Genomic DNA, 1,063,362 nt, shown 5'->3' on the forward strand with positions numbered 1-1,063,362 from the left:
CAACGCAATTTTTCTGAAAACCTTTCCATCGTACAAAATCTGTCAGATATTTTTAATTATCCACGCAATGGCTCATTGGAGTGCTGAAAATGCCATCGGCAATAACAACTTACCATCAGTCTTGCGGTTGATTGGTAGCCTGGTGTTCGTTCCGATCGTAATTGATTGCAATAACAACAAGATCAAGTACTTGGTCAGAGATCGTGCCATGCGGTCTTGTGCCACATTTTCAGTCTCTTCTTATTTCATCCCTGACTTTTCCTTGGTTTTTGTCCATGACCACCGTAAAAAGTGTACAAGATGTTGCAGTTTTCCTTCCGGAAGACCGTTACCGATTATCATTACCACAAGAGATGTTTCGCATTTCTTTGCGTCCTTGCTTTTAATCAAGTGTGTATGATCAGCATGTGCACTTAATTTAACGGTGGGCTGCAGTTTGGGAATGCTACATACTGTGCTGAAATAAACTCGCAGTGGGGAGTGTTGGGCATTTAGACTGAGGATCTCTAATTTGCCCCAAAATATCTTTGAATGGAACTTTGGCCGGAAATATGTATCTTCAAAATGATAGCTAATAGTAATGGGGACAACTTGATAGATTTGAGGATGGGGTCAGAAAAGTGGGAGACATCCCAATTGTGGAGTCTCCTTCATGACTCAAACGAGAAAACTCCACTGTTAACTCTCCCCATCTACACCCTGTACCAGCTTGACCAATGCCTCGTGGTGCAAGTGTGCAATTGCAAATCGATCGATTATCGAACGATAATGATCGAAAATGGCATGATATCGGCCGCTTCGAATGAGATTACTTAATATAATGTGATGAATTCTGGACGAGTGCCAAGTCATTGGGGGTTTTTCTCTCCGCGGCCGAATGAAATGCGAATTCATGGCATGTGCCGTGCGTCGCTTCATCTTTTTTTTTCCATTCAGCATTTTCAATTAAAAAGGAGTCGGCGCAATGCTGCTCTTGTTTTCAATTGCACCTGAATTGAAAGGTGCGTAGTGAAATTATTCTGCAGATTGACACGACGAATTAGTCCTTGAGTATGAATTGCTATCACCTTTTTGCGTGGATGTCGCTTATTATTACGCGACATTTTAATTACGCGCAGACTTTTTTCAACGGTGAGTTGTAAATAAGAGTTGGAAGACAGGACCTGGTATTGTGGAACTATGATGGGGATACGCTTTTGTGCGGAAAGTGGAAATAGTAATAACATTAAGAGGTCAGGTGCTTTTTCACATTAACTGCATTTGTTATGCCCTAGGAATGCCGGATGCGCGCAGTTTTACAAGGGTTGTTTATTGAATTGGCTACGATGAGATAAGCCTTGTTATATCCTTAATCCAAAAGGTGCCCTTCCTAAAATGCAACTTTTCAAAAAAGGATTCTGATGTTGCTCGTGTAGTAAATTTGCATAATCTCCAAGTTAAGAAAGCCTCAGGGGTCGTTAGCGATTTTTAAACGGGTCGCTTACGATACGGGGTGTGACGTCCTCGAGGTGCCCGAGTAAGTAGTTCTGCCCCCTAGCTGGCAGCATACCTGTGTCCTAGGTAGTAGCCTCGAAAAAGCTTCTCGGTGAAGAGCGAACCGCGAATGACCGGTACACGTCGGGACACACTGGGAGTCTCCGGAGCCGTCGACAACTCTCTGTCGGCGTCGACGGGATGATGTGAGCGTAGCTCTGCCAAGGTGGTAGTTACGACGTGTACCAGGAGCCAGCCCCTTCGGGACCCTGGTCGGGAAGTGTGCATTGAACCGGTGTTAGTAGACCGCGTTGCCCCGAGCGAGCGCTGATCCATCCGTGAATTCCGGGATCAGCTAAGCGTAGGTCAGGCCTCAGGGAACTGGGGTAGGGGCTGTGTCCCCGAGGGTATACCCGTTCTTGACTATTGCGGCCCGCTCCCTTGCACACAATGCGCTGGTACCTTTTTCATGGAGAATATTCTGAAAATTATAAAAAAAAAACGACGAAACAACAGACAAGGAGGAAGAGCTGGGTGCGTTTGGGCGGAGCACAAAAATGCGTCGTTCACCGCAGCGATCAGTGAAAGAGGTAACGAGGGCTGATATACCCGATGAGACACCGGGGCGCCCAAATAAAGAGGAAGCCTCATCAAGTGGCGCGACTGACCGTGCGGAGATGGCAACTCCATTACCTTGTAGTGCCCCTGTTTTGGAAGTAAGCTCAGTGAGAAACGCTAGTCCTGAGCAGATGGATTTGGACACAAATCGAGTGGAAGTGCATTCGACCGTCCTCGCTAGAGCCGAAGAGGAAAGGCTCATCAGAAAGTGCACAGCAGTGGTGAAACATATGCGGTCGGCAACGTTCCTTCAGAGAAACGTCAGCAAAGGCGTCAAAAACGGGCTAATGGAACTGGAGGAACTACTGGACCGCATTTCCTTTTATAGACGCACGTGGAGAGCAGCGGAAGACGATTGTAGAGCAGAAACAGTCGCACTCTCCGTTGAGAATGCTGCTTGCGTCAAACGGACCGCAGATAGCCCTCTGCAAAGTGAACAGGGGAAAAAGCGGAAAGAGGACGACGTGCCTGAAGGAGACTTTATCGAAGTAGTCTCCAAGGCCCAAAAAAGAAGGCGAAAAATGATAAAAAGAAAAAACTAGACCGTCGGCTCTGCTCATTAAGCCGACGGAAGGCAAGACATTTGCGGAAGTCCTTAGTGAAATCCGCTACAGGATGAAACCCGAGGAGAACGGAGCAGAGGTGTCTTCGATACGGAAAACGAGGAGTGGTGGAGTTCTCGTCGAACTGGGCCCAAAGACGACCAGCAAGAGCACGTTCTGCGAAGCGGTCAAGGGGTTATTGGGGGAGAAGGCTCTTGTTTCCAGCCTAGAACCCATGTGCTCTCTAGAAATACGGGATCTTGACTGCCTCACAGAAAAGGTCGAAGTAGAGGAGGCGCTAAAGCGTGAATGTCCAGAGGTAACCAATGCCCGGGTAAGTATTACCTCTGTAAATGCTCGAGGTCAAAAACTTGCCGTGGTGGATGTCCCCGAGCAATATGCGAGGAAACAGCGGGAGAATCAAAATCGGATGGGTAGTATGCAGGGTACAAATGCGGATAGTCCCCACCAAGTGCTACAGGTGTCTGGACTATGGACACACGTCAGCAGTTGGCAAGGGTCCGGACAGGAGGACAGCATGCCGGAGATGCGACCAAGCGGGTCATCAAGCGAAGACTTGCAAGGAAAGCGAGAGTTGTGTTCTCTGCAGGGATCGTGGCGCGTCTGGCGAAAGCGTCGCACACATTGCGGGCTCGGGACGGTGTCCGATCTTCAGGGCGGAATTGGAGAGGGCTAGGGTGCGAACGCCATGATCCGCATTTTGCAAATTAACATGCACCGGAGTGCAACCGCTCACCAGTTGCTAGCACAGTTCGCTGCGGAAGTAAATGCTGATCTAGTGCTGATTAGCGAGCAATACCGAAACAAGGACCCGTCCTCATGGTATCTCGACTTATCGGGCACCGCTGCCATCTGGGTTCGGAACGATGTTCGACTTCGTGTTCTTGCCAAAGGCCGGGGGGACGGATTTGTCTGGATTCGGTGTTTAGGGATAACGTTTTTTAGCGTTTACCTGACGCCGAATGAGGCGATTCCGGACTTTCAGCGGCGGCTTGATGCTCTGGAGGACGCCGTTTCAAGCACGGAGGGACGAATCCTGGTTGGCGGTGATTTTAATGCCAGGGCTCTTGAATGGGGCATGCCTCAATCAGACTCCAGAGGGAAACGGATTCTGGAAATGGCGGCGAGAACCGGGCTCGTAATTTTAAACATCGGATCCACGCCAACGTTTCGGCGCCCAGGTTGTGAAGGAAGCATTCCCGACATCACTTTTGCGTTGGAATCTCTGGCATCATCGGTGGACGGGTGGCGAGTCCTAGAAGACTTCTCGGCAAGTGATCATCAGTACATAGCGTTCGAAGTGTTTGACGCTACTTGCCGGCGAGCACCAACACGACGTTCCCCCTGCGTGTGGAAGGTCGCGAAGGTGAACATCGGAAGCTTCGTCGAAGCTCTTGGAACAGGTAGGGCCGCGCTGGGGGGCACTCCGGGGGGTGGTGGTGTCGCAGCTGACACCGTCGTAAATTCAATGATGAATTTGATAACGACGGCGTGTGAGGCTTCCATGCCCCGGAGAGGCCCTAGGCGCGACAAGCCTTCTATGTACTGGTGGACGGCAGAAATTGCCGACCTACGGAAGCAGTGTCATAAGCTCCGCCGTTTGGCACAACGTTTGTACGCCAACGAGGAGGCATGTGCCATAAAGGCACAATATAGATCAGCAAAAAGGAGACTCCGCAGCGCTATAAATAAAAGCAAAGCTCGCGGCTGGCAAAATCTTGTTAATGAGGTGAATGATGACCCGTGGGGACTTGGCTATAAGCTTGTCACTCGGAAGATCGGGGCTCTGCGGAAGCCCTGCATATTGAGCACCGACCAGATGGACCGCATTGTGCGGGCATTGTTCCCCAGACACCCTGTACGGGTTGATGTAAACAGCGCGGAAAGCGTCGTGGATTGCCCCCTTTTCACAATGGGAGAACTCGAAGAAGCGGTTCTCACTATGAAAAACAGGAAGGCGTCAGGTCTTGATGGCATCCCGGCGGAAGTTTACAAACTGGTGTTCCGCCAACGGCCAGAATTGCTGCTCGAAGCGTTCAACGCGTGCTTGAAGGAGGGCATTTTTCCTTGTCGCTGGAAAGTGGCCAGACTTGCGTTGATCAGTAAGGGTAAAGGAGACCCGGAGCTCCCGTCTGCATACCGACCGCTGTGTATGCTTGACAAGGCCGGAAAAGTGCTCGAGAAGCTCATCAGGGGTAGACTCGCTGAAACGATCCGTGCTGCCGGGGACTTATCCGCAAGGCAGTTCGGGTTTAGAACAGGGAAATCTACAGTGGATGCTGTTATGGAGGTCGTAGATGCGTTTAATTGAGCCGGGACACACAGCCGCCGATCTCGACGGATAGTGCTCCTCATAACGTTTGATGTCAGAAATGCCCTCAATTCCGTAAGATGGACAGATATGCTAGGCACACTAGAGAACTCCTTTCACGTGCCAAGCTATCTCTTGCGGATATTGAGGGATTATCTGAAAGACCGCTCCCTGTTCTATGAGACGCTAGAGGGCCAGAGGAGGATGGAAATCACGTCGGGAGTAGCGCAGGGATCCATCCTAGGGCCGGACCTCTGGAACGCTTCCTACGATAGTCTGCTGAGACTCGATATGCCTGAAGAGTCGCGCCTGGTCGGTTATGCAGACGACGTTGCGGCACTTGTTGCCGGACGCACTGTTGAACAGGCGCAAAGCAGACTTGGCATATTGATGCGACGGGTAAGCGAATGGATGACTGCTCACGGTTTCAACCTTGCGCTGGAAAAAAACGAAGTAGTCATCTGACCAGAAGGAGAATCCCGACCTTGCGTCCCATATCGATCGGCGATTTGACTATAGAGTCAAAACCAGCGATTAAATACCTTGGTTTAATGCTCGACTCGAAGATGAACTTCTTCGAGCAAATCAAAGCAGCCGCGGACAGGGCTGCAGCAGGAGTCGCGGCCTTGAGTCGGCTAATGGCGAATGTCGGGGGCCCTATATCAACTAGGAGACGTCTCCTCATGGGAGCAACGCAGTCCGTCCTTCTCTATGGTGCGGAGGTATGGGCTGATGCCCTCGAGAAGGAGGTGCATCGTAAACGCCTCGCTCAAGTGCAGAGGCGGGGAGCTTTGCGAGTGGCGTCTGCTTATCGCACCGCCTCCGAACCGGCTGTGATGGTGATTGCGGGATTGATCCCCGTTGCCCTCCTTGCCAAGGAGCGCAAAGCTATCTATCGCCGTAAGGGCGAAAACTTAAGAGAAGTGGTTGCCCGTGAAGAACGTCAACGCACCCTTAGCGAGTGGCAACTTTCTTGGCAAAATGAGCCAAGGGGGAAGTGGACTGCGCGGCTCATCGACAAATTAGACCCGTGGTTGAACAGAAAGCACGGTGAGATTGATTACTTCCTTACCCAACTTCTAAGTGGGCATGGAGGTTTTCAGTCTTACCTGCACAGGGTTGGGAAGGCGCGATCTCCTGATTGTGTGTTCTGCAATAGAGTGGCGGATGGCGCTGAACACACCTTTTTCTCTTGCGAGAGGTGGGACGGCCTCCGCCAGCAGCTTTATGCAGACACAGGGGAGCTCTCTCCAGACAACATTGTCAGAGAGATGCTGAAGAACGCTGGCAGCTGGAATCGTATTGCGCATTATGTTCGGGCTCTTCTTACTACGAAGAAGATTGAACTCGACCGGCAGAGGCATCGGACGGTAAGGGGTTCCCTGAACTAACAACTCCCTTCCTCCCCTCCCCTCCTGTTGGTGAAAGGAATTCCCTGACTTGAAGGCTCCCAAAGCCGGGAGACCGGGAGGGCTAGCCCGAAGTAATGTGTCAAACGGTTCCAGGCTAGTTCTCTGATGACAGGGAGGTGTTTAGTTGGTAGTCCGCCAGCGTGCTGTTGCGGGTGTCCAACACTCTGTGCGTAAACGCATTCACCTACCCTACTCCCAAAAAAAAAAAAAAGTTAAGAGTGCCTAACTGAGAACTAACCAGCTAGCAACCCTAAACTAATATGGGAATGGAAAGGTCACGATATTCTATGTTCTAGGCGACATTGGGTTACAAAGCAATGAGGCAGCGACCGACCAGGTCAACAAGGGGCCGAAACATCGATCTACACCAGAACTCTTCTGTAGAATCAGGAAGGAGTTTATGGCTATGACACTCACAAGACATAGGAACACTTGAGAAAACTATACTAGATAAACCAACCAGGTATGAACAGTCCAGGATCAATTAATGACATACAGGAATTGGCGATGATTTAAAAACCATTCTGGTTAACCGGACTGGATCTTGAGGCGAGAGCTACCCCAATTAACTTAAAAGTTACCAAAATGGCGAGAGATCGTCCCGCAAATATTGAAGTTCCACTGAAGTGTCTCATTTTCACGCGCTTGTAGCCCCCAATACTAGTGAAGCCCGGAAATGTAGGACATTCTTTTGAATATATATTATATTATACAAAAACTTCACTTGCCCCTTCACCGATAAGTGGGACCGCACCGGAACCTGAAACACTCAACAAGGATTGAAATATCACATGAACCTCGCGGAAGAGAACACACGAGCTAAAACTGGAGGATAAAAAAATAACGGCTCGATCGCGCGTATGGAACTCCAGATCCGAGTGCCGCAATCGAGAGAGATAACATTTTCAATTGATGCTTCTCCTGGCTCAGATGTTCAGAAAGCATGTTCATTTTGGTTCTCACCCTGACTGAGCATCCTCAGGTCTTAAAAATGGAACATGTTCCTTTATCTTAATATGAGTTCTAAGGACCAAATTGAAAGACATTACGCAAATGCCGCGAAGCCGCTGATACTACAGCGCTTATACGAGCAACCCTTGTTACTATAATAGTATCATAGCTTCAGGTTAAGGTTCGGGTTTCTCTTTTTTTTACTTTCTTCGCAGGCATTCTAGTCGAGCTGTATGCCTGCTTCACATTCAACGGCCAGCAAGTGTCCCTACTATTATGGGACACTCTCTCTTAGTTAGCCAATCCTAACAGCCTGCCAAACCATTCTTCTCAGGTACCTATAGTACGGTCAATATGAGCAATCTCTTTTCGCTATTCCATTTAATTCCATTGGAATTTACAAGGATTATATTCTCCTCACTCAATTTCAGAGTTTAAGGAGGTGGTAGACAGGCCGTCCGCCAAAGTTTCGCATTAACAAGGTCAAAAGGGCAAAGAATTTTACGAAATCTGGATTCGCATCAGAAATGCAAAAGTTAAGCTCTTTTGTGCATCGAAACTGGACAACAATATAAAACTTGATGCTTCAGTTGATTTCCTCCACTACGAAGGCAGAAAATGTGGATTTTGAACTAATGCAAGAGCCCTGGATTGGGGGTTGACTATAAAAAAACTCCAAGAGAAACAGACCAATTTCCAAAATATGTAAATTTGGAGAGGTTCAAAAACCAGTGAACATGCTTGTCTGTACCTTGAGTCACGATTCAGCTTTAGTTTCACCATAGTCAAACTGAAATTGGTGAGTACCGAGGGCTCATATCTAGCTCGGTTTGCACGAATTACAAAAAATTGTAACCATCATCATCAACAGCGCAACAACACATATCCGGTCTAGACCTGCCTTAGTAAGGAACTCCAGACATCCCGCTTGCATAGTCAAGTCAAAAAACTACTTCATAAGAGTGCTGACGTGCGTTCTTAGAAATATGAATTCACTATATAGCGCAAGGACTTAGAGGAGACTACTACTAAGGAAGAAATCTGCACTACTTTAGCAGAGCAATTCAAGCTGGAAGACTTACTGGAGCTAGCCATTTCAAGCCTGAGAAAGTTGTATGGATGTACATAAATGTCATAAAGTCATCGGTCTCGACGTGGAGATCATCGGACTAGTTTCTGACGTATTGGAGGACTGCTCCTACGTCCGTCTAAAGGAGCAGCTGATAAGATGACTTTCAGTAAGTGAAGAGGCGAAGCTTAGTCACTTGCTGAATGAGCTGACGCTAAGCAACCGTACCACCAGCCAGGTCCTTCAAAAATTGAGGCAACTGGGTGGGGATAAGGCCAGCTCTGAGTTACTGAAGTCCCTCTGGCTGCAAGGGCTGCCGAACAGCACCCGCCTCATCTTGACCTGCGCGGACTCGGAGTCGCTGAAGGCGGATTCCGTCACGGATGACAAAGTACACGAAGGTACCACGTGTTCGTGGAGGTTTCCCGAGACTTGGGAGGCCGACGAGCTCAAAATAATGGTGGCGACACTTCCGGATACAATGCCAAGCTCATAGCGACGGTAGGTGCTTTGCGTTCGGGAGGTAGATCTCGATCGCAATCACGGTCAAGTTCTACTTCCCCAAATGGGCGTTCGGGTAGTCGCACACCGGGACCCTCATTGGCCTCGACGATTTGCTGGTACCACCGTAAATTCGGAGCTCAAGTGATTAAATGTACCACCGAATGCATGTTTAACGCAACAAAAAACTAGGCTCGCTTGGTGTCTCGGCGACGATTACTCGAAGCGCAGTACCACGTCGCTTTACAATCTTTGGTCCGCTGAGCACGCGTCTGGTTTATTTCCTGAGTTTTTGCAGTTTCCACTTTCACCAAAGAACCGCTTTGGCCTCGCGAAATAGGGCAAACCTCTTCATAGCACTCTAAAAGTGTGCAGTTCAGAGTTTCTAATCTATCTTCAAGCGCCAAAGGAGTCCTTTGTCACGTAGGGAGCTGTACTTAATTGCCAAGAAGTCCATTGAACTTTGTCCAATCCGTTTTCCAAGGATTCCGTCTTTATATTGGAGACTGTTCGTCCGCAATAGTCAGATTGAATTCTAGGTATCGGTGATCTGACAGTGAGACCTCGTTTAACACTCGCCAGTGTGTAATCAACTCTAACACTTTTATAATAATAATCGTTGGCACAACAATCCATATTGGATCAGGGCCTTGAAGTGTGTTAGAGCACTTCATTCAAGACCGTAACACTTTTGAAGTACAAATTGTTAGGTTAATTACTTCACTTCTCCTCGGTCCCATGAATATAGGGACCAGCTGAAGTGCTGAAATCAAATAACTTCTCTCCTCTTGGATTGCATTTGCTACTGCCCGAACAAATATGCTGAGCATTTGCATTGCAACCTATTAAGAGTTCGAGACCAATTGATTCTGCATACGCTACCAGATCCCTTAGTTCTTGCGTCAGTGGACGATACAAAGAATCAGAGGGTAAATAAGCGGAGGCAATTATGATGTTTTTCCTCTCGTCATTAATCTGATATTGTGCGATGACGTAACTAAGTCCTGGGAACAGAACTGTCTCAGCATGGTTGCCTCTAATCGTCTCGATATCAGGACACAAACTCCCGGTCTTATGGATCTTTCATCATAGAAGATCCTAGCCCCTTTTTTTGATCCAATACCACAGATTCTATTAAATGGAACCCATGGCTCTTGCACCAGAAAAATGTAGGTGCAGTCATACAGTTTTGTCATGTCCTCATTCCCAAGGTGCCTCGCTGCCAGCAGATAGCAGGAGGCTTTGGCATGCTGCAGATTAATTTTATTAATTTTTATGCTTTTCGAAATAAACTTAGTCTAATATGTAATGCAAAACTCTAAGAACCGTATGCCGCGGTCCGTACACCGTACCGCAAGAGACTCGATCCCTTCGTGTTTGATTTGATTTCTCATGTCCTGATTAATGAAAGGTCTCATCTCTTCACACAGAGCATACGTCTGTTTTCCGCTTGACCATACCACGTTTGGTTTGCGGTGTCTGATTTACATAGATTCGATCATTCGAACTGTCATCAAGTCTGTTCACGTTTCTGGCTTCCCTTTCTTCCGCCTGTTCCATAAAAGGTGCAGGAGAAGTTACTAGCAGGTAGGATTCACTCTGTAGTCCCTTCACCAGTACGAACCCTCATACGGGGGTACGCACTTTCCTCCGCGACCAGTTCCATTGTGGGAAAGCGCTCTAGAAAAAAGTGGAGTACCATATGGTGACCTCCCCTGAGACATTCAAACTCTTTTGGTGCAGTTCGAATACCAAGCTGAAAACCTCCACATTTGTAGAGTGGTCCTTATTCTCAAGGTGTTTCATCTTCCTTCGAAGTGCCTTCTTCTGTCGTCGGCTTCGGCCTTTCCAGGTTCACCGTGTCCGGGGCGCTTGGGTCCGTTTTTTCATATTGACGTTAAACCAGTAGCATCCACGTCACCAGCTGCCCTAGAGTTTGGATCCTTTGACTCTGTCTCTTCCTAAGTTTTAAGCGTAAGTTACGCCACTTACTTACTCCTTCCTATGAGGAGAGTATGTCACTAGAACTTTACTTTTCTGTATTATCATTAAATTAAATAAATAAGAACATATTGACAACTTGATCGACAAAGAGCAGACTGGTTTTCGGCTTGGATCCTGCTGTATTGACCACGTCAACACCCCGTGGATCATGTTGGTACAGTGCGTGGTGTGGAGAGGGAATGCATGCATCCCAGGAAGTCCTGGCGGGGAGCAGAAGGACATTTCCAGTAACCGCGAAAGAAATCGCGTAGGTTTAGTTAACTATGCCCTTAAGGTGTCAATGGGAATCATGTATACATATTGGAAATGTTGAACCGTGATACTGGGGTAAATGCGAGAGGCACCATCCTCTTCCAATCCTCCTGACTGCTGGCCTATGCTGACGATATTGATGTAATGGAAAGCAACCCGAGATGCACAAACTGCCTTCATTCAGTTCGTTCGAGAGATGAATCCTCCGATGGACTTTCAGCCCCTTACAAGAAGATGAGCGATTTCGTAGTCTGTATAACGCCGAAGTAATCGATATTACGACCGCCTAGTTGTGGATAAAGACCGGCTCTATAGCGTACGATGGGCGGATCACTTAATCGATACGGTTGAGGATGGTTAAGTCCAGAAAGTCTACAAAGGCGGTATCCATGGCAGAAAGAGAAGACGTTCCAGACGCCACCTAGGATTGGGAGATGACATGGTCAAGACACCCGCAGGCTTTTAGGGATGTCAATTTGCTGGACCTAGGAGCAAAGCCGGAGAGCTCCTTGCAATGGCAGGCTTAGACCGATTAGCGGTTTTTGTGCTCTTGATGATGATGGTAAACCACTATTTTTAGTCCTTGAATCAAACTAGATGTTTCAGTTAAAACGAAATTTCCTTTATTAGAAATTATTCTCAGCTCATCGTTTGATGGTCGTCGATGTCTCGAAACTGCTGATCCTAATTATTTCTATTTTCGGACACATATTCCTCTCTCTGCATCAAAGCAATAGTTGTCTCCGGGACACACATGCATTATCCATCCGTAACGAGTACACTCCCACCAATACCGTCGGATAGAACGATTGGGAAGTATATCCTTTAAATTGGCAGCTCCACAATCCACCTGCAATGAAAAGGATGAAAATTAGAAGGAAGCAGAAAGATTTGTGTATCTCTCGACTTTTAGGCTTTTAGTAAATAACGAGCAAACAATCAGTTAAAGGACGAAGTCGATCTCTCCAAGTGTACCGCATCTGCTTCTAATAATTTCCGATTCAATGGATCTTTCTTAGTCTGAGTGCTCTGGAACCCAACCCTCTGGCTCAGCGGGTTCTGCAAACACGTCATTAAAGAAGGAAGAACACTATCTGGTTGGCAAGAAATCACAACCATTCCAATGCCCCAGTACCAGACGAACCTGTTCGCTTCTGAATCGTGGCCGACTATCAAAGACAATGAACGCCGACCCGCAGAAATAGAGGCGAAAATGTTGTATTTAACACTGGGATAACACGCGATCAAATCTAAAATGAAGATGACCGATGTTAGGGTGTACGGGTCGTGGAAAAAATGCACGCGGTATAGTACAGTATCACATGCTGACAAGAAATGCCAGAAAGCCGACCGAATCAACGACGGACAGGGATGGTAGGGAAAGAAGAACAGCTGGTCGCGTTTGGATGCAGTACGGAAATGCGTCATTCACAAAAGTGTGAAGGAGGCAGTAAGGGCTGAAACATCCAACGAGACAGCAGAACGCATACACCTAAATATAGAGGATGTCTTGCAAAAAGATTTGTCGAAGCGGGGACAGCAACTTCGGCAGTGCTCTTATTCTAGAAAGAAGCTCAGTGAAAATAGGTAAAGCGGGGCGGGTAGAGTTGGATATAAGCTCAGTCGAATGTCATTGTTAAAACCAAAGGAAAAAGCGAGGAAGAAAAGCATGAAGATTGGACCGCCACCTCTGCTCATTAAACCGGCAGAAAGAAAGACCTTAACGGAAGTTGTCAGCGAGATCCGCTATAAAATCAAGCCCGAAGACGATCGAGCAGAAAATAAACTATGGCGGAGTCCATTTTGAATTAGACCCGAAAATACCAAATAAAAGTACGTTCTTCGAGTCGGTCAAGGGGCTGCTGACAGCTTTGAAATTGAAGAGGTCATTGAGCGTGAATGTCCAGAAGTAACCAGTGTGCGGATGCGGTATCACTATTGCGAATTCTCGGGGCCAAAAACTCGCTATATGTTTGAAAATTGCCGGATGATATGTAGGAAAATTTCTCAACAGTTGGTAGTATGTACAGCACTAATTCGGGTAGCCCCCACCAAGTATTACAGGAATTTAGACTATAGGCATACGCTGACAATTTGCTGGAAATCCCACAGGATGGGCACATGTCGTAGGTCGCAGGGGAAGATTTCCAATGAAAGGATGAATAGTGCTTTCTGCAGAGACCTTGGGCGTCTGGTGAAAGCGGAGCACTCGTGACGGATATCGGATACCGAACAAAGGCTAAAAAAGTAAAAGGAGAATACTTTCCAGAGCAGTCTAAATAAAAAGCTATCCGTCGACTTAATCGCAAACCCTAAACCATCTGGCTCATTAAAACTCCTCTTTAGTGGCCTAAATTCCTTTCTACTGAACCTTCCTCTTTGCTGGTAGATTTGGGCTGTAGTACCACGGACGGGCTGGTCATAGTCGCATTTTCAGTTTCTCTCAAGTTCAGAGTTTCCGTACTTTCCTTTCTGGCCGTAGGCACTAAATGCAAACTTTCCACTGAGTCGGAAAGCATGCCTTCTACAGATTTATCTAGAGGGGGGTATGAATGTCTTGAGGCTTCCAAAATCCGCGCCTTGGTCGCGGCATGATTGCTTATGGTAGCGGGTGGATTCGAAGTTTGTGACTTATTACCACAGAAGTTATCAGAAACTCGGTCATATTTCTCTTCAAATAATATTTATTAACAAAATTCGTTATTATACTCATACGCAATACATTAAATTACACATAACTATTTTAAATGGTACAAAAACTCCTTTCAAATGCTTTCTATTCATTTGATGCTTTGTTCATAATTTTTATGACACATTGAAATGATTTTCTGCACAGATACAAAACCAATTTAAATATTTTTACTTAAAAAAAAAATCACCTTATTATAGGCATTGACTACTAAATTTATATTTAATATTTTTCATACAATTCCAAGTATAATTTACAGATTCACTTCATATTTTGGTAAAAAAATCTTTTTTTTATCTTTGGTATCTTTAGCTGTTTCACTTTAGTTTTAAACAATTCAATTTGAATTTAGCTTAGTGAGATACTTTGTCAATATATTCGTTATATACAAAGAGGGCAAGTAGAAGTACAACTGAAAAACGGGGACGTAAATCCTAAGGTAATGCCTGAACGCATCTTTAAAACCAACATCTATTTTTAAAAATTAACCGCTAATACTTTACAAAATGAGACTAGACACTCAAAATACATTTTGATGATATTCAAAACTCGACGGGTGCGTGACCATACTTAATTTTGCTTAGACGCTAGTTTAGGGAATAATTTAGACTAAACTTATTTGTACATTTCAAGGTTTCCTAGTTCAAACGGAACTTATGGTATCTTTGAGAGCTGTTTCCAGATTGTTAAAAGATCGTAAGCACAAGAGATTTACTTCATAAGCAAGTTCATAGCCGGACTGTGGTAATGAGGCTAATCGAATCTATCCAAATTGTAAACAATCTGAACAGTTGCTATTCATATATTAGATATAAGATACTTTGGTTTGCATACAGACTAACACTCTTCTGGATAATCCACTCATTTTCACAAAAGATTCAACACTTTAACACTAAAACAACTGCGACGAATACGCTTGAGAATCTCCGGGTCGTTGTTCGAATTTCAAATTATGACTAATTTTCCGAGCGTCCATAAATTACTGCTAACAACTGCTCGTCACCTCAATTTTAACGCCATTTAAATTTTCATCGTTGTGACGACTTTCACGATGGCGACGAAGGTCGACTTTTCGCTGGAACGATTGATCACATAGTCCGCATGCAAATGGCTTGTAGCCCGTATGCTTTCGCATATGCGTTATGAGATTTGAACTCTGACTAAAGGCTTTCAGGCAAACAGTGCATTTGTGAGGCTTTTCACCTGGAACGAAAAAGAAAATTCATGGATTAGATGATTATGTAGTTTTGGCTTGGGGGATGGGGGCAGTTCTTTATCCTCTAACAATGGAGAATCTACAATAACATAGATGTTTCTAACCACTACTGACTGGCAGGTCATCATGATCAACGGCGCAACAACCGGTATCCGGTCAAGGCCTGCCTTAATAATGAACTCCAGACATCCCGGTTTTGCGCCGAGGTCCGCTAATTCGATATCCCTAAAAGTTGTCTGGCGTCCTGACCTACGCCATCGCTCCATCTTAGGCAGGGTCTGCCTGGGGATACGCTTTGGGGTAGCTCCGAAATCAACGAAAGAGGTGAGTCATTCTTTGATTTTATTATTACTTCAAATCTATCGGTTCCCCTGCTCGGAGAACTGTGACGGTTGGGAGGAGGTCCTTGATATCACCCTAATAACCGACAACGGTATTCTCAGAGTGGAGGACTGGAGAGTATCTGACCAGATATCCTTCTCTGACCACAGCTGGATACTCTTCAGTCTAGATCTCGCCGCAGAGGTCTCAAATCCCTTTAGAGACCCCAGGAGGATCGACTGGAGAAAGTTTGGTCAGGTAATTAAGAAAAAACTTTCCGGTGCGCAAATTGGTAGGATTGACACGACAGACAAACTGGAGTCAAAGGTCGGGGCTCTGGAGAAGGCATTTGATAGCGCCTTTAAAGTCTCGTGCCCTACTAAGTACAGCAAAAAGATCCTGCCACCGTGGTGGAACGAAGATCTCTCTAGTCTCAGGAAGCTAACCAGAGAAATCTTTAACACCTGCTACAGGCAAAAATACTGGCAACCATACAAGGGCTGCCTGAAGAAGTACAAGTCGGCCATCAGGACCGCCAAGAGGTGGTCTTGGCTAGACTATTGTCAGAACATTGAAAGCACTAGTGAATCCGCGAGGCTCAATAAGATTCTGTCCAAGGAACATAAGAGTCCATCCTTCCTTAAAAATTCGGAAGGCTCCTGGACGGAATCTTCTAGCGAAACCTTGGAGCTGCTGGTTCAAACGCACTTTCCCTCCAGCGAGGAGGACTGTGAGTCAGAACCTTGCTTGGAGGGGGTTTGCGGCAACCCCAGCTGTGTGAGACTATCAAATCGGTAATTACCGAGGATAGGATCGGCTGGGCTATAAACAGCTTCTCCGCATACAAATCTCCAGGCCCAGATGGCATAATGCCAGTCATGCTACAGAAGCAGCAGGAAAGGGTTGTGCCGTGGCTTGTCGAGATTTGAGCTGCATCACTTTAGGATACGTACCGCAGTCCTGGAGGCGCGTACGAGTGGTTTTCCTACCGAAAGGGGGCAGGCGCGGCCATGAGTCCGCAAAGGACTTTCGACCAATCAGCCTGACCTCTTTCGTACTGAAGACCCTAGAATTCACTTAAGGACGATTATGGAGAGAACGCCTTTCTCTAAGTCTCAGCATGCCTACCTCAAAGGAAAATCCACAGAAACCGCCCTCCACGAGGTAATTGGCACGATTGAGCGGGAGTACAAGCAGTATACCCTTGCTGCCTTCTTGGATATAGAGGGAGCTTTCAACAACGTCAGTACCAACGCCATCAAGGAAGCCTTGACCGGTACTGGATTGGAGGGGTATCTCACGCATTGGATTATATCCATGCTGAGTACCAGGATAATCCAGTCGGATCTGGGAGGCAACGAATTGACCAGAGCTGTGAACAGAGGCACGCCCGAGGGTGACGCCATCTCATCAGTGCTCTGGTTAATAGTAATGGACAAAATTTTACGTACATTGGACAGCAACGGTGTGTGAAGGTGGTGGCGTATGCCGACGACTTGGTGATATTAGTATCAGGGCTGTTTCTGTCCATTATGAGCGACATCATGGAAGGAGCGTTGCGAAGGGTATGCCTGTGGGCCGCAAGATGCGGACTCAGCATAAACCCAACCAAAACGCAACTGATGCTATTCACCACCAAGACAAGGATACCAGAATTCCATCTACCACGACTGAGTGAACAAAGATTGGTTATTTCCTCTAATGTAAAATATCTGGGTGTAATCCTGGATCCAAAGCTAAATTGGAGATTGAACATAGAACTGAGGATTAAGAAGGCATGTATAGCCTTCTATGTCTGCCAGAGAACCTTTGCAAAGAAATGGGGTCTCCGGCAGTTCTCTGGATGTACAGTGCGTCCAATCCTAACATAGAGCTCTATTATATGGTGGCAGACTTTAAGAAAAAAATACAATAGGATGAAGTTTAATAGGATTCAAAGAACCGCGCTACTGGAGTTCTGCAGTCCTGCCCGGCAGATGCTCTCAATGTACTCCTGCATCTCCTCCCCCTAGACCCCCCCTCCACATCAAATATGTTGCAGCGTGCAATGCCGTCAGACTACGTGAGTCCGGATGGTGGACAGCGAAGTCCTACGGCCACAGCAACAACTTAGATGAAATACCTCGAGAAATCTGGGCATCCCCCACGGACTATGTCACACGCAAGCTGAACTTCACGAGAAACTTTGCTGTGGACCTTCCAACCAGGGCAAAGTGGAAGACCGGCGGCGTGTTGCAAGACTATGACACGGTATTCTTTATCGACGGATCAAAGATGGCCTATGGTGTCGGCGCGGGGATTTTCTCGAACACACACGGTGTATCCGAGTCGTATGGTCTCCCAGGTCTCGCCAGTGTATTCCAGGCAGAAGTACTGGCGATATTGGAAGACTGTCGATGGTTGGAGCGTGATTCGAGCCGCAAGAGTAACATAGCCATTCTGACCGACAGCCAAGCGGCCATCAAGGACTCTGCTTCCCTGCTCGCATAACAACAGTCACGGTCTTAGGAGTTTGTGGCATCAAAACGGCGCACCAAAGCGCTAATTGGGCTCCTCGGAGCGGTCACTGATGCCTACCCCTACCATAGCCTTTATAGACTTTCCGGGCTGGATCATCCTCATCCATACGGATTAAGTGACCCGCCCACCGTAACCTATTGAACCGGTCATGGTAAAGCTCATAGATTTCGTCGTTATGTAGGCTACGGAATCATCCATCCTCATGTTGGGGGTCAAAAATTCTTCGAAGGACTTTCCTCTCGAACGCGCCCAAGAGTTCACAATTCTTCTTGCTAAGAACACCAGTCTCCGAGGAATACATGAGTACTGGCAAGATCATTGTCTTGTACAGTAAGAGCTTTGACCCTATGGTGAGACGTTTCGAACGGAACAGTTTTTGTAAGCTGAAATAGGCTCTGTTGGCTGACAACAACCGTGCGCGGATTTCATCATTGCAGCTGTTATCGGTTGTGATTTTCCACCCTAGATAGGAGAAATTATCAACGGTCTCAAAGTTGTATTATCCTATCTTTATTCTTCCCGCTTGACTAATGCGGTTACTCAACCCATCGCTCCAATATGCCCATTCTGTCGAAAATCAGATTTTCCTCTTTGTCCCGGCAGGAAGAGCATCAAGGTGTGTAAGGCTTCATCCTGCTGACTTGTTGGTAAAACTTGCGCCCCTGGTGCGGTTGCTCCCTGTATTTTCGAGTTCAGAGACTTGTTGGTTTTTCCAGGCTTCCTTTTCAAGGCTGAGAGGTGGCGTTCGATCAACACGTGATCAATTTGGTTGAAAGTGGTCCCATCTGGAGAGGCCCACGTATGTTTGTGGACCGCTTTCCACGCAAACCAGGTACTTCCAACAACAATTTCGTGCAATAATACTAACTGAATAATCCACAGTCCGTTATCGTTGGTATCTCTATGTAAGCTATGGGAGCCAAAGTATCGCCTGAATACGGGCTCCTTCCCTACTTGGCTATTGAGATCTCCAAGTATGATTTTGATATCATACTTGGGACAGGTTTCGAGAGTCCGCTCAACTGCCTCGTAGAAGGTATCCTTCTCCGACTCTGCAGTCTCCTCTGTAGGGGTTTATGAGGCTTATATTTCTAAATTTGCCTCGCAAACGCAAAGTGCATAGCCTTTCGCTTATATTTTCAAAGCCGATAACAGCAGGTTTCATGTTGTGGCTGACTAGGAAGCCTACTCCGAGCACATGGTTTAGTGTAGCGGCTCTTCTGCAGGAAACCGGTCCCCGTTCATTGCATCTCTTGCAACGCTGTTACATCAGCCCTATATTGGGACAGGGTATCGGCTAACTGCTCAGCAGCATTCGGTCTGTACAGGGAGCGCACGTTCCATGAGAAAATGCGCAAATCGTTAATCCGTTGTCGTTGCCGGGTTCGTCGTTGTAAAATCCATCCTGACCGAGGCTTCTTCCGTGGCTTCGTAACATCGATTTTCCGTCTAGGGTTGTCAGCCCAACTTAACCCCCAACCTGGAAGACCAGTTGATACAATTTGTCCCGTTTTTAGGCGCGGGAGACTCGCCTTCATTCTTCTCCGTCTGCAGTTTTTCACAAAGAAAGAACTCCCAGCGATCACCACATGGAGATGGAGATAGGGTTTGGTAGTAGAACTGTGGGTGTTGGTTCAGCAGACGTTTCCCAGGTTTTGTGCTCCATCGTGGGTACCAATCCACGTTTCGCCCTGGGACCTATACTACCCTTTGAATGGCAGATAGGCAGCTCAAAAAACTTCAGATTGCTGTTAGGAATTTAAAAACAAATCAAATTCCTAGAGAGCCTAGTCTTAACTCCATAATTCTACCACCTTTAATCGAATTACTAAAATTACACCAAATCACACAAAATTGACCCTTCCAAACATTCGAATAACCGTCACTTAGCTAAATTAAACCGCAAATAGATAACTTCTAATTGACTGCCGCCCACATGAAAACGAAAACCCACAAGAGAAACCTCGAATCCTCCCAGGAAGTAACATTCAGGACAATTGCATAGCGATTCCATGAGCGTCGGCACTCGGTAAATATTCAGTTTTTCCGGCACCTCTGATGGCAGGAACAGTGATAAGGCAATATCCCTTGTATTGCATTCTTGTCAAATGGCAGAAATGCAATCAAATAGCAATCAGTGCCTCTCGTTGCACATGCATAAGTAAATGCAATCATGCCCACAATGAATGCACTTAATCTGATTTAATTTCGTTGATGGCTTCATGGTGAATACTATATTAATGCCCAGAGGGTTGGGGGGCGGGGTGAAGGACGGTGCATATCTAAATGATAATTGCAAGTGTGCTGGATAGTAGCCGTTATTACTACTAAGTAATTGGACATGAGTGATAAATATTGACTGCAATGGACTTGTAAAAAGAGCATGATATCTCTATTAAAGAGGCAAAGATGTGATTTGGAAACAGGTCCTTATCAGGATTTCATTGAAACTGCAAGTTTAACGCTTCAAAAGCGAAAGGTCTACCACTTTTTATGTGAGAAACACCTGAACGTAAAAAAAGGACGACTGAGAGTTTCATTCAGGGCAGAGGCACTCATCAGATGCTGCCTCACCTCTGCTCTAGGAGCAGCTTTACCGAAAGAAGCTATATGTATGCTCAAGCTTAGATTAGGCCGATATGCACTTTTTTGTTTGAAAATTGAGGCGACCCTGATTCAATTTAATGACAGACTGGACTAGACTATAATTCGCACTCATGTCGTGTTTGCGATTACATATAAATGGAGTGAGTACCACCTGTAGCCACTTTCCATCACGCGAGAGGTGCGGCAGCGTCGATGTCCTTTTTAAAAAAACCTTTGGCCCAAAAAGATGGGTCGGTGGACCACAAAACTGGAAGAAAGCTTCTCCCTAAAAGGTGCGGTCTGTTATCAAACGAGCACGGACCCAGGGCTCTCTCCATTCTCAAACTTTTACGTAACTGAACATTATTTTTCAAAACTGACCTATAAATGAGTCCTATTAGTAGTTGGGTGGGGACAAAGTCCTAGTTGAGCTTCTGTAGTGTGTGGTTGCAGCGACTTCCGCAGAGCACCCAAGCCATCTTTCCTGGGAGGACTCCGGATCTTTGGAAGTGTTAGCGAACACCACTTAGTTGTTTATTCCTCTGAGTCCGAGCATTTGGAACATTTCCAATGCATTTTTCAACGTCCCTTGAGACCGGTCTTGTACTTAATGTTGAAAAATGCAAATTCCTTCAACAGCAAGTAAAATTTTTAGGCCACACGATTTCCCTTGAGAAAATCCACCCGGATCCAGAAAAGATTCAGGCCATGACAGACTTCCCGCAACCAAAAACAGTTAAAGATCTGCGAAGGTTTTTGGGGATGTTAAACTTCTACCGTCATTTCTAGCCCAAAGCCGCATAACATCAAGCGATCCTCAAAGCCTACTTGTCTCGGCTCAAAACCAAAGACTCTCGCGTCTGTAGAGGCCGCCCAGGCATTTGAACTTGTCAAACCACAGTTGGCGGTGCTACACTCCTGGAATTTCTTCACCCCTAGTAAGTAAGTAGCCCTTAAGCTTCTTTTCCAAGCAATTGAATACAGCTCAACAGAACTACAGCATCGAAGAATGTTAGCCATCAACCGCGTACAAAGCAATCAATACTTTCTATATTCTCCAGAAGGCGGGCTGTTCCTTTTATCTTCGCTTTGAAGGATAAGTCCGACAAAGAATCCTGTCGCCAACTTCGGCACCTGAACTTCATAAGCCAATTTACTTCGGATATTCAGCACGTGTCTGGCAAGGATAATGTAGCTGCAGACGCTTTGTCACGCATTTTAGAGGTCAAAATCCCTGCTACGGTCGATTTTTCGCTGAGGCATAGAATGATGGCGCAGTGCTTCAGAGCCTCAGGGACATCCTTAAATACAAATTTCAGCAGTTTATCCTTTTCCATTCAACCTCCGAAATATTCTGCAAGACCTGTGAAAAGGAACTTAGGCCATATATTCCGGCCACTTTTCACAAGGAAGTATTCCATTGAGTACATGAACTTGCGCACCCAGGGATTCGAACTAGGATACGGCTGGTCATTAACAAATATTTCTGGCCCTGAATGAATAAGAATGTTAACTATTGGGCCAGACAGTGCATCGCGTGCCAGAAGTGTAAAGTCACCAAGCACGTACAAAAAGAAGTAGGTTCGTTCTCTCTATCTACCAAACGTTTTCACATGATCGACAACATTGGCCCTTGCAAGATTCGCATGGCTTCAAATATTGCCTCACAATCATCGATAGGTTCATGCGCTGCCTTGAGGCAATACCTCTGGTCGACATTCACATTCACCCTTGGGAGTTCCACCTGAAGTCATTACTGGCTACTGAATGCAGTTCGAATCTACCCTATTCTCGGAATTAAGCAGACTCCTAGGCTTCAAACGCCATCGGTCGACTGCGTACCACCCGCAATCCAATGGGATGCTGTAACGCTGGCATAGAACGCTGAAAGCCGCTATAGTGGTACACGATGACTCTTCGTGGACGCAAGTCATACCTGTCGCTCTACTTGGCCTACGTACAACCCATCGTGAAAAGTTTGCCGCCAGCTTCTCCGAACTGGTATACGGGAGAACTTGAAACTCCCTAGCGACCCTGTGCTCAATACTAGGTCAGCCTTTTCCACCACTGGAGTTTTGCGCTTGCTGTGTGCACGCTTCCCGGATGCCCCTACAACCACCATATGAGGACTCATATGAAGTATTAAATAGAGGGAAGCACTTCCTTGTGATTGACGTGGATGACAGGTTTAAGCCTTTTGTCCCCGGGGCTCAGGTCTCGGGGAAGAGAGGTTTACGGCGTGTGAGATTTGATCCTTAAGTCTGATGGGCCAGGAGTTGGGTTTCGTCTGTGAAACCCAATATCAGCTGGGGGTAGGGTAGTGTAGAGGCGCACAATGTGAGTGCAAGTAATTGATATTTTCGATTTGCCTAAAACCTCCGATAAAAAAAATGCGTAGTCCGCGATGAAGGAAACGACTCAGCAAATCCCTTTAATATACCTTCCTTATTTTTGAAGGTAACTTTGGTACAGCTTCCGGAGAAAACAAGTAAGTGCGTTTTATAATTCTCTCAGAAAAGAGTAATGTAATGATTCATTAGAACGGAGCACCTGAACAAATTGGAGATTGAAAACGTGATAGATAAGATTTGGTAATATTTATTTAAACCACAATAGCAATTCAGCAATAAACACAAAAATTTAATTTTATCTTTAAAAAACTTTTTCAATAAGATTTCTGAATTTGTATTCCAAATTGGATCTTTGCACCGATGTGATGTTTACGCCGCGGCGGTTGGAAACAGAAGAGACCGGCTTATTTCCATGCGGTCTTTACTGTCTCAACCAACGGCATTTTTCCACCGCTAATTCTCCACTCCCTTGGTGCGTTCCGAAAATGAGTGAGTGGAGAGTTCCGCGCCATCTACCCGTCCGCATCCGCAACATGCGAAATAAATTTCGAATGCTGCAGATCCTGTCACGCCACACAACCATGGGGCACTGGAACCATCCATAACTTGAGGAAAGAAAACCAAAGAGGTTGGCCTAACTCTTTTCCCTAGAACCCCAAAGACACAAAAGCAGTACCCAAAACCGTTGAGAGCCGCGCAATAACACCAGAGTGGCTCTTCGGCCGTGGACGCCCCGTATGGTTTGGACAAGTTAATTGAAAGGAGTTGTTTTCCATGCCTGCTACCGTGTCACAAACTTAGAGCGAAATCTCATAGGATACAGATTAATTTCTATTAAGGAACAGACTTCTAGAGAAGAAAGCCGCTGGAATGCAGACGCGGTGTGACAGAGCCACACAATTTACGCTAAACGAGCGAGGGACAAATGATCCTCTAGGCATATTCCTAACCAAGGTTGAGCAGTTAAGCTTCCTAGCTTGAAGCTTTTATTCCGTCTGATAATTGCTATACTCCTGGATCGAAAGTAGCTCATACATTGCGCGGAAATATAAAATAAAACAAGTGGCTTTTACAAACACTGAACCAAGAGGTTCTTTTGAAGGAAAATGATAACCAGAGAACTAACAGGCCGAAAAAAAATTTACTACGGTTCTAACTCCGCTTGTATCTTTGCAGCATGAAGAAGACCGGGTGCTTGGTCCCCAAAGGGGCGTCAAAGTCCTTCACCCAGAGAAGGCAATAATCTGGTCCCAGTGAGAGAGGCTCGTATACTGAAAGAAGGTTGAGAAGGACAAGACCGCAGATAAGGGTTTATCCGTAGCTCCAATTCACCATGTGAATAAGACGTCTCAACTGACACGAGAACTTACCAATTTTTCCAAGGACCCATCCGGCAATTTTTGACAAAATGGCAGCAATATTTTTTAAAAAAGTAAAAGCCGGTCATAAGAAATGATAGGGCATTTATTACTGGGTAATTTTTAGATGACTTAATGGTTAGAAAACTGAGTTGTTACAACGGAAGGTCATGGTTTAAATCTAACTGACAGCAGAGAGGTTTGCATCGGGACTAAATGTTGGGCACGGGTCGATTCAGTTGTAAATGAGTACATACGACAAATAAAGACAATAATCGGCGGCTTTGGAAAGTAGCAGAGATCCTTCTCGATAATTCGACAAGTCTAAGACTTGTTAGCATTGATGAAGGGAACAAATGGTTCCCGAAATATCGGTATTTGCAAGACCAATAAATAACACTAGCGCATAGAGAGAAGCAAATTCAATTCTTTAATTCTAATCCTAATCCTGCCCGCTCAAGGTAACCGTCGGCTAATGCATAATAACCAACAGAAAAAGGTAAACGTTAAACCGATGCAAACAGCAAACCAGGACCAAAATTTGCTACTACCCCGGACCCTACTAAACAAGAACCGATACAGAATCTTACAAACTGACGATTACTCCTTGTGAGTTTAACATGTAAGCAGTGGTATGAACAGGTCGAAAAATAATCGGAGCAGAGAGGGATTCTGCTCAAGGCGGTTTCCTATCTGAATGTTGAAGAAGTAAAAGTAGATTCCACTCTTGAAAAAATTATCTGCAGGCTCGGAGATGAGGCTAATATTCAAGAAATAAACAGCGCCTTTTCGAGTATAAAAAAAGGTTGCAATGCATCATTGAAGAAAGCAAACATGACCGCGTCAGGCGCTCCAAAAAGGAGCACATTCCAACCGAAGATGAAGGAAAAGGGGAAAACTTTCAACTGTTCACAACTTGTCTAGGAGAAGAGTTCATCCCTACATAGTGCAACTTACAAAGGCGGGTCCTAATCTCCACACCGTGTAAGCCATTTGGTGGATAGTCACCAATATGCCTCTTAAATAAAAATAGTCAACAGACAACAAACAGACAATACCTTCAACGTGCCGAACTATCTCTTACAGATTTTGAGGGACTATCTGAGGAACCGCTCCCTGCTCTATGAAACACTAGAGGGTCAAAGGTGGATGGAGGTCACGTCGAGGGTTGCACAGGGATCCATCCTAGGGCCGGATCTCTGGAACGCTACCTATGACAGTCTACTTAAACTCGACATGCCAGAAGAGTCGCGCCTGGTCGGCTATGCAGATGATGTCGCAGCGCTTGTTGCTGGACGCACTGTCGAACAGGCGCAAAGCAGACTCGGCATATTGATGCGACGGGTAAGCGGATGGATGACTACTCATGGTTTCAACCTTGCACTAGAAAAACCCGAAGTAGTCATCCTGACTAAGAAGAGAATTCCGACCCTGCGTCCCATATCGTTCGGCGAGTCGATAATCGAGTCAAAATCAACGGTAAAGTACCTCGAGTTGACTCTTGACTCAAAGATGAGCTTTTCTGAGCAAATCCAAGCAGTAGCAATTAAGGCTGCGGCTGGAGTTTCGGCGTTAAGTAGGCTTATGGGAAACATTGGGGGTCCTACGTCTAGTAGGCGACGTCTCCTGATGAGCTCAACGCAGTCTGCCCTGCTCTACGGTGCAGAGGTATGGGCTGGCGCTCTTAACAAGGAGGTATATCGTAGACGCCTCGCGCAAGTACAGAGACGGGGAGCTTTACGGGTGGCGTCTGCGTACCGCACAGCCTCTGAATCGGCCGTGATGGTGATCGCGGGAGTTATCCCCGTTGCCCCTCTTGCTAGGGAGCGTAAGGCCATATACAAGCGCAAGGTAGATGAGCCAAGGGAGGTGGTTGCTCGCGAAGAACGGCAACACGCTCTAGACCAGTGGCAGCTCTCTTGGCAAAATGAAACTTGAGGCAGATGGACTGCGCGGCTCATCGGCAACTTAGGTGCGTGGCTGAATCGGAAGCATGGTGAGACTGACTATTTCCTTACCCAATTTTTAAGTGGTCATAGAAATTTTCAGTCTTACCTGCACAAGATTGGAAAGGCGCGTTCTCCGCATTGTGTGTTGTGCAATGGAGTTGTGGACGATGCCCACCACACTTTTTTTTCCTGTGGAAGGTGGGATGGGGTTCGTCAGCAGCTCTATTTAAACACAGGGGATCTCTCTCCAGACAACATTGTGGAAGAGATGCTGAGGACTGCTGACAGCTGGAACCGTGTTGCCCATTACGTTCGGGCCCTTCTTGTTGCTAAGAAGATAGAACTCGACCGGTGGAGAAGTCGGATGGCAGGGGGTTCCTTGAACTGACAGTTCCTTTCCTCCTCTCCCCTCCCGTTGGTGAAAGGAATTCCCTGATTTGAAGGCTCCGCAAGGCGGGAGAGTTCGGAGGCTGGCCCGAAGTAATGTGACAAACGGTTCCAGGCTAGCTCTCTGACGATGGGGAGGTGTTTAGTTGGTAGTCCGACGACGTACCGAATTGGGAGTCCAACACTGTGTGCGTAAATGCATTCACCTACCCTACCCCAAAAAAAAAATAGTCAAGTTTTTCAAGAGCCGTTATCTATCAGACCGATACGCTGTCTTCCGAGAGACTTGACTGGCTATATTATAAGCATAGTAGCCAAAAAAACCATTTCATTTTTCATGAAGATTTCGCTAAGTAGTGATGAAATGGGGCTACCCATTGCAACTCCTGGGGTTGTCTTGTAGAATCTTTCTCTGAAGATGAAAGAGGTCTCCCTATACATAAGGAGGCCATTTTATTTATTGGCAAACCTTCTTCCTCGACTCAGGCGAATCTTCCCTCTTCAGAAGGTCTCCTTCTAGGTAGCAGACCGCCTCCTTTACAGGAATGCTAGGGAACAGAGCTTTCACATCGAAAAGAACAAGCATTCCTTCGTTTACTATATCCTTCAGGTTTTCTCGGATTCATTAGATGAGCCCTTCCATGTCTTTCACCACGTATTTGCTTTTGGGCTTCAAACTGCTTAGTCTCGAAACCAGTCGTTTCGTCTGTTTATGAGTTGGTGAGTTCGTTGCGCTGACTATCTCCCTCGTTTCATTTCCAGGTTTGAGGGTTTCAGGTAGGTATCTGATCCTTGGAGGAGTTGAGTTGGACACATGTACCGTTGATAGGTTTCCAATGACACCTTGGCTTCCTAAATGGTTTTTGTCAACCCGATTCTGGTAGAAAATGTTTCCTTAGTTCACGAAAGATACGAAAGATACCATCATTCAACTTTTTTGTGACTGCTTTATCGTACTCCTCCTTGGGCATGATTACAATCGCCGATTGGCTATATTATAACCATAGTAGCCAAAAAAGCCTTTGATGAACGGAAATTCTATCATGTGATAGCTCTTGACATTCCAAATACCCCTAACTCTCAAGGATCCGGTTGTTCGCTTCATCACCACCATTCCGAAGATAACAACTGGTTCATTGAATAAGAAGACGATCCACACTGGTGAAAGAAACAACGGGTTGTCCAGCCCCTATGCCAGCTATAATATTTCATAAATTTTCAGTTTCATGAACGTTTCAAATTTGACCCCTTTATAATATCTGCAGTCCCTTACGCTTATTCATTTCTTAGATAACTCCTGCCTGAACTCTCCTCACCCCAACCACTGCATAGTCAGTAAAAAATCATTACTCTGAGAAAAAATACACTATCATTGACTAAAGGAACATAACTGGCTGCCCATCAAACATTAAAAATAGAACAACTATCGTCCCCATTATACTTATATCACTATCTTCAATTTCAAATCCTTACAAAGCCTTTTTTTTCAACTCACAAACAAATTAATGGCTTGAATAAATACTAAGCACAACACAGAAATACACTTGACGAGCGATTGTAAATTACATATCATCAATGGAGCATATAATTTACATGTCTTCACTAGGACATTTCATCCCTTAACCAAGAAAGCATGCTATGCATACTCGCATTCATTGTGCAATTAGATTTGATTCTTTCTACAATTTTTTTTATTTTAAATATTGAAAAAAGATTTGTACAGGTGAAAGGGTTAATTTTGTAGTGGGGTTCCCCTGATTAATAATTGAAACTCCTCAATTATCGTCTTGAAAACATACAGAATGCTGGTAACGATTATATAATTTTTATGGGAGCTCAGCTTACCTGTATGGATGTATGTGTGCTTTTTCATATCCGATTTTTGATGGAAACGTTTCCCGCAGTATTGACAAGGATATGGCCGAGTATCGCTGTGAATGAGGAGGTGAGTTGATAGCGTGCTTGAACGTTTGAAAGTCTTTCCACATTGTTTGCACTGAAATTTTAAAAGATGGAAGTAAATATTATTGCGAATATTTAGATGTGCACAACATTCAAAAAAATTACAACTATAGGTGCAATAAACGGTCTTTAAGGGGGTCATCCCGTATGAAGGCCGTTTTTTGGCTGTTTTTAGAATTTTTTTCAGAAGAACTGGATAAAGATATAAATAAGAACTTTTCACCATAGATTTACTCATATCTTGAGCGTGCATAGTAATTTTTTCACCCCAATTGCATAGTTGGTTATTGAAATACAGGGCAATTTATACACCCACCTCCAAAAAAAAGGTGTTTTTCTGCTGCCACGCTAGAGGGCGCTGTGATCATCTTAAAGAAAAAAGTAAACGGCATTCTAACGTACAGACTTAACTACAGTCCGCAAACTAAGATTATTAAAAAATATTAAAAGATAAATTTTTGATTACGTTCGTTTTGAGAATGATGGGCTCCTAAGTCCGCATCAACTTAATGCTGGACTGGACCAAATTGGGAGCAACTTACTCCCTCTTTCCTGGTCCACGGACCCCTCGCGTAGGGCTTGCACCCAAACTTTTCAAAAAAGCAAGCGATGACGGCTGTACGGTTTCTTACCAGGGCAGAGGCAAATCGTCAGACGCTGCCTCACCTCTGCCCTGGGAGCAGTGTGACCGTAGCGGCTCGCAGATGTTGAGTGCTCCTTTATATAATTCGTAGAACACGACACACGGGATGTCTCCCTTAAACTAGATTGTGAGAAGAGCAGGGCCACTGTTACATTTCAGAGAGTAGATGAGATTACAAGAGCTTCAAGACCTTACAAGGTACTCATTGAGAAGCTATTAAATCACTTGGCATTTAAGTATAAAATTTCAGATTTGAAAAGGGTAGAGCAGAGCCACTGCCCTGATACGTAAGCTGTCTTATTGCCTTTTTTAATTTTTTAAACTTTGGGTGGTAAGCCCAAAAAAAGGAGCCCGTGGACCCAAAAAGAGTGGGAATAAGTTGTTCTTCATTTGGTTCGCTCCGTCATAAAGTGGATGTGAACTTCTCAACCCCTAAACAAAAAAAGTTCTCGTTTATTTTGAGGTTATTGTGACTTTGCAATTCATCATGAATGAATGACTCACGCCGGATCAGCGTCTGCAATTGGTCAAATTTATTTTGAAAAGCCTGGATCAGACGTACTGCTCACTTCGGGGTTTTATGGTGCTCATCATCGTCTATTAGAGTAACTAATTTGATAAACTATGGATCGATTTTGTAACACGTTAATTTTAAATGATAATACGCAGGAAGACGTCGTACTATGCACACAAAACTATGCATGATGATGATGGTCCACATATGTCAATTCGCCTTGACATGTGGTTTCAGCAGGAAAGCAACGCAGGAAGGTAGGTAGGAATCAGTGGCCGCTCCAAGGAGCCCAATTAGCGCTTTGGTGCGCCGTTTTGATGCCACAAACTCCTAAGACCGTGACTGTTGTTATGGGAACAGGGAAGCAGAGTCCAGCTGGCTCGGATCTTCAGAGCCAGCCCGTAGCATTCACGAAGGAAAGCAGCTCGCCGACCCTGCAGCTAGAAATCTCACTGAGGTCCCCAAAGAATGGTTTACCCAGTGTCCGCAGCCTGACTCGAGCCAGAGCTGGGCAATCGCAGAGAAAGTGCATGAGGGTTTCCCTTCCTTCTCCGCAGCTTCGGCAATGCGAGTTGTAGGGTAAGCCGAGCCTAGCGGCATGGTCCCCTATTGGCCAGTGCCAACGCAAGAAAGGAGCATTAATTTTACGACATGCACATGTTAAGGGTCACCTCCTTCTTGTAATTTGACTCGTTAAGTTTATTTTCTCTAGGGATATGAAAGTCCCATACCTGCGCCGGTAAACTAGAAACAATTGAGTACTTGAAAGTCAACATTCAACGCATTAGTGCAATATAAGCCATGTACGCGCTAGTTGCGGCGAATGAACTGGCATCGATGGGGTAATACGTGTGATGACAGTTTGTTGACACACTTTTTTCAGAATTAGGAATCATGTGGAAAATCCAGCGAAAAGTCAGGACCCCATTAGAAATGAAAATGAATACCATCAAAAGCATCTGAGGCAGTAGCTCAAGAGAAAATTAAGAAGGGAAGTCTTAGAAAAGTAGCAAACCATGCCCTTAGTGCGCTCTTCTGAGGATAGTATCAAATAAAAATTCATTGCCATAGAAGGTGCATATACCAAAGGCAATCTGCTTTTGTTTAGTACCAAGCCTCCTTTCATGGTTACTGAATGACTTTCACTGATATATGTAGATGTTGTATTTGAAATATTGCTATTAACGAATGCGAAGAAAAATTGCAGTTCATCCAAAAGCTCATGCGAATCCATTCGTATTTCAAATGCCTCTTCAGAAGTTTGCAATGAATTGGAAGAAAAGTTTGCCTTGTAGCATCGGAGATACAGACAAAGATTGACATTGCCATATACAGTGATGGAAATTGACATAAACTCACACACTTTTCAAATTTCGAAATTAATTTATTGCACCCCTGCCGAATCACACAAACTCGTCAACAGATGTGCAACGAACTTCACATCACAACTCGAGCATTTTTTCTTCGCGTTTCATCAGTTGTCCCGGGCGGACGCCCCGTTTACATTCTTGTAGCCCGAGCTGGGCAATGTCCAAAAATCACACAAACAGATATTTGTAATAAATTGTACTTTCTAGAAAACGTTTGCTCTTTCTTCTGCTCTAGCGGGCACGCTCACAAGGCTCACGGGAACCCTAGGGGTAGTAAAACTTCATTCGCACATGTTAAAGGACATTTCTACAAATTTACACTAATCGGGCATTTTTCAGCCTAAGGCCGGGCGAAAAGCATTCCTCAAAAAAGTTTCGTGCACACATCGATAATGGCTTCACTACGAGGAAAATTGAAGAAAAAAACCATAGGTCTTAAACATTGTTTTGTAACCTTCTGAAATTATGCGATTCACCTGCAAAAATTGTTCCTTTTAATTGCAATAAAAAACTGACCCTAGTAGCACCTAACCAGGTACATACTGAACCATCCAAAAAAATTGTTTTTTGCTAATCAAATTACGTCAAATCTTTCTACAAAAATGAGAATCTGATTTTAAAGAAAACAGCGAAAAAGCCAAATCTTAATCTCACAAAGGCAAAAAAAAGAATTTCGCTAGAAAGTGCCAAATATGGAATGAAGAATCTTGTAAAGCACTTTTCTATGATAAAAAGATTTTATTTGAATGTACAGAAAACGTTCAGTTCTACCGACATGACAAACGTCTTCGAGATGAAGTAAGAAACTTCTTGAGTCCTTAATGATTGAAAGTGCAAAAGAATTATGCGACGACGAATTTATTTTTCAGCGAAGCAACGCCGCAATCGATATTTCGAGGAAAGTAAAAGAGTCCTTTGAGGAAAAAAGATAAAAATTCTTGACTGACCGGCAGACAACTCAGATCTCAACCCTGCAGATTATTGAGCGGGATCCTTGGACGTCCTGTTTATGCATATGGAAGGCAATATATGATAACAATATTCGAGTCATGGGGTCTCATATCGCAAAGTGAACACAAATCCTGGGGAAAACTTTCAATCTTCAACTTAACGTCACACTGTTTTCAAACAACCCCGCAATTTTCTCGGTTGCAGACACAATCAGAAGTCTGATGGCTTAAATAGTCCTAAATTGGACAGAAATGCATAAAATTGAAAATGGCAGATGGTAAAATAGCCCCAATTTCTTAAGCAGGCCATTGCTAAGGCAAATGGTATATTAAGTCTGCCCTGGTCCTTACTGCCTAAGACAATAAGAATCTTCCTCCCGATAAAGCTTACCTTGTATAAAACCGTTATCAGCCCTTTTATATGCCATGGTGCACTCATCTGGACCATTTGCGCCACAGATCTCCTGGCGAAAATGAAAAGTTTAAGCGTCGAATTCTGCGCAATTGCACAGGACGAAAAAGAGCCACTGAAACTCAACAGTTAGAGAGCATGTCCTCAAAGTAGTCTAACGATACTGCGCTAGGATAAAGAATCATCTGAACATCCGAAGCATATTCGAGGCTGTTATAATTTTTTAAGCCAGGAAAAGAAAACCTAAGGAGCTTCTTGACACAGTAAGGTATGGTGGTATCTATTTTATAGTACATCCCTTTACTGATTGTTACAGTGGACAATTCGTATTTAATATTTTGACCCAATTTCCTAATATTTCCAGAGAAAATTCATTGTTTCTCAAAGCAAAGTGATAATCACCTTGATAGTTTCCCCTTCACGAGAAAAAACCCCAAAAATCTTATTGAATCACATACAACACTCATCTTTGATCAAATAATATGAAAACAAACACTTGCTTCCATATATCTCCAACAATGCACACAATCTCTATACAAATTTCGAATGAAACTTCCGATTTCCTGTCCATTGTCCTTTAATTAGTTATGCTTGTCGTGAGAGGTTGTTGGCAAACACTTCATTTTGTTGGTAAGTGAACTGAATGGAAAATGAAGATTCATGAGTCTGGACTCGGTTTTTCCCTTGTCAATCATCAAGAGTATCTTGAAAGTTGTCGGCAAAGCAGTAAAGATACGTAGTTATCATGCGATTTATTGTCAGCGCAGATAAAAAGATCAAAGTAATTTGTATGCCGACAGTGTTGTAGGCCGGGATTGTATTTCAGATACACTAGATTGGATACAGTTAGAATTCATAAAATAGGAAAATGTAACAAAATTTATTCCGGTAAAATCTATATTTATGGAATAAGATTGTTCACTCAATTTTGCTAAAGTGAACTTATGAAAATTGAATAAACGAGTTCCTTCGATTAAAAGCAAACCGTGCAAAGCTACGTGCCCCATGTTGCGGGGAGTTCTCGACGGATTCTCCCATTGATCTACCACCGGCTACTACCACCAGCGCCCCTTTAGTTTTTAAGCAAGTAGGATCGTCCGAGCCTAAATGCTTGGCACTTAGTGCTAGTATTAGGTAAAATCCGGCATCTGCCAAGAAAATAATAAAAAACGTGGAAACATTGAATTCCTGCGAAATTTAGATTAAAAGAATTGCAATAAAAATGTTAGAGGGTCAAGATATCCGAAAAAAATACTCACCAAAGAGCCTTAGGGAAAAATCAAACCCTTCCTGCCAAGGGAACACTTTAAGGGGATTTACCTATGTAACGTTTGATATTTCAACCTTTTTTAAGGTTTTTTGTAATACACAACCTTATTAATCGATTCACTGGCTGTCTGTTTCTCTGTCTGTATATCACAGGCTTTTACTCCAAAATGGCTAAACCGATTCGAACGAAACTTTGTGGACAAATGAAAACTATGAAATCCCACGTATACAGTGAGTACTACCAATGTAGTCCTGTGGGGTATCAAATGAAAGGTCTCGATTATTGCTTTCTGAAACTGATATTAGATTTAACATAGATTTCAAAATGCGCGAGTAAAGAGGCAAAATGTGCACACTTAAATTGAGTCAGGACTCAGTTTCGGAAACTACTCAACCTAAAAATTTGAAAAAATCAGGGTGGTGCACTTATATGAAATCTAGGCCTCAAAATATGTCCATTTCGATATCTGCTCAAATAAACGTACTAATAGTATAATACCAGCTCTTTGAAGTTACCTGGAAAACCCCTTATAAGTTCAACGCAAAAGTACCATTTTGCACCAGCATAGAGGATCAGGCATAATTCTGCCAAGTTTCATGGAAATTCGGTTATTACTATCAAAGTTATAGCAATTCAAATTTATCAATTTCACACAAATTTACTGCAGCTTACGCCATGCAAATAAGATGCTGACGTCACAATTAGCAAAAATAATTGACATTCACGTGAAATATTGAAGTCTCCAGCCCTCTTTGGTTTCTAAGGTTTTGAGTAAACACTTATACGAAATCTAGGCGCGCAAAATATATCTGACTACGATATCTGCTCAAACAGACTTACTAATAGTATATTACCAACTTTTAGAAATTGACTGAAAATCCCCCTTAATTTCATCCTAGGAGTACTACATTGTACTGGCATAGAGCGCAGTGTCGCACATACGCATGCCAAGCTTCATGGAAATCCGGCTGTTAGTGTCAAAATTATAACAGTACACACTTATCAATTTTGTGTGTATTCACTGCAACCTATGCAACGCAAATAAGATGCTGACGTCACAATTACCGAGGACAGTCGAGTGAAATATTAAAATTCCATTCTGAAAAATCTACTTCTCCCCAGCGTTTTTTAAGCTTTTGTGTAAAACAAAACTTATTAGAATCAATTCGATGTCGGTCTGTCCGTCTGTCTGTCTGTTTGTCAAACCTAATTTTGTTGAAAATGGTTAAACCAATTGTCCCAAGAGGGTGTGCTCTATGAATCCTTTTACATATAGCAAGTGGCGCCATTTTGTGTTGAGTTTGAATTTTTTTTGGCAATGAAAATAAATGTTATATTTTCGATCTTTTTATATGTTATTATTGGGGTTTTGAATTATGGTATAAAATTTTCAATTAACGAATTTGATAATCATTTGTACTTGCTTTCTACTGTCAAATTGGGCTCTCCTAAAAAAGGTGGGTTGTTGATGAAAACAAATCTCCATTTGTAGTAATCGTTTAACCAAAAATTGAAACGTTTTCTTATTCCGTATACTTGTCACTATCGTTCGAACCACGATCATAATTTTATCTTGCTAAATCTTAAATCTTTTTCAAAATCACCTCAATTTTTATTGAAAATTTAGAATAAAAATAAGAAAGAAGAATAATTTTAGCTTTCTTCCCACCAATTAGAAAAAAATGTGGTTTCCCGAAAAACGCATTTAAAATTTTCGTTTTTTTATGTACGTCGGCCTTTTATTTGCTGTATTTTCTAAATATTTTGAATTTCGGTCTGAAATTTCTGCAGTATCTTCCCAGCATATATTGTTTTCAAAATATATCTAAACATGGGAAAATCCCCTCAAACAACGTCGTTTCATTATTATCATACTTAATATCGTGCAAGCAGCGGAGCAATACAAAAATGAACGGAAACATCCATAATTAAGTGGAATTATAAATCACAATGACAAAATTGAGAGGCCAATGCTACCAAAAATGGGAACAGGATATATAGCTTAATATTGAGAAGTTTAAGGAGAATCATATCCCTATTAACAAAGCTATAGTAATTAAAACTTTTCAATTTCGTGTGAATTTACTGTACTGTAAGTCAGTCTATAATGCTAGAATAATATTAAAGTGACATTTCAAATTTATATACAGGCGAAGAGAGAGAGACTTCCTTCATGATCGTATTATCAGAAAATCTGGATGAAGAGAGGATGAGTCGAAAATTTATAGATATAAAATGTGAAATTCAAATAGGTGGGAAAAGTCATGAGTCTTCTTTTTCTTCAGCCTTTGTCCCGTTCACAAGCGGGGTCGGCTCGTCGTGATCGGCTTCGCCATGTGGTTCTATCGAATGCCTGATCTGGGTGCAATCTCGAGGCTTTCAAATCCCCATCCAGCGTATCAAGCCACCGTTGCTTAGGTCTGCCTTTTGGTCGTTTACCATCGACTTCGATGTTCAGACCAATCTTTGCAAGTGAATTCTCGTTTGCACGAATTGCGTGACCATACCATCGAAGACGCCTCTCTCGCAACTTTTCCACGATCGGTGCAACCCCATAACGATCGCGGATATCCTCATTTCGGATGTGATCTAAACGTGTGACGCCACTAGTCCAACGTAACATCTTCGTCTCCATTACAGCGAGACGCCGTTCATTGTCTTTTATGGTCGGCCAACACTCAGAACCATAGAGAGCGACTGGACGGACGACATTGCGGTAAATTTTAGATTTCAGACGTTCGGTGATACGTCGATCACAATGGACACCAGTTGTGGAACGCCACTTCATCCAGGTTGCGTTAATGCGTGAAGCAATTTCATAACGCAGCTCTCCATTGGCTGATAGCGTTGACCCGAGGTATTTAAATCGCTCAGATCTGGGCAGATCACTGCCGCTGACAGTGAGTGTGCCTGTGACCGTGTTGCATGGGCGATCATTCCATTTTTGAACAAGTTGCTCGAGATCATTTTTGCTATCAGATGCTAGGAAAACATCATCTGCATAAAGCAGTGTGTAGGGCGCTGGACGTTGGATATCCCGTGTGACGGTGTCCATAACAAGGACAAAGAGGAGTGGTGAGAGGGCACTTCCTTGATGAACTCCAACAGAGACACGAAGCGGTTTTGATACACCCGCCATACTTCGAACTCAACTTTTCGGATCGTGGTAGAGCAATTGAACCCAGCGCACGAGTTCTTCTGGCACGAAGTGTTGTCGTAAAGCATACCAGATGAGTTCGTGTGGTACACGGTCAAACGCTTTCTCTAGATCCAGAAAGGCAATGTAAAGAGGGCGATGCTTCTCACGGTGTTTCTCCATGAGTAACCACGCAGTGTGTATTGCGTCAGTAGTTCCGCAGTTCTTGACAAATCCGGCTTGATTCACGGTTATTTCAACGATTTCGCGAATACGGTTGTCAAGAATGCGTTCAAAAATCTTCATGGTATGGGAAAGTAACCGGATCGGACGGTAATTTGAACATTCTGCTGGGCTACCTTTCTTTTTCCATATTGGAACAGTGGTACTTTCTTGCCAGTCAGATGGTGTTTTTCCTTCCTGAATAACCCGGTTAAAGAATTCACTGAGCCACAGTGTTGGGTCCCAGCTCTTCGCTTTCCAGAGCTCAGATGCGATGTCGTCAGGTCCTGTTGCTTTCCCCGATTTCATTTGTTTTATTGCCTCCTCGACTTCAGTTGCGCTGACTAGTGGAACTGGTCCAAATGTCGGCCATGATTGTGGAAGTGGAGGATGAGCAAATTCTTCACTTGAAATCTGCTCAAAGTATTCTCGCCATCTATCCGTTGCGGCTCGACGGTTGTTAAGCAAAGTACCGTTCTTGTCATTAACACAACAGAAGTGTTCGATATCCTGTGTGCGTTCAGCACGGCTTTTAGCAAGTCGATACAGATCTCTCTCGCCATCCCGAGTGTCCAGTTTATCGTAAAGATTTTTGAAATGGGAAAAGTCATGAGTAATCCTTTATATCCATTTCAACACGCTTACCTGGCAGGACGGTCAAATTATTATGGGATACCATAGAAACTAAAGAAATATCATTGTGTGCATTTGTGGACATCAAAGAAGCGTTCGAAAATACACCACACAGTGATACGATATACCCTGATCCGCAAGGGGGTGGATGATAAATAGAAATGCCGACAAGAACAACCTTATTTATCTCAAAAACTAATCAAAGTGGTCCACAGGATCCTGTCACCTTGAATGTGGAAAATTTTAGTTAACGAACTCCTAGGAAAGCTAATAAACACCAGAATTCAGGTCCAAGGTTACGTGTATGACATTATTTTAATCTACACGGGCAAAACTTCTCCATGCGGCAGAATCCAAACTGGACTACGGATCACTACACGGTCTGAGTATTAATTCAGCTAAGGGCAATGTAGTACCATTCGCTAGGAGGGGCAAGCTTCATCATCTAAAAGCCATTAGATTACGTGGCATGGAGATGAAACTAGCAACAGAAGTAAAATATTTAGGAGTCACACTGCAACATGCTTTTTAGAAACAGACGTCGGAAAACTACAAGGGCTTTGATGATGTGCAAGTTCGTGGCAGAGAAAAATTGGAAATGAGGCAATAATCTAGTCATCATCATCATCATTAATGGCGCAACAACCGGTATCCGGTCTAGGCCTGCCTTAATAAGGAACTCCAGACATCCCGGTTTTGTGCCGAGGTCCACCAATTCGATATCCCTAAAAGCTGTCTGGCGTCCTGGCCTACGCCATCGCTCCATCTTAGGCAGGGTCTGCCTCGGCTTGTTTTTCTACCATAGATATTGCCCTTACAGGCTTTCCGGGTGGGATCATCCTCATCCATACGGATTAAGCGACCCGCCCACCGTAACCTATTGAGCCGGATTTTATCCACAACCGGACGGTTACGGTATCGCTCATAGATTTCGTCATTGTGTAGACTACGGAATCGTCCAACCTCATGTAGGGGGCCAAAAATTCTTCGGAGGATTCTTCTCTCGAACGCGGCCAAGAGTTCGCAATTTTTCTTGTTAAGAACCCAAGTTTCCGAGGAATAAATGAGGACTGGCACGATCATAGTCTTGTACAGTAAGAGCTTTGACCCTATGGTGAGACGTTTCGAGCGGAACAGTCTTTGTAAGCTGAAATACGCTCTGTTGGCTGACAACAACCGTGCGCGGATTTCATCATCGTAGCTGTTATCAATTGTGATTTTCGACCCTAGATAGGAGTCAGACAGAACTAAATTCATTACAACAGTCAGGGAGTGACACAAACTTCAAAGACTGACCTGCATTTGTATCAATGGGCCAATGAGTCTGAAAGTCCTTTTGGTCCGCTCTATCTGCACATACTGATGCTGGCAAAGAAGGCGATCTTCAGAATGTCCGGGAGTATTAGCGAGAAGAAGAGCAGTCTGAATCGAAAGAAACTTGATATTTATTCTTGGCGGTATCACAAATGGACAGCATGACAAGGAGGCGTCATTTCAGAAATTCGAAACACGTTAGAGCATCAGGGTGAACTGAGAGAATGTTCCAGTGAGCTTTGTGATGACTTACGGATCACTCAGAGTAGAGGGGACAGTCGGCGGGGTCATTGGTCCCAGGAAAACGTACTTTGAACCAATAAGTAAGTCCAATAACATATTCTAGACAGAAATATACGCCACAGATAGCTGTACTTCCTTAAACCTTGAAAGGAACTATAGGTGGCAGAACATTGCTATTCTAACCGCTAGTCAAGCGACTACTAAGTAACTTCAGTTAAACCAAGTGAATTGTAAACAGTCATGGAAATGCCTTGGCAGAATGAACATGCTTGTCTTGCTCAATAAAGTTTGGATACTCTGGGTTCTATGCCATATTGAATTAAGAGGCAATAGCGCGGAGGACGAACTGACCGGAAAAGGACCAGGGCCCCCGCTACATAAATCAGAGCCCTTCTGTAGGATCAGAAATCGGTTCATGGCCACGACGCTGAAAATGGAGAAGGAATGTTTGAGGGAAATGTACTAGGCGAACCTATCAGGAATGGATCAGTCCAGGGTGCTCATGAAGGGATATGAACCCAAGTGCTCGAAAGTATGGCCTCCGCAGAGTCCGGCACTTGTACAAAGTACGTTAAGGCACCTGGAAGTATACTTAAGACCAGATGCCAGGTTGAAAGACTTGAAAGTAAAAAACACAATTAAGTTCATGTTGGTTATAGGCTTGGAGGACGTACTATAGTTAATAGGTATACCACAATTAGGAAAGTGGCGCAATAGTCCCTTTAGGATGCAACGCGATTTCCCTTAACAAATATTATAATCACTCGTCCTTCTATGATATTAATGGCAACCCTCATCCGTACACAAAGTCATATGAATATTTGTAAATGCATCTGAATATCTCGTGCTACCGTTTAACGTCTGTAACATAAATGACCGCTTTTGTCTTCTATTGACTCAAAGACGAATGTAACACTTCATCTTTTATAAAAAAATCACAAGTGAACCAAACCTCCTATCTTACTCGAAACTGCTTGTTATATTTGGATTGAGTGTATGTGCATCTTGTTGATGAAAGTCCATAACAATCTATTTTGTCCTGAAAACAATGCAGGCGGCAATAAATATTTAAGAACATATTGAAAGCGGTTTACACGCAACACGTTACCGATGACTGTTTACACGGACGTGACACAGTTGAATCAACACCGAGCACAGATCGTACCTGAGTACAAAACTCGGACACAACACTATACAATGTATCTACCAATGTAACAATAGATCAGATACCTCAGATACTCTTTCATCGGTTTATACTTATATCAATTAATTTTTGTCTTTCCAGATGATGCCGGGCCTACATTAGAGCATCTTGTAATAGCTGGGATGCCATGCATCATATTGTTGACTGTGGCATGTGGGCATTCATCTAGATCGACCTACGCAGTGCATGCTAGTATCCATTCTACCCTTGTGACTAAATATCTGCTTCCTTCATTCAGTGCCAGCACAATGGATTGAATCCGTTCTGCCAAACACGGGAACAATGCAGGAGATGAAAAATTAAAACAGATCTCAATAAACGAGCACTGCTGACTGATTGTTGCCGTATCCTTGTTGATATTTTCCTCAGTTTTCCACTGAAACCAGTTGTCCACACAGTTATATAAAAGAAAAATCATTTTGTTGATCAATATTTATCTGTTAGATAGAAGCAGATAAAAGTTTGTCTGTCTAGATCGGGGGAACTGGCTGACATGCTGGCATGATACTGAGCAAACCCCAGCTTTGTTTTTCACAAAATTCTCTTGGGCATTCCTAATATTTTCGTATTAAAACGAAATAGAGCAATTCAATCACGAGGACAACATCATGAGGAACAGAAAAATTAAGAAAAAACTGGAACAGTGGCGGGTGTGGATAAAACAAATGGAAAGTGACTTTAGCAACAAAATACAAAAACGTCTGATGAATAATATGAAAATTAGGCGAGCGGAACGTGTGCTGTTGACGCAGATCTAGATTTTTTCCCCGAAAAAAGTATAATGGAAACTTGATTAAATACGAGCCGCAAGTGTTTTCCGCTTGAATTTTGTGTATTTTTGGATAAGACCATGTTTACTTTCTTCCTAATTAGAGGCATCGACATTTTTTCCTTGCGATCACTTCACTTCACTTCACCCCAAGGTGACAATAACAGACATTTTCCAAGAAAATCTCTAAAGAATTTTGCGTAAAACTTTTGATAAATATTTTTCTTGTTTGAAACAAAAACTTTAAATAATTGATTTTAACAGTTGGGGTTTTGTTTTGTATTTGTTTTGGTCTTGATCAATATAATTTCTATATTCTGGCGTTGATGAATATAATTTAAAACAATTAATTCTGCGAATTGCGAACTTTCTGCAGAATTGCAATTATTTGCTGTTTCTGTGTTTTGTGTCATTGAGGGAAATCATTGTAGGTTGTCAAGCCTACATCGTGGCACTGATGAGATAATCAGTTGATTTAATTGAAAGGTGTTTTACCTGTTCAGACTGTTAGCAAAAATGTAAATCTTGATGGAGTGATGTGCGACTCTGCTTGTATATATGAAAACAGTATGGGGAATGTATATGAATCAGGGGAAAAAGTATGTTTGGAGCTGGTATCCTTATTGGGGTATCCGGTTGAGAATTCAATCAATACAAATTCTGTTTACAAAATTATCAAATCAAAGCGTATTCGACGAAACAAACATTGTGCCGACTTTCGAAGAATTTACTACGATTCTCTGCGAGATCGAAGCATGCCTAAACTCTAGGGCACTCGTTCCGCTCTCTAGCAATCCAGATGATGTTGAGGCTTTGACTCCTGAGCACTTTTTTAGTTTAACGACCAATTAATGCACCCCCGGAGGCCGATCGCACTCAACGGAGCCTTTATGAATGCTGGCAGCAGCTTCAGGCCATCCACCAAACCTTTTGGAGAAGATCTAAGGAGTACAGGTTCACTTACAGGTTCGGACGAAATAGGACAAAGCGAACCCAAGTGTGAGGCATGGTCAGTTGGTACTGATTCGAGAAAGGGAGACACCTCCTATAAAGTGGCCATTGGCGCGTATCTATGTAATCCATCCAGGAGACGATGGATTAGTCCGAGCGGTTAGGGTTCAGTATCTCGGCTCTTCAAGGAAACAAGTTGGTACAGTGAACTGGTGTCTCCTACCGGTACCAAACGGCCAGGAGGTGATATTCTTCCGAAACAAGTCCTGTTAAACGGAAGCGGCCAGCTTTATGGCCCGGCCCGAACCCCGCCAATTGAGAATCACACAGCAATCTAGCGGTAGTGGATCCTAAGCTTCCTCCTCGGGGGAACGTAGCGATATCCAATCCGAGTAATGGAGCGGCGAAATGCCCAATGGGACCAAGGATAGCTCTATGTTCATGGGCACAAATACTGCTTAGTCTGATCATGATAATGCTATCTTTTGGAATAATGTTTGTGAAAAACATAACGACGAACAACTACAAGTTATACCAACGCAGGTTGGATTCTATGTGGAGGAACTAGGGGAATCAAGATTGGTTCGTGGATACCTAAGGGTTAAGATGGACTTTCTGATACATACGATCATCATGGATCGCCAAAACATGACAGAGGTGCTAGAGCAAACTAGAAAGATGTACCGTGAAACCTCAAAAATTATATCGAACACAGATTGCGACGCCCTGTTAAGACATCTTCAATTCAAATATGAAGACATCGTCCGAAAGATCGAGGAGGTACTCAACGTCCCGAAAGCGAGGAGAAAAAAAAGCGGGTTACTAGGCAAACTACTAACCGCCCTTTTTGGTATAAACGACGAAGTATACAGAGATATCGATGAAATCCGGCACGACCAGCTTGTGGGACTGCAGGCTTCGACCCGACAAAATGTTCTCTTGAACACTCGGTTTGAGACGTATCATTCAGTGGTCTCTGATCGATTGGAAAAGTTTGGCAAGAAAATGAACTCTGTCATGAGAGCAGTCAATGAAATGAGTAGCTAGTTTAGGCGAGTCGATTGAGCGAGTCCAAGTGTTCAGGTACTGTCCGTATACTTAACGGCTGTGGATTATTACGATTCCAGATTTCTATTCACGGTCTATGGCCGTGGCGATCTTCTTGGTCTCATGCCGTTCGGCGAGTCGATAATCGAGTCTAAACCAACGGTAGAGTACCTACAAATAACCCTTGACTAAAAGATGAGCTTTTTTTGAGTAAATCAAAGGAGCAGCACACAAAACTACAGCTGAAGTTTCGGCGTTATGTAGGTTAATGGCAGATATAGGGAGTCCTACGTCTAGCAGGCGACATCTCCTGATGAATTCAACGCAGTCTGTCCTACTGTACGGCTGTAATACTCATTCCGAAAGTAGGTAAACCATTGGATGACCCCTCCTCATATAGACCGATATGTCTGGTCAATGCCATTGGCAAACTATTTGAGTGAGTAATATACAACAGACTGTTCGCTGTTGCGGAAAAGGAAAGAGGCCTTTCCGACAAACATGGATGTCGTAAAGCGAAAGCAACTGTCGACGCAATCAACATGGTGACTGGCTTGGCTCCGGCTGCAATACAAGAAGGCAAAACTGCGCAGTAATAACCCTCGATGTAAAAAATGCGTTCAATACTGCAAATATTAGGAGTCCTACGTATTAAAAGCATTTTTTACGTCGAGGATATTTACTGCCCAGTTTTGCCTTCTTGTATTGCAACCATGTTGATTGCGTCGACAGTTGCTTTCGCTTTACGACATCCATGTTTGTCGGAAAGGCCTCCTTCCTTTTCCGCAACAGCGAGCATTCTGTTGTATATTACTCACTCAAATAGTTTGCCAATGGCATTGACCAGACATATTGGTCTATATGAGGAGGGGTCATCCAATGGTTTACCTACTTTCGGAATGAGTATGAGCTTTGGTAGCTTCGATTTCTCGGAGAATTCTCCTTCCCTGGGGCAAACATACCTGGCGCTGTCCTGGCGGCTACATTCAGGGCAATATTAGGGATTCCATCTACACCTCAGTGAATCTTTTCACTCCGTGTAGAACCACCTCATTTATCACTACCGGAACTTCGTCGGGATTCACATGTACTGCAAGAAGACTAGAACAGTTCTCATCTGCTGGGAACAGAGTGTTGCCTTTTGGTGATGATATCACCGACCTGCATACGCTACCCCATAGGTCAGAGTCAGCTTCAGTACACATCCGCTTGTTTAATGCAATTTTTTCCTGGCATTTTTGTATTGCATATGTAGTTGCTCGAACTCAGGTCGGTTTCTTCTGCGCCGGGAGCGTCTTCACTTTTTCTGGCATTCCTCAATTTTGTCTTCGGAAAGCGATATGTTGAGACGTAGAGGCATCGCATGCCCGCATAAATTTTACCAAAACCTGTGAAACTGTTTCTTATGCGCTTCCCGATAGCAATGTATCTTCCAGAATTACCTCCTTGAACATTTCTGGGTCGAGTTCCTTGGTTACCCAGCTCATCATTATTCTTTTTGATGGCTTCATAATATTCCTTTGCGAGGTTTGGAAGATGATAGTTTGATGTGTGTGTACTCCTCGCTGACACGCGACTGCAAGTCTCAGATTAGACTATCACTGACGAAGGTGAGGTCTACCACCGATTGAAATTCCGCCCTTCGAAATGTGTTGACTTCCCCAGAGTTGGCAAATACCACAATCAAGCGCGAGAATGTCTCCAGCAATATTCGTCTTCTTGCGTTGGTTTTTCCGCTTTCCCATTCTTCTGCCCATGCGTTGAAGTCGCCGGCTATTACTTTGGGATTGTAGCGACTTGCATTGAGGGATAGTTTCTCCAGCAATGACGTGAATTCCTCTAATGTGAGCCTCAAGGCTGCGTAACACCTATAGATCCCGTCCTCCGGATGTTTTTCACATTTTCTATAGCTTGACTTCCGCAACTCCATATCTGCTATCCATACTCCACTACTCCACAGATTCTCGTATTGTTTGGATGCAATGGCAACGTCGACGTTGTTTTCGAATGCGCTTTGAGAAAGTAAGTCTTGGGCCGCTCGTCAGTGAATCAAATTGAGTTGCATTTTCATTTGACCTTCTTTATGAACGCCTTTCTGAACACTTGACATTTACTGCTTCCTGCAATGTGGGCGTTGTCGTTATTTTTTGTGTCCTCGCAGAATACGTAGTTGGGCATTCTATTGCAGTTCTTTGAAAAAGGGTCCTGTTCTCGACATTTGCGGCACAACTTTGATCTCTCTTGCGAGCTAGTGCAAGCTAGCAAGAAAAACGGCTGAGGGAACTATATTGGGCGGGCCTACCAGGGATGGAGCAGTCCAGGGTGCTTATTGGGGGATACGAACCCATGCGCACAAAGGATTGCTTAAACCTCACCAAAAAGAACCTCCGAATCATAGTGGGAATTCTCACTGGTCATTGTCGGCTGAACTACCACCTAGGGAAGCTAGGGATATCTACGGACACTGCCTGCAGGTTCTGTGAGGAGGAGGACGAAACCTCTATGCACGTCCTGGGACAGTGTCCAGCACTTGTGCAAAGTAGGTCGATACATCTGGGAGAACACTTAATACCAGATGCAAAGCTGAAACTTCTGGAAGTGGGGAACATACTAAAGTTCCTAACGGTTACTGGCCTGCTTGAGATACTATGATCAACGGGTACACTATAACCAGTAAAAGGGGCACAATAGTTCTTCAAGGACGCGGTGCGACTTTCCCTTAACAAATAATAATAATAGTGCAAGCTTTCGCTATGTGATCAAACTGTCAGCACTAATAGTGACTGTGCCCCCGTATCCAACAGACCACCCAATCAATACGTATTTTGCCCATTGCAATCGCCTTTTCGGTGTTTCGATAGAAAGGCTTGTCGATGTTATCTGCATGTCACCGTATGCCTTCCTAAGTAGTAACTCATTAGACTCACTCACCGATTGTAATCCTAATTGGGCCTGCAAGGCTTCGCAGATCTCAGATTTTACGGTGACTTCATCCAAGTCTTTACACTTGATCACCATCGAATCCTTACCCATTTTGACCGGCACAGCTTCACCTAGTAACAATTTTCTTCCGCAGGTCTTCACCTCCATCGGCACCAGCAAGGGGGGGGGGGTTTGCCCGCAGGCGCATTCCCGAAGGCGATTGGAACTCCGGGTCAAGAGCGCTGACGGGTCCCAATAGGGTTGGTTCGCGCTTGAATAAAAGAAAAATCTAAGTCTAGACTCAGGTCCTCCATCGAAGAGGATGGATGGTTGCTCCTTCGTTTCGGTTTGGATCGTCATGATCGAAGTGCTGTTGTTTTCTCTTGCATTTCAGGTTTTTAATTTCTTTGTAGTTGGTTGTCATGGCCTGTATTTTACCGAGGAAAATATGTCGAGCTCAGCAGAGGCCTTTTTGTTGTAGTTCACCGTTCACGGCTACATGTCAACCCGTATGACCATTCAGCCCTCGGCACAGTAGTGACACCTTGGCTTGGGGTTTTGATTACCGCTTAGCTTCAGGTGCCTCCTTTGTTTCTCGGCAAGGAGATATATCGTAAGTGTTTCGCGCAAGCACAGAGACCGGGGGCTTTGCGGGTGCCGTCTGCGTACTGCACTGTCTCTGAACCGACCCTTCTTGCTAAGGAGCGAATAGCCATACATAAGCGCAAGGGAGAAGAACCAAGGAAGGTGGTTGTTCGTGAAGAACGGTAACGCACCCTAGATGAGTGCCAATTCTTTTAGCGAAATGAAACTAGAGGCAAATGGGCTGCACGGCTTATTGGCAACTTAGGTGCGTGGCTGACTCAGAAGCATAGTGAGACCGACTATTTCCTTACACAGTTCTTAAGTGGGCATGGAGGTTTTTCACTGTTACCCGCACAAGATTGCGAAGGCACGATCTCCGGATTATATGTTTTCCAATGAAGTTATGGACGGCGCCCATCACACTTTTTTTCTGTTGAAGGTGGAATGGGATTTGTCAGCAGCTCTATTTAAACACAGGGGATCAACATTGTCCAGGAGATGCTGAGGAGCGCTGACAGGTGGAGCCGTGTTGTCCATTACGTTCGGGCCCTTCTCATGTTGGGAGCTAGCTGAGCAGCGAAAAGAACGAGCCGTAGGCAGAAAATCCGGCCCTCCTCCATTATCCTTTTAATTTCAGGTATTCAGCCCTTCTCGAGCCTATACAACATAAAAGTGTACCACATACATTTTCGGTTGACATCATCCTCACCTGGGATATGCTGTCATTGAATGTTTTATACAGATTGTATTGTAGAAGTCATGTGAGTACAGCCCAACATCCCTTTGGGGTGGGGCAAAGGCTGTGAAGACCACCTAAGGTAATCTGCCTGCGCCTCTGAGAGAGATTATTGCCACCCCGTTTCTTCATCAAACCAGCAGAAGACAAACGGTGATCCAGTCCAACGATTGCGTAATACCTTCAGTAACCGAGTAGGAGCTGCGGGAAATATGAGGGAGGATCGGCGACAACAAAGCCCCAAATCTGAATGCCGCCACTAACAGAGCTTTGAAACTAGCAGTGAAGACTAGGCCCTAACTTTTCACTGACACTGTCGAGGCATGTAATATTCCATGCTTAACGGAAAAGGTAAAAGTTGGTGTTGCCTCCTAAACCCAATAAGCCACCATCATCATATCGCTCAGTCTACCTGTTTTATACAAAGTGGAAGATGATGGAGAAAGTCATCTTCAACAGACTGTTACCCATCGTCGAAAGCAGTAATGACTTATCTAAGCGCCAGTATGAGTTCCGGCGAACTACCATACACTGGATGGGGTAAGCACGGAAGTGAATCTAGCTAGAGACGCAGGTATTGGATGTCAAAAATGCATTCAATGCTACCAATTGGAACCGAATCAAAGGGGCATTGACTGGCCTAGATGGCCCCGGCTATTTAACGAGACTGGCCGAAATTCACCTCTCGGGGTGGGTGCTCTCACGGAACCGATGAGGGGCCCAAGGAGGAGGGGATACCACAGGGATCGGTACTGGGTCCCCTGCGAATGTCTTGACGGTTTTTGCTATAGCAAAGCACCCAGATGATGTGTAAGTTTATGCAACAGAGACAGTGAGAGTGGCTAGAAAGAGCCGGGCTGGCCTTGGCGGATGATAAAAAGGACGCAGTCTTAATAAATAACCGTGGAAAGAAGGACACTGTAAAAGTGGAAGTCCAGTCATCCCGGTCCGGTCGTCCAGTAATATCCGGTCGTTTCAAAGTCGACTATCAAATGCCTGGGGGTGATGATATATGCCAAACTGAACTTTTAATGACACTTAGAGGCAACTAACGACACCGCGGCCCTTACAAAAATGTTGTCGAATATTGACCGACCGAAACGCTGTGGTTACTTCTAGCCGGAGTTCTCAGGGGCGGAAGCAGGTTAATTAGGTTTATTGGCGGATAGCTGTGAGCATTTGCTGCGGGTAGTATTTTGCATATTTTTTGGTAGCTATGGTTAGTATCGCAAGTGCCGTGAGAAGGCTTTGAGTTTGGCGTGGCTACTTGACTTCAGAAGTGTCTTTTGTTATCTATTCAATCCTTGTCTAATACACAATTCGACCTTTCACCTTTATCCCTCAAAAACAAAAGCGCTATCGATTCAGTAAGTAAACTCAAATATCAAAACCTCTTCAGCTTTAATTGTTCCACATCGTCCTTTTCCATTGTCTACAATGGACACTGTGCCTTGCTCCTTTCATAACTAACACCTCAAGCGCCTTTTCATATTTCATTGTCATAAAGAAAAACCTAAACCCAAACAACAAACAATGATTGTATGTCTGTCCGAGGACACCCAAGCGTTTCCGACGATTTTCGTATATTTGATCAGAATATTATTCTGATAAAGTGAATTACAACTTGTGTCACAATCAAAAACGTTTTTGTCTAATTAATTCGTACAAATCGTTTATATCACGATAAGTAAACGGAAATAAAATGGAAAGAGGTTTGCCCTATTTACTATTACAAGGACGTCTTCCTTCTGAAGGGTTACACTGGGGACGAGTTTGATTATGATTGACAAAAAAGTGTCCGGACCTTATGGGCCTTATGGAATATAATTTGAACATGGAAATGTTATGTCCTTTCGGTGATATTATGTTTTTAATTATTGCCGTTGTAATCTGATAGTAGTTGGCAATCGATAGTTGTAGTGATACCTTAAGGGCTCTTTCTTCGTGCTTTTTATTCGTTATATCAGGACAATGGTTATGCCTTAATAATAACCTTTTTGCGTTATGTGTCGTAGGAGGTGGGCAGAGATAGTCGAAATTGAAGGATTTGGAGATGGCGTGATATCCGGAGAAGTCGAAATATGGCGCATTTTCTTCGTAAAGGAGTTCAGATGGATGTCCTGATAACATGTCAAACTAATCTTTATCGACAAAGATTGAAGAGCAATTAATGAATTGAATTTTATTGTGAGTAGGTCCTTTGTCATCAGTTAATGCAATTCTAATGATTAACTTGCATGAGGTCATAGCTAACATAAGGTGCGGGGTGATATTTGGTGATATTTGGTATCACAAGATTGAATAAAAATTTACCTTTTTAAGGTTTTGTTTGTAAAACAAAAAATTAAAATCGTTACAATGTCTGTCTGTCTTTTTTTTTCCTGAAGAGGTGCATCCCAGTCTTCCTGACATGTTAGCATTCTTCACACCAGATTCTCTGGCACAAGCACCTCTCCTAGAGTCTTCTCTAGGCTCTTCCTTTCCTCCACAAACCTTGAACAGTGGAAGAATACATGCTCTGTGTCCTCTGGGACTCCATCGTAGTTTGGACAGTCGGGTGAGGTATCCAGTTTAAATCTGAACAGGTACTGGCGATATCCTCCATGCCCCGTGAGAAACTGAGTAAGATTATAATTAATCTCACCGTGCCGTCTCTACAACCACTCCTTGATGGCAGGGATGAGCCTGTGTGTCCACCGACCCTTTCCCGAGCATTCCCAATGCTCTTGCCATCTATTTAAAGATCTCTCCCTTTCGGTGTTCTTCGTCTGCGATAAAGGAGAGATAGACTTCGCATTATATATATTCGTCATCTCATCTGCCAAGATGTCAATGGGCATCATTCCACAAATGACGAATGCTGCATCATCTAAGACAGTCCTCAATGCCGAGCACACCCTTAGGGCTGTTCTTCTGTAGACTGAACTCTGAAGTTTGTTAGCATTAAATGTAACCTGCAATGCCTTTCCCCAAACTGGAGCTGCATAGAGCAGGATCGAACTCACTACCCTAACTATAAGCAACCTGGAAGCATGCCGTGGCCCTCTCACGTTCGGCATCATTCTTGCCAAGACCACACTCGCAGTGGATGCTTTGTCATTGACATACTGTACGTGTTGCTTATAGCTGAGCTTCCTGTCTATCACCACCCCCAAATATTTGATCGCAGGCTTAGAAGTGATGATATGATTCCCAATTTGAATACGGGCAAAATTTCTTTTACGGCACTTGGTGATGAGGACCGCTATTGTATCGCTATTTGTATCCCTTTTTTCCTCTTAGGCGCCTGCTGACTTCTTAGAGGATCCACATCTCCTTCCCGCACTCTCTTATTTGGTGGCAAGCCGATTGCAACACGATTAGATGTCAGTTGGGTCGCTTGTGACACCGTTGGAGCAACAGATTTCGACTTGCCCTTGGAATTTTGTTCCTCCTGCTGCGATTTGTTGTAGAGCAATCTAATTGCTCTCACCATATTTTTTATGGCTTGGTGGACGTTTTGCTTGTTCTTGATGAACTCAGACAGCTTCACTATTTTTGAACCAAGCTGTGTGAAGGGTAATTCCTCTGCTTCAGGGCTCTGCTCTCCATAATTCCTAACCAGATTACTACTTTTAAATAGTCCTTCACATTTGGCATTCATTGACCTTCCCTCCGTTTTATCTTTTCTTGATGTTTGGCATTGGCGGAGATCTCAAAGTTGACGAACTTCTTTTGAATGGGTCCTTTTCCTGGTCCTGGAGTACCTCCTGTTGCTGCTCCTCTTGAATATGTGCGGTCGATGTTGTTGCTGTTTTTGTTGTCCAACGATCTGCTTTCAATTCATCCTTCTTCGGTTTTGTTACTGGTGTCCTTGGTAGAGTGGTACTTCGCTTGAACACCTCCTTTTCCAAATCTATCTCCAACACTTGTAGCATTAGATGCCACGGTGGCCAAGTTGTCCACCACCGAGGCACTGCGGTCGAAGGATATCACCGACCGGGAGCCCGCTTGCTCATTCCCAAAAGCCGCCGGTACTGGGGCTCCGAGCCCCTGCATCGTAAGTTTTCTCCTTCTCACGTCTTCCATAGTGGTTTTATGTTCTGGGTGTACTTCCCATAGCCATTTTGGTCGACGCACTAGAGATGAGCAAACACCAGCGCATGCACAGTCAGAAAAGAAAAGTGCATGAACACATATTTACACATCAATAGGTATGCCCCAATCTGCCAGCTGGGGTCGCACCTGATGGGAGATCTGGCCACTCCTCACAGGAGTATCTGTCTGTCTGTCTGTCTGTCTGTCACAGGCACTTTTCTCAGAAACGGCAATACACATTGACACGAAATTTGGTGAGAAGATGGGATCTGTGGACCCCCAGACATGCAGTGAGTGATATCCTCCTACGTTGAGATTTAGGGGGGAGGATCCCCATACATGTAAAAGGGGGGTGTAAAAAATGTTATCACCGAATATAGTCATGTGGGGTATCAAATGAAAGGTCTCGATTAGTACTTTTCGAAGCCCGGTCTTAGTTTTGAGATTTTTTAAAAAGGCGGGGAGTGGGAGGGGTGCAAAATGATGATTTCTTTAACGGACCCATTCTCAGAACCTACCTTAGGACCCCTCAATTCCTAAACAAAAAAAAAGGAATATCTTTCATTTCGCAGATATCCTAGAGAGCTAAATATTACTTTTCAGGCAGAACGAAACTTTTTCTAATTAGTATAGCATTCCAGGAGCTGCACAATATTCACACAACTGCAGCTTATCCTCAGCTATATCTGAAAATGAGTTCAACTCTCAATAGCCGCGTTAACCATTTTTCTGTAACATGCAAAAAACTAAACTCCATTGTTCCTGGAAGGATAATTTTCTCTTCATTTCTAACAACAAACATTGAATGATTACGGCAACTTTTTAACTTAACTCGTTTCCGATATATCCAGGAACCTTCTGTTCCCACTTTAACTATTTTTTTCTGATTCTACCAACACATGCAATAAAAATCGCATCGCCTTTAAGTGATATAATGATAATAATCAAGAAATCGAGGGTAAAAAACGTAATAAATTTTGCACACGCAACAATTTAATTTTCATGATTGCCACGAGCCACAATGTTGGTTATTTTTTTTTGTCTTTGAACTATAGATGGATATACTGAGGGTGACATGAACGAATAATGGGAGTGACCTAGATATAAGGGAAAGAAAGAGGTTTTTACTTTATCAGGGTTCCAAAATCAAAATGAATAGTTTTTGTAAAGGAAGTAAAGGATAATTTGCAAAAACTCATATTAGATGGTTCTGCGCGGCTTCTTATCTAGGACTCAAGGGATCAACGAGGAAACATCACTCAAACTCCGCAGAAACCCGTCCCAAACTATGGTTGAGAAAGGAGAAGGCGGAGATAGATGTAGCCTCAATAGCTGAGTTATACCTAAGCGTCTCAAGTGAGTAGCTTGTCGCGAATTAGACCTGCAACATAGTTGTCTCCTGCGAACCCCCAAGGCCACCCGCGGATAGAGTTTTGTGATGGGCCAACATCCCTTCCATGTAAAAACCACTCCATGTCAAGAAGCCTGGAATATTTGCCTCGGATTGGACGAATAAATGATGACGACCAAGTAAAAGTCTAACGGACTATCCTTTCGGATCCTGGAATGCACTTCCCCAAGCAAACCAGGGGCCGTCAAGGCCCTACGCAACAAATCAAGATTTACAAATTGAGCATGATTGTAGTTCAAGAAACAAATTGGATTTGTAACGAAATAATTGATATAAATTCGCACACATCAGGTCACAAGAAGCTGCATTTATAGTGAGCAAGCAGCTCAAGTCGCATGCCACCAAGTTCAAACCTATCAACAAAAGGTTATGTGCAATTCGCATCAGGACTCGTTTTTTTTCAACCTCTGACTCATCAACGTGCACGCCCCGGCTGAAGGAGGGAATACAGTGTAGAGGGTCAAAAAAATCAATTGTTTAATTTTGTGGTCTTACAAAAAAATCTTCATTTTTTCCCGAACAAAACGCGGGCACTCCGAACGCTGAATTCAAAAAATTCCCGCCGCTCCAGTCGTTTGTTTACAAGCGCGCGACGTCTGCTTTGATCTTTCTGCTTATCAGCTGGTCCACTGCAGATTGGCTGGCGTGCAATCGCTTCCCTTGAGTAGGAGAGGCAAGGATGGGAACTTTATTGCATGATGCGGGTTCTACGCTTTTTATAAAGCAAAACTAACCGAACTAGGTGTTCGTGCTATTTATTAAAAGGCTGCTGTAATTGTTTATTGACAACTGCTTGGTTAGGTTGTTTCCATTTGTAAAGTGCCTTCGTTTTGGCAAATTTGTATTGTTCCGTGAGTGTTCGAAGTTCGTTCGGACGATCGGAAAGAAACTTAAAGAAGCAACCAACACCCTAGACGCTCCAAAAAAGGAAAATTCCACGGTAATCAATATTCCAAGGACAACGAGGAGGAAACTAACGAAGATTAAATTTCAACGATGATACGAGAAGCTTCTAGTGTAGTTGCAGATTATTGTATGAAGAAAGCTACTACACAGGAAAAGGAGAAAACTGTAATCAGGCCAGGTTTTAAGCTAGAAGACAATGCAATTTCAGTTGATGGATCCTGGATGCAGAGAGGATTTTCTTCTTTATTTGATGTTGTAACTGCTATAGAAGTACTGACAAGACTGCAAAAGTGATAGACATTTCAGTGAGTAGCATGTTTTGCTCTATGTCTAGATTCAATACGGTGGAACTACTCTGGGTACCTGGTCACTGTGGCATAGAAGGAAATGAAATCTCGGACGCTTTAGCGAAAGAGGGGTCAATCTCCCCTATGCCGGGACCGGAGCCAGCAATTGGGGTATCAGTAGCATTGGCTAAATCTGTTTTCAAAAACTGGGAACAGGTTTCCCATAATGACAGGTGGCAGAGCCTTAATGCTGCTCGACACACCAAACTTTTCCTGCCAGAACCCAACATACGTACCGCAAAGTTTATCCTGTCGAAAAGCAGGAGGACTTGCAGGTGTATTGTGGGCATTCTGACAGGCCATAATTCACTAGCTGGGCATATGTTCAGAATAGGAATTGCCGAAGATGATACGTGTCCCTCCTGTAATGAGGAAGCGGAATCCACGGAGCATTTCCTATGTGAATGCCCTGCCTATGGACGTATCAGGCATCAAATCTTTGGTGCCGATGTTCTCCAATTACGACGGGTAGCATCACATCCACTAACGGAAATCCTACGATACGTTAACGAATCCGGAATATTCCGTTAGACGGGGGAGGCGAGTACAATGGGCCAACACGGCCTGAGTGCTCAGAAGCTGTAGCTTCTCCCCACCACACACACACACAGCATGTTTTGCAAAGCATGTAAAACTTGGAAAAAGAAATTTTGCACTGAAGAATATAAGGACTTTATCGAAACCCATTGGCCTGAGTGCAATACTAACTATGAAGGGAGCAGCTGAGGAATGGAAGTCAAAGGTATTCTTGAAATTTTGAAAAGGTCGGTGGACTTGAGAGGTGTTCGCTATCTGGACTACACAGCTGATGGTGACAAAAAAAATCATAAAGCAATCTCTGAGGTTAAACTATATGAAAAAGAGCATCCTGTTAAAAAAAAAGGATGTGTTAATCATGGTAGCAAAAGAATAGGCTCGAGACTTTGGACCTTAATAAAACGTCACCCTTCTTTGAAAGAGAAAGGCAAATTGACTGGAGCGCAGATAGACAAGTTGTCCAAATATTATGGAAATGCAATTAGAAGCAACCCTTTTGAGGTAGAAGAAATGAGGAAGGCCATAATGGCCACCTATTACCACCGTGCAACAAATGACAATGACCCTTAGCACTTTTCCTGCCAGCAAGGTGAAACTTCATGGTGTGGCTGGCAGCGGGCTATGACAATAATAATATAATATTTTTGTCATGGACGTGAAGGAAGAGCAACGTGTTTGTGTGAAATTGGGCAAATCATGCAGCAAGCCTTTGTTGATGAAATGATGAGTCGTTCAACTTATCACGGTTCAAGGGAGGCAGAACAACAACGGAAGGTGACCCTCGTTTAGGAAGGCCTTCAACTTCAGCTGACGACTTTCATGTGGCCGAAATGAATGCCCTTGTGCGTTCCAATCGGCGTTTGACGATTCGAGAGATGACAAGGAAGTGCGATATTTCATTTGGGTCATGTCACCAGATTTTGACCTAAAAAAGTTCATTCTACGACTGATGACCGAGGATCAAAAAGCGCATAGCCTGGAGGTTTGTCAGAACTTCTTGGAAATGGCTAATCCTAATGGAAACTTCTTTATGTCTACGACGTGGAAACCAACGTGCAATCGTCTCAGTCAAAGTCCAAAAATTCACCAAGCCTAAAAAAAGTAACCAGGTGAGATCAACCGCTAAAGTGATTCTCACTGCTTTCTTCGATTCGAAGGTTGTCATCCATCATGAATTCCTCCCACAAGGTGAGACCCTGAGATGTTAACGCCAAAAGATTCATCGGAAGAGATTGAGGGCAACAGACCAGGGGTTTTTCCACCACCGGAGGGGGTCACACCACGCTCCTCGTTCGCGAGTTTTTTTGCTAAAAACTCAATGACAGTCCTTCCCCATCCCCCTATTCTCGTGATTTGGTTCCGTGTGGCAAGTGGCTGTTCCCAAAACTCAAGTACTCAATGAAAGAACAACGATTTCAGGCGATAGAGGAGATCAATGAAAAAATGCTGAAACAGTTGAACAGCATCTAGGAAACAGAGTTTTCCAGATGCAGGGAACATTGGAAACACCGGTGTGGGAAGTTTGTTCGCTCTCAAGGCGAACGTTTAGGTTAGGGTAGGCCGACGCAGGGCCACCATGTCCATCTGGTCCCCCATGAAGAGGAAAGGAAGATGTGACCACTCGTCCCGTAGACTCAAGGCTAGTCCTTCCCCATCTATTTCGCGCGCGTTAGTTTTCTTTGTGATTTTGTCCTTTATTAAGCCGTTTGGCAGTTTAGCTCCTTTGAGATTGAAATTTTCGGTGGTATCAATCAGCCGTGAGGCTTCACGTCTTTATTAGAGTAGTTTCCCTGGGTCGGTTTAGTTTTTTTTACTATTGAGTCAAGGTACGTGTCCTGGCAGGGAAATCATATTTGAGAACCAAGGACCTAGGCCCACATCTCGCTGAACGGGTAACATTTAGGTTAGCTCCAGCACGTGCGTCCTTTTTCACATATTATCTCGCGCAGTCGGTTTTTACGACTGGCAAATCTGTTAGGGGAGTTTGGTTGCTTGACAGGCTTGGTGGTCCTCTAGGTGCCAAGGTGATGCAACGACATACTCCCATCATAACAGAGTTGGCGCCCAACGTGGGGCCACAACTGTTGCGTACGTAACATACTTGTCAAGGTTTTTTTAACAAATTTTAAGTATACTCATAGAGCTCATACCTTATGGAGTACTGTGGCGGGACAAACTGTCCTTCATGCAAGAATTGTCAATAGATAACTTAAACCAACACATAAGACCCAATTTACAGTCTCACTTTTTACTTCTAAAAAAAAATAGATTCTTCCATTCATTTCATCCTTAATAAATAATGAAAATAATCAAATAAATTCAAATCAATTACTCACCTGAAAACTTCGCTCCCTTCTCTTCTCCTCTGAATCACAACCCCTTATCGTTGTCACCATATCACCGCCATGCACCAACATAGCGGTCGAATCAGGTCTTGCGCTTTCCGTTTCACTTTTTACACTACACCCACTACTGTTCCTACTACTATTGTTACTGTTATTATTACTGAATTTATTGCTATTATTATTGTTACTAATTGCATTGTAAAAGTCACCAATATTAGCACTACCACCGCCACTCTCCGTTGCCGCTTTCGTTTGAGGCGTGCTAACCGAGGACGTTGAAAAAAAATCAAATTCTCGACTTGTCCGATGTTGCAGATGTTGCGCGGAATGTTGCTGATGAAATCGTGAATAAATCTGTCCCACATCTGGCGCTCCGGATGGTATCCTGGTCAGGACAGGGGAGGGTGGTGTTTGCGACGTGCTATGACCGCTAATGATGCTTAAGCGCCGTTCGTGTTCCAACAGCTCCTGATGGTGATGATGTTGCGCTCGATGGAAACTTGATCTTCGCTCGTATTTGAACTTCTTCACAATAGGATCATCGCGTGTGATGCCAATATGTGATCCACCGGCTCGTTCGTCTCCCGAAATGGATCCCTTTCCTTCCTTCTCGCACATACTTGCCGGTGACCAGATTATCGTTGAATTGGGATGATGATGTGTTTGGGGATGACCCAGAAGTGCAGACGATGTGTAGCCAGGAGGCGATGATGGAGGAGGCGTCGAACGAAGGTGATCCTCGTGTAGACTACTGCTGCTACTACTCGTGTTCCGATCGATATTTGATCCTGATAAAGGCTTTGTGGATAGGTTAAGCGGCATGTCAGGCTCATCGATAGGTTCTTCCTTTTCCGGTGTCAGAGTGTAATCTCGATGACTCGAATAACCTGGGGACCGTGGCGTAGCTGGTGTTGAGGGGGTTGAAATTCCGGAAGTTGATGGGAAGAAAAACTGAGGCCATAATAGAGCGCTTGAGTAAAGAAGTGGATTGTAAAGAAGGGGAAAATCTGAAATTTGAAAGAATATTTTCCTTTAAAAATGTTTTAAGCACTAAGTGGAAGTTGGTTCACCTCTCCCGTTGAATTTTTGGCTGGCCGACGCTAAGACAGTATTGAATGCAGAAGCTCTTTGTATAAGGTATTTCGGCGAAGACGCCATGTCGAGAGGGTTGAATGGGTTCAAGGCTGGATACTTCTGTTGCTGATGAGCTGACTGCGGTGATGGAGGCGGAGATAAGTGCTCCATAGCGGCTGTAAATAAAAAATTTAATGGAATCTTGTTATATTTTGATCTAAACAGAGACAGTGGAGCTTCTACTCAGTCGTAAAAACCGTTTATAATCCAACAATGCATCAAGATAGTTCTTGCCTTAAAGAGAAAATCTGGGCCCAAGACGAAAATTATATGGACCCCTCCATTGTCCCTTAAACTTCGGCTATATCGTTGTGTGCCTATTCTGGGTGACTAAAAAAATCCGGTCCGTAGAACAACAAAGTCTGAGCCACCTAGAAGTACATTACGTACCTACTGTTTTTGGCGACCAACTTAAAGTGGACCACGTGATTCCCGATTATTATGAGTTTGAACTTTTATTTTCAGTTTCGCCACCTTGTCTTCATATGAGTCCACGTTGGATTGGACTTAAGGTGTTTTGTAACTACAACCAATGCTATCTTTGGCTTTGGTTGATTGAAAGCTGGGAATACCTTTGCATGGATATGATATTCCGTAATAATGGAAGTGGCGCAGAGTCCAGTGGAATATCTGCGAAAACAATATACTTGTTGAGCCTACCATTAGCGTTATACCAGAAGCATCTACCCTCTTGGTAGCAGTCGACAAATGCAAGAAGATACCTGAGAATATCAATCATGGCTGGCTTCCGAAGCATGTTCTCGTTCTCTGTTAAAATAAGGCACAGCAGGGCATACAACGCAGTTTACCACAGGTTTGGTTTGACCGCGGGACGCTGATGTTGGTGGTCCATTCAATATCTTGCTTGACTTTCCAGGCCAATATCAAATCCATATCTTTAACTCTCTGGTCTTCAAGCGTGTCAAAAAAGAAGTTAGGCCGCCCTTGGGGTGAGAATCATCCGGCTTCCCTCCAGTCTGTCGCTGAGCTCTCCACACCTCATCCAGCTAAGCAACCCTTGGTACGCCAGATCACTTCCTTTGATTATTGTACATCTGCTTCGAAAGGTCTGAATGAACGGCTTCTCGCTTGTAGACTTGAGGTTGGTTTTTACGACGCTTTGAGTTGGGGTAACGCTACGACATAATGTCTCTAGGGGGCTATGGGCTGCATTATTCAATAACTCCTTTTTGTCGAAGTCTACCTGGAAGATACCATTATCACATCAAAGGATCATGAAAAACATCTTCAACATATTCGTGGGCTTTTTGAGGCCCATCGCTGCGCAAAGTTTCGAATTACAGCCGATATTTTGCCTACGCTGGCACTTAAAAGCCTCCACCATACAAACTCAAGGCCACGATGATATATGTATCCTTGTCTGAAAGCTCCTACCGAGCTTCAGCGCTGCATGAGGCAGTTGAATAACTACCGGCGATAAATTGGCTCAGCATAATGTTCGAAATGCTTGGACTGGTATCTCGCAGCAGACATTGCCTCTCTCTGCAGCAAAGTTACTATCTGTGAGGCACTCAGCAGTATTCTTCTTGACGATATCGTTAGCCATGGCAAAGGCAGAGCCTAAAATGTCGGTGCACAGAGCCAGGCCTGAAGCCGATCATACATCGTAGATGTTAAGGCTACCATACTGCCGTCTCAATAGATGCTCTAAAGCTGACATATGATACCTTACAACTGAAGGCGCCCGTCTTTTGACATGTCGGTACTCCTGGCATATTTAATACTTGAACGACCTCCGCCAACATAGCATCAATCCGAGGACTCAGTAACAACCCCCCTCCCCCCCCCCCCCACTCTGAAATCTACGACCCTTTCATCAATCAATCAGTTCCTAACTCCTCCTTTTGTGGCTGACAACCTATATAGCCTTTTTTGGTGCCTGGATGGTGCCAGAAAAAATATGGTGAATTCACCATTGCAATAGCAATTGGGGGGATGGATGGGTAAGTTTTCGTTATTGTTGGATCGGGCCATCACAACCAATTTCTCTAGGTTCTCAGGTATATCTAGACTCGTCGATTCGTTCCTGTTGTTGTTCGTTTTGTTGAGTATACACTTTACCTTCATTGGTCAATATAGTCCCAATGCAATGTACCCTGTTGCTTTCATCATCAACGGCGCAACAACCGGTATCCGGTCTAGGCCTGCCTTAATAGGGAACTCTAGATATCCCAGTTTTGCGCCAAGGTCCACCAATTCGATATCCCTAAAAGCTCTCTCCTGACCTATGCCATCGCTCCATCTTAGGCAGGGTCTGCCTCGTCTTCTTTTTCTACCATAGATATTGCCCTTATAGACTTTCCAGGTGGGATCATCCTGATCCATACGGATTAAGTGACTCGCCCACCGTAACCTATTGAGCCGGATTTTACCCACAACCAGACGGTCATGGTATCCTCATGTAGGGGGCCAAAAATTCTTCGGAGGATTCTTCTCTCGAACGCGGCCAAGAGTTCGCAATTTTTCTTGCTAAGAACTCAAGTCTCAGAGGAATACATGAGGACTGGCAAGATCATTGTCTTGTACAGTAAGAGCTTTGACCCTATGGTGAGACGTTTCGAGCGAAACAGTTTTTGTAAGCTGAAATAGACCCTGTTGCTTTGCTGCTAGAAAAATCCATTCTACATTTTACACTAGTAATCCATTTAACGTTCTGTCCCCTGCGTCAAAAACGAAGCTGATCATTTTGGTGCTGAATTCCCTGATCTGGTGGTTGGCAGAGGGTAGCAGCTGGTTTGGGATTGCACTTTATTTTCTTATCTGCAGGGCTTTATCAGTTCTGCTCCAATCTGTAACCCATAAAGTTTTGGACCACTCCTTCAAGGCTCTTCTTCCTGGAAGTAACTATTGACTGTCATAACGGCTCTTATTAAATATTGCTAATGTATATCATGTTTGCCCTTAATCAAGTCGGGCAGTTAAACTGTTTCTACTCCAGATAAAGCAAGGGATGATTTCTCTGGTTCAAAACTTTATTTTTCAGATGTTATTTAAACCAGAGCGGCTTTATTTGCTTCTTGACCCGTTTAGAGAGCCCCAATGATGTCTTCTCTACTCATCTCATGGAGGCAGATCCTGAATGGTCCTGATGTGTCTCTCGAGGCTCCCATCTTGCGGCTAGTGTTGTATAAACGTATTTCGACTTTCTCTAACCTCGACTTTTTTTGAGCTCTGTTGAGTCAAATGCGTGTTGTCACTGTTAATTACGTTATGCACTTTGAAACGAAAGCTGGCTCATTTCATGCGGGTATACGGTTGGGCTGCAAGAAATGCTTGTTAGATATTTTCCGCTTGCTTTGTGATGTCATATCCTTCTGTACGTCTCCATGTACTTGAGCAGAGCGGTGACACTCAAATCTGACACCCAACTACTTCCAACACTCCAAAGTCCTACATTTTGGTAGATATCATTATTTCTTGCGCCGAGCCAATATTTTCTGTAGAGCCTTTTTGGATCTGGATCAGTTTGGGTCCTTTCTAATGTGTCCATTTATTGCAGAGCTGATAACCAGTTCAGAATGCAGTTGCCATCAGTCTAATCCATGATTCATAAATCAATTTATAGATTTCAGTATTGAGTCGGAACGGCTGGTTTGACGATGAATGCAAGCTAGAAACGGAACGGAAGAATGCCACATACCGAGTAATGTTGCATTCTCAAAGAACGCGGGCACGCGCAGAGACTTATCACGAACTCCGTCGAGTGGAGAAGCGACTTCACAGACGGAAAAAGGAAGCCTGGGAGAACCACCAAGTCTATGAACTAGAAAAGTACAGGGAGCAACCGCACCAGGCGCGCAAGTTTTACCAACAAGTCAGCAGGATGAAGCCTTATACACCTCGATGCTCATCCTGCCGAGACAAAGAGGGAAATTTGATTTCCGACAGAATGGGCATATTGGAGCGATGGGTTGACTACTTTGATGAGCTACTGAACAACCAGAACATCGGCGAGTTGGAGGTCCCGCCAACTGAAGACGACGGACAAATACTGCCACCACCAAGTTTAGGAGAAACAGTCCGTGCAATTCATCGGCTAAAAAATCATAAGTCGTCAGGAGCCGATGGAATTACAGCCGAATTGGTTAAATATGGAGGCGACAGTTACACCAAGTGGTTCATCAATTTGTGCTCAAGGTATGCGACAGCGAATCAATGCCTGACGATTGGCAACGAGGCATTATCTGTCTCATACATAAAAGGGGAGATATCACACAGTGCAGCAATTATAGAGGTATCACGTTGCTGAGTACCATCTGTCAGATATTCTCCACTATCTTGCTAGGCCGGATAGCCCCATACGCCCAGAACATCATTGGCCCATACCAAAGAGGCTTCACTCCAGGCAAATCAGCAACAGATCAAATTTTCTCTCTGCGGCAAGTGATGGAAAAACTGTTGGAATATGGACAACAGTTGCACCATCTATTCATCGACTTTAAAGCCGCCTGTGATAGCATAGCCAGGGTAAAACTGTACACGGCTATGAGAGAATTCGGTATCCCGGCGAAATTAATAAGACTGACTAGGCTGACCCTGACCAATGTGTGAGGCCAGATACAAGCAGCAGGATCACTCTCAAGACCATTCGACATCAAAAACGGTCTACGACAAGGGGATGCCCTATCATGCGCCCTCTTTGACCTGGCCCTCGAGAAAGTGATCCGTGATGCTGATGTAAATGCAAGAGGTGCGATCCTATTTAAGTCCACACAACTACTGGCGTATGCTGACGATATCGACATCATGGGAAGAACCACCCGAGACATACAAACTGCCTTCATCCAGATCGAGCAGGCGATTATTGGCGCGAGATCTTGGGCTGCACATCAATGAGGAGAATACAACTTTGAGACCGTTGTCAATTTCTCCTACCTAGGGTCGAAAATCACAACCGATAACAGCTACGATGATGAAATCCGCGCAAGGTTGTTGTCAGCCAACAGAGCCTATTTCAGCTTACAAACACTGTTCCGCTCGAAACGTCTCACCATAGGGTCAAAGCTCTTAGTGTACAAGACTATGATCTTGCCAGTCGTCATTTATTCCTCGGAAACTTGGGTTCTTAGCAAGAAAAATTGCGAACTCTTGGCCGCGTTCGAGAGAAGAATCCTCCGAAGAATTTTTGGCCCCCTACATGAGGACGGACGATTCCGTAGCCTACACAATGACGAAATCTATGAGCGATACCATGACCGTCCGATTGTGGATAAAATCCGGCTCGATAGGTTACGGTGGGCGGGTCACTTAATCCATATGGATGAGGACGATCCCACTCGGAAAATCTATAAGGACAATATCTATGGTAGAAAAAGAAAAAGAAGACGAGGCAGACCCTGCCTAAGATGGAGCGATGGCGTAGGCCAGGACGCCAGGCAGCTTTTAGGGATATCGAATTGGCGGACCTCGGCGCAAAACCGGGATTTCTGGAGTTCCTTATTAAGACAGACCTAGACCGGATACCGGTTGTTGCGCCGTTAATGATGATGATATATCTTAAACGCATTTCTAGAACTCATCCTTAGAACTCAATCCAAACTCTTTTGTGAAGTTCTAGACGTAAATTCAGTTTCTGGAAGTTAGTCTGCGAAAACTTTCCAAAAAGCGTGATATATCTATGCCATCTGATTTGCTCTAAATACCAGGAGATAGAGCCACATCACATCAACCCCAGTAAGTCGAATCATAATAATTAAATAAGCCACAAATCTAATTGCTATACGCCAGACCTAAGCCCCATTAATAGAAAAATTTCACACATCAAAATACTCCAAATTTTATTACCTCAAAAAAAAAAAGATTGACAAAACTCCAAAAGCAAATAACGAGAAAGCTTATGTCCTTATCTTATCCTGATCGCTATTTCACTAATTGTCACATATCGATTTAATGTTCTTGGCATTAAAAGATTGGAGTGACATTGTGTCATAAGGCACAATTACGTGTAGGTGATAGTCAAACAAGTGCTCAGTCCTCTAATGAAAACAACCCTCATCAGGCCCCCCACATAGTCAAGTCCTCCCTGTCTCCTTATTAGATAATATACATAATACGATATTTCGACGTGGGAACATTTAACATTTTCTTTTCGTTTCTTTTTTGCCACCAGCAAAGGAGGAAGGAAGTGTGTAAACAATTGAATAGAGGGTGAAGGTGGAAACCTTGTGGAAGCTTCAGAGCGGACGTCCGTTCTACTATTTGAATGCAATTTACGTTTTCGTGTAGTTAATTGAAATATTACAACAAATTAGGAGTGTGGAGTTGATAAAATCATGTCCTTGTGGTACACTTGTGAAAATGAATTCGTAAACTTAAGAGCTATTAAGGAAATTGGTTGGAGTTTTGTCAAAGAGACGAGCATTGAATGGATTAAAACAAAACGCGAATCGTAACGACTTGATTGTACGTGGTATGGTTTGGGTTAGGGCCCTTAAAAAAGGTTGGCAGCATTGCCACTTCTCCTTCCCGAAAGTAACTCTGACCGTTTGATATTATTGCAGTCTTATATACAACGACCTTAGATCCAAAAGCGTCGCTCTTCTTGATGTAATAAGTGGGGGTGTTGAATTAAATGGTTTCCCAATGTCAGGATATTGATGAGACGACGTATCAACGAACGTCTCAAATCAAAAATTTACCGCAATGTCGTCCGTCCAGTCGCTCTCTATGGTTCTGAGTGTTGGCCGACCATAAAAGACAATGAACGGCGTCTTGCGGTAATGGAGACGAAGATGCTACGTTGGACACTAGTCACACGTTTAGATCACATCCGAAATGAGGATATCCGCGATCGTTATGGGGTTGCACCGATCGTGGAAAAGTTGCGAGAGAAGCGTCTTCGATGGTATGGTCACGCAATTCGTGCAAACGAGAATTCACTTGCCAAGATTGGTCTGAACATCGAAATCGATGGTAAACGACCAAAAGGCGGACCTAAGCAACGGTGGCTTGATACGATGGATGGGGATTTGAAAGCCTCGAGATTGCAAACAGATCAGGCATTCGATAGAACCAAATGGCGAAGCCGATCACGACGAGCCGACCCCGCTTGTGAACGGGACAAAGGCTGAAGAAAAAAAAGAAGAGGATATTGATGAGATTCTGGGAAGGAAGGTTATGGGTGAGATGCGGTTTTCACTTGTCGTGTTACAACCATTGCGTTTCTGAAAAAAGCAAAATCCTTTTTTCCTAATTCTTTTAGCATGAAAATAGGGTCTTAATAAAATTCGGCATACTCTATCCAAAAAATAGAAGGCGCTGCCCTACCTCGCCACAATTCTAGGAGCCACGGTTATTAATGGCTTCAATATTGCCTATCGGTTTCAAATCTATTGAAAATCCCTTAAGTGAAGAGTTCAGCTCCTCCAGACTACGTCGTAGAGTTCTAGAACAAGAAGTCCGAAAGGGGTTTTTCACCGTTGCTTGAGCCATCTTATTTGATGAATACTCATCGCGGCGAAGTGGAAAATAGTTCGTTGGTTAGCAGAAAGTAGACTTTACCACAATATTTCCATAAGGAGGGCTTTCTAGTCGTGCTTCTACTTTCTCAACAGAGCCCCTTGAAATCCTCTAAAGAAGTCTATATTTTCCGCTGAATTAGAACCTACCACACTGAATTCCAGCGTGCATGATCGGTGAATTTAAGACCACCTCAGCGTATATATTTACATACTAACACGATAATTTGAAATTGTCATTTAATGTTGTAAAACGTAAGGGTCTCTACTTAGAATTCGAACCACTTCACTGGTACAAACTACGCTAGTCCTTACCCGGTCCCCAGATAGGTGGTCTGAAGTCGAGCTGATAGTTCGGGTTTATACGTCGGTTAAGCTGGTGATGTATAATATATAATCTGTCTCCGCATCTTTGTGACTGGAGACTTTGAAACTGGAGAAGCTAAGCCTCGCTAACTCCTCCTGCAGCAAGTGGAGAGGAGTAGTGAACTGGTGGAATAATGGTAGGGAGGTGTCAAGGTTCCACCCAAGGCAAATACTTTGTTTTTCTTGAAAAGTTAGGCATTGGATTTTTAAGTTTAGCATCTCGCGTAATATCTGGATTAACACATTCCTCCGGTGACGTTATCCTAAAAGCCCTCGAAGGTGCAAGGAGTTCTTTAAGCCGAGCAAATTTAATTTTGACCATATGCTCACACAAGACATACATATATGTATGTTTATGGGGTTGGGTTTGCAGTCACTCGAAAGAACTAGTTCTGCTAAATAAAATTGTGGTTTTTATTCGTTTTTTTTTTTTGTTTTGAGTAAGGACTTTTTCATTATTTGATAGAACAAGAAACATAGTATTTAGCGGCAAGAAATTATGATTTCCGACCTCTAACGAGGTCAAAAATCTGCTGTCGCACCTCAGGAATTTTTTGTGACGTTTACGGAGATGACATCATAGGCGAGTCAGCGGAGCGGGAATGGCTCACAAAATTCAAAAATGTGGCTTTCACCTAAGCAGCAAGTTCCGTGCCGGACAACCTTGAGTATTCGAGGAAAATCGTCTGAGAACACGTTTGTAGGAGATCAGCCGAAAAAATACGCTAACATGTAAAACTGCCCAACCACCCTTTACTCCCTTTACTTGCCGAAAAATTAGAAAAATGGGTGCCTTATAAAGTCTACGAAAAGAGCAAAGAAAGGCGCCTTCACATTGGCTCTCAATATCTTGGCACCTTCAGGACCCAAGCAACGGTTCTTGTATCGAATCGTGATGGAACTTAAAGGAATCAGGAATAACACCAAAGCCAAGAGTCAGGCAGGAGCTTCATCCAAAAAAGACTATGATTTGCATTTGGTGCGACTGCCAGGTATAGTACATTGGGAGGTGATTGATAGAAATATTACGGCCTCAAAAACTAGCTCAACAGCCTCTCCGACACCAGGCTGGACAATTTTTAATGGAATCATCATCATCAACGGTGCAGCAACCGGTATCCGGTCTAGGCCTTAGCAAGGAACTCCAGACATCCAACTCGTCCGGAGGGAACTGGAAAAATGGCGTGTCACCGAACTAAGCATCATATAATCACAACGCCAGGATCACCTGCTGCTTTCAAACTCAGAGGATTAGCTTGGGAGAAACTGAATATCGCGAAAAAGGAATTCGATACCATGGTCCAACTAGAATTGGTGCATACATCAAATAGTCCGTAGGCTGCACCCTTGCATATGGTGCCTAAAAAGAATAACTAGTGGAGACCGTGCGGAGATTATCGCGCATTCAACGCGCTGACAAGTACCCAGTTCGACATATCCACGATTTCACCCAAACGCTCAGTGGTAAAACTGCCTTTTCAACAATAAGCCTGGTAAAAGCATTTAACCAGATCCAGGTAGCTGAAGAAGACATACCAAAGGCTGCCATCACAACACCGTTCAACCTTTACGAGTTTCCGTTGATGACATTTGGCCTACGGAATGGAGCGCAAACGTTCCAACGAATCATCGACGAGGCTTTGAGAGGTTTGGATTTTTGTAATACCTACATCAATGACATATTATTTGCTTCATCTTCACGTGAAAAGCACGGCAGCCACTTAAGAACTCTGTTCCAAAGGTTGAAACAATATGGACTAGACGTCAATTCAAGCAAATACGTTTTTGGTCTGCACGATGTCAATTTCTTGGGATACCTTGTCTCAAAGGAGATGACTGAATCGAAGTCAAAGCGATCCAATCATACCCGCAACCGACCAACATGAAGCAGTTTGGAGCATCCTAGAATATGTTAAATTTTTACAGAAGGTTCATACCTAGAGCAGCAACAGTACAGGCACCGCTCAACGAGATTCTTTGCGGTAAAATTAAAGGAAATTCACCAATGAACTGCACCAGCGATTCTACCCACAGCCTTTGAATCTTCCAAAACTGCACTGGAACGGACAACGCTGCTTGCACATCCAAAATCTGACGCACCTTTAGCCATTTTCTGCGATGCATCTCACTTTGAGATTGGATTAGTCCTCCAACAGCGGATTAGCTATTGCTGGCCTTTGGCTTTCTTTTCTAGAAAACTCAGTCTAGTGAAAAATAAATGCTGAGCCTACGACCGGACTCCTGGCTATGTACCTAACGATAAAACAGTTTCATCATATGGGTGAGGCAAAGGAGTTACGGATCGTAAGCCGCTAACCTTCACCTTCCACAAAAAGAACGAGTGATCGTCACGTCAATTTTGCCATTTAGATTAAATTGGGCATTTAGATTACCATCGATGACCAGGACGTATCCGATTGTGATAACTTTGTCTCTGACCCAATATCGCGCATCGAGAAGTTGCTATCAATTATCAATTATGCAAAGCTTGCAGCTCCTCAGTCCGCGGACGAAGAGGTCGAAATTCTACAACAAAGAAACACAGAGCTTCGACTAAAGCAATTTCAGGTTTCGGGGATCAGTTGCAAGCTATGGTTTTATGTGTCTACCGGTATCATCCGACCTTACATCACTCACCCATTCCGAAAAACTGTTTTCAACAACTTACACTACTTATCTCACTCAGCAACAAACGCCACCGTTAAACTGGTAACACAAAGGTATATTTGGCCATCTATCAAAACTGATTGCAGAAATTGGCCGCGTGATTGCAATAATTGTTAGCGATCAAAAGTGGGTCGTCATGTGACCAATTGGACCTTTGCGCCACCATCATCTAGATTCGAGCACGCTCATCTGGATCTAATCGTTATACCTTATTGTGAGAGGCAACGCCACTGCCTGACCATGGTAGACCGTTTCTCACGTTGGCCGGAAGTAGCCCTAATCCTCGATCAAGAAGCCATCACAATCGCCAGAGTTTTCCTTGACACATGGATCTCCAGGTTCGGCATACTACTTCGGATCACGGATCAAGGAAGACAGTTTGTTTAGAGGTTGTTTGAAGAACTCAGCAACCTAACTGGTGCAATCCGCATCAGGACTACAGCATACTACTCGGCGGTTAATGTCATGTTTGAGCGTTTTCACCGTCAACTCGAAGCGGGAATACGATGTTACTGTAGCCGCTGGAGGGAAGCATTACCTGTCGTACTACTAGGCATTCGCACAGCTTGGAAGGAAGACCTCGGTGTAACTACAGCAGAAATGGTGTAGGGTCGGCGATTAGGCCTCCCAGGCGAATTTTTTTACTGACAGTCTAACAACGAACAGGTATACAAGTCTAATTTTGCCAACGAGCTGAGACAGCATTTCCAAATGTCACGTGCAGTCAATATAACAGCAAAAGAATCTTCATATTCAAAGACCTAGCGATAGCAAATCACGTCTTCATCCGTAACGATGGTCCAAAAAAAATACTCTAACATCCGGGCCAGGGCCCATATCGGGTAATTAGTAGAACGGATAAGTTTTTTTAAGGTGGAAGTTGCCTGACGTATCATTACAATATGCATCGATGGGTTCAAACCTGCTTACGTGATGACCGACGACATCGAAGAGAACCCGATCTCGGACCAATAACAGGAAGCCTCCGTGGCAATGTCCACTCCCGAGAGAGACATCCAGGTGGTCAAAGGGTGCATAGGTTCCAGGGCGAAACGTGAATTGGTAACCACAATGGAGCATTAAACCTTAGAAACGCCTGCTAAACCAACAGCTCTACTGCCAAACCTATCTCCACCTCCACGTGGTAAAAACTGGGAGTTTTAATGAAAAACTGCAGACGGAGACAGATAAAGGCGAGTCTCCCGAGCCTAAAAACGGGAAAAATTGTACCAACTGGTCTTCCAGTTTGGATAGGGCTGATTACCCTACACGGAAAAGCGACGTTACGAAGCCACGAAAGGAGCCTGGGATAGGATGGATTTTACAACAATGAACCCGGCAACCAAAACGGAGTAACGATTTGCGCATTTTCTAATGGAGCGCGCTCCCCGTACAGACCGAATGCTGCTCAACAGCTAGCCGAAACCCTGGTTTCGCTCGGAATGTCTGACCATAGGGTCAAAGCTCTTACTGTACAAGACAACGACCTTGGCAGTCCTTATATATTCTTCAGAGACCTGGTTTCTTTCTGATTTCAGAAAATCTATAGGGACAATATCTATGGTAGAAAAAGAAGCCGAAGTAGACCCGGTCTGAGATGGAGCGATGGCGTAGGTGAGACAGCTTTTAGGGATATCGAATTGGTAGACCGCGGCGCAAAACTGGGGTGTCAGGAGTACCTTACTAAGGCAAACCTAGACCGGGTACCAGTTGTTGCGCCATTGATAATGAAAGTAGCCACTCGAGGACATTTTCCATGGCGATCTCCAGGCATCCACATATGAACAAAACGACAGGTTACGTTTCAATAATTCCTGGAGCTTCCGCTGCATAATGGACAGTTTTTTTATATATAGGATCACTCGATTGAACGCGCCATTAAACATTCACTTTTCAATAGACAAAAAGTCAGATGATAAACAAGAACGACAAAAACTTGACAACATGATAATTATTTTTTAACTAGGATAGACAATTTATTATTTCAACAAGACCCGAGGTTTTGAAAAACTTCATAGTGACTTCGGAAAGAGTGCACATCAGACCTCTGGAGTGATCTAATGAGCCAGTTAGAATTGGTAACTTCTGCTGTAGGGGTCTATAGCATTAAATGAAATGGCAAGGAAACTGAAGCACTGCCTCATTAAAAGTCGGACAAGACAAACAATTCCATTAAAAAATGAAAACTGGATGTCCTTTGCTCCACCAAAGAGTCCAGAGGAGCTAATATGAATGCCATTTACATTACCAAATGACAATGATATATATATATACCTCGCATACCAGGTTTATCCTCACCTGAGTTGCAAACGCAGAGCTGCATGCGACCAGGCGCGTGTCATGGGTTGCGGATAATGACATGACCCACCGGGTCAGCTACGAATATCGCAAGTTAACCTTGTAAATAAGTAGCCGCCGACAAGCAGAACGTCTCCTTTTGTGTTCGTCCTCCCTTACCGATTCTTACCTTTCAAGGGGAGTAAACCTCCTTAACAAATCCGTAATCCGGGGTGAAGGGATCGACGCGGACTATCGAATGAATTGCAGTGACGTTACACTGTATTTCAGCGGCTCCCCTCCAAATACCTTCCCTGCCTTTGGAGGTAACCATGGGACACTGCAACATTGGGGCAATTCTGATTGCCTCCCCAACACTCGTGGGAACAAAATTGGGGATAATTTTTCAAATTGTTTTGATGGGACCCCAGGGACACGAAGACAGTACCCAACATGGTTAAGGGTCGTTCAACAACACCAGAGCGGCTCTTCGCCCTTGGAAGTTGTGGCGGTTATGCCGTCAACCACCAGGGACGGGAGACCTAGGCATCGTATGGTTTGGACGAACCAACTTAACGAATTTATCGTCCGCGCCTATTACCGTGTCACGGATTTGGAACGGAATCCATCAGGGTACAGACACCGACTCCATGACGTGTTCATAACCCGCTTCCCGGAACTAAGTCATGTTCCGGAGCAGAACGTTGTCAATCAATACCGGGTGATAGTGAAAAATAATCGAGTTGCCCTACCAACTAGGCAACAAATATTCCAAGAGGTTTCACTTGAGCTCGGTCTGGAGTCACCAACTTACTGGACTGAACAAAGGAGCAATACGAATACTCCACTTATAAGGCACTCCATGAACCCTGTAATCAGGAGAAGCTTAGTGACTGAAGATGTCGACCCAATTTATAATGAGGCTTTGACCGCATTCCAGGTTGCATTCACAGAGTATGCTGAGATTCTCCCAGACGCTAGGCCAAAGATCCCAAAACTGAAGTTTACTTCGGCAACTACTAACATCATTACTGCCGTTGACAGAATTTTGGCTGATCGTTTGGCTAGCGAGATTACTGCTACAGAGGTTCAAAGCCTGATCTACGTTGCAGCTGCCACGGTCATTCGTCTCCATAATCAACATCTTAGAGCGAATAACAGAGGTATGCGCAGAAGGACTTTACCGTTCTGGGTATTTCGACTCAACAAAAGAGTCGAAAAGTTGAGAAAGGAGATTGGTCGTGTCACGTAAGCACTCCTTGGAAATCCATCTTCAAGAGTGCACAGATACGTTGCGAACATCATTGGAAACTACCATCTGTCCAATGATATCCCAATCAAAGAAATCCTCGAGGTGCTGAAGCAGAAACTTGCGGTATGCTCCAATCGCATCCGTAGGTATCAAAAAAGCTTTCAGCGAAGGACAGACAACACCTTGTTCTTCCAGAACCAACGGGGATTCTACAAAAATCTTACCAACTCAGGTAGGGAAAGTAACCTCGATCTGGATCAGACAGAAAACTTCTGGAGAAATATTTGGAGCGAATTCAGCCGTTGCAATTTAGAAGCAGCGTGGCTCCCACACCTTATGCATTCATGCAAGGCCCTCCTCGAAATGACCATGCCTGACGTAACTGAAGTTGACATAGAAGCAGCCCTTGACAAGGCAGGTAACTGGAAGGCACCAGGAGTTGACAAGATTCAGAACTTCTGGCTGAAGCGGTTCAAGAGCACTCACAGGATATTGGTAAATCAATTTAATCAGATGATTGCCGATCCTGATTTCGTTCCACCATTTTCCACCAATGTATCGTGATTTGACGTCGGATACCAGTCGACTCAGCTGTGAATGAGTACCTGAGTCAAATCAGAGTAATAATCTCGGTCGAGCGCAATGCTGACCACATTGCCTCCTACAGTATACTGTTGTGTACCGTTTCGGTCTTGAATGAAGTGCTCTAACACACTTCAAGGCCCTGATCCAATATGGATGTTGCGCCAACGATTATTATTATTATTTTTCACCAAGGGGATAACTTTCCTCATCCCCAAGGAACAGGGTGCCTCTTGCCCTTCAAAATGTTGACCAATTACTTGTCTTCCTACCATCTACAAGGTCTTCACTTCAGTTCTGTGCGCGAACATCTCAAAACATCTTGATGTTCATTAATTGATAGCTAAGGAGCAAAAAGGATACGCAAAAGGCTCCCGAGGCTGCAAAGAACAGCTTATAATCGATACGGTCGCTGTAAATCAGAAACGAAATATCTCGACAGCCTACATCGATTATAAATCAGTCTTTGACTCCATATCACATTCGGGGTTACTACAAGTGTTGTCCTTAAAACTGAGCTGTACGGGAAAAATAAAATCATGGCAATCAAGACCTTCGCCATTCCCGCCATCAGTTGTAGGTTATGCAACTGTGAAGAGGAGACTATCCAGCACATAAGATCTGCGTGCAGAATGTTGAGCAGTACCGAGTACACCAATCGTCATATCTCCGTCTGCAAGATTCTCCATCAAAACCTTGCGTTGAAGTATAACTTAGTGGCAACCTACCATCCTTACTATAAGTATATTCTGCAGAGGATCTTGGAAAATGAACCGAGTCAAACTACTGTGGGATCACACTACTGCCACCGACCACAGTGATAACCATAACAGACCCGATCTAGTTCTTCTTCTGAAGGAAGAACGAGCGTGCTTCATAATCGATGTAGTCGTATCGTTGGACCGGAACACTGTTGAAAAACAGCACGAAAAAATCCGGAACTACGGCCCCTTGGCAGACGATATGAAGCAGACTTGGAGACAACAAAAGATGGAAGTAGTCCCAGTGGTAATTTCAGCGACGGGATTAGTCCCGGAGAACTTACTTAAAGCGCTGAAAATGCCCGCTCTTAGGGCTGGACTCTACATGGAGATCCTTGCAACCTGTGCTAGAGTCTGAAGAGTCCTGTCCGGTAACAATCTGACCTAATGGGTTTCAGTCTTGATCCGCACTGTCTTCGATTCAAGATCCATGTCTCTGCAGTGTAGGACCACCGCGTCATTGGCTGAAGTGTTTGCGACAATCGGAATGTAGCAATGCAGCGTTAAAACGGATCATCGCTGTGATACGAGCCTTTGGATGTTGCCTTCAGCCCATCCTTAGGTTGGTCGCCCCTCGGTCCGGTTGGGCGGGAAGAGGGTCCATGGTTTTTTAACTATATATACATATACACCCCGAATTAAGTAACATAATTCAATTCTCATCTCAGAATTATGAGTCCAAAATGGAACAAAGTAACTCTCATGCTTAAGAGAGGAAACTGTCGTCTAATAGTACCAGCTCACTGCACGATAATAGTAATACTGAAGATCAATCGCAAAAGATGGCAAAAGGAACACATGGCACGAGGACAGTATTCAACAATTAGAAAGCCAAATATAAGAGTTAAGATGATCGGAGGAGGACCTTACTAGAGATCGATCTTCGATGCTTGGTATTATATCCTTGATAATGATAAAGAGGATAGCCAAAAATGGAATGATCGCCTCATGCAACACGGTCTCAGATTGAATCTTAACACAACTGAATTTTTGAAGACCGATCCCCATGAAATAGGCACAATCACTGTCAGCGGCAGTGATCTGTCCAGAACTGAGCAATTTAAATACCTCGGGTCAACGCTATCAGCCAATGGAGAACTGCGTTATGAAATTACTTCACGCATTAAAGCAACCTGGATGAAGTGGCGTTCCGCAACTGGTATTCTTTGTGTTCGACGTATCAACGAATGTCTCAAATCTAAAATTTACCGCAATGTCCTGTCGCTCTCTATGGTTCTGAGTGTTGACCAACTATAAAAGACAATGAACGGCGTCTTGCCGTAATGGAGACGAAGATGTTAAGTTGGACTAGTGGCGTGACACATTTTGATCACATCCGAAATGAGGATAACTGCGATCGTTATGGGGTTGCACCGATCGTGGAAAAGTTGCGAGAGAGGCGTCTTCGATGGTATGGTCACGCAATTCGTGCTAATAAGAATTCACTTGCCAAGATTGGTCTGAAAATCGAAGTCGATGGTAAACGACCAATCGGCAGGCCGAAACAACGGCGGCTTGATACGCTGGATGGGGATTTAAAAGCCTCGAGATTGCACCCAGATCAGCCAAATATAAGAGTTAAGATGATCGGAGGAGGACCTTACTAGAGATCGATCTTCGATGCTTGGTATTATATCCTTGATAATGATAAAGAGGATAGCCAAAAATGGAATGATCGCCTCATGCAACACGGTCTCAGATTGAATCTTAACACAACTGAATTTTTGAAGACCGATCCCCATGAAATAGGCACAATCACTGTCAGCGGCAGTGATCTGTCCAGAACTGAGCAATTTAAATACCTCGGGTCAACGCTATCAGCCAATGGAGAACTGCGTTATGAAATTAATTCACGCATTAAAGCAACCTGGATGAAGTGGCGTTCCGCAACTGGTATTCTTTGTGTTCGACGTATCAACGAATGTCTCAAATCTAAAATTTACCGCAATGTCCTGTCGCTCTCTATGGTTCTGAGTGTTGACCAACTATAAAAGACAATGAACGGCGTCTTGCCGTAATGGAGACGAAGATGTTAAGTTGGACTAGTGGCGTGACACATTTTGATCACATCCGAAATGAGGATAACTGCGATCGTTATGGGGTTGCACCGATCGTGGAAAAGTTGCGAGAGAGCCGTCTTCGATGGTATGGTCACGCAATTCGTGCTAATAAGAATTCACTTGCCAAGATTGGTCTGAAAATCGAAGTCGATGGTAAACGACCAATCGGCAGGCCGAAACAACGGCGGCTTGATACGCTGGATGGGGATTTAAAAGCCTCGAGATTGCACCCAGATCAGGCATTCGATAGAGCCAAATGGCGAAACCGATCACGACGAGCCGACCCCGCTTGTGAATGGGACAAAGGCTGAAGAAAAAGAAGAAGAAAAGAGGATAGAGATTTGGACTGGGTAAGGCTAGTATAACTGTATACAATGAAGAGTATGAAAGTGCGTGCTACATTACAATAATTCAGCCCCAAATATCTCTGATAATTTTCGTAGTTCATCCAAAACTGAAGTAGAGCTCAATAGTGGGGCGGGGACACTGGAACACTATTGTTTTGAGGCAAAAAGTTTAAAACTATGGAACTGACACTTTTCGATTTTGTACTCTCGTTAAACTATGACACAAAAAATAATAATAGCGAAAGTCATAACCACATTATACTCAACTTACCAGCCATAATCCTCAAAAGGAATCAAAAAAGAGAACTCCACCAGATGAATAGTCCGATTAGTAGTTTTCGACCCGGAAATTCACGCTGCAGAACGTCCCTCAATCACTTTCACTTATTAATTCTCCGATTTGTCCTCACATAGCAAAATGGAAAGTCCGGTTCATTGTGCTTGTAAATTTCACCTAATCCAATCCTTGCTGATTTTCTAAATCAGATTAATTGAGTGTCAGATTTCACATAAAATCACTGAACTCTCCCAACGCTTCCACTAAAATCTTAAAATCTTTTCTATGAAAAAATCTCGAAATTCTTTTTCAAAAAATTTAAAAATCCAAAACATTGACTGAGAACGCGTTTAATAAAATCGATGACCGTATGATTCGGTGCTTAGCACCTGACTGACTTAATCTACTCTTGGAAAGAAGATAGGAAGGTGCCCAAAAGACCACGAAGTCAATTCGATCCCATTCGATGCGGGCTTGAGCTCGAAACTCCTAACCAGCGCGGCGTACTCCCAATCCAATCTTACCTGAAAACAAAACAGTTTGATTACCCACCTGAGGAGATCTTAGGCGCGCAACTCTATCTTCGACCATGTGCCGTGCGGGGCACCCATATAAAGTTCAACCCCCGTGAGTGAGAAAGACAAAAGGTGGTAGGTAAGTACTGGCTCCTATGTATGAATAAAATTATCCCACCTTCTGGAAAAACGTTGGCTTCTCCAACACATGCATGAGCTTTTATTTACACAGTGCTTGGATAGGTGTTATAAATTTACCTGAGTGCTGGAAACGAAGAGAGATTGGTAGAAGGTGGGCTTTGAAACAGATTTGGTTCGGAATCGAGGGACACGCGACAGACGGTGTCAGACGGCAAATATACAAAAATTGTGTTGTTGGGTTCACCGGCTGACGATTGGGATAGTTCTTGTCTCATCCACGGAAAAGAAAGGTGAGCAGAAGAGCAATTTTGTTTCTGTCCGCGACATTCTCATGCATGGCTGGAGATTTTGTTAAATAGAAGGAATTGTAAACGTAAATCTATAGATAGACGTGCAACCTTCACGAAAGGTTATTAATATATTGCAAAAATCTAAAGAAAAAGATTGATTTGACTAATTAGGCTACTTGTCCAATTACTAATTAGGAAGTGTGGGCACAAAAGATGAATTGAATTGGAGGTCTGTCTTTAGGCGATAATTCTGATGAACCTTGATGGGCAGTATCTTTCGTCAGTGTTAAGTAGCTTTTCCGGGTCGCTCCTTATTATTTCTAGGCTCTCCCATGCGTCTAATGTATGAGCCTTATTTACATGTCGCACTAATTCCAGGCTGTTTGCTGTTACTGAATATCCTTTGATCCCTTGATAATAAGCATACCCACTGCTGATACCGTGTTGGCTCCTCGTCTTTCGCCCTCTCCCACTTCCTTGACGTGTCCTTGAAATCTCATCGTGATGAGCCTTTCATCTGTCCTATGTAGACCTTTTCTATTCTATTCTACCTTTGCGAAACAAAACCTTCTTAGAATCGAGTTGATATCTGCCTGTTCGTCTGTCTGTCTTTTTTTGACATTGAAAGGTGGAAAGGTTCAAAACCTTGTGCTGGATCCTACCATACTGTCATGTGAGACTTATACTCACTATTAATAAAAATAATTTAAAATTGAAATTAAATTAACTTTTATCAAGAATATAAAAAGATATTTATATTACTTAATTAATAATACATAATTAAAACTTAATCGAAACTAATTTACTTTTGAGTTATTATCTAAGTTACTTTTCCTTAAAAAGTTTTGAGAAAACATTCGTTTTTTTTGGCTTGGCGGGAATGAGCGGTGAGCCGCCGGCGGGTGGCGGACCAGACCGGCCCCCCACCATAAGGTCTAGGGGCACTCGGATCGGTCGTGGAGTCCGCAACGAGGAGGATCCAGACTTGAAAATAGCCAAAGTGAGGATAGCCAATCTTGAAAGGAGAAATGGCGAGCTGGCGAAGACGCTCGAAGATTTCAAAAAGCAAATGACAACATTGATAAAAAAAAATGAAAAGCTGACAGAGCAGCTAATGGCTGGGGAGGCGGGCCCGCCGTCTCCAAAGGTAGCCAGAAAAAAGGTTAAGCTATCTTCGACTACTTTTGCAATCATGGAAGAACCGGGCTGCCTTGAGGGCGAACAAGTTCTCGACGGCGAATCTGTCCGTATGGAGGACATAGAAAGCAGCAAAGCAGACGATACGAGAGTCGGCGACAACGGTGGCGAGGGAAATGTCCCAGAAGAGGATACTAACCAGGCAAGTTGCAATAGTGAAGATGGAAAATTGGGTGAGTTTTTGGTCTATGTTTCCAAAAAATTAAAGAAAAAAAACAAAACTCAAGAAAAAATGTTAAATAATGTTAAAAATAATGCAAGTACCAGTGAAAATTTAAAAAATAATGCAAGTACGAGTGAAAATTTAAAAAATGGTCCGACTGGGGATACAATTAGCACCCGAAATAAAGAAAAGGGGGAAAGGGTGCCCCCCATTAATGTTTATAAATTAGGTGGTAGAGATTTAGCCACTCTACTTAATAGGAGCGCGGGGCTCTCAAATTTTGTTATTAAAAAGACGGGGGCCGAGAGAGCCCAAGTCAAATGCAATAAAATTGCAGATTATAAAAAAGCACGGGAGGTCCTCGAGCGAGTGAAGGCTCCTCACTTCACCTACACTCCAAAGGAAGAGAAGGTGCAAACCTTCCTTCTGAAAGGCTTGGATGCGGAGGAAGAGCCCGACGAGGTGCTCAAAATGCTCCGGGAGACGGGAACTGAGGTTAAGTTCCTCTCAGTGTCACGGTTTAGTACGAGGAGGTCCGTTTTGGAAAAACAAATCCTGCCGCACTTCCTCGTGCAGATAAGCCCGGAAAGCCGGGGAAGCGATCTGATCGGCATCAGGTCGCTTAATTACCAGGCCATTCGTTTTGAGCGCCTGCTAAGGGGCGAAATAGTCCAGTGTCGAAGATGCCAGCGCTATGGTCACTCGGCAGTGAACTGTCAAATGACCTTACGATGTGTAAAGTGCGGGAAAGACCATACCGCAGCTGAATGTTCGCTGACTGAAGCAGATGGCAAGGAAAAAACTTTCTGTGTTAACTGCGGAAGCGGAGGGCATCCGGCTTCGTACCGTGGATGTCCTGTATACCGCAATGTTAAGGTCACAAGGCAGCAAGCACCGAGATCGGCCCAAAAAACGAAGGTGTCAGCGGCGTTGGATGGTACCGTCCCTTCGGCACCAATCGTCTCGGGGATCCCATTTGCAGAAGTAGTTCGACAAGGGGGAGCTAAGAAGCCCCAACAAGATGCAAGTGGCGGGATGAACACTATCCTCAATAAAATACTAACCATGTGTGAAAACATGCAGCATACGCTACACGTACACAATACAAAAATAAATAGCATAACAGAATATTTACACAAACAGCATGCCCGCTGCTAGGTCTGCAGTCACAGCGGTACCACTGGATGGTCTCCGGATCATCGCGATTAATGTGAATTCCATCGTAGGAATCCATCGAAGAGCGGAGCTCCTTGATTTCGCTGCCAGACAACAGCCTGACATAGTCTTGATTTCAGAAACCCACCTCAATCCGAGGCATTCGATAACATTCAAGGATTTTGAATTCGTGAGGAACGATAGACGAAATTGTGATGGGGGAGGTGGTACCGGAATACTTGTGGGTCGCCATTATCGTTTCAGGCATATTAATAGGCCTGAATTTGAAACCTTTGAGTGTATCGAAGTCTCATGTATTCTTTTTTCACTGCCTAGAGGAGGGAATTTATACATTCTGTCAGTCTATGCAGTGGGAAACAACCGAGCCAAGTTCAGGGAGGAATTCCATTCTCTGTTTACGATACTCGAACTGAATAGGCTGCATAATTACTATATTATAGCTGGCGACTTGAATGCTAAGCATACCTCGTGGCTAAACGCCACAAACAATCCCAGAGGGGTATTCCTCAAATCTTGGATAGAGCAATACCAGATAGAGTATAAATGCGAATTATATGGGTCAGAGAGTCCAACCTGGCCCAGGGCAAATTCCTATCTGGATTTGTGCATTGCTGACGCGCGCTTGAACTTTAATTTTAGGAATCCTCAACGGAAACTACAGACTCTTCCTTACGATAGCGATCATAACGCTATTCTTATTGAAGTTCTGTTTGATGAACGAAGAGTTCGCCTTCTGCCGATGGACAGTGGTGTCCACAGGCTGAACTTTAAACAAACAAATTGGAAGAAATTCCAAGAGAGGTTTATTCGGGGATATCGAGAGGAATGCCCACCTCTTGATGGGGAAAACGATAGTACAATTGCACCAGGTGACAGGAACTTGAGCAACGAGGAAATACTTCAGTATCTTCTCAAGCTGGAGAACTTGACGCTGGAAACAATTGAACAAGTCGTCCCTAAAATTAAACCTCGCAATAATATGGAAGGATATGAAACTGCAGCCATAAAACGGTTGAAAAAAGTGAAAAGCCTTCTGCTCACTTGCGTCAACAAAATCTATCGGAGATATGGGGACTATCATCATCCCATATTGGTTGAGTTCAAATCACTTCTAAAGATCGCGCGGGATCTTATCCGTCAACATTACGTAAATGAAGTGAACTCCCAGTGGCGGGAGAAGTTAAAGGGTATTTCACCAAGCGATCCAGATTCCATGTTTACTAAGATAAATACGTTATTCCGGAAGAAGTCACGAATAACTGTGCCGAGAATTAAAGTCGGTGGCAGCGACGGCAGGACGGAAATCTCACTACTAACAGAGAATTTCATGTTCTAAATGGATTACAGCAAGGGACAGTGACTGCGCCTACACTTTTTGCGGTATTTGCCGGCGAATTGCTCAATTCTTTCGATTTTAATAAATCTCCTAAAAGGTCGTTGGTTGCCTTTGCTGACGATCTGATAGCCTACACGGCGCACAAGAAGGTAACTGAGGTGCAAGTTGAACTTCAGAAGATGTTCAATGATATTAAGTTCTTCACGAACAGTTGGTGGATGAAAATCAATGCGCAAAAGTGTGAAACGATTCTGTTTCGAAATTCCTTGGCGTATGCCAGTAGGAACTTGAAAAGGAATTGGAGAGATTTCCACATTGTCGCGAACGAGGATAGTTCTGAGCGCATTCCTCATACCTGGGTGTGCGTCTTGACGAGCGTCTCCAATTTAATGAGCACGTTAAAGTCGCGCTAGAGAACGCTCGCAAGGCATTCATGTCTCTTTGAAGACTCTTTTATGCTCCACATCTTAGCCGGAAGGTTAAGATTATTTGCTATCTTACTTTGGTTAGACCGGTGCTCACCTACGGGTGTGCTATCTGGTTTAATTTGAGTGCTAGCCAAATGGAGAAAATAAGGATCTTTGAACGGAAATGTCTGCGTGCTTGCACGGGGCTTAATAGGACTGCTTCGTCAAACTATGAGCACTATGTAACTAATGAAGTGATGTATGCAGCTGCTGCTGTGCCAAGAATCGATACAGTTATCGTCAGATTGATTCGGAATCACATAGTGCGATCTGCTTCGCATGGTGAAAACCCTTGGGTTTCGCAGCCGTTCTACCCAAATGATGGGTATTTCGAGAAAACTCTCACGACAGGCTTCATTCCTCCCGAAGCGTTCGTGTATTTTGACAGGAATGGTCTAATTCTTGATTCTGCCGGTGATCCGGTTATGTATCATATACATAGGCGGGCCACGGACAAAAGGATAGAATACTCACCGAATTTGACAGTGGGGGCTCCGGGATTCGACTGGAGATACTCCAGAGCGAGAGCAATTGACATTAAGCGGGATGAAAAAGAGAAATCTTGGTACTGGTGGCTGCGGGATGCCGGTTAGCGGTGGCCGTGCTCAGTCCTGCCATTTGTTTCTTGGTGGGGCTTTGTAAATATGTATACATTGAACGGGTGCTGATTTTGTCTCCAGTTGTAACTTATAAATACATACGTTATTATTCTTTGTTTGTTTTTTTTTTTGTATGGATGTTATTTTAAAAAAAAAGAAAAAATATGTAATATAAAATCTATAATTATGATAGTTTTAAGAACAATAATTTAAGTTAAAAGTGTCTTTTGAAGCGATCAAATATTTATTATTACTTTTTATATTTCTTTATTTGCCACTAAGGCCAAGTGAATTCTGTCGGGTTTTTGACCATTTCCCGACAACTTATTGTAAAATTAGATTTTCATTTCTTACTGTTTCTCTTCTCTGTCTGTAAATCGTTATTCAAAAATTTTGAGAGCCCACAGTGGCCATTAGATTTAAGTTATTTTTGTTATTTTAAAAGATTGTTTTTTATTGTTCATTTTTCCAATCCATATACTATTGTTACCTATTTCTTAAAAATAAAAATGATTTTAAAAACAAAAACAAAAACAAAACTTATACTCACTAGAACCACCGCCTTCCCCTTCGCTTACCCCACGGGACTGCCATTTCGGTATTATGTTCTGATGATCATGAGTTATGAACAGCGGCTCGTGTCGTTATTTGCTACTTTCCTCCGAAGCTATTCCTTCCTCAACAGATAGTGGATCGCCGATATGACTTTCCACCGCTCTCCAGGTTTTTTCAGGGGCTAACATTTCATCCACGATATTCTCGGGTGACAACAGCGCTCCGGCTTTAATTTCCGTCTTCGCTTTGTGTGCGACGAACGTCGGACAGTTAAAAACAACATGCGCCGCATCCTCCGGAATCATCTCGCACATCGGGCAATATGGGGAGTCGTCACTCTCGAAGCAATAAAGGTATACAAGGTACCCTCGGCTAAATGCCGACGATAGGTGAAGGATTCGCCGATTGCATATAATGGGTCATAGAGGCGTCGACCCTCGTTCGATGGAGACCATGCCTGCTATCACACATGCTGCTTCGTCTGATGTTGTACGGTAAGCGCATGACGTTCGCAATCGATATTGGGATGTATTTTCCTTTCATTTGCTTCTAGCTTTAGTGACGATGCCCAGACTAAAGCTGCATAAGGCAAGATTGAGCTAACAACCCTTGGGATAAGGATTCGAGGGCTTTGCCTAAAACCGCCTACATTTGATAATATTCTAGCCAACAATGTAGTAACTCCGGAAGCCTTTGTTGCGAAAATTCTCAAGATGGAGCTTGAATTTCAGCCTTTGATCAACCATGACTTCTAGATATTTGAGCGTTGGTTGGGAATGTCTTATGTGTTCGCCAATTCTGATCGTTATCGACGTTCGCTTCCTTCGCTTAGTGATCAAAACTACTTCGGTTTTATGCTCTGCGATCATCAGATCAGCGTCTTCTAGCCAAGATCTTACTTCAAAAATTGCCTCTTTTGTGTGGGGACCTCAATCTCTTCAATATTTTGTGCCACGATAGTCACTCCGATATCGTCTGCAAAGCCAATGATTGTCACTCTTTTGGCCAGTGATCCTTGTGGAACCCCGCGTTTTAGATCATCGCCTCTCCCAGAGGAATTCTATGATTATGGGATTGGGAGCGCCCAATTTGGCTAAACCCGCAGTTATTTTGCTCCATTTTGCAGTATTGAAGGCATTCTTCACATCGAGAGTAACTATAGTGCAAGATTTATTAACCTCTACTGCTTTCTCGAAATTTTCTTCACCGTACTGATCGCATTGACAGTAGATCTTGTCTTTCGGAATCCGAACAGCATATCTAATAGGCCAGCCTCCTTTTCTGCGAACGATACATGCATATTGTAGATGACTGAGGGTTAGTGATGGGTGGCAAGCATTCACTCTTGATTGTTACAATGACTGCCTTGCATAACCTCTTGAAGTGTTCAGTTTTACTTCTAGAGATGGCTGCTTGCAACTCTTTCCTCGCGTTCTTATATCAGTTATGCAACTCTTCAGACTCAGGCCAGTTTCTGCTACATTGTCTGTGACTCCTGGCTTTAAGGCAAACTTCACCAAATTATTCGATTTCGGCACTCCTCAGAAATTGGACAGTCATTGCTTGAGTATGGTGCGGTGGGGCATGGAAGCATCACATGCTTTTTGTATCCTTTCAAGAACCTGTGTCACCTTTTCTTCTGCGTTTCCCATCGCCATTGCTTCCTGCAGAAGTATTTCATCGAACATTTCCTTGTCAAATTTCTTGGATGTCCAACCCGCTACTGCAGTTTTCTTGATACGTTTTTCACCGAGCCTACGCTCCAACTGGTAGATAGCCTGATGGTCGCTGTGTGTATATTCCTCGCTGACCTGCCGTTGGAGATCCTTAGATAATGTGTCGCTAGCAAACGTAAAGTCTATCATCGATCCCATACCCCGTCTGCGAGAAGTATTAATGCTTCTGTCGTATTGAAAACACCACTGTGGAGATCTTTGTAGCATTTACATATGATGCAACGTCAATTTTATTCTCAAGCACGCTTTGGGACACCAGGTCATCGGCTGCCTGACATTGGTTTAAATTCCGCTGTAGGAATTTCATTTACGAAAAGTTGGAATCGCCTTCTTGAACGCCGGACATTCGTAACTGCCTGTCATATGGTGGATGTTACTCTCCTCTGTTTCTCTGGATAGCAGGCATTTAGGAATTCACATTACACTTTTTGGCAATATACCCTTCCTGCCCGCATGTTTGGCACAACTTAGACCTATCGTACCTGCTTGTACAACTTCTTGATGTGGCCAAATTCCACGCATTTGAAACACCTCTTTAGCGATATCTGCTTTCGCAGTCGATAGCTGGCCCAGTCAGCGCGAATTTTGCCAACCGAATGGCAAGGCTCTTGTGGCTGTCTGAGTACCACCTTATGCATTGCATAGCCTGATCACATTGGACTCAAGGATCGAATCTAGCTCAAGCTGAGTCTTCAAGGAAGATTTGCAAATCACCGCTGTTGTGGTGAACTCATTCAGGTCCTTGCACTCAATTAGCATTCAGTCCTGGATCAACTTTACTTCCGCTGTTTGGCCCAATGATGATCCGATTTTCTTGTAAGACTTATACTTTCTAGATCTAAGCTCAAGGAGTAACCGCGATCTCTTTTGCAGTCTTCCTTTTTTCTCTACTTTAATCCAAGTAGACTCATTGATACATTTCTCCAGATAGTTCAGTAAACTTTCACTAGGTGGGACTGTTGATTGCGCCGGTTGTGTTTTCCCCTTGTTTCGTCTTTCTATCTTTCTATCTGTCTGTCTGTCACATTCAATTTACTCCGAAACGGCTGCACCGATTTTCACAAAAATTGCTGAAAACTTTTTGTCTGTGGATCCCGTTACATACAACAAGTGAGGCCATTTTGTGTTAAGTTTACTGCCCTACATGCTAAAAGAGAGTGCACATCTTTTTTTCACAGAATGTGACCATGTGGAATATCAAATGAAATGAATCAATTAGTACTCTTTTAAGCTAGTCCCATATTTGATCTTGGGTGAAACCTAGGGGGGTGAGGGGGGGTCTTTAAATTAAAAAAGTTCGTAAGAGGTGGACATGTTGAATCTATGTGGGTCAAAAATATACCCCGAAAACACTACGGAGTAAAATGCAAAGAAAGAGTCCTGGAAAAAGCATCGACACGACTCCGTCGTTACTGACAATAAAATTATGTCTAGCTGCACCAACTGGAGAATATGACTGAACAATTGAGCTAAACTGAAGAGGGGGTTGGTGAAGGCGAAGATTAGATTCACGGTTGCATTATTGAATCCATTTCGAAGTTGATATTGTTGCCTACAAAGATATTTACAGATAAAGATGAAGGCGAAAACTGAACCCCAACTATTGTGATCTTATTTTCTCAGCACAATTCAGGCAAAGTTATCATTATTAATTCAATAAAAGTTGTTTGGCTGCTTAGATTTTTTATCAAAAGAATCCCGGCTCCATCCTTACCCAGTGATAAAAGATTGATATTTCAATATGAAATTTGGGAATAAATTTGATTTTGAAATGCAAAATTTAGAAATTGGTTTTGAAAAGTTTGGCAAAATTCTGAATTTGACTTACAAGCAAAACCTATGCGTCGGCTATTCCTGTTAATTATGGCAGCAACATCACATTTCTATGCATTAAATTCGTGCGAGATTGATAACTTAAACTGGCTATAACTTTATTAATAATGATAGGATTTGTACGAAACTTTCCAGTATTATGCACCATGTTATTTTTTTTGCTACTTAAAGGAGGTTTCCGGCCAGCGTCAAACGTTTTTTGAAATACTATTACATATTAAGTTTTTTTGATTCGTTATCTGAATAGAATATACGGCATTTTGAGGTGTGGATTCCATACAGAAGCATCACCGCTTTCTGGGCTTGAGGGTTTCCGAAATTGAGTGCTACCTTAACTTTGCATTTTTGCCTCTTATTTCCCCTTTTTGCAACCGATATGGAAACTAAAATCTGTTCGTGAAAGTACTAATTAAGTCCTTCTATTTGATACGTCACACAATTTACACCCTTTTTTTTGGGTAAACTTCACTCAGATTAGTGCATTCTACTGAATGCGTAGGGTTTCATAGTTTCCATGTGTCCACAAACTTTCGTTTGAATTGTTGTAGGAGAAGTTAATGGTGATGTGATTATACTTAAATGGAGCGATACTTTCGGTCACGCTGCTCCCAGAGCAGAGGTGAGGCAGCTTCTGATGAGTTGCCTCTGCCCTGGATGAAACTGTCAGTTAACTTTTTCGTTCTTTTTGGAAAACTTGGGTGCTTAACCCAAAAAAAGAGGAGTCCGTGGACTACAAAAGAGGAAGTAAGTTGCTTCCCAAGTGGTCTGGTCCGTCACCAAGTGGGTGCGGACTCAGGACTCCCACCATTCTGAACTAATAATGATGGTTTTAAAGAAATTCTTTAAATAACAGAAAAAATGGCATAAATAATGTAAGGTATAAGGATTCCGGTAGCAGTGGGGTAAAGAACTAACAGATAAGATAAGCATATACGGAGGAGATCTTTCGAAAGAAAATGGCTTGATCCCGAAGCGGAAAAATGAGGCCTGGGGGTGAAAATTATGCGAGCCCCTCTATGGTCGTTTTTTCTCATTGAAATTTCTATTTCGCGCCTCCTAGGAAACTCCAGGGAACCCCCCCCCCCCCCCCTCCTTAAAACCCCTCTCTCATCAGGCCTAAAGAGATTTCAACTGAAAAATGAGCCCTTTAACTAATATTTAAAATGGAACCACCCTTTCGGTAGATTCCAGCCATTATAAGCAATTTGCATTATAACTTTTTTAAAACTAAGTCTGTATTTCGACCCAAAGGATTTTCTTTCCATAATTTGTCTAGATTACAGCATCAGTAAAACGTGACTCCTTGAATCCTTTTAACGAGTCACTAGAACTTTATTTTACAATTAAAAAAGCTGCAAAATCTTTGAAAATTTGACAGCAATAGACAACAAATTGTTCAATTGCAAACGGGGATTCCCCGTAAAAAATTAACGTAACGCAAATACGAAATACCAGAATGCAATGGCAGCGGGTCTTTGCGATATTTGTTTCCTATTCCATTCAAATCAGCACATGCTCTAATAACAAATGTATCAAACAATTTTGAATGGCAAAAAGGATTCGCGTTCCGATTCGTTACACCCAGACTCAGACCCTTGACAATTTGAAGTTTAACGGATTCTCCATATGTCGCCATCCTTTGTCCATTCCAAGCCCCTAGATTCAACCGATCTGAGTCGAAGCCAATTTATTCTCAAAAATCCCCAGATAAGAACAATAACAATCCCAAAACCCCGCCCCGAATGCAAACCAAATCGAATAAAACCACCATCGCGCCGGCACATATCTATCGCTCGAACACTGACTGGTCGCGCTCGACGGTGTGTGAACTGTGAAGCGATTCCAGGTGAGTGGTTTCCTACCTGTGCCCGGCACGCACACAGCTCACGAGTCACCTCGAAGGTGGAAAGCGCGCACAATCAAAGCGGGCGGAGCCGCGCAGCTGGCCAGGGTGCAACCGAGTGTGGCGGAGATTGTTGTTTTGGTGTGGGTTCGAGGAATGGGAGTCGAATCAGTGGAAAAGTTGATTGCTCCGCGACTTTGTGCTCGGCACGTTGATAAATTCCGCTCAACTTTAGATAAACCCACGTGGATACCGATTTGGTTAAGTGACCGTGACGTCGTAGTGCGACGTATGTAAAAAAGTAACGAACTTTTTTGTGGGGAAGTAGAGTAACGTCGGCACGTGAGCGAAGCGCGCCAAACGAATGGAAGTCGCGCGTAGTAACATGTATCGCTGCAACATGTTGCTGGATACATATATGGTTAGTCACTCTGTGGAACAGGAGTTGGGGGGTTCTTTCCTTTTTTTGCAGTGGGAAATTCACTTTTTTTAATTAAGCACAAAATATCAAATCGAAAATAAATATAAATAGTAAAGACGGCTCATATTCAGGTGTCGTCAGATGAAGGATTCTCTGGGTAATCTCTGGTTAGGTGGGAGATCACGAGGATGAATTATGTTTTAAGTAGGGTCAATCTGATGGTGATCATGTATAGGTGCGATCCGTTAATTAGTACATAGATACTAGTATAATTGCTTCAACTTGAGGACTCTAAGCAAAATCCTCCATTTATTTCTGGGAAGCATAAACATATGGTCAAAGGGTAGTATAGGTACCAGAGCGAAACGTGGATTGGTACCCACGATGGAGCATAAAACCTGGGAAATGCCTGCTGAACCAACACCAACAGCTCTACTACCAAACCCTATCTCCACCTCCACGTGGTGACCGCTGGGAGCTCTTTTTTAACGAAAAGCTGCAGACGAAGAAGGATGAAGGCGAGTCTCCCGCCTAAAAACGGGACAAATTGTACCAACTGGTCCTCCAGGTTGGGGGTTGGGTAGGACTAACAACCCTGCATGGAAAACAACTTGCTATGAAGCCACAACAGGAGCCTCGGACAGGATGGACTTTAAAACGACGGACCCGGCAACGACAACGGATCAACGATTTGCGCATTTTCTCATGGAACGTGCGCTCCTTGTACAGAGATGAAGCTGATGAGCAGCTAGTCGATACCCTGTCCCAATATAGGGCTGATATAACAGCGTTACAAGAGATGCGATGGACAGGGACCGGTTGCCTGGAGAAGAGCCACTACACCATATATTATAGCGGTCATCCAGTAAACCATGTGCTCGGAGTAGGTTTCTTAGTCAGCCAAAAAATGAAAACTGCTGTTATCGGCTTTGAAAACATAAGCGAACGGCTATGCACTCTGCGCTTGCGAGGCAAGTTTAGAAATATAAGCCTCATAAACGTTCACGCCCCTACAGAGGAGACTGCAGAGTCGGAGAAGGATACCTTCTACGAGGCAGTAGAACGAACCCTTGAAGCCTGTCCCAGATATGATATCAAAATCATACTTGGGATTTTAACAGCCAAGTAGGGAAGGAGCCCGTATTCAGGCGATACGTTGGCTCCCATAGCTTACACGAACAAACAAATGATAACGGACTGCGGATTATTCAATTAGCAGGGTCACACGAAATGGTTGTTGGAAGTACCTGGTTTGCGCGGAAAGCGGTCTACAAACATACATGGGCCTCTCCAGACGGGACCACTTTCAACCAAATTGACCACGTGTTGATCGAACGCCGTCACCTCTTAGCCTTGATGAATGTCAGAACATATAGGGGGGGCAATACTCGGATCACTATCTCGTTGTCATGGTGCTCCGAGCTCGAATAACAATACCACCTAGAATCCCCTCTGACAATCAGGTGAGAGTAAACACTGAAGCCATCCACAACACAACCCTCCGCGACACCTATAAGAGGGAAATGGATGCCGTAATAACCGCAGTCAACAGAGGACCTGGAGATGAAGCATCAACAAATGATCTTCACAATCACCTGAAGAACGTTATCATGGATACGGCCACAAGCATACTTGGCCCCAGCCGCAAAAGGAGTCGGAACGGCTGGTTTGACGATGAATGTAAGCTAGCAACGGAACGGAAGAATGCTGCATACCGCGTAATGTTGCATTTTGAAAGAACGCGGGCACGCGCAGAGACTTATCACGAACTCCGTCGAGCGGAGAAGCGACTTCACAGACGGAGAAAGAAAGCCTGGGAGAACCAACAAGTCTGTAAACTAGAAAAGTACAGGGAGCAATCGCACCAGGCGCGCAAGTTTTACCAACAAGTCAGCAGGATGAACCCTTATACACCTCGATGCTCATCCTGCCGAGACAAAGAGGGAAATCTGATTTCCGACAGAATGGGCATATTAGAGCGATGGGTTGAATACTTTGATGAGCTACTGAACAACCAGAACATCGGCGAGTTGGAGGTCCCGCCAACTGAAGACGACGGACAAATACTGCCACCACCAAGTTTAGGAGAAACAGTCCGTGCAATTCATCGGCTAAAAAATCATAAGTCGCCAGGAGCCGATGGAATTACAGCCGAATTGGTTAAATATGGAGGCGACCAGTGACACCAAGTGATTCATCAATTTGTGCTCAAGGTATGGGACAGCGAATCAATGCCTGACGATTGGCAACGAGGCATAATCTGTCTCATACATAAAAAGGGAGATATCACACAGTGCAGCAATTATAGAGGTATCACGTTGCTGAGTACCATCTATAACATATTCTCCACTATCTTGCTAGGCCGGATAGCCCCATACGCCCAGAACATCATTGGCCCATACCAAAGAGGCTTCACTCCAGGCAAATCAGCAACAGATCAGATTTTCTCTCTGCGGTAAGCGATGGAAAAACTGTTGGAATATGGACAACAGTTGCACCATCTGTTCACCGACTTTAAAGCCGCCTATGATAGCATAGCCAGGGTAAAACTGTACACGGCCATGAGAGAATTTGGTATCCTGACGAAACTAATAAGGCTGACTAGGTTGACCCTGACCAATGTGTGAGGCCAGATTAAAGCAGCAGGATCCCTCTCAAGACCATTCGACATCAACAACGGTCTACGACAAGGGGATGCCTTATCATGCATCCTCTTTAACCTGGTCCTCAAGAAAGTGATCCGTGATGCTGAGGTAAATGCAAGAGGTACGATCCTCTTCAAATTCACACAACTACTGGCCTATGCTGACGATATCGGCATAATGGGAAGAACCACCCGAGACGTACAAACTGCCTTCATCCAGATCGAGCAGGCGGCAATCGGGGCGAGATCTGCACATCAATGAAGGCAAGACAAAATATATGGTGGGAGCGTCAGCACCGAAAACCAACCAACCAACAACATCAAACCGCATTGGTCAAACACGAAGAAGAATAAGGATAGGAGAAGACAACTTTGAGACCGTTGACAATTTCTCCTATCTAGGGTCGAAAGTCACAACCGATAACAGCTACGATGAAGAAATCTGCGCACGGTTGATGTCAGCCAACAGAGCCTATTTCAGCTTACAAAGACTGTTCCGCTCGAAACGTCTCACCATAGGGTCAAAGCTCTTACTGAACAAGACTATGATCTTGTCAGTCCTCATGTATTCCTCGGAAACTTGGGTTCTCAGCAAGAAAAATTGCGAACTCTTGCCCGCGTTCGAGAGAAGAATCCTCCGAAGAATTTTTGGCCCCCTACATGAGGATGGACGATTCCGTAGCCTACACAGTGACGAAATCTATGAGCGATACAATGACCGTCCGGTTGTGGATAAAATCCGGCTCAATAGGTTACGGTGGGTGGATCACTTAATCCGTATGGATGAGGATGATCCCACCCGGAAAGTCTATAAGGGCAATATCTATGGTAGAAAAAGAAGACGAGGCAGACCCTGCCTAAGATGGAGCGATGGCGTAGGTCAGGAAGCTGTCTAGCTTTTAGGGATATCGAATTGGTGGACCTCGGCGCAAAACCGGGATGTCTGGAGTTCCTTATTAAGGCAGGCCTAGACCGGACACCGGTTGTTGCGCCGTTGATGATGATGATAAATATATGGAATAGTTTTCTACGAAATCAGCTCGTGTTCCAAAGAATAAAGAAATTTACCTAAAGATTGAGTTATCGAAATTGAAATGATTGAGAAGTGAAATGAAGTAGACAATGATCAACTTCAAATTAAACTCTAAAACTTCTCCTATTATTTAACCTTTCGTAAACTGTTTCGTTCCAACTGGGATCTGGAATTACTTTCATATTTCCTCCAGTCGGTTTTTTCCATCAATTCACTTTGTATCTTTTAAATTGATGGGGCTAGCTAATAGTGGGTGTTCCATTGTTTAATTTCACCTCCGTACACGTAACAGTTTATACAAATTTGAATTTAAATGAGCAATCAACAAGCAAGCTGTACCCTAAGATATTTGCAGTTCGCCCCTTTCAAGGCCCCGGAAAATCCTCATCATTTCATCGAATGTACATCTCCTTCTTACAGCAGCTATTTCTAATTCTGATCACTTTAAATGCCTATTCCTCAATTCCTCATCTGAATCCACAGTTTCCCCGTTCACTACTTCCCGAAAACCTGTTAACACTCACCGTCCCATAATTATTATTATATTTTTTTTATTTCCTTACTTTTGTTGTTATTGCTTGCATTCTAGTCAACTGGATAGACATTTGGGAGATTGAGTAGGCGAAACATGATTATGATCCGGAATAATCGGCTGATTCTCGATATAAGCTCATGGAAGGGCACCTTACTGTGGAGGACATGGAGGCAAACTATTTATTTATGTAAATGTGGTGTTAAGAAAAGAGAAATTTCTTCGGATAGAGAACAAGATTGATACAGATTCAACAAAGAATGGGAAATCGACCAAAGAAAATTCTCTTTTCAGTTTTGAAAAATCGTTAATCGAATCTGTATTGGCTGACGCAGAGTAAATGAGTTTCCAAACGGCTAATCAGAGAAACTAAATCGCGCCACTATATAGATCCACAAACATCACATGAATGTGAATCATATGAAGACAAAAAATGTTTATTTTAGAGTCACAATAACATCTAGGAAACACTTTGGGTCACGCTGCTCCCAGGGCAGAGATGACGTAGCGCGTGATGAGTTACCTCTGTCCTGGATGAAACCACAAGTCGTCTGTTTTTCAAAAATTGGTTGCCTAGCTTTAAAAAGGTAACCGTGCACGAAAAAAAGTGCGAGAAATTACTCTCCAATTGGTGTGGTTTGCTATCAAATTAACGGTGGACGAATCGGTTTACCAAGAACTGTTAGACGAATTCCCTGAAATTACCCACACTGACGACCGCGTTTCAGTAGTCAAGTATACCACACATTCCATCACACCGGTTGCGAGCAAGCCTCGACGTTTTGAACCCGATCATAAGCTCTCTATTGCAAGGAGATTTTCTACAAAATTAACTCGGTGCGAGCGTTCAGCCAAAAACATGTGGCAAAGGAGGAATTGGCCGTCACTCACCATTGGGCTTTTTCTAGTCACCGTACATGACATTGGGATTGCACAAAGCGGCGCAGATATGCCAACGCCTGGTCGAAGATGTTACCTGGAAAATCGATTTTTGTCATCCGCTATTCTCGTCTCATCCTGGACCTGGACACCTGGAAATTTTGTCAATACTGTCTAAGCGCTTCGACGACTACGAGATCGCATCAAAATGGTAAAATATATTTTTGACGTACTCTTTATTTTTCATCTGTTCAACGCTGACGTCAGTTGACAAGGCCAAAGTCCTTCGCAACTATCTTAAGCCAATCAAAGTCACGGTTTACGTCAGCCTTCTCGTCGGCGAACATTAAAGGAAGAGGCCGAACTTTTGCTGGACTCCTAAAGCTGAAGCTGCTTTTTAGAAGGTAAAAAACGACCTTGTGCAAGCCATCTCGCTCGTCTATCCTCAGGCTAGAACACCACCTGCGGTGTTCACGGATGTCTCTGACTTTTGCAATGGGGCTGCCCTTCAGCAGCGAATTAACAGAGTATGGAAGTCGCTAACTTTCTTTTTAAAGAAGTTTAACCCTGCACACACTAACTAGAGCGCCTTCGATCGAGAGCCTTCGTCTGTCAAACATTTTCAACACATGCTCGAGGAAAACGACTTTATGGTTTTCACATATCACAAGCCGCTTACTTTAGCCTTCCATCAGAAGTTGGACAAAGCATCCAACATATCACTAGGAATGACAGCATCGTGCCTTTCCTCCCATCGAAGAAGTATCAGCACACTCAACTATGCAGCGACTGCATAAGTACAACAAGATTGCGAGGAGTTAGAGCCACTACTCACTCCCCCATCTAAAGGAACTAGGCATTCCTGCCAAATATACTGCAACATATCCACACAAGCTGCTCGACTTCCTACTCTGTTCATCGCCTGTCTCATCCAGGTTGCTAGCATTTCGCCATCCATTTTCCGACGCATATGGGCATAAGTGTGTATCCACTGCCATGCCATGCTCAGAGAGCAAAAGATACTGTCTAATGTGCGCTGACGCAAAGCATTCCCGATGGTATACCAAGAAGAAGTTCAAATCGTAGCTATTTAAATCTTTTAAGCATTTGACAGGTACCACTCATCCCTGTACAATGTCATACCACGCCTAGGGAAAAGGACCTGTGGAACGTTTATTTCGAAAGCTTATAGCTCCTACCCGATGCCACGAGAATGCGCAATATACGTACGTACTACCAACGATCCTTCTAGGCATTTGTACAGATTGGTGCAAAGGTTTGGAAGTCACTGCCATTAACCTTGTCTGCGGCCAATCTTGACGTCTTAATAGCGAAGTTCTATCACCATCAAATACCAACCATGAGGATCGGACTTTCTTCATCACTGCGCTGCCTCAACATTTTTAGCAACTTAGGATGATTGAGCGGCGATATGGTGAACACAAAATGTGCATCTTCTAGGATCTGATGATCATCAGTCACTTTGAGAAAACTTTCCTCGTCAACCTTCATGGCAGGCAGACTGTTTGTCTCCATTGACTGTTTCAAACTTGTCTACATGCTTGAAGAGAAGCCGATTCAACCTATGACACATAACATTGGCAACATTAAGTATACCAACCACGTCGGTCAGAACGACAAGTTTGATGCACCAATCGTTACTAGGCAGGATTCCACCGATAATTACATCATTCTGGCTTTGACTTAGTGAATTCTGCACTGGTAGGGTATCCACTTTTCTTACTACCGAATTCCTCGCAACAGTTCGTCGTTTTCTAAACCCTCCTCCTTCAGCGGTCCTGTCATCAGGCAACCCTTGACACATCCTTCGCCCATATTTCTCTCTTCTACATCCACCCTTGGTAGGTGTAAAGGTTTAGGTTTAGGTAGTTGTTCCTATTTGCATCACTAAAATTGTCCTGAGTAAAAATGGTGAATCGTGAAAAGAGTTACTAAAGGTCCTCAGGAAACTTAGGCGAACCCTTCATTGTTCAGAATTAGGTATCGCTATCGTGAATGAAGTCAAAAGCTAGGTCTACAAATGGAAAAGCGGTCTGTAAGGACCAGCGGTCTGTAAGGACCAGTAAATGTTGCGGATGCGGACGGGTAGATGGCGCGGAACTCTCCACTCGCTCATTTTCGGAACGCACCAGGGGTGTGGAGAATTAGCGGTGGAAAAATGCCGTTGATTGGGACAGTAAGGACCGCATGGAAATAAACCGGTCTCTTCTGTTTCCAACCGCAGTGGCGTACACCCCCTCAAACTGGCGGCAGCAAATTCCTCCCGCATCAATACATACGGGTACAGGCAAGTGGACGTGAGTCTTGGCTTGCGTAGGACGTTTTCGTGGCGTTTCATCCTGGCGGATGTCAGCTTCCCCATATTAGGCGCAGACTTCTTGTGTCACTATGGGTTGCTGGTGGACTTGCAAAATAAGTCCCTTATTGACCCCACAACTAACCTTAATTCGTCGGGCCAAATGGTATCTCACGCTGACAATAACCTTTCCGTTCTTTTGGAAGACATCACCGACTCTCGTGTTCGGACACTCCTCCAAAAGTTCAGCCAGATTACTACCGAGTGTAGTCTCTCGAAACCAGTGAAGCACAATGTGCAGCACCACATAAATACTACTGGTTCCCCGATTTTCTCGAAGGTGCGTCCTCTACCACCCCAGAAACTGGCTATTGCGCGGAAAGAATTTGAACAACTTGTTCAACAGGGTATCTGCAGGCCCTCAAACAGCTGTTGGTCTGCCCCTTTACATATGGTCCCTAAGCCAAATGGCGAATGGCGTCCCTGTGGGGATTACAGAAGGCTAAACGCACAGACTGTTCCTGACCGATATCCGATTCCACTCATCCAAAACTTTGCGCATCACCTCGCGAATTGCTGTATATTTTCGACCTTGGACTTAACCAAGGCTTATCACCAAATCCCAGTAGCTCCTGAAGACATTCCAAAGACGGCATTATGCGCACCCTTTGGACTCTTCGAGTTGACCCGGATGACTTTCGGATTGTGCAATGCGGCGCAAACCTTTTAAAGGTTCATTCACTCAGTCCTGCGAAACCTCGATTTCTGTTTCGTATATTTGGATGATGTTTTGGTCGCTTCTTCCTCAAAGTCTAAGCACTTAGCCCATCTCGAGTGCATTTTTCAACGTCTCCTTGAGGCCGGGTTAGTCCTAAACGTTAAGAAATGCAAATTTCTTCAAAAACAGGTGAGATTCCTCGGCCATTTCATTTCCTCTGAAGGAATACAGCCCGACCCAGACAAGGTACAAACGATAACAAGCTTCCCGCGTCCAAAAACAGTGAGGGAGTTGAGGAGGTTCTTGGGCATGCTAAACTTCTACCGTCGTTTCCTGCCCAAGGCCGCCCATCACCAGTCCGTTTTGAACGCGTACTTGTCTGGCCCCAAAACAAAAGACACACGAGAGATTGTGTGGTTTGAAGAGGCTGTCCGCGCGTTCAATAAATCCCGACAGCAACTGGCCGATGCTACACTTTTGGCATTTCCTCAGCAAGATGCACCCCTAGCCGTTTTTGTTGATGCCTCTGACATCGCAGTAGGTGCTGCCCTTCACCAAAAGGTGGATCAAGTTTGGCAGCCGTTGAGCTTCTTCTCGAAACAGTTGAATCCCGCTCAACGGAACTACAGTGCCTACGATCGCGAACTGCTCGCCGCGTACTTGTCCATCAAATACTTCCGTTTCTCCCTAGAAGGCAGGCCGTTCACAGTGCTCACGGACCATAAGCCTCTCACGTATGCTTTGAAACAAAAGCCCGACAAAGCGTCCCCTCGTCAGCTTCGACACCTGAGCTTCATAAGCCAGTTTACGTCAGACATCCAGCACGTGTCCGGCAAGGACAACATAGTTGCTGACGCTTTGTCTCGTATCTCCGAGGTTAACATCCCCGCCTCACTCGATTTCTCGGCTATTGCCAAGGTGCAGGAGGATGACGCAGCACTTCAGAGCCTCAAGTCCAACCCCAAATACAAATTTCGGGAGTTGCCCATCTTCGGCTCAAACCTCTCGCTCTGCTGCGAAGACTCGGAAAAGGGCCAGAAGTGTAAAGTCTCCAGACATGTAAGGAAAGAAGTGGACTCATTCCCCCGCACTACCAAGCGTTTCCACACGATACACCTCGACATAATAGGGCCTTTGCGAGACTCGCACGGTTACAAGTATTGCCTCACAATCATCGACAGGTTCACGCGGTGGCCTGAGGCAATACCTCTGAAAGACATTACGGCGCAATCTTGTGCCGAAGCCCTCTGCCGAGAGTGGATACCTCGCTTTGGCGTCCCTGCAGTGGTCATCACTGACCAGGGAATGCAATTTGAATTCACCCTTTTCTCGGAGTTAGGCAAACTCCTGGGTTTTAAACGCCAGCGGACTACGGCATACCACCCGCAATCCAATGGGATGCTGGAACGTTGGCACCGGACGCTGAAAGCCGCCATTATGGCACGCGACGATCCGTCCTGGACTCAAGTCTCGCTTCTCGTCCTACTCGGCCTTCGTACAACCCGCCGAGAGGAATTTGCTGCCAGCCCCGCGAAGCTGGTATACGGGGAGAACCCAAGACTCCCAAGCGATCCGGTCTTCGACAAGAGATCGGGTCTCACGGAGTCGGGGTTGGTGTGTCTGCTGAGGGACAATCTCTGACGCATCAAAGCGCCACCACCCACTCGACACTCGTCCATACCTGCTTGTTCGTCCAAGGAACTGGACACATGCACGCACGTGCTGATCAGGACGGATTCCGTCCGGAAGCCGCTGCAGCCTCCCTATGAGGGCCCGTACCGCGTTCTCGAGAGGAGAGAACATTTCTTCCAGTTCGGGATCGGTGGTCACAAAAAGGCGGTCTCTTTGTCCAGGCTTAAACCCGTGTGCGCCCCGAAGCAGCGTCGTGTCCGCTTTGTGGATTAACGGCAGGATCTGCAGCATTCGAAATTTATTTCGAATGTTGCGGATGCGGACGGGTAGATGGCGCGGAACTCTCCACTCGCTCATTTTCGGAACGCACCAGGGGAGTGGAGAATTAGCGGTGGAAAAATGCCGTTGGCTGGGACAGTAAGGACCGCATGGAAATAAGCCGGTCTCTTCTGTTTCCAACCGCGGCGGCGTACACACGAATTTCAATAAGTGAGCAAGTACTGTACGCGCATCTTGTGATAAAGTTAAATAAAGTAAATTTGTTGTGTTTCAAATATACGAATTTCAATTTATTGCTAAATTGGTTTAAAATATTACCAAAAGGCCAAGAAAGCCGCTTCGGCTTTTTTTCTTTTCGCGTCAAGCGTTTTTCTGTTCAACTTCTTGTTTTGGCTAATTTTCCACGGGCTATGTATATTAGATTTTCGATATTTTTGTGACGTTAGATTGGTTCTCATATCCCTAACTAGTGTTGACAATTTCGGCCATTTTGAATGTTCAGTTAATTTTTGACAGCTATTTCGCTTGGACGTGTTTTGGGTTGTCTTCGATTTTTGTCTATGTGTGAAAGACAATTTCGAATTGCTTGGAAACATTCTGAATGTTGACTGTGGCATGTGGTGAAGCTACCTTGGACCAAAGCAACATGTGAACGAAGAACAGCGTGCCAGACGCCTGAGCACGTCAACAATAGACGAAAACATCGATAAAGTGGAGGAAACAGTATTGGTCAATTGTCGAGTCACCGTTAAGGAAGTTGTTGAGGACCTAAACTTATCGATTGAATCATGCCACTCGTTTTTTACCAAAGATTTGGGCTTAAGACGGGTCGGTAGGGTTCTATCTGTGATGACTAAATTTGCTTCAGAGGGTCATAACTGGTAACGAATCATGGATTTATGGTTATGACGTGGAAACTAAAGCTCAATCATCCAAATGTAAGCCGCCCTAAGAAGGCCGAAAAAAACGCGCCAAATTAGGTCGAATGTGAAAGTTTTGCTTACAGTTTTCTTCGATTGCAGGGACGTGGTTCATCATGAGCTCTTGCATAGGGTAGAACGCCTAAAGAATATTACCTACAAGTAACGCGCAATTTTGCAAAACAATCCGTCAGAAACCCCCGGATTTGTGGGGAATAAAAGATGACTTTTGCACCGTGATAACGCTTCAGATCACACATCATCGCTTGCACGCAAATTTTTGGCCGAAAACAACACATTGACGATACTGCAACCACAATATTCTCCCTACTTGACGACCCCCCCCCCCCCACCGGCTCCTTCCTCTGTGACTTTTTATTGTTCCCGAAATCCCCCGAAAGGACGTTGCTACGCCACAATTGAGAAGATAAAGAAATCAACCTCTTCAAGTACATATGAAATGTAAAAGGGACTCCCTGGGCAATACCTAATACCGGCGGGTAAGAAGTGTCGCTTTAAGGTGCCTCTATTTTCTAAGGCAACAGGCGATATCAGTCGTCCTGTTCCAAATCTAAATGTAAAAGTTCATTTCAAAGTTGTTTTAAAAATCGGGTTACTGTCTTAAATCTTTCGTTTTGGCGAATTTCAAACGCTTATTTCTAATGCCGTTTTGGGTAGACTTTCGACTTAAAATACCAATAAATTATATTTTTTTATTAAGTAAAGATACAATGGACATTTTTCAAATCAAATCGTTTCTCCGTTCAGAGTATGTAACACACTAGAGGCAAAATTGTTGATAAGGTATAAACTTGCGCTATAGACGAACTAAGCTATTTACGTTATGTCATAAACCTACATCATCATTTTGAAAACAACACCCTCAATAAAATCCATCAATTGTCTGGGCAAACTATAACTTTTTTTTGTTCAACCTCTGATTTATCAATATCATCAATCTCTCGCTCCCCTCGAAATCATCATCATCAACGCACATCTGCCTCGTCTAATTGATAAAGTGAAACAAATTCAAAAGTCTTGCAATTAAGATAACGGACCTCGCGTATCAGTCAATGCTCTCCTTTCATAAATTTTCCATTCTCATCAGTGAAAGGCGGCAAGTCATCCACAGTGATCCTGTCTTGGACGAGAGGACTTTCGATTGCATATGGATGGCCTAGTTCAAGCCGGAGATTATAAGTTAAAATTAAAAATCAACAAACATGCGAGAGAATTCAGTGGTTCGATAGGTAGGGGAGAAGCGCCTGAGCGTTTTGAATTTTAGAGTTTTTGTATTTTATTAGAGGAGAAGGTCTAAATTTGGCCCCTGCTGGTATTTTGGCCCCCTACGATTCTACGCGACACAAAACAGCCACAGATAAAAACGCCACTGTGCAACAACCACAATCTTAACAGCTGTTTTTTCATGTATCCATATGTCATTTAAATGACAAATGGTAGAGACAAATTCTAGTTTCTGTTCTTTGTGTTCTTCTAACTTTCTTCCAAGAAGATATTTGTTGTCGGTATTCCTGTAAATGTGGCATGTTTAAATGGTGTTTTGTGCTAAAAAGTTTTTACAGGTTCAGCAGTATTACATATCAAGGTAATGCTGAAGCACGGCTTACTTTTCGTTTTATTTTTTGCTTTTTTTTCTGTGATTGCATAAGTCTAATATGGCCCCCCGTTCGGTTTCGATTATGGCCTCCGGGGGCCATAATCGATGTTTGAAACACAAAAGTATTAAAGATTGCTGCATTGTTTCCTATAGATGCCCCGGAACAGCATTATGTTAACCGTAGCCAAAAAGAGGAAAACATGGGACCCGGAACAAATGAAAAAAGCTATAGATGCAGTCAAGAGTAAGACGATGGGTTACAAAAAAGCCGTAAAAATGTTTGGCGTACCGAGGACTACATTAAGAAGGTTGGTGCACGATCTAGGAGAGTCTGAAAAAATTGTTGAAAAACCGCTAGGCAGGAAAACTGTACTTCCACCTAATATAGAAAAGAAACTCGTGGAGTATATTCTTCTAATGGAAGCGAAATACTATGGTCTAACACGAATAGATGTTCGGCGAATGGCCTATCAGTTAGCTTTGAAAAATAACATACCCAACAATTTTACAAAGGAAATAGCAGGGCGTTCGTGGTTAGACCTTTTTCTACGAAGACACAAACACGAACTTTCTTTAAGGAAACCATTAGGAACATCTTTTGCCCGTGTTCAAGGCTTTAACCGTGAGGCAGTAAAGGAATTTTTTGAGATTTTGAAGGTGGAAATGGAAAAAATTCGATACCCTCTTGATCGCATTTTCAACGTTGACGAGACCGGGCTGACAATCGTTCAATCTAAAGTTCCTCAAATAATTGGGAAGAAAGGCAAAAAACAAATAGGTGCTTTAACTGCTGCGGAACGAGGATCATTCATGACCGTGGTTTGCTGTATGAATGTTTCCGGGTTTTTTATACCACCCATGATGATTTTCCCCAGAAAAAATTATTCCGATATACCTATGAAAGGAGCTCCGCATGGTGCTATCGGCAAAGTCCACCCATCCGGCTGGATTCAAACGAATTTATTCACCGATTGGTTTCGTAATTTTCTTTCTAAAACAAATCCAACTAAGGAGTCGCCTGTACTGTTAATACTCGATGGGCATTACAGCCACACTCGTAACATTGAACTTCTGGAGTTAGCTCATGAGAACTATGTAACAATAGTTACTCTTCCACCTCACACCACGCATAAATTGCAGCCCCTGGATAAAACCTTTATGGGGGCACTAAAAACCTATTATAGTGAAGAAATCCGAAATTTCTTGTTGCATTCCGATCGGTTGCTTAAACCCTACGATATCGCCGAATTGTTTGGTCGAGCCTATCTACGAAGCTCAACAGGAGAAATCGCTGCAAATGGATTTCGCGTCACCGGAATCTACCCCTTTAATCCGCAGATTTTTTCTGACGCAGATTTTTTAGCAGAAGCTCAAGTTTATAACGATGAAAACACTTCCGAAAACCGCCCAGGGAGCAACACACAGGAAAATTTGACTGCATCGCAAAGAGATGAGTTGTTGCATCATCAGTTAAATATCATAGTTTCACCAGAAATTATTCAACCAATACCAAAACCTAAAAATAAAACTTCGAATCGAGGGCGAAAACGTACCACACCAAAAGTACTCACTTCTTCTGCATATAGAACACACCTGGCAGGTACATCAGCCTTAGCTGAGCTTAGATGCAGAATGCTTATTTTGTGATGCAAGGTATTCAAATGACCAACAAGGGGAGGAGTGGATTCAATGCCAGGGATGCAATTTATGGGCTCATTGCGTTTGTGCGGGAAACGAAGGAGATTATTATATTTGCGATTTTTGCCGATAACTTTATTTTATATGTATTTTATCTTGATTTCGTTTTTATTATGTTCATTATTATTTTTTTATTAATGGATTTACTTAATTTTAAGAAAAGAAGGTAATTTATTGTTTATTTTTTACTTAATTGTTAAGTTTTGGAGAATATTTTTTAAAGAATTTTTCATACTTCCAATATGGCCCCCTGGGTGCCATATTACCCACACTTTACATCAAAACCAAAATTTTGGATACGTCGAAATATACGATTTTGTTAAAAATATATGGAATTTTATCATGTTTTTTCCTTACGAATCAATGACCAGGAGAATATTGAAATGCATAGCACATGAAACTTGACATGCCGATATTCATTTTTCTTTTCATGCTCGAAAAACAAAAGGGGGGGCCACATTTAGACCTCCTCTATACTTTTATCAGAGTTTTGTCTGATATCCAAGATAAAAATTCGGTGGCGGTTGAGAAATGATCCCTTATGGACGATTTTATTTTTAGGAAATCAGGAGGCTTTCACCTACTCAAAAACTGCATCCTATCTCTTCCCTTCAGGACAAAGTCTACATCCCATTCTCGACTGCAGTCCCTACAAACTCATCAGACTCCAGTAATGAAAATCGAAAAACTTCATCATCAAACTGAATGGACATCAAACACATGTTCTTGCACTTTTTCATCCCTGATCGAGAAAAGGAACCGCCACACGATCATTTCTCGATCACTGCCATCATGCACGAGACAATGGAGACGCAAGGATTCAAATGGATGGGAGTCAGCCAATTTCAAACTAAAGATAAAATGAAGAGAAAGTAACTTTTATTATAATGTTATGTCCTTAAAATGAGGACAGTTGTTGGTTTTTCATGCCAGCCGGACGATTCGAATGAGAGTTGATTAAATATACACGTTCAACGATTCCATGAACATTCAAAATGTACCATAATATTAGCTTCTTTAAGAAACTCGGTAGATTCATCTGAAGATGCCATGTGGATTGAATGGGTTCTAGCAAAAGGATCAGTTTCGATAAACTGGACTTTCCAAAGTATGTTTGACGGTATGAAAGCTTTGTCTCCCGTGGTTTTCCATAGTTTCCGAATAACCATTATTATAATAACCAACAAACTATTAACATAGTATGCTGGTCCCAAGCCCAGGTAACGGAGGAGGGTTTGAGGCAACGTACTGTGTACTATCCTCAGTAAAACAAAGACAAAATGCTGAGATCAGGAAAAGAGATAAATAAAGTATAGTTGGAGTTATTCTACTATGCTAAATCCTACCTGATCTCTCTTGGTGACAGGCCCCGCGACAGGTCGACCAAGAAAATGCATACAATGTCGTTACAAACATGATGATCGAATTGAGTCACAAGTCTCGGAGAAATGCTAGGGCGTCCACCTCAGTCGACGCGGCAGGACGGGCCCCGGTCCTGTCGAGAAATGGGCAAGGGTTCTTGACGCATGGACGGCGTCAGGACGTAAGCAAGTTTGTCCGAACACAACGAACAAAACAAATACGTGTCTGCACGCTAAATGTTGGTACCCTAACTGGAAAGATGAAGGAACTCGCAAGAGCCCTTCGGAAAAGGTGCATTGATATTTGCGCTCTGCAAGAAACCCGATGGTCTGGTGCCAAAAGCTGCCACATTGAACGCGAACGCGGTAAAAGTGGTTATAAACTTCTCTATTTTGGTAACCCACACACTCAATATGGTGTTGGCATTGCCATCGCAGAGGGTTTCCGTGATGTCATTAAAGAAGTCGAACGATTTGATGATCGGCTGATGAAGCTCATCATTATATCAGCTGATCGCACTATTGACTTCTTCACCGCGTACGCACCACAGACAGGTCAACCTGATGCCGAGAAAGATGCCTTCTGGCAACTTCTCGATGAAAAGACTTGTTACGTGCCTGCTGACGACTATATAATCATTGCCGGCGACCTTAACGACGGTAACAGGTGCCATGGGAGAAAGGGGTTCGGAGGGCGCAATGAGGGTGGCGAGCGTATAATCGATTTTGCGGACACCCATGACCTTTTCCTTATACATGGTTCATCAAACGATTGTGGGAACAGTAAAACGCAAATCGACTAAATTCTCATAAGACGCCAATATTTTACCACTGTCACTGTCACTGTCGCACCTCAACATCGGCCGTTGATTGCCGTCCTGCGAATTAAGCCACCGATAAAACAGCGTGAGGAACGCACTGGCCCGCGACGCATTAAATGGTGGCGATTTGGTGAGAAGAAAGAAGAAACGATCTCACTCATACGATTGCCGACCATTACGAATGTGGAAGAATCATGGAACCAAATGAAAGACACAATCCACAAAGCGGCCTCTGCAACCCTCGGGGTCACCAAGCCGAGTAAGCGGTATATCAACCGAGATACTTGGCTTTGGAATGATGATGTTGAAATGAAACACTATGGGCTTCACTGTCAGCGCTCATCTGGTGCTCAGAGGTGGCGGTGAGGAAGACGGGGCGGCAACCCTGTCGGCCAAACCAAAACCAAGTGGCCGAAGAGAACCTTCACGTGGTGGCACCGGGAACCTCTGTATCGCATTGGCTTGCCAGCCGTGATGCAGTAAGCGAATGCTCCAAGGCTTAACTAGGGCGATGAGACCCGAGTCTGCACGGGGACTCATCTGAAGTGGCTTCGGCCACGAAACCTTACCAAGGGTATACTGGTACCATGGGAACCGGAGGAGCCCCTGGACTCATGTACTTCGGGAGAATTCCTGTCGTATATGAGTATAGCTCGGTTGTTTGCGGTTGGCCCCCTAGTGGGAGTTTCATGGGAGCTGTTGGTGATGCTCAAGCGAAAAGAGACCTTCGGGCCTCGGCGTGGTATTGCGTTTCAACACGGGCGTCGTACTCCTTAATTCGGTAGAGATTTAGATAATTCTTGCATCCACCAGTATGAGTGCTAAGCCATGTACTTGGTATCGACTGGTACCGTTGTTGCTTGTCACAGCGGGGCTCTGATTGTGGTCACAAAATCAATCCGTGTCTTAAGAAGACCGTAGGATTAAGTCTCCACGATAGGTACCTACGTTAAAACCCCAAGGGCTTAACTGTCAGCGCAACTGAAATCGAGGAGGCAATAGCACAAATGAAGTCGGGGAAAGCAACAGGACCTCACGACATCGCATCTGAGCTCTGGAAAGCGAAGAGCTGGGACCCAACACTGTGGCTCAGTGAATTATTTAACCGTGTTATTCAGGAAGGAAGAACACCATCTGACTGGCAAGAAAGTACCACTGTTCCAATATGGAAAAAGAAAGGTAGTCTAGCAAAATGTTCAAATTACCGTCCGATCCGGTTACTTTCCCATACCATGAAGATTTTTGAACGCATTCTGGACAACCGTATTCGCGAAATCGTTGAAATAACCGTAAATTAAGCCGGATTTGTCAAGAACTGCGGAACTACTGACGCAATACACGCTACGCGGTTACTCATGGAGAAACACCGTGAGAAGCATCGCCCTCTTTACATTGCCTTTCTGGATCTAGAGAAAGCGTTTGACCGTGTACCACACGAACTCATCTGGTATGCTTTACGACAACACTTCGTGCCAGAAGAACTCGTGCGCTGGGTTCAATTGCTCTACCACGATCCGAAAAGTAAAGTTCGAAGTATGGCGGGTGTATCGGGTGCTGGTGTTCAAGGAAACGCCCTCTCACCACTCCTCTTTGTTCTTGTTATGGACACCGTCACACGGGATATCCAACGTCCAGCGCCCTACACACTGCTTTATGCAGATGATGTTTTCCTAGCATCTGATAGCAAAAATGATCCCGAGCAACTTGTTCAAAAATGGAATGATCGTCACATGCAACACGGTCTCAGATTGAATTTAAACAAAACTGAATTTTTGACGACCGATCCCATGAAACAGGCACAATCACTGCCAGCAGCAGTGATCTGCCCAGAACTGAACGATTTAAATACCTCGGATCAACGCTATCAGCCAATGGAGAACTGCGTTATGAAATTGCTTCACGCATTAACGCAACTTGGATGAAGTGGCGTTCCACAGCTGGTGTTCTTTGTGATCGATGTATCAACGAACGTCTCAAATTTAAAATTTACCGCAATGTCGTTCGTCCAGTCGCTCTCTACGGTTCTGAGCGTTGGCCGACTATAAAAGACAATGAACGGTGTCTTGCGATAATGAAGACGAAGATGCTACGTTGCGAGAGAGGCGTCTTCGATGGTATGGTCACGCAATTCGTGCCAACGAGAATTCACTTGCCAAGATTGTTCTGAACATCGAAGTCGATGGTAAACGACCAAAAGGCAGACCTAAACAACGGTGGCTTGATACGCTAGATGGGGATTTGAAAGCCTTGAGATTGCACCCAAAGCAGGCATTCGATAGAGCCAAATGGCGAAACCGATCACAACGAGCCGACCCCGCTTGTGAACGGGACAAAGGCTGAAGAAAAAGAAAGATAATAGCCAACAAATATTTGTTTGTCCATTTCAGTAAACGAAGTAACCTACCCTTATAATATATTAAACAGCGCATAATCCCTGAACTCCAATTGTGATTCCGCTGAGCAATCCAGCAAGATCTCATCCTTCCTACCGATCTTCAGTTCCTGGTCCTCTCCTAATACTAATTTTTGATCCTTTTATTTCCCAAAATGCTAAACGACAGCCGGCACGTGCTTCTTCACTCTCAACAACGGGGTCCCCACATGTTATTGCTCGATCCAAGCAAAACGCAAGAACTGAAAAGAGGAAGACTTACATTTTTCCATAGGGAATAAAAACCTGACGAGAAAAAAAAAACCTGGACAACAGACGGGCTCCTAACAAAGGGAGAGATACATTGAGGAGGGTGAAAAGTCGAGAGGATCAGTGACGCGACATGTATACATACAAAACTAGTAGAAGTGCAGCGACCCCTTACCTTTCCAGGGTTTCCCAGTCACGATCGCACACTTACATATATGACCTTATCTCCTGATGGGAACAAAAAATGGCCAAGTGATCGCACCTTAAACGTGTGCCGTTTGCATAATGCGGGTATTAAGGTGATTGAGCGCAACAGTGCATTGCACCCCCAATCTCGCGGGAAAATGAATCCGTCGTTAGGCTTATTACCACTTTGACTTGGACTTCCCTGAAAGGGATAATGTGCTCATTGCTCGTTGGGATTCCGTTCACATATTAACAGTACATACGTGGACGCATTTGCGTACATGGTCTGATACGTGGAAGCTCTGGAAAATTATACGGTTCAATTATTTTCATGTCACAGGGAACAGTAGATATGCAACGTAAGATTATAATTTAAAGTGGTTTCAGGTTAAGGCATATTTAGGGAATTATTTGCACGTGGCAGTCGTTACAGAAGGGTGGTTCTTGCATATGCATACATATATACATCTGTTTTCACAAAATGTTCTTTGTTTTCTGTGTCGGAATTATGAGTGTAAATAATGAACTTTCAGGTTTCATGTAAGTTGAAAAGAAACTGGGTTAATGATTCTTGCAAATTCTACGTCGTTATAATATCCAGGTTTGTTTACATTAAATGAAATGAAGCAGAGGAAATCTAACTATTCCGAGTGGTAAGTCAGCATGTCCTTCAGGGGCCGAATTTCCGTCGAAGATGCATCAGCCTTTGGACTAAAGCAGAAAGGCTAATTTTTTTCTTTTTCTAGGCGGCACGGAATTCTACCGCACGAGATAGCTAACTAGCATGTGTGCTGATGGTTTTCTTGTTTATGTTTTCCTATCCCATGCATTACATACACTACACTAACAGCATCAAGGAGATGCACAGACTTTTTGCAAGTAATTGAAAAATGTCGGATATGCGCAATGTTTTTAATTCATCATATAAATTCAAGCAATCCGCCGGGAAACGAATTTCCTGTATGCAGCCTGTGTGTGTGTGCGGTCGGTTAGGGAGAAGATTTAGCTTCTGAGCACTCAGGCCGTGGTCGCCCATTGTACTTGTACATTGTACATTGTACATTGACTGCTGCATCTAATGGAATATCGCGGATTCGTTAACGTATCACAGGATTTCTGTTAGTGGACGTGATGGTACCGGGCCCAACTGGAGAACATCGGCACCGATGATCTGATGAATGATGCGTCCATAGGCGGGACATTCACATAGGAAATGTGCATGTTCGGTTCGGACAGGAAAAGTTTGGTGTGTCTCGCAACATTTAGGCTCTGCCACCTGACATTGTGGGAAGCCTGTTCCCAGTTTTCCAATTGCTGGTTCCGGTCAAAGCATGCGGGAGATTGAACCTTCTTTTGTTAAGCCATCCGAGATTTTATTTCCCTCTACGCCACAGTGAACAGGTACTCAAAGTAGTTCCACCGTACTGAATCTAGTATCTCTAGAGTCTCTAGAGTTCAAGCGATTTCTGCATTCCTGAACGATTTTTGAGGTGATCAACAATCTCAACGCTCTCAATACAGCCTGGCTATCAATGCAGATTGCGATGCGCCTGCCCTTCAACCGCTCGTCAATCACCCAGTTTGCCGCCCTTAGGACCATATATACTTCGGCTTGAAAAGCCGTTGCATATTATCCCGAAGGAGGAGCCCACTAGACTCTGGCTCCAGAACCCTGTTCTGTTTTTGAGCCATCGCGTGTAAAAGACTTCCGTATATCCCGCCACGCATCCCCCAGGGACTTCCCAGTTCTCTCTACGTTTTTGGATAACTTCATATTTTCTACCAAATAGATGTATGGGGATCCAAGAATCGGAAGTCATTGTAAGAACTGAATTCAGTATTTCGGATAGTTGAAGGGTTGTACCCTTCATCTCTGGGAGGCAAAGTACATACAGTTTTCTCCTTTTTGTGAAAAATACCATTGTGATTTTGCTTGGATTGACTGAAAGACTATGCCTGAGGCACCAACTGTCTATCAGATCAACGGAACGTTGTATATTTCTACAGACCATTCCAGGATCCCGATCAACAACAAGCACAGCCACATCTTCAGCATAAGCTTGAGCATGTATTGGCAAATTTGGAGTTCATGAGTCGATCAGCATACTCCACGGAAGTGGCGATAGCACACCTCATTGGAGACAGTCTTTCGTTGCCTCTGCTGTTAGGTTGCGATCAACACCCACTTCAGCATACAGCAATCTCTGCGTTAGCATAGCACAGATCCACTTAATTAAAGCATCATCAATACTATGCGCTCTGGCGGCATCATAAAGTTTTTGAAAAAGGCGCACAGTCAAATGCCCCGTCAATGTCCACCCCCATCGCATACTTACCTTCAGTGTTGCATCCTGTATCTTTGAAACCAAAGAAAGAAGAGCAGACTCATAGGACTACCCACGCTGGTAAGCATGTTGGCTTTGATTAAGTGGGTGCAACCTAAGTGCCTACCCACGAATATGACGTTCAATCAGTCTTAGTCCCTCCAAACCTTTCAGCAAGAATTAAGTCAAGCTGATCTGTGTGGAGTTCTTCGGATTAGAATAGTCACCTTTCCCAGGCTTCGGTATAAAATTTACCTTAAACTTCTGCCAAGAGGTAGGTACACAACCCAAATGAAGATTTGCTGGAAAAATATTTCTTAGCAATCGCTCTAAGTGCTTTATAGCCTCCTTTAGCATTGCTTGAAGGGATGGCAAGAACCGCCAACTCTCCCCCTACCATTTCTCTCACCGGTTCTCCCGGGTTGTGTTCTTCCAGAAGGGTCTGTACTGATTCCAGCCTGAAGCTCAACCGGTGTCAGGTTTTCATAGATTCGACCATTCGAACTGGCATCAAGTCAGTTCCGTTCAGGTCTCTGGCTTCCCTTTCTTTCACCTGTACCGTAAAATGTGTAGGAGAAGTTACTAGCAGTTAGGATTCACTCTGCAGTCCCTTCACCATACGGGGTTCCGCCACTGTATGTACTATCCTCTGCACGCAGCTCCATTGTGAGAGAGTGTACCAAAGATGTTGCAATTTGCACTATATTGTGTGAGTCGAAAACTATTATTGTTCTTCGCTCTCAAAATGGAGATGATGCTAGGTAGTTGTTTAGGATATGCGGGATCCTAAGTCCACATCCACTTGATGGTGGACCGGACTAAATGAGGAGCAACTTACTCCCACGTTTTCTAGTCCATGAACCCCTAGTTTGGAGCATAGCACCCCAAGCATTAAAAATTAAAAAAACTAAAAAATGACTGACGGTTTCGTCCAGGGCAGAGGCAATTCATCAGACGCTACCTCACCTCTGCCCTGGGAGCAGCGTGACCGAAAGTGCCAACAGGTGGAAAAACGCTCCCTTTTATCATCGCAAAAACCCAACAAGGTTGCGAATTATATTGGACTAAAACGCCAGTTGTTTTAGTCTAAGCTAGACTAAAGCTGGGTAGTTGTGTGTCCTAAACAACTCACCAGACGCTGCCTCACCTCTGCCCTGGGCGAAAACGTCAGTCATTTTTTTGGTTTTTTTAATTGTTTTTTGAGATTTCTTTGCTTTTCGGGAGACTCTGCTTCTCATGTTTCCCAAATCAGGGGTCAAATCTTTCTGAAGACTCATCAACTTTTGGGTTAGAGCATAGAGGCTCACTTTTTTCTCTCGTAAGTTTAAAATGTTGGGAAATATTAAACACTACACTTACAACATCAAAAAGATAGGTAGAATTTTTCACGGGCTAGTAATTGGAGAACGTCGAAGATGCGCAATGTTCCACCATACAAATTCAAGCAATGTGCCGGGAAATGAATTTCCTGTATGCAACCTACTTGCTCCAAAGTCTGGTGTCACAGAACAATAGAGGAGGAGTGTAGGCTCCTCGAGGAATCCTAGAAGAAGTAGGAAACCCTTAAGTAGAAGAAGTACTTTGACTCAAGCTAACCTAAAAGAGTTAACTTAGGGGGTAACCAGTGACCGCACTATATAGTAGAAAAGAATTCGGGAAAGTAATTCCTCGAGATTAGTCACTAGAAACAATCATTAGAAAAAGGACCAAGTAATAATCGTACCAAGGGAAATTGCACTGCATCTCAAAAACTGGGTACAATTCCCTAAGGATTAAGTAGGTAGAAGTTAAAATGGAAATAGATGCTTAACGTTCTGCCTAATAAGCAGGGCTGTGGAATGAAAATCCAGGGTCGAAGTGAAAATTATACGGGTCTCGAGGAGAAGTTATCCGGGCCTTCCTGTCATCCCTTTTTCATTGAAATTTCTATAACGGACCCCCGAGAAAACTCCGGGCCCCGGGAAATTCCTCCCTTTCCACACCTTCACGCTAATATGCTGATAACAAAGTGCTTATTACGGCGAATAGGCCAAATCATCTTGAGCCAAATCAATGCCTTCCATCCTACATTGACTGCAATGAGCGCCAGGATTTTAACTATAAGAACTGCTTCGAAAATTACCATAGAAATCATCTCCCTCGGGGACGCACTTAACTCTGTTTTCATTATATACCAAAATAGGAGAGATTTCAGCATTGAGCTTCCGGACTTGCAAGTATTTATTTTCCATGTCGTGTCCGGCTTCTCTAGGGGAAGAATTGTTTAATACACTATCTGATGTTCTCTCGGCGAAAATTCCGGGCTAGTTTTCATTTCTCTGTGATGACTTCATCCCCTTCCTTTATTGAATGGCCGACCTCTCTCGGTCTACCCGTCTTTCCTAAACATACCACTTCCACGTGTCTAGCTCTCACTGCGTTCATATGCTCTTGCTCCACTTTATAATTTAACGCCCACCACAATCATAATAACTACCTCCTCCTCAAGAAACTGAATTTATCTAAAATTCGACGCTTATCATCCCCTTCTTGAAGCTAACTTTCATATTAATCGACAACGAAGCATGAGATTTCGAAACTCAACTTCAACAAAGCTACTCCTTTTTTGTTTTGTGCCCACTTCCTGTCCTAAACTGCGTGGATACTCGGTTTGATTTACAGTGGAAATTCCAGACGCCTCTGTAATTATTATGCATATACTTTTAATTAACATTGCAAACACAATAATTTATATTTTAATTTTAATCCATAAATTCAATCAACGGGGCTCTGCAGCCCTACTCGGCAGATGCTCTCAATGTACTCCTGCATCTCCTCCCCCTAGACCTCCACATTAAATATGTTGCAGCGTGCAGTGCCGTCAGACTTCGTGAGTCCGGATGCTGGGCAGTGAAGTCCTACGGCCACAGCAATATCCTTGATGAAGTACCCCGGGAAAGCTGTGCATCCCCCACGGACTATGTCACACGCAAGCTGAACTTCACGAGAAACTTTGCTGTGGATCTTCCAACCAGGGCAAAGTGGAAGACCGGCGGCGTGTTGCGAAACTATGACACAGTATTATTTACGGACGGATCAAAGGTGGCCTATGGGGTTGGCGCGGGGGTTTTCTCGAATACACACAGTGTATCCAAGTCGTATGGTCTCCCAGTGTATTCCAGGCGGAAGTACTGGCGATATTGGAAGTCTGCCGATGACTGGAGCGTGATTCGAGCCCCAAGCGTAACATAGCCATTCTGACCGACAGCCAAGCGGCCATCAAGGCCTTGTACACAACGACGACATTTTCCCGTCTGGTGGGGCAGTGCAGAGACGCGCTTAACCGTCTGGGCGGCATAGGAACATAGAGGGGAATGAGTGGGCTGACGGATTGGCCAGGCAAGGCTCTGCTCTTGGCAGTCCCTCGGCGAATACAGTCGGTGTTCCGCTGGCGGCTGTCGGGGGCCAAGTCTACTCGCACTACCTAGCAGCCGCGGGCGTGAAATGGCGAAGGCTTACAAGCTGTGCCAAGTCAAGGAGAATTTGGCCCGATTATAACATAACCCGATCAAGATTACGGCGGTCTGCTCGGGGCACTTGCCCATAGGGGACCATGCTGCCAGTCTCGGCATTACCCACAACTCGCATTGCCGAAGCTGCGGAGAAGGAAGGGAAACCCTCATGCGCTTTACTTCTCTGCGATTGCCCAGTTCTGACTAGACTCAGGCTGCGGACACTGGGTAAACCATTCTTTGGGGACCTCAGAGAGATTTCTAGCTGCAGGGTTGGAGAGCTGCTTTCCTGCTCTGAAGATCCGAGCCGGCTGGACTCTGCCTCCCTGCCCCCATAACAACAGTCACGGTGTTAGAAGTTTGTGGCATCAAAACGGCGCACCAAAGTGCTAATTGGGCAGAGTGGCCACTGATACCTACCTACCTTCCTACAATCAGTTCAACTACAATAAGGTTAACTAATTTATAATTACAGTAAATTAAGGTCCAAATTCGGTGATGATCAACAAATGAATAAATTTCTGTGTTGTTAACGTCTGTGCTATTAACAGTCCTCGGGGTGCGTTCTTTGAGATCAGTGCGCTCCTTGCGCAAATTGCATTCGCTCCGTTACAAAACTCCCCCCCCCCCCAGCTAAAACCAACGGAGTTTCAATGAGGAAACAGACACAAGACCCTCCTAGCTCGGCTGGCCAGGCTACCTCCAAAGTCAAGGCTTAGATGGTGGAGGCTTCGTTTGAGGATCTCGTATAAGCATTCGTAAGGTGCGTGCTGGAGAGGAGATCCTCGGGTTGGCGGGTAACCGCAGCTTTATCTTCCTCATTGCGTCCTTGAGCAGATGCAACGGGGTGCTCAGGCTCAACCTAATGTCGAATACAGGGTAGCTGGAAAGTCTCAGGTTCTCCCTGTATACCAGCTGCGAGAGACTTGCAGCAATTTCCTTGCAATTGGCTGTTCGAAGGCTAAGTAGTAGTAGAAGGGTCACCTTGGGACATTATAGTGACCTTCAGCGCCCAGTGCCAACTCTCAAACATCCCATTGGGCTACGGGGCCTAATTCGAGTAAAGTAAAGACATGCACACCAGGCAATTTGGGTCTGCTCTTGCAGCAATGCTTCCTGATGTGGCCCTACGCTCCGCATGACCGGCATAGCTTCGACCTGTCATCGGCACAGGAACATGCCTGGACGATATGACCGAAGCCAAGGCATCTAAAGCACCACTTCAGCGATACCTGCTCTCTGGACACATAATCCAGCCCATTTTTACTCTCCCTGCTGCCAACAGTTCCACTGATGAACTGATGATGGCGGTTTGTGTCCCACCGCAGGCGTCATTCGTAGCGTTTTTACCGCTGACTCTTGAAATCCAATAAGGTCGAACTCTTTTTCCAAAGCTTCGCGAACCTCCTCCCTCGTGGTAACCCCATCTATATCCTTGTAGACTATAGAGATCTCCGGTCTGCTAGTCCTGATTTCGACTTCTGGTCCCAAAGACTTTTCAATTTGACTCGAGAATTTACCCGCCTTTATATCCTTAGATTTTTTGAGCTCCAGCATAAGACCTTCGAGACTTGCAGTACGTCAACCGGAGGCTTCGATTGATGGACCCTACATTTTGATGGATATTCCGGGGTTCCGTGATGAATTCGTAAAGCTCTAAGATTTTACTATCTAGTGCGATGAAGGCAGCTCCCGATTTATCACTGCACCTTATGTCGCTCCGGTAGTTATCCAGCATTGTTTCTTCCTTCCGGTATCCCGCTACATTCTCTCCCTTGTCGATGTCGCTGATGGTTGCTACTGCTTTCATTGGCACTACGGGTGACAGCGGTTGCCGCAAATACAAAGTACACGAAGATAGAAAACACAAGAAAAAGTCCAATGATCGGTGAAACTAAGCAGGACGAGCGCAATCGAAAAAGAAATCCTAATTTTTGCCTTGAGAGCGTCAAATTTATGGTTGATGCTCGTGGACTTCCGAAATTCGTTTTTATTTGGCGTCACCAATTGCATTTTTAACATCATTAAAGTCATTAATCGACTGACTTTTTCCGGAGCCTTCAAAAGTGAGTGGGCTCGTAACACAAATTGCCTCCCCCTCGGACACCACCTTGTCGTGGTGGGGGAGCCTGTAGTAGTTTACTACTACACTAAGGGTGTCCAAAAATATGAATATGGAAACGATGGATTTAAACTCTCCAAGTGGTAGGAAGTCACAGACTTCGAATCCACCCGCGACCATGAGCAATCATGTCGCGGCCGAGGCGCGGATTTTGGAGGCCTCACCACGTTCATATTTGCCTATAAAGCAATCTGTAGAAGGCATGCTTTCCGACTCAGTGGAAAGTTTGCATTTAGTGCCTACGGCGAAGTTAGCCAGAAAGGAAAGTACGGAAACTCTCAAATTGGGAGAAACTGGAAATCCGACTACGGCCGGCCCGTCCGCGGTACTACAGCCCAAATCTACCCGCAAGCGGAAGAGAAAGGCCCGGCAGAAGGGAACTTCGGCCACTAAGGAGGGGGGACAACAGGCTGAATCCTGCCTGTCAGAACCTTCTCCGCCATCCTTACTGGGAAGAGCGGAAGAACGGGAAGCTGGTGACGTGGACGCTACTGGTTCAACGCCAGTATGTGGAAATGGATCCAAGCGATCCGAACACCGTGAACCTGGAAAGGCCCTAAGCCGACGGCAGAAGAGAGCACTGCGAAGGAAGATGAAGCACCTTGGGAATGAGGACATGGACGTGGCTGTACCACTAGGCGCGGTAACACCCAGAGAAATCGGACGCAAGGTAGCGGAATCTCCGGCGGAAGGTGGGGATAAACTGGAAACCCCGGTAAGATCCACACTGGACGCCCCAGACTCTTCAGTCAGCGGTAATGCGCGCAAGAAGCGTAAGACCAACACATCTGCTGTGGCCGACGCTTTATTGTGCTCCGCACCAGGGCTTACATACACGCGTCTCGCGGGGATTAGGACCGGTGTGCCGGGAGGTGATCAAATCAGCGAGAGAGATCTCAATGAAGCTGGTTCCTCCCACAGGAATACGAACACGAAGGCGGGAAGGAAGAGGACGTATGCGCAAGCTGCGGCCTCTGTTCTGACTGCTGCCGTGGGAGTTTCCTCCAAGGATGGCAAAATGTCAGAGGGACAATTTACCATCCTCCAGGAATGCCTGTGGAAGAAAATGATGGAGCCTGGAACGAAGCCACGATTTAACGATCAAGGTTTTTGTGATGGGCTTCTACATTTGGAGTGCGCTGACGAGGCTGCCTTAAAGTGGCTCCAGCAGGTAATCCCAACTTTGAGTTCCGGCGGTCGGCCCAAGTTCACTATTGTGAACACTGAGCTACGCAGGATAGAACATGTCGGATGTTGGCTACCGGGCCCTCGAAAGAAGGCAGAGGACATCATCCGCTTGCTGGGTGAACAGAATCCGGGCATGGACTTTGGGCACTGGAGAGTAAAGTTCATAAATGCCAGGAAGGACCAATCTACAAACGTGGAGGGCTTCAACTTGGTATTCGAACTGGACCAACAGAGTCTGAATCTGCTCAGGGGAAGTCACCATATGGTGCTCCACTTTTTCCTATATAGACTGAAATTCAGTCATATCAGGAGACTGTAGGGTATCATCTCCATTTTGAGAGCGAAGAACAATGATGGTCTTCGACTTACACAACATAGAGCAAATTGCAGCATTTTCGGTGCGCTCTCCCACAATGGAGACGTGCGCGGAGGATAGTGCATACAGGGGCGGAACCCCCGTATGGGGGCTCGCACTGGGGAAGGGACTACAGAGTGAATCCTAACTGCTAGTAACTTCTCCTACACCTTCCAAGGAACAGGCGGTAGGAAGCGAAGCCAGAGACGTGAACGAAACTGGCTTGATGCCAGTTCGAGTGATCGAATCTATGCAACCCGGACACCGCAAACCAAGTAAGGTGCTAAGTAGAAAACAGACGAATGCTCTGCGGGATGAGGTGAGATCTTTCGTGGATGAGAACATGGGAATTGTGGTACTCCCAAGTACGGCTTTTCTCAGAGAAATCAATCACGAGGGGATCAAGTCTCTGGCGGTACGGTGTGGGGGAAACCCCGTCATACGCGGACTGCCGCATACGCTTCTAACTGTTTTCCATAAGACAATAGACTAAGTTTATGTCGAAAAACATAAAGATTGGTCAAATCAACCTGCAGCATGCCAAAGCTCCCTCCTACCTATTGGCAGCGAGAACGACAAAGCTACAGGATTTCCCCTATATCTTTCTGGTGCAAGAACCGTGGGTTCGATTTAACAGAATCTGTGGCATTGGATCAGTAAAGGGGGCTAGGATCTTCTACGACGAAAGATCCATAAGACCGAGAGCTTGCGTCCTGATGTCAAGACGGTTAGAGGCAACTATGCTGAGACAATATTGTTCCCAGGACTTAGCTACGGTCATCATACAATACCAGATAAATGGCGAGAGGAAAAACATCATAGTTGCCTCCGCTTATTTACCCTATGATTCTTTGTATCCTCCACCGACGCAAGAACTTAGGGATCTGGTGGCGTATGCAGAATCAAGTAGTCTCGAACTCTTAATAGGTTGCGATGCGAATGCTCAACATATTTGTTGGGGCAGTAGCAAATGCAATCCAAGAGGAGAAAAGCTATTTGATTTCATCACTTCAGCTGGTGTTATGACTGCAAACCTAGAGTGCGCCCCTACGTTCGTGGGACCGAGAAGAAGCGAAGTAATTGACCTAACAATCTGTATCCCAAAATTGTTAGAGTTGATTACACACTGGCGAGTGCTAGACGAGGTCTCACTGTCAGATGACCGATATCTAGAATTCAATCTGACTATTGCCGGCGAACAGTCTGCAGTACAAAGACGGAACCCTAGGAAAACGGATTGGGCAAAGTTCAATGAAGTTCTTGGCAATAAAGTACAGTTCCCTAGGCGACTAAGGACTCCTTTGGTGCTGGAAGATGAATTGAAAACTCTGAACTACACACTTTTAGAGTGTTATGAAGAGGCTTGTCCTATTTCCCGAGGCCAAAGCGGTAAAATGGTTCCTTGGTGGAACCGAGAACTGCAAAAACTCAGGAAATCAACCAGGCGACTTCTAAATCGCGCTTGCAAAAGTAACAAGAACGAAGACTGGCTAAATTTCAGGAACTCACAACGTGAATATAAGAGGCTCGTGAGGTGCTCGAAACGAGACTCCTTTAGAGCGTACTGTGAGGAACTGGAGGGCGAAAGGGAGACTTCAAGGCTGTGCAGAGTCCTCAAAAGGGATGAGTCGGCCAAGTTGGATTCTCTTAGAAAATCCGACGGTACTTTCACGAACTCCAGACTGGACTCAGTACAGACCCTCCTGGAAGTACACCACCCGGGGGAACGGGTGAGAGAAGTGGTAGGGGGAGAGTTGACGGTTCTAGCAACCCCTTCAACACGCAAGTGTTGCAAGAGGAACTGGAGCACTGCGAAAGCGGTTGTTACCCTTGAAAAGGTGAGAGCTGCGATACTGTCCTTTGAACATTTCAAAGCACCTGGCATGGATGGCATCTATCCGGCAATGCTAAAGGAGGGTATGGAGCATTTAGAGCGACCTCTAAGAAATATTTTTCGAGGATGTCTTGCTCTGGACTACGTGCCTTCTTCTTGGCAACAGGTTAAAGTAGTTTTCATACCGAAACCTGGGAGAGATGACTATTCTAATCCAAAGAACTTCAGACAGATCAGCTTGACTTCATTCTTGCTGAAAGGTTTGGAGAGACTGGTGGAGCGTCACATTCGTGGAAAGGCACTTAGGTCACACCCACTTAGTGAAAACCAACATGCTTACCAACGTGGAAAGTCCTGTGAGTCTGCTCTTCATTCTTTTGTCGCAAAGATAGAGGATGCAACTTTGAATGGTGAGTACGCGATGGGGGTGTTCGTGGACATTGAAGGGGCTTTTGACTGTGCGCCTTTTCAAAAACTTTGTGATGCCGCCAGAGCGCATGGTGTTAATGATGCTTTAATTAAGTGGATCCATGCTATGCTAACGCAAAGATTGTTGTGCGCTGAGGTAGGGGTCGATCACTACCTGACTACGGAGGCAACGAAGGGCTGCCCCCAAGGAGGTGTGCTTTCGCCGCTTCTGTGGAGTATGCTGATCGACTCACTGCTATGCGAACTGCAAAATTTGCCAATACACGCTCAAGCTTATGCTGATGACGTGGCTGTACTTGCTGTTGATCGGGATCTTGGAACGGTGTGTAGGAATATACAGCGTGCCGTTGATTTGATAGACAGCTGGTGCCTTAGACATGGTTTGTCAGTTAATCCAAATAAAACCACAATGGTTTTATTCACAAAAAGGAGAAAACTGGATGGACTTTGCCTCCCTGAGATGAGGGGTACTACCCTTCAACTCTCCGAAGAAGTGAAATACCTGGGGGTTACTCTAGATAAAAAACTTCTTTGGAACAAACATGTAGAGGTAAAGATGAAACGAGGTCTGACAGCTTATGGGCTGTGCAGGCGGACCTTTGCCTCGACATGGGGACTCAGGCCTCATGTGGTAATGTGGATATACGTTGCCATCATTAGGCCGATGTTCGTATATGCATCCGTAGTGTGGTAGGTTAAGGTGAGACAAGAAGGTTTTCACCGTAAACTAGCCGCATTGCAAAGAACTGTTTGTCTGGGTATCACTGGTGCCATGAGCACGACATCCGGCGTAGGTCTGAATGCGCTACGCAATTTGCAGCCCCTGGATATATTTATTCAAACCACTGCAATGAGAGCAGCTCATGGACTAATACGATTAGATCTATGGAAAACAACGGATGAGGGGGGGGGCCAGAGCATTGGAAGAGTTACTGGGAGGACTGGATCCAGTTCTTACAATGCCTTCCGATTCTCGTGTCCTCATACATCTGTTTGGTAGAAGATATGTAGTTACCCTGAAGCGTAGAGAGGACTGGGAAGACCCAGAGGAATGCGTGAAGGGATATACGGAAGTCTTCTACACCGATGGCTCAAAAACAGAAGAGGGTTCTGGAGCCGGAGTCTACCTTTCGAATAAAAACGAGAAGTGGGCTTTTCCTTTGGGACAATATGCAACGGTTTTTCAAGCCGAAGTTTATGCGATCCTAAGGGTGGCAAACTGGGTGATTGACGAGCGGTTGAAGGACAGGCGCATCGCAATCTGCAGTGACAGTCAAGCTGCACTGAGGGCATTGAGCAGTCCTTTGATCACCTCGAAAATCGTTCAGGAATGCAGAAACCGTTTGAACTCTATGTCTAGATTGAATACGGTGGAACTACTCTGGGTACCTGGTCACTGTGGCATAGAGGGAAATGAAATCTCGGACGCTTTAGCGAAAGAGGGTTCAATCTCCCATATGCCGGGACCGGAGTAGGGAGATTGGAGTATCAGTAGCATTGGCGAAATCTGTTTTCAAAAACTGGGAACAAGTTTCCCATAACGACAGGTGGCAGAGCTTAAATGCTGCTCGACACACCAAACTTTTCCTGCCAGAACCCAACATACGTACCGCAAAGTTTATCCTGTCGAAAAGCAGGAGGACATGCAGGTGTATTGTGGGCATTCTGACAGGCCATAATTCACTAGCTGGGCATATGTTCAGAATAGGAATTACCGAAAATGATACGTGTCCCTTCTGTAATGAGGAAGCGGAATCCACGGAGCATTTCCTATGTGAATGCCCTGCCTATGGACGCATCAGGCATCAAATCTTTGGTGCCGATGTTCTCCAATTACGACGGGTAGCATCACATCCACTAACGGAAATCCTACGATACGTTAACGAATCCGGAATATTCCGTTAGGCGGGGGTGGCGAGTACAATGGGCCAACACGGCCTGAGTGCTCAGAAGCTGTAGCTTCTCCCCACCACCACACACACACACACACACACACAACACAAATTGCTCACTCCGCCATGGAACACAAAGGCATCCACGACGAATTGGGATTCGAACCCGGGGTAACGAGGATGAGAGGGTGACGGGCAACCAACTTGACAATCGCATTGTCAATAACGTATTCGAATGCTAGCTTTAATACAAAAATCGAAATAAACGAATGCATTTTAACAGATTTATTCTTCCATCATAAAACAAAATAGAATTTTACATTCGGAACAAAAATTATGACGTGGTTCATATCTTCTTTGTTCTACTCATTGCATCGGAGTTTGGTTGTGGCACACTCTCCTGGTGGTACCGCAACAAAATCTGAAAATTATTCGACTCATTAAATTGTTTATTCTGAAGCTAGGAATTTCTCCCATACTTTCTTCATTCTCGCAATTATAAAGATCCATAAAGCACGGGGAACCAAACTTCCTGTAGCAGGAACCATTGAAACCACAAGTAGGATTCAACTCCCTGGTGCATGGGATTGGGCATTTGTGAGCCACAGCACCTAAAACAAGGGCTGAAAACGATATTTTTATAAAGGACGATGTCTCATATGTTCATCACAATTTCGATTAAAGCTTACCTAACGCCAAAATTGTTAAAGCTGTGAAAAATTTCATTCTGGTTGAATGCACTTCACTTGAATAATGCAATCAAAAAGCGTCGCCCGGTTTTATACCTGCATTTTTTGAGGAATAAGGTATGCATAATTTGCGTTATCAAACTCAGTAGACAGGAAAATTGCAGCATTCTGAATTGTTATTGATAGAAAATACTGGAGAATGGGAGTCGAGTGTATAATATTTAATGTAATTTAAATAATTAATTGCTATTCTTGCTGGAAGAGTTGCACAATTGAGGCTAACAGACCATCCAAAGTTAGCTTTCTGAAACTTGTTTTTAGGGTTTTTTGTCTTTACTATCCCTTTGATTTCCACCAAATATTCTTCAATCTAACTTCACTCTCATCAAAACCTATAAGGATGTGCTCAAAAGTGGTCGTTTTAGACATATCAATCGTTATGGTCTCTGGAAATACATAATATGGTTGGTAGGCCTAAGTGCTAAGCTCAACTACTTCCTTAGAATGTGAAGAAAATCCTGTTTCCTCATCACAGAAAAACAGAAAGATAAACGCTGGTCCAATTCAACGAGTACACAATACCTTCAGCTACCAAAGAGGAACTTCGTGCGGAAAATCTATGAGAGGATCCGCGATGGTAAGGTCCCAGATTTGGACGGCATTCCCAACAAAGCTTAGAAGCCGACGGACAGGTGTGCCTAAAAGAAGGATTATTTCCTCTCCAGTGTAAAAAAAAGTTTGGTGTTGCCTCTCAGAACCCACGAAACTACCCGGAAGCCCAGCGTCTTTTCGTCCGATCTGCCTGTTGGATACAGTGGGGAAGATGATGGAGGGAGTCATCTACAGCAACCTTGTACTCATGTCGACAATGGCATGGGAAGGGGAGGGGCATGGAAATAAACTTCTCGGTAGATCTGACGAAATGCATGTGAATTTTTATGGGAGCTGCGCCCTGTCAAAACCGTATTCAATTCCACTGACTTCTTCTTTTTCTTCAGCCTTTGTCCCGTTCACAAGCGGGGTCGGCTCGTCGTGATCGGCTTCGCCATTTGGCTCTATCGAATGCCTGATCTGGGTGCAATCTCGAGGCTTTCAAATCCCCATCTAGCGTATCAAGCCACCGTTGCTTAGGTCTGCCTTTTGGTCGTTTACCATCGACTTCGATGTTCAGACCAATCTTTGCAAGTGAATTCTCATTTGTACGAATTGCGTGACCATACCATCGAAGACGCTTCTCTCGTAACTTTTCCACGATCGGTACAACCCCATAACGACCGCGGATATCCTCATTTCGAATGTGATCTAATCGTGTGGCGCCACTAGTCCAACGTAGCATCTTCGTCTCCATTACCGCAAGACGCCGTTCATTGTCTTTTATGGTCGGCCAAAACTCAGAACCATAGAGAGCGACTGAACGGACGACACTGCGGTAAATTTTAGATTTGAGACGTTCGTTGATACGTCGATCACAAAGGACACCAGTTGTGGAACGCCACTTCATCCAGGTTGCGTTAATGCGTGAAGCAATTTCATAACGCAGCTCTCCATTGGCTGATAGCGTTGACCCGAGGTATTTAAATCGCTCAGTTCTGGGCAGATCACTGCCGCTGACAGTGATTGTGCCTGTTTCATGGGGATCGGTCGTCAAAAATTCAGTTTTTTAAGGTTTTGTGTAAACACAAAACCTTATTAAAATCGGTTTACTGTCTGTCTGTCTGTCTGTTCGTCTGTCTGCCTGTTTTTTTTTTCTTTTTTTTTTTTTTTTGTTGAGGAGGTGGAAATCTGCGTGTGGGATTTTTACCCACTAAAACCACCCCCGACTCCCTCCCTGCCCCGCGGAACCACCATAAGGTATTACATTACGGGGCGGAGTCAGCTCACTCTAGCTTAATCCCATTTCTTCTATACGCGGCGCACGTGACCACATTTTTCTCCTTTCCTCTGCCTTTCGCAATTTATCTTGAATTGATGCGATCATGGAGTTGACCGCATCCCAATTCTCTTGATGTGCTAGCATTTTCGGCACCAGATTTTCTGGTACCAGCACCTCTCCTAGAGTCTCCTCTAGATTCCTCCTTTCTTCCACAAATCTCGGACAGTGGAAGAATACATGCTCTGGGTCCTCTGGGACTCCATCGCAATTTGGACAGTCGGGTGAGGTCTCCAATTTAAACCTGTGAAGGTATTGAAGATATCCTCCATGTCCCGTGAGAAACTGGGTGAGATTATAATTAACCTCACCGTGTCGTCTCTCCAACCACTCCTTGATGGCAGGAATGAGCCTGTGAGTCCACCGACCCTTTCCCGAGCGTTCCCAACGCTCTTGCCATCTATTTATGGATCTCTCCCTCTCAGCCTTCTTCGTCTGTAATAAGGGATAGATTGGCTTCGCATGGTATATATTCGCCATCTCATCTGCCAAGATGTCAATGGGCATCATTCCAGAGATGACGAATGCTGCATCATCTGAGACAGTCCTGAAGGCAGCGCATACCCTCAGAGCTGTCCTCCTGTAGACTGCATTCAGTTTGCTAGTGTTAACTGACATCCGCAACGCTTCGCTCCAAACTGGGGTCGCATAGAGCATGATTGAGGTCACCACCCTGGCTATAAGCAACCTAGAGGTATGCCGTGGCCCTCCCATGTTCGGCATCATCCTTGCCAGGGCCATACTTGCAGCGGATGATTTGTCGCAAACATGCCGCACATGTTGCTTATAGCTAAGCTTCCTGTCTATCACCACTCCCAAGTATTTGATGGTCGGCTTGGAAGTGATGATATGATTCCCGATTCTAACGCAGGCGTAATTTCTCTTCCGGCGCTTCGTGATGAGGACCGCTTCCGTTTTTTCCTCCGCAAGCGTCAGACCTGAGCTCTCCAACCAGCATTTTACAGCACCGATTGCCTCGCTTGAGTATAACTCAGCATCTTCGAGATGCTTTGCGACAACAACCAGTGCAATGTCGTCAGCGTAACCCACCACTGTGGCTTCCTCCGGAAGGGGAAGATTAAGAACATCGTTGTACATGATGTTCCACAGTAGTGGGCCCAATACGGAGCCCTGCGGGACACCCGCGAAAACGACGTACTCCTGCGGTCCGTCATCAGTGTCGTACCAGAGCCTCCTTTCAGTTAAATAACTATCGACAATTGCGGCGAGGTAGGCGGGAATACCAATCTTCGCTAGGGATTTCCGGATTAGATTCCAATTGGCCGAATTGAATGCATTTTTCACGTCCAGGGTTACTACCACGCAATATTTGCTGGTACTACCCTTTCCGTGGATTGCATCTTCGGCCAAGCCAGTAACCAATTTGATGGCATCAATGGTTGATCTGGCTTTTCGGAACCCATACTGCCGACCTGAAAGGCCGCCTTCGCTCCCAACAACCGGGAGTAATCTATTATAGATTACTCGCTCTAACATTTTCCCCCACCGTGTCCAAAAGACATATGGGTCGGTATGACGATGGCTCACCTGGAGGTTTACCAGGCTTAGGCAGAAGTACCAACTTCTGTCGCTTCCAGGCCGCTGGAAATATTCCTTCGGACATGCACGCTTCGAACAACTCAGCAAACATGTGCGGCCTGGATTTCACGGCAAGCTTAAGGGCCTTATTCGTTACTCCGTCCAGACTCGGTGCTTTATTGTCTCCTAATCTGCCGCAGATCTCCAGGAGCTCGTCTCTGGTGACTGGCGGGATTGCCGTCACATTCAGAGGTGGTTGGAATGTGTCGGTGTTCTCCTCTTGCTGGGGGAATAACCCCTGGATGATTTTCAACAAGAGGGCGGGGCACGTGATCTGCGGAGACGAACGGCCTCTAAATCGTCCCATCACGATTCCATAAGCTCTCCCCCACGGATTTACGTCCGCTTCTGAGCAGAGCTCCCTAAAGCATTTCCTCTTGCTTCGCTGGATGGCCAGCTTGAGGGTTTTGCGGGCTGCCTTGTAGGCGCACTCTTTCTGCCCTTGATCGACTCTACCTACCGCCCTCTGAGCCGCTCTTCTCGCTCGGTGGCAGGTTGATCGAAGGCCGGTCAGTTCATCATTCCACCAGTAGTTTGGTCTTCTACGGGGGAATGCGCACCTCCTAGGCATGGACGCGTCACATGCTTTGGCGATGCATTGAGCCAGATGGACAGCTCTTTCCGTAGAGGCGCCTGCTATATCAGGTTGATCCAACCACACCTCTAAGAAGCTCTGCTCATCCAAAGATTTTGCAGACCAGCCTGAAATCTTTTTCGGTTTCGGGCATGATAGCTCTTTGCCCTGAGTTTCGACACATGTTTCAAAGAAAACTGCCTGGTGATCGCTGTGGGTGCAGCGTTCGCTGACGCACCAGGACATACCACGCGCCAACGAAGGGCTGACAAAGGTCAGGTCTACAACCGAGCCTGATCCCCCTTTCTGGAAGGTGTTTACAGCACCTTCGTTAGCCAAAACTATGTCCATCAGCGCAAAAGCTTCTAATAAACTGCGCCCCCTAGTATTTGATTCCCTACTACCCCACTCTAGGGCCCAAGCATTGAAAGCATTTACCACTCCCGGCAATATGACGGTTATCCTGTCCCTCTTTTACTTCGCACAATAGGCACTTGGGGTCCCTATTGCACTCTCTGGCAATATGGCCTGTCTCCCCACACCTTCTGCATCGATCGGATCGATCAATGCTGCTGGTGCATGTCTTCGCGAAGTGTCCAAACATGAGGCATTTAAAGCACCTCTTCAGTGAAATTTGTTCCCTTAAACGGCAGACAACCCATCCAATCCGAACCCTTCCGGCAGCCAATAGCATCTGTGCTTCCTCTGCTGGTACTCGTATTGTGGCTGTTTGAGTACCACCATAGGCTTTTCGTAAGCCCACAATAGACTCCTCGGTGAGTTCTTTCAACTTGAATTGCTCCTTCAGAGCAATACAAATTTCTTCTTTCGATGTTACTTCATCGAGATCCTTACATTGAAGGTAGATCTCATGTTTTTGGGCACGCACTGCGGCATTCTCCCCAAGTGAGTTTTTCACTTGAGTGCGAAAGTCATCAGTTTTGCCCACGCTGGATCTTTTCAGCTCAAACATGAGATCCCCTTTCTGGGTTCTTCGGATTCGGTTTACATTTCCGCTCAGATCTTTTAGGTCGGGATCCGCTTTGACCTTTTTGAGTATCTCCGCGTAGGACAGATTGCCCTTACTGGAGATAACAATTACATCTGGACGAGTTCGCACTTTTGCCTTTCGTTCCGCTTTTTTCTTTAGTCCATCCATCGTTTTCGCTGGTCTTGGGCTTCGCAACGCTGGTCGAGTTTCCTAGATTCGCTGTACGGTTTCCTCCTTCTGACTTGTTGGGGTTGGTTTTCCGGATGTCCTGTCCGCCTTTTTTTCTCTTAGGCGCCTGCTGATTACTTAAAGGATCCCCCTCTTTTTCACGTACTCGCTTATTTCGCTGGGATTCGATGGTAGTACGGTTAGGCATCACTTGGGTCGCTTGTGATACTGTTGGCACAGCGGGGTTCGGCGTGTTCTTATTATTCTTTTCCTCCATCTGTGATCTATTATAGAGAACTCTAATAGCCCTCACCATATTCTTTATGGCTTGGTGCACGTTGTGCTTGTCCTTGATAAACTCGGACAGCTCAACTATTTTTGCCCCAAGTTGGGTGAAGGGTAATTCCTCCGGATCGGGACTCTGCTCCCTATAAGTCCCGGCAGGGTTACTCCTTTTACATGGTCCTTCACTTTTGGCCTGTACTTTCTCCTTCATCGTCTTTGGCATTGGTGGAGATCTCAAAGTTGATGAGCTTCTTTTGAATGGATCTCTTCCTTGTTCCTGGAGCACCTCCTGCTGTCGAGCATCTTGAACATGTGCGGTGGGTGTTGTCACGGTTTTTGTCGTCCAAAAAGCTGCTTTTAGTTCATCTTTGTTTGGTCTTGTTATTGGTGTTCTCGGTAAAGTCGTACTTCGCTTGAATACTTCCTTCACCAGATCCAAATCACTTGTAGCATTATATGCCAAGGTGGCCAAGTTGTCCACCACCGAGGCACTGCGGTCGAGGGATATCGACGACCGGGAGCCCGCTTGCTCACTCCCAAAAGCCGCCGGTACTGGGGTTCCGAGCCCCTGCACCGTAAGTTTCCTCCTTCTCTCGTCTTCCATGGTGGTTTTATGTTCTGGGTATCCTTCCCATAGCCATTTTGGTCCGCGCACCAGAGATGAGCAAACACTAGCCCATGCACAATCAAAAAAGAAAAGTGCATGAACACATATTTACACATCAGTAGGTATGCCCCTATCCGCCAGCTGGGGTCGCGCCTGATGGGAGATCTGGCCACTCCTCACAGGTCTGTCTGTCTGTCTGTCTGTCGGTCTGTCCGTCACACGCATTTTTCTCGGAGACTGTTATAGCGATTGACACCAAATTTGGGAACTGTGAACGCTCACGCATACAGTGAATTACATCCTTTTACGTCGAATTTAAGGAGGGGTCCCCATACATGCAAAAGGGGGGTGTAAAATTTTTTTTCATCAAATATAGTCATGTGGGGTATCAAATTAAAGGTCTCGATTAGTAATTTTAAAAGCCGATCTTGGTTTTGACATTCGTTGGAAGGGTGGGGAGCGCGGGGGGTTGAAAGTGATCACTTCTTTAAGGGGGCCATTCTCAGAAACTACCAAACCGAAAAATCTGAAAAAAATCAGGGGGCTGCCACGATATGGTGCCTGGGCTCCGAAATACCTTCCATGCCGATATCTATTTAAATAAAGTTAATAATAGTATATTACTACATTTTTTTGTAATTGGTTAGAAACCCCCCTTAAGTTCATCCTAGAACAATGAAATTTTGCAGTGATATAGGCTGTAATATAGAGCATGATCTTACCAAGTTTGGTGGAAATCGCACTATTACTAACAAAGTTATAATACCTCAAATTTGGTGCTTCTTTGAAAATTGAAGACTGTGAATGTTAATATCACCCGAAAGTGGATACTCTCACATAATATATGAAGAAATACACAAAACCTTTCGTACCTGAAGCGTCCAGCTTCCGGTTTCCCGACTTGTTTTAAATTCAATCTGAGACCGTGTTGCATGAGGCGATCATTCCATTTTTGAACAAATTGCTCGAGATCATTTTTGCTATCAGATGCTAGGAAAACATCATTTGCATAAAGCAGTGTGTAGGGCGCTGGACGTTGGATATCCCGTGTGACGGTGTCCATAACACGGACAAAGAGGAGTGGTGAGAGGGCACTTCCTTGATGAACTCCACTGACTGGAGCCGAATTAAAGGGAAATTGGTTATAATAGATGTTCTTTGATTGCTGGTGAGTTTGACAAGGAACCCAGATTATGAGGAGGTCTACGGGACGAAAACAATACGAGTGGTGAAATCCTGGTTGGAAAGGGCAGTGATGCCGCTGGCTGATGAGAAAACGGAAACGGCTTTGATCTTGATCCGTTGGAAAAAATCGCTGTCCAAAAGTTAGCCAAAGTGGCCGTCTCCAAACAGCAAGCCGAGGTGATTATTCATCCAAAGCTGAGCTTTAGGAGGTACCTAGGTATACAACGAAAAGATTCATTCTTCTGTATACGACGCCGCCAACAAAAGCAGGCGAAGTTAGTGTCCCATCTCCTAAAGTCTACTGATCTCCCAGAATCGTATCAGAGAAGGCTAATGATGATGGCATTTGCAGAACGTAAGAATGTGGCAAGGTGGAAATCCCATAATCGCTAGCAAAATAGATAAGATGAATCCACGAAAAGTCAGCGGACGCATAAGTTCATTTCTAACGTTGAGAGAAAGCTTGAGCGGGTTCGCGGGCAAACCAACTACCATATTTTCCAGTTTTCCAGTGTCCACAGGACCCTGTCGTTGGTGCTCAGAGGTGGCCATGAGGAAGGCGAGGCGGCAACCCTGTCGGCCGAACCAAAACCAACTGGCCGAGGAGAAACCCCTTACCAGGGGTATACTGACACCAGAGGAACCGCGATAGTCCCTGAATTCACATATTTCAGGAGGATTCCAGTTGTAAGTGCTTTCAGCTCGGTTTTTGCGGTTAGCCCCCTGATGGGAGCTTCATGTGGGTTGTGGTTAGGTTCAATCAAACAGAGACCTTCGAACCTCGACGTAGTCTTGCCTTCCAACACGGGTCCTTAGTTCGGTAGAGATTTAGGTAGATCTTGCATCCACCAGTATGAATGCTGAGCCCTGCACTCAGCATTGACTGGTACCGTTGTAGTTTGTCACAGCGGGGCTCTGATTGTGGTCACAAAATCAATGCACGTCTTAAGAAGACCGTGAGATTAAGTCACCGAGACAAGTACCCACGTAAAATCATAGAGATGAGGACACTCTGTTTGGAATTGGATGATTCCTCGAATTGACTTGGATGCAGTAGCACACCAAGGAATCGATAGGATGATGTTTAATTCTCACAAATATGAGGAAGGAATATAATTGACGAGATACTCATGTCGAAAGAGTACGGAGTTGCAGTAGGGATTCAGAACGAGCTACTAAATGAGGTAAGGAGGAAAAAGTTGAGAGAGCGTTGGAGCCACTTCGAAGCTTTTACATGCCCTGATATCAGTCACGTGCATAAACGAGTTTGTTTTTTGTATATGGCGTTATTCCATCTGGACACGGAGATTTATATTCGGAGAAACGGTTTATAGCCCAGCCGATCTTATCCTTGGTAATTACCGATTTGATAGTCTCGCACAGTTGGTTGCAAACCCTCAAAACAACCCTCCAACTAACAATCCTTCTCGCTGGCGGGAAAGTGTGTCTGAACCAACAGTTCCAAGTTTTCACAAGAAGATTCCTTCAAAAACCTTCCGACTTTTTAAGAAAGGATAGGCTGCTATGCTCCTTGGACAAAATGGACACTAGTTAATCAACCTTTTAGGGTCCTCAAGGAAATTTATATTTGCAGGGTGCGGAAGCTGCTATCCTTCGTAAACGTTTCAGTTTGGCTCCGAAGATTTAAGCCGGGTGAATTTTCCTTCCCTTGCCCGCCCGCAGCAGTCATGGTCTTAGGAGTTTGTAGCATTAAAACGGCGCGTCATAGGGTCCAGGTTCCTTTCAGCGGCTTCTGATATCTACTGCGCTTCCAGCTCTTTCCCGGTAAAAGCAATGCGGATTTGCTGGTCCTTTCGATGTTCTGACAATAGTCCAACCAAAACCGCCTCTTCACAGTCCCTGGTCAACTACCTGAGGCTTCCCTGGTCAACTTCCTTTGGCCGAAGAGATCTTCATTACACCACGGTGGCGGTGTCTTCTTGTTGCATTTAGCAGAGCACGAGATTTTAAAAACGGCATCGAATGCCTTTTTCAGAGCTGGCGTGGCAATCTTGCCAACTTGCGCAACGGAGAGTTTGTTCTTGATAACTTGACCAAACTTCCACCAGTCGATCCTTCTAGAGTCTCTGAAGGGTTTGGAGACCTCTGCGACGCTATCTAGCCTGAAAAGTATCCAATAATAATAATAATCGTTGGCACAATAATCCATATTGGATCAGGGCCTTGAAGTGTGTTAGAGCACTTCATTCAAGACCGAAACGGTACACTACAGTACACTGTGGGAGGCAATGTGGTCAGCATTGCGCTCGCCCGAGATTATTACCCTGATTTGACTCAGGTACTCATTCACAGCTGAGTCGACTGGTATCCGACGTCAAATCACGATAGAAATCTCACTGCCACTAGTGTGATTTGAACTACGACCTTCCGCACGATAGCCTTGTGCTCTAACCACTCAGCTATCCGGACACGTATCCAAGTATCAAACTTTAATCTTAAACGGATCTCTGGTCAGACAATCTGCAGTTCTCTTCCATAAGAATCCCATTGTCGGTTAGTAGGGTGTTATAAAGGACCTGCTCCCAACCGTTACAGTTCTTCGAGCTGAGGAAATGGAAGGTTGGTGTACTGCCCCTGTAACATATCGATAGATTTGTATTAATAATGAAATCAAAGGATGATTAACCTCTCTCTCTCTCTCTCTGAACGACCCCAAAGCATATACCTTGCATTGGCGTTACCTTCTTTGTTGCTACGATGGTGGCCAAATGTTGTAGTTCTTCTGGCAGAGCTGAGCGGTTGTAGGACATTTAAGTCGAGGGACTATACACGTTCTCTGCCCCCGCTTGCTATAGTTTGACCATGACTAGGTCGCTGGAACTCAGGTCCGGATACAAAAAACCATGCAGGGTCTTCCTTGCGAGGATATATGCTTTATGTCTGTCCTGATCAACGTCTCCTGTACAGTGGAATAAATTATAATATCTGCTTTGGAGCCATTTGATAGTTCGAGCGCCTCCGAACCAAGGTTCCTGCACTAATGGGATGTCGATGTGTTTCTCTAGGAGAAAGACAAGCAGATTAACCACGTTGAAAATATCTGCGTTACGTGTGTTATACGACGCAGGGCGACAGGTGATGTCATTAGCGGCGAAGGAGTCCATCACCCTCGAGGAAAGTTTAAAAATGTACGTAAATCCAGATAGGATCTACGCTGTTGTAGGAAGGGAAGGCTCAGAAAGCCAGGGCGAGGGGCGGGGTAGTCCACACGAGGGAAGTTTTTCTTAAAGAAGAGGAAGCGGGTGAATTTACGTTGCACATTTTCAAGGGCAAGACAATCACAGTTACGGGAAGGTGATCATATTACGGAACAGTACTCAAAGGTATTCCTCACGAGGGAATTGAAGAAAGCTAAGGAGGGTTGGCTGGAGTCAAAATCAGAGGAGGAGTGAGGTGTAAAACCTGACAATTTTGCTACTCGATTGGTGACTTCGAGGCAATGGGTGTCAAAGCGGAGCCTATTGTTGAAAGTGACTCCGAGGTCTTTGGAATTTAAGTATAATAAGCAATGCCTGTTAAGAGGGTAAGAGAAAGAAGTGGGTGAGGATTTAAGGAAGTAGCACATAGAATGACACTTTTTGACATTTAGCGCTAAACCATTAGTCGAGCACCAACGAACCAGAGTGTCTAGGTTAGGTCGAAGGGAAACAGTCCATAGGCGACAAGTGGTATGGAAACGCTTAGAGACGATTGTTTGGATAGAAATATCTTGTGAAACCAGATTTGATAGTCTCGCATTGCTGGGGTAGCTGAAAACCCTCAAAGCAAGATTCCGACTCACAGTCCTCCTCGCTAACGGGAAAGTGCGTCTGAACCAGCAATGCTAGGTCTGTCCTGATCAGCGTCTTTTGTGTTGTGGAATAAATTATAATATTTGCTTTAGAGCTCCTTGATAGTTCCAGCGCTTCCGAACCAAGGTTCCTGTACTAGTGCGATGTCGATGTAATCCTCTAGGAGGAAGATAAGCAGCTTAACTAAGGCGCACTTCGAGTGCTGTATATTAATCTTCGTTACCCTCAGCTTGATCTGGTTGCGTTGGGAGTTCACAAATTCCCGTCGGACCGTCGATTTTCATCTTCTCCAATAGCTCGTTGGCAAGTCGATTGGATCCAGGTCGTTGTCCGGTTTTGCACACTTTCACCTTTGCGTTCCTGACTCTGAACCACACTTTATAGTCTACTGTTTGTCTGGTATTCCAACTCCTTGATAACTACCCAGTCGCCCAAGAGATTCCTCGGGTTTTGAAGTCATAGGGATTGGACGAGCTTGGGGAATCTCGTCGTAGAGAATGACTTTGAACTTTACGCCCTCCCAGGCATCACTGATCTGAAGGACGTACGAGCCGAGAAAGTCTCTGGGTAATTGGTCGCAAGCTGTAACTTAGAAACCACGGACCACCTGAGAGGAATCAAAGCTTAGGATAGATCCCGTGTGTTCGCCTTTGACGTCCAGAAAATGCTCAATGACCATCTCCGACAGACGGCAGTGGCTGCTGGTCATGCCGCTGAAGGGTTTCGCAGCTAGTGGCTCGTCGGCTAGCTGCTGCTGCTTACTTTCCTCCAGAGGTTGCATAGCGTCTTCGCTCTTCCCCATTCTGCTCCACTTGTCTTTGGGTTCCACCTCTCTGTCTTGAGATCGATTGCGTTTGCTGTTATCTTCCTCAAAAATCGCCTGGTATTTAGCGAGATGCTTTTCATCCAGTACAGGAGGTCGCTGCGGTTAGTTTCAGCAAAGCGATCCTACAACTGACACCGATTGTGCCATTCTCGACGATTACTGTCTCCTGGCTGGATGCCAGCGGCTCGTTCTCCGATGATGCGCCTCTTCTTGTCTCGTCGGTTTACTTTGTTTTTTTTTTTGCTAATTGAGTCCATATCACGAGTAGTCCGGGAAGAATGGCTAGCCCAGCCATCAGAATAAGGGTCTTATTTGAAACTGAAAGTTCCTAAGATATTCAGAGTTCACATACTAAAGATCAAGCTTCTCATTCGCCACGCAGTCCTTGGCGTATGCTGTTGCACCTTGGGTTGGAGTCCTATAATCGCCTTCTACAGTGCAGAAAGGACGATCCCCGGGCTGCTGCTTCGGCTTATCCCCCCGCCAGATCCACTTGCCCTTTACACATGACCAGCAGGCAAGCAGATCCTCGTTAATTGGATGAACCTACTTCCAGCCCGGCCGTACAAACTCTTGGCCGATCCGAAAATAGTTACCAGCGCCCACCGCGAGAAGGTCGTGTGAGGAATTGCCCAATTATGCAACTTTAAGCTGAAGCATAATCAGACTAGACCACCAAAAAATACCCATAATAACTCAAGATGTATCCATCTCGTTTCATATACATCAAACAAACCTCCACACTCCACTTCAGGTCCATCGCGGCACGTGGTTCAACACGCGTTTTAAGTCCCTAAAAGTAAGACAAATGTGTCTCGATTTCGTTTCCTCTTCCAGTCACATATCAAACCCTCATATATAGGAAGGAACTGTTTAAGGGCCACATATAGCTGCAGCCATACCCACCTTCAAAACCGTACAAGGAACACGACACCAAAAATCAACTCAAGTAAAAAATCATTCTCCAGTTGTTGTTGCTCAGTTGTTGTTATTAATATTACATATCCTCGTATGGTTTTCCCTTTTGATACTTTCTTAACTGCTCAGTGTCCACTTTTTTTTCCATGCTCGTCTCCAATGTGTTTTTTATAATCACCTCAAGTCCGATTACATATGCGCGTTCCTTTTTATTGTTCGCATGTCGTTAAGACAGGTGTATTCTTACCTGTTCGGAAATTTAGCTTCACTTCTCTCGATTAAGGTATTCAGGTCTTCGAAAATGTACAGATGCACCGCACTGTGTGTACGTGTGTATATTCTAAGGTGCTGAGGGGTATAGTATTTTTAAATAGTTTTAAAGAAAAAAGACAACTTAGGGAAATTGAAGAAGTGAAACCCAACTGACTCCCGTTTGGCTCGGTTATGGGCTCATAAGATTCAATGAAATTTTCCAACTGCTGAACCAGGTGGGATGATTTCTAGCAACAAAAAGTTGGTAGTCTCATTACGTAAATGATTTCTCATTCACCTTAGAGTGTTTCCCCTTAGTCAAATATCAGTTGAGCTGTTACTCTCCTTTTTCTTCAGCCTTTGGCCCGTTCACAAGCGGGGTCGGCTCCTCGTGATCGGCTTCACCATTTGGCTCTATCGAATGCCTGATCTCGGTGGAATCTCGAGGCTTTCAAATCCCCATCTAGCGTATCTAGCCACCGTTGTTTAGGTCTGCCTTTTGGTCATTTACCATCGACTTCGATGTTCAGACCAATCTTAGCAAGTGAATTCTCGTTGGCACGAATTGCGTCACCATACCATCGAAGACGCTTCTCTCGCAACTTTTCCACGATCGGTGCAACCCCATAACGATCGCGGATATCCTCATTTCGGATGTGATCTAAACGTGTCACACCACTAGTCCAACGTAGCATCTTCGTCTCCATTACCGCGAGACGCCGTTCATTGTCTTTTATAGTCGGCCAACACTCAGAACCATAGAGAGCGACTGGACGAACGACATTGCGGTAAATTTTAGATTTGAGACGTTCTTTGATACGTCGATCACAAAAAACACCAGTTGTGGAACGCCACTTCATCTAGGTTGCGTTAATGCGTGGAGCGATCTCATAACGCAGTGCTCCATTGGCTGATAGCATTGACCCGAGGTATTTAAATCGCTCAGTTCGGTGGCAGTGATTGTGCCTGTTTCATGGGGATCGGTAGTCAAAAATTCAGTTTTGTTTTTTTTTTTTGTTTAAATTCAATCTGAGACCGTGTTGCATGAGGCGATCATTCCATTTTTGAACAAGTTGCTCGAGATCATTTTTGCTATCCGATGCTAGGAAAACATCATCTGCATAAAGCAGTGAATAGGGCGCTGGACGTTGGATATCCCGTGTGACGGTGTCCATAACAAGGACAAAGAGGAGTGGTGAGAGGGCACTTCCTTGATGAACACCAGCAGAGACACGAAGTGGTTTTGATACACCCGCCATACTTCGAACTTTACTTTTCGGATCATAGTAGAGCAATTGAACCCAGCGCACGAGTTCTTCTCGCACGAAGTGTTGTTGTAAAGCATACCAGATGAGTTCGTGTGGTACACGGTCAAACGCTTTCTCTAGATCCAGAAAGGCAATGTAAAGAGGGCGATGCTTCTCACGGTGTTTCTCCATGAGTAACCGCGCAGCGTGTATTGCGTCAGTAGTTCCGCAGTTCTTGACAAATATGTCTTGATTCACGGTTATTTCAACGATTTCGCGAATACGGTTGTCAAGAATGCGTTCAAAAATCTTCATGGTATGGGAAAGTAACCGGATCAGACGGTAATTTGAACATTCTGCTGGACTACCTTTCTTTTTCCATATTGGAACAGTGGTACTTTCTTGCCAGTCAAATGGTGTTCTTTCTTCCTGAATAACCCTGTTAAAGAATTCACTGAGCCTCAGTGTTGGGTCCCAGCTCTTCGCTTTCCAGAGCTCAGATGCGATGTCGTCAGGTCCTGTGGCTTTTCCCGATTTCATTCGCTTTATTGCCTCCTCGACTTCAGTTGCGCTGACATGAAAGTCCTGGAGGGGTTTAACGTGACTACCTGCCATGAAGGCATAATCCTAACGTCCTCTTCGGACACGGATTGATTTTGGGACCACAATCAGAACCCCGCCATGTAAGCACAGCGGTCCTGGTTTATACTGAGTGCAGGCTCAGCATTCATACCAGTGGATGCGAGGCCTGTCTAATACCTCTGCCGCAACTAAGGAGTACGGCACCCGAGTTGTACAGCGCAACTCCACGCTCAAGCTCCGAGGAGCTCTGCCCGCGATGTAGGCATAACCACAACCACCATGAAACTCCCACTAGGGGCCAATCGCAAATAACCGGGCCGAGAACACATACTCCAGGAATTCTCCTGGAGCATATGCTCTCAGAGGGCCATCCCGGTTCCCATGGTACCAGATAACCTCCGGTGAGGCTTCGTGACCGAAGTCACTTCAGATGAGTCCCTTGCAGACTCGGGTCTGATCGCCCTCCTCGAGTACGTGGGGACGGCAGTTCCGCTGACAGTTAAGTCCTTGGATTTTAACGTAGGTACCTGCCGTGGAGACTTAATCCTACGGTCTTCTTAAGACACGGATTGATTTTAGGACCACAATCAGAGCCCCGCTGTGACAAGCAAGTACATGGCTTAACATTCATACTGGTGGATGCAAGAATTACCTAAATCTCTATCGAGCTAAGGAGTACGGCACCCGTATTGAAACGCAACACCACGCCGAGACCCAAAAGTCTCTACTCGCTTGAGCATAATCACAACCCCCATGAAACTCCTACTAGGGGGCCTACCGCAAATAACCGAGCTGTCCGCACATACAACGGGAGTTCACCCGAAGTATGAGAGTCCAGGGGCTTTCCCGGTTCCCATGGTACCAGTGTACCCCTGGTTTCGTGACCAATTTGCCACTTCAGATGAGTCCCCGTGCAGACTCGGGTCTGATCGCCCTGATTAGGTCTTGCGCTGACAAATGTGGGCAATGATTGTGGAAGTGGAGGATGAACAAATTCTTTAGTTGAAATCTCCTCTCAGTATTCTCGCCGTCTATCCGTTATGGCTCGACGGTTAGTAAGCAAAGTATCTTGTCATTAACGCAACAGAAGGGTTCGATATCCTGTGTGCGTTCATTACGGCTTTTAGCAAGTCGATACAGATCTCTCTCGCCATCCCGTGTATAAAGTTTATCGTAAAGATTTTTAAAATGGTTCGGTCGGGTGACAGCGACCGCTTTCTTTGCTTCCCAATTGGCATTCTTATAAATTTGCCAATTAGCAAGCGTTTTATCGTCGAGAAATTTGTGTTAGAGACGTTTCTTTTCAGGGACCTTCATTTCAACATCATCATTCCAAAGCCAAGTATCTCGGTTGATATACCACTTACCCGGCCTGGTGACGCCGAGGGTTGCAGAGGCCGCTTTGTGAATTGTGTTTTTCATTTGATTCCATGACATTCTGACATTCGTAATGGTCGGCAATCGTATGAGTGAGATCGTTTCTTCTTTCTTCTCACCAAATCGCCACCATTTAATGCGTCGTGGGCTAATGCGTTCCTTACGCTATTTTATCGGTGGTTTAATTCGCAGGATGGCAATCAACGGCCGATGTTGAGGTGCGATGGTCTCATAGGGAACAACTTTACAATCAGTGACAGTGGTAAAATGTTGGCGTCTTATGAGAATATAGTCGATTTGGGTTTTACTGTTCCCACTTTAAAATGTTTCCTACATAACTATTTTTATGAGACAATCGTTTGATGAACCATGTATTCATAAGTACAAGGTCATGGGTGTCCGCAAAATCGATTATACGCTCACCACCCTCATTGCGCGTTCCGAACCCCTTTCCCCCACGGCACCTGTTACGGTCTGCCTTTTCACCCACATGACCATTAAGGCCGCCGGCAATGATTATATAGTCGGCAGCAGGCACGTGACAAGTCTTTTCATCGAGAAGTTACCAGAAGGCATCTTTCTCGGTATCAGGTCGACCTTTCTGTGGGACGTATGCGGTGAAGAAGTGAATAGTGCGATCAGCTGATATAATGACGAGCCTCATCAGCCGATCATCAAATCGTTCGACTTCTTTAATAGCATCACGGAAACCCTCTGAGATGGCAATTCCAACACCATATTGAGTGTGTGGGTTACCAAAATAGAGAAGTTTGTAACCATTTTTACCGCGTTCGCGTTCAATGTCGCAGCTTTTGGCACCAGACCATCGGGTTTCTTGCAGAGCGCAGATATCAATGCGCCTTTTCCGAAGGGCTCTTGCGAGTTCCTCGGTCTTTCCAGTTAGGGTACCAACATGTAGCGTGCAAACACGTATTACGCTTACGTCCTGACGCCGTCCATGCGTCAAGAACCCTTGCCCATTTCTCGACAGGACCGGGGCCCGTCCTGCCGCGTCGACTGAGGTGGACGCCCTAGCATTTCTCCGAGGCTTGTGACTCAATCCGATCATCATGTTTGTAACGACATTGTATGCATTTTCTTGGTCAGCCTGTCACGGGACCTGTCACCAAGAGAGATCAGGTAGGATTTAGCATAGTAGAACAACTCCAGCTATACTCTATGGCATCCCCCACGGACTATGACACACGCAAGCTGAACTTCACGAGAAATTTTGTTGTGGACCTTCCAACCAGGGCAAAGTGGAAGACCGGCGGCGTGTTGCAAGACTATGACACGGTATTCTTTACGGACGGATCAAAGATGGCCTATGGAGTCGGCGCGGGGGTTTTCTCGAATACACACGGTATATCCAAGTCGTGATTCTAGCCCCAAGCGTAACATAGCCATCCTGACCAAGAGCTAAGCGGCCATCAAGGCGTCGTACTCAACGACGACATCTTCCCGGCTGGTGGGGCAGTGCAAAGACGCGCTCAACCATCTGGTCGGCACGCTCACGGTCACTCTCCTCTGGGTTCCCGGACATAGGAACATAGAGGGGAATGAGCGGACTGACGGATTGGCCAGGCTCCGCTCCGCTCTTGGTAGTCCCTCGGCGAATACAGTCGGTGTTCCGCTGGCGGCTGTCGAGGGCGGAGTCTACTCGCACTACCTAGCAACCGCGGGCCTGAAATGGCGAAGGCTTACAAGCTGTGCCAAGTCAAGGAGAATTTGGCCCGATTATAACATAGCCCGATCACGAGAGCTCCTGTGCCAGACGCGTGCAAATGCATTCAAGATTACGGCGGTCTGCACGGGGCACTGGCCTATAGGGGACCATGCCGCTAGGCTCGGCATACCCTACAATTCGCATTGCCGAAGCTGCGGAGAAGGAAGGGAAACCCTCATATACTTTCTCTGCGACTACCCAGCTCTGGCTAGAGTCAGGCCGCGGACTCTGGTTAAATCATTCTTTAAGGACCTCAGAGAGATTTCTAGCTGCAGGGTCGGAGAGCTGCTTTTCTTCGTGAATGTTACGGGCTGGCTCTGAAGATCCGAGCCGGCTCGACTCGGCCTCCCTGCTCCCATAACAACAGGCACGGTCTTAGGAGTTTGTGGCATCAAAACGGCGCACCAAAGCGCTAACTGAGCTCCTCGGAGCGGCCACTGATACCTAGTTACCTACCATACTCTATTTATCTCTTTCCCTGATCTCAGCATTTTATTTTTGTTTTACTGAGGATAGAACAGAGTACGTTGCCTCAAACCCTCCTCCTTTCCCTGGGCTTGGGACCAGCATACTATGTTAATAGCATGGCGGAGTTATCGGTGCAGCTGTTGGTGAAGACCTTAAACTTTCACTACTCCAAAGACTATATGCCACCTCTGCTTGGCTCAGCTGATTAGCCGGAGACAATCTTTGGCCTGTATTCATGTAAACTTTTTACAAAATAAATCAGATCGCCCTTGAAATCGGTGAATCCACATATCAAGCCGACGTTACACCTACAAACTGATCAACAGAAATTGAGATAACACTCTGTTGCCAACCGTTTCTCAGCAACAAGGTTTCCAAATTTTCATCTCCGCTGTTGCTAACCGCGAAGATCATTTCGCGTGCTTTATATGCAATGTCCTTAGTGCATATCAACATATCTCCCGGTCAAATTCGAAAAGAAATCATTTTCTAAAAACAACAAAAAAAAACTGGATCTCGAGAAACGAGTTAGGCGCAAACGTTGAAAATGACCTAGACCATGAACGGGTGACGACCCCTGCGAATTTTCATTCCTCGGCCTTCGAGAAAATTCAACAAAATACGCCAAAAGATTTTTGCGAGTTTTTCGTAAATCTGGATTCTGTGAACGTGACTCTAATCACCGCATGACATAAATCTCAACCTTAGAGCGACTTTTTTGCGGAAAAAAGATCGAAACAACACCTCTGCCTGCGCGGTGGCTACGAATATCTTAAAAAATTAATCAGATCCATTGACGACAATTTTCTGCACAAAATACTAAATACTGAAAACACCGATAGCGGCCGGGAACTGCTGAATAAATATACATTCATGCATAAATTCGTATCTAAAATTTGCACTAAAGTAAGCGATTAACATTTCCTGCAAATTGTTTTCGAATCGAGTCTAGCAGTTTTGCAAGACTTGGCCCATCAAATGGAAATTTATTCATAATCGTAAACAAGTTTGATATCAGCACAACACAAAATGTGGATTTTGTTTATCGTTTCGTGTGAATTTATATTCCGAGCGGTATAAAAGCGAAGGGGCTTGAATTCAGGGTGCATTATTTGTTTGCAAACAGCTCAAGAAATTACTGTTAATCCAGAAGAGTCGTCGAAATGAAATCCATTTACGCAGTCACCGTCCTCCTTTTCGGTGAGTGATTCATTCATTATCCAAGTATAATTTTCGCCGGGGGGCGATCCCAGCTCAGTATCCAACTGACTTCCTTCCGTCTTCCCCATAGCTCTCATCCTATCGGCCGCCGCTGCCCCAAGATGCCCGATACCTTGCAGTCGTGAGGCAAATCCCACGTGTGGCTTCGACGGAACCTGCTACAGAATGTTTGGCTCCCCTTGCTTCATGGAGAACTACAACTGCGGAGCCGGCAGCAGTAAGTATCTTTTTTTTGAAAAAACCATCCGAAGTTTGAATTCACCAACATCTCTCCATCTCTTCATAGGATTCCAAATAGCTCCAGAGGAAAAGTGCAACATCCCCGAACTTAGATGCGCTTAAAGACCCACAGGTGAACATTCGCTGCACAATGGACTGACCTATACCAAAGAGTATTATGTTGAAAAAAGATAAGATAAAAAGTTTACTAAATAAATATTAATGAATTTATTGCGAATTTTTTTATTCAAAAAACTTGACTAGTCTGCACTTTAGCAGATACCCATGTGACCGATGACGCATTCAATCTAGTGTTGTGAAACGTCGTCATGGTTTGTGATTGATTTCTTGAAAACATTTTAATATCACGGCCTTAGACCTTCTGCTTAAGATGAAACAGCAAAGGTCGGTGTCACAGTGAAACCCTGAAGGTCTATTAGGTAGTCGTATCTGACAGACGATTCAATAAGGTGCAAAGTATATGGCCACGTGGTGGTCACTTTTAACTGTTCGGTATTAGTGAACAGGGAGTCAAGCAGTGCACTGCAGGATAGACTGATGCGGAACATAGCTCCCTGAGGCCAACCTATCTCTCTCTAAGGATGAGTTGTCTCTCCTCTGGGACGGTGTGTGCCTTTTCAGGGGCCAAGCCTCTCGTCTACCAAGACCGTTAGTGAGTGGTGATAACCACACCCTGTACGAGGTGACCCTACTATTAACAAAACGCTACGGATCTAGACTGGGGAGTCGAAAAACACCTCCCCCAATCCAGGGTGTCATGCGAACCGTGCCCATTGAATAGTTTGCAGTCGGGGGTAACTGACTATATTCGAGCGGAGCCTCACTTCTGAGTCACCATCGGAGTCAACAACGATAAACATATATATCAAATATACGGTCATTGCACGTCTCAATGTCATTTAGTTCACGCTTGCGTTGAAATTACTGTCAATCAAGCGTGTTTCATCAAGAACTGTGGCACTACCCAACGGCACACCGGAGGAGGGTTGCACCAGAATTATAGAGTACAAATCAGCTAAAAGGAGACTATTTAGCGCAAGAAATAAAACCAAAGCTCGCTGCTGGCAGGAGCTAGTCGCCGAGGGGGGATGGGGATTCATAAGGACTCGATTATAAACTGGTCGCTCGAAAAATCGGTGTTTCGCCCAAACCCTATTCACTTAATACCGGACAGATGGACCGCATTATTCAGACATTGTTCCGTTTGCATCTAGTTCGTGCCCCTCACCCTCTCCCTAGTGGGGGAGCTTATGATAGTTTACTACTACACTAAGAGTGTCCAAAAATACATGAAGATGGAAACAAAGGATTGTAACTCTCCAAGTGGTAAGAAGCCACAGACTTCGAATCCACCCGCGACTTTGAGAAATCAGAACTTGGGCGAGGCACGGATTTTGGAGGTCTCACCAAATTCATGTTCCCCCACGGAGAAATCCGCAGAAGACAGACTGTCCACTTCAGTGGAAAATCTACACCCGGTGTCTACGGTACGGGCAGCCAGAAAGGATAATAGTACAACAACTCCCTTAATGAGAGGAACTAGAAACCTGAATACGGAGAGCCTACTGGTAACACTGTTTAATTCTTCTACAATACAGGAGAGGAAGACTCGGCAAAGGGAAACTTCCGGAAACAGATCCATGCAGCCCGGACACCGTGAACCTTGGAGGGCTGCTAGCCGATGACCACAGAAGGCACTGCCAAAGAAGGAAAATTTTCTTGGGAATGAGAACATGAACGTTGTTACACCATCAAGTGTGGTGATATCCAGAGGAATCGGACGCAGGAAAGCGAAACTTTCGGTGGAAGGTGAGGACAAGCTAGTAACCTTGGTAAGATCCGCACTGAACACAGCGGACTTTTCATTTAGCGGAGGATTTCATATTAGACACTTATGCTTACAAATATAAGAGTTAGTCAAATTAATCTGCAGCATGCCAAAGCTCCTGCCTATCTACTGGCAGCAAGTCTACAAAGCTGCAGGACTGTCCTTATATACAATATTTCTGGTTCAAGAGCCATGGGTCCGTTTTAACAGAATCTGTGGTATTAGATCAGTTAAGGGGACTAGGATCTTCTTCAATGAAAGATCCTCGAGACCGAGGGCCTGCGTTCTGATGTCAAAATTGTTAGAGGCAACCATGCTGAGACAATTTTGTCCCCAGGACCTTGTTGAGGTCAACTTACAATACCAGGTTAGAGGTAAAACGTCATAGTTTGCTTACTTACTTACTAGGAGGGTCCTTCACCGGCGCAAAAACTGGCCTTGAACTTTTAATAGGTTGCAATGCGAACACACAGCGTATGTGTTGGGGCAGTAGTAAATACAAGAAGCTGTTTGATTTTATCACTTCAGCTGGTCTGATGACCGTGAACGCAGGGTGCGCTCTATGTTCGTGGGGCCAAAAAGAAGTAAAGTAATTGACTTAACAATCTGCACCTCAAAGTTGTTAGAGTTAATTAGAAACTGGCGACTGCTAGATGAAGTCTCACTGTCAAATCACCGTTACTTATAATTTAGTCTGACTTGCAGGGGAACAGCCTGTAACTAGGAAAACGGATTGGACAAAGTTCAATGAACTTCTTGGCGACAAAGTTGAACTCCCTGGGCGACTAAGCACTCCTTTGGCGATAGACGACCAATTGGAAACTCTGAATCGCTCACTTTTAGAGTGCTTTGAAGAGGCTTGTCATATTCCCCAAGGCTAACGTAGTAAAACGGTTTTATGGTAGAACCGAGAACTGCAAAGACTCAGGAAATCAACACAGCTACTTCTAAATCGTCCTTGCAAAAGCAAGAAAGATGAAGACTGACTAAACTTCCGGAACTCACAGTGTGAATATAAGAGGCTCGTAAAACGTACGAAACGAGACTCTTTTAGAGCATACTATGAGGGACTGGAAGGTAAAAGGGAAACTTCTAGGCTGCGCAGAGTCCTTAATAAGGATGAGTCGGCCAGGTTGGACTCTCTTAGAAAACCGAATGATACTTTCACGAACTTCAGAGTTGAGGCAATACTCTCTTGGGAGAACACAACCCGGGAGAACACTCATCACAGAAGTGGGAATAAGAAAATTAGCGCTTTCTGCAAACCCTTCAATACGAAGGTGTTGCAATGCGAGTTAGAACACTACAAGGGCGGATGTTATCAATGAAAAGCCGAGAGCTGCTATACTATCATTTGGATACTTCAAAGCACCTGGCATGGATGACATCTACCCAGCAATGCTAAAGGAGGGTATAAAATGCTTGAGGTAACTTCTGAGAAATATTTCTCCTGGATGTCTTGCTCTGGGCTACGTGCTTTCCTCTTGGCAGAAGGTGAAGGTAGTCTTCATACCAAAGCCTGGAAAAGATGACTTTTCAAACCCAAAGAACTTCAGGCAAATCTATTTAACATCATTTTCGCTGACACTTCTAGAGAAACTGGTTTTCGTGAAAGGCGCTAAAGCCACACCCACTAAATAAAAACCAACATTTTTTTCTTTTTAGGGATTGAGGAGTCCTAAGTCCGCATCTATTTAATGCCGGACCGGACCAAATGGAGAGCAACTTGCTCCCACTCTTTATGGTCCACGGACTCCTCTTTTTGGGTTAACACCCAAAGTTCAAAAATGAAAAGAGGGACGAAGACGGCTACGGTTTCGTACCAGGGCAGAGGCAACTCATCAGACGCTGCCCACCTTTGGTCCGAACTATTGGCGAATGAACGCTGAATATAATAACAACAAATAAAGACAAAACTCGCTGCTGGCAGAAGCTAGTCGACGAAAGGGAAGGGGATCCATAAGGAATCGATTATAAACTGGTTGCTCAAAAAATCGGGGCTCCGTCCAAACCCTCTTCGCTTAATACCGGACAGATAGATCGCATTGTTTGAAAAATGTTCGGTGCGAATCCCGTTCGTGTTGATGTCAAGAGCGCAGGGGGTACCAAGCATTGGTCGTTTTTACCAGAAAACAGCTGGAATCGCAATCAGTATCAATAGCTGCTAAGAGGAACCCAGGCAATGTTGAGAAGCGCAATTTGGAAGCCACAGACTCCTATGACCATGACTGCTGCAGGAAGGCAAAGGAATGAGAATTCACTCGGCCCAGATCTTCAGAGCCAAACCAGCACCCTGCAACTAGAGATCTCTTTCAGGTCCCCAAGGAACTGATTACCTAATATCCGCAATCTCAAAGGTAGTGACTGGCGGTTCCTTTCACTTAACCGCAACTTCGACAATGTGAATTATAGGGTATACCAAGCCTAGTGGCATGGTATCATACAAGCCAGTGCCCCGAGCAAACGCTATAATCTTGGACACATTTACGTGTATTTGGTCCAAAAGTTTTTGTGCCTGTATTTTGCTTTAAGAAGGCTAGATTTCCTTGACTTGACTTGTCACATATAGGAGCTTTCGCCATTTAAAGTCAGCGAATATAAAGTAGTGTGAGAAAAATCCACCCTTCACAGAAACCAGTGGGGACTGTCAAGAACGGAATCCCGACTGGCCAGTCTTACGGCCCGCTCATTTCTCTCTATATTCCTACGACCTAGACATCAATATAGGGTGACTTTCAACGCGAGGCCCAGTCTGCTCAGCACTTCCCGGCACTGTCCCACTAGCCTCGAGAATGTTGCCACTTAGTATAAAACTCTAATGGCCGCTCTCTACGATACGCTTGGGGCTTGGATCCCAGCCATCGACAAGTTTCCGATAACGCCAACAACTCTGCCGGGAATATACTGGCAAATTTCGAAAGATCATACAACTTGATGACACTGTGTATATCGGGGAATACCTCCGCACCAACTCCGCAGATCGCTTTTGATTGAGGCAGACCCCCTTTCTGAAAGGTGTTTACATAACCTTCGTTGGCCAGAATTATATCCAAGTGTACAAAAGCGTCTAAAAGATTGCGACATTTCTGCATTTCTCTCTCTGCTACACCACTCGGGGCTCCAAGCATTGGAGTCATCGGCAATCACCTTTGGACTAGGAACCCTTACTTCGAACACAAGCCTGTGAAGCATTTCTTCGAATTCGGACAGTGTCAAACTTGTTGGGGCGTAGCAGCTGTACAGATATACCCCGTTTATTTTCGCCCACACAAAGCCACTGGCTGTCTGAGTCGACGCCTATAGGGTTCGCCAATGATGGCAATTTTCACCTCGGATTCGTAGGTAGTTTGCTCAGGTAAATCCTGAGCGACTCTGCAACGATTGAGGTTTATTTGAATAAACCTTCACCTCTCCACATGCAAAAGGGGGGTGCAATTTTTTTTCACCAAATATAGTCATTTGGGGTATCAAATGAAAGGTCTCGATTAGTACTTTCCGAAGCCGGTCTTAGTTTTGATATTTGTTTGAGAGTTGTCTGGGTGGGTGGGTTCGAAATTAATTATTTCTTTCACGGACCCATTCTCAAAAACTACCCAACCAACCTTCACCGGCAAACATCGCATCTTTACAATATGCACAACTATTCTTTGTTTGTGCCGAAAAGTTCTTTTCATTAACGAATTTCCGCATAATTATGCGGACCTCCATTGGAGCCCACTGGTAAGCTGAGTATCCCAGGTTTCTCTAGCCAGCTAGACAGTTCTATATTGTGGTATTCAACAAACAGCAAACAGGCTTGTAGTCTGGTTTTTTTTATGTCAAGAATCGAGATCGATGCATTCGAATATCAGGGGGCGGATTCGTAGTTACTACTGAACACAGGTGTGATACGACTCCCTTCGTTTTCTTTTGCAGATTTGCGCCTAACCCTTCGGTATTCTTAAGACACGGATTGATTTTGTGATCACAAGGAAAACCCCGCTGAGTACAGGTTCAGCATTCATACTAGTGGGTCCAACACCTGCCTAAAGTCTTTACTGAACTAAGAAGTACAGGACCCGAGTTATAAGCGCTTGAATTTCGAAGGACGTATTCATGAAATTCCCATAAGGGGGTCATCCGCAAATAATCGGGCTGAACACACATTCCCTGAGATTCTGCTGAGATATATAAACTCAAAGGTCATCCTACAAATCAATATACACCGGAGTGCAAACGCTCACGAGTTGCTAGCGCAATTCGCTGAGGAGACCAAAGCTGATTTAGTACTCATCAATGAGCGGCACCAAAACAAGGGCCCAGTTTCATGGCACCCTGACATATACCGCTGCCATCTGGGTTCGGGACGGCACCCTCCTTAAGGTTCTTACCCAAGGCCGAGGGGACGGCTTTGTCTGGATTCGGTGTTCAAGGATAACGTTTTTTAGTGTCTATCTTTAGCCGAATGAGACGATGCCGAACTTTCGTCGGAGGCTTGATGCTTTGGAGGACGCTATCTTAGGCACGGATGGGCGGATCCTGTTCGGGGGTGACTTCAATGCTAGGGCACTTGAATGGGGCATGCCTCACACTGATTCCAGAGGGAAACGAATTCTGGAAATGGCGGCGAGAACAGGACTGGTAGTTCTAAACACCGGATCCACCCCAACGTTCCGGCGCCCGGGCTGCGAAGGAAGCATTCCAGATGTAACCTTCGCGTCGGAATCACTGGTGTCGCTGGTGGACGGGTGGCGAGTTCTGGAAGATTTCTCAGCAAGTGACCACCAATAGGTTACTGTCGGAGTGGTGGACATAAACTCTCGGTGTGCGCCACCCCGGCGATCTTTCTGTCCATGGAACCTCGCGAAAGTGAACACCGAGAAGTTTGTCGAAACTCTGGGAACAGGTGGGATCACGCTGGAGGGTACTCCTGGGGGCGATGGCGCTGCAGCTAACACTGTCGTAAATTCAGTTATGAACCTAATAACGACGGTCTGCGGAGCCTCCATGCCCAGGAAGACATCGAGGCGCGGCAAACCTTCCATGTATTGGTGGACAGTGGAAATCGCAGAGCTCCGGAAGGAGTGTCACAGGCTCCGCCGCTTAACACAACGTCTAGGCGACCGGAAGGAGGCATGTACTATAATGATGGAGTACAAATCAGCAAAAAGGAGACTCCAAAGCGCAATAAACAAGAGCAAAGCTCGCTGCTGGCTGGATCTGGTCGACGAGGTGAATGGCGATCCGTGGGGACTCGGTTACAAACTGGTAAGGGCACTCTTCCCTGCGCACCCCGTATGGGATGATGACGTCGGCGCGGAGAGCGCAGAGGACTGTCCACTTTTCTCTATAAAAGAGCTGGAACAGGCAGTCCTCTCTATGAAAAACAAGAAGGCGCCAGGACCCGATGTTATCCAAGCAGAGGTATACAAACTGGTATTCCAACACCGGCCAGACCTACTGCTCGGCGCATACAACGCTTGCCTGACAGAGGGCATTTCCCTGCTCATTGGAAGGTTGCGAGGCTTGCGCTGATCCATAAAGGGAAAGGCGACCCCTAATTGCCGTCTTCATACCGCCCACTATGTATGCTTGACACTGCTGGGAAAGTGCTCGAAAAGCTCATCAAAAGCAGACTCACTGAAGCAATACGCGGTGCCGAAGATTTATCTCCTCGGCAGTTTGGTTTTAGAGCAGGGAGATCGACAATTGATGCTGTCATGCAAGTCGTGGAATCGTTCGACGAGCAGAGGTACATAACCGCCGAGCTCGACGTGTGGTGCTTCTCGTAACACGTCAGAAACGCCTTTAATTCCATAAGATGGAAAGACATTCTAGGCACACTAGACAATACTTTCAACGTGCCGAACTATCTCTTACGGATATTGAGGGAATATCTGAGGAACCGCTCCCTGTTCATCCTGACTAAAAGGAGAATTCCGACCCTGCGTTCCATATCGTTCGGCGAGTCGACAATCGACTCCAAATCAGCGGTAAAGTACCTCGGGTTGACTCTTGACTCCAAGATGAGCTTTTCTGAGCAAATCAAAGCAGCAACGAACAAGGCTGCAGCTGGAGTAATGGCAAACATTGGGAGTTCTACGTCTAGCAGGTGACATCTCCTGACGAGTTCAACGCAGTCTGTCCTGCTCTACGGCGCAGAGGTATGGGCTGGCGTTCTTAAAAAGGAGGTATATCGTAAACGCCTCGCGCAAGTACAGAGACGGGGAGCTTTACGGGTGGCGTCTGCGTACCGCACTGTTTCTGGAGTGATCCCCGTTGCCCTTCTTGCTAAGGAGCGTCAGGCCATATACAAGCGCAAGGGAGATGAGCCAAAGGAGGTGGTTGCTTGCGAAGAACGGCAACGCCCTCTAGACAAGTGGCAGCTCTCGTAGCAAAATGAAACTAGAGGCAGATGGACTGCGCGGCTCATCGGCAACTTAGGTGCGTGGCTGAACCGAAAGCATGGTGAGACTGACTATTTCCTTACCCAATTTTTAAGTGGGCATGGAGGTTTTCAGTCTTACCTGCACAAGATTGGAAATGCGCGTTCTCCGGATTGTGTGTTTTGCAATGGAGTTGTGGACGACGCCCATCACACTTTTTTTTTTGTGGAAGATGGGATGGGGTTCGTCAGCAGCTCTATTTAAATACAGGGGATCTCTCTCCAGACGACATTGCCGAAGAGATGCTGAGGACTGCTGACAGGTAGAACCGTGTTGCCCATTACGTTCGGGCCCTTCTTGTTGCTAAGAAGATAGAACTTGACCGGTGGAGGAGCCGGATGACAGGGGGTTCCTTGAACTGACAGTTCCCTTCCTCCTCTCCCCTCCCATTGGTGAAAGGAATTCCCTGATTTGAAGGCTCCGCAAAGCGGGATAGTTCGGGGACTAGCCCGAAGTAATGTGACAAACGGTTCCAGGCTAGGTCTCTGACGATGGGGAGGTGTTTAGTTGGTAGTCCGACGACGTACCGAATCGGAAGTCCAACACTGTGTGGGTAAATGCATTCACCTACCGTACCCCAAAAAAAAACAAAAAAAAGGTCTACCTCGGTCCTCATGGTACCAGATAACCTCTGGCAAGGCTTCGTGGCTGAAGTCACCTTAGATGAGTCCCCGTGCAGACTTGGGCTTGATTACCTAAGGCCTTGGGGCGACCAGCAAATAAATGCGAATTCAGCGTTTCCCGGTGCCAACCGAAGATTCTGTTTGACCACTTGGTTTTGATGCAAAAGTGAAGGTAATGAAAAGTCGAAAACTAGAATCAGGTCGATATCTTGAAATTGTGCTATGAAAAAAGTCAGATCCAGGAATACAATCACAGGGTCCATTAAATTACAACAAATGTTTCGAGCAAACCGAAATCGCTTTCAAAAAAACAAAAGACTTTGATGCGCCGACTAGGCGACAAACCCGAAAATTCAGCAAGTATCTTCTCATACCCCAGCACCTGAAAAAGATTTTCAATTTCAATATGAAAATTAGTAAAACTGTTTGCACCTTACGTATGCCCCAAAAATGTGGCTCGTGTCTTTTATGTTTCATCCAATTTGGAGCAGATCATTCGGCGACAGGTTACATGAATTTACGACGGTTCACAAAAACTGAATCTTTTCATTCTCTCCATTTCCTTTTCGCTGTTCCTCACCATACCAAACACATAAAGGCAAGTCAATCCTGAACTCCTTAGATTTGGGATGCAGTTAGTTTGAGTGTCGCCCGCCTGTTGTTGATCCTTGGCCGCGTGCTATTGCTCATTCCTTCCTTCCTCCTCGGTCATTGCGACTGGTACCAAAATGCTTCTTCGAATAATCAAGACAAGAAGGCAGACACAGAAACGAAAAGATATCTTTTTCGGGCTGAATAATCTGAATGTTACATGGATCCGCGTGCATATGTCTGAGGATATCGCCGAAGAAGCGCGCAGATCAGATACACCTGTCGCGCAAAGCTGCGCGCTTGAACTTTATAATGAAAACAGAGTTTGGACGAGTGCGTGGTGTAGGTTGTGAAGAACACCTTTATCTCGGGAATCTGTTGGTATCTTTTGGAACTGAGCCGTGTGGCCTTACGTTCTCTAAATTGTGCTGTTAAGGTCGGCGTTTTGAGTGTGTCGTAGTTGTCGTTGTGATCGTCGTTGATCGGTCGATGATTGCGGTACCTTCACCCTTATGTTGTGAGTTTTTTTTCATAGCGACAACGAAAATACACCCGGAAACCTGATTTTTTTAAAAAAACTGCGCCACTCAGGAATTTCTTATTAGCGGTTCGATTGATGATGAGATCTGTGATCCCAGCGGTTGTGCATCTTTCGGAGATTTTCCTATATCTGAGTACGAAGTATATTTTACCTAAAGCTGGTCGAGTTATGCCTGACTTTGATGTATAAAAGAAATCAAATCTTTCACGCAAGAAAAGCCATCGATAGTAGGATGGGTCATAACTTACTGGAAGACATTTCCCTATTCCTATCCCCTATCCCTTTCCATATCCCTATCTTTTCTAGATTTTATTCTTTTATAAAAGATACTTCGAGCTCCTGGAATTCATGTTGAAAGTACCTGCCCTGCTACGATCACGATGTATGTAGGACAACAACTGCATGGAAAATAACTAAAAAACATGAAGGTGGGTATGTTGCATGTGCAGGACAAGGGAACGTGGTTTTCTCATTAAAGTATTTGATTGAATAATCGATGGAAAGGTGCATCGGAGAGTTGACTCGTGCCTCTTTCCCGAATTTATATGCAGTCATATGTTGTTGCTGATGTTAGACTTAATGTTTTCGGTTACTTTTGAATAATCTGACATTGATTTTTCGCTCGGTATTGTCCGTCGGAGTTCCTGATTTGAATTTAGAGGTGATGCCTGCAGACAGGGTTTTTGTTGCACTTTTCGATTAGGAGTTGAATGCTTTAAGATACGATTTGGGAAAAGGGTGAGTAATCTCTGAACTCATCCGTGGTGTTGGAACAATGAAATTAGCGAAATAGTATTCCTCTACAGGAAACTATCTCACTATGAATACTCTTCCCTAAATTTCTATCAAAGCAAGGATAGATAGGTGGGTATCAGTGGCGGCTCCGAGGAGCCCAATCAACGCCGTTTTGTTGCCACAAACTCCTAAGACCTTGACTGATGTTATGCGAGCAGGGAGGCAGAGTCTAGCCGGCTCTGATCTTTGGAGCCAGCCCTTAACATTCACGAAGGAAAGTAGCTCTCCCACCCTGCAGCTAGAAATCTCTCTGAGGTCCCCAAAGAATGGTTTACCAAGTATCCGTAGCCTGATTCTAGCTATCGCAGAGAAAGTACATGAGGGTTTCCCCTCTTTCTCCGCAGCTTCGGCAATGTGAATTGTAAGTGTACCGAGCCAGGCGGCATGGTCCCCTATGGGCCAGTTCCCCGTGTAGACCGCCATAATCCTGAATGCATTTCCATACGTCTGGCATAGGAGCTCTCGTGATCGGGCTATGTTATAAGCGGACCAAATTCTCCAGCTTGTAAGCCTTCGCCATCTTAGGCCGCGGCTGCTAAGTAGTGCGAGTAGACTTGGCCCCCGACAGCCGCCAGCGAAACACCAACTGTATTCACCGAACGGCTGCCAAGAGCAGAGCCTCGCCTAGCCAATCCGTCAGCCCGCTCATTCCCCTCCCCTCTGCCCAGGAAAGCAGAGGAGGTTGACCTTGAACGTGCCGCCCAGATGGTTTTAGCGCGTCTCTGCACTGTCCCACCAGCCTGGAAGATGTCGTCACTGAGTACAAGGCCTTGATGGCTGCTTGACTGTCGGTCAGAATGGCTATGCTACGCTGGGGGTTCAAATCTCGCTCCACCCATCGACAGACTTCCAATATCCGCCTGGAATACACTGTCGAAACCTTTTTTCTTCAAAAGACTCTGGCCTGGGCACGCAGGGTGTGGGATTTTTACCCACTGAAACCACCCCCGACTGCCCCCCTACCCCGTGGGACCACCTTTAGGTATTACATCACGGGGCGGAGTTAGCTTACTTTAGCTAGGTTTCCTTTCGTCTACCCACGGGGTTCGTAACCGCGTTTTCCTCACTTCTTCTGATTTTCGCAGTTTATCTTGGATTACAGCGATCATGGAATTGATCGCATCCTAGTCTTCCTGACAGGCTACCATTCTCCGGACAAAATTTTCCGGTGATAGTACTTCAGCTTTAGTTTCCTCTAGGTTCCTCCTTTCTGCCACGAACCTAGGACACTGGACGTGCGCTGGGTCCTCTAGGACCCCGCAGTTTGGACAATTAGGCGAGGTGTCCAATTTAAATCTGTACAGGTATTGACGGTATCCTCCATGGCCGGTGAGAAACTGGGTGAGATTATAATTGATCTCCCCATGCTCTCTCTCCAGCCACTCCCCGATGGAAGGGATCAACCTGTAAGTCCTACGACCCTTTTCTGACTGATCCCATCGCTGTTGCCACCTGCTTATGGATCTCTCCCTTTGAGCTTTTTTCACCTGAGATAAGGAAGAGAAGGACCTGGTCTTATAAATGTTCATCATTTCGGTTGCCAGTATGTCAATCGGCATCATACCCGAGATGACGAACGCTACATCGTCTGAGACGGTCCTAAAGGCAGAACACACCCTTAGAGATTTTCTTCTGTAAACCGTACTCAGTTTATGTGTATTGCCTAAAACCTGCAGTGCTTTTCCCCAAACTGGGACTGCATACAGCATGATAGAGCTCACCACCCTGGCTATGAGCAGCCTACAAGTATGCCGCGGGCCTCCTACGTTCGGCATCATCCTTGCCAGAGCAATACTCGTGATGGATGCTCTTTTACAAGTATGCTCTATGTGCTGCTTAAAATTAAGTCCTCCGTCTATCATCACCCCCAAGTATTTGATGGCCGGCTTGGAAGTGATGATACGATTCCCGATTCTAATGCAGGCGTAATTTGCTTTTGCGGCGCTTACTGATGAGGACCGTTTCCGTCTTTTCCTCCGGGAATGCCAGTCCAGCACTCCCTAACTAAGCCTTAACAACATTCATTGCTTCGCTTGAGTACAACTCAGCATCCTCGAGATGTTTTGCGACCACAACCAGTGCTATATCATCGGCGTAACCCACCACCGTGGCCTACTCCAGAACCGGCAGGTTGAGTACGTCATTATACATGATGTTCCACAGTAGTGAGCCCAGTACAGAGCCCTGTGGGACACCCGCGAAGACAACATACTCTTTGGGTCCATCATCGGTATCATACCAGAGTGTCCGCTCTTTCAAGTACCTATCGATAATAGCGGCGAGGTAGGTGGGAACACTAATCGTCGTCAGAGATTTTCGAATAAGGTTAAGGTTGGCCGAGTTAAATGCATTCCTCACATCCAGAGTCACCACCACACAATATTTGCTGGTACAACCCCTTCCGTGAATTGCATTTTCGGCCAAGCCAGCAACCATTTTGATGGCAGCAATGGTTGATCTGGCTTTACGGAACCCATACTGCCTATCTAAGAGGTCCGCTTGGCTCTCGACGACCCGCTCCAACATTTTACCCATAGTGTCTAGAAGACATATGGGTCTATAGAAGGACGGTTCCCATGGAGGTTTGCCAGCCTTAGGCAACAGCACCAGTTTCTGCCACTTCCATGGTGCAGCAAAGATACCCTCCGACATGCACGTTTCGAACAACAAGCTTGAGGGCCTTATTGGGTCAAGACCCGGGACTTTACTGTCGCCTATTCCACTGCAGATCTCCATCAGCTCGTCCCTGGTGACTGGTGGAATCGGCGTCACACTCAGGGGGCACTGGAAGGTATCAGTACCCCCCCCCCCCCTTGCTGAGGAAACAACCCCTGAATACTTCCGCCTGGAATACACTGTGTGTATTCGAGAAAACCCCCGCGCCGACTCCACAGGACATCTTTGATCCGTCGGTAAAGAATACTGAGTCATAACCTTGCAACACGCCACCGGTCCTCCACTTTGCCCTGGTTGGAAAGTCAACAGCAAAGTTTCTCGTGAAGTTTCGGTTGCGTGTGGCATAGTTCGTGGGGATTCCCAGATTTCCTGAGTTACTTCGTTTAGGATGTTGCTGTGACCGTAGGACTTCGCTGTCTAGCATCCGGACTCACGTAGCCTGACGGCACTGCCCGCTGCAACCCATTTAATGTCGAGGTCTAGAGGGAGGAGATGCAGGAGTACATTGAGAGCATCTGCCGGGCAGGACTGCAAATCCCCAGTAACACCTGCACACGCGGTTCTTTGAATTCTATTAAGCTTCATTCTATTGTATTTTTTTCTCAAAGCCTGCCACCATACAATAGAGCCGTACGTTAGGATTGGACGCACTACATCGGTGTACATCCAGAGAACCATCCTCGGCCGGAGACCCCATTTCTTTGCAAAGGTTCTCTTACAGACATAGAAGGCTATACAGACCTTCTTCACCCTCAGTTCTATGTTCAATCTCCAATTTGACTTTGGATCCAAGATTTCACCCACATACTTTACGTTAGAGGAGAGAACCAATCTTTGTACATTCAGTCGTGGTAGATAAAATTCAGGTATCCTTGACTTGGTGGTGAATAGCATCAGTTGCGTTTTGGTTGGGTTTATGCTGAGTCCGCATCTTGCGGCTCACAGGCACACCTTTTGCGACGCTCCTTCCATGATGTCGCTCATAATGGATAGAAACATCCCTGATACTAATATCACCAAGTCGTCGGCATACACCACCACCTTCAACCCCGCTGCTGTCCAATGTACGTAAAATTGCGTCCATTACTATTAACCAGAGCACCGGTGAGATGACGCCACCCTGAGGCGTGCTTCTGTTCACAGCTCTGGTCAAGTGGTTGCCTCCCAGATCCGACTGGATTATCGTGGTACTAAGCATGGATATAATCCAATGCGTGAGATACCCTTTCAATCCAATACCGGTCAAAGCTTCCTTGATGGCGTTGGTACTAACGTTGTTAAAAGCTCCCTCTATGTCCAAGAAGGCAGTTAGGGTAGGGCTGATCGTAGCGACGCACGAACCAAGAGAACCGACGCAAGCTATAACGTAGAACCCACGGACCACCTGAGAGGAATTAGAGCAGGGGATGAGTCCCGCGTGTTTGCCTTCGGTGTCCAGGAGATGCTCAAAGACCATCCCTGACAGCCTCAACACTGGTCCACACCTCCGGCACTAGTTTGACGCTAGCATAATTACCATCCGCCGCACCACTCGTAAGTGGTTCCTGGCCACGTCGCTGAAGGGTTTCGCAGTTCGTGGCCCGTCGGCTGACTGTTGCTGCGCAATTTTCTTCGGATGTTGCTTAGCATCTGAGCTCTTGCCCACTTTGCTGCGCTTCTTATATTGCTCGACCTCGTCTTGAGATCGATTACGTTTCAGGGCGGTGGATTTCGCCTTCTGCTCGTCTGCCAGGCGTTTGCTGTTGAATTCCTCAACAATCGCTTGGTATTTAGAGAGGTCTTTTTCATCCCGCTCGTCAACAGTACAGGCCTCCTTATTCTTAGTAATCTTGCTGAGAATATGCATGGCCTTCTACTACTGGATCTTGAGCAGGACACTAGTGAACCTTCGCTTCTTAGCCGGTTTCCGGCGATCGACGTTCTTGTCGGTTTTCACTTTTGAGGGATCCTCCGAGGGTTTCGGGTTAGGAGTACTATGTCTGGTACTCGCTACACCCAGTTTGACGGCAGTGGATTCCAGGCTGGAAGCCACTAGTCCGTCTGCCGCCTCGCTCCGGGAGGTCCCTGCAGTTGGTTTCAGCACAGCGGTGCTACGGCTGGCACCGAGTGTAGTGCTCCCGACAGCTACTGTCTCCTGGCTGGCTGGCGATGATGTGTCTGGCATCACCCCCTCTACTTCTATCGTCGTTTTGGTTTTCTAAAAATTGGGTCCATGTTTTGGTCCCACGAGTAGTCCGGGAAGAATGTCAACTCTGGCTGGTCACTAGGGTAACTGAAGATACCCAAGGTATTCAGGGTTCGCATACTAAAGACCAAGCTCCCCATTGGCCACGCAGCCCTCAGCGTATGCTGTTGCACCTTGGCTTGGGGTCCTATTAGCACCTTCCCCGGTGCAGGGAGGACGATCCCCGGGCTATTCCTTCGGTCCATCCCCCCACTTTGCCCCTAACACATGACCAGCAGACAAGCAGATCCTTGTCAGTTGGATGAACCTACTCCCAACCCAGCTCTACACACTCTTGGTCCGTCCGAAGACGGTTTCCAGCGACCACCACGAAGGGGTCGTGTGAGGACTTGACTAACCTGAAGCATAATCAGACCGGGCCGCCTACCAAAGCAAAGTCTTCTAAGAAATTCAGTTCGCCTAAAGAAGAATTACCTTCAATAGTAAACTAAAATGAAAAGACAACTTTATTACGAAAACTAACTATCGAAACCATTTATAGGAAGCGGACTACACTTAAAACATACGCAACAAAAACGAAACCCATATTCTAACTCCTTCTTTTGGCTAATCCAACAAGCAAAACAAAATCTGAATTGAAGCCTCACACATTCTCGGTAATCCATTTTCCCTGATTAGTAAAATCCAAGTGAACGAAATCCCCTCTGGTTTCAACGTAACTCAGCGTAAATAAATTTAAACGATTGGACGTATTTATGTGTCTCCATGTCTACTTCAACCCTTTATCGAATGGTGGTAGGACTGAACACCATTCAAACTTTTTTTTTGTTCACTCGTTCTTGTATGACCCAAGCCAATGCTAATGACATCTGAAAAAAATCGAAATGGAAGAGAATAGTAATTAAAGCTTTGCAAGCAAAGCGGATTAACCTATTCCAGCTGTCTTGTTTGCTTATATACGTACAGGGGTAAGTTCCATCATGGCCTGCAGCGTTAGACACTATTCAAACTATTGTGATGGCTTTTGTCATCGTTCTCGACGACTATGTGGGGCTTCATTGCAAACAAGATATTACCTCACGATTTTTTATGCAATGGTTCCATTATACTATGTAAATTTTAAATTTGAGTCTGTGTGGATGTTGGCTTCGTGCCATCAATCATGGTGAACCCCTTAAGTAGCAGATTGAACTTTGTGATATTGAGAGATGAGTAGACGACCATCCTAATTGGCTATTGCTAACCACGAGCGCGAGTTCGGGAGGGCCTAAAAGTGAAGTCTATATCTGCGCTTGTGATTTCCAATAGTCAATTCGGACTGTCGTTTAATTATCCCCCACATTAGAGGCATAGTCGAGGAGATAACTTCGTTTCGGCCTTTGTAATGTAGTCCTTAGTGTGTGCAGTGAAACAATGAACAATACTGGGAGGCAGCCACTGACCACTAGTACATTTCCTTCGAAGTGATCCCAATGTCCTGACATTCAGCAAATACTAACCATTTGTTCCTCCAGGAAAATTGGCAAAAGTGCCTGAGCTCTCTCAAGAAAAGTAAACGAGTCACAAGACCCGGACGAGGATAGAAGAACTGCGATTGAATCGTTAGTGAACCCAACAATCGCAACTCGTGATACATCGGCGCCTTAGAGGAGACTCCGTCACGTGATCACACCTGTGCACTGGTGGCTGGCTGAAATTGCCTAACTTTGGCAGAATACACAGCGCGTAAGCGGCCAGATGCGATACAAGAGGGTGCGCCAGGTGGTTTTTGGGGCTTCGGTAGCAGAACCAATCTCTGTCTTTTCCACTGGGCGAGAAAAACTCCTTCGACCATGCACGATTCAAATGTACTCATGAACCATGCCGGTCTGGTTTTAGGAGCCACCTTCAGAGCTTTATTCGGAATCCCGTCCAAATCCCAGAGCCTTATTGTCCCCAATTCGTCCACAGATCTCCCGCAATTCCTCCCCCGGAAGGAAGGCTCCTCCCCCTCTTGGTTGCACCAGAAGTTTGGTTTCCTTCTGTGGTGAAACTTCCGTGGCGGCCTTGTAGAGCATGCTTCAGTTATACGTTGACAGAACTGGCTCACTTTTTCCAGCGCCGGTCCCTTCGGGTGGTAACCTCCTTCTAAAGCCGCCAGGAATGTCTTTTCCTCAAAAGCTCCAATGAACCATCCAGCTATTCTGGTTTTTCCACTTCTGTTGCTCACTCGACTGTCGGCCTCCGTCCCTTCCTAATGTCGAAAAAGATGGTCCGATGGTCACTGTGAGTGTAGTTTTCACTCACCCGTCAGACCATCCCTCTCGCCAAGGTACTAAGGTAAGTCTAGTCAAGGTTTCAAGCAGGATTTTGCCTGTACAAAGCCAGCTCTCCGGAATGCCATTGTTTCTTGAATGGCTTGCCGTTCACATGCCCATATCGTCACGCTTCCCGATGAGTTTTTCACCCACGTAGTACTAACGTAATTTCGGTAAGGTTCACATATTACAGCCACGTCCACATTCGACTCTCGAATGGTTTGCGAGAGCTAGACTTGAGCTGCCTCACAATAATTAAGGTTGATTTGTATCAATCTCGACCTATCGTGCTCACTAGTACACGCTGTTGCAAAGTGACCGAAATCGAGTTACTCCTACCTCATGTTGAGGAGGCGTCACCTGCATCTCCCGCGTAACATTGCTACATGACAGTTAGGCGTCTTTCTCCTCCACGGCCCTAATATAGGATAACTTAATGCCATGTGTCAAACCCTTGCTATTTTGGTGGTTATTCCATCTCTCCTTGGCGAACTCACAGAATTCATTTATGCGTTCCCTTCGAGAAGCAAAAGCTTTTGCAATTTGCTGCGTTTCACGCTCGTATTTTACAGCATCGGTAATTATCTCAATCCAGGGACTATCCAAGTTCCTTTCCGAGTCACGCGACGAATCTTGACTGCCTAGGGAGAATGATACCTCCCAAGTTTTCAGCTTTTGGGAAAATGATCCGGTGTAAATTTCATTTCTACTCCACTAAGATCTCTTGTAGCATTAGATGCCAAAGTAGCCAAGCTTTCTAATACTGAGGCACTGCGGTCGCTGGATATCGACGGCTGAGAGCCAGCTTGCCCACTCCCAAAAACCGCAGGAACTGGGTTTCCAAAGCCCTGCACCGCAGCTACATTTCTCATCCTCAATATTTGGTTCGATTTCTGGGTGTCCTTCCCATAGCCAATTTTTATTCACGGGTGGACGTTTGCTTCCCATCTACCCGGCCTACGCATAAGCATGCCCATGCATGCACATCTCCTGATACGTACATATGCATGCCCACAGCGCATTCACTAAGCGTTCCCTTATTCGCACGAAGAGACGTGCCCGATGGGAGATTTGACAACTCCACACAGGATGCTGTGCCTGTCGATATAAATAGGAAGAGTGTGACGACCCATCAGACTGAAAACCTTGGTTTTGTTCGTGTTTATCTTCAATCCAACGCTATCCTTCACAGGACCATCGAAAGATTTCTGACCACAGACAAGCTTTTCCGTGATGCGCTATCGTTACGTCCTGCAACATATCTGCTTTCCTGACCAGCACATTAGCAAATTCACTCTTGTTACCGCGTATATTACGCTTAATTTCTCGGGATTTCGCTCAGTATCGGAGGTCGAGCGCGTAACGCCCACCATCACTCACAGCGGTCAATAGAGCCTTCAACTCCTTCCGTTCATCGATACACTTCCACGATTCCGCAGTCACTCTGATCATATGACGTGGCCGACTTTCTGCGTAGCACGCGAGAATTGAGCATTTTTGATGACAGCCCAATGCTCGCCGATATTTTCAGTCGGGTTACTCAGTGTATCTGCCATTCGATCAACAAGATAGCTCTCCCATTGTCGAGCGACGTCTGAATCACACAAGTGGACGATATCGAACTTGGGGGTCACAAATCCCCAGCACCTCTCTTGTTACATAAATCCAGCAGATAACTCCAAAATCTACAGGGTGCGGCAGCATAACTTCCTTTTTTAAAATGCGCGCCACTCAGTTAGTTGATGTCATAGCGGAGCGCTAGTGGTCTCGTTCAAGAGGGGATACTGTAAAGTTTTGTCGCGACACGGTTCAGTCGCCATCATGCGTTGGAATTGTGAGGAGCGTGCCTTTGCCGTTGAGGTTTACTTGTCAAGCGGATGTTCGGTTATTGCAACACAGCGTGCATTTCGGAATCGCTTTAATTTAGCCCCGTTGGCTCCCGTCCCAGACTGCAAATCAATTGTTACATGGGTCCCTACATTCAGACAAACTGCAAGTGCGACAAAAGAAAGAACTGGAGTCCTTCGGCCCGTTAGATCACCTGAAAACGTTGAAGCAGTGAGAGCGCCAATGTTGCGATCGCCACGGCGTTCTGCGCGCAAACACGCATCTGCCCTTGGACTATCCGATCGTTCTGTGAGAAGAATTCTTCGTGATGATCTTCATTTTCATCCCTATAAGATGGCGATAGTGCAGGAACTTTCAAAACGTGACTTCAATTCTCGGATGAACGCGTGTGAGCTTCTTCTTGATGTCGTTCCCGAGGATGCTATTGTTTTTTTTAGCGATGAAGCCCATTTTCATTTGTGTGGGTCGGTTAACAAACAAAACATGCGCTACTGGGCTGACACCAACCCTCGAGAATTGCATCAAAAGCCTTTGCATCCAGCCAAAGTCACAGTGTGGTGTGCAATTTCCTCAGCTGGAATTATTGGTCCCTGGTTTTTTGAGGAAAATGAGGTTACAGTGACAGTGAATTCGGACCGGTATGTAAACATGCTACAGAATTTTTTTTTCCCACGGCTAGAAAATTTGGGTTTGGGGGACATTTGGTTCCAACAAGACGGTGCAACAGCACACACTTCAAGAGCATCGATGGCTGTTTTGAGGGAACACTTTCCAGAGCGCCTTATCTCAATTAGAGGCGATTTGGAATGGCCGGCACGCTCTCCCGATCTGTCCCCTTGTGATTTTTTTCTATGGAGTTTTTTGAAATCCCGTGTTTATGTGAACCGTCCAAGAACCCTACAAGATTTGAAGACCAACATCCAAGAAGAAATTGCCAACATAACACCTGCTATGCTAACAAGAGTCATGACAAACGCCAGAAATCAGTTTACGCAATGTATGGAGAATGAGGGACGTCACCTAACAGATTTGATCTTCAAAACAATGTAAATAAAAACTTTAGACATGTACCTACATTATAAAAAATAAATAAATATTTTCCGATGCATACAATAGTTTTTATTCAGTTTTGAAAAAAGGAAGTTATGCTGCCGCACCCTGTACAAGGCCCATCCATCGGCTTCGATAGCTTTGGATGCAAACGAAGGCTTGGACACTGCTGGCCGAGCCTTGTTTACAGCCATTTGAGCCGAAGAGTTGGGATCATCAGAAAACCGCTGCCGCTTTGGTTTGCCCTTAGTCGCAGATGCCACAGATGATCCTTTCCCTTCAATATTGGCACAAACCGGGGGTTGTGTTTTCCCGGAAGCGGTTTGCCCGAAGGTGGTTTACTCGGAGGCATTTTACTTGGAGACAGTTTGCCCGGAGGCATTGTTTTGTCCTAAAGCTGTTTGTCTGCCGAAGACAAATGCTTACCCTTAGGTAAGACTTTGGCCTCAGCAGATGGCGCCGATTGGGGCCCGAGGTCAGGAGTGCTGACAGAAGGGAACTGCTTCGACTCATCCATTAAGGATTGGTTCCCAATCGAGATGGTTCCCCTTGCGTGGAGAAGTGGAGAATCTGAGTCTAGACTAAGGTTCTCCATCGAAAAGCTCATTTCCGTTTTTAATTTCTTAATAGTTGGCTGCTATAGCCATGGTTTTACCGGGGAAAATAAGTCGATCTCGGCAGAGCCCCTTTTTGCCGGAAAACGGCTAGTTGAAACTGGAGGTCGCCTAGTACCCAGAGGTCTCCGTTCACGGTCACAGCTTGACCCCTTTCACCATGCAGCCTTCACCATGATAGTCACACCTTGGCTTGGGGTTTTGATTACCACTTAGCTCCAGGTGCCACCTCTGGTTTCCCGGAGGATCCTCCTTACTGAGCTCCCGCACCACGACAAGGTAGTTAATCTTCGAGGGAGCTTAGTCTTTCAAAGTACAAAAGCACGTTACTATTAGTGTGGCAACAGGAAGAGGGTTACTTTCCAGAGTCCCACCATCTTACTTCACTTAGGCCCACAAATCTCTATCCCTTTTAGTCATTTTTACGACAAGCAGGGAAGACTTTGAGTGTATTTTTAGGCCCCAACACATGGTTAGCACATGGTCCTATATTCACTTATCCTATTCTATTCGATTCCCTGGAAACAACATCATATCATTATCCATTTGCTTCTGTCTCTATCTCAATTAAATTCTAATCCAAATTTGTTAAAACCAGAACTTACACAGGAATAAACATAATCTCGTAACTGAGCTCTCCTCATGGTGCGGACCAAACCATCCACTTCGATTTGAAAATCTCTCAATAGAGACAATTGCCTATTATGCAATCAACCCCATATCTAATTCGCGATATCCAAATTAGAAAAATTGAAGATATTATGTTGTATATTATCCTTGCAATGACAATCTAAACCATAAAACAATCGCAAAGTTAAATCTTCTATTCTTCCACGGCTGCTGAGCTACGTGGACGGCGGTTGTGCGTTTCTTTGCATTAGTCACCTGCTCACCAGAATCACGAGATCATCTATTTGAGGTCCATTTCGAGGCAGAGCCAAGTTGAGGCATCCGGCCCGGTATGCCCTCATGTTGCTCAGAACAAATTATGACTTTGACATTTATTAATTGCCCTTAGAAAATGGCCCGATGACGACGGCAACGATTGCACTAGGCACTGGGCACTGGGTCCTGGGCCTCATTCTTTATGTAAAAGTGAATTGAATAAGCACAACTGAAAGTTTGCTACCTTTTGCCGTGTTCCTTTTGTTACCTGTATCTGACTGCGTTCCAGATGATGATTTTTAAGTGGTGTCTACAGAATGCAGGCATGGGAGAATTCAGACCTCCGCTAACTCTGTGAATACTGAAGAAACTCTTTCGAAGTGAGGGTGGATGTAGAGGATGCGATAATGATATAAACCCCATAAGGATTTGAAACTAGGGCTCTAAATGGAGATATCCTTTAAAATCAGTGAAGCAGATACATTGCAATGAACACTATGGAATTTACCCGCTTCTATCTCTCTGCGTCTGGTTTTCAACAACCAACTCCCGCCGCGGAATTCGTGTGCACTCACCATTAGCCACCCTACAATTAGCGACATGTAGGAATAACAACAAACATACTGAAGAGAGCTGCACTGTTTCGGGAAGGACTACATGAATGCAAATGTTGAGTGGATGTGAAATTGAATGGAAGCCTAAATTATTCAACAATGAAAAAGTCGTCGTTTTGTGCTCCGTGCGAGAAACGCTTCCTTCGGTTTTGCCATCCTACTATCATTTATGGTCAAATGCCGTTAATTTTCTCCAGCATAATCATATCTTTAGGTTTTGTATGTTCAATCTTTGGGTAGACCCTAGATGACTGTCGAGTAAATCCACGATTCAGCATCCAAACTGAATTGTTCCTGGGCATATGCGTGTGATTGCACGGTAGTCAAAACGAAGGGAGAGGTCTTTCGAAATTGTCGCCCAATGTCTTATTTTTTCCTCCATGAGGAATTTTCTTATTGTTGAGTAGTCACTTGGGTGTTTCACGCTTCCTGTTCAGGTATAGTGTTGTCGCTATATGGAATTCAGATGGGCTCCACATTAGATGTTGTGCAGTTGCAGAAATTCGAATTAAAAGAGGCAATAATACGTTGGTCCGGCTGAGCTGGTCTACATGGGGACGCCAGGCCGAAAGAAGTGGTCTTCTTCAAAATCACTGAGAAAATAAGTCGTACTATGGCTCTATCCTTACAACAGTTTGCCGACGCACTATAGTCCCCAACAATCATGGACCCAACGACATGTTAATGGTAACCCATGGGCTATGCATCTTTTGGTCGCTATGCGAAACTACAAGACAGTGGTAGTCACGAGTGTACTCTGATTGTTAGTACAACTTGGTGGCGCTCTGTATTTGGTACCGCCAACAGTATCCATTCGTAACTTCGGAAAGAGCAAATCCACATACCCGCAGTTCCGTGGACTTCTTGATCTTGTCAGCACTAGTGGGGGTCCTGGCAATCTTTTCCTTCTATTACACCCTATCGCACATATTTCTTCGGTTGTCTATTGGTCTGTCGGGGCAAGTAGCGCTTTCAGGAAAGATACTTTGCCATTTACATCATTTGCTAAGTGGCTGCTAACTAGAAGGGCAATGGGACTGAACCCGCCAACTATGACTATTAGTTTAATTGTTACAACAACTTTAGACGAGATTAACTCAGCAGGGGATTATCTTGTTTCAGTTTGAAATAATTAGATGTGACGAAATCGATGTTTCAGTGAATTTATCTCAGAAATTATGTCAGATACATGTTGCTGAAAATTTAAATAATTTCCATTGTCAATTACGTTGGATAAATCACGTTACCTTTTATTGGAAATTAATGGTTGAAGGCAGTCGAGGGAGAGTGGAAGGCGTTGGAGAGGTAAAAAACGTGGTATTTGCCATATGTCCTACAGTCAATTAGTCAAATTTTAGAGAGCTATTATTAATAGAAAAAAAGGATTAATTTGGACGGCTTTCATTAAATATAAATTTTAGGTTAAAAATAAGGAGAACTGCGCTCTAAGCGATCAAATCTTCCGTTCCTCGAGCCTTGCTAACTCGCGTTGCCCTGCCAATATCCACCTGAAGCTGGATGACATGACCCGAGTTCTCCGGTTTATCCCTACATTCCGGACAAAAGAGAGAATCACCTCACTTGGATCGTCAAGCAGTGCACTACAGGATGTACTGATGCTGAATATAGCTCCCTGGGACCAACCAATCTCACTCTGCAAGTAAGCTGTCTCTCTTCTAGGGTGAGGTGTGCCTTACAAGGGGCCAAGCCTGTCATCTACTAAGACGGTTAGTGAGTGGTGATAGCCCGAAGTGACCCTACTATTAGCAAAACGATACGGATCTAGACTGGGGAGTCGAAAAACACCCCCTAGGTTGCCATGCGAATCGTTCCCATTTGAAAATTTTCAGTCGGGGGTAACTGGCTGTATTCAAAAGAAGCTTCATTGATACCTGGTCGTCTCAGTAAGTAAGGTTGACCTTGCTGTGATACGGCGAGCTATGGCACGGCGGACCTCCCAACCCCCATACTCGTGGGAATCAAATGAGTAAAATTATAAAAGTAAATAAAACTATAACAAAACAAGCGGGACTCCGTACCGTACACAAATTGGTCCACCAGGCGGAGGCACATTTCCCAAAATACTAAGAGCCAGGTGATTACACCCAAAAAGAGAGAAATGGGGACGTCAATCAACAGATCCAAGGTTAATATTGGTATACTGTGAGGGCAACGACCAACAAATATCACTGCTCAAAAAGCAGGGATAAGCAGAAGCATGCCTGAGGTCATCATATTAGGCGTCAGGAAGGACGAAAATGCTAAATGGTGCCTGCATTATCTTAAAGAAGGCCTGGAACCAGAAAAGACCCTGAAGAAGGCTTAAGACAGACCTAATCCATCTTTACAGGAGCCAAGAAAGCGACGAGCAGCAGGGATTAGACCGCATGAGGGAAATGCTCCCAAAAAACCCAAACCTGAACTAAAGAGTGGAGATAACCTGAGTAGGTCAGGGATGAAGGCTAGAATCAGGAAGCCCGCCATTAGCTGTGTTGATGCAGTTAGTGGCATTGCACTTGCCATACTGCCAAAAATGATTGGAAGTACGAGGAGCAGGAAACAATCGAAGACCTTCCTTTGAACCTTCGAAGACTGCGAAACTTGTGTTCACCGGGATACACTTTCGACGGAAGACACTGCAGAGTGGCTTAGGACCATAGCTCCCAAATTGCCAGGCTGGGAAGGAGCAGAACTGTCAACATGTGCTGGGGATGATATACCAGGAGCACACATGGTGACAGTGTTCCGAAAGCAGCAACAATAGAGACGGAAGATCTCATGGGCCTGTTAATCGCACGGAATGAGGATCTCGGGATAATGGAGAGTCTTCGAAGCAAGGTGATGGGCAAGGGTAGACTCTTCACGGTTGGGGTGGATAACCGATCCCTGGAGGCAAATAATCGTCGGAGTTGCTATATCAACTATCGATTTGGCAACATACCTGCCCCCGTGCACAGGGAAAGCCGAGGAAATACACCTCGAAGAAGACATCGGGTGGAAAACTTACTGAGGTCCCCGAAGGAACCTCGATGGCCGTAAAGACGGAAAGGGCTGGATCAGCCAGAGAAGTAGACCTGCTGCCCAGTGAAGAGTGAAAGCTAGAAATCCTAGACCTAAATCTTCTAGGACTTAGGGTGTACAGCGACGTACAGGAAATCGCCATGTCGGAGGAGGAGGGTGATATTTCAGCAGTGGAGAAGAGCTCCAAACAATAACAGAGTTAATGGCCAGCACTAAGATAGCCCGGATAAAACTCCACCATTCGAAAGCTGCATCTGTGATAATTACAAGGACAAGTTACAAAGAGAACATTAATATACTACTGGCTCCGGAGCAATGGGTGCACCGGTGGCAGATTCGCGGCCTGCAAGGAGGAAGCATACAGGTAATTTGGGACACTTCTTGTTAAAAATGAAGAGCTTGCGTAATTCGTAACGTAATTTAAAATATGTATGTCTTTCAGAGTTCCTCATCAAGCACCTTGCGGCTATCCAAGTCTCACTGGAAGTTGAGGAGAACATTCGAGAGGCAGTCGTGGCATCAGGCTACTTCCCAGAAGACGACATCCGAGTACAAGCGGAGCTAGTCGCTAAACTGGTGAAGTAGTGTGAGAGAAGGGCGTTATCACTTCTCCGATGCCAACGTCCATCGCGAAGTCTGGGGAAGCAGTGGCACCAATCGGAGAGATGAGTACCTTCTTGAATTTATTCTTAGCAATAAGTTAGAAGTATATAACATAAGGAGCACTCCAACATTTGTGACCAGCACTAGACAAAGTACTAGGCATAACTCCAGGAAATACTCTGATGAACGGGCTGGTCAGGAATTGTAGGGTGTGGAATGAGCCCGCTTAGTCTGATCACAGAATAATCAGATGCGTCATAGAGGGCAACTCCAAAATAAAAACAATAATAAAGATTCACAGGAGAACGGATTGGGATTCCTATGCAACGCACCTTAGCAACAACCCGGCTTACCTTCAAGTGGGTGGTGACATCAAGGGTAAACTGGAACAAGAAACAAAGGTGGAAAACCTCAATAAAGTCATCATTGACGCATATAAGGTCAATTGTTTGACTAAGCCAGTTAAATCATCCAGGGATATACCCTGGTGGAATAGGAACCTAGCCAGAATAAGAGCAGAAGTTCGAAAACTCTTCAACCGCGTATAGCAACACGATCAGGGAAGCAAAACAGAACAGCTTCAGGGAATTCTGTGAAAGGATCGAAAAACTACAGAAGCAACGAAGGACAAGGCTTTAGCCAAAGACGTGGCAGATTGGACATTTACCAAGAATGAGGAGGACAGAACTCATTTCCCAGGGTCCTACCCCACGGCGTCAGGCGACAACATTCTGCCTAACACCCCAACAACGAATAAAAGGGGAAGAAAGGAGAACTGGAAACTAACAAAAGAGGGTAAGATGGGCAGTGGGAACCTTTAAACCACTGAAATCCCCCGGAGTAAATGGTATCTTCCCAGCACTTATCCAGAGAGAACTAGAAATCATCCTAGAGTCTCTTCTAAGGGTGATAAGAGCCAGCATGGAGACGGACAAAAGTGGTATTTTTTCCAAAACGGGTAAAAGGATTCTTTTCACCCTAAATATTTCAGACCAATTTGCCTAACATCGTTCCTACTCAAAACGGTGGAGAAGGTCATAGGCTATATTAGAACTAACGATCTAAAGCGTATTCTGCAAAATAATAAATAAATAAATAAATAATAAATAAAATATACATAAATTCAGCTAACCACTGAGAAAAAAGCCAGATGGTTTCGTCAAACAACAAAAGAAATTTATTCGAACTCAAGTAATAACAAGTTATTTTTGTTGAGGTTTCTACAAAAATTTACAAAAAGAAAACACAGTTTATTTACACAAACATTTCCATTAGAATATTAAAAATGTTCAAGGATTAATATGCCCCTCAAATGTCCTCATATGATCAATTTTGAGCCATCTTCAGGAATGCATCATGAAGCATCTGATTGCAGAGTGCAGCATACGGATTAATTTCGATTAGCTGAAATTATAACAAATATAAAAAATGCATTAATTTATAGAAAATAGCTCAATCTGTGATAAGATTTTGACTCCGTACACGAGATTCCCACCACCATCAATCGCCGAGGCGCAGAAGGTCGGCACAGTTTTTCACAGCTTGAGGACCAACTCTAAATATCAAAATATCCTATCTTCGGCTCAACAGGGACCAATGCCATATATTCCGAAAGTATTTCACGCCGTTCACGATCTGGCGCACCCAGGCATTCGGACAACGGACCGATCAGTCACCACGAAGTATTTCTGGCCGTCCATGAACAAGGACAATTATTCTTAGGCCAGACGGTACATCGCATGTCAGAAATGCAAAACTACAAAGCATATGAGGAAAGAGGTAGGAGTGTTCTCTCGATCCACCAAGCGCTTCCACACGTCCACCACAACATAATTGGCGCTTTGTGAGACTCGCACGGTATTAGGTATTCCCTCACAATCATCGATAGGTTCTCGCGGTGACCTAAGACAATTACTCTGAAAGATATTTCTACACAATCTTGTGCAGAGGTCCAGATTCCATGCTTTGGTGTGCCGGCATTTATAATTACCGACCATGGAATGCAGTTTGAATCTCCCCTTTTCTCAGAGTTGGACGAAGTCCTTGGCTTTAAACGCTCGCAGTCCAATGAGATACTCGAAAAGTAGCACAGCACGCTTAAAGCCGCTATAATGGCCCAGGACGATCCTTCTTGATTGCATGTCCTGCCACTCGTATTCTTGGCCTCCGAACAGTCAATCGCAAAGACCGCGAAGACCCAGGACGTCAGGTTGGAACTCAACATTACCGGTCTGTTGCGTTTGCTCAAGGACGCCAAAGCTGAAACCGCTACCGCCCCCTAACCATGAGAGAACCGTGGTTAACGTAGCCAGGGACCTCGAATCCTGTATGCATATCCTAATTAGGACAGACGCTCCTCGGAAGCCATTGCAGTCACCTTACGAGGGCCCTTCGAAATCTTCGAGCGAGGCCGACATCATTATAGACTCAGCATCGCGAGCACGGTCAAACGGGTCTCTTTAGCTCGATTGAAGCCCTTCGTCCAGCAAGAAAGTGCGACCAGAGCGAGAGGTGCACGACGTGTCTGTTTTGACTTGCGGCAGCCAAGTTGAGGGAGTCGGGCGTCTGGTTCCCCGCTGAACGTTCCGCCCCTTTGGTTTAAGCTAGGGGTGGAGCATTGTGGCAGAACGAGCAATCTGCGTGGCGGCCATGACATCGAAATACAATTTTTGACAACGAGTTGGAGTTCGCGACAAAACAAGCCGGTGGAGAGAGGTGACTCCTCTCTATTTAATTTATATTGCGTAATTAAAATTAAATAAAAAAATAAAAATAATTATTATAATATTATAAATAATGAAATTTATTAATATTTAAAAGTGGTAAAATCTATTTATCCCATACAGTCATCAAAAGGTGTCCTTGAAATCCGGGCGGACTGTCTAGGATGCATATGCGGTAAAAAAATGGATCGTATAGTCAATTGAAACAATTTTGGCCTTCAGCAGCTGCTTATCAACTTCTTCTTTTATCACTTTACTGGTAAATGTATGTTATATTTTTTTAATCCAATCATATTTTACCACAGATAATAACAATATGATTATTATCTCGTCAATAAAATGATTTAAGTAAAATCTAGTCAGGTGTATTTCGGGCGTAAAGAGTACCCTTGATAAACAATCCGATTTTGGACCAGTTGCATGCAGAACATTAGTCAAAAAGTGGCGAAAAACAATGGTGAGAAAACTATAAAAAAAATAACTACATATGTGCGTATCATCATCATCAACGGCGCGACAACGGGTATCCGGTCTAGGCCTGCCTTAATAAGGAACTCCAGACATCCCGGTTTTGCCCCGAGGTCCACCAATTTGATATCCCTAAAAGCTGTCTGGCGTCCTGGCCCACGCCATCGCTCCATCTTAACCAGGGTCTGCCTCGTCTTCTTTTTCTACCATAGATATTGCCCTTGTAGACTTTCCGGGCTGGATCATCCTCATCCATACGGATTAAGTAACCCGCCCACCGTAACCTATTGAGCCGGATTTTATCCACAACCAGACGGTCATGGTATCGCTCATAGATTTCGTCATTATGTAGGCTACGGAATCGTCCATCCTCATGTAGGGGGCCGAAAATTCCTTGGAGGATTCTTCTCTCGAACGCGGCCAAGAGTTCGCAATTCTTCTTGCTAAGAACCCAAGTTTCCGAGAAATGCATGAGGGCTGGCAAGATCTTGTACAGTAAGAGCTTTGACCCTATGGTGAGACGTTTCGAGCGGAACAGTCTTTGTAAGCTGAAATAGGCTCTGTTGGCTGACAACAACGGTGCGCAGATTTCATCATCGTAGCTGTTATCGGTTGTAATTTTCGACCCTAGATAGGAGAAATTGTCAACAGTCTCAAAGTTGTATTCTCCTATCCTTATTCGTCTTCGTGTTTGACCAGTGCGGTTTGATGTTGTTGGTTGATTCGTCTTCGGTGCTGACGTTGCCACCACTGCCTAAAAGGTAAGTTAAATGGTTTCCCATAATACAACAAAATGAGTCCATTTTGCAGACAAAAAAAACTATTCGAACTCAAGGAATAAAAGGGTACTTTTATTGAAATTTCTACAACGATCTATAAAAGAAAACGATTTATTTACACAAATATATCCATTAGAAAATAAAAAATGTTGAAGGATTAACATGCATCTCAAATGTCCTGATATGATCAATTTTGGGCCATCTTCAGGAATGCATCATGAAGCATCTGATTGCAGAGTGCAGCATACGGATTAATTTCGATTAGCTGAAATTATAATAAATACAAAAAAAAATCATTAAGGGCAAAAAAAATCTTAAGGATTAAAATGAAAGGACAGTAAATGAAATAATATAAAGAAATATGTACATTTCTTATTGTCCGCGAGAAATGGAAGTTCTAGTTCTACATCGAATCCAAGGCCCTTAAAATATTTTGAAAAATATTTTTAGTATCTGGTAACTACTCGAAAAAACTACACTCTATCATTCACCTTTCTTCTTCTTTAGCTTTCCATTCAGAACAACGTGCTCCTCGACAGGACGTAGGACTTTTTATTTACTTTGCTTGGTTAATTTTGTATTAATAACTTTCGAGGGATTATTTGGCATTATTTTATTTTTTTTATTAAAAATCGTGTCGAAACAGTTAATAAAAATAATCCATATAAGATCAGGGCCTTGAAGCATTGAGAAACATCACTGGGCAATTTTTTATAGATAGGAACCAAGAAAACTACATACAGGAGATTCGTCTTCCAGCACAATGCTTGAATTTATATAGTGGAAAAAAAGCATTACCCATATTCAGCGTCCTTCAATCACTGGCGCGTGAAAAAAAATTCGCGTTTTTGCTTTAGTGTTAATGTCGTATATATTATTGAATGCACTCCCTTGTCAGATTGACCTTGGGAAAGGCGAATGAAATACCGCCCATGTCGCAAAACCGCGGACACTACAGGGGTGTATATGATGGATACTACTCTAAAAATCGTTCACATGCATGTAGAATAGTGGTGAAAAAGTGGCATAAAAGAATAATGAGAAAATTATTTAAAAAAACTACAAATGTGCATATATACAGAATATTTTTCAAATAAGGGATACAAGGTTAAAATCAGTGACTAAAATAAGGTAACCATTTGGCAAGACAATTAAATTCAGTTCAGTCAAGTCAACTGCAAAGATTAGTAGTATTTGACAAAATTCCTTCTTTTTGAGGTCAATTAGAGTAAACCTAGTCTCGATATATCACCGTATTTAATTCAACATCTTAGGTGGAACAATAAGGGAAGACTAAGATCATGTGATAGAATAAATTGGAAGGATTAGAACGGAGATAATCGAAAAGATCACTAACTGCCTCAAAATACTCATCTCTCTCTTTGATTTTGATAATTTGGAATCCCTTTCAAAACATTGGAAAGGTACCCTACGTACCCATATGAAATGCACAACATTCGGCATGGATCAATCGTTGGTTACATATCTAAAATGAACAATGAAATGGACAATGGAAATGATTATGAATGCCATTAGCGAATTGATGGGTATAATTTTCAGCCACTTACTTGATCACGAGCAAATTTACTTCCCAACTTAGCTGCTGCTTCGAAATCATGACGGGCAGCGTCCAGATCCTCTAGTTTTCTATGAAGAACTCCACGCTGACAAAGAGCTTGGCATCCAGTTCGTCCTATTCCTCCAGATAGTTGGAGTGCTTTTTCAAGATCTTCAAGGGCAGCTGAAATTCGGAAGAAGATAGATTGTATTTTTATGTCAAAGTCAAACAAAAACACCTCATCGCTGGTTTGATACGGACTAAGTTTCGTTTATACAGCTCGTTGACTACGTTAATTGCATAGTCTTTTTGCTTAAGGATTGGAGGGTCCTACGCCCACCTGATGTCGAACCGAACCAAATGAAGAACAACTTACTTCCTCTTTTTTTTGTACACGGATTCCTCTTTTTTGGGGTTAGCAACCAAGTTATCAAAAATTAGATGCTCTTTTATATAATTCTCAAAACACAATGTCAGTCGTAAGCCGTTTTCACCTGTTAATTTTTATGACTTGGGAGCTAACCCCGAAAATACTACCCTTCGGTCAGGCTGCTCCCAGGGCAGAGGTGAGGCAGCGACTGATGAGTGGCCTCTGCCCTGCACGAAACCGCAAGTCATTTACTTTTTGCAACTTGAGAGCTTGCCCAAGAATGAGGGTTTCGTGGACCGCAACCATGGAAGTATGTTGCTTTCCAACTAGTATGGTCTGCCATCAAGGAGATGGCGGACTCATCCCCCCGGAATCCCTCGATTCTCAAACAAAATTCTAGAAGCTGTAGGTCTGGCTTAGCTTTGGTTTGAAATATGGCCGGATTCATAATCAATAAAATTCGCAACCACATTGTATTCTGCGGAGCGTTTAATATCTGCGAATTGCTTTGGTCAATTTGCTCCCAGGGTAGAGGTCAGGAAGCGTCTGATGAGCTGTCTCTGCCTTGGCGCCAAACTGTAAAGCCGTCTTCCCCTCTTAATTTTTCAGCTTCTTACAAATTCAAACTTCATTCCAGGACTAGGCCGTGCTAGAATTCAATCTCACTACAATAAGTTGGCCTTGAAAGTGGGAGAATCTATCATCAACCAAAGGTCCTCCTTGCTGTTCTTCGCTTTCATCACGATTCGTTTCGAAATTGAGTCCTGAGGTAACGGATTTAAACCCCCAGGTTGGACTGAATACTGCCTTAGTGTTGCTTAGACTTCTGAGTAGGCTCTGTGAAAATCTTCTATAATGGCTTTAATGGCGCTATAGTGATGAGTGTTATTCCATAAAGTAGACTTCATCCTCTGATGCTCGTTCGTATTTATATTTTTAGTTAATATTTCTGGTAGACATCGCTACTCGGTTTCTCCATGTTGCCCGATGTCGCATTTTTTGTTCAACTGGAATTTGTAAATTTTGTAGAAGCTTAATTCGTTCAACCGTTCGTCTCGTCAAGTTCCCTTGCTACAAATCAGCATAATCATACATAGTTTGATGAAGAAGGGACTTTTCTTTACGTCGACATTTAAGAATTTTCTAGCTCTTCTGAGTTTGAGTATGATCTTTTCTAGAACGACGAATTGTAAATGAAGAAGCTTTACTGTCATGCTCAGAGGTGCATTATCGACGCAAATTTTGAGAGATTATTTCGCTTTTCCTTGTAATAAATTGCTTACACATTGTTATGTACTCAATAACTGTGACCCCACGTTGGGCGCCAACTCTGTTAAGATGGGAGTTCAGCGTTGCACCACCTAGGCACCAACAAAGTCACCAAATCTGTTAATCAAACAAACTCCCCTAACAGGTTTGCCAGTCGTGAACACCACTGCGCGGGATAATATGAGGGACCGGACAGCACGGACTGGAGCAAACCCCAATGCTAGCAGTTCGACGAGTTCTAGGCCGAGGTTTGTGGTTCTCAAATATTATCTCCCTGTTAGGCCACTGAGACTCAATAGTCAACAAAACTAAACCCACCCTGGGTAAACTGCTCTAATAGAGGCGTGAAGTCTCGAGGCGGATTTATACCACCGAAGATTTCAATCCTAAATCACAAAAACTTAACGCACGAGGGATGGGCGGGGAAGGATCAGCTCTGAGCGGGTTCTAACGTCTTCCCTCTTCATGAGGGCCAGATGATATAGTGACCTGGCAGCGGCCCAACCCAAACTAAACGTTCGCCCCCTGCCGCTTCCAATACAAAGAGGGAATGGGGTTTCTTGATTTGATCCTTGAAACATTTTCATTCTTCTTTGCATCTATTTTCAAGGTGGTTATCGTCGACTTCCTTAGGTAAGAAGAACCATTTGAGGTTCATTGCATAGGTTAGATATAAAAAAAATCAAAATTCTGTTCAAAAATTATATGGACACAAAAATAATGGTACTTCTTCATAGGAAGGACATAGTATATTGTTGCTACTGGGCAGAATACTGCAATATTTGAATTTAGTTTGGCTCGTGCTCAAATTCAGTGGCTTAATGCAAGGAGTGTCGTGGGACCTCAATCGCGGCCTAATTGGCTTCCTTCGTCACGATTGATTAGAGTGGATCCAGCCGAACTTCTTGCTCCCCTTAGAAGTATATATCCTTTGCACGAAATCAACATTTTTCGGGCACTTGGGACGCCTCTCGAGTCCTTAGTGTGGATTCGAGGCGCGAAAAGGCATCTTAGCGGGCAAGAAAAGTGTCACCGAACGCTGATTTGTCAAGGAAGAAGGGTTCCCACGTAGGCCACCTCCCACCCCAAGAAAAAAAATCATTTCCAACCGGCACAAGTTTGCCTACTTCTGCGTGAGTTAACACAGCCTTTGAAAAACTGTCTTGGCTGAATCGTTTCTGACATGCAAATCCAAAGTAATGATCCTTATCAATTCTCTGGAATGATTCCATTCGATGTTAATAAATGCTCATCATTGCGTCCTTTTTTTTCCGTGTCCAAGCGCTCAATTTTCAAAAAAAAAAAACGAAAGAAAAACTCAAACCTAAACCGGAAAAATAACGAAAGGTAATCCTCCAGCGAAAATTATTACACCTTGGAAAAAAACAGAAGATTAGGCCAACTTTTTAGGTTATCTTTGCCCAAATATCCGCAACGGCGAATAGAAGCGGAGGAAATTCAATACTTGACCACTTTGAATATTGCACAACTTTATACTTTATGAAATGTTCCCCGATCTCTTCAAAAGATTCACGTCTACGCCAATTATGAAACCAAAAGGACACTCCGGGGTCACACACCATTCAAGTCAACACCCGTTTTCTTTTTCTTTTCCTTTCCTTTCCTCTCTTCATCTTCTTCCAAGAAAGGCTGAAAAGGAAGTTTATCTGTGAAGAAAATTGGGACGCACCGTGCTGGTTAAGGCACAGCAGCCACACCGAAGTCCGCCTCTATGTTCCCTACTCCTGGCATACAACCATACTCTCAACTGCAGAAATTTGGCATACAAAATTTGCTTGGGCTATTTTCATACAGGTATCCATCGCCTACTTAATGAGCAAAGCATGCTTTCTCAAAGGGTAAAGGTCCTCCCTGCTCTATGAGACGCTAGAGGGCCAGAGGAGGATGAAATCATGTCGGGAGTAGCACAGGGATCCATCCTAGGGCCGGACCTCTGCAACGCTTCCTACGATAGTCTGCTGAGACTCGATATGCCCGAAGAGTCGCGCCTGGTCGGTTATGCAGACGACGTTGCGGCACTTGTTGCCGGACGCACTGTTGAACAGGCGCAAAGCAGACTTGGCATATTGATGCGACGGGTAAGCAGATGGATGACTGCTCACGGTTTTAACCTTGCGCTGGAAAAAACCGAAGTAGTCATTCTGACCAGAAGGAGAATCTCGACCTTGCGTCCCATATCGATTGGCGAGTTGACTATAGAGCCAAAACCAGCGACCTTGGTTTAATGCTCGACTCGAAGATGAGCTTCTTCGAGCAAATCAAAGCAGCAGCGGACAGGGCTGCAACTAGAGTTTCGCTGTTAAGTAGGCTAATGGCAAACATTGGGGGTCCTACGTCTAGTAGGCGGCCCTATATCAACTAGGAGACGTCTCTTCATGGGAACAACGCAGTCCGTTCTTCTCTATGGTGCAGAGGTATGGGCTGATGCCCTTGACAAGGAGGTGCATCGTAAACGCCTCGCTCAAGTGCAGAGGCGGGGAGCTTTGCGAGTGGCGTCTGCTTATCGCACCGTCTCCGAACCGGCTGTGATGGTGATTGCGGGAGTGATCCCCGTTGCCCTCCTTGCCAAGGAGCGCAAAGCTATCTATCGCCGTAAGGGCGAAAACTTAAGAGAAGTGGTTGCCCGTGAAGAACGTCAACGCACCCTTAGCGAGTGGCAACTTTCTTGGCAAAATGAGCCAAGGGGCAAGTGGACTGCACGGCTCATCGATAAATTAGACCCGTGGTAGAACAGAACGCACGGTGAGATTGATTACTTCTTTACCCAACTTCTAAGTGGGCATGGAGGTTTTCAGTCTTACCTGCATGGGATTGGGAAGGCGCGATCTCCTGATTGTGTGTTCTGCAATGGAGTGGCGGATGACGCTGAACACGCCTTTTTCTCTTGCGAGAGGTGAGACGGCCTCCGCCAGCAGCTTTATGCAGACACAGGGGAGCTCTCTCCAGACAACATTGTGCGAGAGATGCTGAAGAGCGCTGGCAGCTAGAATCGTATTGCGCATTATGTTCGGGCTCTTCTTATTACGAAGAAGATTGAACTCGACCGGCGGAGGGATCGGATGGTAAGGGGTTCCCTGAACTAACAACAACTCCCTTCCTCCCCTCCCCTCCCCTCCCGTTGGTGAAAGGAATTCCCTGACTTGAAGGCTCCCAAAGCCGGGAGAGCGGGAGGGCTAGCCCGAAGTAATGTAGTATCGCTTTTTGCTTTGGAGTCCCTGTAAATCTGTCCCTATCTTCTGTTATTGGGAATGTCTGTAGATTTTCAATATGTTGCCGTTTTTCTCTTCAGTTGGAATCTCTTCAGATATAATCTCATTCACCAACTTCTTCTTACTTTCCCTTCTCTAGTATACACACGATTTTCAGTTGGTTACATCCTCTGAATCCTACAGTAAGGTTCTTCAATACACAAAAAAAGTTACTCAGATCTTTTCTCAAACAAAATTTATATAGCATCAAAATATAGCCTAAACATCGTAAGGGATACTTTAAAACAAGCCCATTCCTAACATCAAAAATCTCATCACTAAGTTCACAGACAAAAAAAAAGCAGGAAGAAGCAACACTAGAGAAAAAGCCATATTAGCCAACTCGGCTCAGTTCAACCAGAGTATCAATCTATTAGCCGGTGAGCTTTTCATGGTTTCCACATAAAATATCTAAAAAAGTTCCCCCCAAGCCGGGTTTGAATCTCAAGCAACAATTCTTCACGCTTGACCAACTCTTCATGCAACTCACCATGGTCATTGCCCATGAGGCGGTAGGTCTGGGCGCGATTATTATATAGTGTTGCCCTTCGGGGGCACACATCGATTGCCTGCTGGAACAATCTCAATGCATTCTCGGTATCACCCTTTTCCGCCAGCTCCACCGCTTCCAATTCCAGCCTTGCCGACTCCTTCACTTCTTCAGTTTGCTCCTCCGGAGGGTCCACTAACTCCTCACTCTTAATATCATACACTTCGTGCGCATTGCCCCCAATTTGCAAAGGGTTGAAAATTGAATCGAGCACTTTTTGATCCTTTTCACTTAATTGGTCCCGAGAAAGTCTTTGTGGCATCTTTACTTGATATGGAATTTGTATCTTTTTTGGAAGATCGACCGCGTTTTAGTTGCAAACACACGAAAGTTTCACTCTTAACTGAAACTGGTTTAGATACTTTTATATTAAATTGATTGGCGGATGAGTGTGTGGCTGGTCCCCGTGGTTGGCACAAAACTTGCGATTCATTGAATGTTGTTTATCTGGATATGATAATTTATGAATTGATTTTCATTATCAATTAAGCGGAAAGAAATTCTGAGAGAGTGAAGATGTGGAACTCTCTTAAAAGGTTTTGGAATGCATATACATATTCACATATGCATAGTACGCCTATTTCTGCAGAAAACAAGCATGCATAGAATATACATACACATTATTTACCCATCGAATATACTCCACGTCCAACAGGATGTAACACATTTTTACGATTTTATACAAAGCAAAACCTTATTAAAATCGTTTCAATGTTTTTTTGTCCGTCTAATTTGCCCATCACACACTCACTTACTCGAAAACGGCTGAACATATTGTCACAAAATCTAGTAGCAATGTATGACCTATAGATCACTTTATATGCAGTTGCATGATTTTATATGTATTAGTTTAAGGGGGCGGGCTCCTCCTACATTTAAAAAAGGGGGTAAAAGTTTTTTAACAGAATATAGCCGTGTGGGGTATCAAATAAAAGGGTTTGATTGGCAATTTTCAAAACTTTTCTAACTTTTAATATCGTCTGAAAGATAAGGGAGTTACGATCAAAAGTGCATCGACTATAAAGTATTGCAAAGTTCGTTCTCAGAACCTACCCAAACAAACATTTTTAAGAAAAAATGATGATGCACCTACATACAGCCTGGGCCTCAAAATATAAAACCACAAAGCTATCACTTAGTTTTACTTGAGCTTGGTGAGGAGACATCAACAAGCCGCGCTGACCAAACGACCAATGCGAATAAGCCACCTGTAAGGTACCCTGTGAACCCAGTTGTCATCATTAGGCTAGCAAATGACTGCAATAGAGATTCATAGCCTAATCTAGGGGGAAGCCGGGCTATAAAGGTCAAAGCTATCAAGAAGATAAGGACCGCAGCTCCTCTTCTAGGTTTTGCGAGTAGAAAAGAAAGTTTAACTTAATTTTTTGGAGGAGGAGCTGGAGCTGATTCCGTTAAAGAGATGAAGCCGAAGGCCACAGTTGGGAAGACGACTTAATGAGTGAGTTAAAGGCTTGTACTTCATCTGTGGCTTCATCTCTTAAACGGAATCAGTTCCTTATGCCAGCAATAAAGATGAAATACAAAATATGGTAAATGGAAGAAATCAACCTTTAAGCTTCAGAGCCAAATAGCAGAAAATAGACGCCAAAGTTCGCGATATTGGCTAAAAAGGTAACTGAAATGCTATTCAAGCAAAGAGCAATAAGGTCAACAGAACCAGAACCAAAATGTATCTTTCTTGAAAATTGAAGACTGTTATAGAGCTATATCTGCAAGTAAGAAGCACACAATCGCAATCAAAGTGCTGTTTATAAGAGGGTACTGAAGCCTACTGGCCAAGTGCTAACGAACGATTTGGGAACTAACTCCAGAATAGAACGCGTTTGGAAGTGACTTTTGATTTGTACGGAGGTAAGCTGCTATCTGACACCTATATAGTGGCACCTTTTCCAATGGTGGAATGGTGGAAAATGTTGGCCGGAAGGAGGCACAAAGAATAGAATAGTTAAAATGTGGGATGTGAACCCTGAATACCTGAACCAAACCACACTAACCAACCAGCAGTTTATAGGGATTAGGATATGAGACAGTAATGCAGAGGCTTCTAAGCAAATCTGTCAACGAGGTAACACCAGTGAAACCCCGTCATACACCGTTGACTTCTTGTTCCCTACTAGCTTGGAAAAGTTTCTACAGAAATCAAAAAGAGGTCAGTAGTCGAATGCCACGGGATACTGTTGCCTATGTACAACTCTTGCCTATTTTATAGATGTGGAAAAGCAGTAGTTGACCCTGCTTGGAAAAGACAAAAAGGACTGCAAACAGCCATCTGCATACAGGCCCCCATGGTAGCAGATTGCTTAAGAAAATGGTAAAATCGCGACTAACAAAAACTATTCAAATTTCCGGCGAACTCCCTGAAAAACAGCATGATATCAGGCCTCAGAAAGCGATTGAATATTTAATTTTTTATGTGGAACAAATTCAAAATATAAACCACGTCTAGAGACATGGACATCTGTACTGCATTCAGTAGCTTCACGGTGTTTCTAGTGATTAAATTATTTGAAATAATTAAGACTTGCTTCTTTCTATTCGCTAGTGATATTTATTATGGTTGCAAATATCAATATTTCAACGACTTGTTAGCACTGATGAAGGCAACAAGTGGACCGGGCTCCAACTGGAGTCTCGGCCTTGAGTCGGCTAATGACGAATATTGGGGGCCCTATATCTACTGGGAGACGTCCCTTTATGGGAGCAACGTAGTTGGTTCTGTTCTATGGCGCGGAGGTATGGACTCATCCTCTTGGCAAGGATGTACATCGTAAGCGCCTTGCTCAAGTGCAACTGCTTTGCAATTGCCGTCTGCTTATCGCACTATCCCAGAACCGGCCGTGATGGTGATCGCGGGAGTCATTCCTGTTGCCTTCCTTGTCAAATAGCGCAAAGCTATCTACCGCCGTAAGGGCGAAAAGTTAACAGAGGTGGTTGCTTGTGAAGAACGTCAACGCACCCTTATCGAATGACAACTCTCTTGGCAAGATGAGCCAGGGGGCAGATGGACTGCGCGGCTGAGATTGATTACTTTCTTACCCTACTTTTAAGTGAACATGGAGGTTTTCAATGTTACCTGCACAAGATTAGGAAAACGCAATCTCCTGATTGTATATCCTGCAATCGAGTGGTGGACGACGCTGAACACACCTTTTTTTCTTCCGAAAGGTGGGACGGCTTTCGTCAGCAGCTTTATGCGGACACAGGGGAGCTCTCTCCAGACGACATTGTCAGGGAGATACTGAAGAGCGCTGGCAGCTGGAGCGGTGTTGCACGTTATGTTCGGGCTTTTCTTATTGCGAACTCAACCAGCGGAGTAAAATAATTGCGAGTTTTGGCCTGCAATTTTGAGGGATGGCTCTTGAAACTATGTTTTATTTGCAACAAAAAAAAAATTCCGTTTATGAGAAGTTCCCTTAAGCCTTCAGCTCTTCTCTCAGTCATGAGCGTGGCCCGGTTGAATTTCAGGGGTTCTCATATCACTGTAAGTAAGTAAAGCCATCGCTTTTTCGAACGGCCTTGAGAAGGCTTGTCATAGATTTAAATTTTTTAAACTTTTGGCCTAAAGAATTTGGGCAACGTTCGCTCTCCCCACATTCGTGTTCATCTGTATCTTTGATGGCTTCAACCAATATCTCTATATTGAATTTTTTACTCGCTTGTAGATTCAGTCTAGAAAAAAAAATATTTGTGGAATTTTCTTGTTCAGGATTTTAGATGAGAGAATGTCGGAATTGCTGTGTTGCAAGGAAACCGCCCGCATTTATAAATTATAGGTGTTGCCTGAGGGAATCGGGCCCACACACTATCGCATACAGGCAGACACCATTTCGATTAGGTAAGCTATTCTCTTCCTGTCTTACTACATCCTCATTTCCGCTACAAATATTGTTCTACCAGAGTTAGACCATTTCATAGTGAGACCGTCCTATACCTAAATGTACATAATGAGCTCCTTTGGGACCTACGTAGTTAACATGAACTCACTACCATTTGTCTCCAAGTTGCTTCAAATGGTAAAAAGGTGCTTTGGCTGAGTTGTATTTTATGCTAACATCATCATCAACCGCGCAACAACCGGTATCCGGTCTAGGCCTGCCTTAATAAGGAACTCCAGACAACCCTGTTTTGCCCCGAGGTCCACCAATTCGATATCCCTAAAAGCTGTCTGGCGTCCTGGCCTACGCCATCGCTCCATCTTAGGCAGGATCTGCCTCGTCTTCTTTTTCCACCATAAATATTGCTCTTATAGACTTTCCGGGCTGAATCATCCTCATCCATACGGATTAAGTGACCCGTCCACCGTAACCTATTGAGCCGGATTTTATCCACAACCGGACGGTCATGGTATCGCTCATAGATTTCGTCGTTATGTAGGCTACGGAATCGTCCATCCTCATGTAGAGGGCCAAAAATTCTTTGGAGGATTCTTCTCTCGAATGCGGCCAAGAGTTCGCAATTTTTCTCGCTAAGGACCCAAGTTTCCGAGGAATCCATGAGGACTGGCAAGATCATAGTCTTGTACAGTAAGAGCTTTGACCCTATGGTGAGAGGTTTCGAGCGGAACAGTCTTTATAAGCTGAAATAGGCTCTGTTGGCTAACAACAATCGTGCGCGGATTTCCTCATCGTAGCTGTTACCGGTTGTGATTTTCGACCCTAGATAGGACATCATTGTCTCTCTTATGATATTCCAACCAGAGAAATTCTCAAGATATTGAAGTAGAAACTAGCTTGCAAAGGAGATTTCTGCGAGGGACGACAGACAAGACTTTGTTTTTCCGAAACAACAAAAAAAAATTTCGCCAGCTCAGGTTTGGAAAATCACTCAATCGGAATGAGACTGCAAACTTCTGGAGAAGTGTTTAGAGACAATCTAGCCGTTGCAGCTTAGAAGCACAGTAGCCCCCACACGTTACACGTTTATGTGAGGGCCTCCCCGAAATGACCACGCCTGGCATAACTGGAGCTGATATTGGAATAGCCATTAAAAATGCAGGTAGTTGAAAGACGCAGGAGTTGATAAGAGTCACAGCTGCTGGCTAAATTTATTCAAGAACACTTATAAGGTAGTGGCAAATCATTTTAATCAGGTGATTGTTGATCTGAACTTAGTTCCATCCTTTTCACAAAAAAGCAATTTATCTCATCCCCAAGGAACAGAGTGCCTGTTGCAGTTCAAAATGCTGACCATGTACTTATCTTCCCACCATTTACAAGGATTTCATTTAAGTTTTCTGCACGATCGCAAACATCCTGATGTTCAAAAATTGAAAACTGAGGAATAAAAAGAATTTGTAAAAAGTTCCGGAAGCTGTAAAGTTTATAATCGATGATAATAATAAAACTCCGCCGTAGCCGGTCCAAAATCCGGTTGTGAAAGGAGAAGGAATGGATAGCTTCAGTCTGTACGACTGTACGCCACCGTAAGTGGCGGGGGGTAAGTGAGAAAAGTGCAGGAACTTTGTAGCCTTGCAGATTAGTCACTGAGGAAGCTACCACCATACCTGGCACCCGTAATAGATAGCACGGCGTCGAAACCGTTAATCGTGGAACAGTTTGACGTCTAGGCGCCACGATAACCAAGAGCATTGCTCCGCCTGCTGTGACTGTTTCGCCACAATCTGTGACGACCACTTCAACAGGTTCGCGTAGGCAGCGGATGAAGTGGACTGAAGAAACGAATCTCCCCTTGTTGCACCAGAGATTCATCGCGCTTTCCCCACCATTCATGCACGTGAATGTACAGCGAGTCGCAGACCAGTATCACTTCATTACTCACAGCGGCACAATACCGGCCACCCCCGTGACATTAGTTGACAAGATGGATCGAAAATATATGGACAGCCTATCATCCATATCATATTCGTGGTTACTAAAAGTGCAACACGTATACAAAATCAACCCGAATATAATTCTGAAACCATTAGTGAATAATTGGAACACGAAGCTGTCAGCATCCTCCTAGACATTAGCGGAGGTACCAATCAGAAGTGGAATCTACCAACATGACTCTCTAAGCTCGCTGTAGTTTTGTTTGGTCTTGAATCCCATCTTTTGCATCAAAGGAACTACAGGTTCGAAGTCAAACATGGCATCTTGCCGAACTTCAAAAGGATGATGCTTCTTGCATTAACAACTGTATCACGAATCACTTTCTCCAGGACCAGGTCATAAACGACGCATAATATGGCATTCCCTTGGGATGACCATTAATATTCTAAAAAAAAGCACCCGTTTCGAATATGACAATTCGAAGGTAAGGAAAAAATCTTGACTGACGGTTTCATCCAGGACGTAGAAAACTCATCATAAGCTGCCTCACCTCTGCCCTGGGAGCAGCGTGACCGAAAGTGGCAGCAGGTGATAATCGCTTCATTTCTATATAATCGTAAACCTGACATGGGAGTGAATTATATTGAAGTGAAATCCGTCCTAAGTTCAAACCTAGACCAGACCGAAGTGATTTTTTTCTTTTGAGGGTGCTGGAAGTCCTGAGTCCGTATCCACTTGAAAAGCAACTTACTTCCTCTGATAAATTGTCTCAGCCCTGGAGGAAACCGTCAGTCAAGATTTTTTCTTTTCCTTTTGAACTTGGGTGTTTAACCCAAATCTAGAAGTCCGTGGACCACAAGAGAGGAAGTAAGTTGCTTCCCAAGTGGTCCGGTCCGTTATCAAGTGGATGCTGACTCAGGACTCCTAGCATCCTCAAAATAAATTCGAAGGGTGGCTTCGTGCTCCCTTCCATTGCAAAGATAATAACTAAAATAATCCTGCACGCATCGAAGAACAACTCGAAAGCTTGACCGACAAGAATCAGGCTGGTTTCTACTCTGGATTTCAACACCATATGGATCATTTTGGAACAGTGCGCAGAGCTTAGACCGTCGTTTCATGTGTTTTTCATAGAATTCGAGAAAACTTTCGATAACATGAACAGGGAATGTATCTGGAGTGCTCTACGCAGAAGTGACATTCCAGACAAACTAATAGCTGTTACCAAAGCAACATATGATGGCGCCAAATGTCATGTGTTGTACCGAGGTGAAATCTCAGAGGATTTTGAGGTCTATAGCGGAGTTCGCCAGGGTTGGATACTGTCATCGATAATATTTATTTTTTTTATCGGTGACTTTCTTAATGCTGCCTTGTCCGAAGTACATACGGGAGTTTATTGAGCTATGACATCTTTTCTCGAATGCCTCGACAACTCTGATGACATCTGTTTATTTTTCCACCGGGTCATGGACCTTGATCAAATGATTCTGAATTTGGAAAGAGAGGCAAGTAGAGTTAGACTGAAGATAAACACCAGCAAAACCAAGGTGCTCAGTCTGACGACTGTTTTCAGTATCCTCCTTATCTGCATTAAAGGGCAAAGGATCAAAAACGTCCATCAATTTGTATATCTAGGAAACTTGGTTTCTACCGACGGTTGCACCGAAGTTGATACAACGCGCCGCTTTAACAGTGTTAGATCCGCTTTCGTTGTCTTGTCTAAAATCTGGAAATGCAGTTATCTTAACACCAAGATCAAGTTGAAACTGTCTCGTATTAATGTACTTTCTGTATTACTATGTGGAAGCCCACTGTTACTCGGGAGCTCTAAGCCTTCGTGAACACGTATCTGCATCGTATGATCAAAGTACGCTGGCCTAATACTATCTCAAACAAAGAACTTGTTCGGTGCACAGGCCGGGGGCGGCAATTCCATTGCTGGCTTCGCCATGCAGGGGAATCCACTCTCCCAAGATGGAGGACACGAGGATCGTTTCAAGGGCACTTGACTCAGAACAGTAGAGATGAAGTGCAGATGCCGCGGGGGAGAAGTGAAGCACATTTCAGGTAACCGATGGCGTGTAGATATAGCTGGCGCGCTATGCTCCACAAAGGGGGAATTGACAACCATATATATGAAGATAAACTGATTCACTGCTTTGGAGCCGCCCTCAGGACCGGATAGTTCCCTTCCTTGGAACCTTTTTTTGGCATAAGCAATTAAGCTAACCAGAAACCCAGGGGACACCGCTTAAATACAACCCCGAATCGGTCCTGCCTTCAAAATAGGATTGCTTGCAGGCAGTAACTTTTAGGAAACAGCTTTTCGCTTTTCGATTATTATATTTTACAAAGAAAACAAAGGAAATTTCAGTCATGGTTTATAAAATCTATTTCCAAGTTCAACATCTCAACTTCATACAAACTCGGCTAGGTCCAGCTGATTAAAATATTTTGAAATTAAAAATATAAACAAATTCAAAGGGCTAGCATCCTCCTCCTGCTCCTTACTCAACCTATTCCTCAAAAGAACGCAACTTTTCGCAATGTCTCGTAGCATACTGAAAACAGTCGGCTCCAATGGCAGATGCAGGCACGCCAGCGTCGAATAGATCCACATCCCGAGCCACCTATCACTCTCTAGTAGGTCTAGTTTGGTTTCCTCATCACGATACTCCCGTAGCCAGTTTGACTCGAATTCCAGAAGACATTCTAGAGATCGCTGATCAATACGGAGGACCGTTCGAAGCAAGGGCTCGTTCGTTTGGCAAAAACGCTTCCACTCGTCCTCATCGTCAGTTAGGGGAGCCATATCTTCAGACGTGAATCCATTCTCAGCAAGCTTCCGGCGGAGGTTGGTGATTTTGTTTCGCAACTTGGTGAAGTCCTTCAATTGGTAGTGCTTCCACTCAGGTGTTGGGCGGAGCGCTTCTTCCGAACTGTCGACAATCTGGTCCTGCAATTCAAAGAGCATTAACCTGAAGCAAATATGTATGCGATAATAAAGGAGCGCACCGAAAGCAGTAACTGGAGGCCAGATGGAGGCGCCAAAGGCCTTTTAACTCCCGTTTTCTTAACGACTACCGCTGGGCAGTGATATCGTTCGTGGATGACTTTCTTCAGATACTCCTCGCCCGTGGTTGGCTCTATGTTTGGATCGAAATCCTCGTCTGGCATTTCAACCACTAGCGCTTGCTTTTGAAAAGATTCAACCTCCATTGTGGGAGCACAACAATATATCACATTCAATACAAAATTTTAGAAATACGTAATCAAAACAATCGCGAACAAACAACGAAACCCAACACCTGACAGATGACAACTTTTAGGTAGATGTGAAGATGAGTGATTCCAAACTGCTGATTTGAGTGACTTTCGATAGTACTAGTGAAGGCAACAACCAACCTACTAGAAATATACTCAAATAGGCACATGGGTTTAGATGTGCTATTGCTAAACGTAGAAGTTACATTTAACGGTCGAATTTATATCTCGAGTTGCTTCTTTTGCCCTTTCTTAGTCAACACGATAATATTTCGTGTAAAAGCGAGGCAAATCTGTAAAAATACAGAACTATGAAGTAAATAAATACCGGAAACTTCCAGCCCTTGCGAATTTTTCAGTTTATATATTTATTTTTTTAATTTTTTTATCGGTTTCCTGGAGAAGAGCCGCTACACCAAACAATGTGCTCGGAGTAGGTTTCCTAGTCAGCCAAAAAATGAAACCTGCTGTTATAGGCTTTGAAAATATAAGCGAAAGGCTATGCACTCTGCGCTTGCGAGGCAAGTTTAGAAATATAAGCTTCATAAACGTTCACGGAGAAGGATACCTTCTACGAGGCAGTTGAACGGACCCTCGAAGCCTGTCCCAAGTATGATATCAAAATCATACTTGGAGATTTCAACAGTCAAGTAGGGAAGGAGCTAGTATTCAGGCGATACGTTGGCTCCCATAGCTTACATAAGGATACCAATGATAACGGATTGCGTATTATCCAGTTAGCAGCATCACACGAAATGGTTGTTGGAAGTACCTGGTTTGCGCGGAAAGCGGTCCACAAACATACCTTCGCCTCTCCAGACGGAACCACTTTCAACCAAATTGACCACGTGTTGATTGAACGCCGCCACCTCTCAGCTTTGATGAATGTCAGAACATATAAGGGGGCCAATATAGACTCGGATCACTATCTCGTTGGCATGGTGCTCCGAGCTTGAATTACAACACCACCTACAATCCCCTCTAACAATCAGGTGAGAGTGAATACTGAAGCCATCCATAACACAACCCTCTGCGACACCTATAAGAGGGAAATGGATGCCGCAATAACCGCAGTCAACAGAGGTCCTGGAGATGAAGCATCAACAAATGATCTTCACAACCACCTGAAGAGCGTTATCATAAATACGGCCACAAACATACTTGGCCACAGCCGCAAAAGGAGTCGGAACGGCTGGTTTGACGATGAATGTAAGCTAGCAACGGAACGGAAGAATGCTGCATACCGAGTAATGTTGCGTTCTCAAAGCAAGCACGCGCAAAGACTTATCGCGAACTCCGTCGAGCGGAAAAGCGACTTCGCAGACGGAAAAAGGAAGCCTGGGAGAACCAACAGATCTGTGAACTCGAAAAGTACAGGGAGCAACCGCACCAGGCGCGCAAGTTTTACCAACAAGTCACCAGGATGAAGCCTTATACACCTCGATGCTCATCCTGCCGAGACAAAGAGGGAAATCTGATTTCCGACAGAATGGGCATTTTGGAGCGATGGGTTGAGTATTTTGATGAGCTACTGAACAATCAGAGGAGGTCCCGCCAACTGAAGACGACGGACAAATACTGCCACCACCAAGTATAGGAGAAACAGTCCGTGCAATTCATCGCAAATCATAAGTCGCCAGGATCCGATGGAATTACAGCCGAATTGATTAAATATGGAGGCGATCAATTACACCAAGTGGTTCATCAACTGATGCTCAAACTGTAGGACAACGAGGCAACGAGGCATTATCCGTCTCATACATAAAAAGGAGGATATCACACAGTGCAGCTATTATAGAGGGTATCCCGTTGTTGAGTACCATATATAACATATTCTCCGCTATCTTACTAGGCCGGCTCCATACGCCCAGAACATCATTGGGCCATACCAAAGAGGCTTCACTCCAGGAAAATCAGCAAGAGATCAGTTGGAATATGGTCATTAATTGCACCATCTTTTTATCAGCCGTATATTATAGCAAAGTCTGGGACTTCGAAGAATTTTTAGCTCCCTACATGAGAATGGACGATTCCGTAGCCTATATAACGATGAAATCTATGAGCGACACCACGACCGTGTGGTTGTGGATAAAAAACAAAGCCTATAAGGGCAATATCTATGGGCGAAAAAGAAAAAGAAAATTAGGCAGACCTCGCCTCAGATGGAGCGATGGCACAGATGAACATGCCAGACAGCTTTTCGCAATATCGAATTGGTGGACCTTGGCGCAAAACCGGGGTGTCTGCAGTTCCTTCTGGCAGACCTAAACCAGATACCGGTTGTTGCGCCGTTGATGATGATGATTTTTTCAACTCCTTTCGCGTTACTTGCATTCCCTGTCCATTATGCCATATATATGTATGCTTTCTGTTCACTTCTCTATGAAGTACAGGGTATACAAATAGTCTCTCTTTCATACTCTTATTTTCTTCTACATGATTTTCAAAGCTGCGGCGCTACCATCACACTTAATATTGTGCAAGGATAACACAGCCAAAGACAAACATCCATTCGATCCCGAAGAAAACGAAATCGAGAGACTGACGCTCAAGCAGCACGACCATCCCACTGTCCGTGACGCTAGTCGTTCGACAATCTTATCAATATTGATCTTGTTACGAGAGTTTAGCGTTACTTCATCTTGGAACCAAGCGTTAGCGTTACTTCATCTTGGCACCAACACGGGCACCAAGGCTCTGTAAACCAGCCAAAATCCCCTAACCGGATTGCCAGTCGTAAACACCGACTGCGCGAGATAGTATATGGAACCAGATGGCAGGTGCTGGAGCTAACCCGAATACTAGCAGTTCGGCGAAATGTGGGCCGGGATTCTTGACCTTCTATTATCTCCCTGTGAGGACACAGTCAACAAAACCAAACCGACCCGGGGTAAACTACTTTAATAGAGACGTGAAGTCTCGCGGCGGATTGATTAGGACCCTATTACTAAAAATGAAAAAACCTGAATCTATACAGGAACTGAAGTGAGTTGAAAGTGCAGAACTACAATAATCAGATACATAGGCGTCCACTTCCCATTTGAAAGGACAAACTCATTGTGCAAAACGTGCAAATCCTACCCACGATTACAGCCTGGTAAACCGGACACTGCAAGCTTCTATAGATTTTAGAAGCTTTTGCCTTGAATTTTGTTCTAAATTATCTGCTTGTCGGACAGCATGTTGGTTCGAAAAGAAGGAAGTTGTTTCTATTTTGTTCGGCGCCTCTAACCTGGCCTCTTCGTTGTCGTCATGATTGCTCAACCTGGTGCTAATGCGCCGGTTTCTGGCGGCCCTCATTCCGTGGTTGGGGCTTAATCTTTCCACTCGTGTCGGCCGTGCAGGGGCAGGTTTGTCCATGCGAATATCACTAGCTCGAGGCAAAACCCCCCGCAATTGGAGGAAACTTAAAAAATTCCAACTCTTTCCACTTTTCGCGGGCAGATAAAAAGAAGCCCGACGGATGAGATAAGTCAAACGCGAATGCCAAACTGGCAATCAAGACAAGCCAAAAACTGTTCGTCAACAATAGTTACAAACAGGAGATCTTACTTAGCCGATTGTTAACTTACGGCAGACTTTCCGTAGTGACGCGCGTCGAAAACTCCCCTCTGAGGCCTCCGGTATCGAACGATTCACCCCCTTCGGCAAGCTGACATTTTTGATTATGTTGGACCAACAATAGCCGCAGCAACAAAAAGATGCAGCCGAAGTTCGATGCTTGACCACATCACGCTAATTCTGCACAACGATTGCATATTCCCCTCGAATTGGGCCAGGAATATTATATCGCCCTAATAATCTCCTTCTAATTAGTTTATCATACCCTCCCAGTTCTGCATTTGAATCATGTGTTGCTTGCAAGTTGTTTGATGAAAAACCCCTCTGTCCTCACAACGTACGTCAATCGCACCCTCACGCCAGCGCTTTCTGTTCCTGGGATGGTCCTTCAACTCCATCCATGATTTTTCGACAGTGCGTTCAGCAACAAGCGCTGCGACATCATCTGCGTAGCCGACCAGGCGCGACTCCTCTGGCATGTCGAGTTTAAGCAGACTGTCATAGGTAGCGTTCTAGAGGTCCGGCCCTAGGATGGATCCCTGTGCTACCCCCGACGTGACCTCCATCCACCTTTGACCCTCTAGTGTTTCATAGAGCAGGGAGCGGTTCCTCAGATAGTCCCTCAAAATCCGTAAGAGATAGTTCGGCACTTTGAAGGTATTGTCTAGTGTGCCTAGAATATCTTTCCATCTTACGGAATTGAAGGCGTTTCTGACGTCAAGCGTTACGAAGAGCACCACCCGTCGAGTTCGGCGACTATGTGCCTCTGCTCGTCGAACGGCGTCCACGACTTGCATGACAGCATCAATTGTCGATCTCCCTGCTCTAAAACCAAACTGCCGGGGAGATAAATCTCCGGCAGCGCGTATCGCTTCAGCGAGTCTACTTCTGATGAGCTTTTCGAGCACTTTCCCAGCAGTGTCAAGCATACATAGTGGACGGTATGAAGACGGCAATTCGGGGTCGCCTTTCCCTTTAGGGATCAGCACAAGCCTCGCAACTTTCCAACGAGCAGGGAAAATGTCCTCCTTCAGGCAAGCGTTGAATGCACCGAGCAGTAGGTCTGGCCGGATTTGGAATACCAGTTTGTATACCTCTGCTGGAATACCATCGGGTCCTGGCGCCTTCGTGTTTTTCATAGAGAGGACTGCCTGTTCCAACTCTTTCTGGCCGGCAGGGACCGGCAGGGAAGAGTGCCCCCACAATGCGGTCCATCTGCTCGGCCTTAAGTGAACAGGGTTTCCGCAGAGCCCCGATTTTTCGGGTTACCGGTTTGTAACCGAGTCCCCACGGATCCCCATTCACCTCGTCGACCAGATCTTGCCAGCAGCGAGCTTTGCTCTTGTTTATTGCGCTGCGGAGTCAGGAGGAGAGCGGACATACTTGCTGGATGTGTAAAAGGACAACTATTGCAAGAGTTCAAAAGCTGTTGAATTTATAACATCCTCGACAAATATTTCTAAGAAATTATTCTAAGTACTCTCTACCCTCCATTAGCATCACTGGATAGATAGTATCCATATCAGGTACTTTGAAGTGTTCAAAGGACATTATAGCAGCTCTCGTGTCTTCATAAGTAACCACCTCGCACCGATATTCTTTCGCGAAGGAGTCCTCAGTCGCCTAGGGAGCTGCTCTTTGTAGCCAAGAAGTTCATTGTTCATTCGTTTTCCTACAATTCCATCTTCACATTACAGTCGTTCGCCTGCAATAGACAGACCTGGACAAAGTCACTCACCACTTTCTAATCAACTATAACATCTTTCAAATGCAGCTCAAAGCCACTTGATTGCGCGTACACTATTAGATCCCTAAGTTCTTGCGTCTGCGGCACTGTAAGGTACCCGAAACTAGGTCCTGGGAACAGAATGATCTCAACATGGATGTCTCTAATTTTGATATCAGGACATGGGATGTCAGACTTGAAAATCTTTTATCGAAGAAGATGCTATTCCCCTTTACTGATGCAATACCACAGATTTTGTTAAAAGGAACCAATGGACCATGTACCAAGAATATATAAGAATTTCGCTATCCTTGAAGCCAGTAAAAAGGTAGAGGCTATGGCATGCTGCAAGTTAATTTGACTAGCCCTCCTGTTTGAAATTATTATTATTCTGTTAAGGGAAAGTCGCACCGCGTCCTTGAAGAACTATTGTGCCCCTTTTACTGGTTATAGTGTACCTATTAATCATAGTATCTCAAGCAGGCCTGTAACCGTTAGGAACTTTAGTATGTTCCCCACTTCCAGATGTTTCAGCTTTGCATCTGGTATTAAGTGTTCTCCCAGATGTATCGACCTACTTTGCACAAGTGCCGGACACTGTCCCAGGACGTGCATAGAGGTTTCGTCCTCCTCCTCACAAAACCTGCAGGTAGTGTCCGTAGATATCCCTAGCTTCCCTAGGTGATAGTTCAGCCAACAATGGCCAGTGAGAATTCCCACTATGATTCGGAGGTTCTTTTTGGTGAGGTTTAAGCAATCCTTTGTACGCATGGGTTCGTATCCCCCAATAAGCACCTTGGACTGCTCCATCCCTGGTAGGCCCGCCCAGTATAGTTCCCTCAACCGTTTCTTAGATTCATAGCCATGAAACCGTTTCCGATTCCACAGAAGGGTTCTGGCCCGTGTAAAGGCATCCCTGCTCCCTTTTTGGCTAGTTCATCCGCTGCCTCGTTGCCTTCCAACCCAGCATGGCCTGGAACCCAAAGTATCCAGACCTTGTTGGACGAGCCGAGTGTATTCAGTCTCTCAAGGCATTCCCATACCAGTTGTGTAGCTTAACTATCGCCAGAGAATTCAATGCGCCTGCCCTTTAACCGCTCGTCAATCATCCAGGTTACTGCCCCAAGGCTCGTATACACTTCAACCTGAAAGACTGTTATAAATTGACTTGTCCATTTAGAGCTGCTTTGGATGTCGTGCTCGTGGAAAGGGTAATGCACAGACACACAGTTCTTTGCAGTGTGGCTAGTTTACAGCGAAAACTCTTTTATTTCGCTTTAATCCACAACAACATATATCCGCATTACTACCTGAGGCCTAATTCCCCATGTTGAGGCAAAGGTCCGCCTACTCAGCACATAAGCTTTGAAAACTCATTTCATATTTACCTCTACATGTTTGCTCCAAAGAAGCCTAGAATAGCTCCCAGATATTTCACTTCTTTGGAGAGTTGAAGAGTTGTGCCTTTTATCTCTGGAAGGCAAAGACCAGTTTTCTCTCAGTTTCCTCCCTTTAGTAAATAATACCATTGTGGCTTTATTTGGAGTTACGCTTTGTATATTCCCACATCTAGTACAGCCACGTCATCTGCATATACTTGCACGTGTGTTGTCAGACTTTGCAGTTTTATTCAACAGAAATGGCGATAGCACACCTCCATGGGGACAGTCTTTCGTTGCTTCTGTTGTCAGGGAGCGATCGACATCCACTTCAACACCCAGCAACCACTGGATTAGTATAGCATAGATCCATAAATCCATCCATCATTGACATCTTGCCCTTTGATGGCATCACAAAAATTTTGCAAAGGCACATAGTCAAAGACCTCTCCAGTATTCACGAATATCCACATCACATACTCACCTTTCAGAGTTTCGCCCTCAATCGTTGAAATCACAAGAATTTCCACGCTGGTAAGCATGTTGATGTTCTATCAATCTCTTCAGACATTTCAGCGAGTATGATGTTAAGCTAATCTGGTATGGCTTAGGTATAAAGATTACCTTAACCTTCTGCCAAGAGGCCAACAACGCTGAATAGGTGCCATCCGCACCAGCTGCTTTGAAATGTTCAACGGATATACCGCTATCGTAGTATTCCAATTCCCCATCCAACACTTTCGCTTTGAAAGGTTTACAGAGACTGCCAATCCCCTCCTTCCCACTTCTGTCACTTGTTCTCGTGGACTCTCCCAACAGAGGCTGTATAGATTCAACTCTCGAGTTCTTGAAAGCTGCATCCGGTTTTCTGAGAGAATCCAACCAAAGCCAAATCAAATAACTTCTATCTGCCAGGATTCCATTTGCTACTACCCAAACAAAAATATTGAGCGTTCGTATTACAACCCACTAATAGCTCAAGGCCACTTGTTTCTGCATACACTACAAGATCCTCTGCGTCAGTGGCACTGCAAGAAAACCGCAACTAGATCCTGAGAACAGAATCGTCTCAACATGCGTGCTTCCAACAGTTTTGACATCACAACACAAGATCTCGGTCTTGAAGATCTTTCATCAAGAAGATCCTATTCCTCTTTACTAAAGCAATATTACAGAGTTTGTTAAAACGAACCTATGGCTTTTGTACCGGGAAGATAGGTATAAAGACCGTCCTACAACTTCGCCTGCCTTGATGACAGTAGAGAAGAAAGGACTATGACATACTGCAGTTTAGCCCTTGAGTGTTTAACGTAGGTACCTGTCGTGGAGACTTAATCCTACGGTCTTCTTAAGACACGGATTAAGTTTGTGACCACAATCAGAGCCCCGCTGAGACAAGCAACAACGGTACCAGTCTATACCAAGTGCATGGCTTAGCATTCATACTGGTGGATGCAAGACATACCTAAATCTCTACCGAACTAAGGAGTGCAGCACCCTCGTTGAAACGCAACACCACGCCGAGGCCCGAAAGTCTCTTCTCGCTTGAACATAACCACAGGGGGCCAACCGCAAACAACCGAGCTGTACTCACATACAACGGGAGTTCACCCAAAGTATGAGAGTCCAGGAGCTATCCCGGTTCCCATGGTGTCAGTATACCCCTGGTAAGGTTTCGTGGCCAATTACCACTTCAGATGAGTCTCCGTGCAGACTAGGGTCTGATCGCCCTGATTAGGCCTTTGGAGCATTCGCCTACTGCATCACGGCCGGCAAACCAAAGTGAGTACAGCATCTCCCAGTGCCACCACTATGGAGGTTCTCCTCGGCCAATTGGTTTTGGTTTGGCGGACTGGGTTGCCGCCCCGTCTTCCTCACCGCCACCTCTGAGCACCAACACCATACTGCAAGTAAATTCGACTTTATAGACATAAGCGTTGTCTAATGTGAAAAGGCCACTAACTGAAAAGTTTTCTGCATCCAGTGTGGGTTTCGCTGGGATTACCAACTTATCGTTTTCTTCCGCCGAAAATGTTGCTTCCTTGCGTCTGATTTCTCGGGATATTACTAAGCCGGCATCGTCTGTAGGGAACCCTCCTTGGCTTACTGTATCCGGGCTGTCACCGATTGCGTCTCCGCACATCTGTATTAGACTAGTTACTTTTACATAACCAGCTTTCCTTTCTTTCGCTTTTTCTGGTAGAGGCAGAACAGAAGGCTCTGACAGGCAAAATTTAGTCTGTAGCTCCCTTTCTTTGCGACTGAAGTTCCCATCTGCCAGATTTCCACTTCCTCTCATTATAGGAGTGACTGTAGTCTAATTTCTGGTGGACCCCGCCGACACTGAATGCAGGCATTCCACCGAAATGGAGAGCATGTCTTCCCCAGATTTCTCTATGAGGAGACACGAATCTGATGAGGTTTCCAAAATTCGTGCCTCGGTAGCAACTTGATTACTTAACGTCTCGGGTAGGTTCCAAGTCTGGGAATCATTATTACTTGGAGAGTTAAAATTCGTAGCTTCCACCTTCATGGGTTTTGGACTTAGCGTAGTAGTGGACAACTGCAGGCTACTCCAGCACGAGAAGCTATTCTCTGAGGGAAGGAAGTTTCTAGGTTGATCACCTTTTACGACAATCAAGAAATACTTTGGGTGTATTCTTAAACCCCCTAAGCACTAGCTGGAATCGCTATAAAAAGGCACAGAAGGCTCTAAAGAAGAGCATAAGATCGGCCAAACGATCATCTTGGAGACGCTTTTGCGAAGAGACTAACTATCTTGAGGCAACCTCAAAGCTGAAGCGGATTCTGGTCAAAGAACGTAGCCAGTAACTGGGTTATTTACGTTTACAGAATGGGAAGTACACAGAAAGCGATGAAGAAACGGCAAATCATTTGCTTGAAGTACACTTCCCAAGCAGCATCCAAAACCTAATCTCGGGGCCAACAGATGCATACAGCCCTCAACCGAAAGACTGGAATCTGGCATGCAAAGTAGTATCACTGAAGCGAGTGAAATGGGCATTTAACTCGTTCCATAGATACAAGTCTGCAGGTCCGGATGGCATCATCCCTGCGCTAGTAATAGAAGGAATGGATGCCATGGGTCTACATATTCGGAATATATATCGCGCATGCCTAGCACACGCTTATATTCCAATTAAATGGCGTGATGTGAAGGTGTTGTTCATTCCCAAACCAGGAAAACCCACCTACTCAGACGCAAAAAGCTTTCGACCGATCAGCCTAACGTCCTTTCTGCTAAAAGAACTAGAAAGACTAGTAGATCGGTTCATAAGGGACACACACATTCCTAAGTGGCCACTTCACCATAGGCAACACGCCTACCAGAAAGGCAAATCCACGGAGACAGTACTCCATGAATTTACGGCAAAAATTGAAAAGGCGATGTCCGAAAAAGAATACGCCTTAGGCGCATTCATGGACATCGAAGGTGCCTTCAATTATGCCTCATTCGCGGCAATTTGTGATGCGGCAAGACAGCATGGAATCGAACCGCTGATAATCAGTTGGATCCTTCACATGCTAGAGTGGAGAAAAATCCACATATCGGTCGGCCAGAAGTCTATTGAAGCAGGATGTCTCAGGGGTTGCCCACAGGGAGGGGTTCTCTCTCCACTGTTATGGCTCTTGGTAATGGATACCCTGCTGTGGCTTCTGGAGGACAAAAAAGTCTTCGCGCAAGCATTTGCGGACGACCTAGCCGTAATAATTACCGGCAAGTTTGCGGACACAGTATGTGATCGCTTGAATGCAACTCTGCATGTAGTCCACAGCTGGTGCCTCCGCAATGAACGGTGAACGCTAGGAAGACTGGACTAGTTATGTTCACTAGGAACGTCAGGTGGGGCAGCTATACGCTACCCACCTTAGCAGGGGCGGAAATCCAACTGGCACAAACAGTCAAGTACTTAGGAGTACATTTCGACTCCTAGTTAACGTGGAAGCATGATGCTTCAGGATCCAGGAACAATATCAGAAATCAGAAGAAAGCGGCCAACGACGCATATAGGCTCGATACCATTGGGGCGTGGAAAGGCGGCCAATCCAACGGGCATGCGTCTATCTGGAAATTCCTTGAAAGACATCTGGTAGCCCTGATGCCGACCGATCATATGGTTTCCAGATTCGTCTTTGAAAAGACATATACTGTCGTAATCACCGAAAGAGAAGAATGGTCGACAAGTGGCCATGAGCCTTTTCAGGTTACAGACCTAATAATCTTCACCGACGGGTCAGTCATGGAGGATGGATCAGGTGCAGGGGTGTTCTCGGAGAATCCGATTATAGAACTGGCCCGACCTCTCGGAAAAATGACGACCATATTCCAGGCGGAGATATATGCCATTTCATTGGCAGCAGAAGAATGTCTGCGACAGAAATGGAGGGGTCGCACCATTCGAATCTGTTCCGACAGTCGGGCGGCATTATCAGCGCTAAATGGCAATAACATATCAAGCAAGTTGGTGTGAAGTTGTCATCAGGTGCTGCTGAAACTTGGCCGACTGAACGAAACATTCCTGATGTGGGTGCCGGGGCACTCTAACATCGCCGATAATGAGGAGGCTGATAGACTGGCTCACCGAGGGTCTGGATCCACAATGGTGGGGCCAGAATCAGCTCTTGGAATCCGACCATCTACTGTCAAGTCTACTCTGAAGAGTGAAATTGCAAGGATTCACGCAACCGAGTGGAAAAATTTGGACTCTTGCCGGCAAGCGAAAATCCTTGTGAAGGAGCCTAGAGCCACTAGAGCGGCATTTTTGTTGTCTCTTAAGAAGTCAGACATGAAAACCCTAGAAGGGCTTTTGACGGAACACTGCCCCTTAAACTACCATATGGAAAAGATTGGGGTAGTGGTTTCGGCTGTGTGCAGCCAATGTGAGGAGGAGGAGGAGACAGCCCTGCACTTTTTATGCAGCTGCCCGGCATCCTCAGATCTCAGACGAAGACACCTTGGCAAGGTTTTCTTCAATGAAGAATCTGCACACTCTCTGCCTCTGGAGAATGTTCTCAGATTCGCTAAAGCCTGCGAACACCGTAGGCGGGAAGCCATTGAATAGGCAACTTACGGGGATAGTACAATGGGCCTAATAATGGCCTGAGTGCTCGGAGCTGCGGCTCCCCCCAGTTAACTAAACTAAAACTAACGTCGCGGGTAGGTTCCAAGTCTGGGAATCCTTATCACTTGGAGAGTTAAAATTCGTAGCTTCCACCTTCATGGGTTTTGGACTTAGCGTAGTAGTGGACAACTGCAGGCTACTTCACCACGAGAAGCTAGTATCTGGGGGAAGAATCTCCAGGTTAGTCACCTTTTACGACAAGCAAGAAATACTTTGGGTGGCTTCTTCAATTCTAACTCGCTGGGCTAATTATTACAACCACTAAAAGGTGCCGCCCATCTCACTTTGAATAGAAAAATGAAAAAAAAGAAAAAAATAGGGTTGACTAAAATTGGGGCTCATTTTTAAGATTGTGTTGTGCTATAATCTACCTCCTCCTGTCTTGTTTCAAATCATTAACCTCACATAACACCCATATCGAAGTTATAAAAACAGATGACAAAATTAAATTGAAATAAAATACAAAATTTTAATTGAATCACTAAACCTATCACAGAAATCCCAGTAATCAGCACTTGCTAAAGATAGGGAAATAAGGGAGAACACTGATGCAAAATATCTTTCAATGTGTAAATTTGTTTCTTGCGCTGCTAGGCTGGCTGCATGCATACTCCCCCGACATACCCGGCGAGATGATGAAAGATGCAAAATATATTGAATTACTTTGCAATAGGCATAACGGCTACACTTGATACCGACCGAGCCATATTGAATTTCACATACGCTCGTTTGCTGCTCTTCCTGCTCTGCCCAGTAAGTAGTGCGGATTTGATGCTTTCCTCTCTCACTGCATCCAAGTAGCTCAAGTAATGCAAAAGATTATGGCAATTGGAATATACGCACAAGAATTTACAGCATTTTTTCGAAACTATGAACTCTTAAAATCAGAAAATACATTGATGTTTATTGTTTATTGGATAAGTCCCAAAAAATGGCCCCGGTTCGACCCTCAACAAAGTTTTGCCTACACAAGCAATAAGTCGTCTTTTCTTTAAATAAGCAAGCTAGGATAAGTAGCGTAAGGTACAGCGGTTCTCAAGGATATGTGCTCCGCTCATTTGTTAACATCCATCTCGAAGGACCAATAGATAGAGCCCGACAGATAATATCTACATTCTGATCAAACTGTTCTATCTAAAACCACGGTATCATCTAAATAACAACGCGTAGCCAGTTCGAAAACAAAAGGTATAAACTGAGCTTTCGATTTACGACCACACATCTAAATTAAGGACCTTCAAAATGCCAAGATGAGCGTGAGGAGGAATACAGGGATCTGCGAAGCAACCTTAGGAAGGCCATTCGGAGAAGCAAGCGGGAATGCTACCAGAAGCTCTGCATGGAGGCTAATACGAATCCGTGGGGTACAGCCTACCAAGTTGTAATGAAGAAAATCCGCGGGCGAAAATCACCTCAAGTGACATGCCCACGGCTCTTGTTGCAAATAATTACAACTCTTTTCCCCCAGCTGGAGCAGGACGAAAGAGAACCCCAACTGGCAGCTTCTCGATCCCTAATGTTACCGAAGAGGAACTTTGGGAAATCTGCAGACGTATTGGGGATAGCAAGGTTCCGGGATTGGACAGAATTCCGAACAGGGCTCTGAAGGTGGCGGTCAACGCCAGACCAAGGTGGTTCGCAAGCACATTCGAATCGTGCATGGCGGAAGGAGTGTTTCCCGCCCAATGGAAGAGGCAGAAGCTGGTGCTGCTACCGAAGCCCCGAAAACCACCCGGCGTGCCCTCTTCATATCGCCCTATTTGTCTCTTAGACACCATGGGGAAGATGTTGGAGAGGATGATATACAACAGGCTGCTCCCGTTCATCGAGCTTGCGGGTGGTCTTTCAGAGCGGCAATATGGGTTTCGGCGAGCCCGTTCTACGGTCGATGCAGTAGCAAAGGTCGTGGAATTGGCTCGAAATGCAATGGCCATGGGCAAATGTTGTGCTCTGATGACGCTGGACGTCAAAAATGCTTTTAACTCAGCCAACTGGGACTGGATTAAGGGCGCTTTGGCCAAACTGGGTGTTCCTAGCTACTTGCCTCGGCTCATCGAGAGTTACTTTTCGGACAGACTTCTCTGGTACGAGACGGACGACGGGCCGAAGGAGTACATTGTGACAGCAGGTGTGCCTCAAGGTTCTGTATTGGGACCACTGCTGTGGAACATAATGTACGACGGAGTGCTTGGCATTCGCGTGCCGGAGGAGACAACGCTGATTGGTTTTGCGGACGACCTGGCGGTAGTTGCAATTGCAAAGCATCCCGAGGACGTGGAGCTTTATGCAAATGAAGCCATTCATACCATCAAGTCATGGTTACGAATGGCCAAGCTGGACCTGGCGGACGAAAAGACGGAGGCGGTCCTCATTACCAACCGTAGGAAGAACAACACGGTTACCATCCGGGTTGGTAATCGTGAGGTCGTCTCAAAATCGGTTGTCAAATACCTGGGGGTGATGATTGATGCCAAGCTGAGTTTCAAGGGACACTTGGATTATGCGCGAGAGAAGGCAGCAAATGCCAGCTCATCCCTTGCAAGGATGATGCCTAACGTGGGAGGGCCGAAGTATAGTCGCAGGCTACTCATCGCGGAAGTGGTGAGGTCGATCCTGCTATACGCGGCCCCTGTCTGGGCGGGAGCGTTGAACCACGCCTTCAACCGGAGGAAGATAAGTTCGGCATACCGGCCAATTGCGCTAAGGGTGTGCAGCGCATTTAGGACGGCGTCGACGGAGGCAGTGTGTGTCATCGCAGGAATGATCCCTATATATCTTCTAGCGAGCGAGGCACACTGGCTCTACGAGAAACGGAAGGCAAATCCAGCCGAGATGAATGCGGATTTCCGAAAAGCCATCAGGAGAGAGTTGTGTGGCAAGTGGCAACAACGATGGGATAACTCACTCCGACAAGGGCCGGTGGACCCATACATTGATCCCGTGTATCGAGAAATGGGTCAACCGAAAGCACGGAGAATTGAATTACCACCTGCCACAGTTCCTTACGGGACACGGTGGCTATAGGAAGTACTTGCATCGCTTCAAGTTGGACGAGTCTCCCAACTGTCCTGAATGCGGTGCTACACCCGGGGACCCGGAGCACGTTATGTTCCATTATCCCAGATTTCTGCAGCAGAAAAGGAGGTTGGACAGCATCTTAGGGGCGGACATCGAGCCCTCCAACCTGGTGGAAGAGATGCTGAAGTCGGAGGAAAACTGGATGGCGGTAAATGAGGCAGTAGCCGTGGTGCAGACAAAACTCCTGGAGTTGGATCGAGCTCGGAAGGCGGCGCGACGGAGACGTGACATGGACGAGCTGGTATAGCGAACCAGAGCCTCCCCCGCGAAGTAATACTTCACGGTGGTCCCGCGGGGAGGGGCGGAAGAGTGGGGGTGGTTTTAGTGGGTGCGAATCCCACACACTGCTGCAACCTGGCGCAACAGCGTCTTTCTAAGATTTCCACCTCCATCCAAAAAAAAAAAAAATGCCAAGATGAGAACCACATGCATTCATTTGTCAATATTCATACCTTCTTTCAAAAAATCCCTTAAGATATACTATGGTGACCAGCGCAGGTTACGCTGGAAATATAACCTACTTGTCACCTCGTGGATGAGCGGTGAAAGTCGAAGAACGGTACCACAGGGTGAGAAGACCAGGTTCTGTTATCTTCAGGTATGCAGGTTTCAATTGACCAAGGGACACGACCGTCCTCCAATCGTTGATATCGATGGTGAATTTCTTCTCCCCTCTCAATAAGTAGGAGGATTTGCAAATCTCGTGAACTTATTGAGAGAACGTAAGAAGAACTTTTTAAATCTCTCTAGATCGAACAGGCATAAGGGGGAGCTATGAGGAGTTATGTGCCTGAATTCAAAAAGAATTAGAGTGGGGGACAAACAGCGTCTCCATGACCCATGGCTACATGAGAGCATCGCTTTGAAGGTGCGATGCAGTCGCGGTATCATACCAAGTACCAAAGTTGTTAACTCTGTGACCCATGGAAACCTAGGCACCTGTAGCTAGCTGCTTGACCGTTGCCTTGTTCTCGCCAAACTTTGCAGAAGTTACTCTGTTGCGGCAAGCTACGCTTGAGCGTTAGCAGGCTATGACTTGCCTAGGCAACAACTTCTTTATGTGCGCACGATTGAACCTCCATAGTGGTGGCACCGGGAGACGCTGTACTCACTTTGGTTTGCCGGCCGTGATGCAGTAGGCGAATGCTCCAAAGGCCTAATCAGGGCGATCAGACCCGAGTCTGCACGGGGACTCATCTGAAGTGGCAAATTGGTCACGAAACCTTACCAGGGGTATACTACAATGATACTGTTTGGTGTCAAGACCAGTGATTGCCTCAGATGCGGCCAGATAGGCCATAAAGCAAATACCTGCAACGAAAAAAGAATTACGTTCTATGCGGGGATCGAGGAGCGTCTGATGAGAGCGTTGTGCACACTGCGTATTCGGGGCGGTGTCCAGTCTTCAGAGCAAGACTGGAAAAAGCTAGGAGCCAGTTTACATGATCGGTATCCTACAGATCAATATGCATCGGAGAGCAAGCACATTTGGCTGCAGAGTTCAAAGTTAATCTAGTGCTCATTTGTGAACAGTATCCAAACAAGAATCCAACTTCATGGCACGCCGACATATCAGGTACCGCTGTCATCTGGATTCAAGACGGCACCCACCTGGGACCTTGGGGATAACGTTTTTCAGTGTCTATCAAACACTGAATGAGACCATACCGGACTTTCAACGCAGGCTTAATGCTCTGGGGGACGCTATCGTGGCCATAGATGGGCGCATCCTGGTCGGGCGTAACTTCAGTGCCAGGGCACTTGAATGGGGCATGCCACACCCAGACTGCACAGGGAAACGAATTCTCGAAATGGCGACGAGAACACGACTCGTAGTTTTAAACACCGCGCCCAAGCTGCGAGGGAACATTTATGGCGGAATCTTCGTATCAGAATAACCGGGGTCGCTGGTGGATGAGTGGCAAGTTCTGGAAGAATTCTCAGCAAGGGACCACCAATTCGTCGCCTTCGAATCGGTGCGCTTCCTGTGTGTGGAACATTATGAAGATGAACACCGAGATATTGGTCGAAATTCTTGGAGCAGGCGGAGCCGCGTTGGAAGACACTCCTTGGGATGGTGCCGCTGCAGCTGACAGTGCCATAAATTCAGCCATGAACCTGGTAACAACGGCCTACAGAGTTTTCATGCCTAGCAGGGCATCGAGACGTGGTTTCTATGGATTAATGGACTCCAGATATTACAGAACTTCAAAAGGAGTGTCACAATCTCCACCGCTTGACACAACGTTTTAACAACAGCGAGGAGGCATGCACCATAATGACATAGTACAGAGCAACCCAGCGCAAAAAACAGGTGCAAAGATGGTTACTGACAGGACCTCTTCGACAAGGTGACAAGGAGGCCCGTGGGGTTTCGTCTACAAACTGGTAGACTGAAAAATCGGCACTGTAGGGAAATCCTGTTCACTTCAAACTGAGTAAATGGACCGCATTGTACGGACATTATTCCCTGCGCATCCCGTACGGGGTAATGAGAGCAGCGCGGACGACGCGGGGGACTGCCCACTTTTCTCTATAAAAAAATGTTCTGTATAAAAAAACAAGAAAGCGCCAGAAGTCAATGGTATCCCGTCAGCTAGGCACATTCAACGCTCCCCTGAGAGAGAGCATTTTCCATTCCCGTTGAAAAGTGGACAATCTTGCACTGGTCAGCAAAGGGAAAGGCGACCCTGTCCTGTCGTCTTCATATTGGCCTTTATAAGCTTGCCACTACCACAAAATTGCGCGAAAAGCCTACCAGACAAAGAATCACTGAAGCGATACGTATTGCCGGAGACTAATCCGTTTTATAGCAGGGAGATCCACAGTTGATGCTGTCATGTAAGTCGTATTGGCCGTTCATTGAACGGAGGTACACAGCGGTCGAGTTCGGAAGGGGGGGGGGGGGGCTTCTCGTAACGTTGAACGTCAGGAATACATTTATTTTCGTAAAATGGAAAAACATTCTACGCACATTAGACAATACTTTCCAAGTGCTGAGCTATCTCTGACAGATATTAAGGGATTATCTGAGTAACCGATCCCTGCTCTATGAGAGGCTAGAGGGTCAGAGGACTATGGAGGTCATTTTGGGAGTAGCGCGGGGATCCATTCTGAAACACTTCCTATGATAGCCTGCTTGGATCCAACATGCCAGAAGAGTCGCGCCTGATCGTTTATGGAGATGGGGTTGTGGCGCTTATTGCTGAACTCACTGTCGAACACATGCAAAGCAGCCTTGGCATATTGATGCGATGGATAAACGGATGAATGACTGCTCACGATTTCAACCTTGCACTAGACAAAACCGAAATCGTCATCCTGGCTAAAAAGAGACTGTCGACCCTGGCTCGATCGCCGAGTCGATCATTGAATGGGATTCGTCAACAACTTTATTTGAACACAAGGGATTTCTCTTCAGACAACATTGTTGAGCAGATGCTGGGGAGCGCTGTCAGGTAGAGCAATGTTGGGCATTATGATCGGGTGCTTCTCATTGCAAAGAAGATAGACTTCGACCGATGGGGAAGGCAGATGGTGGAGGTGCCTTGAACTAGCAGTTCCCTTCCTTTTCTCCCCTCCCTTTGCTGAAAGGAATTCCCTGATTTCATGACTGCCAAAAACGGGAGAGCTCAGGGGCTAGCCCGAAGTAATGTGACAAACGGTTCCAGGCTAGCTCTCCTCCGATGGGGAGGTGTTTAGTTGGTAGTCCCACAGGGTATCGTTGCGGAAGTTCGACACTCTATGCGTAAACGCATTCACCTAAAGGCTGCTAAAAGTTTTTTATTATACTTTCTGTAGCGCTTCTGTGTGTCACTAAACTTTTAGAAAAAATCCAGTGGACGCCATGTATTGCGCAGTTGTAACTCCTCCAGGACAGCACTCCTATTGCGGCGTTCGAAGTATAGTTTCTGATCACCAACTATAAAACAGGATGGAAGAAAGTAGCTCAAGTAAGGTTGGTAATAACCTCTTTACTAAGTTAGAAAGCTTAGTTCAGCCCAGATATGTATTTCAGGTTGATTTTCTTGGGTAGGCCTTTGAATAGATCTCTTGATTGAGTTGATCTCTTGATTTTAAAATGCATTTCACCTTGAGGTACAGCTTAGCGTCTAGAAAGATGTCTAAGAGGCATAGAATGCTTAGATCAGCCCAAACAAAAATATAGCCAATATGCCCTCATCGATTGCGCAGCATTCGTTAGATCCACAGACGTAGCAACAATTTCGAAAAGCCCGAAAGGCTTTATCACTTATCTTCTTTCGACTTCTTTTTTGGCGATTGGAACCTAATAAAGGATTTAACACAAGTCAATTGTTAAGTAGATTACTTCGGCATATCCCAGCTCTCCTGCAGAAAGTCTCTAATGTGAGGAGATGGTTGCAATCTGGGATGATGCAGGCATTGAATCGGCGGTAGAATGAGTGGAAGGATGTGAAAGTCGTGAGAGCGGAAGCTTGTCCTCAGCGCAGCAAGCCAACAGAGCCTTACTTCTTCACATTGACTTCGAATCCATGTAGCCAAGTTCGAAAATTTGAGGGGAGGTCATTTTGGTACTTCTTTCCCTCGCGTATCATTTTTCAAAATTTCACGTGTCCTTCGACCTTTGCGTGGGACTGCACCGGAATCAGAAGTACAAAGTAGGTGATATCATGCGAATATATCGGAAAACACATGCGAAGCTAAACTGAATTTAAAAAAAAAGTACCGGCTCGACGGTGCGCAAAAACTTCGTCAACACTTCTCCGCGACGTGTTATCGGGGTACGCTGGATTGATATAATTTCGAACGTAGAACTTCGTTGACCTACAGGCCAGTTGCCCGTGAACGTATTGATCGGAAGGCGCAAATGGCAGTGAGTAGATCACATATTAAGACAAGGTCAACTTTATTGCTGGTTATGCCATGCAGTGGAATCCATTATTCCAAGATGGCAGACTAATGTGCCAGCCCATGAGCATATAACACAAAACAGGAGAGGAAGGTCTACACTTACGTACGATCAGTTTCATATCATAGCATACTGTTTGATATTATAGTTTAGATATGGCGATGTTTTGGGCAATGATCAGTCTGGAGCTGCCTTTACTGCCCTCGGTAAAAAGATCATGGAGCTATGTGAGTTTATAAAGGAGCGCAGGAACATTCACCAAAATATAAGGGCCATGATAAGAGGCATCCGCTTGACGTACGGCAAGGCTCAGGATGAACGAGTAGGGAAGTCGCCGATTGGAAAAGTGAATCAGGCAACTCAAGTAACGCCGGTTCAAAACACAAAAGGGGAGAAACCGGGGAAGAGGCTGCGCAAGAAGCTGAATGACTCAACAGGCCAGCAAACCCCGAAAAGAAAAAAGGACTCAACTCCCAAAAAGGCGGAGTTCATGAAAAGTACGTCTGAAGCTGCCAGTGAAAATATTGCAGTGGATACCTCGAGAAAAGGGATCGAACCTTCAAAGGCGGATGCGGAAGCTTGGAGGAAGGTAGAACCGCGGAAAAGAAATTATCGGAGGAAGATTAGACCGGAGGTGATTTTCATTTCCAAACGAGGCGAAGGGTCATACGCCGACATTCTCAGGAAAGTGAAGGCAGACCCTGAACTCACCAATTTGGGAGACAACATCAGCCGCATTAGACGATCCCAGAAGGGAGATCTTATGTTGGAGCTTAAGAAATCCAAGGATGTAACCGCGGACAAATTCTTAAGCCAAATCGGGAAGACTTTAGGGCAGGAAGCCGACATAAGAGCTAGCAGGCCGGAGATCACTATAATCTGCAAAGATATAGATGAAATCACGACGAAGGAGCAGGTCCGCGAAGCGTTGGAGAAACAGTTCGATCTTGCCGGACTACAAGAGTCAGTGGTGAAAACCCTAAGGAAAGGCTATGGGGAAACACAAACCGCCATCATCAGCCTACCAGTGGAGAACGCACTCAAACTATTAGCAGCAGGGAGAGTGAGAATAGGCTGGGTTATGTGTCGCCTTAGGGAACAGGTGGCGTTAAAACGGTGCTTTAGATGCCTTGGCTTTGGTCACATTGCGAAGGCACGCATGACAGGTCAAAGCAATGCAGGAGATGCGGAGTGGAAGGCCAATGCAGCAAGGACTGCGGAGCTGACCCAAATTGTCTACTGTGCAAAGGAAAGGAGGGTGTGGACCATCGGCACATTGCAGGCAGCAGCAGGTGCCCGGAGTACAGGAGAGCCCTTAGCACAAATCGCAGATGAGGTTGATACAAATCAACCTCAACCACTGCCAGGCGGCGCAGGATCTACTCACGCAAACCATCCGCGAGAAAAACATCGATGTGACCATACTAACTGAACCATACCGAAATCACGGTGGTAGCGTTTGGGTCAAAGACCAAACGGGCCAAGCAGCGCTGTGGACTTGTGGAGAACAAGCCTTCCAGGAAATAATGGAGCACCCGGAGAAGGGTTTCATCAGAGCGAAGGTGAAGGGCATCCACATCTACAGCTGCTATGCTCCACCCAGCGCTACACTCGTCGAATATGAGCGGATGCTTGCTGCTCTTGTTTTGGATGCAAGAGGACGTTGGCCGATCATAATAAGAGGCGATTTCAATGCGTGGGCTCTTGAATGGGGCAGCCGGATAACTAATGTCAGGGGACGTGTTCTCCTTGAAACATTCGGGGAGCTGGACGTGGTACTGGCGAATGTTGGGTCTTCGTACACTTTCCGGGGAAGAGGCCTGGGGTCTATAGTGGACCTGACATACATAAGTGCCACTTTAGCCAGTAGAATCGCTTGGCATATCAGTGAGGACTATACTCACAGCGACCACCAGGCAATCTGCATAGAGATCAAAGGCGGATCGAGCTCGAAAAAGAGTTTTCGCAGAATGCCGGTCGGTATGCTTGGCTGGACAGTGAAAGCTTTCGAGGGGACACGTTTTCCGCGGTCCTCAAATTCGACATATCCCTGAATGGTACGGCTGGAGAGAACGCCATCCAGATCACTCGATGGGTGACGGAAGCATGCGATGCTACTATGCCCAGAAGGCGATTGCTCCCCAGTGGGCAACCCAACTACTGGTGGAACAACGAAATCCCAAGTTTGCGAGCCGCATGTTTTCGGGCAAGGAGACTTTGCCAGAGGCTCAGGGGAAAACCCGGTGGCGACGGTCGAGAGGAGGCACACAAGCAATTGCGTGGCCGCCTAAAGGAAGCCATTCGGAGGAGTAAAAGGAACTGCTTCAAACAGCTGTGTGACCATGCCGACATAAACCCTTGAGGCGAGGCTTACAGAGTGGTGATGAAAAGGCTGCGAAAATTGCTCCAGGTGACCTGTCCGCGCCTCTTGAAACAGATTGTTACCACTCTGTTCCCTCACCACGAAAATAGGGAAAGGCAAATTTTTGTCCAGCTAAATGACGGCATAATACCGCCTGTAACTGTGGAGAAGCTGCGGGAAATATGTGGTAGGTTCGGTGACAACAAGGCCCCAGGTTTGGATGGCATCCCCAATCGAGCTTTGAAACTGGCAGTGAAGACTAGGCCCGATCTTTTCGCCAACACATTCGAGGCGTGCCTAAAAGAATGAATATTCCCTGCCCAGTGGAAACAGCAAAAGTTGATGTTGCTTCCGAAGCCTGGCAAGCCACCTGGAAACCCAGCGTCGTATCGTCCTATCTGCCTGTTGGATACAATGAGGAAGATGATGGAGAGAGTCATCTACAACAGACTCCTGCCCATCGTCGAAGCCAGCAATGGTTTGTCGGAACGCCAGTTTGGTGTCCGACGCGCCCACTCTACGGTGGACGCAATTGGCATGGTAGTAAACCGGGCAAAAGGTGCACTGATTTCTGGCGGCTGCTGTGCCGTGGTGGCGTTGGATGTCAAAAACGCATTCAACTCGGCCAACTGGAATAGAATTAAAGAGGCGTTGGCTGACATAGGTGTCCCGGGATACTTAGATTTGGTGGAAAACTACCTCTCAGGGAGGACTCTCTGGTGCGGGACGGATGAGGGTCCCAAAGAGTACATTGTCACGGCCGGGCCGACTATTAAATACCTGGGGGTAATAATTGACACCAAATTGAGTTTTAGGGAACACAGCACGCCAGCCAGCACGGTCTTGCAAAAATGTTTCCAAATATTGGTGGACCGAAACATTGCCGGAGGTTGGTACCAGCCGGAGTGGTGCGCTCCATCCTGCTCTACTCGTCGCCGGTATGGGCAGAGGCTCTTGCAAACTCTCAGAGACGGAACCAGGTGAATTCGGTTTACCGGCGGATGGCTTTGAGGGTTTGCAGTGCTTTTAGAACCACATCAGATGAGGCAGCATTGGTGGTGGCAGGCATGATCCCGGTTGACATTCTGGCCAAAGAAATGAGTGTCCTGTACAATACAAGACGTATGGAGGGGCATGCACAGCGTAGAAATGCGGCCAGGTCAGAGTCGCTTGATCTCTGGCAACGCAGATGGGACAAGTCTACGAAAGGTCGGTGGACGCACAGGCTTATTCCCAACATTAGGATGTGGCTTGAGCGAAAACATGGGGAGACTAACTACCACATTACCCAGTTTCTCACGGGACACGGTGGTTGCTATAGGCAGTATCTGCACCGCTTTGGGTTGGATGATTCTCCGAACTATCGCAGATACGATGGCATACCGGAGGATCCAAAGCATGTGATGTTTGACTGCCCACGATTTGCGATGGAGAGAAGGAGCTTAAACCAGGTGCTGGGCAGGAGCAGGACCCCGGAGAGCTTGGTTACTGAGATGCTGGAGTCCGAGGAGAAGTGGTTTGCGATTGGCTACGCAATCATCCAAATGCAGGAGGAGTTGCTGAAGGAACAAAGAAGGAGGAAAGCTGCAAATAGGAGAAGGATGAGTGCCTAAGAGCAAACCTACCCCGCTTAGTAATACCTTAATTGTGGTCCTGCGGGGCTGGGGCTGGAGAGACCGTGGGTGGTTTTTAGTGTGTGTGAATCCCACACGCGCCCGCTGTAGTTCCGCGGACGTGTCTTTCTAAGATTTTCCACCTCCGTGTACACACAAAGATATGGTTCTTGTTCACCCTTTCGGGGTAAAAAGACAGCCTAGATGATTCTCATGAAGAACATCCTACACGATGCTGGTTTCAACCTCCAATCGTCAACTCTGCAATGTCACCTTTATAAGACAGAATTTACGAAAACCTCCGTTATTTGTGGAATGAACGCTTGGGAGCTTGGAGTCATCTAAATGGATCAGTGCCGATCTAGTGCTCTGCAGATAGTGTAAGCTGAGAACATCCCTGAAATGAAGATGCTCCGAGTTCAATTACACCATGCACGTCAGGAGTCAGTTTCAAGATGATACTGTGATGGACAAAGATTTCCCATTTGTCATGTGATCTTGATACATTTAATCCAAAGGAAAGTGCATCATGATGGCCACTGTGCTGTCTCGGTCTATGCATCTTGAAAGATACATTAGAGAACATACCCACGTATATGACATTGGTCCGTTACAATTATCACGTCTCCAACAAAGGCTTCACTTCTGGCTGGCATCCGAAGCCACCCTTCTAATCCCTGGCGCATTACCTGGCGCACCTCTTGTCGAACATTTCTGCTCTAACGCTGGTAATTAAATATATTGCGCTTAGTATTTGAATCCATCAAGCGTCATATCATGAAAACTCAAAGAAAAGAAAATTCATGTAATAAAGATTTGTTTTCTTATATTACCTCATGCACTTAGGTTGTCCCGACGATCTTTTGTATGAGACTCCTCAGCTGTAACTCGTTTTTCTCATTTAAGCTCCAGCATCCAGTCACCATTCTGCAGTTTGTTGAGTATCATTCATTCGGTGACAGACATAGTGTCCGGAAAGGAGGAACATCGCAGAGTGGTCGTAATGAGTTCAAAGAGAGGCTTCCAAGGATTAAAGGGCTCAAAAATATTAGAGAATGTGACGGGCTGTTCGGTGGCTATAAGTGAAGTGCTTCGAGGGTATATGTTGTTCGGGACCTCAGAAAGGATTAGATGCACATCCTGTTTGATGACTGAGTGCAAAACGAGTTCCAATGTAGGAAGGGCTCGATAATGTGAAAGGATATTGCAGACACAATAGTGACCTATATTTCATGAAGAAGAACTGAAGTCGGTTGGTGGATAGATTCAGGATTTCTAGAAATTTCTAGCACCATTCGAAATCAGTGCTTTTAAATGAGACTTTCAACAGAACGTTTTAGAAAATCTGATTTATAAAATAATTTAAAACGAAAATAAAAAATTATCTTAGCTTTGTGTCTATGGTTAGCTTGTCTAATTCTGTGTTCAGATACGCTTTTTCCCCCGTGATACAGCTTCATTGTGAGCCTATCGTTCAACGTGAGATTTATTGAACGGCAGCAGATAATTACTTGCGTTAATAGCTACAGTACACAATCTAAAGGAAGTATCAGATTTCGTCCCCCAGTATCTATGCTTTTGCCACGTTTCAAACAAAACCGCAAATCCGCAGACAATTCTCTTTATTTATAACATGAATCCGGAGGTATTCAATTTCGAAATGATCTCTGTCTCCATTTCCTTTCCTAGTATGGATTCAGTTGAGTTCTCAGGAAAGAGTTAATTTCAATCAGCAATGATCAATTTATCTTAAGTATCTATCCTAGATACAGTTTACCTATCAGTATCTGAAATTTAGGAGGCATGGGAAATCTTTTGGGGTGCGACCGATTGGGTCGATTAAAGTTGGTGCGTTTGAATTTGAAATTTGAATTTTTATAACACAGAACCGTAAGTCGAAGTAGGTGACCTCACTGGGGATGCATAAACTGACACCTTTTTTGATAAAACTTTTCTGTTAAGAAAACCTGAAAAGAGCGTTTCAGTAAAACTATGATAATTGAAAGAAAAAACCGAAACCGTTTCCTTTTGCTTTACTGACTAACTTACTAACAAAGCTACGCTCCTTTTGAGCATTTCCTTTAATTTTCTGTTTGAGGATAAAGGGAGTCCCAGGTCCCCCTATTCAGTTCATGGCGGAGCGACCCAATTGGCAAAAAAATTTCGATCACTTTTGTGATCCGTGGACCCCTCTTCTTGGACGAAATACCCAAGTTTTCAAAAACGGCGACTGAAGGTTTCGTCCAAGGCAGAGGCAAAGGCAAAAGACGCTGCTTCATCTCTGCCCTACGGGTGACGTGAGTACGAATTATATCCCAGTGAAAACCGCCTTATTCAAACCCAAACAGGGCCGAAGTGAAAATTTTTATTTGAGGATAGAAGAAGTCCTCAATCCCATATTCTTCTTTTAGGCTGTTGATTCAGTTTGGTGAGCGCTTGGTTTCGAAGGGTCGTTTCCCGTTTGCTGATCAAACTGCTAATGGTCAAATCGATGAATCCGTTCAATCTGATGACATCAAAAACATGCCTAATCTCTTCCACTACTCCTTCCGAGAAGAGACCAAGCACATTTTTTATGAGGCCAGACTGGATGAGTACACCGCTATCAGGAATCTGGCCATCAAACGGAAGAGAACACTTCAACATCAAGCACAAGCAAACCTGACTCCGGATCAACAGCTGAAAAGAAATAAAGCAAGCGCTCTATTTATCATCATCATCAACGGCGCAACAACCGGTATCCGGTCTAGGCCTGCCTTAATAAGGAACTCCAGACATCCCGGTTTTGCGCCGAGGTCCACCAATTCGATATCCCTAAAAGCGTCCTGGCCTACGCCATCGCTCCATCTTAGGCCGGGTATGCCTCGTCTTATTTTTCTACCATAGATATTGCCCTTATAGACTTTCTGGGTGGGATCATCTTCATCCATACGGATTAAGTGACCCGCCCACCGTAACCTATTGAGCCGGATTTTATCCACAACCGGACGGTCATGGTATCGGTCATAGATTTCGTCATTGTGTAGGCTACGGAATCGTCCATCCTCATGTAGGGGGCCAAAAATTCTTCGGAGGATTTTTCTCTCGAACGCGGTCAAGAGTTCGCAATTCTTCTTGCTAAGAACCCAACTCTCCAAGTCTCCGAGGAATGCATGAGGACTGGCAAGATCATAGTCTTGTACAGTAAGAGCTTTGACCCTATGGTGAGACGTTTCGAGCGGAACAGTCTTTGTAAGCTGAAATAGGCTCTGTTGGCTGACAACAACCGCGCGCGGATTCCCTCATCGTAGCTGTTATCGGTTGTGATTTTCGACCCTAGATAGGAGAAATTGTCAACGGTCTCAAAGTTGTATTCTCCTATCCTTATTCTTCTTCCTATTTGACCAGTGCGGTTAGATGTTGTTGGTTGGTTCGTCTTCGGTGCTGACGTTGCCACCATATATTTTGTCTTGCCTTCATTGATGTGCAGCCCAAGATCTCGCGCCAATTTGCGCCTGCTCGATCTGGATGAAGGCAGTTTGTACGTCTCAGGTGGTTCTTCCCATGATGTCCATATCGTCAGCATAGGCCAGTAGTTGGGTGGACTTAAAGAAGATCGTACCTCCTGCATTTACATCAGCATCACAGATCACTTTCTCGAGGGCCAGGTTAAAGAGGACGCATGATAAGGCATCCCCTTGTCGTAGACCGTTGTTGATGTCAAATGGTCTTGAGAGTGATCCTGGTGCTTTTATCTGACCTCGCACATTGGTCAGGGTCAGGCTGGTCAGTCTTATTAGTTTCGTCGGGATACCGAATTCTCTCATGGCCGTGTACAGTTTTACCCTGGCTATGCTATCATAGGCGGCTTTAAAGTCGATGAATAGATGGTGCAACTATTGTCCATATTCCAACAGTTTTTCCATCGCTTGCCGCACAGAGAAAATCTGATCTGTTGCTGATTTGCCTGGAGTGAAGCCTCTCTGGTATGGGCCAATGATGTTCTGGGCGTATGGGGCTATCCGGCCTAGCAAGATAGCGGAGAATATCCTATAGACTATAGACGGAACTCAGCAACGTGATACCTCTATAATTGCTGCACTGTGTGATATCTCCCTTTTTATGTATGAGACAGATAATGCCTCGTTGCCACTCGTCAGGCATTGATTCGCTGTCCCATACCTTGAGCACAAGTTGATGAACCACTTGGTGTAACTGGTCGCCTCCATATTTAATCAACTCGGCTGTAATTCCATCGGCTCCTGGCGACTTATGATTTTTTAGCCGATGAATTGCACGGACTGTTTCTCCTAAACTTGGTGGGGGCAGTATTTGTCCGTCGTCTTTCGTTGGCGGGACCTCCAACTCGCCGATGTTCTGGTTGTTCAGTAGCTCATCAAAGTACTCAACCCATCGCTCTAATATGCCCATTCTGTCAGAAATCAGATTTCCCTCTTTGTCTCGGCAGGATGAGCATCGAGGTGTATAAGGCTTCATCCTGCTGACTTGTTGGTAAAACTTCCGCGCCTGGTACGGTTGCTCCCTGTACTTTTCTAGTTCACAGACTTGTTGGTTCTCCCAGGCTTCCTTTTCCTTTTCGTTTCTCCGTTCGACGCAGTTCGTGATAAGTCTCTTCGCGTGCCCGCGTTCTTTGAGAATGCAACATTACTCGGTATGCAGCATTCTTCCGTTCCGTTGCTAACTTACATTCATCGTCAAACCAGCCGTTCCGACTCCTTTTGCGGCTGGGGCCAAGTATGTTTGTGGCCGTATCCGTGAGTAAAGCTATGATAATATAAAATCGAAACCTCTTGCTTTACTGACTAACTTACTAACAAAGCTACTCTCCTTTTTGGGCGTTTCCTTTTTTTTGTTTAGTGATGGAGGAATTCAGTTGATGACGGAGCGAACCAATTGGCAAAAAACTTTCTTCCACTTTTGTAATCGTCAGACCCCTCTTTTTGGACAAAATATCCAAGTTTTCAAAAACGGCGAATGAAGTTTCGTCCATGGCAGAGATAGAGGCATAAGACGCTGCCTCATCTCTACCCTGAAAGCAGCGTGACCAAAATTGGCAATAGTTCATTTATATATGCATAATCGCAAACACGATGTGAATACGAATCATATCCCAGTGAAAACCGTCTTATTCAGACCGGGCCGAAGTGAAAATTTTTGTTTGAGGAAAGAAGGGCTCCTAAATCCATTATTCTCCGTTTAGGCTGTTGATCCGGAATCACCTTGGTGAGCGCTTGGCGTCGAAGAGTCCTCTCTCGTTTACTGATCAAAGTGCTTACGGCGAAATCAATGAATCCGTTCAGTCTGGTGACGTCAAAAACATGCTTAGTCTCTTCCACCACGCTTTCCGACATGAGATCAAGCACAATTTTGATATCAGTAGACAAGACGAATACACCGCTATCAAGGATCGCAAAATTGACTCCGGATCAACAGCCCAAAAAGAGAATAGCTTTATTAGTAAGTTAGTAAAGCAAGCGGTCTATTTAGGTTTTGTTAATAATCGTGGTAACCAAGCACATCAGAGCCGAATAGTGAGCTTTCATTCATCATGTACCAGTATTTCCAGGACCAGTTGTCCTCTTCCTCAGTGAGTTTTTGTCTGGACTGCTTATGGTCCAACTTATCCTTAAATACCTAAATCCAGACCTTAACTGCTAGTCAGTTGCCCAATTAACCCAAAAAGCCAACTGTTGACGTTTCCTATATCACTGTTAATTATTTTTTGTCCTTCCGTATCTTCTGGGTGATGAACCTCTCTCATGCGTCCAATTTGCGGAACTCATTAACCTTCTTAATCACCCTTAGGTTATCCTCCGTTAATGCATGTTTCTCCTCAAGGGTGTGTCTGGCTTCCAATGATTTGAGGGCACGTGTTGGTCTACTTTTTAATTTCACCAGATTTGCTTCCTTTATATGTTCGTTGAACCTCGTTGTTATTAATCTTCTAGTTTTCCCTATATATGATTTTTCACAATCGATGCAGGTTATCTGATAGATTCCGCTTTTCTTGCTGTCTTCCTTGGGGTTCTTGACGCTTCCTAATCGTGTCTTCAGTCGATGTAGTCTGCTGGTAGATATCACTTCAATGTCGCGTTTCCTTAGGATATTTTTCAACTGGTAACTAATTTGGGAATGGATAATAGAAACTCCATGTTGTTTAGATGGTCCCGCTTGTGTAAAAAATGTCAGATTATTCCTTTCCATTTTCGTCACTTTTTTACTAATTATTCCTTCTATGGTCTTCCTGCTGAACCCGTTCTTTTCCACAGTTTCAATAATGTGGCGTTTCTCATTGTTTAAACGCTCCTCTGATAAAGATGTGGTTAGCATGCAATAGAGGATTGCATTTTATGGTGCCATTTTTTGTCAGAAGGATTGTTGTGATGTTGCTGAGATTCTTTTGCGATTCTTTGCGTGGATGTTGGTTTTCGGTAAATGTCGAATTCGGTTTTTCCTCTGCTGTTGATGATGAGTAAGTCTTAGAAGGGTAGTTGGTGGTTGTATTCGACTTCCATTCAATTTGGTGAGTATGGTTTAAAGCTGGCTTCGTTTCCCAAATCGCAAAAATGTCGTTAACATATCTGGCCCAGAATCTTGGTAAAATACCAAGTTGTTCTATAAGTTCCTCTATTCGCTCCATAAAGATGTCACTGATAAATGGTGATAGCGGATTACCTCTGCAGACGTTCCCTATGGGTTAGGTTCAACTTCCGCAAAGCCAACTTTGGTACTCTCAACTCAACCGTACCGTCAATCAACTAGGATCACATATTATCTAACTTAACGTGTTATCAAGCTTTTGGCACCTTTGATAATATCCTGTCCCATCTCCTCTCCAGTCATCTCCCTTCTTCTTCTACTTTTCCTCCTTTTTACCCAACTTAGTTCACAACGGAGATCCTTACTAACTTCCACCTGAAACATGCTGGTAATTTCAAGGCTATACACTCCCCTGTAAAATCGATGATTAAAAAAGCGCACAAGCGATACTTGTTGAGGGTCGAGGCCGCCCTTGCCCACAGTAACTTGAAACCGTTTTGGTTCGCCACCCGCTACTCCCGTAACCCCACACCATCTTTCCCATTTTCTATCAATTTCGCTGACTCCACTGCCAGCTCCTCACAACAGTCCTGCGACCTTTTCTGTTCTTACTTTCCTTTCGTGTTTACTTCCTCTACGCCTCCTCTGGATGTAGACTGGTCCGAATCTCTCCCCATTCCGTTCCCCATACCTTTCTTAATTGAATTCCGCATTGGTAATCTTGACACCAATGTCGGACCTTCTTCCGGTTGACTCCCTAACCTCTCCCTTGTTAACTGTAAACAAAGTATTTTTCTGCCTCTGTGTATAGTTTTTAACAAAAATTTCGACGAATGTTACTTTGCTGCTATCCTCAAGAGGGTAGATCTTTTACTAGCTATGAACAACCGTTCCATATTTCTTGCCCCCCCCCCCCCTTAATCGTCTCTTAGCTCTCCTCCTACTTTTAATACCGTTCCTGCAAAGTTCCTTTCGATGGATAGTGGATGGATAATCATCCCTCTCTTTTTCCTCTAAGGTTCCCCAAGGCTCTCTACTTGGCCACTATAATCCCTTTTTTTATCAATGACCTCCGCTCCATCCTCACCAGCCCGTGTTTGCTTTACCCTGACGACCTTAAATTATTTGTTTTGTCTTCGCTGCATTATGCTCTTGTAATTCAACCTTGATAGTTTGATCCGTTGGTGATCGGTTAACAAACTAACACCTCCTTACTTAAAAGCTGCCCAACATCTTTTCTCTACTCTCTCCAACCCCTTCCACTACTGACATCCTTCCAAGGCCTGGGTGTAATCTTCAATGACAAACTTTCTTTCAGCTCCCACTTCATTGACATCCTTAATAGAGTTTCCAAAATGTCTAGTTTTATCCTAGGTTCCCCCTCCGACTTTACCTCAATTCAGCCCTCCTTAACCCTGTTCAACTCCCTTGTCATATATATGTTTGATAATTACTGTGTAGTCTGGTCCCCTTTTCGTAGCCGTGACTGTCGCACCCTTGAAGCTGTAAAACGTAAATTCACCTGCATCCTCTTTTTCAAAAAGAACTTTCCACGTGTGGACTATCCATTATGGTTCCGCACTCCCACTCTCCCTATCCTGCAGCAACACCGCATCTTCCTTGATACCCTTTTCAAACTCTCTGATTGCTTGATGGACTGCTCTGGTAACTCCGATATTATTCTCTGCATTACGCTCTCTTAGTAGATGGAGTGTGGACATTTTTGAAGTCAAAGGAGCACTCTCCACACACAAAGATGAGCCGGCTGTTTCTCCTGTTTGGACCTGGAACGCAAGAATTCTGCACTGCTTTTGTCGTCCATAAGAATTTCGCTCGCAAAATCACAGACTTCAAATCAATCAATGGAAAAATTGGTACTCTTCGAGAGGTTAATTAACGTATATGCTCCATCAAAAGCCAAGAACGACTTAATAAAAGTACTGTACAGAATACTGGGCCGTAAAGAATTGGCTAAGTTGCATACGTAACAGAGCTGGCGCCCAACGTAGGGCCCGAAAGGTGCCAATTCCCCTATCGTTTGGGGTTTACAGCCACCGGGCTTGTTAGGATCAGAGCTTCCCTCGCTTGCAAATACTCTCAGGCTTTGGTATATCACTGATGACGGACCCCAGGAATACGTTATCTCTGCGAGTGTCCCACAGAACTCCGTGCTGGGCCCACTGCTCATATACAACGATGTACTTAATCTTCCAAGGTGGTGGGTTACGCCGACGATATAGCCCTGGTTATAGTCGAAAAGGATTTCAAAGATGCTGAGTTATACTCATACGAAGCGATCAGTGCTATTAAGGGTTGGCTAGAGTGTCTGACCCTTGCGGAGAAAAAAACGGAAGCGGTCCTCATCACCAAGCGCCTTAAAGGAGAAGAAATTATGCCCGTATTCAAATTGGGAATCATATCATCTATGCATTGAGTGCAGTCTAAGGGTGTGCTCAGCATTCAGGAGAGTCTCAGGTGATGCAGCATTCATCATTTCGAGAATGATGTCCATTGATATCTTGGCAAATGAACAAGTTTATCTCTCCTTTATCGTAAACGAAGAACATCGAAAGGGAGAGATATCTAAATAGATGGCAAGAGTGTTGGGAACGCTTGGGAAACGGTCGATGGACACACAGGCTCATCCCTGCCATCAAGGAGGGTTGGAGAGTAGATAAGTCACACATTAAGCAAAGGCGACAGTTGCACTGCTGTTTATGCCAGGCAGGAATTCATTTTCCCAAGAGTGAGTGAGTCGTCCCAAAGACAATTGACTCAGAACAGTAGAGAAGGAGTGCAGACATCTCGAGAAATCGTAGCAGAGCAGAAGCGCATCTCAAATAACACAACAATCCATATTGGATTGGGGCCTTGAAGTGTATTAGAGCGCTTCACTCAAGGTCGGAACGGTACACTAAAGTACACTGAAGGAGGCATGTGATCTGCATTGCGCTCGCCCGAGATTATTACCCTGACTCAGGTACTGACATCCAGTCACGATAACAAATTCTATTCTAACTATTGCAGGCGAACAGCCTATAATACAAAGACGGAATACTAGGAAAACGGATTGGATGAAGTTCAATGAAGTTCTTGGCGACAAAGTTGAGCTCCCTAGGCGTCTCAGGACCCCTTTGGCGATAGAAGATCAATTGAAAACACTCAATCGCACACTTTAGAGTGGAACCGAGAACTGCAGAGACTCAGGAAGTCAACCAGACGACTTCTAAATCGTGCTTGCAAAAACAATAAAGATGAAGACTGGCTAAACTTCCAGAACTCATAGCGTGAATATAAGAGGCTGTCAAAACGTGCGAAAAGAGACTCTTTTAGAGTATACCGTGAGGAGCTGGATGGTGAAAGGGAGAGTTCCAGGTTGTGCAGGGTCCTTAATAAGAATAAGTCGGCCAAGTTGGACTCTCTTAGAAAACCGCATGGTACTTTCACGAGCTCCAGAGTTGAGTCTATACAGACTCTCTTGAAAGTACACCGCCCGGGAGAACTGGTCTCGGAAGTGGGAAGAAGGTGTTGCAAGGGGAATCGGGACACTGCGAGAGCGGTAGTTACCAATGAAAAGACGAGAGCTGCTATACTATCATTTGAGCACTTCAAAGCACCTGGCATAGATGGCATTTAGCCAGCAATGCTAAAGCAGGGTATAGAGCACTTAGAGCAACTTCTAAGATATATTTTTCGAGGATGCTTTGCTCTGGGCTGCGTCTGTGTCTTCCTCTTGGCAGAAGGTGAAGATAGCCTTCATGACTGTTCAAAATCCAAAGAACTTCAGGCAAATAACCCTAACATCATTTTCGGTAAAATGTCTGGAGATACTGGTTGACCGTCACATTCGTGAAAAGGCACTGAGGTCGCACCCCCTAAATGAGAAACAAAATGCTTACCAACGTGAAAAGTCCTGTGAGTCTGCTCTTCATTCTTTGGTTTCAAAAGTAGAGGATGCAACTCTGAAAGATGAGTATGCGATGGGGGTGTTCGTGGGCTTTCGACTGTACGCCCTTCCAAAAGCTCTTTGATGCCACCAGAGAGCATGGTGTTGACGAAACTCTAATAAAGTGGATCTACGCTACGCTAACGCAGAGATTGTTGTGTGTTGAAATGGGTGTTAATCGCTGCCCTCAAGAAGGTGTGTTGTCGCCACTTCTGTGAAGTATGCTGATCAGCTCACTACTATGCGAACTGCAAAATCTGCCAATACACGTTCAAGCTTATGCGGATAACATGGCTGTGCTGACTGTTGGTCGAGATCTTGGAATGGTTTATTTGATTGATAGTTGGTGTCTCAGGCATGGCCTTTCAGTAAATAGAAATAAAGCCACAATGGTATTATTTACAAAAAGGAGAAAACTGAATGGTCTTTGCCTTCCAGAGATGAGGGGTACAGCTCTTCAACTCTCCGAAGAAGTGAAATATCTGGGAGTCAATCTAGATAAAAAACTTCTTTGGAAAAAACATGTAGAGGTAAAGATGAAACGAGCTCTCATAGCTTCTGGGCTGTGTAGGCGGACCTTTGCCTTGACATAGGAACTTAGGCCTCAGGTAGTAATGTGGATATATGTTGCTATCATTAGGCCGATGTTCGCTTATGCATCCGTGGTATGGTGGGTTAAGGTGAAACAAAAGAGTTTTCGCTAGCCAAACTGAAAAGAACTGTGTATCGGAGTATCGCTGGTGCCATGAGCACCAAATTAGGCGCAGCTGACGTCTTCTACACCGATAGCTCAAAGACAGAAAATGGTTCAACGAATAAAAACGAGAAATGGGCTTTTCCTTTGTGACAATACACAACGGTCTTTCAGGCTGAAGTGTATGCGATCCTAAAGGCTGCAACCTGGATGATTGACGACCGGTTGAAGAGCAGGCGCATCGCAATCTGTATCGATAGTCAAGCTGCATTGAGGGCGTTGACTAGTACATTGATCATTTCCAACATCATTCAGAAATGTAGAAACCAATTGAATTCTGTTTCTAGATTCAATACGGGGGATTTACTCTGGGTACCTGGTCATTGTGGTGTAGAGGGAAATGAAATCTCGGAGGCTTCAACTTTCCTCATGCTCGCACCGGAACCAGCAATTGGGGTGTCGGTAGCATTGGCTGATGCATGATGAACATACTGCAAACTTTATCCTGTCGAAAAGCAGGAAGACTTGGAGAAGTATTGTGGGCATTCTGACTGGCCATAATTCACTAGCTGGGCATATGTTCAGAACAGGAATTATCCATGATGATACGTGTCCATCCTGTAATGAAAAGGCAGAATCCACGGAACATTTTCTATGTGAGTACCCCGCCTACGAACGCATCAGACCACTAAGGTCTGAGTGCTCAGAGGCTTTGCCTCTCCCCCACCTCAAACACACACACACACTAGAGTTTCAGGATAAATTAATTTGGATTATATACGATACATGAACTTATGGCGTTTGGTAAAGCATAAATTTGAAACGGATGTTGGTTTGTAAAATAATTAAGGTATATACATAGTATAGCCACAAGTTCTGTCAGTCGATGCGCATAGCGAGAAATGTTAGGCCACCGAAATTGGTAACACTGCGCACGGAGAGTGCCTAATCATAGTCCACTTCCGTCAGACTTCCAAGTTCCGAAGGTCAGTAGCGCGCGGATGACAACACGCTGAAATTCGGTAACTACGAAAAAAGAATTGCGATTAATGCGTTGCACCAATGTGGGATACGCCGAAAAAGATTTATAGTTTGTTACAAAAGCTGCCGGTAAATGAACGATTGGTTTTTAGGAAATTAGCTCGATACTGCAAAACAGCTGATGTGGTTGACAGGCTGCGGGAGGGGCGCCCGCGCTCTGTACGTCGCCCGAATGTCGTGCATACTGTGCGTAAGCGTGCTCGTCGCAATCCTTTCCGCAAGCAGAAACGAATGTCGGCGTTGTTGTTATGAAGCCAAAGAAAATGCTCCGCGAGTCCAGCGTCATCACCATCCGACTTCTGTCATGGTATGGTGGGGTGTCTCATATCACGAAGTAACTGATACTCATTTCTGCGAGGGCGGCGTCAAAACCAATGCGAGCGGGTACGAAAAGATGTTAGAGGATGTAGTGGAGTCATTGAGTGATTCTCTACTCGCTGGAAAGCCGTGGTGCTTCCAGCAGGACTCGGTCCCCGGTCACAAAGCCAAGATAATTCAGCAGTGGTTAGCGGCGCGTGTTTCTGACTTCATAAGCGCGGATGAATGGGCCTCAGGCAGCCCAGATTTGAATCCTCTGGAATAAGTTAGAGGAAACTGCCTGCGATCGAACTTATTCATTTGTTTATTTAGAGTCTTAGCTTCCTAGCCTTCCAGTTTTTTGGTCCATCAGCCCCGTCCTCCGCTGTCCGTGTTAACTGAGTCCTTTCACCGTATACGAGGTTGTCAATTATTCCTGTTTACTCTCTCCTATTTTTTAATATGTCCTCGTCCCTCCTCTTCTGAGTAACAAATTTAAAAACTGGAACCGTGGTCCAGCCCAATTGGCTTTGCGTCTAATTAAGGTTGCAACAGCAGGCAAGTTCACACAAGACCTCCCTATCGTGATGGGCTGCACCGAGCTGGGAGTACGTTTATTTAGTTGAGCAAACGCAACCAACGGATAGATGAACTCTTCTTCTTCTTCTTTTTCTTCAGCCTTTATCCCGTTCACAAGCGGGGTCGGCTCGTCGTGATCGGCTTCGCCATTTGGCTCTATCGAATGCCTGATCTGGGTGCAATCTCGAGGCTTTCAAATCCCCATCCAGCGTATCAAGCCACCGTTGCTTAGGTCCGCCTTTTGGTCGTTCACCATCGACTTCGATGTTCAGACCAATCTTTGCAAGTGAATTCTCGTTTGCACGAATTGCGTGACCATACCATCGAAGACGCCTCTCTCGCAACTTTTCCACGATCGGTGCAACCCCATAACGATCGCGGATATCCTCATTCCAGATGTGATCTAAACGTGTGACGCCACTAGTCCAACGTAGCATCTTCGTCTCCATTACCGCAAGACGCTGTTCATTGTCTTTTATGGTCGGCCAACACTCAGAACCATAGAGAGCGACTGGACGGACGACATTGCGGTAAATTTTAGATTTGAGACGTTCGTTGATACGTCGATCACAAAGGACACCAGTTGTGGAACGCCACTTCATCCAGGTTGCGTTAATGCGTGAAGCAATTTCATAACGCAGTTCTCCATTGGCTGATAGCGTTGACCCGAGGTATTTAAATCGCTCAGTTCTGGGCAGATCACTGCCGCTGACAGTGATTGTGCCTGTTTCATGGGGATCGGTCGTCAAAAATTCAGTTTTGTTTGAATTCAATCTGAGACCGTGTTGCATGAGGCGATCATTCCATTTTTGAACAAGTTGCTTGAGATCATTTTTGCTATCAGATGCTAGGAAAACATCATCTGCATAAAGCAGTGTGTAGGGCGCTGGACGTTGGATATCCCGTGTGACGGTGTCCATAACAAGGACAAAGAGGAGTGGTGAGAAGGCACTTCCTTGATGAACTCCAACAGAGACACGAAGCGGTTTTGATACACCCGCCATACTTCGAACTTTACTTTTCGGATCGTGGTAGAGCAATTGAACCCAGTGCACGAGTTCTTCTGGCACAAAGTGTTGTCGTAAAGCATACCAGATGAGTTCGTGTGGTACACGGTCAAACGCTTTCTCTAGATCCAGAAAGGCAATGTAAAGAGGGCGATGCTTCTCACGGTGTTTCTCCATGAGTAATCGCGTAGCGTGTATTGCGTCAGTAGTTCCGCAGTTCTTGACAAATCCGGCTTGATTCACGGTTATTTCAACGATTTCGCGAATACGGGAGTCAAGAATGCATTCAAAAATCTTCATGGTATGGGAAAGTAACCGGATCGGACGGTAATTTGAACATTCTGCTGGGCTACCTTTCTTTTTCCATATTGGAACAGTAGTACTTTCTTGCCAGTCAGATGATGTTCTTCCTTCCTGAATAACCCGGTTAAAGAATTCACTGAGCCACAGTGTTGGGTCCCAGATCTTCGCTTTCCAGAGTTCAGATGCGATGTCGTCAGGTCCTGTTGCTTTCCCCGATTTCATTTGTTTTATTGTCTCCTTGACTTCAGTTGCGCTGACTGGTGGAACTGCTCCAAATGTCGGCAATGATTGTGGAAGTGGAGGATGAGCAAATTCTTCAGTTGAAATCTGCTCGAAGTATTCTCGCCATCTATCCGTTGCGGCTCGACGGTTGGTAAGCAAAGTACCGTTCTTGTCATTAACACAACAGAAGTGTTCAATATCCTGTGTGCGTTCATCACGGCTTTTAGCAAGTCGATACAGATCTCTCTCGCCATCCCGAGTGTCCAGTTTATCGTAAAGATTTTTGAAATGGTTCGCTCGGGTGACAGCGACCGCTTTCTTTGCTTCCCGGTTGGCATTCTTATAAATTTGTCAATTAGCAGGCGTTTTATCGTCGAGAAATTTGTGGTAGAGGCGTTTCTTTTCACGGACCTTCATTTCAACATCATCATTCCAAAGCCAAGTATCTCGGTTGATGTACCGCTTACCCGGCTTGGTGACCCCGAGGGTTGCAGAGCCGCTTTGTGGATCGTGTCTTTCATTTGGTTCCATGATTCTTCCACATTCGTAATGGTCGGCAATCGTACGAGTGAGATCATTTCTTCTTTCTTCTCACCAAATCGCCACCATTTAATGCGCGGCGGGCCAGTGCGTTCCTCACGCTGTTTTATCGGTGGCTTAATTCGCAGGACGGCAATCAACGGCCGATGTTGAGGTGCGATGGTCTCATAGGGAACGACTTTGCAATCAGTGACAGTGGTAAAATGTTGGCGTCTTATGAGAATATAGTCGATTTGCGTTTTATTGTTCCCACTATAAGAATTCTCCTCCTTACACCGTAAAAAAAGGCTGAAAGTACCAACCAAGATAAAACAGCATACGCTAAGAGCTTCTCCGCAAGTGAAGAACTTAGTCTCGAGTATGCGAATTCCAAACATGCTACACACTTCCATTTTTACCTTAGTTACCGAGAAAGCCAGGATATGCTCCGGAATACTTCTGAATCCAAGAATGGGCTCCCTTTTTTTAAAAAAGGCACACGCACTCACACACAAAGATGTAAAAATGTTAGATGACGGAGAAAGACAAACTGCTTACCTTCAGTCAGAAAACAGTGGCTTTTGACCACTGCCAAAAAAACCCGGACCCGGTGTACGTAATGAGTAGTAGCCATAGGACAGCCAAACAAAAGCTGTGAAGATCAAGGACTCCCCGTAAAACTAACAAAAGGAGAGGATGTCAACTGCCTCTTAAGAGCCAATACTAGAATCTATATCTAGAGAAAGATAGATGAAGATTTCTACCTTTTTTAAAAAAAAGGCAGGCATCGACTCAATTCTAATAAGATTTTGTTTCACACACAACATTTAAAATAAAGAAAAAACTAAACAAATAAATAAGATTAACGTATTCATATATTCACCACAGGTGACAAAAAATAATCATACAAATTCCAGATAAAATTTATAATATTTATACCCTAATGTACAAATGTATGAGTTTTCTGATACTTTCGGATATCCCTTCTATCAATATTTTACATAGCGAGCAAGAAAAAATACACCTCAGACGTCTCTTTAAAACTAGAATAAAATTAGGAGGAATCAAAATAATATTAAATTTATAGGAATTCATTGATCTTAAAACGAAATAAAGAGAATTTATGAAAAATAAATGTTCAGTAGCGTCGTTTCAAGAAAATTTAACACAAATACAATAATTAAGTCATAGATCACGGTCACATTATGCCTTCTTTATTCTCTTCATATTTAGATAAATCCTTACAACTACAGATTATGTACTTAAGAACGCGATAAATCATTCAATCATTCATAAAACTTTAGACTTTCTACCAAGAATATTTCAAGCATGTCATCAATAAGATATATTAGTTAATTTTTCGGTAATCATGTTTGTTTTGTAATTCATTACATTTTATAAAAATAACAAATACAACGGCTCAACGTTGCATTTTCATTCACTTCCCGTTCAGAGCATTTACGCTAGTTGTGTAATTGTAAATGTAAATGTATCTCCTTAAAACTAGAATTTAGATTTATTCGTCATTTTTAGCTTTATCTGCTTGCAGTTTCTTCCAGGTGTCCCCTAGTGCCTTGGCAAAGTGATCGTCTACCGATGTACCGACAGATTCTCCGTTAACCGTGACTGTTGTTCGATGTTTTGGCGAATGTTGCTCCTCGGATTCTTCATCCTTTTGTTGGGGTCCAGGCGGTGCTGGTTGCGGTTCTTGGGGTGATGACGCTGACGATGTGGGCGGTGATGATTTCTTCTTGAAAAGGTTCATGTAGTCAGCGCCTAAGGACCGACGGAAATGCTCATCGATCACGGGATCACATACGGAATTCGATTCTAAAATAAGGACGAATGATGTTAGTTGATCGCAATGTGTAAGAAATAGGTAGTCTTGAAATAAGGACTTAAGGGATACTAACCTGCAGTTACACTATTGTCATTTTCACGATTCGAGATTGAATTGAAATTCTGATTATGGTTGTTGCTATCACGTTTTGGAGGAGCCTGAGTTATGACGCTAGGTCGAGCTAAGGCCGTGGCAAATGTAGATCCTGGCAATGGTTCTCTGTAGGGTGGTGGCGGGCTACGTTGCTTTACCATAGCCGATGTCACTGACATATCCAATGGTGTTTCTGTTATAGAATTCTGTGTGGTTTCACTGAGTGGTCTGACCATGTTGCCATTGGTGTTGTTCGTACTGTTTTGAGGTGAATGCGGATGATGTAAATTTTGGGGTGACAATGGTGACATTGATGATGAAGATGAATGTGAATGGTGATGATATTCGTTTGCACGTAAACGACGATCACGACGCCATTTTGTTGTTGGCAGTTCTTTGGTAGTTAGGCGAGCTTCTGCAAAGAGGAAAATGGGGTTTATTAAACCATTGAAAAGTACTTTGGTAACGAAGAAATACGTTATTTTGTTTGCTGTTTCCGGCTTCTGGCTTTAGATCAGCTCGTGTTGTCGACCTGTTGCCGACTTGTTGCCAACTTGCTGCCGAGAAACTATCGTGTGTAGAGGACTTTAAGATACAATGGAAGCAGAATTGGCCTATGGACTTGAACTACTGAAAGTAGTATTGAATAGAAAGAACCTTACGCCTCCATGGATTCACATATCACCAGTCTACACGATTGACAGAAAGGACTTACTCAAGGACTTCTAAGTGAGCAGGACTATAACAACCAAACTTCAATCACCTTCAGCTTTCAGCACTTGAACAGACATCACGATTCCAATCTAATACAATCCACACAACATAAATATGCACAAGTTCTACCGACGCTAAACCAGCTCACGACACCTTTCTGGCCCCAGTGAGGAATTCGGCTCAAATAAAAGGCACCAGTCAATATTAGCACTACCAACTCTGCTTCCCCAAAGCCCCAAAGATCATATCTTATCAAAATTTGTGTACAATTCATTTTGCATTTTCGAACAAAACCCACACACTTCATACTATTATCTTAAGCATGGCCAAAAACCAGGAATTTTTCCATGATACCAATTCGGCTTTGCACAGAAGCTTCTAATGATTAAATTCCATTCCAATAATAAACACATTGTTATACTTTTTTGCTGTACATTAGCTCCCAAGTATCTTGTGTGCTCGACGCGGCTACCGTCTTTGTTCATAGCTACTGTGCCGTGCGATAATTTCATTTCAGGTTAAATATTTATGCCGATAACTGCACTCTCGGTAATAAGCAATTTTTGTAGATTACAGGAGAATAGACAAATAGAAACGAAAATGACATACATAATTGGGAGAATGTGAAGAACAATTGAGGTCTCCAGATATTTGATCAAATCGTTCAGTAATTTTAGGTTGGATACGATAGTTTCTATGGGGGATCATAAAAATAGATTGGATGCCTGGGGTATAGTTGAAATCTTTTGTGGTCATAACGGTGAAAAAAAAAACGAGAAAAGAATTTTGTAATGATTATTGACTAATTTCTGGGTAACTCGAAAACAATTTTGGTAAATGTAGAAATGTTTGAGTTAATGATGGGCTTCAATGGAGCATTATTATCTTGGAAAAATAATCTTTCGCGGGTCAAAATTATCAATTTGAAATGTTTCCAAGTCTTGATCCCATGAAAGTTGCAGCTACACATACCGTAAGGGGAAATATCTGATAGACTAGAATTTGATGTTAGTTACCCTACAGCCACCCAAGAAACTGTAATGAGTCGGTAGCTTGGAATGACTTAATTGATTGGGGGCTGACTAAAGGGCCATCCTTGTAAGTCCGAGTCGGTCAATCCATTAAATGAATATAAATGGCGCCCAATATGGGGTATCGGCTAAAAGGACATGAGAGACTGAAGTGTCTAACAGAACTCCCAATAACGCCGCCCCAAAAAAAAGCTAGCACAGAGGCGTGTCGACCGGACATTTCAATAGGCTTCAATATTTGCGGCAACAACTTTTTAAAGGTTTTGGCTAACTCTCCGCTTTGTGGCTAAACGGGTTCGGACAGACAGGGCAAAGTTGCTGGGTGGCAACGAACCTTATTATTTCTGAACCAAGTCGACTCATATCTCCCAGATCGTAGCCTCGGATTACCACTAGTCAACCTGATGGTGAACTAACGTGAGCGGCGACAACGACGATGACGTGGCATGGCACTGACTTATGATTTGGCAAACGATTCGGAATAGGTTGCACATGAGCTAATAGCTGTGGCATTCTGTTACCTCAGTACACGAGAGTGACATCTCGTGCCTGTTGTTGTTACAGTTGTCTCTGTCCCGATAATAACCTTGGCAAGGCTGCAAAAACATTCAAAGCTATGACAGCCATTAAGTTGGAAATGCAGGCTCAGTTGAGATGGACTCCTGACTAGCGTCTGATCCCGGCCCTGAACACAAACTCCCATAAGGATTTGTGTCAACCCACGCGTGACCTTCATGCTCGCATGGAGAATCACGGTGATCATTTAAGGCGACTGCACTTTCTAACGGAGAAGCAGCTTGCAGCTGGGACACAAATTAAAATGACAACGGTAATAACCGACATTTTTTATAAGGAACAGCAATGAACCACGCTCTCCACTTCTGGCAGAAAGTGGGAGATCCCACTATAAGTATCTTTACAAGATGCACCAAGTTACGACGGTCACCCACTAAAAAGGTAGAGAGGCCCACAGTCCCAACGATGAAGGCGACTGGAAGTGAAAAGGGAGTGACACCGTAAATGCTAAGAATCCTGCTGACCAAAAATTCGAGTTCGGAAAAGAGGCCACGAAAAAAAGATGGCAAATTCCAAGCTGTGTGACACCCCTTTGCCCGGAAAAATGGGAGACGAACAATCCAATTAGGCAGGAATGCAAACATCTCAACGGAGAGAATCGACCTTATCCGAAGGCAAGAGTAGATGGAGAAAGGCTATTCAAAAAGTGCGGGGTGGTCCTACGAAAAATGAAGTTTACTACAATCGTCCAGCGAAACATTTCCATGGATACTAAAAATGGCATAATTGAGATGGAAAAACTGCTATACTTATTGCACACCAGCGAAACTCTTAGATGACAGTCGAAAAGAAGCTAAGGAAAGACCCATCGCTAGTGCAATCTCGAGTTGCGCAAAACGCAGTACTCTCAGCCCGCCAGAGGAGGAGCAAAAAATCGGCAAAAGAAGTCAAAGGAAAAACAGCGGAGATTTGCCGGCGAGGACGCAGCAGGGAGAATTCCGCGAGGTGGTAACCAAGGGGACCAAGCAGCGTCGAAAAGAGGAGAAAATTCAATAACAACAACCTAAAGTGAATAACGGCAGCAATAGCTCCAAACAAAAAGAGAAGGAGCAAATCACGATCAGAGGCCATTCTCATTAAGCCGAACGAAGGGAAATCTTTCAGGGATTTAAAAGTCCGCAATAACGCCAAACCGGAAGACGCTGGGGCAGACGTTAAATCTATCCAACGGACTCGAACTGGCGATATACTTGTAGAAGAGTACGTTCTGCGAGACAGTCCAGACAGTCTCACTAATATGGAACAGGTGAGGATTATCCAGATGTGGGTAGAGAGCAAAAATTGGCTATTGTCACTGTCCCTGAGAAGAAAGCGAGCCAACTTCTCCATTGCGAGAACATAAAGATCGGGTGGACAATTTGTAGAATTAGGCGAAGGACAGTTCCAACCCGCTGATTTAAGTGGCGAACCCGGACACAATCCTAGCAGACTTCACTTTTCACTTCCAAATCCTCTGAGATTTTACCTTTATGTAACATGTGATATTCTGTTCCTTTCCTGTGCCGAAAACTTCGAATAGACTCCCTGTTGACACGTTCAAAAATCTCCTCGAGATTGACGAAGAACTGATGAAGGGGAGATTTAAATATCGCACACTGCTTCAAAATGATTCGCAGTGTGAATAGAAGGAGCCAAGCAGAGTCCAACTGAAGATACATATAAAAAAAACCAACGGTCTGACGGGTTGTCGCACTCAGCGTCGACCAATTTCTTCAAATATCTTGATAGCGTTCTATTTGCTGATAGTGGCACCTGATTAGATGTTAATTTATATATTAACAAGGCTAAATTCGCTTTTGGTGTCCTTTCCAAAATATGGACACCTCAACACCAGCATCGAGTTAAAATCCTTCGAGGTCAGTGTTCTCTCTGTGATGTTATATGCGAGTGATACATGGAAAGTGGTCGTCAACGTTACTCAAAGGCTTCGTTAACGCTTGTCTCCGCCATGTCAACGGGATGTATGTGTGGTGGGGGTGGGGGAGAAACATAGCCCTTGAACACTCAGACCGCTGTGGCCCCTTGCACTCAATTCCCCCGTCTAACGGAATATCCCGGGATCGTTTATGTATCACAAGATATCCGTTAGTGGATGTGATGCTACCCGTTACAACTAGAGCACATTAGCACTAAAAGATGTTCCATGCATTCACAGGCGAGGAAGGACATGTATCATCTTGTACAATTCCTATTCTGAACATATGTGCAGCTAGTGAATTATGGCTTGTCAGAATGCGTACAATACTTCTACAATATTTCCTACTTTTAGACAGAATAAACATTGCGGTATGCCCATTAGGTTCTGACAGGGAAAGTTTGGTGTGTCTAGCAACATTTAGACTCTGCCATCAGTCATTATGGGAAGCTTGCCAGTTTATGAAAACAGCCTTAATCAATGTACTGATACTCCAATTGCTGGTTCCGGTCCTGGCATGGGGGAGATTGAACCCTCATTTGCTAAAGCATCCGAGATTTCATTTTCCTCCACACCACAGTGACCAAGTACTCAGAGTAATTCCACCGTATTGCATCTAGAAATGGAGTTCAAACGGTTTCTACATTCCTGGACGATTTTCGAGGTAATCAAAAGACTACTCAACACCATCACTGCCTGACTGCAGCCTGACTGTCGCTACATTTTGCGATGCAACTGCCCTTCAAGCGCGTCAACCACCCGTATAGTATCGTATATAGTTCAGCCTGAAAAACCGTTGCGTATGGTCTTAAAGGAAAATCCTAATTCTAATTCTCCCTGCCATCGGAATGCGCTAACCTGACTCAATCTCTGACGAAAAACTTCGTCGACGTCCGGACCAGGCGTCGGTAGATGTGTTCAAAAAAGGCGAAAGTAATAGTGGATAGGCCACACTTTAAGAAAGGGCGCAAACTTCATTGTTACAATAGTTATTCTATGCAATAAGATCTACTACTTCAGAATAGCCGATGGATGATTCGCTTTACAAACACGTGGTACAAAACAGTTGAGGAGGAATACAGGATTCTCGGAAAGACCTGAAGGAAACTGATGCATATAAAGAATTAGTGTATAAATTGAGCAGATCCACAATATGAAATGCAAATACAATCGATGCGAATGAGTGGCAGGGAATCTGTAGAGTTTGCGTCTGTGCGACAGGTGCAGTCCTTCCTTCGTCTTTTTTAGAGACAACCAAAAAAGGACTGCATCCGTTAATATGAAAAATTCTCCTCTTTTCTTCCAATTTTTGACACCCTTTACTTTTCGCCATATACTTCTCCCAATTTTGTCTTTCCCTTCACCGATATAAAAAAACCAATCAATCAAAATCAATCATTCCATAATTTTATTTATTAAAACCTACACCCTGTTACTTCCCCCCAAAAATTCTAAAACCTATTGTCAAATTGTCAATTTGTATATAATAACAATGCTGAATGTTGCATGACCGATCAAAAGGGAACATCGACCTTGTATTTAAACTTCAGCGGTTCATATATTTCGGAATGCAGACCTAACGATTGGTCTGGTTAGTGCGAGTGAAGATGCATTTTTGTTACAAAGACTTGCGGAACGGAGCGCCGGCTCATTGGAGGAACAGCTGATGAACTGGATCTGGTCATGATTCTATTAGTGACCTTCGCAGAGTTAGCTGGTTTCTTCAAAAAAAAAAGTGTGCGTCGTTTGAAAAATTGTCTTGAATTTGTAGACGTGGATCTTCCTTTTCGATCGTGGTACTCGGATCCAGAGTTTTACGGCTCCACGCGCGCGGTCGAACCTTTTTTTATTTTCAAGTTTAGCTCGTATATGTTTATTTCGTTAGCTGCGCGGGAATCCCCTTGTTTGTGTATTTTTCAGGATTCGATGCGGACCCATGCACTGGCAAGGATACGTGAATTTTTGTGGCACATGAAGGATCGAAGCGGGGGGGGGGGGGGGGGGGCTGGCTACCACAGTTGGCATGGAAGTATGTGTCAACGGAGCACTTTGATGGAGCTTAAAATTTACGGGCGGATTTTCACGGCCAATTTCGCCTTTTTTTTTTTTAGATTTTTGAGACATCTCTTCACTCTTGGTCGTCTCCGGCCACTCAGGATGGTCTTGTGACAATCGCAATTTCTATTTGTCATTACAAATCAGCGGGGAGAGAGGACATTATGTGGATTTAGGCTAACCCCTGACTTGGCCCTAGAATGGCTGGTAGTCTAAAAATTTTTGCCATCTTCCATTTTATTTATAAGCTACATTTCACTAGATGTTCCGACAGGTAAACTGCAACGATTTCTGGCCGACTTCAAACCCAAAATAATGACGGATTTACGCTCACTTTAATTCGTAGTCATTTCATGTTGTGCGAATTATATAAAGTGATCATTTTACATCTGCAAACCACTTTCGTCACGCTGCTCCCAAGGCAGAGGTGAGACAGCGTCTGACGAGTTGCCTCTAGTTTGATACGAAACCGTGAAGTCGTCTTCGCTTTTTATTTTTGAAGCTTGGATTGCTAAACCCGAGCGAGGGACCGTGGACCAAAAAAAGAGGGAATAAGTTGTTCCCCATTTGGGCTGGTCCGACATCAAGTAGATGGGGTCTTAGGATCCCTCAATCCTCAAAGCTAAAATAGTTTCTTTTAGCTAATCGTATAGATGTATAGATGTAACTCACTATGAAAAAAATTAACCAAAACCTATCCTACAGGGGGCAGAACATAGCTATTCTCACCGATAGCCAAGCAGAGATCAAGGGCACTTAGGTCCAACCAGGTGAACTCGAAACTGGTATGGAAATGCCTTGAGAGACTGAATACACTCGGCTCGTCCAACAAGGTCTGGATACTTTGGGTTCCAGGCCACGCTGGGTTGGAAGGCAACGAGGCAGTGGATGAACTAGCCAAAAAGGGAGCAGGGATGCCTTTACACGGGCCATAACCCTTCTGTGGAATCGGAAACGGTTTCATGGCTATGAATCTAAGAAACGAAGAGAAACGATTGAGGGAACTATATTGGGCGGGCCTACCAGGGATGGAGCAGTCCAGAGTGCTTATTGGGGGATACGAACCCATGCGTACAAAGGATTGCTTAAACCTCACCAAAAAGAACCTCCGAATCATAGTGGGAATTCTCACTGGTCATTGTCGCCTGAACTATCACCTAGGGAAGCTAGGGATATCTACGGACACTGCCTGCAGGTTTTGTGAGGAGGAGGACGAAACCTCTATGCACGTCCCGGGACAGTGTCCGGCACTTGGACAAAGTAGGTCGATACATCTGGGAGAACACTTAATACCAGATGCAAAGCTGAAACATCTGGAAGTGGGGAACGTACTTAAAGTTCCTAACGGTTACACTATAACCAGTAAAAGGGGCACAATAGTTCTTCAAGGACGCGGTGCGACTTTCCCTTAACAGAATAATAATAATCTTTCTCCAGCAAAACATCAAATGAATAGCGACAGAGCTCTGAACATTGCGGCTTGCAGCCAGATAATCATAATTGACTGCAAAAAGATTGAATAGAAGCGCAAATGGAATGTCCTCAATTGTCGGTCAACAACAATTAACCGAAACTTCAAATTCCTTCACAAGAAATTGATCAAAAGATCTTTTGTTTCATGTGCTAAATAATTGACACGTGCGTTCCTCATCATCTAACGCCGGTCGCCGCTTTTCAAAGGTTCTTGCAAGATCAATGACCAAAACCATTAATTCAGAATACATGGTCTGACCAGTCTATAACACCAAGAACACACTCAACATTAAAGTCATGATCATTAGCAACGGCCACCATCGCCACAAATATATCCGACGATAAAACGCTTAAGGAAACAATCTGATTGTAGCGGTCAGTTGTTTCACGAAATGACTGTCGAATCCGGTCTGGGACCTCCACAGGAATTCCACACAGGCAGTAGCTAATAGTTTTCTATCGGCAATAACTGCATGCAACATATCCCCCAGAAAACGTGATGACCACCGCTCATTCAGACTGACCGCGGTCTATCTGATATCTTAGAGCACTTATCTAAACTTGTGGATTTTTAATTAAAAATTTAATTTAATAGGAGAGCCTGCATTGTTCTAGGCACGGCGAAGACTCTAGAAAGGCAAGACGTCCGCCAAGAGCATCTGAAAGCAAAACAAGGCAGAAAAACGTTAAGAACTCAATACCGGAAACAAACGTCGGATTCCGATGTTAACAATTAATGCATTTTTATTAAATCCGATTGTGAGCTTATTCATTCCTCCACCAAAAATAATTTACGACTTTGTTTTCTGGTATTGGGTATTTCGCCTTTTTTCATTGTTTTCTTTCAATCAGACATGGTCGCTCGTAGGAATGCAGATAAGACTGATTTAGACGCACTTCGATCCACGTAAAAGATATTAGCATTGAATGCGTCCGATATGACTGCAGCTATGAATCGACAATCAGGTACCAAGGAAGTAGTCAATTAGGCAAGGTATCGAAGATGTTAATTGGTGAATGATTCGTAGGTGGTAGTTGACAACTATTGTAAAGGGGTTATCACGCATTTGATCAAACCATAAATTAAGGAGTGACATCTTACACAATGCCTACATTCGTGATCAAAATTCCCGATTAATTTAAACTGTGTATTAGGAAGTAACCTGCGTATGTGAACTATTTCAAAAGAATTGCAATTTTGAAAATACAACTATGATTTCCCAATAAATCCCTTCAATAAATTCACCAACTCCGTCCGCAGAGCTTTCCTACGACAGGGTCAATAAATGTTGACTAAATCAAAGCTCCATAGACACTTCATGCCGTGGGTGTGCTCCTCCAGAAGATTGTTTTCACCATTATCCTACTGTCTTCAGTATGTAGGAAGAGCGGAAGAACGGGAAGCTGGTGACGTGGACACTACTGGTTTAACGCCGGTGTGTGAAAATGGATCCAAGCGGTCCGGACACCGTGAACCGGGAAAGGCCCGAAGCCGGCGGCAGAAGAGAGCACTGCGAAGGAAGATGAAGCACCTTGGGAATGAGGACATGGACGCGGCTGTACCACTAGGCGCGGTAACGCCCAGAGAAATCGGACACAAGGAAGCGGAATCTCCGGCGGAAGGTGGGGATAAACTGGAAACCCCGGTAAGATCCACACTGGACGCACCAGACTCTTCTATAAGCGACAATAGACTAAGTTTATGTCGAAAAACATAAAGATTGGTCAAATCAACCTGCAGCATGCCAAAGCTCCCTCCTACCTGTTCGCAGTGAGAATGACAAAGCTGCAGGATTTCCCCTATATCTTTCTGGTGCAATAACCGTGGGTTCGATTTAACAGAATCTGTGGCATTGGATCAGTAAAGGGGGCTAGGATCTTCTACGACGAAAGATCCATAAGACCGAGAGCTTGCGTCCTGATGTCAAGACGGTTAGAGGCAACTATGCTGAGACAATATTGTTCCCAGGACTTAGCTACGGTCATCATACAATACCAAATAAATGGCGAGAGGAAAAACATCATAGTTGCCTCCGCTTATTTACCCTATGATTCTTTGTATCCTCCACCGACGCAAGAACTTAGGGATCTGGTGACGTATGCAGAATCAAGTAGTCTCGAACTCTTAATAGGTTGCGATGCGAATGCTCAACATATTTGTTGGGGCAGTAACAAATGCAATCCAAGAGGAGAGAAGCTATTTGATTTCATCACTTCAGATGGTCTTATGACTGCAAACGTAGGGTGCGCCCCTACGTTCGTGGGACCGAGAAGAAGCGAAGTAATTGACCTAACAATCTGTACCCCAAAATTGTTAGAGTTGATTACACACTGGCGAGTGCTAGACGAGGTCTCACTGTCAGATCACCGATATCTAAAATTCAATCTGACTATTGTGGGCAAACAGTCTGCAGTACAAAGACGGAACCCTAGGAAAACGGATTGGGCAAAGTTCAATGAACTTCTTGGCAATAAAGTACAGTTCCCTAGGCGACTAAGGATTCCTTTGGTGCTGGAAGATGAATTGAAAACTCTGAACGGCACACTTTTAGAGTGCTATGAAGAGGCTTGTCCTATTTCCCGAGGCCAAAGCGGTAAAACGGTTCCTTGGTGGAACCGAGAACTGCAAAAACTCAGGAAATCAACCAGGCGACTTCTAAATCGTGCTTGCAAAAGTAACAAGAACGAAGACTGGTTAAATTTCAGGAACTCACAACGTGAATATAAGAGGCTCGTGAGGTGCTCGAAACGAGACTCCTTTAGAGCGTACTGTGAGGAACTGGAAGACGAAAGAGAGACTTCAAGGCTGTGCAGAGTCCTCAAAAGGGATGAGTCGGCCAAGTTGAATTCTCTTAGAAAACCCGACAGTACTTTCACGAACTCCAGACTGGATTCAGTACAGACCCTCCTGGAAGTACACCACCCGGGAGAACGGGTGAGAGAAGTGGTAGGAGGAAAGGTGACGGTTCTTGCAACCCCTTCAACACGCAAGTGTTGCAAGGGAAACTGGAACACTGCGAAAGCGGTTGTTACCCATGAAAAGGTGAGAGCTGCCATACTGTCCTTTGAACATTTCAAAGCACCTGGCATGGATGGCATCTATCCGGCAATGCTAAAGGAGGGTATGGAGCATTTAGAGCGACCTCTAAGAAATATTTTTCGAGGATGTCTTGCTCTGGGCTACGTGCCTTCTGCTTGGTAACAGGTTGAGGTAGTTTTCATACCGAAATCTGGGAAAGATGACTATTCTAATCCAAAGAACTTCAGACAGATCAGCTTGACTTCATTCTTGCTGAAAGGTTTGGAGAGACTGGTGGAGCGTCACATTCGTGGAAACGCACTTAGGTCACACCAACTTAGTGAAAACCAACATGCTTACCAACGTGGAAAGTCCTGTGAGTCTGCTCTTCATTCTTTGGTCACAAAGATAGAGGATGCAACTTTGAACGGTGAGTACGCGATGGGGGTGTTCGTGGACATTGAAGGGGCGACTGTGCGCCTTTTCAAAAACTTTGTGATGCCACCAGAGCGCATGGTGTTGATGATGCTTTAATTAAGTGGATCCATGCTATGCTAACGCAAAGATTGCTGTGCGCTGAGGTAGGGGTCGATCGCTACCTGACTACGGAAGCAACGAAGGGCTGCCCCCAAGGAGGTGTGCTTTCGCCGCTTCTGTGGAGTATGCTGATCGACTCACTGCTATGCGAACTGGAAAATTTGCCAATACACGCTCAAGCCTATGCTGATGACGTGGCTGTACTTGCTGTTGATCGGGATCTTGGAACGATGTGTAGGAATATACGTGCCGTTGATTTGATAGACAGCTGGTGCCTTAGACATGGTTCGTCAGTTAATCCAAATAAAACCACAATGGTTTTATTCACAAAAAGGAGAAAACTGGATGGACTTTGTCTCCCTGAGATGAGGGGTACTACCCTTCAACTCTCCGAAGAAGTGAAATATCTGGGAGTCACTCTAGATAAAAAACTTCTTTGGAACAAACATGTAGAGGTAAAGATTAAACGAGCTCTCACAGCTTATGGGCTGTGCAGACGGACCTTTGCCTGGACATGGGGACTCAGGCCTCCGTAGTGTGGTAGGTTAAGGTGAGACAAAAAGGTTTTCACCGTAAACTAGCCGCACTGCAAAGAACTGTTTGTCTGGGTATCACTGGTGCCATGAGTACGACATCCGGCGCAGCTCTGAATGCACTACTCAATTTGCAGCCCCTGGATATATTTATTCAAAGCACTGCAATGAGAGCAGCTCATAGGCTGATTCGATTAGATCTATGGGAAAACAACGGATGTTGGGGGCACAGAGCATTGGAAGAGTTACTGGGAGGACTGAATGCCTTCCGGTTCTCGTGTCCCCATACATCTGTTTGGTAGAAGATATGAAGTTACCTTGAAGCGTAGAGAGGACTGGGAAGACCCAGAGGAATGCGTGGCGGGATATACGGAAGTCTTCTGCACCGATGGCTCAAAAACAGAAGAGGGTTCTGGAGCCGGAGTCTACTTCTCGAATAAAAACGAGAAGTGGGCTTTTCCTTTGTGACAATATGCAACGGTTTTTCAAGCCGAAGTTTATGCGATCCTAAGGGTGGCAAACTGGGTGATTGACGAGCGGTTGAAGGGCAGGCGCATCGCAATCTGCAGTGACAGTCAAGCTGCACTGAGGGCATTGAGCAGTCCTTTGATCACCTCGAAAATCGTTCAGGAATGCAGAAACCGTTTGAACTCTATGTTTAGATTCAATACGGTGGAACTACTCAGGGTACCTGGTCACTGTGGCATAGAGGGAAATGAAATCTCGGACGCTTAACGAAAGAGGGGTCAATCTCCCCTATGCCGGGACCGGAGCCAGCAATTGGGGTATCAGTAGCATTGGCTAAATCTGTTTTCAAAAACTAGGAACTAGTTTCCCATAATGACAGGTCGCAGAGCCTAAATGCTGCTCGACACACCAAACTTTTCCTGCCAGAACCCAACATACGTACCGCAAAGTTTATCCTGTCGAAAAGCAGGAGGACTTGCAGGTGTATTGTGGGCATTCTGACAGGCCATAATTCACTAGCTGGGCGTGTGTTCAGAATAGGAATTACCGAAGATGATACGTGTCCCTCCTGTAATGAGGAAGCGGAATCCACGGAGCATTTCCTATGTGAATGCCCCGCCTATGGACGCATCAGGCATCAGATCTTTGGTGCCGATGTTCTCCAATTGCGACGGGTAGCATCATATCCACTAACGTTAACGAATCCGGAATATTCCGTTAGACGGGGGAGGCGAGTACAATGGACCAACACGGCCTGAGTGCTCAGAAGCTGTAGCTTCTCCCCCACCATACACACACACACACCCAAGATATTGCACCGGTCTATCTTATAACTGGAAGACTAGAAAGGTTGGGAAAAACGCCGAAGTATATCGACGAGCAAGAGTGAAACCACTTCGAGAATATGTTCTCAATTTGATGGAAAGGTTTTTTCAAGAAAAGGGGAGACCATTCAAATCCAGCACATCCTAATTGGCCATATTTCTCAGGCCCTGCCAAATTGTGAGTAATAACCTAAAACTCTCCATCTTTTCCCTCTTTGACACTCCTGACATTTCAGGAGTACATAGAGGATAAGCACAAATTAGATAGCTAAATTCAACTTAAGCTAGAAATAAGCTACCAATGTTGAGATGTAAGTCACTTTGTTACGTTAGTAACCTACAAAACCCTTCCCTCCGAAGCACAAAGGTGTCGCTTGCCACGGAAATGCAATATAAATCTTCCCACAACATCTCAATGTTATAAGAAACTGATTCAATCACTTTGCTTTCTTTTGAAGAAATACCAAAAATAATTTGCACAAAACTCACGCTGCGAATATCTTAAAAAGAATATTCCTATGCATGCCGCCATACAAGAGAAATCCATTTCATTTCTCCGCCAGACTTCTTAACTATTCTAATTAATTCAGTCCTCACTATCAAAAGGAGTAAAAAAAAGTCAGCCGAAACCGTTTATGCTAATCAATATTATTAGAATCATCTTCCCAAGCGTATATTCCTTGAATAGATTCGGAAGAATCTTTTGTTTTCCCACCATTTGATATCAGCTTTTACGATGTCCATAATTAAAATGAAATCCATTTTTTTCATCCCATCGCAAACCTTGTTTTCCTTGGCGCATCGATTAAAGCATAATTTAATAATCCAATTTACGAGGATGAGGATTTGAATAGAAACCATAAAACGAGAAAACATGTATCTGACCGGGCTTGAAATTTTGCTGTTGTTGTGATTGCGGTGTCCGTGTTGTGACTTAGCCCTCAATGGAAACGTAAAAGATGAAGTCCAATTTGGAGGAGTGAGGAAGCCTTTTACGTTTGCCGCAAAGCGCAGCATCTATGCGGGATTCAAAAGAAAATTGATAACAACTTCTGAAACCGGTCCATGACCGGTAAGATGAGGGTTTTTTTCTGCGCAACCTGAGTAGGATAGCCACCAAACTGAAATTCATTAATAAAAATCTTTGGGGCTGCAAGCACGCTGTTTGGGTATAGGAATCGAAGGTAAGGAGGTAGGAAGAAAGCAACTATGCAATGGGAACCTTCGTCTACCTTAAGGTCTCTCTTGCATTTTTTGCAAGCACTATGTATCTGGATTGGATAGCTTAAGACCTTTATATGAACTTAGAGTAGATGCATGTCAAAAGGGTTAAAAATGCATTCTAAATACAATCTGTTACGTAAGAGCGTGGTCACTGTAGATAAAAAATCAGAGCGTCCTGTTTCTTTTTCTATGATATAGAGGGCACCTCAGTCCTTCATGCTGTAGAAACATGATAAAAATACGTTTTTAGGTTCTACCCATTTATTCAAATTCGAGAAAAACAATTAAGTTACAAACACCGAAAAGGTCGAGAGAAGGAGCGTCTAAAAAGAGTCGGATGGCGTCGAATTTATATCCTTGCCGATCCATATAGTGACGTTACTTTGTTGAGCATATCAGCTGTTGAGAGGCGTTGCCATGTTGGTGCTGTCATGTCATTACCATGTCGTTACAATGCTTTTTGTAAAAAGTCAGCTCTCTGTCAAATTTAGTCTTCAATTGAGTGGTTTTTCGAAATGAGTGCTGTTTACACCTCTCGCTTTGAAGCAATTTTTCTATGTTTGCATGAAAAAGGACCCAAATTAACGCGAACTGCTGCTGCGAAATATATGGGAAAGTCGAAGCAGTTCGTTAGCAAGTGGATAAATCGCTATAAAAAGGTCGAAAACGTTGATGATTTCCTGATCGCGGAAGTGCAAGCAAAGTCCCAAAAAAAAGACGAAAAAAAGATTCTCGCATTGTTCTCGAAAGATCCAACTTTGACTTTACGTGGAGCTGCTGTGAAATTGAAAGCAAAAGATGTTGACATATCTTACGGAACGATTCGCAGGCACTTGCTTGCCAATAAACTGAATTATCGAAGTACTTTGGAAGAACCAATGTTGAGTGCAAAACACGTTGAAAAACGAGTGGAATGGGCGAAGGAAAACTTGAACCGCGATTGGAGCAACGTAATTTTTTCTGATGAATCCTCCTTCTGGGCATTTCCGAGCATCAAACACGCCTGGACAACCTCCACCAGTAGGATGCTTCAACGGACTGTTAAACACCCCGTCAAGGTCCATGTTTGGGGGTGCTTCTCAAACAAAGGTTTCGGTACTTTGTTCTTATTTACCGAGAATTTAAATGCCGAAAAAATGAATAAAATATATCAAAAGGCTTTGTTACCATCTGCTAAGCAATGGTCTTTCTTTTTTCTTCTTTTTCTTCAGCCTTTGTCCCGTTCACAAGCGGGGTCGGCTCGTCGTGATCGGCTTCGCCACTTGGCTCTATCAAATGCCTGATCTGGGTGCAATCTCGAGGCTTTCAAATCCCCATCCAGCGTATCAAGCCACCGTTGTTTAGGTCTGCCTTTTGGTCGTTTACTATCGACTTCGATGTTCAGACCAATCTTGGCAAGTGAATTCTCATTTGCACGAATTGCGTGACCATACCATCGAAGACGCCTCTCTCGCAACTTTTCCACAATCGGTGCAACCCCATAATGATCGCGGATATCCTCATTTCGGATGTGATCTAAACGTGTGACGCCACTAGTTCAACGTAGCATCTTCGTCTCCATTACCGCAAGACGCCGTTCATTGTCTCTTATGGTCGGCCGACACTCAGAACCATAGAGAGCGACTGGACGGACGACATTGCGGTAAATTTTAGATTTGAGACGTTCGTTGATACGTCGATCACAAAGGACACCAGTTATGGAACGCCACTTCATCCAGGTTTCGTTAATGCGTGAAACAATTTCATAACGCAGTTCTCCATTGGCTGATAGCGTAGACCCGAGGTATTTAAATCGCTCAATTCTGGGCAGATCACTGCCGCTGAGAGTGATTGTGCCTGTTTCATGGGGATCGGTCATCAAAAATTCAGATGCTAGGAAAACATCATCTGCATAAAGCAGTGTGTAGGGCGCTGGACGTTGGATATCCCGTGTGACGGAGTCCATAACAAGGACAAAGAGGAGTGGTGAGAGGGCACTTCGTCGGGCTCACGTCGTCGAGAAATTTGTGGTAGAGGCGTTTCTTTTCACGGACCTTCATTTCAACATCATCATTCCAAAGCCAAGTATCTCGGTTGATGTATCGCTTACCCGGCTTAGTGACCCCGAGGGTTGCAGAGGTCGCTTTGTGGATCGTGTCTTTCATTTGGTTCCATGATTCTTCCACATTCGTAATGGTTGGCAGTCGTATGAGTGAGACCGTTTCTTCTTTCTTCTCACCAAATCGCCACCATTTAATGCGCGGCAGGCCAGTGCGTTCCTCACGCTGTTTTATCGGTGGCTTAATTCGCAGGACGGCAATCAACGGCCGATGTTGAGGTGCGATGATCTCATAGGGAACGACAATCAGTGACAGTGGTAAAATGTTGGCGTCTTACGAGAATATAGTCGATTTGCGTTTTATTGTTCCCACTATAAAATGTGGGAAGATGAGACAATCGTTTGATGAACCATGTATTCATAAGTACAAGGTCATGGGTGTCCGCAAAATCGATTATACGCTCGCCACCTTCATTGTGCGCTCCGAACCCCTTTCCCCCATGGCACCTGTTACCGTCTGCCTTTTCACCCACATGACCATTAAGGTCGCCGGCAATGATTATGTAATCGTCAGCAGGCACGTGACAAGTCTTTTCATCGAGAAGTTGCCAGAAGGCATCTTTCTCGGCATCAGGTCGACCTGTTTGTGGTGCATACGCGGTGAAGAAGTGAATATTGCGATCAGCTGATATAATGGTGAGCTTCATCAGCCGATCATCAAATCGTGCGACTTCTTTAATGGCATCACGGAAACCCTCTGAGATGGCAATGCCAACACCAAATTGAGTGTGTGGGTTACCAAAATAGAGAAGTTTGTAGCCATTTTTACCGCGTTCGCGTTCAATGTCGCAGCTTTTGGCACCAGACCATCGGGTTTCTTGCAGAGCGCAGATATCAATGCGCCTTTTCCGGAGGGCTTTTGCGAGTTCCTCGGTCTTTCCAGTTAGGGTACCAACATGTAGCGTGCAAACACGTATTACGCTTACGTCCTGACGCCGTCCATGCGTCAAGAACCCTTGCCCATTTCTCGACAGGACCGGGGCCCGTCCTGTCGCGTCGACTGAGGTGGACGCCCTAGCATTTCTCCGAGGCTTGTGACTCAATCCGATCATCATGTTTGTAACGACATTGTATGCATTTTCTTGGTCAACCTGTCGCGGGGCCTGTCATCAGGCCATAATTGACAATGCAGGAGATTGGACTTGCTACTGAGGTATTTGCATTGAGTATTGACGACCAAATTATCAATAAATTTGCGAATTTTCGAAAAATCAATTGTGGTTATTATTTAACAGTGACCACGCTCTTGTGTAACAGATAGTACGCTACCGATCCCAATAATTCTTCGGAGTCAGGTTGTGGTTATATCGATCGTGCCCATAATAATCCCAAATTCAAGAAATTATTTACCACGATTCAATGATCACCGGAAATGCGCAATCAAGAATGTGAAGTTTTATTGTTGGTTTTCTTGGTGGGTTCTTGCTGTTGGACCTGTTCTCCTTGTGGATCAACTTCATTCTTCAGCGGAGCTCGAAACGCCCCGAAATGGTCCACACGGACGATGATGATGATCATCATCAACAAGATCACAGTCCAACGATGTGGTATTCAAACCAACGATATTCAAGACACACGATCAGAATAAAACTCCGTAGTCCGCGGCCATTATTAGCAGAAGAAGAGGCTTCAATAAGTGATCATCGGTCACGGAAAAAAGTCTGAGAAAAATTCCTTTCCAGTGCATTTTTTTATGTCGTTTGCGTTTTATGTAAGGTCGCTCGACAAGGCCGGATGATCGTCGTCGTGCTGTCGCCCAGGAGGGAAGAATGTGCTCAGAACGGTCGCTCTGTCAAGCCTGTGAATGCGTTTTCGATTCATTGATCTTGCACTTGTGATCGTACTTTGTATGGCCTACTGCCTCCTACTTGAAGAAGATAAGAACGATCAGTTCGTTGTGGGAAATTCTTCATCATTTTATGTGTGATCGAGTGTATTAGGAGAAAGGAATTTCAAGAATTTCGTTTATAAGGGGATGATGTCTCTGTTTCCTTGATGTCCGGAATTTATTACCTTATTTGAGTGAATGGTGCCCATGAAGAATTTTCTTTTCTTCTGAAGTCAATCAAAAGATGGGCTAGAACCGGTGCACTATTTGTCCAATCCTCATACTCTTGAAATATTTAATACTCCAATGCGCACTCTAACCATCTTCTTCTTTGGCTTTTGTCCCGTTCCAACAAGGACCCCGTTTGATGGCACCCTGACACATCAGGCACTGCTGCCATTTGGGTTCGGGACGGCACCTTCCTTAGGGTTCTTACCCAAGGCCGGCTTTGTCTGGATTCGGTGTTCAGGGATAACTTTTTTAGCGTTTCATGCAGGCTTTAGAGGACACTATCTTAGGCACAGATCTGCGGATCCTGATCGGGGGTAACTTCAATGCTAGAACACTTGAATGGGGCATGCCTCACACAGACTGCAGAGAGAAACGAATTCGGGAAATGGCGGCGAGAACAGGACTGGTAGTTCTAAACACCGGATCCACCCCAATGTTCCGGCGCCCGGGCTGCGAGGGAAGCAACCCAGACGTAATCTTCGCGTCGGAATCACTAGTGACGCTAGTGAACGGGTGGCGAGTTCTGGAAGACTTCTCGGCAAGCGACCATCAATACATTGCCTTCGAAGTGATAGACACAAACTCTCGGTGCGCGCCACCCCGGCGCTCTTTCTACGCATGGAACTTCGCAGCGTTCCATGAACATCGAGAGGTTTGTCGAAACTCTTAAAACAGGTGGGGCTGCGCTGGAGGGTACTCCTGGGGGCAGTGGTGCTGCAGCCGACACTGTCGTAAATTCAGTTATGAATCTGGTAATCACGGCTTGCGGAGCCTCCATGCCCAGAAGGGCATCGAAACATGGCAAACCTTTTATATATTGGTGAATAGTGGAAATCGCAGAGCACAACGTCTAAGCGACCGGGAGGAATCATGCGCCATAATGATGGAGTACAAATCAGCCCAAAGAAAACACCGCAGCGCAATAAACAAGAGCAAAGCTCGCTGCTGGCAGGATCTGGTCGACGAGGTGAATGGGGACCAGTGGGGCTCGGTTACAAACTGGTAACCCGAAAAATGGGGGCTCTGTGGAAACCCTGTTCACTAAAGGCCAAGCAGATGAACCGCATTGTAACGGCACTATTCCCTGCGCACCCCGTATGGGATGATGACGTCGGTGTGGAGAGCACGGCGGACTGTCCACTTTTCTCTATAAAAGAGTTGGAAGAGGCAATCCTCTCTATGAAAAGCAAAAAGGCGCCAGGACCGCATAGAGGTATACAAACTGGTATTCCAACACCGGCCAGACGTACTGCTCGGCGGATTCAACGCTTACCTGAAAGAGGGCACTTTCCCTGTTCGTTGGAAAGTGGCGAGGCTTGCGCTGATCAACAAAGGGAAAGGCGACCCCGAGCTGCCGTCCTAATACCGCCCACTATATATGCTTGAAACTGCTCGAAAAGCTCATCAGAAGTAGACTCGCTGAAGCGATATGCGCTGCCGGAGATTTATTTCCCCGGCAGTTCGGTTTTAGAGCAGGGAAATCCACCGTTGATACTGTCATACAAGTCGTGGATGCCGTTCGACGGGCGGAGGTACATAGCCGCCGAACTCGACAGGTGATGGTCCTTGTAACGCTTGACGTCAGAAACGCCTTTAATTCCGTAAGATTGAAAGACATTCTATGCACACTAGACAATACTTTCCATGTGTCGAACTATCTCTTACGGATATTGAGGGACTATCTGAGTAACCGCTCCCTGCTCTATGAAAAGCTAGAATGTCAGAGGAAGATGGAGGTCACGTCGGGGATAGCACAGAGATCCATCCTAGGGCCGGACCTCTGGAATGCTACCTATAATAGTCTACTTAAACTCGGCATGCCAGAAGAGTTGCGCCTAGTCCGTTATGCAGATGATTTCGCAGCACTTGTCGCTGGACGCATTGTCGAACAGGCGCAAAGCAGACTCGGCATATTGATGCGACAGGTAAGCGGATGGATGACTACTCATGGTTTCAACCTTGCACTGGAAAAAACCGAAGTAGTCATCCTGACTAAAAAGAGAATTCCGACCGTGGGTCCCATATCATTTGGCGAGTCGATAATCGAGTCAAAAGCAGCAGTAAAGTGCCTCCGGTTGACTCTTGACTCATAGATGAGCTTTTTTGAGCAAATCAAAGCATCAGCGAACAAGGCTGCAGCTGGAGTTTCTTCGTTAAGTAGGCTAATGGCAAACATTGGGAGTCCTACGTCTAGCAGGCGACGTCTCCTGATGATTTCAACGCAGTCTGTTTCGCTCTATGGCGCAGAGGTATGGGCTGACGCTCTTGGCAAGGAGGTATATCGTAAAAGTCTCACGCAAGTACAGAGACGGGAGCTTTGCGGGTGACGTCCGCGTATCGCACTGTCTCTGAACCAACTGTGATGGTGATCGCGGGAGTGATCCCCGTTGGTGTTCTTGTTAAGGAGCGATACATGGCCAAAGGAGGTGGTTCCTCGTGAAGAACAGCAACGCACTCCAGACGAATGGCAGCTCTCTTGGCAAAATGAAACTAGAGGCAGATGGACTGCGCGGCTCATTGGCAACTTAGGTGTGTGGCTGAATTGGAAGCATCGTGAGACTGACTATTTCCTTGCCCAATTTTTAAGTGGGTTTTCAGTCTTACCTGCACAAGATTGGAAAGGCGCGACCTCCGGATTGTGTGTTTTGCAATGGAGTTGTGGACGACGCCCATCATAATTTTTTTCTTGTGGATGATGGGATAGGATTCGCCAGCAGCTCTATTTAAATACAGGTGATCTCTGTCCAGACAATATAGTCGAAGAGATGCTGAGGAGTACTGACGGGTGGAGCCGTGTTGTTCGGGTCCTTCTCGATACTAAGAAGATAGAGTTCGATCGATAGAGGAGCCGGATGGCAGGGGATTCCTTGAACTGACAGCTCCCTTCCTCTTCTCCCCTCCCGTTGGTGAAAGGAATTCCCTGATTTAAAGGCTCCCCAAGGCGGTAGAATTCGGGGACTATCCCGAAGTAATATGACAAACGATTCCAGGGTAGCTCTGACGATGGGAAGAAGTTTAGTTGGTAATCCGACGACATATCGAACCGGGAGTGCAACACTTTGTGCGAAAATGCATTCATCTACACTATATCTATAGTTCTGAGCGTTGGCCGACTGTAAAAGACAATGAAAGGCGTCTTGCGGTAATGGAGCCTCTTGCTTTGGATTAGTGGCGTGACACGTTGTGATCACATCCGAAATGAGGATATCCGCGATCGATATGGGGTTGCACCGATCGTGGAAAAGTTGCGAGAGAGGCGTCTTCGATGGTATGGTCACGTAATTCGCGCTAACGAGAATTCACTTGCCAAGATTGTTCTGAACATCGAAGTCGTAAGCGACCAAAAGGCCGACCGAAATAACTGTGGTTTGTTGGGCTAGATGGGGATTTAAAAGCGTCGCGATTACATCCAGATCAGGCAATAAAATGGCGAAACCGATCACGACGAACCGACCCCGCTTGTGGACGGGATAAAGGCTAAAGAAAAAGAAAAAGATGTGAGGAACGACGAGTGTATGACAGCTCCGTGGCACATAGTTAAAAATTTTATTGACCTCTACTTTTTAGAAAACGATTTAAATAAATCATTTGATGGAAAGCCTTGTATTGATGGTAGTTAACCTCATAGTAGTCTTAGGATGAATTTAAGGAGGGTTTTCAGTAAAACCGCGCCAAAAATTGGCCGGCTTGGCCGCTATCCACTCATCGAGCCATTTTTTGAGTTCGTCGTAATTGAAGAAGTGCTGGTCAGCCAGGCCATACTGCATCGACCGGAACAAGTAGGAATCAGAAGGAGCAATGTCTGGAGACCACGGCGGGTGGGGTAGGACTTCCCATTTCAACGTTTCTAGATATGTTTTAACGGGCTGTGCAACTTGTGGACGAGCATTGTCATGTTGCAAAATAACTTTTCATGCCTTTGCTGGTATTGCGGCCGTTTTTTCTTGAGTTCGCGGCTCAAACATAGTATACCACACCGAACTGGTCCCACCATATACACAGCATGATCTTCTCACCATGAATATTCGCTTTGGCCGTCGATGATGAGGCATGGCCGGGATATCCCCACGATGCCCGACGCTTGGGATTATCGTAATGGATCCACTTTTCATCGCCAGTAACTATTCGATGGAGAAAACCCTTCCTTTCTTGTCGTTGGAGCAGTTGTTCGCACGTGAAAAAACGGCGTTCGACGTCTCTTGGCTTCAGTTCATACGGAACCCAATTTCCGACCTTTCGGATCATTCCCATTGCTTTTAAACGGTGGGAAATGACTTGCTGAGTGACTCCAAGTGTTTTTCCAAGTTCTTCTTGCGTTTGCGATGGATCTTGGTCGAGCAATGCCTCTAATTCTTCATCATCAAAAATTGTTGGCCGTCCGGCGCGCTCTTCGTCTTCCAAGTCAAAATTGCCACTTTTAAAGCGTCCAAACCATCTAAACGCACTTTCCTGATTTTTTTCGGATTTTTGGGTTGGGTAGTTTCCGAAAATGAGTCCTGTCTCACTTTAGGTGCGTACATTTTGACTCCTTACTAACGCACTTTCCAATTCACGCCAAAACTAATATCAGTTTCAGAAAGTACTAATCGAGACCTTTCATTTGATGTCGTACACGACTATATCCGGTGAAACATTTTTTAAATAACCCACGTCATTGGCAGCAGAAGAATGTCTACGACAAAAATGGAGGGGTCGCACCATTCGAATCTGTTCCGACAGTCGGGCGGCATTATCAGCACTAAACAGCAATGACATATCAAGCCAGCTGGGGTGAACTTGTCATCAGGTGTTGCTCAAACTTGGCCGACTGAACGAAACATTCCTGATGTAGGTTGCCGAGGCACTCCAACATCGCTGGTAATGAGGAGGCAAACATACTGGCTCGCCGAGGGTCTGGATCTACAATGGTGGGGCCAGAACCAGCTTTTGGAATCCGGTCATCCACTGTCAAGTCTACTCTGAAGGGTCAAATTCCAAGGATTCACGCAGACGAGTGGAGAAATTTAGGCTCTTACCGGCAGGTGAAAATCCTTGTGAAAGAGCCTAGGCTCACTAGAGCGTCATTTTTGTTCTCCCTTCAGAAGTGGATGATGAAAACCCTGGTAGGGCTTTAACGGGACACTGCTCCTTAAACTACCATATGGAAAAGATTGGAGTGGTGGTGGTTTCGGCTACGTGCAGCCAACGTGAGGAGGAGGAGGAGATGGCCCTGCACTTTTTATGCAGCTGTCCGGCCTCCTCAGATCTCAGACGAAGACAGCTTGGTAAGGTTTTCTTTAATGAAGAATCTGCACACTCTCTGCCTCTGGGGAATGTTCTCAGATTCGCTAAAGCCCGCGAACGCCGTAGGCGAATACGGGGATTTACGGGGATAGTACAATGGGCCAAGATCCTTATGTGGATCTAAGTAAATTAACCCTGACCAAAGTGCGTCCTTATTATTGGAGATCAAATCTGAAATGCATTAACAATATGTCTGTACCTGTCCTTTTTGTATAATCCCTCCATGGCTGCCACAGCATCGTACTTGTTGATTTTCTTACTTCCTGCATTAGGTTCGACTTGTCGAAACTATTCAATATATACAAATATTCCATCATATGAAGCACGGTTCTATGCAAAACAGTTGCAAAACTCCAAAAAGTTCCACAAAACTTGTCAACGATCACTTCACAAACACAGAACTGATCTCAGTAATCATGGTCGAAACTGAGTTTGATATTCATTGAATTACAATACGTTTCGAAATATGACAAAAGTAACCACGAAATGGTTTCACTCGAGAATAAATTTAAATTTCAGAACAGCCACAATCGGAAGTAATCCACTTTCAAGGAAACTCAAATAAAACACCGGACTCGCGACCCCATGTAACGAGAGCTGTTTCTCATTCACTCGAGGTGGAGCATGAACTGAATTTTGATGAAAATAGATGTCTCGTTGCAATCTCCAGAACTGAATTTGATCAATTGAATAACACAATCACGGTCTTCCCAAGAAGGCGAAGAATCACAAATGCTGAGTTTGCAACTCCCAACAAACCCAAGCTTTCCTACTCAAGCACTTTTAAAAAGTGTCCCCAATCTCCCCCGAAAAGAAACCCTTCTTCTAACGAAACACTAAACGCTACTATGTTGCGGTTGAATTGATCAACTCGAAACCGAAATATCACTTAAAAGAGTTCTTGTGTCGTTTGCGATCGATTCAAGAAACTGACTCTGACTCGTTAATAGACTCCACCACGATCGAGCCTCCGCAAGACGAAGAAGACATTAGACCTCGTCTCGTGTGTGCTGTTGCCACTTGGGAGTGGATCCTCTTTCAAAAACCTTCTCCAATTCTAGCTCGTCGCAGTCCGCGACGTGATCGTGGCTAACACTCCGAAGTCTTAAGATCTTAAAATCTCAATGTTATGGTTCTTCTTTGGAGATTCAAACAGTCTGTGCTCACGGAGGCCGGTATGCATTGCGCCAACCAGACGTTCTCTTTCTCTCCTCAACGCGAGCCATCTAAATCCCAGGCAAAACAAACAACAATGACGAAAAATAAAATCATAACATCGCCCGCCCCGCCCCCCTCGTCCCAATCGGAGAGGAAAAATGGAAAAACATGGACAAACAAAATAATAAAATAATAACAGCAACAGCACATCAATTCGTACAGGTAAACGTTGAGAGATCAAGATACCGGTATACTCGTATCTAGACTCAGATACCCAAGCGGAAAAAAGATACGAGCCAAGTTGGATGACTGCAAGTTGATGATAAGTTAATATGGAGCAAGATCAGATGCGCGTTTCGGACAAAAATTGGTAGAATTCACTAAGTTATTCAAGGAACTACTGAATGGGAGAACTAAGGTGTGACAGCTGCATGAGCTTTGTTAGCATGAAAACTCACACATATCGTCTTGAAAACCCTAGCAATCCTGCGGTACTGGGCAAACCGAGAATACGAAAGGGTCTATTATTCACTTCTAGAAATAAGCTGCCCCACTGAATGGGAGAACTAAGGTGTGACAGCAGCATGAGCTATGTTAGCATGCAAACTTGCACATATCGTCTTGAAAACTCTAGCAATCCTGCGGTACTGGGCAAACCGTCAATACGAAAGGGTCTATTATTCACTTCTAGAAATGTGCCTTAAAAGAGGGCATAGTCCCTAGCAAAGTTGACAATACAAAACTGACACTTAGGCACCTCAGTCTGAGAGGCTTCTCCCCTGGAATACTTTGATTCCTCTATCATTTTCTTTAAACTTCATAAGTTTTAAACTGCTCAACTTAAAGAACCCACACCGAATTTCTAGAGCGATACGCACAAGAAGTCAAGCCACTATTATACCCCATTTCCCGCTGGTTTTACTACCTAAAAGTTAGTCGATAATGCATCTACACTCGCATGCGTACAGCGATATATCTCAGAATGAATCACGTTCTTTTGCATGTGTGTATGGCTATAACGTTCAGCGCGATCTCTTGAATGAATGAATGAATGGCAAAGTCAGAAGATACTACTATGTCGATGTTTCAAGAATTAAGTCAAAGCCTTACCACGCCGCCATCAAACCGCAGCTTAACGTAAGAAATAGACGAAAAAGACCAAATGGAAGACGAAAAAAAAAGAACTCAGAACTTGAATCATGTACACCTTCCTACTCGCTTACTTATTTGGAGGAATGATGTGGTAGCAACTTGCAGATAATTAGGATAGGACTTTGTATATGCGTCAGATAGACAAATGGCAGTTATTGATATGAAAGTAAAGTGATTGCAAAGTTACATGTTAGATTATACGATTTAGCGCTCCTTCAGCTAACTCCGATAACCGATAGTCAGTGATCAGGGAAAGTGACAAAAAAGTAAATGTGGACACCCAGCTTAGTTGGGATAACTTCGCCATACTGCATCCTGTCTAATCACATCCCTCTGTCTAGGAGGCCTAATTCAATTGACTCGGTCCTCCAGGTTAGAGATTCGGAGCGATGGGCCTACAACCCGCCATCCACAAAAAAACCAAGCATTTGTACAGAAACCGAATTGATACCACGGAATCGACCGCACAAACACATATAGGACTACGCTCTTGGATCCTGGAATGTTACATTACTAAACAAATCTGGTGCTGTCAAATACCTACTTCAACAGACCAGAAAGTGCAAGATCAGGGTTCCAACAGTCAAGGAAACGAATTGGAATGATTGCGATATAACCGACATGAGGTCTCACACACTCTTCAAAAGTGGGAATTCGTCAGAGAACCGTGAGCTTATACGCCCCAACTGAAGAAAAAGATGATGAAGTCAAAGAACAATTTTATGATAGTTGGAAACACAATGGAAGACCTATTACCTCCGAATGACATCAAGATTATGCTCGGGGTTTTCAACGTCAAGGTAGGTAACAAGGAGACACATCGAGGAACGATCGGAAGGCTTTGTCTCCATGACATATCAAGTGACAACAGCCCAGACCCCATTGACAGCAAGTAGCAGAAATTTATTTTTTGTTTGGAATAGCTTTAGCTTTAGCCTGGCTTAGGCTTAAAGTACTGCCTGGAATACCAAGCAGTTTTTACGGTAGCACGAAACTCAGCATACCATAAGATACTTAATGTGTCCCCCAACACAAAGAAGCCGTCCGTTCAAGCTAGCAGTCAATACAGAGTCGAACATCATATCGTCACCAATGGACCGCCTATTGCGGAGAGACCTCGCCGACTCAAACCCCGCCGGTTAATAAAAGTCAAAGAATTCTAGTATATGGTAAAAATGGGATACTGCCACCGATCCAACAGACCGTGTGCCAGCGTCCTACATTTAGCCCCACAAAAAAAGGCGGAACGTGGAGACGAGGATAAACGATACGACGATCCTGGACCGTTGTTGACCATAAACCCTTGGTTTCGCATTTCAACAAAGAGCGGATAAAGCCTCATCTCGCTAGGTTCCCTACCTAACCTTCATAGCAGTTTTCAGCGGGTATTATGCATGCTCCAGGAGAAAATAACGTAGTGGCTGACGCTCTGTCCGCTTTTCCGCCGATCTCCTTACGATGGCATATGTTTAATGCAGTCCACGACGCCTCAGGGCCCGCTACGGTCAACGCTATCAACCGGAGGTTTATCTGGCCAAAGATATAAGGTAGTGGACCCGTAAATGTATCAGTTACCAGCAGGCCAAGGTCGGTCGAGATACAAAAATCCCATACCAGGCGCTCGAGGTACTCGAAAAGAAATTTTAACAAGGTCATTTCGACATAGTGGGACCACTCACGTAGGCACAGATATTGACAGACTATACTGGTACCGAAACGGCAAAATTGGCACATGAAATCATCCTAAATATCAGTTTTAGCCTCGTCATACAAAAATAGGAATGCACTATGGTCTAATTTAATAGGAACAATGACTTTGACGCATTATAACTTTTAGGAATATAGTGCGATTCCCACCAAACTTAGTAATATCATGCTCCATATTATAAGCCTATATTATTGGAAAATTTGATGATTATAGGATGAACTTAAGGGAGGTTACCACTTAATTTTTTAAAAAATATAATAATAATGAATATAGTAATATACTATCATTAACTTTATTTGAGTAGATGTCATAGTGTAAGGTATCTTAAAGCCTAGCTACTATGGTCTGGATTTTTCGGTTTGGTAGTTTCGCATTCCTCCTATCAAAGTTAACTCCAAAAGCAGCTAATCGAGAGCATTCATTTGATATGACTATATCTTACCCCCCCTCCCCCTCCTTGACATGTAAACTAAAACCAGCTTTGAAAAGCACTAATCAAGACCTTCAATTTGATACCCCACATGACTATATTTGATGAAGAAAAATGTTACACCCCCCTTTTGCATGTATGGGGACCTCCCCCCCCTTAAATTTCACGTAACAGGATGTAACTAACTGTATGCTTGAGCGTTCACAGTTCCCACCTTTTTACTAAATTTGGTGTCAATCGCTATAACCATCTCCGAGAAAAATACGTGTGACGAACAGACAGACAGGTCACAGGTCGTGGAAAAATTACAGCGGACATGCTATGTCGCTATGCCTCGACGTAGCATTTTCCGAAGACGAAATCCTAATTTTTGGTTGAATTCCGAAATTGAGGAATGCCGGAAAAAGCGCCTCAAAGCTAGGAGCCGCTCCCAGCGCAGAAGAAACCGGCCTGAGTTCGAGGAGCTACACGTGCAATATAAAAATGCGAGGAAAAAATTGCAAGTAGCTATCGCAAAGAGCAAATCCGAACACTTCAAGCGGATGTGTACTGAAGCTGACTCTGACCGATGGGGTGGCGCATATAGGTCGGTGATGTCATCACTAAAAGGCGAGCGCTCCCCACCGATTACTTGCCCAGACTTGTTGCAGAATATAGTGAACACTCTATTTCCAGTGGATGTGAATGGTACAAGTCTGCCTGCAGTACATTTAAATCCCGACGAAGTTACGATAGTGGTAAATGAGGAGGTTCTAGACGCAGCAAAAAGATTGACTGAAAAAAGACTCCAGGACCGGATGGTATCCCTAACATTGCCCTGAAAGTAGCCGCCAGGACAGCGCCAGGTATGTTTGCCCAAGTTTTCACGGCATGCCTTAGGGAAGGAGAATTCCCCGAGGAATGGAAGGTACAAAAACTAATACTCATTCCGAAGGCAGGTAAACCATTGGGTGGCCCCTGCTCATATAGGCCGATATGTCTGGTCAATACCATTGACAAACTATTTGAACGAATAATATATAACAGACTGCTCGCTGTTGCGGAAAAGGAAGGAGGCCTTTCCGACAAACAATTCAGATTTCGTAAAGCAAAATCAACTGTCGACGCAATCAGCATGCTGACTGGCTTGGCTCAGGCTGCAATAGAAGAAGGAAAATGCTGTGCAGTAATAAACCTCGACGTAAACAATGCGTTCAAAAGTGCAAAATGGAAAAAAATCCTCGAGGCACTCGACAAGGTACAGGCCCCGAAGTACATTGTACGCATTGTGGTCGAGTTTCTCCTTGGGAGAAGACTTTACTGCGACTCGGACGATGGGCTAAAAATATTCCCGACAACTTGCGGAGTGCCACAGGGTTCTGTCCTGGGTCCCTTGCTGTGATTAGTTATGTACGATGGAGTGTTGACGCTACTCCTACCGGACAACGTGACAACTATTGGCTTCGCCGATGATATCGGAATAACAGTGGTTGCAAAACACCAAGACGAATGAAGCGATATGGGAGATCAATTCCTGGTTGAGAAATTCTGGCCTTTCACTTGCTGAACATAAAACAGAAGTAGTTCTCATTAGCAAGAGAAGAAAGAACACAACTGTGAAAATCAAAGTTGGCGAAAAAACAATTTACTCCCAACCATCGCTCAAATACTTGGAAGTAATTATTGACAGAAGACTCAACTTCAAAAGACACATTGAGTACGCCGCAACTAAAGCGTCTTCCATCGCTACAACGTCCTCAAGGATACTACCGAACATTGGTGGGCCAAGACAAAGTCGACGTCTTCTGCTCTCCAGGGTAGTCAGCTCCGTGCTATTCTACGCAGCTCCAGTTGGGGCAACTGCTCTGAATAACAAAGTGAACTGCCGAAAATTGGGAATGGCATATCGGCTAAGTGCACTCCGGGTATGCAGTGCATATCGGACATCAGGAGAAGCAGCATATGTACTAGCAGGGATGCTCCCCATAGACATCTTGGCGAAGGAAAGTCGGCGACTCTACGACAAAACGTATGCAGCTGGAGAGTCTAGCGCATTTCGACAGCGGCTGGCACGGTGGGACGAGTCCCAAACTGGTTGTTAGACATACCGCATCACTCCGAATATTCGGAGATGGTTTGAACGAAACCATGGGGAATTAAGCTACGAGTTAACACAATTCTTAAGTGGACATGGAGATTATCGTGCTTATTTACATCGATTTGGTCACGACGAATCACCATGTTGCCCAAGATGTGATAACATGGCTGAGAATGCGGAGCATGTCATATTTGATTGAAGCGGTCGCAGAAAGGCGTTTAACACCCGAAAACATTGTGGAGTTTATGCTGGAGTCAACGGATGCCTGGAACCAGGTTGTAAGGGAACTGCAAGCTATTCACCAACAGCTTAGGCAGGAAGAACTACGACGAAAACAAGGAAGGGAGAGAACCATAATAAGCCACAGTTAAAAGCTGATCCAGCCCCGCGACGCAATACTTGATAGGAGTTCCGTGGGTAGAGTGGAATGAGAAGGAGGTGGTTTTAGTGAGTAGAAGTCTCACATAACTGCGTGGCAGGAGCCAACAGTAGGTTTTGAACCTTTCCACCTTCCAACGCCAAAAAAAAGACAGACAGACAGAGGTGGTGGACTTACCACTTAGTGGCGCTAAGGGTGTGCAGCGCCTTCACAACAATATTAGGCGAGGCAGCGTGTGTTATTGCGGGAATGATCCCGATAGACATTCTGGCAAGTGAGACATGCTGCCTGTACGAGACAAGGAAAATGAATCCTCTTCAAAAGGATGCAGAATACCGAAAGGCGGCAAGGCGAGAATCGCTGAAAAAGTGGCAGAAACGGTGGGACGACTCGCAGAGGGGTCGCTGGACCCACACTTTGATTCCCCGTATTGAGGAATGGATCCAGCGACAACACGGCGGGATTAACTCGCAACTCCTGTCAGGACATGGCGGTTACAGGAAGCACCTGCACCAATTCAGGCTGGATGATTCTCCCTTGTGTCCTGAATGTGGTTGCACACCTGAGGACCCGGACCATGTTATGTTCCACTGTCCACGATTTCTCTCAGAAAGGAGGAGTCTGGAAGACTCCCTGAAAACCAACCTAAACCCGCAGAACATCGTCGGGGAAATGTTGAAATCAGAGGGAAACTGGTGTGCGGTGAACTCCGCAATCAAACGAATACAAGAGGAACTTGGAAGAGCGGAGCGCGCAAGGAGGACGCGAAGAACGGAAGGCGTGGTCGCTTGAAGCGCAGTCCACCCCGCGAAGTAATACTTTGCGGCGGTCCCGCGGGGAAGAAAAAAGGAGAAAGTGGGGGTGGTTTTAGTGGGTGAGAATCCCAGACGCTGCTGCAACCTGTCAGTGGCAGTGTCATTGTAAGATTTCCACCTGCATCCTTAAAAAAAAAAAAAGACAGACAGACGGTAAACCGATTTTAATAAGATTTAATAAGGTTTTGTCTTTACACAAAACCTTAAAAATTACCTAATTACGCGAAAAATTATATTTTCTCTTTGAAAGCTATTAACCCTGGCACAACCATTACGAGACCTTGGAATATCCACTGGAAAAAGTACTCTTCCATCAAACCTTCAAAATTTACTTTATAGCCCAGTCGACAGACTGTTTATTTAGTTCACATTTTAGCATAGTTTGAATACCAGAACTAATCGTCACAGGGTTCAAAAACAAACATTGAGAAAAGTAACGTCTTTATCAAGGTATTTTATCATTATTATAAATTCAATGAAAATATTTACGACAGGAACGTCTCAGAATTCTTGACACGATTTGATAAGAATGCGCTACTTTCAGTTTCAGGAGAACTTACGTGTGGAACAACATCCATCAAATGCAATTAGAAATATTATCGAAAATATTTCTACGAAGCTTATCCAATCCGAATTCCAATTTCGTATATTGACCCGGAAATATATGATTAAAAAAACAAATATTTGTCTCAATTCACAAATATCTGCAAGGCCTCAGGAAATATCTATTCAATATTATAATCTTTATTGCATTTTAATCTGATAAAGTCGTTGAATGGAAGTACGTAATACTTCCAGAGAAATTCCGCGATGTTTGTTGTTTTTGAAGTCCTTCATTGTTGAGTACGCACTTCGATCCTCGTTTTCCGTTAAAAATATTTTGGAAAAACAAATTTTAATTCAATTGAAAACGTCGGAAAAACAAAATTCCACACGATTATCAGATAAAAGATGGTATTATATCGCATTTGTGTATTAAATTCCTTTGAGATTTGAATCCGAAAAACACACTTTCTTGAGGTTCATGTTCATATCTTACATGATTGGAAATTTATGTCATTGTTGAATCGAAATGGGCTCCAACAGTTGCAATTCTTGTAATGCTAATAGTCCCCCATAGAATGAAAATATTCTGAGAACATAATGAATCTATTTATCAAAAGATGTTTGGTAAAATTAACCTAATTGCAAAATCTATGTTTCAGGCCAAAACTATAAATCATCGCATGCATTCATCCCCATTAAAACCGCCTCAGACATGACCAAAAGTGCGCTCCAGGTTGTCGAACTTTCGTCATCATCACCATATAATCCACATCATCATTCAATTAAATTAAATTTTTCGTTGTAACGAATCTGCAACATTTAGAGTTTCTATCAAATACTCTAGACGTATTTGAACATCAATCTCTCCTTCTTTTCGTCTCTTGAATGGCGGAACATAATCACATCCACGACCATCATTGACGTGTGTTATATCGAAGAACACACCTCAATTCTCTTCTGATGACTTCAGCAGCAAAAGGAGAAAAAAACTTATAATAGAGAAAAAAATCTGAATTCATTCTGAAGTAACACGTTTTAGATACGATTCACCCATTGGATTCTAGATTCTAGACGATTGCGCATTCCATACATTCACGTTTGCGAGCAAATTCGTAGTCATAAATTCTCAGTTTTCCTGTTTTCATTTCGTTCTATGCAACATCATCGGTGTTTTGCTACAGTGAAGCAACCGGAGCCATCACCATCATCATCTTTATAATAACTTCAGTCATCAATTTCAGACTAATCACGAGGGTATATGACATGAATGAACTGTAAGTCTAGAGGAGCGTTAGGTAGGCTGAGTCCATCATATCTGCTCTTGAGGTTTGATGGTCACAAGATGACTTTCTTTGCTTACAAAGTGAATAAATCTGATACCGAGTTAACACTGAACTAACTTAAAAAGATATACCAGAATCTAGCTAGTCTTAGCCTTGGAATAGGACTTAGTTGTCAATGGAAGGGCAGATACCCACCCACATCCACAACCCTCCCCTTTAGAAAGTAGTGCACACCAGACTAAATTTATTCGTACCCTACGTAACCCAATAGCAAAAATCCCAACTAGCGAAGTTCGACTGTCATAACTTAACAAACGTGTCAGGCCTTGTCTTGACAGTGCCTTCAAGCCTTATTACCTTTCTCTTTCGTATCCGAAGCCTCAATTCCCTATAACCTACTGCAATTTTGAGTAGCTCCTATCTTATTACTGTGGGTAATACTCTCATTTCCAAGTTTCTTGTCGCTGACTCCATCCCTCCTTTGCTGGGACAATAGCTCTACTGGAGAATGGGTATCATCACCACACGAAAGAATGCTGAACCATCACTTTCGTTTGGTAGTTTGGCAATCTCCCCTTTTGTGGCCTTACAGCTTTCCCACAGGCTCCTTCCATGGAATAAAATTACCTGATGGGGACTGTGGAAATAAGAGGAGAGTTCCAAGACATGTGCACCAACGCAGTGCCAACGAACGGCAGACACACAACTGATCCAGCGCCTTCTTTTCGATACGGATTGAATTTATTTTCGTTGACCAACACTATATCAAATTGCGGAAAGTAAGCTCGGAATTATGTTCCCAGGCTCTGTCAAAATAAGGCTTATAGGAGCATAACAGCTATACACAAATACGTCACTTACGACAGGTTACACAAGTTGCCTTTTGAAATCCGATCTAGTTCGACCGAGGGGCGCTCATGTTGAGGCTCCTCCTTTCTAATGCAAAGACTTCTGTATGGTTCACTACACAAAGATTAAGGTCGAAAGTTAATCCTTTCCATTCCAATTGGCGCTAGGAGCAATAGAGTCACTATGGAAGCACTTCTTTCTTTCGAACAATGGGGATGTGGTCTTTTTCACAACTTCTTCATTGAACAGACCGACTAACACCCTTTTGTATTCTTTTTCCTGCTATGTACATTACCAAAATATCCATCAACTCCGCGAGAGCGAATATCTTAAAGTATGCAACTTCATCCACTATGAATCCGTCCAGATACTTTGAAAATAAGTTTAACTCTATATCTACTTGTGTTCTGAGAAGATGCCTGGGACTGACGAGAACCATCCCCTTGCACCAGATTTTTGCTTTGGCTATGGAGCCGTCGCTCCATTTCAGAAGGACCTTCTTGGCAGCCAAGCTAAAGGAAAGGAATCCTAAAACCTATAATTTGGTGGTACAAAACCCAGATGCTGACAATGGTCTGTCCTCGATCTATAGGTCTTTTCGGAGCCTGTTTGGCACTCTAGCCCCCAATGAAGTTCCCGTGATTTCAAATAAGATTCAAATCATCTAATCTTATGATTTGGGTGGAACTTGTCGCAGAGCCAACGTGGCGGCAGTTTGTGGTAGGTTGGCCGATGGCCTTAAATCTAGATGTTTTTTTAATCCTGGTATCGGATGCTGCCTTCAGGCGCGATGATTCGGCTTGTGCAGTGGTTGGTCTGGACGGGATCCAGATCTTACGCTTTTCTTTGAATGTCAGTTCGATTTTGGCGGCTGAACTTTTTGCTGTCCTTCAGCCCATGAAGGTGGCTCTCAGGATGGGTGAGGAGAGTTTTGTAAATTACTCAATCAAACCTTGCAATTGCACTACCTAGTGGACCAAATACATGCCCTGGCTTCTGTCGCCTCTCTCAAGTCTCTGAAAATTTTCTGGTGCCTGGCTCATGCGGGGCACCCATTAAATGAACTTGCCCATGTAGAGGCCAGAAGGTCTCTGGATTCGTATCCCATGAGAACACTCATACAAGGAGTGGGAGGAGGACTTTTTGGTGACGTTGCGGGTGAAAGGACATTTTTTGGCCAACATTCATCCGGCTTTATCTATAATTAAACCGAAAAATACGTGTATACTTAAAACTCCCGAGGAAAAAGATCTGTCTTATAGACTTATAGACTTTCTGGGCTGGATCATCCTCATCTATACGGATTAATTGACCCGCCCACCGTAACCTATTGAGCCGGATTTTATCTTCTACAGTAAGAGCTTTGACCTTATGGTGAGACGTTTCGAGGGAAACAGTTTTTGTAAGCTGAAATAGGCTCTGTTGGCTGACAACAACCGTGCGGGGATTTCACCATCGTAGCTGTTAACGGTTCTCTATAATAGCAACATTAAACGGAAATGCGTAGAAAAGAAGGTGAACTATGATTCACTGGCTCGGGAGATCAAAGAAATTTAGCGTCCCGAGAAAGTGGTTGTCAGCTACAGGCATTGCACATAAACCCCTCTCGCCTTTCCTAAATCTTCTGGGTCTCTCACATAGTCTAATTCAAACCATGCAAACGAACGACATTCTACATACGTACTGGATGCTGCCAAGAGTTCTCTACTGATTCTCCAATTAACCTACCACCGGCCACCGGCCTGGTGGCGCCAAGCCGTCATCTAGGAAGGTAGAATTTTCCCTAACTAAATCCCTGGCGCTTAACGCTAGTAGTAGGTAAAATCCGGCAAATGCCGAAATTGTGACAACTCGGAATAATAAAAATCACACTGCCAACACTGAGATTTGAACCGCGATCTTCTGTACGACAGTATAGTGCCTAGTGTATCCAGGTGAGCCTAGCTATATAACTCTCCAAGTTCAATGCCGACCGCTCACCTGATAAAGCTTTACTTTCAGGAGTAAATTTTATAAGACAACCAAAGGGACAGCGATTATCCCCACGATTAAGTGAAATTTTCATGACAGGCCTGGAAAGGAAAATGGAAGAACAGATGACCAAACCTAGAATTTGGTTACTCTATGTGGATAACATTCTGGCCATTGCAAAAAACGGAAACGACGGAAGAGGAATCAAACGGTGAAATTCACCCTTCCTCGACATCAAAATACTAAAGAAGAGTAACAGCTTCGAATTTGACATATATAGGAAGCCATTGAGAACACAACGTACCATCATCAGGACATCTAACTACTCATACCAGCATAAGGTGACCGCCTGCCGATCCATGGTGTAGAGACTTTTGTCTATACCTCTTACCAAAGAAAGGTTTGAAAAAAAAGCCACACATTGAGGATACAGCCTCTAAAAATGAATTTCCGCCAACCATAATCCATAGCTTAATAAGGAAGGTGCAAGATACAAAGGAACAGGTAGGTAGGTAGGTATCAGTGGCCGCTCCGAGGAGCCCAATTGACGCTGTGGTGCGGCGTTTTGATGCCACAAACTCCTAAGACCGTGACTGTTGTTATAGGAACAGGGAAGCAGAGTCCAGCCGGCTCGGATCTTCAGAGCCATCCCGTAGCATTCACGAAGGAAAGCAGCTATCCCACCCTGCAAACTTGGCACAGCTTGTAAGCCTTCGCCATCTCAGGCCCGCCGCTGCAAGGTAGTGCGAGTAGACTCGGCCCCCGACAGCCGCCAGCGGAACACCGACTGTATTCGCCAAGGGACTACCAAGAGCAGAGCCTTGTCGCCCAATCCGTCAGCCCGCTCATTCCCCTCTATGTTCCTATGCCCGGGAACCCAGAGGAGAGTGACCTTAAGCGTGCCGCCCAGACGGTTAAGCGCTTCTCTGCACTGTCCCACCAGCCGGGAAGATGTCGTCGTTGAGTACAAGGCCTTGATGGCCGCTTGGCTGTCGGTCAGAATGGCTATGTTACGCTTGGGGCTCGAATCACGCTCCAGCCATCGACAGACTTCGAATATCGCCAGTACTTCCGCCTGGAATACACTGGTGAAACCTGGGAGACACAGGAACAGAGTCGCTTAACTTTGTTCGAACTAAAGACGATGAAGATGGACACACGAGCCGCATAATAATCTTAGCCAAAGAAGGCATCGAAGCAGTAGGACCAAAAAGGATTCACACGCTCAAAATTCGATTAATGAATAAAAAGGGCCCGAAGAAGCAAGAGGAAAAAATCGGCGTCTAAAGGATGTCTTGCGAAGCTTACCCATGTACCTATGTAGGGAGAACCAAACGGCTAGCCAGTACTCGAATCAAAGAACATTTAAAAGCAGCTGAGCTAATAAAAGAGGGCAGAAAACCACATAACAATTTGGCAGTCGCACTACATATTCTAGAACATGACCATAAAATGGAGAGGGTAACGATTCTCAACGAAGTCAACCGCAACACATTGGAGAATTTCTTCATTCGAAAAGAGCCCCAGGAGCACCGGTTGAACATATATATGGCTTACGTGCACTCATATCTGTATTCACTGGTACTATAAAAGGAATATGTCAATTAAGATACAATTAAGGCGTAGTCATTGGGGCGGTGGATGCGTCTGGCAACGCCGCAATCTGGGCGTGCGGAAGACAGGCCATTCAGGAAGTCATGGCCCCGCCGGCAGCCGGTTTTATAAGGACGAAGGTCAACGGTGTCCATATTTACAGCTGCTACGCTCCTCCTAGTGCAACCTTAGCACAATATGAGGAGATGTTAGACAGTCTGGTGTTGGACGCTAAAGACCGCAGCCCTAAAATCATTGCGGGCGATTTCGACGCGTGGGCCCTGCAGTGGGGAAGCCGATCGACGAACACCAGAGGTCAAATTCTGTTGGAGTCATTTGCGGAGCTGGACATCGTGCTGGCCAACGTTGGATGTGTGCCCACCTTTCGAGGAAGAGGGTCGGGTTCGATTGTTGACCTGACATTTATTAACACTTCACTGGTGATGGAGATGGCTTGGCAAGTGAGTGAGCACTACACCCACAGTGACCACGAGGCCATCTTCCTCCGCACTGGGAACCGGGGAAGCAGTCAACGACGCTCTGGAGGTGGAAAGGCTAAGACGGTTGGCTGGTCTATCGGAGCTTTCGACGAGGAGATATTCCTGGCCGCATTGGAGGGAGTCCATGATCCGGATGGAACAGCAGTGGAAAGGGTCACACAGCTGTCTCAGCGTGTCACCGAAGCATGCGACGCTACGATGACACGACGACGTTTACACCACGGCAAGAGGCCAAACTACTGGTGGAACACGGAGATCGCTGCCTTGAGATCTTCTTGTCTCCGAGCGAGGAGACTTTCCCACAGGACAAGGGGAAGTCCGGAGCACCAGGAGCGTGAGGAGGAATACAGGGATCTGCGAAGCAACCTTAAGAAGGCCATTCGGAGAAGCAAGCGGGAATGCTACCAGAAGCTCTGCATGGAGGCTAATACGAATCCGTGGGGTACAGCCTACCAAGTTGTAATGAAGAAGATCCGCGGGCGAAAATCACCTCAGGTGACATGCCCACGGCTCTTGTTGCAAATAATTACAACTCTTTTCCCGCAGCAGGAGCAGGACGACCCGAGAACCCCAACTGGCAGCTCAGCAGAACGTCTTCTCGATCCCTAATGTTACCGAAGAGGAACTTTGGAAAATCTGCAGACGTATTGGGGACAGCAAGGCTCCGGGATTGGACGGAATTCCGAACAGGGCTCTGAAGGTGGCGGTCAAGGCCAGACCAAGGTGGTTCGTAAGCACATTCGAATCGTACATGGCGGAAGGAGTGTTTCCCGCCCAGTGGAAGAGGCAGAAGCTGGTCTTGCTACCGAAGCCCCGAAAACCACGCGGCGTGCCCTCTTCATATCGCCCTATTTGTCTCTTAGACACCATGGGGAAGATGTTGGAGAGGGTGATATACAACAGGCTGCTCCCGTTCATCGAGCTTGCGGGTGGTCTTTCAGAGCGGCAATATGGGTTTCGGCGAGCCCGTTCTACGGTCGATGCAGTAGCAAAGGTCGTGGAATTGGCTCGATATGCAATGGCCATGGGCAAATGGTGTGCTCTGGTGACGCTGGACGTCAAAAATGCTTTTAACTCAGCCAACTGGGGCTGGATTAAGGGCGCTTTGGCCAAACTGGGTGTTCCTAGCTACTTGGCTCGGCTCATCGAGAGTTACTTTTCGGACAGACTTCTCTGGTACGAGACGGACGACGGGCCGAAGGGGTACATTGTGACAGCAGATGTGCCTCAAGGTTCTGTATTGGGACCGCTGCTGTGGAACATAATGTACGACGGAGTGCTTGGCCTTCGCGTGCCGGAGGAGACAACGCTGATTGGTTTTGTGGACGACTTGGCGATAGTTGCAATTGCAAAGCATCCCGAGGACGTGGAGCTTTATACAAATGAAGCCATTCATACCATCAAGTCATGGTTACGAATGGCCAAGTTGGACCTGGCGGACGAAAAGACATTACATTACCAACTGTAGGAAGAACAACACGGTTACCATCCAGGTTGGTAATCGTGAGGTCGTCTCAAAATCGATTGTCAAATACCTGGGGGTGATGATCGTTGCCAAGCTGAGTTTCAAGGGACACTTGGATTATGCGCGAGAGAAGGCAGCAAATGCCAGCTCATCCCTTGCAAAGATGATGCCTAACGTGGGAGGGCCGAATTATAGTCGCAGGTTACTCATCGCGGGAGTGGTGAGGTCGATCCTGCTATACGAGGCCCCTGTCTGGGCGGGAGCGTTGAACCACGCTGTCAACCGGAGGAAGATATGTTCGGCATACCGGCCAATTGCGCTAAGGGTGTGTAGCGCATTTAGGACGGCGTCGACGGAGGCAGTGTGTGTTATCGCGGGAATGATCCCTATAGATCTTCTAGCGAGCGAGGCACACTGGCTCTACGAAAAACGGAAGGCAAATCCAGCCGAGGTGAATGCGGATTTCCGAAAAGCCATCAGGAGAGAGTTGTGTGGCAAGTGGCAACAACGATGAGATAACTCCGACAAGGGCAGGTGGACCCATACATTGATCCCGTGTATCGAGAAATGGGTCAACCGAAAGCACGGAGAATTGAATTACCACCTGACACAGTTCCTTACGGGACACGGTGGCTATAGGAAGTACTTGCATCGCTTCGAGTTGGACGAGTCTCCCAACTGTCCTGAATGCGGTGCTACACTCGAGGACCCGGAGCACGTTATGTTCCATTGTCCCAGATTTCTGCAGCAGAAAAGGAGGTTGAACAGCATCTTAGGGGCGGACATCGGGCCCTCCAACCTGGTGGAAGAGATGTTGAAGTCGGAGGAAAACTGGATGGCGATAAATGAGGCAGTAGCCGTGGTGCACACAAAACTCCTGGAGTTGGATCGAGCTCGGAAGGCGACGCGACGGAGACGTGACATGGACGAGCTGGTATAGCGAACCAGAGCCTCCCCCGCGAAGTAATACTTCACGGTGGTCCCGCGGGGAGCGGCGGAAGAGTGGGGGTGGTTTTAGTGGATGTGAATCCCACACACTGCTGCAACCTGGCGCAGCAGCGTCTTTCTAAGATTTCCACCTCCATCCATAAAAAAAAGGCGTAGTCATTAAGATAATGTGATTAAAACAATATGTATTTATATTAAGGACATTTCAGGGCTTATTCCGCTGAAGAAGGCAGCAAGTGGCTGCCGAAATACGTATATGAAGAATTAAAGGAACATCATTGTGTTAAAAGGAAATTAGAATTTGATTGTTTTTTCGTACATGAATCAATCAGTCGGTATAACTGGGTTGTAACTGCTAACGTAAGAGAAGCATTTAATTTTAACACTTGACAAACGTAAATTCGACTCACTTGTTCCATATCTGATAAGTTCAAATTTAATATATTGGGACCTCTTTGCAGTCGGACCATTACTCACCTGAAAAAGAAAAATTGAATTCGATTAATTTTTAGATTTAAAAATATTTTTTTCTGCAATAAACAAATATACATATAAAACTTGAAAATTTATTTGCCAAAAAAAACCCAAAATTTCAGTAAAATTTAACTCAAATTACAAAAAAAAAATACCAAATGCATCAGATTATCTCAGCGACTGCAAATTTGGGATGTTTTATCGTATATTTTCCGCAGCTGGCCAAACTTGGCCCCAACAATTCAAATAAAACATTAGGAATTCTAATAGTCGCCAAAAGTTTATAGTGCGACTCTCTCCATTCGATCAAAAATAAATTTTCATAATCCCATAAACAAACCCTAAAACCCATTAATGAATAGTTATCTAAATGTTGATTCTCTACGGTGAAATGCAAATGCCTGGCGTCTCAATTCTTCGGTTTGGATCTTATGCGATTCGGAAAATATGCAGATAGAAAGATACTTTGCATACCGCAAGAACGCTGCTTCCATCTAAAAATATCACTTCAATCACGAGGCGCCGCTTCTTTGGAAGATTCCTTTTTGACAAAGTTGCTTGTAGTCGATATATAAATCGCTTCGAGAAGATTATCATTTAGATGTCTCCCCGAACCGTTGCAAATTTATATCTTACAATGGTGTCAACGGAAAGATGAGATTTGCCGAGAAAGTCATTTGCAATAGTTGTTGAGTTTCAGCAATAAATTAATGAGTGGATGCCTGCAAAGTTGGTATGACTCTCCTATAATGAGATGTAGGTTGGGTAGTCTGGAAGGTATCCAGTCCGAAGATTGAATTCAGTCAAGGTTTTTGGGAATATACCAGTTCAGATACTTCTAGTTTGACAAATGGATATTGTCAGATTTATTGGAATGTAAGAAAAATGAATTGCAGCAAACAAGATTTGTCCCCCAAAAAAACTTCCCTTGTAAAACTAGCTTCAGGCGATATCTCAACGAAACCGGGAACATACAGAATACATTCAGGAATTCGATATATAAAAACGACACCGAACACCGAGCGATATGAAAAATAAGTAATAAAAAGATATTATTGCAAATTGAATGCACGATCATAAATTGATCGTGTGTAGGGGACAAATCGACAGACATTTAACATGGCAGCGGCCGCCTCTCATTCAGAAAGTATCTTTGGAATTTGCAATTCGCAACTGGAGATAATTCAGTTTTTAGTATTCAACGAGAGTGCGCTTATTCATTGGCCCACTTTAGAAAGCCATGATGACGGCGAAGCAACGCGAATCGGACAATTTATATTTCAATATCTTTTTTTTTTTTTATTATTCATATGTTCAACACACACGCTTCATATATTACATACCGCATTCCATATTGGGTTGTTAAATTTGTTTTGTAATTATCTTGTGATTGTACTTTCAATATTTGTAAGTATGAATATTGAGTAGTCACAGAGGAATGCGCTCACGATAAGCCATGAGATCAAGTTTAACTTTCATGGTCCAGAAATACGATTTTAAAAATTACCCCAGCAAAATTTTAAGGGGACGTCATCTGCTCTGTCATATATGTATTACCACAGCAAGGAATATCCTTTGCAGTAACAACCCTAGCAGGGAGTTTCAGGTCCTCAGTCCCGGATATCTCCCTTACCAACTCTCAGGTGCTCTCCTGGCACTTAGATGATACCTACTCAAACAGCCATCAAAAGCCAATCCTTCCAGAAAGCAAATCATTTACAGTCCAACCAGGTTTCATCTTATTGGAGATATATGATACAACCACAGGACACCGTTGAAGGCTTCACCCATAGTAAATCAAACTTGCAACATTTAAAACACGGAGAGGCACGAAACCCAAGGCTTGGTGGGATGGGGACCTAAAACCATACCTCTCGAGGTTGAAGGACCGCGTCTTGCTCTATGAGGCCCGAGAAATGCAGTGTAGACTAAGAATAACATCGAGGAAGGCTCAGGGACCTATTTTTAGTCCAGACCTTTGCAACGCCTCATACGATAATCTCCTACGATCCCAGATGCCTCATGATTGCATCTGGTCGATAACGTGAATGATGTTGCGGCACTGGTAGCCACACGCTGAAGCTGGCAATGTAAAACCATAAGATTAGATTGGCAGTACCGCAGAGAAGGCATCAGCTAGGATATTCTCGATTTGTCGGTTGACAGCCAATGTCGCAGGTCTCTTATCCAGCAGACGTCATTTGCTGATGAGTTCGGTTGAGTGCCTCCTTCGATACGGTACCGAGATTTGGCAGGTACAAAAACGAGGAGCTTTATCAGTTGCGTCCGCCAATCGTAAGGTCTTAGAGCCAGCAGGACTGGTGATAGCAGGGGTTTTTCCAATCATTCTTTACGATGCCGAGCAGAAGTCTATATACTCCAGAAAAGGAGAGAGCGAAATAAGGCGTGGACGGGCCAAGGAATTTGTTAGCAGGGTACATACGCAGTTAGTAACCAGATGGAAGTTCACTCGCTTTCGAGGAGCATCTCCGGGGATTGGAAAACGCTCTCAGAAGAGTGCACACATCGCCCGTGGCAGAGAACAGTAATGCCCTTCCAGCCCTAGTAGAAAAACAGTCGCTGAAGGCACTTCGAAGGAGGGGACGAGAGAAGAGAAAGAGAATACCACAGGTGTTGAAAGCGAGATGTCTAAGGATAATTCGGGGGCTGGGAGCCCGAGAGAAGCTCCTTACATAAGTATGGTATCAGCTGGAGGTGATTGGGGAGCTCGCAGTCATTCGCAAGGCACGATGGACCGAGACCTTTCAATTATGGGGACTCAAGTATCCGTCAATGGAGAGTCTGGCTCCTTAGAGTCACAGTTATCGACAACAACCTAGTCCGCTGGCACCAGAAATCGCTTTGTTTCCATAAGATATCAGCCATTACAAATCCTTTAGGAATTCAGTCTACGATGGTTCCCAAATTGGCTACGCGAAGCGTTTAATTATGCTCCAAAAGTAAACTAAGGGCCGATGCAAACCGAGTAAATAGATCACCTTAGGGTCTATGGGGAAAATTATGCGCAAGTTTGGAATCCCCAGAATCGACGGTATACGGATCAGCAAGCCCCAGTAGAAAAGGAAATTCAAGCACTTATCGACTTCCCTCAGATTTTGCAAGAGGATCCAAAAATTCTTGGGATGGCACTAGACACAATGTATTCTGTGGTCCACAACCTTCACAAGGCAAAATACACTGTAATTGAAGGCATCCCATTCATCCCCTTCGTTCTGACGCGGAAGATGGATATTTGGAAACGCAGGCAGTTCGACACATCGTTGCGGAATCCCAAAATGTCCGTCACCATCGATGAGATTGACCAGTTCCTTCAAAATAGATTCGTAATAAAGTCTCCCTGTTGGGTTAGGAGGACTGATACGGAGCGAAGTGATGACTTCAGCAGCAGAAAGAAAGTACACAAAGAGGTAACTCTTCTCGCCAATTCGAGCGGGGAGAAAACGTGGTTTTTAAAATGTTCCATATGCATAGGTAGTCATTCTGCATTCGCTTGTCCCAAGTAGGCGGGGAGCAACAAAATAGAAAAATTGCTCCGGCTCCATTTCCTATGCATTTTCTGTGCACAAGTATCTTAAATGTGACATTTACAAGGAACAGCATATCACTATACTTCACCCGGTAAAAAGTGATTTGGAAAAACAAACATCTACAGGCAGTGTAACCCATCGCGCTGAGAATTCCACAGATCTGTCTTGTTCCAATACTTTCCTCCGAACGGCCGTCGTCAAGCTTGCGGTAAAAAAAGAAGGTCATGGAATCCCAGTTCGCTGTCTCATTGACCAGGGCAGTCAAAGTTAATTACTTTACCGCATATTTGGTCTAAAAACTTCGCCTGAAGAAGAGCTAATATAGAGGTTTCTGGAGTGTACGGGGTATCAGCTGAAAAGGTCTCAGCGGTAGTTTGCGTCACTCTCCAGCTGGAAGATGGGACCAAGGTAAACACCGAAGCCCTGGTATTAAAAAGGGTAACCAAGGGCTGCCTTCCACAAGTGCCACATCAAATAAAGGGTCTATTACGAAGGAAAAAACTATCTGATCCTGGAACAGATAATGCTTCTCATATCCCTGTTCTATTAGGACCGAATGTTCTGCCTCAACTGATTGTGGGCGGAGTAGAAACAGTGGAGAGTTTCGTGCTCCAAAATACAAGGCTGGGATGGATAGTTTTAAGACCGGCAGAATCTCCCGTATCACAATATACTTCTAACCATGTATCAATGAAGGAGTTAGAACAAGATCGAGATTCACGGAGTATGGCATACAGGTTACGACTGGAATGACCTCATCGCAGGTCCGTCCTGGGACCAGCTGGAAAAGATCATTTGTTCCCTGCATTGCCTGAATGAGGTGCGTATCCCCCTCCCCCTTGGGTGATGGATACGCAGAGGTCATATATAGCCGGCGAAAGACCGTCAAAGGTTTCCATATACGGTTGATTGTAGCCCGTGGCAAGACTACGCCACCGAAGACGCGAATAAGCCAGAATACTCGGGAGTGCACAATTCCGAAACTCGAGCTGGAGAGTGTAGTGCTTCTGGTAGAACTCTACCAAGATGTTCGCAGCAGTCTAGGTGAAATCCCAACAAAATTCACGGCATATGCTGATTCCGAAGTAGCGACAATAAGCGTGTAAGGGAAAAGGTACCAGATATTCTTTGTTCACTTCTTCTAATTCCAAACCAACCGAATTTTCAAGAGGTCACTGGTTGAAGCAAAATTTTATCAATTGAATACTCAAATACTTTGCGCTCCTACACGAATCCCAGAAAGCTAATAAAAAAAATCACGTGTTAGCCATCCATTCATTCAAGCCAAAAACAACCAACGCTATTACCTGAGCAATCTATGAGAAAACAGCAAGTCCTCACCTTAAAACTATGATATTTACACGAAATGTGTAAATGAAAAATTACTTCATTTTCACCTGAAAATAAAGAACCGAAAATCTCGTAGGAAGCTACCATGCCCCATCCAAGACTTCTTTAGTATGCAACGAGGAGGACGCTGATGATGATGACGGTGGAAGATATCACGTCGCACGCAACACATGAATGAATCAAGCGAGATCGATATAATACGTACAGACGGCGGGATCGTAAGAAAAAACTACAAAACAACAGACCAAATAGGAAAAAAAAGATTTAACAACCAACGTCTAAGCGCATTAGCTTCTTCATTCATGAAGCTGGGAAGAGCAACGTACTAAATTGACCATATCTAGAGAGGAAAAAAGATGCCTCTTGCTCTGCTCTTTGTTTTTCGAAAAGTTAAACCAACACGAGAAAGATTTTTGGTTCTTAATATTCCCGTCTTGTGGCAAATTCTTTGAGAATGAAAGAAGACCAGCAACTGGTCTGGTTTGGTTTGGAAATGTTAATTAAGGTTGAATGAATGGTTTGTTTTGGGTAGCATTGAATGAAAGTTTCCAGAAAATTGCCTCAGGGATTTGCAAAGAAGCATATTGTTAAATTATGGAAAGGACTTATCAGCAGGCACGATTCCTTCAACAATAGCAACAGAAAGGACCAAGCAAAATCCTACAACCCTCATGAAACTAGCCTCCTCTGAGCTAGCCGAGCGCTCAGGGTGGTCGTTTGATCATCCCAATTCTATCGTAGTCATTGCAAATGGCGCCCTCAGACCGCATCAATACGAGAGGCGGACCGGGAGTCGGGGCATTTAGTGTTAGGTTGCCAGTTGGAACGAACTCTGAAGTTTTTTGAGAGCGCGCAGCGGGGGTACTGTAGCTTCATAATGTTTGGCATTCCACAGCCAAAGCAGAACCGACGCAATTCTCCCTCCCAATCTTGTCACTGGTATCCCAGGTCACTGCAATTCCAGCTAACACGAGACTGAACCGCTTCGACCTCTGCTTCCCAAAGTTCATGGGGATCCTGTTGGAACCTTTCACTGCGTTAGTTCCGACAACTGACCTTTTGGTCCCGCCACTTTAACCATCTCACGCACAGTCAAGTAATCTTGCTGGTTCTCGAACTTTTCTACACATCCTGGTAACTCGCGAATGGTGGTTATATGGATGGGGAAAATTGGCCGCGCCTCTACCAGTTCAGCCTCCTCGGGCGGGTGTCGGAACCTCTACATCAAACGACGGATCTCTTTACAGAACTCCGTGTTGAGTCCGATCTCGGATCCGGTCTCAGAGATCAATATCTGGCAAACGATCCCGAAATTAATCCCGGAGGACGTCGAGGAGTCTCCGCCACTGAGCGTCTGTGTTGCCTTACCGATACTCCCAGTACCAGTCCGTCGCTTCTTCGGTAAATAGTACAAATGCATATTCCAATAATAAAAAAAAAGTTGCCTTGCAGAGTCGAATGGGTCAAGAATTTTGACTCTAATAAGGAACTTATCTATTGACAGCGATCCCTCGGACCCGTCATACCTTATTGTCCAAAAGTTCAAGACCTGGGGGTCGATCCATCCTCGGAGGATTTTTAAGCATGGAAGAGCGCTGTTCCTCTTCCTTGAGAAATAAACCCACCCTCGACATCAACCTGGTTTTTAGATACGACACCGATGGTAATTCCGGTATTACATCGTATGATCCTCTAATATGGGTTGTTGTGATAGAAGTTCCCGTTGGGTGTCGGCGGAGTCCTCGTGAATGGCCAAACTGCAGCGCTGTTTCGTCTGCGCCCCCTGATGATGGATCGTCGCCCAACTGACTGCGCCTCCTTGAGGACGAAACGGCACAGCATATTCGAGAGAACCTCCGTATTCCATGAAGGATTCATCTCACCCGTCACTTCATCCTTACGAAGAAGAAAGAATGTTAAGTTTTCCAAAATCTAAGGTGTATATCCAGATATTTCTGAAAGGCAATCACCTATGAGCCGTTAAGTCTCAAAGACAAACACAACAGATAACTAGCTCTTGTGGTATACTAACAAGGATAGAACGGGAAAGTTTACAAAGTGGAAATGAAAAATTGAGGCTTAACACCACTTGCTTCTGGGGGAAAATGCGTGAAAATCAAGGAACCTGAAACTTAGGCGTAAATCTAAGGAACGTTATGCCTGTTCCGGTTTGCAACTTCGTTTTGCTGTGTCCTTCCCAAAATCCCAAAAACTTCAACTTCAGAAAACTCGACACTCGGACATGAAATATTTTGTATTTTTCCTTTCTGAGAAAATCTGGATCCACAACTGCTTCATTTGTGCGTAGCTCGTAGGGTTTGAACTTGTAGTGCGTCAGACCATTCTAATAATTTTCTACTATGCAATATAATGCAAATAAAGAGGCAACTTTGACCTAGGGTAACTTTGCTAACAATACGATTTCTACCAAACTTTCCATTATCATACGCTATAAATAAAAGTATATAACTACAAATCTTTACAGCTTCAGAATGAACCTAAAACTGCTGAAATGTCCAAAATTAAGTATTATGCTAAAATATTATTCACCTAATTTAAGCAGATATCGGAATGGGGAATATTTTCGGATAGATGCGGCGAATGTTTTGCTTGGGTCCTAAGAAAAGACTTCCTTTCTTCAAATTAGCATTTTTGACCTCGAATTTCATAACTAACGCCGAAACTTGAAACTCACATTGCAAAACTCTTCCAAAAGTGAAAAAAAAGTTTGCAGCTTGTTACTATGGGGGGCCCTCCCTTAAATTTAATATAAAATGATGAACCTTCACTGTATATATGGAAGTCGCGAGGTCCAACATTCAGTAACAAAAATCGAGCTGGAAGGAATCTGCTGCAGAATTGAGGACAATTAAGCCTGAAAACCTGATCGGGATACCAAATAAGGCTCCTAAGTTCACAGTGAAATCCAGACCGGGCATGTTCCCTAAGTTGTTCAAAACATGTCGGCAAAGATGATTTCGGTATCTTAGAAACGATTAAAACTGACAATCCTCTTATGAACTGATATGCACTCTAGACACTGTAGGGAAAATCTTAAAGCGGGTAATCCTCCGATTGTTGAGGACCAACAAAGCGTCTCAGATCACCAATATGGATTACGTACAGCCAGATCAGCCACTGATGCCACCAAATTAGTTGTGATTGCAAAATATCTGATACTAAAATACTAAGTTTTACTGATGCGTTGCACTTAGTACTGTTAGAGCCTTATTAGTGATCGCTGGACTGACATTTGCAGAGAAAAAAAGGCACAATAGCGATTGTCGCGGATGGAAGACCCCAGTATCGTCGAGTACGATCTATGATACGATGCTGAGAAGAACACTAGACGCATAAAGGTAAAGCCAATGACAAAGAAGACCATACTTGCGAAACCTGAACAAAAGCCTGAATAAAGGCAAGAATAATAGAGGCCAGGGGGCAACCAAAGGAAATGAGTAGAATACTTGACAACTTTGTTAGTCCAAAGTACAATGTGCAGAGGTAAATTTAAACCATGAGTACTGGTCTTAAGGGATCCGGGCTGGAAAACTTAAATCAATCAAATTACCTACACAGGTCTCAGCAATTATCACCAGGAAGCTAGCAGAACGGACTTGCAACTGGCGAACCGCAAGCCCGGGACAGTGCATATCAGTAGGCGAAGAGAGAAGTTGGCCTTCAAAATTAAAATAGAAGATGTTTCAACTCGCGAAAACCTCTTGCCGGTGAATGAAATGTGACGCATTTTATCAAATTTTGGCGTACCAACGCAATCAACAAGACTACTGCTATCTAAAGTGGTCATCCCAATATTGTTGATACGGTCTGTTGTCTAGACGGAAAACAATAGAGAGATCGCCTTACAGAAAATTGTTGACAACTTTACAACGGAGTTCCCCACAGACAAGCATATTCTGGGGAGTCGCAAGCGCTTCCAGGATGATATCGAAAAAAGTTGTGTATGTGGTGGCCCGGTTGATACCAGCTGCCTATCTTGCGCCCGAACGGAAACAAGGGGGGCATCAACGGTATGGAACTGTCACTTCTGGTAAAGGAGATGGGAAAATTGTAGAAAGGAAGGTAAGCATACCGGCTGATCTCGAAGGTCGATTTTCAAATGTTTGCGGAACAATGATGAAATAACTTATCACTTCGTGCAGTTCACCACTGGGCAGGGCAATTTGACAAATATCTTTCTTGTAAAATGATTGCCAAGACTTACGTTCGACATTGATATTTTTTTGCTGTCTAAAGCTGCTCCTGTTCTTTACAGGCAGCGCACATTCCAAGCACCGAAAAAACTAAGCACTTTTTCTTTGCCAAATCGATACTGTTGAATCCATTCAGATCGAAATATTTCATCAAATTTCGAATCGTCTCTTTTTAATAAGAACCAGCTGTTAATACGTCGCCAAACCTGGAGGATCAGAACTACACATTTTTTTAAACTCTAAAAGACAAATTTTACAGCCGAAATACTATTTGGGAGTTTAACTTATACCACATTTCCAGCCTGCTTCCTGTTAGGGGTGGGCGTTGGAAGACATTCAGGCAAAACTGCAGTGCACGTAAGGCCTAAAAATCGAGCCAGAAAACTTAGTTCGCGTTTCCGGACGACAACGAGGAAGTTGCTTAGATTGACCACTTGAGATTATCTATTTTAAGTCCGACATTCGTATATTCAGTACTTACTTCTGACATATGAAATGAGTATAAATTATATTAAGCAGAAGCCGCTCAGGCCTTGGCTGGCCAGTGAAAAAATAATTTTCTGATTTTGATTTGTAAAAACTTGAAAATGGTCACAAGTTCACTATAATCACGAGATTCAGGCAAAAACCATCTACACGCAAGGCCCCAATCAAACTCAATCCGTTGAATGCTTTCTACAAAAAACGAGATATTTCCAAAAAAAACAATAGATCAAAAAAACGTAACATACTGCCAAACACAATACGCGGATTTTGGAGGCGTCACCACATTCATACTCGCCTACAGATCAATCTGTAGAAGGCATGCTTTCAGACTCAGTGGAAAGTTTGCACTTGGTGCCTACGGCGAAGTTAGCCAGAAAGGAAAGTACGGAAACTCTCAAATTGGGAGAAACTGGAAATCCGACTACGGCCGCTCGTCCGCGGTACTACAGCCCAAATCTACCCGCAAGCGGAAGAGGAAGGCCCGGCGGAAGGGAACTTCGGCCACTAAGGAGGGGGGACTACAGGCTGAATCCTGCCTGTCAGAACCTTCTCCTTCATCCATACCGGGAAGAGCGGAAGAACGGGAAGCTGATGAGGTGGACGCTACTAGTTTAACGCCGGTGTGTGGAAATGGATCCAAGCGGTCCGGACACCGTGAACCTGGAAAGGCCCGAAGCCGACGGCAGAAGAGAACACTGCGAAGGAAGATGAAGCACCTTGGGAATGAGGACATGGACATGGCTGTACCACTAGGCGCGGTAACGCCCAGAGAAATCGGACACAAGGAAGCGGAATCTCCGGCGGAAGGTGGGGATAAACTGGAAACCCCGGTAAGATCCACACTGGACGCACCAGACTCTTCTGTCAGCGGTGATGCGCGCAAGAAGCGTAAGACCAACACATCTGCTGTGGCCAACGCTTTATTGTGCTCCGCACCAGGGCTTATATCCACGCGTCTCGCGGGGATTAGGACCGGTGTGCCCCCCGTATGGGGGCTCGCACTGGGGAAGGGACTACAGAGTGAATCCTACCTGCTAGTAACTTCTCCTACACCTTCCAAGGAACAGACGGAAGGAAGGGAAGCCAGAGACGTGAATGGAACTGACTTGATGCCAGTTCGAGTGATCGAATCTATGCAACCCGGACACCGCAAACCAATGAAGGTGCTAAGTGGAAAACAGACGAATGCTCTGCGGGATGGGACGAGATCTTTCGTGGATGAGAACATGGGAATTGCGGTACTTCCAAGTACGGCTTTTCTCAGAGAAATCAATCACGAGGGGATCGAGTCTCTGGCGGTACGGTGTGGGGGGAACCCCGTCATACGCGGACTGCCGCATACGCTTCTAACTGTTTTCCATAAGACAATAGACTAAGTTTATATCGAAAAACATAAAGATTGGTCAAATCAACCTGCAGCATGCCAAAGCTCCCTCCTACCTGTTGGCAGCGAGAATGACAAAGCTACAGGATTTCCCCTATATCTTTCTGGTGCAAGAACCGTGGGTTCGATTTAACAGAATCTGTGGCATTGGATCAGTAAAGGGGGCTAGGAACTTCTACGACGAAAGATCCAAAAGACCGAGAGCTTGCGTCCTGATGTCAAGACGGTTAGAGGCAACTATGCTGAGACAATATTGTTCCCAGGACTTAGCTACGATCATTATACAATACCAGATAAATGGCGAGAGGAAAAACATCATAGTTGCCTCCGCTTATTTACCCTATGATTCTTTGTATCCTCCACCGACGCAAGAACTTAGGGATCTGGTGACGTATGCAGAATCAAGTGGTCTCGAACTCTTAATAGGTTGCGATGCGAATGCTCAACATATTTGTTGGGGCAGTAGCAAATGCAATCCAAGAGGAGAGAAGCTATTTGATTTCATCACTTCAGCTGGTCTTATGACTGTAAACGTAGGGTGCGCCCCTACGTTCGTGGGACCGAGAAGAAGCGAAGTAATTGACCTAACAATGTGTACCCCAAAATTGTTAGAGTTGATTACACACTGGCGAGTGCTAGACGAGGTCTCACTGTCAGATCACCGATATCTAGAATTCAATCTGACTATTGCGGGCGAACAGTCTGCAGTACAAAGACGGAACCCTAGGAAAACGGATTGGGCAAAGTTCAATGAATTTCTTGGTAATATAGTACAGTTCCCTAGGCGACTAAGGACTCCTTTGGTGCTGGAAGATGAATTGAAAAAGAAAAAGAGGCTTGTCCTATTTCCCGAGGCCAAAGCGGTAAAACGGTTCCTTGGTGGAACCGAAAACTGCAAAAACTCAGGAAATCAACCAGGAGACTTCTAAATCGTGCTTGCAAAAGTAACAAGGACGAAGACTGGTTAAATTTCAGGAACTCACAACGTGAATATAAGAGGCTCGTGAGGTGCTCGAAATGAGACTCCTTTAGAGCGTACTGTGAGGAACTGGAAGGCGAAAGGGAGACTTCAAGGTTGTGCAGAGGCCTCAAAAGGGATGAGTCGGCCAAGTTGGATTCTCTTAGAAAACCCGACGGTACTTTCACGAGCTCCAGACTGGACTCAGTACAGACCTTCCTGGAAGTACACCACCCGGGAGAACGGGTGAGAGAAGTGATAGGGGAAGAGTTGACGGTTCTTGCAACCCCTTCAACACGCAAGCGTTGCAAGGGGAACTGGAACACTGCGAAAGCGGTTGTTACCCATGAAAAGGTGAGAGCTGCCACACTGTCCTTTGAACAATTCAAAGCACCTGGCATGGATGGCATCTATCCGGCAATGCTAAAGGAGGGTATGGAGCATTTAGAGCGACCTCTAAGAAATATTTTTCGAGGATGTCTAGCTCTAGGCTACGCGCCTTCTTCTTGGCAACAGGTTAAGGTAGTTTTCATACCGAAACCTGGGAAAGATGACTATTCTAATCCAAAGAACTTCAGACAGATCAGCTTGACTTCATTCTTGCTGAAAGGTTTGGAGAGACTGGTGGAGCGTCACATTCGTGGAAACGCACTTAGGTCACACCCACTTAGTGAAAACCAACATGCTTACCAACGTGGAAAGTCCTGTGAGTCTGCTCTTCATTCTTTGGTCACAAAGATAGAGGATGCAACTTTGAATGGTGAGTACGCGATGGGGGTGTTCGTGGACATTGAAGGGGCTTTTGACTGTGCGCCTTTTCAAAAACTTTGTGATGCTGCCAGAGCGCATGGTGTTGATGATGCTTTAATTAAGTGGATCCATGCTATGCTAACGCAAAGATTGCTGTGCGCTGAGGTAGGGGTCGATCGCTACCTGACTACGGAAGCAACGAAGGGCTGCCTCCAACGAGGTGTGCTTTCGCCGCTTCTGTGGAGTATGCTGATCGACTCACTGCTATGCGAACTGCAAAATTTGCCAATACACGCTCAAGCTTATGCTGATGACGTGGCTGTACTTGCTTTTGAGCGGGATCTTGGAACGGTGTGTAGGAATATACAGCGTGCCGTTGATTTGATAGACAGCTGGTGCCTTAGACATGGTTTGTCAGTTAATCCAAATAAAACCGTAATGGTTTTATTCACAAAAAGGAGAAAACTGGATGGACTTTGTCTCCCTGAGATGAGGGGTACTACCCTTCAACTCTCCGAAGAAGTGAAATATCTGGGGGTCACTCTAGATAAAAAACTTCTTTGGAACAAACATGTAGAGGTAAAGATGAAACGAGCTCTTACAGCTTATGGGCTGTGCAGACGGACCTTTGTCTCGACATGGGGACTCAGGCCTCATGTGGTAATGTGGATATACGTTGCCATCATTAGGCCGATGTTCGTATATGCATCCGTAGTGTGGTGGTTTAAGGTGAGACAAAAAGGTTTTCACCGTAAACTAGCCGCACTGCAAAGAACTGTTTGTGAGACAAAAAGGTTTTCACCGTAAACTAGCCGCACTGCAAAGAACTGTTTGTCTGGGTATCACTGGTGCCATGAGCACGACATCCGGCGCAGCTCTGAATGCACTACTCAATTTGCAGCTCCTGGATATATTTATTCAAAGCACTGCAATGAGAGCAGCTCATAGGCTAATTCGATTAGATCTATGGGAAAACAACGGATGTGGGGGGCACAGAGCATTGGAAGAGTTACTGGGAGGACTGAATCCAGTTCTTACAATGCCTTCCGATTCTCGTGTCCCCATACATCTGTTTGATAGAAGATACGTAGTTACCCTGAAGCGTAGAGAGGATTGGGAAGACCCAGAGGAATGCGTGGCGGGATATACGGAAGTCTTCTACACCAATGGCTTAAAAACAGAAGAGGGTTCTGGAGCCGGAGTCTACCTCTCGAATAAAAACGAGAAGTGGGCTTTTCCTTTGGGACAATATGCCACGGGTTTTCAAGCCGAAGTTTATGCGATCCTAAGGGTGGCAAACTGGGTGATTGACGCACGGTTGAAGTCAAGCTGCACTGAGGGCATTGAGCAGTCCTTTGATCACCTCGAAAATCGTTCAGGAATGCAGAAACCGTTTGAACTCTATGTCTAGATTCAATACGGTGGAACTACTCTGGGTACCTGGTCACTGTGGCATAGAGGGAAATGAAATCTCGGACGCTTTAGCGAAAGAGGGGTCAATCTCCCCTATGCCCGGACCGGAGCTGCTAGAAGTACCATATTTTGACGGCGAATGCAATAATTAGATAAAATTTTCCAACGAATTTCGAGTGCTTTAACGAGTCCGGGGCAACTTTTAATAGAGTTAGGCGACCTAGAGCACCTAAATAGATTGTCATAATTCTTTCTATGCCATTTGTTTGATTAGTTCAAAGCTCTGAAACTCCCAAAAGTAGCTTTAGAGGAAGAATGAATCGTCGTTAAATTGTCACGGTTCATCCACCCTAAATGAACAGAAAACTGAGATGAATTTTAAACACTTCCATCATCTACTTCAAACGGAAACCTATTTTTTATTCTTATGGTCATAAATTCAGTCTGCTTAGCTCAGAATTCCAAGCACAATACACTAAACTCCTAATTTGCAGAATTAAATGCGTACTTCCTATAATATTTCATCGTTCTTTTCCATAAGATGTTTCCGCTCAGTTCTGGGCTACCAAAAAGTGAATGAAACAAGGAAACTACACCGTTTTTTCGCTACTCCGAAACTCTTTCCCAAGCCAAGCAAGAAGAAAAAAAAACCCAGCAATTTCGGTCTTTCGAAAGACTAAAAATTCAATGTTGGCATTCTTCTCGCGCATCAAATACCTTCCTCCGCCAAATGTCTATAAGCAATAAAACTATGCTAAGAAATATGTCTGAAGAGGTTGAAGTCACGCAAAGTCAATGTATCTTTTTTGCGGAGATCTTCCAGAGGTTGTTATCTTAAAAACTTCAGATGTGAAGACGCTGGGGCGAAGCGGAGATCAAAAAACCATGAGTGAACATATAGAGGAAATGTAGTTGTAATAAAAAGAGCACCAAACGTGAAGTGGAGAGAAAAAAAGCAAAGATACCAAAAAGCCTCAGGTAACTCGAAGATACAGGAATATTATATGGGATAAGAATGTAACCAATCCGCCCACCTTGGAAGGTATTGTTGGCTTCTGCCGCGTACAACCAGTAGCCAGTAGCCGCCGGAATCATACCTACACACAATTTCATATCTATCGTACCAATGCATTTATCTTTTTTCTGTGTCCGGTAATGGAAAGATGGATAAAAACGATTTCAATGCTTCCCGTTCATTAATCAAATATTCTAGATCTTTTTTTCCCAGATACGGTTTCGCGCTTGTATTCGTAAGCCACATGTAGGTTTCATTAGCCACCATTAATGTTGGCTTGAAGAACTTCATGAGGTCCAGTGCTCACTTTTGAATTTTGAAATTTCTCTAATTTCCTGGCGTTGTGGCCACAGGTCCATTTTATGAAATTGTTCAGAACGAATTTAAGTGAAAAATTTTTGGTAATTGTTTTTCGGAAGTTTTGTATAATATGCGGATTTATGGTTTTTAACTGGAACACTAATTGTTTCTTGCATATGTGAATGCCGGGCTCTTAGGGTGAAAACAATGCCGAGAATTATTTCTGAGGCAGAATCAAACGAAATCAATTTGAAACTTGTTGAAGAGAAATATTTATCGAAAAATCGAGTGAATAATTAGAAACCTAAAACTTCTGACAGCCAAGAACAGATAGACTAACCAATTATTTCCGAGTTATCACAATCTCGGCAGATGCCGGATTTTACCTAATACTAGCACTAAGTGCCAAGCATTTAGGCTCGGACGATCCTACCTACTTAAAAACTAAAGGGACACTGGTGGTCGTGACCGGTGGTAGGTCAGTGGGAGAATCCGTCAAGTACTCCCCGCAACATCGAGCACGTATGCAGAATGGTATACTTCTGCATGGTTTGAAGCAGACTGTGCGAAAGTCCCAGGACATCAAGGGAAGCTGTGAGGGATTTAGGTACAATACCTGTAGCTGACAATATTATCGGAACTACAACCACACGCTTCTTCTGCATGGTTTGAACCAGACTGTGTGAGAGTCCTAGGACATCAAAGGAAGCCGGTACAATACCTGTACCTGACAATATTATAGGAACTACAATCATCCGCTCGAGACGCGGGCAACCACGCCGTCCTGAATAGCACACATGAACCCCTTCTTCTCAGCAAAGAGTTTCCTAATACACAGCCATCTGTTCGACAAATGCAAATCGACAAATGGCTGCCAAAGACAATTCACGTGTTTACCGTGCATTGCCTTCGACTTCCATTCCTCGATCCGCTCCTGGTCCGACTTCACCCCACTCAGAGGATTGAAAGATCGATCCTTCAAGTTAAGTGGAGTCAGTCCACAGTCTGCCTTACAGACAGCCGCATGCAAGGGGCTCGTCTGCTCTTTACTGTAAAACTAAGCGCGCAGCAAGTCGACTTGGCGATGATGTTGTGCCGCCACGTCAACCACGCCCCTACCTCCGATGTCACGAGGCAGGTTCATCCGCTCCACGGCAGACTTTGGATGATGCATTCGGAATTTGGACATAGTTGTCCGTATCCGCCGCTGGACGTTTTCCAGGTCGGTCTTCATCCACGGCAATATTCCGAATGCATAAGCCAGTGAAGGGATAGCTAATACATTCAACGCGCTCATTTTATTCTTCCCCGGGAGATGCGATTTCAGCACCAGCTTTACACGTCGCAGGAATTCGGACAGCAGAGCTTCCTTCAGATCACCAAGTCGAACATGGGTTCCTTGCAGAATTCCTAGTAGAAGTCTGTCTCGGTCATAACTTCGATGTGGAGGTCACCAATGCTATGTCCGGCATGCGGCTCGTGATGACCTTTGCGGATGGCTTGAATTCAACATTTGTCTAATCCAAACTCCATATCACAGCTGAACATGTCTATTATTCGCAACAGACTTCTAAGATGGTTGTCAGTACCAGCATACAGCTTGATGTCATCTAGGTACATCAAGTGTGTCAGTTCGCACTTAGCACGTTGGCCATACTTTATTGCAAAACCATGCCCTCTAGCATCATTCAGTAGCCATGAAAGGGGGTTCAGTGCCATACAAAACCAAAGGGGACTCAACGAATCCCCCTGGAAAATGCCCCTCCGTATACGGATGGGCTCTGAGGTATTAGCACCCTCAGATGTACGGACTGATAAGGTGGTATGCCACCTTTCCATGACTGTCGCCAAAAACTTTATTAGTTTCGGATCAATGCGATACAGATGTAGAATATCGATTAGCCAGGTATACGGAACGCTATCAAAAGCCTTGGCATAATCGATGCAGCAACTGAAGAGGTTTCTTTGGCCTTTAGTTGCTTGTCCAAAAACTACCGAGTCGATAATGAGTTGCTCTTTGCAACCCCTTCTCCCAACTCGGCAATCCTTCTGCTCCTCGGGCAAAATGTTGTTGGTCTTGATGTGCGCATTGATCCTTCCACTAATAATGGACGTGATGAATTTGTAGAGGGTTGGTAAGCAAGTGATCGGTCTTGCGCCTGCGGAGTCCTGCACCGTATCCTTCTTAGGGATAAGGTAGATAATCCCCGCAGTGAGGCAGGGTGAAAATTCCTCCGACCGACTCATGACCTCATTTATAGTGCGTGCCAACCGACTGTGTACGCTGGTAAATTTCTTATATCAGAAATTCTGCACCCGATCTAGACCTGGGCCCCTCCAGTTCTTCGAACTGTTTATGGCTCGTCGAACTTCCCCTTCGATAACATCCGCGAAATTCATGCCAGGCGTATTGGCATGGCGAGTGCCTTCGGCGGTGATCCACTCAGCATGCTGGGCGGGTAACCCCCAAAGTCCACCCCAATACTCTGTCGCTTCCGTCACCAAGAACTGTATTGTCTGGACGCTCTTTTGGGATTCGTTGAGAGATCTGAAAAAACTCCGCTGGTTCCTCGCGTATGTTGCATTCTGGACACGTCTGGAATTACTTTCGCCATACCGTCGTAACCGACTGCATATGACAGAAAGTTTCTGTTTTAGTCTGTCCAGAATTTCAACTACGGGTGCCTCACTGGGGATGGCATAGTTCCCGTAAACCCTCTACACTTTATTTCTCATCCGTCGACTAGCATTGCCAGTGCTGATCTGAATCAGTCTAGCAATGTCCTGCCTTAGTGAGTCCCGCCGACGTTCCAGACGAATTTTCCATGGTGGATCTCTTCTGTCACTCAAACCAATAACACGAAAGCGAATCTTCTGACCGTGCAACTGCACAACAATACACAAGTGATTGTAGTTGCAGCAGCGACATATCAGCACACAGTCGAGATGCAATCTCATCATTGATTTGAGATAGAATTCCCGGAGTTGCTGGAAATGCATAGAGCCTGGGAATACCTGGTCTATGCAAAGTATCCATATCCGAGAATTCTATACACGCTCTTTAGAATTCGTCCCGAACCTCAGCGGAAACCTCAGCTGGACGGTGGAGAAGAGTGCTTCGGCGAGTACTGAACCTGTTGCCTGAAGTGCGGCGTGGTGTTGTTGATGCCGCCGCCTCTGCCCACATCGACTCTCGGTCACCAGTTTCCCCGATGACCTCAAGTCGAACACGCTCCCTGATGGTGGCCGGGTTTGTGTCGCTGCGAGTAATAAAGCGGTACTGGTCTGCGACTCGCTGCAGTCACGTGCGCGAATTGCGGGAAACGCTCGACGAATCTCTGGTGCAACAAGGGGCGGTATGATGTTGTACTCGCCCCGCCGTTATTTCGTAGTAGGAACGGATGATGAAGAGGTTCATTTCTTCAGTCCATTTCATCCGCTACCTACGCGACCTTACTGAAGTGGTCGCCACAGATTGTGGCGAAACAGCTGCAGCAGGCGGAGCTGTGCTCCTGGTCGCCGTGGCGCCTAGACGTCGAACCGCCCCACGACTAGCGGTTTCGACGCCGTGCTGTCCATTACGAGAACCCAACCCAGTCACCAAGTCAGACAATTCCCTTCGGTTATCCGTACCGGACCTCAAATTTCTTCTTCTTCTCATTTTTGGTGGTGCATTTTATCCCTAGCTGCCAGATGTTCGGATAGCTTCCTTAGTGAATAATTTGTAAGACTGCAAAATTCCTGCACTTTCCTCATCTACCCCCTGAATAATATTAATGCCAGGGTTGATTAATTTAAATCATGATTTAAGTCGATGATTTATATCAAATGATTTACAAAAATTTACAAAAATCAATATTTAAATCAAAGTTGATTTTTTTTATAAAAGTTCTTGACAATGACAATGACTCCAATGAGCTGATCATTAAATATTATAAAAGCATTCAGAAAATAGCTCAAAAAGAATCCCAACGTTTATTGCTCATTACGCAATAAAAAACTTTGACGAAAGTGACTCTGCTTTTCGGAAAAACAGGTGGTGGTTAAACCGTGAAAATCTAGTCGGAGAAATCAAAACGACAGATTTGGCGAAGCATAAGGAACAACTCCAAGCCAACTTCTTTTTCTTCAGCCTTTTTCCCGTTCACAAGCGAATTTTGGCAAAAAGGTATAGTAACAGATCGTCCTAAAACCGTTCACTATTTTGTTTACAGACAGGGATTAAGGGCCTATACTCCAAAGAAGAAGCCATTGTTTTTCCAAGAGTTTGTTAATAAGTCAGAAGGACTTTGAGAAATCGTTATTTTTTTGCCACGAGTCTAAATTCAACATTTTTGATTCCGAGGGCCTACAATTGGTGTGGAGAAGGGTGATCACTGCCTTAAAAGGGAGGTAAACACGGCGGTGTGGCAGCATCATGATCTGAGGTGCTATGGCGTCCAGGACTAAGATTGCTGCATATAATCCAAGAAAACGTCACTAAAATATACTAAGTTGACATACTATAGATACCAGCTAGGGTGGCTATATTGGGCTTGCCATCTGACATAACATTAAATCATTACAATGATGCAAAACACACAGCCAGTGTAGTTAAGGACTGGATCCCCTTTAATGTCAAAAGGACTCTTGTTCAGCCACCTCGGAGCCCGGATTTAAATCTGATAAAACTCTTACGGGCATACGTCGAAGCTACGCAAAAGAGAGGTAAAAGGCAAAAAGGACTTGAAGAATCACATAAAGGATATTTGGAAGATTATTCCTGCAGAAGTTACCGTAAAACTTATAGGATTAATGAAAAAAAGACCTCTCGCAATTTGAAAACCTAATGGTCACCACAATTATTATTTTAATTTACTCAATTGCTATCATAAATTGTATTAAATTTGAAGTATCCGCGCAGTACTCACCTTCGGGCGATGCCTCCCGAGTCACGTCTACGACCAGTGCAATGGCATCAACTGTAGAGCCCGCTCTGTGAAACCCGTATTGCCGCTTCTATAGATCATTCGCTAGCTCAACGAACGGAAACAATCTGTTGTATATCACCCTCTCCAACGTCCTCACCAGTGTCTAAAAGACAGATAGGGCGATATAAAGAGGGTACGCCAGGTAGTTTTTGGGGCTTCGATAGCAGAACCAACTTCTGCCTTTTCCACTTTCCTCGGAACACTCCTTCCACCATGCACGATTCAAATGTACTTATGAACCATGCGGGTCTAATTTTAGCTGCCAACTTCAGCGTTTTGTTCGGAATCCCAGCCAATCCAGGAGCCTTATTATCCCCTAATCTTCCACAGATCTCCCGTAGTTCCTCCTCGGTAACCCCTGGGGTTGTGAAGACGTCCTGTTGCACCGTTGGTTGAGGTCTACTTTCTCCCTGTTGTAGGAAAAGAATTGCGATTATTTTGAATCTTGTTCATTATAACCTCGTAAGCAGCGCACCACGGGTTCGTATTGGCCTCAAGGCATTACTACTTGTAGTAATTCCGCTTACTTTCTCGTATCGCCTTCTTAACGCTACTTCGCAGATCATGGTATTCCTTCTCCGACTGCCGATGTTCTGGCTTCCTTCTGGTTCCTTCGCAAAGCCTCCTCGCTCGCAGACACGATGCCCCCAACAGCGCAATTTTTTGGTTCCACCAGTAGCTTGGTTTCCTACTGTGGTGAAACTTCCGTCGCGGTATTGTAGAGTCGCGTGCCTCAGTTACCCGTTGCCATAACTGGCTCATTTTATCCAGCGCCGTTCCCTTCGGATCGTAGCCTCCTTCTTATGTCACCAGAAATGTCTCTTCTTCTAAAGCTCCAATGGACCACCCAGGTATCCTGGTTTTTCTGCTTCTGTTACTTACTCGACTGTCACCCCTCCGCTCCTGATGTCAAGAAAGATGGTCTGGTAGTCACTGTGGGTGTAATGTTCACTCACTAGCCTGACCATCCCTTTTGCCAACAAGATACTGAGGTAGGCCAGATCGACGATTGAGCCATCCCTCGGAAGGCGGGCACGCATCCAACGTTGGCTAGTACGATGTCTAGCTCCGCAAAGGTTTCCAAGAAGATTTGGGCCCTTGTGTTTCTTACTCGACTTCCCCAGTCTACGGCCCACGCGTTGAAACTGCCAGCGATGATTTTGTGGCTGTGGTCCCTAGCATCCAACACCAAGCTATCTAGCCTTTCCTCATTTTCCGCTAATATTGCACTTCGAGGAGCATAACAGCTGTAGATATGGACGCCGTTGACTTTTGCCCTCACAAAGCCGGCTCCTGGGAATGCCATTATTACTTCAATGCCTTGCCGTCCACATGCCCATATCGCGCCGTTTCCCGATGAGTCATTCACTCACGTAGCACCAACGTAGTTTCGGTAAGATTCACATATTATCACCAGATCAACATTCGAGTCTTGAATGGTTTGTGAGAGCAAGTTTTGAGCTGCCTCGCAATGGTTGAGGTTAATTTGTATCAACCTCATTTAGCCCTAAGATTCAGCTACGTCCTATATGCCGAGCATCTGCCACCACCTGCAACGTGCGGGCCGTCCACTACCTTTTTCGCTTTACACAACATGCATCGTGGACTACCTGTGCAGTCTTATATAAGGTGGCCCTCTTCTCCACACTTCCTGTACCTTCTCGACCCATCATGCTCACTAGAACATGCTGCCGCAAAGTGACCGAAATCGATACATCTGAAGCATCTCTTAAGAGATTCTTGCTTCCTAAATCGGCACACAATCCAACATATCCTTACCTTGCCTGCAGTAATCAGTTTAATTCCTGATTCTACCGGCAAGCTAATAATAGTGGTCTGTGCACCTCTATCTGCCTTCTACATCCTTTTAATGGCACTTTCTTCTTTTTCGCTAAGGATGAGTTGTTTCCTTAGTGCAGCAGAGATATCCACTCGTGATGTGACCTTACCCAGGCGCTTTGCGTTCGTTACTTTCGAGCTTTCACGTCTGCTTGCTCACCTAGCACCTTTTCCACCTAACAGCGAAAACTGTCCACTGTCTTCTCGCTAGATTTATTTAGCTTCAAAATCAGATTCCCTTTTTAAGTACGCCAGATACGACTCACGCTGCCGCCCAAATCTGTCAATTCCGGATCGGCTTTGACTTTCCGAAGGATATTGACGTAGGACATACCTCCTTTTTTGGAAATAATGATTATTTCCGGACGAATCTTCTATTTCTCCTTCTGCCGCTTTTTGCTGTCCACCTTTGTCCATTCTTCGGGTTTACAAGCTGTAGGCTCTTTCCCTTTTTGCAGAGTTGGGACCGTAATCGAAGAACTATCCGAAACTTTCTCCGGCGCAGCTTTCTTTGGTGAAGAGGCTTTTTTCTTCTTGGTCCCTTGTTGGACACCAAGGAATTCACTTATTTCATCCCTACTCTGTTTGCCCGCGTTCTCATCTACCTTATTTTGAGGAGGTGTCACCTGCGTCTCCGGCGTGACTTTGCCACACGATGCATAGGCATTTTTCTCTATATTCTTCTAATATAGGATAACTTAATGCCATCAGAGTCAGAGCCCTGATATTTTGGCCTCTCCTGATGAACTCACAGAGTTTATTTATGCGTTCCCCCAGTGAAATAAACGCTGTTGTAGTTTGCTGCTTTCCAGCATCGATAATTATGTCAGTCCAGGGATTTTCCAAATTCCGTGCCGAGTCCAGCGACGATTCTGGACTACCAACGGGTAATGTTGCCCTCAGTGGTAAGTTTTGAACTTTTGCGAAAAAGATCCGGTGTAGATCTCATTTCCACTCCACTAAGATCTCTCGTAGCATTAGATGCCAAAGTAGCCAAGTTTCCTACAACTGAGGCACTGAGGTCGATGGATATCGACGGCCGGGAGCCCGCTTGCCCACTCCCAGAAACCGCTGGTTTCCGAAGCCCTGCACCGTAAAGAAACTACCTTTCTCGTCCTCCATATTTGGTTTGATTTCTGGGTGTCCTTCCCACATCTCCTGATGCGTACATGTGCATGCCTATAACACAGCCATCGAGCGTTCCCTTATCCGGACGAAGGGACACGCCTGATAGGAGATTTGGTAACTCCGCACAGGCCGGGGATAACCAGCTAAAAAGTCAAATACAGATACATATAAGATGGGACAGGGACGATATTACATGAAATGAATTCGAAACACTTCTTTTTCTTCAACCTTTGTCCCTTTCACAAACGGGGTCAGCTAGTCGTGATCGGTTTCGCCATTTGGCCCAATCAAATGCCTGATCTAGATGTAATCCAGAGTATCAAGCCACCGTTGTTTCGGCCGGCCTTTTGGTCGTTTACCATCGACTTCGATTTTGAAACCAATCTTGACAAGTCGATTCTCGTTAGCGCGAATTACGTGACCATACCATCGAAGACGCCTCTCTCGCAGTTTTTCCGCGGTTTTTGCAGCTCCATATCGATGGACAGTATGGACGAAAGTCCTGGGGGTTTAACGTGAGTACCTGCCGTGAAGGCTTGATCCCACGGTCCTCTTCGGACACGGATTGATTTTGGGACCACAATCAGAGCCCGGCCATGCAAGCACAGCGGTCCTGGTTTATACTGAGTGCAGGCTCAGCATTCATACCAGTGGATGCGAGGCCTGTCTAACACTTCTGCCGCAACTAAGGGGTACGGCACCCGAGTTGTACAGCACAACTCCACGCTTGAACTCCGAGGAGCTCTACCCGTGATGTAGGCATAATCACAACCACCATGAAACTCCCACTAGAGGGCCAACCGCAAATAACCGGGCCGAGAGCACATCCTCCAGGATTTCTCCTGGAGCATATGCTCTCAGAGGGCCATCCCGGTTCCCATGGTACCAGATAACCTCCGGTGAGGCTTCGTGGCAGAGCCACTTCAGATGAGTTCCTTGCAGACTCGGGTCTGATCGCCCTCCTCGAGTACGTGGGGACGGAACTCTCCATCGTGTTAACTGGAAAGGACAGTATGGACAGTGAATCAAAACAATCAGAGTCCTGGAACTTAAAATAATCTGAATGAGGAAGCCTGTACGAGGCTTCTCATATCATACCAGGCCGCCAAGCATTTGCGCGCTGAAGGGATGCTAGGATTTTAGCCAAGTACTCCTAGTTGAACATCATCAGTTCATATGAGCGAATTTTTGTAGAACATACAATAACTCCACAGCCTGCAATATGAGACCATACAATCTAATTCTACACAAGTTGCATCCATCTTTCCATTCAATCATAATTTTCTCTTTAAGTGAAAATTAAAATGTGCAATTTCCTTGGAATTCCAATGAAATATGAGAACGTGATCACATCAAAGATTCTTTAGTATAGAAACAGATCTATTCGCTCATCATAGAAGCATACGTAAATCAGTTAATCTGAAAAACTTCTATCAAAGGTCAAATCTTGGGTATTGGTGGATTGCAATGTAGTGCGGAACGAGCGCTGATTTATGGGGTAATGTGAGTCCAGTCATAAAAATACTCTATACAGACCGAAACGAAAGATAAAATATATATGCAGGGCTCATTAATTTTGAAGGTTTAAGCAACAACATGCCACTCCTCCACTGAGCTCTTTACCGATTTAAATTCCAATTAAGAGGCATTAACACTGCATCAAACGCCAGTCATTCTCCCTAGCCCCTAGCCCCGAGCCAACCAAAGTACATCACTTAATCTCATCCGATTACGAAATTCCTTCGCTTTTTTTGCCATTTTTATCCTCCACTCGTGCAAAAACATACAAATCTAATTGAAATTGGCTTCTCGTTCAATTTTACACACAATTATTCGTTTAAAGCGATTAAAATCAGCGCGCATAAAATAGCTACAAGCCAACCGCACTCTACGTAACTCCAATATGCATTTGCTTGCATTCTCATTCGATGCAATTTCACTGAAAGAGCCCAAGAAGCTAGTCAACTTGTTGCATGCATGTTGCACACATTCAGTGCACAAATCACCTCCCATATGGTGTCCATCACGCAGCCACATACCTAGATTCCCGCGCTCGTATGTCACTAAAAATATGTGATGGAAAATCTGTTGAGGAATTTGAAAAATGTCGCACTTGCAAGATTATCTCTGCGAAAGAAATGCATTTCCAAGTGCATTTCTGTGGGGTTGGGCTGCGGGACGACGATGATGAGATTGAGGAGGAGAAGGTTTTGTTGATTTCATTCGCTCGAGGGGGTTTTCGCCTTGTTCTCGTTGAGCAACATTTAACGATAATGCGATAAAAAATGCAAGTGTAATGCTGGAAAAAAAGACACCGACCGACACTGGGTACGGGGAAAAATTTGAAAAATTCAAATCGCTTACTAAGCTGTTAAGGAATGTTCGAAAGGTCATTCGGAACGAGAGTGAGCTCTTGGGGTTCATTGCGGCCTGTAATGGTTGAGGAATTATGAACGTTTGATTGGCATGTTTAGGGTAAGGTGAATAATTTAAAAGGGTGTTATTAGCAGAGAAGGAAATTCAGTCTTTGGGGGGACTTCTCGTCTCCAGGGTCAATAGCAACAACAAAAAATATCCTCTTCTCGAGTCTTGAGGCACTTTTGCACGATAGGACCTTCGAATCGTGTTTTTACCAATCACTTAGTCTGTCCTACATATACAGGGTGCGGCAGCATAACTTCCTTTTTTAAAATGCGCGCCACTCAGTTAGTTGATGTCATAGCGGAGCGCTAGTGGTCTCGTTCAAGAGGGGATACTGTAAAGTTTTGTGCCGACACGGTTGAGTCGCTATCATGCGTTGGAATAGTGAGGGGCGTGTCTCTGCCGTTGAGGTTTACTTTTCAAGCGGATGTTCGCTTATTGCAACACAGCGTGCATTTCGGAATCGCTTTAATTTAGCCCCGTTGGGTCACTACATTCAGACAAACTGCAAGTGCGACAAAAGAAAGAACTGGAGTCCCTCGGCCCGTTAGATCACCTGAGAACATTGAAGCAGTGAGAGCGTCAATGTTGCGATCGCCACGGCGTTCTGCGCGCAAACACGCATCTGCCTTTGGACTATCCGATCGTTCTGTGAGAAGAATTCTTCGTGATGATCTTCATTTTCATCCCTATAAGATGGCGATAGTGCAGGAACTTTCAGAACGTGACTTCAATTCTCGGATGAACGCGTGTGAGCCTCTTCTTGATGTCGTTCCCGAGGGTGCTGTTGTTTTTTTTAGCGATGGAGCCCATTTTCATTTGTGTGGGTCGATTAACAAACAAAACATGCGCTACTGGGCTGACACCAACCCTCGAGAATTGCATCAAAAGCCTTTGCATTCACCCAAAGTCACAGTGTGGTGTGCAATTTCCTCAGCTGGAATTATTGGTCCCTGGTTTTTTGAGGAAAATGAGGTTATAGTGACAGTGAATTCGGACCGATATGTAAACATGCTACAGAATTTTTTTTTCCCACGGCTAGAAAATTTGGATTTGGGGGACACTTGGTTCCAACAAGACGGTGCAACAGCACACACTTCAAGAGCATCGATGGCTGTTTGAAGGGAACGCTTTCCAGAGCGCTTTATCTCAATTAGAGGCGATTTGGAATGACCGGCACGCTCTCCCGATCTGTCCCCTTGTGATTTTTTTCTATGGAGTTTTTTGAAATCCCGTGTTTATGTGAACCGTCCAAGAACCCTACAAGATTTGAAGACCAACACCCAAGAAGAAATTGCCAAGATAACACCTGCTATACTAACAAGAGTCATGACAAACGCCAGAAATCGGTTTACGCAATGTATGGGGAATGGGGGACGTCACCTAACAGATTTGATCTTCAAAACAATGTAAATAAAAAATTTAGACATGTACCTACATTATAAAAAATAAATAAATATTTTCCTATGCATACAATAGTTTTTATTGAGTTTTGAAAAAAGGAAGTTATCCTGCCGCACCTTGTATAACTGGTGCATTCCGGACTGACTAGGCTGACCCTGACCAATGTGCGAGGCCAGATAAAAGCAGCAGGATCACTCTCAGGACCATTCGACATCAACAACGGTCTAGAACAAGGGGATGCGCTATCATGCGTCCTCTTTAACCTGGCCCTCGAGGAAGTGATCCGTGAAGAACCACCCGAGACGTACAAACTGCCTTCATCCAGATCGAGCAGGCGGCGATTGGCGCGACATCTTGGGGTGCACATCAATGAAGGCAAGACAGTAAATGGTGGCAACGTCAGCATCGAAAGCCAACCAACCAACCAACAACATCAAACCGCACTGGTCAAACAGGAAGAATAAGGATAGGAGAATACAACTTTGAGACCGTTGACAATTTCTCTCCTATCTAGGGTCGAAAATCACAACCGATAACAGTTACGATGAGGAAATCCGCGCACGGTTGTTGTCAGCCAACAGAGCCTATTTCAGCTTACAAAAACTGTTCCGCTCGAAACGTCTTACCATAGGGTTAAAGCTCTGATTGTACAAGACAATGATCTTGTCAGTCCTCATGTATTCCTCGGAAACTTGGGTTCTTAGCAAGAAAAATTGCGAACTCTTGGCTGCGTTCGAGAGAAGAATCCTCCGAAGAATTTTTGGCCCCCTACATGAGGATGGACGATTCCGTAGCCTACACAATGACGAAATCTATGAGTGATACCATGACCGTCCGGTTGTGGATAAAATCCGGCTCAATAGGTTACGGTAGGCGGGTCACTTAATCCGTATGGATGAGGATGATCCCACCCGGAAAGTCTATAAGGGCAATATCTATGGTAGAAAAAGAAGACGAGGCAGACCCTGCCTAAGATGGAGCGATGGCGTACGCCAGGATGCCAGACAGCTTTTAGGGATATCGAATTGGTGGACCTCCGCTAGACCTAGACCGGATACCGGTTGTTGCGCGGTTGATGACGATGATGATTCCAGGCATGCAATTTTATAGATCCCCCCCCCCTTCTTCCTTCTTGGATTTCGTGTCCTTTACGCTCCTAAGTCGCGTTTTAAGTTGCGCATGTCCGCTTGTTGGGGCAGCCTCTACTTTACCAGGTGTACTCCTAATTAATTTCCGTTTTTTTTTTTTTGTGAATAAAACATATAATTCCGTAATAGTTATTTTATTCGAAATTCTTTTCATCTCTTTCTACACATTTCTCCCACCTTTCTGGTAATTTGTGAATACCACGCCAGTAGAATTGACTGTCTTTGGAGTTGAACCATTCAGTGAGCCATTTCCCAAATTTTCGGAGGAATCGAAGTGCTTCTCAGAAAGTGCGTGGCCCAATGAGGCAAAGAGGTGGTAATCCGATTGGGCCAGGTCTGGTGAGTAAGCCGCATGGTTAAGCACCTCCCACTTGAGTTTTTTCAGCATGTCGCCAACGACTTTCGACTTATGCGATGGTGCATTGTCGTGGAGCAAAATCACTTTCCTCTGTCTTTCTCGATATTCTGGTCGGTTCTCCGCAATCGCTCGGCTTAAATCTTTCATTTGTTGTTTGTAGCGAACGGTGTTCACAGTTTCACTAGGTTTCAGCAGTTCAAAGTAGATCACACCGGTCTGGTCCAACCACACACACACAGCATAACCTCCCGACCGTAACGATTTGGTCGTGCCGTCAATGTGGATGCTTCACCTGGACTCACCCACGATTTGTTGCGTTTAGGGTTCGCCAAGACAATCCACTCTTCGTCGCCCGTAACAATTCGATGGAGAAAAGACTTTCTTTTGGACCGTTGAAGCAGCATTTCATACGTCACTTTTCAATTCTCCATTTGTCTCTCGGTCAGTTTATGCGGCGCCCACTTCCCATGGCTCGCAGGCGTTTCGAAATTCCTTGCTGTTGAACTCCCAACGTATCTGCAAGCTGTTGTTGCGTTTCCGTGCTGTCTTCATCCAATAATGCTTGCAATTCGGCGTCATCAAACGATTTTCGCTTGCCGGAGCGTGCGGCGTCGTTCAGCTCGAAATCTTCAGTTTTGAATTGTCGAAACCTTGGGTTGCATTCTGAACCTAGAGGGATTAGGCCTGCATAACTCGGCTATATTCTTGACAAGGTCAACACATTCCCTTAGTGTAGAAGTTGCCGTTATTTAGTTTCTAGAATGCCAAGTCTTCGTAGGTCGTTCGGTCTAGTATTACCAATTTGTTACCTTCATCTGCTCTTAGGTAAAAAACTGGTTTCTGATTTAGTTTTTTGAAGATCCTCCCTCGATGTCTATAATCATATTTTCGACGTTCATCTTCAAGTCCGGTGTCGCGTAGTTCAATCCTTTATTCGATAAAATCAATTCGTCATCCGTAAAAACTTCCGACGATTTGTTAACGACAAAGTCTGCGGGATCTATGAAATCACATGTCCGGAATGTACCAGTATATCCTTGATGCACACTTCATGGCTATCATAAAGGAGGCCAACTTTTAAAACACATTCTACCCGTCCTTTATGTCTCTTTAATAGAAGAGCCAGTAAAATAGAGTAGTGAAATACCGTAGCTCCAAAAAACCGCTCACAAAACATCCCTATCAGAAATAAATCATCCAAAAACTAGGAGAAATGATTTTTGTCTAAAGATTAAAGGGTCCTGAGTTCGTGTACACTCTATGCAGTCCCGGACCAACTGGAAAGTAACTGCCAATTTTTTTTGGTCCATGAGCCTCTCCTTTTGGGATTAGCATAGACCTGCAGTGTTGTCCAGGACAGAAGCAATATCAGACGCTGGCTCAAATCTGCTCCCAGAGAACTGTGACCGAAATGGTTCCTGAATGTTGATTGCTCCCTCCAGCATGAGAGGGAGTTTCAACCAGAGTTATAACCAGGGCGACTTGTTCACCCCTAAATTAGGTCGAAGTAAGTTTTGTGTTTAAAAGTGAAATTAAATTGCGGTCTAATTGGTCCAGTCCGATATCAAGGTGTGCAGACTAAGGACACCTTAACCCTTAAGCAAAAAACTTGCTTGTTCTTGTACACGCTGCCCTTTTGGGTGGTTTCTTTTTTGTCCTTAACGTATTGAATCCGAATCCTCAGTAAGTCGAGTTTTCTGGTTGAGGTAACCCGGAATCCCCGTTTTTGAGAAACCGGTCTTTCATGTTATACGTTAAGTCTTGATCTATGTTTTTCTCTTGGACCTCTTGGAACCAATTGGAGAGCAAGCGATTCCCCCCTTTTTTAAAAAAAAAAACACTTGCTTGTTTTTCCCAGGGCAGAAACAGCATCAGACGGTACTAGATGAGGCAGCGTCTGATGAGTTTCATCTGTCTTTGGCACCTTTAATCTTTTTTGTCAGAAGAAATGCCTCGAATTCAACTAAATGAACGAAACAGTGGAAATATTTTATTCCTTTGCAATTTAGAACATCAGAAGGCTGAATGGAACTTCTGTAAGTCACAACGATAAAACGGTTCGCCACAGAACTCTGCAATAAAGGCCTGAATAATAGTTGACACCGGAACTGATAAACCTCGAAAAAAGCGTCAGCTGGATCAGACGTTCCAGATTTGATGCTGGAGTCGAAGAAGTCTCTAGATGAGAAGGCTGAAAATTTTCTCCAAAAAATGGAAAGTCTTTACAGGGAGAGGCGGAAGGTACGGGCTAAAAAGCAGGAAATTGTGATACAATGTAAAGACATTGATGAAGTCATTTCCAAGGAGGACATCCTTGAGGCCTAGAAAAACAGTCCGCAATCACAGGACTCAGGAAGAAGGCACATAAACGGCAAATAGAAGCTTACCGGATGAAACAGCGTTAAAACTGCTGGCAGCTGGTGTAGTGAATAATATGGGGGAGAAGGCCATATATCCCAGGAGCGCAAAGCTGACCCTGAATGTATGCTTTGCAAAGGGAAAGAGGATTTTGGTGCCACAATACTCATGAGCATATTTTCCTCCAGATCAAAAATGAGCCACGCAACGAGGTGCATCCTCACAGAGATGGAGTCAGGGCTGGTCCGTGAAAACCTTGAGAAATCATTATCCAGATGGAACGGGTTTAGAAAAGGTAGCACAGAGGATGAGGCGCGTAACGAGATGCGATGCTGCCATACCGAGGTGGTAAATCCTCATCAAAAGCGATCAAACTATCGATTGAATAAAGAAATCGCGAAATTGCTTCCGACCAAGAAGGATCTACCAACGATCTAGACGAAGACCAGGTTTCGATGAGAAACGGGAAAGATACGCAAAGAATTTTGCACGGGGGCAGACCAAAACCTATGGTGAACAGCGTACGGGGCTGCTATAAAGAAAAAAAGAGGGCAAATACCACAGCTGACCTGCCCGTGATGGTGCTCTTCCCTCCGTATTACAGGGAGGGCGAAAAATATAAACAAGTGTTATACGTCTTCACCACAACTGCAGTAACTAAGGAGGAACTTGCGGAAATTTGTGGATGGTATTCCCACAAACTCGGTGTTAAGACCGGATATTCTGTCAAGTGAGACACGCTATTTGTACGAGAAAGAAAAAATGAATATACCTGAAAAAGATACAAAATACCAAAAGGCGACAAGTTGGAAGTCGCTGCAAGAGTGTAACAACGGTGCCATGGCTCGCAGGGAGACCACTGGACCACTGGATTCCCCGTACTGAGGAGTGGACTCAGCGACGACACGGCGAGATCAACTACCATCTAACTCAATTCCTGTCAGGGCATGGTGGTTAAATGAAGTATCTGCACCGATTCAGTTTGGATAATTCACCCTCTTGTCCTGAATGTGGTTGCACATCTGAGGACCCTGAGCATATTCTATTGCCCGCAACTTTGTTCGGTGAATAGGAATCAGGAAGAAGAAAAGGCAAATTTTATTTTTTAAATGCCGAATAGTGAGTTTTTCCATTTGCCATATACCGGTATTTCGACAACCAGTTGTCCCTCTTATCCAGAGACAAAAACTCACTGAGGAAGAGGACAACTGGTCCTGGAAATACTGGTTGACGAGGAATTTGTCTGCTTTTCATTACTGCAGAATCGCTTCAAGTACCCTACGTAAATGAAAGTCATCCAGCTGAATCTAAATAACTGCCAAGCCACCCAGAAAGTGTATGAAAATGAAATCGATGTTGCTGTTGTCTCCGAACAATACAAAAACCTCCATCAAGGCGTTTGGGAAATAGACATAAGTGGAAAGGATGCGGTATTGACGAGAGACGCGAAAGATCGCAACCCCAAAATTATTGATGGCGACTTCAACTCTTGGACAATAGAGTGGGGAAGCCGGGAAACAAATGAAAGGGGAAGAATCCTACTCGAAGTGTTCTCTTGCCTAAACGTCACCCTGGCCAATATCGGAAGCGTAAACACTTTTAAGCGTGGAAAACTAGGCTCTGCCGTGGATCTTATTTTCCTAAGTAATTCGCTGACCAATATACGTATAGCGACCAATGGGCCATCACGAAAAGTAAAAATTATTGCTTGAACCGATTCTTTGATAAGACAGACTCTGATCAATGGGAAGAAGCGTATGAGTCGATTATGTCGGTAATAAAAGGCAAAAAGTGTATTCTTATTATGTGCCCTGGATTATTAGTTTATAATTATTAGTTTCGACATGTTTCCCCAACATTCGGAAAGTACCTTTCCAATGATGCCAATGAACACCGAAGATATCCTTCCAGTAACCACAGACGAAGGGGGATAGATACCGCAGCCCTCGATATTGACGGACGCTAAAACTGGCAATTAGAATGGCACCAAACATATTCGCGCAGATATTTACAGACTGCCTAAAAGAAGGAACCTTCCCCGCAGAATGGAAAATACAAAAGCTTGTATGGATCCCGAAGACAAGTAAGCAGGTAGGTGAACCAATATCCTATTTAACTATATGTCTTCTGAATACAATAGGCAAGGTCCTCGATCGGGTAACAAATCACCGGCTATATCTAATAATGGATGGTGGCGGTTATTTATCAAATAGGTGGTTTGGCTTCCAGAAGGCTCGGTCCTACGACGAAGAGAATACTGCGTACGCCTACGACGAAGAGAAATACTGCGTACTGTTGACTTTCGACATCAATACCGCGTTCAATTTTGCCAGATAGAACCCTATCATCATATTAAATATAATCTTCGACAACTTCCGACAGCGGAAGTTACTTTCTGATTCGGACGAAGGATGAAGATCTATGATATAAGGGCAGGAGTTCCGCAAGGGTCTGTTCTGGGTCCTCTGCTATGGAACCTAATATATGATGGTGTTTTACGACTCTCAGTAGCTAAGCAAGGCGTTGCCGTTGGATTCGCAGATGACGATGGAGTAGTCATAACATCCAATCACCTCAACGAAGTAGAGATCTATGCGAACGATGCTATACGAAGGATCAATACTTGCCTTAAAGACTTCAGACTGGAGCTTGCCCAAAACAAGACGGAATTGGTGCGCTTTGCAAACCGCCGCAAACAGAAAACTGTTGAAATTTGCATGTTAGCTCTCAGCCATCGATGAAATACTTAGGAATAACGTTCAACTCCAAGCGGAGCTTTAACAATAGATAGAAAATACGACACCTCTCTGCAACCCGAGAAAAAAACTCCACTAGAGACAAGGACGCTGAATGAACTAAATTCCCCGTACTACGTACTGCGATAAAATCCGACTCCAATCCATCAATTCCCCCAACTGTGCTATACTCCCACCTGATGACACAACAGCATTGAATTTTTGGAAAATAAATTTCTTCAGAATTTTCCAAACAATCTCATCCGATTCGATCTCTCTATCGCGGTCAGAGCATCTAATTGCGATCAGTCGCGGCTTTTCGTGAAACACACATGCATCATATGTAGTGCAGGAAATATTTCAAAAGAATGTCATAAATATTCGATTGGGAGGGAAGCAGGAAAATTCTTTCTTCGTGGTGATCTTAATTGTTTCAAATTGAATAATGTTTTTATTAATAGCTTCATCACTGGCATACATTGTCCAGATATCATGAGAAAGTTATGACAAAAATGTCTGGTGCTGATTATACCAGTTGAGACGGAAATGTTTGTAGCTTGAATGTTTTGTGAATTTATAATTTGCGAGGAATTATGTTAATTAAAGAGATAATAAAGTTGTTGCCAGGAAAGGGCGAGCAATCAGTCACGTTTGTTCACAATGATCGAATTAGTCAGCGATAAAAAAGGGTATCACCAGATCACCAGCCACTGGGTTAGACACTGCAAACTCAGGTAAGCCTCCCCAGCATTAACGAAATGGAAAGGATCCGTAGACAATATTGCGCACTTTCCAAACTAAACTCAAGTGATCTCTGGTAACTAGAATGCATGATGAAATTACACCACTGAAAAAAAACCAAGTTAGGTACCAATATTGTTGGAGAATAGGAGAACGCTTTGATTTGGGGAAATAATCTCCCTTTAGCCTTATTTCAGGTCTTCAAATTAGGGAATATTCCCCATTGCCTTTGAAATCAGTTTAACCATGAAATTGAAAGAATGAATAACGCTGAGAGCAGCGGGACCGAAAGTTGTTATATAATCCCAAACAGGACAAGGGTCCGAATTATATCCAACTTAAAACCGCCAGTACTTTAAGCCTGAACCAGGCAAAAGCTGGCAAAGCGGCTAGATTGCGATATTCGCATTTTGCAAGAAATCGTCTTTAGGCAATGTACGATGTACTCTGCCTTCAGGATGCAGCGTTCGTCATCTCGAGAATGACACCGATTGACACTTTGGCATCCATCTCTCCTTCATCGCAGACAAAGAACGCCGAAAGGGAGAAATCTTCATATAGATGGCAACAATGTTGGTAACGCTCGAGAAAGGGTCGATGAACGCACAGACTGACCTTTACCATTAAGGAGCTGCCATCTCTCATTAGAGGAAGCTTGTTCCCAGTTTTTGATAGCAGCATTAGCCCCAATTGCTGGTTTTGGTCCGGGAGTGGGGGAAACTGAGCGGTGATACAAACAGTTCTTTGCAGTTTACAGCGAAAACTATTTTATTTCACCTAAACCTGCGGACGAATAAACGAACATCAGCCTAATGATAGCAACATATATCCACACTACCTACCTACCTACCTCATGCCTAAATCCCCATGGCGAGGCAAAAGTCCCGCCTACACAGCCCATAAGCTGTCAGAGCTCGTTTCATTTTTACCTCTACATGTTTGTTCCAAAGAAGTTAATTGTCTAGAATGCCTCCCAGATGTTTCACTACTTCGGAGAGTTGAGGGATTGCAACTCTCATCTGTCGAATGTAAAGACCATTCAGTTTCCTTCTTTTTATAAATGATTCCATTGTGGTTTTATTTGGATTTACCGAAAGTCTATGCCTGAGGCATCAACTGTCAATCGAATCAACGGGGCGTTGTGTATTTCTATACACCGTTCCGAGATCTCGACCAACAGCTAGGACAGCTACATCATCTGCATAAGCTTGAAAACGCACGGTAGTGAGTCGATCAACATACTCCACAGAAGTGACGATAGTATTCCTCCTTGAAGGCAGCCTTCCGTCGTTTCCGTTGTTCGGTAGCGATCAACTCCCACTTTAGCACACAACAATCTCTGTGTTACCATAGCGTATATCCCCTTATTTAAAATTTCATCAACACCACACTCTCTGCCGGCATCACAGAGCTTTTGGAAGGGCACACAATCAGACGCTCCTTCAAAGTATACGAACCACCCCAATGTATACGCGTCCTCGCGGAGGACACAAAGAATCATAGTAAGGGGAAGCATCAGGCAGGTTTCCCTTCTTACCATTAACCTAGTATTGTAAGTTGACCACAACAAGGCCCTGGAAAGAGAATTTTCTCAGCATGGTCGCCTCTAAAAATGTTGACATCAGAACGCAGGCCCCCGGTTTCGAGGATCTTTTATCGAAGAAGATCCTAATCCCCTTGACTGATCAAATGCCACAGATTTTGTTAAAACGAAACCATGACCCTTGAACCAGAAATATATAGGGACAGTCTTGCAACTTTGGCAGCCTTGCCGCGACTAGATAGGAAGAGGCTTTGGCATACTGAAGGTTAACTTGAATAACTCGTATGTTTGTAGACATAAGTGTAGTCTAATATGAAAACCGCCGCTAACTGAGAAGTTTACTGCGTTGAATGGATCTCACCGGGTTTACCAGCTTGTCCTCACCTTTCGCCAAAAGTTACGCTTTCTTGTCTCCGATTTCTCTGGACATCGCCATTTTGCGCAGTGCTTTCCATTGTCGTCAGCTGGGAGCTCTCCCAGGTATATTCCCACATGTCGGAATTAGACTACCTGCGTCTACATCACCAGCTTCCCTTTCTGCCGCTTTTCCTGGTAGAGGCGAAGGAAAAGATTCTGACAGGCAAACCTATAGTCCCCCTTCTCCTTTGGGACTGAAGTTTCCTTCTGCCGAGCCTTCCTCCCTCGTTTTTTTTTTTGGAAGAGTTAGGCAACAGTGTCACCGGCAGGCCGCTCGGAGTCTAGTTCCCCTCATTAAGGGAGTGACAATACTGTTCTTTCTGGCTGACCGCGCCGTAGTAAGTTCCGAGCGTAAGTTTTCTACTGAAGTGGAACATAACCCTGGTGAGGCCTCCAAAATCTGTGCCTCGGCCACGACCTGATTTCTCAAAGTCGCGAGTGGATTCGACGTCTGTGACTTTTTACCACTTTGTTTTCATCTTCATGTATTTTTGGGCACCATTAGTGTAGTAGTAAACTACCACAGGCTCCGCCACCACGATAAGGTGGTGTCCTCACTTCCCCAGCGAACTAACATGACGCCACTTCGTCTAACTTTGCGAAGAAGGCTCCATTCCTCGTGATGGAAATGCCTATTATCCCCAATCATCAATACGTACCAATATATCGACAAAACAGTCATCTTCCTTAGAAATCCCTTCAACCACCTAAGGAACCTGCTAGCCGTGGCACTAATACTGGAACCCTGGAGACGTCTTCTCGTATGTATCTAATTAGGAAATCGGTAGTTAGTGCTCGGGAAGTGGTCCAAGCTCCCATCCTTTCGTTTGTATAGAACAGCACAGGATTTGCAGCGTTTTAGTTATAGCACTCCAACTTTAAGCACCCTTCTTCCCCTGGATACATGCATCCTTCATCTGGAAGGATGACACTCCCTTTCACTGTGTGAATCGTGCCAGTTATCAAATGACCCAAAGGGTCCAGCTGATTGCCCCTCGGACAATCACTTAGCAGTGCCGTGACCCGAGAAACAAAGGAGACTGGTACGATAAGTTACTCTGGATTGGATTCCTCATAAATACCCGTAAACCGTTGATGATGAGAACAGGACTGGTAGTTCTAAACATTGGATCCACCCCAAAGTTCCGGCGCCTGGGCTGCGAGGGAAGCATTCCAGACGTAACCTTCGCATCGGAATCACTGGTGGACAGTTGGCGAGTTCTGGAAGACTTCTCGGCAAGTGACCACCAATACATTGCTTTCGAAATGGTGGACACAAACTCTCGGGGTGGCCCCCGGCGATCTTTCTGTGCATGGAACGTCGCGAAAATGAACACCGGGAAGTTTGTCGAAACTCTGGGAACAGGTGGGGCCACGCTGGAGGGTACTCCTGGGGGCGGTGGCGCCGCAGCTGACACTGTCGTAAATTCAGTTATGAACCTGATAACGACGGCCTGCGGAGCGTCCATGCCCAGGAAGACATCGGGGCGCGCAAACCTTCCATATATTGGTGGACAGTAGAAATCGCAAAGCTCCGGAAAGAGTGTCACAGGCTCTGCCGCTTAACACAACGGCTAGGCGACCGGGAGCAGGCATGTACCATAATGATGGAATACAAATCAGCCAAAAGGAAACTCCGCAGCGCAATAAACAAGAGCAAAGGTCGCTGTTGGCTGGATCTGGTCGACGAGGTGAATGGGGATCCGTTGGGACTCGGTTACAAATTGGTAACCGGAAAAATCGGAGCTCTGCGGAAACCCTGACCACTTAAGGTCGAGCAGATGGACCGCATTGTAAGGGCACTCTTCCCTGCGCACCCCGTATGGGATGATGACGTCGGCGTGGAGAGCGCAGAGGACTGTCCACTTTTCTCTATAAAAGAGTTGGAACAGGCAGTCCTCTCTATGAAAAACAAGAAGGCGTCAGGACCCGATGGTATTCCAGCAGAGGTATACAAACTGATATTCCAACACCGACCAGACCTACTGCTTGGCGCATTCAACGCTTGCCTGAAAGAGAGCATTTTCCCTGCTCGTTGGAAGGTTGCGAGGCTTGTGCTGATTCATAAAAGGAAAAGCAACTCCGAATTGCCGTCTTCATACAGCCCACTATGTATGCTTGACACTGCTGGGAAAGTCAATCTCATCAGAAGTAGGCTCGCTGAAGCGATACGCGCTGCCGGAGATTTATTTCCCCGGCAGTTTGGTTTTAGAGCAGAGAAATCGACAATTGATGCTGTCATGCAAGTCGTGGACGCCATTCGACGAGGTGGTGCTCCTCGTAACACTTGACGTCAGAATCGCCTTTAATTCCGTAAGATGGAAAGACATTCTAGGCACACTAGACAATACTTTCAACGTGCCGAACTATCTCTTACGGATATTGAGGGACTATTTGAGGAACCGCTCCCTGATCTATGAAACACTAGAGGGTCAAAGGTGGATGGAGGTCACGTCGGGGATAGCACAGGGATTCATCCTAGGACCGGACCTCTGGAACGCTACCTATGACAGTCTACTTAAACTCGACATGCCAGAAGAGTCGCGCCTGGTCGGCTATGCAGATGATGTCGGGACGTTTGTTGCTGGACGCACTGTCGAACAGGCGCAAAGCAGACTCGGAATATTGATGCGGCCGGTAAGTGGAGACTACTCATGGTTTCAACCTTGCACTGGAAAAAACCGAAGTAGTCATCCTCACTAAAAACAGAATTCCGACCCTGCATCCTATATCGCTCAGCGAATCGATAATCGAGTCAAAATCAGCGGTAAAGTACCTCGGGTTGACCCATGACTCAAAGATGAGGTTTTCTGAGCAAATCAAAGCAGCAGCGAACAAGGCTGCAGCTGGAGTTTCGGCGTTAAGTAGGCTAATGACAAACATTGGGGGTCCTAGGTCTAGCAGGCGACGTCTCCTGATGAGTTAAACGCAGTCTGTCCTGCTCTACGGTGCAGAGGTATGGGCTGGCGCTCTTAACAAGGAGGTATATCGTAAACGCCTCACGCAATTACAGAGACGGGGAACTTTGCGGGTAGCGTCTGTGTACCCCACTGTCTCTGAACCGGCCGTCATGGTGATCGCGGGAGTGACCCCCGTTGCGCAAGGGAGATGAGCCAAGGGAGGTGGTTGCTCGCGAAGACGAGTGGCAGCTCTCGTGGCAAAATGAAACTAGAGGCAAATGGACTGCACGACTCATCAGCAAATTAGGTGCGTGGCCGAATCGGAAGCATGGTGAGACTGACTATTGCCTTACCCAATTTTTAAGTGGGCATGGAAGTTTTCAGTCTTACCTGCACAAGATTGTAAAGGCGCGTTCTCCGGATTGTGTGTTTTGCAATGGAGTTGTGGACGACATACACCACACTTTTTTTTCTTGTGGAAGGTGGGATGGGGTTCGTCAGCAGCTCTATTTAAACACAGGGGATCTCTCTCCAGACAACATTGTCAAAGAGATGCTGAGGACTGCTGACAGGTGGAACCATGTTACCCATTACGTTCGGGCCCTTCTCGTTGCTAAGAAGATAGAACTCAACCGGTGGAGGAGCCGGATGGCAGGGGGTTCCTTAAACTGACAGTTCCCTTCCTCCTCTCCCCTCCCGTTGGTGAAAGGAATTCCCTGATTTGAAGGCTACGCAAGGCGGGAAAGTTCGGGGACTAGCCCGAAGTAATGTGACAAACGGTTCCCGGCTAGCTCTCTGACGATGGGGAGGTGTTTAGTTGGTAGTCCGACGACGTACCGAATCGAGAGTCCAACACTGTGTGCGTAAATGCATTCACCTACCCTACCCCAAAAAAAAACCGTTTATGATAAGAACATGCAAAAGGGACACTTTTGATAGATAGATTTTTGCGATTGAGTATATAGTTCGAAATGTCCTTTGAAGCTAAATTTATATTTTAAAAGTTCGGAAACGTACAATAAAGGCTGATAAGTAAATCAGGGAACCTTATCTAAAACTACTCAGCCAATTCGGCCGTAACCAGATAAAAAACTAATTGAAAAATCCATCAAAACTCTCGCGAAGAAAACGAAACTTATGAGATCCAAAACATAAGATTTGTAGATCCGCATCTGTTCCAAGCCACTAAAATCTCAAACAATATTTATCTATTGCCCCAAATTCCACTAAATTCTGGCAACACGACTATTAGGCATTCCTGAACCCCCGAAAATTCTCAATTTTTGGGCCGATCGCTGGTGCTGCACGGCCACCATTTGCGGCCTCCAACAAGTTCACATGTTGGCTGTCTCTCGCTCGGCCACTAGCTCGCCGAGTGACTATCGAAAGTCGCGCAATCCGAGGAATCCACCAAACAACCACTTCAACCAAAACAACAGGCCGAGCGGAGGCACAGCCAGCGACCGAGTCGACGATAAACAACTCAACTCCACCGCGGACTGACTGAAGCGGTATGGAATGCGAATACAGGGTGCCTCGGCAGCCTGCACGGCCTCTCGCTCCAACTAGATCCGGTCGTCTTCAAGACTCGATCCGACTCACATGCCGGCAAATTAAGTATTTTACAGTTTTCAGTTACGCTTGAGTACGGTGCGCAGATGGATACGGTTCTTTGATTGCTCTTGAATCTTCCACGTCTTGCAGAGGCTTTTGGCCATAGACGGAGGCAGGCAAAGAGCACCTCAACCGTGTCGCTGAATGGAAACCCAACCAAACTGAACCAGGACCAGAGTCGGCGAGGCTGTAGCGCAGCCACCGTCTAGAATCATATGCCCAACGGAATGCACAGCGTCTTGGGCTGATCTCGGCCTCAGGTATTTCTCGACCCCAAGCCGATGCCAAATCCAATGAACAGTCCCAATCGCAAGCACACCGCAGCCCGTCCATCTGCTGCCTGTGGTTCGCTTCGAGAGAAGATGCTGCTGGTGCTGCTGCGGCCACCACTATTGGGCCAAGAGGCGACGACATGCGAAGAAAACTGACGAAATTTTCGGTGGAATGCAAGTGGAGTAAAAAGAAAACTGAAAACTTGCAGAGGAAAAAATAAGAACGGAGCAATCAGAAAGTTCGCAGCTGCTTTCTACTTTTCGTGTGTGCGGGGAATGCACCCGCCGCGGTAGAATGGAATGCAAAGAGTACTTACCGTTTGCGTTGTCCTGGACCATCGTGGCCGCCCGCGATAGCACCTCCAGTGGCGATTCCATTACAGACATTTGGGTCGTTAAACACTGAGGCTGGAAACGTCGATATCCTGGCGTGGACTTTCACTTCGCTGACGAGTGGAGCAGCCCAAACGCTCCCCGAAAAACAATCCGTTGGGGTTTCTAGATTATCCGTTTTGGATCGGCTTTTATGTAACTTGAGGCCGAGACAGGACGCGCTCCTTATGAACTCGAGCGAATGAACTCCCAACAGTCCTTGGTTGACACTTTCCGCTCTCGACTTTTCCTTTCCCTCTGCTCTGTGTTTACGTTTCAATGTCCTTTACGCGCACAAGCCGTTGGGAAGACGTGAGTACGAGGGGTACTGATGCGAGGGTTCTTAGAGGTTGGGCCGTGTGCTGGCAGGGAATGTGAAGATATCCCTCGAGGCAGGGAGAACGTGGATAGGGTGTCGAATGACGGAGCCGGAGGCGAGGGAGGCGACTGAGTGCGCGGGCTCGCAAACAAACCGGAGATAGGCACGATGACGAAAAATCAATAAAACATGAATGCGGCGACTGGGACTGGGGCGTACTCGATAGACTGCAGGCCGGCCTGGACTACCTCGAGGGCCCGGAGGAGCTGTGAATATCTGTCGACTGCGGGCTCTTCGCGATGTTTCAAGACGGCGGCGACGATGACGGCCGGTGCAGAATTGGGGCCTGCTGTTCAGCAGCAGCTGGCTCGCTCGACGGCTGAGTGGCAATGTGCGGTCCCACAGCTCAGACAATTGCCAGCCGCATTCCAAAAGAAATTTTCTCACTCGCTGTCGCGGTAAGTGCGGACGGGGGCAGGCGCGGACCGTGACTATTGTTTTGTTGCTCCCACATAGAAATCAACAAAAATGCGGGCAGTTCGGTCGGGTCGTGGAATGTCCCTTGCTCCTCAGCTAATTTTTAGGCCTCCAAAGCAGTCTCGTTATTTGTAGATAAGGCCGGAAGGCTAGCGTTCACGGGTCACAGTCGTCCTCGAGCCTGCCCAGGGTCTGATACCAGCTCAATCCGCAAAAAGCTAATCACGCGACGAATTCCACAGCAGCTCTCGAAAGAGTCACAACACTTGAACTGAACAACTCCACGGCTAATCGCACAACGCGAAATTGCTCTGGAAAAACAACAAACGCCAATCTCGACGTTGTAATCTGAAATCTCGACTCGACCGACCGTTTCACTGCGAAACTGATGCTTTTTGTCGCGCGATTTCACGCTAAACTGTTTTGCACTTTTTCACCCGCTTTTCACAGCCAGAACTCTTCGCGGCCAGTGGAATTTTTCTTCTGGGTTTTGGGGGGAAAAATTGCCGTCGCCGTGCTCGAACGCGCCTCAAAACCGATTTCCAATTGAAATTCCTTTTTGTGCGGTGCGCGCGGGGTTTTGTTTATTTGACATTTAAGTTCACACTCGCGCTCGAATCGAGCGATACACACAGCGCACATAGAAGAAACTCCACGAGCGGAATGTTTGGAATGCGATAGGAATGCGTTCGCGCAGATTTTAGATACTGAGCGGGGTGGAATGCGGCGAACCAGGCGTCCCCGCGCTACGTCCCGATGAGTCGCTTCTAAAAATCAGACGTAAATTGCTCGCGTGTGGCGACGTTTAATGCATGCGGCAACGGGAGCAACTAACTGAAAAATGCAGTTGTCAGAAGTTGGTGTGAAAGTGCAAAAAGATGGCGTTACCAGTGAATGACGTCACACGAGAAAAATTGTGAAAAGTTCAGGGAATAAGTTTCTGCTGTTTTTATTATTTACGCTAAAGAGAGAGAGAAATTTACATGGAGGGACGTAGGAACCACATCATTCTAGCATGGAATGATATTATTTTCCGAGTTATCACAATCTCGGCAGATGCCGGATTTTACCTAATACTAGCACTAAGTGCCAAGCATTTAGGCTCTGACGATCCTACCTACTCAAAAACTAAAAGGGCACTGGTGGTGGTGGCCGGTGGTAGGTCAATGGGAGAATCCGTCGAGTACTCCCCGCAACATCGAGCACGTATGCAGAATGGTGTACTTCTGCATGGTTCGAACCAGACTGTGCGAAAGTCCCAGGACATCAAGGGAAGCCGTCAGGGATTTAGGTACAATACCTGTAGCTGACAATATTATGGGAACTACAACCACCCGCTCGAGACGCCAAATTTCTTTGATTTCATGAGCCAATGGCTCATAGTTCACCTTCTTCTCCACGTATTTCCGTTCAATGTTGCTATTATGGGGGATAGCAATATCAATAAGATACGCGGAGCGACCCGTCTTGTCAACTAACAGCACGTCAGGCTTGTTGTGTGCAGTATGGCGATCAGTCAGAACTTGCCGGTCCCAATACATGCTGTAAGCAGAACTATCAAGTACTGCTTGCGGCTCATATCGGTAAACCGGACATGTTCCCGTGATCAGCCCATGCTTATATGCAAGGTTTTGATGGATAACCTTACATATAGCATTATGCCTGGTGATGTATTGCACCGGTGCCACAACAGTACAGCCAGAAATGAGATGGTCCAACGTCTCTAACGCCGAACCACAGATTCTGCACTGGTCGTTCTCCACCCGTTCTTTCATGATGAGCTTTTTATAAGCTCGGGTGGCGACCACGCCATCCTGAATGGCACACATGAACCCCTCCGTCTCAGCAAAGAGCTCCACAGCACACCGCCATCTGTTCGACAGATGCAAATCGACATTTACCATGCATTGCCTTCGACTTCCATTCCTCGATCCGCTCCTGGTCCGACTTCACCCCACTCAGAGGATTGAAAGATCGATCCTTCAAGTTAAGTGGAGTCAGTCCACAGTCTGCCTTACAGACAGCCGCTTGCAAGGGGCTCGCCTGCTCTTTACTGTAAAAATAAGCGCGCAGCGAGTCGACTTGGCGATGATGTTGTGCCGCCACGTCAACCACGCCCCTACCTCCGATGTCACGAGGCAGGTTCATCCGCTCCACGGCAGACTTTGGGTGATGCATTCGGAATTTGGACATAGTTGTCCGTATCCGCCACTGGACGTTTTCCAGATCGGTCTTCGTCCACGGCAATATTCCGAATGCATAAGCCAGTGAAGGGATGGCGAATACATTCAACGCGCTTATTTTATTCTTCCCCGAGAGATGCGATTACTTGTAGAAGTCTGTCTCGGTCATAGCTTCGATGTGGAGGTCACCAATGCTATGTCCGGCATGTGGCTCGTGATGACCTTTGCGGATGGCTTGGATTCGACACTTGTCTAACCCAAACTCCATCCGAATATCACGGCTGAACATGTCTATTATTCGCAACAGACTTCTAAGGTGGTCGTCAGTACCAGCATACAGCTTGATGTCATCTAAGTACATCAAGTGTGTCAGTTCGCACTTAGCACGTAGGCCATACTTTATTGCAAAACCATGCCCTCTAGCATCATTCAGTAGCCATGAAAGGGGGTTCAGTGCCATATAAAACCAAAGAGGACTCAATGAATCCCCTGGAAGATATCACTCCGTATACGGATGGACTCTGAGGTATTAGCACCCTCAGATGTACGGACGGATAAGGTGGTATGCCACCCTTCCATGACTGTCGCCAAAAACTTTATTAGTTTCGGATCAATGCGATACAGATGTAGGATATCGATTAGCCAGGTATGCGGAACGCTGTCGAAAGCCTTGGCATAATCGATATAGCAACTGAAGAGGTTTCTCTGGCCTCTAGTTGCTTGTCCTACAACTACCGAGTCGATAATGAGTTGCTCTTTGCAACCCCTTGACCCAACTCGGCAGCCCTTCTGCTCCTCGGACAGAATGTTGTTGGTCTCGAGGTGCGCATTGATTCTTCCACTAATAATGGACGTGATGAATTTGTAGAGGGTTGGTAAGCAAGTGATCGGTCTTGTGTCTGCAGGGTCCTGCACCGTGTCCTTCTTAGGGATCAGGTAGGTAATCCCCGCAGTGAGGAAAGGTGGAAATTCCTCCGGCCGACTCATGACCTCATTTATACTGCGTGCCAACCGACTGTGTACGCTGGTAAATTTCATATACCAGAAATTGTGCACCCGATCCAGACCTGGGCCCCTCCAGTTCTTCGAGATGTTTATGGCTCGTCGAACTTCCTCTTCGGTAACATCCGCGAAATTCATGCCAGGTGTATTGGCATGGCGGGTGCCTTCGGCGGTGATCCACTCAGCATGCTGGGCAGGTAACCCCCAAAGTCCACCCCAATACTCTTTCGCTTCCGTCGCCGAGAACTGTATTGTCTGGGCGCTCTGTTGGGATTCGTTGAGAGATCTGAAAAAGCTCCGCTGGTTCCTCGCGTAAGTTGCATTCTGGACACGTCTGGAATAACTTTCGCCATACCGTCGTAACCGACTGCATATGACAGAAAGTTTCTGTTTTAGTCTGTCCAGAATTTCAACTACGGGTGCCTCACTGGGGATGGCATAGTTCCCGTAAACCCTCTACACTTTATTTCTCATCCGTCGACTAGCATTGCCAGTGCTGATCTGAATCAGTCTAGCAATGTCCTGCCTTAGTGAGTCCCGCCGACGTTCCAGACGAATTTTCCATGGTGGATCTCTTTTGTCACCCAAACCAATAACACGAAAGCGAATCTTCTGACCGTGCAATCTGATAGCCGCAACTGCACCACAATACACAAGTGATTGTAGTTGCAGCAGCGACATATCAGCACATAGTTGAGACGCAATCTCATCATTGATTTGAGATAGAATTCCCGGAGTTGGTGGAGATGCATAGAGCCTGGGAATACCTGGTCTATGCAAAGGATCCATATCCGAGAATTCTATACACGCTCTTTGGAATTCGTCCTGAACCTCAGCGGAAACCTCAGCTGGACGGTGGAGAAGAGTGCTTCGGCGAGTACTGAACCTGTTGCCTGCAGTGCGGCGTGGTGTTGTTGATGCCGCCGCCTCTGCCCCCATCGACTCTCGGTCATCAGTTTCCCCGATGACTTCAAGTCGAACACGTTCCCTGATGGTGGCCGGGATTGTGTCACTGCGAGTGATGAAGCGGTACTGGTCTGCGACTCGCTGCACAGTCACGTGCACGAATTGCGGGAAACGCTCGACGAATCTCTGGTGCAACAAGGGGCGGTAAGATGTTGTACCCGCCCCCGCCGTTATTTCGTAGTAGGAGCGGGTGATGAAGAGGTTCATTTCTTCAGTCCATTTCATCCGCTTCCTACGCGAACCTGCTGAAGTGGTCGCCACAGATTGTGGCGAAACAGCTGCAGCAGGCGGAGTTGTGCTCCTGGTCGTCGTGACGCCTAGACGTCGAACCGCCCCACGACTAGCGGTTTCGACGCCGTGCTGTCCATTACGAGAGCCCGACCCAGTCACCAAGTTAGGCGACTCCCGCCGGTTATCCGTACCGGACCTTAAATTTTTCCTTCTTCTCATTTTTTGGTGGTGCATTTTATCCCTAGCTGCCAGGTGTGTAGATAGCTTCCTTAGTGAGTAATCTGCAAGACTGCAAAGTTCCTGCACTTTCCTCACCTACCCCCTGAGACGCTGCGGTGGCGTACAGCCATTCAGACTGAAGCTATCCATCCCTCCTCCTTTCACAACCGGGCTTGGGACCGGCTTCGGCGGTTTATTATTATTATTATTAATTATTATTATTAAGTGTTCTCCCAGATGTATCGACCTACTTTGCACAAGTGCCGGACACTGTTCCAGGACGTGTATAGAGGTTTCGCCCTCCTCCTCACAAAACCTGCAGGCAGTGTCCGTAGACATCCCTAGCTTCCCTAGGTAATAGTTCAGCCGACAATGACCAGTGAGAATTCCCACTATGATTCGGAGGTTCTTTTTTGGTGAGGTTTAAGCAATCCTTTGTATGCATGGGTTCGTATCGCCCAATAAGCACCCTGGAATGCTCAATCCCTGGTAGGTCCGCCCAGTATGGTTCCCTCAACCGTTCCTCTTCATTTCTTAAATTCATAGCCATGAAACCGTTGCCAATTCCACAGAAGGGTTCTGGCCCGTGTAACGGCATCCTTGCTCCCTTTTTGGCTAGTTCATTCGCTGCCTCATTGCCTTCCAACCCAGCATGGCCTGGAACCCAAAGTATCCAGACCTTGTTGGACGAGCCGAGTGTATTCAGTCTCTCAAGGCATTCCCATACCAGTTTATAGTTCACCTGGCTGGACCTAAGTGCCTTGATCGCTGCTTGGCTATCGGTGAGAATAGCTATGTTCTACCCCCTGTAGTTCCTTTGCAGATTAAAGGAGGCACATTTGTCTATGGCGTAAATTTCCGCCTGGAATATGCTAGTGTACCTGCCCATTGGCTCAAAGTACATTTTCCTTGAACCAATGACACCGGCACCCGCTCCCTCTGCTGTGAGGGATCCGTCAGTGTACCAAGTAATCAGTTGCTGGTTTAAGCCGTATGTCGCAGCCACGCTCTCCCAGTTTGCCTTGTTACTCCAACGTGTTTCAAGCTTCTTATCGAAGTGAAACCTCGTTGTCATGTTGTCCCTCGGTATCAGTAATTCGGGATACCGCCTAGAAAGGATATCAATCTTCCTTCGATTTAGGCAGCTCCCCGCCTCACTCATACTACCGGCCATCCTGAATATTGATCTCCTTGCCTGCATCTGTATGTGCAGATGGACAGGGGTTAATCCCAGAAGGACCTCCAGGGATGCCGCTGGGCATGTCCTTATTGCCCCACTCATACACACGCAAGCCAGCCTTTGGAGCTTATGTAATTCCCTGGCTTGTGTGCTGAGTTGGGTTCTTTCTGCCCAGATTACCGCTCCATAGGTAATCATTGGCCTTACTATTGCAGTATATATCCAAAGTAGTATCTTCGGGCTGCAACCCCATTTTTTTCCTGCTGTGGATCTGCAAGTCATCAGAGCCCTCGTGGCTTTCCGACAAGTGTTTCCGACATGTGTCTTCCAGAGTAATTTTTGGTCTAGCGTGATTCCCAAATATTTGACCTCTGTTTCTCGTTTCACCTCCATATCATGTAATGTTATGGCTTTCAGGTGATCCAGCTTAAGCCTCCTAGTGAATGGTACTATGGTGGTTTTGGTTGGGTTGATCCGCAGTCCCACCTTCCTGCACCAGGCACTAGTAACCCTTAATCCAGTTTGGATTCTATCACATAGGGTATCTTCATATTTGCCCCTACAGATTAGAACAATGTCGTCCGGGTAGCCCTGGACTTGTATTCCAGTATTAGTTAACACGTCCAGGAGTTCATCCACTACCATGCTCCACATCAGCGGCGATAGTACTCCACCTTGTGGACAGCCTTGAGAGGTGTTCATGATAATAGAATTTGTACCTGTTTGTACCTCTATTTGTCTGCTTTCTAGCATTTTGCCCATCCAGAGTGCCAGGGTGTTTCCCACTCCTTTGCGGCTCAGGGCATCCTGTATCTCTGTGTGCGATGTGTTCTATGGCGTCCCGTAGTACCTCTGTCAGCTGATACAGAGCAGTTTCAGTTGACCGTCCTGCCCGGTAAGCGTGTTGACAGTGATGTAGGGGATTACGCTTTAGAACGTTAGTTCTAATATAGTTGTCTATGATCTTCTCCACCGTTTTGAGTACGAACGATGTTAGGCAGATTGGTCTGAAAGATTTAGGGTGAAAAGGATCCTTTTTACCCGCTTTCGGAATAAAGACCACTTTTGCCCGTCTCCATGCCCTTGGTATATAACCCAGTGCTATACTCCCCTTTACCACCCTCAGAAGAAAATCTAAGATAATTCCTAGGCCTCTCTGGATTAGCGCTGGGAAAATGTCATCTACTCCGGGAGATTTCATTGGTTTAAAAGTTCCCACTGCCCATCTTAGCCTAGCTTCTGAGCATACCTCTTTTGCTAATTTCCAGCTCTCTTTCCTTCCCCTTTTATTCGTTGTTGAGGTGTCAGGCAGATTGTTGTCGCCTGCCGCTGAGGGGTAGGACCCCGGGAAATGAGTTCTGAGAAGCAGGTGTACCCTGTCGTCCTCATTCTCGATGAATGTCCCATCTTCCTTTTTCAAGCAGACAGAGGATATCCCCCCGTCTTTGGCTACAGCCTTGTACAGCCTGGTTGCTTCTGTGATCTGTTCAATCCCTTCACAGAATTCCCTAAAGCTGTTCTGTTTCGCTTCCCTGATCGCGTTGCTATACGCAGTCAGTGCATTTTTATACCTCCGCCAGTCCCCGGTTTGTTTTGCCCGGTTAAAGAGTTTTCGTACCTCCGTTCTCATTCTGGCTAAGTTCCTGTTCCACCATGGTACATCCCTTGATGACTTGACTATCTTGGCCGGACAGCTGGCCTCATATGCGTCAATGACGATTGTGTTGAGGTCTTCCACCACCGTTTCTAATTCCAATTCGCTCCTGATGTCACCTCCCCCTTGAAGGTGGGCAATGTTGTTGCTCAGGTGCGTTGTGTAGGATTCCCAATCCGTTCTCTTGGGATTCCTTATTATTCTTTTTATTTCGGAGTTACCCTCAATGTCGAATCTGATTATCCTGTGATCAGACATTGAGGGTTCATCCGACACCCTCCAATTGCTGACCATCCCGTTCATTAGGGTATTTCCTAGAGTTATATCTAGTACCTCTTGTCTGGTGCTGGTCACAAATGTTGGAGTGTTCCCTACGTTGTATATTTCTAACTTATTACTAAGAATAAATTCGAGAAGGTACTCACCTCTACGATTAGTGTCGCTGGTTCCCCACACTTCGTGGTGGGCGTTGGCATCGCAGCCGAGAAGAAGTGGTAACGCCCTCTCCTCGCAATACTCCGTCAGCTTTGCGACTTGTTCCGGTGGAGCCTGGCTCTCGTCTCCTGGGAAGTATCCCGATGCTACAACTACCTCTCGAGTGCTCCTCCCGGCTTCCAATAAGACTTGGATAGCCACAAGGTCCCCGGTTAAGAACTCTGAAAGACATATGTATTTTAAATTACGTTTGAGAATTATGCAAGCTCTTGGTTTTTCACAAGAGGAGTCCCAAATTACGTGCATGTCTCCTCCTTGCAGACCGCGAATATGCCCCCGGTACACCCAAGGCTCCTGAGCCAGCACTATTCCAATGTTCTCCTTGGAATTTGCCCTTGCAATCACTGCAGATGCAACTCTCGCATGGTGGAGGTTTATCTGGGCTATCCTAGTGCTGGCCATTGGCTCCGTTATTGTTTGGAGCTCTTCGCCGCTGTCGGAGTGTCACCCTCCTCCTCCGACATGGCGCTTTCCTGCGCGTCGCTGTCCACCCCGAGCCCTAGGAGTCCTAGGTCTAGGTCGTCCAGCTTCTGTTCTTCACTGGGCAGCAGGTCTATTTCCCTGGTTGATCCAGTTCTTTCCGCCTCTATGGCTTCCGCGACTTCTTCAGGGACCTCGGTAAGTTTTCCATCCGATGCCTCCTCCGAGGTCTCTTTCCTTGGCTTTTCCTTGTGCACATGCACGGGTATGTTGCCAAATCGGTAGTTGATATGAGAATTCCGACGTTTAATTGCCTCTAGGGATCGGTCATCTACCCCGATCGTGGGGAGTTTACCCTTTCCCTCCACCTTGCTTCTGAAGACTCTCCATAGTCGAGTATGGAGATCTTCATTCTGAGCAATTAGGAGTCTCATAAGGTCTTCTGTTTCTATTGCCGCGGCCTTTGGCAGAAAAACTGTCACCATGTGGGCTCCTGGTATATCATCTCCAGCACATGTTGACAGTTCTACCGCTTCCCAGCCTAGCAATCTTGGAATTATGGTTCTAACCCATTCTGCGGTGCCTTCCGTCGCGCAGTCCACCAGTATAAGGCCTGGTCGAAAGCGTATCCCGGTGAACACCAGTTTCGACGTCCAACCCTTGATCATCTGCTTGACGACAAGTTCCTCGATGATTTCCTGTTCCTCCCGAGTGAGTATTGGCTCGGGAAACCTTTTTGGCAGTATGGCCAGTCGAATGCCCTTGACTGCACTAGCATAGCTAATGCCGGGCCTCCTGGGTCCTGCCTTCACTCCTGACCTGCCCGGGTTTTCTCCTCCCGTGGGTTCAGGTCTGGGTTTTTTGGGAGCATTCCCTTCATGCGGGCTGATCTCTGCTGCTCCCCGCTTTCTCGGCTCCGGTAGAGATGGCTTAGGTCTGTCCTGAGCCTTCTTAAGGGCCTCTTCTGGTTTCAGGCCTTCCTTCAGATAGCGCAGGTACAATTTAACCCCGGCGCCACTGAGACCTGTCTCCTTCCTGACGTCTGTTATATTTATCTCAGACGTCCTTTTGCTGGTCCCTGCTCTTTGAGCAGTGGTGTTCGTTGGCTGTAGTCCACGCAGTATACCAATGCTCACCTTGGATCCACTGCTTGACGTCCCAACTTCTCCCTTCTTGGGTGTAGTCACCTGGCTTTCAGTAATTCGGAGACGTGCCTCCGCCTGATTAACCAGTTTTGGTGCGGTACGGGGCCCCGCTTTTTGGTTTTTGTTTTCTTTTCTAGCTTTGTACTCATTTGATTCTCACGAGTATGGGGGTTAAGAGGTCCGCCGTGCCATAGCCCCCCGTAGCACGGTAAGGTCTAACTTACTCACTGAGGCGACCAGGTATCAGTGAGGCTCCGTTCGAATACAGTCAGTTACTCCCGACTGCAAACTATCCAATGGACACGGTTCGCATGACACCCTGGATTGGGGGAGGTGTTTTTCGACTCCCCAGTCTAGATCCGTAGTGTTTTGTTAATAGTAGGGTCACCTCATACAGGGTTTGGCTATCACCACTCACTAACGGTCTTGGTAGACGAGAGGCTTGGCCCCTGAAAAGGCACACACCGTCCCAGAGAAGAGACAACTCATCCTTAGAGAGAGATAGGTTGGCCTCAGGGAGCTATGTTCCGCATCAGTCTATCCTGCAGTGCACTGCTTGACCATACGCCTTGGCTAAGTCCAATGTCGTGAAAACACGGCCGTTAGCGAGATTGTGCCTAAAGTCGTGAATGATATCCACGGGGCGTGCGTGCACCTCGTGGATTTTGTCAGCAGTGTTTGCTAACACTTCCAACGATCCGGAGTCCCCACAGGCCAAGATGACTTGAATGCTTTCCGGAAGTCACTGCAGCTACTGCTACTTAAAAAGCTCAACCCCAAGCTTATCCTCGCTAATTGATTTATCTCACATAGCAGCTTTCTGGCCATTGCTTTCCTTATGCCTTCCTTGGTTGAGTTCCTCATTGGTAATCTTGACCCCAATGTCGGACCTGATCCCAAAGGGCTTTCTAGCCTCTTTCTTCTTAACTGTAGAAAACACATTTCCCTCCTCCTGTGTATAATCTACAACAAAAGTCTAGTAGAAGGTTGCTTTCCCCATCTCTGGAAAAAGGTCCTTATCATCCCTATCCTCAAGAGCGGAGACCCTTCTCTTGCTATGAACTACCGCTCCATCTCTCTTCTTTCCTCTTGCTCCAAAATCCTCGAAAGATACGTCAACGACTGGTTGACCGCGGACTTCAGTCACCTCATTGTCAAAGAGCAGCATGGTTTCGTGAAAGATAGATCACGGCTTTAAACTTTTTGGTCTTCACCAACTTTTTTGCTAAATGCTTTAATTGACGACAGGAGGTACATGCTATTTCTACTGATTTCTCCAAAGCCTTTAATAACGCTAACCAAAATATTTTCCTCTTCAAACTCTCTCTACTCAACTTCCCTACCTCAATCATCTCCTAAGTCCTATCTCTCATATTGTTCCTGCGGACTTTCTTTTGATAGTTACTCATCTTGTTTCTTTCCTTCTTCCTTTGATGTTCACCAAGGTTTTATACCTACTCTTCCTGTGTTTTATCAATGACCTCGCCTCCACCGTCACTTGTTCGTGCTTGGTTTATGAAGGCGACCTTAAATTATTTACCTCTGTTTAGTCTCCGCTGGACTGTGCTCTCTTGTAGTCTAACCTTGATACTCTGATCCTTTGGTTGGAAGTTCTATTCGCTTAACTTCTCCCAACATCGTTTTCCTATTCTCTAAGTGGACAACTTCTTTCACTTCTGACCTCCTTTCAACAGCTGGGTATAATATGCAATGACAAACTTCGTTTCAATTCCCACTTCGTTGACATCATCAATCGAGCTTCCAAAATGTCTGGTTTTATTCTACGTTTCTCCTTCGACTTTACCTCAATTCAGCCCTCTAACACTTATTAAGTCTCTTGTCAGAAACATCCTTGAATTTTCCTGTGTAGTCTGGTCTCCCTTCCGTATCCATGACTGTGACGCTCCTGAAGTTGCACAACGTGAATTCACCCGGACCCTTTCAAAAAGAGTCTTCCAGGGGTTGACAATCCTTCGTGGTCCATACACTCAATCTGCCCTCCTTGCAGCAACGGCGTCCTTCCTTGATATGTGTACCCTTTTCAAACTTTGTAATTGCCTGATACATACATATATCTTTATAAAGAAAGCGAATTTTTAATGATTAATATTTCTTATCGAGGATATTTCTATCCGTCATGAATTGTTAATTTTTCACGACGAACCCTGGAAGCCATGGGAGTAATTGAATGCATCATTCGAATGGAATTCTTTATAAATTATTTTGTCTCTCAGGTGAAGTATAACCTGTTTCATCTAGTTTTGCCTCTCTCATGTTTTTATGCCCAAATACTATGTAAATCAATTAAAACCTGATAATTACTATTTTCCTCATCCATTCATTGATCAACAATCAAATTCAAACCTTTTTCCCGAAAAGATTCAATTCGCTTCCTTTCGCCGCACTCTCTTGGCGCGAACTTAATTTCGCTGACAACCCAATGACAGCTGTCTTTCAATGGCTTGTGATGTCGGTGGTTTGGCTTCGTCTGCTTGTAATTGATTAAGAATTTTCCTATTAAAATGTCGAAGATTAAAGTGTCCGCAGAATGGAAAAGACGCGTAAAAGCCGAATATATGAAAATCCGACAACAAAAACGCGCAAAGCGTGCGGATGAGGTGAAAATCGCATGGAATCGTAACCGGTACGTCATCAAAGACCATTTGTTTTTCTTGTGTATCGAAGCTTCATACTAAATACATAATTCTGTTTCCAGGAACAACATGCAGAAGATACTTGAGGAAGAAGAGGACTTGTGGTGTAACACAAATGCTGTCTGGAATCCACAAAACGTAGACCCTCCCCATGTGAATTGTATGAAAAAAGCCGAAGCCGTTCCTGTTGATGGGAAGTGCGCAGTAGACACGCCGGCAGGTCAGTGCATTTTTTTTCTTTATTTGTCCAAGGTTTAACCGGTTTACGATGTAAACAAAAAACTATTTCGCAGGTGAAACGCAAAAACTGCCGATTCGTGTGATACACGCAGTTACGCCGATTCCTACAATGTACACTTGGGCCCCAACGCAACAGAATTTCATGGTTGAGGACGAAACTGTTTTACACAATATTCCGTACATGGGGGATGAGGTCCTCGATCAAGATGGGACTTTCATTGAGGAACTGATTAAGAATTACGACGGAAAAGTGCATGGCGACAAGGATCCTTCGTTTATGGACGATCCTATATTTGTGGACTTGGTGCATGCGTTGATGCAATATTATGTGAAGGACAATGAGGCAACGGACCGTGAACCACGATCGAGAAGTGAAAAGGAGGAGAATAATAAACGCGATTCGAAAGGCATGAAGAGTGAATCTCCAGAAGCTGGACCTTCGAGTAGTGCTGGCGAACCCATGGTGAAGTTTATGTTTCCGCCGCCAATCATTTTTCATGCCATCAGCAGTAATTTCCCGGATAAAGGTACGCCGGATGAACTGAGGGATAAGTAAGTATAAAAAAATGTTTACTTTTAATTCAATTTGACATTCAAGTAGCTATAAATTGCTAAAGATTGGACACCTGGATGACCTGATCTGCATCACTTCCAAACCGGACACCCGCACAACTGTGTGGCCACTTAAAAAGGGTCATTCGGAGGAACTGTGAAGGAGGAATGAAGTCAGCGGACTACTGCCTGACGTTTAAACCCTAGGAGTTTGCCTAACTCCGAGAAAAGGGTGGACTCAAATTGCATTCCCTGGTCAGTGATGACCACTGCAGGGACGCCAAAGCGAGGTATCCACTCTCGACAGAGGACTTCGGCACATGATTGCGCCGTAATGTCTTTCAGAGGTATTGCCTCAGGCCAGCGCGTAAACCTATCGATGATTGTGAGACAATACCTATAACCGTGCGAGTCTCGCAAAGGCCCTACTATGTCGAGGTGTGTTGTGTGGAACCGCTTGGTAGTGCGGGGGAATGAGCCCACTTTTTTCCTTACATGCTTGGTGACTTTACACTTTTGGCATGTGTTGCACTCTCAGGCCCAGGAATTGACATCCTTGTTCATGGAGGGCCTAATCGGTGACTAACCGATTTGTTGACCTGATGTCTGGATGCGCTAAGTCGTGAACCGCGTGGAACACTTCCTTGTGAAAGGTGGCCGGAGTGTAAGGCCGAGGTCCCTTTTCCGAGTCTTCGCAGCAGAGAGAGAGATTCGAGCCGAAGATGGGCAACTCCCGAAATTTGTATTTGGGGTTGGATTTGAGGCTCTGAAGTACTGCGTCATCCTCCCGCGCCCTGGCAATAGCCGAGAAGTCGAGTGAGGCGGGGATGCTAACCTCGGAGACACGAGACAAAGCGTCAACAACTATGTTGTCCTTGCCGGACACGTGCTGGATGTCTGACGTAAACTGGCTTATAAAGCTTAGATGTCGAAGCTGACGAGGGGACGCTTTGTCGAGCTTTTGTTTCAAAGCATATGTGAGAGGCTTATGGTCCGTGAACACTGTGAACGGCCTGCCTTCAAGGGAGAAGAGGAAGTATTTGATGCTCAAGTACGCGGCGAGCAGTTCACGATCGTAGGTACTGCAGTTCCGTTGAGCGGGGTTCAACTGCCTAGAGAAGAAGCTTAACGGTTGCCAGATGTGATTCACCTTTTGGTGAAGAGCGGCATCTTGCAGAGGAAATGCCAAGAGTGTAGATTCAGTCAGTTGCTCTCGGGATTTATTGAACGCGCGGACAACCTCTTCAGACCATACGATCTCTCGTGTGTCCTTAGTTTTGGGGCCAGACAAGTACGCGTTCAAAACGGATTGGTGTTGGACGGCCTTGGCCAGGAAACGACGATAGAAGTTTAGCATGGCCAAGAACCTCCGCAAATCCTTTAGTTTTAGGACGCGGGAAGCTTGTAATCGCTTGCACCATGTCTGAGTCGGGCTGTTTTCTTCTTTTTTCTTCTTTTTCTTCAGCCTTTGTCCCGTTCACAAGCGGGGTCGGCTCGTCGTGATCGGCTTCGCCATTTGGCTCTATCGAATGCCTGATCTGGGTGCAATCTCGAGGCTTCCAAATCCCCATCCAGCGTATCAAGCCACCGTTGCTTAGGTCTGCCTTTTGGTCGTTTACCATCGACTTCGATGTTCAGACCAATCTTTGCAAGTGAATTCTCGTTTGCACGAATTGCGTGACCATACCATCGAAGACGCCTCTCTCGCAACTTTTCCACGATCGGTGCAACCCCATAACGATCGCGGATATCCTCACTTCGGATGTGATCTAAACGTGTGACGCCACTAGTCCAACGTAGCATCTTCGTCTCCATTACCGCAAGACGCCGTTCATTGTCTCTTATGGTCGGCCAACACTCAGAACCATGGAGAGCGACTGGACGGACGACATTGCGGTAAATTTTAGATTTGAGACGTTCGTTGATACGTCGATCACAAAGCACACCAGTTGTGGAACGCCACTTCATCCAGGTTGCGTTAATACGTGAAGCAATTTCATAACGCAGCTCTCCATTGGTTGATAGCGTTGACCCGAGGTATTTAAATCGCTCAGTTCTGGGCAGATCACTGCCGCTGACAGTGATTGTGCCTGTTTCAGGGGGATCGGTCGTCAAAAATTCAGTTTTGTTTAAATTCAATCTAAGACCGTGTTGCATAAGGCGATCATTCCATTTTTGAACAAGTTGCTCGAGATCATTTTTGCTATCAGATGCTAGGAAAACATCATCTGCATAAAGCAGTGTGTAGGGCGCTGGATATCCCGTGTGACGGTGTCCATAACAAGAACAAAGAGGATTGATGAGAGGGCGCTTCCTTGAAGCGATTTTGATACACCCGCCATACTTCGAACCTTACTTTTCAGATCGTGGGAGAGCAATTGAACCCAGCGCACGAGCTCTTCTGGCACTAAGTGTTGTCTTAGAGTGTACTAGATAAGTTCGTGTGGCACACGGTCAAACGCTTTCTCTAGATCCAGAAATGCAATGTAAAGAGGGCGATGCTTCTCACTGTGTTTCTCCATGAGTAACCGCGCAGCGTGTATTGCATCAGTAATTCCACAGTTTTTGCCAAATCCGGCTTCATTCACGGTTATTTCAACGATTTCGCGAATATGTTTGTCAAGAATGCGTTCAAAAATCTTCATGGTATGGGAAAGTAACCGGATCGGACGGTAATTTGAACATTCTGCTGGGCTACCTTTCTTTTTCCATATTGGAACAGTAGTACTTTCTTGCCAGTCAGATGATGTTCTTCCTTCCTGAATAACCCGGTTAAAGAATTCACTGAGCAGTGTTGGGTCCCAGCTCTTCGCTTTCCAGAGCTCAGATGCGATATCGTCAGGTTCTGTGGCTTTCCCCAATTTCATTCGTTTTATTGCCTTCTCGACTTCAGTTGCGCTGGCAGGTGGAACTGGTCCAAATATCGGCAATGATTGTAGAAGTGGACTATGAGCAAATTCTGCTCGAAGTATTCTCGCCATCTATCCGTTGCAGCTCGACGGTTGGTAAGCAAAGTACCGTTCTTGTCATTAACGCAACAGAAGTGTTCGATATCCTGTGTGCGTTCATTACGGCTTTTAGCAAGTCGATACAGATCTCTCTCGCCATCCCGAGTGTCCAGTTTATCGTAAAGATTTTTGTAATGGTCCGCTCGGGTGACAGCGATTGCTTTGTTTGCTTTCCGGTTGGGATTCTTACAAATTTGCCAATTGGGCAATATTTTATCGAGAAATTTGTGGTAGAGGCATTTTTTTCACGGACCTTAATTTCAACATCGTCATTCCAAAGCGAAGTATCTCGGTTGATGTACCGCTTACCCGGCTTGATGACCCCGAGGGTTGCAGAGGCCGCTTTTTTGGATCGTATCTTTCATTTGGTTTCACGATTCTTCCACATTTGTAATGGTCGATAATCGCGTAAGTCAGATCATTTCTTTTTTCTTCTCATGAAATCACCACGATTTGATACGCCGCGGGGCAGTGTGTTCCTCACGCTGTTTTATCGGTAGTAAAATGTCGGCGTCTTATGAGAATATAGTCGATTTGCGTTTTACTGTTCCCACTATAACACTATACAGGGTCATGAGCGCCCGCACCCTGATTGCGCGCTCCGAATCCCTTCCCCCCATGGCCTGTCGGCAATGATGACATAGTCGTCAGCAGGTACGTGACAAGTCTTTTCATCGAGAAGTTACCAGAAGGCATCTTTCTCGGCATTAGGTCGACCTGTCTGTGGTGCGTACGCAGTGAAGAAGTGAATAGTGCGATCAGCCGATATAATGGTGAGCTTCATCAGCCGATTATCAAATCGTTCGACCTCTTTAACGGCATCACGGAAACCCTCTGAGATGCGTGCCTTTTGTGGTTCTTAGTTAACAAAACCCGATTCGAGTTGATTATTTGGCCTCTTTGCAACTGAGACCAAGTTTCACCCTAGTATAGGTTCGCAGCTATTCTGTTGTTTTGTTAGATTAAGTTTAAGGATTCTGTTCGAGAAATGCTTCAGAAACAATGTTCGAAAAATGCGTTGTTTGAAAATACTGGGACCGGACTTCTTTCGACATTCAACCAAACTCGCGGTTGGGTGAGAACGAGGTGATATAAACAGAAAAATGAAAGATTAGTGTTAATTGATTTTATTATCCGCGCAAAGCACGATGATAACAAAGAAAACACGTTACTTGAGAAAAAAGTAAACAGAGCGAAGTGCGCGTCAAAATTATATGATAGACGTCAAGTGATGATGTTGATAGTGAACCGCTGTAAATTTACACACACAGTCAACGCTACCGCAGGCAGGGTACTGTCGCGATGAGGTGAGAAGCGGGAAATTTGAACAGATTCATAATCCTTTAGTTAGCCACCTAGATTGCGTGCTTTGAAAAAAAGCTGTCCTGAATTACCCCAACATTAGATAAACTAAAATGAAGAAGAAACGAATTTTTTTCCCTCCCTCAGATATATTGAGCTAACAGAACGCACCGACCCGGATCGTCCGCCCGAATGCACTCCAAACATTGACGGAGTGAAAGCTGAAAGTGTATCTCGTGAGCAGACACTCCATTCATTTCATACGCTCTTCTGTCGACGATGCTTCAAATATGATTGCTTCTTACATCGTGAGTATTACTCTTCAAATTTACCCTAAACTCTTACAGATAAGTATAAGTATTTTGCATTAAAACAAAAGTAATATTGTGTTTTTTCCTTTTTATTTTTTCCTTAAATTTATCGCTACAAACAAATTAAAATTGCAAACAAAAGGTCACCAAGTTTCCGGTGAGTCGAAATCGTTTTACATCAGAACTAAATAAATTAATTGCAAAGAGAAATTAAGGCAATCTGTCCGTATTAAAGCAACTATTAAAAAAAAAAGGATATGATAAAGTTAGACAATACTAAAATGTCTTAATGAGATTGTAGAGTCATATTTTATGCATCTACAATTGAACTTTCATTGCCGCTGATATACATTGCTGAAGGGAGTTTGGTAATCATTTCCACATGTCTCTCGTGCTAGTAGCGAATCCGAAATCGTAATCGGTTGTGTTTCAGTGTGGCGTGAACGTAATGTAGCATATTCGTTACGAGAGAGTCAGTTTATAAGATCGAATTATATTTGAAAGATGACCATTTATATGGAATAAGTCGTGCAAATTTGTGTTAAAAAAAGCATCTATTACGCGACATTTTTAAGTTCTCTAGGCTCCACAAAGCCCTGTCGTAATAATTCTTCTGATTACCAGAAAAAAATTCTCAATTTTGCATTTTTGCCCAGCAGTGTATGTTTCGGCGACTGAAAACATTTCATCCTTAATAATTATTGCACTCATCACCATCGCCATCCATTTTTATCATTTCAAATTTTCCACTAACTCTTCATATTAAGTTAGGGAAAAAGTAATGTCGTATTTGTGATCGAATTTTAACACTTTATTTAACATACTTAGAATTATCCGATTTAAGTCAAATATGCGCCGTTTTGTTCGCAAACTTGTTGCCATTCAGAAGGCGACTCCATTATCCCCCTCTTATAAACCCCCCCTCCTTATTTGCAAAAACTTTAGACAGCCAGTTTTCGCAAGCCTCTTTTGAGGCCAACTTAGTAGCATCAAGAACGTTTTGCATGGACCGGAAGAAATGGTAATCATTTGGTGCTAGGCCCGGCCTATACGCTGGGTGCGATAGGACATCCTATTCGAGCTCTCGTAGCTTCTGGCGGGTCATCGAATATGTGTGAGGCCGAGCGTTGTCCTGGTGGAACAGAACATCATTCCTATTGACCAATCCTGGCTGCTTCTGGTCAAACGGTCGAGTTGCTCACAGTAGAGGACCGAATTGAGGGTCTGGCCATAGTTGAGCAGCTCATAGTTAAGTCCTTGGGGTTTTAACGTAGGTACCTGTCGTAGAGACTTAATCCTACGGTCTTCTTAAGACACGGATTGATTTTGGGACCACAATCAGAGCCCCACTGAGACAAGCAACAACGGTACCAGTCTATACCAAGTGCATGGCTTAGCATTCATACTGGTGGATGCAAGACCTACCTAAATCTCTATCGAACTAAGGAGTACGGCACCCGTGTTGAAACGCAACACCACGCTGAGGCCCGAAGGTCTCTTCTCGCTTGAGCATCACCAACAACCCCCATGAAGCTCCCACTAGGGAGCCAACCGCAAACAACCGAGCTGTACTCATATACGACAGGAATTCTCCCGAGGTATATGAGTCCAGGGGCTACCCCGGTTCCCATGGTACCAGTATACCCCTGGTAAGGTTTCGTGACCGAAGCCACTTCAGATGAATCCCCGTGCAGACTCGGGTCTGATCGCCCTAATTAAGCCTTGGAGCATTCGCCTACTGCATCCCGGCCGGCAAGCCAATGATACACAGCGTTTCCTGGTGCCACCACGTAGAGGTTCTCCTCGGCCACTTGGTTTTGGTTTAGCCGACAGGGTTGCCGACCCGTCTTCCTCCCCGCCACCTCTGAGCACCAGCAGTTCATAGTGGATAACTCCCTTCCAATCCCACCAAACACACAGCAAAATCTTCCTGGCCATCAATCCGGGCTTGGCGATGTTTTGGGCCGGCTCATCGCGCTACGACCACGATCTTTTTCGTACGTGGTCCACCTTTCCTCACCAGTCACCATCCGCTTCAAAAATGGGTCGAATCCGTTCCGTTTCAGCAGTGCATAGTAGGCGTTGATTCGGTCCAAGAGATTTTTTTCCGTCAACTCGTGTGGCATCCAAATCCAATCTTCTGCAGAGCGTTCCAAACGGTTTTATGGTCTATGCCCAGTTCCTGGCCAATCGAGCGAATGCTCACATGCCGGTCTACTTGGATGATTTCGACGATTTTATCGGTTTGTACGACGATTGGCCTACCAGTACGGGGTGTATCTTCGACATCCACTACACCAGAACGAAATCGATCGAACCAACGCTATGCTGTGCGAATCGTTACGGTATCGGACCCATAAACTTCACCAATTTTTTTGGCCGCCTTCGTTGCATTTTTACCTCTCAGGGTAGTAAAAATGTAAAATATGACGAATATCTTGCTTGGTGGACTCCATCTTTAACGCGCTATAACTTGAGACTGAAACGTACCATCATAAAACTGTCAAAGAGACACTTGTAGCCCAGAGTGTCGTCTTCAAATCGCCGTATAGTATGACCCGATGCGATAAGTACAACACAAGATATGTTTAAGTGTCGCCATCTATTGACAAAATACGATATTACTTTTTCCCCAACCTAATATTAATCACGAATCTTACTAAAAAAAAATAATACCAAGGATAGAAGTGTGCCTTGCTCCCACGTCCATATTCATCATCACACTTCCAACTCAAGAACAAAGAGGAACATCTTCACGAGCTCTACTCCTCAATTGCAATCTTTAATTTGTTGTTTCAATTCACCCATCGTAAACTCTACACTTTCCCTCTCAAATATGATTTTTAACAGCTAAAATTCTAAATTATGTATCGCCGCCTCATTCAAAACAAATCATTGCATCGAAATTTTTCCTTTGTTTAGCAACAAAATCCGATAAATCACCACGAAATTAATTTGCATAATTCAATTGAAATTTAAAAATAAATTCAAAATTTAATTTAATATTTAAGCTTTCGATTTATTCCACTTTTAGTAAGAGAAATTTTAAAAATCTTTTTATTTCTATTTAGACACAACAAATGGAATTTGCCGAATGGGTAAATTGTTGCATAAACAAAATAGATCTAATGCGAATGTTTTTTGGCTTTTTTTTCTATACATGATAGCAATGAGCGGAGACATAAGATAATATTCTCATATTAAATAAGTGTGGAGCAAATATACATTGAAAGCATAGAAAGAATTGTTAGCAACGAAATAGATCTCTTAGTCGCGATAGTAAACTTGGAAAATGAACATTTACTGAAAGTTACCGAAGTTTGAGTTTTGTTGTGCTCATTTTCCTCGTTTTGAAGCAATTTTCAAACATTGTCTAGACTTACAATTTTATCTAATGTTGCAAAGTCAGATACGCACGTAGTTATGGTTTCGAAATCTTTTATGAAATTTCCAAACAAAGAACCCTTTCACGTTTCCTAGTTTATTATTCCTCTTTTCGTTCTTGTGGTTTCATTTGAATAGTGTCCCAATCCATTCTCCTTGAAGGCTTCAAGAATCTGAGGCTTGTTGACGTAAACTCGCGACTCCAAAAGAAAAAACCCATAACAAGAAGTCTGAAACGGTCAAATGGGGTGATCTAGTCGGTCAGTTCAAGTCACCAAAACGAGAGATTAAACGACCCGGAAATGCTTCCTTCAGAAAGTCGATTGTGGCTCGAGCAATGTGCGCCGTTGCACCGACCTGTTGAAACCACATTTTTTCCATTCCCAATTCATCCAAATGAGGAAGAAAAAAATCGGTAATCATGGCTCTGTAGCGCGGGCCGTCCACAGTCGTCGTTTGGCCCGCGGCGTTCTCAGAGAAAAATAGTTCAATAACTCTTCCAGCGCAAACAGCACATCACGCAGTAGCTTTGAGCGAGTATGATAGCTCCTTGTGGGTGATAAACGGATTTTCGGTGTCCCAGAAACGATTATTTTGTTTATTCACGTAACCTCTAAGATGGAAATGAGCCTCATTGCTCATGATAATTTTCGATGAAAATCGTCCTCCTCATCGTTGAAATGCAGGATGGCTTAAGCGTAGGTTTGACGCGTTTAGCGGTCAACAGCTAACGGCTGATGCATTGTCTTTGCCTTGTCTTGGTAAGGGAACAACTTCAAATCTTCCACCAAAATTCTGCGTAAGGAACGCCGTCTAAAGCTCAGTTGCGTGGTATGTCGTCTGGCCTCTTCGAAATTTTGGGCAACAGCAGTAACATTCTCAGCAGAATGGCTGCTCCGGGACCGACCAGCCTTGGGAATATCTCGTGTTGTTCCAGTCTCTTCAAGGTGAGTGACCAAACGCCCCAGTGTTTGTCCAGTTGGTGTCGCACGGCAAGAAAATCTGCAAAAAATAGAAACAATTATTCCGTGTCTTTTCGGATTAAACCGATCCATGGCTCGTCGATTTATATTCTGAGTTTGTCTACTTCTCAAATGTCAAAACCGAATTGACAATTGGCGCCATTTGCAAAAGTTTTCCAATAGAGTAATTTTTTTGCCCCACCGTGTAGTATTAATTATTCGCTTGCTTATTTGAAAAAGTGGCTTCGTAGGAAGAACATATTTCATGCGACATACATTCAACGATTTATAATAAACCGAATGCATGATTAAAACGTCAACTTCAGATAACATTTGCCAACGAAGTAAGCAAAGCTATACTTCAGTGTGGTGAGTGCGACTTTTCGAGAAGAAAGTGCCCTTCCGATTCTCGCTTCTTCGCCACTTTGTGCGCTAATTCGGTGAACTAGACCGGGTTTTTCGCATTTCAGTTCTTCATATGCTCAATCACAATCGAAATCATGATAAGACAATACAACCAGTTCTGATAATGAAAACAGAATTCAAAAATTAACGGCTTGGTCACGCTGATTTGACTCAGGTACTTGTTTACAGCTGAGCCGACTGGTATCCGTCATAATGTATCAAATCACGATACAAATCGCACTGCCACCAGTGAAATTTGAACTGCGACTTTCCATACGACAGCTTTGTGCTCTAACCACTCAGCTATCCAGACACTAGTGATCCCCACTGCTTTCTTCGATTCGAAGGGTGTCATCCATCATTATTTCATCCCACAAGATCGGACAATCAATCGTTATCGATACCTGCAAACTTTGAGAACTTTACGTGAAAAGATTCGTCAGAAGGGGACAGCATTGTGGGCAACAGGCGATTGGTTTTTCCACCACGAAAACGGGCCTTGTCCCACCGCGCTCCTTATTTGCGAGCTTTTGCCAAAAACTCGATGACTACCCTTTCCCCCTGACCCCTGACTTCTGGCTGTTACCAAAACTCAAGTACCCAATGAAAGGACAGGGGTTTCAGACGATAGAGAGGATCAAGGAAAAATCGCTGGAACAACATCGATGAAATAGAATTTTTTTAGATGCATGGAACAGTGGAAACACCGGTGGGAGAAGTTTATTCACTCTCAAGGGGAGTATTTTAAAGGGGGTAAATTGTAACAATTGTAAATATTTGCAATACAGAGTAATTGAGTCTAGAAATTTTGATCATATCTCTTCTTCTCCTTCGGTACAACCCCATATCGATTGCACATAGTCTAGCCATTCGTATGTATTCAAAGCGTATTACGTCACTGGCGCAACGCAACATCTTCGTTTTCATTACCTCGAGGCGCATTTCATTGTCTTTTATAAACGGCCAACATCCAGAACCATAAAGGGAGACATTCTGCGCTCAAGTGAAACGAGGTGTTCGTAATTACATCATCAGATGCCTCAGATTTGATTGATGGAATTGACGGAAAAATTATCAAAATAAAATGCAATTGATTTTTTCTTGAAACGGGGGGGGGATATATTATTTATTTGGCACTAGTTATGCCCTTGTTCAGTACCTGATCAACTAAGATATTAATTAATAGTAAAGTTTAACATTTGGATCTTATAATTGCTTGGATTGATCGTGGAGGCAGTGCCCGGTGTTACCCTTGCCATCTCTCTCAGAAGCTTCGATTGTAGGTTGTCCGTGCCGTGAGGCAATCTGTTCCCTTCTGGTTTCCTTAGGATTGCCAAACTCTCTTACGCGTCCAACTTCCTCCTGTTCCCGCATTCCTTGATGACTTCTACGTTGTCCCATGTGATGTTATGTCTCTCTTAAATCATGTGCCGTGCTATCATTGATTTCAACGTTGTGCTCTTCTTATTCTTTCTCCTGGGCGGTTTCCGCTTCTCTCTCGTGCATTCCCCAGCGTACCGAAATCAGTCTTTTAGTTTGTCCTATGTAGCATTTCTCACAATCTCAATCCCATTGGATTCATGTTTTAATTTGCGGTCCTTGGAGAATCTGAGCCTGGTTTTGAGCTGGTGAACTTTCCGAAGACACCATGTCGATGTTTAGCCCTTTCATCATTTTTATCAGGATACTAGGATACCTTCTACGAGGCAGTAGAACAAACCCTCGAAGCCTGTCCCAGATATGATATCAAAATCATACTTGGGGATTTTAACAGCCAAGTAGGGAAGGAGCCCCTATTCGGGCGATACATTGGCTCCCATAGCTTACACGAAAATACAAATGATAACGGACTGCGGATTATTCAATTAGCAGGGTCACACGAAATGGTTGTTGGAAGTACCTGGTTTGCGGGGAAAGCGGTCCACAAACATACGTGGGCCTCTCCAGACGGGACACCTTTCAACCAAATTGACCACGTGTTGATCGAACGCCGCCACCTCTCAGCTTTGATGAATGTCAGAACATATAGGGGGGGCCAATATAGACTCGGATCACTATCTCGTTGGCATGGTGCTCCGAGCTCGAATAACAATACCACCTAGAATCCCCTCTGATAATCAGGTGAGAGTTAACACAGCCCCCGCGACACCTATAAGAGGGAAATTGATGCCGCAATAACCGCAGTCAACAGAGGACCTGGAGATGAAGCATCTACAAATGATCTTCACAACCACCTGAAGAACGTTATCATGGATACGGCCACAAACATACTTGGCCCCAGCCGCAAAAGGAGTCGGAACGGCTGGTTTGACGATGAATGTAAGCTAGCAACGGAACGGAAGAATGCCGCCTACCGAATAATGTTGCATTCTCAACGACTTATCACGAACTCCGTCGAGCGGAGAAGCGACTTCACAGACGGAAGAAGGAAGCCTGGGAGAACCAACAGATCTGTGAACTCGAAAAGTAGAGGGAGCAACCGCACCAGGCGCGGAAGTTTTACTAGCAAGTCAGCAGGATGAAGCCTCATACACCTCGATGCTCATCCTGCCGAGACAAAGATGGAAATCTGATTTCTGACAGAATGGGGATATTGGAGCAATGGGTTGAGTACTTTGATGACCTACTGAACAACCAGAACATCGGCGAGTTGGAGGTCCCGCCAACTGAAGACGACGGACAAATACTGCCACGACCAAGTTTAGAAGAAACAGTCCTTGCAATTCATCGGCTAAAAAATCATAAGTCGCCTGGAGCCGATGGGATTACAGCCGAATTGGTTAAATATGGAGGCGACCAGTTACACCAAGTGGTTCATCAACTTGTGCTCAAGGTATGGGACAGCGAATCAATGCCTGACGATTGGCAACGAGACATTATCTGTCTCATACATAAAAAAGGAGATATCACACAGTGCAGCAATTGTAGAGGTATCACGTCGCTGACTACCATCTATAAGATATTCTCCGCTATCTTGCTAGGTCGGATAGCCCCATACGCCCAGAACATCATTGGCCCATACCAAAGCGGCTTCACTGCAGGCAAATCAGCAACAGATCAGATTTTCTCTCTGAGCTGCAAGCGATGGAAAAACTGTTGGAATATGGACAACAGTTCCACCATCTATTCATCGACTTTAAAGCATAGCCAGGGTAAAACTGTACACGGCCATGAGAGAATTCGGTATCCCGACGAAATTGATAAGACTGACTAGGCTGACCCTGACCAATGTGCGAGGCCAGATAAAAGCAGCAGGATCACTCTCAAGACCATCCGACATCAACAACGGTCTACGACAAGGGGATTCCCTATCATGCGTCCTCTTTAACCTGGCGCTCGAGAAAGTGATCTGTGATGCTGATGTAAATGCAAAAGGTACGATCCTCTTTAAGTCTACCCAACTACTGTCCTATGCTGACGATATCGACATCATGGGAAGAACCACCCGAGACGTACAAACTGCCTTCATCCAGATCGACCAGCGGAAATTGGCGCGAGATCTTAAGCTGCACATCAATGAAAGCAAGACAAAATATATGGTGGCAACGTTAGCACCGAAGACGAACCAACCAACAACATCAAACCGCACTGGTCAAACGGGAAGAATAAGGATAGGAGAATACAACTTTGAACCGTTGACAATTTCTCTCCTATCTAGGGTCGAAAATCACAACCAATAACAGCTACGATGATGAAATCCGCGCTATTTCAGCTTACAAAAACTGTTCCGCTCGAAACGTCTCACCATAGGGTCAAAGCTCTTACTGTACAAGACAATGATCTTACCAGTCCTCATGTATTCCTTGGAAACTTGGGTTCTTAGCAAGAAAAATTGCGAACTCTTGGCCGCGTTCGAGAGAAGAATCCTCCAAAGAATTTTTGGCCCCCTACATGAGGATGGACGATTCTGTAGCCTACACAATGACGAAATCTATGAGCGATACCATGACCGTCCGGTTGTGGATAAAATCCGCCTCAACATATGGAACATATGGATGAGGGTGATCCCACCCGGAAAGTCTATAAGGACAATATCTATGGTAGAAAAAGAAGACGAGGCAGACCCTGCCTAAGATGGAGCGATGGCGTAGGTCAGGACGCCAGACAGATTTTAAAGATATCGAATTGGTGGACCTCGGCGCAAAACCGGGATGTCTGCAGTTCCTTATTAAGGCAGGCCTAGACCGGATACCGGTTGTTGCGCCGTTGATGATGATGATGATGATCATTTTTATCAGTTTTGACCCTTCTTTTCCCTTCCAAGTTATTAAAGAGTCCTTATTTCTTGCCGTTTAGCCTTGGTTCCTTTGTAGAACTTCCCTCTCAATGTCAGGTAGCTCAACGAAGTGCATACCCCCGCAAGTTTCATAAGTTCCCTCTCCAAAGACTTAAAATTTTTAATTTGCGGGAAAAAAGCAGGTGCGAGCTCCTTGTAATTATTGCTACTCGAGATCTAGTAATTCTTCCAAAGTGTACCCTTAAGCTATTTATCTTTTGCCGCCATTTCTTTCTCGTAAAGTTTTGCTATGAAGACACAATTAAAACTTGATCCTCAACTTATTTGTTTGATTTGTCCTTCTTTGGAACTCTGTGGGAAAAGGATCTAGTGTAGACATAATTTTTTCCACTTTCTTGTCGAATAGGCTTCAATCCTCTTTACTCCTACTCAATCTCCCAAAGTTTGGAAATTTCATATAACTTTTCGTGCGGTAGTTGTCAATTTACTGATGTAATAATCGTTTTGGAACTAAAGCAAAGTTCCGGGACGATACTGGATGTGAGGAAAGTTTTGTTGGCCAGTAACTAAGTAGGAAAACTAACATAATTACGTATGTTTGTTCTTATAAGGTCTCCAAGCCTGCCATCCGGGACCAAACTTGCAGAAACGTCGCTTCCCGGAGTTGAAGCCTTTCACCGAACCGTGTGGTACCTCTTGTTATATGTTATTGGTAGGTTGGACAATCATTTTTATCTTAGAAGAATTAGATGTACAATATTACTGGATTTCCACAGGAGGGGATGAAGGAAAAGTTAGCAGCGGACAGTAAGAAGACGCCTCCAATTGACTCTGGTAACGAAGCGAGCTCCGAAGATAGCAACGATAGCAACAGCCAGTATAGTAAAGATTTCCAAGGTAATAAGGACGCCCCAGCATGTTCGGGACCTTCAGCGGAAGTTTCGTCAATAATGGGTAGGAATATCGCAAGCAATTCTGGACAAAATCAGGTAATAAATGTTCCTTTCTTAGCGGGCATGATGAACACTTCGGACACCAAATGCGATTGGACTGGTGCCGATCAGTCTCTTTTCCGCGCTCTGCATAAAGTCTTCTTGAACAATTACTGCGCCATCGCTCAGGCGATGCTAACAAAGACCTGCCAACAAGTCTATGAGTTTGGCCAAAAAGAGGCTGCCGACATTCCATTCGAAGAGATACGACAAGACTACACTCCACCTCGCAAGAAGAAGAAGAAGCATCGGCTTTGGTCAATGCATTGTCGAAAGATTCAATTGAAAAAAGACTCTGGCTCGAATCATGTGTACAATTTCACACCATGCGATCATGCCGGTCCTTGTGATCAATCTTGTTCGTGTATTCAAGCTCAGAACTTTTGCGAGAAATTCTGTAATTGCAGTGGTGATTGCCAGAATCGGTTCCCTGGATGCCGTTGCAAGGCTCAGTGTAATACGAAGCAGTGCCCGTGCTATTTGGCGGTACGTGAATGTGATCCTGATTTGTGTCAGACGTGCGGAGCGGATCAGTTCAAGCTGACAAAGATAACTTGCAAGAATGTCAGTGTGCAGAGGGGATTGCGTAAGTTCATTTTTCTTATTAGATCTGACAAAAAAAACCTTCAAGAATTAAAACAAATTAATCTAAAAATATCAATTTTCGGTCCCTTCCAGACAAACATCTTCTCATGGCTCCATCCGACGTGGCTGGCTGGGGAATTTTCCTCAAAGAATCAGCACAGAAAAATGAATTCATCTCGGAATATTGTGGCGAGATAATCTCACAAGATGAAGCGGATCGTCGTGGAAAAGTTTACGACAAGTACATGTGCAGTTTCCTATTCAACTTGAACAATGATTTCGTGGTGGATGCAACACGGAAAGGAAATAAAATTCGTTTCGCGAACCATTCAATCAATCCCAATTGCTATGCCAAAGTAATGATGGTGAATGGTGACCACAGAATTGGAATATTCGCTAAACGAGCGATACAGCCAGGCGAGGAATTGTTCTTTGATTATCGATATGGACCGACGGAGCAGCTGAAATTTGTCGGGATCGAAAGAGAAATGGAGTTTTTATAAGGCAAACTTTTATATGAGCATTTTTATTCGTAGTATTTTGTATTTTAAGCGATTGACTATGATAATATATTTTTTTGGAACAATAAATGTTGCCTAAAATTTACATTAACTAATATTGGGTTTTAATATAACATTGTTGAATACGAAGCTTATCCATGCAGGCTTTATGCAGCTTTATCCTTGCTGCAAATTTTAGTGCATTTGAAACTCCTTTCTATCTTAAAAATCCTCCCCTTCTCCTACCCTGAACTAAACATGCTTCGCAACATTCGCGATGATCGGTTTAGGTCTGGATTTAAAAATTAATTTTCGAGTCACTATCGCCCTCACTGTGTACTGTGTGCGTTGTTTTGATTTATTCTCAATGGCCACGGTTGAATCAAGAATAGTCTGATCCCCTGCTGTGCTCATTATCGTTGAATCGAGTTGTGATGTTACATCCAAATTCTCGCCTTCGTTGGTCCGAGATTTTTGAAGAACTGCGAAAGGTTTCTCCATTGGTTGTTCACGGCCCTGTAGGATGTGATGACCAATGATAAAGATCTGGAAACGAATCTGTTCTGGTAAAAGAAAAGTGAATGATATCAGCCATTTACTCACAGGTTGTCCGTATTTATTGTAGCAAAGATCTCCTACGAATTGGCCGTCCATGACTTGATCGCTTCGCACTTCTAGATCACCTTGCACTTCAACGATAGCCCACTCTGGGACGCCACTGTCTTTGGAAGGGCTGTAAGAAAATATTGGTGTATTGTTAATGATAGCACACATTTTGGGTGATGATTAGCTCCAATGCCATCCCTAGGCTATTCGTTTTGAGAATGATGGGGTCCTAAGTCCGCATCAACTTAATGCTGGACCTGGGCTGTTTTACAGCAAAAATGGCAATGGATGGAGCACATATTGAGGAAGAGCGGTGATTCAAATTCAGGCTATGGCATGTAATTGAACACACTATCCTAGGATGGCCTACGAGTGGATCGCCCCGGAGCGATACGACGCAGACCGCTACCGCACTTTTTCTATCTGCAATGTTGATGAGAACGCTAAGCTCGACGAACAAATAGCACTGAATCCGCTTTCGATATCCTTAGTTTGATTGTATTTACATTCTTCTTTCAATACTGTTAGGTTGGTATCAGTGGCCGCTCCGTGGAGCCCAATTATCGCATTGGTGCGCCGTTTTGATGCCACAAACTCCTAAGACCGTGACTGTTGTTATGGGAGCAGAGAGGCAGAGTCCAGCCAGCTCGGATCTTCAGAGCCAGCCCGTAGCATTGACGAAGGAAAGCAGCTCTCCGACGCTGCATCTAGAAATCTCTCTGAGGTCCCCAAAGAATGGTTTACTCAGTATCCGCAGCCTGACTCTACCCAGAGCTGGGCAATCGCAAAGAAAGTGCATGAGGGTTTCCCTTTCTTCTCCGCAGCTTCGGCAATGCGAGTTGTAGCGGCATGGTCCCCAATGAGCCAGTGCCCCGTGCAGACCGCCGTAATCTTGAATGCATTTGCATGCGTCTGGCACACGAGCTCTCGTGATCGAGCGGGTCAAATTCTTCTTGACTTGGCAGAGCTTGTAAGCATACGCAATCTCAGACCCGCGGCTGCTAGGTAATGAGAGTAGATTCGGCCGCCGACAGCCGCCAGCGGAACACCGACTGTATTCCCCGAGGGATTGCCAAGAACAGAGCCTTGTCGGCCAATCCATCAGCCTGCTCATTCCCCTCTATGTTCCTATGCCCGGGAACCCAGAGGAGAGTGACCTTAAGCGTGCCGCCCAGACGGTTAAGCGCGTCTCTGCACTGTCCCACCAGCCGGGAAGATGTCGTCGTTGAGTACAAGGCCTTGATGGCCGCTTGGCTGTCGGTCAGAATGGCTATGTTACGCTTGGGGCTTGAATCACCCTCCAGCCATTGGCGACACCTGGCCTCCAGTACATTGGCGAAATCTGGGAGACCATATGACTTGGATACACCATGTGTATTCGAGAAAGCCCCCGCGCCAACTACATAGGCCATCTTTGATCCATCCGTAAAGAATACTGTGTCATAGTCTTGCAACACGCCACCGGTCTTCCATTTTGCCCTGGTTGGAAGCACAGCAAAGTTTCTCGTGAAGTTCAGGTTGCGTGTGACATAGTCCGTGGGGGATGCCCAGATTTCCCGAGGTATTTCATTTAGGATGTTGCTGTGGCCGTAGGACTTCGCTGCCCAGCATCTGGAATCACGTAATTGAAGTAATAAAAACTTGTTGTTTCTTTTTCGTTGGTGTGGATATTTATTCTTGCAAATACCGATATTTCGGGAACCACTTGTTCCCTTCATAATTCATAATTTCACTCAGATGGAATCACGTAGTCTGACGGCACTGCACGCTGCAACATATTTAATGTGCAGGTCTAGGGGGAGGAGATGCAGGAGTACATTGAGAGCATTTGCCGGGCAGGACTGCAGAGCCCTAGTAGCAATACTGTTAATGATAATAATAACATCGTGGGAAACTCCTTTGTCATAAGGAACTTGCAGACTTGGTGAAATCGTTTGCGTCGCAAATTTGGTCTCTAGAGAAGATAGAATTTGATCCCGGTGAAACCTTTTTTTTGGGCAAAAAATATTTATTATTTATTTAAATGGCTACGTAAGTATACAAAATTGCGGATATTTGAGTGAATCAAACTTCCGCTACCCAGTCGCCATTACATCCAAAGAAGTAAAAAAGAAATACTTAAAGCTGTACGGTTGCTGTTAAAAGCGAGCGCTAACGAAAAATATTTTTTTTTCCCGAAATTTATGAAATCAACATTTACGAGATCATGATCCAACAAGACGACGCCACATTCCATATGGCAAACGTTACAATGAAGCGCTCCGGGATGACCAATCAGCGATGTGTCGCGCCGCTTTGATGCCACTACTCCTAAGACCGTAACTGCTTTTTATCTAGTGTCTTCAGTCTGGCAGTTGCAATGAAAGTATCCGAGAATTTCTCCACCGTAATCCTGTACGCCGTTTTAAGCGTCTGGTCCAAAAGCCCTTGCAATCGGATTTTTTTAAAAGAGGGCCAAATTCTCCTTGGTTTAGCAGAGGTGGTGAGCCTTTACCACCCGAAGTCAGCGGCCGTTAAATAGTGCGAGTAGATTCCATCCTTCACAGTCACCTGCGCCGGCTCTCCAGTTTATCGACGGGCTAATTCCTTTATATGTTCATATGACCAATAACTTAGAGGAGGATAACTTTCGACGTGTCTCCCAGACTGTTCACAGATGCTAGGGGCTCGGATCCCAGTCCAGTCATCGGAAAACGTTCAGTAACTCCAGTACCCCAGCCTGGAATAGACTGGCGAATCCTGAATGATCGCACGACTCGGCTACATTGTGTATATCCGAAAAAACCAACGTACCGACTCCACAGATCATCTTTGATCCACCAGTAAAGAATATTGTCTCGTAACCTTGCAGCACCTCGCGGGTCTTCCACTCTGCCCTCGTTGGAAACCCATATCAATTTCCTCTTAACGCTCGATTTGGTGGTCTGAGGTGGCGGGGCGGCAACCCTGCCGGCTGAACCAAAACCAAATGACCGAGGAGAACCTCCACGTGGTGGCACCGGGAAACGCTGTATCGCATTGGCTTGCCGACCGTGATGCAGTAGGCGAATGCTCCAAGGCTTAATAAGGGCGATCAGACCCGAGTCTACACGGGGACTCATCTGAAGTGGCTTCGGCCACGAAACCTTACCAGGGTTATACTGGTACCAGGGGAACCGGGGTAGCCCCTGGACTCATATACGGGGGGGACAGGAGAATTCCTGTCGTATATGAGTACAGCTCGGTTGTTTGCGATTGGCCCCCTAGTGGGAGCTTCATGGAGGCTGTTGGTGATGCTCAAGCGAGAAGAGACCTTCGGGCCTCGGCGTGGTTTTGCGTTTCAACACGGGTGCCGTACTCCTTAGTTCGATAGAGATTTAGGTAGGTCTTGCATCCACCAGTATGAATGCTAGACATGCACTTGGTATAGACTGATACCGTTGTTGCTTGTCTCAGCGGGGCTCTGATTGTGGTCCCAAAATCAATCCGTGTCTTAAGAAGACCGTAGGATTAAGCCTCCACGACAGGTACTTACGTTGAAACCCCAAGGACTTAACTGACGCTCGATTTAAATCTGGTGTAATCGGTTTAGAATGCCCAGAGCTGCCAAATACTTCGTCTAATCTGGCAACATTGCACAATGCAGCGTATTTAATGCGGAACTCCAGAGGGAGGAAGTGTCGAAGTATATTGAAGACATCTGCTTTGAATTTTATTAAGCTTGGTTTCACTGTACTTCTTGCTCAGCGCCTGCAGCCCACAATAGAATCGTATGTTAGGATACAACCAACTACGGCAATGTACATCCAGAGAACCATCCTCGGCCGAAAACGCCATTTCCTTACAAAGGTCCTCTTGTAGGCATAGGAGGGTATACAGACCTTCTTAGCCCTCAGTTCTATGCTTAGTCGCCAATTTAACTTAGGATGCAGCATCAGGAAGCCATATAGGCTAGGCTTGTTTGTAGGTAAGGTAGAGCAAGAATAGGTTGGATCGTGTTCCGACTTAGTGAGCAAGTATTTCTCTCGATTTCGGCCAATTTGCAGAAGCATATACTAGTCATATACGTGGTGACAGGTGTCCGACTGAATCGTAGGGCTAAATTGCTAACCATTGCGAGGCGGCTCAAAACTTGCTCTCGCAAACCATTCGAGACTCGAATATGGACGTGGGGATAATCTGCGAAACTTAACGAAATTACGATTGTGCCACGTTGGTGAAAGACTTATCTGGAAAATTGGTGTTATGGGCAAGCCATTCAAGAAAAGATGGCATTTCTGGGAAGCGGATTTGTAAGGAGAAAGGGCGTCCATATCTACAGCTGTTAATCTCCTCCTAGTGCAACATTAACGCAATATGAGGAAATGCTAGACGGCTTAGGGGTGGACGCTAGAGACCACAAGGGGCTTTGCCAAAGGACATAAGGGAAACCAGAACATCGGCAGTCGGAGAAATAATATCACGATTTTCGAAGTAGCCTTAAGAAGGCTATACGGGAAAATCAGCGGAATTGCTGCAAGCAGTTGTGCCTTGAGGCAAATACGAACCCGTAGGACGCTGCTTGAAAGGTTGTAATGAACAAGATTGGTAGACAAAAGCCACCCTAAATGACGCCCTCGTGCATGATGGAAGGAGTGTTCACAGAGCACGGGCGGTCTACTGCAATAGCAACGGTCGTGGACTTGGCTCGGGAGGCATCGTTCGCTGGTAAGTGCTGTGCGGTGGTGACACTGGATGTAAGTATCGCCTTTAACTTGGGCAACTGGAGTTGGACTAAAGGCACCCAGGCCAAATGGGTGTCCTTGGTTACTTAGCTCGGATAATAGAGAGTTATCTCTTGATACGAGATGAACGACGGGCCGAAGGAATATGTTGTGGCAGCAGGTGCTCGCCTTCGCGTTTCAAAGGAGGCAATATGGATTGGTTTTGCAGGTGACCTGGCGTCGGGATATGGAGAAGTAGGGGTGGTTTTAGTGAGTGAGAATCCCGCATACTGCTGCAACCTGCGTGTTTTTAATGTTTGAATTAGGAGGTGGTTATTCTTCAAGATAATAATGGTCTTCAAGATAATAAATAAATAAAAACACTTTGTAACGTTTATAGATGATCACAGTGGATGGTGTGAACTGTACTTTCTCAAGAGCAAGGAAGATGTATTTGAGATGTTTAAAACGTGCCAAAATTATGTTGAAAAAGAAACTGGAAGAAAAATTAATGTATTACAAACTGATAATGGTCGTGAATTTTGTAACAAACGAAACGAGAGGGTATCAAGATACGGCTAACAGTGCCGTTACACCACAACAAAATGGCGTCGCCGAACGCATAAACAGAACGATCGTCGATATGGCAAGATGTCTGCTAATTCGATTTACGACGAAATATTGGGGAGAAGCCATCACAACTGCAAACTACCTGAGAAACAGATGCCCCAGTAAAAGCCATGAAGGGTTAACTCCATTCGAATTATGGTTTGAAAGAAAGCCAGGCTTGAAACACTTACGAGTGTTTGGTGCGAAGGCGTTTGCCCTGGAAAAAGGACCAGGTCGTCGAAAACTGGACGAAAAATCAAAAGAAGGAAGACTTGTAGGAGACAGCAAAACAGCAAAGGCCTACAGAGTCAGATTAAACGACGCCGGGAAAATTGTCGTTTCAATAAATGAAGAGTACACCATGAAAAGTCATGGATCTACACAGCTGGATGTTGAATATAGCCACCCAGCAGAGGACGAAATGAGACAAGAAGATGTTCAAAAAGAGCGTCAAAAGGACCAACAACCAAAACAAACAAGAGAAAGGCCCCGCAAACTAAAGACTGGGAAACCCGGGACGATCAAAAACAGATACGTTAGTGCGTCGAGTATTGTTCAAGTCGCAGTATGAAGATGATCATTCAGGGCACGATGGCGAAGTCGACAATAATGTTTTTGACCAAGAAAGTGGAGAAGAAACTTCAGGAACAAAACGACCGCTCGGGACGTCGTTTGTGTCAATCATAGAAAATCGTCCAAGGGCAGATACATGCGTGAGCCAATCAGATATGTCACCTGGTAACGACCAGACAGATAAACACGACGACGAACAGATGGAAGTGAATTTCATCGAACAATTGGCTCTAATGCCGGATATTGACATCGAAGAAGCGATTTAAGGACCTGAATCGCTGCAATGACATGACTGGAAACCATTAGATTGCTGGCGGCATTGTCAATTGGAGTGAGGGTGAAACTGCACCAGATGGATGTGGAAACAGCATATCTCCATGGAGAAGTCGACGAGGAGCTTCTTCTTTTTCTTCAGCCTTTGTCCCGTTCACAAGCGGGGTCGGGTCGTCGCGATCGGTTTCGCCATTTGGCTCTATCGAATGCCTAATCTGGATGCAATCTCGAGGCTTTTAAATCCCCATCCAGCGTATCAAGCCACCGTTGTTTAGGCCTGCCTTTTGGTCGTTTACCATCGACTTCGATGTTCAGACCAATCTTGACAAGTGAATTTTCGTTAGCGAACCCACTATACATGGAAATTCCAGCGACGCTGAAAGAAGCTCTGGAGGATATAATACGTAGCGAGCAAAGAGGATCGCCGATTCTACCGAACGCAGCGAAAATGAAGAAGAGCCTTGCAGAACGAAATCAAGCGTGCAGGCGATGCAAGGCGATTTACGGATTAAAACAATCCGGGAAAAAGTGGTAGGAGCGACTAAGCGCAGTACTCAGAAAATTGGGATTAAAACCCACACCACACCACAACCCCAACGTCGACATGGACGAGGAATTTTATTGTTGGCCGTCTGCGTCGAACAACAAAGAGTTGATTGAGGATCTGAAGAAGGGATTAAAACGAGAGTTCCAGATAAAGGACTTAGGTGAGGCCAAATATTGGGATTGAAATCAAGCAAGAAAACGGACCTGTGAGCCTGAATCAAAGGAAATATGTCGAAGAACTTCTGAAAAGATTCGGCATTACCACATGCACACCGCAGAATACACCAGCAAGTCCAGCATCAAGGTTGAAAGCAGCCACAGACCCGACGAAACCGTCGAAGAATCCACACTACTCAAAGCTAGTGGGATTACTAATGTATTTAGCCGTAGCGACGAGACCGGATATCGTGCACAGTGTGAGCGTCCTGAGCCAGTTCAACGAAGATCCAAAAGAGGAACATTGGGGCGCGGCAAAGAGAGTGCCCAGATATCTGAAATGAACAAGATCTAGTACTTATTTACGAAGGACCAGTGAACAAGTTAGTCGGATAGGCCGACGCAGAGTGGGGAAATGATCCCAACGGACAAAATGTTCGCCGACATATTCACGAAGTCTCCACCCCGAGAAAGACACGTGGAACTCATGTAGGCAGTGGGTTCCTCATGGGACGATACGAACCCAAGCCCTTAAAGGACTGTCTAAACCTCATCAAGAAAAGCTTCCCGTTAAAATATTTATATTATTTATATTTATTTTTCAAAAAGAATCACAATAATATAAACGGCAATAACTTAACCCGAAGACTATGAACGGAACTTTTTAAACAGTGGATGCGCATGCGCGTTATTACTCTTCTTCTTATACTCATAATACACAGCATCATCAGCTCCGGACATCGATCCCAGACCACCTTTCTTCGAGCTTCCAGCTCGTGGTGCACCAATCTCTCCCGGCAACCGTTCGTCTTCACAATCCATATCAGTTGCAGCCAATACTTGTTGTAGCAACTGGCCCTGCTCCTCACGATTTTTGTAAAACAAGTCTGAATCCTGATCCATCCCGGCTAGGTGGGTAATTACTTTGTAACTGTAGCCTTGGTTCACCAGGAACCGTTGACGCTTTCGGGAGTAGTTCATTTCCATGGTGTCTTGAGAAACGAGAGTATAAAAGAAGGCGTTATACTCCTCGGCTATTGCCCCCTTTTTGGCTCGAAGAATACGCCCCAAACGTTGAGCTTCCTGACGACGTGAACCGCCATGAGATGAAATCTGAATCAGTACATTGGCCTCGGGTAAATCGAAACTGGTATCAGCCACCTTACTCACGAAGATCGTGTTTACTTTGGGGTTGAATTTGAAATTCTGCAGGATTTGGATACGTTCATTTTGTGAGGTCGGGCCGTAGATGAAAGGTTTGTTCATTTTGATGGCGTAGTGCTTCAAAGCGAATACGTTGTCACTGAAAACGATGGTTTTATCGCCTCGTCTCTCGTGGTATTTAATGAGATACTGGCAACTTCGGAACTTTGATGGATTCATAACGTACAGAAGCATTTTCTTGGACGTTTTGCACGTGAGATATTCTCGGTAGAATTCAGGGGACATGGGACACCAAACCTCGGCACACTGCACTCGCGCAATGAATCCTTTCTTTTGCAATTCCAACCAGTTGGCTTCATACAATTTCGGTCCAATCAAAAAATTCAAATCGGCAATTTTGTCATCCTCTCGAAGCAATGTAGCGGTCAGACCCAATTTGCAGTGACTTTGGACGATGGTCAAGACTCTTCGGAACATTTTTGCCGGAATCGTGTGTACCTCATCGAGGACCATGATGCCCCATTCTTGCTCCTGCAGCCATCGCATGGTTTGCTCTGCTTCCCACGAACGCTTTTGAGTGTGCGTTATCATGGAATAGGTGGTTACGAGGATTCCACAGCCCATTGGCTTGTCTTTTGCTTCGGAAGTGAAACGACAGATCATGCTGTCGTCGGCGGTCGACCACATTTTGAATTGTTGCTTCCACTGTTCAACGGACACGCCACTGTTGCAGAGGACGAGCGCCCGTTTTCGGACAGTACAACAGGCCGTGACGCCAACAAGGGATTTTCCTGAAAGATTGTTTGGTTAGAGGGTGTGGGCATAAGTTGTAAGGTAGTAGGGAAATCGGGAAGTTTATTAAAACATTCAACCCTACCTGCACCGCAAGGCAATACAATAACACCCGACCGGGCGCGACCGTTACCAAACATTTTTCTTAGACTTTTCTCCTGGTATGGACGCAACACGGCGGCGGGTTTCAGATCGATATTGATATCTGGATTGATTGTGTCATTACGAAAATCGTATTCCGCCAGGAGGGGATGTTCAATTTCAATGCATCGTTTTTGCAGAACTTCAATCTTCTCCTGATTCACCTCGAAGGAGACAGTTTTAAGATTGGCCTCATCCTCGTCCTCTTCGTTATCGATTTTATCGTAGAAGTTTGTAATATCATCGGGGACGGTGGTGGTGGCACCCTCAGCTGGTTTGTCTGTTGCCTCCGTTCCCGGAGCAGGTGCAGCTCCTGCAGCTTTAGCCCCAAAAGATGGAACCGCTTTCTTGTCGGTGACATTCGTTATGAAGTTGTCGCCCAAGTCGGTTTCATCCCGCTTCAGGCGACATTGTTGGATGACCGGGTCTTTGAGCAGTTTCTGGAGCACTTCAGGATGCGGACTTTCAATGAAATACCTGAAAACATTGCGTGATGAAAAGGACAACGCCTGGATCGAGGGAGGTCCGCACGTACCTGTTGTGCTTTAGAACAAGTTTCACTTTCCCGTACGATAACGTGCACAATTGTATGAACTGAACGATTCCCTCGGGAATGGAGGTCTTACTCAACCGTTTCAGGTACTCAATGATGTCGTGCGTCTGTAGCCCGACCGACACCGCAGCGTACAAACTGTACGCGGTCAGCTTGTACTCGTGGATGTGTTCCGGGCGACATACGGGCTCGGAGATTGCAATTAGGAAGTCATGGGCGTGTTTATAGACCGGAGAAAAGGATTCAAGGAAAATGTGTCCATTTGGGGCCACCCAGAGCGGCCGATTCTGATGGTCCGGCTTGAGTTGCATTTGCGATCGATAGTCCTTGGCCCCGAACTCATCGTCTTGGATCGTTTCGTCATTTTTCTCGACATTCTTCGCGGCCGCTCCAGGCACACCGTCGGCCTCATTATTGTCGTTATCATTTTCCTCGACTAGTTGGGTGTATGCCTCGTCTTCTGCACGACGTTTCTTGGCTAAATTTGAGAGAACATTTATTTCGTGAGTGTTTGAAATGAACAGCGAAAGTTGGCTTATGTGTAATCACCAACCAAATTTGTCGCTAAAGCCGCCTTTTGAGTCCCGTTTGGATTTTTTTGGAGGACCCATTGGAAGAGTAGGCGAACTGTTATTGAAATTATTTCAAATTGTGATCTAAAACCAATCGATTGACTGTGAAAACAAGAAGCAAATCTAAGCAAAAATGCCGACGAGACGGACTGAAAACTTTCACGCCGTCATCTGTCAAATTATTCATGAAAGAAGTTGTCGAGGGGAAATTATAACAAATCCTATAAAACAAAGAAGGTATGGTAACGCTCTGCATGTCATCCCGACTAGCACCATTCGAGGCTAAATTTCTTTCGCAAATTTTCGAGGAAATCAGGATAAACACTTTCCACTCCAACAAATTGGTAAGAAATATAATCTAATTACTTACATTTTGACAAGAATAGGCATTTTGAATGATTATATCCAATCGAAAATGGACAGAAAACACAACGAATAGATTTCCCGCCAAATGCACTGTCAACGAACTGTCTCTGGTTTATGGGAAGAGTATTTGTACTCGACTATTGGAAGCGTAAAAACAAATCTCTTGTGTTTATTGAGTTTATTACATTTCACAGCATTTAAGTTAATTTCTACTAAAATACTAAATATTATATTGGAATTCCGGCAATCTAAATTATAAAATGTTACTTTTATTTTTCGCTATTGTGAATATGTAGTTGGTATAAGTGGTTCCCGCCAGAAGTTCAAATCGATACCTTGACAAGCATTAACAACAAGTTGTTTATTCAACAAGATGTCCATCAACCTAGAATTAAGTCAATCCCAATTGAACGACCCGAAAACAAACGATATAAAACTCCACTACATGCCGGCTTCAATCCAAGGCGATGGAGCAGCGAACGTGGATCTCTTTTTCAATAACTACACAGCAGAGGAGAATGGAGTCATGAGGAACACCTTCCGAGGTCATTCTCTTGAAGGATGCAAATTCACCGTGCCGAATACCCATAAAGGACTGATATTCCAAGAGACTGACACGCCACTGGACGAGAATACAAATCGAGTATTCAAATTGGCTGGATCCTTCGATAGTTTCAACTATTGGAACTACGACAAGGCTCCGTCGAAGGCTGATGCTTTCAGGCAGATGTGGGATGTAGTGAGTGTGGCTGAAGCGGTAAGTGATCTGCTTCGTTTGAATGCTATTTTTTATTGAGTAATCATCCTTCTAATCTCCAGATGAGCGCTGATATATCTATGGACGATATTGAGAAAGAAATGGAAAGGAGGAAGAAGAAAACCGAAGATTCTAAGGAAAAGTCAGAACCGTGAGCTACTGCAAGTGTCCGCACCTCCTTAATTTTTTAGTTAACAACTGTTTGGTGTCTTTAAGTGTATTTTATTTATGATATGAACGCAAATGATTAAAGTAATTTGTAAGGATCCTTTCGTTTGTCGTTTAAGGAGTCATTACTATGCATCCTCGCTGGTTTCTGTAAAAACTTTTTCTTGTGATATGTTCATCGGAAAGAGATTTTGGACTTAATAAGTTTACGTCAGACATCCACCACGTGTCCGGCAAAGACAGCATAGTTGCTGACACTTTGCCTCGTGTCTCCGAGGTCAACATCCCCGCCTCACTCGATTTCTCGGCTATTGCCAAGGCGCAGGGGATGACGCAGCACTTCAGAGCCTCAAATCCAACCCCAAATACAAATTTCGGGAGTTGCCCATCTTCGGCTCAAACCTCTCTCTCTGCTGCGAAAACTCGGAAAAGGGACCTCGGCCATACATTCCGGCCACCTTTCGCAAGGAAGTGTTCCACGCAGTTCACGACTTAGCGCATCCAGGCATCAGGACAACAAATCGGCTAGTCACCGAGAAATACTTCTGGCCCTCCATGAACAAGAATGTCAATTCCTGGGCCAGAGAGTGCATCGCATGCCAGAAGTGTAAAGTCTCCAGGCATGTAAGGAAAGAAGTGGGCTCATTCCCCCGCACTACCAAGCGGTTCCACACAACACACCTCGACATTGTAGGGCCTTTGCGAGACTCGCACGGTTATAAGTATTTTCTCACAATCATCGACGATATTACGGCGCAATCTTGTACCGAAGACCTCTGTCGAGAGTGGATACCTCGCTTTGGCGTCCCTGCAGTGGTCATCACTGACCAGGGAATACAATTTGAGTCCACCTTTTTGTCGGAGTTAGGCAAACTCCTAGGTTTTAAACGCCAGCGGACTACTGCATACCACCCGCAATCCAATGGGATGCTAGAACGTTGGCACCGGACGCTGAAAGCCGCTATTATGGCACGCGACCATCCGTCCTGGATTCAAGTCTTGCCTCTTGTCCTACTCGGCCTACGTACAACCCGCCGAGAGGAATTTGCTGCCAGCCCCACGGAGCTGGTATACGGGGAGAACCCAAGACTCTCAAGTGATTTGGTCTTCGACAAGAGATCGAGTCTCACAGAGTCGGGGTTTGTTCGTCTGCTGAGGGACACCACCCACCCGACACTCGTCCGCACTTGCCTGTGCGCCCAAGGAGCTGGACAAGTGCACGCATGTCCTGATCAGGCCGGAAGCCGCTGCAGCTTCCATATGAAGGCCCGTGCCGCGTTCTCGGGCGGGGAGAACATTTCTTCCAGCTCGAGATCGGCGGATGCAGGCTGAAACTCGTGTGCGCCCCTAAGCAATGTCGCGTTTGCTGCGCGGACTGATAGAGAACGCAGTTCCGGATTCAGTCGCTGAAACCCCTACATTTCATCTGGGGGCGGAGTGATGTGGCGCAGCAGGATTCGCGGCATTCGAAATTTATTTCGAATGTTGCGAATGCGAGCAAATAGATGGCGCGCTAAACTCTCCACTATTTAGAACTCGCCACGGGTGTGGAGGACTAGCGGTGAGAAGGTGCCGTTGGTTGGGACAGGAAAAGACCGCATGGAGATGAGCCGCTCTCTCCTGTCTTGACCACCGGCAAGTGCACACAGTACGTTTTCTTTTTAAACAAAATTCATCGATTATCCAAATTGAACTAAATTCGGTGTATCGTTTTATTTAAACCAAAGAAAAACAGACGTAGAACTAAATTGAAATTGTTTAACAATTGATCCCAACTATAACTAAGCAGACAACGTGAAACTTTGTTCTGCCTAGCATCAACCGTAAAGGTTCATGAAAGATATTTTGGAAACTACGACCAAAGTAGTGAAATTACCAGCTGTGCTCGATGCGAAAGTGGAATTGTTACAGTGAGGGGACACAAAGTATCTTGGAATTTGATTTTTGTATGAGCTGCCGAACGGCCAGTGAACGAATACTAATTGGTGATATTCCTTTTGCATAATAACGCTCGAGCTGAACGAGCCTGGCCCCAAAACTAGTTGCGGAGTGAAGGAGAGTATCTAAAGTGGTGACCCCGAATTTCTAGAAAGCTGAACCCGGCTTAGAGTAACATTCTTTTATGGGTGGAGCGCGCCCAACTGACGGCAGGTAGAGCCACGTAGCAGGGACAGAAGTGGCCGCGGCAACGATCAGAAGTAGCCCGAGGATCGCAAGTTCAAGCCTCCGCCCCGGTGAATCGAATCACCCGCGACGGCCGCTCGCATTCACGCCAGCCCGAGTCGGAACTCAACCGAGCGCAACAGCAGCAACAACAAGTACAGCAGTCAAGACAACACCTGCTTAACTTATCTTTATTTGTGTGTGTGTGTAAAGAAAAATCAATTCAATAATTTGTATTAGAACGAAAACTTGAACTTGACTCTTTATCAATTCCGTTTATCAATTGTTCTAATTAGTAATTTATACATTTAACCTACCAAAGTTAAAGTTAAGTTAGAAGTTAATTTAAAAATTTGAAAGAAAAAGAACATAAATAAATATTATACCCGCTGCAGGAGACGGCGTTGAAGTGTTTATCATCATCGCGGGTTCTCCATTCTCTTGACGGGGTCCTTCTTAATTTCGGTCTGCGCTTAAAGGCGTCCGCTTCGGGGTGTTGTTGTCTTCTTTGTTCGTGCGGTCATTTGTGGATGCGGCCTGCCGTGTCGGTTGGAGCAAATTCACCGCGTCTTCATTACAAACTCGTTCTTTTCTTTTCTCAGAATGTCGATCGACAACAAAGACGCGGCAGGGCCGTCGGACCCGCAAGTGACCGCCCTCGCCGTGCGCGTTCCTCCGTTTTGGTGGCGGAACCCGGAGTTATGGCTCGTGCATTTGGAAGCACAGTTCCAGATGTCCGGAATCACAACGGACGCGACCCGCTTCAACTGCGCGGTGGTCGGCCTGGACGAGGAGTCCATTCTTTTGGTGGGCGATGTGGTGAAGTCCGCTTCGTATGCGCAGTTGAAGAGCGAATTGATTAGGCGCCTGTCGGTAAGTGAGTCGGCAAAACTAGACCACTTGCTGGCGAGTTTAACGTTGGGCCGATCTTGCTCCCACCCAATTGTCTTATTTCGCGCAGCAATTGGTTCGGAGTTCGATGTCCCAACGTTAGCTTAAGAAACATTTTGGTGGGGAGCTGATACTCGTAAATAGTGTTTAGTACAAATGTGTGTGTTGTGTTTGAGGTGGAGGAGAGGCAAAGGTTCTGAGCGCTCAGACCCTAGTGGTCCATTGTACCCGATTACCCCGTCTAACGGAATATCCAGGATTCGTTTATGTATCGCAGGATTTCCGTTAGTTGATGTGATGCTACTCGCTGCCGTTGGAGCACAGCAGCACCAAAAATCTGATGTCTGATGCGGCCATAGACGGGGCACTCACATAGAAAATGTTCCGTGGATTCCGATTCTTCATTACAGGATGGACACGTATCATCTTGGATAATGCCTATTCTGAATATATGGCCAGTCATAATGCCCACAATACTTCTGCAAGTCTTGCTTTTCGACAGAATAAACTTTGCAGTATGTTTGTTTGGTTCTAACAGGAAAAAAATGGTCTGGCCATCAGCTATTCTCTTCTAGGATTGAATTTGCTACTGCTACTGCTATTAAAAGTTCAAGACTTATTAACTCTGCACACACTGCCAGATCCCTTAGTTCTTGCGTCCGCGGAGGACCCAAAGAATCATAGGGTAAGTAGGCAGAGGACACTATTACGTATCTCCTCTTACCATTAACCTGATATTCTAAGTTGACCGCAACAAGATCCTGGGAACCGAATTGCCTCAGTATGGTTGCCTCTAACAATTTTGACATCAGAATGCAGGCCCTCGGTCTCGAGGATCTTTCATCGAAAAAGATCCTAGTCCCTTTGACTGATCCAATACTGCAGCATGCTTCAGGTTGATTTGACTAACTCTTATGTTTGTAGCCATAAGTGCAGTCTAATATGAAAACCGCCGCTAACTGAAGAGTCTACTGCGTTCTGTGTGGATCTCACCGGGGTTATCAACTTGTCCTCACTTTCTGCGGAAAGTACCGCTTTCTGGCGTCCAATTTCTCTGGATATCGCCACACTCGGTGGTGTAGCGACGTCCATGTCTTCATTTCTAAGAAACTTCGCCTTTTTTCGCAGTGTCTTCAGTTGTCGTCGGCTGCATGGATCTTTTTTCACATACCGGCGTTAGACCAGTTACGTCCACATTACCAGCTTCAATTTCTTCCGTTTTTCCGGGTACAGGCAGAGTAGAAGGTTCTGACAGGCAAGCCTGTAGTCCCTTCTCCTTTGTGGGTAAAGTTTTCTTCTGCCGAGCCTTCGTCCCCCGTCTTTTAGAAGAGTTAGGCAACAGTGTCACCAACAGGCTGGCCGTAGACAGATTTCCAGTTTCTCTCATTAAGGGAGCAGCTGTACTATGCTTTTTGGCTGACCGCGCCGTAGACACCGGGTGTAGGTTTTCCATTGAAGTGGAGAGCCTGTCTTTCGCAGATTTGTCCGTGGGGAACATGAATTAATGGTGAGGCCTTGGTATTTACACAAATGAGTACGAATACGGCTGGCTGGACTTAATCTCTAATAAGAAAATTAAAAGGCTCTGCAGGTGTAGACAAAAGGAGCGTTTCGATATCACTCTCGAGCCTCGCGATCTGCACGGATGACGAGAGCGATCAAACTCGTTCCCTTTGGCTGAAGAATTGCTTGAGAACAGAAAGCACCTATATCAGACAACAGGTTGAAAAATATCTGTGTCTGAAGCAAACAGGTTTTCAGACAATTAACTCACACAGTACGTGCATATAAATACAGCGAAAACTCTCATTTGAGGACACCAACCGTCGAGCAATTTTTGTCCGCCCAAAAGGGGTGTCTGTCCATAAGGAGGAACAATGCAATTTTTCGAAAAAATCCTGTGAAGGGAAGTTACGTTTGTAAGCAAAAGATATGACAAAATTTTCATTTCATTCTTTACCAAGCAAAGAAAAAGATTTATTCAATTTTTATTTACATTACATTTTACAAAAAACTCGGAGATTGTGGACTGATGCAACATTTTCTGCTTTTCTTCCAAGTTGACAGTCAACAGTTGATCAAAGTTGAAATTGTTTTCAAAACAGCTTCCTCAGGCAGTTCAGTGTCGGAATCCTCTTCATCTAAGCAGATTCGCTACTGGAACAGTCGATCTCAAGCTCTGGGAGTGTTAATGGCAACTTAGTGGCTAATTCTTTGTCGATTTCGAGGAATTCTCTTCTGTCGAAGTAGCCTTCTCCAAGTGTTTCTCTCAACTGAAAAATAGAAGACAATGTTGCTAAGGGCAAGTAATCGTCATCATTTTTTTCAAATCTAGCTTTCCCAAAGCAGTTTATAATTGTTACTGGCTGCACCTTAATCCAGGCTGCTTTTATGAAATGCACAGCCTCCAAAATGTTAATTGGTTTCCTTGCCGAAGAAGTGCCAACGCTTGCCAAGATTTGTTGATTTGAAAAATAATTTTTATGTGTTCTACCTTCCTGAATAACCCGATTAAAGAATTCACTGAGCCACAGTGATGGGTCCCAGCTCTTCACTTTCCAGAGCTCAGATGCAATGTCGTCAGGTCCTGTGGCTTTCCCGATTTCATTCGTTTTATTGTTCCTCGAATTCAGTTACGCTAATAGTTGGAACTGGTCCAAATGTCGGCAATGATTGTGGAATTGAAGGATGAACAAATTCTTCAGTTGAAATCTGCTCGAAGTATTCTCGCCATCTATCCGTTGCGGGTGCTCGACGGTTGGTAAGCAAAGTACCGTTTTTGTAACGCAACAGAAGTGTTCAATATCCTTTTAGTAAGTCGATACAGATCTCTCTCTCCATCCCGAGTGTCCAGTTTTTTGTCCAGATTTTTGAAATGGTTCGCTCGGGTGACAGCGACTGCTTTCTTTGCTTCCCGGTTGGCATTCTTACAAATTTGCCAATTGGGCAATATTTTATCGTCGAGAAATTTGTGGTAGAGGCGTTTCTTTTCACGGACCTTAATTTCGTCATTCCAAAGCCAAGTATCTCGGTTAATGTACCGCTTACTCGGCTTGGTGACCCCGAGGGTTGCAGAGACCGCTTTGTGGATCGTGTCTTTCATTTGTTCCCACGATTCTTTCACATTCGTAATGGCTGGTAATCGTGTAAGTGAGATCTTTTCTTCTTCTCACGAAATCGCCACCTTTTAATGTGCGACCAGCCAGTGCGTTCCTTATGTTGTTTTATCGGTGGCTTAATTCGCAGGACGGCAATCAACGGCCGATGTTGAGGTGCGATGGTCTCATGGGGAACGGCTTTGCAATTAGTGACAATGGTAAAATGCTGGCGTCTCATGAGAATATAGTCGATTTGCGTTTTACTATTAATAATCGTTGGCGCAACAATCCATATTGGATCAGGGCCTTGAAGTGTGTTAGAGCACTTCATTCAAGACCGTAGTGGTACACTACAGTATACTGTAGGAGGCAATGTAGTCAGCATTGCGCTCGCCCGAGATTATTACCCTGATTTGACTCAGGTACTCATTCACAGCTGACTGGTATCCGACGTCAAATCACGATACAAATTCCACTGCCACCAATGAGATTTGAACCATGACCTTTCCGTACGACAGCCTTGTGCTTTAACCACTCAGCTATCCATTCCCACTGGAAAATGTAGGAAGTTTGATGAACCATGTATTTATAAGTACAAGGTCGTGGGGGTCCGCAATATCCAGGGCCCGTCCTGCCGCGTCGACTAGCATTTTTCCGAGGCTTGTGACCCAAACCGATCATCTTGTTTCTAACGACATTGTATGCATTTTCTTGGTAGGCCTGTCGCAGGACCTCTCACCAAGAGAGATCAGGTAGGATTTAGCATAGTGGAATAACTCCAACCATGTTTTCATGCTTTATTTATCTCTTTCTCTTTGATTTTTATCGCATTTTATTCCGAGTTCGGATTTGATCAACTAGAGCTGATGATGTAGTGAAGCTTCGCTATATCAACTCCGTGCCCCAGGTGGAAATCGAAATCCCGGTCATGGAAGTTTGTGATCATTTCTTCATTTCCCTTGAGGTATTACAACTCAGGATGGAAGTCTGACAAAAACTTTGCCTCCTTCGAATGATAATGCGAAATTCTCCAAAAAATGACCCCATTTTGATGGCGTATCGTCTGGGGCCAAGGTTTATAGAAAGAAAAAGGATCTTCTGTTTTTATATATTTTCACGCGGGACCCATGGGTTGCAAATTTTCTTTTCACTCCTGAATGCTCTTCGGATTTTCTCTCTGATTTTACAAGATGTTGTCGCTATGAGAAACACATTGCTCAAGGGTATAAGAAAAGCATGTGTGTTGTTATGTGTATTTTCTGATCAGTAATGGATGTCGTGAGGAAATATTTTGTCCTGTTTAAGCAATTTTCCACACAAACCACACCTACCGGTTATTATCAATTCCCAATCATGCTCATATAAACCGCCCAGTCCACATTGAGTTTTTTTCATTCACGGTCACACTACTTTACCGACATTCCCCATTCGTCAACCGACAGCTGCTGTCACCGTCCATCGAGTTCGTATCTGTCCGTTGCCATCGTCGCTGTCGTTGCGTTGTGATTCGCTGTACATAGTGCGATTCGATTCTTTCAAGTTTTTTCCGTTTATTTTTCCTCTATCTCCTCTCTTATTGTTTCCATTTGTGCAAGTAGATAGCGACAATTTCCGCGTTCACGATTTAGTTAAAGTGCACGTTTCGCCGTTCTGCCAAGCTTCATTTCGGATAATTCAGGAAAAGGTGAGTGTGTGGTGTCATCGTCTTGGGGGGAAAAAGCTTCCCGAAATGCCGGTTGAGTCACTCGCGGGGCCCATATTCCACCCTGTCGTGAGTGCGAGCGGGCGCTTCTTCCAAATTGTTCGACGATTACTCGGTTGTTTTTGCGAAAAGCTGGAATTCAGTGCGGTCCGCGGAAGAGGTGTTGCATGCACAGATGCCGCGAGCGAGCAAGATTTATGACCTGAGATTCGCTAGAACGCAGTGCATGCCTTAGCCTTATTGGGCGGACGGACCTTGCGGGCTAGAGACCTGTCCGAGAAATTTCCATGCGAAAACGGGAAAGCGAGGTGGAACGAGTTTTTATCTGTTTTTCCTAAGCCAGAATTCGCGATGGAAACCCTAAAATTGCACGAGGTCGGGGGCCGGTTGGGTGCGGATTTGCTTGCTCTTAGTTGCTGCGGACCGCACCCCGTCCCGGCCGCCCATTGGTTTGGGTGGAATTTCCTCTGTAGACACGCACTCCGGACGCAAGTTTCCTCGTTTGGTTCAATTTATCGATGCCAAATGAGGAGATAATCATTTTGCATATTGCGATCAATAAATGCCATCTCTGGAGGGCGTCCGCTTGCAGGTGATTTGCGTCGATGGATGGAAATGTCGCCGGGCAATGTAAACAAATCGATTAATTAGTTGCGGCGTTTATGCAACCCATCGTGCGGGGCACTCTCTTGGCCTTTCTTGTTGTCTCATGGCCGAATTGCAGCTGCGCTGGGTTCTACAAGATTTAGTTGTTTTCAAGCGAATTCCACCCTCCACCAGGAGCACATTTTCAATAGGATTAGTTCTAAGGCCAATTTTCCCAGTGACCAAGCACAACAGGAAGTGCCAAGATTGACGGCCAACTCCGATAAGTTTATCAATGTCCGATAAGCAATTTCAGCTGGTGGAAATCGGGAAAAAAACGGCCTCACGCTGGGAGGTTTTTCTCGACATGCGTTTGACGTTGACTTTCGTTTTGTGGACCCGTGACTTCCTAAGATCGAAGTCAGAAGAGATGGCGAGAAAAGTGGGTGCATGCAAATGCGTTTGTAATTTGATTAGGGCGAATGCGGCCTGATTGACTTCAATTGGAAAATGAGCACTCCCACAGTTGTCGAGAACTTAAGCCAAGGTTGTGAGGGATATACAGAGCCAAGTGCACCATGGCAACGGATATATTAGGAAATTATAGAATTATTCGTGTTTAAACGGCGCTTGCGGTGATCTTGTACGGTTGGGAGAACGATATACCCCTTTGGATTTATTTTTGTTGAAATTGAACAGATGGGGATCTGGATTCTGGCAGGGACAAGTACAGGTTCTATGGGCCAAAACGGCCTGAGTGCTCAGAAGCTGTAGCTTCTCCCCCACCATACACAGGTTCTATGAAATTTCAACAGCAAATTAGTGAGAAATCTGTTAGTGTCGGTTAATTTGAATTGAATAAAGTTTGGTCAAGAATACCAGAAGTTTCAATCACGCTTGATTCTTGCTACCAATGGATGTTTTTACAAATGAAAAGAAGGAAGGTCTAATTTGGAGTCTACTATCGGCTTATTCCTAGGAATTTTGAACAAAGGACACGGACTAGTTAGCCGTGAACGAGTTGGTCAGAAGGCGGTAGTGACATTGGATAGGTCACACACTAGGGAGGGGCGAAAATTCCACTGCTGGCTACGCCATGCTAGGGGCAGCCCACAACGGACTCGGTGTAGAACGGTTGAGGGGGAGTTTGGGCGTCTCGGAAAGTCCTGGCGGAGTTGAAGCAGCACTTCAGGGGATCAGGTGTGATTGCGGGTTGTTGACGCCTTATACCTTACGACTTTCGACCAATCAGCCTGACCTCTTTCGTGCTGAAGACTCTAGAACGCGTCCTGGACATTCACTTAAGGACGATTATGGAGAGAACGCCTTTCTCTAAGTCCCAGCATGCCTACCTCAAAGGAAAATCCACAGAAACCGCCCTCCACGGGGTAATTGGTACGGTTGAGTGGTCGCTGCAGTGCAAGCAATATACCCTTGCTGCCTTCTTGGATATAGAGGGAGCTTTTAACAACATCAGTGCCAACGCCATCAAGGAAGCCTTGACCGGTATGCGATTGGAGGAGTATCTCACGCATTGGATTACATCCATGCTGAGTACCAGGATAATCCAGTCGGATCTGGGAGGCAACCACTTGACCAAAACTGTGAATAGAGGCACGCCCCAGGGTGGCGCCATCTCACCGGTGCTCTGGTTAATAGTAATGGACAAAATTTTACGTACATTGGACAGCAGCGGGGTGAAGGTGGTGGCATATGCCGACGACTTGGTGATATTAGTATCAGGGATGTTTCTGTCCATTTTGAGCGACATCACGGAAGGAGCGTTACGAAAGGTGTGCTTGTGGGCCGCAAGATGCGGACTCAGCATAAACCCAACCAAAACGCAACTGATGCCATTCACCACCAAGACAAGGATACCTGAATTCCATCTACCACGGTTGAATGAACAAAGATTGGTTCTTTCCTCTAATGTAAAGTATCTGGGTGTAATCCTGGATCCTAAGCTAAACTGGAGGTTGAACATATAACTGAGGGTTAAGAAGGCCTGTAGTCTTCTATGCATGTAAGAGAACCTTTGCAAAGAAATGGGGTCTCCGGCCGAGGATGGTTCTCTGGATGTACACCGCTGTAGTGCGTCCGATTCTAACGTACGGCTCTATTGTATGGTGGCAGGCTTTGAACAAAAAATACAATAAGACGAAGCTTAATAGGATTCAAAGAACCGCGTGTGCGGCTGCTACTGGGGCTCTGCAGTCCTGCCCGGCAGATGCTTTGAATGTACTCCTGCATCTCCTCCCCCTAGACCTCCACATTAAGCGGGTTGCAGCGTGCAGTGCCGTCACTGGATGCTGAACAGCGAAGTTCTATGGCCACAGCAACATCCTAGACGAAGTAACTCGGGAAATCTGGGCATTCCCCACGAACTATGCCACACGCAAGAGGAACTTTACGAGAAACTTTGCTGTTGACTTTCCAACCAGGACAAAGTGGAAGACCGGCGGCGTGTTGCAAGGCTATGCCACAGTATTCTTTACGGACGGATCAAAGATGGCCTATGGAGTCGGCGCGGGGGTTTTCTCGGATACACACGGTGTATCCAAGTCGTATGGTCTCCCAGGTTTCGCGAGTGTATTCCAGGCGGAAGTACTGGCGATATTGGAAGTCTGTCGATGGCTGGAGCGTGATTCGAGCCCCAAGCGTAACATAGCCATTGTGACCGACAGCCAAGCGGCCATCAAGGCCTTGTACTCAACGACGACATCTTCCCAGCGGGTGGGGCAGTGCAGAGACGCGCTTAACCATCTGGGCGGCACGCTCAAGATCACTCTCCTCTGGGTTCCCGGGCATAGGAACATAGAGGGGAGTGAGCGGGCTGAGGGATTGGTCAGGCAAGGCTCTGCTCTTGGCAGTCACTCGGCGAATACAGTCGGTGTTCCGCTGGCGGCTGTCGGGGGCCGAGTCTACTCGCACTACCTAGCAGCCACGGGCCTGAGATGGCGAAGGCTTACAAGCTGTGCCAAGTCAAGGAGAATTTGGCCCGCTTATAACATAGCTCGATCACGAGAGCTCCTGTGCCAGACGCGTGCATATGCATTCAAGATTACGGGGACCATGCCGCTAGGCTCGGCATACCCTATAACTCTCATTGCCGAAGCTGCGAAGGAAGGGAAACCCTCATGCACTTTCTCTGCGATTGCCCAGCTCTGGCTAGAGTCAGGCTGCGGACACTGGGTAAACCATTCTTTGGGGACCTCAGAGAGATTTCTAGCTGCAGGGTTGGAGAGCTGCTTTCCTTCGTGAATGCTACGGGCTGGCTCTGAAGATCCGAGCCAGCTGGACTCTGCCTCCCCGCTCCCATAATAACAGTCACGGTCTTAGGAGTTTGTGGCATCAAAACGGCGCACTTTGGTGCGCTAATTGGGCTCTTCGGAGCGGCCACTGATACCTACCCTACCCTACCCACACAAGCAGAGACTATTTTGCTAGACGCAAGTTCGATAAGTTTCTGTTTACTTTGGGCCAAAAATAAAGTCGGGCATGTTTTTTTCCTTTATCGACTTAAATTGTGCCATTTCTTCAAGGCAGAACTGATAAGTGAATTCAATGGTTCGATGACCTTTGATTGGAGTAAGTGAATTTCGAAACAAAGGTAAATGTCACGAAAAAATCTGGTAGTTTGGGCTTTAATTTTTTTTATCAGTGGCAAATTGAGGATAAATGTTGAACGGTCTTTCGGTAAATGTGACAAGCAGCAGCCAGGAATACTCTTTCTAGAGCTACAGCTCCTCAAGCTCAGTCAGGTAACATTTCAGAGAGTTGACATCGAAAACCTGTAAACCTGTTCCGCGACAGCGGTTTTTCTTAAAACCATCGATAATAGCCGCATCTTAATAGCTGATCAGTGGATTGGGTTTACCCTTCATTCATCATAGCTGGCTCGTGGAAGACCAAATTCGCAAGCAGGGAAAGAAGTTTATCTTGCATGTCTCCTTTTTACTCCTTTGTGCAGCTCGGATATACACATAGTTTCTTCTTATTGTCTTCTTTATGAGCCAAGTTTCAATTACATTACTATAACATTTATCGCTGCCTGATAAGCCTACAGCAGCGGTGAAAACACAAAGGCGAACGCAAACATGAGTGATCAATAGGGATTTGAACCCGAAGCGAGGAAATCGGAAGAGGGCAATGACCCGGAACATTATATTTGCCGAAAACTTCTTTGATTTCAAATGCAGCTCCAACTTTTTTCTCTCTTCATTCTCCGTTGTATTCGGACCACACAAATACTGTGAGTTATCCTAGTTCAAATCAACGGAGTATATATCTGAAAAGACCCCAAGTGGACTGATGGCTAGGACTGAGCCTGAGGGTACCCGAAATACAAAGGACTACAGCTTGTGTTAGGTAATGAATGCAGAGTGTGTTTATTGCTAGTTTGTCACGCAGGTCTGAGAAGGCTCCAAGTGCACGATAGCTTGATAAGACGACTGACGTTTGATTCGACGTTTTACACCGAATTATTTGGCCAACATGTTGGACCGTGTTGTCAACCAATCGTGTTTAAGATATGTGCGGCGTCGAGAAAAGTATATTGAGATAAAGCAGACAAATCATGTAGTTTCATTGTGGTGATGAGAAAGGCTTCAAAAGGGTGAAGCCGGAAAAATAAGTCACAGCACAAGTGTTAGACTACTAGGCTGGCTTTAGTTAGAAAATTGATAAAATCCTTGAACTTGTTGGGCACCATTTCTTAACAATATTCGAAAGAACAAAAGACCACTTCAGGCCCTTAGAATTGTCGTGCTTGCGACAACAAAAAAAAAATAGATCCGCAATTCTGCACTCCTCACAGAGATCCGACTCTATTTCCATTAGTTTTAGGAACGGTTTGCTATATGCATGGCCAGACCTAATACGGATTAGCATTTGCTCCTCTGATCCTAAGGGGGGATCAGAAAGTTCATAACTGGTACATTGGGAAATAAGGTCGCAAAGAATCTTCGAGATGGTCATCAGTGATTATGGTTAGCTTACAGACTTCTCGTTGTCAGGCTAAGATGATAGCTTGTTGGATGGCAGCTAGTTCGTCATGTCTTTGGATACTCTAGAATGAAGAGAGTGGGTGAATATGTTAAACAGGATTAGACTGATGGCACAACCTTCAGAAATGTCATTATACACTTCGGTGACTTCTTTTAAGAGGAACAGTTGTCTGCGTGACAGAAATCTGATTATCTAGACCGATAAGCCGGTGGATACTTGGATCGATTCAATATGCTTTCCAGGATAGTAAGATTTACTCTTTCATATGCGTTCTTTACGTCAGAGGAACCAGTTTGCACTTACCAAATCTTGCTTCTAGCAACGGAGACATGAGAAAGACAATCATTAACGTAGGAAGCCGTGGATAGGCCCTTCTATAAGGAGTTGTGGGGTAACATTTGTCGATCCTCAAGGAAGGTCGTCAGCCTGTCCTTGCCTTGAACTATAAAGGTATAATTACCATTGTTCAGACATCTGAAGTCTGAGTTACAGACGAGATCTAGCATGGCTCGCCTTTTGGGTGAGGTGTACGTGTCTCCATTGACCACCGCCTTAGTATTCAAGTCCCCCAGTTACGGTGGTCGAGGAGAGCTGAACGAAAGGTGGTGGCGGGATTAGGGGTCAGGTTTAGTATTTGAGCGATAATGATGTCAAAAGCGTTTGATATTTTAATTTGCGAAATTAGATATTTTTCTTGAATGCTAAGGCCACGCCCCCATGTGTTGCTCATCCTTTACAATCAGTGTGAAGCCAGATACAATTGCAGATTTGGGTTTCTGTTTTATTTAGTAGGTCGCTTGACGAGGGGAGGTTTTGTCGGGCTTCCGCTTAAAAGCGACGGTAAGAAGTTTGTGGTCCGTGAATACTGTGAACGGCATTCTAGGGAATATCAGAAGTATTTGATTGCCATGTATGTGGCTAATAGCTTACCTTCATAAGTGCTGCGATGTTTGAGGGATCGACGAAACCGACTAGGAGTACATCTGGTTGACGGAATGCCAGGAGTGTAGTGTCCGCCAGCTGTCGTTTGGCTAGCTCAAGTGCATGGATGGTCTCTGTAGACCATGCAATCACCCGTGAGTCTTTGGGCTTGGGTCCAGATAAATAGGTGTTGCGGGTCGCTTGATTTTGTGCGGCTTTGGGCAAGAAACGACGATAGAAGTCGAATATGCCTAAAAACTTTCACAGAACCTTGTTTTAGGTTGAAGGAAATCTGTGATGGCCTGAATCTTATCGATACAGGTGGCTCCCCTCAGGGGAAATCGTGTGGCCTAAACACTTCAAATTTTCATTTTTCAACGTTGCACAGACCAAAAGGCGTGTGAACTCGAAGAGTCCGAAGGTTGTGCATATTGCCGTTTTTGGAATGGCATCTGGAGTTACAGGGATTTGATGGTACGCCTTGAAAACACAGCAGTTAGGGAGATTGTACGCAAAGTCGTGGATGAGTGGTATGGGGTAGCGGTCTGGCATGGTTTGAGCATTCAGACGTCTATAATCGTCAGATGGTCTCCATTCTCCGTTGGGCCTTGGGAACATGTGAAATGGAGAAGAACAGCAGATATTTAATGGTCTGCAAAGACCCTGCTTTAAAAGTATGTCGAATTCTTTCTTAGCAACAGCGAGTTTCTGGGGTGGTAATGGACGCATTTTCGAGAAGGTATGGGAGCCAATAGTGCCGATGTGGTGCTGTACATCAGGCTTAGCTGGCTGCAAGGGACTACATTCGGTAGTTATGTTATTGTATTTTTGAAGGAACGCGTCAATGCGAGAGTCGGCTACTTCTTCAAAAATGATAGAAAGATTGACAGTAGTAAAGACCTGAGAGGTTAGGTTTGAGTTGTTGCGGAATCAGTTTGAGATTCCGCGATAGCGGAGGAACTTACACGTCTGCGTCTGGGTCGACGCTTTCTGATACTTTGAGCATATATTGTTAGGCGGCGTGAAAGAGCATAATTTGAAGGATCAATATTTATTTAAGATTAAAAGTGAAAAATTTATAGCAATACATGAATACGGGCTGGGCGGATCATGCCTTGCAACATATTTTTAAGAGCAACTAAGTCATTTTTTCGCTTTTATTGTCGTTTAGATATAAATTTTTCATTTGGGATTCCATGGAATTTCCAATAAAAAAGCATCATGGAATGCTCTCTATTCATTCCTTCGCGGGGTATAGGCCATGCTATTTTTGAGATTATGTTTCAGCTTTCTGATGTACAAGCGATAAGCCTAGAATAATGGGATGACCACGAAGCAAACGCAAACACCCACTGAGATTCGAACATTAGGCACGTCCCCACACTGAGACTACGTACTTTCATAAAGATTCCTATTTTCGGTTAGCTGGGAAATTTAATTTTTGAAATATTGTATGATTCAAGTTTTGATACTAAATATCTTTCATCGCTTGTCTATACCTACGTAAGATTGGTAGTCTGAGATTCGAATTTGTCTGGCGTCACTAATATGAAAAACGGCCCCAATTTGCACTGAGTGAATTAAAATTTCAGCAGTTCTACATGGTTGTTGGTTTACAGCTGGTGTCATCCCAAAACTGAGAGGAATACATCAGAATTCCAAATCCTCTTCATTTTGTATTTGTCAGCGCCATTCAATAAACATCATCTAAATGTCTTCCTACTTTGTAACCTGCCAGACGTAAAATAAAAACGCCATCGAGCATGAGTTTAATTAAAATCATACTTGAAAAAAATTCACGCATTTAACGCATTACTCATGTCATTATTATTCGTCTCGGGACCCTCAATTGCTAATAACAATTCTATGCCACACTTCGTTGATTTTGACGTCATTGTCACTATGCGAGGACTAATTACAATGCGAATTGCAAAGTGGATTGAAGAATTGAAGGTGATTGCATATCTTTGTCAGGTGGCTTACCTGTCTATCCATTAGCAGATTTGACCGCTGCATTCGTACGTTACTCTATTGAAATGAGATTTTGCTGTACAGTCACACTTTCTTCACACATCAGCATATCACACGATTTTTGCTTGACCACATCTGCTTCACGTTTTGTTTTATTGCAGAAATAGATTCAAAATTTCAGCTAATAAATTTCTGTAATAAATAATCTAGTTACAAGCGTATCCGATTCATTAATGTAAGATGGCTCCGTTTTACATCCCTTGTTTATATTTATTCTAAAGAGAATTATTTTTAGCCCGCCGTGTACAATATCTGTGCAATGCTTGTGGGGTCGGCCAGCATTAAATTTGGATATTTCCCTCGTGTGAATTGTGTGAAGTTGAAGATCTTTCACTTTATGGGTAAATGATAATTGGGAGAGACAAATTGCACGTCAGGACAATCTAAATTGGCTAATTGCGGCCCAGGTCTTCTAGTTGTGTACAAGAAGGCTTTTTGTTCCTGGGATTATTCTAATTATTTTCTGGCGCTTGAAAAATTCACCTGAGAAAACTATAAACGCAGTAATGGTCATAATTGCTTCCACATATTTTTTTCGATACGCTAGACTACAAGTTGTTTATTTAAAAACTTCTTAAGAATGCTTGTGTAGTCATTTCTAAAAATAAATAATTTTTCTCTCCAGAAATTGACTTGAGGTAGCGGTCTTTTGAATGCACATTGATTTTCAAAATTAGGCGAATTTTTATGTTGAAAATCCTACAATTTTCGATGCTCGCGCCTTAAAAAAATATATATCTAGAGAGGTAACTTCTGTTTATTTCCTGACAGCTTCCAATTCACGATCTGGTAATGAAATTTCCAACTCAATTCAGAATCAATGACCTTTGATTTTGTTATTCTAGATAAGTAATATCTTAATTTATGGACTTAAGTCTTGTTTTAATTCATTTTATTATTATTCCTAGTTATCCCGGTTAAAATACCTCGGGTCAACGCTATCAGCCAATGGAGAACTGCGTTATGAAATTGCTTCACGCATTAACGCAACCTGGATGAAGTGGCGTTCCACAACTGGTGTTCTTTGTGATCGACGTATCAACGAACGTCTCAAATCTAAATTTTACCACAATGTCGTCCGTCCAGTCGCTCTCTATGGTTCTGAGTGTTGGCCGATTATAAAAGACAATGAACGGCGTCTTGCGGTAATGGAGACGAAGATGCTACGTTGGACTAGTGGCGTCACACGTTTAGATCACATCCGAAATGAGGATATCTGCGATCGTTATGGGGTTGCACCGATCGTGGAAAAGTTGCGAGAGAGGCGTGCTCGATGGTATGGTCACGCAATTCTCGCGAACGAGAATTCACTTGCCAAGATTGGTGTGAACATCGAAGTCGGTGGTCTTGATACGCTCGGTGGCTTGATACGCTAGATGGGGATTTGAAGCCTCGAGATTGCACCCAGATCAGGCATTCGATAGAGCCAAATGGCGAAACCGATCACGATGAGCCGACCCCGCTTGTAAACGGGACAAAGGCTGAAAAAAAAGATCACAATCTTGGCAGATGCCGGATTTTACCTAATATTAGCACTTAGTGCCAAGCATTTAGGCTCGGACGATTCTACCTACTTAAAAACTAAAGGGGCGCTGGTGGTGGTGGCCGGTGGTAGGTCAGTGGGAGAATCCGTCGAGTACTCTCCGCACATATGCAGAACGGTGTACTTCTGCATGGCTTGAACCAGACTGTGCGAAAGTCCCAGGATATCAAGGGAAGCCGTGAGGGATTTAGGTACCATATCTGTAGCTGACAATATTATGGGAACTACAACCACCCGCTCGAGACGCCAAATTTCTTTGATTTCCCGAACCAATGGTTCATAGTTCACCTTCTCCTCCACGTATTTCCGTTCAATGTTGCTATTATGGGGGATAGCAACATCAATAATATACGCGGAGCGACCTGTCTTGTCAACTAACAGTACGTCAGACTTGTTGTGTGCAGTATGGCGATCAGTTAGAACTTGCCGGTTCCAATACATGCTGTAAGCAGAACTATCAAGTACTGCTTGCGGCTCATATCGGTAAACCGGACATGTTCCCGTGATCAGCCCATGCTTGTATGCAAGGTTTTGATGGATTACCTTACATACAGCATTATGCCTGGTGATGTATTGCACCGGTGACATAACAGTACAGCCCGAAATGAGATGGTCCAACGTCTCTAACGCCGAACCACACATTCATCACTGGTCGTTCTCCACCCGTTCTTTCATGGTGAGCTTTTTATAAGCTCGGGTGGTGACCACGCCGTCCTGAATGGCACAAATGAACCCCTCCGTCTCAGCAAAGAGCTCCCCAGCACACAGTCATCTGTTCGACAAGTGCAAATCGACAAATGGCTGCCAAAGACAATTCACGTGTTTACCGTGCATTGCCTTCGACTTCCATTCATCGATCCGCTCTTGGTCCGACTTCACCCCACTCAGAGGATTGAAAGATCGATCCTTTAAGTTAAGTGGAGTCAGCCCACAGTTTGCCTTACAGATAGCCGCATGCAAGAGACTTGCCTGCTCTTTGCTGTAAAAATAAGCGCGCAGCGAGTCGATTTGGCGATGATGTTCTGCCGCCACGTCAACCACGCCCCTACCTCCGATGTCACGAGGCAGGATCATCCGCTCCACGGTAGACTTTGGATGATGCATTCGGAATTTGGACATAGTTGTCCATATCCGCCGCTGGACGTTTTCCAGATCGGCCTTCTTCCACGGCAATATTCCGAATGCATAAGCCAGTGAAGGGATAGCGAATACATTCAACGCGCTCATTTTATTCTTCCCCGAGAGATGCACTTTCACCACCAGCTTTACACGTCGCAGGAATTCGGACAGCAGAGCATCCTTCAGATCACCAACTCGAGCATGAATTCTTTGCAGAATTCCTAGGTACTTGCAGAGGTCTGTCTCGGTCATAGCTTCGATGTGGAGGTCATCAATGTTATGTCCGGCATGCGGCTCGTGATGACCTTGGATGGCTTGGATTCGACACTTGTCTAATCCAAACTCCATCCGAATATCACGGCTGAACATGTCTATTATTCGCAACTGACTTCTAAGATGGTTGTCAGTACCAGCATATAGCTTGATGTCATCTAAGTATATCAAGTGTGTTAGTTCGCACTTAGCACGTAGGCCATACTTTATTGCAAAGCCATGCCCGCTAGCATCATTCAGTAGCCATGAAAAGGGGTTTAGTGCCATACAAAACCAAAGGGGACTCAACGAATCCCCCTGGAAGATGCCCCTCCGTATACGGATGGGCTCTGAGGTATTAGCACCCTCAGATGTACGCACCGATAAGGTGGTATGTCACCCTTCCATGACTGTCGCCAAAAACTTTATTAGTTTCGGATCAATGCGATACAGATTTAGGATATCGATTAGCCAGGTATGCGGGACGCTGTCGAAAGCCTTGGCATAATCGATATAGCAACTGAAGAGGTTTCTTTGGCCTCTAGTTGCTTGTCCTACAACTACCGAGTCGATAATGAGTTGCTCTTTGCAACCCCTTGACCCAACTCGGCAGTCCTTCTGCTCCTTGGACAGAATGTTGTTAGTCTCGAGGTTCGCATTGATCCTTCCACTAATAATGGACGTGATGAATTTGTAGAGGGTTGGTAAGCAAGTGATCGGTCTTGCTGGAGTTCCTTATTAAGGCAGGCGAGATTGCATGTTTGTGGGCGAATTGCGATTAGCCGGACAAGTTGCGACAACCGCATACACGTGCAATCTTGCGTCAAACAACAACTTGGTTGAACGTCTGTGGCTAGTGTAATGCACTTGCACACGATTATGATGTTGATATGCCAAGTCAAGGTAAATTTTTGTTAAAGGTTTGGAGTTTGCGGCAAATAGCAAACGTCTGGAGGCACTATAAGGAATCGAAGGACTCTGATTATTGAACATTCAGTGAAGGAAGCTAATATCCGAAATAAGCTGTTGTGCTGCGAATAGAATTTTTTGGTTTTTGTTTCTATGCAATATACCGTTTCACCCTACATTATTTATTCATGACTATTCCCTTGAAACTACGACGCTATCGTTTCATAGTCATCGTATTTATCTGATTTAATACTACTTCTACAAGTCAAAGGAAAAAAATAGCATGAACTACTGCAGTTATCGATGGTTTTGGGGATTTAAAATGTCGAATTAATTATTCATTTTACTCATGCACATTTTTCACAAAGGGAACGATAATCCCACTACATATTATGATGTGGAAAATTGAATAATGTATGATGTATGAATCGTTTTTCTATACAAGTTGATTCAAGTTCAATGTTTTCCATAATAGTTCTGCCGAGGATACAAATGTTTGCTCCAGGGGGAGAAGTAGACATTAAATATGCTGTTGCGCTGTCAGACTACGTGAATTCGAATATTACTATCTCTTGATCGATGGGTATTCCCAATGGATTAGGCTACATGCGAGCCGAGCTTCATCAGGAATTTTGCTGTGCACTTTCTAATCAGGACGATTATGGAGAGAACGCCTTTCTCTAAGTCCCAGCATGCCTACCTCAAAGGAAAATCCACAGAAACCGCCCTCCACGAGGTAATTGGCACGGTTGAGCGGTCACTGCAGTACAAGCAGTATACCCTTGCTGCCTTCTTAGATATAGAAGGAGCTTTCAACAACGTCAGTACCAACGCCATCAAGGAAGCCTTGACCGGTATTGGATTGGAGGGGTATCTCACGCATTGGATTATATCCATGCTGAGTACCAGGATAATACAGTCCGATTTGGGAGGCAACCACTTGACCAGAGCTGTGAACAGAGGCACGCCCCAGGGTGGTGCCATCTCACCGGTGCTCTGGTTAATAGTAATGGACAAAATTTTACGTACATTGGCCAGCAGCGGAGTGAAGGTGGTGGCGTATGCCGACGACTTGGTGATATTAGTATCAGGGATGTTTCTGTCCATTATGAGCGACATCATGGAAGGAGCGTTGCGAAAGGTGGGCCGCAAGATGCGGACTCAGCATAAACTCAACCAAAACGCAACTGATGCTATTCACCACCAAGACAAGGATACCTGAATTCCATCTACCACGGCTGAACGAACAAAGATTGGTTCTTTCCTCTAATGTAAAGTATCTGGGTGTAATCCTGGATTCTAAGCTAAATTGGAGGTTGAAGATAGAACTGAGGGTTAAGAAGGCCTGTATAGTCTTCTATGTCTGTAAGAGAACCTTTGCGAAGAAATGGGGTCTCCGGCCGACGATGGTTCTCTGGATGTACACCGCTGTAGTGCATCCGATCCTGACGTACGGATCTATTGTATGGTGGCAGGCTTTGGAAAAGAAATACAATAGAACGAAGCTTAATAGGATTCAAAGAACCGCATGTGCAGGTGCTCCGCAATCCTACCCGGCAGATGCTCTCAATGTACTCCTGCATCTCCTCCCCCTAGACCTCCACATAAAATATGTTGCAGTGTGCAGTGCCGTCAGACTACGTGAGTCCGGATGCTGGGCAGCAAAGTCCTACGGCCACAGCAACATTCTGGATGAAATACCTCGAGAAATCTGGGCATCCCTCACGGACTATGTCACACGCAAGCTGAACTTCACGAGAAACTTTGCGTGGACCTTCCAACCAGGGCAAAGTGGAAGACCGGCGGCGTGTTGCAAGACTATGACATGGTATTCTTTACGGACGGATCAAAGATGGCCTATGGAGTCGGCGCGGGGGTTTTCTTGAATACACACGGTGTATCCAAGTCATGTGGTCTCCCAGGTTTCGCCAGTGTATTCCAGGCGGAAGTACTGGCGAATTGGAGCGCGTAACATAGCCATTTTGACCGACAGCCAAGCGGCCATCAAGGCCTTGTACTCAACGACGACATCTTCCCGGCTGGTGGGACAGTGCAGAGACGCGCTTAACCGTCTGGACGGCACGCTTAAGGTCACTCTCCTCTGGGTTCCCGGGCATAGGAACATAGAGGGGAATGAGTGGACTGACGTATTGGCTGACAAGGTTCTGCTCTTGGCAGTCCCTTGGCGAATACAGTCAGTGTTCCGCTGGCGGCTGTCGGGGGCCGAGTCTACTCGCACTATCTAGCAGCCGCGGGCCTGAGATGGCGAAGGCTTACAAGCTGTGCCAAATCAAGGAGAATTTGGCCCGCTCGGAGAAGGAAGGGAAACCCTCATGCACTTTCTCTGCGATTGCCCAGCTCTGGCTCGAGTCAGGCTGCGGACACTGGGTAAACCATTCTTTGGGGACCTCAGTGAGATTTCTAGCTGCAGGGTCGGAGAGCTGCTTTCCTTCGTGAATGCTACGGGCTGGCTCTGAAGGTCCGAGCCAGCTGGACTCTGCTTCCCTGTTCCTATAACAACAGTCACGGTCTTAGGAGTTTGTGGCATCAAAACGGCGCACCAAAGCGCTAATTGGGCTCCTCGGAGCGGCCACTGATACCTACCTACCCCTTCTAATCAGGGCAAAGTGGAGTACCAGCGATGTGTTGCAAGATCACTGTACAGTATTGTTCACCGCCGAATCAAAAATGGTCTTTGGGGTCGGTGTGAAGGTTTTCTCAGATACACATATGGTATGGTTTCTCGGGACTCGCCAATGCATTCCAGTCGGAAGTACTGCCTATACTGGAGCCTGTCGGTGACTGGAACTTGATCCAAGCTCCAAGTGTAATATATTCCTTTTGAATGACATTATGGCTTTGTACTCATCGCGGATAGAGGGCGGTGCAGAGAACCGTCAGCCATGGAGGCGGTATACTCAAAGTTACTCTTCTCTGGGTTCTCGGGAATGAGTAGGGTGATGAACTGGCCAGGTTGGATCTGCTCTTGGCAGTCCTTTGCGTTCCCTGTCCCTGCGTTTCGCTGGTCACATGTCAGAAATGGAATTTACTGGCACTACTTAGCAGTCGCTGATTTCAGATGGCGAAAGCTCACTACAGGCACCAAGTTGAAGAGGATTTGGCTTACCTATAACCAAACCTATAACAAGGATCACAAGTGTGCAATTGTGTATAAGATTACGGCGGTCTGCACTCGGCACTAGCCTATAGGGGACCATGCGGCTACCCTAAAATTCATATCGCTGAAACTGCACAGAGAAGGGAGATTCTCCGACAGTTCCTTTGCGATACCCCAGTTCTAGCAGGAGCCACGCTGCAGACACTAAGTAAACCATTCTTAGAATACTTCAAAGAGATAATTGCAGCGTGGATGAGCGGATATCCTTCGTGAATGCTACGGGCTGGTTCTGAAGATCAGAGTCTTCTTGCTCTTACCACAGCAGTCATGGTCTTAGGAGCTTGTGGCATCAAAACGGTGCACTAATTGGGCTCCTCGGAACGGTCACTGATTTCTTTCTACCCACCGTTGCCAAGGCAAAGTTTGCATCATATGGGAAGTATCTAATGCCTAATTACCAAATGAGGTTACATCTGCTGTTCATCCTGTTCAATTCGGATCTAAAGATCCTTCGAAAAACCAGTGGTTTAGTATGTTAGAAGCTGGTGTTGAAGCGTTGTATTTGCTCGTTTCTTAAGCATTTCTCCGCCAGAACTCCGATTCAGATTGCATTCAATTTTCTGTGAAGAACGCATCTGCAGAAATAAAGAGAAAAGTCTTGCATTAGCAATTATCCAATTTACATTATAAATAGCAAAATAGAATGGTACCAACAGCATATGCAGTGCTCTTAACTATTCTAAACCTGGCTTTTGCTATCAATGAAATATCATTTAATGTTTCGAATGGATAAATCCATTTATTGCTTATTTATTGATAAATTACTTGGTCTATTACGTTATTTCATCCATGTCCACTGCTATCTTATCTATGATTTATTGTTCATGCCCGTTTACTACATGTCTCTTGTTGATGAGCTGGGTGGCCCCCAGTTATTATCTCTCAAGTTGGATAATTTTATTTTTACCCAGTACAGCAGGCATACATTAAATATAGCCTGGGGGATGAATTGAATTCAAATTAAATTTGGCAAGCGTGCAAACAAGAAATTTATATGTTAACTATGAAATTATAAGAGCTATTCGTTCGAATTAATCTGAGTCCATAGCGCCTCATGAGAAAAAAATCGATAGATGGATTTTTATCGAATTAGTTTTATTCAAATGCAGAGATTCTCAAATAGAGTCGGAAAAATGATGCTCGACTAGAAGTTGAACAGGAATTCCATTGGTTGTGTTTATGCGAATAATACGGCTCCTTTTTGTGTTCCTCCCATTGATGTAGATAAATCTATTCTCCAACACGTTACTCCCATCATGTATACATATTTCTCTGCCAATAACATCACATCTTTCTCTATTCATGCATGATAAACACTAAAATCGATATTTTTCCTTTTTGCCGTCCTATTTAAAATTTTCTGTTTCGCACTTTATCTATTTTTAGATCATCACAAAGTAAAATATGTCATCCGAAAAAGAAGTTGAAGTCGTCGACTCTCATGACCATGGCGATGAAGACGAACATGATTCCAACTACCAACCACCGCCACAAAAAACCATTGAAGAAATCATGGCTGCTGACCAAGAAGATGAAAGTCTTCGTCGGTATAAGGAAGCCTTGCTGGGCGATGCACAAGCAGGAGCCGTGATAGTTGGTAAGTTGTAACTTTGAACTGAACATTTTTCCAATAGAACGAAATTAAATTGACTTTGAAGATTTTCTTTTGTTTCAAAAGAATTGGGGGAAAATTATTGAAGCTTATGCTTTTTTTCCCAATCCATTTCTTAATCAGTGAGTTCGTTTCAATCGAAGGATATTGATGTAAACAATTTGCCAAAGTAGCCAGAATCTTTGCTCTTCTATATTATTTTTTATGGATCTAGAAGAATCGTATTTAAGAAAAGATACTTGGAAATGATATGGATTGAATAATATTCAATATTTTTGTGTTTTCAATGGGCTAAGTTAAATTACCCGTTGTTAATTAATGGGAAACATGGGTGGATTGAAAAGGCTAAATGGTTTGATGAAAAGTAAATAATCAATTGGTTGCAAGATTTAAGAAGGAGCCAGCATTCATGTTAAACCCAATGATATCGAATTATGCTGATAGCTTAAAATCAGCCCATAGAATACTAGATGATATTCCACAAATCTGGAGCACAGGAGAGTTTGTGGATGCGTTACCGTGAACAATGGAACAGGACGAGGCTGGTTCAATAAGTCCTTAGAATGACGAACAGATGGCGCGCGAATCGCCCTAAATCATCTGTTTTTAGTCAGCGCCACTCCCGACTAGATATGTATTTATTTATTTATTTATTTAATGAGGACAATACACAGAAAGCAAATTTCTTATTACATATTGTCCTCAGAGGGAGGAGCAAGTAAATGGCATATTTTGCGCTTAAAGCTAGAGAGGGACATAGAGTCAAATGAACCAAGCTGTAGGGCATTGTAGGACCGGCAAAACCTCGGGATCGGAGAGTGAAAGTAAATCTCGAGCTCGGCGAAGGGCAGGGTGCGGAGTCGTGACGGATAATCAACCCGTGGAAGGTTCTTTTTGTAAAAGAGGGTCCGGGTTAATTTGCGTTGTACAGCTTCAAGAGCGCGGCCGTCACGGATGCGGTAGGGGGACCAGACTACACAGCAGTATTCAAGGATGTTTTTGACAAGGGAATTGAAGAGTGTTAAGGAGGGCTGGATTGAGGTAAAGTCGGACGAGGAACGTAGGATAAAGCCAGACATATTGGAAGCTCTATTGAAGATGTCAACGAAGTGGGAATTGAAACGAAGTTTATCGTCGAATATTACACCCAGGTCTTTAAAGGAGGTCAGTAGTGAAAGGGGTTGACCACTGAGAGAATAGAAAAAGGATGATGGGGAGGGTTTCAGGGAATAGCGCATCCAGTGGCATTTGTTGACATTCAGTGTTAGCTTGTTGACCGAACACCAACGGGCTAAATTATCAAGGTTGGATTGTAAGAGAGCACAGTCCAATGGAGACGAAACAGAGGCAAACAATTTAAGGTCGTCTGCGTAAAGCAAATACGGACAGGTGAGGATGGAGGTGAGGTCATTGATAAAAAACAGGAAGAGTAGCGGGCCAAGTATAGAGCCTTGGGGAACACCAGAGGAAGGAGAGAAGGAACGAGATGAGTGACCATGAAAAGAAACTTTGCAGGAACGGTATGAGAGATAGGAGGAAAGCCAGGAGATGACTGAGGGAGGGAACTCTAGCGAAGAAAGTTTTAATCGGAGAATGTTATGGTCAACGGTGTCAAAGGCTTTGGAGAAATCAGTATAAACAGCATGTACCTCCTGTCGTGAATTCAAGCGTTTAGCAACAAAGTTGGTAAAGACCAGACGATTTGAAGCCGTTGATCTATATTTCACGAAACCATGCTGCTCTTTGACAATGAGGTGACCGAAGTGCGCGGTCAACCAGTCGTTGACGTATCTTTCTAGGATTTTGGAGCAAGAGGAGAGAAGGGAAATGGGGCGGTAGTTCACAGCAAGGGAAGGGTCTCCGCTCTAGAGGATAGGAATGATAAGGGCCTCTTTCCAGAGACGGGGGTTTAGACTTTTGTTGTAGATTATACACAGGGGGAGGGAAATGTGTTTTCTACAGTTAAGGAGGAAGAGGTTAGGAAGCCCATCGGGGCCAGGTCCGACATTGGGGTCAAGGTTACCAATGAGGAACTCAACCAAGGAAGGCGTAAGGAGAGGAATGGCTAGTGATTCGGAGGAGTCTGTGGTTATGAAAGGTGTAGAGGGTGAAGGGCTCGAGGGAGAAAACACTGAAGAGAAGTAGGTGCAGAGAAGGTCGCAGGATTGTTGTGGGGAGTTGGCAGAGTCAGCGAAGCTGATAGAAGAAGGGACAGAATGAGTTGGATTACGAGAGTTGCGAGCGTGAGACCAAAAGAGTTTTAAGTTACCGCGGGCAAGGGCGGCTTCGACGCTCAATAGGTACCTTTTACGCGCCTTTCTGACCATTGACTTCACAGTAGATCGTATAGCTTGAAAGTGAGCAAGGTCGGCGTCATTTTTAGAAGCCCGAAACTTCTTCCTCAGTGTATGTTTCAAGCGGATGTTAATATGAAGTTCCGTTGTGAACCAAGTTGGGAAAGAACGTAGGCAGGGAGGGGAAGAAGGGACATAACAGGAGAGGAGATCAGAGAGGATATTGTAGAAGGTGTTAAGGGCTTGATCACACGATGAATTACTTAATATATGAACCCAGTTGAAAGACGCTAAAGCTGAGTTCAGACCGTCAAAATTGGCTTTGCGGAAGTTGACCTTAGTGGGTTTACGCTTGGTTTTGGGTTTTGAACGAGGGAGCTCCGCTTCAAATTCAACCGCGGGATGGTGAGCGTCGGTTTTTACATACGGGGATGTGCCAGGAAATAAAGAGAAGTGGCGCTCGGGGAGGTTGGAAAGGAAGAGATCGAGAGTGCGGCCCAAGGAGTTTTTGGTGGTGTTGAAATTCAGGGCAGAGCAAGTATACATAAAGGAAGAAAGTGGGAGGGAAGAATGGGAGAGGTTGTTGGAAGGAATTGGAAGACTAGGATGATTAGGCCAGTTGAGCATGGGTAGGTTGAAATCTCCACAAAGGAAGAAAGGGAGGGAAGGGAATCTGACGGTAAGGAGTTCAGACAAACTGTCAAACAATTCTTCATACAGGTGGGAAGGGCTAGCACAGGGGACATAAACACAAGAAACAATGAACGGGAGGAAGTTGGGCGGGGAGACACGAAGAGCAACACAATCAAAAGGAAAGCCAGAGGAGGAGAAGACGAGTTCAGTGGGGAGTGAATCTTTTATAGCAATTAGGACTCCACCGCCAGTGGACTTACGAGAAGTAACCCGGTCCCTGTCACAACGGAAAGTGGAGAACCCTTCGGGGAGCTCGGAGTATAATATGGCATCGTCTAGCCAGGTTTCGGAGATACAGATGGCATGGTGTTGTTGAGCCAGCGCGGATAAATTGAAGGCCCCCAGCTTGGTTCTTAAACCCCTGACGTTCTGATAAAACATACGGACAGTGAACATGGATCCAGTTATATAGCTCGGCGAGGCAGGCGGGTTGCTCTGAAATTTACCCGCGAATTGGGGCGCTTATACGGCTTTATGAATACACCTTCAGGCCAGAAAGAAGGGTTGCAGAGGACATCAACTTCGTGTGGGTAAGTAACCTTGAAAGATGCAATGACCCGGTCGGTGTTGTCGTCTTTTGTGAGTTTAATGCAGGACAGAGGAGAAAGTAAACCAACTTTGCTCCTTATATACTCCAGAACATCGTCCGTAGACGTTGTGAACGCTAGCCTGGAGATGAAGAGCTGTTTAGGTAGGGACGCCACCTTTAACTTGGGGCCACTGGTATGGATGGTCGAAGTGCCAGGATATATGGCGGTAGCGGGAAGCGGAGCTTCGTTGGCGACTGGAACGATGTCAGAAAGTGGGGCGGCTGTGTTCCGATTCAAAACTTGCTGAGGAGGCTGCGGATATTGTCCCCTCGTAGGCGCGATGGAGCGAGACAGGATCGGAGGCTCGGTGGACCATAACTCGTCGCATGGGGGCCGCTGGATTAGGGGTGTAGAGCCAGTGGAAGCAACCCTGATGTAGGAGGGCATTGCAGGCGAATTCAATACAGAATGAGAGGCCTGGTGCATAGACTCCTGAGATGATGTTGAGGCTACATTGTTATGCACAGTAGAAAGCGCCTTTTCGGAAGCCACAGTCTCGTCTAACGGATTCCTGAGCCGTCGGGAACATGCAGATGACGACGTAGATCGCTGCATTTTTGGCACTGCACCAGTGTTGCGGTTCACGTTTTCGGCGGAATTCAGTGATTGGGCTGAATCGGGGGGCTTGGTATGGTCGTCCTTGGCAGAAGGAGATGTAGACACAGCTGGAGGTACAGTAGATACAGTAGAAGAAGCCGCCGGTAGAGGGAATCCATTTGACTTCGGTACCAAAGCGGAAGTCTCAACGGCACGCTGAATGGCGGCCAAGGTCGAGGACTGTTTATTGAGCAACTGTATTGCATCAGACAGCGTGGAGCCATGGCAAGTGTTGCAGCGATAAGATATGTTTCTAGCGAACTTTGCTCGAATCTCTAAGAATACTAGTTTAAAGTTCACATCTTCTGAGTTTACGTGTTTATATAATTAATTGAAAAAAAAATTGCTTGTTAAAAAAAAAATGGAAAGAAACGAGTTCAGAGCGGTAATAAAACATTTTTATTTAAAGGGCTTAATTCCATATGAGATAAAAAATGAATTAGACTCGGTTCATGGCACATCTGCCCCCGCGTTAGCAACGGTTTATAATTGGGTAAATGAATTTAAGCTTGGTCGTAAATCAACAAGTGACGAACCACGCAAAGACCGTAAAGTCAGCTGGTAAAGTTATGGCTACAGTTTTTTGGGATGGATGGAAAAGGGTAAAACAATTACTGGTGAGTATTATGCATCATTATTAGGGCAGCTGAAAGAAGAAATTAAAAAAAAAGACTACCACATTTGGCGAAAAAAAAAATTCTTTTTCATCACGACAACGCCCGAGTTCATATGTGTTTCGTTTCAATGGCTAAAATTGAAGAATTAAAATTTAAATTGGTCGAACATCCACCGTATTCACCAGATTTAACCCCCAGTGACTTTTTCTTATTTCCAAACTTGAAAAAATGGCTCGGTGGACAGAGATTTACGGACAACGAAGACGTCATTGCCTCTGTAAGTGCTTATTTTGAGGAACTTCCGAAAACACACTTTTCTGAAGGATTAAAAAAACTTGAAAAACGATTGACCAAGTGTATAGAGTTCCAAAGAGATTATGTTGAAAAATTAAAAAAAATTTAGTCAAAAAAATTGTTTTTACACTTTATTCTAAAGACTTATTGAACTACTCTCGTAGCTGGGGTTGGACGTGTTGAAATTATTAAAACGGTGTTCAGTTTCCGTAATTTTCTAAAATATGTGCTATTATATGTTAAAATTCTCGTGATCTAAATCCCATTATTTTTGTAAATTTTCAAACAAGGGAAAAATTGGAGCTCTTTGTTGAGGATGCTGGGAGTCCTGTCCACATCCACTTGATAACGCACTGGATAACATGGTGAGCAACTTACATCCTCTCTTGTAGTCCACGGACTCCTCTTTTCTGGGTTAAACACCCAAGTTTTCCAAAAAAAGTTGACTGACGGTAAGGCAAAGTTGGAGTTGTTATTAAAGGAAAAATCCATCCAAGCAAGCAATGGTTTCGCAACTGTTATTTGGATTCAGTTGTATCGAGACAAATGATAAAGAAATGGTTTGCTGACTTTAAACGTGCCATACGAACACCGATGATGCTCGAAATTCTTTTTGTCCAAATATAATAATTCCAATAATTCCAGTTCCAAAAATATACATAGTATAGCTGACATTTGAGCATTTTTCATGAGCTTGTGTGTCCTGATAGCTGAGTGGTTAGAGCGCAAGGCTGTCGTACGGAAGGTCGCGGTTCGGTCGGATACCAGTCGACTCGGGGTAATCGGTCAAATCGGGGTAATAATCTCGGGCGAGCACAATGCTAACCACATTGCCTCCTACAGTGTACTGTAGTGTACCGTTACGGTCTTGAATGAAGTGCTCTAACACACTTCAAGGCCCTGATCAAATATGGATTGTTGCGCTAACGATTATTATTATTATTATTTTTGTCTGTATGAAAATTGCTGCTGACTGCAGACCTAATAGGAGAGGTTCAGGGATAGAAATTTGGTTCTAATAAAGATTTGATCGGACTGAAGCGTATTTTGTCGGTCAAGGTAAATCGTTCTCCAAAAAATATATAGAAATGTTAAAAAATTTATTGTTGGCTGCTTTGGGTGAATAGTTCGCAAGCCACATTACGAGGGCCGGCTGATAAGCTCGCGGCCTAAGGTATTTAATGAAAGAAAAGGATGATGTTGTGTTCTTTATTTTCCAATGTATTTTCCCTCAAGTGAAATAGATTTTTCACATCGTGAATATAATGCCTTTATGCCACTGAAAAAATATTCCCTAGAATTCTCCGGCCTGTTCTATAGCCGCCTTCATTTCGTTTCTTTAAATTTGAAAAAAGAAAAAAGTAGCTGGGAGCCAGGTCCGGACTGTAGACTGGGTGGTCAAGTACTGCGAATTCCGTTATTTTAAGGGCAGCCTTCGCAACCTGAGCGGTTTGAACGGGCGCCTTGCCTTGCAGAAATAACACTCTCCGCACCAATTTGCCATGTCTCTTCTTTACGACTGCCCCCACGTACCAGACCCAATAAATTAGCGTAGTACTGGTCGTTCATTGTAGTCCCTTTAGGTAAGTAATCAATTAGTAAAATCTCGCTGTCCCAGAAAATGGTAGCCATAATCTTCAATGCAGACTTTTCCACTTTGGACTTCTTTGGTCGCCTTTCTCCCCTTTTATCCACTGCACCGATTCTTGTTTGGACTCCGGACCATATTGACGAATCCAATTTTCGTCAACGATCACAATACGGTTGCAAATTCCGTCTAAATTACTTTGACACAACTTCAAAAAATCTTTACAACTCTCCAATCTTCGGTGAATACAGTCGGTGTTTCGCTGGCGGCTGTTAGGGGCAGAGTCTACCTGCACTACTCAGCAGCCGCGGGCCTTAGATGGCGAAAGCTTACGAGCTGTGCTAAGTGAAGGAGAATTTGGCCCGCTTATAATATAGCCCGATCACAAGAGCTCCTGTGCCAGATGCGTGCAAATGCATTCAAGATTACGGCGGTCTGCACGGGGCACTGGCCCATAGGGGACCATGCCGCCAGGTTCGGCATACCCTACAATTCGCATTACCGAAGCTGCGGAGAAGGAAGGGAAACCCTGATGCACTTTCTCTGCGATTGTCCAGCTCTAACTAGAGTGAGGCTACGGACACTGGGTAAACCATTCTTTGGGGACTTCAGAGAGATTTCTAGCTGCGTGAATGCTACGGGCTGGCTCTGAAGATCCGAGCCGGCTGGACTCTGCCTCCCTGCTCTCATAACAACAGTCACGGTCTTAGGTGTTTTGTGGCATCAAAACAGCGCACCGCAGAGCTAATTGGGCTACTCGGAGCGATCACTGATACCTACCTAGCTACCTCCAATTGCCCTTGCTTGTCGAGCGGTGTGAGCAATTGCGGTATCCAACGTGCAATATTTTTTCTCATGTGTAAATTTTCATGCAAAAATCTCCAATTCTTTCTTTGTTAATCTGCAGTGCTTCCATTATCTGCCACAATTTAATTCATCGATCGGCCAGTACTAATTTTTCGACTTTTTTTAACATTTTATTCGCTTACTACTATCACTGGGCTCCCCATACATGTGAAAAGGGGGTATAAACATTTTTTTCATTGAATATGATGATGATGATGTTGAAAAGTAACATTCAAATCTTTACTTTTTGCGACCAAAAAACAAATTCGTATATTTACGATATTTCCAATTATCTTTTTGCGATTATACTAAATTTGATCTAATTTTTATTTCATTTTCAGAACCAAATGACCAACGTAAAGTACTTGTGAAAAAATTAGCATTATGCGTTGAAGGACGTGACGATATGGAACTTGACCTTACAAGTGATTTGTCTCAACTGAAGAAACAGGTATGTCGATATTCAATGCTATTACATTTGATTGGGGTGGTCAGTGTTGCTACCTGGTATGTGTATGTAAACTGGGAGGAGGTGATGATTGCATAGTGTTTAAACAATACAAAAAGACTGTATGGATTTGTGTCGCTAATCCAATTTCCGTGATATATGCCATGGTCACTATCATCGTTAATTAAACGAGGGGAATCGTGTTTTTTTGTTTGTTTTTATTTGAGGGTGACTAGAAAAAAGATGTAATGTTTTTTCTTCTGATACATTCCAAGCGACAAATTATTCTTGGCTTTCTACAATATAATATAATGGAATAATTCGATTTTGATACCTCGAAAGTTTTTGCTTGATATTAATGTGACATTATGTCTTTTCATTTTTCCCGAACGAATGTTGCTTGAGCATTTACGTCATCATTTGATGGCCTAGCTCTCTATTTACGGGTCCTATAGAAAACATTAGTATCACTGTTTATATTTCATAGATACCAGTCGGCCCAGCTGTGAATGGTCTCTTGAGCAAAATCAGGGTAATAACTACGGGTGAGCGAAATACATTGCAATATGCCCGCTTTGTTTCCTAGTGTACCATTACAGCCTAGATTCAATTGAATTTCGCCAATGATTATTTTATTATTATATTGTATGTGTTTTTGACAGATTGAAGTCTAAAAGCTATGAATGAATTTTGCTTCAAGGTGGGAACTATAGAAATCCTGCACCATTATTCTGCATCACATTAAAAATTCGCTCTAGCGTTGATGAAACTAAATTGCGCGCCTCTTCCGTCTCAATTTGTATTTACTTTGCGAAGATTTCCTGTTTGAGTTCGGACAGTGCGGCAAATGGTCAGTAGTTCGCATAAACTCGCCTTTTTAGTATCCCTCAGAGGTTCTCAATTGGGTTCAGGTCTGGGCTCCTTACACGCCACTCCAATAACGGCACATCCTTCGACGAAGACTATTCTTTCGACTGCTGTGAGACATGAATCGATGCATTATCCTGGTGAAAAGTCAACGTCTTTTCATCGTGTTCTTCTTTCTTCACCACTAAGGAATTTCCCTCGACTCTTCTTCAAAGGAAGCTTTTTCTTTTAAAACAATTGATTTTGAAAAAATGAAGAAAATACGCCAGTCGTACGATGAAACACAGAAAAACAATAAAATTCACTCACCACATGTGTTTACCGCAACTGCGTCTATAGGAAGTAGGCACTCAATTTACCACTTTTCTTGAACAAACCTCTCGATAAATTGATTAACCAAGGTAAATTGCGCAATCGATATGGTAAACAATGAAATACAGTGAAAGTGGCATTAACATCTGCTTCGGATTTTTGGAATTATAGCGTTTTGAAATAAAATTTTATAGTTTGTCTGTAGGAATTGCGCGCATTGTTCTTTGTCAGTTGGTATTCTTGGCACTTGCCTCCCTTATACGTATCCTTAACATATGAAATCAAATGCTTCTGTTAGCGCACAATATCAAATCGACAGCGGGCTACTAAATTACCAAAAAACAGAAGAGTTTAGGAACCGTATGCTACGAAGCAAGGTCTAGAACGTCGCGTTTGGAGGATTGTTGTACACTCATCAACCCTGATTACCTAATAAAGATCTGATAAATTTTAAATAACATTTGAAATGGATGGTTGTACAGTTCAGACAGAGCCAGAAAAAATCTAGATTCTGGGATTCGCACTCATTACCTACAATTTCTTCAGTAATTATCCATGATTGTTATGTCATACTTCATAATGTGGTCGGTACAAGGAGATCCAGTCGCTCTCTGTGTATCAGACTTTCGAACTGTTTTGTAATGTGTTTAAGGATTATTTGATCTACAAGGTGGGTCCCATAAGTTTTAAGACTACGCTTAAAAAAACGGTTCAGGGGCGTTTTTATGACGAATTTTCCCCCTCTCACATGCCAAGTTTCAGCTCAATCCGATCATTTTAGTAATAGTAAGTGCGGGTTTCCTTGGAGTAGCCGATATTTTGAAAGCCGATCGTCTATGTTCGTGTGGGTAGAGGAGAAAACGGAAAACCGTCGTTTAACGCATATTGCGTGAAGATTTGAAGAAGAGAAAACTGTGCGCCTGTTAGTGCCGCATACGTTAACTGCCGAACAAAAGGAACAACGCCTCGCTCACGCCGAAGATCTGCTCGAAATGATCGCAAATGATCCAATTTTTTTTTATTCGATAATAACGGGTGACGAGAGTTGGTGCTATGCCTATGATCGGAAAACAAAACATCAGAACGCAGAATAGTGCCGATCGAACACGCCGTCTTCAAAAAAGAATTTCGACTTCAAAAGTCGAAAATGAAAGCAATGCTCATTTTTTTCGATAGCAAAGGGATCATTCACCACGAATTTGTTCCGAAGGATCAAACTTTCAATGCCGAGTTTTACAAACAAGTTTTGGACCGTTTGTGTGAACGTATCGCAGAATTATGGAAAGACCGTCACTTTTTCCTCCTCCACAATAATGCGGCCGCGTACGACCACTATTGTTCACCAGTTTCTGGCTGAAAAAAAGTGCAACTCAGTTGAGCCATTCCGCCTATTGTCCAGATTTGAATTCCTCAGATTGCTTTGCCTTTCCAAAGTTGAAACTGAAGATGAAGGGAACCCATTATGCAATGATTGAGGGCATCCAAAAATCTGTCACGGCCAAGTTGAAAGCATTTCCAGTTTCCGAGTTTAAAAAATCGATGGATAAGCTACAAGGTCGCGCCCATGAGTGTATTCGTGTTAATGGAGATATTATTTGGAATAAAAATTACCCTCTCGATTTTTTTCCATTTTTAAAAATTGTTTTCGCAGCATAGTCTTATGGGACGCACTTTATATTATCTAACGCGTCGTTAATTGTCGCACTCAAGTCGGGTATGCATTTCGCAATATTAACGATCATCCCGTTCTTGCACTCCCTGAAAAAGATCTCAGACTTTCAAGACAATTGATGGTTTTGAGAGCCTGTCGGTTCCACTTGGATCAAATTTATAACAGAGAAAAATAGCGAATTCTATCTACACATACCGATCCCACTGTTTAGGCTTAAGAAGAAGAAAAAATGCTCGAATCCAGTAATAGGGGCACATCCTGGCATAATAATACATAACGCGTATTTGCAGTTATGTGTTAGGCAACTGTAGACTTAGTAAACTTAACATGGAAATTCGATCATTCGATCTTTTGAGCAAGGAAGAGTTCGGGTGGAAATCCACCGATGAGCAGGAGTTGAAGCGAATCCATGATAAATACATGGAATACATATAGTAGATGAGCTCTTCCAACTAAATAACCATCAAAACCTCGAACCTCTTCACGATCGTAATAAGTAAAATCCAGCAAGATTCAAGATTGTGATAGGTTAGAAAAAAACAGTCATAGTCAAGGAGCCCGGATCAAATGTTGATTTTTAAAGTGGACTGTTCATACGCTTCCTGCTTGGACGGGACATAGCTCTTCACCGTATCGTCTGCCAGTGAGTCCATGCATATACAGTCAGTCTAGCAAGTCCTATAAAAAACGATAACTAAACAAAATTGAGGCATATAACTCTCAAAGACAAGAGATAGCTGTACCCTTTTTAAGTTAGTCGGTAGGATAATTTTCTTTTTAAGGTTTGTGTAAACACAAAACTGAGGTATTAATTTCGCTCCGCCTTGAATTCAATGCAATCAGGTCTTTGCCCCATTCTACTTGCTGAGAAGAGTTAAGTTCTGCTGTGTAAACTTAACCCCATGATCTTCTTAAGGCACGGATTGATTTTGTGACAGCAATCAGAGCCCCGCTGAGACAAGCAAAACAATAGTCTATACTGAGTGCATGGCTCACCGTTTATACTGGATGCAACACCTGCTTAAGTCTCCACCAAAATACGGAGTGCGGTACTCAAGTTGAAACGCAACTCCACATTTGAGGCTCGAAGGTCTCTTGTCCGCTTGGACTTCAACCACAAACCCCATGAAACTCCCACTAGGAGGCCAACCGCTACAACTGAGCTGAAAGTAATGAACTAGGAATTCTCCTGAGATATATAAATTCAGAAGGTTATCCCGGTTCCCATGGTACCAGTATACCAACGGTAAGGTTTCATGGCCGGAGCAACTTCAGATTAGACTCTAGGTCTGATTGCCTATATATGTAAGCCTTGGAGCATTCGCCTACTGTTCAGGGTTTCATGGTGCCACCTTCTGGAGGTTCTCATCGGCCACTTGGTTTTGGCTTTGTCGAGAGGGTTGCAGCCCCGTCTTCCTCGCTGCCACCTTAGAGCGCTGCTGAGAACAGAAAAGGCATTTAATGAAAGTGCCAGACTCGCAAGCATATTTTGTAAAAAGACTGCCAAACTGAGGAATATATCTCTCAAGGACAGCCGACAGCCCTTGTTGATTCTTTCCTTTTCAAAGCTAGTTGTTAGAAGGTGTAGGAGTGAACCCATGTCTTATCACAGGTGACTGTACCGACTGAGAAAACTTCATTCATCAGCATAATAGGTCATAAGCTTTGGAAAATTCCTCAAGGGGCGTTTCCTTGATCAGGAGAAAGAAGTCGTGAAACCTATTGTGCTGAGATCTTGACGAATTCGAGCTCTTCTCTGATGATGATGTGCCGGACTTCCTCCAAAAGTTCCCTAATTGCAGGGATGTTTTCGTCTGTGATGTAAGTTCGCGAATTTTGGAAAGAGTAGGCCCCGAATTGCGGCCTTAAACGTGTTAAAATTTCTAAAGGACTCCCTTCTTGCGTCGAAGGTTTTTATATAATCCGTTGCGCAACAGAAGTAGGAACCACTTGTTCATTCATTGCTCTAAAATAGACTGAATAGGAATAATATTGTCAGTAAGTGCGAAAGTGGAGTAGGGGGACCTAGGCGAAATTTGGGGAAAAAATCAGAGCCTTCCTTCTGACTTTCCAATAACGCTTGATAACCAAGTTCCCGTTTCTTTATGACGTTAAACAATATCATTTTAAAACATTTCAACCATTTTCATTTCAGGTATTCACTATTAAAGAAGGGGTTAAGTATAAAGTTCGTATAGATTTCATTGTACAACGCGAAATTGTCCATGGATTGAAGTACATTCAGAAAACATATCGAATGGGAGTTCCAGGTATGTAACAAACATTTCCCTATTCCGTTTCTTTTGTTACCAAGTTGAATTTGTGATTTTGACCATTTTTCCTTGAATATAAAATAACGCCATCATAGGATAACATCTTTTTCCTTCTGATTAATTTAAAATTTTCTTGATTTTGTCTTTTTCCTGTTTGCTATTTTTCCATGCATCACGGAATAAAGTAGTGATGGGTAAGAGTGAGTGTGTTTTGTGAATGTTGTCTTCATTGTGTCATTCGCTATCTTATCGAATGCTGAGTAGCGTTATGTGTAGTGTACATGCTTATTTGTTGGTGTGTAACAGAATAAGATTGATAGCGACATTAGCATTGCACTTGACGGATTAGTCATTATGAATGTTTATACATATTACGAAATAAATACATTTGTTGTATTTCAAGTGAACATTTTTCTTTATCTAGACTGGTTGGCGTATTTTTGAAGTCATAGGCATGCACACATGTCACTATGCCATTCGTTTGCATGCTGGAAAGTGAATGTATTTTGAGTCAGACTTTCGGATGCGAATTGAGTACTTGACACAAATCAATATTTTTTCAGATGTGTGTAGTGTTTGCTTACGAATTATCTATATATTTTGCTGCTACCCAAACCACCTCTGTATATTACTTTTATTCTTCCGCTGATATTACGTTTTTTAAGTGCACAGAGCTGCTGTGAATGTCTGAATGAATGAACAGAAACATACATGCACTTATGAATGAAGATCCACAGTTTTGTAAGCATTGCTTGATTATCGAAGTCAATTCCAAATTAATGGTCGTTTTTGAAAACTAATTTTTCGTCGAATCATACTAAATTTATTTGACCCTTTGCAAAATGCATACTAGCAATGCTGATATATTTCAGATACGTTTTCTCAACTGTTGGTAGTTTTTGAACGCCTGAATTTAAAGTGGACTGAGTACGATTAGCTACCGCTGGCAGCCCATTTAAACCTCAAGCCTTCCTGGAAGACAAGGTCTAATTTGGCCTATCAAGCAATTAAGAGCCATCCCATGTACTCGAGAAGTACAAGTCTGCAAGGGGCTCATCTGAACTGGCTCTTGCCACAAGGCCTAAATGCATGATTATCTGGAATCATGACAATCGTAATGACCCCCGAGAACGGTTGGCTTCCTTAGTGATTATATCCTAATCGTGGGCAGATCGTCTTGCAAGCTCAATCTGTTGAGTTGCGTTAATCAGAGGTTGTATTTTTTACCTAAGGCGAAGGCGTTAGATAGGTTCGAATCCACAATACAAATCAGCGCTAGTCATGGCAGCGCTCTGGTTGATGTCCGCAAATTAATCGGTGTTCGAAAACGGCCTTGATTTATGTTTGCAGGCCAGGGACTCAGGTTCAACTCCCAGGAGTTTTATGCCGATCAGTGGAAGGAGAATTGTTAGGCTTGTTCCACCTAGAATCGAGAGGCTGGCAATCACAATTTAGTGTGTCTTGAGTGCGTGAACCAGATAGATGAAGACGTCTACACGAAATCCTGCCGGACTTTGTCTGCTCGTCTTTTCCTAGACAGGCTTACTTGTTTCCAGCTACTCATATAAACATTTAAATTTACACGATAACTGGGCGACCGGGGTTCTGGACAACGGAACCAATCTGGCGTCATTGGCGTTCGATTGGCCATGATATAACGCGATATTTCCTTGATCTCGAAGAAAATAAAATTAAGGAAGCAGAAATCCCTTTCAAACGATGATCTTCGGTTGTGTGCCGTTGCAAGTAATTGGTACATGCGCTCCATCTGCTCCTCAACACTTCCTAATTTAGACGTGACATAAATGACATATGTACATCCCATTCTCCTCCCATTCATGTCACGTCTAAATTAGGGAGTGTTGAGGAGCAGGTGGAGCGCATGTACCGATTACTTGCAACGGCAAATAACCGAAAATCATTGTTTTAAAGGGATGTCTGCTTCCTTGATTTTATTTTCTTTGGGATAAAGGAAATATCGCGTTATATGATGGCCAATCGACCAAAAGTGACGCCAGATTGGATTTATTTATCAATGAGTATCAATTAGCCCAAATCTGATTATTGAAACCTGCCATTCTTTCGGGAACCCCAGTCCCACAGCCTTTGTTTACCCTTACTATCTCCATGAAATCCGATGTTCATAGTTGCTAGATCTGAAACAGGATTTCCACCGCAGGGTGGTGGTATTCAAGCGGTTCATTGGAATTTTTGCTTCTGCGAAAATGAAGAAAAAACCCCTTCACTGCAAGAAATGTTTCAGGAAGAAGATGGAGAGAAAGTAAAGCAAATAAAAGATCGAAAAAGGCAACAAGAACAGCTTTTTCGGGAACGCCAAGTTCGGCGAAAAAAGGAGGAAATATAACGCGACGGCCTCGTGCCAAGTCGTCAGGTGTGCCGGCGGCAGTTCAGTGCGTTGGTGGAGGCGTTCTTACTGCCAACAATGCAGTTGATAGTTCTTGTTTTCGCTGTGCCGCTATATCACTCCGCCCTCAGCTAAAACCGCGCGGTTTCGTCGGAGGAACTCAGGGCGTGATCCCGTCAATTGTGTTACCGGGCGAATCTGATGCTTCGCGGACGATTTTTTGGAGCGTCCTTCGTTTGGTGAAGGCTTTCAACTTCGACAAGGACATCCATTTGGGCCCGCCCAAGACGTCGAGCTTGAAGGAGTGTTCCCGTCGCTCTAGGATTTTAAAGGAGCCCTCAAATGGTGGGTGAAGCGGTTACCAAGATGCGTCCACCCTAATAAGGACCTGTGAGCATATCCCGAGGTCTCTCGGGGTTTCGATATCTGGCGTCGTGTGTCAGGAAGATTCAGTCAGCATGCTGGAGTCGCTTAACTCTGCTCTGATATCCAGCATACAGCACAGGGTCGGCGTGAGCCGCCGATTATCCAAATACATCATCTCCGCGGGGCTAGCCATGCAGAAGTCGAGGAAGATGAAATGACTGCGACCACGACGGATAGTCGCGAGCCATTAAGGCAGACTTTAGCACTCACGCTTCTACATCACAGTACTCCAGTATTGTAAGCACCAACCAGGAACGAAAGGCGGCCCACAACGAGTTGGAGAAGACACGGGAATGACTTGTCGAAAACCTAGCGGTTCCATCAGAAAACAAGACCCCCGCGAAAATGAAGAAAAATCCAATTCACTGTAAGCAATGTTCCAGGAAAAGGATGTAGAGAAAGTAAAGCACAACAAAAGATCGAAAAAGGCAACAAGAAAAGACTTTTCGGGAGCGCCACTTTCGCACTGGTCAATGGTCGGAGGAAAGCTCGTGCCAGGCCGCCAGATCTGTCGACGGCAGTTCAGTGTGACGGGGGAGGCATTCTTACTGCCGGCAATCGAGTCGGTAGTTTTCGTCTCCGTTGTGATCCCACAATTCCAAAGCGAAGTATCCCGGTTGATGCTTTCCGGTAATCTCTGCGTAGATCGCTTCTTGGGCTGGTATTGAGTCATTTCATAATAACCAAAGATATATGCATTAATGAAACGAATGAACTGAAATTTGTAATTATCTGGAGGCTATGAAAGTATTTTAGTTGTGAAGTAGTTTGTACATTCCATTTGAGATGGGTAGTTAAAATGATATCAGATAAAGTTTTTTTAGATAACCTTGAGGTTTCTTCCCAGTTGTTTTGACTCTAGCATGTTTATCATTGTAATTCTTGTCTATTGCTTGCCATTTTAAATAACTGTTGCTTTGCATTTTAGGATGTTGGTCATACCAACATTGCTAGGTTTAAATTTAAGGCTAAGAAAGAAAAAAAGTATCAGAAAATGTGGCTAACGATATGCTGTTTCTTCACTTTTTAGTCGACAAAATGACACACATGGTCGGGTCGTATCCACCCAAAAAAGAAATCCAAAGCTACACTACACCCGTCGAGGAGGCGCCAGCAGGAATGATGGCCCGTGGTACTTATTCTGTGTCATCTTTGTTCACCGACGACGATAAACATGAACATCTGAAATGGGATTGGACATTTGAAATTAAGAAAGACTGGCAATAAACGAATGTCCTTAGTCTTATTCTTTTCATTTAACGACTTTATTTTCTTTTTTGTTTTTGTTTTTTTTTTGTTTTTTCGTTTTGTTTCCTCCGTCAAGAGGGACGTTGTATTTCACAAACACACAAGTGCTTAAGATAATGTCCTTAGAAAGTATAATTTCAAAACAGGGGGATTGGTTTCCACTAGGATTGCTAATTTGATAGTCACATCTTTAGTTCAAGTGCATCTGGCCAGTTGTTGGGTATGTTTTATGGTCAATTCTTTTCAAAATGTACGCCGCTGCAGATATGTGTTCCGATAGTTCTAAAGCTCATAGGTTGATGACTCAAATTCATTCACTAACAACCAACTCTGCCTCATTGCGAAGATTTGTATTCGAAGCAAAGAAAGGTTGTAAATTTTGTATAAAATGTAGAATTTCCTTAGCTTTCTCTTGTTTCGTTCAAGTACAGTTGAAACAATGTCATTCAATTATTGAAAAGTCCTGCAAATCCGCATTCTGGCTTAGAATAAGATGTGAAATTATAGAATTTCAAGTATAGCAACGAAAAAACATGAGGATTAAAAGCGTTCTTTAAGAAGATCAAAGAAATTTCAAGTCATTCGCAAGTAAGCAATTAAGAAAGTATTCTATTCTTTTTCGTGTATAAGACTATTTGTATCGTCGTGTTAACCATATTTACACAAATTTATTATGTCCAAAGGCATATTTTGTTTTATTTTTGATATTGTTCGTTACTTTTTGCCTTATTTCCATCACATAATCTTTCGATATGCCATCTTTCTAAGTGTGCTAAAACAAAACAAAGAGTAATCGTTCATATTCGAAATTTGGCTTTCATTCTCGTAAACGGGGACAGGTAAATAAGTACACCACACAAAACCCAGCTATAAACGCTAGAAAACGAGTCAAATATTTAAGAGACATTAATGTAAATCATTGAATACAGTTAATTTAAATTTCAAAGCATAAATACACAAATATATTTTTGAAAAGAGTAACAACCGCAGTAACAGCAACAATGAGATTCAGAAAAGTACAGTGTACACGTAAAGAAAACGGGAACGTCTAGCGATGGTTCAATATTGTAGTATTGATAATTTTAGATTAAAATTTAGTAAAAATAATAAGAATGCAAAAAATGATCTTGTCTGTATGGTCTGCCTTGTATATTTCATATACCAAAATTTATAATATGAATAATATAGATTTCATTATAATCAGCGTTTCATTTTGTTTGTGGCTACATTCACGCAAACACACGGTCATTTGAACATTTTACAATTAGCGACGTTTTTTTTTAGCTTGAAATACGTAATAGGTAAGTACGAATAAGAGAAAAACAGGGCAAGGGGTTTTCTTTGTCTAGATTCTCTCCTTCATTTCTTCAGAATGAATATTGCTGCTCATCATCAATGGAGCAGCAATTGGTATCCCATCTAGCCCCGCCTTAATAAGGAACTCAAGACATCCCGGTTTTACGCCGAAGTCCACCATTTCGATATCCCTAAAAGCTATATGGCGTCTCAACCATACGGATACCGCAACCTATTGAGCCGGATTTTATCCACAATCAGACGGTCATAGTATCGCTCATAGGTTTCGTCGTTGTGTAGAAACGGAATCGTCCATGCTCATGTAGGGTGCCAAAAATTCTTCGGTGAATTCTTCTCTTGAAAGCGACCAAGGGTTAACTCTTCTCCGGGACACAGTTCTATTACCTCACGTTCTTTGCGACTGTTTTTTTGATATTCTTCTTCTTTTTCTTCAACCTTTGTCTCGTTCACAAGCGGGGTCGGCTCATTGTGATCGGTTTCGCCATTTGGCTCTATCAAATGCATGATCTGGATCCAATCTCGAGGCTTTTAAATTCCCATCCAGCGTATCAACCCACCGTTGTTTCGGCCTGCCTTTTGGTCGTTTGTCATCGACTTGGATGTTCGGACCAATCTTGGCAAGTGAATTTTCGTTAGCGCGGATTGCGTGACTATACCATCGAAAACGCCTCTCGATCCAAAAAAAAGCGAAAACTCCATAACGTGTCACGCCACTAGTCCAATACATCAACTTCGTCTCCATTACCGCAAGACGCCGTTCATTGTCTTTTATAGTCGGCCAACACTCAGAACCATAGAGAGCGACAGGACGGATGACATTGCGGTAAATTTTAGATTTGAGACTTTCGTTGACACGTCGATCACAAAGAACACCAGTTGTGTAACGCCACTTCATCCAGGTTGCGTTAATGGGTGAAGCAATTTCATAACGCAGTTCTCCATTGGCTGATGGCGTTGACCCAAGGTATTTAAATCGCTCAGTTCTGGCCAGATCACTGCCGTTGACAGTGATTGTGCCTGTTTCATGGGAATCGGTCGTCAAAAATTCAGTTTTGTTTTGATTCAACCTGAGACCGTATTGTATGAGGCGATCATTCCATTTTTGGACAAGTTGCTCGAGACCATTTTTGTTATCAGATGCTAGGATAATATCGTATAGGGCGCTGGACGTTGGATGTCCCGTGTGACGGTGTTCATAACAAGAACAAAGGAGTGGTGAGTGGGCGCTTCCTTAATGAACACCAGTTTAGTTTGTTATTCCCGGCCGCTCCGATCCCTTCTTTCAAAAGTAGCTGTAGTAGCTCAGCAAAATTTTCAATTTTCTTCGATTTCTCAATGGATTTCCACGATATCTTGCGCTTCTGCCGGCGTAGCATCAAACATTTTGCATTTCCTGAATTGGGGGCGCCTCCCCTTTCGATCGAGGTATCCCCCAGAAGAATATGGCGATTTTCGATTTTTCATTTTCAATTTTCTTCAATTTAGCGTAATCTTGATGTTAATCAATTTTCCACGATATCTTGCGTTTCTGCCGGCGTAGCATCAAACATTTTACATTTCCTAAATCGGGGCCGCCTCCCCGTGGTGGTCAAAGGGTAGTATAAAGTCCCAGGGCGAAACGTGGATTGGTACCCACAATGGAGTACAAAAGCTGGGAAATGCCTGCTGAACCAACACCAGCAGCTCTACTGCCAAACCCTGTCTCCACCTCCACGTGGTTATCGCTGGGAGTTCTTTCTCAATGAGAAACTGCAGACGGAGAAGGATAAAGGCGAGTCTCCCGCGCCTGAAAACAGGACAAATTGTACCAACTGGTCCCCTCGGTTGGGGGTTGGGTAACCCTGATAACCATACGCGGAAAACCAATGTTACGAAGCCATAGCAGGAGCCTCGGACAGGATGGAGTTTACAATGATGAACCCGGTAACGACAAGGGAATAACGATTTGCGCATTTTCTCATGGAACGTGCGCTCCCTGTACAGAGAAGGAGCATCCAAGCAGCAACAGTAACAGTCAAGTACACCACCTACACGGCCTCGTTATCAGGTTCATCACTGAATTTACGACGGTGTCAGCTGCGACGCTCCCACCCCCCGGACCGGCTTCCAACGGGGCTCTGCTTGTTCCAAGAGCTTCGGCGGACTTCCCGATGTTCACCCTCGCGACATTCTACAGGCAGGGGGAGCGTCGCGTTTGTGGTCCCCGGCAAGTAGCGTCGACCACTTCGAACGCGATGTACTGATGATGTCAGGAATGCTTTCTTCACAGCCGAAACGTTGGCGTAGATCCCGTGTTTAAAATTGCGAGCCCGATTCTCGCCGCCATTTCCAGAATCCGTTTCGCTCTGAAGTCTGACTGAGGCATGCATTCAAGGACCTTGGCATTAAAATGGGATTCTTCCCTCCGTGCTCGAAACGGCGTCCTCCAGAGAATCAAGCCGGCGGCGTAAGTACGGCATCGTCTCGTTCGGCGTCAGGTAAACGCTAAAAAACTTTATCTCTAAACACCGGATTCAGACAAACCCGTTCCCTCGGCTTTCGGCGAGAACACGAAGGCGAACGTCGTCCCGAAACCAGGTGGCAGTGGTGCCCAATAAGTTGAGATGCCATGAGGCCGGGCCCTTGTTTCGGTATTACTCGCTAATTACTACTAGATCAGTATTTATTTCCGCAGCCATGCCATTTGCATCCTAACTCTTTCCGATTCCACCCTGAAGATTGGACACCGTCCTAAGCCCGCAGGGTGTGCGACGCTCTCATCAGACGCGCTACGATCCCTGCAGAGAACGCAACTCTCGCTTTCATTGCAGGTCCTCGCTTGATGACTTACTTGGGCAGATCTCCGGCATGCTGTCCTCCTGTCCGGTCCCTTGCAAGCTGCTGACGTGTGCCCATAGTCCAGACACCTGTAGCACTTGGTGGGGACTATCCGTATTCGTACCCTGCATACTACCCATCCAATTTTTATTCTCCCGTTGCTAAGGAGTTTCCTCGCATATTGCTCGGGGACTTTCACTACGACGAATTCTGGATATTACGCTTTATCGCCTCCTCCACTTCGACCTTTTCTGTGAGGCAGTCAAGATTCCGGATTTCTAGAGAGCACATGGGCTCTAGGCTGGAAACAAGAGCCTTCTCCCCCAATAATCCCTTGACCGCTTCGCAGAACTTACTCTTGCTATTCGTCTTCGGGACCAGTTTAACGAGGACTCTGCCACTCTTCTTTTTCTGTATGGAAGACACCTCTGCTCCGTTGTCTTCGGGTTTCATCCTGTAGCGGAATTCACTAAGGACTTCCGTCGGCTTAATGAGCCGAGTCGACGGTTTAGTCCTTCTTCGTTTCCCCGTCAATTCTGCTCCTTGGCTTTTGGTTTGCAGTCTCCTTGTCTTTAGACAGACGTGCCTCTGCCTGCGGCTGACGATACTGACATTATGGGAATTTACACCCGAGATGTACAGTTTACTTTCATCCAGATCCAGCAGGCGGCGCGAGATCTCGGGCTGCACATTAATGAAGGCAAGACGAAGTACAGACACTGCTCGAGATAGAGAGACAGATTTTAGGGGTATCGAATTGGTGGACATCGGCACAAAACCGGGGTGTCTGGAGATCATTATTAACGCAGGCCTAGACCGGATACCGGTTGTTACGCCGTTGTTGATGATGATGATGAAGTGTCAAATCAGAGCTCTCTATCCAACCCTTAACAGCACTGATCGCTTCCCATGAATATAACTCAGCATTTTCGAGGTGCTTTGTGATCACAACCAGCGCTATATCGTCGGCGCAGCTTACTACCGTGGCTTCCTCCGGAAGGGGAAGATTAAGTACATCGTTGTACATGATGTTCCACAGTAGTGGGCCCAGTATGTAGCCCTATGGGACACCCGCAGAGAAAACGTACTCTTGGGGTCCGTCATCAGTGCCATACCAAAGCCTCCATTCTTGTAAATAGCTGTTAACAGCTATTGAGCTGCAAGATAAGCGGGAATACCAATCTTCGCCAGAGATTCCCGTATTCTCGTACTACCCTTTCTCTGGATTGCATCTTCGGCCAAGACAGTAATCATTTGGCTTTACGGAACTCATACAGCCGATCTGAAAGGCCATCTTGGCTCTCAACAACCGGGAGTAATCTATTATAGAGTACCCGCAGTGTCCAAAAGACATATGGGTCTGTATGAGGATGGTTCACCTGGAAGTTTACCAGGCTTAGGCCGCTTCCGTGCCGCTCGAAATATCTCCTCGGACATGCACGCTTCGAACAACCCAGCGAACATGTTCGGTACTCCGTTCAGATCCGGCTCTTTATTGTCTCTTATTCTACTGCAGATATCCAGTAGCTCGTTTCCGGTAACTGGCGGAATTGCCGTCATATTCAGAGGTGGTTGGAATGTGTCGGTGCCCTCCTCTTGCTGAGGCAATAACCCCTGGATGATTTTCAGCAAGAGGGTAGGACACGTGATCTGCGGAGATGAACCTCCTCTGAATCGCCCCGTCACGATTCTGTAGGCACTCCCCCACGGGTTTACGTCCACTTCTGAGTAGAGCTCCTTAAAGCATTTCCTCTTGCTTCGCTGGATGGCGGGCTTGAGGGTTTTGCGGGCTGCCTTATAGGCGCGTTTTTTTGCCCCTGATGAACTCTACCTACCGCCCTCTGAGCCGCTCTCTCTTCTGGCTCGGTGGCAGGCTGATCGAAGGCCAGCCAGTTCACCATTCCACCAGTAGTTTGGTCTTCTACGGGGGAATGAGCACTCCTACGAATTGACGTGTCACATGCTTTGCTGATGCATTGGGCCACATGGACGGCTCTTTCCGTAGAGGCGCCTGCTTTATCAGGTTGATCTAACCATACCTCTATGAAGGTCTGCTCATCCAAAGTTTTTGCAGACCAGCCTGAAATCTTTCTCGATTTCGGGCATGATTGGTCTTTGCCCTGTGGCTGGACAGATGTCTCAAAGAAGATTGCCTGATGATCGCTGTGGATGTAGCGTTCGCTGACGCACCAGGACATTCCACGTGTAAGCGCAGGGGTGACAAAGATTAGGGCTACAACCAAACTTGACCCCTTTCTGAAAAGTGTTCACATCACATTCGTTAGCCAAAACTATGTCCATCTGCGCAAAAGCTTCTAATAAACTGCACCTCCTAGCGTTTGATTCTCTGCTACCCCACTTAAGGGCCCAAGCTTTGAAATCACCAGCAATCACCTTTGGAACAAGATTATCAAGCGTTTCCTCGAATTTACACTACAAATTTCTTCGTTCGATGTCACTTCATCGATATCCTTACATTGTATGTAGATTTCATGTTCTTGGGTACGTACTGCGGCATCCTCCCTAAGTGAGTTTTTAACTTGAGTGCGAAAGTCATCAGTTTTGCCTACACGCGCCATTACGGTATTAGGTCGCGGGGCAGGATCAGTTATGAACTGCGGCTCCTGTCGTTATTTGTAACTTTCCTTCGAAACTTCTCCCTCCTCAGCAGATTATGTATCACCTTCATTAATTTCAGATGTTTCAGAGGCTAGCATGTGATCCACGATATTCTCGGGTGTCAACCATGCCCCGGCGTCAATTTCCGCCTCCGCTGTGCGGCGAACCGTGAGCAGTTAAAAACAACATGCACCGCATTCTCCGGAATCATTATGCGCGACGACGAAGCGATAAAGGTATGTACGGTACAATCCTCGTCCGCTTCGGAATTGAGTTAGGTCGTAACTAACCTCACCGTGTCTTCGTTTGATTCATTTAGATAGATTCTCTTCGTGTCAATTGCCGACGATAGGTATAGGACTCGCCGATTGCATATGATAGGGTCGACCCTCGTTCGCCAAGATGTGGATGGGGATCATGCCTGCTATCACACAAGCTGCTTCGCCTGAGGTTGTACGGTAAGCGCATGACGTTCGCAATGCACTCAATCGGTATGGGGCTGCCATTTTTCTTCTATTTGCTTCCAACTTCAAAGACTGTGCCCAGACTGAAGTTGCATAAAGCAAAATGGGGCTGACAACTCTCGAAATCAAGAGCCGACGACTTTGGCTAGGACCACCTATATTTGGTAACATTCTTTCCAAAAATGTAGCCACTCCGGAAGCTTTGGTTACTAAATTTTCGAAATCCGACTTGAATTTCAGTCTTTGGTCAACCATGACTTTGTTTAAGCGTTGGCTTTCTTTATCGACGTCTGCTTCTTTCGCTTAGTAATCAAGACTACCTCGGTTTTATGCTCCGCGACTGTCAGACACGCTTCCTCTAGCCAAGACCTGATTTCAAAAATTACGATAGTCACTCCGATATCGTGTGCAAAGCCAATGATTGTCATTCCTTTTGTCCGTCACACGCATTTTTCTCGGAGACGGTTATAGCGATTGACACCACGCTCACGCATACATCCTTTTACGTCGAATTTAAAGGGGGTTCCCCATACATGCAAAAGTAGGGTGTAATTTTTTTTTCATCAAATATAGTCATGTGGGGTATCAAATGAAAGGTCTCGGTTAGTACTTTCGGAAGCCGGTCTTAGTTTTGATATTTGTTGGAAAGGTGGGCAGTTCGGGGGTTGGAAAGTGATCGTTTCTTTAACGGATCCATTTTCAACAACTTTCCCGCCTTATTTTTACATCTTTTTGCGAAGAGGGACTATAATTGTTTCATCTGGTTTTATTCAATTATGTGTTTTCCTTACACATTCAATTGCTCTTAAAATACTTCGAAATTCAATGTATTCTCTTCGCCAGTCCAGTATCTACGCATGAATCACACAAATGGGGGTCAAGTGCGTGCAATCGCTCTCCAGCGGATAATTTCAAAAATCGAATTAAACGAAAAAAAAATAGAAATTAAATGGAAATGGAATAAAAAAAATCATTTTTCTTTGATACGATTTGTGCTCATTTTATATTTTTGACCTTTCTATTTTCTTTTGTGTATAGATTGAAATTTATTACAAACAATTTACTAAATAACATTTTGATTTTTTTCCTCTTTTCCTTTTCGTAGTCAATGTACGCAAGTATCTGGTATGATAGCTTTCAGTTTTAGATTTATTTATTTTTTCTATTCTATGAATTTGACCGTTTGTTTCCTTCAATAGCGTGTGTATCAAATCTTCTGATATTTGTATAAGTTTATATAATTTACCTATTTTACAGTTTCTAAGCTCTAGAATTTTAGATAACAAATAGTATTTATATGTAAAGATACAGTTTCACTGATATAGTAATAATTTTATCTTATTTAAGTACATATTCAGGAGGTGCTTGGAAGCTTTGTCAACCGCACTCCTCCTTCTTTTGATTATTATGTTTTCCTTATCCTTTGTTTGCATTTGATTCTCTTCTTGCAATAATTTTTCATTTAGTTTTATGTTTTCTCTCCTTAATTGCTTGTCGGTTCTTTTAGAATAGCGTTAACGTCTCTTTACTATGCAAATTGTTACAGAGTTTCTTTCCTTATCTAAACGTAGTAAAATATAAATTACAGATATAATTACATTTCGAATACATTACAAAGTTCTGATATTGAACGGGGGTTGGTAGCGTGTTCTAGACAATATGTTCCTTTATTTGATTTTCCTTGTGAATGTTTGGGTTTGGCGTTCGAGGGGTCGCCCGCCTTTTAGTATCTTCAATAGTTGAATATGTTTTATGCGTACTTTATTGGATTGAGTCATTAATTTATATCATAAATAGGCGCTAGAAGTTTATTTCTTGCATGTGTTACAGTTCCTACAAATGCATGGGGTCGGAATTTTCTCTGTTAGGTGAGGACAATAAGAGATGAAAGTCGTAGATTTCTGCATTGTTTAAGTTTTACCTATCAACTCCTGACAGTACTAATCTGAGGAGTTGTACAGAACATTTTTAAGGCATTTATCATTTTCATCAACAAAATTTTCAGTTTGGCATCGCTCGACCAGAAGGAGTGCTCAAAACTTATCCGTTCTCGAGCCTGCCCCTTCTTGTCGAGGACCAAAAACTGCTACTTGATCGGTTTTATAAATAATTTTTTTTTCTTTTCCATAAATCTATAAGAATTTTGAAAAATACACAGCCGCATTTTCAATTTGTTTTACAGAAAATAAACGTGTCTAAATTACGAATACAAAATTAGAGGAATTAGAAGACGTCTTAATTCTTTTTCCACATATATTCTCGCTATTAATATAATAATACACGAAAGTAATGGAGAACACATGGATATATTCAGGATCACGAAGGCATACACGATACCTAAAGCTGATTTTATGTACGACAAATAGTTCATTCACATCTCCAAAAACTCGGGACTTTTAAAAACATTTTCGCAACAAATAGCACAAATGGAAAATTATATAAATCGTTGAAAAACAAATCAGAATAACATAAACAATAATCGAAATGGTTAACACCTACATAAGCAGACAACACTTTTTCGATCGTGTGCTATCACTAACTACATCCCCGGTTACGCCGCTGAATTTCGTCACAGTTTGGGGTGAGGACAGGCTTGATGCAGTCATCCCTGGTCCTGCTATTGAATTGGTTGCAACCGATGTAGGGACTACGGCTAGGTCGATGGCTCCTGTTACATTGCCACCCGCTAGTGATGTTCCCGTCGTTGTAGCTGTGGAATTTTTTATCGTTGCTATTGGACTAAGACTATGATGTGATGTTGTTGCAGCCGTTGTGGCTATCACAGACCCGTTCTCCGATAGTGTACTAGATCGCGATTGGGATCGTTGCTTCTTCAAATTGGCTAATGTTGCACCGGTCATAGAACTATCTAAGTTGTGAGTGTCTGAAATGAAGAAGGTTGGATAAGAGTTAGAATATTTGATGATCACAATCAACAGAAATATCAAATCAAATTTGGGTGAGGTGGTGGTATTAAGAAAATTGATTACCATAAATAATACGTGAGCCCTTTCATTAGAAGAAGGCATCCCCCTCAATTCATTGCAAATGCAGAGCTCAGGAAATAAATTCGGTGTTTGAAAAACAAGGGTTCCTACTGACTCGAGAAGGGCGATCATACTCTTGTCTGCAAGAGACTCACCTGAAGGGGCTTCTGCCAAAAAGCCTCTCTGGAGGCTATTTTTTTATACAGATGAAATTGTAAATTTAAACAAGTCGGGAAACCGGAAGCTGGGCGCACAGGTATGAAAGGTTTTGTTTGCTTTTTCTGTGAGTATATTTGAGTGTAGAACTATCCCATTTGTACGTAGCCCGTTAAGAATATGCATTTAGCATGTCAGATTTAGTACCTTGGGTTGTAAATTTACATGGTAAAGTCAACTTTGAGATCAGATCAGAGATTTTTTTGGGTACGTTCTGCGAATGGGTCCGTTAAAGAAATCATCACTATCCACCCCCCCTCCCCCCACTCCTCACCTTTCTAACAAATCTCAAAACTGGTTTCGAAAAGTACTAATCGACCTTTCATGTGATACCCCACATGACTATATTTGGTGAAAAAAAATTTGACAGCCCTTTTTTACGTGTATGGGGATCCCCATAAATCTCAACGTAGAAGGATATCACTCAGTGCATGCCTGGAGGTCCACAGGTCCCACCTTCTCACCAAATTTCGTGTCAATCGGTATAGCCGTTTCTGAGAAAAGTGCCTGTGACAGACAGACAGCCAGACAGAGAATGACGATGAGCTGGGTAACTAACAAATTCGATGAAGAAATGTTCAAGGAGGTGCTTCTAGATGTCACATTAGTATCGGGAAGCGCACAAGAAAAAGCTTTACAGGCCGCGGAAAAATTGCAGCGGGCATGCGATGCCTTTATGCCACGGCGTAGCGCTTTCCGAAGACGAAATCCCAATTTCTGGTGGAATTCAGAAATTGAGGAATGTCGGAAAAACTGCCTCAGAGCTAGGAGATGCTCCCAGCGCAGAAGAAATCAACTTGAATTCGTTAAGCTGCACATGCAATACAAGAACGCGAGGAAAAAATTGCAAGTAGCTATCACGAAGAGCAAATCCGAACATTTCAAGCGGATGTGTACCGAAGCTGATTCTGATCCATGGGGTGGCGCCTACAGATCTGTAATGTCATCACTGAAAGGCAAGCGCTCCCCACAGATTACCTGCCCAAAATTACTAGAAAACTCTGGACTTTCTGAACTGGACATTCTCTTCCCAGAGGATGTGATCTACACAAATCTGCCTAAAGTGCATGTAAGCCCCGACGAAATTCCTGAAGTGGTAGAAAAGGAAATTTTTGATGCAGCAAGGAAATTCGCTGAAAATAAGACCCCAGGGCCAGATGGAATCCCGAATATCGCCCTGAAAGTGGCAGCCAGGTCAGCACCAGGTATGTTTGCCAAAGTTTTTACGGCATGCCTTAGAGAAGGAGAATTCCCCGAGCAATGGAAGCTGCAAAAGTTGATACTTATTCCGAAGCCAGGTAAACCATTGGGAGACCCCTCCTCATATCGACCAATATGTTTAGCCAATACCATTGGTAAACTATTTGAACGAGTATTATACAACAGGCTGCTCGCTGTTGCGGAAAAGGAAGGAGGCCTATCCGACAAGCAATTCGGGTTTCGTAAGGGGAGATCAACCATCGATGCAATCAGCATGGTGACTGGCCTGGCTCGCGCTGCAATACAAGATGACAGCTACTGCGGAGTGGTGACACTCGATGTAAAAAATGCTTTCAACACTGCAAAGTGGACGAAAATCGTAGAGGCTCTAACCAAAAGGTTCCAAAGTACATTATACGCATCGTTGTTGCATTTCTTCTTGGAAGAAGATTATATTGCGACCCGGACGATGGAGAGAAATTATTCCCAATGACGTGCGGCGTACCACAGGGGTCTGTCTTAGGTCCCTTGCTGTGTTAATTATGTACAACGGAGTGCTGACGCTACGCCTTCCTAACGGCGTGACAACTATTGGCTTTGCGGACGATATCGGGGTAACAATAGTGGCAAAACGCTTAGACGAGATCGAAATCTATGCAAATGAAGCGATATGGGAGATCAGAGAGATTCCTGATTGAAAAGGTCCGGTCTATCACTTGCTGAACATAAAACGGAACTAGTGCTAATCAGCAAAAGCAGGAAAGACACGACCGTGAAAATTAAAGTTGGTGAAAAAACAATTTACTCCCAAGAGTCGCTTAAATATTTGGGAGTAATGATTGACAAAAGACTCAATTTTAAAAAACACATTGAGTGCGCTGCAACTAAAGCATCTTCCATCGCTGTAACAATCTCGAGGATACTACCAAACATTGGTTGTCTTATTTCAAGGGTAGTTAGTTCCGTGCTACTCTACGCAGCTCCAGTTTGGGCAACCGTTCTGGAAAACAAATCAAACTGCGGAAAACTAGGAATGGCTTATCGACTAAGTGCACTCCGGGTATGCAGTGCTTATCGAACGACATCAGGAGAAGCAGCATATGTACTGGCAGGGACAATCCCCATAGACATCTTGGCGGATGAAGGTCGGCGTCTCTACGACAATATGTATGCAATCGGTGAGTCTATTGTACTTCGACGGCAACTAGACACGGCGAGAATCCATCGCAAAATGGCAAAAGAGATGGAACGAGGCACAAACTGGCCGTTGGACCTACCGTATCATTCCATACATTCGAAGATGGATGGAAAGGAATCACGGGGAACTAAGCTACGAGCTAACACAATTTTTAAGTGGACATGGAGGTTATCGGGCTTATCTTTATCGATTTGGACACGACGAGTCACCATGGTGCCCAAGAGGTGGTAACGTGGCTGAGAATGCGGAGCATGTTGTGTTTGAGTGCCCAAGGTTTACAGCGCACCGAACTAGGCTGGATGCGATCGCAGACAGGCGCTTAACACCTGGAAATATAGTGCAGTTTATGTTGGAATCAACGGAGGCTTGGAATCAAGTGGTAATTGAGCTGAAAATGATTCATGAACAGCTAAGGCATGAAGAACTGCGAAGAAAGCAAGAAAGGGAGCGAACAATAATGCGCCGCAGTTAAGAACTGATCCAGCCCCATGATGCAATGCTTATAGCAGTCCCGTGGGGAGAGTGGAAGAAGAAGGAGATAGTTTTAGTGAGTAGAAGTCTCACATAACTGTTTGGCAGGAGCTAGCAGTAGGTTTTGAACCTTTCCACCTTCCAACGATGAAAAAAAAGACAGACAGACAGAGCCAAGTGGAGAAATTGCACTTCCATGAAGATCAAAGTTGGAAAGCAAACAATTCATTCCAAGCCTGCACTTAAGAACTTAGGCGTAATGATTGACCAGAGGTTTAGCCTTCAGATTGCATTTGGAGGGTACAGCAACCAAGGCATATAACATCGGAGCGCTGGTTCCGAGAATGCTAACAAATCTAAGTGGCCCAAGGCCGAGCAGTCGACTACTCATCTCGAGGGTGGTCAGTTCGATCCTACTGTATGCAGCCCCAGTATGAGCAGATGCGCTGAAAAATATAGTAAATAAGAGAAAGATTGGAGCTGCGTATCGCATAAGTGTACTCCGAACATGTTGCGCTTACAGAACCATATCTAATGAAGTAGCTTGCGTGATAGCAGGAATGGTCCCGATTGAGATTCTGGCGAAAGAAATACAACGACTTTACAACCGAACGTACCTCACCGGAGGATCTCCTGCCCGTCGGCGACAGTTCGCACGAGCTGAAACTGTCGAGGAATGGCAAAAGAAGTGGGACGAGTCAGAAAAAGGCCGTTGGACTCACAAAATCATATGGGATATCCGGAAATGGATCGAGCGACCTCACGGCGAAGTAGATTTCGACCTAACTCAATTCTTGAGCAGACACGTAGGCTATCGAGCATATCTGTATCGGTTTGGGCGTGATGCTTCGCCATATTGCTCAAAGTGTCCAAATAATTCAGAGGACGCAGAACACGTCTTTTTTCACTGCCCCAGATTCGAAGCCCAAAGGGCTGTTTTGCAAACAAAATCTTAAAAAGACCTTGCTGCCCCAGCTTGCAGCATTGTTGGGGTCCCTAAAACCACCAAAATCATTCCTATTCTCCTCTCCAAATCCCTGTGGACCCACTGTGGTCTAAAGCAATTTGTTTAGGTTACGCGTCCGGCGTCAAAGACCTTGTCGTTACAGCTTCTAGCGTTTCTTTTGAATGGTGACTATTGTGGTGTTCACTGCGAGTCAATCCGCGTCTGACCTCAGCACTTCTATAGCAAAATCATGCTCCTGCTTTCATTTGCGAATTTTGAGTGTAGTGGGGAGACTTGTCCCATCCTAAGCTATGCAAACACTTTCTATAACCACTATGTCCCTGAAAGAACCGTGTCAGGCGGTAATTGAATTGCCCACAACTTTCTCAATACACGAGGGTCTTTTCGGAAATTCGCTACCACCTTGGATGGATTTGCCCCTTTGTGATTAAGATAAGATTGTGTTCCTCGTTCACTAGAATATAGGGGAGATTGGCCTTTATGCCGAACTAACCTTTTCGTGGTTCAAAGCATTATCCAATACTCCCGTCCAGACAGGAACTACCTATAATAGGATGAATTTCATCATCTCTGAGATAAGCAGCCTGCGGCTATACCGTGATCCTTGCCAGAAATGAGCTAATTTTCCCTGCCTTCTCTCATAGATAGTCCAAGTTCCCCTTGCAATCCAGATAGGCGTAGATCATTTCGATTTTGGGATGACCTTGACCAAACCGCATATTGACAGTATTATTTTTGCTACGAGTAGTAATGAGTTCAGTTCTATAATTCGCAACCCTATATGAGGATGGACGATTCCGTAGCCTACACAACGACGAAATCTATGAGGGATACCATGACCGTCCGGTTGTGCATAAAATCCGGCTCAATAGGTTACGGTGGGCGGGTCACTTAATCCGTATTGATGAGGATGATCCCACCCGGAAAGTCTATAAGGACAATATCTATGGTAGAAAAAGAAGACGAGGCAGACCTTCCTAAGATGGAGCGATGGCGTAGATCAAGACGCCAGAGAGCTTTTAGGGATATCGAATTGGTGGACCTAGGGGCAAAACCGGGATGTCTGGAGTTCCTTATTAAGGCAGGCCTAGACCGGATACAGGTTGTTGCGCTGTTGGTGATGATGATGATGATGATTTGATGACGCTCTGGTAAGCGGACGCCAAGGACTCCATCATACATGTAATCCCACATCAGGAGAGAGATATTCTTGACATCTAGTGTTGTCTCTGCGCAGCACTTACCAATAGACGTCGTCTCTCGGGGCAGGTCCACGATCATTCCATAATCTCTCTCTCTCTCTCTCTTGTAAATTACCTTCTCCAATGTCTTTTTAACTGTGTCTAAGAGACAGATAAGGCGATATAAATTAGGCACGATAGGTGGTTTTTGGGCCTTCAGTGACAGAACCAACCTTTGCCTGTGCCACTGGCTAATAAGCACTCCTTTTTCTATACAAGATTCAAATGTTTACGAACTACGGAAGTAGCCTCAAAAGGCAGCGTCAGAACTTTATTCGGAATCTCGTCCAATCCCGGAGAATTCCTATCTGCAATGCTGGAATTCCTCTTCAGCATCATCGGGAAGTGAGAAGATGTCTTGCTAAACCGTTGGGTAAGGTCCACTCAACTATTTTTTTTGCACTCAAAATGGCTTGTAGAAATGTCGTTGTTTCTAGTATACCCCCCCCCCCCCCCCCCCCCACATGCCCATATCGCACGCCTACCAGGCGGATCCCTCAACTTTGTGTTAATTCCGTCCTAAACGGGCACCTGCCAATATGTTTATAGACTACATCCCCTTTCTGGGGTAGAGGTTTTGGCCCCGGGTTTACACGCGGTTCTGACTATTGCGGGCGGCTCTCATGCGCACTATGTGCTGATACTATTTCCATGGAGTACAAAGACTAAAATGAGGAGATGATAGGAAAGGAGGAATGTCTCTTGTCGCAGTGCCCAACGAATGAGACATCAAGAACTGAAACAATTGACGATAAATCGGGTCGCGAACGGCTAAATCCAAAAAAGTCTCGCAAAGTGATGCGTGTTGGTGACGGGACGGCAACCTCAGTACCGAGAAATGCTTCTCTCCTGGAAAAAGGCCTGAAGGCGTAGCGCGGTTGACTACCCTTGAGAAAACTGATGATAAAGCGCATATGATCAGCAACCTTCCTCCAGAATTAAAGAAAAAGCGAAAAAAGGAAGACGAATTTGAAGGAGAGTTCATCTAGTTAGTCTCCAGGGCTCGATAGAAGAAGGCGATGAAGCGCAAGAGGAAATAACATGCCGCGACATCATAGAACCGTCGAAGCGACTACGAATGATGGAACACCAAAGGAAAAGATTAGGAAACGTTGGAGAACTCAACCGCCGGCTCTGTATTGCTGAAATCCTTAATTATATTCGCGATAAGGCCAAGGCCGAAGACAGTGGTGCAGAAATCCTTTCCATAGGGAAAACAAAAGGTGGCGGAGGCTTCATTGAATTAAGTCCAAAGACAACAAACGAGAGTATACTCTGCAAAGCGGTCAAGGGGAAGAAGGCTCTGCTTTCTAGCCTAGAACCTACATGCTTTCTGGAAATCGGAGATCTTGACTGTCTTGCAGAAAAGATCAAAATCGAAGAGGCTGTCAAATGTGATGTGTGTAATGTAAGCAATGCCCGGATAGGTATCACCACATCTCGAAGCCAGAAGATCGCTGTGGTGGGAATTGCTGAGCAATACGCGAGAAACTTTCAAATAGCGGGCAAATCAGAATTGTAGTATGTAGGTTACGCCGTTTTGTGGTATGGAGGAACGGACCCTGATAAGGAGTGACTTCAATTCCAGGGCACTTGACTGGAGCATGCCCCTTCTAGACTCCATAGCGAAATGGATCTTCGGAATGGCAACGAGAAAAGGACTCGTTTTAAACACAGATTCCGGGCCTACGCTGCAGGTGGCCTAGCTGTGAGCGAAGCATCCCCGAAGAAACCTCTGCGTGGTTGGTGAAGGAATAGCGAATTCTGGAGAACTACTCGGCAAGCAACCGTCAATACATCGTGTTCGAGGTGGTTGACGCTATTCGTCCGTATGTAAAACGTTACTCCTCCGTATGTAAAAGGCCGGTGGAACGTCACGAAGGTGAACACGAGGAGATTTGTTGAAGATCTAAGAACAGATAACGCCTCCCTGGAGAGGACTTCGGGGGGGGGGGGGGGGGGATGGTACAACCGTTGGGGTTTGCATACCTAGGAGGGCACTTACCTGTGACAAACTGATGACACTGTCTCAGAGGCGACTGTGAGTGACAACTCTCTTGCCAAGACGGAGATGGATTGCGTGGCACATTAGCAACTTAGGTCCGTAGGTGAATTGAAAGTGTGGTGAGAATTATTATTCACTTTCCCGAATTTAAGCGTGCATGTCCGTTTTTAGTCTTACTTACGCAAGGTTGAGAAGGCACGATCCCTTGACTGTGTATTTTGCAATGAAGTTGTGGACTACGTCGAATACACACGTTTTTCGTGTGGATGGTGGAAACGAATTCGTCAATAACTTTATTGAAACACAGGAGAGCTTTCTCCAGGCATCATAGTTGCTGAGGAATGTTGACAGATAGATCCTGTTAGGAATCACGTTCAGGTTCTTTGTTGCGGAAAATATAGAGCTCAACCAATGGAGGGACCGACTAATAGGGGTTGCTTGCACTGATAATTCCCTTCTTCCTCGCCCCTTCCATTGGTGAAAAGAATTCCTCGATTTGAAAGCACTCTACGATTAGAGAGCGTGAGGGCTAGCCCAAAGTAATTGTGTCAAACGGCTTTAAGGTACTTCTTTGATGATGGGGAGGTATTTAGTTAGTAGTACCGAAAGCAGATTGCCGCTTTCGGTCACGCTGCTCCGGGGTAGAGGCGCTGAGGCAGCGTCTGATGAGATTGCCTCTGCCCTGCGATCGAAACCGTATAGCCAATATTTAAAATTTTTATATTGAAAGTGTTTGTAAGAAATATTTTCTCTGTTGTTTCATATTTTTAGGCAGCCTTGTGGATTACCACAGTTTGCTGGCCATATCAGTTCGATGCTTGTTGCGTCTCCTTCTTGATTTGCTGGTGTAAAAACTATTGCCACGTTGGCATTGCCTATTAGGTATTATATAGTGGTAGCACATTGTTATATATAATTATTATGGGTCTATAGTGGGCCTGACATATGTGAGTGCCACTTTAACCAGTAGAATCGCTTGGCATGTCAGTGAGGACTATACTCACAGCGACCACCAGGCAATCTGCACAGAGATCAAGGGCGGATCGAGCTCGAAAAAGAGTTTTCGCAGAATGCTGGGTGGTGTGGTTGGTTGGACAGTGAAAGCTTTCGAGGGGACACGTTTTCTGCGGTGCTCAAATCCGACATATCCCTGAATGGTACGGCTAGAGAGAAAGCCACCCAGATCACTCGATGGGTGACGGAAGCATGCGATGCTACTATGCCCAGAAGGCGATTGCTCCCCAGTAGGCAACCCAACTACTGGTAGAACAACGAAATCGCAAGTTTGCGAGCCGCAAGTTTTCGGGCAAGGAGGCTTTGCCAGAGGCTCAGGGGAAAACCCGGTGGCGACAGTCGAGAGGAGGCACACAAGCAATTGCGTGGCCGCCTAAAGGAAGCCATTAGGAGGAGCAAAAAGAACTGCTTCAAACAGCTGTGCGACCATGCCGACATAAACTCTTGGGGCGAGGCTTACAGAGTGGTGATGAAAAGGCTGCGGAAATCACCCAAGGTGACCTGTCCGCGCCTCCTGAAACAGATTGTTACCACTCTGTTCCCTCACCACGAAAATAGGGGAAGGCAAATTTTTGTCCAGCTAAATGACGGCATAATACCGCCTGTAACTGTGGAGGAGCTGCGGGAAATATGTGGTAGGTTCGGTGACAACAAGGCCCCAGGTTTGGATGGCATCCCCAACCGAGCTTTGAAACTGGCAGTGAAGACTAGGCCTGACCTTTTCGCCAACACCTTCGAGGCGTGCCTAAAAGAAGGAATATTCCCTGCCCAGTGGAAAAAGCAAAAGTTGGTGTTGCTTCCGAAGCCTGGCAAGCCACCTGGAAACCCAGCGTCGTATCGTCCTATCTGCCTGTTGGATACAATGGGGAAGATGATGGAGAGAGTCATCTACAACAGACTCCTGCTCATCGTTGAAGCCAGCAATGGTTTGTCGGAACGCCAGTTTGGTTTTCGACGCGCCCACTCTACGGTGGACACAATTGGCATGGTGGTAAACCTGGCAAAAGGTGCACTGATTTCTGGCGGCTGCTGTGCCGTGGTGGCGTTGGATGTCAAAAACGCATTCAACTCGGCCAACTGGAATAGAATTAAAGGGGCGTTGGCTGACATAGGTGTCACCGGATACTTAGCGTATTTGGTGGAAAACTACCTCTCAGAGAGGACTCTCTGGTACGGGACGAATGAGGGCCCCAAAGAGTACATTGTCATAGCCGGGGTACCACAGTGATCGGTACTTGGTCCCCTGTTGTGGAATATCATGCATAATGGGGTGCTTGCTCTTCCCGTCCCAGAGGGGACTACGATTGCCGGTTTTGCTGATGACCTAGCTGTGGTTGTTGCTGCAAAACACCCAGAAGATGTGGAGGTTTACGCAATGGAAACAGTGAGAGCGGTAAAGTCCTGGCTAGAAAAGGCCGGGCTGACCTTGGCGGACGCGAAAACGGAAGCGGTCTTAATAACGAACCGCAGAAAAAATAACACTGTGAAAGTGGAGGTCGGTGGGCATACGGTCGTATCAAAGCCGGCTATCAAATACCTGGGGGTAATACTTGACACCAAATTGAGTTTTAGGGAACACCTAGAGTATGCATGCCAAAAGGCAGCCAGTGCCGCCACGGCACTTGCAAAAATGTTACCAAATATTGGTGGACCGAAACATTGCCGGAGGTTGGTGCTAGCCGGAGTGGTGCGCTCCATCCTGCTCTACTCGTCGCCTGTGTGGGCAGAGGCGCTTGCAAACCCTCAGAGACGGAAGCAGGTGAACTCGGTTTACCGGCGGATGGCTTTGAGGGTTTGTAGTGCTTTTAGAACCACATTAGATGAGGCAGTATTGGTGGTGGCAGGCATGATCTCGGTTGACATTCTGGCAAAAGAAATGAGTGTTCTGTACAATGCAAGACGTATGGAGGGGCATGTACAGCGTAGAAACGCGGCAAGGTCAGAGTCGCTTGATCTCTGGCAACGCAGATGGGACGAGTCTACGAAAGGTCGGTGGACGCAAAGGCTCATTCCCAACATTAGGGTGTGGCTTGAGCGAAAACATGGGGAGACCAACCACCACATTACCCAGTTCCTCACGGGACACGGTGGTTGCTACAGGCAGTATCTGCACCGCTTTGGGTTGGTAATTCTCCGAACTGTCCCAGATGCGATGGCATACCGGAGGATCCAGAGCTTGTGATGTTTCACTGCCCACGATTTGTGATGGAGAAAAGGAGCTTAAACCAGGTGCTGGGCAGGAGCGGGACCCCGGAGAGCTTGGTTACTGAGATGCTGGAGTCCGAGGAGAAGTGGCTTGCGGTTGGCTCCGCAATCATCCAAATGCAGGAGGAGTTGCTGAATAGGAGAAGGATGAGTGCCTAAGAGCAAACCTACCCCGCGAAGTAATACCTCAATGGTGGTCCCGCGGGGCTGGGGCTGGAGAGACCGGGGGTGGTTTTTAGTGGGTGTGAATCCTACACGCGCCCGCTGTAGTTCCGCCGTATTTCTATGTCAAGTTGCGAAGATGAATTAACTCGAAGTCCAAAAGATACATATACAGTAGCCAAAATTCCTTGATTTATGTTTGTTGTGTGTATCTAATATCCACTGAGCCGAAAATCTCTCAAGCAGGTGCCTCATCTACTTACATCCATTCTTGTTATTCCTTACACAAATAAATTATCCTTAATTCCACCAACGCATTACTTTCTTCGTTCGCCTTCAAATTTGTTTATATCTTCTCGTTTTCCATCCTTAACATTTCATGTGGATATCTTAAATCTTTCGTTCTATAACTTTCCATTAATACGCCAGCCTTGAGTACAAATGGCTGAAAATTACTCACTTTAACGATTCAATTTACTCCAGTCTGTACCGAAACAAATGAGCAAATACGATGAGTGATATAATCTAATCTTTTAACTCCTTGAACGCTTCATTCATAAAAGTCGCCTCTCCAAGAGATTGTGCCGGAGAAGTGATTCTACTTTAGTCCTTGCTTGTCGTCCTGGCGTTTGCCTCACATGTTGATCGACAAAACATTTTTCTTTGGACTGAATTTACTTTGTAAACTTTTAAGATGTTTCAATCTGTTTTTGCACGTTTCGAAAAAGATAAGGAAAATTGGGAAGTCCTTTGAAGCGTGAAGTAGGGACCGCGGGGATGCACTAGAGATTTAATTGCGCCGCACAAAGATGTCGGAGGAGATATACGAAATTCATTTAGTAGAAATTTTAAGTACCTTCACGAAGGATAGAAACAGGAAGGAGGGCTCGATGACGATGTCGGTTGATACTTGCGTCTATGAACTCCTTTGACAAATTTTATTTTCCAAAGCGTCAGAAGTGAAGCGGAGATAAAGGCTCAGGACTCCTGGAAGTCCGAGAGACCTTGGAAAAAAATTCAACCTTGTCGGACTCCAAAAGGACACTCTACGAAAAGTCGACGGTGGCACACAAATTGCTATAATCAGCCTCAGTTGAGCCACCGCTCAAACGATTGACAGCAGGGAGAGCAAAGGGCTGGGCTATGGCCTTAGGGATCAGGTGACCCGAAATTGTACTTTAGATTCTTTGGCTTTAATCAGGCATGAGAGCCAGAGAACAATATCAGGAGGAGGGTGTTGACCATCAACACATTGCAGGCAGTAGCAGATGTCTGCAATTCAGAAGAGGTCAAAGGTCAAACGTGCCAAGCAACGCCATGGGTTTGCAACGAGCAGGCTTTCTGGGAAGTAATGGTGGAAGAATTCATCAGAGCGAAAAGGGCTACACCCAGTGCGAGAGACCCCAGATGACTGGCGCACTGTCCCATCCATAAAAAGGGAGAAAGATTCCGTTATGAAAACTACAGAGGCATTTAAGTAGTATGGTCGTCCTATAAAATACTGACGAAAATTCTGGAGAATAGAATAAGACCATACGCCGAACGACTCATTGGCGAGTATCACGGCAGTTTGAGGCCGGGTCGCTCCATAACTGACCAACTTTTTACCGTTAAACTAATTCTGCAAAAGTCCTGGGCATATAACGTTCACGCGTACCAAATCTTTGTCGACTTCAAGCAGGCCTACGACAGTATAGATCGTGGAGTACTGTAAAACATAATGCTCCAATTTGGTGTACCACAATTGTTAGCGTTCGCTGATGGCATCAACATCATGTCCCGAAAATTCACCTACGCAGAACAACTTCTGTATACTCTTGATACTGCTGCTTTTCGGAGCAGTTCGCGACAGTGATGGATGACGCATCGGATAAAACCATGAGTTGTATGAACTTGACGATGAGCTAGAAGTCTTGAAATTCATTCAACTACAACGCTTTCAGTGACCAGGGCATGTCCAATGAAGGAGCGACGATCGTATGCCTAAAAAGGTTGTGCACGGACGTCGACGAAACGAGACTACGTGGAAGACCCAGAGTACGGTGGGAGAGCACAATATATAAGCATGCCTAGCAACTACTGGGCTTCCAAGTTGCAAGATCCAACCAGATTTTAAGAAAGGGCGTTGACTCGAGTCTTGCCTATGCTTGCAGTAGAATTAACAATACTAGAGTTTCCAAAGAATCTTTTCTTTTTCTTTAACATTTGTCCCGTTTACAAGTGGGGCCTGCTCGTCGTGATTGGTTGCGCCATTTTATTTCATCAAGGGCCTGATCTGCATGTAGTCCAATACCATGCAGCGTATCAAGCCACCGCTGTTTTGGCCGGCCTTTTGGTCGCTTACCATCGTATGGTTAATACACTGGACCTTATTTGTGTTCCGTTGTGAATAAAAACCGAATCGATAAACTTCATAGGGCAGGTCGTCTAACTCATAAGGAATATGCTTCCGTTCAGGGAAAATGGGAGTAGACACCGGCACGTTGCAGGTGGTGACAGATGTCCGGCATATATGAGGGAGCTGAATCGTAAGGCCAAATGAGGTTGATAGAAATCAACATCAATCATTGCGAGGCAGCTCAAGACTTGCTCTCGCAAACCATTCGAGAGTCGAATGTGGACGTCGCGATAATATCTGAACCGTACCGAAATTACGTTAGTGCTACGTGGGTGAAAGACTCATCGGGAAACGCGGCGTTATTGGCATGTGGACGGCAAGCCATTTAAGAAACAATGGCATTGCAGGCGATTTCAACGCGTGGGCTTTAGACTGGGGAAGTCGAGTGACGAACATCAGCGGCCAAATCCTGCTTGAAACCTTCGCGGAGTTGGACATCGTACTCGTTGATCTGACCTACCTCAGCATCTCGTTGGCGAGAGGGGTAGTCTGACGGGTGAGTGTGAGTACCCACAGTGACCATCAGGCCATCCTTCTCGACATCAGGAACGGGGAAGGCGACAGTCGAGTGAGCATCAAAAGCAGGAAAACCATTACAGTTGGCTGGTCCGCTGGGGCGTTCAAGGAAGAGACATTCCTGATGGCTTTAGAAGGAGGTTACGATACGAAGGGAACGGCGCTGGAAAAAGTGAACCAGCTATGTCAACGGATAACGCTGTTGAGAGCATTGTGTCTGCGAGCGAGGAGGGTTAGCCAGAGGGAAACCAGTACGTCACCAGTCAGAAAAAAATACAGCGATCTTCGAAGTAGCCTTAAGAAAGCTATACCGGAAAGTAAGCGGAATTATTACAAGCAGTTGTGCCTTGAAGCAAATACGAACCCGTGTGACGCTGCTTACAAGGTTGTAATGAACAAGATTCATGGACAAATATCACCTCAAGTGACGTGCCCGCGACTCTTGTTCAAAATAATCGCATTCCTTTTCCCACTACAAGGAGAAAGTGGACCTCATCCAATGGTTCAACAGAACGTCTTCACAATTCCCGAGGTGACCGAAGAGGAACTACAGGAGATCTATGGACTAATTGGGGACAATAAGGCTCTGGGATTGGACGGGATTCCGAACAAAGCTCTGATGATGGCTGCTGACATCAGGACCGCATGGTTCATAAGTTCATTTGAATCATGCTTGGCCGAAGGAGTATTTTCCGCTAGGTATAAAAGGCGGGAGGGTGATATACAACAGGCTGCTTCCGTTCGTCGAGCTAGCTGGTAGTCTATCGGAGCGGCAATATGGGTATTGTAGAGTGCGGTCCACGGTTGGTCGTGGACCTGGCCCGGGAGGCATCGGCCGCTGGTAATTGTTGCACGTTGGTAACGCTGGATGTCGGGAATGCCTTTAACTCCAACTGTGGTTGGATTAAGGGCAACCTGGCTAAACTCGGCGTCCTTGGTTACTTAGCTCGGATAATCGAGAGTTACCATCTCTCGGAGAGACTTCTTTGGTACGAGACGGACCGAAGAAATATGTTGTAATAGCATGGCTCCGTACTGGGGCAAGGTTGCAAGGGAGGCAACGTTGGTTAGTTTTGCAGACGACCTGGCAGTGTCATTAGTTGCGCAACACCGTCAGGACGTGAAACTGTATGCAAGTGAAACCATTCATGCCATCAAAGCATGGCTTCAAATGGTGAAACTGGCGGAAAATACTAAAAAGGCGGTCCTTATTACCAATCGCAGGAAAAACAATACTGTCAAAATCCGGGTTGGTAATCACGAGGTCGTTTCAAAATAGATCATTAGATAGCCGGGGGGTAATGATCGATGCCCAAAGATAGCAAAAACTGGTTCACCCCCAACAAGGATGATGGCTAATATTGGAGGGCCAAAATCTAGTCGCCGGCTGCTTATCGCAGAGGTGCTAAAATCCATCCTAATATACGCGGCTCTTGTCTGGGCGTGAGTATTGGTGAATAGAGTGAACCAGAAAAGGGTAAGCTTGGCATACCGGCCAATCGCGCTGAGGGTGGGGGTTCTATAAGATTTCCTTAAGAGCTTTGATAAAAAAATTCAACCCTAACATTTTTTGGAGTTATTTTTCCGGATACAGGTAGACTTTCAGATTTGAGTAACAAAGAAAAATGTCCCTTGATGCTCTCCATATGGAGCGAGCTCAAAAACGCTCGTCCTTTTACTCTTTGTCAGTGTTAGCACGTCGCATTAAGCAAGCATGGAAGAAAGCAATTTACCACCGCCAGTTTTCGGCATGTCCTAGTTAAAGTTTTCTGTTACATCGTCCCAACTTACGCTGTACTCACATCAAAATTATGGCTTCCATAACGAACTACGACTATCGATTGGAAACTTTTTGAATGAAAATTGAGACATAGTTTTTTTAGAATATGAACTCTCAACAAAAAAGGACTGAAAAGCGGGTCGTTCGTTATTTAGATTTTTTATATAATTGAGCAGTAATAATACAGGCAGAGGATAGGATACCAAGACGGAGTCTTGTAGTGGATAGAATCTGCACGGGATGAACTTTTCTCATTAGTGATGTGCGGTAATGATTGAAGAAAGTTGGTTGTGTGGAATCGAGTATCGAAACTTCGCAGGATATGATGGTTGCACTATGTGTACTCATGAATCGCCACTGTTCATTGAACCAGGATCTAAATTGAAACTCCTGTAATGTCGCAACAGATTTACCGTAGAACTGGCGTGAAGGGATGGTACTAAAGTTAGAGGTGAAGGGATGGTAATACAACCTAAGAGAGGATATCTCGTTCATGAGTGTATAATACAAAGGTTCGATCTTAAGAAGCAGTTTATTCTTCTTCTATCATGCTACAGCCCGATGTCAGCCCTTTGGCCCCTGAATTTTCGTCTTCATTCTTCTCAATTAAGCGATCGCGTCTTCTAATTTCGAAAAGTGAGCAGTATATAGTTTGCATTCTCCACTGTCCAGGTTTTCCTGGTGGTCGTTTCCCTTCCAACTTGCCTCAGAGAAGGCGCCTAGGAATTTCTCTGTCGTCCATACGTTCTACATGGCCTGCCCACTGGAGCTTTCTTAATACGCATGGCAGCTTCTGGTTCGTTGCATAATAGGTACAATTCACTATCGCATCTAACTCGTCACCCGACTTTGTGAGAGTTGTGTATGGAGGTTTGTTTGTGATAGGTTCTTGAAATGTGGGCATAAGATCCCTCTCCTCCTCTTCTACAAGATCCCTCTCCTCCTCTCCTACACATATGTGTAGGTTGCCATTTACCTTTTAGTGGGGTATGGCGCGTCAACCTGACCTACGCGCCATCGTTTGCGGTTACCTGAAATGAATTTCAGCTCCCCACATGATTTCCTTAGACGCCTGCACTCATAGATAGAGAAACTGCGATAGCCCGTCAGACTGGGAACTTTTGATTTTTTGGAAGTTTATCTTCAGTTCAACTCCACTTGCCTCTCTTTCCAAATCCAGAGCCATTTGGCCAACGTTCATGACCCGATAAGAGAGCAAACAGGTGTCATCAACGTAGTCGGGGTGTTTGAGGGAAGATGTCATCGTCCATTGACAAGGCACAAGCAAGAAGGCCACTGATAACAAGAAAAAATAATATCGGTGACAGGATACCACACTGGCGGACTCCGCTTTAGACCTCAAAATTCTCTGAGAGGCTACCTAGGTGAAGCACGTGACATTTCGCGCTATCATTTGTCGGTCTGATAACAGCTGTCAGTTTCTTCCCTTCTGCGTAGACCATTCTAGATACACTCCCTGTTCACGTTGTCGAAAGCTTTCTCAAAATTGACGAAAAGTAGGTGCAGTGAAGATCTATTATATATTCCCCACACTGTTCCAAAATGATCCGTAAGGCGTTGATGTGGTCAAACCGACCTGTTCTCTGTCGATCAAGCTTTCGAGATATTCTTCGATGCGTCCCAGGATTATTTTAGCTATTATTTTTGTAACCGCATGGAACACGCGGATACCCACTCAAAACGTCTCCCTTTTGTGCGGTCTTAACGATCATCCCCTTCATCCACTCTCTAAGAAAGGTTTCGGATTCCCAAGATTTCCGCACCAGTAGAAGCAAAACGTCTGCAGTAACTGCAGGTCCAACGATAGATAACTCTGCGTGGAAATCGTCAAGTCGGGCGGCTTTACTCCGTTTAAATGCATTGATGGCCGAAATGATTTGTCTTCTCTTCTCATGCGTATCCGCATGTTACGGTGACTCTACAAGAGCCTCTTCTACGGATGTAACACGATTAAGGACTCTGGTGAAGTATTCGTTATCGTGGATGAGTCGATCGTTGACGTCCTTTACACGCCCGCCACATCAATACTACCTCATCTGATGTGGTTCTAAAAGGACTACAAACCCTCAAAGCTATCAGCCGGGAAACTGAGTTCACCTGCTAGCGTCTCTGCCCCACACAGGTGACGAGTACAGCAGGGTGAAATGCACCACTCCGGTTAGAAGCAACCTCCGACAGTGTTTGAGTCCACCAATATTCGGTAACATTTTTCTAAGTGCGGCGGTAGCATTGGCTGCCTTTTTGCATGTATATTCTAGGTGTTCCTTAAAGCCCAATTTGGTGTCAATTACCACCCTTAGATATTTGATAGCCCGCTTTGATACGACCGTATATCCACCGACCTCAAAATGTTCTTTTTCTTGCGGTTCGTTATTTCCGCCGCTCCTGTTTTCGTGTCCGCCAAGGTCAGGCTGGCTCTTTCTAGCCAGGACTTTACCTGTTTCACTGTTTCCGTCGCGTAGACCTCCACACCTCTTCTGGATGTTTTGCTGAACCAACCACAGCAAAGCCGACAATCGTAGTCCCCTTTTGGCCGGAAAGGGCAAGCACCCCATTATACATGATATTCCACAACAGGGGACCTAGTACCGATTCAAACACGGCAAGGGTGCGAATTATATCCAACGTAAATCCGCCCACAGTTCAGACCAAAGCTTGGCCGAAGCTAGACACTTTTTTTGGGAATTTAGGAGTCCATTCACTTAATACCGAACCGGACCAAATGGAGAGCAACTTGCTCCCACTCTTTATGGTCCACGGGCAGAGGTGAGGCAGCGTCTGATGAGTTGCCTCTGCCCTGGTACGAAACTATAGTCGTTTTCATCCCTCTTTATTAATGCCTTTATTGTTGATTACGATTCCATCAGCGCAAATAGGCATATGCTGCTGGTCAGGTGAAACTTAGCTGACCGTTTGTTGAGATCGGTACTCGAGGGGAGTGCTCTCTAGATCTACTCCTTTACCTAATCTAACCTCATACTATCTAGTTCGTACATGATATGGAGGTGAAACGAGAAACAGAGGTCAAATATTTGGGAATCACGCTAGACCAAAAATGTCGGAAACACTTGTCGAAAAGCCGCGAGGGCTCTGATGACTTGCAGATCCATAGCAGGAAAAAAATGGGATTGCAGCCCGAAGATACTACTTTGGATATATACTGCAATAGTAAGGCCAATGATTACCTATGGAGCGGTAATCTGGGCAGAAAGAACCCAATTCAGCACACAAGCCAGGGAATTACATAAGCTCCAAAGGCTGGCTTGCGTGTGTATCAGTGGGGCAATGAGGACATGCCCAACGGCATCCCTGGAGGTCCTTCTGGGATTAACCCCTCTCCATCTGCACATACAGATGCAGGCAAGGAGATCAATATTCAGGATGGCCGGTAGTATGAGTGAGGCGGGGAGCTGCCTAAATCGAAGGAAGATTGATATCCTTTCTAGGCGGTATCCCGAATTACTGATACCGAGGGACAACATGACAACGAAGTTTCACTTCGATAAGAAGTTTGAAACACGTTGGAGTAACAAGGCAAACTGGGAGAGCGTGGCTGCGACATACGGCTTAAACCAGCAACTGATTACTTGGTACACTGACGGATCCCTCACAGCAGAGGGAGCGGGTGCCGGTGTCATTGGTCCAAGGATAATGTACTTTGAGCCAATGGACAGGTACACTAGCATATTCAAGGCGGAAATTTACGCCATAGACAAATGTGCCTCCTTTAATCTGCAAAGGAACTACAGGGGGCAGAACATAGCTATTCTGACCGATAGCCAAGCAGCGATCAAGGCACTTAGGTGCAACCAGGTGAACTCTAAACTGGTATGGGAATGCCTTGAGAGACTGAATACACTCGGCTCGTCCAACAAGGTCTAGATACTTTGGATTCCAGGCCATGCTGGGTTGGAAGGCAACGAAGCAGCGGATGAACTAGCCAAGAAGGGAGCAGGGATGCCTTTACACGGGCCAGAACTCTTCTGTGGAATCGGAAACGGTTTCATGGCTATGAATCTAAGAAACGAAGAGAAACGGTTGAGGGAACTATATTGGGCGGGCCTATCAGGGATGGAGCAGTCCAGGGTGCTTATTGGGAGATACGAACCCATGCGTACAAAGGATTGTTTAAACCTCACCAACAAGAACCTCCGAATCATAGTGGGAATTCTTCTGGTCATTGTCGGCTGAACTATCACCTAGGGAAGCTAGGGATATCTACGGACACTGCCTGCAGGTTCTGTGAGGAGGAGGACGAAATCTCTATACACGTGTTGGGAGAGTGTCCGGCACTTGTGCAAAGTAGGTCGAGACATCTGGGAGAACACTTAATACCAGATGTAAAGCTGAAACATCTGGAAGTGGGAAACATAGTTCCTAACGGTTACAGGCTTGCTTGAGATTCTATGATCAATAGGTACACTATAACCAGTAAAAGGGGCACAATAGTTCTTCAAGGACGCGGAACTGACAACGGGAATGCCACTTAAGACTCTGGATTAACACCCTGATTTTTACTATCAAGGAGCTGTCAGATTAGATGCTAGGAGGATTGTTAATGCATTTTGTCAACATAGTCACCAACTGGACATACACCTGTCTAAATTATTATTTTTGACTTGTTAGGAGGATCTATGCAGTCATTTTCAAACGGACAAAGGAACAACCCCTCAAGGATGTGGTTCGCGGTTCACATTTCGAGAGAGTTCCACGAAACACACAAAACAAAACAGACAAAATCATTAACAAACATTATTCAAGAAAAACGAATAACAAAACAAGATACTCACCAACAAGGACCGTAACTTGCACATTAATCTTCCCATTTTCCTTACTGGCTGAGAATATCTCCGTCGATCTATCGTTGGAAATCTTATGCAAATTCGTCACTGAGTTGCTCCCAATTATCATTTTCTCCCGACTAATGGCAAACTCTTCGTTATCCTTACCCTCCGGCGGTCTCCGCGAGTTCAGATTCGCTTCAATATGAGAAGGATACGAATTGGAATAGCTGATGAGGGAATTCTGTCCGCTACCCCCTTTTCCGCCACCCCCACTACCGCCATTCAGCCGGGCAGCGGTATTGTTATTATTGTGGTTGGGATTGTTATTATTATTGTTGTGGTTGGTGGAAATGGAACTGTAGGATCCGTTGCTCGGGTTATTGTTAGCGTTACTGCTGGAATGCACTAAGGAATTAGGTGCCGTTGTGTTGGCGTCATTTGCAATGCCGCCACTGCCGCCATTGAGGGTTGTTGTACCACTCAATGAGGGAGTCGATGAATGGTTATTGTTAGGAACAACTGCGGAAATTGTTTGGCCATTGATTTGATTGTGTGATGCTTGCTCCGTACTATTCGAAGTTGGTGTTGTGGATGCTGTTTTGCTTTCCGTTGTACTATCGGGTGCAATGAATACCTGAAAAAAGGACGAAATTGACGTTATTATTTTCGTTTCCGGACTAATTGTTTTTGGGTGTGGAACAATGGGAGAATAAAAGTTATGGTTTTGGCAGTTGGTTTATGAACAAACCTCTTGTTCCAAAGTGACTATTGAAATTTCAATCATGATTGAAGTTGATTGGTAAAAAGTTATAATTATGGAGGGTTGGACTTGAAAGGTCCATTCAGCGACGTTGTTTTAATGTTGGGGCTCATCCATGTGCATATTTCGGGAACATAAATTCGCATCAATCAACATTATTATTGGATACGGAAATAAATGCTGAATGGTAATAGACCAGTAGAAAGGAAGTAATTTGATCCATTTAATGTGTATCCTTGAAATGTAGAGGAATATATGTAAGTTATTTAGCTCCTCCTTATGTCGGGAAATTCTGTATTAGCAAATATGAGGATACCCTGTATAATAAAATCCAAACGAGACAAAGGCACCAGTGCCTGGTGCAGGAACGCGGGGTTGCGCATCAATCTAGCCAAGCTACCATAGTATCATAGCCATAGGGAAGCGTAAGGTTGGTCACCTGAGGGCTATTGGGTTACATGACATGGAGGCGAAACGGATAACAGAGGTCAAATATTTGGAACCGAAAAACTACTCTGGGAGACGCAAGTTGAAAATATATGTTGAAAAGCAACCTGGGCTATGATGACTTGCAGGTCCCAAGCAGATAAAATGAGGATCTACCTCGAAAATGCTGCACTGAATATACACTGCAATAGTAGTTAGCCCAATGATTGCCTATGAAGCGGGTCAATCTCCGGAGAAAGAACTGAAGTCAGCACAACAGCCAGGGTGTTACACAGACTCCAAAGACTGGCATACGATTATTAATATTGAAAGCTCCAGCTCAGTAAAATTCGGTCAAGGAATCTTCTGGTGAAACCTTGGAGCTGGTGGTTCAGGTGCACTTTCCCGTTAGTAAGGAGGACCGTGAGTTAGAGCCTTTTTTGGAGGGTTTGGAGCCACCACAGCCGTGCGAGACTATCAAACCGGCAAGCAACCTCTCCGCATGTAAACCTCCGGGTCCAGATGACATAATGCTAGTCATGCTACAGGAGCAGCAAAAACGGATTGTGCCGTGGCTTGTCAAGATTTACCGGAGTTGTATCCCTTTGGGATACGTACCACAGTCTTGGAGACGCATCTGAGTGATGTTCATACCGAAAGCGGGCACGCGCGGCCATGAATCTGCGAAGGACTTTCCACCAATCAGCCTCACCTCTTTCGGGGGTTGAAGTCCCTAGGGAACATCCACTTAAGAGTGGTTATGGAGAGACAGCCTCTCTCTAAGTCCCAGCATGCTTACCTCAAAAGCAAACGTCCGGATACTAGACAGAGAAGCTCTACGGCCATAGCAACATCCTAGGTGAAGCAACTCGCGAAATCTGGGGTTTCCTCACGGACTATACCACACGCAAGCTAAACTTCACGAGAAACTTTGCCATGCCCTTTTCAATCAGGGCAGAATGGAAGACAGACGGCGTGTTTCAAGGCTTTGAGGCAGTATTGTTCACCGACGAATCAGAGATGATTTGTGAAGTCGCTGTAAGGTTTCGCGATTGTATTCCAGGCGGAAGTACTGGAGAAAGTGGAAACCTGCCGATGACTGGAGCATGATCCGAGCCCCAAGCGTAACACAGCCATTTTGATCGACAGCCAAGCGGCCATTAAAGCCTTGTACTCAGCGACGACATCATCCAGGATGGTGGGGCAGGGCAAAAACGCGTGAGTTTCGGTAAATTTGTCGGCCCCAGCGAGATCTTGAGAAATTCTGGTTATTCCAGTGCTCTAATACACTTCAAGGCCCTGATCCAACATGGATTGTTGCGCCAACGATTATTATTATTATTATATCGGGAAATTACGCCATTTATGATTTGTTAATAAATTGTTCATGGCTTCCAAAATATCGGTCTTACTTATCCTCCCAAGGGAGGAGGTGAATGTGCCAACAAGTTCACAAAGTTTGACAGGCCCCTACCAAAAAATACTGGGCTGTTATCCCCTTCAATATACCCTTAACTCTGCCCAAAGGCATCATTTCATCAAATCCCAGCATCAGCTGCGTGGACTATTCCGTGGATAGAATGCTGTTCCCTGACACCGACGTAGGCTCAATTAAAAATTAGTGTGCAGGGTGTTTTAAGGATCGGCACTGGGCCCATTACTCTGAAACGTGGACCATGTACTACTAAATAATTATGCTGACGTTAACGCAATTGTGGTAGTAGGCAAACATCTTGAGGATATATGGCGGCCCGCCATTAAGTGGATGGCGGACTTAGGAATCCCTCGATTCCTAAACAAAATTTTTTCTTGAGGATGTTGCCTGGACATATGAGACATCGGCCAAGTTGATCAAGGAATGGCGGATATCACATAGGCTACAGTCGCCAGAATACAAGACTGAGGCTGTACTTGTCAGGAGTCGTAATTTGAAAGAAGTTGTAAGGCTTCGTGCGGAACAACACACTATGAGAGTCTAAGTTGCTCGTCAAATATCTCGATATTAGGTTAGATCACCAGTTACCCGTGAAAGAACACTTGACTGACAGCCCGAGGAGGCCGTTGGTAGTCATGATCAGGGTAGGAAGATTGGGATAAGAACATGGGGCATAGCGGGTTAGGAGAGGTGATCTTAGTGGTTTTAAGTCCCACACTGTCGTTTTCGTTGCTTTCCATCTCTGTAAAAAAAACAATGACCCAATTTTAAGAATGGTTTGTTTTTAAAAAAAAAAAAATTATCAAAAGTGCGGCGAATTAGTACATAGGCAGATTCTCCTTCTTCTCCTGCGATCATAGGATTTTCTTTTCATCCTTGGTACCTGCTCAGCACCTGGATAAACGACGAAGGATGCTGTAGCATATTTAGGATTTGAGACATTTGTTTATACATTGATCGCAAACAACAGCATTTCTGAGGACTTTCTGCTTAAGTGGGTATCCACCCCGCAGTTCATTGTGTGAAAGGATATAGAGGAAAGAAGAAAAACCTCCAATAGATGCTTTAAGGCCGAATATCACAGCACTCATTTATACAAAATGCAAGTTCATACTTCAGTGTTACCGAAACGTTAACCACCTCTTGAATAGAGAAAGACTGACCTCACGGCTACGACATTTGGCTATTGAAAGCGATTTATGATTGGTTTTTGGAATGTGTGCACACACGTCGTGGGTTCGACGAAAAGCCCACAAAATGTACCCTGCGCTTTCTCTCCAAAAAAAACTAAACTTGCTGGGATGTTTGGTAACCGTTACCTGAATTGCAGTACCCTTGACTCGACGCAACTTCCTGATGCTGAAGTCTCGGTTCTTCTGGTATCCTGGAACACTGCAATCATTAAAAATCGCGCGAATCTAGGTCTTCTTCTTTACATGAGTCTAGTACATCAACATTCCCATCTTAGGCGCAGACTTCCTGTGCCACTATGGATTGCCACTGGATCTACACAATGGGTCCCCCGTTGTCCCTACAACTTCCCTTAGGTCATCAGGAACAATCTCATCCTGCACGACCAACACCATTTCTATTGTTGAAGACGTGGATGACCCGTCGCTCACTTCTTCAAAAATACCGCAAGATCACTACCGAGCCAACACTCTCTGACCCTATTAAAAATAGTGTCCAGCACCACATCAAACTGCTGGCTCCCCTATTTTTCCAAGGGTATGTCCCTTACCACCGCAAAAGCTCGCGGTAGGATATTTGCAGACCTTGGTCTTCGCCACTTTACGTGGTCCCTAGACTGGCGATTGGAGATCTTGTGATGAGTACAGACGTCTGAGCATCCAGACGATTCCAGACTGATACCTCATTCCACGACTTTCCACACTCTATCGCAAACTGCCGTATTTTCTTGATTTTGGACTTAGTCAAGGCTTATCATCAAATTACTGTAGCTCCCGAAGACATTCCGGAAAGGCAATAGGCACACCTTTCGGAATCTTCGAGTTCACTAAGGATTATTTTTGGAACTGTGCAATGCGGCGCAACCTTTTCAGAGATTCATCCACTCTTAGCTGCGGAACCTCCACTTCTATTTCGTTTATTTAGATGTTTTGGTTGCGTCTTCCTTTAAGTCCCAGCATTGGCTCGGGATTGGACGGGATTCCGAACAAAGCTCTGAATCAGACCAAGATAGTTCATAAGTACATTTGAATCTTGCATGGTCGAACGAGTTTTTCCCGCCCACTGGAAAAGACAGAGGTTGGTTCTCCTACCGAAGCCCCAAAAACTATCTAGCGCACTTTCTTCATATCTGTCTGTTAGACACTATGGGGAAAATGTTGGAGAGGGTGATGGTCTATCGGAGCGGCAGTATGGGTTCCGTAGCGGTCGACGGTTGATGTCATTGCAACGGTCGTAGACCTGGCCCGGGGGGCATCGGCCGCGTGGTGGTAACACTGGATGTCAGGAATGCCTTTAACTCAGTCAACGGGGGTTGGATTAAGGGCACCCTGGTTAAACTGGGTGTCCCTAGTTACTTAGCTCGGATAATCGAGAGTTACCTTGCGGAGAGACTTCTTTGGTACGAGACAGACGACGGGCCGAAGAAATATATTGTGACAGGTGTTGCTCAAGGCTCCGTACTAGGGCCCCTGTTGTGGAACATAATGAACAACGGTGTGCTGGGCCTTCGCGTGCCAAGGAAGGCAATATTGATTGGTTTTGGAGACGACCTGGCAGTGGTAGTAGTTGCGAAAGACCACCCAGATGTGGAACTGTATGTAAGTGAAATCATTCATGCTATCAAAGCATGGTTTCAAATGGTGAAATTGGAACTGGCGGAAGATAAGACAGAGGCGGTCCTTGTTAGAAATCGCAGGAAAAAGAACACTGTTAAATTCTGCATTGGTAATCACGAAGTTGTTTCAAAGTCGATCATTAGACAACTGGAGGTAATGATCGATGCCCAGTTGAGCTTCAAGGGGCGCCTGGACTATGCTCGCGAAAAGGAAGGAGATGGCAGCAACGGTGGAATAATTCCGAAAAGGGTTGCTGGACCCATACACTATCCCGTGTATTGAGAGGTGGGTAGCGCGCAAGCATGGAGAGTTAAATTACCATCTAACGCAGGTTCTTACCGGACACGGTGGATACAGGAAGTACTTGCATCACTTCGGATTGGATGAGTCTCCAGACTGTCCCGAATGCGCCGCTACACCCGAGAACTCGGAATATGTTATGTTCCACTGTCCGAGATTTGCGAATGAAAGAAGAAGGTTAAACGCTGCCTTCAACGCAGCTATCGGGGCCCCTTCATTTCGTGGAGGAGATGCTGAGGTCCGCAGTAAACTGGAGTGCGATAAGTGGAAGAGTAACTGCGATATAGGAGAAGCTGAAGGAACTGTAAACCAGAGCCCTCCACGCGAATAATACTTCACGATTGTCCCGGAAGGATATGGGCGGAAAAGTGTGGGTGGTTTTCGTGGGTGGAATCCCAAACACGGCTGCAAACTGGCGCAGCAGCGTCTTTTTAATATTTCCACCTCCACCTCCAAAAAAATAGCCCCTTTCTGAGCTTTGGGGGGGGGGGGAGGTTTGTCCACCAGAGCATGAGCCACATGATGCGGTGAAGACTTAGTTAAACTTAAACATATTTTCAACTGAGACACCGCAATCATGGCTATTCTGTTGTCCAGGTATTTGAGCATCAAGAGCGTGGAGGCAGCATTATCAAGTACTGGTCTCACAATGGTTCTAAACAGTTTTAGGGCTCTCTCGGATTTTAATCCCCATGAAAAACCTTTGGTAAAGTTTACTATCCTGTTTCGCTCTTATGATTGTATTATTGACGTGATCTTTCAGGGATAGGGTTTTCGTAATTGTCCTGCCCAGAAATGTCATCTCCGGTACCCGCTTTAGAGGGGACTGATGCACCAAAATTTTCCATGGTTTGCCATTATTTCTTCAAAAAACCTCTGTTCTCTGGGAGTTTCAGGGGTAGGTATTTATTCACAAAGGGCAAGGGCCTGATCATCTCCCTCATAGCAAGGATGATAAAGTCGAATGAAGCGAGGTTATGTACAGATTGAAAGGTCCCTGTATTCCAGAAAGCGCAGGGTCCAAGAGTATATGTCAGATGGCACGTTATTTTCCATCTTTAGCGTCGTTGAATTTGGAACTGAGTACTTTTGGAAACTTTCACCATACAGATAACATTAGATTCCCTGGAGAGTGACGCTGATAGAATTATTCAGTATTTTCAAAGTAATTAATTAAATTAAAAGTTCCCAAAGGATCATTACACTAATTACTCCTCAAAAAGTTTTAGTGGATGCTCACTTTCAAAACATTCCTTAAAAAGATTGTTATTGGGTTCTTAAAAGTTAATTCCTTGCATCAAACCGACTTAACCCTTGCCAATATATCTTGCTGGACAAACAGAAAATCTTCATAGTCCACCCGGCAATCTCGAAGGGAAGACAAGCTCTAGAAGATAGAATTATAACTTTGCTAAGATTTAAATCATTAAAAGAGTTAGGTTCCGTGTACGATGAATATCCTAAATATTATCTTTTGCTTATTAGTTTTGGTAGTGATCTATGATCCTTGGATACACACATATAAGATTTGTACGGAATGTAACGTGAATTTAAGGGTTCCAAGCGTCAATCAATGCGGATCGTTTTGTGACATCGTTTCAAACAAAACCAAGGATTCCATCCCCAGCAAAAGGTCTTGGAAATTGAAGCTGATATGTCGCAGTGATACATCCCTTTTCATTGGCGCGGATTTGGATCTCAAATTTGAAAACCTGGATTCTATCGTCTTCCAGATTTATGAACTTTATGCACCAGAAACAACGAGGCCCGTCTATTACCTCCAGGATAAATTGGTATCCAATATGAAGTTTGACAACCTGAGTGAAAGTACCTCATACACAGTTTCTGTGGCGGCATACAACAGGAAGGCGGAGCTGATCGGAAAGAGCAAGGAGTATTGGTTCGAAACACTATCAAGCAAATATGCTCCAGGGAAACCAAAAAACCTTAGGCTCCAGAACATAACCATTGATGAAAACAACCCGAAAGCGGTTAAGGCCCGAATTAGCTGGGAGCCCGCTGGGAACAAAAATTGTGACTTTGAAGTTGTGACAATCATGGGCGACTATATTCGCTCCAATGGCGGCACTCACGGAATATTCTACTCAGAAGTGGCAAATGTTGAAATGGGGACAACCTTTCATGTTGGAATAGAAGGCAAGCGTCCAAACGCAAGCCACTTGCAAGGAAAACCAACATGGAGAGAATTCACAGTCCCATCCTGTTTGGAGATGTACCCCGACAATTTAACAATATGCGCACCACCAGAACCTCAAGGACTCAACTTCCAACTGAGCTACTTCTACTTTGGCAGTCTTTCCATCGACATCACCTGGGACACACCAAGGCTTCTTCCTGATTATTATAAACTATCCATCTCGGTTTTGTCACCAGACATGAAGACCTCGACGATCAGATACTTCGTTTCCGGAGAGAAGAACCGATTTTTGGTAAACCATTTCAGCGGAGATGGTTTAAATGTCGAAATTCAACTGAAGGCGTATTCAAAGGGTGGTTTCTCATCGGCGATAGTTGGAGGGTCGCTGTCAGAGATAAAGGAAAATGCCTTAGATAATTATATACGATTTTTCATAATGCCGTTGGGAGTCGTTATTGTTTTTGTATTTTTGATACTTTTTGTTGCGTGTTTGATCCTCAAGATACAGAAAGAGAATTCGGAATTGAATGCTAAGATCAACATCCATAGGAAGAAGATTATGGCGAAAGCGCTACGTCGATACTTACAGGAAGTACATCGAAATGATGGTCTCGGAGAAATTCTTGTATAAAAAGTATCTTTTTTATAAATAAATGAATCAATTCGAATTTAACACAAGATTTTACTTTACAAAGTTCCAGGACATCCCTTCGTGTAGTACCACTCTGTGATGCTGCGCGTAAAACTAGGTCGATTTTAGGCCTCGACCTTTTTCTCTCTGTCATTTAAACATAACCCCAATCCGGGATGTTTCTTGGGGTTGGCCTATTTTATTTTCAGCCCTTGTCCGGGTCAGGCGCGGAGTCGGCTCAGTTGTGCCATTTTGCTCCAAGCATGTGTATCAAACCATCGTTATTTAGGTGCGCCCTTTTCTTTTAAGATCCTCTTGGATGTTCAGACCAACCTTGGCAAGTGAGAGAAGGAGGAGGGGAGAATTACATGTCCATTGGAGACACCTCTCAAAAACCGGCAGTGCCTGTCGAAGCGGAGGATGAATAAATTCTTCCCTTGAAATCCGCTCGAAGTACTCCTCGCAACAGAGTTGTTCAATAATGTCTATTTTTAAAAATACCGGCTCTGGTGTAAGCATTCGTCTACCCCAATCCACAGCCTATGCATTGAAATCAGCCACTATGAGGAGCATAGAACTGTATAGGTAGATGCCAGCTATTTTTGCCCTGACTTTTCCAGAATCCGGAAACTTCATCACTTCTAGCGTGGCTTGATTTCCACATGCCTTGCCAATTAAGCCTCTAACCCAGATCCTGATGCGATAAGGATCGCTGTTATTGTAGGTGTGTAGGGTCTATTTGTCGTTGACACTTCTGTCCTCTCCTAGAAAATAAGACTTTTTCTTTCGCATATCTATCAAAGTCGCAGGTACATATGGCCGATATGCCTAAACGTGTGTGATTGCGTCTTTCAAGGTCGCTTATACTCAGGAATTTAACGTCCTCGGCAACCCTCCTTTCTGGCCTGAATCAAGCCATACAGGCGCACGCGGTGAATTTCAGGCCAACCTTGCCGTTGTGACAAGGGCCGGGATTCTCTGCAAATCCACCGGCGGTGGGGTCTTAATTGCAATAAGAGACACATTCCTCGCCGAACTCGTCTTCTCCTCCTCTGGCTTTCCTTTTCACTGTGTTGCTCTTCGTGTCTCCCCGCCCAACACCCTTCCCTTCATTGTTTCTTGCATATACGTCCCATATATTTTGTTTGTTTGACAGTTTAACAGATTCTGTTCCCTCCCTTTCTTCCTTTACGGATATTTTGACCTCCCCATGCTCTACTGGCCTAATCATCCTAGCCTTCCAATTCCTTCCAACAACTTCTCCCATTGTTCCCTTCTACTTTCTTCCTTTATGATCCACTTGCTCTGCATTGAATTTCAACAAGATCAAAAATTTCTTGGACCGCATTTTCGATCTCTTCCTTTCCAACCTCCCCGAGCGCCACCTCTCTTTATTTCCTTGTACATCCCCGTATGTCAAAACTGACGTTCACCACCCCCACTTGAGTTTGAAGCGGAGCTCCCTCGTTCAAACTCTAAAACTGCACGTAAATCTACTAAGTTCAACTTTCGCTAAACCAACTTTGACGGACTCAGCTCAGCTTTAGCGTCTATCAACTGGGTTCACATATTAAGCAACGCGTGATCAAGCTCCTTTTACAATATCCTGTCCGAGATCCTTAATAACATTAGCCTGAAACATACACTGCAGAAGAAGTTTCGGGTTTCTAAGAATGACGCCGACCTTGCTCACTTTAAGTCTATGCGCTCCACTGTGAAGTCGATGATTAAAAAAACGCATAAAAGGTACTTGTTGAGCGCCGGTTTAAAATCCTTTTGACCCCACACTCGCTATTCTCGTAATCCAACCCAATCTCTTCCTTCTACTATCAGTTTTGTTGACACTACCGCCAACTCCTCACAACAATCCTGTGGCCTTCTCCGCACCTACTTCTCTTCGTGTTTTCTTCCTCGATGACGCCTCTTCTAACTGCAGACTGCTCCGAATCTCTGGCCATTCCTCTCTTTACGTCTTCCTTGGTTGAGTTCCTTATTGATAATCTTGACCACAAAGTCGGTTCTGGCCCCGATAACCGTAGAAAACACTTTTTCCTCCCACGGTATATAATCTACAACAAAAGTTTAGAAGAATGCTACTTTCCCCATCTCTGGGAAGAGGCCCTTATCATCCCTATCCTCAAGAGCAGAAACTGTTGACCATAACATTCTGCTCTATAAACTGTCTCTACTCAACTTCCCTCCCTCAAACATCTCTTGGCTTTCCTCCAATCTCTCACACCTCTTGTTCCTTCTCTCCGTCCTCTGGTGTTCCCCGAGGCTCTATACTTTTTCTGTTTTTTATCAATGACCTCGCCTTCATTCTCACCTGTCCGTGTTTGTTTTACGCAGGCGACCTTAAATTATTTGCCTCTGTTTTGTCTCCGCTGGATTGTGCTTTCTTACAGTCCAACCTTGAAGCTGAAACTGAACGTCAGCAAATGCCACTGGATAAGCGAATAGTTAAACCCTCCCCAACATCCTTTTCCTATTCTCTTAATGGACAACCCCTTTCACTACTGACCTCCTTCCAAGTCCTGGGTGTAATATTCAATGACAAACTTCGTTTATCGATGAAATCCGCGCATGGTTGACGGCTGCCAACAGAGCCTATTTCAGCTTACAAAAACTGTTTCGCTCGAAACGTCTCACCATAAGGGCAAAGCTCTTACCGTACAAGCCTATGATCTTGCCAGTCCCTATGTAACATATTCCTCGGAGACCTGGGTTCTTAGCAAAAAAATGCGAACCTTAGGTCGCGTTGGAGAGAAGAATCCTCCAAATAATTCTTTTGCCACCTACATAAGGATGGACGAATTCCGTAGCCTACGTAACGGCGAAATCTATGAGCGATAACATGGCCCTCTGGTTATGGATAAAATCCGGCTCAACAGGTTGTGGTAGGTGGGTCACTTAATGCGTATGGATGAGGATGATCCAGCCCGGAACGTCTGGAGTCTGGAGTTCCTTACTAAGGCAGGCCTAGACCGGATATCGGTTGTTGCGCCGTTGATGATGATGATGAAACTTCGTTTCAATTCCCACTTCGTTGACATCATCAATCGAGCTTCCAAAATGTCTGGTTTTATCCTACGTTCCTCCATTCCATTTTACCTCAATTCAGCTCTTCTTAACACTTTTCAACTCCCTTGTCAGAGGCATCCTTAAATATTACTATGTAGTCTGGCCCTCCTTGCGCATCCGTGACTGTCGCGCTTTTGAGGTTGTACAACGCAAATTCACCCTGGCCCTCTTTTACAAAAAGAACCGTCCACGGGTTGACTATCCGTCACGACTCCGTACCGTCAATCTCCTTTACCTGCAGCAACGCTGTATCTTCCTTGATATGTGTACCTTTTACCGCACCGCCTCTTATAATACACGTAGTGCGGACATTTTTTAAGTATCCTTTGCGGAGCTCGAGATTTACTTTCACTTCCCGATCTGGAGGCTATGCCGGTCCTACAACGCGCTACAGCTTGGGTCCTTTGACTCTGTCACCTTCTTTAGCTTTAAGTGTAAGGTAAGCCATTTACTTGCTCCTCCCTCTAAGGACAATATGTAACAAGGAATTTGTTTTCTGTATATTGTCTTAATTAAAGAAATAAACGAGTTTTTCTAGGGCCTCGCAGATCAATGAATCTTTTTACATTGTTTAATAAAGTCCTGCTTTTTGTCCCGTACTTAAGTCTCTTTCCCTAAAGATTTCCCCACCTTACTGAGGAAATTTTCAGCCATCTTGCTAGAAGATTTCTTTAGGGCCAGCATTCAATCTCCTCTTTAGGAACGTCTGATGGAGCTGATGCTTTTTCAAAAGTTCATCAGTTTCGGATCGGAACTGACCTTCCTGAGAATATGATGATCGGTTCGGGGCGTAATTTCCTTTTTGGGTCGCCTTTTTTTAATACCAACTTTGGTATTACCCTCTGAGTTAAGACTTAACAATACACTCAGAGCTCTCCCTGCCTGTTTTAACAGGCGACTAAAAGGATAGAAATTTGTGGGCCAGCAACCTGCGTTAAGGAGCATCACAATTGTACAATGTTATGTACCAACTGAGACTTCCGATGTGGTGGAGAAGGATCCTGTGTACGAGCAACCAAACACGGTTCAGGGGAAGCTTCCTAAAGGTGACATTGTGATAGTGATCGGTGATCTGAATGTCAAGGTGGGTTCCGACAACACCCTTGCTGGGCATTTGATGGGGAAACACGGTCTTGGTGACCGTAATGGTAATGGTGGGAAGTTCGTAGATTTCTGTAATTTCCACCAACAGTGAGAGTGCTATCTTGCTGACCGAGCCTCATATATACTGTGTAACCCGAGACCAGAGAATATTGATGAGCATTGGGCTGCCATCAAAAACACTCTTTTCTCATGTGCTGCACAGGTCGTTGGCCATAAGGGGTGGAAGGCTCTATTAACCACTGTGAGTTATGGCAGACGTGACGCGCTCGAACTGCGATCATTATCATCAACGGCGCAACAACCGGTCTAGGCCTGCCTTAATAAGGAACTCCAGACATCCTGGTTTTGCGCCGAGGTCCACCAATTCGATATCCCTAAAAGCTGTGAACTCCGATACCGAGCGAAATCTGGAGAAGTTCAGCGTATTGTACACCCTGACAGGAGAGAATTTACTATTGCGCTGGTCTGGGAAGCGGAAGATGCCGCAGATCGCAATGATTTCAGAACTGTATATCGCATCATGAAAGAGCTTTTATGTAGATACAAATCTTACAATGGTCGATGATGAAAAACTGAAGAGGTGTAAAGAACACTTCACCTCCGTTTTTAACCGTATTACATCGGGTCAGGTTCCTCCTCTTGTGGACGAAATGGCAAGTCACCATAACATGCGGATACGGACTGTTTCGTCAAGCAGATGAGAAATCATTTCGGCCATCAATGCACTCAAGAGCAGTAAAGCTGCCTTTTCCGGAGGACATGGATGGGCTCAATGGACAATGACATCTTCCCTCAAACATCTCACATTGTTTGCGTCGTGTTGTCGGAGTACACTGACCTGACACTACCTCAAACGAAGAACTCGGTCGGCGCACGGGCCCGCTACTCGTACGTACTGTGATCGGAAGACGGAAGTGGCAGTGGATAGGTCAAACTTTAAGGAGGGGCGACAATTGCATTGCGGGCTATGCCATCTTGCAACCCCTTCAATATGCAAGTGCTGCAAGGTGAACTGGAAAGCGAACGCGGGTGTTGCCTATGGAAAGGTTAGAGCTGACATACTGTCCTTTGAACAATTCAAAGCACCTGGCATGGATGGAACCTATCCAGCAATGATATAGGAAAGTACGCGTTTGGCGATGTTAAGGTAGTCTTCATACCGAAGCCTGAGAAAGGTGGCTATTCTAATTCAAAAACTTCAGGCAGATAACCTTGACTTCATTCTTGCTGAAAGGTATGGAGAGACTAAAACTGATTGAGCGTCACAGTCGTGGGAAGGCACTTTGGTCGCACCCACTTAATGATTGGTTTCAAAGGATGCAGGGTGAGTACGTGATGAGGGTCTTCGTGGACATTGAAGGGGCGTTTGACTGTGCGCCTTTTCAAAAACTTCATGATATCGCCAGAGCGCATAGTGTTGATGATACTTTAATTAAGTGGATCTGCGCTATGCTAACGCAGAGATTGCTGTGTGCTGAAGTGGGTGTTGATCGCTACCTAACAGCAGAAGCAACGAAAAGCTGCCCCCAAGGAGGTGTGCCACTTCTGTGGAGTATGTTGATCGACTCAATACTATGTGATTTGCAAAATTTGCCAATATACGCTTAAGGCTATTCTGATGACGTGGCTGTGCTGTTGATCGAGATCTTTGAACGGCGTGTAGAAATGTACAATGTGCCGTTGATCTCAAGGACATTTGGAGCCACAGGCATGGGCTTTCAGTCAATCAATGCAAACGGATCTTTGCGGACGTGGGGGACACAGAGCATTAGAAGAGTTCCTGAAATATAGACAGAACTGGGAAGTCTCAGAGGAATGCATGGCAGGATATACGGAACTGTTCTACACCGATCGCTCAAAAACAGAACAGGGTTCTGGAGCCGGAGTCTACCTCTCGAATAAAAACGAGAAGTGGGCTTTTCCTCTGGGATAATTGGCTACGATTTTTCAGGCCGAGGTATGTGCAATCCTAAGGGCGGCAAACTGGATGATTGACGAGCGGTTGAAGGGCGGGCGCATCACAATCTGCAGTGATAGCCAAGCTGCATTGAGGGCGTTGGGTAGTCCTTTGATCACCTCGAAAATCGTTCAGGAATGCAGGAACGGTTTGAACTCTATTTCTAGATTCGATACGGTGGAATTACTCTGGGTTCCTGGTCATTGTGGTGTAGAGGGAAACGAAATCTTGGATGCTTTAGCAAAAGAGGTTTCAATCTCCCCCATGTCCGGACCGGGACCAGCAATTGTAGTACCAGGCTGTCTTAAAAAACTGGGAACAAGCTTCCCATAATGACAGGTGGCTGAACTTTAATGCTGGTAAACACACCAAACTTTTTCTATCAGAACCAAACAAACAAACCGGAAAGTTTATCCTGTTTAAAAGCAGGAAGATTTGCAGAAGTACACACAATACACAACGGTCTTTCAGGCTGAAGTGTATGCGACCCTAAGGTCGGCAACCTGGATGATTGACGAGCGATTGAAGGGCAGGGGCATCGCAATCTGCAGTGATAGTCAAGTTGCACTGAGGGCGTTGTGTAGCATTTTGATCAATTCAAAAATCGTTCAGGAATGTAGAAGCTGATTGAACTCTATTTTTAGATTCAATACGGTGGAATTACTCTGGGTACCTGGAAGAGGAAATGAAATCTCGGATGTCTTAGCAAAAGAGGCTTCAACTTTCCCCATGCTCGGACTGGCTAATGCTGCTATCAAAAACTGGGAACAAGCTTCAAATAATGACAGGTCGCGAAGCCTTAATGTCGCTACACATACCAAATTTTTCCAGTCAGAACCGAATATGCGCACCGCAAAGTTTATCCTGTCGAAAAGCAGGAGCCTGAGTGCTCAGAAGCTATACCCCGTCACGCACTGGAATCCGTCCATCCATCTTAAGATGCCAACGAGCGAGTTGCCCCAAAGGGTATTTGACGCGGAACAGTAGAGAAGGAGTATGAGCGTCTCCGAAAGTCGTGGGAGAGGGGGGGAGGAAAGTGCTGAAGCACATTTGAGGTAACCGTGAGCGTTGGAGATCAGGTGTGGTTGACAATATATGATTGTGGAATACTACAAAATCACAACGGGGGAATTGTACATAAGGTGGCAGCAACGGTGAGACATGTGGTTTGTGGACCCAAGTATTAATTGATGAGATTGGGTGGTCAAAGTGTAGTATAGGTCCCAGGGCGAGACGTGGATTGGTACCCACGATGGAGCACAAAACCTGGGAAACGCGTGCTGAACCAACACGAACAGCTCTACTACCAAACCCTATCTCCACCTCCACGTGGTGACCGCTGCGAAAAAAAACTGCAGCCGGAGAAGGATGAAGGCGAGTCTCCCGCGCCTAAAAACGGAACAAAATGTACCAACTGGTCCCCTCGGTTGGAGGTTGGGTAGGGCTGACAACCCTACACGGAAAACCGTGTGTTCCTGGAGAAGAGCTGTTACACCATATATTATAGTGGCTATCCAGTAAACCATGTGCTCGGAGTAGGTTTCTTACTCAGCCAAAAATGAAATGAAATGAAAATGAAGGTTTCTTAGTTAACCAAAAAATGAAACCTGCTGTTATCGGCTTTGAAAATATGCACTCTGCGTTTGCGAGGCAAATTTAGACATATAAGCCTCATAAACGTTTCCGCCCCTACAGAGGAGACTGCAGAGTCGGAGAAGGGTACCTTCTACGAGGCAGTTGAGCCGACCCTCGAAGCCTGTTCCAAGTATGAAAGCAAAATCATACTGGGAGGTTTCACGACGACATGATTAATGACAACTGCCATAATCATCGACGATGACCAGAGCTTCCCTTCTGGAGCACCGCCCCACGCTCGGAACGGTGAAGTAAATGCCTGTGTTAGTTACATTCAAGGACTGCCAAGGACAGACAAATTCAAACTTGCCTAAGGTAAGTTTGTCTTCAAGTGAAAACAAACGGATTTGCGCATCTCGGACACCGAGGCCTCAGCAAAAAAAAAACCTTTACTTCGAAATCAGCCGACCCGGCTAACTGCCGGTTGTTAAGAATAGTAGTAGAATTCACTTCGTCCCGCCGAAATTCCTGTGCGGCTTCACTGCCAGGACACTGGACCTTCTTATCATTGATAAAACCGTTAAATCTGCTGGCCGACATGCTCAAAGTCCGCCTCAATTGTCCTAATACCCAAAGAGGCTCCTACATTTAATCAACGTTACGAAACTAGAAGGTCATGCCTTCATCCTGAAGGGGGAGAGGAAACCAACCCTCATTTTCAAAGGAATTCTTGGTTCCTCTTTACATTTTGTTCTATGACTTGATTCCGCGGATTATTTTAGTAGACCCTGTGTGCGAATCCTTTTTGGGTAGGCACTGGTTAACATAGCGAACCAGGGAAACGCGAGGGGGCATACCGTCTAACTTACCTGAGACTGTGCACTATGTTTGGGAGATCATTGGGTGAGGCAGCGATCACCATTGCGGTAATGATCTCTATATATCCTGCTAGGAATTGAGGCGAATTATCCTTGCATGATACCGCCGAGGGGACCGAAATAATAGAACGTGATATCGAAATTCTAAAGAATCTCAATGGAGGAATTGTTGATCAGATGGTACCAATGGCGAGACAGGGTTTAATGATTGATGAAGTTGGGCGAAAATACGAAAAAGTAAATTGTCACCCGCCACTTCCTTTTGAAACAAAGTGGTTAATTGATAGGAACTATTTTCATGGTCCTGATTTAAACCGAACCCTCTTTGTTAAGTAATATTTGGTGTTGCTCCCATGTAGATAGGACAGGACAATGGGGTAGTTTTCGTGAGTGTGGATCCCATGAACTATTGCAACATGGAGCTGCAGCGTTTCCTTTATCTCGGAGAGACATGCGAGTCAAGAGGGGATTGTGTTATGTAAGACGGTTTCTCTGTTATGATAGGGGTAATACGGGGCATTAGATTGTCAATGCATTGAAGGAGGGAGCATTTGACTCCTTAAACATAGGTTCATCTCAAAAATAAGAGCCTTTATTTAAAAAAAAAAACAATCTTTTATTGTAATTCCAGGGGACCATGGGTTATGCAGCAATAAGATTGTAGATCCTCCATTATTCATAAATTGAAACTTTAAAATTTTTACGTTCGAGAACGATCATCTTTGACCTTAAAGAAAATCATAGTCCTGGGGAGAGCGATCGCCTGATCCAAAACTTCACGCTAGATGTAAGGCCATATAAGGACTCCTTCTGCGATATTTGTTGCACTCAGAGTTGTCAATATATTTCGAAGTCTTCTCCAGGAAAATATTATCTTATGGCTTCCAGATAAATCCTTCCTTGTGTTTGACAGTTTTATGAGATGATGGAGAATTATCCTTTACAACATGGGACCTGGTCATGTCACAGGACAGGACTAATTACAAAGCTAATGAAGTAGAAGCAAGGTCTCATCAATAGTGAATTAGAAACGACAAATGGGAAAATCCTTGTTTTAGGAGCGAACATGTGACATTAAATATAGGCAAAGGACACTAATGACATTTGGGTACAGGTAGGCAGGTTTTTCGGTCCTAAGAAAAACACAAGTAATAATCATAAAATGGGATTAGTACGTAAGGGTCCAAGTCACTGACAACTGGTTTAGGTAGACAGATTCGTTGACGTTTAGGTCTTTTTCAGAGAATAATTAACCGAAGGAGTGTTTGAGTGAGGACCTTTCTAATGCATAGTCGGAAGGTAAAGGTCAGGTTATTAAGTGAAAACTTGAGGCTCAGAGTAAAATGAAGCCGCAGGTATGAAAAAGATTGGTATATCTGAATTTCTCTCAATATAAACGCCGGAGAAAGTGGAAAATCTTCAGTCTTCTTGTGTATTTCAACGGAAGTTTTCTATCGAGTTGAAGTTCGCTAGCCAATAGATTTGGTATCATCGCGAGTTAGATTTGTCTTACGATGAATATCCTTCAGCAAGTTATACGTTACCTACTAATTTTGACCGTGGTCAAAGGACATGGGGTGGATTCATACGAGGTCTGCACGGAATGCAATATGGATTTGATAGTGAAAGACTTGGATCAATGTGACCGATTCTGTAGCGTTAATCCTGACTCCAATCAAACTGATTTGAAGTTCTCCTTGGAGTTAGTTTGTCGGACCGAAACATTCCTTTATATTCGAGTGGATACGGATTTGAGTGCTGATGATATAGACGCAGTTATTTACAAATTTCACAAATTTGAAGCTGATGGGGTCAGTCAGCCTTTCTATTACCACGAAAACAGGATGCTGGATATAAAGTTCAGTAACCTGACTGAAGATAGCGTATACAAAATGTCTGTGATGGCCTATAACAAGGATTTGCAGTTGATTGGCAAGAGCATGGAGTATCGTTTCTTCACTTTAAGAGGGAGAGATGTTCCAGATGTGGTACGCAGGATTACACTTCAGAATATAACTTTGGATGAAACTCATCCAAATAAAGTGAAAGCCCTGGTGGCATGGGAACCTCCCGCAGACAGAAATTGCGACTATGAGATCGTCTCGATTATTGAAGGTGAGATTCCGACCAGAACTGAAAACAGTGGCCCCGATCGAGATATGTTTTACTCCGAAATAACTAACATTGAAATGGAGAAGCGTTTGGACATTGGAGTACGAGCCATTAGTGCATCCTATTTAGAGGGTGAACTGAGATGGGCAACATTTAAGATACCAACTTGTTTAAGCTTGTTCGAGGACGATTTATCAATGTGCCAACCAGAAAAACCTGAAGGTCTTCAATTCAATCTAAATTACGTCTTCATTGGATATCCTTCAATGGAGATTACCTGGGATAAGCCTAGGCTGCTCCCTGATTATTACGAGGTCCTCATTTCGGTTTTGTCTCCAAAAATCACAACTTCTACGTACAAACACGCCGTTCTCGGCACCGAGACTAGGCTAATCATCGAAAGTTTTAATGGGACCGGATTTGAAGTTGAAGTAAGCCTTGAGGCCCATTCCAAAGGTGGAGCCTCGAAAGCGGTAGTGGTCAGGTCGCTACTTCAGATGCAAGAGGAAATTGATAAACCTGATGTGATGATAATTGCTATACCATTTATGTGTATTGGAGTCTTAGTTTTTATAGTTCCTATGTTTGTTTCTATGATTGTGATGGTGAAAAGCGCGAAATCTCTCAAACGTAAAAAGGCTAATCAGGGCAAGAAACTTAAAAGAATAGTGCGAGGATATGTGGTAGCAAAAGTTTTAGATAACACTCTCAAGGAAGTGGTTGCAAAATGATAGTTCCGAAGTGGAAGCTAAGATGAATGTTTACAGAAGATAGTTGTATAAATAGGATTAAGAGAATTTTAAAAATAAATAATTAGACTAGAACAAAATAAGGCTTTCTTTTCTACTCCAGTTCTTGGAAACCATTCGTGCAAGATATCCAGGGACCTGAAAAACAAGCGCCTCCCCGAGAAGATCACGACTATCTGTGGAGAGGATCTTGGTCGATTATTTCCCTTTTTTGTAGGGTTCTCTTAGGTTCAAAATCACATAATTTCAACCCAGGTTACTGCCGTCAGTTACCACGGACTCGAATGCTGGAAGAATCAGAAGAAGGACAGGAGAATGGTATCTTAAGTATCAACAGTTTTGGATTTAGTGCTCTCCTTGGCTTGGAAGAGGATAACACCGTCCGACCTTTGTTGGAATTCAGTTGGAGTGGTCTAGGCCATGAATACTCCCTAGGGGGTAAGGGGAGTCGAGAAAAGATCCCTAAATGCTTCTGGGAGCTCAGTGGACCCGGAAAATCCTTTCGCAGGATTTCTTGTAGATGATAATTTCGGGAATGTGTGGTCTCCGGTGAGTATGGTTCCCTAATCAGATTCTAATGGCAGTGGCGCCTATTGTATATATGCTTGCCAACCCATCCAATCCAGCGAAAAGTCGGGGAAAAAATTGATAGATGAGTAAGCGGAAGTCAAACCCGGAAAGCAGGAGGTAGTAATTGGATGTTTCATCAGTGATGAGATGGCTATACGGAGTTAAACTGATTACCGGGGGCAAGGTAAGAGTAGGTTGTATCGTGTGCGGACTTAGGAAAAAGTATTCCTCAAAAATGCTTCAGGGGTCTCGATCTTGGTCATTTTGCAGCAGCATGCTGAATTGGCCCCAGCTTTGCGATTTGTGTAACATTTCATTCATGTTATTCAGCGACAATCCGACGAGAGGGTGCAGTTGCTAATATGCAGCATTTCTTCCTTTCTCCCTCGGTTTGGCACCGTTTAGCTTCTCCAATACACTCCCCACTCTGTCTAATTTTCCAATCCCCATCCCAATGTTCACTTATATTGAAAATTTAATATTCAAAATGACTAATTTTATTTAATTTACACCTTGTCCTTTTCAACAAAATTCTAAAACTCATTTTCATTCAAATATTTCAAACTTTACCATAGCAATTTTTTATTATGTATTGAAAATGACCGTTGACCTTTTGCTTGTACATAGATTTGCTTATGCTGCATATTGTTAGGTGCAATCTCAACGTTTGTTACTGGGTAAAGCCAGATCCATATACAAGTTGGAAGAAATTATTCGAGGTAGTTTTTGCTATGACCTCAGTGACATGGAGTTTGAAGTTCAAGGTCCGGGTTAACATTGACAAAATTAGCGGGGCCCCAAGCGGCCAAAAGTTAGATCGAGAGAGTCGAGTTAGAGGCTGAAAGAAATTAGGCGTGATAGCTTTCTCTAAGGAGGGGTGTCGGAATTTAAGCATCGAGGGGTCTGCGCGTAAATAAATCGATGCTAAGTTAGGTGAGAAATACGGCTTTTGTCGACTAATTTGAGTTTTTAGCTTAACATCAAATGTCTTTAGTGAGTTTTCAAAATCTCGGCCTTATTTTTTCCCGCCGTATGTGTAATGAAAATGAACGCGAAATAAGTACAGCAAATCCGGAAAAGTAAGGAGCAGCTTTTCATCGTCCATCCCTGATCATGGCCTCACCGCAGTGAAATAAATTTAAAGTGAGTGCCATCTGCAAAATCAAAAACCAGAAAGAGCAGATTTCGCCCCATTACCGCGAGTACAACCGTCTCATCGAATTACAGGGACACTACTCCTGGAAGTTCACCTGGAAAAAACTCCGGTGCGTTCGTCCTCCTGTTTCCCGCCCCCTTCGTGGATCAGCTTTGGTTCGCCGTCATTCAATTAAGTGTTCAGTTAGGGTCCTATGAAAATACGAGCGAGTCGAAACGTTGTCGAGCGAGCGCAGTAGCAGCGCAGAATTTGCAGAACAAACAACGAAACATTTTCCAAAATTTAAACAAAAAACCCGAACATAGCCGAAGTATAGCGAACAATCAAAACAATGGTAGAACGAATCCTGGAGAATAAAAGTCGGGGGAACCTCAAAGGCGGCGGTTTTTTACACGTCAGAGGTAGGAGAAGCATCGATTGAGGATGCAGTCTGTCGTGGACCTTCCCTCTCGATTGCGGCACTCAGGTCTGGAATTTATGCCACCAAGCGCACGGTTGACCCGTAATTTTTTTTATCTTCGTTTTCGGGTTTAGCACGACTGTTGATCTTTCGTTAGGTTCGCGCAAATTCCCATGTTTGTCGATTTTTCAGGTTCTGGTGTGGATGAGAGGTTTTGTTAAATGACATTGGAGGGATCGACGTTTTCAAAAAAACACCTCTGGAAAGGCAGCGATGTGATCATGTGGGAGGCAAGCCGTGCAATAAAGAATAGCATTCCCAGGAGCCATCTTTATAAGGGCAAAAGTCAACGACGTCTGTATCTACAGGTGTTATGGCCTTCCCAGGGTAGCGATACCTCATTATGAAGAGATGATAGACAGCTTGGGTTTGACCTTAGACACAGTCCTAAATTATTGTCGACAATTGTCCCGCGTGTGCCTTGGAGTGAAGAAGACAGATGCGGAACACCAGGGGCTAAAACCTACTTACAAAATTTCCGAAGCTGGATATTGTACTAGCCAACGTTGGATGGACGTGGTCACTTTCCGAGGTAGAGGGTTAGGTTCGATCGTCGACCTGACTTATCTCACTACCCCTTTGGTGGGAGGGATGGTCTGACAAGTGAGTGAACAATACACCCATGGTGACCACCAGGCCAGGCCATCCTTCTTGATATCAGAAACGGATGAGGTGACGGTCGAATATGCAAAAGAAGTGGAAGAACCAGGATAGCTTGGCTGGTCTACTGGACCTTTTGAGGGAGAGACATTCTTGGCGGCTTTAGAAAGAGGTCACAATCTGAACGGAAGGTGCTGAAAAAAGTGAGCGCGCGGTTCCACTACTGTAAGAAGCCAAACTACTGGTGGAGCTAGTAAATCTCGCTCTTGGGATCATAGTGCCTGCACCCGAGGAGACTTTGCAAAAGCTAAGAAAGAAGTGAGGACATTGAAAGGATACCGAGATCTTAAAAGCAGTCTTAAAAATGCTATACGGGAAAGTAAGCGGGGTTGCTACAAGCAACTGTGCCTTGAGGAAAATACAAACTCGTGAAGTGCGGTCTACACAGTTGTAATGAACGAGATTCTTGAGCAGAAATCGTTCTTTAACTGTCGTTCAAAAAACTTACAATTCTTTTACCGCAACACGGAAAAAGTGGAGCCCAGTAGCTTCAGAGGCACGTCTTCTCTATCCAAGGAGGAACTATTGAAATCTGTGCCCGTTGTGGGGATAATGACGCTCCGGAATTGGACGTGATTTTGAAGTGAACCTTGAAGTTGGCTGCTAAAATCGGGACCATATGGTTCAAAAGCACATTTGCATTAGGCATGGTGGAAGGAGTATTTCCCGCTTCTTGGAAAAAGCAAAGGTTGGCTCTGCTATCGAAGCCCCAAAAACTACTGGACTGCTTACCATATCGCCGCATCTGTCTTTCAGATACTACGAGAAAGTTGTTGGAGAGGGTGAAATATAACAGACTCGTTCATCGAGCTAGCGAGAGGTCTATCGGCGCGACAATATGGATTTCAGTGAGCCTTGGATGTCAGGAATGCCTTTATTTCGGCCGAATGGGTTTGGATTAAGGACGCCATAAGTAAACTGAGTGTCCCTGGTTACTTAGCTCGGATAACTGGAGGCGCCGCTTTGGTATGAGAAGGATGAACCGAAAGATTACGTTGTGGCAGCAGGTATTCCGCAAGGTTCAATATTGGGGTCCCTTTTTTGGAACATCATTTATGATGGAGTGGTTGGTTTTCGCGTGGCCGAGGAGGCAGTATTGATTAGTTTTGCAGACGACCTGCGGTGATTGCGGCTGCGGAACACCGCGAGGACAGGGAACTATAAGGACGTGAAACCATTCCTGGCGAACGAAAAGACGGAGACGGTAATTATGAGGAATTGTACCCCACCGATATCCCGGTCGATAATCATGAGGCAGTTTCGATGTCAAGTTTATCTTCAAGAGGCTGGCTGCTTATGGCAAGGTTGATGAAATCCATCCTACTGTACGCGGCTCTTTTCTGGGTGGGAATGCTGGAAAAGGAGGCGAACCGGAAAAGGCTGAATTCGGCATACAGACTAATCGTGCTAAGGGTGTGCAGTATAGTATCGGGTGAGGCAGCGTGTATCATCACGGGAAGAAATCCCTTAGAGGTTTTAAAAAAGAAGGAGATTTGGCGAGCCTCCTAGTTTAGAGATGAGTATGGACTGTAATATTGAATTAGGGGTGCCTTTGATTGTAGTTGTGTGTTTTAGGGCAAGATTATCTGGAATCAAACGACGGGATTGACAGAAGCTTTAGGTAGCTCAGGTACCCCTGAGAAAAGAAAGCCTAGTGCCAAAATCGTTAAAAAATAAGAGTGGCCGCACGATGGCCAAAGGTCCTTTTGGAATAATTATGAGCAATGGGTCAGTTAAGTTCTGATGGTTTTACATGAGTCTCCGCTCCCTCATACCGGTAGATGCGAAGTGCACCCAACACCTCTACCGTAAATAACTGGTACATGCTTGAGCTTACAGGGAGCTCCGCCTGCAACATGGTCAAAACCACAACCCCCGTGAAACTCCCATCGAGGGGGCAAACACACCCCCAAGGAATCCTCCGGAGATATATGTCCTTCTACGGCCATCTCCGTTCTCATAATGCTAGACAACTTCTTGTGAAGCTTTATTGCTGGAGTTACTTCAGATGATTCCGGTGCAGTTCCAGATCTAATCGCTTAAGGCCTCGGAGCATTCACCTACTGTATTAGGACCAGCAAGTCAATGTGAATACAACGTTTCTCGATGGTACCACTTGGACGTTTTCCTTGGTCACTCTACCTCCTCGCCATGTCTGAGCACTTCACCAATGGATCAACCAAAGAGGAGTTTGGCAATGACGACCATATTTCATGGGAAAATATACGCTATTTAACTGGCGGCAGAAGAAAGTGTGACAGAACAGTGATGAAGTCATACCGTTTCATCTGTTTCGATAGTCAATTGGCGTTATCAGCACTGAGTGTGCCATATTAAGTCAGTTGGTCAGAGTTGGCCCCAGATGTTGTTTAAATTTGGTCGTTTGCACGAAAGTATCTGATGTGGGTTGATGGTTGGTTAGACATCGTTTGTAATGAGGACCATTTCTCGAAAATTGACAGATGAAGCTTTGGGGTTCAAACTGCTCTCTATGGACGTGTGTTAGTGCAGCGCTCTAAAAAGAAGATCAAGTTAAAGCATCGGAGTATGCTGACCAGAGGATTAGCAACTTTAGAGCAGAGAATCATTAATACGCTAGCTCTTCCTGGACTTCACATGATACTAGACTTATATAGGACTAAAATCAAAAGGAGAGTGTTAAGACAAGGTGTAGTACCCCCAGAACTGACTAATGATAATGACGCCTATTTTTGGGGTATGACAGATCATACATAAGAAGGATTTTGTTATATCTAGAGACTATGATTCAGAGATATGGGGCGTTAGTTTCACGATCTCAGGTGCGAATCCTGACTATAGTTAAGGATGTTTGTGATTGTTTAAAAGGGTTAGTACAATGAGTCTACTAAAAGCCTGAGTTCAGGAACTACTGTTCCCTCGTTTATAAAAAAATGCATGCAATAATTTAGGAAGGGACGAAGGGAACCATTCGAAGCGACCGGTATAGAAAATAGGTACGTCAATTGTAAAATTGTCAGTAACAGTGTTCCAGATGTAGTTGCTACTAAGGCTGTACCTTTGGAAGCACTCTATCGCATTCCATAATTGGCAACTAACCTTTTCTAGTCTACATTTGTTAGTATCTCAGACGTAGCTAGAGGTACGGCTGGAAAGAAAGCCACCCAGATCACTCGATGGGTGACGGAAGCATGCGATGCTACTATGCCCAGAAGGCGATTGCACCCCAGTAGGCAACCCAACTACTGGTGTAGCAACGAAATCGCAAGTTTGCGAGCCGCATGTTTTCGGGCAAGGAGGCTTTGCCAGAGGCTCAGGGGAAAACCCGGTGGCGACGGTCGAGAGGAAGCACACAAGCAATTGCGTGGCCGCCTAAAGGAAGCCATTCGGAGGAGCAAAAAGAACTGCTTCAAACAGCTGTGCGACCATGCCGACATAAACCTTTGGGGCGAGGCTTACAAAGTGGTGATGAAAAGGCTACGGAAATTACCCCAGGTGACCTGTCCGCGCCTCCTGAAACAGATTGTTACCACTCTGTTCCCTCACCACGAAAATAGGGGAAGGCAAATTTTTGTTCAGCTAAATGACGGCATAATACCGCCTGTAACTGTGGAGGAGCTGCGGGAAATATGTGGTAGGTTCGGTGACAACAACGCCCCAGGTTTGGATGGCATCCCCAACCGAGCTTTGAAACTGGCAGTCAAGACTAGGCCCGACCTTTTCGCCAACACCTTCGAGGCGTGCCTAAAAGAAGGAATATTCCCTGCCCAGTGGAAAAAGCAAAAGTTGGTGTTGCTTCCGAAGCTTGGCAAGCCACCTAGAAACCCAGCGTCGTATCGTCCTATCTGCCTGTTGGATACAATGGGGAAGATGATGGAGAGAGTCATCTACAACAGACTCCTGCCCATCGTCGAAGCCAGCAATGGTTTGTTGGAACGCCAGTTTGGTTTCCGACGCGCCCACTCTACGGTGGACGCAATTGGCATGGTGGTAAACCTGGCAAAAGGTGCACTGATTTCTGGCGGCTGCTGTGCCGTGGTGGCGTTGGATGTGAAAAACGCATTCAACTCGGCCAACTGGAATAGAATTAAAGGGGCGTTGGCTGACATAGGTGTCCCCGGATACTTAGCGAATTTGGTGGAAAACTACCTCTCAGAGAGGACTCTCTGGTACGGGACGGATGAGGGCCCCAAAGAGTACATTGTCACAGCCGGGGTACCACAGGGATCGGTACTTGGTCCCCTGTTGTGGAATATCATGTATAATGGGGTACTTGCTCTTCTCTTCCCAGAGGGGACTACGATTGTCGGCTTTGCTGATGACCTAGCTGTGGTTGTTGCAGCAAAACACCCAGAAGATGTGGAGGTTTACGCAACGGAAACAGTGAGAGCGGTAAAGTCCTGGCTAGAAAAGGCCGGGCTGACCTTGGCGGACGCGAAAACGGAAGCGGTCTTAATAACGAAACGCAGGAAAAATAACACTGTAGAAGTGGAGGTCGGTGGACATACGATCGTATCAAAGCCGGCTATTAAATACCTGGGGGTAATAATTGACGCCAAATTGAATTTTAGGGAATACCTAGAGTATTATGCATGCCAAAAGGCAGCCAGTGCCACCACGGCACTTGTAAAAATGTTGCCAAATATTGGTGGACCGAAACATTGCCGGAGGTTGGTGCTAGCCGGAGTGGTGCGCTCCATCTTGCTCTACTCGTCGCATGTGTGGGCAGAGGCGCTCTGAGAGACGGAAGCAGATGAACTCGGTTTACCGGCGGATGGCTTTGAGGGTTTGCAGTGCTTTTAGAACCACATCAGATGAGGCAGTATTGGTGGTAGCAGGCATGATCCCGGTTGACATTCTGGCCAAAGAAATGAGTGTCCTGTACAATGCAAGACATATGGAGGGGCATGCACAGCGTAGAAACGCGGCAAGGTCAGAGTCGCTTGATCTCTGGCAACGCAGATGGGACGAGTCTACAAAAGTTCGGTGGACGCACAGGCTCATTCCCAACATTAGGGTGTGGCTTGAGTGAAAACATGGGGAGACCAACTACTACATTACCCAGTTCCTCACGGGACACGGTGGTTGCTACAGGCGGTATCTGCACTGCTTTGGGTTGGATGATTCTCCGAACTGTCCCAGTTGCGATGGCATACCGGAGGATCCAGAGCATGTGATGTTTCACTGCCCACAATTTCCGATGGGGAGAAGGAGCTTAAAACAAGTGCTGGGCAGGAGCGGGAACCCGGAGAGCTTGGTTACTGAGATGCTGGAGTCCGAGGAGAAGTGGCTTTCGGTTGTCTCCGCAATCATCCAAATGCAGGAGGAGTTGCTGAAGGAACAAAGAAGGAGGAAAGCTGCAAAGTTATTGATATTTTAAGCCTTAGGTTCATAATGTCCTTTGAGATACTAAAAAGATGACTACGTCAAAAGAGTAAGGCTTTTAATGAAATGAGCCCAAAAAAAGGACCTTATAAAAACTGCGATTTAGGAGAAATAAAACGAACTCTTTGATGGTCCTGTTTGTCTCCTACGGGCCATTAGGCATGACTGGATGAATAATTCATAGAATATTCCACAAGAATGCACCCCAAAATGAAGGACACTTCTACATCATCTGCTACGATTGCTGTAAATTATTGTTCGGAAAATGTAGTCCCTGTCAAATCCTAATGGAATATTCTGCTTCACTGGTTTTCTATTTGGAACCAATCCGTGCCTTATTACCAACCAAGGTTATACACTTATATCTAACATAGTTCAGTACAAACCTTTTGAGTGTACGTCAATCCTTTGATATTGTCCTCGCCATAACTTTCACACCCGCAGTCACTTAAATGAAATGCGTTTCCCATCGTGGTATTTGCTCAGGTCGAAGGGATGCAGAATACAAATGCTGAATTAGACTTGTTTGTACGCAGTTCCAAATTAAGGAAGTGGCATAACCTAGTCTGGAAACAGTTGTAGGTCCAGGACACTAACTTTGCTGAAATATCCATATGATTTCGTTGGGCCTATGTCCTTTCAAGATGATTAAGTTTTAGGGGCTTGTTAGCGGGTCTGCATTTTAATAATTTCCATGTCACAGTTTGCGTGTATCCTAAAGGGTAGGCTCAAAGGGATGTCAGGATCAAAACTTCGTGAGGAACTCCTGGGAAAGCCTGTCTGAACGTTTACTTTCTTTAAATCCTCCAAATTTATATTTCAGTTTATCGACTCTGCCCTCACTGTATATGATTTCCTACAATAACACAAGCGATTCCTTGCTCTCGTTTAGGAAGCATTATAAGAAATTTCTCGTCCTTTCGTCCTATTGCTTTAAGAAAGGTTTTATCCGTATGATGTAAAAAGGAAATTGCAAACTGCTCCCTACCGGGCCAACATACGATCGCCTTAATATGACCCCGCAGGCGGAAAGTCATTGTTGCGGAAAACGGACACTATTCAAAGGAGCTGTATCCGCAGGGACGAAGGTTATGATATTTCACGGTCCCTTCTTTACAAAGAGCCGTTGTCCGGGTACATTTCCGCGTGGTATGTTAACTTCATAAATTTTATCCGAGGATCACAAACGCATACATAAATCCAGTCGCTTTGCCATATTCCCAGATTTAACGGGCAAAATCCTTGACAGTATTCCCGATGGATTTTCCTCGAATTTTAAATGAGTTCAAGAGGCGTTGAGCGTGTCGTCATGTAGGGGATGGAAGTGGGTCCTGTTTGTTGGTTTTGGAAGTGGAATATCCAGAAAATGTTATGAGTTTCCAACTGAATTGTGAGTTGGCGAGATGAATGAATTGGAAATTGAATTAGGATGCCATCGAGCTTGTATGCAGTTCACTGAGTTTCTTTTCATTAAAGTTGGAAGGATGGTATCGGAGCAGATTTTCCGATGAATTTATTTAGCTGAAAATCCAGAATGGATTCGTTTCAGAAAGGAAGAGTCAATAGTGTGGATGAAGTGATGACCTCAAGTTGATATTACGCTTGAAGGTCTCGAAGATTTTTTTGGCTTAGGAACTTTTTAGTAAGCCATTGAGGGGTTAAATGAGCAGGAGTAAATATTTGGTGTAATTTAGTCCTTGAAAATGATCCCTGTGTACTACTCGCAATTCCTTGGAAATGACTGAAGGACGTCTCCTTATACTAGTGGAAGAGATGTAAAGTGGAATGAAGAATGAATGAAACAAGAAATCGTCAAGGGACTGTGTCCCGAATTTCCTGAGCAGGACAAAATGCATTACTTTCGGCGTATTTCCTTCTAGGATTCTTCATCGCGGTTTGTGTCAAGCGGAATTGATGCCAAAATTATCCCCCGATTAAAAAATGTTTGAGGCTGGTCGATTTCGATCGTGGAGTAGAGGCGATTTCGTCAGACACTGCCTCGCTCCACACTGGTTTATGTAAGATATTCTCGACTTAGAAGTGCTGCCACACCAAAATTAAAACCATAACCAGGACATCAAAGGGAACCGAGGTTTAAGCAGATATAGATCCTGGATTTATATGACGAACATATTAGCCTTCTCTTCATTTAATTCCTGCTCCTTTGGATTGTGGGCAGCTACATCTTGGAGGTGTACGCACTTTTCTTCCGTTTTTGCAGTCTCCCTTTAGGGCCAGAACAGGGCTTGACGCAAAAGACCATACAGAGGTTTCTTTATACCAAGCTAGTAGAGCGCGCAATATGTCCACTGCTCTCCCAGTTTTCCTCCAATCCTATGCCAGTGGTCTCGAGAAGAAGACCGACAGACAGATACAGGGGGTATTCAGGGAGAAATTTGTCTGATATAACTATTCCCTAACTAGACATCTGATCTTTAGATCCGCCGATGGCGAATGGAAGACCATCGGTATACCTGTAAAAGGGAGGTGGCTAGTGGTACTGAAAGTGATCAATTGATCAAGCATTTACTTTGGGCCAGTGCTCGCAATTTAGCGTGATATTCTCGTCAAAACTAAGTTTGGGGAAAGGACCTTTCTGAACAATCTTGCAGTTTGGACGAATTGTACCTGCACATTGCATTCGTTAAATTCGCCGGCATTAGCATGAGTCCGACAGCGTCAGAAATAAGATCTTCGATACCGAGATTAATGACTGCAACTTAGCCCGACTAATAACCGAGGAATCTCAAAGTGATGGACAGAGTCCAACGACGTCAGGGACAAGATCTTCGACATCGAGATAAATGACTACCATGAAGCCCCATTAATAATCGAGAAACGGATTTCCAAGGAATCTCAAAGTGGTGGACAGAGGAAGTGAGTGAAAGTTTTCACTTACAAGAACAGCTACAAGTGTGCCACACATTCTAACCTACTGCTCGTTGTCAAATGCCTGTCTTTTGACCATCAGGGAATTGCCAATAGAGACCCTGTGCCTCTTGTGGTGTATTGAATGCCCCAACGACTACCCATGGATCTTGGTATGAATTCTCGAAATGGTGGCGAGAACAGGATTTGTAGTTTTAAATACCGGATCCTATCCAACGTTCCGTCCGGCGTCCAGGATGCGAGGGAAGCATTCCCGACGTAACTTCAACGTTGGAGTCACTGGTGTCGCTGGTGGATGGGTGGCGACTTCTTGGCGACCTCTCGGCAAGCGACCATCAATACATTGTCTTCGAAGTGATTGACACAAATTCTCCGTGTGCCCCACACCGGCGCTCTTTCTGTGTATGAAACGTGGTGTTCAGTTCAAGTGGCCGAGGAGAACCTCCATAGTGGTGGCACCGGGAGACGCTGTAATCACTTTGGTTTGCCGGCCGTGATTCAGTAGGCGAATGCTCCAAAGGCCTAATCAGGGCGATCAGACCCGAGTCTGCACGGGGACTCAAATTGGTCACGAAACCTTACCAGGGATATACTGGTACCATGGGAACTGTGAAAGCCCCTGGACTCACATACTTCGGGTGAACTCCTGTTGCATGTGAGGACAGCTCGGTTATTTGCGGTTGGCCCCGTAGTGGGAGTTTCATGGTGGTTGTGGTTATGCTCAAGCGAGAAGAGACCTTCGGGCCTCGACGTAGTGTTGAGTATCAACACGGGTGCCGTACTCCATAGGACGGTAGAGATTTAGGTAATTCTTGCATCCACCAGTATGAATGCTAAGCCATGCACTTGGTATAGACTGGTACCGTTGTTGCTTGTCTCAGCGGGGCTCTGATTGTTGTCACAAAATCAATCCGTGTCTTAAGAGGACCGTAGGATTAAGTCTCACGACAGGGGCCTACGTAAAACACCATGGGCTTCACTGTGCATGGAACGTGGCGAAGGTGAATGGCGGGAAGTTTGTCGAAACTCTTGGGACAGGTGGTATTTCTGGGATTGGTGGTACTTCTGGGGGTGGTGGTGCTTCAGCTGACACTACCCCAAGTTCAGCTATGAACCTGATAACGATTGCCTGCGGAACTTCTATGCCCGGGAGGACATCAAGATATGGCAAACTTTTTTTTATTGGTGGGCGGCGAAAATTGCAGAGCTCAGAGAAGAGTGTCACAAACTCAAACACTTAACACAACTTGTAAGCAACAGGGAGGCGGCATGTACCACAATGAGAGAGTATAGATCAGGAGTACAGGAGCAAAGCTCGCTGCTGGCAGGATCTGGTCGACGATTTGAATGGGGATCCGTGGGGAGTCGGTTCCAAATTGGTAACCTAAAAATCGGGGCCCTACGGAAACTTTGTTCACTTAAGGTCGAGCAGATGAACTGCATTGTACGGATACTATTCCCTGCGCACCTATAGCTGGAGTTACGGGGGCCTTACGTCTAACAGGTGACATCTGCAGACGAGCTCAACGTAATCTGTCCTGTTCTACGGCGCAGAGGCATGCGCTGCCGCTCTTGACAAGGAAGTATATCGTAAGCGTCTCATACAAGTACATGAAGGTCCTGGGGGTTTAACGTGAGTACCTGCCATCTATGCATAATCCCACGGTCCTCTTTGAACACGGATTAATTTGGAAACCACAATCAGAGCCCCGCCATGATTGGCACAGCGGTACTGGTTCATACTAAGTGCAGGCTCAACATTCATACTAGTGGATGCAAGGCCTATCTAGTACCTTTGCCGCAACTAAGGGATACGGCACCCGAATTGTACTGCGCAATTCCATGCTTGAGCTCCAAGGAGCTCTGCCCACGATGTAGGCATAAACATAACCACCATGAACTTCCATAAGGGGGCCATAATAACCGGGCTGAGAGCACATCCTCCATCGTGGCAAAAGCCACTTCAGATGAGTCCCATGCAGATGACGGAACTTCCTCTGGCAGACACATTTCTGACGTACTAATACGTGACCCGACCTTTCTTACATTCGTTCCATCTAAGCTGTTACTTAGATGTTACACTCTCATCTAACACTCTTTTGACGACAGCGGTCCTAGACCCTCCACCTGATCTACACTTACTAAGTCTGTTTCATCACACGCCTCAACATGCACACCAATTTAGTCAACCGTGGCTTGAGCTCGCGTAGGTGCGAATCCAAGGACATACGCTCCGCGATCGTGACTACTTTGTGCCGGTATTTCAAGGAAATTCCATTCAATTTAACCAGGGCAGATGGTAGCATCACTGCGTCGGTTTTATCTATTGAGGCCGCGACAATGACTTTAAGAGACCATACTTTAATGATGCGCATGTACTGGATACCTTGCTGTTCGAGCTCAAGTCGACTGTTGCGCTCAACAAGAATGAGGAGATCATCCGTATAGGCAACACGGTAGAAAACTCACTCCACAGTTCCTCCATCACCAGGTTTCATATAAATGGACCTGCGATAGATCCCTGTGGGCAGCCGCGGAACACGTTCACCTTCACATGCTCGTTGACACCTTGGACGAATGCTTTCTTGCCATGGGAGTAGCTCTTCCACAGAGTTAATTCCTGCCAGTCACACTTACAAACCTTTGACAACATGGACGACCTCCTTAGGTAATCAAATGCGCTTTTGAAATCTACAGCGATTCCAAGGACGTACTTGCTATGGCAAGTAGTTGCCAAAGTTCTTCACATACATTAACGTGTTGTCGGTGGGCCTGGCAATACGGACGCTATACTGTCTGTCAGACACCAGACGAGATGTTTTCACCCCCAGTCACTGGATCATAATCCTCTCTAGGACCCTGGCAAGGGCTTTGAACATCTCGCAAATCATCCCATCCCAGACAGGTGACTTCCGAGACCTGAGCCTCTCCATGCTCACCTTGATCTCACACCTCAGGGGAAGAATTCCCTCCCCCCCCCCCTTCAGCGCAACCGTCAGGAGACACAGATCTTGTACAAGTTCAGAGACGGGGAGTCGATCGTGATGATGGTCGCGGGAGTGATCCCTGCTGCCCTTCTTGCTGGAGCGTAAAGCCATGTAAAAGCGTAAGGGAGAAAAGACAAGGGGGCATGGAGGTCTTCAGTCTTACCTGCACAAGGTTGGAAAGGAACGAGCTCCTGATTATGTATTTTAGAATGGAGTTGTGGACGACGCCTATCACCCCTTTTTTTCTTATGGAAGGTGAGTCGGCGTCTTGAATACTTTATTGTAGTTATTATCCATGGACGGAATTCTTAAGGATTAGGTTCAGGAGTTAGCGTAGGTGATTGATGAGGTTAATATGTATATTTTAGAACTAAGGAAGTCCTGAGTCTGCACACACTTGATGACGGATCAGACCAATTGGGCCGAAACTGCCTCCCACCCCCTCTGAACCACGGATTCCTCGCGTTGGACGAAGCACCGAATTTTTCGAGAATGGGTACAGACGGTTTTATAGGAAGTCAACTATGACAGAAGTGTCCTTATGATCCTTCTAGTGGTAGTAAAAGTACCGCAGCCATTCATGTTCTGAGCGAATCAAACAGTTGCCGATTTGTCAGCGCGGGTTCATTTGAAATTAAAAGGTCCATGACTTTTAACTTCCGAAGGAGACCTGGGAAGGGAAACGAAGGGTTCCCGAAACACGGTAAAAATAAAGAAAAAATCCCAAAGCAAACGAACTGGGATCTTCAAATGACAACTAACAAATGACTCCATATGGCAATTATTCTTGCTATTTTATGTTCATGTGATAGCACGTGTCCTCCGCATATCCTTTATCAATCGGAAAGCAGCTTCACAACTGAGCCTTCCAGGATATAATGCAAACCGTCACGCAATCCGGCTTAAATATTCTTTAGACAATTCTAAGGACTGCACTTACGGTACTGTCTTTCCCCAGCTTCGACTACGTGCTATTGCATAACAACATTATCCTAATCCCACATATCCGTCATCCTTTATTGCACATTGTATCTTATCTCCCTCGTTGAATGTAGAACTTAGTTATTGTTCCGTGATCGAAGCAATCCACTTGACAATCAATCGTTTATTATCCCCTTCCGTTTTATCACAACGGCGACATCCTTAATAGTTCCGCTCTTAACGTACAGTCCAAGGACACCATGACGTCCTTCCCATAGGGTGGGTTTTTTTTCTGTGTTCACTCCAGGAAGATATATTGCATAAAAGCTGGAGCACCAAGCTTTATCACACTAGCTTGGCAGCGATGGCTTACTATTTCTAAAATGGTCACGAAACCGAAGAAGTCGATATCGATGTAGTAATTCTTCTTAATCCTTTTCCTCGGTTTATCTGGTTTGCTCTCATTCGCTATCTGGTCGGAGGCCCATCATCGACTGGGGGTGAGAGTTAATTAATTACAGAATGACCTCATCACCATTTTCAATTTAGGGATGTTACGGTGATGTGACTAGAAAGTGATGGGACAGGTCGGTTGGATAGTGGAAGTTGGTTGTAAATGTGTTTCCCTACATTGGGAGATGAGAAGGATTTTATTGTACAGTGGATTCAAATGAGTAATGAAGAGTTTGGATTTGGACGAAGTCTGGTCAGGACATTCGAGCATGTTAGTTAGGGCTCTCAAACAGCGCAACCATGTGAACGTACTAAGTTCAAAACACATGCATCGTGTGTCCTATCATAAGAGTCAAAATTAATTGAAGATAGAAACTCCAGCTTGCCAAACCTTGATGGAAACAAAGTCTTGGATAAACATTTGTTCCGAAGGGAGCAACGAGCTCAGTGCACATTATCCTTGACTCTTAGAATATGTTGACTCCAAATAGAACACATTTCTAGTTCAATGCATCCTGAACTCGATTCCATCTACATCTTTGAGATAGTAGTTTGCTTTATGCTGGTTTGAATGCTGTTATCTTCCCATGTCTGAATCCCCTTATCCTTCTTCTGCTTCTCTGGCAATGCAACAATTAGCTTGAACACACTGTTCGACAACAACTTGTATTTGTTCCTTGTTCCACACCACATTATTTGGAACCATGGTATGACTTGCCGAGGGGTCAAGCAGTGCACTGCAGGATAGACTGATGCGGAACATAGCTCCCTAAGGCCAACTTATCTCTCTCTAAGACTGAGCTGTCTCTCCTCTGGGACGGTGTGTGCCTTTTCAAGGGCCAAGCCTCTCGTCTACCAAGACCGTTAGTGAGTAGTGATACACCCTGTACGAGGTGACCCTACTATTAACAAAACGCTACGGATCTAGACTGGGGACTCGAAAAACACCTCCCCCAATCCAGGGTGTCATGCGAACCGTGCCCATTGGATAGTTTGCAGTCGGAGGTAACTGACTATATTCGAACGGAGCCTCACTGATACCTGATCGCCTCAGTGAGTAAGTTAGACCTTACCGTGCTACGGGGGGCTATAGCTCGGCGGACCTCTTAATCCCCATACTCGTGGGAATCAAATGGTCAAACTGGTTAGTCAGGCGGAGGCACGTCTCCGAATTACTGAAAGCCAGGTGACTACACCCAAGAAGAGAGAAGTTGGGACGTCAAGCAGTGGATCCAAGGTGAGCATTGGTATACTGCGTGGACTACAGCCAACGAATACCACTGCTCAAAGAGCAGGGACCAGCAAAAGCACGTCTGAGATGAATATAACAGACGTCAGGAAGGAGAGAGGTCTCAGTGGCGCCGGGGTTGCGCTATCTGAAGGAAGGCCTGAAACCAGAAGAGGCCCTTAAGAAGGCTCAGGACAGACCTAAGCCATCTCTACCGGAGCCGAGAAAGCGGGGAGCAGCAGAGATCAGCCTGCATGAAGAGAATGCTCCCAAAAAATCCAGACCTGAACCCAAGGGAGGAGAAAACCCGGGCAGGTCAGGAGTGAAGGCAGGACCCAGCAAGCCCGTCATTAACTATGCCAGTGCGGTCAAGGGCATTCGACTGGCCATACTGCCAAAAAGGTTTCCCGAGCAAATACTCACTCGGGAGGAACAGGAAATCATTGAGGAACTTGTCGTCAAGCAGATGATCAAGGATTGGACGTCGAAACTGGTGTTCACCGGGATACGCTTTCGACCAGGCCTTATACTGGTGGACTGCGCGACGGAAGGCACCGCAAAATGGGTTAGAACCATAATTCCTAGATTGCCAGGCTGGGAAGGGGTGGAACTGTCAACATATGCTGGGAGATATACCAGGAGTCCACATGGTGACAGTTTTTCTGCCAAAGGCCAAAGACCTTATGAGACTCCTAATTGCTCAGAATGAAGATCTCCAGGGTCTTCAGAAGCAAGGTGGATGGCAAGGGTAAACTACTCACGATCGGGGTAGATGACCGATCCCTGGAGGCAATTAAACGTCGGAGTTGTCATATCAACTACCGATTTGGCAACATACCCATGCATGTGCACAAGGAAAAGCCAAGAAAAGAGACCTGGGAGGAGGCATCGGGTGAAAAACTTACCGAGGTCCCTGAAGAAGTCGCGGAAGCCATAGAGGCGGAAAGAACTGGATCAACCAGGGAAATAGACTTGCTGCCCAGTGAAGAGCAGAAGCTGGACGACCTAGACCTAGGACTCCTAGGGCTCGGGGTGGACAGGCGCAGGAAAGCGCATCTGCAGTGATTGCAAGGGCAAATTCCAAGGAGAACATTGGAATAGTGCTGGCTCAGGAGCCCTGGGTGTACTGGGGGTAGATTCGCGGTCTGCTAGGAGGAGACATGCAGGTAATTTGGGACTCCTCTTGTGAAAAACTAAGAGCTTGCATAATTGTCAAACGTAATTTAAAATACATATGTCTTTCAGAGTTCTTAACCGGGACCTTGTGGCTATCCAAGTCTCATTGGAAGCTGGGAGGAGCACTCGAGAGGCAGTTGTAGCATCGGGATACTACCCAGGAGACGAGAGCCGGGCTCCACCGGAACACGTCGCAAAGCTGACGGAGTATTGCGAGGAGAGGGCGTTACCACTTCTTCTCGGCTGCGATGCCAACGCCCACCACGAAGTGTGGGGAAGCAGTGACACTAATCGTAGAGGTGAGTACCTTCTCGAATTTATTCTTAGCAATAAGTTAGAAATATACAACGTAGGGAACACTCCAACATTTGTGACCAGCACCAGACAAGAGGTACTAGATATAACTCTAGGAAATACCCTAATGAACGAGATGGTCAGGAATTGGAGGGTGTCGGATGAACCCTCAATGTCTGATCACAGGATAATCAGATTCGACACCGAGGGTAACTCCGAAATAAAAAGAATAATAAGGAATCCCAAGAGAACGGATTGGGAATCCTACACAATGCACCTGAGCAACAACATTGCCCGCCTTCAAGGGAGCGGTGACATCAGGAGCGAATTAGAATTAGAAACGGTGGTGGAAGACCTCAACACAATCGTCATTGACGCATATGAGGCCAACTGTCCGGCCAAGACAGTCAAGTCATCAAGGGATGTACCATGGTGGAACAAGAACCTAGCCAGAATGAGAACAGAGGTACGAAAACTGTTTAACCGGGCAAAGCAAACCGGGGACTGGCGGAGGTATAAAAATGCACTGACTGCGTACAGCAACGTGATCATGGAAGCGAAACGGAACAGCTTTAGGGAATTCTATGAAGGGATTGAACAGATCACAGAAGCAACCAGGCTGTACAAGGTTGTAGCCAAAGACGGGGGAATATCCTCTGTCTGCTTGGAAAAGGAAGATGGAACATTCACCGAGAATGAGGAGGACAGGGTACACCTGCTTCTCAGAAGTCATTACCCGGAGTCCTACCCCCCTACCAACAACGAATAAAAGGGGAAGGAAAGAGACCTGGAAACTAGCAAAAGAGGTATGCTCAGAAGCTAGGCTAAGATGGGCAGTGGGAACTTTTAAACCACTGAAATCTCCCGGAGTATCATAGATGGCATTTTCCCAGCACTTATCCAGAGAGGTCTAGGAATTATCTTAGAGTCTCTTCTGAGGGTGATAAGGGGAGCATAGCACTGGGTTACATACCAAGGGCATGGAGACGGGCAAAAGCGGGTAAAAAGGATCCTTTTCACCCTAAATCTTTCAGATCAATCTGCCTAACATCGTTCGTACTCAAAACGGTGGAGAGGGTCATAGACAACTATATTAGAACTAACGTTCTAAAGCGTAATCTCCTACATCACTGTCAACACGCTTACCGGGCAGGACGGTCAACTGAAACTGCTCTGTATCAGCTGACATAGGTACTACGGGATGCCATAGAAACAAAAGAAATTGCACAGTGCGCGTTTTTGGATATCGAAGGAGCACTCGATAACACATTGCACACAGAGATACAGGATGCCCTGAGCCGCAAAGGAGTGGGAAACACCCTGACACTCTGGATGAGCAAAATGCTAGAAAGCAGACAAATAGAGGTACAAACAGGTACAAATTCTATTATCATGAACACCACTCAAGGCTGTCCACAGGGTGGAGTACTATCGCCGCTGATGTGGAGTATGGTAGTAGATGAACTCCTGGACGTGTTAACTAATACTGGAATACAAGTCCAGGGCTACGGGGACGACATTGTTCTAATCTGTAGGGGCAAATATGAAGATACCCTATGTGATAGAATCCAAACTGGATTAAGGGTTACTAGTGCCTGGTGCAGGGAGGGGGGACTGCGGATCAACCCAACCAAAACCACCATAGTACCATTCACTAGGAGGCGTAAGCTGGATCACCTGGAAGCCATAACATTACATGATATGGAGGTGAAACGAGAAACAGAGGTCAAATATTTGGGAATCACGCTAGACCAAAAATTACTCTGGAAGACACATGTCGGAAAGCCACGAGGGCTCTGATGACTTGCAGATCCATAGCAGGAAAAAAATGGGGTTGCAGCCCGAAGATACTACTTTGGATATATACTGCAATTGTAAGGCCAATGATTACCTATGGAGCGGTAATCTGGGCAGAAAGAACCCAACTCAGTACACAAGCCACAACTCAGCACAGAAGCTCCAAAGGCTGGCTTGCGTGTGTATCAGTGGCGTAATGAGGACATGCCCAACGGCATCCCTGGAGGTCCTTCTGAGATTAACTCCTCTCCATCTGCACATACAGATGCAGGCAAGGAGATCAATATTCAGGATGGTCGGTACTATGAGTGAGGCAGGGAGCTGCCTAAATCGAAGGAAGATTGATATCCTTTCTAGGCGGTATTCCGAATTACTGATACCGAGGGACAACATGACAACGAGGTTTCATTTCGATAAGAAGTTTGAAAACACGTTGGAGTAACAAGGCAAACTGGGAGAGCGGGGCTGCGACATACGGCTTAAACCAGCAACTGATTACTTGGTACACTGACGGATCCCTCACAGCAAAGGGAGCGGGTGCCGGTGTCATTGGTCCAAGGAAAATGTACTTTGAGCCAATGGGCAGGTACACTAGCATATTCCAGGCGGAAATTTACGCCATAGACAAATGTGCCTCCTTTAATCTGCAAAAGGAACTACACGGGGCAGAACATAGCTATTCTCACCGATAGCCAAGCAGCGATCAAGGCACTTAGGTCCAACCAGGTGAACTCTAAACTGGTATGGGAATGCCTTGAGAGACTGAATACACTCGGCTCGTCCAACAAGGTCTGGATACTTTGGGTTCCAGGCCATACTGGGTTAGAAGGCAACGAAGCAGCGGATGAACTAGCCAAGAAGGGAGCAGAGATGCCTTTACACGGGCCAGAATCCTTCTGTGGAATCGGAAACGGTTTCATGGCTATGAATCTAAGAAACAAAGAGAAACGGTTGAGCGAACTATATTGGGCGGGCCTACCAGGGATGGAGCAGTCCAGGGTGCTTATTGGGGGATACGAACCCATGCGTACAAAAGATTGCTTAAACCTCAGCAGAAAGAACCTCCGAATCATAGTGGGAATTCTCACTGGTCATTGTCGGCTGAACTATCACCTAGGGAAGCTAGGGATATCTACGGACACTGCCTGCAGGTTTTGTGAGGAGGAGGACGAAACCTCTATGCACGTCCTGGGAGAGTGTCCGGCACTTGTGCAAAGTAGGTCGATACATCTGGGAGAACACTTAATACCAGATGCAAAGCTGAAACTTCTGGAAGTGGGGAATATGGTTCCTAACGGTTACAGGCCTGCTTGAGATACTATGATCAACAGGTACACTATAACCAGTAAAAGGGGCACAACAGTTCTTCAAGGACGCGGTGCGACTTTTCCTCAACAGAATAATAATAATGGGACAGAAGCCACATTATTTGGAACCATGGTATGACTCGCCGGGATGGCTTCTTCGAATTATTAGTCCTCAATGCTGACCTTCGGTTGTTAAGGAGCACTGGGCTGTCAGCTTCAGGGGCATGTGTATCTCAAGGTTATTTTTCAAGGTCCATTAAACCGAGGATGATGGCCACGACCGACGTGCCGAACAGGCTTTCAGTTTACTTCCGACAGCTTCATAACCGACTCAACAAACAAAGCCTCCCTAAAATTTGTTTACTTTTCTCTAATTGAATACCAGCCATATTCGAGATGAGTTCTGAAAAGGACACTTTCAACATTTTAGCGATGAAATCCCAAGTCCGGAAAACAATCTTTTTACACCATTCTGAGAGCGCCGTTAACGACATGCAAAACATTTTATACTTCAAACACATATTTTAGAATTCTCGTCCTTTTTTGACTATGGCCTGGCCCTAGGGGGAGCTATCCTTCCTATGCTGGGCCATTTTCTTGGTCATTAACTTTAGAACAATTAAGGAAATGTAATTGCAAGGTTTTAATGGCCAACCAGATTATGTTTTGGGAAAATGCAAACATCAAAGTTTTCCATGGAAAAATTGAATTAGATGTTGGTGTTGGCCAATGTTGGTACCTCTTGGGTGACGTTGTAATATGATAATGAGAAGGAATTAATTTGGATGATGTTTTCATTTAAGAGTGGAGGAAAAAGGAAAACAAATGAAATTATGAGAACCATTTGGAGGAGTTTATTTTTCAGAATTGAGTTAACAATCCGTGGAGGGGAGGAATGGGGACATTATAACTGTTGGGAGACGAAAAAAGCGTTAATTTGTCACTGCAATCTGGGGGACGAAAAACAGAAAATGACGACGGAGGTGGTTTGTCTATGAATTCAGAGATATTTTAATATTATTCCAAGTTAATTACAATATAACGAAGATCAGATTCCATGGAGATTAGGTTTTCCACCTTCTCATAATCGTTAGGAAAATGAGTTTCCATAATTTGGGGTGACATTGTGTTTGACCTGGAAATATTTATATCCTTCAGAAATTGGTCAGGGTAAATATGGAATTCCCAGAAAGGTAACAACCGTACAGCATATGAAATAGTTCAAATTATTCTGAAATGCTTCCCTACAGGTAAAAAGTGAGGAAACCTAGAAGATTCAGATAGACTGCAAGTGACGTTTGGTGATACCTGGTCTCTCCAGGTATTTTCCGGGAAGGCGTACCTGTGTCATATAACTCCAAGTGAAACACTATGAACCAATGCTCAAAAAGGATAATGTATTATGAATTCTGAAGGACTTTCCAGTTCACTTTCAATATTGACAGTTGATCTATTTTGAGCTTAGTATCTGTTGCCAAATTGTTGCTTCTCACCCTTGTATATGGAGACTTTTCAATAAAAAATGAACCGTCCTTTTTAAAAAAGGAGCTGCTTCTGGGCAAGTTGGAGTCGCAAGTAATTCGATCCTGTAACGTAACGATACCTTTGCTTCAGACAATTAAAAGTCAGAAGTCCCAGTATCGAATTTTCAAAAATATATCTAAATGCTCTCGTCCAAAAGAAGAAGGGATGTTCAAAAATTGCTTTGCAAAAGAACATCGAAGGAGGAGGAGAGAGGACTTTTTGATCACCTTTGACATTCTTTTGTCGCATATAATGAAATTGTGAGAAACCCTTGCCCCTTGCTAAATTACGGATATCTTAGTATGGAAAAGGGGGGCAAGTGGCTCCAAAAATATTGGTGTGGGTAGGTAGGTAGGTATCAGTGGCCGCTCTGAGGAGCTCAATAGCGCTGCTGTGCGCCGCTTTGATGCCACAAACTCCCTAAGACTGTGACTGCTCTTATGAGAGCAGAGAGGCAGAATCTAGCCGGCTCAGATCCTTAGAAGGAAAGCAGCTCTCCCAACCTGCAGTAAAAAATTTCTGTGAGGTCCCCAAAGAATGATTTACCCAAAGTCCGTAGCTTGACTCTAGCTAGAGCTGGGCAATAGCAGGGAAAGTGCATTAGGGTTTCCCTTCTTTCTCCGCAGCTTCAACTATGCGAATTGTAGGTATGCCGAGCCTGGCGGCATGGTCCCCTATGGGCTAGTGCTCCGTGCCGAAACTAATAAAATGGTTTCGAATATAAGCTGAGTGGGAGGACCGTCGATTACTCTGGCGCAAGCTGAAGAGGAAAGACTTATTAGGAAATGCACGGCAGTTGTGAAGCACATGCGATCTTCGACGTTCCTCCAGAAAACGTCGGCAAGGGGGTGAAAAACGGGCTAATGGAACTGGAAGAGCTCCTGGACAGGATTTCATACTATAGGCCAACATGGAAAGTAAGACAAAATCCGCAGGAAGCAGAAACAACCGCGCTTCCCGAGGAGAACACCACGAGTACCAAACGGTTCGCTGACAGCCCATTGCAGAGCGAACTTGGTAAAAAACGAAAGGAGGAAGGGACATCTGAAGGAGATTTCACTCAGGTACTCTACAGGGCTGAAAAGAAGAAGGCCAAGAGGATCAAAAGACAACAACACGTCGCGCCATCAGAAAAACCTCTGCCTAAAACTAAGGCGGACACGAAGGACGGAGTACCAAAAGAAAAGGTGGGGAGACGAAGGAGGACTAGACCGCCAGCTTTCCTTATTAAGCCGACGGAAGGCAAGACTTTTGCGGAAGTCCTCAACGAAATCCGTTATAAAATCAAACCCGAAGATAACGGAGCGGAAGTGTCTTCCATACGTAAAACGAAGGGTGGTGGAGTCTTAGTCGAACTAGGCCCGAAGACTATAAATAAAGTCACGTTCTGTGAAGCAGTCAAGGGGCTTCTAGGAGAAAAAGTTTTGGTTTCTAGCCTGGAACCCACGTGTGCTTTAAAAATCCGAGACCTTGACTGTCTCACGGAAAAGAACGAGGTAGAAGAGGCCATCAAACGCGAATGCCCGGAGGTAACCAATGTCCGGATTGGTATCACCTCCGCGAACTCCCGAGGCCAAAAACTCGCTGTGGTGAAAGTTGCCGAGCAACACGCGAGGAAACTTCTAAACAGCGGGAAAATAAGAATTGGTTGGGTAGTGTGTAGGATACGAACTCGGGCCGCCCCAATCAAATGTTACAGATGTTTGGATTATGGGCACACATCTGCGAACTGTCGGGGACCTGACAGAAGGGCAACATGCCGTAAATGCGGTCAGGCAGGCCATAAAGCGAACACCTGCAATGGAAAGGAAAGCTGCGTCCTATGCAGGGACCGTGGCGCGACTGATGAGAGCATTGCGCACACTGCGGGATCGGGGCGGTGTCCAGTTTTCAGAGCAGAACTGGAAAGAGCTAGGATACGGTCAACATGATTCGCATCTTACAAATCAATATGCACCGAAGTGCTACCGCTCACGAGTTGTTAGCGCAGTTCGCTGCGAAGACCAAAGCTGATTTAGTACTCATCAGTGAGCAGTGCCGAAACAAGGGCCCAGTTTTCTGGCACCCAGACACATCAGGTACCGCTGCCATCTGTGTTCGGGACGGCACTCTCCTGGGGGTTCTTGCCCAAGGCCGAGGGGACGGCTTTGTTTGGATTCGGTGTTCAGGGATAATGTTTTTTAGTGGCTATCTGACCCCGAATGAGACGATACCGGACTTTCGTCGGAGGCTTGATACTTTGGAGGACGCTATCTTAGGCACGGAGAGGCGGATTCTCGTCGGGGGTGACTTCAATGCTAGGGCACTTGAATGGGGCATGCCTCACACAGATTCCAGAGGGAAACGAATTCTGGAAATGGCGGCAAGAACAGGACTGGTAGTTCTAAACACCGGATCCACCCCATCGTTCCGGCGCCCGGGCTGCGAAGGAAGCATTCCAGACGTAACCTTCGCGTCGGAATCACTGGTGTCGCTGGTGGACGGGTGGCGAGTTCTGGAAGACTTTTCGGCAAGTGACCACCAATACATTGCTTTCGAAGTGGTGGACACAAACTCTCGGTGTGCGCCACCCCAGCGATCTTTCTGCGTATGGAACGTCGCGAAAGTGAACACCCGGAAGTTTGTCGAAACTCTGGGAACAGGTGGGGCCACGCTGAAGGGTACTCCTGGGGGCGGTGGCGCCGCTGCTGACACTGTCGTAAATTCAGTTATGAACCTGATAACGACGGTCTGCGGAGCCTCCATGCCCAGGAAGACATCGAGGCGCGGCAAACCTTCCATGTATTGGTGAACAGTGGAAATCGCAGAGCTCCGGAAGGAGTGTCTAGGCGACCGGGGAGAGTCATGTACCATAATGATGGAGTACAAATCAGCCAAAAGGAGACTCCACACCGCAATAAACAAGAGCAAAGCTCGCTGCTGGCAAGATTTGGTCGACGAGGTGAATGGGGATCCGTGGGGACTCGGTTACAAATTGGTAACCCGAAAAATCGGGGCTCTGCGCAAACCCTGTTCACTTGAGGCCGAGCAGATGGACCGCATTGTGAGGGCACTCTTTCCTGCGCACCCCGTATGGGATGATGACGTCGGCGCGGAGAGCGCAGAGGATTGTCCACTTTTCTCCATAAAAGAGTTGGAACAGGCAGTCCTCTCTATGAAAAACAAGAAGGCGCCAGGACCCGATGGTATTCCAGCAGAGGGCCTGAAAGAGGGCATTTCCCCTGCTCGTTGGAAAGTTGCGAGGCTTGCGCTGATCCCTAAAGGGAAAGACGATCCCGAATTGCCGTCTTCATACCGCCCACTATGTATGCTTGACACTGCTGGGAAAGTGCTCGAAAAGCTCATCAGAAGTAGACTCGCTGAAGCGATACGCGCTCCCGGAGATTTATCTCCCCGGCAGTTTGGTTTTAGGGCAGGGAGATCGACAATTGATGCTGTCATGCAGGTCGTGGACGCCGTTCGACAAGCAGAGGCACATAGCCGCCGAACTCGACGGGTGGTGCTCCTCGTAACGCTTGACGTCAGAAACGCCTTCAATTCCGTAAGATGGAAAGACATTCTAGGCACACTGGACAATACCTTCAACGTGCCGAACTATCTCTTACGGATTTTGAGGGACTATCTGAGGAACCGCTCCCTGCTCTATGAAACACTAGAGGGTCAAAAGTGGATGGAGGTCACGTCGGGGGTAGCACAGGGATCTATCCTAGGGCCAGACGTCTGAAACGCTACCTATGACAGTCTGCCTAAACTCGGCATGCCAGAAGAATCGCGCCTGGTCGGCTACGCAGATGATGTCGCAGCGCTGGTCGCTGGACGCACTGTCGAACAGGCGCAAAGCAGACTCGGCATATTGATGCGACGGGTAAGCGGATGGATGACTACTCATGGTTTCAACCTTGCACTGGAAAAAACCGAAGTAGTCATCCTGACTAAAAAGGGAATTCCGACCCTGCGTCCCATATCGTTCGGCGAGTCGATCTTCGAGTCGAAATCAGCGGTAAAGTACCTCGGGTTGACTCTTGACTCAAAGATGAGCTTTTCTGAGCAAATCCAAGCAGCAGCGAATAAGGCTGCAGCTGGCGTTTCGGCGTTAAGTAGGCTAATGGCAAACATTGGGGGTCCTACGTCTAGTAGGCGACGTCTCCTGATGAGCTCAACGCAGTCTGTCCCGCTCTACGGGGCAGAGGTACGGGGGAGCTTTACGGGTGGCGCCTGCGTACCGCACTGTCTCTGAACCGGCCGTGATGGTGATCGCGGGAGTTATCCCCGTTGCCCTTCTTGCTAGGGAACGTCAGGCCATATACAAGCGCAAGGAGGAGGTGGTTGCTCGCGAAGAGACGGGAACAGCACTCTAGACGAGTGGCAGCTCTCTTGGCAAAATGAAAACTAGAGGCAGATGGCACTGCGCGGCTCATCGGCAACTTAGGTGCGTGGCTGAAATCGGAAGCATGGTGAGACTGACTATTTCCTTACCCAGTTTTTAAGTGGGCATGGAGGTTTTCAGTCTTACCTGCCACAAGATGGAAAGGCGCGTATCCGGATTGTGTGTTTTGCAATGGAGTTGTTGGCGACGCCCCTCACACTTTTTTTTCTTGTGGAAGGTGGGATGCGGTTCGTCAGCAGTACTTTAAACACAGGGGAATCTCTCTCCAGACAACATTGTCGAAGAGATGCTGAGGATTTCGTGACAGGTGGAACCGTGTTGCCCATTACGGTTTCGGGCCCTTCTCGTTGCTAAGAAGATAGAACTCGACCGGTGGAGGAGCCGGATGGCAGGGGGTTCCTTGAACTGACATTCCCTTCCTCCTCTCCCCTCCCGTGGTGAAGGAATTTCCTGATTTGAAGGCTCCGCAAGGCGGGAGAGTTTCGGGGACTAGCCCGAGTAATGTGACAAAGGGTTCCAGGCTAGCTCTCTGACGATGGGAGGTGTTTAGTGGTAGTCCGACGACGACCGAATCGGGAGTCCAACACTGTGGGCGTAAATGCATTCACCTACCTTTGATGGGAAATTTGGTAGAAACTTGGGAACTGTGAATCCCCTTGGATGCAGTGAGTAACATAATTTCACGTTGAGTTAAGGGTTTAAGGGGGTCTCCATATCAAGGGGAATGTAATATTTTTTTCACTGATATAGTCATTGAGAGTATCAAATGAAAGGTCTCGATGAGTACTTTGCAAAGCTAGTATTAATTTTGACACTAGTTATAGTAGGGGGGAGGGCCGATTCTGAAAATTGAAAATTTCTTTCACAGACCTATTCTCAGATATGTATATGGCTGAACATCGTTATTAATTTCTCAAGGACCAAACTCATCATAGAGAGACCTGTTACTATGTCTTATAGTCAAACTTGCCAAAATTCGAAGTGCTTCCTCTAGACAAATCACCGCTATTAATTCCCTGTACTTCCTAGAATACTATCGATCAGCTTAAAGCAAAGCTATAAACTATGAGCCACGTACAAAAGTGCTGAAGCAACTTTCCTCCGCAACAAGCACAAATCTAAAGATAAACGTATCTATTTCAGCCCAACCCTTGTAATGTTGCACATATAACCATAAATCTTCCTCTACTGCACTTTCCACGATGACTTTGTAGCCATTTTGATTTCTTGTTGAAAATAAAACGGCGTCGATCAGGGCTCGACTCAAGAAAGTTCTGTTACGGGGGTGGGTTGGGAGCGTGCATGTGGAGCGCACCTACTTAGATACTTTCTCCTGATTACATGCCACACTCAAGTTTCAGGAAAATCTCATGATAAAATTCAAGAAAAGGCTGGTCGTTTCCAAAGGAAGCAAAAAAAAAAAGCCACAGCCAGGAGTCTACAACAATGTTTGATTAAGGATTTGTAGTCGTGCTCGGTCGTGAGGTGAAATTTATTTCAAGCGTAAAACCTAGAGAAAAAAAAATAGGGGATGAAGGGAAAGGAACAAAACATGACTAGTCGGACTAGAAGTCGAAGAAAAACAAATGCTTCTTCTGAGGAATTTCGTAGGAAGGAGTGGCGAACTCGACATTGGGCCAAAGTGTTTCAGAGATAAATGAAAATGCTTGAAAATTGTAAGGAAAATATATTGCGTATCTGAAACAATGGAGCAATTGGTTGCCGATACGACCGTGGGATTTTGTGGTTCTCATGGATCCTTTTTTCATGTTTTATGGATTCTCAGTTGGCTTGTGCATTCTGAGATGGAATCGATGGATAAACAAAGTTGTTCCATTATTCAAGTGCTCAAATAATGCAGAAATTTATGGTGACTTCCGTGAGCATGGGATCAATTTAGGATATGTATGTACCCGAGAAACTTTGACGTGAATTTTTGTTGCTCTTCGCAAGTTTTATCATCTCCTTAATATTTGAGGTTTTAGGGATAAAAGCTGTAAATTGTTGCTATATCTTTTTATGCAGTTAAGGGTGGCGACAATAATGAAAGATAAACATTGAAGCAAGATTTGAGGGGGTGCAAATTAACCATTTCTTTCTTGTTCTCCTTTCTCATCCTCGCTCCTTTCAATGTTTATTTGAATTTCCTGAATCAATAATAGGCTTTACTTTGTACTGTCAACGGATTTTGTGGCCACTAGGAAGCCAAAAGGACAAATGCAATTAACTGGAGGCCAAAATAAGGGAGTAGAATTTCCAATTCCAACTTAAACTCAGCACTTCAATGGGAGTGCACACAAGCGTCAGCTAGCAATAACGAATGAGGGTTGAAATCCTTGCTCCTTTATTCAATGCTGAAAGGAGACATTGGTACGTTTGATGCCAGCAGTTAAAGGTAATGATGTTGACTCAATAGCAGCCAGATTCTTGCCTATGGAGATTCGGACAAGGAATACACAATATAGTTGGACCGAGAATTGAGTAACAAGTCTTTTGGTAAAAAAGGAATTATTTGATTCTCACCGCAATTAAAAGGGAGAGAAATAAGGTCATTAAGTCAGTTAAATGAACTGTGAAGCTAGCGAAAGCTTGCCCCACCTTTGAAACAGAATTCACGTAGTCATCACACTTCCAACAGCCTCGGTCCTCTAGAGGTTCGTATCGGGTAGAAGATCTTTAGAGACTGCTGCAGCAATGGTGTGAAATTCTGTCAGAGGACGTTTTCAGGTTAATGGGATAAACGATTTTGCAATATTCAGGGGTCATTCCAAAAATTCAGGGGTGCGTTACAGATTTTAACGTCTATGTCTATAAATCCAACTCAAGAAGACTAAACACAGGAGATTTATCTCCCAGCACATTGTTTGAAATTGTATGGAGGGAAAAAATCATTGCGCATGATCGACTTGCTACGGTGAGTGCGCGACAAAAATTCCACGGATTAAGTCTGATATTAGTACCGTATGTGATGCAGTTCACTGTTAATGGTTTGATAAATCGGACGAAGAACACACACAAGGAAACCATCTAGGCGCCATTGAAGCGTCGATATACCAATCCATGAACTACAAGGGCCATGGACCTCTTCCCTATTCCACGAAAACGCAATGATATTCGGTTCCCTTAGGCACTTGATCTGTTCATCCTGTATTTATTCTTCTTGACTGCTCGGTACCCGAAACAGAATTCCTGTTATTACGCTCTACAACTTTCGTAAGGATGGTCTTGTTCACCATACTTCCAACAGTTTCGGTCTGTCAAAGTTCCCAAGCTCGTATGCGATAGGACTTCTTTAGAGACTGCTGCAGTGATGGGGTCCGACATCAAGTGCATCCGGACTTAGTCCGCAATTTTTAAGAAAAAGATGGGGTAATGTCCCGCCAGATGACGTCATGAAGTTGATGGGATAGATTATCTCGAAACATTCAGGGGTCATTTCAGAATTCCCTAGTTCTAATTGTTGAAAATGGCGGACAGTTTGCGCTGTGACATGAAGCGTTTTCTTAGAAGTATGCTGCTGTAACCTATCGTGATGCTCATCAAAGAATTTAGGGTTTCATTGGGCCATTTACTGGTTCAGGTTATATGGGTCCAGGACACATAATTGTCTACGAAATTGTACCAAACCTAAGTGGCGCTAATACCATTTGGTAGCTCTTCTGGTGCGAAACGTATAAGCGTGCTAGAGAGAATCTTTGTTGAGGCGATCCAGTGGCGATAATATATCCCCCACTTCATAAGTTTGAGACTTTGAATTCTTCTACACATTTTGTGTTCAGATTATATTGCGAAGGCTTTCCAAAAGAATTCTTCAACACATTTCTAAAATGTAGGAAACACAGCATTCTCAACAAATGCCTGCAATTCGCAACATTGTAGGTACTGTCATCCTTTTTGCAAGATTTCCCAGGAACTGGAGTAGAATTCCAGATGTAGTGTTCCCTATGTATTCCATATTACGAATAGCAACTTATTGGAAGTCAGATAGCTGGATATAAACAGGGCAGTTTTTGGCTACAAATAGCCGATCCTATTCCCCCCCCCCCCCCTTTTTTTCAGGTGATAGTTCAAAATCTGATCCCCTTCTGATCACTACAGACGATGAAAGGAAGGAGAGCGATGAAGTTAGAATTTGAAGTAAGTTAACAAACTGTTCTTTGTATAGATAAGAAAGGCAGAGGTTTAGATGGAGTAGCACCAGATTCAAAACTCCCATAACAATTTGCAGGCGAACTGACCGTCCTCGAAAAAACAGTGAGTACCTTCTCGATGCTCAGAAAATAAAAAATGGGACAACGGATTAACCGGGACGGGTGGACAGAAGTGATTCAGTGTTCTCTCTGAAGAATCTGGTACGGGCGAAACACGGAAATGTATGGGGCAGTGCGCATAGCTTGGTCACCCAACAACTCCGGTAAGTGAAGGCAGGAGTTCAAGAAATCTAAGGATGTAACCGCGGAGCAGTTCGAGGCTTACCAGACTTCAAGAGTCATTGGTGAGAATGCCAAGGAAAGCTTAGGGTGGAACCCAAGCCGCCATCGTCAGGTTACCAGTGGGAGGCGGCGCTGAGGCTGTTTCCAGCAGAGAATGAGAATTAGGTGAGTTATGTGTCGGCTTAAGCAGCAGATGGCGCTGAAGCGATGCTGCCTTGGCTTCGGTCATATTGCGAATACAGCACTATTTCAAACGACGGGTCCAACACAACGAAGGAGATGTGGAGCGGAAGGCTATATTAGGAAGAAATTTGAAGCTGATTCAAATTGCTTACTGTGCAAAGGGAAGGATTTTACTCAAAGTGATCAGCAGGCAATCTGCATGCAAATCAAGGACGAATTGAGTTTGCTAAAGAGCTCTCTCAAATATCGGGTCGCTTGCCTAGCTGGACGGGAAAACTTTTAAGGAGATCGCATTCTTCGCGGCGTTCAAGCCTGACATATCCTTGGATGGTATGGCCAGAGAATCAGTCACCTAAATCACTGATACATGACAAGAGCATAGGATGCTTACTATGCCCAGAAGCGGCTGCTTCCCAGCAGGCAACCCAACTACTAGTGAACAATGAAGTAGCAACTTTGCGGACCGCATGTCTCCGGGGAAGGAGGCTTTAACAGAGGTTTAGGGGGAAGGCCGATAGCGACAATCGAGAGGAGTCATAAAGACAGCTGCGCATCGCTTAAAAGATATCATCCGGAGGAATAACAAAAACTGCTTCAAGCCATTGTGCGAATATGCCGATATAACTCTTGGATTGGGGCTTACAGGATGGTAACGAAAAATACGAAGATCACCTCAAGTGACCTGTCCGCAGCTCATGACAGAGATTGTTACACTCTGTGTCCTCCTCACCAAAAGATTGGAAGGCAAACGGTGGTCCAAGTAAAAGAGTACATAATGCCTCTCGTAACCGAGAAGATGCAGGAAATATGTGCTAGAATCAATGACAACAAGGCATAAGGTATGGATGGCATCCCTAAGAACGCATTAAAGTTGGCAGTGAAGACTAGTCCCGACTTTTCCGCTAACACCTTTGAGGTGTGTCTTAAAGACGAAATATTCCTTGCTCTGTTGAAAAAGTAAAAGTTGAAATTGCTTCTGAAATCCAATAAGGCACCTGGAGAACCAGCATCAATATGATGTGATCTGACTATTAGATATAATGGTGAAAAATGCTGGAGAGAGTCATCGACAATAGACCGTTGCCGTTGCTGAAAGCAGAAATTGCTTGATGAAGCACCAGTATGGGCTACGACGGGCCCATTCTTCGATAGGTGCAATAATAACGATGGTGGCGAATCTGGCAAAGACTCGCTGGGTTCTCTCGGCTGCTGAGACATGTTGGCATTGGATGCTAAAAATGTACCGAATATTTGGCGAATCTGGTTGAGAATTACCTATCAGGGAGGGCTTTCTGGTGCGGGACGGATACGAGCCAGAAACAAATATATCATCACCGTGGAGGGACGGGAGACCACAGGGCTCGATACTAGGCCCCTGCTGTGGAGTATCATGTATAATGCTTTTGCTCTTCCCATGCCAGAATTGTCTTTGCGGATGACCTGGCTGTGGTTGTTATAGCAAAGCACTAAAGGATGTAGAGGTCTCGCGATTGAGACAGTGAGAACGGTGAAGCCCTGGTTAGCAAGAGGAGCTTGGCGAGTGTGAAAACGGAAGCTGTAAAAATGAAACATAGAAAGAAGAACACTGTGAAAGTGGAATTCGGTAGATATAGAAGTCTACGCGACGGAGACGGTGTGAAGGGTGAAGCCCTGGCTAGAAAGGGTCGGGCCTACCTTGGCGTGTGTGAAAGTCGAAGCGAAACCATAAAAAGAAGAACACTGTGAAAATGGAATTTGGTAGACATATAGGCACTTCATCCAATACTTGGAATACCCTAAAGCTTATAGGGATCACCTAGACTATGCATAGAGTATAGCCAGCTGCGGAATATTGGCGGATCAAAACACTGTCGGAGGTTGTTTTTAGCGGAGTGGTGTGATCCATTCTGCTTTATGCGTTACTTGTGTGTCGGGGTATTTGTAGCTCTCAGAGAAGGAAGCATGTGGATTCTTCTACCAGCTGATAACTCTAAGGATTTACATCGTTTTTAGAACACATTAGAGATTGTCATCATTGGGCTGTAGAGAGAAAATCCGGAACCGGAGTGAAAATTGTGCGGAAAAGGGGCCCGGGGTGAAAATTATACGGGTCTGGCGAAAAAATTATGCGGGCCTGCCTATTTTCTGTTTTTGATTCAAAGTCCTTCTCCGGGCAAGGGGGAAATACTCTTTCCACTTCACTCTCGTCGCGCCTGGATCACAGTACTGAAGTGCGGGGATGATCCCAGTTGACATTTGGACTACAAAAATGAGTGCGCTGAATAATGCAAGACGGAGGGACGCATGATCTCTAGCAAAGCAGATGCGACGAGTCTAGGAAGGGCCGCTGGCCGCACAGGTTGATTCATACATTTGTGTGAAACATAGAGAGACTAACCATCGCATTGCCCAGTTCCTGTCCGTGGTGCAGATACTGTCTGTAAGTATCTTCATCGCCTTGGGTTGGACGATTCACCGAATTGTCCTGGATGAGATGTTATAACGGAGAATCCAGAGTATGTGATGTTTCACCGCCCAAAGTTCGCGATGGTGAGAAGGAATCTGAACTAAGCGCAGGGGAGAAGCATGAATCCGGAGAATATAGTTGCGGAGAGATGTTTAAGAAAGTAAGAAAGAGGAAAGCAGAAAAGAGCAGAAGCACAAGTGCCTAAATCAAACCCACCCCTTGGAATAATAAATGGAGATTCTGCAAGGCTGAGGCTGGAGAGGTTGGGGGTGATTTTAGTGGGTGCGAATCCCATACGCGGCTGCTCCAGTCTTGATGTTTGCGCGGCTGATTTGGAACGAATGTGCTTTTCGAAGATTTTTCAATTTCCATGACGAGGAAAAAAAGCTCTGCTATTCTCCAGACTATCGACTCCGGGCTGCAAAGAAATTGGAAGAGGCAGTCTCGTCTGTAAATGGCAAGGAAGTATCGGAACCGGATGACATTTCTAGCGAAGTAATAAGTTTGCGTCGCACTGGCTAATCTGTGAGTCTATCGCAGTGGGATGGTTTCCCTCTCAATGGAAGGAAGCGTTGTTCTTGCTGGCAAAGAAAGATAAAGGGGACGAGAGAAGCTGCTGATCAACAGGGTCCCTGACTGATGTGATGAGATCTGTGGGAGATCTGCCGTTAAAATAATACCGAGAAGTACTTCAACTGATCAGGCAAGCTGAGGCACTCAGCGGTCAATGTCGGTCAGTGGTGTTCTTCGGTGTACTGGGTGCAAATAATGTTAGATCAGGAACGATTCAGAGATTTATCTTCGGAAGAAGTAACCGTTTGTGAAGAGCAATCTTGGTAGAGCTAGTCGACGGGTGGACTATATAGCTCATCGAGGACTTTTAGCCGTAGTTCTGCTGAGGATATGGTGAGACTGAATCTTATTTAACCTGGCTACGAGTGCAAAAACCGAGAAATCACAGTCACCACACTATAATCTATCCCAGGGTGTGGTTCATAGTGCTGAGACAGTCACATCAGCAGTCACTGATACAGGTTGGATAAATATCTGGACTGAAGACTGTTATAGCCTCTGAGCAAAACAGAGTTGGTCCCAAAAGAGATTTCGATTTTGAGGTTTCGGACGAGACTCAAATGGTATTAAGAAATGCTTCCTATGCCGAGAAGAAGAATTAGGAGCAGGACGCCAAGGTGCTTTCGACGGAAAGACGCTTGTGACAATAGGTTTTGTAGTTCAGGATGGTCAAACCATAATTTTTTTGTGGATTTCGTTTGCATTTCAGGGAACGTACAGTGACTGGATAAAGGTGGTATCATTTCTATCTAGTTTGAAGGCTAGAATATCACAATATGCGGAAGTTATTCGGAAATTCCATAAATTTATCACCAACACTTTCTTCCGGGAAAATGTTGCCTTCCGCCACTGTCATTGATTGCAGAGTTCTAAACACGTGAATTGTTCAGGAAATTGGAGCACTTCAAAGTCACTTTATGTGTAATTTTCTCAAGAGTTCATTAAACTTCTCGCACTCAAATGACTCGGAAAAGTTCCAACACATTTCCATAAAATCTCGGAAAAGTCATTCAATTATTTCTATACGCGAAATTGCACGACGATAATTGTCTGTTTAATTGAAAGTACTCGCCATAACTGATTTGACAATATGGAGCAGAAAGAACACCAGCCAAGCCCCGGCCATAGCTAACCTCCATAGTCTGGAAAACACACCATCCATCCACACTTTGCCATTATTGTTTCGCGTACAATATTTCCAATTTCAATTTTGAAGCGCACTCGAGTGAAAGTGAATTTTCAGCTCCATGTTGTAATACCAGAAATAACGCAGAAAAAAACATATCAACAAAACGACTATGGGGTAGACAACTCAAACGGGGGCTTAATAATAGAAAGGAGCCAAACGAATGAGTAACAAACCCAGCCATGCAGGAGTCATTTCGGAATGGCGGAGGTGCAAAAATAGGAGATGCTTTTCGAAGTTATTCGAGCGTGACTCGATTGCAAGTGCTGGTCTGATTATAAACTTTGAATCAGACTCAATTATTGTTATGATTTCCATTTAAGTTGTTATCTGTTAGTCAAGTGGATGATGAGATAGTGGCTCGCCAAGCCGGCATGCATTGGTGATGAGAAGCAACCGGGAAACAGCTTCAAATGGGGTAGAAAAGGAATGCCTCGGTGAGTTGATTCGATGGTATTTTCATGGAATTTTCATTGTTTCATGAAATTTAATTGCAAGACTGTTTAGAGCGATATTAATTAGGAATGCTCATTATCGTTTTCCTCTTGATGTAACACGAATAGGATTCTGAAATCCGGAGAAGGGAAGAGAAAATTAAGGGATGAATTTGGTGTGGGCACTACACCTTTCACTCTGCTCTCCCTCGGGCACCACCTTGCCATAGTGGGGGAGCCTGCAGTAGTTTACTACTACACTAAGGGGGTCCAAAACACAAATACGGAAACAAAGGATTTAACCTCTCCAAGTGGTAAGAAGTCACAGACTTGGAGTCCAGCCGCGACCATGAGCAATCCTGTCGCGGCTGAGACTCGGATTTTGGAGGCCTTACCACATTCACACCCACTTATAGATAGACATGTAGAAGCCATGCTTTCCGACTCAGTGGAAAGCTAGTCAGAAAGGAAAGTACGGAAATTCTCAATTTGGAAGAAACTGGAAATCCGACTACGGTCGGCCCGTCCGCGGTGCAACAACTCAAATCTACCCGCAAACCCGAAGAAGAAAGTTCGGCAGAAGGGAACTTCAGGAGGGAGGAGGGGGGGGGGGACTACAGGCTGAATCCTGCCTGTCAGAACTTTCTCCTTCACCCTTACCAGGAGGAGGGGAAGAAAGGGAAGCTGGTAACGTGGACGCTATTTGTTTAAACGCCGGTATATGGAAATGGATCCAAGCGCCTCGGACACCGTGAACCTGGAAAGGCCCCAAGCCGGCGGCAGAAAAAGGCACTGCGAAGGAAGAAGAAGCACCTTGGGAATGAGGATATGGGCGTGGCTGCACTACTAGGTGCGGTAATGTGCAGAGAAATCGGACGCAAGGAAGCGGAATCTTCGGCAGAAAGTGGGGATAAACTGGTAACCCCGTTGAGATCCACACTGGACGTACCAGACTCTTCTGTCAGCGGTAATGCGCGCAAGAAGGGTAAAACCAACATATCTGTGGTGGTCAACGCTTTATTGTGCTCCGCACCAGGGCTTACATTTACGCGTCCCGCGGGGATTAGGACTAGTGTGCCAGGAGGTGATCAAATGAAGCTGGTCCCTCCATTAGGAATACGGACATTAAGGCGGGAATCAAGTGGACATATGGGCAAGTTGCAGCCTCAGTTCTGACTGCAGCCGTGGGAATTACCTCCAAAGATGGCAAAATGTCAGAGGTACAATTTACCATCCTCCGGGAATGCCTGTGGAAAAAAATACAGGAGCCTGAAACGAAGTCAAGATTTAACAATCAAGGTTTTCCCGATGCGCTTCTCCACTTGGAGTGAACTGATGAGGCTGCCTTAAAGTAGCTCCAGCAGGTAATTCTGAGTTAAGTTTACTATTGTGAACACTGAGCTGCGCAGGGCAGCACATGTGAGATGTTGGTTACCGGGCCCTTGGAGGAAGCCAGGGATCATCATCCGCATGTTGGCTGAACAGAATCTGGGTATGGACTTCGGACACTGGAGTATAAAGTTCATGAATGCCATGAAGGATAAACCAACAAACATGGAGGGTTTCAACTTGGTATTCGAACTGGATAAATAGTCTGAATATGCTTAGAGGAAGTCACCATACGGTGTTTGACTTTTCCTATCATATCAGGAAACTGTAGAGCATCATCTCCATTTTGAGAGCGAAGAACAATGATGGTCTTCAACTCGCACAATATAGAGCAAATTGCAGTATCTTCGGTGGGCTCTCCCACAATGGAGCTGCACGCGGAGGATAGTGCATACGGGGGCGGAATCCCCGTATGGGGATTCACACTGGTGAATCTAACCTACTAGTAACTTCGCCTACACCTTTTACGGAACAGGCAGAAGAAAAGGAAGCCAGAGACGGGAATGGAACTGACTTGATGCCAGTTCGGGTGATCGAACGTTTGCAAACTGGACACTGCAAAACCACTCAAGGTGCTAAGTGGAAAACAGACAAATCCTCTGCGGGATGAGATGAAACCTTGTAATGATAAGAGTGGAACTAGGAGATCAGGTCGATTATCCTGAGTGGCCGATAACGACCTAGAGGGCAGAGCTATCCCAAAAAGCTAAACAAATTGGCAAAATTGACCGTGAAGGTCCGCCCACAAAGATTGAAGCTCCATCAAAGCGCTCGGTCGACACGTTCTTGCACGCCTCTGTGCTAGCCAGGCTGGGGAATGTGGCGGACCTTCACGGTCAATTTAGCCAAATTGTTTAGATTTTGGGATAGCTCTGCCCTCTAGGTCGTTATCGGCCACTAAGGATGATCGACCTGATATCCTATCTCCACTCTAATCATTACAACCTTTCATGGACGAGGATATGGGAACTGCTGCACCTTCAAGTGCGGCTTTTCTCAGAGAAATCGAACACGAGGAGATTGAGACTCTGGCGGTATAGTGTGGGGGAAGCCCTGTCACACGCGGATCGCGGCATACGCTTCTAACAGTTTTGCATTAAGTATTAGACCAAGTTTATGTCGAAAAACGTAAAGATCGGTCAAATTAACCTGCAGCACGCCAAAGTCCCCTCCTGTTTTTGGCAGCGAGGCTGACAAAGCTGCAGGATGCCCCTACATTTTTCTGTAAACATAGGATGCGCCCCTTCGTTTGTGGGACCGAGAAGAAGCCAGTAATTGGCTTAACAATCTGTACTTCAAAATCGCTAGAGTTGATTACACATTGGCGGGTGCTAGATGAGGTCCCATTGTTAGATCGACGATACTTAGAATTCAATCTGACTATTGCGGCGTGAACAGTCTGAAATACAAAGACGGAATCCTAGGAAAACAGTTTGGACAAAGTTCAATGAATTTCTTGGCAATAAAGTACAGCTCCCTAGGTGACTAAGGACTCCTTTGGCGCTTGGAAACTCTGAACTGCACACTTTTAGAGTGCTTGCCCTATTTCCCGAAAAGAGGAAAAACGGTTCCTTGGTGGAACCGGGAGCTGCAAAAACTCAGGAAATCAACCAGGGGGCTTCTGAACCCTGCTTGCAAAAGCAATAAGAACAAAGAGTGGTTAAGCTTCGGGACCTCACAGTGAGAATATAAGGGGCTCGTTAGATGTTCGAAATGAGAGTCTACTGCGAGGAACTGGAAGGCGAAAAGAGACTTCAAGGCTGTGTAGAGTCTTTAAAGGGATGAGTGGTCAAGTTGGACTCTCTTAGAAAACACGATAGTACTTTCACGATCTGCAGAGTGAAATCAGTAGAGATCCTCCCTCCACACCATCTGGGAGAACGAGTGAGAGAAATGGTAGAGGGAGAGTTGATAGTTCTTGCAATCCCTTCAATACGCAAGTGCTGGAACACTGCGAAAGCGGTTTTTACCTTTGAGAAGGTGAGAGCTGTCACACTGCCCTGTGAACATTTCAAGGCACCTGGCATGGATGGCGTCTATCCAACAATGCCAAAGCAGTGTATGGAGCACTTAGAGCGATTGCTAAGAAATATTTTTCTATCAAGTCTTGCTTTGAGCTATGTGCCTACCTCTTGACAGAAGGTTAAGGTAGTTTTCATACCGAAGCCTGGCAAAGATGACTATTTTAATCCAAAGAACTTCAAACAGATCAATTTAACTTCATTTTTGCTGAAAGGTTTGCAGAGACTGCTTGAGCGTCACATTCGTGGGAAGGCACTTCGGTAGCACCCACTTAATGAAAACCAACATGCTTTACAGCGTGGGAAGTCGTGTGAGTCTGCTCTTCATTCTTTGGTTTCAAAGATAGAGGATGTAACTCTGAAGGGGGAGTACGCGATGGGGGTGTTCGTGAACACTGAAGGGGCTTTTGACTGTGCGCCTTTTCAAAAACTTTGTGATGCCGCCAGAGCGCATGGTGTTGATGATGCTTTATTTAAGTGGATTCATGCTTTGCTAACGCAGAGATTGCTAAGTGCTGAAATGGGTCTCGATCGCTACCTTACAGCAGAAGCAACGAAAGGCTGCCCCCAAGGAGGTGTGCTGTCGCCGCTTCTGCGGAGTATGCTGATGGACTCGCTACTATGCGAACTACAAAATTGCTAATACACGCTCAAGCTTGTGCTGATGACGCGGCTGTGCTTGCTGTTGATCAGGATCTTGGAACGGTGGGTAGAAATATACAACGTGCCGTTGGTCTGATAGACAGTTGGTGTCTCAGGCATAGACATTTAGTTAATCCACAACTGGATGGTCTTTGCCTCCCAGAGATGACGGGTCCAACCCTTCAACTCTCCGAAGAAGGGTAATATTTAGGAGTTATTCTAGAGAAGAAGCTTCTTTGGAACAAACATGAAGAGATAAAGACGAAACGGGCTCTAACAGCTTATGGGCTGTGCAGATGCAATTTGCTTTGACGCGATCATGGTCATCCAACTACATTTATTACTACAATGTGATAGATGACGCCTATTACACCTTTTTCCTCTGCAGAAGATGGGAGTGCCATGGCCAAGACCTTTGGATGGATGGACACCATAACTGAGCCCATGCTGTAGAGCGTGGACATGTGGAGCCGAGTGGCACGTTACACTCAAGGCATTCTTAAGGCGAAAAAGAGTAAGATGGATAGAAGAAATGCCAGGATCTCTGTCTGAGACAGGAGTTCGGCACTTTGTGCGTGAATACATTAACCTAGCAAGCCCCCCCCCCTGATATGATAAATCCTATTTGAAATCAGATTGTTATATGCATTTTAAACCAGAAAAATTATCTTGATCCTTTTTTCTAATAATTTGCATCGTAATGCTATGCAAATGCCAATGAAAACGTAGAATTAAATGCATTTTGCTTAACGAATCAGCGCAGGCAATGGACAAATTCCTTAATATAAGTTTGAAGGCTGCAAACCTGCCCGGGTATATTAATAAGCAGCAAAGACAGCCTGAAATTGTTGTCATTATGTCCTGTCAATCAGCAGTGTGCAGTATGGCGACCAGTTAAATCTAGCCGGTCCCAATGCATACATAAGCAAAACTATCGAATCCTGTCTACGATTTTTATCGGTAAATCAGACATGTTGCTGGGATCAACTAGTATGCAAGGTAAAGGAAGGATAAATCATCTTAGTTACTCGTATAGCATGTTGCCTCTTGTGGGGGGGGGGGGCATTTTAGATTATTACGGACCACAAGCCATTAAAGGGAATGTTAAAGGTTAGAGACACCACTAGCCGAATGCTTTGTCTGCTTGATTATGAATTAATCTATGGGCCTGGCCGTATGGTAGGCAATGTGGATGCCTTAAGTAGAACGATTCAGTAGCAGAAGTCAGCGGGGCCTGGCCCTAATTGTTTAGTGGTAGCGCGGTCAAAGACGCGGATGGAGGTAAATGGAAAAGAAGTGGTGGACAGTAAATTATAGGACAATGAGGAAGAGTTGACACCTTCGCAAGTAGTAGGGAAAAAAGCGTGCGGGAAATAAAGCCTCCGACTCCTTACCATGGTGGACGAATTGACGAAATTTGCGTCAGGAACTCCTTAGGAAGCTGTAGATTGCTTATAGCCATGCGAGGGAAGATTTTTTAAATGCAAAAGAAGTGTTCAAGATGGCATACCGTAAAAAGATGAATCCCATTCAGGTGCATATAGGGGATAGTATCTTGCTGACAGGCACTCGAAGGTCGAGTAACAAAAGAAAGAAGAGAGAAGATGAAGATTGCAGCAATAGGACTAACAGTCACCAGTTTTATGTCCAATTGTAATGGTGTGATCTGCAGGGGCCCTGTTTGAGGAGTTGTTGCATTTATTCGCGTCTCAGCGCACCATACTATCCAAAACCTAGCTAGCGGGTTGAATTGGGCCGCGAAGGATGGTCGCGCTTATAAGTTGTTTGAATAGCTTGAAGGAGTTGACGCAAGTTGTGGAGTTTTCGCAGGAACAATACAACGGTAGCTGGAAGAGTTGAGAAGCGTAAGGCGGCAACTTCTTCACGCGGTGGCGGAATCACTTCGACGTGGACGGCCATCTTTCCTTAATGTAATTGGCAAGTTGAGTAAAACGTTTTTAGCTACTATGGACTCCTCAGATGAGAAGTAGATTACTGGCGGGTTGGTGCTGCTTGAAAAGCAGGCAAGCGTGATCAAATCGAACTATGAACTATTTGATGAGCTTTTTTTATTGGCTCAGTTGGATATTCAGTTTGTGCTGGACTCTAAGGGGGATCAACAAGAGTTCAAAAAATAGAAGATTTCATCCTGGGCTATTTCATAATCAGGACCTCCTAGCGCATCAGGAGCAGTTTCCAAATCGGGATCCCCTGAAAGTGGAGACGTTAGGTTGGAATCAGCAGTTGTTGAACCAAGTGAATAAGGTTCGGATTGTGCAGAGCAGGGGCGATCTTCTGTTTCGACTAGATAGACCACGGCTAGAGAGGCGCATTTTCCAGCTCTTCCGAGTGAATGGTATTCCGGCCGCTCGTGATAGAGGTTTTCTCTATTACGAATTGGGAACGGATTATTTCGCGATTAGCAGTGTCTCCCAACACTTCACCATGATGGGTGAAAAAGCAATCAGGGGCTGCGTCCAAACTTTGGCGATGTCACTCGTTACGTATGCGAAAAAACAGCTCTAGCTGCTGAGAGAATGTGCGTAACCAGCATCTTTGCCATGGCTGGTAATAAGGGTGGGAAGGATGAGGTGACTCACCGGATGTGATCGGTGAGTGTGTGACTGCTATTTTGAGAGAAAGTGCCTGCATTGGAGCATTGGAAGAGTTACAGGGGGTACTGAATCCAGTTCTTACAATGCCTTTCGATTCTCGGGTCCCCATACATCTGTTTGGTAGAAGATATGAGGTTATCCTGAACTGTAGACAGAACTGGGAAGTCCCAGAGGATTGCGTGGCGGGATATACAGAAGTCTTCTACACCGGTGGCTCAAAAACAGAACAGGGTTCTGGAGCCGGAGTCTACCTCTCGAATAAAAACGAGAAGTGGGCTTTTCCTCTGGGACAATTGACAACGGTCTTTCAAGCCGATGTATGTGCAATCCTAAGGGCGGTAAACTGGATGATTGCCAAGCGGTTGAAGGGCAGACGCATCGCAATCTGCAATGATAGCCAAGCTGCATTGAGGGCATTGAGTAGTCATTTGATGACCTCGAAAATCGTTCAGGAATGCAGAAACCGGTGGAACTACTCTGGGTACCTGGTCACTGGGGCGTAGAGGGGAATGAAATCTTGGATGCTTTAGCAAAAGAGGTTTCAATCTTCCCCCATGCCGGGACTGGAACCAGCAATTGTAGTACCAGGCTGTCTTCAAAAACTGGAAACAAGCTTCCCATAATGACAGGTGGCTGAACCTTAATGCTGGTAAACACACCAAACTTTTTCTATCAGGACCAACCAAACAAACCGTAAAGTTTATCCTGGTTAAAAGCAGGAAGACTTTCAGAAGTATTCTGGACATTCTGGCTGGTCATAGTTCACAAGCTGGACATATGTTCAGAATAGGAATTCTTCAAGATTATAGGTGTCCATCCAGTGATGATGAATTTCAAATCATTTCAATTGTAGGCCCAGAATGGAATTCAGGCTTTTATTTCCCACTCCTCTCTCCTTCTTTCGTTTTTCGAGGGATGATCCACTATAAGGCTTAGCTGGCAAACTAAAAGCATACTTTCCAGTCCTGTGCCCTAAATGGACATGCATTTCTACAAGTCAAAACCACAGAGAAAGGATTTTGTAGGCAGGACATGATGCATGAGAAGTACATCGGCTTTACTGGAGGGAGAGCTTCATTCAAGCTGCCCACAATGGTCCTATCAAGTTCAGATTTAATGCCCAGGGTGTCATCTGGTGGTCCATGCTGGTTCCAGCTTCTGCTTCTAGCAAAATACCTCGGGGCCACATACTCATTTCTTAAACATGGTTTCATGCCACAAATTGAGCTCACTCAAACAAACCTGGCCACAATCTCAATACGCGTATGACCAGAAGCGTTTAACCAATTCCTCACACTTCCCCATTCATTGCATCATATGATTATTGCACCCATTTTAATTGCAGAATTAATTATCGTCGTGACTGCAAATCATTATTTTTCCATTTGTTCCCGTGAAACGATCCGTTTGGATTTCATTCAAGCCGCCATCATGCCGAGCGGATGAGGTGAAAAACTGGCCATTAAACCGCCAGCATGGCTTTCAGCAAATCACTCAAATGGAAATAGAAAAACTTAATTACAAAATTATCAAGAAATGAATGCAGGTTTTGCAACTGCAATTTGAATTTGCACGCAATCTAGAGTGCACCAGTTACTCCGTTGGAGCCATTCTTTGCTCCGTGGGTTGGCGCAGATCCAAGTGGAAAATGGAGGTGAAAACATGGTTGGAAAACTCACTTTGCCCGATACTCCGGGGATGGTTCTGCACGGTGAATTGGAAAGTTCTATTTACCTGACAAATGTTTGCTTGGATGCGGGGATGAACATTTAACTTTGCTTGAGTAAAGAAATGGGTTTCAATCGTACCCACGAGGATCTGATGTCAGGACACTTTGAAAGGGTTGTTTGGCGAAAGTCGGCATCATCTCGTCTTCTTTGATTACCAAGAGAAATTCCAGATAAATATTTTCCGATTTCCAACGTTCAACCTTTTAAACTTAGGAGCACATGTGATATCCTGAAGGACTCATCATTTAATATGCAGAGCCCGGTCTCAGTGTTATGCTTGTCTTATTTGGAAGTAATTTCCAACTTAACCATGTGCTTTCCATATGCAATATTTATTTGTGCAATATTAAAATATTCATGGGAAGATTGCTGGAGGCAATTTAATTCCTCGACCTTTCCACTGAGTTTTGCACGTACGCAGGAGGAAATATCAATATTTTTACTTGAAGTTCCCAAGGGGTTGTTTTCAAGAGTTTGCAGATGCTTGGTATGAAGTTTGTTTCTTGCTCCTTTTAAAGGGGATGGTTTTTAATTAGGATGGTCTTCGAGAAGATAAAGGTATGTAGCACCCTTGCTCGAATCATGAGAGCTGCTAACTTCAGTCAAGATTGATATACATATCCCCATGTGTCTGGAGTAATATCTTTTCATGCCATGATTCCCGACTTAAGAACGAAAGTATCTTTTCACTAACAATTAAATTATAACACCACAGAACATACGAGTATTTTATAGATAGATATTCGGTTCAGTCTAACCTCGACTTTAAATGTGTTAACTTCATGGTGCTGGACCTGCTCCTCACTGAGTGCTGAAAAACGATCGTACGTGCAAAGATAGCAGTTCAATGGCGGCGACTTGAACTTCAGCTGTGGTATACATACAAGTCGACAACAAGAGCTTGGCTTCCTGGACGATTAGACGTCTAGGCGACCGGGAGGGGGCATGTACCGGAATGATGGAGCCAAAAGGAGACTTCGCAGCGCAATAAACAAGGGCAAAGCTCGCTGCTGGCAAGATCTGGTCGACGAGGTGGATGGAGATCCGGAGGGGCTCGGTTACAAACTGGTAACCCGAAAAATCAGGGCTCTGCGGAAACCCTGTTCACTTAAGGCCGAGCAAATGGACCACATTGTAAGGGCACTCTTCCCTGCGCACCCCGTATGGGATGATGACGTCGGCGCGGAGAGCGCAGAGGACTGTTTACTTTTCTCTATAAAAGAGTTGGAACAGGCAGTCCTCTCAATGAAAAACAAGAAGGCGCCAGGACCCGATGGCATTCCAGCAAAGGTATACAAACTGGTATTCCAACACTGGCCAGACCTACTACTCGGCGCATTCAACGCTTGTCTGAAAGAGGGCATTTTCCCTGCTTGTTGGAAGGTTACGAGACTTGCGCTGATCCATAAAGGGAAAGGCGACCCCGAATTGCCGTCTTCATACCGCCCACTATGTATGCTTGACACTGCTGGGAAAGTGCTTGAAAAGCTCATCAGAAGTAGACTTGCTGAAGTGATACGCGCTGCCGGAGATTTATCTCCCTGGCAGTTTGGTTTTAGAGCAGGGAGATCCACAATTGATGCTGTCATGCAAGTCGTGGACGCCGTTCGACGAGCAGAGGCACATAGCCGCCGAACTCGACGGGTGGTGCTCCACGTAACATTTGACGACAGAAACGCCTTTAACTCCGTAAGATGGAAAGACATTCTAGGCAAACTAGACAATACTTTCAACGTGCCGAACTATCTCTAACGGATATTGAGGGACTATCTGAGGAACCGCTCCCTGCTCTATGAAACACTAGAGGGTCAAAGGTGAATGGAGGTCATGTCGGAGGTAGCACCGGGATCTATCCTAGGGCTGGACCTCTGGAACGCTACCTATGACAGTCTACTTAAACTCGACATGCCAGAAGAGTCGCGCCTGGTCGGCTATGCAGATGATGTCGTAGCGCTTGTTGCTGGACGCACTGTCGAACAGGCGCAAAGCAGACTCGGCATATTGAGGCGACGGGTAAGCGGATGGATGACTACACATGGTTTCAACCTTGCACTGGAAAAAACCAAAGTAGTCATCCTGACTAAAAAGAGAATTCCGACCCTGCGTCCCATATCGTCCGGCGAGTCGATAATCGAGTCAAAATCAGCGGTGAAGTACCTCGGGTTGACTCTTGACTCAAAGATGTGCTTTTCTGAGCAAATCAAAGCAGCAGCGAACAAGGCTGCAGCTGGAGTTTCAGCGTTTAGTGGGCTAATGGCAAACATTGGAGGTCCTACGTCTAGCAGGCGACGTCTCCTGATGAACTCAACGCAGTCTGCCCTGCTCTACGGCGCAGATGTATGGGCTGGCGCTCTTAACAAGGAGGTATATCGTAAACGCCTCGCGCAAGGACAGAGACGGGAAGTTTTGCGGGTGGCGTCTGCGTACCGCACAGTCTCTGAACCGGCCGTGATGGTGATCGCGGGAGTTATCCCCGTTGCCCTTCTTGCTAAGGAGCGTCAGGCCATATACAAGCGTAAGGGAGATGAGCCAAGGGAGGTGGTTGTTCGCGAAGAACGGCAACGCATTCTAGACGAATGGCAGCTCTCGTGGCAAAGTGAAACTGGAGGCAGATGGACTGCGCGGCTCATCGGCAACTTAGGTGCCTGGCTGAATTGGAAGCACGGTGAGACTGACTATTTCCTTACCCAATTTTTAAGTGGGCATGGAGGTTTTCAGTCTTACCTGCACAAGATTGGAAAGGCGCGTTCTCCGGATTCTGTGTTTTGCAATGGAGTTGTGGACGACGTCCACCACACTTTTTTTTCTTGTGGAAGATGGGATGGGGTTCGTCAGCAGCTCTATTTAAACGCAGGGGATGTCTCCCCAGACAACATTGTCGAAGAGATGCTGAGGACTGCTGACAGGTGGAACCGTGTTGCCCATTACGTTCGGGCCCTTCTCGTTGCTAAGAAGATAGAACTCGACCGGTGGAGGAGCCGGAAGGCAGGAGGTTCCTTGAACTAACAGTTCCCTTCCTCCTCTCCCCTCCCGTTGGTGAAAGGAATTCCCCGATTTGAAGGCTCCGGAAGGAGGGAGAGTTCAGGGACTAGCTCGAAGTAATGTGGCAAACGGTTCCAGGCTAGCTTTCTGACGATGGGGAGGTGTTTAGTTGGTAGTCCGACGACGTACCGAATCAAGAGTCCAACACTGTGTGCGTAAATGCATTCACCTACCCTACCCAAAAAACAAAACAGCTGTATCACCACGGAACATACGAGTATTTTATAGATATTCGGTCTGGTCTAAAGACGACTTTAAATGTATCAATTTCATGGTGTCGACCTGCCACCGACTGAGTGCTAAAGAACGATCGCACGTGAAGACATAGCAGCTCAATGGCGGCGACTTGAACTTCAGCTGTGGTATACATACAAGTCGACAACAAGAGTTTGGCTTCCTGGACGATTACCTAACTTGTCGTCGTAAGGGGCCCTAGTAAGGAAGATCCTTTTGGAAACAACAGGTGATACTTGAACCCAAGCGGTAATCAAAACCCCCAACCAAGGTATGACTACCATGCTCTGGGTACCAGGTGACCCGCAGTTTCCATTAGTCTTGTCTCGGCAAGAGGGGTTCCGCCGAGATCGACTTATCTTTCCTGATAAAACTGAGACCATGGCAGCCAATTATGAGAAATTAAAAAATCTTTCAAAACACCAAAATTAAATCTCAGTCGTGACGATTCAACCCCGATGAAGGGGCAACCCTAACCTCGGTCTAGACTCAGATTCTCCACTTACTCAAGTTGGAACCAATCTGATGGCAACCTACTCTCTAACGGACGAGCCGAGACAGGTTAGTTCTGTCAGCACTTCTAGCCCCAGAATTCAATCGGCGCCACCTGCTGAGGCTAAAGTCTTGCCCATAGGTAAGCATCTGTACTCGGACAGCAAACAGCCTTCGGGTACACCACCTCCGGGCAAATTACACACGAACGAGTTGCTCATGCAGTACTGTTCCTCCCTCAGCAATGTGTGGGACGGTTCAAGATTAACCCTGAAAAAGGTCTTTGAGCTGCCACCGTTCATTGAATGAGACTCGCAGCCTTTGGCATCTTCATCTGAAGCGTAGATGAGTGCTATATTTCCCAAACAAATTTCCAGCATTTAAAGGGGGTGCCCCGGATCACTAGCTGCAAGACATTTATATACTTCATACCAACCATGGGTTGCTGGTGGGGGCGTCAGGGGCCTAAACTTCCAATATGCTGACCTGTTGTATGTCAATGGATGTAATCGACCTCGCTGACCTCGCTGTTGCATGGTGGTCTCAAAAACCCTCGAGGCTAATATGTGGTGGCGATATCACAACGGTCAAACTAATGGTCCTCTGAAGCTTGATTCAGTCGCTGCCTGGAATCGGTATAAAGGGCGCAGAAAGCTCTAAAGAAGAGCATACGATTGGCTAAACAATCATCATGGAGACTCTTTTGCGAAAAGACTAACTCTTTTGAGGCAACCTCAAAGCTGAAGCGTATCCTTGTTAAAGAACGTAGCCAGAAGCTGGGTTATTTGCGCTTGGAGAGCAAAGCGATGAAGAAGCGGCAAAACATTTGCTTGAAGTGTTGCCTGAGCATCCAAAATCTCAACTCGGGGTTGACAGGTGCATAGAGCTCTCAACCTCACTAGGAGTCCATCGGCCCGCCCAATACCTTCCAGATTCCTGTGAGTAAGAACCTAAAGGAGGGTGACTTTGAGAGTGCCGCCTAAACTGTTTCGCGCGTCCCTATCCGGCTTCAAAAGTCTGGCAGATATTGCCACTGAGTACAAAGCTTTAGAGACCGTTTTGAAGTCCGTCGGAAGGGCTATGTTACGCTTGGGGCTTCCAATATTGCCAGTACCCCAGCTTTGAATACACAAGCTAATGATGGAATACCGTACACGGAAGTATACTTTGTCATAATTTTGCAACTCGTTACTGTGCCCTGGTGGGAAAGCTCGCAGGGAAGCTCGGTTGGGTGTAGCGTAATTCATTGGGAATGGCCAGAATACCCTAATTACTTCAGCTGGGTTGTTATTGTGGTCTGACAGCACTGTACGCTAATATTCTCTTGCAGAGGTTTTCTTGCAAACGTAGGGGGTCACTCCTTAAACCTCAGTAGTATGTTTAGGGTCCAGTATCACACTCAGATACTTTAAATTGGAGGAAAGTAGCAATCTTTGTCCATTTAGCCGCGGCCGTGCATCCTTGTCTTGGGGGCATATAGCATTATTGCCATTTTGGTTGGATTTATGCCGAATTCAGATCTTGCAGCCCACACGAATCTCACCAAGTCGTCCGCATACGCCATCACTTTTACCCCGATCCTGTCCAATATCCGTAGAACGTTATTTATCGCTATCAATGGGCCACACCTCCGCTTATAGCTCAGGTCAAAAAGCTGCCTCCCAGATCAAATTGGGTTATCCTGGTCCTTAGTATGACATCAATTTAATGCGTAAGACCCCCCCCCCCCAAATCCTAGTCTGGTTCAACCCCCTTTGATGGCTTTGGTGCTAATGTTGTTGAGTATTCCCTCTACATCCTGGAAAGTAGATAAGGTGTATTGCCTGTAGTGTAGAGACGGGTCAATGGTGCTAATTACCTCGTCAAAAGCGATTTCTATGAAGTTGGTGTGATCAAATTTGGAGAAAGGCGTCCTTCTCATGATCATAGTAGATGCCAGGACGCTTTCTAGGGTTTTGACATGAAAAAGATGAGGCTGATTTGTCGAAAGTCCTCCGCGACAGTCAGCTTTTGGCATTGAAATTAGGCGTGCGCTGTATGGTACGTACCCGACCGAAATACAGTTCTGGTAACTGGTTGGAAGACTTTCGACCAATAAGCCTCATCTTTTTCATGTCAAAACCCTAGAAAGCGTTCTGGCATCTCTCAACAAGCCATGGCACAACCGTTTCTGGAGTATGATTGGCACCATTCCGTTTGGGCCCGAAAATTTATATGCAGAGAAGCTATTTACATTTCAGCGCATCGTACCCTCGGTAATTATCGATGGATAATCTCCATGATTGGGGCTGCATTCCCTTCAAAGAAGGTTCTGACATACAGCCCTCATTGCTGGTGGGATCTGACCAGAATTGTCTACCGATAGATGGGTTCTTATCTTACTTGACCAAAATCTTATTGGGTCCCGCAGACTCACTGGTGCTTTCACAGTTCTTGGCAGTCTTGATGGCCGACTTGTACCTTTTTTGGTAAACCTTGCACTCCTGCAAGTATTTGTGCCAGTAGCAGATATTGACGACTTCCTTGGTTGCGAATTGAGATCTGAGGATCTGTCCACCCGATTTCAACACGGTTGCAAATGTTTTCTTGTTGCATTTTGCAGGACACGAGTTTTTAAAGGCGGTTTTGAATACCTTTTGCCAAAGCTTCGACATTTGGCTCTAGTTCATTCGTCATGCTGATGTTATCATCCCGATACCGGAGAATTTGCTCATAATAACTTGACCAAACTTCCTTCAGTCGAACTTTAGATTGGAAAGTATCTAACTGTGATCTGAGAAGGATTTCTGATCAGACACTTTCAAGTTCTCCGCCCTGAAGGTCACATTGCCTGTTAGTAGGGTGACATTAAGGAACTTCTTCCAATAGTGACAGTTCTCCCAGCTGGGGAAATAGAAGGTCGGTGTATTGGCCCTATTACAGGTTTGTGTTAATAATAGAATTAAAGAAAGACCCACATCCTTCTTTGATGACGGACGCCAAATGTTGTGGAGCTGATCGGGGAGTACAAAATTTTGGCTGTTCACCTCGGCTCAATCGTCCATGGTGATCCTGGTGTTTTGAAGATATGAAGTTTGGGTGTGAATTTGTGGCATGAATGTGAGTCACCAGTCTTCCAGGAATCAAATCGTATGGAACAATCTTGAGCTTTAAGACCACCGGGGCGATTTTAGTGATGCACGAACCGGGGGAGAATTGGTCCTAGCATGCCATGATGTGGAACCCACGGACCACCTGGGACGAATTAAGCATGCACTCCTTTCCCCTTTTTTCCAGATGCCGTTCAGGAATTGTACACCTGCGGCGCCAATTTACCGGTGGTGGAATTTCGATCCGACAGCGCGGCCCATAGGTGATCCCTGGGCACGAAGCTAAAGGATTTTGTAGTGGGTGCTTCATCGGTCGGCCATTGCTGCGAGGTGACAGACCTTAGCATCCTGCAGTACTCAAGGGAGCTTTATGTTACTTGCGACAATTCTGCAAGGGAAAGAAATCTCGAATTCGAAGATGGCTTCCCCATAGGAGTAGTCGTTTAAATGAATCAGAGATTTCTCTATATTGAACTTGATCTATTTCCGTGTTAGCTTAAAGAAGAGTTCCTACCGGGAAGAACTCTGGAGCGAAGTATTCTCATCTTAGACGAACATTTGAAATATCTATGCAAAGAATTCGATGGTGTTATGCCAATGGCCATGACATAGAACGTAAACGCCACAAAAACGACTGCCTCTCCTTTGGGAGCCCAAACACGTGGAATTATGATCCTTGAAAATTTCCGCGGCCCCATCAAGGAACTTATGTGACGCTATCGTTTAGGCTGACTGCACGATCCACCTTAACGTCTATGCGCAGCAGACATGGGAAAAATATCTTTTTTTCATCGCCAATGATAGCAAAATTGTGCTTATTCACCAAAGAGATTCTGGACAAGGAACAATATTCGTGCATTTTGAGAGGCATGCCTGTGATGGGCCGATACTCGTCCGCTTTTGTATTGTTGCCTCCACTGCCAACAGCTGCTTCAGTAGCGCTTCTTATGGGACAGTATCTTCCCATTAAGTGATCCACATTTTATGCTCATGAGGCTTAAAATATAATGGTTTTGAAGAGTCACTGTCACTACTGTCGCACTACCTAGCAGCCGCGGGCCTGAGATGGCGAAGGCTTACAAGCTGTGCCAAATCAAGGAGAATTTGGCCCGCTTATAACATAGCCCGACCACGAGAGCTCCTGTGCCAGACGCGTGCAAATGCATTCAAGATTACGGCGGTCTGCACGGGGCACTGGTCCATAGGGGACCATGCCGCTAGGCTCGGCTTACCCTACAACTCGCATTGCCGAAGCTGCGGAGAAGGAAGGGAAACCCTCATGCACTTTCTCTGCGATTGCCCGGCTCTGGCTCGAGTCAGGCTGCGGACACTGGGTAAACCATTCTTTGGGGACCTCAGTGAGATTTCTAGTTACAGGGTCGGAGAGCTGCTTTCCTTCGTGAATGCTACGGGCTGGCTCTGGAGATCCGAGCCAGCTGGACTCTGCTTCCCTGTTCCTATAACAACAGTCACGGTCTTAGGAGTTTGTGGCATCAAAACGGCGCACCAAAGCGCTAATTGGGCTCCTCGGAGCGGCCACTGATACCTACCTACCTACCCACTGTCAATTAGCAGGTTTCTTGAAAAACTGACACATTCGGCTCAGCAAGGGGGCATGCATATATGCTCTATGCCAGTGCTGTTGCTAAATGGTACTGGGAGTTCTGGGATCAACAAATTTTAAAAGAAATCGGACTACCTCTAACATTTCTTAGTCTGGCTGACGTAGAGGCGGGCAAGTATGTGTCGACGGGATACTTCAGTAGAGCTGAAGTTTCATGGTTGATGCTGGTGAACTCGAATGGATATTTGGACACTTCCCAATTCTCTCAGGTACTATAGGTATATGAACATGTCAGAAAGGGAGAGATTTTAAACACAACTGAGCTCACGTAGCTGAGGCAACTTGAAAAAGGGCAGGAGCGCATTTTTCCAACCGCGATTTCCATTTCCATTCTCACTCTCAAAAGTTAAGTTAAAAAATAAAGGATAATGGAGCACCTGACTAGTGATGCAACATCCGCTCCGTATACAGCTTGTTTCACCGCAACGGACCGAAGCGGTGGGACGCTATGGGGGTTGAGAGACATTTTTATTAAAGGTGATCTTAAGGGCAAGATACAGAAATCTCACTGAGAGTAGTCGTAATGAGTTTTGTCCGAAGTCAGTCAATATTCTTGGTCAATTTTAAGCTTGACCGACTCCACGTTATTTGAGCGAACTAGTAAACCTCTTCAATGAAACTATCTATAAGAATTATCATCCAAGCTGTTCCTGGACAGCTATTATCAACTTGTATGAGAGGTACGAGAAAACTAAGGCGTCGAAGGAGTCGCTTTCTTCTACTGAAAAACAAAGCCCTTAGTCACAGAACTCTAGGAACCTCAGCTTCTTCAGGAGTAAGGAGCTAACAACAACAGTGCAGAAATGTCAGGCGATGACGGCTTTACGGTTTCTTTCCAGGGCAGAGGTAAACCGTCAGACGCTGCCTCACCTCTGCCCTGGGAGCAGCGTGATCGAAGCGGCTCGCAGATGTTGGGTGCTCCTTTATATAATTCGCAGAACACGATATGACTGCGAATTTAAACAAAACTGAATTTTTGACGACCGATCCCCATGAAACAGGCACAATCACTGTCAGCGGCAGTGATCTGCCCAGAACTGAGCGATTTAAATACCTCGGATCAACGCTATCAGCCAATGGAGAGCTGCGTTATGAAATTGCTTCACGCATTAACGCAACCTGGATGAAGTGGCGTTCCACAACTGGTGTCCTTTGTGATCGACGTCTCAAATCTGAAATTTACCGCAATGTCGTCCGTCCAGTCGCTCTCTATGGTTCTGAGTGTTGGCCGACCATAAAAGACAATGAACGGCGTCTTGCGGTAATGGAGACGAAGATGCTACGTTGGACTAGTGGCGTGACACGTTTAGATCACATCCGAAATGAGGATATCCGCGATCGTTATGGGGTTGCACCGATCGTGGAAAAGTTGCGAGAGAGGCGTCTTCGATGGTATGGTCACGCAATTCGTGCAAACGAGCATTCACTTGCAAAGATTGGTCTGAACATCGAAGTCGATGGTAAACGACCAAAACGCAGACCTAAGCAACGGTGGCTTGATACGCTGGATGGGGATTTGAAAGTCTCGAGATTGCACCCAGATCAGGCATTCGATAGAGCCAAATGGCGAAGCCGATCACGACGAGCCGACCCCGCTTGTGAACGGGACAAAGGCTGAAGAAAAAGAAGAAGATATGACTGCGAATTATATTGAGCGCAAATCCGCCTTATTGACCAGAGCTTGGCCAGAGCTAAAAATATTTTTTTTGAGAATTGTGGGGTCCTATGTCCGCATCAACTTAATGTTGGACCGGACCTGGACCTAAACGAAGGGTACGCGGGCCAAAAAAAGAGGGAGTAAGTTGCTCCTCATTTGGTCCGGTCCAGCATTAAGTTGATGCGGACTTAGGACCCCACAAGTCTCAAAAAAAAAACAGTGCAGACTTCAAACTGGGCCGAAAAAAAATAGAGTAACCTGAAAGCTGTCATAAAATTGCTTTCTCTTTTAAATCCCTCAGTCCCTGTTCAACATCATTTAAAGACGCCAATGAATCGTATGGAGTCCTTAAAAAGCAAACGGTCCATTTGGTGAAACAACGCAATGTACCATGACGTATCATCAAGAAGCCATTTAGTCCATTCGTGCAGCCCTATATGATACAAAACGAGCCTTATTGCCCTAAGGATAGTGTACGGAAATAGAATTCTAGGGATTCAAACTGCTACGAAGTGGATCCTTTCAGATTTTCAACCCATCAATGTCTGGGAAGGATTGTCTTCTACCTAAATCCATTCAAATTAAAAAATCACCATAAAAACAGGCCCATCAACTTTCTCCAGTCGATATCCACTTAAACCTTCAACGACCTTGAATTTTTCGTCCTTATCATATCAGTTCGAATGGAAGAGTAGTTCTTCTCTTCCTCAAAAAAAGTATCGTCAACAAAGGATAATGCACACGACAGCTATTATTGATTGAGGAGCAACAACACAACACAACAACGACAAGGACGACGTAAGAGCAATTTAATCAACAATAGTAGTTGTGATTTGATGGGCGACAGAGGACAACATATACATCCAAACATATAAATAAAAATGTCCTTTTTTCCGTTCAGCACAAGATGTCTATATCTTTTGAGATGATTTCAATTTTTACGACTTGGATCCCATTGTAAGGATTTGAGCAGTGTTTATGTTGTTACTGCTTCCTCCGTTTGCTCTTCCTTTGTCAGTTACTTGAAGGTCCTTTATGGGAAAAAATACTAGTTTATCGATTTGGGTGTTACTTACCTCTTGTGCTTGTAATCGCAGTCTTGTTTCTTCCACAGCGTCTTTTTTCGTAGTTAGGGTCTTATCTCTAAGTGATGTCCTTCGTACTGATTGTGCTCTGGAAAAGGGATGAAACGTGAGGAGTTTTATTTATAGAAAAAGTTTATATTAGAAGACGGTAAAGTTTTTCGATGGGTTTAATGGTACTTTTTATGTATGCGTATAGAATTAAGGAGAATGAACCTAACTACGGGGCTAAGTGATAAACGAACATCTTCAGAGAATCTCCGGTAATAAAGATACCTCGTCCAACTAAAGACAATGCAGTGTGGGCATGGTCCGCCAAGAGATTCTCAGCAATCAGAGATTAGATGCTGGGGATCTCATTTGGATACTCTGCATAGAATGTTGGCCTTGACAAGCTTAGCTGTTAATCGAACCCCCAAACCCAGTGACTCCAGGAAACGGAAATTCCAGACCTATTTGTCGGCAGTCAATTCTGAACCCCAGAAAAATCTAACAACATTCAATTGTGGCACGATGAGCCCGTAAAATAGCGAAGGATAGCTCCATGTTCCTGGGCGTGTGTACAACTCATCCTGACGGTTCTAATGTCATCCTTCGGAACAATATTTGCACAAAATGTAACAACGGCCCATTACGAACTGTGGGTACCATAGGTCGGACTCTTTGTAGAGGAACTGGGAGAATTAAAGACTAGTGCGAACATGGCTCAGGACTATGAAGTTTCCGGAGTTCTGTCAGCTGCAGTTCTGGTAAAGGCGTTCTTCGTTGATGGAAGACCCACGATTCTAGACGCTCTAGTCGATAGTGGATCTGAAATGTTAGCATGTTGGTCCTAGAGAAAATGATGTGCTTGCTTCAATTAGCAGATTTGGTGATGTGGACGCAGCAACCATTCGGAAGGTTTTATCAGTAAGTATTTCGCCAATCTTCTAATCCAATTACAATCTAGTCGTGGATGCCTATTGAATGGAAGCCATTGCTTCCAAACGAAGGATCGATCATCCATAAGCCGAAGTGGACTTCTAACCTACAGCTGGTGGATTGTGATTTTAATATCAAATCAGGTATTGATTTGATCCTAGGAGCGGAGGACTCCGAAGAAATAATTGAACCAGGTTTGAGGAAGAGCAGGATATTTTCAACTCATGAAACGAAACTGGTCTGTCTTGGAAAGGGTCGCTTCGCAGGACGAGAATCAACACAGTTATATTCAACATCTTTACTATAGATTTCTAAAAGATAGCGTGAAGTACTTTTTCGACTCTGACGATACAATCGAGGACATGCCCTCAATAGACGAATGCATCAGTTATGCTAACGCTAACTTTGAAGGACGAGCCTGCAATCGTTCCTATGGGAAATTCCCGGAACAAGGCGTTCGCTCGCTTTAAGCAATCGGGACACCTTTCTATCTCGACCGGGATCCAAATCTCCGACGTTCTTACCACAAAGCATTGCAGGAATACAGCGATTCGCGCCATATTCGAATGGTAGTCGTGTTATCTGGGGAAGACCAAGACGCATACTACCTTCTGAACTACCCATTTGGGATGAAGATGAAGAGCTCGACCACAAAGATTCGGTCAGTATTCAACGCCTCTGCAGGAACAACGGCCAAGGTCAGTCTTAACGATAAGCTGTATAACGAACCTAAGCAACAGGATGATTTGGCGCAACTTATACTTAGTTAGGTGGAGGACCCTACCACCAAACGTTTCAACGTATGCTATACAGGCCATCAAAGGGTATGCCAGTCCAAGGGTACGTACTCACAATCGCTTAATTTGGAAAAGTTCCTGGTACATTCTTATAACTCCATCAGGTAGATTTCCGAAGATGAAGAAGAAAGATTTTCACTTGCGGTAAAGAAATTGTGGACAGACTTTTACGCCGATAATTTGCAAAGAGGCGCAAACACCAAACGAGAGACGAGCATTGTGACCAAATAGATTTGACCAAGGAGTCCAAGGAGGTGGGGTTACAACAGATCGCTTTAAGTTCGACGATCACCGCTCGTGATGTGGTGTGAAGAATGATCCACCAAGCAAGCTAACAAAAAGATGTCCTTTAGGAAACGCTGCCGGGATATTCGACCCTTTACATTGGTTTGTATCGATGACAAATAGGACAAAAATCTTGACGTAGCAAATCTGCCGATCAGACATTAGTGGGGATGAAGTCGCCTGTAAGAGGTTCAGATAGATTGGAAACGTTTCGAGGCATAATTACAGGTCTTGGAAGCGATCCGAATCCGAAGATCTGTTATGCCAAAGGGCATCACTGCGAACTAAGGGGATTCTGCTATGCCTGGCGGCGTATAAGGTAGTAGGATCATCGACTTAAGTGACAAAATAACTATATCACCACTTTGCGGGTGAAGCCATTGGAAGCCAAGATTACTTTGCTGAAGGTTGAACTAAACGCTGCTTTCCTGTTCGTTGAACTGCTGCATCTTATGAAGTCGACGCTACAACCAAACGAGGCAGCTGTGTATTGCTGGTCCGACTCAACAGCTGCTTTGATATGCATAAAAAAAAGGGTATTCACAGTTAGAAAGCTACACCACAAACCGGGCTGATAAGATACAGAAACTCAGTGAGCAATCCTAGGATTGGTGTCACCTCAAGTCAAAGGAGAATCGTGCAGATTGCGTTTCAAGAAGCCTCTTCACTACCGAGTTACTAAATAATCATTTATGGGCCTTATGAAGTCGGCTTAGAATCCTGCGGTTGCTCCAAGAGACAAAGTTTGTTAAGGAGGTCGACGACTTGAAGAAATACCGGCCGGTTACCAAGAAGCTGCAAAGCCTACACCCCTTCCTTGCTCACCAAAATTTGCTCAGGCTTGGAGGTAGTCTACGGGATGCGGATATATTTTCTTACAAAGAGCTCCCTCGACGATTACCTACCTTGACGTGGTGAGGGAGCTCAGTAAGGAAGATCCTCCAGGAAACGGGAGGTGACACCTGAAGCCAAGCGGTAATCAAAACCCCAAGCCAAGGTGTGACTACCGTGCCGAGGGCTGAATGGTCACAGGGGTTAAGATGTGGCCGTAAACGGTGAACTCTGGGTACCAGGCGACCCCCAGTTTCAACTAGCCTTGTCTCGGCAAAAAGGGGCTCTGCCGAGATCGACTTACTTTCCCCGGAAAAATTGAGGCCATGGCAGCCAACTATGAAAAAACAAAAAAACAAAAACACAAACCTACTAAGCAAACACAATTAAACTTCGATCGTGACGATCCAACCCCGAGTGAAGGGGCAACCCTGAGCTCATCGATGGAGAACCTGAGTCTAGACTCAGATTCCCCACTTATTCAAGTGGGAACCAATTCAATTGGGACCCAGGCCTGAACGGATGAGCCGAAGCAGGCCCCTTCTGTCAGTACTCCTGACCCCAGGCTCCAGTCGGCGCCACCTGCTGAGGCTAAAGTCTTGCCCATGGGTATGCACCTGTCCACGGACAGCAAACTGCCTTCGGGCAAACAGCCTCCGGGCAAACCGCCTTCGGGCGAACTGCCTCCGGGCAAACCGCCTCCGGGCAAACCGCCTTCGGGCAAACCGCCTTCGGGCAACGCACAACCAAAGAGCTGTGCCAAGGTTGAGGGGAAAGGAGCGTTCGGGGCACCTGCGGCTAAGGGGAAACCAAAGCGGCAGCGGTCCTCGGACGATCCTAACTCTTCGACACAAAAGGCGGCAAAGAGGGCTCGGCCGGCAACGGCTAGGCCTTCATTTGCAGCCAAGGCTATCGAAGCCGATGGATGGGTCCTGTATGACGACTCTAATCCATCCGGCTACGATACTGAGCAGTGCGAACAGCTTAGAAGGAAACTCCTCCTAGCTGTAAGGACTGCGTCTGCGCAAGGCATTAAGCTTTGCTTTGAGTCGGTAGGTGTATACCGTAAAATGTTACGGCTGAACTTTGCCGACGAAGACACGAACGAGTGGCTCAGGCAGTACTGCTCCTCCCTTAACGATGTGTGGGAGGGTGCGCGACTAACCTTGAAAAGGGTCTCTGAGCTGCCATCGATCAAGAAGTGCTTTCTCTGGCTTCCAGAAGAAGAGCGAAATGGTGTCGGGGTTCTGGAACAACTTGGTGTACAGAACAACCTTAACACTTCCACCTGGTTACTGCTAGGCAGCAAAACAGGAGAGAGAACCGATAGGCCGGGAACTTTTCTCACTATCGGCGTTCCCGAACCTGATGTTGAGAAAGTTCGGGAAAAATCGGGTTGCCGGCTCTACTATGGGCTGGGGACTGTCACGTTACAAGTGCCGGCTCCTAAAACCATTGAAGGGGACATGCAGCCCCCGGCATCTACATCTGAAACATAAATGAGGTGCCACATCTCCCAAGTAAATTTGCAGCATTGTAAAGCGGCGACTGCACTTATCAGTCGTCGGATCAATAGCTGCAAGACATTTATATACCTCATACAAGAACCGTGGGTTGTTGGTGGGGCAGTCAGGGGCCTAAACTTCCAACATGCTGACCTATTGTATGCCAATGGAAGCGATCGACCCCGCACCTGCATGGTAGTCTCCAAAGACTTCCAGGCTAACCTGGTTAACGATCTATGTGATGGCGACACCACATCGGCTAAGCTAACCATAAAAAGTCAACAGGGAGATAAAGAGATACTATGGTGCTCTGCATACTTCCCCTACGACGCAGAAGACGTTCCCAGTGGAACATTCATCAGAGCTATCCAATATGCCCAAAGTAGAGGCATGGGAGTAATAGCAGGATGTGATGTCAACGCACACCACATATGCTGGGGAAGTTCGAACATCAATGCAAGAGGATCGAGACTACTGGAGTATCTAGTAGGAACCGATTTGCAGATCCTAAATGTGGGTAATGAACCCACTTTCTTCAACGTGGTCAGGCGAGAGGTCATCGACATCACGGTGGCATCTCCTGACATCGCGGCTCTGATCGGAGAGTGGAGAGTATCAAACGATGTCACACTCTCGGATCACAGACGCATTGATTTCGTTATGGGCATGGATCTACCTCCACCCACTCCATTTCGGAATCCGAGGAAGACAGATTGGGTAATGTATCAAACAGAATTGAACGCCCGAGTCACGATCCCTGGGAGGCGCATCAAATCCATTGCTGGAATTGAGAAGACAACCCAGATGATCACAAATAGCATGAGAGAAGCTTTCGAAGAAAGCTGTCCACTCAAGATGCCAAAGAAGGGTAAAACACCATGGTGGAACTCGGATTTGGCAAAACAGAGGAGAACGACAAGGATGCTCCTTAATCGTGCTCTGAAGGGCGAATCAAGCACTAGCTGGAATCGCTATAAAGAGGCACAGAAGGCTCTAAAGAAGAGCATAAGATCGGCTAAACGATCATCTTGGAGACGCTTTTGCGAAGAGACTAACTCTCTTGAGGCAACGTCAAAGCTGAAGCGGATTCTGGTCAAAGAACGTAGCCAGAAACTGGGTTACTTACGTTTACAGAATGGGAAGTACACAGGAAGCGATGAAGAAACGGCAAATCATTTGCTTGAAGTACACTTCCCAGGCAGCATCCAAAATCTAATCTCGGGGCCAACAGGTGCATACAGTTCTCAACCGAGAGATTGGAATCTGGCATGCAAAGTAGTATCACTGGAGCGAGTGAAATGGGCATTTAACTCGTTCCACAGATATAAGTCTGCAGGTCCGGATGGCATCATTCCTGCGCTAGTAGTAGAAGGAATGGATGCCCTGGGTCTACACATTCGGAATATATATCGGGCATGCCTAGCACACGCTTATATTCCAGTTAAATGGCGGGATGTGAAGGTGTTGTTCATTCCCAAACCAGGAAAACCCACCTACACAGACGCAAAAAGCTTTCGACCGATCAGCCTAACGTCCTTTCTGCTAAAAGGACTAGAAAGATTAGTAGATCGGTTCATAAGGGATACACACATTCCTAAATGGCCACTTCACCATAGGCAACACGCCTACCAGAAAGGCAAATCCACGGAGACAGCACTCCATGAACTTACGGCAAAAATTGAAAAGGCGATGTCCGATAAAGAATACGCCTTAGGCGCATTCATGGACATCGAAGGTGCCTTCAATTATGCCTCATTTGCAGCAATTTGTGATGCGGCAAGACAGCATGGAATCGAACCGCTGCTAATCAGTTGGATCCTTCACATGCTAGAGTGGAGAAAAATGCACATATCGGTCGGCCAGAAGTCTATTGAAGCAGGATGTCTCAGGGGCTGCCCACAGGGAGGGATTCTCTCTCCACTGTTATGGCTCTTGGTGATGGATACCCTGCTGTGGCTCCTGGAGGACAAAAAAGTCTTCGCGCAAGCATTTGCGGACGACCTAGCCGTAATAATTACCGGCAAGTTTGCGGACACAGTATGTGACCGCTTGAATGCAACTCTGCATGTAATCCACAGCTGGTGCCTCCGCAATGGACTCACGGTGAACGCTAGAAAGACTGGACTAGTTATGTTCACTAAGAACGTCAGGTGGGGCAGCTATACACTACCCACCTTAGCAGGGGCGGAAATCCAGCTGGCACAAACAGTCAAGTACTTAGGAGTACATTTCGACTCCAAGTTAACGTGGAAGCATCATATCCAGGAACAATACCAGAAATCCTGCAGATTGCTCTGGTGCTGTAGGAATGCGATAGGTAAGACCTGGGGACTTTCACCTAAACGGATATATTGGATGTATACATCCATAATAAAACCCATTTTGATGTATGCATGCATCGTCTGGTGGCCAAGACTGAACTTTGCTAACAGCAGGAAGCTGCTAACGCAGATTCAGATACTTGGTTGCCTAAGTATTACTGGAGCAATGAGTACTACGCCGACTGCGGCACTTGAAGCCATCCTAAATTTACCCCCCATCTACTTGGAGGTGAAACGGAAAGCAGCCAACGACGCATATAGGCTCGATACCATTGGGGCGTGGAAAGGCGGCCAATCCAACGGGCATGCGTCTATATGGAAATTCCTTGAAAAACATCCGGTAGCCCTGATGCCGACCGATCATATGGTTTCCAGATTCGTCTTTGAAAAGACATACACTGTCGTAATCACCGAAAGAGAAGAATGGTCGACAAGTGGCCATGAGTCTTTTCAAATTACAGACCTAATAATCTTCACCGACGGGTCAGTCACGGAGGATGGATCGGGTGCAGGCGTGTTCTCGGAGAATCCGATTATAGAACTGGCCCGACCCCTCGGAAAAATGACGACCATATTCCAGGCGGAGATATATGCCATTTCATTGGCAGCAGAAGAATGTCTGCGACAAAAATGGAGGGGTCGCACCATTCGAATCTGTTCCGACAGTCGGGCGGCATTATCGGCACTGGAGGGCAACAACATATCAAGCCAGTTGGTGTGGAGTTGTCATCAGGTGCTGCCGGTAATGAGGGGGCTGATAGACTGGCTCGCCGAGGGTCTGGATTCACAATGGTGGGCCCAGAACCAGCTCTTGGAATCCGACCATCTACTGTCAAGTCTACTCCGAAAGGTGAAATTGCAAGGATTCACGCAACCGAGTGGAGAAATTTGGACTCTTGCCGGCAAGCGAAAATCCTTGTGAAGCAGCCTAGGGCCACTAGAGCGGCATTTTTGTTGTCCCTTAAGAAGTGGGACATGAAAACCCTAGTAGGGCTTTTGACGGGACACTGCTCCTTAAACTACCATATGGAAAAGATTGGGGTAGTGGTTTCGGCTGTGTGCAGCCAATGTGAGGAGGAGGAGGAAACTGCCCTGCACTTTTTATGCAGCTGCCCGGCATCCTCAGATCTCAGACGAAGACACCTTGGCAAGGTTTTCTTCAATGAAGAATCTGCACACTCTCTGCCTCTTGAGAATGTTCTCAGATTCGCTAAAGCCTGCGAACACCGTAGGCGGGAAGCCATTGAATAGGCAACTTACGGGGATAGTACAATGGGCCTAATAATGGCCTGAGTGCTCGGAGCTGCGGCTCCCGCCATTTAACTAAACTAAACTAAACTTCTTACAAAGAGATCATCATATGACTTTCCTGATCATTCGCTGGGCTTACTTCCTACTACGGCACTTCCACAATTTGGAACTATTTGAAAATGCGATACTGGAGCTCTACAACAAAAAGGTGAAACGTAAAGAGCTGCACAGGTGTCTTACCTGTGTGAAATATTCGGAGTCGGCAGTTTATGAGTGATTTGCCTCCCGTCCGGGTCTCGTCAATAACCCCCTGCACTGCACAGTTATTTGAAAATGGGGACTGATCCTTGGACAAGGTATTTCTTGCTGCATTTGAGCGGTTTATTACCAGAAGACGACTGTATCTTGTCAGAGCAAAAAACCAAATTGGCAACGAAATGCAGGAAGGAATATTAGCAGCATCAGAAAACATCGTAGCCACAATGGCCAAAGATGGCGTCATCTACAAATTCATACCGGTCGCAAGCAAATAAACATTCAATGAGGTAAAGATTTTCCAACTTCAACGGAATTTACTACAATACTCTGCCAGATCGAGCCATGCCTGAATTCTAGATTGCTTGTCCCGGTTTTCAGCAATCCAGATGACGCAGAAGCCCTAACTCCTGGCCGCTTCTTAGTTCAACGACCGATCAACGCTGTTTCGTCAAGGAAATTCCAGATATGAATATGAGTTCACTCATGCTGAGGATAACGCAGATAAATCTGCATCACTCGAAGTACGCTTCGGCTAATCTGCTTGTCTTCCTCCTAGAAAAAGACATCGACATCGCAATAGTACAGGAGCCCCAAGTGTAACATAGCCATTCTGGCCGACAGCTAAGAGGCCATTAAGGTCTTGCACTTAGCGACGACATCCTTCACGCTAGTGGGGCAGTGCAGAAACGCGCTGAATAGTCTGGGCGACATGCTTAAGGATACCTTCCTCTGAGTTCCCGGTCATAAAAACATGGAAGGGAATGAGCCGGCTGACGAATTGGCTAGGCGGAATCTACTCGCACTATTTAGGAGCCGCGGACCTCAGAGGGTGAGGGCTCACCACCTGTTCCGCTATCGCTTATAGTAAAACATGATCATGAGAGCTCTACCTAGAGTCAGGCTACGGTCAGATCTCTAGCTTCAAGGTGGGAGGGCTGCATTGCTTCGTGAATGCTAGGGGCTGGCTCTGAATATCTGAGCCGACTAGACTCTGCGATTTTACTCTCATAACAGCAGTCACGCTCTCATGAGTTTGTGGCATCAAAACAGCGCACCTCAGCGTTAATTGGACGCCTCGGAGCGGCCACTGATACCTACCTACCATTCTCAGTTAGGAACCCCATTGATTGACTAGTTCCCTGGTCTGCCACCACGTTCCCTATCAAAGCTATTCTAGAGCTACCAAACTAGAATGTTCAAAATATCATCGAGGGAGAGTGTTCACCCCGAAATCTTTGACATTGAACCACAATTTGACTGAAATTTCCTCTGAAATAAAACTTTGAAGTTTGACATGAGGCTTATTTCCCCCCGTCCCACATCCTTTGATTTCAAGCGACTTTTCAACATGTTGTTCATAAACAAGCAGCCCAAACTCCATTTTCTCGCCCCCACTTGAATCCTCAAATGGAAATTCCTTAAAATTCATTGTGCACCGAATATTTCACAGTCGATTCGAAACACTTCAAATGATTTATATCTTCTTTACGAGAAAATTTATTTTAAATCTATTTTCCATTTACGTGTTCCCGAGGATATTCACTCTCCATTGGAAATTCAAAAATTCCAACAATTTTATTCAAGGTTTTATCTCCATTCAGCATAATGGAGTCCATTTACTTTCACCAGTTATTCCATAAGCGAATGTGCTTTCTTCTTTCTCCGCCATGCCTTTTACTGGGCTCCTTGCCCTTATATTTCAATTTTCTACGAGTTGGCCGAGGTAAGTACCCACTCGCATCATGCTCAATATCGAATTTGATCAAATTTTATGAATATTCAGTAAATCAAATGAAGCTTCCTTGTATTGGCTGGAGGGATGTAATGGAGGTTGTAGGAGTTGAGTGATTTGGGGAGGAGAAAGCTGTCGAGGAATGCTTTCAAGTATTTCTATTTTATGCGAATTTTTTGTTGTAATTATTGATTGGAAAATGGGTTTGGAAAAGTGGTCCTTGCTGAGGTTGGTAATTTAGCTATGGTGAACAATGAGGGAATTATACACAACAATGGATTGAAAGTAAATTGGAATCCTTTGCACGATAATGGCATTAAGTGGCTCTTAACTGCAGGCAAAGGTGTCTTGGAGCGTGATAGCTGATTACCTCGTTTAGGGATCATCTCCGAAAAAGGACTCTAGATTTCTAGAGGGTAGTGGATGCAACTGAACCATTGACAAAAAATGGCGGTGCAAGTCGTATACTCACCAGTTCAGTCTGTGAGGCTTCTATGCCTGCGAGACTTCTCATTAATACCACGGTGGCATCGCCTGATAAGGCGGCTCCTTGTCGGAGAGTGATGGATATCGACCGATATCAAGGAGCTTTAGAGCAGAGCTGTCCACTCAGTATCTCAAAGAAGGGTGAAACAACATGGTGGTATTCCTCAAGCCTCAGCTGTTGATTGAAATCACTACAAGAAGGGACAGGAAGCTCTGAAAAAAAAAACAGCAGGTTGACCAAACGATCATAATGGCGACTACCTCGCTGGAGGCGACCTTAAAGCCCAAGCGAATCCTTGTCGAAGAATATAGTCAGTAGTTAATTTTGCAGAGCAGGAAGTAGACGGAAAGCAACGAGGAAATGACAAACCATCTGCTTGAAAGTACTCTCAACTATGCCTCGTTCGCAGCGATTTATGACTGCAATCATTGAGTTGTTAATCAGTTGGATCCTTCACATGCTGAAGTGGAGAAAGTCAGCACTCGGGTCAAGGAACAGTTAAAGGAAATTGAGTTAGTAAAATGGGCCAGAAAAACACGTATCAATTCTGCAGTCTCACGGCCCATTATAGAACATGACCATAAAATGGAGAGGTTAACGATGCTCAAAGAGGTCAAACCCAACAAATTGAACCTCTACAAGAATTTCTTGGGACGGTCTGATCTGATTAAGCTTCAGGTTAGAGTTGAATAATTCTTCAAGTTCTCACGGCCTCCCTGGAAACTGTGTTCGGACAGGCCAAGAATGTGTAGCGCCAGGCTGGAAGTAGGTTGATCCAACTGACGAGGATCTGTTTGCTTGCTGGTCATGTATTAGGGGCAAGTGAATCTGACAGGAGGATAAGCCGAAGTAATAGCCCGGGGATCGTCGTCCCTGCACTGACGAAGGTGCTAATAGGACCCCAAGCCAAGGTGAAACAACATACGCCGTGCCCAATGGAGAGCTTGGTCTTTAGTAACCGAAGTCTCAATACCTTCGACACTTTCAGTTTCAAATAAGACCTTTACCCTGGTGGTCGGGCTAGCCAGGGTGGATATCCTTCCCAGGATACTCGACATGGACTCAATTTATAAAAAAAAAAACAACAAAAACAAACCGACGATGGAAGAAGAGGTGGTGATAGCAGGCGCATCATCGGAGGACGAACTGTTGGCATCCAGCCAGGAGACAGTAGCCGTCGAGAGCAGCACACTTGGTGCCAGCCGTAGCGTCGCTGTACTGAAACCAGCCGCAGGAACCGGTCCAGGCTGAAAGTCACTGCCGTCGAGCTCCACGTAGCGAGTACAGGACATGGTACTTATCATATAATCCGAAAACCTCGACGTCGGCGGATCCCTCGAAAGTAAAGACCGACAAGAACGTCGATCATCGGAAACCGGCTAAGGAGCGAACATCCACGGGTGTCCTGCTCAAGCACTAGTACCAGAAGGCCGGTTCGACGAGCGGGAAGAAAAAGACTTCGATAAATACCAGGCGATTGTTGAGGAATACAACAGCCAACACCTGGCAGACGGGCAGAAACGCGCTGCTCTCAAACGCAATCGATCTCAAGACGAGGTCGAACAAGATGACAAGCGGAGTAGAGTGGGCAAGAGGCCGTATGCAGCAGCAGCCAGCCGACAAGCCACGAACTGCGAAACCTTTCAACGATGTGACCAAGAGCCACTTACGTGTGGCGCTGTCGGATGATAATTCCGCTAGTGGACCAGTGTTGAGGCCAGGCTGTCGGAGACCGTCATTGAACATCTCCTAGACGTCAAAAGGCAACCACCCGGGATCCATCATCTTCTAATTTGATTTCTCTCAGATGGTCCGTGAATTCCACTTAATAGTTTGCGAAGACCAATTCTCCACGGACTTTTTCGGTTCGTGCTAAGATCAGCGACGCCTGGGAGGGCGTAAAGTTCAAAATCATCTCCTACCATGAGATTCCCAGGAGACCGGTCGCTCGCATCTGATTGCCGAACATTCGCATGAATAAGGACAAGCTCCTCCATTCTCTGGGCCTTCAGGATTCCCATGGACGAATGAGATGTTTTGTCAAGGAGGAGGAGCCCCAGACCAACAGCTAACCTTTTCTGCTTCGTATAAATGGAGAGTGCTTGGAGGCACTGAAAAATAATAATAATCGTTGGCGCAACAATCCATATTGGATCAGGGCCTTGAAGACCGTAACGGTACACCACAGTGCACTGTGGGAAGTAATGTGGTCAGCATTGCGCTCGCCCGAGACTATTACCCTGATTTGACTCAGCTACTCATTCACAGGTGAGTCGACTGGTATCTGACATCCAGTCACGCTAACAAATTCCTCTACCCCCAGCGAGATTTCAACCGCGACCTTACGCTACGACAGCGCAGTGCTCTAACCACTTGAGCCATCCGGACACGACACTCGAAAAGGTCGAGTCGGACTCGTTTCGGAATCAGGAACGCAAAGGTAAAAGGGTTCCGCTCTGCAAAACCGGACGACGACCTGGATCCAATCGACGACGTCAATGAGTTGTTGGAGGCGATGAAGATCGACAGTCCGAGGGGGACTGACGAATCCCCCTGAGGGTAACGCAAATAAATCTGCAGCACTCGAAGTGCGCCTCGCCTAATCTGGTTGTCTTCGTCGTAGAGGAAGGCATCGACATCGCACTAATGTAGGGGAGGCGCGACCGATCCTTCAAGGGACTCCAAAGCAAATATGTTAATTTATTTCACAACGTAGGAGACGGTGATCAGGACAGAACTGAAACATGTATCGTCGTGAAGAAGAATCTGCATCTGAGTTCAAGCGACCTAGTCGTGGTCAAACTGGAAGAGGCGTGGACAGAGAACGTGTATATTTTCTCGGCTTACATGCCTCACTTCAAAAAATTACAACATTTGACCGAAGAATTACAACATTTGACGAGCACCATAGCAACAAAGAAGGCCAACCTGTTTATAGGCTACGCCACCAATGAAAGGCATACGCTTTGAGGCAGCTCGGAAATCAGTGGAAGAGTGGAGTCATTCCTTGAATTTATTATTACTACAAACCTATCGGTGGGTAACAGGCACCTCAACATCGGCCGGTGATTGCCGTCCTGCGAATCAAGCCAACGATAAAACACCGTGAGGAACGCACTGGCCTGCCGCACATTAAATGACCTTATTAGGGCGATCAGACCCGAGTCTGCACGGGGACTCATCTGAAGTGGTAATTGGTCACGAAACCTTACCAGGGGTATACTGGTACCATGGGAACCGAGATTGCCGACTATGAAAGACAATGAACGGCGCCTTGCGATAATGGAGACGAAGATGTTGCGCTGGATTAGTGGCGTGGCACATATTGATTACAGGGACTAGGATAGGTCCGAAAGTTCAAAGCCTTTTACCTGACGTTTACTTTTCGCCCACTCAAAGTGAGGACGAACAACTAATAACACCGCAAAAAACTGTCTCAATAAAATCTTATAAAAATTCAAGACAGAGATGGATTGGATTGGATTCATCCGCATCACCTTAAAAAATCCCAAATCGTTTCAACATGAAAGGAATTATACGTTTCGAGTATAAATTCAATTTCCAATAACTCGAGTCTGAACTCCCAAGATAGCACCCCTTTTTCATGGGGGTAAATGCGAAAAGGGGACTAAAGTTATGAATGTTCTCTTGACTTTTGAATCAATCAATCCCCCTTGATGTAAACTCCCATTAAGGACAATCTAGGCCAGATTTGCGTCACCTTAACGCACTCTAGATTTGATCACTTCATCACTGAATTCTTCTGATTTTTCTTTATCGTCGATTTACCTCAATCTAGAGATGATTTTTTCCTTTATTGACTTTCAGTTAATATAGCGTGAAATTGCCTATTCTCGGAAAATCTATTTTACAATATATGAAAGATTTGTGTGTGTAGATTTGTTACATTAGGGACTCACCTGGTGTTATTACTTTGCGACCTTCGTACACGCCTCCTTTGTGCTTCCGCCAATCTTTTGCTCTCTTGCTCGGTACGTAATTGTTCTATTCGTTCCCGGATTTCAGGATCTTCACAAATATCTAAATTGAAAAGGAAGTGATAAACGATTTTGTAAATTGTTTTTTGGTGCTTTTCATAATGGATAAAGTTACAGGGGAGAAACGGCGGATATGAAATACAGAAAATCAAATTCCTGGAGGAGCATTTTTAGGTGCTTTCATTTTGTCTGTGAGTTTTCCTAATTTTTTATTTCCAATGGGTTAATGCGATTTTGCTTGAAAAGAAGAATTTTCAATGATTTCCTCGTAAGGAAAAGCGAATTTCTAGGTACATACTTCGAAGAGTAGGGATTTAATTTGCCAGACGTGGAATAAATTTCGAAATGAAATAAGGACGAAGAAACTGAAAAACGCAAAAGAAAATTCCAAGAAAATCCCTCTGAATTCTCACCAAAAAGGGATGTCTAAAACAATTGGCCCAATTGTAACATGGAACATCTCCGCATTCAAGTTTATCCGACATGTCTTTATGTCGTGAATCTTTGAACACTTCACTCACCAAGGGACCAATCATTCGAAAATTGTATCAAGGATTACTCGACTCCTTGCCTAATTCAATTTCAAAAAATGTCTTTTTTTGTCCCAAGAAAACATTGACTCGTCCTTTTCTATGTCTATCTGTGTTAACTTCTAGCATTATTATCGTTTTCTGAGCTTAAAGCATGTCGAAGGACATTTTATCCTTATGTCGTTGAAGTCAATTCTTACGAGATAAAATTACAATGTTTGTAATGAACACGGGGATTGAGGGATGAACAGCTATATATATACATACACCTACCTGAGGGAGTCTCGTCATCCTTATTTTTGGCATTTAGGTCAGCTCCGTATTGTGCTAGCATTTCCAGGACTTCCATCTGAAAGAAAGGCGTTGAAATGGGAAAGAGTGTCTGGTTAGGGTTCGAAATGATTGTCGTGCGATAATTTGATGTGTAAGGACATATAGTAAAGCGGATCTTAATAGTTTCACTATAGTAATACGAAAGTCCTCTGAATCTACCTATAAGCATGATTAAGGCAAAAATCCATTAACCGGGACTATAAAGTCCTTCCGAAATTGACTTGTTGCATTCAACCAATTCCTCCCTCAAAATTGAATTTTCTTTCATAGCATCCACTTGCTTTCATCTTAAATCATTTTCGTTGAATTTCTTCCTCCCTATTCAAGGAGCGAACTCTTTCCCAGCTGTCTGTGCCTGACACGTTAAGAAACACCGAAGCAACAAAGTTACACGAAATATTATTTACAATCTTTCTACGTTATGAACCACTCAACGGTAACAAGGGTTGCGCCAACAAGTTTCCTAGATGAAAAGGTTCAATTTTTTGTGTTTCCTCAACGTCTCACTAAATGTTTTCATGCTCGCTGGTGATTCCTAGTTTACAAGGACAGTGTACATACTATATTTCCTTTGACTTCGGCAGCACATCCAAAAGGACGACCTAGGACATGGCTGAATGCAAGGGAGAAAATAAAACAATTCACAAACTTACATGACCCCAACAGGCAGCGGCGTGAACTGGTGACCATAAATCCTTATCCACGGCGTCGACGTTAACATGGTGCTCTAGAAGGAACTCCACCACTCGTGTATATCCGTTCGCCGATGCTATGTGAAGCTGAAAGACAGGACGAAATGAATAAAATGAATTTGGAAGTATGATGTTCATGTGAAATGCTTAATATTCCAGAATGAAGGGGGGGAATCTAATTAAATGGCCTTGTCAGGATCTTGCTTCATTCTCGCTGGCATTACGGGAGGGATGGTTATCGCGCTATCATAGATTAGGGTCCTTCCATTTCGCCCTCTAATTGACTATGAAAGAGTGGACACGAGCATCGTTTCAAAAAGGACATCATTTTGCTTATCTAAATTGTATATCCAGTGAAAGCATTTAGAGTGGAGTTAGGGAGCATTATTTATTTAAATTGAATTTTAGGAGCGAAGTAATCCACTTTGCTATGAACTTTTCAAGGATTATATCTTTAAATATAAGAATTTATTTTTGTTAGGCAATGGACGGTCTTGACTAATTATTAAAATGAGCCACTGACATTTGACGCGACCATTACAAATAATAATAAAAGATACAATTTGAAAGGACATTGTCCAAATAAAGTAAGTGATTTTCTGGCCCGGATGAACCCCTATTTTACAGAAAATTCAAAATCGTGGTCAAAGGATTCACCACTTTGCTTCTAACATGAGTGTCAGAACTTTTCTGAGGACCAACCGACTGAAAACTTGATATCGGCTGAACTCCTAAGAATTTTTTCACACCGCCAGGACTTAGATAGTCCACATAGAAATCAATGATTTGACTGCAATATTTGATCAATCTAGAGTTGTACCGGCAAAGAGCTATGAGGAGGCCAGGTCCTAATTGCAACAAAAGATACACTCCGCGCCCAACTCGTCTTCTCCTCTTTTGACTCTCCTTATGATTGTGTTGTCCTTCGCCAATTCCCTTCCGTTGCGTTTGCAATTCTCACCTGTATGAAGAATTGTCTGGCAGTTTGCCTGAACTCCTTATTGTCCTTTCCCTCCCTTTTTTCCTTTCCGGAGATTTCAACCTCCCCATTCTTCACTGGCCTAATCATCCCATCCTCTTCCATTCTTCTCTTCTACTTCCTTCCTTTATGAGCAATTGCTCTGTCCTGAATTTCAATGCCACCAAAAACTCCTTGGACCGCACTATCGGTATCTTCCTTTACAACCTCCCCGAGCGCCATCTCTCTTTATTTCCTTGCACATCCCTGTATGTCAAAACTAATGCTCATCACCACTCTCCTGTTCAAACTCCAAAAGCGCGCCTAAATCTATTAGGTTCAACTTCGGCAAAGCCAACTTTAACGGTTTCAACCCAACTTTAGCGTCTATCAACTGGGATCAAATAAACTCAACATGTGATCAAGCTTGAAGCACCTTTTGCAAACTCCTGTCCGATCTTCTCCCTTGTTATGTTCTTTCTTCCCCTGCTTGCCTGCGTTCGTACCCAACTTGGTTCACAACGGTCATCCTTAATAATATCTCCTTGAAACATGCATTACGGAAGAAGTTTCAGGCTTCTAATGATGCGGACCTTGCTCATCTGCTCCACTGTAAGTCCATGATTAAGAAAAGCGCATAAAAGGTACTTGCTGAGCGTCGTAGCCGCCATTTCCCCGCGGTAACTTGAAACCGTATTGGTTCCACACTCGCTATTCCCGTAATCCCACCCAATCTTTGGCTTCTTCCATCAGTTTTACTGACTCCACTGCCAACTCCCCACAAAAATCCGGCAACCGTCCCTGCTCTTACCCCCCCAGCTTCCAGCTTTTCACGACGCAACGATCCAAGAAATCACGGACAATTTTTTGAATTCTCTGGAGTCTGGTAAATATGAGTGTCCCATGGCGGAGAGTTTAAAGCGCTTGACAGACTCGGTAGACCAGCAGCTGCACAATCTTTTCAACGAGTTCGGGCTCGGAGACAACCGCCTGTGCCTGACATAGGAGCCGCATGAGAACGTTAATAGAATCCGCTGTATAAAGAAGTCACCCTAATCAGGTGGTTCGATCAGCTGCCACCAGTTATCCATTGAAATAGGTAAAATCATCTCCTCTCAATGAATTGGCTTCATTGGCTGACGAGCTCGCCCATGATTTCCTGTCCACCTCGGCAGTTAGCACACTATCAATCGCTACCACCGCCGCAGTTTAGTCCTCCACGGTTAAATTCCTGTCTCAAGATATGGTAGCCATGGGTGCCTCAATTGCCCAACTTATATCCTTCACTCGGGGGCAGGGCGCCCCACATCGAGATCTCGATACTGACTTCGGAACAGGTGGGTATTGCAAGCACAATTGTAGACTTTCCTTCCAAATGTGCTCTTCCAGAAAAACAATTAGCGCCGCTCGAGCCAAATGACGATTATCGGCGCTACTTTAGCTCCTGGTGAAAAACGCCCTCGGAGAGCTTCAACGCAGCCAAAGAGGAGTTTAAGCGACTTCTGGTCTTGGGGATTATCTGCCCCTCGTCCAGCCTGGGGTTGATCCCGATACATATAATCCCAAAATCACATGGGACTTGGAACGTCACGGGTAACTACAGGCGACTAAACGCCTGTACCACTTCGGATCGCTATCTTCATCCGATCGTCGAGGATCTACTATAGAAACTAGGCGGGTCTGTGCCGATGTCGTTCTCAGATTATCATTTCGGAGGAAGACACCCCGAAAACTGCCGTCACGACAACTTTTGGACTTTTCGAGTTTACCCGATCTTCCCTGGGACAAATTATTCTTTACGACCTACCTCTCGCAAGAGCATATCTGGCAGCTTCCACTACGCACTGATGCTTCGAATTTCGCCATTGGTTCGGCCCTCTAACAATAGGACCCCCACAGTGTATGGAGAGCGCAATTGTTCTCTAGGAAGCTCTCCGACACTGAGATGGGCTACAGCGCCTACGATCGTGAGCTTTTGGCCATCTACGATGCTGTCAAAAACTTGCAGAGGATTCTTAAGGCCAGATAATTCACGAACTACACCGATCATTGTGAGGCAGCGTTTGATGAGTTGCCGCCGCACTGGTCGAAACCGTCAGTTCTTTTTTGAATGCTTGGGTGCTATGCCGCGGGTTAAAAAACGTGGGAGTAAGTTGTTGTCCACATGTTCGGTCCAACATCATGTGCATGTAGACTTAAGACCCCCATATCCCAAACAATAACCGATCACAGTCTCCTCGTTTTCGAATCATCAGAACGTTCGGATAAAACCTCGCCCAGGCAGGTGTGCCAACTGGATTTTAATACCAAGCTCACTCTCACCTAGGTATTACTGGAGCATACTATATATTAATTTGAAGGTGAAACAGAAAGCAGTTAGCGACGCATATAGGCTCAATACCACTTACGCGTGGAAAGAGTACCAATCATGCCAGTTGGTATAGAGTTGCCACCAGTTGTTGCTGAAATTTGGCCGACTGAGTGAATAATTCCTGATGTGGTTGTCAGGACACTCGAACATAGACTGGCGCGCTAAGAATCTGGATCCACAATGGTGAGGTCAGAATCAATGTTTAGCAAACGGCCACTGCCAAGTCTGTTTTGAAGAATAAAATTGCAAAAAATGACGCAACCGAATGGAGGAATTTGAATTTTTGCCGAGAGATAAAAGTCTTTGCGAGAGAATTCGGCGCCTCCAGAGCACAATTTTTTTGGTCCTTAAGAAGGACTGCTGCTTAAACTATCACCTGGAAAGATTGAGGTATATATATCCAATGTGAGGAAGAAGAGGTGACCGGCCTGTACTTATGTGTAGCTGGCCGGTCTCCTCCGACCTCAGACAAGGCTTTATTTAAAAAATCAGTATACTCTCTGGCTTTGGAAGAAGTACTCAGATCCCCAAAATCCTACAAAGGCCACTGGAGCTGTAGTTCTCCCACATAACTAAACTAACTAACTAAAGCTTCACCAAACCTGGGCGGTGTCATCCCTTCAGAGTTATTACGGTTTCAGCCCATTCTGTTGCTTCACAATTTTGATTGGAAATCTTCAAAAATTTCGAATTACGCCATTCCAGCTCACGAATAAAGTTTTTTTCCCAGATTCCCAAATTGAGATTCACAGCTTTTCAGTAGAACGGGGCGGATACGGACTGTTCCTTCAAGCAGAAGAGAAATCATTTCGGCCATCAATGCACTCAATAGGAATAAAGCAAGTGGGTCGTTGTCGCTCGATCTGCAGTTACTGCAGATCTGCTGCTTCTACTCGTACGTGCGGCCATTTTAGGATACCGGGACCTTTTCCAGAGAGTAGAAAGGGGAAGATGGTTAAGATTTCCAAGAAGGGCAGCCGTTTTGAATGTCACAATTGAAGGAGTACGCTATCGGTGACGTTCTTCATGCTGGACGTGAAGGAATTCAATGAACTATGCCATATTTCCCCAAACACCTGACAACGCTATTTGCACTTTCCCCGGGTCATGAATCTTGGCCAAATGGTTCTGGATTTGGAAAGAAAGACAAGTAGAGTTGTACGGGTCATCGTAATCTTCCTATCTGCATTAATGGACAGATAGCCAGCGGTGGGTCGTTGGGTCGTCCAAGGGCAGTTGGCGCAAAACGGTAGAGAAAGAGTGTAAACGTCTCCGGAAATCATGGGGGAGCTGCTGGCATTTCAGATAACAGTGAACGATGGTGCATAGGTGTGGTTGATATTACACCCGATCAAAGGGTGAATGACAACCATATAAATAGTAGGCAATTGAACGCAGTGGAATGCATCGCGATTGTGCTCGTAGACAAAAATCTAGAGGAAACACTCATTTCGGTTTAATATTAGAAGTCGTCTTGAACGCTCATTACGATTTTTGTTCTAATCCCTCTCCTTTATTGAATTCAATACGTTCGTAGAAATTCCGTAGTCCTGTATCTGTAAACGTCGGTATTGAAAAAAGAATTTCATTGGGAATACAACTGAACATTTTGGCAAAGGTAAAAGGCATGGACACATCATTTGTGCTGATTTTAGTGATGCCCCTTAATCATAACAAACTCATAAGTAGGGTCTCAGGTTCGCACAGCTGTCAATAGTATTCATATTTGCTCCCGCTCTAGACCCCGCTTGTAGACTTATTTCTACACCAGCTGATTCAGCTTGAAAGACGTTCGATTAGCCTTAGGTCGATAATCGGGTCAGCAACTTAGCCTGCGAACCGAGTCAAAGGAACATACCTTTATATATGGTTTCCGCTGTAGGTTTATACTTAGAGCACCAAATCATCAATAATAAAATAGATATAATGAAAGCAGAGACTATAAGGGTACCTTATACTTCATTTGGGATCATTAAGGAACCGTGCCAGCATGGGTCAGGTGATTAGAGCGCTGGACTGTCGTAGCGGAAGGTCGCAGTCCAAATCAAAGTCGCTGTCGCTGAGGCGGCTATCATCACCTATTTCAAACGTGATGCCGCATTGATTCTACGCACCTCCTGAATCACCATCATCTCCATCTAGCTTTAGCATATTCCTAGTACATCGAGCCTGGATCCTCCACCCGCTCATAATCGACGTCAGTCAAGCAAACGGTAGCTGAGCTTTCACAGAGCTTGTGCAAGCCAGTAGGAAGTCTTTTCCCAAAGCGACGACTGAACTGAACTCTAATTAGCTAACCAATGGCTTTCGATAATTAATTGGAGCTTTCGCTTTTGCTAATTCTACTACTGTGTATGTCGCTTTGTCCGACTTGTTTTTAGTTAAAAAAAAAAAAAAAAAAAAAAATGTTTCTAGAGTGCCGAGAAACCAACTCCTTAAGTTTAATCCGCACCTGGGGCTCGCTAGCACATTCTCTTTGGTCATATTTCTTAGACCCCGTTGAATTGTGAATGATAACCTAAAACCCTTCATCCTTTCCCTCTTTGACAGTTTTAGCCTGGCGTAGGTGTTGATCAGTGTTTGACTAACCCAGCTAAGCAGGCATTTCAATTGAACGCCAGATGAACAAATGGGAATATCATTTGTGGTGAATTTTACTGATGACTCTGGATCAAAACAAAAATATAGGCAGTGCCTGACAGGTTCGCACAGTTGGCGATGACATTCACATTTACTCCTTCTTACCTTACTCAAGGTTAACTCAAAAACTTTCGTAGAGTTACTATTGTGCCAGCTGATCTAGTTCTCCTGCTGATTTTTGACAAAGTCTTAGACGAGCTTATGTATGTCAGGCGAACAATCGAATTAAAAACTTATCCTGTGGACCTGCACCTTTTGGTCATGGAAATATGCCTTTATGTATGTTTCCTGCTGGAGCTTTATCCTTGGAGGACCATACCATCAATAATAAAATAGATATAGTGCAGGCCTGTGTGGAGTTACCAAATCTCCCATCAGGCGCGTTCCTTCGTGCGGATAAGGGAATGCTCGGCGAATGTGTCATGGCCATGTACATGCACGCATCCGGAGATGTGCGTGTATGGGCATGTTTATGCGCAGGCCGGGTAGGTGGGAAGTAAACGCCCACCCGTGGATAAAAATTGGCTATGGGAAGGATACCCAGAAATAAAACCAAACATGGAGGAGCAGGAGAAGAATGAAGTTACGGTGCAGGGCTTCGGAAACCCAGTGCCGGTGGTTTTTGGGAGTGAGCAAGCGGGCTCCCGGCCGTCGATATCCAACGACCGCAGTGCCTCAGTATTGGGAACCTTGGCTACTGTGGCATCTAATGTTACAAGCGTACGGGAGGAACTTGAACTGGCTCCAGTGATGGATCCGTTCAGAAGGAGCTCGATTTTTCGCAGATCCCCTCCCACACGGGCACAAGCCCCCACGATCGCTACCCCCAGTGGGAAGCGTATAGCGAGAGTCTTCGATGAGGAAGAATCGCTGCCTTTACTGCCCTCGGTAAAAAGATCATGGAGCTGTGTGAGTTTATAAAGGAGCGCAGGAACATTCACCAAAATATAAGGGCCATGATAAGAGGCATCCGTTTGACGTACGGCAAGGCCCAGGATGAACGAGTAGGGAAGCCGCCGATTGGAAAAGTGAACCAGGCAACTCAAGTAACGCCGGTTCAAAACACAAAAAGGGGGAAACCGGGGAAGAGGCTGCGCGAGAAGCTGAATGACTCAACAGGCCAGCAAACCCCGAAAAGAAAAAAGGACTCAACTCCCAAAAAGGCGGAGTTCATGAAAAGTACGTCTGAAGCTGCCAGTGAAAATATTGCAGTGGATACCTCAAGAAAAGGGATCGAACCTTCAAAGGCGGATGCGGAAGCTTGGAGGAAGGTAGAACCGCGGAAAAGAAATTATCGGAGGAAGATTAGACCGGAGGTGATTTTCATTTCCAAACGAGGCGAAGGGTCATACGCCGACATTCTCAGGAAAGTGAAGGCAGACCCTGAACTCACCAATTTGGGAGACAACATCAGCCGCATTAGACGGTCCCAGAAGGGAGATCTTATGTTGAAGCTTAAGAAATCCAAGGATGTAACCGCGGACAAATTCTTACGCCGAATCGGGAAGACTTTAGGGCAGGAAGTCGACATAAGAGCTAGCAGGCCGGAGATCACTATAATCTGCAAAGATATAGATGAAATCACGACGAAGGAGGAGGTCCGCGAAGCGTTGGAGAAACAGTTCGATCTTGCCGGACTACAGGAGTCAGCGGTGAAAACGCTAAGGAAAGCCTATGGGGGAACACATACCGCCATCATCAGCCTACTAGTGGAGAACGCACTCAAACTGTTAGCAGCAGGGAGAGTGAGAATAGGCTGGGTTATGTGTTGCCTTAGGGAACAGGTGGCGTTAAAGCGGTGCTTTAGATGCCTTGGCTTTGGTAACATTGCGAAATCATGCACTAACCCAAATGACAGGTCAAAGTAATGCAGGAGATGCGGAGTGGAAGGCCACATCAGCAAGGACTGCGGAGCTGACCCAAATTGTCTACTGTGCAAAGGAAAGGAGGGTGTGGACCATCGGCACATTGCAGGCAGCAGCAGGTGCCCGGAATACAGGAGAGCCCTTAGCGCAAATCGCAGATGAGGTTGATACAAATCAACCTCAACCACTGCAAGAGGACGTTGGCCGATCATAATAGGAGGCGATTTTAATGCGTGGGCTCTTGAATGGGGCAGCCGGATAACTAATGTCAGGGGATGTGTTCTCCTCGAAGCATTCGGGGAGCTGGACGTGGTACTGGCGAATGTTGGGTCTTCGTACACTTTCCGGGGAAGGAGCCTGGGGTCTACAGTGGACCTGACATACGTGAGTGCCATGAATCGCTGGCATGTCAGTGAGGACTATACTCACAGCGACCACCAAGCAATCTGCATAGAGATCAAGGGCGGATCGAGCTCGAAAAAGAGTTTTCGCAGAATGCCGGGTGGTATGCTTCGCTGGACAGTGAAAGCTTTCGAGGGGGACACGTTTTCCGCGGTGCTCAAATCCGACATATCCCTGAATGGTACAGCTGGAGAGAAAGCCACCCAGATCACTCGATGGGTGACGGAAGCATGCGATGCTATTATGCCCAGAAGGCGATTACTCCCCAGTAGGCAACCCAACTACTGGTGGAACAACGAAATCGCAAGTTTGCGAGCCGCATGTTTTCGGGCAAGGAGGATTTGGCAGAGGCTCAGGGGAAAACCCGGTGGCGACGGTCGAGAGGAGGCACACAAGCAATTGCGTGGCCGCCTGAAGGAAGCCATTCGGAGGAGCAAAAAGAACTGCTTCAAACAGCTGTGCGACCATGCCGACATAAACCCTTGGGGCGAGGCTTACAGAGTGGTGATGAAAAGGCTGCGGAAATCACCCCAGGTGACCTGTCCGCGCCTCCTGAAACAGATTGTTACCACTCTGTTCCCTCACGACGAAAATAGGGGAAGGCAAATTTTTGTCCAGCTAAATGACGGCATAATACCGCCTGTAACTGTGGAGGAGCTGCGGGAAATATGTGGTAGGTTCGGTGACAACAAGGCCCCAGGTTAGGATGGCATCCCCAACCGAGCTTTGAAACTGGCAGTGAAGACTAGGCCCGACTTTTTCGCCAACACCTTCGAGGCGTGCCTAAAAGAAGGAATATTCCCTGCCCAGTGGAAAAAGCAAAAGTTGGTGTTGCTTCCGAAGCCTGGCAAGCCACCTGGAAACCCAGCGTCGTATCGTCCTATCTGCTTGTTGGATACAATGGGGAAGATGATGGAGAGAGTCATCTACAAAAGACTCCTGCCCATCGTCGAAGCCAGCAATGATTTGTCGGAACGCCAGTTTGGTTTCCGACGCGCTCACTCTACGGTGGACGCAATTGGCATGGTGGTAAACCTGGGAAAAGGTGCACCAATTGGAATAGAATTAAAGGGGCGTTGGCTGACATAGGTGTCCCTGGATATTTAGCGAATTTGGTGGAAAACTACCTCTCAGAGAGGACTCTCTGGTACGGGACGGATGAGGGCGCCAAAGAGTACATTGTCACAGCCGGGGATCGGTACTTGTTCCCCTGTTGTGGAATATCATGTATAATGGGGTGCTTGCTCTTCCCGTCCCAGAGGGGACTACGATTGTCGGCTTTGCTGATGACTTAGCTGTGGTTGTTGCAGCAAAACACCCAGAAGATGTGGAGGTTTACGCAACGGAAACAGTAAGAGCGGTAAAGTCCTGGCTAGAAAAGGCCGGGCTGACCTGGGCGGACGCGAAAACGGAAGCGGTCTTAATAACGAACCGCAGAAAAAATAACACTGTGAAACTGGAGGCCGGTGGACATACGGTCGTATCAAAGCCGGCTATCAAATACCTGGGGGTAATAATTGACACCAAATTGAGTTTTAGGGAACATCTAGAGTATGCATGCCAAAAGGCAGCCAGTGCCACCACGGCACTTGAAAAAATGTTGCCAAATATTGGTGGACCGAAACATTGCCGGAGGTTGGTGCTAGCCGGAGTGGTGCGCTCCATCTTGCTCTACTCGTCGCCTGTGTTGGCAGAGGCGCTTGCAAACTCTCAGAGACGGAAGCAGGTGAACGCGATTTACCGGCGGATGGCTTTGAGGGTTTGCAGTGCTCCTAGAGCCACATCAGATGAGGCAGTATTGGTGGTGGCAGGCATGATCCCGGTTGACATTCTGGCCAAAGAAATGAGTGTTCTGTGCAATGCAAGACGTATGGAGGGGCATGCACAGCGTAGACATGCGGCAAGGTCAGAGTCGCTTGATCTCTGGCAACGCAGATGGGACGAGTCTACGAAAGGTCGGTGGACGCACAGGCTTGAGCCAAAACATGGGGAGACCAACTACCACATTACCCAGTTCCTCACCGGACACGGTGGTTGTTACAGGCAGTATCTGCACCGCTTTGGGTTGGATGATTCTCCGAACTGTTCCAGATGCGATGGCATACCGGAGGATCCAGAGCATGTGATGTTTCACTGCCCACAATTTGCGATGGAGAGAAGGAGCTTAAACCAGGTGCTGGAAGAGCTTGGTTACTGAGATGCTGGAGTCCGAGGAGAAGTGGCTTGCGGTTGGCTCCGCAATCATCCAAATGCAGGAGGAGTTGCTGAAGGAACAAAGAAGGAGGAAAGCTGCAAATAGGAGAAGGATGAGTGCCTAAGAGCAAACCTACCCCGCGAAGTAATACCTCAATGGTGGTCCCGCGGGGCTGGGGCTGGAGAGACCGGGGGTGGTTTTTAGTGGGTGTGAATCCCACACGCGCCCGCTGTAGTTCCGCCGTTTGGGCGGATCCTCCATTGAGGATCATTAAGGAACACTTAACATGACTTCAATGTTAATAGATATACCCCAAACACTCAACTTCATTTTCCTGCTTCTAACAATGGAAGTTAGGGAACATAATGTTGGTGTTCGGCTGTCTTTATTAATTTGAAACTGTAACAATGACAGTTCTATTTTATGACAATGTAAACCTCTCCCCAGAGATTATTAGGAATAATCATGTTAGCCTCCCTAATCGTGGAGATGACGACCTAATCCTACAGCGTAGGATACCCTCCTTGTCGTCTACCATGCAAATCTATAGCTTCATTAATATTCAAAAAGGATTTGTAGTTTACGAAGCAAATGGGACTTATAAAGTTCAACTTCGCCTACTTTGCTTTCCTTTAGGGCTTTCCGTACTTATGTAAATGCTTGCATGCTTTACGTCACAAATTGAAACCTTTCAAAACTAGGATAAATGGATTTCTGGTGTCGACACATTAAGTACTTTGCCCCGTTGTATTGTGTATCAGATAATGCCCCAATAAAGCTCTCACGTTATAGCGAGCGCTACTAAAACTTTTATCTTTTCAAAGCAATCAGTGAATTAGTTACGAGATATGGACTAATCCCCTCAACTCGAAACATCCACTTTCATAGGCCACTAATTACAGAAGCTACGCGAATGGAATTTGTAATGCATTCCGAGAAGATCGTCTGGAGAATTTATTGGTTCCCAAATGAAACTGGATTAATGAGAGGAATCTGTGAACCTGGTACCCGCGACGCATAAATCAATCGGGCGGGGATCAATGGCGATAGTAGAAATTAAGGTCGATTTGGATTAACAATCGGGAATGAATGGAATTATGCCAGACTATCGTGTTTGGTAATCTTGCGGTGATTTGGCGTGTTGAGAGCTCGAGTGGTCATTGAAAGGGTCTCCGCACTCTTAGAAAAGATAAACTTGCTCAGACTGGGACTGGGACACGAGAAAGTTTTTGTTGAGGAAAGAGAAAATTCACCCGGGGGTGTCACGTTACTTCAAGGAAGCTACTCGAAGTTATATTTAGCCTGTCGGTCCCTATACTGACTTCAAGAGGAAATGTCGATAAGTGCCTCCCACTTATTCATACTCAGCATTCAGATTACCCTTAATTACCCAGAAACAATCCCATTAAATGATAATTGATAGTCGCACTTACCGGCGTCGCGCCCTGATGATCCGGCACATCCAAATCACCTCCGATACTCGCTAATTCCATTAAATCATTAAGCATTTGTTTTTCCGTCAGCGCTCTTGTGTCATCGATTAGTTCTTGGGTGACACCACGTTTCGACATTTCGGCTTCGATGTAATCTAATGTCTCCTCGTCATCACATAAATCGTATGGCATATTACCTGGAATGGATGAATGAGACAACGCCATTTGTGACTATTAGCAATGGGGCGGAAATGGATCATTGGACCTGGGGATGAGCTCCTTCTGTTTTTATTGATTTCCCAGAAGGAGCTCTCCAATTCTCCCAAAGATCTCCTAAAACGGATAATGATATCATTCCCTGCAGGTGATACATACCGTCTGTATTGACCGCTAACAAATTAGCACCGCGACTGATTAAAATTTTCACTAATTCCAAATGACCGCAGGTAGCGGCTGCATGTAAAGGGGTCCATTTGTCGCTATCCTGGGCATCCACGTTAGCACCGTAGTCCAGGAGTAGCTTTAGCATTTCAATGTTATTATCGATGCAACACTGATGCAAGGCTGTCAGACCATCCTCGTTTGAAGCATCCGGAGTCATACCTTGTTGCAGAAGGTTGGCCACCTCGTGGATATCATTGCGCCCGGCTGCTTCCAGAAGAACGACACTGTTCTCGAAAGATATGTGACGACGTAATTTTTGGGAATGTTGTGATTGTTGCTGAGATCGCTCACGACGTTGTTGCTTCTGCCATTCTTTCTCTTTTTGTCGTGCAACTTTTAATTGTTGTGCCCGTCGCCTGGAAGGAGAAAGAATAAAGGCGGAGTTAGTTTTCTATGCAGGAACTATGCGATTCTAGGATACGTGAATAGTAATAATATTGCAAGAGTCGCAAGCACACTATCTTCTAGCTACGAGGGTTATCGGTGGCCGAAGCAAGGAAGACCACTACTTGATGGATAGTTTTTTTCGCCCCGTGCAATCCTGCAAAAAACATCGATATTCGTAAAAAGGGCCATCGAACAAATTCAAAATGAGTCTTCGGATATGATAAATTTTAACCAATTCAATCAAAAATACCATTGTAATCCCAGAACGGTAGGGAATTATTCTTGAAAGTAGGATTTGAATTTACTAGGATTTCGTTAACTATAACAGGATTTCCAGAAAACTTTCCAATATTGCTAGATAAAATACCGATGAGGAGTTGAAAAGAGGAAAGAGAGAAAAAAGGATATGAAAGACAGAAGAGAGAAGCGAATTAAGAGAAAGAAAGAGAAAAGGAAGGAAAATGTAACATAGATGAGAAAATAAGGGCGGAGGAATAAGGGGCCGAGATGGCAATTTGCCAATCGTCTCGAGCATTGACTACACTGCAGATTCAGCGAGATCATGCCAGAGACCAAATTTTCCACCTAGGAAGGGGGAAGTTTTAGCGGAAAACATAAAAGGAATTTGGGATGGGGATGGGTGCGTTTTATAAAGATTATCCAAAAAATGACGGCCAGCTTTCTTAGGTTCGCAATGATTGTGATGTATTAGAATCGTAATCTACGCAAAGCTCTGTTTTATTACAGTCCGTTGAAACCTTATTTAAGGTCATGATCAAACAAACATTTAAGATGGTGTGACACCTATAGCATGTTATATTCTTTTGCCTTGATGGAATAAAAAACGCAAACGGCAGAGGTTGGTGAGCTTCTAATTCAAGTGTATGCGTGGATGATACTTTTCTAAAGTATACCGAAAGATAACCTTAGAAGTAAACTACGCGGTTATCGCCAAATGGCCCCTGGCTAGTGGTGGGCGAAGTAGCTAACTATCGGCCCCTAGATCTTGTACTTCGGGTTCGAGGTATCATTAATTAACTAATTCTAATTATTATAAAGCTGGAGTTTAATATAAACGAGGAAATAAGATAGGTTTATTCCCTAACCAAGTCGACTTACACCTTTCAATTGATGGCCTGGATATCCACTAGCCCTCGGCGGATATCAGCTCGTCGGAGAGAGAACAGGTAATAGAAAAAAAAACGGAGATACTGCAAAACAGCGTAGGTTAAACACTCCCGTAATCAACCGGCCATATTAAAGTTTAAGTCAATTGCGTTAGTAACAGCGGAACTAAAAGCACAAAAAAGTAACAAACCACAGGGTCCCGTCTCATAAAGGCAAAAGATGGGAGGTGTTTTACGGAATTCCTTGAAGGAAACCGGCGACCAAGCCAGTAGATGCTTGGTTAGCTGTTGGAACTACCTGGTGGACTGAAATTCTAAGGGCTACTAATTGTGGAACTTGGATCAATGACTGACATGAAGAAAAGTGTTCTGCAGTACCGAGATTCCTGTGGATCAAAGCAACTGTTTAGTGCCTAGCATTGACAAGGAAAAGATAAAGGAAAGGATAAAGAAAACGAACAAATGGGTAATATAACGTGAGCAATCCCCAGGTAGCAGTCATATCTATAACTCCAAAGCGCAGCTACTGGTCAGTCATCGTCCTCTAAAAAATAGATAAGCTATAACAGAAAGGTAATGAAAGGCGAACAAAAATGAAGATAAGGTCGATCTTCTGCAGGTTACGAAAAATAGTAATTTTATGTTTCAAAAACTGATCCTCCGAAAGGCAGACCAAAAATCTCCAACTCATGCGGTATGTATTTGACCGTGGGTGGGTTTCAGCTGGCCTGTAAGTTTGGACTGTTCACGCGGCCAATGATCAATTGAAAAACAATTCGGTTGTTAGGCCGGAAGAAATTACGTCAATCAAATCGGGACATGTGCACGTTACTACGTCCGGCCGGCGGTCGTCGCAAAGGTCGTTTAAGCAGCGAGCAGGAATTCCATGGGCTTTTTCATCGCTGGTAAACAATTTTCATAAAGGCTCAAACACAAAAATATTTCAAATTCGCGTCTGAACATCTTCATGGTCAGAGTTGAACTGATAGTGCCGTCCGGCTTATCGGTACATGAATGATGTTTTCAGTCTAAGAGGCGGCCGGATGGTTTGCGGATCGTCCAGGCGTAACTGGCAGGCCAAATGACAGTAATTCCAGTGCCAGCCTCTCAGTCTCAACGCAGCCAATGTTTCGCCGATTGCTGCATTTGTACCTGCGAGTTCATGATCGCAAACAACTCTCAACTCTATTGGAACAAAACATCATTCGACCATAGTCCGCTCGTTTGCAACAAATTTCAAGTCTGTTTATTAATGGATCTCCCTGACGTAGTCCAGTCACTCCAGCAGACTATGGACCACCTCCAGTGGGACCGCCCGTTCGCGCGGAGTCACTCGACCTACACGGCATGAACCATGAAGAACACCTCGGACATCTTCTTTCCACCCTGTCTCTCACAAAACTACTCATCAATCCAGACGAATGCGCTCTGGGCCGTCAGAGGGTTTCACACCCCTTCATGTTAGGTCCGAGTCACTAAGGATTTTCTGAGGTCTAAAGTAATCGTAGAACTCCATCGATTTCGAGGGATGTCAAATTTTCACCGCTGCTGCTGGCATTTTAGTTCCATTGGACGATATTTTCAAAGGACTTCCCACTGCAGATGAGAGAATGGACGTTTTAAACACCGACATTCCCACCTTCTTCAAGGAGGAATTTTCCTTTGGTACCGGACCTCTTTGGATATATCTCCGGGATTTTGTTCCACACTTCGACTAGAAATGTTAGGATGTATAAAGCAGCCGCCTTACATAGGAAAGGTTTAAACTTGCTTCACAACCTAGCAGATCCCAACGCAAGAGCTTCAGTTCAACTGCTTTCACAGAAGTCCGAGCATGCGAAAAATGTACATGGGTTCAACAATCCCAGCCGAGCTAACGCTCCAAGGTACATCTCCACAACCATGATACCTTAGCATCCTTAGGTGTGCCGGACAATCGATTCGATCATCTTCACATCAAGCTGTTGCAAGTTCAGGAAATGGGCTATTCGAATATTGCAATAATCAACGACGACCGGGCCTCTCGCCATCCGTATTCCAGACCAACGAGAACGACTGTCACCAACGCCCTTACTCACAATGGATCTTTGTCTTCGATCAGGTGTTCACGGTTACGTCGGGTCAAGGCGTGCAGTCCACATCAGCGATTTTCACCGAGCATGTCAAGGTCTTTGGCGTCAACCGGACCCAAACTACACCTTACCCCCTGCATTCGAATGGCATGATTAAGCACTTTTATCGAAGTGTATCTTTTCTGAGTAACCAAAGTGTCGTCCGTGTTGTCGCCGTCTATGGTTCTGAGTGTTCGCTTACTACAAAAGACAATGGACGGTGCCTGGCGGTAATGCATACAAAGATGTTGCGCTAGACCAGTGGCGTAACCCGCCATGAGCACATTCGAATTGAGGATATCATTGATGGATGTGGGACTGTACCGATCTCGAAAAAATTGCGAGAGAGACGTCTTCGGTGGTATGATCATCTAATTCGTGCCGACGAGAATACACTTGCCAAGACTGAGATCTGTCCTTTATTTAGGATTCAGGAGAGGAAAGACCGAGGGAGAAAACCACTGCTCGACAGCAATCAGATCAGTTTATAGCAGAAAATTTTACTTTGAAGTTATACTCAATTCTAAGAACATTTAATGAAGGAACAATGGTTCATGAAATATTTCCAATTTTTAGGAACTAACAATAACTTACATAAAATCTGCACAAAGGAGTGAATCCCAAGCCCGAATTCTCTTTTAGGAGAGAACAAATCTATCAGTTAGACGACGGCATTGAAACCGATGGTCGACCTGGGCCTGACTTTGAAGGATCTCCAAAGATCTTGTGCCGAGGTTCACGGATTTGATATCCCTAATAGCAGCACGCCGTCGTCGCCTATGTCATCCATTTTGGTTGAAATTGGACTGAGGACTGACACAAAAAAAAACATGTCCTGCGAAGCAAACTAAAATATTCTAGGTTGGAAGCAATTGCGTCTAATCTGGAACCTACGCAGATCCATGCAATTAGGGATTTGGCTAGAGGAAACCATCAAACAGGATTTACCAATATCCAAGAAATGTAGAAAAGAAAAACTAAGCAGCATGATCTACATTCAGGAGGAATTCGCGATCGTAGTATCCCGATACGCTTCTGCAATCTGGGAACGCGTGGAACGCGTGCCTATAGTCGCGGAGATAATTCGTCTGCGCTCGTTATGTGGGGCCAGCATTCTTGGGTGTTTATATCACAACTAGCAAATCAATGTCAGCATTTCGGGAAAAGTTCAGCCCCTTAGCGAATGCGACCCGAAAAAACGCGACAAAGAATACTAGTTTGAGGGGAGCGTAATGCCTAAATCTTGACATTCATTTTCCTAAATATCGGAAGCTGCAGGGTCAGATCGCGTAACCTGCTCTCTGCTTGCTTTACTAGTTTAGGCTTTAATAATAGGATGGCTTACTTCCGCATTGAGAATCACAATTGCGCGTTGCGAGGGCTTCTCGCCAGTCATATGTTCAGGTCGATGGAGTGCCTTTAGATTACTACAGTTGAACTTCGGTAGAGCAACTACCGTGATGCACAATGTCAGCCAGCACATGTGCCAGGGGGTCGTCCAAGGAAAGTGTCACTATTGAGTGGGGCGTATTTGTCTTAATCACGGGGCCTTCGGAATGGTGGTTTTGCATAAGTATGTACTCTTCACCTACGGATGATTTGGAGCTGTATATCGTGTACTTGGATGCGAATGTGGGGAATATTGGGCACGGGTGCTGGATAAATATTGCCTGAAAGGTCAAACACGATCGTTATGGGGTTGCACCGATCGTGGAAAAGTTGCGAGAGAGGCGTCTTCAATGGTATGGTCACGCAACTCGTGCAAACGAGAATTCACTTGCCAAGATTGGTCTGAACATCGAAGTCGATGGTAAACGACCAAAAGGCAGACCTAAACAACGGTGGCTTGATACGCTGGATGGGGATTTGAAAGCCTCGAGATTGCACCCAGATCAGGCATTCGATAGAGCCAAATGGCGAAGCCGATCACGACAAGCCGACCCCGCTTGTGAATGGGACAAAGGCTGAAGAAAAAGAAGAATGTTCCAGCAAATGTCTATACGTCTGAGAGATCTAAGGGAATGCTACACCAAAGGGGTTGGTCCAGTAATACAGATTGTTGGATATGTTAGTGACCACATTCCTAATAAGATCATGATTATCAATAGGAGTGTGCATGTTAGTATTGATCCTCCACTTATGCAGTAGACGGAGTGTGTTCTGAGGAAGCGATTTAGAAAGGCGCGTCGTCAAAATTTGGTTAACCTCCATGTTGCTACTGACCAATTTAGGCTCGTTTAAAGGCGAAGTGTATCGTCATGCAAAATGTTGGTGTCTAGCAAAAGAACGATAAGAAGGCTGTCATGATTGAGATTAACATCGGTATCAAGGTTATCAAGAGGTATTTCACTAAGGAAGGTGTAAGGAGAGGTGTTGCAGTAGATGCGGAGCAGGCTGCAGAAGAAGAGGAGGTCAAAAGTGTTTGAAGTCTCTAGAAGCCAATGCGGCCTCGATACTAGCCAGATGCTTCTTTCAAGATTTACATATTAGTGACTTTACTAAAGCTCACACAGTGAGGGAAATAAACATGACCTACCGAAGTTTTGTATTTTTTCTTCCAGCGAACGGAGTTCCCTAAAAATAACAGCGAAGAATCAAAAAGGGTAAGAGCATAGGAACCTGGAAGCTGATGGGGCGTTACAAGGAAACAGGTAATGGTATAAAAATAAACGAGGGCTTCTTCACAATTTAAGGAATGAGGGTGAGATCCCAATTGATGGTCGCCAAGGCTGAATTGGAACCTTCGAAATTGGGATTGACGTAAGGAGGAGCATCTGAAAATTGGAAAAAGCAACACACTGCTAAGTTGAGGGGACAAGATAAAGAGTGTGATTCAAGTGATTTTTGCTACGGCTGGACTGAAGAGCAGCACCGGTATTCATAAATGTACACAAGCGAAGAGGAAGGTGGAAGGCGTGACCTGCGCTAAGTGGCGAAATATCAGTTAGGAAAGACTGGATCTAAAGAGCAGAGAAATACTACTAGAAATACCAGGGATCTTTAGGAATCTTGTTAATGTTAGTAGAAACGACAAATTTAGACTAAAATAGGTGATACTGAATAAACTGTACCGTATGCCGAATTCGCCTTTTATTTTGACCGACAAGGTCAGGTTTTATATTGTCGATTAATTTTTTATGCAAAGCCTCTGAACTATCGCATGGCAACAGTAGAGGTTAACTTCATTATGTCCAACATGGTTCTCGTGGTTAAAATAGATCCAGTAGTGTAAACGATTATTTCCGTTGCTAGGAGCCAGGTAGAGCTGGACTAATCGTTAGTACTATAAAATAACACCAAACCTAGTTGTTGATGTCGAATGGTCTTGAGAGTGATCGGTCTACGACAAGGGGATGCGCTATCATGCGTCCTCTTTAACCTGGCCCTCGAGAAAGTGATCCATTATGCTGAGGTAAATGCAAGAGGTACGATCCTCTTCAAGTCCACCCAACTACTGGCCTACGCTGACGATATCGACATCATGGGAAGAACCACCCGAGACGTACAAACTGCCTTCATCCAGATGGAGCAGGCAGCGCGGGATCTTGGGCTGCACATCAATGCAGGCAAGACAAAATATATGGTGGCAACGTCAGCACCGAAGACGAATCAACCAACAACATCAAACCGCACTGGTCAAACACGAAGAAGAATAAGGATAGGAGAATACAACTTTGAGACCGTTGACAATTTCTCCTATCTAGGGTCGAAAATCACAACCGATAACAACTACGATGATGAAATCCGCGCACGGTTGTTGTCAGTCAACAGAGCCTATTTCAGCTTACAAAGACTGTTGCGCTCGAAATGTCTCACCATAGGGTCAAAGCTCTTACTGTACAAGACTATGATCTTGCTAGTCCTCATGTATTCCTCGGGAACTTGGGTTCTTAGCAAGAAAAATTGCGAACACTTGGCCGTGTTCGAGAGAAGAATCCTCTGAAGAATTTTTGGCCCCCTACATGAGGATGGACGATTCCGTAGCCTACACAATGACGAAATCTATGAGCGATACCATAACCGTCCGGTTGTGGATAAAATCCGGATCAATAGGTTATGGTGGGCGGGTCACTTAATCCGTATGGATGAGGATGATCCAGCGCGGAAAGTCTATAAGGGCAATATCTATGGTAGAAAGAGAAGACGAGGCAGACCCTGCCTAAGATGGAGAGATGGCGTAGGTCAGGACGGTAGACAGCTTTTAGGGATATCGAATTGGTGGACCTCGGCGCAAAACCGGGATGTCTGGAGTTCCTTATTAAGGCAGGCCTAGACCGGATACCGGTTGTTGCGCCGTTGATGATCATCATCATGTGGATTTCGTTAACTATAACAAGGTTTCCAGAAAACTTCTCAATATTGCCAAGACATATTTTGTGTTTGATACAATCATAGAATTTCATGTTCCTGGAGTTTGCGAATGGAGGTTTCCCCCGAAATTACAAAATATGGCAAAACCCTATTATAAAACTATCTTGAACTGATATTGAAATGGCTTATATGTTGACGTCTTTATTTTTCATAGGACTATGAAGCCCAAGGACAGGAGAATAGAAATGAAGTTAATTACGGAAGAATTAGAGAAAGAAAAGGAGAAAAAGGAAAAATAGAGATGAGGACCTGAAAAGAGGAAAAAGAGGAGTAAAGGATATGGAAAAAAAACGACGCGAATTAAGAGAAGGGAAGAGAAAAGAAGGAAAAATGTAGCATAGATGAGAAGAAAACGGTAGGAGAATAAGGAGTCGAAGTGACAATTTGCTAATCTTGAATGAAACCGGCGACCGTGTCAATCCAGTAGATGCTGGGTTAGCTGTTGGAACTACCCGGTGGACTGAAATTCTAAGGGCTACTAATTGTGGAATTTTAGTGAATGACTGACAAGAAAAACGTGTTCTGCAAGGCAGTCCCGAGAATCCTGTGAGTAAAACCAACTGTTCCCTGCCTAGTATCTGGGAACCTTTTAAATAAGGGAATTCAGGGGCAAAGAAAAGATAAAGGAAGCGATTAAATGGATTATCCGAACGCGAGCAATCTCCAGGTAGCAGTCATATCGATAACTCCAAAGCACAACTACTGGTCAGTCAGCGTTCTCTAGAAAATAGGTAATCTAAAATAGGAAGCAAATGGATGGCGGAAAAATGAAGATAAGGTCGATTATCTACAGGTTATGGAAAATAATAATTATGATTCTATGTTTCAGAAACTGAGCTTCCGAAAGGCCTCCGTCTCATGTGGCAAAGGCGGCGGTGCTTCTATTGCCGGAGAAAATCGCCTGCACTTATTTGACCGTTGGTTAGTTTCGCCTGTCCTATTAGTTTGAACTGTTAAGGCGGCCACTGATCAATTAAATAACGATTAGGGTTTCAGGCCGACCAAAAATTAGAACAGGCAAACTGAAATATGTCTGGCCGGCGACCGCCTGAATGCCTTTCACGATAACAGTTGAACTGATGGTACATGCCGCCGGTACATAAATGGTGTTTTTAATCTAACAGGCGGCCGGATGGATTGCGGATTGTTCAGGCGTAACTGATGTCATCAAATTCAACTCCCGTTTGCATTGTTGTCCATTCAGCCTCTTCAAGTCCGTATGTTTATAAATGGGTCTCCATAAGGCTATCCAGTCACCAGACCATATCCAGTGGGACCGTCAGTTCACGCGGAGTTACTCGACCTACACGGTATGAACCATGACCAACACCTCCGACTTTTTTTTCCACCTTGTCTCTCGCAAAACTACTCATCAATCCTCGTCTCAATCGTTCTGGGCCGTCATGAAGGTAAGTACCCCGGCTACACTGTCTCTTCAGAGGGTTTCAGACCCCATCATATAAGGTTCAAGGACAGCCGCAGAACTCCGTAAATTTCTGGGGATATTTAATTTTTACCCCCGCTGCCGGCAACTGTCGAGCACTAAGAACCGCTTCAGCTCGTACGATTGAGAGCTGCTCACGCGCATACGTTACCGTTATGCTTTGTAGGTTTAATCCAGAAATCGTAGCTGAAGTTCAGGTGAGCGACCTACCTGTCGTTACTTTCGGTCACGCTGCTCCCAGGGCAGGGGTGAGGCAGCATCTGATGAGTTGCCTCTGCCCTGGATGAAATCATCAGTCAACTTATCTGAGATCTGAAAAAGACTGGTGGTTCAGTTTGCCCTGTGATGAGATCTTCACGCCGACAAAACGCTTGTAGTATTCCGCGACGAGGGCTTCAGTTTCCTACAGCTGGCCGTCTGCACTTTTTTGCAACTGTTACAGTGCTATGGAGCAGACAGTAGTTTCTTCGATGAGGCGTCGTTTTTTCAAATCAGGGGTACTGTGAAAGAAAATCAGCACTTAGAATCGGCACTTTCACAGGACAAAAGACCATGGGAATGAATGGCGAAGACGTAGGTTCGGCTGCGCTACCTTGCGCCGGAATGTATGGATGACTAATCTGCTTGCGGCTGCAAGTTTAGGATCCGAATGGAGTTCTTTGTCGATGTGCACCTTCTGTGGTAGGATAGATACGAGGAAACCGCTGTCGGTCAGAAGATCGACTGTAGACGTGAAGTCGGTTTTCACTCCAAGGCTTGTTGATTGGTTAGTTTATATTTGGTAGTTGCTTGTTGAAATTGCACGGCAGGTTGCATCTTTTGGTCCCGGCGCCAAAGCGGTTATGATAAAAGAACACTCCTGTGTGGTCGTATCCTTGAAGACGAGCGTTCTCTTCTTGGTGGCCTATCAGGATCTGGTGACTTATTCTGTTGTTGAACTAGTTAACGCGTGTCAGGATCTCTCTCGAAACAGCAATAAGTTGAGATAACAACTATTTTATCTCCGATAACTCTGATGAGCGATTCTGTATCCCTAGAAGATTTGGGGCTGCACTCACAGCGAAAGAGCAGTTTGAAATCGGAGAGTCGGCGATGGTATCAGCTGCATCCAGATGTTCTTGCGTGCTGCCCGCTTTAAATAGTTTCAGAATATTGCGCACATTTTGCGGGAGCAGGACGAGCCATTTGACTTTGAGGAGGTCTTCTGAGGGATTCGTACCTACCAGATCTGCCATTTGTCTGTATAATTGCGAAGACTACTTATCTCCGTGCTCCAGTGGATTCAACATGGTCTCCAGCTTCTGTTCTGCTGATTCTGCAAAGCGTTTTAAGATACGTGCTTTTAGCGCTTTGCATTTCTCGGTTCCCGGGGGTGCACGCAGAATGTCGGAAATTTCGCGAAAACCAGGGCCATCTAATGCGCCTATTGTCAGATGGTACTTCAAATCGTCAGACTTAATACGATTTACCACAAACGCGGACTCAATTTGATGCAACCACAATTGCGGTTGGTCACTTCAAAATGGTGGAAGTTTGGCCGACGCCACTACTGCGACATTTCCGCCACATCATCGTTTCCTGCCATTTGTGATAAAACGTTGCCTAGCGGGCATGAGACGCGCTGAAACGGTATGATTCTCTTGCGGAGGTTACTGAACTACAGACTGCGGGATTACTTTACGTCGTGTAGCGCTGTGCCGAAGTGTAAATTACTTGTCCAAAGCATGATTGTTTTTAATTTATAGTTTATAGGCGCACTTTTGTTCATCTCATAAATAAATGCTCACGAAACAAATGATTTTAAAGTTTTCGGTCACGAATGTAGAAATGTAATTTGACATGTGCGAAATAAGTTTCACTACGCCCGAGGTCCTCCATGAACCTCGGGCGCGTGCTCGCAAAGGAAGAAGGAAAAGCAAACGTTTTCTATAAAGTATAATTTATTGTAAATATCTGTGTGTGTGATTTTTTGACATTCAACAGCTCAGACTATAAGAAAGTAGGTGGGGAGTCCGGCCAGGTCGAGTGATGAAACGAGAAGAACAAATGCTCGAACTAGAACAAGACGCGCGGCAACCACATTTGCTTGCGTGTGCGACGTGAAGTTCGCTGCACATCTGTCGACGAGTGTATGCGATTCGGCAGGGATGCCACAAATGCTGCTTTCGCTGAATTGGTAATCGGAAATGATGCTGGCCATACATATTTGTATATTTATTTATAATAGTTGTCATTACGCTTGAAATTTGTTTACACAAGCAAATTTACAAATCAACTTAAGATTCCCATCAGTCATGGTCCTCCCTTTCAAAAAAAGCTTTTCTTTTTATTATCACCATCAAATTCAAAGGAAAAAAACACCATTAACATCTCAAATCCCGGCAGCAATCACTTCCTCTTTGAAGTGGTACTACCAAAAATGTAACTCCCACTGTGTAACTACGTCGAAAGGAGCATCCATCCCTTAACTGAAATTCATTTGATTCTCGTAATTCCTCCTTTGCTGGCAAACTTACGACATTGATAATTAAATTTACACAGAGTAATTGCCATTCAGGCCATTTTTGGAAATGGCTCGTTTTTGCCCTCGGTTGACAGAAACGACCACAAAAATCTCTTTTAATTAATTTCCGGAAACATGTCGTTAATCAATTTTTTTTTCTCCCTTGTCTCTGAAGGATTTACCCTGGTGTGGTACTCGACTCTGCAGCTTTTCGGGGTGGATGGAGTTCTGAGTATGGAGAGCAGCGCAAAAAATTCAGGATTGCGGTAGAAATGGCACCTTAATATTTATAAGGAGCTTTAATGTGCCCGTGGCTATACAGTATTTGAATTTATGTAAATGTGAATGGAGTACGTCCTGAAAAGGTGGGTGAAAGTAAGTTCCTTTTTACTTAGGGATATGCTGAATATTAAATTTATTGTTAGAGTGAAATGGGAAAGTTAGAAATGTCCAATTTCATTGAAAACTTTCCAGACTTTTCATGACATCCTTTATTGTGAACTTTCCAGGTACCTTGCTCCAATGCAGAGACTGTAGTTCCTATAGAACGGTTTCGCTCCCAATAGGTACATTCTTAATCAATAAAAGTCGACAAAAAGTTATGCTTCAGAGCCTGGAAGGGAGCTGGAGTCCCATCAGTGGATATTTCCAAAGTTCCGATAAAAAGATTACGATGAAAATAAAAGTCCTTTTCGCCTACATTCGAAAGACCAGGTCCTTTTTGCATGAACACTTTCAAGGTATCTGTAAGGTCTCATTTCACTGCTTTCCGACTTTTACGCCGAACTGGCTTCATTAATCTTACTTTGAAACTACAATTCACCTTTCTTGTACATCTTCTTCCAGCAATTAGAATCTACAATGGCTAATCCCTCTCAGATTACGAATATCTAACTCAAAGCCCACGGTGTCGTAAACTTCCGTCAAAGAAGTTTTCTTTACAAAAGTGCACCGCAATGTACACGGGTACCGACTTGTTGTTAGAAGTTAATGGAACTTCTGAAGTTTACTCCCATCTTCATTCGGAACTGGATGATTCAAGCGGAAAGCGGAAAATTACATTTCTTTCTTGGCAACGGAGGAACTCAAGTGCGCATTTAAGCGCTACAATGCGACGTTGAAGAAAACAAAATGAAAAACGAATTTTCCTGTTAAACATTAATAGCGCAACATAAATAGTCCTTGTGCTGTGAAAAGCCAATTTAATTAGTTTGGAGAGGGTATCTTTTGAGGGTCACAAAGTCAGATAAACCGCCAAGAAATCAGGAAAGGAGAGGAAAACGAAGGCCTGGAGAAGTTTTTAGATGCAAGATCTTGTGCATATTTGCAGTATCTGTAATAATAATGAAATTTCCTTTGGATGCGCTTTCTTTGTGTATAATCTGGAGCTTTTCATTACTAATTCTTGGCCAACTTATAAAAAAATTACCCAAACAAGAGGAAAAGGACTTGAAGATGCGCTTTTTATTGGATACTATTGGAGTTGCAGACTTCTTTAAGATATTGTTCATCATTCAAACTTAATATATCACTTTGCGACCCTTTCCTCTCCTCTCCTCTAAAATGGTGATAACGAATTGCGTCTATTTTCCTTAATTGTCGTTCAGGAGGTAGAAGATCTCAAATCAATGGTAAAGACCCTTCCAACATGCAGTTTCCAAGCTTACCGCGATGGTCGAGTCTTTTGCGTTCGGAAGGTAGATCTAGACTGCAATCACGGTCGAGGTCTGCTTCCCGAAAAGGGCGTTCGGGTAGTCGGACCCCAGCACCCTCATCGACCCTGACAATTTGCTGGTACCACCGAAAATTCGGAGATCATGCAACTAAATGCTCCACCGGATGCAATTTCAATACAGCAAAAACTAGGCTAGCTGGGTGCCTCGGCGGCGGCTACCTGAAGCACAGTCAGTACCATGTCGCCTTACAATTTGCGACCCTCTGCACAGGCGTTGCTTTTTGGTCGACACGGCGCGGAGGTGACGGTTCTCTCCGTACCCCGTCTAGACACCTTCATCATCGTCCTCATCAACGACACAACAACCGGCATCCGGTCTAGGCCTGCCCTAAAAAGGAGCTAAAGACACCCCAGTTTTGCGCCGAGGTCCACCAATTCGATATCCCTAAAAGCCTACATCATCGTTCCATCTCAGGTAAGGTTTGCCTGGTCTTCTTTTTCTATCATAGATACTGCCCTTATAAACTTTCCGGGATGGATCATCCTTAGTCCTCAGTGACCCGTCCACCGCAGTCTGTTGAGCCGGATTTTATCCACAACCAGACGGTCGTAGTATCGCTCGTTATATAGGCTACGGACGGCTACTTGCGACTGGCTGCCGCGAACTACACTCCGATATGCACTTACGGCTACAGGCAGGTGGACGTGAGTCTCAGATTATGCCGAACGTTTTCGTGGCGACCCGTTTTAGCAGACTTTTGTGCCCCCATTTTAGGCGTAAACTTCCTGTGTCACTATGGGCTTTTAGTGGACCTGGTCATCTCCACTCTATATGGTCCCTAAACCAAACGGCGAAAGAAGGCCTTGCGGAGATTAGAGATGTCTGAATGCACAGACAATTCCCGATCAATACCTCATTCCACTCATCCATGACTGCGCATTCATTGGAAAACTGCCGTGTTTTCACGACCTTCAATCTGATCAAGGTGCATCACCAAATCCCTCTTGCACTCGAAGACATACCGAAAACGGCTATCTGTACACATTTCGGGTCTCTTCGAGTTCACCAGGATGATATTTGTCTTGTGCAACGCTGCGCACATATTTCAGAGGTTCATCCACTCAGTCCTACGAAACTTAAACTTCTCTTGGTCGCCTCTTCTTCCGAATTTGAGCATTAGCACCATTTTGAGTACATTTTCAACCTCTCTTTGAAGTCGGGCTCGTTCTAAACGTCGCAAGTTTCTATAGAAACAAGTGAGATTTGTCGACCACACCATCATACCTGACAGATTTCAGCCAGACCCAGATAAGGTTGAATCGATCAAAAACTTTCCCGTGCCAGTGAGGGATCTGCGGAAGTTCTTGGGTATGTTAAACTTTTATCGTTCTTTCTTGCCCAAGGCCGCTCATCAGTGATCCTCAACGCTTACTTGTCAGGACCCAAAACGACAGACTCCCGCGAAGTTCCAGGGTTTACAGAGGTTGCCCAGGCGTTTGAAACTGTCAAACAACAGCTTGTTGATGCTAACTACCGGCATTTCCTCGGCCAGATGCACCGCTGGCCGTGTTTGTCGATGTCTCAGGCACGGTGGCAGGCGTCACTCTTCACCAACGGGTGAACCAAACCAGGCAACCGCTGAGTTTCTTTTCGAAACAACTCAACCCAGCTCAACATTATTACTGCGATCGTGAGCTACTCGCCGCGTACCTCTCCACTAACTACCTCCGTTTCTCCCTTGAGAGTAGGCCTTTCACCGTGACCCCGGACAACAAACCCTTTGCTTGTGCGCTTAAACAAAAGCTCCACAAAGCATCTCTTTGCCAACTTCGGCAACTGAGCTCCGTTAGTCAGTTTAGTTTCGACATTCAACACATGCCTGGAAAAGACAATTTTGTTGTGAACGCTTTGTCTCGAATCTCAGAGGTCACAGTCCTCCGCTGCAGTCGATTATACGGCAATCGCCGAGGCACAAAAAGATGACGCAGAGTTTCAGAGCCTGAAGGTTTTTCCTATTTTCGGCTCAAAGTCTTATTTACTCTGCGAGACCTCAGATAAAGCCAGCAGATTGCTTTGGGGCTATGAGGATGCGACAGGCAAGACCAGGGAACTTTCACAACAACGGCTAGTTCATTCAACAATGAGCATTATTGCCGCAGCTTGTAATGCATCAGCTGTGTTCTGGGACATTACTCGTGTACTGGTGGGCGCTGAAATTGCAAGCCTACGAAGAAATTGCCTCAGACTTCGGCCTAAAGACGAGGTGGCCTTAGAACCGCAGAGTATAAGGGTGGGAAAAGGTAACTCCGCCACGAAATCAGTTAGAAGAAGGCACGATGCTGGCAGGAGTTAATCAACGACGTAAACAGAGAGTTATGGGGCCTTGAGTATAAGCTGGCTCCCAAAGAACTCGGTGCTCATTCGTCAGCCTGTTCCATGGAAGCAGCGAAGATGGAACAAACCGTGCAGGCCCTTTTTCCTGTACCCCATCGGAATCGACGCCGTGGATGAAGGAGTGAGTACTGGAGAATGCCCAATCTTCATTGCAAAGGAATTAGAGGAGGGGGTCCTGCCCATGAAGGACAAAAAACACTAGGACCGGATGGTATTCCCAGCGAAGTGTTGAAACTCGTATGTAAATACAAGCCGGACTTGCTACTCGAAGCATTCAACGAATGTTTGACAGCGGGTGTTTTCCCTCCCGCTGGCAGATTGTGAGAATTGTGTTGATAAACAAGGACAAAGGCAACCCAGAGGCACCGTCAGCATATCGCGAGGAAACTGCTTGAGAAGCACGTCAAGCCATAACTGACTGACGCAACATGTGCTGCGGGAGACTACTTACCAACGCAATATGGTGATCCACAATTGATGCCATTGAGGGAGTAGTCCAAGCGATAAAACTGGCTGAGGCACACAGTCGCCACTGGCGGCGAACAGTGTCCTTGTGACATTCGACGTAAGAAATGCCTTCAATTCTGCGAGGTAGTGCGGTACTGGTTTCAGCACGCACTGTTGAGCAAGCACAGTGCACACTGGGAATGGTGAAGCGGCGAATAGACAGATGGATGGCTGAGCTTGGATTCTCCCTAGCTCTGGAGAAAACTGAAGTCGTTGTGCTGACCAAGGAGTGAATTCCCACAGTCCTCCATATTCAGGTTAGTGAAACCATGGTTTTGTCAAAGCCGGCAGTGAAATACCTCGACATCATGATAGACACGAAGATGAGCTTCTTCGAGCAGATTAGTAACACCGCAAAGAAGGCTCCAGCTAGAATATTCGCGATTTGCCGCCTGATGTCCAACGCCCGGAGATCCCTTATCCAGCAGACGTTACTTGCTGATGAACTCGGTGCAGTTTGTGCTTCCTTACGGTTCTGAAATATAGGCTGATTCCCTCAATAAGGAAATGTGCCTAGCGCAAGTACAAAGACGAGTTGTGTCCGCCTACCGTCTTGGAGCCAGCATTAATGGTGATAGCGGGAGTTTTTCTGATTGCTCTCCATGATGCGGAGCGGAGGCTTATATACCTATAAAAAGGCGAGGGAAATAAGGAAGTTGTCGCTTGTGAAAAGAGAACCTGTACTCTCTCCACACGGTAGCAATTTTGGCAAAGAGTACCGAGAGATAAATGGACCGTGCATCTCATAGAAGACGTGCGGTCGTGGTTCAATCGAAAACACATTGACTGTTACCTAACCGAGCTACTCAAAGGACACGGGTATTTTCAATCTTACCTGCACACAATCGGGAAATCACGGTCGCCCGACAGTATTGATTGCAAGGACGTGATGGGTGATGCCTGCCACACCGTTTTCTTCTGAAGAAGGTGGGAGCGTCATTACCATCACCTTTCGATGGAAGGGTGAGGTGAGGCCATGCTGCAGAGTGAAGACCATTGGAGTCGAGTGGCACGTTATACTCAGGGATTTTTTAAGACGAAATAGAGGATACGAGAGATGCCAAGGTAACTGAGACTCCCTCAATCCATGGAGTTTTACTCCTATATTGAATAGGCTTGGTCTGAGGTAATGTGTCAAACGGTCCCGGGTCAGAGTCCTGGACACTCCAGGGAGTTTTAAGCGGCAGTCTGCCTGAGACAGGAGTCCGACACTGCGTAAATGCATTTCATCCCCTACCTAAAAAATGCATTGTTTGATGGCCGAGACTGAACTTTGCCAACAGCAAAAAGTTACTAGCACATTGGTTTACTGGATTACAAAGTGGACCGCGCAATGACACATATAGGCTGCATATCATTGGCGCGTGAGAAGGCGACCAATCATATGGTCATGCGTTCACAATTGTCTTTAAGAAGATATACTCTTCCGTAATCCCCAAGAGAGAAGAATGGTTGACAAATGGGCACAAGTCTTTTGGGATTACAGATTTAATCATTTTTTCGGAGGGGTCAACCATGGAAGTCGGGTTGGGCTCAGGATTTTTCTTGGAGAATTCGGTTATAGGACTGACCCAATCTCCGGGAAAAATGACGACCATATTCTAGGCTTAGATATTGGTATCACAAGATTGTTTGTAATAAAAATAGAGTGGTGGCATGGACGCAGCATTCGAATCTGTTCTAACAGTTGCGTAGCGTTCGCCAGCTCTAAATAGCAACCGCATATGAAGTTAGTTTGTGGGGAGTTGAGATCAGTTGTTGTTGAAACTTGGCGAACTGCACGAAATATTGCTGATGTGGGTGTCAGGGCACTCGAAGATAGGTAGTAATGAAGAGACTGACGGACCGGGTTTCCAAGGGTCTAGATCCACAATGGTTGGACCAGGGCTAGATGGTATTTGGCACTCGAATATCTAATGTTAATCTTGGTCTGGAGAGTGAAATTGCAAGATTTCTTGTAGATGAGGTGAAAAAAATTGGAGTGGCGGTGTCTCAACTATATGTAGCCAATGCGAGAAAAAGGAAAAGACGGCCCTGCATTTCATATGAAATCGTCCTGGCCTCCCTCGACCTCAAATGAAGACACTGCGATAAGGCTTCCTTCAATGAAGAATCTGGGCATTCTACTTCTGTAAGAAGTGTTCAGATCCCCAAGAGCCTGCAAACAATAGGCCTAACAAAAGGTCTGAGTGCTTGGAGCTGAGGCTCCCCAATCAAAAGTGACTAACTTCAGTTGAACACGGTCAAACCTGCTTTTAAAAATCTTCGCCCCACAGTTACTTAATAAGAAGGACCCTGATGACTCCCATTATACGATTTGATGTGGCAGCTAGTCTCGTAGCTTTTCAACACTAGTGGTTGCCAGTGAATAGCGTCAAGTGATTCTCTTTTAGGTTAACATACTTGGGTTTGTTGCTACCATATCCAAGGCTTCATTCCAGCCGATTACCTCAACAGTTCTTGACCCAACTGCTGCATAAAGGCAATCAGGTCAAAGCATATAAAAAAATTCTCCAAATTTCGAATCACAACCATGTACTCACCCAGCAACAACTCGCCTTCTCCAGCAACACGATTCTCTGCAAATACAAAACCGAATCCGCAATTTATTGGCACCAAGTCATCCAGTGGCTCACGTCTCCACTGACCATGTATGCAAATAATGCAAACATCACTGTTAACCATATTTATCACGGTTGATGCGTCGGTATCCAATATGGTGTCGTAATGGCATAAACAATTTACGATTATTCCGTAATAGGAACATAATCGATAACATAAAGTGACATAAAATGGCTCGGACGGTTTCCGGTGGATCCCGGGCTGTGGTTTCATGCTGGAAATAATGTCAGCAAGTATGGATGAAAATATTCCGAGGTCTGAGCAAATACCGATTGGAATTGATTGCTAATGGCATCGCACGAGAGCATATGCAAATTTTATCTACTCTCGTACTATCAACACGTGGCAGATGGTTCTGTGTTTACTCGGATATGAGCAGGAAGTTGGAAGTTGGGCGATATGGAAATTGAGCTTCCGAGAAATAACAATGTTCCAACATTTTCATCCGCTTGAAGGAAATAAGAACGCATCCATAATAGAGCCATGGATTTTTGAGAGAAATCTGTGGAAAATTCAGGGAAATTTCCAACCAATGTAAATCAATAGAAAAACGTGTCTTTGATATTAAAATCGCTCCATGCTCCAAGGCTCCAAGGCTATACTTGGTCTTCCAAACCTCGAACACTCTTTTGAAGGAGCTCATATGAAGGCACTTACACCTCTTTTGAATATTCATTAAATTTTCATCTGAAATTTTATCTATTTCTTGAAGTAGATACTTACATCCGCGCCAGGTGCAGACGATCCTGTGTAGGCAGATTCTCCACGGTAGGCATTTCGGCGATCAAATCAGCGTGATCCATCTTTAGGACTTTAATTTTGACTAATTTACGACGTAAGTACAAAATGAAACACGAAGTATTGACTTTCTTACTTAACTAGATACTTTTCTAATCGATACTTATTGAATCTATTGGTGATTCGCACACTTGAAGGAAATCTCGGCTTTATAAAAGCAGAGAAAGGACGATTTTCACTTCTGTAGAATTAATACACATTTTAGGCACTTTTCGATTCACACGTTCAGATGCAGGAGTTGATAAGGTGAGCTCGTCGAAGATTTATAGTGTTGAATCAATATCCAATCTCGACAAGTCAGTTAAGAGTGGTTGGTGTTCGATTTGTGGTGACTAAATCTTTATCTGAAAGGACAAAAGATAAACATTGTATTAGAGCTTATGTCGAAATTGTGTATTTTGAGAAGTTTTTTTGAGAAAAAGCAGATTTATGTGGAACAGATACAACAGGATAACAAGCAGACTAGCAAGTAAAAAACTTTGGGAACTTTTGGCCCCAAAAATCTTCGCCTATATTGTATGGCTTCACTCAATTCCTGAAAAGTTCAGGGCAGAGATACCAAATTTGTTGAGTCATGGAAATGCAGGATGTAGATGGATTTTAAAAAGTTATAGTGACGACCTCATCGTTTAGGTCAAACTGAGTTTGGAATGAGCTGTTGGATCCCTTTATGCCCTGGATAGGTCTTTATTATTGGGGTTGAACTCAGAGGCTGTTATTGTACTTAAGTCAATACTGCGGGTCTTGCGATTACTGATGAAGCCATCACCATAGTAGGGTTGACAATTACACACTTATAGGCTTTGGCTCAAGCAGAAACAACAAATGATGCTTGCCCATACATAAGTGATTTAGTCCGTCAGTTTTGAAGCTCTAGTGAATTGTTTCACGTTGACCCCCAAGGACTAAAAATATATTTTGGGTCTGTCACATCCCTCAAGATATATGCTCGTGCCAAGTGCAGGTATTCAATAGGATCTTGCTAGGAGAACTGACGTAACAGCAAGGCAACTATAGCAACCCTCTTCAGTGCGCGCATTCAAAAGTCGTTTTCTGCCCTGACCATACGCGTCTTACCTTTGTTGATAATCATATATTGATATACGCAGATCATGTTCCCAATCCATTTCATTATGTCAAATCTACTAATTTGGCACTGCAATCCACAACAATTTATGCTGATCTCTCTCCTTAGTACCAAATTTAATCTGAACTTTGATAACCCCTGGACAATGCAAAGCAGAATGCGGGAGAGGGTGGATGATGAGAATTGGTGCGCTTATAGTGGAAACTAAATTTTTCAACGTTTGACGTATAGCTCCAACGAAGCATAATGAGACTCAACTCTATAGTTGCGCTCGAAGGACGTGCAGGTAGTATTCGGTATTTTTTTTTTAAGAATTGTGGGGTCCTAAGTCCGCATCAACTTGATGCCGGCCCGGACCAAATGGGGAGGCAATTTACTCCCTCCCTCCCTTCCCCACGGAGAGCTTAGCACTCAAACTTTAAAAAATTGTCAGGCGCTGACGGATTTACGGTCAGACGCTGCCTCGAAATATATAAAGGAGCACTTAATATCTTCGAGCCGCTTCGGTCATGCTGCTCCCAGGGCAGAGGTGAGGCAGCGTCTGACGATTTGCCTCTGCCCTGGTAAGAAACTCACAATTTTTTATAGTACTCGGTGATTTCAACACAAAAGCCAGAAAACTGATCCACCATGGAACTACTGGGCACCATAGTCTCGAAAAAGAACAGTAACAAGAACCATAAGAGAACATGGGCCTCATCAAATGAGATAACCTTTGACCAATTTCCCCACGTCTTTATTGAGAAAGGAGCTGCATTCGGCATCCTTAACGTGCGTTCACACCGCAAGAGTAACTCCTGGAAGGATTCCCAGTCCTTCCCTGGTAGCCGAGAATATAGACCTTCGCGGTCAGTTCTACTTTATCACACTTATCATCCTAAATATTTGTAATTAATATTGGAAACCTGTCGTTACTTTTAATTGGACAAGGACGGAAATAATCAACGTTAGGCCAGGATGCGGCTTAATAAAAAATAGAGCGTGCAGTTACTGGCATTCGACAAAGCCCTTTTCAGCTTACAAAAACTGTTCCGCTAGAAACGTCTCACTATAATAATCATAACTCCGCCGTAGCCAGTCCCAAGCCCGGTTGTGAAAGGAGGAGGAATGGATAGCTTCAGTCTGAATGGCTGTACACCAACGCAGTGTCTCAGGGGGTAAGTGAGGAAAGTGCAGGAACTTTGCAGTCTTGCAGATCACTCACTCAGAAAGCTATCATTACACATGGCAGTTAGGGATAAAATGCACTACCAAAAATGAAGAGAAGGAGAATTTTAAGGTTCGATACGGATAACCGGTGGGAGTCGTCTAACTTGGTGACTGGGTCGGGCTTCCGTAATGGACAGCACGGCGTTGAAACCGCTAGTCGTGAGGCGGTTCGACGTTTAGGCGCTACGACGACCAGGAGCATTGCTCTGCCTGGTGCATCCTTGACATAACCTTTGCGTCGGAATCTCTGGCACCGTCCGTGGATAGGTGGCGAGTCCTAGAAGACTTCTCGATAAGTGATCACCAGTACGTCGCGTTCGAAGTGGTTGGCGCTACTTGTCAACGTGTACCAGCCCGGAGCTTCCCCCGCGTATGGAATGTCGCAAAAGTGAACATCGAGAAGTTTGTCGAAGCTCTTGAAATAGGCAGAGGCGCGCTGGAGGGCGCTTCGGGGGATGGTAGCGTTGCAGCTGACGATCTCGTAAACTCAATGATGAACCTGATAACGACAGCGTGTGAGGGTTCCGTGCCCGAAGAGGGCCTCAACCGTGAGGTCCTATGTACTAGTGGACGGCAGAAATTGCCGAACTACGGGTGTGTCATAAGCTCCGCAGTTTGACACAACGTTTACACGCCCGCGAAGAGGCATGCGCCATAAAGGCAGAGTAAAACTCAGTAAAAAGAAGACTCCGCAGTGCGATAAGTAAAATCGAAGCTTGCGGCTGGCAGAACCTGATCAACGAGGTGAATAAGGACCCATGGGAGCTTGGCTATAAACTTGTCACCCGGAAAATCGAGGCTCTGTGGAAGCCCTTCATACTAAGTACCAATCAGATGGACTGCATTTTACGGTCATTATTCCCCAGATACCCCGTACGGGTTGATGTCAATAGCGCGGAAAGCGTCGAGGATTGCCTCCTTTTCACAATAAGAGAGCTAAAAGAAGCGGTTCTCACTATGAAAACCAAGAAGACGCTAGGTCCTGATGGCATCCCGGCGAAAGTTTACAAACTGGTGTTTCACTAACTGTCAGGCTTGCTAATCAGGACGTTCAGTGCTTGCCTGAAGGAGGGCATTATTCCTTGTTGTTAGAGGATAACGAGACTCACGCTGATCAGAAAGGGAAAGGAAACCCGGAGTTACCGTCTGTATATCGACCGCTGTGTATGCTTGACACGGCCGGTAAAGTGCTCGAGAAGCTCATCGGATTCGCTGAAAGGATTCCAGCCAGCGGAAGTTTATCCTCAGGGCAATTCGGGTTCAAAACAGGGAGATCCACAGTGGATGCTGTTATGGAGGTCGTGGATGCGGTTCATCGAGCCAAGGTACACAACCGCCGATTTCGATGAATAGTGCCTAGACGTCGAACCGTCCCACGATTAGCGATGTTGGCGCCGTGCTGTCCGTTACGGGAGCCTGATACAGTCACAAAATCAGAAGGCTCCCGCTGGTTATCTGTTCCGGACCTTAAATTCCTCCCTCTCCTCATTTTTGGATTTCCATTTTATCCCTAACTGCCTGGTGTGATGATAGCTTCCTCGGTGAGAAATTTTCCTCACCTACCCCCTGACATGTTTGGGTGGCGTACAATCATTCAGGTTGAAGCGGTCTATTTCTCCTCTTTTCCTACGCGGAGCTTATTTCTTTTCATTTGTTATTTTCTTTCCTCTTGCAATTCATTTTATTATTTTTTCATGAAAGTTTAACCAATAATCAGGTTTATTTTTTTATATTTTATAGTTTTTATTAGATATAGCTATGAAGTTGAACTAATTCTTTAATTAAAGACTACCTCATCCGCTTCTTGCTCCCAACTTCCGCCGGACTCACGCAGATAAAGGGGCATTCTTAATTTTTATGGCTAGAGGATGCGGAAGAAGTTTAAGAGCTCCAAGGACAGCGGAAACATCGGGCTCAGGTTCCGAGATTTTTGGCCCCATGCGCACGGTTCAACCGGTGATCCCTTATCCGCCTCCTCATCACATTCTCCAACTTTTCAGAAAATGTAGTACATTGCCAGGATCCGGCAAGAATGGCGTGTAGATGTAGTTGGCCCACAACGTCCCATTTAAAGGTAAATGGTTTTCTATCGAGAGAGTTGTAGAGAGCTCGACTGGAGACTTCGAGGCAGTGCATATCGAAACGAAGCTTAATGTTGAAAGTGACTCTGAGGTCTTGAGTGGAGTAAGGAGTAATAGAACAAATAGGAACAGGGAAGGAGGGGGTCGTTGGTAAAGGCTGCGAGTGAGGTACTCAATCAGGAAAGAAATAAGGAGGAGGATGGTGGGAGATACGGGGCAGTCTGCATCCAGTCATTGGAGAGAAGAGGGAGGGGGAAAACATTGACTGAAAAAAAGTAATGGCAGAGTAAATCACAAAATAATTGACAGGAGTGAGCAGAGAAGCCAGTGAATTTGATGAGAAGGTTGGGCGAGATTGCAAAAGTTGCGAATGTAAGACCAGAATAGTTTGAGGTTTCCGCACTTCAGTGAAGCGAAATATTCCCTTCTGGACGCAACTATTAGAGATTTGATTGAGGAACACAGCTTTAAATAAAATAAGTCAGTATGATTTCCTGAAGACAGGAACCTTTGACAATTTTTTTGTGGACTTCAGTGGTAAAACCAGACAAGGTAAGAGCGCCGGGACGGAACAAGGACATTTGACAGAATGATGTAGAGGGAGCTTTTCGTACGCCAGTCGAGAGGAGAGAGGGACTCAGTTGATTGTCGTCAGGACTGGACTCAAACCTTCGATCTTAATTTTAAGGAAGTTAACCTTTATAGGTTGGTAGATGACAGGGAGTGGAATTGAGCGATCTGAGCATGAAACTCGAGAGCAGGCTGATGGACATCAAGAGTAACGTAAGAGGAGGACATGAGAAGATTGGCGAAAGTAACGCACAGAAAGGTTGAAGATGACAAGATGAAGAAGGCGATGATGATGATACTGGTAGAATTGGAGCGCGGCACAAATGAAAGTGGTTAAAGGAAAGGAAAGATGGGAGGATCTATTTGGAAGAGATGGAAGGTCGAGAATATTAGGCCAGTAGAGTGTCGGAGGATTAAGGCCGCCACAGAAGAAATTTTTGTACATGAAAAGGGGCTATGGCAAAGGAAATATACACAAGATATGTCAAAGGGAACGATTTGTATGGTAATAGAATAGTAGAAAAAGACGAAAAGGAAAAGATGTTCTCAGCACGAAAGAAGACTTAGCGGTTATCAGGACGCCTTTGCCGGTTGACTTGCCAAATACAAAATGTGTCTCTATTTCAACAAAACACAGAGTAACTTTCGAGTAGCTCGGAACCTAACAACCTGTCATTTAAACAGGTTTCACTAATGTAGATACGGTGATCTTGGAATGCTAAGGCAGATAAAATGAAACTCGACATCTTAGTCTATAGACCTGCAACATTTTGATAGAAAAATCTTAGGCTACAATATTTGAATAATGATTCAGTTTGGATGAGGCGAGTTTGAAATTTGTTCGAAGCTTATTCCATTGATTAGGTATGATCTTTTGGGGTCAAAAGAAAGTTTGGGCGACAACGTCGAAACTGTGGAGATCTGTCACTTTCAAAGGGGCTACCAATTGGTTGGGAAAGCCACCTTCCATCATCTTTACACATGAGGAAGGTGACAGTGTTGAATTTATCTTCCTTCTAATGTAGGCAAGAACATTCACTTAAATCGCTAATCAAAAGTATAGAGTTCTTAATCCTGTTCTGGGAGGGCAGTTTCCATATACTCTCTCAATTTTTAGAGGAAGAGCATCCTTTTTCAGAGGTGCTTCCTGATGTGCTACTAATTCCCCTGTATAAGTGCAACTGTTTCGCAAACAACTATACTACGAACTTTTGATTGCTACTCGTAGCCCAAGCAAGAAAACGTAATGTGCGACATGGACAACGATTTTAAGGACCAGTGCCATCTTTCTAGCATGTCATTCGATACTGAAAGATGGGATTTTCCTCGAGCTAACGAAATTGGTTAGTGCTTCAAAAATAAGAGCTTCAGACTGTAAGCTTTTGTTGATTAGCAGGGGCAGTTATCTGTCTATTAGCTCTTAGACATAGTTCCACCTTTTCGAGATTCCAGCAGAGCTAAATCTTTAACCATGAAAGCGAAATATCGTAAAGCCTTCAAAATTGCCAACGTTCTTGGATAAAAAATCAAACACACCCCCCAGGTATCTGCATTTCTTCATTAATACTGATGCTTGAAAGAGTGGGATCTTTATTCTTTACGCGCAATAAAGGTTTTGTCCAGAACCTTCTGAGATGTGAGATGTGTTGAGCTTGAATAAATTCTTGATGACGGCTAGGTGTTCATCGAGTTCCTCGAGAATCCATGTGATCGTCGAAATACTTGACTTTTGTTTGACCAAAGTTAGCGATATTGGTGATGAATCTAAACTTGCGAAAGGGTCTCGAAAACGTCTTCCAAGTGGTTTCCGTCTGCCTGTGATAATTTGGGAGCAAATGAGATATTATCTATAATCTAAGGCTGGTAGAATCTCTGTGGTCAACGGGTAGTATAGGTCCAAAGACGAAACGCGGATTGGTAGCTACAATGGAGCATAAAACCTGGGAAGCAGTTCTACTACCAAACCTTATCTCCATCTCCACGTGGAGACCGAGAAGGATGAAGGGGAGTCTCCCGCGCATAAAAACAGGACAAATTATACCATCTGGTCCTCCAAGTTGGGGGTTGGGTAGGGCTGGTTACGAAGTCACAACAGGACCCTCGGATTGGACTGATAATACAACGACGAACCCGGCAACGACAACGGAATTTTTTCATGAAACTTGCGCTCCCTTTACAGAGATGGAGCTGCCAAGCAGCTAGCCGATACCCTGCACAGGACACAGTTGGACAGAGACCGGTTTATTGGAGAAGAGTCACTACAACAGATATAATATTATAGTTTCACGTTCACGCCCCTACAGAAGAGACTGCAGAATTGGAGAAGAATGCCTTCTACTAGGCAATAGAACAAACCCTCGAAGCCTGTCCCAGATATGATATCAAAATCATACTTGGGGATTTTAGCGGCCAAGTAGTCTTTGCGGCAAGCGATTGGAATATCAGCTGCATCATCTTTTAATCGACTTTAAGGTCGTCTATGATAGCATAGCGAGGGTAAAACTGTACACGGCCATGAGGGAATTCGGTATCCTGACGAAATTGATAAGACTGACTAGGCTGACCGTGACCAATGTGCGAGGCCCTCTACATGAGGATGGACTATTCCGAACCTTACATAACGACGAAATCTATGAGCGATAGCATGGATTGTGGATAAAATCCGACTCAATACGTTGCTGTGGGCGGGTCATTTAATCCATAGGGATGAGGATGATCCGCCCCGAAAAGTCTATAAGGGCAATGTCTATAGTAGAAAAAGAGAACGAAGCAGACCCTGCCTGAGATGGAACGATGGCGTAGGCCAGGACGCGAAGCAGCTTTTAGGGATATCGAATTGGTGGACCTCGGCGAAAAACTGAGATGTCTGGAGTTCCTTATTAAGACAGGCTTAGATCGGATACTGGTTGTGGCGCCGTTGATGATAATGAGTGAGGTACTCATCATCAGCAAAGGAGAAAGGAGAAGGATTGCCGGAGATACGGGGCAGGCTACATCCAGTCGTTGCGGAGAAGAAAGAACATGGACTGAGGGAAAGTAACGGCAGAATAAATCACAAAACAAATTGAATAACAGTAGGAGAAAATTAGCCGGGATTGCGAGAGCTGCGAATGTGAGACCGGAATGTTTTGAAGTTTCCGCACTCCAGCGAGGCTTCAAAATTGGCTAGATATTCCTTTCTAGACGTGGCTATTGGAGATCTAGTTAGACAGTTTGGAAAAAAGAAAGCAGTATAATTTCCAGAAGAAAGGAACTTTCCTTGTGGACTTCAGTGGTGAACCAGGCTGGATAAGAGCGCAGCGACACAAGGGAGCAGGAGATGGAAGAAAAAGATCTGACAGAATGGTACAGTCGTGCTTGGTCGTAGGTTAATGTAAAGGGGTGAAGGAGTCAGTTTGTTGTCGAAATTACCCTTATTAGCCTTGCGTATGCCAGGGAATAGGAGCAGGATTATCGGCGTCAGGAGCAACGTAAGAGGGGACAGGAGAAGTTTGGAGAAGATCAAGAGTGTGATTGAAGCGTTTTCTGGAAAGATTGAATTGGAGAATGGCACAGGTGTTCATGAGAGTAGATAAAAGAATGGAAGGGTGGCAGACCTATCTGGAAGGGATGGAAAACTAGGAGTATTAGGTCAAGAGGGTGTTGGAACTTTAAAGTTGCCATAGAGAATGAAAGGAAGAGAGGATAATCTGTCCGTGAAATTTCAGGAAAGGGAGTATGAAAAATATACCCAGGATATGATAAAAGGACATACGCTTGGCGGAATAATTGAACGGCAATGGAATCTAGAGGAAGACCTAACACCTATCGCCACCGCCGGTTTACGTGCACTACTGCAGTATAGTTTCTGTCACAGCGAAAAATAGCGAAACCTTTCAAGAGCTCGGAATCTAAAATCCTGGCAACAGTTGGGTTGATCTTGCCTTTGATGTTGGCGAGGACATTGTCCGAAGGGGCGGAGTAAGCTAGCCCTGACACGAGTAGTTATTTAGGTGATGAAGTAAGGTTTAACATGGGGCCAATGGAGTGGCAGGAGCAGGGTACTACTGGATGGACAGGAGGAGGGTACTACTGGATGGACATAAGGCTGGCATCGTTGAGACACCGGTTCAGCAGGATGATCGGCCGTGCCGGCCCTTTCACTTGCGTGGAGTATTGAGCAAAGCACAGCCGATACCTTGTTTATCGGTGCTGGGAGATAGGATTTTATAATGTTCCATCTTGCGACCGAATGAATGCCTATATCTGACGGTGAGTCACAGTAAGCAGCTCTCATCTATAAGAACTGGTCCGAAAATACCCTATTTACCTAGAAACTGCTTGACTCACCGTTCACACTCTTCAAGATTGCAATCAACCTGACGTGATGACATACCTTCCGCAGAGAACAGCTGATGACAAAAGCTATTTACCTCAACTCTAATTCTCGTAGAGTCAACACTAGTAGCTAAAAATAGAAATCAGTCAGTCACACATTGTCAGTTTATGAAGAAAATAAAATTTTATGGATCATTCTTGTCGCGCCTTAACCATAATCCACTTTGTAGATTTACGTGCTAGACGTTACCAGTATGGAAATCGTAAAATTCGCACAATTTCCCGGCTTAATAGTAATGAATGATCGTAATATGGATGTGAAATTTTAATAAAACCAATTACAGCTTTTCGACCCCCAAAGGGGAATTGAGTAATTTTGGGTAGGTTCGCGTTCAAGGGGTGATTTTATGGCGTCTGATATATAAGCTAGTATCGGTTGAGTTTATGACCAAATTTGAGTTTTATTGAATGAGATTCTCATCAGTTTGACTGCAGGACTATGTCAGGGGGTGAGAGAGAGAAAATCATCCCCAAGTTGATTAATTCGTTTCCGGGTTAATTTGTATTCAATGCACTTTTCATTGTCATGGAATTAGTATCTTTACACTAACAATCTCACAAAATAAAGATTAACTTTGAGAAACTTCCTCCTCAGCCTTTGTCCCGTTCAGGAGTGGGGTCGGCCCGAAATCCGAGAAACTTCATCTACATATTTCCAACCTTGTCCTTGAACTTGATAAATTTCTTGCCTGTGTGCTTCCATTGTTTTCCATGATCTCGTTGAAGTAAAGGAAAAGTTGCAGTCATAATGCATTTTGTCTATATGCGAGTGTATAACTGGTAGACCATGAGTTGCTTGGAAGCGTACCTAATTGAGTTTTCAGATGAAAAACTTCTCACCAGGACTTTTCTGAAAGTTTCTAGGAATATTCTTCTGTAATTCGGGGTAACAAAGGTCTACTGGAAAACGTATTGTTCGAAATTTTAGGATGTAAGGAGCACTTTGCTGGGGATGAGGTATGTATGCATAGGAGATGCTGTGGAGATTAAATAGTTTCCTGAAGATTTTTGAAGTAATTTGAACTCGGTGCAGTTGGAACTATTAGAAAGGGGGGAAATCACTTCTGAATAGAATATTTTCTTCATTATTTGATTTTGTGGAATGAGGTTTCTAATCCTATTTGCTTCAAAAGGGAAGGTTCCTTGATTTTCCACTGTAGGTGAGAAGGGCGCTCTGAGGTGGCGGGGAGGAAGATAGGGCGGCAACCCTGTCGGCTGGACCAAAACCAAGTGGCCCAGGAGAACCTCCACGTGGTGGCACCGGGAAATGCTGTATCGCACTGGCTTGCCGGCCGTGATGCAGTTGGCGAATGCTCCGATGTCTAGCAAGGGCGATCAGACCCGAGTCTGCATGGGGACTCATCTGAAATGGCTTCGGCCACGAAACCTTACCAAGGGTATACTGGTACCATGGGAACCGAGGTAGCCCCTGGACTCCTATACTTCAGGAAAATTCCTGCCGTATCTGAGTACAGCTCGGTTAGTTGCGGTTGGCCCCCTAGTGGGAGTTTCATGGGGGCTATGGTGATGCTCAAACGAGAAGAGACCTTCGGGCCTCGACGTGGTGTTGCGTACCAACACCGGTACCGTACTCCATAGTTCGGTAGAGATTTAGGTGATGCTCGCATCCACCAGTATGAATGCCAAGCCATGCACTTGACATAGACTGGTACCGTTCTGCTTGTCTAACGGTGCTCTGATTGTGGTCACAAAATTAATCCGCGTCTTGAGAAGGCCGTAGGATTAATCTTACGTTAAGCCATGCTATCCCCTCAGGGGGGGAGGGTTCGGCCGCAAGGCTTAGGCACCACTAAGGCAACGTTGAGTAGAACATTAGGTCCTGTATGTGAGAAGCAATTTTCTCTTTACAAGGACTGAAAACCGTCTACTCTCATCGCCTACTACTTGCTCTTTTGCATGTAGTTCGTTTATGGTCTTAGATTTAGTTGTTCGGGATATCACTCATAGTAAGTATTAACAATGCATCAAAGGATTTTTTCTAGGAAAGTTCAGGAATGCTATTCCAAACGACTGCTTATTTCGGAGGCTTAGAGCCTAGAATAGTCTCTGTAGAACCCTTTTACAATCACGCTTAAGGTTTTATAGTTAAATTGTTTAGGCGCTCCTCCAACTTCGAAAACAGATGGAAACCGCTAGGTGCATTGTCAGGGTTATAAGGGGGATGGACAATGACTTCCAAGCCAAATCCCTCGACTAATTCCTTCGTTTGTTGCGAGACATGAGGACGAGCATTGTCGTGGTGCAGTCTTACGCCTTTGGTCAGTTCCAACCACCAGGCCGGTACTGACCGTCGTAGACAGGTGATCGGTGGTAGGGAAACCAGCAAACAAGGAGGTGTTGCCAGTTTTCGCCTAACCGCACGCGTGGCAAAGTTACAGTGTTGGGAACCATATTTTTGAAACAACCCTCGTAAGCTGGGACATCTGTTGTCCTCCAGTTTTTTCTCTGTATAATAAGGAGAGTTATTGTCACTTTCGTCCTGCCTGGAATTTTTTGGAGCTAGCTTAACAAAAATTGGACGACGTGACGTGGTACATACATATATGAAATAACTGAAGGTCTGATACCGTGGTCCTGAGCAAGCTGTCTGGATTTGGTTCTGAATGGCGGGCCTGTACTCTTAACATCATCACGGAAATTCTCCCTCAAGTGTGTTGAGCAGCTCAACCTCTGTTGCGAATAGAAGATCATAGCCACTGGTAGACATACGAAAAGAAACATATTCTGGTTGTATCGGATACTTTTACTAAACAAATATCATAGTTTTTTACTAATTGAAAAGAAAGGGCTTAACGCAACAACAAGACCTGACCAGTGTTAAGAACGCAGTCCTTGATCATCAGCTAAACTGGGCACTTAAAATGGAGCACTCACATCTTAAATTACGTTCTTCGCAAACTATGTGACCAAAAAAGATAAAGCGCTTTAGAAAGACAATCCTACGCTCCCGATTAAACCACGGTCGTGACTGTTTCCAGCCATCTTTGAGTATTCCAAAAGCTCAATGAGGTAAAAAAAGTGAAATACATTATTCACCAAAAAGTATTTCCATTAAAAAACCAATAAAAGAAGTTCAGTGCTTCAACTGTAAAGACTAGAACACATCGTCAAACTGGTCATCCTGCGAGTTATCGCGGGTGCGCAGCTTCCAAAGATATGGTAGCTAGGAGGACGGCTGTCAAATCATCATCATCAATGGCGCAACAACCGGTATCCGGTCTAGGCCTGCCCTATTAAGGAACTCCAGACATCCCGTTTTGCGTCGAGGTCCATCAATTCGATATCCCTAAAAGCTGTCTGGCGTCCTGACCTACGCCATCGCTCCATCAGGGCAGGGTCTGCCCCGTCCTCTTTTTCTACCATAGATATTGCCCTTATAGACTTTCCGGGTGGAATCATCCTCATCCATACGGATTAAGTGACCCGCCCACCGTAACCTATTGAGCCGGATTTTATCCACAACCGGACGGTCATGGCATCGCTCATAGATTTCGTCATTGTGTAGGCTACGGAATCGTCCATCCTCATGTAGGGGGCCAAAAATTCTTCGGAGGATTCTTCTCTCAAACGCGGCCAAGAGTTCGCAATTTTTCTTGCTAAGAACCCAAGCTTCCGAGGAATACATGAGGACTGGTAAGATCATAGTCTTGTACAGTAAAAGCTTTGACCCTATGGTGAGACCTTTCGAGCGGAACAGTCTTTGTAAGCTGAAATAGGCTCTGTTGGCTGACAACAACCGTGCGCGGATTTCATCATCGTAGCTGTTATCGGTTGTTATTTTCGACCCTAGATAGAGAAATGATCAACGGTCTCAAAGTTGTATTCTTCTATCCTTATGCTTCCTGTTTGACCAGTGCGGTTTGATGTTGTTGGTTTATTCATCTTCGGTGCTGACGTTGCCACCATATATTTTGTCTTGCCTTCTTGGCTCTCCCCAAATCACTAAGGAATATGCCGCGCGAGGAGAAATCTACGAAAGGCACGATACCTACCTCCTTTTTGGCGTAGTTCCGCGAGTTTGAAGTGCAATTTGGGCTGGCAGGCGCTAGCAGGTTCAACCACCGCACTCATCGGTCTCGAAGAGGAGACCACTGGACTCGTCACGGACGTACTGGAGGAGTGCTCGTACGTCCGCTTGAAGATGCAGCTGATTCGGAACCTTTCAGTGAGTGAGGAAGAAAACCTTAATCACTTCTAGGCGACCGTACCCCCCAGCTAGTTGCTACGAGAAATGAAGCTGCTGGATCGGCTCTGAGCTGCTAAAGTCTCTCTGGCTGCAACGATTCTCGGAGAGCACCCGCGCCATTTCGGCCTGCGGGGACTCCGCCACGGCCGATAAAGTACATGAGGTGTTCACGCGCCCCGTGGCCGCGGAACTTTCCCGAGACACAACTCGGGAAATCGACCAGCTTAAGTCGATGGTGACAAAATCGGCCGACGGCGTCACAGAGCTCGCAGCGACGGTTGGTACTTTTCATTCGGGAGGTAGATCTCGATCGCTGCTTTCCGAAATGCCCGTTCGGGTAGTCGTAAGCCGGGACTCTCATCGATCTCGACGGTTTTTTGGTACCCGCGGAAACATGGAGCTCAAGCGATTAAATGTACCACCGAATGCACGTTTAGCGCAACAAGAAACTAGGCTCGTTGGGTGCTTCGGCGACGGCTACCCGAAGCGCAGCACCACGTCGCCTTACAATCTTCGACCCCTAAGTAAACCTTGTTTCCTGGTCGACACGGGTGCTGTGGTGTCAGTTCTCCCTGTACCCCGTCCCAACACCCTATTGCCGGAAAATTTCCGTCTGACGGCTGCGAACTCATTTCCCATGAGCACCTATAGGCTATAGGCAGGTAGACGTGAGTCTCGGACTCCGCCGAACGTTTTCATGGCGTTTCATTTTAGCGGACATGAGCATCTCCATATTAGGCGCAGACATCCTGTATCGGTATGGGCTGCTGGTTGACTTGCAGAACACGACATTAATAGACCCCGCAACCTCGTTACAGACGTCAAGGAAGATTTCTACCTGCCGAGATACCACTTTCTCGATAATTTTCAAAGACGTTGCCGACCGTCGCATTCGGGAACTCCTTCAAAAGTTTCGCAACATCACTACGAAAGTAGTGTCCCCAAGCCAGTGAAGCACGATGTGCAGCACCACATCACTACCACCGGCTGTCCAATTTTCTCCAAATTGCGTCCCCTATCACTCCGTAAGTTTGCTGTTGCAAAGAGGGAGTTTGAAAATTTGACGAAACAGGGTATCTGCAGACCATCAAACAGTTGTTGGTCCTCTCCGCTTCATATGGTCCCTAAGACAAACGACGAATGGCGGCCATGCGGAGATTATAGACGTCTGAACGCTCACACAGTTGCAGACCGATATCCCTTACCACTCATCCATAATTTCGCGCACTCACTATCAAAATGACGTATTTTTACGACCTTGGATCCAGCCAAGGCGTACCACTAAATCCCTGTAGCTCCCGAAGACATTCCGAAAACGGCTATTTGCGCACCTTTTGGACTCTTCGAGTTCACTAGAATGATTTTCGGCTTGTGCAATGCTGCGCAACCTTTTCAGAGGTTCATCCGCTGTTTTATGAAACCTAAACTTCTGTTTTGTATATATGGATGATGTATGCATCGCTTCCGCTTACGAATCTGAACACTGAAAGCTCTCGAGTGCATTTTTCAACATCTACTTGAGGCCGGACTTGTCTTAAACGTTCAATAATGCAGATTCCAACAGAATCAGGGGAAATTTCTTGGTCACTTGGTAACCCCTGATGGTATACAACCTGACCCAGACAAAGTTGATGCGACTAGGTGCTTTCCACTACCAACCACGCTGAAGGATTTGCCAAGGTTCTTGGGCATGTTAAATTTCTACCGTCGTTTCTTGCCCAGGGCGGCTCATCGTCAAGCGGTCCTGAACGCCCACTTGTCTGGACCCAAAACTAAAGACTCCTGCGAGGTTGCGTGGTTTGGTGAGGCCGTCCATGGGTATGAGTCGAACAATAGCTTGTTGAAGCAACATTTCTGGCATTTCCTAGCTGTGTTCGTCGATGCTTCAGATACTGCGGTAGGCGCGGCTCTGCACCTACGGGTGAACCAAATCTGGCAACCGTTGAGCTTCTTTTCAAAAGAGCTCAACCTAGCTCAACGCAATTACAGCGCCTACGATCGTGAACTACTCGCCCCGTATGTCGCTATAAAGTACTCCCGTTTCTCTCTTCTGGGCAGGCCGTTCACTATGTTCACGGATGACAAGCCCCTTATTTCGCACTTAGATAAAAGCCCGACAAAGTGTCCCCTCGCCAACTTAGGCACTTGAGTTATATCAGTCAGTTTAGTTCTGACATCCAACACGTGTCTGGTAAAGACAATGTTGTTGCAGACGCTTTGTCTCGAAGGAGGTCACAGTGCCTTTGACAATTGCCGAGGCACAAAAAGACGGCGCGGGGCATCAGAGGTTGAGGGCAAATTCCAAATATAAATTCAAGAAATTCCCTATTTACGGCTTAAACTCTTACTTACTCTGCGAGACCTTAAATAAGGGACCCAGGCCATTCATTCCAGTCGGTTTCCGCAGGGAAGTATTCCACGCGAATCACGATCTTACGCACCCAGGCATCAGGACAACGAACCGGTTGGTCACTAAAAAATATTTCTGGCCGTCCATGAACAAGGACGTAAACTTTTGGGCCAATGGATGGCGTGCCAGGAATGCAAAATCAACAAGCACGTTTAAAAGGAGGTAGGTGTCTTCCCTCGGTCAACCAAGCGCTATCACAACATCCATCTCGACAACATGGGCCGCCCTTTGCGAGATTCGCACGGATTCAGGTATTGCCTCATAATCATGGACAGGTTTACGCGGTGGCTTGAGGCAATACCTCTGTCTGACATTACAGCACAATCATGCGCCAGGGCTTCTGTCGAGAGTGAATTCCGCGCTTTGGTGTTCCAGGCGTCATCATCACGAACCAGGGAATGCAATTCAAATCTACTCTTTCCGCGGAGCTAGGAAAGCTCCTTGGTTTGGTTTAGCTAAGGACTACTGCATACCATCCACAGTTCAATGGTATGTTGGAATGTTGACACCGGACGATGGAGATGGCTCTAATTGTTCGCAACGATCAGTCGCTGTCCTTGCCTTTCGTCCTTCTCGGCCTCCGTACAGCACAAAGAGAGGAGTTCGCGGTCAGCCCAGAGATGGTTTACGGGGAGAGTCTACGTCTCCCAGCCGATCCTGTTCTGGACATCAGAGGAGGGTAAATTTTTTTAATTTTTAGTCCCATGATAAGGCTTGACGAAGTCACAGGGGGACTAATGTTTGTGTTGATAATAGAAGATCCTAAGGAAACACTTTAAGTTGCTACTTCGTCACCTCGAAGCCCCTTGAAGTTCAGTTGGTATCATCGCTTTTACATACAGGGAGGACTATATACTTCTTATTCGTAAAAAGTTGCTCCTTTTTTGTTGTGTACAAATATAACGTGAGAGGAGGGGGGACCCGTGGGGACTTGGCTATAAATTTGTCACTCGGAAAATCGGGGCTCTGCGGAAACCCTGCATACTGAGCACCGACCAGATGGACCGCATTGTGCGGGCATTGTTCCCCAGACCCCCTGTACGGGTTGATGTAAATAGCGCGGAAAGCGTTGTGTACTGCCCCTTTTCACAATGAGAGAGCTCGAAGAAGCGGTTCTCACTATGAAAAACAGGAAGGCGCCAGGTCCTGATGGCATCCCGGCGGAAGTTTAAAAACTGGTGTTCCGCCAACGGCCAGAATTGCTGCTTGAAGTGTTCAACGCGTGCTTGAAGGAGGACATTTTACCTTGCCGCTGGAAAGTGCCCAGACTCGCATTGATCAGTAAGGGTAAAGGAGACCCGGAACTCCCGTCTGCATACCGACCGCTGTGTATGCTTGACACGGCCGGAAAAGTGCTCGAGAAGCTCATCAGGGGTAGACTCGCTGAAGCGATCCATGCTGCCGGGGACTTATCCGCAAGGCAGTTCGGGTTTAGAACAGGGAAATCTACAGTGGATGCTGTTATGGAGGTCGTAGATGCGTTTAATGGAGCCGGGGCACACAGCCGCCGATCTCGACGGATAGTGCTCCTCATATCGCTTGATGTTAGAAATGCCTTCAATTCCGTAAGATGGACAGATATACTAGGCACACTAGAGAACTCCTTTCACGTGCCAAGCTATCTCTTGCGGATATTGAAGGATTATCTGAAAGACCGCTCCCTGCTCTATGAGACGCTAAGGGGCAAGAGGAGGATGGAAATCACGTCGGGAGTAGCACAGGGATCCATCCTAGGACCGGACCTCTGGAACGCTTCCTACGATAGTCTGTTGAGACTCGATATGCCCGAAGAGTCGTGTCTGGTCGGTTATGCAGACGACGCTGCGGGACTTGTTGCCGGACCCATTATTGAACAGGCGCAAAGCAGACTTGGCATATTGATGCGACGGGGAAGCAGATGGATGACTGCTCACGGTTTCAACCTTGCGCTGAAAAAAACCGAAGTAGTCATCCTGACCAGAAGGAGAATCCCGACCTTGCGTCCCATATTGTCCTCCTTGCCAAGCAGCGCAAAGTTATCTATCGCCGTAAGGGCGAAAATTTAAGAGAAGTGGTTGCCCGTGAAGAACGTCAACGCACCCTTAGCGAGTGGCAACTTTCTTGGCAAGTGGACTGCGCGACTCATCGACAAATTAGACCCGTGGTTGAACAGAAAGCACGGTGAGATTGATTACTTCCTTACCCAGCTTCTAAGTGGGCATGGATGTTTTCAGTCTTACCTGCACAGGATTGGGAAGCTGCGATCTCCTGATTGTGTGTTCTGCAATGGAGTGGCGGATGACGCTGAACACACCTTTTTCTCTTGCGAGAGGTGGGACGGCTTCCGCCAGCAGCTTTATGCAGACGCGGGGAGCTCTCTCTAGACAACATTGTCAGAGAGATGCTGAAGAGCGCTGGCAGCTGGAATCGTATTGCGCATTATATTCGGGCTCTTCTTATTACGAAGAAGATTGAACTCGACCGGCAGAGGGATCGGACGGTAAGGGGTTCCCTGAACTAACAACAACTCCCTTCCTCCCCTCCCCTTCCGTTGGTGAAAGGAACTCCCTGACTTGACGGCTCCCAAAGCCAGGAGAGCGGGAGGGCTAGCCCGAAGTAATGTGTCAAACGGTTCCAGGCTAGTTCTCTGATGACAGGGAGGTGTTTAGTTGGTAGTCCGCCAGCGTGCTGTTGCGGGAGTCCAACACTCTGTGTGTAAACACTGAAACGATGAATAAATCAGGAGGCTGATTCCTCTCAATCCTACGTAACTGCTATTGCAGCATTTGATTCTATTTTCCCAGCATCTGATCTCCACATTTACTCACCAATATGACATGGACAGGCCTTGATTTCAATTGACCATCATCAATTTGCTTTGCTTCTGACAAGTGTTATCGTTTGATTTGAATGATAAACACAGGAAGTCATCACCATTCACACCTGTCCTGTCTCCATTCGGGGCCAGTACACGAATACGTTGAAGCAAATTGATAAATGGTTTTATGCGCCTGAATTATTCATAAGATGGTCCTGATTTTGTGACTTACAGTTATTGTTCCTAGATTGAGTGTGGAGGACAAATAGTGGTAAGTGATGTGGCAAATGGTTATGTGAGTTATCTTAGCTCAAGAAATGGTCCTACTTTATGGAGATGGAAAATAGTTTCCCCTCATTAGTTCTGATTAAGTGAAAGGCAAGCAAATTTGATTCAGGAGAAATGGGTTGATGATAACTACTCAGCAGGTAAAGGACCCAATTGGGCGAAATAGGGACTGACTTCCTTGAAATTTGGGGGATTGACGTGAAGTGAAGACGGGGACCAAAAGTTCCAGAGCCTCAATTTCAACCCCCGACCTTTTGTTAGTCCAAAGTCAATTTCCCTATCTGTCATGGCCCCGAATCTCAATTTCAACTTTTACTTGGCTCATTCATATTCCCAGCAGCCTGTTCTTCAGATAAACCTGTTCATCTTATTGTCACCGCCTCTGGCTAAATTACCTAAATTTCGCGCGAGAAAACATGACACATATTTTTTGCCATGATACAAACCCAACGGCCTAAAAGCACTTACTGCTGGTACTGATGGCTTCGTCTCCGGATTTTCACATTATGGCGCTATTATGGAAAACCTTCACGCTTTTCCTCTAAGCCACCACGAAATCCTTGGCTATCTTTGACTTTGGCCGGCAACCTTCACATGCACGCGTACATAGACCATGACTCCATACATCAGAAATTCACTCGAGGAAAACATAGAAGCCGCTGGAGGAGGAAGAGATTTTCAGTAAAATGCTCACGCATTAATGTGTTCGCTGCTGGCTGAACATACGTTTGGAAAATTGTGTTTGTTGTCCTGAAAACATTTTCTTTGGTGTTCACGTGTCTGGTCGGGGCTTTTGGGTAGGAAGAGAAGCGCAGGAGGAGCAGGATCGTGGCGAGCTTAGGCACGTATTTGGAATATTAGAAGGAAAATGGAGAATAGCATCAGACAATTGTATCTTTTCAGTCTCAAATTGTTTGTGAATGGCTGGCTGGATGTGAGGTACAGCCCTCAAATAGGGTTTGCCAGCACTTCGCCCGATTTCCAAACGTTTCAATTCATTCCTCATTTATATTCACGGCTGGATATTTCGGGATTTGATTCATAACTCGCAGATGACATTTTCAAGGATTGCTGTCTTGGTATTCGATCCCCAGAGGCTACGCATCTTATTTGGCTAAATGAAAGAACTTCCGCATCTTTGCCATTGAATATGTTGGGATCTAATGGACATTTTGCTCGCGTTCCACAGGGATTAAACATAATAAAGATGTCATCAAGAGTCCCGGGAAGCCAAACAAAGCACAACACAAATCAGATTCAGATATGTATGGTATGTGCCTCACGTTTTATCTGACGCCCGCGTTTTCCACCCATGTTTTCCGGTATAAATACGTACGCAATATGCCTGACAATTTCGAAAATGTTTTCCATAGGACCTTCCGCATTGTTCTGTATTTGCTGCAAGCAAGGCAGAAGGATATGCTTGAATTGTCTCCTGATAATGCTAGAGCCAAAATATACTGACTTGGCGCTTCAGGAAAGAGAATTTGGTAAGTTTTTGCTTTGATATTAATAAAAACTTGGGAAACCGGAAGGTGGACGCTTCAGGTATGAAAGGTTTTGTGTATAAAAACATTTGAATGGACACTTGTCGCATTAGTACCTAGCCCGGAATATATGTATATATTATGTGAGAATATCCACTTTCGCGTGACGCTGACATTCATGTTTTCTTCAGATTTTTCGGTTGGGTATTTTCTGAGAAAGGGTCCATTACAGAAACGGTCAATTTCCAACCCCCAAACTTCCTGCCTTTCCAACAAATGTCAAAACTAAGAAGGACATCGGAAAGTCATAATCGAGACCTTTCATTTGATACCCCACATGACTATATTCAGTCAAAAAAAAATTGATACCCCTCTCCTTAATGTATTCGGACCCCCCCCCTTAAATTCGATGTAGAATTATGTAACTCACTGTAAGCGTAAGCGTTCCCAACTCCCACCTTTCCATCAAATTTGGCGCCAACAGCTATAAACATCTCCAGGAAAAATGCATGTGACAGACAGACAGACGGGCAGAGCAGATCGATTCGATCGATGCAGAAAGTGTGGTGAGAAAGGCCATATTGCCAGGGAGTGCTATAGGGAAGTAAAAGAGAGAAAGGATAATCGGCATATTGCTGGAAGTGGTAAATGATTGTGATTTCAAGGCTTATATCCTTGAGTGGAGTAGCAGAGGATCAAATGCCCGAGGGCGTAGTTTATTAGAAGCTTTTGCGCAAATGGACCTAGTTTTAGCTAACGAAGGGCTGTAAACACTTTTCAGAAAGGGGGGTCAGGGTTGCTTGTAGACCTAACCTTTGCCACCCCTGCACTGGTGCGTGGTATGTCCTGGTGCGTCAGCAAACGCTATACTCACAGCGATCACCAGGCTATCTTCTTTGAGACATGTGTCGAGACACAGGGCAAAGACCCATCATACTCGAAACCGAGAAAGATTTCAGGCTGGTCTGCAAAAATTTTGGATGAGCAGGCCTTCATAGAGGTGTGGTTAGACCAATCTGAAAAGCAGGCGCCTCTACGGAAAAAGCCCAAATGCATCGCCAAAGCATGTGACGCGTCCATGCCTGGGAGATGCTAATTCTCCAGTAGAAGACCAAACTACTGGTGGAATGGTGAACTGGTCAGCCGTCGATCAGCCTGCCACCGAGCTAAAAAAGCGGCTCAGAGGGCAAGAGTCAATTAGGGGCAAAAAGAGTGCACCTATAAAGTAACCCACAAAACTCTTAAGCTTGCGATCTAACGGAAAGGGTAGTACCAGCAAATATTGCGTGGTAGTAACCCTGGACGTGAAAAATGCATTCAATTCAGCCAATTGGAATCTAATACGGAAATCCCTAGTGAAGGTTGGTATTCCCGCCTATCTCGCTGCTATAGTCGATAGTTACTTAACTGAAAGGAGGCTCTGGTATGACACTGATGACGGACCCCGGGAATACGTTGTTTCCGCGCGTGTCCCGCAGGGCTCCGTATTGGACCCACTGCTGTGGAACATCATATACAAAGATGTTCTTAATCTTCCCCTTCCGGAGGAAGCCACAGTGGTAGGTTACGCTGACGACATAGCGCTGGTTGTTGTCGCTAAGCATCTCGAAGATGCTGAGTTATACTCCAGCGAAGCAATCAGTGCTGTTAAAAGTTGGCTAAAGAGCTCTGGTCTGACACTTGCTGAGGAAAAAACGGAAGCGGTCCTCATCACTAAGCGCCGGAAGAGAAACTGGCCAAGCCGGCCATCAAATACTTGAGGGTGGTGATAGACAGGAAGCGCAGCTATAAGCAACACGCACAGTATGTTCGCGATAAATCATCCCCTGCTAGTATGGCCCTGACGAGGATGATCCCGAACGTGGAAGTCCACGGCATATCTCGAGGTTGCATATAGCCAGGGTGGTGACCTCAGTCTCACAGGCTCATGGAGGAGTGGTTGGAAAGACAACACGGTGAGATTAATTATAATCTCACCCAGTTTCTCACGGGGCACGGAGGATATCACCAATACCTGCACAGGTTTAAATTGGAGACCTCACCCGATTTTCCAAATTGCGATAGAGTCCCAGAGGACCCGGAGCATGTATTTTTCCACTGTCCGAGATTTGTGGAAGAAAGGAGGAATCTAGAGGAGACCTTAGGAGAGGTGCTGCTACCAGAAAGTCTGGTAGCGAAAATGGTAGCATAAGAAGAGAATTGGGATGCAGTCAACTGCATGATCGCATCTATCCAAAAGAAACTGTGAAAGGCAGAGGAGAGGAGAAAAATGCGGTCACGTACGCCGCGAATAGAAGAAAAGTGATTAAGCTAGAATGAGCTGACTCCGCCCCGTGATTTAATACCTTAGGGTGGTTCCGTGGGGCAGGAAGGGAGTCGGGGGTGGTTTTAGTGGGTAAAAATCCCGCACACTGGTGTGTCCAGACCAGTGTCTTTTAAAAATTTGCTGATACTATGATCACCAGAAGATTTAGGAGCTGTTTCCTTGATGTACGCGGAAAAAGAGGCGATGACATCGTCCTCGAGCGTGATTACCTTTTGCTTGGTTGCTCATTTTCGCTTGCACGTTTCGTTCGCATCTACTCCCGAAAATGGAGGCTCAACACGATCCACTTTCGTGATCCGGTGACAACATCTTAAACACCTTTTTGGCACAAGTCAAGTTCTTGGTCAGATCTTGAAGCAGCGCCATCAAATCTCGTTGATTCCGAAAACGTGGAAGCAGATCGACGAGTGTAACGAACTGAATACTTTTATTGCCGTTCCGAATCATAGTGAATGTGGTACGCGTTATCTCCGATATTGCGGTAAATCTCGGGAAGCGTAACATAGCTTTCACACCATATTACGAAAGGAGTTAGAGGTGGTCGCAAATCCTTCCCTGGCTCGGTAGTCTCACCGGCGATAGCAAGAAGCTTAAGAGGTGGTAGAAGCACTTCATAATAGTTCTTAACCGAATAACACCCCGAGGTGCCCAAGCAAGTATTTCTGATCCCCTAGCTGGCATAATACATGCGACCTAGGTAGTAGCCTCGAGAAAGTTTCTCGGTGAAGAACGAACTGCAAATGACCGATACACGCAGAAACACACTGGAAGTCCCTGGAGCCGATGGAGTGATGTGAACCTAGGTCTGCCAGTTGTGAATCGCATGCAGTCTGCGACATTCCTCCAGAAAAGCTGAAGGAGCTCTAAACAACCCAACCACAATCCCCGCTGAGAATCAATGTTAGAATTGGTATCACTTCTGCGAACTACCGGGGTCAAAAACTTGCTGTGATAGAAGTTGCGGAGCAATACGCGAGGAAGCTTCTTACCAGCGGGAAAATCAGAATTGGTTGGGTGATCTGTAGAATACGAATCCGGGCCGCCCAAACCAAATGTTGCAGATGTTTAGATTATGGGCACACGTCTACAACCTGCCGGGAACCGGACACAGGGGCAACGTGCCACAGATGTGGTTAGGATGACCCTAAGGCGAACATCTGCATCAAAAAGAGTTGCGTTATATGCAGGGATGGTGGTGCATCTGGGGAGAGCGTTGCGAACACTCCGGCTCGGAGCGGTGTCTAGTCTTCAGAGCAGAACTAGAAAAACTAGCATGCCATTAACATGATCCACATCCTACAGATAAATATGCACCGAAGTGCAACCGCTGACCAGTTGCTGGCACAGTTCGTTGCGGAGACCAACAGAAACCCAGCTTCATGGCACTCCGACATATAAGGTATCGCTGCCATCTGGGTTCGAGACGGCACCCACCTTAGGGTTCTTGGCCAGGGTCGGAGGGACGGTTTCGTCTGGGCTCGGTTTTTTGAGGTAACGTTATCCAATGTCGATCTAACGCCGAAAGCGATGATGCCGAACTTTCAACGCAGACTTAATGCTCTGGAGGACGCTATCTTTGGCGCAGAGGGGAGACTTTTCAGGAAGTGACCATCAATATATTGCCTTCGAAATGATTGACACAAACTCCCGGTGTGCGCCACCCCGGCGCTCTTTCTGTGCATAAAACGTCGAACGTGAACACCGGGAGTACTAATTAATGGGCAGAGATGTTCTTTTGTCATCAAAACGAGTACCGGAAAAGTGAAGTCTCCCGCAGTCTCAAAACCTAGTTCCTGAGCAGCTGGAGTCGCTTGATCCTGCTCTGATATGTAGCACAGAGTCGGCGTGGAGCCGCAGATTCTCCCCGTACACCATCTCCGCGGGGCTGGCCGTGAATTCCTCTTGGTGGTCAAAGACCGAGGAGGACGAAAGGCAAGGACTGCGATCACGACGGATCATCGCGAGCCATTAAGGTGGCTTTTAGTGTCCAGTGCCAATGTTTTAGCATCTCCTTGGACTGCAGATGGTATGCAGTGGTCCCGTGACGAAACCCAAGTATATACCTAACTCCCAAAAAAGTGGACTAAAATTGCACTCCTTGGTCTATGATGGTTACTGTTGGTACACCAAAGCACGGGATCCATTCTCGATAGAGGCCCTCGGCACATGTCAGAGGTATTGCTTCAGGCCACCGCATAAGCCTGTCGTTGACTGTGAGGTAACACTTGCATCCGTGCGAGTTTCGCATAGGGCCAATGATGCCGAGGTGGATGGGGTGGAAACGTTTGGTCGACTAAGGGAATACGTGTTGAATAGCGGAAGTAAACTGGCTGATGAAGCTCAGTCACCGAGGAGTCGCTTTGTCGGGCTTTTGTTTAAGCGCGAACGTAGGAGATTTGCCTGCACTCAAGGGAGAAACAGAAGTATTTAATAGAGAGGTAAGCGGCAAGTAGTTCACGATCATAGGCGCTGTAGTTTCGTTGAGCTGGCTTGAGTTGCTTCGAAAAGAAGCTCAACGATTGCCAAGTTTGGTTCACTTGGGGGTGAAGAACGGCAGCTACCGTTTTGTTTGAGGCAGCGACGGACACGGCTAGGGGGGCGTCTAGCCGAGGAAATGCCTGAAGTTGTTTTGGGCCCAGACAAGTAAGCGTTGCAGATCGCTTGATGATAATTGACCTTGGGCAGGAAGCGACCATGGATATTTAACATGTTCAAGAACCTTCGCTGATCCTTCATCGTTGTTGACAGGGGAAAGCTTTTGATCGCATCAAACTTGTCTGGGTCTAGTTGAATTCTGCCAGGGGTGATCACGTGGTCACGAAATTTCACCTGCTTTTGTAGGAATTTGCATTTTTCAACGTTTAGGACAAGCCCGGCCTTACCAGACGTTGAAAAATGTACTCAAGGTGGTCCAAATGCTCAGATTCGGAAGAAGAGGCGACGAAAATATCATTCATGTAGACGAAACAAAATCTCTAAAACGTCTGCGCAGTGTTGCACAAGCCAAATGTTATCCTGGTGAAGAGTCCGAAAGGTGTGAAAATAATCGTTTTCGGTATGTCTTCGGGAGCTACAGGGATTTGATGGTATGCCTTGACCAGATCCAAGGTCGTGAAAATACGGCAGTTTGTCAATGAGTGCGCGAAATCATGGTTAATGGGAATACGGTATCGGTCGGGAATTATCTGAGCAATTAGATGCCTGTAATCTCCGCAAGGCCTCCCTTCGCTGGTATGCTTGGGAACTATATGGAGTGGAGATGACCAACAGCTGTTGGAAGTTCTATACCCTGTTTTATGAGATCATTGTACTCTTTCTTAGCAACAGTGGGCTTCTGAGGTAATAGGGGACGCACCCTTGAGAAGATCCGAGAGCCGGTAGTGTTGATGTGGTGCTTAAACGACTGGGAGAAGTTACTTTCATGAATAATGTTGCGATAATTTCGGAGGAGTGCGCGAGTGCGATGGTTGGAAACGTCTTCGAAAACAGTCAAGTAAGTGTCGTTTACGCAAGGTTTTATTCTGCAGGTCCACCAACAGTCCATAGTGACATACGATGTCTGGGCCTAATGTCTACCAAAACGAATCGACACGAAAACATTCGACGCAATCCTGCCTGTAGCCGTAAGTACGAATCGGAGAGGAGTTCGCGGCAGCCAGTCGCAAGTTTTGCGGTATTAAAGTATTTGAACGGGGTGCGGGGAGAACCAACAACTCCGCGTCCCTGTTGACCAGAAAGCAACGCCTACTCAGAGAGTTGAAAATTGTAAGGCGACAAGGTGCTGCGGAGCCTAGTTTTGTATATTGAAATTGGATGGTACGTTTAGTCCCTTGAGCTATGAACTTACGGTGGTATCAGCAAATTATCGGGGCCGATGAGAGTCCCAGGGTGCGACTACCCGACAACCTATTCGGGAAGCAGGCTTGGACCGTGGCTGTGATCGAGAGCTAGCTCCCAAACGCAAAGTACTCACAGTAGCATGGCCAAAGCATGTGATGCATCAATGCCTACGAGATGCTCATTATGCATTAGGAGACCCAATTACTCGTGGAATAGTGAACTGGCCAGTCTCCGATCAACTTGCCATCCAGCCAGACACACCGCTCAGAGGACAATAGGTAGGATCGATCAGTGGCGAAGGGAGTTTGCCTATAAGGAAGATCACAAGATCCTCACACTAGCCCCCAGCGGAGTAAGAGGGAATGTCTTAAGGAGCTCTGTTCGGAGGTGGATATGAACCCGGGATGTAGCGCCTATAAAATCGTGACGGGAAAATTCAGAGGTTCACGTGCCCTATCCGCTTGTTAAAAATCATTTAGGGTTTATTCCCTCAACAAGAGGGGGACACTGATACCTTCCAGTGTCCTCTGAATGTGACGGTGATTCCGAGGGTCACGAGACACGAGCTGTTGGAGATCTGCGGTAGAATAGACAGCAGTAAAGTGCCCGGTCTGGACGATATACTGGATAAGGTTCTAAGGTTGGGCCGTGAAAGGCCGGTTGGAGATCTTCACTGAGTTATTCAACAGGTTTAATTTCGATACCTTACCTAAGTGTCCAGACTGTGATGGGGTTCCAGAGGACCCTGTGAACGTATTCTTCCAATGTCCAAAATCCGTGGAGGAAAGGAGAAACATAGAGGAAACTCTAGATGAAATGCTGACACCTGAAATTATTTTCTGGACATATTCTCCGCATGTTAGGAGGATTGGGTTGCGATCAACTCCATGATTGCAGCAATCCAGGATACTAAACTGCGAAAAGCGAAAGAAGTCAGGAAGGCTCGGTAACGAACGCCACGAATGGAAGAAAGGAGATCGAAGCTAATGGGTCAACTCTGCCCCGTGATGTAATACCTAATGGAGGTTTCCCAATGTTAACAAATCACATCAAAAATATTAACCAAATTTCACTCCTTTTCCTCTTTTTTTTGGAAAAAAAAATCGATAAGATTTGTCTGGAAATCTACCCAAGTTCCCCATTTTGTCCTTTTGGTTATGGAAATATAACCACCAATTTACAAAACGCTCAATTCCGAAAGTAACTCCTTAAGTCCTAAAAGTTTATTAATATTCAAATATTCACGAAACTCGACGTAAGATTAAGAGAATTCAGCAATGAAATCATGGAAAAGCCTCTTCCAAATGGGGACAATTGAATGAAACCCCGTAAATCTGCAAAGGATAATAAACTTTACATTATGCTAATAGTAAGCTAATGAACTACAACATCCTTCCTTATCGTGATTCATAATCTCACGTCCAGTCATTGCATAAAACATGAACCCCTTAATCATAGGTTCTGATCCTGCCAGCGACCAACTAATCTTCTGACTCCAGCAAACAAAACGCTGTCCTAAAAAAGTTGATAGTGAATTCGCTCGAGTGCAATAAATTTCTTACAAATTGCTTTCAGTCACGCTATGAACAATATTTGCCCGTTCTGGGGGCAATCCTGCAGGAGAGCATGCACAGGAGGAGGGTAGCAGTCAATAGGACTGGGGCTGAAAAACTGGGACAAAATAAAAATGGACTTATTTCGATCCCAGCGGATTTCCTTTAAACTAATCTGGTATTTATCGATACAGAGCTGCACCAAAATCGGATAGTACGCAACACTCCATTGCATTGAGTTTAAATACTCATAATTTCGCCATAAGCACGTATAACTAATGGCCACATTTACAGGGCTTCCGCACTCGCACTAGGCTTAGCATGAATCACTTGCATCCGCGTCATTTCCACCACAATACAGACATTAACGCTATCATAGCTAACTTGGAGCTGAATTTTCCTCTCATAAATCGCATTTGAAATCATCGGAAGCCATTTTAAGCCCAAGGATAAAAATAACTTCGACGCAACCCACCAACCATTGACGTGAACCCTGCACACGTCCTGCTGATCATTTGGCCAGCGGACAGCGGGACAGTGTACTCGTATCTGCTTGAAGCTTTGGATTAATTTGAGATTACACGAGCCTGTGTGATATAACAAACATGCACTTCTACTCGGACGACGGGAGCCTATTCTTGCTATAATTATTGCCTACAGCGTCGACTATCATGGAAACTTGTGAGGTTTCACTCCTGCTTTCCAGTAATTTTTCATTTTCCGCTGCTCCTTTTGGAGTATAGTTTGCGGCGGTGGGAGACATGCAAATTGTGTTCGTGGGCACTTTGTGCTGTCGTCTGATACCGAAGTTTCGCTTTTGAACTTTATCCTTGCCCCATTTGGCTTATTGGACTACATACTGCTTGGCAATTTTAAAGGTAATTTCCTGGCAGTCAACAACGAAGCATACCCTTCGTAGAACTTTGGACTATCTGGCGCTGTTAATCATCGAGGAGTGCTGCAAACTATTGCCAGTGATTGTTAGGAATTAATGGCTTTAGTTACTACCCGTAGTCGCCTTTCACTTGGGCACTTCGTTGTAATGAGGGGTCGACCAACTGGACTTACATCGTCGGTGGAGCATATGTGCTGTAGGCAGTGGTTGATTCCCTGGTTAGCGGATTTCGAATTTCTGTCCTGAAACCAAATTTTGAATCCTTTCCAAATTATCAGATACAAACAGCCCCGACTAGGACAGCTTTATTTTAAAATGTAACCATAATCACCAATGGCCCCAACAAAACCATATCCCACACATACAATTTGAAGCTGGTGCCCTACTTACATCGACTGGAAGACGATAAAAGACAGTTAGTCGGGTTTTTGAACTTTCTCCTCGTCCTTTTGTATAAAGTTTAACCGGTGCTCACGAATGGCACTACAACGGTGAGCGTAAAGTTTGTAAATTCCCAGGAAGACTACATATCGGAGTGGGTGGCAATAGTGGTTAACTGGCTATTTATTTTCCAGACCAACTTGGACCGGCACCAGTTCCTGAATGCCAACAAAAGAAAAAGTTGTCTGGCAGTTGTTAAAGTAAAATCTCAGAAGGTCCATTGGGGAAATTCAAAGGAAAGTCGAATGGGGATGTTGGTAATTGAGCACTTTGGGACTGCCTTTGAAGTCAAAATGAATGGGGACCGATTTGTTCAGACACTTGTTCTTTCAGTATTTTTTTTGTCGCTCATCTTTTCATCCAAGAAAGGATATGTATAATTTTCTCGTGGGAGAAGAAATAAGGACGAGAATTGTGACGAAAATTTGTTTGAAGGAGACGGATCAGGATAATTACTATTGTGTGATTCCCTTTTCGTTTTATGATCCCCTGGAGACAGTCGAATCTTCGTGTAGACACGTTGCGATTTATGTACCTCAGTAATGATGTTAGGATTCCTGGTTTAAACTCAATTCTCTCTTTAATGTATGCATGAGAAACAGTATAAAAAGGACACTTGTAGACTTGTACAAAACAGCAACAAGCAAACGTGAATAGGGTTTTGAAAGGATGTCAATAACCAAGCAACATTCTTAGGATTTACAAATTTACGTCATTAAATCAGAAAACGTAAAAAAAAGGACATCATTTAAAACGGTTGGTAGTACAGAAATTGATTATTCTGGGTATCACCAATCGAGAAATATGCGAAAACTGGTTCTAGCTGTCACATTGACGTCCAAAATGAATTGCAGAAAGTAAGGTCAATTCTTGGTACAAAATGACTTTTTACTTCGCCTACTATGCCTTTGTGGAGGACTTCAGTGACAGAAATCCTCTGGGGAACTGGAGGATCGTCAAATCTGAATCTGAACGGCAAACACACCTTGAGCCAAACGGTGGCCTCTCTGAAGAGGACTGAGTGATTCCTGGGTTACGAGATGGCTATCAACAGTGAACTCTGGGTTCCAAACCGGCTTTATCTGGCTTTGATTAGGCAAACAAGCACTCTGCTGAGATTGGCATACTCTCCTTGGTAAAACTAGAGTTAAACATAAATAACAGTGAAAAAAAGAAACAAGAAAGAAGACGATCCAACCCTCGAGTGGAATTGCAAATCTGAGTTCATCGATAGAGAACCTGAGTTTAAATTCAGATTCGTCACACACTCACTTAAGAAACAACCCTTTTGGGACCCACTCCCTTCAGGAGCAGCGCAAGCAGGTACCTTTTGTCAGTACACCTGACGCCAGAATTTATCAGCGGCAACTGGTGACATCTGGTTCCCTTACCCAAGGAGAACCATCTGCTGACAATAGAAAAGGACTTCAGGGCAAAATAACTCCTTGGGGCAAACCACAAATCATTGTTTCAAAACTGAGCGGAATAGATCGTCTGACGCATCTGCGACTAAGGCAAACTGGAATGGGAGCGGAAATCCGCTGGTATCAGCTGAACAATCCAAACGGCAACCAAAAAAGCTCAACCAGCAATTGTCTTCATTTGCATCCAAGGCTATCGAAGATTATGGATGGCTCTTCTGTAAAGAGGCGAACCCATCAGCTTATAATAGTCAAAAGAGTGAACAGTTTAGCAAGAAATTTCTCTCATCTGTGGCGATTGCATTACTGCAGGGCATCAAGCTTAGGTTCAAATCGGTAGGTATATACTGTAAAATGTTACAAACTAACTTTAACAACAAGAGCAAAAAGCAATTGGCCCCGGCAGCAATGTTACCCAGTGATGGTATGATACGGGGGGTCATTAACGAGTCCCTGAAGCACCGGAGTCAGGAGTCAGTAGTTGTGACATCCTAGCTGAGAGTATACATATGTTCTAGGTAGTAGCCTTGAGAAAGTTATTAGGAGAAGGAGTCCCCAAAACCGTCAACAGCTTTCAGTCGACATCGATGGGGAAAAGTGAGCCTAGCTCGGCAAAGGCAGTAGTTGTGGTATGTATCTGGAGCGGACGCATATTACCTGCTCCTGATACATGCCCATCTACCACCTTCGCAGAGCTAGGCCCATTTCACCCCATCGACTTCGACAACTGGTATAAGTAGTCACCCTGAGCGAGTGCTGATCCGTTTATAAGTTGCGGAGGACAAAAGCACAAAAATAATAAAATTGATAAACTAGTAAAGTGGGAAGAAATTTTGACACACCACAAAAATACCTTGCTCAACACAGCGCCCAAAAGTGGCCGGAAGGACTGAAACACCCGAGACTGCACTGAGATACGCACCTAATAAAGAGGAAGTCTTACAAAGTGATATGGCTGCCTGTGTAGGAACACCAGCTTCAGTACCATGTAGTGCTCCTGTTCTGGAAAAAAGAACCCAGAGAAAATCGCTAAAATCGCGGAAGAGGATCTGGACATAACCCGAGTGGAACCGCAGTCGACTCTTCTTGCTTATGGAAGAGTGCCAGAGTGCTGTCCGCCCTCTATGGTCCTGAATGACGGCCGACTATAAAAGGCAATGAACGGCATCTCGCGATAATGGAGACAAAAATGCTGCGGTGGACCACGACGCGGTACGAAAGACGCCTTGATCACATCCAAAATGAGGACATCCGCAATCGATAGAGGGTTGCACCGATCATGAAAAAAATTGAGAGCGACGTTTTCGGTGGAAAGGACATGTAATTCGCGCTGATGGGAACTCATTTGTCAAAATAGCTTGATACAAGAGATGCTGATTCGAGAACCTCGCGACTAATTGGGTGTCCTGTGATTTGGGGCTTAAGAATACACTCGAAGTCCTCCCTGCTTGTCGTAAGAGGCGACTAAAACGTATAGAAATTTGTGTGCTAGCAACCTGCACATTTTGAAATTTTATTGCTACCGAAACGTCAACAACGACTCGGATAGGGACTGACCTCACGGCAACGATCTTTGGCGATCTGAAACGGATGATTGGTTTCTGGAATGTGCGCGCGTTCCTCGACAACGGAAGCGATGTCCCCAGAATGCTCGCGCTCAAATGGCAATTCCAGCGATATAAACTGGACATTCTGGGCCTAAGCGATCTTACTTCGGTGGAACTCTGGAGAGTACTCCTCTCCATTTTGTGGTCTGTACTCTGGAAAGCTGACGGCTATCGCTCTTTTGGCCTGGGAACCGGTTTTTGACAGACTTCTAACTGCTAGATTTTGATCCAGGTTAAGGATCATCACAATGGTACAATGCTACCCACCAATGGAGGCTTTCTACAAGCAATTAAACGCGGTTCCGCGGAGGCTTCCTAAAGATGATATTGTAATCATGACGGATGATGTGAATGCCAAGGTGGGCTCTGACAACAGCTTGTTCGGACATAAGATGGGGAAGCACGATCTTGTCGACCGTAACTTGAATGGTGGGAGATTCGTGGATTTCTGCAACTTCCAACGCCTCGTCATTGGTGACACATTGTTACTTTCGAGCATTCAGATCGATCACTTCGGGATCAGCAGTAAATTTAGGGGTTGTCTTCTGGATGTGCGTAATAGGATAGGCGCCGACATCTGCCTCGAAAGGAATCATCATCTGATGGTCTCTTAAGTTCGCTTGCATGTTGTGCCCGCCTCTTCTCGTAGGTTTGGGGGGTACGACTTCCTAAGTTCGATATAGGCCGCTTGTACGACCCAGCTGCCGCTCGACAGTGGGAGAGCCATCTCGCTGATCGAGCGGCAAATCTATTGAGTAACGCGCCTGAGAATATTGATGAGCATTAGGCCACCATCAAAAATGATCTTTTCTCGGCTGCTGCACAGCTCGTCCCGAAGTGGTGTCCTAAGATCTGGCTGACTGCGGAGTTGTGAAAGCAAATCCATGAACGGAATGGGGTTGAAGGCTCTACTGATTTCTGCGAGTGATGGCGTACATGTCGCTTTCGAACTCCGATGCCGAGCGAAATCCCGAGAAGTTCAACATAGTATACGCCGTGACAAGAGAGAATTTGCTATTGCGCTGGTCAGGGAAGCGGAAGATGCTGCAGGTCGCAATGATTTCAGAACTGTATATCGGATCACGAACGAGCTTGCATATGGTCGTAAATCTTTCAATGGTCCTATGAAGGATGTCCACGATGATAAATAACTGAAGAGGTGGGGAGAACAGTACACCATGATTTTTAACCGTATTACATCTGGTGAGTTTCCCCAGATTGTCCTTTCAAGCAAAAAAGAAATCATTTCGGCCATTAATGCACGCAAACGAAGTAAAGTTACTGGGCTTGATGGTCTCCCCGCAAAGTTATCGATCGCTGCATCTGAAGTTACTGCAGATCTGCTTTTTCTCCTCGTACGGAAATCTTGGGAATCCGAGACCTTTCCCAATGCCTGGCAAAAGGGGATGATCGTTAAGATTCTAAAATAGAGCACACGTTTTGAGTGTGACAATTGGAGGGGTATCTGGGTGCTCCCTGCCATCGCAAAGATAATAGCTAAAATAATCCTCGAACGCATCAAAGAATACTTCGAAACGTTGATCGACAGAGAGCCGGCTGGTTTCCGCTCCAGTTCTTCCTACATTGACCAGATCAACACTCTACGGATCATTTTGAAATAGTGCGCGGAATCTAGATCTTCGCTTCACCTGCTCTTCATCGATTTCGAGAAAACTTTGTACAGCGTGAACAGGGTGTGTATCTGGAGTGCTTTACGTAGGAGGGGCGTTCCGGAAAAACTAACAGATATTATCAGAGCAACATACGATAGCGCGAAATGTCACGAGGATTTTAGGGTCCAAAGCGGAGTCCGAATGGGTTGCATCCAGTCACCGCTATTATCTCTTGTTGCCATCGGAGTACGGTGGCCTGACACTACTTCTAACGAACAACTTGGTAGGCGCACAGGTTTGGCACTGATATGCGATGTAATAGGAAGATCGAACTGGATAGGTCACACATTGAGAAGGGGCGAAAATTGCATTTGTGGGGTACGTCATGCAGTCGAATCCATTCTTCCAAGATGACCGACGAATGGGTTGCCCCAAGAGCACTTGGCGTAGAACAGTAGAGGACGATTGTGAGCGTCTTGGGAAGACATCTGGGAAGCTGAGGCGCATTTCACACAGCCTTGAAGAATCATTATCCGATGAGTATTTTATGCAACAAAGAAATGGTCGTATAAACGCTCAGCAATATTATTTCTAAGCCCGCTTTTATTATCATAATTGTTTTGTCCAATAATTATTTACAAAAGACTTAATTGTTTTTTTTTAAATAAATATTTCATTATATTTAAAAAAAAATAATTAAAAAAATATATTTAAAAAAATACTAAAAAATAAAAGTTTTCGTTAAAAATTATTTAAATATTGGGAATTTGGCCATAAATATCTTTTTTCGTCGTAGTGGTTTTATGGGTATCCAATTATTAGCATGAGGGTCAATGAAAACTTCAAACTGTCAAGACCCAAAAAGGCTACCCAAACAAATTAATCAAATCTTTGAAAAAATCGTCATAGTTATCTTCAGAACTCTCGCTGCTGTTCCTATCACAACTCGTCCTGTACATTTTATTCAGTTTTGCGATGTCCCTTTCACTCAGACCCTTGCGTTGTCCCAATTCGACATCAGGTTGCTTAAAAGGGATAACATGGGAGTGGTCTTGAAACTTTTCCCTCAGTATAATCAAAGCAGTGGATTCGTTCACTTACCAGAGCCTCAATTGTTGGATTGCCATTCTTGGAGAAGGCCTTTCCACTGTAGTGCATGACGCTACCGTAGTCGTATCCTATTCCGTAGCTCGTGACAATGGTTTCGTTGTACTTGTTGAAGTTATGCTCAGTCCCTGGCAAAATGTTGTCCCAATGGATCTTCACATATTCGTCTCGATTTGTTGCGCTTTGCTGGTGGAAGAAACCCAGAGCGTGAAGGAGCTCATGAACCACAACTCCATGTCGAACGCATTTGGGGGTGTGAAGATTCACCACCTTCAAGTTGCAATAAATAACTGATAACTCCCGATATCTTTCATATTTCAGAACCAATTTACTTGTCCTTCTTTGTGCATTCCAACGCTGGACCAACATCCGCTCCTATCGCCTTTTATGTGAATCCAGTTCTTATCACTTTCAGTGTACGATCGAAACTTAATGCATGTCTTCTCGTGATATTCGCCAATAGCTTTCATGATCACCCCAATTTCATCCTTACCTATAAGACATAATTCGCTGGTTCAAACCCTGTTAACATCCTAAACCCCTGTCAGCCTTACTGAAATCGTCCTCATCGATATAGAACGGCACCACGGCATCTGGCCACCGAAGGGTCTTATTCAAAATTCCATTTCTGTCCTCCCCTGCGTAGGCCATGATGTCACCCTCCAAATATCCGGTATGCTCCCACAGGTTGTCATCACTGTCGTCGGTCCACTGTTCAAAGGACTCCGGAAGGAAATGGGGAAATTTTGAGTTGCTGGCATATTTGGCAGGCGGTGGGCGGACAACTTTAACACTTGAAATCGATGCACTTTGCACTTTAGCGGAAAACTGCACGCTCATAATTAGAATTAGCACTGGAAAGACACCCATGGTTGCACGCAGACTTCACGAATTTTTGGAAGTTAGAACGTCGCGACGGCCTTTTATAGGGGCGAACTGAGAAACCTGAATGAGGTCTCCTCAAGATAACGCACCAGAGGTAGCTCGAAAGTGATATGAGACAGGCATTGTCTTGGGGAATGACTGAAGAATTTTTGCTTTCACTTCGGGTCTAATTAAAATTCATTGGGTAGAACTTTCGCATTTGGTTACTTTCAGCCGTTGCTATGTCGAATGCATTCTATTGTTGTCATGTGCCGTTATTTGAGAATATGGGATTGACAATTTCATTGCAGTCATTGAGTCTTTAATATCACACATGTCCCGCAGAAAACAATATCTTAATTCATTTTCGTCGTTTTCTGTAATTTGTGGCTCATACGCGACTGACTGCAGCTGCATTTCGTATGCACTGGTGACAGGGGCAGTTACGTTAATCGCGTGTACGCATAACGCTCGCCACTCGGTTAGTCAACATTTCCGATATGCATCCAGACTATTGACTAACTTGTGATTTGTGATGGTATTGTTAGTCGATGCAACCTTGTGAGGAAACTGGCTGAGAAGACAGTAATTTGCTTGACGAAACGTCAAAGATTCCGCGATCCTACGAGGAGATAAACTTCTTAAGACATTTATCCGCCTCTTTTTGTCTCCTTTGAAGCGAAACAAAGAACTTTCACAGTCGCGGACAACGACGGTTGCATTCGCCATCCTCGATCGCTTCACCGATTCAGTAGACCACCAGCTGCATAGCCTCCTTACAGAGTTTAAACTCGACAATAAAAAGCCTCTACAGCTCCTGTAATAGTTACAGACGTATGTCGGGAAAGGAATTACAGAAGACGCGAACACGAGCCTAATGTTTCAATACGCTTCCGCCGAGCATTAGCCGGCTCTTAAAAGTGGTAAAAGCCTCGAAACTTGATGAACAGGCCACGCTGACAGATGAGCTTATGGTAACCAATTCGTGCGTTCGCTTCGACTGTCAGGACACTTTCTCCAGCCTTAACGACAACATTTTCGGCAAGGTCCTTGGGCTCCACCGAAAAGGACCAAGTTGCCCAGGATTTGGTCGCTCTTCGTGTCAGGATGGGGACTCCCGGTTCGGTACGTCATCGGACTACCAACTAAACACCTCCCCATCGTCAGAGAGCTAGCCTGGAACCGTTTGTCACATTACTTCGAGCTAGTCCCCGAACTCTCCCGCCTTGCGGAGCCTTCAAATCAGGGAATTCCTTTCACCAACGGGAGGGGAGAGGAGGAAGGGAACTGTCAGTTCAAGTAACCCTCTGCCATCCGGCTCCTCCATCGGTCGGGTTCTATCTTCTTAGCAACGAGAAGGGCCCGAACGTAATGGGCAACACGATTCCACCAGTCAGCAATCCTCAGCATCTCTTCGACAATGTTGTCTGGAGAGCGATCCCCTGTGTTTAAATAGAGCTGCTGACGAACCCCATCCCACCTTCCACAAGAAAAAAAGTGTGGTGGGCGTCGTCCACAACTCCATTGCAAAACACGCAATCCGGAGATTGCGCCTTTCCAATCTTGTGCAGGTAAGACTGAAAACTTCCATGCCCACTTAAAAATTGGGTCAGGAAATAGTCAGTCTCACCATACTTCCGATTCAGCCACGCACCTAAGTTGCCGATGAGTCGCGCAGTCCATCTGCCTCTAGTTTCACTTTGCCATGAGAGCTACCACTCGCCTAGAGTGCGTTGCCGTTCTTCGCGAGCAACCACCTCCCTTGGCTCATCTCCCTTGCGCTTCTATATGGCTTTACGCTCCTTAGCAAGAAGGGCAACGGGGATCACTCCCGCGGTAACCATCACGGCCAGTTCAGAGACAGTGCGGTACACAGACACTACCCGCAAAGCTCCCCGTCTCTGTACTTGCGCGAGGCGTTTACGATATACCTCCTTATTAAGAGCGCCAGCCCATACCTCTGCTCCGTAGAGCAGGACAGACTGCGTTGAACACATCAGGAGATGTCGCCAGCCAGACCTAGGACCCTCAATGTTTGCCATTAACCTACTTAACGCCGAAACTCCAGCTGCAGCCTTGTTCGCTGCGGCTTTGATTTGCTCAAAAAAGCTCATCTTTGAGTCAAGAGTCAACCCGAGGTACTTTACCGCTGATTTTGACTCGATTATCGACTCGCCGAACGATATGGGACGCAGGGTCGAAATACTCTTTTTAGTCAGGATGACTACATCGGTTTTTTCCAGTGCAAGGTTGAAACCATGAGTAGTCATCCATCCGCTTACCCGTTGCATCAATATGCCGAGTCTGCTTTGCGCCTGTTCGACAGTGCGTCCAGCAACAAGCGCTGCGACATCATCTGCGTAGCCGACCAGGAGCGACTCTTCTGGCATGTCGAGTTTAAGTAGACTATCATAGGTAGCGTTCCAGAGGTCTGGCCCTAGGATGGATCCCTGTGTTACCCCCGACGTGACCTCCATCCTCCTTTGACCCTCTAGGGTTTCATAGAACAGGGAGCGGTTCCTCAAATAATCCCTCAATATCCGCAAGAGATAGCTTCAGCGAGTCTACTTCTGATGAGCACTTTCCCATCAGTGTCAAGCATACATACACCTATGCATTAAACGCCATTGATCTTACTTTTTCTATCTGGGGAAGGTAGAAGTCTTCCCCTGGTTTGAGGCCTGCTTGGTTTTGCGGTCATATCGGTAACATCCCTTTCAATTTATTATTTCAAATCCTGGCTCAAACCTAGTCGATTGTTTTTTTTTACTAAACAGGTTTCTTTTTTTTTCTTTTTTTTTGAGGATACTGGGAGTCCTGAGTCGCATCCGCTTTATGACGGACCGGACCACTTGGGAATCAACTTACTTCCTCTCTTGTGGTCCACAGACTCTTGGACTTTTTGGATTAAAAACCCAAGTTTATCAAAACTCTTGACTGACGGTTTCGTCCAGGGCAGGGGCAACGCATCAGACGCTGCCTCACCGCTGCCCTGGGAGCAGCGAGATCGGTTTGATTTGCACATCGACAATAAAAATCAACTGAGCTCGTTCCAATTCATGTCTGCTTTTTCGGAGATTTCATTGATCAGAAAATGACGATCATCGACAGTGAAGATAAAAGAAATTGTAAATGTGACTTCTACCTGCCCACCCTATCCGAACTGACATTGATAAAGAAAGCACTGAGGAATAGGCACTCTTCACTCTAAAAGAAACGAAGGAGGCGTTCTGTCTGTGAGGGACAAAGAAGTCCCGGGACCGGATGGTATTCCCAACGGAGTTCCACTTTCCGCTTGTATTCAAGTACAAGTTGGAGTTGCTACTCAACGCATGTTGGAAGCGGAAATTTTTCCCTCCGGGCTGTGAGGTTCGAGCTACATCTAAGGTGACCTTAAGGCAATGTCAGCGTACCATCCTCTCAGCATGCTGTAGCAGAGAAACGGCCTGAGAAGCTGATGAAACCAAGATTGACTAACACAATACTTGAATTCTTATCAAAACAATATGATTCTTGAAGGGGGCGGTCCGCAATTGATACGATTGAGAAAGTATTCCAAATGGTGAAACCGACTGAGGTACGCAGTCGCTATTGTCGGTGATTGGTGCTCCTTTTGATGCTAAATGTAAAAAACATCTTTAATTTTGCGAGGCAGTGTGGCACACTTAAGGTACTGGAAAATTGTCTCCATATTCCGACCTTTTGCGGATATTAAGGGACTATTTATAGGACCACGACCTGTTCTACGAGAGCCGAGAAGGACAGCATACAATGGGAATCACATCTGTGGCGGCCAAGACATCCCTCATTGGTCCAGATCTTTGAAACATCTCACGCGATAGCGAGATGATTAGTGAATCGCATCAGGTCGGATACGTTTAGCGCATACTGGGAATAGTGATTCCCGAATCAACAACTTGATGTCTGCGCATGGCTTTTCCCTAGCTCTGAAGAAAACCGAAGGGGTTACCCCGACAAAGGAGCGGCTTCCTACAGTCGTCCTTATTCCAGATGGTGAAAGCATGATATCGCGTCGAACCAGGCGGTGAAATACCTCGCCAACATGATAGACAAGTAGATGAGTTTCTTGGAGTAGTTTCTGAACACCACAGACAAAGGATCATATCGAAGGTCCTTTATTCAGTAGCCGTCGCAATTGATGTGTGGTTGGTACGCTCAATAAGGAGTTGTATCGCTATTGCCTAGCGCAAGTACAACGGTGAGCGGCTTTCCGAATTGCGTCCGTCTATCGTACCAGCTCGTGACGCCCTAGTTCAATCGAACGCACGGTAAGTCTGAATATTACCTAATCCAGCTACTTAGTGGACACGGATATTTTCAGCCGCAATCAGGAAATCACGGCTGCCCAACTGCATTTACCGGAAAGATGTAGTGAATGATGGCTGCCACACCTTTTTCCTTTGTAGAAAGTTAAGTGCTTTCACCATCGCCTGGAAGAGTACCAAATGCCTCCCGACACCATAATTAAAGTCATGCTTTCAGAGCGAGAACACGTGGAGCAAAGTGAATTCTTAAGGCGAAAAATTGAGAGATGGGTAGCAGATACGGCAGGGTAGCTGAGACCAGAGGGTATCTGCTCCTACACTAAAAACGCGTGGCCTGAGATCGCGCAGCATGGGGGTGTTTCATTGGTAATCTGTCTAAGGCAGCACTCCGGCAGTTTGTGCGTAAATGCGACCCCCCCCCCCCCCTTAAACATTATTTAAAACTTGGTTGATCGTGTTTCTAAGTTGTCCCCCTTTCTTAAAGTGTGACCTATCCACTGCCACTTTTGTCTTCCCACCAACACGTCTACCAGTTCCTGTCACAAACTCTGATGTTATCCTTCATTCAAGATGAGTGAGAGTATCCCGATGATATGGGTGAAAAAATTTTAACACTGTTTTGGACAAAAGAGTAAAGGCGAGTTCGGTGACACCATCAGCAGAAAGACTCTGTCAATATAGACGAGTTGGTCAATGCCTGTAATGTTCTGCATGTTAATCTGGATTTAAATCAAGATTTGATGATTGATGTAATTATCGGAGTCCAGCTGATCGATGTCAATCTCAATCGCTTGTTTAACGCAAATTCAATTTTCTCCTTTTCAGGTCCCCTCTTGGGGTGCACCGTAGCATGCGCCTTTTCTCTGGAAAGAATTCTAATTCACACTCTCTAAATATGATTTCTTTATTCAGTTATTCACGACGTTTCCATGAATTCTTAGTCAATGCCTCACAAGGTGAGTTCTCTCCTCCTTCATCATTTTTCTATCATTTTCAGATCGCCTAATTTCATGAGCTCGTTACTTAACTGCTTGCCTCCTCTAGGTAAATGGCCGCTTGGATTTTCAGTTCGGTTGTGTTTCTTCCAACCTGGTTGTACAGTTCTCTGAAAAATTTAAGAATCTCTAGAATGTCATCATTATCAACGGCGCAACAACCGGTAGGTCTTCCTAATAAGGAACTCCAGACATCTCGGTTTTGCGCTGAGTTTCACCAATCCGATATTCCTGAAGGCTTCCTGTCATCCTAGCTTACGCCATCGCTCCATCTTGGACAGGGTTTGTTTCGTCTTCTTTTTTACCATAGATGTTGCTCTTATAGATTTTCGGGGACTGGATCATCCTTATCCATACGGATTAAGAGACCCGTCCACTGCAACGGCGATAAACTTATGCAAACGGTGGATTACCCCCTACCTCTGATGATCAGAGGTTAAAGCATCAATCAAGTGCCAAATGAACGCGTCCGCTGTTCTAACCAGGTCTCCATTCTATCATAATCCGAAGATCACACAACTTTCCTTATTCATGACAAATACAGTCACGCGTAACATCCAATATACGGAGCCCTACAAGCTGATGTGTTCCTAAGGTTTCACAGCAAAGCTGACCTCGGGCATCCCAACAGGGTTTTATTGTTGACCATTGGAGTTAGAGAACCAACAACTTCCTGTTTTTCGCCCCAAGTATGCTTGCAATTATCTGTCGTAAGCTCTGTTCGTTGAGGTGAATCGGTAATCAATGGTCTGCCCAATAAGAAACAAGATTCTATTGGCCCGCAATCCAGGATTTTCGAACGTTTCTGGGGACGCATCTTCCGTTCCCCACGATTTTTGGTATTTTCGATTGGCATACATCATTAGCTTACCGTCACCAGGTATATTTTAACAATGGCTTCAATTCGAATGAGAGATATTATCAGTGTTTTCCACGCTTAACAAATGAGAGACCCGCAAATTAGTCCTGGTAATTTTACATGACTACCTGTCGAAAATGTATTCCCCCGGAATTCTCCTGAGAGATATGAACTCGGAGGGCTATCCCGACACCCAGTGTACCAGAAAATCTCTGGTGAGACTTTGTGACTGGAGCCACTTCAAATTAGTTCCGCACAGTCCTGGGTCTAAACGTCCTAACCAGCTCTTGGATGATTCGCCTATCGCATCACAACCAGCAAGCCAATGTAAATACAGCGTTTCCCGGTCGCACCACTTGGATGTTATCCTTGGCCGTTTGGTCTTGACTCAACTGACAGGGCCCGTTTGCCTCCTCGCCATCTGGGACCCACATATGGAGTTGCATTTTGTATTCAGCTTTGTATAAAATGCAATGGAATCCACTACCCCGGAGCGGCCCTCAAATTGGTCGCCTAAGAAACACAAAGAAGTGGAAGAAGATTGTAGGCTTCTCGGAAAGACTTGGAGAGAATTGAAGCACTTTTTTGACATCAAAATTATCTAAACGAAAGTGGTTGAACTATTTCTGTGCAGGGAGTGTTAGTGGACCTAGTATAAGGGATACTTTTTCGTAAGCCTATACAGCGTTTCCATGAATGAATATATCGCTTTTTAGAATAACATGGACCATAGAAGGGTTGACAAAAACGACAGTTCTCTGTTGTTAGCATGTTCTATGATTTTTGCAAGTATTCTCTCTGATTCAAAAGTGTCGTGTCCTAGTTTAATTGTATAACGTCACAAATAGGCTTCAGGTGAGTAGCTGAAACTTATTGTTGGAGATATTCCCTCGGATCGCATCCCTTTCATCATTGCTGAGAATCAATCAACCTTCATTTTCCAAGAGTCACATCTTGGAAATGCATATGCAATCATATTCGCTTCAATGCAAGTCAGGTGCCACTTGCAATAGCCTTGGGTCGTATGAAATGCATTTCAATGACACTTTGGAGTATGCACTCTAATTGCATTAACAGTAATAATTGGACGCAATAAAAAAAAATCCCAACAAGTATCGATTGCAATTTTCGAATGCATTTAGCAAGTGCAATTCAATTAAAAGCTTCCTTAACCCAGATCATCTGGATTTCTGTCACCCCCAATATGGGAAACTCTTCATCATACCTTCCTGGGTGGTTGTGGGGGTTGGGACTGTTTCAATAGTTACAAAGCGAGTGATAAAGTATTTTAAACATATTTCGATTATTTAACTTTAAATTGAATTTCAATCAGTTGCAATGTCAAGGGACGAGAGGACCCTGGGCACGGCTCCCGTTTCGGTGCTGGTAATCGTGCTGGAAAATGTAGCAAGTAATGCGTTTAGTGTCATGACCAGTCCCTTGCCCTTTACTCGAGAGTGCCAGGGAGACGGAGGTGAACAATGGAGTTCCTAAAGTTCGAAGTGTTATCTTAGTACTTTAACCATTATCCATTCGGACAAAATGCCAAACTATTGTTTGCCTTCCAGTTTGCAGGGATGTTGTTGGCTCTGGTTGTTTTGTTGTCCTGTTTCTTGCTTGCTGGGAATATTTGGATTCATTCGAATTTGTTGGATATGGTGGGGATAGGGGGATGGTATGCCAAATCATTGGAACTTTCGTTAGTTGAGTCGACAGATGTGGGTATATTGCATAGGGGACTAGTGAAAATAATAATTTGAACGATGTTAGTGGCAGAAAGCCGATTAGTGTGTGCAACAACTTGTTTGTCATGTCATGATCAATACAGAGCAGATTTCCCGGTGTTATCATCATTAAAAGAATTAGATTCTGCATCATCACTTAGAGAAGTAATTTGTCCGAAACTTTTACTCAATAATCAGTGAATCACATTCGTTTAGTAATTAAGAGCGGAAGAAAAAAATATTAAGGTCGAAGGCTAATGACAGCGTAGTGGTTGTGGGGTGGAACACCAGCATCTCAATTTCGTTATAATGGGTTCGAATCTCACTTAGAAACCCTCACTAAATTTCATGATCAAAAATTCATTTCCAAAAAGTACTAATTGAGCCCTTTCATTTGATACCCCACATGGCCATATTCTGTGGAAAAAAAAATTGCACTCCCTTTCGCATTGCCCCCCCTTAAATTCAACACAAAATGGCTCCACTTGTTATATGTAAAATCCACAGACCAGACCAAAAGTTCTCACCAAATTTCGTGGCAATCGGTCCAGCCGTTTCCACATAAATCGGGTATGACAGACAGACAGAGTTAGGAGTCGCCAGATCTCCCATCAGGCACGTCCCTTCGTGCGGATATATATAATATGAACTTATACGTATTCGTAGGTGTGCGTGCATAGGCATGTTTATGCGTAAATCGGGTAGGTGAGAGAAAAGCGCCTACCTTTGGATAAAAATGGCTATGGGAAGATTATCCAGAATAATAAGCTAATATGGACGAAGAGAAGGTGTTTCAACTTACGGTGTAGGGGCTCGGAACCCCAGTACCGGCGGCTTTTGGGACTGGGCAAGTAGGCTCCTGGTCGTCGATATCCCTCGATTGTAGTGTCTCGGTGGTGGAGAGCTTGACCACCGTTGCATCTAATGCTGCAAGCAGCTTAGACAAGGAGGTGTCTAAATCGAGCACAACGCTCCCTAGAACATTTACAACGAAAGCGCAGAAGGATGTGCCAAATGGAGAACGGTAGTCAACAAAAGCAGCAGTGACGTCAGTGGCATCCGAGCGTAAAGGATTAGGCAAGACTTCTCAGAATCGAAAGCTGGATCCGTTTAGAAAAAGCTCAATGATTATGAGATCTTTCCCAATATCCAAGGCGAAAAAGCACCTGGGCCAAAGGATCCCTGTTAATGCCAAAAATGTGCGGAAAGAAGAATGGAGTGAAACAGAAGTCCGATCATTTTCCTTGGAGCGAAAATTGTTGGATGGATGTATGTAGATGACACCAAACTGTATACTCGTGAATGGGCGGAGGAAACAGAGGGTTCGGCAAAATTAAGACGAACATCCAGGAAATCAGCAAGTTCCCAAAAAAAACAAAAAAGTTTTGTAGAAACCTAAAACCTCAGTAGACGGGGAAAATAGTTTTTTTTTGTTGGGGATGCTGGGGAGTCCTGAGTCCGCACCCACTTGATAGCGGACCGGACCACGTGGGATGCAACTTACTTCCTCTCTTGTAGTACACGGACTCCTCTTTTTTTGGTTAAATACCCAAGTTTTCCAAAAAAGTTAATTGGCAGTTTCGTCTAGGGCAGAGGCACCTCATCATCAAATGGATGCGGACTCAGGACTCCCAGCATCCTCAACAAAAAATTCACTTCGGCCTGATTTAGGTCTGAACCTACAACGGATTTCACTTCTTTCGGGCGGAGGTGAGACAGCGTCTGATGTGTTGCCTCTGCCCTGGACGAAATCGTCAATAAACTTTTTTGGGAAAATGGTGCCTAAAACACCAGCGCCACCAAAAGAGCCGATGTCTCCAAAGGTACACGACGGTTGTATTAAGGTTGGACCGAAAAAACCAAAAAAGAGGAAGGAGGGATCCGGAATCCATCCCGAGGCGATCATCATTTCAAGCATGGGTAGTATATCCTGTGCAGACATGCTAAGAAAAGTGAATGCTGACCCTGGTCTCAAAGACTTAGGGGTAAATGTAAGCAGGATTCGGAGGAACCAAAAAGGAGATCTCATGCTGCAGCTGAAAAGGTTCGAAGAGAGCAAAGCTCAGGGCTCCCGTAGCCATGTGAAAAATTTACTTGAAGGAAGTGCTACCGTGCGTGCTCAAAAGCATGAGATCGTTATACAGTGCAAGGACCTAGATGAGGCCGCTTTTAAGGCGGAAATCTGCACTATCTTAGCGGAGCATGAAATGCAAAACTTACAGGAGGCATCCATTGTAAACCTTAGCTAGGGGCATGGAGGTACACAGACGGCGACCATCCAGCTCCCAAAAAAAAGCAACGCGCAAACTGCTGGATGTCGGGAAGGTCCATATTGAATTGGTAGTCTGTCGCCTTAGAGACAAATCTCGTTGAAGAGATGCTTTGTACATCTCTTGCACGGACATCTGGCGACAGTATTCATAAGTGCGATTGCTCGGTCTGATCGATGCAGACGTTGTGGTGAAACAGGTAACATCGCTCGGGAATAGAAGAAGGATCCCAAATGCATGTTGTGTGATGAAAAGGAGGGCCTGGACAAGAAGGACAAAAAGGCAAAGGGAAAATTAGGTTAATCAAAATCAACCTCAATCACTGTAGGGTCGCTCATGACCTGCGCTTTCGCAAACCAGCCACGAGTCAGAGGTCCAAGTGACTACAATTAGCGAACCCTGTAGAAACCCTAACAATAAGGTGTGGGGAGCCGATTCTACAGGTGGAGCGATCTTGTGGGCATGCGGGGACCAAGCCATGCAGGAATGTATTAGGCAGTCCGCAAGTGGGTTCATATCGGCAGAAATAGACACCTACGGCAGCTATGCTCCTCGAAGCCTGACGTCGGCTGAATTCGAGAACATGTTGGACAGATTGGTCTTGAATGCAAAAGGACGGAAACCAATAGTCATCGCCAGTGAATTGAATGGATGGGCCACAGAATGGAGAAGATCACTGCGAATGCAACAGCTCGTTGTCTCTTGGAGGCTTTGGCACAGTTGGATATAATATTAACTAACAACTGTCAGATTATCAATTACGGGGAAAGTGGGGGGTCCGGTTCGGTTGTGAATGCGACTTTCGTTAGTCGTTCACTTGCTGGCGATATGTCCTGAAACGTCAGTGAACACTACACCCACAGTGATCACCAGGTGGTACCTTTGACCTGAAGAGTAAGTCAGGCGGTTGAAATTCTGCTCGTCCAAAAATGAGGAGAACATCAGGTTGGCCTGCGAAAGCAGATTTGCTGATGAGCAAACATTCATAGAATTGTGGTTGGACCAGGTACACACTCAGAAAGAGCTTTCCATATCACTCATGGAGTGTATCACGATGGTATACAAGTCATCGATGCCGAGACGTTTTACTTTCCCCAATAGAAGGTCCAACCTCTGGTGGCATAGTGAGTTGTCTGATGTTCTTTCAGTGTGTCGTCGGGCCAGACGGGTGGCCAAGAGCAGGAGGAACTGCTTCAAGCAACTCTACGTAGAGGCAGTTGTGATGGGGAGATTTAGCTTCGTAAATTACATATCCCGATCTCTGGCTGAAAATCGTTTAGGGTTTGTTTCCTCAGGAAAGCACAAGCGGTTATAGTGTACAGACATCTTTAGATGTGGCTGTAACGACAAAAGAAGTACTGGTGATTTGCGGTAGACTTGGAGACAACAAAGCGCCGGGCATCAAGGGCATACCAAACAAAGCCTTGAGGCTGGCCGTTAAGTCGAGGCCAGATATATTGGTAGAGTTGTTTGAAACTTGCTTGGCGGATAGGATCTTTCCTGAGACATGGTTGCTTAAACCTTATAAGCCTTCTGGTGTATCACTTTCTTACAGACCTATATGTCTATTGGACACTATGGGAAAAATATTCGAGCGAATAATCTACAACATATTGCTTCTGGCAGTAAAGAGTTTGGGAGGCTTATCAGACCGACAATGTGGCTTTCGTACGGCCAGATCAACGGTTGACACCATCAAACTGGTCACTGGCGAAGCGGAAAATTTGATGCACAGAAGGGATGGAACAAGTTTTGTGCTGTGATTACCCTTGACTTGCAAAATGCGTTCAATTCCGCTAATTGGAACCTTATAAGGAGATCATTTACGGCGATTGGTATACCCAGTTACTTAACTGCGCTAATCGACAGCTATTCAACAGATAGAAGGCTCTGGTGCGTTACAGACAATGGAACCAATGGATACATTGTCTCCGGGGTTGTTCCACGGGGCTCTGTTCTGGGGCCGCTATTGTGGAACATTATGTATAATGATGTCCTCAAAGTCCCTGTTGCTAGCGAGGCCTCAATAGTAGGTTACCCCGATGACATAGCATTGATTGTTGTTGCAAAATATCTGGTGGATGTGAAATTATATTCATCCGAAGCAATCACTATTCTAAACAAGTGGCTGAAAGATGCAGGTCTTGTACTGGCAGAGGATAAAGCAAAGGCGGTGCTTATCACGAAGCGGCGTAAAAAACCACTACCCGTATCAAAATAGGGAAGCATATCATCACTTCAAAACTAGCAATTAAATACCTTGGGGTGATGATAGATACGAGGTTGAATTTTAAGGAGCATTTACAACACGCTTGCACCAAGGTCTCCAATGATAGGTGATGATGGTCCTGACGAGGATGATGCTAAATGTTAAGGGTCCGCGATGCACTCGTAGATTGTTTATAACTAGAGTGGTAACCTCTGTACTGCTCTACGTAGGGCCAATTCGGTCAACTGCATTGCATACCGCATGCAATCCTCAAAAGACGAGCGCGATTTATAAAAAGACCACCTTAAGAATGTGCTGGGGTTATAGAATTATCTCAGACGAAGCGAAGGACGAAGTGGCCTATACAGTACCCGGAATGATGCCAATCGATATTTTGGCCGGCTACGCATCTATGATGGACCCGATTCTTCCTCTGACGTGAAAATTGCCGAAAGTGAGGAATCGCTAAACAGGTAACAACAACGGACGGAAAAGGAACGATGGACCCGCAGATTGATTCCCAACATCAAGATGTGGACGTAGAGGACGCATGGTGAGGTAAACTATGATCTCAGGCAGTTTTTCACGAGGCATGCTGGTTACCGTAAATATCTCTATAGGTTTAAACTAGGCAGCTCACCCAGCTGTCCTAGCTGCAACGGTATTCCGAAGGACCGGGAGAATGTTTTCTTCCATTCACAGAGGAAAGGAAGAGTCTAGAGGAGACATTGGGACGAACAGTCGCATCGGAAAATATAATTGTGAAAATGCTTGCGTACCAAAAGAATGGAATGCAGTGAACGATATGGTAAGGCGGATTCAGTGCAGGTTGAGAGAGGCAGAGGAGATGAGAAAGGCGCGGTTGCGAATGCAATCGATGAGTGAAGAGAGAGGGCATCTCCATCCCGCGATGAAATACGTTTTGTTGGTTCTGCGGGGAAAAGGACAAGAGTTAGGGGGGGGGGGGGGGGGGTGTAGTGGCTTTGTTTTTTAAAAAGAGACTATGTGGGCGTCCTATTCTTCACAAGGGGTGACCAGGAGACATCCAAGGCTCTCAAAAACGTCCTGTTCTCCTTCTGCACAGTAGTCGGTATACGTTATTTTTGTCAAATGTTAGGAGTGAGGGCAGGAGCTAAACACATTTTCCAGATGCAGATCTATACTTTTCCTTCTCAGTTTCTCCGTTTAATTCAGTGAAAATGTGCACTTCTCTTGTCACTGTCGTCCCCTGCTTGAAAGAATGATTGGTGACTAAGAGCTTTCAGCAAAAATGATCAAATTTCGGTAAAAAAATTTCATCTGCTTGATAAAAGATAAGAAAGTTTACACAATCTAAGTATTTACTAGGCATTTCCTGGCCCCTCAAAGTCTAGATATATAACTGTGACCTTCGCTTAAAAAATCACACAAAAACCCAATAAATTCTCCAATTTCTGTGACGTTTTCAAAATTCTTATCAAGTTCCACTAATCTCACCATTATTTTCTCGAGAATGCGGAAACTGAATTCCACATCAGTCAACTGATTAATCTCTCATGAAATTTCGAATTACAAATCGATTAAAAAACTTCAATTGGGACCTATCAATGCGCCGAATAATATGATAAAAATGACAATATAATCCCAACGGTCAATAAGTAAACAAATTTTTAGTTTTTATTCATTTTTTCAATACTTTTAATATCATTTAATCCCCAAAATTTTATCAGTTCAGTTTTGTACGTCATTAGGGGGGTTGGGACGAAATTCCAACTAAGAACGGAGATTTTAACTAACTTCCTGGAGACAAAACTTTGTGCAATCAACTCAGATGATGCTCTTAGTTCTATGACAACACGAAGTTTGTGCAATTATTCTAAAAGACATGAGAAAGGACATCAAGAATATTTGCAGAGTGAAAAAGGACTTATAGGGGGAGGGGGCTGATGAACAGGGCACGAATCCGGAGCTGATAACTAAGAAATGAAGTCCAGTGAGTCATGAATCGTCTTTGTTTCCGTATTCCATGGACGTAATATAAAATTGAAAATTTTCAATATTCTATGCGAATTTTAGAAATTAAGACGGTCTTCATTTCATCCTTACCTTAAAAATAAGATGCTCCGTTAAAAAGTGTTATCGTAATTCAAAAGGAGCGCAAAAGATGCTTTCACACTAGTCTAGGGCAAGGACACTAAAGTCACTATAATTTGAACTGCCAAATAATCCGACAGTCTTATCCTTTAATGCAGGATGAAGATCGAAAAAAAGTAGGGGCGGTTACAAATAGGCGCTGCCAATCTAGAGTGTCAGCTAATGAGGTCTCCCTAACTAACTGCTTGGCTCAAAATTGCTAATGAAATAACATTATCCACACTTCACAGTACAGTATGTCATGACCCGATTGGTTGATGGTTAGCTTCTCAATATTTTGTCCCAAATTCGTCATGGATATTTTTGTTTGGCTTTGTGTTTGTCCCGCTGCTGTAGGCTTATCACTTACATGCCGTCCTGAAATGTAGCACAATCTCATTTAAAAAGAAATAAGGCAGAAATAATTAAAAGTAAAAGGACTGCTCTTAGTGGTCCGTCAGGGTCTAAGCTCTTATTTAAAAATGTACCAGCATACTCTGTCTTTCATAGAAGACACAGCTCCTCCCTCGGGTTCGATTTGCAGCAGACTTCTAACAGTTAAAACTTAGCAGCACAGTCTAAGTCCTTGGACACGGAAAAGAAGGAACCTGTGACATTTTGATAGAAATAGGAGATCTGAATGCCATTAGACAGGTGAGCGATGCTCTGATCAAGCATACAACAAAAACAATTATCCGAAGATTTCTGCAGTATGATCGGTGATACCAGTTTATTCGAATGTAACAAGGACAGTTGATGGTCGACCAACCCCCAAGAATAGTGCGTTTAGGGATTATTCCTAATATTTAGCATTTGGGCCTTCAGAATATAGGAGACAATAAAATTAGCTTCAAACCTCCCAGGGATCAGACAAAAGGACAGCCTGCCTTAGATGCGGCCAAGTAGGTCGCAAAGCGAAGACTTCCAACGAAAAGGGTCAAATTGCGGCTATCACATCCCTCGAATTAACATGCACCTGCGGAGGAGTGAACAATATTCCAACAAGAACCCAGCTGTATGGTATCTCGACATATCAGGTGCCGCACCCCGGCACTCAACTTCAGGTTCTTGCTCAAGGCCGGAGGATAGCCTTGCCTGGAATTTCGGGCGTGGATAAACGCATATAACAGCACCTGTGTCTATGAGGAACCGTGTTCTCGAATTCTTGTCGAACATAAATAGGCAGCATGAAGACAATGAAATAGTGCCGTTTGCCATCTTTCCCGAAGTCCACTTGCACGGTTTCGTGGATTTGGTGGCTTCGGCATTAAATCTCCAGTCCGAACTCTGGAATAACCAGAATTTCTTAAGGTCTCGCTAGGGTCCACATATTCCCCGAAACTCGCGCGTTTCTGCAATGCCCACCAGCCTGGATGATGTCATCGCTAAGAACAAGGCCTTAATGGCCGCTTGGTTGTCGGTCAGAATGGTTGTGTTACGCTTGGGGCTCGGATCATGCCCCAGTCATCGGCAGGTTTCCCGTATCTCCAGTACTTCCGCCTGGAATACAATGGCGAAATTTTGGAGACCAGACAACTTGGATGTCGTATTCGAGGAAATTCTAATCCGTCGATGAAGAATACTATCCTCATCATAGCCTTGAAACCTCTTCCACCTGCCCTGGTTGAAAAGTCCACAGCAAAATTTCTCGTGAAGTTTAACTTGCGTGTGGCATAGTCCGCGGGGAAAGCCCACATTTCGCTTGTTACTTCGCCTAGGATGTTACTATGCTGGCTGTCCAGCACCCAGACTCACATAGCCTGATGATACTACACGTTGTAACATATAATTCAGGTATCCTTGGCTTGATCTTGAGTAGCATCAGCTTTGGTTGGTTTTATGCCGAGACCACATCATGCGGCCCACAAGTACACCTTTCCTGACGCTCTTTCCATGATGTCACTCATAATGAAGGGAACCATCCCTGATACTAATATCACCGCCTCGTCGACATACGCCACTACCGTCACCCCGCTGCTGTAAAATATTCACAAAATTTCGTCAATCACTATTAACCCGAACACCGGAGAGATAGCACCACCCTCTTCACAGCTCTGATGAAGTAATTGTCTCCCAGAGCCGACGGGATTACTCTGGTTCTTAGCATGGATATTATCCAAAGCGTAAGATACCCCTTAAATCCAATACTGTAGATTCGCCTTTGAGGTAGGCATGCTGGGACTTAGAGAAAGGCGTTCTCTCCATAATCGTCCTTAAGTAGATGTCCAGGACGCGTTCTAGGGTCTTCAGCACGAAAGAGGTCAGGCTGATTTGTCGAAAGTCCTTCACGGATTTATGGCTGGGCCTGCCCGCTTTCGATATGAAAACTGCTTGTACGCGTCTCAAGTACTGTGGTATTTATCCCAAAAAGATACAGCTCTGGTAAATCTCGACAAGCCACGACACAACCCTTTCCTGCTGCTTCTGTGACATGATCGCCGTTATGTCATCTGGAGCCCGTGGTTCATATGCCAAGAGGTTAATTGCCAGTTTGATAGCCTCACTCGGCTGGGGTGGCTTCAAGCCCTCCAAGCAAGGCTCTAACTCACGGTCCTCCTCATTGGCGGAAAAGTGCATCTGAACCACCAGCTCCAAGGTTTCACAAGAAGATTCCATCCAGGAGCTTTTCGACTTTTTAAGAAAAGAAGGGGTCCTATGTTCCTTGGATAGAATTTTACTGAGCCACGCGGATTCGCTGATGATTTCAATGTTCTGACAGGAGTCCGGCTATTAAGACCGCCTTTTGGTGGTCCAACTTCTACTTCTTCTGGCGGTCCTTATATGGCTGCCAATATTTATGCCTGCAGCAGATGTTGAAAATTTCCCTAGTCAGTTTCCTGAGGCTGGAGAGATCTTCATTCCACCACGGTGGCAGTGTCTTCTTGCTGTATTTAGCAGGTCACAAGACTTTAAAAGCGGTATCGAATACCTTTTTCAGTGGCCTCACCTTTGACTCCTGTTCGCCTGTCGTGCCAATCTTGCCAATTTGCGCATCAGAGAGTTTATTCCTGATAATTTGACCAAACTTCTTCCAATCGATCCGCTTGGGGTCTCTGAAGAGTTTGGAGACCTCTGATCTAGACTGAAAAGTATCCAACTGTGATCTGAGCAGGATTTCTGGTCAGACATTCTTCAAGAATCCCCTTGTCGATTAGTAGAGTGATATCAAGGACCTCCTGCCAACCGTCACAGTTCTGCGAGCTGGGAAAATGGAAGATTGGTGCATTGTCCTGTTACAAGCTTGGCTGTTCGCCTGGGGTTCCTCTTCCTTAAAATTTACCCAGTCGTCCATGGCTATCCTGGGGTTTTGAAGGCGCAGGGATTGAACTTATCCATGCGGGTCTTCGGCAACCAGATGCGAGCGACCGGTCTCCTGGGAATTTTGGGCTTTACGCTCTCCCAGGCGATGCTGATCTTAAAGACGCACGAACCGAGAAGGTACTTGGAGAATTGGTCCTCGCAAAATATAACGTGGAAGCCACGGGCCACCTGAGAAGAATCAAAAGAGGGAGTAGATCTCGTGTGTTCACATTTAGCATCCAGGCGATGCTCAATGACCATTTCCGACAGCCTGGCCTCAACGCTGCTCCACACCTCCGACGCTAGTTTGCCGCTAGCGAAATTGCCATGCGTCAGCGCCACATGTAAGTGGCTCCTGGCCACGTCGCTGAAGGGTTTCGCAGTTCGTGGCTCATGAGCTAGCTATTTCTGCTTGCCTTTCGCCCGAGGTTGCTTACCTTCCGAACTCTTACCAATCTGCTCCACTTATTTTGCTCGACCTCGTCTTGAGATGGATTGCATTCGAGAACGGTGCGGTTCGCCTTCTGCTCATCTGCTTGGCGTTTGCTGTCATATTCCTCAACAATCGCCTGGTATTTAATGAGGTTCTGTTCGTCTCGCTCGTCGATATTACCGGCCTCCTTATTCTCAGCAATCTTGATGATGGTATGCATGGCTTTCGGTACCGGCTCTTGAACAGGATTTCAAGGAATCTTCGCGTTAAGAGTATTATGTCTGGTACTCGCTACACCCAGCTGGCCGGTAGTGGATTCCAAGCTGGAAACCATTAGTCCATCTGTCGCTCCGGGGTCCCTGCGGTTGGTTTCAGCTGATTCGGCTGGCACCGATTGTACTGCTCTAGACGGCTATTGTCTCCTGGCTGGATGCCAGCAGCTCGTCCTCCGATAATGTGCCTGGTATCACCACCTCTTCTTTTCTCGTCGGATACATGGACTCAATTAACAGAAATAAAAATATTTCTGTCAATTGAGTCCATGTTTTGGTCCTACGGATAATCCGGAAAGAATGTCCACCGTGGCTAGCCCGGTCACCAGGGTAAGGGTTTTATTTGAAACAGAATGTGCCCAAGGTATTGAGAGTTCGTATACTAAAGACCAAGCTCCCCATTAGCCACGCAGTCCACGGCGTATACTGCGGTCATATTAACATCTTTTCCAGTGCAGGGAGGACGACCCCCGGGCTGTTACTTCGGCTCATCCCCCCTCCTCCCGCGGGATCTGCTTGTTCCTAACACATGACCAGCAGCAAACAGATCCTCGTCAGTTGGATGAGCATAATCCTAGCCCGGCCCCACACACTCTTGGTTCGTCGGTTTCCAGCGGCCGCCGCGAGGAGGTCGTGTAGGGACTTGCAATTTTAACCTAAAGCACAATCAAACCAGGCCGCTGAAACAGGCTATGGGGAACATTAATTATCAAGAGCCCAGTTTTTCGTTAGTTTAACCCGAGGTCCATCAAACCGGGCGAAGTTCACCCTATCTACTTCCTGTAACGCCTAGTCTCCTTAGTGTTATCGGGGCACTCTAGATCGATATTTGCTCGAACAAGAAACTACGTTGGCGTGCGGCCTGGGTAGGCGTAGACTTGTTGATTAAAGTGCGGATGTGGCAGTGAATAGGTCACATTTTAAGGACGCGGCAACAAGTCCATTTCTAGCTCCCCAGTGCAGTGGAATCTGCTATCTCTGGTCGGTGAATGGATCGCTCTAGAAACACCTGGTGCAGGCTAGTTGAGAGAGTGTACAAGGGTCCCAAGAAGACCGAGAGGTCGCTGGATTGCGATTAGAAAGGTCGATGGTTTTATTGGTGTCTCCACTGCAGATGAACACTAATTATTGGAGTATTTCTGATTCCTCTCCTCCATTACATCAGAAGATGCAAACAGGAGTAGCTGCATCGAATAAGCCCACATAGCGCACAACACCAACCGCGGAATCAGGAATATCTTTTCAATTTCAACAGTGCGTTAACAATGAATCGCGAGAGAATCGTTTCATCTCTAACCTATCAACTTCCTTACCTTCAATAAATATCCTTTTTTTTTCCAGAAATCCGTTAACAGTAATCTTCAAACGTCTCTGTCAGATTTTCGTTGTTGTACTAATGCAAATTCATCGATTAATTTAATGAGCTTTACAACGTTCACTAGCGTTGCGGAAACATTCGGAATTACACGTGCGGAAGTCAATTCGCTAAAAGGTTTGCCTTCCATTCTCCTGGCAAATATGTCTAGGCGAAAAGGTCCTTTGAAGGTTAATGGGATGAGACAACAGAAATCGTATTAATTTCGAAGATATGAGTAATTTGACTGACAATATATGCATGTGAGGATGTAGAGTAGGAAGTTGGCCGGAGACTTGGGGGCCTCCTGTTGACTCCTTTTTTGTGAAGTAGAGTGTATCCTTGCAGTCCCTTTGTTGTTAATGTTCTTTTTTGTGTTCTCCCTTTTTAGTGAGACTCTGCTAGAGCTCATTATCTTCACACTTAGTGTTGTGTGCTGTCCAAATAATACGCTCATAGTAACAGGACCAACGCAGGACGAACACAAACGTCAGTGACAACTCAAAATTCTCTCAAATTGCCTTCATTTTTACCCAAACTACTCAATCCTTGGATTCAAAGCAAATTGTCAAATCTAAAAAGTGTATCTGCAATTCTATCCTTGTCATCATTGATGGACCTAGTTGCACGTCATTACTGTGAAGCTCTAGACCTAAAAACAATAATTCAAAATTGTCACCCCTGGCGTCCTTTGATATTCAATTCTATTTTCTGTGCATTGATGGGAAACGTATTTCGCTATCAGCGTTCAATTCAAAACATCCTTGCTCTGGATATGGAGCACGGTAATCGATATTTCAATCCCTTTTCTCGATTTCACTATTTGCATATTTTTGCACCTAAAAAGGGAGATATGACAGAGCGCGAACCTTCGTTTATTTTCTCCATTATTAAACATTGATAAATGCTGCAAAGGCAAACAGACAAAATGCTACAAAAAAGGATTTGTTTGCGGATCCAACATACGCTTTGAACCGTTGATAACAAAGTATCCCTTTTAATAATTAACGAAATTCCAGGTCAAACTCGGTCGACCCTGACAAATAGCTAACTCCATGTAATAACTTTTATTTAAACTTTATCCCTTTTCGCCGTATGTGCTCGAATGTATCTGAAATCAAACAGGTCGAAAACTAAAAGCTGTTCTAGTGTGTGACCCCAATAACTTTCGCGTCGAATGATGTGTGTGATAGGCTCCATACTGCCTTGCCAGCTTGCTAAAGAGAAAACCTTTTTCACACCTTTCTGATTTTCATCCTGAATGTTCGTGGACTTCCGGAGGGAAGGTCCTTCCTGTAGATACTTTATCTGTTCGGGGAATCCAACTACCACGATTGTGAGAAAAGGTATTTTGTAATTTGGAAAAGGGCTAGGGGCGGGAAGGTCACCGTTATTAATAGTATACAATGGGATAGGCTTACAGTTCATTAGTGATATTTTATCATCAAATTGCTTTGGGGAAAGGTTCACTCCAAACTTGCCTATTTGTGGGTGGTGGAGTTTATCTAGCAAAGTAAATTTGTACAATGAATAGTTGCCAACTGTTTGGGAAGGAAGCTCTCAGCCTATTCCTCTACTCTTCAATTTTCTGGAGTGATATCTTAAAATCCAACTGTGGAACTCCCACCTCATGTTGACCCTAAGTGAACCCACATCACATCACCAACAAACAACAGAAAACAAGTTAAATTTCCAATTTTCACTTTACAGCTTGTTGACAACAAGATAAACATTTCATTTGATCAAGATAAGCACATTTTCCATTCTTTTCCACTTTTCATCTTTTCTTATTCTTCTCAAGAAAGGGCAACATTCATTTTTCTTGGCCTTTGGATATTTAGTCAGAACTTCTGGAAATGATTCGCCCATAAAAGGGGGAAATTACGTGCGCCTGTTACATTCTACGTACGCAATGCTGTTGACTTTTCCGTTTCAAGATAAAACTGATTTTGGAAAAGATATAACAAAATCATAGCTGGTGAGAGCTGGCAACTCATGAATTTTAAGATTGGAGAAGTTCCTGAGTAAATTATTTGTTCATGTGAAAAATGGATTATCTAACTCCACGGTTGGGTATATTATTCATTATTTTATGCGAGGTAAAAACAGAAGGAAAATTGAATTTGCAGATAAATTAGGATGCAGGGAAATTGGGGGGAAAGTTATCTTTCTGCGGAATTTTAAGATAAATAGCATTTACCCAGGGAAACGTTTTGTGAAATGATTGCATGAGAATATCAGACCAAATATCATACATCTATCTTCTTTTTCTTCAGCCTTTGTCCCGTTCACAAGCGGGGTCGGCTCGTCGTGATCGGCTTCGCCAATTGGCTCTATCGAATGCCTGATCTGGGTGCAATCTCGAGGCTTTTAAATCCCCATCCAGCGTATCAAGCCACCGTTGTTTAGGTCTGCCTTTTGGTCGTTTACCATCGACTTCGATGTTCAAACTAATCTTGGTAAGTGAACTCTCGCTCGCACAAATTGCGTGACCATACCATCGAAGACGCCTCTCTCGCAACTTTTCCACGATCGGTGCAACCCCATAACGATCGCGGATATCCTCATTTTGGATGTGACCTAAACGTGTGACGCCACTAGTCCAACGTAGCATCTTTGTCTCCATTACCGCAAGACGTCGTTCATTGTCTTTTATAGTCGGTCAACACTCAGAACCATAGAAAGCGACTGGACGGACGACATTGCGGTAAATTTCAGATTTGAGACGTTCGTTGATACGTCGATCACAAAGCACACCAGTTGTGGAACGCCACTTCATCCAGGTTGCGTTAATGCGTGAAGCAATTTCATAACGCAGCTCTCCATTGGCTGATAGCGTTGACCCGAGGTATTTACATCACTCAGTTCTGGGCAGATCACTGCCGCTGACAGTGATTGTGCCTGTTTCATGGGGGTCAGTCGCCAAAAATTCAGTTTTGTTTAGATTCAATCTGAGACCGTGTTGCATCAGACCGTCATTTTTGCTATCAGATGCTAGGAAAACATCCTTTGCATAAAGCAGTGTGTAGGGCGCTGGACGTTGAATATCCCGTGTGACGGTGTCCATAACAAGAACAAAGAGGAGTGGTGAGAGGGCGCTTCCTTGATGAACACCAACAGAGACATGAAGCGGTTTTGACACACCCGCCATACTTCGAACTTTACTTTTCGGATCGTGGTAGACCAATTGAACCCAGCGCACGAGTTCTTCTGGCACGAAGTGTTGTCGTAAAGCATACCAGATGAGTTCGTGTGGCACACGGTCAAACGCTTTCTCTAGATCCAGAAATGCAAATGAGTAACCGCGCAGCGTGTATTGCATCAGTAGTTCCGCAGTTTTTGACAAATCCGGCTTGATTCACGGTTATTTCAACGATTTCGCGAATACGGCGGTCAAGAATGCGTTCAAAAATCTTCATGGTATGGGAAAGTAACCGGATCGGACGGTAATTTGAACATTCTGCTGGACTACCTTTCTTTTTCCATATTGGAACAGTGGTACTTTCTTGCCAGTCAGATGGTGTTCTTCCTTCCTGAATAACCCGATTAAAGAATTCACTGAGCCACAGTGTTGGGTCCCAGCTCTTCGTTTTCCAGAGCTCAGATGCGATGTCGTCAGGTCCTGTTGCTTTCCCCGATTTCATTTGTTTTATTGCCTCCTCGACTTCAGTTGCGCTGACTGGTGGAACTGCTCCAAATGTCGGCAATGATTGTGGAAGTGGAGGATGAGCAAATTCTTCAGTTGAAATCTGCTCGAAGTATTCTCCCCATCTATCCGTTGCGGCTCGACGGTTGGTAAGCAAAGTACCGTTCTTGTCATTAACACAACAGAAGTGTTCGATATCCTGTGTGCGTTCATCACGGCTTATAGCAAGTCGATACAGATCTCTCTCGCCATCCCGAGTGTTCAGTTTATCGTAAAGATTTTTGAAAAGGTTCGCTCGGGTGACAGCGACCGCTTTCTTTGCTTCACGGTTGGCATTCTTATAAATTTGCCAATTAGCAGGCGTTTTATCGTCGAGAAATTTGTGGTAGAGGCGTTTCTTTTCACGGACCTTCATTTCAACATCATCATTACAAAGCCAAGTATCTCGGTTGATGTACCGCTTACCCGGTTTGGTGACCCCGAGGGTTGCAGAGGCCGCTTTGTGGATCGTGTTTTTCATTTGCCTCAATGATTCTTCCATATTCGTAATGGTCGGCAATCGTATGAATGGGATCGTTTCTCACCAAATCGCCACAATTTAATTCGTCGCGGGCCAGGGCGTTCCTCACGCTGTTTTATCGGTGGCTTAATTCGCAGGACGGCAATCAACGGCCGATGTTGAGGTGCGATGGTCTCATAGGGAATGACTTTGCAATCAGTGACGCTGGTAAAATGTTGGCGTCTTATGAGAATATAGTCGATTGGCATTTTACTGTTCCCACAAGGTCATGGGTGTCCGCAAAATCGATTATACACTCGCCACCCTCATTGCGCGCTCCGAACCCATTTCCGCCATGGCACCTGCTACCGTCTGCCTTTTCACCCACATGACCATTAAGGTCGCCGGTAGTGATTATATAACCGTCAGCAGGTAAGTGACAAGTCTTTTCATCGAGAAGTTGCCAGAAGGCATCTTTCTCGGCATCAGGTCGACCTGTCTGTGGTGCGTACGCGGTGAAGAAGTGAATAGTGCGATCAGGTGATATAATGGTGAGCTTCATCAGCCGATTATCAAATCGTTCGACTTCTTTAATGGCATCACGGAAACCCACTGAGATGGCAATGCCAACACCATATTGAGTGTGTGGGTTACCAAAATAGAGAAGTTTGTAGCCATTTTTACCGCGTTCGCGTTCAATGTCGCAGCTTTTGGTACCAGACCATCGGGTTTCTTGCAGGGCGCAGATATCAATGCACCTTTTCCGAAGGGCTCTTGCGAGTTTCTCGGTCTTTTTAGCTAGGGTACCAACATTTAGCGTGCATGATCGGTTTCGCTATTTGGCTCTGATGAGCTTTCAACACTAACTAAGAGCATGCAATTAGTCGCAGGAACAAAAGAGAAAAATCCTCAACCTGCTCCCCCAGTAGAATCTTTGCTAACACAAGTGGTCACCGGAAAATCAGTAAATTCCTAAGAAATAAAAAGGCATGTCACCCACTTGTAACGTCTAAATGGGTTAAACGATCATCAAAGACCATCGGAGTTGGTTGGGGTCTACACAAAGGGGGAGCTACTCAAAAAACCTAAAAAGAAAAAAATTGGGTAAATCGCCAGCCAAGATCCGCCCACAACTACTGACGCTCCACTGAAGTGTTTCGTGCATACGCGACTTGCATGCCTTTGTGCTAACCAAGCTCAGAATAGTGGGGGATCCTTTCGGACATTTCAGCCCCTTACGTGTCGTTTACCAAAGCGTCACCTGTCCTTTTACCAATGCTGGGACTGCACCGGAACCTGAAAAATGCTGGCCTATCGGAAAACACACGCAGCAGTAAATTGAAAAAAAAATATCACATCGACCGCTTGCGTGGGGCTGTAAAACGTGATATCCGAGTACCGCGATCGACAGGAATCCACGATGTATACATCCTCAATTGAGGCTTTCCTGCTTCAGATCATCTCAGAAGGCGTGGGATTTGACACTCTTCCTTGGCATCCTCAGGCCATATAGATTGAAGATGTTCCGCATTATTAGTACGATTGAGAAAAAGGGGTAGGGGGAGTCTTCACATCAAAGATTTGGCTAAGTTATATCGACGCGATCGAAAAAAAAATTAAAAAAATAAGGACCCAACTGGTGGCCAAGAGTCGATGGTGGCAGAGGCGGCGGCATCACAACACCACGCCGTACTGCAAACAACAATTTTAGTACTCGCTGAAGCACTCTTCCCCATCGTACAACTGAAGTCTCAACTGAGGTTCGGGACGAATTCCAAAGAGCACGTATAGAATTCTCAGGAATGGACCCTTTGCATAGACCAGGTATTCCCAGGCTCTAAGCAACTCCGAGAATTCTATCTCGAATCAATGATGAGATTGCAACTCGGCTGTCTGCTGATATGTCGCTGCTGCAACTACAATCACTAGTGCATTGAGGTGCAGTTACGGCCGTAAAATGACGGAAGATTCGCTTTCCCGTTATTGGTTTGATCAACCGAAGGGATCGATCATCGAAAATTCGTCTGGAACGGTGGCGGGATTCACTAACGCAGGATATTACTAGACTGATTCAAATCGACACTGGCAATGCTAGCATACGGGTAAGAAATAAAGTGCAGAGGGTTTACAGGAACTATGTCATCCCCAGTGAAGCACCCGTAGTTGAAATTCTGGAAACACTGAAGCGGAAACTTTCATTCATATGCAGTCGGTAACGACGCGGTATGGCGAAAGTCACTCCGGAAGTGTCCAGAATGAAACTTACGCGAGGAACCAGCGGAGTTTTCTTTTTAGATCACTCAACGAATCCCAACAGAGCTTCCAGACCGTACAGTTTTCGGTGACGGAAGCGGAAGAATATTTGGATGGAATTTGGGGGTTACCCGTACAGTATGCTGAGTGGATCACCGATGAAAGCACCCGCCATGCCGCGAAGCCTGGCATGAATTTTGCGGATGTTACCGAAGAAGAAGTTTGACGAGCCATAAACAACTCGAAGAACTGAAGGGGCCCAGGTCTGTATCGGGTGCAGAACTTCTGATACAAGAAATGTACCAGTATACACCGTCGGTTGACACATAGCATACACCAGGTCATTACTCGGCCGGAGGAATTTCCGCCCTTCCCCACTGCGAGAATTACCTAGCTTATCCGTAAAAAACACACGGTGCAGGACCCCGCAGACACAAGACCGATTACTTGCTTACCAACCCTCTACAAATTCATAACGTCCATTATTAGTGGAAGGGTCAATGCGCACCTCGAGACCAATAACATTCTGCCCGAGGAGCAAAAGGGCGCTCGAATTGGGTCAAGAACTCATTACCGACTCAGTAATAGGACAAGCAACTAGAGGTCAAAGAAATATCGATTATGCAAAGGATTTTGACAGCGTCCCGCATACCTGGCTAGTTGATGTTCTACATCTGTAACGCATGGATCCGAAACTAATAAAGTTTTTGGCGACAGTCATGGAAGGATGGTATACTACCTTATCAGTGCCTATATCTGAAGGTGCTAATATATTATCTATTGCGGAGGGCCATCTAGAGGCAGTTAGTAGAGGCGCCAGTGGACTTGATGAAATGGCGAGATTGTAAAAGTTGCAAATGTGAGACCAGAATGGTTTGAGGTTTTCGCGGTTCAGTGAGGCTCCAACAGTAACCAGATATTCCTTTTTGGACTTGGCTGTTTTACACCCCCCTTTTGGCTGTAGGGATTTGACCGAGAAACGCAGAGTTTTGAAAAAATCCAAGTCAACAAGGTTTCCAGAACGTAATAAGCAGTAAGTTTTTCACAAAGCCTTTCGTGCACTTCAGTGGTGAACCAGACTAAATAAGAACGAAGGAGGTGGGGACGGAATAAGAAAGAAGATCTGACAAAATGGTAATGAAGGTGCTAAGTGTCTGCTTTCACGTTAATGGACAGGGGAGAGGAGCTGAGCTGATTGTCGCCGGGATTGAGTTTAGAGTTATTGGCCTACAGCCATTTGCAGAATCTGTCGATTATCTTGAGACAATACTGATACCACCCCACCAATGATAGCTTTATAAGGTCATTATGTAAATGGTCAAAACGTGCGTCTGGCTTGACGAACTTTCCAAGGCCGAGCGACTATGGGGGGTTCACCTTGACAGGGCTGACATTGCTTTGACTATCGTGTGATGTCCTTTTTAATACACTTTCAGACGAATCTTTGCGTCATAATGCATACTATAGCTTTAGCATTCAGATGGGTCCTATTGAAGTGCATGTCGGAAGCTGTTTTGCAGAGTATCGCTGGGAGGTATAGCCTGACAGTTCCTATGTCTATCCCTTAGCGACAGCCTAGGGCTAATTTTCGACTACGCACGTGGGTGGAAGATCATTAGCGACGATGTTGTCTCTGCTTCTTTGGCTACGTTAAAAAAACTTCCTTTGGTTTTTTGGCAGACTTTTAGGTAGGTAATTGAGTGAAGCAGCCTTGGAAATGCAGCGGAGGTAGAAATTAAACATGCCGAGAAAACAGTGAAGCTTACTCGAGCTTCGGGAAACTCTCGATAGCCTGGATCTTCTGTGCCACAGGTTTAATTTCATCCTCGGAAACCATGTAGCCGAGATGTTCAAACTGGCTCTTTCCGGAAACGCACTTCCCGGGATTTAGGCCAAGTTTCACTTTGCGTAGAATCTCGAAGAATTGACGTAGGTGTTGAAGGTGTTGCTTATGGTCGTTCGAGGTGATAAAAATATCATCTAGGTAGCATCTTGTGAATGGACAGTCACGCAGAAGATAATCCATTGTGCGTTGGAGAGACGGAGCTGCGTTGCGTTGACACATCGCTTTGGTATTTCCTTCTTGGCAATTGGAATCTAATAAAAAGTTGTTCAAAGATCCACGACTTTGCTTCTGATCTTTTGAAGTAGGTCCTCGACAATCGAATATAGTACAGGCATTTAGGCGTCTGTGGTTGTAACCAGGAACCTCTGTCTTCGAAACGAGGATGCACGATACCCTGAATTGCTGTTTAGCTGCTTTGAAACGGGCGTCGACGGCTGAAGGGCTCGTGGTGTGGATCTCATGCTGAACACTGTGTGGCGAGCATATATCGTGGAACTGTATCATCAAAGTAGGGTATCGGACCCTAGTTGGCCAGGAGGTGTGTCGGTCTGAGAAACCATGTAGTAGCGCCAGTAGTAGCGAAGTGGATGTCAGGGATGATAAACCGCCAGGGGTAAGATTGACGCAACTCCAGCCTAAGCGTTAACACATGCGAACCAAAGGTGTGAATTGATGAGGCGTTGACTGCGCGGAGCTTAATAGGCTGCCGTTTGAGCTGCTTTCTTTTAATAAAAGATTTCGGAAGTAGCAAAATAACTGATCCCGAATCGATGAGGTACCATATGCTTGTGGATGAATTGAAAATGTGTATCTGATTTTTCACTGGAAGCGCGCGTATTTACCTATGTTGCCTGAATCAGAGGTAGTCCTATTAGGTTTCCTCGACGCTGGAGAAGCGTGGGGCTGCCTGGATTTGTGTGCGTTTATATCTATCGTGCGACGATTTCAACACTTATCCGAATTCACGACTGGTGTATTGGAACGGGCACGCTACGGCTAGTTGCTCTACTTTGAGAGTGTCTGCTGTGCGTCATTCAATCCTACAGCTTGTGACTGGAGACTCTGTCGCGTGAGAGAGATGAGTACTGTGTGCGTAAATGCTTTCACCTACCCCACCCTCTCCTCCCAAAAAAAAAAGGAAAATGCATAGGTGATGGCCATTGTCTTTCTGGGGTAATTGCGGGTAGAGAATTTATTCCCTATGGGCAGACTGCTAACCAATCAGGCAACCAGGGGTCTAGTTCCTTCATCACAACAATGTCCCTTTTCACAAACGTTGATTGACGGTTTGGTCCAGGGCAGAGGCAACTCATCAGACGCTGCCTCACCTTTGCACTGGGAGCAGGGTGACCGAAAATGGCGACATGTGGTAATTCCTCCATTTATATACAATTGAAAACACAACATGAGTACGATTGATATTGAACGAACGGATTTCAATCCGTTGTATGTTCAGGCCGAAGTGCATGCAGCAAAAAATTCCTCCCTTTCTCATGGTATTATGAGTCCACTATTTGGCCTCTTAGGAATAGTCTGGCAGTTGATTATTCCTCACATTATTCTAATTGCCTTGGGCTGTAACATCCTTTCTCCAATTCATTCCCTCTTCCTGACTCCCATTTATCAGCTCATTACATACTTTTCACTTCACCAATGGATTCGATTACCACCAAACAAATTAATCGACCAACATTATCAGCAGAAAATTTATTGATAGAAAATTCCATTTCAGATGGAATCTCAAGACTCTTCCGCCATTATTCATCCTGCTAGAATCCTCCACTACCAGATCTCTCAACAAATGATAATCATTATCTGATGCTAATCCTAATTAAATGAAACAATTGTTGGGGCTTGTGCCCGGCGTCGTATTCGTGTTTGGGATTAATGAATACCACGAAAATTCGGGCTGTATTTTCTTATGAAGGTAAGTAGCTGTTTGACATGGGATTAGTGAATGAGAGATGTTTGTCGGGATATAAATTGAAATAGGATTACGCTTGCCAGAGTGTTTACACATACCTTGTGCCTCAGCGATAGTAAACAACAGGAGTGGAAAATTCTTGGGTTCTATGTTGGCTTTTCGGAAGAGTAGTATACGCAAATAAGAAGGAAGTCTAAGCTCGGACGGGATACCACTAACTAAGGTATTTGTCTTTATAATGTCAACTTTGATAGGTTGAAACCAAGAAGACTGTATATTGGAAAAGCAAATCCACCGGAAAAGGGACATAAAGTGCCATTGTATATCTTTGATCCACGTTCTTAATGTATTGGTGTGTCGATGGTGCTTAGAGTATGTTTCCCCATCTAATGTGATATGCCATACAGATCTGTGCCTCACACTAATGCATTGCATCACATACACGGCACTAACACCAGACTTCATGAGCGGAATTTTTCGCGCGCAATTACCGTCGGGGTTGAAATTGCGCAATGATTTTTTCTCCTTTAAAATTTTGAAGAATACACTGTGAGTTGAATCTCGCGTATGCAGTCTTCTTTCTTGAGGCACTGTTTGTAGGCTCAATATTTCAGTCCAATGGTCAACCAGAATATTGCAAAGTTTTAGTAGGATTTCTTTTTAATCAAATTCTGCGCTTAGCGAAGTACGGTGTTTTTTAGAAGAAGGTGACGAGCTATTTCTTCACCTAATTGGGATAACTCCTTTACCCAGGTTTGACCGCATTTCTTAATACAACAGGCAGTATCTTTAACGGGGCGTGCTGTGAATAAATTAGTATCGCACTAAACAAAGAGAGGGCAACACGTAGGAGCTACCAGATTTTTCTTAGGAAAATTCATCAAATTCATTCATACGCTCTGTATAGTGCGTGCGATCGTAAACTACAAGCTATTTACAGCAGTTTAAAGTACTTACGAGACTTGGTAGTAGGTAGAAAATTGGACGCGTCACAGCCCCTCATTTATTTATTCAGGCACAGTTGGACTTAATAAGACAATTCATGAGGAAAATCTATTAAGTAGTAGGCGAAAATAAGGCCTTTGTATCGCTAGTATAAATATACTAGCCTCCATCACCATGGAAAAAATCAGTACAGCTTCCTAACGCACTCACAGAGGACCTTAGAGCATCAGTCGCAGAGTTGATATATAGTACTCCGTCTTAGTTACGCGGAGAATTTTTCTCAAAAGAGGACATGCCACCCAACCCGAAAATATTTTAGGAACAAATGAGACGTTTAGTCCCACATCGATGTACCATCTGCTGAGGGTAGCGCAGATAAATCTACAGCACTTGAAGTGCGCCTCAGCTAATCTGCTGGCCGAAATCAACGTTGCACCAATACAGTCTAGATCTCGCTGCAGAGGACTCCAACCCTTCTAGAGACCCCAGGAAGGTCGACTGGAGGAAGTTACCATGTCATCAAGTCATTAAGAACAAACTGCCCGGTGTGCAAATTAGCAAGATTGGCACGACAAATGAGTTGGAATCATAACCGCCATTAAAGTCTCGAGCCCTGATAAATACAACAAGAAGACATTGCCACCGCAGTGGGATGAAAACCTGTCTAGCCTCGGTAAGCTGACCGAGGAAGTCTTCAACATCTACTACAGGCACAAATATTGACAGTCATACAAGGACAGCCTGAAAAAGTACAGGTCGGCCATCCAGACCGCCAAGAAGCGATCGTGATTGGACTATCTTCAAAACATTGAAAGCATCAGCGAATCTTGGATACTCAGTAGGATGTTTTCCGAGGAACAAAGGCGTCCACTTTTACTTGAAAAAACCGCAAGGTTCCTGGACGTTGACACGAACAGTTGTGTCTAGAGGCAAATACGAACCTACAACTCTTGCTCAAGATAATCGCAATCCTTTTAGCCAACAGGAAGAAAGTGGACCTCAGCCAACAGTTCAACAGGATGTTTTCTCAATTCCTGGAGTGAACGGGGAAGAACTACGAGACATCTGTGGGCAAACCCTGAAGGTGGCTGCTAAAATCATGCCAACATGATTCATAAGTACATTTCAATCATGCATGATGGAAGAAGAGTTTCTCGCGTAATGGAAAAGAAAGAGATTGGCTCTGCTACGGAAGTAGATGCAGTAGCACGATCATGGACCTGGCTCGGGAGCTATCGGCGCTGGATGTGAGCAATGGCTTTAACTCAGCTAACTGGGCTTGCATTGGGGGTAGCCTGGCTAAACTGGGTGTCGCTGGTTAGGTAGTTCGAATAATGGAGAGTTATCTTTCGCAGAAACTTCCTTCGTACGAGACGGACGACGAACCGAAGGAATATGTCGTGACAGCAGGTGTTCCCCTCAGCACCTGCTGTGGAACATAACGTATGACAGAGTGCTCGGCCTGAATATGCCAAAGGAGTCAATGTCGATTGGTTTTGCAGAGGATATGGCAGCATAAGTAGTTGCGAAACACCACGAAGACGTAGAACTGTATCGAGCTTCAAGGGGCATCTGAACTAGGCGCGCGAAAAGGCTAGCTGATCTCCAGCAAGGATGATGCCAAATACTGACGGGCCAAAATCTAGTCACCGGCTGTTTATCGCAAGGGTGGTGAAATCCATCCTGCTATCTGCGGCTCCTGTCTGGGAATGCGTACAGGGAAGGATAAGTTCGGCATACTGGCCAATCGCGCTGAGGGTGTGCAGTGGATATAAGAATGTATCTGGTAGGGCAATGTGTCTCATCTCGGGGGGGCGATTCCTTTGGATCTTCTAGCGAATGGGGCCCACTGTTTCCACCGGAGGAGGAGGGCGAATCCGGCCGAAGCGACTACGGGCTTTCGATAAGCCACTAGAAAGGAGCTGTATAGGAGATGGCAGCAACGGTAGAATAATTCCGGAAAAGGCTTGTAGCCCTTATACTGATCCCGTGTATTGAGAAATGTGTCGAGCGAAAACATGGAGGTTTGAATTACCGCCTAACACAGTTCCTTACGGAATACAGGAAGCATTTGCATCGTTGCGGATTGCATGAGTCCTGAGACTGTCCCAACTACGCCGCTATACCTGAGGACCCGGAGCATGTAATGCTCTATTGTCCGAGATTCGCGAGACTGCAGTAAACGCAACAGTAGCTGTAATACAGGAAAACCTGCAGGAACTGAATCGAGCCTGGAAAGCGAAACGGACGCGTAACTTATTTGGGCTGATGTAAACCAGAGCCTTCCTCGTGAAGTAATATTTCACGGTGGTTTTGCGGGGATATGGGCGGAGAAGTGGTGCTGATTTTATTGGGTGAGAATCCCATACACTGCTGCAACCTGGCACAGGGGCATCTTTTTAGGATTTCCACCTGCAACCATAAAAAAAAGTAGCCTGTAAGAAGACCTTTGCAAGAAAATGGAGTCTCCAGCATAAGATGGGTCTCTGGATGTACACAGCCGTGGTTCTTCCCATCCTAACGCAAAACTCCATTGATGTTGAGCAAAAAGTATAATAGAACGAAGCTTAATAGGATTCATAGGACTGTATGTCTAGATGCTTCCGGGGCTCTGTAGTCCAGTCTGTGTAAGATGGTTTGTGGGGTCAGTGCAGAAGTTTTCTCAGATACCCACAAATTAGCCTAGTGGTACGGTCTTGTAGAATTCGCCAGAGTATTCCAAGCGGAAGTATTGGCGATAGAGGAAACCTATCGATGGCTGGGGCATGATTTTAACCCTAAGCGTAGCAGACAGGGGTCTGGTCTTCGCAGTCCTACAGTGGGCAAAATCTGTGTTCTGCTGGTGATTGTTAACAATGGAATTTCATCATCAACGGAGCAAGAACCGGTATCCGGTCTTGGCCTGGCTTAATAAGGAACTACAGATATCCTGATTTTGCGCCGAGGTCCACCAATTCGATATCCCTTAAAGCTGTCTGGCGTCCTGGCCTACGCCATTGCTCCATCTTAGGCAGGGTCTGTCAAATTCTTCGGAGGATTCTCCTCTCGAACGCGGCCAAGAGTTCGCAATTTTTCTTGCTAAGAACCCAAGTTTCCGAGGAATACATGAGGACTGGCAAGATCATAGTCTTGTACAGTAAGAGCTTTGACACTATGGTGAGACGTAAGATATTTCGCCAATCCTATATTGATTAACGCTTTCTTGATGGCGTTGGAATTAAGGTTATTAAATACTCTCTCTATTCCAGGAAGGCAACTAGGGTAGATTGCTTGCAGTGGAGCGATTACTCAACCGCGCAAATTACCCCGTGGAGAGTTGTTTCTGTGGATTTGTCTTTGAAGTAGGCGTGCTCCTCTACATAATCGTCCTTATGTTACCCTATATTAGGCCGGTGGAGGAGAATACGTCACATAGCAAAATCATGCGAGAAACACAGATGACACCTCCTCAACATAAGGTAGGTGAGATCGCGGGCAAATGAAATAGGGATGGAATTAGTGAACCCCTTGGTGCCCAAGAAGAAAAAACCTTTTCGTCGAAGAAAGCTGAGCCGACGAAAGTTCCGGATAGCTCTTCAATTACGGCTTCAACTGTGACAAAAAGGGAATAGCCTACAGCTCGTAGACCCGAACAATGGACAAAGGTGGGCGGCAGAAAGTGACAGAAGAATAAAAAGAAGATTGGCCCGAAAATAGTTATTAATTCCAAGAAACGAAATATGCCCTACGCCGATATCCTTTGGAAAGCCAATGCCGATTCGGAATTGACAGACCTGGGCGGCTGGAAAGGTACAAGTAGAAGTGAAAGCTGGAAAGCAACAGATAGTACTCGAGTGCAAAGATCTCAATGAGGTCACATCACGAGAAGATATCTGTGCTGCACTAAGGGAACAATTCAACCTTAACGGGATAGAAGAAAGTGCGATCAAACGGATGAAGAAGGTGTATGGAGGTATACAGATCGCTATTAGCAGCTTGGCGGTTGAATCAGGGATTCAACTGATTACCGCGAGCAAGGTAAGTATAGATTGGATCGTGTGCCGACTTAGGGAGCAAGTCTCTCTCAAGAGATGCTTCCGATGCCTCGATTTAGGGGGGAGCTGAATCGTAAGGCTAAATTAGTCTGATACAAATCAACCAATGCGAGGCAGCTCAACACTTGCTCTCGCAGTAGAATGTGGACCTGGCGACAATCTGTGATTTTTACCGAAATTACATTAGTGCTATGTGGGTGAAAGACTCATTTCATCTTGAAAAGCAGGGATATGGGCATGTGGGCTGCAAGTCATTCAAAAAACAATGACATTTCTGGGAGGAGGATTTGTAAGGGGACAAGTCAACGGTGTCGATATCTACAGCTGTTACGCTCCTCCTAGTGCAACATTAGCGCAATATGAGGAAATGCTAGACGGCTTGATGTTGGACGCTAGAGACCACAGCCCCAAAATCTTTGCCGCCGATTTCAGCGCGTGGGCTTTAGACTAGGGAAGTCAAGTGACGAACACTCAGGGGCCAAATCCTGCTTGAAACCTTCCTGGTGCTGGACATCGTACTAGCCAATGTTGAATGCGTGCCCACCTTACGAGGCAGAAGGCTAGGCTCAATCGTCGATCTGACGCAAAAGGAATGATCTGGCGGGTGAGTGAACATTACACCCAAAGTGACAACTAGACCATCTTCCTTGACATCAGAAATGGGAGAGGCGACAGTCGAGTGAGAAACAGAAGTGGAAAAACCAGGAAACATTTCAGGTGACGCTGGAAATGGTGGGTCAGTTATGCCAGCGGGTAACTGAGACATGTAAATCTACAATGCCGCGGCGGAAGCTTTACCACAGTAGGAAACTGATGAGAGCATCTTGTCTGCGAAGGAGATGGCTTTACCAAAGGACAAGAAGGAAGCCAAAACATCGGCAGCCGGCGAATGAATGCCACGATCTTCGAAGTAGCCTTAAGAAGGCTATATAAGGTTGTAATGAACAAGATTCGCAATCTTTTTCTAGGAACAAGAAGAAAGTGGACCTCAGCCAACGGTTCAACATGACGTCTTCTAACTTCCTGGAGTGACCGAGGAGGAGCTACTAGACGTCTGTGGACCAATTGGGGATATTAAGGCTCCGGGATTGGAGGGGATTCCGAAGAAAGCCCTAAAGTTAGCTGCTAAAATCAGGTTCACTTGGTTCATAAGGAGTGTTTCCCTTTTAGTGGAAAAGACAGAGGTTGGTTCTGCTACCGAAGTCGATACAATAGCACGGTCGTGGACCTGGCTCGGGAAGCGTCGGGCGCTGGTAAGGACTACGCGGTCATAACGCTGGATACCAATAATGCTGATGTTGAATTAAGGGTACCCTGGCTAAACTGGGTATTCCTGGTTACTTAGTTCGGATAATCGAGAGTTACCTCTCGGAGACACTTCTGTGGTAGGAGATGAAGACAGGCCGATGGAACATGTTGTGACATCCGCTGCGGAACATAATGTATGACGGGGTGCTCGTCCTGCGCGTGCAAAAAAGGCAACATTTTACTGGTTTTGCAGATGATTGGCAGTGGCAATAGTTGCAAAACACGACCAGGACATGGAAATAAAAGTGTTCATGCCATCAAAGCATGGCTCCAAATGGTGAAGCTAGACCTGGCGGAAGATAAGAAGACGGAGGCGGTCTTTATTACCAATCGTAGGAAAAACGATATTGCCAAAATCTGGGTTGGTAAACACGAGGCCGTTTCGAAATCGATCATTAGATGCCTGTTGAGCTTCAAGGGGCACGTGTACGATGCGTGCGCAAAGGCAGCAAAGGCTAACTCATTTCTAGCAAGGATGATGCCCAACATTCGAGGGCCAAAATCTAGCCGCCGGCTGCTTAACGCAGGGTGGTGAGATCCATCTTGCTATCTCTGCGGCTCCTGTCTCACGACTGGATAACACAATGAACCAGGACAGGATCTGATGAGGCAGTCCCTCTCATCGCGAGGATGATTGCCTTGGATCTTCTAGCGAATGAGGTACAGTTTCTCTACCGAAGAAGGAGGGCGAATCCGGTTGAAGTGACTACGGGCTTCTGAAAAGCCACTAGGAAGGAACTATACAGGAAATGGTAGCAACGATAGAATAATTTCCAAAAAAGGCCACTAGAGCCAATCACTGATCCCGTGTACTCATGGATCGAGCGAAAACAGCGAGATTGGAATTACCGCCTAACATAGTTCTTTACGAGACATGGTGGATACAGGAAGTATTTGCATTGCTTCGGTTTGGATGAATCCCCTGACTGTCTCCGCTACACACGAGTACCCGGGAAGGAGATTGAACGACACCCTCAACGCAGTTATCGGACCCCATAATTTCATGAAGGAGATTCTGAAAAACGCGACGGACGGGTGACTTAGTTGCGCTGGTCTAAATCAGAGCCCTCATTGCGAAGTAATATTTCACGGTGGTTCCGCGGAGATATGGGGATGATTTTAGTAAGTGAGAATCCCAGACACTGCTGCAACCTGAAGAATTCGCCAGAATATTGTAAGCGAAAGTACGGCGACACTGGAAACCTATCGATGGCTGGGGTATGAACTTAACCCCAAGCGTAGCAGACGGAGGTCTGGTCTTCGCAGTCCTTCAGTGGGTAAAGTCTATGTCCGGGTGGTGATTGTTAAGGATGGAAAGGAGGGACAAACCCTCAGATACGTTATCTGCTATTGGCCAACTCTAGCTAGACCCAGATTACCAACAGAAAGATCTCTAGCCGCAGGGTGGAAGAGCTGCTTACTTTTGCGAATGCTTCGGACTGACTTTGAACTGGCTTGACTTTGTCCTCTTATTTTTACCACAAAAATCATTGCCTAAGGAGTCTATGGCATCAGCGCTAATTGGGCTCCTCGGGATGTTTACAGTAACCACCAACTTGCCTACCCTACATTGCAAGAGAGGGAGGATAACATTGAAAAATTCCTCACGGATCTCGATGGTTTTTTCATCATCTCAGTTAGCATCCTCTTGGGTTGAATTAGCTGCTTCAATGTCACCGAATTTTTACGCTTTATTTGATTCGATTTGGCTTGGATGGTTCGCCTCTCGGAACAGGTTAACCGGCAAACTTCAATTTTATCTTATATTCCTCCAAATGATTAATGACAATACGTTTACATATGAAATCATCGCCTATAATTAAGTCGATTATGTTACAATCAGCAAAACAACGCACCGTCCAAAAGGTTTTCTATCTCCACAACTCGTTATTCTTTATCATCAACTATCAGCGGAATTTCAGGTTGGACTGGGGCCTCAACTACTGGCCGGACGGGTTATTAAAAACACTCGCGTAAACTCAATTCCTCACTGATAAAATCCATAAAAGGCCTTTAGCACGCTTAAATGCGATCTGATAGTATCTTAATCAGTCCGGCGAGTGTTTAATCCCTGAACGATAGCGTTTTGTAATTATTATCAATAGAAAAACGATGATTACTATTTGCTGTCTGCGCCTGTAACATACAACCACGCTGGTACCTTTATCACTCATGAATATAATGCAAACATAATTTGTTGATCGTCCACACCTTCTATGACTCGCCTTTTCCACCTTCGCAGCCCCGTTCAAGTTTACTTTCAGATAAATTTTATTGTAAATTAATTTGTTTCAATTGAGAGATTAATGTACGCGATTTCCCTAGATATTCTTTGTACTTGCTCCAATAATCGCGTGTTTATGTTTGCTTTTAGCAACTGATACCAGCAGAAGTTGTTAACAATCGCTAAGTGTTCTAATTACAATATAAACTTGGGAGGTTTTCGCGTTTTCGCGGTTTCGCGATAACAACGGACCTTTCTTCGTTCTCAGCGAAACTTTATGATTTCTACATACTGAAAACGTGTAGTTCTAATTGACTGCGATGTAGAACATGATCAGATAGCCGAGCCGGGGGGAAATCTGAGCCAGGGGAGGTCATATTTGCAATATTTATGGCGTAAGTGATAAGAGCTCGGTGTGCATTCCCTTATGAGTGTTTGATATGAATCACGAACACTAAAGGGAAATGAGGGAATGTTTCAGATGCTATTCGTATTGAATCAGAATCTTAAATGGCGGGAGAGCCCGTCTTTTTATTATAAAATCAATGGCATCCCCTTGATATCAAATCAAGCAAATTCCGAGCGAAGTTCACTTCGAAGTCTACCAGGACAACCCCCTGTTGCCTCTTAGCAAGCGAACTGGAACCCGCTGTAGACTTGTCATCCCTGTTGACATTCTTCCTTTCCGCTAATTGTTTATTCATGTAAATCTGATAAAAATTCCCTAAAGACAGCCTCCTCCTTCCTCCGTTCATTCAATGTAATTTTTTCCCCCAACTTTAAAAAGGGAGAATATTGATGTCCTCCGGAATCAAAGCATTCACTGACTCCCAACATCATTTTGAATAGAACTTTTCCTCTGAACTGCAAATAAAAACTTGGCTTGCATATTGATTGCGTATTGAAAAGTTCAATAGTGGAAAATTCGATTCTTTTGGTTTTGTTGACAAGTCAGAAAGTTTCTATTACGAAGTTCAGTCAACAACCATTCAGGGAGCGATGTTGAAAAAGTTGGAACTTCTATTTGCTTAGGGCGGGCATTTCTTTGAAGTGAGACGTATAGGATGCATATATATATATATACCTGGCGTACCAGGTTTATCCTCACCTGAGTTGCAAACGCAGAGCTGCATGCGACCAGGCGCGTGTCATGGGTTGCGGATAATGACATGACCCACCGGGTCAGCTACGAATATCGCAAGTTAATCTTGTAAATAAGTAACCGCGGACAAGCAGAACGTTTCCCTTTGTGTTCGTCCTCCCTCACAGATTCTTCCCGTTCAGGGGGAGTAAACCTCCTTAACAAATCCGTAATCCGGGGTGAAGGGATCGACGCGCCTATCGGATGAATTGCAGTGACGTTACACTGTATTTCAGTGGGTCCCCTCCAAATACCTTCCCTACCTTTGGAGGTAACCATGGGACATTGCAACAGTGGGGCTCTGTTGCAGGGTTGACCCCCCCAACACTCGTGGGAACAGAATTGGGGAAAATATTTCAAATTCTTTTAATGGGACCCCAGGGACACGAAGACAGTACCCAACACGGTTAAGGGTCGTTCAACAACACCAGAGCGGCTTTTCGCCCTTGGATGTTTTGGCGGTTATGCCGTCAACCACCAGAGACGGGAGACCTAGGCGTCGTATGGTTTGGACGAACCAACTTAACGAATTTATCGTCCGCGCCTATTACCGTGTCACGGATTTGGAACGGAATCAATCAGGGTACAGACATCGACTCCATGACGCGTTCATAACCCGCTTCCCGGAACTAAGTCATGTTCCGGAGCAGAACGTTGTCAATCAATACCGGGTGATAGTGAACAACCGAGTTGCCTTACCAACTAGGCAACAAATCTTCCAAGAGGTTTCACTTAATCTCGGGCTGGAGTCATCAAATTACCGGACTAGTCAAAGGAGTAACACAAGTACTCCGCCTGTAAGGCACTCCATGAATCCAGTAGTCAGGAGAAGCTTAGTAACTGGGGATGCCGACCCAATTTATAATGAGGCTTTGACCGCATTCCAGGTCGCATTCACAGAATATGCTGAGATTCTCCCAGACGCTGGGCCAAAGATCCCAAAACTGAAGTTTACTTCAGCAACTACTAACATCATTGCTGCCGTTGACAGACTTTTAGCTGATCGTTTGGCTAGCGAGATTACTGCTACAGAGGTTCACAGCCTGATCTACGTTGCAGCTGCCACGATTATTCGTCTCCATAATCAACATCTTAGAGCGAATAACAGAGGTATGCGCAGAAGGACTTTACCGTTCTGACTGTTTCGACTCAACAAAAGAGTCGAAAAATTAAGAAAGGAGATTGGTCGTGTGACGCAAGCACTCCTTGGAAATCCATCACCAAGAGTGTACAGATGCGTTGCGAACATCATTGGAAACTACCATCTGTCCAATGATACGCCAATCGAAGAAATCCTCGAGGTGCTGAAGCAGAAATCCTCGAGGTGCTGAAGCAGAAACTTGCGGTATGCTCCAATCGCATCCGTAGGTATCAGAAAAGCTTTCAGCGAAGGACAGACAACACCTTATTCTTCCAGAACCAACGGGGATTCTACAAAAATCTCACCAACTCAGATAGGGAAAGTAACCACGATCTGGATCAGGCAGAAGACTTCTGGAGAAGTTTTTAGAGCGAATCCAGCCATTGCAATTTAGAAGCAGCGTGGCTCCCACACTTTTGGCGTTCATGCGAGGCCCTTCCCGAAATGACCATGCCTGACGTAACTGAAGTCGACGTTGAAGCAGCCCTTGACAAGGCAGGTAACTGGAAGGCGCCAGGAGTTGACAAGATTCATAACTTCTGGCTGAAGCGGTTCAAGAGCACTCACAGGATATTGGCAAATCAATTCAATCAGATGATTGCCGATCCTGATTTAGTTCCACCATTTTTCACCAAGGGGATAACTTTCCTCATTCTCAAGGAACAGGGTGCCTCTTGCCCTCCAAAATGTCGACCAATTACTTGTCTTCCTACCATCTACAAGGTCTTCACTTCAGTAATGAAGAATTGGAGCACGAAGCTATGAGTGTCCTCACAAACATCAGGAGAGATACCAATCAGGCGTGGCATTTTCCAAGGCGACTCTCTAAGCCCACTGTGGTAGCCAAATACATCAGGCTACCGTCATGGCAGATGATAAATTATCTCCTTTGAACTTGAGAGGCAGAGAATGGGATCCCATGTCGACTCTTACTTCAGTCCAACAGAAGATCGACATGTGGAAAGAGAAACCCATTCACGGAGGTCATATAAAAAATTTGTTGTTGTCAGGCATCGACATCGAAGCCTCCAACAAATGGTTGACAAATGGTGTACTTTTCTATGAGACCGAAGCATTCCTAACTTCAATTCAGGATGCTTCGCTCCCATCAAAAAATTATAAACGGTACATTCTTCACGACTCCTCAATCACCAACTCCAGTTGTAGGTTATGCAACTGCGAAGAGGAGACAATCCAGCACATAACATCTGCGTGCAGGATGTTGAGCAGTACCGAGTACACCAATCGTCATAACTCCGTCTGCAAGGCTCTCCATCAAAACCTTGCGTTGAAGTATAACTTGGTGGTAACCTACCATCCTTACTATAAGCATACTCCGCAGAGAATCTTGGAAAATGATCGGGTCAAACTACTGTGGGATCACACTATTGCCACTGACCACTGTGTTAATCATAACAGACCCGATCTAGTTCTGCTTCTAAAGGAAGAACGAACGTGCTTTATAATCGATGTTGCCGTACCGTTGGACTGGAACACTGTTGGAAAACAGCACGAAAAAATCCGGAACTACGGCCCCTTGGCAGACGATATGAAGCAGACTTGGAGACTACAAAAGATCGAAGTAGTCCCAGTAGTAATTTCAGCGACGGGATTAGTCCCGCAGAACTTACATAAAGCGCTGAAAACGCTCGATCTTAGGGCTGGACTATACATGGAGATGTAAAAAGTGCTTATCCTTGCAACCTGTGCTATATTCCGAAGAGTCCTGTCGGGTAACAATCTGATCTAATGGGTTTCAGTCTTGATCCGCACTGTCTTCGATATAAGATCCATGTCTCTGTAGTGTAGAACCTCCGCGTCATTGGCTGAAGTATTTGCGACAATCGGGATGTACTAATACATTTTCGCATGGTCGCACACTCTGCGTTAAAGCACATCATCGCTGTGATGCGGGCCTTTAGATGTTGCCTTCAACCCATCATCCTTGGGTTGGTCGCCCCTCGGTCCGGTTGGGCGGGAAGAGGGTCCGCGGGCTTTTTTAACTATATACATAATAGATTTTGTTGATACGTAGACAACTAGATTTTTTAAACTTCAAATCCTGCTGCAGCTACAGTCAACCACAGCCTTCTACTAATTAATTACTACCCTCGACCTCTCTCCGAACGGAGATCACCGTGACATGTTGCGTTAGATGACAGATGTCTATCATCTCCAAGTTGTAAGACCTTCAGCAATCAAGTCATCAAATTCATATTTCCCCACGAAGAAATTCATGGAAGACAAGCGCTCAATTTTGACAGAAATCATACGTGTCTATAGTCCTTACAGCCAAAGAAGAGAATACACCAGCTCCTCCGAACGGAATAGGTAGAAACCTGTCCAAGGCCGACCATTCTGTGGCATTATTTCCTTCAATTTTCCAGAAAACGGAAGAGGAAAGGACGAAGAATAGAAAAAAAAGATGTGAACGCAACTGGGTGAAGGTTGAATTTTCAACCCCATCCCCAGAGGAGGTGAAGAGTTCATGGAGGGGGAAGGATGTGATTCCTCCTTCTTCATCCCCAATGAAACCTAATGGCAGAGGACGAGGAATATATGTCGAACGAAGTGAACGCCGTCGTTTCCTACCCAAGGCCGCCCAACACCAGTCCGTTTTGAACGCGTACTTGTCTGGCCCCAGAACTAAGGACACACGAGAGATCGTGTGGTCTGAAGAGGCTATCCGCGCGTTTGGCAAATCCCGTCAACAGCTGGCCGACTCTACACTCTTGGCATTTCCTCTGCAAGATGCATCCCTAGCCGTTTTTGTTGATGCCTCTGACATCGCAGTAGGTGCTGCTCTTCACCAAAAGGTAAATCAGGTCTGGCAGCCGTTGAGCTTCTTCTCTAAGCAGTTGGACCCCGTTCAACGGAACTACAGTACCAACGATGTATGTTTTGAAACAAAAGCCCGACAAAGCGTCCCCTCATCAGCTTCGACACCTGAGTTTGATAAGCTAATTTACGTCAGACATCCAGCACGTGCCCGACAAGGACAAAATAGTTGCTGACGCTTTGTCTCGTGTCTCCAAAGTTAACATCCCCGCCTCACTCGACTTCTCGGCTATTGCCAATGCGTAGGAGGATGACGCAGCACTTCAGAACCTCAAATCCAACCCCAAATACAAATTTTGGGAGTTGCCCATCTTCGATTCGAACTTCTCTCTTTGCTGCGAAGACTCAGAAAAGGGACCTCGGCCATACATTCCGGACACCTTTCGCAAGGAAGTGTTCCACGCGGTTCACGACTAAACGCATCCAGGCATCAGGACAACAAATCGGCTAGTCACCGAGAAATACTTCTGGCCCTCCATGAACAAGGATATCAGTACATCGCATGCCAGAAGTGTAGTCTCCAGGCATGTAAAGAAAGAAGTGGGCTTATTCCTCCGCACTATCAAGCGGTTCCACACAATACACCTCGACATAGTAGGACCTTTGCGACACTTGCACGGTTACAAGTATTGCCTCACAATCATCGACAGGTTTACGCGGTGGCCTGAGGCAATACCTCTGAAAGACATTATGGCGCAACTTTGTGCCGAAGCCCTCTGTCGAGAGTGGATACCTCGCTTTGGCGTCCAGGCAGTAGTCATCACTGACCAGGGAATGCAATTTGAGTCCACCCTTTTCCCGAAGTTAGGCAAACTCCTGGGTTTTAAACGGCAGTGGACTACTGAATACCACCCGCAATCCAATGGGATGCTAGAATGTTGGCACCGGACGCTGAAAGCCGCCATTATACCACACGACGATCCGTCCTGGACTCAAGTTTTGCTTCTCGTCCTACTCGGCCTACGTACAACCCGCCGAGAGGAATTTGCTGCCAGCCCCGCGGAACTGGTATACGGGGAGCACCCAAGACTCCCAAGTGATCTGGTCTTCGACAAGAGATCGGGTCTCACAGAGTCGGGGTTGGTGCGTTTGCTGGGGGACAATTTCCGACGCATCAAAGCCACACCTCCCACCCGACACTCGTCCGCACCTGCCTGTGTGCCCAAGGAGCTGGACACGTGCACGCACGTCCTGGTTAAGACGGATGCCGTCCGGAAGCCGCTGCAGCCTCCATATGAAGACCCGTACCGCGTTCTCGAGCGGAGAGAACATTTCTCCTAGGTCGAGATCGGCGGACGCAAGAAGGCGGTCCCCCTGTCCAGGCTGAAACCCGTGTGCGGTCCAAAGCAACGTCGCGTTCGCTTCGCGGACTGATGGGGAACGCAGTTCCCGATTCGGGCGCTGAATCCCCCTAGATTTCATCTGGGGGCGGAGTGATGTGGCGCAGCTGGATTCATTTCGAATGTTGTGAATACGAGCGGGTAGATGGCGTCAGCGGCGCTCCCCACGCATTTTAGAGCTCGCCACTGGAGTGGAGAACTACCGGTGAGAAAGTGCCGTGGGTTGAAGGCAGAGGGACCGCATGGAGAATAACCGGTCTCTTCTGCCTCCAGCCTTGACCGCAGACAGGCGTGTGCTTTCAGTAAGTTTGCTAGTATCATCGATGTTGTTTAAGTTCATAATTCAATTTACTTATTTCTTGTGAAGTAGAACCTAAATTACTTTTATATAACACACCGTGTGGATATGAATAGCGCCAATTAAAATTCAGAAATTAGTACTTTAAAAATCAAGTTTTCAAACACATTTTGCAATTTGCGTATGGTTCCGAGATTATCTACCTTTATTTATCTTATTTCTTTGAAAAGTGGTGGAATATCTCCAAAGCTTTCTAATCCTTGAGCCTAAGTTGTCAACAAAATAAAGACACAGAAGACTCCACCACACCCTCCTTCTTCATCCTGTTAAAGAATTGCAGCGGCAACATCCCCTTAAAAATCATGACGTCTTAGGTCTCAGAGTGGGGTTATTTTTATATCAAAACGGTAGGACTTAATTTTGGATTCCATCTCTGCAAAGAAAATGGTAGTATGAAGGGGAAAGGGAAGTGCTCTCCCTTGGGCCCCATGGTGTTATGATTCTTCAAAAGTATTTTGGTATCATCATGATAAAGTTTGATTTGTCAATTCCACCCCGGTGAAGAAGGCATGCGAGAGGTAGAAAAAGGTCTCCCCTTTCTATCTCCCCAAAAAACTGCGGCGATCTACCCCTTAAAAACCTATGGCGCCCTGAAAAGGAGGTGCTTCGTATCGTGAATTAGCTTATTGATGGGGCAATCATCATTCCTATATGTAAGGGGAGTTACAGAGGGTCGCCTCCTTGCCCTCGATCCCTTTCTGCACTTTTGCATATCGCAGGAATGATTGTCTTACCAAAAGGCTCATCAAAAGTACGGAAATAGCTCCTCTTTGGGGGGTCATCACTTCCAACGAAAGGTTTCCAATGATCACCACCATTCTTTTACAGAGTTAGAAATGGGAGACCTCCTTCTTCCTTCTACATACTCTCTTTATACCCCGCCTCTCTTGCCTGAGACTCTTCCTCGCGAGGATACATGCTCTAAGTCTGTCCTAATTAGCGTCGCCTGTGCTGTAGAGTAAATTATAATTTTTGCTTTGGAGCCCTTTGATGTGTCGGTTACCTCTGACCCAAAGTTCCTGTACCAATGCGATATCGATATTTTTCTCTAGGAGGAAAACGAGCAGATTAGCTGAGGGGCAGATCCTCATCTCCTCCAACAGCTCGTTAGCGGCGTCGGTGCCCTCAAGCACTCTCCGTTTATATGGACCAGGAAAGGTTTGCTGTTCGTCTGCAGTTCCTCCTACTTCATAACTACCCAGTCGTCCATGGAAATCCTGGGTTTTTGAAGGCGCTGGGATTAGCCGAGCTTGTTCTTCCTTGTCCATGCGGATCTTCGGCAACTAGATGGAACGACCAGTCTCCTGGGAATTTTGGCGTATTGAATGACTTCGAGCTTTACACCCTCACAGACGTCACTGATTTTAACGATGCGCGAACCATGCGAGATCGATTGCGTTTGAGAGCGGTGTGCTTCGCCGTTTGCTGTTGAATTCCTCAACAATCGCCTGGTATTTAGCGAGGTCCTTTTCATCCCGCTCGTCGGCAGTATCGGCCTCCTTATTATATTAAAAACAAGCGAAGAAACCAGAAGCTGAAGGATTTGTGTTGTGTTGAGTAGCTTCGGAGATTTGGTCCGTGAAAGAAATGATCACTTTCCAACCTCCTTCCTTCTTTTTTTAATCAAACGTCAGAATTTGGAAAGTTTCAATCGGGACCTTTCATTTAATATCCCACATGACTATATTCGGTGAAAAAAACTTCAGACCCTCCTTTTGAATATTTTGGAACCCCCCATTAAACTCAACATAGAGTGATGTTACTCACTACATGCGTCGGGTCTGCAGTTCCCATCTTCATCGCTTTTGAGAACAGTTCGCGTGACAGACAGATTGACACAAGCCATCTGCCTCGTAAAAACGTCGCTGGAGAGGGTTATAGCCGATTATCAAGTACCTAGGGGTGATGATCGACGTGAAGATCAATTTCCAGGGACACCTAGATTATGCCTAGGAGAAAGCAGCAAATACCAGCATATTGTTAGCATGGATGATGCCTAACAATGGAGGCTCAAGATATAGCCTCAGATTATTTGTTATTGGAGCGGTTCGGTCTAGACTACTATACGCGGCGCGCGGAAGGAAGCGCTAGCGTGTGAGAACAATTGGAGCAGAGTAAACATGGTTTACCGCTTAGTAGCGCTAAGGATGTGCAGCGCCTTCATGCATCAGCTGACACAATTCTGGTTAGGGCATTGTGATTACTGGAGGTATCTGCACCGATTCAGGTCAGATGATCTCCCTTTTCCACTGAATGTACACCCCAAATCCCGGGGGATGTTGCATTCTATTATCCACGATTTTACTCAGAGAGGAGAAGCCTGGAAGACTCTCTGGAAATCAGAATAAGTCCACAGAACATTGTCAGGGAAATGCTGAAATCGGAGGCAAATCGGTGCGCTGTGGTGGTGAAGACCGTAATCAAAAGGATTGAGGCGGAATTTGAGAAAGCGGAGCGCGCAAGGGGGGCGCGAAGACTGCGAGGCTTTATCACTTAGAATGCAGTCCTTTCTGAAAAGTAATGCTTTGCAATGGTTTCGTGGGAAACGAACGAGAACTTAGGGATGGTTTTAATGAGTGAGAATCCTACATACTGTTGCAAACTTGCGCGGTACTTTCTTTCTGAAATTTCCATCTGCAGGCATAAAAAAAATAGAAAGGCTATAGGCCGACAGACAGGAGTTGGGCTTGCAAATTCAACTTCTACCCGTAACTGGTTTGACACTGAAGGAAGGTTTTCGTAGCCAGCCGGGTGAGCCAGTTTAATACCAATTCAAATCCAAAACAGTAGAGACCTGTAGACGGCAGGTCAAACCCAGCAGATATCAAATTACATAGAATACTCTCCGTATCTCCCATTAACAACGAGTTGTCGTGGAATGAACCCAAATGGTTAAACGAGTTTGAGGACAAATGGCCAAATCAAGCAAATTCCGAGCGAAGTTCACTTCGAAGTCTACCAGGACAACCCCCTCAGTCAACAACCATTCAGGGAGCGATGTTGAAAAAGTTGGAACTTCTATTTGCTTAGGGCGGGCATTCCTTTGAAGTGGGACGTACATAAAAGATTTTTTCGATATGGTAACGACTGCAAGATGTGCGTTTTTTCATGAATCTTTTTCTGCCATGGACTTTGAATCACATGTTGCATTATCCTTGAGACCTTGAGTAATTACGGAATCCAAGTTTCCCTTCATCAAAAACTCCTGGAAGGCACGTTCCTCACCTTGGTTGAGAGCCTGCATTAACAAGAGAATACAGCAACTTCTTCGAAGGAAAAAGCAACAAAGCTATCTGCAGCCGGCCTGTCTACAGTACCACAGAGAAGAGCATATCACGGCAGAAAAAAGCTTCAGCGACTAAAGTAGGGGCTATTGCCTAAATTTTGTCTATAAAAAACCTTATCTTCTGCCTTTACTAAGGAAAGCAGAGGTAGGAAAGGCTCTTGATGTGAACGCAACTGATTTGACCGGCCACAGGGAACCTGGAGAGGTCATCAGGCCGACAGCAGAGGAGCGCACTTTTGAAGGCTTCTTGGGATAAAAGTCTCCTTGCTTTATCATCAGTTGTGGTGAGAGAATTCAGACATAAAGAAGTTAGAAATTTGGTGAAAAATGTGGATAAACTAGTGATCCCGATGTGACCCACATTGGATACAGAAGGCTGTTTGATCAACGCTAACATGCAGAAGGACTAACCCCTTTCAACATCGCAACAAGGATTACATCTACAGCTTTTAAATGGGTTACATCACATATCTCAAGAGGCGATCACATTGGTAAAATCTCAATAAACCTGATCCGTACCAAAGGAACTCTAGAAGATGACCTATGAGCAAGCAGCTTCGTTTATGACCGCTGTCGTAAGAGTTTCCTCTGCAGGGGTGTTCATTATAAGTCATGAACCGCCAAGAATAGTTTAATTAATTTTTTACACGAAAACGATCTTCTCCCTAAAAGTTACCCAAATGCTAGGGGGTCAAGTAGACCAGTCACTGGGTAACTTTCAAAGTAGTGACCCAAGGTAGGCATAAAAGCAGTAACAACGAGGAAGTCGAGAACAGGTAACACGTGTGCAGACACGAGTATGACTGTGATCGTGGTAAAATACCAAGTTTTCCAGATTCATGGAGAACATTTTTATGGGTGGCGGGATAGCCCCCAATTTGCTGACGGCATGGCTTAGACGTCTAATGTTAAGGCTTTTTATTGAAAATTGAAGCTGACTTAACTGATAAAATCTACGCCATACTTCCGCCATCCATCGCTGAAGCAACATCAGACATAACATTCTCGCTTTCAGCAACAGAAACTCGTTCAATCGTGGACTCCCAAACAGAAGGACTCACTGCGTGATTTCTTCCGGACGTTAATGTCACCACTGTCGTTCTTGATCGCGTTCACAGTCCAAGCCCAAAAGTCGTCAAGGCATATGCTGGTATCACTGGAAACTTAATGCCGAAATCATTAAATGCACGAAATTGGGTAACTGGGCCTATTTCTGTTCGAAAAAAAAACGAAGACATGGTGCCTCATAGACACAAAAGCTGATATATGGGTTTATCTGCGTTCCCAATTCCACTAGCCGGAAATAATCCTGGTAAGAATATTTAAATAACTTCCGGTAGATGAAGGCATACGGAATATAGTCATTACAACACGCCTTCCCATGAGTGGTGCTGCTGAATATTCAGGCGTTTCAACAAGGACGATTTGGACATGCTATGCATACCTCGATGAGGTATTAGCTATTTGGTCTGAAAGGAAAGAATGCATCCCTTCCCATCCAATGTCAAACCGATCAAGCAATATCTGTAACCCAGTGAATGGGATTTTTTTGTCGCCAAATTAAAGGGAATTCACCAATCAACTGGTCGTGGTGAATCTATCGCAGCTGTTGGGGTTTCTAAAAAAGCATTGGAACAAGCAATGCTGTTTGTGTATCCGAACTTTCACGGATCAATTGCAGCTGGGAATCATTGGATTTCTTTCTCCAAGGAAGTTCGGTCCAGCGGAACGTAAATGCGGAGCATACGACCAGAAACTATTGGCTTGTTTCGCCGCAACACTCCACCCCCAGCTGAAACCAAAGTGGGACTTCAGCGAGGAACCAGACGCACGGCTCCCTCAACTGTGCTACCGTAAGTCAAAATGGAAGCGTCGTGTGCCTTTCGCCCTAGTTAGCGTTTTTTTGATGGACGAAGGGCTTTAGTTGAGCCAAGCAGACCTGTTTGACCGTGCCCTCAACTTTGAGGCTATAATGATGTCGGCCTCGTTCGGGGACTTCGAAGGAGACCTCATAAGATGACTGTAGTGGCCTTATAAGGACATACGGACAGAATTTGAGCTCCCGAGACACGTTACTCACGATTTCTGCGTGGTTGGCGGCTTATCGTGGTCAATGAGCAGTCGCAACAGACCGGTAGTGTTGAGTCCCTATTTGATGTCGAGACCAGTGTTGCTGGTAAGTCTCGGGTTCTCCCTGTATACCAGTTCCGCGGGACTTACAGCAAATTCTTCGCATTTGGCTGTCGGAGGCCAAGAAAAACAAGTGGCAGGACCTGCGGCCAAGAAGGGTTGTCTTGGGTCATTATAGCGTCCTGTGTCACCTTCCGAGCATCCTATTGAGCTGCGGGTAGTACGCGATTGTCCAGTGGCGTTTGAAGCCGAAGAGTTGGCCCAACTTGGAGAAAAGAGAGGACTCAAACTTCATTCCCCGATCGATGATTATAATTGTCGACACACTAAAGCGTGGAATTCATTCTGGATAGAAGATCTCTCAACTAAACGACAGCTGCTCTTAGAACTAGCGAAGCTCTTTGACGGAGTAGGGTGATTACAACCATGCATTGTTATCAGCAAAGCCATCATGTAACAATTATGGCTGTAAAAATTGTTACGAGGTGGTTCACATCGAGCTCGCGAAAAAAATGGCAAATGTTAGAAACTCAGATGTCAACTTTGGTTCCGCCATTTGGTTCTATCAAAAGTCTGATGCAGTCGCAAGACTTTTAAATCCACATCCGACGTATCAAGCCACCGGTCCGGCCTTTTGGTGGCTTACCATAGACTTCGATGTTCAGACCAATCTTGGCGAGACAAATTAATCATCGGACTCCCTACGTCCAAATCAAGGGTAACTCTCCAAGAATTACAGTTTATACTACACCTCGGGCTGTGTGGAGCGGTTCTCTTCTGAGTGCGCTAATGAAGAGTATTCTGCAGGCGCAACCCTGGGTTCGCGTTACACCATATTACTGGACCGATTTTACAAGTGTAGTTCACTCGCTCCAGAATCTAACATCCAAACGAAAGGCTTTCGTAGGCAGCCGAGTAAGCCAGTTTAAAACCAACTTAAATCCAAAACGATGGAGAAATGACAGCAGGTCGAACCTCGCAGATATTGGATTACGTACAACACTCTCTGCACCTCCTTGTATTATGGTGGAATGAACCCAAAAGTTTAAACGAGTTCCAGGACAAATGGCCAATGGATAGTTTGACCACCAAAAATGCTGCAGTTGATATCGAAATACGAACTGGGAACATGTACCTCAGAAGCATCACAAGTCGAAATAGCTCGGACATCTCCCAGACGTTCTCATCGTTCACGAAGTTTGCCAGGGTCATAGTGTGGCGGTGCATCTAGACGCGAACCTGGGCGCCATTATGGATTTGCGTCCACCGCAAAGAACGAGCGGCACCGCCCCAAACGAACTTTCAATTTCCGCACCAACAAAGAAAAAAACCGATCTGCCCTCAAGGGAGAAGCGGAAGTATTTAATTGCGAGGTTCGCGACGAGTAGTTTACGCTGCATCCAATGGCTGCGGAAAACGACTGACGGCCTGGTATAGACTTGTGTTTGGTAATAATCTTTTTGACATTTGTCCTCCAGTTTATGCCAGGCCGTCAGTTGTTTTCCACGGCCATTGGATGCAGCGGTGTTGGCGAATTCATAATGGCACCCAGGTTCGCCCTTCCAATGCACCACCGCAATAGCATATTGCCGCATTTGCATCTACTTCAGAGCTGAAGGAAGCTAAAGCCTGCTGCATCCGTATGATCTATCATGAAGGATTTCCAACCGAAATCGATTTCCTTGACAATGACAGACCATTGTCAAAATCTAGCCATCTTATAAACTAGCGCCATTGCTGGATTCTGAGCGGGTGCTCAGAATAGTTGGAAGAAAGACGAAAATTGCAGCGAGTCAGGACATGAAGCATCAAATGATTTTAGCACGGGATATGCTATAAAGTCAATGCGAGATCGAGTCATCAAATGATGGCCTAACTACCACAGAAGCCAGTTCGACCAGGAAAGCCATTCGCTTGAACGGGCCGGTCCCATCATTATAAAATGGATGAGACCCTAAAACTGCAAAGGCCTAACAGCTAAGTTTATTTGCCTTGTCACGAAAGCTCTAGAGCTCGAATTGGTAAGTGATTTGACATCAATGACTTGCATTGTGAGGGGCTATAAGAAGATTTATAGCAAGCAGGGGTATGTGCCGTCCCCTACAATGTTACCAATTTCGTCGGAGCAGATAGACTATTGAAGGAAGTAGCCAAAGTAATGATTGAAGAAGCGCAACGTTTGCTGCTAAAAACATAGAATGGAAATTAATCCCAATAGAAAGACCACATTTCGGAAGAACCTGGGAGGTTACTGTTAAATCTATGAAGTGGCATTTGGTAAAGGTAACCTGTTCTCATCTGCTCAATGTTGAAGAGATGTACACTCTGCTATCCCAGATCGAGGCCTGCTTAAACCCAGGACCTCTGACTCTGTTAACCACGGATCTGAATGACTTAAATGCTTTAATACCTGGAAATTTTCTCATTGGAGAACGAGGAAAGTGGTTCGCCAAAAATCAAAGCTTTAAGGCAGATCTCTTAGCACTCGTCAAACTTGAAAATTACGCCTCTAATCACTGGCCGGAGAATCTTAGCGTAAAGTACCACACCTAAGATATTCGTGCTACCCCTTATTAACCCCTGCCTTAGTGGTAAATAGCATCAGCTCCGTTTTGGTTGGTTTTATACCGGGTCGACTTCTTGCGGTCCACAGGCACACCTTTCGCAACGATGCTTCAATGATGTCACTCATAATGGAGGGAAGCATCCCTGACACTAATATCATAATCCAATGCGTAAGATAGCCCTCCAATCCGATACTGGTCAAGGCTTCCTTGAGGGCGTTGTTGAATGCTCCTTCTGAATCCAAGACGGCAGCTAGGGGTAGGGGTAGGGTAGGGTATACTGCTTGCACTGTAGTGACTGCTCAACCGTGCCAATTATCCTGTGGGGAGCGGTTTCTGTGGATTTGCCTTGGAAGTAGGCATGTTGGGACTGGGAAAAAAGCATTCTCTGCATAATCATTCTTAATTGGATGTCTAGGATGCGCTTTAACAAGAAAGAGGTGAGGCTGATTGGTCGAAAGTCCTTCGCGGATTCATGGTCGCACCTACCGTCTTTCGGTATGAAAACCACTTGTGCGCGCCAAGACTGTCGTATGTATCCCAAAGACATACAGCTCCGCTAAATCTCCACAAGCCACGGCACAACTTTCTCCTGCTGCTTCTGTATCATTGCGCCATCTGGACCCGGAGATTTGTATGCGGAGAAGCTGTTTATAACTCAGCCGATCTTATCCTCGGAAATTACCTATTTTATAGTCTCACACTGCTGGGGTGGCTGCAAACTCTCCAAACAAGATTTTGACTCACAGTCCTCCTCGCTGACGGGAAAGCGCATCTAAACCAGCAGCCCCAAGGTATCACCAGAAGGCTTCGTCTAGCAGTCTTCCGACTTTTTAAGAAAGGATGGACTCTTATGTTCCTTGGACAGAATCTTACTGAGCTTTGCGGATTTGCTGGTGCTTTCAATGTTCTGAGAATAGTCCAACCAAGACCACCTCTTGGCGATATTAATGGCCGACTTGTACTTCTTCAGGCAATAATTTATCCCTGTAGCAGATTTTTAAGATCTGCCTAGTCAGTTTCGTGAGGCTGAACAGATCTTCTCTCCACCACAGTGGCAATGTAGTATTGCAGTATTTAGCACGGCACGAAACTTTAAAGGCGGTAGTATCGAATGCTTTTACTAGAGCCCCGACCTTCGACTCCAGTTCGTTTGTCGTGCCAATCTTTCCAATTTGCGCACCGGAGAGTTTGTTCTTGATAACTCGACTAATCTTCCTTCAGTCGAAACTCCTGAGGTCTTTAAAGGGTTTGGAGACTTTTTCGGCGAAATCTAGACTGAGAAGTATCGAACTATGATCTGAGAAGGATTTCTGGTCAGACACTCTCCAGTTCTTCACCATAAGAATACCATTGTCCGTTAGTAGGACGACATGAAGGACCTCCTCCCTTCGTCACAGATCTCCGAGCTGGGGAAATGGAAGGCTGGTTTACTGATGCCGTTACACACATATAGATTGTGTTAATTGATTTATCTGCACTATTTTTCGCGGACATTGGATGCAGACTCCATAATGGCCCCCGAGTCATCAAATGATGGCCTGACTACAACACAAGCGTGCTTGACCAGGAAAGTCCTTCGCCTGAACAGGCATTGATTACGCCGGTCCCATCATTATAATTTAGAGTAGCGAACAAGTTGCTAAAACTACCAAGGGTTGTTAGCCATGAAAGGCGTACATCCCGAATTGGTGAGTGACTTGACACCAAAGGCTTGAATTGCGCCGGCTACAAGAAGATTTATAGCAAGAAGGGGTTTGTGCCGCACCCTACAATGGCACCAATTTTGTCGGAGCAGGTAAGCTATTGAAGGAAGCAGTCAAAGAAATGATTGAAAAAGAACAAGCAACGTTTGCTGTAAGTCCACAATTCGGAGAATCTGGGAGGCTGCAGCTGTTAAATCTATGAAGCGACATTTGGTAGACAGTGTTTATTGTCACTAAAAGATGCCTGCAATTTGTTTAGCCACTAAGTGACACTGACACACCTTTTTAGGCTCCAAAATGTATAGTTAACCAGCAAGTGGCGTCCTTCCTGACAACGTGGGAAAACCATAAAGGATTCTTATCAAACTCGTTATCATTCTGGAGTCTTTTGGCTAGGATGTAATTAAGAGAGCGACAGAGAATGAAAGAGCACGCACAAGGACAGGAGAGTGACAGAAAGAGAGATGGAGAGAAAGAGCGTGCCCCGAGAGAAAGAGAGTTGTACCATTTTTAAAAGAAGTGGCGAATTCGGCAGGAAAATTAACAAACATTTTCTTTTCCAAAGGGAACGAGATATTAGTTATTGACTAGAAATCGTATAGACATCCTTTGAACCTTTCTTACTTTAAACGAAATTACAAAAGTGCTGTTTCTATGCAAGAAATATCAATCACTCTCATCCAAAATGTGAAGGACTTCTTTGAAGTACTTTTTAACATGAAACCTTCCAAAAGGTCATTTTACACCTGAATGGCAAAATGATTGACAGTTTTCGTCTAGGGCAAATATTGTCCTGACATTCTATAAAAGTGGAAGACCTTATCCTTTTGGGGGATGTACTCTTTCGACATCTCCAATTTCAGACCAAAGAGCAGACTTGGCGTTAAGTTCGAAAGTGCTTTCTGATGCAAGATTGTGCACAAATGTCCTGTGGTATCTTACTGAGCGAAAATACGAGGACAACATTTACGACAGCACAAAATTTTCCAAAGTAATTTTCGTTTGCAATTTTTTCATCTTCTGAAATTGCACCCAAAAATGAGGCAAACGCGCCTCATAAAAACTATTAAACTCAACACAGAAATGAATATTCCAATAAGCAATATGTTTCCGAGCCTCCATTACCAGTCTCCGCATCAACCGTTTAGATCCTGCCGAAATACCCTGCTCACATTTTACGACCAATAAATGCAAAATTACTCACAGTCGATCCTGCGGTAAAACCAAGAACTCAAGTATGTTTCCCATATAAATTTTCATTTGAGAGTTTCCAGTTAATATTACGAAATCCTTTTCACTTCCCAGCTTTCATTTTGGATCCTTTGTCTTTTCTCATTCTCACCATGTCAGCGTGTCGTAAAAACGGATATTAAAAATCGTCTGACACTTTGGAATATGAAGGAAACATGTACACTCATATGGGGTACGTATTCTGCCGCATCGTACTAATCATTGAAGGAGCATATGTGGATATGCAGGACATTAGGTTGCCTCTTTCTGCTGGATGTCCTTGTTATGCTGGCCGGGTATGAAATGCGGGGCAATATCTGTGCGAGGTGATGTATCTGAAATACGTTAAAGGCACTGTTAACAGTCTTGGGTATTAATTATACAGTGTAGACCTGTTGGGGTCGTGGCATGGGCCGAACATAATTCTTCCCATAAAAGTTATTGAGGTGGAAATCACTTCTTTGACTTTATATGGAAATTGTTTGCATAAGAAATGATCCTTGCCTCAGATTGGATTGCAGGGACGAACTACGCAAGCCCCAATCCGCATTGTTTCTCGAGGGGATGATTTATTTTGAATAAGGATCCCATTTCCTGGATAAACGTTTAGAACCTTTTTCTTTAAATTTGTTAGGTATGTAGTTCGGCCGAAGGATATTCGAGACTTCCTAGTCACTATGAATAAGGAATTCCTGAAGGCATACTCCTAGTGTTTCAAAGAAACAACAATAATTACTTTTTTTCACTCGTAGTCCTTTTCAAAAGCAAGTGAACTAGGGAAACAAAAAAACCGCTCCAGGCTTCTATTCAAAGGTGTCACATGTTGTCCTCGAAGGACGAGCATATTGCAAAAAGCCCGTAGATGGGAACTGCAGAATGAATTCAGGAGTACTTCAGACAGGTAACATGCTAGTTACTTATCTTCAATGGAAAGGTATAAGTTGGGAGATCATTCGTGTCCTTTTGAGCCTTTAACTTTTTATAGAGGAAGGAGAATAACCGGCTTTCCTTGATTAGGAATCAATTTGGCAAAAAACGTGAGTTATTCATTAAAGAAAGGAAGACACAAATCAAATTACACCTCACCCAGGTGATTACGTCTACCATCCATTTTTCAGGTACTAAGCAACTCCTTTCCAGGAAAAGTTTGAAACCTCAAACACACCCAGCTCGATACGAATACCAACTGAAGGACTACAATGCCCGGCTAAATTAAGTTGACTACCCTTTTCCTTGGAAAAAGTTCAAGGAATTTAATTAGCATCACTTCATTTCCTTCACGTTCTCCTATCTTTTGACTCTTATCCTTTTTGGGTATCAATTATGTTTAGATTTTTTATATTCAATCTAAATTTAAGATGGAATAATCGTTAAGTGTCTGAGGCAATTTTCTGAAATTAATAACGTAATTGGGGTGCAATAAGATAAGTTATTGGCAAACCAGCTTGATTGACTTGCTTTGTTTGAGGAGGCAAAAAAGGAAGAAGTTCTCTGCTATTGTTGAAGGTCGAGATTAGGGTCAAGGTTGATTATAAAAGTTTAAGATACTTCCAATGAGTGAGAAGAAAGTATGAGAACGGAGGAGTAGATATACATGCCGAAAACAGCTTTGAAGTTCTTTCAAAAAGGATAATGGAATATTAAATTTAAATAAAACCAGTGATTTGTAGAAATTGTCTTTTTTTTGTATACATAAGCACTGGCTCAGCAACCTTGTGTAATTTGTATTTTCGAAACATTAATAATAATAAGCCGCCGAAGCCGGTCCCAAGCCCGGTTGTGAAAGGAGGAGGGATGGATAGCTTCAGTCTGAATGGCTGTACGCCACCGCAGCGTCTCAGGGAGTAGGTGAGGACAGTCCAGGAACTTTGCAGTCTTGCAGATTACTCAGTAAGGAAGCTATCTACACACCTGGCAGCTAGGGATAAAATGCACCACCAAAAATGAGAAGAAGGAGAAATTTAAGGTCCGGTACGGACAACCGGCGGGAGTCGTCTGACTTGGTGACTGGGTCGGGCTCTCTTAATGGACAGCACGGCGTCGAAACCGCTAGTCGTGGGGCGGTTCGACGTCTAGGCGTCACGACGACCAGGAGCACAGCTCCGCCTGCTGCAGCTGTTTCGCCACAATCCGTGGCGACCACTTCAACAGGTTCGCGTAGGAAGCGGATGAAATGGACTGAAGAAATGAACCTCTTTATCATCCGCTCCTACTACGAAATAACGGCGGGGGCGGGTACAACATCTTACCGCCCCTTGTTGCACCAGAGATTCGTCGAGCGTTTCCCGTAATTCGCGCACGTGACTATGCAGCGAGTCGCTGACCAGTACCGCTTTATTACTCGCAGCGACACAATCCCGGCCACCATCAGGGAACGTGTTCGACTTGAAGTCATCGGGGAAACTGGTGACCGAGAGTCGATGGGGGCAGAGGCGACGGCATCAACAACACCACGCCGCACTGCAGGCAACAGGTTCAGTACTCACCGAAGCACTCTTCTCCACCGTCCAGCTGAGGTTTCCGCTGAGGTTCGGGACGAATTCCAAAGAGCGTGTATAGAATTCTCGGATATGGATCCTTCGCATAGACCAGGTATTCCCAGGCTCTATGCATCTCCAGCAACTCCGGGAATTCTATCTCAAATCAATGATGAGATTGAATCTCGACTGTGTGCTGATATGTCGCTGCTGCAACTACAATCACTTGTGTATTGTGGTGCAGTTGCGGCTATCAGATTGCACGGTCAGAAGATTCGCTTTCGCGTTATTGGTTTGAGTGACAAAAGAGATACACCATGGAAAATTCGTCTGGAACATCGGCGGGACTCACTAAGGCAGGACATTGCTAGACTGATGCAATGGGAGCCGACGGGTGAGAAATAAAGTGCAGAGGGTTTACCGGAACTATGCCATCCCCTGTGAGACACCCGTAGTTGAAATTCTGGACACACTAAAACAGAAACTTTCTGTCATATGCAGGTGGTTACGACGGTATGGCGAAAGTTATTCCAGACGTGTCCAGAATGCAACATAGGCGAGAAACCAGCGGAGCTTTTTTAGATCTCTCAACGAATCCCAACAGAGCGCCCAGACAATACAGTTCTCGGTGACGGAAGCGAAAGAGTATTGGGGTGGATTTTGGGAGTTACCTCCCCAGCATGCTGAGTGGATCACCGCCGAAGGCACCCGCCATGCCAATACACCTGGCATGAATTTCGCGGATGTTACCGAAGAGGAAATTCGACGAGCCATAAACATCTCGAAGAACTGGAGGGGCCCAGGTCTGGATCGGGTGCAGAATTTCTGGTATAAGAAATTTACCAGCGTACACAGTCGGTTGACACGCAGTATAAATGAGGTCATGAGTCGGCCGGAGGAATTTCCACCTTTCCTCACTGCGGGGATTACCTACCTTATCCCTTAGAAGGACACGGTGCAGGACCCCGCAGACACAAGACCGATCACTTGCTTACCAACCCTCTACAAATTCATCACGTCCATTATTAGTGGAAGGATCAATGCGCACCTCGAGACCAACAACATTCTGTCCGAGGAGCAGAAGGGCTGCCGAGTTGGGTCAAGGGGTTGCAAAGAGCAACTCATTATCGACTCGGTAGTTGTAGGACAAGCAACTAGAGGTCAGAGAAACCTCTTCAGTTGCTATATCGATTATGCCAAGGCTTTCGACAGCGTTCCGCATACCTGGCTAATCGACATCCTACATCTGTATCGAATTGATCCGAAACTAATAAAGTTTTTGGCGACAGTCATGGAAGGGTGGTATACCACCTTATCGGTGCGTACATCTGAGGGTGCTAATACCTCAGAGCCCATCCGTATACGGAGGGGCATCTTCCAGGGGGATTCATTGAGTCCTCTTTGGTTTTGTATGGCACTGAACCCCCTTTCATGGCTACTGAATGATGCTAGAGGGCATGGTTTTGCAATAAAATATGGCCTACGTGCTAAGTGCGAACTGACACACTTGATGTACCTAGATGACATCAAGCTGTATGCTGGTACTGACAACCATCTTAGAAGTCTGCTGCGAATAATAGACATGTTCAGCCGTGATATTCGGATGGAGTTTGGATTAGACAAATGTCGAATCCAAGCCATCCGCAAAGGTCATCACAAGCCCCATGCCGGACATAGCGTTGGTGACCTCCACATCGAAGCTATGACCGAGACAGACTTCTACAAGTACCTAGGAATTCTGCAAGGAACCCATGCTCGAGTTGGTGATCTGAAGGACGTTCTGCTGTCCGAATTCCTGCGACGTGTAAAGCTGGTGCTGAAATCACATCTCTCGGGGAAGAATAAAATAAGCGCGTTGAAGTATTCGTTATCCCTTCACTGGCTTATGCATTCGGAATATTGCCGTGGACGAAGACCGACCTGGAAAACGTCCAGCGGTGGATACGGACAACTATGTCCAAATTCCGAATGCATCACCCAAAGTCTGCCGTGGAGCGGATGAACCTGCCTCGTGACATCGGAGGTAGAGGCGTGGTTGACGTGGCGGCACAACACCATCGCCAAGTCGACTCGCTGCGCGCTTATTTTTACAGTAAAAAGCAGGCGAGCCCCTTGCATGCGGCTGTCTGTAAGGCAGACAAGTTCTGACTGATCGCCATACCGCACACAATAAGCCTGACGTACTGTTGGTTGACAAGACGGGTCGCTCCGCGTATATTATTGATGTTGCTATCCCCCATAATAGCAACATTGAACGGAAATACGTGGAGAAGAAGGTGAACTATGAGCCATTGGCTCGAGAAATCAAAGAAATTTGGCGTCTCGAGCGGGTGGTTGTAGTTCCCATAATATTGTCAGCTACAGGTATTGTACCTAAATCCCTGACGGCTTCCCTTGATGTCCTGGGACTTTCGCACAGTCTGGTTCAAACCATGCAGAAGTACACCATTCTGCATACGTGCTCGATGTTGCGGGGAGTACGCGACGGATTCTCCCACTGACCTACCAGCGGCCACTACCACCAGTGCCCCTTTAGTTTTTAAGTAGGTAGGATCGTCCGAGCCTAAATGCTTGGCACTTAGTGCTAGTATTAGGTAAAATCCGGCATCTGCCGAGGTTGTGATAACTCGGAACTAAATAATAATCGTTGGCGCAACAATCCATGTTGGATCAGGGCCTTGAAGTGTGTTAGAGCACTTCATTCAAGACCGTAACGGTACACTAGGAGGCAATGTGGTCAGCATTGCGCTCGCCCGATATTATTACCCTGATTTGACTCAGGTACTCATTCACAGCTGAGTCGACTGGTGTCCGACGTCAAATAACGATACAAATTCCACTGCCACCAGTGAGATTTGAACCGCGACCTTCCGTACGACAGCCTTGCGCTCTAACCACTCAGCTATCGAAACATTGCTTGACGATAATATACTGAACTCGGAGCTCCCCGAAGGATATTTCATTTTCCGCTGTGATAGGGACCGGGCTGCGTCATATAAATCCACTGGCGGAGGTGTCCTTACTGCCATAAAGGATATCAACTTATCTTTTTCTCCTCTGATTCATCTATTGGTTGTGTCGGCTAAAATGTTTTCCCGCTTAACTTTCTCCCGTTCATTGAATCTTGAAAGTGGTTGACCCTCTCACCTGTATAAAGAATTGCTTGACAGCTCGTCGGAACTCCTTACTGTCAAATTTCCTTTCCATCCTTCTTTCTTCTGCGGAGATTTTAAACCTACATTCCTACCTGGCTTAATTATACTAGTCTTCCTATTCCTTCCAACAACCTCTTTCACTCTCTACTCTCCACTCTCACTTTCTACAATTGTTCTGCCCTGAATGATAACCCCTCCATAAGCTTCTTGGGCCGCACTCTCGATGTCTTCCTTGAGGGCTAAAATGTCAAAATATCAAAATTCACGCCCACCACCTACTGGAATTTAAAGCGTATCTCTCTCGTCCAAACTCCAAAAAATTAGCACACATCTGTTAACTTCTCTAAAGCCAACTTTGACGGTCTCAACTTACCCTTAACGTCAACCTACTGGGATCACCTGTTATCTAACTCAAAGTGTGATCAAGCTCTAAGTACCTTTTCCCAATATCCTGTCCGATCTCCTCTCCTGTTATATTACTTCTTCTCCTACTTGTATTCGTTCTTACCCAACTCGGTTCACCACGGAGATGCTTAACAACGTCCGCCTGAAACATGCATTGGTCAAGAAGTTTCGGGCTTCTAAGAATGACGCTGACCTTGCTCATTTCAAGGCTATGTGCTCCATTCTGAAGTCGATGATTAGCAGAGCGCATAAGAGATACCTATTGCGCGTCGAGGCTGCCCTTGTCCGCGGTAACCTGAAAGTGTTTTGGTTCCACACTTGCAGTTTACGTAATCCCCTCCCCCAAATCTTTTTCTTCTTCCACCAATTTTGTTTATTCCACTGCCAACTCCCCACAAAAATCCTCCGGTCTTCTCTGTTTTTACTTCTATTCCGTGTTTACTATCTCAACCACTGCACCTTCTTCCAGATACAACTGCCCCGAATCTCTCGCTATCCTCACGCTTTCTTTAATTGAGTTCCTCATTGGTAATCTTAACATCAAAGTCGGAAATGATTGCCAACTGTAAACAAAGCATTCCCCTCCCTCTGTTCATAATCAGTAACAAAAGTTTCGAAAAATGCTACTTTATTTATCTCTGCAGGAAGGCCCATATTATCTCTATCCTCAAGAGGACAGACCTTTCACTAGCTGTGAACTACCGTACCATCTTTCTTCTCTCCTTTTGGTCTAAAATCCACGACAGGTGTGTCAACGACCTCATTTTGAAAGAACAGCTTGGTTTCGTGAAACATCGATCTGCAGCTGCAAACCTTCTGATCTTTACTAACTTGACATGTCTTAATTCATGCCAGGAAATATACACTATTTATACCGATTTCGCTAATGCCTTTAATACCGTATTCTCTTCTTCCATCTACATCTACTCAACTTCTTTCATCCCCCAATGACCTCTTGGCTTTCCTCCTACCTCTCATACCGCTCCTGGAAAGTTTCTTCTCAAGATTACTCATCCCTTTTCTACCCTCTTTCCTTTGGTTTTCCCCAAGGCTTTATTCTTGGTCCACTACCCTCCCTGTTTTTTATCAATGACCTCCTCTCCATTGTTACCGGTCAGTTTTCATTTTTCTCTGACCACCTCAAATTATTTGCCTCTATTTCGTGTCCACAGGACTGTGCTGACACTTGGCGCTGTCAGCAAATGTCACTTAAACCGTCCCCCACATCCCTTTCCTCGTCTCTTGGCGGACAATCCCTTTCTTACCAACCTCCCTTCAAGACCTGGATGTAATCTTCGATGACAAACTTCGTTTCAGTTCCCACTTCAAAGATATCATCAATCGAGCTTCATTAATGTCTGGTTTTATCCTATCCGGTCCGCCTCCGAATTTACCTCAATGCAGTCCTTCTTAGCACTAGTCAACTCCCTTGTCAGATAAATACTTGAATATTGCTGTGTAGTCTGGTCCTCCTTCCGCAAACTTGATTGTCGCATTTTTTGAAGCTATACAACATACATTCATCCGAACGCTCTTTTTGGGCCAAGGTCTACCAATTTGATATCCCTAAAAGTTGTCTTGTCTTTGCGAAATTTTCTAACCAAGACATGGTTTCTACATCGAAGGTCTTGGTAACTCTCAAATCAAAAGAGGAAATTTACGTCTAATTAAACCTTACACCTCGAAAGAAGCAAATGAAGAAGGGACATCCGTAGTACGTCTCCCACAAGTGTTTTTGGGGAGACTGATATTATCTACAAGGAAACCGAGACGTTACAAAGGAACCAGCAAAATGTCCTTCGCATCAAGAGCCAGCAGACACTGCTAGTAAACCTAAGGCTAAACCAATTCAATTTCTTTATTATGAAAAGGCGAAAAGACGAAATTCTACGATTGACTAATACAGGCAGTCGTTACGTTGGACGGGATGAACAAATAGTACCTTCGAAAGGATCATTATTGAGTGAACCTAGAAGCATTAACACCATACATAGATGCAGAAGAGAATTTCGATGAGATCGAAGGTACAAAAGCAAAATGATTTCGTGCACTTTACGTTAAAGGCCACCTCTTTCAGTCACACAAGATCAAAGATGCAATCCAGGGAATTTTCAAGACGCTAGGGGCCCCAATCTACTGATATTTGGAATTAAGGGTAGCCAATCATTCGCTTATCCTACATGGGTATCTCCACATTTTCGGAAGAAGTATGTCAAATGTCATATCAAATCCACATGTGATAGAAGGAACCAGATTGGCAGGTGATCCTTCCCACGACACTCCATTTCGAGTTCAGCAGTCTTAATTACCATCAGCATCCTTGTGGTAATATGGGAAGACCTTAAGGAGACAGGTAGGTGACTACAATTTACACAACTTCAAGATCCGGGAAGGGATAACCACGAGCTGGAACGCAGTATCGGAATTCCTTTCGTCAGGGTGGTTCACATCTGAACAAACAATGCCAAGGCCATTGCTTCAGGCATAACTTAACTTAAGGCTTTATATTGAGGTACTGGTCTTTCTTACAATCGCAGTTCAAACAAATAGGGCTATGTAACAGCATTGCATGAGATGCGTTACATAGAGACCGATTTATTAAGGCAGGCCTAGACCGGATACCGGTTGTTGCGCCCTTGCTGATGATGATGAAGGTCTGATGATGGCCGACTTGTACTGATCAGCTTTTTGAGGTTGGAGAGATCTTCATTCTACCACGGTGGCAGTGCCTTTTTGCTGTACTTAGTAGGGCACGAGACTTAAAGGCGGTATGGAATGCCTTTTCCAGAGCCCCGACATTTGACTCCAGTTCGTCTGTCGTGCCGATCCTACCAATTTGCGCACTGGAGAGTTTGTTCTTAATTACTTAACCAACTTTCTCCAGTCGATCCTCCTGGGGTCTCTGAAGGGTTTGTGAACGTCTGCGGCGAAATCTAGACTGGAAAGTATCCAACTGTGATTCGAGAAGGATCTCTGGTCAGACACTCTCCAGTCTTATACCCTAAGAATCCCATTGTCGGTTATTAGGGTGATATCAAGGACCTCCTCCCAACCGTCACAGCTCTCCGAGCTGGGGAAATGGAAGGTTCGTGTAAGTAATGATAAACCTAATGTTTTGCACTGAACTGTTTGACTTTTGCCCTGATCGAAACTGTCAGTTATTTTTCCATTTTATGTCAAGGATGCAGTACTATTTGCTTCCTTGTTTTATGATCCAGTTTGCCCTCGAACCTTTTGAAATATATCCTAAATGAAAATATGTGCGTCACACATCACTGCCATCACTTGCTACCATACACGTTCTGCCTTCATGTCGCAAGAGGATTGAAATGGATTTCATTGTGCAAACCCTAATAAGTTCTGACGTATTTCTGTGGATTTTCGGTTCCACCTCCCAATCTTGTTGAATTCCGTGCCAAAGTTTAAGTCAAGTTGAATTTCAAAGCACGTAGGCATCCATTTCTAGCTGTAAATATTTGGTAGCAAAGGATATGATGATTTGTGAAACATTACTAGACATACAGCTTCTAACATTCCCAAATCGTTCAACAAGGACTCAGCACTAAATAAATCGAATGAATTAATATTGAAGTAGCTTTTAAGGACGAGAGAATGAGATGTCCTGGAAGAATAGGATGTTTTCGAAGTAGTTGGTATTCCTCTCCCGGCAAAGGAATATCATCCCTAGTAGTCATTTCCAGATATGCGGAGTCACTAAAATTTCGGTGAAGTTTCGCGACAAATTCCAGTCTTTCCATAACCGTTCCTCACTGACCTAGCTAGAATCCCATCCTTAAAAACCACCGAGTTTTTCCAGCGTTCACTTTAAGCAGAAGCTACTGGAATCACGGTATTCAAAAAAAATAACTACGGGTGCAGTCAACAGCGCATTACTGGTGACGGAGTCCTTGTTCACAGTACTACTACAGTTAGAGAGGAGGGCCGCCCCATGCCTCTCTACCCCTCTCACTTGCGTGGGTGCGAAAGGGGATGGAAGGAGTGGGAAAGGCAGCACTCGTTCCTTGCACATTCCGACGATGATTGCTCTACCAATAAGCTAATTAATGTTACGAAAATGGCCTCCCTTCAGGTTACCGTATCGGTTTTTAGAGGGAGTAGATTAGCACCATTTAGAGCACCTAAATATTCTGTAATGACAAAAAGTGGATAGGAAGATCAGGTCGCTCAACATCAGCCTGCTTCAACTCGTGCAGTGCATTTTGAGGACAGACGTGACTATGGACAGAATAAAGACAATTTTTACACCCCTGACCATAGACGTAACGTTGATTCTTACGGACTTGACGACAGGTACGGATCCGAGAACTTTCACCGACATGAAGACAGATAAGGACTCCACTATATGTACTATTTTACCGACTCTAACGACGACGATGGATGCCAGGCACGACCGGTTAATACCAAGTCAGCGGGTCGTGTTTATTCAATTTTGGCATCCTGGGACTTGGTTTTTGATGGCACATCGAAAACTTTGCCCATCAACCAATTCCTCTTCCGCGTGAAGGCTTTGACCAACACAACCTTACAGGGGGATTTCGGCCTGCTGTGTACTTATGTACACACCCTTTTCAGAGACAGAGCAGCAGATTGGCACGGGGACTATCACCAGTTTGTCGGACGAATCGAGTGAACCTCTTTTCGTGAGGCTCTTCGCCAGTAGTTTAAGGTTTCTCTCGATGACTGGGATATCCTTGAACTGATGAGGGAGCGCATGCAAGGTCCATCCGAAGATTTCGACAGTTACTATAAAGCTGTGCGTTCGCTAGCCTATAGGCTAGAAAATTCCTTAACGGAAGACAAGTTGGTAGAGTTGCTACGTCGTGGGTTGAGACGCAACTTCTCTATGTTCCGGTTAGTACGGTTTGCGACCTGCGTAAGTTTTTTTCCTTTTAGTTTTTTTTTCTCTTCCTTGAATTTGATTTAATTATTTTTTTTATTTTATTTTTGAAGGATAATACAAAATGATTTTTGAGTAACTCTGGCGTGAAGACTTCCTCCTTCTCTTTTCCTCCGTCCACCCGCAGAACCTCTATCAAAAGGGACATCCTCAAAAATGATAAACTGGCCTGAGGATGTCGGGGAAGGGTGGGAACCTCAGGGGCCGCGCCTCATACAAGATCTGAGGCGGAAGACGGTGATCCGTCGTGGATCTTCCCCTCCTTGATCGCGGCACTCGGGTCCACGCGCGCGGTCAAGCCGTTTTTTTTTCTCTTTTCAATTTTCCAATTTTAGTTCGCGTTCTGTTTATCATTCGATAGGCCGTCGCGAAGTCCTTTTTAATGTCTATTTTGGAATCCGGTGCGGGTCAGCGCATCGGAATAGACACGTTGTTTTTAAGTAATGAAGCGTGAGGGATCAAAGCGCTCAAAGGACCCCCCCACATTCCCGAGCCTGGCTAGCACAGAGGCGTGCAAGAACGTATCGACCGAGCACTTTGATGGAACTTCAATCTTTGCGGGCGGACCTTCACTGTCAACTTAGCCAATTTGTTTAGATTTTTGGGATAGCTCTGCCCTCTAGGTCGTTGTCGGCCACTTAGGATGATTGACCTGATCCTCCTATATCCACTCTAATCATTACAATTCTTAGGGAGTGGGGTTCCGCTGCTAATTTTCAACAAACACGAGTTTTCGTCGGGTTTGAAGACACCTCCCCGTCCCTCATCATAAAGTTTCCACCCTCTCCAGGGGTGGGGCAGAAATTCTGAACATTTTTAAAAATGCCACCCAAAAAAGATTATTCAGACGTGTACGGTAACTGTAAGCCAGTATAGTTGTTGAAATATCAGAAGAACAAGACACGCGACTGGAAACGAACTACTTCAAGAGCCGTTCAAACATGAGAAGAATAAGACAATGCACGCCTTCAAATAATGTCGTTTGGAGCGGCGAATTGTAAAATGTGGTAATTTCACACCCACATTTAAAATGAAAAACCAGTATCTCAACAGATTGGTTCACCTCTTTTAGTACTTAATTCGAAGTTTGGTAAACTACTCTGACAGAACAAGGTCTGCCGGGTTCCGCTAGTTTTATATAGAAAGCTTTAGCGTCCAGGGTTTAACTGATGTTGGCGCCCGGCTTGCTAGTACGTGTATGAAGTTTTAAGTTCAAGAGGCGGTCGAGTGCGAGTGGAGTGTATGTAACTGCAAGCCGAATACCATACACGCTCTGTCCTGCTCTACGGCGCCGAGGTATGGGCTGGCGCTCTTAACAAGGAGGTATATCGTAAACGCCTCACGCAAGTACAGAGACGGGGAGCTTTACGGGTGGCGTCTGCATACCGCACTGTCTCTGAACCGGCCGTGATGGTGATCGCGGGAGTTATCCCCGTTGCCCTTCTTGCTAGGAAGCGTCAGGCCATATACAAGCGCAAGGGAGATGAGCCAAGGGAGGTGATTGCTCGCGAAGAACGGCAACACATTCTAGAGGAGTGGCAGCTCTCTTGGCAAAATATTATAAAACTAGAGGCAGATGGACTGCGCGGCTCATTGGCAACTTAGGTGCGTGGCTGAATCGGAAGCATGGTGGGACTGACTATTTCCTCGCCCAATTTTTAAGTAGGTATGGAAGTTTTCAGTCTTACCTGCACAAGATTGGAAAGGCGCGTTCTTCGGATTGTGTGTTTTGCAATGGAGTTGTGGCCGACGCCCAACACAGTTTTTTTCTTGTGGAAGGTGGGATGGGGTTCGTCAGCAGCTCTATTTAAACAACATTGTCGAAGAGATTCTGAGGACTGCTGACAGGTGGAACCGTGGTGCCCATTACGTTCGGGTCCTTCTCGTTGCTAAGAAGATAGAATTCGACCGATGGAGGAGCCGGATGGCAGGGGGTTTCTTGAACTGACATTTCTCTTCCTCCTCTCCCCTCCCGTTGGTGAAAGGTATTCCCCTATTTGAAGGCTCCGCATGGTGGGAGAGTTCAGGGACTAGCCCGAAGTAATGTGACAAACGGTTCCAGGTTAGCTCTCTGACGATGGGGAGGTGTTTAGTTGGTAGTCCAACGACGTACCGAATCGGGAGTCCAACACTGTGTGGGCAAATGCATTCACCTACCCTATCCCAAAAAAAAAAAAATACCATACACGCTCTGGCCACCTTCTTATCATCAATGGTGTCAACGAGCAAAAGTCGATTCACCCAGAATCAACTCGAAAATATTCTGATTACCAAAACATTGTCTTCCAGCATCCTTGATATGACATGCTATCATATAACATTTTGTGACCTCACCTCTCTTTTTGTGGGTCTAAAATGGTCGTTGATATCTGGAATAAGAAACAGCTGTAAAGCATCACTTTCATCTATTTCAGAGAATTTGACAAAACGGTTAGTTACAATTTCAGCTATAAAAACGATATATAGGTAACAGAAAAGAGAGTTTCCAAGACCGGGAAGCTGGTAAGATCACCGTCCACTGGACTGCACGGGACTGAGGAACTGACACAGGAGATAGGGGTCTCAAATCTATCAAATGCCAACCAAATGAAGCATACAGAAGAGGAACGTGGTGAACCCCACCCAGATGAGTCGACCGCACAACCGGATGAAACAAAGGGTAAAAAAGGAAGAAACACTGAATAGTACTGGTTGAGGTCGGATCTGGTTTCACCGAGAATTAGGTGCTTCCCCATAAGGAAGGCAACGCAATATGAAAGATCATTATGGATACTGATTTCATTCGGGCCAGAACTTCTTTTATTAAACGTGAAACTAAAACCTCACAATAAGGGCACTAAGGTTGTCGATTTTAGCGGCAAATTTCTGACCCACTGTTATTTTATTTTTTATATAACGTTTCAGTTCAAACTAGAGCCTTCCTATGAGAGTCCTATACTCGTCAGCTAATCGGTGCAACATTTTGACAGCAAAAAAAAAATCAAACAAACAAAGAAACACCAAAATCCACGCGGAAGGGGAAGATATTGATATCATTTGAAGGCGTATAGTTCCAAAACAGTAGCAATCATGGTCACAAATAATAGGACTGGTTTGACCGTATTGACATTTGACATCTGTCATACTTAGAGACAATATTTAACTTAGTAAGATTGACATCAAATTTTACCTTAGGACGAGTGTTTTCAATGCAGTTTGGAGACTTACCTGGAAAGAAAGAAAAAAAGGAGAATGTTAGTTATCAATAAGGAAAGGACGAATATTAATGACTTTAGGATCTTGCGTGATTTCAATACAGGTCAAAGTTAATCGATGGCACTTATTTATTGCTGCGTTGGTTTTTAGGGGAGTTTGCTACTGAGTTGATTGATATATCAGGTCACCTGGGAAAATTCTTCGAACTTGGTACTGGGGGGTTGGATTTTTCAACAAACGCAATAAAGCGGTTAGGTAGATCTAGCATCAAACAGTACCTTAGATTTTATGGGAGAGGGAGTTACTCTATATAGTGAAAGACACTCAAGTCTACACTTCTATTAAGTCTGAGGAAACCCTTATGTTGTTATGACTGCGTCGTTTACCTTCCGACAGCTGAGGTGGTTGGACGTCATTTTTTTGATCTAGGGTCGGAGGTTCGAATTCTATTTTTAATCACTAATGTTAGAATTTCCCGAATTGTATTGACCTGATTCACCTAGTTGAGTTACCAGGGACAATAAATTCTGTCAAAATGTCCTCTGTCAAATTCTAGTCTTTCATATCTAGGATCCCCAATACAGAACACTTAAAAAAGGTGGTCGGTATTAAGCCAAGGCGTACACTGTCACTACCGCATCTGCATCTGCGTTTGGAAAATTTTGTTTGTTTTTCAACTGCTCGCGTCACGAATGGTCTAGACCTTTCAAATTAGGACCAGATTCAGCTGATGGGATCAGGTGCACATCACAGGACTCGGAACCTATTAAGAAAATGCTAATCATGGTCAAAAAATAGTTGTTAAACCATTTGGGAAGCGTCTGGTAAGCGAGTGGTAAGCGTCTGCAAAATGTAGGACCCCCGCGCCTACAAACGGGACAAATTGTACCAACTGGTCCTGCAGGTTGGGTGCTGGGTAGGAGTGACAACCCTACAGACGTCCTGGAGGTGAAGTATCAACATATGATCTTCACAACCACCTGAAGGACGTTACCATTGATACGGTCGCAAACATACTTGACGCCGGCCGAAAGAAAAATCGAAACGACTGACAACGATGAATGTCAGCTAGCAACGGAACGGAAGAATGCTGCATACCGAGTAATATTGCATTCTCAAAGGATGTGGGCACACCCGGAGACTTATCACGAACTCCGGCCAGTGGAGACTTTTCAGACCGAAAAAGGAAGCCCCGGAGAAGCAATAAGTCTGTGAACTCAAAAATTACAAGGAGCAACGCACCAGGCGCGGAAGTTTTACCAACAAGTGAACAGGATGAAGCCTTATACACCTCGATGTTCATCCTGCCGAGACAAAGAGGGAAATCTGATTTCCGACAGAATGGGCATATTAGAGCGATGGATTGAGTATTTTGATCTGCGAGTTGGAGGTCCCGCCAACTGAAGATGATGGACAAATACTGCTGCCACCAAGCATAGAAGAAAGAGTCCGTGCACCATCCACCGGCTTAAAAACCATAAGTCGCCAGGAGCCGATGGAATTGACGTCGGGTTGGTTAAATATGGAGGGGACCAATTTCACCAAGCGGTACCATCAACTGATGCTCAAAGTGTGGGACAGGGAATCAATGCCTCACGACTGGCAACGAGGCATTATCTGTCTCATATATAAAAAGGGAGATATCACGCATTGCAGCAATTATACAGGTATCACGTTGCTGAGTACCATCTATAAGATATTCTCCGCTATTTTGCTAGGCCCCATACCCCCAGAACATCATTGGCCCATATCAAAGAGGCTTCACGCCAGGCAAATCAGTAACAGATCAGATTTTCTCTTTGCGGCAAGCGATGGAAAAACTGTTGGAATATGGACACCAGTTGCACCATCTTTTCATCGACTTTAAAACCGCCTCTGATAGCATAACCAAGGTAAAACTGTACACGGCTATGGGAGAATTCGGTATCCCGACGAAATTAATAAGACTGACTAGGCTGACCCTGACCAATGTGCGAGGCCAGATAAAAGCAGCAGGATCACTCTCAAGACCATTCGACATCAACAACGGTCTACGACAAGGGGATGCCCTATCATGCGTCCTCTTTAACCTGATCCTCGAGAAAGTGATCCGTGATGCTGAGGTAAATGCAGGGAGCACGATCCTCTTTAAGTCCACCCAACTACTGGCCTATGCTGACGATATCGGCATCATGGGAAGAACGACCCGAGATGTACAAACTGCCTTCATCCAGATCGAGCAGGCGGTAATTGGTGCGTGATCTTGGGCTGCACATCAACATCAAACCGCACTGGTTAAACGGCAAGAATAAAGATGAGAGACTACAACTTTGAGACCATTGATAATTTCTCCTATCCAGAGTCGAAAATCACATCCGATAACAGCTACGATGATGAAATCCGCGCACGGGTGTTAGCAGCCAACAGAGCCTATTTCAGCTTACAAAAACTGTTCCACTCAAAACGTCTCAACATAGGGTCAAAGCTCTTACTATACAAGACAATGATCTTGCCAGTCCTCATGCATTCCTCGGAGACTTGGATTCTTAGCAAGAAGAATTGCGAACTCTTGACAGCGTTCGAGAGAAGAATCCTCCGAAGAATTTTTGGTCCCCCACATGAGGATGGACGATTCCGTAGCTTACATAACGACGAAATCTATGAGCAATACCATGACCGTCAAGTTGTGGATAAAATCCGGCTCAATAGGTTACGGGGGGCGGGTTACTTAATCCGTATGAATGAGGATGATCCAGCCAGGAAAATCTATGGTAGGAAAAGAAGACGAGGCAGACCCTGCCTAAGATGGAGCCGTGGCGTAGGTCAGACGCCAGACAGCTTTTAGAAATATCGAATTGGTGGACCTCGGCGCAAAACCGGAATGCCTGGAGTTCCTTATTAAGGCAGGCTTAGACCAGATACCGGTTGTTGCGCCGTTGATGATGATAATTATATGAAAAAGGGTACCCCCAATTTTAGAAGCCAATGCAATACACAGATTATGGTTTTTGCGCCGGCCGACCAACGGTTGATGCTATCAACGCAGTAGTCAATCTGGCAAAAGACACAATTGCAGGTATAAGGTGGCAGGATGGTACCAAAAAAGACTGTGCCATCATCACTCTTGACGTTAGGAATGCTTTCGACACAGCGCAATGGCAGCATATAATTATGATCCTTAAACCAGCTGAATGTTCCCCCGTGTATCCAGTTGAATATTTTATAACCGGTGGAGTGCCTCAAGGATCTGTGATGGGCCCAATACTCTAGAACGTGAGGTACGACCGTGTTCTGCGCATCAAACTTCTGCGACAAGCTAGCCTTATCGACTATGCAGAGGACGCCGTAATTTTTGTAGTTGACAAACACCTGGAGGATGTTATCTGGTTAGGCTGAGATATCGGTTAGGCTGATCAAGGATTGGTTGGTATCATATGGATTAGATTTAGTGGAACTTAAAACTGAGGCTGTACTAGTCAGCACCCGTAAACTGAAAGAAACTCTACGGTTTAGTCCTAGCCTTTTATCAAATATCTCGGCGTTATGCTGGATCATCGATTGACCTTCGAGGAATACTTGAGCTAGGCTGCTATGGTATGATGCCCAATATTGGAAAAACTACTAAGGAGACTGCTGCTAGCCAGAGCCATTTTACTATATGCAGCACCCGTTTGGACAAAAGTCCTTAATGTTCAGACGTATAGGAGAAAATTATCTTCAGTGTATCGTCTGAGTGCGTTAAAAGTTGCTAGCGCATTCCGAACAACGTCAAACGAAGCAGTTTCCGTAGTCGCGGGAATGGTGCCCATTGATATTTTGGCTGAGTGATCCGAGGATTATACAATTGGAAAGCACGTAGTGGCCATAATGCCGATGACCGACGACGAGAAGAAAGAGCGCACACAATCAGTTTGTGGCAGGAACGTTGGGATAATTCTCATAAGGGGAGGTAGACGTACAGGCTGACTCCAAATATCCAGCGTTGGATCGTACGCAGCCATGGAGGTGTCCACTATCACTTGACCCAATTTCTAATTGAACATGGTGAATACCGCATGTATTTACATCGTTTTGGACATGATGATTCTCTCTTCTGTCCTGAGTGTATAAACGAACACGAGGACCTGGAGCACATACTCCTCGTATGTCCGAGATTTGCAATTGAGGGGGAACGGCTTCAACTTCAAGACGCTTACAAGTGGAAATGATCATTCTGCAAATGCTCGAGTCCCAAGAAGTGTGGAATGCAGTTAGTGACACCATAAGCTGTATTCAGGAGGAGCTTCGAAAACGAAAAAGCAGTAGGGAGTGAACAATCCTCACCATAGGAGTAAGCCGATACGGCTTTAACCCGCTCAACGATATAATGCCTCTAGATAGTTCCAATGACCCAATGCCTGTCAGAGCGTGGTAGTTGCAAGAAGTATCTGTCCTGATTTAGGTTGGATGATTCTCCCTTTTACCCCGAATTAGGTTGCACATCTGAGGACCCAAAGTGTGTGTTGTTCTATTGTTCATGATTCTGCTCAGAGAAGAGAAGCCTTAACTCGCGAAAATCGTCGGGGCAATGTTGGAGTCGGAGGCAAAGTGATACCCGGTGAACTCCGTAATTAAAAGAATTTAATTCGAAATTGGGAAAGCGCGCAAGGACGACACTGAGCCCTGAAGCTTTGGCCCCCCGAAGGCGTAGTCCTCCCCGAAATAACGTTTTACGATGGTTCCCAGGGAAAGGGAGGGATGGTTTTAGTGGATGAGACTCCAACAGGGTTTTCTTAAGATTTTTACCTCCAGCCATAAGTAAAAACACACAGCCAAGCAGACATTGAATTTATTTGAAGAAGATGTTGTGTTGGACAAAATTTTAAAAAGGAACCACCAACGATTTCGACCTGGGGACCATGCTTATCGGCGGAACTTCGACATTGCTCCCCGAAATATGAACTATCACTTTAATGGACTCATAATTCGTAAGAATTATAGATAAAAATAGTTCTCGCTTTTACAGACTTGATATCTGCAGAGAAGTGCTTCATATCAGAAGCATTCATTTTCATGGTCATGGTTTCTAAATGTCTGCGTATATCAAGCCGGAAGCATAGTTTTTTCAGTACTCTCTTAACGAGTAAAAAAAGACCCACAAAGTGTCCAAAAATATGAAAAGTTTGATAAGAATTTCATCAGCATTGTAGCGTATTCAGCCTCCACTTATCTACCAAGTTCCAACAAAAGAGCTAGAAATAGCCCCCAACCTCCCTTCGAGTAAAAACGAAGGAGCTGAAAGGAGCAAATAATAAACGGACAATGAGAGCCTTTCAACACATTAAGACCCTTCTTTATTATGCACTAAAAAAAATTCGCAACGCTCAATTATCTCCGCGAACAATGTACCACAAAAATGTCCCCGGGGGGAGGCGGCAGGATTGGTTGGCATTGTGTTTTGAAAAGTGCATAATGAATGTGATAACACATTTAATGATAATGATGATGATAGCAATGAAAGCAATATTGAATCTGGATCGCCGGAGGCTGCAGTTTTGCTGGTATACAATGTCGGCTGATGCAGCGGGCAAGGGCACTATTCGTGGTTTCTCATTTAAATTGTTGATTGCATGGTAAAGCGTGGACCGTAATCGTGAATTGGAGAGAATAAAATTTGCAATTGCGGTTTAAAATTTTATGGGAAATGTTATAAAGTTATCAGGCTGGAGTCTGCAGCAGGCCAGGGCAGATTTGATATAGAATCATTTGTGGTTTGCAACAATTTGTTGAGAAGTTTGTTTACCATGTTTTGATAGGGCTGCGGGGTTTGACCTGGACAAATCCTTTGTGTCGTTCCGCTTTCACTGTTGAGCTATGGCCATAATCAATATAATGTATCTCGCTGGAAAATCTACTCTTGATTGAACACGGGTAGCAACAATTGGGTCGAAAAACACCACACTTTGGGCAATAAATAGAATGTTTTTATTCGGTTTGATTTGAACCTCTTCTTCTTTTTTTTCAGCCTTTGTCCCATTCACAAGTGGGGTCGGCTCGTCGTGATCCGTTTCGCCATTTAGCTCTATCGAATGCTTGATCTGGGTGCAATCTCGAGGCTTTTAAATCCCCATCCAGCGTATCAAGTCACCGTTGTTTCGAAGACGCCTCTCTCGCAAATTTTCCACGATCGGTGCAACTCTATAACGATCGCAGATATCCTCATTTCGGATGTGACCAAACTGTGTCACGCCACTAGTCCAACGCAACATCTTCGTCTCCATTACCGCAAGACGACGTTCATTGACTTTTATAGTCGGCCAACACGCAGAACCATAGAGAACGACAGGATTGACGACATTGCGATAGGTTTTAGACTTGAGACGTTCGTTGATACGTCGATCACAAAGAACACCAATTAAAAAAATCATTGAGCCATAGTGTTGGGTCCCAGCTCTTCGCTTTCCAGAGCTCAGATGTGATGTCGTCAGGTTCTACGGCTTTCCCCGATTTCATTCGTTTTATTGCCTCCTCCATTTCAATTGCGCTGACACGAGAGTCCTTGGGGTTTTACGTGAGTACTTATCCCGTGGACTTAATCTCACGGTCTTCTCAAAATACGGATCGATTTTGTGACCACAATCAGAGCCCCGCTGCGACAAACAGCCGAGTGCATGGCACAACATTCATACTGGTGGATGCAAGACCTACCAAAATCACTACTGAACTAAGGAGTACGGCACCCGTGTTGAAACACAACACCACGCTGAGACCCGAAGGTCTCTGTTCGGTTGAACGCAACCACAGCCCCCATGAAGCTCCCACTAGGGGGCCAACTGCAAACAACCAGGAATTCTCCTGAAGTATGTCAGCCCAGGGGCTATCCCGGTTCCCATGGTACCAGTATACCCCTGGTAAGGTTTCGTGAGTATTGCCTGGTCTGATCGCCCTAATTAGGCCTTTGGAGCATTCGCCTACTGCATCACGACCGGCAAGCCAATGTGATACAGCGTCTCCTGGTGTCACCACTAAGGAGGTTCTCCCCGGCCACTTGGTTTTGGTTCAGTCGACAGGGTTGCCGCACCGTCTGCCTCTCCGCGACCTCTGAGCACCAGTTGCGCTAACAGGTGGAACTGGTCCAAATGTCGGTAATGATTGTGGAAGTGGAGGATGAGCAAATTCTTCAGTTGAAGTCTCCTCTCAGTATTCTCGCCATCTATCCGTTGCGGCTCGACGGTTGGTAAGCAAATTACCCTTTTTGTCATTAACGCAAGAGAAGTGTTCGATATCCTGTGTACGTTCGTTACAGCTTTTAGCAACTCGATACAGATCTCTCTCGCCATCCCGAGTGTCCAGTTTATCGTAAAGATTTTTGTAATAATTCGCTCGGGTGACAACGACTGCTTTCTTTGGTTCCCGTTTGGCATTCTTATAAATTTGCCAATTGGCCGGGGTTTTATCGTGGAAAAATTTGTGGTAGAGGCTTAGAGTTTCTTTTTACGGACCTTCATTTCAACATCATCATTCCAAAGCCAAGTATTTCGGTTGATGTACCGCTTACCCGGCTTGGTGACCCCGAGGGTTGCAGAGACCGCTTTGTGGATCGTGTCTTTCATTTGGTTCCACGATTCTTCCACATTCGTAAAGGAGATAATTTCTTCTTTCTTCTCACGAAATCGCCACCATTTAATGCGCGACGGGCCAGTGCGTTCCTCACGTTATCGATGACTTAATTCGCAGGACGGCAATCAACGGCTGATGTTGAGGTGCGATGGTCTCGTAGGGAATGGCTTTGCAATCAGTGACAGTGGTAAAATGTCGGCGTCTTATGAGAACATAGTCGATTTGCGTTTTACTGTTCCCACTATAAAGTGTAGGAAGGTGAGACAATCGTTTGATGAACCATGTATTCATAAGTACAAGGTCATGGGTGTCCTCAAACTTGATTATACACTCGCCAACCTCATTGCGCGCTCCGAATCCCTTTCCCCCATGGCACCTGTTACCGTCTGTCTTTTCACTCACATGACCATTAAGGTCACCGGCAATGATAATATAGTCGTCAGCAGACACGTGACAAGTCCTTTCATCGAGAAGTTGCCAGAAGGCATCTTTCTCGGCATCAGGTCGGCCTGTCTGTGGTGGTGCGTACCCGGTGAAGAAGTGAATAGTGCGATCAGCTGATATAATGGTGAGCTTCATCAGTCAATTATCAAATAGTTCGACTTCTTTAATGGCATCAAGGAAACCCTCTGAGATGGCAATGCCAACACCATATTGAGTATGTGGGTTACCAAAATAGAGAAGTTTGCAGCCATTTTTACCGCGTTCGCGTTCAATGTCGCAGCATTTGGTACCAGACCATAGGGTTTCTTGCAGAGCGCACATATCAATGTGCCTTTTCCGAAGGGCTCTTGCGAGTTCCTCGGTCTTTCCAGTTAGGGTACCAACATTTAGCGTGCAGACACGTATTTGTTTTGTTCGGACTAACTTGCTTATGTCCTGACGCCGTCCAGAACCCTTGCCCATTTCGTGACAGGACCGGGGCCCGTCCTGTCGCGTCGATTAAGGTGGACGCCCTAGCATTTCTCCGAGGCCTGTGACTCAATCCGATCATCATGTTTGTAATGACATTGTATGCATTTGCTTGGTCGGCCTGTCGCGGGACCTGTCACCAAGAGAGATCAGGTAGGATTTAGCATAGTAGAATAACTCCAACTCCCTTTCCCTGATCTCAGCATTTTATTTTTGTTTGTACTGAGGATAGTACAGAGTACGTTGCCTCAAACCCTCCTCCTTTACCTGGGATTGGGACCAGCATAATATTATGTTGGGGAAAAAGTAATGTCGTATTTTGTCAATAGATGGCGACACTTAAACATATCTTGTGTTGTACTTATCGCATCGGGTCATACCATACGGCGATTTGAAGACGACTGGGCTACATGTGTCTCTTTGACAGTTTTATGATCATATGTTTCAGTCTCAAGTTATAGCACGTCAAAAATGGAGTCAACCAAGAAAGAAATTCGTCATATTTTACGTTTTTACTAACTGAGAGGTAAAAATGCAATGAAGGCGGCCAAAAAAATGTAAATTCAAGGTTTGCGCAGATGGACAATATGTAGAAATGAATTGTCCCGCAGGACTCCATTGGAATGATAAGGTAAAGGCATGCGATTGGCCTTGCAATGCGGACTGTAAAACCGCTTGAAAAAGAGAACGATAACCATCGGAAAGTGTTATGCATTCATTACTAACCTTATAGCATGGTGTGAACAATTATGTACATAGATAAGTATCTTCAATTTATATCTTAATCTATAAATGTTAATACAACACGTAAAATTATATTGAGAATTATATGGACCGAAAAGTTTTTGTTTTAATTACGGATTCTAAAAAAGGACTTTCTCGGTTTATGCGTAGCTAAGCCCAGCCATTCTCAACTATAATAAGCTTCTTAGGACACCGGTGGTTTGCATCAGCTTGCCGAAAATCTGCATCAATAAGGGCAAGTTAGTCCAATCCCTGCCTCTTCAAAACCACAAGACCCCCATAGACGACTGGGTGGTGATCAAAGAAGAGGAATCACATGTGAATAGTCAATCTATTCTGGAGGCATTGGAAAAGGCGGGTTATAAACAGCAGTTCTGAGACTGGGACGCAAAGGTGAAAGAGTTTTGTACCGTGAAAGTGAATGATGACCTGGACTGAGTCAACGCCACCAACGAACTGTTGGAGGATGCGAGGACCAAAGATCCGCTTACGCAAGCTGAGGGTACTGCTGGTCTTCCTGTGGAAGGAAGGCTTCGACATTGCATTAATACAGAAACTCTGGATCAGAAGAGCCCATACCATCAAAGGGCTCCAAAGTAAGGGACCCTCCCTCCAAAGCACAAGCGACCTTGAGCAGAGCGGACCTAGATCATGGAATAGGAGAATCCTGCACGTTTTTCTTGGTCAAAATCTGAGTTACATTGATATAACTGGGGTCGAAGTGGACCAAGTAAGAGCGTAAGCTGAGGGGTACACATTCCCCCTCAGCTTACAAGGCTTATGACCGATCAACTCCACCAGAAAAACTATAACATCGAACGCCAATCAAAGTAGCTGGATAGGTGAACCAGTTGATAGGCTGTGAAGCCAATGCCAGACATATGCTTGAAAATTGACGAAAGACGTGTCTGTCCTTGACTTTATTATTAACACAAACGCACAATCCATTATCCTTCAATTCTCGCAGCTTAGAAAACAGGGATGGTTGGTAGGAATTCCATCATATTATGCTACGTTCAAGGAGAAGAAGTGGCTGAACAGTGGAGTTGTCAAAAAGACATTCGAAACGAAAACAGTAGTAGGCCTCCAAAATTCGGTCAGCTTTTGGCCGAGGAATAAAGAGGCCCATCTCCTGGTCGGAATCTCTTGGCATGGCCTTCGAGCTGTTAATCTATAAATGTTCCCTTGCCAACGATCAGGACTGTGAACCAGAACAGGGACACAGTAAACAGGCTCGGCGGCACGTTAGCAGCAGTATTTATAGAGGTGATACCTATCCTGACATTGGCTAGCTCTAGACATTCACGTTTATGGCCTCCTTCACTTCGACCTTTTCTGTGAGGCAGTCAAGATCTCGGATTTCTAGAAAGCATATAGACTCCATACTAGAAACGAGTGTCTCGTTTCACCGTAACTCCTTGACTTCTTCCTAGAATATACTATTGCTAGTCCTCCTCGGGCCTAGTTCGACGAAGACTCCGCCGCCATCGGTTCAACACTTCGTCTTTTAGTTTGTGACTTCCTTGTCTTTGGACAGACGGGTCCGTGGCGGCGAAGTCAGTTGTTTCTATTTAGCCTTCTTCACCTTCTTTTTTCGGGGCCAGGAAACTACTTGGATAAAGTCTCCTTTCGGCACGTCTTCCTCTTTACGCTTTTTCACAATTCGCTTCGCAGTGGACTGTTCGCGTTTCATCTGGTGTTCTCAACTTGAAGTGCGGCTGCTTCTGATTTCTAAGCGTCTTCTGAGACCGTTCTCCACGTTCATCTGTAGAAGGAGATGTGGTCCAGTTCCATCTTCTATTTTTCACCACCGCCCCCATTTCCTGATGAGTCTTCCCTCTTTGGTTCTAACAAGGACGGTCGATTGCACTTCCAATCGTTTCGTGTCCGAATCCATCTGCTCAGGACTAGCGATTCCGGAACAGGGACATCACAGGGTATTGGCGTTACGGTCCTCGCATCTTCAGTCGCACCACTTGGTAAGGCATACTCTTTATTTGGGCGTCCCGGTGTCGGGTATTTTAAGGGGCTTCTGATACACGTCGTAACTATCAACTTGGCAGAGCTCGGCTAACATTACCCCATCATCGTCGATAGAGAGTTGTGGACGAGTCCGGAGACTCCCAGTGTGTCCCGACGTATACCAGACATTCGCGGTTCGCTCTTCACCGGACTTCAGATATACATCAATTTGAGAAAGTGTTTTTAAAAATTGGGATGATTTCCGCCCCATGCAATGCATATTTTAAATGTAGTTCCGTTTATTTCGCGGTTGCTTCCTAAAAGCTCCCAAAGGGCATCTAGTGACTTTCATGCTGAGCTATTATGCCGTCCGGAGCTGCTATTATTGCCTCCTGAGTCCTTCGGCCGATTCCTTCAAATCTTCGATCAACTTAACAAACTCCGACTTTTGGAGTAATCGCAGGGTAGTTTGCGGACACACTTTCTGATTGTTTGGGTCCGATACTGTAAGAATTCGCACAGCACAGCGTTGCTTCGATCGATTTGGTTCTGGTGTAGAGGATATCCAAAATACACCCCGCAGGCCAATCGTCGTAGAAACCGTTAAAATCGTTGAAATCATCCAAGTAGACCGGCATATGAGCATTCGCATTCGCTGGCCAGGAACTGGGTAAGGACCATAAAACCGTTTGGAACCATTTGCAGAAGATTGGATTCCAAAAAAAGCTGGATGTTTGGATGCCACACGAGTAGGGTAGGTAGGTATGAGTGGCCGCTCCGAGGAGCCCAATTAGCGCTTCGGTGCGCCGTTTTGATGCCACAAACTCCTAAGACCGTGACTATTGTTATGGGAGCAGGGAAGCAGAGTTCAGCCGGCTCGGATCTTCAGAGCCAGCCCGTAGCATTCACGAAGGAAAGCAGCTCTCCGACCCTGCAGCTAGAAATCTCGAGCCAGAGCTGGGCAATCGCAGAGAAAGTACACGAGGGTTTCCCTTCCTTCTCCGCAACTTCGGCAATGCGAGTTTTAGGGTAATCCGAGCCTAGCGGAATTGTCCCCTATGGGCCAGTGCCCCGTGCAGACCGCCGTAATCTTGAATGCATTTGTACGGGTCTGGCACAGGAGCTCTCGTGATCGGGATATGTTATAAGCGGGTCAAATTCTCCTTGACTTGGCACAGCTTGTAAGCCTTCGCCATCTCAAGCCCGCGGGTGCTAGGTAGTGCGAGTAGACTCGGCCCCCGACAGCCGTCAGCGGAACACCCACTGTATTCGCCGAGGTACTGCCAAGAGCAGAGCCTTGCCTGGCCAATCCGTCAGCCCGCTCATTCCCCTCTATGTTCCTATGCCCGGGAACCCAGAGGAAAGTGACCTTGAGCGTGCCGCCCAGATGGTTGAGCGCGTCTCTGCATTGCCCCACTAGCTGGGAAGATGTCGTCGTTGAGTAGAAGGCCTTGATGGCCGCTTGGCTGTCGGTCAGAATGGCTATGTTACGCTTAGGGCTCGAATCACGCTTCATCCATCGACAAACTTCCAATATCGCCAGTACTTCCGCCTGGAATACACTGGCGAAACCTGGGAGACCATACGACTTGGATACACCGTGTGTATTCGAGAAAACCCCCGCGCCGACTCCATATGCCATCTTTGATCCGTCCGTAAAGAATACCGTGTCATAGTCTTGCAACACGCCGCCGGTCTTCCACTTTGCCCTGGTTGGAAGGTCCACAGCAAAGTTTCTCGTGAAGTTCAGCTTGCGTGTGACATAGTCCGTGGGAGATGCCCAGATTTCTCGAGGTATTTCATCTAAGATGTTGCTGTGGCCGTAGGACTCCGCTGCCCAGCATCCGGACTCACGTAGTCTGACGGCACTGGACCCTCCAACATATTTGATGTGGAGGTCTAGGGGGAGGAGATGCAGGAGTACATTGAGAGCATCTGCCGGGCAGGACTGCAGAACCCCCGTAGCACCTGCACACGCGGTTCTTTCAATCCTATTAAGCTCCGTTCTATTGTATTTCTTCTTCAAAGCCTGCCACCATACAATAGAGCCGTACGTCAGGATCGGACGCACTACAGCGGTGTACATCCAGAGAACCATCCTCGGCCGGAGGCACAGAAGGCTATACAGGCCTTCTTAACCCTCAGTTCTATATTCGACCTCCACACGAGTTGACGGAAAAGATCTCTTGGACCGAATCAACGCCTGTGATGCACTGCTGAAACGGAACGAATTCGACCCATCTTTTGAAGCGGATGGTGACTGGTGATGAAAAGTGGATCACATACGAAAATCTCAAGCGAAAAAGATCGTGGTCGAAGCGCGGCGAGCCGGCCCAAACCATCGCCAAGCCCGGATTGACGGCCAGGAAGGTTTTACTGTGTGTTTGGTGGGATTGGAAGGGAGTCATCCACTATGAGCTGCTCAACTATGGCCAGACCCTCAATTCGGTCCTCTACTGTGAGCAACTCGACCGTTTGAAGCAGACGATTGACCAGAAATGGCCAGGATTGGTCAATAGGAATGGTGTTCTGTTCCACCAGGACAACGCTCGGCCTCACACATTTTTGATGACCCGCCAGAAGCTACGGGAGCTCGGATGGGATGTCCTATCGCACCCACCGTACAGTCCGGGCCTGGCATCAAGTGATTACCATCTCTTTCGGTCCATGCAAAACGCTCTTGGTGCTACTAAGTTCGCCTCAAAAGAGTCTTGCGAAAACTGGCTGTCTGAGTTTTTTGCAACTAAGCAGGTGGCGGGGGGGGGGGGGAGGAGGAGGAGGAGGAGGTTACAAGAGGGCGATACTGGAGCTGCCTCCTAAATAGCAGTTTGCGAAAAAAACGGCGCATATTTGACTTAAATCGGATAATTCTAAGTATGTTAAATAAAGCGTTAAAATTCGATCAGAAATACGACATTACTTTTTCCCCAGCCCAATATGTTAATAGCGTGGCGGAGTTTCGGCCTGATTTGAAGCTGATAAAGTAAAATTATCTCTCTGAAAAGTGACCCCACCAGCCCAAATCAAACAATTCCAATGAATACAATTCATTCACGCAATATCTAAACTGTACAAAATTATTATCTAAATTATTGCGTATTATCTTTTTTCTTACTATTCCAATTCAAATATTTGTTATTTGCAATAACTAATTGAAGCGAAGTTTACACTTTCAGATAGTAGAATCCGTAATCGCAGCACTGAAAGACTAATCAATGCCGTCTTAATTAAATTCTTTACAATGGAGCCGTGCCTTCGCGGAAAAAGATAAATCTAATGTTGCTTTGTGTAATCTGCAGATGAAAAACGCACCGTGGTCGTTTTCATTTCAACTCAATTTCCAGCTGTTTGCAGCAAATAACAGTAAAAATTAAGAAAAGAACTTGGCACGCTCCAGTAAAATGGTTTGGAGTTTTCATTCGATGATTGCCATGCGGGAAAATGCAGCAAAAAAAGATACAATATTATCTGGTCTGGGCGAATTTCAAAATGAACATTTAAATTGACTTTATGTAGGTGACGGGGGTGGGTGGGAAGGACATATTTTGTAACTGCTTCGAAAGGATGGAATTTGGTTACAAAGAATCTGGTTAGGATCTCCTCAGTCCCCATTTGGTTTACCTCAGCATCTGCACGTTTTATTATTGCGCTTCGTTCTAGATTTCTGATTCCAAGTGATTTAAGATTCAGCGAAATCCCAGAGGAAGAACTCCCTTCCACCCCCCTTCCACCCAGTACAAATCCAAACAAAATTGCTTTGCACCAGTGAATCACAAACAATCTTCAATCTCGGATGCTTTCCATCTCATGCTTTGCATGCCGAGATGCTGGTGGTACCATTCATCATGCCAAGGTGTTCCCTGATATTAGCCAGAACCTCTTCAGGCACGCCGGAGTAAGCGTCAAGAGAAATGCAACATCCACAGACTCTGGAGCTTCCCAGATGAACACAAAAGGCGAAATGATGTCGGAGCGTCTGACTTGATGACGCCAATGATGATGATGCTGATGATAGGCCGTGGAACAAAAAGATCTCAAAGTCCCGCTTCTCGGTACACCGGAGAAGAGCACGCGCTTGTATGCATTCGCCCTGAATGCATCGTGGATTCATCAGGGCAGGTATCACACAGGTGAATGGATGAATGAATCGATTGTGTACGCTGTGAGTGCGGGATTCTGGGCTATGGGAGAAGATGCTGACTGCAGACGGTTATTAAACGTTCCAGCAGATTGTGGGGATTATGGGTTAGTGATATATCCGCGATTGGGAACGTTCTGTTAGAATACAAAGAAGAGCCGTGAAACGAATTCAGGTGAAGCGTTTATTGAAGGCATGATATCGATGCACAACGGTAACTGGACGTTTCACAGTTTCGATGGAAATGGGACAAAAACAGTTGCAATTGTTGATTGAGAGTTGCTGAGAAATTGCCGACCGGTAGACTTGGACTGCCATTGTTTGCCTGCCCTTTGAAATCTAACACTTATGCATGGAGTGGGGTTCTATTTCCTGCTGTTAAGGGGAAGTCGCACCGCGTCCTTAAAGAACTGCTCCTTTCGCTGGTTATAGTGTACTTAGTAATCATAGTATCTCAAGCAAGCCTATAACCGTCAGGAACTTTAGTATATTCTCTACTTCCAAATCTTTCAACTTTGCATCTGGTATTAAGTGTTCTCCCAGATGCCTCGACCTACTTTGCACAAGTGCCGGACAGTGTCCCTAGATATCCCTAGCTTCCCAAGGTTCCCCGGGTTAGCCAGTGAGAACCCACTATGATTCGAAGGTTCTTTTTGGTGAGATTTAAGCAATCTTTTGTGCGCTTGGGTTCGTATCCTCCAATAAGCACCCTGGACTGCTCCATTCCTGGTAGGCCCGCCCAAGACTGTTTCCGATTCCACAGAAGGGTTCTGGCTCGTGTAAAGGCGTCCCTGCTTCCTTCTTGACTAGTTCGTCTCTCATTGCCTTCCAACCCAACATGGCCTGGAACCCAGAGTATCCTGACCTTGTTGGTCGAGCCGAGTGTATTCAGTCTCTCAAGGCGTTCCCATACCAGTTTAGAGTTTACCTGGTTGGACCTAAGTGCCTTAATCGCTGCTTGGCTGTCAGTGAGAATAGCAATGTTCTTCAGGTCTTTGAAGGAGGTCAGTAGTGAAAGGGGTTGACCACTGAGAGAATAGGAAAAGGATGATAGGGAGGGTTTAAAGGAATAGCGCATCCAGTGGCATTTGTTGACATTCAGTGTTAGCTTGTTGACCGAACACCAACGGGCTAAATTATCAAGGTCGGATTGTAAGAGAGCACAGTCCAATGGAGACGAAACAGAGGCAAACAATTTAAGGTCGTCTGCGTAAAGCAAATACGGACAGGTGAGGATGGAGGCGAGGTCATTAATAAAAAACCGGAAGAGTAGGGGGCCAAGTGTAGAGCCTTGGGGAACACCAGAGGAAGGAGAGAAGGAACCAGATGAGTGACCATGAAAAGAAACTTTGCAGGAACGGTTTGAGAGATAGGGGGAAAGCCAGGAGATGACTGAGGGAGGGAAGTCTAGCGATGAAAGTTTAGAGAGGAGAATGTTATGGTCAACGGTGTCAAAGGCTTTGGAGAAATCAGTATAAACAGCATGTACCTCCTGTCGTGAATTCAAGCGTTTAGCAACAAAGTTGGTAAAGACCAGAAGATTTGAAGCCGTTGATCTATGTTTCACGAAACCATGCTGCTCTTTGACAATGAGGTGACCGAAGTGCGCGGTCAACCAGTCGTTGACGTATCTTTCTAGGATTTTGGAGCAGGAGGAGAGAAGAGAAATAGGGCGGTAGTTCACAGCAAGGGAAGGGTCTCCGCTCTTGAGGATAGGAATGATAAGGGCCTCTTTCCAGAGACGGGGAAAGTAGCATTCGTCTAGACTTTTGTTGTAGATTATACACAGGGGGAGGAGGGAAATGTGTTTTCTACAGTTAAGGAGGAAGAGATTAGGAAGCCCATCGGGGCCAAGGTTACCAATGAGGAACTCAACCAAGGAAGGCGTAAGGAGAGGAATGGCTGGTGATTGGGAGGAGTCTGTGATTATGAAAGGTGTAGAGGGTGAAGGGCTCGAGGGAGAAAACACTGAAGAGAAGTAGGTGCAGAGATGGTCGCAGGATTGTTGTGAGGAGTTGGCAGTGGAGTCAGCGAAGCTGATAGAAGAAGGGACAGGTTGAGTTGGATTACGAGAGTTGCGAGCGTGAGACCAAAAGGGTTTTAAGTTACCGCGGGCAACGGCGGCTTCGACGCTCAATAGGTACCTTGTACGCGCTTTTCTGCCCATTGACTTCACAGTAGATCGTATAGCCTTAAAGTGAGCAAGGTCGGCGTGATTTTTAGAAGCCCGAAACTTCTTCCTCAGTGTATGTTTCAAGCGAATGTTAATATGAAGTTCCGTTGTGAACCAAGTTGGGTAAGAACGTAGGGAGGGAGGGGAAGAAGGGACATAACAGGAGAGGAGATCAGAGAGAATATTGCAGAAGTTGTTAAGAGCTTGATCACACGATGAATTACTTAATATATGTACCCAGTTGAAAGACACTAAAGCTGAGTTCAGACCGTCAAAATTGGCTTTGCGGAAGTTGAACTTAGTGGGTTTACGCTTGGTTTTGGGTTTTGAACGAGGGAGCTCCGCTTCAAATTCAACCGCGGGATGGTGAGCGTCGGTTTTTACATACAGGGATGTGCCAGGAAATAAAGAGAGGTGGCGCTCGGGGAGGTTGGAAAGGAAGAGATCGAGAGTGCGGCCCAAGGAGTTTTTGGTGATATTGAAATTCAGGGCAGAGCAAGTATACATAAAGGAAGAAAGTGGGAGGGAAGAATGGGAGAGGTTGTTGGAAGGAATTGGAAGGCTAGGATGATTAGACCAGTTGAGCATGGGGAGGTTGAAATTTCCACAAAGGAAGAAAGGGAGGGTAAGGAGTTCAGACAAACTGTCAAACAATTCTTCATACAAGTGAGAAGGGCTAGCACAGGGGACATATACACAAGAAACAATGAACGGGAGGAAGTTGGGCGGGGAGACACGAAGAGCAACACAATCAAAAGGAAAGCCAGAGGAGGAGAAGACGAGTTCAGCGGGGAGTGAATCTTTTATAGCAATTAGGAGTCCACCGCCAATGGACTTACAAGAAGCATCCCGGTCCCTGTCACAGCGGAAAGTGGAGTACCCTTCGGGGAGCTCGGAGTATAATATGACATCGTCTAGCCAGGTTTCGGAGATACAAATGGCATGGTGTTGCTGAGCCAGCGCGGATAAATTGAAGGCCCCCTGCTTGGTTCTTAAACCCCTGATGTTCTGATAAAACAGACGGACAGTGAACATGGACCCAGTTATATAGCTCGGCGAGGCAGGCGGGTGGCCCTGAAATTTACCCGCGAATTGGGGCGCTTATATGGCTTGATGAATACACCTTCAGGCCAGTAAGAAGGGTTGCCGAGGACATCAACTTCGTGTGGATAAGTAACCTTGAAAGATGTAATCACCCGGTCGGTGTTGTCGTCTTTTGTGAGTTTAATGCAGGACAGAGGAGAGAGTAAAGCAACCTTGCTCCTTATATACTCCAGAACATCGCCCGTAGAAGTTGTGAACGCTAGCCTGGAGATGAAGAGCTGTTTAGGTGGGGACGCCACCTTTAACTTGGGGCGACTGGTATGGATGGATGAAGTGCCAGGATATATGGCGGTAGCGGGAAGCGGAGCTTCGTTGGCGACAGTAACGATGTCATGTAACTTTATGGCCCTCAGGTGATCAAGCTTACGTCTCCTAGTGAATGGTACTATTATGGTTTTGGCTCGATTGATCCGTAGTCCCACCTTCCTGCGCCAGACACTAGTAACCCTTAGCCCAGTTTGGATTCTATCACATAAAGTATCCTCATATCTGTCCCTACAGATTAAAACAATGTCGTCCGCGTAACCCTGAACCTGTATTCCAATATTTGTTAGCATTTCCAGGAATTCGCCCACTACCATACTCCACATAAGCGACGATACAACCCCGTCCTGTGGACAACCTTGAATAGTATTCATGACAATAGAATTTAAACCTGTGGGTACTTCTATTTGCTTCCTCTCCAGCATTTTGCCCATCCAGAAAGCCAGGGTGTTTCTCACTTACTTGCGGCTCAGGGCATCCTGTATCTCTGTGTGCGATGTATTGTCGAATGCTCCTTCGATATCCGGAAACGCGCAAAGTGCCATTGCTTTTGTTTCTATGGCATCCCGTAGTATATCCGTCAGCTGATACAGCAGTTTGGGTAAATGTCCCATCTTCCTTCTCCAAAGAGAAAGACTATTGCCCCATCTTTGGCTACAACCTTGTAAAGCCCGGTTTCTTCTGTGATTTGCTCGATCCCTTCACTCAATTCCCTGAAGCTGTTCCGTTTTGCTTCCTTGATTGCGTTGCTAGACGCAGTCAATACATTTTTATACCTTAGCGAGTCCAAGGTTTGTTTTACCCGGTTGAAGAGTTTTCGTACCTCTGTTCTCTTTCTGGCCAGGTTCCTGTTCCTTGGTGACTTAACTGTTTTAGTCGGACATCTAGCCTCATATGCGTCAATGACGACTATGTTGAAGTTTTCAACCATTTATTCTAGTTCCAGTTCGCTCCTGATGTCACCGCCCCCTTGAAGGTGGGCCATGTTGTTGCTCAGTTCCGTTGCTTGGGATTCCCAATCCGTTTTCCTGGGATTCCTTATTATTCTTTTTATTTCGGAGTTACCCTCAATGCCGGTCGTGAGGAGTCTACCCTTGCTCTTCACCTTGCTTCTGAAGACTCTCCATAATCACGTATGGAGATCCTCATTCTGAGCGATTAGGAGGTCCATGAGCACTTCCGTCTCTATTGTTACGGACTTTGGGAGAAAAACTGTAACCATATGTGCTCCTGGTATATCGTCCATAGCACATGTTGACAATTCTGCTTTTTCCTAGCCTGGCAATTTAGAAACTATGGTTCTAAGCCATTCTGCAATGTCTTCCGTCACCCAGTCCACCAGTATATGACCTGGTCGAAAGCGGTGAACACAAGTTTCGCAGTCCCATCACTTGTACATCTGCCTGACGATAAGGTCTTCGATGGTTTCTTGCTCCTCACGCATGCGGGTTAATCTCTGCTGCTCCCCGCTTTCTTGGTTCCGATAAAGATGGCTTAGGTCTATCCTGAGCCTCTTCTGGTTTCAGGTCTTCCTTCCTGATGTCTGATATGTTTATTTCAGATGTGCTTTTGCCTGGCCTTGCTTTTTGAGCAGTAGTATTTGTTGGTTGCTGTCCTCGCAGTATACCAATGTTGATCGGGGATCCAGTGCTTGACGTCCCAATTTCTCCTTTCTTAGGTGTAATCGCCTGGCTCTCAGTATTTCGGAGATGTGCCTGCGCCTGGTTAACCAGTTTTTGTGCGATACGAGGTCCTGCTTTTTTGGCTGTAGTAGTGCCTAATAATCATCATCATCAACGGCGCAACAACCGGTATCCGGTCTAGGCTTGCCTTAATAAGGAACTCCAGACATCCCGGTTTTGCGCCGAGGTCCACCAATTCGATATCCCTAAAAGCTGTCTGGCGTCCTGGCCCACGCCATCGCTCCATCTTAGGCAGGGTCTGCCTCGTCTTCTTTTCCTACCATAGATATTGCCCTTATAGACTTTCCGGGTGGGATCATCTTCATCCATACGGATTAAGTGACCCGCCCACCGTAACCTATTGAGCCGGATTTTATCCACAACCGTACGGTCATGGTATCGCTCATAGATTTCGTCATTGTGTAGGCTACGGAATCGTCCATCCTCATGTAGGGGGCCAAAAATTCTTCGGAGGATTCTTCTCTCGAACGCGGCCAAGAGTTCGCAATTTTTCTTGCTAAGAACCCAAGTTTCCGAGGAATACATGAGGACTGGCAAGATCATAGTCTTGTACAGTAAGAGTTTTGACCCTATGGTGAGACGTTTCGAGCGGAACAGTCTTTGTAAGCTGAAGTAGGCTCTGTTGGCTGACAACAACCGTGCGCGGATTTCCTCATCGTAGTTGTTATCGGTTGTGATTTTCGACCCTAGATAGGAGAAATTGTCAACGGTCTCAAAGTTGTATTCCCCTATCCTTATTCTTGTTCGTGCTTGTGTTTGACCAGTGCGGTTTGATGTTGTTGGTTGATTCGTCTTCGGTGCTGACGTTGCCACCATGTATTTTGTCTTGCCTTCATTGATGTGCAGCCCAAGATCTCGCGCCGCCTGCTCGATCTGGATGAAGGCAGTTTGAACGTCTCGGGTGGTTCTTCCCATGATGTCGATATCGTCAGCATAGGCCAGTAGTTGGGTGGACTTGAAGAGGATCGTACCTCTTGCATTCACCTCAGCATCACGGATCACCTTCTCGAGGGCCAGGTTAAAGAGGACGCATGATAGCGCATCCCCTTGTCGTAGACCGTTGTTGATGTCGAATGGTCTTGAGAGTGATCCTACTGCTTTTATCTGGCCTCGCACATTGGTCAGGGTCAGCCTAGTCAGTCTTATTAATTTCGTCGGGATACCGAATTCTCTCATGGCCGTGTACAGTTTTACCCTGGCCATGCTATCATAGGCGGCTTTAAAGTCGATGAACAGATGGTGCAACTGTTGTCCATATTCCAACAGTTTTTCCATCGCCTGCCGCAGAGAGAAAATCTGATCTGTTGCTGATTTGCCTGGAGTGAAGCCTCTTTGGTATGGGCCAATGATGTTCTGGGCGTATGGGGCTATCCGGCCTAGCAAGATAGTGGAGAATATCTTATAGATGGTACTCAGCAACGTGATACCTCTATAATTGCTGCACTGTGTGATATCTCCCTTTTTATGTATGAGACAGATTATGCCTCGCTGCCAATCGTCAGGCATTGATTCGCTGTCCCATACCTTGAGCACAAGTTGATGAACCACTTGGTGTAACTGGTCGCCTCCATATTTAACCAATTCGGCTGTAATTCCATCGGCTCCTGGCGACTTATGATTTTTTAGCCGATGAATTGCACGGACTGTTTCTCCTAAACTTGGTGGTGGCAGTATTTGTCCGTCGTCTTCAGTTGGCGGGACCTCCAACTCGCCGATGTTCTGGTTGTTCAGTAGCTCATCAAAGTACTCAACCCATCGCTCTAATATGCCCATTCTGTCGGAAATCAGATTTCCCTCTTTGTCTCGGCAGGATGAGCATCGAGGTGTATAAGGCTTCATCCTGCTGACTTGTTGGTAAAACTTCCGCGCCTGGTGCGGTTGCTCCCTGTACTTTTCTAGTTCACAGACTTGTTGGTTCTCCCAGGCTTCCTTTTTCCGTCTGTGAAGTCGCTTCTCCGCTCGACGGAGTTCGTGATAAGTCTCTGCGCGTGCCCGCGTTCTTTGAGAATGCAACATTACTCGGTATGCGGCATTCTTCCGTTCCGTTGCTAGCTTACATTCATCGTCAAACCAGCCGTTCCGACTCCTTTTGCGGCTGGGGCCAAGTATATTTGTGGCCGTATCCATGATAACGTTCTTCAGGTGGTTGTGAAGATCATTAGTTGATGCTTCATCTCCAGGTCCTCTATTGACTGCGGTTATTGCGGCATCCATTTCCCTCTTATAGGTGTCGCGGAGGGTTGTGTTGTGGATGGCTTCAGTGTTCACTCTCACCTGATTGTCAGAGGGGATTCTAGGTGGTATTGTTATTCGAGCTCGGAGCACCATGCCAACGAGATAGTGATCCGAGTCTATATTGGCCCCCCTATATGTTCTGACATTCATCAAGGCTGAGAGGTGGCGGCGTTCGATCAACACGTGGTCAATTTGGTTGAAAGTGGTCCCGTCTGGAGAGGCCCACGTATGTTTGTGGACCGCTTTCCGCGCAAACCAGGTACTTCCAACAACCATTTCGTGTGACCCTGCTAATTGAATAGTCCGCAGTCCGTTATCATTTGTTTTTTCGTGTAAGCTATGGGAGCCAACGTATCGCCTGAATACGGGCTCCTAATAATAGAATCCGCTAATCTAAGAACTCTCCAGGATACGAAAAAAGGAACAAAAAGTTAACGATGTGCATTGAAAATCTTCCGCTTTAGGACGACCCACTTGTTGGCTATTATTTGGTTGCAATGAGCAGTGTGGCTAGCAATGGAGTTGTCGATCTTTCTTAACTATGTTTGTCTTCTGGCTGGTACGCCGACTAAACTCTTCGATTTTTGGGGGACATGATGCAGATAACCGTTAATGAAGGTTTGGATATAACTATATGAACCAAAGGAGCTCTTTACTGCTTTGACCATTAATGTAGATGTTGACCTGCTAGACTGGGAACCTTGGTTTGTCTTGTCATCTGCAACTCTAGAGCAATTCGGAGAAGATCCATGATTGCTGCCATTTCACCAATATCCTGCATGTTCGAAGCCAATGCTTCGAAATTGTTCATATCCAAAAGTCGCCGGGGTGTTTGCACTGGCCGTTAATTCGTGGATGCGTTTGGCCAACTCTGAGCAGACAGAGAACTGTCGACCTAAGTCGTACTGACTTAGGGCATCGTTGATTTGAAATTCGAGAATACATCATTGGAACTTGCCCTTAATTTGTACAGTAGCCAAGTGCTCGTCTCATCAGTGTTGTTAAAAGTTCTGGTAAATTAGATGAAGTCACTTGCATTATTTAGGCAGATTGGCTGGAATTTCGGGCGTTGTAGGTTCTAGCGCCGTAAGAAGTCATCTTGAAAGTAATCAGTTGGAGATAAAGCGAATTTGTCGTCTGGGTCATCCCGTAGAGGTGTGGTTGGCCTAGAATTAAGGTAAGCTTCGATGCGCAGACCGAGGATATATAAGTATCCCAGCCAGAGGGACTGTGTTTCCCCCTAAATCTGTCAAGTGGAGGCTGACTCAATCAATGCTTCCCAAAGTCTTTCTGATGAGCGCACATGGATTGGAGCGCGCATGGAGAGATGAAATGACAGGTGGTGAGGCTATCATTGGTTGCTGATTGTGGCCAGATTCAAAGACATCCTAATCCTGCTGAAGGATTCTGTTTTTGCCGACGACGACCGTAGGAGACACTGGGAGCGCATACCCATACATTCGAAGATCACCAAATATGCTTTCTGTAATATAAGAACGTGAAGAAATTGAAGTGTCTAGTGATGCTTGCTGCTGAGATTTGGGCTATCTTCTGTTTGATAAGTCTTCTCCGATGACGGCAACGAATGTACGGCGCAGTGATGAATGCAAGTACGTGTTGTTCGTCACACTTTCAGTACCCAGTAGAATGTGCGGAGTGTTTGTAGTTTGTACTGCACCCCACCGTGTAAAGCGGTTACATATATTGGAAGAGAAGCTGAGCCAAAGGACTGGATTTCCACAAGATAACTGGAAAGCATTGATCGTGAAACAGAGCGTTGAGTGTTGCTTTCGTCCTCCCAACCGAAATAATTCTTGATCGTCTAGATACGGAGTGAGAGGGAGGAGAACTCGTCAAGGTAGTGTTGTCACGGAGTGCCTGAAACCCCGCTGTGCTAATGGTAGAAATGTCTGGCAAATGCCGTCTAGAAGGGATCCATCGTCGAATACAAGACAGTTCCCAGCAAGCGCCGAAGTATTCTAAATCGATCGAAGATGAAAATCATCGTCTTCTCAATTGCTCGGGGGATAGAAGTGGTCGGCATGCGCAAGATAACTGTTGATTTCACAGGGATCGGAAGCTTCTCCCCCAATTGAGTCTGATCCAAATCCGCTAGGGAAGGTGGTACTGTGCTTAAGTCAAAAAGTGGTATTGAAGTGATGAACCAAGCAGGGTATATTGCCACCAAGGAGGATGTTCGTGAAGCTCGTCAGCTAGGAGTCCATGACTGAGAGTCTCTTAAATATGTGCAGGAGATGTCTGTTAACGACAACGCTGAACGTACGTTGTTCACCATTTCTGCCAAAAGTGCCGCGTTCAGCTCCAACCTCGCAATCGTAGCACTACCTTGTGGTAAAGCTATTCGTTGCAATACCTTAAGAGAGGCTACCTTAGTATGAGTTGCAACTGCACGACATGGATATAACCATCTCAATCTTCGATTCGTGCGTAGACGACGGCAACAAAAGCCTAAATATTGGCGTCCAGTGTCTATCATGGGACTAGAAGCCTTGCTTGACCACCATAGAATGTACAGTTGATTTAGGTCGTGCATTATGTTGCGAAAAGTGAGTAACCTTCGAACTGTGATATCTGAGAGAGGTGTACTCCACTCCAAACTCGCTGCGCACAGAGACTGAAAGATGATTTTAACCCAAAAAATTTTGGATGCCACAAAGGATCCGAGATCATCTCGGAGCAGCCAAGTACCGACAATTTGCCGTTCGCTATTTTTGTGATCAGGAAACATTTGTTTGTTTGCAAAAGCGTGGCAGGACACTCGTAGTGAACTTAATTACATTACCAGCCTGCAAGGGTCATCCCAATTGGTCTATGTTGGCATTCTTCACAGCCGTTTGTAGCGGTTTCGTTTACTTTTCGAATGACCTCTTTTAAGGTCCTTTTCCGAAATAAACGTGCGGTGGCAGCGTTGTAACTTAATTGTTCTACCAGTGGTAGATTGCCTACTACAGGCGGTCTCCTTCTTGGCAGTGTAACATCGTATGGCTCTGTAAAATGCTGCATAGTCTGATGTGTTTATCGGTCTCGCGCGCCATCAAAAACATGTTTCCCTCAGAAGCCTCACCTTCCAACTAGGTAGTCCACCCGTCATTTGGTGAGTTCTCGAATCCGGCACATACCCTAGCCCGTTTTTACTTTCCCTGCTGCTAACAATTTGAGTGCTAACTCTACTGGACGTTCGATGATGTGGGTATTGTCGTACGGTTGTGATACCTTTTAATTACTGATTCCTAAAGTCCGATAAGGTAGCGCTTCGTGATGATATCGTCTATATCTTTGCATTTCATAGTGATCTCCTGCGTCTAGCACAAGTTATGTATTCCAACCGTCCTAAAGGGTTTTCAATTTGGTTCAAGAATTGTCCTTGGATTGTTTTCGAGCTCCAACAAGTCTCTTTCTTGGATCATTTGATATGGGTAGCATTTTCTCAATGACTCTCTCTCAATCTCTGCTGAGGATCTAACCCTTCTGAGAATGGTGCCCTGTGATCTCTCTCCTCATTTGGAGATGATGATCGCCCGCAGTCGTATCCTCCTCCAAGGCTCTAATCCTCCATGTGGAGTGTACACTGTTTTCTCGGTTGATTGCTACGTCTTACTTCGTTGAGGTGAATAGGCAGCAATTCTTTCAAGTCAAACTTCTTCTGAACAGGTCTATTGGTGGAACCAGTTGCATTATTTCTTACACGCTTAGTCAAGATTCCTAGTATTGAACCATTGTGGTCGATGGATATAGATCCAAGGTTCGTAATTTCCGCAGATGATGTAGCAGCGCTTGTTGCTGGACGCACTGTCGAACAGGCGCAAAGCAGACTCGGCATATTGATGCGACGAGTAAGCGGATGGATGACTACTCATGGTTTCAACCTTGCACTGGAAAAAACCGAAGTAATCATTCTGACTAAAAAGAGAATTCCGACCCTGCGTCCCATATCGTTCGGCGAGTCGATCTTCGAGTCAAAATCAGCGGTCAGGTACCTCGGGTTGACTCTTGACTCAAAGATGAGCTTTTCTGAGCAAATCCAAGTAGCAGCGAACAAGGCTGCGGCTAGAGTTTCGGCGTTAAGTAGACTAATGGCAAACATTGGGGGTCCTACGTCAAGTAGGCGACGTCTCCTGATGAGCTCAACGCAGTCTCTCCTGCTCTACGGCGCAGAGGTATGGGCTGGCGCTCTTAAAAAGGAGGTATATCGTAGACGCCTCGCGCAAGTACAGAGACGGGGAGCTTTAGGGGTGGCGTCTGCGTACCGCACTGTCTCTGAACCGGCCGTGATGGTAATCGCGGGAGTTATCCCCGTTGCCCTTCTTGCTAGGGAGCGTCAGGCCATATACAAGCGCAAGGGAGATGACCCAAGGGAGGTGGTTGCTCGCGAAGAACGGCAACACACTCTAGACGAGTGGCAGCTTTCTTGGCAAAATGAAACTAGAGGCAGATGGACTGCGTGGCTCATCGGCAACTTCGGTGCGTGGCTGAATCGGAAGCATGGTGAGACTGACTATTTCCTTACCCAATTTTTAAGTGGGCATGGAGGTTTTCAGTCTTACCTGCACAAGATTGGAAAGGCGCGTTCTCCGGATTGTGTGTTTTGCAATGGAGTTGTGGACGACGCCCACCACACTTTTTTTTCTTGTGGAAGATGGGATGGGGTTCGTCAGCAGCTCTATTGTTCCGTTCATCGGTGCTAAGGCAAGAGGAGACCAGGGCGACTGAATCTTCGTCATCGTGATATAAACCGCCATTTTCTAATTGCTTCAGATTTTAAGATCACCTCAGATGCATCCTTAACTACATTCGACCGAAGATACGTGCTACAGCAAGTGAAGGGTCCAAAAACTATGACTCTCCTTTTGAGCCTAATTGGTGTAGAAGAAAGCAAGTGTAGGTTGTATGGGAGCGTATCTAAAACCGGAAAAAATCCTACGTTGATTGGTTTGGCTTTACTGTTGTGGTTGACAAGAGTTATTTCGGATATTCAGGTTCATCATAACTTCCCAAGGATGAGTTGAGGTTGCTTCACGCCTGAGATTATTTGACTAAATTGAGCATTTTCGCGAAAGAAGCAATCACAAGTGTTTTCCGATTTTTCAGACTAATGGGGCCTCTCCTAATGTTGATAACAAAAACTGGAAATAATTTCAACCCTCTCTAAAGGGAAGATATACAGATTTTCAAGTCTGAGCTTTCGTTCAAAGTGGGCAAGAAGAATAGGACTGTAGAGGGGCTTTTGAAAAAATCCGCTTCCGAAGAGGACGATACCAATCGACCACGTTGTGAATCAGTACCTGAGTCAAATTACGATATTGACCACTGAAGAGCGCAATACTGACCACATTGCCTCCTACAGTATATTGCAGAATATCCTTGCGGTCTTAAAAGTAGTGCTCTGACCCGCTTCAAGGTCCAGCTCCAATTGGATTCCGCGCCAACGATCAATATTAAGATCTACTACCTTCTGCTAAAAAACAGAAAGTGGTGTCATTCCACCGATTATATAGGACTTGTAAGCCTAATTCAGAATTTTTCAAATTAAATTCGGAATTTTTCATTTCAAATTCGAAATTTTCCATTCCAAAATCAGAATTTTGCATTTCAAATTCAGAAACCTTAATTAAGTATGTAAGAAAACATCATCATCATCAACGGCGCAACAACCGGTATCCGGTCTAGGCTTGCCTTAATAAGGAACTCCAGACATCCCGGTTTTGCCCCGAGGTCCACCAATTCGATATCCCTAAAAGCTGTCTGGCGTCCTGACCTACGCCATCGCTCCATCTTAGGCAGGGTCTGCCTCGTCTTCTTTTTCTACCATAGATATTGCCCTTATAGACTTCCCGGGCGGGATCATCCTCATCCATACGGATTAAGTGACCCACACACCGTAACCTATTGAGCCGGATTTTATCCACAACCGGACGGTCATGGTATCGCTCATAAATTTCGTCATTGTGTAGGCTACGGAATCGTCCATCCTCATGTAGGAGGCCAACAATTCTTCGGAGGATTCTTCTCTCGAACGCGGCCAAGAGTTCGCAATTTTTCTTGCTAAGAACCCAAGTTTCCGAGGAATACATGAGGACTGGCAAGATCATAGTCTTGTACAGTAAGAGCTTTGACCCTATGGTGAGACGTTTCGAGTGGAACAGTCTTTGTAAGCTGAAATAGGCTCTGTTGGCTGACAACAACCGTGCGCGGATTTTGTCATCGTAGCTGTTATCGGTTGTGATTTTCGACCCTAGATAGGAGAAATTGTCAACGGTCTCAAAGTTGTCTTCTCCTATCCTTATTCTTCTTCGTGTTTGACCAGTGCGGTTTGATGTTGTTGGTTGGTTGGTTTTCGGTGCTGACGTTGTCTTGCTTTCATTGATTTGCAGCCCAAGATCTCGCCCCAATCGCCGCCTGCTCGATCTGGATGAAGGCAATTTGTATGTCTCGGGTGGTTCTTCCCATGATGTCGATATCGTCAACATAGGCCAGTAGTTGGGTGGACTTGAAGAGGATCGTACCCCTTGCATTTACCTCAGCATCACGGATCACTTTCTCGAGGGCTAGGTTAAAGAGGACGCATGATAGCGCATCCCCTTGTCGTAGACCGTTGTTGATGTCGAATGGTCTTGAGAGTGATCCTGCTGCTTTTATCTGGCCTCGCACATTGGTCAGGGTCAGCCTAGTCAGTCTTATTAATTTCGTCGGGATACCGAAGTCTCCCATGGCCGTGTACAGTTTTACCCTGGCTATGCTATCATAGGCGGCTTTAAAGTCGATGAACAAATGGTGCAACTATTGTCCATATTCCAACATTTTTCCATCGCTTGCCGCAGAGAGAAAATCTGATCTGTTGCTGATTTGCTTGGAGTGAAGCCTCTTTGGTATGGGCCAACGATGTTCTGGGCGTATGGGGCTATCCGGCCTAGCAAAATAGATGAGAAGATCTTATAGATGGTACTCAGCAACGTGATACCTCTATAATTGCTGCACTGTGTGATATCTCCCTTTTTATGTATGAGACGGATAATGTCTCGTTGCCAATCGTCAGGCATTGATTCGCTGTCCCATACCTTGAACACAAGTTGATGAACCACTTGGTGTAACTGGTCGCCTCCATTTTTAACCAATTCGGCTGTAATTCCATCGACTCCTGGCGACTTATGATTTTTTAGCCAATGAATTGCACGGCCTGTTTCTCCTATACTTGGTGGTGCTAGTATTTGTCCGTTGTCTTCAGTTGGCGGGACCTCCAACTCGCCGATGTTCTGGTTGTTCAGTACTCAACCCATCGCTCCAATATGCCCATTCTGTCGGAAATCAGATTTCCCTCTTTGTCTCGCCAGGATGAGCATCGAGACGTATAAGGCTTCATCCTGCTGACTTGTTGGTAAAACTTACGCGCCTGATTTGGTTGCTCCCTGTACTTTTCCAGTTCACAGACTTGTTGGTTCTCCCAGGCTTCCTTTTTCCGTGTGTGAAGTCGCTTCTCCGCTCGACGGAGTTCGTGATAAGTCTCTGCGCGTGCCCGCGTTCTTTGAGAATGCAACATTACTCGGTATGCAGCATTCTTCCGTTCCGTTGCTAGCTTAGATTCATCGTCAAACCAGCCGTTTCGACTCCTTTTGCGGCTGGGGCCAAGTATGTTTGTGGCCGTATCCATGATAACGTTCTTCAGGTGATTGTGAAGATCATTTGTTGATAGTTCAGCTCCAGGTCCTCTGTTGACTGCGGTTATTGCAGCATCCATTTCCCTCTTATAGGTGTCGCGGAGGGTTGTGTTGTGGATGGCTTCGGTGTTCACTCTCACCTGATTGTCAGAGGGGATTCTAGGTGGTATTGTTATTCGGGCTCGGAGCACCATGCCAACGAGATAGTGATCCGAGTCTATATTGGCCCCCCTATATGTTCTGACATTCATCAAGGCTGAGAGGTGGCGGCGTTCGATCAACACGTGGTCAATTTGGTTGAAAGTGGTCCCGTCTGGAGAGCCCCATGTATGTTTGTGGACCGTTTTCCGCGCAAACCAGGTACTTCCAACAACCATTTCGTGTGACCCTGCTAAGTGAATAGTCCGCAGTCCGTTATCATTTGTTTTTTCGTGTAAGCTATGGGAGCCAACGTATCGCCTGAATACTGGCTCCTTCCCTACTTGGCTGTTAAAATCCCCAAGTATGATTTTGATATCATATCTGGGACAGGCTTCGAGGGTTCGTTCTACTGTCTCGTAGAAGGTATCCTTGCCGGACTCTACAGTCTCCTCTGTAGGGGCGTGAACGTTTATGAGGCTTATATTTCTAAACTTGCCTCGCAAGCGCAGAGTGCATAGCCGTTCGCTTATGTTTTCAAAGCCGATAACAGCAGGTTTCATTTTTTGGCTGACTAAGAAACCTACTCCGAGCACATGGTTTACTGGATGACCGCTATAATATATGGTGTAGTGGTTCTTCTCCAGGAAACCGGTCCCTGTCCATCGCATCTCTTGCAACGCTGTTATATCAGCCCTATATTGGGACAGGGTATCGGCTAGCTGCTCATCAGCTTCATCTCTGTATAGGGAGCGCACATTCCATGAGCAAATGCGCAAATCGTTGTTCCGTTGTCGTTGCCGGGTTCGTCGTTTTAAAATCCGTCCTGTCTGAGGCTCCTGTTGTGGCTTCGTAACAATTTGTTTTCCGTGTAGGGTTGTCAGCCCTATCCAACCCCCAACCTGGAGGACCAGTTGGTACAATTTGTCCCGTTTTTAGGCGCGGGAGACTCGCCTTCATCCTTCTCCGTCTGCAGCTTTTCGTCAAGAAAGAGCTCCCAGCGGTCACCACGTGGAGGTGGAGATAGGGTTTGGTAGTAGAGCTGTTGGTGTTAGTTCAGCAGGCATTTCCCAGGTTTTATGCTCCATCGTGAGTAGCAATCCACGTTTCGCCCCGGGACCTATACTACCTTTTGACCACCACCAAAAATTCGGATACCAAAATATTATTTTCCCAAGTGTTGGGATTAAACTTTATAGGGGAACATTGGAAAATTTCTGAATTTGAAATGGAAAATTCTGAAATTGACTATGAAAAGTCTGAATCAGGTTTGCAAAATCAATATATTCAAATAAAATGGGATCTTGACATGGAAGTGTTTGAAATTTCAATCCTATCAGCGGCTCAAAGGTGTAGATATTATAGAACCAATCAAGAATTTTAGATACCGCTGCGAGAGCAATTTACAATTTATCCAACTAAGCCACTTATCTTTAATACTAAAACTCCATAATATTCATCTCTCTCAACGGAATCATAAAAAGATACATACAAAAAAGTTCCATCTCCCCAAAGAAAGTATTTTGAATAACGACATAGCCATGAACTTCTTCACATTTATCTTTAAGCCATATCTAAAGAGGCGTCATTTGCACAATGGATGCTGTGAATCGGTTTACCATAAGAGCCGGTGAAAAGTACCAGCCTCCATCGTTTTCAAGTTAAATTTAAAAAGCAATACAGAAAGTCTAAATCAAGAATTGCCGAGGCCAAGTCGAAAAGAAGAACTTTTTCAGATTCTTTGTCTGGATCTTATGAGAACCAGGAATCATTGGCAGTCGGTCCCGATGAATGGCTCCCCAAACGAGCGAGTCTTTAATAAATCATTTCGAAGGCATTCAATAGGAAATCCATAGATAACAATAAACCAATAAAATTCAATGGATTTCTAATTCCATCAAGAATTTTTCGCGATTAGTGAATATCTACAGAGAAAAGATGAAAGTAGGTGAGACGTAGAGAACGGAAGGAGTCGAGTCAGCCCTTTTTCTGCTCCCGAGCTACATGGGTTCCTTAGCTTTTCAGATAGTTTGCTGTCTTCTTAGAACTGCACACGCGGAGGGAAATTGCAAAGTAATTGAACTTCTTTCGATGAAGATACTAAATTGAATAATAATACGAGATGATACCATTCAGCGTTTTTCTGAAGCTTTAACATTTGTCTGCCCCTAGGGCGGATAAGTCTGGAGAGGAGAGACGATGAAGAGTTGACTGACCATCGAAAATGGAAGTTTCTGGGTTTTGCACTTTATGGAGATGATTTAATTTTAATTCAATTTATATGAATAAGAGAACCTAGGGTGATATCACATTTGCATGGTTCCCGGATGGGCATTAATCTATTCAGATTTTGTGGGGTCTCCTCCATTGTAATCGTATTCGTTTTTTTTGGACTGAAATTCATTGGCTTCCGGCAGTCTGGTATCATAATCCTACCTTGGGAGAAGCGGAATTATCGTCATGTTTAACCTCTGATCTGCCTCTTAAGGTTCATGTGACTACAACCGAATCTAAGTCGATTATATTTGCTAATAACCTACATTAGTTAGGTCCCAGGACCAATCGTAACGCCTTTCTATGTATCTTTCGTTACATCGCTTTGTATAGGCGAAAGTCTCCTTGAAATCCATTCAGGGAAGGCAATTATAATTTTGGGTTTTTTTTTTTGAGGAAGTCTTTTTTCCACATCCCTACCAAATCCAGTCATTCCAAGAGCAATTAGGGATGTGGGATTTTCATGAATGGGACATCTTTTCTGTTTCTCGAACCACAGAGTCCCGTTCGCGTATGGCTTGTTGGAAAAGTCTGCTGGAGTCTTTCCAACGGTTGAAAACGTTGACCTTAACTCGTCCTTACATTATTACGAGAACAATTCCAACAATTCCAATGGTCCATGTGCAGACTCTGAGGTACATACGCTGTGGGCGCTATACTAGTGGCTGGAAATATTTGATTTATAGTATTTCCACCTCAAATTACCGACATTCCAAATGAAATTAACAATTTTCCAAATCAAATTAGCGATTTTTCACACCAAATTAACGTTTTTTCAACGTCAAATCCACAATTGTCCAAGTGAAATTAATATTTTCCGTTAATTTGATTTGGAAAATTGTTAATTCCATCTCGAATGTCGTTAAACCACCCCAACTGCTGATCAGGCGCCTGTGAATAAGGGAGACAGCTAAGCTGAAGCACTTGCTGACGGATCTCATGCTTAACGACCGTACTACCAGCCCGTTACTTCGAGAGATGAAGGTCGGTTCGGAGTTACTGTAGTCATTGTGGCTTCAGCGACTGCCGGAGAGCACGGAGACCATACTAACGTGCGCCGACGGTGGTTCTTTAAAGGTGTTGACCGCGGACGAAATCCACGAGTAACGGTGGCCGCGAAGGTGTCGCGTGAGACCGCCAATGTGGTGGAACTGAAACAGAAAATGGTTGCACTTACGGTCAATGTGGCTCCTCATCTGATGGTGGATGAATTCTTTGCGGTCGCGAACATACTCGACCTCCACCTCGAGAAATGGCTATCCTGGTAGCCGCCTGCCGCGATTTGCATTCACTTTTCTCGCGAAACCAAGAAACTGAGTTTCGCCACACGTGACGATGCCTATCCGAAGCGCAGCAATACGTCACCTTACACTGTACGATCCCTCAGTATTGATCCTCCCCGTTCTGATATTAACTACGGCAAACTCCACACCCATAACAACTTACGGCTACATGCAAGTAGACGTGAATCTTGGCTTGCGTAGGACTTCTCCGTTGTGCTTCATTTTAGCTGTCAACAGTGTTGGCGCAGACTTCCTGTGTCACTATGGGCAGTTAGTCGCAGCATAGGTCGCAAATAGACCCCACTAACTCTTATTACATCGTCAGGAAAAATTTCAACCTGCACAAAGAATATTCCATTGGTTGCGCGGAAATTGTTGGAACCGTCCAGTTGTTGGGTATCTCCACCCCCTCTGGTCCTAATGGCGTCCTTGTTGAGATTATAGACGCCTAAATGCTTAGACGATTTCGGACCGGTTTCCCATTCCACTTATCCAAAGCTTTGCGCATTATTTAGCAAACTGTCGTGTGTTCTCGATTTTGGATCTCGCCAAGGTTTACCACCAAATCCCTGTAATTCCCCAAGATAGTTCAAAGACAGCGAATTGCAGATCTTTCGGACTCTTCGAGCTAACACAGATAACTTTTGGCTTGTGCAATGCTGCGCAAACTTTCCAGACATTGATCCGCTCTATACTACGAAACTTTTTCTTCGTCCACTTGTATGACAATCTGGTCCTAACTTTCACCGAGTCATAGCATTTGACGCATTGAGTGAGTTCATTTTTGAACACCTCCTTGGCAATGGCTTAATTCAATTGAAAAGTGATCATTTCTCCAGCAGTAGGTGACATTTCTAGGCCATTCCTCACCCCTGACGGCACACAATCCGACTCAGACAAGGAGGAAGCCATCGCGAGCTTTCTGCTGACAAAGCTGATCAAAGACCTTGCAAAGTTCTAGGGTATGGTCAACTTTCACCGTCGTTTCCTGCCCCCTCACCACCAGGCATTATTTAACGCCTTCCTGTATCTTCTTAAATCGCGGGAGGTTGTGTGGTCTCCAGAAGCCTTCCGAGCGTTTGAAATAACCAAGCAACAGCTAGTAGACGCTACACTTTCGGTATTCCCTTAACAGGATGCGCCTCTAGCCGTGTACGTCGATGCCTCAGACATCACAGTAGGTGCTGCTCTTCACCCTATGGTGAACCAAAGTTGGCAGCTGTTGGGTTTCTTCTTAAAAACGTTGAATTCTGCTCAACGGAATTACAGCGCACACGATCATGAATTACTAGTCGCGTATGTAGACATCAAGAATTCTCGTTTTGCCTTGAAGGTAGGCCGTTCACTGTGTTCACGGACCATAAGCCTCTATCTTTTCCCTTAAAACAGAAACCCGAAAAGGCGTCCCCTCGCCAATAAGCCTACATCAGCCAGTTTACATTGGACATTCAACATGTGTCCGGTAAAGACAATTTAGTCGATGAGGCGTTGTTTCTGATTTCTGAGATCAACATCCCAGTCGCAGTCAACTTTTCGGCAATCGCTGTGGTCTAAAAGGATGACGCAGTTCGTCAGAGCCTGCAGTTGGACTCCAAATACAAGTTCAAGAAGTTCTCCATATTCGGCTCATCTTCCTGTATCTACTGCGAGATCTCTGAAAAGGGACCTAGGCCACATATTCCGGCCGCTTCCCCTAAGGAAGTGTTTGGCTCGTCGTATGATCTTACGCACCCCGGCATTCGAATAACGATCCAGTTAGTCTCCAAGAAATATTTCTGGCTGTCCGCGAACAAGAACGTGAATTCTTGGGTCAGAGAGGGCATCACATGCCAAAAGTGTAAGATCACTAGGCATGCTAGGAAGGAAGTAAGTGTATTTCCTTAGTCAACAAAGCGCTGCCACACCTCACACCTTACGATCATTGATAGGTTTACGCGGTGGCCTGAAGAAGCACCTCCGAAGGACATTACAGCACAGTCAAAAGCTGAGGCCCCCTCTCCAGAGTGCGCTTTGGTGTTCCCGCCGTAATCATCTCCGATCAGGGAATGCAATTCGAATCCACCCTTTTCTCAAAGCTCGGAAAGCTCCTTCGACTCAAATGCCAGCAGACAGCCGCATCCCACTCACAGTCAAATGAGAAGCTAGAACGTCGGAATTGGACGCTGAAAACAGCCTTATGGCGCGCAACGAGTCGTCCTAGTCGCCTCTCATTTTGCTTGACCTCCGTAAAGCCGAGGCGAGGAGATTAGGGTCGGCGCAGTTGATCTGGTGTACGACTTTCCGGCGACCTAGTGCTAGACAGAGAGACGGGGTTGTTACGACTGCTACGGGAGGCCGTCCCCAAATTACAGCCGCGTCCGCCATCTCGTTATGCGCAGTCAACGGTCTAGACCCCTAAGGAGCTTGAAATATGCATCCACGTTCTGTTGAAGGCAAGGGCCATTATAAGGTCCTCGAGTATGGGGAGCACACATTCATTTTGGATGTCGGCTTCAGCTGGGAGCACAGTGGTCTGGCAAAGCAATGCGCGCCACAGCACTCTGAGCCAGTCGGATACAAGAGATGTTAGGGAAGTGGAAATGAGGTGGAACAGCGTTTCTTTCACTGGGAGAATGCATATATGATCTCTGTGTATTCATCAAGGCTCGAATTGGTGAACCCCATGGTTTCCAGCAACTGGGCAAGAAGAAAAAAGCCTCTTGACAATTGAAAGCTGAGTCGGCGAAAATTCCGAAGAAATTTAGTAGTTTCTCAACGTTGATAAAAGGGGGAAAATCGGCTGTTCAAAGAATGGATAAAAGTGGATAGTAAGGAGGACAAAAGAAAAATTCATTCGGAAAAAATCATTACTTCTTTTTGAGATTTGTTTTACGCTATCCTTTGAAAAGTGAAACTGGATTAATAGACTTGGTCAGTAGCGTGAACCATATCAGGTGAACACAGAGAGGGAATTTGATGCTGGAACTAAATAAATTCAGCGGATAGTTTTCTCGGTGAGCGAGTAGAAGTGAAAGCTCGAAAACAAGAGATTGTAATCAAGGTTACATTACGGGAGGATGACTGTGTTGCGCTAATTAACTTTAGCGGAATCGAAGAGAGTGCGATAAAGAGGATGAAGGGGGCATATGGGGGTACATAGTTTGCTATTATTTGTTTGCAGGGGAATCAGAGATTAACGACTTCTACTTAAATCTTTCGCGGAGCTGAACATTGTACTACCCAACGTTGGATGCGTGCGACTTACCTCAGCACCTCGTTGCGAGAGGGATGGTCTTGGTAAGCTACGTTAGCCAGTGAGGCATGTGATTATACAATCCCACGACGGCGTTTCTACTAAAATAGGAAACCAAAATAGTAGTAGAACCAGAAAATATCACGGTTGAAATCATCATGTCTGCGAGCGAGGAGACTTTGTCAAAGGACATGAGGAAAGATTGAGAAAGAATATCGCGATATTCGAAGTAGCCTTACGAAAGCAAAACAGAAAAATTAGCAGTGTTGCTATAGGTAGCTGTACCTCGGGGCAAATATGAACCCGTGGGGCGCTGCCTAAGTGACTTTCCCTTTGGTTTCCGAGCTGAAGTATTAGCTAGGTATAATTTTGCCCTTGAAAATCCGTCGGCCAACGAAGTTTGTGCCTCTGGTTGCTATGAGGAGCGGAATCTACTCACATTAGTTATCGGAAAATCTCACAGGACAGGTTCCAGAATCATTTTGAAACACGTACTCTATTGAAGCAGGGCGAGGAATTGGCGCTGACTTTCTTCAACCTTGCACTCGAATACGCTATCCGAGCAATGGATATCAACACCAAAAGGACGCTACTCATTAAGTCGACACAATTGTTAGCGTAAGCAGAAAACTGACCGACGTAGAGGAATTTCTGCATACTCTTGACACTGACAATGAACAACTTCGTCTCCAGATCCAGAACAGGTTGAGTGATCCTTTTCAAACACGTACTGGTTTGAAGCAGGGCGACAAGCTGGCGTCCCTTCAACCTAGAGCAACCTCTGTATGCTCTTGACACTGCTGCGAAAGAAGTTGGACTACGCCTCAATGAGGACAAAACGAAAATAATGATGCAATCGGACGCCAGCTCATTGGAGCATCAACGTAGGGGACCTCAACATCGAATTCGTAGAAAACTGTATATACTTGGGTAGCAGCCTGTCAAAGGATGCCAAATTTGGATGTAATGTCAAATTGATTGACGCCCTTCAATATTCAAACTGGTTAGATATTTTCAAAATGCGCTTCTCCGGCAGTGCGTGCAGTACATAACTAGTGAAACTGAATATTGATGTGTGCCAAAACTGCCTGAGAATTGACAGACCAAGTAGGCTATTCGTAATAGAGTTTATATGTTTCCTTGGTGATATCTCACTAGAGCAATAGAACTTAAGAAGGAAGTGGATTGACTGACCCAAAGTGAAGGAGTTAGGTAAGGGCAATTAACGAAGATATTTCTTTTTGTAGGAATATTGTCCGCGTAGTCTGGTCAGTCAATTTATTCTGGAATGACGTTTGCAGTAATTTGCTCTGTGGCCTTTAAGCATGCCTTTATACGAAGCGACCTGTCTGCTGGCATAGAATCAATTACAGGGAACACATCTAAGAAACTGATAAGAGTCGATTTTAATGTAACTATGCATGTCGGCCAAACCAAAACGAAGTGGCCGAGAAGAACCTCCATAGTGGTGACACCGGGAGACGCTGTACTCACTTTGGCTTGCCGGTCGTGATGCAGTAGGCGAATGCTCCAAAGGCCTAATTAGGGCGATCAGACCCGAGTCTGCACGGGGACTCATCTAAAGTGGCAAATTGCTCACGAAACCTTACCAGGGGTATACTGGTACCATGGGAACCGGGACAGCCCCTGGACTCTCATACTTCGGGTGAACTCCCGTTGTATGTGAGTATAGCTCGGTTGTTTGCGGTTGGCTCCCTAGTAGGAGTTTCATGGGGGTTGTGGTTGTGCTCAAGCGAGAAGAGACCTTCGGGCCTCGGCGTGCTGTTGCGTTTCAACACGGCTGCCGTACTCTTTAGTTCAGTAGAGATTTAGGTAGGTCTTGCATCAACCAGTATGAATGCTAAGGCATGCACTTGGTATAGACTGGTACCGTTGTTGCTTGTCTCAGCGGGGCTCTGATTGTGGTCACAAAACCAATCCGTGTCTCAAGAAGACCGTGGGATTAAGCCCTCCAGACAGTTGCTTACGTTAAACCCCCAAGGGCTTAACTGGCCGCCATTCAGTTGCTGTATTTGGACGGTCGCCCCTGACATACAAGTTAGGGACAGATCTAAAACATTCACGTCGCTAGATTTAATCCCCGCCTTAAAGTAAAGGCGGGTTGTTGTCCTTGGAAATAGAATTTCCTCACATGTAGGGGGTTGGATCTTTCGATAAAGGGATAATGAATAAAAATCCTACAGTGATCAACCCTTCTGAAGGACAAATTCTGAGTACTTCATCTTCCAGCAAAGTATCTCACTTGCTCAAAAGTTGTTGAAAGTTTCTTTGGCCCAATTCACATGTATGATTCCAATAATTTCCACTTCATCTCGAACTCGGAAACAGATGATCCTTTTCTAGGACAAACCAAAGTTATAACGAAACACTATGCAGCCACTCAAACAGATCATTCCTATCCAAGTACCACTTGTTTCTTTATAAAATCACCCTCGAGGTATAAGCACGAAAAAAATCCTTTTTAAATCCTCAACTTTTCATTCTTTAGATATTTACTCCATAAAGTTTTCTTTGATTCTACATTCTAGAGAGGATTCAAGAGACTGCAGATGAATTCGAGCCAGAAAACTTCTATAAACACTCCACCCTCCTATAGCCTCCTAGAGCTAGCGTAATTGCAACTGTATACTTCTCCGATTCATCATCCCCCCTTGACCCGTATAGCATAGTAACCTACTTAATACCCCATCAACTGGTAATTGGATTTCCTGAAATCTAACACTTGCGTATCTCATTACACCCAATGTAAACCGCACTCGATGCAATCGTAAACGGCGAAACCAAGTCGACGAAACACTTTATTGGATTATCCTGGAGCTCGGAACTATGAATTGTGGTAAGTGGGACACAATGTAAGTCACTGAACTAGGCATATTTAGGGAAAGGAGGAAGAATGTGAAAGTAGCCTGGTGTTTGCGGAGGGAGCCGAAAAAGGGAGATGTCAACCGGGTGGGGTGCAAACTGCCAGGATTCCAGGAAGCCTTGTGGAAACCATAGGATACCATACAACAGCGGAATACTATACGAAACTTTTTCCCTGTATTCTAAGTGAATCTAGATCTAAATATCTTTTCGTTTAAATTCATGAATTCAACAAACAACAACTAATCTAAAACAAACAGAATCCACTGAAATTGCCAGAATATCGATTCCTCCCTCAGTGAAACGCGGTCGTTGCCACCCCAGATATTCTTGGCTCATCTCTTTCAATTGTCCTTGTAACAGTTCCAACCATGAAATTCGAGTTAGCATGGAGAGAGTGCTGAACAAGAGCACTTAGCGCCAAATATTTGCCAGGATATCTGGATCGTAAGGGCGGTAGTGGTAGGACTGGGCGAAAATGACGAAATGCTGACTTTCCTTCATCTTATGCTCATTGGACGAATTATTTTGACTGAATGATGGATCACTGTTACAATTATATGACATTGGAGCCTTGCATCAAGGTTACATCAGCATTCAGTGTATAGTGGCTGCTTGGCTTCAAGGACGGCCTTTGTGTATTTAACAATGATATGCCGGGGATGAATTTTTCTGACAGTTAATGAGAAGAAGTCATGTTACAGTAACATGAGTGAGCAAGATGGAAAAGGAAGGACTCAAGGATGATGGATTTACGTAATAAGCATCAATGGGGATTTACGTATGATTTGAAAGAATATTTTCAGATTGGGTTGGTGGAGAAGAGTTGTTCGGGAAAGGGTGCGATTATTTTGAATTTTCCTCATGCGACGCTTGCAAACCATTGCGAAACAAAGGTAAAGAGCGGGCCGATTAGTCGTCGAAATAGACCCTTCCGAGATCTTAAGGACATAGATTTACAGAAATTAATAGTTGCACAGAGCCATCTTCTCCTCCTTGTCGTATTGGCGGCTCTAGTTAGTCGAGCCCACCACTCAAGGTGATAGGCTCCACTACCAATTTCATGGTTTTATTGAGCGTCAGGAAACCGGATGTTTGACGTACCAGATATGAAAGATTTCGTGTTGAAAATTATACTTGTTTCAAAAAGTACTAGTCGAGCTCTTTTATTTGATACCCCACATGACCACATTCTGCAAAAAGTTTTGCAACTTTCTTTTACATGTAGGGGGAGACCCCTAGGGATTCACATAACAATTTACTTACTACATTTAAGGGTTTCATAGTTCACATATTTATTCCCGTTTTCCAGTCAGCTGACAGCGTGATAGACAGACAATCAGCTAGATGGGCAGACAGTCAGATGGCCTGTGAAGAGTGGCCAGATCTCCCATCAGGCGCGACCCCAGCTGGCGGATTGGGGCATACCTATTGATGTGTAAATATGTGCTCATGCACTTTTCTTTTCTGACTGTGCATGGGCTAGTGTTTCCTCATCTCTGGTGCGCGGACCAAAATGGCTATGGGAAGGATACCCAGAACATAAAACCACCATGGAAGACGAGAGAAGGAGGAAACTTACGGTGCAAGGGCTCGGAACCCCAGTACCGGCGGCTTTTGAGTGAGCAAGCGGGCTCCCGGTCGTCGATATCCCTCGACCGCAGTGCCTCGGTGGTGGACAACTTGGCCACCGTGGCATCTAATGCTACAATTGTTTTAGATTTGGAAAAGGAAGTGTTCAAGCGAAGACCGCACATATTCAAGAGGAGCAGCAACAGGAGATACTCCAGGACCAGGAAAAGGACCCATTCAGAAGAAGTTCGTCAACTTTGAGATCTCCACCAATGCCAAACATCAAAAAAGATAAAACGGAGGGAAGGTCAATGAATACCAAATGTGAAGGAGTATTTAAAAGTAGTAATCTGGTTAGGAATCATCATGGAGAACAGAGCCCTGAAGCAGAGGAATTACCCTTCACACAGCTTGGTGCAAAAATAGTGGAGCTGTCTGAGTTCATCAAGGACAAGCACAACGTCCACCAAGCCATAAAAAATATGGTCAGATCAATCAGAGTGCTCTACAACAAATCGCAGCAGGAGGAACAAAATTCCAAGGGCAAGTCGGAATCTGTTGCGCCAACGGTGTCACAAGCGACCCAAGTGACACCTAATCGTGTTCCAATCAATCTGCCACCAAACAAGAGAGTGCTGGAAGGAGATGTGGATCCTCTGGGAAATCAGCAGGCGCCTAAGAGGAAAAAAGCCATACAAATAGTTCCGAAAAACGGAACTAAAGGCACCGAAGAGAGAAAGCAAGTCCCTCAAGTGCGAGCTCCGGCAATCGACTCGACAAAATCCAAGGGAATGAAAAAGGTGGTTGGACCAAGGTAGTTAGGAAAAAGGCAAAAGTGCGAATTCGCCCAGAAGCGATTGTAATCTCCAGCAATGGAAGTTTGTCTTACGCGGAGATATTGAAAAAGGTCAAAGCTGACCCCGACCTAAAAGATCTAGGCGGAAATGTCAGCAAGATTCGAAGGACCCAAAAGGGTGACCTCATGTTTGAGCTGAAAAAAACCAGCTTGGGGAAAACTGATGGCTTCCGAGCGCAGGTTAAGAGCTCACTTGGGGAGAATGTCACAGTGCGGACCCAAAAACATGAGGTCTATATGCAGTGCAAGGATCTCGATGAAGTGACATCCAAAGGACAAATTTGCACTGCCCTGATGGAGCAGTTCAAGTTGGAGGAACTTGCCGAAGAGTCCATTATGAGTTTGCGGAAAGCCTATGGCAATACTCAGACGGCCACATGGCGATTGCCAGTGGACGCCGCGCAGAAGTTATTGGCGGCCGGGAAGGTTCGAATCGGATGGGTTGTTTGCCGTCTGAGAGAGCAGATTTCTCTAAAGACGTGCTTCAAGTGCCTCGCCATTTCGCGAAGGCATGCACCAGCGGCATTGATCGGTCCGATTGATGCAGAACGTGTGGGGAGAAAGGCCATATTGCCAAGGCGTGCAATACGGACCCCAAATGCTTACTGTGCGAAGAAAGTGAGGGACGGGATTACCGGCATATTGCCGGAAGTGCTAAATGCCCGGAATTTAGAAAGGCGCTGACTTCAATGAAAAAATGAGGTTTATTCAAATAAACCTCAATCATTGCAGGGTCGTTCTGGATTTACTTGAGGAGACCACGTTCGAATCTGAGATGGAAATGCCATCATTAGGGACCTGTATAGAAACCATCACGGTGGTATATGGGTAACAGATTCGACTGATGGAGCGGCGATATGAGTTTGCGGTTGCAGGTCATACAATGTAAGTCAGGCAGCCAGTGGCTTTGTATGGGCGAAAATAAGTGCTATGTCCTGCATCAGTAAATGTTACACCCACAGCGATCACCAGGCAATCTTCTTTAAGACATATGTCGAGCCACAGGGCAAAGATCCATCATTCCTGAAACCAAAAATGGTTTCAGTCCTTGGATGAACAGACCTTCAAAGAGGTGTGGTTAGATCAACCTGATAAAGCAGGCGTCTTTACAGAAAGAGCCGTCCATGTGGCCCAATGCATCGCCAAGCATGTGACGCGTCCATGGCTAGGAGATGCTCATTCCTCAGTAGAAGACCAAACTACTGGTGAAATGGTGAATTGGCTAGCCTTCGATCAGCTTGTCATTGACCCAAAAGAGCGATTCAGAGGGCGGTTGGTAGAGTCGATCAGGAGCAAAAGGTGTGCGTCTATAAGTCAGCCCGCAAAACCTTCAAGCTGGAAATCCAGCGAAGCAAGAGGAAATGGTATAAGGAGCTCTGCTCAGAAGCGGACGTAAACTGGCGGAGCAGTGCTTATGGAATCGTGATGGAATGGTTCAGAGCCCGTTCATCTCCCCAGATCACGTGTCCTACGGTCTTACTAAAAATCACCCAGGGTAGCGACACACTCCAACCACTTCTGAATGTGACGGAAATTCCGTCATTCACCAGAGACGAGCTGCTAGAGATACAAGTCCAAGGGGATTTTTCCAGCGGCATGGAAACGGTAGAAGTTGGTATTTCTGTCTAGGCCTGGTAAACCTCCAGATGAACCTTCCTGATACAGACTCATAATATATGTCTTTAACTGTGGGGAAAATGTTAGAACGGGTAATCTATAATAGACTACTCCCTGTTGTTGAGAGCCAAGGCGACCTTTCAGATCGGCAGCATGGGTTTCGTAAAGCCAGATCGACCAATGATGTCATCAAATTGGCTTGGCCGAAGATGGAATTCACGGAAAGGGTAGTACCAGCAAATATTGCGTGATAGTAACTCTGAACGTGAAAAATGCATTCAATTCGGCCAATTGGAATCGAATACGTAAATCTCTAGCGAAGGCTGGTGTTCTCGCCTATCACGCTGCTATCGACGATAATTATTTGACTCTGGTATGACACTGATGACCGACCCCAGGAGTACGTTGTTTCCGCGGGTGTTCCGCAGGGCTCCGTATTAGGCCCACTACTGTGGAACATCGTGAACAACGATGTACTTAAGATTCCCTTTGCGAGGGAGGCCACAGTAGTGGATTACACTGACGACATACCGTTGGTTGTTGTCGCAAAGCATCTCGAAGATGCTGAGTTATACTCAAGCGAGGCAATCAGTGCTGTCAAAAGTTGGCTAGAGAGCTCCGGTTCGACACCTGCGGAGAAAAAACAGAAGCGGTTCTCATCACTAAGCGCCGGGAGAGAAATTACGCCTGTATTAGAATCGGGAAACATATCATTTCCAAGCCGACCATCATACTTGGGGGTGGTGATAGACAGAAAGCTCAGCTATAGGAAACACGTGCAGCATGTTTGCAATAAATCAGCCACTGCTAGTATGGCCCTGGCGAGGATGATGCCGAATGTGGGAGGGTCACGGCTAGGTTGCTTATAGACAGGGTGGTAACCTCAATTATGCTCTATGCGACCCCATTTTGGAGGGAGGCGTTGGGGATGTCCGTTAACGTTAAAAATTGAGTGCAGTTTACAGGAGGACAGCCCTGAGGGTGTGGTCTCACCACCAAATAAAGCCTTTAAGTTGGCTGTTAAGTCAAAACTAGACATATTTGTAGAGTTGTGTGAAGCATGCTTAGCTGATGAGATCTTTTCCGAGATAAGGAAAAGACAAAGGTTAGTGTTATTGCCTAAACCTGGTAAGGCTACTGGCGAAACATCTTCCTACAGACCTATATGTCTATTGGACACTATAAGGAAAATGCTGGAGCGAATAATATATAACAGATAATTTTAAACGATTAAGACTTGCTTTAGCGAAAAGACGCTAGTAATATTTATTAACCTTGCAAATACCGATATTTCAGACACCACTTGTTTCCTTCATCAGGCCTACAAGGCAACAGATAGCTCCCAGCTGTAGAGAGTCTGGGACTAACAATTCGGGTTCAGTACGGGCAGATCAACTGTTGACGCGATTAAACTTCATGACACTAGCAAATGTTGTGCAGGGATTACCCTTAATGCGCAAAGTGCGTTGAACTCGGCCAGTTGGAACCTTATAAGGTCTTTGCCTTCGATTAATGTAGCCAGTTACTTAACTGCACTTGTCGACAGCTTTTTTAACAGGTAGAAAGCTCCGGTACGACACAGACAACAGAATAGATTGTCTCAGTTTTGTTCTTGGACCGCTATTGTAGAACATCGTGTACATCTCAGTTGCTAGTGAAGCCACAATGGTGGGTTACATCGATGAAGATACAGGTCTTCCACTGGTGGGGGCTTCCATTCAGCCATTTTGCTATACAAAAACCGTTGGTTGAGGTCTGGATATACAATAAACAGTGCTCTTTTGATCCTCCGACTTCGACTTCCATCAACTTTAGACATCATTCTTGAGACTCTTGGAACAACATATGCTGCATTCAGATAAAATCAGTTATTTAAAAACTAAAGCAGAGTTTGACAGGATTACAATTAGTCACCCTTATTACTTCGTCCTTTTTTTCATGGTGCCTTACCTAGAACATATGAAAATGGCAGTGAATAGGTCACAGATAAAGAAACAGCGATAATTACGCTGTGCCTTGTTTCATGTAGGGATATTCACTATCCGGCCAATGGGGCGTCACAGAAATATTTGGCTTGGGGGAGTATAGTCTAGGCTCCTCGGAAAGACCTGAAGAGAATTGAGATGGGCTGTCAAAAAGTGACAAACCTGGTTTATTTGTGAGTACTACTCTTCAAATTGGACCAATTACTTTGTTAGGTGACAAAGGAGTCTGCGATGTCCCTTTCAGTCTTTCCCCCAACTTCTAAGATAGATATGTATCTGAATGAAGTTTTGAACTTTTCTTTTCTTCATGATTCAATGCAAGTAAGACATCTTTTCCAATCAATCAATTGATTAATTTTAACGTGAACAAAAATCATGACAATCTTCGAAAGTGCACAAAAGCTGCTAATTGACTCATCATCTTAAAATTAGTAGCTCGACAGGGAGACCACTTTGCTTTCATTTTCGCTTTAATTTCCCGACAGCTCGTGCCTTTTTGTTCGAGTTAATGTGGATGGGAAACGAGTTGATAATTGGATGCTGCCACGATGGTCATTGACGTTGCTTTCTTCTTTCTCCCGCGGTATCCACGACGCTTGATTTTAATGGGACCAAAAATCAGACCCGGCGCTCTGAACTTGATTGCTCATAAGTTGTCCGTCTGAATTATTAATATAATCCGAGAATTTAACACGGATATCTTTCAAAACTAAATCTTTCTCTCATAATCCGTATCTAATTCAACAACGAGACGATTTATCAATTTCTGACATTTTTCCCATTCATACACGGTTATTAGTGTCGTTCGGAGTCAAAACAACAATTTTTTAGATTTTCCTCATTTTTCAAATGTTTGTTTTCAACTTTTCTGATTTTTTTCAGATTTTTTTCAGATTTTTTCTTTATGACTGTTGTTTATGAGCATGTTTGGATAGGACAGGTTTCCTTGCGAACTGCGTCGGTGACAAGCATGAAAATTGGCAGGTGGAGTGTGCTGGTGGCGAAGCATATGAATAGCCGGGATGCCCCCATGTCATCCCGTACAGATGCTTGGCACAGATGAGAGAGATGACTGGGGAATTTGAATGTGGCCTGGTTTGGACGTTTGCCAAATGGGCAGACGACACGGCGAACAAATGGGAAAGATATTATGCCCCAAAAACGAACCGTTTTGGGGAGGGGGGGGGACTATTGGAGGCACGGGAGGCCCAGTAATTGGGACAGACAATATGTTTAGTATGCGGATAATGCCTTTTTGTGGATGGGATTAAATTCGATTTTGTGGGTTTGCAGATAAATGTTTATGAATTGGATCGTTCGATTTTTATGGTTGTTGTAAAGTGTGAATATGAAATGTTGATGGCACTTGGTGGTTTTGGACCTAGTACCAGGTGTCCGGTTGTTGAACATCTAAATCAGGCTTTGGCTTGAGGTTGATACTCGTAGTCAGTTTTTGGTATGGGTGTTGAAACGTGGTACGCCGATTTAGATTCGGAATACCATGCGGTCTGTGAAATATTTCCTGAAATTCTTTAAGAAGTGTAGGCTCCTTGACGTTACACGTGTTGGAAGAGGAGAGAAACTGCGAAAGTGAATGCCTTTTTCAAAAAGAGAAAGAACGGTACCAAAAACCACTTGAAAACCGAAAATCCTCCTCCTACAATGGAGGCAAGGGACATTTCACCGATGAAGGGAAAGGACCTATACAGTGCCTTAACTGCCAGGAGCCTGAGCACACAAAATTTTAAAGTGAAGACTTCTTAGAGAAAAATGCGGCGGGTTGCGGGATGTCCAGTGTATGTGAAGTGAGTTAAAGCCTCCAACCACCAACCAGAAGACGTTTAAGGGGGGATCCAAGTAAATCTTTTGTTTCCAACACTTCTGAGAAGCTTATATCTGCGGAAACTCGGTCTGCAATGATACGACTGTGGAATGATATGTCTCACACAAGGGGTTGCATAAAGGGTTTGCAATTAACTGATGACGATGATGAACCACTTCGCGATATCTAAGCAAAATATGATAGACATTTTTTAAGGTACCGAACTTTGGAAACCTAGTGCCAGCAGTGTTTGAGAGATTAGAGGTTGACTTATGGCCTTGGAAGTGCCTATATAGTGAAAAATTTAATCAGTGTCCAACCTAATAGCACAGGAACCAATAGTGGCCTGCATCCTTTGGCAGTCTGGAAAAAGAAACCGTATAATTCACGGATTTATATTAACATTTTGCATTTTGCGGCAATACTCAGCAAACCGATTTTGAGTCAATCGTACCGTTGACGACAGAGTGTGCGGGAAAGCTGGTGACACGCTTCCAACTAGTTTCTATTACATATAAGGCTACACGCATGTAGAAAAAAACATAAAGGTTGGTCAAATTAACCAGAAGCTCTTCTTTCCTATAGTTGGCTCTACTGGTATTGACAGTGAGAGTATTGGCAATGTCACACAAAGTGATTTCGATGCGTCTGCTACACTTTGAACTTTACTCCTCATATTTTAATAGAGCACTCCATCAGTTTCTTTGGTAACCCCCGTCGTGCCCATGTTGGGCGCAGCAAACTCTCCGGTTAGTCCTCTACCCTACACTGGGGTCTACTTTCACTTTTCGCACACGTGGATCAGAACTAGTGTGTTCGGAAAAGGAGAGAGAAGAGAAGTTGGGTTCCTCCGATTAAAATACTAACACGAAGGCGGGTCAGAAGGTGATATAAACGTAAGCAATAGCCTCGCTTTTGACTGCGGAATTTGAAACAAAGTTAAGGCCCGGATTATGGCTCTTCAAAAAAAAATGATGAGGGAATTTTTAAATATCGTATATAGTGACCGTGTTCCTGTCAGGTGAAAATTTGAGTGGAAATATAGCGGATAATAGATGAAGTCTTACTCTCAGATCACCCTTACTTAAAATTTTGTTTGACTAGTGTGGGGGGGGTCCGGATAGCTGAGTGGTTACAGCACAAGGCTGTCGTACGGAGGGCCTCTGTTCAAATCTCGCTGGCGTCAGTGGGATTTATATCGTGATTTGACCAGTCGACTCAGCTGTGAATGAGTACCTGAGTCAAATCAGGGTAATAATCTCGGGCGAGCGCAATGCTGACCATATTGCCTCCTACAGTGTTCTGTAGTGTACCGTTACGGTCTTGAATGAAGTGCTCTAGCACACTTAAAGGTCCTGATCCAATATGGATTGTTGCACCAACGATTATTATAAGTGTGGGGGAGCAGATTGTAATACAAATTCTAAGAAAACGGACTGGTCAAAGTTCAATGAGCTACTTTGATAATAGAAGCCCAATTTGGTACTCACGCGCTTCCCCTTTTATCCCATTACCAGAACCAAAACAGGCCAAAACTGTTCCGCATGAACCGAAAGGTTAAATTGAGTTTGCTTAGAAAATAGGATGGTACTTTCCTAACTTAGCTGATCTACTTTATGCATCACATCCACTAACGGAAATCTTCCGATAGATAAACAAACCTAGGGTAATTCACTGGACGGAGGCGTTGCGTGCAAGGAACAAATACGATCTGGATGCTCAGAAACTATGTCTTTCCTTCTCGCACAGACAAACCCCATAAACTGCTTCAGATGGTATGATACCGATACCGATACGATTCCGTAGCCTACACAATGACGAAATCTATGAGCGATACCATGACCGTCCGGTTGTGCATAAAATCCGGCTCAATAGGTTACGGTGGGCGGGTCACTTAATCCGTATGGATGAGGATGATCCCACCCGGAAAGTCTATAAGGGCAATATCTATGGTAGAAAAAGAAGACGAGGCAGACCCTGCCTAAGATGGAGCGATGGTGTGGGCCAGGACGCCAGACAGCTTTTAGGGATATCGAATTGGTGGACCTCGGCGCAAAACCGGGATGTCTGGAGTTCCTTATTAAGGCAGGCCTAGACCGGATACCGGTTGTTGCGCCGTTGATGATGATGGTATGATACGGTGTGGTGAAACCCACACCTCTGCTATCAAACCCTTCTACCCTCGACGTGGTAACCGTGCATCTGCAGGGAGGGCGAGTTGGGATTCTTTGCGCTGGTAAACAAGATTTTCTTGCCATACTTGTCAGCATAAAAAGCTATGGGAAGGTCACCCTGAAAAGGAAGCTAAGGAGGACAACAAACACAAGCGCGTTTACAGTATTTTGTAACCTCAGTAGACAATGTGAAATCTTACGTAAATGGCTTGCAGGCTAATGCTATCAACACTTCCGCCGGCAACATATAAACGACCTGTGGGAGTTTATTAAGGAGAGACAGAATAACTACCAAATTATGGGGCACTGGAGGAGAAAAACGCACAAGCTTCGCCACATTTGTGTCACACCTTCTCAGGATATAGTGGACGAAAAAACAGGAAAGTTAATTACGACCGCTATCAATAAACACGTATCTTTTAAAGAATTTATCAAGAAGAAGACTGTTCACCCCGTAGATTGAATAATTTCTTTAGTGGGAGCTCAGCACCTGCGGAAGTGACAGAATCCAACATTCAGAAGCCTGAGCAATGGAAAAAAGGGAGAAGTTGATAACTGTAAACTGGGCGATACTGACATTTTGTCTCTTAAGGAATATAACTTCAACTTATTATAATTCTGTTAATAATAGCAGGATTCTCACCAAACTTTTCAGTATAATGTCCCATATCATGGTCTATGATTCTTAGCTGGTAGTTAGTTTCTGATAATAGACCTTAAAAATAAGCGACTATTTACGAACCCTCGTACTCCCTTTCTTCGTTGCCAAACCTGACACTTATTTCGGAAAGTACTAATTGAAACCTTTGTCACCCAATGCGGCTATATTTGGAGGAAAATGGATGGTTTCACAATTTATTCTCGACAACTTGCCGTGTGACATAAAGTTCTGCCCTAGACCTCTTATTGAGGTTCATCATGTTCGATGGAGTATGTTTTTTTATCTGCCTGACAACTGTTGGCTTTACGGATGATATCGGGGCAAAACAATATTGGCAAAGCGCCTAGATGAAATCGAAATTTACACATAAACAAAACGATATGAGAGATCAATTCCTAGTTGAAAAATTGTAGCGCTTAAATACTTGGGAGTGATGATCAACAGAAGGTTTAACTTCAAGAAATACATTGAATGTCCAGCAACTAAAACATCTTCCATTGCCATAATCATCTTGAGCACATCGGCAAGACATGGGCCAAGACAAAGCCGATGTCTTTTTATTTCAAAGGTAGTTAGTCCCGTGCCACTCTACACAGTTCCAGTTTGGGCCACTTTGCTGGAAAACAAATTAAACTACAGGAAAATAGGAATTGCGTGTCGGTGTAGTACACCCTGGGTATGCAGTGCTAACCGGACAACGTCAGGAAAAGAAGTGTACGTATTAGCAGCGATGCTCCTCAAACACGTCCTGGCGAACGAGTTCCAGTAACTCTACAATAAAATGTATGTAATCTGAAAGTCTAGCGGCTTTCGACGGTAGTTGATACAAACTGGTCGTTGGACATACCACACCATTCCCCCCACATTCTAAGAAGAATTGGACGAGGCCCCGGGGTTTATGTGATCCAGGCTGTGATGCAATGCTTTCGAGCAATCCCGGCGAGTAGCGAGTTAAACTCAATGATTAGCTTGAGATACAAGACATTCGGGCGAATGAGAGAGCACTATACTTACAGCAACTATAAGGCCATCTTGTTGGACTTTAGAAACGGAGGAAGGGCCATCGCAGGCGTCTCATCGAAAGTCTAGAGGAGGGGGTTATTTTTGGGAGCTTTAGAAGATCATGACTCGAAGAAATTGGCAGTAAAAATTGTGGGGTAGCTTTTCAGGGTATTAGCAAGACACCTAAAGTTACAATCACCCGACCGCAATTGCAATACAATAACAAACCAAACTACAGATGCAACTAGAAAATTTAGCCGTTGATATCTTCGTATCTCCAAGCAGGAAGATTTGGCCAAAGTGGATTTTTGGAGAAATGGGAATACCGGGAGTTGAAAAAAAAATACTGGGATCCGTGAAATAGCTTTAATAGGTGTAGTGTCTATGGCTTCGCAGCAGGAGCATAATTCCGTTGGCTTTGTCCAGTGACGAACTAACAAGAGAGTTATTTCCCAGAATGCAGCATTTTTCCTTTTTCTCACTTTACTTCCTTCAACACCTCCATTAACCTCCGCTTAATCCCCTACTTTCACCTTTTAAACTTCCCAAAACCATAAATTTCATTTTAATATTCCTAATAATAACAAATAAATTATCAAATCTATGAAAAATGATCTTTAACCTTTTCTGTTGTTGTTTTCACCATAAGCCTGGTTATGTTTTATATTATTAAATGTATTTCTAACGTTTGTTTCAGGCCAAGGCGAAATGCTGTGTACAAATGCAAATTCGAATGTCAGAGTATTGTGGAAATTTTGTTGTCGGAAATAGGCTGGGTCGATGAAAAATATAGAAAAAATAAGAAGAGCTTCCGTTGTTCTCCCAGTTCATGATGAACTTTGGGATGATTATCTGGGTCTAAAAATTAGCGGAGCGTTGGCCAGCTGAACGAAGGTGGACCAGCAAGTTAGGTGACTAGAATGTTTCGAGACTGTTGCAGGAGTAGCATGGGCTTTGTGAGCTCCAAGTTTTAAAATCGGAAATGAAAGTAGAAGAACTGGTTGGGAAGATGGTGATATACAACCGGCTGCTCCCGTTCGTCCTCCTTTCGTGCATTGGGTGGTCTATCAAAGAGACAGTAGAGATTTCGTAAAGTCAACCCTACGATCAATGCGATTGCAATGGTCCTGTATTTGACTTGGGATGTGATGGTCGTTGGAAAGTGCTGCGTGGTGGTGATGTTAGATGTAAGGAATGGTTTTAGTTCGACGAAGTGTGATGAAATAAAGAACACTTTGTTTAAATTGGGTGTTCTTTGCCTACTTCACGCGGTGTGGCCTTCGTACCACGAGCTAGATGATCGTTTGAAAGAATTCGTTGTGACAGCAGGTATAGATCAACATTATGTGCTGAAACTTCTGCTGTAGAACATGACATATGATGAAGTACTTGGCCTTTGCATACCGGACGAATTAACATTGAATGATTTTGCCGACAGCCTGTTCGTTGTAGTTCCCATATACTTTCAGGATTGCATTGGAAAATGGGGGCTTAATATACTCGAAGACTGTTTACAGTAATATCTCTTCAAAAGAAGGAAAATGAATCCACCCGAAATGACAACGGGCTTCCGAAAAACCATCAAAGAATTAAATTACCACGTGACACAGTTCCTTACGAGGTACGGTTAGAAGAGAGTCGTGACCTTCTCGAATGCTACGCTATACCTGAGGGCAAATAGGTCGGAAGTTCATGAAGAAAAGTAGGATTTGGAGTTATATTGTGGAGGAGAAAATAAGGTCAACAAAATAGACAAACAAAATAGATCGCGGTAAATGTTATAACAGCCGGTATGTAGGAGAGGGCCCCGGAAATACACGGAACCCAGACAGCGTGCTCGATGTAGCTTTCTTATGAACGAGTACATCACGGTGGTTCCGCAAAGAAGAGGGAGATATAGGGAGGCAGAAGCCTACACACTGGCTCACTCTGGCGCAGGGGCGTTTCACTGGGTTTCCACTTGCAGATTCATCTCATCGACGAATATAATTTCATAATACTCGGCTACAGATTCTACGGTACGAAGCACTCTAATGGCGAAGATTAGAATAGCTCTGGGATGCGTATTGCTTACTTAATGGGTAATTTTGCAAAGGAGAATATGCAAGACACATCCCCAGGCGAAGCATAATGGGAAGGTTATGTCATAATTTCTAATGTATGTTCTCATTAGTGGGAGAGACTACAAAAGGTATTCGAACATAAGAAACCGAATCTAATATAATCTATCTAAACAACCTCTCTTAGAAGCGCACGCCTAGTTAAACCACGAATCAAATGAATAGCGATATCAAAAACCTAACTCATCAGACTTTGATTCACTTGTGTTATGTGTGAAGATACAGCAACCGCCGTGTCCTGTAAGGAACTGGATGGTAGTTAGTCTCTACCTGTTTTCGCTCCAGCCACATTTTAATGTTGCCAAGGAGCCCATGTGTCCACCGATCCTTCGAAGGCTCGTCCCAACCGCGTTACCAGAGATCATGTAACTTCAACCTTATTGCATTCCCGGGTTCAGTTGGCCCCTCCATACTTCTAGCATGGTAGAACACGCCCATTTCTTTCGCTAGAATGTCGGCAGTTATCATCAAAAGTCAAACTCGAGCGCTTTAGAAAACGTGTCCCTTTCAAAAGCTTTCGCCGTGCAGCTGCCAACCCACCCGGAGGTCTGCGAGAGCTCTTCTTCGATCTTGTTTCGCCCTTCATATCCATGCAGATTTTTTGGTAGGCACTGTGAGTATAATCCTCCCTAACTTTGCCAGGCAACTCTCTTGGCTAAGGGGTGCTCATGTCCGTCAGTTCCACTATAGACCCCAAGCCCTTTCCTCTTAAAGTGTGTTAGGTCTCAGGATTCACGAATACCATGTCCAGATCCGTGAATGCTTCAAATAGAGCACGTCCTTTTGTATTTCTTATCCGGCAGAACTCACACGATAAAATCCCCGTTATAATTATCGGTCCGCTTCCGCTTACGTTCAAAACCGGAGCTACATCTGTTCATACACCGCAAGTGTACCTTGTTCTCCGCAAGTTACCGCCCTCTCACTCCCTTCATATCGACAACTTTCTCGAGGACAATTTGCGAGAGTAGATCCTACGCTGCCTGGCAAGTGTTGAGCTGATTTGCATTAGCGTTATCTGCGTTTGGATTTAGGACTCTCTAGTACTCCAAGCCCCTGTTGCTGCTAATAATGTACCAATTCTCCTTCACTTTGTACACTGTTTAATTTGGACCAGCTTTACCGTCTTTGCTGATACGGCCCTAAGATCTACAACTCCTACATTTTCTTAACTCACTGTTCACATGAGTACATGATCTCGTAATGTAGCCGAACCTAAAGTCACCGTTTCAGCGCCAAATCGCCCCTAAGTCGATACGTACCCCAGCCTATTCTGACTATAACTGATGCCAATAGGCCGCTGGTGAGCTGATAATGCCGGTTTGTGACCTACAGTAGGCTTTTCGTAGCGTTTTTGCTGCTTATTGTTAAAATCTGATAAGGTCAAACTCCTTTTCCAACGACCCACTAGCCTTCTCCTTCGCAGCGATCTCATCCATGTCCATGCGGACGATAGTGATCTCTAGCCTACTAGCCCTTATGTCGGATTCCTGTCAAAAGAACTTTCCAATTTGTCCAAAGAATTTATGCAATTTCTTGAGATTCAAAATAAGGTCTCCTTTCTGTGATTGTATAATACTATTTCCTAAATTAGAGAGTTGCTGGGTTCTTCTTCTTCCCCTCGTTTTGAAGTGACGATAACCTTCGATCGGTTCTCTTTTGATCTCTCTTTTTCGGAGCCGTCATCTTTCTGCAGGCTTCCACTTCCTCTTTGTTGCGACCACTTTTGTCCTCTGGAATTCTCCGCCGATGAGCGATGAAGAAACTCAATAGGTGAGTTCAGCGGAAGTCACCCATCCGATTGTCAATAGTTGAGAGAGAAATGTTTTTCAACCCAGCTAACTGGGAAATAATTATCGCTGTGGACCCTTCAAGATGCACCCCGACCGATTCGTTTCAAAGTTGCCGAAGTGTCAAGATGCATGCAAGACCTTATTGACCCTTAAAAGCAGGTCCGTAAAGATGTACCTCAAGCTTCTAGGAATCGCATAGCGAAGCTGAGATGTCCGAATCCAAGCAATAAGTCCAGGTAGCTTTCCAGATTATCAACACCTGATAATATATTATTAGTTGATGCAGGACCTTCTTCCAGATTTTTTTAGCACCTCCCCAGATGCGAGGACGTCTAAAAATGAATGGAGAGAAGTCCCCGTACTGTGGTTGTATGCCATTCTTCCCACCAATGACACAGGAAAAGATTCTTTGTTCTTACATGACTAACCTATCTCAGGTTGCCATGTTCATCGGCCTCAATACCTAATCCTGAATGTCATTTATGGTTTACTAACCCCCACATACCAGACAACGATAATCTCTTCATAATTCCATTAAACATACAAAGCAATATCGATTTACTTCTAGGGTAGTCTGCAAAGATCTAAATTTATCTAGAAAATTCCATTTATAGATTCTCCCTAGGAAAATTTCCGATACTAATACTACAGACGGAAAGGTCATAGAATAAATTTCCCCCATGTATGGTGACACCCGAAGAGAATAATCAGCCAGGATAATTGAAGTATCCCGGGCTGAAATTTAATATGCCATTCAGGATTTTCAATTTCCTTTAGAATGAATAATTAAAGAAAAAGAAAAAAGAAAATAAAGACGGATATCCTATTATCCTGCCAAGGATAAATGAAAATTGAGAGAATTTTATGGAAGTTTATCGGGACAAGAATATCGGATGAGAAAATTAAGGTTGAGATGTTAATTCAGGATTATGGAAAGTGCTGAGTTGTTTTCCTGTATTATACTTTGTCACGTTAATAATTAACTGTCTCCGGATGAAAAGAATCTCCAAGAAAAGATATTTAAAAAGGGGTAGGAAGAGGAGTCAGAGAAAAAAGGATAAAGTCCACCGTGACTTTTAAAATGAGCTACTAAGCGTTGAAAACATTTCAAACTGGAGTCCTGGAAATGTGTTTACAAATTCTTACCGTTTTCGGAGTTTGTGTGGATTTCGCTTTCAAAATTTCCTTTATGAACAAAATCTGGAAAGAAATGAAATATTCAGATTGAGCAAACTCGGTACTAACTTCGAATTTATGAATTTTAAATTAATTGTAATTCTATGCCAAAGTAAATGAAGCAGCTGAACTTAATTGCCATTCCCCATCACGTGCGGCCTCTCCTTCGCCGGTTCCCTGGAGAGAGTTAATTACTACATCCTTTATTAGAGAGTTCCTATCTTTCGGATAAGGTGCTGGGTCTGTGAATATACAAGCGTCCTTTCCGTTTCAACAATGGAGAAAACTGGAACAGTAGGGTTACGATAAAAAAGTTCCGAAATTGAACTATCAATGACGCTTGGGAACGACCAGAGCGGATTTTGGTTTACTGATATCCAATGTCCGTAGTGCCTCACCAGTAGGAACTCTGTTGTATTTCCTAATCTCCCAGCGATCGTTGGGGCATTGGAACTTCATTCTGTACGGGATCCGTAGAGAGAGAAGAGTCCTTCATGTCACTGAAGAGACTTAGAGGTCTTTCATCTCCGCAGAACATGTGCCCAATGTTGAAAGTTATTCAAAGGCTTTTTCGTCAAAAATAGAGGAAACTTGACGGCTTCGGAGAATCCTGGATGTGATGAGATTTCCCTAAGTCACTAAAGGTGAGCTCCTTGATATCTAAAAGAGGCGAGAAAAAGCTTCGGGATTGCACGGCATACCGAATAAGGTCCTTAAGCTCACCCTGAAGTTTGGACCGGATGTGTTCGCCGAGTTATTCGAAGGGTATATACGAGGAAATTCCCCGTATTTTGAGACCGGCAAAGGTTGGTGCTTTTGGCTAAGGTCGGTAAACCTTCAGGTGGATCATCCTCGTATGGAACCGTATGTCTTCTGGACATTAAAAAGAAAATGTTGGAGTGCGTGATCTACAACAGTTTAGTTTAGTTTAGTTAACTGGGGGGAGCCGCAGCTCCGAGCACTCAGGCCATTATTAGGCCCATTGTACTATCCCCGTAAGTTGCCTATTCAATGGCTTCCCGCCTACGGTGTTCGCAGGCTTTAGCGAATCTGAGAACATTCTCCAGAGGCAGAGAGTGTGCCGATTCTTCATTGAAGAAAACCTTGCCAAGGTGTCTTCGTCTGAGATCTGACGATGCCGGGCAGCTGCATAAAAAGTGCAGGGCTGTCTCCTCCTCCTCACATTGGCTACCACTACCCCAATCTTTTCCATATGTTAGTTTAAGGGGCAGTGTCCCGTCAAAAGCCCTACTAGGATTTTCATGTCCCACTTCTTAAGGGACAACAAAAATGACGCTCTAGTGGCCCTAGGCTCCTTCACAAGGATTTTCGCTTGCCGGCAAGAGTCCAAATTTCTCCACTCGGTTGCGTGAATCCTTGCAATTTCACCCTTCAGAGTAGACTTGACAGTAGATGGTGGGATTCCAAGAGCTGGTTCTGGCCCCACCATTGTGAATCCAGACCCTCGGCGAGCCAGTCTATCAGCCTCCTCATTACCGGCGATGTTAAAGTGCCCCGGCACCCACATCAGGAATATTTCGTTCATTCGACCAAGTTTCAGTAGCACCTGATGACAACTCCACACCAACTGGCTTGATATGTTGTTGCCATTTAGCGCTGATAATGCCCCCCGACTGTCGGAACAGATTCGAATGGTGCGACCTCTCCATTTTCGTCGCAGACATTCTTCTGCTGCCAATGAAATGGCATATATCTCCGCCTCGAATATGGTCGTCATTTTTCCGAGGGGTCGGGCCAGTTCTATAATCGGATTCTCCGAGAACACCCCTACACCCGATCCATCCTCCGTGACTGACCCGTCGGTGAAGATTATTAGGTCTGCAATCTGAAAAGACTCATGGCCACTCGTCGACCATTCTTCTCTTTCGGTGATTACGATAGTGTATGTCTTTTCAAAGACGAATCTGGAAACAATATGATCGGTCGGCATCAGGGCTACCGGATGTTTTTCAAGGAATTTCCAGATAGACGCATGCCCGTTGGATTGGCCGCCTTTCCACGTCCCAATGGTATCGAGCCTATATGCGTCGTTGGCCGCCTTCCGTTTCACCTCCAAGTGAATCGGGAGTAAATTTAGGATAGCTTCAAGTGTCGCAGTCGACGTAGTACTCATTGCTCCAGTAATACTGAGGCAACCAAGTCTTTGAATCTGCGTTAGCAGCTTCCTGCTGTTAGTAAAGTTCAGTCTTGGCCACCAGACGATGCATGCGTACATCAAAATGGGTTTTATTATGGATGGTGAAAGTCCCCAGGTCTTACCTATCGCATCCCTACAGCGTCAGAGCACTCTGCAGGATTTCTGATATTGTTCCTGCATATGATGCTTCCACGTTAACTTGGAGTCGAAATGTACTCCTAAGTACTTGACTGTTTGTGCCAGCTGGATTCCCGCCCCTGCTAAGGTGGGTAGCGTATAAGTGCCCCACCTGACGTTCCTAGTGAACATAACTAGTCCAGTCTTCCTAGCGTTCGCCGTGAGTCCATTTCGGAGGCACCAGCTGTGGAGTACATGCAGAGTTGTATTCAAGCGGTCACATACTGTGTCCGCAAACTTGCCGGTAATTATTACGGCTAGGTCGTCCGCAAATGCTTGCGCGAAGACTTTTTTGTCTTCCAGGAGCCACAGCAGGGTATCCATTACCAAGAGCCATAACAGTGGAGAGAGAACCCCTCCCTGTTGGCAGCCCCTGAGACATCCTGCCTCAATAGACTTCTGGCCGACCGATATGTGGATTTTTCTCCACTCTAGCATGTGAAGGATCCAATTGATTAGCAGCGGTTCGATTCCATGCTGCCTTGCCGCATCGCAAATTGCCGCAAATGAGGCATAATTGAAGGCACCTTCGATGTCCATGAATGCGCTTAAGGCGTATTCTTTTTCGGACATCGCCTTTTCAATTTTTGCCGTAAGTTCATGGAGTGCTGTCTCCGTGGATTTGCCTTTCTGGTAGGCGTGTTGCCTATGGTGGAGGGGCCACTTAGGAATGTGTGTATCCCTTAAGAACCGATCTACAAGTCTTTCTAGTCCTTTTAGCAGAAAGGACGTTAGGCTGATCGGTCGAAAGCTTTTTGCGTCTGTGTAGGCGGGTTTTCCTGGTTTGGGAATGAACAACACCTTCACATCCCGCCATTTGCAGTTTGCTCTCAGATGTTCAGAGTCACGCAGGCTTTTCTGATCGGCATTATTAGTTCTTTAAGCCAGTTAAATCGCTGACGCCATCGAAATTGCCAATGGTTTAGTCGAGGATGCGATTCATGAAAGTGAAAATTACAATCAATTTAGCCCATTTGCAGTCTTATCCAGAAATATGTGGCGATTATTAGGATTCCAGATTATTTTGCTGATACTGTTGATATCCATTTAAAAAAAAAGAAGGCTTTAGTACGTCAGCCATGATGAATCCAAGGAGAACATTATCTCCACGGACTTCCCACAGGATTCGTTGCTGCCGCCATTGATGTTGTAAATGATTTGCAGTGATGCACCCAATCTCTCGTTTAGGAGGAGGAGGAGAGGTTTATATCCAGGGTGGTGAATTCCATCTTGTTCTACGGTGCAGGTATCCTGCCTTAATAAGGAACTCCAGACATCCCGGTTTTGCGCCGAAGTCCACCAATTGCGTATTGGATGCGATAAGCTCTATGATCAGATTTATCCGCAATCCTGATAATTCGTCCATCGATTTTCCGTATTTCCGGCTAATTCGAGTTAATTTTCTTCATTTTACACTCCCTTGACCATAGGAATTATCAGGATTCTGCCGCACCTACGCGAAGTCGTACCCGGTTCGCTGGAATGCGCTTCAACTTCTCTACCAATGCCATGGTCCTAATCCGCTTAGATTCCAGATGATATGAAAAAAGGGTAGTTGAGAAAAGTACCAATTGAGCTCTTTCATTTGATACCCCACATGGCTTTCCTTGTATGTATTGGCGGCCTCCTTCTCACTACCCTTAAACTTGACTTAAAATCATCCCGCTTGTTATATGTAAAGGAACTTGCAGACACGTTGGTGAATTTTGTATCAATAGGTCCAGCTGAGTCTGAGAAGACTGCTGCTTGCCTTTGTCGAACTAGTGGGAGGTTTATCGAAGAGGCAATATGGGTTTCGCAAAGCACAGTCTACGGCCGATGGTTCGGGAGGCATTGGCTGCCAGTAAGTATTGCGCGGTGGTGATGGTCAGGAATGCCTTTAACTCAACTGGGGTTGGACTAAGCATACTTTGGCTAAACTGGGTGTCCCTTGTTACCTAGCTCGGATAATCGAGAGTTTCCTTTCGGAGAGGAGGGGCTCCTGATGTGGAACATAATGTATGACGGAGTGCCTTATACTTCGCGTGCCAAGGGAGGCAACATTGATTGGTTCTGCAGACGACCAGGCAGTGGCAGTAGTTGCGAAACACCCCCAGGACGTGGAAATGTATAGACGTAAAATCATCCATGTCGATAAACGCAACAGTAACTCCGATACAAGAAAAGCTAACTGGATCGATCCTCGAAAGCGCGGTGCACGCGTGACTTAATTGTACTGGTGTAAACCAGAGCCCTCCTGGCGAAGTATGTATAAATGCTGCAACCTGGCGCAGCAGTGTTTTCTTAAGATTTCCACCCCCACCCACAAAAAAACGCTAAAAGACGAACTAACTATCTAGCAAAATTGGCGTACTTTCGGGAGAGCCAGGGTCCGCGCGGGGATTATCGCAGAGAGTAGCAGTATTGAAGTGGAGGGTGCAGTAGAAGGAAAACCGACCAAGTTAACGTCGAAGAAACATGAAGAATTCGTGGAGAAAGCCGAATAGCCATCATCAATGAGATGGATCCACGGCAAAGTTAATTTTACGGGCGTGTCAAGACTCCAAGCGATAGGAAACTGCTTTTCACCGGGACTCTCGTCCTATAGATCCAAGCGAGTTCCAGCACTTTGGCGGTAATTATAGCAAAGTACCCATATGAAGGTTGATCATCCTGGGTACGTGGACTTCGACCCTTGCCGCCAGTTAGAGAGTCTGAGCCAGTTTGAATCATTCCGAAGTATCTTGACCAGCTAATTACGGGTCCGAAATTGAAAGGCCAAAACGGCTGATGAGGCTACGGAGTAAACTGAGAGGAAATGCAAAGTAAGTTAAGGAACATTTAGGGGTGTATAGGGGGAACTATGAGAAAACTTCGAGTCTCTTGAGTCGACGCTATGAAAATCGCCGAGCATTGATCGAGAAGAGGATTCAGACTCTACTAGATTTCCCCCAGATAGCACAAAAGGATTCCGGTACCATTGGTAAAGCTCTCGACACCGTGATGTCGGTAGCTTTTATTCGTCCATAAAGTACCCAAAGTCGCACATACCGATAGACGATTTGGATCAATTCCTGGAGAATCTTTTCTTCGAGCTGGGACTTTCGCAAGCTTCGTATTTTTCTAAATAGTTATCAATAGAAGGCAACTTGATCAAGAAGAAGGTGCATCCGGGGATTACCGTGGTTGCAAAGGTAAGTGAGGACAAGAAGAAGCAGGTGTCGTGCCTCATTTGTACGTGGGATCACAGAATGCTTCGATATCCAAAGCCTCAATGCTGAGGAGTCAAAATAAAATTGAAATATTACTCCATTACCGGTTGTATTTAAAGCGGCTCGGGCGGGAAGAAGATTGCCTTAGGCAAACCCAACTCATATGTTACATTTGTCATGGACAACATGAAATGATGCTTCATTCTGTTAATAGTATACAGAAGAGGGCTCCTGTGGTAGAGAAAATAGTGGCGTTTGAAAAAAAGGGAATGTAACCTGAAAATCCAATCAGGGATGCCAAAACAGCTAGATAGTTCAGAAATTGCAGCAGCAACAACAACGGGACAAATAAGGAGGTAATATCCACAGGAAACGAAGCCTCAATTGTTGAACTGACCATTCGGTTGGAGGGCGGATCGAAGATTGGAACTAAGACACTTGTCTTTATAAAATTTCCTCACGCACCAACGCAAATTGGATGAAGTGGCTTTCCACACTTCGCGTTTTTATGATCGGCGCGTCTACAGACGTTCCAAATTGAAAATTTACCGCAGCGTCGTCCACCTCTATGGTTCTGAGTGCTGGCCGACTGTAATAGACAACGAACTGCGCCTAGTAATTAAGACGAAATTATTGCGTTGAACCAGTTTTGTAATAGATCATGATCGCATCCGCGATTGTTATAGAGTTGTCTCAATCGCAGAGAAATTGTAAGAGAGACGTCTTGGATGCAATGAATAGATCACTGGCCAAGATTGGTCTAAACAATGAAGCCGATGGGAAACGAACCAAAAGACTGCTTTGAGAGTCGCCCAACTCCATTCAAATCAGGCATATGACCGAGAAAAATGACGCAACTGATTGAGATGAGCTGACCCTAAGACTGAAGAAACTAGTTGACCCACGTAGCATGCCTTTCATGTTATTTCAATATATTGCCGTAGATGTTCCTGGAGGAGGTGTTTGCGAAAGACGGTTTAACCGCTTCGTTTTGATTGGATAGGATCAAGTCTCGCTGAGCAATTCGTTTCCAAGGTTACCGCCGTGAATGTATCTTTAGCGGAGTTTGGATAGATGCTTAGAAACTTTTGGTATATGTCGATCAGTAAAGAGGATGGCGTCGAAATGGATGGGAAAAAGTTCAAGCGTGATGATGAGTCAGGAAAACCTCCAGTTGGAAAATTTCTTCCACAAGAGATTGCGTCACTTTCTCGGACATGAGAAACGATGGTTAAGAAACGATGAGTATAAAAGGAAATCGGCTGAATTTATGACGGACTATTTAGGTTTAGACCAGAAAGAAGTTCGTGACCTGTTAGGAGGAGATGCTAGTGTAAAGTTCCAATGTTATCAGCCTTAATCAGAGTTCTTCCTGGACCAAAACTCCGAACTTCCATCTTTGACATCATTAGTCGCATCCCCAAGTTTGAGTTCGTTTTCTCAGGCGATATAACGAAACGTGTAGGAGTAACCCTAAGGCTTGCTGTGCGAGTGCTACAAAGTGTTGACGACTGAGAGAATATATAAACAACATCATCGGGGAATACCAGATCCGGATGATCGACACCGAACGAGATGTTCGCAGTTAAGCAGGTGCTTGAAAAGTGCTGGGAATATACATACATCGATGATCTGTACAGAATAATGATCGTGCCAAAAATCTCATCGAAGCTAGCCTTGGTAGTGAAAGCCACAATGATTAACAAAGAGGACCACGTAAAAGTCCAAAATGAACTGATGCAAAGCTCCTATAATGTCAGGACTTAAGAAAGGGGATGGGTTCGTCCCCATCATCTTTAACTTCGTGCTGGGAGACTTGGTCAGGAAGGTGGCCTCAGTTGATACCAGAGATCCGTTACTGGTAAAATTGAAGCGTTGGAAGGACTCAGTGGATGCAGGTTGCAGATCAATTCTAAGATTTTCTAACTGGAGGACGCGGTCTTTGCATCGAGACAATTGGAAACGATGCATCCGGAAGGCCAAGGGTCGATTTGTGCTATAGCGCTACTGAAGATAAGGAGCCTACAGAAGAATACTTCCTGAAGATCATTATTTATGAGGTGGACTGCGTGCACTGGCAGGCTCTTATAACGATTCACCAGGTAACTGAGAATAATGCTCCCGACGAGAAGACAAAGTGGGTCATCAAAAACGCATTTTATATAGACGATCTGTTGTGTCTAGTCTCGACAGTACATGAGGCTATACAAGTTATCCGAAAGGTGGTGAAAACTCTGCGGAAAGGCAAGCCATCCTTGTCTAAGTGGGCCCTCCATTGGAAGGAGGTCCTGAATGTCCTTTCATCAGCTTCCTTATGTGATCCCATTGGATGGTTACTTCCCGTCGTTTTGGAGCAGCACGAGATTAGCGTATAAGCGTATAAGCCTTTAATAAGGTTTCGGGCATCCTTTGGAAGAGTGTACTTCGGCAATTTCAGACGACCTGGAACCAGTGAGCGGAACAAGATTCCCGACGGGGTAATGTCAAATGCAGATTTTGTGGCTGAATTTAGTAACAGATAGCCCTACCTGGGAGGGTTGTTTTTCAGGTAAGTATACTCGCCAAACGTAGCCAAAGGCTCCATCAAAAGGTAACGTATAGACGACAGCGTGTCCGGATAGCTGAGTGGTTAGAGCACAAGGCTGTTGTACGGAAGGTCGCGGTTCAAATCTCGCTGGTGGCAATGGGATTTGTATCGTGATTTGACGTCGGACACCAGTCGACTCAGCTGTGAATGAGTACCTGAGTCAAATCAGGGTAATAATCTCGGTCGAGCGCAATGCTGACCACATTGCCTCCTAGTGTACCGTTACGGTCTTGAATGAAGTGTTCTAACACACTTCAAGGCCCTGATCCGACATGGATTGTTGTGCCAACGATTATTATTAAAATAGGGGACGAAAAGCTTCAAACTTGCACGGCATACCGAATAAAGTCCTTAAATTTACGATGGAGTTTATACCAGATATGTTCGCTGAGTTACTCGAAGGGTATATGTCCGATGGCATTCCCCATATCATAGGAGCCGCAAAGGTTGGTAAACCGTCATAGGATTCCCAGACCATCCTCTTATAGACCTATATGATTTCTGGCCACGAGGCAGAAAATGTTCGATTGTGTGATCTACAACAGATTGTTCTCAGACGTCCAGAACCACGAAGGCTTTTCCGATCGGCATCACTAGTTCCGTAAGTCAGTTCAATCTCTGACAACATCGAAATGGTTACTGACTTAGCCGCGGATGCCATTGACGAAAGTGGAAATTACAATCAATTCGGCCCATTTGCCAGACAGAAATATTTGGCGATGATTAATATTCATAGTTATCTTGCTGCCATCTAGCTATTTAGAAAAAAGAAGGATTTGGTATGACGGTGATGACGAACCCAAGGAGAACATTATCTCCAAGGACTTTTCACAGGGCTCGTTATTGCGGCCACTGTTGTGGAAAATGATTTGCAATGATGTACCCAAAATATCGATTTAGGAGGTGATTACTGTGTTGGGTTACTCAGTTGAGATGCCACTGGTTGTGTTTGTAAAACATCTTGAAGGAGCTGAGTTGTAGTCAAAAGAAGTAATTAGTGCTATTGGGGCTTGGTTAGAGAGCACACGAAAGTCCTGGGGGTTTAACGTGAGTGCCTGCCGTGAAGGCTTAATCCCACGGTCCTCTTCGGACGCGGATTGATTTTATGACCACAATCAGAGCCCCGCCATGCAAACACAGCGGTCCTGGTTTATAATGAATGCAGGCTTAGCATTCATACCAGTGGATGCGAGGCCTATCTAACACCTCTGCCGCAACTAAGGGGTACGGCGCCTGAGTTGTACAGCGCAACTCCACGCTTGAGCTCCGAGGAATTCTGCCCGCGATGTAGGCATAACCACAACTACCATGAAATTCCCACTAGGGGGCCAACCGCAAATAACCGGGCCGAGAACACATCCTCCAGGAATTTTCCTGGAGCATATGCTCTCACAGGGCCATCTCGGTTCCCATGGTACCAGATAACCTCCGGTGAGGCTTCGTGACAGAGCCACTTCAGATGAGTTCCTTGCAGACTCGGGTCTGATCACCCTCCTCGAGTACGTGGGGACGGAACTCCCCAACGGGTTAACTGGAATCAGCCCGAGGCGGAGAACCGCAACGGAGGTTAGAGAGCACAAGTCTAACACTATCGCGAGAAGAAACCTCACCATGTCGTAGTATAATCCTGTGATTGCAGCGTCCTTTAAGTGAATCCAACGATTGCCGACAAAATATATAGGATCGGCCGATGACACATGTTGCGACATAGAGTCGTCGACCCCCGTTCGCCAACATGCCGATGCATTTTTTTCCCCGATTTGCTTTATACTTCACCCTTGTGGAACCCGACAAGTTGTCTGGTACGGTTTAACACCATCGTCTGACAGCACAGCAGGATCTTCAGTGGGAATCCTGTGACGATCCGCACTAGATATTTGAAGCTGAAGGCACAATTACTTCGCTTAATCTCGCAAAATTGAAGATATTTGTCATATCAAAAGCAACGTTACGCCAACGGTTTTGGCCTCGATTGGCTTAGAATTGATAGTAGGTTTCACCTTTCGGAATCCTGTCTATCTGACAGACCACACAGGACAGGTATACAAGACGGAGTTCTTGCCAAAGGAGATCCAGGAATTTCTTGATGCTCGTAACCTCTTCCTCAGACAAAATTATCCGGCAAAATTGGTGTACGTCCGGAAGAGCAACTTCTCTGTGATGATAGCCGCCTCCGAAACCCAAGGAACTAGTAGCCAGGGTCCACACAGGGATCATCACAGAAAGTAGCAGTATTGAAGCGGAGGGTGCAGTAGAAGGAAAACCGGTGGCTGGAGTATAATTGGTTCCATTGATGATTGATTCCGCACCTTACAGGCACAAGCCCCCGCGAATGAAAATGCTACACCTAAGGGGGAGAGTAGAAGGAGGAAACAATACCGGAGAACTACTTGAGCGGCATAAGGTGCAGCGACAAATCGGGAGCTGCCTTCATCGCATTAGCTAATAATAGTTTAGAGCTTTGCGAATTCATCAAGGAATATCCATCAAAGTATGAGGGCCATAATTCGAGGCATTAGGTTGGGGTACGGCAAGGCCCAGGATGAAATAGGAGTGAAGACATCGGTTGAAAAAGTAAGCCAGACAACAAAATTGACGCCCACAAAAAATTCGGGAGAAAGGAACCCGGGGAAGAGGCGTCGCGAACGGTTGAACCGGGCAACTGGCTAACAATCTCCTAAGAGAAAAAAAGACACAACTCCCAAAAAAAAGGAGCAAGCTGCTGGGGAATCTCATGTAGCCGCGATTTCGAGGAGAGGGTGTGAACCCCCTAAACAGGATTTGAAAGCCTGGAGAAAGGTGGCTCCTCGGAAAAAGAGAGATAGACGGAGGATACGCCGGGGGTTATCATCTTCTCCAAGCGTGGCCAAGGGTCATACGCTGACATTATCAAGAGAGTGAAGACAGACCCCGAACTTACCACGTTGGGCGATAGAGTTAGCCGCATGAGGCGGTCTCAGAAAGGAGATCTTATGCTGGAGCTCAAGAAGTTCAAGGACATAATGGCGGATACATTTTTGAGCCAAATTGGAAAGTCCTTGGGACAGGAAGCCGAAATCAGGGCTAGCAGACCGGAGATCTTTATAATCTGCAAGGATATAGATGAGATCACCACAAAGGAGGAAAAAGAGTTCGACCTCATTGGACTTCAAGAGCGCTAAAGACGTAACGAAAAGTCTACGGTGGGACTAGGAGGTAGCACTCAAACTGTTAGCGGCAGGCAGAGTAAAAATAGGCTGGGTTACATGTTGCCTTAGAGAGCAGATATCGTTAAAGTCGTGCTTTAGATGCCTTAGCTTCGGTCATATTGCGAAGGTATGTTCTAGTGCCGATGACAGGTCGAGGCCGGAGATGCGGAGCAGAGGGCTACCTCAGCAAGGACTGTCGCAGATGAGATTGATATAAATGAATCAGAGCGAAGGTAAAAGGCGTCCACATCTACAGTTGCTATGCTCCATCCAGCGACACACTTGCCGATTATGAGCAGATGCTTGTCGCCCTGATTTTGGATGCAAGAGGACGTTTGCCGATCATAATGGCAGGCGACTTTAATGCGGGCGCTCTTGAGTAGGGCAGCCAGACAACTAATGTGAGGGGACGGGTTCTCCTCGAAGCATTTGCGGAGCTAGATGTGGTACTGGTGAATGTTGGTGCCTCGTATACTTTCCGGGGAAGGGACCTAGGGCCTATATAAAGCCTAATATTCGTGAGTGCCGCTTTAGCTAATAGAGTCGCCTGGTATGTCAGTCAGCATGGAAATCAAGGGCGGATCGAGCTCAAAAAAGAGTTCTAGCAGAATGCCGGGTGGTATACTCGGCTGGACAGCGAAAGCTTTTCAGGGAGACATGGTTGCAATGAAAAGGCTGCGGAGGTCACTCACACAGATTGTTACCACTCTGTTCACTCACCAGGCAAATAGGGGAAAGCAAATGGTTGTCCAACTAAACGAGGGCCTAAAACCTCCAGTCACTGTGGAGGAGCTTTGGGAAATATATGTTAGAATCGGTGACAACAAGACCCCAGGTTTGGTTGGCATCTCCAAGTGAGCCTTGACACTGGTAGTGGAGACTAGGCCCGACGTTTTTGACAACACCTTCGAGACATACCTAAAAGAAGGAGTATTCCCTGTCTAGTGGAAAAAGCAAAAGTTGGTGTTGCTTCCGAAACCTCGCAAGCCACCTCGAAATCCAGCATCGTATCGTCCTATCAATGGGGAAGATGATAGAGAGAGTCATCTACAACAGACTCCTACCCATGGTCGAAGCCAGCTATGGTTTGTCGGAACGTCAGTTTGGTTTTCAACGTACCCACTCTACGGTAGACGTAATTAGCATGGTAGTAAACCTGGAGGTCAAAATCTAGTCAACTCGGCCAATTGGAACAGAATTAAAGGGGCGTTGGCTGACACCGGTTTCGCCGCGTATTTAGTGAATTTGGTGGAAAACTATCTCTCAGAAGGGATTCTTTGGTACGAGACGGATGAGGACCCCAAAGAGTACACTGTCACACCCAGGGTACCACAGGGACCGGTACTTGGTCCTCTGTTGTGGAATATGATGTATAATGGGGCGCTTGGTCTTCCCGTCCCAGTGGGGACTATGATTGTTGGATTTGCTGATGACCTAACTGTGGTTGTTACAGCAAAATACCTAGAAAATGTGGAGATCTATGCGACGGAAACAGTAAGAGCGGTAAAATTGTGGTTAGAAAGAGCCAGACTGACCTTGGCGAACGCGAAATGGAAGCGGTCTTAATAACCAATCGCAGGAAAAATAACACTGTTAAAGTGAAAGTCGGTGGATATAGGGTCGTAACAAAGCCGGCTATCAAATATCTGGGGGTGATAATTGACACCAAATTGAGCTTAAGGGAATACTCAGAATATGCATGCCAAAGAGCATGGGCAAAGGCCAAAGGGTGCTTCCGCGGCACTTACAAAAATGTTGCCGAATATTGATGGGCCGAGACACTGTCGGAGGTTGCTTCTAACCGGGGTGGTGTATTCTATCCTGCTTTACTCGTCACCTGTGTGAGCAGAGGAACTCGGTGCTTCGGCTGATGGATTTGAGGTTTGCAGTGGTTTTAGAACCACATCAAATGAGGCAGTATTAGTGGTGGCAGGCATGATCCTTGTCGACATTCTGGCGAAAGAAATGAGTGTGATGCACCATGTAAGACGAATGAAGAGGCACAGAGAGCACACAAATGCGACAAGGTCTGAGTCACGGGGCACGGTGGTTCCTACGGGCAATATCTGCCCCGCTTTGGGTTAGATAGTTCTTCGAATTGTTCTAGATGCGGTGGCATACCGGAGGATCCAGAGCGCAGCTCAAGATTTGCAATGGAGACGAGGAGCCTAAACCATATGTTGGGCAGGAATGTGAGCCCGGAGAACTTAGTTGCGGAGAAGCTGAGGTGCGAGGAGAACTAGCCTACGGTGTTCTCCGCAATCGCGGAGCAGGAGTTGTTGAACGAGCAAAGAAGGAGCAGGACGAGTGCCTAAGGGTAAACCTATCCCAAGAAGCAATACCTAAATGTTGGTCCGGCGGATCTGGGGCTAGGGAGACGGGGGGTTGTTTTTAGTGGGTGCGAATTCTACACGCGCCCGGTCTAGCTCCGACGTTTGTGCGGTGGAGCTAGGACGGAAGTGTCTTTCTAAGGTTTTCCACCTCCGTATACGCAGATCGAATGGGGAAGAAGAGTCTGTGGAGAATGCCGGATAGCCATCACTAGTGAGACGAATCCACGGCAATGTTAATTTTGAGGGAGAAGATAGGAAACTGCTTTTTACCGAGAGTGAAGATTGATCATCGTGGAATCGTGAGGAGATCTGAGCCAGTTTGAATCATTCCGAAGTATCTTTGTCCAGCTTATGATGGGCCCAAAATTGAAAGGGCAGAACGGCTGATAAGGCTTCAGAGTAAACTGAGGGGGGATCCAAAGCGAGTCACAGAACATTTAGTGGTGTATTGGGTCAACTATGAAAAAGCTCATGGAGCAAAATCTGGAGGCAGATACTCGACAAGAGATGAATCTCTGAGGACCATCTGATGTACGCACATGAAGGATTGGTGATGCTAAAACTATTTCTCGCAACGATGATCCAAAATATGACGGGACCGAAATTCATGAATGGATTATGTCATCCTTGCTTCCAAACCTTAGAAAGCCGCAAGAACAAATATGTTTCTACCAAGGATAGTACTTACTTAAGGAATTAAAATCCATGACTGAAAGTGTGAATCCTATTCACTGCTATAAACGCAAACAACCGCAAACGGAAAAACTACTGGTCCATAATTTTTTCATGAAAGGATTCACTGAAACTACTGATCCGAATATTTATCCTTTCGCTTATTTTCACTCAAACAGAGGAAGCTTCTCTCCAGCTATACTTGCTAATCCACCACTCAAGAGAACTAGACTGAAATCCACACATTCAATCAATACTCCATATCAATTGCCACTATATCCTTCAATGAATACCCACTTTCGTCCGACCATCAGGAGTCCGGGCCACTCATCAGAGTGCATACAAAACAGGATACAACTTTCTTCCATATCAATTTTGCATATTGCCGCGGCACTTCACCTGCATGTTCTCACCTGATCTGTTCCAACTCCGTTCTGGAGCCGTTGACCTGAAAGAAGCCTATTACTTTGTGTATGTGCGAGGACCCGTCAGTTTTGAATCCTGCAACCGTGGGTCCTGTTTGGAATCAGTAAAAATTCATGAGAAGAGGCAATGCAGCAAAATGGAGCCACTCAGTGCAGAGCTTCACCTACGATATTCTTGGCTGCAGAAAATGGAAACAGAGAAGCGAGTCCTTTTTCTGTTTATCAAATGTTTCATGCACATACAAATCTGCAAATATTCTGCGGATGCTTTCAATGTGGAGTTTTCCAAGGGTTAGACTATTATCATGTTCTTTTCACTTCGTGCTTTATATCCCCCGCATGAAGGATATGATGACAATTTTGAGGGTAGTCAGGATGTAAGCTAGAGGGAGTTTGGAGGTTAGTGAGGACGTAATCTGAGCTGATTGTAGTTTGAAATTTCACTGGAATTTTGGAGTTGCAACTATGCAGCTATGCAGGTGGGGTGTGGAAAAAAGGATGACAGTTTTGAGAATCGTTTTCGAGCAGTTTAACAGCTCAAGGACCACAACTGAAACTGTGGAACTGGAGCTGAGGAAGGCCGATGAAAAGCACTTAAAAAATATGTGAATGGATAGGCAGTGGAATGATCCAGGTTTCAAGGACTTATGCAATGAAACAGGAAAAATAGGCCATGTCACCGAGGTGACTTTGTCCTCTTAAAAATTTTGGAAAGGATTACTGCCATCTTCAATTCAGTTTAAATTTGCCATGGAAATAAACTACACATGCTGAATGTATGACACAATCTTCCCACTCAAACAAGCACGTATCCTATCAGTCCCCCCCCCCCCCCCCCCCCCCCATCCTGCTCAAGAAAGAGAGATGTCTTGGCGAATTTCAACGGAAATTTATTCAAGACCAGAACTGGAGCCATAAATTAGTTTAATAAAATACTTACGTAAGATACTCATTCACATTACGTGCGTGACCTTCACCCCCACCCTTCCCTTCTAAACACTTTATCATCTGCCGAACACACTTGGGCAGGTGGAAATGACAAGGGTGAGTGCGATAGCAGTAATTTATTTGTTGTGGGCGGCAGAATGATGAAGAGCTTCCTGCGTGTTTGCCACCCCAGCCCCCCCAAAAAAAAAAACGGTGTGGCCGAATTTTAAATTTCAGATTTTCATATGTAGCTTTTTCCTCTTTAATTGGATGACTTTATACACGCACAGTGCACAAGCACAAGCAGAAAAATAAATTATAAACTTTTCCAGGGATTTGAGAGTCAAATGAGGTTTTTAGGGTTGCATTTTTTCTCTCGCCTGTTGACAAGTTGAGTAGCTTTTCGCGTTGGGTGTGAAGTTTTTCATGGGATTAAAAATGCAAATAAGAGTTCATTATGGGAATGCTCCATTGAAGTGGCTTTTTATGTTGTGAAGGATATTTTTAATATGATTATAGCAGCATGTCCTGGAGAGGAAAATATAATATTTTTGGACAAGCTTTCATATGAGTGAATGTAAGGACCTTAAACGAGCCAGGACTTTTTGACACTTTGCTCATTCCAGCTCGTGATTAATCAGTTTAGAAATTCTTCTTACGACTGACATGTTTTCTCGGTTTGTTAAGGAGGTGAAAATTTTCAAAAGACTCTGGCCTGGACACGCTAGAGTGTGGGATTTTTACTTACTTAAAACCACTACCGACACCCCCTACTCCGTAGAACCACCTTTAGCTATTACATCACGAGGCGGAGTTACCTTATTTTAACTAGGTCTCCTTTCGTCTACCATTGGGGGTCGTAACAGCGCCTTCCACACTTCATCCGCGTTTCGCAGTTTATCCTGGATTGCTGCAATCATAAAATTGATCTCATCCCAATCTTCCTGCCAACCTACCATTCTCCGGACTCTCTAAGATAGTCCTGAGGGCAGAGCACACCCTTAAGGCCATTCTTCTGTAGGCCGTACTCAGTTTATGTGCATTGTCTAAAACATGCAGCGCTTTCCCCAAACTGGGACTGCATACAGCAAGATAGAACTCACCACCCTGACGATGAGTAGTCTGCTAATATGCCGGGGTCCTCCTACCTTCGGCATCATCCTTGCAAGAGCCATACTCGTGCTCAATGCTCTATGTCTGCTGAGTTTTCCGTGTATCATCACTCCCATGTATTTGATGGCCGGCGTACAAGTGATGATACAATTACCGATTCTAATGCAGGCGTAATTTCTCTTGCGACGCTTAGTGATGAGGACCGCTTCCGTCAGTGCAGTACTCTCTAACCAAGCCTTAACAACACTCATTGTTTTGCTTGAGTACAACACAGCATCCTCGAGATGCTTGCGACAACAACCAGCGCTATATCGTCGGCGTAACCCAACACCGTGGCCTCCTCCGGAACCGGAAGGTTAAGTACATCATCATACATGATGTTCCACAGTAGTGGGCCCAGGACAGAACCCTGTGGAACACCCGCGGAGACATTGTACTCCTTACCAGAACGTCCGCTCATGCAAGTAGCTATTGACAATAGCAGCGATGTAGGTGGGAACACCAATCGTCGCCAGAGACTTTTGTATAAGGTTCCAACCGGCCGAGTTGAATGCATTCCTCATATCCAGGGTCAACACCCCACAATATTTGCTGGTACAACCACTTTCGTGAATTACATTTTCGGTCAAGCCAGTAACCATTTTGATGGCATGCTTATCTGAAAGGCCTCCTTCGCTCTCGACGACCGGAAGTAATCCATTATAAATTCCCCGCTCCAACATTTTTCCCAGTGTCTAGAAGACATATGAGTCTATAGGAGAACGGTTCCCCTAGAGGTTTGCCAGCCTTAGGCAGCAGCACCAGCTTCTGTCGCATCTATGGTGCAGGAAAGATACCCTCGGACCCTCGCCAGCAGCTCGTCCCTGGTGACTGGTGGAATTGGCATCACATTTAGGGGGCGCTGTAAGTTGTCAGTACCCCCCTCTTGCTGGGGAAATAACCCTCGGGTTATTTTCAACAGGAGAATAGAGCATGTGATCTGCGGAGATGAACGGCCTCTGAATAGTTCTGTCACGATTTTGTAGGCGCTACCCCACGGATTTATGCCCGCTTCCGAACAGAGCTCCTTAAAACATTTCCGCTTACTCCGTTGAATCGCGAGTTTGAGGTTCTTGCGGGCTTCTCTATAGTCATGCTTCTTTCGCCCTTGATCGAACCAACCTATTGTCCTCTGAGCCGTTTGTCTGGCTCTGTGTCAAATTGATCCAAGGCTGGCAAGTTCACTATTCCACCATTAATTAGGTTTTCTAATGGGGAATGATTTCAACTTTTTCAGTATCTCCGCGTACGATAGATTTACTTTGTTGGAGATTACAATTGTCTTCGGACGAATTTGTGCGCTTGGTTCCTTGTTCCTTTTTTTGTTCACGATCTTAGTTCAACCACCGTTTTTATTTTCCTTCAGTTTCGTTTCGCTAGTCTCCATTCCCACTTTGGGCACCTGTTTTACCTCTTCTGAACTTTTAGTTCCGTTTGTGGGACTGGTCAAGGCTCCCTTTTTTCCTTCTTTGGCGCCTGTTTATTCCCTCAAGCTTCCCCCTCTTTGTCGCGCACTCTCTTACTTGATCGAAGATCGATAACCTGGTGCCTTGGTTCGCCTGTGACACTGTTGGGGCTGGGATGTTCGGTTTTTCCTTAGGCTTCCCTTCTTCTTCCTGCGACCTATTGTAAAGCATCTTGATGGCTCTCACCATGTGCTTAATAGTTCGGTGCACGTTGTGCTTGTCCTTGATGAATTTGGACAGCTAAACTATGTTAGCCCCAAGCTGCTTAAAGGTAGTTTCTCTGGGTCAAGGCTCTGTTCTCGATTAGTCTTGGCCAGATTACCCCTTTTACAGACTCCTTCACCTTTTCAATTTCTAAGCTCCCAAGGGCTTTCTCTTTTGCCGTCTTTGCTCTTGGAGGAAGTCGTAAAATCGATGAGCTTCTCCTGAATGGATCTATTTGCTGCTGCTGGAGTACCTCTTGATTAGATTCGATGGGTGTCGAAATCGCCTGTTTTGGCCAGCTATCTCCATTTATCCCATCATTCTTTGCCTTCGTAATTGGTGTTCTTCGTAGAATTGCGCTTCGTTTGAACACCTCCTTTTCTAAACCTAAAACGCATGTAGCATTAGGCGCCACGATGGTCAAGTTGTCCACCACTGAGGCATTGCGGTCTATGAATATCGACGGCCAGGAGCCCGCTTACTTACTCCCAGAAGCCGCCCGTACTGGGGTTCCGAACGTCTGCACCGTAACTTTACTCCTTTTCAATTCGTCCATGTTGCTTTTATTTTCTGGGTATCCTTCCCATAGCCACCAGAGATGAGCAAACACTAGCCCATGCACAGTCAGAAAAGAGAAGTCCATGAGCACATATTTACACATCAACAGGTATGCCCCTATCCACCACGTGCCCGACGGGAGATCTGGCAACTCCTCACAGGCCGACTGACATGTTTATAACGCGATGTGAGGCACCATGCAAGAACACCTTTTTCTTTTTAAATAGTTATTGTACTTAGTAGGGGGGGGGGGATGATTACGCCGACACCCTAGCTACTCATAGCGTATATTTAAGGAAGTCTAAAAACTTCTTCTTTAGCCTCTGTCCCGTCCTGTAGCGGGGTCGGTTGATCTAGCTCGGGTTCATCTCTCTTCTCGGTCATAGGCTTAGGCCGCGTGGAGTCATTTACCGTAGTTAGCGATCACTATTTCGGCCGGCTCCCAGAAATATTTACGCCAATCTTAGTGAGTTCTAGCTAGCATAGATTAAATGGTCATCCCTTTCAAAATTTCTTCAGGATCAGGATAGCCCCATATGAAACGCAGAGTATCTGATTTTGAACGTAATCATAGCATGTTATGCTACTGATTCAAATAAATCTCCGTCTCTATAAGGATGGGGCGACGTTCATTGTTTTTTATGGCTGTAAGCACTTGGAACCACAAAGACTGGCAGGGCGAACGACGCTATGGGAGATTTAGGATTTGAGCGGTTTGTTGATGCGTCAATAGCAAGGAGCATGAGTTGTGGAAAGCCATCCAGGTTGCGCTGACACATAAAGAAATTCGATAATGCTGCTCACCGTCGACTGAGGGCAGTGATCCCATGTACTTCGAATGGCGATAAAGCACTTAACCCAAGGTGCAAGAGAATGCTAGGAATATGATATGGATGCGCACGAACTATTCATCCACTGCTGTCAAGCAAACAATAATGATCCGGCCAGATCTCCACCGAAAACTAGTTTAGAGCTGAAATTCGCTAGATGAACAATGTTAAATTCGCCTCTGGAATGCAATCTGATCTTTAGAAGCTTAGGTTCTGTCATCAAAAGAAAGCACCTCCACCCCTAGTTTTTCACTCTCCACGCAATCAATGCATCGCTGTTCGCCACGTTCAGCACATACACGATGACGCTGAGTTTGGGCCAGCGACATGCGGACTCCCGGCAATTCATTGTCGCAGACATGCATTAGCGATCATCGGCGCAAACTTCTTGCCCCAACATAGGCCTCCTCATCAACATCGGAGGCAATAAATGACAAGATTCATTAACCGAACTTGCTTCGTACGGCAACGTGAAAGTTGTGGATGTCGCCACATCTTTGGAAGAAATCGGACGTCGTTACGCGGTTCTTTCTGAAGAATTCAAGCACCAAGCAAACGTGCTTTCCACAAAGCAAAGCAACCTTGTTTCCCGACCTTCCAGAGAATCATAAGATTGACACAAATTGTTCTATCAATTTTCGAGTGCTCGGGTAAGCTTGTAGGCCTCAAGAAGCAATTCCGCGATTCACTGAGCGGGGCATAATTCGATCATTATCTAGCCAGTGGATTAACCCACCCCTCGAAGTCAGACAGGATATAGCGAATCACCGACTGTAGGCGTCTAAACGCTTGCACAACTCCGAATCATTACACGCTGCCTATCTTTGAAGACTTGCCATAGAAGGTAAGATGCCCAGATTCCGGACACAGAAAAAGGATATTCGAAACACGGCGGACGCAGTTCCATTCGCCCTCTTCGGATCCAGCAAGTCATCTTCGAAACGCAGCCCAATCGCTTCAACGCCCCATGTACCATTTCTCGCGGGACTGTTCGTTTGCGTGGTGCCATTTGGACACTGTCTTTTCAGGAATTTCAGAAATCAACCATCTAGCCAGAAACCCCAATTTAGCCCTTCAACGAGTGTAAATCAATGACCAGCCACTCTTACTCTACCAACGATTTAAAGCCAGCATATCTCGGTAGGTCCCTCAATGTCAGCCCGTCATATCGATAGTTTCTTCGGAGCCTAATAACGAATTCGCCATCACATCCCCAAAATTACAAGATTCATCCCCATCGCACCTCCTCGCAAAACGACTAAACTGAGTCTTATCGTTCTCTCCGCAGCTAGCGACCAATACTAGAGGAGGAATGGCTTCGGCGACGAGAGCTGTCATTTCCGTCGGCCACACACCCTTCTAGCACCCTCCGGGTCGTCAGAGATCCTTAACAATAACAATGCGAGGACTGGCATCCTCCAGGTGCTCGAGCAAGTAATTTTGACCCCCTAGCTGGCATTATACCTTCGTCTTAGTTAGTAGCGTCGAGAAAATTTGTCGGTCAAGAAAGAACTGCTAATGATCGATATGCGATGGGGCACACTGAGAGTTCCAAGAGCCTTCAACCGCTCTTTACCGACGCCGATGGGATGATGTAAACCTAGCTCTGCGAAGGTGGTATTTGTGGCGTGTATCAGCCTCTTCGGGACTATATTCGAGTAGTGTCCATTGAATCGGTATCGGTAGACCGCATTGCCCCGAGCGAGCGGTGATCCGTCTTTGGGTTCGGAAATCAGCTAAGCGTAGGTCAGGAATCAAAGAACTGGGATAGGGCTTTGTCCCCGAGGGTACACCTATTCTTTACTGGAGGGGTGTGCTACCTTGCACACTATGCGATGGTAAAACCCATATAGTAGTATTTCCTGTTCACTTCTTGGCATAGCATAGGACAACCCCACAGTCAGATTGTGCTTCAGTTTCACTATTATCACACTTAGCACAGTTTTGCACAGTGATAAGCTCACAGCAGCGAGACAAACACAAGACGAACACAGACACCCATGACGACTGGGATTTGAACCCAGAGCAGTGATGTGGGGCTGACGCCTTATCTCATCAACCAGACAAAGAATTATAAAGCTGAGGAGACAGCAAAGGAGGTCGTCAAATTCGAATGTCCGAAAGTAGACAATGCCTGGTTTAGTATCACCGCTGTGAATTCTCGATGCCAAAAAAACTAGCTGTGGTAGAAGTTACCGAGCAATGCGACAGGAAACTCGTAACATCGGGAAAATTAATTGGTTGAATATTATGCAGGATACGAATTGGGGCCGTCCCCTCCAAATACTTCGGATTATAGGCACACGTCTGCAAATTGCTGGGGAACTGACAGCACGCAAGCGTGCCGCAGATGTGATCAGGTAGGTCATAGAGAAAATACCTGCAACAAGAGAGTTGCGTTCTTCGGAGCAGCATTGGAAAGGGCTAGGACGCGATTAACATGATCCGCATCCTACAGACTAATATGCATCAGACTGCAACCGCTCATAAGTTGCCAGTGCAGTTCATTACGAAAATAGAAATTAATCTAGTGCTCATCAGTGAATAGTACCAGAACAGGGACCCAGCTTCATGACACCCCGACATGTTAGACACCGCTGCCAACTGGGGTACTCGGTACGGCAACCACCTTTGGATTCTCGCTAAAGGCCGAGAGGATGACTTTGTGTGGAGGGGAGGACGCTGGACATGGAGGGGCAAATCCTGGTTGGGAGAAACTTAAATGCCGGGACCCTTGAATAGAGGACTCCGGATTCTTGAAATGGCAGCGAGAATAGAGCAAGCAGTTTTAAACACCGGATTCAGACCAATGTTCCGGCGGACAGAGTGCGAAGCAAGCGTTCTTGACGTAGCTTTTCGTCGGAATCATTGGTGAACGAGTAGCTAGTTTTGGAGGACTTGCGTTTGAAATGGTTGACGTCATCTCCTAGCGTGCAGCAGCTCGGCGCTCTTTGTGTGCGTGGAACGTAGTGGTAGTGAACACTGAGGGAACGTCGAAACTCTCTCAGAGGACAATAGAGATAACATCGAGGAAAACACAGCGATTTATCATATGCTCGGACATCTGGAACACTTTTTATAATTGTCTGGTAAGATTCGACATGCTAGAAGAATCGCGAATGTCGAAGGTGGAATGGGATTCTCCAACAACTTCATTTAAACACAAGGGAGCTCTCCAGATAACTTTATCGTGAAGATCCTAAGGAGCGGGGACAGGTGTTAGGCATTACGTTCGGGTTCTTCTGGTTGCGAAGAAGATGGAACTCGATTGGTGGAGGGGCCGGATGGCAGGAGGTTCCTTGAACTAACAATTCCCTTCTTCCTCTCGCCTCCTGTTCTTGAAAGGATTTTCCTGACTTGGAGGGTCCCCAAGGCGGTAAAGTAGGAGGGTTAGTCCTTAGTAATATGACGACACGGAGAACTTTAGTTGGCAGTCCGTGGTGTACTGATGCCGGAGTCCAACACTCTGCGTAAACGCGGATATCGAATTGGTGGAACTTGGCGCAAAACCGGGATGTCTTAAGTTCCTTATTAAGGCAGGACTAGGCCAAATACTGGTTGTTGCGCCCATGATGATGATGATGATTTCGCTAATATTTTCCCATGGGCACCCTGGACTGTTCCATTCCTTGTAGAGTTCGTCCAACATGGTTTCCTCAAATGGTACTTTTCCTTCCTTATTATCATGCTCATGAACCTCTTTCCGATTCTGTTGAAGGATTTTGCGCTTTTGCTGGCCAGCTCATCCTCTGTCTCATTCTTTCTTACTCAGTTTAGCCTGGAATCCATAGTATTCAGACCTTATTCTGTGAGCTAAGGGTATTGAACTTATTAGGATCCAGGTTCAAATAGGCATACTTATCTTCGGTTTAGACTGATATGCTTACTTACTCATTGGTTCGAAGTACATTTTTATTCTACCGCTAACTCCAGCGCCTGCTTCCTTTGCTGGGAGCGATCCGTCAGTTTACCAGGTAATCAGTTGCAGGCTTCAGTAATAGGACTCTCCCTGTTTGCCTTGTGGTTCCGTCATTTTGCAAATTTTATATCGGTACTAGTAATTCGGGATGCTACATAGAATAACGTAAACTCTCTGAACAAGAGTAAGCAGTTCTCAACCTCGTTGATACCCCAGGACATTCAGAAGATTGCCTTGCATGGTAAGGCGAAGAGAAATCAATCCCAGAAGGACCTCCAGGGATACCATTGGGAATGTTAACTTCACCTCAGTTAGACGCTGTGATGAAGCCTGCGTTCCCTAATGGAAGGTAATATAAAGATGTGGCATACCGAAAGCGGGCAGGCGAGGTCATGAGTCCGCGAAGGACTTTCGGCCAATCAGCCTGACCTCTTTCGTGCTGAAGACCCTAGAACGCGTCCTGGACATTCACTTAAGGACGATTATGGAGAGAACGCCTTTCTCTAAGTCCCAGCATGCCTACCTCAAAGGAAAATCCACAGAAACCGCCCTCCACGAGGTAATTGGCACGGTTGAGCGGTCGCTGCAGTACAAGCAGTATACCCTTGCTGCCTTCTTGGATATAGAAGGAGCTTTCAACAACGTCAGTACCAACGCCATCAAGGAAGCCTTGACCGGTATTGGATTGGAGGGGTATCTCACGCATTGGATTATATCCATGCTGAGTACCAGGATAATCCAGTCCAATCTGGGAGGCAACCACTTGACCAGAGCTGTGAACAGAGGCACGCCCCAGGGTGGTGCTATCTCACCGGTGCTCTGGTTAATAGTAATGGACAAAATTTTACGTACATTGGACAACAGCGGGGTGAAGGTGATGGCGTATGCCGACGACTTGGTGATATTAGTATCAGGGATGTTTCTGTCCATTATGAGCGACATCATGGAAGGAGCGTTGCGAAAGGTGTGCCTGTGGGCCGCAAGATGCGGACTCAGCATAAACCCAACCAAAACGCAACTGATGCTATTCACCACCAAGACAAGGATACCTGAATTCCATCTACCACGGCTGAATGAACAAAGATTGGTTCTTTCCTCTAATGTAAAGTATCTGGGTGTAATCCTGGATCCTAAGCTAAATTGGAGGTTGAACATAGAACTGAGGGTTAAGAAGGCCTGTATAGCCTTCTATACCTGTAAGAGAACCTTTGCTAAGAAATGGGGTCTCCGGCCGAGGATGGTTCTCTGGATGTACACCGCTGTAGTGCGTCCGATCCTGACGTACGGATCTATTGTATGGTGGCAGGCTTTGAAGAAGAAATACAATAGAACGAAGCTTAATAGGATTCAAAGAACCGCGTGTGCAGGTGCTACGGGGGCTGCTCTCAGTGTACTCCTGCATCTCCTCCCCCTAGACCTCCACATCAAATATGTTGCAGCGTGCAGTGCCTTCAGACTACGTGAGTCCGGATGCTGGGCAGCGAAGTCCTACGGCCACAGCAAGCCACAGCAACATTCTAGATGAAATACCTCGAGAAATCTGGGCATCCCCCACGGACTATGTCACACGCAAGCTGAACTTCACGAGAAACTTTGCTGTGGACCTTCCAACCAGGGCAAAGTGGAAGACCGGCGGCGTGTTGCAAGACTATGACACGGTATTCTTTACGGACGGATCAAAGATGGCCTATGGAGTCGGCGCGGGGGTTTTCTCGAATACACACGGTGTATCCAAGTCGTATGGTCTCCCAGGTTTCACCAGTGTATTCTAGGCGGAAGTACTGGCGATATTGGAAGTCTGTCGATGGCTGGAGCGTGATTCGAGTCCGAAGCGTAACATAGCCATTCTGACCGACAGCCAAGCGGCCATCAAGGCCTTGTACTCAACGACGGCATCTTCCCGGTTGGTGGGGCAATGCATAGACACGCTCAACCATCTGGACGGCACGCTCAAGATCACTCTCCTCTGGGTTCCCGGGCATAGGAACATAGAGGGGAATGAGCGGGCTGACGGATTGGCCAGACAAAGCTCTGCTCTTGGCAGTCCCTCGGGAAACACAGTCGGTGTTCCGCTGGCGGCTGTCGGGGGCCGAGTCTACTCGCACTACCTAGCAGCCGCGGGCCTGAGATGGCAAAGGCTTACAAGCTGTGCCAAATCAAGGAGAATTTGGCCCGCTTATAACATAGCCCGATCACGAGAGCTCCTGTGCCAGACGCGTGCAAATGCATTCAAGATTACGGCGGTCTGCACGGGGCACTGGCCCATAGGGGACCATGCCGCTAGGCTCGGCTTACCCTACAACTCGTACTGCCGAAGCTGCGGAGAAGGAAGGGAAACTCTCATGCACTTTCTCTGCGATTGCCCAGCTCTGGCTCGAGTCAGGCTGCGGACACTGGGTAAACCATTCTTTGGGGACCTCAGTGAGATTTCTAGCTGCAGGGTCGGAGAGCTGCTTTCCTTCGTGAATGCTACGGGCTGGCTCTGAGGATCCGAGCCAGCTGGACTCTGCTTCCCTGTTCCTATAACAACAGTCACGGTCTTAGGAGTTTGTGGCATCTAAACGGCGCACCAAAGCGCTAATTGGGCTCCTCGGAGCGGCCACTGATACCTACCTACCTATCATGAAGATGTGGCAGTCTTGGCTCTCTCCTGGCTTCTCCTGTATCACTTATTAATGAATAATAAGTCCAATTGGCAGGCCTAGACCGGATACCGGTTGTTGCGCCGTTGATGATGATTTTTTCAGTGGTAGTTTCTCGCACAGCTTACACATGCCCCATCTGATGTGAGTTTTGTCAACAAATAGAGCATAGACATATAGTTAAGACCGCTTTCTGTCTCCCACCATTTGCTCTTCTTAGACTCTTCACATCCATTTCTTGCATGTCCTCCAATTTAAAGTACTGAGTACACCAAGATCTTTACATTCTATTACAATCGATGTTCGACTCTACACCCGCTGAGTGACCCTTCGATGTTTGTTGGAGTCCTCCAATTTCATTGTTTTTCTTTAATAGCTCGAACAGCAGTCCTCCTTTTGTGCTCGCCAAATTTTCCTTTAGGACGGAATCGGCCTTAATCTTGCCTAGAACACCACTGTGGGAAGCGCTCTCGCTTGCTGTTATTATCAGTGCATCTTGTACGGTTTCGTCTCAGAATCATCCTCCTTGCTTTGCTTCCCTGTTTTGACCAGAATTTGACAAGCTTGGATTCCTTTGACTGTCGACTCCTTTCCTCTTTTTCTCCGAACCTGCTGATGTGCCGTTGATTCAGTCAAATGCTTTTGTGATTCTTATTTTGGCTGTGAGTGAATCCTTCAACGGGTCTCAACCAGATCCCTCCTGTGGGGCAACAAAGGTAGGGTTGTTTGAGCTGCTCTCTGCGCCGTCGTCTCTTTTGACAGTTTTGGGCGCGGGAACTATTATAGCAAGCCCTAATGGTCTGCACCTGTTTTTTGATGTCGTGGTTCACATTATTTCTTGGATCTGCGAACCCAACCTGGTAAGCTCCTCTATTTTGGTTGGATTCGCGCTGGTATTAGTTATGTCGTCACTCATGAGACGGGTTGTTTTATTTTCCCTCGGGTCGTTAGTTTCGCTGGAGGAAGAACTCTTTCTTTGGTTGGATTCTATGCCGATGTTGCGCATCCTTGGGGGTGATGTCATTGCACAATCTTGGCAGTAAGGTTTTTTTTTTGAATTAATCTTCATGGTATGCCAATGACATGTCTGTCAGTCTGTCACTAGCACTTTTCTTAGAAAAAGTTGTACCACTTGGCAGGAGATTTGTATTTCGAACCAGTGGCCGCGTTCGAGAGAAGAATCCTCCGAAGAATTTTTGGTCCCCTACATGAGGATGGACGATTCCGTAGTCTACACAATGACGAAATCTATGAGCGATACCATGACCGTCCGGTTGTGGATAAAATCCGGCTCAATAGGTTACGGTGGGCGGGTCACTTAATCCGTATGGATGAAGATGATCCCACCCGGAAAGTCTATAAGGGCAATATCTATGGTAGGAAAAGAAGACGAGGCAGACCCTGCCTAAGATGGAGCGATGGCGTGGGCCAGGATGCCAGACAGCTGTTAGGGATATCGAATTGGTGGACCTCGGCGCAAAACCGGGATGTCTGGAGTTCCTTATTAAGGCAGGCCTAGACCGGATACCGGTTGTTGCGCCGTTGATGATGATGAAGTCCAATTGTATTCTGCTCCATAGTGTGTCTTTATTTTTACCTCTACATTGTGGGATAGTCATACCGCTTCCTACAAACGTTGGTTTTCTTCCTTCCTTCTATCTTTTTGTGGTGAATGGATACAACTTGCATTGAATAGAATAGCGGAATAATTTTATTCAGATACAATAGAAAAATATCCTGCAGATACTATTCGAGTAGTAGTGAAAAGCGCAGTGTGTGATTGTTAGTCTTCTCTTCTGTTATTCTAGAATACGAAGGGAGAAGCTATTCGAATTCTAAGAGCCAATGTAGATTCATTATTACGGGTTCCTATTGATATTATTCTCTCTACTGTCAGGACCAGCACTGCATCTGGCAGCCATATTATAACATCTGACATATGTATATTATCCTGCGGTAGACAGAATAGAAATGTACGTCGCCTGGTTCTACAGTTCAACTTATAATTCATCATAATTCACTTCATATTATTCCATTTCAGTGGAACTCACAGTTCTCAATTCAACCAGGCAGAACAAATGTTCGTCCAGTTTCCCATTATTTCGCACCGACCCCGACCAGTACATGAAATTTAAATCCCACGCGTCGAGCATCAATTGTTTAGAATCCCTCCTTCAACCACTTTAATGCTTTGTTTATTTCTCTCTTGAGAACTCTTGTAGTCCATACCACATGTCAAGAGTGTACACCACACATTTGTGGGCGGCATACTTCGCCTTCAAGTTCTTTCATTATTATAAGTTTATCGCTTGAACCACTACCACACTATACCATATTTTCTTGGAAGGAAGTTTGAACAACTACTCCATGAGGCCGCCCAGTCGGTATCGTAGATACTTCACCCCCCTCCAGGCTATTGATATTGCCCAAGGCTTAAGTTCGCTGAGCGAAAACTCCAGTTTGTTTGGTTTCACCCGGGACCTGTCTTCTGCATCCTGCTATGTTATCCTTTCCGCTTTTTATAGTCGAGGCATGAAAAAAAAAGGAAATTGCGGTGATACTTATTTTCATTGTTTGCTCCTTGGATGGTTATTGTCTGATAAGAGATTCTTAATGCGTACCACTACTCGTGGCGAAGATAGAGATTGTGACGGGATGGCTGGCGGACTAGCAATAAAATCAAAGTTCCTGGAAACATATTACGATGTATCTCTGGAATATCAACGAAGGGAACATTATAAGAGGGTAGGATCCCTATTGGAGTTGAATTTTTTCCTATTCATTTGTTTTTGCTTCGTTGATCAAAAGATCTCTGCTTTAATTGTTGCGGGAGTAGTCTCAGAGGAATAGCTAGAAATCATGATTATCAGAAAGGATATTTAGATAAAACTAGAAACAGCTAAAAGCAGGGAGTCCATTTGGTATGAACCAGGAATTAGGGTGAAAAGGCAACAGCATTTAGTCTATCTCCATCTATTCAGGAAATTAGTTACGAGCACTTTAAAAGATAGATCATGTATCTTGAAACTGCAAGAATTCCCCAACAGACAAGGTCATTTCGATCCACTATTCAATGCAGCCATTAATTAATTTCTCTATTGATTCATTCTTTCCTATGCTTGGTTGATTTCGAGACCCTGGAAATAATTTCTATTGAACAAATCACTCTCGATTGTGGACTTTGTAGCACTGCAGCTGACAGATAACCTTCACGTGCCAATGCACGATATTCCTGGGCCCAACTTCTTCAATGCATACCCAGAGCGAGCAACAACACAATCCCAGCCTGTTCGATTCCTAACTCAATCGTCTTTGATAAATAGGTCATGAGCCGGAGTAAACAATGGAAGCAAACAGAAAAGCCACTGGCAATGCCTATCTGGACGTAATGGGCGAACGTAATATCTGACGTATCTCATATTTGAGGAATCAATCAAAATGCTAATGTGATTTCGCTGTGTTACCTTTTGCGAACCATATGCATATCGGCGGTAACGATGATATATGATCAATTCATTTCGCGGTTAGACAAATGATCTTTTCGCGTATTGAGTTGCCTGTGATAGTGGCGGACGTGGAGTAATTCAAATGATATAGTAAAATTAATTAGAAGTATTGCGGAATTGACCGGAACGCGCCATGGTCAACACGAGAAATCGATTATGTCATCCCGACTGGGGGTCTTAAATGCGCTTCAACTGGATGTTGTTATGAGGTCACTCCAAGAGTTCTTGTTCTGGTCATGGCCAAATAGGGTAAAGCAGATGGATCTGATGCAACATTTGCTACCTACATGCCACTGCGCGAAAGACAGTGTATTCATCCCCTGAGTCAGCAAAACGCTCACTTGGTCTTACCTTATACTCGCTTATGTCAGTTACAACAGGTTAATTTTCTGGCGCCGTTTGTTCCCACACCTACTTCGGAATCAGTGGCGCAATGTGTGGGGGTATTGACAATTTAGTGTGATACATCGAAAGGTTCATCAACCGCAAGGAAATTATTTCTTATTCGTGAGCTAAGACGAAAAAAGAAAATATTTTTATAAGAAATATTTACTTTATTTTAGAAAAAGTCTGGAAACCGGAAGTTGGACGGTATGACTTTTTTTCAATTTTTTTGGTTGAGTATTTTCTGAAAATGGGTCCGTTAAAGAAATTATCACTTTCAAAACCCCGCATTCCCCACCTTTACAACAAATATCAAAACTGGAACCGGTTTCAGAAAGTACTGAACGGGACCTTTCATTTGATACCCCACATGGCTATATTTGATGAAAAAAAAATTGACACCCCCTTTTGCATATATGGGGACCCTCCCCCCTTAAATTCGATGTAGAATTTTGTAACTCACTGTATACGTGAGCGTTCACAGTTTCCATCTTTTCACCAAATTTGGTGTCAGTCCCTACAATCGTCTCCGAGTAAAATGCGTGTGGCAGACAGATGGATAGACAGACCTGTATGAATCCGAGGTAGGAATTGCCATCATTGGCGAACCCTTTAGAAATCGTCATGGAGGCGTATGGGTTACAGATTCGACTGGTGGAGCGACGATATGCATACATACAATGTACTGGGAGTCAGGTATACAGCGGCTTTGTGTGGGCAAAAATAAATACAGCCCACCAAGTCTGACACTGTCCGAATTCGAGAAAATGCTTGACAGTCTTGTTCTCGACGCAAGGGGTCGTAGTACAAGGGTGATTGCTGGTGACTTCAATGATTGGGCCCGTGAATGGGGTAGCAGAGAGACAAATGCAAGGAGCCGCAGTCTATTAGACGCTTTTGCACAGTGGGATATAATTCTGGCCGACGAACGTTATGTAAGGGAGGTCTGCCTCAATCGTAGACTTAACTTTTGTCAGCTCTGCACTGGCTCGTGGTTTGTCCTGAAGTGTCAGCAAGGACTACACCCACAGCGATCACCAGGCAATGTTCTAGGAGGTGCCTTCGATCAGCTTGTCACCGAGCCAGAAGAACGGTTCAGAGGGCGGTAGGTAGAATCGATCAAGGGCAAAAAGAGCGCGCCTATAAGGAAGCTCGCAAAGCCCTCAAGCTCGCCATCCAACCAAGCAAGAGGAAATGCTTTAAGGAGCTCTGTTCGGAAGCGGACGTAAACCCGTTGGGGAGCGCTTATAGAATCGCGATTCATCATCTCATCTCCGAGGATCACATGCCCTCCACTCTTGTTAAAAATTATCCAGGGGTTATACCCTCAGCAAGAGGAGGGTCCAGACAGCTTCTACCTCCGAATGTGACGGCAATATCGTCAGTCACCAGTTAGGAGCTGCTGGAGAATTGCGCTGGGATAGGAGATAACAGAGCTCCGGGTCTGGATGGCGTACCGAATCGGGCCCTTGAGCTTACCGTGAAATCCAGACCGGACATGGTCCACAGGGCCCCGTACTAGGCCTACTGCTGTGGAACATCATGTACAATGATAAACTTAATCTCCCCCTTCCGGAGGAAGCCACGGTTTTGGATACCGCCGAAGATATAGCGCTGGTTGTGGTCGCAAAGCATCTCGAAGATGCTGAGTTATACTCATGCGACGCGATCAGTGGTTGGCTAGAGAGTTCCGGTATGACACTTGCGGAGGAAAAAAACGGGAGCGGTCCTCATCACCAGGTGCCGTAAAGGAAACTTTGCCCGTATTCAAATTGGGAATCATATCATCACTTCTAAGCCTGCCATCAAATACTTGGGAGTGATAATAGACGGTAAGCTTAGCTATAAGCAACACGTGCAGTATGCTTATGACATAGCATCCACTGCAAGTGTGGCCCTGGCAAGGATGATGCCGAACGTTTGAGGGCCACGGCATGCTTCCAGGTTGCTTATAGCTAGGGTAGTGAGTTCGATCCTGCTCTATGCAGCTCCAGTTTGGGGAAGGCGTTGCAGGTTACATTTAACGCTAACAAATTGAGTTCAGTCTACAGAAGAATAGACCTAAAGGTGTGCTCGTCATTTAGGACTGTCTCAGAGGATGCAGCATTCGTCATCTCTCGAATGATGCCCATTGACATCTTGGCAGGTAAGATGACGAATATATACAATGCGAAGTATATCTCTCCTTTATCGCAGACGAAGAACGCCGAATGGGAGAGATCCCTAAATAGATGGCAAGACCGCTCGAAACGTTCGGTAAAGGGTCGATGGACACATAGGCACATCTCTACCACCAAGGAGTGGTTTGAGAGATGGCACCTGGAGATTAATTATAATCTTACCCAGTTTCTCACAGGGTATGGAGGATATCGCCAGTACCTGTTCAGGTTTAAACTAGATACCTCACCCGATTGTCCAAAGTGCAATGGAGTCCCAGAGGACCTAGAGCATGTATTCTTCCACTGTCCAAGGTTTGTGGAAGAAAGGAAGACCCTAGATGAGACTCTAGGGGAGGTACTCGTACCAGAGAATCTGATGCGAAAAATGTTAGCAAGTCATGAAGAGTGGAATGCAATTAACTCCATGGTCGCATCTATCCAGAGCAAACTACGAAAGGCAGAGGAGACTTGAAAAGCGCGGTTATGTACGCCGCGTAGAGACGAAAGGTGGCCAAGCTAAAATGAGCTGACTGCGTTCCGTGATGCAATACCGTATGGTGGTTCCACGAGGCTTGGGGGAGACGGAGGGTGGTTTTAGTGGATAAGAATCCCACACGCTGGCGTATCCAGGCCAGTGCCTTTTGAAGATTTCCAAAAAAAAAAAAGACAGACAGACCTGTGAGGAGTTGCCAGATCTCCCATCAGGCGCGTCCCTTCGTGCGGATAAGGAAAGGCTAGGCCAATGAGCATGAAGATGTTCCTGTACGCATTCGAATGTGCTAAATGCAGCGAAGAAATGTCGTTGATTCAAATCAACTTCAATCACTGTAGGGTCGCGCAAGATCTGCTCTCGCAGACCACCCACGAATCAGAGGTCCATGTGGCTATAATAAGCGAATCCTATAGAAACCCTAACAATAGTTATGGGTAGCCGATCCAGCAGGTGGGCCGGCCTTGTGGGCAAGCGTGGACCAAGCCTTACAGGCATGTATGAGGCAGTTCACAAGACGGCATATATGTCTAAAGCAGCCATGCTCCTCCAAGCCTGACATTGGCCGAATTCGAGGACATGCTGGACAGCTTGGTTTTGGATGCAAAAGGACGGAAACTAAAGGTCAACACCGGTGATTTCAATGCATGGGCCACAGAATGGGGAAGTTCACTGACAAATGCAAGAGGGCGTTGTCTCTTGGAGGCTTTCACGCAGTTATATACCATATTGGCAAACGATGGTCAGGTTAATACATACCAAAAAGGGAGGTCCAGTTCGGTTGTGGATCTTACTTTTGTTAGTCCTTCACTAGTTTGCGATATGTCCTGAAACGTCAGTGAACAGTACATCAATAGTGATCACAAGACAATAGTCTTTGACCTGAAGAGCAAGTCAAAGTTGGACCAGGACACTATACAAGGTACACCCCGGAAAGAGCCCTCCATATTACGGGGTGTATCGCGAAGGCATGCGACTCATCGTTGCCGAGACGTTATACTTTCCCCAGTAGTAGGCCCAGCTGCTGGTGGATTAGTGAATTGTCAGATCTTCAGTCGGCGTGTCATCGGATCAGACGAGCGGCTCAGAGAGAAATGGTTAGGCGAGCTTACAAGGAAGCCTGAAGAAACCAAGAGCTGGCTATACAGCGAAGCAAGAGGATCTGCAAACAACTCTGCGAAGAGACGGATATAGACCCATGGGGAAGCGCCTGCAGAGTTATGATGGGATGGATGGATGGGGGATGTCATCACTTCAAAACCAGCAATCAAATACCTTGGAGTGATGATTGATGCGAAGCTGAATTTTCAGCAGGATTTACAACATGTTTGCATCAAGGCGTCCAATGTTAGCATGGCCCTGGCAAAGATGATGCCAAATGTTGGTGGCCCGCGATACACTCGTAGACTGTTTATAGCTAGAGTTGTGACCTATATACTGCTCTTCGCAGCGCATATTTGGTCAACTGCATTGCATAACACATGCTGTGCTCAAAAGATAGGCGCGGTATATAGAAAGACCGCCCTAAGAGTGTGTTGTGGTTATAGAACCATCTCCAACTAAGCGCAATATTTGCAATGATGGCGATTGACATTTTGGGCGATGGGATGGCTCGTATCTATGATGGACCCGATTCTTCCTCTGATCGGCAAATGAAAACGCCCAAAGTTAGGAATGGTTAAGCAGATGGCAGCAACGATGGGAACGGGCGAAAAAGGGTTGATGGAGCTATAGATTGATTCTCAGCATCAAGGTGTGGACGCAGGGAACGCATGTGAGATAAACTGATGGTCCGACGAGGACTGACGAACCTTCCATGCTAATAAATCATGCTGAGTGTAATGCAAATAAATCTGCAGCATTCAGAGCGCGCCTCAGCTAACCTGCTTGTCTTTCGCCTAGAGGAAGACATCGACATCGCACTAATACAGGTCCTTGAATTTGAGGCGACCGAACCATTAAAGGGCTCCAAAGCTAATATTATAATTTATTCCACACCACAGCAGACTCTGATCAAGACAGGCCTAGAGCATGTATCCCCGCAACAAAGAGTCTGCACACTTTTCTGCAACAAAGAAGGCCAATCTGTTAGATAGACTGCGGCCCCAATTCAAGGCATACGATTTGGTGAATCATTCTCCGATTTTATAGTTAATACAAATCCATCGGTGTGCCACAAAGGCAGTACACCAATCTTCAATTTTCCCAGCTCGGAGAACTGTGACAGTTGGGAGGAGATCCTTGATATTACTCTACTAACCGACAATGGGATTCTTAGGGAAAAATTGGACAGTGTCTGACCAGAGATCCTTCTCAGATCATAGTTGGATACTTTTCAGCCGCAGAGGTTTCCGAACTCTTCAAAGACCCCAAGAGGATTGACTGGAGGAAGTTAGGTCAAGTTATCAAGAACAAACTCTCCGGTGCGCAAATTGGCAAGATTGGCACGACAGACGAACTGGAGTCAAAAGTCGGGGTCCTGGAAAAGGCATTCGATACCGCCTGCAAAGCCTCGTGCCCTGCTAAATATAGGAGAAACGTACTGCAACCGTGGTGGAATGAAGATCTGTCCAGCCTCAGGAAACTGACCAGGAACATCTTCAACATCTGCTACAGGCATAAATTTTGGCGGCCATACAAGGGCTGCCTGAGGAAGTACAAATCGGCCATCAAGACCACCAAGAGATGGAATCGTCAGAACATTGAGAGCACCAGCGAATTCGCAAGGCTCAATAATATTCTGTGATTTGCAAGGGAATTGGGTCTCTGGCCGAGGATAGTTCTATGGATGTACACAGCTGTGGTGCGTCCCATCCTAACATGCATCTCTTTTTAATTAAAAAGTGCAATAGAATGAAGGTGCTAACGGGAACCTGCAGTCCTGTCCGGTAGATGCTCTCAATGTAATCCTGCATCTCTTCGATGGCTGGGGAATGAGCCCCGAGCCCCAAGCGTAACAAAGCCATTCTGACCAAAAGTCAAGCGGCCATTAAGGTCTTGTACTCAGCCACGGCATCCTCCAGGTTGGTAGGGCAGTGCAAAAATGCGGTGGTCAGTCTGGGTGGAAGGCTCAAAGTTATCCTCATCTAAGTTCCTGGCCATAGGAACATAGAGGGGACTCTTGGCAGTTCTTTGGGGGGTACAGTCGGTGTCCTGCTGGCGACTTCAAATGATGAAGGCTCACCACCTGTGCTAAGTCAAGGAGGATTTGGCCCGCTCATGTGCCAGACATGTGCAAATGCATACAAGATTGCGGCGGTCTGCACAGGGTGCTACTGACACTGGGTAAACCATTCTTTGAGGACTTCAAAAAGATTTCTAGATGCAGGGCGGGAGAGCTGCTTTCTGTCGTGAATGCTTCGGGTTAGCTCTGAAGATCTGAGCCGGCTGGACTCTGCCTCCTTGCTCTCTTAACAGCAGTCAAGGTCTTAAGAGTTTGTGGTATCAAAACAACGTACCACAGCGCTAATTGGGCTTGTCGGAACGGCCACTAATATAAACCTAGCCACCTTGGAAAAGGTAGGTCAGTTCGTTTTCTACTATTAGATCCATTCCGATCTGCGCTCCCTAAAAAAATATGATATTTATTGTCCTATAAATGGGACATATTGGGGACATCAAACGTATGCTTCACTTTCCTTTTTTGACAATAATGCAACTGTCGTCGGAAGTTTTCCCTAACTTCATGCGCTAGGTATCTTTGCAACAACTCATTGGCTAAAATCGCTGGAAAAGTGGGTTTCACTCTGTAACAAGGACCAACCTACCCACTGACAGCACTCAAAAATTGTTTGAGCTTGTGATACGGAGGCACCGAAAATTCAGCTCTGATTCTATAACTCCGTGACCTTTTGTTCAAAGGCTCAACTTATTTGAAGTCTTTCAGGTAAGATTGGCGACCAACACCTTAACAATAAAATGGGTTAGAGCGATTAGAAGAAAACTTGAGTCGTCTAAACTGTCATCCCAACATATGGAACACAAAAAACTTTAAGGTCATTTGCACTTGGCAGTGATACAATATCGATTGAGACCAGATCGAAGTGGTGGACCTAATCCATATGGATCTTCCAATTCTTGCAGAATTTTAGGTATCTACATAGTGATCCAAGCTGTCAAAAGTGTTACCAGGTGACGAAGGGGTAGTGGTCTCCAAAATGTTGAAAAGCACGTCAAACTACCGGGAGCCCCGGTTTCTAAACGGTTTCGTGAAGGAATCTGAATAGAGCAAGAATAGACTGTTAGCACAGTCCATCATTTTTTCCAGAGTATGGAACGAACAATGAACTTTGAGTTTCCAAAAAAAGACTCTAATTGCCTAGCTTACCTCCAATAGACATAAGACAGACGAAGATGCAGGGGAGCTAGTACTTTTCTACTAGAGACATTACTAGGGAGTACAGGAGTGGGGTGTGATCAACAGAAACCATTCAGGAAATCATGCCCCTCCCCCCCGCAGCCTGTTTTATAAGGGCGAGGGTCAACGGTGTCCATATTTACAGCTGCTACGCTCCTCCTAGTGCAACCTTAGCACAATATGAGGAGATGTTAGACAGTCTGGTGTTGGACGCTAGAGACCGCAGCCCTAAAATCAATGCGGGTGATTTTAACCCGTGGGTCCTGGAGTGGGGAAGCCGATCGACGAACACCAGAGGTCAAATTCTGTTGGAGTCATTTGCGGAGCTGGACATCGTGCTGGCCAACATTGGATGCGTGCCCACCTTTCGAGGAAGACGGTCGGGTTCGATCGTTGACCTGACATTTGTTAGCACTTCACTGGTGAGGGAGATGGCTTGGCTAGTGAGTGAGCACTACACCCACAGTCACCACCAGGCCATCTTCCTCCGCATTGGGAACCGGGGAAGCAATCAACGACGCTCTGGAGGTGAAAAGACTAAGGCGGTTGGCTGGTCTATCGGAGCTTTCGACGAGGAAACATTCCTGGCGGCATTAGAGGGAGCCCATGATCCGGATGGAACAGCGGTGGAAAGGGTCACACAGCTGTCTCAGCGTGTAACCGAAGCATGCGACTCTACGATGCCACGACGACGTTTGCACCACGACAAAAGGCCAAACTACTAGTAGAACACGGAGATCACTGCCTTCAAATCCTCTGGTCTCCGAGCGAGGAGACTTTTCCACAGGACAAGGGGAAGGCCGGAGCACCAGGAGTGTGAGGAGGAATACAGGGATCTGCGAAGCAACCTTAAGAAGGCCATTCGGAGAAGCAAGTGGGAATGCTACCAGAAGCTCTGCATGGAGGCTAATACGAATCCGTGGGGTACAGGCTACCAAGTTGTAGTGAAGACGATTCGCGAGCGAAAATCAGCTCAAGTGACATGCCCACGGCTCTTGTTGCAAATAATTACAACTCTTTCCCGCAGCAGGAGCAGGACGAAAGAGAACCCCAACTGGCAGCTCAGCAGGACGTCTTCTCGATCCCTGATGTTACCGAAGAGGAACTTTGGGAAATCTGCAGACGTATTGGGGACAGCAAGGCTCCGGGATTGGACGGAATTCCGAACAGGGCTTTGAAGGTGGCGGTCAAGACCAGACCAAGGTGGTTCGCAAGCACATTCGAATCGTGCATGGCGGAAGGAGTGTTTCCCGCCCAGTGGAAGAGGCAGAAGCTGGTGTTGCTACCGAAGCCCCGAAAACCACCCGGCGTGCCCTCTTCATATCGCCCTATTTGTCTCTTAGACACCATGGGTGATATACAACAGGCTGCTCCCGTTCATCGAGCTTGCGGGTGGTTTTTCAGAGCGGCAATATGGGTTTCAGCGAGCCCGTTCTACGGTCGATGCAGTAGCAAAGGTCGTGGAGTTGGCTCAAAAGGCAATGGCCATGGGCAAATGCTGTGCTCTGGTGACGCTAGACGTCAAAAATGCTTTTAACTCAGCTAACTGGGGCTGGATTAAGGGCGCTTTGGCCAAACTGGGTGTTCCTAGCTACTTGGCTCGGCTCATCGAGAGTTACTTTTCCGACAGACTTCTCTGGTACGAGACGGACGACGGGCCGAAGGAGTACATTGTGACAGCAGGTGTGCCTCAAGGTTCTGTATTGGGACCGCTGCTGTGGAACATAATGTACAACGGAGTGCTTGGCCTTCGCGTGCCGGAGGAGACAACGCTGATTGGTTTTGCGGACGTCTTGGCGGTAGTTGCAATTGCAAAGCATCCCGAGGACATGGAGCTTTATGCAAATGAAGCCATTCATACCGTCAAGTCATGGTTACGAATGGCCAAGCTGGACGTGGCGGACGAAAAGACGGAGGCGGTCCTCATTACCAACCGTAGGAAGAACAACACGGTTACCATCCAGGTTGGTAATCGTGAGGTCGTCTCAAAATCGGTTGTCAAATACCTGGGGGTGATGATCGATGCCAAGCTGAATTTCAAGGGACACTTGGATTATGCGCGAGAGAAGGCAGCAAATGCCAGCTCATCCCTTGCAAGGATGATGCCTAACGTGGGAAGGCCGAAGTATAGTCGCAGGCTACTCATCGCGGGAGTGGTGAGGTCGATCCTGCTATACGCGGCCCCTGTCTGGACGGGAGCGTTGAACCACGCTGTCAACCGGAGGAAGATAAGTTCGGCATACCGGCCAATTGCGCTAAGGGTGTGCAGCGCATTTAGGACGGCGTCGACGGAGGCAGTGTGTGTCATTGCAGGAATGATCCCTATTGATCTTCTAGCGAGCGAGGCACACTGGCTCTACGAAAAACGGAAGGCAAATCCAGCCGAGGTGAATGCGGATTTCCGAAAAGCCATCAGGGGAGAGTTGTGTGGCAAATGGCAACAACGATGGGATAACTCCAACAAGGGCCGGTGGACCCATATATTGATCCCCTGTATCGAGAAATGGCTCGACCGGAAGCACGGAAAATTGAATTACGACCTGACACAGTTCCTTACGGGACACGGTGGCTATAGGAAGTACTTGCATCGCTTCGAGTTGGACGAGTCTCCCAACTGTCCTGAATGCGGTGCTACACCCGAGGACCCGGAACACGTTATGTTCCATTGTCCCAGATTTCTGCAGCAGAAAAGGAGGTTGAACAGCATCTTAGGGGTGGACATCGAGCCCTCCAACCTGGTGGAAGAGAAGCTGAAGTCGGAGGAAAACTGGATGGCGGTAAATGAGGCAGTAGCCGTGGTGCAGACAAAACTCCTGGAGTTGGATCGAGCTCGGAAGGCGGCGCGACGGAGACGTGACATGGACGAGCTGGTATAGCGAACCAGAGCCTCCCAAGCGAAGTAATACTTCACGGTGGTCCCGCGGGGATGGGCGGAAGAGTGGGGGTGGTTTTAGTGGGTGCGAATCCCACACACTGCTGCAACCTGGCGCAGCAGCATCTTTCTAAGATTTCTGCCTCCATCCATGAAAAAAAAAAGATGCCTCGACCTACTTTGCATAAGTGCCGGACACTGTTCCAGGACGTGTGTAGAGGTTTCGTCATACTCTTCACAAAACCTGCAGGCAGTGTCCGTAGATATCCCTAGCTTCCCAAGGTGATAGTTCAGTCGACAATGACCGGTGGGAATTCCCACTATGATCCGGAGGTTTTTTTTTGGTGAGGCTTAAGCAATCCTTTGTGGGTATGGGTTCGTATCCCCTAATAAGCACCCTGGACTACTCCATCCCTGGTAGGCCCGCCCAGTATAGTTCCCCCAACCGTTCCTCTTCATTTCTTAGATTCATAGCCATGAAACCGTTTCCGATTCCACAGAAGGGTTCTGGCCCGTCTAAAGGCGTCCCTGCTTCCTTCTTGGCTAGTTCGTCCGCTGCCTCGTTGCCTTCCAACCCAGCATGGCCTGGAATCCAAAGTATCTAGGCCTTGTTTAGAGTTCACCTGGTTGGACCTAAGTGCCTTGATTGCTGCTTGGCTATCGGTGAGAATAGCTATGTTCTGCGCCCTGTGGTTCCTTTACAGATTAAAGGAGGCACATTTGTCTATGGAATATGCTAGTGTACCTGCCCATTGGCTCAAAGTACATTTTCCTTGGACCAATGACACCGGCACCCGCTCCCTCTGCTGTGAGGGATCCGTCAGAGTACCAAGTATAGAGATAGACGGTCTTCCATGGCTAAGAACGCCACATTCCTTGAGGTCTGTGTGCCGAAGGCCTTTACCAATGACTATCAAAATCCGAGAAGTTACCAATCTTACTACAAATGCGAAAGAAAGAAAGAGCTCCGGGGAGCCTGCATATCCCAAATAGTAAGTTATCATCAATCACCTCCTTGATTCCTCCTTTCGTCACTCAGAATCCAATATCACACGTTTGTTGTTTCTTCCCCGAAATCCACCAAAACACCTTCTCAACTTTCACCTGAAATCCGCAACCTACACTTTCCCGACTTCCTGGTGAACTACCCACAAACACTCAGATTACTTCGGGGCCAGCACTCGATTTTTCACCTTCACTTTTCCACTATCTTTCCTCTATCGCTCTATCAAGCCTTCCGCACTTAGCAATCAAACGGACCGGTAGGCTGTGGACGCGGCACACATGGGGAGCACCTGAACATCCTCTTTTCTGTAGGGAACCAGGCACCGCACGGCTTCCGAGCTGATCGATTACCCACTGCTGCCACGGCTTACAGGGGTCGTTTGCGATATCTGTGCAGGACCTTCCTCTTCCCGGCGCTTACTTTCACACTTGTCAATCAAATGATGGTTATCAATACGGGAAGCCGCAAATGGACGCGAGGGAACACTAAAGGAGCGAAACCGAGGGAGCAAGTTGTACAAATATCTGTAATGCGATTTCAGAACGACCGAAATTGGATTTTTCCGCGAACGCGTGAATGCAAACACGAAACAGGCCTGGAATGATAATGGATGGTGTAAACATGGATACCGGCGATGCGAATCTTATGGGTTGAGTGGGCGCCAGATAAAGTATCTGAAATGGACTAAGTGGAGCTGGCAGATATTGGGAATTCAAGCCGTCCACGTACTTAGGTCGACATCCGCTCGAACCGAAATCACTTTTGCAAGAATGCCTGAAAGCCCAACTGATATGATAACTCTAGTTTCAGGCCAACAACGAGCTCGTCCAGATTCCAGATAAGATAAAAGCTAGTGCTCACAATAGAACGTTTCGACGCGATAGCAAAACAATCGAAACTTTGGCCGAACAATAGATAAGTTCATGGCATATTGGAAAAAGACAACGAGCGGCGTTACTGCACCGTGTCACCTGGTCCCGTGCCGCTCACCTGACCTCACCGACCAATTCAGCGGCTCAGCCAATTCCTATCGAGAACAATTCCAAGTAATTCGCGGAAAATTCAAGTTTTTCCTCTCAATCACACGAAACTTGTTCGCGAAGATGATGATGATATCAGCAGGGGAGCCTCGGACTCGCAACTCTCGTAAGATTCAAAAATGTTGGCGCGCTCAGTTCTACGCGCTCAGACCGCCACCAAACGCCACGGAACGGATTCAATGCCGGACTGACTGAATGGGGGGCACGAGTACCGAGTCTACTCGATTCCAGTTGAAATTCAACTTAGCTCCAGCGAGTTCAACTGTGCGATGTCTCCCCAATTCACACTCCAGTGCAGCCAGGCGCCGGTTGTTCAACAATAAACTGGGGGAGAACACTACTTGGCACGGTGGGTGTTAAAGTTGAATGGGAGGCGCGGGTTGAACACATCTGTGGATGCAAATTGAACAGATTGGAGCCGAGCCATGTGGCTTGGCGCTTTCTTGGTTTTATTCTTATCAATCAAAGAAGCTAGAATTGTTGCGCTGCGCCGAGTGGGGAATTTGCAGGAGAATTTCTTGGAAAAAGGGGAACGTGCCAGGCTTTTCACAATGAGAAAGTATGAATGAACTTATCGTGCTGGCAACATACGAGCGAATGTTGCGAAACATCCAACACCTCAACGCATCGTATCCAGGCGTTGAGGTGTTTCAGTGACGTCCGAAGGCTGGAATTTAGATAGTATTAGCAGCGGGAGGGCGACACTGTGCTGTGTCATTATTCAGGGTTTGGTTTTTTGGAAGATTCGCTAAAAATAAATGATTGGGATTTGCTTTTGATGGAGAAGATTAGCTGTTATTGCTTCAGATTCGCGTTGTGTTCTTGGGAATTTTAGTAATTTGGGCTATTCAATTTTGTTGGGGCAAAAGAGGGGAACCTTTTGATTGGTAAATGCTATTTCCCGTTAACAAAAACCATCGGGTTTTGTATTTCTACTCTTGATTGGCATTGGCAATTAGACGTAGTAAAATATAGCTTTTTAGTGAACATGATTTGATGTCGCGGTTGTAAGATCAACAAGTCGGAAACCTGAAGTTGGGGGCTCCAGGTATGAAAGGTTTTGTTAATTTTGTATGTAATCATATTTGGGTGCACGATGGTTCCATTGATATGTAGCTCGTTGTGTATATACGTTGAATATGCAATTCGATGTGATACTGACATTTTATCTGATAATTAATAATTCAACACGAAAGAGGCAATTTTGATCTACTATAACTTTGTTAATAACAGTAGGATTTCCACCAAACTTTCCAATATTCATATTGAAACCTATACTTCGGATCTAGGATGAACTAACTCTGTTGGCGGATTTCGCGATCCTTTTGTACCCCGTGGAACATTCCAGGAAGGCATGCAAAATACACACGTTTGACAAGATCTCTTACTGGCAATAGAGTCATCTATTAACAAGGCCGAAGCCGGTCCCAAGCCCGGTTGTGAAAGGGGGAGGGATGGATAGCTTCAGTCTGAATGGCTGTACGTCACCGCAGCGTCTCAGGGGGTAGGTGAGGAAAGTGCAGGAACTTTGCAGTCTTGAAGATTACTCACTAAGGAAGCTATCTCAACACCTGGCAGCTAGGGATAAAATGCACCACCAAAAATGAGAAGAAGGAGCAATTTAAAGTCCGGTACGGATAACCGGCGGGAGTCGTCTGACTTGGTGACTGGGTCGGGCTCTCGTAATGGACAGCACCGCGTCGAAACCGCTAGCCGTGGGGCGGTTCGACGTCTAGGCGCCACGACGGCCAGGAGCACAGCTCCGCCTGCTGCAGCTATTTCGCCACAATCTGTGGCGACCACTTCAGCAGGTTCGCGTAGGAAACAGATGAAATGGACTGAAGAAATGAACCTCTTCATCATCCGTTCCTACTACGAAATAACGGCGGGGGTGGGGGCGGGTACAACATCTTACCGCCCCTTGTTGCACCAGAGATTCGTCGAGCGTTTCCCGCAATTCCCGCACGTGACTGTGCAGCGAGTCGCAGACTAGTACCGCTTTATCACTCGCAGCGATACAATCCCGGCCACCATCAGGGGACGTGTTCGACTTGAAGTCATCGGGGAGACTGGTGACCGAGAGTCGATGGGGGCAGCGGCGGCGGCATCAACAACACCACGCTGCACTGCAGGTAACAGTTCCAATACTCGCCGAAGCACTCTTCTCCATCATCCAGCTGAGGTTTCCGCTGAGGTTCAGGACGAATTCCAAAGAGCGTGTATAGAATTCTCGGATATGGATCCTTTGCATAGAGCAGGTATTCCCAGGCTCTATGCATCTCCAGCAACTCCGGGAATTCTATCTCAAATCAATGATGAGATTGCATCTCGACTGTGTGCTGATATGTCGCTACTGCAACTACAATCACTTGTGTATTGTGGTGCAGTTGCGGCTATCAGATTCCACGGTCAGAAGATTCGCTTTCGTGTTATTGGTTTGAGTGACAAAAGAGATCCACCATGGAAAATTCGTTTCGAACGTCGGCGTGACTCACTATGGCAGGACATTGCTAGACTGATTCAGGTCAGCACTGGCAATGCCAGCCGACGGGTGAGAAATAAAGTGCAGAGGGTTTACCGGAACTATGCCATCCCCTGTGAGACACCCATTGTTGAAATTCTGGACACACTAAAACAGAAACTTTCTGTCGTATGCAGTCGGTTACGACGGTATGGCGAAAGTTACTCCAGACGTGTCCAGAATGCGACATACGCGAGGAACCAGCGGAGCTTTTTCAGATCTCTCAACGAATCCCAACAGAGCGCCCAGACAATACAGTTCTCGGTGGCGGAAGCGAAAGGGTATTGGGGTGGACTTTGGGGGTTACCTGCCCAGCATGCTGAACATGCTGAGTGGATCACCGTCGAAGCCACCCGCCATGCCAATACACCTGGCATGAATTTCGCGGATGTTACCGAAGAGGAAGTTCGACGAGCCATAAACACCTCGAAGAACTGGAGGGGCCCAGGTCTGGATCGGGTGCAGAATTTCTGGTATAAGAAATTTACCAGCGTACACAGTCGGTTGGAACGCAGTATAAATGAGGTCATGAGTCGGCCGGAGGAATTTCCACCTTTCCTCACTGCGGGGATTACCTACCTTATCCCTAAGAAGGACACGGTGCAGAACCCCGCAGACACAAGACCGATCACTTGCTTACCAACCCTCTACAAATTCATCACGTCCATTATTAGTGGAAGGATCAATGCGCACCTCGAGACCAACAACATTCTGTCCGAGGAGCAGAAGGGCTGCCGAGTTGGGTCAAGGGGTTGCAAAGAGCAACTCATTATCGACTCGGTAGTTATAGGACAAGCAACTAGAGGCCAAAGAAACTTCTTCACTTGCTATATCGATTATGCCAAGGCTTTTGATAGCGTTCCGCATACCTGACTAATCGACATCCTACATCTGTATCGCATTGATCCGAAACTAATAAAGTTTTTGGCGACAGTCATGGAAGGGTGGTACACCACCTTATCGGTGCGTACATCTGAGGGTGCTAATACCTCAGAGCCCATCCGTATACCGAGCAGCATCTTCCAGCGGAATTCGTTGAGTCCCCTTTGGTTTTGTATGGCATTGAACCCCCTTTCATGGCTACTGAATGATGCTAGAGGGCATGGTTTGGCTATACGTGCTAAGTGCGAACTGACACACTTGATGTACCTAGATGACATCAAGCTGTATGCTGGTACTGACAACCATCTTAGAAGTCTGTTGCGAATAATAGACATGTTCAGCCGTGATATTCGGATGGAGTTTGGATTAGACAAATGTCGAATCCAAGCCATCCACAAAGGTCGCATGCCGGACATAGCATTGGTGACCTCCACATCGAAGCTATGACCGAGACAGACTTCTACAAGTACCTAGGAATTCTGCAAGGAACCCATGCTCGAGTTGGTGATCTGAAGGATGCTATGCTGTCCGAATTCCTGCGACGTGTAAAGCTGGTGCTGAAATCGTATCCCTCGGGGAAGAATAAAATGAGCACGTTGAATGTATTCGCTATCCCTTCACTGGCTTATGCATTCGGAATATTGCCGTGGACGAAGACCGACCTAGAAAACGTCCAGCGGCGGATACGAACAACTATGTCCAAATTCCGAATGCATCACCCAAAGTCTGCCGTGGAGCGGATGAACCTGCCTCGTGACATCGGAGGTAGGGGCGTGGTTGACGTGGCGGCACATCATCGCCAAGTCGACTCGCTGCACGCTTATTTTTACAGCAAAGAGCAGGCGAGTCCCTTGCATGCGGCTGTCTGTAAGGCAGACTGTGGGCTGACTCCACTTAACTTGAAGGATCGATCTTTCAATCCTCTGAGTGGGGTGAAGTCGGACCAAGAGCGGATCGATGAATGGAAGTCGAAGGCAATGCCTGGTAAACACTTGAATTGTCTTTGGCAGCCATTTGTCGATTTGCATCTGTCGAACAGATGGCTGTGTGCTGGGGAGCTCTTTGCTGAGACGGAGGGGTTCATATGTGCCATTCAGGATGGCGTGGTCGCCACCACGATGTTGCGGGGAGTACTCGACGGATTCTCCCACTGACCTACCACCGGCCACCACCACCGGCGCCCCTTTAGTTTTTAAGTAGGTAGGATCGTCTGAGCCTAAATGCTTGGCACTTAGTGCTAGTATTAGGTAAAATCCGGCATCTGCCGAGATTGTGATAACTCGGAAATAACAATCGTTGGTGCAACAATTCATATTGGATCAAGGCCTTAAAGTGTGTTAGAGCACTCCATTCAAGACCGCAACGGTACACTACAGTACACTTTAGGAGGCACTGTGGTCAGCATTGTGCTTGCCCGAGATTATTATCCTGATTTTACTCAGGTACTCGTTCATATTAGAGTCGACTGGTGCCCGACGTCCAGTTGCGATAGCACACCCCTCTGCTACCAGTGAGATTTGAACCGCGACCCAGTGCCGGCGGCTTTTGGGAGTGAGCAAGCGGGCTCCCGGCCGTCGATATCCTTCGACCGCAGTGCCTCGGTGGTGGACAACTTGGCCATCGTGGCATCTAACACTACAAGTGTTTTAGATTTGGAGAAGAAGGTGATCAAAAGAAGTACAACTCTACCAAGAACACCAATTGCTAAGGCAAAGAATGATGGGCTAAAAGGAGATAGCTGGCCAAAAAAAGCGATTTCGACACCCATCGGTTTTGATCAAGAGGTATTCCGGCAGCAGCAAATAGATCCATTGAGGAGAAGCAAGCAATTTTACAATCTCCTCCAATACCAAAGCCGGCAAAAAAGAAAGCTCATGGAAGCTCAGCAATTGGAAAAGGTGAAGGTGTCAGTAAAAGGAGTAATCTGGGCAAGACTCACTGAGACCAGAGCTCTGACCTAGAAGAACTAACTTTTATGCAGCTTGGAACTAAAATAGTTGTGCTGTCCGAATTCATCAAGGACAAGCACGACGTGCACCAAGCCATTAAGAACATGGTGAGAGCCATTAGGGTGCCTTACAATAGGTCGCAGGAAGAAGTAAGAAACCCTAAGGAAAAACCGAACATCCCAGCCCCGACAGTGTCACAGGTGACCCAAGTGACACCAAAGCACAAGGTCAACAATCTTCGATCAATTAAGAGAGTGCGAGACAAAGAGGAAGAAGCTTTGGGGAATCAACAGGCACCAAAAAGGAAAAAAGGGGTCTTGACCAGTCCAACAAACGGAACTAAAAGTTCAGAAGTGCCCAAAGTAGGAATGGCGGCTAGCGAAGCGAAACCGAAGGAAAATAAGAGCGGTGGTTGGACTAAGGTCGTGAACAAAAAAAGAAACAAGAAACCAAAGGTGCGAATTCGCCCGGAGGCAATTGTCATCTCCAGCAGAGGACATCTAATGTATGCGGAGATACTGGAGAAGGTGAAATCTGACCCCGACCTAAAAGACCTAGGCGGAAATGTCAGCAGAATCCGGAGGACCCAGAAAAAGGATCTCATGTTTGAGCTGAAAAAATCCAGCGTGGGGAAAACTGACGGCTTTCGCAACCAAGTTATAAACTCACTTGGGGAGAATGTCGCGGTTCGTTCCCAAAAACATGAGATCTATATCCAGTGCAAGGATCTCGATGAGGTAACATCCAGAGAAGAGATCTGCACTGCCTTGAAGGAACAATTCAAGTTGGAGGATTTCAGGGAAGAATCCATCGTGAGCCTAACAAAAGCTTACGACGGTACTCAAACGGCCACGATGCGACTGTCAGTGGAGTCAGCGCAGAAGTTGTTGGTCGCGGGGAAGGTTCGGATTGGATGGGTTGTTTGCTCACTAAGGGAACAGATCTCTTTAAAGACGTGCTTCAAATGCCTAATGTTTAGACACTTCGCGAAGGCACGCATTAGCGGCATGGATCGTTCCCATCAATGTCAAAGGGGTGGAGAAAGGGCATACTGCCAAGTGGTGAATAGAGACCCAAAAAGCATTTTGTGCGAAGGAAACGAGGGACAGGATAACCGGAATATTGCCGGAAGTGGCAAATGCCCGAAATTTAGGAAGACGTTAACTGCAATGAAAAAAAGGGGTTAATACAAATAAACCTCAATCATTGCAGGGTCGCACAAGATTTGCTGGCCCAGACCATTTACGAGTCCGCGATGGAGATTGCTATCATTAGTGAACCGTACGGAAATCTTGACGGTGGTATATGGGTCACAGATTCGACTGGTGGAGCGGCAATATGGGCGTGCGGTTGTCAGGCCATACAATATAGCATGGGGCAGGCGGCTAGTGGCTTTGTGTGGGCAAAAATAAGCGCCTAAGGTTAATTATGCGGTGTTTCCAGCGAAACTTGTTTTTTCTTAGTTGCTAGTGTTGATATTTTTATTTTTGCAAATACTGATATTTCGGGAACCACTTGTTCCCTTCATCAGTGCTAACAAGTCCTGAGTTTGAAGACCTGTTAGACCAAAGATGAAAGCTGATAGGCTAACGCAAGGGGGCGGTGCTTATTAGAAGCATTCGCCCAGTTGGATGTAGTTCTGGCCAACGAAGGCGATGTAAACACTTATCAGAAAGGGGGAACTGGTTGAATTGTAGTTCTGACTTTTGTCAGCCCTGCGCGGCACGTGACGTCCTGGCAAGTTAACGAGGGCTTCACGTACGGCGACCACCAGGCAATCACCTTTGAAATAAGGACAGAGCCACAAGGCAGGAAATCCGCACCTCGGAAGCCGAAATCAAAAAGAACACAAGGAGGGTCTGCAAAAACGATGGATGAACAAAAATTCATGGAAGTGTGGCTAGACCTGCCTCCACGGATAGATCTCCCCATGTTACACAAAGCTTCTCTAGAGCATGAGACTCGTCGATGCCTAGGAGATGCTCATTCCAAACTAGAAGACCTCCCCCCCCCCCCCCCCCCCCCCCCCCCCCCCTCCCTCAAAGGCCGGTCTCCGCAGATCATGTGCCCTATGATCTTGTTGAAATTAATCCAGGGATTACTTCCCCGGCAAGAGGGGGGTACTGACACCTTGCAGCGTTCCCTGAATGTGACGCCGATTCCACCAGTCCCCAGGGACGAGCTGCTGGAGATCTGCAGTCGAATAGCGGACAGCAAAGCCCCGGGTCTGGACGATATACCAAAAACGCCCTCAAACTTGCCGTCAAATGTAGACCGGATATGTTCGCGGAGCTGTTCGAAATGTGCATGTCCGAGGGTATCTTTCCTGCACCATGGAAGCGACAAAAGCTGGTGCTGTTGCCTGAGGGTGTCAAACCTCCAGGGGAACCGTCCTCCTATAGACGCATATGTCTTCTAGATACTATGTTGGAGCGCGCTATTTATAATAGATTACTTCCAGTCGTCGAGAGCTAAGGTCAAATAGGCAGTATGGGTTCCGTAAAGCCAGATCAACCATTGATGCCATCAAAATGGTTACTGGTTTGGCCGAAAATGCAATTCATGGAAGGGGTTGTACCAGCAAATATTGTGTGGTGGTGACCCTGGATGTGAGGAATGCATTCAACTCGGCCAATTGGAACCTTATACGAGAGTCTCTGGGGACGATTGGTGTTGCCACCTACCTCGTCGCGATTATCGATAGCTACTTGCATGAGCGGACACTTTGGTATAATACCGATGATGGACCCAAGGAGTATGTACGCGGTGATCTGAAGCAATGCCTCTGGCCGACATTTTCGCACAATCATTGACCGAGGTTCTTTGTCATGAATGGATAACACGCTTTGCAGCTTAGGACGAAATCATTACTGACCAGGGAATGCAGTTCGAGTGTAGCCTATTCTCGGAGTTTGATAAATTCCTGGGCTATAAACGCCACCGGACGACTGCGTACCACTGGCAATCTAATGGGATGCTGGAACGCTGACATAGGACACTGAAGGCTGCTATAATGGCACACGATTACTCTTCGTGGTCGGAAGTCCTGCCTTTCGTTTTACGTGGCCTACTTACAGCCCATCGTGAAGAGTTTGCCGCCAGTTTCCCCGAGTTGGTATACGGGGAGAATTTGAGACTCCCCAGCGATCCTGTGTCCGATACCCACCCTTTCCACCACTGGGTTTTTGCGTTTGCTTCGGGACACTGTGGCAAGATTTAAATCACCCCCGCCATTCTATCATTCTTCGACGAGGGCTAACACTCTCAAGGACCTGGATGTCTGCATACACGTATTGGTTCGCGTGGAAGTTTCCCGGAGGCCTTTACAGCCACCATATGACGTCCATATGAGCACATCTTTAGGCTTGACGTCAGGCAGGCAGCAGGCATAAGGACGTCTCCGTGTCCAGGTTAAAGCCTTTTGCCTCCGGAGCTGAGGTTTCGGAGGAGAGAGCTGCACGGCGCGTGGGATTTGATCTAGCCTAACTGGGGGTAACGAGGCGAAAATCACGAGGCTGGCGAAGCAATCGAGGATTAGGAAAAAGTCAGTGATTTATGTTGGGGGAAAATTAGTTGAGATGAGTTTTTCTCGTTTTGAATAGAAAATACAAAAATGATATTGTTTTATAATTGATTTCTAATAATTGATAAATGTTCCTCAACTGAGTTTTCATAAGTCATTAACGTTTATAATGGTGTTTTCTTTTTTAAGTAATAAATGATTTAAATTTATTGGACGACGGAGGCCACTCGGTCCAACCACGCTCTCATCAATCTCGACGAGGAGACCATTGGAACCTGGAATCGTCACGGAAGTGCTGGATGACTGATGCTTCGTCCGTCTAAAGGCGACTTTCAGTAAGTCAGGAAACGAAGCTTAATCACTTGCTGCATGAGCTGACACTATAAACGACCGTACCACCAGCCAGTTGCTATGAGAAATGAGGCAGCTGGGTAGGGATAAGTTCCGCTATGAGCTGCTGAAGTCCCTCTGACTGCAACCACTCGGGAGAGCACCGACGCCATCTTGATCTAACTGGGGATTGCTGGAGGTGTTGGCTGCGACGGCCGACTCGGAAAGTGGACGAGATCAAGGCCATGGTGACGACACTGGCTGACGCCATCACAAAGCTCCCAGGGACGGTTGGTACTTTGTGTTCGGGAGATAGATCTCGTTTGCAATCACGGTCCAGGTCTGCTTCCCGAAATGGGCGTTCGAGTAGTCGCACGCCGGGATCCTCATCGGTCTCAACGATTGGCTGTTACTATCGTAAGTACCGAGCTTCAGCGACTAAATGTTCCACCGAATGCACGTTTAACGCAACAAAAAACTAGGCTCACTGAGCGCCCGGCGACGGTTACTCGAAGCACAGTACCATGTCCACTTACAATCTTCGACCCCGTAAGCAGACGTTGCTTCCTGGTCGACACGGGCGCTGAGGTGTCGGTTCTCCCTGTACCCGTCCAAACACCGAATTCCGCAGAATCTACGAGGGGCGATCGCGAACTCTTCTCGCATCCGCACCTATGGCTATAGGCAGGTGGGCGTGAGTCTCGGACTGCACCGAACGTTTTTGTGGAGTTTCGTTCTGGCGGGCATTAGGATCCCCATATTATGCGAAGACTTCTTGTCACTGTGGGTTGCTGGTGGACTCGCAGAACAAGGTTTTGATAAAGAGGTCAGGAAAAATTTGTACCTGCAAAGCCGACACTCTTTCAATTATTTTCGGCAACGTTGCCGACCACCGCATTCGCGCACTCCTCAGAAACTACCGCAACATCAGTACTGAAAGTAGTTTCTCCAGACCAGTTCACTACCATATGCAGTACCATATCAACACTACGGGCTCTCCAATCTTCTCAAAGGGTGTTCACTTTCACCCTAGAAGCTGACTGTTGCGAAGAAAGACTTTGATGAAACAGGGTATCTGCAGACCTCGACCTCATTTGGTCTCGAAGCTAAACGGCGAATGGCTACCACTTGGGCCATCTCGATTGCATTTTTCGACGCCTCCATGAGGCCGGACTCACTTTTGACTTTCGATGGCACGAAATTTGATGAGAATACTTTGTCTAGTACCTTTTTGGACACCGAAATTGACATTGAGAGGCAACAGCACTTGATTGCTTTCCTTAAAGCCTAGCTAAGCTTGGAGTCATGAAGGTCGATTTAGGGAAGCTAATAAGAGGGAGTGCACATGAGGTCCATCAAAAACAATGCTTTCCATTAGGCGTTGAGGGAAGAGCTTGCAGGTGATAAGCCCCGCGTGGATTGGATTAAGGATGTTGTAAGCAAATTAAGAGAAGGGGAGAGCACGACGATCCAAAATATATTATTTTGTACCCAGGAATACCCCTTCCGAAGTATACGTGAAGTATTTTCGGGATGGACGTAGAATTTCCATAGCCACCTCATCTGTCACAAAATGTATCTAATTTTGTGTGTAGACTGAACTCTCCAATATTCCTTGTATAAATCAAGAGGTGGAATTAGAACGACCAGAAATAATATGTTCGGATTTTATTTTGACAGTGGTTGTGACAGATACGACCTGCTTGCCTCCTCTATGTCCTACAATTTTTGACAGTTTTAGTGCTGTAGAAACTCTTGTCTGTGGTTTGCGGGTAGAAAGATCAGTTTATTTAATTGGCAAACCATTGAAGCAGTCGACTTCTGTAGACTTTGTATCACCCCCGAAATTTTATTCGCTCAACGTGACGTTTGGCCTCAGGGGGTACTTTTTGGAATTCTGTCATATATTTGGTGTCCTATTCATGAATATTGACTCCAAATCTTTGTTGCACTGTGCCGAGAAAAAAGATGCATTATTATTTTGTGATCACAAACTGAACTGACACGCGAGACAACGCCACTTTAGGGTCTCCAAAATTAGAAGATTTCAACGTGGTGCTTTACAAACACCTTTCTAATTCTATGGCAGCGACCCATCAAATATATATTTTATACTCTTTTATTTAGGATAAATCTCCAATAATGATCGACATTTATCACAACCACCCAAATTTGATCCCCAATTAACAACAACAGCTTAAAGATTAAGGCCATTTTCTTTATCATAAACGTTGAATTAAAATGAATATTTTAACACCTCCTCCTTAAACAAACCATGATTCCCATCCATTAGTGGTGTAGCATTTGATAACCGGAACCTTAGATCACCATAAAGAAGCATCAAATCGTGGTGGTCACATTTATTTCAAGGTAGCAGAGCAATTATTCAGACAAAAGTTGCTGGAAATGTGCGTGAGAACTGGTTCCAAAAAGTTGTGGTGATCATGTGATGTGTGTGTTTTGTGATCATGGGATCATGATAAGAGATTCCGATAATTACTAATTGGACGAAGAAGGAAAAAGACTACATCAAATTTGGTAAAAAAACACTATTCGTTTTTGGATATTTGAGGTATTGTCAAGGACTACCAGTACGTCATGATCGAGTTTAGTACAGATTGGGTTTGGTATGCTTGATTTCAATAAATCGTTTCAAGTGAAGAAACAGCTCTATTTCGTGTGCGCAAACCAGCCCCCTTATCAAATAGAAATCACATTATCTTTTTTAGAGACCCAATTTCGCATACGAAGCAGACATGCTTGTGATCACCAACCATCACTGATGAGTGGAAACACGAAATTCTACTCTTCTGAACATGCTTTAATTTGTCACCCAGTTTCAGCCTTGATAGGCTGATTTGAAAGGAGGGTCTAATTTACAAGTAGTGGAAAACAAAAGCTTCTATCTCCAACGCAACAAATCACCGTTTGAATGATTCCGTTTTCTCCAAAAGTTGCATCAATACCATTGTTAACCTTCGCAATTTGGTCTAAACAACTTTCAAATAGCCCACATAGTCAGAACTGGGGTCCAACTCGGTTTTAGATCCACTCCACAAGGAAAAAAACCATAAATAAACAAGCAACTCCCTAAAAGCACTTTCAGATCATTATTGCATTTGCTTTTTTTTGGCTGAGTTTCTCGACACTCTCCGCAAACGTCCTCAAGTGAAGCATCACAAAAAAAGATACTTTCTCCTAAACTGCCGCCACTTACCGCAAAAAAAAAAAGACTTAAATTTTGCAAATATTATATTTCATGAGAAATAAATGGAAAATCCATTTAGTATCAACCAACAAGCCCGTCCCGCCTCCATAAAAGTCAATTACTTGCCTGTTATTTCTAGCATTTGTGATTTCATTTGTGATATCTTTTCTTTTTTTGGGTGTAAAATGGGCAAACAGTTTTGTACAAAAATCACAATTTCGGAACAAAAGCACCGAAAGTGTAGGAGGAAATTGTAGAAAGAATGTTGGGGCGGAAGGTTGCAGTGGGCCAAGAACAGGGGGACGAAAAACGAGCCATCGCAACCGGCCGTGTCGCACAGATATTATGCAATTGACTGTATCTGTTTGGCTGCGGCGAGAGTCAGAGTACGTTAACTCCAAAACGACTTTCATTTTCAAATTAGTCATAAAATTAAGTACGCGTGAATGCTGATGTATGGTTATGTGGCATTGGGTCTGCGGCGAAGAGACCCCTATCTGCCGGCGTGGAGAATGTGTGGGATGATTTATAGATTTTTGTTGTCATTCTTGCTGGTTGACTGCCATTAAGCAAACACCACACGGTACACTACACACATTGTAAAATCAGCGAACGCACTAGCCACGAAATTGTCTGGAACTGCAAGTTTGCTCAGAGTTATGTAATGGGGTGTTTTGTTTATGAGGTTCGGTGGAGGTGGACATGTCCTGAAGCCAAATGGGACGACAGCGCGGATGGTAAGCTGAAGTGCGAAAGAGGATGGAATTTGGTGTGAACCCAATTCAGCCGAACTGATGGGTTTGTAAACTGGAACGGCTTAGTGGGGCTGTGGTGTCTAGTTTGGCGCTAATTGGATATGGTTAAATGTAACTGTCACTGGACCCTAACATATTGGGTTCACTACGTCCACTATAAGAATGTTTTGGGTGGTGGGAGACAAGAAAATATACAGTTCTAGAGTGTGATGCAAAGAAGTGGATTGTGAGACGTTTTGTTGTTACAAATTTGGAAGACCTTTCTTGTCATCCCCATGACCTTATTTGGCATAGGACGTCAACCACATCTATGCCTAATTTTTCCGGAAATAAGTCTGGGTTGCCTCTAGGATCTCCCAGAAGCGAGCGCAATGTTGGAATCGAAAGTTTCAAGGTAGGACCTCTTCAGTAAAAATCTACCTCTAGGAAGCGTCCTCAAATTCCCATAAGCCTGTGAGCCGCGCGGATAGGGAACTGTCTGAACAGACACACTATTAGACAATACAATGGGCCTTTTTTGGAATATGTGTTTGAACTATGGTTCCTTGACTCTCACTCTAACCTATCTGAAGAAAAAACTGACTCTTGTTGGTATTGCGCCTTACGGGTGTGTCAAATTAGCTTCACACGAGAAAAACATCAATGTGGCCATAATAAGTGAGCCATATTGAAACCACTGTGGTAGCATTTGGGCCAAAGACCAAACGAGCCAAGCAGCGCTATGGGCTTGTGGAGAACAAGTCTTCGAGGAAATCATGGAGCACCGCGAGGAGCGCTTCACCAGAGCGAAGGTGAAAGGCGTCCACATCTACAGTCGCTATGCTCCACCCAGCGCTATACCTGCCGAGTATGAGGAGCAGACGACGTTGGCCGACCACAATAGCAGGCGATTTTTATGCGTGGGCACTTGAATAGGGCAGCAGGACAACTAATGTGAGGGAACGTGTTCTATTCGAGGCATTCGCGGAGCTAGACGTGGTACTGGCGAATGTTGGGACTTCGTACACTTTCCGGGGAAGGGGCCTGGGGTATATAGTGGACCTGACATAAGTGAGTGCCGCTTTAGCCAGCAGAGTCGCTTGGCATGTTAGTGAGAACTATACTCACAGCGACCACCTGAATGGTACGGCCAGAGAAAAAGCCACACAAATCACCCGATGGGTGACGGAAGCATGCGATGCTACTATGCCCAGAAGGCGGTTGCTCTGGACAAGGAGGCTTTGCCAGAAGCTCAGGAGAAAATTCGGGGGCGACAGTCGAGAGGAAGCAGACTGGCAATTGCGAGGCCGCCTAAAGAAACCAATGCGAGAAGCAAAAAGAACTGCTTCAAACAGCTGTGTGACCATGCCGACTTAAATCCTTGGGGCGAGGCCTATAAAGTGGTAATGAAAAGGCTGCGGAGATCACCCCAGGTGATCTGTCAGCGCCTCCTGAAAGAGATTGTTACCACTCTGTTCCCTCACAACGAAAATAGGAGAAGGCGTTATCCAGCTTAATGAGGGCATCATATCTGTAGTAACTGTGGTAGGGCTGCGGGAAATATGTGGTAGGATTGGTGACAACAAGGTTCCAAGTTTGGATGGTATCTCCAATCGAGCTTTGAAACTGGTAGTGAAAACTAGGCCCGACGTTTTCGCCAACATCTTCGAGGCGTATCTAAAAGAAGGAATATTCCCTGTCCAGTGGAAAAAGCAAAAGTTGGTGTTGCTTCCGAAATTTGGCAAGCCACCTGGAAACTCAGCATCGCATCGTTCTATCTGCCTACTAGATACAATGGGCAAGATGATGGAGAGAGTCATTTACAACAGACTCCTACCCATCTTCGAAGCCAGCAATGGTTTGTCGGAATGCGAATGTTTCCGACGTCCGCGCTCTACAGTGGACACTATTAGCATGCTAACAAACCAGGCAAAAGGTGCACTGATTTCTAGCGGCTGCTGTGCCGTGTTGGCGCTGGATGCCAAAAAAGCATTCAACTCGGCCAACTGGAGCAGAATTAAAGGGGCGTTGGTTGACATAGTTGACTCCGGATAGTTAGTGAATTTGGTGGCAAATTACCTCTCAGAGAAGACTCTCTGGTACGGGACGGATGAGGACCCCAAAGAGCGTCAAGGTCAGAGTCGCATGATTTCTGCCAACGCAGATGGGACAAATCTACGAAAGGTCGGTGGACGCACAGGCTCATTCCCAACATTAGGGTGTGGCTTGAGCGGAAACATGGGGAGACCAACTACCACATTATCCAGTTCCTCACGGGACACGGTAGTTGCTACAGACAGTATCTGTACCGCTTTTGGTTTGATGATTCTCCGAGCTGTCCCAGATGCGATGGCATACCGGAGGATCTTGAGTATGTGGTTTTTTACTGCCCAAGATTTGTAATGGAGAAGAGGAGCTTAAACCAGGTGTTGGGTAGGAGCGTGACCTCGGAGAGCTGAGTTGTGGGGCTCTGAAGTCCGAGGAGAAGTGGCATACGGTTTGCTTCGCAATAATGCAAATGCAGGAGGAGTGTCTCAAGGAACTAAGAAGGAGGAAAGCCGCAAATATGAGAAGGACAAGTGCCCAAGGGCAAACCTACCCCGCGAAGTAATACCTAAATAGTGGTACCGCGGGGCTGGAGAGTCCGGAGATGGTTTTTAGTGGGTGAGAATCCCACACGCGCTCGCTTGGGGACGGAGTTGGGGCGGATGTATTCTGGATCCTGACCTGTCAAATGGAGTCGGTCATAGGCATCTTCGTCAGTCGTACTAGTTTAGCTGATATGTCAAATTGCAGCATTATATTGTCCAGTTTTCCACGATCTATACTATCGTATGCTTGCTTGAAGTCGACAAAAATTTGGTACACGTCAACATTATATTCCCAGCACTTTTGTAGAACAACAGTAAAAAGCTGGCCGGCCTGAAATCGCCTTAAAACTGGCCAATGAGTCGTTTGACGTATGGTCTTATTTTATTCTCCAGAATTTTCGTCAGTATTTTATAGGACGAACAGACAAGTGAAATGCCTCTGTAGTTTCTACAACGCAATCTATCCCTCTTTTTGTGGATGGGACAAAAGATGCTCCTGCGCCAGTCACCTGGGATCCTCCTTCTCCCAAATTCGCAGCAGTAGTTGGTGAATCGCATTTATAGGCCCAATCCACCAGATTTTAGCAGCTCGGCTGGAATCTCGTCCGAAGCCGACGCTTTGTTTGATTTCAGTGACCGCACTGCGTAATCAATGGAGGATGTGTAGTGGAGCTAGGACCACCAATATCGCCATCGATTTGGGCTACTTGTATGGGGGCGCCAGTTGTCGGATTCAGAAGCTTATCAAAATAGGATGCTTAGGATTCAAAGGAAATGAGAGTAACTTCGAGTAATTTGAAGCTGTCATGGGGTAGGAAATACTGGTAAGCCCAGAATTTCTCAGCAGTAAGGTTGGCTATACCACTACCGATGGGGTGAGCATTCTGGACGGCCAGTACGGAAAAGGTTGAAGTTGAAAAAACCTGGGTTCGAACTTATATTGCAACTTGGTTTTGCATATGAGCATTATGTGGAGCTTGTGTTCGTTAAGGACTAACACGCATTTGTGCCTGCGGGCTCGGCAGATATTGAATGGCTATTGGAGGAAGTCAGCGTCTGCAAATAACACGAATTCGAGTTGGTAACAGGATACTTCAACGTTCGAGTGATTTGAATGGGAATGAGTCGGGAGGGTGGCCGTGCCGTGACGCCAGACGAGGGTTTGTGATATTATTATTATTGAACGACGCTGGTGGCGTACGAAATACTGAAGTCCAACCTGGTAATAATCAGCAAATCTAACTCACCGGTTCCATTTCTTTGGTTTTGGAGGTTGTTGAACAGCGGTTTGGCTGATTTTCGGGATGTCGCCCCCGGGAACGTATATTGGTGTTGATTCGTGATCGGGTTTTCTTCTATGTCGATGACCATCGCGTAACAAGATTCGAGTTCCTCGATCATTGCCGCGGGAGCACTGTCTACCATACTCAAGGTAGCAATGCTGTTTGGGGACTCATTTTGCGATCGATTTTGCTGTATCGGTTGCCGAGATGTTGACGCCACAACTTGCACTTCTTGGTCACGTGATCGTTGCCGCAAGTTTGATATATTATGTTATACATTTATTATTAATATAATAGTAGGATTTGCACCAAACTTTCTAAAATCGTGACCTGCCTATTGTTGCCTATTCTTAGTTACGAAGGCTAATAAATCTACAAAATGTGGTATTGTTTTATTATTAGTTTTCAGTGTCCTGGTGATTTCATTTCCAAATTTTTAAGTTGGGGTAATTTTGAGAATGAATGCGCTCTTACACGATTAAAGACCCTGATATAATTGGACTATTTTGCCACAGAACATTATTATTATTATTAAGTTTCGAGAATAAATTCTGCCTCATTTTAGGTTTTGTTTCTTTCACCTTCATTTCCCTCTTTCAAAATCGCAGTATAGCCCTCTTCGTAAAGCGATAATCATGACATTTTATTTGGTAGTGCATGTGGCTAACACTACACTAAACCTGGAAGTTGGGCGATGAATAAATGATCATTAAAATTGACTATTATCACCACGAAAGAAGGGATGCTCTGAGGTGGCAGTGAGGAAGACGAGGCAGCAACCCTGTCGACCAAACTAAAACCAAATGGCTGAGGAGAACATCCTCGAGGTGACATCGGGACACGCTATACTATCCACTTTGGCTTGCTGGCCGAGATGCAGTAGGCGAAAGCTCCAAGTCTTATACAGGCGATCGGACCCAAACCTGCACGGAGGCTCATCTGAAGTGGCATCGCCCATGAAACCTTACTTGTACCATGGGAACCGGAATAGCCCTTTGAATTTATGTCTCAGAAGAATTCGTGCACTTTCAGCTCGGTTGTAGCGTTTGTCCCCCCAATGGGAGTTTCATGAGGATTGTGGTTACGTCCCAGCGGACAAAGAGACCTTCGGGTCTCAAACGTGAAGTTGCGTTTCAACTTCGGTAGACATTTAGGTAGTTCTTACATCCACCAGTATACCATGCATTTAGCATAGACTGGTACCGTTGTTGCTTGTCACAGTGCGACTCTGATTGTGGTCGTAAAACCAATTTGTGTTTAAAGAAGACCGTGGCGTTAACTCTACGCACGTAACCACGAGAGAAGGGTGACCTATCAATACCTCCAACGTAATTTAGCAAAATAAACGTGTCCTAAGTCTGATTTATCTGAACTTGCACTAGACCTCATAACCCGGTTTCAAAGCTAGAGGAAGCAACTTTAAGGGTAAGTAATCGATGCGGAAGTTCTTGGACATTAAAAGGGCGTTTGACAGTGCGAAAAACTTTGTGATGCCATCAGAGTGCATGGTGTCGATGATACTTTAATTAAGTGGATCTATAATATGCTAACGCAAAGATTACTGTGTGCTGAGGTGGGTGCCAATTGCTACCTGACAGCAGAAGCACCGAAAGGCTACCCCCAAGGAGATGTGCTATCGCCACTTGTGTGGAGTATCCCGGTCAACTCTCATTACTATTTACTCTACCTTATCCGGATGACGTGACTGTGCGAGTTACTGATCGTGATCGTGATTGACAGTTGGTGCTTCAAGCAGTAAATCAGTAAATTCAAATAAAACCACGCTATAAGTAATACAAAAAGGAGAAAACTGGATGGTCTTTGCCTCCCAGAGATGAGAGGTACAACCCTTAGAATCTCCGAACGAGTGAAATATCTGGGAGTCATAAAAAGCGCCTTTGGAACCAACATGCAAAGGTAAAGTTGAAACGAGCTCTCAAAGCCTAGGCTTTGCAGACGAACTTTTGCATTGACATGGGGACTTATGTACGTCTTATACTCAGCGTTCTAAACACTCTTCTCGAGGTCAGGCTCGTTAACTTCATTCTCAATATTTACCAAACAACCGCTATGCATACAGAAAAAGGAAATCCAGCGTGGCTTGCCTAAATGAGCTTCGGCCACATATAACAGTAGCGAAAACCAAAAGGAAACATGTGCTTTTGGTCTGACTCGGGGTTAATTTATAACGGCATTCCCCAAGGATGTGTCCTGAGCGCTGCACTCTTCAATCTATACACATTCCCATTGAAAAATAATCCTTCAGGAAATGTAGAATTTTAATTTTAAAGAGAGTTTCAGTTGGGAATGACGAAAAAGCTATTTAGGAAGCAAGCTCGCCAATTTTTTGAGGGAATCAAAGGACTTAAACTAAAATTACAACTGGAGAATACAAACATCATTGTTTTTTTTTTAAAGTCGTAACAACTCCTTCAATCGTTGGCCATAACCACACTACAAAAAATCACTCACGTTTCTTTGCAGTGTCCTAAGCGCACCCTTACTGTCAGAAACCATGTGGAAAACACCACAAGGAAAGTCAAAAGTGTTGCGATAATTTTCTTTTCTCCACAGATTCCGTCATCTACATCTTAAATATTCCCAGATATCTCGAAAAAAAAAAAATTATCTTCCAACCTCACAACTCAGAAGAGTGTCTAAAACTATTAAAAAAACCCACGTACTAAAAATGGTTTCACCTCTCCCTCCTCTGATCCGTCTGAGAATTCAACCAGTAAATTAGACTTGACCGACTACCTAATTGTAGCTACAGACAGCGGTTGCTGATAAGTTTTCTCCTAAAAACAGATATTCTGTCATGCTTCATGCTCCCTTCGCCTTCCGCGTCTAAGAACAGAAATCAGTCCTTCCTCAGCTACTATGAATGCATTTAAATTAGTATCCAATCTTGCTGGGCAAATCATCCTTTCAAACCTTCTAGTCAAACCGTAGTTCTCCACAACACCCAGTAGGACAGTAATTAAGGTCCTCGGACAATCGCATTACATTTGGCGTCAGGGAAACCAATGATCACATAATTTCTAATTACCCCAATTCAACCAAGGTCGATTATACGGCTCAGTGAGGTTCCTGTTCACGGATCCAAAATTGGAGCACATACAAAACGTTACCTTATTTATGGAGGAGTCGAGAATCAGATTGTAACGCATGTGATTGGACATTTCAGCAATTTTTTCTTATTTGTCTTTACTCATAACATACATTGCATTGCAAGTCAAATTCAGAATTTTCCAAACCAATTTCAGAAATACCCAAACTAACTTCAAACTTTTCCAAGTCAATTTCAGAATTTTCCACTTCAAATTCAAACAGCCGGCATCGTCTCGTTTTTCGTTAAACCCCCTCGGCCTTTGGCAAGAACATGAACTCGAACGTCGTCCCGAACCCAGATGGCAGCGGTACCCGATATGTCGAGATGTCATGCAGCGGGGTCCCTGCTTCGGTATTGCTCGCTGATCAGCACTAGATACAGCATTTACCTCCGCAGCGAACTGAGCTAGGAATTGGTGAGCAGTTGCACTCCGGTGCATGTCAATTTGTAAAATGCCGATCATGCCGTTCGCGCCCTAGCCCTTTTCATTTCCGCCCTAAAGATTGGACACCATCCCGAGCCCGCAGTGTGTACGATGCTCACACCAGATGCGCCACGATCCCTCCAGAGGATGCAGCTTTCAGCTTCATTGCAGGTTTGACTGACAAGGTTTGGAATCACCTAAAGTGAAAAAAATTCAAATTACAAGAAAGGACAATAACGTATTTTGGAAGTCTTCCAGAGAGGTACAGTGACTGAAACGAGTGTAGTATTGCCGGCAGTAAAAGTGGAAAGTTTGGTGCGAATGCTACTTTTAACAGCGAAGCATAAAGTTACAAAAGATATCTATACAAAAAACTGCTAGGTTTTCCGAATTTTGAATCTTGCATTTCCAATCTAAGATTTTTATTTCATTTTGCAGACTACTTCCCATTTTCCTTCAACTAGAAGAAGAAAGAAACTGTAAGCGATAATGCACGTTGGAACGGAGCTTAGCTTTTCGTTTTTATGCCTCCATCTTTAGTGGCCAGTCCGAGAGTCCGACTTAGTGTTATTTATGCATTGAACCCGATTCGTCAGATTGAGAATTTTAGTTTTCTTCTGGCGCTAGTCTTCAGCCCGAACGTGTTAACCTCTTTTTATATGTTTTGTTGAGCTGTAGGAATTCCAGTAGTATGACTCCGCCGTTTCATGTCCCATTTTCCAAGAATATACTAACTATGGCCAGTTTTAGAAATGTAAACCTGTTCGCTGACACACCATTTCGGGATGCTTTTTACAAGTAGGAAAGATGGCTACCGTTTACTAAAATTAGAGATGATTTCTTAGGAACCATTCAGAAGATGTTTTGAAGATTATTCAGCAAATGAGCCTTGCATCTGAGACCCTCTAAACCAGATGAATTTTTGTAGCGTTCCATCGAATTTAAGAAAAATAGCCATCACTTTACACGAAGGCTTTTTCAATCTCCAATGTTTGTTGTTACACCAGGTGAAAAATCGGGAAATAGCAAAAAAGAGAAGTTCACACCTACCTTTCTGGTGCTATTATTGCTTCTGTTGTTATTCACTGCCAACGGTATTCGAGCGATGATGATGCCACTGAAAGATCCGATGAACGATGGACTTTTTTCGTTGTTTTCATTCGTTCGACTTGCTCATCACTTGATTGATTTCTATCCCGTATTAACCGAAGAGATTAATGGATGTCATTAATCCAAGGTAAAAGCCTAAAAACAAATCGAGAAGAGAAATGAGAATACCAGATCAAATCTATCTGTAAAAAAGCAAATACATAAAGATAACAAGCACGAACAGCATTCGGACCAGATACAATTTTTTTCTTTCAGATACAAAGAGCTTTTCACGTGCTAATCGGGTCTAGAGCTTAGCATGCCGAAGATATTTGACTAGAAATGTTTGTGTTAAACTTTTTTGCATTCCATAATTATTTGGTGATGTAATTAACACGTTGCATACTAATTCGATGAGAATCTTTTTATTTGGAGTAGCAGGTGTTTCCGAGATGGCAGACAAGATGGAAATGTCAGAATTAATCTTGATAATATTTCAAAGAAAATGGTGTGAATTTTCAACGCCACGTGCCTTTGAAAGGAGGAAAAATTATCGTGAATATTATATTTGGAAGTAAATATTTATCTTGTTCACTCAAAATTTTATTAAAATATCATTCGGTCTTCAATTGAATACTGAGATACAACTAGGCCGATAATCATCTGATGGGATCTGAGTATTCAATTGAAGACCCAAAGATATTTTAATAAAACTTTTAGTAAACAAGATAAATACAAGGTGCGGCAGCATAACTTCATTTTTTAAAATGCGCGCCACTCAGTTAGTTGATGTCACAGCGGAGCGCTAGTGGTCTCGTTCAAGAGCGGATACTGTAAAGTTTTCTCCCGACACGGTTCAGTCGCCATCATGCGTTGGAATAGTGAGGAGCGTGCCTTTGGACTATCCGATCGTTCTGTGAGAAGAATTCTTCGTGATGATCTTCATTTTCATCCCTATAAGATGGCGATAGTGCAGGAACTTTCAGAACGTCACTTCAATTCTCGGATGAATGCGTGTGAGCTTCTTCTTGATGTCGTTCCCGAGAGTGCTATTGTTTTTTTAGCGATGAAGCCCATTTTCATTTGTGTGGGTCGGTTAACAAACAAAACATGCGCTACTGGGCTGACACCAACCCTCGAGAATTGCATCAAAAGCCTTTGCATTCACCTAGTCACAGTGTGGTGTGCAATTTCCTCAGCTGGAATTATTGGTCCCTGGTTTTTTGAGGAAAATGAGGTTACAGTGACAGTGAATTCGGACCGGTATGTAAACATGCTACAGAATTTTTTTTTTCCACGGCTAGAAAATTTGGATTTGGGGGACACTTGGTTCCAACAAGACGGTGCAACAGCACACACTTCAAGAGCATCGATGGCTGTTTTGAGGGAACATTTTCCAGAGCGCCTTATCTCAATTAGAGGCGATTTGGACTGGCCGGCACGCTCTCCCGATCTGTCCCCTTGTGATTTTTTTCTATGGGGTTTTTTGAAACCCCGTGTTTATGTGAACCGTCCAAGAACCCTACAAGATTTGAAGACCAACATCCAAGAAGAAATTGCCAACATAACACCTGCTATGCTAACAAGAGTCATGACAAACGCCAGAAATCGGTTTACGCAATGTATGGAGAATGGGGGACGTCACCTAACAGATTTGATCTTCAAAACAATGTAAATAAAAACTTTAGACATATACCTACATTATAAAAAATAAATAAATATTTTCCGATGCATACAATAATTTTTATTGAGTTTTGAAAAAAGAAAGTTATGCTGCCGCACCCTGTATTTAGTTATTTAAGTGAGAATAAGACTAAATGATAAATGTTAGTAACGAGATTCCTGGTTCCCAAGCAATCCTCCCTTACTTGAATGTTCCTGCGGAAAATCAAGGCTCTTGGTGAAATCCAGGACTCAAAAAACCTCGCACTTCGTTTATCGTCATGCGTTTGCCGCTTACAGTGTTCTCACCGGAAAATGCGGCTGTTTTTATTTTTCACGCGTTTTTTGTTGCTGTCCACGTTAGCCTGTAGAAGGAGATGCGGCCCAGTAGCTCTTCCAGTTCCATCAGCCCGTTTTTGACGCTTCTGCTGACGTTTTTTTGGAGAAGCCTTGTTGACCACATAAGCTTCAGCATTGTCGCACATTTCCTGATGAGCCTTTCTTCTTCGGCTATAGCTAGGAGAGTCGACTGCATCTCCACTCGGCTGTGGTGAGCGACGTATTTTCGTACTGTACCCAAACGCAATCAGCTCTTCCGATATATATTGTCGCCTTTCACCCCTTGGCGGGGTATAGCGCGTTAACCACACATATGTTCCATCGCTGGCGGTTACCTAAAACGCAATTTAGCTCCACACACGATCTCCTGAGGCGACCGCACTCGCACGCTACTCTTCTCCGTCAAATGCGTCTGAGGCGACTCACTCGTCCACTTTATTGGGAGAGTAGATTTCACTGCATGGCATAGCCCGTAATCCATTTGTCGCCCCCTCCCTAATGTGTGACCTATCCACTGCCACTTCCGCCTTCCGATCACAGTGCGTACGAGTGCCAAGCCTGTGTGCCGACCAAGTTTTTCGTTTGAGGTAGTGTCAGGCCAGAGTACTCCGATATGTCAGATCTTCCTACTCCCCTGATACTGACCGAATCCAGACCCTTTCCCCGGAAAGTAGACAATCTTCCAACAGTGCGATTAGCTTTCTGTCTCTGCAATCTTTCTTCTTAGTTTCAGCAAACCATCTGTTGAGTTATGTCTCTTTCTCAGCCCTCCAGTCTCCTTTCTGAGTCTGTCTAATAGGACACTCGTTCTTGTCCAATCCATTCAACTCCGGGTGGCCGTTCCAAGGAACATTGGTGTGGGTCATCTCTTCTTTTTTTTTAGAGATAATGAATTCCTTTGGTTTAATTCTCTTCTTCTAACTCTTTTCATTCCAATTTTCGTAAAAATTTTGGGTGTTACCTTTTTTCGACTTCCTAGAATTTACAGCTCCTCTTTGTGAATGCTTGCCGCGCCTAGGTCTCCATAAGCTGGTCTATTACACCATTGCACAGTCCAGTAACTAAGCTTCGCACTACGCCTTCCGCAGCTCCTTTTTCCATGGAAAACCCTGTTTCTGTCTTAACTATCCACCAACTATTAGCAGATAATTGCCGAAAGTTCTATAGACTTTCAGAAGTAGTCTCACTTGCAAATGTCCTCAATCACCTTGAATTAATATTCCCTTCGCTTGAATGCCCTTTTAATTGTACTAATTCAGATGCTTCCTGCAGTTAAGATGCGCAACCCTTGTTGCGTAGCGTATTGGATTCCGGAACCCAAAGAAATCGTTTACCTGTGACTTCAATTTTAGTCCAGGCTTTCGGTTGACACTTTTTTGCCCTAACAACGAATCCGCTGGCTCGTTCCTTATTGTTTACACCTCTTAGTATTATGTGATGTGTTGTGTAATTTATGCTTTCCTCGTATTCATGTCTCTCTCTCCCGGAGCTCTCCAGTATATCAAATTAATTCCTCAATCCTTTAAGACCTATATTGTGGGTTATTGTTGCGCAATTGGCTATGCACTGGTCACATCACCTGACTCCTGTATTATGTAGCTCTGAGAATGACAGGCGGGGATGTGAACATCACATACCTTCTTCTGAAAGGACCTGTGGAAAATGCCTGTCGCGCCTAGCGGTTCTATTATACTATCCTCATTGAATGCTGTAGCTAAGCCTCGCAATATATCAACACTACGGTTTCTGGATATTGATGTTGATGTCCCACTCAGATGGTTCTGGGAATCTGTAGCCTCAATTGAAAGAAAAGACTTGGTCTTTGCTCCCAATTCAGGTAGTTTTAGCCTTCCGCTACCCCTGGCTCCATAGGATTGATGGATACGAACATGTCCTTCCACTACGAAGGTATAAGAGGGTGGCTGCTGCCGCTCTGTGAGTTAGGGCATAGGAATATACTCAAAGCCTTCCCTACTTCTCGTAAGAGGCGACTGGGGATAGGATAGAAATAACCTGCAAATTTCGACACTTTATTGTTACCGAAACGTCAACAAAGCCTCGGATAGGGACCTTTGGCTGTCGAAAACAGACTGTGATTAGTTTCTGGAGTGTGCGACTGCTCGCTTTCTGCAACTTGAGCGGGGATTCCAGCGATGTAAACTGAACATTCTAGTCCTAAGCGAAGTAAGATGGTGGGACTTTGGAGGGTACACCTATCCTCCTTGTATCAATGTACTTTTGTACTCTGGAAAGCCAAGTGGGTACAGACGCGAATCCGGTATCGGGTTACTGATCGAAGCTACACGGACAATCAGGTCGACCATTTCGCGATCAGCAGAAGATTCGGGAGATTTCTTCTGAATGTGCGTACCAAGAGGGGCGCTGACATCGACCCCGAAAGGGATTACCATCTGATGGCCGCTTACGTTCGACTGCGAAGACGTGGAAGCGGATCGATGAACGGAAAGGGTTGAAGGCTTTATTGACCGCTGAGAGTGATGCCGGACGTGACGCGCTCGAGGATTTTGGGGTCAAAATCTGAGTTCGCCAGAGTTGCATCCTGTTCCCGATATTATTTCTTCTTGTTATCGGTGACGTTCTTCACGCTACCTTGCCCCGAGGACGTGGGGGAATTCAAAGGACGACATCTTTCCTCAAAACCTCGACTAGGCTGATGACATCTGTTTACTCTCTCACAGCGTCATGAAATTTGATCAAATGGCTCTGGATTTGGAAAGAGAGGCACGTAGAGTTGGATTAAACACCAACAAAGCCAAGGTTCTCAGTCTGACGGGTTATCGCACTCTACCTTAATGGGTAGGGTATCGAAAGCGTCGATCAATTTATATATCTAGGAATCGTGGTTTCTGCCGACCGCGGCACTGAACTAGACGTTGCCCGACGTATTAACAGCGCTAGATCCGTTTTCATCGTCCTGTCTAAACTCTGGAAATGAAGTTATCTCAACATCAAGATCAATTCGAGACCGTGTTCTTTCTGAGTTGCTTCAAGGGTGGTCTGAAAATTTTCCAACCTCAACGTGAAGATCGCAGCACTCGTCAATAAAAGCTAGGGAATGTGGTTGCGCATCTTTTGACAGATACCAAAATTTCAGCCATTTTGAACGCACAGTTGTTGTTTGACAATCGTTTGAGTGAGTTAATGTGAGTGTTTTTGTGAAAATTGGACAAAATCGAATATCGAGCTGTCATTAAATTTGTTTTTGAAAGGGTATACTCCTACGTAAATAAAAAATGAGTTGGACGCTGTGTACGGGGACTCTTGCACCATCATTTACTATTGTGAAGTTTCAGGCAGCTGAATTTAAACGTGGCGGTACAAGCTTGGGAAACGTTGAACATTCAGGACGTCCAAAAATTACAACCACTGACGATAATATCGCTAAAGTTCACCAAATGGTGCTAAACGGCTGTGGAATTAAAGTGAGAGAGATAGCAAAGGCTATGAATATGTCAAAACTGGTGGTAGCGACTATTTTTTGGGATAGTCATGAAGTTATCTTAATCGATTTTCTTCAAACAAGAAAACCATTACAGGAGCATACTACGTATCATTACTCGACAAGCTAAAAGCAGAAATTGCCGAAAAATGGCCAGATTTGAAGAAAAAAAAAATTCTGTTTCACCAAGCCAATGCGCCATCTCAGACCTCTGTGGTGGCCATGGCGAAAAACTGCTAATTACGGTTTGAACTGCTTGACCAGCCTCCTTATTCACCAGGTCTACCCCCAAGCGACTTCTTTTTGTTCCCTTATCTAAAAATGGCGCTCGGGAGATAAAGATTTTAGTCAAATGAAGAGGCTATCACCTTCGTAAACAATTATTTTGCAGAGAAAGTCGCAGAGTACTATATGGTCGAGTTAAAGAAATGGGAGAACTGTGTAGACTTACAAGGAGACTATGTAGAAAAATAAATTTAAAGAAAAAATGTCTTGTATTATTGTTAGGCCGGAAACCGTTTAAACCACCCTTGTATGTGGGAGTAGCACATGGAAAGTGAACTCCATTGTTATTTAAAAGCTCCAAGCGTCGTATCACTGGAGCACGCAGGTCTGACACTACCCTAAACGAAGAACTTGGTCGGGGCACAGAACAGGCACTCTTATGCGATGTAAGACGGAAGTGGCAGTGAATAGGTCACACATTAAGGAAGAGCGACAATTACATTGCGGGCTGTGGAATCCACTCTTCCAAGATGGCCGACGAGTGGGGGGTCGACCTAAGAGCCCTTGGCACACAACAGTAGAGGACGAATGCGAGCATCTCGGGAAGTCGTAGGAGGAGCTGAAGCGCATTTCAGGTAACCGCAAACGATGGCGCGTAGGTGTGTTTGACGCGCTATACCCCACCAAGGAGTGAAGGACAACTATATATATGGTGTTTTTTCGACTCCGGAGGATAAAAGACGATTTTGAGCGTTTTATGACACAATTTTGAAAAAGCTACTGCTTTTGACGTAGCTTACGCATTGGAAATCATTTGTCTCCCTGGGTTGTGACCGTGTTTATTTTTACGTCGGTTGTGCTGTGTGTAACCGCTGGACGATGCCACAAGTTGTTTTTTTAATGCTGTTTTTTGAATAAGTAAGCAGATGATGGGGGATGTTTTCGTTGAGCCGGTTTACCAAGTGGAATTGTTCAGATACTAATTTTGAATCATTGAAGGCTGATTAGAGTCTTAAATTAGACCATCTCAGTTCCAGCACTCGGGCTTTTAGTAAGCCCATTGTCCTATTCCCTTAAGACAATCACAAACATTCATTACCATGGGCCGGGTACGAACGCGAGGAGTGAGTGAGTGCTTCATCAAGCTGGACCATACCCAATCCGATGTGGATTGGAGCTTAAAACTGTCTCCATTTAATCTCCTTAGATTATACATTCAATTTCTATCAACAACTGTTGTAAATGTAGATCCTAATGGATTCGGCTGCAAGTACATCTTTTCTGAAACATAAAAGTCCGAATCAAAGTTTTTAAGCCAAAGAAGACCAGAGGGAGCGCTTCGAGCACATGCAAATAGAACTCCCAGTTCATGACGGTTGAAGTTCGTACCCAATGTTCCCTTCCTTCTTCAGTTCACAACAATTACACCACCACAAACCACTAGCCCATACCACCTGGTTTGCACGGAGCTATCCCATTTACTGTAGCTTCAACTCTTGGATTACATCATGTTCCACATGGAACTATTCTATTGGATTGGGAGCTCTATAAATATACGCCTTTCCCATTCTTCTCCCTAAAGTTCCTTCCCAGTAATCCGTCTTCAGCACTGTAGGGCTTGTCTGCAAGAACATTCGAATGTAGGCTAATTGGGAGCTTACAAACTACAGAAAAAAAAGTGGAAACTAAACGGGCAAAGTGAGAAACTAGAATCACGAGAAACGAGCTGTTGTCATGTTGTTTCTAATGATGATTTGGGTCAACGATAGACAACCGCCAAAGACAGAGGAGCAAAAAACAAGAGGAGGAATTTGGAATTGCACATACTTAAGAGGAAAAGGTAAACGCTGTAGTCGTTTCTGTGGCATGGCGTGATTTACTTAATCATGAATGCCGCCAGTTACGGAGATATCACCACGGCTCTGTGTTCTCCTTTTTTCTGATTCAGCAAAAGTCTCAGAAGAAATGGCGAAGCAAAAGAAAGAAGTCCATCAATAACAAATGCCCGTTTAAGCATGCACCTTCAAGTCGGTGGTGAAGTAGTTGGTCTACGTACTTGCCCTCACGGCGAGAATAAACGTTAATTTTTTTTATTCTCACCTTTTTCTGGTATTGTTGCCCGGTGTGCATACCACGGGCTGAATGGGGCCCCGGTACGTCGTGATGGAATCCAGGTGTGTCATAGGTAGCACTAAAAGTACGATAATGAAGGTATGAATGGATCGCTCCACAACACGACTCAAAGTCAACGACTCTGACGGTTGCTTATTTATGAATGCACGCTGGCTGGGAAGTGTACTTGACGTTGCAGATGACCTTTTGGAGAGGCAAACTGTGTAAACAATTCGCAGAGTGATGGAAGGTTTTTTAGAAGTTTCCAGCCAGCCCTAAAAAGAATGCTAATGATAGTTTTTGTTTGGAATCCTTTGTAGAATGGCCCTGGAAGCAACCTTCAGTCTGATAATGTGATGTTTTCCATCAATGCAGACAAATACCCGAGTTACTTTTTAGAATTGCTGCAGAGTATTCACCGGTTAAACGACGATTCTGTCAGCTAATTTAGATAAAGGTGCACTTCGGGAAAAGCACCTCAATGAAATGTCAAAACGTAATGCGAAGGCAATGTAAGAGAATCCGGAAAACCCCTCTCCCCTAACCCCGTTAAAAGAATGTAGCTGTCAACCCTTCTTACCGCTTGTGATAGCGCTTCAAATTCGGGCTACTTGCTTGTCAATACTGTCAAGTTTGATTTGCGACCCTGACGAGCCATCGGGAAATATTGTCACATTTGTCAAGATTGACTGGGTAAAGGCTAAATTCCACTCAATGCAAAACATTTAGCTGCAGTGCACGCTTAGGAATCTAATCAAACCTTAATTCAAATCTTCGAATGATTGGGAACTCTAGGTTAGTTCCATTCTAGTTGGGAAGATCCCTTATAGCTCAAGAGAATTCAAGAATATCCAACTTGAGAAGATTGTGACAGCTGAACACAGATTTGACAAAAAAAGGCTAAAAAATAAGAAGAACCTGAGGAACCGTCCCGGGACGATTGTCATTTTCCACTGACCCTATTTTTTGTTGAAGATGCTGAGTCCGCACCCACTTGATGACGGACCGAACCACTTGGAAAGCAACTTACTTCCTCTGTAGTTATCCACAGACTCCTCCTTTTTGGGTTAAACATCAAAGTTTTCAAAAAAAAAAGTTGACTGACGGTTTGTGATTATATATAAATGGAGCCATTACCACCTGTCATTACTTTCGATCACGCTTCTCCCAAGGCGGAGGTGAGGCAGCGTCTGCTGAGTTGCCTCTGCCTTGGACGAAACCGACAACTTTTTTGACCCTGATTTCTTTTGAAAGGCATTTCAGCAGAATCCAAAAGACCCAAAGTGGGTATTTCATGGTGGAGTTGAAAAGCTACAAAGTTGAAGACTTCCACAGTCAAGACAAAAGTGCACTTAGCCAAAGAACTGTGCTGAGCGCCCAAAGGTACGAAACCCTTTCCAGTGGAAGGACCTAAATGAGGTCACTTCTAAGCCAAAAGTTTGCCGTCATCTTTTGTCAGCCTCAGAATCGCATACTGGCGCACAAAGGAGAGGGACCATTCGCCTAACGACAGTGACAGAGAATAAGTACTTGAAAGTTGGGAAGGATGATCTGTGGCTATAGAGAGCAAATTTCCTTAAATGGATGCTTCCAGTGTCTCTGGTATGGACCTTTGACGGGGATATGAACAAATGATGTTGATTGATCTGACCGATGCAGACGGTGCGGTAAAAAGGATCACACTCCCTGCAGATGTAACAGAAACCCCAAATGCAATCTGTGGGAAAAGGAGGCAGGCACACTGCCAGAAGTGGCAATTTTCCTGATGTCCTGAGTTCAAAGAGTAATTAACTGCGCTAAAAAAGTTTGATTGATTTAAATCGAAAGTCAATCAATGTAAGGTCGCTCAAGAGCTGCTATTGCAGGCCACATACGAATCGGAAGTTCAGGTGGCTATAATCAGCGGGAACCATAGAAACCTTGTCAATAATGCATAGATTGCCGAGAACAGGGGTGGGAGGGTGGGAGAGTGTGCAGTGTGAGTATGCGGTGACCATGCCATACAGAATTTTTTTCTAGTTCGTACGCGGAGGTGTAACAATCTTAGGAAGTTGCGTCGGCCTAAGCCCAGCCGTATGAGTGTCACGGGATTCACATCCTTAAAAACCATCAAATCTTTCCAGCCCCTGTCTCGGCGAACCACAAGTAATTTTTTATTTTGAAAACGAATTTGGCCTTAGGCAGCCGCGCTTTTGCTCCTCCTTTTTCCTTCTTACTTCCTTCAGCAGCTCATTATGCATGTTTATAATTCCAGAGAAAACCGTAAACCAGTTCTTCTCTCAGATTCAGATTCTTTCTCTAAATCGTCAACCTCTAGAAGTGTAACATCACCTGCTCTGTATCCTCGGGTATGCCAATCCAAGTGAATTTGGCGAATCATCTGGTCCAAGGCGATGCAAACACAGCCTCTAACCATATCCACCACATCTCGTAAGGAACTGGGTAATGTGGTAGCCGGTCTCTCCGTGTTTTTACTGAAGCCATACCTTAATGTTGGGAATCAGCCTACCCGTTCAACCACTCATCGAAAACTTCACCCATCTTGCCAGAAACCATACGATTCTGACCATCTCGCATTCCAGCGTTCTGTGTAACCCTCCATACGACTTGGATGATACAGCATCCTTATTTGTTTTGTCAGAATATCGACTGGGATGATGGCAGCCAACACTGCTACTGTTTCGTCTGATGTTGTTCTAAAGGCGGTCTGAACTCTCAAAGCCTTCAGTAGGTAAACACAGTTCACCTGCTTGCGTCTCTGAGAATTTACAACCGCCTCTGCTCACACAAGAGATGCGTATGGTAAAGCAGAATGGATCGCACCACTCTAAGTAGAAACAAGTGTTTTGACTTGCCAATATTCGGCAACATTTTTGCAAACGTCGCGGTAACTCTAGGTGTTCTGGTAAGCTTCATCATCATAAACGACGCAACAACTGGTATTCGGTCTAAGGCTGCCTTAATAAGGAACTCCAGACATCCCAGTTTTGGGCCGAGGTCCACCAAGCTATCTGGCGTTCTGACCTACCCTATCGCTCCATTTCAGGCAGGGTCTGCCTCGCCTTCTTTTCCTATCATAGATATTGGCCTTTATAAACTTTCGGGGCTGGATCATTCTCATCCATACGGAATAAGGGACCCGCCCACCACAACCTATTGAGCAGGATTTTATCCACAACCTGACGGTCATGGTATCGCTCATGGATTTGGTATCGCTCGGAATCGTCCATCCTCATATAGGGGGCCAAAAATTCTTCTCTCGAACGCGGCCAAGAGTTCGCAATTTTTCTTGCTAAGGACCCAAGTTTTCGAGGAATACATGAGGACTGACAAGATCATTGTCTTGTACAGTAAGAGCTCTGACCCTATAGTGAGACGTTTCAAGCGGAAAAGTTTTTGTAAGCTGAAATAGGCTCTGTTGGCTGACAACAACCGTGCGCGGATTTCCTCATCGTAGCTGTTATCGGTTGTGATTTTTGACCCTAGATGGGAGAAATTATCAACGGTCTCAAAGTTCTATTCTCCTCTCCTTATTCTTCCTGTTTGACCAGTGCGATTTGATGTTGTTGTTTGGTTGCCACCATATACCACCACCATATACTTTGTCTTGCCTTCATTGATGTCCAGCCCAAGATCTCGCCCCGCCTGCTCGATCTGGATGAAGGCAGTTTGTACGTCTCGGCGCAGTTTGTACGTCCCATGATGTCAATATCGTCAGCATACGCCAGTAGTTGGATAGACTTAAAAATGATCGCACCTCTTGCATTTACCTCAGCATCACGGATCACTTTCTCGAGGGCCAGGTTAAAGGGGACGCATGATAGGGCATCCCCTTGTCGTAGATCGTTGTTGATGATTTACCTGGAGTGAAGCCTCTTTGGTATGGACCAATGATGTTCTGGGCGTATGGGGCTATTCGGCCTAGCAAGATAGCGGAGAATATCTTATAGATGGTACTCGGCAACGTGATACCTCTATAATTGCTGCATTGTGTGATATCTCCCTTTTTATGTATGCGACAGATAATGCCTTTTTGCCAGTCGTCAGGCATTGATTCGCGGTCCCACACTTTGAGCAAAAATTGATGAACCACTTCGTGTAATTGGTCGCCTCCATATTTAACCAATTCGGCTGTAATTCCATCGACTCCTGGCGAGTTATGATTTTTAAGCCGATGAGTTGCACGAACTATTTCTTGAATACTTGGTCTTGACAGTATTTGTCCGCCGTCTTCAGTTGGCGGGACCTCCAACTCGCCGATGTTCTGATTGTTCAGTAGCTCATCAAAGTACTCAACCCATCGCTCTAATATGCCCATTCTGTCGGAAATCAGATTTCTCTTTTTGTCTCGGCAGGATGAACATCGAGGTGTATAAAGCCTGCTGACTTTTTGGTAAAACTTCCGCGCCTGGTGCGGTTGCTCACTGTATTATTCGAGTTCACAGACCTGTTGATTCTCCTAGGCTTCCTTTTGTCGTCTGTGAAGTCGCTTCTCTGCTCGCCGGAGTTCGTGATAAGTCTCTGCACGTGCCCGCGTTCTTTGAGAATGCTACATTACCCGGTATGCAGCATTCCGTTCCGTTGCTAACTTACATTCATCGTCAAACCTGCCGTTCCGACACTTTTTACGACTGGGGCCAAGTAAGTTTGTGACCGTATTTATGATAACGTTCTTCAGGTAATTGTGAAGATCATTTGTTGATGCTTCATCTCCAGGATCTCTGTTGACTGCCGTTATTGCGGCATCCATTTCCCTTTCATAGGTGTTGCGGAGGGCTGTGTTGTGGATGGCTCAGTGTTAACTCTCACCTGATTGTCAGAGGGGATTCTGGGTGGTGCTCTTATTCGAGCTCGGAGTACCATGCCAACGAGGCAGTGATCCGAGTCTATATTGGCCCCCTATATGTGCTGACATTCATTAAGGCTGAGAGGTGGCGGCGTTTGATCAGCACGTGGCCAATTTGGTTGAAAGTGGTCCCGTCCCGTTTGTGGACCGCTTTCCTCGCAAACCAGGTACTTCCAACAACCATTTCGTGCGATACTGCTAACTGAATAATCTGCAGTCCGTTATCATTGGTATCCCTATGTAAGCTATGAGAGCTGACGTAACGCCTGAATACGGGCTCCGTGCCTACCTGACTGCTGAAATCTCCAAGTATGATTTTGATATCATACTTGGGACAGGCTTCGAGGGTCCACTCAACTGCTTCGTAGAAGGTATCCTTCTCCGACTCTGCAGTCTCCTCTGTAGGGGCGTGAATGTTTATGAAACTTATATTTCTAAATTTGCCTCGCAAGCGCAGAGTGCGTAGCCTTTTGCTTATATTTTCAAAGCCGATAAGGGCAGGTTTCATTTTTTGGCTGACTAAGAAACCTACTCCGAGCACATGTTTTACTGCATGGCCACTATAATATATGGTGTAGCGGCTCTTCCGATTCGATCCCTGTCCATCGCATCTCTTGTAACGCTGTTTTATCAGCCTATATTGGGACAGGGTATCGGCTAGCTGCTCATCAGCTTTATCTCTGTACAAGGAGCGCACGTTCCATGAGAAAATGAGCAAAACGTTAATCCGTAGTCGTTGCCGGGTTCGTCGTTGTCAGATCCATCCTGTCCGAGGCTGCTTTCGTGGCTTCGTAACATCGGTTTTCCGTGTAGGGTTGTCAGCCCTATCCAACCCCCAACCTGGAGGATCAGTTGGTACAATTTGTCCCGTTTTTAGGTGCGGGAGACTCGTCTTCATCCTTTTCCGTCTGCAGCTTTTCGTTATGAAAGAGCTCCCAGCGGTCACCACGTGGAGGTGGAGATAGGGTTTGGTAGTAGAGCTGTTGGTGTTGGTTCAGCAGGCATTTCCCAGGTTTTATGCTCCATCGTGGGTACCAATCCACGTTTCGCCCCGGGACCTATACTATCCTTTGACCAAAAACGCTGACGAATAAACGAACGATTCATTCTTAGGACATTAGCTCGATACCGCGAAACAGCTGATGTGGTTGACAGGCCGCGGGAGGGGCGCCAGCCCTTCGTACGTCGCCCGAATGTCGTGCATGCTGTGTGTGTTCGTGTTCGTCGCAATCCTCTCCGCAAGCAGAAACAAATGTCGGCGGGAATAGGCGTTTCAACTCGAAGTATGAGTCGTATTTTATGAGAAGATCTCGGTCTCGGTGCGTACCGGCGATGCATTAGCCATTTGTTAACGCCAAAACTGAAGGAAATATGGCGAACTCGGTGTGCTGCTCTTCTGCCACGATTTCGCGTTAAAAAAAATTTTACCATCGAGGAAAAATTCAACCGACAAAATGATCGAGTATATGCTCACAATTGTTAGGAACCCAATGCTGCGCGAATCAAACTTCGTCACCATCCGACTTCTGTCATGATATGGTCTGTCAAAACCAATGCAAGCGTGTACGAAAAAAAGTTCGAGGATGTAATCGAGTCATTGAGTGAATTTCTATTTGCTGGAAAGCGGTGGTGCTTCCAGCAGGATTTGGCTCCCGCTCACAAAGCCAAGATAATTCAGCAGTGGTTAGTGGCCCATGTTCCTGACTTCATAATCGCGGATGAATGGGACTCAAGCATCCCAGATTTGAATCCTTTGGACTAAGAGGAGACTACCTGCGATCGAACTTACACTGATTTGGAGAGTTTGAAGGCCAGCATGGTGCGTGTAGCTTGACAAATAGTGCTTCATGCCGTGTGTGAAGCGATTGATCCATGGCCTCACAGACTTCGGGCCTGTATAGCTGCTAGCGGCGGCCATTTTGAATAATTTTTTTTTGTTTGAAAGCTCTATGTTTCCTTTTTCTAATGGTGTACTTTTCGATTACTTACTTCGTGAGAAATAAAGATTTGTTTGACTGACAGAACTTATGGCTATGCTACAAGAAATGACCAACTCAAAAGTTGGTAACAAAATTTCTAACAGAAAATTAAGAAAACTTTTGGCAGACCATTTCGTTAAAAGGAGAATTTTGTTTGTCCCAAAGGAGTAAAGGGTCCCCGCTTCCATCAAGAAATCATCAAGTATAGAAGATATTCTGAATAAAGAGAAAAAGATTGAAAGTTAGAAAAACCCTAAAGAATTGAGCATATTCACGGTCGAAACAAAGTTCAAGGACAACTTTTCTAATACCCACCCCCCGAAGAATTCCAAAAGAATTTCCTAATGTTTGCGTCTCGACATCGTCTGCAGGAGACGGTCTCTGACTGTTGTGAAAAGAAGTCATGGGAGAAATTTCAATTTCTCGAAAAATGTTAACATTCCTCATATTCTTGTATCTTGGCATAGACAACAACAACAAAGATTCCAACAACTTTGGCTGTTCGATGGATGCGAGAACGCAACGTCCAAGTCAGAGTAAAGTCAGTCAGTTGGCCCCGGGGCATTCCACGTAAATAAATTCGTAGCCACACGAATTCAAGCAAGAATGTAGGTGAATGTCTGTTTAAGATTTTTCTCTTAAGATATTCATGTTAGGCGAGTAATTGAAACGAATCGCCGTTCAAGTGGGAAAGTAGATACTTAACTCTAGGGTGCAGTACGCATGCAAATTTATTGGACCTGGTCTTGGCGCTTGAGAACTGGGTCCAATTGAGCATGATGGGCCTTTTTGGCATTTCATCTGCTTCCAGACTTTGGCTAGAGTTTTGAAGATACGGTATTAGACGAGCAGCTAGCAGAGTGGAATCTTTTGAGTGGTAGACTTAAATAGATGCAACCGTTGGAATGTGAGCTTTACACTAGACCATAAACCATTGCGGCTTCAATCGGTTTATGGGGCATAAAATAAGTGATGAATCCTCTCATCTTCATTAACCTCATAAGTTTTATGGACCATTTTAACCAGCACCGGGCGCCAAGAAAGTATCTTTAGAGCACAACATCCATTATATCGGAAAACAGTTCTTCCCTGATCCGCTTCTCCAGCCTCATCCCATGCATATGTTCCGAATAGTGTTCACAGCGATATCTTGACCAAGTTTCTCACCACCATCGCAAGGCTTTTCCATATTCATCTTATCTTTCCATTAAATAAACAGTTTCTGAGTATGATCCACACGAAGAAAAAACAAATCTCCAACGCAGTGAACTTGCGAAAAATATGAAAATTTTTTTTACTTTGGAGGAGTAATGGCTTGAAAGGCGAATATGGCGGAGTGAAATAAACGAACGGACGACTGGGTTACTGGAGCATTCGAATAATAACATAAACAAGTTTGTTTTTCGGCGGTTTCATGTGGTTTTTACTCCCCTGCTCGGTAGCAAGACGAAGCAGAAAAGTTACGGATCGATACGCTTCGGATAGTTCGTGACTATGAGTGAATGGTTATACGAGTTTATTGCCTGGCTCTATAGCGGAATGGATGTCGACTATGAGACCAATGTATGGTTTTTTTGTCAGCAGAATCTAAAGCGCTTTCAGCGGAAAAGCAATGAACAAAGAGTTTAAGAGTTTAACCCTATGAAGAATCTCGGTAAGTAGTCCCTTCTGCGATAGTAACCAACTGATGATTGCCAACTAGATGCAGCAGAACTATTATAGTCCATTTGATGTCCTTCGCACGTTCAACGAGAGAACTACCCACTTCCATTGTAGAGCAACTTCACAAATACCCTATACCCTAATACGTACCGCAGTCCTGGAGGTACGCATGGCTGGTTTTTATACCGAAAGCGGGCAGGCGAGGTCATGAGTCCGCGAAGGACTTTCGGCCAATCAGCCTGACCTCTTTCGTGCTGAAGACCCTAGAACGCGTCCTGGACATTCACTTAAGGACGATTATGGAGAGAACGCCTTTCTCTAAGTCCCAGCATGCCTACCTCAAAGGAAAATCCACAGAAACCGCCCTCCACGAGTATACTGCAGTACAAGCAGTATACCCTTGCTGCCTTCTTGGATATAGAAGGAGCTTTCAACAACGTCAGTACCAACGCCATCAAGGAAGCCTTGACCGGTATTGGATTGGAGGGGTATCTCACGCATTGGATTATATCCATGCTGAGTACCAGGATAACCCAGTCCGATCTGGGAGGCAACCACTTGACCAGAGCTGTGAACAGAGGCACGCCCCAGGGTGGTGCTATCTCACCGGTGCTCTGATTAATAGTAATGGACAAAATTTTACGTACATTGGACAGCTGCGGGGTGAAGGTGGTGGCGTATGCCGACGACTTGGTGATATTAGTATCAGGGATCAGGAATGTTTCTGCCCATTATAAGCGACATCATGGAAGAAGCGTTGCGAAAGGTGTGCCTGTGGGCCGCAAGATGCGGACTCAGCATAAACCCAACCAAAACACAACTGATGCTATTCACCACCAAGACAAGGATACCTGAATTCCATCTACCACGGCTGAATGAACAAAGATTGGTTCTTTCCTCTAATGTAAAGTATCTGGGTGTAATCCTGGATCCTAAGCTTAATTGGAGGTTGAACATAGAACTGAGGGTTAAGAAGGCCTGTAGAGCCTTCTATGCCTGTAAGAGAACCTTTGCCAAGAAATGGGGTCTCCGGCCGAGGATGGTTCTCTGAATGTACACCGCTGTAGTGCGTCCGATACTGACGTACGGATCTATTGTATGGTGGCAGGCTTTGAAGAAGAAATACAATAGAACGGAGCTTAATAGGACTCAAAGAACCGCGTGTGCAGGTGCTACTGGGGCTCTGCAGTCCTGCCCGGCAGATGCTCTCAATGTACTCCTGCATCTCCTTCCCCTAGACCTCCACATCAAATATGTTGCAGCGTGCAGTGCCGTCAGACTACGTGAGTCCGGATGCTGGGCAGCAAAGTCCTACGGCCACAGGAACATTCTAGATGAAATACCTCGAAAAATCTGGGCATCCCCCACGGACTATTTCACACGCAAGCTGAACTTCACAAGAAACTTTGCTGTGGACCTTCCAACCAGGGCAAAGTGGAAGACCGGCGGCGTGTTGCAAGACTATGACACGGTATTCTTTACGGACGGATCAAAGATGGCCTATGGAGTCGGCGCGTGGGTTTTCTCGAGTACACACGGTGTATCCAAGTCGTATGGTCTCCCTGGTTTCACCAGTGTATTCCAGGCGGAAGTACTGGCGATATTGGAAGTCTGGCGATGCCTGGAGCGTGATTCGAGCCCCAAGCGTAACATAGCCATTCTGACCGACAGGCAAGCGGCCATCAAGGCCTTATACTCAACGACGACATCTTCCCGGTTGGTGGGGCAGCGCAGAGACACGCTCAACCATCTGGGCGGCACGCTCAAGATCACCCTCCTCTGGGTTCCCGGGCATAGGAACATAGAGGGGAATGAGCGGGCTGACGGATTGGCCAGGCAAGGCTCTACTCTTGGCAGTCCCTCGGGGAATACAGTTGGTGTTCCGCTGGCGGCTGTCGGGGGCCGAGTCTACTCGCACTATCTAGCAGCCGCGGGCCTGAGATGGCGAAGGCTTACAAGCTGTGCCAAATCAAGGAGAATTTGACTCGCTTATAACATAGCCTGACCACGAGAGCTCCTGTGCCAGACTCGTGCAAATGCATTCAAGATTACGGCGGTCTGCACGGGGCACTGGCCCATAGGGGACCATGCCGCTAGGCTTGGCTTACCCTACAACTCGCATTGCCGAAGCTGCGGAGAAGGGAGGGAAACCCTCATGTACTTTCTCTGCGATTGCCCAGCTCTGGCTCGAGTCAGGCTGCGGACACTGGGTAAACCATTCTTTGGGGACCTCAGTGAGATTTCTAGCTGCAGGGTCGGAGAGCTGCTTTCCTTCGTGAATGCTATGGGTTGGCTCTGAAGATCCGGGCCAGCTGGACTCTGCTTCCCTGTTCCTATAACAACAGTCACGGTCTCAGGAGTTTGTGGCATCAAAACGGCGCACCAAAGCGCTAATTGGGCTCTTCGGAGCGGCCACTGATACCTACCTACCTACCTACCCTTTCTTAAATTTCCATCTTTTGGAACCTTCTCAACCCATCCAATGACTCCATTGGACCGTACAACTGTGGTGGCACATCGGAGGCGGGAACTCGACTCATACGTCCGCTTGAAGGAGCAGCTGATTCGGCGCCTTTCAGTGAGTGAGGAAACAAAGCTTAATCACTTGCTGAACGAGCTGACGCTAGACGACCGAACCCCCTGCCAGTTGCTTCGAGAAATGAAGCAGCTGAGTTGGGATAAGGTCGGCTCTGAACTGCGGAAGTCTCTGGCTGCAACGACTCTTGGAGAGCACTCGGGCCATCTTGGCCTGCGCGGACTCGGGATCGCTGGAGATGTTGTATATGAGGTGTACGCATATCCCGTGGCCGCGGAAGTTTCCCAGGACACAGCTCGACGAGCTTAAGTCGATGGTAACAACACTGGCCAACGCGATCAGCAAGGTCGCAGCGACGGTTGGTATTAGGTTGTTGCATATGAAATGGCCGATTTGGCAATCAAGTGAAGTTAGTTGCGATTTTGTTGTACCAAACCATCACCAGTTGGCACTGTTGGTGTCGGATAATGAAGTATAAATACTTCTACATTTAATCAAGGAGTCATTTCAGTTTTGACCATCATTACGATAACGGTAAATAAAAAGGAAAAGAAGTCGGGAAACCGGAAGCTGGACGCTTCAGGTACGAAAGGTTTCGTGTATTTCTTAGTACGTAGCACGTAATATATGCATATGTCCATTTTCGGGTGATATTGACATTCATAGTCTTCAATTTTCAAAGAAGCAACAAATTTGAGGTATTATAAATTTGTTAGTAATAGTGCGATTTCCATCAAACTTGGTATGATCATGCTCTATATTATAGCCTACATCACTGCAGAATTTCGTGCCGCTAGGATGAATTTAAGGGGGGTTTCCAGCCAATTACAAAAAATTATAGTAATATACTATTATTAACTTTCTTATGAAAATGATATCGGTATGAAAGGTATTTCGGAGTCAAGGCACCATATAGTGGCAGCTTCCTGATTTTTTTTTCAGATTTTTCGGTTTGGTAGTTTCTGAGAATGGTCCCCTTAAAGAAATGATCACCTTCAACCCCCCGCACTCCCCACGTTTCCAAGAAGTGTCAAAACTAAGACCGGCTTCGAAAAGTACTAATCGAGACCTTTAATTTGATACCCCACTTGACTATATTTGATGAAAAAAGATTTTACACCCCCCTTTTGCATGTATGGGGATCCCCCCTTAAATTCAACGTAAAAGGATGTAACTGACTGTATGTGTGAGCGTTCACAGTTCCCACCTTTCTATCAAATTTGCTGTCAATCGATAAAACCGTCTCCGAGAAAAATGCGTGTGACGGACAGACAGACAGACAGATCTCTCCATAAATAGATGGCAAGAGCGGTGGGAACGCTCGGGAAAGGGTCGGTGGACTCACAGGCTCATTCCTGCCATCAAGGAGTGGTTGGAGAGACGACACGGTGAGATTAATTATTATATAATCTCAACCAGTTTCTCACGGGACATGGGGGACTTCTCCAATACCTTCACAGGTTTAAATTGGAGACCTCACCCGACTGTCCAAATTGCGAGGGAGTCCCAGAGGACCCAGAGCATGTATTCTTCCACTGTCCGCGATTTGTGGAAGAAAGGAGGAATCTAGAGGAGACTCTAGGAGAGGTGCTGGTACCAGAAAATCTGCTAGAGTGAGCTGACTCCGCCCCGTGATGTAATACCTTATGGTGGTTCCGCGGGGCAGGGAGGGAGTCGGGGGTGGTTTTAGTGGGTAAAAATCCCACACGCTGGTGTGTCCAGACCAGTGTCTTTTGAAGATTTCCACCTCCTCAAAAAAAAAAAAAAGACAGACAGACAGACAGACGGTAAACCGATTTTAATAAGGTTTTGTGTTTGAGTGGAAAAGAGCCAGGAACGTATACTTTTTCTGTATGAGTTCAAAGTCGGTCATAAAGCAGCGGAGGCGTCCAGGAACATTAACAGCACATTCGGAGCTGATACGGTAAGCGTGGTAGGAAAAATCCCGGTCAGACGACGTAAACCTTCAAAGTGAGCCACATGGACATCCAGGACCATCGATTGACAACGACGAGCTGCGTTTGCTAGTCGAATCCGACACACGTCAGTCTGTGGGAGACATTGCAGAGAAACTGGGCGTAAACTATTCGACAGTTTCCCGGCACTGGCAACAACTTGGAAAGGTGAAAAAAATTGACAAATGGGTTCCGCATGCCATTACGGAGCAATCGTCGTCGATCAGCACACAGGCTAGATGCTGATGAGCGACCAAACCATATGCCGAAACCGAGCCTCCATCCGAAGAAGATACTGACTGTTTGGTGGTCTACAGCTGGAGTTGTCCAGTATTCTTTTTTGGCACCTGGCGAAACGATAAATGCACAGAAATACTGTGCCCAACTCGAGGAAATACACCAAAAATTGAGTATACAACGGCCGAGATTACTCAACAAAGATGATGTGATACTCCTTCACGACAATGCACGACCCCATGTACCCAGAACAACGATTCAAAAGTTGAACTCATACTGCAAGACCTCATCTACCATATTCACCGGACCTTTCGCCAACCGATTACCACTTTTTTAAGCATTTGAATCATTTTTTTGGGGAAAAACAATTTAGGAATGAAGAGGCCATCAAAATTGCCTTCGATGAGCTTATCAACGCCTGAAAATTGGATTTCTACGAAACTGGCATACATGCTCTTGTCTCTCGCTGGGAGAAGTGTTTTGAATCGACTGGCACCTCTTCTTCCTTTTCTTCAGCCTTTGTCCCATTCACAAGCGGGGTCGGCTCGTCGTGATCGGCTTCGCCATTTGGTTCTATCGAATGCCTGATCTGGGTGCAATCTCGAGGCTTTCAAATCCCCATCCAGCGTATCAAGCCACCGTTGCTTAGGTCGGCCTTTTGGTCGTTTACCATCGACTTCGATGTTCAGACCAATCTTGGCAAGTGAATTCTCGTTTGCACGAATTGCGTGACCATACCATCGAAGACGCCTCTCTGGCAACTTTTCCACGATCGGTGCAACCCCATAACGATCGTGGATATCCTCATTTCGGATGTGATCTAAACGTGTGACGCCACTAGTCCAACGTAGCATCTTCGTCTCCATTACCGCAAGACGCCGTTCATTGTCTTTTATGGTCGGCCAACACTCAGAACCATAAAGAGCGACTGGACGGACGACATTGCGGTAAATTTTAGATTTGAGATGTTCGTTGATACGTCGATCACAAAGGACACCAGTTGTAGAACGCCACTTCATCCAGGTTGCGTTAATGCGTGAAGCAATTTCATAACGCAGCTCTCCATTGGCTGATAGCGTTGACCCGAGGTATTTAAATTGCTCAGTTCTGGGCAGATCACTGCCGCTGACAGTGATTGTGCCTGTTTCATGGGGATCGGTCGTCAAAAATTCAGTTTTGTTTAAATTCAATCTGAGACCATGTTGCATGAGGCGATCATTCCATTTTTGAACAAGTTGCTCGAGATCATTTTTGCTATCAGATGCTAGGAAAACCTATTTTGATTAATTAAATAAATTTTTGTAAGCTTTACAGTCGTTTCAAATTTAAGTACCAAATCGGCCATTTCATATGTAACAACCTAATACTTCGCGTTCGGGAGGTAGATCTTGATCGTAATCACGCCGGGACCCTCATCGGCCTCGACGATTTGCTGGTACCATCGTAAATACGGAGCTTCAGCGACTAAATATACCACCGGATGCACGTTTAACGCAACAAAAAACTAGGCTCGCCGGGTGCCTCGATAACGTCTAGCCGAAGCGTAGTAGCACGTCGTCTTACAATCATCGAACCTCTAAGCAGACGTTGTTTCCCGGTCGACATGGGCGCTGTGGTGTCGGTTCTCCCTGTACCTAGCTGCCGCGAACTTTTCTCCCATCCGCATCTATGGCTATAGGTAGGTAGACGTGAGTCTAGGACCGTGCCGAACGTTTCCGCGGGGATTCGTTCTGGTGGACATTATTATCATAATATTAGGGGGAGACTTCCTGTATCACTAAGGGCTGCTGGTGGACTTGCCGAACAAGGCTTTGATAGACGCCGTAATCTCATTACAACTATCAGGGAAAATTTGTACCTGTCAAAATGACACTCTTTCGATAATTTTCGAGGATGTTGTCAACTATCGCATTCGCGCACTCCTCAGACAGTATCGCAACATTACTACGGAAATCAGTTTCGCCAAGCCGGTTAAGTAAGATGTGCAGCACTACATTAACACTACCGGCCCTCCAATAATCTCAAAAGTGCGTCCACTTTCGCCCCAGAAGCTTGCTATTGCGAAGAAAAAGTTTGAGGACTTGATGAAACAGGGTATCTGCAGACCGTCAAATAGCTGTTGGTCTTCTCCAATTCATTTGGTCCCTAAGTCAAACGGCGAAAGGCGGACATGTGGAAATTATAGGCGTCTGAATGCTCAGATAGTTCCCGACCGGTATCCCATTTCACTCATCGATGATTTTGCGCAATCGCTTACCAACTAAACACCTCCTCATCGCCAGAGAGCTAGCCTGGAACCGTTTGTCACATTATTTCGGGCTAGTCCCCAAACTCTCCCGCCTTGCGGAGCCTTCAAATCAGAGAATTCCTTTCACCAACGGGAGAGGAGAGGAGGAAGGGAACTGTCAGTTCAAGGAACCCCTTGCCATCCGGCTCCTCCGCCGGTCAAGCTCTATCTTCTTAGCAACGAGAAGGATCCGAACGTAATGGGCAACACGGCTCCACCTGTCAAGTACTTCTCAGCAACTCTTCGACAATGTTGTCTGAAGAGAGATCCGCTGTGTTTAAATAGAGCTGCTGACGAACCCCATCCTATCTTCCGCAAGAAAAAAAAGTGTGATGGGCGTCGTCCACAACTCCATTGCGAAACACACAATCCGGAGATCTCGCCTTTCCAATCTTGTGCAGGTAAGGCTGAAAAGCTCCATGCCCACTTAAAAATTGGGTAAGGAAGTAGTCACTCTCATCATGCTTCCAATTCAGCCACGCACCTAAGTTGCCGATGAGCCGCGCAGTCCATATGCATGTAGTGTCATTTTGCCAAGAGAGCTGCCACTCGTCTAGAGCACGTTGCCGTTCTTCATAAGCAACAACCTCTTTTGGCGCATCTCCCTTGCACTTGTATATGGCCTGACGTTCCCTATCAAGAAGGGCAACGAGGATTACTCCCGCGATCACCATCACGGCCGATTCAGAGATAGTGCGACCAGACGCCTCCTGCAAAGCTCCCCGTCTCTGTGCCGGTGCGAGATGCTTACGATGTACCTTCTTGCCAAGAGCATCAGCCCATACCTCTGCGCCGTAGAGCAGGACAGGCTGCCTTGAACTCATCAGAAGACGTCGCCTGCTAGACGTAGGACCACAAATGTTTGCCATTAGCCTGCTTAACGCCGAAACTCCAGCTGCAGCCTTGTTCGCTGCTGCTTTGATTTGCTCAAAAAAAATTCATCTTTGAGTCAAGAGTTAGCCCGAGGTACTTTACCGATGGTTTTGACTCGATTATCGACTCGCCGAACGATATGGGACGCAGGGTCGGAATTCTCTTTTTAGTCAGAATGACTACTTCGGCTTTTTATAGTGCAAAATTGAAACCAGCAGCTTACCCGTCGCATCAATATGCCGAGTCTCCTTTGCGCCTGTTTGATAATGCGTCCAGCAACAAGCACCACGACATCATCATATAGCCGACCAGGCGACCTTGGATTTAGCAAAGGCGTACCACCAAATCCTTGTCGCTCCCGAAGACATTCCGAAAACGGCTATCTGCACACCTTTCGGATACTGCGAGTTCACCACGATGATGTTCGGCTTGTGCAACGCTGCGCACATCTTCCAGAGGTTCATCCACTCTGTCTGGTGAAACTTGAACTTCATCTACATGGATGATGTTCTGGTCGCTTTCTCTTCAGAATCTGAGCACTTGGAACATCTCGAGTACATTTTTCAACGTCTCCTTGAGGCCGGACTTGTCCTAAATGTTGAGAAATGCAGATTCCTCCAGAGACAGGTTAAAAATTCTCGGTCACTTGATAACCTCTGACGGTATCCAACCTGACCCAGACAAGGTTGAGGCGAAAAAGAGCTTTCTCCTACCAACTACGGCAAAGGATCTGCGAAGGTTCTTGAGCATATTGAACTTCTACCGTCGTTTCTAGCCCATCGCCGCTCATCACGAAGCGATCCTGAATTTTTACTTGTCTGGGCCCAAAATTAAAGACTTCGGCGAGAGTTCGTAGTCTGCTGAGGCCGTGCATGCGTTTAAGTCGGTCAAACAACATCCAGATGCACCCGTGACTGTGTTTGTCTATGCCTCAGATACAGCGGTAGGCACCGCTCTTCACCGACATGTGAATCAAATCTGGCAACCGTTGAGCTTATTTTCAAAACAGTTCAACCCAGCTCAACGCAACTACAGCGCTTATGATCGTGAGCTACCCCCAGCGTACCTCGCTATAAAATACATTCGTTCCTCCCTTGAGGGCAGGGTGTTCACCGTGTCCACGGTCCACAAGCCCCTTACTTTCGCGCTTAGACAAAAGCCCCGACAAAGCGTCCCCTTGCGAAATCTGGCAATTGTGTTATATCAGCCAATTTATTTCTGATATTCAACACGTATTTGGAAAGACAATATTGTTGCAGACGCTTTGTCTTGAATCTCGGAAATCACAGTCCCCACCGCGGTCGATTATACGGCAATCGCTGAGGCACAAAAGACGACGCAGAGCTTCAGAGCCTGAAGGCAAACTCGAAATACAAATTCAAGGAATTTCCTATTTTCGGCTCAAACGCTTATTTGCTCTGTGAGACCTCAAATAAGGGACCTAGGCCATTTATTTCGGGCGATTTTCGCAGGGAAGAATTTAAAGCAATACACGATCTCACACATCCAGGCATCAGGACGACGAACCGGTTAGTCATTGATGATCTCCGTGATCAAGGACGGCGATGGTATGCTAAAATACTGGTACCGGACGCTGAAGGCCGCCTTAATAGTTCGCGACGATCCGTCGTGGTTACGGTCTTTGCCTTTCGTCCTCCTCGGCCTCCGTACAACCCAACGAGAGGAGTTCACGACCAGACACGCGGAGATGGTGTAGAATCTACGCCTGCCCGCCGTCCCTGTACTGCACATCAGAGCAAGGTTAGGCGACTCCGGAATACTGCCTCTGCTTAGAGACGCGGTTTCGAAGATGCGGCCAACCCCACCGTCCTGAGATGCGACATCGAAGGTCAACACCCCCAGAGACCTTGAAACATGTAGACAGGTCCTAATTAGGGTGGACGCTCCTCGGAAGCCGCTGCAACCACGATGCCAGAGAGTTCTGGAAAGAGGCGAGCACTCCTTCAAGCTGGACGTCAGAGGCGGGCCCAAGTGGGTCTCCTTTTCGAGGCTGAAAGCGTTCGACGAGCCCGTGGTCGCTTCAAACAAGTGCCCGTGAAGCGTCAGATTCGCTGAGTGACTTCATTGGGAGATCGCTTCCTTCGCTGAACCCACACGGTCTCAGCGGGGGCGGAGTGATGTGGCGGCACATCACACGCTACCGCGAATTCGCCTCTGCCGCCGCATTGCACGCCCGTGGAGCTTAAATAAACAAACTGATTTTATTTATATTGGGGGAAAACTTATCCCCAAACAAGCACTAATTTGACATCATGTGGCTCAAACGGGTAATTAGAAGTCATTGTCCTATTTCAGATACAACCACAATAACCATGAAGCTAAGCATCCCTCTTGCATGTGTCCCCCATAAACATTAGCTTTGAAAACAAAATCAACCACAAGCACCCTGTTCTCATCAAATACCCTCAGCGAACCATTAAGGAATTCCGAACAAGCTTTCCAATCGTCTTCCTGAACTCATCAAAAATTTATACATGCTCTCCGCCATCAATACGTTTACAATGTCTTCCGGACATTCATCCCTCTCCTACTTTGTCCTCGTTTTCTGGAATTCTTGCCAAGAATTTAACACAAAGTCTCTTGTTATTCTGAAACATTCCACCCGTCGCCTTTCAGCCTGTAAATGCGAAAAAAATGGGCGGATTCGAGCCAAAGGCAAAACGGCAGCTATCGTAAAGTAACCGTCATAAATAAGACATTATTAATATTGAAGAAAGTACCAGTTAGGAGGAAGCCATCAGCTTTGAGGGATAGTGGTTAGATACAGGTCCTTGTCATAAATTAATACTTCTGCGAAGGATTTTTATGATGTGATCCTTGCTGGCGGGAATCGTTGTTATGTCGTTGTTTGATTGCGACGGGGGTGGGTGGGAAGTGAGGCTGATAAATCTAGGATATAATATTCAAATTGTTTTCAGAAGGAAATGGAGGAAAAACCGAAGTAGTTGATGATAGATGATGGATTGCGCATTAAATTAATGATGATCCTTCCACGTTGATGATTGGAAGCAATTATAAAAGGCATTTCCTGTTGAAATCTGAAAAAAAACCTGAATAAATTAAGCTAGATATTTTCCTTCTAAAAGGCATCTAGGGATAACTGGATGGTTTTCAGAGCAGAGGAACTGTGAATCCAATTCATTCCAGAATGCTGCATGGGATTGGACTAAGAAAACTGCTCGTACATACAGAAGATTCGTCTCCCGACACATTACCTGAATTTGTATGGTAGAAGAAAAGCATTGCACATGATTACTTGCTTGGGTAGAATCTTGCGCTTTTACTCTGGTATTAGTGTTGGGTATGTTGTAATAACTAAATAATATTGGGGAAAGCGAGCGTTGTTAGGTTTTTTTTTTGTAAAATAAGTAAAATTACAATTTACTTTCACGAAATTTCCGACCCTGTTTGGCACTGTACCCCATAGCTTAAGTTAAAAGGCTATTTATATACGACATCTCCGACCTGAAATTCATGAGCTGAAGATCGCAAGTTGTAACCCTTCTTCCCTTCTGCTCTAAGAATAACAAGTTTATTCTGAGAATAGACTTCCAGATTAGCATCCTGCAAGGTGTACTTTGCCCGAAAACAACTTTATAAGTTGAGGTTCCAATCGAAACGTGTTTTGCTGAACGAAGAGTACAGTTGATGAAGACAACTTGTTATTCCAATCTTTTTGATCAGGACTGATGAAAATCCCCTCGATAAGAGGTAAAGGATAGGTGTCCTTGAGCGTGATACGGTGACCAGGCGCTTTACGATGGCTCCATGACTCCCAAAGCCTGCATGCGATAGATCTCTTCATAGAGGAGCTTCTCATTGGCGGGAGAGACCGGACCTCTTAATCGATTCATTGCTCCCAACATCGATGACGCATGTCGTTAAACTTAAACCCTCCGACTTGAAAGACTGAAAACTGTCAATGACAGCATCGAGCCTTGCTCGCTGGTGTGTCTTCAACTGGTGTTGGTTGACGTTTTCGGCACTATCTATTGACCAAACTGAAGATGCAAATAAGTCCTGTGCAAGTCCGAACATCTAGATGTTGGTCTCTTTTGTGGTGTCAGTTTTTGGAAGTCTTGCTTGAACTGCATGTGATTATTCATGGATTATTAGAGGAATGCAAGGGGAGGAAGAGTACTCTCCAGGGTCTCACCATCTCATTTCGTTTTTTTCAGAATGCTCAACCGATATCGCTGGAGCTTGTGAAAAAGAGTATTTCAGGGATCCTCGGCATTCTTGTCGAGTTCGCTTTCGATTGGTAAAACCTACGGCTACGGTGTTCAATGTTTTATACAACTCACGTCTTCGTAGTAGGCGTAGCATTTCGTTCACCTGTCAACTGAATCTATCAATGAATCATAGAGCAATAACAGTCGGTTGATAACATCCAAGTTCGACTTGACGTCACTGACCAACTGACTCATTGGGTATTACCAAAGGTAAGTCAAACCACAGATTGAGGTAATCCACCAATAAACATTTTATGAATTTGGTGACTGATAATAGCATTCTTGCTTCCATTGAAATAATCTCGGCGGAACATGTAGGTATTGTACATAGAAATTGAAGCCAAGATTGACAGCTGTCAAAGTGGTAGAACTTAACTATTGACGCCTTTGGTTTTTGACAACAACAACTCGCTCAATTATCGCTCGATCCAAGATAGCCTTTAAGGGTCATAAATGAATCCTACATATCCCGATGAAATCGAAAATAATCAAGAGGCATAGGTAATCCCTTGGACATCGGACTGTCATTGGAAAAAAACTTAAAATTTTCATAAACAGAAGTCAATGCGTTATTTGTTGTGAAACAAAGATAGAGATCTCAAATCGTAGATTAGTCTTATCATTCATACATTGTTTTCATTTTTTGCTGGAATGTTGACGGTGTCATGCATTTCACAGCAAAATCCAGTATCTATATTGCAATCTGCCAAGTTAGCAGAGATAATTTGACACTCACTCAAAACTAGTAGATCAGTCCTCAGTCCTCCTTTTGAAGACAATTAAATAGATTTAGATTAGAAATGATTTAACAATCAGATCCCGGTAAATCATTGGGTAATTAGTCATTTGAAATAAGGCATGGAATTTTAGATGAAAAATATCAAATCGAAACTGGATTACCTCAGCATAACCCAGGCTATTAGTTCGCTAATCTTTTTCGTGATCACTGTCAGGCTCTGACAAAGCTAAACTATGCAAGCGATAAGATTGCTCCGGTTTTTTTTTGTTCAGCCAATTTGGAGAACAATATCAATTTAATTTTAATGTTCTTATCTTTCAAGGAAAAGTATTCGCGCTGACGTGACTTGGCAATCTTTTTACCTAGATGACTCCAAAAGTTCTGGGGAAGTAATTGAAGGAGAACGACCTATGTGATGGCGACACCACATCGGCTAAGCTAACCATACAAAGTCAACAGGGAGATAAAGAGATACTATGGTGCTCGGCATATTTTCCCTACGAAGCAGAAGACGTGCCCAGTGGAACATTCATCAGAGCTATCCAATATGCCAAAAGTAGAGGCATGGGGGTAATAGCAGGATGTGATGTCAACGCACACCACATATGCTGGGGAAGTTCGAACATCAATGCAAGAGGATCGAGACTACTGGAGTATCTAATAGGAGCCGAGTTGCAGATCCTAAATGTGGGTAATGAACCCACTTTCTTCAACGTGATCAGGCGAGAGGTCATCGACATCACGGTGGCATCTCCTGACATCGCGGCTCTGATCGGAGAGTGGAGGGTATCAAACGATATCACACTCTCGGATCACAGACGCATTGATTTCGTTATGGGCATGGATCCACCTACACCCACTCCATATGGGAATCCGAGGAAGACAGATTGGGTGATGGATCAAATAGAATTGAGCGCCCAAGTCACGATCCCTGGGAAGCGCATCAAACCCATTGCTGGAATTGAGAAGACAACCCAGATGATCAGATGAGAAGCTTTCGAAGAAAGCTGTCCACTCAAGATGCCAAAGAAGGGTAAAACACCATGGTGGAACTCGGATTTGGCAAAACAGAGGAGAACGACAAGGATGCTCTTCAATCGTGCTCTGAAGGGTGAATCAGGCACTAGCTGGAATCGCTATAAAGAGGCACAGAAGGCTCTAAAGAAGAGCATAAGATCAGCTAAACGATCATCTTGGAGACGCTTTTGCGAAGAGCCTACCTCTCTTGAAGCAACCTCAAAGCTGAAGCGAATTCTGGTCAAAGAACGTAGCCAGAAACTGGGTTATTTACGTTTACAGAATGGAAAGTACACAGAAAGTGATAAAGAAACGGCAAACCGTTTGCTTGAAGTGCACTTCCCAGGGAGCATCCAAAATCTAATCTCGGGGCCAACAGGTGCATACAGCCCTCAACCGAGAGACTGGAATTTGACATGCAAAGTAGTATCACTGGAGCGAGTCAAATGGGCATTTAACTCGTTCCATAGATACAAGTCTGCAGGTCCGGATGGCATCATCCCTGCGCTAGTAATAGAAGGAATGGATGCCATGGGTCTACACATTCGGAATATATATCGTGCATGCCTAGCACACGCTTATATTCCAATTAAATGGCGAGATGTGAAGGTGTTGTTCATTCCCAAACCAGGAAAACCCACCTACAAAGACGCAAAAATCTTTCGACCGATCAGCCTAACGTCCTTCCTGCTAAAAGGACTAGAAAGACTAGTAGATCGGTTCATAGGGGATACACACGTTCCTAAGTGGCCCAGTCACCATAGGCAACACGCCTACCAGAAAGGCAAATCCACGGAGACAACACTCCATGAACTTACAGCAAAAATTGAAAACGCGAAGTCCGAAAAAGGATACGCCTTAGGCGCATTCATGGACATCGAAGGTGCCTTCAATTATGCCTTATTCGCGGCAATTCGTGATGCGGCAAGACAGCATGGAATCGAACCGCTGCTAATCAGTTGGATCCTTCACATGCTAGATCCACATATCGGTCGGCCAGAAGTCTATTGAAGCAGCATGTCTCAGGGGCTGCCCACAGGGAGGGGTTCTTTCTCCACTGTTATGGCTCTTGGTAATGGATACCCTGCTGTGGCTCCTGGAGGACAAAAAATCTTCGCGCAGGCATTTGCGGACGACCTAGCCGTAATAATTACCGACAAGTTTGCGTGACTGCTTGATTGCAACTCTGCTTGTAATCCACAGCTGGTGCCTCCGAAATGGACTCACGGTGAACGCTAGGAAGACTGGACTAGTTATGTTCACTAGGAACGTCAGGTGGGGCAGCTATACGCTACCCACCTTAGCAGGGGCGGAAATCCAGCTGACACAAACAGTCAAGTACTTAGGAGTACATTTCGACGGTCATGAGTCCGCGAAGGACTTTCGGCCAATCAGCCTGACCTCTTTCGTGCTGAAGACCCTAGAACGCGTCCTGGACATTCACTTAAGGACGATTATGGAGAGAACGCCTTTCTCTAAGTCCCAGCATGCCTACCTCAAAGGAAAATCCGCAGAAACCGCCCTCCACGAGGTAATTGGCACGGGTGAGCGGTCGCTGCAGTACAAGCAGTATACCCTTGCTGCCTTCTTCGATATAGAAGGAGCTTTCAACAACGTCAGTACCAACGCCATCAAGGAAGCCTTGACCGGTATTGGATTGGAAGGGTATCTCACGCGTTGGATTATATCCATGCTGAGTACCAGGATAATCCAGTCCGATCTGGAAAGCAACCACTTGACCAGAGCTGTGAACAGAGGCACGCCCCAGGGTGGTGCCATCTCACCGGTGCTCTGGTTAATAGTAATGGACAAAATTTTACGTACATTGGACAGCAGCGGGGTGAAGGTGGTGGCGTATGCCGACGACTTGGTGATATTAGTATCAGGGATGTTTCTGTCCATTATGAGCGACATCATGGAAGGAGCGTTGCGAAAGGTGTGCCTGTGGGCCGCAAGATGCCGACTCAGCATAAACCCAACCAAAACGCAACTGACGCTATTCACCACCAAGACAAGGATACCTGAATTCCATCTACCACGGGTGAATGAACAAAGATTGGTTCTTTCCTCTAATGTAAAGTATCTCGGTGTAATCCTGGATCCTAAGCTAAATTGGAGGTTGAACATAGAACTGAGGGTTAACAAGGCCTGTATAGCCTTCTATGCTTGTAAGAGAATCTTTGCAAAGAAATGGGGTCTCCGGCCGAGAATGGTTTTCTGGATGTATACCGCTGTAGTGCGTCCGATCCTGACGTACGGCTCTATTGTATGGTGGCAGGCCTTGAAGAAGAAATACAATAGAACGAAGCTTAATAGGATTAAAAAAACCGCGTGTGCAGGTGCTATGGGGGCTCTGCAGTCCTGCCCGGCAGATGCTCTCAATGTACTCCTCCCCCTAGGCCTCCACATCAAATATGTTGCAGCGTGTAGTGCCGTCAGACTACGTGAGTCCGGATGCTGGGCAGCGAAGTCCTACGGCCACAGCAACATCCTAGATGAAATACCTCGAGAAATCTGGGCATCCCCCACGGCCTATGTCACACGCAAGCTGAACTTCACGAGAAACTTTGCTGTGGACCTTCCAACCAGGGCAAAGTGGAAGATCGGCGGCGTGTTGCAAGACTATGACACGGTATTCTTTACGGACGGATCAAAGATGGCCTATGGAGTCGGCGCGGGGGTTTTCTCGAATACACACGGTGTATCCAAGTCGTATGGTCTCCCAGGTTTCACCAGTGTATTCCAGGCGGAAGTACTGGCGATATTGGAAGTCTGTCGATGGCTAGAGTGTGATTCGAGCCCTAAGCGTAACATAGCCATTCTGACCGACAGCCAAGCGGCCATCAAGGCCTTGTACTCAACGACGACATCTTCCCGGTTGGTGGGGCAGTGCAGAGACGCGCTCAACCATCTGGACGGCACGCTCAAGATCACCCTGCTCTGGGTTCCCGGGCATAGGAACATAGAGGGGAATGAGCGGGCTGACGGATTGGCCGGGCAAGGCTCTGCTCTTGGCAGTCCCTCGGGGAATACAGTCGGTGTTCCCCTGGCGGCTGTCGGGGGCCGAGTCTACTCGCACTACTTAGCAGCCGCGGGCCTGAGATGGCGAAGGCTTACAAGCTGTGCCAAATCAAGGAGAATTTGGCCCGCTTATAACATAGCCCGATCACGAGAGCTCCTGTGCCAGACGCGTGCAAATGCATTCAAGATTACGGCGGTCTGCACGGGGCACTGGCCCATAGGCGACCATGCTGCTAGGCTCGGCTTACCCTACAACTTGCATTGCCGAAGCTGCGGAGAAGGAAGGGAAACCCTCATGCACTTTCTCTGCGATTGCCCAGCTCTGGCTCGAGTCAGGCTGCGGACACTGGGTAAACCATTCTTTGGGGACCTCAGTGAGATTTCTAGCTGCAGGGTCGGAGAGCTACTTTCCTTCGTGAATGCTACGGGCTGGCTCTGAAGGACCGAGCCAGCTGGACTCTGCTTCCCTGTTCCTATAACAACAGTCACGGTCTTAGGAGTTTGTGGCATCAAAACGGCGCACCAAGGCGCTAATTGGGCTCCTCGGAGCGGCCACTGATACCTACCTACCTACATTTCGACTCCAAGTTAACGTGGAAGCATCATATCCAGGAACAATATCAGAAATCCTGCAGATTGCTCTGGTGCTGTAGGAATGCGATAGGTAAGACCTGGGAACTTTCACACAAACGGATATACTGGATGTATACATCTATAATAAAACCCATTTTGATGTATGCATGCATCGTCTTGTGGCCAAGAATGAACTTTGATAACGGCAGGAAGCTGTTAATGCAGATTCAGAGACTTGGTTGCCTAAGTATTACCGGAGCAATGAGTACTACGCCGACTGCGGCACTTGAAGGTATCCCAAATTTACCCCCATTCACTTGGAGGTGAAGCGGAAAGCAGCCAACGACGCATATAGGCTCGATACCATTGGGGCGTGGAAAGGTGGCCAATCGGTCCAATCAATCCTTGGAAAACATATGGTTTCCAGATTCGTCTTTGAAAAGATATACATTGTCGTAATCACCGAAAGAGAAGAATGGTCGACAAGTGGCCATGAGTCTTTTCAGATTACAGACCTAATAATTTGCACCGACGGGTTAGTCATGGAGGATGGATCGGGCGCAGGGGTTTTCTCGGAGAATCCGATTATAGAACTGGCCCGACCACTCGGAAAAATGATGACCATATTCCAGGCGGAGATATATGCCATTTCATTGGCAGCAGAAGAATGTCTACGACAAAAATGGAGAGGTCGCACCATTCGAATCTGTTCTGGCAGTCGGGCGGCATTATCAGCACTAAATGGCAAGGACATTTCAAGCCAGTTGGTGTGGAGTTGTCATCAGGTGCTGCTGAAACTTGGCCGACTGGACGAAACTTTCCTGATGTGGGTGCCGGGGCACTCCAACATCGCCGGTAATGAGGAGGCTGACAGACTAGCTCGCCGAGAGTCTGGATCTACAATGGTGGGGCCAGAACCAGCTCTTGGAATCCGACCATCTACTGTCAAGTCTACTCTGAAGGGTGAAATTGCAAGGATTCACGCAACCGAGTGGAGAAATTTGGACTCTTGTCGGCAAGCGCTAATCCTTGTGAAAGAGCCTAGGGCCACTAGAGCGGCATTTTTGTTGTTCCTTTAAGAAGTGGGACATGAAAACCCTAGTAGGGCTTTTGACGGGACACTCCTCCTTAAACTACCATATGGAAAAGATTGGGGTAGTGGTTTCGGCTATGTGTAGCCAATGTGAGGAGGAGGAGGAGACGGCCCCGCACTTTTTATGCAGCTGCCCGGCACCCTCAGACCTCAGACGAAGACACCTTGGCAAAGTTTTCTTCAATGAAGAATCTGCTCAGTCTCTGCCTCTGGAGAATGTTCTCAGATTCGCTAAAGCCTACGAACACCGTAGGCGGGAAGCCATTGAATAGGCAACTTACGGGGATAGTACAATGGGCCTAACAATGGCCTGAGTGCTCGGAACTGTGGCTCCCCCCAGTTAACTAAACTAAACTATTTGAAGGAGAAAAGATTGATCAGGAAAGGTACGTGGATTACTAATTGAAATATTATTATCGTGGCAATGCCCGGTAACCTTGAGCCAGAAACCAATTTTACTACCAGGAACCTTGATCCTTGACATGCTGTCAAAAAGGCTATCCTCAAAGTTGCGCGGCAATCCTTAGACCCTAACAGGTACGTTTAATCTACAATGCCGCAATGACTCATTAAATCAATTTTCCAATCTCGAGCACCAGGTTCGAATCTTAGTAATGGATTGTATGCTCCATGGAGAGATGAACAGAATGCGTATACTAGGACCAGGATGTAAAACTAAACCTATCTATTCTTTCCCATTGTCCCCGCTGAATAAAATTTATTTGGTCTTAGACGAAGGAAGTGATTCTTCGTTCCCGCAACTTTATCCCTGAATTTCATCCCCCTTTTGTCCTGCATAACTTATTCATTTCCATACAAATCACATCACCAACATTTAATAACCAATTCACTTTGTCAACTCATTTAATTCAGGACAATAAACTTTGCAGAATTGTTTTCAAATTCAGTTAAACCGGGTCCCGCGTCCTGTCTCCTTTGTCTCGGGCTCTTTGTGCCCATTTTTGCCCTCATAAAATATTTATGATAATTGCAAAATCAATATGTACCCTCCCTCTCCGGGGGAACCCTCCGGTCTGCATTTGTTCATTCAGAATAATCTGTTGCTAGCTCTGGAAAGTTGGTTGAACTATGTGACCACACGCCTAGGGGATGGGGAAGGGCAAACTATAAAGCCATTTATTTATGAATTTAAAATGGCCTATAAAATTCTTTGAATGCTGTCGGTGGTGGGTGGTTTGTTTTCAGGACACCACCGCATAATTTTATCCTGCACGGAATCTTTTACAAGGGATATTGCATGCATACAATTTAAGTTTAGGTTGGGAATTTATGTGCGGTCCTGGATGGGTTGGCATGGGAAGAACTTATAGGGAGTTGTGAGGAGGGTCGAGAAGCAGTTTGGTTAGGCAACTATTTTGTGAATTCATATGTGTCGTAAAAACAGTTGATGTGGAACTGATTTTCCCTTATTTTAATACAAGTCTAGTGTGATGAAGTCATACCAGGGTTATTTATATTCATATTCGCAGGACAGCTCCAGAGAAATGTGTAAAATCTCAGATGAAATAGCATTCGTCATCTCGGGAATGGACTGATGAAATGACGAATGACATTTCTCTTTTATCGTAAACAAAGGATAGCGAAAGGGAGAGATCCACAGATAGATGGTAACCGCGTCAGGAACGCTATAAAAGGGTCGTTGGACCCAAAGTGTGATTCGTGCCATTAAGGAATGGTTGGAGGTACCCAGTTCCTCATAGGATACGGGGATACCGGTAGCACCTACAGAGATTCAAATTGGACTGCAAACGGCTCTCAGAAGACCTGAAGCACGTATTATTTCACTTTTTGGAATTTGTTAAGAAAAAGACCGTAGATAAATTGGAACTCTTGGGTACGATCCCCGTCATGATTTGTTCCAACCACCTTATGCTGAGAGAAGCGAAGAAGATGAGAAAAATGCAGCCGTCAGGACCACAAATAGAAGAAGGGAGACCTAACTTGGTCGCGAAGAACATCCTCCTCGCACTGGAAAATACCCATATAGGATCCCAAGCCAAGTTGGAACAACAGAGGATTTTGTGGCCAAAGGGGAGCTTTACCTTTAATGTGCGAACTCTGTATAACTTGAGAACCTTCAGTTTCAAGTAATATCCTTATCCTAGTGAATGGGTTAGGCAACAACAGAAGACAATAGAAGATGAAGAGGTGTTGATACCAGTTGCTGACATCCAACCAGGAGCTACACCAGCCTTGGAACCATCAACGTGCTCCAAAATAAATAATAAATAAACGCTATTCCATAGCGAAAGGGATATCGATCGGGGTGAACCTAAAGCATGTATCCTTGCCAGAAACAGTCTGCACACCTTTCTGTGCCTGGACCATTACCAATATGGAGCTGGCGGCAGTATAGAATGTGTATATTTGCCCGGCTTATATGACTCACGACCGATCAGCTACACCTGAAGAACTAGAACATCTGACGTCCATCACTGTAGTGAAGAAAACCAAGGTGTTGCTACGCTGCGACGGCAATGCAAGACAAAGTTTAGAGTTCAACGAAGAAGGTGAATCTCTGACATTGTTCTTGCACAGACTGAACTGGAGAGTATTTGACCAGAAATCCTTCACAGACCACATTTGGATACTTTGTAAAGAATTTAGAGGATATGCGACGCTCAAAAGACCATCCTTAATGGATGACCTAGTGGGAAGAGCTATCCCAAAAATTTAAAAAGTTGGCGAAATTGAATGTGAAGGTCCGCCCGAAAATACTGAAGTTCTATCGGAGCATTCGGTCGACACGTGCTTGCACGCCTCTGTGCTTGCCAGGGGATGTGGGGGATCCTTTGTGTGCGACGAACCCCCACGTCTCATTATACAAAATCCACGTGTCTATACCAGTGTATGGGTCAACAACCCTCTGGTGAGACCCTAGAGCTGCTGGTCCATACCCATTTCCGCGAGAGTGGTTTTCATACCAACAGGGGCAGGCGCGGCCACGAGTCCGCAAAGGACTTTCGGCCAATCAGCGTCACCTGTGTCGTGTTGAAGACCCATCGTATCCTAGATATTTACTTAATGACTTTCATGGAGAGAACGTCCTTCTCCAAATCTCGCTGCATCTACGTCAAAGGTGCCATACCTAAGTCGCCCCGGTCGACTAATTCTAATTTTCTGCCTCTATCTGCCTCGCTTAATTCCAGTGTGTCCATAAAAGATGGTATCAACCTAATGACGTTCAAAGTGACATATCCCCATGACTTCGATGCTATCGTCCAATCCCCCTTTTGGCCACAGGGGATCTTCGTTAAGCCTTATCAGAGGTCTACGATTCGTGAAAATTTCCGGCCCGCCCGCCTGCCTCGCCGAACTTGAATGATACCAATAACTATACGCTGTTTTATCAAAATGTAAGGGGTCTAAGGACCAAGCTGTCGGATTTCAAACTGTCTGCCTTAGCATTCCAACATCATGTCATCTGCATTTCTGAAACTTGGCTGGATGACAGGATTTTAGATTCTGAGCGCCTCGAAGGTTACTCTGTGTTTCGTTGTCACAGAGACTGCGTTGCGCTTGGCAAGACAACTGGCGGAGGTGCCCTAGTAGCTGTTAAGTCCCCTCTCCGTACCGAAATCATCTTTTCCTCCTCCTCCTCCTCCTACGATTCTGTTACCATTGGTGTCCTTCCGCCAAACGTATGTCCCTTTACCATATCGTGTGTATATTTTCCCTGCCTAAGCCCGCCTTCTCTGTACGAGGATTTCTTCGACAGATTATCAGAGGCCCTAACCGTTTTGTTTCCCTCACTTCCTTTCATCCTCTGTGGTGACTTTAATCTGCCTATGCTCTCCTGGCCCGTTACACCTGGCCTTCCCTCCCTCCCTAATAACTTGACCCACCCTTCCCTTCCACTATCCACTTTCATGTACACCTGTGGGGCCCTCCAATTTAACCTTTCTAGAAACCAATTAGATCGCACTCTTGACCTTGTCCTCTCTAACCTTCCTGTACGTTATCTTTCCCAATCCCTTCATGCTCCGTCTTACGTTGCCCCTGACGCCCATCATCCTGCTCTCGAGTTCCATGTTCAGATATCCCGACTCCACTCTCCTGTCGCTCGCAAGCCTACCAAGTTCAACTTTCGTAAGGCGAACTTCGAAGGTCAGAACTCAGCCCTGGCGTCAATCAACTGGGTCCCCCTGCTCTCTCCATTTACATGTGATCAAGCACTCAACACTTTCTATACCATATTATCTGATCTTCTTCCTTGTTACGTTCCCTTCTCTCCTAAGTGCTTTCGCTCTTACCCCGTCTGGTTCACCACTGAAATTCACAAAAAACTACGTCAAAAACAGACTGCGAGAAAGAAGTTCCTGTCTTCTAGAAACGTTGTTGACTTAGTTTCTTTCAAATCCCTTCGTTCCTCGGTCAAATCTTTAATACGTAAGTCCAGACACGAATATTTGTCCAGCGTGGAAGACTCACTACAGCGCGGAAATCTGAAACCTTTCTGGTCCCACATTCGCAACTCCCGCTGCCCCGCCCAGTTATCCCCTCCGTCCATTAAATTCTCTGGCTTCTCAGCTAACTCCCCCCAACGATCTTGTGATTTACTCTGCCGCTACTTTTCGTCAGTCTATGTTCCTCCTCCTTCCTCCGAATCCCTCCCGATAGTAGATGTAGCCTGCCCCGCATCGCCTACCATTCCCCTTCTTACCCCTATCCTTGTCGAATACCTCATTGGCGAACTTGATGCCAAGGTCGGACCTCGCTACGATGGTCTTCCAAACCTCTTTTTGCTCCAAACTTGTAAGTCCATCTCCCTTCCCCTATCTCTTATTTTCAACAAAAGCCTGGAAGAGAATCATTTTCCCAGCTTATGGAAAGAGGCTCTCATTATCCCCATTCGCAAAAGTGGCGATCGTTCGCTTGCCGAGAATTACCGTCCCATTTCCCTCCTCTCCTCCTGTTCCAAAATCCTGGAAAGATATGTCAGCGACTGGTTGTCCGTCCACTTTGGCCAACACATAGTGAAAGAACAACACGGTTTCGTTAAACGTAGGTCCACTGCCTCCAACCTGCTTGACTTTACCAACTTTGCCGCCAAATGTCTAAATTCACGGCAAGAAGTGCATACCATTTACACTGACTTCGCGAAAGCCTTCGACACTGTAAATCACAAGATACTTCTATCCAAACTCTCGTTCCTAAACGTTCCCATACTACTTGTTTTATGGCTTGCCTCTTACCTTTCCAACCGATCCTGCCGCGTCTCTTTTGACGGCTGTACTTCCCGCTCCTTCTCCCCCTCTTCTGGCGTCTCCCAGGGGTCTATTCTGGGTCCTTTGCTATTTTTATTTTTTATTTTGATAGGAACATCGAAGAGAATGAGTGAGATGACGGACTGACTAAGTGGGGATCTCTTTGTGACAGCCCCTCGGAGGGTACAGTCACGTCGCACTGGCGACGGGCAGAAACGGAATCTTCTTGCTGACTTCAGTAGGCTAGACGACCAAATGCGTACAGAATTATGGCGTTCACAACGAGCACTGGTCTACAGTGGACCATGCCATCAGACTCAGAACATCCTTCAATTCGCATTGCTGAGGTCATATCTGCTCCTCTTGCCTTTTTTTGTAACAGTCACGATCTTAGGAGATTGTGGCATCAAAACGGGGCACCATAGCGCTAATAGCAGCTGCTATTATCGCATAATGACAAAAGAAATGAGACGAGCCACAAACTAGTCGTTGGACACACATTTTCCTGGACGTTAAAAGACGGATTAGCCGAAGCCACATAGAAGTAAACAACGAACTGACACGATTCGCGAATGGAAAGGGAGGTTACCTCCATTACCTGTTCCTGTGCCGATTCAGTCATACTGATCTAAGTCCTTTCGAGCATGTGGAACATATTCTATTCCATTATCCTAGCTGAACGGGCGAGATTCTGACCAAGGAACATAGGACTCGATTGCTTCTTAAAAAGTCGTAGGGCTACTGGACAGAATCCTCTGGTGAGGTCCTACAGCTGCTAGTCAATATGCATTTCCAAGCGAGTACTTTTCATACCGAAATGAGGCATGACCATGAGCCCGCAAAGAATTTCCGCCAATCAGTCTCACCTCTCTCCTGTTGGAGGCCCGAGAGGGTGTCCTGGATATCCGCTTGAGGATTACCATGGAGAGGACGTCCTCTCCAAATCTCACTACGCTTACCTCAAAGGTGAAATCCGGATAATTAGTATCACTAAGCGGTCATTCCACTACAAGCAACATACCCTGCCTGTCTTCAAGGATATAGACGAAGCATCCAACGGCTCAACGTAGCAAAGTCATAAAGGAGACTCTAACCAAAATAGGACGGGGGCTTTGGGTGTCTTATGCATTCGATGATGGATGAAATGCCACGGATATTAGGCAGGAGTGGAGTGAAAGTGGTGTACGCCAACTCCTTGGTGTCGGGGGCGTTTCCTTCCGTTATGAGTGTAATCATAGAGCGACCTTTGCGAAAGGTATGCATGTGAACTTCAAGATGCGAACTCGGAATAAATCCAACAAAAACGGAGCCAATGTACCCGAAATTCACCTCCCGCAGCAAAATGAACATAGACAAGGACTTTCCTTGAATGTAAACTATGTGACTGTGATCCTGAGTCATAAGCTTGACTGGAGACTGAGCATATAATTGAGGGTTGAGAAAGTCTGTATAGCCTTCCAGGCGTGCAAGAGGACCTTTGTAAGGAAACAGGTCCTTCGGGCGAGAAGGGTTCTTTGGGTGCACACAGCCGTGATTCGTCTCATACTAACGTACGTAACGGCTGACCAAAAAGTACAAAACAACTAAGCGTTTGCAGGGGCTGCTGGACGTCCGCGGAAGCTACTGGGGCTGTGCATATCTGTTAGACAAATGTCGTCAATGTACTCTTGCACTTACTCCCTTGGCTTTCCATATCAAGCTAATTAAGTGCTATTAGATTACGTGAATCTAGACATTGGAAGCCGAATCCTATACCCATTGTAACATCCTCGACAATTTACCTCGGGCATTCCCACCGGATTATTCCACACGTAAGCCAGGCTTGAGGAGGATATCTACTGTAGGCTTTCTAACCAGGGAAGTTGGAAGGCCAGCAACGTATTGCAAGTAATTGTCACTGACAGATCAAAAATGGTCTGTGGAATTGATGCGGAGATTTTCACAGATATACATAGTTTAGCCGAGTTTTATGGTATTCCGCGATTCGACAGGGTATTCCAAGTGGAAAGCCTGTCATTCGATGACGCATGGTACGAGCTCGAAATGCGGTATGGGTATTTTGACAGACAGCCAGGGCTGTTTTTAATGCAATACCTTTCAGGCTGGTGAGGCAGTGCAAGGACGCGAGCATAGTGTCATATTTTAGAAATTTGGAAACCCCCTCAAGTTCATCCTAGAAGTGCAAAATTTGACACGTTATTACCCGTATATGGTTATAGAAGGTCAAAAGTTTGCATTTTATATGAATTTTATGTGATGTGATCATCTCTCAAAGCAATTATCCCACCGTTACTGCCCTCTCCTGTACAGCTCCTTCTTAGTGGCCTTACGGAAGCCCGCAGTCACTTTGGCCGGATTCGCCCTCCTTCTCCGATAAAGACAGGTTGCCTCATTCGCTAGAAAATCCAAGGGAATTATCCCCGCGATGACACACACTGCCTCATCTGATACCGTGCAGGCACTGCACACCCTCAATGCGATTGGCCGGTATGCCGACCTTACCCTTCTCTGGTTTACTGTGTTATCCAATGCAGGAGCTGCGTATAGTAGGATGGATTTCATCAACCTTGCGATAAGCAGCCGGCGACAAGATTTTTGCCCTCCAATATTAGGCATCATTCTTGCTAGAGATGAGCTATCCTTTATTGCCTTTTCATGGGCATAGTCTCCGTGACCCTTGAAGCTTGGCATGGAACATTGCCCCCAGGTATCTAATGATCGACTTTGAAACGACCTCGTGATAATCAACCCGGATTTTGATAATGTTGTTTTGCCTGCGCTTGGTATCCATCTTATCTTCCGCCAGGTCTAATTTCACCATTTAGAACCATGCTTTGATGGTATGAATGGTTTCACTTGCATACAGTTCCACGTCCTGGTGGTGTTTCGCAACTGTTACCATGGCCAAGTCGTCTGCAGAACCAATCAATGTTGCTCCCTTTGGCACGCGAAGGCCGAGCACTTTGTCATACATTATGCTCCACAGCAGGGGCCCCAATACGGAGCCTTGGGGAACATCTGCTCTCACAAGATATTCCTTCGTCCCGTCGTCCGTCCCGTACCAAAGAAGTCTCTCCGAAAGATAACTCTCGATTATCCGAACTAAGTAACCAGCGAAACCGAGTTTATCCAGGGTGTCCTTAATCCAACTCCAGCTGGGAGAGTGGAAGGCATTCTTGACATTCAACGTTAGCATCGTGCAGCATTTGCCAGCGGTCGATGCCTCCCGGGCCAGGTCCACAACCGTTGCAATGTGCACCGCGCTCTGCGAAACTCGTGCGGCCACTCCGATACACCACTCGCTAGCTCGACGAACGGAAGCAACCTGTTATATATCAGCCTCTCTAACGTCTTTCCCATAACGTCTAAAAGGCAGATAGGGAGGTATGAAGAGGGTGCACCAAGTGGTTTTTGGGACTTCAGTAGCAAAACCAACCACTGAGCGAGAAACACTCATTCGACCATGCACAATTCAAATATACTTATGAACCATGCGGCCCAACTTCAGTCCTGTCCAATCCCGGAGCCTTATTGTCTCCAATTTGTCCACAGATCTCCCGTAGTTCCTCCTGAGTCACCCCGTGGATTGAGAACACATCTAGTTGAACCATTGGATGAGTTCCACTTTCTTCCTGTTGTGGGGAAGAATTGCGATTATTTTGAAAAAGAGACGCGGGCACATCACTTGGGGTGATTTTTGTCCGCGAATTTTGTTCATTACAACCTTGTAAGCAGCGCCCCATGGGTTCATATTTGCAACAAGGCAGTTGTGCAGCAGCAATGCCTCTTACTTTCCCGTATAGCCTTTTAAGGCTTCTTCGAAGATCGCGATATTGTTTCTCCGACTGCTGATGTTCTGGCTTCCCTCTAGTCTTTTAGCAAAGTCTCCTCGGCCACAGATACGATGCTCTCAAGAGCGTGATTTCTTGGTAGGGGGATATCCGACTGCAATTCCTCGGGGGATACAGTCCCGGAATCTGCCCGAAGTATTTAACAAGCGCTGGCTGCCCCCTGCGTCAAGTCGAGAAAGATGTGGCGCTCCCATGACAAGACCCGATTGCAAAAGTTTTTGGGCCAGACAACTGCAAATGTGATTACACTCGGCCTATAGTGGACCATGCTGCCAGATTTAGCACACCCAACAACTCGTATTGCTGAAGTTGTGGAGAGAAGGGAGAAACCTAGCTCTAGCTAGCCAGTTCTATACATTTTCCTCCAATCAGGTAACCGTCATCATCTTATATAATGTATTAAGAAAAATGTAGAGCTCCAGGCAAGGGCTCTACAGTAATTTAGGACTAATTATGAAATACCTGAATATATTTAATTAATTCGATCTGAACAAGGTCTTTATTCCATTTTTAAAAAATATGTCAAATAGGAAGGAAAATAAATCCAGATCGGCTCTTGAATCTCGTGAATCCCCTTATCGATCATGACAGTTTTCGCGCCTCCTGGGTCAACTAAGTATGCGTAGCTCCCTGCAAATGTCATCAAATCTGTTCCGCCTCTCCAGCCCCGATCACATCTCGATCATTGGCCAAGATCAGCGTCTCATTGCGTAAAAAACCAAGCCTGCAGTCCGCTCTATTTGCAGACTTTCACCTTTCGATCAGCTGCCCCGATCGCGTCACTCCGCATCGATACTACCGCACGTCATCCTGTTGCATTTCTTAATCTCAGCCATGGATCAGATAATTTTATCGCCATCAAAATGACGACGAACAAATAGCCGGAACGCATGCGACTGCAGCTCATTTCCACAATAGTCAATCTTGTTGAGAAAGTTGACTTGATTGTGATCGGCGGATCTACCGCGCAGCATCTCGTCTCCCAGTCAAGGTATGTCGTGAGTACCATGTCTCATGAGCAAACCGTGTGGAAGTTTATAAACGCATCACTCAGCATCGAGCAAATCAGATGATGAATGCACTTTTGTTCAGGTTTTCGGAGATTTCAAGTTTTCTAAGAAGCTGGAATTAGCATGACAACGGCAATGATCGTGGAAGACGGGACGATTATGTGGTCTCCAACAGCCTTGAATTGATTCAGATGATCATGTGGCTTCATTAGAGATTCAAATGTGATAATAATGTACGGTGGTGACTCAAGGCCGCGGAGAGGAAAGGTAAGAAAGCTTAATTGATCGTTGGGAGATGTTGATTTACTGTTATTAGATCACTTCATTGTGTGGTAGTACATTTGTGGCTATAACGTTGCCTAGACAAGAGGGTATTCTATGGAGATCGGAAAGATAGTATACGTGGTAGCACTCATGTGGTCTGAAATGCAATGGGAGACGTAAAATCTGTTACGTTTGTTACTGGGATATATGAAAGATCCCAAGTATCTTAATCAGGACGCCTGAATTAAGCATACAATGTTATATGGCTTTGAAGAAATTCTGCTATTGTAGATGTGTTAGACGAGCTACTGGCAACCAGAGAAAGACTAGAGTTCCTTATTCGTTAAAGTTTCAGTTCTAGATTAGCCATTAACTTGGCTGCACTATCTTCCTACCTTCCTTACCCCTGCCTCTCTAAGGATGGGGCTGGGAAGGGGGCGATGATTGCCCCAGTTCTTATCGGGGTTGAATAGGGAGGACCCATTTCCTATTCCATGAACTCGCTACCCCTACGTAGATGGGAAAACTACGCGTCCTCATTCCGGATGTGATCATAGCGTATTACGCTATCGGTCCACTATGAATTTATCCTATAACTAATCCCCACAAGTTAACACTCTCCTAAATGGGATTTGAAATTCAGATTTGCGTCCTTAAACTCCGCTCGTTTAGAAGCGAAGTTGGCCAGCTCATCACCAAACCACCAATCTTTGTTGGGCGTTGCTTTCTTCTGGGAGAAGACAGCAAGGAGTTTTACAACGCCCTCTATCCCGAATGATTACATTTTCTCGCAGTTCGCAGCGATGGTGCAGCAGAATTTCAAAAGCTTCGTTGTGGTTCTCCGCAACGGAGCTGATTCCAGTCAACCCATTGGAGAGTGCCGTCCCTATGTGCTTGATGAAGCCATTCAGACCCGAGGCCACAATGAGACTCATCTGGAGTGGCTCTTGTCAGGAAGTCTCATCGGAGATTATCTGGTACCATGGGAACCGAGATGGCCCTCTGAAAACATGCTCCAGGTGAATTTCTGGGGGATGTGTTTTCGGCTCATTTATTGGAATTCGACCCCTTGTGGGAGTTCAATGGCGATTGTGGTTCTACCCATATCGCGAGCAGCGCTCTTTGTGGGCTCAAACGTGAAATTGTGCTGTTCAACTCGGACGCCACACTTCTAAGTTACGGTAGATGTGTTGGGCAGACGTCGCAACCACTGACTAAGTGTGCAGTTCCGGAGGGCTCTGTGATCTCCAAATCAATTCATGTCCGAAGCGGACGGTGAGATTATGCCTCTACGGCAGGTCCTCAGGTTACACTCACGGGACCTTCATAACGTTGCTACCGTTCCTAAATCGACTTCATAAAGCATACAAAAGGTAATCTGCTTTAGAGGATAATATTCCATTCAATTCACTTGAAAGACATACATTCGTTCTTATGCCTTCCGGAGCAATTCTCTTTAGCAAGACTAAGTTTAGAGATACACCCTTGAATTAGTGCCTGTGCCCTTACGTTCTACCTTTTTTAGCATTTATTTACGTTTGACCAATTCCTTGAAGGCCTGCTCCTTCTACTAAACCTAAATTAACCTCAAGCAAATAAAATCCTTCTAATTAGGCCCTTTGTGGCTAATTGGGTATGGGGACTATTGCCTCAGAACGTACTCCTCTTCGACTTATTCTCTTGACACTAACTCTCTCTTGACGAATCTTCTCCAGACTAGCCTTCCTGTCCTATACCATAAGCGTCTGATCCTCTTTAAAACAATTCTTCGGCTCTTTCTTGCTGAATCTACTCTATCTGAGCCTCCTTCTGGACAAGATCGGATCAACTCACTATCACCCAACTCAACGAACGAACGATTCTCGAGATATTCAAATGATAACTCAACGCCCTCAACGCTTTGCTCCTGCCTCTCAACCGCTGGTCAATCATTCAGGTTGCCATCCATCCACTTGATGGCGAACTGGACTAATCGCAGAAAAACTATCTCTCACTTTATTGGTCCATGGGTTCCTCCCTTTGGGATTACATCCAAAGTTCAAACAATTTTATTACAGAAGACTACGATCTGGTCCCGGTCAGGGGTAACTAATAGACGCTGCCTCTGCCATGGGAGCAGGGTAATCAAAGTGGTTAGCAGCCCCCTTTCTCGAAATTCTCAATATTAACAGGGATTCTTTTCTCTCCAATTGATCCAGTCCGCCATCAAATGAATGGCGAATTCAGGGATCCCTTAATTACAAACCAAGAATTATTTCAGTTTGGGCCGGCTTTTGGCCAGAAATACTAGGCGGATTTTCCCTTGGATGTAATTCGCAGCCATGACGTATTTGCATATAAATAAAGGGGAGCGATCTACATCTGCTAACCACTTCGGTCAGAGGCAGCCTCTAATGAGTAGCCTCTGCCCTGGACGAGAACGTCCCAAAGGGGAAGCCCACTTCTCGCTTTTACTCGAAAGGCGCTCCAGAACCCTGTTCTCTTTTTGGTGTTACAAATTACCTGAAACTCTCTATGATGTGTACCTTATCGTCTAGTCGTTCTCAATGGTCACCGATGAATTGAGACCCACACTAATGATCCATGAAAAGAGGGGCAAAGACGGCTACGGTTTCTTACCAGGGCAGAGGCACCTCCTCAGATGCTACCTCACCTCTGTCCTGGGAGCAATGTAACTGAAGCGTACGCTCCCTCTTCTAATTCATAAAACACAACAAGGGTAAGAATTATATTCGGCTTAAAACCGCCGGAAGCGTAAACACCTGCCAGCCGCTTCGGTCACGCTGCTCCCAGGGCAGAGGTGAAGCAGTATCTGAGGAGTTGCCGCTGTCCTGGTAAGAAACCGTAGCCGTCTTCGTCCCTCTTTTTATTTTTTAACTTTGGGTACTAACCCAAAAAGAGGAGTCCATGGACCATAAAGAGTGGGAGTAAGTAGCTCTCCTTTTGGCCCAATCCGACATTAAATGGATGCGGACTTAGAACTTAGGAAATTAACTAATGATTCAGCCATCTGTCTTTGCATTTTGAAGAAAACACCACATAATGTTCACCCGCAGATAGGAATACTTGGGAGCTTCATAGCTCTTCCAGTAGCAGTTTATTTCTGTCGCCTCTTTCGTACGTGGAACTGATGAAGGATGGCTTCTCCGACCGTGTAATTGCATGCTTCTAAGTGGCGTACCAACATGACTTTGATGCCATCCCCTAACCTGGCCTTTTGGCTGCAAGAAGTATTCATTAAGCTTTACCAGCAGAATAAATTTCAATCAAATTTCCGTGTCGCCAGCATAAACAACTTGTCACGTAGCTTAAGTCTTTATTATCAAAATGTGAGAGGCCTATGCACCAAGCTGTCGTTTTTCAGTCTCTCTGCCTTGGCTTCCCAACACCATCTCATCTATATCACTGAAACGTGGTTGGACGATAGGATTTTAAGCTCTGAGCTCTTCAAGGGGTACTTGTTGCTTCAGCTTCAGGTAAAGGCCTAACATTCCCGGTTCGTCACAACTTCCAAATTGTTCCTCTCATCCGTCCCTTCCTTTATTCTTATTTTATGAAGACCTGCGCTACTCTTCAGTTCAACCGTACCACAAATCATCTAAATCGCACTCTCGATCTAATCCTTTTCAACATGCCAGAAGGGCTATTTTCTCAATCTTCTCTTGCTCTTCCATATGTTGCTTCTGATGCCCACCATCCTGCTTTTGAGTTCGAGGAACTAATGGAACTGCCTCACCCAAACTCTCATAATATGCACAAGCCCTCCAAGCTCAACTTTCGTAAGGGAGACTTTGAAGATTTGAACTTAGCTCTGGCGTCAAGCAACTGGGCTCCCATTCTCTCCTAATTAATCTAGGACTAAGCCCTTCTCTCCTTTTATTCCATTCTATTTGACCTCCTTCCTAGTTACGTTCCTCCCTCTCTATAATTCCTAAGCTCCTGCCCATTGTGGCTAACCACTGAAATCCATAAAAAAAAACTTCATCTGAAGCAAGCTGCGAGGAAAAAGTTTCTATCCACCGGAAGCCGTGTAGAGTTTGACCATTTCAGGGCTCTGCGGACTTCAGTTAAGTCGCTGATACTTAAGTCTAGGAAGGATTATCTGGACAGTGTTGAAATCGAATTGGCACGTGGCAACTTGAAGCCTTTCTGGTTTTGCATCCAAAGTGCCCGAAATGACTGCCAGTCCCCTCCCACTTTCATCAAATTTTCTGGGTCCATTGCTACCTGCCCTCTGCAATCCTATGATATGTTTTGCAGTTACTTCTTCTTGGTGCATAACTTATCTCCCTTTTCTTCTTCTTTTCTCCTTCTGAGTACAGCTTGCTTCTTCTTTCCTTCCTCATTCCCCTCCTGACTCCCTCTTTGGTGGAGCATCTCATTGACTGCCTTGATGCCAATGTTGGACCCGGCCCCGATGGTCTTCTCAACCTCTTCCTGATTAAAACCTCGAAGTTCATTTTCCTTCCTCTCTGCATTATCTTCAATAAGAGCTTCGAAGAGTGTCATTTTCCCAGCCTGTGAAAAGAAGCCCTTTTCCCATACACAAAGGCGGTGACCATATTCTTGCTGAGAATTACCCCCCAATTTCGCTCCTCTCATTTTGCTTCAAGATCCTCGAGAGGTACGTCAATGACTGGTTGACCACCCACTTCGGCTACCTTATAGCTAAGAAGCAGAACGGTTTCATAAAACATCGATCCACTGTTACCCATCTTCTGGACTTCACCAAATTTGTCGTCAAATGCCTCAACTCTCGGCAGGAAGTCCATGCCATTTATATGGACTTTTCTAAGGCCTTCGATTCGATTAACCATGAGATACTATTGTCCAAACCCGCCTCTCTCAATATTCCTCCATCACTCATTACTTGACTTGCCTCTTACCTCTCCTTCCGATCCTGTAACGTTTCCTTTGATGGTTGCACTTCTAGTCCTTTTTCCCCCTCCTCTGGTGTGCTACAAGGATCCATTCTAGGACCTCTTTTATTTTTCTTCTTTATTAACGGCTTCTCCTCTATCTCCACTTGTCCTCGCTTGTTATACAGCGATGACCACAAGCTCTTTTCCTCTGCTTCATCCCCAATGGATTTGGAAAGGCTGTGACCGTACTTTTGCTCCAAAATCCTCGAGAGATACGTCAATGACTGACTTACCACCCACTTCGACCATCCAAGGAGCAGCCGGGTCCATAAAACGTCGATCCACTGCTACAAATTTTCTGGACTTCACCAACTTTGTGGCCAAATGCCCCAACTATCGACAGGAAGTCCACGTCATTTACACGGACTTCTCTAACACTTATTACATGGTTTTCCTCCTACCTCGCCTTCAGATCCTGTAGCATTTCCCTTGATGACTGCACTTCTAATCTTTTCTCCCTCTTCTGGTGTGCCAGAAGGATCCATTTTAGGACCTCTTTTCTTCTTATTCTTTATTAACGACCTCCCCTCTATCTTCACTTATTTTTGCTTTTTATACGTCGATGACCTCAAGGTGTTTTCCTCTGTTTCGTCCCCAATGGATTGCGCTTCCTTGAAAGCAAATCTAGATTCTTTGGTCCATTGGTGCACAGTTAGTAAGTTGGCTCTTAATGTCAGCAAATGCCACCCGATGTGTTACTCGCTTAGAACCTCTCCCACTTGTTTCTCCTGCTCTCTTGGTGGTTGTCTCTGTCCTATCTGAACTCCGTTGGGGAGTTCCGTCCCCACGTACTCGAGGAGGGCGATCAGACCCGAGTCTGCAAGGGACTCATGTGAAGTGGATTCGGCCACGAAGCCTCACCGGAGGTTATCTGGTACCATGGGAAGCGAATTCCTGGAAAATGTGTTTCTCGGCCCGGTTATTTGCGGTTGGCCCCCTAGTGGGAGTTTCATGGTGGTTGTGGTTATGCCTACATCGCGGGCAGAGCTCCTCGGAACTCAAGCGTGGAGTTGCGCTGTACAACTCGGGTGTCGTACCCCTTAATTGCGGCGGTAGAGGTGTTAAGATAGGCCTCGCATCCACTGGTATGAATGCTGAGCCTGCACTCAGTATAAACCAGGACCGCTGTGTTTGCACGGCGGGGCGCCGATTGTGGTCCCAAAATCAATCCGTGTCCGAAGAGGACCGTGGGATTATGCCTACACGGCAGGCACTCATGTTAAACCCCCAGGACTTTCATGTCCTATCTGAACTCTAATCTCGACCTTGGCGTAATCTTTGACGATCAACTCCGTTTTGACAGCCAATATCACCAACCGAGCTTCCAAAATGTTAGGTTTCTTACTGCGTTCCTGTACTGATTTTACATCGGTTCAAACCTCCACAATGCTTTTCAACTCCCTCGTGAGAAGCATCCTTGGGTACTGTTCGTGATTTGGTCCCCCTTCCGTAATTGTTATTGTCTCCCCTCAGGGGTCGTTAGCGATTTTTAAACGGGTCGCTTACGATACGGGGTGTGACGTCCCCGAGGTGCCCGAGTAAGTAGTTCTGCCCCTTAGCTGGCAGCATACCTGCGTCCTAGGTAGTAGCCTCGAGAAAGCTTCTCGGTGAAGAGCGAACCGCGAATGACCGGTACACGTCGGGACACACTGGGAGTTTCCGGAGCCGTCGACAACTCTTTGTCGGCGTCGACGGGGTGATGTGAGCGTAGCTCTGCCAAGGTGGTAGTTGCGACGTGTATCAGGAGCCAGCCCCTTCGGGACCCTGGTCGGGAAGTGTGCATTGAACCGGTGTTAGTAGACCGTGTTGCCCCGAGCGAGCGCTGATCCGTCTGTGAATTCCGGGATAAGCTAAGCGTAGGTCAGGCCTCAGGGAACTGGGGTAGGGGCTGTGTCCCCGAAGGTATACCCGTTCTTGACTATTGCGGCCCGCTCCCTTGCACACGATGCGCTGGTACCTTTTTCATGGAGAATATTCCGAAAATTATAAAAAAAACGACGAAACAACGGACAAGGAGGAAGAGCTGGGTGCGTTTGGGCGGAGCACAAAAATGCGTCGTTCAAGGCAGCGATCAGTGCAAGAGGCAACGAGGGCTGATATTCCCGATGAGACACCGGGGCGCCCAAATAAAGAGGAAGCCTCATCAAGTGGCGCCACTAACCGTGCGGAGATGGCAACTCCATTACCTTGCAGTGCCCCTGTTTTGGAAATAAGCTCAGTGAGAAACGTTAGTCCTGAGCAGATGGATTTGGACACAAATCGAGTGGAAGTGCATTCGACCGTCCTCGCTAGAGCCGAAGAGGAAAGGCTCATCAGAAAGTGCGCAGCAATGGTGAAACGTATGCGGTCGGCAACGTTCCTCCAGAGGAACGTCAGCAAAGGCGTCAAAAACGGGCTGATGGAACTGCAGGAACTACTGGTCCGCATTTCCTTTTATAGACGAACGTGGAGAGCAGCGGAAGACGATTGTAGAGCAGAAACAGTCGCACTCCCCGCTGAGAATGCTGCTTGCGTCAAACGGACCGCAGATAGCCCTCTGCAAAGTGAACTGGGGAAAAAGCGGAAAGAGGACGACGTGCCTGAAGGAGATTTTATCGAAGTAGTCTCCAAGGCCCAAAAAAAGAAGGCGAAAAAGGATCAAAAGAAACAACGGACTCCGTCGCCAGAGACACGTCTGTCCAAAAACAAGGAGGCTGCCAACCCAAAGCCAGTAGCGGAAAAAACGAGGAAACGAAGAAGGACTAGACCGTCGGCTCTGCTCATTAAGCCGACGGAAGTCCGATAGTCCCCACTAAATGCTACAGGTGTCTGGACTATGGACACACGTCAGCAGCTTGCAAGGGTCCGGACAGCATGCCGGAGATGCGGCCAAGCGAGAGTTGTGTTCTCTGCAGGGATCGTGGCGCGTCTGGCGAAAGCGTCGCACACACTGCGGGCTCGGGACGGTGTCCGATCTTCAGGGCGGAATTGGAGAGGGCTAGGATGCGAACGCCATGATCCGCATTTTGCAAATTAACATGCACCGGAGTGCAACCGCTCACCAGTTGCTAGCACAGTTCGCTGCGGAAGTAAATGCTGATCTAGTGCTGATTAGCGAGCAATACCGAAACAAGGACCCGTCCGCATGGTATCTCGACTTATCGGGCACCGCTGCCATCTGGGTTCGGGACGACGCTCGACTTCGTATTCTTGCCGAAGGCCGGGGGGACGGATTTGTCTGGATCCGGTGTTTAGGGATAACGTTTTTTAGCGTTTACCTGACGCCGAATGAGTCGATTCCGGACTTTCAGCGCTGGCTTGATGCTCTGGAGGACGCCGTTTCGAGCACGGAGGGACGAATCCTGGTTGGTGGTGATTTTAATGCCAGGGCTCTTGAATGGGGCATGCCTCAATCAGACTCCAGAGGGAAACGGATTCTGGAAATGGCGGCGAGAACCGGGCTCGTAATTTTAAACACCGGATCCACGCCAACGTTTCGGCGCCCAGGTTGTGAAGGAAGCATTCCCGACATCACTTTTGCGTCGGAATCTCTGGCATCATCGGTGGACCGGTGGCGAGTCCTAGAAGACTTCTCGGCAACTGATCATCAGTACATTGCGTTCGGAGTGTTTGACGCTACTTGCCGGCGAGCACCAACACGACGTTCCCCCTGCGAGTGGAATGTCGCGAGGGTGAACATCGGGAGGTTCGTCGAAGCTCTTGGAGCAGGTAGGGCCGCGCTGGGGGGCACTCCAGGGGGTGGTGGTGTCGCAGCTGACACCGTCGTAAATTCAGTGATGAATCTGATAATGACGGCGTGTGAGGCTTCCATGCCCCGGAGAGGCCCCAGACGCGACAAGCCTTCAATGTACTGGTGGACGGCGGAAATTGCTCCCCCCCCCCCTTTGTTCCCCAGACACCCTGTACTGGTTGATGTAAATAGCGCGGAAAGCGTCGTGGATTGCCCCCTTTTCACAATGGGAGAACTCGAAGAAGCGGTTCTCACTATGAAAAACAGGAAGGCGCCAGGTCCTGATGGCATCCCGGCGGAAGTTTACAAACTGGTGTTCCGCCAACGGCCAGAATTGCTGCTCGAAGCGTTCAGCGCGTGCTTGAAGGAGGGCATTTTTCCTTGTCGCTGGAAAGTGGCCAGACTCGCGTTGATCAGTAAGGGTAAAGGAGACCCGGAGCTCCCGTCTGCATACTGACCGCTGTGTATGCTTAACACGGCCGGAAAAGTGTTTGAGAAGTTCATCAGGGGTAGACTCGCTAAAGCGATCCGTGCTGCCGGGGACTTATCCGCAAGGCAGTTCGGGTTTAGAACAGGGAAATCTACAATGGATGCTGTTATGGAGGTCGTAGTTGCGTTTAATCGAGCCGGGGCACACAGCCGCCGATCTCGACGGATAGTGCTCCTCATAACGCTTGATGTCAGAAATGCGTTCAATTCCATAAGATGGGCAGATATGCTAGGCACACTAGAGAACTCCTTTCACGTGCCAAGCTATCTCTTGCGGATATTGAGGGGTTATCTGAAAGACCGCTCCCTGTTCTATGAGACGCGAGAGGGCCAGAGGAGGATGGAAATCACGTCGGGAGTAGCGCAGGGATCCATCCTAGAGCCGGACCTCTGGAACGCTTCCTACGATAGTCTGCTGAGACTCGATATGCCCGAAGAGTCGCGCCTGGTCGGTTATGCAGACGACGTTGCGGCACTTGTTGCCGGACGCACTGTTGAACAGGCGCAAAGCAGACTTGGCATATTGATGCGACGGGTAAGCGGATGGATGACTGCTCACGGTTTCAACCTTGCCCTGGAAAAAACCGAAGTAGTCATCCAGACCAGAAGGAGAATCCCGACCTTGCGTCCCATATCGATCGGCGAGTTGACTATAGAGTCAAAACCAGTGATTAAATACCTTGGTTTAATGCTCGACTCGAAGATGAGCTTCTTCGAGCAAATCAAAGCAGTCGCGGACAGGGCTGCAGCAGGAGTCGCGGCCTTGAGTCGGCTAATGGCGAATGTCGGCGGCCCTATATCAACTAGGAGACGTCTGCTCATGGGAGCAACGCAGTCCGTCCTTCTCTATGGTGCGGAGGTATGGGCTGATGCCCTTGACAAGGAGGTGCATCGTAAACGCCTCGCTCAAGTGCAGAGGCGTCTGCTTATCGCACCGTCTCCGAAACGGCTGTGATGGTGATTGCGGGAGTGATCCCTGTTGCCCTCCTTGCCAAGCAGCGCAAACCTATCTATCGCCGTAAGGGCGAAAACTTAAGAGAAGTGGTTGCCCGTGAAGAACATCAACGCACCCTTAACGAGTGGCAACTTTCTTGGCAAAATGAGCCAAGGGGCAAGTGGACTGCGCGACTCATCGACAAATTAGACCCGTGGTTGAACAGAAAGCACGGTGAGATTGATTACTTCCTTACCCAACTTCTAAGTGGGCATGGAGGTTTTCAGTCTTACCTGCACAGGTTTGGGAAGGCGCGATCTCCTGATTGTGTGTTCTGCAATAGAGTGGCGGATGACGCTGAACACACCTTTTTCTCTTGCGAGAGGTGGGACGGCCTCCGCCAGCAGCTTTATGCAGACACAGGGGAGCTCTCTCCAGACAACATTGTGCGAGAGATGTTGAAGAACGCTGGCAGCTGGAATCGTATTGCGCATTATGTTCGGGCTCTTCTTACTACGAAGAAGATTGAACTCGACCGGCAGAGGGATCGGACGGTAAGGGGTTCCCTGAACTAACAACTCCCTTCCTCCCCTCCCCTCCCGTTGGTGAAAGGAATTCCCTGACTTGAACGCTCCCAAAGCCGGGAGAGCGGGAGGGCTAGCCCGAAGTTATGTGTCAAACGGTTCCAGGCTAGTTCTCTGATGACAGGGAGGTGTTTAGTTGGTAGTCCGTCAGCGTGCTGTTGCGGGAGTTCAACACTCTGTGCGTAAACGCATTCACCTACCCTACTCCCTACTCCCCCTAGAGAAGATACAACGCAAATTCACCCGTTCGTTCTTCTTCAAAATGAACCTTCTCCATGTTGACTATCCCGTCCGCCTCCGGGCCTTTCGTCTCCCTTACCTCCAACAACTCTCTACCGGCCTAATGGACTGCATCGCCTCTGCTCGTACCGTTCTTCGTAACGCGTCATACAACACGCGTAACGCTGATCTGCCCCAATTTAACAAATCTTGGGAAGTGCTGAAATGGTTTTCCACCCGAAGTTGAGAGGACCTCTCAAACCGCAAGTTTAGGGGTTCAAAATAATAATAAATTATGGGCCCCAGCCTACAATTGATTGCAGCACCTAATAGGTGCTATCAGTGACCGCTCTGGGAACCTAATTAGCATTGAGGTGGGTCGTTTTGATGTAAAACAGTCCTGAGACCGTGACTGCTGTTATGAGAGCCAGGGGGGGCAGAGACCAGCCGGCCCAGATCCTCAGAACCAACCCGTATCATTCATTAGGGAAAGCAGCTCTCACACCCTCTACCTAGAAGACTCTCTGAAAAAGTTGAGTGACGGTTTCGTCTAGGGGAGAGGCAACTCATCAGACGCTGCCTCACCTCTGCCCTGAGTCCGCACCTACTTGGTGACGGACCAGACCACTTGGGAACCGTCAGTCAACTTTTTCGTTCTTTTTTGAGAACTTGGGTGTTTAACCCAGAAAAGAGGAGTCCATGGACTACAAAAAAGGAAGTAAGTTGCTTCCCAAGTGGTCCGATCCGTCACCAAGTGGATGCGGACTCAGGACTCCCAGCATCCTCAACGATAAATCTCTCTGAGGTCCCCAAAGAATGGTTTACCCAATGCCCGGCTCTAGCTAGAAGTACCTGAGGGTTTTCCCGTTTTCTCCGCAGCTTCGGTAGTGCGAATTCTAGGACATGCTGAGCCTAGTGGCATGGTCTCCTATGGATAGGTGCCCCGTGAAGCTCGCCGTAGTCTTGTATGCATTTGCAGGTGTCTGGCACAGGAGCTCCCGCGATTGCGTTTTGTTATAAGCGAGTGAGCCTTCGCGCTTAATAGACTCAGGCTGAGGAAGACATTGTAAACTAGAAACTCTAGAAAGGGACGCTTGGAACTTTCCCGAATCCAATTTTAGGCGCCCTCAGGACCTGACTTCCAACTTGTAGTAACTCATACGCTACTAGCCAAGGTTCAAGCTGTAAAATTTTTGGCACAGTCTACAGCGCACTTGCGTATCACCTTTACCTTTTAGGAAGGTTCTGGGTGGCCAGCTCTTTGGAGGGTCCCCTCAACTACGTCATTCCCAGCGAACACAACAAACTCACTCTTCCGATCGGCGTAAATTTACATGCAAACTCGCACCTCATTCACTCGGCGATTCTTCACGCTCCAAAGGGAAAAGTGTCTCACCTTCTCGGCATGCTCTGCCCCCGGCTCCTGGCAACCGTGAAGCGGTGCAACAGCTCCAACGATTGGAAATCAGATCCGTCCCTAATTAGAGTTCAACGAAGCGGTGAAATGTGGCAGCCGCGCCGCCATGCATTCAGCTCGTTCGCCGCAGGGAAGACCTACTACGACCTACCGCAGGCCGGCGCGACGGGCCCCAGACCGTCCTAGGTCCGGGACGCATTGACCCCATCCATCATCACCGCCAGCTCCCCAACGAGGCAACCAAGGAAAACGGGGTCCACTCGCAACCGGATACGGAGCCTGTTGTCAAGGTGGACAGGTGGCGGACTTCCTTTCCAGATCAGTTGGTCGACTCCGGGCGCCCATCGGAGCCGCTACAAATATTCCGTAGGAATTCGCTCGCCTCATTCCTCAAGAGCCCGCCGAGCACCTTCCAATCAAAACCAAAAACACACAAATAAAAAAATTTACCGTTCACTTCTCGTAACCGCTCGTCACCTCGCAGCGGGAAGGCGGCGGAAGCTGGATCGTGGCTCGTGGACCAGTTGCGCGGGCAGTGACGGGGGCGGGCGTCAGGTAAACATCGAGACTGGATGCGGACACGAAAAACAACAAAAACCGGAGGAAAACACAAAAAACGCGACCGCGCGCAGAGACCCGCTCGAATGGGGCCGGCAGCCAGAGCGGGACGAACGAACGTCGTAGCTCGTTTGCAAACGAGTTTTCATTCGGTCGACGGCCGTACGGCGCGAGGGGCCGTCGACAGCGGCAGGCGGGCGGCCGAGTTGGGAAAACTCCTGCGGAAAATAGTAAATGCACACGAAGCGGAAAACTCCGCACACGTTGCACCTGACCGGGCCGTCACCTGTCCACTCTCCCAATTGGACGGAAGGCACTTGACCGGGATCTAATTGGACGCACTGACGGGCCGCCGAGCTGGACGGAAGGCACTTTGCATTTTTCTGCTCGCGGCCAAGGCACAATTTTCCCACTTTGAAGGCACTTTGGGGTTAGTACACTGAGACACGGGACGGAACCCGGCCCGGCACAAGTCGATTTTCGGTTTTTAACAGAAAAAACTGCCACGGCGCCGCGGCGAGCGGAAAACAAACCAAACGAGGGACACTGGGCGCAACACGGCAACAAACAAGCGACAACTCGACTGCACACAAAACAATTTCCGTCGACGGCCAGGCCAGGCGGCACATCGCCCCGTTCCACTGGTTCTCGAGCGTTTCGCTGACGAACGACGAACAGCTGTTTCTGTTTTGCAGTGCGATGACGTCCGACGGGTTGGCGAGTGGGAATGGTGGACAGGTAAACGTCAAATCGGAATGGTGAAAAAGGGGAATCGGTGTGGTGGATTCGGTTCGGAAATTGGATCATGACGGGAAAGCACCGAATAAAATAGGGATTCCCCGACAAAAGTCAGCAGACAGATTTCAGATTTATTTATTGAGGAAAGAAACAGAAATACATGTATCTTCCAAAGGGGCTGACTTTTACTCGGTTTGTGCATTTTAAAACAATTGGTTCAATTCAATTATTTTATTTAAAACTAAGAATAGAATATAAGCGAAAATGAAATATTATGGGTTATCGATATATGCGGTTCGGGATTTTAGCTCAGACTAACTTATAGAAAAATGCAAGCAAAAATTTTGATTACAATTACATAGACTTCAAGTTGTATGTGTAAAGAAAAGAGAAAATATTACAATAGGCAAGTATCAAAAAGAATTCAACATCCTCCCGCCGCCAAGTTAATTAATTAATTTACTTCTAATGGATATAAATGCTGAATTGATCTCTTCAAGAGAACTCCATTATGAAGACGCAGCTCGCATGAACGGATTCGGTTGTCTCGGCCGACAAATACCCTTTCAATGGTCGCCAGCTTCCAAAAAAGCCGTGGAATAGAAGAGTCGTGTACTATCACAACATCGCCGACTTTCAATTCACGTGTGAATTTTGTAGGCCCATGATGCGCTGACCGAAGTAATTGAACATATTCCGTCCGAAATCGTTTAAAAAATGAATCTGCGAAGCAAAATCGTGCATTCCACTTAGCTCGAATGTTTTTGTCGGCTTCTTGAAACGAAGCTGTTGTTAAGCTTGAAGGAAAAGTGCCGAGCAAAAAATGAGCAGGCGTTAAAGGAGAGAGGTCGCGTTCGTTGTCACTAACATAGGTAAGTAGTCGAGCGTTAATCACGAATTCCGCTTCAGTTAAGTAAGTATATAGCTGGTCAAAAGTTAACGTAGATCGCTGAATCACTACTTTTAAAACGTCTTTAACGCTTCGTACCAATCTCTCCCAAAAACCGCCCCACCAGGCAGCTCTTTCCACAATGAAACGCCATTTGACGTTGTTTTCTGCTAAATAGTTGTGGAAAGTTTCAGATTGTATCGTCGTCCTCAACTGTTGAAACTCCAATGTCGTTCTTTTAAAAGTTTTTGCGTTGTCCGAATATATAACGTTTGGTACACCTCGTCTGGCAAAGAATCGCCGTAATGCTAGCACACAAGACTCTGTGGTCAGATCTGGCGTCAATTCTAAATGCACGGCTCGTACGACCGCACAAGTGATAAGCAATACGTAAGCCTTCCGGTCGCTCTGATTGGAAGAACTGCGAACAAATAATGGGCCTGCGAAGTCGATACCCACTATTTCAAAAGGGCGCGAGGCTAACAATCGGTTCTTAGGCAGAGGTGCGAATGGTTGGTTTCCTGCCTTTCCTTTCATACGTTTGCAGAGTAAACAGCGATGAATTATAGTCTTGACCGCTTGGCGGGCTTTGATCACCCAAAATCGTTTTCGCAGATAAACAAGCGTAAAATTCGTTCCACGATGAAATGTTTTTTCATGAGCTTCGATAATGATAAGAGACGTTAAGTGTGAGCTCTTCGATAAAATAACTGGATACATTTCATCAAATTCCAACTCCGATTCACCTAGGCAGCTGCCTACACGTAAAATTCCGTCATCGTCGACAAAGAGGTTTAATGACAAAATCTTCGAACACTTAGGAACCAATTGCCGGTTGCTAAGAGCATTTACTTCTTCTTTGAAAACTTCAAATTGAACCCTTTTTATCCAGAACAGTTCTGCTCTCCGTAGTTCATCCGCAGTCAGGTACTCTTTGAAACCTACTCTCTTTCGAAGCAGGTCAACGTATCTAAGCACATAAGCTGTAACACGAAGAAGCCTCCGGTATTTGCTGAATCGTCAGATTGAGTGGTCGACTGAGGAATAGTTAAAAGGCAAAAATCAACTGCGGTCATCGGAGTTTCGAAATCTTGGTCGGATATGGGCCACTCACTAATGTCATTGTATAACCAAGACGGTCCGTTAAGCCAGGTCTCGCAACTCAATAGAGTTTGTGCAGAAACACCCCGAGTCAATAGATCTGCGGGATTGATTGATCCTGTTCCATTTGTCGTTAGCGGTTAGTTGCTGAATTTCTTGAACTCGGTTGTAAACGAATACATCTTTCTGGAATTTACTGCTACGAATCCAGTATAAAGTAATTTTTGAATCGGTCCATAAATATATTGAATCGAATTTCACTCTTAATTTCTCAACAAGATAGCAGCGCATCTTTGCGGCTTCCAGATCAGCATATAGTTCCATTTTGGGTAGTGTTATGCGTTTGTCACGAATAGGCGCAAGTCGACTTTTTGCATATAAAAACGAAATGCGAATGTTTTCATCCAAATTCCTACTTCTGATGTATGCAACAGATCCGTAAGCTTTTGGACTCGCGTCCGCGAAAATATGTAGCTGCTTCTCAACTTGATGTGGTGAATCGAATACATAGCGAGAAATCGTAAGGGCTCGTAGTAAATGTATTTCGGATACGCTTTTCTTCCATTCGTGCAGCATTGATGCCGGTAAAATTTCATCCCATGCCAAACTTTCTTTCCAAGCCTCTTGGAAAATGAGCTTCATTTTTATGACAAACGGTGATAACATTCCCAAAGGGTCATAAACAGATGCTAACGTTTGAAGAATGATTCGTTTCGTTACTACATCGAAAGATATCTGTTGACAAAGCTTTTCCAGATCCACTGCAAGGGTATCAATTTCCATAAACCATATGAGTCCTAACACCTTGTGTTTTGAAATATTGTTGCTTTCATTTGTATCGAAAATTTGCCTTAGTTTCTCGTTGTTCGACTTCCATTTACGTATGTTCATCGATGCTCTGGACAATATTTCACGTGTTTCGTTGAACAATTTTACAGCGTCTTCAAAATCGTCAACACTTACGATTAGTTCATCCACATAAAACGATTCTTTTAGTAGTTCACAGGTTTCAGGAAAATTGATTGATTCATCCTCCAAATGTTTCAACAATGCTCCAATCAGAAGAAACGGGCTGCAGGTGACTCCGAAGGTTACCCTATTCATTTGAAGAATGATTATTGAAAGCAAATCATCCAAGGATAAAATCCAGAAAAAACGATGTACTTTTCGATCCTTTTGTGCCAGCTCTATCTGCAAGAAAGCTCGTTCGATATCGGCCGTAATTCCATGTTTGCCAAGCCTGAAGTTCAAAATCAATTTTAATATGTCTGGTAAAAGGTTTGGTCCTGACCACAATAAGTCGTTTAATAAGGGGTTACCACCAGATCGTGCTGATGCGTTAAACACAATACGCGTTTTTGTGGTCTCTCTTTCCTCCCGATACACCGGTCGATGTGGCATAAAATAAGTCCGTTCGTTGGTTTTTTCTGCTTCATCGCAAATTTCTGCAACACCACTTGAAATCATCTCCCGTATGATTTCATCGTATTGCCTTAACTTTTCCGGATCCTCACTAAGCTTCACCAATGAACGTCGAAGTCCTTTGAGAGCGCCACCGCGGTTGTTATCAATAGTGCATTCGTCGTTTCTCCATAGCAATGATGCTTCATATCGCGTGCCATTTTTCCAAATGTGTTTTTCGATAATATCATCCACTTGAAGCTTATGATGATTTGATGTAATATCGTCAACAACCCATAATCGTTCAATCCGATCAACTAAAGATTCAAGTGAGTTGTCCTCAATTACACCAACATTGAGATTAGTAGATGTTACTGACGTGCCTTGGGTCGATATAGGCCCTTGTAGTGTCCATCCGAAAATGGTGTCAATGGCGACAAGGTTGTCGGCTATTCTTTTGAAGTCGTCTTTTACTATGGACCAGTAAATATCGGCCCCTATTAACATTCCGATTTCGAATTCCGTTTCATTTAAATATGAAGTATCCGCTAACTTAAGGCCAAGGATGTCCAATTCTGTGCTACGAACATACTGAAATGCAGTAGAGCAAATTTCTGGCACGACTATAGCCAGGATTTCGATCGCCTCGTCTGAATGTAAACTACGTAGTTTAATTCGAACGCGTTTAAAGAGCTTTGGCTCAGAGTTATTCGAATCTCCAAATGGTAAAATACGTAGCTTAACGGTATCATGTGTGTCGAGTTGTAGTTTCGTTACAATGTTTTCTTTGACAAACGTACGCTGCGAGCCACCATCTAGAATTATTCGTACTGGCACTGAACTTGAATTACTCGAAGCTATAATAGTAGTCGTTTGAAGAAGTACCTCTTCTGTTGCAGTAAAGCTGATGCATACAATGTTGTTGTTGAGCCACAAGAGTTTGTTGCAGGTGCTACCGTTGTTGTTGAAGGTGCTACTGTTGTTGTATTTTTAGCTTTAGGTCGGTATGTTGGGTCGTGCATAGACGTAGCATGATTACTTCCACAAAGAGAACACTTTACACGTTTATTGAAGCATCGCTTAGCATTGTGTCCCTTTTTGGTGCATTTAAAGCAATACCCCATGCTTTTCAAAATTGTCTTCTTCTCTGCAAGCGATAACGTCGTTTTGCAATTTTCCGTTAAATGACTGTTTGATTTGCAAAAGCAGCAAAACTCAGCTATGTTCGTAGTGGTGAGTAACCCAGCAGCCGTTTTACATGTATTTGCGACTTTTGATGTTCTCGTTCTCCGGCCATTTGTCAGCTCGGCCATTTCAAGAGAGGAGATCTCTTCTTTAATAAATGACAGAATATCATTTAGCTGATCACCACCACAACTACTGTGCTCGCTAATACCCACCGATAGTGATGCATTTTCGTCTTCGATTGAACGTGCAGCTTTAACTTGCTTACTCGGGTGTAGCCTATGAAAATCGATCACTAAATCATGAGGCAAACAATGCAGAATTAAACTTCTCAGCATTATAGAGTACTGTGACGATGGAACATTAAGTGCGGTAAGTGACCTTGTATGGGCTCTTATGTCTGTGTATAATTTCCTCAATTTTGTCACGTCATGACGAGAGTTTATTCGAGAAAGGTTCATCAGCTGCTGCATCGTATGATCGACGAACTTATCGACGTTTCCATACTGTTCCAGCAACAACGAAACAGCCGAATCATAGTTGGCGTTTGTTGGTGTAAAACCAGCAATTGTATCTGCCGCCTTGCCAACCAAATGATTTGATAAATAATTAAATTTATCAGCACCGGTTAAATCCGTTCGGTCATGAACCGCTACACGAAAGCGTTCCCAGAAAGGGAGCCACTCATGAAAATGACCACTGAAAACTTTTAACGAAAGTTTCGGCAATTTAGCAGAGCTAAATGTGTGCTCCTTTTTTCGTTCAATACTTAGGCTAGATGATGATGAAGTGTCAAGATTATCGCGGCATTTTCGTAACCGTTTAAGTCTCTGTTTTAGGTGCGATAAAATGTTCGCGGCTTTATCCTCATACTCGTAAATCGTTTCAAATTCTTTCTGGGCATTTTCTAGCTTTATAGAAGGTCGAATTTCATCATTGCATTTTCGTAACGTACCCAAAACTGAATTTATGCGTTCGATAAAGCTCACAAGTTCGTCGTCAATAAGATCAATGTCTTCCGTTTTATCACTTTTGGAATCTGAGCTGTTTAAATATTCGGACGCACTATTTGTTAATTTCGTTAACTGCCCACGATAAACCGCTCGTTCCGTTATGTCCATGTTTATTTTTTTTCACTCCGATAAAGGTATTCCGACTTACGTCCCGGCACCAGATTTTAAAACAATTGGTTGAATTCAATTATTTTATTTAAAACTAAGAATAGAATATAAGCGAAAATGAAATATTATGGGTTATCGATATATGCGGTTCGGGAGTTTAGCTCAGACTAACTTATAGAAAAATGCAAGCAAAAATTTAGATTACAATTACATAGACTTCAAGTTGTATGTGTAAAGAAAAGAGAAAATATTACAATAGGCAAGTATCAAAAAGAATTCAACAGTGCATGCGCAAGGACAGTGATCAAAGGCGGGGGAATGAAGAAGACTGTGGGATTGCGGGACCATGAATTGTGGAGCCTAATTGGTAGAAGGAAGGACCTTAATTCAGGGGAGAAGTTAATGTTTACAGAAGTCATATATTGCAAAACATCGTCTATAAAAAGGGAAGGTAGATGAGGCTACGAAAGTTAAAGAAGCATGTTCGTAGCATTTCTCCTGAATTGTTTTCGTATATTGGCGAACCGTCCGGTCAATCGTATCCTTAGAGACTTTCTGGTTCTGTGGGAAACTGTGATTGATTTGCGAGCCGACAGTTGAAGATCCTAAAATTGGTAACTGTGAGAGACAATGAGCAATTGGCTTGCTCAATGAGGTGGCTACCGAGGATGATGGCATCGTGGTCATTGATATCAAGGACGGTTCCAAAAAATGAGACGGTATTTGGATTCGGAATTACGGAATCTAGAAATAGTAGAGATATGAATGATCGTTCCTTACATTGCAGGTAAGGACTGTCGGGCTAAAATAGAAAATGTTACTTAAAGCGGTGTATGAGGTCAGTCATCGGTGCAGGTTGCGACCATAAATAGTGGTGGGGATGTGGTGTCCAACTAGGAGATGTGTTTGGTATTTAAATGCCCTCCTCCCAAATAAAAATCAGGAACCGAAATTTCTCATTTAGGCGGGTTTGATCCACACAAAAGGATTTGATGGTGAATAGATCGTTCGAGTTAAAGAGTTAGTTGGGACAATAGAGGGAAACAATTTATACGAAGCTGGAGATGGTTTCGATTGTGGCGATAGTGACCTCTGGGGATTTAAGAGAATTCGTGGGGAAGGAGAGTCGTTGTACGACGAATTTTCTGAAACCCAGTATTGTGGTACCTCCCTGAAAGGTATGGGAGAGATCCTATAAGGCTAATCATCGTGAATTGCTATGGTTGCTCAGCGAATTATCGGAAATCTGGGATGGCCTGGTTACATAGTGCATATACATCTGCGAAAGACAAGGATAGCCTAGTAAAGGAGGGTGTTAAGATCACGCGATGTTTAGTAGATGGGATGGAGTTAGTCCTGGAAGGGGGGCATTTTTGGGGATTTCTCCTCGTCACACTTTGACAAAGTTGCTTGCGGTAGTCATTGACGTAATCGGTTGTCCCACAGTTTATGCAGTTTCGACTTTCATCTAGCGTTTTGGGATACTCGCCAGTCCTGTGTGTGATCCACAATTGACGCAGCGCTACGGGATGTGACAGTTGGGTGCCCCACGATCGACTCGGTAGCGTTTTTTTCATTGCAATATCTGCATTTTATCGTTTTCACTGAGGTGAGATCATCTATATCGAAGGAACCATCAACGGTGGCTAGCTCCAAGCCTAGTTTACGTGTCATTTGCTTCGCCTTTGTTTTTAAGAAGGGTTGAATGGACGGCGCGCTGCCTTATCGAGGTGTTTGTGGTTGTTGATGGTTTTTTTTGCCGCGGTAGTCTGCTGCCTTTTGGCAAGTTTTAGTGCAGTGGTGGCACATGATGTCCGTTTTTGAAGGGTTGTTGTCAAGCAGTTGCTTGGGGCTATGTCCACTGTATGTCGTTTACATGCCCCGGATTAAGTTCTACACAGTAAGCTCTCAGTCGGTTTCCTGAAGAAAGCTATTTCATATTTAGCCTTTAACCGGACCGTCGAAATCGTGGCATGCGTCAGACTCTTCGTCCGTAGTTATGATCGAGTTCGTCGCTGATACATCGTTGTACTACAGATCCTAAGGAGCCGGCTTAAAGTCGTTTTTACGGCATTTCTTTGTCGTCACTATTTAGAAGACGCCCTCCAATGAGGGCGGCAGAACGACTTTATTAGTTTTGCTGTCGATTTTTGTCTCACACTGGAGTTTTGATTGAATTCTATAACGCGTGGTTGAATCTTCACCGTGAACGGAAATAAACTCCAATTACATATTTTTAATCCTTTTGAACTATTCTTCTTCGGCTTTTATCTAAATCCTGCCTGTGTTTTCTCTGGTTGTCTATGTAAATTGACAGACCCTTGATGTATTTCTTAAGTAATGATTCCTTGAACTCATAGCTTTCGTCTTTGGAGGGAGCAAACGTCTAATTGCCTTTATCTTTGGCTTATCATGGATCTTATGGTTGCTTCATTGTAGCCGTTTGAAAATGATGGTCTTCTAGGGGTTCTTTCCTTCCCTCCCTGAAGCCCTAAATGATTATGTGGTCGAACAAAATTTACACATTTGCCAAGCCATTTACTACCCTTTGCATTTTGCTACTGAAAATTTCAGGTCTCGACTAGACTCCGTAGGGAAAAGTAAACCATCGTTTTGCATAGAAGGTGTCTGGAAGGTTGTCAGGTTTTCCGCTTTCTTTTGTGAGTTTGATGTGCCAGAAACCTTTCTTAGTTTTGACTTCCGAACAGATATTAGTGCAGCCGCATTGCTTTAGGTTATCTTACTAAACTGGAAAACTGTAACTGGGTACCTTTAAACGTTCAGAAGAATTTTCCAGTTTTTTTTAAGTTGTGAAGCTCCTTCCTGAGGTCATGTCTAAGATAAATCGGGGCGCGTTTTGCAAGTGGGATCGTCCTCATTTGTGTTTAGATTCCCATTGAGTGCGCATATATATCTGATTACAGGGTCGCTAGGACAGTGGCTTTACCTATGCATGTTCTGTCCACCCGCCAACGCTTTAGAGTAATCTACAGTGTACCTGGATAATGCGAGCATCTTGCCTTGTTCAGCAATATCTGCAACTCTTGGCAAGCATTATTTGTATTTCTGGCCATGTCCTACCAAAACTTTATATGTTTGAGGCTACCGAGGCATTAGTAAATTTTACGTTAAATCTGTGACTGTTGCAATGAAGCCCCTTGTCCACCGTTGGAAATTGTTCGATGGATTTGTATCTAAACCTTTACTCTCTTTTAATATTAGTGAGTCCAATGGGGATATAAATGAGAGTGCCGAATCAATGGACTACGTTCGGATTCAACTGGGTGGAATATGTTGCTCAGATAAGGGGATTAATGGAATGCTTCCGCTTCACGCCGTAGGAAGATGAGATTTGGCGGGTGCAATGGTCCAGATAGTAAGTATCAGAATCAAATCTCGCTCGTCATGGACGTTTTCGTTCGTATTTGTATTGTGTCGATGTTACTAGGGTAGTTCATTCAAAACGCCTAAATGTCGATGCAGAATTTTCGCAAACACGGCAAAGTAGTGCTTGCGCTTTGCTAGGCAAACTATTTTTAACATCCGGGCCCTCTTACAATGGGGAAGGGTTCAGTTGGTAGTCTGACGATGTACCGTTGCGAGAGTCTAACACTCTGTACGTAAATGTAATCACCTACCCTTCCCCAACAAAAAGAAATATACAGGCTTCCGATACCCTCTCGTGATCATACTGCGTTATGTAGGTAGGAGTGGCTGAAGAAATTTCGACTCTACAGTGTTGTTAGATCGAAGAGAGGGAAATGGAAGGAATGATGCGCGAAATCAACAGGATAACCCTCCCTACAATCTCAGCTTAATTATCCGTATCAGTGTTGTTTCCGGGAGAGCTATTTTCCAGAGTTGTTTGGTTTCGTATTTGTCAGCCCAAGTTTTGAATTTAGAAATCTGTACTGAGCTCAGTACTAATGCGTACCTGGCTGCCTTTCGAAGACTCACAAGTAGACAAGTCAGTAAAAGTTAGTTCGATCCGACAATGGCAATGATTCTTAGGTGCCCACTTGGGCAGACTTTCTGATCCAGCGTGGGCTTCGGACACCACTAATGGGCAAAAGGCTCAAGGAGGCGATACGGACCCAATTTTAGGTGTAGTTCGAAAAGAAGGAGAAAGAAAAAAGTTCTTGCAAAAAGGATATAAGCAACAAAAGTCCAAGACATCAGATTTTGCGCGGGGATCTGGTCCTAATTAAGGAAAAGGACCACAATCCGCTAAACTGGGGATACTTGAGGGATTGAGACCTTTCCTGATCCTCGCAGGGTTATTAGACAGGCCAGACACAAAACAGTGATCCGGAATAGCATTTAACGAATAGTACCTCAACTGGTACATTCGGAGTATCTGCACTCACGCTTTACCGAAGCAACGTAAGGAGAGTCACTGCCTCTGTCACTAAAGACTTCTAAGCTGTTGTGAACACTCGCCTAAGTCACCTTATTGGTGCATTTCAGTTTGCCGTAATCTGAAATGTGGTGCCATTTACAGAGATATGTTTATTAAAAAGCGCGGCAGAAGTGGCAGTGGGTAGGTCATGTATTAAAAGACGGGAACAATAACTGCTCACAAATTTCAATTTCTTTGGAGATCAATAGCGAGGGAGGAATATTGCGGATATATTGAAAGCTGATGGATTATAATTAGACCGAAAATATCAGAGTTCTGCTTCTCAACCCTTCCCAACGTTTCTTGATAGTTTTCATCTCCCATGGTGGTTTATGTTTGCCATAATTTCGGAGCTGAAAATGATACATTTTAACTTCCACTTTTATAACTTGACTTCATTTTAAACTTAGCTTTGATAAAAGGAGAGGATAAAAGAGGGAGGGGAGGGGTGATCGTTGAAAGGAGAATTACTGTCCGAGAGGAGGGCCAGCCCTGACACGTAGTACCTCTGCTCGCGTAACGCGGCATTACACATAACGAGATTTCTTATCAGAGGGTGGGTGGTGGGACAACCACTTCTTCAGTCTGCAGTCTGACGGGCGAAAGTTTGATCATATGCGGAATTATGGGACAAACCCCGAAGAGGTCGTACAAGAGAGAATTTTTGTGAAATTTTAGATACGACCTTCTGTATTTGGTCGTGCATATCCTGAGTATTATCCTTTCGAAGCGTTGGAGGGTTTCTGCTTCGTTGTCATAGGTCCAAATTGGTCGAATTAGAGTTTTGCATAAGAGGGTTTTGGTGGCAGGGAACAGGGCCCGAGATGACAGGAGATTTTTTAAGGCAGCTGAGGCCTTAGAAGCAGATCTGACGTGAGGGTTGGATTCAAGCTTGGATTTGAGGCAGATTCCCAGGTATTTTATGATTGGCTTTGGCTTGAGTGTGTGGTTGGCAATGCGCAAATGAAGGTTTCTACCTTTTGGCACTGTGCACTAGTGGCATTTCCTGCTGCGGTTTCTGAAACAAATAACTTTAGACGTAAGAGAATTAAGGGTGAGGGCCCACCGGTTGGTTAGGAGTTTGAGCGAGAGAGAGGCTACTGATGCCTGGCATATAGGATTGTGTCGTCAGCGAAGAGGATTCCTCCTAATGCCGTTGCGAAGAAAGTATGGGTGAGGGTCCGCCTGAGCCGCTGTTGGCGTAGGGAATAAGTTTACGGGAGGGAGGGGAATATCGTGAAGGAAGATGTGAAAAAGTTCGGGGCCTAGAATGAATCCCTGAATGACTCCTGAGTTTACGGGGAATTCGATGGAATGAAGTTCATTAAAGCGCACGTGGCAAGTGCTATTGCGGATGAAGTCTCCAAGGATTCTGAATAAGAAGAGGGGGCAATTGGTCTGGATTAGTTTGTAGAGCAAGCCCTATTTCCAAACTGAATCAAATGCCTGCTAAGGCGCAGACTACGGTGCATTACCTATTTTCCTGATGATTAAGAATGTGGTCTTGTAGGCGCAAGATTGTTCGCTCGGTGGATCTGAGGTTTTCGAAGCCGAATTGATTAAGTGGAATGATAGGGGAAGTAGCACCTATTGAGGTGACTTAGTAGGATACGTTCGAAGACTTTTCCAATATTGGAAAGAAGAAAAATAGGTGAGGTCACCCAAGCACCTCTTCTTAGGGATAAGTATTAGGAGGGCTGATTTCCATGATACTGTGAAATGTGTGTTGTTCAGGCAGTTGTTGAAGAGGATGGCGAGAGGTTCACTGATGGTATGCGTACAGTTCCACAGAACGAAGTTAGAGTTGCCGTCGGGGTCCAAAGATTTTTTATTGTTGGACCGGTTGATTGCAAGTTCGACTTCTTCTAGAGAGGTAAAGAAGGAGGCGAACGGGCCGATTCTGACTATATCAGCCGGGCAGCTGGGGAAAAAAGGGCAAAAGTAAGACCCTTCCAAGCTCAACCTTTTATCGTTGACATTAGTGGCGACCATAGAGTTCCAGATGGGGTCCGTGGGCGATTGGGCTCTGAAGTAATCAACGCAGGCGGATATTTCTTCCTCAGGGGAGTGAAACTCGAGGTTACCTATTTTTATCGGGCAGTAGTTGACGTTAAGAGGAGATTTTTTCCTTCCAGTCAATTGATTAATTATTGAGAAAACTAGTGGACCAGGTTTGAGGGATTTAAAGAGTTTCTTGTATGATGCATTCAGTTCGGATCGAATAGCTCCTTTGATTTTGCTAGATAGGTCTTTAATGATTTCGGAGAGGAGACGGTAGTCACGATTATATCGGTTTCGTAGCTGGTGAAATAATCGTTTCCTGCCTTGCAGTAGTCTGTTTCTATCGCGGACTAAGAGGAGAGTTGAGATGAAAAGCTACCCGTATTGGTAGTAACCAGGCTCTTTAATTGGAGCGTGTTTGTCGATTGTAGTTTCCAGATGTAAGTATCTAGCTCATCATTAGAGTGAATGCGGGAGTTATCCAGGGGAGGACCCAGTGTACTGGATAAGTCGCGTTGAAAGTCGTCCCAGTTTGCCAGATTGAAGGACCTCCATTCATGCGGATGATGGAGGGAAGGGCGAATTTGCTGTAGATGCAGAGACAGGCTGAGTGGGCTGCCAAAGAGAAAGAGTTTATCAACTCTTCAACCAGACCTGAGTCCGGGTACTCCAGCCCACGCGACTAATACAACTGACTACCACGTGTTACTAGCGACAGAAATTGTCCACATCCATACGCCTCATGGAGAAGTTGCTCCTTGTCGGACATTGCTAGATTCTGGTTCTCTGGTAAACCTAATCTCGGAATAAAAAACTACCGTCTAGGCCTGAAACGCCTCAACAGAAGGGTAACTATTAATGGAGTCGGTAGCAAGAAAGTAGCTGCTAATCGGCGCTGAATATTACTGAAATCTTCTGTGTAGGTGAAATCAAACTCGGCAGCAATTTGCTGGTGCTTCAAAAGACGTCACTCGGGTCATCACTGGCAGGGTACCTACTTTGGAAAATTTGGAAGTAGATTAACAGTCAGCATGTGCTATTCACACCGAAGAACAGTCCTTAAGCGAGCAGCTAACAAAATTCTGGGAACTCGGAAAGTTCGACGATCAGCCACGTCCCTTCACGGCTGCTGAACGCCGCTGCGAGGAGCACTTCTTACGAACCACGACACGGAGGAAAGGAAGCTGAACAGGTCTCCTGAACTCAAAGCTCAGTACGCAGCCTTTATGGACGAATATACTCGACTGGGTTATATGGCAAAGGTTAACGTGAGGCAATCTTCGAAACATCGCTATTTTATACCCCACCATGACGTTCTCAAACCAACTATAATAGTATAACCACCAAACTGTGCGTGCTGATCGACGCATCCTGCAAGACAGGGGCATCCCTCAACGATGTATTGGCTACAGGCTCAGCCATCCAATCGGAATTGCTTTCCATCCTGCTTCGCTTCCGATTGCCTAAGTTCGTATTCATTGTCGACATGGAAGAGATGTATAGGTAAATTTGGATCCACGAGGATGGCCAACCCTTCCAAACCATCCTATGGAGAAATGATCCCAGCGAAAGCATCCGAGCTTATTAGCTCGTAATGGACATGGTGGGGGAACATTGAATCGGTACCAGGAGGCTAAAAAAGCTCTAAAGAAGAGCATAAGGTCAAGTAATTAATCATTATTCGTGGACCCCAAAGGCACCCTCAATTATGCCACATTCACGGTGATTTGTAACGCGATACTACAGAATAGCATCGATCCCCTGTTAATAAGTTAGATCCTTCAAATGCTAGAATAGAGAAACATCCACATATTGGTCGGACAGAAGTCTATTGAGACAGGATGTCTTAGGGGTTGCCCGCAGGGAGGGTTTCTCTCTCCTCTATTATGGGGAACACGGTTGTCAAGAATGCTGGATAATCTTCTTTTCCTATATTGGAACTGTAATACTCTCTTGCCAGTCAGATGGTGTCCTACCTTCCTGAATAACCCAATTAAAGAATTTACTGTGCCACAGTGTTGGGTCCCAGCTCTTCGCTTTCCAGAGTTCAGATGCGATGTGATCAGATCCCGCTGCTACTCATGCGGGTATCTTGGAAATTCAGGACTCTTCCCAGACAATGGAAAAAGAGGATGATCCTTAAGATTCCAAAGAAGGGCACTGGTTTTGAATTTGACAGTTGGAAGGGTATTTGCGTGCTTCCTGCTGTTGCAAAGACAACGGCTAAAATAATCCTGGAATGCATCAAAGAACATCTCGTTTGATAGACAGAGAGCCGGTTGGTTTTCTCTCTGGATCCTGCTGCATTGGCCACATCAACACTCTACCGATCATTTTGGAACAGTGCGTGAGTTAATATCGATTTTGAGGAAGCCTTCGATAGCGTGAACAGAGAATGCATCTGGAGTGACTAGCGCAAAATGTTCGGAGGAATTTAATGCCCAAAGTGGAGTCGACTAGAGTTGCATCTTGTCACTGGCTTTATTTTTTCTTGTGATCTGTGAAGTTCTTCATGCTGCCTTGTTCGGAGGATGTGGAGGAATTCAATGTATTACGATATCTTCCCTCAAACGCCTTGACGACGCTAGTGGTATCTGTTTGCTCTCTCACCGAGCCAGGAATAAGAGGCAAGTAGAGTTGGACTGAAGATAAACACCAATAAAGCCAAGGTTCTGAGTCTGACGGGTCAATGACTATCTGAATTAATGAAGGCACGGAACAATTTGTATATCTAGGAAGCGTGGTTTCTGCCGACGCATTAACAACACTACATCCGCTGTCTTCTTGTGTTGTTTTTGCGGTGTTATATGGGAGTAGCACATGGAAAGTGAACCGCATTGTTACTCAAAAGATTCAAGCCTTGTGACCACCTGTCTGCGTCGTTTCATCGGAGTATTCTCGCTTGACACTATCTGAAACGAAGAACTTGGACGGCGCGCAGGCCTGACATTCGTAAGCAGTGTGATCGGAAGGCGAAAGTGGCAGTGAATAGGTTACACATTTAGGAGGAGTGACAATTGCATACGGGTTATGCCATACAGCAGAATCCACTCTCTTAAGAAACCCGACGAGTGGGTCTACCCAAGGGGACGTGGCGCAGAACAGTAGAGAAGGAGCGGATGTATCTCGGGAAGTTATGGGGGGAGCGGAAACTCATTTTAGGTAACCACGAACAATGGTGCGCAAGTGTGGTTGAGGATCTTTACTCCATCAAGGGGTAAACGGCAACTATATTAAATGGAATTTTTGGGCAAATAGCAAGGCTGAACCAAAGGCTTCCGTTGAAAAAATAGCAATGGCTGAGTGCCCTTGACCCTTTTTTCGAAATGCAACTGGCTTCTCATTATTCAGAGGAGATTAAGCTCGAATCTTAGGTAAAGCATGGCAGCAAATGACCTCTAACCACGCGGAGAACATGGCGCGGCAGTGGCATCACAACCCCCTAAGAGGTAGCCATTATGAAGAATTGTGTGTTGTTTATGCCTTGAGTGGAAAAACGAAGATTTCCTTACGGCAGTTCGTTCTCGGAGGCCATTTTAAATAGCAGACTTTTGTTAATGAACAAAGGTAATGATCTTCAGATGTATACTTCGGCAGGCTTTCTGATCCAGCGCGGACTTCGGAAACCTCTAATGGGCAAAAGACTCAAGGAAGACTTACACACGATAAAGCGGTGATTTAATTTCTAAGTGCAGCGGACTCAATTTTAGGTGAAGTTCTAAAAGAAAGGCGGCCCGGTCTGATTATGCTTCAGGTTAAAGTTGCATAATTCGGCAAGTCCTCACACGACCTCCGCGTGGTGGCCGCTGGAAACCGTCTTCGGGCGGGCTAAGAGTGTGTAGGGCCGGGCTGGGAGTAGGCTCATCCAACTGACGAGGATCTGCTTGTCTGCTGGTCATGTGTTAGGGGCAAGTAGATCTGGCGGGGGGATGGACTGAAGCAACAGCCCGGGGATCGTCCTCCCTGCACCGGAGAAGGTGCTAATAGGACCCAAAGCCAAGGTGGAACACCATACGCTGAGGGCTGCGTGGCCAATGGGGAGCTTGGTCTTTAGTATGTGAATAATTGGAATAATTAATTGGAATTCTTTCGGTTTGTTGTCCGTTAATTAAATAAATAAATAAATAAATAAATAAACTCTGAATACCTTGGGCACCTTCAGTTTCAAATAAGACCCTTACCCTGGTGGCCGGGCCAGCCAGGGTGGACATTTTTCCCGGACTACTCGTGGGACCAAGACATGGACTCAATTAACAAAAAAACTAAAACGACGATAGAAGAGGAGGCGATGATGCCAGGCGCATCATCGGAGAACGAGCTGCTGGCCTCCAGCCAGGAGACAGTGGCCGTCGAGAACAGTATACTCGGGGCCAGCCGTAGCACCGTTGTGCTGAAACCAACCGCAGGGACCTCCTGGAGCGAGGCGTCAGACGGACTAGTGGCTTCCAGCCTGGAACCCAGATATAGTACTCCTGACCCGAAGCCTTCAGCGTCGGTGGATCCCTCGAAAACGAAAACCGACAAGAATGTCGGTCGCTGGAAACCGGCTAAGAAGCGAAGGTCCACAGGTGTCCTGCTCAAGAGCCAGTACCAGAAGGCCATGCATATTCTCGGCAAGATTGCCAAGAATAAGGAGGCCGGTACTGTCGAAGAGCGGGATGAAAAAGACCTCGCTAAATACCAAGCGATTGTTGATGAATACAACAGCAAACGCCGGGCTGACGAGCAGAAGGCGAAGCCCATCGCTCTAAAACGCAACCGATCTCAAGACGAGGTCGAACAAGATAAGAAGCGGAGCAGAGTGGGCAAGAGCGCAGACGCGAAGCAACATACGAAGGAAATTGTACAGCAACCGTCAGCCGGCGGGCCACGTATTGCGAAGCCCTTCAGCAACATGGCCAGGAGTCACTTACGTGTGGCGCTGGCGGATGGCAATTCTGCTAGCGGCAAACTAACGCTGGAGGCGTGGACCAGTGTTGAGGCTAGGCTGTCGGGCATGGTCTATGAACATCTCCTGGAGAGGCAAACACCCGGGACTCACTTTGATTCATCTCAGGTGGTCCGTGGGAGGCTGTTGGAGGAGATGACGATCGACGGTCCAACGTGGGCTAACAAACCCCCCACGCAAGTAGATCATGCTGAGGGTAACGCAGATAAATCTGCAGCACTCGAAGTGCGCCTCGGCTAATCTGCTCGTCTTCCTCTTAGAGGAAGATATCGACATCGCATTAATACAGGAGCCCTGGGTCGGAAGCGACCGAACCATCAAAGGGATCCAAAGCAAATATTTTAATTTATTCCACAGCACAGGAGACGCTGATCAGGCTAAACCTAGAGCATGTATTCTTGCGAGGAAGAGTCTGCACGCTTTCCTGTGCCCGGACCTGAGTTCCAGTGACCTAGTTGTGGTCAAGCTGGAGCAGGTGGGGGCAGAGAACGTTTATATTTCCTCGGCGTACATGGCTCACGACCGATCAGCTCCGCCAGAAGAACTACAACATCTGACGAACACCATAACAGCAAAGAAAGCCAACCTGCTGATAGGCTGCGACGCAAATGCAAGGCATACGCTTTGGGGCAGCTCCGAAATCAGCGAAAGAGGTGAGTCATTCTTTGATTTTATTATTACTTCAAATCTATCCATGTGTAACAGGGGCAGTACACCAACCTTTCATTTCCCCTGCTCGGAGAACTGTGACGGTTGGGAGGAGGTCCTTAATATCACTCTAATAACCGATAACGCGATTCTTAGGGTGGAGGACTGGAGAGTGTCTGACCAGAGATTCTTCTTTGACCACAGTTGGATACTCTTCAGTCTAGATCTCGCCGCAGAGGTGTCCAAGCCCTTTAGAGACCCCAGGAGGATCGACTGGAGACAGTTTGGTCAGGTAATTAAGAACACACTCCCGGGTACGCGAATTGGTAGGATTGGCACGATAGACGAACTAGAGTCAAAGGTTGGGGCTCTGGAGAACGCATTTGATACCGCCTTCAAAGTCTCGTGCCCTGCTAAGTACAGCAAAAAGACACTGCCACCGTGGTGGAACGAAGATCTCTCTAGCCTCAGGAAGCTGACCAGAGAAATCTTCAACATCTGCTGCAGGCAAAAATACTGGCAGCCATACAAGGACTGTGTCCGGATAGCTCAGTGGTTAGAGCACTAGGCTGTCATACGGAAGGTCGCGGTTCAAATCTCACTGGTGGCAGTGGAATTTGCATCGTGATTTGACGTCGGATACCAGTCGACTCAGCTGTGAATGAGTACCTGAGTCAAATCAGGGTAATAATCTCGGGCGAGCGCAATGCTGACCACATTGCCTCCTAGTGTACCGTTACGGTTTTGAATGAAGTGCTCTAACACACTTCAAGGCCTTGATCCAATATGGATTGTTGCGCCAGCGATTATTATTATACAAGGACTGCCTAAAGAAGTACAAGTCGGCCATCAGGACCGCCAAGAGGCGATCTTGGCTAGACTATTGTCAGAACATTGAAAGCACTAGTGAATCAGCGAGGCTCAGTAAGATTCTATCCAAGGAACATAAGAGTCCATCCTTCCTAAAAAAGTCGGAAGGCTCCTGGACGGAATCTTCTAGCGAAACCTTGGAGCTGCTGGTGCAAACGCACTTCCCTCCAGCGAGGAGGACTGTGAGTCAGAACCTCGCTTGGAGAGTTAGCGACAGCCCCAGCTGTGCGAGACTATCAAATCAGTAATTACCGGGGATAGGATTGGCTGGGCTATAAACAGCTTCTCCGCATACAAATCTCCAGGCCCAGATGGCATAATGCCAGTCATACTACAGAAGCAGCAGGAAAGGGTTGTGCCGTGGCTTGTTAAGATTCACCGGAGCTGCATCACTTTAGGATACGTACCGCAGTCCTGGAGGCGCGCACGGGTGGTTTTCATACCGAAAGCGGGCAGGCGCGGTCAGCGAAGTCCTACGGCCACAGCAACATCCTAGATGAAATACCTCGAAAAGTCTGGGCAACCCCTACGGACTATGTTATACGCAAGCTGAACTTCACGAGAAACTTTGCTTGGGACCTTCGAACCAGGGCAAAGTGGAAGACCGGCGGCGTGTTGCAAGACTATGACACGGTATTCTTTACGGACGGATCAAAGATGGCCTATGGAGTCGGCGGGGGGTTTTCTCGAATACACACGGTGTATCCAAGTCGTATGGTCTCCCAGGTTTCACCAGTGTATTCCAGGCGGAAATACTGGCGATATTGGAAGTCTGTCGATGGCTGGAGCGTGATTCGAGCCCCAAGCGTAGCATAGCCATTGTGACCGACAGCCAAGCGGCCATCAAGGCCTTGTACTCAACGACGACATTTTCCCGGCTGGTGGGGCAGTGTAGAGACACGCTCAACCATCTGGGCGGCACGCTCAAGATAACTCTCCTCTGGGTTCCCGGGCATAGGAACATAGAAGGGAATGAGCGGGCTGACGGATTGGCCAGGCAAGGCTCTGCTTTTGGCAGTCCCTCGAGGAACACAGTCGGTGTTCCGCTGGCGGCTGTTGGGGGCCGAGTCTACTCGCACTACGTAGCAGCCGCTGGCCTGAGTTGGCGAAGGCTTACAAGCTGTGCCAAATCAAGGAGAATTTGGCCCGCTTATAACATAGCCCGATCACGAGAGCTCCTGTGCCAGACGCGTGCAAATGCATTCAAGATTACGGCGGTCTGCACGGGGCACTGGCCCATAGGGGACCATGCCGCTAGGCTCGGCTTACCCTACAACTCGCATTGCCGAAGCTGCGGAGAAGGAAGGGAAACCCTCATGCACTTTCTCTGCGATTGCCCAGCTCTGGCTCGAGTCAGGTTGCGGACACTGGGTAAACCATTCTTTGGGGACCTCAGTGAGATTTCTAGCTGGAGGGTCGGAGAGCTGCTTTCCTTCGTGAATGCTACGGGCTGGCTCTGAAGATCCGAGCCATCTGGACTCTGCTTCCCTGTTCTTATAACAACAGTCACGGTCTTAGGAGTTTGTGGCATCAAAACGGCGCACCAAAGCGCTAATTGGGCTCCTCGGAGCGGCCACTGTTACCTACCTACCCATGTGCCCAATGATAGGGTCGTCGGAACTGTGGTTTTGTGATGCGGGGCAGGCTACATCTACTCGCGGGAAGGAAGAGGAGGGAGGAAAGGAAACATAGACTAGAGTAAATCACAAGACAGTTACGGGGAGTTACCTAAGGAGCCAGATATTGTAATGGACGGAGGAGATAGCTGGGCAGGACATCGGAACTTGCGAATGTGGGACCAGAAAAGTTTGAGGTTTCCGTGCTTCAGTAAGTCTTCAACACTAGTCAGATATTCGTATCTGGACTTTCATATTAAAGATTTGACCGAGGAACGCAGTGTATTGAAAAAAAACTAAGTCAACACAGGTTTTAGAGAACGGGAACTTCTTTCTCACAATGTGTTTTCGACGAAACCTTTTTTGGACTTCAGTGGTGAACTAGATAGGGTACGAGCGGAAGCATTTAGGAGAGGAGGGGACGTAACAAGGAAGAATATCAAATAAAGTGGCATAGAAGGTGTGAGGTACTTAGCTGAGGGGGACCCAGTTGATTGCCGCCAGGGCTGAGTTCAGACCTTCGAAACTCGACTTACGAAAGTTAAACTTGGCCTGCGCTCGACGGCGGAGGGGAGTCGGGGGATCTGGGCATCAGGAGCAACGTAAGAGGGGCAAGAGGGGATTGGGAAAGGCAACGCACAGAAGCATAAAGAGGACAGAATCAAGAGTGCGATCTTAGTGGCTTCTAGAAAGGTTAGATTGGAGGGCGGCACAGGTGTATATGAAAGTGGATACAGGAAGGAAAGGGTGAATGGCGTTATCAGGGAGGAAGGGAAGGCCGGGAATAGCAGGCCAGGAGAACATAAGAAATTTAAAGTCGCCAGGGAGGGAAAATATACACAGGATATGATAAAGGGACATACGTATGGCGAAGTGACTGGTATAGTGACAGAATCGTAGATGGAGGAAGAGGAGGAGGAAGAGATGATTTCGGAGAGGGGACCTAACAGCTATTAGAGCACCTCCATGCTCCCCAGAGCCCCTGCCCCATGGGAGGGGGGGGAGGGGTGAGGATATCTGCGTGCCCTTTGCCATCTAAAATAATCCTGGAACGTGTGAAAGAACATTTTGAAAATTTGATCGACAGAAAGCCGGTTAGTTTCCCCTCTGGATCCTCCTGCATTGGCCACATCAACACCCTGCCCAACATTTTGGAATAGTGCGCGAAGTTTAGATCTTTGCACTTGCTCTTCAGCAATTCCGAGATTTGTTTCGATAGTGTGAGCAGGGAATATATTTGGAGTGTTCTACACAAGAGGGGCACGTGCTGCACCAAGGTAAAATCTCGGAAGACTTTGAGATTTGTCACATCTATTATTTCTTAATGTTATGGATCTTGGCGAAATGGTTCTGGATTTTGAGAAAGAGGCAACTAAATTTGGACGGAAGATAAGCAACTATAACAGGGCAGTGTATCGACGGCGTTGATCAAGTTGTATTTTTAGGAAAAACGTTTTTTGCTGATGGTTGAATTGAACTAGACGTCGACCGACGAGTTAACAGCTCTCCGCTTTTACTGCCTTGCTTAAAATCCGGAACTGCAGTTATCTTAACCCCGGAGACTGTTCTGTGCTAGTGTCCTTTCTGTGTTGCTATATGGAAAACTGAACTCTACTGTTAATTAAAAGCTCCGTGAATAGCTGTCTGCGTTGTATCATCGGAGTACGCTGGCCTAACACTATCTCAAATGAATCATCTGGTCGTGCGCACAGGCGAAGGCAAAAGAGGCAGTGAATAGGCCCCACATTGGAGACGGGCGACAATTGCATTGCGGGCTACGCCACTCGTTGGAATATAGTGTCTCAAATGGTCAACGAGATGGTCACCCCAAGAGCACTTGAATTCTGGTGTCTCGGAAAGTCGTGGGGCAAGACTGACGGGCATTTCAGGTAACCGGAGACAGTGGCACGTAAGTGTAGTTGACGCGCTATACCCCATCAAGGGATAAATGGCAACCATATTAAATGGACTTTTTTGGCAAATAAATAGCAAGACTGAACCGAGGGTTTCCGTTGAAAAAGTAACAATGGCTGAGTGCTCTTGAGCCTTTTTTGGAAATGAAACTGGCTTCCCATTATTCAGAGGAAGATTAAGCAGGGCTCGAATCTCATTCGATAAAAACCACATCGTTATTGTGGGAAAATCCCAATTAAAGAATTTGCTTATTAAGTAAACTCATGAGACCAATGATTATTTTCACAGATACTGGCATGTCTTTTGTATCATCTTCTATTTGCATTCACCCTTGCTCGAGAGTTACTGCTTCTGACACTAGAGATCTTTAAACTGTTGTCAACACCCCTCTAATTCACCTCATTGGTACACTGCAGTTTGCCGTAATCTGGAATGTGGTGCGAATTATGTAGATGTGTTGATTAAAATACAGGGCAAAAGTGGCAGTGGATAGGTCATGTATTAAAGGAGGGGCACAATTATTGCTGATAGATTTCAATTTCTTTGGAGACTAATGGCGAAGGAGCAATATTCTGGATACATTGAAAGCTGATGGATTATAATTAGACCGAAAATAACAGAGTTCCGCTTCTCAACCCTTTCCAACGTTTCTTGATAGTTTTCATCTCCCATGGTGGTTTCTGTTTGCCATAATTTTGGAGCTGAAAATGATACATTTTAACTTCCACTCTTATAACTTGACTTCATTTTAAACCTAATAAGATTTCACCTATTCATTAAGGTTTTATGAGGGTGAACCAACATCAATTACAACCTGGATGGCTTCAGAGTTTCTAATTTGAGTGTGAGCTGCTGAAAACCCCATTAAAATACCGAATTCCAGAAGTGAATTCCAACGAAATCATGAAAGTTGAAATAATGAAAGTCTGAGACGAAATAAGCAGAAACCATTTACCATTAATTTCAAGTGTTGACTGTGATAAGGTATTGGAGGGAGGTCAAGTTGGCCCCACTGTACGTGATGGAGTGATATTAATTTCTTGGAATTCGGAACACGAAGTTGACTGGACAACTTCTTTTTGACGAAGCCCAGACAATCCAATTTTCAGAAAGCTCAAAATAGCTTCAAGGAATCTCCCTCAGAAGAGAATGGGGACATCTTAATAAGATCATATGACTCGAGCGAAATGTGCTTCTTATCAACCTTCATAAAGTCCAGCATATTTTCCATAAATAACCCAATTAATTCCAAGTGCTGATTCGATTCAATTCAATTTCAAAAAACTTTACGACAAAGTATTCCAGTCATCGACTTCATGATCTTACCACCACGCTCTTTATCTGCTAGCATCCATCTATCCATTCATCCGTGAATCCATCTTCTTTCAGGGACATGTCATTAGAAGGACGTTTACAAGGAATGACCACAAAAGCATTGATTTTCTCACGTAATTTAGTTAGTTTTTTTTTGCCTCCTGAGGGACAAAAAGTCTTCTCTTGGCTACAATTTTTACGGAAGCTAATTCGGTAGGGGACGAAAAAGATTCTAACAAGATGGCATTAGTCTTTTTATAGATGTTGAATTAATCTAATTACGTGACCGAGCACATTGCCATTAGGAAACGGGGCGTGTTTTCTGAGGCTAAGAGGAAAATATGTGGTAACATCGAATTGGAGACATCTCTAATTTTTTTGAGCCTTCAGGGCTGTGTTATCAACATGTCCTTCACTTTGCTGGTAAGCTACCCTCATCTGGTCAAAATTCGTAAAACTATCTATTTTTGGGGGCCAATAAAAGCGTAACATTCCCAACGTCCCCAATATTTCATGTTCAAGACCATCTGCTATCTTACATCCGAAACCGGGAGCACGCTCTCCCTGATTACAATCTAATTAATTGCTTCCGTTCTTCAGAGAAAGTGAGATATTGCAGAGAGATAAGATAGCTAAAACACAAGTTTCTTTGTCCCGTGCAGCGAAATTGATAAATCGAGCAAGTAAGGTTACAATTTAATTAAACACGTTCGCGGGAGGAATCGGTGAAGCTGTGATGGGTTGATTGAGGGGCTACCCCCAGCTAAGTTCTCATAATAACATAACGACTTTTGAGGGAGTCAAAGTGGGAAGAAGCGTTTGGATTGATTTATATCAGCTTTTAATTCGATTTATAAAAGCACTTGCCTCCCCAACGTGGGGACTTGATTATTTAATGAGGAAGATAGGATCTGGAATACCGAAGCGAATATGTTTTTGTGGATTGATGAAGCTCTGAGTCTGAATTCAGTTGTAGGGGGCTCGAAATAATTGGAGCGGAAACATCTCCCCAGAAATAATTGGAGCGGAAACGTCCCCTATATTTTTGGTGCGGCGACCCCTCTTTTCGGAAGGAAGGCTTCAATTTTTCAAAGATTTGGTGTAAATCAGTTTTGACCATAAGTGGTAGCTAAGTGTTGGCTGTTCTTGTTGTACCAAATAAACCCGAACGAAGTCGATTGGTTGGTGTCGAATAGGCCTACGCAGAGTCACTGCTTTTTGTAGATCGAAGGAAGTCTGACTCCTGGATCCAAACAAGATGTCAAAAAAGCTGGTCAATATGATCAAGAAAGAAAAATTTGAATGACAAGCGTTGAACCCTGATAGGTTGGTAAGTGATTGGGATGCGAAGAAAATAAGTAAAATCCACTGTGGATTGCTTTTGTTGAATTTCTTGTAAATATTGGAACTTGCCTAAATCCTATACTTAGGTTAGGGTCTTACTAATCGCGAATGGTCCCCCATCTAAGTGTCAGCACTTCCACCAACGCTTAACGTTCCCCATCGAATGAGGAAAGGATTTCTGCTTCAATTGCCCTTTGAATGGCTATTCAGCAGTTTGCAGCTAACAAAAACACTCCCACAATGCGTATGAGTCACTTATTTGTTCAGCTTTCACCTTTCATGTAATACCGACCAAAAACTATATATTTTGCTTGTTGCAGGAGGCAGCCAAAGTATCTTCAAACTTCGAAGCTGACATGTTACGGAAACAGCATCCAGATTTGGTTTTTGTAACAAGTCCAAGCTTTTCGGCAATGTTGTCGAAGGACCCTGAAATTCTCTTTTTCCCCAATTTACTGGACATTCCATATTGGAAGGAAGTAACATTGTGGGACTCTGGAGAGTATTCTTCCTCCTTGTGACATTAGCCATTTGAACAATGGTAAGGTAGAAAATCAGTCGGGCTGATCTGTTGAAAGATACCGCGAGGTGCGCTTTCTTGACTGAGGAGTTAGATTTTAGTCGTAGTTGTTTGTCTGATTATAATCAAGGTTAAGTAGCCTCACAGGAGCGCATAGTGCTCCCGACTAACACAGGCTTCAGGTATAGCGTAGAGACATATTTTTTATGAGAAACTGTTCTCAGTTTAGGAGAGGCTTTCTGAAAACGACATTGGTGGGGGGGGGGGGGGGGCGGTTTCGTGGCAGATTTCTGCAACTATCATCGTCTCGTTATTTGGGACACAGTTTTCTTACTGTAAAGACAGCTGGGTTCCGTTCGAACCAACAACGAATATTTAATCAGGTCAGACCATATCGGGATGCTGAACTCGTTCTCGAAAGAGATCATTTGATAGTCCATCAGTTTCACTTGTTTGCCACGAATGAATCGAGATAAAGTTTCGAAGGAATTTGAAGTCCTTCGCTCAAGAAAGCCAACGGATTCAGTGGACAATACCATCTTTTGCTAAACAGCTGAATGCTCTCTAATGGATCATCACTCACTCTTCTATAGCATCAACAACATTTGTTTGTCTAGGAAGCATTGTTTCTACTGAAGATCGTAGTAAACTTGAAGTAGCATATCAGCGTTAAGCTTGCCCTTCATCAGCGCTAAATCCACTCTCACTCAGAACCCACAACCAAAGGATGGCTGGCGATTGGGTCGATCAAAGGCTATATGGCGCAGAAGAGAAGAGAAAGAGTCTAACTTTTTTGGAAAATCTTGGAGAACTGAAGCATATCGCCGGAAACTATTAACAAAGGTGAGTCCCAAGCCAGATATAACTACCTTACTGAGCGCTAGGTGTTTTCAGTCACTTTCCGTTTTAATTTGTCTGAACGAGGGGTTGCCATTTTCCCCTGCCCGAGCTCAACACGCTGAACCAAGACTAATTTTTTTTTTGGAGTAGGGTAGGTGGATGCGTTTATGCACTGAGTGTTGGACTTCTGCAACAGCACGCTGGCGAACTACCAACTAAATATCTCGCTGTCATCAGAGAACTAGCCTGGAACCGTTTGACACATTACTTCGGGCTAGCCCTCCCGCTCTCCCGGCTTTGGGAGCCTTCAAGTCAGAGAATTCCTTTCACCAACGGGAGGGGAGGGGAGGAAGGGAGTTCTTGTTAGTTCTGAACCAAGACTCATGACAGTGAAATCGAGTCCTCAACATCTGAACCGAAGCAAGACCCTTATTGCTAAAATAGCGAAGAACAAAGGTCAATTGGCATTACTGAGGCTAAGCTCGTGTTCATAGGTAAGCATCTGTTTCTGAGAAAAACTGTATCCAAGTAAAACAGCCCTTTCGGATAAACCCCATTTGGATGCGTTTTTTTCCCTTAAACAACAACCCTTGATTTGTAGAGGAAACGAGCCTTCCAGACACTAGACTGTCCGCACAATCCTCAATATAAGAAGTGATGTTAAAAATGTTCGGAGACAAATAGCCTGCCAACTTGCCACAGACTTGGGACCATCATGTTGTAAGCGCCAGCCCTCAAGACCAGCTGGTTTGCACGGTCCATGGACCGTCATATTTTGCCTAGAAAATATGATGCAAAGATAAGGTGAAAGAGCATCGCTGAAGGCTCCGTGGCCAAGCGGAATTTAGTCTCTCGTAGGCAGACCTTGAATCTCTTGGGCACCTTTACATTTAAGTAAGATTTTTTTCTTGTTGGCCGGGCTAACCAGAGTGGGCATTTTCTTGGGAGTACTCGTGGGACCAAGATATGGATTCTAATTTAAATGAAAATAAAGTGATAATAGAAGATGAAAAGGTGTTGGTGCAATCGTATCATTGGGGGATCAGCTGTTGGCATCCAGCACGCTCTGCGAAAACCTTTCGCGAATTTGCTAGGAGTCATTTACGGCGCTGGCTTCTCCTGGATAGCAAAGGGAAAGAGGCAGATGTTGCCCCTGTTTTGATTCCTCCTAATTGGCTGTAGGTATGATTTCATTCAATGCGGGTATCAATCCTTCCAGGATTTCGGTTGTTGGCTTTTGGTTGGCAAATTTTCGCATGAAAAAAATAAGCTCGTACGATACTTGCGTCTTCAAAAACCACGGATGACTTGGTAGTGATCAAGGAAGAGAAATTTCAGATGAAAAAAGGATAGAAGTGAGGCAGCATCTGATGAGTTGCCTCTGTCCTGGACGAAACCGTCTGTCAATCTTTTTTTCAAAAAAAGAAACTTGGGTGTTTAGCTCAAAGCGAGGGATTCGTGGATCACAAGAGAGGAAGTAAGTGCCTTTCTAAGTGGTCCAGTCCGTCATCAAGTAGATGCGGACTCAGGGCTTCTTGCATCCTCGACAAAAAATTCAGATGGACTGTTAACCTTTTTTATTCAATATAAATGGGAAGTGCTTGGGGGCACTGGAAAAGGCGGACTATAAAATGCGGTTGTGAATTAGAAATACAAAGGTAAAAGGGCTCTGCCCAGCAAAAGCCGAAAAATGACCTGAACCCAGTCGAGCCCGCTAACGAGCTCTTGAAAATTAGCAGTTCAACGGGGACCCAACGATCTTTTTACGTAAGCGGAATCACACTGGGGGTAGTGCCGATAAATCTGTAGCATTGGAACTGCGTATAAGCTAAACTATTGGCCTTTCCCCGATTTGTTTTTTTTTTGGAGTATGAAAGTGAAATTCATTTACGCACAAAGTGCCGGACTCTAGTGTCAGACAGGCTACCGGCTAAAACACCTCCTGGAGTGTACAAGATTCTGATCCAGAACTGTTTGATACGTTACTTTAAGCCAGGCCTATTCAATATAGGAGCAAAACCCCGTGGATTCAGGGGACCTCAACTACCCTGGAATCTCTCCTATTTATCTCCATCTCATTTTCGACTTAAGAATACCCTGAATGTGCCACTCGGCTTCACGTATCTTCGCTTTTCAACATGGCCTCCATATGTTGTCTGAGGACCCAGGACACTCTTCCATCGAAAGGTGATGGTGATGGCGATGGCGCTATTATTTTCTGCAGAAGAAAAAGGTGGTGCGGACATCATCCACTACGTCCTTGCACTAAATATAGTCCCGGCCATTGTCCCGATTGTCTGTAGGTAAGATTGAAAATAATAGTCAACCTTATTGCGCGGTCTACCTACCTCTCGATTCTCTTGCCCAAGATTGCAGCCGTGTGTAGAGAGTACGGACCCTATCTTCACAAGCGATGCTTCCTTATTTCCTTCGCCTTTCCTGAGGTATATAAGCTTCCGTTCGGCAGCATGGAGAGCGATCGGAATAATTCCAACCATTACATCTGGATCCGAGACGGTATGATTTGCAGACCCAACAACAGAGCCCTTCGTCTTTGTACTTACGCTAGACGCTTCCTCACTGAAGGAGTCAACCCATATTTCGGAATCGTAACGAAGGACGGACTGCACCGCGCTGATCAACAAGCGATGCCTGGTGGTAAGGGACCTCCGACATTGGCCGGCAAATCGCAAACATTCTAGCTGTAGTTTTGTCTGTGGTGTTGCGAATCTGCTCGAAGAAGCTCATCTTCATCAAGATGCCAAGGTAATTCACTGCCGGATTGTACAAAACCATGGTTTCACCAATTTGAATAGGATGGACTATGGGAACCTTTTCCTTGGTTAGCACAAAGACTTCAGTTTTCTCCAGAGCTAGGGAGAATCCATGCTCAGTTATCTATTTGCTTACTGGCGGTATCACCATTCCCAAAGTGTGCTGAGCTTACTCGACCGTGCGTGCGGTAACCAATGCCGCAATATCATCCGCGTATCCGAACAGATGCGATTGATCAGGCATCTCGAGTCTTAGAAGGCTATCATGTAAGGCGTTTGAAAAGTCCGGACCAAGGATAGATCCCTTATCAGCCCCCGATATTACCTTCATTCTACGCTGTCCTTCTCGGATCTCGTAGAGTAGGACACGGTCCTTTAAATAGTCCTAATACATCCGCAATAGGAGGCCTTGAGTATAAAAACAATTTTCCGGGGCCCCAAGCATGTCACCTAGCAGAATTATGTCGACGGTCACAAGGAGGACCACTCGCCGACAGTGGTGACTGTGTACCTCAGCCAGTTTTACCGCTTGGACCACCTCCTCAATGGCATCAATTGTGGATCGCCTCGCTCAAAAACCATATTGGTGAGTAGTCTCCCGCAGCACATATTGTGTCAGCCAGTCTGTCGTGACTTGATGAGCTTCTCAAGCAGCTCCCCCGCTGTATCAAACATACTGAGCAGATGATAGGCTGATGGCGTCTCTGAGTCGCTTTTGCCCTTGCTTATCAACACAAGTCTCGCAACCTTCTAGCGGGAGGGAAAAGCCTCCACCTTCAAACATGCGCCGAGTAGCAAGTGCGGCTTGAGTTTACATATGAGTTTCAACACTTCGCTGGGAATACCGCTCGGTCTTGATGCTTTTTTGCCCTGCATTGACAGGTTTGCCTCCTCTAGTTCCTTTGCAGTGAAGAGTGGGCATTCCTCAGTACCCACCCTTCGTTGAAAGCGTCAGTTAGGATTGGGTCGACAGGAAAGAGGGCCTGTACGATTTCTTCCATCTTTGCTGCTTTCATTGAACAGGGCGACCGATGAGCACTGAACACCAACAGCGTGCCTTCTGTCTGTTGATTTCAAGGCGGAATCCAATTCTCCACTTTTATACTCTGTGGTTATAAGCGTCATCTCGTCTTGGCCTCTTGTGCGCTGAGAGATCCGCCGAACTCTGAACCAATTCCTTCGTAGGCTTGCAATTTTAGCCATCCCCCAGTTCACGGGTAGTTTCCTGGGACCCAGGAGCCGATTCATTAAAAGCAGCGGTAATAAGGCTCATTGTTTAATGAACTAGCGATTCAGTTGCAGTTCTTCTGTCTGCGCCTGGGTCTTGTCTTCTTGACTCACACTGTTGAGAGCTTCAATAAATTTGTTCACCTCGATTTTTCCCATCTTCCACATGCTAGGTGTTTGCTGAACTTTGGGGAGAGCCATTTACTTCGAAGGAAACGTATTGATGATCACTGACCGTGAAATCTTCCAGTACCTACTATCGTTGGGCCGCTGAAACCAAAGACCCCGTAGTAAAAGTTACGTTAGGGGTAGTGCCCTCGCAACCAGGGCGTCGGCATGTCGGAGCGCTACCGGTATTTAGGACAATGAGTCCTGTCGTGGCGGCCATCTTCAAAATCTGTGTGTCTCGAGAATCTGGTTGAGGGATGCCCCATTCGGAGGCTCTGATGTTAAAGTCTCCTCTAACTAGAATTTTCCCTTCCGTGTTTCTAATTTCGTCCTCCAAGGCGGCGAGCCTGTTCTGAGAAGCTTGTACAGATTTGTTCACTAAAAAACGTCAGCATAACAAATCCAAACGAAGCCGTCCCTTCGACCATGTGCCCGCAAATTAACTGTGTCTCTCACTCAGGTGGCAGCAGTGCCAGATATATCGGCATACCACAATAGTGAGCTCCTATCTCGGCGCTGTTCGCTGAGGAGTAACAAGTCAAGTCTTCTTTCTTGCACTGTCCCTTCAGGTTGTGAGCAGTTGCACTTCTATGCACGTTTGCTTGTAGGATGTGGATCATGGTGCTTGACTTTTCGCTTTCTGGATCTTTTTCTTTGAAAACCAGGTAATAACTAGAACCAGGAACATGATCCACATCTTTTTTTGCAGACCGCGGTCCTTACAAAGGACAGAGCGTTTTGCCGAATCACAAGTCTTCGCTCTGTGTCCAGGTTCGCCACACTTGTAATACAAAGTGCTTTTGTCCGGCCCCTTAAAAGCCCCTACTATAAGTCCGTATGACCAGCACTTAAAGCAACAGGTTGAAACTGTCCTTCGCCTTATTCTTCCCCCGAATGGAAGACGTGGACATAGTATTAATACAGGAGCCATGGATCGGAGTAGGCCGAACAATCGAATGGTTCCAAAGTAAATATCACAACCTATTTGACAGCACAAGGGTCACTCACAGAGATTGTAGAGCATGTGTCCTCGCCAAAGGAGGCCTTCCTGGGTCTAGAACAGAATTCCGACGACCTTACCGTGGTCAAACTGGAACAGATGGAAGCGGAGAACTCCTCTTACCTGGCACATGACTAATCAACTTCACCAAATGAATTACAATATCTCAAGTCTATCCTTGTATACTTACCGACAATTGGTCTTTCAGGTTGGAGAGCTGGTCGGTGTCTGACCTTATAACAGTTGATATTTTTTTGCCTAAATTTCGCCGGAGAAGTATCCACTTAAGGTTTATTTTGGAGAGACGGTTCTTCTCTAAGTCTCAGTCCGCCAAAATCAAAGGCAAATGCCTAGACTCTGCTCTCCACGGGGTATTAGTAGGGTTGATTGGTCACCCTAACGTTCAACAACGTTACTATCAACGCCCGCCCCGCGGGAGGGGTGCTATTTTTCCGTTGCTCTGGTTATAGCGATGGATGAAATTGTACCCATATTTGACATGGGCGGTGCGAAGGTGATGGCGTATGCCAACGACCTGTTGGTATTGGTGTCTGCGATATTTCCCTCCTTTTTGAATGACATAATGGAGGGGGCGTTGGTAAAGGTGTGCCTGTCGGCTGCAAGATGCGGACTCCAACCAAAATGGGGGGGGGGGGGTCCTTACAGTGTACCCAATTCCTATGCTTTCCTAGGATTCGCCAGATTATTCCAAGAAGAAGTGGCCTGATCTGAACCCAAACGTAACATAGCTATTCTAGCCGATAGTCAAGCGGCCATTAAGACCTGTTCTCAGTGGCGACATCCTCCACGCCAGTGGGGTAGTGCAGTAATGGGCTGAACAGTATGGGTGGAATAATCAAGGTCAGGTCTTGGTTTTTGGTCATAGGGGCGTAGATGAGAATGAGCGGACTAACGGACTAGCCAAATAGGACCCAGATTTTGGCATTCCCCTCTGGGGCCCAGTCTGTAACCTGCTGGCGACTGTTTTAGGTGAAATCTACTGGCACTGCTTAGCAGCCATGGTAGTCAGATAGCGAAGGCTCACTATTTGTAGCATTTCAAGGAGGATTTGGCCCGCCTATGACACGGCGCGATTGCAAGAGCTTTTGTACCAAACGCGTGCATAAGCGCACAAAGATAAACCATTGTTTGAGGATCTCAGAAAGAGAGGGTTGTGGAGCTGTTTTCGTTCGTAAAAGCTAACGATTGGCTCTGAAAATATGAGATGGCTACACTCTGTCCCCCTACTTTTACCACAGCCGTCATGGTCTTAGGAATTTGTAGCAACGATGCACCACACTGATACCTATCTATCAACCCCTTTGTCACTAGGGGATAAAAAGACTAGGATGTGCGCCTCAAAACAGAAGTGAAATGATCGCGACCATCAATGAACTCAAAAGGAGTTAAATCGCTGGACTTGTTCTTGTAGTTTCCGCAGAGCTGTTAGTTCGATTTATCCGGAAACCCTGGGAACCGGTTTTTTTTTTTAAAGAGTGGAAGAAGAAGACGATCGTTAAAATTCGGAGTAGTGGACATTTGCTTTAACCGCGACATTTAGAGGTTTCCACTTCCCAAAAAAAGGTGATAGCTAAAATAGTCCCAGGATGTATCACGGAAGGTGCCAAAAACACAGCTTGATGGACTGCGAGCAAGGTGGTTTCCGCAATGTATACTCTGGCACTCACCGCGTCGGCATGCTTCGGATCATTTGGGAACATTGTAGAGGGTTTAGATCTCCGTTTCACCTACTCTTCAGTCCACAGCATTAACACGGATGCGTTTCGTATTTTCTTGAGAAGAAAAACAGCTGAAACGCAAATGGTTCCCGATATGCCGTATTTGCATGAGACAATAAATTTTAGTCATAAACAGAAAATCCTCCCACAATTTTTTTTTTGCCGAGCGTTGGTTTTAAAAATATAGTTACTCCTTAAAGACTAACCTAGCTAACATCCAAAAGGACTTCCAACAACACTTGAATCAAAGTCCCTTCGGCAGTTATAACCCTAACGAACTGGTTACTAATTGAACCCCACTCTGGCGCTACACTAAAACGAGTTTCACCCCATTAAACCATCATATCAAACCCCACCATACTCAAAGGGCCAGAATAATTAACACTTCACACGATGGTCTCAATTTCATGCATCCTTCAGTTAATTAGAACCCGACAAGTACTAGGCAAGCCACAGCCTCATCGGAAATGAAAGTGTTTCATAAAGCCTCCATTCACTCGCCCCTTCCCCGCTATAGCAGCATCAAATAAACCAAACGTACATTGAATGGTAAAGGTATATCTCCGAGTCCTGTCGAACGCCATGGAAATTACCGTGAACCACGGTAATTCCCAAATAATGCAATTTCCGCAGCCAAGGTAAATTACCACCTCCGTCGTTTGGCTCATGAAGAAGTATTGACTCAGCCCCGCTGTTTGCAGGAGAACAAACACCTATAATACGAATTTTATGCATGGGTGGTGCAGAAAGGGTTGTAATTGTATTTTTTTTTCCTCTTCAAAAAGAATGCCAAAGGATCAGAAATAAGCTCATTTAAAAAGGCCGTCCCGCTTTCGGAAAATTGTATTTCGTAGTTGACCTCTTTTGGGAAATGAGCCACCAAATCGAATAACTCATTTGGATTAAGCATTCCCTGTGAAAGCACTCCCAATTGCAAAGGACCGAAAATTGGAGTCAATTTTTTAATTAACTCAACTTAAGCCAGTGGAACTAATTTCAGCTCGAGCCAGTGAGTCCCTTAGTAACCGTGTAAAAGGATTCATATGGATTTTCAAAAGCAATTTCATGAAAATTGGAAAATTTGCATTTCATATAACATCTCACGGGATACATTTCCCAGAAGGTTGGGCAAATTTCCCTTAGCTCTCGGAAAGTGTGAAAATTCATTCGTCGATGGCATATGTAGTCGATTTGTGTGGTGGTGATACCTGAAGGACTCGCCCGGAAGGAGGGGAATTGAGCCTATAAAGCTGAAGACTTGAAAGGACTTTAAATTATTTAATTATTTGAGAACTCGTCGTATGAAGTTTGATGGGGCATTATAAACAGGACTATGTGCGGACGTGACGCTTCTCATGGCTTCGAAAAACAGCACCTGGAAGAACCTGCGGGGATGTGCTGTGTGGGGTTGGGGAGAGATTTCACAGTCCTTTATATTCAATTAAGTAGGTTTTTAGTGGAACAATGAGATGATGTCTGGTAGCACAAGGGGCAGTGGATGATCCTAATGAAATGGTTTTTCCATCCCTACCTGTACGTGGTACCAGGACCTTTTTAGCGTTTTGATTGCAATGGTTGCAGTGAAAGGAAGCGCCGTCTTTAACCATAGATTCAAGGCTAGTTGAGATCATAACCCTCCAAACTCTGACCTGGAAAAATATGGGAAAGTAGAGTGGTGCCGAACGCTTGCTCCTTATAATAATAGCCAAAGTTATAGGATCCTTCCATGAAGGAGCTCATTTCATCCTTTAATTCCTTTTATTACCAAATTGAAGGCCAACAAACACTTCAACTTTGTAAAATAATTCATCCAAGTGAAATGAACTAGCTCCCTCCTTCGCAGCCGCTTTCCCGGTGGTCCTTTCACCTAAACCACCCCAATCCCATTTAAATGAAGACATTCCCCCTTCTCACGTCCATATCCTTCCACTGCATCGTAGCACATTTGAAAAATTGCAACCCATCAAAGTTATATCCTGGCAATCCCCGGGCCAGGCAGCGGTGGATCCGTTCTCACTTCTGATTCCTCTGATGCCTGGTGCCCGCTTGGTGCCGATCCGGTAGGTCCTTGGCGACGGTGACCTCTACTTTAAATTCAGTAATCGTAAAATAACAACAGCCGTTTCGGCAATAATGTAAACTGGAGACGATAAGCATGATGAAAACAAATTGCCATCATTTGGTTGGCAGTGAAATTTGTCCTGTTTCGTGCTGATGGAGGGGCTGGATTGAGGTGAAGCCTGGAGGATATCTTACTTTCGGAAAATGGAGATTAGTTAGGGGTAAGGTGGGGGAAGGATGGGGACAGAACGAATGGAAATTCTTTGTATTTTGAAGTAAAAAAGTGGAAGTGGAATTTTTTTCTTTATCTGTTGAACCGTAACTTAAAGGACCTTCTAAAGTTGGAGCAACTTTAGTGACAGTTTTCAGGAAAAATGCTACTTTATTGAGAAAAAGATTGCTTCTTCTAAATATTGGCTATAGCTGGCGCTCCATACTTTAGAATATTCTTGGCAAATTCTTCTGTTAAAAGAGAAGGACTTTTGAGACTCACCACGAGGGGACCTATTTTCTGGGAGCTTAATCCGGATAAAAACTTTGCTCAAATATGTCGCGAGTCCTTGACAAGAAACTGTGGTTATAGAATGGGTAATGTTTTCAGAATTTGGTGCGACTCGCAAGGTGTGTATCTTGAGAGTAATTCATACATCCTTGACTGACGAAGACCCAGATGCCACCGATGGCCATAGGGATATGAACCTACGCTCTTTTGTTAACCATGGCTAAAAGGGAAAAGATCTAGACTATTCGGAGGACTTGCCCAGACGCTTCAAAACCTGACGACAGGGTACCCTTGACCCGAAATGAATTGATGGACTTGTCATGGGTCAGTTGTGTAAAGCTCCTGGCCTTGATGGTCTCCTCGTGGAATCATTTATCGCTGCATTTGCCAATACTACTTCCACTCATACGAAAATCATGGTAGTCCGAGAGCTCTCTCGGAAAGCTCTCGGACTACCATCAATTGAAGAAGGAAATGATCATTAAGATTCCGAGGAAAAGTATCTGTTCTGAATGTGCCAACTGGAAGGGTATCTCTCTGCTCCGTGCCGTCACAAAAATGCTAGCTAAAATGATTGTGAAACGCATCAGAGAGCACCTCGAAAGGTTGACCGACAAAGACCAGGTTGGTTTCCGCTTCGGATCCTAGTGCCACCGATGGCCATAGGGATATGAACCTACGCTCTTTCGTTAACCAAGGTTACTAAAAGGTAAAAGATCTAGACTATTCGGAGGACTTGCCCAGACTCTTCCAGACGGGGTACCCTTGACCCGAGATGAATTGATGGACTTGTCACGGGTCAATTGTGTAAAGCCGCTGGGCTTGATGGTCTCCCCGCTGAATCATTTATTGCTGCATTTGTCAATACTACTTCCACTAATACGAAAATCATGGTAGTCCGAGAGATTTCCGAGAGAGTCGAAGAAGGAGATGATCATTAAGATGGCGAGGAAGAGTATCTGTTCTGAATGTGCCAACTGGAAGGCTATCTGCGTGCTCCGTGCCGTCACAAAGATGCTTGCTAAAATAATTGTGAAACGCATCAGAGAACACCTCGAAAGTTTGACCGACAGAGACCAGGTTGGTTTCCGCTTCGGATCCTAGTGCCACCGATGGTCATAGGGATATGAACCTACGCTCTTTCGTTAACCAAGGTTACTCAAAGGTAAAAGATCTAGACTATTCGGAGGACTTGCCCAGACTCTTCCAGACGGGGTACCCTTGATCCGAGATGAATTGATGGACTTGTCATGGGTCAATTGTGTAAAGCCGCTGGGCTTGATGATCTCCTCTTCTTCGCTTCATTTGCTCTTCATCAATTGGTCGCGTTGATCAATTTGTATACCTAGGAAGGGCGGTTTCTGCCGATGGTGGCCCTGAACTGGATGTTGGCCGACGCACTAACAGTGCTACATCCATGGAAAATGACTCCCACTCCCACTCGAACGTACCAAGCCTTCGTCAAAACCTATTTGCCTCATCTCATCGGAGGTGCCCTGACACTATTTCAAACGGAGAACTTGGGCTACGCATGGGCCTGTCACCCGTGTGTGATGTGATCGGAATATGGAAGTGGCGGTGGCTAGCTCACCCATTAAGGAGGGGAGTTTTTTTATGAGTGGATATGGAAATCTGAAAAAGACGCTGCTGCGCCAGGTTGCAGCAGTGTCTCGGATTCTTACGCACTAAAAACACCCCCACTTCTCCGCCCATATCCTCGCGGGACCACCGTGAAATATTATTTCGCGGGGAGGGCTTTAGTTTACACCAGCGCAACTAAGTCACGCGTTCGTCGCGCTTTTCGAGCTCTTCCAGTTCCTTCAGCTTCTCCTGTATCGCAGCTACTGTTTTGCTTATCGCGCTCTAGTTTGCTGCGGATCTCAGGATCTTCTTCATGGGGTCCAATAACTGCGTTGAGGGCATCGTTTAACCTCGTTCTTTTATTCACGAATCTCGGACAGTGGAATATAATATCCTCCGGGTCCTCGGGTGTAGCGGCACATTCGGGTCAGTCTGGAGACTCATTCAATCCGAAGCGATGCAAGTACTTCCTGTATCCACCGTGTCCCGTAAAGAACTACATTAGGTGGTCATTTAATTCTCCATCCTTGCGACACATCTCTCAATACACGAGATCAGTGTATGGGTCCAGCGGGCCTTTTCGGAATTATCCCGCCGTTGCTGCCGTCTCCTGTACAGCACCTTCCTAGTGGCTTTTAGGAAGCCCGCAGTCACTTCGGCTGGATTCACCCGCCTTCACCGGTAGAGACAGACATTCCCGCGATGACACATACTGCCTCACCTGATACCGTTTTATATGCACTGCATAACCTCAGCGCGATTGGCAGATATGCCAGATCTACCCTTCTCTGGTTCGCTGTGTTATCCAGTGCGTACGCCCAGATAGGAGCCGTGTATAGGAGGATGGATTTAATCACCGCTGCGGTAGGCAGCCGGCGACTAGACTTTGACCCTCCAATATTTTGCATCATCCTTGCTAGAGATGAACTAGCCTTTGCTGCCTTTTCACGAGCATAGTCCAGTTGGCATCGATCATTACCCCCAGGCATCTAATAATTGATTTTGAAACAACCTCGTGATTACCAATGCGGATTTTGATAGTGTTGTTTTTCCTGCGATTGGTAATAAAGATCGCCTCCGTTTCATTTTCCCACAGCTCCAATTTCACCATTTGGAGTTCCACGTCCTGATGGCCTTTCGTAATTGCTACCATCGCAGGTCGTCGGCAGAACTAATTAAATTTGCCTCTGTTGGCACGGGAGGCCCGAGCACACCATCATACATTATGTTCCACAGCAGGGGCCCCAGTACGGAGCCTTGGGGAACACCTCCTGTCACAACATATTCCTTCAGTCCGTCGTCTGTCTTGTATCAAACAAGTTTCTCCGGAAGGTAACTCTAAATTATCCGAGTTAAGTAACACCCAGTCTCGCCAGGGTGCCCTTGATCCAAAACCAGTTGGCTGAGTTAAAGGCATTCCTAACATCCAGTGTTACCACCGCGCAGCACTTACCAGCGGCAGATGCCTCCCGGGCTAGGTCCATTGAGCATCTTCTAATAGACAGATAGGGTGATATGAAGAGGGTGTGCTAAGTGGTTTTTGGAGCTTCGGTAGCAGAACCAACCTCTGTCTCTTCCACTGAGCGGGAAACACTCCTGCAATCATGCATGATTGCTCACCTAGCACCTTCTCCACCCGGCCGCGAAAGCTATCCACTATCTTCTCGCTAGATTTGTTTAGTTCCAGCAACAGATCCCCCTTTTACGCATGACTGATATGGCTCACATTGCCACCCAATTTTGTTAGTTCTGGATTGGCTTTGACTTTCTGAAGAATCTCGGCGTAGGACATATCTCCTTTCTTGGAAATAATGATTACTTCCGGACCAGTCTTCTTTTTCTATTTGTGCCGCTTTTTGCCGCCCTCCTTTGTCCATTCTTTGGGTTTATGAGCTGTAGCTGTTCTTTGGCGAGGAGGTTTTTTCTTCTTGGCCGCTTGTTGGACCCCAAGGGACTCACTTATTCCAGCCCTACTCCATTTGCCCGCGTTCTCACCTATCTTACGTTGTGGCTTCGACTGCGTCTCCCGCGTGACTTTGCCACATGACGATTGGGGGTCTTTCTCCTCCACCGAGCGTTCCCTTATCCGCACGAAGGGACACGCCTGATGGGAGATTTGGCAATTCCACACCGGATTAATGAGGGGTGAGAATTACATTGCTGACTACGCTATGCAGATGAATCCTCTTCCCAAGTTGGTCGACGGATAGGTCGCACCAAGGACACTTAGCGCAGAACAGTAGAGGAGGAGTGCAGACACCTCGGGGAATTCTGGAGGGGAAGTGCATTTCAGGTAATCGTGAATGATAGCGCGTAGGTATGGTTAACACGCTTTACCCCACCAAGGTGTAGGTGGCAACCATATATATATAAGCGCCCATACTTGCCAGGAATGTGTGGATCAGGGATGAGTGCTATAAAGTAAAAAGAAATTTTCGGGGGGCACTGTTTGACCTGGCAATGAACATCTTGGTAAGTTAAGCCAAAAGAATTTAGAAATTGTGACTGACAGATAGGGCCGCCCATTAAAAAACCATGGGTTGCAGTCGGGGAAATTAAGGGGCTAAACTTCAGATATGTTATCCTATTATTTGCTAGGCTCTGCTCCTGCACGATGGTTTCAAAAGATCTGTAGGCTATCTTGATTAACGACCTATATCAAAGAGACACCACAACGATCAAATTAACAATCAAAAGTCAACAAGGCGATAAGGAGATTCTCTGGTTCTGGTTATTTCATCTAAGACCTCTAAGAGGTTCCTAATGCAACGTCGATAAGAGCTGTCCGGTATGCCAAGAATAAAGGAATGGAGATAACAGCAGGCTCATTATATCTGTTGGAGAATTTGGACTGTCAGATTATCTAGTAGCGACCGTATTTCAAATCCTTAGCTTGAGTAATGAACCCACGTTCAGCAATGTTGTCAAGTGCGAAGCTTTGGAGATCACGGTGACATCCCCTGGTATGATGGCTCATGTCGGAGAGAGCGGGTATTGGACGATATCACGCTCGCGGAGCACAGCGGCATGATTTAATAGTGGCCATGGATCCAGAATTCTCTGAATGCTGATTTGATGGCATACAAATCTAACTAGTATGAGAGAATCTTTCAGAGGGAGTTACCCACTCATTATGCCACAGCAGGATACAACACCGGAGGAGAATGGCAAGAGTACTCTTCAACCGAGCCCTAAGCAACATCTTCGAAACATATTCTCCATTCCCGCGAGGCGCCATTCATTATCTCTAATAGTCGGCCAGCACTCAGAACCATAGAGAGCGACAAGGCGAACGACACTGCGGTAAATTTTAACGCTACTTCATTCAAGTTCCGCTGATGCATGAAGCAATTTCATAACACATGTCACCATTGTACCTGTTTCATTGGGATCGGTCGTCAAAAAATCTGTTTTGTTTAGTCTGAAACCGTGTTGCGATCATTCCATTTTTGAAAAAGGGGCTCCAGATCAGTTTTGCTATGACATGCTAGGAAAACATCATCTGCATGGAGCAGTGTGGACGTTAGATGACCCGTATGACAGTGTCCATAACAGGAGTGGCGGAAAAGCGCTTTTTTGATGAACACCGACAGAGACACGAAGCGATTTTGGTATACCTGCAACATTTCGAACTTTATTTTTTGGAACGTGGTAGAGCCATTTTACCCGGCGCATGAGTTCCTCAGGCACTAGGTGTTGCCGCAGAGCAGTTCAAATGAGTTGCAATGTAAAGAGAGCGATGCTACCCACGATGTTTCCCTGTAAGCAACCGCGCAGCGTATACTGCGTCAGAAGTTCCACAGTTCTTGGCAAACCCGGTTTAGTTCATTCATTTGACTCGGAATAATTTACTCACGCCGTCCAGGTGTCAAGAGCCCTTACTCATTTTTCGACAGGATAAGTGCCCGTCCTGCCGCATCTACTAAGGTAAACGCGCTAGTATTTCTTTGACCCTGATCTGTCACGGGTCCTGTCATTAAGAGAGATTAGGTAGGTCATAGTTCGGAAGCCTGATTCAGCAGATGCAATCTGTACAAAGGGGATCAGGAAGTTGTACAGAAGAGGGTAAGCTCGACTAAATGATTATCACGGAGACACCATTACCGAGAAACTAACTTATTCAAGGTGACCTCGAAGTTCGAGTGATGAGAAAACATCAAACCATCTCCTTCCAGCAGTATCCACCATTTAACCCAGAAATGGCACGAAATGGATGCCTTGTGTCCAAAGGATTTTCAAGACTTAGTTCCAAAAGGCAATCCTCTCCCTGGCAATGAGCTAGTCCCGTATTTTCCTCCTTGAAACGCACGGTCTGAACTCTTGTAAGAGGAGTTTAATTTGTCACTTAGAGTACGTTCTTATGGCTTTTGTGTATTACGACCACTGAGCTTCACAGAAATAAGTTGGGTATATATCAGTGGCCGTTCCGAGGAGACCAATTAGTGGGACGCCATTTTGGAGTCAGAAACTCCTAAGACCATAGTTACTGTTTTGAGAGCAAGAATGTAGAGTCCAGCCACCTCAAATCTTCACTGTCAGCCTGTAGCATTTACGAAGGAAAGCAGCTCTCACACCCTGCAGCTAGAAATCTCTCTGAGGTCCCCAAATAATAGTATACCTAGTTTCCATAGCGTGACTCTAGCTAGAGATCGGCAATCGCAAAGGAAGTGCCTGAGGGTTTCCCCTTCTTCTCTGCAGCTTCGATAATACGAATTGTAGGGTATGCCGAGCCTGGCTGCATGGTCTCCATCCAGGCGGCCGTAATCACACAACCGATAACAGCTATGACGATGAAATCTGCGCACGGTTGTTGGTACCCAACAGAGCCTATTTCAGCTTACAAAAACTGTTCCCTTCAAAACGTCTCACTATAGGGTCAAAGCTCTTACTGTACAAGACCATAATCTTGTCAGTCCACATATATTCGTCGGAGACTTGGGATCTTAGGAAGAAAAATTGTGAACTCTTGGCCGCATTCGAGAGAAGAATCCTCTGAGGAATTTTTGGCCCTCTACATGAGGATGGACGATTCCGTAACCTACATAACCACGAAATCTATGAGCGATATCACGACCGTCTGGTTGTGGATAAAATCCAGCTCAACAGGTTGCTGTGGGCGGGTCACCTAATTCGTATGGATGGGGATGATCCAGCCTCCAGTATACAAGGATAACATCTATAGTAGAAAAGAAAGACCCTGCCTGAGATGGGATGATGGCGTAAGTCAGGACGCCAGACAGCTTTTGGGGATATTGAATTGGTGGACCTCGGGGCAAAACCGGGGTGTCCGGAGTTCCTTACTAAGGCAAGTCTAGGCCGGATACCTCAACGATGTCGAGGAATAGCTCGCACAATTTTTGCAAAACTGAATGATTGATCCTCCTCGTTATTTCGAACCTGGTCGAAGCCTGGCTATAAGTTCTGGAAGGGTGTCCTATTGTAGCAGTTACTAGTGTTCCTACAAAGGACTCGAAACTTCCACCGACGGGGGGAGGGTGGGGAGAGGAGATATCAGATTACACAAATCAAAAAAAGGGACAGCGGTTATCGTCGTTCCAGCAGCTTACATTTCTTTTTCCTACGATGCTCCATATTTTCGACACTAATAGTTCTGTGGATATTTCAGATAGATTTCCGAAAGAGTATAGATAACGATTTTGTTTTTCGGAGTGGGACAGATGCGTTTACGCACAGAGTGTTGGAATCCCGTGACAGTACGCCATCGGACTACCAACTACACGCGTTTGACACATTGTTTCGGGCTAGCCGTCCCGTACTCCCGGCTTTGGGAACCTTCAAGTCAGGGAAACCCTTTCAACAACGAGAGGAGCGACGAGAGGAAGGGAGTTGCTAGTTCAGGGAACCGCTTGCAATCCGGTCCCTCCAACGGTCGAGCTCAATCTTCTTCGCAATAAGAATAGCCGTAACATAATGCACAACACAACTCCATCTGCTAGCGCTCCTCAGCATCTCTGTGGAGGGAGCTCCTCTGTGATTACATAAAGCTGTTGACGGAAGCCATCCCACGCTTTACAAGAGAAAAAGGTGTGTTCAGCGTCGCCCACGACTAATTGCAGAACACACAATCAGGAGATCGCTCCTGTCCAATATTGTGTAGGTAAGACTGAGAACCTTCATTCCCACTTAGAAGTTGGGTAAGGAGAAAATCAATTTCATCATGCATTTGATTCAGCCATGGATCTAAATTGTCGATGAGTGCGGAGCGCATCTGCCTTGTGGCTCATTTTGCCAAGAGGGTTGCCATTCGGCAAGGGTTCGCTGAAACTCTTCATAGGCAACAGCCTTTCTTAAGTTTTCGGCTTTAAGGCTGTAGATAACTTTACGCTCGTTAACAAGGAGGGTAACGGGGATCACTCCTCCGATCAGCATCACACCCAGTTCAGCGACAGTGCGGTACGCAGACGCCACTCGCAAAGCTCCCCGTCTCTGCACTTGAGCAAGGCGCTTATTATGGATCTCCTTGTCGAGGGCATCAAGTCATACCTTGGCGTCATAGAACAGAACGGATTGCGTTGCTCCCGTAACAAGACGTCTCCTAGTAGATATAGGGCCCCTAACATTCGCCATTAGTCGACTTAGGGCCGAGATTCCAGCCAAGCAGTCATCCATCCGTTTACCATTCGCATCAATATGTCAAGTCTGTTTTGCGCCTGTTGAAGGCCGCGAAGTAGTTTGCATAATCGACCAGGCGGGACTTTTCTGGCATGTGGAGTCTACCGTAGGTAGCGTTCAGGAGTCCGGTTCTAGGATGGATTCCTGTGCTATTCTCCACGTGATCTCCATCCTCCACTGGCCGTCTAGCGTCTCATAGAGCAAGGGGTGGTCCCTAATCTCTCAATATCCGCAAGAGATAGCTTGGCACGTGGAATGAGCTTTCTAATATGCCTAGCATATCTGTCCGTCTTACGGAATTGACGGCATTTTTGACATCAAGCTTTATGAGGGGCACTATCCTTTGAGATCAGTGGCTGTGTGCCCCGGCTTGATGAATCACATCCACGACCTCCATACCAGCATCAACTGTGGATCTTCCTGCTCTGAACCCGGAGTGCCTTGAGGATAAATCCCCGGTAGCAGGGATCGCTTCAGCGAGTCTACTCCTGATGAGCTTTTCGAGCTCTTTCTCGGCCGTGTCGAGAGCAGTGGTCGGTATGCTGCTGATCAGTGCATGTCTCGGACCTTCCAGCGGCCAGAAAAGGTGCCCTCCTTCAAGCAAGGGCTGAACGCCTTGAGCCGCAAGTCTAGCCGTTGGCGGGGAGTGCCAGTTTGTAGACTTTCGCCGGAATACTATCAGGACCTAGCGCCTCTTGTTCTTCATAGAAAGGATCGCCTCTTCGAGCTCTCTTATTGTGAAAAAGGGGCAATTCTCGACGCTGAATTTCATCGATTTTAATTCTTAAACACAACAAACTGCCTCTAAGTAAATTAAATTCCTTGAGCACTCCTTATTTCCTTAAGAAAAATTCACTTCCTCTTTTGAACCCATTCCTTGAATTCCACTGAGTGTTAGCGAACCCAATTTAAGTTAATTAAGTGCTAACAACAACATTTATGTATTACGAAAGAATTTCACCCCCAAACAAAGGCTGTACCTTTTTTCCCAGAAGCAACTTTGAATTTGTAAAGAAAGGTTGATACCAAAATTTTCTCATTGGCATTCATTTCTTTTTCCCAGTAGCAAACAATAGCCCAGAGGGGAGGAATTACCTAAAGAAAAGAAAATCCATCTTTCACCGGAGGCCACTACAAGCCACTGCGGACTGCCTAATATACCTTTATCCTTAGCATTATGGAAGCTTGTCAAGGGAATTTGGAGGAATGTGGGAGATGACTCAATGAAAAATGAATGAAATGTCCTTTTTGAAGGAATTTGAACAATGAATCGAACTCGGAAAAGTTAAAGGTTGTGAGCCTGGAGCTAATTTTACTAAATAAAGTCTAAGGACGAATGGTTTGCTGGAGTTGTTTTTCTTAGAAAAAAGGATACTTATTAAGCGGAATTGGAAAGGATGTTACTCGGGGATGTAACGAGTTGAGCATCTTGGGAGATGAAAGGAATGTCTCCATTCAATAATCATAATGACCTTTTGAGAGGAAGAGGATTCCTCAATAGAAACGGAGATGAAATTGTTGAATTGAAATATCCTTCGCATGAAACTGATTGATTTTCTGCTACAGCCAGAATGGGGTGGGTCTATTTAATTGGCCTACCTACCTTCACCGCTTTACTTGATGGGATATTAATTTTTTTAGACCTCTTTCTATACGAGGTACCAGGAGACTCGATTATACACTCCATGAGGAGGGTTTGCGGCAACCCCAGCTGCGCGAGAGGGATAGGATCGGCTGGGCTATAAACAGCTTCTCCGTATACAAATCTCCAGGCCCAGATGGCATAATGCCAGTCATACTACAGAAGCAGCAGGAAAGGGTTGTGCCGTGGCTTGTTGAGATTTACCGGAGCTGCATCACTGTAGGATACGTACCGCAGTCCTGGAGGCGCGCACGGGCGGTTTTTACACCGAAAGCGGGCAGGCGAGGTCATGAGTCCGCGAAGGACTTTCGGCCAATCAGCCTGACCTCTTTCGTGCTGAAGACCCTAGAACGCGTCCTGGACATTCACTTAAGGACGATTATGGAGAGAACGCCTTTCTCTAAGTCCCAGCATGCCTACCTCAAAGGAAAATCCACTGAAACCGCCCTCCACGAGGTAATTGGCACGGTTGAGCGGTCGCTGCAGTACAAGCAGTATACCCTTGCTGCCTTCTTGGATATAGAAGAACAACGTCAGTACCAACGCCATCAAGGAAGCCTTGACCGGTATTGGATTGGAGGGGTATCTCACGCATTGGGTTATATCCATGCTGAGTACCAGGATAATCCAGTCCGATCTGGGAGGCAACCACTTGACCAGAGCTGTGAACAGAGGCACGCCCCAGGGTGGTGCTATCTCACCGGTGCTCTGGTTAATAGTAATGGACAAAATTTTACGTATATTGGACAGCAGCGGGGTGAAGGTGGTGGCGTGTGCCGACGACTTGGTGATATTAGTATCAGGGATGTTTCTGTCCATTATGAGCGACATCATGGAAGGAGCGTTGCGAAAGGTGTGCCTGTGGGCCGCAAGATGCGGACTCAGCATAAACCCAACCAAAACGCAACTGATGCTATTCACCACCAAGCCAAGGATACCTGAATTCCATCTACCACGGCTGAATGAACAAAGATTGGTTCTTTCCTCTAATGTAAAGTATCTGGGTGTAATCCTGGATCCTAAGCTAAATTGGAGGTTGAACATAGAACTGGTGGTTAAGAAGGCCTGTATAGCCTTCTATGCCTGTAAGAGAATCCTTGCGAAGAAATGGGGTCTCCGGCCGAGGATGGTTCTCTGGATGTACGCCGCTGCAGTGCGTCCGATCCTGACGTACGGCTCTATTGTATGGTGGCAGGCTTTGAAGAAGAAATACAATAGAACGAAGCTTAATAGGATTCAAAGAATCGCGTGTGCAGGTGCTACGGGGGCTCTGCAGTCCTGCCCGACAGATGCTCTCAATGTACTCTTGCATCTCCTCCCCCTAGACCTCCACATCAAATATGTTGCAGCGTGCAGTGCCATCAGACTACGGGAGTCCGGATGCTGGGCAGCGAAGTCCAACGGCCACAGCAACATTCTAGATGAAATACCTCCCTGTGTGAAGTTGCCAAATCTCCCATCAGGCGCGTCCCTTCGTGCGGATAAGGGAATGTTCGGCGAATGTGTCATGGCCATGCACATGCACGCATCCGGAGATGTGCGTGTATGGGCATGTTTATGCGCAGGCCGGGTAGGTGGGAAGTAAACGCCCACTCGTGGATAAAAATTGGCTATGGGAAGGATACCCAGAAATAAAACCAAACATGGAGGAGCAGAAGAAGAATGAAGTTACGGTGCAGGGCTTCGGAAACCCAGTGCCGGCGGTTTTTGAGAGTGAGCAAGCGGGCTCCCGGCCGTCGATATCCAACGACCGTAGTGCCTCAGTAGTGGGAACCTTGGCTACTGTGGCATCTAATGTTACAAGCGTACGGGAGGAACTTGAACTGGCTCCAGTGATGGATCCGTTCAGAAGGAGCTCGATTTTTCGCAGATCCCCTCCCACACGGGCACAAGCCCCCACGATCGCTACCCCCAGTGGGAAGCGTATAGCGGGAGTCTTCGATGAGGAAGAATCACTGACGCCGATTCACCCGAGCGATGTTTTGGGCAATGATCAGTCTGGAGCTACCTTTACTGCCCTCGGTAAAAAGATCATGGAGCTGTGTGAGTTTATAAAGGAGCGCAGGAACATTCACCAAAATATAAGGGCCATGATAAGAGGCATCCGTTTGATGTACGGCAAGGCCCAGGATGAACGAGTAGGGAAGTCGCCGATTGGAAAAGTGAACCAGGCAACTCAAGTAACGCCGGTTCAAAACACAAAAGGGGAGAAACCGGGGAAGAGGCTGCGCGAGAAGCTGAATGACTCAACAGGCCAGCAAACCCCGAAAAGAAAAAAGGACTCAACTCCCAAAAAGGCGGAGCTCATGAAAAGTACGTCTGAAGCTGCCAGTGTAAATACTGCAGTGGCTACCTCGAGAAAAGGGATCGAACCTTCAAAGGCGGATGCGGAAGCTTGGAGGAAGGTAGAACCGCGGAAAAGAAATTATCGGAGGAAGATTAGACCGGAGGTGATTTTCATTTCCAAACGACGCGAAGGGTCATACGCCGACATTCTCAGGAAAGTGAAGGCAGACCCCGAACTCACCAATTTGGGAGACAACGTCAGCCGTATTAGACGGTCGCAGAAGGGAGATCTTATGTTGGAACTTAAGAAGTCCAAGGATGTAACCGCGGACAAATTCTTAAGCCAAATCGGGAAGACTTTAGGGCAGGAAGCCGACATAAGAGCTAGCAGGCCGGAGATCACTATAATCTGCAAAGATATAGATGAAATCACGACGAAGGAGGAGGTTCGCGAAGCGTTGGAGAAACAGTTCGATCTTGCCGGACTACAAGAGTCAGTGGTGAAAACGCTAAGGAAAGCCTATGGGAGAACACAAACCGCTATCATCAGCCTACCAGTGGAGAACGCACTCAAACTGTTAGCAGCAGGGAGAGTGAGAATAGGCTGGGTTATGTGTCGCCTTAGGGAACAGGTGGCGTTAAAACGGTGCTTTAGATGCCTTGGCTTTGGTCACATTGCGAAGTCATGCACTAACCCAAATGACAGGTCAAAGCAATGCAGGAGATGCGGAGTGGAAGGCCACATCAGCAAGGACTGCGGAGCTGACCCAAATTGTCTACTGTGCAAAGGAAAGGAGGGTGTGGACCATCGGCACATTGCAGGCAGCAGCAGGTGCCCGGAATAGAGGAGAGCCCTTAGCACAAATCGCAGATGAGGTTGATACAAATCAACCTCAACCACTGCGAGGCGGCGCAGGATCTACTCGCGCAAATCATCCGCGAGAAAAACATCGATGTGGCCATACTAAGTGAACCATACCGAAACCACGGTGGTAGCGTTTGGGTCAAAGACCAAACGGGCCAAGCAGCGCTGTGGACTTGTGGAGAACAAGCCTTCCAGGAAATAATGGAGCACCCGAAGGAGGGCTTCATCAGAGCGAAGGTGAAGGACATCCACATCTACAGCTGCTATGCTCCACCCAGCGCTACACTCGTCGAGTATGAGCGGATGCTTGCTGCTCTTGTTTTGGATGCAAGAGGATGTTGGCCGATCATAATAGGAGGCGATTTCAATGCGTGGGCTCTTGAATGGGGCAGCCGGATAACTAATGTGAGGGGACGTGTTCTCCTCGAAGCATTCGCGGAGCTGGACGTGGTACTGGCGAATGTTGGGTCTTCGTACACTTTCCGGGGAAGGGGCCTGGGGTCTATAGTGGACCTGACATACGTGAGTGCCACTTTAGCCAGTAGAATCGCTTGGCATGTCAGTGAGGACTATACTCACAGCGACCACCAGGCAATCTGCATAGAGATCAAGGGCGGATCGAGCTCGAAAAAGAGTTTTCGCAAAATGCCGGGTGGTATGCTTGGCTGGACAGTGAAAGCGTTCGAGGGGGACACGTTTTCCGCGGTGCTCAAATCCGACATATCCCTGAATGGTACGGCTGGAGAGAAAGCCACCCAGATCACTCGATGGGTGACGGAAGCATGCGATGCTACTATGCCCAGAAGGCGATTGCTCCCCAGTAGGCAACCCAACTACTGGTGGAACAACGAAATCGCAAGTTTGCGAGCCGCATGTTTTCGGGCAAGGAGGCTTTGCCAGAGGCTCAGGGGAAAACCCGGTGGCGACGGTCGAGAGGAGGCACACAAGCAATTGCGTGGCCGCCTAAAGGAAGCCACTCGGAGGAGCAAAAAGAACTGCTTCAAACTACTGTGCGACCATGCCAACATAAACCCTTGGGGCGAGGCTTACAGAGTGGTGATGAAAAGGCTGCGGAAATCACCCCAGGTGACCTGTCCGCGCCTCCTGAAACAGATTGTTACCACTCTGTTCCCTCACCACGAAAATAGGGGAAGGCAAATTTTTATCCAGCTAAATGACGGCATAATACCGCCTGTAACTGTGGAGGAGCTGCGGGAAATATGTGGTAGGTTCGGTGACAACAAGGCCCCAGGTTTGGATGGCATCCCCAACCGAGCTTTGAAACTGGCAGTGAAGACTAGGCCCGACCTTTTCGCCAACACCTTCGAGGCGTGCCTAAAAGAAGGAATATTCCCTGTCCAGTGGAAAAAGCAAAAGTTGGTGTTGCTTCCGAAGCCTGGCAAGCAACCTGCAAACCCAGCGTCGTATCGTCCTATCTGCCTGTTGGATACAATGGGGAAGATGATGGAGAGAGTCATCTACAATAGACTCCTGCCCATCGTCGAAGCCAGCAATGGTTTGTCGGAACGCCAGTTTGGTTTCCGACGCGCCCACTCTACGGTGGACGCAATTGGCATGGTGGTAAACCTGGCAAAAGGTGCACTGATTTCTGGCGGCTGCTGTGCCGTGGTGGCGTTGGATGTCAAAAACGCATTCAACTCGGCCAACTGGAATAGAATTAAAGGGGCGTTGGCTGACATAGGTGTCCCCGGATACTTAGCGAATTTGGTGGAAAACTACCTCTCAGAGAGGACTCTCTGGTACGGGACGGATGAGGGCCCCAAAGAGTACATTGTCACAGTCGGAGTACCACAGGGATCGGTTCTTGGTCCCCTGTTGTGGAATATCATGTATAATGGGGTGCTTGCTCTTCCCGTCCCAGAAGGGACTACGATTGTCGGCTTTGCTGATGACCTAGCTGTGGTTGTTGCAGCAAAACACCCAGAAGATGTGGAGGTTTACGCAACGGAAACAGTGAGAGCGGTAAAGTCCTGGCTAGAAAAGGCCGGGCTGACCTTGGCGGACGCGAAAACGGAAGCGGTCTTGATAACGAAACGCATAAAAAATAATACTGTAAAAGTGGAGGTCGGTGGACATACGGTCGTATCAAAGCCGGCTATCAAATACCTGGGGGTAATAATTGACACCAAATTGAGTTTTAGGGAACACCTAGAGTATGCATGCCAGTGCCACCACGGCACTTGCAAAAATGTTGCCAAATATTGGTGGGCCGAAACATTGCCGGAGGTTGGTGCTAGCCGGAGTGGTGCGCTTCATCCTGCTCTACTCGTCGCCTGTGTGGGCAGAGGCGCTTGCTTGCAGGTGAACTCGGTTTACCGGCGGATGGCTTTGAGGGTTTGCAGTGCTTCTAGAACCACATCAGATGAGGCAGTATTGGTGGTGGCAGGCATAATCCCGGTTGACATTCTGGCCAAAGAAATGAGTGTCCTGTACAATGCAAGACATATGGAAGGGCATGCACAGCGTAGAAATGCGGCAAGGTCAGAGTCGCTTGATGTCTGGCAATGCAGATGGGACGATTCTGCGAAAGGTCGGTGGACGCACAGGCTCATTCCCAACATTAGGGTGTGGCTTGAGCGAAAACATGGGGATACCAACTACCACATTACCCAGTTCCTCACGGGACACGGTGGTTGCTACAGGCAGTATCTGCACCGCTTTGGGTTGGATGATTTTCCGAACTGTCCCAGATGCGATGGCATACCGGAGGATCCAGAGCATGTGATGTTTCACTGCCCACGATTTGCGATGGAGAGAAAGAGCTTAAACCAGGTGCTGGACAGGAGCGGGACCCCGGAGAGCTTGGTTACTGAGATGCTGGAGTCCGAGGAGAAGTGGCTTGCGATTGGCTCCGCAATCATCGAAATGCAGGAGGAGTTGCAGAAGGAACGAAGAAAGAGGAAAGCTGCAAATAGGAGAAGGATGAGTGCCTAAGAGCAAACCTACCCCGCGAAGTAATACCTCAATGGTGGTCCCGCGGGGCTGGGGCTGGAGAGACCGGGGGTGGTTTTTAGTGGGTGTGAATCCCACACGCGCCCGCTGTTGTTCCGCCGTTCGGGCGGACGTGTCTTTCTAAGATTTTCCACCTCCGTGTACGCACAAAACAAAAGATGAAATACCTCGAGAAATCTGGGCATCCCGCACGGACTATGTCACACGCAAGTTGAACTTCACGAGAAACTTTGCTGTGGACCTTCCAACCAGGGCAAAGTGGAAGACCGGCGGCGTGTTGCAAGACTATGACACGGTATTCTTTACGGACGGATCAAAGATGGCCTATGGAGTCGGCGCGGGGGTTTTCTCGAATACACACGCTGTATCCAAGTCGTATGGTCTCCCAGGTTTCACCAGTGTATTCCAGGCGGAAGTACTGGCGATATTGGAAGTCTGTCGATGGCTGGAGCGTGATTCGAGCCCCAAGCGTAACATAGTCATTCTGACCGACAGCCAAGCGGCCATCAAGGCCTTGTATTCAACAACGGCATCTTCCCGGTTGGTGGGGCAGTGCAGAGACACGCTCAACCATCTGGGTGGCACGCTGAAGATCACTCTCTTTTGGGTTCCCGGGCATAGGAACATAGAGGGGAATGAGCGCGCTGACGGATTGGCCAGGCAAGGCTTTGCTCTTGGCAGTCCCTCGGGGAATACAGTCGGTGTTCCGCTGGCGGCTGTCGGGGGCCGAGTCTACTCGCATTACCTGGCGGCCGCGGACCTGAGATGACGAGGGCTTACAAGCTGTGCCAAATCAAGGAGAATTTGGCCCGCTTATAACATAGCCCGATCACGAAAGCTCCTGTGCCAGACGCGTGCAAATGCATTCAAGATTACAGCGGTCTGCACGGAGCACTGGCCCATAGGGGACCATGCCGCTAGGCTCGGCTTACCCTACAACTCGCATTGCCGAAGCTGCGGAGAAGGAAGGGAAACCCTCATGCACTTTCTCTGCGAGTGCCCAGCTCTGACTCGAGTCAGGCTGCGGACACTGGGTAAACCATTCTTTGGGGACCTCAGTGAGATTTCTAGCTGCAGGGTCGGAGAGCTGCTTTCCTTCGTGAATGCTACGGGCTGGCTCTGAAGATCCGAGGCGGCTGGACTCTGCTTCCCTGATCCTATAACAACAGTCACGGTCTTAGGAGTTTGTGACATCAAAACGGCGCACCAAAGCGCTAATTGGGTTCCTCGGAGCGGCCACTGATACCTACCTACCTACCTATACTCCATGAAAACGCCGGCATAAAGAAAGGAGCCAATTTCCAAACTAACTGACAAAAACATCCCAGACGCAGTAAGTGAATTGGTTAACTTTATCAAATTGAATTTCAAAAAGTTAACGACAAGAGACCACTTCATATTCCGACCTTCACACACATATATATATGCTTCTCTCCACTTGCTCCCTAACTTAATTTCAACCCCCAAACTTTCACATCAACATTAATGTAATTTCCATTCTCTGGACATATTTCATACAAAATTGAAATTGTCATTACCGTCGTCGGTGTTATAATTGAAATATGTCCTTTTTCGGGAACATTGTCATCCTCCTGAGTTGAGGTTTTATGGCAAATAACATTCCTCTTAACACAAATTTCATGTTTTATTTCGAGGATTTTATAGCCCCGGGAATGTGACCACAACAATGTTACAGTCGAATTGCGGGGGGTTGAAAATAGTGGGATACATGTCCTCCCCAGGGGTGAACACAAGACGGTCAAGGGGGGGGGGGCATGTACAAAGATGTTATAGGATTTTTTAAAAGGATCGTTATGGTGAAAGAAAAGATTTTCGAGTACCATAAATTATTATTATTGTTACCGAGGAACATGCCGCAATACACATTGAAAACACTGAAATGGATTAGGAGGTATGCTGTTGAGTTAGGGAGACTAACAAAAGTTGGCCCCGATTTTCACATACCAATGTAACTTTTGTACATTTTTGAACGAAGTAGGTAAACTTCCTAACTTCACCATTAAGCGAAAACGAATGTCTGTCAATTCTGTGGAGCTTCATTTTTATGCAACTCCACAGGGGGGATGGCTCCCCCCATTTGTCTAGCCAACTAGCGCAGTGTTCATTTCACAAACTCCTAAGACCATGGCTGCTGCAGGAAGAGCAACAGATGAAGGGTCCAACCGGCTCAGATCGTTAGAGTCACCTCGTAGCATTCAGGAAGGATAGCACACCCCCGCTCTGCAACTACAAACAATGGTTCACTTAGTGACCATAGCCTGTGTCTTGGTAGAGCTGGGCGATTGCAAAGAAGAGCCTGAGGGTTTTTTCCAGCCAATTGCAGGATATACTTACTAGTACCCCGTGCAGATCGCCACAATCTTGTACGCATTTCCACGTGTCAGGCCCAAATCCTCAACGATCTGGTGCAGATAGTAATCTTTCGCCATCTGAAGTCAGTGGTTGCTAAGTAGACGTTAGTAGCCACGCCTTCCTCACCTTTCTGCTTTTCGCAGTTTACTCTGTATTGGTGCGATCATTGAGTTGATGGCATCCCAATCCGCCTGCGTAGTTAAAATTTTCCTCACCATATTTTCCGATATCAGTGCTTCACCTAAAGTTTCCTCTAGATTTCCCCTCTCGTCCTTGAATTTCGGACAGTGCAAGAATATATGCTCTGGGTCCTCCGGGACTCCCTCGCAGTTTCGGCAATTGGGCGAATTGTCTAATTTGACCCGGTAGACGATATTTCCCATGTCCGTCAGAAACAGGGTGAGATTATTAATTAGTCTTCCCATGTTGTCTCCCCAGCCACTCCTTGATGGTAGGGATCAGCCTGTGTGTCCACCGGCCCTTTTTCGAATGCTCTTGTTACCTATTTACAGATCTCCCCCATTGGGCTTTCTTCGTCTGCGACAAAGGAGAGGCTGACTTCAGATTGAATATATACGTCATTTCATCTGCCAAGATGTCAATTGGCATCATTCCGAAGATGACGAATGCAGCTTCATCTGAGACAGTTCTGAAGGCAGAACACACCTTTAGGGCTGCCCTCCTATAGACGACACCCAGTCTATGAGCATAACATGATATGAGAAATGCCTTTCCCCAAATAGGGATGGCATAAAGCAAGATCGAGGTCACCACCCTGGCAATAAGTAGCTTATAAGTATACCATGTCCCTCCCACGCTCGGCATTATCCTTGCCAAGGCTATACTCGTCGTGGATCCCTTCCACGTGTTGTTTAAAACTTAACTTCGTATCTATCATCACTCTCAAGTATTTGATGGTCGGCTTGGGAGTGACGATGTGATTGTCGATTCTAATTCGGGTGTAATTTCGCCTCCGGCGCATTGTGATGAGGACCGCTTCCGTTTTTTCCTACACAAGTACCAGTCCAGCGCTCTCTAGCCACGACTTAACAGCATTGATTGCTTCGCAAGAGTATAACTCAGCATCCTCTAGACGCTTTGCCACCACAACCAATGCTGTATCATCGGCATAACCCACCACTGTGGCCTTCTCTGGAACCGGAAGGTTGAGTACATTATTGTACATGATGTTCGACAGTAGTGGGCCCACTACGGAGCCGTGTGGGATACCCGGAGAGACACCCTACACCTTGGGTCCATCATCGGTGTTATACCAGAGCATCCGTTCTCGCAGGTAGCTATCACAATAGCTGCGACATAGGTGAGAACACCAACCGTGGGCAGGCGCTTTCATATCAGCTATCAATTGGCCGAATTAAATGCATTCTTCACGTCCAGGGTTCCCCCATGCAATATTTGCCGATACTGTCCCTTCCGTGAATTGTATTTTGGGCCAAGCCAGCAACCACTTTGAAGGCATCAATGGTTGATCTGACTTTACAGAACCGATCTGAAAGGCCACCTGGCTCTCGATGATCGGGAGTAATCTGTTGAAAATTACTCGCCCCAACATTTTCCCCATAGTGTCTAGAAGACATATGGGTTCATAAGAGGATGGTTCACCTGGAGGTTTATCAGCCTTAGGCAGCAGTATCAGCTTCTGGCGCTTCCATGCGGTACGGAATATCTCCTCGGATATGCACGCTTAGAACAATTCAACGAATATGTTTGGTCTGGATTTTACGAGGAGCTTAAGGTCTCTGTTCGGTATGCCGTCCAGGCCCGGAGTTTTGTTATCACCTGTTCGACTGCAGATTTCCAGCAGCTCGTCCGTGGTCACTGCAGGAATTGCCGTCACATTCAGAGATCTCTGAAATATATCATCGCCCCCGCTCTTTCTGGGGGAATAATTCCTAGATATTTTCAACAAGAGAGTAGGGCACGTGGTCTGTGGGGATGACCGTCCTCTCAGCCATCCCATTATTCTCTAGGGGCTCCCAAACGGATTTACATTCGCTTCCGAGTAGAGCAAAGCATTCCCTCTTGCTCCGCTGAATGGCAAGCTGCTCTTTTTGTCCTTGATCACTCCTTTCTATCGCCCTCTGAGCCGTTCGTCTGCACGACTTATCGTAGGCTGGCCAATTCAATATTCCACCATTAGTTTGGTCTTCTACTGTGGAATAAGCACCTCGTAGGCATGGACGTGACATGGAGAGCTCTGCCTCAGTAGGTTGGCCTACCCACACTTGTAAGAAACATCACTCGTCCAACGCTTTTGTAGACCAGCCTGATGCCCTTCTCGGCTTTAGGTATCCTGTTTCCCTGACCTGCCGCTCCCTTCCCAGTACAAAGATGATTGCCTAGTGATCGTCGCCAGAGTAGTCCTCACTATCATGCCAGGACATACCACGTTCCAATGCAGGGTTGACAAAGGTCAGGTCTACGATTGAGGAAGACCCCCCTATGCGAAAGGTGCTTGCATCAACTTTATACAGGTAGGCAAAAGCCTATAATAAACTTTGGCCCCTTGCGCTATTCTTCCTGCTTACCCATTAGAGGGCCAAATTATTGAAGTCACCAGCAATCGCCTTTGGACTTCGTCTCCTTGCATCAAGAGGAAAGTGTCAAATATGTCTGCAAATTGGGACAATGTGGGACTGGGTGGGCGTAGCTGTACACGTACTGAGCGACCCTGCAATGATTGAGGTTTATTTGAATAAACCTCATTTTATCATTGCAGTCAGCACCTTCCTGAATTCTGGGCACTTACCAGTTGCGGAAATATGCCTGTTATCCTTTCCTTCCTTTCCTTCGCACAACAGGCATTTGGGGTCCATATTGTACTCCTTGACAATATGTCCTTCCCCATACCTCCTACATCGATCGGGTCGGGCAATGTCGCTAGTGCATGATCACAAAATATCCAAACATGAGGCACTTGAAGCACCTTTTTAGTGAAACCTGCTGTTGCAGGCGCCAGACAACCCATTTAATTCGAACCTTTCCGGCCGATAATAATTTCTGGGCTGCTTTTCTTAAGCTCTCGATGGATTCTTCTTCCAATTCCTGTAACTTCCTCCAATTGTCCTTTTAACGCAGTGCATATTTCTACCCTCGATTTCACTTCGTCAATATCCTTGCGCTGTAGATCTCATGCTTTTGGACCCGAACTATGACATCCTCCCCATGCGAGTTCTTCACTTGGGTACGAACGCCTTCGGTTTTGCCCAAACTGGATTTTTTTTAACTCAAACATCAGATCGTCTTTCTGGGTCCTTCGAATCTTGCTGACATTCCCACCAAGATCTTTTAGGCCGGGGTCAGATTTCACCTTTCTTAGAATCTCCGCGTAAGATAAATTGCCCTTACTGAATATAGCGATTGCCTCTGGGCGAATTCGTACTTTTGCTTCGTTCTTCGCCTTTTCTTTCGTCCATACACCATTTTCGTTCTCCTTAGGTTTCCCTTCGATTGCTGACACTTGCACTTGGGGCACAGGCTTTTTACCTTCCCTGCTTCAGCCCATGCTGAAGATCACCTTCTTTCCGAAGGACTCTTTTCTTTGTTGCAGATCACTAACACTACGGTTCGGTGTCACTTGGGTCGCCTGTGACACTGTTTGAATGGCAGATTTCGACTTTTCATTGGGACCTCTTTCTCCTCCTTCCTTATAGAAGACCCTAGTGGCTCTCACCATGTTTTTAACAGCTTGGTGCGCTTGCGCTTGTCTTTGATGAACTCGGACAGCTCAATTATCTTTGCTCCAAGCTGCTTGAGCAGTAGTTCCTCTGGGTCAGGGCTTTGTTCTCTATGAGTCTCGGCTGGATTACTCCTTCTAAATGCACCTTCCTCCGTAGCATTTAACGTGCTTGCCTGAAATTTATATTTTTCCATCTTTGGCATTGATGGAAATCGAAGAATTGAGGAGCTTCTCCTGAATGGGTCAATTTCTTGGTCTTGGCTTCGGCACTCACCAAACTTTGTCAAAGAGAGATAACCAAAGAACGGAGCACCTTCTGCCTGATTCGGGCAGGGATCTCCTTCCAACCATTCATTTTTTGCCTTCACAAGTGGTGTTCTTAGCAAGGTCTTGCTTGGTTTGAACACATCCTTCTCCAACTCTAAATCACTTGTAGGATTAGATGCCACGGAGGCCAACTTGTCCGCCGGCGAGGTACTTTGGTCGAGGGATATCGACGGCCCGGAGCCCGCTTGATCACTCCCAAAAGCCGCCCATGCACCGTAAATTTCCTCCTTCACTCTTCTTTCATGTTGGTTTCATTTTCTGAGTATCTTTCTTATAGCCATTTTGGTTCACGCACTACAGATGAGCAAACCCTAGCCAAGGTACAGTCAAAAAAGAATAGCCCTTCAACACACATTTACACATCAACAGGTGTGCTCCAATTTGCCAACCGGGGTCGCACCTAATTGGGAGATCTGGCCACTCCTCACAGGAACCCAGAAGAATATCTTGCAGATGTAAAAGGCTATGCGGGCTTTCTTAATGTTAATCTCCAATTTAACTTAGTCTGGCGGGTTTATGGAGCATATCTGACGACTGTGCAGTCAGCCATACATAATTAGGAACAAATCGCTGCCACCACCCAGACTTTCCAAAAAATTGCCACAACTAGTAGAGTGGTCTTTCTGGAAATGCGGACACTAAATCCAGAGGAATTTGCCAGAACACATCTTTCAGGTGTAGTAGATGTAGCCTCCGGGAGGCGATTGAAAATCCTCTCGATGATAGGTAAAGAACAAGCGTACTTGACGAAAGTCCTGGGGGTTTAACGTGAGTACCTGCCGTGAAGGCAAAATCCCACGGTCCTCTTCGGACGCGGGTTGATTTTGTGACCACAATCAGAGCCCCGCCATGCAAACACAGCGGTCCTGGTTTATACTGAGTGCAGGCTTAGCATTCATACCAGTGGATGCGAGGCCTATCTGACACCTCTGCCGAAACTAAGGGGTACGGCACCCGAGTTGTACAGCGCAACTCCACGCTTGAACTTCGAAGAGCTCTGCCCGCGATGTAGGCATAACCACAACCACCATGAAACTCCTACTAGGAAGCCAACCGCAAATAACCGGGCCGAGAGCACATCCTCCAGGATTTCTCCTGGAGCATATGCTCTCAGAGGGCCATCCCGGTTCCCATGGTACCAGATAACCTCCGGTGAGGCTTCGTGGCAGAGCCACTTCAGATGAGTTCCTTGCAGACTCGGGTCTGATCGCCCTCCTCGAGTACGTGGGGACGGAACTTCCCAACGGGTTAACTGGAATCAGCCCGAGGCGGAGAACCGCAACGTAACCTTTAACCAGCTAACTACCGCTCTGCGTACAACACAATACAAAGGACATCACAAGACAACACTAACAACAAACACACAAAACTGGTGGCTGTCCACCACGGCCACTAGGCCATTCGCCCATCAACTGCAAGCAAAGCAGCGTCGAGGAGCTCCCTCCTTCGTCGGAAGGCAGCACTCGCGAATGCATTAGCGCGTTTAAGCGTCCCACTGCTGGCAAGGCACTGCCTAACATCGAAGATACCGTTCAATACGTGAACGCCCATGTCGTCTAGATTGCGGATGTCACTGTACGCTGGACAGACACAGAGAACATGTAACCAGTTCTCCAAGTCAGCCCCACATAAAACACAGCCCTGACTGGAGGCAAGGTTGCGCTTGAAGAGGAACTCATTCAAGCTACCATGGCCAGTCAGGAGGAAGCCCATCTCAAGTCCAAAGTCCACGACGGAACTTCCTCTGGCAGACACATTCCTAACGTACTTATACGTGACCCGACCTTTCCCACATTCATCCCATCTAAGCTGCCACTTAGATGTTACACTCTCATCTAATAACTTTTTGACCGCAAGCAAGGTCCTAATCCCTCCACCTGATCAACAGCTACTAAATCATTATGCAGTAAAGGTACGCCCCTCCTAATCCTGTAGGCCGTGGCACGCCGGACCACCTCCAGATCAAGAGGAGGAACACCCAACAATACCTGCATGGCGTCGGTCAAGACCGTACGACATACAGGAAGACACGCAGACAAAGCCACTCGTTGACAAGCGTAGAGCAGCTACCTGCCCTTCGCCGTCAGCGCCAAGTCATACAACATAGGGGACCCATACGTAGAACACGCAAGGAACAGCCCCACATAAATGGATCTAGCAGCTCTCCTGCTTAGACCCCACTCACACCTCATCACTCGCCTCAACATACCCACCAATTTAGTCAAGCGTAGCCTGAGCTCGCGACCAAAGACATGCGTTCCGCGATCGTGACTCCCAAGTAGGTCACTTTCTGCCGGATCTTTAAAGACCCTTCGATCAACTTGACACAAGGCGGGCGACGTAGGATGCCTTTAAGCATCATCCCGACGGTCTTCTCCGTTGAGATCGCGACACCGACTTTACTGGACCACGCGTTAACGATGCGCATGTATTCGGCAGCCTGCTGCTCGAGCTCAAGGCGACTGCTCCCCTCAACAAGAATGCAGAGATCATCCGCGTATGCAACACATTCAGCCACGGAAGAAAGCTCACCCAACAGTTCGTCCATCATCAGATTCCATATAAATGGACCTGCGATAGATCCCTGCGGGCAGCCGCGCTCAACATTCACCCACACACGCTCGTTGACACCTTGGACGAATGCCTTTCTACCGTGGAAGTAGCTCTTCCACAGAGCCAATTCCCGGCAGTCACACTCACGAATTTTGGACAACACAGAGGACCAACTTAGGTAGTCAAATGCGCCTTTGAAATCAACAAATATTCCAAGGACGTATTTGCAAGGATAACGGACAACAAAATTCCTAACATGCATCAAGGTGTCATCGGTGGACCTCCCAGTGCGGAAGCCATACTGCCTGTCAGACGTCAGATGGGATGATTTCACCGCAAGTCGCTGGACCATAATCCTCTCCAGGACCTTGCCAAGGACCGGGAGAAGAGATATCGCCCTGTACGACCGAGGACTACTCTTATCCTTCTCTGGAGACTTCAGGAGCACAACCACCCTGGCAGTCTTCCAGAATGCAGGGAAATAGCCCTCTCGAAGACAACACTCAAACAAACACTGGACTTGAGATGGGATGGCCTGCCAGATGGCTTTGCACATCTCGCCTGTCAAGCGTACTTGACGGTGGATTACAAGCTTGACAACGAGGACCATGAACTTTGCGATTCTCCGCTGGCTCTCAAAGCGTGAGGTCGGATACCATGCTCTGCCAGCTAATGAGAGCGACGATTTCGACGATTGCGCTATATTCACTGCTAATGTCAAAGTAAGGGCAGTGTAAGGCGTCACAGTTTCTGCCTCGTCTGAACTGTTACCCTGAAGTGGCATTCTCTGGCCCCTTGATACTGGCCTCAGAGTTTCAATAAGTTCCAGTTTTTTAAAAGGATGTTTGGATCCGGCTTCGGATCGACTTCCACAGATGGATAGACAATTGATCCTGGAAAAGTTCACTGAGGACGTCAAGAAGATCCGGCCAGTTGACTTCTCTGTGGGATTGATGGAACTCCCAAAACCAATCAGAAACATCCCCTGCGAATATTGTTTGCGCAAGTTCGCCTTACAAATGGATATTCCTCTCCAAGGTGGAGCGAGTTAGGGTCTCCACCCGATACAGAATTGATTTACTTGTAAGGACACTTCAATTCCAGGGAACTTTAGATCCCAAGAAATCGTTATTTGGGTCCTTCTATTTGGCGCTAGCGTAGAGCGCCTTAGGACCGGGTAGGTAGGAAAAGCTTGAGTGGGTCTAGAAGTCAACGCGGATGTCTTTGTATAGTGCTCTGCTGCTCCTACTCCCAAGCTTCGTTCAATATTCGGTTGCATCCGAACAGTAAGTTCGTCATCAACTGGTCCTAAATTAGTATAGGTGGAGTAGGCACCTCTCGTACTCCTCCTTCACTAGCAAACAAAAAGCGACTTTAGAAGGGTCAACGGTCATATGATAGGCTGGCTCCTCTCTTGTATGCCCAACGTATCTCACTTTTGGTTTGACTCCTGTGGGTTGTGATGGTCCCACTGTTCCTGTGGCTTGTGATGTTTCCCCTGATTGCCAAACTGCCATATATGCGCCCAATTTCGTAGCCCACATTCTGAATTCATTTTATCTATCCCCATCCAAACAATGCCAACTGTAACAACGTACATTTTTCCTGTTACAATTTCCTAGAGTCACTTTAAAGATTCATCACGACCACATCTATACCCAATTCAAGGATATCCAAAGGACTAGTCACTTCTGCAAATCCCACATCGTCATCTGGAAACGATTTAGAAGAAACGCCGTTTACTTTTTCCATTTCTATATCTTCGGTAAGTATTCGTACATGTTCCTGTTCCGGATTCAAATAAAGGATACGACATTCAACCCGTACACGATGGAATTCCTTATTTTAAAATTGGATTGTTTCATTGCAGAGGTTTGTAAACGGTACGCGATGAGCAACTTTATGATTGAATTTTGAAGGAGTCAGCAGTTTGAGACAAATGTCGCAAAGGAGCAAAGGCTCTGCATGTGTATGGAAGGACGAAATGTAAAGTACAATTCAAAGAGCGGAATGGAAAAATGGGATCTGCCCATTTTAAGTTGGAAAAGCTGCTTTTTAAATTTAGGTACAGAGGAAGTGCCTTTTGGGACATTTAATGGGGAGGTTCCATGTTTTTCAGGAAAGTTTTTCCTTGAAGTCCTTATTTCCCGATTTCTTTCAATGAGAGTTTATTTGTTTAAAGTTCGAAACTTTTACACGGGATTTATTAGCCGGAAGGTACCATCGTGATACAATTCAAATGGAGAATGAGAATTTATGGTTCTGCGTGTTGGCTGACCATAAAAGACAATGAACGGCGTCTTGCGGTAATGGAGACGAAGATGCTACGTTGGACTAGTGGCGTCACACGTTTAGATCACATTCGAAATGAGGATATCCGCGATCGTTATGGGGTTGCACCAATCGTGGAAAAGTTGCGAGAGAGGCGTCTTTGATGGTATGGTCACGCAATTCGTGCAAACGAGAATTCACTTGCCAAAATTGGTCTGAACATCGAAGTCGATGGTAAATGACCAAAAGGCAGACCTAAGCAACGGTGGCTTGATACGCTGGATGGGGATTTGAAAGCCTCGAGATTGCACCCAGATCAGGCATTCGATAGAGCCAAATGGCGAAGCCGATCACGACGAGCCGACCCAGCTTGTGAACGGGACAAAGGCTGAAGAAAAAGAAGAAGTTCGTGAAAATTAATTGAAAAACTTAAGAGCTTGAAAGGACCTCTTAGCTGAAATATCAAGGAAATTCCCTCACTTTTGGTTGTTTTTATGTGTGAGGCTCTTGGGATGGCAAATAGTGGGTGCGTTACTAGTTAATGGGAGCAAACAGGGCCCCCAGAAGCGCTCCAGTTCCGGTGGTGACAACGAGAATTGAGCCCCGTTAATTCTGCAGATTCATTATCCTTCTCTCGGTTAGTATGAAAACGGCGCACTATTCAAAGTATGCTGGGTTAGGGATCGATTTTTATTTCATGACTTTTTGACAGGAATGAAGAAAAGTGGAAAGTGAAAATGCCGGTTTTCTTGCTACTTCCAAAAAGGAACACGCTCGAGTAACTGCTTTAGGAGATGAGGAATCTTTGTTATATTCTGTAACATAACAAACAATCTTTGGTACCAAGAGGATTCTTGGGTACGGCGAGTGGTACCCAAGATGGATAAAAAAGCATTCACTCAAGATGTGATGGGTTAAAATGGGCCAGATGTATTTCTGCATGGAAAACTTAGTCGAAAACCTTGGGGAAGAAGACTACATACAGGGAGTTCGTCTCTCGGCGAATTGCATGAATTTGTATGGTGGAAGAAAAACATCGCACTTTTACTCCTTCTGCCTCAATCATATACACAAGGAAACAGTCTAGGCGCTATCGGCACATCGACACATCAATACATCAAAAGCTTGCGCAGAACACACTCTACAGAGCATTTTTAGCATACGTAGCCAGGCAGCCAGTTAGTTACCCTATACAATACGTGATCAAATTCCGTACCTCCTAGAAACTTGTATTGCTTCTCCTGTATTAAGTCCATCCCCTCATTTGAGCTTCTTGTCAGTTTTTAGAAAAGGACAAGGACAAGTAATAAACAGGGACTAGCACACTGGAAAGTATTAGGCGACCAGGGGCTATCAAAGTCGGGGTCGGAAAAAGGACCATTGAAAAAGATGGCAAGCGCAGAGCTGTGTGACATTCCCTTGTTGGGGAAAAAATGACGAACTCGCCAACCGGATGGAAACGCAAGTGATCTCACTGGACAGGATGGACCTCATCCAAAAGACAAGGGTAGGGGAGGAAAGATTACTCAAGAGGTGCAAGGTAGCCTTACGGAAATTAAAGGCTGTTATTTTTATCCAGCTGAAGTTAAAAATGGCATAATGGAGATGGAAAAAATCCGGGAGTTTAGCACACACTAGCAAAACTCCTGGATGGGCGCCGAATAAGAACTCAAGAAAAAACAAATTGCCTGTGCAATCTCCAACCGTGCAAAATGCGAGAGCCTCGGCCCACTATAGAGTGGACAGACAACTGATAAAAGGAGATGAAGGGAAAACAGCATAGATTTGCCACCAGTGACGCAGTAAGAAGAATAATGCGGGTCATTAACCAAATGGATCAAGCACCGTGGAAAGAAAGCGGAAATACAGAAATAACAGCGTATCCAACTTACGACGCAGTGATTCCATTGTAGCAAAGTCAAAGTCAACTACAACGGCAACATCCGCGTCAAAGAAAAAGAGAAGAAGCAAAGCACTCTTCGAGGCTCTTCTCATCAAGACGAACCAGTTTTTCCGAAAATCTGCAAAAACGCTAGACCAGAAGACACTGGACTGGATATCAAATCTATTCGGCGGATTCAAACCAGCGGTATATTTGTCGAACCTGGATCGAAGGTTGCAAGAAAAATACGTTCTGGGAGACAATCCAGAGCATTCTGAAAACAGTGGTTTCCAAGCTAGAACCCACGGAAGAAATAAGGGAGCTGGGCTGTCTTGCGAACGAAGAACAAGTGGACGAAATGAAAAAAGCACTTAGATGGGAACAACCTCATGGTTGAAGTTATATCTGTCAACTCCAGAGGGCAAAAATTCGGCATTGCCACCGTCCCTGACAAGGCAGCAGGAAAATAAAGATTGGGTGTACCATCTACAAGATAAGGCGAAGGGCAGCTCCGAACAAATGCTTTAAGTCGCCTATCGGGGGCCATAAATACTAATCTGAATTAAAAAAACGGACAAGAGATAATACAACGTCCTGCTGTTCAATATCGCCTCCCAACCGCAGAGAGCCATAAAAAAGTCTTCACAGGATAGATTGGACGTTGAAGGAAGCCTCAAATAGCCCTGCAAAATGACTGGCTCTAGGAGGGTTATGCTTCCATATAATGCTTTTCCGACTCGTCGGTTCTTTACATTCTAATTTCACCTGGCACCACGCTTCCCGAAGCATCTTCTACCAAATTCGTGCTCTGTCAGATTGGATTGCTCAAGGTTGACCTCTCCGACTCACGAACTTTTGGAAGGCCGCTAGAAACGTATTCGTTGTAAGTCCATGAAGTCCATGTATAATTGTAAATGGACCGCCTTAGTGGTCATGCAGACAAAAGCGGCGACATAAATTTTCATCATTTTTGGTCTCCGCAGGTTTGATGCTTTCACCTGAAGTGGTGGCTTGCGGGTTCACCAGGGTTTGTAAAGGACGGAAAAGACTTTCCCGTCGGGAAAATGTTGTATTTCTTCCAAGGGTCGTGGTCTGCTCATGTTCCCTATTCCGGGTAGTATCCGGTCTTCAAAAATTTTGATCCAAATCCTACAACCGAATATCCATAACAACACGAATTGATGGGGTAAATGTTGTAGGAAAGATAGTGTAACAAAGAAGAGTTGACCTGTTGCTCCTCCACGAGAATTACGGAGATAGGAGTTTACCATCGTAGTGTGCCGATATATTGGGTACTGTTGCTATCTCGGTGAGAAATGCGATCAACTTTCGAGCTCATGGCTATTATCGAGGGAAGGGCCACGTTACTCTGATACTTTCAAGATTTATTACTCGTTCCAAAGCAGAGCTTCACTCTGGTCAAGGCTAGGAACACCTTTATCGCCTTAGGTATCTTCAATTTTGCGTAAAGTAAAAGGCTACTAAAACGGATAGAAATTTGTGGGTTAGCAACTTGCATATTTTCAAACTTTATTGCTACCGAATCGGCAACGACGCTTCGGATAGGGATCAACTTCACGGCAAAGACCTTTGATCATCGAAAATGGACCATGATTGGTTCCTGGAATGTGCGTTCGCTCTCGACAACAGTAGCCAGGGTCTTCACAATGCTTGTGCTTTCTAATTTCAGCGGGAATCGCAACGCTCTAAACTAGGGATACTGGGCCTAAGCGAAGTAAGATGGTGGAATTCTGTATCGAACTCCTCTCCTTTTTGGGGCAATTTGCTTTGGACTCTGGAAAGCCAAGTGGTAGCAAAAGCGAATCTGGTGACGGGCTGTTTCTGACTTCTACCGGGTGCACTCTCTTCACCTGGGAGTCGGTTTTTGACAGATTTTTAACAGCAAGATTTCGGTCCATGCATCCACATTAGCAGCATGTCAATTCTGAAATGCTACGTACCGACGGAGGCTTTCGGTATAGTGGGGAAGGACATTTTCTACGAGCAATTAAACGCAGTTCAGAGGAAGCTTCCTAAAGGTGACATTGTGATCGTGATGGGTGATCTGAATATCAAGATGGGATCTGACAACACCCTGCTCAGAAATGTCGCGGGAAGCACGGACTTGGCGACCGTAATAATAATGGTGGGAGGTTCGTGGATTTGCGCAATTTCCACCCCCTCGTTATTGGTAGCACATTGTTCGAGCACAGACCCTGCCTTAAGGTCAGTTGGGTTTCAACTAACCGACACCATATGAGCAAACAGATCGACCACTTCGTGATCAGCAGTAGATTTAGGAGTTGTCTGCTGGGTGTGCGTAACAAGAAAGGCTGCTGACATTGATCCCGAAAGAGATCCTCATCTGATGGTCGCTTACGTTCACTTGCGTATTGCGTCCGCCACTTCTCGCAGGGTTGAGGAATTGCGATGCCCTAAGTTCAACATTGACAGCTTGTATGACCCAACTGTCGTTCGACTGTGGGAGAGCTATCCTGCTGATCGAACGGCAGGCTTGCTGAGTCACCTGCCTGGGAATATTGGTGAGTATTGGGCTGCCATGAAAAGTCCTTTTTTCTCTGGTGCTACATAAGTTAATGGCAACGCTCAAAAGGGGCGTGATAATGTCTGGCTGACTGCCGAATCATGGAAGCGGATCGATAAACGAAAGGGGTTGAAGGCTCTTCTAACCGCTGCGAGTGATGGCGGCCATGACGCGCTCGAACTCCGAAACCGAGCAAAATCCCAGGAAGTTCATCCTAGTGTACGCAGTGACAAGAGAGAATTTGCGCTGGTCAAGGAAGAGAAAAATGCCTCACATCGCAGTGATTTCAGGAATGTATGTGGCGGTATACGAAAAAGATTGCATATGGTGGCAAATATTTCGATGGCCCCTTGAAGAAGGTAAACGGTCGGTTTCTCATCCACGATGATGAACAACTGAAGAGGTGGAAAGTACACTTCACCACGGTTCTTAATCGTATTATATCCGGTGAAGTCGCTCCTCTTGTGGATCAAATGGCCAGTCACCGTAACATGCGGATTCGGACTGATCCTCCAAGCAGAAAAGAAGTCATTTCGGCCATCAATTCACTCAAAGGGGATCAAGGGGATGGTCGTCAAGATCCTAAAGAAGAGCACCCGTTTTGTGTGTGACAATTGGAGGGGTATCTGTGCGGTTCCTACCGTTGCAAAGATGATAGCTAAAATAAATCTGGAATGCAACAAAGAACATCTCGAAAGCTTGACCTACGTAGAGCAGGTCGGTTTCCATTCGGGATACTCCTGCATTAACCACATCAACATACTACGGATCATTTTGGAACAATGCACAGAGTTTAAACCTTCGCTGCACCTGCTCTTCATCGATTTCGAGACAGCTTCCGATAGCATGAACAGGGAGTGTATCTGGAGTGCTTTACGAAGGACGAAAATAAACCCGAACAAAACCAAAGTTCTCAGTCTGATAGGTCATCGCACTCTCCCTATCTGCATTAATGGGCAGAGCATAGAAAGCGTAGATCCATTTGTATATCAAGGAAGCGTGTTTTTTGCGGACGGTGGCACCGAACTGGATGCCCGTCGATGCATTTACAGGGGTAGATCTGAATGTATTTCCTTCCTAGATTTTGATGACGCCCGACGCATTAACAACGGTAGATCCGCTTGCGCTTCCTTGTCTAAAACCTAGAGAAGCACCAAGCTTTCGTCAAAACCTGTCTGCGTTGTGTCATCGGAGTGCGCTGGACTGACACTATCTCAAACGAATAACTTGGCCGGCGCACAGGCCTGGGACTTGTACGCACTGTGATCGGAAGACGAAAATGGTAGTGGATAGGTCAAACTTTATGGAGGGGCGACAATTGCATTCCGGGTTCTGCCATTCAGTGGAATCCACTCTCCCAAGATGGTCGACGAGTGGGTCGCCTTAAGGGCACTTAACACAGAACAATAGAGGGGGATTGCGAGTGTCTCAGAAAGTCGTGGGGATGGAGCTGAAACGTATTTCGGGTAACCGTGAAGGATGGGGCTTAGTTGTGGTTCACGTGCTATACCCCACCAAGGTTTGAATGGCAACCATGTGTATAGTTATCAGAAATAATAGGATCTTTTCTTAGACCCACTTGAGTTGATTTACAGGGGGACATTTCTTCCCTGTGCTTACTAGTTGGTACTAGCTCACGGAGGAGTGACCTATTAACGTTCCCACAAAAAAAAATGCGTCACTCTTAATTGAAATCATCCCAACAATATAGCATCAGTTCAACCCTTACCCATCGAAATCCAAAACTTTGCCTAGTCTCACCTTACAGGCCTACCCCATCAGACAAATGCTCTGCTATTGATCCACTTACGAAGTAATTACTTGCTGGGAGCGCTATCACATGCCAACCATTAGTTCAAATTTGCTCTCAATTGCTGGTGGTATTATCTCACTCCCTGCATGAACTATCTATCCTTTGCCACTCATGAGGACTTTCCTGTGGCTTCATCCTAATAACTTTGTCACCCATCAATTGCTTGCTAAGAGCCTGCCTTTTTCATCCTAACCGGCATGTACTTATCTCGCGAACATCACATTCAACATATCATTCTCCAAGTGAAATTCTATCAGCAGCTTCTCTCGTCCCAGTCGAGGCATTATCCTGCGTCTATTTATTGCCTGGGGTAGTGAATTGGATCCTTAGTTCCATTGTTTGCTCGTGGCGTGGTTTATCGTTTGCAAAAGTTTCTTTATCGCATTAACGTGCACGTGAACAATGAAGCTGCGATACGCAATCAACAAAGCCAGGCTTCCACAGGATTATGATAGCGTACGTGATTATATGTTTAAGCTCCTGCGATATCCTTCTATGTAAGATGTGCTTCCATAAAAAACCACAAATTCCTGAACATGCAAACTGGATATGTGGCAAGTTTAGCGAAAATATTATGCTTAAGCTCACGTAAATAACTACATCCCTCCCAACCAGAGGTTTTCATATCCTTTGTAACGAAGACGAGGTAAAGGAAGATATGATTTTTTCAATCCTATCTCTTGGAAATACTTGTATCTAGGTTAAATGTTTAAGATGAGTAAGGGATGTTTATGGTACGACAAAAATCTCATTACTGTTCAGACTAGTGGAAAGAATGGAATTTCAGCTGGCTATGATCCTTCCCAGAGTAGTTGCGGTTGATAGTCTGGGGTTGGAAAATAATCCCGAGGGTACAATGAGTTGAAGGTAAAATTTAAATTGAATTTTCAGCGGTGCATGCTTTACTCAAACAAAAAGCAGACTTAATCGAAAAGGTAGACAGTGGCATGTCTGACTGAACTCATCCAATTTCGAAGGTACGACATTCAGGACTACTCAAATGAAGCCTGAAAAGGAGTAATAGACTGTGCCGAATGGCGAAAACAGAACTTTCCAGAAGAACTGTCAAAGCAAGGGTAACTTCAAAGCCTCCAGTTCCTCGACTTCCCTTTCATATTTCAACACTTAACTGAACTCGCATTTACAGCCACTTTAGAAGCCCTCAAAACGTTATTACTCGCACATTGACAATTTATGTTGCTGGAACTAATAATGCCAGGCCTTATCCTGGGAGAACCCGACCTAAGTCTTCCAAGAGCACCAAGAGCACTCCAACTCCAAGGAGGCCCATAATGTCAACTTTCAAATTAAAATGACGATTTATAACGCGGCACAAATTGACGTTGTAAATCCCATCCTGTGAAATCCTGCGACTGGCACAGGCAGGCTCGTTACTCTCCACTAAATGGTCGTACAATGTTGCGGCGGCATTCAGCGGGAGCGGTACAGACAGGTTGAAGACAGGTGTAAATGAAGAAAGCGTGTTGATATGCATTTTAATTATAAACAAGGGAGCACTTTTGTGAAATGCGAATAGGAGGAAACCTCATTTTTTGTCTGTTTCTGATCCTTTTTTTGTGAACTTTATGTTCTTGTATTCTATGGGAAAATGCCGTGTTTTGACCTATTTTAATTATATTTCGGACGAACCGCAAAATTTGCTTGTATTCATTTGGGGAATTGTTACAGGATTCAGGGAGATACGTCTGAAGCCGAGAATTTGTTTTCAGGACAAAAGGTTCAGTGGTAGAAGCAAATTTGAGGGTTTTATGGGTGCTATGTGAACTTTGAGAATTACATTTTGTGGAACATTTAAATCATTGTTTTCTGGAAGCCAACCATATGATTATATCCTTCATGTATACCACATCCTTCGTGCACTGAGGATACCACCACTCGTGGATATATCTCGTTTATTTATTCCGTGTAGGTTGTGCGAGTAAATCAATGTAAATGGCAATAAGAAAATGTGTAATGAGGCTCGGCTTTAGGGAAGTAGAAGTAGAGGTTGCAAGGATGGAGGTCCTCTTTTCCATACAAGGAAACCATTAATCACAATATTTTCATTCAACAAATGGTTTTAGGTTGGTTTACGTTTATTTGTAACCTGGTCTGACGAGTGGGGGTGAAAAAGGGGAGATTACCTCCGGTCTCTCGAGGGCTGAAGTAGAAATTAGAAAGGCATAATACCAAAGGATGACGGATGATCTAGTTAGTTAGTTTAGTTAACTGGGGGGAGCCGCAGCTCCGAGCACTCAGGCCATTATTAGGCCCATTGTACTATCCCCGTAAGTTGCCTATTCAATGGCTTCCCGCCTACGGTGTTCGCAGGCTTTAGCGAATCTGAGAACATTCTCAAGAGGCAAAGAGTATGGAGATTCTTCATTGAAGGAAATCTTGCCAAAATGTCTTCGTCTGAGATCTGAGGATGCCGGGCAGCTGCATAAAAAGTGCAGGGCTGTCTTCTCCTCCTCCTCACATTGGCTGCACACAGCCGAAACCACTACCCCAATCTTTTCCATATGGTAGTTTAAGGGGCAGTGTTCGTCAAAACCCAACTAGGGTTTTCATGTCTCTCTTCTTCTTAGTGGCCCTAGGCTCTTTCACAAGGATTTTCGCTTGCCGGCAAGCGAATCCTTGCAATTTCACCCTTCAGAGTAGACTTGACAGTAGATGGTCGGATTCCAAGAGCTGGTTCTGGCCCCACCATTGTGGATCCAGACCCTCGGCGACCCAGTCTATTAGCCCCCTCATTACCGGCGATATTAGAGTGCCCCGGCACCCACATCAGGAATGTTTCGTTCAGTCGACCAAGTTTCAGCAGCACCTGATGACAACTCCACACCAACTGGCTTGATATGTTGTTGCCATTTAGCGCGACTGTCGGAACAGATTCGAATGGTGCGACCCCTCCATTTTTGTCACAGACATTCTTCTGCCGCCAACGAAGTGGCATATATCTCCGCCTGAAATATGGTCGTCATTTTTCCGAGGGGTCGGGCCAGTTCTATAATCGGATTCTCCGCGAACACACCTACACCCGATCCTTCCTCCGTGACTGACCCGTCGGTGAAAATTATTAGGTCTTCCATTCTTCTCTCTCGGTGATTACGACAGTGTATGTCTTTTCAAAGACGAATCTGGAAACCATATGATCGGTCGGCATCAGGGCTACCGGATGTTTTTCAAGGAATTTCCAGATAGACGCATGCCCGTTGGATTGGCCGCCTTTCCACGCCCCAATGGTATCGAGCCTATATGCGTCGTTGGCTGCTTTCCGTTTCACCTCCAAGTGAATGGGGGGTAAATTTAGGATAGCTCCAAGTGCCACAGTCGGCGTAGTACTCATTGCTCCAGTAATACTTAGGCAACCAAGTATCTGAATCTGCGTTAGCAGCTTCCTGCTGTTAGCAAAGTTCAGTCTTGGCCACCAGATGATGCATGCATACATCAAAATGGGTCTTATTATGGGTCTTATCTATCGCATTCCTACAGCACCAGAGCAATCTGCAGGATTTCTGATATTGTTCCTGGGTATGATGCTTCCACGTTAACTTGGAGTCCAAATGTACTCCTAAGTACTTGACTGTCTGTGCCAGCTGGATTTCCGCCCCTGCTAAGGTGGGTAGCGTATAGGTGCCCCACCTGACGTTCCTAGTGAACATAACTAGTCCAGTCTTCCTAGCGTTCACCGTGAGTCCATTGCGGAGACACCAGCTGTGGATTACATGCAGAGTTGCATTCAAGCGGTCACATACTGTGTCCGCAAACTTGCCGGTAATTATTACGGCTAGGTCGTCCGCAAATGCTTGCGCGAAGACTTTTTTGTCCTCCAGGAGCCACAACAGGGTATCCATCACCAAGAGCCATAACAGTGGAGAGAGAACCCCTCCCTGTGGGCAGCCCCTGAGAAATCCTGCTTCAATAGACTTCTGGCCGACCGATATGTGGATTTTTCTCCACTCCAGCATGTGAAGGATCCAACTGATTAGCAGCGGTTCGATTCCATGCTGTCTTGCCGCATCACAAATTGCTGTAAATGAGGCATAATTGAAGGCACCTTCGATGTCCATGAATGCGCCTAAGGCGTATTCTTTATCGGACATCGCCTTTTCAATTTTTGCCGTAAGTCAATGGAGTGCTGTCTCCGTGGATTTGCTTTTCTGGTAGGCGTGTTGCCTATGGTGAAGTGGCCATTTAGGAATGTGTGTATTCCTTATGAACTGATCTACTAATCTTTCTAGTCCTTTTAGCAGAAAGGACGTTAGGCTGATCGGTCGAAAGCTTTTTGCATCCGTGTAGGTGGGTTTTCCTGGTTTGGGAATGAACAACACCTTCACATCCCGCCATTTAGTTGGAATATAAGCGTGTGCTAGGCATGCACGATATATATTCCGAATGTGTAGACCCAGGGCATCCATTCCCTCTATTACTAGCGCAGGGATGATGCCATCCGGACCTGCAGACTTGTATCTATGGAGCGAGTTAAATGCCCATTTAACTCGCTCCAGTGATGCTACTTTGCATGCCAGATTCCAGTCTCTCGGTTGAGGGCTGTATGCACCTGTTGGCCCCGAGATTCGATTTTGGATGCTGCCTGGGAAGTGTACTTCAAGCAAATGATTTGCCGTTTCTTCATCGCTTTCTGTGTACTTCCCATTCTGTAAACGTAAATAACTTAGTTTCTGGCTACGTTCTTTGACCAGAATCCGCTTCAGCTTTGAGGTTGCCTCTTCGCAAAAGCGTCTCCAAGATGATCGTTTAGCCGATCTTATGCTCTTCTTTAAAGCCTTCTGTGCCTCTTTATAGCGATTCCAGCTAGTGCTTGATTCACCCTTCAGAGCACGATTAAGGGGCATCCTTGTCGTTCTCCTCTGTTTTGCCAAATCCGAGTTCCACCATGGTGTTTTACTCTTCTTTGGCATCTTGAGTGGACAGCTTTCTTCGAAAGCTTCTCTCATGCTAGTTGTGATCATCTGGGTTGTCTTCTCAATTCCAGCAATGGATTTGATGGGCTTCCCAAGGATCGTGACTCGGACGCTCAATTCTGTTTGATACATTACCCAATCTGTCTTCCTCGGATTCCGAAATGGAGTGGCTGGAGGTAGATCCATGTCCATAACGAAATCAATGCGTCTGTGATCCGAGAGTGTGATATCGTATGATACTCTCCACTCTCCGATCAGAGCCGCGATGTCAGGAGATGCCACCGTGATGTCGATGACCTCTCGCCTGAGCACGTTGAAGAAAGTGGGTTCATTACCCACATTTAGGATCTGCAAATCGGTTCCTACTAGATACTCCAGTAGTCTCGATCCTCTTGCATTGATGTTCGAACTTCCCCAGCATATGTGGTGTGCGTTGACATCACATCCTGCTATTACCCTCATGCCTCTACTTTTGGCATATTGGATAGCTCTGATGAATGTTCCACTGGGAACGTCTTCTGCGTCGTAGGGGAAATATGCAGAGCACCATAGTATCTCTTTATCTCCCTGTTGACTTTTTATGGTTAGCTTAGCCGATGTGGTGTCGCCATCACATAGGTCGTTAACCTGGTTAGCCTGGAAGTCTTTGGAGACTACCATGCAGGTGCGGGGTCGATCGCTTCCATTGGCATACAATAGGTCAGCATGTTGGAAGTTTAGGCCCCTGACTGCCCCACCAACAACCCACGGTTCTTGTATGAGGTATATAAATGTTTACAATGCTGCAAATTTACTTGGGAAATGTGGCACCTCATCTACGTTTCAGATGAAGATACCGGGGGCTGCATGTCCTCTTCAATGGTTTTAGGAGCCGACACTTGTAACGTGACGGTCCCCAGCCCATAGTAGAGCCGGCAAACCGATTTTTCCCGAACGCCGATAGTGAGAAAAGTTCCCGGCCTATCGGTTCTCTCTCCTGTTTTGCTGCCTAGCAGCAATTAGGTGGAAGTGTTAAGTTTGTTCTGTACACCAAGTTGTTCCAGAACCCCGACACCATTTTGCTCTTCTTCTGGAAGCCAGAGAAAGCACTTTTTGAACGATGGAAGCTCAGAGACCCGTTTCAAGGTTAGTCGCGCACCCTCCCAAGGGAGGAGCAGTACTGCCTGAACCACTCGTTCGTGTCTTCGTCGGTAAAGTTCAGCCGTAACATTTTACGGTATACACCTACCGACTCAAAGCAAAGCTTAGTGCCTTGCGCGGACGCAGCCCTTACAGCTAGGAGGAGTTTCCTCCTAAGCTGTTCGCACTGCTCAGTATCGTAGCCGGATGGATTAGAGTCGTCATACAGGACCCATCCATCGGCTTCGATAACCTTGACTGCAAATGAAGGCCTAGCCGTTGCCGGCCCTCTTTGCCGCCTTTTGTGTCGAAGAGTTCCGTCCGAGGACCGCTGCCGCTTCGGTTTCCCCTTAGCCGCAGGTGCCCCGAACGCTCCTTTCCCCTCAACCGTGGCACAGCTCTTTGGTTGTGCGTTGCCCGAAGGCGGTTTGCCCGGAGGCGGTTTGCCCGAAGGCGGTTTGCCCGTAGGCGGTTTGCCTGAAGGCGGTTTGCCCAAAGACGATTTCTGAGTCTAGACTCAGGTTCTCCATCGATGAGCTCAGGGTTGCCCCTTCATTCGGGGTTGGATCGTCACGATCGAAGTTTAATTGTGTTTGCTTAGTAGGTTTATGTTTTTGTTTTTTTGGTTTTTTCATAGTTGGCTGCCATGGCCTCAATTTTTCCGTTGAAAGTAAGTCGATCTCGTCAGAGCCCCTTTTTGCCGAGACAAGGCACCCAGAGTTCACCGTTTACGACCACATCTTAACCCCTGTGACCATTCAGTCCTCGGCACGGTAGTCACACCTTGGCTTGGGATTTTGATTACCGCTTGGCTTCAGGTGTCACCTCCCGTTTCCTGGAGGATCTTCCTTACTGAGCTCCCTCACCACGTCAAGGTAGGTAATCGTCGAGGGAGACGGATGATCTATATGGACGCATTGATATTCACTTGAATTCATATGAACAAACGGAAAATTGGCCGATTCAAAGATACTCGCAAAACATCTTAAGTGAAAAGAGCGTCCTTATCTGTTGCTCGTTTATTTTAAGATCAACTCCTTTTCCTGATCATTAAGGAGTTTTACCAATCCATGGTCATCTAAAACCATCTCACACAGTCTCCGAGCACGCATCTAATAAATCTGGATTGGATGATGAACCAATTGATTGAAGGATAAACCAATGTGGAATATAGTTAGTTAGTAGAGCCAGCCTAACACTTTGTCAAGTTGATATGTAGCTCTCCAGTAACCAAGCCCCTCGTTTCCAAAGACCCTCAATACCTGGTGATAGCCACACCCTTGTTTTATTTACAAAACCCCATGCAACTAGACTGGGGAGTCGAAAAACCTTGACATCTGGTCCACTCAGTGAGTAAGTTTGATCTTATCGTGGGCTATGGGCATGGTGAACCTTAGAATTCGTGGAAAACAAACCAAAGAGCAAATTAATAAAAAAGCGGGTGCCCATACCAAACAGGGAGAGAAGTCAAGGAGTGGAACCAAGTTCAACATTGGTTGAAAACCGAAGATCGCAGCCAACCTTGATCAGAAAGCAGGGACCAGCAGAATTACGCATGCGCTCAGTATATCAGTCATCAGGAAGGAGCCAGACCAGGTGCTTGTACTATCTAAAGGCAGCCTTGGAACCGAAAAAAACCGAAATGATTAAGAAGGCTCAGCATAAATCTAAGTCTTCAACAGTGAAACCGAAAAAGCGGAGAGTGGCAGAGAGCAGCCCACAGGAGGCGAATACTCGCAAGAAAGCCAAATCGGAACCCAAGAGGGAGGAAATTCCGAGAAGGTCAGGCTGGAAAATAAGAAGCAGGGGCCTGCCTGTTATGTTAGTACAATAAAGGACATTCGACATCCTACTGGTTATACTGCCGAAAGTAGTTCTGGTGCAAATATTCAGTCGTGAGGAACAAGCAATTAGTGGAAAGATCGTGTCATATGCTATTGAGCAGGTTTTATAATGGTGGACTGCACGACGGATAGTCCCTAAATTTTCAGTCAAGAAGTAAGCAGAACTGTCGACATGTCCTGGAGATGATATATCAGGGGCACAGGTGGTGATAGCATACCTTCCTGACGCCGAAGCAATGGAGACGGAGGAACTTGTGGATCTCTTAATCGTTCAGAATTACGATCTTCACTCACGGTTGTGGAAAGCTTTTAGAAGCAAGGTGGAAGACAAAGATAAACGCCTGACGATCGTAATAGATGACCGATCGCTGGGGTTAACTTTTTGCCGCAATTTACTCTTATACAGATCCATGTGCACATGTACAAGAGGGGAAAGAGGAGGACATTTTGGCTTTGTTACATCTGCAGTACTTCATTCGCCTTTTCCAGAGTCGATTTTAAAAGGGAATGCATGCAGTAACAGGAGATATTCTTCCCTTTCCTTCCGTTTGAGTGCATTGATTGTCCTACTTTTTCCAATATACTCCCCCCAATTTCTTATTTCCCACCCCGACGTTCATATATCAATTTATATATTTTAAATTTATAATTACATTTACCCAAAGCCTACCACCTGTTACCTTTCCCTAAAATTTCTAAAATCCGTTTATATTTATTTATATTTAAAAGTGGCGTTCCACAACTGGTGTCCTTTGTGATCGACGTATCAACGAACGTCTCAAATCTAAAATTTACCGCAATGTTGTCCGTCCAGTCGCTCTCTATGGTTCTGAGTGTTGGCCGACCATAAAAGACAATGAACGGCGTCTCGCGGTAATGGAGACGAAGATGCTGACTAGTGGCGTCACACGTTTAGATCACATCCGAAATGAGGATATCCGCGATCGTTATGGGGTTGCACCGATCGTGGAAAAGTTGCGAGAGAGGCGTCTTCGATGGTATGGTCACGCAGTTCGTGCAAACGAGAACTCACTTGCCAAGATTGGTCTGAAAATCGAAGTCGATGGTAAACGACCAAAAGGCAGACCTAAGCAACGGTGGCTTGATACGCTGGATGGCGATTTGAAAGCCTCGAGATTGCACCCAGATCAGGCATTCGATAGAGCCAAATGGCGAAGCCGATCACGACGAGCCGACCCCGCTTGTGAACGGGACAAAGGCTGAAGAAAAAGAAAAAGAAGAAGAATTTAAAATATTTGCCAATATATATATATAATAATAATTCTTGAATATTGTATGATCAGTCAAAAGGGAACATTGACCTTGCACTTAAACTTGATTAGGTTCTATATCATACAATGGTTGAGGAGACTGAAAATGTATTATTCCATTCAAGATTATCGGGACCGGCTGATCGATGGATCGCAGAACAGCTGGATCAGAGAGTTGATGGTGTGAACATTTTTACTTTGAACGGGGAGATTAGTGGCGAGTACTTCTGCGACCTAATTTATTGTGGAAAAGCGTACATTTTAACGTGTCTTTAGAAATCATCTAAAGTATTGCAGTCTCGTGATATAACGCTATGAAAATAAACATATAATAAAACGTTTCACTTTCGTAAACAGAGGAAACGAAGAAAAAAGAAATTCCAATATAAGGAAGAGGATCCTTTCGAAAAAGGCGTGCGGAAGGTGACAAATTAGAAGGAAAAATCCAGGCAGGGTGCCAGTCGTGAGAGAATTGGTCAGTTAGATAAGAAAAAGTATTTGGTGCCCTCTGAATTCGTTGCTGCCTGAAAGTCTAACGATAGACGGCTCCGAATACGTGGCATTTTCGCGATCCTTATCCGGTCGCACATATGAAAACGAACGCTCTTGCTCTTCTTAGTGACAAAGCAAAACGCGCAAAACATGCAGCTAGGATCGAGGAGGGAAGTCGACCTGCTGCCTCCCGGAGAGGGGAGGGGAAGAAACTGGACGATGATACATAAGGAAGTAACACGTCAGAAGATGATACTCCAGCATTGGAAAAGACCTCCAAGCATTAATGGAGCTAATGGTCAACACTAAGGTATCCCAGGCAAAATCTGCACCTGCAATAATCGCAAGGGACTTTTCCAAGAACAACATTGAAATTATGCTGACTTCAGAACTCTGGGCGCATTGGGGAGGGATTCGTGGGCTGTGAAATGACCAGAGTTTGAATCATTCTTAAACGCAATTTACGGATATATACATATGTCTTACAGAGTTAATGACTGGAAACCTTGTAACTGTTCAAGTTTCATTGGATGCGGTGGAAGGAACTCAGGAGGTAATCGTGGTATCGGGATATTTCCCAGGAGACGACACCAGAGTCCTTTGAAATTTATCTTTAGACTAGTGAAGTTCTGTGGAATATGGGTGCTATCACTCCTGCTCCGTTGCGATGCCAGCGCCCATCATAAGATCTGGGGAAGCAGTGGCACCGATTGGATAGGTGAGTTCCTTCTTGAATTTATCCTTAGCACTTGATGCGAAATTTATGATGTAAAGGGTATGGTAACTTCCGTGACAAGCACTACACAAGATGTACTAAATCTAGAAAATACTTTAATGAATGGGATGGTCAAGAATTGGAGGATGTCCGCTGAACCATCTATGCCGGGTCATAAAATAATATTGCTCGACACTAAAGATAACTCTGTAGAAAAGAATGATAAGAAATCCTAGGAAAACAGATTGGGACGGTGATGCCAGGAGCGAACTAGAACTGAAAACAGTGATGGAAAACTTGAAGAAAGTCGTCATTGATGCATATGAAATCAGTTGTCTGGGTAAGACCGTCATTTTATCAAGGAATGTACACTGGTGGAATAGGAACCTAGCCAGAAAAAGGACAGAAATCCAAAACTCTTCAACCATGCGGAGTAAACTGGGGACTGACCGAGGTACAAAAGGACAGTGTCGACCTATAGTAACGCGATCAGCTTCAGGAAATTCTATGAAAGGATGGAATAAACCAAAGAAGCATCCAGACTATTCAAAGCTTTAGCCAAAGATAAGGAAATATCCTCCGTGTGTTTGCAGTAGGAAGACCTTTATGAGGAATCAGGACGACAGTGTCCATCTGCTTCTCAATACACACTTCCGGGGTATTACCCCACGTATACAAGTAGAAGTGCTGTATCATGAACATTACGGAATGTTGTCGGGGTGGGGTACCAGCAATGTGGAGGACAGTACTTGATGCCCCCAAAATAGAGCTAACAAACACTGGAATTAAGGTCCAGAGTTACTTTGATGATATTATTATGATCTGTAGGGGCAGAATCTAAACTGGGCTACGAATCACTAGTACCTGTTGCAGGAGGGTGACGCTGCACTAGGATCCAGCCAAGGCCAATATAGTGACATTCACTAAGAAGTGCAGGCTTGATCGCCAGAGAGTCATTAGATTACATGGCATGGAGATGAAACGAGTAACAGAGGTCAAATATTTGGGAATCACCCTAGACTAAAATATTATCTGGAAGGCATATGTTGAAAATTGAAGCTGAGAGAGCTCAACTCCATAGCAGCGAAAAAATGAGGGTGTACCGCGAAAATGCTGCATTGGATATGCACTGTAATGGTAGGGCCAGTGATTACCTATGGAATGGTAATGTGTGCAGGCAGAACGAAACTCAGCACAACAGGCAGGGATTTTCATAAACTTCAAAGACTGGTTTGCATGTGTCAGTGAGGCAATGGGGGCACGCCCAATGGCTCTTCTATTGTCACATACAGATGCCGGTAACATGTGTAATCTTTAGAATTTCCAGCGGAATCAGCGAGGCCGGGAACTGCTCAAAACGAACGAAAATTGACATCCTTTCCAGGCGGTATGTCAAATTACTGATACCAAGGGATATCATAGCAATGGGGTTTCATTTCGACAAGAAATTTGAAAAACGATGGCGTAACAAAGGATACTGAGAGCATGTAGTATGTCCTAAATCAACAACTGATTACCTGGTACGATGGCGGGTCCCTCATAACAAAGCAATAGGGCGCTCGGACCATTGGCGTGAGGAAAAGGAACCAACGGGTAAACATATTAGTAAAATTTAGGCCTTCTTCAACCTTAAAAAGAACTATAGAGGGCAGAATATTGCTAATCGGACTGGCAGCCAAGATACTTCGGTCCAATTAGGTGAACACTAAATTGGAATGGAATGTAGATGTACCTGTTGATGTAGTAGATGGAATATGTTCGGCTTAAATAATAAGGTCTGATTACAAGCCATATTGGATTAGAAGCCACGAGACAGCGGATAAACTGGCTAGGAAAAGAGCTGGAACGCTGCTATACGGACCAGGAGCCTTTTGTAGAATTGGAAAAGGGGTCTGTGGCTACAACGCTAAGGAATGAACAGGAATGGTTGATGGAACTTTACTGCACAGCCCAGTATGCTAACGGCGAGATACGAAACCAAGCGCTCGCGAGATTATGTAAAGCCCACCTGGAAGAACTATAGGATCGTAGTAGGAATGCTCACTGGTTATGGCCTTGATCGATATTTTATAGGTATGCTATAACCTCTGAAGGGACGCAATAGTTTTTCTAGGACGCGGGACAGCTCTCTGAACACTATCATTACTTGCGAGTTGTCACGATCTCTGCAGAAGTCAGATTTTACCTAATACTAGCGCTAAGTGCCGAGTATTTAGGTTCAAACGATCCTACCTACTTAAAATATATATGGGGGCCTGATGGTCGTGGCTGGTGGTAGGTTAGCAGGAAAATCTGAGAACTCTCCGCTGCATCGAGCACGGTGAATGGTGTATTTTTGCATGGTTTGAACCAGACCGTGTCGATCGTGGGAATCTTTTATAAGCGTGGATGAAAACTACGCCATCTTGAATGTCAAACATTGCTCTCCCAAGTGTTTACCGCGTATTACCTTCGACTTCCATTCATTGATCTGCTCGTGATCTGGCTTCATTTCACTCAGAGGATTGAAAGATCGATCCTTCAAATTAAGTGGAATTAGACTTTAATCTGCTTTACAAACAGCCGCATGCAAGGGACTCGTCTGCTTTCCGCCAACCAAAGAACCAAAGAAAACACAGCGAATCCCTGTGGAAAATATCCCTCGGAGGGGCTGGTACTCTCAGATGCATGCACTGATAAGGTGGTATACCACCCTTCCATGACTATCGCCAGCAACTTTATTAGTTTCAGATCAATGCGATACAGACAAGGGATATCGATTAGCCAGGTGTGCGGGACGCTATCGAAACATGCTCCCTGACGCTACGAGCAATAAAGCGGTACTGGTCTGCAACCCGCTGAATATTGCGGAGAACGTCCGATGAATCTCTGATGTAGCAAGGGGTGGTAAGATATTGTATCCACTCGCCGTTGTTATTTTTTAGTAGGACTGGATGATAAAGGAGTTTATTTCCTCAGTCGACTTCGTCTATTGCTTAAGAAAAACTGCTGATGTGCAGCTGCAACAGGTGGAGCCGTGCACCTAGTTATAGTGCGACTATACGTCCAACCATCACAGGATTAGTAGTCTCAACACTATGCTATCAATTATACGAGCCCAACCCACTGGCGAAATCGATGACTCTCGCTGGTTATCCATACCGAACCGTAAAATTCTCCTTTTTCTCATTTCATTGGATTTGTATTTTATACCTAACTGCCAGGTGTGGTAATAGCTTCGTCAGTGAGTGCTCTGCAAGACCACAAAGTTCATGCAGTTTAATTCCCTAATGACGCCCAAGTCAAGAGGATATGCCACCTTGAAAGTACACATTGAATGGAAAACAACGGAAACTTTGAGGTAGTTTTAGGTAATGGAGAGCCTTATTCTGAGAATAGGCTATCTTGAAAAAGTTTATTGAAGCCGGGAATACGCCAAAGTTTAAGTTAGTGCCCTGACATTGCTTAGCGCAGTAAGGCCTAAACTTTTTGAATCGACTAAAGGCAAGCTTACCTTTTCTTTCAGTTCAGTTCTGTTTACGGAAGGCTGAAGTGAGAAGCTGGTCAAAGGGTAGTATAGGTCCCAGGGCGAAACGTGGATTGGTACCCGCGATGGAGCATAAAACCTGGGAAATGCCTGCTGAACCAACACCAACAGCTCTACTACCAAACCCTATCTCCACCTCCACGTGGTGACCGCTGGGAGCTCTTTCTTAACGAAAAGCTGCAGACGGAGAAGGATGAAGGCGAGTCTCCCGCGTCTAAAAACGGGATAAACTGTACCAACTGGTCCTCCAGGTTGGGGGTTGGGTAGGGCTGACAACCCTACACGGAAAATCGATGTTACGGAGCCACGAAAGGAGCCTCGGACAGGATGGACTTTACAACGACGAACCCGGCAACGACAACGGACTAACGATTTGCGCATTTTCTCATGGAAAGTGCGCTCCCTGTACAGAGATAAAGCTGATGAGCAGCTAGCCGATACCCTGTCCCAACATAGGGCTGATATAACAGCGTTACAGGAGACACGATGGACAGGGACCGGTTTCCTGGAGAAGAGCCACTACACCATATATTATAGCGGTCATCCAGTAAACCATGTGCTCGGAGTAGGTTTCTTAGTCAGCCAAAAAATGAAACCTGCTGTTATCGGCTTTGAAAACATAAGCGAACGGCTATGCACTCTGCGCTTGCGAGGCAAGTTTAGAAATATAAGCCTCATAAACGTTCACGCCCCTACAGAGGAGACTGTAGAGTCCGGGAAGGATACCTTCTACGAGACAGTAGAACGAACCCTCGAAGCCTGTCCCAGATATGATATCAAAATCATACTTGGGGATTTTAACAGCCAAGTAGGGAAGGAGCCCGTATTCAGGCGATACGTTGGCTCCCACAGCTTACACGAAAAAACAAATGAAAACGGATTGCGGATTATTCAATTAGCAGGGTCACACGAAATGGTTGTTGGAAGTACCTGGTTTGCGCGGAAAGCGGTACACAAACATACATGGGCCTCTCCAGATGGGACCACTTTCAATCAAACTGACCACGTGTTGATCGAACGCCGCCACCTCTCAGCCTTGATGAATGTCAGAACATATAGGGCTCCGAGCTCGAATAACAATATCACCTAGAATCGCCTCTGATAATCAGGTGAGAGTGAACACTGAAGCCATCCACAACACAACCCTCCGCGACACCTATAAGAGGGAAATGGATGCCGCAATCACTGCAGTCAACAGAGGACCTGGAGATGAAGCATCAACAAATGATATTCGCAATCACCTGAAGAACGTTATCATGGATACGGCCACAAGCATACTTGGCCCCAGTCGCAAACGGAGTCGGAACGGCTGGTTTGACGATGAATGTAAGCTGGCAACGGAACGGAAGAATGCCGCATACCGAGTAATGTTGCATTCTCAAAGAACGCGGGCACGCGCAGAGACCTATCACGAACTCCGTCGAGCGGAGAAGCGACTTCACAGACGGAAAAGGAAGCCTGGGAGAACCAACAAGTCTGTGAACTAGCAAAGTACAGGGAGCAACCGCACCAGGCGCACAAGTTTTACCAACAAGTCAGCAGGATGAAGCCTTATACACCTCGATGCTCATCCTGCCGAGACAAAGAGGGAAATCTGATTTCCGACAGAATGGGCATATTGGAGCGATGGGTTCAGTACTTTGATGAGATACTGAACAACCAGATCATCGGCGAGTTGGAGGTCTCGCCAACTGAAGACGACGGACAAATACTGCCACCACCAAGTTTAGGAGAAACAGTCCGTGCAATTCATCGGCTAAAAAATCATAAGTCGCCAAGAGCCGATGGAATTACAGCCGAATTGGTTAAATATGGAGGCGACCAGTTACACCAGGTGGTTCATCAACTTGTGCTCAAAGTATGGGACAGCGAATCAATGCCTGACGATTGGCAACGAGGCATTATCTATCTCATACATAAAAAGGGAGATATCACACAGTGCAGCAATTATAGAGGTATCACGTTGCTGAGTACCATCTATAAGATATTCTCCGCTATCTTGCTAGGCCGGATAGCCCCATACGCCCAGAACATCATTGGCCCATACCAAAGAGGCTTCACTCCAAGCAAATCAGTAACAGATCAGATTTTCTCTCTGCGGCAAGCGATGGAAAAACTGTTGGAATATGGACAACAGTTGCACCATCTATTCATCGACTTTGAACCCGCCTATGATAGCATAGCCAAGGTAAAACTGTACACGGCCATGAGAGAATTCGGTATCCCGACGAAATTAATAAGACTGACTAGGCTGACCCTGACCAATGTGCGAGGCCAGATAAAACCAGCAGGATCACTCTCAAGACCATTCGACATCAACAACGGTCTATGACAAGGGGATGCGCTATCATGCGACCTCTTTAACCTGGCCCTCGAAAAAGTGATCCGTGATGCTGAGGTAAACGCAAGAGGTACGATCCTCTTCAAGTCCACCCAACTACTGGCCTATGCTGACGATATCGACATCATGGGAAGAACGACCCGAGATGTACAAACTGCCTTCATCCAGATTGAGCAGGCGGCGCGAGATCTTGGGCTGCACATCAATGAAGGCAAGACAAAATATATAGTGGCAACGTCAGCACCGAAGACGAATCAACCAACAACATCAAACCGCACTGGTCAAACACAAACACGAAGAAGAATAAGGATAGGAGAATATAACTTTGAGACCGTTGACAATTTCTCCTATCTAGGGTCGAAAATCACAACCGATAACAACTACGATGATGAAATCCGCGCACGGTTGTTGTCAGCCAACAGAGCCTATTTCAGCTTACAAAGACTGTTCCGCTCGAAACGTCTCACCATAGGGTCAAAGCTCTTACTGTACAAGACTATGATCTTGCCCGTCCTCATGTATTCCTCGGAAACTTGGGTTCTTAGCAAGAAAAATTGCGAACTCTTGGCCGCGTTCGAGAGAAGAATCCTCTGAAGAATTTTTGGCCCCCTACATGAGGGTGGACGATTCCGTAGCCTACACAATGACGAAATCTATGAGCAATACCATGACCGTCCGGTTGTGGATAAAATCCGGCTCAATAAGTTACGGTGGGCGGGTCACTTAATCCGTATGGATGAGGATGATCCCACCCGGAAAGTCTATAAGGGCAATATCTATGGTAGAAAAAGATGATGAGGCAGACCCTGCCTAAGATGGAGCGATGGTGTAGGTCAGGACGCCAGACAGCTTTTAGGGATATTGAATTGGCTGACCTCGGCGCAAAACCGAGATGTCTGGAGTTCCTTATTAAGGTAGGCCTAGACCGGATACCGGTTGTTGCGCCGATGATGATGAATAGCCAACGCTAAGATATCAAACCTTTGCCAAGCAAAATCTGCAGGAATTCCAAAGGCCTTTTCCAAGAACAACATTGAAATAATGATGACTTCAAAACCCTGGGCGTATTGGGAAAGGATTCGTGGGATTCCTAAACGCAATTTAAAATACGGATGTATACATATATCTTACAGAGTTATTGACTGGAGGCCTTGTAGCTGTCAGGAGTGAAGTGGACAAACGAAAGAAGCATCCAGATTATTAGCTATAGCCAAAGGTAAGGCAATATCCTTTGTCTGTCTGCAGAAGAAATAACTTTACAGAGAATGCGAACGACAGGCAACATCTGCACCTCAAAACTCAATTCCTGCGGTCTAATCCTTCGTAAACAAGTAGAAGTGCCGTATTATGAACATTACTCAAAGGTGTCCACAGGGTGGGGTACCAGCAATGTGGAAAACAATACTTGACGAACCCGTAAGACATGGTGGAAGGCATATGTTAAAATCATATGTCGAAAAACTACATGAGCTTTGATGACTTTTTGGTCCATAGCAGGGAAAAACGGGGATGTACCGCGAAAATTATGTCCTCGATAGTAGGGCCTGTGATTACCTATGGAATTTGGCACAACAGACAGGGAGTTGCATAAACTTCAAAGACTGACTTGCTGTGTGTCACTGAGGATCGTACCGTACCTGTCTTCCTTGAAACACAGATCCTTAGCGATACAAAAACCTGCATTGCAGGTACCGCTTAGAAAGGGGTATTCCCAGCGACCAGTTTTAAGTACCGAAGAAACAAGATGAAATCATCCCTTTTCTGGTCTGCTGAACTCATAATTCGTATTGAACCCGTCATAACAACATTTTCGGTGAAGTCAAAAGTATTTCCAATTAAATCATATTTCACCCAATTAATAGCTCCCTAATGAATCTGAAATAATCCTCATGACTCTCATTTTCCGCTTAACTGCTCGATTGATCCGTTTAATTACATTCAAACAGACAAATCATTAAATACAACATTGCATTTATTAATGGCCACTGAATAAATATCTCTCAGTCGCCATCGGGCACCAACCCCCCATGCAAAAGGATATCGAATTCTCCGCCACAATTCAAAGTCCGAGTGGAAATTACGAGTATTATCTCCCTTTCCTTAATTCTAATTAAATCGAATTCTGTACGCAAGATTGCCTCTCGGCATTGGGTCCTGCAAACAGATGGAACTTGTAAGATATAAAAGTACTTGGCCATGTTCACCCTCTTACAAACGGCGCCGTTGGAGGCGATAGGGAAACATTTGATTTGAAGCGAAAGGATAATAAATGAAAAGTCTAACTCGGTTAAAGGGGTAGCGTCGAACAGGACACAATGCGAATTTACTTGGGATTTAACATTTTATCTGAATCGTCTCTCAGATATTTTGTAATTAATTATAAAAGTTGTTGAAGTATTTCCAGGGAGGGCGGCAAATGGAAAGTGGAGGATTATGCAGGAAGGCGAAGGATAAAATTGTAAATTTTCGTTTTCCCGAATTGATGAAGATTTATGAAGGGAAAATTTGTGTCTGAAATTGGAACTGGCCCATGGAAAACTATTCTGTCAAGAGATTACCAAGGACCTTCTATGAATTTATTTTTCAGTAGAAATGTTTTTGCTGCCAATGCAAGGATTATTTGGATTTTCTCATTGTAGTGCTTACAACGGTGTGATGGATGAGCTGGTTGAGTATTAGGACATGGATCTCGAGTCTGGAGTTCGATTCCTGGGAGAGCCACGGATACTTATGCTCACCTTTTTGCTTGCTTCACCTGTTCTAGGTTTTTAAGTTACATAGTATTACGCAACAAAGGATAGCGGACAGAGGCCAGAGGACAAAGGACAGAGGACAGGGGACAGTGGACAGAAGGCACAGGGCAGCGAACAGGAGACGGAAGACAGGGGACAGGGGATAGAGAATAGAGAACACTGGACAGAGGACAGAGGACATAGGACAGCGAGCAGATGACAGAGGACAGAGGACAGTGAACAGATGACAGAGCGCTGATATTCTGCGCAAGGTTAAAACAGACGCCTCGTTAATGGAGCTAAGTGAAAGTGTGAACCGCATAAGGCGAATACAGAAGGGCGACCTATTGCTGGAATTCAAACCAAGCGAAAACAAGTCAGAAGACTTGCAGAAAAAAATCGAGTCGTCACTGGGTGAGGCAGCAGAAGTGAAGCTCAGTCAAAATCGTATGGTTATTGAGTATAAAGACTTGCATGATATCACAACGAAGGAAGAAATTTGTAAGGCCCTACGATCCCAGTTGGGAATACAGTCGGTCCAGGAGCGAGATATTCTACGGGTGAGGAAGGCATATGGCGGCACACAAACTGCGTCCACAAGTCTAACACTTGAACCGGCCAAAAGGGCTATCACTGCCAGTAAAGTTCGGATTGGCTGGGTCGTCTGCCGACTACGAGAGTAGATAACTCTGAAAAGATGTTTCAGGTGTTTGGAATTCGGGCACGTGGCGAAAAAATGTACTAGCGTTCACGATAGGTCCGACCTGTGTCGTAAATGTGGAAATAAAGGCCACATTGCAAAAGCCTGCGAAGAACAACCAAATTGTCTGTTCTGCAGGCAAATAAACGACATTGACAGCGCCCATATCACAGACAGCAGCACATTTCCGGTTTATAGGAAGGCGATCGACACTATGCGCAAATGAGGTTCCTACAGCTAAACGTGAACCATTGTCAAGCGGCTCAGGACCTGCTCTCTCAGACGATATTTGCAAACGAAATCGACGTTGCTATTATCTACAAGCAGAGGAGTATGGGTCGCGGATAAGAGCGGAAAGGCAGCGATATGGACATGCGTAAATCGGGTCATAGAAGGAACCCCGAAGATCCTCGAGAATGGCTTCACTAGAGCAAAATAAGGCGGAATATCTATTTACAGCTTTTATGAGCCTTACGCCTTACGAGAGAGGAGTTCCATTCTTTGGTGAAAAGGCTAGCAGCAGATGCACACACCATAGCCCTAAGATAGTGGCTGGAGATTTCAACATATGGTCTGAAGAATGGGGCAGCCGAGAAACGAACGCAAGAGGACGTATATTACTCGAAGCTTTTTTTCGTCTGAATCTTGTAGTTGCTAACACTGGATGCGTGAACTTTCCGTAAGAGAGAAATGGGGTCCGTGATAGATGACACTTTTGTTAGTGATCTTTTAGCTAAGGATCTGCAGTGGTATGTCAGTGAGGAATATACACATAGCGACCACCAGGCCATCATTTTTGAAATCAGGCATGGTAAACGAATGAAACGGTCTCGGACGAGAGCTGAAAGGTGGGCAGCTAATAAGTTTGACGAGGAGATTTTCGAAGAAGTTCTGCAGAAAAATACAGCGCTTGAAGGAAGCGCAGAAAATAAAGCTTTACAGATTGGCGAAAGAATGCCGCAAGGCCTGCTTCAAGGCCAGAAGGCGCAGTCAGCGAAATAGAAACCGATCTGGATGCGAGCAACTACAGTGAAGCCCTCGGTGTTTAACGTAGGTACCTGTCTTGAGACTTAATCCTACGGCCCTCTTCAAGCACGGATTGATTTTGTGACCACAATCAGAGCCCCGCTGAGAAAAGCGCAACGGTACCAGTCTATACCAAGCGCATGGCTTAGCATTCATACTGGTGGATGCAAGAATTACCTAAATCTCTACCGAACTATGGACTACGGCACCCGTGTTGATACGCAACACCACGTCTAGGCCCGAAGGTCTCGTCTCGCTTGAGGACAACCACAACCATCATGAAACTCCCACTAGGGGGGCCAACCGCAAATAACTGAGCTGTCCTCACATACAACAGGAGTTCACCCGAAGTATGTGAGTCCAGGCGCTTTCCCGGTTCGCATGGTACCAGTATACCCCTGGTAAGGCTTCGTGACCAATTTGCCACTTCAGATGAGTCCCTGTGCAGACTCGGGTCTGATCGCCCTAATTAGGTCTTTGGAGCATTCGCCTACTGAATCACGGCCGGCAAACCAATGTAACTACAGCGTCTCCCGGTACCACCACTATGGAGGTTCTCCTCGACCACTTGGTTTTGGTTTGGCCGATAGAGTTGCCGCCCCATCTTCCTCACCGCCACCTCTGAGCACCGCGAGCAACTACATGAAGAATATAACAACGCTCGGAAGAAATTACATGTGGCCATCATGCTGGTTGCGAGAATCCTACCAAATGTAGGTGGCCCAAGGCCGAGCCGTTGACTACTTATCTCGAGGGTGGTCAGTTCGATCCTACTGTATGCAGCCCCAGTATGGGCAGATGCGCTGAAAAGTATAGCAAACAAGAGAAAGATTGGAGCTACGTATCACATAAGTGCACTCCGAACATATTGTGCTTACAGAACCATATCCAATGAAGCAGCTTGCGTGATAGCAGGATTGGTCCCGATTGAGATTCTGGCGAAAGAAATACAACGATTTTACGACCGAACGTACCTCACCGGAGAATCTCCCGCCCGTCAGCGACAGTTCGCACGAATTGAAACTGTCGCGGAATGGCAAGAGAAGTGGGACGAGCCAGAAAAAGACCGCTGGACTCACAAAATCATATGGGATATCCGGAAATGGATCGGGCGACTCCACGGCGAAGTGTGTTTCGACCTAACTCAATTCTTGAGCGGACACGGAGGCTATCGAGCATATCTGTATCGATTAGGGCTAGATGATTAGCCATATTGCCCAAAGTGCCCAAATATTGCAGAGCACGCAGAACACGTCTTTTTTCATTGCCCCAGGTTCGAAGCACAAAGGGCTACATTAGAAGCTACAACCGGGGAGCACGTTACACCCGAAAATATCATGGAACTTACGGTGAAAGCCAAGGGGATATGGACCGAAGTCAAAAAAGTGATTGCAGCCATCGGAAAGAAGCTTAGGTAGGAAGAAGTCATCCGAAAGAATGAACGCGAGAGGAACAGGAATATTAACATGAGCGCAAAATAAATTCTGATCCAGTTCCGCAACGTAATACCAAATGGGAGTCCCGCGGGGGGAGTGGAAGGAGAAGGAGGTGGTTTTAGTGGGTAAGAGTCCCACATAACCGTGTGGCAGGAGCCTGCGGTCGTTTTTGAAGCTTTCCACCTTCCATCGGGTCGAAAAAAAAAGATGACAGAGAGCAGAGGACCAAGGACAGCGGGCAGAAGATAGGAGAGAGAGGACAGAGGACAGAAGACAGAAGACAGAGTACAGAGGTCAGAGAACAGAGGACCTTATAGAAGTTGCCAGATCTCCGAAGAGGTGCGATCCCAGGTGGCGACTAGAAAGAAAAGAATCCGCAAAAGAGACGCTGATCTTCTAGGGAATCAGCAGCAGACTAAAAGGAAAAAAAGTACACAAGCAATTCCAAAGAACGGAACTAAAAGCACGCAAGGTAAAAAGCCTGTGCTCCAATTGCAAGTGTCAGCAATCGAAGGGAAACCTAAGGGGCAGGAAACGCGAGGACCCCGGATCGTTAGAATGACGAAAAACGGGAAGTGGATTTCCGTGGGCGATGCCTCATTTGAGGGGAGACGGCCCAGACTCAGGAAATCCCAGATTTTTCAGGCTACGACGTCGTGAACGCGAGATAACGCGGAAAATCGGGCGCTCGTGCGACTTGCGGAAATGTAAGAAAATTGGAAATTTCCACGAACCCCGGGTCGTGAAAATGACGAGGAGAATGCGAAGTCGGATTTGCGTGTGCGATGCCTCGTTTGAAAGGGGAGGCGGCCCAGATTCAGGAAATCCAAGATTTTCCACGCTACGACGTTGGGAACGCGAGATATCACGGAAAATCGGGCGCCCGTCCGACCTGCGGAAATCTAAGAAAATCGACAATTTCCACGGACCCGGGGTCGTCAAAATGACGAAAAATGCGAAGTCGTCGGATGTCCGTGTGCGATGCCTCGTTTGAAAGGGGAGATGGCCCAGACTCAGGAAATCTAAGATTTTTCACGCTACGACGCACGTCGGGAACGCAAGATATCACGGAAAATCGGGCGCCCGTGCAACCTGCGGAAATGTAAGAAAATTGGAAATTTCCTCGAACCCGGGGTCGTAAAAATGACGAAAAATCCGAAGTCGTCGGATTTCCGTGTGCGATGCCTCGTTTGAAAATGGAGATGGCCCAGATTCAGGAAATCCAAGATTTTCCCCGCTACGGCGTCAGGGACGCGAGATATCACGGAAAATCGGGCGCCCGTGTGATCTGCGGAAATCCTAGAAAATTGAAGATTTCCTCGACCCCCGAAGTCGTCGGATTTCCGTGTGCGATGCCTCGTTTGAAACTTGACTTATTCTCGCTGAAATATCTGGTGAGAGTGGTTGAGCGCCACACTTGCGAGAAGGCGTTCAGTATGCAACCACTATGCGTCAAGCCAGTGTGCGAAGTCCTTCATTTCTCGGATCCAAGAGTAGAGGACCCAACTTTCTAGCATTAGCGTTTTAAGCTGGACTCGATAATGACGTTCCTTGGAGGATAAGAGCAACATCCCATCACCTTATTCTGAAATCTTAGACTGATGCTCTAATATACTAAGGAAGTGACACCGATGACATGCGCGCCTAACTACACTACCTGGAACCCCAGTAGATCAACTAATATTTTGGTATCAGATCGCTAAGTGCAGAAGGGGAACATCATACTACACCTTGAAACAAAGGTTTGTTGGAGTTTCACCATAATATATTGTATATGAATGGATACGTAGCAACATGGTCCTGATAATTCCCATCGAGTGTGTCTCGCTGAACCGCTGCGATTAGAACTGCAGTTATTGAAGCCATTGTCTATATGTGTCTATGTAATATAAAATCTTGCTGTTGCTGTCAGGGTCACAGCTGGAGTGGCGGACAGTACTCTTCTTTAAAAAATTACTGAGATGCTGGCTCGCATTGTTATAGCAGGGCATCGCTAGGGTGTTTCAAATCAGCGATGACATTCATAACTATGTCAACTAAATAATTCGATTCGAGGAGACGATTGAAGTCCGGCCGTGATAGATACCCGGAAGACGACTCCATCTCAAAGGTGGCATGAATGTTGAAAGTCATAATGAAGGTGAAGGTCCTTTAGTGGCGACTTCAATAAAGGAGTTCGCCATGGCTTTCTGGATCCCACATACTTCCAAGGAAATTATTTCCATAAATTTATGGCCGGCTTCCTGATGCAGGAGAAGTCATCTGGGAAATACTTTACTCCCAAATATTGCAACATATACTGGGAAGCCATCGTTTGGCAATGTTAACAGGAATTCTCTTTCAGATACTATCATCATATACATGGAGGTATGTCAGCTATGCAATTACGTGCTCAACGTGATCTCCACAGGGCATTCATGTAAACGAAATTATCTCTCGTCGAATAGTTTAAATCACGTTATTAATTAAATTGGTGATATGGAAACGTGATGATGACTTAATTACTGAAACCTATTAAGGCAATGTCGGATGCAATTGAGTGGGAGCAAAATGTAATTGTTATTGTTGGTTTTGGTATTTCAAAACCATTCGGTAATTTTCACATTTTTTTAAAATTTGTTTTATTAATTTTCACAAATATTAAGTGAATTATTAATAGGTCTACACCAAAAATATTTTAATAGGAGGTTTTGATATTAAATTTTATTAAAACCAGTTCTCTACATAAGCCAGACCCCGTCTGTCTTGGATTTTTGTTTGATTTTGTTAATATGATAATATTTTAGGTTGGGTCATGATGCAAGTTGGTCTCCCTTTCGCAACTGTGACTGCTTCGTCCTTCAAGCCGTACAACACAAATTTACTCGATCCCCACATTTTAAAAGACAACTTTACCTGTGTGAACTACCCTTCCTGGTTCTGCACTCTCAATGTCCCTTACCTGAAACAACGCCGAATTATCTGATGGACATCTCTGCCAGATACTATCCACTGCGTTGACCAAAGTAGCTAGTTTAGTCATTTTAAAAATTCCTTTCGCAGAACTTGACTACTAGTACTTTCACTCCCTGATCTCGAGATTATGCCGCGCCTACAACGGCCTACAATTTGATTCCTTCGATTCTGGCTTTTCCTTTAGTATTATGGGCGCTGCCCTCTGATAACGATTAGTGTGAGGAGAGACCACTCCAAGATAAGAAATCTTACCTGGACCCTATGTTTATCAAATTGATAACTTCGTAGTGAACAAGTCCTCGCAAACCTACCTATCAAATAGCTGAATTGGAGTCCCAAAATGTGCGTAGTGGAGGACCATATTACCAAGGGCTGTGGAGTTGACCCTAATTGCCAGCCGTGCAACGGGAAGGGGGTGTAGACTCTCGGTACATTAAAAGTAGCAGCAAGGACCCGGAGTATAGAAGAGTTCCGAACGCAAATAGCAGGTGACCCTGACACCATCCGCGAGAAAGACATCGATGGGGCCATAACTAGTAAGCCATATTGAAATCATGGTGGTGGCATTTGGATTACAGAGATCAAGAACAAATTGAGTTCGAAAAGAACTCTCAAAACATGCCGGGTGGTTTTCTCGGGGGAACGACATACCCATTCGAAGAGGACACGTTTTCCGCGAAGCTCAATCTCGACATATTCCTGAATGGTACGGCCTTAAAAAAGGTCATTCAAATCTCCCAAGAATTGACAGAGGCATGTGATGCTTCTATGTCCAGAAGGCGACTACACCCAACCCAACTCCCGGAGAATCACAAAATTGGAACTTTGGGAGTCTCATGTTTTGGGACAAGTTGACTTTATCAAAGGCTCAGAGGGAAAACTGGTAGATATGATCGACAGGAGGCACGTAGGCAGCTGTGAAGGCGTTTTAAAGAGATCATTCGAAAAAGCAAGAGAAACCGCTTCAAAAAATTATCCAAATATGCCGACATACATAGACTCCTGGGGGTGGGGCTTACAGGGTGGTAATTAACAAGCTACATATGTTAAGTCACCTCAAGTACCGTGTCCGTGACTTCTGAAAGAAATTTTCGCCCTTCTGTTGCTTTCCCACGAAAACAGCGGAAGGTAAATGGTGGTCCAACTCAACGGTGAACGTTATCTCTAGTTGCCGAGGAGAAACAACATAAAATATGTGGTAGGATCGGCGATAATAAGACTTCAGGTTTGGATGGCATTCCTAACAGTGCTTTGAAGGTGGTAATGAAAACGAAGAGCGGCGTTTCCGCCACCGGCCTTCGAAGCGTGCTACAAAGTAGGAATATTCCTTCCCCAGTGGAAAAGTAAAAGTAGGCGTTGTTTCTTAAACTGAGTAAACCACCTGGAGACGCAGTAACATATCGATTGGTCTTTTTTTGGAAGAGAGAGAGAGCCATGTACAATAGACTGTTACCCATTGTCGAAACTGGCCTGTCGGAACACCAGTATGGGTTTCGACGCGACCACTCTCCGGTAGGTAATCAGCATGATGAATCTGCTAAAAGGCGTTTTGAATTCGACTGTGCTGTCTTCGTATTGAATGTCAAAAATGCAATAACTCCAGTTGGTAGATACATAGATGCGTGCGATAGATTTTCGTAGGTATCTAACGAGTCTGGTCGAGAGTAACTTCTCAGAGAGGATAAGAGAGAGTAAATGAATGCACACTTCGTTGGACTTTCAATTAAATATCTCCTTAACATCAGGGAACTAGTCTGGAGCCCCTTGCCATTCGGTCGCTCCACCAATCGAACTCAATCTTCTTCCCAACAGGAAGAACCCGAACTTAATGCGCAACACGGCTCTGCTAGGGTTCCTGAGTATCTCTGTGACAATGTTGTCTGGATAGCTCTCTTATGTCTGCATAAAGCTGCCATGCCACCTTTCACAAGAGAAAGAGGTGTGTTCGGCGTCACCTGCCACTCCATTGCAGAACACATAATCGGGAGATCATGCCATCCCAATCTTGGGGAGGTAAGACTGAAAAGAAGTAGGGTAAGGGAATAACGAATCTCACCATGCGTTCGGTTCAGCCACGGATCTAACTAATGGATGAGCCGCGTATTCCACCTGCCTATTGGCTCACTTTCTAAAGATAGTTGCGTTAACATTCTCCGCAGCCAACCACCTTTCTTAATTTTTCGCTCTTGCAGCTGTAGGTGGCTCTACGTTCCTCAGTAAAAGGAGGTTAAGGGGGATCGATCCCACGATCACCATCACGGGCGGTTCGACGGACAGTACGATAAGCAGACGCCACTCGCAAAGGTCGCTTACGAGGAATCTCCTTGCCAAGAGTATCAGGCTATACCTCCGCGCCGTAGAGCAGATCGGACTGCGTTGCTCCCATAAGAACACGTCTTCCGGTAGAAGGTCGGGACTCCAGCTGTAGCGCTATCCCCTGCTGGTTTGATTTGCTCGAAAAAGCTCATCTTCAAGTCAAGCATTAAACCAAGGTATTTAACTGCTGATTTTGACTCTATAGTCAACACAAAGTTGGAGTGGATCCGGCGTTTAAAACTACGAGCCTGTTTTTCACCTCCATTTCTAGGATTCGTTTCCCTCTGGAATCTGGTTGAGGCATACCCCATTCAAGGCACCAACCAGGATTTACGCCTCCGTCCCGGATAGAGCGTCCTTTAGAGCATCAACTCTGTGCCGAAAATTAGGCATTGTCTCATTCGGTGTAAACGCTAATAAAAGGTTATCCTTAAATACCGAATTCAAACAAAGCCATTCCCTTAGCCTTGGATAAGAACACGAAGTCGAATGCAGTCCCGAACCCAGATGGCAGTGGTATCCTATAAGTCGACTGTTATGAAGTTTCCTCGCACATTGCTCGGGGAGTTTATGGACTCGAGTATTCACAGAAATAATACTCATTTGGAAATTAGTTCCCTTCGGACATTCATGCTTTATGGCCTCCTTCACTTCGAACTTTTGTGTAGGGAAGTCGAGATTTTGGATTTCTAGGCAACACCTAGGCTCTAGACTACAAATGAGAGCCTTCCCCTAGTAGCCTCTTGAGCACCTCACGGAACGTACTTTTGCTAGTCGTCTTCGGGATTAATTCAATTCTGTTACTCATTTTCGATTTATAGCTTCTTTATTCTCTCTGGCGGTTTAGCGTGTTCTTTATTTCTGGGCCCTGGAAGCTAGTTTTATAAAGACCCCTTCAGGTACGTCTTTTTCTTTCCGCTTTTCCCCCAGTTCGCTTGGTAATCTGCGTTTGACACTTGCAGTTTTCTCAGCGGGAAGTGTGACTGTTTCTGCTTTTCACGCGTCTTCCACTGCTGCCCATGTTCACCTGTAGAAGGAGATGCAGTCCAATAGTTCCACTCGCCTGTTTTTACGTTTCACTACTGTCGCACTATTTCTTGATGAGACTTTTTTCTTCGACTCTAGCTAGGACGGTCGACCGCACTTCCACTCGGTTCACGCCCAAATTCTCCTGCTCAGATGCAGCGATATTGACTGGGCTTTTCTCTAGAACAGGGACACTGCAGGGAATTGAAGATGCCGTCTCCGCACTGGTAACCGCGTCACTTGATAATGCTTCCAGATTATTTGGGCATCCTGGTGAACCTCGGGTGATTCAGCTCACACTGCTTCTTTCCCTAGTCGCTGCGGTGAGCGACGCATTTTCGTGCTGCAACCAAAAGCACTCAGCTCTTCCTTCTTCCTTAATATTACCTTTTTTTTCTAGTTCTTTTTATTTTTACTCTCCATGGGAATTTTACCAGCACATTGTCTCCAAAGGAGTGATGCCAAAAGTCAGGAACGGGTGTATCCTCGGGCATACAGCCCCTACCCCAATTTTCTGAGACCTGAGCTATAGTTAATTGATTCCGGAAATCGGACGCATCAGCGCTCGCTCGGGGTAACGTGGTCTACTAATACCGGTTCAATGTACACTACTCGACCAAGGTCCGGAAGGAGTTGGTTTTTGATACTTGTCACAGATACCTCCTTGACAGAGCTAGACTCACATCCCCTTATTGACTGGGTCCGAGACTCCCAGTGCATCTTGACGTGTACCGCCTATTCATGGTTCGCACTACACCGAGAGGCTTTTTCAAGGCTACTATTTAGAACGTAAGTATAGGGCGAAGGGGGATATCACAGGGTTCGGTACTGGGTCCCCTGCTGTGCAATGTCATGTAAAATGAGGTGGTTATTCTTCCTCTCCCAGAAGAGGCTAGGATTATTGGCTTTGTGGATGACCTGGCTGCAGGTGTTACAGCGAAGGGCCCAGAAGATTTGCCGGAGTGTTGCGATTAATCTTGTTTTACACGTCACTTGCAAACTATCAGATACTGAATTAACCGGTTCTACCACTCTTTGGGCCCACATCAGATGAGGCAGCTTTAGTGGTTCTGAGCATAATTTCAGGCATAATTAGTGAACGAAGAAGTATAGAGGGGCACGTGGAACGCAGAAATATGGCAAGGTCAGAGTTGGATAACCTGCTAGAAGACTAACTTGTCGAGTATGCAATGGCATTCCGAAGGATCCAGAGCATGTGATGTTTCACTGCTGTAGATTCACAACAGAGAGAATAAATCTGAACCAAGAACTGGTAAAGCTCATGAGCCCGGAGAGTATAGTTGTGGAAGTGCTGAGGTTGAAGGGCGCCGCTTTCCACGAAATTGTAAAAATATAGAAGCAAGCTGCTGCAGGAAACTCAAAGTGTCGGTCTTTTGGAGTCGTTAAGAGCGAAGATACCCGGGAAGTAATACTTTTTATATTATTCATCATCTTCACTCTCAATAGGGCGATAAATCAACAGCAGCAGGAGAGTACAAACAAGTCGGTAAACCGGAAGCTAGACGCTTCAGGTATGAAAGGTTTTGTGTATTTCTTTTATAAAGAGATTTGGGTGTGCATTTGCCCCATTAGCATGTAGCACGTAAAATATGCATATATTATGTGAAAATATCCACTTTCAAGAGATATTGACAGTCATAGTCTTGAATTTGCAGAGGAGCGACTGATTTGACCTAGTATAATTTTGTTAGTAATGGTGCGATTTTCACCAAATGTGGCAGGATCATGATTTATACTGTAGCCTACATTGCTGCAAACTTTTGTGATTCTAACTTAAGGGGGGTTTTCCTGTCAATTACTTAAAATTATAGTAATATACTATTATTAACTTTATTTGAACAGGTATCGATATGGAGGGTATTTCGGAGCCTAGGCACCATATAGTGGCAGCCCCCTGATTTTTTCTAGATTTTTCGGTTGGGTAGTTCCTGAGAATGGTTTCGTTAAAAAATGACCACTTTCAACCCCCCGCACTCCCCACCTTTTCAACAAAAGTCAAAACTAAGACCGGCTTCGAAAAGTACTAATCGAGACTTTTAATTACCCCACATGACTATATTTGATGAAAAAAAAATTTACACCCCCCTTTTGCATGTATGGGGATCCCCCCTTAAATTCATCGTAAAAGGATGTAGCTCACTATATGCGTGAGCGTTCACAGTTCCCACCTTTCTACCAAATTTGGTGTCAATCGCTATAACCGTCTCCGAGAAAAATGCGTGTGACGTACAGACAGACAGACAGACAGATAGACCTGTGAGGAGTGGCCAGATCGCCCATCAGGCGCGACCCCAGCTGGCGGATTGGGGCATACCTATTAATGTGTAAATATGTGTTCATGCACTTTTCTTTTCTGACTGTGCATGGGCTAGTGTTTGCTCATCTCTGGTGCGTGGACCAAAATGGCTATGGGAAGGACACCCAAAAAATAAAACCAACGAATTGAGAAGGAGTAAAGTTACGGTGCAGGGGCTCGGAACCCCAGTACCGGCGTCTTTTGCGAGTGAGCAAGCGGGCTCCCGGCCGTCGATATCCCTCGACCGCAGTGCTTCGGTGGTGGACAACTTGGCCACCGTTGCATCTAATACTACAAGTGTTTTAGATTTGGAGAAGGAGGTGTTCAAACGAAGCACAACTCTGCCAAGAACACCAATTGCGAAGGCAAAGAATGATGGGCTAAAAGGAGATAGCTGGCCAAAAAAGGCGATTTCGACACCCATCGGATCTGATCAAGAAGTACTCCAGCAGCAGCAAATAGATCCATTCAGGAGAAGCTCATCAATTTTACGATCTCCTCCAATATCAAAGCCGGCAAAAGAGGAAGCTCATGGGAGCTCAGCAACTGAAAAAGGTGAAGGAGTCAGTAAAAGCAGTAGTCTGGCCAGGACTCACCGAGAACAGAGCCTTGACCCAGAAGAACTACCTTTTGTGCAGCTTGGGACTAAAATAGTTGAGCTGTCCGAATTCATCAAGGACAAGCACAACGTGCACCAAGCCATTAAGAACATGGTGAGAGCCATCAGGGTGCTTTATAATAGGTCACAGGAAGAAATAAGAAAGCCTAAGGAAAAGCCGGACATCCCAGCCTCAACAGTGTCACAGGCGACCCAAGTGACACCCAAGCACAAAGTCGCCGACATTCGCTCAAGTAAAAGAGTGAGAGACAAGGAGGGGGAAGCTTTGGCGAATCAACAGGCCCCAAAAAGGAAAAAAGGAGTCTTGACCAGTCCAACAAAGGGAACTAAAAGTTCAGAAGGGCCCAAAGTACCAAAAGTAGGAAAGTCGGCTAGCGAACCGAAACTGAAAGAAAATAAGAACGATGGTTGGACTAAGGTCGTGAATAAAAAAGAAATAAGAAACCAAAGGTGCGAATTCGCCCGGAGGCAATTGTAATCTCCAGCAGAGGACATCTAACATATGCGGAGATACTGAAGAAGGTGAAATCTGACCCCGACCTAAAAGACCTAGGCGGAAATGTCAGCAAAATCCGGAGGACCCAGAAAGGGGATCTCATGTTTGAGCTGAAAAAATCCAGCGTGGGTAAAACTGACGACTTTCGTAACCAAGTTTTAAACTCACTTGGGGAGAATGTCGCGGTTCGATCCCAAAAAACATGAGATCTATATTCAGTGCAAGGATCTCGATGAGGTAACATCCAGAGAAGAGATCTGCACTGCCTTGAAGGAACAATTCAAGTTGGAGGATTTCAGGGAAGAATCCATCGTGAGCCTAAGAAAGGCTTATGGCGGTACTCAAACGGCCACAATGCGACTGCCAGTGGAGTCAGTGCAGAAGTTGTTGGCCGTGGGGAAGGTTCGGATTGGATGGGTTGTTTGCCGACTAAGGGAACAGATCTCCTTAAAAAGGTGCTTCAAATGCCTAATGTTTGGACACTTCGCGAAAGCATGCACTAGCGGCATCGATTGGTCCGATCGATGTCGAAGATGTGGGGAAAAAGGACATATTGCCAAGGAGTGCAATAGAGACCCCAAATGCATTTTGTGCGAAGAAAAGGAGGGAAGGGATAACCGGCATATTGTCGGAAGTGGGAAATGCCCAGAATTTAGGAAAGCGTTAACTGCAATGAAAAAATGAGGTTAATACAAATAAACCTTAATCATTGCAGGGTCCCACAAGATTTGCTTGCGCAGACCACTTACGAATCCGCAATGGAGATTGCTATCATTAGTGAACCGTACAGAAATCTTGACGGTGCTGTATGGGTCACAGATTCGACTGGTGGAGCGGCGATATGGGCGTGCGGTCTTCAAGCCATACAATATAACATGGGTCAGGCGGCTGGAGGCTTTGTGTGGGCAAAAATAAGCGGTATATTCATATATAGCTGTTACGCCCCACCGAGCCTCACACTGCCCGAGTTTGAAGAACTGTTAGACGATCTTGTTCACGATGCAAAGGGACGGAGTCCAAAGGTGATAGCCGGTGACTTTAATGCGTGGGCTATCGAGTGGGGCAGCAAAGAGACTAACGCAAGGGGGCGGTGCTTATTAGAAGCATTCGCCTAGTTGGATGTGGTTCTGGCCAACGAAGGCGATATAAACACTTATCGGAAAGGGGGGACTGGGTCAATTGTAGATCTGACTTTTATCAGCCCTGCGTTAGCACGTGACATGTCCTGGAAAGTTAGTGAGGACTTCACGTACAGCGACCACCAGGCAATCACCTTTGAACTAACGATGGAGCCACAAGGCAGGAGACACGCACCCCGGAAGCCGAAATCCAGAGGAACACCAGGATGGTCTTCCAAAGCGATGGATGAGCAGACATTCATGGAGGTGTGGCTAGACTTGCCTAGCAAAGCAGGCACCTCCACGGATAGAGCTCTCCATGTCACAAAGAGCATCTCTAAAGCATGTGACGCGTCGATGCCTAGGAGATGTTCATTCCCCACTAGAAGACCCAATTATTGGTGGAATAGTGAACTTGCCAATCTTCGATCGATTTGCCACAGAGCCAGACGAATGGCTCAGAGGGCAATAAGTAGGATCGATCAGGGGCAAAAGGAGCATGCCTATAGGGAAGCTCGCAAGAACCTCAAGCTCGCCATCCAGCGGAGTAAGAGGGAATGTTTTAAGGGGCTCTGTTCGGAAGCGGACATAAATCCGTGGGGTAGCGCCTATAAAATCGTGACAGGACGATTCAGAGGCCGATCGTCTCCGCAGATCACGTGCCCTATGGTCTTGTTGAAAATAATCCAGGGGTTATTTCCCCAGCAAGAGGGGGGTGCTGACACCTTCCAGCGCCCCCTGAATGTGACGCCGATTCCACCAGTCACCAGGGACGAGCTGCTAGAGATCTGCAGTCGAATAGGCGACAGTAAAGTCCCGGGTCTTGACGGCATACCGAATAAGGCTCTCAAACTTGCCGTCAAAAGTAGACCGGATATGTTCGCGGAGCTGTTTGAAACGTGCATGTCGGAGGGTATTTTTCCTGCACCATGGAAGCGGCAGAAGCTGGTACTGTTGCCTAAGGCTGGCAAACCTCCAGGTGAACCGTCCTCCTATAGACCTATATGTCTTCTAGACACTATGGGGAAAATGTTGGAGCGGGTTATTTATAATAGACTACTCCCAGTTGTTGAGAGCCAAGGGGGCCTTTTAAATAGGCAGTATGGGTTCCGTAAAGCCAGATCAACCATTGATGCCATCAAAATGGTTACTGGCTTGGCCGAAAATGCAATTCACGGAAGGGGTTGTACCAGCAAATATTGCGTGGTGGTGACCCTGGATGTGAGGAATGCATTTAACTCGGCCAATTGGAACCTTATACGAAAGTCTCTGGCGGCGATTGGTGTTCCCACCTACCTCGCCGCTATTATCGATAGCTACTTGAAAGAGCGGACACCCTGGTATGATACTGATGACGGATCCAAAGAGTACGTTGTCTCCGCGGGTGTCCCCCAGGGCTCTGTACTGGGCCCACTACTGTGGAACATCATGTATAATGATGTGCTCAACCTTCCGGTTCCGGAGGAGGCTACGGTGGTGGGTTACGCCGATGATATAGCACTGGTTGTGGTTGCAAAGCATCTCGAGGATGCTGAGTTGTACTCAAGCGAAGCAATCAGTGTTATTAAGGCTTGGTTAGAGAGTGCTGGACTGGCACTCGCGGAGGAAAAGACGGAAGCGGTCCTCATCACTAAGCGCCGCAAAAGAAATTACGCCTGCATTAGAATCGGGAATCGTATCATCACTTCCAAGCCGGCCATCAAATACTTGGGGGTGATGATAGACGGAGGACTTAATTTTAAGCAGCACATAGAGCATACTTGTAAACGAGCATCCACCACGAGTATTTCTCTGGCAAGGATGATGCCGAACGTAGGAGGCCCGCGGCATACTTGCAGGCTGCTCATAGCCAGGGTGCTGAGCTCTATCATGCTGTATGCAGTCCCAGTTTGGGGAAAAGCACTGCAGGTTTTAGGCAATACACATAAACTGAGTGCGGTCTACAGAAGAACATCTCTAAGGGTGTGTTCTGCCTTCAGGACCGTCTCAGACGATGCAGCATTCGTCATCTCGGGAATGATGCCGATTGACATCCTGGCAACCGAAATGATGAACATTTATAACGCCAGGTCCATCTCTCCCTTATCTCAGGAGAAAAAAGCCGAAAGGGAAAGGGATCCATAAGCAGGTGGCAACAGCGATGGGACCAGTCAGAAAAGGGTCGTTGGACTTACAGGTTGATCCCTTCCATCGGCGAGTGGCTGGAGAGAAAGCATGGGGAGATCAATTATAATCTCACCCAGTTTCTCACCGGCCATGGAGGATACCGTCAATACCTGTACAGGTTTAAATTGGACACCTCGCCTAATTGTCCAAACTGCGGGGTCCCAGAGGACCCGGCGCACGTTTTCTTCCAGTGTCCTAGGTTCGTGGAAGAAAGGAGGAACCTGGAGGAAACTCTAGGTGAAGTGCTATCACCGGATAATTTTGTCCGAAGAATGGTAGCCTGTCAGGAAGACTGGGATGCGATCAATTCCATGATCGCTGTAATCCAGGAAAAACTGCGAAAAACAGAAGAAGTGAGGAAGACGCGGTTACGAACCCCGCGGGTAGACGGAAGGAGACCTAGCTAAAGTAAGCTAACTCCGCCCCGTGATGTAATACCTAAAGGTGGTCCCACGGGGTAGGGGGGAGTCGGGGGTGGTTTTAGTGGGTAAAAATCCCACACCCTGGCGTGCCCAGGCCAGAGTCTTTCTAAGATTTCCACCTCCATCCATAAAAAAACAAGTCGGAATACCGGAAGCTCGCGCTTCGGGTATAAAGGTTTTGTGTTCATCTTATGTAAGAGACGCACATTTTTCTGTCCGTATATAGTTACAAATCCAACATAATCCTTCATATTTTTCCAAACTACGAGACATACGTACATATTAGAGCCATAGATATCACGCTCACCCTAAACAAACAAACTGCCTATTACCTACTGTACACATATATGCACGTATCTAAATTTTTCGTACCCATATTTCCGATTTACGTCTTATATCTAACTGAATTAGGCACTACCCGCAAAGTTCATTAGCACGCATATATTATATACTTACATACACACATGTCTGGTTGACAAATAACTAAAAAACTAAAACAAAATAATTGTCTGCGACCCAATTCATAAGACTTCATTCCGTTGTGGTATTGACGAATTGATATGTGATGATGACGTCATGCAGGTTGTAGAGTGCACGAAATTCACAAAAAATTGTAAAGTTTCACCCCCTATAACTTTGTTAATAATAGTTGCATTTTATTCAAACTTGACCAAACTGTGCATTATATTCTTCGTTACACACATGCCAAATTTTGTACTTCTGGAATGAACATAAGGGGGGGTGCCGGGTAAATTTCTAAAATGTGGAAATATACTATTATTAACTTTATTTGTGAAGATATCGGAACCGGATATATTTTGAGGCCTAGATTTCGTAGAGATGCACCACTGTGATTTTTTTCAGATTTTTCGGTTGGATAGGTTCTGAGAACGAGACCTGTTACACTTTTTGTGGGTCATATTTTGAACCCTCACTCCCCTATGTTTCATCTAATATCAAATATTGAACCAGATTCGAAAAGTACTAATTGAGACCTTTCATTTGATACCCTACATGGCTACATTCTGTGAAAAAAAAATTTGCACCCTCCATTCACATGTACGGGGAGCCCCCCCTTAAACTTAACACAAGATGGCGCCACTTACTGCATGTAAAGGGATCACCAGATTACATACTCTCGCCAATTTTCGTGACAATGGGTCTAGCCGTTTCCGAATAAATCGCGTGTGACAGACAGACAGACAGACAGACAGACAGACAGACAGACAGACAGACAGACAGACGGACAGACGGACAGACAGACACCGTCTCGATTCTAATAAGGTTTTGTTTCACACAAAACCTTAAAAAGACGGACAGACAGACAGACAGACAGTAAACCAAGGCCAAACATTTTTGACGACTGGGATTTGAGACCGAGAGGTTGCGCTCGACTATCCCGATAGCCGAAAACGTGTTTATGGCCTTGACCTTGAAGAGAACAAGGTATGTGTAATGTAATGTACAAGATAATAGTTTCCTGAAAAATATATAGTACAACCTCTACCTGGTTTGAATTACTCCATTTTCTTTCGAACACTTACTACTTCCTTCGACAATAAAATCCTGGCAATAAAAATAGCCTGAAAATACACTCGCATCCTTGCACATCACATTCAATCTCAAAATCGAATAAAAAGAGACGAATATTCTGTTGATCTCCGCTAAGTGCGTATCTTATTCCTTATAGTATGTAGCATCCTTTGACATTCTTCTCCATATATAACTTTTCAATAGAATCCTTGGAATCCACTTTACACAGCAGTCGACAGAAAAAGACAATTTCCATCACAAAAAAAAGTCTCTTTCCCAAACAAAATTAGATTCCACAATATTTTCTTCTTCGTATTTATAGTCTGGTTATGATATCCTTGGAGCAGGGAAAAATATTGCCTAACGTTTTACATCTGTTCCTGTTTTATTAAAATTCCTGTCCTCATAAAATAGCCTTTTTACTAAACTTCGATCTTTTTCAGTTCGAGCCGGTTCGTTTCCTTTTTCATTGTGGGAAGCCCCTGGATGGGTGGTTGTGGGTGTTATATTGTTAGGCTGAGGTGCCTACATGTCTCTGGTTTTCCTTCAGTTTCAAAGGAAAATGTCTAGGAAGTATTGAAAAGGATCTTTGCGGTTCAGTCGCGTCGCTGCGTAATTATTGATGGAAGGATGGGATTTTTCAATCATGGATATTGTGATTGCGGAATTCCAATTTCCCAACATGTTGGCGGAGCTATCAAGAGAACTTTGAATGGGATGGCCTAAGGAGTTCGAATGTATTGAACGCAGAAATATTCCGCATCTAAATGTATCTCATTTGGTTAATACACTGCATGTTATATGCCAGACTAACCACACTCAATCTAAAATCTATAGAGGTCCCCTCGGGCCCAATTCATCTGCAAATCTCACCCAACGAATCACTATCTCCTCTCAATTTTCCTAGCTTTATTTCCAAGACAAAATTATTCCTAGAATAGCAACTAAACGAGCGCTCCCTGTCTATATCTTAGTTTAATCAGTCCAGCAAATTTAATTCATGCAGCCCAAGTACCCATAGCACGACTAATTGTGTTGAAATTGCTGGTACACGCCATAAGTTGAAGAACAGAACGTGCTCATTGCTCCTTTTTGGGAAAGGAAAACACGGATCCGTTCTCGGGACTGAATAGATCCTAGTCCGGAGGCATACTATGTTGGGTGGCTGGGAATGTACGGGGAAGAGGAATCAGCCCGTAGGTAGCTAATATGCTTACAGGGTAGATAAGATAGTTTGCTATTTACCAATCCTTTCTAATATCATTCTTCTTTTGCAACATCCTTTTTTTTGCTTTCCAATCAAATTTGAGCTTCGATTAGTATTTTGCAGCGGTCAAGCAGTGGACGGCAGGATAGACTGATGCGCCTTCTGGAAGCCAACCTATCTTCCTCTGGGTTTGATGTGTGGCTCTCCCAGTGCCAAGCCTCTCGTCTACCAGGATCGTTAGTAGGTTGCGACGACCACACCCTCTACCAAGTGACCCTAATATTAACAAAACGCTACGGATCTAGACTGAGAAGTCGAAAAATATCTCCCCAATCCGTGCTCATTGCATAGTTTGCAGTCGGATACCATGTCGGGTCATTGAGTACGTTTGATCTTACTAGGTTCGGGAGAGGGGGGCTATGGCACGGCGGACCTTCTGAAAATAAACTAACAAACAAGCGGGATCCCGTATCGTATACAAATTTGCTTATCAGGCGGAGGCATATCTCAGTAACACTGAGAACCAGGTGAGTACACCCAAGAGGGGAGAAGTTGGGAAGCCAAGTATTGGAGCCAAGGTCAACATTGGCCTATTAAGAAGACAACCACCAACATAGGTTTCCGTTTAAAAAGCAGCGGGCAAGGAAAAGGCAGGTCCTGGTGGCGCAGCTCCTGCATTATCTGAACCAGAGGAGGCCCTTAGAAAGGGTCAGGGCAGAGCTAAACTTCAGAGCCAAAAAAAAGTGGGGAGCAGCGAAAATCAGCCCCTCAGAGGGAAATGCTCCCAAGAAACCTAAACCCGTGCCCAAGAGAGGGCAAATCTTGAGACGGTCAAGGGGAAGACAGGAACCAGTCCCACCGTTAGCTTCGACTGGCCATACCACGGAAAGTATTGTCGGAACAAATACTGCCTCGTGAAGAACAGGAAATAACTGAGGGACTCATCGCCATGGCGATGTATGAGGGAGGGAATAAGGAGCTCGTGTTTAGCGGCATACGCTTTTGACCAGGTTTTATACTGGTAGAGTAACGTCATATCGTCCTATCTGCCTGTTGGATACAATGGGGAAGATGATGAAGAGAGTCATCTACAACAGACTCCTGCCCATCGTCGAAGCCAGCAATGGTTTGTCGGAACGCCAGTTTGGTTTCCGACGCGCCCGCTCTACGGTGGACGCAATTGGCATGGTGGTAAACCTGGCAAAAGGTGCACTGATTTCTGGCGGCTGCTGTGCCGTGGTGGCGTTGGATGTCAAAAACGCATTCAACTCGGCCAACTGGAATAGTATTAAAGGGGCGTTGGCTGACATAGGTGTCCTCGGATACTTAGCGAATTTGGTGGAAAACTACCTCTCAGAGAGGACTCTCTGGTACGGGACGGATCAGGGCCCCAAAGAGTACATTGTCACAGCCGGGGTACCACAGGGATCGGTACTTGATCCCCTGTTGTGGAATATCATGTATAATGGGGTGCTTGCTCTTCCCGTCCCAGAGGGGACTACGATTGAAACATTGCCGGAGGTTGGTGCTAGCCGGAGTGGTGCGCTCCATCCTGCTCTACTCGTCGGCTGTGTGGGCAGAGGCGCTTGTAAACTCTCAGAGACGGAAGCAGGTGAACTCGGTTTACCGGCGGATGGCTTTGAGGGTTTGCAGTGCTTTTAAGAACCACATCAGATGAGCGGTGGCAGGCATGATCCCAGTTGACATTCTGGCCAAAGAAATGAGTATCCTGTACAATGCAAGACATATGGAGGGGCATGCACAGCGTAGAAATGCGGCAAGGTCAGAGTCGCTTGATCTCTGGCAACGCAGATGGGACGAGTCTGCGAAAGGTCGGTGGACGCACAGGCTCATTCTCAACATTAGAGTGTGGCTTGAGCGAAAACATGGGGAGACCAACTACCAGATTACCCAGTTCCTCACGGGGCACGGTGGTTGCTACAGGCAGTATCTGCACCGCTTTGGGTTGGATGATTCTCCTAACTGTCCCAGATGCGATGGCATACTGGAGGATCCAGAGCATGTGGTGTTTCACTGCCCACGATTTGCGATGGAGAAAAGGAGCTTCAACCAGGTGCTGGGCAGGAGCGGGACTCCGGAGAGCTTGGTTACTGAGATGCTGGAGTCCGAGGAGAAGTGGCTTGCGGTTGGCTCCGCAATCATCCAAATGCAGGCTGGAGAGGCCGGGGGTGGTTTTTAGTGGGTGTGAATCCCACACGCGCCCGCTGTAGTTCCGCCGTTCGTGCGACGGAGCTGCGGCGGACGTGTCTTTCTAAGATTTTCAACCTCCGTGTACGCACGCCCCCCCCCACACTGCTTTTCTGTTCCTGCAGAGTTTCTTTTCATGGATACTTATACGGTTACTTCTCTCCCTCCTCTGGTGTTCCTCAAAGTTCCATACTTGGCCCCTACTATTCCTGTTTTTAATCAATGATCTCCCCTCCATCCTCACCTGCCTTGTTTTCTGTACCCAGACGACCTTAACCTATTTGCTTCTGTTTTTCATCGCCGCTGGACTGTGCTCTCTTACAACCCAAACTTGATACTATGCTCCGTTTGTGCTCGGTTAATAAGTTGGCACTGAATGTCAGCAATGCTTTTAACTTAAACGCTTTCCCACCATCCTTTCTTTACTCTCTTGGCGGACAACCTATTCCACTATTGACCTCCTTTGAAGACCTGGGTGTAATCTTCTTTAACAAACTTCATTTCAGTTCCCACTTAATTGACATAATCTATCATGCTTCCTAAAATGTCTGGTGTTCCTCCTCCGACTTTACTTCAAATCAGTCCTTCTTACACTTTCAATTCCCTTATCACATCCTTGAACATCCTTGAATATTACTGTGCTGTGCCATGATTGTCGCCCTCTTGAAGCTGTACAAGGAAAATTGATCCGAACCCTCTTCTTAGAAAAAACCTTCCCCGGGTGGTCTATTTTTCACGGTTTCGCACCCTCAATTTCCCCTTCCTGCAGCAACGCCACATCTTCCTTGTTCTGTGTATACTTTTCAATTTCTGTAATTGCTGGATGGACTGCTCTGCCAACTCCGAAGTTATTTTCCGCATCGCCTCTCGTAGTAAAGGTAGTGCGGATATTTTTGAAATACCCTTCACGGAGCTCGACATCTACTTTCACTCCCCGATCCCGAGACTATACCGGTCCTACAACTCCTGCATGGTTTGAGCCAAACTGTATGAGAATCTCAGGACATCAAAGGAAGCCGTGAGGGATATTGGTAAACCGGACAGGTTCCCATGATCAGGCCATGCTTGTATGCAGGGTTTGGATAGATCACCTCACATACAGCATTATTCCTGTTGGTGGATTGTAGCGGTGCCATAGCAGTGTAGCCAGAAATGAGATGGTCCAGCGTCTCTAACGTCGAACCACACATTCTGTACTGATTGTTCTCCACCAGCTCTTTCATTCTGAGCTGTTTATAAGCTCGGGAGGGGACCACGCCATCCTGAATGGCACACATGAATCCCTCCGTCTCAGCAAAGAGCTCCCCAGCACATAACCATCTGTTCGACAAATGCAAATCGACAAATGGCTGCCAAAGACAATTCAGATGTTTACCCCTACATTGCCTTCGACTTCCATTCGTCAACCTGCTCTTGGTCCGACTTCAATCCACTCAGAGGGTTGAAAAATCGATCCTTCAAGTCAAGTGGGGTCAGCCTACAGACCTGCCTGCTCTTTGCTGTAAAAATAAGCGCGCAGCGAGCCGACTTGGCGATGATATTGTGTCAACCACGCCCCTACCTCCAATGTCACGAGGCAGGTTCATCCGCTTCACGGTAGAGTTTGGATGATACATTCGAAATTTGGACATAGTGGTCCGTATCCGCTGGATGTTTTCCAGATCGGTCTTCGTCCACTATATGAAGAGGGCCGGGCTACATACGAGTACATGAAAAATGTAGCTTCAGAGAAAGTTCTGGGGTGGACTTTAGGCTTCCGATGGGCTTTTTCCTAACGGGGCATCTTAGCTTGAATGAGTTCCTCTTCTCCCAGAACCTCGCCAACATGCAGAGTTGCGTTCGTTGTGGGGCAGACTAAGAGGGCTGGTTCCATGCTCTATGTGTCTGTCCAGCATACTGTGGCATCGTCATCATCATCGACAGCGCAACAACGGTATCCGGTGTAGGCCTTCCTTAATAAGGAACTCCAGATATCCCGGCTTTGCGCCGAGGTCCACCATTTCGAAATCCCTAAAAGCTGTCTGGCGTCCTAGCCTACGCCATCGCTCAATCTCAGGCATGGTCTGCCTCGTCTTCTTTTCTTTTACTATGACATCCGCAATCTAACGACATGGGCATTCTTGCAGTACCAGTGATCCACTTCGATGCGCTAATTCATACGTACGTGCTACCTTCCGACGAAAGAGGGAGTTCCTCGACGCTGTTTCTTTTACAGTATGATGGGCAAATTGCCATAGCGACCCTAGTGGACAGTCAGCAGTTCTTATATTTTGTTTTAGTGTTATTTTGTGGTGCCTTATGTATTATGTTGTGCACAGAGCAGTAGTTGATTGGCGGAAAAATTTCGTTGAGGTTCTCTGCACCGGGCTGATTCCAGTCAACCCTTTTAGGAGGGCCTTCCACACGTATTCGAAACCTTACCGAAGGATATCTGGTTTCATGGGAGCTGGAATGGCCTCCTAAGGGATGTGTTTCAGGAGGATTTCTGCAGAGTATGCTCTCGAACCGGTTATTCGCAGTTGGCCCCTTTATGGGACTTTCATGGTAGTTGCGATTGCGCCCATATTGCGGTCAGAGCTACTTGTGGACTCTAGTGTGGAGTTATGCTGTACAAATCAGGTGCCGTATCCTTCAATTGCGGCAGAAGTCTTAGATAGTCCTATATATACACTGGTATGAATATTGAACCTGCACTCAGAATAAACCAGTACCGATATGCCAGTCATTGCCGAGCTCTGATTGTTGTTTCCAAATCGATCAGAATCGGAAGCGGACTGTGGGATTATACCTACAAGGCGGGTCATCATGTAAAGCCTCCCGGGCCTTCCTCTATATGGGAAATCCGGTTTGGTACATAGAATTGTACGATAGAAATGTTTATTAACCTAGACCGGAATCTTTCAGTCAGAATCCTTCCAGAAACAGGCTTCCAAGCTAGGAGAGTGCACCTTGCATTAGCCGTCAATCGGTTCGCGTCAGTTGGCCTTCCATAGTACGAACGCTCATTGCCCCAGTAGGGGGGGGAGTACTTTCGGGAGTCCCATGATCCTTCTTCGCTTAAGCCTAGAATGTCCAGCTTATGTCACTGGAATTCTCGTTCCGGTTGGAGAAAGGGAACATTTTGGGGATCCACGATACCATTGTTGGGGTGAAGGGATAGTGTGTCCACTCAATGCGCTTATCTTATTCTTCTCCGAGAGGTGCGATTTCAGCACCAGCTTCAAACGTTGCAGGAATTCGGACAGCAGCGCATCCTTCAGATCACCAACTCGAGCATGGGTTCCTTGCAGAAATCTTAGCTACTTGTAGAAGTATGTGTCGGTCATAGCCTGGATGTGGAGGTCGCCAATACTATGCCCGGCATGCGGTTCGTGATGACCTTTGCGAATGGCTTGGATTCAACACTTGTCTAATCCAAACTCCATGCGAATATCACGGCTGAACATGTCTATTATTCACAACAGCCTTCTAAGATGGTTGTCAGTACCAGCATACAGCTTGATGTCACTTAAGCACATCAAGTGTGTCAGATCGCACTTAGCACGTAGGCCATACTTTATTGCAAAACCATGCCTTCTAGCATCATTCAGTAGCCATCAAAGAGGGTTCAGCGCCATGCAAAACCAAAGGGGATTCAAAATATCCTCCAGGAATATGCCCCTCCGTATATGGATAGGCTCTGAGGTATTGGCAGCCTCAGATGAAGGCGCTGATAAGGTGGTGTGCCACCCTTCCATGACTGTCGCCAAAAACTTCATTAGTTTCGGATCAATGTGAGTCAATAATGAGTTGCTCTTTTCACCCCCTTTACTAGACTCGGCAGCCCTTCTGCTCCGCGGACAGAAATTTGTTGGCTTCGAGGTGCGCAGTGGAGTGGAAGGGTCAACTAATGATGGACGTTATGAATTTGTAGAGGGTTGGTAAGCAAGTAATCCGTCTTGTGTTTGCGAGGTCCTAGTCCGTGTCCTTTTCAGGGATAAGGTAGGTAATCGCCGTAGTCAAGAAGGGTGGGAATTCCTCTGGCCGACTCATAAGCGGATTTAGGCTGTGTGTCAACCGACGATGTATACTGGTGGACGTTTTGTACCAGAACTTATGCACCCGATCCAGACCTGGGCCCCCCCAGTTCTTCGTTGCTTATGAATCGTCGAACTTCCTTTTCGGTAACATCCGCCAAATTCATGTCAGGCGTAGTGGCATGACGGATACCTTCGCGATGATCCACTCGTCATACTAGGCAAAGTCCACCTCCATATTCTTTTGCTTCCGTCACCGAAAACTGTACTGTCTGGACGCTCTGTTGGGATTCGTTGAGAGATCTGAAAAAGCTCCGCTGTACACCTCTGGAATGACTTTAGCCATACCGTCGTAACCGACTGCGTATGACAGAAAGTTTCTGCTTGAGTGTGTCCAGAATTTCAACTACGGGTGTCTCACTGCTGATGGCATAGTTCCTGTAAAACTTCTGCACTTTTTTTCTCACCCGTCTGCTGGCATTGCCAGAGCTGATTTGAACAAGTGTAGCAATGTCCTGCCTTACTGAGTTCCGCCAACGTTCCAGATGAATTTTCCATGGTGGATCTCCTCGGTCACTCAAACCAATAACACGAAAGCGAATCTTCTGACCATACAATCTGGCAGCCACATCTGCCCCACAATACACAAATGATTGTAGTTGTAGCAGCGACATATCAGCGCCTAGTCGAAATGCAATCTCATCATTGATTCGAGATAGAATTCCCGGAGTTACTGCAGATCAATAGAGTCTGGGAATACCTGGTCTATGCAAAGGATCCATATCTGACAATTCTATACACGCTCTTTGGAATTCGTCCCGAACCTCAGCGGAAACCTCAGCTGGACGGTAGACTGGTGCTTCGGCGAGTACTGAAACTGTTGCCTGCAGTGCGGCGTGATCTTGTTGATACTGCCGTCTCCATCGACTTTTGGTCACCAATTGCCGCGAATTGCGGGAAACGCTCGACGAACCTCTGGTGCAACAAGGGGTGGTAAGATGTTGTACCCGCCCCCACCATTCTTTAGTAGTAGGAGCGGATGATGAAGAGGAACATTTCCTCAGTCAAATTCACCCGCTGCCTACGCGAACCTGTTGAAAAAAGGTTGCCACGGATTGTGACGAAACAGCAGCAGCAGGCCGATCAATGCGCTTGGTCATCGTGGCGCCTGGATATCGACCCGCTCGCAATTAGCGGTTTGGACGCTGTGCTGTCCATTACAGAAACCTGACCAAGGCACCAAGTTAAACGACTCCCGCCAGTTTTCCGTACCGGACGTCAAGTTTCTCCTTCTTCTCATAGATGGATTTGCATTTTATACCTAACTACCAGGTTCCGTTTCCACATGCTGGTATTAGACCAGTTTCGGTCATGTCTCCAGCTTTCCTTACTTCCACTGCTCCTGGTAGAGACGAAAAAAAGAATTCTAATAAGCGAGATTTATCTTGTGGTTTCCTTCTACTGAGTCTCCCTCTTCCATTTTTTGGAAGAATTAGACAAAATTGGCACTGACAGACCCTCTGCAGCAGGTTTCCAGTTCTCCTAATTATGGGAGCTGCCATACTCTCCTTTCCGGCTGACTACCCCCTAGACAATAAGTGCAGGCTTTCCACTATAATGAAGAGCACGGGGAGTCTGGTTGGAGAGACCAATTTTGCGGTATGTGACTCCTGTTTGGGCAAACCACGCTGAAAATTAGAAGAGAGTATGATATTCATTTGGAACAAGATTGGAAAGGAAGATGGGACCACTCGTCACGTAGGTGCAAGAATCAGCTCAAAGCTCGTCCTTCCCCGGACACCTCGCGCGCGTTAGTTTTCTTTGTGATTTTGTCTCCTCCCTTATTAGGCCATTTGACAGTTTAGCTCTCGTCTCTATTAGAGTGGTTTTCCCCGGGTGGGTTTAGCTTTTTTTGGTATTGAATCTAGGCACGTGAGTAAAATCTCGGTGTTCTGACAGGGAGGTAGTATTTATGAACCACGACTCCTGACCCTCATCTCGCCATACTGCTAGTATTCGGGTTAGTTCCAGCCGTCCAGTTCCACATATTATCTCGCGCAGTCGGTGTTCTTGACTGGCAAACCTATTAGGGGAGTCTGGGTTATTGGTAGCCTTGGTGATCGCGTTGGTTTGATCCCCATAACAGAGTTGGCACCGAACGGGAGGGCACAGTTGTTGTGTTCGTAACAGGGTAACCAATCCTGCTAAGGTCCTAAAAATTGCAGATTTCTAAAAAGTCACTAGGAAGAATGTATTTAAAAGACGCCAGTAACGCGTTTATACACTGGTCTTACTTTGGAAGACATTAAGAAAGGACGAAGAAGTAAAGTACCAAACGATGAAACTCCTTACAAAGTGTGGTACTACTGATAGGGATAGGGACAGATAATTAGCCTAGAAGGGGACACATTTCTGCTATTACACTAATGCTGATGGTGGACTCCGATTTCCTCGGATGAAATAGGGTTGAACATCCGAAGAGGAGGGTAAGATTCCTTAGGAGTCTTCCATTAAGACGTTTTACCAAACTTTTCCAATATATCCTGCAGCTTCTTTCCAAAACTATTCACTTCTTTTGAACTCACCCTATGGAGTCCCAAAATTCCATCCAAGGAGCACTTAAATTGATCCACCATTGTGCCATTCGTACACGTGCTATCTCCAGCCATTCCATGTACAATAATGGTTAGGAATCTCGACAGTATTTGTGTACAATGCCCAAATATCAGGTATATTATTATAGGCCAGGAGTGAGATTTGGAAGCTCGGCACTATGGCTGTCTGCAGAGAATGGGAGGATAATAAATGAATGCCTAGAGTCCGGTAGCGAATTTTCTTCAGATTGTAATGATTGCGTTTCCCTTTTTCCTTTTTGTTAATATTTCATGTTGGCACGGAACACAGGTAAATGTGGGCGAAAGTGAATAAGATTTGGTAGTTTTTCGATACGATTGGTGGTAATTGACAGTTTTTGCTCCTGGGGGTGGGGATGATAAGAATTTATGCAAGCATGTGGTGGGTCGTCAAAGTTTGGTTCCGCTGAACGCTTCTGATTTGGACCGTGATTGATTATAAATATTGATTATTGTAATTATTATCAAGACTAGACGTATTTCAAGGAGGATGACCAGACCATAAAGAGTCCTTTCTAGTGTTTGAACAGTCCTTCAGCTTGACATATTCAAAAAGGCTCTCGAATCAAGACGCACCTTTTAAAAAGCAATAACAGTAAGGAAAGTACAAAGTCAAAGCAAATATTCGCAACATTGATATTCAAAACAATATTTCAACCCTCATTCTCCTCACCCACCCTAACATATTGAATTCATTCAACATCAAAGAATTTATTGTCTTGAAGGAGAGAGTATCGTGCGCTCACGTATCTTCCAAAGGCGAACCCCATTTATTTCCTCTTTATATTTGACACAATTCATGGGAGAAATGGGACGAAAGCCATTCACTTTTTACGCAGATAATACGGACAGTGAAAAGGAAGAATAAACTTGAAATGGTATTTGTTTTATTGATCACATCTTCACGGTCTGTGGATGTTAGGTACCTTCAAGATGGATCGATCCTGACTTTTCTGGATCAACAAATGGTGGTAGTAAAGGGAAAGTATATATGAACTGTGAAATATGCGAATATATTATGCATTCAGGCACATACGGAAATAAATACTTGCAAATTTAAGAGGAAGTGAAGCATTTTATCTGGAAACAAAAAGGACTCTATTATGAGCGACTCTAAGTGGAGCTCTCTTAAAAATATAAATTTCACGCCTTCTCAGTAAGGGTGGGAAGGCAATGAAAGTTGGTATTGAGTTCGTGCCGATATTATTATTATTCTGTTAAGGGAAAGTCGCACCGCGTCCTTGAAGAACTATTGTGCCCCTTTTACCTGTTGATCATAGTATCTCAAGCAGGCCTGTAACCGTTAGGAACTTTAGTATGTTCCCCACTTCCAGAAGTTTCAGCTTTGCATCTGGTATTAAGTGTTCTCCCAGATGTATCGACCTACTTTGCACAAGTGCCGGACACCGTCCCAGGACGTGCATAGAGGTTTCGTCCTCCTCCTCACAGAACCTGCAGGCAGTGTCCCTAGATATCCCTAGCTTCCCTAGGTGGTAGTTCAGTCGACAATGACCAGTGAGAATTCCCACTATGATTCGGAGGTTATTTTTGGTGAGGTTTAAGCAATCCTTTGTGCGTATGGGTTCGTATCCCCCAATAAGCACCCTGGACTGCTCCATCCCTGGTAGGCCCGCCCAATATAGTTCCCTCAACCGTTTCTCTTCGTTTGTTAGATTCATAGCCATGAAACCGTTTCCGATTCCACAGAAGTGTTCTGGCCCGTGTAAAGGCATCCCTGCTCCCTTCTTTGCTAGTTCATCCGCTGCCTCATTGCCTTCCAACCCAGCATGGCCTGGAACCCAAAGTATCCAGACCTTGTTGGACGAGCCGAGTGTATTCAGTCTCTCAAGGCATTCCCATACCAGTTTAGAGTTCACCTGGTTGGACCTAAGTGCCTTGATCGCTGCTTGGCTATCGGTGAGAATAGCTATGTTCTGCCCCCTGTAATTCCTTTGCAGATTAAAGGAGGCACATTTGTCTATGGCGTAAATTTCCGCCTGGAATATGCTAGTGTACCTGCCCATTGGCTCAAAGTACATTTTCCTTGGACCAATGACCCCGGCACCCGCTCCCTCTGCTGTGAGGGATCCGTCAGCGTACCAAGTAATCAGTTGCTGGTTTAAGCCGTATGTCGCAGCCACGCTCTCCCAGTTTGCCTTGTTACTCCAACGTGTTTCAAACTTCTTATCGAAGTGAAACCTCGTTGTCATGTTGCCCCTCGGTATCAATAATTCGGGATACCGCCTAGAAAGGATATCAATCTTCCTTCGATTTAGGCAGCTCCCTGCCTCACTCATACTACCGGCCATCCTGAATATTGATTTCCTTGCCTGCGTCTGTACGTGCAGATGGAAAGGGGTTAATCCCAGAAGGACCTCCAGGGATGCCGTTGGGCATGTCCTCATTGCTCCACTGATACACACGCAAGCCAGCCTTTGGAGCTTATGTAATTCCCTGGCTTGTGTGCTGAGTTGGGTTCTTTCTGCCCAGATTACCGCTCCATAGGTAATCATTGGTCTTACGATTGCAGAATATATCCAGAGTAGTATCTTCGGGCTGCAACCCCATTTTTTTCTTGCTATGGATCTGCAAGTCATCAGAGCCCTCGTGGCTTTTCGACAAGTGTTTCCGACATGTGTCTTCCAGAGTAATTTTTGGTCTAGCGTGATTCCCAAATATTTGACCTCTGTTTCTCGTTTCACCTCCACATCATGTAATGTTATGGCTTTCAGGTGATCCAGCTTACGCCTCCTAGTGAATGGTACTATGGTGGTTTTGGTTGGGTTGATCCGCAGTCCCACCTTCCTGCACCAGGCACTAGTAACCCTTAATCCAGTTTGGATTCTATCACATAGGGTATCTTCATATTTGCCCCTACAGATTAGAACAATGTCGTCCGCGTAGCCCTGGACTTGTATTCCAGTATTAGTTAACACGTCCAGGAGTTCATCCACTACCATACTCCACATCAGCGGCGATAGTACTCCACCCTGTGGACAGCCTTGAGTTGTGTTCATGATAATAGAATTTGTACCTGTTTGTACCTCTATTTGTCTGCTTTCTAGCATTTTGCCCATCCAGAGTACCAGGGTGTTTCCCACTCCTTTGCGGTTCAGGGCATCCTGTATCTCTGTGTGCGATGTGTTGTCGAATGCTCCTTCGATATCCAAAAATGCGCACAGTGCAATTTCTTTTGTTTCTATGGCGTCCCGTAGTACCTCTGCCAGCTGATACAGAGCAGTTTCAGTTGACCTTCCTGCCCGGTAAGCGTGTTGACAGTGATGTAAGGGATTACGCTTTAGAACGTTAGTTCTAATATAGTTGTCTATGACCTTCTCCACCGTTTTGAGTACGAACGATGTTAGCCAGATTGGTCTGAAAGATTTAGGGTGAAAAGGATCCTTTTTACCCGCCTTCGGAATAAAGACCACTTTTGCCCGTCTCCATGCCGTTGGTATGTAACCCAGTGCTATGCTCCCCCTTACCACCCTCAGAAGAGACTCTAAGATAATTCCTAGGCCTCTTTGGATAAGTGCTGGGAAAATGCCATCTGCTCCGGGAGATTTCATTGGTTGAAAAGTTCCCACTGCCCATCTTAGCCTAGCTTCTGAGCATACCTCTTTTGCTAGTTTCCAGCTCTCTTTCCTTCCCCTTTTATTCGTTGTTGGGGTATCAGGCAGATTATTGTCGCCTGCCGCCGAGGGGTAGGACCCCGGGAAATGAGTTCTGAAAAGCAGGTTTACCCTGTCCTCCTCATTCTCGGTGAATGTCCCATCTTCCTTTTTCAAGCAGACAGAGGATATTCCCCCGTCTTTGGCTACAGCCTTGTACAGCCTGGTTGCCTCTGTGATCGGTTCAACCCCTTCACAGAATTCCCTAAAGCTGTTCCGTTTCGCTTCCCTGATCGCGTTGCTATACGCAGTCAGTGCACTTTTATACCTCCGCCAGTCCCCGGTTCGTTTTTCCCGGTTAAAGAGTTTTCGTACCTCCGTTCTCATTCTGGCTAAGTTCCTGTTCCACCATGGTACATCCCTTGATGACTTGACTGTCTTGGCCGGACAGCTGGCCTCATATGCGTCAATGACGATCGTGTTGAGGTCTTCCACCACCGTTTCTAATTCCAATTTGCTCCTGATGTCACCGCCCCCTTGAAGGTGGGCAATGTTGTTGTTCAGGTGCATTGTGTAGGATTCCCAATCCGTTCTCATGGGATTCCTTATTATTCTTTTTATTTCGGAGTTACCCTCAATGTCGAATCTGATTATCCTGTGATCAGACATTGAGGGTTCATCCGACACCCTCCAATTCCTGACCATCCCATTCCCACTGAGATCTGTCTCCTTCCTGACGTCTGTTATATTTATCTCAGACGTGCTTTTGCTGGTCCCTGCTCTTTGAGCAGTGGTGTTCGTTGGCTGTAGTCCACGCAGTATACCAATGCTCACCTTGGATCCACTGCTTGACGTCCCAACTTCTCCCTTCTTGGGTGTAGTCACCTGGCTTTCAGTAATTCGGAGACGTGCCTCTGCCTGATTAACCAGTTTTGGTGCGGTACGGGGCCCCGCTTTTTTGGTTTTTGTTTTCTTTTCTAGTTTTGTACTCATTTGATTCCCACGAGTATGGGGGTTAAGAGGTCCGCCGTGCCATAGCCCCCCGTAGCACGGTAAGATCTAACCTACTCACTGAGGCGCCCAGGTATCAGTGAGGCTCCGTTCGAATACAGACAGTTACCCCCGACTGCAAACTATCCAATGGGCACGGTTCGCATGACACCCTGGATTGGGGGAGGTGTTTTTCGACTCCTCAGTCTAGATCCGTAGCGTTTTGTAAATAGTAGGGTCACCTCGTACAGGGTGTGGCTATCACCACTCACTAACGGTCTTGGTAGACGAGAGGCTTGGCCCCTGAAAAGGCACTCACCGTCCCAGAGGAGAGACAACTCATCCTTAGAGAAAGATAGGTTGGCCTCAGGGAGCTATGTTCCGCATCAGTCTATTCTGCAGTACACTGCTTGACCCCTCGTGCTGATATAGTAATGATTTACTTCTGAGAAGCATATTAGGTGAAGGACGTTGCCTCACCTCTGCCTTGGGTGGAGCGTGACCGAAGCGGCTCGCAGATGTTAAATGCTCCTTTCTATAATTCGCACATCACGGTATGATTACGAATTATATTGAACGTAAATCTCTGTCCATATTTTGGGCCAAAACTTGGCTAGAGCTGAGCATATTTTGTTAAGGGTTGAGGGGTCCTGAGTTCGAATTATATAAAGGACCATTTCACATCTGGGAGCCGCTTCCATCACGCTGCTACCAGGGCAGCGTAGAGACAGCATCTAACGATTTGCCTCTGCCCTGGTAAGAAATAGTAAACTCGTCTTGACTAATATGTTTAAAGTTTGGGTGCTAAACCCTAAACGAGGGGTCCATGGACCAAAAAAAGAGGGAGTAAGTTGTTCCCCATTTGGTCCGATCCGACATCAAGTGGATGCGGACTCATAATCATGATCAACGACGCAACAACCGGTATCCGGTCTAGGCCTGCCTTAATAAGGAACTCCAGACATCCCAATTTTGGGCCGAGGTCCACCAATTCGATATCTCTAAAAGCTGTCTGGCGTCCTACGTCATCGCTCCATCTTAGGCAGGGTCTGCCTCGTCTTCTTTTTCTACCATAGACTTTCCGGGTTGGACCATCCTCATCCATACGGATTAAGTGACCCGCCCACCGTAACCTATTGAGCCTAGGCTACGGAATCGTCCATCCTCATGTAGGGGGCCAAAAATTCTTCAGAGGATTCTTCTCTCGGATGCGAATGCGGACTCAGGACCTCGCAATCCTTAAGAAAGTTCTGAGAAGCGTTTATTCTCTAGCAACACCTTTTCTGCAACCGCGTGGAAAGGATATTTTTTAACATTACAGTCTATTCCGCGGAGTGGTTTTATAATATATTCAAGACCACCTGACTGCACTCTTTTTCCCTACGGATCTTTACCTTTCATCATTAGTACAATGGCGTTATCTTCGCGAAACTACGACATTCGCTACGCTATTTGTAATGAGTCTGAATCAACTCGTTCAAAATTCGTTAATTGCGATGGGTACTGCGGTAAACATTATCACACTAAACGTTTTGGCATTTCCGCCGCTTTCCTTGACATTCGTGCAAAGTTTGCTTCGAATGTGGTCTACCGCTGTAACAGTTGTTGCGACACTACGCTCTCTGATGCGATCCAGGTTCTGCGTTAGCACACAGTGGCGTTAGCGTGGGTCCAACAAGCCAATGTTACGGCCAACTCCAATCTGCACCCAGCAGGTGCATCCCTGGGGTCACACCCACTATCCGGCGCTTTATCTGGCGTCATTATATCACCGGCTACTGGATCATCCCTCCTACGCGCTTCAGCTAGCATGCCCGTAAAAGTTCCGCAAAATACGGTTGTTATACCTAAGTCCCCTCGTGCACGTAACCCACCTACTCCAACTGCATCGACTTCAATAACCTCGACCTTCCCGGTGAACCCTCCAACCTAAACTTCGCTTCGTCGAACATGCTTCATCAGGAGAGACTGCTGTTCTCCCGCCAATAGGAGTACTTGGGAGCTCCATAGGTCTTCCAGTAGCAGCTAACCCATCTTGAACGCGTTATCTTTCCACCGGATTATCAATGCCTTCCGCCGCAGTATACCACACATCGGCGGCCTTCATTCCGAACTCTTCTCCTAGACCCTCGGCTCGGCTTCGCGGAGCTGGACGTGGTACTGGCGAATGTTGGGTCTTCGTACACTTTCCGGGGAAGGGGCCTGGGGTCGCTTGGCATGTCAGTGAGGACTATACTCACAGCGACCACCAGGCAATCTGCATAGAGATCAAGGACGGATCGAGCTCGAAAAAGAGTTTTCGCAGAATGCCGGGTGGTATGCTTGGCTGGACAGTGAAAGCGTTCGAGGGGGACACGTTTTCCGCGGTGCTCAAATCCGACATATCCCTGAATGGTACGGCTGGAGGGAAAGCCACCCAGATCACTCGATGGATGACGGAAGCATGCGATGCTACTATGCCCAGAAGGCGATTGCTCCCCAGTAGGCAACCCAACTACTGGTGGAACAACGAAATCGCAAGTTTGCGAGCCGCATGTTTTCGGGCAAGGAGGCTTTGCCAGAGGCTCAGGGGAAAACCCGGTGGCGACGGTCGAGAGGAGGCACACAAGCAATTGCGTGGCCGCCTAAAGGAAGCCATTCGGAAGAGCAAAAAGAACTGCTTCAAACAGCTGTGCGACCATGCCGACATAAACCCTTGGGGCGAGGCTTACAGAGTGGTGATGAAAAGGCTGCGGAAATCACCCCAGATGACCTGTCCGCGCCTCCTGAAACAGATTGTTATCACTCTGTTCCCTCACCACGAAAATAGGGGAAGGCAAATTTTTGTCCAGCTAAATGACGGCATAATACCGACTGTAACTGTGGAGGAGCTGCGGGAAATATGTGGTAGGTTCGGTGACAACAAGGCCCCAGGTTTGGATGGCATCCCCAACCGAGCTTTGAAACTGGCAGTGAAGACTAGGCCCGACCTTTTCGCCAACACCTTCGAGGCGTGCCTAAAAGAAGGAATATTCCCTGCCCAGTGGAAAAAGCAAAAGTTGGTGTTGCTTCCGAAGCCTGGCAAGCCACCTGGAAACCCAGCGTCGTATCGTCCTATCTGCCTGTTGGATACAATGGGGAAGATGATGGAGAGAGTCATCTACAACAGACTCCTGCCCATCGTCGAAACCAGTAATGGTTTGTCGGAACGCCAGTTTGGTTTCCGACGCGCCCACTCTACGGTGGACGCAATTGGCATGGTGGTAACCTGACAAAAGGTGCACTGATTTCTGCCGGCTGCTGTGCCGTGGTGGCGTTGGATGTCAAAAACGCATTCAACTCGGCCAACTGGAATAGAATTAAAGGGGCGTTGGCTGACATAGGTGTCCCCGGATACTTAGCGAATTTGGTGGAAAACTACCTCTCAGAGAGGACTCTCTGGCACGGGACGGATGAGGGCCCCAAAGAGTACATTGTCACAGCCGGGGTACCACAGGGATCGGTACTTGGTCCCCTGTTGTGGAATATCATGTATAATGGGGTGCTTGCTCTTCCCGTCCCAGAAGGGACTACGATTGTCGGCTTTGCTGATGACCTAGCTGTGGTTGTTGCAGCAAAACACCCAGAAGATGTGGAGGTTTACGCAACGGAAACAGTGAGAGCGGTAAAGTCCTGGCTAGAAAAGGCCGGGCTGACCTTGGCGGACGCGAAAACGGAAGCGGTCTTAATAACGAAACGCAGGAAAAATAATACTGTAAAAGTGGAGGTCGGTGGACATACGGTCGTATCAAAGCCCGTTATCAAATACCCTGGGGGTAATAATTGATACCAAATTGAGTTTTAGGGAACACCTAAAGTATGCATGCCAAAAGGCAGCCAGTGCCACCACGGCGCTGGCAAAAATGTTGCCAAATATTGGTGGGTCGAAACATTGCCGGAGGTTGGTGCTAGCCGGAGTGGTGCGCTCCATCCTGCTCTACTCGTCGCCTGTGTGGGCAGAGGCGCTTGCAAACTCTCAGAGACGGAAGCAGGTGAACTCGGTTTACCGGCGGATGGCTTTGACGGTTTCCAGTGCTTTTAGAACCACATCAGATGAGGCAGTATTGGTGGTGGCAGGCATGATCCCGGTTGACATTCTGGCCATAGAAATGAGTGTCCTGTACAATGAAAGACATATGGAGGGGCATGCACAGCGTAGAAATGCGGCAAGGTCAGAGTCGCTTGATCTCTGGCAACGCAGATGGGTCGAGTCTGCGAAAGGTCGGTGGACGCACAAGCTCATTCCCAACATTAGGGTGTGGCTTGAGCGAAAACATGGGGAGACCAACTACCACATTACCCAGTTCCTCACGGGACACGGTGGTTGCTGCAGGCAGTATCTGCACCGCTTTGGGTTGGATGATTCTCCGAACTGTCCCAGATGCGATGGCATACCGAAGGATCCAGAGCATGTGATGTTTCACTGCCCACGATTTGCGATGGAGAGAAGGAGCTTAAACCAGGTGCTGGGCAGGAACGGGACCCCGGAGAGCTTGATTACTGAGATGCTGGAGTCCGAGGAGAAGTGGCTTGCGGTTGGCTCTGCAATCATCCAAATGCAGGGGGAGTTGCTGAAGGAACAAAGAAGGAGGAAAGCCGGAAATGGGAGAAGGATGAGTGCCTAAGAGCAAACCTACCCTGCGAAGTAATACCTCAATGGTGGTCCCGCGGGGCTGGGGCTGGAGAGACGGGGGGTGGTTTTTAGTGGATGTGAATTCCACACGCGCCCGCTGTAGTTCCGCCGTTCGGGCGGCGGAGCTGCGGCGGACGTGTCTTTTTAAGATTTTCCACCTCCGTGTAGGCACAAAAAAAAAAAAGACCCTCGGGTGGCCCTCTGCTGCAAGTTGCATCACTGCCTTAACCAACTTTTCGCAACTAGACTTACCTATTCAACTTCTTCTGATGAAGTTCCTAATTACATTAGAAGTAAAACTGGGTTATCTCGTCGCCTCTTTCGTTTGTGAAACTGACGAAGGATGGCTCCTCCGAACGCGAAATTGCATCCCTCAAAGTGGCATACCTACATGACTTCGATGCCGTTAGCCAACGCTCCTTTTGGTCGCGACGAGTATTGATTAAGCTTTACGAGCGGAATAAATTACGAACAAATTTCCATGTCGCCCACTTGCCTTGACTTGCCAGCACAAGTAGTTTAAGTCGTTATTATCAAAATATGAGAGGCCTACGCACCAAGCTGTCATATTTCAACCTTTCTACCCTGGTTTTCCCACAGCACCTCATCTGTATCACTGAAACGCAGTTAGATGATAATATTTTAAGCCCTAAGCTCCTCAAGGGGTTCGCTGCTTTTCGCTTCAACAGAGATCGTGCAGCTTCAGGTGTATCAGTTCGTGGAGATGCCTTGCTCGCAGTTAAGTCCCCCCTACGAGCAGAGTCCATCTTATCTTCATCTTCTACTCCCTATGACTGTATGACCTTACGTACTTTCCCTCCCAACGCCGGTCCTTTTATTATATGTTGCGTAAACTTCCCTCGTCGCAGTCCCTTCTATCTGTATGATGAATTCTTCGGAAGTCTTTCAGAAGCCCTTACTGTAAGTTTCCCCTCCCATCCCTTCATTGTCTATGGTGACTTTAACCTCCCTTTGCTCCCCTGGCCTAATATTCCTGTGCTGCTTTTCAGTTCAACTGCACCACAAATCATCTAAATCGCACTCTCGATCTAATCCTCTCTATCATGTCAGAACGGCTCCTTTCCCAATCTTCTCCTGCTCTTCACTATGCTGCTCCTGATGCCCATCATCCTGCCCTTCAGTTCGATGTACAACTTCCACGCCCCAATTCCCATACTATGCGCGAGCCCTCTAAGCTCAACTATCGTAAGTGCAACTTTGAGGGTTAGAACTTAGCTCTGGCGTCAATCAACTGGGCTCCCGTTTTCTTACTATTAACCTACGACCAAGCCCCTCCTGCCCTTTTATTCCATTCTGTCTGGCCTCCTTCTTAGTCACGCTCCTTTCTACCCCAAATCCTTGCTACCCATTATGGTTCACTAATGAAATCCCTAAAAACTTCGTCTGAAGCAAGCTACGAGGAAAAAAGTTTTTAGCCATCGGTAGCCGTGCAGACTTTGACCATTTCAGCGTTCCGCATTAAGTTGCTGATAGTTAAGTCTAGGAAGGATTATCTGGACAGTATTCAAGTCGAATTGGCGCGTGGTTACTTCAAGCCTTACTGGTCTCAAATCCGTATCGTCCGTAATGCCTTCCAGCCCTCTCCCTCTTTCATCAAATTCCCTGGCTCTACTGCTGCCTCCCCTCAGCTATCCTGTGATTTACTTTGCAGTTACATCTCTTCGGTGCATGTGTGTATTTCAGATGGGGGAAACGCAAGCCTCTGAGCACTCAGACCCTAGTGGTCTATTGTACTCGATTCTCCCGTTTAAAGGAATATGCCGGGTTCGTTAATGTATCGCAGGATTTCCGTTAGTGGATATGATGCTGCTCGCTGCAATTGAAGCACATCAGTGCCAAAAATCTGATGTCTGATGGGTCCATAGGCGGGGCACTCACATAGAAAATGTTCCATGGATTCCGCTTCCTCATTACAGGATGGATACGCATCATATTGGATAATTCCTCTTTTGACCTTATGCCCAGCAGCTGAATTATGGCCCGTCAAAATGCCCACAATACTTCTGCAAGTCTTCCTGCCCTTCGACAGGATAAACTGTGCAGTATGTTTCTTTGGTTCGGGCAAGAAAAGTTTGGTGTGTCTAGCAGCATTAAGGCTTCGCCACCTGTCATTATGGGAAGCTTGTTCCCTGTTTTTGATAGCAGCATCAGCCAATGTTACTGACACCCAAATTACTGGTTCCGGTCCGGGTATGGAGAAATTGAACCCTCTTTTGCTAAGGCATCCGAGATTTCATTTCCCTCTACACTACAATGACCAGATTGATTCCACCGTATTGAATCTAGAAGCAGAGTTCAACCGGTTTCTACATTCCTGAACGATTTTTGAAGTGATCTACTCAACTACTCAACGCCCTCAATGCAGCTTGACTATCGCTAGAGATTGCGATGAGCCTGCCCTTCTATCGCTCGTCAATCATCCAGGTTGCCGTCCTTAGAATCGCATACTCTTCAGCCTGGAAGGCAGTTGTGTATTGTCCCAAAGGAAAAGCCCACTTTTGTTTTTTATTCGAGAGGTAGACTCCTGCTCCAGAACCACTTTCTGCCTTTGAACCATCGGTCTAGAAGACGTCAGCATATTCTGACACGTATTCTTCTGGTTCGCCCCAGTTTTCTCTTTGTTTCAAGATAACATTATATCTTCTACCAAACAGATGTATGGGAATCTGAGAATCGGGAGGCATGGCGAAAACTAGATATAGTTCTTCCAATGACTCTTCCAATGCTCTTCCCAACCCCTTTCCTGATTAAAACCTTCAAGTACATTTCCGTTCCTCTCTGCATTATCTTCAACAAGAGCCTCAAAGATTGTCATTTTCCCAGCCTGTGGAAAGAAGCCCTTTTCCCATACACAAAGGCGGTGACCATATTCTTGCTGAGAATGACCGCCCGATTTTGCTACTCTCATCCTGCTTCAAGATCCTCGAGAGGTACGTCAATGACCGGTTGACCACCCACTTCGGCTACCTTATAGCTATGAAGCAGAACGGTTTCATAAAACGTCGATCCACTATTGCCCATCCGAGAAACTTCATCAACTTTATGGCCAAATGCCTTAACTCTCGACAGGAAGTTCCATTAACCACGAGATACTATTGTACAAAGTCGCCTCTCTCAAAATTCCTCCATCACTCATTACTTGGCTTGCCTCCTATCTCTTTTTCCGATCCTGTAGCGTTTCCCTTGATGGTTGCACTTCTAGTCCTTTTTACCCCTCCTCTGATGGGCCAAAAGGATCCATTCTAGGACCTCTTTTATTTTTCTAGCTTATTAACGACCTCTCCTCTATCCTCACTTGTCCTTGCTTGTTATACGCCGATGACCCCAAACAGTTTTCCTCTGTTTCATCCCGAATGGGTTGCGTTTTCCTGCAGGCAAATCTGGATACTTTGATCCATTGGTGCACAGTTAATAAGTTGGCTCTTAATGTCTGAAATGCCTCTCGATGTGTAACTCGCGTAGAACCTCCTCCACTTCTTTCTCCTACCCCCTTGGGGGTTGCTGTCTTATCTGAACTCTATCCTCGACCTGGGCCGAATCTTCGACGATAAACTCCGTTTTGACAGAAACTACTTCGATATCACCAACCATGCTTCCAAAATATCAGGTTTCATAGTGCGTTTCTGTATTGATTTCACCTCGGCCCAACGCTCCTCAATACTTTTTAACTCCCTGGTGGGAAGCATCCTTGAGTATTGTTGTTGTGATTAGGTCCCCCTTCCGTAATTGTGATTGTGATCTTACCCTATGGAAGATACAGCACAAATTCACCCGCTCGCTTTTCTTCAAGATGAACCTCTCCCGAGTTGAGTATCCCGTCTGCCTTCGGACCTTTCGTCTCCCTTACCTCCAACAAGGTAGAATCTTCCTCGATCTTTGCACCCTCTTCAAACTCTCTATCGGCCTTATGGACTGCTCCGCCGCTGCTGATATTGTTCTCGGTAACGCGGCATGCAACACAACACAACATTTTCGGTGTGCCCTTCACGGAGCTCGATGTCTATTTCCATTTCCCGATCCCGAGACTATGTCGGAGTTATGAAGCACTACAGCTTGGTCCCGTGGACTCCTTTTCGCACTTTAGTTTTAAGTGTAAACTACGATCTACGTCAAACTTTCTTCCTTCCCGAGGTTTAGAAGCTAAAGTGCCAATGCAGAAAGTCCCAAAGCACTTGTTTGTGTTTCTCCTCTCCAACTTTCAGTTAAGTAACAAAGGACGAAGTTAAGTAACCTAAGTACCACGATGTCAATGCAGTTTTCGCACCAGTAACTCTAAATAAAACAACCCCCTTGAGAACATCTTCCATTTAACGTGGAAGCGCTTCTGGTTCCTATCGCAACTACTTAACCAAATTTCACCGAACATGCAAATAGAACATCATAAAATCCTCTGCATCGCTGAGCATCAAAGCAATTCCAGCGCAACTTTTCAATTATATCTCCATAAACGGGAGCTGAGTGAAACCTGCTGCAATCTCATTTGGATTCTAAATTAAACTTGCACAACGTGAATTTCAGTGCAGCGTATTTAAGGACGAGCTCATTTGGTAAACAGGACGGTGATCCTGCTCTTTGGCATGGAGCTATTTGCCACCATTGCACTAAATATCTGCTTCCTATATGGGGGTAGCAGCATGCCAGCATGGGAATATGTGGCCAATGATGGGAGGAAAATTTTTAATAGTATCTATGATGCTAAAGAGCTGGCGATGAAGTTTGTAATAGGATTAAATGTCCTGAATATGGGGAAGAATATTGTTGGAAGCCAGTTTTTCGTTTTGGCGATCCATTGGGTGGAGCGAGTTATGTGGTCACTGTTTTCACTACTAATTTGGTTATAATGTAGCAGCCTCGCTGGAGGGTTGTGAAGTTATTTAAACCATGAATAATTCCTTTATGATAATGCATGACATAGTTTGATAGCACATAAAATTAGATTTTATTGTAAAGGAAAGTTTTCCGCAGAAGAGGGAATAATATGTTAGTTAAGGCTAGAGGGGTTTTGCTCAAAGTTTGGGCAAACAAACAGTTTTATTGAAATCCCAAAACTAAGGAGTACATAAAAGTTGTAATATTCATGGCAACTGTATTGTAATGAATAAGGAAGTTGTGGGATGATCAAAATAATGACGTAACCATAAACTTCAGCACACTGTAGGAGACAATGTGGTCAGCATTGCCGTCGCCCGAGATTACTGTCCCAGTTTGACTCTGGTGGTCAGCAGACTTAGGATGCGACTTTCCGCTTTTAAATAAAATCGAAGCAAGTAGGCGGCAGTTAATGCGTCTGCCTGCCAAACCACATTTAAGGTCCTGGAGGTTCAACGTTGGTACCTGCCGTGTAGGTATAATCCCACGACCCGCAAATAACCAGGCCGAGAGCACATTTACCAGGAATTCTCCTGGAACATGCTCTCTGCTGATACCAGATAATCTCCAGTGTGGCTTCGTGGCAAAGGCCACTTCAGATGAGTCACTTGCAGAGACTCCGGTCTGATCGCTCTCCTCGAGTACGCACTCCCCAGTGAGTTGATTGGAATCAACTCGGTGCGGAAAACTGCAGCCAAACCTTTTCCGCTCTGGGTACAACGCAACACATATTACGCCACAAGACATCGCTAACAGCAAACACAGGAGACTGGTGGCTGTCAGCTACCTCCACTATGGTTACTCACCCATCATGCTGCAAATGAAGCAGCGTCGGGGAACTCTCTCCTTCGTCGGAAAGCAGTATGCGTTAGCACTTCGAATTGTACCGCTACTAGCAAGGCACTGGCTAAAATTAAAAATACCGTTCCCTATGTAAACGCCCATGTTGTCTAGATTACGGATTTTACAGTACGCTGGACAACAAACTAATCCTCAGAGTCTGCCCCACACAGGAAATAACCCTCACGGGAGCCAAGTTTCCGCGAGAAGGGAAACTCATTCAGGCTACTATGCCCCGTCTGGAGGAAGACCATCTCAAGCCCAAAGTTCACGACGGAACCGCCTCTGGCAGACACGTTTTCGACGTAGTCATATGTGACCCAGCCTTTCCCACATTCGTTCCATCTAAGCTGCCACTTAGAACACTCTCATCTAACAACCTTTTGATGGCAAGTGGTCCTCACCCCTCCACCTTATCCGCATTAAATCAGTTTGCAGCAAACATATCCCCCTTCTGATTCTGTTGGCCGTAATATACCGGACTACCTCTAGATAAAGAGGAGGAACACCCAACAACACCTGCATGGCGTCGGTCGAAACCATGCGATACAGGAAGACACGCTACAACGCTACTCGCTGACACTTCCATCGCAAACTCATACAACAAAAGGGTCCCATACGTAGAATATGCAAGGAAGAGTCCTACATATATGTATCAAGGAGCTCTCCTGCTAAGACCCCATTCATACCTCATCACGCCCCTCAACATATATAATAATTTGGTTAAAGACCTTCTGAGCTAGATCAGGTTCCGCGATTGTGACTTCCAAGTATGCTACTTTCTGCCGGAATTTCAAATTTACTCCATTTGAATTTGCTATATGCTTATCCTTCTCTGTCGACTTCAGGAACACAACAACCCTGGCACTCTTCCAGAAAGCAGGTAGCCCTCCCGTAAACAACACTTATACAGACATTGGACATAAGATGGGATGGTTTGCCAGATTCCAGCCCAGCCAGGTGACTTCCGAGACTTGTGCCTCGCCATGCTCTCCTCGATCTCTCAAGATTCCAGAGAAGCAATTTCTTCAACGTATTCAGCGCGATCAACTGAAGACATGGAAGGTTCAGGACTCGAAAATAGTTGACCCTGCAAGGCAGAAATACTATTACATAAGCAATGTCGTGACTTCGTTGCCCTTTGTATATTCGTGACATGCTTCAGAGTCCTCCGTTCGGGTTTACTCAATATATGATCGTTTACGGAACACATCCACTCATTCAGCAATTCAACCTTCTCATCCGCTGATTCCACGCGAGGTGTCAAACTTATGGTACGACTGCCAGTTCTACAATCTGCCCAAAGTACATGCACTCATAAATTTACCCATAACCAAAATGCCAGCAAAAGTTCGACACATTGAAAGGGGTCGTTTCATCTGCTCTCTTCATGCACCTCCATCTGATAAAGTTGTGCTGGCACGTATTGAAGATCCTAAGGGTTTCACGTATCTGTCGTGTAGGCGTACTCCTACATCTCTCTTCAGACTCAGATTGTTTTCAGAATCACAATCAGAACCCGCCTTGATTAACATAGTTGTACTGGTTTATGCTGAGTGCAGGCTCCGCATTCATACCAGTAGTTGCGTGATCTATAACTAACCAAATAACTAGGTTGAGAGTACATCCCCTACAATTCTGCTGGAACATATGCTCCCGGTTTCTATGGGACCAGATAACCCTCCCTGAGACTTCGTGGAAAGAGCCACTCCAAATGAGTGCCATGCAGACCCAGAGGATCTAATTGCTTGCTCGAAGCAGCTTGGTGCGGAAACTACAACGAAGCCTTTTCGCCAGCAGTTAACTACCGCTCTGCGTGCAACAAAATACCCCTTCTTCATTAATGACACAGCCCTTAATTATTCAAAGCCTCTACCGATGCAGCCAATTTTCTGTCGGATATCACCCTCAGCTTCGGTCATAAACCTTGTGACCAAAAGGAATAAAGCTCTTCAATTGAAAACCCCATGTTCCCGATTAAATCGCAATCGATGTTCGTAGTCACCTCCGAATCCACTCAAGAGCTCATTGAATTAGGTACATCCTTCATCAAAAGGCAACTTTTGAAAAGGTAAAGCCAATTGAAGAAGTGCAGTCCTTCAACTGTCAAAAATTTCGATATATAGGCCTAAACTATACTCATAAGTGCAGTACCGCACTGTTGCAACTGCAGCCAAGCTGGCCCCCTTGCCAATTATCGAGGATGTCCAACCAACAAAGAGATAGTAGCGGAAAGGGAGGCCGCTAAAAATCAGAAAATACGAAGTCTTCCTTGTCAAGCAGACGGTATCAAAACTGTTACAAAGCTTGAAAAGGCCAGAGCTTCTAACGCTCAAGCCGCTCGTAAGACTCTCTCAACCTGTTTCCAGTCCACTTACCAATGTTTTCCACCAATTGATTAAAACACTTGCTTCGGCCGCCGCCAACGAGCTGCGTCAATTCGGTTCTAGTAAACTAATTCTCAACCTATGGATCTAAGAATCGAAGCTTTTAACTCCGCGTCCCTGTCCTCAGACGTTCAGCGTGCCACTGCCCAATTGCTGGTAGACACTCTGGAAGCAGACATTTACTGCGTTTTGGAAACTCATCTTAAGAGGAGGAACAATGTTCAGTTTTCCGGATATAATATTACCCTAGCTTTGCCCTTTTAGTCAGAAAAGACTATCATTTTGAGGAAGTCGTCCCCGAAAACCTGCCCGCCTCTTCCGATGTGGCGGCAACAGTGAAAACGGCAGATAGTAGGCGGACTTTGGTCGGCTTCGTCCATATTAGACGCAGCTCCCTGTCCTCCATTGAGCAGCTGGGCCACGATCTGAAAGTGCTGGGCAATTTCAAGATAAAGTTTAATTATTTTTTTGAGAATTGTGGGTTTCCTAAGTCCGCATCAACTTGATGCCGGGCCGGACCAAATGGGAAGCAACTTACTCCATCTTTTTTTGGTCCATGGACCCGTCGTTTAGGGTTTAGCACCCAAACTTTATAAAATGTCAGGCGATGACGGCTTCGGTCACGCTGCTCCCAGGGCAGAGGTGGGGCAGCGTCTGACAATTCGCCTCTGTCTTGGTAAGAAACCGTAAAGCCGTAAGGTAATTAGTACTAATATGGGGAACCCACTTGTCCGTCATCTGGGACCATGCAACTGTCGGTTTTTCTCGATTTGTGGCTATCAACTACTAGTTATAATTTGGAGACTTCCCATGTGCTCTTCTAATATAGCAGCGCTGACAAAACACGTTCTCCGGACAAAAAGACACAATATCGATGATAAGATGCAATTCTGGCGGACTCCGTTTTGGACCTTAAATTCCTCCGAAATTTTATCCCGGCGCAGCACATCACACTTTGGGCCATGCTATGTCATCGTGGTTATAGCTTTTAGTTTTTTTGGAATGCCCCACCTCCACTACCCTCGTTTCAATTTCTAGCTTAAGCGGTCATCATCATAAACGGCCCAATAGCCGGTATCCCGTTTAAGCACCTTAGTAAGGCACTCAAGACATCCCAGTTTTGCGCCGAGCTCCGCCAATTCGTTATCCCTAAAAACTGCCTGGCGTCATGACCTACGTCATCGCTCTATCTCTTCGTCTTCATTTTCTACCATAGATATTACCCTTAAAGGCTTTTCGGGCTGGATCATCCTCATCCATACGGATTAAGGGACTCGGCCACCGCAACCTGTTGAGCTGGATTTTATCCACATCCAGATGATCGTGGTATCGCTCATTGATTTTGTCGTTGTGTAGGCTACGGAATCGTCCGTCTTCATGTCAAAAGGGTTCTTTTCTCGAACGCGGCGAAGAGTTCGCAATTTTATCTTGCTAAGAACCCAAGTCTCCGAGGAATATATAAGGACTGGCAAGATCATTGTCTTGTACAGTAAGAGCATTGACCCTATGGTGAGAAGTTTCGAGCGAAACAGTTTTTGTAAACTGAAGTAGGCTCTGTTGGCACCCAGCAACCATGCTCGGATTTCATCATTGTACCTGTTATCGGTTATGATTTTCAACCCTAGATAGGAGACATTTTCAACGGTCTCAAAGTTATTGTTTTCGTTTAACCAGCGCGATTCGATGTTGTTCGTTGTTTGGTTTGGTCCGAACCTTTGGAACGTCTTATGGGATAGTCTTCTAAGTCTTGAGATGCCCGATCAATTGCATCTGGTCGGGTTCGTGGATGATGTTGCGGCACTGGTTACCGTACGCAAGCAACAAGCTCAGCACATACTGGGAATGGTGATGCGGCGAGTAAGCAGATGGAAGGCTGAACACGGATTCTCTGGAGAAAATCGAAGTAGTTGTGCTGCGAAGCCCCCCAGTCCTCCCTACTCAGATGGGTGAAACCATGGTCTTGTCGAAGCTGGCGGTGAAATACCTCGGCATCATGATAGACACGAATATGAACTTCTTCGAGCAGATTCGCAACACCGCAGGCAAGGATGCGATTTGCGATTTTCCGGCTGATGTTCAATATCGGAGGTCCCTTTTCCAGGTTCAGTCCGTCCTTCTTTACTGTTCCGAAGTAAGGGCCGCCGCCCCCAGTAAGGAAATGTACCGTATACGCCTAGCGCAAGTACAAAGATGGAAGGCTCTCCTAGTTGTCTCCGCCTATTGCACCGTCTCGCAACCAGCAGTAGTGGTGATCGCGGGACTTATTCCGATCGCCTTCCACGCTGCCGAGTGGAGGCTTATATAAGCACCTCAAAAAAGGCGAGGGGAATATGGAAACTGTCGCTTGTGAAGAGAGTGCCTGTACTCTCTGAGCATTGCAACAATCTTGGGAAAGAGAATCGAGAGGTGTCTCATAAAAGGCGCGCGGCCATGGTTCAGTCGAAAGCATGGTGAGGTTGACTACTATCTAACGCAGCTGCTCAGCGGATATTTTCAATCTTACCTACACACAATCGAAAAATCATAGTCGTCCGACTGCATTTATTGCAAGGACATGTCACCATACTTTTCCTTCTGCAGAAGATGAGAGTGCTATCGCCATCAACTTTCTAAAGAAGGGCGGAAGGCCAGCATAATCGAGGCCATGTGGCAGAGTGAGGACCTGTGGAGCCGAGTGGCACCTTACACTCAATGCATTCTTAAGGAAAAAAAGGCGGAGATGGATAGGAGATATGCTAGGGTAGGTAAGCCTCTCCAAATCAACGGGTTTTGCTCCTATACTGAGTAGGCCTGGCCTGAGGTAATGTGTCAAATGGTCCTAGATGTTCCAAGAGGGTGTTTTAGCCGGTAGTCTGTCTGAGACAGGAATACGCTACTTTGCGCGCGAATGCATTTCACCTCCCTACCCTAAAAAAATATGAACTTTAGAAAGGTTGCCTGGACTGCGTGCATCTACCCATAAAAAGCATCCTTTTCCTCTATATTGGGATGTAAAGTTCAACTAATATGATGTTCCCGATGCTCTTTAACCTGGACTAGAATCTGGCTGTCTGAATTCTGTCAAGAATCAGTTTCTAGGTCACATGGCGAATGTTGTCGACGTCATTCCGACACCGGATTTGCTTCTAGTGCTGCAAACTTTACAATGCAAAAGCCGAAGGAGGGAAAGGAGTACTCCCCAGGATTATACCACTTTACTTCAACGTGGTTCTGAATACCCAGTGGATATCACAGCAGTTCCCACGCAAGTTAGAGGAAAGACAACATTGTGGGGACTTCCGATACTGTTATCGAGCGTGAGCACATTCCAAAAACTAGACAAGTCCATTGTCGAGTAGCGAGGGTTCTTACCGGTAAATCTGCCTTTATCCACAGCATGGGTAACACTTCGTTAGAATAATGAGTTTCGAAAACCTAACCTAACCTAAAAATTTCATTCGTCCTTGATGTAATGCAGGAAAAAGTTTGAGAGAATTATTAGTCCCGAGTTCGAAGGTGGTGATTGCTAATCAAGCAGGATATCAGCTGCCCTGGCTTAAAAGTAAATACTGTCAGCGCAATTAAGATTTACCGCAATTAGTCTCTGAGATACCTTTGTAGTATAGATAAGTAGCCCAGAAGACTCTAAGACAGAATTGGGTTTCCATCAGTCGCACCTTTATGCCATAGTAGCAGAGGTATCAGGATAGAGCCTTCCGTAAATTTTTCGCTTGAAGTCCCAAGGACCCGACCTATCTTTCTAAACTAAATACCCTTAACGCCTGTGCGGAGTTGCCAAATCTCCCATCAGGCGCGTCCCTTCGTGCGGATAAGGGAATGCTCGGCGAATGTGTCATGGGCATGCATATGCACGCATCCGGAGATGTGCGTGTATGGGCATGCCTATGCGCAGGCCGGGTAGGTGGGAAGTAAACGCCCACCCGTGGATAAAAATTGGCTATGGGAAGGACACCCAGAAATTAAACCAAATATGGAAGAGGAGAAAAGTAGTTTTTTTACGGTGCAGGGCTTCGGAAACCCAGTGCCGGCGGTTTTTGGGAGTGAGCAAGCGGGCTCCCGGCCGTCGATATCCAACGACCGCAGTGCCTCAGTAGTGGGAAACTTGGCATCTAATGCTACAAGAGATAATGGTGGAGTGGAAATTAGGTCCACACCGGATCCCTTTAGGAGGAGTTCGAAGCTTGGGAGATCACCACCGAGAACAATGGTTCTTTTTGGTAGTCGAGATTCGTCGCGGGACTCTGAAAGAAATACGAATAGTCCCTTAATCGAGATCATTCCTTGTGGCGCAAGGCGCGAAAGCAAACGGGAACATACCGGAATGGCGTTCGTTACACTTGGGGAACGAATAAATGAACTGTGTGAGTTCATCAAGGAGAGGCGGAATATCCATCAAAATATTCGAGCTTTGATAAGAGGCATTAAATTGTCTTATATCAGGGCACTCGAAGAAAAGAATTCCCAAGCGTCAGTTGGCAAGGTCACAAGGGAAACGCAGGTGACGCCTCCCCGTGATAAAGTAGGCGGGAAGACTGGAAAACGGGCTAGAGACGGTACCAGCGAGCCTCTTGGACCACAGCAAGCCCCGAAGAAGAAAAAAGCCTCTTCACCAAAGAAGGCGGAGTCGGCGAGAGTACCCGCGAAAGTCGGTAATCTCACGATTGCAGCCACAACACCTACAAAAGTGGAAGAAACCAACGCCCGGAGGCCCGAACAATGGACTAAGGTGAGCAACAAGAAGAAAAAGGACAAAAAGAAGCTCCGCCCGGAAATAATAATTATTTCCAAGAAGGGAAATATGTCCTATGCCGACATCCTCCGAAAGGTGAAGTCACACCCGGAATTGAAGGATTTGGGGGATAATGTGAGCCGTATTAGGCGAACACAGAAAGGGGATCTGATGCTAGAGTTAAGTAAATCTGCCGACAAGTCGGCCGATAACTTCCGCGGGAAGGTGGAAAGTGTACTTGGAGAGGAAGCTGAGGTAAGAGCTCGGAAACAGGAGATAGTGGTTGAGTGCAAGGACCTAGATGAAGTCACCTCACGGGAGGACATCTGTGCTGCGCTAAAGCAGCAGTTCAACCTTGGCGATATAGACCAGAGTGCCATAAAAAGGATGAAGAAGGCATATGGTGGCACACAGACCGCTATTATTAGTTTGCCGGCGGAATCAGCTATTAAGTTGATTACCGCGGGCAAGGTAAGAGTAGGTTGGGTCGTGTGCAGGCTCAGGGAACAAATCTCTCTAAAGAGATGCTTCAGATGCCTCGATTTCGGCCATTTTGCGGCGGCATGCACTAGCCAGCATGATAGGTCGAGGAGTTGCAGGAAGTGTGGGGAAGAGGGCCACCTCATCAAAGATTGCACCGGAGATCCACGGTGTATGTTATGTAGTGGGGAAGAGGGCGTGGACGGCCGGCATATTGCGGGAAGCAGCAGATGTCCGGTATATAGGAGGGAGCTGAACAGCACAGGAAAATGAGATTGATACAAATCAATCTCAATCACTGTGAGGCAGCTCAGGACCTGCTCTCGCAAACCATTCGAGAGTCGAATGTCGATGTCGCGGTTATTTGCGAGCCATACAGAAATCACGGCGGTGCGACTTGGGCGGTGGATGCGTCTGGCAACGCCGCAATCTGGGCGTGCGGAAGACAGGCCATTCAGGAAGTCATGGCCCCCCCGGCAGCCGGTTTTATAAGGACGAAGGTCAACGGTGTCCATATTTACAGCTGCTACGCTCCTCCTAGTGCAACCTTAGCACAATATGAGGAGATGTTAGACAGTCTCGTGTTATACGCTAGAGACCGCAGCCCTAAAATGTGGGCCCTGGAGTGAGGAAGCCGATCGACGAACACCAGAGGTCAAATTCTGTTGGAGTCATTTGCGGAGCTGGACATCGTGCTGGCCAACGTTGGATGCGTGTCCACCTTTCAAGGAAGAGGGTCGGGTTCGATCGTTGACTTGACATTTGTTAGCACTTCACTAGTGAGGGAGATGGCTTGGCAAGTGAGTGAGCACTACACCCACAGTGACCATCAGGCCATCTTCATCCGCATTGGGAACCGGGGAACCAGTCAACGACGCTCTGGAGGTGGAAAGGCTAAGGCGGTTGGCTGGTTTATCGGAGCTTTCGACGAGGAGACATTCCTAGCCGCATTGGAGGGAGCCCATGATCCGGATGGAATAGCGGTGGAAAGAGTCACACAGCTGTCTCAGCGTGTAACCGAAGCATGCGACGCTACGATGCCACGACGACGTTTGCACCACTGCAAGAGGCCAAACTACTGGTGGAACACGGAGATCGCTGCCTTCAGATCCTCTTGTCTCCGAGCGAGGAGACTTTCCCACAGGACAAGAGGAAGGCCGGTGCACCAGGAGCGTGAGGAGGAATACAGGGATCTGCGAAGCAACCTTAAGAAGGCCATTCGGAGAAGTAAGCGGGAATGCTACCAGAAGCTCTGCATGGAGGCTAATACGAATCCGTGGGGTACAGCCTACCAAGTTGTAATGAAGAAGATCCGCGGGCGAAAATCACCTCAAGTGACATGCCCGCGGCTCTTGTTGCAAATAATTGCAACTCTTTTCCCGCAGCAGGAGCAGGACGAAAGAGAACCCCAACTGGCAGCTCAGCAGGACGTCTTCTCGATCCCTGATGTTACCGAAGAGGAACTTTGGGAAATCTGCAGACGTATTGGGGACAGCAAGGCTCCGGGATTGGACGGAATTCCGAACAGGGCTCTGAAGGTGGCAGTCAAGGCCAGACCAAGATGGTTCGCAAGCACATTCGAATCGTGCATGGCGGAAGGAGTGTTTCCCGCCCAGTGGAAGAGGCAGAAACTGGTCTTGCTACCGAAGCCTCGAAAACCACCCGGCGTGCCCTCTTCATATCGCCCTATTTGTCTCTTAGACACCATGGGGAAGATGTTGGAGAGGGTGATATACAACAGGCTGCTCCCGTTCATCGAGCTTGCGGGTGGTCTTTCAGAGCGGCAATATGGGTTTCGGCGAGCCCGTTCTACGGTCGATGCAGTAGCAAAGGTCGTGGAATTGGCTCGAAATGCGATGGCCATGGGCAAATGCTGTGCTCTGGAGACGCTGGACGTCAAAAATGCTTTTAACTCAGCCAACTGGGTCTGGATTAAGGGCGTTTTGGCCAAACTGGGTGTTCCTAGCTACTTGGCTCGGCTCATCGAGAGTTACTTTTCGGACAGACTTCTCTGGTACGAGACGGACGACGGGCCGAAGGAGTACATTGTGACAGCAGGTGTGCCTCAAGGTTCTGTATTGGGACCGCTGCTGTGGAACATAATGTATGACGGAGTGCTTGGCCTTCGCGTGCCGGAGGAGACAACGCTGATTGGTTTTGCGGACGACTTGGCGGTAATTGCAATTGCAAAGCATCCCGAGGACGTGGAGCTTTATGCAAATGAAGCCATTCATACCATCAAGTCATGGTTACGAATGGCCAAGCTGGACCTGGCGGACGAAAAGACGGAGGCGGTCCTCATTACCAACCGTAGGAAGAACAACACGGTTACCATCCGGGTTGGTAATCGTGAGGTCGTCTCAAAATCGGTTGTCAAATACCTGGGGGTGATGATCGATGCCAAGCTGAGTTTCAAGGGACACTTGGATTATGCGCGAGAAAAGGCAGCAAATGCCAGCTCATCCCTTGCAAGGATGATGCCTAACGGGGGAGGGCCGAAGTATAGTCGCAGGCTACTCATCGCGGGAGTGGTGAGGTCGATCCTGCTATACGCGGCCCCTGTCTGGGCGGGAGCGTTGAACCACGCGGTCAACCGGTGGAAGATATGTTCGGCATACCGGCCAATTGCGCTAAGGGTGTGCAGCGCATTTAGGACGGCGTCGACGGAGGCAGTGTGTGTTATTGCAGGAATGATCCCTATAGATCTTCTAGCGAGCGGGGCACACTGGCTCTACGAAAAACGGAAGGCAAATCCAGCCGAGGTGAATGCGGATTTCCGAAAAGCCATCAGGAGAGAGTTGTGTGGCAAGTGGCAACAACGATGGGATAACTCCGACAACGGCAGGTGGACCCATACATTGATCCCGTGCATCGAGAAATGGGTCAACCGAAAGCACGGAGAATTGAATTACCACCTGACACAGTTCCTTACGGGACACGGTGGCTATAGGAAGTACTTGCATCGCTTCGAGTTGGACGAGTCTCCCAACTGTCCTGAATGCGGTGCTACACTCGAGGACCCGGAGCACGTTATGTTCTATTGTCCCAGATTTCTACAGCAGAAAAGGAGGTTGAACAGCATCTTAGGAGCGGACATCGAGCCCTCCAACCTGGTGGAAGAGATGTTGAAGTCGGAGGAAAACTGGATGGCGGTAAATGAGGCAGTAGCCGTGGTGCAGACAAAACTCCTGGAGTTGGATCGAGCTCGGAAGGCGGCGCGACGGAGACGTGACATGGACGAGCTGGTATAGCGAACCAGAGTCTCCCCCGCGAAGTAATACTTCACGGTGGTCCCGCGGGGAGGGGCGGAAGAGTGGGGGTGGTTTTAGTGGGTGTGAATCCCATACACTGCTGCAACCTGGCGCAACAGCGTCTTTCTAAGATTTCCACCTCCATCCATAAAAATAAAAAAAAAAAAAAAAATACCCTTAACGCTGACTAACAAGGACCTAAGCAAGCGCGTGTCGGTGGGTATTTGATTAGTCCTCCCTACCACTGGTGCTGGTACTCCTAAACGATAAGGATTCGCTACTTTTTCACTTTGCAGAATATGTTTGCTCCCATGGTCTCAATGGTCAACTTAAGTGCTCCCTGTCTTATAATGGCGGTCTTATTATCGGTTACCTCGATATCCCCTCCACTTTCTATTAAACCGCACAAACTTCTCTGAATTCATTCCAGTTTCCCAAAGGTAAACAACCTCCCAGAAACGCTGATGAACACCGCGTATGCTCTTTATCAGCGACGCAATGACGCGCGAAACTTCTTCATGCGTTAACACATCAAGTTCCTGGCAAATCATGCCAACTAACATTATTCTGTGTGAAAAGGATGTTTCCTAAAGGAAAAAACAGAATACCCTCGTGATATTTGCGCAATTCAAGAAGCGAACTACATTCTCTGCTCCTTATATACGTCCATACTATGCTATGAATAGACAGAGCACCGACAACACTTTTATAACTTCAGTATGTCCTGAATATTCAAAAGAATTTACCAACATGGAAGAATAACATCCTAGTCAGCGGTAAATGGGGCCATTGATTTTTTTTCTGTTCCTACGTTCCTGCTTTGAATGAAAGAGCAAGTAAACATCAGGACATGGAGTGTATGGCGAAAGGATAAAAGTGCAAACTCAAACGCTACTCATTAATAATAAACTTCGGTTCCTTTGTGTCCCTGTAAGGGTTTAGTGGAACAGGATGCACAGTAGAAGAGGTTATACGTAAGTAGCTTGAATGAATAGAAGTGGCAGAAGTGGAAGGGTGCATGGTATACATGAATGCTTCGCTTTGTGTGCTGTCCGGGGATTCACCTAAGAGAATTCATTCCAATGAAACCTTAGTCATCCATTATATGTAGCACCGCTAAGCTCTGTTCCCTTTACCTGCTTTGGATACGATTTATCCTATTTCCTCCGCAACACCCTCCAACCAATAACAGGCACTGCAGGTGTAACTCTTCCTTGATTCCCATCCATTATGCAAGACGTTGATGATTCCTAATTCATACCGTCGTTTCTAAAATCGTTTCTGCATAAGAAATTTCATGCGCTACATTTCCAGGATAAGATTCCTGTGGGATTTCCTTGATCATGGTCGTGGTGTTTTGAAGCTTGTGATCAGCACGTAGCTTACACGTGACCATTCTCAATTCAGTTTACATTAGAAGGATTTGCCACAAGGATGGCTGTCATGGCAAATGGACACTCTATTTTCGTAGGAAGAGTCCTTTTAGAATTCCATCGCTTTGAGTTGAGAATGTGAGAAAGAGTAACCACTTTTCGTGCATGACTAAGGACGAAAGTGGTATCAAATTTCAGTACACGAAAGTCAATTTAAGTATCTTTAACTTTTTACTTGAAATTTCCAAAAGTATCTGAAGCTTAAACATTTACTCTCTTTGCCATCCGCAAAAGAAAAGCCGAACGCAAACATTTATCAGCCCAAAACAAACATTGAAAGTCGTAAAACTTGAGGATTTGCACTCAAGCCAACTCTTTAATGTGTGGTGTCCTGCTACCGAAAAGAATCCTTTGGCTCCAACATTGTCGTTAGGTCGTTAAGATAAATGCTTGGTACCTTTTTATGGAAAGTTTTATAGATATCGGAAGTGAAATAAATCATCTCCTCATGTTACCACTCCTCGGAAGGAGGTGCTTAAGTGGCACTTTTCGTATTTTCGTGTGTTGGTGGAATTTAAGGGGATGAAATTTTATAGGACGAATAAAGAGTTCCGATAGAAAGTGAAGGTAATCCATCATGTTTCCGTGGAGCAGGGGAGGAAAAGTTTGTCTTGGAAAGGAGTTGGGAAATATTTATAGCCTAAATATTTTGTGGATTTTATGAGGACATTTTTTTTTTCAGAAACGTTTGCTAAGGATGTTGCCAATGAAATGAAAACTTCTTTCAATAAAGTACTAAAAATACGAGCATGCTTCAAGATATAGCTCCCAAATATACCTGAATTTTACGGATGGTCAGTTGTACCCTGTTCCCTTTATCAATCAGTTAATCTCTACAGTTTAGTACTACAAACATTAGTGCAAAAACTAAACACCTCCCCATCGTCAGAGACCTAGCCTGGAACCGTTTGTCACAATACTTCGGGCTAGTCCCGGAACTCTCTCGCCTTGCGGAGCCTTCAAATCAGGGAATTCCTTTCACCAACGGGAGGGGAGAGGAGGAAGGGAACTGTCAGTTCAAGGAACCCCCTGCCATTCGGCTCCTCCACCGGTCGAGTTCTATCTTCTTAGCAACCAGAAGGGCCCGAAAGTAATGGGCAACATGGTTCCACCTGTCAGCAGTCCTCAGCATCTCTTCGACAATGTTGTCTGGAGAGAGATCCCCTGTGTTTAAATAGAGCTGCTGACGAACCCCATCCCACCTTCCACAAGAAAAAAAAGTGTGGTGGGCGTCGTCCACTACTCCATTGCAAAACACCCAATCCGGAGAACGCGCCTTTCCAATATTGTGCAGGTAAGACTGAAAACCTCCATGCCCACTTAAAAATTGGGTAAGGAAATAGTCAGTCTCACCATGCTTCCGATTCAGCCACACACCGAAGTTGCCGATGAGCCGCGCAGTCCATGTGCCTCTAGTTTCATTTTGCCAAGCGAGCTGCCACTCGTCTAGAGTGTGTGCCCATTCTTCGCGAGCAACCACCTCCCTTGGCTCATCTCCCGTGCGTTTGTATATAGCCTGATGCTCGCTAGCAAGAAAGGCAACGGGGATAACTCCCGCGATCACCATCACGGCCGGTTCAGAGACTGTGCGGTACGCAGACGCCACCTGTAAAGCCCCCCCCCCCCCGTCTCTGTACTTGCGCGAGGCGTCTACGATATACCTCCTTGTTAAAAGCGCCAGCCCATACCTCTGCGCCATAGAGCAGGACAGACTGCGTTGAGCTCATCAGGAGACGTCGCCTACTAGACGTAGGACCCCCAATGTTTGCCATTAGCGTACTTAACGCCGAAACTCCAGCCGCAGCCTTGTTCGCTGCTGCTTGGATTTGCTCAGAAAAGCTCATCTTTGAGTCAAGAGTCAACCCGAGGTACTTGACCGGTGATTTTGACTCGAAGATCGACTCGCCGAACGATATGGGACGCAGGGTTGGAATTCTCTTTTTAGTCAGGATGACTACTTCGGTTTTTTCCAGTGCAAGGTTGAAACCATGAGTAGTCATCCATCCGCTTACCCGTCGCATCAACATGCCGAGTCTGCTTTGCGCCTGTTCGACAGTGCGTCCAGCAACAAGCGCTGCGACATCATCTGCGTAGCCGACCAGGCGCGACTCTTCTGGCATGTCGAGTTTAAGCAGACTGTCATAGGTAGCGTTCCAGAGGTCCGGCCCTAGGATGGATCCCTGTGCTACGCCCGACGTGACCTTCATCCACCCTCTAGTGTTTCATAGAGCAGGGAGTCGTTCCTCAGATAGTCCCTCAAAATCCGTAAGAGATAGTTCGGCACGTTGAAGGTATTGTCTAGTGTGCCTAGAATGTCTTTCCATCTTACGGAATTAGAGGCGTTTCTGACGTCAAGTGTTACGAGGTGCACCACCCGTCGAGTTCGGTGGTTATGTGCCTCTGCTCGCCGAACGGCGTCCACGACTTGCATGACAGCATCAATTGTCGATATCCCTGCTCTAAAACCAAACTGCCGGGGAGATAAATCTCCGGCAGCGCGTATCGCTTCAGCGAGTCTACTTCTGATGAGCTTTTCGAGCACTTTCCCAACAGTGTCAAGCATACATATTGGGCGGTATGAAGACGGCAATTCGGGGTCGCCTTTCCCTTTAGGGATCAGCGCAAGCCTCGCAACTTTCCAACGAGCAGGGAACATGCCCTCTTTCAGGCAAGTGTTGAATGCGCCAAGCAGTAGGCGGTGTTGGAATACCAGTTTGTGCACCTCTGCTGGAATACATCGGGTCCTGGCGCCTTCTTGTTTTTCATAGAGAGGACTGCCTGTTCCAACTCTTTTATAGAGAAAAGTGGACAGTCCTCTGCGCTCTCCGCGCCGACGTCACCATCCCATACGGGGTGCGCAGGGAAGAGTGCCCTTACAATGGTTTCCGCAGAGCCCCGATTTTTCGGGTTACCAGTTTGTAACCGACTCCCCACGGATCCCCATTCACCTCCTCGACCAGATCTTGCCAGCAGCGAGCTTCGCTCTTGTTTATTGCGCTGCGGAGTCTCCTTTTGGCTGATTTGTATTCCATCATTATGGTAAATGACCCCCCCCCCCGGTCGCCTAGAAGTTGTGTTAAGCGGCGGAGCCTGTGACACTCCTTACGGAGCTCTGCGACTTCCACTGTCCACCAATACATGGAAGATTTGCCGCGCCTCGATGTCTTCCTGGGCATGGAGGCTCCGCAGACTGTCGTTATCAGGTTCATAACTGAATTTACGACAGTGTCAGCTGCGGCGCCATCGCCCCCAGGAGCACCCTCCAGCGTGGCCCCACCTGTTCTCAGAGTTTCGACAAGCTTCCCCGTGTGAACTTTCGCGACGTTTCATGCACAGAAAGATCGCTGGGGTGGCGCACACCGAGAGTTTGTATCCACCACTTCGAAAGCAATGTATTGGTGGTCACTTACCGAGAAGTCTTCCAGAACTCGCCACCCGTCCACCAGCGACACCGGTGAGGTTGCAACACTTGGAGGTAGGGAACATTACACACTTCCTACTGATAACAGGCTTGAATGACATACTATAGTTAATAGGTATACTATAACCAGCAAAAGGTCCACACTAGAAAGAAGATGGACCTTAGCCAACGGTTCAACAGGACATCTTCTCAACCTCCGTGGAAGTTGAGGAGGAGCTATGAGAGATCTGTGGACGAATTGGGGTTAAGTGGGCTCCGGAATTGGTTCATAAGCATATTCGAATCATGCCTGGTGGTTGAAGTGTTTCCGCCTATTGGAAGAGGCCCCAAAAGTCACCTGGTGCACACTTATTTGTCTTTTAGAAGCTATGGGGAAGATGTTCGAAAGGGTGATATACAACAGGATCGATGCGATAGCAACGGTTATGGATTTGGCCTGGAAAACGTCGTTGGTAAGTGCTGTTCAGTGATGTCGCTGGATTTCAGTTATGCCCTTAACTCGGTCAAATTGAGCTGGATTAAAGGTACCCTGACTAAACTGCGTGTCTCTGATTACTGAACTCGGATAGCCGAGAATTACTTCTCGGAGGGACTAGTGTGGTACGAAACGGATGGCAGGCCGAAAGAAAATGTTATGACAGCAGGTGTTCACCAAGGCTCCGTATTGGGGTCCTGTTGTGGGACATAATGTATGACGGAGACAACGTTGATTGGTTTCAAGCAGGCTCCCGCCCGTTGATATCCCTCTCCTGCAGCGCCTCGGTAGTGGATTATTTGTATCGAATACTACAAGTATCCTTGAGAAAGAGGCATTTAAAAGGAGTACATCACCGCCGAGAACGCCTGTTCCAAAAACATGGAAAGATGCTTCACAAACTGGGCTTCATTAGCCCAAAGTGGGCTGATTACATCTGTTGCACGACTTAGTGTTGGATCCATTTAGAAGAAACTCGAAGATCCTGCCATCTCCCCAGAAGTCAATGTTGGTGAAGGAAAGAAATCAGGAAAGTTCCCGGAAGGCTAATAAATTTCGGAAGTGCCCAGTGGGAAAACCAAACAGAGGAGCAGTGTCAGAATACGGACGAATTGTCGTTTGCCCTGCTCGAAGGAAACATAATACAGTTGTCCGATTTCATAAAGGATAAACAAAATGTGCACCAGAACATCAAAAACCTGTACATCATACAATAGTGCCAAGGACGAAAAAAATGTCTCGAAGAAAACAAGCGTCACTCAGGTAACACAGCTTGAAAAGAAGAGTAGATTCTTTCGGATCCTCGCAGGACGCGAAAAGGTAAAAAGGTCTCTCACCGGCAAAAGGAAAGGCAAACAAAGTGATCAAATTCGTGGAAACAACGACGCCGGCTCCAATCGACCCAAGGCAGGTAAAACCCCAAAAAGAACCAGGGAAGCATTGACCAAGGTTGGCGGAAAGAAAAATGTGGCACGTAAAAGAAGATTACGCCCCAAATTGATTATCATCTCGAAAAAAGGTGATATGACATATGCTGATATCCTCAGGAAAGTCAAATCCGATCCAGAACTGTTGGACCTTGGAGAAAGCGTCAGGCGAATCAGACGCTCCCAAAACGGAAATTTGATGCTCGAGTTGAAGATGTCTCTGGGCAAGACGATTGAAAATTTACTCGGCAAGCGGTGGAAACATTTAGGGGAAAGGCACAAGTATGGGCTAGAAAGCAGGATATTGTGATACAATGTAAGGACATTGATGAAATCATGAGCAAGGAGGATGTTCGCGACACCTTTGATAAGCAGTTCCGACCACTTAGTTCGCAATATTCCGCAATCAGAGGACTGAGAGAGGCATACGTAGGCACGCAAATGGCGACTATACCCTTACCAGTTGATGCTGCGTTCAAACTGCTAGCGGCTGTTAAAATGAAAATAGTATGAGGCGTTTGTTGACTCAAAAACTAGGTGTCCCTCAAGCGCCGCTTTACATGCCTTGAATTTGGCCACATAACCGCGGAATGCACCAGTGACTGTGACAGGTCAAAAAGATGCAGAAACCCCAAGAGCATAGTGGGTGATTTCAATACGTGGGCCGTGGATTGAGGTAGTCGAACTACGAACACCAGAGGCCGTATCCTCCTTGAGGTTTTCACAGAGCTAGACTTGCAAATACGGGAAATGTATCCACCTTTCGGGGGATAGGGTCGGGCTCAATAGTCGATCTAGCATATGCGAGTACCATATTAGCGAGAAGAATGGCATGGTTTGTCAGTGAGCATACTCAGAGCGACCACCAGGCAATTTTCCTCCAGATCGAATATGGGCCATACGGTGATGTACGTTCACGCGGAGCTGGGCTCCAGGGCTGTCCAGGTTTTCAAGCTAAAAGATTGCCAATGATTTAGAAGAAAACCAGACTTCGACAAGAAACGGCAAGTATATGTGAACCTTCAAGGTACGCGAAAATGTTTGAAGGAACTTTGCCCAGAGGCAGACCAAAGCCCCTAAGGAATAGCAAATACAGTGGTTATGAAGAAGATGAGAGGGCGAACACCATTAGTGACCTGCCTGCATCTTCTGCTCGATAACTTGGTGGCGCTCTTCCCCCGGATAAAAGGGAGCGCAAAAAATGTAACCAAGTATTTGACGTCTACACATGCCTGTGTTAACTGAGGATTATCTTGTGCAGATTTGGCGGAGAATTGGTGATAACAAAGCTCTCGGTGTGGATACTCCCAACAGAGAACCTAAACTCGCTATAAAGACCAGAGAGAGAGGGAGTTTTCCCTGCTCAGTGGAAGAGGCAAAAACCAGTTTTACTCCCGAAGCCAAATAAGCAACCAGGACATCTCAACATACTGCCCGACTTGCTTCATCGACATGGTTGGAAAGATGCTCGAAGTGTCCAAAGGACGTCTTCCCAAGCTAGGCTAGCATAAAAGTAGCCACTCTTCAGACTTCCGCTCGTGCATATTGGAAGGGAATATACAGACCTGGTGACAAGGGATAGCTCGGTCTTAACCATTTAGACTTGGGGGAACAGGATATTCAATTAAATACATTGTTATCCTAATGGATCTGCATATTTATCTACGGGGGATCAATTTTCTGCCATGATTGATGAAAAGGTCAAATCATTTTCACATTAGCATCAAATCAATTCACATTTAAACTAAAATTAGAATGACATAAATCCTGCACATCATCATCAACATCAAAGTATGGATTAAGCCGTTGGCAGGATATCTCAGGAAATTGCATCCATTTGACAGAATGACGCCATTCGCATGACATTATCATTTATCCACTGGATGACCTTATTATGTAGTCCTGCATACGCAATGGACGCCAGAAGGCTTTCCGATTGACGAGCGCTAGGATGTTGACGTCCCATTTCGTGAATATGGAGTATCATTTAGGATTAGATTCGCATGCCTGCTCGAAATGGCTGCGAGCATGAGTGTACATAACGCAATATCCGAAATGAAATGTTGAGTTATTTACGTCACAATGACAGCAGTAGTGTATGTCCTTCGGTGCTAGGATTTCAGTTTTCTACCATTGAAATTCAAAAACTAGCAGAATATTTGCAGAGAAGTGGGAAAGGCTCGTTATAATTTATCCAAGTGATGTGAGGACGTTTATTGTCAACTTTATTATTTTTGGGTACTTTTGAGGCATGTGATTTCGGCTATCGAGTTCCTTCGCGTCTTGTATCTTTCACGAACTAGGGATACGTATGGATCCTAGTATCTGAAAAACATGACTGAACACCACTAGGGACAATTAGTATAACTTGGATCATAAGCAAAAGATACCTCGAACTGCACACCAAGCAAAGAGATGATTCCAAGATTTACGGTAGAACGAAAACATGATGTTTACAAGAAGGTCCTTATGTTATCTAACTTCAATAGCAATTATCTGGGAAAACAATCTGTTCTACAATCAGAAAGTTTTTGTTTAAACAGTAATTTCGAAAATTGATAAATACAGCCCGAACTTCCAACTGTTGATTATTCTGACCGACCCCGAACTAGCCTACACCATCTACATTCACTCCTCAGGATTAAATAGGATCTGATTTTCAAACAGACGCTTCCTCGAAACATCCATCCATAAGCCAGAATACATATCGCATTTGCTGCTGTCGTGATAAACTACTTGTCTGCCAGCAAAGCTTGTACTTCATAACTTTACAACATTTCAACTTGGACTCGTCCTAGACTTTTGGGAAGGATTACTGAAATCCATTACAAACACAACAGATGTCGAGGGATAAATCTTGCAAATGCTTCTACATAGGGGGCTTACCATCTAAATTCTGGGGCATTGTGCTGCCTTGCGTTGGATTTAGACTGGAAGGTCTTCAGGGTATGTTGTAGAGAGGTATAATGGAAGAGAGCATTAAATGTTGACTTCATTTGGAGAAATGTGTCCTTATTTAGTCCTTTATTGATTTTCCAAAAATCAATTTTATCTCCTGCCTGTAGTTGGTTGAAATGGTTCCTCCTTCGTAGGGATCTTCTTCCTTGGAAATTGAATTCTAAACTTTTAGAGCATAGCCTTTCATTTCCTGGAAAAATTTGGGGACGATATCCCTAGTGAGGTCTGAAAAACTACAAATCCTCTACCGCTTGATTGAAATTTCCATCTGTGATTGGATCATCTTAGATTTATTAATTAATCATAACGATGGCCAATTTTACTCTGAACTATTCTAAAAGAATTTCCCAGACTCTAATATCGCTTCTATGGCGACCCAAAGGATATCCATTCTGAGATGGTTGACTATGTGACCTATCCACTGCCGTCTCCGCCTTTTAGTCAATACATCCTTGCGTACCTGCTCCGCCCCGCCTATGGACGCATCAGGCATCAGATCTTTGGTGCCGATGTCCTCCAATTGCGACGGGTAGCATCACATCCACTAACGGAAATCCTGCGATACGTTAACGAATCCGGAATATTGCGTTAGACGGGGGAGGCGAGTACAATGGGCCAACACGGCCTGAGTGCTCAGAAGCTGTAGCTTCTCCCCCACCATACACACACACACACACCTGCTCCGTACACTAGCGTAGCTCATTGTATGAAATTATGATTGGCCAGAGTACTGCGCAAGTGTCGACGAAGACTTGGATATTTTAGCCCCTTGAAGTCTTCGAAGCTTCGTCAGCTACTATACACATAAATTCAGTAGAAGTAAAATAGACGTCTTCCGGTTTCGTCCAGGGCAGGCACATCAGACACTGCCTCACATCTACCATGGGAGCACCGTGAGCGAAGTGGTGATTTTTTTTTTTGGGAGTAGGGCCGATGAATGCGTTTACGCACAGAGTGTTGGACTCCCGCAACAGCACGCTGGCGGACTACCAACTAAACACCTCCCTGTTATCAGAGAACTAGCCTGGAACCGTTTAACACATTACTTCGGGCTAGCCTTCCCGCTCTCCCGGCTTTGGGAGCCTTCAAGTCAGGGAATTCCTTTCACCAACGGGAGGGGAGGGGAGGAAGGGAGTTGTTAGTTCAGGGAACCCCTTAGCGTCCGATCCCTCTGCCGGTCGAGTTCAATCTTCTTCGTAGTAAGAAGAGCCCGAACATAATGCGCAATACGATTCCAGCTGCCAGCGCTCTTCAGCATCTCTCTGACAATGTTGTCTGGAGAGAGCTCCCTTGTGTCTGCATTAAGCTGCTGGCGGAGGCCGTCCCACCTCTCGCAAGAGAAAAAGGTGTGTTCAGCGTCATCCGCCACTCTATTGCAGAACACACAATCAGGAGATCGCGCCTTCCCAACCCTGTGCAGGTAAGACTGTAAACCTCCATGTCCACTTAGAAGCTGGGTAAGGAAGTAATCAATCTCACCGTGCGTTCTGTTCACCCATGGGTCTAATCTGTCGATGAGCCGCGCAGTCCACTTGCCGCGGACTGCGTTGCTCCCATGAGGAGACGTCTCCTAGTTGATATAGGGCCGCCGACATTCGCATTAGCCGACTCAAGGCCGCGACTCCTGCTGCAGCCCTGCTTGATTTGCTCGAAGAAGCTCATCTTCGAGTCGAGCATTAAACCAAGGTATTTAATCGCTGGTTTTGACTCTATAGTCAAATCGCCGATCGATATGGGACGCAAGGTCGGGATTCTCCTTCTGGTCAGGATGACTACTTCGGTTCTTTCCAGCGCAAGGTTGAAACCATGAGCAGTCATCCATCCGCTTACCCGTCGCATCAATATGCTAAGTCTGCTTTGCGCCTGTTCAACAGTGCGTCCGGCAACAAGTGCCACAACGTCGTCTGCATAACCGACCAGGCGCGACTCTTCGGGCATATCGAGTCTCAGCAGACTATCGTAGGAAGCGTTCCAGAGGTCCGGCCCTAGGATGAATTCCTGCGCTACTCCCGACGTGATTTCCATCCTCCTCTGGCCCTCTAGCGTCTCATAGAACAGGGAGCGGTCTTTCAGATAATCCCTCAATACCCGCAAGAGATAGCTTGGCACGTGAAAGGAGTTCTCTAGTGTGCCTAGCATATCTGTCCATCTTACGGAATTGAAGGCATTTCTGACATCAAGCGTTATGAGCGGCACTATCCGTCGAGATCGGCGGCTGTGTGCCCCGGCTCGATTAAACACATCTACGATCTCCATAACAGCACCAACTGTAGATTTCCCTGTTCTAAACCCGAACTGCCTTGCGGATAAGTCCCCAGCAGCACGAATCGCTTCAGCGAGTCTACCCCTGATGAGCTTCTCGAGCACTTTTCTGGCCGTGTGAAGCATACACAGCGGTCGGTATGCAGACGGGAGCTCCGGGTCTCCTTTACCCTTACTGATCAACGCGAGTCTGGCCACTTTCCAGCGACAAGGAAAAATGCCCTCCTTCAAGCACGCGTTGAACGCTTCGAGCAGCAATTCTGGCCGTTGGCGGAACGCCAGTTTGTAAACTTCCACCGGGATGCCATCAGGACCTGGCGCCGTCCTGTTTTTCATAGTTAGAACCGCTTCTTCGAGTTCTCCCATTGTGAAAAGGGGGCAATCCACGACGCTTTCCGCTATTTACATCAACCCGTACAGGGTGTCTGGGGAATAATGCTCGCACAATGCGGTCCATCTGGTCGGTGCTCAATGCGCAGGGCTTCCGCAGAGCCCCGATTTTCCGAGTGACAAGCTTATAGCCAAGTCCCCACGGGTCATCATTCACCTCATTAACAAGATTTTGCCAGCCGCGAGCTTTGCTTTTATTTATAGCGCTGCGGAGTCTCCTTTTTGCTGATCTATATTGTGCCTTTATGGCACATGCCTCCTCGTTGGCGTACAAATTTTGTGCCAAACGGCGGAGCTTATGACACTCCTTCCGTAGGTCGGCAATTTCTGTCGTCCACCAGTACATAGAAGGCTTGTCGCGCCTGGGGCCTCTCCGGGGCATGGAAGCCTCACACGCCGTCGTTATCAGATTCATCACTGAATTTACTACGGTTTCAGCTACGACACCACCACCCCCTGGAGAGCCCCCAGCGCGGCCTTACCTGCTCCAAGAGTTTCGACGAACCTTCCGATGTTCACCCTCGCGACATTCCACACGCAGGGGGAACGTCGTGTTGGTGCTCGCCGGCAAGTAGCGTCAAACACTTCGAACGCAATGTACTGATGATCACTTGCCGAGAAGTCTTCTAGGACTCGCCACCCGTCCACCGATGATGCCAGAGATTCCGACGCAAAAGTGATGTCAGGAATGCTTCCTTCACAACCTGGGCGCCGAAACGAAGTGGTTGCTAGGTGTTGTTTACCCCCTTATATGTAATTCATAACACGCTTTGGGTATAAATAATGTTCATGTTAAAAACCACCTAGTAAATTCAGGACTAAGCCTTTTAAGGATGTGAGGGGGGTCCTAAGTCCGCTATCCACTTGATGGCGAATCGGACCAATTAGAAAGAAGCTTTCTTCCTCGGTTTCTGGTCCACGGAACCCTCTATTCTGGACTAGAATCTAAAAATCGAATTCGTCCGGTCCGTCATCAGGATGGAGGAAATGCCTGCTGTCTAGAAGGGATCCAAAATTAACGATGTTCAAGTGTGGAATATGAACGAATGTTACATGAACTAGCGTTAGATGCAAGGGCACAATCTCCTAATGTGATCGTGAGAGACTTCAATGCATGGTCCACCCAATCGGGAGTAAAGTTCCTAATAACAAGGGCTAATACTGCTGGAACAATTTTCATCGCTGGATATTCTGCTTGCTAATATCGGAAGTACCTACCCCCTTCGTAAGCATCGGGTTGATCAGAGAAATTACCTGTCGAGTTAATGAACACTGAACATAGCGAACTTCAAGCTATAATGTTTAATGTAACGGAGAGAAGGAGAATATGGTAGCCGAGAGACAAAGGATCATGTCGGAGAGAGCAATCGAGTCCAAAGATGTTTGATGTGACGCCAATAGGCGACAGAAAAATCTGAGAAAATTGTCAACCACGTGATCTTAGTCTGTGATGCACCTATGCCAAAGTGCAGAAGTAAAGCCCACAGATTATCGAAACTCTGGTGAAATACCAAAGTTAGGCCACTCCCGGTCGAATACCAAGCGAGAAGAAATTACCAAGACGCGAATGATAAGCCAGAAACTGCACAGAGAAGCGCGAGATACAAAGCTTGGGGAAGGGAGCTACGACAGAAAAGCCGTGAAAGCAAACGGAATCCTTTTAAGGAACTGGGCATGGAGGCGGGGAGGAGTCTATAAGCGGCAGTGGCTACGCTGAAAAGAGGCAACCCTGTGAGTTTGGCCTTAGGACTACACTCAAAGTCTCACTGTTTGTCGTAAAAGGCAACTAAAAGGGATTGACATTTGTGGGCTAACAAACTGTAAATTTTGATATTTTACTGCTATCGAAGTGTGAACAGCGCCTCAGATAGGGACTGACCTCGCGGCAACGACCTGTGGCTATCGAAAACGGACCATGATCTTGACAATAGTATCAAGGGGTTCCCAGAATGCTCACTTTCTTCAACTCGGGCTAGAATTCCAACGATATAAGCTGGACCCTTTGAGCCTAGGTGACGTAAAATGGCGGGGCTCTTGAAAGGACTCCTCTCCCTCTTGCCGCACTTATGTTAATGTTCTTTTGTACTTTGGAAAGTCGAGTGGTAACAGACGCGAATCCTATTTCAGATTGTTGTTGACGGCTAACCCAAAGTGCACTCTATCCACCTAGGAGCCAGTTTCTGACAGACTTCTGACTGCAAAGTTCCAGTCCACGGTAAGTAGCATCACATTTGTATAGTACTACGCACCAACGGAGGCTTCCGAGATTGTGGACAAGGATGTTTTCTATAAGCAATTACTCACAGTTCAGGCGAGGCTTCCTTAAGGTGACATTGTGGTCGTAATGTGTGACTTTAATGCCAAGGTGGGATCTGACAACAACTTGCTCGGGCATGTCAAGGGGTAGCACGGTATTGGCGACTGTAACGATAATTGTGGAGAGTTCGTTGATTTCAGCAGCTCCGGTCGCTTCGTCATTGGTTGCACATTGTTTGGCATAGAGCCTGCCAGAGCATCTGTTGGTTTACAACTGATCGACACGTATGAATAATCAGAATGACCCCTTTCCAATCAGCGGTACATTTAGGAATTGTTTCCTGAATGTACGTAACAAAAGAATCATTGAGATCGGTCCCAAAAGGTATCACCATCTGATGATCGATTTTCTGTAGAGGTAATAAAGATGCCGATTATCTATGCATATATGGTGGCCAATATTTCCTAAACGAAGCATAGCGTGTCCATCATGTTTACTCGTATGAACCATACTTTCTAGTTCAACGAAATGCGCTGTACTTCTCTCCAAGTCTTCCTGGGAAGTCCACACTCCTACTTTACTCTTCTGCGCTCTTTTTTAAAGTGGGAGCTGTCCATCGTGATTTCTTTTGTCTAATCAACACATCTACCGACAACTGACCCGTAAGTTGACTTAGGTTATCGTTCGAGATTTTCTTAGGCCAGAGTACATCGAGTACACAGTGGAGCAGGTGTTGACAAAAGGTTAGAACTTTTGTGTAATTGTGGGACTGTGTTCTCCCTCCATGTGCTGCTCTCATATAATAGTACCAAAAGAAGATTGGCGAGCAGCGGCCCCGACATGATTTTAGTGGTTAGGTATCTGGATTTTCAAATTTTTTTGAGAAAAAACCAAAGGCTGATCTAGCATCGGTAATACGTCCTGTCACATCAAGCTTGATACCACCATCGAGCGAAGGCTTATCTAGCATTGGTAATACATCTGGTGACATTAAGCTTCATACCACCATCGTGAAAAACGATACTCCCACACCAGACAAACTGATCGACACCCTCGATGTTCTGCCCGCTAACGCAGATAGGAAGAATGCGATGACCACTCAGACTGAGAACCTTGATTTTATTGGTGCTTATTTTCAGGACAACTCTTCTTAACTATCGTTCCAAATCTAGAGCTATTTGTCCTAGTTCCATGACTCAGTAAGTGAACAGTAGCCTATTGAAGCCTTCCACGTCTTTTGGACACTGCAGCATGGAGAATGTCACCTTTGTTTCCATAGCAAAGCAAATAAGCTATTGTAATCGAAAGAGAGCACCCACCAAAGGATATCGAACTATAAGAGAGAATGAGTTTACCGTCGTCTACGGAAATTTGTAAGCTAAAAAAGCACTCTCGCCGGACGGAATGTCGGAAACGTGGTTTTGAAGGCGGTGATAAAAGAAAAACCTGAAAACCAAATATCTCATTGTAAAAAGACTATTTCAGGAGATTCAACTCCCACCGCATTTTTTGAAATTTTATGCAGACGGAAAAGTCTTGCACACGTTCGACCGCGACGGGAGTTGTGCGAGCAAATTTGCTGATTCCATTAAGGGCTGGTGTTAGTGTCGTGCATGTGATGCAGTGCATTCGTGTACGCCCACGAGCTTGCGACCACATGACTACGAGAAAGTGGCAACATCTGTTATATCAACGGATATTGTAGAGCTGTTTATGATTTGACATATCCCAGCACAGAGGCAGAGCTTCCTTAAAGATTTATTTCAGATTAATGGTAATGGATCTTAATGGAATTAGTGAGCAAATAATCGTTCAAAATTCCTCTATGGAAAGCTTGGTGGAAGCAAACACGCGCAACCTTCTCGACAGTAGTCCATGTTTGCTCTCTTAGGAACTGAGGAGGAAATCGGTAGATGCATACAAAATCAATCTTTCGGATACATCCGTTTCCTACTAGGATAAGGTCAAGAAACACATACAAGGAACCCATCTAAGCGACATCCACTCATCAATTCCACTTACCAACCTCATTCCTACCTGAAAGGTGCACAATGAGATTCTGTGCCCCTTTCCTCCTCCTGTGCATAGCCTTCTTGCTCAGTGTTATTCCAGATCATTGGGTAATCGGTTAATCCACTCTGCTATATGCAGTACCAGCTCGAACGAAGGCTCCTAATGTTAAGGTGTCAGACGCCAGATGAAGCAGTTTTCTGTTGATATTTTGACTGAGGAGATGCTTTCCATGGGGAACTGACCATAATTCCGAACGCACAGGCTGATTCTAAATATCCAGATTTTATGCGTAGCCAGGGAGATGTCCACTATCATTTGACTCAGTTTGTGACCGGGTATGGTGGATACTGCAAGAGTTTACATCTTTTTGGCCATCATGATTCCCCTTTCGGTTCTAAATGTATAAGTTAATATCAAGACGCGGAGCACGTACTCTCGATACACCCGAGATTTGCTATTGAAAGGAAATAGCTTGAGCTTTTTTTAGGGAGGGCCTTACAGGTGGAAATGATCATTTTGCAAATATCCGAATTCCAACAGTGGTATTCAGGAGCTCTCAAAGATTAGAGCGCCTAGGAAAAATCAGGTAAGGAGGATATAATTTTTACCGCAGAAGTAAGTTATTAGGAGATGACCTCCAAACAATAACGGAGCCAATGACCAGCACCTTAATAGCCCAAATAAACCTTCACAATGCGAAAGCTGCATCTGCAGTAATTTCAAAGCAGGTTACAAGTGAACATAGGAATAGCGCTGCTCGGAAGCCCTGGGTATACCAGGGCAAAATTCACGGTCTGTAAGGAGGGAGCATGCAGGTAATTTGGGACTCCTTTTGCAAAACCCCAAGAGCTTGCATTCTTAAACGTAATTTAAAATATATATGTTTTTCAGAGTTCCTCACCGAGGACCTTGTGGGTATCCAAGCCTCACCGAAAGGCGTAGGGAACACTCGAGAGGCAATTGTGACATCAGGCTACTTCCCAGGAGACGACATCCGGATTCTACCGAAGCTAGTCGTTAGTGTGAGAAGAGGGCGTTACCACTTTTCCTCGACTGCGATGCCAACACGACGAAGTCTGGAAAAGCGGTGACACCAATCGAAGAGGTGAGTACCTTCTTGAATTTATTCTTAGCAATAAGTTAAAAATATATTACATAGGGAGCACTCCAACATTCATGACCAGCACTAGGCAAGAGGTACTAGACATAACTCTGGCAAATACTTTAATGAACGGCCTGATCAGGAATAGGAAGGTGTCGCATGAGCCCATGTCTGATCACATAAAATCGGATTCGACATTGCGAGCAACCGAACCGAAATAAACAGAATAATAGCAAATCCCAGGATTAGGATTCCAATGCAACGCACCTGAGAAATAACATGGCTCACCTTCATGGGGGCGACAATATCAGGAGCGAACTGCAACTAGAAACAGTGGTGGAAAACCTCACCAAAGTGGTTATTGATGCATATGAGGCCAGATGTCCCGCTGCGACAGTTAAGTCGTTAAGGGATGTACCCTAGTGCAATAGGAACTTAGTCAGAATGAGAACAGAGGTACGAAAACTCCTCAATCGGGCAAAACAAACCGCAGACTGACCAATGTTCAAAAATGCACTGATTACGTATAGCAACGCGATCAGGGAAGCAAAACAGAACAGCTTCAGGGAACTCTGTTAAGGGAAGCAACCAGGCTTTACAAGGCTGTACCCAAAAACGGGGCAATATTTTCTGTCTGTTTGAAGAAGGAGGATAGGTCATTTCCCGAGAATGGGGAGGGCAGTGTATACCGACTTCTCAGAACTCATTACCCGGGGTCCACCGCGACAGGCGACAACATTTTGTGCCTGACACCCCAACAACGAATAAAGTGGGATGAAAGGAGAACTGGAAACTAGCAAAAGAGGTATGCTCGGAAGCTAGACGACGACGTTGTTTTAATCTGTAGGGGCAAATAAGGGATTAAGGGGGGGGGATTAAGGGTTACTAGTACCTAGTGCAGGAAAGCGGGACTGCGTATCAATCCAGCCGGGGTTCATGCCTATGACACTAAAAAAAGAAACGGTTGAGGTGGGTCTATCAGGAATGGAGCAGTTCAGGGTGTTTAATGGAGGATACGAACCTAAGCGCACAATGGAATGCTTAAACCTCACTAACAAGAACCTCCGAATCATAGTGGAAATTCTCACTGGTCACTGGCGGCCAAACTATCGCCTAGGGAAGTGAGGGATATCTACCAACACTGCCTGCAGGTTCTGTGAGGAGAGTAATGTAATCACTACACGCGTTCTGGGACAGTGTCCGGCACTTGTGCAAATTAGATCGAGTCACCTGGGAGAACACATAAGCCCAGATGCAATGTTGAAAGATTTGGAAGTGAGGAATAGGGAATAGACTAAAATTCCTAACGGTTATAAGCTTGCTTGAGATATTATGATTAATAGGTACACTATAACCAGGAAAAGGGGCACAATGATTAACAGAATTAACAGAATAATGTACATACTGTCTCTCGATAGTTCCTAGAAGCATAGCGGGTGAGGAGAGGTGGTTTTATTATTTATTGAGTTAAGTGCCACGTTGGGGGGACTTGGTTTCCTGCTGAACTACTCTTCAGTAACTTTTGACTCCTTTGACTGGACTTTAAAAATGTTAGCTTTTAGTAGCAGAAAGGCCCTAGGGAAGGTAGCAGCCCCTAGGTCACTGTTTTCTAGAATAATTCCTTAATTTGTCCATGTAACTTCTATTCCCTCTCTAATTAGAATCATTATTAAATCTCTCGAAAGTTAAAGTATAAAGTGCCAGGCAAGCTTCTTTATAGTAGAAAAGAACTCTACAATTGCTTTAACTTCTCTTTGGTGTCGAGAGCATCTTTCGCCTCTTTAGAAAAAATCCTCTCGCCTTTGTGGCCATTTCAACCACCACAGGACAGAAGGCACTGCAAGCTAATTAGAAAGTTTTATCGTACTTTTACCCGAGGGTACTCAATGCAGGCAATTATTTTACAAAATAAAATAAAGCCTTGACCGATGATGGTGTGCAAACAGATTCTTTCTGGGTAAAAGTTGAAAACTGCAAAACAAAAGTTTGCAGGATGTGAAACTTCAAAAGGGCACTACCGCAGAGGGAAGGAGTTAATAGTGTGATGGAAGGAAGGGAGCCTTTGGTTATTTTTATAGGTGTTAGAGGAAGTGGGCTTTTTTTCCTGAGCTGGGAATGTGAGGGACATGTAGTCCATGTGGTATAGAAGTAATTACTTATTTGTAGAACTTTTAATTATTCACAGAAAATGCACTAACAAAACCGGATTTGGCGCTATGTACGACTACATTTAGAAGTTAAGAACAACGATGTTCACTCGTTACAATACTTCATTTATTTCATTAAAAACAATGGAACTGACAACTTCAACAAAGGAAGAATTTTATAGAAACTTTTTGTAAGAATCCTTTCACTTTTTCCAACAACACAACAAGTGCTCGTTATTTTTATTAATTTAATGACATCATGTCCCTTTCAGTATTCACTTTTTTCTCTCTCAAAAAATATGACATTTTCTGTCACCTAGTGCGCTCTTCACTCCTGTAGCGAGGTCTGAGTGGAGAGCGCCGGTGACGTCATCTGTCCGCTGGTATTCGCAACATTCGAAATAAATTTCGAATGCCGCGAATCTTGCCGCGCCACATCACTCCGCCCCCAAATGAAGCCGAGGGGTTTCAGCGACCGAATCCGGAACTGTGTTCCCCATCAGTCTTTGAAGCAAACGCGCCCTTATTTAGGGGTGCGCACGGGCTTCAGCCTGGACAGGGAGACCGCCTTTTTGTATCCACCGATTTCGAGCTGGAAGAAATGTTCTCCCCGCTCGAGAACGCGGTACGGGCCTTCATAAGGAAGCTGCAGCGGCGTCCGGACCAGGACGTGCGTACACGTGTCCAGTTCCTTGGGCGCATAGGCAGGTGCGGACGAGTGTTGGGTGGGAGGAGTAGCCTTGATGCATCGGAGATTGTCACTCAGCAGACGCAACAACCCCGACTCTGTGAGACCCGATCTCTTATCGAAGACCGGATCACTTGGGAGTCTCGGGTTCTCCCCGTATGCCAGCTCCGCGGGACTGGCAGCAAATTCCTCTCGGCGTGTTGTACGTAGGCCGAGTAGGACGAGAGGCAAGACTTGGGTCCAGGACGGATCGTCGCGTGCCATAATGGCGGCTTTCAGCGTCCGGTGCCAATGTTCTAGCATCCCATTGGATTGCGGGTGGTATGTAGTAGTCCGCTGGCGTTTAAACCATAGGAGTTTGCCTAACTCCGAGAAAAGGTGGACTCAAATTGCATTCCCTGGTCAGTGATGACCACTCCAAGGAGGCCAAAGTGAGGTATCCCCTCTCGAGAGAGGGCTTCGGCACAAGATTGCGCCGTAATGTCTTTCAGAGGTATTGCCTCAGGCCACCGCGTAAACCTGTCGATGCTTGTGAGACAATACCTATAACCGTGCGAGTCTCGCAAAGGCCCTACTATGTCGAGGTGTATGGTGTGGAACTGCTTGGTGACTTTACACTTTTGGCATGCGATGCACTCTCTGGCCCAGGAATTGACATCGTTGTTCATGGAGGCCAGAAGTATTTATCGGTGACTAACCGATTTGTTGATCTGATGCCTGGATGCGCTAAGTCGTGAACCGCGTGGAACATTTCTTTGCGAAAGGTGGCCGGAATGTAAGGCCGAGGTCCCTTTTCCGAGTCTTCGCAGCACAGAGAGAGATTCGAACCGAAGATGGGCAACTCCCAAAATTTGTATTTGGGGTTGGATTTGAGGCTCTGAAGTACTGTGCCTGCCTTTAAGGGAGAAGCGGATGTATTTGATCCTCAAGTACGTGGCGAGCAGTTCACGATCGTAGGTACTGTAGTTCCGTTGAGCGGAGTTCAACTGCCTAAAGAAGAAGCTCAACGGTTGCCAGACGTGATTCACCTTTTGGTGATGAGCGGCACCTACTGCGGTGTCAGAAGCATCAACAAAAACGGCTAGGGGTGCATCTTGCAGAGGAAATGCCAATAGTGTAGCTTCAGCCAGTTGCTGTCGGGATTTATTGAACGCGCGGACAGCCTCTTCAGACCACACGATCTCTCGTGTGTCCTTAGTTTTGGGGCCAGACAAGTACGCGTTCAAAACGGATTGGTGTTGGGCGGCCTTGGGCAGGAAACGACGATGGAAGTTTAGCATGTCCAAGAATCTCCGCAAATCCTTTACAGTTTTAGGACGCGGGAAGCTTGTAATCGCTTGCACCTTGTCTGAGTCGGGATGTATTCCTTCAGGGAAAATGGAGTGCCCGAAGAATCTCACCTGTGTTTGAAGGAACTTACATTTCTCAATGTTTAGGACTAACCCGGCCTCAAGGAGACGTTGAAAAATGCACTCGAGGTGGACTAAGTGCTCAGACTCTGAGGAAGAAGCGACCAAAACATCATCCAAATATATGAAACAGAAGTCGAGGTTTCGCGGATGAACCTTTGAAAGGTTTGCGCCGCATTGCACAATCCGAAAGTTATCAGGGTGAACTCGCAGAGTCCAAAGGGTGTGCATATTGCCGTCTTTGGAATGTCTTCAGGAGCTACTGGGATTTGGTGATAAGCCTTGGTTAAGTCCAAGGTCGAAAAGATACGGCAATTCGCGAGGTGATGCGCAAAGTCGTGGATGAGTGGAATTGGATATCGGTCAGGAACAGTCTGTGCATTTAGCCTTCTGTAATCCCCACATGGGCGCCATTCGCCGTTTGGCTTAGGGACCATATGCAGTGGGGAAGACCAACAGCTGTTTGCGGGCCTGCAGATACCCTGTTGAAGGAGTTGTTCAAACTCTTTCCGTGCAATAACCAGTTTCTGGGATGGTAGAGGACGCACCTTCGAGAAGATCGGGGAACCAGTAATGATAATGTGGTGCTGCACATTGTGCTTCACTGGTTTGGAGAGACTACACTCGGTAGTAATCGGGCTGAACTTTTGGAGAAGTTCCCGAAAACGAGAGTCGGTAATGTCTTCTAAAAGAACGGAAATATTATTGCCTGGGTGAGATACCATTTGTCCCGACGAATTAAGGTTGGTCGTGGAATCTATAAGAGACTTGTTTTGCAAGTCTACCAGCAATCCATAGTTACACAGGAAGTCTGCGCCTAGTATGGGGAAGCTGACATCCGCCAGGATGAAATGCCACGAAAATGTCCTACGCAAGCCAAGACTCACGTCCACTTGCCTATACCCGTAGGTGTTGATACGGGAGGAATTTGCCGCTGCTAGTTTCAGGGATTGTGGAAATAGTTTATGGTGCTGGGGTACGGAAAGAACCGAAACTTCCGCACCAGCATCCACGAGGTAGTTGCGCCTGCTGGGAGGGTCGTAAATTGTTAGGCGACGTGGCGCTGCGTTCTGGGTGGCCGTCGCCAGGACCCCCCGCGGACCTAGTTTTTTGCGGCAGGCGTGAATTTACAAAGATTTGTACATTTAGTGGCTTTATCGCCGAATCTGCAGTGGTACCAGCAAATCCCCCGGTCCGTGGACTGTCCTGACGACCTGCTACCTGATCGCCCTTTTCGGGTGGCAGACCGCGAGTGAGCTCGTGATCTGGCGCCCGAACGTTGAGCGCCCAGCGTCGCCCGCATTTCAGCCACACTGGCTGTTAAGGCGGCTATTTCGCGACTTAAGTCGACAACCTCGTCCGATGGCTGTTGAACGGCCGCTATGGTCGGGCGTACGTGCACCTCGTGCACTTTGTCGGCCGCAGCTGCCAGTGCCTCCAAGGAACCTGAGACACACGCAAGGACCGCCTGGGTGCCTTCCGGGAGCCGACGCAGCCAAAGGGACTTCATCAACTCGTCGTCGATCTTACTCCCACCCAATTGCTTCATTTCGCACAGCAATTGGCTGGGAGTTCGATCTCCCAACGTTAGACCTGCCAGCAAGTGATCCAGTTTTGCTGACTCACTTACTGACAGGCGCCTGATTAATTCGGTCTTGAGCAGTGAATATGAAGCCGACTTCACTACGTCAGACACGAGCACGATGGACTCCTCATCCAGGCCGACCACCGCGTGATTAAAACGGGTCGCGTCCGCTGTGATCCCGGACATCTGGAACTGTGCTTCCAAATGCACGAACCACAGTTCGGGGTTCCGCCGCCAAAACGGAGGGATGCGTACGGCGAGGGCGGTCACTTGCGGGTCCGATGGGCCTGCCGCGTCTTTGTTGTCGATCGACATCTTGACTAATAAAAAGAAAACTTCTTTTCGACGCGAGTGTTAAAGCGAAAACGCGGTGAAACTGATGTAGTCGACACGGCAGGCCGAACCCACAAATGCACGTACGAGCGAAAAAATAAAGCGACACCAACGACGCACCCTAAAGCAAAAAAAGGCGGCGGCTTCGAATCCCGCGGCGATGATGCTGGTCTTGAGGGCGGCGGATTCGAATCCTGCGGCGATGACGCTGGTCTTGAGGGCGGCGGCTTCGAATCCTGCGGCGATGACGCTGGGTGAGGGCGGGGGCTGCGGTCGCTTCTCACGCACTTTGGTGCATGTTCACATGCTAACACCGTTTCCTCTTAAAGGTGCACTTCTTCCTCCATCTTCGATAGACTTTCCATTTGAGAATTTATTCTGCGCTTTGTTCCTCGGTGGAATCTGGGACAGTCTGGTTCTAAACGTATTTTAATGCGGCAATGTTCGCTCCGGGGTCACCAATATAAGAGTTCTCAGTCAAATTTAGGAGCTTGTATTTAACCTTTTATTCCTCTATTATTCGCAATAGGTTTTTGACATATTTTTCGTATGTTGCAAAGTTCAATACACAATTTCAAGAAATTACTCTTATTTCTACACAAAAATCTGATAACTCGGTGACTGCCAACCAACTATTCTTTTCTTCTAATTATTATTTTTCCTATCTGACGTTTTTCGTCACCTACTCTGTTCTTCACTCTTGTAGCGAGTTCTGAACTGATTAGAGCGCCGTTGACGTCATCTGTCCGCTGGTATTCGCGACATTCGAAATAAATTTCGAATGCCGCGAATCCTGCCGCGCCACATAAGCATTTGTATGTTCGACCCTTTCTTGAAGAAATGTCAATAAATATAGGGTAGTCTTCCCAAGGATATTCAAAAATGTCTCCATTTTCAGTCGCTTTTCCATTCTGCAAAAAAGCATGCCCAAATTGAGTCCTCAGACTACCTAAGGAGCATTCTATTCAGTGTGAATTCTCAATTTATTCATTTTAGACTGGAAAATTATATTATTTGTAAATATGTGGAGTACGCTTCAAGATATTGCAGGATTTCAATTTTCTTTGTTATGTATTAAGGTTCACAGTTCCTAACCTCGCACTAGACTCAAAAAATCTATCCCTAGCTCTCTGGAAGTAGATTTTTTGTTCTATGTGGGAGGATAGGCATTTGGGGAGACATTTGACTGATATCCCTGAGAATATCATTTTCCCTGGAACTCGGGGAAAAAGGATTTCAACAAAATTAGATTGGTTTTCCAATTCTGGGGGTGAAAAAGTCACCTCGGTCCGGGTTTCTACCCGCGACCTCCCTTCATATACTCGTTTGTGAATAAAAAAGGAAATTTCCACTGCAAGGATCTACACCAAATTAACATACCTGAATGCATATATTAGAGGACGAAAAATGACATACCACCCAGACTACCATTTAACCTTCCACTCATTTACGGATCTCCTTGACTTATAACAAGTCAGGCGACAAAACGTACATAAATTGTTTGTAGCTTTTATCAGAGTTCCATTTGGCATTGGTCTGGCATTCAGGATCCCCGGGGAAAATCATGTTTATATGGATACATATGCATGTGAGGTAGGTACGGGTAATGGAATTGACTGTTATCCCAGGTGTGAGTGACTTGATACCATGGAGAACTCACAAGTTTATTACATAGTCAAATTGCTGCAAGCATATGGTACCGGCTAGGACATCATGCATAAGTAAACAAATGGACCATGGTTTTCACAACGAATGTAAATTTGATGGAAACGAAAATTACATCATACGTTTATGTAGGCACAAGGACATCGTCAGTCTGGATGGATTCAGTGAGGAGGATCCCATGGATGTGGGTAGAATGAAATTTGAGTGAGAGACGATGTTCAAAGTTGGCATCCAAACCATGTGGGAGGTCATATTTTCAAGAGACAAGGATGGATGGTTCTTTCGGAGATCCATTAAAGTATAGACATGCAATGCTTTAATTTAATTTTTTAACATATTTTGATGGACTTGATAATTACTCATGGTGGGAAGGGTAGAACTGACGGCGTAATGGGGTAAAACAGAATGTTATAGTTGAAATTTGGAGGAATTTGCTCTTATGAGCTAAAATTCTCCTTATTTGAAGTGCCATATACAGTAGAATCTAGACATTTCATATCTCGATTCCGACTAATTCGTATAAATCTGCCCGGTCCTCAGAGTCCCTAGTTAATCTTTGCTGTTTTGTACTCCGGAGAATCGGTGATCTCGATAATTCGTACCAAATTGTCAGTCTCTTGACTATACTAAATATCGAGAATACAATGTACTGGTTATCGGGAACCAACCTTTAACAAATGTTCATCAATTCCACTGATATACGCTTATCCAATACCGAAATTCCTTTCAACCGGGTATCAGCCCCTAAAACACTCCACGACTACCGAGATTCAAGAGACAGATAGTTTTTTACCATAGATTTAATTTTTATCTAAACCTTAATGAGATTCTTCCACATCTATCTACAGGCCCAAGGTCGACTCATTGGATCTGAAACAGAGTTATTGCATCGATGTAATTTTCTTGTCCCTTTCAAATTTGAAATTTCAAACTTGAGTTGTCAAACGGCCATGGAAGGGCTGGACTGCACCGCTGGTGGATGAGAGAGGAAGAAGAAGAAAAACGTCACGGTGGAGTAGATCGAAGTGGGATGGTGAAAGGAGTAGACGTGTTTTTCATCGGAAGGTGGAGAACAATCTGAATGAAATTATGCGGTGTTTCCAACGATTAATTAATTGAAATAATAAAAACTTGTTGTTTCTTTTTCGTTGGTGTGGATATTTATTCTTGCAAACACCGATATTTCGGGAACCACTTGTTTCCTTTATCAGTGCTAACAAGTTTGTTCGCTATTTGCAAGAATAAATATCCACACCAACGAAAAAGAAACAACAAGTTTCCGTGGAATTGCGTCGAAATCCGGCAAGCGGGTGGCGAATGGCAAAGAATTGAAGAAGCTGAACGTTTTCAAGGAGAATGCGAGCTCGTGCAGCGAGAAACCAGCTTATTAGAAACAGTTTGAGCAATCATGGGGGAAGAATTTTGAGACAACGTGGAGGCCATTTTGGAGGTGTCATACAAAAAGGAAACAAATTATTTCTAATCTGTTGTTCGCCGTCCGACAACCAGAAAATTTAGGACGAAATTCAATGCGAAAGTTTCAAAAATCTAAAGAGACTCACAGTGCTCTGTTTATATGGTTGGAATCGTGAATAGGATTTGCTCGTTTTGCATAATAAGTTAGTCCTTTCCACATACATCCCACGTGGATCTGGTCATTGCAATTCAGTTCTTTTCAGTCATTTTAATTTTGATTTGATTCAAATATCTTGATGAACGTTTAATGAAAGTATTTCGATTTTGTTTCTGGCTGCAGGACCCACTACAGTTTGACTGTGTTGCTGTTCATTTGTGCCGTACGAAACTGAGGTCGCTAGAATAAGAGCATAATATTCATTACATTATGTCCAAGGTCCAAGGTCAATGATCGTCAAATAAGCAAATGACAAGAAAGGATATGAAAACGATAAGAAAGGATAGGTAAAAAAGAAGCATGAGCTATATATATGCAGCCATTACTACTACTAGTACTAATCGAGACCTTTATTTCACACCGCACATGACTATTTTTGATGAAAAAAAATTCACACCCCCCTTTTGCATGTATGAGGACCCTCCCTTAAATTTAACACAAAATGATGTAACTCGCTGTATGCGTGAGCGTTCACAGTTTCCACCTTTTCACCAAATTTCGTGTCAATCGCTACAACTGTTTTTGAGCAAAATGCATGTGACAGACAGACAGATAGTAAATCGATTGTAATAAGGTTTCGTTTTACATAAACCTTAAAAAATGGCAGCTGCATATCGCTTTTCACTCCGAACATGTTTCGCGTATCGAACAATATCCAACGAAGCGGCCTACATGATAGCAGCGACCATTCTAACTGATAATCTAGCGAGAGAAGGATCGAGGGTATCTCACCAGAGAACCATCTGCCCGTCGGCACCAGTTCGCACAGCCGAGTAGCAGGAGACATGAGATTAGTCAAAGAAAGGTCAATGGGCTCACAGAATCATATGGGATATTCGGAGAAAAATCGAGAGACCCCACGGCGAAATAGGCTTCGACCTAACAAAGGTTTGGATTGGACACGGAGGTTATCGAACATACCTCTATCATGACGAACATAACGAATCATATGTTGGAATTGAAAGAGGTATGGACTACAGTCGGAAAAGTGATGAAACTATCTATAGGAAGCTTAGATAGGATGAAGTCAACCTGAAGAATGAACGAGTGAGGAGCACGAACGTAAACACGAGTGCAGAATGAATTCTGTTCCAGCCCCGCCGTCTAATAAGGATATGGGAGTCCTGCGGATGAGGCGTGAAAGGAGAAGGAGATGGTTTTAGTAGGTAAGAGTCCTACATAACCGTCTGGCAGGAGCCGACGGTAGGTTTCGAAGCTTTCCATTTTCTAATGAAAAAATAACAAACCTGCGGATCTTCAAGGCTCAGTAAAGTTCTGTCCAAGGAATATAGGTACCCAACCTTACTTAACAAGTTGGAAGGCTTCCGGAAGGAATCTTCTAGTGAAACTCTAGAGCTTGGATGGTATACAGCCCCAGTCGTTTTAGGTTACCAATCGGTGATTACCTAGCATAAAATCGGCTGGGTTATAAACAGCCTCCCCGCATATAAATACAGAAGCAGCAAAAAAGGGTTGTGCCGTGGCGTGTGGAAATTCACCACAGCTGTATCTCTTTGGGATACACGCACCACATTGTTAAAGACCCACGCGCGTGATTTTCATACCGAAATTGGGCAGGCGCAACCATGAGTTCGCTAAGGGCTTTCTACCCATCACCTCTTTCGTATTGAACACCCTAGAGCGCATCTTGGATATCCGCTTAAGAACGAATATGAAGAGAACACCCTTCTCCCGCAAATCAACCGAAATTCTCTCCGCGAGGTAAGCAGCAACGACCACTAGAGTACTAACACTTTACTCTAGCTGCCTTCCTGGACATTTGCAAGAAAATTGGGTCCCCAGCCGAGGATGGTTCTCTGGATGTACACAGCCGTGATACGTCTCATCCGAACGTACGGTTTTACTATGTGGTGGCAGGCGCTGAGCAGAAAGTACAATAGAACGAACCTTAATAATATTCCCCGCAATCCCGCACGGCACATGTTCTCAATGTAATCCTATACCTCCTCCTTTAAACCTTCATATTAAAAACGAAGTAACATGCAGTGTTGTCCGGATGTTGGACAGCGAAACCCTACGGTTATAGTAATATTCAAGTCAAAGTATCTTGGGAAATCTGGACATTACCGTGTGAACTTTCCAACTAGGGTAGAGTGCAAGGACAGTGGCATGTTGCAAGGCTATGACACACTATTCTTCACCGGTGGGTCAAAGATGGTATGTGGAGTCGGTGCGATAGTTTTCTCGGATGTATTTCCGAGTCGTATAGTCTCCCAGGTTTCGCCAATGTATTCCAAGCGAAAGTTCTGGCGTTTCAGAAGTCGGTCGATGAGAGTCATTCTGACCGAGAGCCAAGCGGTTATTAAGTCCTTGTACTCAGTGGCAGTGTCCTCCAGGCTGGTGGGGTGGTGGGAGAATGTGTTAAATAGTCTGTGGGGTACGCTCAAGGTTATCCTCCTTCACGTTCCCGGTTGAAAGAACCTAGAAGTGGAGATCTGGATGGGGGCTAACGTATAAGGGACCATACCGCCACACCCCACAATTTGCAGCTGCGGAGGAGAAGGAGAAAGCCTTAGGCATTTCCTTTCCGACTGTCCAACGCTAACTATATCCAGGCTACGGATAGTAGGTAGGAGAGGTTTCCATTTACAGGGTGGAAAAACTGCGTTTGTTCATGAATGCGACAGCATGGCTCTATAAGTCTGGCTGGACTCTACCACCTTGTTCTCACCACAGCAATCCTGATCTTAGGAGTTTGTACCCTCAAAACAGCGCACCACATCGGTAAATGAGCCCCTCCGAGCGGCTCTACCTACCAACCCATTGGTTCTGCAGCTGAATCCTGACACCTGGATTCCTGGCGACTTTGTCTGCATAAGGATATTATTTCAACGATTTTTGATTAATTAAGGGAATATAATCAATTAAAGTTTTTTTTATGAATTGGGGCGCATAATTTATGGAAGATAAATTCCACAGTAGACATCGAATGTGAAACCAATCCCGAAAATACTTCAACAGGAACACGTACCGATATTTACACTTATGTGGATAAATGTTCTCACTGAACATTTCAATTCTTCAAATCCTGTTACACCATCTTATTTAAATGCGATTTCGTGTTGAATAGCATTAAAGGAAAACCACCCCCAAAATACCAATTCCAATATCAATAAAATTTGAAATAAAATACCGCGAAAAAAAAGCGAAAAAAAATATCCTTCATTCCATTCCGGCAACATGTTTACTTGCGCATATTCTTTCCTAGATCCTCGTCTCCTTATATACAATGTCAGTCGTAAAATTGAATATCATCAAAAAAAAAGCTACAGTTTTCTAGCAATCTCTCAGATACGACTGGAATGGCATTTTTCCTGTGGCTTTTTTTCTTGTTCATCATAAAAAAGAAATGAACGTTTGCTATTAAATCCTATTCATTTTTTGTGGGAAGCTCATCCCTCCAGGGAGTACTTGGCAAACGTGTGGTATACATCAACACATCCCATTAATGTCCACAAGCTTGGCACGGTATGACCTTCTGAATTATTCTGGATTTCAAGTTTTCTGTCAGCATTTCGCTATAAACAATTATTTGATGTGGTTGATGGCTTCCGATGTTTTATAAATGATTTCCAAAACGATTTGCGTAATAGGATGACACCATTCCATATGGAAATGAAGGTATTTTGGGTTGGGCTCAATGCCGAAAAGATATTAGCTCTTGAAAGTCATGTCAGAGAAATCCATAGTGTATAAAAAATTGTGCAATTCTACATTCTACATTTCTCTATGAATACGAGTGTCAATATTCAGGATATTGAAAAACACCGGCATCACGTTACAGAAGGACCTGCTTAAAGGGATATATTCAACCTGAATATTTTCTTCCAATTCCTAACTTTCCTCTCTAGTTTTTTACCTTAACAAACTATTGTCCTCCTCCATTTAATGTCTTCAAAATACGCACACCGTCTGATCATACAAGGACTCTTATACCTTCCTACCTGACATCATGATTGTGATAAAATGTTGGGATGTAATTCCCTCCTCTATAAATCAGTTCCTGGTCACCCTGCCCCTCGTTATTTACCTTAACCATTTGAAAGTCCTTAATTGTATTTGATGTATATCAAAGACCAACATTAAAAGCACTTAACGTCCTTGCCATCCTTTTAAGTGTTTAGAATGAAATTATGACTGGAACACACCTCAAAATTACTCTTAATGGAAAGCTTTCGGCTCGTTCCAATATGGTTAAGTATTTTTGAGAACTATTGAAGATGCCTTTTAGGAAATATGCTGAGTTAAGGTACGGGTTCGTAATTGTTCAGGATGGAAATCTGAAGAGGTGCACCATGGGAAGAAGGACCCTGACCACTTGAAATGCGCGACTCCTCTTCAACGGAACTCCTTGAATCCATGATAGCCTCTCAACATCATGGGTTTGACAATCGATGAAAAAGTACTTCAGGACTAGCCTAGTTGACTAATTCAAGCTTTAAATAAATTCCGAAATAGTAATTAAGGTTCTGTGTAAACCAAAACCTTATTAAAATCGATTTACTTTCTGCCTGTCTATCTCTCTGTTTTTTTTATGCAGCAGTGTGTGGGTTTCTCATCCACTAAAACCACCCCCATTTTCTCCTGCTTCCTTTCCCGCGAAACCGGTGCAAAGCATTACTTCGCGGGGGAAGACCTCCCCGTTAAGTACTCCGCTTTTCCAAGTTCCTCCTGTATACTTTTGATTTCCCTCCGACTTCAGCATTTCCCCAACGAGGTTCTGCGGGCTTATGTTGATTTTCAGAGATTCGTTCAGGCTCCTCCTCTCTGAGTAAAATCGTGACCAATAGAAGATAACATGCTCCGGATCCTCAGGTATGCAACCAAATCCAGGACAAAAGGGAGAATCATTCAGCATAAATTGGCGCAGAGACTTCCTATAACCACTATGCCCTGACAGGAATTGCGTCAGATGATAGTTAATCTCGCTGCGTCATCGCTGGATCCACCCCTCAATACAGGGAATCAAAATGTGGGTCCAGCGATCCCTCTGCGAGTCATCCCACCGTTGCTGCCACTTTGTGACTGTCACCTTGTCGTCTTTCGGTATTCCGTATCTTTTCCAGGGGGATTCATGCTCCTTTTCTCGTATAGGCAGCGTACCACACTTGCCAAAGTGTCCATCGGGATCATTCCCGTAATTACACACGCTGCGTTACCTGATATTTTTTCTCAAGGTGCTGCACATCCTTAGCGCCACTAAGCGGTAAGCCATGTTTACCCTCATCCAATTACTGTCACAGGCTAGTGCTTTCTCCCAAACTGGTGCCGCGTATAATAGTTTAACAGTTGTTCCAAAACGTTGTATTTTTTATGTTAAATTGTTAAAAAAGAAAATTTTGTTATTAAACAATTAAAACTTTAAACTTCGTCTAGGTGTGTTCACCGCCGCTGTTGGAGACAGAAGAGACCGGCTTATTTCCATGCGGTCCTTACTGTCCCAACCAACGGCATTTTCTCACCGCTAATTCTCCACTCCCTTGGCGAGTTCTAAAATGAGTGCGAGGAGAGTTCCGCGCCATCTACCCGTCCGCATCCGCGACATTCGAAATAAATTTCGAATGCCGCAGATCCTCCCGCGCCACATCACTCCGCCCCCAGACGAAACCTAGGGGGTTTCGGCGACGGATCCCGGAACTCCGTTCCCCGTTAATCCACAAAACGGACACGACGCTGCTTCGGGGCGCACACGGGTTTCAGTCTGGACAAAGAGATCGCCTTTTTGTGTCCACCGATCTCGAGCTGGAAGAAATGTTCTCCCCTCTCGAGAACGCGGTACGGGTCCTCATATGGAGACTGCAGCGGCTTTCGGACGGCATCCGTCCTGACCAGAACGTGCGTGCATGTGTCCAGTTCCTTGGGCGAACAGGCAGGTGTGGGCGAGTGTCGAGTGGGTGGTGGCGCTTTGATGCGTCGGAGATTGTCCCTCAGCAGACGCACCAACCCCGACTCCGTGAGACCCGATCTCTTGTCGAACACCGGATCGCGTGGGAGTCTTGGGTTCTCCCCGTAAACCAGCTCCGCGGGGCTGGCAGCAAATTCCTCTCGGCGGGTTGTACGTAGGCCGAGTAGGACGAGAGGCAAGACTTGAGTCCAGGACGGATCGTCGCGTGCCATAATGGCGGCTTTCAGCGTCCGGTGCCAACGTTCCAGCATCCCATTGGATTGCGGGTGGTATGCAGTAGTCCACTGGCATTTAAAACCAAGGAGTTTACCTAACTCCGCGAAAAGGGTGGATTCAAATTGCATTCCCTGGTCAGTGATGACCACTGCAGGGACGCCAAAGCGTGGCATCCACTCTCGGCAGAGGGCTTCGGCACAAGATTGCGCCGTAATGTCTTTCAGAGGTATTGCCTCAGGCCACCGCGTGAACCTGTCGATGATTGTGAGGCAATACTTGTAACCGTGCGAGTCTCGCAAAGGCCCTATTATGTCGAGGTGTATCGTGTGGAAACGCTTCGTAGTGCGGGGGAATGAGCCCACTTCTTTCCTTACATGCCTGAAGACTTTACACTTTTGGCATGCGATGCACTTTCTGGCCCAGGAATTGATATCCTTGTTCATGGAGGGCCAGAAGTCTTTTCCGGTGACTAACCGGTTTGTTGTCCTGATGCCGGGATGCGCCAAGTCGTGAACTGCGTGGAACACTTCCTTGCGAAATGTCGCCGGAATGTATGGCCTAGGTCCCTTTTCCGAGTCTTCGCAGGAGAGAGAGAGGTTTGAGCCGAAGATGGGCAACTCCCGAAATTTGTATTTGGGGTTGGATTTGAGGCTCTGAAGTGCTGCGCCATCCTCCTGCGCCTTGGCAATAGCCGAGAAATCGAGTGAGGCGGGGATGTTAACCTCGGAGACACGAGACAAAGCGTCAGCAACTATGTTGTCCTTGCCGGACACGTGCTGGATGTCTGACGTAAACTAGCTTATGAAGTTCAGGTGTCGAAGCTGACGAGGGGACGCTTTGTCGGGCTTTTGTTTCAAAGCATACGTGAGAGGCTTATGGTTCGTGAACACTGTGAACGGCCTGCCTTCTAGGGAGAAACGGAAGTATTTGATGCTCAAGTACGCGGCGAGCAGTTCGCGATCGTAGGTACTGTAGTTCCGTTGAGCGGGATTCAACTGTTTCGAGAAGAAGCTCAACGGCTGCCAAACTTGATCTACCTTTTGGTGAAGGGCAGCACCTACTGCGATGTCAGAGGCATCAACAAAAACGGCTAGGGGTGCATCTTGCTGAGGAAATGCTAAAAGTGTAGCATCGGCCAGTTGCTGTCGGGATTTATTGAACGCGCGGACAGCCTCTTCAGACCACACAATCTCTCGTGTGTCTTTTGTTTTGGGGCCAGACAAGTACGCGTTCAAAACGGACTGGTGATGGGCGGCCTTGGGCAGGAAACGACGGTAGAAGTTTTGCATGCCCAAGAACGACTCTGGCCACAAACAATCTGCGACTGTATCTTGGACCTCTAATGTTAGGCATCATCCGCACTAATGATACGCTGATATTTGTCGCTTTCCCACATGCATTGCCTCGGTGTCCTTTGAAATTGATTTGAGCGTCAATCACCATCCCAAGGTATTTACTAACCGGCTTGGAAGGGATGATGTAACCACCAACATGAATATTAACCATATTCCTCTTCTTACGGTTGACAATCAAGACCGCCTCTGTCTTTTGTTCCGCAAGGTCAAGCTGAACCATCTGCAGCCAAGTTTTTATGGCACTAATGGTTTCGTTAGCGTACACTTCAACGTCTTCAGATTGTTTCGCGACGACAACCACAGCTAGATGATCTGCAAAGCCGATTATCATCGCGTCCTTTGGCACGGGGAGGTCAAAGACCCCATTGTACATTACGTTCCAGAGGAAAGGACCCAGCGCTGAGCCGTGTGGTATTCCTGCGTTCACAGTGTACTGCTTGTATCCCTCATTCGCATCGTACCGAAGTTTCCTCTCCGAAAGGTAACTTTCGAGGAGCTTAATCAAATAACTAGGGACACCCGTTCTAGCCAGTGAGCCTTTTATCCACTGCTTAAGCCTACTTCCAAGGTTCACATATACTTGCCGTTTTTGGTCGCAGCCTGGTCTTCCTCTAGATCGTTGGCAGATCCTTCTAGATCGAAAACATGCAGCCCACAATTCCGCGATCTCTTCATTCCACCAATAGTTTGACCGCCGTTTTGCTAGCACTCGGCCCCTCGGCGTAGCAGCTTCGCATGCTCGCATTATGCGTCTTATCATTTGCTCTACCTTTTCTGAAGTCACACCACCGGGTTTGTGTATCCTCTTCAAATCTTTTCACGGACTAGCCCCAGTTTCCAGCTCCGCAGGAATGGACATCACTATATGGTCCATATCCAATCTGGAGGAAAATTGCCTGGTGATCGTTATGAGTATAATGCTCACTGGCAAACCATGCCATCGTTCGCATATGCCAGATCGACTACTGAGCCCGACCCTGTTCCACGAAAAGTGAACACATTTCCCGTAGTTGCAAGCACCAAATCTAGCTCCGCGAAAGCCTTGAGCAGGATACGACCTCTAGTGTTCGCAGTGCGGCTGCCCCAATGCACGGACCACGCGTTGATCTTGTGGTTTCGACCACTTGTATCCGAGGCTAGCATCCCCAGCATTCCTTCGTCGTGCTATCGTCGAACTTAGTGGAGCATAGCAACTATATAGGTATGTAGATGCCAGCAATTTTTGCCCTGATGAAGCCAACTTCGGGGAACTCCATCACTTCTTGAATGGTTTGATTTCCACACGCCCATATTGCCGCCTTGCCATGTACATATGTAATCCAGACACCACTCTTATTGTTGCGATAAAGCTCGCTGGTTAAGGTAGCTTCGATTCCCTTCTCATAGATGGTCTGCGAGGAAGGACCTTCCGCCGCCTCGCAGTGGTTGAGGTTGATTTGTATCAACTTCATTTCTTTACTGCATCCAAGGAGGCTCTCCTAAACACTGGGTATCTGTTGCTACAGTCACCGTTGCGTTTCGCCGCTATGTGGTCAAATTCAAGGCATCTAAAGCAGCGCTTGCGATATACCTGGACCCTGAATCGGCAAACGAACCAACCTATCTTTACTTTACCAGCCGCCAGCAATTTGAACGCTGCTTCAGCTGGTAAGTTTGTAATTGTCGTTTGTGCGCCTCCGTATGCCTCCTCAGTGCTCTGATTGCAGACCAAGTGGTCCAAATTGCTTTTCGAAAGCGTCGCGGATATCCTCCTTGTTCGTGATTTCATCAATGTCCTTATATTGTAAAACAATCTGCTGTTTTCTGGCCCGTATTTCTAAGGACTTCTCCAGCTTGCCGAGGAAATTTTCAATCGTTTTGCCCAGAGATTTCTTCAGCTCCAGCATCAAATCTCCTTTCTAGGAGCGTCTGATTCGGCTGACATTTTCTCCAAGGTCCATCAGCTCAGAATCAGATTTGACTTTCCTGAGGATATCGGCATAAGTCATATCACCTTTTTTCGGGATGATAATCAATTTGGGCCGAGATTGTCGCATTTTTCTTTCCGGCAACCTTGGTCCATGCTTCCTCGGTTCCTTTTTGGGGCTTTGCCTCCCTTGGTTCGATTAGAGCCAGCGCTACTGTTTCCACGATATTGGTCACTTTGTTTGTCCGCCCCTTTGCCGATGATGCAAACGATGATTCGTCCGTTTTCTGACACTGCTCCTCTGCTTGGTTTTTTCGGAGGAGATCGCAGGTTCGTCTAGCTTCTCCGAAATGGGTCAAACACTAAGTCCTGCGGCATGTTCCGACCAGGTGTAGCCACCCCATTATGGGCTAATGAATGAGCAGATTGTGGGGCATCTTTTCTTGTATTTTCAATAGGCGTTCTCGGGAGTGATGTACTCCTTTTAAATGTCTCTTTCTCCAGGCTACTTGTAGTATTTGATGCAACGGTGGCCAAGTAATCCACCACCGAGGCACTGCAGCCGAAGGATATTGACAGCCGGGAATCAGCTTGCCCACTCCCAAAAGCCGCCGTTACTGGGGTTCTGAGTCCCTGCACCGTACATTTTTCTCTCCTTTCTTCTTCCATATTAGTTTCCTCTTTTGAGTGTCCGCATACAGTCAAAAGGGGGTGTACATTTCTTTTCAGCAAATATAGTCATGTAGGGTATCAAATGAAAGGTCTCGATTAGTATACACAAAACCTTTCATATCTGAAGCGTCCAGCTCCCGATTTCCCGACTTATTTTGTGCTACTTTTGTTATCACTTTGTCGTTTGTCGTCTAGAAATTTCAAGGAACCTTTGAACTAATTTCAATTCATTAGATTCAAGGATGGAAGCGTAGATAAAATATTCTCCGCAATATGGGCAGCTTGAAAACTCCATAGAATCCATCCTGAAAAAATGACTATCCATTACTCAATTTACGTCGAATCCAGTTAGCCAGAAAATTCTTTTCTGTGAAATTAGCCTAGGGAACGCCATACCTCGCAGACCACTAGACCCCCACTGCACATCTTTGCCTAACATTTTCCAACTTCTCGAGAAAATTTTCATTTTCCTCTGAGGAATTGTAGACAGAAAATTGATTTAATGCAAACCAGAGGAGGCTTGAAAACAAGCTCCTTGCTAAGCACACAAACTCGAAGGAAGTTTCGACATTTTGGAAAAATGAAAGAGAGAAAAAAATGGCATTTTAATTTTTCAACTTTTATTATATCCTAAGAAGCACTTTGCACCCCAATAAGAACTCTTACGGTCTGGTAACATCTCGAAATTCCATGGATACATAATTCCTTAAAATGTACATTGGCCTGGCGTTGTCATGCCATTGGAAATTAATTTGATTTGAATTTATGGAAATTTGAAGAAAATTGCGTTCAGCGTTAGAAATGTTTGTTTGGCAATCAGTGAATTAAATTGAAGGCTGTATTCGTGGATTGGGCGAAGCAGCAACAGTTTCTTAAGAAAGGTCCACTAAGTAGGAAGCTATGAGTGTTGAATTTATCTGACGACACTCAGTTGGGTGAGTTTCACTTCGTGTTGAATTATATTGTTCTGGGGCGGAGCTCGGACGAATCCTCTTCAATCAGCTCCCGTCTCCACACTACCTCACCCCCAGCTAATACTCGGTTTCAGCGATAAACTCGACTCCGGGCCCCTGCTCCCCTGTTCTGGGGCGGAGTTCGGACGAATCTTCTTCTCCACACTACCCTACCCCCACTGATACTGGGTTTCAGCGACAAACGCGACTCCTGGCCCCTGCATCCTTTTTCCCTGAACCCTCAACCTCGGAGACAAAAGGATTTGATCTGGACACGGGGACGTTCTCCGTCAACGTCGGTCCTAAAGAAGTGCTTCCCTCTGTTTAACACTTCATATACACCCCCATATGGTGGTTGCAAGGACTTTCGGGAAGCATCCACGTGAACCAAAACGTGTGTGCAGACATCCAGGTCTCTGGGGATGTTATCCCTCGTCGAAAAACAACGGGATGGCGGGGGTGATTTTAATCTTGCCTTGGTGTCCTAAAGCAAACGTAAAAGTGTAGTGGTGGAAAGGACCGACCTGGTATCCAACGCCGGGTCGGAGGAGTCTCAAATTCTCCCCGTATACTAACTCGACGGAGCTGCCGGCAAACTTGCGACCACGAGGAGTTACGTCTGCCATTATAGCGGCCTTCAGAGTCCTATGCTAGTGTTGCAATATCCCACTGGATTGCGGGTAGTACGTAGTTATCCGATGGCGTAAGCTCGAACTGAATTCCCTAGTCAGTAATGACTTCGACTGGAACTCCAAAATATGGGGTCCCTTCCCGTCAAAGAGAGGTATTGCTTCAGATCACTGCGTGAACCTATCGATGATTGTGAGACAATACTTGAAACCAGGCAAATCTTACAAGGGGGCAATAATGCCGATGTGGATCGTGTGAAAACGCTTTGTTTGGTACGCGATGCACTGTCTGGCCCAGGAGTTAATATCCTTCTTCTTTATTGATGGCCAGAAATATCTGCTAGTGACTAGCCGATTCGTTGTCCGAATGCTTGGGTGGGCAAGATCGTGTACTGCATGGAATATTTCCTTGTGAAACGCGACCGAAATATATGGCCTAGGTCCCTTTTCAGAGGTCTCGCAGAGTATTTCAGAATTTGAGCCGAAAAGGGGAAACTCTCGAAATTTGTATTTGGGGTTGTCCTAGAGACTCCGACGCACTGCGTCATCCGTCTTTGTCTCGGTGATTGCTGAAAAGTCAACCGTGACAGGGATTTTAACCTCTGAAACGTGTGACAAAGCGTCTGCAACTATATTATCCTTGCCGGACACGTGCTGGATGTCCGAAGTAAACTGGCTTATGAAGCTCAGGGGCCGGAGTTAGTGAGGAGACGTTTTGTCGGCCTTCTGCTTAAAATCGAAGGTGAAAGGCTTGTGGTCCATGGACACTGTCAACAGGTCTCCTAGGGAGTGTCGGAAGCATTTTATTGCCATGTATGCGGTTTATAGCTCACGATCATAGGTCCTGTAGTTCTGTTGAATTGTATTCAATTTCTTGAACAAGAAGCTCAACGGCTGCCAGATTTGTTTCTCCTTTTGTTGAAGGGCAGCTCCACACCGACGAATACGGCTAGGGATGCATCTCTGTGAGGAAGTGACTGGGATGTGGCGTTAGCCAGCTGTCGTTTGGCTAGCTTAAAAGCCTAGACGGCCTCTGTAGACCATGCAATCATGCGTGAGTTTTTGGCGTGGGTGCAGACAAGTAGGCATTGAGGATCACTTGATGTTGTGCGGGTTTGGACAAGAAACGACGATAAAAGTTTAACATTCCTAAAAACCTTCGTATATACTTGACCGTTTTAGGTTGTGAGAAGTCTATAATGGCCTGAACCTTGTCTGGATCTGGTTGGATTCCCTCAAGGGAAATCATGTGGCCTAAAAACTTCACCTGCTCTTGACGGAATTTGTAGTTTTCAACATGCAAGCACAAGACCGGCCTCAATGAGACGTTGAAAAATGCATTCAAGATGTTCCAAGTGCTCAGACTCTGAAGAAGAGGCGATCAAAACATCATCCAAATACAGGAAACAAAAGTTAAGGTTCCGTAGAGATAGAGTGAATGAACCTCTGAACAGTTTGCGCTGCATTGCACATACCCAAAGGCATCCGTGTGAACTCGAAGAGTCCGAAGGGTGTGCATATTGCCTTTTTCGGAATATCTTCTGGAGCTACAGGGATTTCATGGTACGCCTTGGCTAAGTCCAAGGTCGTTAGCGAGGCTGTGCGCAAAGTCGTGGATGTGAGCAATGGGAAAGCGGTCTGGGATGGTCTGAGCATTCAGACGTCTGTAATCGCCACATGGTCTTCATTCGCCGTTGAACTTTGGGACTATGTGTAATGGAGAAGACCAGCAACTATTCCATGGTCTGCAAATACCCTGCTTTAACACTGTGTCGAATTCTTTCTTAGGAACAGCTTCCTGGGTGGTAATCGGTGTACCTTCAAGGATATATGAGAGCCAGTAGTGCGGATGTTGTGCTGCACATCATGCTTAGCTAGCTGCAAGATACTACTTTCGGCACTTATGCTGCTGTATTTGTGAAGAGGCACGAGAAGGCGAGGGTCGGTTACTTCTTCAAAAATGATCAAACGACTGACCGAAGAGCAGGTGACAATTTTACCTGAAGATTTGGGCGGATTTATGAAGTCTCCCGAGCCATGTACATGTTTGTCCTGCTGACTTGTACTGTATAGGTGCTTTTCGAGTTGACAGACCTGCTGGTTCTCCCGGGCTTCCTTTTTCTGTCTGTAAAATCGCTTCTGCGCTCTTCACAGTTCGTGATAGGTCTCCGCGCTTGCCCGCGTTCTTTGAGATTGTTACATTTCCTGGTATGAAGCATTCTTTCGTCTCGTTACTAACTTACATTTATCGTCAAACCAGTCGTAGCGACTTTTTTGCTACTTCGTGTGACTTCGAGGGCTCTTCCACTGTCTCGTAGAGGATATCCTTTTTCGAATCTGCAGTCTTTTCTGTAGGATCCCTTTTGTGCCAGCAGTTGTTTTCCATGTAGAGTTGTCTGCCCTACCAAACTCCAGAACTGGGAGATCAGTTGGTACAGGTTGTCCTGTTTTGGAAGGATTGCTTTCATTTTAATATACCTGCAGTTTAAGAAAGAACTCCCAGTAAACACCGTGGAGGGGGAGTTAGGGTTTGGTAGTAGGGCTGCTGATATAGGTTCTGCAGGCACTTCCTAGGCTTTATGTTCCTTTATGAGTACCAATACACTTTTTCGTCCTAGGATCCAGGACATTAGTGTAGAGAGAACATTGTCTCTCACCGCGTTTCTTCAGAAGCAAACCCGTCGAGATTGTTTAATCAAAATTGAAACCATGTTGCAAGTACACTTGTTGAGAATTTGAACAATGTTCCGTCCTTGATTGAAGAAGTCACGCTTTCCAGACCTCAACTGTGATATTGTAAGGCTCTGTTGCGGAATATCGGCAGTGCTTGCAGTAATGGTAAACGAGCAAATTTTTTCCTTGGTATCTGTTCATAGGATTCCCACCATTTATCCGTCACTGCTCGCCGGTCGGTTCTTAACGTTAACACAAGAGAAGTGTTCGATATTCTAGATACACTTGTGCCAGCTTTTGACAAATTGGTACCGATTTCTCTCCTGTTCTTGAGTATTCAATTCATCGTAAATACCAATGTAGTGGGGTTCTCGAGTAAGATCGATCGCTTTCTTTGCTTCCTAATTCACATTTACATTGCCCAGTGTTTTACCGAAGAGGGACTTGTGATATAGAAGCTTCTTCTCTCGGACTTTCATGTGAACATCGTCATTCCAAAACTAGATGTTGTTATACAAGTCAGCTGAAGGGACTTTTCTCGGCAACATATGGACCTGTCTGTTGCGCCTATGCGATGAAGCAATGAGCCTTGGGATCAGCTAGTAAAATAGGGAAGGTTATCCACCGGTCATCAAATCGCTCAAACTCCGCGCAATGCCAACACCATATTGAATCCGTGAACTTTCAGAATGGAGGAGCCTTTCGCCGCTTTTACCACGTGGCGGCATTACGGAGACGTGAACCACCCACTGCATCGCCAGCAGTGTGAACGCCCCCGCTGATGCACTCAACTCCCGCCGGCACATCTAGCGGCCTGGTACAAGGCCGGTGCATTACAGGTCTCCCTTATCACCAGAACCCAATTTTCAACGCAGAATTCCTGTGTGACTATAGGCTGCTGGTGGACTTGCTTTGATAAACCCCGCGACCTCTTTGAAATCGTCAGGAAAAATTTCCGCATGCGCAAACGACACTCTTTCTCTCTCTTCTCAAAGTTTCATCTCCTATCACCCCAAAAGCTAAGCTGTTGCGAAGAAAGACCTGTATGTAGACCTTCTAATAGCTGGTGGTCATCTCCACTCCATATGGTCCCTAAGCTAAACGGTGAATAGAAGCTTTGCAGAGATAACAGGCTTTTGAATGTTCAAACAATTCCCTACCAACACCCTACTCCACCCATCCTTGTCTTCGCTCGTTTATTGACTAACTACCTTGTTTTCATGACCTTTGATCTGGCCAAGGCGTATCATCAAATCCCTGCAGCTCCCGAAGACATACCGAAAACAGCTATCTGTACACCTTTCGGACTCTTCGAGTTCACCAGGATGACATTTGGCTTGTGCAACGCTGCGCCGACATTCCAAATATTCATCCATTCTATCTTACGAAACCTTAGCTTTTGTTTTGTCAACATGGATGATGTTTTGGTCGCCTCTTCTTCCGAATCTGAGCATTTCGACCATATCAAGAGCATGGTTCGCCATCTCCTGGAGACCGAGCCCCTTCTTAACGTTGAAAAATGCAAATTCCTACAGAAACAGGTGAAATTTCTCGACCACATGATCATCCATGACGGAATTCAACTAAACCCAGATAAAGATGAAGCAATCAAAAACATTCCCCTGCCAAGCACGGTAAAGGATCTCCGAAAGTTCTTGGCCATGTTAAACTTCTATCGTCGTTTCCTGCCCAAGGTCGCTCATCACCAAGCGATCCTCTGGGCCCAAAACAAAAGACTCCCGCTAGGTTGTGTGGTCTACTGAGGCCGTCCAGGCATTTAAAACCGTCCACTAACAGCTTGTAGAGGCAACAATTCTGGTATTTCCTCTGCCAAATGCATCCCAAGCCGTGTTCGTGGATGTCTCCGACACAGCGGTCAACCAAATATGGCAACCGTTGAGATTTTTTTTTGGAACTACTCAACCCAACTCAACGTAAATACAGCGTCTACGATCGTGAGCTATACGCCGTATACCTCTCCATTAAATACTTCCGTTTCTCCCTTGATGGCAGGTCATTTACTGTGTTGAAGGGTCACAAGCCCCTTACGTTCGCGCTTAAACAAAAACCCGAAAAAGCATCTCCTCGCCAAATTCAGTAACTGAGCTTCATCAGCCAGTTTACTTCCGACTTCCAATACGTGTATGGCGAACATGGAAAGTAAGACAAAATCCGCAGGAAGCAGAAACAACCGCGCTTCCCGAGGACAACACCACGAGTACCAAACGGATCGCTGACAGCCCATTGCAGAGCGAACTTGGTAAAAAACGAAAGAAGGAAGGGACATCTGAAGGAGACTTCACTCAGGTACTCTCCAGGGCTGAAAAGAAGAAGGCGAAGAGGATCAAAAGACAACAACACGTCGCGCCATCAGAAAAACCTCTGCCTCAAACTAAGGTGGACACGAAGGACGGAGTGCCAAAAGAAAAGGTGGGGAGACGAAGGAGGACTAGACCGCCAGCTTTGCTTATTAAGCGGACGGAAGGCAAGACTTTTGCGGAAGTCCTCAGTGAAATCCGTTACAAAATCAAACCCGAAGACAACGGAGCGGAGGTGTCTTCCATACGTAAAACGAAGGGTGGTGGAGTCCTAGTCGAACTAGGCCCGAAGACTATAAATAAAGTCACGTTCTGTGAAGCAGTCAATGGGCCTCTAGGAGAAAAAGCTTTGGTTTCTAGCCTGGAACCCACATGTGCTTTAGAAATCCGAGACCTTGACTGTCTCACAGAAAAGAACGAGGTAGGAGAGGTCATCAAACGCGAATGCCCGGAGGTAACCAATGTCCGGATTGGTATCACCTCCGCAAACTCCCGAGGCCAAAAACTCGCTGTGGTGGAAGTTGCCGAGCAATACGCGAGGAAGCTTCTAAACAGCGGGAAAATTAGAATTGGTTGGGTAGCGTGTAGGATAGGAATTCGGGCCGGCCCAACCAAATGTTACGGATGTTTGGATTATGAGCACACATCTGCAAACTGTCGGGGACCTGACAGAAGGGCAACATGCCGTAAATGCGGTCGGGCAGGCCATAAAGCGAACAGCTGCAATGAAAAGGAAAGCTGCGTCCTATGCAGGGACCGTGGCGCGACTGATGAGAGCATTGCACACACTGCGGGATCGGGGCGGTGTCCAGTTTTCAGAGCAGAACTGGAAAGAGCTAGGATACGGTCAACATGATTCGCATCCTACAAATCAATATGCACCGGAGTGCAACCGTTCACGAGTTGCTAGCGCAGTTCTCTGCGGAGACCAAAGCTGATTTCGTACTCATCAGTGAGCAGTACCGAAACAAGGGCCCAGTTTCATGGCACCCAGACATATCAGGTACCGCTGCCATCTGGGTTCGGGACGGCATCCTCCCGGGGGTTCTTGCCCAAGGCCGGGGGGACGGCTTTGTCTGAATTCGGTGTTCAGGGATAACGTTTTTTAGTGTCTATCTTACGCCGAATGAGACGATGCCGGACTTTCGTCGGAGGCTTGATGCTTTGGAGGACGCTATCTTAAGCACGGATGGGCCGATCCTGGTCGGGGATGACTTCAATGCTAAAGCACTTGAATGGGGCATGCCTCACACAGATTCCAGAGGGAAACGAATTCTGGAAATGGCGGCGAGAACAGGACTGGTAGTTCTAAACACCGGATCCACCCCAACGTTCCGGCGCCCAGGCTGCGAAGGAAGCATTCCAGACGTAACCTTCGCATCGGAATCACTGGTGTCGCTGGTGGACGGGTGGCGAGTTCTGGAAGACTTTCCGGCAAGTGACCACCAATACATTGCTTTCGAAGTGGTGGACACAAACTCTCGGTGTGCGCCACCCCAGCGATCTTTCTGTGTATGGAACATCGCGAAAGTGAACACCGGGAAGTTTGTCGAAACTCTGGGAACAGGTGGGGCCACGCTGAAGGGTACTCCAGGGGGCGGTGGCGCCGCGGCTGACGCTGTCGTAAATTCAGTTATAAACCTGATAACGACGGTCTTCGGAGCCTCCATGCCCAGGAAGACATCGAGGCGCGGCAAACCTTCCATGTATTGGTGGACAGTGGAAATCGCAGAGCTCCGGAAGGAGTGTCACAGGCTCCGCCGCTTAAGGGGGGAGTCATGTACCATAATGATGGAGTACAAATCAGCCAAAAGGAGACTCCGCAGCGCAATAAGCAAGAGCAAAACTCGCTGCTGGCAAGATCTGATCGACGAGGTGAATGGGGATCCGTGGGGACTAGGTTACAAACTTGTAACCCGAAAAATCGGGGCTCTGCGGAAACCCACTCTTCCCTGCACACCCCGCATGGGATGGTGACGTCGGCGCGGAGAGCGCAGAGGACTGTCCACTTTTCTCTGTAAAAGAATTGGAACAGGCAGTCCTCTCTATGAAAAACAAGAAGGCGCCAGGACCCGATGGTATTCCAGCAGAGGTATACAAACTGGTATTCCAACACCGGCCAGACCTACTGCTCGACGCATTCAACGCTTGCCTGAAAGAGGGCATTTTCCCTGCTCGTTGGAAAGTTGCGAGGCTTGCGCTGATCCCTAAAGGGAAAGGCGATCCCGAACTGCCGTCTTCATACCGCCCACTATGTATGCTTGATACTGCTGGGAAAGTGCTCGAAAAGCTCATCAGAAGTAGACTCGCTGAAGCGATACGCGCTGCCGGAGATTTATCTCCCCGGCAGTTTGGTTTTAGGGCAAGGAGATCGACAATTGATGCTGTCATGCAGGTCGTGGACGCCGTTCGACGAGCAGAGGCACATAGCCGCCGAACTCGACGGGTGGTGCTCCTCGTAACGCTTGATGACAGAAACGCCCTCAATTCCGTAAGATAGAAAGACATTCTAGGCACACTAGACAATACCTTCAACGTGCCGAACTATCTCTTACGGATTTTGAGGGACTATCTGAGGAACCGCTCCCTGCTCTATGAAACACTAGAGGGTCAAATGTGGATGGAGGTCACGTCGGGGGTAGCACAGGGATCCATCCTAGGGCCGGACCCCTGGAACGCTGCCTATGACAGTCTGCTTGAACTCGACATGCCAGAAGAGTCGCGCCTGGTCGGCTACGCAGATGATGTTGCAGCGCCTGTTGCTGGACGCACTGTCGAACAGGCGCAAAGCAGACTCGGCATATTGATGCGACGGGTAAGCGGATGGATGACTACTCATGGTTTCACCTTTACACTTGAATAAACCGAAGTAGTCATCCTGACTAAAAAGAGAATTCCGACCCTGCGTCCCATATCGTCCGCGAGTTGATCTTCGAGTCAAAATCAGCGGTAAAGTACCTCGGGTTGACTCTTGACTCAAAGATGAGCTTTTCTGAGCAAATCCAAGCAGCAGCGAACAAGGCTGCGGCTGGAGTTTCGGCGTTAAGTAGGCTAATGGCAAACATTGGGGGTCCTATGTCTAGTAGACGACGTCTCCTGATGAGCTCAACGCAGTCTGTCCTGCTCTACGGCGCAGAGGTATGGGTTGGCGCTCTTAAAAAGGAGGTATATCGTAAACGCCTCGCGTAAGTACAGAGACGGGGAGCTTTACGGGTGGCGTCTGCGTACCGCACAGTCTCTGAACCGGCCGTGATGGTGATCGCGGGAGTTATCCCCGTTGCCCTTCTTGCTAGAGTGCGTCAGGCCATATACAAGCTCAAGGGAGATGAGCCAAGAGAGGTGGTTGCTCCCGAAGAACGGGCACACACTCTAGACGAGTGGCAGCTCTCTTGGCAAAATGAAACTAGAGGCAGATGAACTGCGCGGCTCATCGGCAACTTAGGTGCGTGGCTGAATCGGAAGCATAGTGAGACTGACTATTTCCTTACCCAATTTTTAAGTGGGCATGGAGGTTTTCAATCTTACCTGCACAAGATTGGAAAGGCGCGTTCTCCGGATTGTGTGTTTTGCAATGGAGTTGTGGACGATGCCCATCACACTTTTTTTTCTTGTGGAAGGTGGGATGGGGTTCGTCAGCAGCTCTATTTAAACACAGGGGATCTCTCTCCAGACAACATTGTGGAAGAGATGCTGAGGACTGCTGACAGGTGGAACCATGTTGCCCATTACGTTCGGGCCCTTCTCGTTGCTAAGAAGATAGAACTCGACCGGTGGAGGAGCCGGATGGCAAGGGGTTCCTTGAACTGACAGTTCCCTTCCTCCTCTCCCCTCCCGTTGGTGAAAAGAATTCCCTGATTTGAAGGCTCCGCAAAGCGGGAGAGTTCGGGGGCTGGCCCGAAGTAATGTGACAAACGGTTCCAGGCTAGCTCTCTGACGATGGGGAGGTGTTTAGTTGGTAGTCCGACGACGTACCGAATCGGGAGTCCAACACTGTGTGCGTAAATGCATTCACCTACCCTACCCCAAAAAAATACGTGTATGAAAAACAACGTCGTCGCGGATGCTTTATTACGAATCTCGGAGGTTACAGTACCACTGCGGTCGATTATACGGCAATCATCGAGGTGCACAAAGACGATGCAGAACTTCAGAGCCTGAGCACAAACTTCAAATACAAGTTTAAGGCGTTCCCTATCTTCCGTTCAAACTCCTTCTTACACTGCGAGACCTCAGACAAGGGAGCTAGGCAATTTATTCCGGCGGATTTTCGCAAGGAAGTATTCCACACAGTACATGATCTTGTGCACTTAGGCATCACGACGACGAACCAGTTATTCACAAAAAATACTTCTAGTCGTCCACGAACAAGGCCAGACAGTGCATCGCGTGCCAAAAGTGTAAGATCAACAGGCACGTAAGAAAGGAAGTAGGCGTATTCCTTCGGTCGACCAAGCGTTTCCACACCATCCACCTCGACATCTTTGGCCCTTTGCGAGACTCGCATGGATACAAGTATTGCTCACAATCATGGACAGGTTTACGTGGTGACCTGAAGCAGTTCCCCTGACTGACATTAGTGTACAATCATGTGCCGAGGCCCTCTGTCAAGAATGGATCCCGCACTTTGGATCAGGATCAGGTCATGCAATTTGAGTCTAATCTTTTCTCGGAGTTAGGCAAGCTGTTGGGTTTCAAACCTCACAGGACCACTGTAAACTATCCATAGTCTAATGGGATGCTAGAACTGAAGGTCTTCTTAATAGCTCGCGAGGATCCATCGTGGTCGCAGTCCTTACCTTTCGTCTTCCTCCTCCTTCGCACAGCCCATCGAGAGGAATTCGCGGCCAGCCTCGCGGAGGTAGTGTACGGAAAATCTGTGGCTCTCCGTCGACCCTGTGCTGAATATCATAGCATGGTTAAACGACTTCAGAATGCTGCGGTTGCTCAGGGACACGGTTTCGAGACTGCATACGACACCGGGAGTCGACACTCGTAAGGGCCGCGAGACTTGCTCGTAGGTCTTCATTAGGCTGGACGCTTTTCGGAGACGTTAAAGCTTCTCGTCCAAGATGAACCCAGATGGGTCTCCTTATCGAGACTGAAAATTTTCGCTGAAACAGGGGACTCTTCAAAAAACTGTCCGCAAAGAATCAGGTTCGTCTGGTAACACCATTGGCTTAAGCACGTTCCGGGTTTCTCCGTGAAGGACTCCTGTGATTTTGGACGTCATACCAGCTAAGGTACCTATACTTATCGTGCAAACATCGAATTATTCGGAAACTATTTCATTGTCAAATGAAAGGCCTTAGATAGTGCTCTCTAAAAGAAGTCCTACTTTTGACATCAGTTGTGAAGGAGATAAATGGAAGGTCAAAAAGTGAATACCTGAACTGAGATAGATTAAGAACCAAGCGACCAAAAACTACGCTAAATCACTGCTCCAGGGACTGACTCAGCCTAGAATTCCAAAGTGCTGAATTAATCTCAACGTAAAGCCATTGACATACTATTTCCGTCAATACGGATAAATATTGAAATGTTATTAATAACTTACTCCTTAATTAGTTTCGTTTATGATAAAGGCTGTCCATTACTTCCAGCAACGGCAACATATTTTCCTTTCCAGTAATTTTCTTCTTCAGCAGAGATTAAACGACCTTAAACTGCTTGAGGCAAGGAGCGACGCCAGAAGGTTTTTCTCTTCCCAATTGAGCACGTATCGATTCCATTCGTGGAGAACAAGTCCACTTCAGCACCAGGAAAACCTCCAGCAAATCCATTCGTATAGTTCGCTCTCAATATCCTTTCCACACTTTTTCACTTCCACAACACCCATCTTTCAGCCTCTTTAAGATTGTTCAAAACTCTGAAATAATTTTCCCTGAAACCTTCCTCATTTTACCACGATACTTTAAAAGAATCTCATCTGAGTCCTTAATTGAAATGCGATTCATCGAGACGCGTTCGGAAGGAGCGCGGAAACCAACTTGGGATATTATGCAGATGGCGATAATCTGATTCCGTCAATTGTTGTAGATGCTAAGCGAAAATCCCTTCAAGATCCTTTCTGGATTTCAAGGTGAAATCTATGAGAAATTTTACGCTTCGATGTTTGCCCCAATGCTTGTCGTGGCAGGACCAAGAGGCTTGGACTGTGTAGAATTTGATTTGCTTTTATCTTGTATTTGCTACGTTTACGAAACGGTACTTCCAGATCCGATAATATTATCCTTGGAAGCCAGCAGGTTTCTATTATGGTTCTAAATTGATGACGATTAAGAGCTCGATGAGCGGCTGGAGGTCCTTTTTATGGGTGAGATTTGGGGCCGAAGGGAGATTGAATACTAAGTTTAGGAAATGTTCGGTGGATGTTTTCTTGTTTCAGTTGCTGGTGGAGCTGACATTTAAATTTTAAGGAGTCTGACAGAGGATAATCCTCTCCTTTTGGGTTTTAACAAAAGCAACGATGATATTTGCAAGTTTTTCATGTCCTCAACAAAGCGAAACTTGAATGACGACTAATCCAGATGTGCTTCCCCTCGGACACCACCTTCTCGTGGTGGGGGAGCCTGTAGTAGTTTACTACTACACTAAGGGTGTCCAAAATATGAATATGGAAACGAAGGATTTAAACTCTCCAAGTGGTCGCGAGGAGCGCATTTTGGAGGCCTCACACATGTCTCCCTATGGATAAATTTGTAGAAGGCATGCTTTCTGACTCAATGGAAAGTTTGCATTTAGTGCCTACGGCGAAGTTAGCCAGAAAAGAAAGTACGGTAGCTCTCAACTTGGGAAAAACTACGACTACGCCGGCCCATCTGCGGTACTTCAGCCCAAATCTACCCGCAAATGGAAGAGGAAACTGAATTGTGCCTGTCAGAGCCTCCTCCTTCACTCTTACTGGGAAGGACAGAAGAAAGGGCAACTGGTGACGTGGACAATACTGTTTTAACGCCAGTATGTAGAAATGGATCCAAGCGGTCCGGACACTGTGAACCTGGAAAGGCCTCAAACCGGCAGAAGAGGGCACTGCGAAGGGAGATAAAGCACCCTGGGAATGAGGATATGGACGTGGCTGTACCGCTAGGTGCGGTAACGTCCAGAGAAATCGGACGCAGGGAATCGGAATCTCCGGCGGAAGGTGGAGATAAACTGGAAACCCCGGTGAGATCCATACTAGATGCACCAGACTCTTCTGTTAGCGGTAATGCGCGCAAGAAGCGTAAGACCAACACATCTGTTGTGGGCAACGCTTTGTTGTGTGTTGTGAACAAATTAGCCAGAGATATCTCAATGAAGCTGGTCCCTCCCATAGGAACACGCAAACGAAGGCGGGCAGGAAGAGGACGTATGTGCAAGTTGCAGCCTCGTTTCTAACTGCTGCCTTGGGAGTTTCCTCCAGGGATGGCAAAATGCCAGAGGGACAATTTACCATCCTCCCAAAATGCCTGTGGAAAAAAAAATGTTGGAGCCTGAAACGAAGCCACGATTTACCAATCAAGGTTTTCGCGATGGGCTTCTGCATTGGAAGTGCACTGACGAGGCTGCCTTAAAGTGGCTCCAGCAGGTAATCCCGGCTTTGAGTTCCGGCGGTCGATCCAAGTTCACTATTGTGAACACTGAGCTGCGCAGCGCAGAACATGTCGGATGGTAGTTACCGGGCCCTCGAGGGAAGGCAAAGGACATAATTCACATGCTGGGTGAACAGAAACCAAGCATGGAATTAGGCACTGGAGGATAAAGTTCATGAATGCCAGGAAGGACAAATTTACAAACGTGGAGGCTTTCAGCTTGATATTCGAACTGGACCAAAGGAGTCTGAATGTGCTCAGGGGAAGTCACCTCCTGCTCCACTTTTCGCATCTTCGCATCTTCGGTGCGCTCTCCCACAATGGAGCTGCTCGCGGAGGATAGTGCATACAGGGGCAGGACCCCCGTATGGGGGTTCGCGTTGGTGAAGGAACTACAGAGTGAATCCTACCTGCTAATAATTTCTCCTATACCTTCCAAGGAACAGGGGGAAGAAAGGGAAGCCAGAGACTTGAACGGAACTGACTTGTTCGAGTGATCGAATCTATGCAAACCGCACACCGCAAATCAATTAAGATGTTAAGTGGAAAACCGAAGAATGCTCTGCGGGATGAGATGATATCTTTCATGGTTGAGGACGTGGAAACTGCAGTACCTCCAAGTGCGGCTTTTCTCTCTCTCGCGACATGGTGTGGGGGAAACGACGTCACACGCAGACTGCGGCATACCCTTCTAACTGTTCTCCATAGAACATTAGGCTGAGTCTATGTCGAAAAACATAAAGATTGACCAAATTAGCATGTAGAATGCCAAAGCCTCCTCCTATCTGTTGTCAGCGAGGCTGACAAAGCTGCAGGACTTCCCCTATATTTTTCTAGTCCAAGAGCCGTGGGTTCCATCTAATAGAATCTGTGGGATTGGAACAGCAAAGGGGGCTAGGATCTTCTACGATGGAAGATCCATAAGACCGAGGGCTTATGTCTTGATGTCAAGACGGTTAGAGGCAACCATGCTGAGACAGTTCTTTTCCCAGGACTTAGTTACGGTCATCGTACAATATCAGATAAATGGCGAGAGAAAAAACATCGTAGTTGCCTCCGCTTATTTACCCTGTGATTCTTTGTATCCTCCACCGGCACAAAAACTAAGGGATCTGGTTGCGTATGCAGGATCAAGCGGCCTCGAACTCTTAATAGATTGCGATGCGAATGCTCAACATATATGTTGGGGCAATACCAAATGCAATTCAAGAGGAAAGAAACTACTTGATTCCATCACTTCAGCTGGTATTATGACTGCAAACGAAGGGTGCCCCCCTACGTTCGTGGGACCGAGAAGAAACGAAGTAATTGGCCTAACAATCTGAACCTCAAAAGTGTTAGAGTTGATTACACACTGGCGTGTGTTAGACGAGGTCTCACTGTCAGATCACCGATACCTAAAATTCAATCTGACGGGCGAACAGTCGACAGTACAAAGACGAAACCCTAGGAAAACGGATTGGGCAAAGTTCAATGAACTTCTTGGCAATAAAGTACAGCTCCCTAAGCACTAAGGACTCCTTTGGCGCTGGAAGATAAATTGAAAACTCTAAACTGCACACTTTTAGAGTGCTATGAAGAGGCTTGTCCTATTTCCCAAGGCCACAGCGGTAAAACAGTTCCTTGGTGGAATCGGGAACTGCAAAAACTCAGAAAATCAACCAGACGACTTCTGAACAGTGCTTGTAAAAGTAAGAAGGACGAAGACTGGTTAAATTTCAGGAACTCACAGCGTGAATATAGGAGGCTCATTAGGTGTTCGAAACGAGACTCCTTTAGAGCGTACTGTGAGGAACTGGACGGCGAAAGAGAGACTTCAAAGCTGTGCAGATTCCCTAAAAGGGATGAGTCTAATCCAAAGAACTTCAGACAGATCAGCTTGACTTCATTTCTACTGAAAGGTTTGGAGAGACTGATGGAGCGTCACATTCGTGGAAACGCACTTAGGTCGCACCCACTTAATGAAAACCAACATGTTTGCCAACGTGGAAAGTCCTATGAGTCTGCTCTTCATTCTTTGGTTACAAAGATAGAGGATGCAACTTTGAATGGTGAGTACGCGATGGGGGTGTCCGTGGACATTGAAGGGGCTTTTGACTATATGCCTTCTCAAAAACTTTGTGATGCCGCCAGAGCGCATGGTGTTGACGATGCTTTAATTAAGTGGATCCATGCTATGCTAACGCAAAGATTGCTGTGCGCTGATGTGAGTGTAGATTGATATTTGACAACAGAAGCAACGAAAGACTGCCCCCAAGGAGGTGTGCTTTCGCCACTTTTGTGGAGTATGCTAATCGACTCTTTACTATCCGAACTGCAAAATTTGCCAATACACGCTCAAGCTTGTGCTGATGACGTGACTGTGCTTGCCGGTGATCGGGATCTTGGAATGGTGTGTAGAAATATACAATGTACCGTTGATTTGATAGACAGTTGGTGGCCGTCGAGAGCAGTACACTCGGTGCCAGCCGTAGTACCGTTGTGCTGAAACCAACCGCAGGGACCTCCCGGAGCGAGACGTCAGACGGACTAGTGGCTTCCAGCCTAGAACCCACTGCCGTCAAACTGGGTGTAGCGAGTACCAGACATAGTGCTCCTGACCTGAAGCCCTCAGCGCCGGGGGATCCTGCTCAAGAGCCAGTACCAGAAGGCCATGCATATTCTCGGCAAGATTGCCAAGAATAAGGAGGCCGGTACTGTCGCTCGTCGACAGATGAAGATGACCTCGCTAAATACCAGGCGATTGTTGATGAATACAACAACAAACGCCGGGCTGACGAGCAGAAGGCGAAGCCCATCGCTCTAAAACGCAACCGATCTCAAGACGAGGTCGATCAAGATAAGAAGCGGAGCAGAGTGGGCAAATTGCGCAGACGCCAAACAAAATACGGAGGAAATTGTAAAGCAACCGTCAGCCGGCGAGCCACGTACTGCGAAGCCCTTCAGCGACGTGGCCAGGAGTCACTTACGTGTGGCGCTGGCGGATGGCAATTCTGCTAGCGGCAAACTAACGCTGGAGGTGTGGACCAGTCGACGGGCATGGTCTATGAACATCTCGTGGAGACCGGAGGCAAACACCCGGGACTCACTCCCCACTTTGATTCATCTCAGGTGGTCCGTGGGTTCCACGTAATAGCTTGCATGGACCAGTTCTCTAAGGACTTTCTCGGCTCGTGTGTCGCTAAGATCAGCGACGCCTGGGAGGGCGTTAAGCTCAAGATTATCCCTTACGACGAGATTCCCAGGAGACCGGTCGCTCGCATCTGGTTGTCGAAGATCCGCATGGAGAAGGACAAGCTCGTCCATTTCCTACGCCTTCACAACCGCGGGATTCCCATGGACGACTGGGTTGTTATAAAGGAGGAGGAACCTCAGATAAACAGCCAGCCCGTACTACTCCGCATAAACGAGGAGTGCCTGGAGGCACTGAAAAAGGCTGATTATAAAGTGTGGTTCGGAGTCAGGAATGCCAAAGTAAAAGTGTTCCTTTCCGCGAAACCGGACAACAACCTTGACCCAATCGACGCCGCCAACGAGCTGTTGGAGGAGATGACGATTGACGGTCCGACGGAGGCTGACAAACCCCCCACGCAAGCAGTTCATGCTGAGGGTAACGCAGATAAATCTGCAGCACTCGAAGTGCGCCTCGGCTAATCTGCTCGTCTTCCTCTTAGAGGAAGACATCGACATCGCATTAATACAGGAGCCCTGGGTCGGAAGCGATCGAACCATCAAAGGTCTCCAAAGCAAATATTTTAATTTATTCCACAGCACAGGAGACGCTGATCAGGCTAAACCTAGAGCATGTATTCTTGCGAGGAAGAGTCTGCACGCTTTCCTGTGCCTGGACCTGAGTTCCAGTGGCCTAGTTGTGGTCAAGCTGGAGCAGGTGGGGGCAGAGAACGTGTATATTTCCTCGGCGTACATGGCTCATGACCGATCAGCTCCGTCAGAAGAACTACAACATCTGACGAACACCATAACAGCAAAGAAAGCCAACCTGCTGATAGGCTGCGACGCAAATGCAAGGCATACGCTTTGGGGCAGCTCCGAAATCAACGAAAGAGGTGAGTCATTCTTTGATTTTATTATTACTTCAAATCTATCGGAGTGTAACAGGGGCAGTACACCAACCTTTCATTTCCCCTGCTCGGAGAACTGTGACGGTTGGGAGGAGGTCTTTGATATCACCCTAATAATCGACAACGGGATTCTTAGGGTGGAGGACTGGAGAGTGTCTGACCAGAGATCCTTCTTTAACCGCAGATCTCGCCGCAGAGGTTTCCAAGCCCTTTAGAGACCCCCGGAGGATCGACTGGAGAAAGTTTGGCCAGGTAATTAAGAACAAACTCTCCGGTGCGCAAATTGGTAGGATTGGCACGACAGACGAACTGGAGTCAAAGGTCGGGGCTCTGGAGAAAGCTTTTGATACCGCCTTCAAAGTCTCGTGCCCTGCTAAGTACAGCAAAAAGACCCTGCCACCGTGGTGGAACGAAGATCTCTCTAGTCTCAGGAAGCTGACCAGAGAAATCTTCAACATCTGCTACAGGAAAAACTACTGGCAGTCATACAAGGACTGCCTAAAGAAGTACGAGTCGGCCATCAGGACCGCCAAGAGGCGGTCTTGGCTAGACCATTGTCAGAACATTGAAAGCACTAGTGAATCCGCGAGGCTCAATAAGATTCTGTCCAAGGAACATAAGAGTCCATCCTTCCTTAAAAAGTCGGAATCTTCTAGCGAAACCTTGGAGCTGCTGGTGCAAACGCACTTTCCCTCCAGCGAAGAGGACTGTGAGTCAGAACCTCGCTTGGAGGGTTTGCGGCAACCCCAGCTGTGCGAGACTATCAAATCGGTAATTACCGGGGATAGGATCGGCTGGGCTATAAACAGCTTCTCCGCATACAAATCTCCAGGCCCAGATGGCATAATGCCAGTCATGCTACAGAAACAGCAGGAAAGGGTTGTGCCGTGGCTTGTTGAGATTTACCGGAGCTGCATCACTTTAGGATACGTACCGCAGTCTTGGAGGCGCGCACGGGTGGTTTTTATACCGAAAGCGGGCAGGCGAGGTCATGAGTCCGCGAAGGACTTTCGGCCAATCAGCCTGACCTCTTTCGTGCTAAGGACCCTAGAACGCGTCCTGGACATTCACTTGAGGACGATTATGGAGAGAACGCCTTTCTCTAAGTCCCAGCATGCTTACCTCAAAGGAAAATCCACAGAAACCGCCCTCCACGAGGTAATTGGCACGGTTGAGCGGTCGCTGCAATACAAGCAGTATACCCTTGCTGCCTTCTTGGATATAGAAGGAGCTTTCAACAACGTCAGTACCAACGCCATCAAGGAAGCCTTGACCGGTGTTGGATTGGAGGGGTATCTCACGCATTGGATTATATCCATGCTGAGTACCAGGATAATCCAGTCCGATCTGGGAGGCAACCACTTGACTAGAGCTGTGAACAGAGGCACGCCCCAGGGTGGTGCTATCTCACCGGTGCTCTGGTTAATAGTAATGGACAAAATTTTACGTACATTGGACAGCAGCGGGGTGAAGGTGGTGGTGTATGCCGACGACTTGGTGATATTAGTATCAGGGATGTTTCTGTCCATTATGAGCGACATCATGGAAGGAGCGTTGCGAAAGGTGTGCCTGTGGGCCGCAAGATGCGGACTCAGCATAAACCCAACCAAAACGCAACTGATGCTATTCACCACCAAGGATACCTGAATTCCATCTACCACGGCTGAATGAACAAAGATTGGGTCTTTCCTCTAATGTAAAGTATCTGGGTGTAATCCTGGATCCTAAGCAAAATTGGAGGTTGAACATAGAACTGAGGGTTAAGAAGGCCTGTATAGCCTTCTATGCCTGTAAGAGAACCTTTGCGAAGAAATGGGGTCTCCGGCGGAGGATGGTTCTCTGGATGTACACCGCTGTAGTGCGTCCGATCCTGACGTACGGATCTATTGTATGGTGGCAGGCTTTGAAGAAGAAATACAATAGAACGAAGCTTAATAGGATTCAAAGAACCGTGTGTGCAGGTGCTACGGGAGCTCCGCAGTCCTGCCCGGCAGATGCTCTCAATGTACTCCTGCATCTCCTCCCCCTAGACCTCCACATCAAATATGTTGCAGCGTGCAGTGCCGTCAGACTACGTGAGTCCGGATGCTGGGCAGCGAAGTCCTACGGCCACAGCAACATTCTAGATGAAATACCTCGAGAAATCTGGGCATCCCCCACGGACTATGTCACACGCAAGCTGAACTTCACGAGAAACTTTGCTGTGGACCTTCCAACCAGGGCAAAGTGGAAGACCGGCGGCGTGTTGCAAGACTATGACACGGTATTCTTTACGGACGGATCAAAGATGGCCTATGGAGTCGGCACGGGGGTTTTCTCGAATACACACGGTGTATCCAAGTCGTATGGTCTCCCAGGTTTCACCAGTGTATTCCAGGCGGAAGTACTGGCGATATTGGAAGTCTGTCGATGGCTGGAGCGTGATTCGAGCTCCAAGCGTAACATCGCCATTCTGACCGACAGCCAAGCGGCCATCAAGGCCTTGTACTCAACGACGACATCTTCCCGGTTGGTGGGGCAGTGCAGAGACACGCTCAACCATCTGGGCGGCACGCTCAAGATCACTCTCCTCTGGGTTCCCGGGCATAGGAACATAGAGGGGAATGAGCGGACTGACAGATTGGCCAGGCAAGGCTCTGCTCTTGGCAGTCCCTCGGGGAATACAGTCGGTGTTCCGTTGGCGGCTGTCGGGGGCCGAGTCTACTCGCACTACCTAGCAGCCGCGGGCCTGAGATGGCAAAGGCTTACAAGCTGTGCCAAATCAAGGAGAATTTGGCTGGCTTATAACATACGCGTGCAAATGCATTCAAGATTACGGCGGTCTGCACGGGGCACTGGCCCATAAGGGACCATGCCGCTAGGCTCGGCATACCTTACAACTCGCATTGCCGAAGCTGCGGAGAAGGAAGGGAAACCCTCATGCACTTTCTCTGCGATTGCCCAGCTCTGGCTCGAGTCAGGCTGTGGACACTGGGTAAACGATTCTTTGGGGACCTCAGAGATTTCTGGCTGTAGGGTCGGAGAGCTGCTTTCCTTCGTGAATGCTACGAGCTGGCTCTGAAGATCCGAGCCAGCTGGACTCTGCTTCCCTGTTCCTATAACAACAGTCACGGTCTTAGGAGTTTGTGGCATCAAAACGGCGCACCAAAGCGCTAATTGGGCTCCTCGGAGCGGCCACTGATACCTACCTACCTACCTACCCCCACTCTAGATAAAAAACTTTTTTTGAACAAACATGTAGGGATAAAAATGAAACGAGCTCTCACAGCTTATGGGCTGTGCAGACGGACCTTTGCCTCGACATGGGGAAGGAATGCAGAAACCGTTTGAACTCTATCTCTAGATTCAATACGGTAGAACTACTCTGGGTATCTAGTCACTGTGGCGTAGAGGGAAATGAAATCTCGGATACTTTAACAAAAGAGGGTTCAATTCATGTGCTCGACACACCAAACTTTTCCTGCCAGAACCGAACATGCGTACCACATAGTTTGTCCTGCATCTACTAAGAAATTTTTCAAGCCTAATTATTTTTTTGACCTTGGAAGTAGCTTTTCTTTCCATTTCAACAGAGACCCCTTGTTCAACGGAATAAAAACAAGTCATTGTTTTTCCATCACGCTTCACTGTATAGTTCCCAAGAAATGCTGTTCACCTCATGCTAACTGCTAGCTGCCCTGTTTATGGTTTTATAGCACAATTTTCGTAAACAGCGTGAGTGGCCTCAAGGATCTCCGTTGACATTTTTACAATTCTGACGTTCTCTATTGTTTCTTTATGCAAAATAGACATTCCCAGGTTCATTTTTTGTTAACCTCCCAGACAACTCTAGTAAATAAATTTCCACAGAATTGCAAAATAAGGAAATTTATAATTTTCCCCATATCTTGGCTATTCATCAAGAGACTGGGAAAGGCTCGCAAGGACGAAGACAATTTAATTTATTCATAGCTTCATCGCTTGTGTAGACTATTCAGAAGATTTATGAATAAGCTGACAATGAATGAGAGGAACAAGGAAACATTCACTCGGAAAAGGAGCTTTATTGTCTCTTCACATATGAAATTGTGCGAAAATGCCAACTTAGAGACAATAACTTGGAGGGAGGGCCGACAGCAGTGTGGCTTTCTCTTTAGTACCAGAGCAAAGGAGCGTTAAATGGGTGTCGGGATTCGAGTGAAATAATTTGTACCTAATTCTATACAGAAATTGGTTTTAACTTTGTTGCATCCACTCTACAAAGATAGTTCTCTCTTGGGACAACATCTGGAATCCTGCCAACACACAATATAGTCATCCACTTGATGCAATCCTGTTTCCAGCGAAAGTTTATCCACACTAGCTGCAGTTGCATTCACCCCAATAGTTTGAAAATTCTATCCCAGCATTACGGGAGGACGGACTGGCAAGGACTTTTGTCGAGACTGAACTGTACCATAGAAATCCACTATGAGATTTAGTCATGTGGAAAACCGAATGTGGCTTCTCAATAAACCTTTGGCCAGGACAACCTACTTAATTTCATGATGCAGTGCGTTCATTCGTTTGAGTGGGATTGAACTGTGGAACAAGGATATAGTTCGTAACACATAATGTGAAGCAAAACCGTGCGACCATAACACTATATTCGTTGGATAGGATTTGCTAGAAATCCTTTGGGATGAAATACGATTGGAAGACATTGAGAATCCCGTCAAGTGGAAAAAGGGAAGGTGTTGAGTTCACCTATCAAGGCAATATTCATTCACAGGTTGGGAATTGCGTAACTTATAGTTCAAAGGATGCATTCATACTGTATGTACCTTATTATTATTATCCTATTAAGGGAAAGTCGCATCGCGTCCTTAAAGAACTATTGTGCCCCTTTTACTGGTTATAGTGTACCTGTTGATCATAGTATCTCAAGCAGGCCTGTAACCCTTAGGAACTTTAGTATGTTCCCCACTTCCAGATGTTTCAGCTTTGCATCTGGTATTAAGTGTTCTCCCAGATGTATCGACCTACTTTGCACAAGTGCCGGACACTGTCCCAGGACGTGCATAGAGGTTTCGTCCTCCTCCTCACAAAACCTGCAGGCAGTGTCCGTAGATATCCCTAGCTTCCCTAGGTGATAGTTCAGCCGACAATGACCAGTGAGAATTCCCACTATGATTCGGAGGTTCTTTTTGGTGAGGTTTAAGCAATCCTTTGTACGCATGGGTTCGTATCCCCCAATAAGCACCCTGGGCTGCTCCATCCCTGGTAGGCCACTTCTATCAACTTAACTGGTATCTAGAGATCTTCCTAACATACTTATACTCGGATCATAAAGGGCTCAGAATTAATTTGAAATTATAGACAACAAGGTGACTTGAATAATCTACATAGATACCAAGATTTCAGATAACACAGGCGATGATGGTTTCATTTAGGACACATTCAATTCATCAGACCCTGCTTCAGTTCTGCCCTGGTAGCAACGTGACCAAAGTGGTTACTGCATTTTTTGTTGTTGTTCAATGATTGGGGGATCCCATGTCCGCATCCAGTTGATATCCAACCGGACCAATTCCAAGTTTCAGGTTTTAGGGGTAGGTAGGTATCAGTGGCCGCTTCGAGGAGCCCAATTAGCGCATTGGTGCGCCGTTTTAATGCCACAAACTCCTAAGACCGTGACTGTTGTTATAGGAACAGGGAAGCGGAGTCCAGCTGGCTCGGATCTTCAGAGCCAGCCCGTAGCATTCACGAAGGAAAGCAGCTCTTCAACCCTGCAGCTAGAAATCTCACTGAGGTCCCCAAAGAATGGTTTACCCAGTGTCCGCAGCCTGACTCGAGCCAGAGCTGGGCAATCGCAGAGAAAGTGCATGAGGGTTTCCCTTCCTTCTCCGCAGCTTCGGCAATGCGAATTGTAGGGTAAGCCGAGCCTAGCAGCATGGTCCCCTATGAGCCAGTGCCCCGTGTAGTCCGCCGTAATCTTGAATGCATTTGCGCGCGTCAGGTACAGGAGCTCTCGTGATCGGGCTATGTTATAAGCGGGCCAAATTCTCCTTGATTTGGCACAGCTTGTAAGCCTTCGCCATCTCAGACCCGCGGCTGCTAGGTAGTGCGAGTAGACTCGGCCCCCGACAGCCGCCAGCGGAACACCGACTGTATTCCTCGAGGGACTGCCAAGAGCAAAGCCATGCCTGGCCAATCCGTCAGTCCGCTCATTCCCCTCTATGTTCCTATGCCCGGGAACCCAGAGGAGAGTGATCTTGAGCGTGCCGCCCAGATGGTTGAGCGCGTATCTGCACTGCCCCACCAACTGGGAAGATGTCATCGTTGAGTACAAGGCCTTGATGGCCGCTTGGGTGTCGGTCAGAGTGGCTATGTTACGCTTAGGGCTCGAATCACGCTCCAACCATCGACAGACTTCCAATATCGCCAGTACTTCCGGCTGGAATACATTGGTGAAACCTGGGAGACCATACGACTTGGATACACCGTGTGTATTCGAGAAAACCCCCACGCCGACTCCATAGGCCATCTTTGATCCGTCCGTAAAGAATACCCTGTCATAGTCTTGCAACACGCCGCCGGTCTTCCACTTTGCCCTGGTTGGAAGGTCCACAGCAAAGTTTCTCGTGAAGTTCAGCATGCGTGTGACATAGTCCGTAGGGGATGCCCAGATTTCTCGAGGTATTTCATCTAGGATGTTGCTGTGGCCGTTGGACTTCGCTGCCCAGCATCCGGACTCACGTAGTCTGACGATACTTGATGTGGAGGTCTAGGGGGAGGAGATGCAGGAGTACATTGAGAGCATCTGCCGAGCAGGACTGCAGAGCCCCCGTAGCACCTGCACACACGGTTCTTTGAATCCTATTAAGCTTCGTTCTATTGCATTTCTTCTTCAACGCCTGCCACCATACAATAGATCCGTACGTCAGGATCGGACGCACTACAGCGGTGTACATCCAGAGAACCATCCTCGGCCGGAGACCCCATTTCTTTGCAAAGGTTCTCTTACAGGCATGGAAGGCTATACAGGCCTTCTTAACCCTCAGCTCTATGTTCAACCTCCAATTTAGCTTAGGATCCAGGATTACACCCAGATACTTTACATTAGAGGAAAGAACCAATCTTTGTTCATTCAGCCGTGATAGATGGAATTCAGGTATCCTTGTCTTGGTGGTGAATAGCATCAGTTGCGTTTTGGTTGGGTTTATGCTGAGTCCGTATCTTGCGGCCCACCGACACACCTTTCGCAACGCTCCCTCCATGATGTCGCTCATAATGGACAGAAACATCCCTGATACTGATATCACCAAGTCATCGGCATACGCCACCACCTTCACCCCGCTGCTGTCCAATGTACGTAAAATTTTGTCCATTACAATTAACCAGAGCACCGGTGAGATGGCGTCACCCTGGGGCGTGCCTCTGTTCACAGCTCTGGTCAAGTGGTTGCCTCCCAGATCGGACTGGATTATCCTGGTACTCAGCATGGATATAATCCAATGCGTGAGATACCCCTCCAATCCAATACCGGTCAAGGCTTCCTTGATGGCGTTGGTACTGACGTTGTTGAAAGCTCCTCCTATATCCAAGAAGGCAGCAAGGGTATACTGCTTGTACTGCAGCAACCGCTCAACCGTGCCAATTACCTCGTGGAGGGCGGTTTCTGTGGATTTTCCTTTGAGGTAGGCATGCTGGGACTTAGAGAAAAGCGTTCTCTCCATAATCGTCCTTAAGTGAATGTCCAGGACGCGTTCTAGGGTTTTTAGCACGAAAGAGGTCAGGCTGATTGGCCGAAAGTCCTTCGCGGACTCATGACCTCGCCTGCCCGCTTTCGGTATGAAAACCACCCGTGCGCGTCTCCAGGACTGCGGTACGTATCCTAAAGTGATGCAGCTCCGGTAAATCTCAACAAGCCACGGCACCACCCTTTCCTGCTGCTTCTGTAGCATGACTGGCATTATGCCATCTGGACCTGGAGATTTGTATGCGGAGAAGCTGTTTATAGCCCAACCGATCCTATCCCCGGTAATTACCGATTTGATAGTCTCGCACAGCTGGGGTTGCCGCAAACCCTCCAAGCGAGGTTCTGACTCACAGTCCTCCTCGCTGGAGGGAAAGTGCGTTTGCACCAGCAGCTCCAAGATTTCGCTAGAAGATTCCGTTCAGGAGCCTTCCGACTTTTTAAGGAAGGATGGACTCTTATGTTCCTTGGACAGAATCTTACTGCGCCTCGCGGATTCACTAGTGCTTTCAATGTTCTGACAATAGTCTAGCCAAGACCGCCTCTTGGCGGTCCTGATGGCCGACTTGTACTTCTTTAGGCAGGTTTTAACAAATAGAGAAAAAACCTACGACTTAGTAGCAAGGATTAACCCATTGGACGATATTTCTAATGCTTCTTTAGGAAGGTTTTCTGGAAACTAAGAAGTGATAAAATGAACTAGTCCAGAATTTGCGGTTTCACTACCATAAGTTTTACGTTCCTAGGCTACACCGGCAGTACTTCTGCAAACCAATTAGTGTTGCTTCTTTTGACACGCGAGGGCCAAAATAAACATCATACATAATGTTCCACAACTTCGGTGCTAATTAGGAATCTTAGCAAACACCTGTACCAAAGAAGTCTCCCAATTAGACATCCAACCTCAATTGCCAGAATCAAAAGTACACCTGAAATCTAGAGTCACCATCCCGCACTATTTGCCAACGGCCATCACAAACAAGCTCATTACTAGTAAAACCAACCTTCACAGAGGTACATTTGCCAATGTCATGGCATTGGAAGTAACACTATCATATTTTCGCTGCGATTTGCAAATTATGCCACGTCAACATTCGACATTGGTTTGCCAGAATGTGCATGCATGCACGCAGAGGAAAGGGGATAGAGGACACATCAGAGAGCAGAGAAGGGAGGGAGGATATCCATTTTTTGAGTTTAAATAATATAGCTCCAAATATCGCCCAAGTCGGTCAACCCAGGGCCCCAGCTTCACCTTAACGTACAAGCCGGAGCGGGCCCCTTCTGTCAGCACTCCTGACCCCAGCGCCAAACCGCCTGCGAGTAAACCGAGCAATGCGAACGGTTTGGGAAGAAACTCCTCCTAGTTGTAAGGACTGCATTCTCGCAAGCATTAAGCTTTAATTCGGTAGGTGTATACTGTATATCTTTCCAGCTAAACTTTGCTGTCGAAAACACGAACGAGTAGCTCAGGCAGTACTATTCCTCCCTCAACCATGTGTGGGAGGAGACGCGACTAACCTTGGAAAAGGTCTCTGAGCTACCATCGTTAAAAAGTGCTTCCTCTGGCTTCCAGAAGAAGAGCGCAATGTTCCTGAAGTTTCGAAACAACTTGGTGTTCAGAATAACCTCGACATCTCCGCCTGGATACTGCTGGATAGCAAAGCAGGAGAGGGATACGATAGGCCAGGAAATTTACTTACTATCGCCGGAACAAACGGGCTTCCGGCTCTTTTACACGCTTAAGAGCGTCGCGTTACAAGTGTCAGCTCCTAAAACCATTGAAGGGGAGGTACAGCCCTCGGGATCTTCAATTAAGCGAGGTACCATATATCTTAAATACATTTGCAACATTATTAAGTGGTGATTGTATTTATCAATCGTCTGATCAACAGCTGCAAGACATTTATATGCCTCATACAAGAACCATGGGTTGCTGATGGGGTTGTCAGAGAGTTAAACTTTCGACATGCCGACCTGTTGTATGATAATCGAAGTAATATACCCTGCCTTTTGCCTGGTGGTCTTAAAAGACGACCTTTGCAATGATGACACCACCACGGCCAAACTAACTACAAAATTCAACAGGGAAATGACAAGATTTTATGGTACTCTCCATAATTCACCTATGACGTAAAAGAAGCTTCCAGTGGAACATTAATCAGAGCTACACAATACGCCGAAAGTAAAGGCTTGGATGTGATGTCAACACGGAAGCTCGAACATCAACGCAGGAGGATCGAAACTATTAGAGTATCTGGTAGGCACCGATCTGCAGATCCTTAATTTGGGTAACAAATCCACTTTCTCCAACAAGTTCAGGCGAGTGGCATCCTCTAACATTGCGGTTCTCGTCGGAAAGTGGGGAGTATTAAACTATATCACACTCTCAGATCACAGGCTCATTGATTTGGTAATGGGCATGGATTCCCCTGCAACCACCCCATTTCGGAATCCGCGGAAGACAGATTAGGTGACGTATAAAATAGCGCTGAGTGCCCGAGTTATAATCCCTGAGCAGCGAAAATAACCCAGATGATCACAACTAGTATGACAGACGCTTCCGAAGAAAGCTATCCACTGAAGACGACATAAAAGGGTAAAACATCATGGTGGAACTCGGATTTGGAAAAGCAGAACGACAATGGTGCCCCTCAATAGTGCCCTGAAGTCTGATTCAGCCGCTAACTGGAACCGGTATAAAAGGGCATAAAAAACTCTAAAGAGGAGCATAAGATCGGCTAAACGATCATCATGGGGACGCTTTTCTGCAGAGATTATCTTCCTTGGGGCAAGGTCAAAGCTGAAGCAGATCCTTGGTAAGGAATGTAACCAGAAGGTAGGTTATCTACGTTTCCAGAGCGGGAGGAACACACAAAGCGATCAAGAAACTGAAAACCACTTCACAGGCAACTTTCAAAATCTCATCTCAGAGCCGGCAGGTAAATACGGGGCCAAACAGAGGAAGGAATCTGGCATGCAAATTAGTATCACCGGGGGGAGCAAAGCTGGCATTTAACTCGTTCCATAGATACAAATCTTCAGGTCCGGATGGCATCAATGCTGCGCTACTAATAGAAGGAATACATACCCTGGGTCTAAATATTTAGAATATCACGGCATAAATTGAAAAGATGATGTCCAAAAAGGATTACCCTTAGCCTCAGCCCTTAGCCTTAGCAGCATCCATGAACATTGAAAGAGCCCTCAATTACGCCTCATTCGCTGCAAGGCAACATCGAATCGATCTGTTGTTAATCAATTGGATCCTTCACATGCCAGAATGGCTAGCAGAATATCTTAAGGGCTGCCTACAGGGGCAGTGTTCCCTCCTTGTAATGAACGCCTTACTATGGCTCTTGGAGAGCGTAAGCATTTGCGGACGATTGAGCCGCAATAAATACTGACGTAGTACGTGCCTGCTTGAATGCAACTCTACAAGTATTCAACAGTTGACGTCTCCGTAATAGACTGATGGTGAACGCCAGGAAAACTGGACTAGGCCTCACAAGGAACACGCTACCCACCGTATATATATATTGTTGCCTTTCACCCCTTGGTGACGGACAGCACGTCAACCACACTTACGTACCATCGCTCGCGGTTATCTGAAATGCGATTCAACTCCCCCACGACTTCCCGAGACGCACGTCCTCTGCTGTTCTGCGCCAAGTGCCCTTGAGGCGACCCACACGTCGGCCTAGCCTCCAATGCAATGGTCACCTCTCCTTAATGGGCGACCTATCCACTGCCGTTTCCGTCTTCCAATTACATCGCATACGAGTGCCAAGCCTCTGCGCCGATCAATTTGGTGGTTTGAGATATTGTCAGCGTACTTCAATGATACGACGCAGACAGGTATTGATGAAAGCTTGGAGTTTTTGAGTAACAGTGGAATTCACTTTCCATGTGCTACTCCCATATAGCAACACAGAAAGAACACTTGCACAGAACAATCTGAACTTGATCTTAGTGTTAAGGTAACTGCATTTCCGAATTTTAGACAGGGCAACGAAAGCCGATCTAACCTTAACATTTAGTTCGCCGTCGGCAGAAACCACGGTTCTTAGATATACAAACTGATCCACACTTTCGATGCTTTGCTTATTAATGAAGACTGAGAACTTTAGTTTTTTTGGTATTTAGTCCAACTCTACTTACCTCTTTTTCCAAATCGAGAGCCGTTGGGCCAAATCCGTGATCCGGTGAGAGAGCAAACAGATGTCATCAGCGTAGTCGAGGTGTTTCAGGAAAGATGTCATTGTCCATTCAGTTCCTCCACTGTCTCTGGACTGGGCAGCATGAAGAACGTTACCGACAACAATAAAAAACAATATCGATGGCTGAATGTCATCCTGCCAGACTCCTCTTTGTACCTCGAAATCCTCCAAGATTTTACCTCGATGACGCCCTTAACATTTTGCGCTAGATATTAGTTTCTTTGGAATGCCGCTCCCACGTAGAATATCCCGAGTTACACTCCCTCCTCACAAAATCGATGAAGAGCAGGTGCAGCGAAGATTTAAATTCCGCGCACTCTTCCAAAATGATCCGTAAGGTGTTCATGCGATCGGTGCAGGAAGATCTTGAACGGAAACCAGCATGCTCCCTGTCGATCAAGCTTTCGAGATTCTTTGATGCGTTCCAGGATTATCTTAGCTATTCTTTGCGACGGCAGGTGACACGCAGATACCCCTCCAATTGTCACACTCAAAACGTGCGCCCTTTTTAAGGTTTTGTGTGAAACAAAACCTTATTAGAATCGAGACGGTGTCTGTCTGTCCGTCTGTCCGTCTGTCTGTCTGTCTGTCTGTCTGTCTGTCTGTCTGTCTGTCTGTCTGTCTGTCACACCCGATTTATTCGGAAACGGCTGGACCGATTGTCACGAAAATTGGTGAGAGTATGTAATCTGGTGATCCCTTTACATGCAGTAAGTGGCGCCATCTTGTGTTAAGTTTAAGGGGGGGCTCCCCATACATGTGAATGGAGGGTGCAAATTTTTTTTTCACAGAATGTAGCCATGTAGGGTATCAAATGAAAGGTCTCAATTAGTACTTTTCGAATCTGGTTCAATATTTGATATTAGATGAAACATAGGGGAGTGAGGGTTCAAAATATGACCCACAAAAAGTGTAACAGGTCTCGTTCTCAGAACCTATCCAACCGAAAAATCTGAAAAAAATCACACTGGTGCATCTCTACGAAATCTAGGCCTCAAAATATATCCGGTTCCGATGTCTGCACAAATAAAGTTAATAATAGTATATTTCCACATTTTAGAAATTTACCCGGCACCCCCCCTTATGTTCATCCCAGAAGGACAAAATTTGGCATGCGTGTAACGAAGAACATAATGCACAGTTTGGTCAAGTTTGAAGAAAATCCAACAATTATTAACAAAGTTATAGGGGGTGAAACTTTACAATTTTTTGTGAATTTCGTGCACTCTACAACCTGCATGACGTCATCATCACATATCAATTCGTCAATACCACAACGAAATGAGTTCTTATGAATTGGGTCGCAGAGAATTATTTTGTTGTAGTTTTTTAGTTATTTGTCAGCCAGACATGTGTGTATGTAGGTATATAATAGATGCGTGCTAATGAACTTTGCGGGTAGTGCCTAATTCAAATAGATATAAGAAGTAAATCGGAAATATGGGTACGATCAATTTATATACGTGCATATATGTGTACAGTATTCGGTAATAGGCAGTTTGTTTGTTTAGGGTGAGCGTGATATCTATGGCTGTAATATGTACGTATGTCTCGTAGTTTGGAAAAATATGAAGGATTATGTTGGATTTGTAGCTATATACGGACAGAAAAATGTGCGTTGAAGTTTCTCACATAAGATGAACACAAAACCTTTATACCCGAAGCACGAGCTTCCGGTATTCCGACTTGTTTGGAATCTTAACGATCATCCCCCTTCTTCCACTCTTCGGGGAAGGACTCGAATTCGCAAGATTTCGGTACGAGTGGAAGCAGCAGGTCTGCAGTATCTGGAAGCGGATTCATAAGTAACTCTCCTTGGAAACGATCAAGACCAGCAGTTTTACTCCGTTTGGGTGTATTGACGGCCGAAATGAGTTCTCTTCTGCTTGGAGGAACGGTCCGTATCCGCATGTTACCGTGACTAGCCATTTCATCCACAATAGGAGACACCTCACCGAATATAATACTGTTAAGGACCCTGGTGAGGTGTTCTTTCCACTCTTCAGTTGTTCATCATCGTGGATTAGAAGTCGGCCGTTAACGTCCTTCACAGGACCATCAATAGATTTGCGACCACATGCAATCTCTTTGGTGATGAAGTATATAGCTCTGAAATCATTGTGATCTCTGGCATCTTCAGCGTAATAGTATTAAATTATCTACACTACGCTGAACTTCTCAGGATTTTGCTCGGTATCGGAGCTTGAGCGCGTCATGCCCGCCATCACTTGCAGCGGTCAATAGAGCCTTCAACCTCTTTCATTCATCGATCCGCTTACACGACTCTGGAGTCAGCCACATCTTATGACACCCTTTCGGGACGTGGTCGACGACCTGTGCAGCACCCGTGAAAACAGAATTTTTGGGGGCGGCTTAATACTCATCGATATTCTCAGTAGATCTACCGTTCGATCAGCAAAATAGCTCTCTCGCTCTTGAACGATAGCTGGGTCTTCCAAACTGTCGATGTTGAACTTTGGTGGTCGGAGCTCCCCAATCCTGCGAAAAGTAACGGACGCAACATCCAAGTGAAGTTAAGCGACCATCAGATGGTGAGCCATTTTGAAGGCGATGTTAGCGCCTCTCTTCCATCCATCCAGAAGACAATTCCTAAATTTACTTCTGATTGCGAAGTTGTTAGTGAGGCGAAAATCCAGCTGGTCCAAACAATCAAATATTCAGCAGTACATTTCGACTCCAAGCTAAGTAGAAGCATCGTATCTAGGAACAATATTACAAATCCTGCAGATTATTCTAGTGCTGTAGGAGTGCGATAGGTAAGACCTGGGGATTTTCACCACAACAGATTCATTGGATGTATACAACCGTAATAAAGCTTATTTTAATGCATGCATGCATCGTCTGGTAGTCGATTCCGAACTTTGCTAACACTAGGAAGCAGTAGTACTATGGCGACTACGGGACTCGAAGCTATCCTGAATTCATTCAAATTTGTTCCGACTGCCGGACAGCCTTATCAGCACTAAATAGCAACGATATATCAAGTCAATTGACAGACTGGCTAACCAAGGGTCTAGATCCTCAATGATGGGCATCTGCCCATGCACTGTCAAGTCTACCTTGAAGACTGAAACTGCAAGGATTCACGCAGCCGGGTGGAGAAATTTGAACTCTTGCCGACAGGCAAAAATCCATGTAAAAGAACCCGGGGCCGCTAAAGCGGCATTTTTAGTATCTTTTAAGAAGTGTAACATGAAAACTACAGTGGTCGTTTCAGCTGTATGCAGTATGTGAAGAGGAGGAAAAGACGACCCTGCACTTCATATGCAGCTGCTCGACCTCCACTTCACACTCTCAGACGAAGACACATCTGTAAGATTTTCATCAACAAAGAGTCTCTATACTCCCTACCTCTGAAGGCCCGGAGTTGCGACTCACTATAAAAAGCTCAACTAACTAACTAGGGGCCGATTTCGGACAGGATACTGATACTGGGAGTCCGGTCCAGAATTGAAAACATTCCAATAGCACAGTGTTACGCACCAGCGGAAACTTCCGATACAGAGGAGAAGGAGGCTTTTTATGAGAAACTGAATGCACTTCGGGAGAGGCATCCCAAAGGTAATACTTTGATCGTGGTGGGTGATCTGTATGCCCAGGTGGGTTCTGACAATATCCTCTCTCGGACATGTGACAGAATGTGGTGGATTTTCCAGCTTCCTCTGCTTTCTCATTGGTGGTACCTTATTCGAGCACACAGTTAGCCATAAAGTAGGTTGGATTTCAATTAACCGACAACGTGCGACCAGCAATAAATTTAGGAACTGCCTTTTACAAGTGCATAACAAGGGAGGCAGTGAGATAGGCCTCGAAAGGGATCATCCTATAATGGTGGCTTATCTTTTTTTGCTTGTTGGGCGTATCGTTCCTTGAAGGGTTGAAGGGCTTCAAACCTTCAACTTTAACATTGATCGCTTATAAGATCCAGCTGTCTTTCAAAGGTAGGGAAACTACCCTGCTGCACGGCAATAGATGCCCTGAATGGTCCGATTGAAAATATTGCTGAGCATTGGACCACCATTAAAAATTCAATTCAATCGAGTTAGTCTCGATGGTGCGTCCCCTAGATCTTTCTGATTTAAATCGGAAATCGTGAAAGCGATCCCGTGAACCGAAGTACTGAAGGCTCTATCGATCGGATGATGGCGAAGGCAAGGCGATCAAGCTCAGATACCTTAACAAATCTAGTACCAAAACGAAATTTACTATTGCGCTGGTCAGAGAAGCATCACGAAAGATTTGGGGGCGAGCAAATCTTTCAATGGTTCGTTCAGGGACGGGGACGGCCAAACTCTCAATCACGAAGGTGAGCAGTTGAAGAGGAGGATGAAGTACTGATGGTTCTCAACGGTTTCACCACCGTTTTCAACATTTGAAGTATCGTTTTTCATCGATAATATGGCTTATAACCGGGTACGAAATACTCCTCCAAATAAACCATTTGCCGAAAATAATATTCGCGGAATATCCAAGAATTATTCTACTTCTAATTTCCCATAAATTTCAAATCCATTTGAATTCCATTTCGAAGAACTATTGACAATGAAGAATCATTATATGTGACAGTGTGAGCCTTGTGACCTCATGTAAAAGTCCTTCATCGGTTCTAATCGATTCTAGGGTAGAGAGAGCCTCAATAACAAATTGAAAAGATATGGAAACCAAACACTTGTGAACATTACCCTTTATCTTGCCAAAAGGTCTGCCAGTGTTTTATCACAACTTCAGCACAGATTCAACCTTCTTTCAACGAAAATACCACCCAAACCTGCAAAAAGCCCATACTTCATCCTTTTCCGTTCAGTATTCATGCACTAATCAATATACTGGGCCCTTATCAAACCAGAGCCATTCCGGCTCCCCGGCAGATTTCGCCTAAAGGTCATAGAAAGCAGACAACAGACATTTATCACAGAAACATTCATGATCGCAAGTCCTTGTAGGATGTCTTCTCGCCACCCATGAAAATCCCATGACCAAATATAACATATTAACAGCATCCTTATGACTCCTTTTATGTTCGCTTAGTGGTTGACCATATCAAAAAATTCATTCTATCTATTCTGTTCGGGAATAATGTCGGAAGGAAACTTTTAGTGCTCTCATTTGCCTTTCTTCGGTAAGAATATTATGTGGAGATACAAAGGACAATGACTGGAAGGCATGAAAAGATTTTGATAAACAAGGAAACGTCTTAATTTTTGGTTGTATGTTTACGAGCAATCGGATCGTTTTTTGTTGGGTGGTGGGTGGGTTCCTTGATGTTGGATGCGTGTGCTTCCTTTGCAGTGGAATTAGGACACTCAAATTTTTATGCTGTAATTGGGAATGTAGATTGGTTTGATGTTAGTGACAATGGCAGCTCTTAGGGCCAATTGGCTGGGAGAAATTGGTCGTAAACTTGCAGCTGTACGAGAAGAGAGGCTCTCAGATAAATGAATTTGATGCAAAGGATGTGGATACACTGTTTGTATAGTGCCCTTTTATTACGAGCTTCCTTTGAGATAGCATAATCAAAAGCATGTGTGATTTCGAAGTTCAAAGAAATGCTCCAGGTGAAACGCAAGGCAAAGTGGGGTCAACCGTAATGAGCTCCTGATTCCTTCCAGTTTCAAGTTGTTCAAACATAAAGGATCCCACTCCCTTCCTTCTTGTATCCCTGACGAAACCATCACAACTCGATGATTTATTACGAAGTTCATCATTCTAAACATTTCAACGAATCCTTCCAAAATTCCAGACATTCCCAACAGCATAATTATACAGAGCCTGAATTATCCTTTGCCACTATCAGAATTACAGACGTCGTAGTCTGCTTGCAATACTACAGACCCCGTTGAGATGTTCATCCAACCCCAGCCACAACATTTACCTTTTCCACCTCGACATAGTTTACACTACTAATGTAGTATCCTGACTGGAGTCAACGTCAGGATACCCAAGGATTTTAAGTGGTGATACAAGTATTTCGTAAAGGACTGGAGCTGAGAAATTATGTTAGTAATTACATGGTATGCGATTTTGCTTGTAAGAGCATTTTCACGAAAGGGTTGGTTTATTTATTACACCTTGGAATAATCAGGGTCTTTATGCTCTCTTACGTCGGTGAATTCAGAACAATGTACATAAATGGACCTTAAGTTTTCGGGGCATAATTGTTAAATACTGTCTTCGAGAACTTTGGGACAAAGGAGACAGAGGTAGCGTAATTTATTTCAATTACAATGGAGTCATTCCTGTGAATTTATGATCCATTCAACGCTTTTGAACCTTTATTAACCTTTATGTGTGAATTCAGGGCCAGGAGATATTATGGTTTTATGGTCTTTACCCTCTCAGCGTTAATCTCATTTATAAATGTCACAGCAAGAAGGAACCATACTACTTTGACCGAAGCATTCCAGAAATTCCATCAAAATTCGCAACGTAGTTATGGCTCCCTTTGCTTCAACCCTCGCTTAGATTATCGATCAGAGTCTTCTTCGATTTTCGAAGGGAGACAAATCAGATTTCAATAGGTGTTGGATCCTGGAAGACCAAGGTCTTTCCCACGAAAATGAGGAAAAGTGATAATCATCAAAGTTCTGAAATAGGACACCTGTCGCGTACGTCCCATATCATAATCGGAGGGGTATCTACGTTACATTTTGTCCACGGAAGTTAAGAAGGAGACAGACATCAGTGGCACAGGTGCAAAATGGTACCTGCGTTATCTAAAGGAAGGTCTGAAACCAGCAAATGCCCTTAAGAAGTCTCAGGGCAGACCTAAGCCATCTTTATGGGACCCAAGAAAGCGGGGACCAGCGGAGATTAGCCCGCATGATGGGAATGCTCCCAAAAAATCCGAACCTAAACCCAAGAGGGGAGAAAACCCGGGCAAGTCAGGGGTGAAGGCAGGAATCAGGAAGCCCGCCATTAGCTATGCTAGTGCGGTCAAGGGCATTCGACTGGCCATACTGCCAAACATGTTTCCTGAGCAAATATTCACTCGTGGGGGGCAGGAAACTATCGAAGACCTTGCCGTCAGGCAGATGTGCAAGGGATGGGCTGCAAAACTTGTGTTCACCGGGATATGCTTTCGACCAGGTGGACTGCGCGACGGAGGATACTGCGGGGTGGCTTAGCACAATAGTTCCTAAATTGCGAGGCTGGGAAGGAGCAGAACTGTAGACATGTGCTGGGGATGATATGTTGTGTTGTGTTTCTTCCGAAACCGCAACATTATAAATGGAAGATCTCATGGGCCTTCCTGGAAGCAATTAAACGAAGGAATTACCATATAAACTATAGGTACATTTGGCAACATATCTGTGCAAATGGATGGGGAAAAGCCGAGGAAAGACACTTCGGGAGAAAACTTACCGAGGTCCCCAAATGAATCCTGGAGGCCATAGAGGCAAAAAGGATTGGATTAATTAGGAAAAAAGACCTGCTGCCCAGCAAAGAGTAAAAGCTTCACAACCTAGACTTCGATTTTCTAGACTAGGGATGGACAACGACGTGCAGGAAAGCGCCACATCGAGTGAGGAGGGTGATAATCCGACAGTGGAGAAGAGCTCCAATAATGAAGGAGCCAATAGCCAGCACTACGATAGCCCTCCACCATGTGAAAGCTGCATCAGCGGTAATTGCAAGGACAAGTTGCAAGGAGAACATTGGAATAGTGCTGGATCAGGGAACCTGGGTGTACCGTAGGCAGATTCGCGGTGTGCAACGAGGAAGCATGCAGATAATTTGGGATTCCTCTTACGAAAAACCAACACCTTGCATCATTCTTGAACGTAATTAAAAACATATATATTTTTCAGAGTTCCTAACGAGGGATCTTGTGGTCATTGAAGTCTCACTAGAAGCCCCGGAGGAGCACTCGAGGGGCAGTCGCACCAGCAAGCTACTTCCTAGGAGACGACATCCGGATCCCACCGTTAGCTCTTCTTCTCGACTGCGATTTCAACGCGCATCACGAAGTCTGCGGAAGCAGCGACACCAACCTTTCTTTTTTTTTTGTTCGTACACGGAAGTGGAAAATTTTAGAAAGACACGTCCGCCCCAGCTCCGCCGCACAAACGTTGGAGCTACAGCGGCACGTATGGGATTCGCACCCTCTAAAAGCTAACCCCAGTCTTTCCAGCCCCAGCACCGCGGGACCACCATTTAGGTATTACTTTGCTGGGTAGGTTTGCCCTTAGGCACTCGTCCTGTTCCTCCATTCGGCTTTCCTCCTTCTTTTCTCGCTCAGCGACTCCTCCTGCATTTTCACGATTGCGGAGCCGACCATAAGCCAGATCTCTTCGGACCTCAGCGTCTCCGCAACTAAGTTCACCGGGCTCACGCTCCTGTCCAATACTTGGTTTAGGCTCCTTCTCTCGCAAATTTTAAGCAGTGAAACATCATAAACTCTGGGTTCTTCGGTATGCCACCGCATCTAGGATAATTCGGAGAATCATCCAACCAAAAACGATACAGATAACAACCACCGTATCCCGGGAGCAACTGGGTAATATGGTAGTTGATCTCCCCATGTTTCTGCTCAAGCCACACCATACTGAGCCTGTGCGTCCACCAACCCTTCGTAGACTCGTCTCATCTGCGTTGCCAAGGATCCTGCGATTTTGACCTTACCGTATTTCTACGTTTTGTGGGTCCCTCCGTCCGTCTTTCATAGCACAGCTCACTCATTTCTTTCGCCAGAATGTTGACAGGGATCATACCTGCCACCACTAATATTGTCTCATCTGATATAGTTCTAAAAGCACTACAATCCCTCAAAGCCATCAGTCGATAAACCGAGTTGACCTGCTTCCGTCTCTGAGAGTTTACAAGCGCCTCTACCCACACAGGTGGTGAGTAAAGCAGGATGGAAGGCACCATTCTGACTAGAAGCAACCTCCAACAGTTTTTCGGCCCACCAATATTCGGCAGCATTTTTGCAAGTGCCGCGATGGCACTCGCAATGCATATTACTGGCTACTGGCCTGGTGGAGGAAAGCGGGGCTGCGTACCAATCCAGCCAAAACCACCATGGTAACATTCATTACGAAACGTGAGCTTGATCACCTAAGAGCCAAAAGGTTACATGGCATGGAGATGAAACGCGAAACAGAGGTCAAATATTTGGAAATTACGCTAAACCAAAAATTACTCTGGAATACGCATATTGGAAATCCTTATCGGAACGGTACGAGGGCTCCGGTGAGTTGGAGGTCCATGGCAGGAAAAATAAGGCTGCACCCAGAAGGTACTACTTTCGATCTACACTGCAATAGTAAGGCCAATGATTACCTATGGGTCGGTAACCTGGGCAGAAGGAACTGAACTCAGCACACAAGCCAGGGAGTTACACAAACTTGAAAGACTGGCTTGCATGTGTATCAGTTGGGCAATGAGGATATATCCAACGGCATCCCTGGAAGTCCTTCTGGGATTAACCCCTTTTCATTTGCACATACAGATGCAGGCAAGGAGGGCAATCTTCAGGGTGGCCGGAAGTATCAGTGAGGCGGGAAATTGACTAAATCGAAGGACGATTGATATCCTTTCTGGGCGGTATCCCGAATAATCGATACCAAGGGATAAGTTTGTCGAAACTCTGGGAACAGGTGGGGCCACGCTGAAGGGTACTCCTGGGGGCGGTGGCGCCGCTGCTGACACTGTCGTAAATTCAGTTATGAATCTGATAACGATGGTCTGCGGAACCTCCATGCCCAGGAAGACATCGAGGCGCGGCAAACCTTCCATGTATTCGTGGACAGTGGAAATCGCAGAGCTCCGGAAGGAATGTCACAGGCTCCGCCGCTTAACACAACGTCTAGGTGGCCGGGAGGAGGCATGTACCATAATGATGGAGTACAAATCAGCCAAAAGGAGACTCCGCAGCGCAATAAACAAGAGCAAAGCTCGCTGCTGGCAAGATCTGATCGACGAGGTGAATGGGGATCCGTGGGGACTCGGTTACAAACTTGTAACCCGAAAAATCGGGGCTCTGCGGAAACCCTGTTCACTTAAGGCCGAACAGATGGACCGCATTGTGAGGGCACTCTTCCCTGCACACCCCGTATGGGATGGTGACGTCGGCGCGGAGAGCGCAGAGGACTGTCCACTTTTCTCTGTAAAAGAGTTGGAACAGGCAGTCCTCTCTATGAAAAACAAGAAGGCGCCAGGACCCGATGGTATTCCAGCAGAGGTGTATAAACTGGTATTCCAACACCGGCCAGACCTACTGCTCGGCGCATTCAAGGCTTGTCTGAAAGAGGGCATTTTCCCTGCTCGTTGGAAAGTTGCGAGGCTTGCGCTGATCCCTAAAGGGAAAGGCGATCCCGAACTGCCGTCTTCATACCGCCCACTATGTATGCTTGATACTGCTGGGAAAGTGCTCGAAAAGCTCATCAGAAGTAGACTCGCTGAAGCGATACGCGCTGCCGGAGATTTATCTCACCGGCAGTTTGGTTTTAGGGCAGGGAGATCGACAATTGATGCTGTCATGCAGGTCGTGGACGCCGTTCGACGAGCAGAGGCACATAGCCGCCGAACTCGACGGGTGGTGCTTGACGTCAGAAACGCCTTCAATTCCGTAAGATGGAAAGACATTCTAGGCACACTAGACAATACCTTCAACGTGCCGAACTATCTTTTACGGATTTTCAGGGACTATCTGAGGAACCGCTCCCTGCTCTATGAAACACTAGAGGGTCAAAGGTGGATGGAGGTCACATCGGGGGTAGCACAGGGATCCATCCTAGGGCCGGACCTCTGGAACGCTACCTATGACAGTCTGCTTAAACTCGACATGCCAGAAGAGTCGTGCCTGGTCGGCTACGCAGATGATGTCGCAGCGCTTGTTGCTGAACGCACTGTCGAACAGGCGCAAAACAGACTCGGCATATTGATGCGACGTCTCCTAATGAGCTCAACGCAGTCTGCCCTGCTCTACGGCGCAGAGGTATGGGCTGGCGCTCTTAACAAGGAGGTATATCGTAGACGCCTCGCGCAAGTACAGAGACGGGAAGCTTTACGGATGGCGTCTGCGTACCGCACAGTCTCTGAACCGGCCGTGATGGTGATCAGGGGAATTATCCCCGTTGCCCTTCTTGCTAGGGAGCGTCAGGCCATATACAAGCGCAAGGGAGATGAGCCAAGGGAGGTGGTTGCTCGCGAAGAACGGCAACACACTCTAGACGAATGGCAGTTCTCTTGGCAAAATGAAACTAGAAGCAGATGGACTGCGCGGCTCATCGGCAACTTAGGTGCGTGGCTGAATCGGAAGCATGGTGAGACTGACTATTTCCTTACCCAATTTTTAAGTGAGCATGAAAATTTTCAGTTTTATCTGCACAAGATTGGAAAGGCGCGTTCTCCGGATTGTGTGTTTTGCAATGGAGTTGTGGACGATGCCCACCACACTTTTTTTTCTTGTGGAAGGTGGGATGGGGTTCGTCAGCAGCTCTATTTAAACACAGGGGATCTCTCTCCAGACAACATTGTGGAAGAGATGCTGAGGACTGCTGATAGCTGGAACCGTGTTGCCCATTACGTTCGGGCTCTTCTCGTTGCTAAGAAGATAGAACTCGACCGGTGGAGGAGCCGGATGGCAAGGGGTTCCTTGAACTGACAGTTCCCTTCCTCCTCTCCCCTCCCGTTGGTGAAAGGAATTACCTGATTTGAAGGCTCCGCAAGGCGGCAGAGTTCGGGGGCTGGCCCGAAGTAATGTGACAAACGGTTCCAGGCTAGCTCTCTGACGATGGGGAGGTGTTTAGTTGGTAGTCCGACGACGTACCGAATCGGAAGTCCAACACTGTGTGCGTAAATGCATTCACCTACCCTACCCCAAAAAAAAAAAAAGGGATAACTTCACAACAACGTGGGATTAAAATGATAAACTGGGAAAACTTGGCTGTGGCATACAGCTTAAACTAGCAACTGATTACTTTGTACACAGACATGGGGCCGGGGACATTGATCCAATGGAAATGTACTTGGAAACAAAGGGTAAGCATAGCGGAAATATATGCAATAGGTATATATGGCAAGGAAGGCACAGTGTTGATACAGGGAAGGGAGATTGAGGGTGTGGAGCCGTGACGGATAGTTCAGTTAGGGGAAGGGGAACCAGACTATACAGCAATAATCAAGAGTGTTTCAAGGGAGTCTCAAGGGGGGCTGAAATGAGAATAAAACCACATATTTTGGAAGCTCGATTGAGATTGTCAATGAAGTGGGAATTAAAACGAAATTTATCATCGAAAATTTCACTTAGGTCTTGAAAGGAGGTTGAAGGGGGTTTTCCGCCAAGAGAGTAGGGAAAGAATGTCGGGGAGGGTGTAAGTGAATAGTACATACAGTGGCATTTGCTGACATTCAGTGTCAACTTATTAACTGAGCACCAACGAATCAAAGTATGGAGGTTGGACTGCAAGAAAATAATTTAAGGTCGCCAGGATCAAGGAGAGGTCATTGATAAAAAAAAGAAAAGTAGGGAGCCAAGAAAAGAGCCTTAGGGAAGACCAAATGAAGGAGAGATGGAACGGGATGATTAAAAGAAACTTGGCAGAAATGGTATCAGAGGTAGCAGTCCACTATTGAGGTTATCTTCTCATCCGCCAGAGCTAGCACGCCCCTTACAAAGACTACCGCTTTCACTATTTTCGTCGTTTAGACTTCCACAACCTCTGAGTGCGTCACTGTGATGACTATAGCCGGGTCATCGACAAACCTGGCTATCTTAGCCTCTTATAAAATGGGAAAAACAAGTCCACCTTTATACATGACATCCCACAGCTGGGGATCCAGTACCGAACTCTGTGATACCCTGGCTGTGCTGATGTACTCTTTATGACCCTCATTCTTCCCGTAGCAGAGAATAACATCTGAGAAGTAATTCTCCACCACACTCGCCAAATATCGCAACACGCCTATGCCAACCAACGTTTCTCTAATTCGGTTGCAGTTAACGGAATTGAATCTGTTCTAAACATTCAATGCCAACATAACACAGTAGACACCAAAAACCAGAGCGGTTTTTGGCAGATGTATCACCATGCTGCTTGCATCCACCTTTCAATAGGCCTGCCGAAACCCACACAGTCAATTGTGGATGACTATTTCCATACTCTTCCCCATTGTAGCCAACAGCCAGATGGAGCGATATGATGCTGGATCTCCAGGTGGCTTATTGGATTTTTTTGCAAAACTGTTTCAAGTAGTTCCTCTTGCTTTTTCGAATGGCCCCTTTTAAGGAGCAGGTCAAGTCCCCCCTCCTCCCTCCAGCTTCTGATAAAGTCTCGTTACTTGAAAAAATGCAGCCCGCAAAGCAGCAATTTATTTGTTCCACCAATAGTTGGGTCACCTACTGAAAAGCAGTCGCCTTCGGGGCGTATTTTCACGTGCCTCTGTCACCCATTAAGTGACCTGAGTGATTTCTTTTGCAGATGTTCTATTCAGGAATAGGTCGAGCTTGACCCCCGCGGAAAATGTGTCTCTATCAAAAGCTTTCGTCGTCCATCCGGACAACCCAGCTGACATTCTGACAGCTCCATTCGGCGCTCCTCCCTCCCCTCTCCATGCAAATTGTTTGGTGATCACTGAGTCTAGAGACTTTCCTAACTTTTGCCAACACCTTCTCTGGGTAAAGCGGAGTTTTCGTATGTCAGGTCCACAATATACCCCAAACCCCTTCGTCTGATAGTTTAGGGGGCTCAAATGATGATTTCTAACTAGCTCTTCTAGTATGGTCGTTACAAAACATCCAGACAATATAGTCTAGGGGAGGGTCATGCTGAAAGTGTGTGCATATCGTTAGGTTGCTCAGGCCTGAGGAAAGGGGGTGGAGAGCAGGTGACTTTCCACAGATCTGAATTTTCGCTGGCGAGGAGGGAAGGATGCTTGGGAAATAGAGGCACATGAGACACACAGAGCGATAACTAAAGCCAGAGGGATAATAAAAGGGTCCGCATACTGCTCAGCATGGGCCCGGATCTCTGCTCTATGGCCCTGCTGGCCAACAAAATTTCAAATGAAGAACTTCATCGGACCTGTTGATGAGAAGGTGGAAATGGAAAAGGCGACAATTCGACAGAGGGTAGACTACTCGAGAACTCCTCCATTAATCCTGGTCTTCCTGTATCACCATTATAGATTTGTCATTAATATACGATCCATATTTTTGTGATTTACCCTGGCTCAATTTTAATATTCTTCAACCATTACTTACCTGTCAAGACTCCCTCAACTACCTGTTAACATTCTAATTATCTCAGGTATATACACTTCTGGGACAAAAAAATTCAAGTTCTACGTTTCGTTCTTGAAAACAATGTCTAAAATGATTTATTTGCGGAAAAATAGAATTAGATCCCATATATCATTACGTGACAGGAGCACGATTCGATTCACTCAGAATCCTTTTTCCATGCGGGGGTTGATAAATGTAAAAACATACACACATATGTATGTCTAGATGTGTATAATGTACGAAGGATTTCTTATTCAAATCACGAAAAAGACACCTAATATCATCTCTAGGAAAATGGATGTACTCGTTTGAAAGTAAACTGATGGAGAAGGAAATTTAAAGGAGGGATGTTGTAATCAATGTGAATTTTCAAGATATGTATTATACAAACGTACAGAAGATATTGTAGCTGATTTATCAGAATCTATTAGAACTGATAGATGACTGAGATAATATGTAAACACATGCACTTTTCAAATTCCAGTAGAAAATGAGCAACGTCCCAGCCACTGGCGCGAACCTAGGCGTCATTATAAATTTGCCTCCGCCGCTGCATTCAGTGCCGCAGAAACAGCTGACGGACTGCCATCAAACTGGGGGACAAATGTCAAGAATGACATCGGTGAACAGTCTCAATTACTCACTCAAGTCTCGTCTGCCGACCAGAGAAAGACCATCTTTGGAATTTGTCCTACTTGAGAAGAATTGTACGTAATTTTTCAAGTTCCGCTTTATTATTGAAAAAAGCCGAAAACATCCCGAAAACAAACCACTCCAAAATACCCATCCCACCCTTTCACCACAATCATCTAAATAAATGATAATAATCGAAAAACCAGGAGAAACTTCAATATTCCATGCAACATTATGACCAACATTAAAAACTATGGCCAACCTAAGATTTCCCAAATGACCGACTCAATCTCAATCTCATACTCAATTCAAATAACACCTGTCCCATGTACAAATGCTACTCTCGGTCAGGATTACTCAAGGATCCCCAAACAGTAGTCCACTGTAATATTACACATAGTTCTTTGTGGCTACAAAATTCCCTTCACAGCTGCTTTCTCTAATTCACTCACTCTAGATCCTGTCATTATTACACTTCCAGATCTACGTAGCGTGTCAACATCCATCTTATACTAAATGGACAAGATTCAGATACTATTGCAATAATCACGTGCTTTTTACGTGACTAAAAGGAAAATTTGTAAGAAGAACCATAACATGTCCTTAGATGGGTAAAAGCATGTGGTGAATGAAATTTTGTTTAGGGAATGGATTATTTTAACTGGGGATACTTTTGGATATATTTGTGGGAAGTATCTAGTACGATTGCGCAAGATTTAGGGATGTGGGGAATTTCGAAATTTTGAAAGAGAAAGTATAAATGTTGCATCAAGATGTATCTAAATATAAACAGGGTGACTTCTTTGTAATAGAAAACGGATAGAGTCTTAGAAGTAAGTTCTGGGACTTATCGACTATAGCTAAACTATTTTGATAATATTCGATATTCATTAATCGTCGAAGCTCTTGCCACATGAACATACTTCCTTCACGACTTTCGCCTCTTTCGAAAGACTTCGTTATTCCAACCACATCGAACCTATAAGCAGCGTTGAGTAGAACGTACATAGCACGAAAAGCAATGTTTCCATTGTGGGTTATACCATAAAAAGCAACCACTTTCCATCGAAGCCGATGAGACGAAGGCGTCAAATCAACTTAGTGTGGAACGCCATTAGTTTCAACTTTTTGAGAAACATGGGCAGAGGAATACTAAAAGCCTGGCGTGGTTGCTAACTCTAAGGCCTTAAACTCTTGTCCTTATTTCCTTGTAGCACCAATATCGGATCAGACTTTTCACTCCCATTCTAAAAAAATGACGCTTATTCGGAGAAAGTAGTTTTAAGTAATTAGCAGCTTATCTAAGGTAGGTTTTCTGATCGGCAAATAAGATAATTCCGAAAAATCTCTCTCTACGATCGATCAGGTGATCGACCAATCATCTTAAATGAAGAATCATCTGTTTCTCCCTTCGGACAACCGACCAATCTAGCATTTCAAGCAAAGAAACAAAAGCTGCCCAGTTTTTTTTACATAAAACGTTCAACGCACATTTTTTTGCCAGGCCGCTAAGCCAAAGCGCATTTAATTGTACGCAGACATTGAAATGCACATAGCATTTAGTAGCGCTAAAATGACAAAGGGTCAAGATATATTTTTGATTTCAGTGTATACAATTGCATAATTACACATTTTTGATGGGGTAAGGGTTTGGCAAGACACTAAGATTGCCTCCCCCAGAAAAGACAACAAAGATTTCGATTGAAAATAGACTTTTTTGGCTCTGAGAATATGCGATCACTCTGTCGAACGGATGAACAAGAAGACCTATTTACGTAATCCCGTTCTGTAAAAACATTAATATCCTTTCATTCTAAAAAAAAAATAGAAATGATTTTTGGCAATGGCTGAAAGATTGTGTTCCGCATTTGAAAAAAAATAACACACTTAACATAGACACCTTGTGACAACGGGGTTTTCTCGATATGATTCGTACCCATGTCGGCTTATTGAATCATTTATTTATTTCGTCACTTTATTTAATAAATTAACAATTATTCCTTGTTGAAATTTAAAGTACTATTGTACTATGTCCCTTTTCCAAAACGCCCTGACCTGTTCGCAAAAAAAACTGAGAGGAGATCACTTGCACATCACCCGTTTAACATGAATAAAAAGAAGATGGTATTCACTTGACGCCACGTTCGAACCTTAAGGTAGGTAGGTATAAAAACTCCCCAACCAAGCTCCTAGAACCTCTGACGAGTATTCACAGAGGTGTGAGCCAACACCAGGCCTACCTGCTAAATCAAAATACCTTTCTAGTTGACTAATTCTTGCCGCTTGTGATTGAATGCTGCCTTCAGTGGCCCCAGTTTTTGGTAGATCTGGGTAGCGTGATATATGTATTATCACAAAAGTGACGCCATCTTAAAGTGTCAAGTTAGCATTACGGAGCACTTAATATGATAATATGACAACAATCCTTTAACATCACAAACTCACCACCCAGTGGAGAAGTAAGGATGGTATTACTTATGTGATAAGTAGTGTTTCCTAATGTCCACGCCGATGTGATATCTCATCACAAGACATCACTAAGTAGTAGTAGTAGTAGGCATAGTATAAATGGCGATGGCGGTCGTCCAGTAGCGATGGGCCACTATCGCTTACGGATCTGTTTTATGATTGTGTTCTTTTGACAGGCTTTGACGTGAAAAAATGATTTCAAGCTTGTGTGGATAATGGATGGGG

General features: G+C 45.6%; 16 protein-coding genes across 28 annotated transcripts; 6 read left to right on the top strand and 10 right to left on the bottom strand.

Annotated features, from left to right (window-relative positions):
- Positions 1-13,891: 13,891 nt before the first annotated feature.
- Positions 13,892-76,611, bottom strand: LOC119649242 (zinc finger protein sens). Its single transcript, XM_038051308.1, has 5 exons — positions 76,233-76,611; positions 58,108-58,287; positions 57,029-58,044; positions 28,377-28,527; positions 13,892-15,046 (listed from the first exon to the last, which is right to left on the bottom strand). Exons 1-5 carry the CDS (start codon positions 76,237-76,239, stop codon positions 14,829-14,831), a joined length of 1,572 nt encoding a protein of 523 aa, XP_037907236.1. The 5' UTR covers positions 76,240-76,611; the 3' UTR covers positions 13,892-14,828.
- A 45,083-nt stretch (positions 76,612-121,694) lies between these two features.
- LOC119650094 (turripeptide Pal9.2-like) lies at positions 121,695-122,193 on the bottom strand. Its single transcript, XM_038052612.1, has 3 exons — positions 122,114-122,193; positions 121,904-122,047; positions 121,695-121,845 (listed from the first exon to the last, which is right to left on the bottom strand). Exons 1-3 carry the CDS (start codon positions 122,148-122,150, stop codon positions 121,787-121,789), a joined length of 240 nt encoding a protein of 79 aa, XP_037908540.1. The 5' UTR covers positions 122,151-122,193; the 3' UTR covers positions 121,695-121,786.
- Positions 122,194-141,700: 19,507 nt separating this feature from the next.
- On the top strand, positions 141,701-142,332 carry LOC119649431 (four-domain proteases inhibitor-like). The gene is made up of 3 exons (XM_038051579.1): positions 141,701-141,860; positions 141,952-142,098; positions 142,168-142,332. The coding sequence occupies exons 1-3, from the start codon at positions 141,824-141,826 to the stop codon at positions 142,221-142,223; spliced, it is 240 nt and encodes a 79-aa protein (XP_037907507.1). The 5' UTR covers positions 141,701-141,823; the 3' UTR covers positions 142,224-142,332.
- Positions 142,333-172,738: 30,406 nt separating this feature from the next.
- On the bottom strand, positions 172,739-180,093 carry LOC119648240 (tetratricopeptide repeat protein 36 homolog). 2 transcript variants are annotated; one of them, XM_038049869.1, is made up of 4 exons: positions 179,644-180,093; positions 174,256-174,428; positions 174,125-174,173; positions 172,739-172,952 (listed from the first exon to the last, which is right to left on the bottom strand). In XM_038049869.1, exons 1-4 carry the CDS (start codon positions 179,963-179,965, stop codon positions 172,939-172,941), a joined length of 558 nt encoding a protein of 185 aa, XP_037905797.1. In that variant the 5' UTR covers positions 179,966-180,093; the 3' UTR covers positions 172,739-172,938. The 2 variants fall into 2 exon arrangements, with proteins under 2 accessions (XP_037905797.1, XP_037905796.1); XM_038049868.1 differs by lacking the exon at positions 174,125-174,173 and having other exon boundaries at positions 172,783-172,952; positions 179,644-180,092.
- Positions 180,094-187,866: 7,773 nt separating this feature from the next.
- Positions 187,867-188,839, bottom strand: LOC119648234 (protein Gemin2). Its single transcript, XM_038049857.1, has 2 exons — positions 188,514-188,839; positions 187,867-188,454 (listed from the first exon to the last, which is right to left on the bottom strand). The coding sequence occupies exons 1-2, from the start codon at positions 188,715-188,717 to the stop codon at positions 187,915-187,917; spliced, it is 744 nt and encodes a 247-aa protein (XP_037905785.1). The 5' UTR covers positions 188,718-188,839; the 3' UTR covers positions 187,867-187,914.
- Positions 188,840-228,521: 39,682 nt separating this feature from the next.
- On the bottom strand, positions 228,522-313,920 carry LOC119649205 (transcription cofactor vestigial-like protein 4). Of its 3 annotated transcripts, none has more exons than XM_038051259.1 (3): positions 312,338-313,920; positions 229,578-230,012; positions 228,522-229,494 (listed from the first exon to the last, which is right to left on the bottom strand). In XM_038051259.1, the coding sequence occupies exons 1-3, from the start codon at positions 312,405-312,407 to the stop codon at positions 229,181-229,183; spliced, it is 819 nt and encodes a 272-aa protein (XP_037907187.1). In that variant the 5' UTR covers positions 312,408-313,920; the 3' UTR covers positions 228,522-229,180. The 3 variants fall into 3 exon arrangements, with proteins under 3 accessions (XP_037907187.1, XP_037907186.1, XP_037907188.1); XM_038051258.1 differs by lacking the exon at positions 312,338-313,920 and adding an exon at positions 253,606-254,397; XM_038051260.1 differs by lacking the exon at positions 312,338-313,920 and adding an exon at positions 230,361-230,520.
- Positions 313,921-325,135: 11,215 nt separating this feature from the next.
- On the top strand, positions 325,136-341,928 carry LOC119648857 (histone-lysine N-methyltransferase E(z)). Of its 6 annotated transcripts, XM_038050737.1 has the most exons (10): positions 325,136-325,327; positions 325,400-325,557; positions 325,631-326,129; positions 330,587-330,747; positions 330,893-330,907; positions 333,822-333,848; positions 340,350-340,450; positions 340,515-340,692; positions 340,750-341,316; positions 341,409-341,928. In XM_038050737.1, exons 1-10 carry the CDS (start codon positions 325,206-325,208, stop codon positions 341,816-341,818), a joined length of 2,238 nt encoding a protein of 745 aa, XP_037906665.1. In that variant the 5' UTR covers positions 325,136-325,205; the 3' UTR covers positions 341,819-341,928. The 6 variants fall into 6 exon arrangements, with proteins under 6 accessions (XP_037906665.1, XP_037906662.1, XP_037906666.1 ...); XM_038050734.1 differs by having other exon boundaries at positions 340,515-341,316; XM_038050738.1 differs by lacking the exon at positions 333,822-333,848.
- On the bottom strand, positions 341,852-352,963 carry LOC119648860 (chromosome transmission fidelity protein 8 homolog). Its single transcript, XM_038050745.1, has 3 exons — positions 352,853-352,963; positions 342,419-342,548; positions 341,852-342,361 (listed from the first exon to the last, which is right to left on the bottom strand). Exons 1-3 carry the CDS (start codon positions 352,870-352,872, stop codon positions 342,068-342,070), a joined length of 444 nt encoding a protein of 147 aa, XP_037906673.1. The 5' UTR covers positions 352,873-352,963; the 3' UTR covers positions 341,852-342,067.
- Positions 349,852-352,643, bottom strand: LOC119648856 (general transcription and DNA repair factor IIH helicase subunit XPB). Its single transcript, XM_038050733.1, has 4 exons — positions 352,464-352,643; positions 351,893-352,388; positions 351,302-351,834; positions 349,852-351,215 (listed from the first exon to the last, which is right to left on the bottom strand). Exons 1-4 carry the CDS (start codon positions 352,519-352,521, stop codon positions 349,909-349,911), a joined length of 2,394 nt encoding a protein of 797 aa, XP_037906661.1. The 5' UTR covers positions 352,522-352,643; the 3' UTR covers positions 349,852-349,908.
- On the top strand, positions 352,761-353,828 carry LOC119648859. 2 transcript variants are annotated; one of them, XM_038050744.1, is made up of 3 exons: positions 352,761-352,826; positions 353,145-353,605; positions 353,668-353,828. In XM_038050744.1, the coding sequence occupies exons 2-3, from the start codon at positions 353,222-353,224 to the stop codon at positions 353,758-353,760; spliced, it is 477 nt and encodes a 158-aa protein (XP_037906672.1). In that variant the 5' UTR covers positions 352,761-352,826; positions 353,145-353,221; the 3' UTR covers positions 353,761-353,828. The 2 variants fall into 2 exon arrangements, with proteins under 2 accessions (XP_037906672.1, XP_037906671.1); XM_038050743.1 differs by lacking the exon at positions 352,761-352,826 and having other exon boundaries at positions 353,088-353,605.
- Positions 353,829-361,369: 7,541 nt separating this feature from the next.
- Positions 361,370-397,105, top strand: LOC119648858 (rho GDP-dissociation inhibitor 1). 3 transcript variants are annotated; one of them, XM_038050740.1, is made up of 6 exons: positions 361,370-361,609; positions 378,559-378,769; positions 386,645-386,754; positions 391,758-391,872; positions 392,061-392,069; positions 395,697-397,105. In XM_038050740.1, exons 2-6 carry the CDS (start codon positions 378,577-378,579, stop codon positions 395,891-395,893), a joined length of 624 nt encoding a protein of 207 aa, XP_037906668.1. In that variant the 5' UTR covers positions 361,370-361,609; positions 378,559-378,576; the 3' UTR covers positions 395,894-397,105. The 3 variants fall into 3 exon arrangements, with proteins under 3 accessions (XP_037906668.1, XP_037906669.1, XP_037906670.1); XM_038050741.1 differs by having other exon boundaries at positions 361,371-361,609; positions 392,064-392,069; XM_038050742.1 differs by lacking the exon at positions 392,061-392,069 and having other exon boundaries at positions 361,373-361,609.
- An 8,265-nt stretch (positions 397,106-405,370) lies between these two features.
- On the bottom strand, positions 405,371-836,877 carry LOC119647757 (protein phosphatase 1 regulatory subunit 16A-like). 2 transcript variants are annotated; one of them, XM_038048875.1, is made up of 12 exons: positions 835,990-836,877; positions 777,984-778,178; positions 714,104-714,157; positions 550,428-550,846; positions 530,494-530,918; positions 530,119-530,315; positions 518,217-518,342; positions 517,504-517,579; positions 516,623-516,743; positions 502,309-502,405; positions 426,303-426,930; positions 405,371-406,015 (listed from the first exon to the last, which is right to left on the bottom strand). In XM_038048875.1, the coding sequence occupies exons 4-12, from the start codon at positions 550,505-550,507 to the stop codon at positions 405,627-405,629; spliced, it is 2,139 nt and encodes a 712-aa protein (XP_037904803.1). In that variant the 5' UTR covers positions 550,508-550,846; positions 714,104-714,157; positions 777,984-778,178; positions 835,990-836,877; the 3' UTR covers positions 405,371-405,626. The 2 variants fall into 2 exon arrangements, with proteins under 2 accessions (XP_037904803.1, XP_037904804.1); XM_038048876.1 differs by lacking the exons at positions 777,984-778,178; positions 835,990-836,877 and adding an exon at positions 755,342-756,550.
- LOC119647758 (tyrosine-protein kinase receptor torso-like) lies at positions 433,463-434,850 on the top strand. Its single transcript, XM_038048877.1, has one exon. The coding sequence runs from the start codon at positions 433,476-433,478 to the stop codon at positions 434,811-434,813; it is 1,338 nt and encodes a 445-aa protein (XP_037904805.1). The 5' UTR covers positions 433,463-433,475; the 3' UTR covers positions 434,814-434,850.
- LOC119647759 (tyrosine-protein kinase receptor torso-like) lies at positions 444,842-446,347 on the top strand. Its single transcript, XM_038048878.1, has one exon. It carries the CDS (start codon positions 444,923-444,925, stop codon positions 446,249-446,251), a length of 1,329 nt encoding a protein of 442 aa, XP_037904806.1. The 5' UTR covers positions 444,842-444,922; the 3' UTR covers positions 446,252-446,347.
- LOC119647760 (seminal metalloprotease 1) lies at positions 585,323-586,787 on the bottom strand. Its single transcript, XM_038048879.1, has 4 exons — positions 586,373-586,787; positions 586,151-586,311; positions 585,813-586,088; positions 585,323-585,736 (listed from the first exon to the last, which is right to left on the bottom strand). The coding sequence occupies exons 1-4, from the start codon at positions 586,686-586,688 to the stop codon at positions 585,578-585,580; spliced, it is 912 nt and encodes a 303-aa protein (XP_037904807.1). The 5' UTR covers positions 586,689-586,787; the 3' UTR covers positions 585,323-585,577.
- A 1,990-nt stretch (positions 836,878-838,867) lies between the features above and the next one.
- Positions 838,868-842,532, bottom strand: LOC119647518. The gene is made up of 2 exons (XM_038048486.1): positions 841,112-842,532; positions 838,868-841,067 (listed from the first exon to the last, which is right to left on the bottom strand). The coding sequence occupies exons 1-2, from the start codon at positions 842,530-842,532 to the stop codon at positions 838,868-838,870; spliced, it is 3,621 nt and encodes a 1,206-aa protein (XP_037904414.1).
- Positions 842,533-1,063,362: the final 220,830 nt, after the last annotated feature.

This window comes from Hermetia illucens, chromosome 2 (genome assembly GCF_905115235.1).
Source record: "Hermetia illucens chromosome 2, iHerIll2.2.curated.20191125, whole genome shotgun sequence".
Classification (NCBI taxonomy): Eukaryota; Metazoa; Arthropoda; class Insecta; order Diptera; family Stratiomyidae; genus Hermetia; species Hermetia illucens.

Bases quoted from the DNA above. Each gene is read 5' to 3' on its own strand.
- LOC119649242 (XM_038051308.1), bottom strand. The intron at 58,045-58,107 runs GTGAACCAACTT...TTCAAATTTCAG, and splicing joins CCAAAAATTCAACGGGAGAG to ATTTTCCCCTTCTTTACAAT. The intron at 28,528-57,028 runs GTGAGTAATTGA...TTAAAATTTCAG, and splicing joins GAAGGGAGCGAAGTTTTCAG to TGCAAACAATGTGGAAAGAC.
- LOC119650094 (XM_038052612.1), bottom strand. From the start codon at position 122,150: ATGAAATTTTTCACAGCTTTAACAATTTTGGCGTTAG. The intron at 122,048-122,113 runs GTAAGCTTTAAT...TATCGTTTTCAG, and splicing joins TTTAACAATTTTGGCGTTAG to CCCTTGTTTTAGGTGCTGTG. The intron at 121,846-121,903 runs GTATGGGAGAAA...AATAATTTTCAG, and splicing joins TAATTGCGAGAATGAAGAAA to ATTTTGTTGCGGTACCACCA.
- LOC119649431 (XM_038051579.1), top strand. From the start codon at position 141,824: ATGAAATCCATTTACGCAGTCACCGTCCTCCTTTTCG. The intron at 141,861-141,951 runs GTGAGTGATTCA...TCTTCCCCATAG, and splicing joins AGTCACCGTCCTCCTTTTCG to CTCTCATCCTATCGGCCGCC. The intron at 142,099-142,167 runs GTAAGTATCTTT...ATCTCTTCATAG, and splicing joins CAACTGCGGAGCCGGCAGCA to GATTCCAAATAGCTCCAGAG.
- LOC119648240 (XM_038049868.1), bottom strand. From the start codon at position 179,965: ATGCCACAAAGACTTTCTCGGGACCAATTAAGTGAAAAGGATCAAAAA. The intron at 174,429-179,643 runs GTGAGTTGCATG...TCCGAATTTCAG, and splicing joins CCTCATGGGCAATGACCATG to CTGCCCTTGAAGATCTTGAA. The intron at 172,953-174,255 runs GTAAGTGGCTGA...TTATAATTTCAG, and splicing joins GTAAATTTGCTCGTGATCAA to CTAATCGAAATTAATCCGTA.
- LOC119648234 (XM_038049857.1), bottom strand. From the start codon at position 188,717: ATGGAGGTTGAATCTTTTCAAAAGCAAGCGCTAGTGGTTGAAATGCCA. The intron at 188,455-188,513 runs GTGCGCTCCTTT...TTTGAATTGCAG, and splicing joins GCCTCCAGTTACTGCTTTCG to GACCAGATTGTCGACAGTTC.
- LOC119649205 (XM_038051258.1), bottom strand. From the start codon at position 253,723: ATGATGGAATATTTGTATATATTGAATAGTTTCGACAAGTCGAACCTA. The intron at 230,013-253,605 runs GTACAGACATAT...TCCTCTTTGCAG, and splicing joins GGATTATACAAAAAGGACAG to AAGCTCGCCTAACTACCAAA. The intron at 229,495-229,577 runs GTTAGTATCCCT...TCCTTATTTTAG, and splicing joins TGACAATAGTGTAACTGCAG to AATCGAATTCCGTATGTGAT.
- LOC119648857 (XM_038050734.1), top strand. From the start codon at position 325,206: ATGTCGAAGATTAAAGTGTCCGCAGAATGGAAAAGACGCGTAAAAGCC. The intron at 325,328-325,399 runs GTACGTCATCAA...TTCTGTTTCCAG, and splicing joins ATCGCATGGAATCGTAACCG to GAACAACATGCAGAAGATAC. The intron at 340,451-340,514 runs GTAGGTTGGACA...GGATTTCCACAG, and splicing joins CCTCTTGTTATATGTTATTG to GAGGGGATGAAGGAAAAGTT.
- LOC119648856 (XM_038050733.1), bottom strand. From the start codon at position 352,521: ATGGGTCCTCCAAAAAAATCCAAACGGGACTCAAAAGGCGGCTTTAGC. The intron at 352,389-352,463 runs GTTGGTGATTAC...TCTCAAATTTAG, and splicing joins CGGCTTTAGCGACAAATTTG to CCAAGAAACGTCGTGCAGAA. The intron at 351,216-351,301 runs GTAGGGTTGAAT...ACAATCTTTCAG, and splicing joins TGTATTGCCTTGCGGTGCAG to GAAAATCCCTTGTTGGCGTC.
- LOC119648860 (XM_038050745.1), bottom strand. From the start codon at position 352,872: ATGCCTATTCTTGTCAAAAT. The intron at 342,549-352,852 runs GTAAGTAATTAG...ATTTTCTTACAG, and splicing joins ATGCCTATTCTTGTCAAAAT to CCCTTCCAAAGACAGTGGCG. The intron at 342,362-342,418 runs GTGAGTAAATGG...ATTCGTTTCCAG, and splicing joins ACAATAAATACGGACAACCT to ATCTTTATCATTGGTCATCA.
- LOC119648859 (XM_038050744.1), top strand. From the start codon at position 353,222: ATGTCCATCAACCTAGAATTAAGTCAATCCCAATTGAACGACCCGAAA. The intron at 353,606-353,667 runs GTAAGTGATCTG...TCTAATCTCCAG, and splicing joins TAGTGAGTGTGGCTGAAGCG to ATGAGCGCTGATATATCTAT.
- LOC119648858 (XM_038050740.1), top strand. From the start codon at position 378,577: ATGTCATCCGAAAAAGAAGTTGAAGTCGTCGACTCTCATGACCATGGC. The intron at 378,770-386,644 runs GTAAGTTGTAAC...TTTCATTTTCAG, and splicing joins AGCAGGAGCCGTGATAGTTG to AACCAAATGACCAACGTAAA. The intron at 386,755-391,757 runs GTATGTCGATAT...TTTTCATTTCAG, and splicing joins TGTCTCAACTGAAGAAACAG to GTATTCACTATTAAAGAAGG.
- LOC119647758 (XM_038048877.1), top strand. From the start codon at position 433,476: ATGAATATCCTAAATATTATCTTTTGCTTATTAGTTTTGGTAGTGATC.
- LOC119647759 (XM_038048878.1), top strand. From the start codon at position 444,923: ATGAATATCCTTCAGCAAGTTATACGTTACCTACTAATTTTGACCGTG.
- LOC119647757 (XM_038048875.1), bottom strand. From the start codon at position 550,507: ATGGATCACGCTGATTTGATCGCCGAAATGCCTACCGTGGAGAATCTG. The intron at 518,343-530,118 runs GTAAGTGCGACT...CCTGTCTTTCAG, and splicing joins ATCATCAGGGCGCGACGCCG to CTTCACATAGCATCGGCGAA. The intron at 426,931-502,308 runs GTAAGTAACACC...TCCTTTTTTCAG, and splicing joins TGCGATTACAAGCACAAGAG to GTATTCATTGCACCCGATAG.
- LOC119647760 (XM_038048879.1), bottom strand. From the start codon at position 586,688: ATGGGTGTCTTTCCAGTGCTAATTCTAATTATGAGCGTGCAGTTTTCC. The intron at 586,089-586,150 runs GTAAATTGGTTC...TGCAACTTGAAG, and splicing joins GAATGCACAAAGAAGGACAA to GTGGTGAATCTTCACACCCC. The intron at 585,737-585,812 runs GTAAGTGAACGA...ATCCCTTTTAAG, and splicing joins ATCCAACAATTGAGGCTCTG to CAACCTGATGTCGAATTGGG.
- LOC119647518 (XM_038048486.1), bottom strand. From the start codon at position 842,532: ATGGACATAACGGAACGAGCGGTTTATCGTGGGCAGTTAACGAAATTA. The intron at 841,068-841,111 runs GTACTTCTTCAA...GAGTAATTCAAG, and splicing joins GCTTTACTGCAACAGAAGAG to TTCAGTGCCAGTACGAATAA.